The sequence below is a fragment of the Vicugna pacos genome, chromosome 13 (genome assembly GCF_048564905.1).
Source record: "Vicugna pacos chromosome 13, VicPac4, whole genome shotgun sequence".
Lineage (NCBI taxonomy): Eukaryota > Metazoa > Chordata > Mammalia > Artiodactyla > Camelidae > Vicugna > Vicugna pacos.
Window position 1 is genome coordinate 29,833,701 of NC_132999.1, and position 832,722 is coordinate 30,666,422.

Here is an 832,722-nt window from a genome sequence, read left to right on the forward strand (position 1 = left end):
GGAGCCAGATTGGTTTCAGAATTAGGAATTTTTTTGGACTAAAAAATGTAATATGAGACATATGTCTTATAAGTAACACCCCAGCTGAGTCTGAGGCAGTACCCTGTAATCCAACACTTTTATATTTCTTCAGAGTTTATACCAGGTTTATTAAAAATATACTTTTTTCTCATACCATCTTGAATTTAGTTGAGGTTTTTAGATTTGTGGATAAGGGATTATAAACATGATTTATTATTATTTGAAGATAATATGAGTGCTATATGTCTGTAGGTCTTTGTAGCTTAAGAATATATGTATTTTTTATGAGAGATGCTGTTGGCATCAACCCAAATCCTTTTTTCCAGATGATGCACCCATCCTCCAGCTGTTGCCAGTAGTGGCTGGTAACGACTCACAATTGTCCCCTTCCTCGAACTTGCCTTCAAAGAAACAGGAGCCATCTCTCTTGGTGATGAGAGAAGTGGGGAGAAGACCTGTCAATGGCTGACATAATCCCTTGTCTCAAAAGACTAATTTGGGGGGTACAGTTCTTGTTTCAGACTTTCCCTGTGGGATTAGACCAATTCTGGTCTTCGAATTCACACGCTCCTTTAGTTTTTCTCCCCTCCCCTATGCTATGTCTATTGCTTCTCTTTTCCTAAGAGCATATCCCTCAATAAATCACTTGAACCAGAATCCCTATCTCAGGCTCTGCCTCTAGGGAACCTAAGACATTTGGTGCCAAGAATAGTCCTAGAAAACAGAACCTCAGGATGGGATTCTGAAATTGGACCCACAAAGACTGGATGTCAATGTGGTAGATGGAGTACGAGATTCCCTGGCACACTGTAAATATAGTTTCAAAGCCTTTCTCCTACAGTAATTGGGGTAGGAGACAGGTGGAAGGAAGGGGATGCTCAGTCTAACTGGAGCAGTGTCTCAGGCATTTGAAAAATATATGGGAAATAGCAAATATCAGGATTATGGAAGTGGGTGACTATTGCTACGCATTTGGTGAAAGACTGCTGAAAGAAAAGGACAGGCTCAGATCTGTTAACCAACAATTTAAAGCAAAGGACCTCACTGTCAGCGTTTAAAGAGGCCCTCATTGTGAAGCTGGCTGGCACTCTCTGAAGCTGCTCTGAAGTTCATAAAACCCCTACTCCTGGGCTCTCTGTGTGTCTGCATTTCTTCAAGATGAAAACATCTCTTTGTTGTGTGTTTACCCTAGCAGAACTAACCACCCCCAGGAAATGGCTAATCTCACAATACCCTAGGCAGTCAAGCCTCACTACACAACCTGCCCTTATTGGAGTCATAGAGCCCATTACTCAGAGTAGCCCCTGACAATTCTTACCTCACTTACAGCCAGTCAGGTACCTGTGCATGAATTGATCACACAGCCCCCTACCTCTTGTATGCACAACCCCTTCCTAATAAGAGACCCTACATATTCACCCCAGCGCTCACACAGGCACCTCTCATCTGTGTGTCCCACTGTTGCCTATAGCAGCATACCTATTAAACTTTCCCTTGTCTCTTACACTTTGTTTTTTGTAAATTATTTTACCACTCATGACACGAGACCACCATGTCCCCCAACACTTATCTCTTGCAGCCAGTGATTAGAGACAGTTAATTATCAGGCAGAATTGGAATATTAGGAGAATTTTAGAAAAGGCTGAATACTCAGTGTGGGAATGTCTCCTCATAAGAGTTGGGTCCTGATGGGGAAGAAGTAGGACCTTGAGATTTCGGGTGAAGACATCTAGGTAGATGAATTCGAGAAGGTTGAATCTCAAGATTCCTCTGAATCTTCTGGGCCTATAGAAGTGACTGTCTGTCCCAGGTAGGCAGATAAAAGCCTATCTCTCTCCACTTCATAGGTAACTTACAAGACCATGTAAATCCTCCTCAGGATCTGCTCTGGTTTATCCCCCAGCCACCAGATTCATAACTAGGATAAAATAGCCCAAGTAGGCAAGACTATATTCCAAAATAGCTATAGGACCTGACTTACATGTAATGGTGAGTACCAGGAGAGTATGCCTGGGGGCTGGATAAATGGGAGTGGAATGTAAAGCTGGATAAGGGAGAGTTCATCAATATCAGGGCCCTCTGCCGTGACACAGGATTTAACACTCAGCAAACGTCCCTAGAGGTGGTTCTATACACTGCTGGGGTGGTTCTTTGAAACTTGAAAAAAGTAATGGCCTACATCCACATTAAATAAACAGAGATGCCAGAACTGCTGGGGTAAACTGTGGTGAAAGGTATCAAAAGGCTTAGTGAAGTGGGCCTGCGATGAGTCTATTATCTAAGACTGAAAAATCCATGCATCTTGAAAAGGCCTGGAAGACACTCCATGTACCAAGGCAAGAAGGAATGCACTAGATAGGGAAAGGACCAGCACCACTGAGAATCTTGCAGCAGCTGTTTTCTCTAAGTCAGGACTGATGGTAGGAGGTAGCCTCCCTAGTAGCAATGGGGATAAGATCTCAGACTAGCGGAGACCAGTTGGCAGTACTTAACTATCAGGAGAAGGGTAGGGCTTAATGTTAGAATGAGTATCAGGAGGGCCTGGCCAACAGTGATTTTGGAGATGGCTCAAAGAACATTTTTAGGGCCAAGATAGATCGACTGCACATTGTAAGTAACTAAAGGGGATCAAGAATGGGTGAGCAGACAAAAAGACAAATACTGTATTATTACATTTATGTGAGGCATCTAAAGTAGTCAAATTTATAGAAACAAAGTATAATGGTGGTTGCCTGGGGTTGGAGGGAGGGGAAAATAGGGACTTGTTTAATGGGTATAGAATTTCAGTTTTGCAGGATGTAAAAGTTCTGGAGATCTGTTGCAAAACAATGTGAATACACTTAACCGTACACTTAAAAATGGTAAGATGATAAATTTTATGTTGTGTGCATTTTACCACAATTAAAATTTTTTTAATTATTAAAAAAATAAATGAAAAGGCTGAGATCAGCTGCTCTACTGGAAAGTCACGACTCTTTGCCTATTGTCAGACCTATAAGCCATCAACTGAAGGAGACCAGATTCCCGTGAGGAAGGACTCTGTAAAACCACAGCAAGTTACATAGTAGTGATTCCTGCAGTCCTTCCACAAAGGAATCTATGGCCATTTATTCAGATAACTCTATAGTGGAGTAAGGAAGATGGTTGGATACAGGGTCCAAATTAACAGATACTTGGGGTCCTAAAGCATTAGCATGCTCCCCTTATTGGAATAGGAGCATATATGACTCAGGTAATAGATGGAGTCTTGCGCCAGGTCTGTCAGTGTCACAGTGGTTCCAGTAGGTATATGAGCCTTCCCAGTCATTTCCCCTGTTCCTAAATGTATAATTGGAATGGACATAGATAGAAACAGCAGAACTCTCACGTTAGTTTCTCAGCCTTAGAATAAGAGCTACTAAACTGTAGTAAGAAAGGCCAAGTGGAAGCCCTTGAAACTGTTCCTCAACAATGGTGAAAATAATAAATTTTAAAAACCTGTCACATTTTAGGAGAATGGCAGTTTAGTGCCTCCCTCAAAACTTTAAAGGATGAGAGAATGATGGTCCCTGTCATATTCCTATTTAATTCACCAGTCTGGCCTCTGCAAAAACTGATGGATCATGGCAGATGACAAGTATACTGATGCAAACATAATCAAGCAGTGGCTCCAACTACACCTGCCATGCCAGATATGACATCTTCCTAGAGGAGATTAGGCGAGCCTCGGGTACATGGTGTGCAGCCATTGATCTAGAAAATGTATTCTTTTCCACACCCATCTGGAAAGAGGATCACACAGGATGGGCAAAAGTATACATTCATGTCTCGCCCCAATATGTGAATATGGTTAATTCACATATTCTTTGTCATGATATAGTCCAAAGGGATCTGAACTGTTTGAACATTTTGCAGAACATCATATTGTTCCAGTATATCAGTACCATCAGGTGTGATAGGAAGTAAGTGGCAAGTATTCTGGATGCCTTGTACTGTAAAGCACAAGTACTCCAGAATGTGGGGGAGAAACTATACAAATATTTAGAGGCCTACCACACAGGGAAGTTTTTATGGGTTCAATGATCCAGAGCATTCCAATGGCTAAAGAACAAGCCATTGCACAAGGCACCTCTTACCACCAAGAAGGAAGCACATTTGGTATGTCTGTTTGGGTTTTGGAGGTAGCATATTCTGCACTTGGAAATACTATTATGACCCATTATCAGCAGATACAGGTTGAATGGGGAACAGAGTAAGAAAGGACAGAAAGAACAAAGCTGAGATATGGGTAACACTGCTGCTTGGGCCCTACCACTTGACGGAGTCCATGATACTTGAGCTACCTGGGATAGAGAATGATACTGTATGACACCTCTGGCCACCACGTGGCTCAAGTATTTGGACATTCATTCATTTCTAAATTACTTGATTGAAGTTTACCTAATATGTGCTTACCATATGCCAGGCCCTGTCCTGGACACTGAAGACAAAAAGATGTAGTAAGACCTATTCCCTGTTCCGAAGTAGCTCAGTCTAGTTTTACTATTTGTATGTCATTTGACTCATCCATTTCCCCTACCCTGGCATTTGCTGGGATTCAGGTAGTAACAATCTGGGGCCAAATGGTGAAAAATTTAAGAACTATTAACTAAAAATATACTACAAATTGGGCCACAACCATCATGATTTGATTTGAACAAGCCATATTAGTCATGCTTTAAACAAGAAAAACTCACTTATTGAGTGCCTACTATGTATATGCCACACACTTTATATACATTTACTTTTCCCAACAACTCTGCAAGGTATTCTCTCACTCTCTGTGTGGGAAAACTGAGGCTTAGGAAGTTAAGTCATCCAAGATGGTGTGGTAGAAGCTAAAATTTGAATGTAGGGCCACTGCTGGCCCCTCAAATCCTCTATTACCATTACTTCATTTTACCTTCATGCTAATTCCAGAGATTCATAGTAGTCCAAAAATACCTTGATCTATTCTGACTCCTTCGTTAAACATTAAATTCCCATTTGAAGCCCTCCAGTGACAGCAAGCTCTTCAAAGCAGCCCTTTTCATCCATGATCAGGAGATTCTTGTAGAGGAAATTCAATGTCCTCTCTCTAGGATCATTTAGTTGCAAGGAACACGCGAGTTAGCTTAAACAAACAGTAATGGTGGCAGGGGAACTGTTTTAAGAATATAGTCATCTCACTGGCAAGTTAGCAACCCAGGGACATAAAAAGGACAGCTAGGTATCATGGGGACAGATTTTGGAGCCATTTTCTGAGTTGCATAGCCTATCATTTCTGCTTCATTCATTGTTCGTTCTTTATCATTCACACCAGCTTCCACTGCTTGCATATGGCCCAACATTACTGCTCTAGCCCCATCCGACTTGACTTTTCAGTTCAAGGGTCTATTATCATCAGACTTGGACTCTTTTAGTACAGAATCCTTAGAAATAAATGGATTGGCCCAGTTTAACCTATGGGTTGGATCTAGATATTCTACCCTTGATCTGACCACCTACGACTGAGGTGGAGTCACCCTGAAAACATAGCTCTCTGGGCTTAAGCAGAATCTGTGGATGTAGTTTCAGAAGGGGTGTGAACTGGGCTGAATACACAACGTTGTACAGAAAACATAAAGGTGGGATGAATATCCTCTTTTTCTGTGATAGTCTGTAGCACTTATCTGGTCCATGGTATGATCTTTTATTTTTTGTTTGCTATTTTCTTAACTAACTACCTATCCATCTCTGAGCCCTCAGAGCACCTATCCAAGGATTCTCAACACCCATGCCCTGGAACAACATGATGCTGAAGTAAACAGTATTTGTGATTAGGTACACTTACCTACTGTTAGCTGATCTCTTAAACAGAGTTCGGAGAGGTATGCTGACAGTTTGATTTTTTTTTCTTTTTATTGTGGTTAAAATATATACAACATAAAAATTTACCATTTTAACTACTGAGTATACATTTCAGTGGCATTAAGTACATTTATGTTGTGCAGTTATCACCTATCCATTGCCAGAACTTTTTCATCATCTCAAACTGAAACTTTGTACTCACTAAAGTCAGTTCCTGAATATATATAAAAATTACAAATCCTACTTAAAAAAAAACCCTCAAACTTACTTTCTAAACCATCCTTAAAGTTTGATTTTCAGGCTAGTATTGAGTGATATTCGATAAGAATATCTGCCTAGAAGACACATACACATAATTTTCATTTCAAAAAATATTTGTTGAATGGTATGGGGTGATGTTTAGAATTTGAACTCTGGAATTTGATAGATCTAGATTAGAATTCTGGTTCCTACACCAATTAGTTGTATTGGCACTTCCCTAAACTGTTTTTGTTCCACTTTGAAGGTGAGATTATAACATCTGCCCCACTGGACTATTTGAGAGTTAAATGAGATAACTCTGTATTCAGTAGTTAAGTACTCAGTAAGTGTTAGTTTTATGATCATGAGTTGACTACATGTCATCATTATGCTAGATGTTAGGAATAAAGATGTATGACACACCATCTGCCAACAAGGTGCTCACGATCTAGATGGGTAAAGTATAAAGAAAATCAAGTAATCTCAGTATTGTACTATAGTAAAAATACATGCAAAAGAATGAAAGCTTGAAACAGAATGGTATGTTGGACACAAATGTAAGGCTATGACACGCTCAGGTATGAAATGTAGGTAGTTTGGCTCCTACATACTGGATGGATTGGAGCAAATGATTCATATACAAGATCAGTATGGAGGCTATGGTAATCTAGGCAAATTCTGTGTGGCAGAGCAATACAGTTTGAACAGGAGGATGGCAGTGTAGAATAGAGCCTTGCTGTGCCTAGAACCATAAGCTCTTTTTTGCCTTGGCTTGGAAGGTAACACACTTTAATAATTTTTCATCTTTACCTTAATCATTCAGTGGATGGTTCTAAGGAACCCTGTTTGACTCAGGGACGATTTACAGAGGAGGAAACAGAGGAGGCTCAGAGAGCAAGGCCATCATTGCCCTATTATAGGAGCACTAGTCACATTATATTCTATGAAAATGGCAACCCCTGGAACACAAAAAATATGAATGGTGACCCCTGGAGTTGTACACTACAGCAGCCCTACTGGAAAGCTTACAGCACGGTGGGTTATGGAACTGATCTCTGTCTAAAAACCTGTGCACTTCCTACTATTCCATATTATGTCCTATCATGATATTTATGGATATATAGCACTCTTAGGATCAAACAGTGAATTAAAACAAAGAAACAAGCACAACTAATACGGGTTTTCACAAGAACCTGGTAGGCTTATTAATTTAATGGAATCCCATAAACACTAGTTATTTAACAACAAATCAAGATGTTTGATGTATTCTTAAACCACTATTTAATAGGAAAAATAAGGGTAAAACAAATATAAGGGCCCAACTATTTACTCTGGGCTTCCCCCAAACAGATAAATGAGGAGCTTTATAAAAACTGAAAGGACTAACTACAAAAATTAAAACTATTAATTTTCTGCAGACATTTCTTGAATTAGCCTAAAATTTTAAGGTGAATTTTCCCAGAAAATTATTCTATAGTTATCTTGGCAGTAAATACATACCCTTAGTAAAAAATAAATATTTAGTAACTACTTCATATGTTAAAAAAAACTATATAATTCATATTTGCCAAGAACACTACAATTTACAAGTTTCAGCCACTCTTACCTATGCCAACTCACTCTGAATGCAGGAAGATTTCTTTGGGTTGAGTCAGGATCTTAATATGCTTTGTTCAGGAAAAGGGAAGGTATTAAAATACACAACAAAAAAGAATACTGGCTCATTGCACACAAGAGAGGTTAGCCATTAATAGTTGTTGTCAATAGGATAAAAGGAAATACTGACCAAAATTCCTCTTGACGAGTAAGTAAAATGTGGGTCAAAAATAAAAAAGAGGAAGAAATATATACATACAGTCTTTTTCGGGTATTGATAAAAAGACATCTCTGAAAAGATGATAAAATTGTCTCCTTGAGGATTTTCAGAAATGCAATTCACAGAACTGCAGCAGCAAAAGAAATGTTAAGATTTAGAAACATCTTATTTGACTGATGATAAATTTCAGTCACTAGGTGACCTGCCCAAGGTCATATAGTTAATGCTAGAATTTGGACTAGGACCCAAGTCTCCTGACTTCCAGATGAGTGCTTTTTTTCTTTTTCCCCCATTTGCTATACTACGTATTTCTAACATGTCCACAACCACTTGAACATGGTCCCTAACCACCCCCACAATGTGTTCTTTGGGAACAGAAGAATAGAATTCTAGACTATGTATATCATTTAAAGCTACTAATCTAACAATGGATGAAACATTATTTCCAAAAATGACTGGGCTGAAATTCATTTGGGGGCATGGTGTAGAGGGGAAATACAAAAGAAGGAAATTTCTGTAGACAAAAACGAAAGCACAAGAGGAAATATTATCCTCTTTTGTTATTTTATTACTGTTATTTTATTTTGTAGTTAAGTCCATATATTATATAAAACGTAACAGGAAAAATGAACAAATTTATAAAATAAACTGAGGTGTCTGGATGAAAAAAACACAAGAGCTTTGCCTTCGTGTCTATAGATCTCTCGATATGTTGTTGGTCTTGCACTTTAGGTATCAAATAAAGATATCTAGCTTTAAACAGAAGTTGATATGCTGCAAGGTTAAGCAATAGTCTGACGATGGGCCATGACAGATTTTCTAAATCTTATCCTGAAATATTGGCTATAACAAATGCTAATGTAACAAAATGCAAGCTTTTATCATCAGACAGCAAGAGGGAAGCTTCAATGAATGAATGCAACTTACCTCTAAGTCCTTTGAAAGGAGGTGAAAAAATAAATACTGTGTTTTACCAGTGTCCCCCCAAAGCATTACTCTAAGCATGCAGGAGGATGCTGTGACCAGCCACGATAGTAAGACCCAATCCAGAGGTAGGTTCAAGGCCAAGAGTAGGAGAGTGGTTGAAGAAATCCTCCTGGCGCCAGTACCATTTCCTAGAATGCCCATTTGTGCTGAGGAATGAGTCTATCTATGGCCTATTTTTTTCTGAATGAAAAGAACATTCCCAATTTCAACCTTGCTGCAAAAGAGGCATTTTTGTACTTGCTATTAATAACAGCTAGGATACAGGATAAGGCTGACATAAAATTATTTAGCAAGCACATGCTAGCTATTCCAGTTGAAATCTACCGAACTGTAAAATCAAAGGAATAAAAGTTGAAGATGGAACTTGTTGTTCCTCAAGATGCAGGAACAGTCTTACAAAAAGAGGGATTAGGCACTCACTTAACTCTATATGGAGAACATCCTTCTCAGGCTAGATGGAAGATGAGGAAGAGCATTACCAAGGATCTGATCAGGCCATTTGGAGATTAAAAGGAGAGAGAAAACAGCATTTAGGAAGAAAGCTAATAGAAGAAATTCTTCTGGGTCTGGCTAGGTATGTGAATCTAAGGCAACTGCACCAAAGATATGCTACCCATTATGCCAGCATGAAGGTGGTGGCAAAATATCTCAAGACATGTTGAACCCAGGAAAATATATGAAAAATATGTTAAACAAGCAAATTAAAACCAAACCTCCAAGGGTAAAATCTCCTCAGATTTGAAATCCAAGATACTCACTTGCATCATTGATACTCTATGCATCATTAGAAAAAAATAAAAAGTAACAAATGTAAAGATTTGTTTTATTTCTACTGGGGTAAGGAGGAGGATAAATAGAACTGTTTTCCAATTTGCTCTCCACTGAATACACACATACCCACACGCATACATACACATACACACACCAAAAATACCCAAACAAAAAACAAAACAAAAAAAACAAGAATCAAAAACCAAAACACCCTTAAACCACCAATACTTCGCATTTTGACCAAAAGAATAGATCCTGGGAGGAAGTGCAAAATGCAAAATCAAATGACCGAAAAATGCTGAACAAACAGCATTATTAATATACAAAATATTTATATTACTGAACTAGTAACAGTTGGTGTTCTCCATGTCTGTAAAACTTTGGAACCACATAGCTGATTTGTTAAATCTAGTCCATGCCAGCTTCCAAAAACCAGAAAAGATTTTAGTTAGCTTCATTCTTTGATGCCTCATCAAAATTTTCTACAAGATCTGGAAAAAAAAAAAAGTAAATGAATTAAAGATTAAAAGTAAATAAATGAAAGAAAAAAAGAGGTAAATGCAACTCCTAACTTCTAACCCCAATAAAAACAAAATTGTTGCTACTAGAATTAGCCTGAAAATACACAGGACAAGAGGGAAATGAACTCGTGGCATTTCACTAATAATACTTCATTTATCTGGGGGAGGGTATAACTCAAGTGATAGAGCGCATGCTTAGCAATGCATGAGGTCCTGGGTTCAATCCCGACAACCTCCTCTAAAAATAAATAAATAAACCTAATTACCTCCTCCCAACAAAAAAGAAAACAAACAAAAAACTAAAAAGTGAAACAAAACTTCATTTATCTATTTAAAACAGAAACCCTAAGGAAATATTAGTCCTTTTTTGCCTATGTAATCTACTAATGTGAATAGCATTTTCCTATGTCCATCATAATTCTCGCAGAAATGTTGTAACAGTAACTGCAAATTTATGGTCACAGTGATTCCAATTTAATAAATGCAGACAGCAGAGCTTTGTGAGACAATTTCTAAGTTCTAAATGGGAGGGCTTTTATTCTTTCATTAGATCATATCCACATCATTGTGAATCAACTTAAATTTACAAGCTCACCATCAACAAAAAACTGAAAAATCATCATGCAATAAATTAGAGAAAACAGGATGCTAAAAATCTTAAAACTAAAGAAATGTCACTTACCTGGAACATCATCATCCTCCTCATCAATGTCTTCTGGTTTTGGTGCTTTGCTATCCAACACTACAAAAAGTTTATGTTAAAATCAATCATTGAGAATGAAGACCTTTACCAAACACTTCACGTTTATCCTTTTTTCCTGTCTTATACATAGTTGTAGAAACAAATCTTACATAGTTGCTCAAGAAAAAGCTAAATATTGTCTAGTCTAATGCCATATGTTTATTTAATACTAAAATTAATAAAACTTTGACTTCATTAGATATACACTAAACATGTCTAGCAATTTCAATGGGCAGTGAAGGTAAAATTTACATCAAAATGGAATAATTCAGATGAGCTTAAGTTAAAAAAATTATAGTTAATTTATTCTCTAAATTCTAATATTCTCAATATTCAAGATTTTTTCCATCTCTTCTGGTGTAAAGGTATTTAATTATGTAGTATGAGCAGCACTGAAAATAATAGGCTCTGACTTTTAGAGATGACAAGACATATTTAAAACCAGGACTGCCTTGGATACTCAGAACTTAATGTTGCTGCATCTACTGTACAATCAACAGTATTAAACAAAAACAGAGTTCTGTGATAACACTACCTTCTTATTGCCATTAGTGAGAAGTGAATACCAAATTAAGTTTATAAAATGTGGCCTGCAGATCCTGGCACTTTCCTTTTAGGTAATTACCTCCCAATTCTCTATATTACTACCAAAATATATCCAAATATTTCAGTATTCTACACTGCATAATTATTAAAGAAACAAACTCACAATTTTATGAAGCATACAAGTAACATGATAAAAAGTAAAATTTACGTATAGGCAAATACTTCCAGTATAAAATAAAACACCATTTAAATCATTAGGTTCTTTAATTAATGTGGGGAGGGAAAGAGGCAATAAACTGAAATACCTACCTTGCCGAGGGAACTGTTCAGCTAACTTCCTAAGACTTGTTAAGCTGTCAGCACCAAGCTGACTTAATATTCCAGGAAGCATTTCTGTGATTGGTTTGGCTTCTGCATGGCCAGTAATTGCAAAGGTGTTAGCAGAAAGGGAAGCTTGGACTTTGGGATTGTTGAAATGAATAACTGTCCCATCATCTTTAATCATGTTCACCTGTATGATCATGGAAGAAAAATTTATTTCACATTTTTAGTACAACTAAAACAATATCTGTTTAAAAAACATTTTATCCAATTTTTTTTTAAACTTGTAATTATCTAAGCAGTGGATTTGGGTGGAAAAAATCCCAGCGACAAAGTAAAATGGTATAGATGGCACAAATTACTAGAATGGTCAAGAAATAGTCATTTTATTATAGAATCTAGATTTTAAATTCAAAGACTTCTACTATGAGAAAGAAGTTCATGCCCACATTAAAAAAAAAATGGAATTATCAGCCAAGAATTGGCTTCTTAGTGAAATTACCCATTATCTTTTTCAGTTTACACTATCAAACTAAATCGGTAGATATCATTTGGTGGGGTTAGCACCTTACTTGTGGGACAGGTTAAGGGGGTAATAATGTATGGTAAAAATAACCACTGAAAACCCATAAAGAACACTCAGAAATTTAATCAAGCAGCTGTTTCACTCCTTTGAATACTTAGTAAATTTACAAAAATTTTAATTTATTCTCATCATGTTAAGGATTTTGTCACTTACTCTAATTCTTAAATTACAACTTCTCAACAATCTTTAATAACCCTTGTAAACAACAAAGAAGTTCTCCCACCCACTTGTTTGGCCACCTGAACATTTATCAATTACTAGGAAACCTTTAAAAGCATCCTCATATTCTTTCTCTAGCTTTTACCAATATGAATTGACAATTTCAGATTTAATTTCATCCACTGCCTGGGACTCACTGAAAAGGAAGTTTGAACATGCGAGCACTATTTAAGATGTATTTTTCTCTCTCATTCTTTCTGTGTTTTAGTAGAGTTGAATTTGCATGTAAGTTAAATATGTAAATAATGTGATTCCACTATATAGTTGATTCCACTGGGTAAGTTACCTTGGTGGTAACATGCTTATTATATAAAAAGGTTAGGAGGGTTAACTCTTGGCTACTTTAGAAGCATTTCATGATCCATCCAAAAACTGCCCTTGTCACAATCAAGCAGAGATGCTGAGTGTTCTTCATGGTCAGTGGAAGTGGGCTTTTCTTCCTCAGAGGTGATCACCACCACTGATAGACAGCACCAGAAAGGAAGGGGAAGAAAGGGGCTTCTAAATTTCAGGCAAGACCTGGAACACAGAGAAAATAAAGGCAAATCCCCTAGAAAATTGTAACTAAACCCCACAAATAATTTTCCAAATTTTCTCTGACAAATACCACTACTTCAATTCTATACCCTTCCCTCTCTCAGTATTGTACTTAAGGTTCTATTAGGTATACTACACAAAGTAAGCATTCAATAATCCAGCTGTTCTGAACAAAAATCATCATAAGTTAAAATAATTTATATAATTTCAGAAAATGATAAACTATGTATTTCTGAAGATAATTATTGTTTAGGTAGAAATGTTTAATGGTAAAGTAGCTGAAAATCCAGGAGAGGAATGGCTTGAGAGGTGGGGGTGACACAGTGGATATGCAATGGGATGTTGCTCTGGATCTATCATAGAATCACATAATTTTATATGGGAAAAGAATAAAGATATGGTAGGACTATATTTTCTAAATCAAGACCAAATCACCTAATTTAATAAAGGACTTCTACAAAACTTCCAGGTGTGAAGAGAGTCTCAGATATCGGAATTTGATATATTTTTTATTTACAAACATTAAAGTCACAAGAAATTTGAAATCAATACTGTTCCCAAAAAGGCAGGCCATATATTTGTTGAACTTAGAGGTCTTCTAGTTCAAATCTCTTGTTAAAGAAATAAATACTAAAGATAAGAGCTCTTACTTGAGCAACACACCCGAGGAAAAATAGCTGGTTATACATGAATCTAGAACTTGAACCTGGGTTTCCCAACTTCATTTAGATTCCTTCCTACGATGTCATTCTCATTCTTTTTTTCAGTTTTTTTTTCCCCTAATGGAGGGACTGGGGAACCAGGACCTTGTGCACGCTAAGCATGTGCTCCACCACTGAGCTGTACCCACCCCCCTCATTCTCATTCTTACAACACTTATTTGCTTATAAAAATTCAATTCTGTGGCCCCATAAAAGCTGTCAGGGAATTATTTACCTCAAAACATAGGCTAAATGGAGGAAGCAAAAGAAAAACAGCAGATACTATGAACAATATATATCTTACTGGCAACAAAATGAGTAAGAGGCTAACATAGGGCCAAAAAGAATAAACAAGTTTATGAATTTTCCTTCTGTTCAAGCTTCTTTTCCAAAGACTGAATGTTAAGTCATATATCACATCCTGATGTAAGTCTTTGTAGTTTGAAATATGTTATTTGAGTTTAGTATGAAAAGCAATATGATTTGTATCTCAGACCGTGAAATAGAAATAAATTTATTAATGGTTGTTTCAAACAGGGTTGTATAAAAGATGTAGCTTCAAGAATAGAAAGGTCTAGAAATGGGTGGAGGGTTTAGTTAATTTTCGAATAGAGAGAATGAAATACTAGAAGTTAAAAAGTCCAGAATATTTTGTTTCTAACATTCCTTCCCCTCTACTGAGCAAATGACATGGTTATATAAAGCTCCTAGACACAGGCTATTAGAAACTATCAAAGGATTAATTGTTGGGCTGATCAAGATCAGTCAGACACTTCCCAACCCTTTTAGAGACAAAAAAGAAGGGATAAGGAAGTCATTAAATTCACATAGAAAACTGTATGCATTTCATATGAAAGCTTCACTTCTTCCAGTAATTATACTGCTGTTTGGTCTACCTAAGTCATATACAATCTATATACAGTATAGAGACAAGGAACAGACAAATAAAGACTATTAAACTAGCTACTACACCAGCACTCAGGTTCCTTTTTCAAATGATCAAATATCCCCTTCTTATCCAAATGTTTTTTCCACTTAACAGGTAGCTGAAGGTAAAGGATGTTTCTTGAGCTACAGAGGACGAGGCAGTCCTCCTGCAGATGCCCCTGTTCTTATTTTTTACTCTAACAATACTGGCATGTCTTGTAGTTACCAGAAAATACTCTGTCCTCTCTCCCATGCATAGTGCACTTACATATGCTGTTTTCACTGTTTAAAAGAACTTTTTTCTGCTTCTCCACATAGCAAGTTCCCATTTATCAAAGACTTGGGTCAGATGCTTCTCTGTTTTAAAATTTAAGGTGGTTTATGCACCTTCTGCACTTCATGGATACTACAATTATACAGAATTATCTTGCAGTATAATTGTTTCCAATCTTTGACCTTACCATAAGGTGAACACCTTGAGATCAGAGGCCATTGCCTTACTAGACATAGTATTCCAAGTATCAGCACATAATAGTCACTCTAATTTGCTGAATAATAAGACACCTCCTGTATAGTTTATTCTAAAATCATGGATGCTGTCTGACCTCAATTTCCCAAATGCTAGAGGGATCACCTTAAGGTTTAGAAAAAACACTAGCTCTGCCCTAAGGAAGACGTCCAGAACCTTCTGGGCTATCTCTTTGGCCTGACTTTTCCTATCATTCTTACCTTGCAGAATCAGCCCGACTGCCCTGTAGAATTCAGGGCCACTTTACGTCATTCCTGGCAACTGCTGGGTGGCCTGATTATGCTACTATCAACACCTTAACAACCTCTGCCCTTGCTAGCCTTTGAATAGGGTGCATATCATTAACCACAGCAGCTTTCTATCTGGTAAATCTGATGCTTGCTTTGTTCCTATATAATAAGTTTTCATGGCTACATGAAGCTCACAATGTTACACTTGACTCCATAGCTCTTGTTGGTAACTGTCCTCTCAATTCAGAGAGGAGGTTTAAGTTCTTCTGCTATGTGATTTTTTTTGTATCTAAGTCCCCACTAAGCCAGTCAGCTGAAGTTCATAATTGACAGTTGTCTTAAAATCAAGTTTAATTGCCACTCCTTCCTGTATGTAGTGGCACTTAAAATGTTTATCAGGAAATTAATCTTTTATTGCCTTCCTCCTATATTTTAATGGGACTAAATAATAGACATGTTAAGAATAAAGCATATAAGTGTCTGGGTTTTGTGAGGCTAAGGGATGTCACATTTTGAGGCTTGTGGCCTTTGCACAGTCAGTATCTTTCACATTCAATCCTTCTAAGCTCAGCACCTGCTTATTTCCAAAGGCTAGTATGAAGCATAACTTACTATTGTTGATGTGAGTGAAAGCTAACAGCTGTCATTAGACTATATGATATGCGGGAATTATTTTCTCTTGTGCTACGGTGGCAAGAGTCTGATGAGATGGATTCTCTACAGCTATGCTGTAGATACTGTAAAATGGCATACCCTCTCTGAAAAGCAATTTGGCAATATGGATGAAGAGTTCTAAAAATGTTCATGATCTTCCAGCCAGTAACTCCACTTCCAAGAATCTATCTGAAGGAAATCAGAGATGAAGATAAGTATTTATGTATATAAAAGTCCAACATGTGACTCTTTTAGTATCAAAGCATTATAATGTATAATACATAAAGAAATGTTAAATTATAGTATATTCATACTATATTTGGATTGATGATTAAGAAGAGTTTTTTTTAATGATATGAAACAATTTTTATAAAAAAATGCTACTTGGGAAAAGAAGGATTCTAAAAATTGTACATCTAGCTGTACTCTCAGATACATTAAATATATACACATATAAAGATGGGAAAGAAATACAAGACTAATAGTAGTTATTTCTGGATAGTGGAATTGAATGTTAATACCCTTTTCATATTTTCGGTGTGCTCCTAACTTTCTATGATGGCAATGTATTTTTATGTTGGAGGGAAAGCTATTTTTAAAACAAAAGATGTTTATCAATAGACAAATGGATAAAATGCGCAATTACCTTTACAATGAAATATTATTTAGCTATAAAAGGAATGCCGTTCTGATACATGCTAAATAAACATGGATGAACCTTGAAAACACCATGCTAAGTAAAGTAAGCCAGACATGAAAAGACAACTATTACATGATTCCACTTATATGAAATATTTACAACAGGCAAATCCAGAGAGACAGAAAGTAGGTTAGAGAGTATCAAGGGCTGGGGGAGAGGGAGATGGGGAATTATTGCTTAATGGGTATAGAGTTTCTATTTGGGATGATGAAAAATTTTGGAAATAATGGTAGTGGTTGCACAACACTGTGAGTGTAATTAATGCCACTGAACTGTATAATTAAAAATGTGTAAAATGGTAAGTTTTATGTTTATTTTACTACAATTAAAAAATAGCAAAAAAAAAAAGCCAAAAAAGCATGAAATTAAAAGAAAGTAAGACTGCTGTGTAATAATAAGGTGAATGGGACATAGTGCTTCCCTTTTACTCTTTTGTACTCAAGAGTTGTCCACCCATTGGCATCTGAGGCTCTAGCTTAGCTGAAGGAAGAAGGAATCATGGTAAAGGTCAACCAATAACTTTAGGTTCTCCTTCTGCACAAGTGGTTCAGGAAAAATAAGAACCAAGAAGAGGAAAATATAAACAGTAAAACTTATATGTACAATTACAAAATTTAAATTCCCAGCCCCAAGCTTTCTCCTGAGCTACAGCTCTCTATAGCTGACTTCTTTGCAGAAAATTACACCTAGAATAATCAATATCTCCTAAATGTAACAGGTTCCAAACATTCATCATGGGAGTCAGCATGCTGCAGACTATAAATGATGAATTAACATAGTTCTGCTGTCAAGATTCTTATAATCTGCTGCAGACAGACTACTTGGTTAATACGTAATCATATCCCACAATATGAGGTTATAATAATAAATGTATTATAGCGGAACAATTTAAGCTAAGAGCAGTGGAAATACAGAGAAAGCATTGATTAACGACCCCTGAAAAGACAGGGAAGGTTTCACATGGACAGAATTATACCTTAGTCAAGACAGAAGCTGTCCTCTGAATATAATACTAAAACTCAACAAAGCAACTAGACCAACTGAATCAGAGATTCAGATTTCTAGTGCCATTTCTTAGCAAATAAATCTGATACATCAATTGTCTCTGGGAAATAAAACAAATCCTATTACTGATAGATTTATGTTATCAGGAGAAGAAAGGTGACAACATGGTCACCATATTCAATGAGATTACCAAGTAAGAAGCACATCCAAATATCTTTAAATGTCACAAAATGTAAGACATTTTCAGAAATTTAGTTCTGGATTACACTGTCAAAGTTCACTTACGAATTCGTTCCTAAAACTTGGTTATTTACTTGGATTTTTTTTTTTTTTTTGTATGAAACAGTCTCTGACAGTCCCTGGCCCCTTGCTTTTTGATAGCTTTGGACTTCTACATTTTTGGTGACATGTAAAAGAAATCTATGTATGATTAAATTTATTACACCAAATCAACAAACTAATGAATACAGGAAAGACGAGGGAAGCCTGTTTTAATCCAAACAGTCCTTTAGTTTTTAAAGTTTCTGAAGAGGATGTAAATTAAACTTTAGGAGGGGGAAAAAAATCACCAATATTGACAACTTAGAAAGCAAGATTTGAATTTTACTTGACAAAAATGCATTCAATGAGTTTTTGAAACCCACCATTGATCTCCCTGCTCCAGCCCACTAAACCGAACACTTTCTACTGGTTTGGTATTTTGAAGGTCAAAGTACAGAAAACATGGTAATATTATTTTTGTTTTACAACAATGTTGTAATGGTATCTTCTCTTCTCAGAAGTTTCTATCTGCTTTCCTCACACCGCCAAAAAACAAAAAAAAAGTATGTTCCACAGATTAAGCACTTTGAAAAATGTTTAAAACATTCCAAATTAAAAATAACAAAATTGTAATGAATGTGTTTCTTCTATTTTAAGACATGTGTTTTCATATCAATGTTTCTGAAACTGCACATTTTCATGTATACATTTAATGCAGCAGTGTTTTTCCTCCAAGAAGTTGTTCTTAAACCAAGTGTGTCTCATTTTCTTTAAAAAAAAAAAATGAAAAAAATTCTGCTTTAATTACAGTAGCAAAAAACATGTTTGAGGCAAGCCAGATTATACATAGTATAGTAGATATCCCTAAACAAATTTTAGCCCTGCAAAGTGTTATATAAAGTACAAATATCTTGGTTCACAAAAAACCAATTTTAGAAAAAGGGAAAAAAGAAAAAGTAAAATATTCAGAAATTTTACAGCTATTACTTTACATTGTTAATTCTCTTTATGCATATTTCTTCTGTACAACTAGCCTATGGGGGTTGGTAGATAACAAACACAGATACATATATACACACACAGACAAGCGGGTAGGGATGCAACAAGAGTGTGTACATGTCTATTATGGACTAGTAATTTTCTGTGTGATGTTTTGGAGTTAAGACTCCTCAAATAGAATTGCACTGGCAATAACAACAAAAAGGAATTAACAATATAGTTTAATAAAGACAATAATAAAAATTAAATACGCAGCATAATGGAGGCATATAGGAAAGGCATCTAACCCTTCTTTGCACAAATGTGTATGTGTGCTACCAGGAAGGCTTCTGGGAAGCCTTAACCTGCATTAAAACCTGAACCAGCAATGTGCTTGGAAATACTGATGGGATTTTTTTTATCCATAATGGTGTAAGTAATCATTGGTAGGTGCTCAATAATGCAGGATATAAGGCAGGAATTGTTCCTTTCTTTTGTGGGAGTTTGAGGGACTGGAGAGGAAGGAGGGGGCAGAAGGAGAGAAAAAGGTCAAGAGTGGGTATAAGTAAGTATGACTGAAAAAGATGAAAGCAGGATAAATTAATGAATAAAATGAACTCTGGTTTTAACACACCTTAATTCAAATCTGGAATCCAGCTCTTACTATGTGGTGATCTCGGGCAGGTACCTAACTCTCTAAGTCTCAGCTTTCTTACTGATAACCAACAACAACCAACTCAAAGGGATACTGTGAAGCTGAAATGGAATAATACATATTTGTTTATCTGTCTAGCTGTCTAATTAGTTTCCCTACTAGACTGTAAGCTGCAAAGAACAGAGACTATGAATAATATCTTATGCCTAGCAAAATGCTTGACACATAGTAGATGTTCACTACCATTAAATACTTATGACAATTTCAACTATAAAAATATCTCAGCACAGCATTATAACAAGTTTGATTATATTCTGAAGAGATCAAAGACTGCTAACTGACTGGTTCCCTATTTCATTATAAAACATTTGTAAATGTTTTATACCCTACCATTAAAAGCTACCCTACCATTAAAAGCTTCATGAATTATATGAACCATAGAGTTTTCCAAATCTGAACAAAAACAAACATTTAGAAAAATATGCCCTTGTAGATATTACATAGTTAAATCTATACTTCAAGGAGGTGTAAATATCTTTTCCTCTCTCTAAAGAATTGTTTTCAACAAAGGGTGATTTCAACCCAGAGGACATACAACAATGTCTGGAGACATTTTTGGTTGTCATAACTGGGGACCTAGTGGGTAGAATCCAGTGATGCTGTCAAACATCCTACAACGCACAGGACAGTTTCCACCACAAAGAATTATCTGGTTCAAAATGGCAATATTGTCGAGGCGGGGTTGGGAGTGAACCGAGTCAGACATTAGAAAGGTAGGCAAAGATATAAGTCTGCCTGAGCACTTAAACATAGGTTAGGTTTAATATTATCAGAGTTTATGTCCATTATTGCAACTTATTTTTTTTTAACAGGTGTAATTTTTAAAGAGAGGCTTAGATTTGTTTTTTCTTAAATATACCCCAGATGCGAACTTTCTGAAAATTATTTTAGGTCAATGAAAATATATAAAAGCTTTCAATAGTTTAGGGGAAAAAGGCATTTAAAATGTTTAATTTCAAGACTTGCAAATGAAGTTCTAATCTTTATCAGAGTAAAAATACAGCTACATTAAGCTGAAATGAAAAAAGATACATGTAGCTTACATTTCCTACTATTTTATCAGTATACTGATTTTGAAAATGCAAAGCAGATTGTAATGATGTGTTTATTCATTCATATATGCATGGTGGGAGGAACATGTGGCACTTTGCCATTTCACTGTCTTTTCTTTGGTAATCTATTTCTTTATTAGTGATCTCCGCCTCCACACTGCTTCTGATCTATGTTGTACAGCACTTGTGCATTAATAATCTACTAAAAACTGTGAGGTGGTACCACATATAGTAACGATATAATGAAATCTAACTAATGGCAGTGAAAATTTAAACTTTGGTTACTATCAGAATCATCAAGAAGTGGATCTAGATGGTAACAGATCACAAATAGTTGATGTTATTATAATTTTTCTTGAGTATCTTTTGAAATAACATCAATGTTTGGCTTCAGATTTGAGAATAGTAGTATCATCAAAATATAATAAAATAATTTTAAAATTTAATGAATTATTTTTGAAAGAGGTCTAATAAGATATCCAATTCATGTAAAGCCACTGCTAGAGCTTCTTGGCTGAAGAATAATTTGAGACTTTGTAGAGTAGAAAAGTGCTCTTACGGGAAAAAAGTTCACTTTATTTGAAGAAATCTTGGGGTTTATTTCTGTATTAGAAAAAAAACTTATTTTACATTAAAATTCAAGAGCAGTTCTATAACTTTATCATATATGCAAATATTTTGAGTATGAAAAGTATAATGAATTCCTTAATTGTATACTAAAATCATTTTTTGACAATCATCCAATTTCATACAATAAGCAAATTCAATAGCTACCGTCCTACACAAAGACAATACCAGATTCTTCTAAGCTGATATTTTACATTTTAAAGTGTAGATAATTATTTGTGAATGTGCTATTTGCCCACATAACTTAACAATTTACAAAGTGATCATACCTCTTCAATACCAGCTATATTATTCACAGCCAGCTTTTTTAGAGAACTCTGCAGTTTTTTGTCATCAGCTGTAGCTGTTCTATGTACCACCTTCTTCTTTCTGCGAGCTGTACCCTGAAAGGTATCCAAACAGAAGTGTCAGCATGCTATGCATCTAGCAACTGCAATCATGTCTTCCTCTCCACAATATTCTAAGTAAAACCCACATAAGAAACTGCTGACTTAATAGTAATGATTAATAAGACTAGTTGTGATCGTCAGCCTAACTCAGATTTTTAAGGTCAGTTTCTAGCCAATTCTCCTTATTCTTTCCAATATTCAGCCTTGATGTTTTAAAACATTATGTTTCAAAAAATTTTTATAATAAAAAATATTTTACAACTTCAAGACAATTTAGTGTACTTTCAAACATTATAAGGCACGCTTTTTTAACAGTACCTGCTACCTTCTGACAAAGTCTACAGATACCCTGTAACTTTGAACACTAGGACATAATTAAGAATCAAATGCCTATTATGTGAGTGGTCTAGAGTCCTAGAACCCAGGAATGAAAAATATCAAGTTCTTACTTCAAGGAGTATACAGGACAGTGGGAAGGAAAAATCAATAAATTATAAACAAATTAGATCATTTCAAATAGGATAAGGGTATTAAGGAAAAACAAAACAAAACCAAACCAGAGTGGTAAGAATATCAGGTAGGGGCAAAGCAACACTTTATTAGAATGTTCAGGGAAGGCCCCTCTGGAGAGGTGACCCATATGAGCTGAGACCCATGGGAAGATCTAGGGTAAGAGTGACCCAAGCAGAAACAAGAGTGAATCTGTGGTTTCTAGAGAAAGCAGGCAGGATGGCTAGAGCAGAGTAAACAATGGGAAAGGAGGAGGAAAATGAAATCAGAAAGATGAGCAAGGTCCAGATCACATAACCTAAAATGCCATGGGCAGGAGCTGGGCTTCATTCCAATTGCAATAGGAAGCCATTGGACGGTGTTAAGCATAAGAATGACTTGATTTGATTTATGATGTTAAAAGATGACTGAGGCTGCTGTGGAAAATGAACTATAATGCGGTCAATCAGGAAGCTACTGTAGCAGTCCTGATGAGAGATGAGGTTGTGGCAGTGGAGATGGTGAGAGCTCAGACTGTCAGAAGAACCAACAGGACTTGCTGATGGATTGGATGTGAAATATGAGGAAAAAAGGAATCTAGATGTTTACAGTTTTGACCTGAGAAAATAGGTTGAAAACTGGACTATTTACTGAGACATGAAAAGCTCATTTCTAAATGGATACTTTTAAACTCTGAAACACATTTTTCCTTTTAAAAACTATTTAAAATACTGGATTAAATTCCTGGGCCAAGTTACAAAAATCTAAACTAGAGCAGAGCTGAAACACTACCAAAAGCAGCCTATGTCTTGAGGGCTAAATCCTTCTGAGACCTGGAGGAGTAAGTGGAAAGGAAAGGTTTCAATCTCTGGGTAGCTCTGGCAGTATTACTCAGGGAATCAGCCTTATAGAGGGTAGGCAGGAACCTCAGTCTTCAGTAGCTCTGGTGGAAGTGGAAGAGAGTTCTGTAGTAGCAGCAGAGGTTGTGATGAAATTCAGTTGCTGAAGGATGGACTAAGAGTGACTACTTACATATATGGCCACTTATTTGTAAAGTGTTCCTGACTCAGGGATAGCTCAATTGCTTGCTGAATACTTCAACTCAAATGATCCTCAGGCACCTCAAAATAAACTGTTCTTTCTATATTTCCCAAGTTTTGTAGCTGGTGGTACCACCATTTACCCAGACTCTAAGACCAGAAATTTGGGAGTCATCCCAGACTCCTCTCTCTCTCTCCTTCACCCTCTATATTCTAACAGTCAATAAGTTGTGTCAAATCCAATCCCTAAATTTGTGTCTCATATACTACAGTAGCTTATTGTTTTCCTCTATGCCAAACTTCTCTTTCATTTTCCACAATGCCAGCAGCTACCTTTCTAAAATGACTGTTAACTAAAATGACTCTAAACTCTAGCTGTACCAAATTAAAGTAAGTCTTTCCACTAAGCACCATGTTATCTGAGCATCCTATATGTCTCTGCATGTGTGCAAATGATAATTCCCCCTTCACCCAACCCACTTATTCTCACCCTTGTTCTTGTTTGTTCTTCAAATCTCAGCTCAGTGATGACTTCCGTGTCTCTCCTAAGCAGGAGCACCTTGTACTTCATTTCACCGTTTACTATTCTGTAGTGTAATTGTGGGCATTTCTCTCTTCCAAGTTGAACTGTGTCAAGAGTGGGAAACCTTGATGTATTTACCTAATATGTACTTGGCCCATAGTAAAACTAGTTAAATAAATGAATACGCCAACCATCTGGTTTACAATGTGTAACAGTGAAGTGCTGTATCAAGCTCTTCCAGGTATATTTGATGGTGTTGGAATACCCTAGCTTTTGCATTGGTATATTACATTACACTTGATGCTACAATGTGACTAGTACTTTGGTTACATGAATGTGTTAATATGACTCCAGAGTCATACAACTATATCACTAGGACAGAAGGATAAAGTACTAGTTATTTCTTCCCTTTCCTCTCTCCTGCCCCCCATCTCCAGGAGCTGTGGTAAATGAAAGAGTGGGGCTGCTACAGTGACCGCCCTAGCCCCTCCCCAGGTCTGAGGTAAGTACTGTTCTCGCTTCCCTCTTACAAAGATCGTATTGGGCAGAGGTAACGGTAGACTATTCTCCTTGAACCTGGAGCAGAAGCTGAGGGAATCAAAGCTTTCCAATTTTCAGAACTAGCTCTTTCTTAGGCTTCAAAGTACACAAAATAAAAATGCTTACGTTCATATTCACCAACACAGAAAAACAGGTAGGAATGTGGGAGGAAAATCTAGCAATGAACAAATGGACCATCAGCTTGAACACCTCCAGTTGTACACAGGAGTAGGGGTATCCCGTCAAGATAAGGCAACCTCACTATCTGGGATGCCCTGCAGGTGAGCCTAACATGATAGCAACTGTCATTTATTAAGTGTCTAGTCTGTTCCAAACACTATGTTAGGTGTTTTACACAAATTACTCTTACCTTTAGAAGCATTTTATGTAGGACCATTTCCATTTTGCAATGGGAAAATCGAAGCGTAACAAGGCTGGTTAACTTGTTCATGTCATATAACTACTAGATGTTAAGAGGCTTCAAGGTGGCTATTTTAATTGCACCATCAGAGAGAGAAGTCTTCTAGTTACCTATTTTTGATCTAGACAAGTTATTTTCAAATTGGAATGTGGTTTGATCTTGATTATTTAAAAAAGATTTTAGATTTTCAGCAACCACAAATCCAAAATAGTAATGCTATCTGGTAATAACACATTCTCCTATCAATTTTTCTTATGCCACACTCACCTTGCCCCCTATCCGGACCTGAGCCTGAAGTTTGGCTAACTTTTCTTGATTCATGCTGTTGGTAAATCTAGGGGGGAAAAATAAATTTGTTAAAGTCACTGTTTTATTTATCAAAACAAAATAACTGAAAAAAAAAACCAAAATAACTGTTTATACAACAGTACCTTCGTTCATTGAACCTGTATTATACATCACGACCATGATCATATTGCTATATTTTTAAAAACTATTAATAACTTGTTCTAGCTTCATAAACCAGATATTAAAAGAACCAAAATTAAACAATACCAAGAGGAAGCTGAATACACAAACAGAAAATAGAAAGGGATTCAAAGTTACCTATTTGAAGATCTCTCCTTAAAAGCATGATTCAGTACTTTGACATTCAATAAAACCTAACCAATTATAAAACTTCTGTAGGCAAGCTGGTGTTTTTCCCCCAAAGATTTTTACCGCAGAGAGTTATTACCACATTAGCACAACCTTTAAGTATACCTTTTTCACCCAAATCACATTCTGTATTTCTTATCAACGATAAATAGAAGACAAATTTAAAAAAATAAAGAAAGAAAAGAAAAAGGAGAAAAAGCTGGACAAAGAAGAATCACGTCCTCTGTTCAAGGTCAGCTGGTATGTTAATAATAGGAAACGAGAACCAGATTTTCAGACATTCAGAGCTCTTGCAGCACTTTCCATAAAGTTCATTCAGTACCGTGCACTGATACAGTATGTCGTACTTGTCAAGATATTCTTGCATACAAGTTTAACACCTCCCTGCACAATTTGACAAAAACCCATCTCTGCTACATTAATACTAAATTTGGGAAGGAGGGGAGGAGACTCTTAAAAATAAATTTTAAAGACAAATCTTGATTCTGAAAACTCTTAAGACCATTAGAAAGTTATGAATCCTAGTCTGGTCAGTGATATTCCTACCAAGGAAAAAAAATTCTTAAGTTTACAATGGGTCATAAAATTCCACACTATATAAACAAACAAAAGCCAATGTTAAAAGTCTTGTTTTACTTGTTCTGTAGATCAACAGATCGACAAATGATCAACAGATCATTGGAGAGGGAATAAAGGATAGGCTGTTATCAAAACTGGCCAATTCTCTAAACTCTTTATCATCATCATCATTCAGGTGAAAAACAAGTGTTCTTCATTTCCGAGATGAAAGAGAATCAAAGATTATATAAGTACTAACCATTCTGTATTCTGACACTGTACTTACACACTAACCTGTATATCTCTCTGCTTTAAGGCCAAAGTCTAGTTCCCAAATAACATTTAGAATTTATGGTTCCTCAATCTTTACTGAGCACTGTATCACAATGCTCAAGCAGCTAAAACACTTTTATAGGAGGAAGTGTGGTAAGAGTACAAAACCAGGAGGCTTAGGTGTGTGCCAATCTCAGTTCTGCCATAGACTTAAATCTGCTGATGTAAATCCCAATCTCTATACTCAATATCCATGGAAAAGGATCGATATTCACTTTTCTCAATGTAATGGAGCCAACGAAGGTGTTGTGAACAAAGAGCTTAAGGAATTTTTTTTTTTTTACAAAGAAAGGGGGTAAGTGAAAATATTAGAACCAGACACACGGTGAAAATTTTGGGACTCCTCTGCATTTCAAAGTACAATTCTCAACAGAAGAGATGGAAAATAAGATAAAGAGTCCTGACTTATTTGAAACAAAGCAAGAACAAAATTAACTCTATATCAATGTGTAGACAAGAAAGAACAGATTCCATCCTAGGTAATCAGGACAATAGAAAACTTGTTCCCAAGAAGTATCTCAGAAAAAAAGAATTTTAGGGAGGCTGGAAGCTCAAGATTGGTAGGAGAGGAAGAAGGGTAGTCCTTTGTCTACAAGCAGGTTGGGGTGTGTGGAATTCAAGAAGGAAAGTGGACTGACTCAGTCTATGAGAGAAGAGATGTCAAGCTCAGAATCTGGACTAGACCTCAAAGATCACCTGCTTTAACTCCCTGTTCCTCAATCAACCTTTACTGTATTGTACCCATTATTCCTGTCTTGTATGTGAGGCCATCACAAATACTTGCAAGCAGCAGGGTATAAATCATAAATAAATAAAACAACTCACCTCCCTTCCAATTTAATAGATTTGGAAATAAGGGCCCAAAAGGGAGAAGTAACTTCCTAAGGCCATGTGATTAGAGTTCTTCCTTGGAGATCCTAGGATCTTTTAGCCCTTTCCTCAAGGATTCAAGACAGTGTAAATAATGAGGTTATAATCAATATTTATTGAGTGCCTAAGATCCAAGTATTATGGTAGGCGCTTTCAAATATATCATGTTTACACAGAGATAAAATAATTTCCATCTTTAATCCTGACTTTTTATTATGTGGGGTTACTCTAAGAGAGGCACAGACTTTGGAATCAGAAGGATCAAGGTTCTAACTCTTCGGGCTTCAGAAAGGCATTTTACTTCCCTGAACTTGTATTCCTTCCGTATTAGAAAAAGTAACACTACGTACTTGACAGAGTTGATTTAAGAGTTAAGGATTAAGTTACCAAGCACAGGGTATGGCTCACAGCAGATACTCCAAAACTGGTAACTATTGTTACCACTCCCCAAGGGACAGATACGGGCTAGTGAAAGAACGTGGGAACGGAAGTTGAAACCGCCATTCACTAGGTGTGTAACACTGCCTGTCGGTCAGTCAAGTTCCTGACAGCCTACTATGCATCAGGCCGTGGGATGGAGCTATACAGATGGGCAAGACAACGTCTCAGAGAGGGTGGCCAACTTGTAAACACGTACTGTCATTAGAAGGTGCAGAGCGCTGCAAGGGAATTCGGTCTCCAGCGCTTGGGGGCGGGACTAACCTCAGTTTCCCTATCTGTAGAGTGGAAGGATCAAATGAGATGACAGCAGAGAGGGTGTATAAAGCTCAAAGCTCACAGCATTATTGTTGTGAATAATGAAGAGTAACAGGACATAGGTGGGGGACCACCTGCCTCCTGGGACTGAATCTGGGCGGCAACAGCGCGGGCCAGCTCGCCCCCACAGAAAGCGCTGGTGCTGGGGACCTTCCCTCAGGTGCCGACCCCCAGCTGCGCCGCCGGTAACCGACAGGCCAAGCCTCCGCCCCCACTCGGTGCGCCACGGCGGAAGTGGCAGCCCGAGCGGTCGGCGGGTGTCGGAAGAAGAGGGCGGGGGGAGACCGTGCGCAGCGGCCTATGGCCGTGGAGTGGCGGGACCGCCGGGGGTCTCACCTGAAGCAGGGAGGGTCCTCCAACACCAGCACGCGGCAAGAGCAAGATGGCTGCCTCAGTCGAGACAGAGAAAGACGAAGGCGGCCGCGGCGGCGGGAGTGGGACCCACGTGACACATCCGGCCCCGCCTCTCTCACCAGAGCAGCCTATCCGGAGAGCACATAAACGAACTACGAAGCCCAGGCTGCTCTGCGCCTCCCAATAGAAAAGCGGCAGGTGCAGGTGGCCGCGCTGCTTTCTGGAGTTTGCAGTCTTCTGAGCGTTCCATTGTGTCCGTGCTTGCTGTTCGTAGGGACCCTAAGAAAAGGGCGGTGTGTATTTGTTTGGGTGTTACTTTTGTCCGATGTCTTTCACTACGCATTTAAGACGCACTGTCAGACTTAATTAGTGCGGACTCACTAGTGTGGAGATTCAATTAGTCTCCACTCAGGAAAGACGGGAAAATTTGACCTGTTTGTTACGCATCGGAGAGGAAAATTGAGGAGAAACACTTAACCCACAAAGTTTAAAAACAACAAAAACAGACTCAACCAGAAGAAGCTTTACATTTTAAGTGCCTGCAGTGACTTGTCCTGGTGCCCTTCAGGGTCAATTTTGCAGTAAGAGATCCTAAGTTTGGTTTTCTCAGAGCTTGCATCAGTTGGTTGCATCATCCCTGAGTGGAAGAATTGTGGTTACGAGGTAAAATAAGGTCCAGCGCTTCTTCTCCAGCAGGAAGGGGCATTCTTGCAAGCAGGAGACTATGCACCGCAGAACAGGATTGCCGGGTCTCCTAGAGACCTGATCAGGAACCTAAGAATGAGATCTGGTTGTCTAGTCTATTTTTAATTTGCGAAGGGGGAAGGAGGACCCGAAGCCAATGGGCAACTTGCCCAATGTTGGGATCGGCTGACTTCACGGATCAATAATTTGCATAGTGAATATTAAATGTCGTGGTTCTTGGGGGGAGGGGCTATCCTGCAGGCGGACTCAACCAGCAACGGTTCTCCCGAGCCTCCTGCCCCACTCCCCATTATCTCGGCTCATCTTTTCCCTCTTGGTCCTCGGACTGAATGTCCAGAACCAAAGCAACTAGCGCTCGACAGCAACTCCTGAAATCTACGTGACCTGCACCTTTAAACTCACTCGGTCCCAAACCGGACCCCGGAGGCACCACCCACATCCGTCTAACATCACTTCCTTCGGGGTTAGGGAAAAAAAAAAAAAATCTGGAAACGCGAGGGGTTGGGCTGAACTTCCCTTGTAGAACCGCGCGGACCTTCTGCTAGGACTCAGGCCCTGCTTCGGCTCAGCCCAGTGGCTCGGCGCACCTACCAACATGGAGCCGCGGCCTCGTCTTGGGGCCACCTGTTTGCTGGGCTTCAGTTTCCTGCTCCTCGTCACCTCTTCTGATCGACCTAATGGGCTTGGAAAGGGTCAGACCGCGTTCTTACCGCAATCTTTACTCATCCTGGGCCATATCCCAGTATAACCCTCTTCTTATCTAACAAAATCCCCTTCCCATCCTGTCCCTTTGGCCACCCTAGATTTCTTTTTTACCCTCTCCAACTGCTCCTGGAGTTTGAGTAAGATTTCATCGGGTAGAAAGTAGCGAGTATGGGGAATGTTGAGATGGGGAAGTTATACTTGAGGCCTCCCTAAATTCTTGGGTTGGAGTAAGGAATGGCCCTTATATTAGGAAAAGCATGTTTAAGAGCAGCATACTGCTGGCACTTGGTAGATCCTCGGGCATAGTCACTTTCCCTCCTGGGAGAAATAGGGCCTTTGGGGACCTACATATTTAGACCTTTCTCTGGGTCTGAAGATTCCCTTCGTCACTTTTTCCTTGAAGAGCTAGTTTATTGCCTTCTTACCCTAGGGAGAACAGCTCCTGGACCCCAGGGAGGGATCACTGGTGCATAAGATAAGGCCAGATGAAGGGTCAAAGTTCTGATGGGTTTAGAGGGTCACCAACAGTTATCTTTGGTGTGGTTCAGTCAGTGTGTCTGAAGAAACTGATTTTTTTTTGAAGAGTGAAGGGATAGTGGTTATGAATGGAGAATACGAACTGTGACCCCCCCCATCCCATTACCTGTATCTTCATTGGAACTCAGGCTTTATGCTTTTCTAAGTGGGTGAGTGGTAGCATGCATTCCCCTCCCCTTCCATTTTTTGTACTGACTTTACTGTATGGAATGACTCTGCTGCAGTCCTGTTGTTTTTAATTGTATTTTATCCTCTCTGTTTGCACATTTACTGATGGGTGATGAGATTGGGTAGACATTCAGTGTGCCTGAATGCATTCATTTTTTCATTCAGTAAATAATTTTTGATTACCTACCATATTCTACGTACTGTCCTAGGCACTAGGGATGTAGCAGTGGGCAGGATGGACAAGGTTCCTGCTCTCATGGAGATTATATGCAATTCAGAGAGACAGAGAGTGGAGATATGAACAAATTAATAAGCAAGCCAGTTTCAGCTAGGGATGAGTGCTGGGAAGAAAATGAAACTGATGGAGTAGAAAGGCTGAGGGAGTGGCATTACTTGAATTAGGACGATCAGGGGAGGCTTCTCTGAGAAGGTGATATGTGGGTTTCCATCTTAGTGATGAAACTGCACAGTGAATTCTGGACCAGAATGTTTTAAATACTGACAATCCCATTTTAAAACAGATTACTGTATATTTAGTGTAAAATTATAAGTACTGAGGGAGACAGAGAAATAAGAATGTTAGGAGTGTGGGTTTAGATTTGAGTTCTAATTTATTCTGCCACTAACCAGCTGAGAGACCAAGCATAAATTACTAAACTCCTCAAAGCTCAGTTCCTCATCTGCAAAATGGGCATAATAACTACCTCACTCAACAAATAATATACCCTGTTCCAGTTAATGTGTTACATTTAGGCAATATCTTGGAGTCACATATTCAGTGTCTATTCCTTGTGAGACATTAAGCTCTGTGTGGTTGTTCCATTTACCACTGCTGTGAAGTAAACTGCCCTAAACTTTAGCGGTGTAAAGAAATCATTTTATTATGCTCACAGTTCTGTGGGCCAGTACAACAAACAAGGCACAGTGAGAAGGTGTGTCTCTTCATTCAAAGCCTGGGGCCTCAGCTGAGCTGGTTACTTCTCCATGTGGTCCTTGTTCATGGGCTAGCTGTGGGCTTCCTCACCCTGGGAGGGCTGGAGTCTAAGAGTGAGTGCCCCAAGAGAACAGGTGGAAATGCATTGCATTTTAATCATCTAGTGGTACAAGTCACTAGCATCACTTCCACTGTACTCTGTGGCATGTTTAAGGTAAGGGACATTAACCATCCCCCACAACTTCCCCATGGGAGGAATGTTGTCACACTATAAAAAAGAGCATGTAAAATTGGCAAGTTGTTGCAACCACCTTTGGAAAGTATAGTCTGCCTCAGTAAGCTAGGACCATTTCTGTCTTATTATTCATACGCAGGAATATTTGTTGAAAGAAGAAAAGAATGGTACACATGATCATTGAGATCCCTGTCTTTTTTCGGCTTATAGTCTGAAGACTGTCAAGACAAGTAAGCATGCAATTACATGGCACTGTGCTAGGTGCTGTGAGGAGGGAAATAGCAGGTAACTGTAGGAGCACATAGGAAGGCAACAGGACAATTAAATGAAAAGACAAAAGGTATTTAATATTGTGTCCCAAGTTTAGAAAGTATTTATTTAATGTTTATTATTATGTCCTCCCAAGGAAGAATACTTAATTGTTCCTGAAAGGAATTGCTTTTTCAGACTTTTTTTTTGTATTTCCTGGGTTTGGATTCTTGGGAAATAGATTACAACCCACCCACCTCACCTCCCAAAAAAGTGCTGCCAGAAGCAGTGATGAGTAAGATTTCTCCCCAGATGTTTAAGTAGCCCTTCTTTCCAGAAGATGGCCTGGTGGTTTGCAGAGAAGAGGGACTGAATAACTCTACTGTTTTCATTAAGAAGAGGAAGGTGTGGTGTGAGCATGGGATAGAAATCACGAGGCCTGGGTTTTAATCCTGGTCAGAATATACAGCCAGCTCTTGTCTTCCCTTGGTACCATTTATTAAATGAGAGAATTGGACTAGAAATGACTCCTAAGAGTCCTTCCAGCTCTAACATTCTAGAGTTCTAAATTAATTTTGTTGTTCTCTGTGTGCTAAAAATTTGGAATATATCACCTGTGGGGTGAAGTGTAATGATGAACCTTTACTGTACATTTGCTATGTTTCAGGAACTGTTCTGTGCCTTTTTCACATATTGACTGGTTAAATCCTCATAGAACTCTCTAAGATGGATAATGTTTTTTATCATCATCCCTATTTCACAGATGAAGAACCTAAAATGGGGCATGGGATTCACACAGCTCGTGAGTGGACAAGCTGAGATACAAATCCCAGGGCTTCTTCTCTCAACCAACATACACTCCTTTGAAGAAACTCCTTTGAAGACTATAAAGGAGAAGTGAGAAATTATCAGTGGGGGTGGTCATGTGCTTTCCTGCCTGAAACAGAAATTGATGACTCTGTCAAGTCTCCAGAATGAATTTTTGGCACTGACACATAGGGAATATTTACCTTCCATCCTATGTCTTGTTCACATTTACAACAACCCTATGGGGTGGATATTTTTGTTAGTCGTTTTGCATCCGTGAAAACAGCAGGTGGCTGAACTAGGTCTGTTTGATGCAGATAGACTTTATTTAGCCACTGTGTTATTTTACCTCTCAGGTACAGCGTTCCCTGTTTCAGAGACTTGGCTGCCAGTTCTGACACTTAACCTTTTGTTTTGTCAGCTGAGAGGGAGTGGATAATACTGTTCTGAAGTCCTTAGCTTACACTCGTGAAAACAATTGTAGCAGGAAAGGCTTGGGAATTCTGATGTAAATGCTGTGTTTGGAAATGGTCACTTTCCTTTCTTTCCCTGTCTTTTAATTAATGTTTTAGGGAAGAAACTGCTGACGTGGGAGCTTTTTGCTCACTTTGCAGATAGCTGGTGTAAATTAAGTGGCTGTGCATGTGACACTTTAGGAAATTGGACTGTCTTCAGATGTTCCACATTGGCTTGGGTGTGAGTGTGGGTGGTACTGGGGAGTAAGTAGTAACAAGATAAACACTGTACACATTTAAGTTATTTTTGAAGGGAAACAAAAGGATCAAGGTTTTCCAGATCTGAAGTCTGTGTTTTCATTCTGCTTTGGTGAAGCCACATTCATTTATACATTTTTATCTTTGCTAGAGAGGCAGTGAAGTGCAGTGGATACTTAAACTAGAGTCTCTACGACACCTCCTAGGTTCTAATCCTCGCTCTGCTGTTTACTGGCACTGTCTGCTTCCATATCTGTAAAATGAGGACAATTTGAGTTTCTACCTCTTACGTTTATTGTGAGGATTAAATAAGTTAATGCATGTAAAAGAATGAGAAACAGTGCCTGGCCTAGAATAAATGCTGTATGAGTGTTAGTCATTATTAATGTTGTTAACATTGTTGTAATTATCACATGAATTAAGCAATCAAAAAATGAAAATGGTGATTATTACTATTATGAAAAACTCCAATGCACTATTTAATATGAATTTCCAAAGAAATTGTGTACATGTAGTGAATCATTTCAGATTATACTTCTAGACTTACTCTTAGGGAAATGTTGGGGCACTGGAAAAGCATTTTAATTAGGAATGAGAAGACTGAATTCTGGTTGTGGCTTCCTTTGTGGTTTTGAGTAGCCTCTTCCCTTTTCTAGACATTTGTAATATGAGAGAATTGGACTAACCTCAAACTTTGTACTATCCAACAAAGTACCACCAGGCACATATCACTCTTAAATTTTAAGTTAATTAAATTTAAATAAAGTAAAAAATTTGGCTCCTCTTGTTGCATTAGCCACATTACAAGTACTCAAGAGCTAGTGGTAGGCTACCATATTGAACAGTGCAGGTACAGAGCTTTTCCATCATTGGAGAAAGTTGAATTTGACAGCCCTGCCCTAGGGTCTCTCTTAGCAATAACATGGTATGACTGTAAGCTCTGACAACTAGTTTCTGAATAGCCCAGCTTTATGGACAATTTTTATTTTACCTGATATTAATCTAGCTTCCCTGACTTTCTTTTGGCTGACATTTGCCTGGGATATATTTTTCAGTCATTTTACTTTTGACTTTTACAAGTCCTTCTCTTTTGGGTGCTCTTGTAAACATCATAGAGGTGGTTTTTTTTTTTTTTTAACCAAAATACGATCATTTCTATCTTTTAACTTTAACTGGCAAGTTTAGTTCACTTATGATTGTCGTGATTATTGACAAATATTGAGTATTTGCTGGTTATCATTTTGTTTTATCTCTTTTATTAGTTTGGAAGTTGACCCTCTAGTTCTTTTCTTTTAGTGGTTACTTTTGAAATTTTGCTTGCATATTTATCAAAATCTACCACTGAAATCTTAACCCCCACCATGGTTAGTGAGCCTTAGAACATTTTAACTTCAGTCATTTCCTTTTTTCATATAAGCAGTTGTTGGCCAGTGCTTTAGTTTTTCTCTTTTTTTAACTCTACAAATTGAGCACTAAAATTTGTATACAGATAATATTTAGATTTATCTACATGTTTACCAGTTTACTTGCTCACTATTCCTTGTTTCTTTTCTTGTTACTCATTTCCATCAGCTTTCAATAGCCTGTACTTTCCTCCATATTGGATAAACTTCCTTCCTTGATTCACAGCTCCCTCTAGCAACTGCCCCCATACAGCAAAATTCTTGGAAAGAGTTGTTGATGCTTGCTCTCTAATTCTTCCCCCAGGCTGTCCTGATCTTGTTCTAATCATATTTTCCTTCTCACTTCTCTATTGAAACTTGTCTTGTCAAGGTCAGCGTTATTCTCCATTTGCTAAATCCAGTGGTCATTTCTGATTTAATAGGAACTCATCCTTCCTTCTTGGAACACCTTGGAAACAACTTGGATTCTAGGATTCCATGCACTGCTGGTTTTCTGCTGATCTCACTGGCAGTTCCTTCTTACATCCTTGACTGATTCTTCTTTATCTCCCCTAACCTGGGGGTACTCCGGTGCTCTTGGACTCCCCTTCCGTCTATACTCACTCCCTTGCTGATCTCCCTCTGTCTTAGGCTTTAAATAACATCTGCATGTTAATAACTGTCCCCTGAATTCCAGGCTCAGATATTCAGTTGTTTATTCAGCATCTCTACATGGATGTCTAGTGATCATCTCAAAATGAACATATCCAAATCCAAACTCTTAATGTTCCTTTCCAGAACTCTTCACTTACTCTCTTCCCCATCTCTGTTAATGACAACTCCATTCTTCCAGGCCAGAAACTTTAGTGTCATCCTTAACTTCTCTTGCCCTCCATCCAGAGCAAAATCCTTTTGACTTCACTTTCAAAATATGTCCAGAATCTGATAGCGTCTTCTCCCTCTACCACCACAGCTGGTCCAGACCACTATTATCTCATGCCTGGATTATTGCAATAACCATTTTCCTAGTCTCTTTTGCTTTCCCCCCCCTCTATTAGTTTGCTAGGGCTGCAGTAACAAAGCTTACTGAGTGGCTTAGAAATTTAGTGTCTCACAGTTCTGAAGACTAGAAGTCTGAAATCAAGGTATTGGCAGTACGGGTTCCTTCTGAAGACTAAGGGAAGGATCTGTGTCAGACCTCTCTCCTTATAGATGGCTGTGTTCTTTCTCACTGTGCATATATCCACATTTCCTTCTTTTATATGGACACCAGTCATAATGGGTTAGGTCCCACGCTGATGGACTCATTTTAACTTGACTTCTTCTGTAAAGACCTTATTTCCATATAAGGTCACAGATGAGGTACTGGGGTTAGGACTTCAACATATCTTTTTTTGAGGGACACAGTTCAACATAAAACATAGTCTGTTCAGCACAGAAACCAGAGCAATCCTGTTAAAACAAATCACATCATGTTTCTACTTTGTTCAAAACCCTCTAAGAGCCTAGTAAAAGCCAGAGTCTTATGGGGGCCTATCAAGCCCTGCATTGTCTGTGCCCTCCCTTGCTTCTTTGTCTTTTCCTCCTTCTGCATTGAAGGACAGCATTGTTTAGTGCTTAAAAGTAAGGATTCTGCACCCTGAGTGCATAGGTTCAGCTTCCAGCTCTGATAATCACTAGCTGTGCGACCTTGGGGAAGTTACTTAAACTTTGTGCCTCAGTTTTCTCACCTGTAAAATGGAATTAATAAGTACCTACCTCTAGGGTTGTTACAAGGATCAATATTGGTAAAGTATTTAGTATAGTATCTGGCATATTATATTAACAGCAAATACTTGTAGCAATTTTCCAATCCCAGACACTGTTCTAAGCTCTTTCATTGTTGTTGTTATATTCATTCTTTTTATTCTTTAGATTCCACATATAAGTGAAAACATACAGTATTTGCCTTTCTTTGCCTGACTTATCTCACTAAGCACAATACCCTCCAATATTGTTGCAAATGGCAAAATTTACTTTTTATGAGTAATATTTCATTGTATACATACGCCATATCTTTAAATTTTTTTTTAAATTTTAGGTTTATTTATTTATTTTAATGGCAGTACTAGGGATTGAACCTAGGACCTTGTGCATGCTAGGCACATGCTCTACCACTGAGCTATACCTTCCCCCCATACCATATCTTCTTTATGGGGGGATAACCAACAAGGGCTTACTTATTCATTCCTCTGTTGGTGGACACTTAGGTTGCTTGTGTATCTTGGCTATTATAAATAATGCTGCTGTAAACATTAGAGTATGTATATCTTTTCAAACTAGTGTTTTTATTTTCTTCAGATATATACCCAGGAGTGGAATTGCTTTAGTAGTTTTTAACTTTTTGAGGAACCTCCATACAGTTTTCCATAGCAGCTGACCAATTTACATTCTCACCAACAGTGTACAGGGTTCCCTTTTCTCCATGTCCTCACCAATATCTATTATTTGTTGTCTTTTTAGTGATAGCCATTCTGAAAGGTGTGAGGTGATATCTCGTTGTGGTTTTGACTTACATGTCCCTGATGATTAGTGATGCTGAGTATTTTTTCATGTGTCTGTTAGGTATCACTATGTCTTTAGAAAAATGTATGTTCAGATTGTCTGCCCATTTTTTGTTGGGTTATTTAGTTTTTTGATATTGAGCTGTAGGAGCTGATTATATAGTTTGTATGTTAACTCTTTATTGGCCATATCATTTACAAATATTTTTTCCCATTAGTAGGTTGTCTTTTCATTTTGTTGATGGTTTCCTTTGCTGTACAAAACCATTTAAGTTTAATTAGGTCCCAGTTGTTTATGTTTGTTTTTGTTTCTTTTGCCTTAGGAGACAGATCCAAAAAAAAAATTGCTACAATTTATTTCTGCCTATGTTCTTTTTAAGCAGTTTTGTGGTTTCAGGTCTTCTATTTAGGTCTTTAATCCATTTTGAGTTTATTTTTTGTATATGTATGAGAAAGTGTTCTAATTTCATTCTTTTACATGAAGCTGTTCAGTTTTCCCAGCATTGCTTATTGAGGAAACTGCCTTTTCTCCATTCTATATTCTTGCCTCCTGCATCTTAGATTAACTGACCATAAGTGTGTGGGCCCTGTATTCTGTTCAGTTGATCTGTGTGTCTGTTTTTGTGCCAGTACCATACTGTTTTGATGACTGTATGCTTTGTAGTGTAGTCAGAAGCCAGGGGATGTGATACCTCCAGCTTTGTTCTTTTTTTCTCAAGATGGCTTTGGCAATTTGGGGTCTTTTGTGTATTCTAAGGTCTTTAATGTATTAATTTACTTAATCTTCACAGCAGCCCAGCAAGGTGGTGCTATTGTTATCCCCGCTTACAACTGAGGAGACTGAGGTTAAGTAACTTGCCCAAAGTCACACAGCTAGTAAGCTACAGAACTAGAAGTCAAAGCCAGTATGTCTAGGTCCAGAGTCTATGCTCTTTACCACTACATGATACAGATCAATAAATATTTATTTATTGGAATAATGAGTAGTGAATACCTAATGGTGGAAAAATGCCTCAGTTTATCTAAAAATGTCTATTTTGCTCTTGTTCCTGAAAGATAGGTTTGCTAGGCACATAATTCTGGGTTTCGAGATATTTTCTTTCCGCATGTTGAAGATAACATTCTGCTATCTTCTGATTTCTAGTTTGTTCCTATAAGTCTAATTATTGATCTTTTGATGGAAATACGTTATTTCTCTTTGAAATGCTTTTAAGATCTTAATATTTTTGTTGTTCTGCAGTTTCACTACAATTTAAGTGTGTGTTTTTGTCATTTGCTACAATTATTGTACATTGTGTTTCTTAATAGCTGCAGATTCATTTTTTATCTCAGTTCTTGAAAATGCTGTCATTATCTCTTTTTTCCTTAAAAAATGAAAATGTATTTTAAGTAGGTATAATACATTAACATGGTTTAATACTTTAAAACGTATATTTTTCCTCCCACTCTTGTTTTTCAGTCACCCAGTGCCCTACCCCACTGATGTTATCTCTTCAAATATGTCCTTTTCCTTCAACGTTTCATTCTGAGATTCCAATTTTATATATACCAGTATTTCTTATCTACCCGCTATCTCTGGGCCTCTCCTTCACAATTTCTGTCCTCTTGTCTCTCTGTGCTGCCTTTTGGATTACTTCTGATCGGTATTTTCACCTGTCTCTAATTTGCTGTTTTAACCTATCCATTGAATTTTTTTTAATTAGTAGAGTTTATTTTTGAGCAGTTTAAGGTCTGTAGAAAAATTGAGCAGAAAATGCAGAGTCCTCACCTCTTCACCTTCTCCCACCCATTTCCCCTATTATGAACATCTTGCATTAATGTATGACATTTGTTACCATTGATGAGCCAGTACTGATACATTATTATTAACTAAAGTCCATGGTTTATGTTAAGGTTCACTCTATGCTGTACATTCTATGGATTTTATTTTCATTTTATGGATTTTGACAAAATGTATAGTGACATATACATTAGTTTGCTAGGGTTGCCTTAACATATACCGCAGACTCAGCTAAACAACAAAGATACTTTCTCTCACAATTCTGGAGGCTAGAAGTCCAAGAGCAAGTAGTTGGCAGCGTTGGTTTCTTCTTATAGTTGGCTCTCTTCTTTCTGTATCTTCGCGTGTTCTTTCCTCTATATGTGTCTGTGTCCTAATCTCTTTCAATATGACACCAATCATATTGAATTAGGGCCCACCCTATTGACCTCATTTTAATTCAGTTATCTCGTTATAGACCCTGTCTTCAAATATAGTCACATTCTGAGGTACTGGGGCTTGAGACTTCAACCCATGGATTTGGTAAGGGAGACACATTCAGCCCATGACAACATTTATCCGCCAGTACAAAATCATACAGAGTAGTTTCACTGGGATAAAAATTCTGTTCCACCTGTTTATCCCTCCCACCCCGATGTACCCCAGGTAACCATTGATCATTTTACAATCTCCATAGTTTTGCCTTTTCCGGAACATCATATGGTTGGAATCCTGCATTATGTAGCCTTTTCAGATTGGCATCTTTCATTTAGCAATATGCATTTGAGGTTCCTCCGTATTTTTGTGGCGTAATAGCCCTTTGTATCACTGAATATTCATTGATTTTGTATTTCAACAGTTATATTTTAAGAAATTTCTACATGGTGCCTTTACAGATTTGTTCTTTATTTTGTGCATTGTTGCAAGCCCATTTTTGTGATGGATGTCATGTGTTATTTCTTTAAATGTTTTTACATAGTTATTTTTGCATCATGTGGCTGATAATTCTAATATCTGAGGTCCTTAGGGGTCTAAATCTATTTGATGCTTCTGCTGACTCTTACTTGTGGTGTCTTCTTTTCTTATGTGTCTGGTGATCGGTGATTGTGAGCTCATAATGGTTTTTCATATCAGCTGTCCTGGAGACCTAAACGCAGGAATGTTTTCCTCTAGACAGGTTTGGCATTTGATTCATCTGGAAACCAAGGGTTACTAACTACTGACCTGGAATCACTTTACTTTCTTTTGACAGCTGGGTTAAATGATTCTCAGGTTCATCTCCTCCATTTTGCTGCATTGTAATGAACATTTGCTTTCAGGTCAGCCTTGCTTTTGCCTGTTGCTCACTATTCCTCACCTGGTTTTAGCTTGCTTTGTGTTTGTGTCTATTATTTTGAGCCCAATGAGTTCATTTTGAAAGTCCGTTTTATGTAGGATTTCATTGTTTTGTAGGTGGATATCCCTGCAGACTATCTTGTCAGGCATCCCTCCAAAGGAGGATTCAGTTGCCTGAGTTTAGGTTTTGACAGGTAGAATGATGGGGATCACATTAGGCACCTGTCAGTCCTCCTGGGCATCCTCCCAATTTCACTCTCACTTAATCACACACTCTTCTAGTTTGGACTTTGGGCCTTAGGCAGATGACATATTTTCTCTTGGCCGGTACTCCATGCGGTTGGGAGTGAAAAGTGATGATGGTTAATTTGGATACTGCCTCTGTGTGTAATCCGGGTGAGCTGTTTATTTCCCTGTGGTAATGCTGATGGAAATTTGAGCTTATTTCTGGGAAAGGCCTAGAAGATAGTATAGTAACTGAAAGTCATAAAATTGAAGTTTAAATTCCAACTTAGCCACTTACCAGCTATGTGACATGGTATAGGTTATGTAACTTTTCTGAGCTTCAGAAGTCTCAGTTATAAAGAATAATAAAAGCTAGTATTTACTGATCATTTATAATATGCTAAGCAGTGTGCTCAGTTTAATATATATATTATTTAATATTCAGTAACAATTGCATGAGATATAGCTAGTATTATACCTATTTTAATGGAAGTATAGAGAGGTTAAATAAGAGGGTTGTTGTTAAGGCCAAATTTAAATGAGATAATACATGTAGTGTGCCAGACACATATAAAGTGGTCAGTAAATAACAGCATTATTATGATCACTAACATTTTCAAGATATAAAATTAAGTCACGTATGTGATATGGCCTAAATAAGATTCACTTGCTCAATACATACTTTATGGAGCACTTATGGCCACATGCAGTGCTAAATGCGAGGAAAACAGCAGGGAGTAAGACAGATAGGGTCCCAGTGCTTAGAGAAGTCCCTTTAGAGTGAGGGAGACAGAGACACATAAACATTTACAATTCAGCCTGAGAAGTGCTGTGATGAGGTAAGAATAGGGTGCTCTGGGAGTCAGGGAAGATTTACCAGAAGAAATGCCCTCTCAATTCATTCCTGAAAAATGAATTGGAGGCAAGGGTGGAAATAAAAAACAGTGATTATTATGAAAGCTGGAGGGGAGAAAGTGCATACTGCAATTAAGAAATGAAAGTTTCGTGTGCAGGATTTTAGGAAAAGTCTGGAAAGTGAGCCTGGAGAGACAGCTAGGTGCTGTGTTCTGAAAGGCTTGGGAAACCCTGCTCTAAGAGTTTGACCTTTCTTTTAAGGGCGTTGAAAAGCCTCTGAAAGGTTTTTTACCCAGCAGAGATGTGTTTTTAAAAGATCACTCTGGCTAAAGTGTGGGGAACAATAACAAGAATAGCTTTAAATATATTATCTAAAAATGTATTATCTTAAAATCCTTACACTACCACTTGGAGGTATTGGTATTATCTTGATTTTATAGATGAAGAAATTGGGACTTGGAGAATTTACTTCATTCACAGAATTCACAAATTTAATAGGAAGTGGAGTTACAACCCCTGTCTTTCTGACTCTAAAACTATATTGCTGTATTGTCTTCAACTAGTAATGATTTGTTATGACCTGCTTTTTATGATTACTCTGTGGAAAATTCTCATTCATTCTTACAGTATTATTTGCGTACTCCGTGTTAGTTTGCAAAGCAATTCATAGCCATTATTTAGTTTAATTTCCTTAAAAACTGTGAATTAGGTGATGTTATCTCCATTTTACAGGTATGAAAACAGGCTTGAGGTATGGGACTGTCCATGCTCCCATACATCTAGAAAGCAGTAGAGTTGGGACTTGAACACTATGCTCTTGACAAAGGAAAGCCTTTTTTTCTGGGTATCTTGTGAACATGCCACTCTACTTTCTTGGGTCTTTACCCTTTCTTCATATGTGAATGTTTATAAGGCTCTTTCCTTCCAGGTTTTGGAGATCACATTCATTGGAGGACACTAGAAGATGGAAAGAAAGAAGCAGCTGCCAGGTACAAGATATGGTTTTGGGTTACTTATGATGGTAAAATACTTTCCAGCTATCAACTTAGCATTAATTTCAGGTGAAGGGTTATGCCAAGGCAGAGCAAGAATTGAGAGGTTGCCTGATAACAACAACAATAATAATACCAGCTAACATTTATTAAGTGCTTACTATGCACCAGACATTGAATTATGTGAATTAATTCATTTAATTCTCACAACTCTTTTGAGGTGGGTACTGTTGCCCACTTCATTTTACAAGTGAGAAAATTAAGGCACAGAGCAGTTAAATAATTTGCCCAAGATTACACAGCTGGTTTAGTGGTAGAGCCAAGATCTAGACCCAGGCACTCTGGCCTCAGAGCCTACACTCAACCAATACACCATATTGCATAATAGTCTCAATTCGAATAGTCTTAAGTTCCAAGTGGGTTTAGTCTATGCATGGAAAACTGACACAAAGGAGGAGGAAAAGGCAGAGCAGGGGAGGAAAGGCTGAACATTGATCTAAGTGCTTTACATTCATTAATTTATTTAATTGTCACAACCTGTGATATTGGTTCAGCCCATGAAATAAGAACCACTGTTATTTTACAGGAGAGGAAATTGACATACACAAGGGTTAAATAACTTGACAATAGTTTACACAGATAGTAAGTGGCAGAGCCAAGACTTGAACATTCTCTACTGTACTGTACTAGAGAGATACAAAGACCCAATATATGTGCACTTACACATATGTGCACAGAAACACTCACACTCTGCACTTAACCAAACTATAGTGCTTGCTTTTGCTGGAACAGATCCTACAGCTTCATGGCTCTGAGTCTCACACCTTCTGCAAGAGTAGAGTTGCCAGATTTAGCAAATGAAAATAAAGGATGCCCAGTTAAATTTGAATTTCAAGTAAACAATAAGTAATTTAAAATATGCTACAAGCAATATGAGACATATTTCTTTTAAAAACATTTTTGTTGATATCTGAAATTCAAATTTAACTAGGCATCCTGTATTTTATCTAGCAACCTTACCCAGAAGAAAAATTCCTATTAGTTTTTCTAAATCAACTAAATCAACTAACTATTCCTAGATAAAGCCTTCAGCAATTTTCATGGGCACTTTGTGTTTCTCTTCTGTACTTGTACAACTCAACCTACCTCCGTCCTTAGAGTGTGTATTTTGCTTGTATGTGCTTGACCTTTCCCATTCAGACCCTTGATCTATGAGGGAATTGTTCTACGTTCATATCGGAATCTCCAATCATGAAGATGTTGAATGATTGAAATGGTTATTGAATAGCTACTGAGAGTCACTGACTATAAGGAATGAAGAGGAACTAGCATTTGTGAATTGTCTTCTGTATGCTAAATATAGTGATGATTGTTTTGCAGTATTTAATACTCTTTAAAGCCCCATTGTAAATGGATGGACACAGTGTTTGGCCGTCAGGATATCACATTCTTCTGAGAACTGTAACATTTGACATGAATAACTGATGCCATTCTAAGCTCCATCTCCTTTCGGAGAGAGCAGGACCCGGCTCTAGTTGGCTCAGAACTCCTATTTCCATAGCAACGAGAGGCCCTGTAAGAGTCAAGGGAGGCAGGAAGTGCAGCTTGCATTTCCGGTTTGCGTCGGAGACGTCCGTAACCCGGAAGTTGACGCGGCGCGGTTGCACATGGCTGCGCCGTGGGAGGATGCCGCTCGTGGTGTTTTGCGGGCTGCCGTACAGCGGCAAGAGTCGGCGCGCGGAGGAGCTCCGTGGGGCCCTGGCGGCCGACGGCCGAGTGGTGCACGTGGTGGACGACGCGGCGGTGCTGGGCGCGGAGGACGCGGCGGTGTACGGCGATTCGGTCCGTGAGAAGGCCTTGCGTGGGGCCCTGCGAGCCGCCGTGGAGCGGCGCCTGAGTCGCCACGACGTGGTCATCCTCGACTCACTTAACTACATCAAGGGCTTCCGCTACGAACTATACTGCCTGGCGCGGGCGGCGCGCACCCCGCTCTGCCTGGTCTACTGCGTACGGCCAGGGGGTCTGAGCGAGGAACCGCAGGTGGCGGGCTTGGAGGAGAATCGGAACCGGAACGTCAGTGTGAGTTGGAGGCCGCGCGCTGAGGAGGGAGGGAGACCTCTGGAGGCAGGCACCGGTGCCTTCAGGGAACCGCGGCTAGTGGACTCCGCAGGAAATGGGAGAATTCAGGCAGACGTATCTAAAGAACTGGTGCAGGAAGAAACTAGGGCGCCAGATTTTCCAGCTCTCATGACTCCGGAATTCGAGAAATCTGCAAAGCCTATGTCGGGTGACTTTTACACTCCCGAACTTCTGGAGGCCCTAGCGCTGCGCTTCGAAGCTCCCGACTCTCGGAACCGCTGGGACCGACCCTTGTTCACCTTGGTGGGCTTAGAGGAGCCATTGCCCTTGGCAGAGATCAGGGCTGCCCTGTTTGAGAACCGGGCTCCTCCACCCCATCAATCTACACAGTCCCAGCCACTTGCCTCCGGCAGTTTTCTGCACCAGTTGGACCAGATCACCAGCCAGGTGTTGGCAGGACTGATGGAAGCGCAGAAGAGCGCGGTACCCGGAGACTTGCTTAAGCTTCCTGGCACCACAGAGCACTTGCGGTTTACTCGGCCCTTGACCATGGCAGAACTGAGTCGGCTTCGTCGTCAGTTTATTTCCTATACCAAAATGCATCCCAACAATGAGAACCTGCCTCAACTGGCCAACATGTTTTTGCAGTATCTAAGCCAGAGCCTGCACTAACCAGATAGGTGAGGGAAAGCCATGCTCTTTGTCAAACCATCACACTCTGCTTCTCTGGGAAGAATAATCAGAGGGTCTGCAGAATATTTTGATGTGTGGCACTAGAGCTGTTGTGACTGCTTCACACATACTTTTCTGAATGATGCCTCTGAGCCAGGCATTGAGTTTACAGCATAATGAAACTAGAGAGAACAGAGAAGTAGCTTGGAAGATCTTGGTAAATTTCTCCAGAGGATAGAGCTTTTTGAGTACTGTGCCTACTTTTTTTTGCTAGTCTCTATCCTGGGGCCTGGGGTCATAGACAGATCCACTGGTTTCTATCCTTGGGAATCTTTGGTTCTAGTGGAAATGAAAGACAAAAATCACTAGATTATTTCATCTAATAAAATCTTTTAGAAGAAGACAGTCTGCTGGCATCTCTTTCACTTATTGTAACTTTATGTTCTTTATGTAATTTACTTACTGTAACATTCTAGATACACATAAATCCTTGTTATGCATTCATCAATAGTACTTTGATAGTGCTCAGTGAGAGTCTAGATGTTTTAGTTTTAACCTAGAGTGACTATATTATATTATGACAGCTTACATAATTATTGTGTTCATTCTGTTTTTCAAGACAAATAGCACTTTAAGCTTATCGTTTTCTTTTTTTCATTAATTTCATTAAACAAATGGTAAGTACCCACCTTATCAATGCTTGTATTTTTCGAAGATAAATTAGATACAGTCTTTGCCCTTGAGAAATTAGTAGTTTTGATAAGTAAATAGGTGATTAGAGGATGAAAAGTGCTGGTGGTGAGAATGCTTTGAGGAGTAGGACTAACTAGCTGTTGAGAGAAGGTGGTTTGGGGAAGCCTTCACAGAGGAGTTTATATTTGAATTGTCACTCTAGAACAGGGGTCGGTAAAGGCCAAACAGCAAATCTTAGGCTTCATGGACCATGCAGTCTCTCTTGCAGCTGATCAGCTGTGCTGTGGTATCACAGAAGCTGCCATAGACAGTAAGTATACAAACAAGTGAATGTGTTTTAATACACTGACTGAATTATATTTGATTTTAACATATCACAAGGTACTATTCTTTAGATTTGTTTTCAACCATTTAAAAATTAAAAAAAAAAACCCCAAACCCCCACATTTGTGTATCACAGCCCTGTAGAAGCAGGTAGTACGCTGGATTAGGCCTGCACACTAGTTTGCTGACCTCTGCCCCAGAAGGATAAATAGGAGACAGGAGGAAGCAATACATTCTAAATAGTGCTCTAAGTGCATGACCCTGTTAAAAGGATGGATTGCCTTGGTTGGTGATGTATTTCATTCTCATCAGTTTATCTGATTTCTGACATACAAGAACGGATTTCTGCATAAAATGGAGATTTGGAATAGGCAACCTCTGAGGCCTTTTCCATTCTTCATTATCTAATTCCAAGTTAGTTGGTTATCAGATGATGATGATGATGATTATTATTATTAATCATCTGATTTTGGAGTCAGACTTATGTGTTAGCTACTAAGTGGTAGAACCTATATTTTATGTGGCCAAATATTTAATCTCTTGAGAGTCTCAGTTTTCTCATTTTTATTATGAAACCATTAATGGCATCTACCTTCGGATTGTTGTGAGGATTTAAATCAGATTTTGTGTGTAAAGCACGTAGAACAATATAAAAATGTTTAACACATTTTGGCTATTGTTATGGTTATCTAGATCCCACTTCTTAACCTAAGCTTGCCCTGCTCATCTGGTTTAAAAGCTTTTACAAGTATTAGAGGCACAAATCCATCCCAGATTTGTAGTAGGCCTATGATGAGATAGCTGAATAATTTAACGCTTACTAAATTAATTAATTTACGTGTATTTAAAACAGTGCCTGGTACATAGTAAATGCTACATAAGATTTTGCTACTAATATGCTAGGTGTAGGGGATATAGAGACAGCTAAGAGTTCCTTCCTTAGGAACCTCTAAGTTTGGTGAAGAGAGATGGGTAAGTAATAGATACAGTTCAGTGTGATAAACGCTGTGATAGCATTATACAGTGCATGGTGATATGGAGGTTGGGTGATGGAGAAAGCCAATGGCTGCTTACATCAGACCCTTCTATAAGTTGGCATTTGAGCCTTGAGAGCTTAAGAGCTTCAGCTGGCCAAGACTGATTCAGGTGGACTATGTTGCTTATTGTTTTATAAAAGAAAAAGCGTTTTCCTCCCTGATTATAAAAATTACACTTAATTGTACCAAAATTGGAAAATACAAGAAAAGGTATAGTAAAATCCACAGTCCCATTCTCCAGAGATAACTTCAATTATGTTTTCATACATTTCCTTTTAAGCTCTTTTCTCTGTACATATTTGTATAATTAAAATTAAACTATAGATAATAATCTTATATTCTAGCTTTTAACTTAACATTGTAATGAAAAACTATATTAACATTTCAATGATTATATAACCATAACATTTGGAAATGCTGTAATTTGTTTTCTTCTACAATCTTTTCTCCCTAGCTTTAAAGTCCAAATTTGCAGTATTTACTAGAATATCAGGACTTAGCAATAATTTTGTTATAATAGTCTACTATTATTGAATACTTACGTTATCTTAAAAGTTTTCCAATTGAATTATACTACATGTATGCCTTTGTACAGTAGTCTTTGTCTTCTTGAGTTGGTCATTTTATTAGAATGCATTTCAAGAAGTGGAATTACTAGATTATAATGTCTTTGTTTTGTCTTTAAGTGGATTACCCCTGATGGTGATTATCCATAAGTCCTGGTGTGGAGCTTGCAAAGGTAGGTGCAGATGATCTAACCTCAGATGTGTTCTCAAATATTAACATTTAAACATTATTAGCACTGGCTTTGGCTCAGCACTGCTTATTGCTTTAAGGAATACCAAAGAAATATATGATATAAATTCCCTGCCCTCAAATTTGCAATTATATTTGGGGGTTGGAGGGTGAGGCAATTAAAATATAGTTATGTAGAATGTGGAATTAAGTGCTACAATAGTTGTATGGTCAGTTGTATATACAGTGAGAGACATGAGGCGTGGTAGGAAGGTCTTCCTGGAGGAGGTGGGAGCCAAATTATCTTACTTTGTAGCATGTATTCTCTCTGCTATACCACCCTGCCACTTAACAGTCAGATGTTTTTCTTTTATTTGGTATACAGCACTTAATAAAATCTGTTGGAAGAGAAGTATAAAATTAGTGTAAATCATTAGTGAAATAATATGTATACATTAGTGGTAGAGTATTGTTATTCTGTTGTCTTTGTTACATTTATTTTTAAATAGATGTTGAAATATGTAAGAAAGCAAACTAATAATTTTTTCATTCATATGCTATTATCCATATTTTATAAATGAGATACCAACTTCAGAGAAATGAAGTCAGTCACTCAAAGATACATAGCTATGCAGGTAAAGTGGCAGAAGCAGGAACAGAATTCAGGTGTCCTGATTTCTGGGTCTTAATGTTAAAAAAAAAAAAGAGTAGTTATAAGAATCAACTCAGCAAATTAGGGTTTGGATATGACAATGATGTTTTCTTCTGTTCCCAAATCTTTTTCTCCCCTCAGCTTTAAAGCCCAAATTTGCAGAATCTACAGAAATTTCTGAACTGTCCCATAATTTTGTTATGGTAAATCTTGAGGTAAGGCTTCCGGAGTTTCTCCTTTCTGCTATAATTTTAAGTCTGTACTGTTTTAGAATTAGCATCATTGATGGTGTAAAATCTTACTCAGCAGAGCTGGCCACTGGTAGGTATGTGTCTTTCTCTTGAACTCTAATCCTAAGGCTTGTATCAGATACAGTAGAATGTCATCCAGCCCCCATTTGTGGGAGGGAGGAAGTAGAGGAAGAGATTAGATACGATGACTAAACTTTAAGGTTCCTTCATTTTTAGTTTGTGATTATGACGTTTTTACATTTTCACATAGGTGAACTAAAGGTGTAGTTGTATATGCAGGCCACAACTCCATGCAAAATGTGATTCAGTTGAAACTGTACTCTGTATGAGGCTTATATGTACAGCCTCCTTATTTCTTCATTAGATATCCTTTATGTACTTCATACAGAGGTCTTGGAATCCCAAGTCAGAATATCAGGTCTTAGAGTTAGAGGGGAGTTTTAGGCCATTGGTACTATCCCTATTTTACAGATTGAGCATCTTAGGCTTAAAGGAGTTAGGTGATTTAGTCAGGATCATAGAGCCTAATAAGTGATAAGAATAGGTACTGCGACCTAGCTGTGCTGCCTTTTAGGCTGTGCTCTTCTAATGTGGGATGCTTGGATGCTCTGTGATGATACTTCTAGCCCTAAGTTTGTGTAAAATGATGTTTGCTTAAACACAGGGCTGGAAATCTTCTGAATATATTAACAGTTAACATTGAGGTACCAAAGGGATTGCTCATATAGCTTGTGGATAGTCTGAATGCTGACACACCTCACTGAAGGCAAAGACCTCATTTAACTTCTGAAATGGGAATCACACCATAAGTGACAAAATTACTATTGATTCTTATGTTTCTGAACTCCTCACCACTTTCTATGGTAAGTTAGAATCACTACTCAAAGGAAACAGAAATGTGTCCTGTGAGCATTCTCCAACTTGAGAGATTTTTTTTAAAATGAACACTAATTGTGTGGTTATATCTCTTAGGAGGACTGTAACTTCACAATTGTAGCTAAAATGTCAGTCTCATCAATCCATACCTTCAAGAAGAATCGTGCAAATCAGTGATGGAGGCATTGGAAATCAGCAATGAACAAAACAGACAAAACTCTCGGCCCTCATTAAATTACATATGAAGAATTGAATAGGGGGAGACAGACAAATAAGTAAAATAAAACATGTCAGATGGTGGTAAATGCTATGGCTAAAAATGAAGGCTGGAAGGGACAGTTTGCAATTTTAAAGAGATGGTTAGAGAAGAAGGTGACATTTGAACAAAGATTTGAAGCAGAAAAGGGAGTGAACCATGTGGAAAATGGGGAAAGTGTGTCCAGGCAGAGGGTAAGAACAACAAAAGCCCGAGTAGGCAGCATGCCTGGCTGGTTTAATGACAGCAACAGCAAGCAAGTTAGTGGTTGAAAAAGACTGAGCAAGGGGTGGGACATGACGTTAGAGAAGTGCCCAGGGGCAGACCATGTAGGGCCTCTTAGGTCACTGCAAGGACTTGAGTGAGTTTTTACCCTAAGTGAGAGGGGAACCACTGAAAGGTTTTGAGGAGAGAGGGGACGTGATCTGAACTTAAGGTTTATACTTAATAGGATGAAGAGGAGCCCAAAGATGAAGATTTCAGCCCTGATGGGGGTTATATTCCACGAATCCTTTTCCTGGGTAAGGTGAAAGGTCTTAATCCGGGGATCTGTGACATGCAGGGAGAGAGAAATAAATCCAGGCACTGACTGCCCCTAGTGAAATGATACTGGGATGGCTAAAAACAAAAACAAGCAAAAACCAGTTTCAGGAAAGTATGGGGAGTTGTGAAGGTCAGAACTTCTGAACATCTGAACATTCTGAAGGAAAACTTTTCCCATTAACTAACTGTTTTTGTGAGCAACGGGACAATATTTATCCTTTCTCCATTCGGCAGTCATTTATGCATCAGCTTTCTGTCACAGACTGTGCTAGGTACTACAGGGATTGAGATAAGCCACAGTTCCCACCCTTGACTTATGGTGAGGCTGAGGCAATGGAATGCTGTAAGCAGACAAATGTCTTCACAGAAAAAAATTTATAAAAGATATTTAGTGACCACCTCATCTTTGCTCAGCATTCTGCTAGGTTCTATAGGGGATATAAATCAAAAGATAGGATCCCAGTATCATCAAGCAGTAAAGGGACATGCCAGGAAGAGGAAACAGCATATGCCAGGAAGAGGGAACAGCATATACCAAGGCAAGGCGGGGTGTTGGGGGTAAGGGTTAGGTTGTGGTCAGGGAACTGCAAGGAATGACTGCAACATAATACACAAGGGGTAGGGTGGTGAGATAATGGGCTGCAAAGATGGGCAGGTCTCGTTTTCCAGAAGGCCTATTGTACCACAGTGTTTGAAGTACCTCCCTGTTGTAATTATTGCAACCTCTATGCTGTTTTGTCTATTATAGATCCCAGTGGCAAAGTGCGTCCTGAAATCATCAATGAGAATGGAAACCCCAGCTACAAGTATTTCTACATCAGTGCTGAGCAAGGTATGGCTATGCTGAGAGAGGAGGGAGGGTTGCTGCCAGATTTAACTAGGATGAACCACATGCAAGGACTGTGATGAGAAACTTAATTCAGCATGTTAGCTGAACATCTCCTGCATGACTAGGTTTTGCCTAGATCCTGGGTAGAATATAGGAAAAAGGTGAGACTGAGCCTCTTTCCTGGCTACTTACAATCCAGTTGGGAGCTAACTGACCCACAGGAAACTGAAGAACTGAGGCTCACAGAGATAGTCACTTGCCCATTGTCTCACAGTTAATAAGTCACAGAGCCAGGATTTTGGTCCAGAGCTTAGTTTTTTCCCACTGCACTAAAGCTATTCTTACAAGACTTCAAAGGAAGGGGAATGCTAACTGTTAGCTGATCAAGTCTAAAACATTTCATAGATAGTAAACTTTAGCTGGACCTGGAACAAGAATTTGTCTCTATGGACAGGTATGTGGAGGACATTTCAAGCTATGGAAGCAAGGGGTGTGTGTGAGGGGAAAGGGTAGCCCAGCATGGAGAGTCCACAAGGCTGGATTGAGTCCTAAAGAACGAGACCTAGCCAGCAGAACACTCGAAAAATGTGTTCCGCCCAGAGGGAACAGCGCCAGCACGAACATGTGAAGGAAGGTTGAAATCTTAAATCAGTCATGCTTTTTTGTTCTGTAGTCCTTGAGCACAGTCATTCTAGAGGCAGAGGTTGAATTCATGCCACATACTGTCACTGTTTTCCTTCTGATGTTCTCCCTGCCATCTATAAAAGAGGGTTGTTCACTAAGTTGCCATGTGTCTGTCCCCCAACGCCTTGCTACCAGGTTGTTGAGCATTTCATGTTTTGAGTCTTTATTTCTCCAAATAGGGAGAGGAGAGTCCTCTTCTTTCCATGGATAAGGAGAATGTCATCATCTTACCCAAATGCAGATCACTGGAGGCTAGTATTCAAGGGAAATTTTCCACATGGAGAAGTCACCTGAACTTTAGGTCCCCAACTCTTGACCCTTGAAATTCACCTTTGTTTTAGAATTTCATAAAGTTACCACTGCCATTTTGAACTGGCATCATCCTTTAACACTTTAGTCTAAATGTGGACACAGGACCCTTCCTGAATTCCCCATGGCTCAGCCAACATGAAACTGGGACATTCAAACTTGGCTTTACTAAAGGTTTAGGTAAAACAAAATGAATATAACACACTATACTACCTGCCTCTTATAGGCTTGCTTTCTGAGATCCAGGCTCTGGCTCAGTCTGACTCCTGGGTTGCTATTGATGGAGAGCCTGTACCAAAACAGCTGCCCTCCCTGATGTCTAAATCCACAAAAGAGACGCCCCAAGACACACAGGAAGTTTCATCTCCCGTCTACCCAGGGCCTGCCTTCCAGGTTTCTCTTTTGCCTGAGAACTTACTTCTTCCATATATAGTTGATACTGCACATGACCACCTCCTTCAGTGAAGACCATCCTCCCTCCAAGCACGTGCACACACTCACATATCAGTGTGACCTGTAACCTCCACAGGTAATGGAATAAATGCAACATTCATTTGGGGATGATAGGAAGATGTTTTCTATTCCCTTAGTGTCAGGTGAACATCCAGTTCATCCATCGCAGTCTGTGACAGGGGTTCAGCTCTAATCCTGGAGGGTAAGCCAAAGTAACTAACACTTTTGTAGGACTTCATAGTTTATAAAGCATGTGTATTCATTCTCGCATTCAATTTTTATGATCTGTGTGAATAAATCTATACCTTATTTATAGATTAGGAAACAAATTCAAGAGACTTTCCAGGGCTAAAATCCAGAACTAGATCTTAAATCCAGATCCTGTGCTCTTCTCATATTTCTCCTAAAATGTGAAAATCTGTATTGGTTGTCAAATGTCAACTGTTTAAGACCTGCTTCATACTTTTCCCCTCAACCTTAATTTCACAGTTGTTCAGGGGATGAAGGAAGCTCAGGAAAGGCTGACGGGTGATGCCTTCAGAGAGAAACATCTTGAAGACGAGTTGTAGCATGAGTGTATCCCTTCTTTCATCAAAGTGATTATTCTCGAGGGAAAGCAGTACTGAAGGGAATATTGAGGAATCACTCAGAACAAATTAAACGGATCAGGAAACCTTGCTCCTGCCCACATGGGAAGGGGCCCTCTCACTGTGGAAGAGTTCTGCTGCCAGAAGCTGGTCTCCATGCCTGTGGATCCTGTCCCTTCTCACCTAAACGTCTCTTCGTCATCGAAGGTAAAGAATGACACCTTGTGACACAAAACTTGAACCATTTGGAGGTGTACTCCTCACACTGCAGTATTTGAATCTTTCCATTTCCTCCTGCTTCAGTCACCTTGGTGGTGAAAAGAGACCAGGAGCATCTTTTCTATAATGTTAAAATTGCACAAATAGCTTATCATTAAAAGACAATAAATGCTAAATGTAAATTAGTCATTTTGCCCCTCCAAGGAGACCAGCCTATTTCTTCTCTTTTTATCCTGGGAATAATCCTGGGTTTCTTCGTGAATCCCTGCAACTTCCTTCCTCTTCTCTGGCTTGCCTTCCCAGTTGGCACGCATGCGTGTGCAGCAATGGCTGGAAGCATGCTTTCCCCTGTTACTGTTGGAGAAACTCAAACCTTCAAGCCCTAGGCGGAGCCATTTTTGTCAAGTCGTCAACTGTATTTTTGTACTGGAGTTAACAAAAAAGAAAAGAAAAGAAAAAAATATTAATTGTTCCACTAAACTTTAATAAAACTTTAAAAGGAAATGTGTTGTGCTGGTCTTTTTGTTATTGGAGAATCACGGGAGGGATGGAGATCACTTCAGGAAGAAAAGTAACCTTGAGGGCCTAATCTAGGAGCTCTGTCTAGGACTCCTCCTGCCCCTGCACCTCCCACGTTCTGACGAACATCAGAGTTCATCTCTTCTACTTTTTAAATACCCGAATTCCCTCCATCCTCACTAGCACTGTTTTATACGGGCAGGCCTTTTCTATTTCCTAGACTAGTTGTTGCAACGGCCTTGTAGTCTTGCCTACTTGCCTCCATATTCTCTCCTGCAATCCATGCTCCTTCCCCTAGAGTCATCTTCCCAAAATGTAGATGTGACCGCTCCCTTGCTTAAATCCTTTCCTGCCACCTTCAAAAAGTAACACTAACATTAAGAAACATTTGGGCCTCAGTATGTGCCAGGCACTCTTCTAAGTGCTTTATGTGTGTTATGCCATTTCATTTGCCTTTAGTCCTAACAGCCCTGTGAGAAAGGTGCTATTGTCCCCATTTTATAGAAGAAGAATTTGAAATGTATGAGGAAACCAAGGCACAGGATCAAGATAAGATCTTTACCTTTGCCTTTCAGGGAGCTTCTTCAATATCATTTATTCCCATTCATGTCTTTGCATTTTGTGTTGTGGTGACACCAAATTGTTTCAAGTTCCCTTCACAACATGCTTCCTTGTGCTTTTGTGTGTTTGGCTTTCTTCCTCTGCCTAAAACTTTTTACTTATTCTTTACATTTTGAGCCACCTCTTCCAGAGACTTCCCTGACTTTTCTCATGAGGATAAAATGCCCCTCCCCAACACATCTGTCTTGACTCAGCACTATATTATCTTGTGGTTGCCCGTTTGCACATCTGTGGCGGTCATCGGGTGGCCGTGCTCTGCTAGGGCAGCGGCTGTTCCTCTGTCCTATGTACCAGGGTCACAAAACAATGTACTTTCAAGTGAATTGTGAAGCTCTATGGTAGGTTCTTTTCACTCATTCTCTTCAAGTCCCATTAATGATCCTATTGGATAGATATTATTAGCCTCATTTTATGGAAAAGGAAACTTCCTAGAGGGAAGTGGTTTGCCCTCTGTACTAAGTACTGGCCACCCCTATCTTACTCCAAACTCATGCTTTTTTTCACCACACATAACATTACCTCTTCTATGTTCTAAAGTGTGACTCGAAAAAGGAGTTTTCAATCTGGGGTACATGAAGACTTTACAAGAAATATATGAACACAAAAACTTCAGTGAATTAATATCCAGATCTTCATTTTCCCAAAAATGATTTCCCAGGATTCCTCGAAAAATTAAACAATTACTATATGATCCAGCAACTCTACTTCTGGGTGTATATATATATATATATATATATATATATACCCAAAAGAATTGAATGCAGGGACTTGAATATAGATATTTGCACACCTATGTTCATAGGATGAAGTCTGTCTTAGCCCTTTGGTAATATTGAATACTTTTCCCATAAATTGAATGAAAGACAAGTATTTGATTAAAATATACTAAGGGGGAGGATATAACTCTGGTAGAGGTCCTGGGTTCAATCCCCAGTACCTCCATTACAAAATAAACCCAATTGCCTCCCCCTCAACAAAATTTTAAAAAATAAAAATAACTTCTAAAAAAAATTTAAAGGAAGAAAAATACACTTGAAGCACATAATAAATGCATTTTATCAAAGCATATTGTATTGGCAAAGAGTTTCTTAGCCCTTTCTGAGGAATCTGGGTTATGCTATGTACCTCTAAGGCAAGCAAAAATGTCTGAGAGGTAGTTAATAAGTGTTTGATAAGTCTTTGTAGTATACTTTCCAGCAAATGAGAAAATAAATTACTCTGATGAATGGGTAACAAGTTTTTCACAAGATAGGCGTTTTCTATATCTTTGCTTTCAACATGACTGAAGGAGGACCTAATTAAATTATTAACTGACATTTGAAAGTTTTGATGTTAGGTCACCTGTGATATTTTGGCATATAACTGAGTAAGAGTTCAAAGAGTTTAATGCTGTTGCAATAACAAAACTCCTTCTAGTCTCTTGTAATCTTGTAACAATTTTTTAGCACGTATGTTTCCAAAAGCAGTAAGTAGTGTTAAGAAAAATTGTTCAAAACTTTTACTATTACTGTACAGCATTGTTGTAAGAAGCCTGTACTGTTGTAACAAAGCATTACTGACTTTCTAAGAATGCAACTTAGTTTGATTTATTATTTACTATTAATAAATTACAGGCATTCTACAACTCTATGGAGTTAGATGTTAACTTATAGAAAACTAATAAGATGCAAATGATTTCTTCCCCAGGGAGAAGATAATCTCAAAATTTACAGCTTTAATGCCTTTAGGTCATTAGCCAGTTTTGTAGTGGATTTAGTATTCTTATTTCAGGGTCATTTGTCACTGACAATATACATGTATGTTTCTTATAGCCTCCTTTGAATTGGTTTAGTCACCTTGCTGTCTCATTCTAGCCATAAGTAATATTCTTCTCACAAGTACATGAATCACATTTTTAAAAAGTTATGTCACCAAGAGATGGCATTTTCAAGAAAATTTAACTTTTTATGTTTAATAATTATTAGTATTTGTAATGTTTGTTGTTTTGATTGACATACTAATAATTCTTGTAACAATAACTGAATCTGGAAGAAAAAAATTAACACATGTTTTAGTTGAGGTTCTCCTAAAAGCAGGGCCTGAAATAAGGCCTGTAGGGGTAATACATTTTAGGAAGAGCCTCTAGGGAACAGGAATGAGGGACTGGGGAGAGTGGATCACAGAAGGGAGAGCCAAAATAGGGTTTATTATTGAACTGGCTACCCTACTGGTCAAGGGTTGCCCCAGAGGAGCTAATTTCCTGGAAGAACATAGACACAGAGGTGACAAAGAGCCATGGATGCAGAAAGCAAGAGATACGGGAATGCAGTCATCTGGAAGTATCCTCAGCCTCCAAGTGCAGCTGGTTACCACAGTAACAGCCAAAGTAGGGGAAAGATCAAGAGATTTTTAAAGCAGGGTACACAAATTGTCTAATGTAACTTAGATTCTTATAGTCAAAGGAAATTTTGGCATTTTATTTCAGTTAAATACATGTTTACTGTAGGGATGTATGGTATGGAGATCAATAGAGTCTTTTAAGCATATAAATGCATTACATTAGTTTATAAATCTGTGCACAGAGTGAAAGAAATTCAAGCTCAAGGAGTAAGAAGATGGTGTAAAATTTCCAACTATTAAATCCTGTCCATGTATTAGTCTTCAGTGGATACTGTGGGTATAAAATTTCTGTGGTACTTAGGTTCTAGTGGATACACTTTTTACAGTGACATAACACCTTTTTCTTAATGTTATTATTTACAGTACCCCAGAAACTGTGTCCTTTGCAGTTATGTAAGTGATGAAGCTTCCAGAAATCAACTAAAAGAGTCAAAGTGCATAGTTTTCAGGGGGAATATATTCATCTTCATCCCAATCATCACCACCATGGTCTAAACCACTAGCATTTATCACCTAGACTTCTGCAGTGTAAGTTTCATCAGGGCTGGGCTTTTATCTATCTTGTTCACTTCTGTACCCTCAGCCTAATATGGAATCTGGCATGCGGTAGGCATTCAATAAATATTAACGAAGTGGCTAAATAAATGAATAGCTATTTAGGTGATTTTCTTGCATCCATCCTTGCCCCTTCTCTAAATATTCTCCACAGAGACTGCACTCTTCATAATAGAATTCTGGTTATATGATTTCCCTGCTTGAAACCCTTCACAGCCTCTCCTCCATTACTCCCAGGATAAAGTCCAAAATCAATAATATTGTTTAAATAGATGGTATAATTTGGATCCCACGTCTCTCTCCAGCTTCAGTACATGTCATTTTCTCATTCTATCACAAATTCCAGCCACATTTGGTTTTCTCTCCATTTTCCAAAGTTCCTCATGGTATTTACACATGCTGTTCCCTCTGCTTGGAGTGTCCTTCCCCATTTTTTTGCCTAACTCATTTTTCAAAAATCTCACCTAAATGATGCTTTGTAAAATCTTCCCTGATCATGGCACCAAAACTGCTTATTCTTTTATATCTCTCACTGCTTTTTTTTCAAGACAATGATCACAATGGTAATTAATTGATGTGGTTATTCGTGTAATGTCTGCCTTCCTCATCAGAGTGTAAGTTTTGTGAGAATGGCAACTGTATCTGTTTTACTTATCATTGTATTTCTAGTGCTCAGTACCTTCAGCCATGCTTGGTATACCATAAATGAATAATTGTTGAATTAAAGCACTGTTAATTTCCTAGGGCTGAACATTTTACTTTCACTATCTTGTACCAACTGCAAACCTAAAGCCCAGAAGTAGTAAGAGGAGGGAGTGATTATTCTCTCCAAGTAAGGATGAGATGGACAGTAGGACGAATAGGAAGGGACCTTCTCAATAATGAGGAGTATTCAGGAAGGCACTCAATGTAGAAATAAAGGCCTGCCCAAAACACTGAGGTATAAAGCAGTTTCTCAGAACTATGTGTCATTCCATATGGCCAGAGAACAAGGACCAAGGAGATTGGTGGTGGGAAATAAATCTTGAGAGAAAGATATCTGGATGAGTTTGTTAATGAGGTTGGATTTTATCCTACCACACAATAAACATCACTGAGTTTTCCAGTTCTTTCCTTTGTTTAGGTCTGCTTTTTCTCTTACTATCCATGGATATTTGGAAAAGTCATTTAACCTTGCTGACCTTCAGTTTCCTCTTGTTGATAGTTGATGAGAGACAAGAGATAGTGTATGGAAGGCACTTCAGAAAATTTCTGGAATATGGTAGGTGCCTACAGAATCTCAGTTCCTTTCAGCCCCTATACTCAGGCTGATTTCAGCACCATGACGACTGGTCAGTCCTGAGAGGATGCAGTTCCCATTTAGAGCACAAGGGGGAGTATGAGACTGAACCTTTACAGAGAGTCGCAAGGCAGCCTTACAGCAGCCCTTTGCAAGCCCTCTAAAAAAGAGGAAATAGCTGTTTTTCCAAAATTAGAGAGCAACCTGACGTATTTTTTATAGATTCTAAGCAAGTAGCAACTGTCCTTAAGTTCCCTAGACATGTGTTTGAAGGGAGAACTCATTGGCAAACATGATATACTTAGTTATAAGAGTTGTCAGATCCCTTAAAGTAGCTGTTAATGAATATCCTATTATGCACCCTCCAAAGTGATACATTATTGCTTTTAACTGAACTCTCTTAAGGAGCCAATGAAATATTTATCCTCCCCATTAACAGATGAGCAACCTGTGTGATCAACAGTAGTTCAATCACATAAATAGCAAATGGTGAAAGTCGGATTGAACTTAGTTAGACCTCTCTGATTCCAAAGCTTATGTCCTTTTGAATACCTCGCACTGGCTTACCTTGGAAAGCCTTGGAGTTCATTTTAATTGAAATCCCTTATTTAACAGAAATGGTTCAGAAAGAAAACTGGTCAATCGTGAGTGATAACTGATGAGACCAAGAAGGGACTTTGTGTCCAGGGTGGGCTCGTGGACACAAAGACCACTAGCCACAGACCATAGTTGAGCCCATGCCATGGCTGTGTAAACACTCTGCAAGAGGGGGAGGCTTTAGAGTTAGTCGTTTAGCCATAGTCTCACCCTAGGAGAATCTCCTGTCCTCTTTGCTGCTTAAGTGCCTCATCCCTAATAAGGGCTGACTCCTCCTCTTCCATCAGGTGTCAAATCAAACACCATTTGTTTAGAGAGGCTTTCATTCTCAAATAGCTCATCTCTCCTCGAGTCATTTTCTATCCCATCAACTTGTTGGCCTATTTCCTTAAATGTGCTCATCACCAACTGAAATTATCCTATAGATTTTGCTTCCTTATTTATTGTTTGTCTCTCTTCCTAGGATTCATAACCTCCATATGATCAGGGATTCTCCTTGTTTAGTTCACATCTGTGTACTCTCTGCTTGGAACACTGCTAAGTGTTGACACATAGTAGCAAATATTTGTGAAATGAATGAATGAATGATATAATGATGAAGACCTAGGAGCAGAGGGTTAAGGATACAAACAGGCAGATTTCAGTAAATTAGAGGACTTTCCTAACATTAAGAGTTGTCCAAAGACAGAGCAGTCTACCTTCAAGGAGGTAGTCTCTCCTTCCTTGGAAGTGAGCACGGCAAGACTTTAGAAGGGGCTCCCATATTGGATTGGTGAAGAAGGACTGATTTGAGGTTCATTTGGCTCCTCAGTAAAATCTTAACTATGTTTTGAACTAAAACGCTGGCAACAGGATGCTGTCTAGTCATTGTCTGTTTTAAATTACGGACTGAGTATTCTCCATCGATTAACTAGGAAAAGAGAGACCCAGGGGTTGTGGGAGGTAGAGAGGAGGGGATTAATGGTGCTAGATTTGGCTTCTGGGCTCTGTGGGAGAGGCCTGACTGAGATGCTGATGGGCTTGCTTAAAACTGAATAAAATTAATGAAGACAATTATGAATAATCATTTCCATCTCAGTTTTATCACTGGGCTCTTGTTCCCCTTCTCTGGGACACCACACTCCTGTGGCTATTTCTCCTGTTCCCTTTCTCACAGGGAACAGCACCACCCAAGTCGGAAAGCTCTCCTAGTTGCCTCCACTTCCTTTTTCCCCATCTACATCCAATTTGTCACTAAATCTTGTCCTTTTCATCCCTTTAATGTCCCACTGCATCTCCCAGCTCAGGCTAATAATCTCTTTTGAAGTCACTGCACCAGCTTTCTCTCTGGCCTCCCTGTCCTCTGTACCTTGGGACCTCTGATCCGTCTTCCTTTGTACAGGCTGAGATCTTTCTAAAGCATAAATTTGGCCAAGTCTTCCCCCTAGAGAAAGCAGTGTAACAGCTCCACATTGTCCTGATCAATGAATTCATCATCCTCAGCATGGCCCCCAGGCCTGGGCTGACCTCTGGCTCTGACTTACCCTCCCAGCTCACTCATCACCTGCACTGTGCCCATCATGTCTGTGCTTCCAGAGATTTACAGTCCCCGAAGTTCCCTGAAGCTTTCATATAATTTCATACCTTTGGGCCTTTACTCCTACTGGTCCATCTGCCTCGCTTCCTTCTTCATGAGTTGAACTCCTACTTATCCTTGAAGGCTCAGCTTAAGTCTCAACTTTGCATCCCAGGACCTGCATCCCAGCATGGGGCCTGTCTAACTCTGAAGCTTTTCCCCATTGATGTATCCCACAGTGAGAAAACAGCTTTGTCTTGCTGTTCACTAACATGGCTGATTTTTGTCTTGGCTTTCCCTACTTTCAGTAGCTAAGAAATCATAGGCTACTTACTTCTTCCTCATATCCAAGATGAAATGAATCAGTTCCCATTTCATAGGTTATTGTGAAAGTTAAATGAGATAGGGAATGTGAGAAATCCTTTGTGAATATTTGTATGCTTGTTTATTCAGCAAGTGTCCCCTGACCCCTTCTAAGAATGATCCAGGAGGTACCATATTGGGTTGCAGTTCGGTCTATACCTTTGTGAACTCAGACCAGTGGATCTTACAGCCTGCTGTCCTGCAGCAGACACTGAGTGACTTGGGTTGGGTACCATTTGCTATCCACTCTGGTGTATAGCAGGTGCTCAGGAGATATTTACTTTGTGAGTAAGCAAGTGAATGAATGAGTGAGTGAATTGTATTCAAGGTAGAGGAGGAAACTGAGGTAAATGCATTGAGATGTTATGAAGCAAGTCACACTCTGGGAACCAAAAGTAGTTTAACACTGAAGCTTAGGGCAAGATGGGGGAGTGTCCAGTAATGATGCTAGAGGGTAGCTGGGGCCAAACAAGAGGCCTTCTGTGCATACCAAACAGATTTAAGCTAGGTTGGGAAGAGTCTTGTGCTGCAGTGTGGAGTGTGGATTACAAGAAAAGCGTGGAGGCTATCATGGGAGTAGGACCATGAGAAGGCTATGGCCATGCAGTGGAGAGTAAGGGATGGAATGGAGAGCCCTTGGAGGTAGCATGGACAGGCTTTGGTGAAGGGTTGGTAGGTTGAGCGAGGGAGAGGGAGAGGGGTGGGTGGGACCTGGGTTCTGACTATTCACATGAATGCTTCCCCTGTGTGTGTGTGTGTGTGTGTGTGTGTGAGAGAGAGAAAGAGAGAGAGAGAGAGAGAGAGAGAGAGAGGGAGATTCTATCCCTGCTGACGGCATTTGGATCTGGAAGTGAAAACAAATCAATATAATTTGATTTGTTTTGTATTCTCTTGGGTGGTCACCTGCTGGTCAATAGGGAGGTAGCTACTGGGGGCACAAATGATACAGCCCAAATGTCAGATGTAGCCTCTTTGCCCCATTAAGATCTAGATGCAATGAGCTTGAACCTCAATTTTCACATTTTATAACCCTTATAAGTTGGAAGACCTCCCAGAGATTTCTGCAAATTCCATGAGTACTTGTCCTCTCCTAGTCTCTGCCTCTAGTCTCCTTTTTCAACTCAGAAAAACAAAGCCCATTGCTCAATTTCCCTACTCACTCACCCTCACAACTCCCTTCTCTTAGAAAGCATACCTGAGTGTAATGGCCTTTATTGAAGGCTTGAGAGTCACAGAACATGATTACATTGTATGTGCAACAACTTTTCCCATTTAATGCATTCCAGAGCTGAAACACCCTTTGTCCACCTGTCACAGGAGGGTTTCTTCTGACCCTTTACCCATGTAGCACCTACCCTTACCCTGATTTTCTTACTCATCTTTTTCCTTTCCTCCTCCAGCTCTCCTTATTATCTTTCCCATCCACTTTGCCAAGTGAATTCCACATTCTTCTCCTTCTTTTTGCACAGAGCAAGTTAGTGTCTCCCTTCTCCTCTCACACTATGTATCCACACTCCTCAAGGTCCTCAGCGGGACAAAGGGACCTCTGTATATTAAGGTCTATCCTTCTCGGAGGGCAGCTGTGGTTAAAAATAGCATTTTTTCTATTATAATAACCACCGTGCTTCCTAATTATTGAGGGCTTACTATGTGCCTGACACTCTGTCAAGTGCTTTCTAGTAGCTATCTCATTTTTTTATTTGACCTTCACAACGTTATTGCTGTTTCTACAAATGAGGACGAGATGCATGTGTCAGAAAAATGAAATAATTTATGTATGCTCACACAGGAAGTAGGGGTACAGAACAAGGATTGAAAACCAAATCCGTCTGGCTCTGTGCTCTGTCTACTTAACTACATGGCCTTTCAGGAAAGAAGGAGAAAGTGATCAGAAGACCCGACTGAGGCAATGTAAACCCAATGCCATCTGTTCTCATATTGTTTCACAACTTTAAAAGGATGGTATTATTTGTTATCTTATTATTCCTGTGAAGAATGAATAATCATTTTCATCACACCCATTTTGAAATGAGGGAACTAGGGTTTTGTGGGAGAAAGAGGGTGAGGATATTTGATTTTAAGGGCACAGAGGCACTAGTTCTGAGTGATTAAGAAGTTCAAGGTATGACCATGGGAGGTGACATGAGGAGGAGACCAAGAACTGAGGGACCAGGAAACCACATGGCTACTGAAAGCACCAGAAGGACGGCAGGACTGGGCTAATGAGGATGACCATGAGCCAGGAGCTGAAGCCTTCAGTGCATAAGGAACAGTTGGAGGTCAGTAATGTCCTTGATGAGGCAGGGCGGAGGGTGGTATGGCTGGAGACCAAAGGAGAAGGAATTTTTGTACCAGGGTGGAAGTGGCATTGCTGACCCCACCTCCTGGTCTTGTGGATGTGGGGGAGTGGGAGAGTGAGAAGCCTTCCTGCAGAGGGCTATGAGAGGAGTCATGGAGGAGGGTCAAGTTTCAGTAAAGGCAAAGTAACTCGAGTACTTCCTGAAGAAGCAGAGGGTATAGGAGAGTTTGTTGACAAAGGAACAGAAATATAGAGGGCACTGTGGAAAGGGCTACCAGGAGGTGGACAGTGGGAAGGTGAGGGAAAGGGAGGGAGTGGAGAAGCTCAGAATGATGAGCTGAGAGAGAAGTCAGACAGCCAGAAGGGCTGTTGATTGGGTGGTTCTCCTGTCCAAAGAGACACACTGTAGATAAGGTCATAGTGGAACATGGGGTAAAAGTTATTTTGGTATCTGACTCAGACCTCTAAGATGTGAGGTGGGGGAGGGGCGTAGGGAAGGATGATGATTCTAAACCAAAGCTGACAGCTGGCTCCTGGGACTTTAGGAAGACTTGACGTTCAGGTCAGCATGGGAGGGTGGGGTGCTTATTACTTCTTATTTCTGCTTTATCTGGCAGAGCAGGACTTCCGAATGAATGGGCAAGAACATTTTTCTCACTCCAGGCTGCTGCTGGTAATGGGGAGCCATTGAAATATTTTTGTTTTGTTTTGTTTCATCAAGACTGATGGTAACATGGTGACGTTTAGAACAATCACTCAGGTTGCTAGTGTAGAGGACTGAGGAATGAAGCAAGGACTGGGCTAAGTCCAGTCCAGGCAAGAAGTGATGAACCAGGGTGAGAGCATGGGAGACAGAGAGGAAGGGAAGGGATAGGATGTGTTAAGGGGGCTTTCTTACCAGACTGACAGGATGTAGCGCATGAAGAAGTGCATAGGGTAGGCAACAATGCCCAGGTTTCTGGCTTAGTTTCCACATGTAGACAGTCGTCCAGATTCTGCCTTTCTCCCTGGGCTTTTGTGAGAATGAAACGATACAGTGGACAGGAAAGTGCTTTGGAAATGGAAAAGCTAGAAACCCGTCACATCCACGTTGTCATCAAAGCTCTCTGCCACCCTAGTAAGTTCAGTCTATGGAACGAGACGTGAGAATTAAGATGAACCACGATAGTCACCCAGATATTGGGGAGCTTGGGGCCCCTAAGATACTCCGTATTCCCTACGGAAGATCCAAGCTGGGGGCGGGGCAAATACGGAGCCCGCCCCCGGGCGGGGCATGGGTGGGGCCTGGACGCGACAGTGGCCAAGCCCAGCTGCAGCGAGAACCTCAGCCCTAAGTCGCCGCTGTGGTGACCAGACCCGCCCCGACCCACCCCGCACCGCACCGCCTGGCTCCGCGAACCCACTGCGCCTTCCGCCGCCCGCCGCCAGGTCCGGCCGTTCCGCGGCGCTTCCAGGGAGCGACCGCGCGTCTTCACCCGGAGTCCCAGGTAAGGGGCGCGGCCCGGCACCCCGCCCGGGGAGGACCTGGGACCGATTCCCGGCGCGGGGCTCTGGGGCCAGTGAGCGGGGGTTGAAAAGGAGCACTGGGCAGCGGAGAGGACGCCGAGGACAAGAAGCCAGGGGAGGCCACTAAGGAGAGGCTCCGCGGCAGTGAAGGGGCGCGTAGCCCGGGGAGGGGGCGCTGAGGGGGGGTCTGCCCGGACCCTGAGGGCCGCCAGGGGGGCTTCGAGGGCAGAGGGCGGCGGGAGTGAGGGAGCTAAAAAGAGGGCGCCTGGGTTGGGGGAAAGGGTGAGCGGCCGCCGGAGCGTAGTGAGGGCTCGCTGAGAGGGGAACGCGGGGCGCTGGGGGCGGGGGAGATGGAAGGAGGGAGCTGAGAGGGGCAGTGCGGGAAGAGGCTACCCCGCGGCCGAGGGGCGGTGAACGGGGTGCGCAAGCGGGAGGACTGAGGGGAGCGAGAGCTGCGAAGGCGTGGAAGTGAAGAGCTAAGGGGGGTGGACTGGCCGGCGGGGGTCGTTTTTAAGCTGCCCAGGGGTGAGATGATGAGGGGAAGGGGCGCTGGGCAGGATGCTGGTCGGCGAGAAGGTAAAGTGTGTGTGGAGAGCTGGGAGGGAAAAGGATGGGAGTCGGAGCCCATCTGGGTATAGGCAAGGGGAGTAACCTGAGTGGGGAAGAGGGGCGGGGCTTGGAGGTGGAAAGCTGGCGAGAAAGGGAAGGTGGGAGGCAGGGCTGGGTCTATCCGGACTGCAGAGAGGTGGGTGGGGAGCTGGTGGAGGGAGAGAGCCGGGGCCTTGGATACGGGCAGTGGACACCTCAGTTATGTCCAGGGGTGGTGCGTGGAGAGGAATAGAGCAGGGGTTCGGCAGCTGGGAGTGGAGTGACTGTCAGGGCACTTAGAGAGTTTGGGCTGGGTCAGGGTGGGGAGGAAGCCAGATGTGGGTGGTGGTGTGTGAGTGGAAAGATGATGGGGGCCCAGAGTGGAGTCCACCGGCATCCATGCACTAGCTGCGTCTGAGCTCCTCATGAGGCTGAGGAGGGGGCACTGGCGCTGGACCCTATTACACTGCCACCTGGGATCAGAGATAAGAAGAGAATCGTGGACAGACTAGTTTATCCACAGGTCGACTCTGTTCTGGAGTCCAAATGAGGGAATAGACTTTAGGGAGGGCGAGGTGGCAGCCTCTGGAAGCTAATAGAGGTGGGGAGAGGGGTGGGAGAGGGACAGGGCCATTCATCCTAACTTCTTGGAATCTAGATGGAAAAAGGTGGGGGATGGTAAAAGGAGCTGGATGTGTGTGTGCACAGGTGGATGACCACCTGTTCTGTGTCTATAAAGAGAGGAAAACAATGGAAGTCCATGAAATGCCCTGTCTATGGTATTGAAAAGCCCTGGAGCTGTGTTGGCCAGAGCAAAGACATTTTACCAGAGGATGGTGGATCAGGGAAGATTTTCTGGTCATGAAGGATTTAGCTAGAAGCAGAGGAAAGTATGTTCCTATCAGGGGAAACAGTATGGAAGAAAGCAAAAATAGAAAATGATCTCCAGTCCAAGAAATAAATCTCCAGTTTCTTAAGGATTATGATATGAAGAGAGGCACCAGTAACATTTGAGGATGTTTAAAAAAGTTTCCCCTCTAAGCTGGGACTCCTGTGGTTTCTATTCATCTCCCCAGAGTATAGTACAGGGCCTGGCACACAGTAGGCTGCTCAGTAAATGTTGATTGAATGAATAATTGAGCTGTGGTTGTGCTCTTGCCTCAGTGTCCTCATCCAAAGATGAGCAAGAATTGTTGTGAAAATCAAGTATGATAATATGGGTGAAAAGAGCTTCATAAACGGTAAAGCACTGTACAGAAGAGAGAGGCCACTGATGTCATTACGCAAGTGTGCCTACAGTATGTCAGTGGTCACACCCACGGCTGTATCTTTCCAAACTGGAGAAGGAAGTGAACATTTATCAAGCATCTGTTGTATGCAAGATAGAGTGCACTGAAAACACCTGGTAGAGTGCGTGGTATTTAGTTGGTGCCAAATGGTATCTATTACAATATTGTTTCTGTGGCTCTAAGAGACCAGGAGAAACAGTGATGAGGTGGGCCGGGCTAGACTGGGCTGGTGGTGATTGATTGGTAGTGGGGAATGTTCTAAGGAAAGGTTGAATTAAAAGAGTTAGTAGAGTATGGCTTTAGGGAGGAGGTTGTATATTGTAGGGTGAGGTTCACATTGCCCAACTCCCTCCTTGTCCTCACTGATAAATGTTCCCAATAGGAAGATAGAATTACATTTATTGAGCACCTGCTATGTGTCTATCTAGATGCTTTACCAACATTGACTATAATCTTCCCAACAATGCTTGTTTTACAAATGAGGAAACTGTATCTTAGTCATGTAAAATTTCTTGCAAGTTCTCACAGTTAATAAGTGACAGACCTGGAAATGAATCTAGTCTGTTTGATTTGGAACCCCAAGCTATTTCCACTCTCCAGGATGACTTGGTAGAAAAAAATATGAAACACACAGACCAAAAAAATTTGAAAGGGGCTTATAAAGCCCTCTCCCATATACTGGTTTTAACTCTTACAATAGTTTGCCTGGAAGTCATTTTATTAACTTATCTTATAGATAAGGAAACTGAGGCCCAGGCGTGATTATAGATTACACAACTGCCGAGAGAGCTGGGGCTCAGCCCAGGTCTCTCTGACTTAATCTTGTGCTCTTTCCATCCATTTACTTCACTACATATATTGAGTTGATCTCTTGCTGGATTTTAGGGCTCTCTTCTCTCCCTCTTTGCTGGCTGAAGTTGGTGTCTTCTTTAGGTGCTTATCAGACTGAAAGTGTTATTTGTTTTTCACATCAACCCTTGGAGGAGCCATTTCCTTCTTTCCCCTAGCCTGGGACTGGAGATGACTTCCCTAATGGTCCCTGGGCCTTCATCTGCATTGTTAGTCATGAAGACAGTGAGCTACCCAGCTCTATCATTTATGTGACTGTCAAAAAGAAAGGGGAGATTGGATTGATGCTTATCTTACAAATGCAGTTCTGCACACACCACCATGCCTGTCTGCTCAGATCTGCCTCAGGCAGCTGCCTGCTGGGATACTTTTTACCTCTCCTCCTGTCTTTGTGGCCCCTGCTTCTCTTCTGAGAAGATCCCCTTGGGGGCTTCCATCTGACCTGCCTTCCAACTGAACCTCTCCGCTTTCTGACTCCCCCTGTTCTCACACTACTTTCTGGGAAAGCTGTGCTGTGTGCACATGAGCAGATGTTGACTGTATCATATGGTAAGTGCTAGGAAAGAGATCTCAGGGTGCTGGGATGCTTCTTTACTCACCCTAAAATTATTGTAGTTTTATTTTCCCCAAGCCCAGTCCAATCTGGGAGTCATCAGATAACAGAAGTACTACCCATGATGCTCCAACTGACTTGCTGGTGTGACCTCTGACAAATCACTTTTCTTTGTGGTGCCTCAATTTTTGTGCCTGTAAGATGAAGGGGACTGGGTCAGACCAGGAACTAAAACTATTTTCACTCTTGCCTCACTCCCTACTCTCTCACCTGTGGCAGACATAGCTAATAAAGGCAGGCACTTTCCTCACTGAGTCTATACAAGGCCACAGGTGTATTTTTTTCCACACAGTATAGGTCTGAAGCCTACTTATATACATTTTCTTATTTAAAATGGACAGCAGCCTTCTGAGGTAGGTATATGATCATATCATAGATGAGGACACTGAGGTGTAGGTGACTTGTCCAAGTTCAAACATTGAGTTACTGAGAAGCTGGAATCAGGAGCCAGGCTTTTTTTTTTTTTTTCTTTTAATTTATTTTTAATTTATGTTTTTTTGTCTTGAGGAGGTAAGTAAGTTTATTTATTTTTAGAGGGGTTACTGGGGATTGAACCCAGGACCTCATGCATGCTAAGCTTGTGCTCTACTGCTTGTGCTATACCCTCTTCCTATTTATTTGTTTTTAAAATTTTGTTGCAGGGGAGGTAATTAGGTTTCTTTCTTTCTTTATTTAATGGAGGTACTGGGGATTGAACCCAGGATCTTGTGCATGCTAGGCATACCCTCCACCACTGAGCTGTACCCTCCCCTCCCTAGGCTTTTTGTTATGATAAAGCTGCCTCTTCAAAACCCCTTCTAATTCCAGGAATCTAAGAGTGTAAACAGCTGCATCACAAAAATGAAGACCGATAATACAGCATTTACATGAATAGTCTAGCACATGGCATATGCTTAATAAATGCTTATTGAAAGGTTAACATGCCTGTAAGGATTTACTCTAGGTTCACTGTTGACAGGGTTTGAGGATAGATAAAACTCAGCTGAATCCAGAAGGGGAGACAGATAGTTAATTGCAAAACAAGCTCAAATTACGGAGCCCAGATCAGGGAGAGAGGCATTGGAACAAGGTTTGACTGCAGAAGTGAATTAAAGAAACCAGTGAATTAATATTTATTGAGTGCCTCCCATAGGTCAAGAAACCATATCAGACTATTTACATATGGTATCTGCTCACTCTATTGGTACCAAAGCTTGGTGAAGTAGGTGGAGTATTTTCTCTATTTTAAGGTAAAAATGCTATGGCTTAGACAGGTAATATGACTTGCCCAAGAATTCAGCTGAGGAATAGACCAGGGATTTTGACCTTTCCTGTAATACTCATGGTACTAGGTCCAGTCTCAGCTGTTAGCTGTGAGGCCTGGGCAAATCCTTCTAATTTCTGCCCCTTGGTTCCCTTCTTGGTCAAATGGGAATGATAATCTCTGTCCTTCCAGTTTTAATCTCCCAGGTCTCTTTATTTAGAGGACAAAATAGCATAAAGGAAATTGAGGTGAGGATCAATTCTGTTTCAGCAAAGTTATTCTTTGAGCAGGGGTTCCATTTCTAGGGATCTCTCCTAAGGAAATAAATAGGAAAGAGAACAAATTATGTAAAGAAATGGTCACTGCAACTTAATTTTTAATAACTAAGAACAGCAAAATAAATACACAACATTAAAGAATTGGTCATATGGCACAACTGTAGAATGGATATAATGTAGTCAATTGAGATGATATTTATGAAGAATTTTAAAAGTATCAGTAAAATACTTATGATATAATGTTAAGTGAAAAGGAGCAGGATATAAAATGAAAATATGGTCTCAGCTATTAAAATATACATGGAGGATATAGACTAGAATGTGTGGCATGCTATCATTTATATATATATATATATAATATATATATACACACACACATATAAAGTATAAACAGACCTCTGTGCCTATATATGCAAAGACTATCTTTGAAGGATACATAAATTTTTTATGCGAAAAGTTAAGAAAATAATGCAAATTACAGGTGGTGATAAAGTAATACTTGCAAATAATAAAAATTTGAATAATTTTCAGTGTGTGTATTACTTTTTTTAAAAAAACTAGATTACTAGTTTATTATAAAAAGTGTAAAAGGATACAACTCAGGAACAGTCAGATGGAAGAGATGCTTTGGGCAGGGTTTGGGGAAAGGGGGTCTTGAGGCTTCCATGCCCTTTGTAGGTGTGCCACCCTCTGCGTGCTTACCAACCTGGAAGATCTCCCCACCCCTTTGGTTAGGGTTTTTTATGAAGACTTCATTACTGTCAGCATGATTGATGAAATCATTGGCTATTAGTTATCAGGTTAATCTCCAGCCCCTCTTCCAACCTCAGAGGTTAGGGGTGGTGCTGAAAGTTCCAACCCTCTAATCAGGTGGTTGGTTCCTCTGGCAGCCAGCCCCCACACTGACGCTATCCTGGAGCCCCAGCCACCAGTTACCTCAGTAGCATACAAGACACTTATCATCTGTACTTCCAAAGGTTTTAGGAGCTCTGCCTGGAACCAGGTACCCAGACCAAATACATATCTTTTATTATATCACAGTATCACAGTCTTCAATAAATGGCAACTGTTATATGGTTATTGTCACCATCATATCTCTCATAGGAAATAGCAAATGCTCAACAAATATTTGCTGGTAATCTTAAGGCCCAGGGAAATTATGATGTATTGCCTTTTAAATTAACAAACAATAAGATATAATTTCAAAATAAATGGCATTTTGTTGCATGAAAAAATAAAGGAGGAAATATACTTCAAATGTTAATGGCAGTTTCTGAGTGGACGGGATGTCTGGTAATTTAAAATTTTCTTTTTTACACTTGTGTTTTTTCTTAACTTTTTATAATGAATATATACTTGCAAAACAGAAATTTTCTCTTGTCAACAAAGACGACTAGCAGCAGAATGGAGGGTGGCGTGAGGTCGTCGTGATTGCTTCCCTTGTTTTAGACAGAAAAAACCATAATTCCTCTGAGTTGCCAATTCTTGACATAGATTCTGCATCTTGTACCATGAAAAACTGAAAAGTCAGGGCTATGAGACCATTTGAACAGGCCATTGCTCCCCTCCAATCTTACTTTCTTCTTCCATGTAAATGCTGTCTCAGTATCTCAGTGTCCCGGGCCTGTTCCACACCTGCCTAGTGAGTCTTATCATGGGACAGATTGATAGAGGATTGGGGCCATGGGTCTCAGATAAAGGCTTGAGAGCTGAGAGAAAAGAGAAAGAAGAGAGGCCACTGATGGCTAGTGGTGGCATATTTAAGGAAGTATCCTTAAGGGCTGCTAATAATCTCACATATGTCTTGGACTTTCTTTACGAGAGCTTTTAACCTTCTGCATTTGTCAGTTCCTTGTCTTTACAGCTCACCTGAGAGGCCCAGAGAGACAAATCCATTAGTCTCACTCTCTTTTCCTTTCAGGAAAAAAGCCAGTAATTCCTAAAGAGGGTGACACTCTGGACGTTATCGCACGTTAGGACTGTCCTCCCACCCTCCTCTGAATGCTCACTCAGCCCACCGGACTCCCCAGTGCTGAGCAGAAGGAGTGATTGCAGGTGGAGAAGCAGAGCACTTGAGCTAGTAAGAAGTCGAGGAAGCAGCAAAATAAAATAAAATGAAAAGCACATAAGACACTGGGGCCAAGTGCTTAATAATGGCGTTCAGATCCAAAGCATTCTAGGAAAGGAGAGTATGGTGATAGGTCTGAGAGGGCTGGGGTCTCAGGGAAGGTCTGGCACATCATAAACACTTGCTGAATGACTGAAAGAGCAAATGAGCAAATAAATAAAGGATTTAGGCTTTGAAGGATTTGGAATAAAACTGACTTATGTTCATACCTGTGTGGGATTTACCAGCTTCTTAAGGTCTTACTCCTTGTTATCTCATTTAAGTCCTGTAACAGCCCTGTAGTAAAGTAGGCCAGAGATTGTTCTCCCCATTTTCCAGATGATGTGATTGGGCCACAGAGTGGTGATGTGACTTTCATGAATTCAGCACACATTTGCTAAGTGCTGATTATGTACTAGGAGTTGCGCTATAAGCTAGAGATGCAGAAATGAAGTACATTGTCTCAGATGCTTGATCTAAAGGGGGAGCTGGAATAGTCAACAGCTCTGAAATGAGGCACGTGCTGTTAGAGTGTTCTGGGAACACAGGGGCAGGAGTACGTGCTTCTGCCCTGCACAGGGGAGGTGAGACTTCAGTTGCATCTACAAGGTTGAATAGGAGTTTATTAGGAGGAGAAGAGTGTTGTAGGCAGAAAGAAAGAAACATATCTAAAGGGACAAAGGCAAGAAATAACATGGCATCTTTGGAGTAAAGTGTGTAATTTGGTATAAAAGTAGCACAGGTTGGTAGGGAGAAGTCTTAGGGGAAGATAAAGTTTAGAGCATTTTTTCTTTGGTTAGTTGGTTCTTCGTCAAGTTGAGCAGTTTGGGCTTGATCTTTAGAGCTATGGGAGCCATAAAAGTTTTTGAAACAGGGGAATGATAGCCCTGTACTGGGCCTTTCCTGGAATGTTCAAGTTTCTGCTGTTTTGGCCCTTTTTCTCCCCCGAAACTCAGCTTAGGAGCTGCCTTCTACAGAAGACTCTCCCTGACCACCATGCCTCCAGAATGGGTTAGATGCTGCTTGTGGGCTTCCTCAGCCAAGACTTCTCTCTTATTGATGGCTTCGTTACTCTGTATTTACAGGCTTTTTAACTCTAATCTTTGGCTACTCTGAGGTCAGACACCATGTCTAATTCATATTTGTATTCCCCATGCCCAGCACAGGGTTTGACCTAGAACAACATGCTCAGTAAATATTTGCTGAAGAAATGAATGGTAGGAGCTGGGTTCCACCCCAATCCTAAGACAACATTTGGGGCAGGTGCAGTGATGGGGTGATTCTGAGTAGTGTGTGTTTCCTCAGTGATGCTGAGGTGGGGAGTGAGTGTGTGAATGGTGATGTGGCCATTAAAAGATAAGGCACTGGAGGTGTTTTCCCAAGTGACCACAGGTTTTCCCTGCAGATGGCTTCAGTGACTGATGGTAAAGCTGGAGTCAAAGATGCTTCTGATCAGAATTTTGACTACATGTTCAAGCTGCTCATCATTGGCAACAGCAGTGTTGGCAAAACTTCCTTCCTCTTCCGCTATGCTGATGATACCTTCACCCCGGCCTTCGTCAGCACCGTGGGCATTGACTTTAAGGTGAAGACAGTCTACCGCCATGAGAAGCGAGTGAAGCTGCAGATTTGGGTGAGTCCTGGGCATATTGGGCAGCATTGTCCCAAGAGGGAACTCGTTTGCTAGTACAAGGGCTGGGAGGTGGGGCCAGTTTAGAACTTCTGAGTCTTATGACAGTAGGCACTGGTGCTTTGCAGATCTGGCCCCTGGACTGCCCCTTGCTGGTTTTATACGAGTTTGCTCTCCTTTGGGAGCTTAGTTGCTTCTGTTGCTTAACTGTCCAAGAGGCTATATCTTGGCTTATACAGATGAGTGAGCAAGAATCTGGGCTTTGGAGTTACTTACCTGGATTCAAATTCTAGATCTACCACTTACTACTCATGGAATCTTGATTAAATTACTTAACCTCTCTGGTCCACACTTTCGTCTTTGGGGATTATTATAGCATCTACATCTTGGGGCTGTTGGGTGCTTAGCATAGTTCCTGGAACATAATAAATGCACAATAAATTTTAGCTACTATATCTATAATCTGTTGCTGTGTAATCACTTCACAACTTGGTGGCTTAAACAACAATAATAATTCATTAACACACATTTCTATGGATCAAAAATTTGGGAGTGGCTCGGTTTCTGGAGTGTTTCTATGAGGTTGCTGCCAGATGTTGGCTTGGGTTGCAGTCATCTGAAGGCTTGAGTGGGCCTGGAGGATTCCCTCCCAAGATGGTGTACTCATATATATGTCTGGTACTGGCTGTTAGCAGGAGTCTTCCTTCCTTCTGTGTGACTCTCTCAACAGAGATTCTTAAGTGTCTTCATGCCATGAACCCTAGCTTCCCCCAGGGGCAGAGATCCAAGAAACCAAACAGGAAGTGGCAGTATCTCTTATTGCTTAGCCTTACAGTATTCTATTGGTCATTGATTCAATGTAAGAGGAAACTACACAAGAGTACAAATCCTGGGAGGTGAGGATTCTTGGGGACCTTCTTGGAAACTGACCACCCCAGCTACTATTGGTATTTACCAGGGATACTAATAAAATACATACATATTTGAGATAATATAGGAACATGTAGATCATATACTGTTCAGTAATGAATTAGCAGTGGAATTGAACATTTTGAAAATTTGTGATTTAAAGTATTCAAAACATGTATTATTTATTATCAATCCATCAACACTAATACATTGTGCGTATATGTTATTAGTATAGTCTGTATACAGTACTTTTTTTCTTACAAATTATTTTCATGTATTAGTATTATCTCACAGTTACCCTCATGAGACAGATATTCAGGAAGTAATTAACCTGCCTTAGGTTGACCACACAGCTACAAAGTGAAATTTCAGTTTAGATCTTCTGCTTCCAAATATGTGCTCTTTTCTCTACACTGTGCGTGTTAGGTCTTATAGAGCCCATATTTCCACTTGAGATCATGTTAAGCATTAATTTATATAGAGATAAAAGTTCACTTTTTTAATTTAGTCTCTATTAAAAGCATTGAGGAATCAAAAATTGTAAAAATGCAAGAAGCTATGCAGACCATTTAGTTCATTGGTTCTAGAAGTGTTGTCTCCAGATCAGTGGCAACAGTATCACCTGGGAAATTTGAAATGCATGTTCTCAGCTTCCTTCTCAGACCCCCTGAATCAAGAACTCTGGAGTATGGCCCAACAATCTGTGTTATAAGAAACCTGCCAGGTGGTTTTGACGTAGGCTAAAATTGAAGAACCACTGATTTAGTTTAACTACCTCCTGGTGAGAATCAATAAGCATTTATTAAGTGCCTGTTATGTGCTGTGTACTTTCATTTGTATAATCTGACATCTTCCTTGCAGCCAATGCATAGAGGGGGTTGAAAGCAAGGGATATTTGGGGCACAGTGAGCAATACGGTGAAACTGGAGCAAGGCTGTGAAAGAGCAGGGAGGGGTTGCTGAGAGAAATTTGCTGGAGAGGCCGCTTAGGGGTCATGGAGACCTTGTACAACAAATAGAAGATTCTTGACATGGGCCAGAGGGTACATGCCTGATTATTTCTTAGGGAATTGGAGAAACTACTAGGGTTCAATCCTATCCATGAATATAAAATAAATGTTTACTAATATTTGCTATATGATTGACATGGATGCCTTCATTTGATCTCCACATTAGATGGTCACATATCCTACACTTGAAAAATCTTCAGGTAGGAGGAAACATTCTGCCCTTCTAATGGGTTGGCAGTAGTGGCTCCCTCACTCTTTTACTCACTTTCAGCCCACTGTGAGCTTTTGCTGTTTTCCTGTGCTTAGTTAAGTGAATTTATTGATTATATTACATAATTTTCACTAAATGAACCTCATGATGTGTATGTGGCTTTAAAAGAGTCTTGCAAAGAAACCTCTGATTGAAAACTATACTAATTATAGTGAGCCCAAGTAATCTGTCCTCACTTGCTGTTTCTCTGACACCTAGCACAAGTTCATTGTCAGTCATGTTTTGAGGGAAAATCAATGACAATCTAATTAGATCTGATCTAGTCAATCACATTACTTTTGCTAAAAAAAAAAATTAGCAAAGGGTTTTCTTCGTGCATGTGTGCATATATGCTTTTTTGGAGCAAAACTTTTTTTAAAAAAAATTCTGTACTGTTCATAAATGCATTAAAATGTAAAAATTTAAATATTTTCATCATTTTAATGTATTTAATATCTTTTGTGTACAGAAGTATCTATATAATCTAAGTAAATATACAAATATTGTGAGTGCTATGCCTACATTTTTCTTATAGGCGTATAAATTTGGAGGCCACTACCATAGACATTGGGGAGCCGTAGGTGGGTTTTAACAAAGTCAGATTTTCATTTTAGAAAAAAATTCTGGCTTCAGTCTACGGGGTAGGTGGATGTGAGGGAAAACAAGTGTATTCGTCTGCTCAGGCTACCATAATAAAAAAAAAAGCACAGATTAGATGGCTTAAAACAACAGAAACTTATTTTCTCACAATTCTGGAAAGTGAAAGTCAAAGATCAAGGTTCCAGCAGGATTGATGTCTGGTGAGAGCTCTCCCCTTGGGTTGCAGCCTTCTTGCCGTGTGCTCACATGGCCTTTCCTTAGTGCTTAGGCATGGAGAGTGAGCAGGCTCTCTGGAGTCTCCTCTTACAAGGACACTAATCCTGTCAGATCAGGGCCCCACCCTATGACCTCAGTTAACTTTAATGACTTCCTTCCAGTCTCCATCTCCAAATATAACCACCCTGAGGGTTAGGGCTTCAACATTTGGATTTTGGGAAGACACAAACATTTGGTACATAACACTGAGACAATGACAAAATGACGTAAGGGATGAAAATGAGGAGAGAGATTTAGGACTAGAATTTACAGAATTTGATGACCAACTAATTGTATACGGAGAGGAAGGAACACATCTCTTCTAATACATATATCTTTTCACATATATTTACTTCTGTAAAAGTTTTGTGATTTTAAGTTGTGTGAGCTTTGGTAAGTCACTTCACTTCTATGTATAGGTAATATCCTGAACTGTAAAGATCTCACAAGTTTGTGAAGGTGGGGGCTATGTGGGATAACATGTTATTGTGCCTGGCACATATTAGGAATACAATAAATGTTAGGTCTATCCTTCCTCTGCTCCGGATCCACATGCACATTGTTCCTTCCCAAGATTTCCCACTGGTGGTTCCAAAAGTGCTAAAACGGCATCCAAGGATTCACTAGCACCGTATGAAGTGTTCAGTTAAATTTCTCAAGCTCATTTCATCTCTCCCAGGGGATTTCAGAAAGCCATTGTCAGGGTGGAAGGTGGAGAGGGAAGAAGAGGAGGTTATGAGCATCGCTGAGCAGGACCATTCATAAAAGGAGTTTCTATCATCTCCGGGAGATGATGAGGGTATTGGTAGTGCCTTGTTCCCTGGGGTCCCTCAGCACTAGATCCCTGAGAGCTCCCCTCTGTTTCCTGAGAGGTTAATTATTATGAAATAATTTTACTGGGTGGGGGGCTGGGGGAGGGGAGAAGTCTTAATAGAGAGCAAGAGCACGCACTGGTGGGGAGAGAGGAAGACTTAGTTACTCCACAGCAACAGACCTGACTGGAGGCCACTTACTGCTTAGGCGCTGGTTGCCAGGCAACCCCTGGAGACCTGTGGAAAGAGAAGAGCGGGAGAAGGCCTTCCACTCCCTCCACGTGTGGCCCATCGCAGGGGCTGCTGGGTCTGGTGCTGGCCAAGGGAAGAATCTGGGGGTCTGGGGGAGGATTAAACTGACCCAGGACTCCTGGGTCCCAGTCCTGGCTCCGCCCTGTAGTGCAGTCATGATCTGTAGTAACCTTTCCCCTCCATGGGCCTATTTCTCCATCTGTCAAGTGGAGAAAATAATCCTTGCTCTTCTTGCTTCATGGTGATGTTGTGAAGATCAGGTGAGAACATGGAAAGGAAAGCCTAATCAACGGGACTATGGATGTTGCCAGCCATGTGAATTCTTCTTATATGAAGAGTTTACTTCTTTTATGACCCAGGGAGGTAGTTATCTTTTTAAAGAATAGGTGGTTGAGCCCAGAGACGTCAAGTTACCTGTGCAGAGCCAAACAGTAAACTTCATTCTTTCATTCATTCAATAGACATTTGTCTGGTGCTCACGCTATGCCAGGCATTGTGCTAGCTGTGGGGAAACACTCTCCCTGGTCTCCTGGAGTTTGCACTATAGTGGGGGAGATAAATAGACACCAAGTACATGAGTGGAAAATATTTAATTTCATCTGTGGAAAGGGCCCCGAAGGAAAAAAAATAGACTTGTTTCGAACTCAAGCACTGGGATTCAGAGCTCAGGAACCACTGAGCTGTGACTTAGGTCTCATCCCTGGGCTTGCAGCTGGGATTCAGGCTCAATTCTATTCACAATTTAAAAGGTTGATGACCTTCTGCACACCAGCTCACTCCGGGCCTGGTCTTTGTCAGGGGACTTGGTGGCAGGGACCTCCATTGTGGAAGGACAGAGTGTCCTCCTTCTTACTCCCACCAGTGGGGCTTTTTTGGTGACCTGCTTGTCAAGAAGACTTTATAGATAGGAGTGTCTCATGTGTCTGGGATTACCTGTGTAAAGACTGGGGAATGGACTGGCTGCCCTATCATTTATCTATCAAGAGTTCGAGAACTCTGAGTTTTGTGAAGGATTTAGAGGCCACAGTTCTCCCTCCTGGGCTTGTCCTGGTATTGCTGTTCTCCATCCTCTTTCTTTCTCTGCAGCTCTCTGCTCTGAAACTCTCAGTCACTATAATGCTATGTGTATTCACTCTTCTACTAGTTTTGTTGTGTTGGTGATGATTTTAAAAAGATAATGTGCATAAAGCACCAGTATAATCCTTGACATGGAGTACACACTAAACAAAAATAGTTTTTATTAAAGTTCTAGAGAGATCAAGAAACAATACTCATTTTCTTCCCCACTTATCTCTGTAACCATTTGAGAGGTAGATGCAATAGAGAGATGGGGAGTAATGTGACAACCTTCTTACTGATAAAAGCTAGGATGAAGCACATGGCCCATGTCTTCAGGAAGGTGGAGCTTGCTAATACTTCACTCTGGAATCAAGTAGATGAAGAGACCCAAGCACAGGCTGACATGAGTGGCTAGCTACAATTAGCTCCTACAACATGCACCCAGGGTCAAAGTCCATGTGGCCCAGGCTTACTAATGCTTAAAGCCTAGAACATCCCATCCAAGTCTACAGTAGAAGCCTCTCTCTCCATGGACAATCTTCTTCATGGAGGGGGAAAGGAGGGTCCTTTCTCCAACAGTTCTTTTTATAATTGAAGAAGTAGAAGTGAGCATTATCTCCAAAGAGAGGTTAGGCACAATAATGAAATCTGGGGAAAATAGGAGGAGTCTTAAGAGATTTCCTGGAAATCCTAAATTCCACAGTGGTGAGAGTGACTTCTTGCATAACTAGGAGCTGAGAATAATAAGACCAGGGTGAGATGGGCTGTTGGGCAGTTGGCTAGATTCACTCACTTGCCAACTACCTTATTCCCACATAGCTGCCTCAGTGAAATTTAGGTTATCACATGGCTTTGGAATCACTTATAAATATTAAAACTGGTGAATATTAAATCTGAGAATGTCAAAAACCTGTTATCTTAGGACCAATAATATACGATAAAATGTGATGGAGCGTAGGCATGTGGGAAAAGGCCATACCAGAAGCCCAGACTAAGGATTGTGGCTCTTGAGTGGTCATTTAACAAATATTTACTGTTCTAGACAACAGGGATAGAGAAATTAACATGAATATGATATATTCTCTGCTCTCCAGGAACTAGTGAGATTGAATTTACCTCTGAGCTCCAAAAGGAAAATAAAATGAGTAGCATAGTTCTCTTGTTCTGTTAAGGGAAGCAAACCAGGACACCAAGAGAGGTTGACTTTTCCCTCAAATTTAAGAATATGTAATAATGGATTATGATACCAAGACTGGACAGCTGTCTAATGGGCATCTCTATTTGTTTCCTATTGCTGCTCTAACAAATTACTGTAAGTTTAGTGGCTTAAAACAGCACATATTTATTATCCTAGAGATCTGAAGATCAGAAGTTCAAAATCAGTGTCACTGGGTTAAAAATTAAGGTGTTGGCAGATCTGTGTTCCTTCTGGAGAGAATCCATTAAGTTGTCTTTGCCAGCTTCTAGCGGCTACCTGCATGCCTTTTCTCGGCACCCCTTGCTCCATCTTCAAAGCCAGCAGTGTAACATCTTTCCACCTCATTCTGTCTCTGACCTTCCTGCCTTTCTATTATAAGGACCCATATGATTACCTTGGGCTCACCTGAATGATCCAGGATAAGATTCCCATCTCCAACTTTAATTTAATCACACTTGCAAAGTCCCTTTTGCCATGCAAGATAACATATTCACAGGTCTGGGGATTAAGACATGGATATCTTTGGGGGACCATTATTCTGACTGCCACAGCATCTATTAATAACATGGGAAAGATCTAATATGAATTCTCCCTATTTTTCAAAGCTCTAATTCAAGTTCCCTCTTCTCTGATGACAGCCCCCTCTGCTAACTCCTTGAAAACAGGTACTGTCTGTGTTTTAGGTTCAGACTTTCTGCTGAGAATGCCTGTCATCTTGTTAGGTGCCAACAAGACTATGAGCTTGGAGCTTATTACATCTCAGTGTCGTTTTGGACATGGGAGGTTGTAGTCCAGAGAGAGGCAGGACTTTACTAAGGGGTAATTCCAGTGCTCCTCCCACCACCTTCAGGAAGGTGATATCTGGTCACCAGAGCATCATAGGGACCTGCAGAGAGACCAAGTCAGCACAGAAGAGGCTGGAGGCTGAACAGAGGTACTAGGGCTCTGACAGGTCCCTGTGGCTCCAGAAATATGGAGACACTTGCTGAGTACAACATCCTGTACTTAGCTCTTACGATAATCAGAATTGATTTTTCTAGGCAGCAAGTTTCCTGGTGTGGCTGCAGAGACATGCTGATACTTTCATCTTCCCAAAGCTGGTAGGAACCAGCTGCTAGGGAGGTTTAATCTGATTTTTAAAATCACAACAAAGACTATGGGAAGTCAAATCAGAATTGCAGGCATAGTCCGCCTTTGTAATTTGCAAATGAATGAACAGCAATCCTGATTGGTTATTCAAGGGGCTTCTGCGCTTTTGGGCCACCACTGCCTTCCCTCCCCCTAAACTGGTGTGGAAGAAAAAGAAATGACCTATAATGAATTTGCACATTCATTCATTCAATAAACATGTGTCTCGTACGTATTACTTGCCAGATACTGTCATAATAGGGCAAATAAACAGCTCCAATACAATATAAATGATATAAAGGGATGGAGAAAGTGCTGTAGGAACACAGGGAAAGGAGATGCTATCTCTGCCTAGGAGAATTATTTTAGGCTTCACAAAGGAGGGGATATCTGAACTGGGTCGTAGCAAATGAGGAAGAATTTTTCAAGTTAATGTTGTGGAAGATCTTTACAAGCAGAAGAAAAGACATTTGCAAAATCAGAATAGCTTTCAAAGACCCATTAATGTGCCTGGTGGTGGTAGGCTCTACAGAGACCTGTGAGGCAAAATCCCTGCCTCTAGGGGAGCACTCAGGATAGTAAGAGAGATATAACATGTACACAAATAGCGTTGATGCTACAGATATGAATGATGCCTTGAGAGGTACAGAAAGTTTTGAGGGAGTTCAGAGAGGAAGTGCTCCCTCTAAGCTTGAGAGCATCAGAGAAGGCTCCATGGAGGATGTGGCTTTATGTTAGTGAAAGTTGGCTCTGCAGATAATAATGTCCTCAGAGGCACAGCCCTCTATCTCATTCATCCAGCTCTGCAGTCCAGGCTGATCTCAGTATTTGCAGCATGTGGTCAGGAGCACAGCCTTTGGAGCAAGCCAGATCTGTGCTCCAAACCCACTTCTGCCTCTGTCACCTCCTTCAAGTCCCATTACATCCTTGTACTTCACTTTCTCTTTCTAAAATAAGAATAAGTTTAGTAACCACCACATAGTGTTGTTGAGAGAATGAAAAAAGATAATGCTTAGTCTAGTAGCTGGTACATAGTAAATGATCCTTAATTGGTAGACTTTATTATTATTAACTCTGTTGCTCTCAAGGGTTGATTTGTGGCAACCAGGAGTCTGAATGTGTTCTGAGCTAGACTCTGCATCCTTTTTAGGAACTGATGAACATTTACCTGAATTCTTTCTCTGAGTCTTGAGCTGGGTTTATAGTGGTTGGTGGCTGATCCCTTTGGCAGAGTCCTGCCCCAGAAGGCACACGCAATACAACTGGGGAGAGAAAACAATTTAGAAAGCAGTAAAGAGCTAAAACGTGTGGTGCTGAGTGAGTGCAATGGAATGCTGGGAAGAAAGAGTTCAGTATTGGGTAGAGTGGGTAAGAAAGGCCTCTGGGAGGGAGGTGGGGGACATTGCAGGGTAAGGAAAGGGGAGGGTGTAATAGAGATATTCCAAGCAAGGGGGGGTGACATGTGCTGAGATGGGGGCCAGACATTAAGTGGTAGGTGAGCTGTCATGTGCTTTGTGTGATGTTCTTTCTGTAAGGTGACTGGATTCAGTCCATATCTTCCAGCCACAGCCCCTGCCTCTGCTCCATACCCCATATGCTGTAGCCATTCCAACCACAACAAAATTCTATGTTTGTTCATTTATTTACCTATTCATTCAGTAATATTTACATTTTATGGACCAACATATTCTAGGTGCTACAGACACAACAATAAAAGTAACAAACAGCATCCCCTGTCCCACATTCCCCTAGATTTAAGGGGGAAGACTGCGATAAATAAATAAAATACACAGCATGTTCTATGATGATGAGCACTCTGGGGGAAAATATAGCAGGACAAGGGGGATAGAGTAGGAGGGCTGTTTGTAAGTTTGATCAGAGTGGTCAGGGTGAACTTCACTGAACAGGGCACTTTTCAATAAAATCCTGAAAGTGGTGTGGGAGATTTGGAGGAAGAGAATCCCAGGCAGAACGAAATGCAAGTGCAGAAGCCCTAGGGCAGGGGTATGCTTGACATACTCCACGAACAGGAGGAGGCCAGTGGGGCTGGAGCAGGAGAGTGGTCAGAGAGAAGCTGGTGTTAGTGGGAGGACGAGACTGTGTAGGGCCTTGGAGGTCTCTGTAAAGACTTTGGTTTTTTTTTTTTAAACCCAAAAGTATAATTGATACACAAAAACTATACATTTTTTGTGTGTGTGTGTGTGTAAACAGAGACTTTTATTAGTAGAGCAAAAGTTAGTAGACTACACCTTTGAGAACTGAAGGCAGTCCAACCTGAGAGGAAAATCAAAACTATACATATTTAATGTATATAATTTGATGGCTTTGGATATATGCAAATACTCATGAAACCATTACCACAATCAAGATAATAGACATATTCATCAACTCCAGAAGTTTCCTTGTGTCCCCTTACCTCCCTCCCCTTTTTTCCAGTGGTAAGAACAAGTCACATGAAATTTACCCTCTTAACAAAATTTTAAGTACAGAATACAGTGTTAACTATAGTCAGTATGTTGTATAGTGGATCTCTAGAACTTGTTCATCTTGCATAACCAAAACTTTATACCAATTGAACAACTTCTCACTTCCCCCCTGCCCAGCCCCTGGAGACCACTGTTCTGTTCTCTGCTTTTATGAATTTGATTATTTTGGAGAGCTCATAAAAATAGAAGCATGCAGTATTTGCCCTTCTGTGATTAGTTTATTTCACTTAGGATCATGTCTCCCAAGTTCATCCATATTGTTACAAATGGCAACTTTCCCTTCTTTTTTAAGGCTCATCTATCAGTGAGCATTTGGGTTGTTTCCATATCTTGGCAATTGTGAATAATGCTTCAGTGAACATAGGATTGCATATATCTCTTTTGAGGTCCTTATTTCAGTTCTTTTGGGTACCTGTAAGTGGAATTGCTGAATCATATGGTAGTTCTGGACTTGAACAGACATTTCTCCAAAGAAACATCCAAAGGGCCAACAGATATGAAAAAATGCTCAGCGTCACTGATCATCAAGGAAATGCAAATCAAAACCATGAGCTACTTCCTCACACATGTAGGATGGCTATTATATATTAAAAAAAAAAAAAAAAGCTAAGTGTTGGCAAAGACGTAGAGAAATTGGGACCCTTGTATACCACTGGTGGGAATATAAAATGGTGCAGCCAGTATGAAAAACAGTATGGAATTTCCTCAAAAATGTTTTTGAAGGCTTTGGGTTTTATTCAGGATGAGATGAGTTCTGAGCAATGGAATTACTTGATCTGACATATTTTTTAAATTGATCTTTATTTTTGCTAATTTTAGATTTATAGAAAATTTGCAGTGATAGTACAGAGATTTCCAATATATCCTTCACTCAGTTTCCCTAATATTAACATCTTATGTTACCATGGTAGATTTGTCAAAACTGTGAAATTAAAATTGGTACAGTATTATTAACTAAACTATAGATTTTATCTGGATTTCACTAAGTTTTCAACTAATGTCCTTTTACTGTTTCAGGATCTAGTCCATGTGGCACTTAATAATATTTTAAAAATTGAGATATAATTCATATATCATAAAATTCAACCTGTTAAAAGTATACAGTTCAGTGATTTTTAGTATTCACAAAATTGTGCAACCATCACTACCAATTCCAGAATGTTTTAGTGTCTTAACATTTTAATATTTAACAGGATTGCTTTGAGGCAGAATTATGTCTGTTTCAAGAATAAATTCTGACAAAGGTCAGAAGCTGGGAAGATCACTTAGGATTTGTAATAATGCAGGCCAGGAATGGTGGCTTGAAGTAGGGAGGTAGCCATGGTGGCAGTGTAAGCGGTCAGATTCTGTGCATGAATTGAAAATATTATTGACAGGATTTGCTGATGAACTATGTATGGGGAGAGAAGGAAAGGGAGGAGTCAAGGACAATTCTGAATATTTGGGCTGAGCAACAAGAAGGTTGAAGATGCCTCTGACTGAGATACGGAAGACTCCAGGGAGAGCAGGATTTGGGGAGGTAACTGGGGACTGAGTTCTGGTTATGTTAAATTTGAGATGCCTATTAGATAACCAAGTGGAGAAATAGAAGAGGCTGTTGGATAAATGAGTCTGCAGTTCAGGTTAGAGGCCCTGGCTGCAGATATAAATTAGCAAGCCATTAGCATATGGGTGGTATTTAAAGTCATGAAGCCAAACAAGGTCAACAAGGGAAGGAGTGAAGACAGAAAAAAAAGTTCTAAGGACTGAGACCAGACACATTCTAACACTAAGATGTTGGGAAGATGAGGAAGAATCACAAAGGAGACTGAAAAAGAGCAACTGAAAAGGAAAAGTGTGGTGTCTTTTGCAGCCAGAGTTTTCTGGAGGGAGAAGAGATCACCTGTGTCCAGTGCTGCTGCTCTGTTGTGAATATGGGGACTGAGAATTAACCCCTTGATTTAGCAGCAGGAAATTCACTGGAACCTTGATAAGTGCTGCTTTGGTGGAGTAGTGGGGATTAAAACCTAATAAGAGTAGGAGAAGTGAAACTGGAGATACCAGTGTACATAGCATTTTCAAGGATTTTTACTCTTGGGGAAAGGGAACAAATGAGTGGTAGCTGAAGGTGAAGGGGGAACTGAGTCAGAAGAGGTTTTTGGTTTCTGATTTTTAAGGTGGGAGAAGCAGCAGTGTGTTTATGTGCTGGTAGAACAATCCAATAGAGATCAAAAAACCAAGCAACCAACAAAGAAACAAAAACATAAAACTGATGCTATGGGAGAGAGAGGAGACTTGCTGGGCCAGTATTCTTGAGCTGGTAAGAGGGGATGGGATCACCAGCAAGGCGTGAACCCTTGCTAGGATGCTAGGAGCACAGACTGTGTCAATCAACATTAACATGGCAGAGTGCAGAAAGAATGGGCACACGTGCAACAGGGGGCTACATGTGCTGGTGGGAGTTCTTTTGGATACAGTTTTTGGTGAAGGAGGAAGCGAGGTCATCAGCTGAGAGTGAGGTTGAGGGAGGGGGCCCAGGTGATTCAAGATAGAGGAGAATGTCATCTAGAAGTTGGGAGACTGAATAGACTAGGGAAATGTAATTTGATTGCTGATCAGCATTAAGGCGCCGCTTGCAATTAGTGATCATAAATTTAGGTCCATGAATTCATGAATTTGAAGCATTGTTGTGTGTTTTTCTCCAGCCACATTTTGCTCTGTGGAGGCAGGCATAGAATTGGCAGAGAGTTGACTTTAATGAAAGTATTGTTTTGCTGAATAAGTGTGACAAAGCAACAGAGGGCCGAGGGAGTCAGGGGTGTTTGCAGGGAAGCCACTGACATAACTGCCTGTGTATTCAAGTTGGGCTGAGAACGAGGTGATGATATAAGGACAGTGAAAAGATGGTAGAGGCTGAAGACTGAAGATTGGGAATCTGGAAGGAATGAGCTAGAAAGATTGTAGTGTTCTGAAAGTGGGAAGCTTGAAATTACTATTGGTACCAAAAAGGGACAGGGCATGAGTGTGAGAGTGAGTGGCTGGGTCAGGGTAGAGATCAGCATCACTGGAGGAGAAGAATTTGAGGGAATGAGAATCCAAGATGTTTCATAATCCAAGAATAATGGAAAGATTCGCAGGGAAGCAGGAGCTGTAGAGGGATGAGTAGGTGGCATAATCTCACGATGTGAGATCCATGGCTGGAGGGCGTTTTGTTTTGGGGAGGAAGAGAATGATCTGCAGGCAGAAGTGAAAAGCAGCAACACGTATCCCACCTGCTGGCCCAAAGATTTAAAGATGGTGAGAGAGGAAGCAACCATCAATTTGGGGGCCCTGGGAGGAGCCATGTCCTCAAGGACAACCAGGATTCAGTCACAGCAAGGAGGTGAAGAAAACATCCAGACCAGAGCCTGAGGAAAATGAGAATTTTCTGAGGACCAACTGTGGGTTTCAGAAGACCGAGGGAGTGGAGAAGATAAGTTTAGGAAAGATGGTGTACGATGCTGTGTGGGAATCAGAGTCCAGGGATCAGGGATGGCCTGGGAGACTTGGGCTTCTGGCTGTGACTGACATGAACAATGATAATGCAGACAGATGGCACCGAGGCAGACAGTGTTGTGTGGGGGCCGTCTGGGGAGGGACAGGGCCTTGCTTCCTCTTGATCACTGCTTTTAGAGGCCCATTGGCTGGCAAAGCTGCCACTCTAAGAATGCCTCCTTCTCAGTTTCACACATCAGTAATTATTGTGGCAATAAACAGCAACTACCACTTATGTAAAATATCCTCACCTGTAAAATGGGGCTAACCATAACCTCCTGCAGGGTTGGTTGCGCTGACAGCATCGCTGGCTAATGGCCAGCACTGTGCTCAGTGCTTTTAGCAACTCATGTCATCCTCACAACAACCCTGTGAGCTCGGTACTGTTATTATCTTCATTTTATAGATAAGTAAACTGAAGTCCAGAGATGTTAGGTAGCTTCCTCAAGTTCATAGAAATAGTAACCGGTAGAGTCCAGATTTTAATTGAAGCCTCTCTGATTTTGAAACTGATATACGCCCCCTGCTCTGTACCCCTACCTTCCTTGTAATAGCTTCACATAGGTAAGGACCTGGGTGCTTAGAAAGCACTCGAGGGGTGGTGAAAATGATGTTAAGAGTTATAACTTACTGGGCAGCAACTATATATTGTACAAGTACTTTACATGCCTTTAAAAAAGATCATCACAACTATGGTGCACAGAACAGATGGGAAAACTAAGACTCAGAAGTTAAGGAACCACCAAATATTACCAAAATTAGTAAATGGCACAATGGGGATTCAAAGTCAGGGCTGTTTGCCAGAATCTGTGTTCTTTTTACAGCCAACTGCCTTCCCCATTCTTCCCATTGCCTCGTGACACCCCAGGGACCTCACAGTGGTTGAGAGCCAGTGTCACAGCTGAAATTTGGAGCTGTGTCTCCAAGGAAACACTCTAAGAAAGGGATGGGTTGTCTGTTTCAAACTGCCTCCTGTTAGCTTTCTAGCTGCCCTCCCTTTCTATCAGCCCTCCTCTCTCTCCACCCACTACAACTTCACGTGTGATTTAAATGGGCATCCAAGGTTGGACAGCACTGATATACAGGTGTGTAATTAAGTGACTTGGCCTCACAGTGCTCTGTGAGGAGCTGCTGCAGGTTCTGACACAGGGTGAGAGGAGGGTTGGGGACTTCGTTAGTTCAGCTGTGGCAGAAGTGGAATGAAAACACGATATCTGAACCTCTGTTTCCTCAGCTGTAAAATAGAAATAATATTAATGGCTACTTCCTAGTAGTGCAGTAAAGATTAAATGAGGCAATATAAGGAAAGGACCTAGCATGGTGCCTATAACGTAGCGGGTTCTCGATAAACTTGCCCACAGTTGCACAGTGAGTGGTAGAGCAGGGTAAGTTCATGAGTATTCTATTGTCCTATATTGTTGTGACTGATCTTGGTTACTGCCATTTTTAAGGTTGGAGCCATGGGGATCACAGGGTAGGGCTCACTGAGAAATTAGATATAAGCCATGGACCTTTTACCCTCATTTTCAATGGAGGATGGAGAGAACAGCATTGCTCTGCCCCTAAAAATGTCCAGTTAACCTTCGAAGGCAGTGAATAGGCTGAAAACCACTGAGTATATATTTTATATGAATAAGTTATATGGTTTGTGAATTACATCTCAATAAAGCTGTTATTTACAAAAAACAAAACAAACAAACAAAAAACTTTGAAGGCAGGAGATTCTCCTAGCTTGCTTGGGTCCTGCCTGACATGTTGCTAAGGGCAAGGGCAGGAGTAGGGGAGGCCATTCAGCTGAGGATTTATAATTCCTTGCTTCTGCAGACTCTCCCTTCCCCGACACCACTGCTCAATACCGTTGCCCCACACCTTGGGTTGCCAGGTGACAGCTGGAAACTCTTATCCTCTCTGTATTCCTGGCTTCTCACCTTCCGCTGTGAAGTCTGTCGACTCTGTGTTAATGACGCGGAGGCTCTGAGCTTAGGCCCAGGGATGGAGGGGAAGGGAGGGGAGATTATGGGTGGTCAAGTTCAAGGGGATGTCTATGCTCCCTCTCTAGAGGACCTCAACCACTGCTCCCAGCTTAAACTGAGGGTTCTCCTTTATTCCTCTCAGTTCTTGTCCTACTCATCCAACTGTTTATAAGAACTCTCAATTCTAGCTCCCAGATTTCTCTTGAATACATCCCCACCTCAATTCTGTTCTATAAACATTTGTCTGGGACAAACTATGAACCTGGCTCTCCCTCTGCACCTTTCCTACCTCAGATTCTTGCTATCTCCCCCTTAAATTGTAGCAGCAGCCAAATGGATCTTCCTGCCCTCAGTCTTGCTTCCTCCATATGCTCTCTGATCACTGTCACTCCACTACTTGAAACTCAGGGAGGGCTGTCCATCCATACTCGGTATATTTCTTTGCCTGGTATTCCAGGCCTTTTCTTGCCTTCCCAGTTCTATCTTCAGTCACTCCCCCTTCAGACAGTCCACACTCCACCCATGTGTTCTCCAAACCCACAATCCAAACACAGGATGCACTTAAAAAAAAAAACCCTTATTTTTTTTAGAATAGTTTTAGTTTTATAGACAATTTGCAGATATAGTATTGAGAGTTCCCATTTGCCCCAAACTCAGTTTCCCCTATTAACTCCTTGTATTAACTTGATACATTTGTGCTACTTAACCAATACTGATACCTCATTATTAGCTGACATCCATAGCTTATTCAGATTTCCTTAGTTTTTACCTAATATCCTCTTTCTCTTCCAGGATACCATATTGCATTTAACTGTCATGTCCCCTTAGGTTCTCCTGGCGGTAAGAGTTAGGATGCAACTTTTTGCTTCTGACTTCCCCTTCTCCCTAGGGATTACCCTTCTTCCCTATTTTCCACCAGCAAACTTCTCCATTTGATTTTAAAGACTTAGTTCAAGTATAGCCTCCTCTGGGAAACCCTTCCTGACCCACCCCTCTCTGAGCCTGGATTAAGGGCCCCTCCTTTACTTCCCACACTTACCAGCTGTATTGCAAGCGTCTGGAACTTGTCTTTCTTTCTGTCAGATTACAAGCTCCCTGAGGTCAAGGGCCAGGTCCGATACCTGTCTAGAGTTGCATCACATAGCACATGGCCTGGCATTCAACTGAGTAAGCATTCAGTAGAGGCTGGCAAAATGAAAGTGAGTGCTCAGGCTGTACTTTCTGCCTCTCACAGTCAAGCCAGCATTCCCCCTGCACCTGCTATATATGACCCTTCTCTTGGCTCCCAGTCAAGTTTTGCCTCCCCCAGGAACCTGGCCAGTTCTGCCCCTCAAGGACTCTCGGGTTAGCCTGTCTGTGGGATGGACATACTGCTTTCTTACCTGCTTTCCTGTCAGAGCCAGGTGGACACCAGTTCAGTCTTCTGGTACATCTGTGATCTCATTTGATCCCGAGAGGAGGTCTTGTCATTCTCATTATGTACACAAGGACACAGAGGCCCAAATAGGCAAAGCGTTTGTACTTTACCAGAGGTCTCACAGCTGGATTATATGAGACTTGAACCCAAGCTTTCGTGACTCACCTCTAAGCCTGGACCACACAATCTTTGCATATAAAAATTGAGACCTAACCACAAGCAACAATTAAGTGCTTTTGGGGAGCCATCCCAGTACATTCCAGCCTCCTCTGCAGGGGCCGTTTAATACAGGGCTCCAGGCTGAACCCATAGTGCCATAAGCTGGCTAAACTTTTCAGCTTCCTCAAATAGGATTTGAGGGGAAAGAGATAAGGGAAGCAAGCGTGAATAGAGGGAATCACAGGTGATTCTAAGGTTGGACATAGTGTCTAGGCCTCCGTGAGGTGCCATTTTGTGGGGAGAGACAATATTCTCTCTGGATGCCTTCCTCCCCGACCGGAGTGTTGCTATGTCAACTGATTGAACCCAAGGCTGACTGGAAATTTACCACCAGCAGAGGCATAATTAGCCCTTTAATTTCCTTCTAGCGGAAGTTTGCTCAGGCAGTTTGCTCAGGCAGTTACCAGCCCTACTTTCTTGGGCTCCTTCCTTTCCTATACCTCCAGCTCTCCGGGAATCGAGGGTCTGTCCTGGATGTGGCACCAGGAGAACAGCAGATTATCAAGAGCAAACTGTAAATTAAAATGATTATGACTAATGTTTATACAGAACTTTACAGCTGCCCAAGCACTGTCACAACACCTATCTCATTTTATCCTCCCAACAAGACTGAGAAAAAAGTATTCATTTTGCAGCTAATGAATTGGCTCAGAAAACCAGATAACTGGTTTAAGATCACAGGCCAGAAAGTGGCAAAGCTGGAATTCGAACTCATATGTACTTGACCCCCAAATCTGTACTCCTACCACTGCCCCTCACAGTACCCACTTGTTAAATGCTTCCTATGTTTAATTAAATGACATCTAAGTGTGGAAGGGACTCTAAAATTAAGGGGATAATGAGAATGAGGATTTTAAGTGGCTTCTTGGAGGAGGTGGTACGCCCCCAAACCGAGACAGGAAAAGAAATGGTTGCCAAGGTATAGAACTTTAAAATATATACATTTTTTTTGTCTTGTTCCCAAAGGGATTTAAAGTAGCAGAGAAAGATTAGACAGAATTTTTTTAATTTATTTTTTACAGTTTGGTTCTGAGTCTAGACTGATATTTTCTTTTTAAAAAATTTTTTTGAACAGCGATTTATTTATTTAATTATGGTTTGTGTTTTTTTTTTGAAGGAGGGAGGTAATTAGGTTTATTTACATTTTTATTTTTAGAGGAGGTACAAGAGATTGAACCCAGGACCTCACGCATATTAAGCATGCGCTCTACCACTTGAGCTATACCCTCTCCCCTCTAGCTTGATTTTTCTCTCCAGGTATGCTGCTCCAAATTACCTCCCAGTAATTCAGTCAATCCTAAAAAACAAAAACCAAAAAACAAAAAAGGGAGAGTTTATAGTCTGGCGGAGGAAACAAACCCCGTAGCAATTCATACGTTATTTCATTAAAGAGAGGATAGAAAAGTGCTTAGGAAGGCTGTGAGGTCACATTGTCTGGTTCAGATCTTTATCCAACTGTATGACCTAAGGCAAGTATTTGACCTCCAAGTCTCAGTAACTTCATTTGTAAAATGGGTACGATAATGGAACCTATCTCAGAAAGTTGTAAGAATTATCAAAGTGCTCAGCACACTCTAAGTCTCAACAAAGGGCAGTCAGTCATCACTGGTGCCTGTGGGTATTGAGGGAAATGTGAATCATAGAGGAGGAAGCATTTGAGCTGAATTCTGAGTGGTAAGTAGTGACTGTTTCAGCAGGGTGGAGGATCAGGCTGTTCCAGGCAAAGGGACCAGCATGAGAAAAGCACAGAGATTTTGAGGAACGCAATGTTTGGGACCTGGGGAATGGCCCTGGATGGTTAGAACCTAAGGAGAAAGAATGGGAGGCATGGCATAAGCTTAAAACAGTCAAATTGTTTGAAAAAACAGGGATAAATGTAGCATTTCAGCATCCTGGAAGGCAGTATAGCACAAGGGTTAAAATTCTAGCTCCAACATTTGCTAACGTGGGCAAGTGCCTCAGTTTCTTTGTCCTACCTGCATCAAAGAGCTGATTGTGAGGACTGATGCTTTCATGCATAAAAAAATTATTGTCACAGTGCCCGACACTCTATAAATATTCAACTCATGTTGGCAATTATTATTATTACTGTTTACCCTGAATTCTTAGAGCTAGAAGGGGCTCTAAAAATCACCTAGTCTAATATCCTTATTTTAAAGATGGAAAACCCAAGGCCCATAGTGGGGGATAGTCGTAAGCCCATGAAGCAAGTTAAATCATTAGAATTAAATCATACCCAGGCCTCCTGACTCCTGGCCTGCACCATGTGGCTCCCTTTCTATTGTTAGGCTGCCTCTGATAGGTTCCCTGCTCTGTCTTCAAATGATTGTCTCCCCTCCTTTGTAAATAAATTTTGAGGCATTTGCTGTGTGGAGCTGAGTGTTTATCCTATTTTTAGAACACTCTGGCACCTGTATGCAAATGATCCTTAGGGGACTTGTCTGCTATGGTGACTCAAGACAAGTCCCAAAGGAAAGCAGCTATGAAGCCAAAGGGAAAGCACAACCCAAGGCACGATGGAGATCCTGGGCCATGTTTCTAGTTAAGTCCCAGAAGTCCTAGGGAGTTCATGCTAACCTATTACCTGCCTTGTATATGTTAACTCCTTGTGTCTCTTTTTGGAAATGAGTTCATAAGTAGGTCCCTGGTCCAGGCTTCAACTCAGGGTTTTGGACCTAAGAATATCCTGTCAGAAGGTGCCATGCAACCCAGGCCTGTGGATATTCACATCTATTTAGCTATGCTGCTGGCTCAGATTCTGGGGAAATATTTCTTACTATCAAGAAAATGGAAGTAATGTGGGAGATTAGAGAGAGAAAGACTATCAGACAACCTGATGGTTCTGCCTTGCCGAGCTGGAGAGAAGGAGGGGCAAGCAAAGCCTTGAACACATCTCCCGTAAAGGTTGGTGTCCCCTGGCCCTTGGCATAAGCAGCAGTGTCCCATCCTCAAAGGCCTCACCATTTAGCACACACTTACTGAATGTCCTCTAGGCAATAGGCCCTAGGGTGGGTGCCACTAAATCCCTCAGTAGCACCCTATTTTCTTCTGGGTATTGTCCAAATGCCTGGCTTGGAGTTCAAGACCTCCATGAGCTAGCCCCAGTTTCACTTCCTATTCCAAGTACCTTGTTTCAGAAATTTAAAATGCTATCAATTGTAAGATACATCCTTATTTCAGAGATGCCAAAATGTGAAAAAAATGCATTTTAGAATCCATATAATATTGTATTTTACACTCTGGTGAAAATGGAACTGCTTGTACTCTCCCCAGATGCCATGCTGTTTTAGGCCTCACTATTTTTTTTTCCTTTTTAGCTGTTTATAATGGAAAACTTCAAACACACACTCAAGCAGGGAGACTAAACAGTACTTGAACACCACTATCCATTTTCTGCAACAATGATCAACTCATGGTTTGACCTCCATGTTTTTCCCATATTTACTTCTCCTTGAACTATTAATAATAATGACAACTGCCAGTTATCATTATGGTTTAGTTTTTCTTAATTATAAAAGTAATATATGCTCATTAAAAAATACTTTGTTGGGGGGAAGGTATAACTCATTGGAGAGCGTGTGCTTAGCCTGCACGAGGTCCTGGGTTCAATCCCCAGTACCTCCATTAAAAATAAATTTAAAAATAAACCTAATTACCCCCCCCACCAAATTTTTTAAAAAATACTTTGAAATTATATCCAAGCATAAAGAAGAAAATATTATTGACATTTTGGTTGATTCCTTTCCAGTTTCTTTTATATGAACTTTTAACATAGTTGAGGTCATAATGTCTATTCAATTTTATATCCTGTCTTTTTTAATGTAACATTTTGATGTAAGTACAGCTAATATTGTTAGAAAATCTTTATGAATATGTTTCTAATGACTTCATTATATTTTATAGGGAAGATGTACCATATCTATTTATTAATTCATTTATTCAGCAGTATTTATTGTATTTACTGTATTTTGGGCACTCTAGTGGTTAAATAATGAGGCACAATCTCTGGCCTCTCAAACTTAGTTGGTCCTCATTATTTGAACATTTAACTACTTTTCAATTTGGAGTTGTTATGAAATATGTTGCAGTGATCAGTAATCATCCTTGTGTGTAAAACTTTTCCTAGGTTTCAGATCACTTCCTTTAGGTAGATTTTCATTAGTGAAATTCCTATTTTGCTCTACCTTTGCCAGCATCGAGTATTATCTTAGTTTAAGTTTAGTTAATTTAATAGGTTAAAAATGGTATCTCATTGTTTCAAACTGCATTTCTCTTATTGCTTATCACATAATCATTTATATATTTATTAACCATTTGTTTTCTGCACACTGTCTGACAAGGGTCCTATTTTTATCACCAGCAATTTCTTAGTACAAGGCCTGACTCCCATTTCCTTTTATTTGCTATGACCTGGGGATACATTAAGTATAATCTTGTTTCAAGCTTCTCTTTTTCCTCCTGCCCTCTCCCACCTCACTTCTTCCCTCACCTCTTCCTGTCTTGAAGGGGAGTTGGATGAGTCACCTCAAACTCAAGCCGAGGGGTACAGCAGGTGGCAAATTAAGCGAATTCCCAGAGAGGCTTCTCAGCATCCTCTGAATGGTGCTGATGTCAACTAGGAGGCAAAAAGACTGAAGAGGAAATGGGTTGGCAGCTCTGATGCTAAATTTGTCCATGCCAAAGCATGGGGAGTTAGGGATGTTGGTTCATTCAGCAGGCATCTTTAAAATACCTGCTCTGTGCCCAGATCTGTGTTGGGTACTGATTAGCACTTATTATCTGTAGAAGACACAAATGAAATAGGTTATACTTAATAGTCAACTGTGTACATGTCTAAGGCTTTCAGACTAACCAGAGATGTCCAGCAGACAGTTGGCAATTGTGTCTAAAACTCGGAAATAAGCAGCTCAGGTGGGAATAAAGAGCCCCCAGTGTAGGAGACAGAGAAGGAGCAAAAGGACATGCAGGGAAAGCACTGGGAAAGCGAGGTTTCATAGAAGCTGAGGGGGTTTGAGAAGAGGAGTGTGTAGTTTGGGGCATGTCATCTTTGTTATACAAGGCAACAGAGAGATCATATCCTCCACCCTTCTCTCATTCACTCATTCCTTTGTTTCACTATTTTTGGAATACCTGCCAGGTGCCTGCCATTGCTCTTGACATTGCTGAGGGTACAGAAATGAAGGCACAGCCCCTAACCCGTAGTCCGGATGAAGAGCTATAGATGGAGTGGAAACAAACCCCTGATGTAGGTGCTATGATCTGTTCATTCAAAAATACTTATTGAACAACTAAGATATGCCAGATATACTGAGTATCAATGAAAGGAACTCAGTTATCTGTGTGAAGTTATCTGCGTGAAGTAAAATATAGTGCTTGTATCTTAGTGGAAATCATGGAAATCAATCATATCTGTGAGAGATTTGAGGTTTTGTGTAAGACCAATGCCAAAAATAAGAATCTGGGGTGTTCATCTCTCTGGGTCTGGGTTTTCCATCTGAAAAAGGAGGGAGATGACCCCATATATACCTATCATAGGATCTGCCCCATGTGAGGTACCTTCCCTGCTAGACTGGGAACTCTGAGGGCAGGGATCACATGGATCTTATTCACTGGCACAGTATAGGCTCAGTAAATATTTGTGGAATTGATTACTCTCACAAGGGCTTTCTAGCTCTAATATTCTGTGCTATCAATAAAATAAAGTGCCAAGTACAGCCTGTGGAGGCCCAGAAAAAATGATGATGAATTTTGATGCTGGATCCCAGAGAACCTCCCAGAATAAATGCCCTTTGACCTAGACCTCAGAGGTTACATAGGATTACAGTGGGTAGGGAAGTGCTTTAGAATACCCAGTCCTGGATTCCAGTGACATCTTTCCTGCCCTCAAGGATCTTCCGGTTACTACCTGTGTACCTTTGGATTCCAGTCTTCTCACCTGTAAATCAGTAGTGACAATAATACATGGTGTGCTAGAAAGAACACTGGATGTGGAGTCAGAATATTTGGGTCTGAGTCCCAGTCTAGGCAAAAATAAGTAGCTATGTGACCTTGGGAGTGTCACTTTACCTCTCTGGGTCTCAGTTTCCCTACGTGAGAAAATAAAACAGTCAGACTAGATGAGCTCTAATATTGGTTTCTATTGGCTGTAAAAAGTCTGCATCCCAGAGTCATTGTTAGGATCCAATGAGATGATACAACAAAAATGCTTGTAAACTATAGGGTGCTAAGTGTGGTCTATTCTACTGAGGACAGATGGGTGTAAGACAAAACCAGCTCCAAGGGATCACTCTTTCCTTTCCTCAGTTCTCTGCTTCTCCTTGGCTCCACTGAACCTCCCTGAAAAGCTTTCTCAGGGAGTGGGGGTCGCTGGGGGGTGGTATTGCTCAGTGGTAGAGCATATGCTTAGCATGCACAAGATCCTGGGTTCAATCCCCAGTACCTCCATTAAAAATAAATAAATAAACCTAATTACCTCCCCCAACCAAAAAAAAAAAAAAAAAAAAAAAAGCTCTCCCTCTGGTTTCCTCCCATTCCCTTGGGAAACAATGTCTCAGCTCCCAGCTGCTGCAACATACAAAGGGCTTGGAGTTTGGCAGCTCTGGGTCAGAGGGTGGAGTGTGGGGAGAGCCAGCCTGGAAGCTCTATTTACCTATCTTCCTGGTGCTCATCATCCCCACCCCCTAGACCTGGCCTGGAGGGAATGAATTAAAGAGATAGGAGGGAGGAATTTGGCTGGGGGAGCTAGTGTATAACAGGGCAAGATTCAGGGATGCAGGACCCAGAGATAACTTTTTGCTAGTTGTGTGATCTTGTTAGCAGGTAGAGGGTGTCCTTAACGCCAACTGTGAAAGAATTTGCGTAGAAGCAGAGGGACAAAGTGAACAGCTGCTTTATTGCTCTTGAAGAGGAAATGGGAAGTGCTTGAGCAGGGAGAAGGGAAGACAAGCACTCTGGACAGGTGGACTTTTATGAGAGGCTTCTGCCACCATGTCCTCCTTCCAGGTGTGCTGGAGCCAATTGCCTTTCTTTTCTGTCTCTGTACAGGCTTTTCTGGTTGTTGTCATGGTAATCGTCAACTGTCGTGGTGCTGCAGGGTGTGTGGTTTGGCATGCTAATACATTACAATGAGCATATAATGAGCTCAAGGTGCACTGGAAGTCAAATCCTCCTCCAGCTTGGGCTCCATTGGTTTTAACTAGTTCTTGTTTCTTTTCCTGAGACTTAGGTAAGAGTAATTGGTTTCTATTCGAGTGAGGGGCAAGGGTATGATCCTGAGGGCAACAGCCTTGGTAACCCAGCTGCACTATTGTTTCTTGATTTTTCCTCCCTTGTTTCTGCATTCCTTCACTTGCCTGATTAGCAACTGTTTGAATCTTCCCTTTGGAATTCAAGGAAGGTCGAGGAGGCTGAACGAAGCCCATTTCCTACAAACAAGAAACGGGGAACATAGAAAGATTTGTACCAGGGAAGACTGCCACAGGGTCCTGCTCAATATCAACCTCTTAAATCTGTCTCTGCTCTGGGCCTCTCCTTTTGTCTATAACTTGGAAAGAAATCAGAAAAAGGTGACCCTTTTCTCACAGATGCTTTGCCCACCAATTCTGAGGTTCTAAATGAGTTTTCTCTCCTCAGCACATAGTCAGCTCTTGAGTTTCATTCACCAGCATTCTTATTAAATGCCTACTATGTGCCAGGTGCTATAATTGCGGGTCTGGGATTTAGCTAAATATAAGATTGGGTCTCAAGGCACTCATGATCTGAAAGAGGAGACAGATGAATGAACCAGTAACTATAATAAATGTGATGTGTGCAATGATATACTGCCAAACCATAGAAGGGCAGAGAAAGAAGTTACTTTGGGGAGAGAAGGTCAGGGAAAGCTTCAGAAGATGTGACCGTGAATAAGGTGAATTATAAAAGAGAAGGGGATTCCAGACAAAGATCAGCATATCGGCATTAGACCAGCCCAGGGGTATGAAGGAGCAGAGTGTGGTAAGCCACAAATGGTTAGGCAGAGCGGGAGCTCATTGGTTCAGTGGAGGAATGAGAGGGAAGGAATGGGAAGGGAAGCCTGAGCTAGATCCTGGAGGGCATGTGTTCTGAGATGCTTGGACCCCATCGTGTGGGCTCTGGGAAGCCAGTGAAGGGGTTTAGAGAGAGAGAAGATAAGATTTGGATTTTAGAAAGACCTGTCTGACATTCAGCGTGCTCTATTGAAAATGTTGCAGTCACCTCCAAAATTCACCCTTTCAACAAGTATTTGTTGGAAATCTCCCCCACCCTATGTGCCAGTGCTGTGCCAGGCACTGGAGACACAATGGTAAGTAAAACCAGACATTCTGTTCTTGTGGCACTTGCATTTTGGCAAGGGAGATGGACTTCAATCAAATAATTACACAAATAAATAGAAAATTACAGTGGGGATGGGTGCTACAAAGGAGAGGTGCATGGTGCCAGGAGAGCCTGTGATAGGAACATCTGACTTTGCCAGAATGGTCAGGGCAGCTTCTCTGCTGAGCTGAGCTCCAAAGGAAGAGTGTTGCCTCAAGGAAAGGTGCTAGAAGGATGTATGGGAATGGGCGTCTCCTGCTTCAGAATCAAACAGAAACTGTGGACTTCAAGCAGGTGTGGTGTAGTATTCAACCTTTTTTTTCAGGACCTAGCCAACACTTCCCACCAAATCAGTGCCCACTGAAGATCTGAAAGAAAAGAAAGGAGAAGGAAGAAAACTCTTTTGGCATTTTAGATATCTGAAGATAGCAGTACTATTCCCCAGAGCACTAAACATCTTCCTACAGTTGCTCATCCCATGATACAGTTTCAAGTCCCCTCACTGTTCTGGTCTTTTTGCTTAACTGTCAAGGTCCCTGTGACAGGTGATTTAAAACATCAGAGATGCAGTCCTGTGCCAGGAGCACTGGTCTCTTGGAGCCAGAAGACCTGGTCTTATTTAAGTCTCTTTTCATCATTCACCTCTTTGAATCTTAGGTGTCTTTTTCGTGGAGTGGAGATTTTGATTCTTACAGGATCTCTCTGGGAATTAACTGAGATAATAAGAAAAAAACCTTTGTAACCTCTAAGAGCTAAACAAACATAGGACTTAAATATTTGGAGGACTGCCACATGAGTGAAAAATTAGATTTACTCTTTGTGCCTCCAGAGAACAGAATTAAATCAATGGATAGAAGTTGCCACAGATTTCAGCTCAAGGGAAGGAAGAAGTGTTCTAATAATCAGAACTGTCTATCAGTGGAGTAGCTGCCTTTTGAGGCGGTAGGCATCCCACATTGGGGACACTCAATGCAAGTATGCTGTGGAAGGAATTCCTTTTTTAAGCGAGAGGGTGGGTTGAATAACTTCTAAGTTTTACTTTTAATTTTAGAACTCAACAATCTGATAGTCAAGACAAGTTGAGTTGCTGGGAGAGGGCATATGTGGCAGAGAGAGTAGCATGAACAGACATATGGAGCAGAAATGAGCGTGGCATGTGTGGGTGACAATGAGGAAACTCTAGAAAGAAATGATGGGTCTGTGTTGGATCAATGATTCAGTGGAAGACAAAGAAGATAATTAACATTGGTTGAGCGCCTGTGTGCCAGACACATGTGATTCCATTTAAGCTTTGTGGGTGATTTCCAGCCTTACTCTCTGGTGGAGGGGAGACTGTTGGCACTAGGAAGCCTTAGACATGGTTGGAGGACCTCCTACGTGGGAGGCTGCAGAGTGGGCTGGGTCCTGTCCTGGGGGGCAGCGAGGGATTAAGAATACACAGTCTGGTTAGGCTGTAGGCTGTGCTGAAAATACACAGGCTTTGGTCAAAGGACAGAATTTGAATCCTGATTCCGCTTCTTTATAGCTTGTAACTCTAGCAATTTACTTAACCTCTGTGACTCTTCGTTGATGCATATATAAAATGAGGTCTTAAATTTGTCCTGCTTCAGGCTAACTTACAAATAAGAGAAATTATGTAGAGCAAAGGGCATCCCGGGAAGAGCACAGGCTTTGGAATCAGACAGACCCAGGTTTGAATCTCAGTCTGCCATGAAATGGTTGCAAGATCTTAGACAAGTCATTTAACTTTTTCTCATCTGTAAGTAGAAATATCAGCATTTCAAGGCTGTTCTGAAAATTAAATAAAATAGGAAGATTGCTTAGCGTAGTGCCTGGCACATACCAGTTTTATTTTGTTAGTACAGATTGTAAGATCCCATATGTACATAACTTATCTAAGTGCCTGGCACATAGTAGGTGTTCAGTTGATGTTATCTCCCTTCTCTGGCCCCCGTGTCTGTCTGCCACACTGACAGGGCTGCCAGAGGCTGGGGTGGTGGCTTGTGCACCCAGGTGTCCACTCTGGTATGATGCTCTCTGCCAATTCGAAGAGCTCAAGGAATGTCTGCTTCGTGGAAGTGAATTGATTGCTCTTGATGACATGGTCTCCTTCCTCAAGTAGCCAGTGAGTCATGCCTCTTTTTCTCTCCTCCTTCCTGTCTCCTCTTCGGTTCTATTTCTGACTCTCATCAGTGGGAGGGGAATCAATGTTCGTCAAAGTGATTTTTAAAAATAAAAGAGAGAGGGAGGTTCAGGAGCAATTCTCTGAGCTACTTTCCACTGAGCACAGGATAGTGAGAGCTGGATTGTTGCCTCCAACTTTGCTTTTCTTTAGGTGAAATAACAACAACAGCAGTATCAGCAGCAGCTGCTCTGAGCTTTACTGAGTGCTGACCATGCGCCTGGCACTGTGCCAGGCTCCACCAGCGCATTATCTCTGATCCTCATACAACCACTTCAGGGCTGGTATTCTTATCACCACTTTACTGATGAGGAAATTAAGGCTCAGAAAAGTTAAACAGTAATGAAATAATAGGGGTGTGGTGGAGGGATACATTGGGAGCTGGAGATTTGCAGATACTAACTGCTATATATAAAATAGAGAAACAACAAAGTCCTCCTATATAGCACAGGGAATTATATTCAACATCCTGTAATAGCATATAATGAAAAAGAATATCAAAAGAAAAAAATATATATATATGTATAACTGAATCACTATGCTGTATACCAGAAATAAACACAACATTGTAAACTGACTATACTTCATTTTTTAAAAATGAAAATGATAAATACTCCTACATTGAGTGCATATTATGAACTATACATTTAAAAAACATCTTATTTAATTACACCCTACAAAGTAGGCATTATTGTTTCCATTCCAGTCATGAGGAAACTGAGCCTTAGAGAGATTAAAAAAAAAATACAACCAAGCTGTCCAAAATCACACTGTTGCTGAGTGGCAGAGCTGGGAGTCAGACCAAAGACTGCTCAACTTTCAACTCATCCATTCCCTTTCTGTCTGGCCATTCTCTGCTCTCTGAGGGAAGTGTCATATTGAGACCCTGGGTGGAGGCATCCCTGGTCAGGTTTGAATGAGAGGGAAGTGGCACATGGCCTGAGACTCATTCACTCCAGCTGGGCAAGCCCTGGGAGGCTGGCCCTGCTCCTGGGCTGACTGTGGAGGGACAAAAATAATGCCTAAATGGCACTAACTCTGTGTTAGGAACTGTTCCAAGCATTTTAGATATAACTTTCTTAGTATTCATAATGATTTTGTGAATATGAATGGTTATTATTCCCATTTTATAGATGAAGAAATGGAGGCCCCCAAAAGTAAATTGTCCCAGTCTCAGGAGGGGATTACACAAGAGCATAAATACCGGGAGACGGCAATCATTGGGCGTCATTTTAGAGGCTGCCTACCATCTCCACATAGTTAGTAAGTGGTAGAACAAGGGTTTACATCCAGAAGTCTAACTCCAGAGACTGTGCTCTAACCTCAAACTATATGGCCCTTCTGTTTAACAAGGGGCCATTGAATCCCTACTGTGTGCATAGCCCTGTGCTAGGCACTGAGAGTACAGAGGTGAACCTGATTCCATGTCCCAGCTCATTTATTATTCATATAGATTTCCAACTAATTGGGCCTCAATTAGGTGACAGGATTCTTTGTCAAAGAGCTGGGGCACAGGGCCAGGCTCCAGGCAGATATGGGAGACTAGAAACTCTCACAGAGAAATGGTATAATGCAGGCAGAGTGAGAAGAGTTGAGATCTGCTGGCAGTGCAGTTGCTCAGAAATCCTGCTTGTGCCTCTAGGTCACTAGTCTGGACAGGTGGCTTAATTCTAAACCCTCAGGTCAAGATTAAGGGTCTGAGCTTAGAGACTGACAGGAAGAGTCTCATCTGTGGTGTTGGCTCTGAGATGCTCAGGAAGCAGAGTTAAGAGCATGGGAGGTAGACCAAATTCTGCTGCAATGTTTCATAGGTACACCCACCCACCAAGCTTTTGTGCACATATGGCAGACAGTGAATATTACTCTAATATTAGTGCCTAAGATTCCAGTGTTAGATGTTTACTCATTCACTCACTCATCTGTCTCTTCATTCATTCATTCACCCATTCATGAGCTGGATAAAATTCTGTTTGCCAGAACTCTCAGGGAGAAGTACTCTACGTGATCAGAAGGAATATTCTGATAAGCTGCTTGAAATGAAGAGTGAGACACCCAAAAACCATGCTCAACAAATAGGAGATGGTGATTCATATGCTCTCCAAGGATGGTGGTTATGTTAATGCAGATTTTGTTTTGCTGAATAATGTGTGCAAGTCTGGGCCAGAGCTGAATTGCTGAGACATGAAGAAGCTGAGCCCTGCCAGAAACATAACTGTTATCTTTGATTTCTCATCTCTTCATCTCTCAATCTCTCACCATGCCCTGTAATTCATCTTTTAAATACCTCTTGAGTCTGTTTCTACTCCAACCCCATTGATACCACTAGTTCAGATCCTTACTGGCTCTCACCTGAACCACTGCAAAGATCTTCTAACCAGCATTCTTGCTTCCTATCCCTTTTCCCTCCAGTCCATTCTCCACATCATAGTCAGAGTGATCTTTCTAAAGTTCAGATTGAATCGCATTAATCCCCTGCCTCAAAATCTTTGATCCTAAAAAATCAAGTTCATACTCCACACCATGACCTTCAGAGTTCTTTCTAGCTTCCTTGCCTACCCATTTCCCACCATTCCATAAGTTCTTCTGGTGTAATCATTGGTAAAAACTCTTTCTTCTGCCAAAATACCTTTCCTTCACTTCTCTGTTTAGAAGTTCTTCTTTAGGGAAATCTCTGTTGTCTTCCTTCTATTGCCAAGTAAGCACATCTTTAGATAATGATCCTGGACTCAGTACAGATTACACCCATGGAACTTGTTATACCAGGTACCACATTTCTCATTCTTCTCCTGGGCATATTATAAGATTGTGGCTTTCATGGGTGTGGGCATGTGATGTGCTTTGGCCAGTGAAATGGGAAAAGTGGAAGAGCCAACACGTGACTCACACACTTCCTTTCCCTCTGGTATCTGCTCTGTCAGTCTTTATCCTGGAATGAGGAAGACAAAAAGCAGAGCACCCAGCCAACCCTTGATGGATACATAATAATAGTGAAAAATAAAATGTTTTGTTTAAGCTGCTGAGATTTGGAGGTTGCTTTTTGGTGAATAACCCAATCTATCCTAACTGGTACACTATTTCTGCTTTGACATCTCTCATAACTACCCCAAACCACCATGTTTCTACCTTACTTGACTTATGAAATACACTTATGCCACTTGTCTGGTACTGATGATGTACTGCCACATATTGCTAGTTATCAGTTCGATAGTATGTCTTAGCCACCTCTATACTTTTTCTGAGGCTTCCTGAGGGCAGGGATGGTGCTTGTTCCATTTTTGTATCACTCCAAGTGTGGTTCATGGCTAGGGCAGTATACTGCGGTGGGGCCAAGAGTCAGACAGACTTGTTTTGAATCCCAATTCTTACACTTAATGGGCAGTATTTATGACCTTCAGTTTTCTCATGTGTAAAATAGGGGTAATAATATGTACCCTACGGGGTTTGTCTAAAGTTTGTAGATAACAGGTACAATATATGTCCAAATCATGGCAGACTACATTGTCCCATTATTTATTTTTATCATTATAGATGGTGTTCAGTAAATGCTTGTGGATAAATCTTTCATTGATTGAGGTGTAATGGTATGTGCATTGGACTTGGAATCAGAAGTCTTAGATTTAAGGCATAGCTTTTGTAATCAGCTTTGTGACCTTGGAAAAGTCACATACCTTTTCTTCATTTTTTCCATTCCCAAGTACAAAATGTAAATACTGATACCTTTGTCACAGAGATTTTTAAAAATTTAAATGAGATAATACATGAAGAAATGTTTTATATGTGCTCAAGTTATCACACATCTAAAACTGTAATGATATAGGGAAGATTGCTTGGTCCCTCACATGGGGACCATGTGGACACTTGTGAAGCATCCTTGTGTACTCTAGTAACAGTCAGTTGTTGGGCTTGTCTTAGCTTGCTTACATGTTTGTTTTTTCAACTAGACTGTTGGCTGTTTGAGACGAAGAATTGCCTTAGTCATTATTTATTAGCAAAAATATGTATTTGTTTCTCTTCATCTAAGTCACACATGCTTATCAGAGAGAAAATAAAAATTCCAGAAGAAAATTAAAATCTTGGTAATTTCTATCTCTCATACAGAGATAATCACTATTAACCTTTTGATGTGTTTCTTTCCAGTTTTCTTTTCCGCATATATAGTTATGAAACTGTCATTATATGACATATACAAGTGTTGATCCTTTATATTAAATATTCTTATATAAATAAACACATTTAAAAATTTTGTATTTCAACCATTCTCCTATTGTTGAATGTATAAGTCAGTGATACTTTTTCACTGTCTAAGTAAAGTTGTAAGAAACACTTTTGTGCATAAGTATTTGTCTGATTTTCCATTTTTGTAGAAAAAGTTTTAGAAGGAAAAATTTCTGGGTCAAAGGTACAAATATTCTTAATGCTCTTGGGACTTTCAAATTGATTTCCAGAAAGACTGAACCAAGCAAGTTCCGCTCCCACAAGCAAAGTATGAGGTTGCACATCTCGCTACAGCCTCATCTATGATGATAATTATAATTAAAAATAAGCTTAAGATCTTTTTTGTGAGAAAGAATACGAAAATGAATATATGTATATTCATGCATGACTGAAGCATTGTGCTGTACACCAGAAATTGATGCATTATAAATTGATTGTACCTCAAAAAAAAACCCACCTTTTTATATAATAATTATCCATTTACATTTCTTCTGTGAATTGTTCTTTCCTCCTGCCCATTTTTCTATTGGGATTTTAATTATTTTCTTATTAATTTCCATGAGATCTTAAAAACCATTTTATTCTGGTCACCAAGTACAATGCAAGACACATAATAGATGCTCCCTAAATATACTTTGAATTATTAGTTCATTGTCCTGGGGACTTTTGAGGAACAAAAGCAGACTTTCTAGGAGACTGACTCCTTCCTTTTCCCACCCAGGACACTGCTGGGCAGGAGCGGTACAGGACCATCACCACAGCCTATTACCGCGGGGCCATGGGCTTCATTCTGATGTATGACATCACCAATGAGGAGTCTTTCAATGCTGTCCAAGACTGGTATGAGATTCATTCATTCATCCATTCATTAAATTGTTCATGAAAACCTAGCCTGTGCTAGGCCCCGTGCTATGTGCTAGGGAAGCCTGCACGAATCAGACATGCATCCTGTCCTCAGAAAGTTCACAGAGGAGAGGACAGATCAGTGAGCCGGCAATGAAAATATCATGTGACAGGCGCAGGGATGAACAGCGCACCAGGGCTTTGGGAACCCAGCGGAGGCTCCGACCCAGCTTAGGGAGTCAGAGAAAGTGTCCTGGAATTGCTGACCCACATGCTGCATTTTGTAAGATGAAGGGATTAGCCAGAGGGACAAATGGATAAGACTGTTACAGAAAAAGGGTACAGATGTTCAAAGGCGAGAAGGTGGGTGAGAGGCTAAGAGCAGAGGTCATGAAGGATTTCGTGTGCTGGGGTAAGGAATTTGGATTTTATCCCATAAGTAATGACATTTGAACAGGGAACCAACAGGTTCAGATTAATGTTTTAGAAAGGTAATTTTGGACATTGTACTAACTGAAGCCACATTTTGCTTCCCTATAAAGTTTGTCCCTGGGCTGGGCAGGGGGGTCCAAGTTCATAAAGGTCCAATATACAGTAGAAATCAGCACAGTTCCCCAGAGGTACAACGTCTGAGCAACTGAAATCTTTCTTCCTGGAGCATCACTCACAGAGAGAAGGGAGCAGGAGGGGAAGGACAGGTGAGAGGGAGGGGCCAGGACCCAATGCCCCTAATCGGTGGAAAGGATGAGGATGGGGGAAGAGGGAGCATCTGGGTGGAAAGGATGAGGATGGGGGAAGAGGGAGCATCTGTGCCTGGCTGCTTTTCACAAGCAGAGAGGCTGAGCTGGCCGGGCATACAGCAGCAGCGCTGGCCAGTGCCAAGCTGATCTCCTGCTCTTTTTTGCCCATGGCTGCCCTTTGAAGATTTCCCTTTCTCCCAAGGAACAGTTACCATGACTATGTGAAGTGCTGTTTGTGTCTTGGAACCTTGAGCTCAGAGCGACCTTGCAGGCTGCCTGCCCCACCCTCCAGTTCTGAACAGCAGTGGAGGGTGCCGACGAAGCGAGCAATTGTCACTCAGACGTTCCTCAGGCTCTTGGTCATTCTCTTCCTCTGTCCTTCCCCTGCCTTTTTAACAGCCCCTTCTCACCACCTTCCCTTTTTCTCCTTTCCTTCTTCTTTTTCCTCTTTTTCTCTCTTTATACCTCTTTTTCCTCCTGCTTTTCTCCTTTATTTCCTCTCTTCCTTCCAGTCATGGTTTTTCTCTCCTCCTCCCTTCTCCCTCCCTCTCCATCTTTTCCCCTCAGCTCTCACCATGAAGTGATTAGCTCTTTAAGTGTCTGCCTACTGCTCATTCTCTGTTGGCCTTGACCTCCTTCCCTTTCTCCATCAGTCCCTGTTCATCCTGCCTCAGGAACACAGTGATTCTAACACCTGGTGATGATTCATCCAAGAATAACCTAAGTCTCTAATCTGGGAGCTGAGAGTGGATGGTGGTGGGAGGAGGGAGGAAGATGACAGAAGAGAAGTGTGAGAGACGTGGGGCGTTGGCTCCAGGTACCTTCCTTGAAGCTGAAGACCGAGTGTCTATCTTTCCCAAGCCCTGATCTTTGAGTTTTGCCTCTGAGAAACACAATCCTAGTCTAGCCCCCACCTGCCATGTAAGCCCCAGTGCCCAGCTCGGAACCTGGCTCTCTGTTGGCCCACAACAAATAGTGGTTGAGTGAATTCCATCCTTTGGGGGAATGGCTTTTCACCCTTAAGGAGAAGGTTGGTGGTGAAATCAGCTTTAGGAGCAGGGTTGGTAATAAGTCCAGGTTAGGGTTGAGTTAGAGTGAGTGTCAGCACCAGGAGAGGGTCAGGTTTTATTTAGATCTGCTTCAGGATTAACCACTTGCTGGCTTGTTCCTTCCGAAGATGTTCACTGACAATTTCTTTTTTCTGTGCCCTGTGCTGGGGGCTGGAACCTCAAAGATGAATGAGCCTGTTCCTGCCCTCAAGGAGAGACAGATGAATTTAGCCAAATGTGACAGGTGCTATGGCAAACAGGCAGGGGAAAAAGATGAGGGAATCGTTTCTACTTGATGAGGGGACTGGGGATAGAGTTAGGCCCACCCCACAAAAAAGTGTCTCTTTGATATGAAGGTCTGATTTTATTCCCTCTGTTTAAAAGTTTGCTCTTCATTATAGAATGTTCACTTTCAAAACTTTGAAAAGCAGAGAAAAGTATTTTTTAAACATTTCATAATCATCCTGCTTGAAGGAAACCACTGCTGACATCTTGGTTTCTACAAATGATCATAATCTAAGGCCCAGTGAAGATTTATGAATCGCAGAGGAGGAGGGAGAGGCTGGTTGGGCCTGGCGAAGCCGGAGAAGCCTCCCCTGAGCAACTGTGGGATCAGCCCTGGGCCTGGAAGACAAGTCAGGGTGGGGAAGGGATTTCCAGTAGAAGCAAAGGCACGAGCCATGGGAGAGCATTTAAGGGATGGGTGAGAACATTTGTGAAGTGGGAGGAAAGGTAGTGAGACTGGAGAGAAGCATGTGAACGGTCTTGAACGTCTAACTGAGGAATCTAGACTTCATTACATAGTTAGTCCAGGGGCCACAGAAGGCTTTAAGGAAAGGATGTGTTGTGGTCAGATAGGTATTTTAGAAAGAACCCTCTGTCCAGTGGCGAGAGGGATGGGGAGACGCATTAGAGGAAGACTCCAGATAGCTGGGTGACGTACAACCAGGGCGTAGAGGTCAGCGTCCATGACAGCGAACAGGAGCAGAGGTCTGACTGTCCCAGGCTGAATTAGTTGACAGTAACTCAGGAGTTACTAGTCTTGTTGAAGGGGCATCCCCCAGCTTTGCAGGATCCTTTGCATCTAGGAGGGTGTCATGAACACAGGCCTCTCTCTGTCTCTCTTTAGGGCGACTCAGATCAAGACCTACTCCTGGGACAATGCGCAGGTCATCCTGGTGGGGAACAAGTGTGACATGGAGGAAGAGAGGGTTGTTCCCACCGAGAAGGGCCGACTCCTCGCAGAGCAGCTTGGTATGTGCACGACACGTGTGTGTGTGCTTGTTTGTGCACGACACGTTTGTGTGTGCTTGTTTGTGCACACACACATGTGCACGGGAGTGGGACAATCAGAGAGAGCAAGTGTGTGTTTGTATTCGTGATGTTAAGGTTGTGCTGTGATTATGAATTATGTGCATTTGTGCTCTGTGTGCATGGTTTTATATTTGTGGGATGTACATATTGCTTTAAGCTAGTGAGTTCTAGGTAATTCATTATTTATGATATATGCATATTTTGGTACATTGAACATATAAATAAAATTTCAACTTATGAAAAATTTTTACCAGTTCCTTCCACAAAGGATTTGAAGTATCTTATAAAAATCATCATGGTACATCAATAAAAAAATAAATAAATGAGATAATTGGAGCAAAGGGAAAGCAAGGGTAGGAGAAAATAAAAGAGGCCGGGGTGAGATAAGAATATGTTTCATAAGTTTTGGGGTGTGTGCAAGAGTTGGGCCAACATATTGGCTTTGAGTGTCTTAGCAACCGTTGCAAAGAGGGAAACATAATCAAGTTACTTGGTTCTGGGATGGTCCTTAAGATAAAGACCAACCCATAATTCCAAAGAAGCACTGCTGTTCACTAGCAACTATAGAGCAGACTACATGCTGAATCTGACAATGTCGTTAGTATCAAACATGCTCACAGCAACTACCACACTGAACATCGTAGGCTGTGTCTTTCAGTTTCTCTCTGTGTAAACTGATGCTTTGTCACCAAAATATAATTCACAATAAAAGTAATTGTACGGAGAGATGAGACAATGTGGTTTCAGCATCCAGCTCAGTGATGCTCTGATTTTTCCAAGGTTAAAGCACCTTAATCCTTGTGCTCCATTGAGACCTAGGAGCCTCAGGTGTGTCTCAGTGGCCCCATAGCAGGATACCTGCTTACACTTGCTTGTAACATCAGCTTTTCTTTCTTTTTTTTTTTTTACTCTTCTTTTCTATGTTGGGATTCAATGTAGGATCACCTTAGGGAAGTCTTCCTCTAGAAGAATGAGTGTACTCCTTAGCTTTTAGCCAGTCCCCCTAAGTATTTCCCACAACCTAGGTTGTTGTAAGTTTTGAGGAGTAGGGAGTTTAAAGTTACATTCTCTCCCAGTATCTGAAGTACAGATATGTGGGCTGGTAGGTGGGTAAACTGTGTAACATACAAGTGTGAATTGTGTGTTGTACATATTTGTGTTCTGTGTATTGGGAATAGCTGCATAGGAGGGTATCCTATGCATCTTTCTCCCCTCTCCTATTCTCCAATGTGACCTGGAAAAGAAATTAAGTAGGTACTTAATAAATAGAGAGGTTGGGTGATTTGGCTCTTGCCAGAGGTTCTCAGGGACCAGAACGTGCTTCCACCCATTCCCATTGCTCACGGAACAGTAAGCATGTGGTGAAGCCCACATGTGGGTGACCTCAGGCTATCTCTTTATGCCTTCAAGCTGCTGTCCCCAAGACTCCCAACACTCTTCCTGGACCAACTATGGCCCATCTGTTTGGAATGCTTTTTTCTACTCACCTACCCTCATGCAGCTATTGAACCCCTACTCACCTTTCAAAACAGCTCATGCTTAGCTCATCTTCTGTGAAACCTTTTCTGTACTCCTCTCGTTCTTTACTTTGTGCTCCCCCCCAACTTAATGTACCCCATACATGCAACAGTCACAGTACCCATCACACTTGGGTGTAACTTGTTTCCTTGTTTGTCTCCCAAAAGCTCCATGAGGACAGGAAATGAATCTTGTTTCTCTTTACACCCACAGTGCCTGGCAGATGGCCTGGCATTGAGTAAACATTGCAAAAATATGTTTTGATTAAAATTTTATGATGTCAAGTATTTGGCTATTTCATTTTACTTCAATCCAATTATGGCTTCCTGACCTCCTATTCTATGCCAAGTACTGTGCGGTGAACTAGGGTATGTTCCCTGCTCTGAGACGGGCACAATGATATGCTAAGTGATCAGTGTTGTGATAGAGGGAGATGCCAGGCGTGTGGGACCACAGAGGAGACACCTATTCAGTTGGGATCAGAGAACATGATACTCACGCTTGGGTCTTGAAGACAAGTAGGAAGAGCCAAGTGAAGAAGAAAGATAAAAATATTCAAGGCAGGGGGAATAACACTAACAAAGGCAAGGAACAAAACTGTGTGTTTAGGGAACCATAATTCATTGGATTGTGTGAGTCTAGAGTAGTGTTTCCAAAGAGAGAGACTCGTGTTGCTGGAAGTGTGCAAGATGATTTTATGTATATATTTTGATGTGTATTGGAAAAAATATAATCAGCATTTCAAGCCCTTAAAGTTAAATAAGTTTTAAAAAAGTGAGTTAATTTTATATTAGGAAAAAATACAGCCAGCATGCCAAGCCCTTATGACTAAGATTTTTAAAAGGCAAGTTAGTTAAACATTTATTGAGTATTTACCATGTGCCAAGCACTACTCTAAGTGTTTTAAAGTATTGCTTACTTAATTTTTTCTTTTCTTTTCTTTTTTAACATTTTTTATTGATTTATAATCATTTTACAATGTGTCAAATTTCAGTGTAGAACACAATTTTTCAATTATACTTGAACATATATATAATTCATTGTCACATTTTTTTCTCTGTGAGCTACCATAAGATCTTGGATATATTTCCCTGTGCTGTACAGTATAATCTTGTTTATCTATTCTCCCCTAGAACCTGATAAGATATGTACTTTTCTTATACCCAAGTTGTTCTTTAACAGATGAGAAAACTGAGGCACAGAGAAGTTGACTAACTTGCTTAATGTCACACAGCTAATACCAGGTAGAGTCAGAATTTGAACTCAAGCAGTAGTCTGGCTGCAGAGCCTTTGCTCCTAACCACTTAACCTCACTATATAGCAAGTGTGTTAATAATAGCTGATGTATATTGAGTCAGGTACTATATGAAATGCTTTGCATTAATTATCTCATTTAATTCGGATTATAACCCCCCAAGGTGGGTCATGTCCAATACTCTGAAAAATGAGGTCCAGAGAGGTTAAATAACTTACTGAAGTTTACGTAGTTGGAACGTGGCGGAGTCAGTATAATTTTCTAATATAAATTTCTGATTTATGTAGAAAAACAGATGGAAGTGAGGCTAATTCTTAGTACAGGGTTCAGGGAGGCACCTGAAGAAGGCTTTAAAGAGTTGATTAAATTTGGGTAGGTCAGGGTAAGCCATCTCAGTCCTGCACAACTTCCAGAGATTTCCTCTACTGCTTAACAGAACTTGCCTATTTGCGCCTGTCTCTTCTTGCTAGACCTCGGTAGCAGCAGGGGTTATATTTGGTTCTTTTCATTATTCCAACTCCCAGCATAGCGTAGATATTCATTCATTCATACATTTATTCACTTATTCATTGGTAAGTATTTATTGAGCACATACTCTGAGCCAGGTTCTGTCTTGGCACTTGGGACATAAGGGTGAACAAAATAGTTATGATCATTACTATCATGGAGCTAATGGAGAAAGAGACATTAAACAAATAATTATACAAATAAATATGTAATTAAAAATTTTGTGAATGAGTGAATTTGTGGTATCTGAATTGCATCTCGATAAAGCTGTTAAAAAACTGTGATAAGTACTCCATGAATTAGGACTCTTGTTATAGCAAGTGATAAAATCCCAAATCAAACTAGCTTTAATTAAAAAAATAGAATTTATTAGCTCATGCAACTGGGAAGCTCACTAGAACCAGGACTCAACTGAACTCCATTTCTCAGCTTTGCTTGTCCCTTCAGCCTCCTTCTGTAGCCAGACTCTGAATGGGGAGTAAGACAGACGATGGTGGCTCCAAATTCATATCTTCCAATTTCTGCAAAAAGAGCATTCTCGCCCCTAACCACCATATAGTAATCTCAGGGAAGGCTATGACTGGCCACCTGGGAGTCTCCTGCCTATCCCAGTGGCTGGGGGAGGCAAGTATTGTAACCCATAGTCCCAACATGATTGTTTAAAGTAGCACTTCCATAAAGGAAGGAATGGTGGACAGATAAAAGTAACATAAGTCCACCACAAGTGCTATGAAGAAAGTCAAGAAGAGAGACCTAATTTTAGACTGGAGAGTCAAGATCTTCTGAGAAAGTAACACTTAAGCTGAGAACTAAAGGATGAGAAAAATATTAGTTAGGCAAAGACTGGAGGAGGGAGTTGTTGGGAAAGGGAGTGTTCTACATCAAGAATAGCCCTCATGTGGCTTAGAGCTTGAAACACTCATGAGATTGGAAGAAGGCCATGTCACAGAGACTAAATAACCAAGGGGAGAGTAGTATGAGATGAGGGTGGAGAGGTAGGCAGGGGCCAGGTCATACAGGATCTTGCAGGCTGTGTCAAGAATTTTGCAAGAAAAACAAAAACAAAAAGAATTTTGCAAGGATGTGATCAGATCTGGAAGAGGATGCTCAGCATTTCTCACCCTCTGCTATGCCAGCTATTAAGTTTCAGTCATCTGTTTGCCAGTGCCGTAGGGCCCTTCTCTGCTTTATGGGATTGCTCTTCAAGACTCTCTTTCTTTTAGCATTTCTCAGCTTTCTCATCCAAGACTATTGATATGGCCGGCAACTAGCATTTATTAAAGCTTTGAGTAGCAGCAGGCCTTCTACATCCTCAAAGTTCCTGGGACATGGGTGAGGCTGTAGTTTTTCTCAAAAGCTTGCCACTGTTTCTCTTCAACTTTCCATCCTCAGTCACAGTGTTATTGAGATTTCTTAGATTATAACCCAAATCAGGAGCTTAAATAATAAAGGTTTATTTTTCACTCACATTACATGCCAGCTACAAGTCAGCTGCAAGCCTGTTCCATGTGTCTTCTTACTCTGGGATCCAATTTGGGATGCCTAAACCACACAAAGGGCTCTCAAAGCTTCTCTTGGGACTTGGAATGCCCACATCAATTGGCCAAAGCAAGTTGCATGATCAAATCTGTTGCTGATGGAGAGGGAAAATATATTCTTCCCACAAGGAGGCACTGCAAGCCACTTGGCGTTTGGTGGGGTTATAAAAATCCTCTACAGGGAGAGTGCTGAATGATCTGCCACAATCACTAAACACGTGATGGATCCTGGAAATAGAGGTAAATGAATTCCCTGCCCTCAAGATGCTCATTTAACAAGGAAACAAAATAGTAGACAGAAATTTCAGTATTTTTTGGGTAGAGGGCCGTGTCAGTCCTTAGTCTGTTTGCTATCGTTCTTCACCCCTCTCCTGCTCTGTCTCTGTCTTGAACGTATCCCTTGGGGGGAGGAATAGCTCAAGTGGTAGAGCACATGCTTAGCAAGCATGAGGTCCAGGGTTCAATCCCCAGTACCTCCTCTAAGAATAATAAATCTAATTACCTCCCCCCTACCAAAAAAATAAAAAATAAAAAAACAGAACTAATTCCTTGAACGTATCCCTACCCCCAGATGTTGACCTTGGCTGACTGTGTTTCCTGGGCTCCTGTGACAGTGGCTTCTGACTGGGTTTAGCCAAGAAGAGACATTGGCAAGTGATTGAAATGGGGAAAGGGAAAAAACTCGTGTCTGTGTCTCCCCCATCTCTTGACTGGCTGCTCCAGTAGAGGCTACTCCTCTTCTCTGATGCCTACTCCCATAGTTCTAACTTCCTTTGGCCCCAGTAATAGTTTTTTTTTTTTTTTCCTGTAGATAATATCTGGGTTTCCTCACTATTCTATTTGGCCTCTTCTTTCTTCTATCACCTATATTACCAATTCCCTCTGGTTTAAATGTGAAGAATAGTTCCCATTTTCCTGTTGGAATCTGGCTGAAACAATTCTGTAAGGCGCCATGGACATCCGGGAAGAGTTACACTGTTTATTCTGAGTGGTGGAGATGGGGTGGGAAGAGAAAGGGAAGGCTCTCTGGAATCGGTGATTCCACAAGTGAGTAATGAAGATGAGTAGGATTAGGAGGAGAGAGCAACAGCATGAGCAAGGCACCAAATAAAAAGGTGTTGATATTTCTGGAGCATAGTGTGAGCCAGGAAGATGAGGCTGGGGAAGTAGACAGGCTGAGCCATGCAGGATCTTGGATGTTAAGCCAATGAGGCTGGGTGTTGCATTAATCAGACCTCTCTCAGTTCCAATGACACAAATCCAAGTCAAAATAGCTCAAGTTATAAGGACAGGTGCATAGAAGAAGCAAATGGAAGAGACAGTTCCTAGAAATGAGATGAGTAAGAGACTAAGAGCCAGGGGTGTTGGATAGATTGTTCACATGAAACCCAAAGTTTCTGAGAATGAGTGCAAGCCTCGGTGGAAAGGAAGACAGCAAATCCCTTGCCAAAATCATCAGTGACCAGAAGGGCTGGTGTTGAAGATGACACTAGATGCAGATGAGGAGGTTTCAGAGCAGGACAGAGAAAGGATTTGAACGTAAAAGTAGAGGAGAAATGTTTTGTTAGCAGTGTCAGGATGAGGAGAGGTGAACTTAGCTGTGTGTTTCTGAATAGAATTCTGAGATCAAATTCAGAAGCAGGCAGTGTGGACACAGTAGGGGGCTGTGACAGCTGTCTTTGGACAGAATAGGTAAACACGAGCATTGGAAGGTGAGAACCATCTCAGATTCAGTCAAAGTATTGAGCCCTATTACAGAGAGCAGAAATCCCATTGATCTGAAGCCAGTCTGGGGCCAGTCTGATTAATTGGTTGTCATCTTCCAGACCACACTAGAGTCTCAGTTTCTGAGATTCCTTACTAATGAACCTGAGGGAAAGGTTACCATCTGGGGCTACTAATGAAGAGTCTTCGAGGAGTCTGACAGTAATTGGGTGGAGGTGCATGTTGGCTTGTTCTGCTAGTAAGAGAGGCCATTGAGCTGGCTAGGGCCACGAGCTGGTTACCTGAGTCAGAGTTCTCATACCTTGGGTGCCTTTGAGATAACAATGACGACATCTCCCTGGCATGACATACGAGCTGAGTTCTCCATGTTTGGCCACTTCCTGTCTCTCCTCTCACCACTCTGAGCTTTCTGCTCTAATGATAACAAACTGCTATGGTCATTCCGGGATTTACCAAGGCTGTTTTTCACCTCCTTATATGTGTTCATGCTGTTCCCCTGCCTGGTGTGCTACACATGCACATGCTCACACAAACTCTCACAGCCACATGTCTTTCTCTAGCTAATATCTGCTTAGGAATCAGCTTCCCTGGCCCCCAGGCTCAGGCACCTTCTATTTGCTATGATGATCCCCTCACTCCCCACCCTTCCAGCATTTATCACTCTAATATTGTCAATGTGTCTATCTCCCACAGTAGACTAGGAGTTCCTCAAGGGTAAGAACTGTGTGTGCCCCGCATGGGGTTTATTATGCTTGTTGAGCTGAGCTCTCATGACCCCCAATGTCCACAGCCCCTCAACGACACCCTCCATGTTCATTCCCACCTCCTTTATTTATCTATTCATTCAGTTAACACCAGGCACCTACTCCTCTGGCTGATGCTGGAGCTCAGAAGAATGACATGGTCCCTGCCTGGGGAGCTCCTTGTCAGATGGACTTCCACCATTCAGGGTAACACATGCTATGGCAGAGGGAGGCATGGAGGAGGATGAAGAAGCTGTATCTAAGCTGAGTCCTGAAGAATGAGAATTTAGTTAGATGAGGTGTTTTGCTCAGTTCTGGCCTTAAAGTCGCCCATCTCCACTAACTTTTGGAATCCTCTACTCCTGTCTCCTTGCCATTCTCTCCCTCCATTGCATTATTGCACAGCCCCTGGTTTGCTCTACCTGGGTTATAGTGTGTTCTGTCACTGTTCCAACTGAGAGCGAGACAAGGAGGCATAATGGGACAGAGCCCTGGCTTATGCCCCATCCCTAAGCCTCGGTTTCCCTGTCTGTAAATTACAAATGATAACCCTTGCCTCACCCCACTCCATCCCCACCTCATAAAGTTAAAATTGTATTAAAATTGTATTTGTGAACTGTTAAGGACTATGCACATGTGTGAGACTGGCACTCTGATTACTGTGTCTTTTCTCCACAATTAGATTTGATCTTCCCTTGTCCCTGGCACTCAGTGCAAGACCTGGCACAAAGTCAGTGTTCATTAAAGACCTGGCTTACTGATTGACCCTGAATGATGAAGAAAAAGAGGCTTTCCCCAAAGGCCCTGGGGAACATTGGTGGGGCAAGGAAGCTAGGACTCAGGTGGGTTGGGAACATAAGGGAAACGGTTTGCCACATATTCCTTATGTCAATCACTTCACATGCTTTTGTGCATTTAATTCTTATTACCATACTATGAGGTAGGTAATAGTCATCCCATTCTGCAGATGAGGAAACAGAGGCTAGGAGAGATCAGCCAATTTGCCTGATGTCCCACAGCTAGTAGCTGACAGACTGCATTCAAACCTAGGCTGTCTGACTCCTGTGCCTCTTCCCACCGCCCACTTGTGCCACAGTCCATGTCCTCCACTCAGTGCCAATTCCTCAGAAGGGATTTGTGCCCCTGGCCTTAGCCTGTGTCCCCATCTTCATCCAAACTGATGGTTTATGCCTATTTACTTCTTTACCTGTTTGCCCCTTTCCCAGGCAAGCAACATAGTCCGCCCACTTCCCCAAACACTCTCACTTGTAATAAGACAGTCAAAGGCCAGAGAGTCCATTTTTATGATATTCATTAAAGAAAAGCTACATGCTGGAGGGTCTCTAAAGCCAAATGGGCTTCTATGGCCTAAGGATAATGAGCCAGCAGCCGCCTCCTTCACATGTCCTCAATAGCAGACACTTCTGCACTTTGCCTTTCTCAGATGGAGAAATGGGCCACGGGATGGGCTGTCAACCAGAGGTTGGCTGGCAGCAATTGTGAGTGCCTCCAAGCCGGGAGGGCTGGGGAAGAGGAGCCCTGTTTGTACCTGGGGGCTTTAGCCCTCTCTGTGGACAGTGGGGTAATAGGGAGAAGGGGAGTAGAGGAAAGAGACCCCTTCTTTGTGGGAGAAGATGATAAAAGAGGGAGAAGGGGATGAAGAGGAGGTGAGAGGAGCAGATGAAACAAAAAGAGCAGGAAGAAACTATCATTATAACAGGCAACTTTCTTATAGAAATGTACCCATCGCCTCGCTGAATCCTCCCAACCGTTCTCAGCAGAAAGACGCTGTTATTACTCCTATTTGACAAACAAGGAGTCTGCGACTCAGAGAAGTTAAGTGATTCAGAAAGGTGAATGACTTGCCTAGATTCAGACACTGGGGTAGTCAGATAAAAGCAAAGGAGGCCAAAGAGACTTGCAAAGGAAGAAAAAAGATATAATGGCGGCGGCGGGGAGGGGGGTGAGGAAAGTGAAAGGGAGAAAGAGGAAGAAATGGTAGGCAGGGCTGTATCCCATGGACGTGGGAGCCAGCCAAACCCAGATCTAAATGCAGTTTCCACAGCCACGTGACCTGGTATGAGTTGTGTAATCTCTTGGAACCTTCATTTTTCTCATTCATAAATTGGAGAGGATTATATTTACCCCACAAGCTGTTGTGAGGGTTAAGTAAGACAATATTTGTAAAGCTCCTAGCATAGCATCTGGCTTATAGTAGGTGCTCAATAAATAGGGAGCCCAAGAAGTATGAGGAACATACAGGAAAAAGAAGGAGCTAAAGTGAAATAAAGGGAAGAGAGACACTTTAGAGGAGAATTAAAGTTGGACTCAGAAGGAAGGTGGACAGACAAAAGAGGAGGCAGTAGGCTGGGGCAAGGACGTGATGGAGAAGTCGGCTTATGCTTCTAAGGGCTGCCACCAACCCGGCCAGGACTCCTCAGTTGGGAAGCAGCTGCTTTGTCTGAATCAGGAGGGTCTTTCTTGTCTCCTGGGACAGCCAATTTCTGTTCATTGTCACAGAAAGGATCTTTAAGGATCTCAAGGTGCAAAACACGTAAGAATGTCTCACGCTTCAGACACCGTTTTTCCCAGGCCAGTTGTTGGGTTTGTGTGGGGAGGGAGAGATCCAGGGTAATTCTTGGAAATTCAGGGAGGAGGAACCCCACTGAGTGGAGATGAGCCAGTGTGTCTGTGGGTGGAAAGAGCAAATGAAGCTTTGTTTATTCAGCAGGGATCTTGGGGTGCCTTCCAGAGCCCAGACTAGAGCTGGACAGTCTGGGGAGAGTGGGAGGTAGGGGAAAAAGGAGGGAAAGCCCTGGTCAAAAAGGTCAAAGCTTGGTCTTCTCATACCGGTGACAGCAAGTCAGTTTATTTCTCTGAGCCACAGTGTCAGGATTAGTGAAATGGAGCTGGAGCAGGTCTGCCTGGACCCTCCTTCCCCTGGGGGTGACATGAGGATCAGAAGAGATAATGGGTGTGATCCATGCTCTAGAAACTGTGAAGTGCTGTGTACACATAGTGAAGTATTCACTCTTTCAGAACACCTAATTACCGCCCCACTGCCCAGCCCTGGGTCAGGCACAGGGCTGTACACTTTACAGTGCATTATCGTATTTAATCCTTAAAATAATTCTATGAGATAGGTAAAATTATCCCAATTTATAAACCAGGGAATTGATTCATAAAGAAAATAGGTGGCTTGCCGGGGCTTATAACACTAGTCAATGATAGAGCCAGAATCTATCTGACTTAAAAACCAAAACAAAGCAAAAAAACAGTGCTGGTAATCCCTGCCCTGTACTGTCTCCTTGCAGCAGAATCCTTTGGAATTGGGCCTCCTTGCTTCACTCCGGAGCACTGGCTATATTAATCCAGAATATTCTGGCCAGGGGGCGTTGAAGGGAAGGGAAAAATCTTTACTGGAATCTCTCTTCTACCCTCAGGGTTTGACTTCTTTGAAGCCAGCGCCAAGGAGAACATCAGTGTTAGGCAGGCCTTCGAGCGCCTGGTGGATGCCATTTGTGACAAGATGTCGGATACGCTGGACACGGACCCCTCTGTGCTGGGCACCTCCAAGAACACCCGCCTCTCCGACACCCCGCCGCTGCTGCAGCAGAACTGCTCGTGCTAAGCAAGGCCCACCTCCCTGACCTCCCTTCACTGCGGCCCCACACCCACCCTGCTTCCCTGTTACTCTGCCCACCCGCAGCCGAGTTGCTGCTGCTATTTGCCTGCAGCGGAGGTGGAAGCACGGCCCCGGGGTTCTCTGCAGACGGCCCCACTTACAGACACTCAGCACTAGACTAACAGCCAGGTCACAACGTGAGTGGAGATTCGTTTTACAAAAGGAGTCTCCACTCTACCAAAGGGATTCACTACTGGCACATAGAAAGGCGAGTCTCTTTTCTGCCTTTAAAATAAAATTTCCTCCATTGACCAAAATTTGACACCCGCACACACACTTTTCAGGGCCCGGCCAACTGTTTAAAATGAGACCCACCCATATTGCTAATTCACTTAAAGAAGACCTCTCGATACCAACGTGCTTGTTTCCTGTCAGGCTCCCTAGGGGCCTTCATCTCACCACTAGTCAAGCCTTGTCTCTCGAAGCCCTCGCCTGTTACCACGGATGCCCACATTGCCTGGGGCAGTTGCTGTGGTGACAGGCCAGAGCTAATCTCCAGAGAGCTCAGAGTCTAAATGATGCTGAAGGAGCAAAGGCTGAGTCAGAAACACATTTAAAATAAAAAGATTATCCCCTGAAAAATATCAAAGATTCCTGTTGTATAAAAGAGCGAGTGAGCTCAAGGAAGACAAAGAGAAAAAAGGAGAAAAACACAGGCACGATAAAGAAACAGGTCACAAATTTCTGATTTTGCTGCTTTCCAGCTGGTTCTTAACTGTGGGAACTCCATGCCATAGGTCATCGGTTCTTAGACTCCAGGAATCTGAAAAATTTACAATTGGTGGGGTCCCAAATTTTACCACGTCTCACTAGTCAATTCCAATCTTCATATTTCTGACAAGTGGCTGTCAAGCCTCACAGCCAAATCTCTTTCTTCTAAAGCTTACCTTCTAGGCAGGGATGGGAGCTCATTTTCCACATACATCTTTGGGCAGCTCTCAAAATCAGAAAATTTTCCTTTCTTTAAGCTGAAATCTGCCTCCTGGAAATTCTTCTTCCTTTTCCCACCCCACTTGTGCCAGCTTTGCTGTCAGAGACTTCACAGTCTCTGCCCTTCTGCCCTGTGACACCTTAGATGGTTTGAGAACAGAGATCATGACCCCTGGAATCTGCCCTTTCTCTAAGTCAAATAGATTTCTAATCCCACCTGCCATTCTTCATAGGGTCTTCTCTTTCATGAACCCATCTTTCACTCACTCCTAAGTAATCCAACTGGGAAATACAATTCAAAGCAGAATAAATCTAAGGGGGCATGACCCTGAAAAAATTGGGAAATGTGAACTCAGAGGTCCCAAGCCTAACTTAGTAGAAAGTTTCTACCTTAGTTTCTACCAAAGCAAATGTGAAACCACTTCTGGTGGAAGGCACTAAACTAAACACCCAAAGAAGGCAAAAGACAAAAAGACCCTTTGATACAAGAAACAAGCTGAATGCATTAGCTCATGATTCTAGCTTGTTTGGATACAGGCACATGTTTGGTTTTTAACTGAAATAATGACATGGAGCTAGCAGTGATTCCTGGAACTCTTTCCTCCCAGCCCTGGCTCAAATCCCCAGCTTCCCCCTGCACTAACATGCTACTTCAAAAGTCAGTGGGGAAGGAAGGAGAGTCCCAGGTTTTCTCTCCATTTCAATGCAGCTCACTGTCCTAGGAAAGTGCGTCAACAATCAACAGGTCCAACGACTACATAAAGGGACCCTTCAGAGTCAGCTCTATGGAGATGTTGCCTTCTATGGTGCAGTGCGGAGGACGGAGCTTTGGGCTTGGAATCAGGAGACTCAGACTCTGCCCTTAAGTCAGTTGTGTCTATGGACCAGTTACTCCCCATGACTGAGTCTTGATTTTCCTTACAAAATGAGCGGAGCAGGTGAGGTGCAGGAGGGAGGCTATTTGGATAATCTTTTAGGTCCCTTCTGGCACTAATAACTGAGACTTTTTTTCACCCTCATCATTTCAGTTGATCTGCAAAATAAACTCAAGAAGAGGATTATCACCCCAATACCATCGTAGCGAACACAGACATCATGCTTACTCAGTACCAGGCATTGTTACCAGCACTTAACACGTATTAACTCATTTATCTTTCCAACATCTTTGTGAGGGAGGCACTATAATCATCCTCATTTAAAGACATGGAAAGGAAGGAACAAAGAGGTTCTCTAGTTTGCCTAAGATCACCTAATGAGTGGATGGTAGAGCTGGAGTTCAAACCCAGTCAGTAGGCTCCAGGGTCTGTGCTCTTCACTACATTCTGTACCACATCTCTTATGGATAAACTGATCCAAAAAGGTTAAGAGACTTGGCCAAGATCACACAACTAGTGAGTGTTAGAGTCACTATAGCATTCAATCCCAGACCATCAGCTTCCACATCCACTGGAGAAAAGACTTTAAGTCTCCAATCTGTTAATTTATCAACTATTCAGACTAATCTGAGGTGATGGGTGTCTAATGCTTCTGGGAAGGAGTTTCTGAGGCAACCAGGTGCCACGGGCCTGAGCAAAAATTTCCCAGTATTTCTCGGGCCCAAGTGCTGGCTTTCCCTGTACCTGCCTCTGTCAGGCAATTCTTATCAAAGCTCACAAGCGGTGCTTGAAGGAGCAACGTCCCTGCGTCAGCAATGGGGCATCATGGGGGTATAACTTAATTAAGTTTTCTGACCATGGAAGAATGTGGTCCCTTCCCAGGCAGTGGTTCCAGGTGTGCTTTTTACACTGTAATGTTCCATATATGTCAGGGATAATTACTATTTTTCTCAGCAGTAACACCCATCTATCTCAGTACTAGGATTTCAGACCAAGCCCCTTATGACCTCTGGATATTTTAGTACATATATCCAATAATCTTTTCTCCACTACCGAGTATTCAGGCAAAGATTGAAATTTTTACTTAAAAATTCTTTAAAACTTAAGAGCCATTTCAAGGGAATAAGCATCTTCACAACAGATGGAATCAAGAGTTAAATGTAATAGTGGGCAACAAGCAGGCTTGCTTGTTAGATGGCAATTCCCCAGTCCTGCTCTGCGACCTCATTTCTGCTGAGTGGAAGGCAGCAGCTTCCAGCTGATTGCCGTGAATGTTCATCAATCATGGTAATAGTGCAATTAGCCACCAAGGTTCAAGCTGCATAATATGTGTTAGTGGCAACTCGTCCCAGTTTTCATCCTGCTTAACAATCCAAATAAAAGACAATTTAGAAAAAAAACCTCTTGACCTCTAAAAAGGCAAAAGTAGGCCAAAAGTGCAACACAGTATTGTGGCTATTTACAGAATCTGTTTTAAATGCATGTGTGTAAATACAAAGTGATTCCTGACATTACTATCTCCTCCTTCTGTAGCATCATTAACTACTAGGAGCAGCAATGGGGTAGAGTGTACTGAATGGTCACAGATTCATTACATATTAGATCTGGAAGGGAACTTAGAGAAAATTTTTTCCAAAAGGAAGGTTGAATTCCAGGGAGAGGGAAGAAATTTCCTAAGGTCATTCTGAGAGTAGATTAGTGATGGAACCAGGACTAGGTTCTGGATCACCTCTAGGAAGCAATTCACCTATTCTGTATCTAATATGGTTCTGGCACTATTGAACACTGAGTAAATATATGTGAGAGCAAATAATCCCTGCCTACAGGTACCTACAGTCTAATGGAGGTGTGTTTCGGAAATATTATTATCCCAACTTGGCAGTCAAGGAAACATAGCCTTGAAAAAGTTAACATGCCTAAGTCGCTCACTGTATCAGTTGAACTCTCCTGTCTGACTCCTGCTCTTTCAATATTCTTCTTCAGATTGTGTGTTTGGGGTGTTGATAGTGACAGACTTCCAAGGATTGTCAGAATTAATTAAATAGCTTCATTTGGGACATTGGTTTTAAAATTGTTTTGTGACTGCAGCCTTGTAAGGGCCACAGAATGAAATGAACATCCCCCAGACCTGACCTTCCCACTTTACACTGCCTGCTCCTGCCCCAAAGCTCCTTGCTTAGGTATCAAGTTTCCAACAGTGTCTTGAGGAATGTTAATTTTTAAAATAATTTTTCATTTTTTTCCTTCTAGTTTTATTGAGATATAACTGACATACAGTGCAGCACTGTATACTTTCTTTTTGTGTGTGGGGGGTAGGTAATTAGGTTTTATTTTTTTAATGGCGATATTGGGGATTGAACCCAGGACCTCATGCTTGCTAAGCAAATACTCTACCACTGAGCTATACCCTCCTCCTTTGAGAAATGTTTATTTAAGTATGTTTACCAACTGTTTGGTATAATTAGAAGAAATTACAGCAGTGAGTGTCCTGGGATCTCACTAATTTCAGATTCCCCATCCCATACCTACACCTGATTACCTATACAGCTAGAGAATCAAGCAACAGCCTATGACTGGGAGTGCCTACAAGAGATAGGCCTTGTTAGGTAGTTTAGATAGAAATGAGCACTGGGCGGGGGGAGAGGAAGGGGAAAGAACAACCCAGAAAATGGCAGTGTGTCTGCATTCAGGAAAAGGGACTCCAGGAATTTTTACTTTCTTTGAATGAGGGCCAGTAAAAGAAGCCAGTTAAAATCAAAGCGCTGCAGCTGTGCATGGGAGGGGGACCTGGTATAACTTGACCCAATGAACCTGCCCAAAAGGGGATGGGCGTGCCAGAGCGCAGGGAACCTGAGTTGTCAATCAATCACAAAACCAGCGTATAAAAACAGGAAAAACAAAGGAATGGCACCATTTTTTCCTCTCTTGGATTGGTCCGCTCCCAATTCTTGGGAGTATAACGGAGGTAATTGTTATTTCCCTTCTCCCGGTAACAGGCCCACTGGATACAAATGTTGTTAAGTGATGTTTTTGAAGGCCTGGATCCCTTACATGAAGTTGGCAAAATTCAAATTTATTCATTCAACAAATTAGTGTCTAATATGTGCCCAGATACAATCGATGGCAAATTAGATACGATCCTTGCCTTCATGAAGCTTATAGTCTAATAGCTTGCAGTTTAGTCTAGACATTGTAAAATAATCACCCAATACAATTACAAAGTGCTCTGAAGGAACGATACATCATTCTATGAGAACACAAAACTGGGAAACCTGAATCACCTTTGTGGAGCTGTTTCAGGGGCCCGAGGGAGACTCCACTGCCCCCGAATACCTCCAGTACCCATTGACCATTGCTTTACATTTCTCAGTGAAGCTTTCATCTTGTAGTTCAGACTGCTGATGGCTGATTAAACACAAATCCTCCAAAAAGAGTAAAGGTTAGAGAAAGGGTGTCTGTACCTGTGAAACATCTTCAGATTCCTGGTTCAGAGTTACTTGTCCTCTGAGGGACACAACAAGCCATTCTAAAATGTAGTGATTTAAAGCCACAAACACTCATTATTATTCATGATTCTAGACATTGGTTGGGTAGTTTCTCTGGCCAAAGCTAGATGGTCTAGAATGGCTTCATTCACACGTCTGGGGTCCCAGCTGATGTGTCTATGGTGGGTGAAGTCTCTCTCCATACTCTTATTCTCCAGAAGGCTGCCCAGACTTGCTCACCTGGTGGTTGAAGTTTTCCAATGCAGAAGCACTTTCCAAGCTTCTGTTTGTATCACGTTTGCTAATATCTAAATGACTAACCCAAGTCAAATGGCCACACCTACTATAAAGAGTAGAGAAATAGATGCCATCTCCTGATAGGAGGAGCTGTAAAATACTGTGGCCATGTTTCAGTCCACCAAAGGAAGCAACCCTAAGTATCTGAAACCAAGTCTAGTAGATTTCCCTGGGTCCTAAAGCCTGATTCTGAAGATAATCTCAAAGAGAAGTGTCACAATGGCTTACAGCAGGGCAGTCTCATCATTTGTCTAGTTGTCCAAAGGGTCTAATCAAGACATAGCTCATGGAGTTTTGATGCTTGCTTAATAGCTTACCTGATTACTTCTTAGCTACCCTCTGAGGGATGAGTTTGGCTTCTTATTCCATAGGATTCACTGTAATAATGGTTGGGATTCCCCTTTGAAGTTCCTGGCTGGATTCAGTATATGCAGAAGAGATGGCTAAAAGGACATTTGGGTCCTCTGCTCTAGCTATACTTCCTTCCTTCAAGACCTCGTCTAGTCCATATGCTTTAGATGCCATATCTTTGGTAATAACATGTATATACAAGTGCCTACTAGACATCTCCATGTCTCAAACTTAACACAGCCGCATTGGAACTCTTGATTCTTCTACAACTTTAACTCCAGTCTTCACAGAAATCTCAGTATCATTCTTAATTCTCTGCTTTTCTTTCTCTTCGTGTTCACACCTAATCCAACAACAAGTCCTATGACTCTACTTCTAAAATCTATCTCAAGTCTGCCAACTTTTCTCCATTTCTATTGCCATGACCTTGGTCCAGGCCACCATTGTTTCTCCCCTACCTATGAGGTACCACAGGGCTCATAACTAGTTTTCCTGCTCCACACTTGCTCACCTACAGTCTATCTTCCACACAACAGCAATCTTTTAAATGTATAAATGATTGAGCAGCTCAGTAGCACTGAAGTTTACTTCAATACCACACATGAAAAGAATCTAGAGACTTCCATTATTATTCATAATTATTATTTTATCAGTTCTGTTTCTAGCCCTGAATCTGTCCCTCACTTGCTGTGGGACCTCTGGTAAATCATTACTTTTAATGGCCAGCTCCCCTCATATCTTCTGGAAATAGCAACCTCTTCTTTTGTAGTACTACTAATTCTTCATCTAAACCAGGTGATTCTAGTGAGGACTGTCAGTAAAGGGAGCATGTGATCAAGTGGAGCCGATCCAAATCCTTCCTAGGACACTGATTTTTTTTTCTGACAGATTTTTTTTCTTTTTCTTTTTTTTAATTTTAGGGGGGTTGGTTATTAGGTTTATTTATTTTTAATGATTTTTTTAAGTTGGGTGGATGTTTATTTATTTTTAATGGCAGTACTGGGGATTGAACCCAGGACCTCGCACATGCTAAGCATGCACTCTTTCCCTGAGCTATACGCTCCCCCAGGATTTTCTTTTTTTTGTAACTGTAGCGATTTTCTTTCCTTTTGACTGGCAAATACATGAGGATGTGTGCTGTAAAACTGATGGCCTAACCTCAACCCAGGTAGAGAATGCCAGTCTGTTGTAAGACAGAACAAGCTCATCATGCAGAGAGAAGCACAGACATAAGATGACATAATGGGTCCTGTGGCTTTCCTGGCCTTGATTCTGGCTTCTTGAGGTTTGGCTGGTCACCTTTTTCTTTGATTCTGTTAGACAGCTCACTATATGTTTCTAATAAAACCTCCACTTAGTTTTGCTCTTTGAAGTTAGGTTCTTATCACCTGCAACCAAAATATATTCTTTCCTCTTTGGTTCTCAGTTTTCTCACTGCTTCAAATTTTTAAACACTGAGTCTTCAGAAAATCCCGTTTCTATGGACTTTCTGATCAAGACTTTATATAATCTGAAACAAAGCCTACTCTCTTCACTATTTTTACTTCTTATACCTGAATGGATGAGGAAGAGGAATTTTGCAGGGTAAAAAGCAGTTCATGAGCCCTGATGACAGTGCAGGCAAAGGTTCCTATGATTAGGTCACTGGTCCACACAGGATCCGGCTTCCCAGGTACTCAGAAACAACACAAAACACCTAACCCCACTGCCACTAGTCCTCCACATCTGTTCTTATTTCACTGCCAACTCGGTGACACCCACATCTCGAGAGAATATCACTGAATGGACTGAGTTGTGTGACATATGCTTTTGCTTTCTTCTCTTCTGTCATTTTGAAGTAGCCAAACAGCAATACCCAAGTAGGAAGTCTCTTGAAGGGAGATCTGATTAACAGGGTTTCCTTTGCTTGATGTAAATCATGCAATAGAAATGCAAGGTAAGTCAGCAAGTGTCTGAGGGGTGTGATTAGGATTCCCAGCTCCCTTCAGAGCCTAGAGCATCTCTTCCAGGGGTTTACCAATGGACTGAGATAAAGCTAACAAGCTCTGCAGCCTTAGTGAAGTCACTCCCCATCTCTGGGCTTCAGGAACTTACACCAGATGGTTTCTGCTGGCCCTCTTGGCACTAATGCTCTGTGATTTTATGCCCATTTTCTATAAGAGCTGCAAGTGGCAAACAGGATTTTGGCAGGAATCCTTTCACTATGAAAGCCTCTTTTCTCCTTAGGTACAATGCAAACATCCAAGGCTATGTGACACCCCCCTCATCACTCAGCCAGGCTTGTGGTGCTGTTTTCTGAGGCTGTCAGAAAACATTTAGCAATTAGTGCATCTGGATGGTCCATGACTATCCTCTGGTCTGTCCCAGGCCAGAGGGTCCTAAAGGGCAACAAGAGAAAGAAAGAGGAGAAACAGAAATCTCTGAGCTGACTTATTAAGAATGGAGAACAGACCCATGCATTTGAGAAAAGACACTGGGGCAGCCGTGTTTAAGAGGCATAAATGCATTCCAGTTTAAGGAGGACTTAATTTATAGAGCACCAAGTGTGTGCCAGGCTCAGCTGGGCAAGATCTTTCTGAGAACAATCTCTATCATGCAGCTAGAAGCCTGGAAACTAAAGGGCTGAGAGATTTGCATGTGCTGAACTGTCTTCCAAATCCCCTCAACATCAGACCTCGGGGTGAGGACTGAAAAGGCAGTACGGTGAGTGGTTGAAGAGCATAGGGCTTTTAGTCCAACTCACCCAGGTTCAGTTTGGTTCTAGTGACTGGTTGTGTGACTTTGAGTAAATTACTCTTGGAGCCTCAACTACTTCCATGTAAATGGAAAAACAATATTCACCTCAAGAGGCTGCTGAGAGGATTAAATGCAAGAATGGTATAAATAAAGCCTTTAGGATAAGGCCCGACACACAGTAGGTGTTGACTTGTGCTACACAAGGTCATCACAATCAGGGAGAGCAGGGAGAAAATCCAATTCAGGATTCTTGTAAGGCCACAAGGAGGAGAGATGGGAAAGACCCAGTATAAACACCATGAGGGAAAGAGCAACTGGAGGGTGAGGTGGGCCTGTAAGTAGGAGATGGAGCCTGGAATTGGAAAGTGAATCAAAGTAGAATCTCATCAGGAACAAGAGAGGAGAACCCAGGAAAATGGCCTTGAACTGCTCTGCTGCATGATCTTGTTAGATTAGCATCCATCACATACTTGACAGAATGAAGAAACCAGCCTCCAGGAGTGAGGAATAAGCCAAAAATGAAGTTGAGAGTGTTCTGGAGCCTTTGTTAAAGATGCCCTCCAATGCTCAGGAAACCAGGATCCTGGAAACCTGGGTCTGGGTCCTGCCTTTGCAACATACCAACTGTGTGACATTGGACAAACACACTTTCATCTATAGAATGAGATTAATAATCTTGTCTACTTCATAAAATTGTTGTGAGACTCAAAAGAAAGTGCATTTTAGAAAAGGCAGAATGTTGTAGACATAGAAGATGGAGACACCATGAGAAGCTGGGGGTGTTCCTCACAGAGTAGAACTGAGCATCCCTCTCCTGGAGCCACTTTCAAGGGTCTCCTCCTCCCTCCACAGCCTCTCTGCCCTCCTTCCTTCCATGTTTTGGCCCCAGGAACCTAAACTCACGTGGAAATATCAGAGCTAACATGCCCTACACCCAGAAGTTTGGTTGACTTCAGACAAACTTCCAGAGGCTAAGAGTAGCCAAAGAGGATCAGCCAGTGTGAGCCAGGATTAGATGACTAGAGCAGTGAGCTGTAATGGAATTGGGGCCCAAGAGAGGCAGACAGCAGAGTCTGTATGCACTGTGTTTAGAACAACATAACAAAAATCACCGATCACTTTAGAATTCCTGAAGCACTTTCTCATCGAAGCCCCAATGACCTTTGACACAGCCCTGTGAAGTGGGGTTTTTTTATTTCCAGTACTCAAATGAGGAAAGCTGAGGCCTGCATCAGAGAAGCAACCCACCCAAGGCTACACAGAGAAGGCAGCAAATGGCTTGGTTGGTCTCAGGGCAAGGTAGGGTCTGCCCCCAGGTGTGGACAGTCTTGGTCCTGAGCCCTGTCTATTGTCAACAGCGGGAGGGAGGACAGGCTGAAGAGAAACCCTAAGTACCCATTGTGTCTATATCTGACTTCCTCTCTGCTTGTAGAAAGGAAGAGAAGAGCACACACTCTGTCCACTGCCCCCACACCCTCAATAAAACGAAACCTTGGAGCAGGGTTGAGCAGTAGAGGCTTTCTCCCATCACAGGGCCAGGGCTAGGGCCAGGGGCAGATGGTCTCCCCAGTCACATGGAGAAATGTCACCTTACTCAATTTGCATACCATCTTTAATCTCCCCAGTGGCTCTTTCTAATTTATTCAACCAGGCTGGTCTCATGCCAGCCTAGGAGATGTACCACAACAGGCTAAGCAGAATTCCTCAGGAGGAGCAATTAGCAAAAATTGGAGTTGCCACTCCATAGGACTGAGCAGAGAGAGGAATAACTCCCATGTCTACCAAACCCCCCATCAGATTCTAGCTAAGCAGATGTTTCATGCTATTTTATTCTTCTTAAGCTCTGTATACTGACACCTCTTCTTGGTGACATATGAAATATGAGACGTCATGTGGTGTTGTGAGTTTGTATAAACACAAGGAGATAGAGCCGTATACACAGAAAACAAAAGGGAAGATCCCATTTGCAGATATCTGTTGTGTCTCCTTGTTTGTGTTAATAAGTCTTATTGACATAAACTGGCTTTTCTTAATGTAGCTCCTATCCTCATCGTGGTGGCCATGATTGTATGTGCGTTAAAGTTCGAGTGAAAGTGCGTGCATCATTTATGGAGTGACTCTTTCCTGAGTTTGTGTTAAGCATTTTGAGAGGAGACCCCTGCCATCTGAGATCTCAGGAACAGGGAAGACAGGTCCGGCACCAATGCTACAAAAACCACAATTCAAGGCAGTAGTTTAGTAGACTCAGAAAAGGGGGTAATCAGGGTGGAGTATAACAGTCAGGGAAGGTTTAATGTAGGAGGAAGGACTGGGCCCGCAAGAGGGCAGGGACAGCCATTCAGCTTGCACTTCTGAAGACCCTCTGGGTCCCAGCTTTGTGCTGGGTGATACAGAGGATGCAGAGAATCACAAGGAGCAGTGTGTGCCTCCAAGCAGCGTAGCTCAGTGTTAACTCCCAACAGTGGGTTAGGATATACTGCTGGAGCATTGGGAAGCAAGAGAGCTGCTCGATACACTACTGAGCTGGAGGAAAAGTGCTCAGCCCACAAGAAAATGAAACAAAGTGCACACAGAAATGGCAGCTCCTGGAAGGGGCAGAAGCCACTCCCTAACCACCAATCCCCAAAAGTATAACAAGCATAACTGGGTAGCAAATTCAGTCTGTTTTTTCACTCATGGTGTGGTGGGGAACACTTTGCCTTTCTCTAGCCTGGCTAACTCCTGCTCCGCTGTCAAGGCTCAGGTACCAAGACTCTGGAGGGTAACAGAGGGTGCAGAGCTTTGGAAACGCAGAGCAGAAGTGATGGAAGTGTCAGATACTGCTTTCATTTGAGATTCTTTTGATTACAAGTGACATATACTCACTGTTAATTATCATAAGAAGAAAAAAAAGAGATCATGATGAGAGGAGAATCTGTTAGCTCATGTTACTGTGAAGTCCAGGAGCGTATCTAACTTCAGGCTCAGCTGGAACCAGGTGATTAAATTATATTTTCAGGATTCTCTTTATCTCTCAGTTTCACTCTTCTCTGGGTTGGCTTCATTCTCAGGCTGCTTCAAGCTTATCTTACCAATGTAGCCATCAGGATAAAAATAGTGCCTTCACTTTAATAGTTTTTGGCAAAAGTCCTGGGTCACATACCTGTTCTAGGACCCATCATCATATCAGGAGGCGAGCTGTTCTGATTGGATAAACTTGGACCTTGTGCCCATCTCTGAATCTGGAGAGTGAGGTGTAAGTCCCACTGAAACCAGATGTACTGCAAGTGGGAGAGGGGTAGTTGTCCCAAGGAAAATTAGGGTGCTGTTTCCAGAAGAGAAGAGAACTGATGCTGGCCACGCAAAAATACCACCTATTCACAGGAGATACAGAATCAGATTATTCCACGAAAGACATTCAAAGACTGGACCTAGGAGAACAAAAGTTCTACCCCCAGGACATGGGAATGGAAGGAACAATGTGGCAAGGATGACACGGGGTGGGGGTCCACTGGGACCTGAGGCAGCCAGCTGAGTGCAGAGCAGTCAGGGTCACTAGATATGACTGAATAGGCTGTGTCCTGCCAAGAGGAGATGCAGGGGCTGAATGGGGGCTGACATGCAGCTTAGGCTCCAGGTGCTGAGCTTTGTGTCCTAGTGCGGAGCTGCCTCCACCAGGAAGAAGGTTTCCTTCCTGTAATTTACACAAAGGTGCGATCTTCTCACCGAGCTGTGAGTAGAGGGGCTGTATCTACCCAGAGGGGGCACCTGTCTCCAATTTGCACAAATCTGCTGTCATGGGTTGAATTGTGTCCCCCCAAATATAGACTCAGTCCTACTTCCTGGTACCTATGAATGTGACCTTCTTTGGAAATAGGGTCTGTGCAGATGTAATCAAGTTAAGATGAGGCCATATTTGATTCAGGTAGGCACTAAATCCAGTGACTGGTGTCTTATAAGAGAAAGGAGAGGGAGATTTGGACACAGGGACACAGAGGAGACACAGGCAAGAAGAAGACTATGTGAAGACAGAGGCAGGAATTGGAGTGATGCAGCTACAAGCCAAGGGATGCAAAGGATTGTGGGCAACTACCAGAAGTTAGGAGACAGGCATGAAATATTCTTCCTCAGCTTCAGAGGAAACCAACACTGCCAACACCTTGATTTTGGACTTCCAGCCTCCAGAGCTGTAAGAGAATATTTTTGTATACGTGTTAAGATCCCCTGGGTTGTGAAACTTTGTTATAGGATCCTTAGGAAAGTAATACAGTTACTCTAAGGGCTAGCAGCAGCCCCAAGAGTAAAGTTCCCCACCTCCTCATGTCCTGGTAGAAGTTAAAGTAAACCGAGGTGCTCAAGAGATCCCAGCAGAAGGATCTGGGTGTGTCTTATGTGATGTGAAGGGGGCTGGGTCTCAGTACTGGTCCCTGCTCTTTGCCACTAGTGAGAATCTCTGCGCAGGTTTCTGGGGCTCTTCAGGGTGTGAAGGAGGACAACACCCCACACCAGTGCTGCACTCAGCCAAGAATTATTTTGCTCCTTATTAATTTATAAATTAAGCCTTACGGCCATTTCCCCAGGTATAGCTTAAACACAGAAAGACAAAATAGCTGCATAAGAAGTCTGGAGACCTATTTAAACAAAAGAAATGAGACTCCAATAATTTCAGTAACAAGATTCAGAGTTATTAAAATGTGTCAAGGTAAACCAGGGTAGCTATGAACACAGGTCAGTGACAGGAAAGGGCAGTGAGTCCCCAGAACGTCATTCCTCAGAGAAGTGTACCCTGACACTGTCACACCCCCTCAACTCATTTTATTTTCTTCATTGCATTCATCTTCATGAAGTTATTTTATTTGTTTGATGAAAGTTTCACGGTAGCAGGGACCTTGGCTGTTTTGCTCATTGCTGTACCCTCAGTTGGGCAAGTTACTTTACCTCTGTTTTACTTAAAACCTCTACTACAAACCTCTCATTTGCAAAATGTACCACCCTCAAAGGGTTACTGTGAGGATTAAATGCATTAACGTAAGAGCACATGGTTGATAGCTGATACTAGCTAGCATTTATATTGTGCTTACCATGTTCTAGACACTATTCTAAGTGGGTTCTGTATCCATGGATTCAACAACCAACAGCAGACTCAAAATATTCAGGGAAAAAATTCCAGAAAGTTCCAAAAAGCAAAACTTGAATTTGCCAAATGCCTGACAACTGTTTGCATTGCATTTACATTGCATTAGGTATTATAAGTAATCTAGAGATGATTGGAAGTACATGGGAGGATATGCATAGGTTATATGCAAGTATTACATCATTTTATATAAGGGACTTGAGCATCCATGGATTTTGGTATCCATGGGGATCCTGGAACCAATCCCTCATGGATTCTGAGGGATGTACATTGATTCAATCCTCACAACAACCTTATAAGATCTCCATTTTATAGACAAGGAAACAGAGAAGTTATTTAATTCACCTGAGCCCACACAGCTAGTAAATACAGAGCAGGCATTGAAACCCCAGAGTCCCAGCCTGAAGAGCCTCAGAAGCCTGGGCAGGGACTGGTGCTGAGACCCAGCCCCCATCACATCACAGAACACATACCCAAAGCAACTCACTCCAGCAGTTAACAGAAGCCGAGGAGAGGATCTCTCTCAACTGCCTATGTTTCAGCCCCCTTTGGTTTACAGGACACACTCTGGGGGCATTCTTTAAGAAACAGTTATGAGACCCAGCCATTTGCCTTTGCCTCCACTAGAAAGTAAGATAATGGAGGTTGGAGAAGAGGGTTTTATTTCTCTCTCAAACCCCAACAGATTGCAGCACATTAAAGGGTGTCCGATGCCTATTTGTTGAATGAAGAGAATTGAATGCTTTTTATCACCAGATGGGATGATGCCTGAACAAGGCAGTTGTTATCTTAGATTTTTAGCTGAAAGATGGTGATGGTGATGGAATTTTGGAAGGATGTTGACAAGATGAAGAACTCACAAACAAGCTAGTTCTGGAGAAAGCCAGGAGTGGGGCGGGGAGGGGAATGGTTTGTTCAGGTGGTCACAAATTTAAAGCCCTTCATGGCCAAAGGTCTTTTAGAAATCTTTTCCTAAAACCTCCACAGTCTGCTTAAGTTGAACAACCTTTTTTCTCTGTTTTTCTTCAAGGATAAGTTGGTAGCAGTATTCAGAGTCCACCACCAGGCACCTATGGGGAGATGTTTTTCCAAGCTCCCAGCTCTTAGAAGGGCTGCCTGGATCACAGTTGTGCCTGTGGAAAAGGAGGTCTCTATCCTTCCTTACTGGTGTCTTTCTGCTTTTCACAGTGGGTGTATAGAGTGCCTAGGGATCAGCTGATAACTGTCTAAATTAAATACTTGGGTTCTCTATGCATGACTCAATAAACTGACTTTAAAAGAACAGCTAAAAATAAGAGTAGCTATTTTTCATTTATATAATTGTTATATGTATATATTTTACTCATCACATTTGCAGATTTCTTCACATTATATTGAAAATATGATTCTAAAAATACTTCTCCATAAACCTGCTTGTCCTCAGCGGATTAGATCTGCTTAAATACCCCTTGGTTACTAGGATCAGGGTCATTCCTCTCTATCTTTCTTCATCTGTTCCCCTTTGCAAAGGGCATCACCTTCATGTAACCGTTATCTTCATGCTGCCTTAGAGCCTGTTTTTCCTTCCCCCAACATTAAAATAACCACACTATCAGATCCTGCTACATGATATATGCTAATAAACTATTCTTCCATTGAGATGATCTGAAAAATAATGATTTAATTATAGCATTTCTCCACAGGAACTAATATCAAATAAGAGTCTTCAGGAGCTGAAGTCCTTAATGGAAGGCTCTCAGGTGCTGTGGCAGGCTAGCAGAATACACAGAGAATCTAGAAAAAGACTAACACATATATGGAAACTTTTTTTTTTTTTTGGTCACAGAAAGCACTTATAGATCAGCTGGGAGAAGACGGACTGTTCGATAGCTGGTTATCTACATGGGAAAAAATAAACCTGATCCTATCTTATGCCATACATAAATATCAATTCCATGTAGATTTAAGACAAATGTGAAAGACTTAAAGTTTGTACCATAAAGTAAAACAACAGAACTTTTAGAAGACAAAATAGGATATATTTCACTAATACCAACTGTTAGTGAAATTGTAGAGTGACAGGAACCCTCATTTAATGCTAGTTGGAGTGTAAATTAGTGGGACTTTGGAAAACAGTTTGGTATTATATATTTAAGTTTAACTTGCACACATCCTATGACCTAGCAACTACATATGTATATGCATGCTTGCATTTGTACACCAAGAAATATACATAAGATTGTCTAAAGCAGCATTGTTTGTAAAAACTAAACAAAAAGCCGGAAACAGTCCAAAAAATCCATCAATTGTAGAATGGATAAACATATTACGGTAGATTCATATGATGCGTTTTCATACAGAACTGAATATGAATGAACTGTAACTACTTGAACTACTTTATTGAATAAACAGAAAAGGCAAGTCACAAAAGAATACATATTATATGATTCCATTTTTATAAACTTAAACAGGGAAATCTACGCAATGAATTTTGCCCAGATATCTTCAGTTTGCCCTTCCAGATTCACTTTCCACACTTCTGTTGCCAAGAGGCTTTGCTGAGTGGACTGAATCAATGAATTATTTTTGACTTCTGGCTTCTGGTTAGATTTGGCTAATGGGAAGTGCCAGAAGAAGATTGGAGAGCTAGAGGCAAGTGGGGTGGAGTGTTTATTCTCTGGTATTTTTGCTGTGGCTTGCTGTGGGCTGGTTGGATTCCCTCTACTGAAGGTCTCAGCTCCTATCAGGTGGCCCTCTCTACACAGCCCACTCTGTTTGACTTTCGGAACCACTCCCACCCTTCCCCCTTCAATCTTAGGGTGATAAAAAGCACTGTTACTAGCTTCAAGATAATATCCTGTTGTTGTATTCTAGCCATACCCTGCCTACACCTTTGTAAATAGTTCCTTTAATAAACTCTCCTCAAATTATCCTAATTTAAGTGTGCCATCTGTTTCCTGCCAGGATCCTAACTGATACAACATTGTTTAGGGATACACAGACATGGTGGTAAAACTTATAAAGAAAAGCAAGGGAATTATTAACATAAAACTCACGATAGTAATTACTTCTGTTGGAGAGGGAAGTATGCTATAAAAAAGCCACATGGGGAACTCATTATGTCCTGGAAATAGTCTACTTCTTAAACTAGGCTGCTTGTAGATGTGTATTTGCTTTATGGTTATTCTTTAGAATGACAATTCTTTAATATGTTGCAGATTACCTTTTGTATGTATGATATATCTTGCAGTAAAAATTAAAATAAAACATAATAAACTTCCACTTAGAATGAAAGTTCATGAGGGCAGAGATTTTTGTCTTGTTTCTTTGCTAGAATAGAGTTGACACTAGTAAGTACAAAATATGTGTTTGAACATTGACTGAATGAATACCTAACTTTGGCATAGGACCTCCCCAACCATGATATGGAGTCAAGGAATCTTTGTTCAGATTTTTTTTTAACTCTAAATCCCACTGTACAAAACAGGAAGAACTTCCTTTATTCTGTCTTCCTTGTTACAAGTTCCACAGACCCTTCCTCTTTCCGTCTTTTCTTGGTGGCTACCACTATAATTCTGCTTTTGTGGTATTTTACCACACCTCTACCCCGTCTTTCACTCAATCTGACTCCAGAATTAGATACATTCTCTCTTCATCTTTTTTCTTCCTTAGACAGCAAGCTTAAAAAGTCATTTGGTTTAAAGGGTTTTATTACCAACAATTTTGGAGGGGCTTCTCAGGGGCAAGAGCCATATAAACTGCTAAATCTGACACCAGACAGAGTTAAAAGCATGCCATAAAGATGACCAAAGTACTGTGGGCATCCAAAGGAAGTACTGTGGGCTATTTGCAACATCCCCCAAAATCGTCATCAGACCAATGTTAAGGAGCTTATTCCCTCTGTTTTCTTTCAGGAGTTTTAATGTTTTGGGTCTATGTTTAAGTCTTTGATCCATTTTGAGCTGATTTTTGTATAAGGTATAAGATAGGAGTCCAGCTTCATTCTTCTGCATGTGGTTGTCCAGTTTTCCCAACAACATTTATTGAACAGGCTATTCTTTCCCCATTATATATTCCCAGTTCCTTTGTTGTAAGTTAATTGACTATATACGCATGGTTTTAATTCTGAACTCTATTCTGTTCCATTGATCTATGGGTCTCTTTTAATGCCAATGCTATACTGTTTTGATTACTGTAGTTTGTAATACAGTTTGAAATCAAGAAGTGTGATGCCTCCAGCTTTGTTCTTCTTTCTCAAGATTGCTTTGGCTATTCAGGGTTTTTTTTTTTGTTTTTCCATATGAATTTTAGGATTGCTTGTTCTATTTCTGAGAAAAATCCATTGGAATTTTGATAGGGATTGCCTTGAATCTGTACGTGGCTTTGGGTAGTATGGACATTTTAACAATATTAATTCTTCCAATTCATGAGCACAAAATATCTTTCTGTTTATGTCTTCTTCAATTTCTTTCATCAATGTCTTATAGTTTTCAGTGCAAAGGTCTTTCACTTTAGCTAAATTTATTCCCAGATATTTAATTCTTTTTGATGCAATTGTAAATAGGATTGTTTTCTTAATTTCTCTTTCTGATAGTTAATTATTAATGTATAGTAATGAAATTGATTTTTATATATTGATTTTGTATTCCACAGCTTTACTGAATTCATTTTGTAGTTCTAACAGTTTTTTGGTGAAGTCTTTAGGGTTTTCTATATATAAAATCATGTCATTTGCAAATTAAGACAGTTTTACTCCTTCCTTTCTGATTTGGATGCCTTTTATTTCCTTTTCTTGCCGAATGTTCTGGCTAGGACTTCCAATATTTTGTTTAATTCTTACAGCAACTCCATGGGATAGGTGTTATTGGCTCCAATTTACTGATGAGGAAACTGAAACCTGGAAAGGTAAAGTGACTTACTCAAGATCACCCAGGTAGTAAGATCCAAAATTTGAACATGGGTCCATTTTATTCCTAAACCAGTGCATTTTATTGCCTCTTGATCTCAACTGATCCTCAAAATTATACTGAGATTAGCAATAGCACACCATAAAGTTTTTCTTTTCTTTCCATTCCACTGTTATTGCTTCAACTTACAGCATCAACTTTTACCTCACCAAAGGAGCATAATGGTTAAGAACACAGACTTTGGTAACAGACCTAATGGATTTGAATTCTGGTTCACTAGATGTATGACTTGGGGAAAATTACTTAATCTCTCTACACCTCAGATTCCATATCTGTAAACGAAGGATACTTCATAGAGTTTCTGTGAGCATTAAATGAGCTAACGTATGTAAACTGTTTAGGAGCATGCATGGAATATAATAAATGTTACCTGTCATTATTATTACTTTTTTCTTCCTATATCAGAGTCCTGGCAGGAAAGATATACACTCAAACTAGATAATTTGAGGTATGTTTAATGAAGGAACTATTTACAAAATGTGTGCAGGGCTTGGGAGAGAAACATGAGATAAAAAGTTGCTAGCAAAAATTGGAATCATTACTAGCCAAGCTCATGAAAGGATAAAGGGAAGAAGTGCTTGCTAGAATCTAAAGAGGGCAGTTGCGTGGAGGGTGCTGCCTGGCTTTTGCCTTTGGTGGAGGGAAGTATTCTCACAAAGTACCTCTCAGCAGGGAGGGAGCTGGGGGATAAATACTCAGATCTCTTTCCTCCTAACTTCTGATCTCCTGCTATCTCCCAATGCTGGAGCCAACAAGAAGCCAGAGGGCAAGAAATACTGTTGGGGAGGCCACACAGGTCAAACTTCTGGGACACAGAAGTGGAATAGGGTGGTATCTGGAGAGGCAAACCAGAAAATATCCAGCACACCTTCCTTCTAGTCTTGCCTTCCTCTATTCTCTACCTTGCAGCAAGAATGATCTTTCTAAAACATGAATCTAACCCTGTCTTTGCCCCACTCTGATGTCCTTCAGTGGCTCTGCATTGCCCTCAGATGAAGTCCATGCTCAACATAAAATATAGAGCCTAATGATTTACCTCTAGCTTAGCCTGCCAGTTTTAACTACTGTCATTCTCCTCTCAAACTTTACAGTAGAGCCAAATGTAATTGCTTTCACACCTACAAGAACATTGCTTTCTCTTCTTCTTCTTTTTATTTATTTACTTTTTTTTTGCTTTCTCTTCTTTGACCTTTTGCATATGTAGGTAGTCAGCCCAGATAATCTTTTCTCTTTCATTCCTCTTTACTTGGCTAATGCTTATTCATCCTTTATTAATATATAGAAATGAAGGGTTTTCTCCTATCCAGTTAGAATTTGGGAAATCTAAGCTCTGTTTCCATAGCAATGCTTTCTGCAGTCCTGAAAGTAATGATACTTTGAGGCTATTACTTGATAGTACCTTCATCTTTCAAGTGGAGTATTGTGATTTTCTTGAGATTCAAATCATAATAGATATACAGCCTACAAGATCAAGTCTGACAGTAATGAGAGTTGAGGGCTTTTTTTTAGTTGAAGTATAGTTGATTTACAATGTTGTGCTAGTTTTTTCTGTTCTGTGGTAGTGATTTCCACTAATCTGTCTTCTAGCTCACTAATCTGTTCTTCTGCCTCATTTGGTCTATTCTTGGTTCCTTCTAGTGTATTATTCATTTCAGTAATTGTATTCTTCAATTCTGTTTGGGCATACTTTGTATTTTCTAACTCTTTGCTAAAAACTTCTCCCTGTGCATCTACACTCATTCTGAGTTCTCTGAGCATCTTCACCACCATTACTCTAAAATCTTTCTCAGATAGATTGCTTATCTCCTGATCACTTATTTCTTCTTCTGAGATTTTATCTTGTGCCTTGGTCTGGAAGATATTCCTCTGCTGCGTCATATTGTCTAGATTTCCATTTGTATTTTTAGGTAGGTTAGTTATGTTTCTTGACCTTGGAGAGGTGACCCTCTGTGGGGGATATCCTGTGCATCCCAGCAGTACACTCCCTTGTTGCCCAAGGACCAGGGTCCAGCTAGTCCCTGGGTAGAGTCTGGCCTGCGTTTGTGGATTCTTTCCACAGGCCTTGGGATTGTTGTTTTTTCGCTCTAATATCTGCCCCCTGGTGGATGAGGCTGGTCTAGAGGCTTCTGTAGGTTTCCTGGCAGGAGGAGACTGTGCCTGCCCACTTTTGGGTGGAGTTTGGTCCTGGTCCTCTAGTGGGTAAGGCCGTGTCTAGGGGCGTGTCTAGAGGTGGTTGTAGCTCAGGAAATCTGCTGATGGGTGGGGCTACATTCCCACCCAGCATCTTGTTTGGCCTGAGGCTTTCCAGCACTTAAACCTACAGGCTGTTGGGTGGGGCTAGGTCTTGGTGCTAATGATCCAATCAAGATGTCAGCCTCCAGGAAAGCACATGTAAATGAACACTCCCCAAATGTCCAAGTGACCAGCTTTTATGTCCCCAGGGTGAGCCACAGCTACCCCCTGTCTAACCAGGAGACCTTCCAAAACCAGCTGGCAGGTGTGGCCCAAGTTCCTATGAATTCACTGCCTCTGCCTTTGGACCCGATGTGCTGGAGATTCTGCGTATACTTCCCAAGAAAGTAAAGTCTCTGTTTCCCCCAGTCCCATGCGGCTCCTGGAGTTCAGCTCCTCTAGCCTTCAAAACCAGATGTTCTGAGATCTCCTCCTCCCAATGTCAGAACACAGAGCTAGGGGGCTTGATGTGGGGCTCAGAACTCTCCTGTGGGAGGGCCTCTGTGACTTAATTATTTTTCAGCTTGTGGGTCACCCACCTGGTCAGGTATGGGGCCCAATTATATCTCGAGCACACCCCTCCTACCGTCCTGCTGAGACAGGAGGGAAGGGGGCAGGACACAGCCATTCAAGGAATGATAGCAATTAATACCAAAATGGTGGAAGATTCAACTCCCACTAGGCCTTGAGGATTGAGATGGTAGGAAGTTTGACTTCTATTAGACTTTGAGCTTCATTGCATGTTCATTGTAACATATTAGCTTGAAAAATAGCATGCCCACAGGCTCCATGACAGTCCCAAGGCTAACCACAAAAGGTCAAAGAGTTGGTGGTGGCCCAATTCCTGGGAATCCCAGCCCCTTCCCCAGGGTAGTTGATATAGTCTTCCCACTTGTAAGCATGAGGCTACCAAGACCTTAAAAACTGGCAGCACTACTCGTGGTGCCTCTCTTGCTCCCTCCTCTTCAGACATGACTCGCACTCTGTCTATGGAGTGTGTACCTTCTTTTACTTTAACCTGAGCACCCAACCCCACACCACGTAGTCTTTCTCTTGCCTTTTGAAACAGCCTACACTCTATGCAGTATGTATCCCTCTAAATAAATCTACCTTTACTCAACTGTGGCTCGCTCTTTCTTGAGCGGTATCTTTTCTTGAATTCTTTCCTGCACAAAGCCAAGGACCCATACGTGGCAGGGTACATCCCAGGGGCTCCACCGAGACCTGGGACATGGCCCTCCTCACGCTTCACACCCGTTTTTCCTGCATCACTGCTGCGGTTTTCTCTTTATGTTTCCAGTTGAAGAAGATCTTTTTGGCTAGGTTCCAGTCTTTTTTTTTTTTTTTTTTTTTTGATGCTTGTTTAGCAGTTAGTTGTGGTTTTGTTGTAGTCACAGGGAGAGGCGAGCTCATGGTCCTACTACCCTGCCATCTTGACCAGAAAATCATTTGCCTATTTTATACAGAGTAGTATGTATATGTTAATCTCAAATTCCTAATTTATCCCTCCCTCTCATTTCGCCTTTGATAACCATATGTTTGTTTTCTATGTCTGTGAGTCTGTTTCTGTCTTGTAAATAAGTTCATTTGTATCATTCTTTAAAGATTTCACATATAAGTGAAATCATATGACTGTTGTCTTTCTCTGACTTACTTCACTTAGTGTGATAATCTCTAGGTCCATCCACGTTGTTGCAAGTGATATTACTTCATTCTTCTTTATGGCTGAGAAATATTCCACTATATATTTATATATATCACATCTTCTTTATCCATTCACCTGTTGATGGGTATTTAGGTTGCTTCCATGTCTTGGCTGTTGTAAATAGTGCTTCTGTGAAGATTGGGGTGCATGTATCTTTTTTAGTTGGAGTTTTCTCTGGATATATGTCCAGGAGTGGGATTGCTGGATCATATGGTTTTTAGTTTTTTAAGAAATCTCCATAGTGTTCTCCATAGTGGCTGTACCAATTTATATTCCCACCAATGGTGTAAGAGGGTATCTTTTCTTCACACCCTCTCCAGAATTTATTATTTATAGAATTTTTGATAATGGCCATTCTGACTAGTGTGAGGTGATAGCTCATTGTAGTGCTGACTTGCATTTCTCTAATAATTAATGATGTTGAGCATCTTTTCATATGCCTATTGGCCATCTATATGTCTTCTTCAGAGAAATGTCTGTTTAGATCTTCTGCCCATTTTTTGATTGGGTTGTGTGTTTTTTTGATATTAAGCTGTATGAGCTGTTTGTGTATTTTGGAAATTAATCCCCTGTTGGTCTCCTTGTTTGCAAATATCTTCTCCTATTCCAAAGGTTGCCTTCTATTTTGTTTATGGTTCTTTGCTGGGCAAAAGCTTTTAAGTTTAATTAGGTTCTATTTGTTTATTTTTGTTTTTATTTCCATTACTCTAGGAGACAGATCGAAAAAAATATTGCTGTAATTTATATCAAACAGTGTTCTGCCTATGTTTTCCTCTAGGAGTTTTATAGTATCTGGTCTTACATTTAGGTCTTTAATCCATTTTGAGTTTACTTTTGGATATGGTATTAGAGAATGTTCTAATTTCATTCTTTTACATGTCCAGTTTTCCCAGCACCACTTATTAAAGAGATGGTCTTTTCTCCATTGTATATTCTTGCCTCATTGCTTTGTAGCTTAATTAACCATCAATGCATGGGTTTATTTTTAGACTTTCTATCCTGTTCTGTTGATCTATGTGTCTGTTTTTATATCAGTACCATACTCTTTTGATTACTGTAGCTTTGAAGTCAGGGAGTGTGATTCCTCCAGCTCCATTCTTCCTTTTCAAGATTGTTTTGGATATTTGAGGTCTTTTGTGTTTCCATACAAATTAAAAAATTTCTTGTTCCAGTTCTGTGAAAAAAGCCATTAGTAATTTGATAGGGATTGCACTGAATCTGTATATTGCCTGTAAAATGGTAATATGACCATTTTAACAGTATTGATTCTGCTAAGCTAAGAACATAGTATATATTTTCATCTGTGTCATCTTCAGTTTCTTTCATCAGTGTCTTATGGTTTCTGGAATACAGGTCTTTTGTCTCCTTAGGGAGGTTTATTCTCGGGTATTTTATTTTTGATGTGATGGTAAATGAGACTATTTTCTTAATTTCTCTTTCTGATATTTCATTGCTAGTGTGTAGAAACGCAACAGATTTCTGTGTATTAACTTCATATTCTGCAACTTTATCAAATTCATTGGTGAGCTCTAATAGTTTTCTGGTAGCATCTTAAGGATTTTCTATGTATAGTGTCATGTCATCTGCAAACAGTGACAGTTTTACTACCTCTTTTCCAATTTGAATTCCTTTTATTTCTTTTTTTCTCTGATTGCTGTGGTTAGGACTTCTAAAACTATGTTGAATAGAAGTGGCGTTAGTGGGCATCCTTGTCTTGTGCCTGATCTTAGAAGAAATGCTTTCAGTTTTTCACTGTTGAGTATGATGTTAGCTGTGGGTTTGTCACACATGGCTTTTATTATGTTCCCTCTACTCCCACTTTCTGGAGAGTTTTTATCACAAAAGGATGTTGAATTAAAAATATTTTTTTTCTAATGGAGGTACTGGGGATTGAACACAGGACTTCACATATGCTAACCAGGCACTTTACCACTGAGCTATACGCCCACCCCCAAGGATGCTGAATTTTATCAAAAGCTTTTTCTGCATCTATCGAGATTATCATACGGTTTTTATTCTTCAATCTGTTAATGTGGTGTATCACATTGATTGATTTGCGAATATTTTATTGGCAGAGCCACATCTAGGGGGCATGCCTAGAGGAGGGTGTGTTCCTTAGGAAGTCTTTAGGCAGCCTGCCTGCTGATAGGTGGGCCTGTGTTCCCTCCCAGTTAGTTGTTTGGCCTGAGGTGTCCCAGCACTGTAGCCTACAGGCTGTTGGGTGAGACCAGGTCTTCGTGCTAAATATCCAAGCAAGATGTCAGACTCCAATAGCGTTCATGCAGATGAATCCTCCCTGGTTTGTCTGCCATTGTGTCTATGTCCCCAGGATGAGCCACAGCCAGCCCCACGCCTCATCTGGAGTGTGGATTCGTCACAAGTTGTGGGTTCTGGCCAACAGAAGTCCCACTGAGATGGAATGAGTTACTCAAGACTCTGGGGAAAAGTCAAGAGAGCGAGAGGGAGTCGGGCGCTAACTCCACGAGCCTCTCAGAGCTTTCATATTTATTGAGTACAGTTGAAGCAGGAATTTAGGGAAGGACAGGGTGGGATCACAATGAGTACAAAGGCTTTGTTTATTGTTGGTGTTTGGCTCAAGGTCAGAAGACCCTTTTTGGTGAATCATAATCGTGTTGAGCCTTTCAGCTTATCAGGGTGGAACATATGAGAATCAGCTGCTTGACAAGATTTTCTTGGACTCAGGCGACTGTGCCTCTTAGGTTGCCCCCTCAGGGGGTCTTACCCATCATTGACTAACCAGCCTTCTCACCTCTGAGTCTGCAGCTTTCTATAAGTTGTTTACCATTCCACCCCAAGGCTGTGTTGGGGATAGAAGACTAACACCAGGCACGCCCAGCGTTTATAGCCTGGGGCCTGGGTCATTGCTAAAACTCAAGGCAGTTACTAAGCACATCTTCTTTAAGGAGATATGTGGCTGGGATCTGTTACAATTTGTTAACCCAATCATGGGCTCCCACACTGGAGAAAGTCCAAGGTTAGCAGGTACGTCTGGCTCAGGCTTCTATGAAGTTACTGTTTTGTTAAAAATTTTTTTGTTATTGAAGTATATTTGGATTTACAATGTTGTGTTAGTTTTAGGTGTACAGCAAAGTGAATCAGTTATATACATATACATACATACATATACGTATGTATACATATGTTCTTTTTAAGATTCTTCTCCATTACAAGTTATTATAAGATATTGAATATAGTTCCCTGTGCTATATGGTAGGTCTTTGTTGTTTGTCTGTTTTATATACAGTAGTGTAAATATCTTAATCCCAAACTCCTAATTTATCCCTCCCCTTCATTTCCCCTTTGATAACCATAAGTTTGTTTTTTATGCCTGTTTCTGGTTTGTAAATAAGTTAACTTGCATCATTTTTTTTTAAGATTTCACATATAAGTGATATAATATGACTGTTGTCTTTCTCTGACTTACTTCACTTAGTATGATAATCTCTAGGTCCATCCACGTTGTTGCAAATGGCATTGCTTCATTCTTTTTTATGGCTGAGTAATATTCCACTGTATATTATATATTATATGATGTATATATATCTCACATCTTTATCCATTCATCTGTTGATGGGTATTTAGGTTACTCCCATATCTTGGCTATTGTAAATAGGGCTGCTATAAACATTGGGGTGCATGTATCCAGATATATGTCCAGGAGTGGGATTGCTGGATCATATGGTAACTCTATTTTTAGTTTTTTAAGGAACCTGATCCATACTGTTTTCTATAGTGGCTGCACCAATTTAAATTCCCACCAACAGTGTGGGAGGGTTCCCTTTTCTCCACACCTTCTTGAGAGTTAAGTATTTAATGAGCTTACCCAAATATATCTTCAAAGTGATCCTCTGAGAACAATAGAAGCCTAATCTACATCCTTCAAATCCTGGGATGCTAAGTTGACTTCTAGGAGTCCTATTTGTATGTAGACCCAATGAGCTTCTTGGTTTCTGATTTAAAAAAAAAAATTTAGCAGGGAGGGAGAGGTAATTAGGTCTATTTATTTATGTTTAGAGGAGGTACTGGGGATTGAACCAGGACCTCGTGCATGCTAAGCATGTGCTCTACCACTTGAGCTATACCTTCTCCCTCCCAATGAACTTCTTGGAAAAATGATTAGTACACCTTTTACAGCAAAGTTGTAGACAAGAACTGCCTCTGTTCTCTGGACTGAAGAAGGTAAAGAAAATAAAGTGTATTAAAGATTTTCTCTCATAACTGTACAGTCATCTTCTCCAAGTAGAAGCAAAATTTACATTATTAAATAATATTTATTGAAAGCTCCTTTGCCCATCTGACTCTTTGAAAAACAGAAATCAACCAACCAAACAAAAACCCAAAAGCTCTCATCATGGAGAAATACAAGCAGTAGTTTAAGGGGAGATAGGATTTATTCTGTCAAGACTCAGACTGAAAGACTATTCTTTATATCCTAAAGTCCAAAATTCCTCTTCAAGGACAGGGCATACATTCTTATGTGTCTACCTCCACCTTGTGGTTAAACAAAAAATCACCCACTCTCCATCAACTAGAGAGTTAGTCATCAGGCTCTTTACACTTGTGAACCATTCCTGATAACATATTTGGGGCCAGACTCTGTATAAAGCGCTATTCAAGAATTATGGCATTTAATCCTCAAAACAACACTATGGAGGATGTACTTTACAGATGGAAAACCAAGGTTAAGAGAATTTACCAGAATTTAGGACTTGCCAAAGATCATAAAGGTGGCAGTCAGGACTTGAACCAGCCCCTTCTAGGACTTTCCTTTCTGTCATAACTCTCTGCTTACAAACTAATGCACACATATATCATGTTTTTTCCCTTTACAACACAGATGTAAACATATATCTTTTTTTAATCCTCTACTGCAGGGATTTGCATTTTCAAGGCAGTCCATAAGAAATGGATGATCCAAAGGAACAAATTAATGTTTAAATCACAGGTGTTAGATTAGGGTTTTAGGCCCTAGAATTAGCTATTGTTGGTGAAAAAATGGTATATTGTAAAAGCCAAGAGCTTTTCAATAGGACCTAAGTTTGAATACCTGCTGTGCCACTTACTAGCTGTGTGTCTTTGGGCAAGTTACTTAACGTCACTAGTCTCATTTCCCTTACTTATTGAATTAAGAACCAATGGACTCAGATAATAGTAATTTTTATCTATGAAACACTGGCTTATTTTTCATAGAAACTAATTTCTAAAAGTTAATAACCTATCAATATACAAAGTGTCCCATTGGAGTCTGATGATTGTTGTTTTAGTAGATGGAAGAACTATTCACAACATGAGTTAAGATGTTAAAGTGCTCAGTGGATCTTTGGGAAGTGAAACTCTGAAGAAAGCCATGATACACAGTAGGCAGAGTAGTGGCTCCCCAAAGATGTCCACATATTAATCCCTGGAATCTGTGAATATTTTAGGATACAGAAGGAATTAAAATTGCTAATCAACTAACCCTAAAATAGGGAGATTATCTTGGGTTATCTGGGTAGGTCCAATTTAATCACAAGGTTTTTTTTTTTTAATAAATGAAAGAGTCACATGTGATTATAGAAGAATGGCATAGAGAGATGCACTGTTGTTTGCTTTGACAATGGAGAAGGTGTGGGGCATGAGTCAAAGAATGTGAGCAGTATCCAGAAGCTGAAAAGAGCAAAGAAACGCATTCTTTCCTAGAGTCTTTAGAAAGAAATGCAACCCTGCTGACTCCTTAATTTTAGCCCAGTGATACCTGGGTCAGACTTCTATACTACAGAATCGTAAGACAATATATTTGTGTTGTGTGAGCCACTAGATTTGTGGTAATTTGTTACCAGAAAACCAATATAATACCTATGACCATCAGTGTGTCCAGACTTCTTATCGGTTTCCTATGGTGTAGTGGAAAGAGCACTGGACTTGGACTCTGAAGACCAAGGTTGGCATCTCAATTCTGCTATTAAATAGCTGTGTGACTTCCAGTAAACCACAGTTCTTCTCTAAGCATGTTTATCATGTGGTTGCAGCTATGTCACAGAGTTGTTAAATACAACAAATGATGTAATGGATGGGTGGTGTTTATAAAGTATAAAGCATTCTGTATATGAAAGGAATGATTATTTACAATGCCCAATACATAGTTGGTATGCAAGAAATGTTTGTGAAGTGAGATTAATTGTTCTTTGACAGCCCTTGGGATGTGGAAATGTGATTGCAAAAAATATGGTGGGTACTTTGGGGAGAACAAGAGATCATATATGATATCTGGTCTTAAGTTGATTACAATATAATTATGGAGATAACATATTCATGAGAAGATTTAAACAATAATGCAAAATTTATATGACAGTAGCACAAGAGAAGTCACAAGGTTATATGTGACTAAGTGCCAAAGAAGTGATACAAAAAATATGTATCCTGAGTTCAGGTACAGAATGGATGGTATGGGCTATAAAACTCAAAAGAAAGATTCTAGGAGGAGGAAGGTCTTGAACAGAATCATGGAAGGTGTAATTAGATGGGGAGTAATTGCTACTATTACACCCACAAAACACTGTTTTTCAACACACAATTCCAGGAATCATATTTTACATTTAGGACATTGGCAGTCAGTTCCAATGTTTTAAATGGTATTCTTTTTGACCCCCTTGGTAATTTTTTTTCTTTTCCTTTTTTAAAAATTGCAAACTTACAGAAAATGCTGTAAGAACAGTACAAAGGAGGTTTTTTCCCTCCCTGAACCCTTTAGAATAGGTTGCCCATCTGATGCTTCACCACCCCCAAATGATCAAAATCAGGAAATTAACATCTGTGTGCTACTATCATCTAATCCACAGACCCCATTCAAGTTTAGCTAGTTGTCCCAATAATGTCCTTTAATTACAGTGATGTATTTAATTATCACATCTCTTTAGTATTCAATCAAAATAGTTTCAGAGTCTTTGATTTCCATGAACTTGCTCTTTTAAAAATCATTGGTAAGTTATTTTATAGAACATTCCTCAATTTGGGTTAGTCTAATATTTCCTCTTGATTATATTCAGGCTATACATTTTTTAGAGGGGTTGCATGGAAGTGTGCTGGGGTTTTCCTCATTACGTACCATCAGGTAGTAACAACTTCAATTTGTCCTATTGTTGATGGTAACTGTGTTCAAATATTAAATGGTACTTGCTGGTATTTTCCATTGTAAAATTGTCCTTTTCTCCTTAATTAATAAGTATGTTGCAGGGAGTTCCCTGTGCTATACAGTAGGTCCTTGTTGGTTATCCATTTTATATGTAGTATTGTGTGTATGTTAATCCCAAACTCCTAGTTTATACCTACCCCCCATTTCCTCTTTGGTAACCATAAGTTTGTTTTCTATGTCTGTGAGTCTGTTTCATAAATATGTTCATTTGTATCATTTTTTTTAGATTCCATATATAAGTGATATCATATAACCATTGTCTTTCTCTGTCTGACTTTACTTAATATGATAATCTCTTGGTCCACCCATGTTGTTGCAAATGGCATTCTTTCTTTTTTATGGCCAAGTAATAGTCCATTGTATATATATGCCACATCTTCTTTATCCATTCTTCAGTTGATGGACATTTAGGTTGCTTCCATGTCTTGGCTATTGTAAACAGGGCTTCTATGAACACTGGGGCACATGTATCTTTACATTTGATGGTACCGCAATTTGATTATATCGTGATTTGTTTATATCACAAGTGTGCCCTTCCTATTGTCCCGTTGTGGTTCCTTCTTTATGTCTTTATTTGTAGAAGATATTTTTGGTAGGTTCCAGTCTTTTCTTTTTAATCAATGGTTGTTCAGCAGTTACTTGTGAATTTAATGTGCTCGTGAGAGGAGGTGACCTCAAGGTCCTTCTACTCTGCCATCTTGGCTGCCTGCCTCCAGATAGTTTCTTACAAAAGCATCTGAACTGAACAGTTATGAACTGTCCTTTTGGGATATGTAAGTTATGACATTTGTTACTTTGCATATTGCATTTAAAAAGTAGGCCAGGGGTTAACCACAACAGGGAATATCAATGACCAAATTAATAAACTAGAAGTCTGTTTATTCTAGGTATTTGACAGGCAGAACTAAAGAGACAAAAGAGTAAAATCTTTGGAATTAGACTCACGTGGTTTGCAATTTTGGTAATCCTACTTTCATGTGTGATTTTGTGGAAGTTATTTAACCTCTCTGAACCTCAGTTTCTTCATCTGTAAACCGGCGAGTCACACATTTAGCTTGTTGTAAGGGCTAAATGAGTAAATGCAGATAAAATGCCTGTGCTCAAATATTATAGTTAGTCAGGAAATTAAAACTATCAACTGGGCTTGGCTTCAAGATGTGTGAAATTTTAACAAACAAAAAAAGCAAATAATTTATTTACTGATTCCCTTGGAAGCAGAACACATCACCACCTATCCCCTCATTCACAGCATTGATTTTGTATCACATTTCAAAAAGATGGAAGTTGGTGGCTGTCAGACCAGAACTCTTTTTGATTCCTGTCCCTTCCTTCCTCCTAACGACATTTAAACTCTTTGCTGCTCCTGCACCTATCTGTGCCTTTTCCCCTCCAGACCATATGATAGAAGTGTTCCTTTCTACTTTAAGGCTAACCTCTCTCTTCTAGGGACCTTGAAAATTCAGTTGTTCCCTCTGTTTCCTATATCATTCATTTATTAATCCAAGATGTGCTTCCTGAATACCCACTATGTGCCAGATGCTGTTGCTGGGGATACAGTGGGGAGAAGACAGATGAAGTACCAATTCTCAAATGAACTTTTTAAAATACAGAAGAAACATAAGACAATAAGCTAATAGACAACATAATTTCAGATAATGGGTACTATTTTAGATGGAATGGTAAAACAGTCTTTCTTAAGAGGTGATATTTGAGCTGACATATGATGATGAGAAGGAGAGATGGTGCGAAGGAGCCAGTGATGCAAAAACTACAGGAAGAACAGTCCAGACAGAGGAGCAGACACGGTGGCCCTAAGGCAAGAACAACCCACTTGTGTTGAAGGACATTAAGAAAGCCAGTGTGTCTCCAAATGGAAAAAAAGAAAAAAAAAAAAAGGAAAGAAAGCCATTGTGAATGGAGCAGAGGGAAGAATGGTAGATGAGATTGTAAACATAGAGGAAGAACTGAAATCATATGTGAGCCTTATAGGTTATGGCAAGCAGCTAGATTTTATTCAAAGTGATAAACCTACTGCTGGGTTTTTAAAAGGGGAGTAATAAATAAATCTAACCAAGGAGGTGAAAGTCTTTTACACAGAAAATTATAAAACACTGATTAAGGAAATTAGAGAAGATTTTAAAAAATGGAAAGATATCCCATGCTCCTGGATTAGAAGAATCAATATTGTTAAAATGGTCATACTTCCCAAGGCAATCTACAGATTTAATGCAATCCCCATCAAATTAGCCACGACATATTTCACAGAACTAGAACAAATCATAATAAAATTTATATGGAACCACAAAAGACCTAGAATTGCCAAAACATTACTGAAGAAGAAGAAAGAGGCTGGAGGAATAACTCTCCCAGACTTCAGACAATACTACAGAGCTACAGTCATCAAAACAGCATGGTATTGGTACAAAAACAAACATATAGACCAATGGAACAGAATAGAAAGCCCAGAAATGAACCCACAAACTTCTGGTAAGCTAATCTTTGACAAAGGAGGCAAGAATATACAATGGAATAAAGACAGTCTCTTCAGCAAATGGTGTTGGTAAAACTGGACAGCAGCATGTAAATAATGAAGCTAGAAAACTCCCTTACACCATACACAAAAATAAGTTCAAAATGGATCAAACACTTAAACATAAGACAAGATACAATAAACCTCCTAGAAGAAAATATAGGCAAAACATTATCTCACATACATCTCAAAAATGTTCTCCTAGGGCAGTCTACCCAAGCAACAGAAATAAAAGCAAGAATAAACAAATGGGACCTAATGAAACTTACAAGCTTCTGCACAGCAAAGGAAACCATAAGTACAACAAAACAACAACCTACAGAATGGGAGAAAATTTTTGCAAATGAAACCGACAAAGGCTGATCTCCAGAATATATAAGCAGCTCATACGACTTAATAAGAAAAAAACGAACAACCCAATCCAAAAATGGCCCAAAGACCTAAACAAGCAATTCTCCACGGAAGAAATACAAATGATCAATAGGCACATGAAAAAATGCTCAATATCACTAATTATCAGAGAAATGCAAATCAAAACTACAATGAGGTATCACCTCACACCAGTCAGAATGGCCATCATTCAAAAGTCCACAAATGACCAATGCTGGAGAGGCTGTGGACAAAAGGGAACCCTTCTACTCTGCTGGTGGGAATGCAGTTTGGTGCAGCCACTGTGGAAAACAGTATGGAGATTTCTCAAAAGACTAGGAATAGACTTACTGTAAGACCCAGGAATCCTGCTCCTGGACATATATCCAGAAGGAACCCTACTTCAAAAAGATACCTGCACCCCAATGTTCATAGCAGCACTATTTACAATAGCCAAGACATGGAAACAGCCTAAATGTCCAACAGCAGATGAGTGGATAAAGAAAAGGTGGTATATTTATACAATGGAAAACTATTCAGCCATAAACACTGACAACATAGTATGCCATTTGCAGCAACATGGATGTTCCTGGAGAATGTCATTCTAAGTGAAATAAGCCAGAAAGAGAAAGAAAAATACCATATGAGATCGCTCATATGTGGAATCTAAAAATAAATAAATAAATAAATACAAAACAGAAACAGACTCATAGAAAACAAACTTGTGGTTGCTAAGGGAGTATGGAGTGGGAAGGGACAGACAGGGATTTCAAAATGTAGCACTAGATAAACAAGATTACACTGTGTAGCACAGGGAAATATATACAAGATATTGTGGTAGCTTACCGCGAAAAAAAAAAATGTGACAATGAATGTATGTATGTTCACATATAACTGAAAAATTGTGGTCTACACTGGAATTTGACACAACATTGTAAACTGACTATAACTCAATAAAAAATGTTAAAAAGAATAAATAAGAGGGTATTAATATGGTCTGATTTCTGACTTATATATTTTAAATATCATTTTATGTCTTCAAATTCTCCTCTTCAGGCAGAGTCTCAAAATCTGTATCTTTAGCTCAGAAATGAGGAGCACTTTGCTGAATTTGTGATAGGATAACTTTCTTTTGACATAAAGGTTTTACTGGAGTCACTCTGATTTTATTTTGAAGTTTAAACACTAGATTCTTCCTAGAACTATGCTTATAGTACAGGAGAAAACTGTATTTATGGTCACATAAATTCTTTGGTATGTTGTGCACACATTTGTTCTTCCAAGAGAAGACTCTGTAAGAACAGGACTACTTCTTGACCTAGATACAAAGCTACCAAATGTGGAGAGCAATCAGTGGGCAGGACATTAATAATTAGAGCTCCAAAGGTATAATTGCTTAAGAGTGTGGGCCCAGGATGAAATTGTAAATAGTAGTTCTCTTGTTACCTACCTCGTCTTCCTGTGCCTTTCCTCCCACATTTAGCAACCTCCTCACCCAACTCAGGTGATCTCAAGTTGCCCACAGAATGCTTCAAAAAACAAATCCATACACAAAATGGTACTAGTTTTTCATTCCTTTCAAGGGTATTATTGGTATTTAAGAGGAGTCTAAAGAGGACAATGACTCACTAGTGGGGGAATTTCAGACACTAATGTAAGATAGGGTTTGAGATTTTAATGGGCTCACAGCACTCCCAATCTACTTTCCATAGAATCAACATTCCATACTTCCGATTTGTCCTGACTCAAATATAAAGGTGGATAGTGGGGTTAATAAAACAATTTACCTTTGAATTTTTAGGAGTAAGGCTCAAATTTGTCTCTCTGGAAGACAATCATTGCATTAACTAAAATAACTTTCTGAAGCAGGCATCAAACACAGAAATATGTTTAGTTTTCATGATTTCTGACCTCTCATCAGAAAAAAGAGAGACGGAGACAGAGAGAAGGGGGGTCGCCAAACATGGGAGAGTATCCTTGAGGTAAAAATGGGGAGTGTAAGGTGGCGTAAGATGGAAAACAAACGAACACTTAAATACTCTAAGAGAGCCTGGGGAAATGAAGCTAAAAATTATGATCTGGGCTTCTCATCTTACTTGGGAATCTTATGAACTTTTTAACTTTCAAATGTCTCATTTTCCTGTAAAATGGTAATAGCTTAATTTATCTGTTTTCTGGGAGGAATAGTCTTTACAGTATTTAGGAATATTCAAATGGAGGATGGCAAATTTCTAAATTATTTAAAAAGGGGAGACAATACTTCTGGTTTGAAGTTCTGGCTGTGCCACAGATCAGCCTCAGCTCTCTGGGTAGGTGTTTCTCTTTATAGCTAAAGAGGCCAGACTAAAGTACTCATGGGAGCCCTCGCTAGTTCTCATGTTTTATACATCTTTTGACATATGCTATGGGGTCAGAATTGTATTGCCAAGCATCCAAGAGGAATTTTTCTGTGATATTAACATTCCTCTGGTTTTCCTCTTACCATTCTGGTAGTTCCTTCTCAGTTTCTTTTGGGAGTTCTTCCTGTTCTGTGAGCTCCCCAAAGCTTGATTCTTGAGCCTTTTTCTCTTCACAGTCTCAATGCAGGAGATTTTATTCAGTAGGTTTTGGTTACCACGTAGAAGCCAATAAACTTCAAACTGGCATCTCCAGTTTTGGCCTCTTTTCTGAGCTCCAGATCTGATCATCCTTTTGTATGGCTCACAAACGCCTCAAACATAACATACCCAAAACGGAGCCTAAGCTCTTCTCCTCCCAAATCTGCTCCTCTTTCAGAATTTCTTGTTTACTGAGATACTGGTGCCATCATCTATCCACCCAGAAAACCAGACACCAGGAATGACACCTCTCTCTTCTTTATTCTTAGACATCAAATCAATTACTATCCCAAACCATTGGAGTCTACCTCCTGAATATATGATATACCTGTATATGTCTATCTCCACTTATTCCTCAATTCCAAGTTATTGTTTTCTAGTGCCTCTGTTACTTTAATACCCTCCTAATTGCTCTCTTTCTTGTTTCAGTCTTGGTCTTACCACCACCCCTCCAACCATCCAAACTATTTTTCACATATCTGCCAAAGTGATCTACTTGGAAAACACTTGTGATTGTCTTCCTGTTTCATTTGTTCAACTATTATTTACTGAGTACTTATAATGTATCAGACAATACTCTAGAAGCTAGGAAGCCAGGGATACACAAAACAGACAAAGCAATGACTTCTTTTTACTTAATGGACCTCTTTTCTCAGAGCTTTTGAACAAGTCTACTCCAGTACATTTCTACACCAGTTCCTACTTATTTTTCAAATTTATGCTTAAATGTCTCTTGTTCAGAGAAACTGTCTGCCCAAACTAGGTCCCTCTGTATTTCTCTTTCTAGAACTATTCATAAACGTAAAAAAATTTGTGTGCCTGTTTAACGTCTGTCCCACTAGTTCTCTCGTAAGCTCCAAGAGGACAGGGAAATATCTTGTTTAGAACTCTATTCCCAGTGTCTGGCACAAATTAGGAGCTCAGTTTGTTGGTTGAATGAATAAATGAGTGTCACTACAGAGTGTTACCATATTTCTATAGTCTGGTGACCTGTAAAATTCAGAGGTCTTTTATAAAGGGAAAAACTAACAGGTCACATTTTAGGATGTGGCCTCTCTTTGTTTCTAGTCAGAAAATTCTATTATTGGCTAAATTTGAATATTTCTTACCGTAAGGAGATAAAGTAGTGAGTGCTCAGAGGAAAAGAACCAGATAGTTTTTTGACATAAGAGAAGCCATTCTGGCCTAAGTCATTTTGTGATCTAGGCCTGGCCACAATGCTTGAACAGGTCTCAGTAATTAATGATCTTAAAGGAATGAAGGAATGCAGGAACAGAGGAAAAGCAGTCAAGAAACAATAGTTCAGGGATAAAACATAGTTCTAGTTCCTCCTCAGGGGATATACATAACAATCTGATACATATCTTTGAGTTGTTCTACAGGAACTAATCACTACCTGCTACCCCTGCCCCCTACCAAGTAGAGGATGGTACCTACATGCTAAGAATCAAGATGGTCTTACATGCTAAGACCTAAGGAATAATGATGTTGACCTTTTCTGACCCTGGTGACTTTTTTTTTCCTAACTGTCTTTCTTACTTAAAAAAATTTTTTTTTTCATTTCTTCTTTCCTTCCTTCACCCTGGTGACTTTAATCAACTGAAGGTTGGACTCCTGTCAACCTTTGCCCCAATTCTATGTTGAATTCTCCTCTACTCAAGCCCTTTCACGCATATGCATATATCACCCAAACCCTTTCATGAATAAGCATGTACCCTTAGCTTAAAAATTCCCGAATTCTCCTTACTTGCTGCAGGTAATAAATCCTCCTCCTCATCTTTGGCTTGGTGTGCCTTTTGACTCAACATTCACTGAGGCAAACCTAGTTTTTGGGTAACATTACTTGTAGTCTATTATTGCTTTGGAGAATTAAAAAAAAAAACACCCCCAAATAGACATGTCACTTCAGGTAATTATTCAACAAGTATTACTGTTTTACAATGTGCTGGGAAGCTATGCTAGGACCTGGAAATAAATAACAAAGAAAAAAACACTGCTCTGAAGGAGGGAAATCTAGTGGAGCTGCTTAGTTTAAAAATGGTAAGTTCTTTAAACCAAATGGAGATATCTGAACATTTTTCAATTTGTCTCATCTGCTGCTCTAGTTCAGGTTTCATCATCTCCTGCCTGAATCTCTGCACTTCCCCTTCCCAACTCTATTCTCCTATCTTGTGTTATTTGTTGTCACAGAATTAAAACAAAAAAAACTTTTATTGTCTGTTTCTCCCCATTTGAATGCAAACTCCACAAAAGAAAGAATTTTTGTTTTGTTCTTGGCTGAACGCCCCCCCCCCCGTGTCTGGAGCTTATAAGGCCTAGAAAAATGTTAAGACTTACAACTATCATCAATACATTTCCCTGATTCAAGTGCTCCATTCGTTCACATTTGTTTCGTATTTATGTGGTATGAATTCTTGCCCCACGGTTAATAAGCTATGTTGTATCTTATTAATATGTCAGTTGCTTTTTATTTTCAAGTATGTCTGTTTCAATCATATTTTGCCCACCAAAGGCAGTCGAAAGCAGAAAAACCTTTGGGACAAGGGACTTGAGGGTAGCAGCCTGACACGCGGTGGCTGCTCAATTAAAGTTGGCTAACGTCAACTATGGACCCCCAGCCTGTGGGAGAGCTAAAAAGCTTCCCCATAGAAGAGTGAGCACATCTAAACTGGTCTTTTTAAGCACTTTCTTAAGCCTTGAGGGCGAATAGCACGAAGGTCCGATAGACAACAAGGTGGAATCCGAACGGTTATTCCTGGCATTCAGCTCAGCCCCTCTGAGGGGTGGCTTCCATCCGGCGGCAGAAAAATACTTCCGGCGTTCTTTTTTATACGTGCTGAGTCACGGCCGAAGGCTCCCCCAGCTCCCCGGCGTGAGGGGCAGGATGCGCAAAATACGACATGAATAGGGAAAAAAACTAGGGAATTAATTTTCTCCACTGACTTCTCGATTTTCTCATCAGGGGAATACTTTCCTCTAAGCCGCGGAGCACTATTCAGCGTCGAGGTGAAACCACTTTCCCGCTTACGTCATAAACACGGCGCAGTCGTCCTAGCGCCCTTCTCCCGTAGTCCTCCGCGCCACTCTCTCCTCTTCCTCGCCCCGCCCACCCCAGATTTCGAAGAGCTCGCTGAATCCGGCCCGGTCTCTTTGGTTCCTTTTATTCCCTGCTTCCATTGGTTGATTACGTGCGCGTGACTGCCCTCTTGCCTTAAGATTGGCTAAAATCAGTTGCGTCATCGATGGCCGGGAGGGCGGGGGGACAAGGGAAGTTGGCGTGAGGGAGACCGGATTGGGGGAGGGGTTCAGGCCTGTCCTCCCCAGCGGCTGCGGCAGCACCAGCGCCGGCCTCCACCGCCTCAGGAACGCTGAGGAGGAGGAGCGGCTGGAGGAGGAGGAGGAGGTGGGCCCTGGGGAAGCGGGATGCCCATCGCTCCGGCTTAGTGGTGAATGCTGAGGAGAGTCACGGTTGCTGCAGTCTCTGCCACCGGGAGGAAGTTGTGGTGTGAGGCCGGGCGGGAGCTCGCGGCGCTGTGGAGAATAGAAGCGCGGGGTTGGTGCGAAGACTCGGCGGCTGGCAGACCCTTTCCTACTTTGACCATGCCTGGAAGGAACAAGGCGAAGTCTACCTGCAGCTGCCCTGACCTGCAGCCCAATGGACAGGATTTGGGCGAGAGCGGCCGGGTTGCCCGTCTGGGAGCCGATGAATCTGAGGAGGAGGGACGGAGGGGGCCTGTCAGTAATGCCGGAGACCCTGAGATCGTCAAGTCTCCCAGCGACCCCAAGCAGTACCGGTGAGGGAGAAGGCCTGGACCGGGGACGGGAGCAGGGTGCGGGCCTCTCTGTTGCTGCTGTGGTCACTTGTCGCCTAATCTTACGTAGGAGCAACAGGGGCACACTTCCACGCCGAAAGCTTCCTTGGGTGGAGGTGGCAAGGGCAATTAGGGTCTTCCATGTGGTGTTGAGGGGGAAATCTTAGAACCAGGATGTCAGAATGGGAAGAGTTGTTATAGTAGTTTTGACATTCGCTAAAGCAAGAAAGGAGGTTTCTCTGAGGAAGGTAGGCTGGATGGTCAGGCAGTCTTGGTAATATGTACGAGGAAAGATTGAGGGAGGTGGGGGTTTAATTTTGGAGAGCATTAAGGGACATATTATCATAATCCACAAATATTTGAGGTGCCCATTGTTCAAAGAGGGGTAAAACTAATTGGTGGAAGTTACTAGAGGATCGTGTGGCTTAAGTAAAAGAACTTAGGCACCAGAGTTGGATGAAATGACTTATTTCCATGGGTTGTTTCTCAATTGCTAGAATGATTGGGTGACCTTTTCCAAGAATATATTAGAGAGGCCGGGTTGCCCGTCTCAGTTGAGTGAGTCATGGAAGACTTGTCAGGTTTTTTCTAATACTGAAATTCTCAACTTTTGGTTTTGGCAGAATCCTCTAAACATCTCTAGTAACTGGTGGTTCAGTTCCCACCTAAATATTTTCTTCACAGGTAGCTTATTTCATAGAATGTCATGACTCTTAATGTATTTTGAAGAGAGGTGATATTGTCCAACTTCATTTTACAGGTTAAGGAAATTGAGATTCCAGAGAGTTTGCTTCTTGCTGAGAATTGCAGAGCTAAATAGTAAGAGCTGATATGAAAACCCTGTCCATCTGATGCCAAATCCAGTGCACCATTTATTGATTTTTATCAAGTTCTTACTAATCTTGAATTGAAAGCTGAATGATTCTAGGTTTCAATTTGTTGTAAGCCCCTACACTGAGCAGGAAAGAACCTTGGAGATAATCTTTTTCACTCCCCAGCACTCCTAATAGACAGCTAATTGAAACTAAGGTCTAGAAAGAAGTGATTAAGACCGTAATTTCTTCTTTCACTCCAAGTCTAGAGTTAACAGTACACAACTCTTTGTACTACTCTTCCCAGGCTGCAGGGTTGAGAAATCTTTATGGATGGGCTAATTTTTTTCCTTTTCTCATCAAAGATGTGGTAATATTAATAATAATGTAAATGAACAAGTTGAAACCTTAATGAAGGGTATTTAGTTTTTGCCTTCCAGAATAATAGCTTCAGTTTTTTTTTCTGCCTATATAAAGCTACATAATAATAGGTAATATTTATAGAATGTACACTATGTGTCAGATACTGTTCTAGCTGCTTTAGATGTATTGTTTCATTTAATGACCTAATTTTGGGCAAATTCTTCTGAAAAATACTTTTTAAGTCTGTGTGCTAGGCACTGAGCTATCTCACATCTTTTCTGAAACTTGGTTGAATATAACTTAAAAATTTTTTTATTGAGGTATTGTTGATTTTCAATGTTGTGCGAATATAAACTTGAAAAAATGTTACTTTATTCTGGGTACTGAGCATGCAAAGATGATTAACATAGTCCCTGCCTTTAGGGAGCTTCCAGTGTAGTACAGGAAGACAGATGCATAAAAAAGGTATAATTAGAGCACTAAAGTTTTATAGAAACCGTAAGAGAAGTATGTGGTAGGTATATTGAGGAATAAAGTAAGTAGTGCCAAACTATACCTGAGGAGAAAGTTAGAAAAGACTTCAATGAGGAGATAATGCTTAAAAGGTAATTCTTTGAGTAAGTTGTTGCATTTCTTTTTGTGGTCTTTTGCCAAATGATCGTCCTTCTTAATGTCTTAGTTTTCTTACTTTAAAGTGAAGGAGATCGATTAAGAATAGCATTGTTTTCTGGTAACTTACTCTCCTTCCAAAAGAGCAGGTTCACTTTTATCTGTTTTATATGTTAAAGTTCCAATTAGACTTTTAAAGGAAAGATTTTGTTACTTTAAAATAAAGGTGGAAAACCTTTACTGGATGATTTTTTAAAGACTTACCCAATCTAAAGTTAAATTCTCTGAATTTTGTAACCAGAAGCAGACATGAAGCATCTGCAGCCCAGAGAGCTGAATTACCCTTCCAGGACCTGCTCAGATGTTACTCTGTGAAGCCTTTCTAGGCAGAACTAATCTCTCCTTTCACTGTATTTCAGTAATACTTGGTACTTGGTCCATTATAGTACATATGCCTCATAGTATAATTATATGTCTTTTGAATATGTGAATAAGCACCAGAGGTGGACCTGATTAAAGGAATATTTTGATGAAAATAACACCTCAAAATATTTACCAGTCTCCATTCATTAAGTAACAGCATGTGGAATTTTACTTCTGTACATATAATTTGTTTTAAGCTTTTTTTGAAGTGTTTATTATACCTCTAGGACATCTATTCTGCTTTTTTCCTAATCTGTATAAATGTTTGGGAAGTGTTGATTTCCTTCTGTTCTGGAAGGATTAGGGACTTTTTTTTCTGTAAAACATGCATTGAGGTCCACTTAAGTGGTCCTCTAAGAAGTTGTAGGGGAAGTAGTGGGAAACAAGGGAATCCTTTAGTGGTGAAGGTTTGAAATATCTAGTGCAAAGAATGGGTGAAGTAAACTTGGGAAATACTAATAGAGAAGTTGTTAAGTTCTTCTTGAGCATGAAAATGACACAGGTAAAAGCAGTATTTTAAGAAGATTAATCTGAAGGTAGTAGCTTGCCACAGGACGTAGCAAGACTGTTTTAATAAGTAATTATAATTGTGAAAAAAAAAAGAAAAAACCAAAACAACAACAACAAAAAAGAACAAAAGAAGGAAGTAATTATAATTGTGTATTGAATGGTGTGCGCTTATGGTTCTAATCTTTCTCTAATTGATGTCTGCCTGTATGTCTTTATTTCTTTCTTATTTTATTTACTTATTTTTTGCTTTATTCATATTAACTCAGTGTAACAAATGTTTGCTTGGGTAAAGACTTGTGAATCCAGAGATCATATCTGTTTTGTTCACTCCCAGCACATAGTTTTCAAATAGTATTTGTAAAATGTATAAATGTATGAGTGCCCATATGCCAGGCATTTTCATGGAACTTTTGGGGATATTCTGCTAGAAATTTTTTAGATCAAATTTTTACCCTGGCAAGTTTTTAAAAATAATTACTTGATTTTCAGAGAAAACAACTTGAATAGGCAGGTTACAGAGAAAAAAATATAAATTATACAAACAGTAATATATGGTGATACTGTAGTATATTTAATTCATGTAGAAACTTGTGGTAGTTGACACATAGTAAGAATTCAAATGTTAGTTATTCTTTTAATATGTTCACAATTATTAAATGATATTTGCAGCAGTGTAACAAATAGCAAAAAATTGGCAACAACTTTATTGTCCATTGGTTGGCTAAAAATTATACCATTCTACAATGAAAATACTATATAGCTATAAGAATAGATAGATGGTTTTATATATTGATGTGGAAAGGTGTCCTTTTATTTACTATTGAATGAAAAAACCCAGTTGCAAACCAAAATAATATTGTATAATTCCATTTTTAAAAATAGAAAAACCTCACAAAACAACACCTCCTGTTACATGTCTACTTAAAAGATAATTTTCTATGTTTAGGTATATACAGAAATGATTAGAAATGATATTCACCAGGCTTATTTCTCTAGGGAAAAGGAGAAGAGAGTTGACTTGAGTTGTTTACCTTTTTAGTAATTGAAAAGATAAATCACTAAACAAAAGTATTCTGTGGTCCATGGAGGAAATTTAGATAACAGGAAAAATTTTTAATTCCCCATAACCATTCTATCCAGCATTAATCACTGGTAATGTTTTTATAACCATTATTTCTTTTTCCTATGCATTTATACATTTATAATTTTTAAATTGTATAATACCATGTTTAGCAGTGTCGTGAACATTTTCTTAAGTGTTTTTCAGTATATTTTCTCTACTCAGAAGTCCATAATTTAATCATTTACCATTTTATAAGATAATTTGGATTATCAGCTTTTCTTAATCGTAGAAGCTTGCTTATTCTCAATTGAATCCTTTGTGTGTAGACCCAATCTTAATGGGTTTGGTAGATATGGAGGGTAACCTCTGATGATCTAGTCTCTTTCTAGGATATTCATTAATTGGGGGAACTGGCAGACAAGAAGTTGATTTGTTGTAGGACTTCCACTCTGACATAGGTCTCATATTCATTCTGGTTCTAAGAATGAAGTCAGTCATTAAGCCTAACCAACTCACAGGAAACTGAGTAGATTATAGTTCCTTTCTACTGTGTTTGTATGTATGTATGTATGTGTGTTTGGCAGGGATGGTGGGCTCAGTTACATTGGACCCGAATTAAACTGTTTTCCAAAGGTTAGAAGTAGATTGTAGTTTAGAAAGTTCACTTGGTCCTATGGAGAGGTGTTTATAGAGATTTTTATTTTTATTACCACTACCAACAATAGTCTTTGATCTCCTAATAACAGCTGGTATTTGTTGAGTGCTTACTAGGTACTAAGTACTATTCTAAGGAGTCTACGTAGATTATCTCATTTAATCTTTGCAGTAACCTTTCTAGATAGTGCTCTTATTACATGATAGCCTAAATCCTATTCTATGAAAATACATTACTGAGCAGGTAATGAGCACTAATTAGAGTGCAAATGGATTATATTCTCTCATTTGGTTCCTTCTAAGCAAAGTTCTTAACCATTGGCAGATAAGATCTAAGTTGCTCCATTTTTTTGGTTCTTAACTTTCTAGCTTCATCTTTTGTTGTGCTGTTTTGTTTTACTTTTCTTGGCACATGCTGTGCTCTTTGGTCATGTCTGCCTTGCATATTCAAGCATTACCTCCTCTGTGAACCCTTTGACTCTTTCCGTTTAATCTTTCCCTCCTACATGTGAGTTATTTTATTTACGCTCTTGTGTGCCCCTGTAGCAATTTTTTTCCAAGCTGTTTCATATTTTTGTAAGTACTGTTTGTCTTTCCCCTTTATTGTGCTGAGATTTTTGTAGAGAAGGACTTTGTTTCTTTGCATCGTTGCATGCCTTCCCTTCTGTTATTAATAAATCAACTGTCTGTACTCCTAAGATCCATCTCTTCACTTGTGCACAGGCCACCATCCCCTCTTTATTGATCCCATCCACCAATTACTCCAACAGTTGTTCCCCTTCCATCGTGCATCACCAATTTCTCCCTTTTACTGGATCATTCCCATGAGCATACAGATATGCTGTGATTGTTCCTATCTTCAGGGGAAAAACATTTCTTTACTCACATTCCCTTGGAACTGTGCCTTTCCAGCTACACAGATTTCTCTATTCCTTGATAGCAAAGCTTATTAAAACAGTTGCTGTACTAAAATTTTGCTGTTTATCTACTCCCATTATTTCTTGAACTCATAGTGGACTCTTGTCACTATTGCATACCAAAATAGCTATTTTCAGGATCACCATTAACCCTTAAAATTAGTCAGTTCTCAAGTTCTTATCTTACTTGACCTTTCAGTATCTTGTGACACAGGTGATCATTCTTTACTTCTTGAAATGCTTTTTATTCAGTTGGCTTCCAGGTCAGTACTGTTCTTAGTTCTCTTTCTGCCTCATTTGCAGGATTCCTCCTTATCTCCTTGATCTCTAAATTTCGGAGTATATGGGCTCAGTCCTTGGACTTTTTTTTCTCTTCCCTGTCTACCTTTGCTCCAAATATTGTCTCATCCAGTCTTGTGGCTTTAAATAGCACTCTGACAGTTTTACTCAGGTTCCCCACTTCATGCTCTTTCTTACTCTATTTTATTTTTCTTCATAGCACTTATTTACCTTTTGATATTCTATGTATTTACTTCTTCATTAGAGCAAAGACTTTGTTCACTACTGTATGTCCAGTGCCTAAAATAATGTCTTTCTTGTAGTCTTGCTTCCATCTCTGACTCTTCATCCTTTTCTCCTCTGGCCTGATTGTTATATAAGGATATGTTTTTCAGTCTTTTGTTTTTGTATCATTTTATTTCTTTTATTTTAGATCGATTTTTTTTCAAGAAATAAAACCATGTAGATATACTTGAAGCTCTTTGGATACTGCCCACTCCTATTGCATTCCCTGTCCTCTTTTTTCAGTGTTAACCATTATCTGAATTTGGTATATATACCATTCCTATGTATATTTTTATACTTCTTATTAAATATACATTTATCTGTAAGCAGTATACATTATTCCTTTCACATGTTTTAAGACAATGCTTCAGTGGACATTTTTATACATGACACCTTATGTACACATTTGAGAGTTTTTCTATATACGTATAAGTGAAATCACTAAATTTAAAAAAATTAAAGTTTAGTTGATTTATAATGTTGTGTTAGTTTCAGGTATACAGCAAAGTGACTCATATTATATATATGTATTTCAGGTTCTTTTCCATTATAGGTTATTATAAAATATTGAATATGATTCCCTTTGCTGTACAGTAGCCCCTTGCTGGTTATCTATTTTATATATGTTAATCCCAAACTCCTAATTTATTCCCTTCCACTTCCCCTTTGGTAACCATAAATTTGTTTTCTATGTCTGTGAGTCTATTTCTGTTTTGTAAATAAGTTCATTTGTATCATTTTTTTTTAAGATTTCACTTAGAAGGAATGTCATGTGATATTTGTCTTCCTGTTTGACTTCACTTAGTGTTATAATCTGTAAGTCCATCCATGTTGCTGCAAATGGCATTATTTCATTCTTTTTTTTGTGTCAAATTCCAATGTTCAGCACAATTTTTCAGTCATTCATCGACATACACACACTCATTGTCACATTTTTTTCTCTGTGAGTTATCATAACATTTTGTGTATATTTCCCCGTGCTATACAGTGTAATCTTGTTTATCTATTCTACAATTTTGAAATCCCAGTCTATCCCTTCCCACCCTCCACCCCCCTGGCAACCACAAGTCTGTATTCTCTGTCTATGAGTCTATTTCTGTCCTGTATTTATGCTTTGTTTTTGTTTGTTTGTTTGTTTGTTTTTGTTTTTGTTTTTTAGATTCCACATATGAGCTATCTCATATAGTATTTTTCTTTCTCTTTCTGGCTTACTTCACTTAGAGTGACATTCTCCAGGAGCATCCATGTTGCTGCAAATGGCATTATGTTGTTGGTTTTTATGGCTGAGTAGTATTCCATTGTATAAGTATACCACCTCTTCTTTATCCAGTCGCCTGTTGATGGACATTTAGGCTGTTTCCATGTTTTGGCTATTGTAAATAGTGCTGCTATGAACATTGGGGTGCAGGTGTCATCCTGAAGTAGGGTTCCTTCTGGATACAAGCCCAGGAGTGGGATTCCTGGGTCATATGGTAAGTATTATTTCTTTCGTTTTATGGCTAAGTAATATTCCATTGTGTGTGTGTATCTATATCTACCTATATATACATACACCCCCCCCACATTTTCTTTATCAATTCATCTGTTGGTGAGCATTTAGATTCTTCCATGTCTTGGCTATTGTAAGTAGAGCTGCTATGAACATTGGGATGCATGTATCTTTTTGAGTTGAAGTTTTCTCCAGATATATGCCCAGGAGTGGGATTGTTGGATCATATAGTAATTATTTTTAGTTTTTTAAGGAACCTCAATACTGTCCTCCATAGTGGCTGCATCAATTTACATCCTCACCGATAGTGTAGGAGGGTTCCTTTTTCTCCACACCCTCTCCAGTATTTATTATTTGTAGACTTTTTGATGATGGCCATTCTGACCAGTGTGAGGTGATACCTCATTGTAATTTTTTTGTTTGTTTGTTTTGGGGAGTGGTAATTAGGTATTTATTTATTTATTTTTAATGGAGGTACCTTGTACATCCTAGGCATGCACTCTAGCACTGAGCTATATCCTCCCCTTCCACATTGTAATTTTGATTTGCATTTCTCTAATAATTAATGATGTTGAGCATCTTTTCATGTACCTTTTGGCCATCTCTGTGTTCTTCAGAGAAATGGCTATTTAGATCTTCTGCCCATTTTTTTAATTGGGTTGTTTGGTTTTTTTGTTTTTTGTTTGTTTGTTTTTTTTTTTTAGCTGTATAAGCTGTTACATACAACTTTGGAACTTAATCCCTTGTCAGTCTCCTCATTTACAAATATTTTCTCCCATTCTGAAGGTTGTCTTTCTATTTTGTTTATGGTTTCCTTTGCTGTGCAAAAGCTTTTAAGTTTAATTAGGCCCCATTTGTTTATTTTTGCTTTTGTTTCTATTTCTCTAGGAGGCAAATTGAAACAAATATTGCTGTGATTTATGTCAGAGAGTGTTCTGCCTGTGTTTTCCTCTAGGAGTTTTAAAGTATCCTGTCTTCCATTTAGGTCTTTAATAAATTTTGAGTTTATTTTTGTATATGATGTTAGAGAATGTTCTAACTTCATTTTTTTACATGTAGCTGTCCAGTTTTCCCAGCACCACTTATTAAAGAGACTGTCTTTTCTCCATTGTATATTCTTGTCTCCTTTGTCATAGATTAATTGACCAAAAGTGCATGGATTTATTTCTGGACTTTCTATCCTGATCCACTGATCTATGTGTCTGGTTTTTTTGTGTGTCAGTACCATACTGTTTTGATTACTTTAGCTTTGAAGTCAGGGAGCATGATTCCTCCAGCCTGTTCTTCTTTGTTAAGATTGTTTTGGCTAGTTGGGATCTTCTCTGTTTCCATACGAATTTAAATTTTTTTGTTCCAGTTCTGTGAAAAATGCCATTGGTAATTTGATAGGGATTGCACTGAATCTGTATATTGCCTTGGGTAGTATAGCCATTTTAACAATATTGATTCTTCCAATCCAAGGACATGGTGTATCTTTCCATCTGTGTCCTCAGTTTCTTTCCTCAGCATCTTACAGTTTTCAGAGTATAGGTGAAATGACTAATTTTTAAACTTACTATACCAAAAGTACTCTTCTGATTTGTTGTACTATTTTACACTTACACCAGAGTTCCTGCTTCTATACATTCCTCCCAATTCTTGATATTGTTAGATTTTTTAAAAAAAAATTGAGAATTTGATCTCTGGGAAGTATTTCTCTCTTAAAATTTTTCAATTTATATTTTCCCTGTTACTAATAAAATCAAGCATTATTTCATGTTTCCTGGCCATTTTGATTTCTTTTTATGAACCACCCATTTTTCTGTCGGATATTTTTTTTCCTTTTTAAAATTGACTTCTGAGAATTCTTTACATATTTTAAGTAATAATCTTTTGCTGGTTATATGAGTTACATTGTCTAAATCTATATAGTTTATCATTACCTTTTGTTTATAGTCTTAAAATTTAATTAGATTTATATTTATTTATGGTTTTTGCTTATTTCTTCTAAAAGCTTTGTAGTTTTGCTTTTTATGCTTGGGTAAGGATCTAATTTTATTACTATTTTTTTTAACAATATGGACAACCAGTTGTCCATGCATACCTTTTGAAAAGTCTATATCCTAGAGGTGACCAAATGTTTTCTGTAAAGAGCTAGATAATAAATATTTTAGGCTTTGTCAGTTAAGAGACAAAATTAAGGACATTATGTAGGTACCTACGTGGCAGGAAAGAAAACAAATTTCTGCAAATTTTTAATAAAATTTTTAATTAAGTTCAAAATATAACAGTAGTACTTATTTGGTAATACAGTTCTACTAGTGAGAAGAGTGGAATTCTTTCTTGTTTTTGTTTTTGGGAGATAACATTTTGCTTTGGGAGGGGTTCAAAGTTGATGTTCCCTTTAATTAAAGTTGATTGCAAATGTGTCATCTGTTAATACTGATTTGCAATGAGATTTTATGTATTCCATCTTTCAAAATGTGTTTTCACAGTGAAAGGTACTGCCAGATACTGGTTAGTTCATGAGCATTGATTTTATTTGAGCACATTCATTGCTTGGAAGGCATTTATAGAATTCTGTTAGTTTCTTCTCTGATCTTTTTTGCCATTAAGGGTATCATTATATTGTGGATTAATTCTGATTGAAAATTAGTTGGAAGCTCCTCAATTGCAAAGTTAAAAGGACTTTTAAATGAGGAAATTTCCTTTGTGCTTTCACCGATGTCTAAAAAACACCACTGGAACTGTAGTTTGCTTGGAAAACATATCTACTGCAAATCTGTGTGGGAATGGAGATGTGGCTTCTTGTTTTAACTATTGACAGCACAGGAAATGTATAAAGAAGCTTGCTATTGCTTGTGATTCAGGTAATACTAGTTCTTGTTGAGATGACTTTACTATAAGGTAAGTTTTGCATACAAGCACTGTTTTGTAATTTTGGGTTGGTTTCATTAAGAAACATTATGAAAACTACAGCAAAAGCTTATTTCCAAAGCAGTTTGGTGTTTGATAGTGGTTGAAGGCTGTTCTTCAGAAAAGTTTTAGTCTTTACCCTGAGCCATTCCCTCCTCCCCCTAACCCCTCCTAACTACCATTCTATTTTCTATCTATGAATTTGACTGCCTTACATTACCTCATGTATGTAGGACAAATACAATATTTGTCCTTTTGTATCTAGTTTATTTCAGTTAGCATAGTATCTTCAAAATTCATCCATGTTGTGGCATGTGTTAGAATTTTCTTCCTTTTTAAGACTGAATAACGTTCCCCTATATGTATATACCACATTTTGTTTATCCATTCATCTGTTGACAGGTATTTGGGTTGTTTCCACCTTTTAGCTGTTGTGAATAATGTTGCTATGAACATTGATTTACAAAACCTGTTCAAGTCCCTGCTTTAAACTCATTTGGGTCTATATCCAGACGTGAATTTGCGCAATCATTTGAGTCCTCCCAGTATATTAACATTGCTGTGTAATAGTCCACCTCAGAGTTTAAGTGGCTGAAAGCACAGTGATTTCATTATATTCTGTGGGATGGCCAGGCAGTTTTTTTCTTGCTTTTACCTGGGCTCACTTGTGTGGCTGCATTCGTTTCATGGGTTGGTGGAGCTGGGGGGTCTAAGATGGCTTCAGTCACATGTCTCAGGCCTTGATGGGGACAGCTAGAAGGTGGGCCTTCTTTCTGCACATAATATAACCTCATTCATAGTCTGGCTTAAACTTCTGGATGTGGCAGCTGGGTCCCAAAAGAGGGGAGGCAGAAACTGCAAAACATGTTGAGGCCTAGGCTCTAGGACTTCACACATCATTTTCACCACAAATTATAGGGCAAAGTTTTCAAAGCTAGCCCAGATTCAAGGGATGGGACTCCAACTCTTTCTGGGAAGGTTAACGAGGTCACAGCGGGGGCCATTATTAAAATCATCAGTAACACCTAATAACCTAACAGCTGATCATAGATGAGGAAACGTGAGAAATGGGGAAGGGCCATTTGGGGAGCAAAAAAGTCTCCTGGTGGATCCTAAATGGTGTGACTTGGTATTATATTTTAAGAAGTAGAGAGGCACGTGGATTTTTTGAGCTTGTTTATTTGGAAGAACTATACTGCAGTAAGTCTTTTTTTTCACTTTTTGTATTTTGTCTCTTTTTAAATAGTTGTATGATCAGCTTTAAATTAATACAGCTTGGGTGAGAAGGCTTTAGCTGACTTAGGCAGGCCATATCAGCTTTACTGTGTGGGCTCTTTCAACTTCAGAGTTGCAGCTGGCCTAGAATTGTAGGCAAAGCTAGATGGGAATTTGATTTTTAATGCTTTGTTTGGCATAACAATATTAATTCTTTTATGGACTTCTTAACCAGGTCTGCAGCTTTAAACTGCAAAGATGTCTAAAGTTCCAAATGTGCTATAGAGTAATTAATGACTAAAGCTCTAGCCTTAAATTGTTAATTCCAGGTCTAGACAGACAGTACATCTTTCTAGGTCAGAAGAGGGTACTTTGTAATTATGTACATTGTCACTATTCCTTCCCTCCCCCCCCACCATGTGGTCTCAAGTATTTTTGGATTTAAATACATGATCTCTTAATCTGGTAGTTTTAGTGACTGAAAGTGGTTTCACAAAAGGTTGGTTTATTTTATTAAGGAACAAATAAAGATGAGTGGGTGGGTACTTTATTATAAAGAGAATAATACTATATTCTTGATTTTTGGACTTGGTTTGAAAAATCTATTTTGGTCTTCATAGTCAGTACAGGAGCAGTGGGAGAATGAAACCAAATAAAGGAAGACAAGTTGAATAAGCTAGAGGGAGAGAGGTTTTCTTATTCATCTTAGAAGAGCCCTACCCCTCCAAAAATTTTTATAAATACAAACACATATGCATGTAAACAATTGAGACTACATGGTTTGGGGGGGTAGGTAATGATAGGTTATATAATTACAAAATTAGGCCCCCAAGTATCCTTTTTTGACCTATAATGATTTAGCATTATCTATCTAGGTCTAGAAATAGCAATTTAAGGATAGAACCTGATTTGCTAACTATTTTCTCTCTATATGTGAAAATGAGGTCTTAAAGGCTTTATAGTAAAGTATACTGTGGTATGGCTATATTTTTCTGTGAACATTTGCATGATTTCCACTTTTTTCCTATCACAAATGTTGCTTCAGTGAACACTGTTGATACCTCATTGTTTGTGTGAATATTTCCATAAGATACCTAGAAATGAAATTACTGGGTTAGAACGTATGCAGAGTTTACATTTTTAAGAAAAAATAGATATGGCCATATTCTCCTACAAAAATATTGTACTAGTTGAGATTCATAAGCAAGTGTGTGAGAATACTCTGTCCCCTTGTAGTATTCAATAGCAGTAATTTTAATTAATTAATTAATTATGCTAATTTGCTGGATGAAAAATATTTTGTTGTTTTAATTTATCTTTGATTTCTAGTGAGGTTCAGCATCATTTCATTTATTGACCATCTTATTTCTTCTTGAAATACTGTCTATATTTCTAAACCTGTTATTTTTCATTTTTGTTTTTTGCTCTTACTGATTTGAAGGAACTCTTATATATTGTTAACCTTTTCACTCAGTATGCAGTTTGCTCTTTGATTCTGTTTATGATGTTTGTTTCAGAAAAGTTTTAAATTAGACTATAGTGAAATCTTTCTTTTTTTTCCTCTATGGCTTCTAGATTTTGTGTCTTGTTTAGCACAAATCTTCATTCCAATATTATAACAATATTTTCTCAAATAATTTTAAAACATTTTTTTCTTTTAGCTCTGTAATCTGTGTGGAATTTATATATGTTGAGTATAAGAGAGAGGTGGCTATTTTGTCTCCCTAAATAAATTGCCTATTTCAGCATCATTTATTGAATCATAATAAACAGTGTTGCAACAATATTATAATCATTGCTCTGTTTCTAGAACCTGTTTTCTTTAATTGATCTGTAGATGTTCCTATGCCAGCATACTCTTTAATTTTGACTGCTTTAAAGTACTATATTTTTATAATTGGTAAGGGAGTTTTCCCTTTTCAAAATGTTCTTGGCATTTTTGTGTGTTTTTTTGTCCACATGAATTTTAGAATCAGTATGCCAAGTTATACACACACAAACTTGTTGGGTGTTTTAAATTGGTGTTGCCTTGAATTTATACATTAATTTTAGGGAAAAATTGATGTCTTTGCAATATTGGATGTTCCCTGATAACAGCATGGTATGACTAGTCAAGTCTGTTATTTTCTCTTGTATAGTTTTTTAGTTTTCCTTGTGTTGGATGTGTTGAGTAGTAGTGAAAAGAATGGCTTCTGGTGCCATGGTACTTGCTAAGCTTAGGCAAATAAAACTCCTTTTTTTGTGCATTAGTTTCCTTATCCATAAAATGGGAATAATAACTCTGTAGGGTTATTATGAAGATTAAATGCATTAAGATATATGTGAATACCTTTAATATATGTACTGTTGTTATTAGGTATAAATTGAGGTATTTTATGGTTTCTGTTGCTTTTGTGAATAGGACCTTGTATTTAAATCTCATTTTAATTGGTTACCTTTTAATTGGTTATCTTTGGTATATAGGAAATTCATAATTTTATTCTTGGTTCTTGATTTTGGATGCTTTGCTGAACTATTTAAAACTATACTAATAGTTCTTTTTTATTTTTTTACATTTTCTTGCATTCTCTAGGTAATCATATATTTTGCAGTGAATTATTTTAGCTTTCAATATCTTTGCCTTGTAATTCTTTTTATTTATATTGTGGATCTGTTTTCATTGACTAGGATTTCTAATATAGTTTTGAATAGAAGTGATGATAAAGAGCATTTTGTCCATGACTGTCTTTAGATGGATTTGATGTTGATTTATGGAAGTTAACTCTCTGTAAAGCTAAGAGCTTTTTGTGTGTGTGTATGTTCTTAGTTTGTTAAGGAGTGGGTTTTGGATTTTTACTATACAAATAATAAATGATTATGTTTTTATTATAAAAGATTAGAAAAGATATAGAAATTATAGAGCAAAGCAAGAAAGTTCTTGTATCTTGCTCTGCTTTTATTCCTCTCAGTTGTTATGTTTGTGTTACATTTGGTTTGTATTCTTTTAGTTTTTTTGCTGTACCTTTATATACATTTAATGTGTATATGTGTACACATAATTTTACTTATTTTTATAAAATTGCCTGAGAATCTTGTTTCATTTAGCAGATATTAAGTACCTATTGTGTATCAGGCCCCCTATAGGCATTAACATTTTTTTGTTCATTCAACAAATATTTCTTCAGTGTTTGAAAGTGCCAAGCATTGTCTTAGGTGCTGGGGATATAGCTATGCCTTCAGAGCTAACATTCTAAAGGTACAGGCAGAAAAAATCAGAAAACAAAAACAAGTGATGTTAAATGGTGTGAAAAAAGTTAACAGGATAAAAGGAGGGTAGGAACTGACTGGAGTGCTATGTTAAATAGTGTGGTCAGGGAAGGCATCTTTGAACAGGGGACACTTTAGCAAAGACTTAGAAGAGATGGAACAGATTTCAAGAAAGAACAATAAAGTCAGAAACTAAAATCAGCAAAAAGAATGATGGAAGAGTGGTAGGAAAGAAGATTGGAGAAGTAGTGGGGGATAAGATTATGTGGAGCCTTCTAGGCCCTGATAAGGATTTGGGATTTTATTCTAAGCATTATGGGAAGCCATTGATGGTTTTTGAAAAGGGAAATGACCTTGCATTAGTTTGTCAGGGCCGCCATAACAGACTATCACAGACTGAATGGCTTAAGCAACAGAAATTTATTTTCTTATAATTCTGGAGGTTAGAAGTCCAAGATCAAGTTGTTAGTAGGTTTGATTTTTTTTACCTGAGACCTCTCTGACTTGTGGGCGGTCACCTTCTTTGCTTTGTCCGCACCTGGTTTTTAATCTGTGTTCAAATTTCAGGACTTCAGTCAGATTAGATTAGGGCTCACCACAATGACCTCATTTTAACATAACCACCTCTTTAAAGGCCTTACTTCTAAATACAGTCATATTCTGAGGTTAGAATTTTAACATGACTTTTGGAGTTAATGAAATTTAGCCCATAATACACCTGATCTGCTTTCTGCAGGCTGCTAAGGACAGACTTGAGTTGTGTGTGTGGGGTGGGAGTCGGGAGTAAGCTGGGGTATTGAAGTTAGAATGGACAGGGAGACTGGTTATGAGACTAGAAATAGTGACAGCATAGACTAAGGAAATAGCTATGGTGTCGGTAAGAAGTTACATATTTGTGATTTATTTTGCAGGTAGGATGCATATGATCATTTTGAAAGTAGAATGCCTTTATTTTTTTTTCTCCTTGTGTTCTCTATTTTTGAAAATTTTAAGCTATTAAAAAAAAAAAGCACTTTACAAAATCTAAGTGGTCTCCTTCCCACCTTCCCCCTCTTCCTTTTAAAGCTGCCTTAATGTCTACTACTCTGATGTTCTGTGTCTCTAAGATTCGTCCTAGAATTCATTTCTAGACAGATTGTTCACATTCTTAGAAAACAGTTTTTCAATTTTAATATGTCCTACTGCTGTTTGATTATTTGGCACAGGCAAGCATGGCCTGATTGGCCAAGTTATTACTGCTGAAGTTCTTTAATTGTCATTTAAGAAACTTATAAGACCATAATATTTGATATATGTAAAGAAAATGTGTAACTTTTATTTAAGTGGTGGATCATAAATCCCAAAATGAATAACCTATTACTCAACTTAAAAACTAGCATCTATTTCAGTATTCTCCACATTCTCCCTCAGTATCCTCCCATGCTGTCCTCCTACAACAGCGATTTTGAATTTTGTGTTTATCCTTCTTTTGATTTAAAAAAGTTTTTATCACATTTATGTACATACAAACAATATGCTGTTTACTTTTGCTTGTTTTTTGACTTTATATAAGTGGTGTTCATATGGTATGTAGTCCTTTGTGACTTACTACTTTCACCCATTATTATGTTTTTAAGATTATAATTGTTGTAGTTTGTTGTTGGATTATATATTTCCCTGTTTTATAATAATTCTATTATGTGAAAATTCCATTGTGTGAACATACCATGGTTTTTCCATTCTGCTGTCAGTAGATATTTGGGTTGTTTCCAGTTCAATTAATAATTGAGCTTCTTTTCTTGATGCTCTACCTACTGTTTATTTACTGACCTGGAGCATAGGCTTTTTTGACTTACTTGGGAAGAACTAATCCCTTATGTGTATTTAGGCCTATGGCCTTCTTTTCTGTTTTCTCCATTAATCTGATTAATTGAACTTTGATCTGCTGACAGCATCCTTTTCTATTTTCTGTTGTGATTGTATTCTCAAGCAAAACTAAAACAAAAAGCAACCATTACAGTTTTTCTTCTGTTTTCTTTTTAAATGTGATTTTTTATATGGAAAGGAGATAAATCCATGTGTTTATTAGTCTTCCATCTTGACCCAGAGGCTCCTTTTTTCTTGTCTTTCTTTGCACGTTATTTTCCCCAGTTTCTGCTAGTAACTTCTTTTTTTTTTCATTTTCATTTTCAGTGCTCGAGTTAAGTGTACCTTGTCTAAGAGTTCTTCCCTGATTGCTTCCTTCTTTCTAACATTCTGTGTTTACCTCTATCATTGTATATTGTACTAGACAATAAGTGCCTAAGGGTGAGAAGTGTGGTTTTATTCTTTTTACCTTAATGTAAGGTGGTATCTGATACACTAAGGCTGCTTGGTAAATGCTTATTGACTAACATATCAAAGAATGAGTATAAATGTAGTAGGTCCCCAGTCATCAAACTGGCACAACAGTTTTACTGAATAGAATAATCATCTTCCTAAAGGACTATCATTCTGTGGGATTTAGTTTTCTTAGAACAAACTTAGAGTTAACTTAAAACTGTTTTCTTAGTCCATAAAAGCAGCTTTGGAGACTGTTATAAAATATCAAATACATTGTTCCAATGAGAATCAACACGGTTTAAATATAATGAGATTTTGTTTAATATTTAAGCTGATATGATTGCCCTGTATATTGAATGATGTGTTTCTTGTAGGTTAAGTCTTCTTGTGTGGCAAAATGTTTATTAAGTACTTATAAACTGAAAAAATAGTAAAAGAGGCTGATGGTGGGTTTGTTGACTGTGTTTAACTTCTGAAATTTAGTTTTTGCATAGGTGAATATATTTTCATAGTTCAAAATTAAAAATACAAATGTTATATATTTGCCTGTATATAGAAAATACAAATAATGAAGTGTCTCTCTCATCTTTTCCTTCTAAGTACTTAGAAACTGATAAGCTTTTGATGTTCTCCTCCCCAGAAGCAACTGTTTTTTATTAGTTTAAAAATAGTATTGGGTTTTGTGTATGTGTGTACTCGGATTTTTTTTTTTAATTTTGCTAAGCTGATCACGTTGGTGTAGTGTAATGAGTAGCTGACTCAAATGTGTTGTATTTTTTTTTTTTAGATACATCAAATTACAAAATGGCTTGCAAGCACTTTTGATTTCAGACCTAAGTAATATGGAAGGTAAAATGGGTGATGCAACAGATGATGAAGAGAAAGAAGAGGAAGAAGAAGAAGAAGATGATGACGATGATGATGATGACGATGACGACGATGATGAAGACTCTGGAGCAGAAATAGAAGATGATGATGAAGAGGGTTTTGATGATGAAGATGAGTTTGACGATGATGATGATGAACATGATGATGATGATCTTGATACCGAGGATAATGAACTGGAAGAATTAGAAGAAAGAGCAGAAGTTAGAAAGAAAACCACTGAAAAACAGGTGTGAATCATGTCTGTTATCTTTTTCTAGTTGGGGAATTCTTTGGGATAAGTTTTAAACTTATGTTTTATCTCATAATGAAAGTATATATCTGTCTTTTGACCTTCAGTAAAGGTCTTTTTATTCTGTATAAAGATTACATTTTTAAGAACATTTTGCTCTGATTATAAAAATGACAAATACTCATTTCAGAAGCTAATGGAAAATAAAGAAAAACAAAAATATAAAAGCTGCCCATAACCATAACTCTTAGAGATGATCACGGTAGTATTTCAATTTATGTGTATTTGTACACATTGTATGTTTAAAAAACAAATTCCTGGGGGTGAGGATCTGCATAATTCTTAGCTTGGGATAGAGGAATAAGATAGTGTATTGTCTTTGGAGAGACTGGAAAAAGCAAAAGAAAAGGCTAGTGAAGAGTCCTTACCTGGGACTGGGGTTCTAAGAGTCCTCATGGGTAATTTCTATCTAGGTAATTGATTGTGGTGTATCTCTTTTTATGGCAAAGCACCAAAGGTCTGGACAAATAACAAGTAAATTGAAAAAACTGGAGTAGAAATGGGGAATTGAGCTTAGTGTATAATAACAGTGAATAGATAAATAGAGCTTGATAGGATTTTCCTCTCTGGATGTTTTTTTTTTTTTTTGAAGAATTCTTCCATTTTGCAGTAGGAAGTACCTATATTGGAGGATAATATTCTGGAGCCATTAAAGTTCAGATTATCAGATTATTAACACTAAAATCTAAATGTCAAATGTATTATACTATAAAGTCCACCTTCAAAGTATGAAGATGTGAGATAAAAGTAGTAGATACATCTTTTTTTTTTTTTTTCATTGAAGTATAGTCAGTTTACAATGTGTCAATTTCTGGTATTTTATTTAAATTGAAGTGTAGTCAGTTTATAGTATTATATCAATTTATGGTGATATGTCTTAAATAAATCCTCTGATAGGTGCTCTTCCTGGAAAAACTTAATTTTTTTCATTTTCAGTATTTTATTTAATGTTATACTACGTTAACAATTTTTAAAAGAAAAAATAGTTATGTATAACTGAGTAGCAGATCTTTTAAAGCCTTGAAAAAATTATTTTTTTAAAGAATATTGTGCCAGTTCTTTCATTGAGTTGTTTTGAGGGATTGAGTCATGTTTTAAAGGAGCTGTTTGCCCCTTGCTAATCAGATTATGATTGATGCTTGTTTTAGGGGAGCATAATGGGCCAAGTGGTTTTAGCTTGGAAAGCTTTAGGGATGAAAACCAAAACACTGAAAAAAAAATATGTATATACTACTTGATAGTCTATACTAGAGTCTTTATAAATAAATCAGGAATCAATAAATTCACTTTTAATTTGAAATAGACCTCATAATTCCAAATAAAGCAATGATAGATGGGAAGAAATGATAAAAATCAAGAATGGAAAGAATATTAACAGTCAGGAAACCTGAGTTCTAACTCTGGTTCTGTCCCTACCTTTCTGGAAGATTTTAGGTCTTATCGTTTTCTCATTTTTTCTCTCATTTCTAAAACAGAATTGGATTACATAAATTTTGGAGTCCATTTTAGCTCCAAGACTTATTGGGTTATAACTTTAAAACTGAATATTCTTTGTAATTTTCTTTCTATATTTTAGTCTTTCTGTTAGTAGCTTTTCTTGTGTTGTGGGCTTCTTTATATCTTCTATCAACTGATAAGCAAAACTCTAGGATTAAATTAAAAATTATTTTGACAGCCAATTGTCAAGATACGTTAAAATATCTTAGATTTATACAGCAGTTGTGAACCCCTTTGACAAATGGAGATGCACATCCAGTATTTGGGTAGCCCACCTTTTTTAAAATCTATTTTTGTATATAGTGGCTAACATTTGTAAATCTCGGACTCCCAAATTTATCCCCTCCCACCGTCCTTTCTTCCTTTCTTTCCCTGGTAACCAAAAAAAAAAAAAAAAAAAAAAGGACACTATGAACTCATCTACAAAACAGAAACAGACTCACAGACTGGGTACCCCTTTTTATTTTGCTTAAGTGCATCAAACTGTAAATGTTTACTACTCCTAGAAGCAACAGGATCAGATACTAGTAATCATTTTTAAAAATGGCTTCAATGCTGCCTTTCTTTTCTGAGAACTTAATTTATTTCCCCATAAGATATTGATAGCTAATGTTCTGGGTATTAGAAAGGAACAAAGGAACCCCATATAGTTTGAAGAGAAGATCAAATTGTTTTGATTCAGATACAATAGGTACACTAGTGAAAGGAAAAACCTCATGATTATAATGATGGAAAATGATTTAGATTCATTGAGTGAATAAGTGTCTGAAAAGGAAAAAAAGTAGGTTGTCTAGATAAGAGATGACTTAAGAGTAGAATAGGGTTTTGCAGTGGTTTTATGGTTTTTTATTTGAAAAATGTGAATTGTGTTTAACATAAACATGAGAATTTATGAGGGAAATGGGAAGAAAAGTTTGAGGTTTTTGGAGAACATTTACCTAATTAAGAATTGTTCTTCTGAGTCTTCATTTTTATCCTCCTCCATTTTCTTCCTCCCAGAAGGAAGTTGATCGTAATCTGAAAAGTTTGATAGATTAACAAGATTGAAATTTAAGTATGGTATATATTGACTTATGATTTGTTCAGGGCTTAAGTCAATTTCAGGTATGAATTTTTCAAGTATGAATTTCTTGGGTAGATAATTCTCAAGTATGAATTTCTTTTCTAGCAATCGCAGAGCCTGTTTTTGCTGTGGTCAAAGCTGACTGATAAACTGTGGTTTAAGTCAACTTATACAAAAATATCTTCAACCCTGATGGTCGAAACAAGAAATCTTTTTGGGGTAGTTGGAGCTGAAAGCAGGTTAGGCATCTATTAAACATCACAGAACAGGTTAAACTGTGGTTTGAGAAGTGATTATTCCCTCACATTTTAACTGAGTTTATTTGCCTAAGTCTTCAAAATGGGACTTACAGTATCAAGTGAGGCTGTTTGGTTCTTCTAAAAACATGTTCTTTTTTACCCCCATAACACATTTCCAGACTTTATACCAGGGACATGCTCTTTTTTTAAAGCTCTCTGAGAGTGTAACCATTTATCAAAACAGTCTGTCACCAAATGTGTTACCTTTAAAATTGACATTTGTAACATTTGGGAAAGTTAATAATTCAAGTTTCTATCCTCAAGGATTCAAATTGACTATTTTTCTTTCCTTTTTTGTGTCTATTAACTTACAGTGATATAATGGTATGCCCTAATAATTTTAAATGCAGAGTTTGGTGTACCTCTTGACCATCTATTTTGTTGAAAACTGATTCTCCCAAGGTACTGGGAGAATATCAACTAATAAGTAATGTAGTCTATATATCTTCAATATGAAATGAAGAACTAAAAAGCCTCCTTAGAGTCTAGTTCGGTAGTTTTTTAATAGCTAAATATTTTCTTTTTTAACTATTTATTTATTATCTTTGTTAGATGTTTTCCTGACTTGTTATTTTATGCCCTGTTTTAATAAAAACAAAACTTTCTGAGTAACATATTGAGAAGTTTCACATCTAGTAACTGAGTTAACTGAACACAGAGCCTTCAATTGGTTAGCAATCTTTAGAGATAATCTACTTAGATATATTACTTCTGCAGATATCCAAAATCTGATAAGTCAGGAAACAAACTTGGTTCAGAACTCTGAAATGCTGACACAAAATGATATTTGGGTGGGCTGGCCAGTCCCCCTTCGCTTTTTTTCTGTCTGTTTCTGCTTTTTCCCTTAGGTCTGCACCTGTTCAGCATTTGGCAGGATGGCAAGAGGAGGAGCAGCAGGGTGAAACTGACACAGTTCTGGTGAGTTTCACTTTGCTGCTCCTCCTGATTCTCAGGGAAAGAAATTTGTTACTTTCTATTGAAAAACATCCATCTCCAAGTGAATCATTAAGATGAGATGACAATATTATTCCTTTCGGATTGACTCACTATTTGTATGTGTTCTACTTACTCCAGTCTGCTGCGGCTCTTTGTGTTGGAGTTGGGAGTTTTGCTGATCCGGATGACCTACCCGGGCTGGCACACTTTTTGGAACACAGTAAGATCTTTGTAAACTATCATTCCTGGGTGTGTTTTTTCCTCCAAATCTGTATGAATTGATTTCAAAGATAGGTAACTGGTTTGGTAGAATTATGACATGTTTAATAAGAAAAAAGGCTAAGAAAAAAATCATTATGTATATCACCGGGGAAGACTTAATTTTGATCTCTTTGAGTTTACTTGCTTTGAGGATTAGAGTGAAACCACTTAGAATACTAAAATTTTTTTATTCAAGTACAGGAAGACCAACACATAAGGAGAAAAATTGCTAATCTCTAGAAATTCAGGTTGTAGTCTTGGAAGGGTCAGTATCTTACACGGTTGGCAAGGCCCCAAGATGTCAAAGCATCAGAAATACAGAAAAGAAAAAAGCATGATGAATACCAAAGCAAAACAGAAAAAATTCAGTTTAATTACCAATGTACCTAAGTACAGCCTATGTAGATGCTGTACAGTTATGAGTACCTAAATCCATATTTGTTTTCCTGAATTACTTATTTTTTATGTTCTGGTTTTCTAAGCTTTTTGAGGATAAACTTACCACCTTATCAGTTTTTATAGTAGAAATTAATCTGCATATATGTCTGTTTATTTTAACCTTTTTACAAATAAATTATATATGTCTTTCATTAAAAATAAAATGTTTCATTTTTGAGTATAAAAGTAATGTGTGAGCTTTATAGAAAATTAGAAAAACAGAAACACAATAAAGAAAGTATTATCCAGAAATAGCCATTGTTCATGTATTGGTATATTTTCTTCCAGGTTTTTTTTGTTTTGTTTTGTTTTTTTTGCATATGAGAAATTTTATCCTTGTTAGTAAAAACATTGTCTATATCTTTGTGTTCTGTGATTTTTGTGTTCTTTCCACTTAGTGGTGTTCATGGGTAGTTTGAAATATCCAGATGAGAATGGGTTTGATGCTTTCCTGAAGAAACACGGGGGTAGTGATAATGCTTCAACTGATTGTGAACGTACAGTCTTTCAGTTTGATGTCCAGAGAAAGTACTTCAAGGAAGCCCTGGATAGGTAACTAACTAAAAATATATTTTTATTTTGACTATCTAATGCCACTTTACAAATAGAAATATTGGGCATTGTTATGTGGTGTTTGTTTTCAAGTAGTACTCTAATTCTGTAGAGTTGTCACAATACTTTATTTGGAGAAAAGGGCAAACTATAAATATACCTTGATTCTTGTTCTGTAATACTTAGTCTTTGTATTAAAGATTAAACTGAAATACTTTAAATACTTTTTGAGTTTTGTAAACAGTGTAGTCTCTGTTGACTCACTGTTGCAATTATTTTTTCTAATTTAGTAGGAAATACAGAAAAACAGAGACAAAAAAAGAGATAAGATTGCTTCTGGTTTTATAATCTTTAGATCACTATTTTGGAATATAACCATGTATTTTTATAGTATATATGGGATCAGCTTGTTCATATCTTTTTATATTTTTAAATAAGATATATCATTTTTATATATAATTTTATAATTTATAAAACATGGTTTTCTGTTCAGCCAGTCACAAATTATTGGATAGCTGAATTGTTTCCAGTTTTCTAGTATTGTAATGCTATGATAAATACCCTAATCTTTGTGTACGTCCTTAATTATTTCTTTTAATTAAGTTCTAAGGAGTGAAATTGCTGAGTATTTTTGCATGAATATTTTTAAAGCTGTTTTTTGTATACTCACTGCAAAATTGCCTTCTAGAAAGTTTATGTTAGTGCATTAGTAGAGCTTTGATATCCCAAGATTACAGACCAAAATCTACACTAGAAAAAAGTGGTATACCAAGTTCTAGATAAATGTAAGATTGAAATCTAAAAAAAGAAATCTTGAGTTTGGTTACTATAATGTAAGCTCTGAAGGCAGAGATTTTGGTCTATTTTTGTTGATCTCCAGTATCAAGAATTTGGCAGTCACTCAGATATTTCTTGAATGAATTAATACAGTTTCTTTATAGAAAAAAATAAAATCAAAACACGAATAACAAAAACATTTCTCAAAACATGACAAAGTTCCAATTTTATTAAAGAAATTGTCTCATCCCTTAAAATACTAATTTGACGCTGGGTAAATTCCTATATGTTGAAACCATATGCCATTATTTTCAATGGAATAAATATTTGTGTTTTTAAACCCCCAAATTAACAAATTTTTTCCATTAATTTTTTGGCGTTAAAACAAGGCCAAAATCCCATTAAGACTGACACAATTACTTTGATAGCAGCATTTATAATAGGATACAACATAGTGGTTTTTCTTCATTAATCTAAAATATGGCTGTCTACTTGTATTGAATGAACTACTTTATAGCTCTTGTTTTGTTTTGTTTTGTTTTTGTTTTTGTTTTTGTTTTTGTTAGTAGAGGTACTGGGGATTATGCCCTGGACCTCATGTATGCTATGCGTGCACTCTATCTCTGAGCTACACCCACCCCTTAGAATTTACCATCTTAACTTTTTTTTTTAAAATCCAGGTACTGGGTATTGAACCCAGGACCTTGTGCATGCTAGGTGTGCACTATATATAGCTCTTTTAATCACATACTTAAGGACATGCTCACAGCACATACATTTGATACTCAGTGTTTACCTAGTTAAAAATTAATTCCAAAATAACAAAAGATTAGAGACCAAAGAAATTAATGAAGGCAATACAAATGATGCCCTAAATTATCTTTCTTGTAAACATAGAAAACCAGGAATACTCTGAGGATGATTGCATGTTTGTTCTTGCTTCAAAGTTCTTAGATCCTAAGTTTCACAACAGATAGGTCTTTATGTATGAAGAAAGCTTAAGTAATAGACAAGTTGAATTTCTGTGACCTTATATTTGGTTATATCCAAATATAAAGATGGGAAAAACTCACTTCATTGGAAAAAAGAATAGGCAAAGGATTTGTTGAATAAATTCTGACTACCTCAAAGATGATGAAATCCAGTTCCCTCAGAGTTCACATTATTTATCAGTATCTTGAATCATTTAAGTAAAAAGTTGAGGAAATGACTGAATTTTTACTCTAGTAATTAAATGAGAATGGAAGCTGCTTTTGCCTTGGTGACATTTCAGTAAATTTGGACTTTGGTTAATCAGTATTTCAGGGCAAAAGCAAGAATTATTGGAGCCCAGGATGTTCACAAAGTGGGCTATCTAGAAGAAGACACTTCTCTTAATAAACTGGGACTCCAAAAGGCTTCACCCTCAGCTTGAGGAAATGGATTTGCCATCCTGAGGAATTAGAGGCTACTTTCAAAATGTCAGAGTTTTGTAGTGAACCTTAAGTCTTGATTGTGGTTTAACATGTTCCAGAACTGGTACTGTTCTCAGATGCCCAAGAGATGCAAATACAAATCCTCTCAAAAGTAAAGTGTCTTTATCCTGTGCTGTACAGTGCTCCTATGAATAATTTTTCAAGTAGAGTGACCAGTATTCAGTTATACATAAGCAGGCACACAAGAAAACAAAACAACATGAGTGAGAACAGAAAACAGAAAAAGATTTGTAATATTTAGACATTGGAATGGTTAAATACAATTACAGAAATGATTTATTTTTAAAGAAATAAGAGACAAGTTTGAATACAGTTATAAGTAATAGGAAAGTATGAAATGTGACCTGTGAGATTTGAAATATAAAAATGAGAAAGTGTTTTGAACTGAGACATGATAATTGAAATTGAAACCCAGTGGGCAAGTTTAAGAAATGAGTAGATGTAGCTGAAGATAGAATTAGTGAATTGGAAGACAGACCAAAAGTAATGCCAACTAACGTATAAACAGAAAAAAAAAAGATCAGCAGTACAGGAGAAAAGAAGAAGAGGCATAGAGGACAGAGTGAAAATATACAATATGTATTTATTTGGAGTCCTAGAATAAGTGGAGAAAAAAATGGAGTAATAAACTATTTGAATGGTTAATCACTGGAAATTTTCCAGAACATCAAATAAGAGGTTAAAAGAAGTCTAACAAATTCCAAAAGTATATACTTAAAGAAATCCACATGTAGATAGACATAGTGATACTGTAGAAAACCAAATATAGAAAATCTTTGATAAAAGGGCAGAATTCTTTCAAAGGAATATTAGTTAGTCTGATGGATGACTTTTCAACAGCAGTAGTGAAAGTTAAAAGCTAGTGGCATAGCTGCAATAACCTGAAAGAAAATCACTACCAACCACAAATTTATATCAAGCATAAAATGTCTTTTAAGAATGATTGTAAAATAGACTTTAGACACACAATTTGTGTCACCAAGCAAGTTACCAAAGGGAATTCTAAAGAATTTATTTCAGACAGAAGGAAAATACAGGTCAGAGATTCAAAAAACAAAAAACAAAACCAAAAAAACAACCAAAAATATATATAGATAAATATAAAACATAGTGTAAGTGTGTTCTTTGTAAATTTAACTGTATAAAGCACAAATTATAAATCTGTGTTGACAGGCATATAATGTATAAAGACATAATATAATGTATAAAAGATAGGCATATAATGTATAAAGACATAAATGGCAATAATAGCATAAAGGAGGAGAGAAAAAATATACAGGAGCAAAGTTTTTGTATATTGAAGTTTTAAGTTGGCATTAATTCAAAATTGATTGTCAAAAGCCAAGATGTTAGTTAAGAAATAGTTAAGAAAACCTGAGACTTTTAATAAATAGCAAAGGCAGATGTCAGTCCTGTCTTATCAATAATTAAGTTAAATATAAGTAGATTAACCATTCCAGTTAAAAGACAGATAGATATTGGCAGATTGGGTAAAGAAACATGATTCAGCTATATATGCTGTCGGTGAGAGACACACTTTAGATTACAGTAGACCAATAGATTGTCAATAGAAGGATAAAAAAAGATATACCATATAAATAGTAGTTAAAAGGGAGCTGGAGTGGCCGAACTAATAGCAGACAAAATAGACTTTAAGATGTTTGTTACTAGAGACCAGGGAATTTTATGATAAAATAAAAGAATCAATTCATCAAGAAGGTATAACAATTATAAACATACATTCATCTGTCAAAAGAGCCCCAAATATATATAAAGCAAAGGCTGACAGAATTGAGGGGAGAAATACACAACTCAATACTATTAGTTGCAAATGTAAATATCCTACTTTGGAGAACGAATAAAACAAGTTGGTCAATTAGCAGGAATAGAAGACATGAACAAGAGTATAAACCAGCAGATATCTATAGAACACTTCACCCCAAATTGGCAAGATACACGTTTCTCAAGTGCAGCATGGATTTTTCTCCAGCATAGATATATATTAGGTCATAAGATAATTCCTAAGAAGTTTGAAAGGGGATGAAATTACACAGAGTATGTTTTCTAATTATAATGGAATGAAATCAGAAATCAGTAACAGAGGGAAATTTGGGAAATTCCACAAGTCTGTAGAAATTAAACAACACATCCCTAAATAATCAGTAGATCAAAGAGGAAATGACAAGAGAAATTAAAAAATACTTAGATACTAATGAAAATGAAAACAACATACAAAAAAATTATGGGATGCATCAAAAGCAGTGGTCAGAGTGGAATTTATAGCTGTAAACACTTCCATTAAAAAAGATCTCATGTCAGCCTAAACTTCCATCTTAATTAAACAAGGCAAAGATGAACAGTCTAAACCCAAATAAGCAGAAGGAAGGACCAATAAAAATTTGAAGAGAAATAATTCAAACAGAGAATAGAAAAACAATAGAGAAAAACAAAAACAAAAGTTGGTTATTTGAAAAGATGAACAAAATTGACAAACCTTCAGCTATACTGCCAGGAAAAACAAAGACTCAAAGATTATTAAAATCAGGAATGAAAGAGTGAACATTAGTATGATCTTACCAAAATAAAAAGGACTATAGTAGAATACTGTAAATTATTGTATGCCAACAAATAGATAACTGATATGAAATGGACAACTTTCCAGAAAGACACAAACTATTGAGACTAACTCAAAAGGACAGAAACCAAATAGATCTATGATAAGAGATTGGATTGGTAATCACAAACTTACGAAATGAAAAGTATGGACCCAGATGACCTCACTGGTGAATTCTACCAAACATTTAAAGAATTAACACTAATGCTTCATAAACTCTTCCAAAAAATAGGAGAGACACTTCGTAACACATTGTATGAAGCCAGTATTACTCTGATATCAAAACTAGACAGTGCACAAGAAAAAACTAAAAATCAGTATCTGTTAGGAATATAAATGCAAAATTCTCAACAAAATACAACAAAACCGAATCCAGCAACCTGTAAAAAGGATTATACACCCCCAGCTGAGATTTCTCAAGATTGTAAAATTAATTCACTATACCAACCAACAATGTAATATGCCATATTATTAGAAGAAAGGACAAAAAACAAATTCCAAAAATAATCTTGATATAAACAGAGGAAGCATTTAACAAAATCCAGCATCTTTTCGTGGTAAAATACTGTAAACTAGGAGTAAAAGGGAACTTCCTCAACTTGATAAAGGGCATCTATGAATAACCCACAACTAACATCATACTTAATGGTAAAAGATTGGAAGTGTTTCCCTAAAGATCAGGATCAAGATGTCAGCTCTCTCTACCTATAATCAACATTGTAGCTGAGATTTTAGCTAGGACTATTAGACATGAAAATGAAATAAAAGACATGCATATTGGAAAAGAAGTAAAACTATCTCTTTGCAGATGGTATAATCTTGTGCAGATAATTCTCATTATTTGTGGAGAATTTGCCTATTCACTAAAATTTATTTGTAGTTCCAAATTCAATACTCTTGATGTTTTTGCTGTCATTCACGGACATGTAAAAAAATTTGAAAATTGTGAAGAAAAGAAGTTGCCTGACACACACATTCTAATCTGAGGTCGATCAAGGCAACACTCTGCCTTTTTGTTTTCTTTCATGCAGAAGGATGCTGACACTAGGGGACAGTACAATATACTAAAAGAAGCTCGAGCTCTGGAGCCAGTGGAGTTTATGTGGAGTTTGAATCCCAGCTTTGGTATCCATTAGTGAAGTGGCCTTAGGCAGGTTCCTTAACACTTCTGAACCTCGTTCTCTCTTTTGTGAAATAAAGGAAAGAGAATCTACTAGAGTGAGATACCTTTAGGATTAAGATCATAATGTGTGTGTCCCTCTGTGTATTATCCCTAGCACATTGGTTCAGTATTTCCTAATTCAGTAGTCACGACAACTTTAGAGAACATAACTACTACAAATAACAAAAACTCACTGTATGTGGATAATCCTACAGATTTCACAAGTGAACTATTAGAGCTAATATCAAGTTCAACAAGGTTGCGGGAGCTTACGGAGAAGATGGCGGAGTAGAAGGACGCTCGTTAAGTCACCCTCTCCCACAAATACACCAAGACCCACATCTACAGACCCACTCAGCCAACCAGAGCACCTGCGGAACTCCGACAGAACATGGCCCTCTTCAAAAGATAAAGACATCCAAAATCTGGTGCTGGGAGTAGCACAGAAGAGGGCGCCAGTGGAGGGCCTCTGAAAACAGCAAGCTGAGCTTCCAGAACAGGATGAAGACAGAAAGACTTCACATTAAAAGCACACAAACTCCAGGAGAACACCGACAATCACCCACCCACCTTTTTCTTTTTTTTTTTTTAAATCTGTTTTTACCTGTTCTATTTTCTATTACTCTCTTAATTTTTACTTCTTAATTCATTTCTATTTCTCTTGGGTTTTGATGTCCTGTTATTGATTAGACACAGGTCTCAAATACATCTATTCATCTCCCCCCCCTTTTTTTTTTTAAAGGTTTTAAAAGGACATCTCAACCCGATTAATACTCTGCTTCAACTCGCTCTTCTATTATTCATTATACACTGTTTTCAAACCCTCTTTCTCCCTTCTTTTAAAATTCTTTCTCTCTCTCTCTTATTTTTTTTCTTGTTTTTCCTAAGTTCTATTCTTAAATAGGCATTAGATAGATAAAATCCTTAAGATCCAAAATAGACAACTGATACTCCATAAACCACAGTGCCAGAGAGGTATGAGCAAGATGAAGAAGCAGAGAAACCTTTCCCAATTAAAAGAACAAGAGAAATCCCCTGAAAGAAAGATCAATGAAATAGACATCGATAGCCTACTAGATCAAGATTTCAAAAAAGAAGTGATCAAATTGCTGAAGGAATTAAAAGAGATAGTGTTTAGAGATATAAAATATGTCAAAAATGAGATTGAAGCTATAAAGAAGAGCCAAGTAGAATGGGTAAACTCATTGAAAGAGATGAGGAATGATCTAATAGCTGTGCAAAGCCGACTAGATAACGCAGAGGAACGAATTAGTGATCTAGAAGACACGGCAATAGAAAGCACCCATTCAGAAGAACTACAAGATAAGCAAATAAAAAATAATGAAAATAGCATAAGGGACGTATGGGATAATATAAAGCGTCCCAATCTTCGCATAATAGGGGTCCCAGAAGGGGAAGAAGGATCAAAGGGAATTGAAAAGGTTTTTGAAGAAATCATGACTGAAAACTTCCCAAACTTAAAGAAGGAATCAGATATCCAAGTACAGGAAGCTCAGAGGGTCCCAAACAGGAAGAACCCAAATAGACCCACACCAAGACATACCATAATCAAGATGGCCAGAGTCAAGGATAAAGAAATGATTCTAAAGGCAGCAAGAGAAAAGCAAAGAGTAAGTTACAAGGGAACCCCCATAAGGCTCTCAGCTGATTTCTCTACACAAACACTACAGGCCAGAAGGGAGTGGCAAGATATATTCAAAGCCCTGAATGAAAAAAAGATGCAGCCTAGGATACTTTATCCAGCAAGGCTATCCTTTAGGATAGAAGGAGAAATAAAGAGTTTCACAGACAAAAAAAAAGCTGCAGGAGTTTAGCAACACTAAACCCATGCTAAAAGAAATATTGAAAGGGCTATTCTAAATAGAAAAGCAGCAGGATGCTACAGAAATGAGAAACTCACAACTGGAAAGGTGATAACTCATGAATAACAAATAAAGAAAACACGAAATTATAAAAGAAGACATACAAATCACTGAGAGTGGGAGAGGGAGGCAGGGAAATATAGAATATTTTTTTCTTTCTTTTAAAAATTTTTTTAACAGTAGGATGGGTTTGAGGTCATGTTACTATCAGTTTAATAAAAACAGTTATAGTAATGGGTTAATAGATTTACAAAAAAGGGTAACCACAAGTCAAAAATTTACAAGGGAGTCACAAAAATTAAATAAATCCATGATAATACAAAGGAAAATTACCAAACCACAAAAGGAAGAAGAAAGGAACAAAGAGGATATACCAATTCAACTGCAAAGATAAGTTCAAAATGGCAATAAACACACATCTATCATTAATTACTGTAAATGTTAATGGACTAAAGGCTCCAATCAAAAGACATAGAGTGGCAGACTGGATAATAAAGCAAGAACCTTCAATATGCTGCATACAAGAGATCCACTGTAGGGAGAAGGACACATATAGATTGAGAGTGAAAGGATGGAAAAGGGTATTCCATGCAAATGGAAAAGCCAAAAAAGCAGGTGTTGCAGTACTGATTTCAGACAAAATAGACTTTAAAACAAAGGCCATAAAGAAAGATAAAGAAGGACATTTTATAATGATTAAAGGAGTGATACAAGATGAAGATATTACACTCATTAATATATATGCACCCAATATAGGAGCACCTAAGTACATACAAGAATTACTAACAGAGATAAAAGGGGATATTGATGGGAATACAATCATAGTTGGAGATTTTAACACTGCATTAACATCACTAGACAGATCTTCCAGACAGAAAATAAACAAGGCAACAGAGAAATTAAATACTACAATAGAAAAACTAGATTTGGTGGATATTTTCAGAGCATTACACCCCCCCAAAATAGGATATACATTCTTTTCAAGTGCACATGGAACATTTTCCAGGATCGATCATGTATTTGGGCACAAAAGAAACCTCAACAATTTTAAGAAGATAGAAATTATCTCAAGCATCTTTACTGACCACAATGCCATGAAACTGGAAATCAACAACAGTGAAACAAAGGAGAAAAAAAGGAAAGCATGGAGATTAAACAATATGTTATTGAAAAAACAATGGATCAATGAGGAAATCAAAGCTGAAATTAAAAAATACCTTGAGACAAACGATAATGAAAGCACAACCACTCAAAACCTATGGGACACAGCAAAGGCAGTGCTAAGAGGGAGGTTTATAGTGATACAGGCCTTCCTCAAAAAAGAAGAACAATCTCAAATAAACAAGTTAACCCACCACCTGAATCAATTAGAAAAAGAAGAACAAAAAGCCCCAAAAAGCAGCAGAAGGAAGGAAATAATAAAGATCAGAGAGGAATTAAATACAATAGAGATTAACAAGACCATAGAAAAAGATCAACCAAACCAAAAGCTGGTTTTTTGAAAAAGTAAATAAAATCGACAAACCTCTGGCCAAACTCACAAAGAAGAAAAAAGAGAGAGCACAAATTAGCAAAATAAGAAAGGAAAATGGAGAAATTACAACAAACAAAATAGAAATACAGAATATCATACGAGAATATTATGAAAAACTATATGGAACCAAACTGGATAACCTAGAGGAGATGGACAAGTTTCTGGAAACATACTGTCCACCAAAACTGAATCAAGAAGAAACTGAACACTTGAACAATCGATCACTAGAAAGGAAATAGAAATAGCAATTAAAAACCTCCCTACAAATAAAAGTCCAGGACCGGATGGCTTCACCAGGGAATTCTACCAAACATACAAAGAAGAACTCATACCAGTCCTTCTCAAACTCTTCCAGACGATTGAAAAGGAGGGAATACTCCCAAACTCATTCTATGAAGCCACCATCACCCTGATACCAAAACCAGGCAAAGACACTACAAAAAAAGAGAATTATAGGACAATATTACTGATGAACATAGACGCCAAAATCCTCACCAAAATTTTAGCAAATAGAATCCAACAACACATAAAAAAGATTATACATCATGACCAAGTGGGGTTCATCCCAGGGACACAAGGCTGGTTCAACATACGCAAATCAGTCAATGTAATACATCACATCAACAAGAGAAAGGACAAAAACCACATGATCATCTCAATCGATGCAGAAAAAGCATTTGATAAAATTCAACATCCATTTATGATAAAAACTCTCGCCAAAGTGGGTATAGAGGGAACATATCTCAATATAATAAAAGCTATATATGACAAACCTACAGCCAGCATAGTACTCAACGGTGAAAAACTCAAAAGCTTTCCACTAAAATCTGGGACAAGACAAGGATGCCCACTATCACCACTCCTATTCAACATAGTCCTGGAAGTCCTAGCCACAGCAGTCAGGCAAGAGAAAGAAATAAAAGGGATCCAAACTGGAAAAGAAGAGGTTAAAGTGTCATTATATGCTGATGACATGTTACTATATTTAGAAAACCCTAAAAGGTCCACACAAAAGCTACTAGAGCTGATTGACGAATTCAGCAAGGTAGCAGGTTACAAAATCAACTTTCAAAAATCAGTTGCATTTCTTTACACTAACGATAAATCAACAGAAAAAGAAAGTAAAGAAACAATCCCCTTTAAAATAGCACCCAAAGTAATAAAATATCTGGGAATAAATCTAACCAAGGAGGTGAAAGAATTATACACAGAAAACTATAAACCATTGATGAAGGAAATTAAAGAAGACTTTAAAAAATGGAAAGATATCCCATGCTCTTGGATTCGAAGAATCAATATTGTTAAAATGGTCACACTGCCCAAGGCAATCTACAGATTTAATGCAACCCCTATCCAATTACCCAGGACATATTTCACAGAACTAGAACAAATCATAATAAAATTTATATGGAACTATCAAAGACCTAGAATTGCCAAAGCATTACTGAAGAGAAAGAAAGAGGCTGGAGGAATAACTCTCCCAGACTTCAGACAATATTATAGAGCTACAGTCATCAAGACAGCATGGTATTAGTACCAAAACAGACATATAGACCAATGGAACAGAATAGAGAGCCCAGAAATGAACCCACAAACTTTTGGTCAACTCATCTTCGACAAAGGAGGCAAGAGTATACAATGGAATAAAGACAGTCTCTTCAGCAAATGGTGTTGGGAAAACTGGACAGCAGCATGTAAAACAATGAAGCTAGAACACACCCTTACACCATATACAAAAATCAACTCAAAATGGATTAAAGACTTAAACATAAGACAAGATACAATAAACCTCCTAGAGGAAAACATAGGCAAAACATTATCTGACATACATTTCAAAAATTTTCTCCTAGAACAAATAAAAGCAAGAATAAACAAATGGGACCTAATGAAACTTACAAGCTTCTGCACAGCAAAGGAAACCAGAAGTAAAACAAGAAAACCTACGGAATGGGAGAAAATTTTTGCAAGTGAAACCGACAAAGGGCTTGATCTCCAGAATATATAAGCAGCTCATACAACTCAATAAGAAAATAATAAACAACCCAATCCAAAAATGGGCAGAAGACCTAAACAAGCAATTCTCCAAAGAAGACATACAAATGATCAAAAAGCACATGAAAAAATGTTCAGTATCACTAATTATCAGAGAAATGCAAATCAAAACTACAATGAGGTATCACCTCACACCAGTCAGAATGGCCGTCATTCAAAAATCCACAAATGACAAATGCTGGAGAGGCTGTGGAGAAAGGGGAACCCTCCTACACTGCTGGTGGGAATGCAGTTTGGTGCAGCCACTATGGAAAACAGTGTGGAGATTCTCAAAAGACTAGGAATAGACTTACCATATGACCCAGGAATCCCACTCCTGGGATTGTATCCAGAAGGAAATCTACTTCAGGATGACACCTGCACCCCAGTGTTCATAGCAGCACTATTTACAATAGCCAAAACATGGAAACAGCCTAAATGTCCATCAACAGGCGACTGGATAAAGAAGATGTGGTATATTTATACAATGGAATACTACTCAGCCATAAAAGCCGACAACATAATGCCATTTGCAGCAACATGGATGCTCCTGGAGAATGTCATTCTAAGTGAAGTAAGCCAGAAAGAGAAAGAAAAATACTATATGAGATAGCTCATATGTGGAATCTAAAAAACAAAAACAAAAACAAACAAGCAAACAAAAACAAAGCATAAATAAAGGACAGAAATAGACTCACAGACAGAGAATACAGACTTGTGGTTACCAGGGGGGTGGAGGGTGGGAAGGGATAGACTGGGATTTTAAAATTGTAGAATAGATAAACGAGATTACACTGTATAGCACGGGGAAATATACACAAAATGTTATGATAACTCACAGAGAAAAAAATGTGACAATGAGTGTGTGTATGTCCATGAATGACTGAAAAATTGTGCTGAACACTGGAATTTGACACAACATTGTAAAATGATTATAAATCAATAAAAAATATTAAAAAAAAACAAGGTTGCAAGATCAAGATCAATGTATAAAAATCAATGGTATTTTTATACACTAGCAATGAAAAATCCAAAAATGAAATTAAGAAAAAATTCTTTTTGCAATAACATTAAAAAGAATGAAATACTTAGGAAAAAGTTGAACAAAAAAGGTGCATATATTTTGGGGGGAGGAGTAATTAATAGAGGTACTGGCAGTTGAACCTAGAACTTTGTGCATACTAAGCATGCACTGTACCACTGAGCTGTACCCTCCCCCCAACTTAATATTGTTAAGATGCCAGTATGTCCAAAATTGGTCTACAGATTCAACTTAATTGTTATCAAAAATTCAGCTGCCTTTTTTTGATGAAATTGATAAGCTGATTCTAAAATTCATATAGGAAGGAAGAGACCAAGAATAGCTAAAATTGAGAAAGAACAAAGTTGAAGGACTCACTCGGTTCAAAACTTACTCAAATCTTTGGTAATCAAGGCAACATGGTACTGGACTAAGCATAAACATATATAGATCAGTGGAAAAGAATCGAGACTCCAGAAATAAACCATTACATTTATGGTCAGTTGCAAGGATGCCAAGACAATTCAATAGGAGAGAGTAGTTTTTCAGCAAATGATAGTACTGGGACAACTGGATATCCACATGTGAAAGAATGAAGTTGGACCCTGTATTCATACCATATACAAATATTAACAAATTAAGTTATATACTTAAGTGTAAGAGCAAAAACTGTAAAACTCTAAGGAAAACATAGGCATAATTAATTCTTTGACATTGGACTTGGCAGTAGTTTTTCAGATATGGTAACAAAAGCCGACACAACAAAGGAAAAACCAGATACATTGGACTTCATTAAAATTAAAAACTTTTTTGCTTTAAAGTGCCCTATGAAGGAAGTGAAAAGACTACTCATAGAATGGAAGAAAGTACTTAAAAAATCATATATCTGGTGAGGTGCTAGTATCCAGAATATATACAGAACACCTACAGCTCAACAATAAGAAGACAAATAACCCAGTTTTAAGAGGACCTGAATAGGACATTTCTCCAGAGAAGATATGCAGGTCGCCAATAAACACATGAAAAGATGTTTAACATCATTAGTCACTAGTGAAGTGAAAATCAAAATTACAATGAGATACCACTTCAAAAAGAGGAACATTAACAGTTGTTGATGAATGTGTGGATAAATTGGGACTGTCATACATTGCTGGTGGTGCAGCTATGTTAGAAAACAGAAAAGTTCCTCAAGAGTTAACATATGACCGAGCAATTCCACTCTTAGTATACATACCCTAGAGAATTGAAACCGTGTCTACACAAAAACTTTTGTGTGAATTCATGCAGCATTATTCATAATAGGTCAAAAGTAGAAACAACCTATATGTTAATCCACTGATGAATGGATAAATAAAATGTGGCATATCCATACACAGGAATATTTCTTGGCAATAAGAAGGGAATGAAATTCTGGTACATGATGAACATGAATGACTCTTGAAAATATGCTATGTGAAAGGGGCCAGACACAAAAGTCTCCATAATGTGATTCCATTTATATGAAATGTCCAGAATAGGCAAATTCATAGAGACCAAAGGTAGGTTAGTGTTTGCCAGGGGCTAGGAGGATGGTAGAATGGTGAATGACTGTTAATAGGTACAGTATTTATTTTTGGGTTAATGAAAATTTTCTGAAATTAGACAGTTGGTAATGTACAATCCTGTGAATGTAATAAAATCCACTTATGCATTTTAAAAGGAAGATTTTATGGTATGTAAATTATTTCTCAATAGAAACAACAAACAGTTTTAAAAAAGCTATATGTTGGTTCTTTGAAAAAAATGACCGAATAGATAAACCTTTCATGAGACTGGTCAAGAGAATATGAGAAAAAGAGAAAGAATATAACATAATTTGACAGATATTGAAAATACAATGTTTTGATCAACCTATGTCTGTAAATGAAAAAACTAGGTGAAGTATATGAATTCTTAGTAATATAATTTATAAAACCCACGTAAGAAAAATAAGTTAAAAGTTTGCATAATCTCATAATCATTAAAGAAATGAATCAGTAATGAAAAATCTTCTCAAAAATAAACTTCTTTTGTTTAGAATTCTACAAATAACTGAAGGAAGAAATAATTCCTCCCTCACTAATGAAGGTAACATAACCTTGATATGAGAAAGTATAATATAAGGAAAAATACAAACCAGACTCACAAACAGCCATATATATAATAAGGCTGATATGGCAATACTGAGTTGGGTTCATCCTAGAAATATGAGGTAGGGTTAACAGAAAATCAGTGCTGTTCATCACACTGTCAGATTGAAGGAGAAAACCACACCTCATTATATGCAGGAAAAAATTACATGATGAAATTCAGTATCTATTCATAAAGATGCTCTTAGCCAATAGAGTACATGGCAGCTTTCTCAATATGATATTTGATATTTTAAACCAAACCTTATATTTAATGGTGAAACCTTGAAAGACTTCATGTTGTGATCAGGAACAAGACAGATGTAGGTTATGATCGCTTCTTTTCATCATTCTATTAGTAAGGCAAGAAGGAAAAATAAGCAAAATACACAACTGTCATAGCATATATGATTGTGAATGTACAAAATGTAAAATCTACAAATAAAAATGACTGAAATTAGTAACATAGCTTGATATATAAAAATTAAAAATGCTAATAATCAGTAACAGTTTGAAATAAAAGAAGTTTATAAAAGCTACATAAATAAGCAAGCACTCAAGAATCATTCCAGACCTCTTTATGGAGAATATGTTAAAACCTTATTGTGAGATATTTTTAAAAGTCCTAAATAAATTGAGAGAAATACTATCCATGAATTTTTTTTTTAGTGGCATTAGTTCTCCCATTTAATGTATGGTGATACATCAGTGATATATCACAACCATAATCAGAAAATTTATCTAGTCTTAACTAGACAAGCTAATTCTAAGATTTATAAGGAAATGCAGAGGGCTAGGTATAGCCAAGATATTTTTGAGTTGGAAAAATAACAAGGTAGCAGGACCTGACCTCCAAAATACTAAGATTTGTTTTGTCATTGGGACGTTGTGGTGTTAGCAGTAGGGCTAGGAAAACAGACGATGAAACAGAATATTTCCTGGAAATAGACCAAAACTTATGTGGATTTTTAACAGGGACACTATGGAACAGTGGTAGAAGGTCTTCTTAAATGATGCCAAGGCAGTTGAGCTTCTATAAAGAAAAACAAAAGCAAAATTGACTCCCTACCTCACAACATACACAAAAAATCAATTCTAGGTGGATTATAAGCCAAAAAGTGAAAAGTACAACTAAAAAGTATTAGAGATAAATGTGGCTTTAGCCTTGTAAGTATTATCAAACAAGGCACAAGAACAAAACATAAACGGAAAATGATAGTACTTTATGTCATCAAAAGGTACCATAAAAAGTGTGAAAAAAGCATGTATAAAGTGGAAGAATATATTTGCAACACATACAACTAACAAAGGACTTATATTTAGAATAGCCTATATATGTAATTATATGTGACAATTTATATGTGATAATGTATGACATACAAATGGATAATTATATATATTATTAGAATCAATAAGAAAAAATACAACCTAATAGGAAACAAAGCCTTAAACAGGCATTTTACAAAATAATAAACTAAAATTATTAATAAATATATAAAATGATGTTCAGCCTCATTAGGAATCAGGAAAATGCAAATGTAAATTGATATAATCACCTTGGAAAACTTTGATGTAGAACATACAATGCATATGCTGTTACCTAAGAGTTCCTTTCTTAGACATGTATCTAGATAAACTTGTGTGTATGTGCCCCAGTACATATTTATAAGAATGTTTATGGTAGCATTATTTGTAATGGTTCAAACCTGAAATCAGCCCACATGTACCATCATGAGTGAATATTAAAAACATAGTGTTGAGTTAAATGAGACATCAAGAATATATATACTGTATTTCCATTTATATGAAGTTTGAAACAAAACTGTATTCTCTAGAACATGCATTCTCAATGGGATTCATATTGTTCCTTTTGGTACTAAAAAATTGGTTCTTAAAGGTGAAAAAAATGTTTGATACTATAATGGTTTGTGGCTATCCAAAGCTTAACACTACCTGCAACATCTTCACTTAGTATTTAATTTCTTTTTGAATTTTCTCATATATCACATGAACACCATTTATACTGACATTGAGTTCATGGAAGATATACAAAGTATACAAGGTCAGTGCTACAAAATTGTGGTGGATAGATGATTGGATTTTCAAATGATTGTTTGATCTCACTTTCATCACTAGAGGTGGTGTGCATGTGTCAATTGGTTGCCATTTGCTGTCTTGTGGATATTGTTTATGTTTAATCCTCTCTGTGCTTTTGTGTTTGGTTTTTAGAATTACATTTAATTCAACAAAAGTTATTCAGCCCATCATTAGTTATACCAAGTACTGAAAAGAAAAATATATTAATGAGTATCTAGTAGCTAATTAAGTTAAAATTTCTTCTCAGATCAAGCAAAAGTTCAAAGTTTGTTAAATATGGTAAGAAATTAATTTTTTCAATGTTTTGTTTTTGCTGGAAAAATGAATTTTAATTTTTTAAAACTTGATTGCATTGCTACAATCATATAAATGGATAGTTTGTATTTGTAATTTGCATCACAATTTATATAATAAATTACGTTAAATAGCAAATACAGTTATGTGAACTACTAATAGCCTTTAAAATCTTACTTAAAAAGTTAAAAAGAGTATGCTTTATACATGTTTTATTTATAAAAATGCAGCTACACATACAGTATATAAACAGACTGTGTATCTCTAAAAATTTCATATGGGAGTGATTAGAAGAAAATTTCTGAATAGGCTCCCTAGGGTTGATAATAAAAAAAGGTCAAGAAACACTGGTCTAGAAATACATATGTGTGGTAAAACTATAAAGAAAAGCAGAGAAGTGATTACCATAACACTCATGATACTAACTCTGAGGATAGGGTGGGTGCCAGGTGCTCCTAGAGTCCTGACAGTGGTCTATTTCTTGATCTGAGTGATGGCCACTCAGGTGTTTACCTTATAGTCTGCATGTTCATGTTTTATGTACTTCTCTGTATGGATGTTTTATAGACTTTAAAGAAATGAGGAATATTGTTTAGGTTTTACATACACATGATATGAACTAAATCTCCAACTTAGTAGATGTTGACTGATGAAAAGCTTTTACTGAACTTTTTTTTTTTTCAGGTGGGCCCAGTTCTTCATCCATCCACTAATGATCAGAGATGCAATTGACCGAGAAGTTGAAGCTGTTGATAGTGGTAAGTGCTTTATTGTGTCTTACCACTTTTTCCTTCATTGTTCCATTATTTAGCACATTTATTATTTATCACTCTTTATATCATAAAGGGCTAAATTGAAATAGATGTATTATCTATATTCCTGAAGCCATTAGATGTCTAATTCAGTATAAATTTGAAATAAATCATAAGGATGGTAGATTTTCAGTTTTTCGGCCTTTGTTTTTTGAGGGTTTTACCATAGTGACTGATCTTTTGCAGGGCAAGAGCCTTATTCTTAACGTTAATGCTGGGTATTAAAACTTTAAAGTACATATACTCTTTTGCATGAAGAGACATTTTCTCTGAGGCTTTATTTTAATGTGCCATCCTAATACCTAAATAGCTTATCCTTTGTTACCTCTGTGTGTTGGTGCTTTGTGGCTTAAATTTCTGTGGTTCCAAGTACAATTGTGATATATTTATGGATGAATAAACTAAACCCCTGAGAAGGAAATGCATTTAATTTTACTTTTTGACAGTTTTTCTTATCTTTGTGATTTAAAGAATGAAAATCATAAGGAAAGCTATGTGTCTTTATAGAGTGAGGGCTCATTATAGAGCTGTGCTGTAAATATTCTTTAATTACAGAGTACCAAAAATAGCACCACTGCAGATTAACTAAGCTTTCCTTAGTTTAGCATTAGAAACATGTCATACTAGACTTTGGTGGACTTCCAGTTTATATAGGTTAGGCTTGGCTTGCAACAACTGAAGAGGTGAGTTCTCTGTACTAGTTCCTCCTTTTGTAGCATTTTCCCCTTGGCTTGATTGAGTGTCTAGTCCTAATAATCATTTATAGCATTCACTACACTGAATAAACTGCAGGCAGCTGGAAAGAACCTTCTGTCTTAAGTCAGCCAACTTGTGTTTTACTTACAGAAATGTCACTAACTTTGGCCCTCAATAAGAGGGTGGGATGGAGTTAGATTACTCCTGCCTCTAGTAGCTCCTTATAATCAAGGATTTATTTTCTTCATTTTTGTTACTTGCCTAACCACAGTGTCTGTTTTACCACAGGCCCAGATAAATGTTTGTTGTTTTCATGAAAAACCAAAATAACTAGAGAAAACTCTAAAAGCCTTCCTTACTTTTTGGGACTCAAGAACTATATAATCTGTGTCTTAAATTCTTTCAAATAGGTTTTTCTTCATATTACTTTCTAGGGTGGGTTGAAATTGGCATTTAAAATATTAAATATCTAATTTGATTTTACAAGTTTAATTCAGAATGTTTTATTATATTTTGAAATATGCAGAAATATATATACCAAATACATATGTGATATGTGATATGTGTATGACTATACATACACATATGGTAGTTTTGATTTAAGATGAACTTAAATGAAATGAACTTAAGCTAAAGACTCAGGTTTTTATTTATTTTTGGGGGGTATAATTAGGTTTATCTATCTATATCTATCTATCTGTCTAATAGAGGTTCTGTGGGTTGAGCTGAGGACCTCGTGCATGCTAAGCACACACCCTACTACTGAGCTATACCCTCCCACCTGTTTGTTTGTTTTTCATGATAGGAGACCCAGATTTCAATTTGTGATCTGATACAGATAGCTAGCTAGGTATGTATCATTAGTTACTTAACCTTCTTAGTATGGAGGAGATTAGGGTGATGGAAGAGGTCTTGAGTTTTAACTGGTGTAATAAACTAGTATTCATTAACCAGTTTTGAAAGCTCAATAATCACATGTTATTTTCTTTTGTTCAGATGTGATTGTCTTTATTTTATCATTGTCATCTTATTTGCATGTTTTCTGTTGCCTCTATGCTTGGATGGCCCATTCAACGTAAGAGGAGTTGAAAGGAAAGTTCAAGAAACTGTCCTGGTAGATTCATTTTTCCCTTTTCCTTTATTCCTCTCTACCTGCTTATGGAAGAGATTCTTTCCTTTCTGGGCTTTTACTTTATTAACTCATTCTACTTTCATTACTTTATCACTATACCCTGCATTGATAATCTGTTTTTGGTTTTATCTTTCAAAAGAATGGTTATGCACATATGTTTATAGGCATTTATTTGCACAGTACGTACAGATAGGTCTGTTCAGTGTTTCACAGTTTCCTTGAGTATGTTTAGTAACAATAGCTCATGTAAATGTCCACAGAGTAGGTTTTAAAATGAGATTAACTTATTGCTAAGTGAAGATTGTAGAGGAAAAAATTATTCTTAATAATTAGCTCTTTATTTAGTGATTGTTCATACTCTTACATAAATATGTGTAATTGCCTACGTAATGTATCTTAGTGATTGAGACTGAGGATATGGCCAAAGGCTTTTTTAATTGTAAGCAAGTGGTTGAGTGTGTTCTCTAAGTGCTCAGTATTTATATTCTATATTTATCAGTTGTAGGGGGTTCTAAATCACTTTTTTGTAGATACATTTATATGTCTATTAGTTTCCTGCTGCTGCTGTAACAAATTACCAGAAACTCTGTGGTTTAAAATAACAAAAACTTTTCTTAAACTTTTGGAGGTTAGAAATCTAACGTATTTCCTCAGGACTGTAGTTTTTCTTTTGGAGGCTTCAGTGGAGAATCCGTTTCCTTGTCTTTTCCACCTTCTGCGTGCCACCTACATTCCCAGGTTATGGCTGTCTTTTTTTTGCTATCTTAAGAGCCATCAGTGTAGAAACTTCTTTCCTATCTGACCTCTACTTCTGTCTCTACATCTTATGACTTTGATCCTATTGCCTTCCTCTTATAAGGACCCTGGGATTACAGTGGGATCACCCAGATAGTCCAGGATAATCTCCCCTTCACTAGATCCTTAATTTAATCACACCCGCGAAGTTCCTTTTACAGCACAGGCTAACATTTACAGGTTTTGGAAATTAGGATATGGCCATCTTTGGGGGCCATTATTCAGCTTATCCCATTTATTAATGAAATTGTTTCTTCTGTTCATAGCCATATCTTCATATTTTTTACAGAGATTTAAAAAATTTTCTCTGTTGAAGCTACATATATATATTTATTATGTATCTTTTCCCACTGTGGAAATTACAAATGTATGTATTTTTTACTGTCTCATCATTGATTTAGATTTCATGGCTTATGCCGGAAGTATTTGATTGAATATACTTACTTCTGCTTCTTTACATCTCTACTCTCACCACTTTAGTTTCCACTCTCTTTACCAAGTACAATAGTGATGGTCCCTAATCAGTTTTCCTGCCTCTATTTTTGCTTTCACATTTACAGCCAGAATGAACTTGCTGAAGTCCAAATCTGATAATGTCACTCTCCTTATTAAACATTTGCAATGTCTTACTATTACTCCCATGATAAATATAATAGCTAATGTTATCGAGCATTTATTGTATGCATTATTATGATGATTATTACCCCTGTTGTCTTATTTGAGGATTAGAGGTGCTCTTTTAAAAACTATTTTTTTCCTTATCTCTTCAGCCTGATATCTTGCCTCTGCTTTGATTATGAACTTTCTTCCTCCAGCAGCTAGTTCAGTAGTACCTACCACATAAAAGATGTTCTCTCTCTATCTATTTTTTTTATTGAAGTATAGGCAGTTTACAATGTTGTGTCAATCAGTAAATATTTATTGAAATGACTGTGTCTTATTTAACCCTTATAAGAATCCTGTGAGCTAGGTGCTAGTAACTCCATTTTATAGATGCAAAAATAGAGTCAGGGAAGTTAGATAACTTTCTCAAGGTTGTACAGCTTAGTAAATGGCCGAACTTGGATTCTAGCCAAGATATTTCTAACTTCAAAGTGATTGTTCTTAACAATTAGTACATCATTACCAACATAGTTGGCTTTGGAAGAAATTTAAACAATATGTATAACAAAGTTCCCAGGTAATAAGGAATTTGAGTTAACATTTTATTAGCACTTTCATCAGTAAAATCTTAGACATGACATCCTACAGTTGAAACCTTCTGATCATTAACTACTGGTTTCATTTGAAAATAAGAGAAAACCTCTAGAACAGTGAATTGACTACTCAAAGTTATAGAATATGTTAAGTCATAGAACCTGATCTAGGAGATGATGTAGCTCAGTGTTTGAGCATGTGCTTAGCTTGCATGAGGTCCTGGGTTCAATCCCCAGTACCTCCATTAAAATAAATGACCTAATTACCCCCACTCCCCCCAAAACAACAAAAAAAACCCCATAGAACCTGTCGTAGATCATTGAGTTCCCCACTTCAGTCTTACTACGCATGACTTGCAAAATTAATTTTTGTTACTTCTTTACTTTCAGTTCTTTAAGCTTGAATTTCCAGATAATAAAGTAAGATACTGAATTTCATTTTATTAAAAATGTTTCCTTAAAACTGACAGAATTTCAGCTTGCAAGACCCTCTGATGCAAACAGAAAGGAAATGTTGTTTGGAAGCCTTGCTAGACCTGGACATCCTATGGGGAAATTTTTTTGGGGTAAGATATTAAACACTTCATCTTATTTCATATTTTCTAGTTAAAGAAGATTAAGAGTATGAAAAGTTTATAAAGAATGGGAAGTTATAAGGGTAGGATAACTAGATACCTTTTCTCTTTTAGGGTAACTAGGTAGCTTTTCAAATAGACAGTAGTTAAGCATGCCTAACATTGAATATATCAAGAATAGCATCTAACATTTTGTGAATGCTTTCTGGGTGCCAGATCATCTGCTAAACACTACATGAACTATCCCATTCAATCATAACAATGATCATGAGCTGGGTACCATTATAATCTCCATTTAAAGATAAGGAAACAGGATCAGGGAAGTTAATTTGCTTAAATCTGATAGTCGTGGGTGTGGAATTTGAACCTCTGTTAGTATCTGATTATAAAGTGTGTGCTTTACCCCAGCCTGACATTTCCATTTATCAACAGAGATTCAGTGATTTCTCTAATAGTTTTTGAGCTGTGACCTAATTTTGTTTATCTGGTAAGCTGTTTAAATGGTATCTGTTTTTCATAATGGCTTTTTCTTGGTGTTAGAATTCAGTTTTAAACCTTAAATTATTCCTCTTGACCATAGAGTAGAATCTGGAATGAACTGATATAAGTGGTACTTCATTCAAAGGATATTTTGCTTCCCTGTATATTTTGTACAGTTATATACACTTTATATGGCATCCTTGCTTTATGTGGTTTATTTTTAAGAACTATGCAGAATGTTGTTAAGACAATTCAGAGGTAAAACCTGACTTGAATAGTAAACTATTAAGAAAGCAACCTTAAGGCAATTAAATTGTTAAGGTATTGCCAACTAGATATTAATTCCTTATGTGTTAAAATATTCTTTGAAATTGTTTCTTGTGAATTTTTGTCCTGTATTATTATTATTACACACTGTTTCAATATTCTTGAGTCACTTGGGTTATTTCATTAGTTGTATGTAGTAGCAGAGGATGCATTGTTGGTAGAGACTTTTAACCAAGTAAACTTAGTTATTTCTAAATCTTCTTCATCTTTTTATAGGAAATGCTGAGACTCTCAAACATGAGCCAAAAAGGAGTAATATTGATACACATGCTAGATTGAGAGAATTCTGGATGCATTACTATTCTGCTCATTACATGACTTTAGTGGTTCAATCCAAAGGTAATATTGTCTACTGTGGCATAATTACTTGGAAGTAGTGCTTTGTTAGGATTTGTCTGCTTTATTACTGTTGCAGTGCGCTGTTAATTGCTTGATGAAGTGAAGGAAATCAGAATTTGGAGAGGGCACAGAGAAAAGTGGCAAAGCTCAGGGAAGCACAAAATCATCTGATTCTCAGGCAAATGTGTTTTCTCTTATAGATGTAGGTCTTATCTCTAGGCTAGTCTCTGAATATATTAATGTGTACTAATAGATTGTGAATTGGTCTTTTAAGCCACGTTCAGCTGCTGCCTCTGCTATCTCTGGTTTTGCATTTAATCTGTATTAGTCATAAACTCTTACAGGGCGCAGTGTTGGTCTTTTCATCCTTACATAGGATCCAGTAATTGAAATCTAAGAAATATCTTAAATGTAAACTACTAATCAATACCTCTACTTTTTTCCTTCTTTTATCATTGCTGAAGATAATGTTGTGTTAACTTTTTCTCATTAAAGAAATCACAATAGCTTTCTTTCGTTTTCTTTATATTTTAATCTCCTTAGGCTATTTTACAGTCATTTGCTAAACTACTTCTTTTGACATAACCTTATAGTTTGCACATTTGTTTTTGTAAAACTAACCCTCTCACCCTAATATGATTCCCGTTTTCATAAATTTTTGCTCTCTCATTGTCAAAATTAAGATCAGAGCTGACTTGTCACTTAAATACAAAACATTTTTGCATTTAGGATCAAAATTAGTCCTCTAAAGTTGACTTGAATGTAAAGTTACGGATATGCTACGGCATTCAAACTACAAATGTGCTTCTAGATTCCTTTTACAACATCTATTAAAATAGGCAATTCCATATTCATTATGTAATATTAATTTGCAGTTTTAATTATCATTTCTAAATCTGACATGAACATGCATTTTTCTTCAACTAGATATTGATTCTTTTGCATTCTCTTCCTCTGTGATGACAAATATAAGAGCATACAAGTAGTATAGAATAAATTTAGAACTTTATTAGTCTAATTTGCATCTTATATTTTATATACTAGGGCATTTGTTTTGAGAATTAGTGAAACTCATGTATCTGGTGGAACTTATAAATACTATACAGTGATGGTAATGGGTCACTAGAAAAAAGTTAAAAGGTTTCCTTTCTCATTTAGATCTCCTGTTTTACTAGAAATTTCAAAAGAATTTCTTATGGAATGTAAGAAAAGAATCAAAAGAAGATAAAAATTATATAAACCTAAGAAGATGTATTAAAACCTCAGCAAGTATAAATTAATGTAAAATAAATGGAGTATAGTAGTACTGATGAACTGCCAAGAAGAGTCAGTGTAGTGTAGATTAGTTAAGAGAAATCTTCCTAGAGGAAGTAAGTTTTGGAATAGGTTAGAAAGATAATTGGTGTATTATCTCTCAGTCTTTCACACTAGCCTAGTAATAAACAAAAACTTTTTTTTCACTTGCGTGCTTTTTCTAACTTCATCAGGGAGAAAAAATAAAGGAGTCTAAGAAAATTGTTTCTCAGGGTTTTCTTAACTATTGTTACTTTCTTGTTACTAATTACTGGTTAAGGAGTGGCAAGTGATGCCCAAATTAAGATATTCCTTTGTTTTATAGCTAGAGATCTGTGAGAAATCTAACTGCATTTCTACCTTTAATAACAATATTGCCTTTTCCTGTCTTCTCCCTGCCATCTCCACCAAGAAACGCTGGATACTCTGGAAAAGTGGGTGACTGAAATCTTCTCTCAGATACCAAACAAGTAAGACATTTATTTTCATAAATCATACACCTATAGAGTTAGAGGCCATTTCTTCTTACATGAGTCCCAAGGGTTTTGCTTTCAGTTTGTTTTTCAAACAGGTGATTAAGTTAAGACCTAAACTGGTTTAGCAAGATCACACAATTTTTGATTGGGAAAACTAAGATGAGAACCCAGGTTTCCATAGTTTCTATAGTTCAAAACTTATAAACTTGTAAATTTGTAGTAGGCAGTAACTCTGAAGAATTTATACCTCCCTTTGTGTTTATTCAGAGCTTTTTTCTGTTACTATGTAGAGTGTTTGAAACTATGATATAAAAGCAAGTATTGTATTCAGAGGCAGAATATACAGACACACAGACACACACACACACACAGACACGCACACACACACACACACACACACACACAATGCCTTAGAACAAATTGTATCCTGAAAATTTGTTTTTTTAAGTCAGTTGCTTAGAACTTGGAGTGCTTTTCCCCTATGAAAGATATAATCTTGTAGATGATGATTAAATGGTGATTAACTTTCCATATTGCCTGATTCAACTATATGAAAAACCTATTTTGTATAGTTGAGTCAAATTGCCTTTTACTAGAAATTGGATATAGGATTCCAGTTCAGAAAGCTACTATTTTTTTTCCATCTCAGATTCATCAGAGTAATACAGATATTTTAAAGATACTTTATTACATTTTTATTACAAATAAAAAAATTTAATTCTCAAGCAATTAAGTCTTCCCACACCTAGCAGTTTGCATTTTGGTAAACTAAATGAAATCAGATTATTTTTCTTGCATCAGGTGAGTAAGCTAGACTTTTTCCAGTTCTTCATTCCAAGACAGTTTGTTTTAAATTTATGAAAGAAAAATTACCTTTAAAAATGTTAGAATAATTTATAATACCAGCTGATTGGTTTTTATTATCTTGGCTTTATGTAAATTTCCATTGATAATTAACAATATGGAAAGATAATGATAGCCACGCCAAAGTTGTGGGGTTGTTTTACCTGTTTGTTTGCGTTTGTTTTGGTAAGAAATGAGTATGAACTATGAAAATGTCAAATGACAGATTGAAATGTGTTTCACTGTGAAACTTTACTAATAAAATCAGTTATGTTGAATAGAGGGATTCATTAGGCCTTGTCAATTCTTTATAAGAATTTTAAATTTTTAAAAATTCTCTTAAATATTATTCACTAAGAACTTTGGTTCCTTAATCAGACAGGTTAAAAAGTCTTCTAAGTATTTAGTACTCTTTCATATTGACCATGTTTTAGAAGAAATATTAGTTACAATATATTCAACCAGATGGGAAGCATCTAGAAGGAGAATCCAAGTTTTTTAGTACCACAGTGCCTAATATAGTACTTTAGTAATCACTATATATTTGTTGGATTAAGTTTTCTTTCTAAAACGGCTTTGTGTTAAGATGAGAACTGAAGTTGAATGGGGCTGATAGAGGCAGTAAATTTTGGGAGGGGAAGTCTTTTCAATTTATTGTTTTCTGTCTCCTGTGAGTTTTAAAAGTATTTAAGTTATTGGGGCTGAGATTAAGAAGAGTTTGTGTAGTTCAGGATTTTGTGGCTTTGTTGCCATCTATTCACTTATGCCTAGGATGCTTTTCAGCCAGGAGTATGTAGAAAAATAGATTATAAATACCTATCAGTTAGGGCATCCCTAAAGATAATGCTAATAAAGGCTTTTGCCAATTAAATTTTAATGTATTTGTTTTATTTTCAGTGGGTTACCCAAACCAAACTTTGGCCATTTAACGGATCCATTTGACACACCAGCATTTAACAAACTTTATAGAGGTTCGTGAACCAAAGGTTTAAAACTGTTTGAAATAACTTTAGCACATTCTCTAAAACTTAATTGAGGCTGCCAATTTTCTTTGAAAATGAGAATACAACAGAAAGTACAGCTGAGTTGGAAAGAGAGTAGATTAGACAGTGGAAACCCAACTAGCGACAGATAGCAGGCCACTAACTAGTAGCAGATTGATTGGTCTACTACCCTGATGCTGCTTGAGTCTGTTTCCTGCTTTCTGCCTGTTTTTCCTCTTGTTATTGTTTATTCTTGTTTTTTTGTTTCTTTCCTATTTCATTTTATCTGTATTCTGCTCTTTTTCCCTTTAAAAGAATGGGAAGACACTTTGGAAATAATTTCCTTTTATCTTCATTATATAGACAATTTTTGTTGAATAAAGATTAATTTAGTGTAAAAAAATAGAAGGGGAAGTCACCCTTAAATCTTAGTATCCAGAGAAGTGGTTTGGCAAATTTCCTTTTGAGTTTGTATAGGTATAGTTTCTTAATGTAGTTGAGATGATAAAGTACATACACTTCTATCTCTTGATTTTTCATTTAATATTAGATTTGTAATAACTGCTCAATGAACCATCATATTATTGTGCTATAATTTGCTTAACAACTTGCCCATGATGGATATTGCAGAAACATTCCTAATTCACCATTTCTCTTTCTTTGTTCTTTTTTATTATGGCAGATTTTTTCTTTCTCCTAATTGCCTAGGTATTCCCTTCTCCTTCTCCTTCACTCCATTGCCAGTCTCTTTCCTCTTCCATTCCTCTGATCAATGACTTTTGTCACACTCTATCTGATACTTGCTGTATTATGTCTAAGCTGACTCTTCCCAGAAACAGCTTATTTTCTATTGAATTCTTTCTGGCTTTAGATTTTCTCATTGTAGACTCATAGAATAATAGCACTGGGAAGAATCTTAGCGCTACTTCAGCCTACCCCACTGACCATACCATAAGAAAACAGATTCAGAAAGATTTAAATACAAGTGATTTTCTCAAGGTTGTATAAACACATTACAGCAAGAGAGTAGTAGGGCTGGATTTCAACCATAGGTCTTCTGACTCCAACTCTGTACCCTTTCTTACAATAAGGGATCCATCTGTTGGGGCATTCATGTTTTCATAATTCTTTTATCCATGCTTTCTCTACGTGAAACCAAATTGAAAGGAAATTTACAAAAATTGCATTATTCAAATTGGAAAATTGGCAACTTGAAATAATTGCATTATATTTAACTTTCCTCTGCTTATTGGAGGATGAAATATATTGAGTTAAAAAAAATCATGTAACATAATATATGTAAGTTATGGAGAAGCACTTATATCTGCTCTTTTGAAAAATATTTTTGTTCAGTTGTTCCAATCAGAAAAATTCATGCTCTGACCATCACATGGGCACTTCCCCCTCAACAGCAACATTACAGGTAAGAATTCAAGTGCAAATTTACTCAATTAGATTCCGAGTGAGAATCATATTTTTAAAGCATACTAAATGGTTTAAATTTAGGGGTTCTGGATTTATAAACATAAGTAATATGGTAAACTGGGACCTGCTACTCCTGAATTGGTTAAGTCTTTGGTATATATTTTAATGTATTCTTAGGTATAAAAGTTAGAGTTTTCTTACAATTAGTTGCCTTTCCTGAGTCTTTGAAATTAAGTATTTTTAGTGTGAATGCTAACTTTTGTAATTATTTTCTTTAGTACTTTGAGTACAGAAATATATTAGCTTATGATTTATTTGTCAGTAGTAACCATTTAGTTTGATTTTGTTAAAAGTATAGGACTACACTGTAAATCTCAAGGACTTACTCCAATGAGTTGGGAATGAGTTAGGGCAGATTTTTAGAAATTAGGAAAAATTTCAACTTATTTATATAATTATCCTGTAAGAGCAATATGCATGGGTTAAGAAGTTCTTTAAGGATCAGTCAATGGCTACTAATGCTTTTCTAACTAGAAACAAATGCTAATGAATTGATAAAAATTTAGCTTAATTTTTCAAAACCATTACCAACAAAATAAACCCATGAGGACACATACGCACAAGCAGAAGGAAAGAAAAGTATTTTATTGCTTAAGCTCTGTAAAAAATGCTTTTTTCACGTATATGTTAGAATATTCAATCAAGTCCCATAAAGTTAACAAGAATAGTGTGCCTCCAGTGAGAAAACAGAGAATGTATCGTCTACTTGCAAGGGTAATAGAGGAAAAAGTAATGTACATTGATTATATAGTTTCATGTTAGAGTGTCCCCAAAAGTGTTAAAATGATTATATGCATATTTAAAAGTTTATTCTGTTTGTTTTCAATTTTGATTATAAGAATATTATGCTTGTAAAATATTAAAATATTGAGGGCAGAAATTAAGTAAAAAATAAAGCCCTGTTTCTCCTCTGTCTTCAAAGATATGCGATTAGTAGTTTCTTATATATCCCTCAGATGTTAAAACAATGACTGTAAAACACATATCTTTTTATGGAAATGGAATTATATTATATATACTATTCTTCCATCTTTTTTGCATTTTTTATTTTCTTAATTAACAAAGCATTGTTTATCCTCTGACTGATTACTAAGGTAATCTACCACAAAAGTAGAAAAAAGTCATCTGTGATTCTGTTTTCCAAAGACTATTAACATTTCTGTATGTTTTGATCCAGTAATTTTTTATGGGTTATTTTTAACCTGATATTTATCCCAAATGTGTGAATTCCCAGTAAAGTAGCTTTTTGGGGAGCCATTTTTTACAGAGAAGCAAGTATTTCTCCCTCCAGAGTTACCAAATACAGTATGGTTAGCTTTGTTCAGATGCAAATGTTATATAGTGAACTGGCTTCGTTCTTGAAATGATTTGTTCCTCTACATCGGTTTCAGGATAGATGTAATCTAAAATATGTCAAATTCATACTTTAAACCATGACTTTTAAGAGTTTACTAAGTATTATTCTGTAAACTAATTTTAAATTTTAAGAATGTTTAGATTCCCTAACTCAATTTTTTTGTATATTTTTGGTAGGAATATATTCCCAACATTATAGTAGAAGCCAGTGAGTAAATAATATATAAACAGCTGCTTAGACTATTAAAGTGTATTATTATATAATAAAGCATTTTTATACCTGTTATTGCATTTTCATGAAAATCCTATGAGTAAGTAGTTAGGTAAGTTAAGAGAAAAAGAAAATAGAGTGAGGTTAGTATTTTGCTCAAGAACATGCATTTACTTAAAGGAAAAACTAAAACTGCAAGCTAGATTTTCTGACCAGTAGAGCAACACATTTCAGTTTACCATGGAGCCTGATGCAATGCTGAAAGCTTTTGCAGATACAGAATGATTCATATCTGTATTAGATTTTGAAATGATAAAGAATCAATATTATTTCCATTTTGAGTAAAACAAAAAGATTTTACCATGGAAAGAAGTAAGTTTAGTATCCAAAAGAAAAAGTGGTAGTCTTAGGTTTTGGAATGTACTTGTTCAGTGATTTCTGGATGAAGTTAAATTTTACCATGTTTTCTGTTTTTATCTTGATACTATCAAATTGATTATAATTCCATATTTAGTGGAATTTATGTGAGAATAAGTTTATAATCACATTCTCAAATATCAATCTCAGAAGCAAGATTTTCTAGTGCATTCAAACTTTATTTTTCTTTTATTTCTGACCTTAACCTTTTTTTTTTTTTTAAAGGGCAAAGCCACTTCATTATATCTCTTGGCTGGTTGGACATGAAGGCAAAGGCAGCATTCTTTCTTACCTTAGAAAAAAGCAAGTATTTAATTAATAAATATTTTCAATGTAGCAGTCTCTGAAAAATGATAGACAGCAAGTGTTACATGACCCATTCTCTTCACTTTATGCTCTATCTGCCAGGAAGCCTAGAATCAAATGTAATGCTAATTATAGTCTCTTTCCTAACCTAGATTATTTTAATGGTCATATATTTGTGTATTTCCTTGGAAGCTACTTTTAACCCATGTTGGAAGTAATTATACACAAAAATTTTTAAATTATATAGAGTCCAGAATTATATAAAAGGTTATCTCTAGTCAGGAATTTGGATTTGAATAGTAATGAAGTCAATTATGTAAATACTGTGGATCTCCACGCTTTCCCAACCCAGAGGGTGGGCTTTAATGAAAACTTCATTGGGCAGATAACTCATATAAACATGTGTAACTGTGAACAGTATATGCAGCCATGTTAATAGAATGTTTCCTAACACATTTAAGCACTTGTTTAAGTTGCCTAGCCAATAATAGAAATAAGCTTTAGAATCAGGACCAATATTTTAAAGTAATTCTTTGTTTGACTTTTCTATATGCTAACTCAAGAATGGAAAGGTAGATGAGAAATTTAAATAAAACTTTAAAACGTTGATATGTGCTAGATTATTCAATGAAAGCTGAGAGGGCAGGGTTATTATAAAAGAAAAAAATGAATGATATTAGATACATATATGCCTTATACAATAAATGTAATATGCTTTGAGATTTGTGTCACCTTTCTACCTTATTGAACTTTATTAGAATTTCAGCTTCTTCATTCTGGCTTCCTCCCTCCTTATTTTAGATTTTCAGGATTCTATTCAGGAAAAGATACAGTCTTTTGTTTGTTTGTTTGTTTTTTAAGTGGAGGTACTGGGGATTGAACCCAGGACCTTATGCCTGCTAACTAAGCTGCACTCTACCACTGAGCTATACCTATCACCCCAAGATACAGTCTTATTGCTTCTTTCCTAGATAACTTATGTAGGTTAGCTTATAGTCTCAAAGGGCTCACTTGACATCCTAAGTAGGGATGTATCTATTTGTTTTTTTAAGACTTTTCCTGGGAGACAGGTTCAAAAAGGGATATGAGAAATGTCTCCCAGCAAGCATAATTTTAATATTTTGTTCTATTCTCTTCAACAAAAAATGACTGTGGCTTTGTGAAAATGTTAAAGTTTTACTATGTTGTAATATTGTATTGGTGTTCCCATTAAACAAATAAATATGGCTGTTTTTTCCTTTGGGTCATTTCTGCATGCAGTACAATTCCTTGGAAGACTTTGTGCTTTTTTTTTTTTTTAATTTATACTTTTAAACTTGCTGTTAGAAAGACTTCAGACTGGGCTTCCCACATTTTATATAGAAAGGCTACCTATTTTGTTAATTTGAAATATTTGCAGATCGACAATCCCAGGATATTGATTAGGTTAACTTTTCCCCCTCTACAGGTGCTGGGCTCTTGCACTGTTTGGTGGAAATGGTGAGACAGGATTTGAGCAAAATTCTACTTATTCAGTGTTCAGCATTTCTATTACATTGACTGATGAGGGTTATGAACATTTCTATGAGGTAAATAATTAAAACAGAGATTTAAAAAATTTATAATAGTATCACTTTATGCAAAACTATAATGAGATGTTTTGTTTTTAGGTTGCTCATACTGTCTTCCAGTATTTAAAAATGCTACAGAAGCTAGGCCCAGAAAAAAGGTAATATATACTTATTAGAATTAGGCCAATGGTCAATTCTAGTTTGTTTTAGCCTTCAGGCTGCCAGTAGGCTACTTTAATCCTGCTGTAGTGGTTTTTCAGGCATTTCTTGCTTAATTTCCTTTATTGGCTCCATATCCTTATTCCTCTACACTAAGGATTTAGGTTTACATGGGCATTTCTTTTGCTTCTCTTTTCTTACTGATAACTCTAGTGAGAAATTTAAATGTATTCTAATTATAGTTTTCTTTTTGACAGAATTTTTGAAGAGATTCGGAAAATTGAAGATAATGAATTTCATTACCAAGAACAGGTACTGGAAGTCAAATTCTTTTTGACTGTTATCTGTGACCAAGTTGAAACTGGTATGGACATTGTTCCTCTTTTTGGAAGTGTCACTGGAGTTTTAATTCTGCCATTCTCTGTCATGTGAGTCTCGAGATTGCCTTGAGTGTATCTGAAAATTAACTCTTGCGTTTTTGAGTTTATATTGAGTAGTAATGGTGAGAGGATTAGGCAGATTGACACAGATCATATTGTATGATAATCATTGATCTACTTATATAGACATTTCAACTGTCTATCTGATAAACATTCCTGGAGAGCTGGATATTTTGGGAATTCAAATATTGTGAAGGCATTCTACCGGATAATCTGTAGTAATTACCTATATAATGTGCTTTGGGATTTCAGGGCAAGGAGAGCATTTGACTTAATTGGAGTAAGACAGGGAAGGCTTCATGGATGTAGTAAATCTGAATTGAGTTCAGCATTAAAAAAGGGTAAGATTTAGATACATTCTAAGTAATGGGAAGGACATAGTAAGGAACTCTGGGGTATTGTGAAAAAGCTTATGATCCTACAAGTCTAAGCATAGAATATATGAAAGGAAAGTTGAAAGCTAAGGAGTTTAGAGCAGGGTTTTTTTTAAGACCCTTTTTGTGCCTTGGATCCCTTTGGAAATTTGTTGAATCCTGTGGACCCCTCCACAGAGCAATATTTCCTTCATCTTTTTAAACTTTCAGAAAAATTGCCATAGTAGTACAGTGATCACTGGTGTATCCCTCACTTAGACTTACCAGTTCTTAATATTTTGCTATATTTTCTTCTCTCTCTTTCTCTTATTTGTGTATGTACATGTTTGTTAATGTATTTCCCTCCAAATATGAGACTTAATTATAATCATGATACTTCACCCCTCAATGTTTTTTAGCATGTATCTGCTTATAAACAAATTTATTCTCTTGCATAAACGTATTTCATTTAGTATGATAATCTTTAGATCCATCCATGTTGCTCAAATGGCATTTCATTCTTTTTTATGGCCGAGTAATATTCCATTGTGCGTAGATACCACATCTTCTTTATCCATTCAACTATTGATGGACATTTAGGTTGCTTCCATGTCTTGGCTAAATAGTGCTGACATGAATATTGGGGTCCGTGTATCTTTTCAAATTAGAATTTTCTCTGGATATATGCCCAAGAGTGGGATTGCTGAATTATATGGTAACTATTTTTAAGCTTTTTTGTAAGCTCTCCACCCCCCGCCATTTTGTCTCTCCTCACTTTTTTTCACCTTTAGCAGTATTCATGAATGCTTGTCTTGATTTTAAAACATAAGCCCAAAGTATCTTACACTAAAACCTAATCAGTACAAAGTCAGAACAAGTCAGAACCACCCATACTTCTGTTTGAACTGCTAAATTAAGTCACTCAGCTTATTTCAGCTTTTATACATTTCTCTTTTATTAACAAAGTTGACATATCTTCTTTTCAGACTTTTTTTCTGATCTTAATAAAGACAATTAGTAATGCCCTTTCAAACTATTCAAACCAATCTATTCAACCAATTTTTATTTCACATGGGAACTTAGACTCAATATGTCTTATGAATCATCTATTTTAACTAGAGAAAAGCTGTTTAAGTGCTTTTCTGTAGGCAGAGAAACAGGAATAAGGTAACAATAATGGAAAGCAGGGAGAGTTTGTAGTAGACAAAGAAAATCAGGATAGATAATAAGTGTTAGAGAAGATGTAGAGAAATTGGAACTGTCATAAATTGCAGGTGGGAGTGTAAAATGGTACGGCTGTTTTGGAAAACAGTTTGGCAGTTCCTTAAAAAGTTAAACATAGAATTACCATATAAACCAGCATTTCCACCTCTAGATATACACCCAAGAGAATTGAAAACATATGTCCATACAAATACTTGTACACTGGTATTGACAGCAGCATTATTCACTATAGCCAAAAAGTGGAAACAAACCAAATATCCCTCAACAGATGAATGATTAAACAAAATGTAGACTATGCATACTGTGGAATATTATTCAGCCATTAAAAGGAATGAAGTACTGATTCATTCTACAACATGGTTGAACCTTGAAAACATTATGCTAAGCGAAAGAAGCCAGACACAACAGATCACATATTATAGGATTATATTTTTTTTGAAATATCCAGAATAGGCAAATCTGTAGACACAGAAGACAGACTGATGGTTGTCAGTGGCTAGGGTGGTGTGGGTAACAGGGAGCAACTGCTTAATAGGTATGAAAATTTCCTTTTGAACTGATGAAAATATTCCGAAACTAGATAGAGGTGATGGTTGCACATCTTTGTGAATACATTGAAAACCACTGAATTATACACTTTACTGTAAATTTTATTTTTAATTGTATACTTTAAAAGCGTAGATTTTATGGTATGTGAATTATATTTTTTAAAAAATTACAAGATAGAATTTAAGTGGTTATTTTTCTAGTACCTTTTCCATTGCCTTGGCACCAAGGATCTGCTTTTAGCCAGGGTCCTGTTCTCTCATAGGAAATATTTTGAATCTCTCAATTTTGTAGCATACTGACTAGAACAGTTAACTTACAAATAAGGGCCTGGTGAAAATAACTGATGAAAAAATTTAGGGCAGGGTAAGGGGAGTCATTTTAAACAATAATAGCACTTTAGAGGGTGGGGTAAGTGAAATAGGCAAGGGAGATTAAGAGGTAAAGACTTCCAGCTATAAAATAAATAAGTCATGGGAATGTAATGTACAGCATAGGGAACAGAGTCAGTAATGCTGCAGTAGCTTTGTATGGTGACTGATGGTAACAAGACTTACTGTTGTAAAAGTAATGTATGTTTCAGGTACCTTTACATCTTTCCCACCCCACACACAACAGTAGCACTTTATTGACTAATCAGCTTGAATGTCTCCTGAAGTGGGCAAAAAAAGCTAACAATCTTTTCTTACTTTTTCCATATTCTATTTTTATGTGATAATGCAGTAGGTATCATACACGTATGGTTTCTAATTTGATGTATGCATGTCTCATTTCTTCTCCATGAATGCAGTAACCTTCACTTCTGTTCTGTCTTCCATTAGACAAGGGAACAACCTACACTGTCTAGGAAAGGACTAGGCAGTGTGGTATTTAGGAAAGAGTGTTCACTACTATGTTAAAAGGCCTGAGTTCTAGTGTTTGCTCTGCCTGTCACTTATTGTGTGACCTGGGGTAAGACATCTAATCAATCTGAGTAATTTCCTTGTTGTAAAATGTAGGAATGGAGCCACTTGGTATCTAAAAGACCTGTCAGTTTTTAAGATTCTGTTCATTTGGGTGCTTAGTAAATACTTGAATTGGTTACTTTCCTCTGGAAAGGTATTTCTATTTCATAGATTAAAGTGCTTGTGGTCATTCTTTCAGTTTTAAATTGAAGTAATATAATGATTAAGGTAACTTCTTATATCAAGACTTTTATCTAATGACACATTTTGATTTCTACATTGATTTTGACTCATGCTTACAAATAGTTTTTAGGTGATAAAATGATGAAGACTGTCTTTGGGAACTTCTCGGTTGTGTTGGGCACTGGACATGTAAACAAGCACGTATAGTTCAGTGTTGTAATTTCTCTCATGAAGAAGCTGTGCTGTGATTAGAGCCAAGTGTGTTGTAGGGCTCATGGTGGGGGACTGGAAGGGTGTTAGGTTAAGCTCCTTAAGGTAGTAGCTCTGGCTAAATTTTTTTTAGAATTCTGAGCATCAGATCCTTAAGCTACAATTATATCTTGTTGTATCTGTTTGGAAGCTTTTGGTCTCATTGTTTATTAAAAAATCTAAGTATTTATATGTTGTGGCAAATTGAGGATAGTAATAGGAAGTTTCTGGTGTGAAGTAATTTTATTTCTTTACAGACAGATCCAGTTGAATATGTGGAAAATCTGTGTGAAAATATGCAGCTGTACCCACTACAGGACTTTCTCACTGGAGATCAGCTTCTTTTTGAATACAAGCCAGAAGTAAGATTTCCATTTCTAAAACTTACTTGTAGAGAAAGAGGAGGGTGAGATAGTGCAGAGATGTACTTAAGAACTGTGGGAATAGAGAAAATTTGGTTATGTCTGTTTCCAAGGTTTTTGTTTGTTTAAACAGAAGAAATATCACTAGTTTTGTGGGTAATTTTTCATGATTCTTGTGTTTGACTCTTTTAATATGAGAAGAAAATCAAGACCTCTTCTTAGGTAATATTTTCACTACTTTTCAAGTGCTGAAACTTCTATAAAATAGTTATTTAAAGTCATTCCTAAGAATTATGTGCTTTAATTGCTAAAGACACTTAGAGATTTATTTAACTAACCTTTTAATTCTATTAAAGACAATTAAGTTTTAATCATTTGAACATATTTACAAGAAAAATACAAGATTCTCTGAATTCAAAGTATGTGACTTATAGACAGTATTACATACAAATAAATAGTTGGTCAGGGTCTTTCCTCTGCTAGTCCTGGGGAATAAGTCATTTTATTCCATACAGGGTAATAGTTCTCAACTAGGGATGATTTTTCCCCCAGGGGATATTTGTCAGTGTCTGGGTACATTTTATTTGTCACAGCTGGGGAGTGCTCTTGGCATCTAGTAGGTGGAATCCAAAGATGCTGCTAAATGTTCTGCAGTTAGCCAGCCAGTGGGAAGGGTATAGCTCAAGTAGTAAAGCGCATGCTCAGTGCCCAAGAGGTCCTGGGTTCAATCCCCAGTATCTCCTCCAAGTGGAAATCAGGAATAAACCTAATTACCTCCCCCTCATAGAACAAACAATACAAGAATTACCCAGCCTGAGATGATGTTAACGGTGCTGAGGTTGAGAAACTTTGATATATATATTTATTTTTTAGTGTGTGGGCAGTGGTAATTAGATTCATTTTTTGTTTGTTTGTTTGTTTTAATGGAGGTACTGGGGATTGGACCCAGGACCTCGTGCATGCTAAGCATGCGCTCTACCACTTGAGCTATACCCTCCCCCTGATATAGGGTATTCTAAAACTACTAATTTTAAAGAGGATTGGGAAATTTAAAGGAAGAAGCAGCAGCCACACATTTTTGTCATCTCCATAGGGTGGTTGTGCCCAGGGATCCAAGTATTTTTTTTCTGAACCACTATTTGTTGTTTTTTTCTCAAAGAAATGGTGTTTAAATGATAGTTACGGTTTTAAACCTAACCCATGGTCTTATGTTTAGTCCTTATCGTAGCTGAAGGATTATTGAAAGAGGCCCTACATTGGGATCATTTTACTGATTCTTGTATATGAAGTAATATAATGTATAGCAGTTAAGAGCATAGTTTTTAGAATCATGTACAAACTTGGTTAGAACTCCGCTTTTGCCACTTCTAGGTGTGTTGTTCTGTGCAAATTACAGAATCTTTAACCTGAGCTAGTGACAGTCTTTAACCTCTGAGGCTCAGTGTTTTCTATAAAATTTATACCTTACGGCTGTTTTTAGGATTAAATGAAACAACGTATGTTAAACATTGCCTGGCACACAGTACAAGCTTAGAAAATGTTAGTTCTTTTTACTGTTAGTCCTATTACTATGTAGGTTTTGAGATGAGTACTATCTATAGCATTATGAAGAAACATTTGAAACAGCTAATAGACTAATGAAGTTTTGTAAATTAGGGTGTCCATGAACCGTAAATAGTTTCATGAACATCAAGATGGTAGGGTCTTGGGTTGTCTAATATAATGTGGCTTTGGCTTTTTAACAGAGATGTATTAGGTTAAAGTTGAACTTGTTATGTGTATGTTCCATTCCCCTCAACCCCCAATTAGGTCATTGCTGAAGCGCTTAATCAGTTAGTTCCTCAAAAGGCAAATCTTGTTCTACTGTCTGGTGCTAATGAGGGGAAGTGTGACCTCAAGGAGAAGTGGTTTGGGACTCAGTATAGTATGGAAGGTAAGATATTTAAAAATTGTCCTACATTTAGATGTATCTGACTCACCTATGAATTTTCATTCCATAATAATTTGTCTGATGGTTCCTGTGGGAAACAAGTCATATATTTTTTCTGATGTTTCCTTTGAAATGAAAATTATTTATACTACTTTGCAGGAAGTTATTTTCCGCTAGGTTTATATCTAAATTTATAAGCTAGTGAAAAAAATCCTGTTATCTTGGTAGTTTGGGGGCAGAGTTTTGACTATGTTTTAGAAATGTGCTTCTCAGAATTCAGTGTGCATATGCATTACCTGGAGGTCTTATTAAAATAAAGATTATGATTTAGTATCTCTGGGGTAGGGCCTACAATTGTCCATTTCTGACAAGCTCCCAGGTGATAACAGTGCTGTTGAGACCACACATATGAGTAGCAAGAGTCTAGAATTCTTGGCTATGTCAGTCACAGTTTTGTTGCAAAAGGAGAATTGATTTGTGAAGGCCAGTTGTTGACTGGTTTGCTATTAAGAGAATTCTGAACATTGCATTGTTTATTGGATCAGTTTGTCTTTCATTTCTACAGATATTGAAAACTCTTGGGCTGAACTTTGGAAGAGTAATTTTGAATTAAATCCAGATCTTCACCTTCCAGCTGAAAACAAGTACATAGGTCAGTAAAAATAGCAATCATTTTATATAATCCATCCATGTACTAGTAAAACAAATAGGACCAGTATAGAACGTTATGTTTTATAAAATAACATTTGAATTCATATTTGAGTTTCCCAGTAATGCTCTGGGATGAGCATTACAGTTTTCTTACTTTTCAAATGAGACAACTAAGGCTCAGAAAAGCAAAGCGACTTGTCTTAGACTATTCAGTTGGTGAATGGAGGAAAGAGGACTTAAATATGGATACTGGGACTCTGAAGCTTTTGCCTTTTTTGGTATATCATCGCTGATCCTTTCATGTCAGTCTCTGTAGGAATTGCCTTTATCCTGTCTGGTTGTTCTAGTGTTTTTCAAACTATAGGTTGCATCCCATCAGAGGGTTGTGAAATCAGTGTAATGGGTTGTGAAAGCATTTAAAAAAATCAATTAGAATTGAAAATAGCAAAGTATTTCATTGCGTAAAGAAAAGGGCATTATTTAAAGAACTTCTTTTCCCGGTAGGCATGTGAGTGTGTATCTGTCTGTCTACTAGCTTTCAGTGGAAAACAGTCCTATGAGAAAGTCACTGGTCTAGGTCAAAGGTTAAAGCTGCATATAACTGATTTACTCAGAATACCATTTTCCCCAGCAATTCCACTCCTAGGAGTATACCCCAAAATAGGTATATACCTAAAAATACCCAAGTACTCAAATAAATACAGGTACATATATGTTCATAGCAGCATTATCTACAATAGCCAAAAGTAAAAATAGCCAGTGTCCATAGTGAATAAATGGGTAAACAAATTATGGTTTATACATACAATGGAGTATTATTCAGTCATGAAGTACTGATCCATGCTTCAACATGGATGAACCTTGAAACATTATGCTAAGTGAAAGAAGACAGACACAAGGAGTCACATATTGTGTGATTGCATTTACATGAAATAATCCAGAATAGGTAAATCCATAGAGACAGAACACTGATGATTGCCAGTGGCTGCGGGGAGTGGGTAATGGGGAGTTGACTGCTTAATAGGTATGGTGTTTCCTTTTAGGGTAATGAAAATGTTTTGAAACTAGAAGGAAATGGTAGTTGCACGCTGTTGTGAGTGTACTAAATGCTGCTGAGTTGTTCACTTTAAAATGGTTAATTTCATGTTATACGAATCTAACCTAAATTAGGGGAAAAGTGCTTTTATATTTTATACAAAAAGTCTTGCATATTTTAGATGATTCAGTTTTACATCTTAAAACTTGAAGTATCTAAACAGCTTATTTCTTTTTAATGAATATAGCCAGTCCCTTTTTAAAAATTCTTAAATTAGCTATTTTGCACCTATGTGTTGTTGAAACAATTTATGTTTTCATTAATTTAAAGGACACATTTAATGTTGTTTCAACAGAACTGTTCTGTAACCTTTCAAAAGACTGTAAGTTTGGTAAAATACATTCTCATTCAAGAATGAATTCATTTGATGGGGGCGGATATAGCTGAATGGTAGAGTGCGTGCTTAGCAGGCACGAGGTCCTGGGTTCAATCTCCAATACCTCCATTAAAAATAAATAAATAAAAACCTAATTACATTCCCCCCAAAACCAAACCAAACCAAAACAAAACAAAATAAATAAAAATCCAAACACAGAAGAGTACATACTATTAAAAAAAAAAGAATGAATTCATTTGTAAATTGGTTTATACAAATTACAGTTTAGATTGTCTCTGAGAAAGGGAATGAAGCAGATTATGGAGAGATCACAATCAACTGTTGGGAAATTACAGCTCTTCAGAGTTCATTTAGTTTAAGGTCAAGGGAACTTTCTTTTTAGTATTGTTCTACTAATTTATTGTGCTACAGCATTTGAATTTGGTTTATTATGCCACAAAGAAGATTCTTAGACTTTGGAAATCAAGAACAGATTTCGGGGAATTCTGTTGAAATACCTGAATGATTTATTACCTTTTCCTTTTGTTAGCCACGGACTTCACGTTGAAGGCTTTTGATTGTCCGGAGACAGAATACCCCGTTAAAATTGTGGACATTCCACAAGGTTGCCTATGGTATAAGAAAGACAACAAATTTAAAATCCCCAAAGGTAAAATGTTTCCCTCAAAAGCAGTGAAATAAGTATAACAAGTCTTTTTCCACTTTGTAGCAACATTTTCTCCCTGTGTCTAACACCTCCCTTCCTTTCTCTTTCCCCTTCCACTTGAAGACCTTTTCTAGGTTAATTTATCAGATCGATTCTGTGCTCCTGTGGTATCACAGAAATTCTTATAGACACTGCAGATTCCAGGAAATAAAGATTCAAGCCTAAAATGAAATTATTTTCGGATATTTTTCTTTCAGTTATATGAAAGCAGATCCGGGTGTTTGGCCATCCTAGGGAATGGGTGGTGTTTTTGAACACTGTTGTTAAAAAGAGACAGAGTAAGAGTAAGCTGAAGGAAATTATTCTTAGACACAATAGATAACCTAGTCCAGCATTACAAATGTATCTTCTGTCTCTCTTCCTCTACCATTTTGCTTTTCAGCACAAAGGAAGTGTAGTACACAGTTAAGTAGACTAAAGTTCTTGTCTTCAACATGGTAGCCCAAGCTGTGTTGCTTTTTTCTTTTCTGTTTTTGTGCATGGCATGGGAACTTGCTGAAGCAACTTGAAACCAAAGGCTTAGTATTCTTGGTTGCCAGTTAACCCAAATCCCTAACCTTAACACAACTGGACTATAGCTTTGAGGGATTCTTGAGTTTGTTGGGAAGGTTTTTACTCAATTTTTCTTGAATAGATTGTAAGAGTTTCTAAAAATATTCTTAACATTTATTCAGCTTCCTTGGAAAGGCTCTGCTATAACTTTCTGTGAGCATTGGGAGTGCTCCCTGTCCCTTGATATGTGTACCTCTGGAAACATTTTCCCTGACCAAAGCCCTTGAGTCTGTCTGTATATCTGGTCTTCTCATGGATTAAAGTGTGCCTTCTGGATACTATTTAGAATGGGTAAATATTACTTTCTAAAGACCCTTAATGATAAAAATGTAATGAGAATATAAGGGTTAGTAGTTTATTTCAGAATTAAAAAAAAACATTGTTTTAGGGGAAAATAGCAGATGTATTAAATATTTGAGGCCTCTGGCCTATGTTTTCTTATTTAAGGTCTTTTTTCTTTCAGCATATATACGTTTCCATCTGATCTCACCTTTGATACAGAAGTCTGCAGCAAAGTAAGAAATTGTCCTCTTTTCTGGAAAATATTTTTATCATTATTAAAAAACTATTTTGTTGTTTCAGTCATTCTACCATTTTCTCTGTCAGTGCTTGAGCTGTGCTCCTGGTTTATGTGTTTTTTTCTGTGCCCCAAACAAATTATTGATCCTAATCACTGAAATGGAATTGTGGTTGCTCCATCTCCAGCACACATTTGTAAAACATGCTGACAGTGCAGGCCTAGTCATTGAATTACTGGTTTGAGAAGGTTCCTTAGAGATGAGTTTGGGTTAGCTTCCAGTCTATGATGTGGACTAACAAATCTGTTAATCCTGTATTGAGAGACAGGCAAAGGAATCTGATTATACTTTGTTCTTAGCGGATTATTATATATGTATGTAGATAGCTGCGTTGTGGCAGGTCAGAGAGACTAAAATGTGCCTGAATCATAAGAGGTGCTCAGGAAATGTTAGTGTGCTTCTTTCTTTCCTTTGCCACCTAACCTGTAAGATACAGCCTTAAAATGTCATGCAGCACTAATATTTATTAATACTCAGTTTAAAAAATGGCACCACCCTCCTACCTTCCCTCAGATTTTTAATTCGTCAGTCAGAAAACCTAAGCTGCAGGGATTGCCAGAACGTTTGGGCCAGTTGTCTTTCCATGCATTTTACACTTATCTATTGTGCAGTATAAATTTTCTGTGTGTGCTTGACATGAAAAAGGTAGACACTGCTGAAATGGGAGTTCTCTAATGCTCCTGTGAAACTGGGAGCCCTGGGTAAGCTGTACTTACCTTTGAACTCAGTTAATACACAGTTGTACATTCTGTCTGGAGTAGTGAATTAACATCTTTCTAAAAATGAAGTTTCTCACTCTAAATTGAAGCAAATCTGTTTGTCTGTTTCTTGCCAATTAATGATGCTATTTGTATTTTATACTCTTAGTGTGGTCCTCTTTGATATCTTTGTCAATATCCTTACCCATAACCTCGCGGAACCAGCTTATGAAGCAGATGTGGCACAGCTGGAGTACAAGCTGGTAGCTGGAGAGCATGGTTTAATTATTCGAGTGAAAGGATTCAACCACAAACTACCTGTAAGTATAAGCGCTCTGTTTTTTTTGTAGAGAGCTTTAAAAGTGAAATTTGAGAATTTATATTTGTTGCACATACAGCACCAAGCAGAGAGACTTGTGCGTGAGGTGTTGTACGTAGAAAGAAATGTTTACTAATGTGTACTATTGTGCTTTATTATGTGTATTATTGGGCTGACAACAGCTATTCTATAACTTTGGCCACACATAAGAGCAACATATATTCATTAATTACATTAATCTGTGTTGTATGCACTATGAATATGTATCTTGTTTCCCTTCTAAGTTTATGATCCTTTAGAAGCAGACTCTGTATCTTAAAGTCAGTAATTTATCTTTTGGTAAGGAATGTGTTTCAGTGTCACTTTGTCAAAAACTTCATAAGTAAAGAAAGAAATTTGAGATGCTGGGTTAGATCATTAAGTACCAAGTAAAATAATATTATATACTCAGTGACAAATTTTATATCTTGATTTCTTGGGCAGAACATAGATTAAGGTTTGGGGAATTGGGTTCCTGCAAGGAAAAATCTGGAGGAGAGGGTCTGGCAGAAATTAGACTTGTGCTGAGAGGTAATGGCCTCCATATCTTCGCAAAAACCCTAGAGAAGAATATAGTTTCTCTTTTGTACCCTTGCCCCTGTCAGTCTCCCCAGGGAACAAGGATTGCTCTTAGGAGGAGACACCATGGAATACTTTACTTTTATTAACCTTCAAAGGCCTAAATATAATGTCGCTTAAAATCCAGACAGATTGAAGCCTAATAGTTGTCATTTGGGAAGTATATTTTGGAATTACCTGAAGAGCTTTTTAAAAATACAAATCACAGAAAAGTATTTGAGGTTTCTCATTTTATGATACTTACCTAATAGCCTTAGTGTTACAACTTAATGTTACAACTAGGGATCAGTTTAGTTGGAAGGAAAAAATATTTAAGAATACCCATGAAAAATTTTAAAAATATGATTCATTGCTCCAAATCAGACAATTATTGAGGACTTCAGCCCCTAAAGACTCTTTGAGTCATTAGTACTTCTCTCCCACAATGCCTACTACCATACTGAACCCCTGGTAAAAACCAATGGGAAATATTTCCCCCCTAAAACTTGGCAAATTTCCATGTTTCTCCACTTAAAGTGCTTCTTTCTTTTCTTCTTAGCTACTATTTCAGCTTATTATTGACTACTTAGCGGAGTTCAGTTCCACACCAGCTGTCTTCACAATGATAACTGAGCAGTTGAAGAAGACCTACTTTAATATCCTCATCAAGCCTGAGACTCTGGCCAAGTGAGTTTACATGGGATCAGCTTGTATTTTGAAGGCCTGGAAGTATTTGCCTTCCTAGGAATTATGTTTGGGGAATAGGGTATAGTTTCAGTGCTCGTTTTCAGGCGTGATAGAATTGTGCTGTGTTTTAGGAAACCAGCCCACGGAGTTACAGGATTTCTAAACCCAGCTATTTGTGAGTAGGACCGCAAGCAGCCTACTATTATACTTAATTAGAGGCTAAAGGTAAAAAAGGGTGTTTTTCCCAAAGTTTGTAAGTAAATAATAGTTCAAGAAGTGCTGGCTTTGTTGTAACTCAAAATTGCTTACTGCTGATTTTAGTGTGATGATTTTAGTGCATTGGATGTTATGATAAGTAGCTCAGTTAAATTGCTTAACACATCATTTATCTGGCAACTGCAGCTATCCAGAATTCAGCCAAGGTTCCAGAAGAGATCAAGAAGACTTCTGGATAGTCTGTAGACTAATACTTAGGCCCTTTGCCAATAGGCAGCCCTCTTGGACCTTTCATCAGAGCCTGCCTGTTCTTTCATCCAGGGCTAACTGTAGCCTATAGGGTACCTTCATGTGAATCAGAAAAAAAGCCTTTGTGGGAGGGGAAAAAGTCCCCTCTGAGCAGTCACAGCCCTTTGTGTACATGGCTTGCAAGCCCCTTCTTGACCTGTTTGCTGGATCTATAAATGGTAGACAGAACAATTTTATATAGAGGCCCTGCTTTTGACATAGTTATAATAAACCCATAAATGGCCAAAATTCAAAAGCAGGGGAGGGAGTAGTTAAGAATCAGACATGTAATAATTAATAATCTGATGACAAAAAGTTACAAAAACTAAAACCAAATACAAGTTGGAAAGGAGAATTGTCAGGAACTATTGATATCATGAAAAATAGCCCTGTGTATCCAGTAACTGCTGAATACTACTTTATTAAAATGTGGTAGAGTAATAATAATACCTATTCATTGAAGATCTGTTATGTGTTAGACCTAAGAACTTTAAATGAATTTATTTAATTCTCACAGAGAGCCTGTAATGGTAGCCAGTATTATTTCCCTTGTTTTACAAATGAAGAAACTGAGTCACAAATGTTAGATAACTTGCCAAGTTCAAACAGCTTAATGTGTGGGAGGGGGTTGGGGGATGAGGAGTCCGGGGGTTAGTTTGATTCTGGCCCAGAACCACTTATACTGTATTGTCATCATGGTAATAGATACCCATAATGGTCACCTCCATTATGTAATAAATAAATGTTAGTGAGATTTCAAATCAAAATAGTAATATTAAATTGGTATGTGACTCACCTGGCAACTTAGGTGAAATATTTTATTTTGCAACTGAAACAGATAAGTGAGTGAGTTTTACTAATGAGCAAATCTTTGTAACAGTTTGACTATGCAGTTTTAAATGCCTTTTGGTGATTATGACATTGTTTCATTGTCTGGAGTTGTGATAGAAATTGATAGTCTCTTTTTGGAAACACAGCATCTATAGAAACTTAACCAAATCGTTCTTTACCCTTTAGATTCATTTCTTAGAGCAAAACCTTGTTTTTTTTCTGTTTTCTGTACAGAGATGTGCGGCTTTTAATCCTGGAATATGCCCGTTGGTCTATGATTGACAAGTATCGGGCTTTGATGGATGGCCTTTCTCTTGAGTCTCTGCTGAGCTTTGTCAAAGAGTTCAAATCCCAGCTCTTTGTTGAGGGCCTGGTACAAGGAAATATCACAGGCACAGTGAGTATGAGGTGCTCTGTTGCTGTTGGCTAGGTTTGAATGCTGTTGTGAGCTCTGGAATTGCATGAGTTCTTCCCTAAAGGGGAAGCTATGTAGTTTTGGCAGGCCCAGCATTGTTACCATCTGTTTAAGAAGGGAGCCTGGCCTCTCTGATGCTGGGCAAGACTTTCTTATGAAGGAGATTGCAGGTATTGGACAGCACTTTGAGTTAAATGGGTTTGGTAAATATATGGTATTGGTTACATTTGTTGAAATATATATACACATACACATACTTAGGCAGAACTTGTCAAGCTTGTGTGTCAAACTGTGTATCAAAGTGAGGAGCTTGAACTTTATCTTGTAGTAAATGGAGAACCACTGAAGGATTTAAAATAGGATTTGTCGTTAAGAAAGATCCAGAGGGACCAGTTATGAAGCTGTTATTAAAGTTGACATGAAGTATGATTCCATTTATATGAGGTATCTAGAGTAATCACAGTCATAAAAACAGAAAGTAGAGTGATGGTTACCAAGAGTTGTGAGGGGGAGAAAGGACGGGAGTCATTGTTTTATGGGTAAGGAGTTTCAGTTTTGCAAGGCGAAATGTCTGAAGTTCCATTTCACAGCAATGTGAAACAACATTATGGAATTTCACACTTAAAAATGGTTAAGATAGTAAACTTCTGTGTTTTTACTATAATAAAAAAAAGTTGAGGTGAAGAATGATGAAGCCTGAGGTTAGGAAAAACAAAAGAAAAAGAAATGATTAAGAAATAATGAGGTAGAGGATGGTCAAAACTCAGTGACTGCTTGGATATGGGAGTGAGAGAGAAGAGAGGGGTCTAGGATGAAGCTCAGAATTCTTCCTTGAACCAGTGGGTTGATAGAGGAGCAGGACAAGTAGTTGGTTTGGGAACATATGAAGAATTTGTTCTGATACATAATGAGTTGGATGTGTCTACGGGATCTTGTAACTAACTGAGGTCCCTTCCAGCCAAGAGTGCTTGTTTGGGACTCTCCCTAAAACTGTTGGGCTGTTGATCATCTTCCTCCATGGCCTCCCTGTTTCTCAGAACCGGCCCTTTCGTGGAATATATAAATAGCCACTCGAGACTGGCTGCTCTAGCTCTGTCTTTATCCCCCGACCCCCAAACCAGCTTCAGTTTCTGTCCTGCCCTCAGAAAGAAGTTTGAAAGCCTCAACCAGGAAGAAGAGCGGGATTAGCTGCCTACTTCTCTGAGCACAGTGGGAGTTCTAATGCAGGGGTCCTTTTGGTTCAGAGGACTTGGTACCATGAATTGTCCCAAGCAAAAACCGCTTTAGAGATGAGCTCACCTCCCTAGTTATCCCTCATTTTATAGATTAGAAAACAAGTCTTGAAATGGGGGTCAGACGCATCCTTCACTTAATATTAAGTATTTATTCTCTTGCTCACTCTATGTCAGGCTATGTATAATAGATCCAGGTTTCTAAAACATGGTCATGGTTGTCACAGGGGGCACAGCCTATTGGGGTAAACTGAACAACTTAAGTTTGATCCAGTGGGGAAACTGTCACAGTGGACGGGTAAACAGAGCACCAAGGGAGAACTGAAAAGGAGCCACTTCAGTTGAGAGATGCTTAGTATTCAACAGACATAATCAATATTGAACCAGTGAATGATGAGCCCAGTTAAGTGAAAGACCAGCATTTTGCCTGATGGACTCTATCTCCTTTCCTAACGCGTCCCAGGGCTTCCCAGGTAATTAGAATATTGGTATTAGTTGGTTCTCGGTGAAATTAATGTCTGTAGAGCCTGATGTCATTATTTTCTTCTCTTTGCCCCCTAGGAATCTATGGATTTCCTGAAATTTGTTGTTGAGTGAGTACTGGTTGAGTTTTCTCTTTGGGAGTTACGTGTTAATAGCAAGAGGCCTTGAGCCCACAACTTGGTTGTTGCTAAATCCACAACGGAGATGTAGTAGGTTTTTTTGAGGCTAATTATGTAATCAAAGCAGTTCAGAAGGGACTGTGAAAGGCCTGACCTTTTCAGTTTTGGGGCGGGGGTAAGAGGATAAAGGCACTGCCTCAGTGACCCGCACTGATTGTTTTGCAGCAAGTTGAACTTCATGCCTCTGGAGCAGGAGATGCCTGTGCAGTTCCAGGTGGTAGAGCTTCCCAGTGGTCACCACCTCTGCAAAGTGAGAGCTCTGAACAAAGGTGATGCCAACTCTGAAGTCACTGTATACTACCAGGTCAGTGGCCCCTTTGCACACAGCTGTGCTCATGGCTGAGAATCTTTAGGACACCAAAGCCTGGTGGAAGGTCCAAACTATCTGGGAGAAGTGATCCTATGATCTTCAAGTCCCTTTTGTGGTTACCTCTGTGGTTTTATGCTTGGGACCATTTGTCCTCTTGAAATAACTACATTTAAAAATTGCTCCTGTCAGTGAAATGGATCCTTTTTCAATCACATTGCTTCATTAACCACCCAACCACTAGTCTAGAGGGACAGAAACTGAAGTGTGGCTGGAAATTCCTACATGTTCCTCTGACAGAACTCCAAGGAGCAGGGTGACATTTGCTAAAAGGACAGTGTTGAAAATGAGCAAAAGTAAACATAGCCAATCAATCAGTATAAAGTAAACAGAATGACTACTAGAGTCATAATTAAAGGTTTCAAAGCACCTGGGGGGTAGGATTTATCACCTCTATTTTATGGATGATGAGTCTGAGGCTGAGTCCTTTACTTACCTGAGGTCATATCAGCTGGGGTGTGAATCTATACATTCTGTCCTGAATCCTGTGCTTTTTTTTCCCACATCATTCTGGAGAGATGGGATGGTACTTAAAACAAGGAAGAGCTTTGCAGCAATCTCGATTGGCCCATAGACTAGTCTGTAGTTAGTCCCACTCACTGCTAGGACTGTTGGGACCTGCGCCTGTCTAGACTGATCTCAGACTTCCCTCTGAAGCTCCTAGAGCTGCTGCTGGGGTCCTGGATTTTCTGCAATAGGAAGTCAATTCTCTGTCAGGCTCTTTGAAGGTCCTTGGCCTGGACTTCGGGCTGGACTGCATGGCCTCATTCCCACCTTGTCCTTTGATTGTGTTTCTGGCCCTGGGCCTGAATCTTTTCCTAGAGGCCCAGCTTGTCTGCCTGTAGCTATCTGGGTTATCTTCCAGGTTCTTAGCTTACTTATTGAATTGACCACCAGGTCCCAAACTTCATGAACAGTATGGCCTGGCCCTGCTTATTAGTCCCATCCACATTTCGGTGCTTAACCCAGAGAGTATTTTCTCTAGTTGCAGGCAGGATTTCATATTGTAAGACTGAGTCTGTTGAGGTCCTTTCCATCTATCACCTCTTCGTAACTAGCTTCTAATACCAACTACTTCTTTTAGGGAACCGATTCCCTCCTCACAGAGAGCGTTTTGAACAGGAAGTTGATACAAGGTTTTGACTGGTTTTGTTGCAGTCCTTTCAGAGGCAAAGAGGAAATCTTGCTGCTGAATACATAGGGTTTGTAGGGCACATAGGCTTCAACCTCCTTTGGCAAAGGGATAAGGAAAAGAAATGAGTCTGTTATCAGAGGAGCCTGCAAAAAAGCCTGACTGTGGAATGCCTTAGCAGCATCCTTGCTTGTTGGCCGCCTGCCCTCTTCTATTCTAACTGTATTGTCTCCAGGACAGCCAGGATGTGGTCTCCAAGTGTGGTATCTGCCTCTTACGCATTTTTCTCATCAGCTGGTTTTGAGTCCCTGTGTGTGGCTGTGGAAGCCCCTATTCATATTCTCTCCATCTGAGGAACAGGTCTAGATACCCTTCACTGATCCCCAGACATTCCCTGCTCTCCTTAGGACTTGGAGCTGCAAGTAGTTGATTTTAGGTAGTGTCCTCTGGGTCTTTTTGGCAGAAGCTGGCAGGTCAGGGATTATTGGACTCATCTCCATGTCTGCCTGTGGTTCTGTGCTAGAGCTGGGAATACGAATGATCAAGCATGATTCCTGTCCTCACAGACTTTCCACTTTGTGGGAAAGCAGAAAGTATGGCAAAAGAGGGTATGATAAACTTTCTTGGGGGAATAGAAGAGTGGGAATAGTCACTCTTGGGGGAAGAATTGCTGAATTATTAAAAAACTCTGTAAGCCTTTGGATTTTCAGTTGATCTGACCAGGCCTTTCCTTTCAGTCAGGTGCCAGGAGTCTGAAAGAATACACTCTTATGGAGCTGCTTGTGGTAAGTTGTTTAAGAAGAGTTGAGGTGTTCAGGAGCCCCTGAGCCACAAGGATTGGCATTTCTACCTGGGGGCTAGGGAGTTAGGAGTGGTCAGAGATTGGTGATTGGTAGGGGAGATGCTTGTTTAGTATTTCTTATTCAGTGTGAGCATGGACGGGGGGCCTGGGCGACTTAGGAAGAAAGCAGTTAGGGAGGCTAGACTCTGGGGTTATGTGTTACACTTTTGGGGGAAGAAATGGAGGTTTCTCTGCTGAGAGAAGTTGAGCTGATGGGTAGTATGTTGAATTACAGATGCACATGGAAGAGCCTTGTTTTGACTTCCTTCGAACCAAGCAGACCCTTGGGTAAGTCTGCTGGAAAGAGCACTGAGCTCAAGTAAGGTCTGGGGCTTACTTGGTAGGCTTAAGTTTATGAGGTGTCCTGACTGAGCAACCTCTCAGAGCTCTTTGGTCCTTCCATGCCTTAGAGTCATACTTACTGGTCGTAACTTCTGGGATTTGCATCTTGGACTATGATCAGGTTTTGTTTGGTCAAGTTTCAAGATTAGCAAGAAAAAAAGCTAGCCTGTAGGCCTCAGTTCAGAAGAGGGGTGGGTACCCTAATCTGAGAATAAAATAGATGTGCATATTTATGGATCCTCTTCCAGGACCTCCAGGTCCAGGAAGGGTGAGGAGAAACCCTTCCCACTCATCTCTAGTGCCTCCGAGGAGCTCATAGAACTTTTCACTCTGGCTGTAGGTACCACGTCTACCCAACCTGTAGAAACACATCTGGGATTTTAGGATTCTCTGTCACCGTGGGGACTCAGGCAACCAAATACAAGTGAGTAAGCGGGCCCAACTATTATTCTTGGCACAGAGAATAGGGGCTGCATCCTTAAACCTCAGGCAATTCTTACCAAATAGGTTTTGCTTCATTTAGTCATTGGAGGGGTAGGAGATGGAGAGTGGTTCATAGATGGCCTGAACCAGGACTTATCACTGGTTCCAGTGGGCCTACAGGGTCTGCTCAAGTCCTGTGGTGACTGTGCAGGGCTTGCCAGTGTTTCCTCTCTTCAGGCAGATCTGAGACAAGAAAGGCAAAGATGCCTGACCTGGCATTCATGCCTGAGCCAAGATAGAAGGCCTTGTTGGTTCTCAGTTTTGTAATGGTCAAGCATGGTTGCCACTGGCTTCATATGATACCAGGAAATTGGGCTAGAGGTGGGGTAGGGGTAGGGTTGTTCACCGTTCTCCTCCTTCCCTCAGCTTAGGGAAGAGTTAACACTTCAGCCTCTTCCCTGAAAATACGCCTCAGCCCCAATTCTCTCCTTTGCCTTCTGCTTGAGACCTGGTCACTGATGACTTTTAATTGAAGATATTTTGTTTCAGTTCTGAAGTTGTTGATAAGAAGATAGAAGAGTTTCTTTGTAGCTTTGAGGAGAAGATCGAGAACCTCACTGAGGATGCATTTAACACCCAGGTGACTGTGCTAGCCTGGTCTTTTGTTCTTTGGCCCACCAAGCCCTCATGACAACTAGACACCAGTCTTAACAGTGCTGTGTGCTAGCTAGTCCTTTGCAGCCTCACTGTAATCCGGCCATGTCTTCCTGGCTTCATGCCTCCCCATCACGTGGCAGGCCCTTTACAAACCAGACTAGACAGGGCCAAGTGTGTTCTGGGGGAACTGGTGTGATGCCATGCTTGAGGGTGTCTTTTTGGTGATAACAGGTCACAGCTCTGATCAAGCTGAAGGAATGCGAGGACACCCATCTTGGGGAGGAGGTGGACAGGAACTGGAATGAAGTGGTGACCCAGCAGTATCTCTTTGACCGCCTTGCCCATGAGGTATAACACAGTTTTCAGAGTAAGAAAGCCCTGACAGGGACTCCTGATTTAATAGGAGACACAATTCTAGGCAAGTCCTGGGGCAAATCCTGACGAGAAACCTGGGGCACTGGTGCAGGGCTGGTTATTTTCTTGTCCATTTCTTGATCTGATTAATCAAATCTTGTTTCCAGACCGGCCTCTCTAGCACCTTAGGTGGCCAAGTGAGCAGGATGTTAATCCTTACTCCCCAGTCTCAATCAGAGCAGATCCATTTTTGTATATATATTCAGGTTTTCTATTGCAAGGTTTGTGAAGAAAAAAGGGGTCTGCTACTTAAAAGAAAATTGAGAACTTCTCATCTTTATGGAGTTCCTTTTCCAGGTTTAACAACTCCAGATTTGATAACTTCTAGCCCAAAGTAATCTCATGAAGAGAGAGCCCTGGGTCCTACAGTCCAGTGCTCTGATAACAACCCTATGCGGCAAAATTACCAAAGGACATGGAAGGAGGGGTTACTTAACAAGAGGTTTTGTTCAGCCCAGCTCTTTAGGCTCTGCAGTTTTCCTAATAGAAGCAGTTTTCTCAAACCAGAGTATAACACCATCACCATGTATCTGAGAGGTGACACTAAGGCGTGATGGGTTTGGCTCAGTGACTAGTACTTAGCTGTAATTACAGCATCTGCTACCCTTCCTTGCTTATTTGCCAGGTCAGTCATTGCTAATAAACACAAAGGTGTGTCAGAGGCTGGTTTTTATCCTTCTCTGGAAGGTTAGGAGCCAGCTGAATCAAATGATGTGCTCAGGATACTAAGCAGGACCAAGGAGGTCTGCCGAGGGTGTAATGTTTAAGAAGTCTGCCGGAAGATACAATGTTAGCCTTTTATAGCTTTCTTTCTATTTTTCTCTTCCCCTTGTAAGATTGAAGCACTGAAGTCATTCTCAAAATCAGACCTAGTCAACTGGTTCAAGGCCCACAGAGGAAGAGGAAGTAAAATGCTCAGTGTTCATGTAAGTATGGGTACCTAAACTGTAGCTCTGTCCTTTTCAGACATTCAGTCCAGTTACCGTGCACTGAATTTGGGTTAATATCAGAGATCCTGACTGACAGGTCTTTGTTCAAATCTGGTCAACATTCTCACCTCAAGTCCTTGGCCTTTTTCAGGTTGTTGGATTTGGGAAGTACGAGCTGGAAGAGGATGGTACCCCTTCCGGTGAGGATTCAAACTCTTCTTGTGAAGTGATGCAGCTGACCTACCTGCCGACCTCTCCTCTGTTGGCAGAGTCTACCATCCCCATTACTGATATCAGGGCTTTCACATCAAAACTTAACCTTCTCCCCTACCATAAAATAGTCAAATAAACTGCAGTCTTGTGGCCTGAAGCACTGTGTATTTAAAAATGTATTTGTACTTTATGAAGTCACACTACTATTGCCTTAGGGCTTCCACTGAATTTTTGCACTGGCATCATAGACTCTGATTTGCTCCCTGCCCCTACAACCTACCCCTTTCTCTTGTGACTAACAAACCAATGGTTACTATAGCAGCTGCAGAGAGCAGGATGGCCCAAGCTGTAATCTGAAAGCTTGCAGGAGGAGTTTCGAGAAGCCCTGTCCTATCCCTCTCTGATTGAGAATCCAGTTCTGTACGACAGCCTTGCGAGGCCCTAGGTAACCGATGTCTTCTTAGTACCTAAATGCCAGGTGCTAATATTAATACCTGTGTTGCTGTTTTTAATGTATTTAAAAATAAAGATAGTTCTCTATTGCCCTTCTGAATGAGCCATGTGCTACTGTGGCATTCCTTTTATTATATTTTCAGTGTGGGGTGGGGATCTAAAAATAAACATTCTTCCCAAACCCACTAAGGCAATAATAAAGTATTTTTGGATAAAATGTTGGTAGCCATACGTGTGCTATTTGAGAGTTCAATTAAGACTTGAGAATAGCATTTTGGGGGCTAAGGACAGAACACAGAATGTAAGGGAGTTCAGAGAGTCCTTTTAAGTTAGCTCCTGTATTCAAGGTTATGATTATCCAAGTGTAGTCATAAACATAATAAAAGAAACGCATTAAAAAAAGGTTGGAAAAATTACTTTATGAAGCCTTAAGAAGCACTGAATATAATTAAACTGTAGTCTAGAATTAGATACAGTAATAGTTCAATTCCAAAATAAAAGTTATTGTAGGTGAGACCATGAAATTTCCTAACACTTGATTTTTAATACATTGCGCTAAATTTTTTATAACAACTCAGAGGAACCAGTATTTACAGTAGATGGAGTATTTATGAAAAATCTGGCATCAGGTATATTATATATATGTATATATGTATATATATATAATAGAACCCAAGATTATATGAACTAGGAAACAGATATTGTATATATCAACAGCAGTACTACAGTGCAGAGTTTGAGACTGGGATTCATAAATGCTTTTCAAAGCATGGGGTTTGGATAAGGAGCCGACATCTTGTTTTCAACACCTGAAGTTTTTCTCAGGACTGAAGTCAAAATTGTAACTGCCACAGAATAGGAAAAAGGGAAGCTTTTCTTGCTTTAATTGTTCATCTGCATCAGAAAGTCCAGTTATCCCTGAGATAGGAACCACTGCAATAAGGAGGGAGTGAATTGTTCTCCCAAAGGAAAATTGTTGCTTAATTATGCCTCCTGCCCTGGTCACCAGATGCAAACTATGTGTTTCCAAACCTAATGCTTGGCAGCACCAAGACGTTTCAGTAATGGTTCATCATAAACCCAGCATTCTCCATCTTCATGAAATAACTGTAAGAGAAAGGGGGAGAATTATTTTATGTCCCTGTGCCACTCCACCTGCCCCACCTCTCTCTCCACTCGCCCAAAACACTGCAGTGAGTTTCAGGCAGGGACCAGGGCTCATCTCCTTCATCACTAATCTTTTGGTACTTCAGCATTCACAGAAATGAAAGATCGAGTCACAGGGAACAGAAGTTAGGAAGTCGAGGAAGGCTCCCCAAAGCAAGCTTACCCTTGTCTCCCATTGAATTTCCTTTTCTTTCCTTTCTCGGGCTTCTGCTCTTTGTCTTTCTTCCAGTCTATGCTTGGCTTCAGTTGCTGCATCAATGTCTCTGATTTTTAAGTTGAAAGTGACATCCTTCCAAAGGCTAAAGAAAAGTCAGGGTGCTAAGTACTTGATGGACAGAGGATTTAGCAAGCTTGAGAATGAAAGGCTAAAGCCACTCTGAACATAACAATCACAGTACAAAGTCAAATGGCTTTAAGTGCTGTAGTTCACAGATTAAATCTCCTTAAGCTGGCACCAGGGCACTAGAGTAAAAAAATAGAGAAATGGACTCAGAAGATTCCACTGCTAGTTGTCAAAGGAGGAAATAAAGGATGGGGCAGAAAGCTGGATATATGGTTAGGACAATAGAACAGAAAAAAACTGAGATGGGATTCTATTTGTGGGTCAACCTCTAACTAGAGATGTCAGCTCACCTCTCTAGGGCTTCAGCGTCCTTTATTATAAACCAAAAGGGTTAGATCAGAAGTGAGAAGTTCCATTTCAGAAAAACTCCCGTGGAGTTAAAAGAGTAAGAGTCAAGAGATGCACTGCAGAGGCTTAAGGGAGGGCAAGAGATTTGGCTTCCTCTCAAGGCCTAGAAGATGGTAACTGGACAAGTCTGGTCCAAACAGTACTTTACAAGTGAAGGCTCCAAGGAACTAGGAAAGTAGCCATCCTAAGATCCCCTTGTGTGAATAGCAGAGCATAAATGTCTATACATTTCCACTTACAACTATGAGCAGGCAGTTCAGGCAAGCAGACTGTTGACGAGTAAAAACAAGAAGGGTTATAATCTGTAAGGTCCCCTTCACTTAAGATGCTAAAGAAAGAATATGCTAATGTGCTAAAGAATTTTAGTGCATGGATTCCTTATACCACTAAAAGATCCTGATTTTACTGCACAAACTGAAAAGGAAAATATGACATTTGAGACTAATGGAAAATTGAATACCAATGAGATACTTGGAGATACTTGACGATATTACAGAATAACTGATTTTTTAAAAAAGTATGATGGTATTAGTGTTTTTTGTGTTTTTAAAAAATTCATTAAAAAATTCATTTTAGATATACATACTGAAATACTCAGGAATGGAAATTTTTTAAAAGTTTCTTGCAAACAAAAAGACCTGAAGGTCTTTTGGGATCTCACTGCCATCTCTTGTAAACCACAAAGATGGCGGTAAGTCAACATACACTTGGTACTTTTATGGCCAAGCATCATATATATGCTCTAAGTTTATCTTACTCAGTTCTCACAACAATGCTGAGGTAGTTCCCATTTCCAGAAAAGGCAAAGAGGCTGCAAAGAGAGGCTGGCTTACAGTTACGGTTATAAAGCTAGTAAGTGGGGGAGCTGCCCATGAACCCAGGCATTCAAACTCAGTCTGTGCTGTTATACCTTGTGTGGTCCACAACCCAGCCCTGCACCTATGCCGAGCCAACGGCAAGAGCATTGCTACAGCGGCTCTAGTTGTATTGTGTCCTTACCAGCGGGATTCATACTCATTCTGGTCTTCCAACTTCCTTACTTTCTTCTTGATTATAGGCAATTTCTTGGTATCTATAAAAACTGCATTTTCCTAGAAAACAGAAGAGGCAGGTAGATGTTTTACTGTTCACACTCTACTAGGAGTAAAAGTCAGCTCTTCCCAGAAAACTTTAATTAACAGATGTAATAATGAAATCCCACGTTAATATAGAGACAATATATTTCATATGCAATCTTCAGCATAAATTATAACTGTGTGTCTGAAGTCTTGGTAGAGACTCAACTGAACAGACATTTTCAACGTGGCTATGTGCTACATGCTTGGGGCTGATCTTGGAGAGTTAGACTCATAAACAGCTAATCCTAGGTGGTCTGAAGTGCTTTTTACATTTCAAATTCTCCAAGTCTAAAATCAAAGTCACTGGCTCCTCCTGTTTATCCCATACCATCTTCCTCCCACCTTAATTAGGTAGTTTGCAAGTTCCCTGAGGACAAACACTTATTCATTTCTGTATCCCTGGTGTCAGGCAGTTAATACATTTCTTATGCAAAAATCAAACTGTATATACAAACACACAAAGTAATAGTTTAGCATCTATTTATAAACATACTCACCACATAGCCTAATGATAAAGCTAACATTTACTGAGTGACAAGCATTTTTTGCATATATTATTCCTGAGTATTTTAAGAGAGAGGAAAGTAAAAATTATTCTACTACCTGTACTGCTGGGGAACAGATAGGGGATGGAAAAGGCCTGCCCTGAAGAGATGGCATTAGAGCTTCTCTTGGTGGTTAAATGTCCAGATGAAGGAAGCCAGAGTAAGGGACAGGCTGCGATGCAGTGAAGCCCAAAACGGGTAGCAAAACAGATTCTTACCCCTGTTGAATATTTTGCATACATTACACCATTCCATTCCCCTTCAATTGAGCAGAAAGACTTCTTGTCATTTGGAGAACTAAATAGGAAAAAAAAAAAAAACCCGCAAACTTTTGTTATTAGTCTCAAGTTGTAAATTTTTCTACCAAAGAATCTGGTCAATGTGGCCTACCTACACAGAGCACAACATATAAGAGCAACTTTAAAGGCAGTTTAAAAAAACTGGACTTTCCAGAGCCAACTGTAACCACAAGGGCCCTAAACGAGAGCTAATCAACTCAAGATCCCATGAACAGTGGGTATGAGATAAGCAAGGTGCTGGGACCGCAGCAAACTAGGGACAGTCCCTGCCTTCAAGGTGTTCACAGCCTAGTGGGCAGAGACACTGCCATTGAGATTCTGGGTAGCAAGGGCTGTGGTGAGTTGAGGTGAGCACTGGAGATAAGAGCAATGCTGTAAGGATGAGGGTCAAGGAGGTTTCACTTAAGGATACATGGCAGGAGACCAGGCTTACATCCTCAGGCTGAAAGGGACCTCTGGGTCAAATGGTTTTACCTCTCTTCCTGAGCAAGGATCCCTTCCTCAGAAGCCCTGAAAGGCTCCTAGTTGGACATGACAGTGACATATATGGCACGTATGGAACTTGATAAGTATTACAGCAAAAGACAGGTTAGGAAGGGCAAGGTATGAACACAGGAGGCTAGGAGGTCAGAAAGAGAAAAATACTCAGGTAGAGGGATGAAGCTGCTTGTGCTGGACTGAAACCTGTTTCTTCTATGATTTAGGGGCTCTGTGGGAAGCAGGACCAAGGAAAGAAAAATGGTAGGGCTCCAGGTTTACATGGTTATTGTGCAGTGGTTCTCAAAATGTGGTCTGTGGTTCCCAAGACCCTCATAGGTCAAAAATGTTTTCATAATCTTAAGACATTATTTGCCCTTTTTACTCTAATTTTCCCACAAGTTTACAGTGTTTCCCAGAGGCTAAGTGATATGTGGCAATAGAATGCATGCAGGTAGGAGGATCCAGCTGTCTTCTATTAATTATTTACAAAATTTACAAGATATACAATGCCACTCTTCTCAAGTTTTTTAAAGAAATGTTTAAATCTTTTAATTTCTCATGAGGAAAACAGGTGAACATAATCCATATAAACAAAAGCTCTTTGGGGTTCTTGATAATTTTTAAGGGTAAAGGAGTCCAGAGACCAAAAAGTCTGAGAAACATTCAGCCAGTACAATCCCTCACCTTATGTTGAAATCCCTAATTTGAAGAGCCCACCAAACACTCTTTCAGGAGGCAGTGTTTCTATTTTATGCCGCTGTGACTGGCCCAGAACTGTACTAGTGGTTCCTGTTGGTGCTGGTGGCCTCCGAGGAACTCTGAGCAGCAGGCCTACCCAGGACTTGGTTCTGGACATCCTACTTTCCCCACCTGCCTGTTTTGGGGGGACAGTCCCATTACAATGGTGACTTGTGCTGTTCTCTAAGCTCTGCCCGTATCTTCTGACTGCAATAATATTGTGGTTTTACAGTGATCCTTAGTGAACTTCATCTTGTGTTCCTGGTACCATCCTGCTCAAGATTTTTTGGGATGCTGATTCTGTCATCCTAATCATCTCCCTAGAAAACTGGTTAACTAATCCTGTGTCTTCCACTGCAACACTGTTCCCAATAAGGCATCCAAGGGCAGAGAAAGTCCTGCAGATTTTCCTCTTTCAAGCAGGCTCTGAAACCACTCAACTGACGGTTTACCCAGACAGCACAGCTGTCTTCATCGGACCCTAGAGTGTCAAACAGAACCAAGCAAAGATGTGATAGTTACTGTTTTTCCCCAGCAAAGGCACAGAACCAAAAAAAAAGGGCTACGAGGGCTCTGAGACACTTCAGTGGGAGTCCTAGGGTCTACTATATGGACTAGCTCATGGTCCAAGTCAGCAATGATGATTCAGGAACCCATGATCTGGGTTAGCTAGGAGATCCAAGAAGACTCAGTTCCCCATTTGCAAGTCAGGTTCACCAATGACCTCTGACTGTTTTGAGCCCAGGTTTTAGGTCTCCTTCTGATACGGGATTTTAGAAAGAGACATCCCACACAAGATGTGAAACAAGTTTACAAGGACAGAGCCATTACAATGGTCAGTTATAGTTCAAGACAAAAGGAAGAGACGCAGAAGGAGTACTGAAGCAGAAAAACAAAATACCTACAAAATCTCAGCGGTAATTCTGTGTTTCTTGCCCCCATAGAAAGGTTTAGTGTGGAAGACGATATTTGCACTATAGCCAGTTTTGGAACAATTAATACTGCATTCTCCTCCGAGTTCCACCCAGGGCACTGTGAGGATAGACCTGCAAAATCAAAAAGTTTCAGGTAAGGCTGACAGTTAAGAGGAAAGAAAGGAGGGTTACAGCTTAAGCAATAGCACGGTCTGCTGCTTGCGGATCACAGGAATGGACACCACTCTACTTGCCTTCCATAACCATTGGGGAATGTGAGAATGTAATGTTCATCATGGTCTAGACACGAGACACAACCTGTGGAGAGACGGATGTAATTAATCTCTGATGAGTCGTTGATGGATACTCCATTCAATTAAGGGGGGAGGGTATAGCTCAGTGTTAGAGTGCGTGCCTAACATGCACGAATTACTGGGTTCAATCCCCAGTACCTCTATTAAAAAATAATAATTAAATAAATAAATAAACATAATTACCTTCTCCCCCAAAATAATTTTAAAATAAATAAGATTAAAAAATAGATTAAAAAAAAGCTTTAAGCAATTTAGCGAAAATCAATCTTACACCCCACCCCTGCTCTCACCCCCAGCACACATGCCTCCATGCAAACATTAACATTCAGCCTGCCTTTCTGGGGCCACTCACTCTTTCTAGGCTAGACTAGTGTCCAGCACATATTAGAATGACATAAAATTCTCCTACTAACACTGTAGTCCACCCAAAGCCCACAGACTTACCCTGCCCTATGTTGTGCACCCCAATTGACATCCCAAGGAATTTTGATTTGGTCCAGATATGAGCATTGAATTGTATCTTCTTGTTAAAACACTCAGCATAAAAGGCTGAAACTAAATAGATAGTTGTTTTCAATTAGTGCACTAAATAGCTATGGTCACCTCTCCAACCCTCTTAACTTAGAGAAGGTACTGGCTGCATGGGGGAAATCCTTTACCCATCAAAGCACAGCCTCCAATGTGGCCAGGAATTACCCATCTGCCTTTTACACCCTGTTTTCCCCATTGCAAGCAACCATTCAGCACCACGTGGGCAGGAACTTCCCTGAACTGTGAGGCGATGGCCAATCCCAGAGGCTTAAAATCAAAGGGTCTGTCGTTTTTCTGGTCAGCAAAAGCACGATCACCAACCTGGGACCATCCAGTATTACTAGTACTGAGTAAATAACACATGAGGACATGTATTCTTTCCACTATGCCGGGAACGAACTGTGCAGAAACTACATCTCTTTATATCAACTGTCTATATAAGACTTAAGAAGCATTAGAAGTTGATTTCCTAAATCCCTTCTTTTAATACATATTTAATCAGTGAAGCTAACAGTCTTTGGAACTTATACAAGGAACAGACAGCACTGGGAAGATACAGGTAGCCATGAAACTGACAGTGCAGTAACTTCAGCTAAGGAGCTTTCTATGACCTTCTTCAGGAAGAACAGTTTGAAAGTGGATGTTGCCAAGGAGCTCTGTTTACTTACTGGGTGGATGATGGGAAACCTGCTCAGCCACGAATGTTACACTGTTTTTGGAAACCCAGGGAACTGGTCCTTCTGAAACTAGCTCCTGCAAGCAAATATAGTATCATTTTCTTTTGATGTGGAAAGAGAAATGACACTGCAGAGAATCTAATAACTGGAGTCTCTACTTCCTCCCAAGGTAGAAAACTGCTCCCCTTCCTCTACACACCCAAAGCATCTTATATATACTTTTCTTACGGCACTTCACTACACTCTGGGAATTACTGGTTTGTGTCAGTCTTCCTAGGTCTCCCTGAGACATTCTTGAAGGCAAGGATCACATAACTAACTAAGGGCCAGGCCTGGCACAGAACAGGCCCTTATCAACACCTGCAATTTGAGTAAGAACAGCGTGTCATTCAGAAAAGGAAAACAGAGTCATGTTTACTGAGAGATTATCATGTGCCAGCCACTGTGGGCCTAGGGGCTTATTTTTTCACCCCTAGAGGCCTTTTAGCATTTATTTGAGTCTTGTTGGCCATCTTCCTCAAATCAACCCCCACATGTTGAAGCCCTGGGCTCAGGTCTTGGTTACCTGTTCTCTAAGCTATTCTGTCTTTCTCGATGATTTCATCTCATCCCGAGGCTTTAAATGCCATCTAAATATACTATAGCCCCTGAAAGCCTCGTCTCCATCCTAGACCTCCCCCTTGAACTCCAGACTCTTAAATTTTAACTCCTTACTTGACAGTTCCACTTACATGCCTAACAGACCCCTCATACTTTACATTTCAAATTGCAGTTCTGGATTTTTCCCTCCCCAATCTTTCCTTTTTAGGTAGACGGCATCAATCAACTGCTGAAGTCCATCTGCAAGGATTCATCTCTGATTGTCCCCTTTCCTTTACCTCCCCCAACCCATCTATCAGCTCTACCTCCAAAATACAGCTTGAATTAACCATGTCTCTCCTAGAATAATGCCAAAGCTTCCTCAATGGTCTCCTTGCTTCTATTTTTGCCCCTTTCCAATTTATTTTTCACCAAATCATTATGATGATCTTTTCAAAACAAAAATGAGTTCCTAATAAGCCATAAAATTATCATTATGGTCCATAAGGACTTGCACGATCTGATTGCTAAATATCTAGCCTCATCTCATGCCACTCTTTCCCCTTGCTCACTATATTCAAAATATGCTGATCCAACAACACTGTTCTCTGGGTGGTGAACATCTTTTGATAAGTGACTTTATCATTATTACCTGCCCCCAAATAAAATGACATCTTGAATCAGGACACAACCTAAGACAATTAAAAACATCAACGTGGAACTCACTGCATTCTCTTCAGTATCGTTTGGTAACGTCCAGTGACACTGAAAGATCTCGCCCAAAATGGGATTGTATGGCTTTTTGGCAACTGATCCTTTCCTTCCAGCATGAAAGGCTGAGAGGTACCATTTCACAACTTGAACCATTCGGTCTCTGGCATCCTTCTGGTCACTAATACTGCAGAAGAGAAAGACAAAATGTCATGTCCTGCTTTCTGACAGGACACAAGCTAATGCAGCAACCCTCAGCACGGTGCACCCTAATTCAGGCTGAGAGCACCCAAGACCAGGAGTTACCTCAATGTTTCTTTTAAAAATTGAGGTGTAATATACATAATCAAACACAGTGGTCTTAAGTGTTTGGTTTGATGACTGAAAAATGTATATATCCATTAAATTCATCACCATGCAATCAAGACACAGAGCACTTCCATTACCTGCAAGTTTCCCTATCCTCCTTTCTAAACAATCCTCACTCCCTACCCTGCGGTAAACACTGTTCCTGGTTTCTAGTTCCATTAGTTTTCCTTCTTCCAGAACTTCATATTTATAAGTACACTGTTTAATCACTAAATAGCTGAAGATTTTTCTGGATGTATCTGTTATTGATTTCTAATTTAATTCTTTCATCAGTGAATATACTCTGTATGGTTCCAATTATTTTAAATTAAGTCCTCCTAGTATATGTTCCATGTGCACTTAAAAGGCTGTGTATTACACAAATTGTTTGGTAGTGTTTTAGAAAGGTCAACTGAATAGCCTCAGTGATTTTGGGGTGTAGTGGTAGGGGTGTGTGTGCTGTTCAATCAATTCCTGAAGGACGAATTTTCAACCTTGATTGTGTGTTTGTCTCTCTCTTTAGTCATTTTATGCTGCATACAGTCTGAAGCTGTTTTATGTATTTAGGATTATTATTTATTCTTAATAAATTGACTCTTACATGAAATATCCCTATTTGTCTCTGGTAATAATTCTTGTCTTAAAATGCATCTGTTGTCTGACACTAGCACAGCTTTGTTATGCTTAGTGCTCTGCATGGTATGTCTTTGCCCACCCTTTTACTTTTACCCAATCAATGTCTTCATAGTTAATTATTTAATTAGATGAATCTTGCTTTTTTATCCGGTCTGACAATCGTGGTTCTCTTAAATGGAGTGTGTATGCTATTTACATTTAGTGTAATTACTGGCATAGCGGGGTTTAACTCTACCATCTTGGTATTTGTTTTCTATTTGTGCCCTTTGTTCTTTGTTCCATTATACCTCCATTCCTCCTTTTTTGGGAATTAGTTGAGTATTTTTAGAATTCCATTTAATCTTATCTATGGATTTTTTTAGCTGTATTTTTGTATTTTTCTTTTTAGTGGTTCTTCTAGGGACCTCAAAGTTTAAACTCTCATAAATACAAACTATTCTTAAATCTCAAATCTATATCTAATGAATAACTGGCACTTTCCATCTTTATTTACACATGTGACCAATTAATGTGTACATTTTATTTGTTTAATTTTGTATTAATTTAAACAGTGTCTTTATTTATTTATATTTATTTGAATTTCTGTTCTTTGGGAATTGAGTCTCTTAAATCAAGAAGGTAAGTATCAGTATCAGCCAATGTGCCCACCCACGTGAAACCTCAGTGATTTGCATCTGGCTTCAGTAAACCAAAGTCCAAGGCCAAGGTGTGATTAGAGAAGATGGATCAGAACACCCTGTTACAAAGAAAATTTTCCTGCTACCACTGAAAAGCAATGTGAACTCACTCACTTCTTTGTAAATCAATCTCAATTTTACATTACTTCTGCCCTTTGAACATAATATTGCAAGCTTTGTATTTAAAACTGATGTATCAGTCTGTAACCTAGACTCTAGGCTGTATGCTCAGGCACAGACACTATGACTCTTTCCCTTTCCAGCTCATAACATAGTTCCTGACAAACAGCAGGTGCATTGAAAGGTTTGCTGAACTCAGATAACTTCATCAGGATATACTATAAATGATTTAACAGTGAATACCAATCCCTGGACCAAATAAGCTCATAGCCTTGGCTCTGTAAATACTGGCTATCTTATTAATGGACTCTCAAGATTTTGCAGAATGTTTAACATGGTTGCCTAACAACACCACCACCAAGTAATCTAAGCAAACAAGAATCTAATACAAACAAAATATTCAATGCTGCTCTTCCCCAGAAATGTCTGAAAGGCAAAAAGGAATCCATCTATCCTGCAAAGGTAGAAAGCTATTGAGTAACACCTTAAAAAGTTAGAAACTAGTGCATTAAGTCAAATACCTTACAAACAGGTCCGGATGTGCAAAAAAGTCTGCATACATTTCTAAAAGGGATCTTCTTTCAAGAATAAATGTTGGAAGAACTACCTGAAAGACACACATATTTGACCCTTGAGGATCAAATTCCCCTACATATAAACAGATTGCTGAACTGCTTTAAAAAAAAAATGAAAACAAAAAATGCATTCCAATCACAGTAATGCCCACCAAGTACTGCCCAGACATATTTCTGATTATCTACTTCCCAAACTGTTCTGATTCAGAAATGCCCATTCACCTGCCCAGAAGATGAAAACAGAAAAGAGATTTTTTAAATGTTCAAATATCACTTCCTCTGTGCAACTTACCTTTAGCTCCCTGAATCAGTGTAACAATAACAACTACTCAATAGCAACCTTTTGATGCCTATGACCTCTGAGCAGCACATACACATTATCTTATTAAACTGTACAACAATCCTGTTAAGAAGAAATTATCATCCTTATTTCACAGTGGAGAAAAACGAAGCTCAAAGAGGGTGAGAAATTTTCTCACTGCTCTGTTATTAAGTGGAATTCAAAACTGGATCTGTCTGACTCGGGGGTAGGGGGGTCTGCATTCTTTTCTCTCTACAGCTGATTCTCTTTCATGATCAGGTATATGAGGAAATTCATCTGCTTATGGCTCTGTATCCTCAAATAAACAATGAGCTCCTAGAATGCAAGGACCACACTTATTTGCACTTGCATCTCAGCTATTATTACAAAGTAAGGACATTATTTTAAAGGTAACTGAAGGAATAAACAAAAGGAAGAAAATAAAGCTGGGATTCAACAACTCTATCATGGGGCTGAGCCTATGAAGAAAAATGCTGAGGGGCTGGGAATGTGGCAGAGTTTCTCGAGAAAGTAAAGAGGAAACTGGAATATGGGGGAAAGGAGTAAGAAAGATTAGGATTAACCAATAAAAAAGGGAAGAATTTCATTAGGGAATGGAAGAAGAGTTCCTGAAATGTTATCAGACTAGACATTATTCATTATGGAAGTATAGCATCATAATAAACAAACGCCTTGAATGTAGTAATTACCACATATGTGCTATATTCAAGATTCTGCAGTAAATGCTACAGAGGCAGCAAAGGTTAAGTATGAGAGAATAATACCGGCATTTAAATTTCAGGTGGAATGTGATAAATATCATACAAGAGATTCTCAAAGTACCCTGGAAGCTCAGGACAGGGAAAGATCATGTTCTGTTTGGGGAATCAGACTGATGGTAGCTCTGCAAAACAACTTATTGAGGAGGCACTAGAGAAAAGCCTTAGAGAGAGCAAGGCTATAATAGTGGGGAAAACAGAAGAACAAGACTTGGAGATTGGGGATGGGGGAGAGGGAGACACATAGTGACAGGAAGTGAGTATTGAGAGGGACTGATTAGTATTGCTGTATATAAAGAGGAATGATAGAACACAAGCTTGGAAAGAAACATTATGGCTCTAACATTTAGAATGTTTGTTATTAGACTCCTGAGTTTCAATTTTAAGCAAACGTTTTCCTTCCACTGAACATGTATGTTCACAATATAAATATGCTTAGACTGGCAGGTAAGCTTGGTGCAATTTCCTGCCACTCTTGGGAGAACACAGAAATTATAAATCACTAAGTAAGACTGCTGAAGAACAAAGACAGGGATAAATATTTCTAATATATAAACCGCTCTTGCAAATCAACAAGTTTACTAGAGCCATTAGAAGAATGGTGAAAAGAACTGAAAAGGCAATTCAAAAAATAGCCAAAAATCATAAAAATTTGATTTGATGTGTAATCAACAATATTTTTTTTCTCCCTACTTAAAAATTTTGAGAACACTCATTCAACAGATCTTCAAAGATTTCAGCACTATACTGATACATGTCATTACATCAAGCTGCTAGAACAGTTATGAAAGTAAGCTGGGTTACGTTGTCTTCAACCTATGTTCAAGTACTTATTTTGCCACTTCTTAGGTGTGAGAAGGCCCTGGAAAATCAATTCAATCTCTCAAAGTTTCTGTAAAAGGAGGATAATTATATGACATGTTTAAATCTTTGAGTTGTTTCGAAGACCAAGTGAGGTAAATGGGATACGACTTTAGAGTATTTCCAAATGTTATAATGTATTTGGAAAATAACTCTTCTTAGAAAACATTTGAAGTGAGAAAATATTTTTATAAATAGGAAAATAAAATACAAATTTAAGGTATTATTTTAACAATACTTTGGAATGCACAAGGAAATCAAGATTTCAGAATCTGCTGGTAATCACAGCCATTTGTGCCAATAAAGATTTCTAAATTAGCTAATATGGCAAAAATTAACAAACTTTTAGTAACTATGAACCAAAATGTGGACTATCTGGCTGAGGAAATTACGTGATGCAAGACATCACACCCCTGGCTATGGCACACACTTTGGCTGCCTGTGTGCGTCTCTAGTAACAGAACTCTGATTTGGTTCATGTTCAGGCTACAGGTTGCCATGAGAGTCACAGGGCCCTCCCAGATCTCAAGGGGTGAATGTGAGTTAATCTAAAGCAATCATTTAACCTCCTTTGCCAGTGACTGGCTTAGGCATGCACACGGGCCTAGCTCTGGCCAATGAGATTCAACTGGAAGTCTGATGGGCCACTTCTGGAAAACAGTGTTCTCCCCACAACAACAACAAAAATTCATGAGAAGAAATTATTTTTTTGCCTCCTGATATATGTGTATAAGGATGTGATGACAGGAAGTGTGTCATCATTTTGCAGCAATGAGGAGACAAGTCTGAGTGTGAATGTCAGCATGCTAGGGATAGTAGAGAAGAGAGATGGTGGAATCTAGGTCCCTTCTCACATTGTTGACCCAGCAAATTAATCAATCCTGCAACTACTCTACTTGTGGACCTCTCATTATATGAGATAATAAACCTAGTGTTGCTCAAGATAAACATTAAGTGGGTCTTCCATTATTGGAGACCAAAAGCAACCAAGGTGTTAGATGTAGAAAAGTAATACATTATAAATGTTAACGTCTAAAATGAAGCTATACCTCTCAAATATGAAGTGACAATTCTGCTCCAGCAATTATGCAATCAACCTAACGATCACTGAAAAAATTCTGGGACAAGCTCCTGCAAATATCCTCTTGCCTAGAACACTCACAGAAGTATGTTTGTTCCACAAATTAATGCTATCTTTGTGTTTCTGTTCTCACTTAGATTCTGGGTAAAAAGTTTTATTATAGACACTTAGTAGAAAGTATTATGGATTGTTTTATGAATTTCAAAATCACAGACCAGATTAGAATCTCACTTCTGCCACTCAACAGGACTTAGTCAAGTGACTTGGCCTCTATGAGTTTTAGTTTCCTCATCTATAAAATGGAGGTAACAACAGGACCTCCTCCACAGTGCTGTGGTGAGAATTAGGTGAAAGGATGAGGTTTCTAGCACAGCAGCGGGGACAGACACAGGCATCCATACACCAGTCTGCCATATCAGTCAGGCATTTTGTTTACAGCACCAAGTTTAAATTCAAATTCAAATCCAGAACCACAATAATTATATGGCTCAATGTGTGTCAAACAATTTTCCACTCACTACATGTTCCAGTCCTTAAAACAGCCCTGTAAAGTAGGTCACTATATGTTCATTTTGCATGAGAATCCCAAAGATCGTGGAGAAATGCACTTGCCCAAGGTCGCACAGTTTGGTAACAGCAGAAACAGGATGTAAACACAGGTCCTTCAAACCCCAAGATTAGTACGCTGCTCATTTTGATTCTGTGCACACTACACTACTTTAGGTTTTGTCCAAACTTCTAACCAAGCGCAATACTATTCTTTGCTTGCCACCAATAAAATCCAAATCTTAATCCATACAATCCATATATACCATCTCTATGAAATTACTTACTCTATACTCTAGCTTTACTTATTTCATCCGTTTATCAAAATTTTCATTTACTCATCCATATGTATATTAAATTACAACAAAAGTATAAACAGAAGTTATGTCATTATACTACACGTGGAGACACACTCACCACACTATCACTACAGATCTATACACGTATCTATATATACATACACTAAGACTAACAGCAAACACCAAACTTGATTCTCACCTTAGTAAGATCCATTCCAAGCCTAACCTGTGACAACAGATGCATGATAACGCTCTTGTGCTCCTCCACCGACCCCGCCTCCCCGTCATCATCTCTATCGTCGTGTGAATCGAAAAGGTCTGAAATAAAACAGATCTTCTTAGGCTCCTGTTAAATTGAGCCAATCTACACTGCTACCAGTATTATAATTTTTGTTTAAACAAATGTTTTTAAGAAAAAGAAAAGTTAAACTCTCAAATGCTACTTACCAGCATCACTTGTTCCATTGGACATGGAAGAATTAAGTGATTCTGTGGTATCTGGGCGCTTTAGACTATTTCCTGAGCTGCTGTGTGTCAAGACTGAGGCAGATCCAGAGGAACTGAAAAAAAAAAAAATTAATCACCTTCTTAAGCCTTCTAAGAAAGCAATTTAAAATCATAGGTAAGATGTTAACCTATAAAGCTACTTAAAACCAATACATGCAGATAGCTGACAGAAACAGACTCTTATTTAGAGTTAGCTAGTTACATACAGACAGACACTTTCCAACTCTCTCCGTGTCAGTCTCATGCATGTGTGTGCTCAACCAAGTCATACCCAAAGGCCATCAAAAATCAGTAAGATTTTGCCTCTGCATCTAGGTTTAAAACTAGAGTTCATTTTCCAACTTTGTTACTTTGCATAAATGTAGGTATGCCACAATTTTTGGCAACAACTTTCAGAACCTCAAAAAAGGCAACTCTATTACTTAGTCTCAGAAAGATGTCTTGTCTATAGTTTTGAGATCTTTTGATAAAAGCCCACATTTGTATTATTAACACCCTTCCCAGTCATTAAAAAACTGTATCTGAAAATAAAAAATAAAAAAGTATATTACTTTTTACAAGTCAATTAAAGAAAGCTTCTTCTATTATATTATTATACCTGTGATCATAACTTACCCAGGATTAGTATTTATACATTAATAAAAGAATAATTAAAGGCATACAGTCTACTGATTAAGGGTAAAAATAGAAACCGAATTTCTTGCACTGTAGACATTATTTATAAAATGGTACACAAATAAAAGTCTTTTATTACAAATTTATAGGTGCAAAACACACTATGTATTCTAGTTTAAACACAGTTTGTGCTGATTACTTACCTTCTTTTGATTTCTTATTTAATAATAAACTTGGTTTTTTTAAGAGCAGTTTTAGGTTCAGAGCAAAACTGAGCAGAAAGTCTGATATGCACAACCTCCCCACTATCAACATCCTGCACCAGAGTGGCTGGCACATTTGTAACAACTGATGAATCTACACTGACATGTCATTATCACTCAAAGTCCATAGTTTACAGGAGGGTTCACTCTTGGTGTTGTACATTCCATGGATTTTGACAAATGTTTAATGCTAAGTATCCACCACTATAGTATCACTACCCTAAAAATCCTGTGTTCTGCCTATATTAGACCAGTAGACGTTAGAGTATTAGAACATAAGCATTCTAATTTGAACATAGTTTGTCCTGGTTACTTACCTTCTTCTGATCTATTTTTCAAAAATCCTTAGGTAACTAAATATTGCTTCTTGGATAATTCAATAGTATACATCACAAGGTACTGTAACTAATGTCTACCTCATCAGTTTTGAAAGCCAATGGAAAATATGAGTGAAAGACCTAGGTAAGAGAAGTCAAATTAAATAAAAGAGCTGCATAAAAATTATCTTCAAAAAGTTTTGTGGCTCTTTGATATATCATCAAGACAGAATTAATTTTTTAAAAAATCAATTGATCTTAAAACCTCAAATTGTTAAAAACATGTATCTTTTAAGATGTGATTCTGAAGGTCAGACTGATTTATGCTGCGCTCTTCCTCCTTACTCAGGTTAGAAACCATGCCAAGTGAAATGTTCAATAAAGTTCAAAATGGAAGAAAAGGGGATAAATTCTCATTTATCCATTTCATAATTTATTTCATTCAGGACAAAGGATTTAAAGATTATAGTTATAAAACAACAGCAGCACTGACAAAAAGAATATGTATACAGGGAAGGTTTACCTGCAGTGGGTTGACCTGTACAGAATTTAATCATAAGATCATAAATAAACTAAACCAAAAAATGTAAGGCTCTGAATTTAATTATACAAACAGCATCCAAAATCTTACTGAGTACCCAGCATGTCTCTATGACAATCAAACCCTAAAAGGTAGACATGATTATTCTTATCAAACACAGAGGCTCAGAAGTTCAATGACTGGCCAGAAGTCACACAGCTGGTAAAGTAGTGGAGCCATTTCAAATACATGTCTGGCTCCAAAGCACAAGTTCTTTCCAACATGTACTTTCATCTAGCTTACAAATGTGTAAAACTATACTGATCGATAACATAGTTCAGAAGTGACAGAAACCATCATCACTACAGGTCTTTAAAACAGTGAATGGACTTAAGCTTTCAAGCTCTCTTTCTTCAGACAGAGGGAGAGAGAAGCAGTAGACAGAAACTTGACCGGAGTTAGAAAACTAGTGGTAGCAGCCGATGACCAGCAGGTGGCACACAAGCTCAGTGCCCACAGAGGCCTGGCAGAGAACACAAACAGGGCCAGGTTACCAACATGGGCCCGGAGCCAGCACACTCAATTTGAAGAAATTTAAAGATTCATTAAAAAAAAAAAAAAAAGAAGCCAACAAACACTGTGCTGGCCAAATAAAATGTCTAGTCCCTACCAGTTTGGGCATCTAGATTAGGGCATATAAGGAGAGCATAAAATTGAGGGAGAAAAGGAATGCTGAGTGGGTTAGTTGGACTTAACTCTGGATCCTTTCAAATAGAAGGTTCATAAACTGTGTATTTGTTATGGGATGGGTACTGGGAGCGCACATAGAAGGAAGCTTATATGGAGAAAAGAGAAAAACCTGAGCCTGCAGGTAACTTTGCGATAAGCCTATCTATTACTGGTACAACAGGCAAGCATTTAAAATTTATCTATTTCAGAAAAATTTCAGGAGAACCCCTGAACCTGGGGCCAGAGACTGACTATCAGTGATGTTAAAAGGAGGCTAACCACATGTTATCAAACTTTTACTGAGTAAAGTTATATGCTTCTAGAGGATAGATGATCCATTTTGATATTCAATTGTACTTTGTTTTGAATAACAGCTAACAGTCAATGTAGGAGACTGTCCTTTATTCTGTTTAAAGAAAACAATGAACACTTCAAAAAAATCAGTAACTTTTACTTTGGAATTTTCTTCCAAATGCCTATTTTCTTTTAACCCCACTATCATAAAAAACATTTTTCAAAATTAAAGTTTCTGTTGGCAAACTGCTAATAATGTTCTCTTAAGTTTATTTCCCTACATACAAACATTAAGGAACCAACATGCTAAACCAAACCCTTTCTACTAAACTAGCCTTCTTGAATTGTGGGTTAAACCTCTCTTAAGTCTCATGTCTTGACAGTATGTATTCACCAAGATAACATATATTTCACTTTTTCCATATTCAAATGCTGAATTTGATCCTAACAAATCAAAACTTTTGGAACCAATATAGTCCTTATAAATTTTGAGATTCTGAATAGTTATGGTACATATATGATACTGTATTTCTCAGTTCTTGTGCCCTCATGAGAACTGGCGTCCTACAAAAAATTTCTTACTAAAAGAAACCAAGGTTCAAGGTGTTACGTAAGACTGATGGTATTGAGCTTGCAAATTCATATATAATCATTTCCCTAATTTGTACTGTCTTTCCAAGCTATAACAATAGCACCGACTCCTGAGATGGCAGGAGAGCTGCAAAACAAAACTAAACAAAACCCAACAAATACTAAGCCAGCTACATCTACAACAAATACAAGAACATTAAAGCAAATAGTTTGCTTCCTATAACAGCTATCGTTTACTGCACACTTATATGTGCCAGATACCACAGAAAGCACTTGACTGCCTTATTAATCTCATTTAAACATCCATAATGACCCCTTGAAGTTGAAACTATTATTATTATAAACCTCATTTTACAAACATGGAAACTGAGAATACTTAGGTTAAATAATCTGAACAAGATCACATACCTTTAAAGCAAAACAGATTAGAATCTATTCTTTCTAAGATTCCAGAATCCAAAGTCTAACCATAGCAAACTATATACCAGTGAGGCTAAGAAGTATTTTGCTTATTGGCTATCACGTCACTGACTTTACATGTAAAGGTCTTTTCTGTACGATAGCTTACCTAGCTTTGATAAAATAGGCAAAAAATTTCCTATTGAGAGAAAAATCATCATCAATATCTGCCCAAATCTGCCTGCTTAGTACCTCTGGAGCCCATGTGCTTCCCTTCATTCCTATGCTATTACTTTAGCTCAGGCTAGGATTTTGTAACATTTCGCAATTTTCTACCCAGTTTTGGCTGGTCTCCCGACATACAATGCAGCTCCAACTGCATTCAATTTTATATAATTTAGGCATATCTATTTTCCTAAAATGCAGACCTGACCAACAGCTGCCATCACTTGTGAGAAAATGTTCAAAATTCATAAAAGGCTAAAGGATTATTTCATCACCTGGGCCTTGTCAACATCTTTCGAATCTTTTTCTTAACCACTCCCACAACTTCTGCCAGACTCAGCCAAGCTCAATAACTTACAGCTCCCCTGCCTTCAGGCATTTCTAAACAGGGTTCCATCTCTATGACAAAAACATTTCCATTTCCCTCTCCTCTTCTCACCCCCGTGTCATTTCTCTCTACTCATCCACATCTTACTTTAGGATTACATTCCCTCCCTCCTCTCTGAATCCTTCCCCACTTCTCAGGATTTCAAAATGCTCCCATTCTTTTTGTGCTTATTCTTATAAATGTCTTGGATTATAAATGTCTGTCCCCCGCCAACCCCTCGCCACAGCCTGTATGTTATGTTCCCTGAGGGCAAAGAATGGCTCTTTTTTCATCTCTTTATCATTCCTCCACCTAGTATAGTGCCTGGCTTACAGACCCTGAGTACCTCTAATACAAAAACAAGTAACAATAACCCCTTCTTACATGTATAATACTTCCTAGCTTACTCACTCTCCTAATGTTGGTACTATAGAAATAAGGCCCAGAGTTCAATGATCAATATGGTATGTTACTGTAGCTGACACTAACTTGTTCCATTTGAATTAAGTTATGAGTAAAACCAACATTCTCACAGAACTAGCTTTACTCAATAAGCCAATTAAAAATAAGCTATCTTTTTCACTTGTTCCAAATAATAATTTACAATGGACTCTATCTCAAAATCAAATTACATTTTTAAAAATCAGGAGAGTCGTTTCAATACATAGTTCATCTACTTACTCTATTAAGCGCTTTGGGGATGAGCCACTTTGATGGAATTCATCAGCATCATAGAATTCATCTTCACTGCTAGAATAAGAGAACTCTGGGACTGTGTTTGGAGACAAGTTGACATGGCTTGGAGAAGTCAGACTGCTACTAGGTGGTGAGTGCCCACTGCCTACGAAGTTAAAAAGTTTTAAATTAGAGGACACTGTTGGTAATAGAGGGGAAGAAATTAGGGAGATGGGGTCAAAGCAGACCTTTCTAAAATCAAGAAAGAGTTAAGTCGATGGAAGTGCCTAAACTACTTGTAAAGAAAATCAATATTTAAACTAGACAAAGAAAAAAGCAAATCACATTATAGAATGGGGCACAGCCTTATAAATTGATGAAAAAATGCTATGTCCCACCTCTAAGGACAAAGGGAGTTCTTTTGATTATAACCACAGTGTGTGAGTTATGGTATTGGAAGCCCCATAACAGACCCCAGTACCAATGGGAAGCCAGAGCTCTTAGTTTATACTGTAAATCCAGATACCTGAGAAATGCAGCAGTGAGCCAACAAGAATATGCTGACTGAAATAAACGCACAGCCTAAATGTTGAGAGTTAACGTTTATCTGGCGGACATTTCTGAAGACTCAAACCCCCTGGAGCTCAGGTGACAGCCTCTCAGATCGCTCTGTGGGACTGCTCCAAAGAGGCAGGGGAGGAGCCAGGATATATAGGAGTTTTACAACAAAGACCAGGTAGTCAAAACATTAAAAGATTACTGTTAATTAAAGAAAACCAGACATCTCAAGTTAAAGAATTTAGCGCTTTTCTACATGTGGGAAGGAGCAAACGTTTGGGCTCATTGAAATCATTCCTTTGACAAGCACCTAGCTATCTAGGGCCAGTATCCTGTCCTTTCTTATTCTGAGTACCCTTAGAGTGCACCATTGTGGGTTGCTGCAGCAGCTGATGACTTGATGGCTTCAGTATTCTTTGTTTACTGATATGGTTTGTTTTTCTTCATTCACAAATACAACATGTAAAGAATATCAAAAACAACATGAATGTTAAAAAATATTGTTCAGGATATCACATTCATATTAGTCAATATGTTTTGACAGTCACATGCAAACACAAAAGCCCTGAACACTCATCATCCAAACTCCTCATCTCTCTCTCTTTTTTTTTAAATCTCTTTTCTACCTTCATCTAAGTCAGGTAACCAGGGTTCAAGGACAGAGAAAAACAGGACTGCTATGGGAAGTCATGGAAAAGGAAAGGATTGGAGGAACATCTTTCTATTCCTAAGTAGTCTAATTAAGGAAATACAAATTAACAGAGATTCAGAGCAGAAGTCCACCAGATTCTAAATCTCTGTGATAATCACCCGGGTCACTGTCTAATAATAAAAAAGTATAAAAACAATGAAAGTATCAAAACAGAACAATGACTTACTGAGACTAATTTAACAAGTGTTTATTGAGTATCTAAGGGCTCTCAGGCAATTAACGCCAAACAGATGCCTGCTGGAGATTAAGAAAGTCACTACTGGTGATCTAAAAGCCAAAGCCACAGCTGTAGAATAGAAATGGCAATAGCCTCCATAAAAATGAATCCAAAACCACCCATGGATTATTAGCCCATTTCTGTGTCTATGGGTCAGTATAGGTACAGAGAGAGCACATCCACCTGCCACGCTTTGTTCCTATGTTCAACCAAAATATTTTTAAAATGAAACACAAAAATTCTGCTGCCTAAAAAGGCAATGCTTAGTGTGGGAATTCCAAAGATAGTTCATCTTAGCAAATGACTTTAGATTCTCTTCCCCTGCCCCCACAGCAGCAATAAGATGAGAAATAAATTTTCTCTTATTGAAATAAGTGGGGGCTAAAAGAAAGAAAAAGACCAGGAATTACAAATAATTAAGTAACATTCAAATATTCCAAGTGACCATACAAAACTGAAACTATGTCCAAGAACAAAGTGATTTGGAATGGGAACTGCAAACGAAAGAACTGGATTTTCACTATGAGAGCAAAAAATACTATTTATTTTCTCAGTTGTGCCTTTATTTCTTGTATTAGTGAGAGAGTTAAGTAAAGGTGAAGATGAAGAAATTAGGTTAGGAAAAATCAAACAAGACATAAACCACACACTAATTTTTAAAAATTCCTTTAAATCCATCTACTCTAAAATGTTGTATTGTTGAAACACCTTCTTCTGAAATAATTTATCCTAAATTATTATTTATAACTGATCAAAGATCCTAAAGCTCATGTACATAAAGACTAGTACTCACTCTTTCAAAGTTTGTAAATAACTAGTTTTATATATTTCCAAATAGGCAAATTTTGGCTGTGTTTCAAAATTCTGACACAATTCTCCCTTATTAAAAAACAAAAGAAAACAAAGACACTGCTTTTAAAGTGATACAGTGTAACGAAATACAGAAAAAAAAAGACAGCCGAGAAATTGACCCAACATTGTAAATGGATTATAATTCAATTTTAAAAAGTGAAAAATGCAAATAAATAAATAATTTAGAAATTAAAAAAATTAAATAATAAAGACAGCTACATAACAACAACAAAAAACAGCAGTCGAACATTTCAACGTCACTATTCAAACTGCTGATTATCAGCATTTTCCCAAGAGTTTCAAATTAAGAGAGCTGCTATTGCTTTCTTTCAAAATTAAGAAGAAATATGTTTAGGCTGTTAAATATTAAAAACCAAAGTGATGACATCAGTACCTTTACTTATTCAAATTTCAAAATGAGCTAAAAACCATAGGGTAACTTTTCATTATTACACAGGAAAAGTCCCGCCCAGAGAAGAAATCTGTGGAGCAATTGCAGGGGCTTATCTCCCACCTCCTCAAGACTGGTTTGGTTTTGGCCTCCAGGTACAACAGGGACAAAAGCACAAAGTGCTCCCTTGAATTCGGTTCAACTAGTAACTCAACATCAACCTAATTAGTTTTAAAACAAGAAATAAATCTAATATTAATACTTGATAGCATCCCTGTGAATTAGAGAAAAAAAATACTGTAAGTCTAAACAAACTAAAAAATGCAAATTAAAAAGAAGTATCCTTTTTTTGCCTATAAAACTGGCAAAAATGTGACTGAAAAACCTATCCTTAAAAAGTACAAATGTGCCAAAAGTTGCCACACGAGGATATCACTGAAGTACTGCTTATAACAGGAAAATACTGGAATCAACCTATATGTCCATCAGCAGAAAAACAGGTAATAGTTACGCAGGCAGCTGTAAAAAGAATGTCACAGACCTAACTGTATGAACATAGAAAGCCCTCTAAATATTTTTGGTTAAATGGAAAAAGAAAGTCACAGAATCATATGACGTCATTTACGTTAAAACAAAAACAACAAAAATATACAACATAAGCATATATGTAACATGTATGCAAATGACAGAGAACAATAAAGAGGACTTACAGCTTCTATTCTCATACCTCTGAATTGTCTGATCCCTTACAGTAAGTACATAAATCTAACTTGAACAATTTTTTTAAAGTCAATATAGATCTTCAAAATATATCTCAAGGTAAACAAATATACAAAATCCTGTAATATTTTATTTCATTTAAATTATGATTATTACTAAAGCTTCTAGTTCAATCACAAAGTTAACCAGTTCATATATGGAACTGTAATGGTAAAACTATGTTATCGCCAACACAAATATACAACTTTTCTTCAGCCTTTTTTCCACCAGTAATCAAACACAAATCTTAAATGTTAATGAAGAGTTAAGAGATTTAAGTAAAGGAATTATACAAATCTGTACCTGTACTATTTGGTGTTGGAGTCTGATGATGTCCCAAGGTAGCTAATACCGGTCCGACTGGTAGGGAAGACGGACGCTGCTCTGACTTACACAACTGAGCAGGTTCTAGATTTGAACATGTGAAATACGTTAGAAAAAAAGCCAAACACAATTCTTCAACTGCAGTTGTGTAGGATTCACAATCCTAAAGATCGGTAATTTTTGAGACTATTCCATTAAGTCAAGTTCCATGCTACTACTCCTTTCTGAACTCCTAGCCCCTTTAAATTCAGTGATGATATGCTACCTGGTACTAACACACAAGGCAGACATCAAGAGGCCACTCAAAGTAGGCTAATAACTGAGTACAACTGCTCTGTAAAACCAGCAAAAGCTTCTGATGATAAACTGTTTCAAAGCATCAAACTACATGCAAAATCTAAAATGGGGCACAGTACTTCCTCTTTAGTCCCATGAGAGAGATTAAGCTCATTCTCCTAAGGAGTAAAAATTCATAAAAAGATCTCATATATTCATAAGTATTTTTAAAAAGATTTTCTTTTTTCCAGTACAATTTCTGACTTAATTACATTATCATTGAGAACACAGAAATGTTGGATGCAACAAAAAGGTAAAATGAAATCAATGGGTATCAGATCTAAGCCCTCCTTTGCTAGTTTAAAAAAAATACTATTTATTATCCTATTCTTCAAAATATCATTGGTCTACCTTATCAGTAGGCATCACAAATTTAGTTATTTCCTTTCTCATTATCTTAAAGTCCACCATGAACAAACCATTTGTATTAGTTAGAACTATTAAAAAATACACCAATAGAACATTCCTGGATCACTTTCAAGTAGATTAAGGTATGTTATGGTATGTTAAGTTTCCCTTGATAGCCATGAATCCTGAGTCATATGATACTGCCCTACCAGCTAATTCAAGGAACCAAGTTTGTCTTCCATCTCACTTTGAAAACCAAAAGCCATTTAATTATACTTAAAAAGCCTCAATACCCAAAACACTATTTTTACAGTTCATTTCTGACTATATTTTATGTATGTGTGTGATTACTTTTACTTATTAAAAAAAAGAAAGAAAGAAAAAGAGCCCTTCAAGGTTACTACAACAGCCTTAAAAAATTAAGTTTTTTGTCATCAATGAATCTGTGAAACATTTTTCCAATTATTATACCATACCTGGAGGTAAGACAGTCTGGGAAGGCATTGTGTTGATCACAGGTTCCAAGGGACTAGGTTGATATATTGCATCTACAGGATTAATAGTACTCTGAGATAAAGAAACAGTACAGTTATTTTTTAACTAAATGTCCTTCTAGTGCTGACCCTCCCAAATGTATGAAATACCCACATTTCTGACAGCAAAGTCCTGAAGGTAGCTATATAGACATGACGGTGAAAAAGCAAAGAGGGAATAAAACAACTTTACTATATAGAAGTCTAAGAGTTCCTTATTAAAACAAACAAACAAACAGGCATAGTAAGGAGGGAAAATGAATGAATCTCTGTCATATAGAAAGGTAAACTAAATGAAAACACTTGGAAAGAGTTGTAAAATAGTTTCAGGAAGCCAAAACAATAACCTCTCAATTCAACTCAGTGCTTCTCAAATTTTTATTCACCATAAATGCTGCTCTCTGTCAAGGGCAGAGAAATGCTCTCTCTTCTCTGATATTAATAAATATTACACCCATGACTAGTCTTTACATCCCATATTATTGCCACCTGCCACCGCTGAGTACTGCACTATACACGCACCTAGTTTTACAGTCACTAAAGGCAAAGAGATGTATCTTCCAGTTGGGCGTTGTGGGGAAAACAGCTTTTATTTTTTTTGAGGATTTAGAAGGGAAAAAATAATCAAACATGTAGTTACAATTTTAGAGAGGAAAAAAAAGTCTAGTTTTTTCTGGTTCCAAGCCAAGAAACTATTTTGCCAGCATGATGACATTTAAAACACAAGACTCCATAGCTTAACTGATTTTTTTTTTTTTGGCGGAGGGGGAGATTTTAAACCAAGGTCTTTAAAAAGCAGTTTAAATCTGCTATTTAGGAGACTATACTAGACAAAACCCAAGAAATAAAATTTTAATTTTACTTTATTTTAATTTTTAAAATTCTAATTTAGCTTTCCTTGATTTGGAAAACTAAACGTCAAATATGTATTAGATAGAACTTAGAAAATAATGAAACGGAATTAGAAAAAATTTACTGATGAGCCCCAAAAACTATTTGTAAAAATTTAAGAGCACCTAACAATAGAAACTGAGATAATGGGAAAGTTTTTACAGCATTCTTATTACTTAAATTTTTTTCCCTTAAATTCCCTCTCTGCATTAATACATAAAAATCACTAAATCGGATCTCTTAAATCAAGTGATTTGAACTTCTTAAGAACTCTGATTCTTGTCACTACAACAGTCTACCTACCATAAATATTCTAGTCTGGAAAATAAAGGACACAGAATAAATTCTGAAAATAAAATCTAGTAGAGTGAAGTAGGGAAGGTTCTGAAGCATTAGGAAAAGCACAGAAGCAGAGACTTAGAATTTTAATTCCTTAGAATCCTTGCTCTACCAAGGGCTCAGCAAGTCTCTTACTCACTGTAGACCTCACTTCCCCAGTGTATAAAATGAAGAAATGTCTGATTATATGGTCTCTAAGGACTTTCTGGTTATTACTTTATGATTCTATTTTCAGATACCAGCATGGGTCATAATAACTAAACAAGTGTCTCAACAAGTTTGAGCTCCTGGAGCTGCTCTTCAAGTAAATTCTTTATTTTTACATAGTGATTTTCTGAAAAGGCCTCAAGTGTTTTACAAAGGCAAAATCCCACCTTCAATACTGTGAGCCAGAGGAATGAGAACATCCCATCTCCTTATCCCCACCTATTATATACGAAAAATTACTGAAGATACTGAGAAATAAAATAATTCTGGACAAAGGGACTAGAATTCTACCTTTTGAATGTAATCTTCTATTTTGCAGATGAACTCTACTAAGATTAGGTTTGTCAATACCAGAAAACACTTTCAGACTTTTTTGAATATGTATTACAAGTACCAAATATCTTCTGTTGCTTCTGTTAATAGAAAATATAACTGTTCTACACTTATCTAACAGTTTGTGGTCAATCAACTTCAGCCTAAAATATGTCAAATAACATTCTACACTCTGCTTTGAAAAAGAATGCGCAGAGCTGGAGAAGTGCAAACAAGTGACAATCCTTAGCCCTAATCTATTATAACATTACTAAAATTCATGCAATACAATATAAAATGTAATATATTAAATATACATATATGTATATATAGCTAACACTTACTGAGTACTATGTGCTAACTCTGTACCTTAAACAACAATCTTCTGAGGAAGAATGAGTCACTTTTCTTTATAGATGAGGAAACGAAGACTCAAAGGTTATGTAACTTGCCTAAGGTCACAGCTAGTAGGTGGCAAGGCTGGGTGCTAGCAATCTGGGCGCTAGCAATCTGGGCTATGGCCTAAACCATGAGCACTTTCTTTCTTTTTTAAAAATAAAAATTCTTAAGGAAAAATGCTATAGTCTCTGATCAAATGATTCAAATATGTTTGTTTTCTACAAGTTCAGATTTTCTATGAGTATAAACTTTTCAGATGTTTTTAATTGCAAATAATCAAACATTTTTGGATGCTTTATACACTGTTGTTTAATATAATAAAAAAGTAACTTTGAGGGAAAAGAGATAAAAATAACTGCCATAATTAATTTTTCTTAGCATCTTTAAGGATCATGAAATGCTAGACAACATATACAGTCTTTTTCCATGTAAGTCTTCAAGGCTTATAACCTCAATTGCTTCCTCAGGAAGAGATATTATATTACATTATATTGTATTTATACCACTTATATTTACACATACTTATATTTATAAGTATATTAAATCACCAAGGCTCAAACTTTGAACTCACATTGTGAAGAGAAACAAAAATTCCAATGTGTTTAATTCAAATTTTTAACATGTTCCTCTTATATCTGCTTTCTTAAGAAACATGTAAACAATAGTGCTATTTAACTTCTTTTTCATTTTAAATCAAAGATAAAGATAACATACTCATCCTTTCAAGTATAATCATGAGATTGTTTTGAAGACTTACAAACTTAGTTTCCAGATCTCAGACAAGCTAAGCTGGCATTTATAAAGCTTCAAGACAAAAAAAAAAAGAGGCTGCCTCCTGCTTCAGAAATACAGTTTGAACAGATGTCACACAATGACCATAAAATTAGGCTAGCTTAAATCGCAAATTTTGAAACTCTAACTTTTATTTCCAATAAAATTTTCTTTTCACTTTAGTGGAAGTTGAATATAAGGAAAGAGTAAAAGTCAAGGAGAGGAAAGAACAGAAAATGGCTGTTAAGTGAAAGAATTCACGTTACAACTTGTTCTAACAAAAAAGCAGTATATATCACAGTAGCAATGACAGTTAACACAATACACATGATCTAAAAATAAAAGATAAGAAAATAATAGAAACCTATAAACATATAATTAGATTAAGATACATTTCAATATTGTGCCCCTCTCCTCTGATCTCGTCAGAAAAAAAGTTTGACAAGAAATGTAGCACTGTGAGTTATGCCTTATTTAGTCATAAAAGCTGCATTTTTATGCCATGATTAACCCTTCAAGTTAACACATGCAAGGAGGTGATTCAATTTGAACCAACACTTAGAAAAATTTTAAGATCGACACTTTCCCCTCCAAATGATTGCTGCAAGATGGCCAACTTTAAGAGCTTAAGGCAAATTGCAAGAGTCAACAACAAAAAGCAGTGATTAAGTGAAAAGAGGAATTTGTGTTGAAAAATGAGTAGAAATTCAGGCTTCTTCTGACATGACTGGTTAAAATGCTCTGCAGAAGTAAAGGGACACAAAGATTAGATTAAACTTACTATAATTCCATCTGCGTGCTTCTCCGCATTATACTGGTCCTTAAGGAGAAATGTTAAAAATATTAACTTCATTCTTTCATTCAAGTAACGCCTTGTGCACTTTCTTCCTTAGTAAGAAAGCTTATTTTACTGGGTAAGTAACAATGTTAGAAAACTACTACTCTGCTTCCACTAATGTAAAAATTCCACTTGTCCATTCCTAGCCAAATGTAATCCTATCACTGGCAACACAACAATTAACACTGACAGCGTGGCAATTATTTTTCTATAGAGGCATTTAATTATAATTTTGTGTAGAAATATCATATTGAACTGTGTAGTCACATTGGTACCAATGATTAAAAGCAGATATATTAATTTAGGTTAAAGATCCTGAGTACTTCTGGGATTAACTTTATAGTTAATTATGCCAACTCCCTACAGCCCCCAAACTCTTACTGTACTTCACAGGTATGACAATCACATATTCTTAAAAACTCATGATAGATACAATTTCCCATATTCTGGCTGCTAGCCCCAGAATTACACTGATACTTTTCTAAATAAATGGTCTGAATTCTGTTTCAGTAAACATAATCACTGTATCCACAGAATGACGATAAAGGGGCCAACACTTACTACCTGGCAGGTAACTTACGTATAGGCATACCTCGGAGATATTGTGGGTTTGATTCTAGACCACCATAATTAAGCAAATATTGCAGTAAAGCAAGTCACAAATCTTTTTTGCATATAAATGCAATGCATATAAAAGTCATATTTACACTACACTGTAGTCTATTAAGTGTACAACAGCCTTGTCTTTAAAAACAATATACATGCCTTAATTTAAAAATGCTAACCACCAGCTGAGCTTTCAGTGACTTGTAACAGTAATATAAAAAAAATCACTGATCACAGATTGCCATAACAAATACAGTAACAATGAAAAAGTTTGAAATATTGCAAGAATTACCAAAAGGTGACAGATTCAGAGTGAGCAAGCAAATGCTGTTGGAAAAATGGCGTCAAAGACCTGCTTGATACAGGGTTGCCACAAACCTTCAATTTTTAAAAAACATTTATCTGCAAAGCACAACAAAGCTAGGTATGCCTGTATGTTAATTCATGTATTCCACCAACAACTCTATAAAGTAGGTAATATAATTATCCCCATTGGATAGAGAAAATTGAGACACAAAGAGGGTGGGGAGCCAGGACTCCAATATATATAGTCCTGTTCCATAATTCATGCTCTTAATTAATATGCTATTTTGCCTTGTCTCTCCTCTCCAAGGATGTACTCAAGGAAGGTGGTGGTGAAAAGTTACCACACACATTTGTTCCTGTAACTACAATCCATCTATTAGTATTACACATACTATATATTTAACTTAAAATGGTTTGAAGTTTTAACTCCACACAATCAGGAAGTTTTCAAGTTTCAACAGAAACCAATATTTGGTCTTGGTTTTAAAGTTAATGGCCAAGTGATACCTCGTTTATTTATAACTTTTTCTTTACTGCGCTTACTCAGAAATCTATATATTGAAGGGTTAACTAAGAGCACTTGAAGACTGAGGATTTTTTTTTTAAAGAATTAACATAGCAGGCCCGAAATAGCTATCCTTAGAAAAGCTGCTTACAAAGTTGGTCTTTGGCTGGTGTCCAGGAACTTGGATTTTAGGAGGATTCCCACCACCTAACTGGTAAGTGTGGCTCACTGTGCCTAACCTGTTTAAGCAAGCAAAATGATTTATGCTCAACACTTGCTTTCTTTCTGGAGCTCTGGATTCTTGGTAAGTACAAGGTAGAGAGTGCTTCCATGACAAGCCCCAAGTAAAAACCTTGGGTATTGAGTCTCTAATAAGCTTCCCTGATAGATATGACACATGTTGTCACAATTTGTTGCTGGAGTTGAATTAATAAGCCACCCTATATGACTCCATTGGAAGAAGATTCTTGGAAGCCTGGGCCTACTTTCCTCTTGATTTTGCCCCATGTTCCTTTCCCCTTTGCTGATTTTGCTTTGGCTCTCGTGCTGTAATAAATCACAGCTATGAGTACAGCTAAATGCTGTGCCCTGTGGGTCCTCCAACCAAATCACCATACCTAGGGGTGGTCTTGCGAAATGCCAACAGTGCATATCCTTGAGAATAAAAGCATTTTAATATCTACATAATTCACACTGGGATGTCCCCCTCTATTTGCACAAGTGAATTAACTATATATATTTACAATATCCAAAGTTTCAGTAATTCTTAACAAAGAGTTAAAAATAAATTACTGAGAACTATACAGACAGAGGAATTTTTTAAAGTTTCTTGCTCAGAGGATATTTTAATTTACTTTTGGCTTTCCTCTATTAATTCCTAAACATTAAATTGATTTTTCCAAAGGATTTATTTAGAAAGAAATACATATGTAAGTGGTAGTAAATGGAAAGAAATACATATGGTAGATTAAATTTTCCAAAAATGGCCCCAACAAGAGGTAGAGTTCATGGCCCTACCCTTGAACCTTTGTGGTTATCTCTACCAATAAACACAGAAGTAACCATATAATGACTCCTGAAATTAGGTCATGGAAGTGTAACAAATTTCTACCTTGTTTTCTTGGAACCCAACCACCACACTGTGAGAAAGACCAAGCAGCTGTAAAGAGAACTCTATGGAGAAGAACCCGGGCCTCCAGCCCAACTTCCCAGGCATGACAGTGAGCCATCTTGAAAGTGGATCCTTCGCCCTCCTCCCACTAAATCAAGCCACCACAGGTGGCACTGCATGAAACTGAAACAAGGCAGGAGGCCTACCCAAACTGCAGATTTGTGAGCAAAATAAAGGACTGCTGCTATTTTAGGACACTTAGTTTAGGCTGGTTTGTTATACAGCAATAAATTAAGACACAGTACATTACATTACCCAAGAAAACCACCACCTCTAATTCTAATTTAAAATAAATATCCAGTTTTAAGATAAATAAGTATTAGAGATGTAAAGCACAACATGACACATAAAATTTACACTGCTGTGTATTATATATGAAAGTGGTTAAGAGAGCAAAATCTTAAGACTTCTTAAGGAAAAAAATACTTCTTCAAATCTGTATCTATATGAGATGACAGATGTTTACTAAACCTGTGATAATCATTTCATGATGCAGTAAGCCACATTATTATATAGCTTAAGGTGATACAGTGCTATCAATTATATCTCATTAAAAGTGAAAAAAATAAACTTAAATATCTGACAATTTACCCCCCTAAATGTTCTTAACTAAAATACATGCTATCTACAGGGTATTTTAAGCCAAGGTCTATTATTTTTATTACTGTTGTGATTTATCTTTTAAGGCAGAGTCAAATCTAGACAAATCCACAGACTATAAAGTATCTCACTATCAATTCATTCCCATCATGAATTTTAGGGATTTTGTCCTATTACTTAAAAAGGCTTATAGTCATTCCCCACCCGACTCATCATCTTTCTTTTTAAAAATTTTTATTGTTTCTGTTTTGTAAGTAAAGCATAAGTTGCCTTTTATCTGGGTCAGCTAAAGCTAAATCTCAAGTATTACTGAACCAGAGATTGAACTGAATTCAGTATAGATTATGTTAATGAAACAAAGAAAGGGTCTAATGCTGCTTCCTACTTAAATTATAACATATGTTTATTTGGTAATAATTCCTTAACACAATGGCTATTCTCTCCTTTGAACAAAGCAGCATGACTAAGATCTGGAAATATGATAGCAAACAACAACATCAGCACAACATAATTTGGGAAGATTTTTGACCTGAATTACAGGCTCCAGTATTTTAAAACCACGCTTCCCAACAAAATACATGAACTATATCCCCATCTTTCTAATAAGTCAATGTAACGGAATAAGAGCTCTCTTGATTATGGACCTACGCACTTACTTATTACATGAAAAAAATAAATATGTTAGGGTGATGAAAGAAAATTTCTAATTCAAGTTTGTTGAGATTCAACAAGTGAGAATGGAACAACTGGATATACACATGTCAAAAAATGAACTTGGATCCATATTTTAAACCACTAAGATTAACTAAAAGTGGATCACAGATTCAAATGTAACAGTTAAAACTACAAAACTGTTGAAAGAAAACACAGGAACAAATCTGTATAATCTAGGATTAAGTAACAATTTCTCAGAAAAGCCACCAAGGGCACAAGCAATAGAAGACTGATACTTGGATTTCACCAAAATTTAAAATGACCATGCTTCTCAGGACACTATCAAGAAAGGGAAAAGACAACCCACAGATCTGAAGAAAAATCTGCAAGTCATATATCTGATAAGGCTTGTATCCAGAATATACAAAATCATACCTACAACACAGTATAAGATTAAAAACAAACAAAAAAACCCAACTAAAAAATCTGAAAAGGAATTTCTCCAGAAGAAATGCAAATGAAAATCACAATGAGATGTCACTAGAATGGCTATAATCAAAAAGACAATCACAAGTGCTGGTGAAGATTTAGAACCCTTGCACATTACAAGTGGAAATATAAAATGGTGCAGCTGCTTTGAAAAATAGTCTAGCAGTTTCTCAAAAGTTAGAGTTACCATATGACCCAGTAACTCCACTCCTAAGTATATACTTAAGAGAAATGAAATCATGTATCTACACAAAAACATTACATGCAAATGTTCATATCAGCATTATTCACAACAGCCAAAAAATGGAAACAACCCAAATGTTCATCAATTGAATGGATAAATAAAATGTGGTATGTCATTCAATGAAATATAATTTGGCAATAAACAGGAGGTAAGTCCTGACACATGCTACAACATAGATGAATCTTGAAAACATTATGCTAACTGAAAGAAGCCAGTCACAAAGTACCACATACTATATGATCCTAATTATATGAAATGTCCAGAATAGGGAAATTTAGAGACAGAAAGTAGATCAGTAGTTGTCAGGGACTGGAGGATGGGCAGGGGCAAGGGCAAGTGAGGGAAAGAGGTATAGGTAATGACTTCTTCATTGGTATGGTATTTCTTTTGAGGGTGATAAAAATGTACTGAAATTAGATTATGGTGATGGTTGCACAACTCTGTAAATATACTAAAACCACTAAAGTGTAAACTTTGAATGAACTTTATGTTATGTAAATTATATATCAATAAACCTGCTTTTTAAAAAGAAGTCTGATGAAAAATTAATGAATACTGATGAAAACAAAAAGTCTATGCAGAAAAATGTTCTAGGAAGAGAACCTGGGATCCAAGGATAACTTAAATATACAATCTACTTTAAAAGTATCTATGGTCAGAGAACTCAGTTCTAAAAGGATAATCTAGATCTGTGAAGTCTAGTTTTGAAGCCACTAGTCACATGTGGCTGTTGGGCACTTGAATGGGGCTAGTGCAAAGTGTAAAATACACCCAGGATATTGAAGGCTTAGTGCCAAAAATGAGAAAGGGAATATGAAATATCTCATTAACGAATGAATTTTTATATTAATTCCATTTTGAAATGGTACTATTTTGGATATACTGAATTAAATAAATTATTAAAATTAATTTCACCTGCTTATATGAGTCGTGGCATGTGGTCATACCCCTAATCTTGATGAAGAAACTGGTCGAGTCCCCAGGTGTAGAGGTCTCCCAGATTATTTTCACTCTGCTCCCTCCACCCACCCCTTACTTTCTCTGCAGTTCCCCACGAGTGGAAGACTAGCTGTCTCTATCTATGGTACAAAGGAAGCATGAAGTTTTCTGAGCTAATGCAGCTCACCTGAAAATCCCACTAACCAAGTGGTGCCCAAACTTTGCTACACATTAGAATCAACCTTGGAGCTGAAAAATCCCAATGTCCAGGTGACAGTCCACAGCAACTAGCAGAGTGTGTGGGAGTGGGAGCCATGCATCAGAACTGGTAAAGGTCTCCAGGTAATTGTAACTGCAGCAAAATCTGCAAACTGATGCGCTAATCACTTAGGCAGGTGGGAAGCTTTTGGGAGTGAAAATTGAAATGAAAGAATCAAAACTGTAAGGAGCTTAAAATCCTACCTACAGCATGCTGCCTCTGAGAAGCTAATACTAAATTAATCCAAAACAAGAAAAGTATCAAATTAGCTATACTCATATCCCTTTGGAGTCTCAGATGACAATTCCTCTTCTCAAAGGGGCTGATCCCCAAACTGTATTAACCTGCCAGGGAAGAACAATCCTCCAAAGTAACTATAACAATTTATATTCCTATCAGTGTCAGACAGAAGTTCTCCCATTTTCACCAACATGCCATATTGTCACTTTAAAATTTACACCCTCCTAAAAAGTTTTTTTACATTTAACAGTTATTTAGGATGGTTTATATGCTTGGTACTAAGAGGATTACAAACACCAATTCATTTAAGTTTCACACTATCAGCCTCAGTTTCACATTACTATTATTTTTTTGTTTGTTTTTTTGGTGGGGAGAGGAGTAATTAGGTTTATTTATTTATTTATTTTAATGGAGGTACTGGGGATTGAATTCAGGATCTTGCGCATGTTAAACATGCACTCTACCACTGGGCAATACCCTTCCCCTCACACTACTATCATCATCCTCATTTTATACAGAAGGAAATCAAAGCATAGAGAGGGTAAACAAACTTGCTCAAGTGGTGGAGCAAGGATTCAGAACTAGATGGTCTGGCTCCAGAGTCCATGCTCTTAAATATAACGTAATGCTGCCTCTCATTATTATTTAAAACCTGTACATCTTAATCACAGACTGACTGATTAGATATACCCAAAGATTAATTTATAAGGATGATCATCACAGCACAACAGAGAGGTGGCTAAATAAAAAATCATACATATAGTAGAAATACTAAACCATGCCACTTATTAAAAATTATATATTAAAAATTCATTCAAAACTCGCAATTATTTATCAGGCTCCTACTGCGTGGCAGGCAACTGTTCTAGGCACTGGGAATACACAGTGATGGTATGGAGTGTTTGTGTCCCTCCCCAGTTCAGACAATGAGGCCCTAACCCAAGTGACTGTATTTGGAGTAAAGAAAGTAAATTAAGGTTAAATAAGGTTTTAAGGGTAGATCCCCAATCCAGTGAATGTCTTCTAAGAAGAGACCCAAGAGAGCTCTATTCAATCTTTCTCTCAGTGTGCACACACCAAAGAAAGGATCTGTAAGGACACTGTGAGAAGGTAGCCGTCTACAAGCCAGGAGGAGTTCTTACCAGAAACCAAATCGATACGAACCTTGATCTTGGACTGTGAGAAAATAAATTTCTGTTGGTAGAGCCACCCAGTCTGTGGTTTTTTCATTATGGCAGCCTAAGCAGACTAATATATGTGGTAAACAAGACAAAAGTCCTCACGGAGATTACAGTCAGGTGTAGAGAGATAATAAACAGGATGCCAGGAATATTTGGCTACTGATGCAAGGCCATGAAGAAAAACCAACTAATAGGAGGTAGAGACTATTTTATTCAGAGTGGTCAGGAAGGTCTCTCCAAAGAGATTTCATGTGGGCAGAATTTTGAGTTAAGTGGGAGGGTAAGCCCTAACAAAGTCTGGAAGAAATGCCTTCTAGGCAGGGGGGAAAACAAATACAAATCCCTAAAGCAGAAAAAGCTTGGCCTGAGAAAAAGAAAATATGCCAATGTTGTTAGATGGCGTGATCAAATGAGATGAGGTGAGAGAGCAGTGACGGTTCAAATGACGTTAAATTTTAGTGAACAGTCTAGATTCCATACCAAGGGAGATGGGAAACCATTAGGGGGATTTGAGCAGGCAGGTGACATTAAAAATACAAAGAGTTCATACAGAGTATATATAGAATTTAAAGGATGTATTTGTACATAAAAAAACCTTAACAATTAAACTTCCTCTGGAAAAAATTAAAAAGCCATGTTACCCATTCTGAAGAACCTTGAAATGTAAGTCTATTAAGCTGGGACAAAATAGCAGGTAGCAGGTACAGATTAAATTGTAGAAATTTCTAGAAAAGAGTTTTCAGTAATTTGAATTGCAATTCATTTCAAAGACAGAACATCAAAAATGTTCTTGGTGGGTGGCTAAATGGTAAGCTTCTGAAAGAGACAGCTGCCCTGTTTTACAACTATCTAAGTCCTGAATGATTTTCAGAGACCGTGCAAACTGGCCCAAACACCATCTGCTCTTCTACTTCCTCCATCTTACAGAAAAGGCATGGTAAATCCCTAAAATACCCACCTACTCCCATTGGGCTTGGTGTAGTTTACTGGTTTTCTATATATAAGCTTTTGGGTAACTGTAGGTACTCCCAAACTCATCTATATAATTCCACAGTAAAGAAAACCAAAAATAAAAACCGTACTCCTTTTATGCCTCCAACCCTATACTACCTTCTTTAGCTTTTAGAACATCCACAAAAGTAGATGAAAAACTTAGACACATACATAGGAAATCAGGTATAGTGGTCAAAAATACCTAGAAAGTGAACACAAGACATTATGTTCTGACTTTTCAATATTGAATATGGCCTCAAAAGAAAATGACATTGCCCCTGCCCCTTAACTTACAAGCTGCATATCTATACTATCTAAGCACAAATGCTTCATTCTATACTACTGTGTCTAACAATGCTAGGGCAAAAGTGTCCATTACTAGGCAAACAAATATATGCAATTAAATAAGTAAAACAGGCCAAATAATTTAAAACTCAAACACCATTTCCCAAAACTGGCTGCTGAATTTGCCGCCCACCCACTTCCAGCCACTGGCTAGAGGTACAGTTATGTAGAAATGAGAAAAGAAAAATTTTTTATTCTTATTTTTAAATACTAAAATTCTTGTTTCTCAAAATATCAGGCAATCAAATATATATTTAGGTTGAATACACCACAGTTTTTCAGAAAAGGAGACAATATTCATGAAACTGTTAACTAACCACAATCATTCAAAATACATTTTATTTCATAAATAAAGGGACAGTAAAGTAGCAAATAAAGTATTAATGTAGTTCAGTATCAGAAAAAGGAAGTAAAAAATAATTTTTAAAGATACATGTCTATTATAGTCTTCATTATGGATGAAAAAAACAGCTCAAGCCTAAATTTAATTCACTTTTTCTAAGAAAAACTTTTTTGTGAAAGGTTTTGCAAAACATGTCCCTGTTTCAAGGAGTGATAATGGATAAAATGGAAGGAAGGGTGAGTCAATCAAATGTGCTCCCCTCCTTCCCAGCCACTGTCACAAGTGACTTATCAAAACAAGCATAGGCTGGCAAGGTAACATCCAAACACAATAGCTTTTCAACAGTGCCAGGAACCCCAAAATATAATTTAAATTTACTGAAGAAAGGTAATATAGTTTAGAACTGAGTATTTTGGCTATTAGAGAAAAATGCCATTATATTTAAATCCCATTAAATTTGATTTAAAAAGTAAATCAAAAATAAAATTTACTTACTTTAGCAATCTGCAGCAACACAATGCAGTGCTTAATTGATTCTACCATGCCCTAGGAAAACAAAACAACAGTTTTAGGATCTTGCCCCAAATAAAACAGCCATACAATTCTAAAACTTAAAATACAAAAATCAATTCAAATAAACAGGGTTTAAGTCTATACTATGCAAGAAATACCCTCTCTGGATTTCCAGTAGGTTCTATACTGAAAGTGTCAGGTGAAATTCTCATTAGCAGTTCTATGTATTGTTCAAGAATGCCAAAAACTTGTTATTTATACTGAATAACAGCTAAAGGGGCCTTCACACTTCAAACAAAGTGATGTAAATCCGATTAACTTTCAAATTCTTTGACAGCAAGCAATCCCAGTGTAATTTCCTAAAACGTCTATTCAAGACTTTTATGGAATTATGGGGAGTAAAGGATCCTATCACAATGTTGGTGAACCTGGAATACTATTTTGCCTGTTTTTGAAAAGAGTTTTCTCAAAATACAAATCTTATTAGCAGCCCATTATATAATGTCAGAAGGCCAGTACATCAGAAAACTTGAATTACAATATATTTAATTATAAACAGATACATGTTGTGTATGGGTGACACCTTTTAATTCAAGGATCTCAAACAGACAAGACCAGAAACAGATAAAATGGCATACAAAGTCAATTTCAATTAAAGAGACTATTCCATTCATTTAAATTCCTTTAGAAAATAATACAATTCTTAAACACTCCTGTAAAAATTCATGAAAATTAAAATCTCAATTACTCTTATTAATAGCAGCTTAACACAGAAAACTTTAAAGCACTATCTAATGCAAAGGCAGTTTATTAAACACAGAACTTACATTTGTTGTCTCTTTGAGAGTTTCAATTTTCTGTGAAAAATAGTAAGTTTAAACAGAAATCATCAGAAGCACAAAGAAATATCATTGTTGTTTTTTACTGGTTAGTCATTTAAACAATTTTACCAAAATGTACTCATTTTAAGTGGGAAGGGTGCTTTTAATTACACTTTTTAATTTAAATCAAACATTAAAATAAAAAAATTCAAACATTTTTATGGATTAATCCTCCAATAAAATTCACATGATTCAAGATTTGTTAAGAATAATATAAAACATTCTTATTCCTTATCTGAAAACCAATTTTCTCTTTTCTATAGATTCACTATGTGATTTTAAAAAGCTTATTTTATAATCACCTTAAACTTTGCAAAGTTGTTTAAAAATGACATGGGACTAAATTTCAAAACGAAGGTGAGCTAAACATGAGTTATTACCATTACCAAGTGTAAAAGAGCCAAACACAAGGCTACGGTCAACAGAAATGCAAAAAATAAATGACGCTGCATCAGGAAATGTAGTTAAGGAGAAGAAAAATGTCAACTGAAAAAAAAGAAAATATTCAAACTACAGAGTGGTTGTCAGAAACCAAAGGGGAGAACTATAATCAAAGCAGCACTCATTCTGTTTCCTCATCTGTGACTTCTTGTTTATTCTGAAAAATTTGCCAGTTAAGTTTATTAATATCTGAAGTGACCACATGTAAATTTAATAAAATAACTTTCTACCTTCAATGCATGATACCTGAAGAGAAAGAACTTACTCCTAAGAAGGTGATACTTACACAAGGGGTATCATATTAAAATTCTGTATGTTACTCTTTTGCTGAATTATAAACCCATACCAAAAATTCACCAGAAAATTCCACTTGAAGTCTACATGACAGTACTATCATAATAGATCAAAGGTAATATTACAATAGTCAAAACACTGAGAACCTTCTATTATTTCTCTAAAATGCTCCTGGTTTCAAAATTAAAGTTAAAATCATTATTATAGAAGTTACCTTTCTCTGTTCATCATCTTTGCAGTTTTGAAGTTTGTCATCAAAAAGCTACAGGATTGAAAAAAAAAAAGATTATAGTATCAAGCCACTTTATTACATTGTATACATTTAATAAACACCAAAAAAGCAAACACATTTTTTCCAGGGGTGATTTATACATGTATTAAATGTATAATTAATGTACATTAAAATATAAGATAACATGTATTTTTCTCAAGGCACTGTTATCAAGTCAAATTCTGTTGAACTGTTTTAAATAGTCAAGATCAATTACTCTGGTAGATTTACAAGCAAAAGGAAACAGATGACTCCACGATCTTAAAATATCAATTCAAATCTAAGTTTTTCCTGCTTTGTCATCCAAGTTTATCCACATTCCTTTTTCTTCCCAGGACCTTTGCTTGTAATTAATTTTGAAGTGGGAATTGAAGGAGACAATTTTAGTAACGATAAAGGAAGTAGAGAAATAACCTCTCCCAAACCCCTGACTCCCCCAAATGAAAAAAGGCCTTAGAAATCAAGCCACTTAAAATTTACCCATTTCACAGAACTTTTAAACAGAATATGAATCTAATCTTGTCTTATTGTCTTCTAATTATATTTAGGTCAGCTGTAAAAATTGCTCCAGAACCATGTAAGAGTTATAAAGTAACATGAAGTAACGATTTTACTCAAAATCAAGTTCAGTAACATTTACTACTTTATATCAATTTAATACATAATCTAACGCCATACCTTTAACTGTTCTATCAAGATTTGTAGGTAAGCATCAGCCTCTGTAAGTTTCTTATCAAAGTCTTGGACACTAGGAACAAATCCTGAATCCAAACCCTAGAAGGGGAAAAAAAATTGCAATAAATCTAGTAGTATCCAGCAATGTCTAATAGTACAAAATATACTTCATCCTTCATACATGACATTTCACTTTTTAAAAGTAAAAATAGTACTTTTACATAAATAATAGCTCTACTTAAATTACCTAAATTCTCCAAGAATAGTGGTATATCTCCTTCATGAACTTCTAGCATTATTCCCTTCTCATCAATTACATGTGTTGCTGTTCAAAGTAGAATTCACCCTGCTTTTTCAGAATCATTTTCTTCTCTCCCAAAAGCCCTACATTGGGCTCCCAGTCACCTCCAGAGCAACAGTAATTTAGCTAAAGGAACACACACAAAACAACCTCGATTATGCCCTATTCCCCCCCTACTTTTTTTTCAGTTCAATCCTTCAGCCCCTTAATCTTAACTTTATATTCTTACTATTTCGTTCTCCTGTTCCCTAAACCACTTCCCCATCAGCTCTGACATTTTCTTCCTCCTCCCTTATTAAAACAAACAAACAGACAAACAAACCTCAAAATTCTCAGCTCTTCTAAGAGAGCCCTCTCTAGGAGGTAAAGTGACAACACTTCTGTCTTAATCAAGTTACCTACTCATTTTCACCCCTGGCATGAACACTGCACTCTGAACATGGTGTAAATGCTTATTTATTTAGAGGGCCCATTTATTTCTCAGTTTAACATGTCTCAGTATTTGCATGTCCTATTTTTTGTACACTAAACATTTTAAGCTCCAAGAGCATGAGATTCCTCTGTTTTAACTTTACTCAAAAGAAAGTTCTGAGCTCTTAATCATCTCTAACTGAAAAACACATCAATACTGGGTGTAAAAGACAAAACAGTTTGAGAAGGAACAAGGCTTCCAGCTTGCACATTTACATCTGCATGCCCAGAAGTCATGCAGTTAAAAAGGGAAATAAGGGTTGGGAACCACTAATGTCACAATCCCAACCCAACCACAAAACTCTGTACTAAATGGGTAAAATAGAATAGTTCAACATACCATACTTGACTTTCACTTGTCATATCTTCCCTGTATTTGGCCAAAACATGCTGATCATCTCACATTTCCCATTTTAGTAAATTGAGGCCAGAATTCATTTTATATTACGCCAATACCTCATCTTTGCTGAACACTTTATCATAACTAAAGCACTTTCACAGCCATGATCTCAAACACCAGACTCAGACAGTACAGTATTATGGAAACAACAATGGTTTGGCAAACCTGGTTTCTAATTGCAGCTCAGCCACTAACAAGATATTATGTCTCTCTAAGCTGTTGTTTTCTTAGCTGCCAAATACAGGTGGCCTCCTAATATTAATGTGGCAGTTATGACCTCTACTAAAGACTGTAATTACTAACATTAGCAATTCCTACTATTACTTACTGTTGTTCCTCCCAAACTAAAATTCAAATTCTGAATCAAAACATTAAAAAGTCCTATTAAGACCAAGGGAAAATCAACTTATCTTATAATGCATTTTCTTTTTCAAATTCAAAGGCAAGAAAACTGCCTACTGTTTTTGTACCTAAACGTTAAGAAATTGTTTGAAATGAGTATTGAAAAACTTTTCCCAATGAGATGTCACATATAAAAACAAAGTATAAGGAAAAAAATCATAATAAGCAATGTATGTAAAATCCAGACATATTTATAAAATTGCAGTTAAACATCTTCATTTTTAAAGATAGCTCAAAAAACTTTCTTTTAGAAACATTTACTATGGAGAGTATGATAATAAAAGATGTGGAAAAGAAAGGATAAATGCATCACATTTCAGAGATACTACAGTGCTGTACTAAGAAAGTAGGGGGTAATGTCTTTCCATGTTACTGTGCCACAGGAAAATTGGAAGGAGTGCTTGGCTTAATTTTTTGTTTTGTTTTGTTTCACACAGCAATATAATTATCAAACATTTAACTATAAAAGTCAGTTAAATGCAGTTACATACACTGTTCCTCCTGTTAAATATTAAAAAGATCAATGGAATACTCATAAATAAGTAAAAGGAGAAGCATCTAAATGAGGGAAAAAAGTGATCTTTAAGAATTTTCTTAAAGGGGAAGAAGTTATACCTCAGTGGTAGAGTGCATGCTTAGCATGTGTGAGGTCCTGGGTTCAATCCCCAGTACCTCCATTAAAAACAAATAAATGGACCTAACTACCTCCCCCACAAAAAATAAAAGATAAATTAAAAAGAAAAAGAATATTCCCTCTTCTGAAACCTACCTAAATTTTAAGTTTTAAAAAACAACTCTGTGACATTGCTATAACATGTGAACCTCACCTTGGCTCTTTTCTCAGACATGCCTCCCCCTAGACAGTCTTCCACAACATTCCTTTACCCTGAGAATAAATTCTACACATCATAACATCCAAGTCAAAGACCTACTCACCAATTCATTTTTCTTTATACATATGTATAATGAGAGGCTTATAACAAGTTATTAAATTAAAACATCAGAACTGGCCTAAACTCCTTTGCACAGTAATCCATAAATTTTTGGTGTACTTAAAAAGAAAATCTACATATAAAGTTGCTCCATCTTCAATCAATAAAATAACATATACGCATTTATTAGTAACACGGACAAGCAATTGGTAGTAATTAAACTGTTTCATCAAATCTTATGAGAATAATTCACTAAAAGAAAATACAAATGTTCACTACATATTGTGACATAACAGTACACAGAATCAAAGCCACCTAGTCCATCCTCCCACTCACAGAAGTTACTTTAATGTTCTTGAAAGTCATCTAGTCTTTGCTTGAGTATCTCAGGAGACAAGGAACTCATTACTTAACATAAAATATCTCATGAAAATCTCTTTAAAGTAAAAAACTATTTCTTTTTCCATTCAGCATTTAAAATATAAGGCACTACACTCATTCATATTCTTTTTAATGAAATTTTGTTTTCAAACAGATCATAAAAATAGAAGTACAGTCCTTTACCATGTTGAGAGTGGTCTGTCTTCCTTTGAAAAGAACTAAGAACAGGCAGACCTTTTAAGACAGTGTGACTTCATACTTCTTACAGTGACATCTTAGCTTTTAAGAACAAGCAGACTGGGAGTCAAGCAGACATACGCTGCACTAGTCTCTATCTAACACCTATCATATTTTATCATAATTAAATATTTAACTGATTGACTTGTCTTAAGGATTATAAATTCCATGACGGCAGGAACTGTGCCATTCATTCAGCACTATCCCTTACAGCCCAAACCCAGGCTAGCTCATTATTGAGTGAATGTATGCTCACTGATAGCAGTTTCTGGCAACTCCTGATGCCATGATACCAGTCTTCATGACTACTTCTCCCCAGATTTCTTTCTGTTCTCTTTCTCCTTCTCTCCCTTCTTCATGACTTTCTTTCCTTCTCTTTTGCCCTTCAGTACTAACTAAAGTAGTTATGTTGCATTTTTGGCAGTCAGGACCAAAGAGGTTGCTGCTTCCTAATTTACTATACTGATGAGCCACGTTCCAACTTGATGATTTCTGTATGAAGTCATTAAAAGTTCCAATTAAACATGATCATAGAGAAATAATGACAAAATGGTCTGTGATGTAAAAGAAGTTAAATTAGAAGAAACTCAATAGAAATTAAACCTAAATCTAACCATAAAATTAGAAATCTATGTAAAGAAAAATCCCCACTTACATGGCAAATAAACTAAAAAACAAAACCGAGGTGGGGAGGGTATATGGAGCTCAGTGGTAGAGCACATGCTTAGCATGCATGAGGTCCTGGGTTCAATCCCCAGTACCGCTATTGAAATAAATAAATAAATAAATAAGTAAGTAAAACCTAATTACCTCCCCCCACCAAAAATTAGAAGAAAATAAAATAATATTAAAAAAGTCCCTAGTTGTCAAGAGTAACTTGCTAATTCAAGAAAGCTGAAGTATATATAAAAAGTCAAAAGAGTAACAATTCTTTATCAGCCAAGCTCTATGTATCCAGTTTAAATCTGTATATATGACTTAGAAAAGAGAGACATCTGGCATAATTTAAGGGGAGTTTCAAAAATAATATCTAGAATGACAGAAGAATATTAAACTGCCTCAAAACCATGCATAGGTACTTCTTACTATCTTTGTAATACTTATGTTGAATAGCATCACTTTTCTCAGAAGGCCCTTGAAAGCTAACAAATGTCAGCAAAATCAAATGAATTTCTATTAATGACTTTAACTGAGACATTAAACACTATTTGTACTTCATGCACACACATAACTGAATGCTTCATCACCATTAAAAAAGAAGAGCACTACAAGGGATGTCTTTAAACTCTCTGAAGTGCCTATGACTTGTACTTCATTGTACTTCACGTGTATCTGCTTTGGAGAGACACTGAATAAAACAGTACAGGAGGCAGTTTTTGAGGCAAGGAGTAAAAACTTTCAAAGTAATTTCAGCTGACAGAGTAAGAGTAATGAACAGTAGAGGTAAAGGTGGTAAAATGTGCTTTAAGGTCTTCTTGAGGCCAGAATCAGAAAATAAGAAAGTTACGGGTAATTTAAGGAACTGAGAAGAATAATACAGAACAGGAAGGGCTATGGCTAAGCAACAGTACTGTAAAAAGAAATTCACAAATGAGTAATCATTTTCATATCAAATCTTATTTCACAGCAAAAACTGAAAGGATCAAGAATCCTATATTCAATGCTTTCTTTTATAGAGGACTAAATAGTATATACCAAAAATTCATTGCAAAAAGAGAAATAGAAAAATTATTTCATATAAGTCTCATAGAAAAGTTCAGAATAACAAGAAAATAGAATAAGTTATCAGTAGTAGAACTGTAAAAGAGAGTAACAGCTTAAAAACTTAACATAGGGAAAAATACCAAAGAAAACAAGCCTCCTGATGAAAAATAAATGGCATAAATCTGGACAAAAGTAGATGACTTTTAAAAATTAGCAAAACACACACCCTACAATTAAAAAAAACTTTGCAGAAATGTTTTGATTAAAATATGGGAGTATTTGGAAAGTTTATGTTCACAGTTAGCAATTTGAGATGACATGCATCACAGATACGCTTTCATCCAACCAAAGAAGTATAGGGAATACTTACAATTGAATCACTTACAATTATTTTTGAAAATTCAAGAACTGGAGAGATACCAGAAGACTGGAAAAAAGCAAGTGTGGTACTGATCTTCCATAAAGGTAAGGAAAAGAGAGAATAGAAAGTTACTATGCTGTGCGTCTGACATCAATAATTAAGTAAAGGAATAATAAGAGAAAAATCTGTAACTTTACAGAAGAAAAGTAGGTACATGAGCAGCAAATGGCAAGTTAAAAAATAAATAAAAGAATATATTATGCCAAATTTACTGATTTCTGTTGCTGAGAAACCTGTTAACAAATTTTTTTGAGAAATGACATCATTTTGTCCTTATCATACGACTTAAAATTTGCTTTAATAATGAAAAAAGTATATTAAAGAAAACAGAAATATTAGTAAGACCATGATTTTATGTGAGGTATACTAATATATTATTTTCTTGGATTACTGAAAATTTGGAAACATTTATAATCTGTTGTCTATGTGGTTAACCATTTCAGCTAAAGGAAAACAGGATTCAGAAGTAGAGAGAAATTCTGAGAGTAAGAATTTCCCCTGTTCTTAACCCTAAAGAATACCCAGCTACCAATTCATTTGGAGTAAAGGTTATCAATTCAAAAATGTCCATAAAATTGAGCCTATTATTAAACTCTTTCCTCCACTGTATCTTCAGGAAGGTATTTTCCATCTAATTCAATGCCCTGATAATCTAAGGCTCCAAATTAGGTCCTCTTTTATCAACATGGTAGCTATAGCTACCTTATCAGTAATTGCTAGGTACCCCAAGAATGCCCTAAAAGGTAGTATCTTTTTTCATTGTGCTAACTGAACAGTTCTAACACCATGGAGTCACCAGGAATGTACAATACAGTATGTTACTTTTTTCTTCAGAGTATTATCATTAGGTCCTCTGCTAGATACTTTACATTATTTCTTATCTCATTATTATAACATGGTAAGGTAAATAGATATTAAGCCTATTTTATAAGTGTTTATCCAAATCATCCAGCTAGGTTTTTTCTGTTTGTTTTAAATAAAGATTTCAACCCAGTTCTTTGATTTCAAATCCATTATACTTTTCTATTACATCACAATGATATTTGAAAAGAATTCATGGCATAAGAGACTAAAATGTAATTTTAAAAATGCCTGAAGGAACACGGTATACTAAAAATGAGTGCAAGCTTTAAGGTCAGACTGATTCAGTTTTAAACCCTAAATTTGCGACTCCCTAACCACTTACTTGTATGATCTGGCCAAGTTACTTTCTCCACGTCCATTTTCCTATACAGAAATGGGTACAATAACAAACCACTCAAGGTTGTTGGATAGAGAGTATGAAAAAATAAGTATTAAGTAACACAACAGTAGGTGTTCTACTTCCTCTTCACAATGTGGAACTAAAAATAACCAGGATTCACCATTGTACCCCAGGCCCTAAATTTTAGTGCCTAACATATAGGGAAGGCACTCAATGAATGCTTGATGGATTGAAAACAAGATGAATTAATAATCAGTTAATACCATAAAATAGATGCAATTTTAATAGAGAAGTATAATCAAAAACAGGACACAAGCATAAGTTAAACTGTATTTAACATTCCTTTATAAAAGGTAAACAAACAGTAAATTTATGAGCTCTGAAGAAAATAGATAATAGTAATAAAAAAGGTATGAGCAATAGACAGAACAAGTGATAAGATACAGTCTTGAAAAACAGATCAGAAATAAAATTCCATAGGAGATGTTCAGAAAAGTACTGGATATTATGTCTGAACTACAAAAGGTAAATTGTACTGAATTATTACCTTGGTAACAAAGAGTTAAATAATATAAAGAAAGCCCCCCCTTTCCATAAAATAATCTAATTTTTGAAAATACATTAGTTTTTTAAAAAATAGAGTTGCTTTTATCTTTAAAATTTACAAAGAAAATAGCTTCTCTTAAAAACACACACACACACACACACACACAACAAATCTGAATTGCTTATATATATACTTGGGACGGAAAAGAGCTGCTTTGCCAAACAGGAATCAGGTACAGACAATCGTGCCAAAATTCATTGGCTTTAATCATAAATAACTCTAAGCACAACTGTTTACTCTTTATGATCTCTCTTCATCTAATAATGACACTGTAATGTGACCTTTTGACTTACAGAACAAAACACTAAGAATGATTCCACAAGTGATTTGGTTACTCAAACAACTGCAAAATGTTGTGGGATTTGTACCATTTTTCTCTGTTTAATCATTGGACAACTTGCCTTTCCAAATGACTCTCCCAATTTATTCAATAAAATCATGAAAAGTTTACTTGCCAAAAGTAAATAAAACCCTGAAGTTATAAACAGGGTGACCATATATCCCAGTTTGTCTGGGATAGTCCCTGTTTATGCTTGTTGTTTCAACAAAATTATTAGCAATCTCCATAACTCTTAAAAGTGCCCCACTTTGGACAATAAATTATACGCTCTCCCTCTCTGTAAGGGAGCATTTTAGAGATACAACTGTTTGGAAGGAATATAAAATTGCCTTGAGGTTTCAGAATACAGCAAATTGCTTTAAAAAAAAATCTCAAATGAAATATGAGTTTGCAGGCTCTGAATGTAGAAAACAAATTATAGAAATAAAATAGACATCAGAATCCAAGTCGATTAATATTAGCTGAGTGTTTACGTTATGCAAGATAAGTAGAGACATAATATAGAAGTTACATTTTTATAATGTTATTTTATTTACCCACATGCCCATGGGTTTGTGCGCGCGCACACACACACACACACCCCTGAAATAAAACACATGAAATACATATATTATTCCTGGGAAGTGGGACTGAGAAAGGGACTCTTAATTTTTACTTTATGTATTCATGATATCTGATTTTTAAAAATAAATATGTATTTACTTTATTTATTTAAATTCAAAAGCTTTATGTAAAAAGTATTCAGAAACTGTGCAAGTTATAAATGTTTCATAATTGTTATAACTACTCTAGCTTGCAAAATCAACGGCATTACTCTTTTAAAATTATCTATAAAATCTTAAAATGTCTTGAGAGAAAATTTGGCAATACTGAAGCTGTTCAGATACACCCTTCCTAGCAAAATAAAATATAGCATAACAAATTTATAACATCATTTACAGATAAAGTACAAACTAGCAAAAAAAACCCCAAAACACTTAAAAATTAGCAATCACCACTATACTAGAATAAATGCTGAGGAAAAAAATGGCTAGTAAAACAAAGTAGAATATCTAATTTTTTTTCCACATACTTCCCGCCAATAACATGGTTATGAGTCAACATTTAGGAAAGTAAACTCACAAAAAACAAAAACACCTACTACATGACTCCCCCCTAACAAAGCACTGTTTGATCATGTGGTGTTGGCAACCAGCCAAAGCTTTTCTTTTCACACACTAGCTGGTCAGGCTACTGGCAATCTATTTCTTAAAAGTCACAGGTTAAGTCATTCCATAATCTAAATAAGTTCTGAGCTGCTTACTAGAATGGGATGCAAAAAATACATTCATCTTCCCAATCTCAGATTACTGTCTATTATTCAGCTTAACAGAATTTTGGAAAGTAAAACTCTTATTTTCAAGGTCCACAAAAAATGGAGGTTTCAGAAGGTTTCTAGAAGTTTTCTAGAAATCTGCTCTGCATATGACATGGAGAAATTAACACGAAACACGTGAATTCTTAAACTGAGTGTTTTAGTAGTTAAGTTTTGAAGAACTGCAGAATTCTCATACTCATTTATAATACTTGTTGAAAATCTGATTATGAAATGCTTTCACAAACAAAACCTGATACATTCCTTTAACAAAACTGGATCTCTCTGTATAGTAAAATTTAACAAACTGAAAATGAAACAACACTCAAGGGAAGCTAAATCATAAACCAGTCAGACCAAAAGACAATAAAAACTAAAAGGCTTATTTCTCACACAGACCAACCAAACAAAATAGAACAAAAACAACAACCCTGAATTGAAAAGAATAGATTCTATAATTGGTTTGGCATTTATCTTTTAAAATTATATATGCCAAAACAGTTTTTGTATATCTGATTTTAGCTGCCCACGGATATCAAAACAGTCAGAAGGAAACAGGCTTTTTTGCTAAGGCTGTTAAAAGTGTAATACAAAACTGCCCTGATTTAGTTTGTCATCAGAAATCTACCAAAATGGTCTAAAATATGGCTAGAATATATGCCCAACAGGACACAGGACTCCTTTCGTTCTCTACTGTGTCCCCACGCTAGTGCTTGGTTTATAGCAAGGGCTCAATAAAAATTTTGTAAATGAATGAATTAAGGAATTCTGAAATGTGCCTACCTGTTAGGGTTTAAATAATCAAAAAAGCAATCAATGAAGTTCTTGCTTGATTATAAATCAGAGTACTCATGGAAAAAATCATATATAGCATTTAGTTATTCTAAGGGATTTATTAAATTACAAGTATGAAACATTTTTAAGGCCAATTACAAGTTTTTTAGAAAACAGAAGTTGAACAGGAGGAAAGACATTATACAGCCCAGGTAGTACAAGCAAGACCAGGCGATGACAAGTGACTTGTCCTAAAAACTCATTCTCAAACCAAATCTCACGAGCACAGTTTCATATATTTTACTCTGCGTTTGGAATTCAGCATTACAATAATGATTTGTTCATTGGGTGCTTTTATAACTATGGCACTGTGCAGATGCTTTGGGCACGCCAGGATAAAGCAGATACAGATCCTGCCCTAAGAGTTTCAAACCTGTAGCAGGAGATAAACATCTGCCTATAAATAACTGAGTATGGGAAAGTAAGTTGTGAGAAAGGTACTAAGAGATTCAAAGGAGAAAGTTAAAGAGATGAGAAAAGTTTCACAGAGATAGCATTTTAGAATGCAGGATTTGGACAGAGATGGGAAGGGGGAAAGTATTAACAGCAGTGGGCAAGGGTGGGAAACAGCATAATCAGATGGGATGTCTGAATTTCTCCTTAATGAAATGACTTAGAGAAATGAGGACAGGGTTAAGGAAACTAACAGTGGATGCTGATGTAACCAAAAAAAAAAAGCCTTCACTACCCACAAGCCTGAAGGAAGAAGGAGGGAAATGATGTTACCACAGCCAGTCAGTGGAGGAGTTACTCAAAGGACACCCCAGTTGTAGGACACAGTCAATGCTAGAAATGCATCAAAGTAGAGAAAGAGCCAGAGGAATAAGTACCCCAAAGGTTCCCTCTTTCCTTCTTCCATCTTCTGTCCTTCCATTGGCCAAACCCAACCAGAAGCCAGATGATAAAGGACCTCAGGTGGCACAGGCTGTAAACTTCAGCCTCCTGGAGCAGAGAGTAGAGAAGAGCAGAGAACGAATCTACATGAAAATGGAGAATAACCAGGAAAGCCATCTTCCCAGACTTAGGAGCTAATACAAGCACAAAGAGACTGGAAAGCACAAGGAGGCCAAATAAGGAACAATATTCTCTTGGAGAAATATGTAAGATGATATTTTTTTTAAACCCAGATGCTGAATTTGAAAGGAAAACAAAATTTGTGCCTAAACTGAAAAATTACTGGGACCTGGAGAGCAAGGTGAGCAATGGATGAAGAGCAACATCAGAGCAGCACCCCAGTTCTCTCTAGAGCTAATAAAAGAGCAAGAACCATAAGTTATAGTTCTAGTTATTCTAGTCTCTATGTGCCCTGGGCAAGTCACTTGGCTTCTCTGAAATGTTTTCTCCATTATAAAAATAGGTAGAGGTTGAATTAAAACTTTAAAATCCCTTCCAGTTCTAAGATTCTGTGAAGCCAGAATCTCCAGGTAAATAACCATGTTCCCCAGATAAGTAAATACCTCATACTGGGAAAACCTAGGGTCCACTTACTTTTTAAAAAATTAATTTCATTTAAATAAGGACAATAAGAATTTATAGGCTCCAACTGCAGTCAAATCCTGCACCTGCATATCACAAAGAATACTACAACACAAGCAAAAATTTAGTGTAACCCTTAAACTGAATAAGGAAGATTAATACAACCAGATTTTAAACATACTCTGGAATGCAGAGAACGCAAAGAAACAAATTTCAGCAGAATAACTTGGTTGAAGTAGCACATTTCAGAAAAAACAAAATGAGTTGTTCAGTCAATACAGTAAAGAAGCAAAGTTCTTAAAGGTGTCTCCAAAAATAAATGAACTCCCATGTGGAAAGGACAAGGATCTCTCATTCTCTCACACTTACAAACACACACACTCTCTCTCACGCTTTTACATACACACACACACACACACACACAGCAACCATCAACATTCCTTTGTGACACAAAAATTCACTGAATATCTGGTATGTGCCTGGTACTATCAATGTCTTCAAAGGACATCTTTAAGGACAATACAAATAGCAAATACAATTAATCATTACCTAATTTCCTGGAATGAGCTCAAATTACAGTCTTCCCTCAAGCAGTCTCCCTGACTTCTCTAGCCAGCAACATGCTCTTTTTCTTATGACACCACCACAGAACCAATTTGTGCTGGTCAGTACGCTATCAGTAGTCTTTCAATTATATTAGAGTTCATACAGATTGAGGAGAAGGGAAGTTTGCCTGGGAATCCACCATTTATAATATTGTTTCTAAACATTTTCTCCAGGCCTGTCTCTCAGGTGTGGCTGCTGCCAGGGAGCCTGGTGACTTAGGAGACATTTCTAACTCACAGGGATTATCAACCTAACTCCAGTACAACTGAGCCAAATGTTTGCACACTTAGGACATGATTAAGTCACACATTTTGGTCATTTAATGAGCATCCATTAAGCACCTACTATGTGCCAAGCACTGGACTAGGGACAAAGGCCCTAGGGATATAAAAATGAGTATGAACCTGTGCCCTCTAGGAGGTTAAGAATATAATGCAATAATCAGATATGTGCACAAAAATTAACAATACACCCTAAGAAGGCTGTACTATAGAGGTATGAACAAAGTGCTGTAGTAGCGCATGAGGACAACAGTAATTCTGACTTGCTCTGCCTCAAGAAAGGACATCAAAGAAAAAGTAACACACAAACTGTGTGTTAAAGAAGTGGAGATACATCACTGGATTGAATTCTAAGCAATTAAAAGTCTAATCAAGACGGAAGGTCTATGGCTGAACAAAGAGCTATGAGAGGCTATGCCATTTCCAAATGGTTAACAGTTCATAGCACTGAAGTGGATGTCTTGGGCAGGGCTCCTGCAGCTGAGTTCAGACTCAAGAGTAATAAATTAAGTCCAGGTTGTGAAGGGCCTCGAGAAATATTTCAAGCAGCTGAGCTTTGGCAAGGGGGAACCAAAACATTTTTAAGCACAGGAATGACTTAGTGGGATTTGACTGTGGATAAAGAGTATGGGTAGAGGGAGTTTAGTGACAGGGAGACTAGTTAAAAGGTTTTGCAAAAGTCTAGGCGAGAAATGATGAGGGCCTGAATTAAAGTACTGTCATGTGGAAAAAAGAGGCCAAATCCAAGAGATATTACCAAGGAAAATTTAACAGGACCTGGTGACCAGACATGGAAAATAAGGGAGACGGAAAATGGCTTTAAATGACTAATTGCCAGTATGTGTTGGAATTTCAATTACTTAAAATATTTAGGGAGAGGTCCTTGGCTTAAATACATTTTTGGCCTAAGAACTATTCTTTCAAACATAATCTTTGCTTAAACCTTTACTGGAAAATCTTCCTAAATATAATTTTAGGCCAAGTACATTACAGTATCCATAAAAACTTTTTCTATAAAATCCCCAAAAACATCAGTTCTCACTCAACACCATAAAGTTTAGATATTGACAGAAATCGCTATATCCCAGAGGACATCCTAGATTTTGCTTTTTAGAATAAAAGTCTGATACCTTCTTTCTCAAGCAATAGACTGCAAACTATGCAACTGCCTGATATTCTAATCAGCAGAAATATGGTTGTATCATAATTCTCTTTGCTGGCTGAACCAATCTTCCATTCAACTAAATTCCCTGCTGATCTTCACATCAACTGGGGATGGCTGAGTGATCATATTATTACCCAATCTTTTCACATTAAAGGGACAAATATCATCTATAACTTTGGATATATTAAAATGGATGTGACCGATAGCCACTGCAGCCTTGTATTTATTGAGGGGCACTTCAAGTATAATGTCATCTCTGTCAAAATCAAACTCAGGACACTTTGAAAACATCCAGCTTCTCTGTTATCGTTCTAATTTCTCATTTAAGTCCTCAGACTGAAAACCTGATTTTCAGTGGTTTTTATCTTCCTTGGGCTAGGGAAGGTAATACAGCATTTTTATGTAAGTTGTTGGAGTGCACAAAAAGTGAAAATTTAAAAAAAAGTAAAAGTAAATGAGAGATGTTAACACTATTCATTAAAAGGCTTTATCACCTACTCAGTTCAATACAAGCAATCTTTTGAAAGACGATTCACAGTGGATGAGAATTTAAAGGTCACTACAAAAGCTCTTAAAAACTGCAACTACTATTCTAAGATCTCTCCCAGCTTCTCTGTTCAAAACTAGGAGAAATAATTACTTGATTTGTTTTTTATTTCATAAACACAGCTAAAAGTAAACAGTTTAATCAACAAGCAAAGCCAAATGTTATTTTAAATTAGCAAGTTTTCTTGATCTTACTCTTTAATAACAAAAATATTTGTGACGTACAGTAGGAATACTACAATAAATGCATGATTCAAACATGCTTCCTAGTCTAGTCCTTATACTCAACTTCAAATAACTAAGCTGAACTGTGAACCCAAACCTTTCCCTCCAGTTTTTACGTGAACCCGATACAACTATTCCAAGTTTTCAGTAATTTTGCACAAGCTACCCCAAAAGCATAAAAACTGCCTCTTTACCTACACACATACTTACAAAAAAAAAATACCCATAATTATTACACACAAAAATACTGGGCCAGGCAGAATACAGAGACAAAAATAAAACTACATGAGAAAACGTTTGGCCCGCAATGGAGATTCTATTAATGGGAAACTGGTCAAAATTAAGCTTTCATATTAAGAGAAAGCTTAACTCTTGTGTTTAGTATCTTGAGACAGCTTTCGAAAGGAAAACAAGAGTTCTACAAAAATGAATCGAAAAGGGGGATTCTCTCCAGTCTGGTATGGTGGCGAATGACCTCTCGGTGGTACTGAAGGCCCCTGGCCTCAGGCTCCAATAACCTCGGCCGAGGAAGTGAGGAGAGTCTCCGGGAAGAGAGGGCCTGGGCGGCCACGTCGTCCTACTCACCCCAGGGGGCAGCAGGAAGGAGGCAAGGAGAGAGCGACATTCGCGCCCACGGCCCGTCCCCGGGCAGGCAGCAGGGTCCCCGGGGACTCAGGGGTGGGGGCCGACCCCTCTCCCAGACCCTCTACTCACTCCGCAAGTGGCCAGCAAGAAAGCCATTCGCCAAGGCCCCCGCCCTCTGTGCCTCCAGGGGAGGGAGCCGGGGGCCGCTTCCGAGCACCCCTTTTTCTCCCCACCTCCGCCGGATCCCGTGCTGCGGCGCAGTCTGTCTGGCCAGGTCCAGCCGGTCCCCCGGGACACCCCCCTCACACCTACCCCTGCTCCGCCCCCGCCCCGGCGGGCCGCACTGATTGGCTGGTCTTGCTGCCTCCTGGCAAAGAGACCCCTGGCGATTGGCCATAGGTCACCTGCTGTAAAGGAGGTGAGCGGCTGACGATTGGCGGTTAGGCCAATTTTGGGGTGGAGAGGGGGGAGGGACCGGCCCCTGCCGGCGGGCACCGGGAGGACCAGGCTCGGCAGACCGGGCTCCCCGGCCCCTCCCTCTGTACCCCTGCCCAGACACCTCTTCCTGGAGCCCAGGGCTCACCTTGGGGCCGGGGTCCCGCGCCCGCGCCCGGACCCGCGCCTCGGAACACGCGGCAGAAACCGCCAAGCCAATGCCGCCCCCAGGAAAGGGCGCTCGTGACTCCAGGGAGCGCAGCTAGGCTTCGGGGATTCCCACAGGGTGCTGACTGGGGAAGGACCCAGTCACAGACGTAAGCTTGCTCCACCTCCACCCACCCTCTTCCAGCTCGACATCCCCAATATTTTGGTGGCTGTGGAGCCAAGTTTCATCTTAATAACTGCTTTTGCTTACTTCCGGAAGTTGTGTCGCGAAGCGGAGGAGGGCGTGAGGGGAGGAGGAGATAACTATATCAATAAACAAAAGCAGGAGTGCCTGTTTTATTTTATTAATCCAGGGAAACATCGTGGGCCTGCTGTTGTGCCACAGCTCCATAAGGTATGTAGGTGGCTTGTGAAGATGCTTCGGGAATCCAAGTAGCATAACCAAATTTGATCAAAATTTCAGACTTAGAGGACCTTAACAGAACCATCCAAAATGCAGGAAATCACAGACATAAACGGTTATTAATTTACTGATCTGGAGGACAATCTCCTGCTGTTACTGTTTTTTCCTTATGGTTATTTACATACCCATGATTCTACTAAATGCCTAAGCATCTAATTTTTGTACTACTTCTGGTAGCCCTTACAACAACTAGCACAGTGCACACTGCACAAAAGGGTCATCGCTGCACTCATTGTTAAAGATAGCTTCGGTTTGTTTTATGTAAATTTTTTCAAAATGTCCAGTACCAAACGCATTCTCTTCCAGCACCCGATCCTCAAAAGCCTGGTCCTCTTCTAGTGCTCCCGGTATCGGTACATAAAAACATTACCATCCACTCTAATACGCAAACCATAAACCTGGCAAGTCCTTGCTGCCGCCCTCATTCCACATTCAATCCATCACCACTTTCTGCCATTTTTACCTCCTAAATACAACCTCAATTCTATCCACTTCTCTCCATCACCATCACTTAATTACAGGTCCCAGTCTCTTGAAATAACCTCCTTAGTAAAATCTTCCTGCTTCTTAAAGCTCCTCCAATTCATTCTCAACACTATGTACACAGTAATTGGTTTCCAAAACCAACATCATTACTCCTTCCTCAATGCTCACCCCCCGACCATTAAAGAATTTCAAACTGCTTTCCTCCGTGCTTAGAATACAACTCAGCCATCAATATGGTCTGCAAGTTTAGCCATACCTACCCCTAGCTCCATCTTAACCTTTCCGCTCCCTCATTTTCTGCACTCCACACAATGGACTTTTTCAAGTTTCTTCAATATGCCATGAATCTTCTAACCTCGGGCCCTTGGCACATGGCCCATGATTATTTCTATTACACTGTCCCCTGGACACCAACCCCCACCTTTCACTTAATTTACTTCTGCTCATTATTTCCTTCCTGACTATGTGAATTCTCCCTATTATATGTTCTCATAGCTCCTTTGTAAAACTTTACAGCTATAATTTTACGTGTATTGAGTTATTCCTCTTTTTAAACAAATTTATTGAGTTATACTTTATATACAATTAAATGCATCCATTTTAGATATACAGTTCAATATATATTAATAAACATATGCACAAATGTAACCACTACCACAATTAAGACATAAAACATTTCTGTTATCCCAAAACTTCCCTTGTGCTCCTCCAGCAGTCAATTCCACCAACCACTGCTCTATTTCCTATCTATTTGCATTATTCTTTATCTAATATTTATGTTCACCACTAGACTGTAAGCTTAAAGAGGCAAGGATTTATCTGATTTTGTTCATCATATCCTCAGTATTTAGCTAAATGCCTAACACATATTAGGTAGAGTAATGGATTTCCTATGGTAATAGATTCTGAAAATAAACATTAATTCTATGATAAACATCAATTAAACTATCAACAGTGATTCAGAAAATTACAGTAAATTTGCCAGATGGCAAAGTTGCATTATCTAACAAAAAGAGATACTTGGTTCAAAGTTAGGAATGAATACCCTCTATACAACTCTACAAAGGCTATGATAGTGTACCTCCTCATTCATCACTGTCTTTACCATCTCCTCATAAGGGACTGGCATGTATTAGGTGTTTAATAAATAAGTGTCTGCTGAATAAATGGAATACCAGATCCTATGCTACAAAAATAGCACTATAAACATAGCTAAAAGGGTTGAAAATGGCTAGTCTGACAAGCAGAACAGAGAAAGCAGAGAGGCATGAGGCCGATGATTTTCTATATGAACCTTTTAGTACCATTTAGGTTTTTAAATTATATGAGATAGGTGCGATTGCCCTATTTTTTAGAGTTAAATTCTGCATTGGCCACTTAACTTTCTTCTGAAACAACTAGAAGATTTCATTAAAACTACATGAGTTGCCAAAATTGGTTAGAAGTACGCAGCTCCTTGCCACAAGATAGATGAAATGGCTTTGTATTGTGCAATTACTCTTCATTTTAAATTCTCCACTTTTACACACACTAACTTTACATTAGGATTAGCATGTTAACAAGTGGGAACTCTGTTTTTCTCTAAAAAAAGGATATGGAAAACTAATGCTTTTATTTTATAAACTACATAGTTTATAATTTTTTTAAAAGCATAACTTACTTACGACATCACTTTATTGTAGTTTTTTAAAAATTCAATTTTGGAGGGTATAGCTCAGTGGTAGAGGGCATGCTTAGTATGTGTGGGGTCCTGGGTTCAATCCTCAGTACCTCCACTAAAAAAATTTTTTAACTCAATTTTCATGATTTTTATTTTCTTCTTTATATTAGGCTGAGATCCATAAAGACAAGGACAATATGTCGTTCATTCACAATTATATCCTGTACCACTAGTATAGTGCATGGAATACATTAAATGTCTGATAAATATTTACCAAATAAGTAACTTTTCTGTATTCTCTATATGTTCTAAATTGAACATGCACTACTTTTTTAAATTTTTTTAACTTTTTAGTTTTATAAAGAGAAGAGAGGAAAATATATAAGTTCTGAGAGACTTCCATAAAAACACAGTTAAAATAAATTTCTGTCAGTTAAAGGAATAACCTTTAGCACCTATGAAACTGGACCATCTGTTCTTAGTTGTTTCCCAAGAGTTCAAGATAGATGGGCCACCACTAACTAGTACAACAGAATTTATTTAAAAAAATGAATCCTAGAATTCTAAGTTCCAATTTAGGAGCCAGAAATCTGTCTGCCCTCAGTAATAGCAACTGCGTTGGCAACAGCCCTTAGGGGAATTTTCCTTTGTTGTGGGAACCCTAAGTAACCGGCTACTTCGTTATGCCATTTTACCTGTGGAAGAGGTGACACATCTATACTGCAATTTTTCCTTTGGGAAATAAAGGGCTTCAAGTGAGAAAAACAAACACATCTATTTTTCTATATGATACAAAAATAAAATCTAATGAGGCCATAGGAAACAATACAGTGATATTATTATATATTATATTAGTATTACATATTGAGAAATTGAAATATACATTCAAAAACCTAATCTTCAGTGAAGTAGCTTAACACTCAAGAAAAATACTCAAAAGATTTCTATTAGTATTAGTTACCCAGTTAGATACATAAGCCATTACAGAAAGAGTATAGAATTAAGGTAACCTAATACTAATGATTAGTTTCTCAGCTCCTATCCTAAATTGCACCTTAAATACTAAATTTGCATTTGTTGATAATAAAAGTTTAACAGATATATAATTATACCAAAGTATCTGATTTTGAAAAAAGGCTTCAGATTGGTTCTATTGTTTTTCCAGCCTCAATAACAATTTGTAATCTGAATTCTATCACATGTCCTTTACGTATAAAAAATGCATGATGGTTTACTCACAGATTCAATGGCATTTCTAGTGAGGTTTCTACCAGTACCCCCATTTCTCTTGGTTATATTCTTACAGGTATCACGTCCTTTCTCTCTAGGGGCTTGAGATCAAAGCCAATGTGTAATTCCGTGACATAAATCTTAGCAATGTTCTCCTAGGGCAGTCTACCAGGCAAGAAATAAAAACAAAAATAAAGAAATGGGACCTAATTAAATTTATAAGCTTTTGCACAGCAAAGGGAACTATAAACAAAACAAAAAGACAACCTAGAGAATGGGAAAAAATATTTGCAAATGATGCAACTGACAAGGGTTTAACCTCCAGAATATAAACACAGCTCATACAACTTAATAAGAAAAAAACCAAACAACCCAATCCGAAAATGGGCAGAAGACTTAAACAAGTAATTCTCCAATAAAGACATACAAATGGCCAATAGGCACATGAAAAAAATGCTCAGTATCACTAATTATCAGAGAAATGCAAATCAAAACTACAGTAAGGAATCACCTCATACCAGTCAAAACAGCCATCATTAAATAGCCCACAAATGATAAATGCTGGAGAGAGTGAACAGGGAACCCTTCTGCATTGTTGGTGGGAATGTAGTTTGGTGCAATGATTATGGAAAACAGTATGGAGAGTCCTCAAAAAACTAAAAACAGACTTACCCTGTGATCCAGCAATCCCACTCCTGGGCATATATCCAGAGGGAACTCTAATTTGAAAAGACACATGCACCCCAATGTTCACAGCAGCACTATATACAATAGCCAGGACATGGAAACAACCTAAATGACCATCAACAGATGACTGGATAAAGTTGTGATATATTTATACAATGGGATACTACTCAGCCATAAAAAGGAATAAAATAATGCCATTTGCTGCAATGTGGATGGACCTGGAGATCGTCATTCTAAGTGAAGTAAGCCAGAAAGAGAAAGAAAAATACCATATGATATCATCTATATGTGGAATCTAAAAAAAGGCACCAATGAACTTATTTACAAAACAGAAACAGACTCACAGACATAGAAAACAAGTTTCTGGTTACCAGGGAAGGAAGGGAGTAGGAAAGGATAAATTGGGAGTTCGTGATTTGCAGATACTAACTAGTATATATAAAATAGATAAATAAAGTTTTCACTGTATAGGACAGGGGACTATATATCTTATAGTAGTAACCTATAATGAAAAAGAATATGAAAACGAATGTATGTATGTATAAGTATGCAGTAGTAACAAAATTCCAAACTGATAACTACCTAAGATACAGTCTACAGTAGCCTACATAAACTCATGCAAGGACAATTACAAGCCCAATTTCTTGACCCAAAGAATACTCACAGGAACCATTTAGTATAAAAGTTTTTAAAATATCAACTCATTTATAACATAAAAGCCAAAAACTTAAATGTTTATACAACTCAATTAAACACCTAAGTGAGGGTCTTCAAATTGGGATCTAAAAAAGTCTCTATCACAATCTTTTGTGTTTTAGCTTTAGTTTCTGATAACCTATAAAAATTAGTATAACCACACACTGAATCAGCCAGTGACAACCTCAAATGCAAATACCATCAAGTTATTTCATTGCCCATGTTTTTCTTTATAATCAAGTTAGCACCAAGTACTACCACTTGCCATGAAAATGACATATGTGTGAAGTGAAGGTCAAAGACCTCATGACAAGTGCTGTACAAATGAAGGTTTCCCAGTAGCCAGAACAGAGAAAAGTGGTGAGATTATAAAGTATTCAAATTCCACACAGTAGTGTATGCATGCCAAATTTAAAAAGAATCTATCCCCTGACAGTATCATATTCACATTCTAAGTAGTGACCCACTTTAAGCAAGGTAATATCACTCATCACATTAATGTTAATTTAGATTTTATTGCTTTGTGTTTTGTTTGTATTTAATTTGCAACTATCATTCACATGTACAGTTAGTTCTGTAAGATTTTAAGCCTAAGAAGTTTATATGGAGCTTTATGTTTGTCCACATTAAATAACATTATGATATTTTACTTTAAAACACTGGAATTCAAGAATTCTTTTCTTGCAAGAGTTTTTTTTTTCCCCCAAATGGGTCCATTTACTCAAGTTTATAAAACTGATTTTATACCTGTATGCTATCCAGACAAGCTGCTGTAATTCATAATACCTTATATAATATAGGGTAGATACTGCAAAACCTATAGGATATAACATCCTAAGTCTTATTCCAGTGATCAATCCCTTGCTGGCAATCTCTCAACATTCAGTTTGCACTAAAGCTTACTAGGTTAAGTATAGAATCTGAAAGGTTTCCCTCCATTAATCAGTAACATCAAATATCTACTGAACGCCTCTTATAGGCTAAAAAGAGAGAAGAGGCTTAGCAGTTCCTATGGCCTCTCTTCAAGGAGTGAAGTTGGTTGTAAACACATGAAAATATAATACAAGCTAAATACAACAAGTTTAGAATGACTATTGGAAACTTAACTTCCATAGGAGTTAAAAGGAGGTAAAAGGTTTTAGTTGTGTCCTTCCATCCTCAGACTACCCTAATTGCAATTTGCAGATACTCACAGAGAAGCAGGGATACTAGGAAAAAACAATAACAAAAGAAAGAAAGAACGAAAGGGAAAGGTAGAAGAGATGCTTCAGATGAATTTATAGTTAATCAGGATGGAAGGAAGACTGGAACAATTATTTATGAGTACCTTCTATGTCCAAGGCATAATATGTTAGAGATACTATATAATACCTCACCACAGCCACTTTATTGAGGTTTTATACCTACCATTAGAGATCAGGTAAATTTTAAAAGAGGTTTAAAAGACAGATTACACAGCTAGTAAGAGGGTAGAGCCAGGACCCAAATCCTGGTCAGCCCAGCTCTAAAAATTTTCTACTATAGTATACTGCATCTTATGCCTTATTCAGAAGCTTGGACAGTGCCTGTTGGGCTTTGGAAAAGTACTATGGGAAACATACTATCAATAAGACAGATTTTCTCTCTAGCCTCATAATCTCAAGTGGGAGATGAGTTATATAATATTTTATTATTAAAAGAGATAATGCAGGTAAAATCCACATAATTCTTGGCACATAAGAAATGTTCAAATATTAGTTGCTACTATTATTACTACAAAGCAGAATGTTATATAGGTTACATAGACATGGACACTGTAGCAGAGGTTAAGGAATAAGAGGCTAATTTTTTATTATCGTGAAAAGAAAAAGATGGAATGAAAAGGTAATACACACTGGGCCTTAAATGATGGAATGAAACTTACAGAGGCACATTTGAGGGTTGGCGGTGGGGAGGACTTAGAGGAGCATGAACAGAAGCACGGAACCAGGAAAGATTTCTATGTGAAGCATCAGGTACATGTGGGAAATGGAAATGGAAAGGTAGGTTGGGGTCAAACCAAAGAGATCCTGAAATCTCCTAGTAAATTTTACTTCATCCTATAGGCAAATATAAACCATTAAAGGTTTTTCACAGTTATGGATGCCTTAAGATCTTAATTTTAGTTGCTCAGTTTATAGGATGAAAAAGGAAATAAATTCAGGAATATTAGGAGAGTACCAGAAAAATGACAGTCAAAGTGAGCAAAGGAGTGTGAGTAATCTTATTAAAAAGAGGAAAAGAAAAGGGAAAAAAAGAGTCCCCAGATATGGCAGGTTAGAAGTTATCACCTTAAAACGTTCAAACATCAATGGCTCAGAGAATAATGCTGTCATTTAACAGAAGCAGAAAAAATGGATAAAGAGAAGGATTTGAGGAGAAGAGAGTTGATAAACTAGCTCAGTTTTAGCCATGTTTAGGCTGAAATCCAGGGAGACACATAATTGGCAAAAATCCAAAAGGGAAGAATGTAGGACTAAAACTAAGTATCAAAAGAGATATAAAAATAGGGGGAGGGGAGAAAGTCATCTACACAGAAGTTTTAGCTGAATTCATGAAAATGGTGGAGTCTGCTGGAGGGTGAGGGAGTAAAGTCATAGTCTGAAAGGAAAAATGCACTCAAGAGTGTGGAGGTAGTATTAACATTGGGAAAGAGTGAGAATTTTTTTTCTTTGACGTATGCAAAGCAGAGAAAGAAAGTATAGGTGAAGTCCCCAAGAAGTTGAAGAAATGAAACCTTTTTCTACAAAGAAGGAAGTGGGCTGTATTAGATACTGAATGGTAATGAAAAAGATTCTACTGTGAGGACTTAACTAGCAATCAAGAAGTCAATAAGAAGACTGTCAAATATTTATATAAATCTGATTAAAGTCAGACAAAATCTAAATTATGATAGACACAGCCATCCGTATTTTATGACCTCTAACTAGAAGCAGGGAAACTAGATCGTGGGGTCCCTGGGAATGGAAACCAGAATGTAAAATATCCAGTGACGAGAAATTCTAAGGGTGACAGTAAAATATATGTTGAAGAAGCAGACCATCAGGTCTATACTGAGGCGTGAGACAAGCAAAACTAGAAAGTTACCAAATGACAAGAAAAATGGAGAAGTAGAGCTCAGATCAAATGAGAGAAGAAAAGTTCAGAAGAAATAAAGCGATAGAAGAGGATGAAGGTAAGAAAAGTGTGGTTAAAGAGAAAACACTTTTCAATTCAGTATTTTGGAGGTGCTACAGCTCTCTGTAACGACAAGGCCAAAGCAGTACAGTTTAATGGCTAAAGCAGACATGAAATTCAGCGGAAAAGGGAGACATGAAAATATGTTCTCCTACACTCACTTGGAAGTGAGCTCCATGAGTGCCTACTCCACAGGACTAACAGTATGGTATACATTTCAAAAGTACCTGATAAAAAGCTACCTAGACATCAGCTGTTTGTTGGTTAATTCCTTCAATTATTTCTTCATTTAACTAGCATTTATAGAGCACCATTTAGAATGTCAAGTACTGGGGGTGGGAATGAAAAGAACAGTTGTATTAGTAATGGCTTAAAATTGATCAAGTTCTTACTGTAGCAAGGCACTAGTTCAACAAATTTCCATTTAACTCATTTAATCATCAAAACAACCCTGTAAAGTAGGTGCTTTTATTAGCCTCTTTTTATAGAAGAGAACACTGGGACTCAGAGTAAGTTCAATGTCAAGAGTAAGTGGTGGCACTGAAATACCAACTAAGCCATTCTGGCTCCAGAGTCAAGTCCTTTACCACACTTCACCATCTCTGGGAAGAGAATCTTTCCATTTTTGCCAGTCAAATTAACATTTAATTATGTATTTCTAAATGTCTTATGTTCTGCATGTATTAACTTGAGAAAAAATACATATTTTATATTACATGTATTTTAAAATATCAAAGCTATCACATCCCAAAGTTAACTTTATCTTCTTGTTGTTCCCAAAGACATATAACCTCTCTTCGCAGCAAAAGCTCATAAATTCCAAAAATGGATCAAACTAGGTACCTGACCTTAGGGATTCTGCATCCTAACTGATGAGATGGGAGTTTAAAGGGTAACAAGAATATGATAAGGACTTAGTGAACCGAGCAATGAGTACTACATTCAAAGGAAAGAGATCACTGAATTTGGGGGGGTAGGGGAGGAGGGGTCAGCTGGGGAGGCTCCATGTGAAGAGGTCAGTTCTAAAGTGGGCTTCAAGGAAAAGAGGCAGAATGCAAAGGCAGAGTAGAGGCAGATGGCATTACAGAGAGAGAGAACACCATGTGCAAGAAAGTAGGGACCAGAAATGAAAAGACGTGTCCAGAGGAGAGCAAGTAAGCAGCAGCACTCCAGTAGGTTTATGTAGGGGTGCAGTGGTAGAAATGTCTGGAAGGGCAGCTGAGAATAGATCACAGGGAGAATGTCTGTCTAATCAATTGTGGAGGGACTCTCATCTGCCACATTCAATCTGATGTAATTCTTAAAATACATATCTTCTTACTGATCACAAACTTGCTGAAATGATGCTTCAGTCATTTATAAAACAGCCTAAATTTAAAAGAAACTTACAGGAATTATGAAGTTGCTTTTAAAAAGCATAAGCTTATAGAGTAACTTACAGGCGTCCTACTCCATATTCATTTCTTACAAGTCGTATTCAACTCCTAACAACCTCATATATTCAACTCCTAACAACCACATCCTCACATGTTTTTTAAGCCTCTGAACACTTTCAAAGTGATGGGGAGCTCACCATTTTGTAGGACCTGGGATGCACTATACTAACTTGTTTAATCAAGCCAATGCCTGGTATAGGACAAAGATAAGTAGTGAGAAAGGGTTGTAAAATATCAGTTTTCTATGATTCAATACTGTAATTCAAAATAATCAAAACAAAACCCTCTATACATGCCACAATATAAGCTCCTTCAGTGGAGAACAAATAGAAAATTATGTTTAGTGTGGCAGAGTAGACATTTGCTGTTTTTGTCACCCAACATCTTTTTTCCCTAATCTGACTTTGGTTGGGGGTGGGGAGGACTAACTTCTACCCTACCAACTATGTGTTTCTGATGAAGCAGATAACATCCCATGTAGAGCATGACTGTGAAACTGTGATTGGCAGGACTGAGAAAGTGATCTAAGCTAAGGTGATCAGCACTAATCCTTTTCATCCAGAAAGAACAATAACCTACTATGGATCTGAAGTCCCTACAATGGGAGGCTGAAATTGCTGCAACCATCTGACTATTAAAAAGGGAGAACCTATCTAAAAATGAAGCCTACCCAGAAGACTAAGTCCTAGGAATAGAGATGAGGGATCTGAGTCCTCAAGACATTGCTAAATGCCTAATTCAAACCACACCTAAGCCAGATTTGCTTTTTTCTTAAACCAGTTTGGGTTTTCTTTCTTTCTTTCTTTCTTTTTTCACTTTCATCCCTTATAGTACTACCCAAAACATATGATTAACTGACAAATTCTGTAGCAAGAAAAGTAGGTCAACTTCTCAGCACTTATCCATTACCATGCATTATTATATAATTTGGCTATGCCAATAACCAAGTATAGGTACTAAATTTTAAAAATGAACCTGGCACATTTTAATTTTAAGATAGCATTTCACTTTCAACATTGTCTTGTACTGTCTTGTTTCTAGACAAAAATCAGTATTTTAAGCAGAAGAAAATGACTATAACTTTATTATGTAACACTGTAAAGGCAAGAATAAATAACTCAGAAATCAAAAGTTTTAATTTCATCATATCAGTTATCTAAAAAACCAGAAAACAAATAAAAACTAATAAACTATCCAGAAGCCATGTAAAGACTCCTACCTGAAGCTGAAGAGTATGTCGAAGAATCGTTTCTTCTAAGGCATGGATCCACTTCTCTCGCTCATCAGCATCACGAGCTAGAATAAAAGTTTATAAAAATTAAAACTTTAATTTCTACAATATAGCTGCATATTTGAAAGTAAAAATTTAAACCATGATGCTAATAGAAAAGATTTTTGGTTGTGCTATTTCTTTAATAGGTTCACCTTTCTAACCTTTTCAAATATGCAATCTATCACAGCCATTTATAACAAAGGGAATAGTTGTGTTCAATAATAGCAGACTACCTTCCCACTGAGAACAATTAGAAAAACTAGAATAATTATTAGAAAACAACTGTTTTGAAGGCATCAGAAAACAACAAAGTAGTAAAGAATTAACAGGCCAAAATCTAGGAAAAGACAAACATCTAGAAGATAAGCCTGGTATTTAGGGCCACTTTTCTACTGGAGACATTGTGACTTTCAGGAGGAGTTGTAGACTGAGCAACTTCTTAAAAGCTTGTCAGTATGTGTGGGCAGAAGGTATATGGGAACTCTATGTACTTTCTGCTCGACTTTTCTGTGAACCTAAAATTATTGTAAAAAAATTAAGTCTATTAAAAAAAAAGTCTTGTCAGGCCAAAAATTGGAGACTAGGGCCCACCAACAGCGGTGGCTCTGGTAAATAGTTCACGTTTTGATTGGGACCTCAATGGACTGCACCTTGGGATTAAGAATAAAACAGAATTAAAACAATTGCTCAGTTATGTGGGTGGCCCAGAAAAATCTTGATGCCTGAAATGGATTAAAACTACCCCAGGCTGTTAGTGACTCTAAACACCTCGCTAGCAAAAGCAAATGAAAATCTTTTCTTTTCTTTTTTTTTTTTTAACACTTTTTATTGATTTATAATCATTTTACAATGTTGTGTCAAATTCCAGTGTTCAGCACAATTTTTCAGTCATTCATGGACATATACACACTCATTGTCACATTTTTTTCTCTGTGAGTTATCATAACATTTTGTGTATATTTCCCTGTGCTATACAGTGTAATCTCGTTTATCTATTCTACAATTTTAAAATCCCAGTGTATCCCTTCCCACCCTCCACCCCCCTGAAAATCTTTTCTGTAGAAAGATAGTATTATTTTAGCTGCTGACTTGTTTCTATAAACATTTTTCAAATGCAATGTCTAGCACATAAACAAAGATAACCAAAGATATACAAGGAGACAAAATCACACATAAATGAGAATCAAAAGACAACAGAAACAGATCAACAGGAGCTCCAAATATTTGAACAAACAATCCCACACTTTAAAAGTAACTATGCTTAATACATTCAATAAAAGACTGAAAACTTTGACAGAAATTTAGAAACCATTTTAGAAATGATACAGGTTAAAATAATTGAATATAAATCCTAAAATTTAAAAACATAATAAGCAAATTTAGCAGATTAAGTCAACTAAAGAGACCATTAGAGAACTGGAAGAGAGATCAGAAGAAACTCATCAGAAGAGATCAGGAGAAACTCATCAGAACAAAAGACGAGGCAAAGAGATAGAAAATATAGAAGAAAGGGAGAGCAACACAGACAGTGAGACGGTATAACATGCATGTGACTGTAATAATAAAAGGAGACAAAAAAAACAGTGGAATAAGAAGCACTATCTGGTTGAGAAGTTTTCAAAACACATGAAAGACCTTAAGCCACAGATTCAGAAGCCGTAAGAATTCTAACGATAAATCAAAGAAAACCCACAGGTAGGCACCCCAGCAAAAATTACTACACACCAGATACAGGAAATATCTTAAAAACAGGGGTGGGGCCGGGGTGGGGGGGGGTGGAGATGGGGGAGACAGAAAGAGAAGGAGGGAGGACAGATTGCTTTCAAAGAAGCAATAATTAAATCCTGCTAGGTCTCAAAAGAAACAGTGGGAACCAGAAGACAATAGAGAATTATATTTAATGGCTAAAAGAAAATAACTTCCAATGTAAAATTTGGTGAAAATTATCTTTCAGGAATTAAGATAAAATAAAGTCATTTTCAGACAAACAAAAAACAGAGAATTTGTCACCAGTAGATACTTATTTCAAAAAATTTGAAAAGGTATTCTCCATGCATAGAGAATAATGTCTGATGGGAGGTGGCAGAAGCAGGAAAAATGTAGATCAACAAAAATGACAAGTACATGGGTAAAACTAAATGAATATTAGCTATGTAAAATCACCATTAGACAAACACCCCAATAATAATTACTACAGTCAAGATCCACCAATGGCATACTGATAGCTAAAAATAGTGGGCAAAAGTTTGAGGAGAGAAAGGGTATTAGTAGAGTCTCAAAGTATCTCCCCCAATATATTTATCAACTACAAAGGGAAAAATAATTTTATGATGGAGAAATCTGGCAGACATCACCTTAATTCAGTGATCAACATTAACATCACCAGCAATAAATTTCTTGGTATCATATACCACCCTCCCAATATGGTCCATTGAGAAGGAAACAGCATCACTTCTGTAGTATTCTTGTCAAAAAAAGCAAAAACAAAAAACAAAAAACAAACCCGCCCCCCACATAATCTCAATTAATCTCAATCTAATCATGAGAAAATACCAGATAAATCCAAATTAAGAGACATTCTATGAAATTATTAGTACTCATCAAAAATGTCTTAGTCTCATAGAAAACAAACTGTGGTTATCAGGGAAGAAAGGGAGGGATGGACAGATTAGGAGTTTGGGATTAATAGATACACAGTACTATATATAAAATAAACAAACGAGAACCTACTGTATAGCACAGGGACCTATACTCAATTTCTTATAATGAGCTGTAATGGAAAAGAATCTGAAAAAAAAATTTATATATATACATATATGTATAACTGAATCGCTTTGCTGCACACCTGAAATTAACATTGTAAACTGACTATACCTCAGTAAAAAATAAGAATTTTTGAAAATGTCAATAAAAGTCAAAGTCATGAAGGACAAGAAAAGAATAAGGAACTGTCATAACTAAACACAATGTAGAATCTTAGATTGAATCCTGGAACAGAAAGGGGGCATTAAAAGGAAAAAAAAAATCAAATGAGCTCTATATTTTAAAGTATTATACCAAATAAGTAGAAGATTCAGCTCAGGACATCAGAACCTGAGCAAGATAAGGAGGACATACATCTATACATCATGCCAAGGGATAACCTGACATGAGGTATCAAAGCCAGCAGGATGAAGAGGGAATCTACACAATGGGAAAGACCAGCATGAGAGAGCCCAAGAAAGGTGAGGAGGGGGGACGGGGTCAGCCTGGCACAAGGTTTCCAAGGTTGAGTGGAATAAGTGTAATAGCCACACAAGGAAGTGAGTGATGATGGGAAACTAGTTACATACAGAAGGACTGATCAAATAAGTAAATATAATAAGGATAAAGCATTTCTCACTGTTGGAAAATAGTTACAAAAATGGCAAGGGAGAAAACCAGAATGATTTCTGGAATGTTAGATGGGAAATAGAGGTATCAGTATAAACTCATGGTTTTCAACATATATGTAAATAAATACATATGGAAATATGGACATATAAACACACTTATTTTCACAGATACATATGTAACATAATAAAACATTCATATGTTTCTTAGCTCTGAGAGGGCCTGGGTGCCATGACACCCAACAGCAATAAGTACACCTAGCACCAACAACAAAGTGCTGATTTCTAAATATCACTCTCCATTAAGAGGAACTAGGGCTCCTTGGAAAAACGGTTGATTCCAGAACTAAGACAGGGAAGGCGGAAAATGAGCTTGGAACATCTTTTTTGTGCCAGAAAGTAAGGAAAGAAGTACTCAGAGCATGATAGAAACATGTCAAAAGAACACAGAAGTCAGCTTCAAGGGAATCCTACTGGCCAAGTGGAGGACAATTTGAGCATCAGAATAAATAATGATAGTAAAGGATTATAATCCATTGAGTAAAACAGGAAACCATGAATTACCACTGATACACATAAACTGGAAGTTTTTGAGGAATGGGATTCAGCAAAGCTTTAAAATATCTCCCCATAAAATATTAAGAAGGGAAAAAGATAAAATTTAACAACAAAAGCCTGGCAGACACCACCTCAATCACATGATCAAAGTAAATGTCATCAAATACGAGGCAAATTGAAATCCTGTGATAAGAACATAGAATCATTTCTGTGATCTTCAGGTCAAAGATAATGTAATCTGAACCAAATCATAAAGAAATATCAGAAAAGAACAAACTGTGGAACATTCTACAAAATAATTAGCCTATAATCTTTAAAGGTGTCAAGGTTGTAAAAGTCAAGGAAAGACTGAGGAACTATTTCAGACTGAGGAGACTAAAGACAACTAAACACAAAATGTGATTCTGAACCAGACATTCTTGCTGTAAAGAACATTATTGGGACAACTGGTGAAACTCTGAATAGAGTCTAAGGATTAGATAGTATTGATGCATCAATGTTAATTTCCTGATTTTAATAATTGTATAGTGTATATGCAGGAAATATATAATAATAAAGCATTCAGGGGTGATGAGATACTTTCAAACAGCTGGGACAGCGATAGGGAGTTCTTTGTACTGTACTTGCAACTTTCCTGTAAATGTGTAATTGCTTTAAAGTTTTTAAAACTATATTTTAAAAATATTATTATGATAAATCGTGGTGTGAGGTGAACCCTCCTACACTTTTGGTGGGAATGTAGCTTGGTGCAGTAATTATGGAAAACAGTATGGAGATTCCTCAAAAAACTAACAACAGACTTACCCTGTGATCCAGCAATCCCACTCCTGGGCATATATCCAGAGGGAACTCTAATTTGAAAAGACACATGCACCCCAGTGTTCATAGCAGCACTATATACAATAGCCAGGACATGGAAACAACCTAAATGACCATCAACAGATGACTGGATAAAGAAGTTGTGGTATATTTATACAATGGAATACTACTCAGCCATAAAAAGGAATAAAATAATGCCATTTGCTGCAACGTGGATGGACCTAGAGATCGTCATTCTAAGTGAAGTAAGCCAGAAAGAGAAAGAAAAATACCATATGATATCACTCATATGTGGAATCTAAAAATAAGAAAAAGGAAAAAGAGGACACTAATGATCTCATCTACAAAACAGAAACAGACTCAGAGACATAGTAAACAATCTTATGGTTACTGGGGTAAAGGGAGTGGGAAGGGATAAATCTGGGAGTTTGAGATTTGCAAAGGTTAGCCACTATAAATAAAAATAAATATAAAAAAACAAGTTTCTTCTGTATAGCACAGGGAACTATATTTAACATCTTGTAATAACCTTTAATGAAAAAGAAGGTGAAAACAAATATATGTATGTATATGCATGACTGGAACATTGTGCTGAACACTAGAAATTGACACACTGTAACTGACTGTACTTCAAAAAAAAAAAAAAAGAAAAAAGAAAAGAAAAGCCTGTGCATCAAAGGAAACAATCAACAAAGAGAAAAGGAAACCTAAAGAAGGGGAGAAAATAACTGCAAATCATGTATGTGTTAACAGGTTAATATCCAGAATACAAAAGGAACCTCTACAACTCAACAGAAAACAATTTGATTAAAAAATGGGCAAAAGACTTGACTACATATTTCTCCGAAGACGTTCAAGTGGCCAATCAGCACATGAAAGGAAGCTCAACATCACTCATTATGGAAACACAAATCAAAACTACAATGAGATAATCACTTCACACCCATCTGGATGGGTACTATCAAAAGAACAGAAAATAGCTGTGCTTTGGTGAGGACACAGAGAAGTTGGAAACCTTATGCCCTGTTCGTAGGAATGTAAAATGGTACAGCCAATATGGAAAACAGCATGGAAGTTCCTCACAAAATTAAACAAAGAATTACCATATATTCCAGCAATCTTACTTCTGGGTATATACCAAAATAACTCAAAGCAGAATCTCAAAGAGATATTTGCACATCCACATTCATTGCAGCATTACTCACAATAGCCAAGGGGTGGATGCAACCCAAATGTTCATCAACAGATGAATGGATAAAGAATATGTATGGAGAAGATACATACGATGGAATATTATGCAGCCTTTAAGAAGGAGGAAATCATGTCATATGCTATGACACAGATGAACTTGGACAACATTATGCTAAGTGAAATAAGCCAGTAGCAAAAGGACAAATACTGCATGATTCTACTCATATGAAAAATCTAAAGTAGTCAAAATCATAGAAACAGAAAGTAGAAATGTGGTTACCAAGGGCTAGGGAGAAGAGGGAGGGGGAATTAGTGTTTAATGGGTATTGACTTTCAGTGTCACATTCTAGAGATCTGTTCCACTACAATGTGAATATATACTACTGAACTGTACACATAAAAATGACCAAGATGGTCAATTTAATATTATGTGTTTTTTATGACAGTTCTTTAAAAAATGGAGGCTTGGACTAAATTGGGCCTTCCAGCTGAAAATTCAATATTCTATTATTCTGACTAACCTAGCACACCTTTATTCTCCCATGAGGCAGTAAACAAACCTTGACCCTATGGCGTCTAATAAAAAAAGTATCTTTGTGTATATGAAGCACCAATGAGATGTCTGGTTATTATTCAATCATAATAAATTATTTGTTCATTTGAGAAAGAAAAATATAATAATGATATATACAATTCACAAGCCACCTGCAGAAGCAGTTCCCTCGAAGTAAAATTAAAACTATACTAATTCTGAATGAATCCCCACTAAAAGGACCCAATTTAATGACTTTAATTAAGATAACTTATAGATAGTACATTATTTTCCCCAAATATATATAGGTTAACTCTTCCTCCCACTTTTTATAATGTTATTTATACATTCAATTTATCTCTAGAATTTCTTCTTTAGCATCTGCCTCTCCACTTCATTACATTTTTTAAGCTTTCCATTCTCTGAGCCAATGGGTCCCAAATTTTGTTTGGCTGTGACCCATAATATGAAATACATTTTATACCATTACACCAACTTTACAAATAAATACACACATATGTGTGTACATACATGTATACATATAAAATTGGAACATTAGTTTCACAAAACAATGTATCTCTTACTACATGTCATACACATTTGTATTTTCCCTGTTGTATTTTACTTTTTAAGAAATGCTTGTCTTGGCCCGCTAAATAAGATTCACAATCCACTAATAGATTGCTATCCATGGCTTGGAAAACATTCCTCTAAGCCCCACAATGTTCATAGCAGCACTATATACAATAGCCTCTCTTAAGACTCTTTCAGTATTTCTTAAGCTGTATAATGTAAAGGTAAAAAGGTTGGCTCTGATAGCCCGCTTTGCCCTTGTTCACCCAACCCTCAAGCAAGTCACTGAAACTCTCTGAGGTTTACTCTCCTCATCTATAATCTGAGAATGACAATATTACCTATAGGGATGATAATGATACCAAGACCTCATAAGGTTGTTGAGGTTTAAACGAGATAATTAATCTGTAAAATATTTACTACAGTATCTGACATATGCTAAAATATCAGTATGTTATTATCACACAAAACCTTAAGAGAAAACAAGTTCTATTAATAATCTAATAAATGACTAGTCAGAGAAAATGAGTAGGGAAGGGATTACTGATAACTCCTAATTCCCAAAAATACCTGGCTTATATAGAAATAACATAAGGTACCCAAAAAGAAAAACAATATTCATCTAGTAAGTAAAATACTTACATTTTCAGGAGTCTATCATCTTATTACATATCTATTCACATTTCCTACATTATACATATTTTTAAAAGATTTTAAGACAAGTTTCCAAAACTCCTATACCTTACCATTCCTGAGCCATTATTTGGGAATGTCTTCCTTGTCACATTTTCTTCTCCTTTAAGACATATAACCAACTATGAATAAATTACTGGCTGTTTGCAAAAGGAAGTGGTGATTTGCTCATTTTGTAATTGAAGCAAAAAAAAAAAAAAAAAAGAATTAGCCTCTATAATCAGGAAGACCCTCTTTTCTCTGAAAGTTATTGTGACATGAAAACATTACACAAAAACCATATTTACAAGATTAAGTCCCTAGACACTGCTCGGATATCTACTGAGCCCCAATATGCATCAGCTTTTATGTTGGAGATGTGGGCAAGGATAAGACAATCCATGATCTCAAGTAATTTAGTCTTTTGGAAAGTATAATCCCTTGGTCAAGTAGTACTTTGTTTAGTGAGGTGTTATCATCACCCATTCTAATAGCCACTAAAATGTCACCTTCTCTACATATGTTGGTCATGACAAAGGGACCTGCTCTCTCTTTCTTATTTAAATGTATTCAAATGTTCCGATACTCAGGTAGTATATAAATATATGGGAGATACCAGTCACTGTCTTAGTCATTAGGAGCACAACTTTGAGTTTACTGCTCTAGTACAGCAATAATCAGGATCCAAATCTACCTTTTCTATCTTGCTTCTCAACATACCCCTCCACAAACCATTACATTTCACTTACATTGTACTTACTACTCACACGACTCAACAATTCCCAGCTTTTGCTCAAGCGGTTCTTTCCACTGAAATGTCCAAGTCTTGTCTCTGTATAAATAATAAAAGCTAACTCTACTGAGTACTTAATTTGTGTCAGGACCATCTGACACATAACTAACCATACAACATGTATTAACTAATAAAATCCACACAACAACTACCTGAGATAGATATTATTATTATCCTTATTTTCCAGAATAGAGAAACAGGGAAGTTTGGTATATGGCAATGATGTATCACCTAGAAAGCAGCCAATAAAAACTGAGTCTCCAGGCTTCGAGCAACCCTCGCTCTGTTTAAATAAAGCTCGTCCCATGCCCTTCTTACCAAAGTCCTTCTCAAGAGATAATAATATAAACCTTCCCATACTTTGGAGATAGTATATGAAACAGAAAAAAATAAAAGCCAAAAACTCTAATCAGGAAACTTGGGTTCAAGACTCAGTTTCACAATGAATATATGTATGTATATGCATGACTGGGACATTGTGCTGTACACAAGAAATTGACACACTGTAACTCACTGTACTTTAATTAAAAAAAAAAAAACTAGTTTCACTAATTTTGTGTGACTTCAGGAGGCTACGCTTAACAACTCTGAGTTGTATTCACAAATTTCAAAAGGGGTTAACATCACCAACCACCTAAAAGGTCTACTGGGAAAATTGGGTGAAATAAGATATACATAAAAACACAAGGGGTACAATGAGGTCAAGGGGTCCTTAGGACAAAACTGTTTTCATGATAATGCAATGCTATTGGTGTGTTTCACTGTGTGGACATTTGTACTGATGATGCAAGAGCAACAGTGGTGAAACGGCTGGCACCTCAGCACAAATGGAGGCCGCAGCACCCAACTGAACTTGTAGTCATCATATTCTTCATCATCATGTACTTGAAAGAAAAAAAATTCCTGTTAAGAAGAAACAGTCAGTACTATTACATCTTGACCCTTGAGTGTAAGCTTTTTAAATAGTCCATGTGACAAATGGGAAATACAAATAAAGCACTGCTGCTGCAGATTAAAGCAAAATGATTATCTCAAGGAAAAGCACTCGTGCAAATGTCTGAGTCGTGAAAGTGGCTCTTTCTCACGGAACATCATTTTACTTGAAAAAACAATAGACAAACTACATTATTCACACTGGGGTATTTGGCAGACATTTCCCTGAAAACAGGCTGTCATTGGTTGTCATTTGACAGTATTTGTTATCAATTACAAAATTCAGGCTTCCAAGCAAACACTAGCATTTTAGAAAACCTGTATTCACTAGCCACCATGACTCTTGACAGATTCTCAGTACTCAAAGCCTTTTCTGATGATTTTGGGTCAATATCAACAAATATAATTTTTATGTGGTACAATGAAATGTGTCAATATTTGGAAGATCCCTATATGACCAATGCATGATGTTATAAAATCATACATAGGGTAAAAGATCCATTCAAAACGCCAGGCAGACCAATAGATTTAAATGTAATAGAGTCTTTTCATATATAAATTTCATTGTTATAGTTTCAGATTCTACACTGTAACTAACGTTTAAGACACTATCACTTGTTGAGTTTTGGTCAGGTATCAAAGAAGAATATTCACAATTACCTGAAAAGGTCATTAAAATACTCCTCCCTTTTCAAACTAGGTATCTATAAGAAACTACATTTTCTTCATATACTTCAACCAAAACCACAAAACACAAAAGATTCAATGCAGAAACACAAATGAGAATCCAGCTATCTTCAATTAAGCCAGATGTTACAAAGATTCACAAAAATGTTAAACAATGTCATTCTTATCACTGATTTTTTTTTTGGTTTGGGAACATAGTTATTTCCCCAATCTGATACATATTTTCTTAATTCTCAAAGCAATTAACTGATACTCATAATTACAAATGATAATGTCATCTTCTCAAATGATACCTTCTCAATGAGGTCTAACCAGTACACTTTAAAGCCTGCCCCCACCACCCAACATTTCCAATTCCCCATATCCTGCTGTACTTTTTCTTTTCTCCATTGTACTTATCCCATCACACACACACACACACACACACACACACACACACACATTGATATATGTTAATTACTTACTGTCTGTCTCCTGTCACTGAAGTGTAAGTGCCACAAAGGCAGGGATCTTTATTTGTTTCATTTATTGACAAGCCCTAGAATTATGCCGGGCAAACAAGTGCTCAATAAATATTTGTTAAGTGAGGAACAATGATCCACTGATTTCATTATTGGGTGTTTAGTTCCAATTTTTTTATATTTGGTATCTAAAAATAGGTTGGATTTCCTAAGAAATCATTAGTTTTGCTTAGTATCCTTTAAAACTGCCATAACTGGCTGCCTCAAAGTTTTATGAACAGTTTTAGCTGAAGTCTCCAAACTGTTGAATAAAACACAAGCAAATATTTACAGACGTGTTTCTCCCCCACAACTTCTGCTTTGACTATCTGAAGCAATACTGCGGTTTTTCTGGACAGAGTCAGCATTGTATTGGGTAATTGGGTATCTTTGATTCAGTCAAAGTGGAAAAATGAAAACTCTGATGTAGATTAATAGGTTATTTTCAATTCATTCTACAATTACATGCTTCAAGTTATTCCTGGTAAATGAAAATCCTCACCAAATTTATATATAAATATATCCTAATAATTTTAGCTTCTGCAGAAGATGTTTCCTAACTACTTTAATTTCAAGTTTTAGTAAAGGGGTTGCTATTCCTTAATCCTAAATTTAGGAAAAATTAAGATTTGAGTTTTCAATCTTTAAGACTTATAACACTAAGAAGGGTAGGAAAAAAATGTTAGGAACAGGATGGTTTTACAGAGCTCACCAAGACATCAATAAAGAGGGTGATGTAGCAGAACAAAAACCAGAAAAAAGTAAAGATGGAAATTGAAAAGGATCTATATAGAAACTGTGAAAGAAGTGATGAAGACCTGGACTATGAAAGTGACTTAGGGAATAGAAAAAGGGTAGAATCCAATGTCCATGGTGATTTAATTGATGTAGAGAAAATGTAGGGGATGCAGAGGTAGGGAAAGAGAAGCCTTCCAATTTGGTTAATTGGGTAAATACAAGTGCTATTCCACAACATAGAGATTACAGAGGAAAAACAGGTTTGGAATGGTCGGTTGCAAAATATTATTTTGGGTTTGAAGAGATCCAGATTCAATGAATCCTGAAATCTGGTAAACCCAACCACCTGAAAAATCTTGTTATCAAAAGGTTTACTGAATTCATTAATTAATAGTTAGCATATGGGGCTAGAAAATATTCCCTTCTCCAAGAGAAGCCAAAAAGTAGAATATTATCTTTAATGCATTCTGGGGAAGGGAAGGGAGAGAGGGATGTAAGGAAGTAATTCTGAGAGGCTAAATCCAAGTAGTTCATGAGGGGAAATACAGTTGACTCTTGAACAACATGGGTTTGAACTGCATGGGTCCACTTCTACATGGATTTGTTTTTAATAGTAAATACTACAGTACTACATAAATTGCAGTTGTTTGAATCCCCAGATTCCAAATATGGAATGATGTGGAGGAACCACAGATACAAAGGGTCGGCTATAAATTATAGGCAGATTTTCAACTCTTCAGTGGACCGGGACACCTACCCCATGTTGTTCAGGGGTCAACTGGATAGAACTTCACTGATTACCAAGGTTAAGGGTTCTACAGAGAAAAAAAAAAAGAATGCTGTTACAGAATCATTCCACTTTTGAATTAGGCAATGAAAGGAAAGAGAGGGAAAAAATGTTAATATGTGTTCAGGAAATTCAGGAAGAAAATGAAAACAAGGCAAATAAAATACATTTATAAAACATACCAATAAGAGAATTTGCCACTTAATTCTTTTGCCCATTTCCAAGGCAAACAGGCCAAAATAGATATGGCCTCCCAAAGTGACAGAATCTATGATGACTGATTTATGTTACTTTAAATAAGTACTTAGAGAGTTTTCTGAAAACAACTGTTATTCCTTATACACTGAGGACAGGAAAGCTCTTCAGACTTAAAAAAAAAAAAGTAATATATATACAATTATATCTTCAGGATATAAAGTATAGTAGAGGAACTTTTACTTTATAATCTTGAAATATTCCTAGTGAACAACCTTTCTGAAGGCTTCACTCTTTGCCCTCAGTAGCTCTCCAAGAAATTCTACCCAGGCTACAGAGTTAGCAATATGCTACTTCCTTCCTTCTCTATATTTAGCTGTAAGCTGTTAATACAATATCTTCACCTTTCTTTAGGAAAGTATGTATTTCCAGATCAAGACATCAAGACTGCAGTATAAACTCAGACATAACCTCAGTACATTTCACAAGTTTTAACTCTATCCTGTAAAACACAATCTAGATATAGTAACATGTCATTGACTCAGCCCTCCCTACAATTTAAAACTTATAATTTATACCAAATCACTATGCTTAAACCAATTCACTAAGTACCAAGTGTAAATAACATTAAAAGAAATTCCTAATGATAATAAATCATGCTAAAAAAAGTATCAGACAACAATGTTATCTTAATTCTATATATAAAGCTAGAAAAGGACATTTGTTTCTAGATAGCCTATAATTTAGATTCTCTCTGCCCACCAAGAACCAACCTGTCTATATTACTAAAACTCAACTGTACATTGCACTTAGGGGATTACCTTGATTTATCTCACTAACCTAAAAATACAGATTCCTGAAAGGAAAGGACTTCATTTGGTTCATATTCAAAAGTCTTGTAAGGTGGCTAGAAACGTCCACACGGAGAACATGGTCAAGAATCAATTTATATACTTCAAATAGTTATATTCTACTCATAGTCTTTCCATTAAAAAATCAGAGTATACCCTATGCAAGTAAAAGTCAGACGCTGCTCCCCACATATGAATACTTCTTTTCAAGCCTAAGTCGCTGGTCTTGTGACTCTTTTTAAATGAAGGCCATTTTCTTAGGGATCTGAAGCCCTGAAGCTTCCTTCAGTGAGATAACTCCACATATTTTTCTTAAACAATTGCATTTACCCTTGTACATTGAAAGTTAAACTTTCATTCAACAAAATATTTATTGAGGGTGTACGTATCCATAGCAGGTAGGTTTGGCGACACTGCAGTGAAAAAGACACAGTTCTTGAAACATCTCAAACAGAGCCACCATCCTCCCACTACCCTGTCAGAAAGCCAGAGATAATTTTGAATGAATAAATGTTATGTCTAAAAGGTAGGTATCCACAATTGGTTAAATTTGGGTAAGTTATAATTTCAAATATTCAGAGAGGATCTTGAACAGAAAGCAAATTAAGAAGAAAGGTACACCCCTGAGATCAAGTCCCCCTAAAACAAATTCCCAGCGTATTAATTCAGTGGCATTTCCCCACTTAACCCCTACAGAAATTATAACATCTAATTAGAGAATTGCTTATAGCTGATCTACTTCCCTTACACGAAGTCTGTAAATGATTATTTTGTTTTGAGGAGGGGTTATCACATAAAAATAAAAAATATAAAACTGAAGAGGAAAATTTTTTTTAAAGTTAGTAATCAACAGAAGATAATGGAATCTGCTTACTAATGATAATGCTGAGATGGTTATTTTTAAAGCAGAAGACACTTAAGCCTTCAATCACCAGTTAGTCTAATGATGTACTGTCCGTTCTCCTAAATGATTAATGATGCGGATGTGTCATGCTGTGTTGATTGATGTTAATGCAGTAAGGGCAATGTTGCCCTAATATACTTGATCAATATAACGTTTCTGAATTAAACACTTTCCTTCACCACTGGGCTGATTTGTAGTAATTCTGCATTTTAATAAATGAGCGAGCTCTAATGGACTGAGTTGAAAGGTCAGCTATCAGCCCAACCACAGATGACTTCCACTAAGATTTACACAGTTCCTAAAGGTTCTAACTGAAACATTTTTTTAATGTTTAAAAATGTTATGTTTTGTGTTACGCAATTTGTATTGCTTTAAAAGTATATCCAAATAAATTTGTCAACAAATTTCATACTGAAATTATTTTGGAGAACATATTGATGAAAGGATGTCTTCATTAAAGTCCTTTGAAAGTAAAGGATTGTTTTATGAAGAACTAATCATATATACATCTCCCTAATTTTCTTTAACATTTTTTATTGATTTATAATCATTTTACAATGTTGTGTCAAATTACAGTGTAGAGCACAATTTTTCAGTTACACATGAACATATATATATTCATTGTCACATTTTTTTCTCTGTGAGCTACCATAAGATCTTGTGTATATTTTCCTGTGTTTATCTATTCCACTGTTTTGAAATCCCATCTATCCCTTCCCACTCTCCACCCCCTTGGCAACCACAAGTTTGTATTCTATGTCTATGCATCTCCCTAATTTTCATCTTTAAGAAACTGAGATTTTCCACACACCAGGTTTACTTAAGACAAGATACCCTTCTGTGTAGGTTAGGATACAATTTCCTTACCTATAAAATAGAAACAATAATACTACCACCCTCATAAGGTGAGAACTAGATGAGCTGACCCACATAAAACTCTGAACAGTGCCTGGCATAAAATAAACATAGCTATCACTGTTATTACTATTATACCAATACACTATCAGTAATATTATAAATCACTATATATTAAACTATTGAATAGATTTAATTTTATTTGAAGGCAAAATTCAAATAACTGGGTATTTCTCTAATTATTAGTGTGAACTGTAGTCTTTTTATTAGTTTGAAATATATAAACTGCTGACATGCAACTACTTTGACCTATAAAAACAGTACATACTTTCATTTGGTTGAAGCTAGTAGCTTTCACCCCAACCTCCTGATCACTCCTTTGAGCCTGCTATTGGTTCCACCCTAGTGCACTCTAAGGTTTGGTTTTCAAATCCCTTCTCACTCAGATCTCCCAGAAGTTCATACCTACTATTACCATGGTTTTAACCAGAGACTGAAAGTCCAGAGGTTTTATCTAGCCCATAGATGCATTTCGTTGGCTTACATAATTATTCTGTAAACTTGGAGATTTAACACACATTCAAACTCTCACCCACAAAAAAATTTGGATTTCTAGAATTATGAAAAGCCTGCAACAGTTTGGAATTAAGTAGTAGCTACCGTTTCAAACAGGGCATGAGCTCTCCAAATCGCTAGCCTTCAGTCAGCTTTATGCTTCACTCCTTTACTTATCTGCCTAGCTCTGAGACACTCCATTTTCCAAATTCTAATTCTACCTTCCAGCAATAAGCTGATCACCAATCTCCATCAACAGTCCAACTGCCATCACCTGACATATCTATGTGTTCCACAGACACCTCAAACATAAGAAGTCCCTCACCACCTCTGTTCTCCTAGATTGATTCTCCATTTCAGGTGTTGACAACATCCAAACAAAACAGTAAGCCTTTACGACTATTATTCACTCACCTCCCATGTCCAAGCAGTCAACAGTTCTTAAAGATTTACTTCCTAAAAATCTCAAGTCTATTTTCCTCTTTTCCTTCCCCATTACCACTCCTTTAATCCATTCAGGGCCTTATGAACTATCTAAAGTCCAAGTCTTTCTCTGTCTCCTCGCTGGCTAAAATTCTGCTTCATTGGCTCCTCATGTACCTCAGGATAAAAACATAACCTTTTTATATTAGATGTAGGCCTCTGCCTATCTTTACAGCCTCATCTCTTGCCCACTGTTCTAATAGTACCAACCATTCATAGTTCTCTCAACATACCTGGTAGCGTCCTATTTCCCATACCTCTGCATATGCTGAAATATCCCTCAGCCTGGTGAGCTTCTGTTCAAACTTCAGAACTCTATCAGGTAGAGGAGGTAAGAAGTGAGAGGGGAGGCAGAGCCTGGTGACAGGGAACTTTTAATTTTTACATTTTAGAATTTTGAACAACTTGAAATTTTTAGACCTAGTATAATTTTAAATATTGATTTTTAAAAAAAAAAAAAGAATTACTCAGTAACGAAAAACTCTACTCTTCTGTGAAGCACTGAGTGATTGTTTCTTTTGCCTCTCCATTATTTCAGTGCCCTATATATATTTCTACTACTACAGCATAGTTCGTATTACATTATAAATATACTTCTTTACAAGCTCCTTGACATCCTGGCTCATGTCTTATTAACCTGTATACCCTATGAACTCAACAGCCAGTCTAATACCAGGAATGCTTTCCACCCAGAAATCCATAGGTAAACAACTTTGGCTCACTGATAGAAAAAGAGATCATTTTTTGTTCTTGTTCAAAAGAAAAGAGCAGATTTATAAAAATAAATTGGCAACTATTTTCTTTTTAATCTCTGAAAAATGACAGAATGAAGCTACAGTTTTCAATCCTTTTTAAGGCTCTAACATGTTAGTATTGTACTTTCAATAATTACCTAAAGGGGAAATAAATAGTTTTTCTTTTTCAAAACTAAAGGTAACAGACTTTGTTCTGAGAATTTCATGACATCTTTTTAAAATTGGAGATATTCTGAAATATCAACTTACCAGAACTAGGAATCATTATAATGAAAAACTATCTATTGTTTCAGGGAAGTTTATTCTCTTACCAGTGCCAATCCTCTTTATTATAAATAAATGATGTTTCAGGATACAGGACATGTAGGACAGCTAGAGATTTAAGCCATAGTGGAAATGAAGGTAGTGGGTAACACCCTATACCTACCTATATTTCCATACACTTGACTTTCTTTCTTGTTACTATCAATTAATTGTCCATGTTCCTAGCCAAGGCAATACGCCATCTGTTTATGAGATCCCATCTTGTCTTGCCTTCTCAAGGACACTGATCCAAAACTCTCCCCTTTTCCTCCTGCATCATCAAGTTTTTCCTTCTCTACTGAATTACTGCCAACAGCATAAAACATGCTACTGTTGCTCTTATTTAAAAAAAAAAAAACTCCCTTATTCTCATTTCCTCCCTTCCAGCTATTGCTGTATTTCTCACTCTCCCTCTACAGAACAACTAGAAAGCACTGTCTACACTCATCTTTTAATTGATCTTCTCAAGGTTATCAGGTGACTCTTAATTGTTATATCCTGTGATCATTTCTCAGCCCTCAACCCACTTGGATCAGAAGCATTTGACATAGCTGCTGATGCCTCACACCTCCTAGAAACACCTTATCTTGGCTTCCAGGGTACCACATTCACTTGGTTTCCCTCCTCCTTTTCAGTTGCTTCTTTTCAATCTCTTGTTAGTTCTGCCTCAACTCTATGCCCTTCAAATAAATGTTGGAGTGCTCCAGGGCTCATAACTTGGACCCTTTCTCTTTCCTCTCTACACTTACTCCCCAGTTCTTATGGCTTTGAAAACCATCTACCTGAACTTTTCTTTTGAACTCAACACTTCAACTACCTACTTGACATCTCCATTAGGATGTTTGATAGGCATCTAGAACTTGATTATAAGCATGTCCAAGGATAAGCTCCTGATGCCCACCCCCTTCCTCCCCGCCCCACCTCACCAATCTTCCCCACCTCAGTTAATGGTAATTCCATCTTTATTGCTCAAGCCATAAATCTGGTGTCATCCTAGACTCCTGTCTTTCTCTCACATGCTACAGTTCAATCTTTAAAAATATATAATATCATACAACAGACTACAACTTAGAGATATAAAAGGAATTACCAATACATGCAACAAGATATTAAAAATATTATACTGAGCTAAAATAACTCTATTTATGTGAAACCCTTCAGAAGAAAAATCTAATCTCCAGTGATAGAAAGTAGATCAGCAGTTGCCTGAAGTCAGGAACTGGAGTGGGGACGGAATGAAAGAATAAAAGAATCTTCTAGGTGACAGAAATGTTCTAGATCTTCATTAGGGGAGCAGTTATATGAGTAAATATATGTTAATATTCATTAAATTTTATAGTGTGTACATTTTATTGTATGTTAATTATACCTCAATAAAATTGATTAAACATACCGGCACAATTCGACCACTTCTCACTACCTCCCTATCCCCACTGCTGCCATGTGGGAGTCACCATCACCTCTCTTCTGGATTACTGTAGCCTCCTAACTAGTTTTCCTGCTTCTGTTTCTGCCTCCTGCATTTTATTCTCAAAACAGTGGCCAAAGTGACACTGTTTAAAAAATCACATCGGGGGGGGGGTGTGGTGAGGAAGGTATAGCTCAGTGGTAGAGCACATGCCTAGCATGCATAGGGTCCTGAGTTCAATCCCCAGTACCTTCATTAAAAATAAATAAATAAATAAACACAAATCTAATTTCACTCCCCCCCCAAGAAAAAAATCACATCATGTCGCTCAAAAACCCTCTAATGGCTTCTAACTCAATAGAGTTCAATGTCTTTACTGTGCTTATAAGGCTTCACACAACCAGGCTCCCAGTTATGTCTTAGATCTCATCTCCTATTACGCTCCTCATGGTTATCTGCACTCCAACCAGAGCTGGCCTCCTTGCTGTTGCTCAAGTATGGCAGGCACACATTCTTGCACTTAACTGTTTCCTTTGCTGGGATGATATATTCCCACAGCCACCCTCATTTCCCTCACCTCCTTCAGGTCTTTCACCAAAAGACAACATCTTGATGAGTCTTTCCTGGGCCATCTAAAACTTCAAGCCACCGCCTCCCTCCTCCCTTGTCCTGCCCCAAACACACGACCTTACTTCTATTTCATTTTCTCCTTTCCTGCTTTTTTTTTCTCCCCAAGACTTTGGACTGTCTTATTTACTGATATTTTACCAACTTATCTTGTTAATTTGCTTTCTCCTCTACCAGACTGGATACCCCAAGAGGACAGGAATTTTATCTCTTTTGTTCACTACTGTATTCCCAGAATTCAGAATGATGTCTAAAATAGATGTTGAGCAAATGAATGTATCTTAACAAATTCTAGCTTTCCCCTTTAAAAGTTGACAGTAAAGAGAATTTGTTTTATAGATGCATCAATTGATATTTCATTTACTTTCAAAAATTCTGGTATATTAAATTTTTAAAACTCAACATATTTACACATACTAATATGTATCATCTACACTTGCTTTCAATTCTAAGCAAGAATATAAGATCTATCAGACATGGAAAACTTTTTATCAAATTTTCAGAGTTTTTTTTTAGCAAGGACCTATGAATGTGAAGTAACTCTTATTATTGTCAAGAATACAGAGAGAGAATGAATATTATCAAGTTCTTTACATGAGCCAGATAATTTCATGTTGCCTGAGACTCCCATAACTATTATGGTAGAAAATAAACTAATCAGTCTGACAGTCTCAGAACAAGTATCCATTTAAAAAATACATGTAACTCTTATTTTTCCTTGTCATTTAAATGATTCATTAAAGGAATTGTCTGTTTAACAAGAAAGCCAAATAAATATGGAAGTGTTAAAGGGGAAGTCAGTTTAACATAAATAATTCAAATCAGAAGGTAGAGGTGCCTTTGCTCTAGAGGCCTGAGTATCCTCTCCTTTAAACAGGCAAACAATACAGCTTCTGGAAGTCCAAGGAAGGTGTCTCCTTAGTAACTGCAGAGGAGAGAATTCCATACTGCAGCCTTCACCTGCACCCAGCAGCTATTACTTGAAACGCATTAAGTATTCAACTGCATTCAAGTAAAGAGTTCCAGTGTGTGGGCATCATTGTCTGCTTTCATTTATAAGTAGCATTATATATTTAACCTAAAAATAAAGGCTATGGGCTTTCATACTAAGATTTTAAATGTTTTATGAAGTTAAATGTAGTAGTAAATTTCAGGAGAACATCCTTAGTTAAGCAGCTCTGAATAAAGAAAATGACCAAACACAGTAAATACTTTAAGAATGTTTTTTCCTTAAAAGCATTAGAGATCTCATTATCAAGCACATTGTTTTGTCTTTATAAGCCGCGTCTTTCATTTCTATGCACCAATTTCTTAAACAAGACAATGAAGAAAAATAACTGCAACATACCATCCTAGCATAGGAAGGACAATAACTGTCTGAACATCTCATATCACATATCTGTTCACTACTAGATTCCATAACCAAAACATTTTTAAGCTATCAACTGATTTAGTATTTTTAATCTTGGTATATCTAGCATCAATCACAGTGCACTGTCACTCATAGTTCAGAGAAAGTGCTATCATCTCCAAATCTTCTCATTCCTAAGTTTCTTGGACTGCTTTAAACATAAAATAGAGGTTACTCTGGATAGGCAAAATAGCAAAAACATTAGTAACAAAGCTAATAGACACTCCTAATAGATGAGAGGCACATTAGGACAGGATCATTAAAATCAACTTTCATTTGCTGATTTAGAGTTTTCAAAGCAAGATGAAATGAGAATGATTATCCAGGACCTTACCCTTTCTACCGGTGAACCATAGCATGCAATGCCGAAACATAGCAGTGGCAGATGGCATTTGGTGTTATTAACTAGAAAAAGGATAACAGCAGAGAAATGACGGCTGGCAGACAAGAAACAGAAATGCAGATGAAATGAATGCAAACTTGCAGTTCTTGAAGCAAAGCAAAACCTTTAAGCCAAAGGTTGCCACTAGCTTCAATTTAATTTACATTTTGAGTTTTACACGGACAAACACGGCAACCTTCACAATCAGTCTTTAGACTCTTCATGCAGAAGCAGAACCATACTCCTCGATAAAGAAGATCAGCAACCTTCTGTAAACACAAGCCAGCAGCAGCAGCAGCAGCCCATTACTCTCTCCCTTCAATGATTTTTATGGTTTAAATTTTTAATCTCCAATTGCAGCCAGATCCACAGTCGTTTAAAATAGATCTGTATCCACTGCAGATACAAATCCCTGCCTAACCTGCAGTACCACTTCATCCGGAATGTTCCAGTGCACTCGTTCATGCAGGATCAGTTGCAAAACCACTCAAGTCATCCAGCACACAACCCAGAGGAGAAGAAAAAAAGCAGTTGGGACTGTGAAGAGAAAGAATCTCTTTTTTCAGCTCACCCTGGAAATGGAAGGTTTTCTGATCAACAGTTATTGTGAAGGTGCTGTCGTCCTCATCGTCTATACCAATCACAGCTCCCTGTGAAACAAAGAGCAAAATCCCAATAAGGCAAACAATGACATCAGCAATATTCACTCCTGCTACAGCCCTGGAATGCTCAATGCACCGACGACAGTGGAAGCAGGCTAGACACAGAAAAGGGGAATCTGAGATTCTGTAATTTTGCTTCAGGAGGAAGAACGAAAGTAAAGAGGATGGCAGGGCATTGTAGTACTCTGCAGGGGTACTTTCTATCCTTCCTTAAGAGGCAAGGTTATGGTGGGACGGGGAGAGGACAAACACAGAAGCTGAGTCTAGAATCTGTGTTTAAGCACCAGCCACTGATCTTTTCTGAGCTTTAGACTGCTCTTTAAAATGGGAGTCACCAAGTTGTTCTGAGGGTCAAAGAACGCAGCTGCTCTTCATCAGGCTGCTTCTGTGTGATACCTGTTAGTGCAGAAATGCCAAGTGACACTTCAAAACACTGTCCCAGTGGCTTCTTCCAGGTGTGCTCCCAAAACCACTTGTCCATGGCTCTGCTACGGTACTTTCCACATTATGCTGTGATTATCTGTTTATATGTCTGCCTCCTCCCACTGAACCACTGTAAGATCCTGGAAGTCAAGGACTATTTTATTTATTTTGATGAATGGCACTTAAGTACACACTCAGTGTATGTTTTTTAAACAAAAGCATGAACAATTCTTCAAAAGAGGGCATAGGGTGGGCCCATGTAAGTTGTTTGTTTCAAGAAGGTGGATGGGGGTGTTAAACTTATTTTTTTGTATTCAACAACAAGAAATGCATTAAGATAACAGGAATTAGGGAAACAACATGAAGCTACACAGAACAGGGAGTCTACTGGTTAGTGTCCTTAAGAAATAAAGTGTCTTAAGTATTCCAGAGAGAAAAGCTAGAGAACATGGCAAAGGTAAAATGCCTCAGGTTCAAAAGAAGCAGTATGCCACAGACAAAACTAGGACCTTGAAAATGGGGGTTGAAAAGACTTAAGGGTCCATATACCTAATCCCATGACAAAAGGCTACTTCTATCCGAGGAACACTGGGTAGCAGCCAGACATTTACAGGTATCCCCTGCTTTTCAAGTTTGCTTAAGCCATTTTGCTTTTGTAAAAGACCTACGTTAGTACAGATAGTTCCCAACTTATGATGGTTTGACTTATGATTTTTCAACTTTACAATGGTGTGAAAATGATAGACATTCAGCAGAAACCATACTTCGAATTTTGAATTCTGATCTTTTCTCAGACCAGTGATGTGCACTGATCCTCTCTCGTAATGCTGGGTAGCAAGCAGCTCCCCATCAGCCACACGATCACGAGGGTGAAAAAGATACACTGACCACCTTTCTGCACCCAAACCACCATTCTGCTTCTCACTTTCAGTACACTAGTCAATACATTACATGAGCTATTCAACACTTTATCATAAAATAGGCCTTGCATAAGATGATTTTGCCCAACTGTAGGCTCATGTAAGTGTTTTGAGCACATTTAAGGTAGGCAAGGCTAAGCTCTGATGTTCAGCAGTTTAGGTGCATTAAATACATTTTCGACTTACAATATTCTCCATTTACAATAGGTTTATTGGTACGTAACCCCACCATAAGTCTACATGTACCTATATTCACTAAATGAAAGAAATCTAGAAATTTACAGAAAATAGGCGAAAAGCGAAAACGGCATTTGCCGTTTGTTTTGCCTTGAGCTGTTATGGAGGCAGCGAGCACCCCAAGCAGCGAGAGTAGCGCCACCAAGCTTCTTCTCCGGGAGCTGCACTCAGCTTCTCAGCATCAAGCTGTCAGAGCTTTGCACTGTCTGTGGGCATCTAAGCTTTATTTTGATTTATTTTGTGCATCTGTTAGCAAGCTGCATCCTAAGGTAATTGCTTCTTCACTTTACCCATTTCATCTTACAAAAGGTTTTATAAGAACATTCTTCTTGGGGGAGGATATAGCTCAATGGTAGCACGCATGCCTGGCATGCATGAGGTCTTCAGTTCAATCCCCAGCACTTCCATTAAAAATAAGTAAATAAGTAAATAAGTAAATAAACCTAATTACCACCTCCCTCCAAAAAAATTGATTAAGAAATTCTTCTTTTGGATAGGACGGGAAACATGTATTTATTTCTTTTTTAATAATTTATTTTAATTTTTATTTTATTTATTTTTTTAGAGTGGAGGTTATGACGTTTTCTTATTTATTTATTTTAGAGGAAGTACTGCGGATTGAACCCAAGACCTCATGCATGCTAAGCATGCACTCTACCACTGAGCTATACCCTCCCCCTGTATTTATTTCTTCGCAGAGGCTGTCTGGATGAACCCCAACTCTATCCAAATCCCATCAACTTGTTAGTCCTTTGTTTCATAATGGGTAGGGATGTTTATCACCATTTTCAGATAAGGACAGCATCTCCAGAGTGTAATGACTTAGCCAAGGTCATACAGAGTTCATGGCAGAACCAGAACCATCAGCATGGTACCTAATTATTCCACGACAGCAAATGAAGACACTTCAGTGGGTAAGCATGTGTGGGAGCAACTCATTCTGGTTAACTTAATTTCTGATGGTTAATTGAGCTAACCAACTTATGATGTATCAAACATTCGTTGAGTCATAACTAATACAAAATACATGCTAGATATAGCTTTGGAATATATAATAATAGTGCCTCCAGTGGAGGTAATAAAATGTGTTAAGAGGTGAGTATATAATACAAGGCAAAATTGATCTCTACATGGATGCACTCTGAAAATATACTAAATAAAAGCTATTCAAAAGGACCACGTGTATGCTTCCATTTATATGAAATGCCCCAAACAGGCAAATTCATAGAGACCAAGAGTAGATTAGTGGTTGCCTAGGGCTGGAGGGTTGGGGAAGGAGGTGAGGTAAATTGGGGAGTGACTTTCTCCATGAACTCAGATAAAGTCAACATTTCTTCCTAATGCCATTCAAGACTGTTCAAAATCTGGGCCCAATCAACCTTTCCACTATCATCACCCAGCCACTTCCTCCTCACCTCACAGAGATCCTGTATGTACTCAGCCCCAGTATTTTTTCCACATACTGAAAAAAACACCAAGCAATTTCACTTTTTCATGTCCTCCCTCAAGCTTAATTTCCCACCAATTGTTAAATGAAAGCAAAACCCTACCTCTCCCCTCAGCTACCACCTCCTTTCCCATTGCTTCCACAGAGGAGCTTTTCAAAAATTGGCCACACCTTAACCTTCCATCCACTCTGGCAAACTAGCTTCCTTCCCCAGCTCTGCACCAAGCTTCGCTCTTACAAGTTTCCAACGACCACTTTGCACCTCTCTAGTTTTGTCACACAGCTCTGCTCTGAAGCACTCCTGCTGCTTCCAACCGCTTCTTTCTTAAAAGTCTCTCCTACAATAGCTCTTAATTACCTAAGCTGTGCTTCAGAAACATTTCTACCAAAGTACCTTTGACAATGTATATCGGAAAAAGCACTCTTTTCTTATCCATTACACCTTCCCCTTTCTCTATACAAATGCTTCTTTGAAGACTTCAGAACCTACCTAACAATCTCCACTCCAACTCAGTCTTGTAATTACCCTGAGCATTCTTCAATGCATAGATTCACAATTTATCAGACACTCTAGCCTCTCAGTTTCTTGATTTGTTCAACTCAAACTTCATTGCCATTCTCCTTCATTCACTCATTCTCACAATTCCCTGGACCTGCACTATCTAATATGACAGGCATTAGTCACATGTGGATATTTAAATTTTAATTATAATTAATTAAAATTAAGTAAAAATTTAAATAAGTTCCTCAGTCATATTTCAATGCTCAATGCTCAATAGCTCAATAGTGGCTAGTGGCTATAGAACCAGACAGCACAGACACAGGACATTTTAATAATTGCAATAAGTTCTACCAGACAGCACGGCCCTAGAGTTTGTCATCACACAACTAAAACACAGTAAAAAGTTAACACTACTGACAGGCATATGTAGAATAGATAAACAAGATTATACTGTATAGCACAGGGAAATATATACAAGATCTTGTGGTAGCTTACAGCAAAAAAAGTGTGACAATGAATATATGTATGTTCATGTATAACTGAAAAATTGTGCTCTATACTGGAATTTGACACAACATTGTAAAATGGCTATGACTCAATAAAAAAATTTTAAAAATAAAATATAAAATATCCTAACTGGTATGAAATTTTTTAAAAAGTTAACACTACCGAAAATTTTCAATGAACTAGGCACTATGATAAGCATTTTACAGATACTGTATCATTTTAAAACAACTTTATATTGAAAGGTAACATATACACAAATAATAACTGGACGCTCAATGAAGAGATGCTTCTCTTGTATCTTTTCCTAATCATCAGCTTTGCCCTCCTTCCTAAAGTAAACAGTATCCCTACTTCTAACATTAGAATTAATTTTGTGTCTTTGAACTTTACACAAATGGACTTATACCATACATTTTTTTGTGTGTCTAACTTCTTTCACTCAACATGTTTGTCAATTTCGTCAAAGATGCTGCATACAGCAATGGTTTGTTCATTTTTATTTCCAGACATAGTATTCCTTTGAATGAGTATCTATAATTTGTTTATCAATTTCATTGCAGATGGAGATTTATGTTGTTCCCAGTTTTAGGTTATTAGAATCATGCTGCTATGACATTCTTATCTTTTGTTATATATATGGATATATTTCTAATTAGATACAATCTAGAGTGAATTTGCTAGGTTATATAGTATGCACATGCCAATTTTAACAGGCATTGTCAAACAGTTCTCACTCCAACCAGTGGTGTACGAAAATTTCAATTGCTCCACATCTTCAGCAACACTTTTTTACTTTAGTCATTCTGGCAGGTGAGTACTAGTATCTTACAGTGGTCTTAATTACATTTCCCTGATAACTAAAAAGTTAAGTATCTTTTCAAGTTTGTGGCCATTTGACTATCCTCTTGTGAAACAGTTGAAGTTTCTTGCCCATTGAATAGACTGGACTATCATTTTCTAATTATTCGTAGGAGCTTTTTAATTATCCTGGACATGAATCCTTTACCGATTATAAATTAGGCAAATATCTTCACCCACACTGTTGCAGGCCTTTGTACTCTCATAATGGTGTCTTTCCATGAAGAGTTAACTTTAACATAGTAAAATGTACTGGTTTTACACTTTATGGTTGTGTTTTCTGTGTCCTCTTTAAGAAGTCTTTCCTGATCCCAATGCCATGAAAATATTTTCCTATGCTATCTTCTAGAAGCCTTTATGTTTCGATATCAGGTGGAGTAAATCCTCCAGGGTTTTAATCTTGGTCTTTATAAATTATAAATCAACATCACCACCATGGTCATAGCCAGTTCTCCCTAGAATGGCAGATGAGAATAAGCCGCCATTTCTACTAGGGTCTCTTTGTTGACTGAGAAGACAAAAATCAAAAGTTGGTATTTCTTGGCCCTTTATAAATTTTAGAATCAGCTGAACAAGGTAAACATACACACACTTATTACAATACTGACTGTACTGACTAGGAACAAACTGGGCTTGCCACTTATTTAGGTCTCTTTTAACTTCAGTGTTTATAGTTTTCTGAGTAGAGGTCTTGACCATCTATTGGTAATATTTATTTCTAAGTAATTAATGTTTTTGATGTTATGGTAAATGTTCTCTAGTTTTAAAAATTCATTTTCTAACTACTAGTTGCTGATATATTGAAATACAATTTATTTTTGTATAGTGACCTTGTATTCCAATAGTATATCTGTAGATTCTTTTGGATTTTCTGTATGCTCAATTAAAGTTGCTGCGAATAACAGCTTCATTTCTTCCACTCCAATCCTGATACCTTATGGTTATTTTTCTTACTTTATTGATTGGCTTGGGATGGCCTGGTTTAAGACTGCCAATAGAGTGGTAGATAATGTTGAATATAGGGGTAACAGGGAGCATCTTTGTCCTCTTATTGGTCTCTCTTCCATTGTCCTCCGTAGCTATTTAAAACCTTCTCTACTTCCCTTGAACCCCCAACAACAACATAAGCAGTCATCAGCTAGCAACTCTAAATCTGCTACACCCTCCCCCCTGAAAATTCACTGGAATCTATATCCACTCTTGCTTCCTTTCCAGTTGTCATAATGGAAAAGGTGCCTATCACTTTTCCTCAGGTCTCTTACTCTACCAATTCTCAACTTCTCTCCCTCTCTGTTGGCTCCTTCCCAACTTTACAAGTCTTTATACTCTCTAACAACAACAACAATCCTCAACTAGACATCCTTGTCTAGCAATGGGCCCACCTCTCTCATTTCCTTCAAGATTATTATTCAGACTTGTCCAAGCCTCTGATCTAAAATGTATTTTAACCTCCCACTCCCTGTAGGATATGTAACCATATCAATAACTCTTCTTCACCTTCAAATAAGGTGACTGTATGACCTGGTTTACTGGCAACAGCTCCAGATTATTCCTGTTATCTAGCACAATAATGAACAGAACCCCCTTTATTCTCAAGAGTGTCCTGGTTTAGGAGATACGGTCACTCTGCCATGGCCTGTCCCAAGGGCCCTCAGTGATTTGCTCCATGCCTATCATCTTTCATCAAATTCTATGGCTGAGCAGCTTGAGATTTACCAATTGCCCCAAGCTCTCTTCCACCAAACATCCTTCCTCTCCCCTCATGTGGGCTTATACTATTTATCTTTACATCTGGTAGAGCAAAACTCCCTTTGTTAATCCATATAGAATAGTATCTGTTATGCTAACCCATCAATATATCAAAGTTTTTATTTCAGCCCTGCTTTTATGACCCATTGTACCAACATAATAAACATATTTATCTTAAGTGACTTCCATGATTTTTCTTCAGAAAATATGGTGAGTAACCTTTCAGGTTCTGCCAGTACTTAGGCTCCCAAGGTATCTACTGCTCTAGGTTATACCCAGATTCTAGAAAGTAATGGGAGCTGGAGTCTAGTGAAATCAGATGAGATTCCTCATTTTACCTCTTCCTTTCTTCTATACACACAAACGTACTTCAGACATGAAGCATAGTTCTGGTACCAAAGACAGAAAGACAGTTTTGCTCTCGTGCATTAGAGAAAAACAGAACGCTGGTCACTTTAGGGACAGTCATCTCCCTTTGCAAGAAGAGAAAAGTAAACTGGTAAACTGCCTCCAATGATAATAAAGAAAGGAATGATGACTCCTCTGGGATGTAAACTGCTCACTCAGCACCTGAAAGGAACGTGGGCAGTGCAACAGATATACAGCACAGCTACTCCCACTGTAACTCCACATACTTTTCCTCACTGCTGAGACATGAGAAGTATATCTTACATTCATATAATACATTTAAATATGATCTCCAAGATTTAGGCAGAACAGGTATTACACATTCTTTAGAAATTAGAAAACTGAGACTCAGAGAGGTAGTAAAAAATTTGCCCAAGGTCCTACAGCTAAAAGGTAGGAGAATTCAGGTCTTGCAACTCCTGATCCAAAGTTCATTCTTAACAGGGCATAGTTAAATAAGAAATATTCACTAATTACTTCAATATACTGATTATATACCTATTGTGGCCTAGGAACAGTAACAGCTAGGAGATATAAATAGGAATAAGATATACCTCTGCCCTGCAGGAGCACATAGTTTAGAGGTGAGAGAGAAGAGACAACAATGTAGAAGGAAGAGGAAAGCTTAAGGTCCCACCTGCTCACCAAAGACATTGCTGCATGGACCAGCTTTATCATCATTCATTGATTACACAAGTATTTACTGAATTTTCTCGTGATAGTAATAGACTGGTGAACAATCTGCTTTCCTTTTTTTCACTCAGTATTGTCTTGAGGTTTGTTCATGTTGTATATATGTAAATATATGCACACACTTCCCATGTCAAGAATATATATGTGCATACATATACACACACATAAACATAAATACTGTGTTGAGAATATGTATGTACATTTTACCAGCCATATAGTATTCCTTTATATAAGTATACCACAATGTCTCAATTCCCTTGTGCAGAACATTTAGTTTATTTTTAATTTTTCTGATTTCAGTAATGTAGCAACAACCATAACTGTATATGTCTCCTGGTAACACATCTGCAAGAAAATGTCAAGTATACACTCTGAAATGGACCAGAGTTCCATTTTTATGTAGAGTTGGGCATACCTTCAGCTGTACTAAATACTACAAAACAGTTCTCCCAAGGGGTTGTATCAATTTACATCTCCGCCAGCACTGTGTGAGAGTTCCTATATCCCCGATTATTGGGCAACACTAGTTATAATCAGAGCTTAAAAATCCTTACCAATCTGATAAAAATACTCTTACTTAAGTTTTAATTTAGGTTCTCTGATATCACTGAGAATAACAATCTATTCACATTTATTGCCATTCTTATTTCCTCTTAAATGAATTGAGTGTATCCTTTGTACATTCACTTTTGGGGCATTCTTTTGTCTTTTCTACTGATTTGTACATGTTCTTCTGGGTTTCCTTTTTGCCTATTTGATTTGTAGGAATTCTTTATATAGTCTGGATATTAATCCTTTGTCAGTTGTATGCATTGTAACTATCTTCTCTCCTATCCAAGGGTTGTCTTTCTCTTTGATTGTGGTGTCTTCTGTCATTGTTATTGTTTTATTCAAAGGTTTTAAAATTTGAACGTTGTCAAATCTACCATCTTCTCTATCATAGTTTGTGTTTTAAGACATCCTTCTCTACCCTGATATCATAAAGACAGTCTTCTATACAATTTTACAAGTATAAATTGTCATTGTATATCTTTAATACCTCTGGAATTAATTTTTGTGTACAGCATGAGGTAGGGAATAATTTTATTTTTTCCACATGGGCAGCCAATTGATCCAGCTTCATTTATTGAGTGATAGTGTCTGGTTTGTAACCTGTCATATACTAAATTCTCATAGACGTGTGGTTCTATTTCTGAGCTTTCTCTTCTGTGCCACTGATCTACTTAATTCCTCTTTTACTAATACCACATGATTTTAATTACCATAGTTTCATTTTTTAAAGTCTTAACATCTGGAGTGGCAAGTTCCCCAACTCTTTATTCTTCAAGATTTCCTTGCCCCTTTACCATTTAATATGACTTTTAGAATCACATTGCCAACTTCTTTCTTAAGCCTAATTGTGATTTTTGACTAGAATCACATGTGTTTATAAATTAATTTAGAGGAAATGAACATATATATGACACTGAGTCTAATAGACAGGAAGATGAGATAGGTTTATCTATACTCAGATCTTCCTTTAGTCTTTCAATAATATTCATAGTTTTTATGCGTCAAAGGAATGCATTTATCTTGCAAAATATATTCTTAGGTAACACAGAATTCTTGTTACTATTATAAACAGAATTCTTACATTAGTAACTTTTTTCTAATTGTTTATGGGTTGAATAGAGGACTACTATATGTCTTCTACATACTGATTTCATATCCAAAATTTTTGCTGAAGGTTAGTCATTTAAATAGTCTCTCTGTAGATTTTTGTGGATTTTTTTTCTATAGACAATCATATCTTCTGTAAATACCAATAATGTGTATTCTTTGCTTCCAATCATTTTTCTTTGAATTCTTTTGCTTTTTATTCTTCTGTTATATGTTTGCCAGGACCTCTAGTATAGTTACAGAAACATCATTTCTAGATACTAATTTTGATTCTGCCTTCCAAGCCTTATATCTTTTGTATCTTTTCTTGTCTTACAGCATTCACTAGGACCTGTAGAGTACAATATTTAAAGGAGTAGCAATCCATATGAAAATACCCATGACACTTTTCATAGAACTAGAACAAACAGTCCTAAAATTCATGTGGAACCACAAAAGACCTCGAATTGCCAACGTAATCTCGAAAAAAAAAAGAAAAAAGAAAAAAACAAGTATTTACAAGTGATGCAACCAACAAGGAGTTAATATCCAAAATATACAAACAGCTCATACAACTCAACAGCAAAAAAAGAACCCAATCAAAGAGGACCAGAATAGATATTTTCCCGAAGAAGACATACAGATGGCTAACAGGCACATGAAAAATGCTCAACATTGCATTTTTGAGAGAGAAATTGACACAGAGAAATGGAAATATAAACCACAATGAGATATCACCTTGTATCTATTAGAATGGCTATCACCAAAAAAGTCTACAAATAACAAATGTTTGAGAGGATGTGGAGGAAAGGGAACCACTGTACACTGTTGATTGGAATGTAAATTGATACAGTACGGACGTTTCCCAGAAAAGTAAAAATAGAACTATCATATGACCCAGCAATTCCACTCCTGGGTATGTGTCCAGAAAAATCAAAAAGATATATGCATCCCAACTGGACACAACCCAAGTGCCTGTCAACTAACAACTGGATTAAGAAGATGAGGTACATATACAATGGAATATTATTCAGTCATAGAAAGAATGAAATACTGTCATTTGCAGCAATGTGGATGGACCTAAAGAATATTATGCTTAGTGAAATAAGTCAAACAGTGAAAGACAAATACTACATGATATCACTTATATGTGGAACCTAAAAAAATTATACAAATAAATGTATATGCAAAACAGAAACAAACTCACAGATACAGAAAACAAACTTGAGGTTACCAAAGGGGAGAAGGAGGGATAAATTAGGGGCATGAGATTAACAGATACAAACTACTATGTATAAAATAGATAAGCAATAAAGATATACTGTATAACACAGGGAATTATAGTCATCATTTTGAAACGACCTATAAGGGAGTATAACCTGCAAAAATACTGAATCACTATGCTATACACCTGAAACTAATATAATATTGTAAATCAACTATACTTCAATTGAAAAAAAAAAAAGCAGCAAAAGCCAACGCCTCTGTCTTGCTACTGATTCTAAATAGAATGCTTCTATTATGTCACTATTAAGTACACTGTAGCATTTTCGCAAATACTCCTTCCCAGGTTAAGAATATTCTCTTCTATTCCCAGCTTGCTTAATCTTGAATGCATTTTTAATTTTATTCACTCCATCTTCTGCATTTATTAGATGGCCATGCAGTTTTCCTTTTTTAATCTGTTAATATAGTAAATTATTTTAAATTAATTATAAAATTAGTATCCTAGTATTCTCAGAATAAACTCTGTTTGGTCATAATACTTTTTTATTTAGACATTAATAGGTATGGTTTGCCATATTTTGTTCAAGAAGACTCTGGCCTAAAAATTTCCTTTGCTATTTTCTTCTTTCCACTTTCTTTATCATTGCTTTTTTCTTTTTCTAATTTTTTTAATGTAATGCTTAATTAGCTCATTAATTTCCAATCTGTATTATAATATATTCATTTAAGATTATAAATCACAGACTACCTTAGATGCATTTTTAACATATGGCCCCCCATTATCATTCAGCTTTAAATATTTCATAATTTCCATTATGATTTCTACTTTTACCAATGAATTATTTAGAAGCATGTATGTGAGGTGGCAAGTGGCTTTGTTATGGGATTTCTAATTTATTTCACTGTTAAAGAATATCATGTATGCAATACTGGTTTTTGGTATTCTCTTTTCCCATACAACTCTAATTTTTTTCTTAAAGTCTATTATGTTTGATATTAATACTACTTCCTTGCTTTCTTTGGTTAACAATTTCCTGGAATATCTTTTTTTTATCACTTTCTTTTTAAATTTATAATCATAAAATATTATAAATGGTCAGAAAATACAGCATTAATGACATCTATGTACTAATCACAGAGATTAAACAGATGTTTACACTTGCCCAAGAGAGGACATTTTCAGTGTCAAATTCATAGAGAAGAGATGATTGCTTGCAAAATAGCTACTGAATTAACAAAGAAGGCAAAAATCAATACAGTAATTTTTCAAAATGAAATGACAAGATAATTGACAAAAGGATGCAGATAGGATGCAGATTAGTCTAAGGGGATGAGGGAAAAGGACATTCTTAAGGTTATACATTAACCTAAAAACATTCTAAGATATCAGTGATTATAAAATGCATCCCAAAGCCAGAGATGTTAACATGAAAAAATAAGACAGAATCACTGAAATAAGGCATTAGAAGTCAGTGCTAAGACTATTAATAATCTGTCACTGCTGACCTCTCTTGAAATAGGCTAAAAGACAAGAATACAGATGACACATCCCTCAGGGAATCAGTCAATTCTGACCACCAGCACAACTGATAAATGGAGTACACAGTTTCACTGGAGTGGGTAAAAAAGAGTTACTTTAAGTCACATATGGATTAATAGTTTTTGAAAACTCACAGTACATTTAGTGCTAACTTTGGTGATTCCCAAGGCCATGTAGAATTCTTCAGAATCTGAAATTCATCTTATCAATGGTAATTATCAATTACAATAGTAACTACTGTTCATTAAGAACCTAAGTCCCAAACACTGTGTTTGGATACTTTTTAATGAGTCAGCTAATTTGATATTCATAATTATATGAGGAAATGACATGATGCCCATTCCAGAGCTAAAGGAAATAGGACTCAGAACTGAATAGATGAGTTCCCTTAAGTCACAAAGCTAAGTGGCAGAATTTGTACTTCAATTTCATCTCATTCTTGGCCTGTTCTTGTCTCTACCCTACACTGCCTCTTTAACGCTATTACTTTTTCAGATTTTATCCGGAGATGTCAATTTTTTGCTGTTGGTTGAGTTTCGGAGTGGGGATTAGCTCCCAGGACTCAACCAACATTTTACTTTTCCCTCAAGGCAAGGGCACCATCTAGTGGCCACACTTTGCCACTAACACAAAGAAAGTATGATTTTTCAGTCTTTCGTTTTCCTTCACTGGTTTTATACTTCCTTGCATCAAATTGGAGCTTCTGCATTAGACTCTTCCAGTGGAGAAGAACAGAAGCCTAGTAACATTAAGGACTGAACAGAGTTTTGGAATGAAACAGGCCCAAATTCAATCCCAGATTCACCATGTACTTAACTGTATGACTTTGGTTAAGTTACTAAAAGTAGTTTCAGTCTGTCTCATTTGTAAAATGAAATAACACTGCTGACCTGAGAGGATTATCATGGGAATGTCTATGAAAATCACCCAGCACAGTGACTGATCCAAAGAGCTTCCTCAATAACTACTGGTTCCTTTCCCTATTCTCCTTTCATGTAGCCTAAAACCACATGGGTATTTTGCTTTTTTTTTTTTTTAAGAAAACATGGGGAAGTTGTAGAGTGCCCACTTAGCATACACAAGGTCCTGGGTTCAATCCCCAGTACCTCCTCTAAAAATAAAAAGTAAACCTAACTACCACCCCCTCACCAAAAATTAAATAAATAAAAATAAAATTAAAAAAGAAAAACAAAAAAATTGGGAAAAAAATTCATGTATGATTGGCTTATGTTGTGTTTAACATAACTTTCATACTTCTTTTGTATGTAAACTATAGTAAAGGCAAATTCCCCAACATTCATTCATTATTTTTATAAACCCATACAACCAACAATAAGCGTTTTTTGAGTACCTTCTTACAACATACCAAGTACCTGTGACAGTGGATGGGAACTCACTAACGGGTGGGGAAAACAGACAGCTCAATGTGTAACATCATGTAATAAGTACCTTCATGGCTATTAGTGAAAAATGGAGGAGGACCAAATCTGTTAAAAAGATGTGGATCAAGAATGCTTCACAGAAGAAGCAACATTTGAAAGCCTCTTAAAAGATGAGTTCACCATTTAAGGGCCCAGAACATTCCTGACATATGAAAAAAATATATCAGAAGCAATGAGAAATGAAGAAACACAGTGAGGAAATATGAGAAGTACAGTGTGGTTGGAATCCAGGACAGGATGGATGAAGATTGGTGGCCCAGGTCTATGAGAGCTTATCAAGCTCATTTGCAATCTAGATGATGGTGTGTTACCAGCACCACCACTGTCGTCATCACCATCATGCATAGCAGTTAGTTACTGGAGGTGCCCAACTCTGTACAGACATGATTGCTAACCCTTACAACCCTGCAAGTTAGATAACATCATCTTCACAGATTAAGAAATTTGCCCAAAGGCACACAGTCAGTAAGGGGTGAAGCTGAGTGAGAGTCAGCCCCAGGACTCTCTGATTCTACACCAGTGATCCCACACTTGGCTGTACAACACAATCACCTAGAGAATCTGTTTTATAATAAAGCTTCCAGACCAGATTCTAAAACAGTGTTATCTGGAGAGTGGGACTTGGGAGCTTATATTGCAAACCAACTCTGCAGATATTTCTTAGATAGAAAGCCAAATGACAGTCCAGCTTTTTGAAAATACCATGGAGCCTCTTAAAACACACACACACACACATACACACACGCACTACTAATTAATAGCTTCAATCTATGTGTCAAGTGCCTAATCCTCACAAAATTCTGCAAGGGTATTATAATTCCCGCTTTAAAGAAAAGAAAACTCAAGCTCAGGAAGTTTACAGATAACTTCCCTCTTCCAGTGAACAAAGCAAAAGGAAAAAATAGCTTCAAACACAGGTATGTCTGGTTCTTCTCTGTCATGCTACGTGGTAGACTGATTCCTAAACACCCCCTCCCCCTGACCCATGACCGTGTTATCTCCTCCCCTGTGAGTGTAGGTGGAAACTGTGAATATGATGAGATGTTACTGCAGTGATTATGTTACAGGATAAGTTATCACTGAAGTGCGTATATGGCAAAGGGGAAGCTATCTGGTGGGTATAATCTAATTCAATCATGTGAGACTTTTTAAAAGCAGAGTGTTTTCTGCATCTGGTAGGAGAAAGGGCAAGTCAGAGAGATCTGAAGCCCTAGAAGGATTCCATGCACCATGTGGACTTGAAGGTGGAGGGCCACATGACAAGGAGTATGTGCAGCCTCTAGAAGTTGAGAGCAGATCTCAAACTGACAGCCAGCAAGAAAACAAGAACCGCAGTCCTACAACCACAAGGAAATGAATTCTGCCGACAACCTGAATGAGCTTAGAAGTGGATTCTCTCTTGGATTCTTCCTCAGAGCCTCCACGTAAAAGCCAACCCTGGTCAATATCTTGATTTCAACCTTAAGGAGAGAAACTTTCTGAGATGTCTGATCTATAGAACTATAAGATAATAAATGGTGGAGCTTTTAAAATTGTAGCAAAATACACATAACATAAAATTTACCATTTAAACATTTTTACGCATTCAGTTTAGTACCATTAAATACATTCACATTGATCTGCAACCATTATAGCCATACATCTCCAGAATTTTTCATCTTTCCAAATTGAAACTCTGTACTCAAAAACAAGAAATCCCCAATCCCCCTTTCCTCAGCCCCTGGAAACCACCACTCTACTTTCCATTTCCATGAATTTGACTATTCTAGGTAACTCATGTACCTCATATAAGTAGAATCAAACAGTATCTGTCTTTTTGTCACTGGTTTATTTTACTCAGCATAATGTCCTTAAAGTTCATCCATGTCATAGCATGGGTCAAAATTTCCTTCCTTTTTAAAACTAAATAGTATTCCATTGTATGTGTATACCACATTTTGTTTATTCATTCATCCATTAAATGGACACTAGGCTACCTCCACCTCTAGGCTATTGTGAATAATGCTTCTATGAACATGGGTATACAAATATCTGTTCAAGTCTCTGTTTTCAATTCTTTTGGAGATACATACATAAAAGCCCACACTGGTCAATACCTTGATTTCAACCTTAAGGAGAGAAACTTTCTGAGATGTCCGATCTATAGAACTGTATGTATGTGTGCGTGTGTGTGTGTATACGTTGTTTTGAGTCAATTCATTACCTTGAAAATTGGGTAGGTAAAAGGAAATAATCAAGTATTTATTTATCCTGTCTATTTGAACTGTACCACTGGGTAACCAAATAATAAATGAAGGGAAGTATCTCCTTATGTAACTATTTCTGATAAAAATTAAAACAAAATGAGAAAATGTCATAATTTTGCAACCCCAAAATGGATCTAGGTACTGAACATCAACAGCTGCTAATATCAATAAAGAGCAAAAACCAGACATTATGTGCCTCCTGATAAAAGAACACAACACTGCCTACAGTCTTGCCAAAGGGATCAAACCTACGTCTGATCCAGTCTCTGGATCCAATTTGCAGGGAAAGCAGACAGAAGAACATGCTGAATTGTATCCATATGCAATTAGTAAAATCTGTACTATGGATAAACTCCTAGAGGTCAAAGGTCTGGATTCTTTGATAGATAAACTGCAAACAAAAGATGTCAAGTTTTTTAAAATAAGCAAGATGAAATATAGAATTTAGGACTGCAAATCCAAAAAGTGATTCCTATAAAAGAATGGTGGTTACTTTAGGAGACAGGGTTTAGGGTGTAATTTGAACGGGGCACATAGGCGTTCCAGGGTAACTGGCAAAACTCTATTTCTTAACCTGGATGGTAGTCATAAGGGTTAATAATTAATTAAGCTATATTTAAGAGAAAAACATACCACATTAAGTGTAACAATGAAGCAGTGGGTCAAATCCAAATTGAATTCAACTGAAGAGCTATCTCACTAAAGCTCTGTCAAAGTCTCACTACTGAATCTATCTTAAGCCAAGAAAGCAGTTAATACCAGACTGAGTTGGTGACTGAGGTCAGTGACAAGTGCTTAGAAATGTAATTAAACCAAGGAGGCAAAAGAGAAACCAAAGGAGGGAAAAAAACAGTAAACACTATAATCAGCTGAATTTTCAAAAATCTTTATGCTATTACATATACACCATCTGTTCAAAACAAGCCTATCTCACTTCCATCCTGCAAACTCGCCATACTTACTCCTTTCTTGGTGCCAACATTTTTCCATTAGAATTTGATTTCTTTCTCAGAGTTATTCCCCACTTCTAACAATTAATTACTGCTAATAAAGGCAATGATATGTTTATCAAATATATTCACATCTTCAAAAGTAAGGGTACAGAAAAAAGATGGTAGAAAGAAAGCAACAGGAGACTGACGAAGAAAAGGCCACCAGAAGCGACTGATCTAGTTATGACAGAGATAGGCCCTTCTTTAGATACAATGGAGTACTAGAACTATATCCCCAACCTGCATTCTTTCTTGCCTTTAGGTATTTGGACAATGGTGGAAATTGAACAAGCAATTAAAAGCAGTTTAAAGCTATAGCCTGCACTGTCCAGCTCATAACCACATGTGCCTTCTGGGCACCTGAAGCGCAGCTAGTCTGAACCAAGATGTCCCATAAATGCAAAAGATACACTAGATTTCAAAGACTTCATATGAAAAAAAGAATGTAAAAGATCTCATTAGTAATTTTTTATTGATTACATGTTGAAATAATATTCTGGATATACTGGCATAAACAAAATGTATTATTAAAATTAATTTTACCACCTTCTTTGTACTTTTTATATGTACTACAAAATTTTTAAATTATATATGTGGCTCACGTTATATTACTGGACATCACTGCCACACAGATTATTATTAAATGGTGTTGAACAGGAAGAACAAAATGGTCAAAAGTGTGGACTTTTTGGTGTTTTTCTCTACTGTCTGCTCTATCACCGACACTAGAACTCATTTAATTTCCAGTCCCTGTCCCTGGATGTAAAATAGAGGTTAAAAAAATTAGTAGCTGTAGTAAGTCATGGATACAACATCAAATCATGGACCAAAAGAACTGAGTTCTAGTCCTGGTTCTGGAGTTACCATGGAGAAATCTTTTTTTTTCCCCTGAGTCTTAGTTGCCTGTCCCAACAATTAAGTAAGAAAGCTAAACCAAATTTAGATTTCCATGAATCTGTCAAAACATGTATTTCTTCTTTCTATCAAAACTGGTTTTCATAAAAGTGAATGAACAAATACTTACTCTGAGTCTAACACATCCTCTGCGAGAGCCTCTCATCATTTTGTCCTTGGACTAAAAGAAAAACAAAAACATTCAATAAATAAAAGATTGACACACTGTTTTTAAAGTCATCTAGGGATAAAGAGACAAAATTTATAGTAACGTTCCTCCCTTCTCCCAATCTCCTCCCATCTCTTAAGGACAGGAATTAACAGGTTTAAAATGAAAATATTTTGTAGTCTATACAAATAAACCTAATCATAGAATTTTACGCATACCTTAAATGTAGCATATATTATACTATATCTTCCTTCATACTCCTTAACTCCAGCCCAATGTTTCTCATATTTAGTGAGATGGAGAATCACTTGGAAGGCTACAAATTACCTGAGGGTTTAACAATCACTCTCAGATGATTCTGACTCAAGGAGACAGAGGCCTACATTTTGAGAAACATTGCTTTAATTTTGTCTCTTTGCTATTCTCCAAATGGGTCACATCTTTGCCTCTGAAATTTCTCATCCAATGTTCCTCAGCTTGGAATATCCTTGACCTTGATTTTCTGCCTTGCTGTCACTCATCAAGTGCCCTACCTCTATGCGATCTGGATTCCCATCCCAGGACTCCTGGGTGTTCCCCTGTGGTGGCATGCACCACTTTCTGCTATAAAGCTGGTTACTTATCTGACTCACCACAAGACTGCACATTCCATAAGGAGAAGAAATTGTATCTGACTTATTCTTCAGAACAGTGTCTGGCATATATTAGGTGCTCAAAAAATATTTACTGATGAAACACTGCTTACCTTTATGTCTCCCCTATTAGACTGAGCCAAGCAAAGGCTATGTTCTGCACAATAAGCCCCATGTGGACATTCAGTAAATATTCCTAAAATTAAATTAGTCATGTGTAATAAAATGAAATAAAACTTTAAATAACTAAGGTTAAACATAGTCTATGTCATTGTTTTTACTGATTCTAAGTTTATCAATGTCACAATGATAAATCAGAGTAAACTCTCTTCAAAAAAAAAAAGAAACAAAAAAAAGTACTGAGCTATAAAAATTCATGTTGATCATTGAGGTACTTTAGAGTCTTCTTTAAATTCTATTTACAAATATAAGAAGGACTCACGTTTTATAAAAAAAAATTCTCAACATCAAGCAGGGTTGAAAAGTTCTTCACTAACAATATAGTTGGCAAAAACACAGTTAACAAAAACATTCCCTAAGTGTTATAATAGCCCTCTTACCATACCCTATACTTATCTTCCCTTCGAAAGTGTCAAGGCAATACACGATAATAATAATTAGGTTTGAAAATACCCAATGAGAGTTTGAATGCAACTCAAACAAGGTAACAACCAATAAATTCATCCTTGATCCTCTTCCACTTTTAAAAATAAGATTATAGTAAACAGAAAAAGGGCAAGACAGGTCCTAATAATGATGGTACCACTATTGAGGTTATTAATTAGAAAATACTCAGAGATAAGTGAAAGTAATTAAAACAAATCACACAAATCCAAAATGTGGGATATCTTACAAAAATAATTGGCCTAGATTCTTTAAAAATGTCCAAAAATAAGTCTAGCATGTAAACAACTGTAATACAGAGCAAAAATATGTTACATGCATTTAGACACAAAGTGCTGCGAACTACAGAAGGCTCCCTGACATGGAAAAAGATTAGGAAAGGTGATAATGAAGTGACCAGGTTGCAAGCTTCAATCTGAGACTCGGGAAAAAAAAAAAAAAAAGACTGGTAAAAGAGGGAAGGTAGGAAGAGGGCATTCCAAGCCATGGGAACAACATCAGAGTACACGGAGAGCCCCCAGCAGACAGCAGAGGAAGGTGGAGAGGTGAGGCTGAAGAGGAGATATGAGGACCAGGTCCTGAAGGGTCCAGGAAGAACAGTGAGAAGTCACGTGATAGAGCCTTGCAGCAGTGCCTCAGAGGCTGCCCCTGTCTTCTGAACTGTTACTGGCATGTAATAGCCTAAGTTCTGCAAATTACTTAAAGAGCGTTAATACACACTGAACCTTAATGTATGTTTTCTATTTTTGTTTTGTTTCTCAAATACTGCCCAAAAACATTATTTCACAAAAAATAATGGAAGGAAAACATGGAGATGTGTTAAACTCAGGTGGTTTGTGCTGTATATTACTGCTTCTCCCACCAAACTGCAGTGATGACCCATTATTATCACTCAACTTCACTTTTCTACCAAAAATTGCCCAAGGATGTTTTTCTTTATTTGGAAAAGACTAAGTCAGGGCCCAAAATAACAAGATCATGAAAAGATGAATAGCACGAAGAGCACTATAAAAATTTAAAGATGGGAAAATTTGTACAACATACAAAATAATCTAGTCAGCAAGAACAATAGCCAGAACCATAGAGTTTGAACTCTTAGTCCTAATTCTAAGACTCATCCTACAGCTTCTAATTTAGAATGCAGCTATGCTCCAGAAGCTCCTTGTTCAAATTTTTGGAGTTTAGAACCCAGAACAAATTTTTGCAAAGAAACTGTTAAAAATGGTTCCCAGGTTAGCTAGGAAAAGCACTTCAAATAACAGCATGTGAATATGGAAAGACAGGGGAAAGGTTGTTGTAAATTTAAACACTGCCTAAGAAACGATTTTCTTAAAGAACTTCTCTTAGATGTTGGTGCTTGAGGAAAAGCAAAATTATCAGCAAGAATAAGGAAGTAGTTCAAGAATTCAAGATCTATGCCAAAGGGCTTAAGAAACTTTCAAGGACTTGAAAAGTTAATGATGTGCAATAAACATATTTTACTTTTACAATCAGGGGAAAAAATACTTTCTAAAAAGGCAATTTAAAAACCCTCATTCTTCATCAGGTCTAATTTTACTTCAGAATTTATGGGTTTCCAAAAAAAAGAAAAAAGGCAGAAGAGTTAACATGCAAGCACAAAATGGTGGTTGGTCACACAGGATGTCACCTATCAGAAATGTACAACTTCATCCTTTTCTGGGTGACTAAAATTTCAAAGTAGAACTATCTTCAAGAATTTGCCACTACCTCTCCATGCTCACCTCTAATGAATATAAAAAACTCCTCACTCAACACACTCTTAAGACTTAGTATCTACTTCCCCTCCCCTTCTCCCTACCTAGTAAGCTTTCAGTGAATTAGAACAGGAAGAAGAATCTTTTGTTTATCCTTAGCATTTCAATAGAGATGATCTAACTCCCTATCTTACAACTTAGAAATAAAAAGGTTCAGTACTTTTTAATGATTAATCAATGCAGTTTCCATTTAGAACAGCCTATGCAAAAGGTTTACTTCATTGTGATACTGTTGTAAATTAATCACCTGTAAGTAGACTAGTGGTAACTTGGGTTTACTGTCATTTTAAAATTTCACTGCTAATATAATTCAGTCTCCACAGACAGAAAGAATTTTCTATCTGGAGTTAGAAGACTTGATCACGCACATAGAAACTACTGTATGATTTCTTAAGTCTCAATTTCTTCATGTGTAAAGGAAATAATATCAACTACTTCACTACTGTTCATTCCATAAATATTTACTGAATATTCACTAAGTGCCAGGCACTACTCTGGATGCTAAAGATAAAATGATGAAGTCTCTATTCTCATGGAGCTTACATTCCAGAGAAGGAAAACAAACACTAACCAAGAAAAAAAAATTATAGGAGCTAACAATAAAAGCCATGAAATAACAAAACAAGACCACTGTGACAGTGACTAACAGTGAGGTCTACTTGAGATGGGATGTTAAGGAAAGGCTTCTCTGAGCAGTGATGCCTTAATGAAAACCTGTATAACAAGAATGAATCAGCTGTGCTACAGACCTGGGGTAGTATTAGTCCAAGAAGCCAGAAAATACATGCAAAGACCCTGAGGCAGGAACAAGTTTGAGGTGTTCTAAGAAGAGGAAAAAAAGCTAGACTGGTTAGAGTGATGAGCAAAAGGAATACTGTAGAAAGGTAAGCAAAGGCAGATTACAAAGCACCCCTAACTCATAGTAAAGAGTTTGGATTTTTTCCTAAAGTCACTAGAGAATTTTAAGCAGGGGAGAAACATGATTTTTTTTCCCCTTTTTTTCAAAGATCACTTGGGCTGCTGATAGAAAATAAATTTTAGAGAGTAAAAATAGAAGCAAAGAGAACACTTACAAGGTTTCTGTAACACCAAGTTAGACATGATGGTGGTTTATAACCTATAGTGGTAGCAAGGAAAAATGGGAGAGGTTGTAAGGCTTAACAATGCATTATATTTGACAATATTAGAAAATACCTAGAACAATGATTAATATAGTAGTAGCTTGTGGCAGACGGTGTTTTCCAAAAATGGCCTAACAATATTTCCCATCCCACAAGCTCTTCTAGGAATATGCCACTCCTTCACTAAGTGGAATCTTTTCTCTGTGGGTGGGTCGTTGTAAACTGCCTTAACTAAGTACAATGAGTACTACCCCACTAAGCAGAACTGTGGGAGATAATACAGATTACTATACCATCTCTTCCAGCATCACAAACAGCATAAGAATAGTAATCTTGCAAAGCCAGATGACTGAGATCTCACTAAGTTAAATTACATAGAAAACTTTAATTAAAATGCTATTAGGTTGTAGAATATCATGTATAAAATGACTCCACTTGTACAAAATATACATAAATGTGTATTTAAGTATAAAGAGTTGTTAGGAAAGCTTTTCTCCAAAACACAGATATTAGGATTTCAGGTAAGGACTTTCCTTCCTTCTACTTTATATACTTCTCACTGTTGTTTCCATTTTTTAAAATTAAGAGCATGTTGTCTGGGGAGGATCTGGCTCATTGGTAGAGTGTATGCCTAGCATGCATGAGGTCCTGGGTTCAATCCCCAGTGCCTCCAATGAAATAAATAAATAAACCTAATTATCTCCCCCTCCAAAAAAAATTTTTTTTAAAGAGTATGTTGTCATCTCTTCAAGAATTGTTTTAAAACTTTAAAGAGTAATCAAAGTCAAATTCTGCAGAGACTGTGCTATTAAAATTAAAAGTAAAAAGCATCCATTAAGTTTTGAAACAAAGCTATCATCGGAGACCTGTTCTAGGATTTTCAGTGAACTCTGGAGGTAAAAAAAGATTGCTGTAGAGGAAAAACAAGATGGATGAATAGAGACAGACAATGTACAAGACTCTCTCAATAGGTTCACCTATCTTGAAGAGAGGTTAGGATAGTATTTCCTGGGAGACACAGATATTTTTCACCTGGGGGAGATATAACCATGTTAATTTGTTAATGAAAAAGTCAAGAACCCAGAACGGCCAAAAAAATCCTGAAAAAGAACAAAGCTGAGGGCCTTACACTTCCCAATTTCAAAACTTACTATAAAGTACAGTAACTGAAATAGTGTGACACCGGCATAAGGACAGACATAAAGATCAATGGAACAGAATTGAGAGTCCAAGAAATAAACCCTCAGTTTATGGTCAATTGATTTTCAACAAGGGTGCCAAGACACTTCAACGAAGAAGAAATTGTGTGTTCAATATATGGTGCTAGAATAACTGGTTATGCACATGAAAAAGAATAATAAAATAAAGAATATAAAATTTTAAAAAACACTGTGACCTTTAGCTCACATCATGTACACAAATTAATTCCTAATGGATCAAAGACCTAAATGTAAGAGCTAAAACTATATAACCCTTAAAAGGAAACACAGGTATAAAACTCTGTGACCTTAGATTAAGAAATGGTTTTTCAGGTACACCACCAAAACCATAAGCAACAAAACAAAAAGACAAATTAGACATAATCAAATTAACATTTTTGTGTTTCAAAGGACACCGTCAAAGAAAGTAAAAAGACAAACCACAGAAAGGGAAAAACTTTTACAAATCATGTATTACATAAGGGACTTGTATCTAGAATATGTTAAAAATTCCTACAACTCAACAACAAAAAAGACAAATAATTCAATTTAAAAATGGGCAAAGGATCCAAATAGATATTTCTCCAAAGATTTACAAATAGCCATTAAGGACATGAAAAGACGCTCAACATCAACAGTCACCAGGGAAACACAAATCAAAGCCATAATAAGATACTACTTCACATCCACCAGGATGGCTATAATCAAAAGGACAGATAATAATAAATATTGGCAAGGATATAGAGAAATTGGAGCCCCTATACCCGTCGTGGGAATATAAAATGGTGCAGCTGCTTTGGAAAATAGTCTCACAGTTCCTCAAAAAGTTAAATTAAGAGTTACCATATGATCCAGCAATTCTACTCCTAGATATATATCCAAGAAAATCGAAAACATATGTCCACACCAAAACTTATGTACACAAATGTTTATAGGAGCATTAGTCATAATAGCCAAAAAGTGGAAACAACTGAAATGTCCATCAACTGATGAATAAATAAAATGTGGAATATGCATACAACTATGCAGCAATAAAAAGCACCGATATGTGCTACAACATGGATGAACACTTGAAAACATTATGTGAAATGAAAGAATCTATATTAGAATTAAAGAATACTTTTATAATATGATTCTATTTATATGAAGTGTCCAAAAGAGGCAAATCTATAGAGACTGAAAGTAGATTCGTGGTTGCCTAGGGCTAGGGGTGAAATACTAGGGAGTGATTGTTAATGGAAACAGGGTTTCTTTTAGGTGTAATGAAAATTTTCTAAAATTGATTATGGACAAGGTTACACAATTCTGTGAATACACTAAAAAAAAAAAAACCCATTGAGTTGTACACTTCAAATAGATGGTACGCAAATTATATCTCAATAAAACCGTTATACAAAAACAAAAGCAACAGGCAACCCAAAAATTTACTAAAATTTTCCATATGAAATTATTACAACTAAGACGTTTAGTTGTTATATTGCAAAATAAATAGTTTTAAACAACAAAAGTCTGTACATAGAAAGGAAGCAGTTGAAGACACAGGGGAAGAGAGAGAGGAAAGAAAGCAGACAAAGGAGAAAATCTGTAGACTGAGATCCTTGAACAATTTGTGAGCAGATGGAATCCAGAACACTCAAAGATCACCTCTTCCACTATGAGGGGGGAAGGATGCAGGGAAGGACAGGCAGGAAAGTAGGTATACCAACAGGTGGGGGTACAAGGAGTTGAGAGTATTCCCATCAAATGGACACTATTGTTTCGGGAAGCATGGCATCTTCTATGAGTGATGGAGGAAAGAGGAGGGTTGCGTGACTGTAGAGAAAGCTGCCAGAGTGACAAAGCAAATATTCACCCAATATTTTATATACCCATCTGTACCATAACAATAATGCTAAAATAAAATAAAAGAAATTAAATAAGTGGACAATCTCAGCATGAAGGCTTAATGTGAACTAAACTCCCAGAAACAAAATATCAACTTTCACATTAATCTTAATATTATCATGTGAATGGGAAAAAATTAATTATGAATACCTCAGAATACTTTCCTTGAATGTGATTCCACTTTTGTGATTCCACGTATCATGTAAACTTAACTTTGGGGAAAAAAAGTAAAAATTTTTTTAAGGAAGTTTAAACTAGTCTAAGAAGATTATGCTTTACAATAAAGTAAACAAGAAGGTGAACAATTGGGCTGTACATCTGTTTTTCTCTATAAGAAGTAAGAGAAATTAAATCCTCAGTCTAAATCACGCGAGCATTGTTCTACCTGGTTTTTATTGGGAATATGTAACTGGTTGAATAGCTAGTCCTATGACAACTGCCACATATATGGGCATATTTAAGAATAGTTCTACTTTCTGTCCTTCTACAAATTATTACCATCAACAAAACTGCCTGCAACAGAAGCAAGAACTAACTGCTTGTCTGATATAGTACAGTAAAGAAAAAACCCCACACAGTTCTTCAGGCTCTGGATGATTAAACAAAAGCCACTGTTATTAATATAAGCTCAATCAGGTTATACATAAACCATGGAAACATACATATTTGCTTTTAGTATATTCTGCAAAACTTACAAGGCCATGTAAACAATTCCAAAACAGCCTTCTGCATCTCATCTCTAAGCCTAGTTTGAAGGACCTTGGACATTCCATTCACTATGAGACAAAGTGCCACATTGTAGGACTTGAAGATTGTAATGCTCAGTACTGCCATCAAGGAGTTTACAAGCTTGCTGTACAGAAAAATAATGTACTAGAGTTATGATCAGTTAATTATAAGAGATGCAAAATGATTCAATGCCCAGAAGAGTTATATGAGCAAGGCTCAAGAGCACTAGAACAGGGAAAAATCAAGGCTGACTAGAGTATTCAAGGAAAGCAAAAGATAAAAAGTTTCCACATACTTCTTCCCATTGGTGCTACTTAACCCTCTTAGAAGGTTTCTTTGTTTTCTTTTCAGGGCATTTAGATTAGATACAAATTTTCTTCTGTTCCTTTTACAATTCTAAAGCTACTTTATTAGATTTGCACTATATGTATCATGTAAACTTAATAAAAAACACATTTGATAAACTCAAGAACCGTTTATTTAGACTCACAGACAAAGAAAACAAACTTATGGTTACCAGAGGGGAAGGGGGTGGGAAGGGATAAACTGGGAGTTTGAGATTTGCAGATTCTGACTGGTATATATAAAATAGATAAACAAGTTTATACGTATAGCACAGGGAACTATATTCAGCATCTTGTAGTAGCTTACAGTGAAAAGGAATATGAAAACAAATATATGTATGTTCATGTATGATTGAAGCATTGTGCTGTACACCAGAAATTGACACAACATTGTAAACTGACTATACTTCAATTAAAAAAAAAGTTAGAAAAAAAGAACAGTTTATTTAGAAAAGTATAAATTCACTTTTAATTATTTGATGGGCCTGGTGCTGATGTCTTTCTAGGAGTATCTGAGACTACCTCTTTTACATCTTGGCAAAAGAAATACATAAACACTTCAAAAACCTAAAATCTAAGAATTAGGTGGCAGATTTTTAAAAGTCACCTTCTAGACTTTGCTAAGGACTGTCAGATAACAGTTAAACCTGTTTAGGCTACCAGTGGATTTGAAAGGCTATGAGTCTCCTCCAGTCAGCACATAATAGCAAAGAACACGTTATTTCTTTAATGATTCCTTTTACAAAGAATACCTTGAGTGGCCCTGATCATTTACTAGTTCACTGTTTCTTTCTCTCCAAAATATTATATTATAAAAATAATACAAATCAAGAAAGAGTGTTAAATAATTCTGGGTAATGATTAAACAAATCATATTTTATAATCTCAACTAGTTCCTCATACAACCTGATTAATCTTTAACACTCCCTAGTTATTCCTTTCTCCAGTTCCCATGGCTACTGACCCAGATCTTTACTACATCCCTTAAATCCTGACTCTACCCTCATTTTTAACATGGATCCTGCTTCCCACCCCTACAATATTTAAGCATATTCCTACCTTAGAAACCCCTTCCTCTCAATTCCATATTCCTCTCTGCCTCATTCACAATGAAACATCTTGAGTAATCTACACTCATTCTCTTTACTTCTTACCTCCTATTTACTCTTCAAACCATTCTAATCTGACTCCCACACCCACTACTCCATAGAAACTTCTGTTAGGGCACTAATGATGTCTAAATTGATCAATCCAATGGATATTTTTATGATTTCATCTATTCAGTCCTCTCACCAGTATTCAAGTCAATTCACTTATTCCTGCCTTGATTGCCTCATTCTTCTGGTTTTTCTCTGATATCTCTGACTGTCCCTTTTTACTCTCTTGTACAAGCTTTTTTCTCTACCAGTCCCTTAATATGATCATGATGGCTTAAAATCTCTCCACAAATTCCTTGACACGCCTTTCAAAAGGTAGAGCCTAATTTTTCTTCCCAGTCCTAAAATTCCCACCCCCATAAGAATGAGCTGAACTTAATGATTCATTTCTAACGAACAGAATAAGGCAGAAGTTATGCTTTCAGCCTAGATCATAAAAGGCACTTGGGTTGCTCTCACTTGGATCACTCCTCCTGGGTGAAGCCAGATGCCCTGTCATGATGACATTCATTAGCTCAGTGGAGAGACTAGCTGGTGAGGAACTGAGGCCACCTTCCAACAGCCAGCAAGAAGCTATGGCTTCCCGCCAACAGCTGTGAGAGTGAGTCATCTTGGAAGTAAATCCTCCAGCTCCAGTCAAGCCTTTCAGATGACTGCTACCCTAGCCAATGTCTTCATTGCAACTTCATGAGAAACCTTGAGCCCGAACCACCCAGTTAAGTCACTCCCAAAGTTCTGAGTCACAGAAACTATGTGATAATAAATTTTGTTGATAAAAAAATTTGTTGTTTTAAGTGGCTAAATCTGTGGGTAGTTTGTTACAAAGCAATAGATATCTAATCCAATGGTGTTTCTCAGTGTTCTATCCAAAGCTCTTTATTATTTCCAATCACTCTCTCAACTCTCCACATGTGTAAAGCTAATATTTATCTGTAACACAGATTCCTAAGTTCCAGACTATATGATACCTTTACATCAATTTCAACCAGCACCAAAACAACCTCTTTCTTCCTCCAACCTATTCTTACCTCATTTATCATCATTCATCCAGGAAAACTAAAAACCTGGATTTTATCACATTCTTCCTTTTCATTCATTGAACATGATTTCATTCACGTCCAGTCACTAAAATCCTGTCAATATGACCTCATTATTTCTCTCTAACAATAGTTTCTAAGAAACCTTCCCTAAGCTGAAATGGCACAAAGGAAAGAAGCAATTACCTTAGGACACATCTTGCACAAAATGAACTGATAAAGCACAGATGCTCAAAGACACAGTTCAAAGCTTTCTTGATTTGTATTATTTTTATAATATAATATTTTGGAGAGAAAGAAACAGTGAACTAGTAAATGATCAGGGCCACTCAAGGTATTCTTTGCAAAAGGAATCATTAAAGAAATCATTACGGCAACTTGATGCTGAGATGCTGTGCAGTTTCCAGGGAAGGAGCTTATCAGTGCCACCCCTGCTGTTGGGCTGCACCCTGCCTTTATAACAGCTCGCTGCAAAACAAACTCTGAATGCTATTCTCACTTTTTGCCTATTTCCCATAAAAGCAAAAGTCCTCTTTGGATGTCTTTCAGTTAGCAGAAACAGGTACTAACACAGGCCTTTCCTAAAAGTGAAGTGGGGCAAAGTAAACTATCAAAAAGTGGGAGATATCTGTAACATGTTTCACATATAAAGTGTTCTTGCCCAAAGGGGGAAAAAAAAGCTGAATTTGGTTAAGCTTCTAGCTCTAATTATCAGTTTATAAAAAAACACAGAGGAACATACTTAAACATAACACAAGAATATTATCAGCAAAATCCAGAATGTGGAAAATCTACAGAACAAATGATCTGCTTTCCTTAACAAATGAGTGGCAAAGGAAGAAAGAGGGAAGGAGGACCTACAGAATAAAAAAGACACAGTTTATGTATGGATTTTATTTGGAATCCTGACTCAAACAAACCAACTGGTGAGGGAGGGCTGTTTGAGAAAAATCAAGGAAACTGAACACTGACTGGATATTTGACAATATTAATAAATAATAATAATTATTATTATTTAGTTGTAATAACAGTATTGTGATAACATTTTTTAAAAAGAGACACCTTAACTTTTAGTAATACATACTGAAATACTCACAAGTGAAATGATAAAGGGTCTGGCATCTGCTTTAAAGTCATCCAATGGGTTAGAAAGGAGCTCATGGGAGTATTAATAAAACAAGGTTGACTACCTGTTGATAACTATACAAGGTGGATGACAGGAATTCATTTTACTATCCTCTTTTGCATATGTTTGAAAGAAATTTTCTATAATAAACGTTTTTTCTACAACAAAAATTGCTTACAACACTTGAATAACTTTCCGCTGCTCTAGGGGTAAAGTTCAAATTCCTTAGCATGGTCGAAGAAAGCTTTTCATTATCTGGCCCCTGCTTCTCTCTCCAGCCCATCTCGGTATTTGTCCACCTGACAGCCCAAACTCCAGGCCTAACAAGCTCTTATTCCTATGTCCTCCAAAAATATTTATTCCCTCTCTCTCAAGCAGTTTTCTCTCTCTGCTCATGTGGCCAATCTCTCTTCATCATTCAGATATCATCAGCAAGCCTGCTTCTTCTAGGAAACTTTTTCTGACCCTCCACTTCAGAACCCACCTTTGTAACCCACCTCCCCAAATCTTATGCTTCCCCCATCACAGCTCTTACTTGATGTACACCCCTCCCCACCGCCCAGTAGATTCTAAGTATCATGCGAGCATGGACTATTTCCATCTTATTTACCATTTTAACCACCACCTTCCTACCATAGTGTCTGGCACATAGTAGGTACTCAATAAACATTTGATAACTTTACAAAAGGCATGACCTCTACCAACTTTCTAATTTTCCAACTCCTAACATATCTGTATCTCCCTCAATTTTCTTTCCTTTGTGCTCATGATTCAATAAATGGTTGGCTGTTCAGTATTTCCAAATTTATATCATTAGCCTTCCCTGGTCATCTCATCTAATAAAAATTCAGCTAACAAATTCTGTGCCATAATCTAACAGATCTTCATCTCTAGGCCTGATCTATGCCTCCAAATACCTTCTGGACTCAATCTCCTGTTATCTCCCTACAAACCTTTTCACTAAAGCTGCTCAGAAATTCTCAATATCTCTTTAACGCATCTTATGTCCTCAAGTTTCCCAATTTGTGCATATTTGCTATTGCCTGAACTGCCCTCTTCTCTTCTACCTTTAAGTCTCAGCTCAAATGTCTCTGTAGCCTTTTTGAGGCAATGTTCCCTTATTTCTACTGTAGAATTTATCATCCTGTTTTGAAATTATGTTTAAGTGTCTGCTGTGCTAGATGGTGAGTTCCTAGATGGAAGAAATTCTCTCTCTCCTTCATGCTCATATCTCTAGCATATATAGTAAAGTGCCTATTAAAAAGTTGGTCCCAAATAAGCTACATTATATTGTTTCTAATAATTAAGAGGATGAGCTTGAGCTGAAAAGGCTGTCTGAATCTACTTTTCTAAAGAAGGTAAACAGTTTCTCTGTTCTGTATTGGCCAGAATAATATACTAAGCATTTTCAAAAACTGAAAATTTACATATTACGAAAATAAAAGAAATGTAAAATAAAAAGATCATGTATTCCCAGAGGACAGGTTTGGGTCTGGGCCCAGACTCAGAGGAGAAAATCCATGCTGAGGTGGGGTACTATTCAGTTCAGAGCAATTCCAGTGATCCTATCCAACCCTGAGATATTCCAATATCAATTCCTGGCATGGGTTGACTCTAAAAGGCCAAACTAGTTTAGTTCAGAATTTTCATAGCCACCCTAGAATAGACCTCCAACCAAAGAGCCAGACCAGAGCCCAAGTCATCTTGGAAACAAGGAATAAATAGAGTGATTGTTATTTACTGCTCTGCTTAAAATGCTGTGCAACTAATGCAGATATTCTTCCTGGAAGATGTAGTTCCAAGTTATCAGCCACATGCAAACCATTAAGATGTACCTTCAAATCCTTCCAAATCCTAATGTACTCAGACAATATCCAAGTGCACAGAATTCACTGCCAACATTCAATGTGCCTCCTACTTTCTCTTTAAGTGAGTACCTATTCTTTTCCCATCTTTACTGGACCTTCTCTAATTTTGGATTGGGTATCATTTTATTTTACAATATTTCTCTGCTGTTTCTCTGCAAGCAAACACTTTAACACCAAAGAACAAGGGAAAAAAACTTCTACATATCCATTAGTGAGAAATATGATACTTCCTTCTGCTGGCAAGCATCATGTTTTATAGTCTAATCTCAGAAGGGAGGATAAGTAATGGGGAGTAGGGGAGAAGTATATTTTAAAAAACTATATTTAGCCAGTAAGACAAGGAGAGATTTGTCAAGATATTCAGAAACTAAAGGGGCAAGAAGGTAGGAAAAAGGATATGCTAAAGGAAGAAAAATAGCAAAGAAGGATGATTCTGTCTGGGCTAGAAGTTCCCAAGAACCCTAGTTTGGGGCCTCTCCAGAGTGGCCCTAGATTCAGACCCACACAAATTTGGGGTTTGTGGAGTAATTTCATTCCGTGGTGCCACTCACTGCAATTACTCTACTTTGACTATTATGGACCGGGTCCACAGGATTTGGGTTGGGTTTCAGTAGAAGTAATAATCAGAAATCACTTCTACTGAAACACAACATTACTCTTCATTTATCTGAACTATGGGATTTCATACTTCCAGACTTTTCAGGATATAATGTTCAGTTGCCTCTCTTTCATGGCTACCTAAAGATAATTTTGAACAATGTACTTAAATCTCATTCAGGTTTGGTCTTTTTTCCCCCTTTAAAAATTATGTAAAGGAAGTTGATGTTGAAAGTTATACTTTTTACTCCTGCAGGCTTGTCTTTAGTAACGCAAAGATTGCACTCTTCTCCTTCCTCTAGTGAAAGTGAAGGGTAATGGAAAAAGTCAGAAAGCCAGATATTTGGAATCCTGATAAAACTGCTTGCTGCTAGCTCTACGATCTTGAGCAAATTACTTAAAAGCCTGGAGCCTCAGATTCCAAAACTGTAAAATGGGGATAATGAATACCTTACTTTGCAGAGTTACTGTAAGTAAAAGGTGAAAGATTTATATCTGAAGAGAAACCAGAGTATGAGTTATTGTAGTAAAATGAATTAAGGGAGCCACTAGACTAGAATATAAGCTCCAAAGAAAAGGAATGGTCTCTATCGTGATCTCTGTTAATTCTTGCTTGCATGCACATGCACGTGCACACACACCCACACACACCTAGCCTAAAGCAATAATAACTAACATATGGTTGGCGCTCAATAAATTGTTTAAATGAACGAAAAAGTACTAGTGTCCTCATTCCTCTCACTAACCCTTCTTCCATAATCATAATTTTTTTTCCTGCGGTCCTGTATTATTTTCTAAAGCCTTCAGGACATTCTATTTTGTCCTTTTAAGAGGCTTCCTCCCTCTCACTGGCTATTATTAACCATTCAGAGACAGTACCTTTGTAAGTAATTTCTCTAATTCCACCCACCTTCCATTTTTAATGCGATGGGGGTGGAGGGAATAATCTGAACATAAGATTCATAGCAATTCATGGACCTGCCCACGGCCACCAATTCATGTTTAACGACACTGAAGCCCTAAACTCAGCCCTCCCCAGAATATAACTTTCAGGAGACATCGCACTATCCAGTCTTGCTTCGCTAACAAGAGACTCCTGCATAGGAAATCCTCGGCTCTCCAAAGTTAAGGTGTGGGTTACGTTCGCCTCCCGCTGAGTGGAGGAGTGCGTCCCGCGAAAGAGACACTCAACTTGGGCAGACAGGAGGGATTTCAGAATCCTTCGCGTTGCTCGAGGGCCAGTCATTTCAGGACCTGGCCAAGCTCGTTTGACCACACTGCTCGAAAAAAGCCGCGCTCTTCAAGCCCTGGAGAGAAGCTAAGGGGCGCGGCCGTCTACAGGGCCTGGAAGGACAGTATCAAGTCCCTGACAATGTGAGGAAATCGCACGGACCGCGAGACCGGACCCTTTAAGCCACGATTATAACCACCCTCACCCACCTACAACCGCGCCCGAACCCCTCCGCCACCAAATACCGGACCCTAAGAAAGGAACACGGCTCGCCCCCAGCCCATTAAACACAAAGCCGATGCCTGCTTATTGGCTGTGCTAGCATCTTCTTCACCCTTATTGGCTATCCGGTGCGTAAAACCCTCCCCCACAAGGGGACCCTCTCGTACGGCGGCACCCCCAGCCTAGCAACCTCAACCTAGCTACCAAAAAGCCCGGTCCCCACCTGCACCCAGGGATTGCGACCCCCGAGGTGCTCGGAGCTTGGCCCCCGAGGACTTACAGTGTAGTAGGAGAGCAGCCCTGCGTTGTAGTCCAGCACGAACCAACGGTACTGCCAGCCTTTCATTACGTTAGTCCATTTACTCAGCGGCCCTTCCATAATGGACGCCATCTTGGGAGCCGCCAGTGACAACAAACGGCCTGACGTCACTCGCCTATAAGGCTTTCAGCATGGGGGCGTGGCCGCCGCTGTCAGGGGCGGGCCCGGGGCGGGGCCATCCCGACGGACTCGCCTACCCACGCCCCCAGCTCTCAAACTCAAAAACACTTTGGCAGCGGGTGGTGTGTAAGACTCCGTGCCTGGGATGTGAGGAGTTCAAGCACGAATACTGCTATTAATATTATTTATTAACATAAATAATTTTACTACCCATGATAATACCTTACATGTCCAAGAGATTTCACATGATATTCATTTATACATTAGTTTCACAAATTCATTCACTTAGTAACTGTTTGCTGTTTTGAGCTAGATGTATGCTCTTTTAGGCTTTGGATGTTCAGCAGAGACTGCTGAACTGCTATTCAGGAGAATAGGCCATAAAATAAATAGTAAATTATACAGTATATAAAAAATTGCTAAGTGTTACGGAGAAAAAGCAGGGAAAGAGGCAAAGAGTGGGGGCTGCAATTTTTAAGTACCAAATAGGGAAGGTCTGAATGAGAAGATAGCTTTTGGGCAAAGACCTAAAGAAAGTGAAGGAAGGAGTCTGGGGGAAGGAATAGCAAGTGCAAAGACCACGAGTCTGGCATACTGAAGGAACAGCAAGGAGTTCATTGTGAGCATACAGTGAGCCCAGGAGAAAGTAGCAGGAGACAAGGTCAGATAAGTAAGGGCAGATCACTTAGGGCCTGTAAGGACAATGGAAGTATTGTCCCACTATACTGAGGTGCTGTTTGAGGTCCTGGGAATGCAGCAGTGAAGGAGACAGGCTCCTTGCTTTCTAAGAGCTTAAATTCTGTGACGGAAGGCAAATACTAAACAAGTAAACAAGAAAAATACCTAAAAGTGATAAATGCCTTGCAGAGAATTTAAGTAAGTCTGTGTAACAGGACACCAAAGGGTATCTACTTTTATCAGGTGGTCAGAGTTGGGCCCCTCAGGAAATGACTTTTTTAAATTGAGGTGTGAAGGATAAGAAAGAGGTAGACATGCAAATATCAAGAGGAAGAGCTAAAAAAGGAACTAAGAAGTGAGGCATTAGCTACAAGTGGTTGTGAGGCCAAAGGAGAGTTTTTGTCTTTTAATTTTTAACTTTTTGGACTTAAAAGTATTTTGTTTATTCAGGTACTGTGCTGTGAAGCCCTCCTCTTTTGCTGATAACAGAAACTCTAGGGAAAAGAATACCACTGAGGGAGCTAAACAGAACCGACTTCCTAGCAAGTCAAATTGGGTGAAGATCTAGAGTAAGATTAAATTGATTATACTTGATCTGCTCGATGTCTTTTTTTTCTTAGTTCTATTGAGATAATTGACATATAACATTCTATAAGTTTAAGGTATAAAACATAATGATTTGAAATATGTATATATTGTGAAATGATTACCATACTATGTTTAGTTAACATCAATCACCACCACCATTATTTTTTTTTCTTGTAATGAGAGCTTTTAAGACCTACTCTCTCAACAACCTTCAGATATACACGACAGTATGGTTAACTATTGTCACTATGCTTTACATTACATTCTAGAATTTGTTTATCTTCTAACTAGAAGTTTTAACCTTTTGACCAACTTTTAATTTAATGTAGTCCCACATGTTTATTTTTGCTTTTGTTGCTTTGTACTTTGGTTGTCATATACAAAAAATAGTCATTGCCCAGACCAGTGTCAAGAAGGTTTTCCCTTCAAAATTAAGTCTTTAATCCATTTTGAGTTAATTGTTGTGAGTAATGTAAAATAGGTGGCTAGTTTCATTCTTTTACATATGAATATTCAATTTTCCTAGCACTATTTATTAGAAAGACTGCCTTTTTTCCAGTGAGTGAGTAGTTTTGGCTCCCATGTCAAATATCAGTTGACTGTATGTGCATGGGTTTATTTTTGGGCTTTTGATTCTGTTAATTGGTCTATGCATCTGTTTTCATGCTGGTGTCATATTGTTTTGATTACTATATATAGTTTGTAATATAGTTTGAAATCAGGACATGTGATGCCATGCCTCCAGCTATGTTATTCTTTCTCAGGAGTGTTTTGGCTATTCAGAGACTTTTTGGCGCCAAATGAATTTTAGAACTTTTTTTTTCTATTTCTGTAAAAAATGCCATAGGAATCTTGACAGGGATTGCATTGAATCTATATGTAGCTTTGGGTAGTATAGACATTATAACAATGTTAATTCTTCCAGTCTATGAACACAAAATATCTTTCCATTTATTTGTGCCTTATTCAATTTCTTTCATTAATGTCTTATAGTTTGCAGTGTGCAGATCTTTCACTTTGTGAACAAAAACTATTATAAGCCATATCAATAAACAAAGAATGCTGTGGCTATCAATTCATCAGCCACTACTGCCAACTCAGGATGCAGACAAGCAGGCAGCCCAGCCTCTGCAGCCACCCCCAAAGGTGCCCCTGAGGAACATGAAAGAATAGGACACTGGCCCTAGATGCTAGGTGCATATCAAAGGAATGATTTCAGTGAGCCCAGGTGTTTGCACCTTTCCACACACAGAAAAGCACTAAATTCTTTAACTTAAGATGTTTGATTTTCTTTAGTTACTAAATTCTTTAACTTGAGATGTCTGATTAACAGTAATCTTTTAATGTTCTGACTACTTGGTCTTTGTTGTAAAAATTCCTATATATCCTAGCCTCTCCCCTATCTCTTCAGAGCAGTCCCTCAGAGGGATCTGAGAGGCTGTCGCCATGGGCTCTAAGGGGTTCAAGTCCTCAGAAGTGTCTGCTGAATAAAACATAGTTCTCAACTTTTAGGTTGTACATTTTATTTCAGTTGACAACCTCCCAGGTTAGATTTTTTTTGTAAGTATTTTACTGCTTTTGTTGCTATTGAAACCGTGCCACATAGAGTTAACAGACGCTGGCACCTTAACAGAAATCCTTGAGTGGGTCTTACAGAACAGCAGATAAGAAAACAACTTGTTAGAAACTGCTCTGCTTGTACCTGCCCTTACTGATTAAGCCTTCCTTGTTATTTTTTTCCCCCTTTCTCTAATTGCATACTCTTCAAGCTTCACGTAGCCTAGGTAATATATCACGAGACTTCTTAACCACCCTTCTGACATATGAGTCACTATAGAAATGGAGGCTTAAGTTGTTTTTCCAGAAATGCAGAGTCAGCTCCTGCCCAGTTCAGACTGTCTAAGACTTGTGGGGACCACCAACCCTAAAACAGGGACTGCTCAGAACATCAACTACCTCACCTTTTCCCTACCTCCAATCACCTTTCCCCACATCTAAGACTACCTTGCTTCTTTATCCCATAAATATCTCAAGCCTCTCACCTTCAGGGAGGCAGATCTGAAATTTGTTCTGTCTCCTTACATGGCTACCTCGTGAATAAACCCTTTCTTGGCTGCAAACCTCGGTGTCTCAGAGTTTGACATGCTGTGAATTGGGCAAACAAAGCTGGTTCGGTAATGCTATTGTAAACAGAATTATTTTCTTTCTTTATTTTTTTTCCATGTAATTCATTGTTAGTGTACTGAAACACTACTGATTTTTGTATATTGATTGTATCCTGTAACTTTACTGAATTTGTTGATTAGATCTAACAGTTTCTTGGAGTTTTCAGGATTTTCTATATATAAAAATGTCATCTGCAGGTAGAAAATTTTACTTCATTTCCGATTCAGATGACTTCTATTTCTTTTTCTTGCCTGACTTCTCTGGTTAGGACTACCAGTACTATGGTGACTAGGAGTGGTGAGAGTGAGCACCCTTGTATTGTTCCTGATCTCAGAGTAAAAACTTTTAACCTTTCACTGTTGAGTATGACATTAACTGAAGGTTTGTCTTAGTTGACCTTTATTATGTTTAGGTATATTCTTTCTATAGCTGGTTGAGAGCTTTAAATCATGAATGAATGTTAAACCTTGTCAAATGCTTTTTTCTACATTTATTGAGATGATCATATAATTTTTATTTTTCATTCTATTAATGTGATTTGTCACATTTATTAATTTGCATGTTGAACCATCCTTGCATCCTAGGGACGAATCTCACTTGTATGTGATCATTTTAATGTGCTGTTAAATTTTATTTCCTAGAATTTTGTTGAGAATTTTTGCATCTATATTCATGAGCGATATTGGCCTATAGTATTTTTGATTTTGTTTTGTTTTGTTTTCCTTTAGGGTCTATGTCTTGCTTTGGCATCAAGATAATGCTGACCTCATAAAATGACTCTTGAAGTGTTCCCTTCTCTTCAATGTTTTTGAGTTGAGAAGGATTTGCATTAATTTTTCTTTGAATGTTTGGTGAAATTCACCAGTGAAACCAGGAGCAGTGATACTTCATCCATAGTAACAAGGAGAGCAGAGAGTACGCATTCAAATGCCATGGGATGGTAGCTTGGTGACAGAGAGATGAATAAGTTTCTATCTGCATTTAGTTGAGAACAGGCTCAAAGCTTAGTGGTTAAGAATGTGGAATCTGGTGCCGCAGTACCTAAGGGTGACACCTCAAGACCATTAGTCAGTAGCTGTATAATACTAGGCAAGTTTTCTAACTGTTCTGTGCCTCAGTTTCTCCATCTTTAAAATGCAGATAATAAAAGTTGGTTGTCTTCAGGATTAAATGAGCTCACACATGTAAAGAGCTTAGAACAGTATCTGGTAGACACCAAGTTTTCAATAAATACTTGATCTTTGAATTTTCCCAAAGAAATTTGGCATGAAAAAAGAGTGGAAGGTTTGAAAGAGACATTCAGAGAGTGAGAAAGCAATGGAAGTGGAATAGGCTTGTTGGGCAGTTGTTGCATGCCCATTGAAGATTTATGGTCATGAATTTAAAGTGAGACCAGTCAACAGGGATATCAGCTTTCCTTCAGCAATGTCACACTGTTCAGAAGTAAGCTCAGAGTATGCAGAAAGCTGGATTTACCCAAGTGAGCCAAATGAAGGGAGGGGACAATTAAGTTCATTATGCTATCCAGGGATGTGATTGTAATTACGGACTAGGAAACCTAGTTTGGGTTAGGAAGGGAGAACAGGAGGGGAAAGACTGAGGAACTGCAGATCTTACTAAGGTCAAGAAAGTGCCAAAAGTGGGAGTAGGTGACCTGGAAGAGTAAGAAGTGGTGGTCAAAAGATGGGACCCCTGAAGTCCAGATTTTGGAAGTGAAACAGTTGTTGATGAGAACAAAGACTGAGATATGACCACAGGTGTGGATGACTGAGGTCAGATAGAGGAACAGAGCTGAGGATGAAGAGGTCCAGGAACATAGAAGCAAAATGTTGTAAAGTATTGTCCTAGGAGGTACTGAGAATAATGGCAGGAATACCAGTGTTAAAGATGAGAGCTAGGAGCTACAAATCGTCACTGAATGAAAGCTAATGCCCAGAGGGTGGGTAGATGACAAGGGAGGGGAAATGGCTTAGGGGCAGCAAAGGGGAGCGTTTAGTCCTTACAACACCCTGTGGGATAGATAGTAACACACCATTTAGCTGATAAGAAAACTGAACCCGAGAGATTTGCCCAAGTTCACAGAATTACTAAATAACAATGCTATCATTCAGTACAGAATTACTGAGCACTTCCTATGTATCAGGCACTGGGCTAGACACTGATATTAATCAAGAGAGTAAGATCCCTCCCTAAACAAGAGGGAATCTGATACAGAAGAACAATATATAAACAGACAATGATAAGAAAGTGTGATAAGTTTTTCTCCAATCCAAAGCTCTCTCCAATACATAAACATTCAGTTAGCACCCCTCCCTCCAAATATAAGATATTATGGAAGATGCTGGGAAAGATATATATGTATCATTTTCTCTCTCACTTCAAATGTTGTCTCCATGAGAATAGAGATTTTGTCTGTCTTGCTTACAACTGTATCCCCAGCAACCAAAGCAGGACCTGAAATATGGACCATAAGTATTAACTGAAAGAATACTCTCCGTTCACTTGCAGAGAACTTCTGATCTAGTTCAATTCAGCAATTCAATGTATTAAAATTGTGTCAAGTGAAAGACAATGGTTTATGGATATGTGGATGCAGTCCCTGCTCTCAGGCAGTTTCCAGTCTAGTGGCAAGGATGGGCCATATACACACAAGTCAGAGGAGAATAAACATCATCAAAGAGGTACAAAGAAAGTGCAATTGGAAGTCATTGACAGTAGAAACCTGGTCAGGGAATTGAAATTGATGGTCAAGCAACAGGGGTGCTTTTTAAGAAAAGGCCATTCTCATAATTACTGATAGCATATTACATAAGATTTTTCCTACACTCAAGAGTTACCCTGACCTACAGGCAATATGAGTTCTTCATGTTATTCTTTGCACACTAATATTTGTCTTCTTTAAGGAATTCCACAGACCTCAGTATACACGAGGAATATTTTCTTTATCTGTTTGTTGACTTTTCTGTACTTTTGCATAAAAAGTGGCAAAATGGAATAAAAAGAACTTGACCCTAGAATTAAAGACATGAGGATGAGGTATCCTGGCTCTGCTCTTTTGGCCGTGGGGCCTTGGGTATGCCTTTGTAGGACTTAAATTCCTATTCTGTGATCATGAAGTTAATCATCTCTATCTAATTTTAGGACTATATGAGAATATATCTGAAGGGGACAGCAGCCAATAAAAGTTATTTTCCAGTTTCCACATTCCTTCTTTTTCTTTGGGATTGCCTCTTTCTTATAGATTGTAATTTAACAAAGTTTGTTGAGAACAAAGCTCATGTTTAGCACCTTCAAGAAAGCTAAAGGTGAAGAGACACAATTCCTAACCAGCAGCTGACCACGGGCAAGAAACATGCATGCAACTAATGTAATACAAAACCACTCTTTCCTTTTGGAGATATATATATATATATATATATATATATATATATATCATTAATTCCACCATTTATTGACTATATAACCCTGTGCCAGGGATTTTTTTCCATGCACTGTGCTAGGAGTGTTACATACCTTATCACATTTAATCATCACAGTAACACTATGAATTGTTACTCTTCATATTTTACAAATAAGGAAACTGAGGTTCACAGAGAGTAACTATTTTGCCCAGGTACCTAGTAGTATTAATAGGTGAGTATCTGGGTCATGTAAACATGTCTGTCATTTTGTTATGCTACATGGCCTCCCCAAAATACAGTACACACTTCTCATAAAAACTGAATATTCCAGAAATGTTATTCAGCAGAAAACCTCACGTTGCTGATGTCTTTGGTATAAACAAAGTGCTCGGATCTTGAAACATCATGATTCAGACTGCTAAAAGATTTACAGTACACTGTAATTACTACTCCCCTATTCACTTTTTAAGATCAGAAACCAGATCATATTCATCTCTGTAGCTCTAGAAACTAGCCCAGTGTCTGGCACACAGAAGTGTTTACAAATTATTATTTGATTGTATGTATTCTATTAAAACTGATCTCCTAAGTTCCAAAGACTGTGCTAAGAACCATCACCTACATTTTCTTCTTTAATTCCCTCAACAGTTCTTTAAGATTTGTAATATTATGCCCATTTTACAGATGAGGACATTAGGACACATAGTTATTGAGTGGCTTGCCCAAGATCACACTGTTCGTAAACAGCAGAACCAGAATTAGAATGTAGGGTTGTTTTTTTTTTAACCCCAGATCCATTCTACCCCATCTGCAAGCTATATTTGCATAGTCTGTGTATAAATAAAGGTCTTAGACATGACACAAGCAGCATCGTCAGCTTCTAAATCAGTTTTAACTTTAATCAGGGTCACCAGGCATCAGCAGGCTCTACTTAGCTTCAAATGTCAAAACGCAGGTCATCAGGAAGAGCCAGGAGCAAGGACAGTTCTTGACTCTTAAGACCATGTTCAATTGCACAGCACTCTGTCTACATTCTACACCAAGTGTCAAACTACATGCTTTAGATCATCAGCTAAAATTAAACATGGCGGAGACACATCAGCTCTCATTCTCACATTCCTCAGTGACTGGCCCCTCGCAGAATGAGGTAGCAGCTGAGGCAGAGCAAAAAAATGAGGATTAGAGTCAGAATCAGAAGGGAGAGATGATGTTAACCATTAAACATCATAAACACATCAAGGACAGGAACTGGGAGCAATTCATCCTGCCATGTAGAATATCTATGAACATTAAACTAAAGATGTGATTTTAGAGATAAGATTTTAAAACTCAGTAAACCATGGAATTAAATGGGAGGGGATAAAGGGAGACAGATGAGACCAAGGTTTCTAACTTGTACAACTGAGTACTTAAGTAATCAAGTTTTTTTTAAAGGAAGAACAAAACCAGCTTGTGTTTCTCAATATGAAGTTTCCTTCCTTTACACAGATGTTTAGAAATGTGCTTTGAAAAATGTTTTTTCTTATTTTATTTTTTTAGTGGAGGTACTGGGGATTGAACCCAGGACCTCATGTGTGCTAAGCATGCATTCTACCACTGAGCTATTTCCCACCCCTCCAAAATGTGCTTTTTAAAAAAGTTTCTAGCTAAAATGATTTCTAACTTTCCCACAGCTGAGACTGTAGGTGCAAATTGCTTAAAAATGCATTCTGTTGTTGCTGGTTTGCTGCCTTCTCTTCCTAAACTTACCACCAACTGCTTTTTGTTATTGTCATTGTTGTGTTTCTTAATTGGCAGTTGTTGGGCATCAAATAAAATAATATTTACAAAATGCTGCCTTCTTAAGGGAAAACACAGAAACCTACAAAAACTTGATTGTCCTTTGCTGGGTATAGAGGAAACAGAAGATTGAAATTAAATATAGGAAAAGCAAAATAAGACATAGCAAACAAATCTCAATTCTTTCCCATCCTTTCCTCCAGCTAGAGAGCAAGAAAGGGAGATCTCAAGTTTAGGAAAATGCAGCTACGGTTTTGAGGGAGAAGGGAGCTGGGGAAGGGAGAGAAAGTATTTTAGGAGATCCAGTCTCTGTAGGACTCCTGTGGAGAGAAAAGAACAATGTACTCATCTATCGCCCCCACCCTCTAATGTCCCCTTGGAGACCCACATTCCAACTACTCTGGGCTTTCAACATTTCACAAACATCCTCCCTTCCTTGGATGGGGCTGACTCTGCATCCCCTTGTGTCCTACACGTACTCTGAACAAATTTCTAACAGAGAGTCTGGGACACCTTATTGACTCTAAATGGCCCCCCTTAACAGGAGGTTCTTCGAGGACTCGGTAATATGTGCATCCGCAGACTAAGCTCAGCGCCTCATACGGTCAGCAGTGAAACAGTGGAAGGAATTTAGCAGCACCAGGCAATCTGAATAAAAGGTGAGGGGAGCCTAGGGAAGCTGGTGTGCTGGAAACAGATTTCATTTATATTTTGTATTTATTTGGGTTGGTTTAGAGGAGCTAATAGAGATAGGAGCCTTCCTCAATACATGTCAAGGAAAAAGTAGCTTCTCAAGACTCTAATCTCCTTGAGGTCAGTGACTTATTCAACTGCATAGCCCCAGTGTGAGCCCCACTGCCTGGGACACAGCAGCCCACACTGAATGTTTGTGAAACTGATCTGACCCGAGCTCCTTGACTTTCTCTTGTTACAGTCGACCCTTGGACCACATGGGGGTTAGGGGCGTCCACCCTCTGCAGAGCAGAAAATCTGCATATAACTTTATAGTTGGCACTCTGAATTCAAGGTTTCCCACCTACAGATTCAACCAACAACCAGTTTGCAATTGTACTGTAGTATTTACTGTTGAAAAAAATCTGGGTATTAGAGGACCCATGTTGTTCAAGGGTCAAATATATTCCTTTTCCTGAGGTGACCTTTCCTGCTTTCTCTTCCTGGGGAACTTTTTACTGATCATGCAAGTCCCAATTCAAATGTCAACTCCTCTTTGAGGCCTTCTTCTGACATCCACCTTATACCAACAGCTGGATAGGAGATATCTTACCCTTTACCATGTCCCACAGCACATTACACACTCCTCTAATACAGGCAGCAGTTCTCTCACAACATTCTTAATGAGTTCATCCACAATGTATTGTGACAGTGTATGGGACATTGCCAGGACAAGTTTTAGAAGGGCAACTCTGTGTGCTGGGACTAGGATGGATGACATGTTGGAATCAAGAGACCATGGTCTGTAAGAAGAGTCAGAGGAGAGAGGATGGAGACTGGATGAAAGCAAGAACAGAAGGGGCAAAAAGGAAGACGATGCAGAGGAGAAATGTTAAGGGATTAGGGAAAGGGAGAAATCAAGGTGGACTCCAGTTTTCCAGCTGGAGAACGCAGGAACAGGTGTGGATTTGGAGGAGCCCTGATAAATGTAATGTTGGACATGTTGAATTTGAAGTATGTGACACATCCTGGTAGACACAGATATTCAGGAGGCAAATGGATACGCTAATTTGGATCTCAGGAAATAAACCTGCGCTAGAATTATAAGTTTGAGAGTTTCAATTCAGAAGTGGTAGCTGAAGGCATGGGAAGTACTGAAATCACCCAGGGAATGTGGGCAGAGTGTGTGGTTCAGGAGGGAACCCTGAAGGACAACAACATTTAAAGGGGAAAAGACAAAAGACAGAGAGCAAGAAGCCAAGAAAAAAAGACTAAGAATGAACAATTCGACTAGGAAAAGAATGAGAGGTTTGGGGAAAGCCAAGACTGAGGGCGAATATTTCAAGGTCATGTACAAGAAAAGAAGAGGCCTCCTCCCCTGTGGACTCTATTTATAAGGTTATTGGCAGATAGTTTGAGGGGAATTGGCAGGATTAGAAGGTCTTTGGCAGACAGTTTTGGGGGAAATACGGGGTGGGAGACAGGGAGTAGACTAGATAGTGAACTTTAAGAAGATGATGAAATTTGAAAGGAGAGAGGGGGGGCCCCGTGAAATGCAAAAGGGGAGCCTAGCTGAGTTTAAGGATACAAACTATTAGTAGCACTGGTTTATCTGTTTGTGGGATTTTTTTTTCCCCAGCAATTCTTAGCAATTTGACCGTAGGAGCAGAGGAGGCACATAACTGGAGTTATTCAAGGTTAAGGGGATTTAAAGGGTAGCTGTGGCAAAAGGACTGGGAAGAAAGAATTGAGAATATTGATTGAGGTGAGAGATCATGAGATCTAGGCTGATTGTGGCAGGAAGGAGGATAAATTAGGGGAAAGGAGTCAAGAGGATCTCCTCTGAGGTCTGAGAGATTTAATGGAATTAAGAGAGGCTGGAGGATAGAAGGCCATCAGCAGAGAGAGGAATCTCAGATTTCAGAGCTAGAGCAGTTGGAGGTGATGGAATGTTAAGGGTATAGCTGAAGAGTGCTGAGAGGTATAAACTACAGCAGACCTGGAAGTCAAGGAATTGTGAGGCCACTATGCTGGAAAATTCATTCACATGGAAGCTGAAATTACCCGTTTGGTGGCGGGGCTTGACGCTGAGGGGAAAGGTTCGGGACAGGTGCTACAACTTTAATGAAGGAAGTTACTAAATGATGAGAATAATAAAAGGAGATTCCTTTGAGATTCCCAAGTTTTCCCAGGTGCCTAAGCAAAAGACTCAAGAAGCTAAGTTGAATTTTGTAAATTGTTTGAGTTTTCCAAGTTATTTGTGGATATCCACTGTCTATGGTATCCCTTCACGTGACCAGTACATATATCCTCCAGTTGCTGCCCCCAAATAGCATCAAGAACTTCTAGGAATCTATCGATATAGAAATAATCAGAGATTTATGAGTACCGAAACCCTGGAAAACAACCCATATGCCCAACAAAATGGAAATGGTTAAATAAATTACAATAGATCTGTATAATGGGCTGAAGTATAGCCACTAAAAATTGTTTGAGATATAATGATAAATGAATAATTGATACAAAACTACACATATGTATAAAATGATTAAAAATTATACCTAACGATTCTAATTTTATTAAAAATGTACATATCTTTTCAGAAGACTGTAAGGATACAGAAATATCTATAGTCAGTTTGTGGGATTATGATTGATTTTGTTTTTTTCTTTATACCTCTTTTGAATTTTCCAAATTGTCTACAAGTCACAGACATTGTATTTATAATGAGAAGAAAATGCCATTTTGTGAAGGAATAAAGAAGAATATTTTTTAAAAATACCACTAGGTAATTGTGTCAGCTCTGAATTTTCCAGGTTTTTGTCTTCTGTAATCACAACATGCCTGCCTTCTTAAGGGGCTGGAATAAACAAGCATCACAGTTCAAACAGTGATATCCCCTGTCAGATCCTGCCAGGACAGCCTTCTGCCCCAATCAGGAGCCCTGCAGAATTCCTACACCCTCCTCATTCTGTGTCTGGGTCTCCATGTGAGCTGACACTGCAAAATGTCAATTTTGCACACTTAGAGACAAGTCACAGCAGCCATAAATTCGCAGTGTATTCATTAATTTTTTCAGTAAAGTAGCCCCACTAGCAACAGTTCTGTGTCAAGCCCTGAATCAGGTGCTGAGGACAAAGATCAGTCATGCATGGTTCCCGTCCTCAAGGAGCTCAGAGCTGAAAAACAAATGCATTGCCACACAAGACGATTCACTGTAAACCAGTGGTGAGGAAGGGTGTTATGGGAGCACGGGGGAGGTATCTAAGACAGCCTAGTGACAGGGAAGAGTGTATCAGTCTGCACAGGAAACAAATAGCCTTTCCTTTCCATGTCCACTGCTATCACCTTGGCTCAAGCCTGCACCATTTCATGCTTGGATCATCACTGTACCCCTTAGAGTTATCAACTCCACTATTACTCACTTCAGCCTGGCTTCCACACTGACTGTGAGAGCCATTCATATTGCTAACGAAAAGACAAAATTTAATTCCTTGCTTTCTAGTCCTACTTTTTGTGTCACTCTTCTTAAATTCATCTCAGGTTGTTGATCTATGTTACATATTTGCTATTTCTGTCCCCTCTGTGCTGAATGTCTTTTCTCCTCTGTGTTTGTCTAAAAAATACCCACTCATCTTTCAGGGTTCTGCTAAAGTGTCTGTCATGTCTTTTATGAAGATTTTCTTGGTTTCTCCTTCAACTAGTTTAGATTACCATTCCCACATTTGAATGGCTACTATAGCACTGGTAACACTTTCTTGCATTTATTGGTTTACACATCTGTCTTTTTCATTAGATTATAAACTCTTTAAGGGCAGAAGAATAATTTTATTCATCTCAGTATCCGAAGTACCTGGCCCAGGAGATGGCAAACTTTTTTTTTTTTGGCAAATATTTTCTGTAAAGTGCTGAATAATAAATATTTTAGGCTTTCTGGGCCAGACATTTCCTATCACAACTACTTAACTCTGCCATTGTAGGGCAAAAGCATAAATGAATGGGCATGGCTGTGTTCCAATAAAACTTAATTTACAGAAATAAGTAGCAGGATAGATTTGCCTTTGAACCATAGATTGCTATCCCTGACCTAGTGTATGATGGACTTACAATAAATACTTAATGAATTTCTTTAGACTGTAGAATGAAGCAGTAAAGTTAGGATTTGTATCCCATTACATTCTATAGCAGATGCTAATGGTTTCTTGTACATTTATTCTTGGCATTCACTTCTACACACTGAAGGCCACTTATAGGGAATACTTATAGCTCTTGCCTGAAGATTTTATTTATTTATTTATTTTTTCTGTCCAAAGAACACACTTGGTGTGGGGGCAGAGCAAGCTAGGAGTTTCAGAGATATAATGTCACGAGAAGCAGTTCCTAACTCAATGATGGATTGATGGATGGAGAGTTGGTGGATAGTATCCTAGCCTTCCCACCCTTCACTGGGACACCTTGAATGTTCCTGTACTGTCTCCCCCAGTTCCCCAGCATAACTGAGCTCCAGTTGGCTACCATGATAACTAGCTTGATAATGTATACATTTTTGGCTTTCTTCCCTCCCCTGTCCCACTACCTTACTCCAACCCAGGTTTCCTGACATCACATTCTAAATAAGTTACTTGCATTCCATCCCAAACCAAGACACATACTCATTCTACTACACCACAATGTGTAGCCCTAAGACCCCACTAAAATGTTTTTGTTGCCTGTAAAAGTAACAACTTATTAGTATCCCATAAAATATTGGCACAGAATAATTCAACTATCATAAAAAATAAAAAGGAAAGAAAAAAGAAGAGAGCTCTTAGAGACTGGAACACAGAATAGACTCTGCTATAAATCAGCTGTGTGACTTTGGGCAAAACACTTAACCTCTCAGACAAAGAGACTTTGTTCCCTTTCTGGGTTTTTGAGGAGACAAAATAAGAAAAGGTATTAGAAATGTCTAAGTCCCCCAAATGGAGCTCTAAGATGGTTTTCTCTCCAAGGCTAAAATCTTTTTCTTAGTCTTCATTCTCCTTGACCTCAGTTGACTTATTTTATTATACAACATTGTTACTCCTAATACTGTTTTGTTCATTGTCTTTTTCACCTGTATATGGCCTTTCTCGTTTATATTGCTTGCTTCCAAGGGCAGAGGCTTTATCTTATGCTTATTTATAATTAAGTGAAGTCATATATTTGAAAATGTGGACTGCGGAGTGCTTTGTCATTATTTACTTCATTCCATCAACATGTTTTGAGCAGCTACTATATGCCCATCATTGTGCCACACATTCAGGACACAGAAAGAAGTAAGATTTGGGCTCTGATTCAAGAGTTTAGTGAAGGAGACAGAGTATAATGGTATATAAATAAATGATCATACAGTGAGACATGTGTTAGGGTAGGGGAAATGATGGAAGGTTTTAAAAGCTCCAATAATGGAACTATTTGCCTGAGAGAGACGGCAGCAAAACTGGATTCCAGTGCTAACTCCACCCTTTACGAGCATGGAACTTCGGCCAAGATTCTTAATCTTTAGACCTCAGGTTCTTAACTTCGGAACTGAGAATAAGAATACCTCCCAAATTCACCATGAGGATTAGACAAGATGATAAACACAAAGGATCCCGTGTAGAACTTCTACACAACACCAAGCGCATTCCTTTTTCCCACTTCTTTCTAGGAAAGGTAGGAAAGTCTTCCCAAAGGAATGGCATCTGAGCTGAGCTTACCAACATGAAAACTTTGCTTTCTTGCTCAGGGAGGAGAAACTACACTTGTAGAGTAGCTACCAGGAATAGGCTCCCTTTCTGGGGTTTTCCAGAATGAAGAGGGGAAGAATATACTACACAAAGAAAACAGTTTAGGTAAAGACATAATGTTTTGAGACTATGTATGATGCATTTGGGGAATGGCATATCCTTCTGGATGGGGTAGGGTGAGGGAGACTGGTGAACTATGGTAGAAAAGGAGGGTAGAGAGAGAGAACCTGAGCCAGACTGAATACTGTTTGCAAAGTTCTTTTCCTTCTGATACCTACTGTTTAAAGTCTAAATATCCAACTACCTCTGCAGAACTACAGGCACAGTGTCTTTAGACAGAAAAAGTTCTCACAGATCCACAGGGTTCTAACCCTTAAGTGGAAGCATATCAATTACAAAGATCTAACCTCCTATCTAATTCCCAAGACTACACAGTGATTTCCAAAACATGGGCCTTGGTGCATAATTTATGCTTTCACTTTGTAGCTTTGTAATTAAATCCGCAGAGGATTTGGAGATACATGGCAATACTGGTACAACTCCTTGCATATATAAACAAACCATATGGGAGTGGAAAATTAATGGCTTTCAACACTCTCCTTTCCTTTCTATATAGCTAATGATAGATTGTGTTATGAATGCAATTATGTGGACCCAGGGCATGTAGGCACTGACAGAAGATTAAACAGCATGTGAACTGATGGACCCACATAATCCTTGATCTGAATTTCTGTCATAGTCAGGGTTTGTACCATACACTCCAGTTTTCTGATAGTTATTATGTCTGCTCTGAGCTGTTCTCTAGGACATCTGGTGAAAGAAATCTGATGGCTGTCAGGTGTTTGCTGTATTCTGGCCCTGTGAGGATAATTTCATATTACAGAGCACTTGCTCCAGTGCTCTAGGTACACAGTGGAGAACAAATCAGACTTGGTTTCTGCCCTCATGCAGCTTCTAAGTATCTCAAGTAAGCCTCAGAACAACCTTTCAAAGCTAGAATTTTAAAGAGCAGAAAATGAGAATTAGGTGAACTCAGTAACTGGTCCCAAAGCCAACTTGTCCATTAGGCACAGTAAGCGTAGTGCTTAGGGCCCAAGAAAATGTTTTAACATTGATTTCTTTTTAAATCAGAAAAAAAAAGAATATAATAATACTAAGTATATAATAATGAATCCAGCCTGTATTATGTTTGTCTTTATGCCATGTGGCAATAAATGTATATTTAAATACTTTTTTTTCAATAGAGGAAGGGGCCCATGAAGGCAAATGTGCCTAAGGCCTACAAAAGTCAAATATGGCCCTGACTGGCCTAAGATCACACTGTGGTAAGGAACAGAACAAGGTCCGGCAGGCCAGGGTAAACCTGACATCCCTTTTGATTAGCTGCATCTAGAGGATGGAAACTGTACCTTCATTCCTCTCCTGGTACCTGGTTCATAGGGGTAGCTCAGTAAATACTGAATTAAACTTTATTGTCACCCCAAGTTGCTTTATATAGTGAACAATTAACAGTAAATTCATACAGGTTGAAGAAAACTCTGTGGATGCTGCAAAAATCATATGGGCCTACTCATCTGGAAAAGAAACCTGTAAATGAAGTCTATGCATTTTATGAATTTGTAGAATTTTAGGATCAAAAGATTAAAACAGACATCTTTCTTTGCTTGAAAACAAAGATACTTATATTATACTATGTATCAGATCTCTGACAAATCTCTGATGTCAGTAGGACATCCTAAAAATAAATATAATTATGTATATAAGAGATATTTAAATTTGTTCATTCATTTAACATTCATTCTGCTAGGAACGGAGAGTACAAAAACAAAGAAGCCACAGTGTTTTTGTGGAGCACATGGTTAACTTAATCTACTTGTTTCACAAAAAAATGAACAGACTCTGTGGGAATGTTTCCAAAGTAGTATGGGTGATTCCAATTTATCAGAATTGAAACACAGTACAATTCCTCACATTATGAGTATAACAGTGGTAGAGGTCATTACTGTTAAGGGAGCACTCCTGGTCCTTATCATCTCACATTCCTTTCAAAACCCTGACCCCCACCAGTACAGCAGTGATTCTCAGCTGGGGACCAGCTCTGCAGATACACTCCCCCGAGGGAGATTTGGCAATGTCTGGAGATATTTTTAATTGTCACAACCACAGTGGGTGGAGGCGGATTGCCAGTGGCATCTAATGAGTAAAAGCCAAGGATGCTGCTAAATATCCTACAATGCAAAGCAGAGACCCTCCTACCTTCCTGCCAACAAGGAATCATCTGGCCCAAAACGTCAACAATGTTGAGGTTGAAAAACCCTGGCAGGAAGAACCAAATCCAAAATCCTCTGGCATTCAAGGCCTGGAGCTTGAATTTGGCCCTTACCACCTTTTCACTTATCTCCTTGTGCCTTGTTCTCTGGACCCTCCATTTTCCCAGGAACTTTATGCCCCAATCCTATCAGACTGTCACAAAATTTAAAACAGTGATTAAGCATTTAGGCTCTAAGGCGAGGCAGACTTGGCTGTGTGTCAAGGACGTACTACCTGTCAACTGTGTATCCTTGGGCAAGTTACCCACCATCTCTAAGACTCAGTTCCTTCTTCTGTAAAGTGGGGATAAAAATAGTTATTGTTATTGCAAGGACCACAGGAGATGATGCAAGTAAAGACATTGGACACCATCTGGCACATCTTTCTGACCCTGTGCTTTTGCTGTTCTTGCCTTTTTTCAGGCCCCAAACTCAGGCTTCATGGTCCTATGTTAGTTGCCTACAGGTATTTCTCTCCGGTTGGCTCAAGAATTCCTGGAGAGAAAGGAGTAGGTCCTATCTGCCTTTGTCTCACCCACAGTAAGTGATTAGGAAATATTAGTTAAATTGCAATTTTGGCACTCCCTTTGAGAGAAGATCACACTGCCAATGGGTAAAAAAAAAAAAAACCCTAGAATTCAGGAATTCTTTAGGAGCCAGTCATGGTTTCCTTTGCTATCTTCACTTTCTCTGCTTACCTCTTAGGGTTAGGGTTCTCCTGAACTGAGGTACTTGTATGATTCTTGGCCAACCCCCTTCCCTCTTAGAAATGATCTCATCTAGCTATGTGGCCTAAAATACCACTTATATGCCCCCAAATTTATATTTATAGCCAGGACCTCTTCTACAAACTCCAGATTTATATATTTTAACTGTCTACTCAATAACCTGAATTGATTATAAATTGATATCCTCAACTTGGCATACAGCAAGCAAAGTGATATTTTAAAAATATAAATCAGTAATGTCACTCCCTTCAAGGATTTCCCATTGCACCGGTTGTAAATTCTTCCCATGGCTTACAGGCCAGGCCCATTTAAGGTCTTGATTTCTCACCTCCTGACATTGTCCTTCTTGCTCACTCTGCTCAAGCCACATTAGTTATCCTTCTAATGTTCAAATAAGACAAACTCGTTCCTCTTCTCTGAGCCATTGGACTTGATGTGGCCTTTGCCTGAATCACTTGTCCCCAGATCAATATATGGCTTCTCATTGAGATCTCAACCAATATCACCTCTTAAGGAGGACTTCCGTCCCTTCCCTCCAACTCTCTAAGTCAGAGCCTTGTTTTACTTTTATGACATATTATTATCTGGTATTTGCTTCCTCAATGATTCTGTCTCTCCCACTAGAAAGTAAGCCCCAGGAGAGCAGGAGACTTGTCAGCCTTATTCTCCATGATGCCTTCAGCACTGTGCCCAGTGCCTGGCACATAGTAGAACATCAGTGGATAGATACTGAATAGACGAATAGTTGAATGAAGGTGTAGTGAAGGCACTGGAATGAGAAGCATTGAGTTCTAGTCCCTATTCCATCTCTGTGTGACCTTGGCAAGTCATTTCATCTCTCAGAGTCTGAAACATAAGCCTCATAAGATAACACCAACCTCGCAAGATTGGTGTGAGGATCAAACGATTTAATGAATGTTAAGTGGTTGGCACAATTCTTATCACACAATATGATGATCAACTAATGTTGGTGCTTTTTTTCCCTTTTGGGCTTCACTTGCCTCACAATATGGGAAATGACACTGATTGTATAGTACTGGATGGTTGTAGAAGCAATATGAAGTCAGGCCATTGCACATAGTAATCCTTTTGCTCCTCTCTTCCTTCCCTCCATTTCCTCACACCTGGCTAATCTCCGTGGTCACCCCCTTCCAGAAGGCTTCCTTGAGATCTCGTGCTGATTTAAGGCCTCTTCTGGGCCCCCTCAGGCCCTGGGTGTTTCTGTTAAAGAGGCATCACACTGTTACTGTTCTGCACGGGCCCAGTGGATGGGTGGGTAAATGGAGAAGAGCATAGGGGGACAGAGGGAAGGAGGGCAGGAGAAAGGGAGGGGCAGAGAGAACTGATGGAAAAAGCAGGTGAGCGCACTCTGAAACCGGCTACACCAACAATAAGCAGGCTCCCGGGACCTCAGAGGCCAGCCTCAGCCGGCCCTGCCACTCCCCTCCTCCCTACGGACCCTGCCCTGTAGCTCCCTCAACACTTAGCCCCCGCCTCCCATTCCATTTTCCATCCTCCAGAACCCAGCTCGTGGTCCCCAACAATTGGCTGCGGGTCGTTATTACCCCCAAGGCCGCAAATGAGAGGCAGTCAGGTGCGAGGTGCAGATGGTCTCAGCGGTCGCCCTGGGGCCCAGGCGCAGGCGGCGGCCGGCCGAGCACCTGGCTAGGATAGCGGCTCTCGGAGGCTGGGCGTGGGGACACCGAGCTCCGCTAGATGCAGCTGCTGGCGCCGCTGCCACTGCTGCTGGCCACCTGTGTGTTGGGGCGCGGGCGCAGCTCCGGGTCTACCCGCGCGAGGAGTTTGAAGGCAGAGGTCAGAGATTCGGCGGTGGAGCGCGGAGGAGTCAGGGGCGAAGGTAGACCAGACTCTACCTGCCCTGGGGTCTACAGTTCAAATCCCTGCTCGGTTAGTCCTTTCTGGCTATCTGACCCTGGGCTAGTAGTTTACCCTGTCGACATTTTAATTCCCTTGTCTATCAAATGAGGACAGCAATATGCGTCTTGCAAGAATTAATAAGACGTGTAAACATTGCCCCTAGTATATAGTAGATGTGCAATAAATGCCTGTTCCCTTCCCCTCATCCTAAAAACAAGGGAACTCTGGAGGGAAAATGTAATTGCTAATTGTCATAGTAAAATTTCCTGTGTTTCATAAAGCGTCCGAGCTCAGAGCATGTTGGAGATCACCTTGCCCAGTCTGCTCTCTGAAGGCCTCAGGAACATCAGAGAAAATGGCAGAGCCTATTTACCTAAGGACAGATGTCCAGTGGCACTGCTTCAGCCCACAAAATACGATACCTCTGTGTGTGTGTGTGTGTGTGTGTGTGTGTGTGTGTGTGTGTGTGTGTAAAACCGGATTTAATTCTTTTAGAGTGTGGTGGCTAGGGCACTAGCGTAGGTATCAGGATTATTTGGATTTGAGTCTATATTCCACCTTAAAAGCCTTGATAATCCCTTTCCTCTTTCTGAGATTCAATTCCCTAATCCGTGACACAAGAAACATTGTGTTGAGAATAAGTTGCAGAGATGGTGCAGAGGAAGGAATGAATAAGCCCAGGCAAGGGGACTGGATAGGAAAGCATCAGGGAGGAGGTAAACCCAAGCAGCGTTTCAAAGGATGAGTAAGAACTTATCAGATGGGCAGGGGTGGAAAGAAGGTGTTCCAGGCAAGAAGGCATGTACAAACGTTCCAATTATGACACAGCCAGCAGTGACATCTTCAGGAAACTGGGAAGCGTGAAGGGGAAGGTGGTGAAGATGAGGCTGGACAGCAGGGAGGGGCTGGATCAACGGGGCTAAGGAGCCTAGTCTTTTGCTGATAGCAGTGGGAGCTAGTGAAGATGGTAAGTCGGGGAGAAACAAGATCTGGCCTGGGTATTGGAAAGGATAATTCAGCAAAAATGTGGTCATGTACTATGAAGCTGACTACAGTGGAGATTAGAGACAAAAACATCCAAAAACCAAACAAAACATCTGAGAGGTTACGGTAATCTTGGTGAAAAGTAGAGCGGCCTGCATGGGCAGGGGAGTGAGGCAGTCGGCAGGAGGGGTGTGGGAAGATAGGCGAGGGGGCAGGCAGGAGAGATGTTTAGGAGTATCCTGAAGAGTGGGATGCAGGAAGTCCTCAGCTTCATTGATGGGCTGTGGGGGAAACTTTCTACAAGGCAGAAGTCTCTTCTAAGTGTTGATTAGTGGTCCTCCATTTCCAGGTTGACCTCAGCTATCCTTTGCAGCAAACCCTGTGAGGCTAAGCTTCTGACTGCTAACTCTTGCTCACCCCCCCCACCTCCCTGCCTGCTGGGGGTGGCTTTACCCATACTGCAATTCCTCCTGTCAGAAGGCAGAGACAGGCACATCTGCTGTCACTTCCCCAAGGACTGAATTCCTCTTGGCAGAAGTGAAATGCCCAAAGGTGTTCTCAACAAATAATTCTGAAATACTCCTTGGAATCAAAGAAAGAGGGACTCCAAGTCTCCAACCCCAAGACAGTTGATCTTAAACAAAATCTAGCACCTTATGAGGAGAAAAAGCTGCTCTGCATGATGTCACCTCCTCCAGGGAGCCTTGTCTAGGTTCTTCAACCTCTGTACTTCCTTGTGTCAGCCCTACTCACACTATGGTTGTCTATTTACCTGATTCTCCTCAACATTTCCAGCATCAAAGTCAGTGCATGGCTTAGACAAGTGCCCAGTAAAGGATTATTGAATGGTTGAACTGAATTTTCACACCCCCCCCAGAAAATCACATCCCATGAAGAGAATTGATGTTCCAAGAAATCTTCCAGCAGTAGGACTTAGACACATGTAATTATTGATGTCAAGTGCCTGCTTTAAAGGAATCAACCCAGAACGTAATTATGCTGAAAGGAGAGAGGTCAGAGAGACATGCGGAGGGGCTAATGTTGCTCACCAACTGTGGAGGGTTGGCCAGTGAGGTCACCAGGATTCACTTTAGAAGAACCTGTTAGAGTACTCAGACTTGGGAAAATTTAGATGCTGGCTTGTTTTACCTAACTCATATGAGGCTCTTCTATAAACCAGATGTCCATAAATTCATGAGCATCTCAGACTTAACATTTCTAAAACAAACTCTTGTGTTCTTCTCCAGACTTGCTCTTCCCCTTGTCTCCTCCATGTCAGTAAGTGGCCCAAACATTCACCTGGTCATTTATGTCAAATGACTAAGAGTCATCTTTGATTCCTTTGTTTTCTTGTCCCTCACTGAATCCAGTAGCAGGTCCAATTGACTCTGTCCTCCAACCATATTCTGCATATGGTGTTTTTTCACCTCATATTCCTGCCCACACTAGTCCAAGGATTCAGAGTCAGTCATGTGGACTATGGCAGTAATCTTAGTGGATTCTCTGTTTCTGTCCTGCTGCCCCACTGTCTCTTCTCATCTAAATTTCAGAATGCTCTTTTTGAAATATAAATCAAATCGTACCATTCTGGTACTTAAAAACCACCATTGCCATCTTATTAGATTTAAAATAGCATCCAGCCTCCTTGTCATGACCTACAAGAACCTCCATGATCTGATCCCTGCCTACCTCTTCAATCTTATCTCCTGGTTCTTCCTTACCTTCTAGCCACACTGGCTTTCTTGCTGTTTCTCAGACACTCCAAACTCAGTTTCATCTCAAGGCCTTTGCACTGGCTATGATTTCTGTCTGGAATAATCTTCTCTTGGATCTTCACATGGTTTACTCCTTCTCCCCATTCAGGTTTCTGCTTAATTATCTCCTTGTTAGATGGGCTTTTCTTGTTCACCCTGTCAAAAATTATTCTCCCTTTGTATGATTTAATTTTTTAAATCAACCTTTTTGAGACATTATTTATATACATTAAATGCACTCATTTAAAGTGTGTCATTCATTGAATTTTGAAAAATGTATACACTTGTGTGACCACCACCACAATTAATATATAGAACATTTTCATCACCCCTATATGTTCCCTCATGAACCTTTGAATGCTCAATTTTTTTAGAATAGTTTTCACTGTATGATCCGTTTCTTGTTTGTATGTTTATTCATTGTCTCTCTCTCCTCATCATTAGATTAGCTTCCTGAGAAGAAGTGCTTCTCTGTTGTGTCCATTGCTGTGTCTGCAGCCCCTAGAACAAGCTCATAGCAGGTGCTAAATTTTGGGGGGGAATGAATGAATGAATTGCACTGGGAAATGACCCTTCCCAGAGATCAGAATGCTCACATTAGTCAAGGCAAACCCTTTCTTGTTGCCAAGGACCCAGAAAACGAAATGCAATGAGTCAAAACTTAATCTTTGTTGAAAGCCTATTGTGTACCAGTGGATTTTTTTTCTTTACATATTGTTTTATTGACTCTCTCAACAGTTCCATCAGAAAGTGCTATTATCTTTCTTTTACTGATGTGGAAATTGAGGTTCAAAGGGGTTGAATGACTCTCCCAAGGTTATACAGCTAGTGCCAAAAGTGGTTTGGAGGCCAAGTGAGGCAAACTCTGGAAAGCATGCATTGCATTTTGTAGTTAGGAGTGCATTTGATGACTCAGTGGAGTAGTGGGGGTGGAAAGCTGGTATGATAGGTTGAAGGGTGGATGAGGATCTAGGAAATGACTAGAACAGGTATGGGCTATGTCTTGGGGAATTCTGGCTGAGAGAGGAAGTATTGTAGGGCTCACGTGAGTAATGTGGGATGCCAAGTGAAAGGAAAGGTGGAAGGTTTGGATGACAAAAGGTGGGAGGTTTGCAGAAAGGCAAGTGGGAAAGGGAGTTGAGAGGAATGAGCAAGGTGATGGATCTACATCTCTATCAACTTTATAACCTCTACACGTGGTACAGTGCCTGGCACATGGAAAACACTCACAAAATTTTGTGGAAAGAAGGAAGAAGGAACGGAGGAAGGAAAGACTGTGAGAGTTAGATAGGAAAGAGCCAGGTGACTGGAAAAAAAAAATGGAGATCAAAGAACAGGTGTACTTCAAGTAACAGAGTGTGAGAATTGGAGGATAGGAGGCCACAGTCATGGAGCGGGTTTGGGTTTAAGATTTCAGAGATGGAGCAGTTTCTGGTCATGATAAGGTCCAGGGTGCGAATGTAGGGGCAGATGGCTAAACTGGATGGATGTGAAGGTGAGTGGAGATAGGGTGGTTTTTAATAATTGGAAACATTTGGAGACAAACCTAAATATCCAACAATAAGAGCATAATTAAGTGAAGTGTGATACATCCATAGAATATGGGAAGTTTTTAATGTGGTACAGAAATGTTAATGATTTGAGCTCAGTTGTAAAAAGTGCAAAATTACATAAGGTATATATGGTCACTATGCAAAATATATGTGTGCATAGAAGAAAGGAACAGATGAAAATACACCAAAAGTAAATGGTAAATACTGGAATTTAGGATGATTTTTTCTTTTCTTTTTTTTTTTTTTTTTACTTTTACTTTCTATAATAAACGTGTGTTACTCATTTAGTAAAAAAAAACTATTAAAAATTAAGAGAACTGTTATGTCTTTCCATTTATTTCTAGAACTGAATTTCCTCCATGTGAACTCTCATTTTCACAGCTAAACTGTATCTGATGCTTTAAGTAACCTTTGTTAAACACAGTTAACTCAATAGGCATGATGCTTTACATACACCCATTCTCAACTCTGTAGAGTAACTATTATTTTTCCCAGTCTACAGACAGTCTAACTGAAGTTCAGAAAAATCATGTAATTTGTCTGAGGTCACACCTATTAAATGGCAAAGTCAGGATTTGAACTCAGGAGTGTGCGATATCAAAACTGATTTTTCTTGCATTACCCCTGCTCCCCATCCCACTGTTTCCCATGAGACCAGTAAGCCAAAGGCCTTCTAGCTCGGGTTTTAAATAGTACCTGGAAATCCCAAGGAAAGTAAATCTTAAAAACAAATTTCTTCTTTATAGCAGAGGGAACTATATCCAATATCTTATAATAACCTTTAATGAAAAAGAATCTGAAAATGAATATATGTATGATATGCATGACTGGGACATCATGCTGTAAACCAGAAATTGACACATTGTAGCTGACAGTACTTAAAAAAAAAAAAAAGGAAGAGGGTAAATCTTAGATTCTTTGAATGTCAGAGCTGAAAGGGCGCTGAATGCTCATCTAGCCCCGAATGGCCTCCTTCTCCCCGTTTGAGATGAGAGAACTAAGGTCCAGAGAGAGGATGTGACATGGCAGGGCCATTAGTGGGTTTGTGGAAGAGCTGTATTCAGCCTCCTTTCTTTCTGCTGTTTTCCCAGGCTGTTCCAGGCCACAGAGCAGCTTGGCAACCAGATGGTGTTTAGAATTCAATCCTCTCATTGTATAGATGAGAAACTGAGACCCAGAGAGGAGAGGTGGTTTTTCCAAAGTCACGTAGTGAGTCAGTGGCAAAGATCCCTATGCACCTTACCTCCACAAAGGATGCATTGCCACTGCTGCATGCTGCCAAGTGTCAGGTGGCCAGCAGGTAATAATTATATCAGCAGCCTCAGGGACAACATGAGCTTTTGGACTCTCAGACCTTGCATAAAAAAATGCATATTAAAATATGCAGGAATTTTGGTTGGTTGAATTGAAGAATCAATGAGTTAGTGATGCACAAAGATGTGAGGGGAGGGCTAATGGTGGCAGCAATGACCATTGTCAAAGTACAAAATCAGACATAAACTGGAATTCAAATGAGGGGCTGAATGATGCAGAAGTCATAAGGGGTGTGTGTGTGTGTGTGTGTGTGTGTGAATGTTAACTCTGTCAGCTCTCAGACTTGACTGTGGAAACTTGGCTGAAGAGACATTCTGAGACAAAGGACCTCTGTGCCCAGTTGGCTCAGACTTGCTGAGGAACAGCCTGCTGCTCAGGCCTCTGACCGATAAGCGATTGGGACCATCTGTGGATCGTGGCTACTTGGACATGCTGGGTCTGAGGAAGAATCACCCTGGACGGATGCCCAAACCCAAGAGGCCTGATCCAGCTGGACGTTCCAGGTCTCAAGTACAAACTGATGGCAAGGATCTCTTCAGAGGCTGCAGGGATGTGGAGGCGAGAGCAGGGGCCACTGTTAACATACAGGAAAAAAATAAAGTCTGGAGGCAAATACATCAAAATGTTGACAATGGTCATCTCTGGGATGTAGACTGTGGATGTTCTTACTGCTTATTTGCTTCCTTTGGGCTTTCTACATTTTCTATAATAAATTATTTACTTTGAAAATTCAAGAAATTTAAAATAAGGAAAGCAGACACTTTATCTGCCTGTCTCTCTGGTTAGTCTGTGAGCTCTTTGAGGGCCTGAGGGATTACATCTTGTTTGTACCCTGGTATCCAACACTCATAGTGGCACAGTATAGGTTCTCTGTAAAAATTTAAGTGAAGGACTTGTGTTCTCTTATGCTTCAAACATATAGGCTCTTATTTAATGCTCACTTTCTCAGCACACTTGGCTATCTGCTTCCTAGGGTATAGTTGATTAGAAATGGCAACCTACACAATGGAGGACCCACTACAGTGCCCATTCAATAACAGCAAAAATAATACTGTTTTAGTAATTATTATTAATCATAATAATGATGATATTATTTGGTAATAATTATCATTATTATCTTAATTAATTTGGTCCTCATGCTGATCTATCATTCAACATACTTTTATTGAGTACCTACTATGTGCACAGTGTTCCTTTCCCTAAAGAATTTAAATAATCCATATTTACAGATGAGAACACTGATTCAGAAAAGTGATTGACCCAAGATTCTTATCCAGTGCTATTTACCACCCCACAAGGCTTTTTACTAGTTGATAAATAACTGAGTGACTATGATCTATGTGGCAGACATGCAGATAGACTGGCAGATAGAAAGGAAAGGAAGTGAACGGGTAAACTGGCAGGCAGGGAAGCAGGGACATAGGTCCACTGGTTTCATGAGAGCTGGGTTGATTGCCAGAGGCAAACACATTTACCTGAGGGAGAAGTTGAGTGCTCACAGCTGAATGGGAACAGTGGAGACAGAAAACTTTCAAAACAAACCCACACTTGTGCTGCACATTACAGCCTAACACAGAGCTTGAGTTTCCAAGAAACTTTAAATTTTGTTCAGGATTCTCTGAGTAAGAGATCAGGGTCTTTCATTATGTCTACAAAACTTTTCTATTGAAAATCGTAGACAAAATGTTGGCACCTGAAGAGATAAGCTTGGGTTTATCTAGCAAATTCTCTTTTGCAAAATATAATCTGGTGATGTTGAATAAAGGCAGCAAATATGTATTTATTTTAATTATGCAAGCAATTCTTAAAAGGCCTATTCTGTTCCAGGCTCAGGACTAGATGCTGGGGAAGGCACAACTTTTACCTTCAAGGCTAAAAATACCTTCAATATGATATATCTTTGTATACATATACACATATATACAGATTCAGCTTCAAGTAGTATTTATTGAACACTTACAATGTGCCTGACACTGTGTTGCATGCTATTTCACTTAATTCTTCCAGAAACTATGAGTAAGGTAACTTCTTTTTATATACAAATAAACTGAGTTTCAGAGAGGTTAAATACCCTGCTGAAGCTAGCAGCCCAGTCTTTGGATTTGAACTACACTACAAGCTAGGCATCCTGGGAGGTACAATGTGGAAGTAAGTTTATTTGACAGAAGAAGGCTTCCTTGGTTCTGCATCTCTGCAGACTTGGTCGTGATTATGTGCATTTATCATTTGTGTATGCCAGCTCCCAAACACCTGTTATTTTTTGTTGGATGGATCTCAGGGAACATAGAGATATTTGTCCAACTTGAAGGAAAGATTTAGTGAGGAAAAAAATACGGTAGCATCAAACCTTGGTAAATATATTGCTCTCTTCTCTCAGTTAATAAGTTCTCTCCTTGATCTGGCCCTGCTGCCCTGCAAATCTGTATAGTACTGTTTGCATTTCCCTTGAAATATCGTGCTATTTCATGACTCAGGGCATTTGCACATGCAAGTCATTCTGTTTGGACCACTAATTCCTCACTTTTTCTATCTTTTCAATTCTTCTTCAGGCATGACTTCTCTGAAATCTACCCTGGCTCTGAGGGGCAATCAGTGCTTTTCTGAATTTCATTGCTTCCCTTGATCCGTGCCCTTACCGCACTGTATTGTAATTGTTCACTTGTCTGTCTCTTCAGACTCTGAGCTCCCTGAAGCTCAGAGATCCCTAGAGGGACTTTGTCAGACTCATGTCTGTGCATCTGGTACCAGGCACAAAATGAATGCTCAAGAAATAGTTGTTGAATGAAGGAATAATGAGTCCAGGACCAGAGTGCAGAAGGACTGGGCTCTAGTCTCAGCTCTGTAACTGGCAACTGTGTCCATGAGAGAGTCACTTCCTTCTCTGGGCTTCATTTTCTCTATATACAATATGAAGAGATCAGATTAAATGGCCACTGAGGGTCATTCTGGCTTGAACCTTTTATAATGTTAAAAGGATAAGTATAAAACATTAAAATGGGACTTTATTAACCATGTGCCTTTTTTTCCTAACAAGAAAGGCTCCTTATTTCAAGACATCCTGAATTGTGGCAGGTTTCATTTGTGTCAGTACTGTTCACCCAGAAAAATATTTAGTGATGAGAAAGTCTGAGTTTTGTTCTAATCTCTCCCATCATAAAGTTCAGGGTCAAAGTTGTAAACTATTTCCACATGCATGTCAGGCTCAATTAACATTTGTCTAATGGAATAATAAATGAATCAATCTATTTGTAAGGCTGAGAATCTTATGACACAGGCAAAAGTCATGACCATGCATCCATCTAGTCATTCAACAAATGTTTTTGGCGATTTGCTGTGTGCTAGACACAAGGATACAACAGTTAGTAGAATAGTTATGAAACTTACCAATCTGGTGGGAAAGACAGGCATTACTCAAATTATACATAAATAACCTAATTAATTACAAACTGTAAAGTGCTATGGTTGACTCTTAATATTTGTGGCACATTCTTTAGGTTATAAAGGGCTTTTCACACACATGATCTCATGGGAAGCCATATAGTATAGAGGTTAAAACTACAGATTTTGGTGCTGCAAAGGCCTAGGTCCAGGCCTGGCCTACCGACTTAACTTGCAAACTTAGACAAGTTTCTGAGCTTCACTTTTCTAATCTTCTGAATGAGGGGAAAATAGGACATTTGTCCCAGAGGTATTATGAGACGGCAGTGAGACAATGCATATGAGGCAGTCTGCACAATGCCTGACATGTGGTTGCAAAACAGTAGCTACTATCATGATTATATAACTTTTTTTCTCTTTGTAGCACTTTCCCTACATCTCCCTCTCCTTCCAGAGGCGAGGCAGTGTTTGAAATCGCAAAGATTTGGGTCTGCTTACTGGATGCCAAACGGAACTAATAATACTTATCTTATATCGCACTGTCCACAGGAGTAAATGAAGGGAAATTTTTAGGGAGCCACACAAAGGTCTAATACATAATAACAAATCTTTTGACTTTGACTTCAGTTCTTACCCTACATTACATCAACTGTGGTCAGAGAAGCCGGATCCACTTCACTCAAGCCATAGCCACTTGTGGCAGAAAGAACATCCTGGGGCCTCTCCCGCAGGAGTCATGGGTGGGATGGTCACTGAGATGACCTGGCCTTACTAATACTGCGATCTTGGGAACAACAGGGGAAGACAAGAGAAAGCAAGCTCCTGGGCCTCAGGAAGAGAGGTAGTTGGCTGTTAGACTTGAGTAATAGAAGCCAACAGAGCCAGCTCAGGGTCGTGTTATGGGTTGTGTGTGATGTGCAGTTTTCACGGGGAGAGCTAAGGCAATAACCCTAGATATCAGGGAGTAGAATTTAAGAAAGATTGATTCAGCTGCAGTGAGGAGATAAAATAAAATCTACCCTTGAGACCTCTTCCATCTCAAGCTGCCAAATTGCCCCAAGACTCTGGGACCACGGTGGGCCCAGGAAGTGGGAGTCAGCAACTCTGAGCTGACATAAGATCAGAAAGGCACTGAACGTTCGATGGAGTTCCAGGTCCCAAAAAGAAGGACACTTTGTCTAGATACCATCTATGCCAAAGCCAAACAAATTTATCAGCATCTCTTTGAAATTGCAAAGAGGTTGAAAATGTTTAAGAAATAAAAAAGGGTCAATGGAAATTGATTGTTCAATATCATCGTTACTAACTCAAAAAGCAGAAAGTGATATTGCTAACATCTTTACTTGGTAAGCTGATTTTATTATTTTATTTTACTAAACATAAATATGTATAAGGGCTCAGTTCCTTAACTATATTTTCCAGCTACTTTTATCAGAGCATCTCATGCTTTTCAACCAAACATTCCTGTAGTGGTTTTTAGGATTTAACTTTCATAGGGGAGGGTGAGGTAGAGCATTAATGGAACACTAACCATGTGGGTTCAGGTATCAGATAGTGAGGGGGATTTCAGGAATATTGGAGTATTTTCTGATATTCCCTTACTGTTCCCATAAGACTTGATCAGCCTTAGCTGTGTTAGTGGATGGAGGGACCCTTAAATTAGGAAGCCCACCAAAGTGGGTTCTTGCCACAGGCTGTGAAAGAATTCGCACAGCAGAGGCAGAGGAACTAAGTGAACAACTGCTTTATTGCTCGGAAGGGGACATAGAAGCAAGGTAACCGAGCAGGGAGAAAGGAAGAAAAGCACTTGAGTGAGGAAGAGGAGCTCTGAGTGTGGAGCCATCAGCCAAGATGGGCAGTAGGGGCAGCTCCAGCCTGCACCGGGGCCACATGGACTTCTATGAGAGGCTTCTGCCATCATGTCCTTCCTCTGTGTGTGATGGAGCCAATCAGACCTTGTCCAAGCTTTTCAGTCTTTGTATGGGCTTTTCTGGTGGTTGTCATGGCAACTGTCAACTGTCATGGCACTGGGGGTGTGTCACTTAGCTTGCTAATATATTAACAATGAGTGTAAAATGAGGCTCAAGGTCCACTGGAAAGCAAATCCTCCACTGTCTTGGACTGGCTTCTAACCAGTTCTTGTTTCTTCTCTGCAGTTACCTCCTGAGACTTAGATAAGAGTAATTGGTTTCTATTTGAGAGAAGAGCAAGGGTATGATCCTGGGAGTAATAGCCTTAGTAACAAAAATTCTTAATCAGAATGTCTGCAATCTAGTGGACCCAGCATCCCCCTCAAAAAAACCCATCTCCAAAGATACTGTTCAGCCATGGAAGCTTTATAGGGAAATGAAGGAAAAATCTCAGTTAATCGTTGAGTTAAGTGGTGAGAGTCATTGCCATCCCCCAATGCCTGCAGGCTTGTAGCTTGAGGAATGGACTGCCTGAGCCTGCTCTTCTACAACTCAGGGAGGCCTGGGAGACTTCAGCTTTTCTATAAACAAGAGGCAGGGGTGGGGAGGCAGGGATTGGAGGTCAGGTGGTGGGCACAGGATCCTGCTTCCTTTCAGCTGCATTGTATTATCTTAAAAAAACACACAAACCATTTCTACATGTTGCTTTTTTCTTCTTTAACCTTATAGATGGGTGGAATCTAAACATAGGCCGGATTATGGTAAATTTCAGCTCACTGCAGGAAAATTTTACAAAGAAAAGGATAAAGGTAAATACTGGAATTCAGGAATATACTAATTAGCTGGGAAAGTTCTGACTTGTATGCAACTGTTCTTATTCAAGATTACCAATTCACTTCTCTTTCTTAGAATAAAAAGAAGCAGCAAGTGGAGAAGAATGAAGTCTCCACAAAAATAGTAATGTCTATTTATTGAATAACAGGTATTTAAAACTAAGTCCTTGAACACATTATCCCCATGAATCTTCTTAACAACTTCATGAGATGTTGCTATTCTGTTTCCAATTTTGCAGAAGGCCTCAGAGAGGCTGACTAATTTGCCCAAGGCTATATTCACAGCTGGCAAGAGGTGGGGCTGAAACCTGATTCTAGGTCTGACTCCAGGACTGTGTTCATTACCCCTGGGCTATACTGCTTTCCCCAACCCTAGAGTTTTTTTATATAACATTCTGCACTTGAAACAGGTAAAAGCAATAATTTCTGAATACTGCTCACTCCTAGAGCTGCTTGTTACAATGGAGAGTTGAGCAGACAGACCCAGGGCTATGACTTGCTGGCTGCATAATTTGGGCAAGTCTTTACATTTCCCTGAGCCTTGATATTAGATGGAGATAATAGTCTTCATCTGCCGTGTTCATTAGACAGGGCTGCCGTCAGAGCAAAATAGTGTTATGAGGGAAAGGGGAGCTCTGAGGCTAAGGTCTGTAAGCAATGGGTTTTTGTCTGAGAAAGCTTTTGTCCTATAAATAGAATCCATTGATTGTCCTCTGGAGTGATTTCCTATCTTCTCTTTCCTGGCTATTGTTATGAATCTCATTTTCATGTTTATTAAAGGAGAGGATTATGAACTGGCTTGAACATTTAAAATCTCTTTTAAATCCACTCTGAAAAATTGTTTCCAGAAAGGAGAGAACTGGAGACTGAGTGACGCTTCTGAGGGCAGTCTGCACCGCCACTCATCTCCTCTCGGCTTGGTTTCTTGGTTGTTGCTCCCCATGTTTCATCCCACTCGGGTTCATTAGGTCCCCCCAGTTGTCTGAAAGGGTTCTGGGTACAAACGAAGCTCAGAGAGTGAGGGGGAATCACACTGGGCTACATTACAAGCCTTGGTAGAGTGGAGATTCAAGGCTTGGTCTTCTGCCTGTGGGTTCGGTGCCCTTTCCCTTGTGTCCACTCCTTTCCTCCAAGAAGTCTTCTGTGGCTATGCTAGCCTCACTTGAGGGCTTTGGGGAAATAAGCATACTTTTTAAAATATAGGCAGCTCCTCGTGCAATATCAAATTGCTTAGCACAGAGACTGCTGGGCAACAAATGCTCAAGAGACATCTGAATCAGGACCTGTGATCCTTCTGTGCAATTAACACAAATCTATGGAGTGTTTCCTCTATGTTAGACCTTATCCTAGATCTTCATATTAAAGATGCCTCTTCCCTTCAGGAGCTTAAAATTTATTCAAAGAGAATAAAATAAGCTTAATTTCAATATAATGTGACCCAGGAAAGTACAAAGAGCTGTGGATCATGAAGGAAGGACCCTCACCAAGCATGAATAATGATAGTCCTTGCATTTTATACTGACAGTTCACAACGTGCTTCTCACATCTCTCACTCATTTGACTTTGATGGGAGCCCTCCGGGGTATGATTAATTACCCACATTTTGCTGATGAGGAAACTGAGACTCAGAGAGTTAAAGTGACAGAGCCATAACCAGGAAGCTGGGCAGCCACATGGAATAATGGATAGACCACTAGCCTGGAAGTCTGGACACGTAGCTTGTATGTCTGTCATTTGTGATTATATGATCTTAGATAAGTAATTGTCCCTCTCAGGGGCTTGGTTTTCTCATCTGTGAAGTAATGGAGTTAGACCAGAAAGGCTCCAAGACCCCTTACAGCTCTGATGTTCTCTGGAGGAGGAGATAAAGTCTCAGGCTGGGGTCTCTGGAATTCGATAGGCTGGTTGTGTGATTCTGGACAAGTGAAATACCCTCACTGATTTCATGATAACATGGAAGTATGAGTAGGGCCCACCTCACAGAGGTTTTTATGAGGATTAAGTGCAGTAATACATATGAATGAAATACATTGCTGGGTGAGTGGGAAGTGTTCAATAGATGTTAGCAACAATTATTATTTACTCTAAGAGGCCGTGCCTGGCCTCTTCCTACCACAGCAGTTGTGCATGGCAGAGCCTGATTCTGGCCACCCAGGAGGTTTCAGAAGAAACAGAGCCTTGTTTTGTAAAGCTTCAGAACGGTATTTAAGTATCTCTTGAAAATCAGAGGCAGTATGGCATAAGGGAAAAAAAGAAGCAGACAAACATGGCTTAAAAATCCCAGTTTAGCTCCTTACTAGCCTTGTGGCCCTAGGCAGGTGGCTTCACCTCCAGGTGACTCAGACTCCAATTTGTAGAAGTGAAAATAATACCAATTGTGCAGGGATGGTCTTGGGCTTGAATGCAATAATGTGTGTAAAGCACCCGGCACAGCAGCTGGCACACAGTAGGTGTGTAAGAATGTACCAGAGACGAAATCCTGGGTTTCTCTGGCTGCTCTTTGGGTATTTAAGCCTAAAGATTCTGTACTCTCCTCCCAGGTCTCTAAATCAGAGAAGATGCCAAGTTTTATGCCCTCTCAACGAGGTTTAAGCCGTTCAGCAATGAGAACGAGACCTTGGTGGTTCACTTTTCAGTAAAACACGAGCAAGGCATCGATTGTGGTGGTGGGTACGTGAAACTCTTTCCTGGCACGCTGAACCAGGAGGGTATGCATTCGGAATCTGAGTATTACATCATGTTTGGAAAGCTCTGATAACAGGTGCTGTCAGCCTCGTCAGGTTTTAATGAGAGCCACTGCAGTTGTAGAAAAGGCTCAGAAGGACCTAGAACAGGAAACTTCTAATGTGATAGATAGCTCCACCTCCCTCTGCAGTAAGACTCTTCAAAGACCCGAGAAAAGCAACTCTAAACCTGACTGTTAATATAAATAGACCAAAGAGCTGGAGCGTCACAGGGTATTAACAGGCTACAGCAGAGAGAGCTATTCCCCAGTTCTCAGAAAAGGAGAAAGGGACCAGAAACTGTGTAGATACCCTCAGATGTGCCCAGTACAATAAGGCTTTGTGCTGTGAAGGAGGGTCCTGTCCTCAGTGAGAGAAAGGCACGGGAAATCAGGGAAATCACCTTTATCGAACATCTGTAGTGCATCCAGGCTGTTGCATCTGTAACCTCAGTATGTCACTAGCCCTCTTTGGGGCAGTCCAGCTCTTACTTAGGTCCACCCTTGAACCCAATTTCAATGTGGATGATATTTAAAAAAAAAAAAAAGAAACAACAGCAACAAATTCAACTCCTAAATCACTGATAAAGGTGGATTGTACTGAATATTTTTATACAAATTCAGAGGAAAGGGTTACACCAAGCACCATACAGCAACATTTCCTAAAATTCTCCCTCAATATTTTTTCTTCTCCCAGGGAGCCTCAGGCCTCTCTCTGCAAGCTCTCACCACAGTCCTCCTCAGCTGCTTTGCCCTTTCCCTGTCTGCATTCCTCCTCTCTCAACTCTCTTTTCTTTTTAACTTTCAATCCCTTCCTTATGTAGAGCAATATAGCACTCTGGCGGTTTTAAATATGTATCTGTCCATCTCCATTTGTTTCAGAATCCACCCTCTCACGAGGAGCTTATATGTGTATATGTACATGGTGGTTGTAATAGAAAAATTGGAAACAATTTTTCTCATGTGATTTTTTCTTTTCATATGAACATTATTTGATCCTCAAACAACGCAACACATTTAGCCTATTATCATCTCCATTTTACAGATGAGAAAGCGGAGGCAAGAAATTTGCCCAAGGTGAGTAAGTGGGAAGCCAGAATTTGAACCCAGTCTGTCTGGCTGTAAAGCCTGGGCTTTTTCTACTTCACTCTTTTGCCTTCTGTTTGGTGGGGACACAGGTATATGAATCATTTTTTAAAAGGCAGAATGAAAGACATACTTTAAAAAAAGTATTGGTGAGGAGCTATGAGATCACAAAAAATGGCATCACTTAGTCCAACTGGGGGTTTTGGGGAGAAGGTATTAACTATTCTTTGAAGAATGAGTTAGCTTTTAATAGACAGAAAAGGAGATAGAGGAAATGTTATAAGGGCAGAGGAAACTGTGTGTCCAAAAGCTCAGAGACATGAAATTCAAATGCAAGTAGAAAAACCAATGTGACCAGTATGGCTAGAGCACACTGTGCGTGTGTGTGTGTGTGTGTGTGTGTGTGTGTGTGTGTGCGCGCGCGCGCACGCATGTGTGTTTAGGATAGTCAGAGAAATGACATGGGAAATTAGGTTGAAAAACTAGGTTAATACCTATTCTTGGACCTTTTGTCAGGTTAAGCTCTCTGGGCTCAGAACCACTGATCAATTTCCTCTAAACTTTTCACAAAGTAGGAAGAGCCCCAGGCTCTCTTTCTAGATAGGCTTGGGTTTAAATCCCAGTAACACTACTTATTAGCTGTTTGACCTTAGGCAAGTTGCTTAATTTTCTGGGCCACAATTTTTTCTGCTATAAGTGGATAAAGTAATACCTACCTGTTGTGAGAATTAAATGACATGGTATAGAGTGTCTGGCACATGGGGAACTTCCAGTTGGGTTTGGTCAATGCAAGCCCTGGCAGGAGATCAGAGGAAGAGAGAGTTGTGTCCCTTGACTGAAAGTCATAGCTTCTCTCCTGGCTGTCCTTTCTACAAGATTCTTTTTCTTCTGGCCTCTGGTAACCATTCCTTCTTGTCACCCCTTCAAGCCTAGGGATGGGAATAGCCCTACTGTTGCTAGCCTGGAGCATAGCATTATTCCTTGTATTTTCTCAATGTCCTACCTTCACCTTTAAAAATAGTCCTTTTATTAAATTCTCCTCAAATAATCCTAAATTTGAGTCTGCTATCTATTTCCTGCTGGGACCCTTATAATTAGCAGGTTATGGCTGTCTTGGCCACAGAACAGCAAGGCAAAAGGCCTAAAAATTATGTAAAATCATGCACTGGGATTTAATTTCCAGGCCCAGACATCTATGGCTTTGGCAACAACAAAGTATTAGTTATCCTTCGTTATCAAGGAAATACCATGAGAACAAAAAGACCATCAAGTGCAGGGTGAGTGTGTGGGCTGGTCCTCAGCCTAGGGGGATGGATAAGCATTTTGTATATGTTACCTCATTTAATCCCTATAAATTGAGTATTACCTACACATGGCCCATGTCCTTACTGCTAGATATTGGAAAAGATGGGAGAGGTGGGAAGTGCTGGACTTAGAAACATCAGGGTAAAAGAGATCTAGGTTGCCTGAAGGATAATAGCTGGATTTCATCATCAGTCAACAGGTGAACTCTGAATGCCAGCTCTGTGCTGGGCCTCAGGCCAGGGGCATTGAGTGAGCCAGGGATGGCCCCTGAGAACTCAGAGTCCAATGAGGATAAGAGTCAAGCAAAGGAGAATGACTACCCAGTATACTTGGGGTCTGTGAGAGCATAGAAAAGGCCCCGTACCCAGCCTGATGGCTTAAGAAATGCTTCTTAGAAAAGGTTTTCCCTGTGCTGAGTTTTGAATGATGAGCATGAATTGGTCTTATAAAGGAATGTGACCAATTTAGGGAGGACTGAGCTACTGGAAGAGGTAATCACGTGAGAAATGTCGGGGAGACTTGAGAAAGACTGGCACTGTAAGAAGTTTGGCACAACTAGACCACTGGAGAGAGGCAGAGACTGAGTCTAGAAAAGCCCCAAGGTCCTGGGTCACTGGAGAACTTATGTTCAGGGCAAAGCCTTTCCCTAGCAGGACTATATGGGGGCTCCCTGGATCCTCCTCAGGGTAAGCCTTGTGCTGGAGCCTGCAGATACAACGGATGAATCAGACATGATCCCTGCTGTTGAGAAGCTCAAAGTCTAGTGGGACAGACAGAAAACAGGCAAGATCAGAGAATGACAAGAGCTGTGACAGAGGGAAGGTTGGGAGCTAGGGGAGGCCAGAGGAAAGTGTACTTAGGAGAATGAATCCCAAAGTTTCTTTTGGGTTAAGCAGAGAATGGGATGAGGGAGGTGGTAAAATGTGCTTGTGAATATGTGGGAGGTGCCATTCAGGAACTTAGGTCTGTTTTAGATGCATTTAATGCTTGAGGTCCAGTAGGAAACTGAAATATTCCCCATTCCTTTTCCAGATCAATAAAGACACTCACCTGTATACTCTGATTATTCGCCTCAATGCTACTTATGAGGTCAAAATCGACAACCAGCAAGTAGCATCTCGGGGTCTGGAGGATGACCAGGACTTCTTGCCTCCCAGGTGGATAAAAGACCCTTACGCCCGTAAACCAAGGAAATGGGATGAACGCCTGCAAATAGAGGACCCTGAAGATAAGAAACCTGAGGTCAGACGGTGTTTGGCTGGGAAGTGAGTGGGGATATCAGCTGTGCAGATAGGAGGAGGAGGTTGGGAACAACAGAGCAGAAACTGGGGACATCAATCCTTCAAGGAAGTGTCCAGCTAAATATTGGTATCCAAAGAGGCATAGAAGGAAGAGGAAAACGCCCCACATTTGTTGAGCATCTATTTATCCTTCTGGCAGCGTCTATGAAAACAGGGAAACTGACACTTAGAAAATGAAGTGACTTGCCTAAGCACACATACATTAGGACCAACATTTGAACCTGGATCTCTGACTCCAAAGTTATTGATGTGGGAAGTATGTGGAGTATACTCATTGAATCATTACCATTCACTGGAAAGCTGTACTGGATATAGCTATGAACAGAACAATCCAGGGACTGAGAATCCTCCTGGGATTCAGAATCTAGTGAGAGATTCAGACAAGTACACAGATGAAGGTCACACTGTGTATTAGTGGTGAGAGTCAGGGAAGCCAAATCCAGTGGGAGTCCCATCCATACAGGCTTCTAACCCAGCCTGAGTTGGGGTGCAGGTGGTGTTCTGGGAAGGAAGAGACAAAGCTTGAGTGAGTGTATTAACCTAAGGGTTAGAAACATAGACTCTGGGGTCAGGCAGATAGGAGTTTATATCCGAGCTCCACCATTTACTAACTGTGAGACCCCAACTATAAATAGTTAGACCTTGGGCAAGGAACATAACTGCTGTGAAAGTCAATTTCACAGACAGATATTATTAGAATATCTATGTGTGAAGGTTGTTTTGAAGATTAAATGAGCTATATATATATATATATATATATATGTATATAATTTAGTGCCTGGTACATAAATCCTTAATACATGGCATTTACATGTTAATCATGTACTGAATTCAAACAGTGAATTTATTAGAGCAAGGGAAGCTTGAGTCTAGTGGGGTTAGTCTGGGCAAATGGTCAGCACCAAGGTGAACTGCCAGGTAGACAGAGCAAAACTTTGGAGCCTCCACAGCAGAAGAAATATGAAAATTACAATAGGCTGTGACATAAGAGATCTGTCTTGGGAAATAGAAAGGACCTGGGTTACAAGGCAGGAGCCCCCCAGGGTACAAGGTAGGTCACTAGGAGAGGACTTCAGGAAGAGGGCACAGGCTAGAAGACTTGTTCTGACAATAAAGGCACATGACTAGGGAAGGGAGAGAGTCAGAGATAAGGGAAATTCTCATGTTATTTGAGTTTAAAGGACTCAAGATCAGAAGGATAGAGAATTTGAGGAGGGACTGGAATTGCTTAAAGCCTTGTTCTCTGCTGTATGTATCGGATTAATTTGCAGAGTCTTGAGCTGGGCTTTCATAGTGGTGAAGACAGGAGGGTAGCAGGGGTAGGGTACCCGACTGTACTCTGGCTCCCTTTTGTTCCAGCCCACCCATCTGTCCTCATGGAGGAACATTTTGTTTTAGGACTGGGAAGACTGAATATATTCCAGACCTGGATGCCAAGAAGCCAGATGACTGGAATGAGGTGATGGATGGGGAGTGGGAAGGGCCCCTGATACCAAACCTGAAGTATCAGGTGAAGGAGTCTCTCCTTCCAATCGGTGTGAGAAATAAGACAGAAAAGATGTAAATTTTAATCTACAGAACAGACACTGAGAGCCTGTGGTCATCTTCCTCCTTTCCCACCTCCCTCCATAAGGCTGTAGCTCCATCTGAGCCCTGCTCTCAGGGTTGTGCCCACCTGGAAGAAGGTGGGCTGGTCAAAGTTGATGCTGGGAGGCAGAGGTCGAGGGAGTTCTAGGCAAAAACTTTGTCCAGAGTGGTGGAAAGCAGCCAAAGGAACATGTTCAAAACAGAAATGGGTCTGGGGTCAGGAACCGGAAGTCTCAGAAGTGGTCCAAAAAGGGGAAGGGAAGTACAGGAAGGAGCCAAAGATGTTGGGGGAGGGTTGGGGGAACTTCTTTTTAAGGGCTAAGTCTTGACCGCATGACTGAAGTCAGAGGGAACTAAAGGAATCAACTATCTAATGGTCCAGAGATAAAAATGACTGAAGCAAGCATGATTTTATTTGGCCACAGTTTCCTGTGCTGCACAGCAGGAGGAGAAGGGCTCCAAGTTTAGAGTCTTTAGATGGTGTTCCCTGTGAAGCTTCAGTTTCTTCATGAACAAACTTATACAAGGAGCTGTGGCCAGGCTCAGAATAGGTCTCTGTCACCTTGTTAAGAGCCCTCTGAGTAGAAAGGGGAACTTGGAAGAGTCTTGGGTGTTAGCTCAAAGAAAGGGAAAGCAGCTCCAGGAATCCCGCTCTGAATCCTTATGCCTAATACACAACTGTCTTTATGAATTGATTAGTCTTTCTGATTGCATGAGAAGAATGGAAAAATGCTAATGCCATGTTCAATTTTTGCTCCTTTGCTTAGGGACAATGGAAACCTCGGATCATTGACAATCCCAATTACCGGGAGCATAGATTCATCCAGAAGTAGACAACCCTAAATATAAGCCCGACCCCACCATTTGTCACTATTATAACATCAGCATCCTTGGCCTGGACCTTTGGCAGGTAAAGCTCTCAGGGTTCAGAGCCACTGAACAACAGTCCCTCTAAAGTTCCCACAAAGTGGAAAGAGCTCCAGGCTGGAAATTACAAGACTTAAATGAGTCTTGATCTTTCTAAATCTCAAGCTGCTCATTTAAAACAGGGCTAATTATAGTCATCCTAGTAATTATAATAGCTAAAATTTATTGAGTCTCTACCATGTACCAAGGCCTATTTCAGAGACTTTGCAAATGCCATGTAATTGTCACTACAAAATCTCTCATTTCTAAGTGTAAAAATTGACATTCAGAAAAGTTAGCTAATTTGCCTGAAGACACATCTGGTAAGCAGAAAAGCTGGGATTTGAGTACAGGCCTTTCTGAAGCTATATTCAGATTTCCAATAGTTTACACTACGAGGCTGGTCCCATATGAATCTTGGGGTGATTCTGGAAATAAAATAGAATCAGAGATCTGGTAAAACTTTGAAATATTAAAATCCCCAGACAGATATTGGGGCTGACTGTCCCAGGCATGATGACAAATCCTGACCTAGCCTCCCTCTTTTCTGCCAGTTATCTCTCCTGGCTCTGATTAGAAGAGAAAGAGCAGGACTCAGATACTCAGGCCTTCGCACAGTTTTGTTCCAATGAGACCGGTTTTTGAAGATAGGGAGGATTCTTCTCAAACTTGGGAGAAAGAGAGCACCTTAAGTGCCCGCTGCAGAATGAAGGCCTTAGCCCAGGAGGCCTCTTAGAAACTGCAATCTACAAAGTCTTGGAATTCCCTTGGAGAGGAAGGGAAACTAAGCATTACTATCCCTTGTTATTACCCCATGTTACAATTGAGAGAATTGAGAATCAGAAATGTCAAGTGATCTGCCCATGAGCACACAGCTGGTGCACGGTAGAGTCAGGATTCAAAGGTCTGCCATCTTCTAAAGTCCTTGCTTTATTGACTATACCCACTATACAATAGAGTCTCTAGAAAGCACAGCCACTTGTCCTTGGGTGTATCTTGGACTGTTCCATGGCCAGAGAAATCTCTGACCAGTCTCTGACCAGTGATTTCTACAGTTCAGAGCTTTTAAAGGTCTCTGGAGCAGAGGCCCTGTCTGAAGCTTTCTTGGTTTCTATATTTATTTTAACTTTCTTAGTTTCCTGACTCAGTGAGGCCAGCATCAGAGTGCAAGAAGATGATGTATATAAATTACCACACGCAGAGCAGGGGTTCAGGAGGGGAGGAAGGAAGGAAGGAGAGAAGAGAGGGACATGTTTTGTCCTTCTTTCCTTCCTTTCTTCTCTGAAGAATGTGGATACAGTTTGCACAAGTTTCCATTGTTACTTCATTTTTTTCCCAGTTGTCCCCTTTTAATAAATAATAGGAAATTTCTACATCTTGTAAAAATATGTGATCATATTAATATGCCTAATCTATTTCCTTTAAAATGCGTTGGCTTTTTTTCTCCACTGAAAACATTAAAGCACCCATTTTAAACTATATCTTTGTTCATCTACAAAATTTAAAAATTATTTGGCACTAATTGCTCCGAGTACTATCAACCTCCCCAAAGAGGCAAACCTTTCTGTTTGAGAATTTAAACCATGCTGAAGGAGTGCTTGTCAAACTTTAACAAGCACATGAATCACTCAGGATCTTAATAAAATGCAGATTCTGATCCAGCAGGTCTGGGATGAAGCCTGAGAGACTACATTTCTGAAATGCCAGCATTATCTCTTTATCTCTTTTTTCTCTCTTGTGGCACGATTTTGTATGGCGCTGACATCACCCTTGAAGGCATCCTTTCCTTCTAAGTTCTAATTGGGTCTGGCACTCACAAGTCCTACTCCACCCTACTCACTCAGCCAACCTGCACATCCAGTTCAATCACAGGATCCTGCTCCTTGGTGGAAAAGCCTTGGGACTCAGCATGGAGACAGGAAGGAATTCCCTCACCTGCCCCACCTCAGCCTGGGTCTCCAGCCGTCAGATGCTCTGTGAGCCCACTGCCCTAGGGATCAGGTCCTAGCCTAATAAACTGGTTAACCTTCCTGCTTAGTCCCTGACCCCTCCTGCTGTCTGTTCTGACACTTCCATACACCATCCTTTTGTTTTTTTGATTTTTGTTTGTTTGTTTTTCTTCTTAGGCAGAATGACTGCATTCTTTTATCAGAACAGAGGCTGGGAGGAGATGGCAGTGAACAAAGAAAATTCTTTCTCTTACCTTTGGGACTCCCATACAATCTTTGAAGGAATAGTGACACAAAATGCAATGAGTATAGCCTAGCCATAAGGCAAAGCACATTGATATTCCTTAGGTCATATGGTCTGTGTCACAACCCTGTGAGGCTGGAGGGCAGGACTTAACATCTCCACTGTCAAGATCCAATAGCTGATAAGTACCCATCCAGACTTATCTCTTGCCATTTTATGATTCAAGTGGGATATCACAGGAAACCAGGTAACTTTCAGTGAATTAATTCAGTGAATTAGGGCTTTACAGTCTCACAAAGCTCTTTCTCACATTCTTTTCTTCTGAGAACTGTATGAAGAAATGGGGTAAATTACATTTGCTTCCTTTTTCCACATAAAAACTTGAAAGCACAGAGAAGATGTGAGTAAACCAAGGTCACTCCACTGGTGGGTTTTAGGAAGCAGGACTGGCCTCATGTCCAGATACTCAGTGGGAGGCAGAGCCATGAGTTTAGTGTAAGGGGGATGGAGGTGAGGGGACACTGAAGAGAATAGGGGAGATTAGAAACATTTCTTATGGGAGCAGGAAAAACAGAAGAGCCAACAATGAGGGGTTGTCTAACCAAGGCTATTGGCAACTCAAAAGAGAAAAAGAATCCCAAAGGTAAAAAAAAAAATCTTTAAGTTGGATAAGGAATTATTAAAACCGAGTTTTAAAATGGCTCAGAGAAAAATAATGATCTCTATCCAAAGTGGCTATTTTGTCATTTATTTTTCTGCTGAAGGCAGAGTTGGTGGGATGATGTAAGTTTAAAAAAAAAAAAAGTCTTTCTTCTTTAAAAAAGCAAAACAAAACAAAACTTTTTACAGTTTGTGGAGGAGGGACATATAACTCATGCTGCAAACTTTCTCTTAGTCACACAATTGGTCCCACACAATGAACTTCCTGATTTATTTAATATAGTGCTAAAATTTAAAAAAAATCCATAATGACCGTCCTTTTGCTTCTTTTGAAACATATTCAGATACTAAAAAATTGTGATAATAGCTATTACCATTTATTGAATGACTGTTATCTGCTAGGCACTGTGCTTTACCTATATTACTTCTAATTCTCATGACAACATTGTGGGAGAGTAATTTTTAATACTTTACTTATGAGGGCGTAGGCTCAGAGGAGTTGAGTAACTTGCCCAAATTCACACAGCTAGTATGTGGTTGAGCTGCCCTGTCTGACTCCATGATTTCTGCTCTTTCTATTCTGCTCCTACATCATTAAATCAACACTGACATTATTATATACCATTGGCTTAATTCATCTTTTTCTTTAATTGTAAATATTAAACATGTTATTTTAAGAAAATACAGAAATGTGGTAGAGAATCTAAATTGTGTTCATACTTCTTGTCAAATCTTTTCTTTTCCCTATATTCTTTTGGTTTTTCTGATTATATTGAGGAGAGAACCATAAGAGGGCATCTATACATGGCAGCAGAGGTAGACGCTGTCAGTCTGAGCTGGGGCAAGAGCCACCACCTGGCAGCAATTTGGAGCCTAGCAGAGTGATGAAAATTTCCTCACAACCATCTAAAATAGTGGCCAGAGGCTTGCGGAGCACAGAACCTTGGGAAACAGTAAATTAACTTCTTTCTAGAGAAGATCAGCTAAGGCATGCAACATTCTGGACACTCTGTATTATTAATCATCACTGTATTCCCTCACTCCACCTCAATTATTGATTAAAATCTCTGGGAATCTGCGTATTTAGCAAGGCTTCCAGGTGATTTTTTAAAAGCCGTTTGACCTAGTTCTAATAATCCCATTGTTTTCATTTCAACAAGTGAAGTCAGGCAGCATCTTTGACAATTTCCTTCTTACAACTGATGAGGAGTCTGCAGAAGAGGTTGGAAACAAGACCCGGGGAATAAGAAAAGTAAGATATTCTCCCACCCCGAATTCCAGGTGTCTGACTTCTCAGTTGTGCACTGTTCTTTACATTTTAAAAATCAGTCTCACAGTCATTGTCTCATTTGCTGGTTACATGGCCCTGAGAGGCAGGGTAAAGACCTCATATTCATTGGACATCTGCAAGCTTGTCCTTGACTGTGAACACTTTCCAAAAGTCTTTCCACTTAGCCCTTAAAACAACCCAGCAAGACAGATGTTATTATTCCCATTTTTCAGATATAAGAATTGAGATTCAGAGAGTATGTGTAAACTGTGCAAGGTCACACACAACCTTTAACTCGCTGAGTTAGATTTCATGCTCCTTCTGTGTCACGATCCCCTGCTCACAGTGTAGTGATCTAGAAGGGAGCCATTGAACCCACTTCTGATGGATGACTTGGAGAAAGAAGGAAGGTGTGAGTGCTGTTTACCAGCTTCCCTGCTCTCCTAGAACTATTTTATGGGTGGAGTGATACTTGGGATAATGGCTTCTTAATGGTGTCACCCTTCATCCAGGCTTCCTGGTTCTGCAGGAAGGGCCATTCAAGCAGGTTTGTTACCAGTGCTTGATTACCCAAAAGGCAGACTAAGCTCATACTCAGCGAACCAGCAAAACACAGAAATTAAAAAAGAAATTTTTGAGAGAACTTTGATACTTAATCTTTCCAAAGATGCTTTGACATAGACATCATTGAAAACAATACAAATTTATTAAACTTTTTTTTTACACATTTTAGTCTGGATTTGTTTTGTTTTTACTTTGCAGTTATCTAATATAGTTTTGTTGAGGCAATGATACGTATTGGTTAAGAGCATGAGTTTTATTAAAGCTAGATTGCTTAGGTGCAAAAGCAGGCTCCATCACGACTAGATGTATAACCTTGGGTGAGTTATTTAAGCTTTCTGATCTCCAGTCTCCTCACCTGTAAATTGGGAATGATTATTGATAGCAATTATCTTATAAGTTCCTGGCATATAGTAAATGCTCAATACATGGTACCTATTATTACCTGTACATTCATTTGGCAAATATTTGAGTGCCTGTTCTAAGCACTGTTGTGTAGTTGTTTGGGATATGTAAGTGAAATAAAACAGAGAAGTTTCTGCCCTCATGGGGCTGACATTCAGTCAGGGGAGAGCAAAGAAACACACGGAGAAATAAACATATGTTGAGTGAGACGGTGAGGTAAACTGTGGAGAACAATAAAGCCAAAGAGAGGATGTGATCATGGGGGTTGTGCTTCCTGGTCAGGAGCGGCTTTGTTGAGTAAGTAACATTTATGAGACTTGGAGGAAGTAAGGAGCAAACCACACAGATATCCAGGAAGGAAAGCTTTCTCTTGGAGAAAACAGCAAATGCAAAGTCCCTGAAGTGGAAGCATAACTTGCTTGTTCAAGTAAGAGTAAGAAGGACAGTGTGACTAGAGCTGAGGGAGCAAGAAAGAGAGTAGTTGGAGGTATCTCCCTGAGTAAAATGGGGAGCCATTGGAGCCATTGTTAGCAAAGGAGTCCTACGAACTGGCTCACAGTTTAAGATGTTACTCTGGCTGTTGTGTTGCAAAAGACTATAGGACTGGTGGAGGAGGTGTGGATATAACTCAGTGTTAGGGATGCTTAGCATGCACAAGGTCCTGGGTTCAATCCACAGTACCTCCACTAAAACAAACACACAAACAGAAAACCCTCAAAAAAAAACCGACTATAGAAATTTTAAAAAGATTATAGAGGAACAGAGGCAGAAGCAGGTAGTAGTGGTGGAGGTACAGAAATACTCACATTCTAGATCCATTTTGAAGGCAAAACTCACAGGAGTGATGGATTAGATATGAAATATCAGTGAGAGTAAACAGGAATGGCTCCACGGCTTTTTTAACTCAGTGACTAGAAGGTTGGAGTTACTGAGATAGGAAAGAACAAAGGGAGAGCATATTTGGGGTATGAGTGGGAACAGAAATAAATTACATAATTATTAAGTGTTAAGTCCAATGTGATTATTAGAAAAACAAATGTAAAGGAGGTAATTGGATATGAGTTCGAATAAGAGAGAAATTTGAAAGCCACCATCCTACAGGTAATACTTAAAGCTCCATGAAACTAGATGAAATCCCCTAATGAGTAAGTATATATAGAAAGAAGATTGAAGGATGAACTTTTGGGCACCCCAATATTAGAGCTCAGGGAAATAAAGTGGAACCAGCAGAGAAGACAGAAAGAGTAGCTAGCAAGATAGGAAGAGAACCAAGACAGATAGTATCTTGTAGGGCAAGTGGAGAAAGTATGTTAAGAAAAAGGAAAAAGAGTGATCGGTTTTGTTGAATGGTCAAGAAAGATGAGGACTGAGAATGGACCACAAAATTCAGTAACATGGAGCTCATTGGTGACTCTGACATGAGCAGTTTCAGTAGAGAGGTATAGGGAAAATTTGGGTTCAAGAAAGAAAGATCAAATTAGAAGAGAAGAGGTAAAATTGTCATTATATGCAGATGACATAAAACTATATATAGAAAACCCTAAAGGCTCCACACAAAAACTACCAGAGCTGACAAAAGAATTTGGCAAGGTAGCAAGATACATGATTAACATACAGAAATTAGTTGCATGTCTTTACACTAACCAAGAAATACCAGAAAAGGAAAGAAACAATCTCTTTTAAAATCATATAAAAAAAAATACTTAGGAATAAATTTGACCAAGGAGGTGAAAGACTTATACACTGAGAACTACAAAACACTGATTAAGGAAATTAAAGATGATTTAAAGAAATGGAAAGATATCCCATGCTCTTGGATTGGAAGAATTAATATTGTCAAAATGGCCATACTACCCAAAGGAATCTACAGATTTAATTCTATCCCTATCAAATTATTCAGGAACTTTTTCACAGAACTAGAACAAATAATCCTAGGATTTATATGGCATCACAAAAGACCCTGAATTGCCAGAACAATACTGAAGAAAAAGAATGAAGCTGGAGGCATAACCCTCCCAGACTTCAGACAGTACACAGAAGCTACAGTAATCAGAACAGTGTGATATTGGCACAAAGACATATGTATCAATGGAACAGAATAGAGAGCCCAGAAATAAATCCACACACTTACAGTCAATTAATCTTCAACACAGGAGGCAGAAATACACAATGGGGAAAGGACAGTCTCTTGAGCAAGTGGTGTTGGGAGAGCTGGACAGCCACATGTAAATCAATAAAATTAGAATACTCCCTTATACCATACACAAAAATAGACTCAAAATGGCTTAAAGACTTAAACAAGACAAGTCACTATAAACCTCCTAGAAGAGAACATAGGCCAAATATTTTCTGACATAAATCTTGGCAATGTTCTCCTAGGGCAGTCTACCCAGGCAATAGAAATAAAGGCAAAAATAAACAAATGGGACCTAATTAAAAGCTTTTGCACAGCAAAGGAAGCCATAAACAAAACAGAAAGACAACCTATGGAATGGGAGAAAATATTTGCAAATGATGCAACTGATAAGGGCTTAATTTCCAGAATATATAAACAGCTCATATAACTTAATAAGAAAAAAACCAAACAACCCAATCCAAAAATAGACAGAAGAACTAAACAAGCAATTCTCCAATGAACACATACAAATGGCCAATAGGCACATGAAAAAATGCTCAGTATCGCTAATGATCGGAGAAATGCAAATCAAAACTACAATGAGGTATCACCTCACACCAGTCAGAATGGCCATCATTCAAAAGTCCACAAATGATAAATGCTGGAGAGGATGTGGAGAAAAGGGAACCCTCCTACACTGTTGGTGGGAATGTAGTTTTGTGCAGTCATTGTGGAAAACAGCACGGAGATTCCTCAAAAGACTAGGAATAGACTTACCATATGATCCAGCAATCCCACTCCTGGGCATATATCCAGAGGGAACTAATTCGAAGATACATGCATTCTAATGTTTATAGCAGCACTATTTACAATAGCCAAGACATGGAAACAACCTAAATGTTCATTGAAGCATGACTGGATAAAGAAGCTGTGGTGTATTTATACAGTGGAATATTACTCAGCCATAAAAAGGATAAAATAATGCCATTTGCTGCAACATGGATGGCTCCGGAGATTGTCATTCTAAGAAAGCCAGAAGGAGAAAGAAAATATACCACATGATATTACTCATATGTGGAATAAGAAAAAGACACAAATGAACTTATTTACAAAACAGAAACAGACTCACAGACATAGAAAACAAACTTGTTAATGGTGGGGAAGGGAATGGGAAGGGATAAGTTGGGAGTCTGAGATTTGCAGATACTAACTACTACATATAAAATAGATAAACAAGTCTCTGCTGTATAGCACAGGGAACTATATTCAATACCTTGTAGTAACCTATAATGAAAAAGAATATGAAAAGGAATATATGTATGTATACGTATGATGGAAACATTATGCTGTACACCAGAAATTGATGCAACATGGTAAACTGACTGTACTTCAATTAAAAAAAAGAAAAAATGAAAGGAGACAACTAGAGACAGCAAATATAAACTGGTCTTTTGAGGAATTTTGCTGTAAAAAATGTAGAGAGAATAGGATAATAAGTAAAGGGAAAGTTTGCTCAAGACTTTTTTAATATATATATATAGATCTTCCTGCCTGCTTGTATGTTAATGGGAATGACTCAATAAAGAGAGAAACAATATAGGAGAGAAACAATATAGGAGAGAAAGAGGAGAATTTCTGGAGCACTGTTCTTAAGGATGAGATCTAGTGCCCAAGAAAAGGGGTTGGCTTTCCATAGGCATACAAATATTTTATCCATAATCACAGGAATAAAAAATTACTATATAAGAATAAATCCAAGCAGGCAGGTGGGTAAATGTGGTGGAAGTATATGTCAGTTGGATTCTTTGGGAAGCAGACATCAAGGTGGTGTTAGAAATGTAGGTGATTTATTGGGGATAATGCCTAGGAAAGATGAAGAGTAAAGGGTGCAGCAATGGGCAGGAGAGTCTGACACCTGTGAAAGGAAAGAGGGAAAGAAGGAGGATTGGATAGGAATTACTGCCGGATGCCGTGCAGCTCTGAGAAAGTCATGCTAGTCCAGCAGGGCTTCAGAGGTAAAATTAACTATAGAGGAGTACCATGTTGGAAATGGCCAGACCCCCGTACCCCTGCCATGCTCAGCCATTGGCTGGGGTTGCTTTGGAACAGCATGTCCTGGGGTCAAATGTTACAGTGGATCCCCAGGTGCTGCAGCTACAGGCTACCAACTCACTGCACTCCTCGCAACTGACTGACAAGTTCTTCTCCAAGGGCAATCCAAGTGGCATACCTCCAAGGCTGCTGCCACAGAAGAAATGGAAAATTTCTTCTGATTGTGAAATAGGAAGTAAGGTCAACAACTGAACATGAGACTGGGAAAGATCCATTGGAGGTTTGAGGAGAGGAAGCAGATGAGAATAGTTATTCAAGAAGGAGAGTGACTCAACCACAGAAAGCACTAAGGGCCCACATGAGTTTAGTTATAGGGAGTTTAAAATGAGAACAATCAGGTTGCTTTTATTATTTTTTTCTAGCCATTCTCTCTGTTTAGGTGCAGACATGGCATGTTGGATTTAACCAGATTTGAGGATTTTTCCAACCAAGGGAGGGAAGGGTAAGGGAGTTGAGGGTGTTTGCAAGAGAGCAATCACACAAAAATAAAGGAGGAAAGTGAGGACATGTACTGGTTGAGGGCTAATGAAGAGGAGATGGTTCAATGGATTGTCATAGGTCCAGGTAGACTTTAGTTGGTGGAGTTGGTGGTCTTTGGTTACCTTTGGCAAGAACTGTTCTGGTAAAGAATGGAAGTTGGAAATGACAGTAAGTAGAGTAGTGAGAGGGAAGTGAAAAACTAGAGGCATTAATTGTAGCCAGTGCTTTCCAGGCATAGGAAAATGAAGGCCTAACTGAAAGAGAGATTTTGTCCCCTCATAATGTAGGAAACACAGCAAGATGTCAAGCATTTGCCCCCAGGAGGATTGTCGAAGGCCCCAGCCTACTGGGCATGCAGATCTCGATCTAGCTTTGTCCCCCACTACTGGGTAAAAGACCATTTGGCCCAGATTATCTAGGTGCAGATTAAAGTCCTAGAGGAGTTTGGACTGTGTCCTTTCTTTAAGGCCACTCTGAGTAGAAAATGTTATGAAGACAGCTCCAAGGATCAACTTCTAGGACCTAGGTGAACACAAAAGTCCCATTTCTGACTTAATGCAAGTTTGTTCTGGTTATAGTTCGAAAGCAAGTTCAAAGAGTTCCAGAAATGTTTTTCCCTCTGATAGCAGAAAGAGGACAAGACTCAGAGTCAGAAAACCTGGTTTCTAATTGTAGTTCTACCACTCACTAACCATACAGCTTGGGCAAGTCATTTAATCAGTCTGAACCTTGTATCCTTCATCTAGAAAGTGGAACTAGTAACACTTAACTCATACATTTCAATAAGGAATAGAAGTAATATGTGTGGACTGTCTCGCACCATGCTTAGCAATGCTTTAGGCATTCAGTAAATGTTTGTTGAATCTGAACCAATTTTATTTATGAACAAATTACACACACATGCACTTCTCTCCACCCGACACATACTGAAAATTTCTATGTAAATAAATCTTCAAGAGTGTGGGAAGATGCCAGACATTTCTAAAGTGAGTTAACTTTGTTTATAACCGTCTGTAAATTATTTTGAAATCCCACACTCTAAACAGGATGTAGAGAAGCAATGGAGAGAACTGTGTGAAGAGATGGAAAAAAGAAAACTGGAAGAAGAGGCCAAGAAGAAAAAGGAAAAGGAGGAGGAAAGGGAAGATGACATCTGGGGAATTGAAGAAGAGGGAACTGAAGACGATTCTGCTGAGGAACCAGTAAATGACAGGCAGCTGAAGGAAGACGATGCTGAAAGAGCATTTCTGGGTAAAAATGTAAAAGTCCGTGTTGACCAGAAGGATGAACTATAACCTGGTAAAAAGTGGTTACCACTCAGAGGCAAATGATGTTGCTTAGAAGGAGAAATGTACAAATGTTCAAGAGGTTGGCAAAATCCAGGGAGCAAAATTACTTGCTCTCTTAGAATGAACTTTGGATTTGTATTTCTGTCCCACCTCTTTTGCTCTGTACAACCTTGGGTAAGTCCCATCACCTCTTGAGGCTTCTATTTCCTTGAATGGAAAGGGAGTGATAGTTCCTATTTCATGAAGTTGTTGTAGGGATTAAGTGAGCCATGTGTGTAAAGTGCCTGATATAAACACATAGTCAACAAATAGGAGCTATTACTACTTATCATTATCATGGTATTTATAAAATTAATTGACAGGAAAAAAAGCTTCTGTATAAACTTAAGCTTCACTTTTGGTTTATTCTAGTATATTCAGTAATTTAATTTTGCTTATATGTCTGTGCTATTTATATTTACTGAGCAGTTCTGATGGTTGTATTTGTGGGCGATGTGGTTTGATGTTTTCTTCTTGCAGGTGAATCAAGCACTTAAAAACAAATCAGACTTCCTCTTAATATAAACAGATACTTTGTGAAACTCTTTTTGCTTCTCTGCTGTTTTGTGCCCTATCTAATTTTTGATTAATCATTACTTGTTTGCAGGTTTGCTGGTTTTACATTTATCTTTTCTGTACCACCAGCTCACAATATTATCATATGCATTCATGTTGCTCCTTACAGATCACAAAGCACTTTCCCATAAATTTGAGGAGCTCCTGCCATGTGCTCATTTAATCCTCAGAGCAGCCATTATAGAGGATACCATTATTATCTTCCTTTTATGGATGCAGAAACTGCTAAGAGCAGGCAAGTCACTTGCTCAGGGTCAAACAGCTAGTAAGGGGTGGGGCCAGTATCTGAACTCAAGTTTGGTTCCAAAGTTCATCCTTCCATTGCATTAGGCTATGTGTTGAATGAATGAGTGACCTTCTATTACTATTGAATATAGATAGTAGGCAAGTCCCGCATGGAAAAAATACCCTTTTAGGGAAAATAATCACACAGTAATTTTCCTCTTTTAAAAATTTTCTTGAGAAAATAAACATACAAACAAGCAGTTGAGTGAAGCGTGACAATCTTTTCATATTCAGAAGTGATACTCTAATGTGGTTGCCAGGCGTTCAAGGCCACCATGGTTGATTCCTGGCCCTACTCACTTACTAGCTATATTACCTTGGGCAAGTAATCTAACTTTCCTGTGCCTCATTTTTCTCATTTGTGAAAAGGGGTTAATAACAGAACTTACTGCAAACTGGGCTGTGAGGATTAAATGTTGACTCCTTCTTGGCTTTATTTTAGTAGAACTATGCTAAGGACAAGTCCCAGTCTAGCTGGAGAGTCAGGCCCAGACACGATTATCATATGAAAGCACAGGGCCACCAATTTGGGTCTAGAACATAGCAGGTGCTCAATAAATACAAGTTGAAAGAATGAACAAAACTCTGGCTCATGGTTTCAGGGAGTATTTCATGAAGGAAGTAACTTTTGAACCAGCTCCTAAAGAATGCATAAATGTCTATCTGTTGGAGAAGGGTATGTGTAAACTAAATTTCAAAGAGCAGGGCACCTGGATGACAGGAATGGGATGGTGAGGTCAGGGAGGAATAGCAAGAACTCTTTCCTTCTTCTGGTGCCTGCTGTAGTATCTGGGCCTTTCAATCTTTGGAATATCCTGGTTTGGGAAACTTGCCTTTCCAGAGGAGGCAAAACTTTACCTCTACCCTCTTATGGTCTTTGGGTAAGCCTGAAAATTTAATTGACATAACACAGATTGACACACAAAGAAGCATACAAATTTATTTAATGTAAGTTTATGTGACACGGGAGCCCTCATGAGGAAATGAAGACCCAAAGAAGTGGCAAAACCTAAATGCTTTAATACCAGTTTGAACAAAAAGAGGCAATAGTGGAAAAGTAACTAAAATACACAGAGAGGCAGAAGGAAGATAAGAATTATTTTAACAGGGTCAGTTTGTGCAGAATTTCTCTTGGTTTCAGCTTGATAAGACTGCTCCTTTTCTCCTGGTATGCACAGGGCAGCTCCTACATGGGAGTTTTGTCTTCTGTATTCAGGAGGAAAGGGGAGATCAGAGTGTCCCTTTTGTATCTGCTGTTTTTCAAGTGCCCTGAGCTCAAAATAATCCTTACGCCAAAGTGGCATATTTCAGAGTAGTATTTTTTAGGCACCCTTCACCTGTTTCTCTACATATACCTGTTTCTATAACACAAGAGTCTCCCCATGGTGAAAAAGAACAAGGCTTCAGGTACTGAGTCTGAACACTGTCTTGGGGCTGCAGGGCTAGTGTGTTGGGGTATATATTTTATTCCTATATTTTAGGAATGCCAGTCTGATACGAGCATTGATTACTATCAATGTCTGCTCTGGTTGGTCTGGAATATATTCTGAAAATTGTTATGTATTTTCAAATATCTTCAGATAAATATACTGATTTTCATGCAGAATTTGGGGGGAGGAGTAAATAATAAAGATCCATTTGAATATATTTTTTAAAGCTTCTGCTTTTACCTTTGTTAAATTTTTCTTTTGCTTTTATTTTGATTGATTGTACCAACAGGATTTCAGAAGTTAAGATAATTTTATCAAGAAAAAAATTCATGCATAGTTCCATCCATTCTGCACACAGACTGGAATTTTTTGTGTTTCCTTCTAGGACTTGTCTTTTGAACAGCACCATTCTGCCACTGGACCATGCTCCTCCAGACTGAGTTTTTCTTTTTAAATTCTGTTTCTATGTTTAATTTCTGAAATTAAGTGTTCAATGTAAAAAAATACGGCGTTTACAAACATATTAAGAAAAAAGTAAAAATTCTTCATTATCTCCGAATCCAGAGAAACCTGTGCAATATCTGTTGTCTTTCCTGCCAGATTTGTGTTTATTCGTTCATTGGTTTGTTTGATTTTGGATTGAGAGCATTTAGTTAATCAGACTCCTTAGTATGTGGCACTTTATCTTCTTTGGTCAGTATTATCACTTTTTAATTTTATTTATTACTTACTTTTTTCCCTTTTATCCTCTTTTTCTTCTCTACATAAGTAAATAAGTTATTTTTGATGTAAATCTTTTTATTTGCATATGTTCTTACAAAATATGGGGTTTTGTTTGTCTGGATTATTTTTAATTTACGTGAATGGTTTAGTGTTGAAATCTCATTTCTTCATATTTTTCATAAGCACTATGTTTTTTAAATGTATTCATGTTAGATATACACAATCTGAACAGACGAATCACTAGTAGTGAAACTGAATTTGTAATAAAAAAGAAACTTCCATCAAACAAAAATATAGATTAGATGACATCACAGGGGAGTTCTACCAAACATAAAAAGAAGAGCTAATAAGCATCTTTCTCAAATTATTCCAAAAAGTTGAAGAGGATGAAATACTCCCAAATTCATTCTATGAGGCCCACCATTACCCTGATAACAAAACTGGATAAAGAATCTACAAATAAATTGACAGGCCAATATCTCTAATGAATATAGAGGCAAAAATCCTCAACAAAACATTAGCAAACCGAGTTCAACAATACATAAACAAGATCAAACATCATGATCAATTGGGATATATGCCAAGGATGCAAGAATGCTTCAATATCCACATGTCAATCAATGTGATACACCACATTAGCAAAAGGAAGGATAAAAGTCACATGATCATCTCAATAGATGCAGAAAAAGCATCTGACAAAATTCAATATCCATTCATGCTAAAAACTTTCATCAAAGCTGGTATAGAGGGAATATATCTGAACATAATAAAGGCCATATATTACAAACCCATAGCTAAAGTCATACTCAGTGGTGAAAATATGAAAACATTTCTTCTAAGATCAGCAACAAGACAAGTATGCTCACTCTTGCCACTTTTATTTGACACAGTATTGGAAATTGCCACAGCAATCAGATAAGGAAAAGAAATAAAAGGTGTCCAAATTGGAAAGAAGAGGTAAAATTGTCATTACATGCAGATGACATGATACTCTGTATAGGAAACTCTAAAGACTCCACCAAAAAACTATCAGAGGTAAAAAATGAATTAAGTAAAGTGGCAGGATACAAGATTAATGTACAGAAATCTGCTGCTTTTCTATACATGAATAAAGAACTATCAAAAAGAGAAAGCAAGAAAACAATCCCATTTAAGAAAAATAAGATTCCTAGCAATAAGCTTAATCAAGGAGATGAAAAATCTAAACCCTGAAAATAAAAAAAGACTGATGAAGGAATTGAAGATGACGTAAAGAAATAGAAAGTATTCCATGTTCATGGGTTGGAAGAGTTAATATTGTTAAAATGTACATACTGTTCAAAGCAATCTACAGATTTAATGCAATCCCTATCAAAATGCCCATGACATTTTTCACAAGACTAGAACAAATAATTCTAAAATTTCTATGGAACCACAAAAGACCCCAGATTGCCAAAGTCATCTTGAGAAAAAAGAATAAAGCTGAATGTATCATGCTCCCTGGCTTCAGACTCTACTACAAAGCTACAGTAATCAAAACAATGTGGGACTAGCAAAAAAAAAAACCAAAACACACACACAAACACACACACACACACACACACACACACATATCAGTGGAACAGAACAGAGAGCCTAGAAATAAACTCACACACTTATGGTCAATTAATTTATAACAAAGGAGGCAAGAATATACAATGGAAAAAAGACAGTCTCTTTAATAAGTGGTACTGGGAAAACTGGACAGCTACATGTAAAAGAATGAAATTAAAACAACTTTTCACGTCATATACAAAAATAAACTCAAAATGGATTAAAACCTAAATGTAAGACTTGAAACCATAAAACTCCTAGAAGATAACATAGGCAGAACACATTTTGACATAAATCGTAGCAATATTTTTTTGGATCTATCTCCTAGGGCAAAAGAAACAAAAACAAAACTAAACAAATGGGACTTAAATTTAAAAGCTTTTGCACAGCAAAGGTAACCATCAATAAAATGAAAAGATAAGCTACTAAACGGGAGAAAATATATGCAAATGATATGCCCAGTAAGGGGTTAATATCCAAAATATATAAACAGCTCATACAATTCAATATCAAAAAAACAAACAACCTGATTTAAAAATGGGCAGAATACCTGAATAGACATTTTCCCAAATATATACAGATGGCTTACAGGCACATGAAAATATACTCAACATCACTAATCACCAGAGAAAAGCAAATAAAAACCATGAGATATCACCTCACACCTGTCAGAAATGATGATAATCAAAAAATCTACAAATAATAAATGCTAGCAAAGATCTGGAGAAAAGGGAACTCTCACACACTGTTAGTGGAAATGTAAATTTGTGCATCCACTGTGGAAAACAGTATGGAGGTTCCTCAAAAAACTAAATATAGAACTTCATTTGATCCAGCAGTTTCACTCCTGGGGGTATACCTGAAGGAAATGAGAACACTAATTAAAAAAGGTATATGAACCCTAATGTTCATAGCAGCATTATTTACAATAATTAAGACATGGAAACAACCTAAGTGTCCATCAATAGATGAATGGATAAAGAACATGTGGTATACTATACAATGTAATACTACTCAGCCATAAAAAAAAAGAATGAAATTCTGCTATTTGCAATAATGTGATTGGACCTAGAGGGAATTATGCTTAGTGAGACAAGTCAGAGAAAGACAAATACTCTATATTATCACTTACATGTGGAATCTAAAAACATAAAAACACTCAGATATAGAGAACAAACTAGTAGTGGAGAAGGATGGGAGAGGAGAAAGATAGTGGTGGGGGTTTAAGAGATACAAACTTTTATGTATAAAATAAATAAGCAACAAGGATATATTGTATGGCACAGAGAAATATAGCCATTATTTTGTAATAACTTTAAATGGAGTATAATGTATAAAAATATTGAATCACTATGTTGTACATGTAAAACTAATACAGTATTGTAAATCAACTACACATCAATAAAAAATGCATTCATGTTGCTGTGTGTATATCTAATCTACTGCTGATGATTCCAACATAATATTTCATGATATAACATTTACCACATTTTAGTTGTCTACCCTCCCAGTGATAGACAGCCAGGTTGTCTTCAATATAATTATAAAAGAAAAATATAGTAAACTATTACAATTTGTAGCTGAGGAGAATAGAAAAGCAAAACGTAAGAAGCATAGACTATAACAATAATATTGATGAGTAACAAGGATTTCTATTCAGCAAAAGACATTGTAGACAAAGTAACTAGATGAAAGAATGAGAGAAGATACTTCAAATATTTAATATACAAAATTCTAGCAAATAAATGAAAGGGCAGAGACCCCTAGGGGAAAAGATAAACAAAAAATATGAACAGAGAGGAAATCCAAAAATCAAAAGGCATATGAAGAAATGCTCAAAAATATCAGAGAAATGTTAATTAAAACAGCAATATGCTATTCTTTTACATATATTAAACTATAGAAAACAATGCCAGATTGTCAGGTTGTGATGATGCTGAAACCCTAATGCATGGTGGTAGGAGCATGGACTGGTATAGCCATAGTAGAAAGCAATCAGACATAAATTATGCAAATTAAGAACACAGTCTGTGAGCCTGCAGTTGCACTTCTGGGCTATATCCCAAAGAAATTCTAATGCATTGAATGTAATTGCTATATATTAAAATTTAATCCTACCATCCACGTACTATATATTCTTTTTTATTTTTAACCTCCATTTCTGCTTTCCTATTGGCTAGGCTGAATTTTCTACTTTGGGTTTAAAATTTATACATAATATTTTTTCTTGTCATAATAATCATTAACTTCAGACTCATACCCATAGGTTTAAGAAAGTTCCTCCCTCTTGATAGCTTGAGCAAAAGCCAAACAAAAGTTCTAAGGATGATGCTCAAGGATCTGATGTATCATGCCCTCCTGTTAATCCAATCACTATTGCTTAGGTAGAAGGTATTTGATCTCCTAAGGAAACACAGGGTACCATTAACCAAAAGGAGGAGGAATGGAGGCCAGGAGACCACAAAATGACATACGTCCACTTCTTCATACTAAATCAACTTTTTAAAACCTCAGTTTCTTTATCTGTGAAATGGCAATGGTAATACCTACCTCAAAGGGGTGATATGAGGAACAAACTGGGTGATCAATATGAATGTCCCTTGTGAATCATAAAGTGCTGTACAAAGATTAGTTATTCTTGCTCTTGTATTCATCACAAGGTATCATTTGTTTAGATGCTGATACTTATCTATATTGCTACATGGGGATGTACCATCCTAGCTAGCAATCTCCCTGAATTGTGCTGATGCCTATAGAGTTGATTTTCCTTTCCCGAGAATAACAAATGTGCAAGAGATCAGGATCGTATTTGTCAATCAGTTTCCATCAAAGGGTCCTGAAGTTGCAAAGCAGGGTGACTTGCTAGTAGACCTGCCAGACTGCACACAGCTGAAGGCTTGGTGCAATGGTGCCAAACTGAGCTCCAGTTCCTTCTCTACCTCATATTAGATGTGTGACCTTACCCAGGTCACTTTAGCTCTCTGAGCCTGGAAAATGGAAGTCACAAGATCTATCTCTTAAAGTTGTGGTAGGATTAAATAAGATCATATGCAAAATGCTCTGGCCTTGGAGAAAGTCTTACGCTTGTCAGACAGATGCAAATCTCTCATTACTGAGTACTTACTAATTTCCATTCTGCTACCTATGGCTAGGTTGAGTGCAGGTTCTTTCTCATCTCTGAAGTATACTGAATTGCTTTGTTTCCTTACAGAATAACTGTTGTCCCCTTCAAAGCCCTATGTCTTCATATTTGGACCAGGAATACTTGCCAGCAGGATAGAGTCTCACAGGAGATGTTATTCTTTAGGGCAACTGAAATTGATAATTCTGCCTTTCAGGGTGAGAGTATAGCTCAGTGGTAGAGCATGTGCCTAGCACGCCTGCAGTCCTGGGTTCAGTCCCCAATACCTCCATTAAAAAAATGAATAACCTAAATACCTCCCGCCCCAAAAGATTAATAAATAATAAATAAAAAATAAATACAACTTTAAAAAATAAAATAGTTGGATAATTCTGCCTTTCACATATGAAAATTTAGATTCTGACTAAACTGAAAGATAGTAATGTATCTACTATGTTTACTAGAATAGGTTTATGATTGCTCATAAACCTATTATAATCCCATGAATTAGCTGCTTATATCCTCATTTTACTGATAAGGAAATAGAAGGTCACATAAATCAGGTAACTTGACCACGGTGACACATTTGATAAGGAGAAGAGAAACAGTCTAGTGTAACGTAAGGAGGATGGGCTTTGGAGTCAGACAGATCTAAATTAGGATCCCAGCATTGCCATTTACTAGATCTTGGTCTTTGGCCCAGGGATCAAATCCCTTAAATCTCAGTTCCTTCACCTTTAGAGTGGGGGTTATAATAATATCCTCACCCGAATGTTGTACATGTAAAGCAGTGTCTGGCATCCTTAGGTGCTGCTGGGAGCCCGAGCCCACAGAGCTCACCTATAGCGCTGCCTTAGGGAAACTTCAGTCATCATCCAGCTCCTTTAGAACATTACATTGGACATACAAATGGCTGGCCTGACAATCCTCTGGGCTGCAATTCAAGATGACAGTCCCAGAAAGGAAATGAAGTAGCACTATGCAGAACATCCCCACCCATACCCTGCCCAACACAGCTGTTTAGACCAGGACTGGGAATCTGACCCAAAGGCAAGCAACCCACAAGCTTACCGACAACCTACAAATGTGGCCTGGCTGTTAAATCAATATTTCTCTCTCAGGAATTCGAGTTGGGAAACATGAAGTGATTGAGGCAGTTAACAGCAGTAAAAACTGTAACTAAAGAGAGAGGTCATGAGGTTCAGTAGGGGTATGTGTGGGAAGAGACAGAGCTGGGGCTGTGGCCAACCAAAGTGATGAAGAAGCAGAAATTATGCATAAACAGAAGCTATGAAGGAGAAAAAGATAATATATGTTTATTCAACAAATATTTCTAGAGTTCCTTCTATGAACTAGGTGCTGTGTTAGTCTCTGAATATACAAAAGTGACTAAGAAGCAGCCTCTGCCTTCACAGCACTTAATTTTAGTGGGCAAGAGAGGCAAAACATATAAACAAACAAATAAATAATTACAGATTGCTTTAAGGGCTAAGAAGAAAACAAGCATGGGGCTCAGATAGAACATATCAGGAAGGGAACTACAGTTAAGAAACAGCATGGTAAGGGAAGTTCTCTCAGAACAAAGTGAGACCTGAAGAATGATAAGGAGCCAGGGAGAAGAGTCCTTGAGGCAGAGGATGTGTAAAGCTTGACAGCAGCAAAGGGCTTGTCACGATCAAGGAAGCTGGGAAAAAAACAAAACAAAACAAGCCATGCGGCTGGAGGAAAGTGAAGGAAAAGGAAGCAGTGTGAGATGAGTTTGGAGGGGTAAGCAGGAAGCATGCCGCGGGACCCAGCAGACCTTGGAATGGAGTTGGGGATTTAGTCCCTATATAGTGAAAAACCATGAAATTATTTGAAGTTGAGTAGTAACAAGATCAAATATAATGTGGTAGATAAGCTCAAATGCTAAAGAGTCAATCTGGGTCTGAGACTAAGTTCTACCATCTACCAGCTGTGTGACCTTGGGCAATTATTTAACCTCTCTGTGCCCGCCCTAGTTTCCTTTTCTATAAAATTGAAGTAGGTTGATTTTTACCTCATGGAGGGATAGTGAAGATTAAATATATATAAAGTGCTTACAGCAATTCCTGGCACATAATGAATACCTGATAAATGTAAGCTTGTATTAGTATTTTGTTTTTTAAAGGGTCATGATAACTACTATATGGAGAATGAATGTCTAGGGGTTAAAAGGGAGGCCACTAATGAGGCCGATGAGGAGTCTGGGTGAAAGATGATGCGTGAAGCGGCGGTAATGGAGACAGAGAAAAAGGACCTAATATGACACATTTTTGGAGATTAAACTTATTTTGCAGATGGATTGGACATTGTGGTTGAGGAAAATAGAGGAATCAAGAACAACTTCTAGGTTTCTGTCTAGAGCAACCAGGCAGATGGAGGTGATATTTACTGAGAGGGAAGGGCCGGGGGGAACCCGGCCTGGCAGGGAAATGAGGAGTTCTATTTTAGACATGTTAAACTGCACATGTCAGTGAGCTATTGATCCATGTAGATGTCATTGAGACAGTTGGCTGTAAGTCTGGAGACCAGAAGAGAGGTCTCGGATGAAGATATGAATTTAGAAGTCATTAGCATAATCAGCATTTGAAGACACAGAAATGGTTGAGATCCACTAGGAAAAGAGTGTACAGAGGGAAGAGAAGGGAGCCCAGAGGCCTGAGGAGCAGCACATTTTAGGATGGTTGAATAGACAAGGAGAATGAGGAGAGGCCTGGGAAGAGAGAGTAAAACCAGAAGAGTAGGGTATCAAAAACCAGGAGAGGAGAGAGTTTCAAGAACATTGGAGTGGTCAGCTGAGTGTGGAAAGTTCAAAAAAGGATAGAAAAATATTGGTCATTGATGACCTTGACAAAAGAAGTTTCAGTGAAGTGTGTGTGTTGAGGGGTTCCTAAGTAAGCATCAAATAGGCTGAGAAATGAATTGAAGGTGTTCTTGCTTGGATAGTACATACAGTAAAACTGGAACAGTACAGAGAAAACTGGCATGATTCCTACATACAGATGACACACAAATTCGTGAAGTGTTTCATATGTTTTGTGAATGGATTTGACTTTTGGACAATTTTAGCTCTTACATATTCAAAGAAGACAGTTGAATCAACAAGAATGAAAGGAACTCTAAAACTGAATATAAACACATAAACCTAACTATATTTAAATAAGTAATAAAACCACTCTGAAGGAAAATTAAAAGCAAATCCAAATAACCTTTGAAAACAGTATTTTGAATATATATCCTTGGTCTAAAAATAAAACAAAACTGCAAAAAAATATTGAGCCCTACTAAATAGATTGCTTTCTTTAGTGGAATGGATATAGCTATTCTGAAACTATTTTGTGTGTGTCATAACACTGAGCAGATGAATAAAAAAGACATCAACGCTGTTGGGAGCCAGAGTTCTCAACTGTGGGAAAAGGGAGATGCAAATCAGGAATGGGAGAAAGAACCCTGAGGTGCTGAACTGGAATTAGAGGTACCAGTGATGAATTCATGGTTAAAAATAGTTGAACTATATTAAGTTGCCATTTTTCCTCCTTGGATCTGCTTACTTAAAGGGCCTAGAAACAATTACTCTCCAGGAGCCATGGTCATATCTGGTGCCCAGATCTTGGTTTCTAAATACCATTCCCCACTAAAAGGGGTGCTCTTTTGGGGACAGGGATGATTTCCAAGGCTGGACAGGGAAAGTACAAGATGAACCTGGAACACTGTATTATGCCAAAAAGAAGGGAATACTCAAAAAAAAAAAAAAAGGTATGTGTCAAAAGGACACAGAAACTCACCTAAAGGGGTTCTCACTGGCCTAATCTATGACAAGCTGAACAATAAGATGAATAATGACAGTAATGGATTATAATCTATTAAATAAAATAAGAATCTGTTACTTTTTTTCCTTGTGATGAAAACTTTTAAGATCAACTTTCTTAGTAACTTTTCAATATACAATACGGTATCATTAGCTAGAGTCACCATGTGTATATCCCTGTGAGTTATTTCATTTATAGCTGGGATTTTATACTTTTTAATTTTTAAAATGTTAGCTAATATGGATTTGGTTTTGATCAGTACTCTGGATAAGTATGGGGTACTACCCTAGTGCTTTTCCTTTTTTATTTCTCAGCTCTATTTTTTTTTAACATTTTTTATTGATTTATAATCATTTTATAATGTTGTGTCAAATTCCAGTGTAGAGCACAATTTTTCAGTACAATACATATATTCATTGTCACATTTTTTTTCTTTGTGAGCTACCATAAGATCTTGTATATATTTCCCTGTGCTATACAGTATAATCTTGTTTATCTATTCTACAGTTTTGAAATCCCAGTCTATCCCTTCCCACCCTCTGCCCCCTTAGCAACCACAAGTTTGTATTCTATGTCTATGAGTCTATTTCTGTTTTGTATTTATGCTTTGTTTGTTTGTTTGTTTTTAGATTCCACATATGAGTGATCTCATATGGTATTTTTCTTTCTCTTTCTGGCTTACTTCACTTAGAATGACATTCTCCAGGAGCATCCATGTTGCTGCAAATGGCGTTATGTTGTCAGTTTTTATGGCTGAATAGTATTCCATTGTATAAATATACCACAAAACTTCTTTATCCAGTCATCTGTTGATGGACATTTAGGTTGTTCCCATGTCTTGGCTATTGTAAATAGTGCTGCTATGAACATTGGGGTGCAGGTGTCATTTTGAAGTAGGGTCCCTTCTGGATATATATGCCCAGGAGCAGGATTCCTGGGTCATATGATAAGTCTATTCCTAGTCTTTTGAGGAATCTCCATACGGTTTTCCACAATGACTGCACCAAACTGCATTCCCACCAGCAGTGTAGGAAGGTTCCCTTTTCTCCACAGCCTCTCCAGCATTTGTCATTTGTGGATTTTTGAATGATGGCCATTCTGAATGGTGTGAGGTGATACCTCATGGTAGTTTTGATTTGCATTTCTCTGATAATTAGTGATACTGAGCATTTTTTCATGTGCCTATTGATCATCCTATCAGCTCTATTATTGATTTAGAAATAAGGTTTAAAAAAATCTCATTTTTGGTGATTCTTTGGAAGATGTCAAAGTGAGCTTAAACATGTATTGTTTAGTTATTCATTTTTAAGAATTGTTTAACTATGAAGAATCTTCTAGGGTTTTACATTTTTTCTATTCTAGGTGGTGATGAGAGAAAATCTTGGTAATCAAAATTATGGCAACACAATTAGGATGATTGCAATTTACTTAAAGTGCTTCACACACACAAAAATAATCTATGAGTTTTATACTGATGATTATAAATATACAAATAAATAAGAGAGAAGGGAAAGATCTCGCTTGCAGTAACTAAAAAATGTAATGGAATAATGGAGTCATAGAGTCACCGTTTTGCAACTATCATAAGTAATTGCTTCAGGTAAGAATTATCAGTGAATGTCGAAACCTTTGGGCAAAAGTTTTGAAGAGGAACAGGATATTTACATAGTCTCAGAGTACCTCTCCACAGGTTACTCATTATTTACATAAGAAAAAAATGCTAACTTTGCAATGGAGAAACCTAACAGATACCGCTTTAACCAACTGATCAAAATGAATACCATCAATAACAGGTAACACTGTTTCTCCTCACGTGACACACTGAGGACACAACATACCATAGACAATATTGGTTCCTGCTCCATCCAAAAAAAACAAACAAACAAAGAAGAAAAATATAAATCTCATCATAAGGAAATAGGACACAAACCCCAAAAGAGGGAAATTATACAAAACACTGGGTTGTACTTTTTTTTTTTAAAATAAAAGACTCAGTATCATGAATAACAATCTATTTTAGATTAAAAGGGACTAAAGAGGACTTCCGGGCAAGATGGCGGAGTAGAAGGACGCTTGTAAGTCACCCTCTCCCACAAATACACCAAGACCCACATCTACAGACCCACTCAGCCAACCAGAGCACCTGCGGAACTCCAACAGATCATCGCCCTCTTCAAAAGATAAAGACGCCAAAAATCTGGTAGGAGAAAAGGAAAAAAGAAAGAACAAAAGACAAAGCAGCGCGGGACGGGTCCCGCGGGGAGGGAGCGGCAAAGGAGGACTGGCGCTTGCTCGCTGGGTCTCCCCTCTCCAATTGAGAGGCCAGCGGGACGGAGGGGGAGCCTCCAAGGCTCGGATCTGTACAGAGCAGCCCTTGTCTGACAGAACTAAGTTAAACGGGCACAGAGCATCCCCCCGACACCCAGCCTGAGACGCGGGCCGGCAGCGGCGGGCAGGGCCAGGCTGCACAAGCCGGGCGGAGGACGGGGGGCGGCTGCACGGAGGCAGCTCCAGGGGACTGCAAGGGGCTGGGCACCGGGGCTGTGGGTGTACAGGACAGAACAACCTGGGCCCTCCATAAAACAGCAAGGTTGATGTGCTCTTGGGGGAAGGGTGCATACCCCCATCTCTGAAAACCCACGGAAACTTTTCAGGGGAAGAGGGGTGGGGCCCAGGCAGAGCCGCCATATTCTCCGGCGCTGAGCACCCAGGCGGGGGCAGAGGCGAAACCTGCGTCCGCACCAAAGGGCTTAGCAGCCTCAAGGGCCAGACTGAGACGGGCCTACAGCCCTGGGCAGATAGGATCCTTCCATTCTGGTCCCCCAGAGAACTTGCTCCACAAAGACAAACAAGCAGCTGGGTCTTGGCTCGGAGCAGGGACGAGGCTGCCCCTAGGTCTTCCCCGAGCCCACCCACGGAGCGCGACCAGGGCGGAGCGCCGACCGGGGAGGAGCGCGACCAGGGCGGAGCGCCGACCGGGTGGGAGCGCCGGCGCAGAGCGCGCAGCCTCACAGAGCAGCGGAGCTACCAGCGGCGCAGGCAGAGGGAGAGCGGGCCCCCCCGCCTGTCGGGCAGGAACACAACCCCTGACCGAGGTGCTGGGAAGGGGCACGACCCGCCCTCCTGCCTGGCCAGTCTGCAACATCTGACTGCGGCATCCGGAGGGGCAGTGACCCGCCCGCCCGCAGCAGAGGAGAGCTGCATCTGACCCCGTGTTAGGAGGAGGCGCGATCTGCTTGCTGACAGGTGCTGGGAGCAGCACAGAAGAGGGCACCAACGGAGGGCCTATGAAAACAAGCTGAGCTTCCAAAACAGGACGAAGACAGAAGGACATCACATTAAAAGCACACAGACTCCAGGAGAACACCGACAACCCCTTTTTTTTTTTTTTTTTTTTGGTTTTTGTTTTGCTTTGTTTTGTTTTTTTGTTTTCTGTTTTTGTTTTGTTTTGTTTTAATCTGTTTTTACCTGTTCTATTTTCAATTACTCTTTTAATTTTTACTTCTTAATTCATTTCTATTTCTCTTGGGTTTTGATGTCCTGTTATTGATTAGACACAGGCTTCAAACACATATATTCATCTCCCCACCCCCCTTTTTTTTTTTTAAGGGTTTTAAAAGGACGTCTCCACCCGATTAATACTCTGCTTCAACCCGCTCTTCTATTATTCATTACACATTGTTTTCAAACCCTCTTTCTCCCTTCTTTTAAAAATCTTTCTCTCTCTCTCTTATACTTTTCTCTTTTTTTTCTTTTTTCTTTTTTTTCCCTAAGTTCTATTCCTAAATAGGCATTAGATAGATAAAATCCTTAAGATCCAAAATAGACAACTGATACTCCATAAACCACAGTGCCAGAGAGGTATGAGCAAGATGAAGAAGCAGAGAAACCTTTCCCAATTAAAAGAACAAGAGGAATCCCCTGAAAGAAAGCTCAATGAAATAGACATCGATAGCCTACTAGATCAAGATTTCAAAAAAGGAGTGATCAAATTGCTGAAGGAATTAAAAGAGATAATGCTTAGAGAAATAAAATATGTCAAAAATGAAACTGAAGCTATAAAGAAGAGCCAAGCAAAATGGGAAAACTCAATGACAGAGATGAGGAATGATCTAACAGCTGTGCAAAACCGACTAGTTAATGCAGAGGAATGAATTAGTGATCTAGAAGACAGGGCAACAGAAAGCACCCATTCAGAAGAACTACAAGATAAGCAAATAAAAAATAATGAAAATAGCATAAGGGACCTATGGGATAATATAAAGCGTCCCAATCTTCGCATAATAGGGGTCCCAGAAGGGGAAGAAGGATCAAAGGGGATTGAAAAGGTTTTTGAAGAAATCATGACTGAAAACTTCCCAAACTTAAAGAAGGAATCAGATATCCAAGTACAGGAAGCTCAGAGGGTCCCAAACAGGAAGAACCCAAATAGACCCACACCAAGACATATCATAATCAAGATGGCCAGAGTCAAGGATAAAGAAATGATTCTAAAGGCAGCAAGAGAAAAGCAAAGAGTGAACTACAAGGGAACCCCCATAAGGCTCTCAGCTGATTTCTCTACACAAACACTACAGGCCAGAAGGGAGTGGCAAGATATATTCAAAGCCCTGAATGAAAAAAAGATGCAGCCTAGGATACTTTATCCAGCAAGGCTATCCTTTAGGATAGAAGGAGAAATAAAGAGTTTCACAGACAAAAAAAAAGCTGCAGGAGTTTAGCAACACTAAACCCATGCTAAAAGAAATATTGAAAGGGCTATTCTAAATAGAAAAGCAGCAGGATGCTACAGAAATGAGAAACATACAACTGGAAAGGTGATAACTCATGAATTACAAATAAAGAAAACATGAAATTATAAAAGAAGACATACAAATCACTGAGAGTGGGAGAGGGAGGCAGGGAAATATAGAATTTTTTTCTTTCTTTTTTAAATTTTTTTAACAGTAGGATGGGTTTGAGATCATGTTATTATCAGTTTATTAAAAACGGGTATAGGTTAATAGATTTACAAAAAAGGGTAACCACAAGTCAAAAATTTACAAGGGAGTCACAAAAATTAAATAAAATCCATGATAATACAAAGGAAAATTACCAAACCACAAAAGGAAGAAGAAAGGAACAAAGAGGATATACCAATTCAACTGCAAAGATAAGTTCAAAATGGCAATAAACACACATCTATCATTAATTACTGTAAATGTTAATGGACTAAATGCTCCAGTCAAAAGACATAGAGTGGCAGAGTGGATAATAAAGCAAGAACCTTCAATATGCTGCATACAAGAGACCCACTTTAGGGAGAAGGACACATATAGATTGAGAGTGAAAGGATGGAAAAGGATATTCCATGCAAATGGAAAAGCCAAAAAAGCAGGTGTTGCAGTACTGATTTCAGACAAAATAGACTTTAAAACAAAGGCCATAAAGAAAGATAAAGAAGGACATTTTATAATGATTAAAGAAGTGATACAAGATGAAGATATTACACTCGTTAATATATATGCACCCAATATAGGAGCACCTAAGTATATACAAGAATTACTAACAGAGATAAAGGGGGATATTGATGGGAATACAATCATAGTTGGAGATTTTAACACTGCATTAACATCACTAGACAGATCTTCCAGACAGAAAATAAACAAGGCAACAGAGAAATTAAATACTACAATAGAAAAACTAGATTTGGTGGATATTTTCAGAGCTTTACACCCCCCAAAAATAGAATATACATTCTTTTCAAGTGCACATGGAACATTTTCCAGGATCGATCATGTACTTGGACACAAAAGAAACCTCAACAAATTTAAGAAGATAGAAATTATCTCAAGCATCTTTACTGACCACAATGCCATGAAACTGGAAATCAACAACAGAGAAACAAAGGAGAAAAAAAGGAAAGCATGGAGATTAAACAATATGTTATTGAAAAAACAATGGATCAATGAGGAAATCAAAGCTGAAATTAATCCCACTCCTGGGCTTGTACCCAGAAGGAAATCTACTTCAGGATGACACCTGCACCCCAATGTTCATAGCAGCACTATTTACAATAGCCAAAACATGGAAACAACCTAAATGTCCATCAACAGGTGACTGGATAAAGAAGATGTGGTATATTTATACAATGGAATACTACTCAGCCATAAAAACCGACAACATAATGCCATTTGCAGCAACATGGATGCTCCTAGAGAATGTCATTCTAAGTGAAGTAAGCCAGAAAGAGAAAGAAAAATACCATATGAGATCGCTCATATGTGGAATCTAAAAAACAAAAACAAACAAACAAACAAAAACAAAGCATAAATACAGGACAGAAATGGACTCATGGACAGAGAATACAGACTTGTGGTTACGGGGGGGGCGGGGTAGAGGGTGGGAAGGGATAGACTGGGATTTCAAAATTGTAGAACAGATAAACAAGATTACACTGTATAGCACAGGGAAATATACACAAAATGTTATGATAAATCACAGAGAAAAAAATGTGACAATGAGTGTGTATATGTCCATGTATGACTGAAAAATTGTGCTGAACACTGGAATTTGACACAACACTGTAAAATGATTATGAATCAATAAAAATGTAAAAAAAATAAAAATAAAAAAAATAAAAGGGACTAAAGAGTCATGACAATTAAATGCAATGCATGATTAGGGATCAGACACTGGATCAGATTCCACATAGGAGGGAAAACTGCTAAATAGAACATTATCAGGCCAATAAGCGAACTCTGAATATGGACTATATATAAGGATTACATCAATGCTAAATTTCCTGAATTTGATCATCATACTAGGGGTGAGGTGTGGGGAGGGGGGTATGTAGGTATATAAGACAATGTCCTTGTTCTTAGAAAATACACACTGAAGTATTTAGGATATTAGGGGTAAAGACTACAATTCAAATGGTTCAGAACTCACCCTTCCACATACATACACATCTATATCAAGAGATTGTGGCAGAATATTAACTTTTGGTGTACCTGGGTGAAGGGTGTATGGTAATTCTTTGTCATATTTTTACAACTCTTCTGAAAACTTGGAATTATCCTAGAGTAAAATGTTTGAAAATAAATTGGAGATGAGTAAGTAGAAACAGTATGTAGATAATTCTTTTGAGAAATTTGACCGTGAAGGGGAGCAGAGAAACAGAACGAGAGTCAGGGTTGTAAAATGGCTCCCGTCTTTTTAAGAAGAGAAATTCCATCAGATACCTTTTCCTCAGGCCCCCTTTGACTCTCCTACATTTAGATACTGTGAGTTCCTCTGAAAATACATTTTATTCCTTAAACTGCAACCAGGAAAAGACATTTGGGCCACCACTTGAGGGCAGTACAAAATGATCCTGCATGTAACGCTGGTGGTTTTATTGTTTCAGCTGCTAGAACAAAACAAAGCCCTTCACATGATCTTCTCTCAAATGTGCTACATGAAATAAACCTCCATCTAATGCACTATATTTTTTTTCAAATATTTTACACAAGAAAAACCCAGCATAATTCATAACAGGAGTTTGGCAGGGGGAGTGAAGGGGTGAGAGGGTCTCGTGCTTGGAGAAATGCCCAATGCTATAAGTTTAACAAAGAATAAATGGAAATAGAAAAACTAGAGCATGTCAGAGTTGGAACAGACCCTAGAGAAGGATGGTTCCCGCCCCTTTTTTAAAGACAACACCTTGGATCCAGTGGAGGGGAGGTACTTGGCCAAAGCCACAATGATGTGATAGAGAAGGTAATGGTTTCAACACTAACTAGTTTGTCTGAAAATAGAGGTTGTGATATCTTCAAGTGATATCATAAATATAGCTTGCAAAGAGATTGACCCCATCATTGGTATTCCTATGGAGTTCCTGAAAAAATGGTGACGCCTCATTTGTGAGACTATGCCCCTTCTGTCTTCCTTTACCCTGGGAAAATATGACTATCTTCTGCTCATCCTCTGAAACAGGTCCTAATGCTGTAGATAGCACAGTTCCGATCATATCCAGCCTGTTTCCCACATCTTTCTAGCAGGAGCTTCAGATCCATAAAGTATCACATGTTAGGCTTTCCTACCAACATCTGAGGTGGGGGGTGGGTAGTATGGAGTTGAAAGCCATTGGAAAGAAAGTGAATGGGTGTGTGGCAGCACATTGTTTGGAAAGAAACAGGCATGTCAGTGCATGCAGTAGAGGGGAAATGATCTTAAAAGGATAATTAGAAAATCCTTGTGAAATGTAAAAACTCTAAATATGACCTAAGTACATAATGGAGAAGAAAGAGTTTAGACTGATTGAAATACAGAAACCAATATGACTTCATAGCACGCTAATAAATGGGCACAATTACATAGAAGGGCCATTAACCTCACTATTACCCACTAGCCTGGCGTTTCAAAGATCTTCTAACCTAGCCCCAGCCCACTCTCTAGTCTCAAGTCTTGCTGTAGCTTCCATCCCATGCTCCAACCACTGTTTTCTGAGCACTGGTTTCAACGGCATAACTGCTATGATATATCAGGCCATGTTCTGCATTTGCTGTATTTTGAGGCTCCTCTCAAATGCCACCTTCTCTGCATGCTTGTCTTGATCTGATCATCACATTTACCAAGATTCTTTTTGTCTACAGCCATTGTATGCACCTGTCTTTAGCATTTGTTTCATTCTGCCTGTCTTTCCCCCCCTACATAGTGAGCACTTTGAGGTCTTACTACTACTATTATTTTAGGGATTGTTTCCATTTATTAATAATCTACCAATAATTTTTCTACTTCTCCTGTCTTTCCAGCTCACTCACTCCAACAGTTCTTTGATCTCCCCTCGGCTCTACAATCTAGTGATCCTAACACCTCTTCACCATTCCTCACCCGTTTCATGTTCTCCTACTTCTCTTCTGACCCACTTCAATCCCAAGGTCCAATGTCATAATCCTCCCCTTGATATGTCCTCTTCACTCTTGCCTCCTCTTGCTTTGTTATTTTGCTTCACAAAATCTCTACCCTGGACAATCTAACTCTGCACTTAGTCTCCACCTTTGGGAAAGTGGGTGAAGAAAAACCCACAACTGTGTCAATTGGACTCTTACCATTCATCACAACTAACCTTAAGTGAGCCTTTAGTACTACCTGGGAATCAGTTTATTTCAAAAGTCCATCCACTTTCCCTAAATATTTCATACCTTTTCTTTCCTCAAACTTCTGACACCTTCCCCTTTCTTTTCCCACTCACCAGATAGCTCACCCACCTGCATCCATGCCTGCATACTCAGTCCTCTTTTTGGTACTCTAAAAGCCAATCCTATCCCCCATGTTTCAGCAATTCTCTCTCTTACTATATCATCAATATTTCACTTTCCAAAGGATTATCCCATCAGCTTAAAAAAGTGCTATTTTATTTCTCACCTTAAAAATAGAAATCTCTCTTGTCTCCATAACCCCTTTTAGCTGCCACACTATTTCTCTGCTCTGCATCTCAGTTAAACATCTCTAAAGGGTTATCTGTATTCCTTGACACCAAGTCCTCTCTTTTCACTCTCTCTTGAGTCCACTTGAACCAGGCTTTACCCTTCCCTTTAACTGGGATTGTTCTTACCAAGGACACCAAAGACCCCAAGTTGATAAATGTGGAGGTCAGTTCTCAGACCTTATCTAACTATCGCTATGATCAGGTTTGTCACATCTGCTCACTCCTTTCTCCCTCGTTTCTTCCTGAAAACACTTTTCTTGATTTGGCTCCAGGACAGACACCATACACTCCTGGTTTTCCTCTAAATTCACTGCTGCTTCTTCTCAATCTCCTTTGCTAGTTCTTCATTTCCCTCATCTATAACATGGGAGTTAACCAGTGACCCATTGGACTTCTTGGACCCATAGACATTCATTGTACAGATGGTCTCACTCGGTGTCTTTGCTTTAAATGCATCCATATACCAATGATACCCAAATTATATCACCACTCAGACCTCTCCCCTGAATTCCAGACTCTGATTCCAACTTCATCTTTGACATTTCTTCTTGGATGTCTAAAAGATATCTTAAACTTACTCCAAGACCAAATTCCTTATGTTCTCTCCCAAATTGGCTCCATCCATAGTCTTCCCTATCTCAGTATGGACAATTCTATCATTCCACTTGCTCTGGCAAAAAACTAGCATCATCCTTGACTCTTCTATTCCTCTTCTATACCTCACAGTTGATCCTTTATCAAATCCAGTGGGCCCTACCTTCAAAATATATACAAATCCGACCACTTCTTGCCACCTCTGTCCGCGGTGCTAACCCCCTGCCCCAAACCATCATTCATCATCATATCTGGATCATTGCAACAATCTCACTTTTCTTTTCTTTCTTTCTTTTTTTTTTTTTTTTTTACCAATTTCTGTCCTTGTTTACCTATGATCTATTTTTCCTTCAGTAGTCCCAAATAATCTTTTTAAAACTTAAGCTATATCATGTTCTTCCTCTGTTCAAAACTCTCCATCTCATTCAAAGTAAAAGGCAAAGTCTTTAAAATGGTTTGCAAGACCATGTCCCACTTGATATGGGACACCATGACCTCTCTGACTTCCTTTCTTAATCGTTCACCCTTTCCCTCACTCTGCTCCAGCCATATTGGCTTCCTTGATTTTTCTCAAACCCATCAGGCACATCCTGCTTTGCATCTGCTGTTCTTTTTCCCTTGATTGGCTCCTCATCCGAGATATACTCTTGGCCATTCTCTTTAAGGCTTTTCTCAAATGTTTCCTTATTCATGAGGACTTCTGTGATCACTCTTAAAAATCTCAACCTCTCCCCCTTCTCATATAAGCTCCCATCTATCCTTCTTCTTTCCCTAATATATTTTTCTCCTTATCAACTTATGAATTTATATATATACTATATATATATATAAATTCATATATATATATAAAATATATATAAAATATATATATAAAATCATAGATGTGTATATGTATACTTATGAGTTGATAAGGAGGAAAATATATAATTTATAAGTTAGTTATAAAATATAAACATAATTTATAAATAAATATTGTTTACTTATATTTTTATATATTTTTTTATATAATTGCCACTCTTCCCCCATTGAACCATAAGCTACATGAAGGCTGAGTTTTGTCTATTTTGTTTACTGTTGTATTCTCAGTACCTAGAAAAGTGTCTAGCACATAGTAGACTCAATGATTATTTTTAAAATAAATGAACAAGTCCTCATGATAACCCTACAATCTAGATCTGTTTTTATCTCCTTCATTTTTTTAATTTAAAGAAGACTTTATTAGTTTCTATAATCAAACCAATGTAAATAAGACCTTACATATTTAATACAGTGCATTACCCCTGTACAAATGGAAAAAATTATGTTTAACATTTCTAGACCAATATGGCTGTTAATTTCTGTACACTACCAACCCAACATGGTACAACTTTTATCTCTTCTGCTTTATAAATGAGGGAACTAGGGCTCAAATAGGCTAAGGAACTAACCTCAAATCACACAACCAGTAAGCATCAGAGTTGAGGTTGGAATCAAGGTGTGTTTTCCTTTAAAGCCCACAACTTTACCACTGTGATATACTGTATATCTATAATCAGTTCTCTTAAGTATATCACCACTGCCTTTGCCTCTTTCCAATAACGTTTACCAGGATCTCTTCAGAGACTCCTTGATCTCACTGATCTATCCTTCACACAGAGCCAGACCTTTCATTTTGTGTGTGTGTATACAGTTAAGTGGTTATTACAGTATTCACAGAATTGCACAACCATTACCATTAACTAAATCTTCATCACCCCAAAAAGTTATTCTCCTTCTCCCCTTCCCCAAGCTCTGGGCAACTGCTTATCTGCTTTCTGTTTCAGTGGATTTGCCTTTTCCGGGCATTTCATATAGATGGAATCATACAATGTCATTGTAGCATGTATCAGTACTTCATTCTTTTTTTATTGCTGAATAATACTCCATTGTATGAATATGCTACATGTATTTATCCATTCATCAGTGATGAACATTTGGGTTGTTTCCACCATTGGCTGTTATGAATAATGCCACTAGGAATATTCATATACAAGTTTTTATGTGGACATATGTTTTTAATTCTGTTAGCTATATACCTAGGAATCAAATTGTTGAGGCATGGTAACTCTATGTTTTGCTCTTTGAGGAACTGCCCAATTGTTTTCCAAAGTGGTTGTGTCATTTCATACATCCATGAGAAATGTATGAAGGGTCCAATTTCTCCACATCCTTGCCAACACTAAATTACTGTAACAATCTCAACAATTCCACTATTTTGCATGTGGATATGCAATTGTTACTGTCTATTTTTAAAATTATAGCCATTTTAGTGGATTTGAAGCTGTATTTCATTGTTGTTTTGATTTGTATTTCCTAAATGAGTATTTTTGGTGTATTTTTTGGCTATTTGTACATATTCTTTGGAGAAATATTGATTCAAATGTTTTATTCATTTTAATTGGTTGAGTTGTAAGAGTTCTTTATATATTCTGGATAATTCACTTATCAGATATAAGATTGGGAAATATTTTCTCCTATTCTTTTGGTGGTCTTTTTACTTTCTTGATAGTGTTCGTTTACCTAATTTTCTTTTGCTGCTTATGCTTTTGGTGTTCCATTTAAGAAATTATTGCCTAATCCAAGGTCATGAAGATTTACATCTATTTTTCCTTCTTAGAGTTTTACAGTAAGAAACTCTTAGTTTGTATCAATGATCTATTTTGTGTTGGGTTTTGTATTCGATATGAGGAAGGGGCCCAACTTCATTCTTTTGCATGTGGAAATCCAGCTGTTCCAGCATCATTTGTTGAAAAGGCTATTTTTCCCCCATTGAATTGTCTTGGCAATCTTATGGAAAATCAATTAACCATAAATATATGGGCTTATTTTTAAAGTCTCAATTCTGTTCTATTGATTTATATGTCTCTCCTCATGTCAGTATCACACAATCTTGATTATCATACTTCTGTAGTAAGTTTGAAATCAGAAAATGTGAATCTTCTAACTCTGTTCTTTATTTTCAAGATTGAATCCCTTGCAATTCCATAGGGATTTTAGAACTGTTAATTTCTACGAAGAAGTTAGGTGGGATTCTGATAGAAATTGCATTTTAATCTGTAGATCAGTTTGGGAAGTATTACCATATCAAACTTAAGTTTTCTAATCCATGAACTTGAGAAATCTTTCCACTTATTTTGGTCTTCTTTAATTTCTTTCAATGTTTTGTAACTTTCAATTACAAGTCTTATACTTCTGTTAAATTTATTCTTGAGTACTTTTCCTTTCTGATGCTATTGTAAATAAAATTGTTTTCTTAATTTCACTTTCAGATTATTCACTGCTGGTGTATAGAAATATAGCTGATTTTTGTATATTGATTTTCCATCTTGCAACCTTGCTAAACTTATTTATTCCAATTTTTTTTGTTTCTTTAGGATTTTTAAAAATTTTAAATAGTAATTTTTATTTAAGTATAATTGGCATACAATATTATATAAGTTAAAGATATACAGTATAGTGATTCACAATTTTTAAAGGTTATAGTCCACTTATAGTTATTATAAAATATTGGCTATATTTTCCATATTGTACAATACATCCTTGTAGCTTATTTTATACATAATAGTGTGTACCTCTTAATCCCCTACTCCTTTATTTCTCCTCCTTCTTTCTCTCTCCCCACTGGTAACCACTAGTTTGTTCTCCATACCTGTGAATCTGGTTTTTTTTTTGTTGTTGTTGTTGTATTCACTAGTTTGTTGTATTTTTTAGATTCTACATATAAGGGATATCAGTATTTGTCTTTCTCTGTCTGCCTTATTTCACTTGACATAATATCCTCCAAGTCCACCCATGTTGTTGCAAATGGCAAAATTTCATTCTTTTTTATGGCTGAGTAGTATTCCATTAAATATATCTTCTGCATCTTCTTTATTCATTCATCTATTGATGGACACATGGAGGTTGCTTCCAGATCTTGGCAATTATAAATAATGCTGCTATGAGCCTCAGCATGCATGTCTTTTCGAATTAGTGTTTTTGTTTTTTCCAAACATACCAAGGAGTGGAATTGCTGGGTTATATGGTAGTTCTTTTTTTTTGTTTGTTTTTTTTTTGAGAAACCTCCGTACTGTTTTCCATGGTGGTTGTACAAATTTACATTCCCACCAACAGAGTAAAAGTGTTCCGTTTCCTCCACATCTTTTCCAATATTTGTTATTTGTGTTCTCTTTGATGATAGTCATTCTGACAGAGATGAGGTGCTATCTCTTTATGGTTTTGATTTGCATTTCCCTAATGACTAGCAGTGTTGAGCATCTTTTCATGTGCCTGTTGGCTAGGATTTTCTATATATACAAGATTATCTCATCTGTGAATAAAGATATTTTTACTTCTTCCTTTCCAATTTGGATGCATTTTATTTCTTTGTCTTGCTTAATTGCCCTGTCTAGAAACTCCTGTACAATGTCAAAGAAAATTACCTTTCTAAAACACAATTTTGGATTTTTATTTCCCTCGATGGGAGACTTTCAGTGCTCTTAAAATGAAAATTTCACTTATTATCTTACGAGGCCACTTTGCATCCCACCCTAACCTTGCAGCCTTACAAATAAAAATTCAACCCAACTGAATTACAAGATTCTTCCTAGCTCCTTGCTCCCTTTTTCTTCTGGGACTTTGTGTACTTTACTCCCTCTGTCTGGTACACTCCCTTCTCTATCCATCCCTTGCTTCACCAAGGTAATTTCTACCCACACTTCAGGTCTCAGCCTATCCACAGCTTCTACTAGGAAGTTTCTCCTTGTCCCACCATACAATGTCGTAGTCTTCCAGTGTGTTTCCACATCACTGGGATTGTATTCTTTTAATTTTATAACATTGCATTTATAATTGCCATTTTACTTGTCTGTCTTCCTCTCTTGTCTGTTTGTTTCTTGAGGGCGGGGATTATGTCTTTTTCAATTTTGTGATTCCTCTACCTTGTAGAATGCTTGGGGAATAATATTGGCTAAAAACTTACTTGTTGAATGAATGAATAAATAGGAAGACGCCGATTGTCTGCTCTTTAAGTCCCATTCTTTATATAAATCTGTCCTTGGGAGTTCTAATCAGTGGTCTGAAAATAAGCCCACCAGGCTAGAAGTATTAGGATGTTGTCTGGGCCTGGATAATTACTATTGAAGTTCTAATCATTATCTTCTATGTTAAATAATGAAAAAATTATTTTCACAGTAGCCTTTGGGTGAACGTTTAACTGTAGGGGTGTTTTGTTTTATACAGAAATTTCAGATCTACAGTCTTTCAAAAACAATCGGTTTTCTTGAATCCAGTTATTCAATGTTGAGAATTTTCTAGACTCCAGTGTATTTTGATGTAACAAGAACTTAAAAAAGCAGCACGTTGAATGCTGTTTGTATACCTAGCATGATACTAAGAACTTTATATAAATTTTCATCATTTCATCCTTACAATTGCTCAGTGACATAAGACTTATCATGCCCATTTCACACATGAGGGACAGAGTGGTTAAGTAACTTGTCCAAGTTCCCAGGGGCAGAGGCAGGATTTGAACCCAAAACATTTTGACACTAAATCTGTGATTTTACCTTATTTACATCCTTAATTTTACCTACTTATAATGTATAAGTTTGTGAAAAGAACAGTTGTATCTTGTTTGAGGTTAAGCTTGACAGTAAGCAAAGCAAAAATTTTATTTTGTCAAAATGATCCCTGAAAAATCCCTGAAGTTGTTCAGTATAATACAAAGACACATTGTGTCTGCTTAAGCTCGTCTCAGCCAATTTTTTTCTTCAGCCTTGGGTCAAATCCTTGCTTCTTTAGTTGAACATCAGCTGAAGTCCTTGGCTTGAATATAGACACAATATTGAAAATAACCAAGTTTTTTCTTTAAACACCGAGCACTGATGGTGTATAATTATATTTATATACCATTAAATGCAAACATGATGCTGCTCTTCTATTTATATACTTTGATTTTCTGGACTGGAGGACAGAGCGGACAGTGTCTTCAGTGCAAGTATGTACCCTTTTTTGGTATCTCTTAGAACCAAATGTTGCTGTGAATTGGGACAGTCTCCTTAGACTCAAAAATTGACAGATTCACTTCAGATCTCTGTTAGGAATGAGATACAGTGTTTACTTGTAAAGCTAATGGACATGGGACTGTTGTAAAGATAACCAAATCCTTAATCATCATTCCCTTAACCATAATGTGACAGTCTCCATTTATTAGGCACGTATTTCCATTCCCATGTGCCAGACACTGTGCTAAATGCCTTATAAGCATTGTCTATTTAATTTTCTTAAAGATTATAATACAGTTTGCATAAAACTGAGGCTCAAAGACTTTTTTTTTAAGAAGCAAGAAAAGTGAATTTTATTTGAGCTAAACTGAGGATTATAACCTTGAAAACAGACTCTCAGAAGCTCTGAGAACTGTTTCACTAGTCAGGAGTTAGAGATGCAGTTTTATACATTCTTGAGACAAAGAATTTATGTATCATATTGACAGGTTAGTACACAAAGTTCATCAGAGAGGCTTTGGTCAGTTACACAGGTACAGAGTGAGGCTTTGGTCAATGTGACCCCTTGTATGGGACAAAAAAGAAATACTAATTTTTTTTTAACAGCAACATTATTTATAATTGTCAAGATATGGAAGCATCCTAATTACACATCAATAGATGAATGGGTAAAGAAGACGTAATATATATATGTAATGGAATACAACTCACCCACAAAAAAAAGGATATTTTTCCATTTGTGGCCCTTCATTCACTATTTTTTTTACTTCAAAACCCAGAATTTTATAACTGGCATAAACATTTCCATTGCATCAAAACCAGCAAAATACCTAGAAATAAACTGAAAGACTTTTAATAACCTGTTCATGGTGTTATAGCTTACAACTGGAGGGCCTTGATTCATCTCAAATTTGTCTGATTTCAAAGTCTCTCCTCTTAACCACTGTCCTGATGTTAGGGCTCCTGGCAGATAAACCTGACTTCCTTTTGGAAGGGTACAGTAGGTTCCTGACTGTGCTTTTTAAAAATCAAGGCCATTAGATTTGAAAATACTATCAACACAAAACAATAATTGTCCCATTTGCTTCCAGTGGTGATTTTGCCTCTCCGAGAATCTCCAGAAAGACATATTTCTCTAAGCCTCTCCTGGCCCAGCCATGATTCCCTCTGGGTATTTCCAAACACCTCCTCCAACCTCCTCTGCTAGTTCCTCCCTCTGCCACCCCCACCATGCTCCATTCCAGCAAATATCTCAACATGCCCAGAACATACTTGCTCTTCTATGCTTTGCTGATGCATACTTCACCTGGAAAGACCTGGATCCATTGTAGGCCAATGGTCAGTTTGATGAGAATTCTCTGGAAGGTTTTAAACAGGGAGATGATAAGATCTGTTGCATGTTTTTAAAAGATCACTCTGTCCATGATAAGAAGAATAAACCTAGGTGCAAAGATGGAATTAGGGATATTAGTTAAGGAGCTTTAACAGTTGTCCAGGAGAAAGGTAATGGTTGGAGTTAAGATAGTGAGAAAAGGTCAGATCTGGAATATATTTTGAAAATAGGCTTGGAGTTTCAGATATATACTGAGGGTTGAGCCAACAAAACTTGCTGATAGTCTGTTCTTGGGCTATGAAAGAAAGCATAGAAACAAGGAAGAAAAGCGATGATGGCCTGAACAAGGCATCCTCTATTTGTGTTATGAAATGTTCAATATACAGTCATCGTTTTACACTGAGACACAACTGTGATTGTGGCTTAAAAAATCTTTTACTGAAAGAGTTGTCTATTTGTCATTATGTGTACATGAGTGGTGTCAGTTTTCTCCAGTACATGAACCTTCAAAGTCACTTTTGTGCTAGGTTCTTTCACAGAAGTTTTATCATTTAACTTTCCCCAAACCCTTAGAAGTAAGAATTAATATCCCCATATTATAGACAAAGAAACTAAGACTTAATTTATGATTTCACTGAGGTTACATATTTAGGAAGGGGCTGAGCTGAGATTTGAAGTCAAATTTTACTCTAAAGCCCACACTCTTGTCACTGCAATGATTCAAAAGGACAGAATCAGAATTCCCCAAACTTTTCTCCTCATTACTTGAAGCCTCTGTTGCCTCTCGTGTGTCCTACTTTAGAGCCCAAGGCTGGCAAACAGGACAGCTTTGTTCTGTCTGTAGCCCATCTGCAGACTTGCCTTGTGATTTAGGACAAGCTTCTTAATTTGATGGTGTCTCGGCATTCCCACATGTTAAGCAGAACTTGTAATTAGTGATAGAGACAATGCTTTGAAATCTGCAGATGAAAGGACCTGCAACCTTGAATGTAAACATTTTCTTTCCCATGGCGTTCTTTTGGTTTCTTATAGCTTCTAGGACGCTTCATAAAAAAAAAAAAAAGAAAGAAAAAAAAAAGGAAGGAAATAGTACAAGTGTAAAACTGCATTTGCTTGCTTGATAGAAGCCAATGGAACTTTGGAGACATAAATGTATAATAATCTCCCTTACTTTACAGTACTCTATAAATGTTACTAATGAGTGATCTAACTTTATTCAAAAAGCCTTTAAGTTAGGCTTTGGAAAACCACTGAAGATCTTTACAAATGATTTCTATTTTGTTTCTGGTTTCTTTTTGTTTGTTAATGGAAGTCCTGGGGAATGAATTCAGGACCTGGTGCATACTAAGCATGCACTGAGGTATTACCCACCCCCTGTTTCTGGCTTCTTAAACTCTAAACAGTCTCCAGTAGGAAGCAATAGGAGCTAATGTTCATCTAGTGTCTTCTGTGTTCCAGGTATCAGGCTAACTGCTTTCACAACAAACCTCACTTAATCATTATAATAGCACCATCAGGTAGGTGTTATTATTACTTTCAGTTTACAGGAGAGGAAATCATGACTTGGTATAGTTCCCTGACTTGTCCAAAGTCACAAAATTAGGAAGTTGCAGAGCCAAGACTGGACCAGGCTGGGTCTTCTCAGTTCTAAATTCAGTCTCTTCCCAGGACATCCCGTTGCCTAGAAAAATTAGCAGTGACGACAATTTTGAACTGTCCTATCACACCCTGGGTGCGTGTGGCATTTAAAAATCTCTTACTGCTTGTTCTTTTCAGTCCCTGGCACAGGGACAGTTATTTGTGCAGCACAATTGTTATTATTGTGCAGCCACACATATTTTTTCTGCCCTGGGCAAACATGAACAATAATGGGCTATATTTATGAAACCAGCAGCTTGGAAGCATGAGCTCTAGATTACCATTACAATTGTAGTATAATTTTTTTTTTGTAGCTTAGCACCATTTATATAGAAGGGCTTTCTCAAAGTCTCATGCAAATAAACTGGTTCTTTGTGTATTCAGAGAGCTCCTCACAGTTTTTTTTTCCCCCATAATTTCAATCAATCTTCCTGCATTTCTAAAAGCTGACATCACAGACGTGCAGTGTTCATGAAGAGCTGATAGGACAGTTATCTCCAAAAGTTGGAAAATAAAGAAATAAAAGTAGCTGTAGTTTCTCATAAGGGTGGTTTGGTGGGGAGGAGTGAGAGTAGGAAAGATGGAAAGACAGGCTGATGACATAGCTGTTCATGATCTAAGTTCTCCTCTTCAGGATCATCTTGGGTTCAGGGTTGTTATAAATCCAGAGCCTCATCTTCAGCTTTCCATGGCCAAAAGCTCCATTTTATGAAGTTTTCTTGGAAGTGATGAATGTCTGCAGGACACTAGCAACATGCCCTAATAAAAAGCACATTTGAGTCAGAAGACCTGTGTATAATTCCTAGCCTTGTCACTATGACTTTGAACAAATTCCTCTTCTGTAAAATAAAATTAATAATAACCTCTATAGTGAGGATTAAATGAAATAATATACGTCAAAGTAGTGATTGTTGGTTATCAGGATCCAGATTTAAGTCATCACACACAACTTTATTTACCTAGGGAAACATCTGCCTTTCCAGTGACAGGGATATGTGTGTCAGCTGTTCAAGGCACTCCTTTCTAATAGTTAACATATTTAAAAACTGACTTAGTAATTTGAAGGTTATTTGACCGGTAGAGTTCAATGGTGATCTTGAAGAATGGTATCCCTACAGCTGCCACTTATTAAGCATCCATTCCAGGTCAGGCTCTTTGATAAGACATTTATGCATGATTTCTAGTCCTTACACCCCTAAATGTAGGTATTATTATCTCCAATGTACACGTAAGGAATATGAAGCTTAGAGACCCAGAGACATTAAGTTGCCCTAGAAGAAACAGATAAGGCTTTTTTGTCTGCTCCATGAAGCTCATTCTTGCTACAATGAATTAGATCATAATACATCTTCCATTAGCTACATTTTTTTTCCCAAAATAGATTTGGGATATGACCCAGTGTTCTGATGAGATCTAGGACACACATTTGCAAACTGTGATTGGTGTGTAGTCTAAAAAAAATTCAATCCCGGAAGTTCTAAGCCTTTTTGGGAGTTTGGACCATCAGTCCCATCCCCCAATATATGTCAAGTTTTTAATTTCAGCCAGAAACAATGAGCAAAGAAGGAAGCCAATACAAATTATTGGTGGTCTGGAAAGGAGCCTGGGGCAATTCCAATACAAACAGTCTTCTATTACCGAGAGGTCTGATTATCATTACTATTATTTTAACCAAGGCCCAAACCTGCTTTAAGTGGCCCTTACTTAAATAAGTTATTTATAAAATATTTATTCCTTGGTTTTCTTATCTGTGACATGGGCATAAAATGAGGATCCAAATATTAACTACACATGAGACTCTGCATTCAGTTCAGCTCCACACACTTTTATCATGCACCTGTTCAACTCCAGGAGTTGTGCTGGATGCTGTTATGTAAACACACTTATAAACTGTGAAAAGCAATACTGCATAAATAAAATGTGTTGTTTTGACTAATATAAATCACACAGGAATTATAACAATAATAATTCCTTATATTTCCTCAACATTTTCCACATTGATTTGCTCATTTTTAATTTTTATTTATTTATATCTTTAATTGAAGTATAGTTGATTTACAATGTGTTAGTTTCTGGTGTACAGCGCAGTGATTCAATCATACATATATATTCTTTTTCATTATAAGTCATTATAAGGTATTGAATATAGTTCCCTGTGCTATACAGTAGGACCTTGTTATTTATCTGTTTATAGTTATCTATTTCATACATAGTAGCTTGTATCTGCTAATCCCAAACTCCAAATTTATTCCCCTCCCCTTCCCCTTTGGTAATTATAACTTTGTTTTCTACCTCTGTAAGCCTGTTTCTGTTTTGTAAAAAAGTTCACTTGTCTCATTTTTCTTGATTCCACATATAAATGATATCATGTGATTTTTGTCTGTCTCTGACTTACTTCACTTAGTATGACAATCTCCAGGTCCATCCATGTTGCTGCAAATGGCATTACTTTATTCTTTTTTATGGCTGAGTAGGATTCCATTGTGTGTATGCACGCGCGTGTGTGTGTGTTTAGATATATATATCACAACTTCTTTATCTAGTCATCTGTCAATGGACATTCAGGTTGCTTCCATGTCTTGGCTATTGTAAATAGTGCTGCTATGAACATTGGGGTGCATGTATCTTTTTGGATCCAATTATATCCCAAGGAGTGAGATTGCTGGGTCACATGGTAATTCTATTTTTAGTTTTTTAAGGAATCTCCATACTGTTTTCCATAGTGGCTGCACCAAATTACATTCCCATCAACAGTGTAGGAGAGTTCCCTTTTCTTTACACCTTCTCCAGCATTTATCGTCCATAAACTTTTTAATAATGGCCATTCTGACTGGTGTGAGGTGATACTTCATTTTTGTTTTGATTTGCATTTGTCTGATAACTGATTTTCTCATTTTTTAATATATGAGAAAAAGAGGCTCAAACAGGTTAAATGATTTGTCTGAGCTCCCACACTAAGTGCCTCCAATATTCTCCTTACTACCCCACCCTGAGTTCTAGGAAACTCTATACACCAGGGGCTCCCAAGAATCCCTGTTACCTAAGAGTAATATCTTGTATCTCATATAGTTTGGAGGCGTCTCCTTGAATAGCAAGTGAATTTGTACACCCAATAGCAATTTATTCCTCGACTTTCTTAATAAAATTTATATAGCTACATCTTTAGGTTTTTCCATATATGTTATCTCATTCATCCTCACAATAACCCTAAGGTTGTACAGGTGGTAAATAGTAGAGACAGGATTGGAATCTGGATATTTCTGATGTCCAAGCCTTGTTTATTTCACTATGCTATACTGCTTTGGTTTTGGCTGTATAGCTTTGGGAAAATCACTTAACCTCTGTGACCTTCAGTTACATCATCTGTAAAGTGGGTATGATGATTACTACTTTTCAGTTGTGAAGTTCAAAAGTGACAATGTAAATTAGAAAATTAAAGTAGAAATAGCAGTCGTGGTTATAGCTGATAAATGTACCAGGTGGAAGGGGAGAAATTTAAAACATTATCTCCCCTTCTCTAAGTTAAAGAGAATAACAGCAAAAAGACGCCAAAGGAGACTCTTTTGAATAAGTGGTTGCTCACTAGACCTGCATGCCTGGCTCTTCGTGGTTGGACCTTGTAAAAAGGGGTCTGAGTAGAGTCAGGAATTTCTGGGGGTATTTCTGGTATGGTTTGCCTCTGGCGGCAAAGGTCTAAAATCTTATGGGACTAACTTCATCCTGGACTTTGTTCAGTAGGCCCTCCTAGTGTATCAGATGGGGACTGCTATGATAATGCTAACAGGGGTGTGGGCCTGATAGAGTTACGGTTTGTTGTTGTGGGAAGTCACCATGACTAAGACAGGAAGACCCATTCTGGGCAAAAACATTTATTGAGGCCTACCCTGTGCTGGGCTAAACTGTGACAGGGATGTAGTTGTGAGTCAGCCCTTTGTCCTAAGGACTTTACAATCTAGTGGGGGTTTAGGAAAGCCCTCAACTCACTTTTAAAAACAAGGTAGCATTTAAAGATCATACCAGAGCAACTAAGATGTGGGGTGGGACTTCCTAGAAGGCTTTTTGAAGTAAGTGGCATATAAACTGAGCCTTTAAAGATGAGAATTTCAAGTAACTGTTTGGTTATTCCAACTGAAGAAGGCAGCATGAGAAAGTGCAGGCTGTGTTATGTTTAACTTGGCAGGAACTAAGGCCTTATACTGAGTACATAACACATTCTAGGGTCTGAGGATGTAGAAATATATCAGAAACAGTCCTTGCCATTGAGGAGCTAAGTCAAGAGGGTTGACAGATGTCAACAGTCATTAGGGTGATGATGACTTCATAAAGTAGAGAAGAAATGTTAAAAAGAGGATAGTGTGTAACTCTGTCTTGGGGAAGTCAAGAGATGCTTTGCAAAGGATGTGATGCTTCAGCTGTGTCTTGAGACAGTAGGAGGAGTTTGCCAGGTGAATTATGGGAGGAGTTAGGAGAACTGAGCAGGTCCCAGTGCTCTTTTACTGAACAATCTAAGTGTGGCAGGAAGTAAGTGGTCCAGGAAACTATTCTTTCCCCCTCCCATCTAGGTTTCGGCTCCTGGAGGGAATGACTCATTAGAGTCTTGTTTTTGAATATTATACCCTTACAGCAGATGGTTAAATGAAAATTCAGTTTAGGTGTCAACCTGGATTCTAATCCATCAGTTATCTGATCAGCTGTATGACCTTACACATGCCACTTACTTATGTTTCAGTTCCCTCATTTGTACAACTATGTCTCAGTTCCTTCATTTATACAGTTTAAAAATAAAGCGTCTAACACAGATTCTTGCATATACAAAGTACTGTTACTATTTCCTATCATCCTCTCATTTAGCCCTCACAAGCAACCTGAACTTTAGGTATAATTTCCCTCGTTTTTCAGAGTGGGTAGGTGACCTGCCTAAAGTTCTCAGGAAAAGCTGGAGTTGCCTCTGCCTCCACAGCCCCTCTGCCTTAATTTTATATCCGCTCCAGGTTTTCCCAGGAGGCCCACGGGGGCAAGCTCCGGTCCGGAGGCAAAAACTCCGGCGCCAGGATTTGGGTGCTGCCGCGGCCTGTGCCGGGCGGGCGGGGCCCGGCGGGGCGGGGCGGGCGAGAGGAGGGAAGTTGTCGAAGTTAGGGGAGACGCCCGCCCGCCCGCCCGCCCCGGCCTCGCCTCCGGCCGCTCTCTCCGCCTCCTCCCCGCCCCGAGCCCCCGTCCGCCCGTCCTTCCTTCCCCTCCCGTGCATGATGGAAACACCATGGCTGCGGCGGCCCAGCTCTCCCTGACACAGGTAACGCCGCCCGCCCGTCCGCCGGGCTCGGTCGGCCGGTGTCCCCGGCCCCCTCCCCCACCGCCCTGTGGTTCACCGACCCGAGCAGTTTCTCTCTGCCCCGGCCGGCGGCGGATACTGAGAGCGCGCGCGTGTGTGAGTGTGTGAGTGTGTGTGTGTGTGTGTGAGTGAGTGTGGCTGGGGGAGGGCGCCACCCCGAGCCGGCAGCTCCGCCGCGGTAGTCGCGACCCCGCCCCGGCCGGTCGGTGTCTCGGCTCCGCCCCACGCAGCGCCCCCTCCTCCCCGACCCTCCGTGCCCGCGTTGAGTGGCCGGTATCCCCTGCCCCGCTCGGGGGGTGCCCGCCCCTCTCACTCCAGTCCGCGTTCACCCACCCAGGAAGTTTCCTCCTTCCAGGCCGGACGCACTCCAGGTGAGCTCCTGTTGAGCTCGCGCGGATCAGCCTCGCCCCGGGGGCAGCCCTCGACCCTCACGAGGCTCGCCCTCCGGGCAGAGTCACCTTCCCGAGCCAGAGGCTCACGGCCCCCTCCGAGCCAGTCTGTCCTCTCCAAACCGGCCTTTTCCCACGGGAGTTCGACGAAACCCCTCCCTTTCCCAGCAGTTTCTTCCAGTCAGCCTCTCTTCCAAATGAGTCTCATCCTACCCGAGCGCTTACTTACCCTGCTAGCCCCTTCCTGGATTCAGCCTCTTCCCCTCTTGATAAGGTTTCCTGCTGGGTCAAGATTCCATCCCTCCAGTCTTCTCCTCAACTCTGCTACCACTCCTATCCGGTGGACTCTATATCGCTGTCCAAGCGGATAACCAGGAAACATCCTTTAACAGGTGGGATGGTTCCGCCAGTCTTGGTGCTGGAAACGACGTAAGAGATCACTCGTCCTGGGGGAATCATCACCACACCTGCTTCCTTTAGATTCCAGTCCTTGTGCTTCCCAGAAAACCGCTCAACATTACTGATTCTGGGAGCCTCGTTCCTCCGTCTCTGTAAAAAAAAGAAAGACAATTACAATCTTGCCGTGATGTCCAGGATGATGAGGTGATGATGCACCTGTCAGTCCCTTCCCGCTTTTTTGACCAAGACTCACCCCAGCCTCACCTTCTCAACCTGTTCCCTCCAGAGCTGGTGGTCATTTACCTCCCTGTTGGGGCCCACCCCAGCTTTCCTGCCTGCCTGTAGTATGTCTCTGCCACCTTGTAGTCTCCTTGGCCTGGATTTGTCATGGCTTCTAGGGTAAAACACTGGGATAGGTTATACATTTGCGCTGGAGAGTTTTCTGTGTCGGGACCAAGAGACTTTGGGAGGTGTTTTGCCTAGCATTCTAGGATAGAGAGACTAAGTGAAAAATGTTCTCCCCAGGAACTGGGAATCACATATAAACATGTGCCTTAAGTAAAATGACTACCTTCAGCTTGCAGGAATTATCAGCTTCATAAGTGAAGTCTGTTTTATTTCCCAGTTTCTTTGGTTGTTGCTTACTCTATTTTGGCAAGCAGGTAATGGAGAAGAATACTTGAAATATGTCGATTTATTCTTGATGGCAAATCGCTTTGGAAGGGTTCTACTGAAACTCAAATTCAAGGAATGGCAACATTGACTTTTGGGTGTTCACTTTTTATTAGTCTAGTTAGTGATAAGCATTAACCAAAATCTTGTTGGCACACTGTTGCTCTCAGGCTCTGTTGGCCAATTCCAGCAGTTTTCCCTTAAAAAATTTGTTCTCTTGAAGACTTCTGTAGATTTGCTTCTTAGTTGTGTGCATACTTTAGTCTCTCCCTGGGTAAGACTTCTCGGTTTCTATTTACTGTCATTCATCTCTGGATATTTTCTTCAGGCTCTGTCAGTTTTTGTAGACAATTAAATAATTTAAATATGTTCTTGTGACTATATATTTAAATATTAACACGTACGCAGAGTAAATACTGAATGAGGAGTATTATCCTTCAGTGTTTCACATATGAGAGAACACACATTGATGGTTCATTTATATTGATAATTGAAATAAGTCAATTTAGAATATTTTGATTTTTAAGACATTGAGGCAATAAGATATATTGTAAAGGCACAGGAAAAAGAACCTTCCCAAGGTAAATTTACCCTAATGTGCTTCCCTTTTATTTAAAAACTTGGCTGATTTGTGTTTAGTTTAATTTTTTAACTGCTTGAAGCAAATAAACAGGTAACAACACAGTGTGGTTTCACATTCATTATTGATGTGTTTGTGTCACCGTCACCCCCCACAACTCACAGACTTAGACATAGGTGTACTCTAGTGAGAGATCCTCTAGGGCAGGGACATCTTTCAATTCAGCTTTCTCCCTCAGTGCCCATCTGGAAGAAAGTGATTAATAACTGTTTGTCTTATGAATGACTTGAAAATTCTAAAGGGCTCTATGACAGTTACAAAGATTAAACAGATGCTGCAGTTAGTTTCTGCCTCTGGTCCTGAGATAATAATGGTTTTGGAGTAGATTTATTCATTCAACCAGTATTTGTTAAGTACCTATTGTGTGCTAGGCACTGTTCTGGGATTGTCTTGTTTATAATATTTTGTCTTTATCAATTAAGCAAAACTGACAGTTGGGAGAAACAACATGAAAAAGTCTTAATTTACTCTTTCTGTCCTCTTTCCTCTGCCTGCCAACCAACCCTCCAGCTCCCAACCTCCAAAATAAATTATCTAAATTATCATATTCTATCTTCTGGACAGGATAGAATACTAGAATAATGAAACTATGCAGTCCAAGTTCTGCCAACAGCTAACTGTGTGGCGCTGAGTTAAGTCTCCAGGCCTCAGTTTTATCAGTTTGAATATTCATTCTCATTTTGTGCTAGGTATTATTCTAGGTACTAAGAATATACTAATGAACAAAATAGATAATAATTCTTAGAGCTTGGAGGCAAACAAAACATAGTGTTTACATTCTAGTAGAAGTTTGAATTAGCTGACCTAAGGCCTTTCCAACTAACACTCTCTTTTTTTAGATCATATTCTGTGATTTGGAGATGTAGTGGTGACTTTCCTAGAGTACTTTTAGTGCTGTAAAGCCTTAGTGTTTTCTAATTTCAGTTGTCTTCACTAGATGTTCTGTTTCCTTCTTGTCACTAAGAAGTGAACTTGAGTGAGAAAGATTTATGATTTTTGCTTATGGTGGTAGATTACAAAAGAGATATTAATACTTCCTTTTTTTAAACTTTGCTGATTGCCTATTTCTTTCTTAAGCCTGAATCTCTAATAATAATGATACTATTAGCTTCTTTTTGGGTGTTAACTATTTGCCAGACATTTTGCTTCAGTTAACCTAACACTCCATTTTATAAATGAGGGAAGTAATTTACATAAGTTAGTAAGTGGTAGATCTGAGATTTGAACCAAGGTCTGTAGGACCCCAAAAGCTGTCTGCTGTAATTCTCAGTGTACTAGATGCTTGGCATATCCATTGCTCACTTGTATTTTTTATTCTTTCTCAGTATATGCCCTGTTGTCATGAGGAGGGAAGCAATGTCTTTTGCCTCTGAATCTCTAGTACCTTTCCTGGTGTCTTTACAACACTTGTGGGTGCACAAGTGGTGCTCTTGATGATGATAAAGATTTTCTTTTATTGAAAGATGGCATAATATAAATATTTTAAATAGTCCTCCAGTAGTTCAGCTTTATCCTGAAGTTTTCTTGTTTTAATTTAGCAAGGACTTTTTTCCATAATAAAAAAATCTTTAGAATGGGACTTAATTAAAAGAATCTTAGTGTATGGTCAAAAATAATAAATGCTATCAGAATACTTTTCCTTTTAATGCTTTTTTAAATTGCAAGAGTGATGTAACTGCATTACAGGAAGTTTGGAAATTGAGGGGGGGAATCTCCCATAATTTCACAGTTTCTGTTGTTTATTTTTACTTTCATTTTTAAAAAAGTACACAGTATAAATATGTGTATCACTTTAGTGGTCTGGTTTAACAATTATGATGGTAAATACAGGACAGAGTATGAAAGTTACAAATGTTTCTCAGAGGAAGAAAAGGAGTATTTATTCAACGTGACATATTATTTGAGTTCCTACTATGGAAAAGGTACAATTATGATATTTTTCTTTTTTGCCTGCAATTACAGTTCAGTATACTCAGGATATCTTTGCTTCCTTGAGTGATATCTAACATTTTCAAAAATGGCTTGGAATGTTCAGCATTTGGGAGGAGCTGTCATAGTTAAAATTAATTAGGAACAGTTGGGTTCGTCCAATAGGGAGTCTGCCAGGAATAACCTTAGAGTGTATTCATTTGTTTTCACTCTGTTTGCAGACAGAACAATAATAGCAGACTAACATATAGTAGAAAAAGACTAAGCATCTTTATTTGGTAATGAATCGTTCTAATCTCCTCTCTCACTAGTAGTCTGATTAAAGGACTAAATCTAAGTGTTTTACTTGCTCTTCAAGGAATTATAAACACACTTATATTTGTTTTGTGAGTTTTGGACTTAGTAAAATTGGAACTCTGGAAACCAAAAGCAGAAAAATGGCTTGAGAGAGGGAGAGGGAGGAGAACGATCCATCGAGATTTGGTAATTTGGAGGATTGGTAGAAATAAATGAAAAATTAATCCAGGCAGAGTTCATTAGGCAAGCCCATACACTGGAATTTCATTTTAAAGTAGTTGAACTCTCATCAAGATAAAATATTATGCCTTTATTTAAAATGATTTTATTAAGAGTTTTTAATAATCTGAAGAGTGTTGTAATTTGAATGCCTTATTATAGTAAAGAGGAAGCATTTTATTTAGACAAATGATTTAATCCAGTTAAGCATGCAGAGAAAAGAGACTGGAAGGAAAAAACACGAAGATTTTGTGATAGCTTGGTTATAGTTTTTATTTACTTTCTTTTCAACAGTGAGCATGTATTTCTTCTGTAATCTGCTGATTTAGTGTTTCTATATGACAACTTTTTTGAAAAATCACTCAAATTGAAATCAGTAACTATATGTAATATTGTATATCAACTATACTTCAGTTAAAAATAAAAATAAATAACTATTTTAAAAACATGTTCTAAGATGGCATTTGCATTCATATTTCATCTTAAACATTCCCATCTTTGAGTTAGAGAAAAAGGTCAAAAGAATGATAATAATATTATAATTGGATTGGAGAATTTAGTGAGTACTAATTTATAATTTTGTGTGCTGCTTTATAATTTACAAAGCATTTTATGCTCTCTCATTTGATCTTCACAATAACCAGTGAACTAAACTATTATTATCATCATTTCAAATTGGAGAATACTGAGGCTCAGAATTTGTGGCTTAAGTTTTACAGTCAGTAAATAAAAGAGCGAGCGTAAACCCATGTTAAAAAAAAATTCACACATACCAGTGAGTCTCCATCTTGCTTTTGGCCCTCAGTCCCCTTCCGAGAGGCAGCCGTGTGTGTATCTTGTGTGTATTTTCAGCAATAATCTGTGATGTATATGCAAATATATATATATATATATATATACATATATATATATACTATATAAACACATAGGGTGTATATCTATCTATCTATCTATCTATTTTGAGTAAGCTGCATATTTTGTGGCTTGTTACTGTTATTATTTTGCTTAATTGATCTAGAAGATTGTCTATACTAGCACATATAGATCTCCCTCATTTCCAAAACTTGAGAATATTCCTTTATATGAATATATTGTAGTTTATTAAACTAGCCACCTAATGATAGACTTTTATGTTGTTTCCAGTCTTTTGTTATTACCAGCAGTGCTGCAGTGAATATTCTTTTACACATCTTTGTGCACATGTGTATGCGCATTAATTTTTAGTGGGTATAATTTTGGTGCCAAAAGACATTTTTAATTTGGAGAGATACTGCTAATTTGTAATCAGAAAGGTTATACCAGCAACAGCATTTGTGCCTTTTTCTCATCAACATAGTATATTATCAAACTTTTGATCATTGTTAATCTGATATAATAATGATGTCTGTTGAAAGCTGGCCTCATGCACTATGCTTTCCTGTCACGTAAATATGAGCTTTTTAATATTTTGTAAAAAAGTAAGATAGAAGTAAGGTATAAGAAACTTTGTGATATAAATAATGCTTTCATGAATCTCAGGTGCAATTAAAAAATAAAGATTGGTACTAGAAGGCTATATAATCAAAACAGTATGGTATTGGCACAAAAACACATAGTCAGTGAAACAGAATAGAGAGCCCAAAAATAAACCCATGCACTTCTGCTTTATTAATCTGTGACAAAGGAGGCAAGAATATACAATGGAAAAAAGATAGTCTGTTCAATAAGTGGTGTGAGAAAACTGGATAGCTACATGTAAAAGAATGAAATTAGAACTTCCTCTAACACCGTATTTAAAAATAAATTCAAAATGGATTAAAGATCTAAATGTGAGACTGGAAACCATAAGACTCCTATAAGAAAACATGGGCAGAACACTCTGAGATAAATTATAGTAATTTTTTTGGACCTGTCTCCTAAAGCAAAGGAAATAAAAGCAAAGATAAACAAATGGGACCTAATTAAACTTAAAAGCTTTTGCACAGCAAAGGAAACCATTGACAAAAAGAAAAGACAGCCTACTAAATGGGAGAAAATATTTGCAAATGATATGACTGATGAGGGGCTAATATCCAATGTATATAAACTGCTCATACAACTCAACATTAAAAAAATAAACAACTCAGTTAAAAAATGAACAGAAGAACTGAATAGACAGTTTCCCAGAGGGGACATGCAGCTGGCCCACAGGCCATCATCACATGCTAATCATCAGGAAAATGCAAGTCAAAATCACAATGAGATATCACCTCACACCTGTCAGAATGGCTATCATCAAAAAGAACACAAATAATAAATGTTGGTGAAGATGTGGAGGAAAGGGAACCTTTGTACTCTATTGGTGGGAATGTAAATTTGTGCAACCACTGTGGAAAACAGTACAGAGGTTTCTCAAAAAACTGAAAAAAGAACTACCATATAATTCAGCAGTCCCACTACTGGGTGTATATCTGAAAAAGCAAAAACACGAATTCGACAAGATACATGCACCCTAGTGTTCATAGCAGCATTATTTACAATTGCCAAGGTCTGGAAGCAACCTAAGTAACCGTCAATAGATGAATAGATAAAGATGATGTGATAGATATATACAATGGAATACTACTCAGCCATAAAAAGAATGAAATTTTGCCATTTTAGCAACATGGATAGATTCAGTGTTATGCTAAGTGAAATAAGTCAGAGAAAGACAAATACTGTATGATATCTCATATGTGGAATCTAAAAAATACAACAAACTAGTGAATATAACAAAAAAGCAAACTCATAGATACAAAAAACAAGCTAGTGGTTACCAGTAGGGAGAGGGACTAGGGGAGGGACAGTATAAAAATAGGGTATTAAGAAGTGCACCCTATTATGTATAAGATAGTCTGCCAGGTTATATTGTACAACACGGAATATAGCCAATATTTAACGTGGAGTATTATCTTTAAAAAGTGTGAATCACTGTGTTGTACACCTGTAACTTATGTAATATTGTATATCAGCTATACTTCAATTGAAAAAAAAGAAAGATCAGAGCTCTTTTAAAAACTTGTTTTTATGTGGTACAAATATACAAAGAAAAGTAAACTTCACTTCCCTCGTTAGGTTGGGGAGTTTGTAATGTGAATTTAACAGTGTCAGGAGTTTCCCGTCTGAAAGAATCAAACTGCTTATTTCTTATGTCTTCGGTAAAAATTCGGCCAAGAACATACTTTTGTGGGGAGACTTTCTATATTCCAATACTTAGGTCTTTTTTTAGATCATGGCTTCTCAGTCTTGCCACTGTTGACATTTTGGGTCAGGTAATTCTTGGGTGTGGAGGGCTGTCGTGTGCGCTGTGGGATGTTGTGCAGCATAATATCCACGAGATGCTGGAAGCACTTTCCCCAGGTGGGACGATAAAAAATATTTCCAGACATTGCCAAATGTTTCCTGGGGGACAAAATTACCCCTACTTTGAGAATCACAGATTTAAATATATACTTTTCTAAGTTAATGATCCGTTAAGGCATATGGGAGTTACAGAGGTTTGTGCTTTCTTGGGATAGAGACAGGGGGAATAGTTTATCTTCATATTTTAATTCCTAAACCTACCATGGGCCATGAGTGACTAATTGTGCATGGATATTGAGCTTAAAAAACTTAAATGGGAAGACAGCTAGAAATTGTGGACTTAATTTTATGTGTGGTTTCTCTGCCTTTTTTAGTATGATCTTATTTTAGTTGTGGAACAATTCTATCTAGTGGGCTAAATATTAACGCAGATCTTGCAGAGTAATGAAGATCCTGGGAGGAAAACATTTTTATGCCACTACTGAGAAGGAAGAGGGCTGATGTTTTTTAAATTCCTAACAAATAATAGGTACTTTAAGGTGATTTGCATGTATTATTTTACTTAATATTCACAGACTTCCTAAAAGTAGGAATTACTCTTCTGTATTGCTTACTCAGGGTTGTGTATTAAGTGATAGTTTAGAGATTTGAACCCAGACACATCTGTTTTCAAGCACATTTGCTATGCTACTTCTTGTAAACAGTCACTGACAATATTTTAGACAAATTTAGGGGTAAAAATGTACGTTCACATATTACTTTCCTCTTGTTATGTAAAAGGAATAAATTATTCAGAGAGCGGTGTGTATGTGTGTGTGAGAGAGACAGAGAGAGAGAGAGGAGGTCAATATTGGGATAATAATGATAATTAATGCTTATTGAGCACTTATGTATCTGGCACTGTTTTCAGTAATTCTTACAACTTGATAACCAGATCATTTTTATTATTCTTATTTTGTGAAAAGAGAAAACTTAGGCATAAAGGTGAAGTAACTTGTTCAAGGTCTTCAAGGTCAACCTACTGCTAAGTGATAGAGCCAGTGTTATAACCTAGATAGTGTAAACGACTCATGTAAATTGAGTGAGTCTGTATTCCTAAGGGCAAAATAGCTCTGACAGAACTAATTATGGTGCCATTCCTTGGTTGTAACTGAACATATGTTCTGGGCTGCAATAACTTCTTACGTGAAAATCAAATTTTTATTGCTTAGACAACATCTCTAGAAAGTGATTGTTGTATCAAGTTATAGTGGGGGGGTTTTGTAGACATGATAGAAGATAGTTTTACATTTTGCAGCCTCCAGAAATTGATTACTCATGAAAACCTAACCTTATCTAGGTTACTGTATGTCATGCCAATATTTACATCTAAGCTAGTATTCTCTTGGACATGGTAGCTTGAACTTGGAGTTCCTTCAGTATCTTATTACTAAAGATGATACCATGTATCAGAGAAAAATTTCCCTAAAAAACAAACTATTTTATTAAATAAAACCTAGAACTGCTAGGTCTAAGAATTTCTGATGCTTCAGATATGAACATTTTTAATAACTAGGGTGAAATAATGGGATATTTTGGGCTTTGCAGTCAGAATGTTTTAGGTTTAAATCTTTTATTTGATTGTGTAACAAATTTCTTAACGTCTTTTTTTTTAACCTATAAAATGGTGAATAAACTGCAGGATTTGTTGTGAAGAATATGTGAAATAATGGTTATAAATGTCTGGGTTCGGTTTAAATGGTAGCAGCTGTTAATAATAATAACAACAACTACCATCACTAGCCAAATATTTATAATTGGTAGATTTTAGTTTTTTATAGGGCTGTTAATTTTTATGAAATGTTACACTTAATTAGAATTTTCATAAATCACTGATACCAAGGATTATTGGTAACTTTATTCCATCTTGTATTCAGTAGGTACAACACAGTTATATCATTATGCATATACTAAAAATACAAAACTCAGATGCATTAAAGGTGCCTCCATTATTGCTGGTTGATCCTCTTTTATTTCAAAAACATTTACTGAACGCCTTCTGTGTCCCCACTGTATTAAGCCTTGGCTGTACAAAGAGAATAAGACCTACACTCATACACTGAAGTACCTTTTAGTCTTTTAGGAAGATAAATACTGACTCTGTGGGGCGGTAAGTACTGTGACACACGATGACAGAAGTAAGTCACTTGGGTGCCGTGGAGTATCCTGTGATTATGATGGAACTTTCTGTGGTAATTTAGTTTTTAATTTTTTCATTGTTTTACAATATCCAAGATTGGCACTGTAGATAACATTTGAAATTGTACTTAAAAGGGCAACACAGAACTCTAGGAACATTTGATTCAAGTCAAATTGTTTTTTGGTGCATAGGGTTCACAATGGGAGTTATAATATCTATTTTCTTATGATTTATTCTCTGCTTTTTCTTCTGTTTATAATAAAGCAAGAAGTTTTAACATGGAGCAAAAGATGTTAAGAAGGGTTTCAAGCATAGGCTCAAAAGATCTTTGACCTACTGTAAAATAGTCTGTAAAATAATCAGAGTATCAACATTTTTTTATAGTGGAAAGACAGTTGACTTAGAACAAGACAAACCTGGATTGGAATTCCCCCTCTGCCTCTTGTACTCTCTCTGGGTGACCATGGCAAGTTACTTAAAGCCTGATTTCATTTTCCTTATGTTTGATTTATTTACGTTGTTGGAATATAGAAAACATCCAGTAAATAGAAGTTCTGTTATTATTAGTGATACTTTTATACAGAATTCATATATATATATATATTTTTTTCACTTCCAAAATTCTTCACTCATTAAGAAAGCTTGAAACATGCAGAAATATAGCAAGAAAAAGCATGGCTCACCATTCACCCCTTCTTGAAATTTTAGTTTTCTTCTTTTTTTTTCTGCATTTTTTTTAAAACATCATTGTAACCTGTCTCTTGCAATCTGTCTCTCTCTCTCTCTCACACACACACGTAACTTTGTATTCCATTTTCTTTGACTTAACATTATAAATATTTTCTTCCTATGTGGTCTTCATAGCATCTTTTTAAATGTTTTTAGAATATATTCATTGATTGGATATTTTATAGTTAATCAAGCCCTTATGACTACAGGTAATTTATATATCAGTTAAAATTGATGCTGTTGCAAGTAACCTTTGATATGCCATTTACTGAATTCTTTTTTGTAGAGTTATAAATGATATTTAGTTATTTTTCTCTGTATACCTTTGAGTTTTGAAATTAAACTTGAGTGATTTTCATTTAGTTTACATTTATAAGATCTTGAATGGCAAGGGAGATGGCAGCAATAATTTAGTCAGGAGAAATAATCTCAAACTATTGTGAAGGAATTAAGTTGATTATATTTAATTTGGCGGCAAAGACCATTTATAGATTATAAAGTCCACTTAGCATAGGAAATTGGCATTAAAAGTTGTGGGCTTGAAGAAGATTGGATGATTTCAGTTTGCATACATCTTTTCTTGCAGGCTAGATTGCTTTCATTCTTAGTCTCTTCTCTAGATTCTGTTCTTTGTTTTTTGTTTTTCTTCCTGTTTTGTTTTTGTTTTTGTTTTGTTTCCCTGGCACACTTTTATGCAAGGCCTTGTAAGATCTGGGTGTAGATTCTGGACTATCTGGCACTCTAAAACAGTTCAGAAACTTACTCTATTGACTGTACTTTGAGCTAGACTTGCTTGAAATGTCCTGATTTGTCTCTGCTTGGCAGGTTTTTCTTTTATACCCTTACAGCTTTTTACAACTAATTTCTTACTTATTTTAGTACAGGAATTTTACCAGTACCAGTATTTATAAATTATGGTAGACAAGACTTACTTTCCTATAACTTCACCAAAAAATTAATAATTTTTTTGAACTAAACCTGCATTTAGAAATATAAGCCATCAAGCACTTTTTTAAAAAGTACTAGGGGTACTGAATTTATAAAATATTTTTTAAAAGTGTTTAGTTGTTAAGAGACTTCCTTTGAGCTTCTTGTCCTATTTCATTAAAATTTTAAAAATTGCTTTTTAAAGAGCCATATTGATGTATAATCCACAACTTTTTAAAGAGCCATATTGATGTATAATCCACACATTATCCAATTTATGCATTTAAAATATACAGTTCAGTGTGTTTTAATCTATTCATAGTTGTGTGAAACCATCACCACAGTCAGTTTTAGAGCATTTGTATCACCTAAAAAAGAAACCTCATACCCTTTAGGTATCATCTCTTCTCCTCCATGCTTCTCCCACCCCTAAACAACCATTAATCTACTTTCTGTCTCAGTAGATTTTCCTATTCTGGACTTTGTATGAATAGAATCATGTAATATATGGACTCTTGGGACTGGCTTCTTTCACTTAACACAATATTTTTGAGGTTTATCCAAGTTGTAATAAGTATCAATAATTCATTCCTTTTTATGTCTGAATAATATTCCATTTTATCGTTATGTCACATTTTGTTTATCCTTTCATCCATTGGTGGGCATTTGGGTTTTTTCTACCTTTTGGCTGTTGTAAATAATCCTGCTATAAACATTCATGTAAAAGTTTTTATAAGGATATATGTTTTTATTTTGGCTGGATATATATAAGGTCATATAGTAACTCTATGTTTAATTGTTTGGGAAACTGCCAGACTGTTTTCCAAAGCAGCGACACCATTTTATATTCCCACCAGCAGGGTATGAGAATGAAGATTTCTTCGCATCCTCTCTTATAATTGTTACTGTCTGATTTTTCAATTCTCGTCATCCTAATGGGTATGAAGTAGTATCTCACTGTGGTTTTGAATTGCATTTCCCTGGTGACGAATGATGTCCATACCTTGAAGGTGGCTAGTTTAGCCATTGATTGTTCAGGAAAGCCAGCATTAACTTGAAAGGCATTTCATTCACATTTTGGTTATATAGCTCAGGGTTTCTTGAGAGTGATCCTGCACTCTCACCATCACCTGAGAACTTCTTAGAAATATAAATTTTTAGCCCTTACCCCAGTTCTATTATGAATCAGAATCAGAAACATAGGGGCGGAATTTGCTTAGCCTTTTGCACAGTAAATGTAGTTCATATTTAAAAAAACTAATAATGCTACTAATGAATAATACATATAAGGTTTTAATGTATGAAACATGTAATATTCACAAAAAATGCTTATAGTAGATATTTCCTTCCTTCCTTCCCTTCCCATATGTGCAAACAACCCGGAAAGGTTGTCAGTTTCCTGTGTTTTGGGCAGTGGTTAAAAAAGTGAACTCTGGCATTGTGCTGCATGGCTTGGAATTCTAGTTCTGCCATTTATTAGCTATGTGACCTTGGGCAAGTAATTTAATATCTTTGTGGTTCAGATTCTTCATATGTGAAATGTGAGTAAGGGTGTCTATAGAGTTTTGAAAGTTAAATGAAATAATACAAGTAAAGTGCTGAGAATAGTGCCTGGCCCATAAGTAAGTCCTTAATAAATAGAAATACTTGCTGTTACAATTATTATTATTATTGAGGAGCACCCAGCCATGGCCCATTTCTCGTACTTTTCTTCTTTATGTTTCTTGCTGTGCCTAAAATTCATTCCTCTCCTTTGTTTCATTCATTTGACAGACACTGGTGTCTGTATAGTGACATACATAGTGAGCAAGACAAGTCACTGGCCCCAGGGGTTAATATTTCTTGTCAGGGAGACCAATAGAAATAAATAGATAATAAATATGTCAGACAGTGATAAGAGCTAGAAAAAACAATGAAACAGGATGAAGGAAGACAGTGCCATAAGGTGGCACTTCAGATAGAGTGATTGAAAGGCCCCTCTGAAGATGTTAGATTTGATCAGAGATCTGAATGAAATAAGAAATGAGCCTAGAATATCTGTGGAGTATTCTACGTAGAGGGAACAGCAAGTACAGGAGGCTTGAGATAGGAGTGCTCTTTGCAGCTGCTTGACTGGTTCCTTTTTGGCTTAGCTTAGGTGTCACTTGTAAGTGACTTCCTCAGCTTTTTCTATCTTAGTTTGTTATGAAACAATTTAGACATGACTTTTATTGACTTTTTCTCTTCTGTCTGCCAGAGGTATCTCTGATCCCATAGCAGCTGTGTTTGCTCCCTCTTGATGTACTTATTACTATTACAATGGATCATTACTGTCTTTTTTGCTTTTCTCCTTAGACTGAGTTCTCAATGTCAGAAACTATAGTTTCTTACTTATTTTCTTATTCCCAGTACCTAGGCATGTAGATGTACAATAGATGTCTAGATGAATGTGTAATGAATGAACAGTCAAGTTTTTCCACTTCGTATTTCCTCAGTGTATTTCTCTCTGTACTTGTTTCTGCTTAGTGATATTGGTAGTAAGTACAGTTTTGTGTGTTTTTTTTTTTTTTTTGGCTTGGCAGTCAGCGTAGTGCATCAAATACATTTTTGTGTTTAGCCGGTGTGTTATAATTTCTCTCTCTCCCTCTTTTTTTTGCCCTATCTTAGGACTAAGTTCTAGGAGGGCAAATAATTTGTCCTATTTGTTCATCTCTGTATCAGGAGCGCCTAGTACAATAACATTAATAGATCAGCAATTGTTTGAGTGAATGATATGTTAGTATGTTAATACATTGAGCCTTCTGTTGAATCACATACACTACATAGTATAAACCATACTTGCACAGTATTCCAATAGACCCTGAAATAGGAGCTTTAAGCATAATAGGTCATATTAGATATTCTTAATGCTCCTAGCTCCTTTTCCTCAGCAGCATGTTGAGTCTAATGCACATGTCTAAGTGCTGCAGCCAGAGTTACTATATTTTCTCAACTGCAAATCAAAACATGTGGTCCAATAATTATACAAAATACTTGAAATTCGGACTGAGTGAGTTTTATTTCTGTACCCATGCGCCAAAATTATTACCTCTTCCAATTCCATAGTAGAAATTCTTGTTCCCACTGCCTTCCAGATAAAGGTTAAGCTATTACAGTTTCTAGTCTAGATAATCCTCTACAAAAATCTGCATAAATGATCAGTATACAACCCCTAGAGCAGTATTTACATTTTAAAAGAGGAGTTTGCTAAGTAAGCCAAATAACAAATTGGTGGAATGTGTGTAGCTGAGGGTAACACATGGCTAGTTTGTTTGTTTGTTTGTTTACTAAAGTACAGATTGAAAAGCAACAGATCTTTTCATGTTAAGGTATAGGTAAGCTGACAGTGTTTTTCCAGTCAGAGTTTCAATTTGGCTGAAAAAGAATAGTTTCTTTTTCCTAGCTTTTCAGTTTATTTTTATTTTCAGGTAAAGGCAGTTAAACATTTGCAAGGATCATTCATCATATGAAAATCAGTTTAATAGAATGAAGGAAAAAGATCGTGTGATTATCTCAATTGATACAGAAAATGCATTTGACAAAATTCAGCACCCTTTCATGATGAAAATATTCTATAAACTAGAAATAGAAGGGAGCTTCCTCAACATGATAAAGGTCATATATGAAAAAGCCACAGCTAGCATCATACTAAATGATGAAAAGACTAAAAGCTTTCCCCTTATGATCAGGAGCAAGGTGAGGAAGCCTGCTTTCACCATTCTTTTCATCATAGTACTGGAAGTTCTAGCCAGAGCAATTAGGCAAGAAGAAGAAATAAGGGAGGGTGTAAAGCTCAGTGGTAGAGTGCATGCCTAGCACGCGCAAGGTCCTGGGTTCAATCCCCAGTACTGCCATTAAAAATAAACAAATAAAATAAACCTAAGTACCTCCCCCACCTTCCCCTAAAAATAAAAGGCATCCAGATTGGAAAGGAAGAAGTAAAATTATTTGTTTGTAGATGACATGATTTTTTAAAAATTTATTGTGGTAAATAACATAACGAGATCTACCCCCTTCACAAATGTTTAAGTACAGTATTGTTAACTATAAGCACAATGTTGTATAGCAAATCTCTGGAACATGGGAGTGCAAATATCTCTTTGACAACCTGGTATCAATTCTTTTGGATAAACACAAAGTGGGATTGATGGATCATATGTTAGTTTTATTTTTAAGTTTTTGAGGAGCCTCCATACTGTTACGATTTTTTATGTAGAAAATTCTAAAGATTCCATGAGCACTGTTAGAGCTGATAAACAAATTTAGCAATGTTGTAGGATACAAAATCAACACACAGCACATTTTTATACACTAGCAACGAACAATTTAAAAAGGAAATTAAGGAAACAATTCCATTTATAGTATCATCAAAAAGAAGAAAATACTTAGGAATAAATTTAACCAAGGGGACAAAAGACTTGTACAATGAAAACTGCAAAGCATTGCTCTGACTTAATGTTTGATTGTGATACTAGAGGAAAAATGGTGGATAAATGTATGCAATTGTGGGTTAATAATAAAAAGTTGTTCTTTTAAATTATATTTATTTTGATACTAAGCTGTGTTAAATAGAAGATGGCCCTTATAACTAAAAGTGTCTTAGAATTGGAAAATATGGTAATACCTCTATGTTATGGAGGTTCAAATGATACAATTCACATGAAAGATGTTAGTAAGCTGATGGTGAAGATAATAACACTGATAGAGGCAACAAACCTAAGGATTAAGAGCAAAAGTCCTGCAGTCAGACTTCTTGGAGTTGAACACTGGTGCCAACACTTACATAGGTATGTGAATTTGAGTCGGTTACATAGGTATGTGAGTTGAGTCGGTTATTAATGTCTTGTTTTCCTCATCTGTAAAATGGACATAATAGTATGTGCCTCATAAGGTTAAATGGACTCAAGGTGTAAAGTGGTTAAGACTAGTACCTGGTGTATAGGACATGCTCAAAAAGTATTCATATGTTAATTACTATAAAATGATGCTTGCCCATGTATGATTTTAAAATTTAATGTATTTAAGTTCATACTTTATAATTACTTTTTTAATAACTTGCTTTTTTAAAAGCAGCATTTCATTGCTGATTCTTTTGGGTCTCTTGAAATTCTATTAACTGTGAAAATTTTTTGTCTCATTTGTGCAAAGCTTATATTTTTGTTCCCTATGTAATCTACTCTTTATTTGTCTGTACTACTTTTAAACATGTTTGTTTACCTTACTAGTACAAATCAGCTTTGTTAATCAAATCAATTCGTTCTCGTCTGTTAATCATCCCACCCAACTGGATATCATCAGTAATCTCTGAGGGTTTGCCCTCTCCCATTTTGCAAGTCATTACACTGATGAAAATTATTATTATTATTTTTACCAAATTCTTTGCTGTTTTGGAAATGAGAAATGACACAACATGCAAAAATGTATGTTTTCTCAGTTCATTTGAAGAAATTGATTTATTTAGGAAATGGCATTTATTTCAAATTATACTTGAGATAAAAAAGATTGTGTGGATATATTTTTGAAAATATTAGGTCAATAATATGAAAAGAATTGAAATAGCAAAGATTTCAGTTGGTTTATAGCCTTTGGTTAGGTCTGTGCAATCCCAAATACCAGTCAAGAAATATAAAACTCACTTTTATCAGCCAGTTTTATTTATTGTTATATCAGAACTCTTCCTTGCAAGTAATAGGAAATGGCAGTTTTAACTGTCTTAAATGGAAAGGAAGTATGTTAGTTTATGTAATTGATAGGTCCAGGAGTGGAGCTGGCTTGAGATGTGTTAGGGTCTCAATGATACCACTACTGAGTTTTTCCTTCATCTCTTGCCTTCGGTCTCAGGTAGGCTTTGCAATTGTAGCACTAAAATGGTTGTAAAGCTTCAGGTTTGTATATTTTGTAACTCCAACTCTAGTGGAAAAGAGAGCCTCTTTTCTGGTAGCTTCCACAAAAGAACTGTGATTTTCTCTGATTGAGCTAATTAAGGTCACATTTATCCCTGAAATAGTTGTGGAGAGTGGGTTGAAGAGTAGGTTTGGCAGAAAATTTTGAGGTTACTGATTGTTATGGGTTGAATTGTGTCTCCCTCAACTTATATGTTGAAGTTCTAACACCCCGCCCAGTATCTCAGAATGAGACTTTACTTGGAAATAGTTGTTAGAGATGTAATTCAGTTATGATGAGGTCCTGCTGGAGTAGAATGGGCTGCTAATACAAAATATCTGGTGTCCTCATCAAAGAAGAAATTTGGACACAAACACACATACACACAGGGAAAATGTTATGGGGCGATTGGACCTAAGTTGCCATAAGCCGAGGAACTACCGGAAGTAGGAGAGAAGCCTGGAGCAGATCCTTCTCTAGTGCCTTCAGAGGGAGCTTAGCCCTGCTAACACCTTGTTTTTGGACTCCTGGTCTCCAGACTGTGAGACAAGTTTCTGTTCTTCTAAGCCACCCAGTTTATGGTACTTATTTTATAGCAGCCCTAGCAAACTAATAACAGTAATCACTAATACAGAGATCATGAATTTTTGTAATACCAGACTGCCTTATTGAAGGACCTTTTTAGCTGTAGCCCCACAGAAAGAGGATATTTGGTTCATCCAGGTTTGGAGTTTTCCTATACTGGTGTGATCAAAAGACAAGAGGAACAAGGGAATTTAGGTTATTGGCAAGAGGATTATTGAAATGACACACCATAGAATATACATTGAATGAGGAGGAAAATACAGCAAAGAGAGGGTCTGATCTGATGGATCACAGTCAAAATGAAAGGGTCCATGGATTAGAGGTCTTACAGAGGTCAGAGGAGAACAAGATGCTTGAAATAGTAATTTGGGAGGTAGAGCAGTTTTGGATAAAGATAGAAGGACCACAAAGAATGTTACCATGGGATTAATAGGGTGACTAGGTCATAACGTATCCACATTGATGGTACATTGTATGACCACATGTTTTGGAGAGACCATTGGAGTTAAGGAGGTCAAGGAAGTAAGAAGCCTGATTGTTAGATGGGTTGTTCAAGCCTATGATGAAGTCATCCAATTTGATGGAGATTTAGAATGGAGAAGAAGACAATGAGCTATGTGCCAAACCTTTAGATGAATGAGGTAGAGAGACCAGAAGGTTAAAAGATAACAGTGATAAGAGGAGAGAGTAATTTCTCTGAAAATTCAGAGAAGAGCCTCAAAAGAGTAGAGCTTTATTTTGTCTTTGGTTTTAAAACAATGTGGACAAGCTGCACGGAGGAGCAAAAAGGGTTTTAATCCCATTCTTGGAACCTGAGATAGACAGGTGGTTAAAACTGGACAGCAACCATTTGTTTCTTATATGAATTTTTTAAATCCACATGTTCGTTACTCATGCTGAGAGATAATGCTTCTTCCAGTGATTTCTGTTTGTTTTGGGCTGGCGAGGATGGTATATGTAGGACTCACTGTCTTTTGATGAGAGACCAAAACTAGTGTTTGTATTCATTCTTTGTCACTCTGCCACCTAGATTTTTGATCAGGTTGAATAAGATTTAGCAAAAGCTAGTCCACTATTGGTTTGAGTTGCTGGTATGGTCTGTTTATACCTATTGTTTTTCGGTAGTATACAGTTGTACTGTCTTTTGAAATTCTTTATCTACTCAAAGTTCCTTTAATCTTTTATTTCTGATAATCTCCAAAGCAAATGTATTCTTATATCCAGATTTTGAAAGCTTTCTTTACAATACTGTTCTTAGAGTATTCTTAGGTCTTTGCCTGCTAACTTTGTTATCAATTTATATGGTTTGTCATAGAACAAGCGTTGAGATGTTAGCATGTTTGCAGAATGAAGCTACTTTTTTTTTGCAACTTTTACTAGAATATAAGCTGTTTTGAGGGCAGGAGCCCTATATGATTTTTGTAACCCCAGATACCTAAACCTATTGTTCTGCCCCTAGAAGACATCCAGTATATGTTTATTAAATTATTAAATGAGTTGTGAATAACAGAGCTGAGAGTTTATAATGTGCATTCTCTAAAGGAGCTGAGGGAGCTGCTCAGATGGCTGCTTCTGTTTCCTTGAGCTCTTCCTCACCAGCTTGGACAGTGAGGACTGCTCAGATGACTTGCTCTTCTCCATCCTATATACCCAGCTCCTTTCTAAAGTTTCTTTATTACTTTCTCTTGACTCTTTAGTTTGGATTGCTATTTATCACTATTGCTCCTTTTAATTTTTTTATTCTTCTCTTCCTTGTACTGTTAGTTTCCACCCTGTTTTCCTTTGTGCTGTGAAATACACAAGTCTTTTTTAGACATCACAAGCCTGTCAGAAGGTTTGAGTCTCCTTCCCTGGAAACCATTCACATTGTGTAAATATATGTATATAAAAGCATAGACCCTTCTGGTTGTATTCATTTGGTACTTTGGTCTTAAGAGTTGTTGTTCCACCATTAGAGGGGTGGTAGTGGTTATGGTGGAGTGAAAAAATGTAGGGGCTTCCCCTCTGGTTCCTCAGCTCTCTTGAAAAAGGAGTATTAGGAGGCTGAATTCTAAATAGCTGAATTTTTGTGTGTTAATATGTCAAAAGTACTTGTATGGCAAATTACCCAGAAAACTGTGTGCATTATAACACTTTTTTAAAAAATGTTCACTAGTACTGAATTTTTAATTATTTTCATACAGTTTTAGAGAGAGCAAAACTAAAAAGATACTGAGTGGTTTATTTGAAAGAGTAAAATCTGTTGCCTTATCTCCTTTTTACTGCCTTGAGTTCTGTATCTGTTTGCCTTTATACACAGTCATATTTTTGTCTGGATTGTCACCTTCTCTCTGCTTCACCACGGTCTTCCACACCACCTTTTCATGGAAAGTTGCAACAAAATAGTACAGAGAGGTCCCATATACCCTTGGCCCAGTTGTCCATAATTTTTGTAACACATATTCCTATAGTATAATAGCAAAATCAGGAAGTTGACGTTGGCACAGTTCACACACCTTATTCAAATATCATCAGTTTTATAGATACTTACTTGTGTGTATGTACATAGTTCTGTGCATATGCAGTTTTATCATGCATGGATTCATGTAGCTATAACCATAATTAAGATAAAGAACTGTTCCATCACAAAGATCCTTAATGCTACTCCTTAGTATTCATACCCACTCTCCTCTTCATTTTATTAACTTATTCACTGGCTATTCTTTGTATCATGTGACATTGTGATTAAAAAAGATTGGCATTATGTTTTGGAGGATGTCTGTCTATTTTTACCTTTTTCCACATTGCACTATAACCATTTGCAATAAGCCTGATAGTATTTAAAACTTCAGTTCATTTTGTGCACTATAGAGTCATAGACTCTCAAAGTTATATAATCCAGCATTTCCTCCCACTACTTAACCCCCCAAAAAATGAAACTAAAAATTTCATGTGAAGCAACTCTGGACATTTATGTATTAATCTATGAATTTCCCTAATAACCAGGACCTCTTTTCAACCTGCCCTCCACTACCTGGTATACTTTGGTGTTAGATTACCTATATGTTAACCTTTGCTAGATTAGGTTGCACTAAGAAACAGCCCAAAATATGAGTAGTTTACAATAACAAAGGTTTATTTATTGCTCACATTATAGGTTCCCTAGTAGCCAGCTATGGTTCTACTCCACGATTCTTTTTCATTTCAGGATCCAGGCTGAAGGAGCACCCCCTATTTGTGACATACTGTTCTCTTGGCAGAGAGAAAAGAGCAAGAGCTGGTGGAAACACACAATAGCTCTTAAAGCTTCTACTTGGAACTGGAACGTTCTCATATTTCATTGGCCAAAGTAAGTCACATGGCCAAGTCAACATTAGGGTACCCACAGAGAGGCGCTGCAAGTCACATGGCAACAGGCAGGGATGTTAATACTCTTGTAAGAGGAGAATAAATGATTGAGAGTTACAGTACAACCTACCAGACCTTAGGATAGTATAACTTTTTCAAATAACTTTTTTCTTAATAAAATTTATTATACTTTACTTGATTTTTCTTACTAAACATAGCAGGGTTTTTTTTTTGTTTGTTTGGTTGGTTTTCACTGGATTAGTTAGGATATTGGTTCAAGCCAAAAACAGTAACTTAAACAAGAGAGAATTTATCTCCCTCAAGTAACTGTCTAAGTAAGTAAAGTAAGTGGTATAGGGCTGATATGACAGCTTCATGATAGTGTCAGAGACCTAGGCCCTTTTCCCCTATTGCTCTTTTATTCTCAGCCATGTTTTCCATCTCTCAGTTTGGGTAGCTGCTCCATGTTTCACCACCATATCTGCATTCTGTCCAGCTCGAAGAAGGGCTGGAAGGTAGAGGGCATTCTCCTTCCCGTAAGTGCAGGACCTGGAAGTTGGACACATTATTTCCTTTCACATTCCATTGAGGAAAACTGGGATTGCAAGAGAGACTGAGAATGTAGCTTAAGCTAGGTCTCCACATGTCCAAATAAAGCTTAGGGGTATTATTACTAAAGAAAGAGGAGAAGGGAACAATTAGCCATCTCTGTTTAATTCTGTTTAATTTAATTCATACAAAACCTATGAAGAATAGATATTAGCACTTTACAAATGAGAAGGCAAGTCTTTCAGAGAGGTGAGATAAGTTGCTCAAGATCGTACACTTAAGAAGTAGTGGAATGGACTATGAATCCAGGCCTATCCATTACCAAAATGTGAGTGATTTTTTTGGTTTGGTTGTTTTGTTTTTTCCAAACTGTATTGGCTTTCTAACATCTTTTACAGGCACATAACATTTTTTTCAGACTAGTAATAAATAGCTATCGACTCTTTAGAAGAAATTTTTCTTACATTTATGAATATTTTACTTTGTGACAACTGATAAAAGTTTATAATAGCCAATGAATCAATAAATGCCTTTAAATTATAATAATTTTAGAATTTTTAAAAGTCAGATTTTGATTTTGATAACTTTAGTTTAGAAGTTTTCCTTTAGAAATTAATCTAGTTGCTAAAAATTCATATGTGATTTTTGATTTCTGATTTTTGGATTTTTACATTTTTTTCCAAATTGAAAATAGCTTTATTGTTTTGTTCTAATTTGTTCTAAGAGTAGGAAGTGCTTATTATAAAAAATTTTTTCCGAAAGCATAGAGCAGTATAAAGAAGACTGTAAAAATCATTTATAATTCCACTATCCAGAAAAATCAGTTACTATTTTAGCTATGCCTTTCAAATTTTTTTTCTCTATGCACTCATTATATGTGTTGTGTATGTGTGATTTTCTTTTATCTAAAATTTTATTGTTTTAGTAAAAAAAAAAAGTCAGTTTTACCAAGATACACCAAACACACTCTTTGGTCATCTTGCTTGATGAACGAATTGGCAAGTTTGATGGCTTTTTCCATTCTCATTTAGCTGTGTCGTATTAGTGCAGTTAATAAGCACAGGATGTACTTTAGAATACTTAGTGAGCTAATGCCATCTCAGATGTTTTTATATAGTAGTCAACGAGTCTGTAATGTGATGATTAATAAGGTACAGTTTGGAGTTAAGAATTTTTTTACTATTTATGAATTTTTTTCTGGGTAATAAAATTCAACTGAATTATTTTTAAAAATTAACTCTTTGTTATTGATGGAATGTATTTCATTTGCTTTCTGTAGCAAAGTATTTATACCCTTGTCTGTGAATAGGGTGAATATATAATTTTTTATTCAAATGGGGACATATTTGAGGATGAAAGGGACATTATAGAGTTTTATATGTTTTTTGAAATATTTATTTTTTATCATCAAAATGGTTTTGTTATATTACTAGATAAGTAAGAAATGGTTCTGTTTTCAAAATTAAAATTTTCTGAAGTATTTGTTCTGTATTACAACAAAATAAAGTCTACATGGATTATAAGAATATTTAAAAACACAAGCAGAATAATAATTCTTGGTAATAATGATAGTTTTGTCAGCTTCTCAGCCATATCTGTCTCTAATATTATGTCACAAATACTTTACTGAGTATCTTTATTTTCCAATGTAATTTAACTAGTTTTAATTTTTTCATAAATTTTATAAATTTCTCAAAGTTACATTTTACAACTTGTGATTGGTAATCACTACTTCTTAACTCTTCTCTGTAACCAGCAATATTTTTAATTGCTAATATACTCTTTAGATGTTGTGATGTACCTGGCTAACTCAGGAAAAATTGTGCTAAATGGAGAATATTATTAGTTCTAATTTTTTCTTATTGAAAACTATAAATAAGCCTCAATATTTTCACAGGCATTGTCTTTTTGCCTCTTAAAGGTACTCTTAGACAAATTTTTAATAAGACAAATCTTGTCATATATAAGTTGCCCTTTTTTTATTATTTTACATGTCCCACTAAATTTACCTGCTGCAAAATTATAAGCTTTCTGTGCCTTTATTTCATTCCAGTACAGAATATAAATTTATCCTGTTAAAAATAGGAAGACTCTTTTGATAGAACTTCTAGAATTCATTACAAAGTGTAATGACGGAATTTCAAAGTTAAATATTGTATACTATTTGAGCTCCCATGATTTAATCTGTTCAGTCCTTCCCTTGCTTTTTAGGAATATGTTTCAATGTCTTGGGAGACTTTCTTTCTAATAATTGGTATTTGCTAAAATCTTTAATAGCTGAATTTCTTTTAAATCTTTATTCATTGAACTTTAAGATTTCCCACTGATTTTTAACAATATGCAGCCAATCTTTAGAGGACTTGTTTTCAAAAAGATTCAATACTGAAAAACTTAGGTTGGATTTATAAAGTCAGTCTTTCAAAGATTCCAGCCCTTAAAAACTGATGACATGTTGCAAGTAGAGCACACATATTGCCATGTTGAAGTGCTGTTTTGTTTTCCGTACTATTTTTATCCTTGAAATTTTAACTGTGGATATATGAAATTTTGATATTTGCAGCTGACTCATTAACAGTGATAACACTAGAGCTTCATGATAAATAGAAATAGCCTCAAAAGTTTTATGCAGTAATTGTCTATCCATTTTCTAGAGAAATGAAAATTTAATACTTAATTTTATATTAAACATACAGTTTCTTCTCTTTAGCTCATTGCTCCCGAAAGGCTTTATTGGATAATAAGAAAAAGATTGTCAAACAACAAAATAAACAGTTGTAGGATTATACCCTGCAATAAACGACAACCACAAAACCACCTCATGAGTTTTTAGACTGTTGACTCCTCACAGATACTTCATTAACGCCTAACCTGTAATTTCTCACTTACTTAGCCAGCTGGTGGCCTGGTGCATTTTGCAAGTCATTGCACAAGTCACTGACTGGCACACCACATAGCCCCAGGAGCACCAGTGTCAAAGTACTTCTTCCATTGTCTTGAAAGGTTATAAGGAGTTAGTTGTCCATGGTTGCTTGTGTCTGAGGATACCTTTTGGTGAGTCATTCATACGATATCCTTGAAAAGATGTTAGTTATGTTTTACCTGTGAAGAATCAGGTAAAAGGTGGAATTATCACTTGTCCTCTGTACGATTTTGTCGCTTGTTCAAGTAGTTAGAGCACTTACACACTACTAGCTGATACCTTGGCCAGAAGTAAGATGTATACAGGAGAAGTGTGCTAAATTCATCTTGGTCTATGTTAATGCAGTGATTAATAATAGTAGTTCATTTAAGAAAATAAGATATCTGTGTTAAGTGGTACACTGGATGGGATGTTGAGACAATGGATTGCACTCTGCTGAGCAAACCAAGGCATTGGGAAATAGCATGGTGTTGTGAAAGAGCATGGAGCTTAGAGTGGGACAGACGTGCATTTACATCCAGGCTCTGCTATTAAAAGCTTGGACAAGTAACCTCGTTGAGACTAGGTGTTAGGGTTCTTCAGAGAAACAGAACGTAACAGGATAGATATACACAGTGACTGATTAATTTTAAGGGATTGGCTCATGTGATTGTAAAGGCTGACAACTCCTAAATCCTCACGGCAGGCTGGAGACCCAGGGAAGAGTTGATGTTGCATTTGAGTATGAAAGCACTCTGGAGGCAGAATTCCTTCTTCCTCAGGGGACCTCAGTCTTTTCTCTCATTGGGCTTTCAGCGCGTTGGATGAGGCCTACCCACATTATGGAGAGTAATCTGCTTTACTCAAAGTTTATTGATTTAAATGTTAATCAGATCTGAAAAAAATACCTTTACAGTAATATCTAGACTGGTGTTTGACCACTCAGTACCATAGCCTAGCCAAATTGACACATAAAATTAACCTTCACAATAGATTTCCTTATTTGAATACTGGGATGATAATATATGGCTCACAAGGTTTAGTATAGTAGTATTTATAAAGCACTTAGTATAATGTGTTCTCAAAGGAGTCATTCAGTCATTAAGACTGTAGGCCCAACCTTGATGTTTGAAGATTTTTTTTCCCAGTTTAACTTTGTATTTCTAACTAAGCCTCCCCTGCCCCTCATCTACTGAATAAGACCTGTCAAATATGTCTTAAATTTTTTTCTTCAAACCATACCCTTCCTTTTTTTTTTTGCCATTGCTAGTTTTCAGGTCCTCTGTAGGGCCATTAAAATTGCTTCCTAAGTGGTCCTCTACATTCCATCCTACTTTTCCTTTTCACATATGAATAACCACTTAGAGCTAATGCTAAGTTAATAGCTCTTGAATCTGTCCCCTTTTCCATCCTTGTTTTCTTTGACCATGGCAGATGAAGCCCTTTACAGATTGTCTTCTGCAACACTTCACAGTCTTATCTCTAATCCTTGTCACCATTCAGAACTCATTACTATTCTTTCCAAACATAACTGAGCTTTCTGTTAATTGTATGCGTTAATGCATGCTGTTAACTCTGTATAGAATCGTCATCTCCCTTTCTCCATACCTCAAATTTCTGCACTTGTGTCACCCTCATGAAGCCTTCCTGGACTCTCTTCCTAGTTCCAGAACATTCTTACTCTTTCATGAGGTTAACCTGAGCCTTCAAACATTGATACTGCTAAGCTGCCTTTCAGATGAAATAATATATCTGTTTATTAGCTGACGAAGGAATCCTTTGAACTGTCGTATGAATTGAATGGCACTCCCTATCTACAACCATTTCAGATCTGATAATATCATCTTTTTGAACATTAAGTTTATATATTCATTTGATTGTTTTATCGAAGTGAGTTTTGAATTGTATTCATTGGTACCTTGGACACTTGGGTAGAGGATGTGTGCTTAAGGCTTTGTGCTTTTCAGCTGATCTTTAACCAAATTATTTCCTATCTAATTTATTATATACTGTGTTTCTGAGTAAAATTTTACATGAAGAAGAGTTCTGATGTCAAAAATAATTTTAAAATTCTTGTTTTATTTCTTACCTGATTCTTAGTAATCAGTATGGCTGCCTATTCACTTTCCCCTTCCTTGCTCCTAAAAAGAAAGAAAACCAAACCTTTTGAAATCAAGGATATTTTAATCATATTCATTTTTGTTTCTCATGTCTGTTGAATGAATGCAAAAGTATTAATGGAATGGTTGTTAAATAGGATTTAATTTCTAATTATTTATTTATTTTAGTTATCAAGTGGGAATCCTCTATATGAAAAATACTATAGACAGGTAAGATTTTTTTTTTTTGTCTTCCTAGCTTGAGCATAAAATATATGATCAACTCTTCATTGTATACATTCAGATTACTAGTCAGTTGAATAAATTTGACATTTCTTGTTTTCATTTTCTTGTGCTTTAACCTCCTGCTTTGATTAATGCTTTTGACAAGCTCTCAGAAAAATGAAGGAAACATAATTAAGCCCACTTAATTGTCTTAAATATCTATCTTAAAAATCCATGTAGCGTTAGATCTATTCTTCCAGATATAAACATCCATATTAATTTATAAGCTAAACATAAATGACTTTTATGTTGTTTTTAAGATTTATTAAAATTTAATTTTTATGAAATTAAAACCATAACTCTTATACAAATATAAAATGAACATGTATCAATGATTTTATTCAAGTCATTAATTATTGGGAGGACCAGTAGGATGTAAAAATGGGAATATGAGTTATAGAGATTTATATGCTCCATCAGAGGAAATTCATTTCATTGGTATGGACAGGATTCATTTGCATTGCTATCAGTTTTCTATGATTTAAACTCTATCCCTACAGAGTGTAAAATAGCCTAATTGATAGAAAGCCAAAGATGCATACCATAGATCAGATAGTCTGAGAGCATAGACAGTTTTATATGCCCGTTTCCAAATACCAGATTATTTTTCTTAACAATCTCTTCACCTTGTGATCATGATTACAGAAGAGACTGGTCTTACTACATTTGAACTGGCTATCTACATAGTTGCAGCAAGTGTTAATGAACCATTATAGGTCTCCTTGGGTGTGACTTGCAAATGTAGAGCCATAACCTTATTATTTAATAACTTCTAAGACCAGATAATTAATTTCTGTTGGAAATTTCTAAAGAATCTCAGGTTGTACTTTTTTAAGCCTCTGTTATTTATTCCTCTGTTTTAAGGCTGGGATCCAAACTTCAGAAATTCTCCCCTTCATATTTTACCTGCAGTACATATAAATTTGAGTGAATTTATCTCAACTTGAGGATTCCCATATCTGCTAAGTTTCCTAGCCTACTAAGTGACCTTGCTTTACTACTTGAGAGACTGGGACTTACAAACAAGGTTGCAATCCTGTCTTCTTCGGGGTGCTCTGTAGACCTTGGCTCTACATGAAGTCAATCCTTGATCCTTAATAGCAGCTTGTTCTATCTGAGTAAAATACGATTCTTCTCAAATATGGCCTTGTTTTTGTACAATTAGTTTACTCGACTGTATCCTGATTAAAAGGAGAAGAAATTGTTATTTAACTTACTTATTAGCTATAGTGCCGTAGAAAGTAAAAACCTTCAGTTAAAGAATTTGTTTTTGATCTCTGAAGGGTCAGTGAGAATCATACCATTGAAAACTCTTTCATTGAGCTTACAAAAGCAGAACCTACTAAACTGAAGGTTAAAATAAGAAGAAAAGAAAGGGCTTTTCCACATATCCATTAGAAAATAGAATATTAAAAATAATATCAACATTATCCTCTGTAAATAATCATAATTGAATTTTCCTTAACACTTTATTCAGTTCTATGTAATTTTTTTTAAATTTTTAGTTTTGGGGGGTGGTAATTAGGTTTATTTATTTATTTTGTAGAGGAGGTACTGGAGATTGAACCCAGGACCTCATGCATGCTAAGTATGCACTCTGCCACTTGAGCTATACCCTCCCCCCCCGTAATTAATTCTTGTTCCCCTGCATCTTGGATCAGGAGTCTGCTTTCATGAGATATATCTACTTCCGGAATGCAGAGTCTGGAATTCTGACTTAGACAACTTATAGATTGTACTGATAGACTTAAGTGTTGTCAGCCTAGAATTCTTTACCCAAAAGTCTGTATTTTGAAGTGTTAATAGTTCAGAGTAGGGGCGAGGGTATATAGCTCAGTGGTCGAGTGTGTGCTCGTGCATGAGGTCCTGGGTTCAATCCCCAGTACCTCCATTAAAAAATAATAATAAAATAAACAAATAAACCCAATCCCCTCCCCCCCAAAAGAAAATACTGGGCTTTAAAAAGAAAAAAAAACTACAGAAAAAAAAAGAACAAGAAAAATTAAAAAGTTTTTTAAAAAACGTTCCAAGAGGCTCTGAAGCTCTTTCTTTGTTGAAAGCACAGGTTCTGGCTTGTAGCTTAGTCAAGCCAGTCAAGCCTTTAGTCAAGCATCAGAGTACAACAGAAACTGCCTGTAGATGACAAAGACTGTTTCTTTTACTATAGTAACCAAAAGAATGGAAAACAGTAAAATTCTCCATTAGAATATAGTACATAAATATTTTGTAAGAATTTAATCAGTATTTCCCCTGAATGCCTCTGTTCTTTGGCTGTGTGGGCACAGGTGTTCCTTTTTACTCCCACCCTGGTCAGGGAGTGAGCAAAGAAAAGGAGTTCTGGAGAATTCTAGAGGCAGATTTCCCACCCCTTCTTGTACTTCCTGATTACCCCAAATTTGGATTGGGCGATTCTTTTTTGCTGAATAGCCTGATTTATCCAGTGTTCTAGCACTTGAAAGAAAGGATTTCTCTTTTGCTTCTTTACTGGGATTGATCTGTCTGAAATGCTTTGTATATGTTTATAGCAAACTTAATCTTTTAACCAAAGTGGAAAAACAGCTACCTCACAAATATCCTAGTGTTATGTTACTGTTCCCATGACATTTTAAAATTTACTTTTCATTTTTACAAATAGAACTTTACTTTAGGAAATCTCTACAGAAGTGAGAGTCATTATTTTTTTGAACTGTTTTTCTGTTCTTGGTAACCTCATTCTGTCTTGAAGGAAAGTCCCCATCACTTAAAATGATGTGTTTTCCTTGATGTGCTTTAGGAACTTAACAGTTTTTTAAATGTTTCTTTATAATGGGACCGCTGCTGGTTTTAGAGCTGATATTGCTTTGATTTTTTTCAAAAAGTGTTGCAGTTTCTTAAGAGTAAGTATAAAAGCAGAAGTTAATTACTTAAAGATATTTGGGGGTAAAAAATAACTGTGCAACTATTCACATTTGTCAGAAGACCTCTCCAGGAATTGCTGCCTTTTTCCTCCTATTGCCATTTGTTTATTGGAATGTAAATGGCAACTATAGAGGACTTGGAGTCAGAAGACAGGTGTTAATGTTATGACTCCACTAATTTGTTCTGCTTCCCCTGAGCTTCAGTTTTATCATTTGTGTAATGGGCATGATAAAAAAAAAAAAACTTTGTAAATTGCCAGACCTGTCTAGATGGTGCTCTTCTCATATGGCTCTCCACATATATTCCGTGGCCTTTGTTAGTCAAAGAATTCCTTTTCCTTTTTTGAAAAAGTCAGTTCCCAAATCACTAGGAGGAAGGCAGTTAAATAATAATTTTTTCTTTATGTTTGTTGTCAGCTTATGGTTTGTATCTTTTCAGGTTGATACAGGCAATACCGGAAGGGTATTGGCTTCTGATGCTGCTGCGTTCCTAAAAAAATCAGGACTTCCAGACTTGATACTTGGAAAGGTAATATTTATTCATTATAACTAGGTTATAATGAATATTTAATAGTGTACATAAATTGGATGCAAATTCAGAAAAATACCATCAAGAAACTTGGCCGTTAGAATTCAGTTGTAGAAGCAGTTACAGTAATGCAATGGAGGGAATTTGTTGAGTAGTGATTTACCCTCTTGAGAAATAAGGTGTTTCTCAGATTTTTAAAAAATAAATTACTTTTTAACAGGATGAAATTAGGAAGTAATAGTACATTTGGGTATTTTGGGGAGAAATATGCACCTTGCCACCCACTCAGAATTGGCTCTATCCCTACTTCCTCTAACTGTCTAATATGTGGTAAACAGAGTAGCGGATGAGAGGCTTAGGAAAGAGCATAGAGAGGTGGAAAGTCCCTCTCTTGGCATGATCTCCTTGCAAATCCTTGTACATGATATATATATTCAAACCTTAAAAAAAATCATTATTAATAATTCAATTATTCATAAATAAACATCATTTCAACTTAACTCATAAGGAAGAATATCATCTTAATAAGGATCTAAAATCAAAGTAGTAGCCTCTAGTAGAAAAAGTACTGGACTTGGAGTTAGAACCAGGGTTAATGAAAAAAAAAGCATTGGACTAGAAGTTGGAGCCTGGGTTTCAGTTCTTTCCCTGATGCCTTGAATGTTCTTGAGTAAATCGCTTAACCTCTCTGGATCTTAGTATCTTTGTGTACGGTTATACTACATGACCTTTAAGATTTCTTTCCATTTTTAATTCTGTGATTCTTAAATCTGACTACCAAAGAGCATGAGGCTATAAATTGCAGGAATTTAATTTATCTTTAAGATGATTTTTGTTTAAAATATTGATTGATACTTTTTTTTTCCCCTGAATTTCAGATCTGGGATTTAGCTGACACAGATGGCAAAGGTATCCTGAACAAACAAGTAAGATTCAGAGATTGATATGAAACATTTTTGAGTGATTCAGAGTAAAGAATAGCCAGCAATTTTTTGTATTTTTAAACTAAGAATTGGTTTTTACAAAAATTAGGCTTTTGCAATGGCAGGTATTATAACAATGAAAATATTTCCAATCAGTACACATTAAACTTCCTAATTCCCAAAGGTTAGTGTTAGTTTGGTGACATTAGTTCTCCTGGAATGTTTTAGTCTGTTTGGGCTGCTAACAGAATACCACAGACTGGTTGGCTTATAAACAGCAGAAATTTATTACTTATAGTTCTGGAAGCTGGAAGTCTGAAATCAGGGTGCCAACACGGTTCTAGTGAGGGCTTTCTTCTTGGTTGCAGACTTTTGTTTATCCTCACATGACAGAACATACTAGCTGTTTCTCTGAACCCTCTTTTGTAAAGCACTAATCCCATTCACAAGGGCCCCATCCTAATGGCTTAAATTCTTCCCAAAGGCCCTACCTCCTAATACCATTATTTTGGGGAGTTAAGATTTCAGTATATGAATTTTGGGGGGACACATTCAAACAGCATTGTGGGATTTACTTTTCTTAGTTATGCAGGGAGACTTTGCCCTTTGTATCTTATTAATTAAATTTCTTACTGTACAAGCTTATAAATAAAAGTGGATTTTATTCGTTATATGTGTTAAGATGGTATTGCCTCATACGTTTGAAGAGAAGCTCTTCGTTAATCAAACCTGAGTCCAGTGTATTCTGATCTAGGTCTTAACTCTGACATATAAATCAAAACGTGGTTTATAGGTCTAAAGTAAACTTTATGTGAAAGTGATTATGGCAGTTGGACACAATCAGAGTAATTTAAAGTTCTGTTTGTTGGGGATGGATTTCCGAATTCTACAGGATTTAATTCAAAGCATGCTACATGCTAATACATTAGCTGAGCACTGCTACTTAAAGCTAATTTCCCCCTATGAGGATAGCTGAAGCAGACTCAGAAAAGGGATGAGAAAAATTAGATGAGGGGTCAGAATACAGAGTTTCTTAATTGAGATTTCAGGGCTAGATTGCAGTCCCCATTGAAGCCTCTGGGCAGAAAGGTGAGTTTGGTACACTGGAGACATGGGAAAACTAAATTCATATGGGCATCCAGCGTGTTCTGTACTCAGGCAGCAAATAATTGTTGGGTACCTGTTTTGAGCGAGAGTTTAGAAATACAGAGGTGAATGTGATGGGATATGGTCCCTGTCTTCTTGAGCTTATGGTAAAATAAATTCTTCACTGCTATTCCTGGACTTTGGATGTTGAGTTTGAATTGTCTTTGTTATAGCCAGGCAGCTGGATTTATGGGTCTGCGTTAAACTTTGATGTTTGCATTGGAGAAATAGATTTTTGAATTAAAATATGAAATTAAAAAAATAAATACTTACTGAGTTTCTGTGTGCCAAAAAATGACAGGAGGTGTTTTCTTCCTATAGTGGTTTTTATTTTTGTTCCTTATAATACATTGCAAGGTAGATATTAGCCCCCCTTTTAAAGAGTTTTTCTTTTTAAAACTTTCCCAAGGCCTCACAACCAGTAGCAGAAATAGAATTTAATGCAGGTCTATTTCCCTTCAGAGCCCATCCATGAGAGTGGATCTGTTTACCCAAGAGCAGTTGAATCTCATGTAGAATGAGAAGAGAAAAGGGGTTAATGTTGGAATAGTTAGAATATCAGCATTTAAAGGTTGGAGGAGGCATTGACTCCAACAAAAGATACTTAAAAGGTCAGAGAACTAGGAGAACTTTATGAAGCTATGCTGGTAGAGGAGCACTTCAGAGAGGATCATATTGTCCAGGTTGCCAAAAGAGCAAGTAGGATGAGGCTTTTTTTTTTCTAAGAATACTGTATTTGATAGCTAGGAAGTTATTTGTGATATAGGAAGTAGTTTCTCCAGCTAATGGTGGGAATTGAAGTCAGATTGCACAAGTTTCTGTGCATTAACTGTGAATTAACTGAGAAAGGGAGATCTTGAAATAGCATTTTTTCAGGATATTTTAGAGTGAAGGCAAGGTATTGTATAAACAGACAGCCTGTAAGTTTCTAGGAATAGGTTAAGAATTGGGTAAGAAGGTTTTAAGTGAGAACAGGAGATTTGAGAAAAGGAGTAAAGGGTTGATTGCATCAGCAACTGTATTAGAGTATGAACAAGTTGCAAGTAATCATAACTGGAGTGAAGGCTTTTGTTACGCCTGTTGTCAGACTTGATTATAACTCAACACAACTGAAAACTAGTTGCTTCAGCGTCTTTACATTCATTAATTTTTGACTGAGGCTTCAAATGCCAACAACCCAAGGAACTTTGGGAGAGATTACAAGTATTTTGATGTCAAGCAGTTAAATAATTGTTTTAGATGTTGTATAGTTATTCTTTGAGATCTTCTGGAATAGCAATAATTGAGTCACCTGACTGATTGATCTAGTTCAAAATTTATAATCTTAAATCCAGGCATGACTTTTGGTGACATTTTATTTATTTTCTTCTCGGTGTTATTTTCTTCTGGGCTTTTTCCCCCCAAGATTCCCTTTCTCACTTAAATAAAACTATAAGGAAGAAATTATATTTATCATTTAGGTGTAACTGACATACAGCACTGTATGCTTTTGTAGAGGGGAATTAGGTTTTATTCATTTATTTTTTAATGGAGGTACTGGGGATTGAACCCAGGACCTTGTGCTTGCTAGGCACACGCTCTACCCCTGAGCTAAACCCTCCCCCGCCAAAATCATTTCTTGACATCATTAAATATTCTTTGAAGCATGATTATTAATTTTGTATAATCTCCAGTAATTGTGTGTGTCAGTTTATTTTCCTATTTATATTATTTTTTTGCTATTTATAATATTAGGAACATCTTTCTACATAGATCTGTTTTCAATTTTAGAGCATTTGCTGTTATAGTCAGTGCTACATAAAAGTAATTGTGAATTGTTTTATATTTTCAGATTCAACATATGTGTGTAGATGGATGGATGGATGAATGGATAGATAGATAATGCTCTTAACATTCATACTTTTCTTTCTCAGGAATTCTTTGTTGCTTTGCGTCTTGTGGCATGTGCCCAGAATGGATTGGAGGTTTCACTGAGTAGTTTGAACCTGGCTGTTCCTCCACCAAGATTTGTAAGAAATGCTCTTGAATTTAAATTGTAATTAGTTTAAAAAAATTTTACCACGTGATTTGAAAATTAAAATTTACTATATTAAAAAAATTTTCCCCAACTTATGTCACTCTTCCTGATTTTCTTTCTTAATGGTTACTGCTCTTATTAGTTTCTTGTGTATCTTCCAGAGTTGTTATATATATAAAGAAATATAAATACCTGTTTCCTCAGTTTACATTAATTGTAGCGTACTATACACACAGTTCTATACCTTTTTGAATAACTTAGTATGTTTTAGAGATCTTTACATAAAATCTTCCTCATTATTTTTTATAGCTGCATAGTAATTCCTTGCTTCTATTTACCATTATTTCTTTAACTTCCTATTGATACATTTTAGCTTGTTTCTAGTCTTTTATTATTTAAAAAAATGCTGCCATGAATAGTAATCTTGAATCTATGTCATTTTGCATGTGCAGAAATATATTTATACGTGTAAATTCTCAGAAGTAGAATTGATGTTTCCAAAGTTTGTGCTTTGTAATTTTCACATGTAATTTCAACTTCTCTTCCATAGTGGTTATATTAGTTCACACTCCCACCAGCAATTGATTGAATGTACTTTTTTGCTAACATACTGTTGTCAAACTTTTGGTCCTTGTCAATTTGTAAGTGACAAATGGAATGTAAGTGTGGTTTTAATTTTTCCTCTTGGTTTTATGGAGTGAAGCTGAGTAGTTTTTTTCATGCTTATGAGCCATTTACATTGTCTTTATGTGAAATGTCTGTATAGCCAGTGCCCGTTTTCTTTGATTTTGGTCTTTTTTTTTAATTGAATTCTAGAGGCTCTTTATATATTAGGGAAACAGTTTGTTGTCTATATGAGTTGCAGATTTTTTTCCCAGTTTATCATTTGTCTCTTGGCTTTGTGGTGATTTTTTTTCCGATAAAGAAGTCATTGTTTTTATGTAAATGAATTATTAAGATTTAAATTTTTTTATGGTTTCTCTGTTAATTTACATTAGTCCTGATGTAAGGAATAAGTATGGATTCAACTTTATGTTTTTTTCAAGATGGCTACCTTTCAGACTTAGTATATTTTATTGAATAATCAATCTTTTCCTTACTGATTTGAAATGCCACCATAATCGTGTGCTAAATTCTCATATGTATTTTTTTTCTGAATTTTTCTTTTCATACTATTGATCCCTTTATTCACATGCTGATCTGACATTGTTTCAATTATTGTATTTGCTGATTTATATCTGATAGGGCAAGTCCTCCTCCGCCTACTGCTTTTTTTTTTTTAGAAGTTTCACGACTCTTCTTGCTTTTTTTTTGCAGGGGGAGATAATTTGGTTGATTGATTGATTGATTGATTGATTTTTGGTGGAGGTACTGGGGATTGAATTCAGGACCTCGTGCATGCTAGGCATGCACTCTACCACTGAGCTATACCCTACCCACGTCTTGCTTTTCTTAAAATTCAATATTTTTAAAGTATTTAATCTGAGTATTATGAATTTAACTTCAGTTATGAGAATTTTTGTACTTCTTAGTTGTGGAGTTAGAGGGTTAATTTAGGGATTTGTTGCCTAACTATATAACTATAAAAAATTTTCAAGTGTATTCTCTGTCTCTACAAGTAAATAAACATAATATCTTGGGCATGCTGTTGATAGGTTCATGTACTTGTAACTTAGAAATCTTTTTTTTTCTTTTCATATTCTTTTTCATTATAGGTTACTATAAGATATTGAATATAGTTCCCTGTGCTATACAGTAGAAACCTGTTTATCTGTTTTATATATAAAGTTAGTATCTGCAAATCTCGAACTCCCAGTTTATCCCCTCCCACCCCCTTTCCCCGCTGATAACTGTAAGTTTGTTTTCTATGTCTGTGAGGTCTGTTGTAACTTAGACATCTTCAGTTGAGTTCTTGTCCCAGTCTGTTTTTCTTAAAGTGTTGTAAAAAAGTCATCAGTTAACATGGCCACAAATATTTTTGCTACACTCGGATAACTTTATCTTGATCTCAGTTGTAATGGGATTTCTTGTAAAACTTACATGTTTCAGTTAGTGCTCTATAGTCATTTATGCAGCTAACTCACCTAACTCAGTTTTTGTTTCATTTGTACTTAGATGAAGATCTAATAGAGTTAATGTAGAATAGTGTCCTATGTGCATTGAGATCCAGCATTTTTGTCTGAATGTATTTAAATCTGAAGATTACTTTCTCTTCATTGTTTATTGATGTGAGGATTTCAACCCTTCATGTGCTATATTCTCCTTTTTAGCATGATACTGGTAGTCCTTTGCTAATCAGTGGAACCTCTGTAGCGGAGCTCCCATGGGCTGTAAAAGTAAGTAAACTTTGTAATTATTTTCTCTTTTACCCTGCTTTGCTTCCTACCTACATAATCCTCTCCCTCGCTTCCACAATATATTGCAGTCTGCATTAGACTTTCATTTTAAGTTGTAGAAGAAATTCTGGTATTAGAAATTGCTTGAGAGATCTTACAGCTGTCAGTCATTTTGTGACAATTAGTATTGGCTTAATCTCATTTCTGTTGTAATGTAAACTAAAAATGGTGACGTCATAATCCTGTATTAACTAAAACATTTGATGAACAGTAGTTTACCCTACTGGTGTTATTTCTTATTTGAAAATTCTGCTTAACTATATGTATCTAGCTTAACTTTATGACTCTAAAACAAAGATTATTTATGAAATCTTTTTCTGAAATGAATATTTTGCATTATAGTTATTTGGAGGCACCAAACTGGTTATAGTTATCTTATCAGATTTTTAAAATTGTAATTTTAAAACAATATAGCAGATCACAGGACCTGTAATAAATGTGTACAGCTTTGTCAGAAAGCTGTTTTGGTTTCTATGCCTGTCTATGCTTATGTACTGTTAACTTTATGAAGTGTTGGGATCTGGCCTTGACTTAGCAAGTCATGAATGATAGTTTTTTATGTTATTCAGATAACTTTCTGGGATTTTAGGAAATATCTTGTTATTGTTAAGAAAAAGAAATCTTGCTTTGGGAAAAATGGAAGAAACTTAATATTTTTATTTCTATGGCAGTGTTTTTGTTTTTGTTTTTGTTTTCAAAATTTGAGTTTGAAATGTGACTAATACCATATTTAGAAAGTCAAAGAAGTTACTTCATTGCTTTGGGTCTATTTGAATGAGAGAGTTGGACTAGATGTTCTTCTCAAAGCCCTTCTATCACTGAAATCTTTTGATTTTTAACCTAACGGCAAAGGTAGTGTTCCAGCTACAAAATGAATGGAAGGGATACTAGACTCTTTAGTGTTATTATGGGAAATTATTATCTACTGTAATATATTTTGATAAGAGTAAAAAATGTTTTTAAACATTAGTTCTAAAAAATAACATTAGATAGTTCTAAAAATATTGTTTATTCTTTGAGGACTTGATTTTTATAACTGCAGCTAAATTCCTTTCACCATTATTTAACTTGTGATCTTTTTTATTTTATAGTCTGAAGATAAGGCCAAATATGATGCAATTTTTGATAGTTTGAGCCCAGTGAATGGATTTCTGTCTGGTGATAAAGTGAAACCAGTGTTGCTCAACTCTAAGTTACCTGTGGATATTCTTGGAAGAGTAAGATATTAAATTCTAAATGTAATTTTTATGTATTTTAATTTTGTATCTACCAGGAACACATAACTCATTGTTAAAAAATACACAGATTTTATTTTGAAGTTGTGGCATTATACAATTTTTTGTATTCTGACTTAACATATAAAATTATTGCCAGTTTCTTTCTTTTCTTTGATTATTCCCTCTAAAATATGTATTTGAAGTTAACTGTGTATGTAATCCTCTTAGGTAAGTCATTTTTCTTTGTGCTGTATGCTCTGAGCCTGCAATTCCTTGACTTAATTTCCAGAGACCGTTAGTATTTTACATCTGCCATCTACTCCGTGGCTATATCATGGGGCCTGATTATAAAGAATAGTTCAATCTCTGGAGTCAAAAATTCTTCTCTGTAAAGAGAACTTCCTGTCTTTCTAGATTTCTTTTCTTAGATACTTGCAAGACTAATTCTTTGATCTCATCAAGGCTTTAAATCTCAGACTTTTCTTTTCCCTGTCCTTTGAATTTGCTTTTCTCTTCATCCAATTTGGATTTTTTTGGTCCATAATTTCTTGTTGGTATCCTTAGCTTCCTTTGCTATGTTTTCTAACATCTGTCCTGTCTGGCAAAACCCCAGCTTTGCATGAACTAATTATCTGCCTTCTCTCTGGTTGCATGTGAACTACTGAGAAGGATTAAGATTAGTAAGATTAGTATCATTTTAATTTCATGATCACCAATTTCAGCTGGGCTTTTGCCTAACTGCAGCCACTCTTTTGCTCTTTCCATAGTGATTTATCTCTATCCTTATTTCAAACCTTACCTACTCTCATTAAACCTCTAACCTTTTTTTTTTAATTCCTTGCTTAGTCAGACCACATACGGTCAAATTCTGGCTACACCATTTCTTAACTATGTGACCTTGGGCAAATCATTAGAAAACCATGTCTCAGTTTTCTAATTTTAAGATGAGCCTAATTACCAATTTGTAGGGTTATACAAATGAAATGTGATAATGTATATAAAGTACCTAGCACAGTGCTTGACACATACTCTTTGAATGCTAGCTGCTGTGATCATGGTGATGATAATGACTTACCACCGCATCACTAGCAGTAGTGCTCCTGGGTCAGTGCTGTATAGTTTGGGTGCTCAATAAATATTAATTTAAAAGCTATTTTCTAGTATTGTTTCCCACTAATCACTTCTTTACTGTGTGGTCAGTGTGAGATTTCTAAACTATATAATCTTGTTACTTTTTGACTTAAAAATTACTTAGGTAGGTTCCCATTGCATTTAGGATAAAGTCCAAATTCCATTCAGAGCATTCAGTTAACCAGGCACTTGCTTAGTTTCATTCCTGTCTCTTACCAGTACACTTTCTCTTTCTTCCTACCCTAAGTAAAATTTTCTTGAGTAACTTAAATACCTTTGTTAAAAGGATTTAGCATAGTTTATAGCTGGTCTAAAGCTATGGAATCTACTCTAGATTTAGACCAAATATACCAGGGCCTTTTATATTTTATTTTTGCTTGTATGCCTTGAACATTAGTTGGTTAATGATTAATAGTACAGTATTCATTGGATGTTTCTTTCAGTTGTTTAGAGATTCTGTATTATAGGGAAAACAATAATGGACTTGGTTGGAAGTCTTCACATTTAATAATAGTTGCATGATCCTAGATGACGCAAAATGGGTTTTACAGTCCCACATGGAGTTGTTACATGAATTAACTGAGATGATGTTTGTGAAAAAGCATTGTAGTTGTTTAAAGTACTGTGTTGCATAATTGTTTTCTTACTTGAGAAGAACAAAATATTTTTTTCTAATTTGTAAGGGAATTTTCTGTTTAAAAAATACTTGGTATTAAGAATTATTGCTGCTTTTTACAGTAAAGTTAATAAAGGATGTGATAATGATATAATAAGATGATCAACATAATTGAAATTTCTCAGAAAATAGATGCTATAATGTTTAGGCAAAACTTTTCCCACCGTTTATGTATTTGATGTTTACAAGTAGCCCATGAAATTAAAAAATGTTAATCTTTCCCAATTCTCTTCTTTTTAAGGTTTGGGAGTTGAGTGATATTGACCATGATGGAATGCTTGACAGAGATGAGTTTGCAGTTGTAAGTAACCTAATGCTTTTAAAATTTTAAACATTTTAATGGCTTTCTCAAATGAAGAGTTCCCCTTTTTGTTTAAACTTAGAGGAAAACTATATTTCTCTTAAGATTATTGGTTTGATTATTTTTACCTAGGATTTATAGGTAGTCAGTGAATATTTTTAAACAAGTGGGTAATAGAAAATGAATGTTTTTGCCATCTTCATATTATTTCACTTTAAGGTACATAAGAATATATCCTTTGGATAATACACTGGAAAGATGCTAATCTTTTGTATCCCAGCTTGACCAGGCATCTCATTACCTGCTTCTGCTATGAAATACTTTGTTTCAAATATATTCCCCAATTTTCAGATTTATTTCATTAAAGGAAAACATGAATAACACAGTAGTTTCACCTCATTTATGAAGGCAGAAAAAATTCTGACATCTTATCTGAAGACATACTACCTTTAGTAATTTGTTAGTTAATTCCACATAGAGTTGTTTTCATCTCTTCCTTAAAGGTTTGATAAAACTCTGCTGTGAGCTCATGAAGGTAAATCTCTAATCCCCCCTTTAACCTCTTATTTGGAGATTAGTCTGTTCAAATTTTTGCTAAGGAATTGTCCATTTATTTGACTTTCAAACTTGCCACAGATTTGCACTATTCTTTTAATCTTTTCTGGGTTTGTGGCTGTGTTCCTTTCTCATGCCAAGTCTTACATACTTTTACTTCTCATTTTTTGTTTAATTGGATTTTATCTAGCTTATTGATCTTATAAAAGAGCAATCTTTTGGATTTTTTTTTCTATTATGTTTTGACTTTCTATTTCATTCTTTTCAGCTTTTATCTTAAATCCTTTCTAGTTTCTTTTGATTTACTTTTTTTTTAATTTCTGAAAATAAGTGCTAAGTCCCTTTATTTTTTATCATCTTTAACATTGAAAATATTTAAAGGATGTATTTTGCCCTGAATACACGTTTAGGATTCCATAGATAACAGTACAAAGTATACTCTTTTTCACTACTTTTTAGATAATTTTGAATTTTCTTTTGTCATATGTTTAGGAATATGCTTTTTAATTTTAAAGTAGTTTGTTTGCTTTTTGTTACTTTTGTATGTATATTCAGTTTAATTAGGTTATGACTAGAGAATATGCTTTTTAAAAATTTGGGCTGAAATTTGGGTAAATTTAAGGTTTTCTTTGTTTCCAAGGTCACAACCTGTTTTTACGTATGTTCCCTAGATACGTCAGAGTTTCTATTCAGAATATATGAGACTTCTATGAATTCATTACATATATTTTATTGACTGCATTTCAGTTTCTCTTTCTCCTTTTCCTTTTTTGCCCTTTCATAAATTTTATTCTATTTATATCATAAGAGCCAAATGAAGTAGGCAGAATCCATTACATCGCATTTGAAAAAACATATACAGAAATAGAAACTTAAAGTGACTTGAGTTGATGGTCATACGTCTCTAGTCTTTTTGATTTTAATTTGGGTGACAGTTGTAGAATAGCAGGGAATACCCCCTCACAATGGTGACAGAAGTTATCCCAGCTGTATATCAAGGATTGAATCCATGTTTTTGGACTATTTGGGGGAAAGATGTTTTAGATTGAAGAGATTTGGCTGTTGACGTGCTTTGAAAGACTATTAAATCAATATTGTAAAGTATTAGCTTTTTATAAATGGTTTTTGTGTTAAGAATATTGGTACAAAATCTTTGCATTAGTAAGATGTGCAGAGGGATTTTTTTTCTTAAAAAGACAAAAATTAAACATTACAAAGGAGCATTTGTATAAGCATAGTTAAGATAGAAAATAGTGTTATCTTCATTTGATAAAACAATAGTATTTGCTAAGATAAGTGAGTAAACACAGTTGATCTTATGCCCTGAAACCTTCCCTTAGGCAACTTGTTTTTTAATGATAGTAAACGTTTATAGAAAGAATAATTTCAGAGTAACAACACATTTGTAGGAAATTACTACTTTATTTTGTTGATTTCTGTTTTAGGGGAAGTAATTAGGTATTTATTTATTTTGATGGAGGTACTGGGGATTGAATCCAGGACCTTATGCATGCTAGGTGTGCCCTCTGCTACTCAGCTTTACTCCCCCTCCTCGCCCCCGGAAATTACTACTTTAAAAATGAATGAACATCTGTATACCGTCTCCTAGATGTATTAATTTTAACCATTTTGCTGCATTTGATATTGTTGCATCTGTGTTCCTCAGAAATTTTTTCTAATTTTATCCTACTTAGGGCCTTTAATTTTGAATTCCAGCTAGTGTGATATTAATACTGCTTCTGCTCTCTTTACTTGATATTTCTTATGTTTAAAATGTATCTTTAGAAGATGTCACATTACCGTACTTTAATTTTTTACCTAATTTGACAGTTTTTGTCATTTAAGGTAATGTCCAAATATTGATTTTATTCCCCCTACCATATATGTATTTTACATTATTATTTTCTCTTTTTTCTGTTCCTTATTCTTGCTGGTTATCGAGTTGTGATTTTTTTTCATTTTCCCCCTCTTATTGATACGGAAATTCTGTTATAATGTCTATTTCATTAATGGAGTAATACACTTTTTCCTGTACTTAATGTACTTATTTCTCCAGTATTTGAAAGCAAAATTGCTAGCCCTCATTCCAGTAAAACAAGACCTTTGGATTATTTTCACTTCTTTCCCCTTCACTTCCCAACCCCTGAAGATTTTAGAACTTTTTTGTAACTAAATTTTAGATTTTACTCAGTTAATTTGATTCTTTTGGGTTTAGGCTTTTCCTTTGTCAATTTTAATTTAATTTCCTTTTGTCAGTATTAGCATTCTTTTGGTAGAATTTGTCTGATAAATCTTTTTCCATTTTTTTTTTTTTTTTTTGCTTTCCTAAATGGGGCAACATAGTTCATACTGGTTTAAAAAATCACAATCACTATTATATAGTCAATGGAACTGAAATTGCAAGTCGTTTATCTTTATTTACAAGCATCAATATTTTTAAAAACTGAATTTTAAGAGTTGATCTCAGTCCTTGAAAATTGAAGTAATTTTTAAAATACCCTTGCAGTAGTAGAATAGCTAAACTCTAAACACTTTAAATTATCTTCCTAAATAATGAAATGTAAGATAATACACTTATTCATATGATCATTTGTTTTGGACTATAACAGTTTATACTCTGCCAATTTTTTTGTTTGTTGAAGTGTAACAGTTTTTTTTTTTTATATATAGTATCTTATTTTACTAATTAATCAAAACTGTATTGAACATGAGAATATTTATGTTTAAGATTGTTTTAAAGACCCTTTATCTACTCTATTTTTGAATGGGAACAAGTGAAAACAAAGTTAATGAGAGATTCTAATTTTGTTTGTTGAATTATAATATTTTTAAAAAGAATAACTTCTTATTTTACTGATGAATCAAAACTTGATTGAACCTGAATCTTTGTAAGACTTTTCTTTAAAATTCTTAACTGGCCATTTTTCCTCTCTTGGATTAGCCCACCCCCAATTCTCAGGGGTGTACTATATTTTACTGCCTTTTTGTTTCACTGATAAAATCTTGTTTATATCAAAAAATTCTTAACTAAACATGGGATTTTTGGACAGTTTATTTTTTTAATTGGAATAAAGTTGAAGTTTAGTGAGAAATTCTAAGTGGTATAACTTCTGTTGCCATGTGAACCTTTAATGAACGGTCCTCAATTCTTTTCAAATGTAAATGCTTTTTCATATTTTCTGAAACTTAGTGGTTTAATTAAAAATCCAGAATCTAGAATATCTTTGAGTTTTTTTGTTTTTTTTTTTTAACTGAATTTGTAAAGGTCAGGCCTTGGCATGCCTTAGGTGTTCTGGCAACAACTAAAATGACTTTTGAGAGGGTGTGTGTGTACGTATACACTCAGAAGTAAAGTGGATTTTAAAAATAGTTTCTACATCCTTGAATATGGATTTTTAAAACATTTGTGACTCTTATTGGTATTTGATTTGCTCATTGATGAACTGTATGACTAGAAATAAGGATATTGGAAATTCATCTTCCTGAGTTTTACTTAGCTTAGTAGAAAGTCTCTGATAGGGCATAAAGGGGACATTTTGCAAAAGGGCCAAATTTTCCTCCTAGTATCAGTTTGAAAACTCAAAATGTATATAAAATTATGGTATTGATATTGAAACAAGGGAAATGACTAATAACCATGTCAATGTTTATTGTTCACCTTTTGGAAAGAGTTCCACCAGTGCACAGTCCTTTTCTATGAAATAGCTCTTCATTCTATTAAGGCTGGAACCATGGCTTTTAAACTTAAAGGGAAGACCCCTAAATTTAGTAATTTAGTATTTGATAAATGAGCTTATGCTTATCCTTTTTCATAGATTTTTTTTTTAGTGTTGGACAACATCCTATAAATTAGCTCCTCGAAGAAGATCAGTTAGCAGCAGAGCCAGGGCTAAACCTGGGCCTTCTAGATCATGATGTCTCTGATTTTGATTTTTATCTATTTGTGTGTGTGTGGGTTTTTTTTAATAAACTTCAAATTTTGGAATGGTTTTAAATTACAGAAAAGTTGCAGAGATAGTACAGAGAATTCAGTACCCCTTACCCATTTCCCTTGTTATTAACGTATTACATTGCCATGGTACATATGTCAAAACTAAAGCCAACATTGGTACATTATTGTTAATTAACTGTAGGTTTTATTTGGATTTCATCAGTGTTTCTGTCCCAAGATCCAGTCTAGGCTACCACACTACAGCTAATTGCCACGTGTTCTCAGTCTCTCTGGTCTGCGATAATTTCTCAGTCTCGCCTTTTGTCCTATAAGTTTGTAATTGTCAAGGAGTACCAGCTAGGTATCCTGTAGAATGTCTTCCAACCTAGATTTGTCTGAGTTTTTTTCATGATTAGGCTGGGGGTTGGGTTTTTGGAAAGAATATCACAGATGTGCAGTACCTTTCTCATCTCATTTATCAGAGGGTACATGATGTCCACGTGCCATCACTGGTTAAGGTGGTGTTTGCCAGGTTTCTCCACTATAATCTCCTCCTTATCCTTCTCTGTTCTTTGGAGAGATAGACTCAGGCTCTTTTTACATTGTATTCTGTCCTCCTGTCTATTTGTTGTTAATGTTCTTACTGAGCCTTAAATTTTTCTGTCAGGTAAGTTCTTAGACTGAAAGTAGTCTACATATCAGTAGCATTGGTTGGATCCTCATTATTTGAAGAGGTTTGGGCTTGGAGACTTATTAAGGACCCATCTTCCTCTTCTCTCTCTCTCAACATGTTCACATTGCATTGAAACTTACTCTTTACACGTTTGCTGCTGCTTCTGTTGGGTTGTGAAAATGAGAGATGGTTTCACTTTTGTTTTTCTCATGCCTAGCACAGTGCCTGGTGGCTAGAAGTTTTTCAGTAAATGTTTTGTTAAACTAAATTGATGAAGGAAACTTGTATACTTTGGAAAACACACCCGACACCTGATATTTTCATCCCAAATTGCTATTATAAAAAGTATAACTGGCAGTTCAGCTGGTTGAGGAGACCAACAAAGAAACAGAACTCCTAAGGAAACTCTTATAGTACTGGTTCTCAAAGTGTGGTTTCCCATTAACAATATCAACAGTTAACTTACTAGAAATGCAAATTCTCAGGCCTTACCTCAGATAAACTGAATAAGAATCTCTTATTGGGGCGAAAATCCTGTGTTTTAACAAGTCCTCCAGGTGATTCTGATGGCCACTAAAATTTGAAAAATACTCATACTCCCTAAAAGCATAGAGGATGAAAAAGAAATCAAAGAAAGTAAGCAGCTAGTGGCAATTGATGACGACTGTGAAACTAAATCCCCTCTTTCCCTGCTGTCTCTATCCCTGAGTAACCTTAGGTTTATTTTTGATGCTTTTATTTTGAAATCATCAAAAAGATATTCAAAATGCTTTTAGTTAAGTTTCTATCTGTAGCTTTGCAAATGCATTTGCTAGTACATAGTACATTTCAGTATAAAAACTAGTTGACAGCCAGATTTTTGTTGTTGTTGTTGTTTTTGGCGAATGTGGTACATCATTTGATTTAGTTGCTGTATTTGTTTCAGTGGCAGACTTTGATTAGTATAAAGTACAGTATAATAAGAAAACCAACAAAATCATAACCAAACAGTATCCTGTTCATTTTTTCTGTTTTATTTGATGGAAACATTTTTGGCTTGAGTCTTGTCAGGGAAAGTATTTTCCAGGCAACATGAACTTACTAATACACTTCTTTAACTTTTAAAAAATGTGTTGTCTATTGGCTGACATAGCTTTTTTTCCCTCAAATGTCCACTTTTCCAGGAAATGACTCCCATCTGCAGCAAGAGGAGTGCTGACCTTTAATGTGTATGTTAGTCACTTCTTTTAGCTCAGTCCAATCTACTAATACTACGTATATTTAGTTGAAAGTATGTGCTAGCCAGATTGTTTTCTTTCTGGAGTTTCAAGCTTTTGGAGATAGAAAATTTGTGTGTTTTATGTATTTAATAATTAAAAATAGTTTTTAATAGGTAATAACATACTCATGGTTCAGGAGTCAGTACAATGTAAGAAGATAGTCAGTGAAAAAAAGTCAGTCCTATCCTTACCCTCAACTGTTCCATTTACACTTAGTCTGCAACCAACCACTTTTCTTATTTATCCTTTCTTATTTATCTTCCTAGAATTTCTTAATGTGAACATAAACATATATGAATAATTATTATCCCTTTACCACAAAAGATTACACACTATTATGCATACACACTTGTTCAACACTATCCTTTTTTCGTGTTAATGTTGTATCTTGGATATGTTTTCACATAGAGAGCTTCATGACTTTTCTTCTGATCAGCTTTATTGAAGACTACAATGAACTACATTCAGTTTAAGTATGTAATTTGATGAGTTCTGACAGTTGTATATACCTGTGAAGGCCCCACGGCAGTTAATATACACAGTATTTCCCATGGCATTTAACAGTTGATGGCTTGATGAAGGTAGAAGGAGCAATCAAAGGGAGCAAAGATTTAGAGCTTTTTTTTTTTTTTTAGTTTGTTTGATAGTGTTTCATTGTATGGATATACTGTAGTTTTTTAAACTAGTCTTCTGTTGAGCAGTTGGGTGCTGATACAAACAATTCTGTAATTAATACCCTTTTTATACAGCATTTCCAATGTAGACAGGTTAGTCTAAAGATAAAGATAGATTCCCAGATGTCAGATTGTTGGGCAAAAGGGGAAGTAAATAATTTGGTAGATGTTGCCAAAATGCCCTTCAACAGGCTTGGTACCAATCTGAGGTCCTGCTAGCAATGTATGAGAGTGCCTGTTTGCCCAGTCTAGCTAACAAATTATATTATGAAACTTTGGACTTTTGCCACTAGATGGAAAAATAGTATTTTAATATAATTTTAACTTGCCGTTTTCTTGTGAGTGAAAGTGAGCATATTTTTGTATGTTAAAGGATAGGCTATTTGTAGTATTTACTTTCCTGTAAAATACCTGTACTACTCTTAGCCTATTTTCCTAGTGGATTTTTTTTCTGTTAATTTCTAGGAATTCTTTATATATAAGAGAAATTAGTTATTTCTTTGCAGATTTTTTTTTCAGGTTGTTTGCGTTTGACATGACGAGAACTTTAGTTGAAGGGTGTGTGTCTAAGTTTTTACTGCTCAGCATATCTTCCTAAAAGTTGCTTAGCTTTTATTTATTTCCTTTTCTCTTTCCTTCTTTTCATCTCTCCCTCTCTCCCTCCTTCTTTCTGTCCCAGTCTTAATTTCTTAATAAAAGGATTTGAGACAGCTTGGAGATGCTTATTTGTTGGAAAATAATCAATTCATGGGTAGATGTTGTTAAATGATTTTCATATATGTGACCCTGGTTTATCTATTTTGAAGGCCATGTTTTTGGTATACTGTGCACTGGAGAAGGAACCTGTGCCAATGTCCTTGCCTCCAGCCTTGGTGCCACCTTCTAAGAGAAAAACGGTCAGTATATCAGGCTCTATGCGGTTGATCCCCTCTTCAGCATCAGCCAAGGAACCTTACCGCTCCTTACCACCTGTAGGCATTTTACCTACCAAAGCACCGTTAAGACAGGTATAGATATATCAGTGTTAAAGGACTTTTTAAAAAAAAACAAAGTGCATGGCATTTAACAGTTTATGGCTTGATGAAGGTAGAAGGAGCAATCAAAGGGAGCAAAGATTTAGAGCTCCCTCTGGTTGAACCTATATAATGTGATGTTCTGGAGAAGACAGATAATCTTCTCCTGCATTTGGCCTTACTTAGGTCATGTGGATATTTCTTTGGCTTTGCCTTGAGCTACCTGGAATTAAAGTTGGAGATAGAAGATACTCCATGCTAATCTGGCATGCTTGCCCTGGCATAGTTAATAGATATTTTGTTTGTTTAATCCTTGGTTAACTCTTGATTCTTTGGGATCAAATTATCCAATTTTGGGTTGTCTGAGGCCTTTTTCCCCCTATAACCTGCTTCTTGTAAGATTGAGTAAAAGAAAATAATGACAGAATATGCACATCAGCCAGTTTATTACAATTAAGAATGCAGAATGAACCTATAAAAAATGGGGATTTAGAATTATCTGAATATTTTGTTTATACAGACTCTCCCAGTTACACATCTTAATGTGATCATTCATAAGTCAAGAGTTAACTGTGCTTGAATTTACTCATTACTTAAGAAAAAAGTAAAATGGGCATCTGTAAATATTAGTCCCTGTAGCTGACCTGTATTTTTCTTCTGTAATTTGCTCCCACAGCATTTCAGTTGGGGTGTGATGGAAATGACACACTGTTGCTGTAGTTAGTGGGGTAGAATTGTTCAGAATTGGTGACAGATGCTGTCATGGGTTGCTTCAGTTTGTTTCATTTTGGCAGAAATACTGTATATATGTATATACATATATTTTTTCCTGTAGTGGGTTGTATCCCCTGCAGAAAAAGCTAAATATGATGAAATCTTCTTGAAAACTGATAAAGATATGGATGGATTTGTATCTGGATTGGAAGTCCGTGAGATCTTCCTGAAGACAGGTTTACCGTCTGCCTTACTAGCCCATATTTGGTAAGACTTTATTTAAATTGATTTAAAAAATGGTTTTGTATCAACTCGAGTTTTGTACATTCTTATTTTTAGGCATTTGTAAGTAGGACAGTTTTTATTTCAGAATTCTTTGTAGAGAAAAATTTAAGTCTGACGATTTCTTCTGCATCATGGACAAAAGCTTGAGAATGGGTTAACTTGTAATTTTTTTAGATTGACAGTGTCAGTTAATGGTTATTAGAATGTTAAAATCTGGCATTGGTTTATATCAGTTAATTAAACTTCAGTTTTTAAGGGAGAATCCAAAATTCTGAAATTTAAACAATATAAAAAGCCAGAATCTTCAAGGCATAGTTGTATAATTCTGTAGGGTATGTGTATGTGTATAATTACACACTTGCTCCTTAAAATAAGACAAACTTTAGTGTCTCCAGTGAATTTCACATTAAAGACGACAATGTATGATGAGAATGCTTTATAGTGTGCCTGCTGCCAATCCACCTGACTATACCAGAAGTTATCTTGAGGTTTTTGGGGGAAGCAAGCAGAAGTGGAACCACACAGTTGCAAAGAGGAACTTAGAAAAGAACAAAGGACAACGGATTTGCCTTAAAGGGAACAAGAACCCAAGACTGTGAAAGGTTAAATATGTACAACTAGTGATAGCTGCCACTCTCAAACACGTAGGTTAGAAACTGTACTAAATAAATGGCAGCTGTCATGGGCTTGGCATTATGCCCAGACTTTTTATGTACTTTGTCTTTAATTCTCACAGTAACTTTGCAAGATAGCTGTTATCTCCACTTTATAGATGAAGAAACTAAGGCTTCAAGAGGTTAAAAAATGTGCCCAATGTCACAAGAAGACATAAGTAGAAAAGCTGAAAGTTAAGGTTTCTTTGCCACTATAGCCCATAGTCTTTTGGTCAGGCCACATTGGCTTTCAGTGAATCAAACAGATCAGGACTTTAGAAATCTGAGCCTTTAAAAAAAAGAAAGAAAGAAAAGAAAAGAAAAGAAAAAGCAAATAGAATAAAACATTTGCTGTTTCTCTTCAAGTGATTCTGTAAAGGTTTCCAGATTGCTGCCTTCTCTTCACGTGTGATCTCCATTTGCAGCTGTTGTTTTTGCTTTGACTTGGTGATCCTTACATCCTCCTACTTCAAGAGCTGCAGGAAACAAGCTGACATGGAATGTTTTCCTTGTTTCAGAATCATTCTAATGCCACTAATGAATCAAATTTGTTAAAATTTATCTTTAATGTTGAAAATGCTGAGAGTAGAGAATATTGGAATTCTTCGACCCACCCCAATTTTTACAGTGGTTCTGGAAATTGGTAAGAAAGCACAGAGCAAACCCAGATTAGAGGCCCCTGCTCAGCAGCAAGGTGAATGGTCTCTTTTTCTTACCATTTTAGCTGATACCTCTCTTCTAACATTTTAGCAACTTTTGGGCTAGCCTCAAGTTGGTGTGACTTTCTTTTTTAATTCAGCCAATCATTTTTTTTAAAGCTACATAGTCTTACTACTTTTGTCTGGATTTTTAGAATGGTAGTTGTGGCATTTACATACTGTTCATTTTATTTATTTGTACAGGGCATTATGTGACACAAAGGACTGTGGGAAGCTTTCAAAAGATCAGTTTGCCTTGGCTTTTCACTTAATCAATCAAAAATTAATAAAGGGCATTGATCCTCCTCACATTCTTACTCCTGAGATGATTCCACCATCGGAAAGGGCCACTTTACAAAAGGTAAGACAACTTAAAAGAAAACTTGAATGTACTAACAGAAAGGAATAAATGCTATGTCAAATGACAGACTCAATTTGTATGGAATAGTGGAGAAAATGTATCTGGTTAGGAACAGAGACAGAGCCCTATACTGATTACGGTTTAGTTTGTGCCTATAAATATGTTCAAATGCCTTGTGTGATGTCCTTGGGCTGCAGGTCATTTATCCTACCATCATTACACATATGGCAACCGTATTTTCCAGTCTTAAAATTGGGAAAATATGATCTTATTTTTCCCCTCTGGATTTGTGAATTAATTTTTATGCATAGGGTATAAATTTTAAATGAAATCTATAAGAATTAAATGATTGTGTTTCATTTGATGATTCACTCTTGGAGAAAACAATACAAATTTGAAAACAACCTAGGACATTATGATTACTTATTTTCAGTCTTACATAAGAAAAGAAAACATGTTGAGGAAAAATCTGTGTGGTTTTTGCCATATAGATGACCCTCTATTCCTGAGCACACTACTGAATTTCAATCTGAACAGCTAGAAGCAGATTTTAGCTACTTTGGTTTCTGGCCAGCAGTGGGAATTTTCAAAACTACATGTTTTAGTAATATTGTTTCCTGATTTTTCTCTCCTCATTTAGAAACCCTTCCTAATGTAGTGCATTTCTAATATCTTGGCATTAATAATAGAGCTTTAAAAGGACTTACATACTCTAGTGGCTTTTTGCCTTTAAAAATGCATACTTTGTATTTTTAAGTCTCTTGTGACCTGTAAGGTAACCATTGCTGTGGCGATTCTTCAGTTACATATTTAGGAGTTGTCACATCTTTGGTATGAAGATCGTTGTCTTTAAAATGTCAATAGAATATTTTGGTCTGCCATTAATTTTGTCAGCTAGGTTTAAAAAAAAAATCCCATTTTAACAAATCTAATAAAAATTAAAATTGAATTTTTTCCAAGTCAACTAAATGGAAATTTACAGCCATCAGGTACAGAAGTTATTTATAAGAGATTTTAATCTTTTTAAATAAAATAGGTTTTTGATTATCTACTTTATGAGTGTTTTGGGGGGAGCATTTTGTGAATTTTTGAGATTTCTTGTGATACAGAATGTGGGTTCCCTAAGTTATAGAGAAGGCTAAAAGTGATGCCACCCAAAAAGATAAAGATTACAAATTTGTATTTATGCTCCATGCTATAACTGTATCTCAGTTATGGAATGCTGTGTTGTTTCATCTTTTCTTTCACTATGTAGACTGTTTTTTTCCCTTGCTGCCTTTGTTTTATGCCGCTGAGTCTCCCACCAACAACACAAAATACAGATACAGCAGAACTTTCTGAACAAATTATCTTTGTTCATTGAAGCCTCTATAACATTAGTAGATGCTTCGAGTTACATCTGCTATACAGAATTTTTAATTTATTAGATTTGTCTGAAGTCCACTCACTAGAGCATAGAAACCTTTGTCTATGTCAGATATCAGTATTATTCATTAAAATGGGATTTTATTACTGTTACCTACTAACCAAAAATTTTAACCTTAAAAATTAAAATTTGTTTTGTCTTTCAAATAATCTCTTTTCTCTTTATAATCTAGTTTTTTTAGAGCTGCATTTTTTGCAGATTTGACTAATCCTTTTTTGAATGTTGCTTTCCTTTCTGTGTTTTTTCTAGTTTGGACTATTTTTTCCATTCTGCAGCACTCTGCTTTTCGCCTTTCTTGTACTGTCAGTTTCTTAACTCTACTCTCTCAAGGTTAGAGCTTTACTTTATGCCTTTTTTAGCATTACAGTTTTTGGTTTACAAGATACATCTTGAAATTAGAGTTTTTTTTATGCAGCAAAGTTGGTGCAGAGAATATACCTAAACAGCATGCATTTGTCACGTGTCTGTCACTTGGTCCTTGTGTACGTTTTAACTTGCCTTCTCAAGGCTCTCTGATCCACTTAAAATCACCAAAGTGGAATTTTTGCATAATACACAAAACAGGGTGAGAGAAAATATTGTGTGCAAAAAAGGGAACATGCTACATTTTTCTTCATATGCCCTTTTTATACTTTACATACTGTTAGGTGAACTTCTTCTGTGCTTCCTGGTTGCATGTCATTTTATTACTTTAGAATTGGAGTTTAATTTTTGTGTCAGCAATTGAGGAGTGACACAGGCTGTACCAACTAAGTGCACTCATCTTCCTTCTTGAGTCATCTGTGGTCTCATAGCGTGTTTGAAGTTAAACTTATTTGTCTCTTCTCATTTGATGATATTTTTAATAGTGAAAGAATGTCAAATGTGAGTCACTTTTTTTGAATTACAGTTACAGAAGAGATGTGGAAGTCATGAGTTTCTTGGTTTGCTTGCATCTCTGTTAGCAAATTTCTCAGTAATTAGGTGATATAAGTTACTCTTGGTGATAGAAGTGAGACTAAGCACTAATTTTTCATTTGTTGACCTTTCAAATTGTCTGGCCAGGCTTAGCTAGCTCATAAGTCAGGTTTGTACAGCTAAAATTCTAGTGAATATTTGTCACATCTAGAAATCTATTTTAAAATGTGTAATCTAACTTAGAATGATAAGGATCTGCGTATCAGTGAAACATAGTAAAACAGTAAGGAGTATATTTGATACAAATCTATGATTAATAGAAAAGAGAATAACATTAAATCCTAGTAGATGAATTTTGGTATTGATAGTCAAAACAAAACAAGACACCTGAGGACTGTTAACGCAGTGTAACATAAAGAGATACAGAAAGAATTATTTGCCAAATTTTATTGGGTATCTGTTTATCAAGTTGGCTTTTAGGGTAATGGTTTCATTTATCTAAATGATCTTGATGTTCAGGTACGAAGGGGCATAGTATGAAATAGCACTTGGGTTTAATTGGAAGTCTCCTGATCAATAGCTTCTATTAGCTGGATTCATATTTAAGCAAGTCATTTATTATGTTTCCTTAGCTATAAAATGGGGTTAATAACAGTATCTGTCCTACTACATCAGCTTTCAGATTAGTTTTGAGAACTGACTAAGGGATTTAAAAGTTAGTAAATTATAAATCATTATATAAATGTAAGCAGATGGGATACTATGAACTTTTAGGTTTCTTCTTCTGGTGTACAAGTTGGTGACATACATTAAGTTCATAGCAACATAAGTATTAGTATTAAGCTTTATGTTCTGCTAATAAGGTCCTCAGTTTATCTTAGTTTACATATTCAGGTCTCAGTTTTAACATTTCCTGATGGTGATTATTCTGTTATTTGTCGGTCTGGTTGTGGCATTGGGTGTAGATCAAATGTTTGAAGGAGCAATTATTTTTTTGCCCTGACTTCAGCCAGTTATATAAGACATCAAAAATGGAGATTGAGCCAGGGTGAAAGAAACTCATTGGGAGGCTCTCCATCTTTGAAGAGCATATTCTGTTGAGGAAGTAAATTATAAAAACAGCTTACACATATAAAACATCATAAAGTTTGTAGAGTGACTTCACATGCAGTGTTTATTTCATTTCATGTTCAAAGTGGGCAGAGCAGAGATGACTTCTCTATTTTGTAATGAAGATCTTGCAGCTAATAAAATAGCAGAGCCCAGAATAAACCCAGCTACGTTTTCTAAATACAAATACCATTCAGAGACCAGTTTTGACATCCTTATTGGTGAAAAAAAAACTATATATAAAGGATGTCATACGAAGACAGTTTCATATATAATTTTTACTATGGAACATGCTGAGCAATTGATTTTACTTTAAATAGACGCTAAAAATGTTACTAAATGTAAATATTTGTTGAATTAAACAAAATCAACCACTATCATAATTCTGTGATTCAACAAAAATTTGTATACTTACTCTGTGCCAGATGATACAAATAAATCGCCATCCGTCTTCCCCCAAAATTTATGCTTCACTGGAGGCATTAGTTTATATCAATATCTGCTTTACTACAACGTTCTGGACAGACTCAGATCAAGTGATGAAGACATTGGGATCTGAAGTGGTGATATATATTATAGAACAACAGCTGTTAGAGAGTTTAAGGGAAAATGTCTTAGTATATAACTAGGTGTGTGTGTGTGTGTGTGTGAGAGTGTGTGTATATAAAGTTGCATTAGATATGATTTTCTTAAATGAATTAAGTGTTAGTAATACCATAAAGTATATAACCATATAGTGCTTTTAAACAGTTTTAATGCTTTGTCTTATGCAATTTTATAGCAAATAATGTTATAATTGTGTACTTTTTGTTTTTAGAACATCATAGGATCAAGTCTTGTTGCAGATTTCTCTGCTATAAAGGAACTAGATACCCTTAACAATGAAATAGTTGACCTACAGAGGTATGTAAAGTAAAATTACACCTGACTATTTAATACACATACATACTCTTTTCTGTTTCTAATGTATATCTTGGTAGATACTGCTTAATGTGGTTAAGTGCTATGGTACTTAAAATGGGAATCGGTGTACCTTATTTCATTAAATCTATAGCAACCTTTAATTGTAGGATGCAGTACTTTCTTATGTAGCACTAAAAAAAGAAATCTCACTGCCAAATAAACGATGACATTCCATCAAATATAAGATACTATTTGATTTTGAACAATGAAATATGTATATGTTAGAATGAATGAAATACATTCTAAATTTTCCTCCAACTTTAGATATTTGAATAGCGTATTAGGAAAACATTATTATTTAAAACATTTTATGGAAGGAATGTTAAATGCAGATACCATGCCAAGAATTTTCACAACTGTTATTTCATTTGATCTTCACCAAAACTTTGTGACTTAAGGTAGATTTATTGTTTCTGTTTTACTGTATGGAGTTAAGATGCTTAGGTTATTTTACCCAAAATCATACAAACTTGTCAGTAGTAGAACTAATACCTTATTTCAGAACTGCTTGATCTGGAATTGAATCTTCTTTCTTATACATATGTAGTGTGTAGACTAGACTTGAATACAGTTAGGTTTGAATCTAAATACAGCAGATACTATCAGTATTTCCTAGTTTCCTTATTCCCTGGAAACTATAGTAATACTCATTTTAAAAATATCCTTCTAAAATTACCTTTTAAAAAGTGAGACCATTTTTCCACCTATAGGGCATTGGATTTAAATATCATTTTAGTTATACAAAACCTTTTTTGTTTTTAACCTTCACAACACTAAAGCAGGTAATGGCTGATACTTCATTTTATTGATAATATTGTGACATAAGGAGATGAAATAATTAATAATATTGTGATGTAAGGAGATTAAATGATTTATCTGGGCTATATGGCAAGACCTTGGGAATGCTCTTTCCTCATCTATGAGCCTACACTGAGATTGCTGTAGAGAAACTTAGTTATGATTTTTTTCAGTTCCAAGAAAGAACTCAACCCAGGCTAACTTAAGTGAGAGTGAATTTATTCACTTGTGAAACTAAGCTCTCTTAGAAATAGAAATGGCTTAAGGCATAGCTTCATCCTGGTGTTCAAATAATAAAATCAGTTCCCTTACTCTCTCCATTTCTTGTTTCCACTTTCATTGGGTTGTTCCATTCTCAGACAGACTTTCCTATTATGTTGTCAAGCAGGTTATAGCACACTTAGTTTCATGTACTTACTATTTCAAATTTAGTAGAGTGCCTTTCTTCTGGCATTTCCTGCAAAAAGCCCTAAGATGCATTCTGATTGTACTGGTTTAGAGCCTTACCTACCCTTGAAACAGTCAATGACCAGGGATGAATAGTTTGCTTATTTGCCATGAACTCTGTCCTGGGAGGGGTGGGGAGTGAAGGTTAGTTTTCTATCAAGACCACATGGAGGAGGGGGTGTCCCCACATAAAAATTCTGTCAGAAGATGGAATGAATTCTGGGGAGGTAAATATCCACAGAAGGCAGGATAGCTTCAAATCCATAGTAATTTTAGTGATCGCTCTTAGTATCATCTACCTCCTTGAAAAATATGACTTGACATTCTGTAAACTTAGTCTGGGCACTTTTTTAAATGTCATTTTTTAGTTTTGACATTTCTGCCTTCTACTAAATTCTACCAAATTGTCATTTCCAGCTCAAAAATTCGCCTTTGCCCATTACATAAAGCTTCTAATATTGGAATCCTAGAAAGTAAAAAACTAACAAATAAAAACAAACCCTTGGAGATTATATAACCCAGTTTCTTACTTTCTCATGAAAAAAAAAAATCAAATCCAAAGTCCTACATCAAGTCAGCAAAAGTGCTGGCTGACACCCAAACCTGGTTGTATAATTTCTAGTTCTACATTCTTTCTATTACATAAGTCAGCTTCTCATTAAGATTTAGTGCATTTTTACTTCGATTCAGATTAGAAGTAAATGTTTAATTACTGAGTCTGTAATGATGTGTAGACTTCATTTTCCTATGGTCCATAAATGGTCCATTAACATTTTTGCTTATCTTATGAGTAATGTGCATGGAATAGTAGCTAGATTTGAAAATACTTGTCATCTGTGCCTCTCAAGCTATGAAAATAAGATACATACCCCAATATTCTAGGGCTTGCTTGATTTCCACAGTAGTTATTTTACATGAAATGTTTTTGTAGTGAGTTTTAATAGGAAGTAGAGCATCACGCATAAGATGTTCTTATGGGTACAGACATTTGTAATATTAATTACATTTTGTTCAGCTGAGCTTTCACCCACTTCTAGTAACCATAATTTAAGTTGTACTAGTGGCAGTTTTACATAGTGAATTACAGCTAACTACATAAAAAGAACTTATCTAACATTTTGTGGCTGTCTTATTTAGAAAATCATAGAGCTTCAAAACGTTATTAAGTTCTAAATTGTAGTCACATTTTATAAATGTGTGATACATTTATACTTGATTTGACACTTGTGAAAATATTTTCCCTAGGCTTTTATTTTAGGTGAGATCTACAATGTAGGCAAACTTCTATCATCTGTCAACTCCAGTAATGTCATAGTAAGACTCATCTACTCATGCAGAAATTATGGTTGTTAAAATTCACTTTTGTAAATGGTTGTATTAGGTCACTACCACCAAGTCTTTAAAAAGAATATTAATTATAAACCTTGGCTTTTGTTATTATGAATAACAGCTCTTTCTTTGTAATAGGACTACTCTTTAGCCTTTAAATCTTTTATTAATATATCAGGGTATGATGTGTATAACTACAAAACAGGAAAAAATAATGTAAACAGATTTTGTTTGTGGCTTTTACTAAATTGTTATCTGACAAAAGATTAGTCCCTTCTTATTTGTATGGTTTTCGGATGAAAATATTTAATTTTAGTCCAGGGACCAAACCTGTAAATAAACAGCATATATAATATGGAATTGTAATGAGTGTGTAATGAATATGGTGTTTTACAAGATTTGTTTTTTCCCCCTCAGTGATGGTTATGATACACACTCATAAAACTTTAGAAAATACAGAAAAGCATAATGAAGAAAGGAATGTGTTTCTTAGAATAATAATTTGTTTTGAGCATTGAAAATCAATGGAGATATAAAAAGCAATATATAACCTCAAGAGTTAGTTGGGTAAAGAACATTCTTTGTTATCAGTCAGAAAATGAGGTGTTGTTTTTACCTCTAGTTCACTAAATTGTTTCTAGTTGAAAATATAAGCCATTGAGAGCTTGAGGCAGGATGACTTTTTTGCCATTTGTTTCTTTAAATTTTTTATATGGTTCCTTCAACATTTGCTATATAGTGATTTAATTATGTCAATCAGATTAAATTAGTGTGATATTTTCAACTTAAGGAAAAGCAATGGTTGTGATATAATAATCTTATCAAATATCTGAGCTGCAGACCTGTATTTTTCATTGTCTAAACTAGTGTTTTCATCTAAATGTCCAGTAGGACATGATTTCTTAATCTTCCCTTGACCACTGTCCTGTCTTGTTTCTCTCTCTCAGTGACATCACCATTTATCTAGTCACTCAAACTAGAAAGCTGAGATTTTTCTTCTTCTATTTTGAAATGTCTTTTGAAATCACTCCTACCTTCTCCTCTCCTTTGCTTGATGAGCTCCTCCTTATCCTTCAGATCTCACCTCAGACATCATTACCTCTGGAAGGGGAAGCCATCTCTTGACTACTTTTACCTCCCAACCTGCATACCTATCAAACCTTATTTAAAAGCCTGTCTTACATAGTTTTTATATTTATGCTTGTTACAGCATTTATCATATGTTATTATAATTGTCTGTTTTATTTGGTTATGTCACTACACTGTGTACTTCTTGATTATAAGGACTGTTTGCTTGTTGACTGTTATGTCCCTACTGCTTAGCTTATATAATAGATAATAGATAGATAGATAGATAGATAGATAGATAGATAGATAGATAGATAGATTATGTAATAGATATATGGAGAAAATAACTTGTTCAGTATTGTTGTAATCTGCCCTGTCCTTTCTGCTTTTTCTGTCTTAGTTTTAGCCTTTATCTCATATCTGGATCATAGCTACAAGCTCCTAATTGACTGTTTGCTTTGAGTCTTTCATTCCTTGAGTTCATCCTTCCTTCAACTGATACATAAAATACAACTCAGACCGCTTAGTGACTCCCCATTACCAACTGGATGCAGTTCACTTTTCTGAGTATGGCATACAGTCCCTTCTGTCTCTTTCTTCATGATGTTCCCTTAACACTCTGACCATTCTTTTGTTTTAGCCACCTCTCACAGTGAAGCAGACTGTCTCCACTGTGATGCTGTAAAGCACTGGAACCGACGCTGCGTGTTTGCTCTGCACTCTCTCAGTGTTAGCATAGTCCTCTAATCTGCCATTTCAGCTTCTTTCTTCTCCAGCTATGTGGTGGGTGGGCTTATTACCTCTCACCTCAGCATGCCATCAATTTTTGATTATTCTGTGCCTCAGATCCTACTAGTCCCCTTTTCCTGAGCACGCTTTTACCTTATAAACTTTTCTTCATGCTTTAAGGCCCAGCTTAAAAGTCATCTCCTTTGTCAGAGCTTCCCTGAAACCATGATTGCTAGTTGCTCTTTCCTTTCTATTTACAGAGATTTTATTCCTTTATAACAGTACTCACCACATTTTAGTGTGGTCTTGTTTTTTTTTTTTAATTTGAACTCCAGGGCGGGAACTATGTCTTATTCATTTGGATATGACTAGAAATTAATGCACGCAGTGCCTGACACCACAGAATTTTATTATAGGTTAGTTGGTTGAGTGAATGAATCAAAGTATGTTACACATTTTAGAATGTTTTCCAGACTAGAAACCATCACTAAATGATGAAACAAAACAAAGGATCTTCTAAATAATAGCTTATTTTGAAGACTATAGAAGATTTTATAGACAAAAGGATTTTTAATCCTTACAGAAACATTAAAGTTATTGGACTGATTTTTTGTATTTTGCCAGACTGTTCTTGTGTCAAGAATTTCCTTTGAGAATCTGATGAAGGCTATTAGACTCTGCCTCCAGAAAAAAAGAACATGTGTATCCATGTACACCATTTTGCATTTATTTCAGGAATTCCCAGACCCTGAAAAACTATCCATGGACCCATTTTTAAGAACCCTTACTCTAAAAGTAAACTTTCTCAAACAGAGAAATTCTTGGCAATGAGGAAGGCAAAATATACCAAGAAATTGGCTCCATCACTTAGTGTGGTGGTGATGGATTATGCTGAGGCAGGAGTTAATATTTATTTGTCTCCTACCAGCTTCTACTTTCTTCTTATCTCTGTCCTTTTAGCAAGAACATTCAGAAGTAAAAGCTACATCCTGTCAGGCCAGTTTGTTATCCTGATCTTGGACTAGTAAATAGGATAGATGATTACAATAATAGTTATTAGGCATTGTGCTATGTCTGCTTTATACAAATTCTCTTATTCAATTCTTGCAACATGGCTGATAAGTAGTTTTATCTCAATTTTTCAGATGAGGAATGGACAAATCTCCTTTTCTAAGAAGCTTTCCTTGATAGCCACCTTAGCTCAGAGAGAGAGCACTCAGTTTCCTTTTCTCAGAATGCTTACAATACTTAATTATATTTCTTTCCCCAGTAGTCTCTGAGCTCTGTGTGATAGCACAGACTCTCTTATTTCCAATTAGGCAGCATAGTGTAGTAGTATTTCAGAGCATGGACCTTCTGGCCAAATTGCCTGGTTTGACTCTTGACCTGACTTAGACAAGTTACTTAACTATCTGTGCTGCAGTTTCTTCATCTGTAAAGTGGAAATATGAATAATATCATGCAAAATGCCTAGTTCCTGGGACATGGTAAATTCTCAATGCATGTTAGTAATCATCATCCTCCTCCAAACCTAGCTTAGCACTTAGAGCACAGCATTCATTGAAAGGTGTTCAGCAGACATTGGTTGGAGTAGCAGACCAAGTACTCTCTTCTGTAGCTGGAGACTGGAACTGTGTAGCCTGGAAGCCAGAATCTATGTTCCTAAATGTATAGATCTCTACCTCAGTCATATTTAACAACTGATTTAAAAAAAATACTTAAGGCAATGGTAGCATATGGTTTGAAATTTTTTTATTATGTTTTTCATTTAGTTCAGTTCAAATACTGTGAGAAAGCATTAGCTCTGCAGAGGGCATTGCTTACAGTATCTAATCTGAAATTCTTTTGCTTATAAAATCCAACCTGATCTGTTTCTGGCCCTGTGGTACTGATACAAGAATGTCTCAATTGTGACTACTTCAGCAGTGGCGTTGCTGAGTGAATAAACGAAACTCTAGGTTGTAGCATGCATTTGTTTTGGTAATAAGGAAGCACCTTAATTCATTTTCACATAAAGTGTATAGCTTATCATTTAAAAACTTTGCTTAGGGAGACTTCCCTTATTTGAAACCTTCCTTGCTCAAGTCTGAGTCTGTGCTAGTGCAGCAACCACTAGGTACATGTGGCTGTTGAGCTCTTGAAATATGGCTGATCCAAATTAAGATGTGCTATTTGTATAAAATATACTGGATTTCAAAAGAAGAATATAAATATTTTGGGTATCTTAGATTAAATCAAATATAATAAAGTAAATTTCACTTGTTTCTTTTTAATATATAGCCATTAGATCATTTAAAATTACACGTGTGGCTTGCTTTATATTTCTATTGAACTGCTCTGTTCTGAATCAATTGTATTATATAAAAATTATATTTTATTTGCTTGCATTATTTTGTGGCACTGGTAGCTTACTAAGGAACACTTACCTCTATTAAGAGAGCAATCATTTTTAAGATGTGTTTCAGTCTGTCTTTGGGAAGCAAAAATGTCTACCAAGAAATTTCAGCTGCTGAAGGATTTAGGAGTCAGTCTCCAGCAACACATTTAAGTACTAACTGCCATCATTCTGGATGTTTGATTACAGCTTTCCAAAAAGCCAGTAAATGTTGTACATTTATACTAGTAAATAGAATAATGAGAATAATAATAATAACAGCTCACATTTATTAAGCACTTACTGCTTGTTAGGCGTTGTGCCAGAGTATTTCTAGATGTAACATAAATTAGTTCTCCCCATCAATTTTATTATCCCTTTTTTTTAATTAGGAAAACTAAGTCCTAGTCTTAGTTTTTTTTTCTTCTTTTTTTTTTTAGTTTTTTTATCTCATTTTGTCTTGCTAGATAAGTAGAATAAATTAATTATTTGGAGTTTGCAAAATAAACTTTTATTTCTGCTTTAAAAAAATGAACCATCTAATTTTGGATCCTACCACTGACAGGGTAGTGGTCATATGAGCCACACCCTAGAGTTTGTGTTTTTCCTAATTCCAGTTAGGCTGACTTATTTTTCAAAAATAAAATTCACTAAAACAGCCAGCCTCTTAGGAACTAAGAAGTTTAGTTATTCCCATAGGACCAAATACACTTAAACTTTTACAGCAATTATCTTACAGTTTTGTAATTACTGGCTGTGTTTGTTTTCCTAGCAAACTCTAAATAGGGGCCTAAATTTAATCTTATTTGGCATATAGTAGATATTCAATAACTGCTTGTTGAAAGAATGAAATAATACATAGTCATATAGAGATTGTATATTTTGGGCAATTTGTTAGCAGAATTAAAAGCTTAATGTACAAAATAACATCTTCACTCTCAAAACTTTAAGTTTTTATCAACTAATTATGAATTCTTAGAGTAAAAGACCATCTAACTTTCAGACTGGTTTGAGTTACAAGCCAAGACTTATCAACTGTCTGTAGTTGTTACTCTAATCTAGCTTGAGGCTTCTGACAGTTCCAAGATAAGCAGAGCCAGAGTGTTCTATTGCCTTTCTAGTAGTTGTCATCAGCTTTCTGAGTAGTAAGAGCCTCAGCTTCCTCCCTTTCCCCACAGAACAGAAGCCAGCAGAGAAAGAAGAGCTATGTTGTTAAAATAATGCCATTCAGAATTCAAAAAAGCATAGCTCAGAAATCTTTAGGGACTCCCATTGCCTGTGTACTAAAAGTCTGTAAGTCTTTACCTAGTACTGAAGTTCTTTTATGATCTTACGCTGACCTATCGTTCCAGTTTTATTGACCACACATAAACCCTCCATTTTAGACAAATTAGTCTACTATCTAGAATTTTCTCACCTCTGTGCTTTCTTTTTTATTATTTTTTTATTGTGGTAAAATATACATAACATAAAATTTACCATTTTAGTCATTTTTAAGCATACAGTTCAGTGGCGTTAGGTGCATTTACATTGTTACACAGTTTACCACAGTTTATCTCCAGAATTTTATTATCCTAAACCAAATGCTTTAATAGGACTTGATATCAACTTAACTACAATTGTATACAAAATTCTATTCCTATCAGCTCTTTCCCTTCCACTTTATGTTGCTGTTGTCATAAACTACATCTTTATACATCGTGTATCCACTAACATAGATTTATAATTTTTTTTATTCATTTGTCTTTTAAATCTTATAGAAAATGTAAAGGGAAGTTGTAAACCAAAATTACAGTAATACTGGGTTTTGGTTTTGTCCATATATCTACCTTCACTGGAGAACTTTATATCTTCATATGGCTTCAAGTTACTGTCCAATAGTAGCCTGTCATTTCAACCTGAAGGATTCCCTTTAGCATCTCTTATAGCACAGGTCTAATGGTAATGGAGTTCTCAGCTTTTGTTTATCTGGGAATAGCTTAATTTCTCCCTCATTTCTGAAGGACAGTTTTGCCAGATAGAGTATTTTCATTTGGCAGGTTTTTTCTTTCAGCATTTTAAATGTCATCCCACTGCCTTCTGGCCGCCAAGATTTCTGCTGAGAAATCCACCAGTGATCTTATTGTGGATCCCTTGTACATGAAAAGTCTTTTCTGTCTAACTGCTTTCAAGATTCTTTGTCTTTCAACAATTTGATTGTAATTGTCTCAGCATGGGTTTCTTTGGATTTCCTGCTTGGAGTTCGTTGAACTTCTTGGCTTATAGATTCAAGTATTTTTTCAAATATGGGAAGTTTTCTTCTTGGTTTATCTCTTAGTCTGCCATTTTGCTGACATCCTCTGTGCTTTCTTGTATAAGCTCTCCTTTGCATTTGAAATGCCTTTTTTCTGCTCAACATTCATTCTTTCCTTCAAGGCTTAGCTGAAGTCTAACCTCCTTCACAAAGCATTCCTAGACTGAAATAATTTCTGTTGAAATACCGTATAATAAACAAAGCACTTAACTGTCTGCACAGCTTATTTTTGCAATTCATGATCCTTCTTTCACTGATACCGGAGAAGCCTTTTCTGACCCTCTCTGAGGAGAGTCAGGTAACACAGGTCTTCGGTGTTGCCACGGCACATTGTACCTGTGTGGTACCCAGTACACTGCATTGCTGGTTATCTTTCTATGTTCTTCTGCCTAACCTCTCACAAACATTTAATGGCAAGTAGCTGTCTCATTGTTTTTTTGTATCCCTGAAGTGTAGCACAGTGACAAGTATGTAGTAGAATTCAGTATTTGTTAAATAAGTAGGTAGGTCTTAGAATTGCATAAGGATATATTGGATATCATTATATATTTTTCACTCACAATGTCTCCACATATAATGTGTAAAGTAAGTATTATCTTCAATTTGCTTTAAGGAATTGGCTCACATGATTGTGGAACTGACGAGTTTAAAATCTGTAGAATAGGTTAGTAACTTGGAGACTTAGGGAAGAGTTGATGTTGTAGCTCACATCTGCATACAGTCTGGAAATAGAATTGCCTCTTCCCTGGAGGAACCTCAGTTTTTTTCTCTTAAGGCCTTCAACTATTGGATGAGGCCCACCACACCATGGAGGATATCTGCTTTACTCAGAGTCTGCTAATTTCACTGTTAATTTTATCTGAAATTTATCTGAAATTTATCTGAAATACCTCTACAGCAACATCCCAACTGGTGATTGACCAGCTATCTAGGTACCAGGACGTAGGGAAGTTTAATACATAAAATTAACCATAACAGAAGCTGATAGGATCCAGGGCCTGAGCCCTACAAAAATTCTGTCTCCCTGCCTTTCACCTCAACTTCTTTGTGAAAATGTAATTATTTTTGGGCAGAAACAATGAATTCCAACAGCACTTGGACTCACATTTGCCCATCTTCATCATTTCACAGGAATGATTTTTCTTGAAAGAGTGAGCTAATCCATGTAAAGTGCTTACCACATAACACCTATGACGCAGTGAATGCTTAATAAGTGCTAGTTTCTGTAAGTAGTAGTAGTAGTAGTAGTAGTAGTAGTAGTAGTAGTAGTAGTAGTAGTAGTAATAGTAATAGTAGAAGATATGGTAGGGATAATAGTGATTTTCCATTAATTCTAAATAAAGGCATCCTAGATAAAGATTTTGACTGCCTTGACTTTTATCATGGGCCCAGTCTTGAGGCAGTCTGTGTGATTATGAGGTGGGAAACTATGATTGGTTAAGCTTTGCTCAAGAGCTAATCTCTGGCCAATTGTTACTCAGAGAGGTTGAATCTGTAAAAAGATGGCATCTTTTACTTGAGCTATATGGGTAGAAAGATAGTAGGAAGAGAGCAGCAGTCTCCTAAAAGCAGAATTGCTGGGTCCTAGGAGAAGGGAAGGTCAACCAGAACAAATAGCTGTTGTTATAGTGATTTAACAAAGATGATCTGTGATAGAGCAGTATTTGAATTCTGGACTATTTTACTCTTAAGTCTAATGCTTTGAAAACCATACAATGAGTTTCTAAAAGTAGAGAGTAGTTATTTTGAATATTTAGACAAGATCAGTGTTTTCTAAACTTTATGTACCCCCATATTCCCTTTAAAAAGTTTAAAAGTTACTCCATCAATATTTAAAATTCGGAGTATTGCTAATATAATGAGCAAAATGAAGCCATAGCATAGACTCAAAGCCTGCCTTTTTCTTAATTACATGGTACCTTGTACATATCACCTTGCATATCTTAAGATGGTAGAGATATTAGCATCTGCATAGTGAAAAATAGTACTCAAGCTCTGAATAGTTATGTGACCTAATCAGAGTCAGAAAAGCTGTTTCATGGCAGAGCCAGATTAGAATCCAGGTCTCCAGTTTTTAGTCCTATTTTCTTGTTCTCTGTAAGACCCAAATACCTTACTGAAGACTACGTAGTAAGAAGAGCATGCTTTTCTGTGTTTGCTTGTTCGATTTATTGGCAGTTAAGCTACCTAATAATGAGGACATCTTTAGAGTTAAAGGCGCCCAAAGGGAAGGATAGTTATAGAGGTTAAGATTCTGTGGAATAAGACAGAATAGTAATTTGGCATCTTTGAAATTATAATCTAAATTAATGAGAAAATTATTTTACTTTCAGTCTGGTTTATGGGATAGATTTTCTTTCATAATTTTTTCAATAGAAAGTAATATAACTGGTCATTTTATTATTTTTAAAGTTTTCTGTTAAGTAATATATGTTATACTACTTGGTTTTGATAATAAAAGGAGTTATTATGAGACCAGAATTTTACTAGATAATAGTGGGTTGAATATTAAATTTAATTGATCTCAGACTAAGAAAATTAATACCTGAAGATTCCCATGTTTTATTTCGTTTGATGGTCTTCAGGATGTTTGGAGACATCACCGCTGCTCCCCATCCCTCCCATCCCCAAAATTATGAAGAGAAATTTGTACTTTCTAAGCTTTCTCCATTTTACCCAAACATAGACTTGTATTTGCTGGTTAGAGCCGAGAGTCCTCTGTAATGTTTGCTTTTTACACTAAGTGAGCTTTCCTTCTTCTTTTGTTCTCCCATTCTTGTGTCTTGGCTGTGTTGTCAGCTCACTGCCTCATTGCATCCCTCTATTCTGGTTTGCACACTTCATCTTCTGAGCAGACACTGTCAGCAACAACAATTAACAGCAGAGCAGAAAGGATTGAATACACACGTGCACATCAGTGTGTGCAATTTTGATCTATAATACTGTGTAGTGTATTCTGTTTTTGTTATTATCTACTGACCTTGTGTAGAATGCCTCTGAGGATTTGGGATGGGAGGAGGGGGCTAGTTTTACAAGTGACTGATCTTTGACATCTTGCAGCGGGATTGAAAACACTCTTCTGCTCACTTAGGGAGGGAGAAAAAAATTTCCAAGATTGAAAAATTTCCAAGATTGAATGTGCAGAATTTGTGGAGTATATTTAGATTTGTCTTCCCATGTTTTTCTATTTTTAATTTTACCTATTTTTATAAGGGTTGGAAGTGCAGGATGACCTTTGCATAATAAGTAGATAGAGGTTTGGGAGGAAAAGGCTGCAACAACGATTTGCGTTGTAAGGGAATGTTTAAAATCTCCACAACATCTTGACCCACATTGCAACCCCTCTGACAAATGGTAATTGAGCTCCTTGTACATGTCAACTGTTTGAAAATAACAGTTATGCAAATAGCTTTATTATCGTGCTTTTTTTTCTCCCCTACAAATCTTAAGAATATTGTGCCTGCATATCCAAAACAGTTGATTTTTGTCTGCATTTAAAATCTCACCTCAAAAAGGTGAGAATCATAAATGTAGCATACAGCTGTCTGTTAAGTGTCTCCTTTGGTATAATTTTCTCACCTTACTTTATGCTGTAGCTTAATGGAGCCAGGCTTCTGTTGGGGTTATGTCTGGGAGGAAACTGAAGTATAGTCGTAAAGCTCTAAGAAGAAACTCTGCAATACTAGTCTAGAGGACTTCTAGAGTGCCATCCTCCCTTCTTCATATTACCTTCTTTTACTTTTCCCCCACCCCAGAATTCTATGGCTTTTTCTCTCATTCTGTGGGAAAGAAAAGAAAGTGAAGGGAGCGGTGATGGGGGATGGAGAGGAGAGAGATATTTCAGTACAAAGGGGCATTTACATTTATTATCAAAAAGTAGCTTTATTTTGTATTCTGAATCTAAGGTTGCTTAGAATTCATTTATTAGGAATCTAGCTCTGGTAGGAGCGTTTAAGAATTTAGATGATATTTCAAAGTAAAAGTGGATGCTAGCATGTTTGATCTGAAGAGTAGAAGGAGATAAATGCTAATGTGATTCTTTTTTACTTAATTATACATTGTTTTATATATTTGATCAGTTGGTATTGATAGATGGTCCTAAAATAGCTTTTGAGCAGATGTGGTATATGATAGAGCAAATGGCCTGTGTATTGACAATCTTTTCTATTTTCTCCGTTGTTTCATTCTAAAATAGGTGTACACAAGGGATTTAAGGGGAAATTAACACTTGAGTAAATGTCCTTTTCCTTAATATTGTTGACTGTGTCTATTAGCAATTTTCATTTGATTTGACAGTGGTACTTAAGGGTTAAGCTTACAGAGCTGATGCAACCCCTCCTTTTTTTCACCAGCAATTTTCATTGGACAGTATTTCCATAGCAACAGTGAGATCAGTGAAGCCTGAGTGTTTCATTGATTATTTTTCTCCTCTTCCTTTTTTAATCTATTCTCTTTTCACCACATTTTAGTGAGAAAGCGATTTTTTTTACAAACAGAGCTTATATTGATTTCTGTTCTGTAAATAATTAAAAGAGGGTAGAAAAATCTGCCCTTCATTTAAAAATTGAATGTTTCACTATGTATTTAAAAAGCGATTCAGGATTAGGAGGATGGATAACCATACCGGCTGTAGCTGATGTTCTCAAATATTCTTGCATTGTTTGCTGGTCTTCTAGGGAAAAGAATAATGTGGAACAGGACCTTAAGGAGAAAGAAGATACTATTAAACAGAGAACAAGTGAGGTTCAGGTAAGTGAACTGTAAAACTCATTATTCCATTTCTGATTTAGAACGATTCATTTTAAATGTGTAGGGTCATTTACTGTGTGATGGTTGTATTGATGAGTAGGTCAAGAGAATACCTATTATTTACGTGATATAAATATTTATCTTTTGCAAAATGATTATTTTTCTCCTAATTCTGGCCTGCGAAGATTATACAGCAATGAGAAAGCAATATTTTTCAACATAAATGCCTAGTTTTAAAAGTATTTTAAAGATAATATTTATCTGCATATTATATCCTTAAAGATAAATTTGAATGACTTATGATATAAATACTATTATACCAATAAAATTAAATGAATGAGATCATTATCATCACCATCATCATCATCATCATCATCATGAAAATGCAATTTGCTTTTTCATGTATGTGAGATTTTGTTAGCCAGGAGACCTAGTATTTTAAAGGATTGTCTCCCATAATACTTGATAGGGTGGGAAATGATATGAAACAATTTAAAATAGCATTTTATAAATTTCTTAGTAGCCAGAATATCTTAAACTTTGGCATAAAGAGATTTAATTCATTTTCATAAAATACTGTGTTAAGTAGCTTCATTTTACAAATAGAAAAGACAATAAAACCTCAGTTTCTGATTGGGAAATAATACAAAAGAGATACTTCAAACATTAAAAATATAGAACATTGGGCAGTGTTGCATTTAGAACAGTAAGCAATGCATGTGACCATGTTCCTGGGGCACTGTTTCTTGAGTGCGGCACCAGCACGTATAGGAGGTTGGATGTCAAAGCACTGGTAGCAGTTGCCAGTAAGAGCTTATGGATGGGCATTTCTTAACATGTTACTTGTATGTTGAATTCTCTTGTCCTGATAGTTTTAAATGAGTGAAAGCTCTGAAATTGTTAGATCCGTTATTTTGTTTTGATGTAGCACATTCACCAGAGATTGTCTATCAGGTGGACTATGCTAGGGTGGGGAGAAAGATTTACTGAGGAATTGAGGAAGAAGCCAGAGAGACATTTCTTGTTAGAAGTTGTTTTTTTATTATACTTTTAAATATCCTGGGATTTTCCTAAAGGTGATCTGAAGCCAAGAGATCATCTCTAATATATTTCTCTTTGTGGTAGTGAGATATGGGATGGTTACTTCAATTTTATTTTTGTGCAGTTTTTGAGCCTCTTAAGAAATGCAAAAGAGTCATAGATTTTAAGCCATTATTGCTGAAAATAGCTTAGGAGTGGAAGATGAAATAATCTGCAAAGTTTTCTCAGGCTGAAGAGATAGATAATGTTACTGATATAATATTGGACAGTTTCTAAATTTAGCCAGGTAGTGTTTCAAAGTACAGAGGTTTTTGCAATGGAGAATATTTTGTTATTTGTGTACATCTATGTATGGTTTTTCACTATTGCATCTTTTGAGGATATGAGTTTTAAATAGACTGTTTAGAAGAACACTAAAATTTACACTGTTCTCGTCAGGCTAAATGGGCTATCCTTGAATATTTGCATTTTTATTTTTACGGAAGTTTTATTTTCAGTCAAAATGTCATTGCTATATGCCTGTCTTTCTTTACTTAGTGGTGATGGCGAAGTATCTGTTAAACCTTAAGCTTTACTGAATCTAAAATGTGTACTTGTCAGAGGCAGTCTAAATTGTTGAATTTTTTGCATAAGGTGCTATAAATAAAAGGTATCTTGGAGCATGGTTAATACAGGCCAAGCTGTAATGGTTGAACATAAAAGCTCATTGAAAGAAAAAAAACGTTGGATTAAAGCTTTGCATTAGTAGATTGATTAGTCATTCCACCCCAATATAGGTGTCTTTGTATTAACCATGGCAGTGAGACACTGGACTGAGAATGGCATGGAGAATTGACAACTACAAGTAATTAAAACTTTTCATTTTAGTTTTCTGAAGCACAAGACAACTTAGCAGAAGGTGGTAGGAAGTATAGTTCATTACCTATGTAGTTAACTCTGATTTACCCACTAGTGATGAGGCACATACTAGGAATGATATGGATAATTAAAATCTGTAACTAACTCAAACTCCTAGTGCTTATTTTCTGATTTTCTAGCAAAAGGCAGTTTACTAGAGCTATTAATAAATACCAGAATCAAAGAACTTCACTGCTTCCTTCTGACCTCACTTTTTAATGTAGGTGCTAGTAGGAAATGCCAAAATGAAGAAAGACATCAGCAGAGAAGTAATGGAATTTTGAACTATCAATAAGTGTCTGATGGAGGTAGAGAGTATAGTTCAGTGGTAGAGTGCCTGCTTGGTGTGTACATGATCCAGAATTCAATCCCCAGTGCCTCCGCTAAGCAGGGAAAATAGAAAGCGGCTGCCTAATCCAAACTTGGCTTTTCTGAGTGTTCTTGCTTTTCTCCACGTTTATAATCACCAGTAGTGATTATATGAGTTTATATCTCAAGCACAGAAACCAGACTTTCAAGAAACTTTTTCAGATGTGACCAAAGCAGCAAAACACTCGTTCTTTTCTATTAACTTACAGTTCAAGATTTTTTTTTCCTTAAGAACAAATGAACAATTAACTTCAAATTTTACTTCATGAGATGATCACTGTTAATTCATATGAGGTACACTGCTAGTTTGTTGACTTCTATGGAAAAATTAGGCCCAATGTGATCTAAGAGGAGCAAACTATGAAAGGACATTCTATCTCAAATGTTTATGGCTTGGGCTTTTTGTTATGGGGAAAGGGTAGACCCACATTCTTTCCCACCTTAAGCTGCATATGTATAATTTTATTAAATTTTTTTGGAGTAACCAGCAAGTGTTTAGGAATTCATCCTGATATGTATGCTTTCTTCAGTTTTGCATATTTTATAGGAATGACTTGGTATCAGACAAACGTAAATTCAGTTCCTATTCTGTCTTTTCAAAGATTTATGGTCCTAAGTAAGAAATGTAAGCATTCTACACATTAGATTTTCCTTCTGGGACATGGGATAATAAAAATGCCAGAGTTTACTGTTAGAATAAAATGAGATAATGCAGATAAGGTGCCTCAGAGTCATTGGCACAGGGTTAGAGTTCAGTATAAGTTCTGAATAGTAGTATTATTCTATGTCTTGTCATCTTATCACTCTCCCTTCATCATCAAGCTTTCTTCTCTGACTGCTGTCTTCACATCAGGCTGTCTGCTTATTGGACTCACCAATTTGAAAATACCTGTTTTTTTTTCTTAATGCTATCACTTTAGCTACCAACCTGTTTTTCTCTATTTTTTGTTGCCTTGTGTGGCCCCTTTCGCCCTTCCTATCCTTTCAGTAACTATTTAGTTTCCTGTTCACCCATCCACTGTGCTTAATTTTTCTTCCCAGGACCAGGAATAATCTTAAGGCCAAATCCTTTGGTCTTTCCTGCATTGGTTACTGATTTCTTGGGTTGCACTCTCCTAGATATTCATATCCCCACCTCTCTGACCCTTTGCTTGTGCTGCCTTTGCCAGGGACTGATGGATGCACTCTCTGCACCCGCCCCTCTTCAGTTTTTTTTTTTATTCCCCCTGCCATCCATATACTGATGACTCACAAATATTTATCAAGCCCTCAATTCTCCTGAGTGCCAGGGTCACATCTCCAGTTAGGTATTTTGATGTTTATCATTTCAAAGTCAGCTTGTCAAAAAATGAGTCTCATCTTGTTGAAAAAAAATTGGCTTCAGGTTTTGAACTTTTCTGTGTCAGTGTTTTTCGTTCTCTGTGCTGCCTCCGTTATCACCTAACATCTGAAATTTTGAAGTGGCATATAAGTGCTTACTCCATCCTCTTCTTGCCTTTCTTCCTAAACCAGTTTCAGCATTACCATTCTCAGATGTCATACCTCCTAAGTATATGAGAGGTAGGAAAAAAGATGAGATACAGACTTTCCTCTTGTACTACTTATTATTTGATTGTCTGCTTCTGAATTAGGTGCCATGCACATCCTCTTTCTTACTCCCACCCTTACACCTTTTGTTGCAATCTACTGCTGCTTATGTGAATTCTACCCATGCCTTAAAGTCCAGCTCAAATGTCACCACTTTCTTTTTTTTTTTAATGTTTTTTTTTATTATTGCATTATTTTAATTACTATATTTGGGGGGGAGGTAATTAGATTTATTATTTTTAGAAGAGGTACTGGGAACTGAACCCAGGACCTCATGCATGCTAAGCATGTGCTCTACCACTTGAGCTATACCCTCCCCCCATCACCGCTTTCTTAAACTTTCCCTTCTCTGTCCCTTCAGTCTACACATCTGTCTTTCCTGTGTTGGAACTCCAAGAGGAGTGTGTATCCACTTATATTGCACATCCAGTATGTTCCCTTGCTATGCTAGTTTGGTGTGTATGTATACAGATTCCAATATCTTCCAGCCTATATTGTGAGCTCCTTAAGCTTAGAAATTGTACCTTGGATCATATCTTTCATGATATATGATAATATATTGCTAGAAGCAGGTAAATTTAAGGACTGTGTTGACAATAGAAATGAATAAACTTCAATTTTATGCATGAAATTAAAAATAGGACAAGACACAGCCAGAAACCGTGGCAGAAATGATGGGAAGCACAGCTGATATCATGAAGAGTCATACTTTTCCATATTGTTCCTACTACCTTCATGCAGGAGAAGCTCCTGATTATTTATACTTTATCAATAAAGATTTAGTAACTTATAGTAATCGCCTATTTAAAAAAATTTAATTCACTTAGTTGGTATTTTCCCTAGATGAAGAAGGATGACTTATTTTGGGTGGAAATAAAATTAGATATATGAGCTCAACATTCTTTTCCTAGCGATAAAGCTCTTAGAACATGCTGAGAAGCATATGATTGGGAAATAAAGGCAGGCTGTTAGTGAGGTTTTCCAACACCCACCCTAGCTTAAAAGACTCCTTTTCTGGTCTTTGATTTAAACATCTTGCTCTATAGTTGATACTCCTTTATATTAAGAATATTCGGGGGGAGGTATAGCTCAAGTGGTAGAGTGAATGCTTAGCACGCACAAGGTCCTGGGTTTAATCCAATACCCCCTCTAAAAAAATTGAACAAGTAACCTAATTACCGCCCCCCCAAAAAAGAATATTCCCATAACTTCCATTTTGGAAATTAGGCCAACATAATGAATGTACCGATTGTTTCCAGTTTTGGATTAGTCTGTGGAGTATTTTTTTACTCAGTTAAATAATTAGCATTTTCTGTAAGATTAGCAAAATGCTTAGAGTTCCCCTTGTCTTCTTTAATAATTCTTTAAGTATGGGTATACTAGTATACACGTATGTACTGTATATATGCTTAGAGTTTTTTTAAGTGTTTTATTCATAAATTAGTGTCCTTTTTTATTTATCTTTTACTCTATATTTTATATGAAATAGTCCAAAAGTATTCATGTTTCATAGATTTACTTTAGTTGTACAACTAACTTGGGTTGCTAAAATGAATTATTGTATTCTTAAGAATAGCTAAGAGTTTTTATATACTTGTTTAAATTTTATTTCCACTACCTGCCATAGCACTTTGTGGGATGTGGAGGGACGGGGACAGGTTTATCATTTTTAGTAATTTGTGTAATTTCTAGAAAATAGTACATTTTCCTTGAAATTTATTTTTAAATAAAACCAACATCCCAGTTCAAGGATCCCTGCTTCCTGGATGAGGAGCCTTGGATGCAACTTGCTTTGGCATTTTTCTAAAACAAACTTTGGCAGTGTATTTCAGTGGTCTTATGCACTTCATTCTTGCCATTTTCCTTCCTTTTTTCTCATTTAAGAGCATGTCTTTATTGTAGTGTAACAATCTGGGAGATACAAATTGCACACTTGAAATAAAACACAATTTCCCAATCTTAATCAGCATAGGGTTTATGCAAGAAGTGTTCTTGGTGGTTTCAGTCATCCCTCTGAAAAATGTACACTACAGCCCAGCTCCTGACTCTTGACACATTTGTCCAAACATACTACTTCTCTCTCCAGGGCCTAATGGAGTCCCTTTTAGCCCCCAGGATCCCAGGAAAAGCAGTCCCTTCTCCATAAGGTACTCTGACCATGGGGCTGACCAATTCACCTCAACTGCTCAACCCAGTAACCTGGCAGGCTCCTGATTTGATCCATAAAGATACAATCTAATGCCCTGCAACTCAAAGGGTGGTTTGTGGACTGGTATTCACCTGTGAACTGTTTCTTACAAGTCATGCTTGCCATTTTCTGATTGCTGCTATCCTCCTTTTTTCTGTTGATGGCACAGGTGGGCAAGTGGAGTATGATCATGGAAAACTGAGTGTAACTAGGAAGGTATCGCAAATGTCTTTAGCCACTCACTTGGTGGGATAGCATTTGGTGTTGCCGATGTTGTGCACTCATTCAGGAAAGGATTTTCCCAGAGGGTTAAAAGAAAATTATCCTTGTTTAATCAGAGACACTGTTTGTTAAGAGAACCTGTCACTGCCCTAGTCAAAGGTGGGAGGCAGGGAGGGAGAAGTGCATCTGTTAACCTTTATGTAGTCTCAGGATAAGCAAATCCGTACCAAAAAAATAAAAGAGCCAACTATATCTGGATATTGAAGTTGCTGTGAAAATTGCATTGCAGGGGTGGTAGCCTTACCAAATAATTTTATAGTGAAATTTTTATCCTTGTTGGCATGTATGTTTGCATCTGTTCATTTTGATTTTGTTCAGTTTTAATAGTTTTATGTTTGCTTACTGAAAAAGAAGACTTGTGTCTATGGATTAGCTTCAGAATTTTTTGTAGAGATCTTTTTAATATTTAGACATGGAGAAGCATTAATTATAATTGATTTTAATATGACCATCTGTCTAGCTTAAAATGTATCACTAATGTGAGGTATTTGCTCAATAACCTTTCTCTTAACACCTGTACTTTTGTGTTACTGTGTGGGTTTTTACAGCAGCTAAGACGTGAGGTTGGGAAATTTGAGTGAATGTGTTTGCTTTTTGGAAGAGAAAGGGCAAGAATGAGTAAATATTGTATTAGCTTGTTTATTCCATTTCCTCTTGCATAAACCTATCTCCTAAGAGTGTGTTTAAAGTGACTCACTAAAAATACTAGTTTTGAAAACTGATTCATTTTACTAAAGGAAACCAGCATTGATCCTACTATTAGTAGTTGATACATAAAAATTCAGTCAAAATATTTTTATGTTAGTATTAAGCCATGAGAGGTATGTGATTTTTAAAAAACTGCAAACTTGATACTTTTTTTTAATTGAAGTATAGTCGATTCACATATTATGTTAATTTTTGGTGTACAGCATAGTGATTCATTTATACATATATATATTCCCTTTCATATTCTTTTTCTTTATATTTTCTGATCATAAAAGTAATGAGTCCATAGTAATCTTATAAAATAAAGAAAAATGCAAAAAGGAAGAAACCCCACAACTTCACATTCCAGGGAGAACCACTGTTAACATTTTGTAATATTTTCTATGAATATATGTACATGGCTTTATATTTATTTGTGATCATACCATGTATGCCTTTGTATTCAGCTTTTGAAAATTAACATTATGTCCTGGATGTTTTCTTATATTACATGACCCTTTTAAGGTAAATTTTATTTTCCTTAATTGGATTTATAATAAAAGTAGAGATATCAAAATTACATCTGTTTATAAAGACCAGATATTATTAGAGATGTGAAGTCCAATATTTTCCTTTGGGGCTTGGGAAAGGGTAGAAAATTAGACTAGAATATTTGAAGACGGGAATAAGTAACCCATATTCCCAAATAAGTAGGGAATAGATATTTTTCCTATTCCCTTCTCTCTGAACATTTTTAATTAAAGGAAAAAAGAAAAAAAAATTCCCAAGATTCCTAAAAAATGTTTCTGGACCAGCATATCATTATATATAAACCGTATAATAATTTTATGAACAAAGTATTGACAGTGGATTGTTTTCCCAAATATAAAATAACTTTAGACTGCAAGTGGCATTCTTTTAAGATACTTTGTAATTGAATTATGAGAATGTTTCAAATCACTGTGGTTTTTCAAGCTACTGGGTTAAAGTGAAGCTGTTATTCTGCCATCCTGAAGAGTAAGAATAGTATATAGTATAATGTTAAAAAAAAAAACGTAAATTTGAAAACACAAGAAGGGTATATGCCACAGTGACATGCTAAAACAGTAAAAATTATTTCCATATGATGGAAAATTTAAATGTCAAATGTCAAATGGTTTGTAGACTACAAATATTGAATCAGTATAGGAATTTAGATATTGTTTTAATTTAACAAAAAGCATTTATTATAGGTCAGTTTATGTCTAGTTTTAATATCTAGCTATAGTTTAAATGCAGAGTGAAGCTTTTCACAGTATGTTGAAAGAACATACAATCCTTTCTGTTAACCTCAGGCACATTTCCCAATAGTTCTTCCCAGAAACTGGAACCCTTGTGGTAGTTACAAATCATTGCCTAATTAATCCTCTGAAATACGCAAGGCTTTGTAATAGATTGTGGCACCTCAGAGAAGGTGAGGCATAAGTTTCCTCCTTTAGCAGTTTATTATTGTAGTACAGTGTAGTAAGTGTGATCATAGAGGTTAGGTGCAAACTGCTATAAGAGTACAAGTGAAGGCAGTGAAAAAGAATGCGACAATGGATATATGTATGTTCATGTATAACTGAAAAATTGTGCTCCACACTGGAAATTGACACAACATTGTAAAATGACTATAACTGAATAAAAAAAAAAGAGTACAGGTGAAGGAAGCTCAAGATGAGTCAGAGAAGATTAAATTTGCCTTAAAGAATGAAAAGTGAGCTTCCAGATAGTAATGGTGTAGAAGGGCATTCAGAACAGAGCAAGTGGCTTAGGAAAGGCAGGGACATTGAAGTATATTGTATACTGGGGAAAGAAGAGGATCTATTGAGGGTGGGGCCCAGGTGAAGATGAGGAAAAGAGGGTAGGAGAAGAGGAAGGATAACATGGGGCCCAGCATTGAAGGTTCTAATGTATCTTGTAGCCTGTTTTACTTTATCCTATAGGTAAGAGAGAATGATCATATATTTTTGGAATAGCAGAGTGACTTCAAAAACCTTTTCAGAGAGAAAACTCTAAGAAAGTTGGACGTTTGGAATAGGAGGAAACAAAGGCAGAAAAATTATGAATCAAGGGAAAAACAATGAAAACTAGCATATATTTATTGAGAGCCAGTGCCAGGTGCATATCTAAAACTGTATCTCCATTTTGAGTATGGGTTTGTTAACTGTGTGGGTGTGGTTAAAAATTTAGGCATGAGAAGAATTTTAAGCATACTGGTAAATTGATGATAAAGTACTAGCAGAGCTCACCATTATAAATCTATAATCACCTAGACTCGTGGAATGTTAGTTCAAGAAGAATTTTTTATGACCATCCATTGTGTTGAACCTTTTATGGGAATTTTTAAAGAAAGAAGCATGATAGAAGTTGCATTTTTAATCAATTGGTTGATAAAATATAAGATAAAAAGTACTTATTTAAAGCATTGTTCAGTTTTATTTAATCACAGAAGCATCTGCATATATTTGAAAAACTGTGGCACACATGTATGAGACATTTAGTCTACAGACAATATATAGCATAGTGATTAAGAGCTCAAACTGGAATCAGAACCTAGTTTGAATCCATCACTTGCTAACTAACTTTTAACAATTACTTGCCCATCTGTGCGTCAGTTTTTTTATGTGTAAAATGTGAATGATAATAGTACCTATCTCATAGATTTGTCATATGTGTTATAAATGAGTTAATATATGTAAAGATCCTATAACAGTACTTAGCACATTGTAAGGACTATTGAAAGTGTTTGCTATCATGATGATGATTCTATCTTGAATAAATCATGTAATAATTCAGAATCTTCTTCTGATAAGTTTTTCTTCCTGTTGTTTTTAGGTTCTTGTTTTGATGAATAATCATTGGGATCTTTGAGTAGTATGTTATTTAAAAGACTTTGTTACTTTTAGAAATTTGTATTCACAATTTTACTTCACCGTCTTTGAGATCTCTGCCCACCTCCTGGGGACACATGCCTTAGAGTTGTCAATCCATTCTTCTTTCTCACCTGTGGTTCCTGGAGAGAATCAAGTCCCAATTTCCTATGGACTCCTTTATATGTAGTGAATTAACCTCTCTCCCATACATATGCAGTGGTATTAGTAATTTAACATTATTCAGAGAATTGGGGAAATAGTCACTCAAATGATTTTCCCATGCTTGGGTTGAGGATCCCCAGTTGTCACAGGATATGTAAATCAGGCCATCTTGGCTGCTGAGTTTCATGACAATGACAATGGCAGTGGTTGCTTTCATCTATCATTCAAGTCTCCCTTGTATTTTTTTAAAGCAATTTTCAGTTCACAGAAAAATTAAGCAGAAGGTACAGAGATTTCTCTTTGTATTTTTAAAATCTCTGTATCCTTTATCATTAAGCATAAGGTCTGGTACATAGATGAATAAATAAATATAGCGTTTTCAAAATGGTTAATTTTTTTGTTTGTTTAAAGAAATTCTTTCCTACACTGAGATCTATGTTTTCTTCTCTACTTTTCACATTTAGGTCTGTTATATACCTGGAATTAATTTTTCTGTTTGGTGGAGTTTAGAGACTTACTATAATTTTTGTTCTTCTTGCCATATAGGTATGCCCAGCGTTATTTACTAAATATTAAGTTCTTTTTTCCTCCAGTCTATTTTAATGTTATGTCTTCTCATCATTTTTTCTGTCTTGTTTGGATTGTGTCTAAATTCTCTTTTCTGTTCCTTTGATCCATTTGTCTGTCCTTGCATTAAACAAAACTGTCTTAATTATTTTAACTTTCCAGTAATTCATAGTATCTTGTAGGGTAAGTCCTTTTACATTTTATAACAGTTTTTTTTTTCTTTGTTCTTCTAAATAAAGTTTTAGAATCAGCTTGTCAGGCTCCTTGAAAAATCTTGTTAGGATTTTCATTGGAGTATATAGATTAATTAGGAGAGAACTGATACATTTATGGTGTCATTTGCCATTCACTAAATAGTTATGAAGTACCTCTTATATACTGGGAACTGGAAATACAGCAGTGAACAAAATTCACAAATAGCCCTAGACTCTCTGGCTTACATTCTAGTGATAGGAAATAGACTACAAAGTAAGATAAATTATATGCTCTGTTACTTATAGTAGCCAAAATATGGGAGCAATCTAAATGTCCATCAAATGTATATCCATACAATGGATAAAAAAGATTAAAAAGTAACAAACTACTTATAAATGTAATAATATGGATGAATCTCAAAAATATTAAGCTAGATGTAAGAAGCCAGACACAATAGACTATATATTATATGATTCCATTTATGTGAAATGACTATGAAAGATAAAATTATAGCAACAGAAGACAGATAATTGGTTGCTTGGGGCTTGAAGTGGGAATGAAGATTGACTCCACAAGAGTCCTTCATGGAACTTTTTAGATGATGGAATGTTAATAAAACCGGATTGTGGTGGTTGTTACACAACTGTATATATTTACGAAAACTTACTGAATTATATACTTACAATGGGCAAATTTTATAGTATGTATAAATTATACCTCATAAATCTGTTTATTTTATGCCAGTTCATTTGAAATTTGAAAACATACAAAGTCACAAAGAAGCCAGTCATAAAAAACTGCATTTTGTATGATTCCATTCATATGAGATATCCAGAGTAGACAAAGCTATAGAAATAGAAAGTAGATTGGTGGTTGCCTGGGGCTGGGGTGATTGGGAGGGAAATAGAGTGTGACTTGCTAATGGGTATGGGGTTTCTTTTGGGGGTGATTAAAATGTTCTAAAATTGTTGGCATAGTTGTACAACTCTATAAATATACTAGAGACCATTGAATTATACACTTTAAATGGATGAATTATATGGTACATGAATTATCTCAATAAAGCCATTCTATAGAATAAATAAAATTATATGTATGTGCAGGAGAATTAGGGGAGGGAGGTGGCAGTGGGTGGCAGTGAGGAATGCCTCACTGAGAAGTGAGCAATTGAACAAAGCCTTGAAAGAGATGAGGGATTGAGGTATGTGGATACCTGAAGGAAGAACTTTCTAGGAGGAAAGGATAATCAGTGAAAGATCCTGAGAAGGGAGCATATCTGGTATGTTTGAGGAACAGCAGTGAGGCCAGTGTGGCTGAAATAGAGCGAGCAAGGGGAAGAGCAGTAGGAAATGAAGCTGGAGATGGGACCATGTAGGGCCATAATAAAGACTTCAGTTTTTACAGTTAAGTAAGATGGGGAGTCAGTGCAGAGCTTTGAGTAGTGACAATCATCTGACACAGATTTTTAACAGTGGCTGCTATGCTGAAACTAAGGTGAAATGTAGCATGGGTGGAAGCAGGGAAACCAGGTAAAAGGCAGCAATACAAGAGAGAGAGAAAAGGGACTTGGACCAAGGTTGAAAAACTGCAGCCAGTTTTTAAATGTATTTTGAAGGAAGAAGCAACAAGATTTGCTGACAGATTGGAGATGAGATGTGAGAGAAAGAGAAGAGTCGAAGAAGATGCTGTATTTTTTGGCCAGAGAAACTGAGATGGGGAAGATTGATGATAAAACAGGTTTAGGGGAGGTGGGGTAGAATGTCAGGAGTTCTGTTTTTGATGTTAGAGAAGCCCATTAGACATTTAAGGGTGGAACTGAGTTAGCAAATTGGATTTCTAAATCTGGAGTCTAGGGAAGAAGTCCCCAACTAAAGATTGTATCTAAAGCTATGAGTCCTCCAATCCACCAACAGAGTATACTTAATAAGACAAACTTCATCTTCACCTAAAATAAGCTTTTAAAAATGGTTAACCTTCCCCTGCCTCCAAAGAGAATAAATATGTTAATTTTCTTGTATTTCAGGATCTTCAAGATGAAGTTCAAAGAGAGAATACTAATCTGCAAAAACTACAGGCCCAGAAACAGCAAGTACAGGAACTCCTTGATGGGCTAGATGAGCAGAAAGCCCAGCTGGAGGAGCAGCTGAAGGAAGTCAGAAAGAAATGTGCTGAGGAGGCCCAGCTGGTAAAGTCTGGCTGTTTACTGCTGCCTGTGTCTATACCTTAGTTGCTTTTGCTGCTTAACATGGAAACGCTCTCTGCTTCTTCTTGTTGTTGTTACTTTTGTTAAGTGGAAATGTAGTCAACAGTTTGGGCACATGAGAAGATGGGGCATGGTGCATCCAGAAATTACAAGGGAAATAGGACACTTCATATATTATTTTTCCAGTTTTAGTTGAAAGTATGGCACCTCGGCCTTCAACTCTCCTCTGGCAGTCCCCTGGTTGCCCGTTTCTACCAGAAATATCCATCAGAAAACACCAAAATAGTAAACTAAACAAATAAACATATTGCATTATGGAGCACTTTAATGACATCTCTTTTTAATCCCCCTTTCTTCTTACTCACCTCCATATTATAGATCTCATCGCTGAAAGCTGAATTAACTAGTCAAGAGTCGCAGATCTCCACTTACGAAGAAGAGCTGGCCAAAGCTAGGGAAGAACTGAGTCGCTTACAGCAAGAAACAGCAGAGTTGGAGGAGAGTGTGGAGTCAGGGAAGGCCCAGCTGGGACCTCTTCAGCAGCACCTGCAAGATTCACAGCAGGAAATCAGTTCAGTAAGTCTTTGTGGCAGCAAGAAATACACTCAAATGGGCCCTCATATTTCCTTTTAGTAAATCATGCTTTCTCAACTTCTGCTGCTTCCCCCTCTGCCTACTTTATTACTCATTTTCAGTCACTTTATACAAATAGGTTTCTTTTCACTTGTCATAAAACTGTCATACATCTTGTACATCTGATGGTTATCACTGGAGTCATGGTTAAGAGTGCGGGATTTGTAGTGAGATGGTTTAGGTTAAAGTGCTGGCTCTATCACTTAACTGCCTGGATCATCTTAGTATCTAATTCCTCATCTTTAAAACTGGAGAATTGAGAGTACCCCTACTTCCTAGGGCTGCTGTAAGGATTAAAATGAGGCAAAACCAGTGAAATATTTTAGCATAGTGTTTGGTAAATAAGTGCTCAGTAGGTGTTACTTATTTTTACAAGTAATAACCCAGTGTCTTCCATTTGGGTATTCTAATCTTAAAATCAATTTTGCTCATTTGTAAACCTTTATTTTTTATAATTAGGAAGTTGTTCTTTATCTAGATAATTATGCAGTATTGTAGTGGGTCCAGAATATAGATCCTTTGCTTTGCTATTTCTTGACTTCCCTAAATGGAGAATATTTTATAGAATGATGGTAGGATGGTTAGATGTACCTAGAGATCATGTAGCCCATTCCTTTTATTTTGAATTTGAACAAACTGAAGTCAAGGAAGTCTATGGGTTATATAGACTTCAAAAGAGCCACAGTGTAGAATCCAGATCTTCTAAAACCTAGTCAGTTATGACTTCCCCTTGATATGCTTCCTTCTCCACTCTTGTCTGGCAGGTGAATACCTGCTCACTCATCTAGCGAGACATAGGTTAACCTTTTATTTCTCTGTGGCATTTTCTGAACCCTGCCTTTATTGGACATTGTACTTCTGTTATAGCAATAGTGACATTTCCCCCTTGCACATTTGTTGATCTGTCTGTCTTCCTCAGTAGACAGAGCTTTTTGGTCTAAAAACATACATTTTTTTCACATACCATTTAGCACAGTTCTTGTCCCAGTGTCAGTACCCAATAAACAGGTAGGAAACCCAAAAGAAAATTATCCTAGTGGGAATGATACCAGATGAATGGGCAGTTTTTGAGTTTTTAAAAAAACTGTTTTTTGAAAGTATACTTTATAGACTGTAAAATTCACCAGTTTTAAGGATGCAATTGAGTGATTTGCAGTAAATTTAGAGTTGTTCAAACAACACAGTCCAGTTTCAGAACATTTCCATCACTCCCAAAAGATCCTTGTGCCCATTTGTAGTCTGTACCCACTTCTACCCCTAGGTAACTGCTAATCTCCTTTCTGTGTCTATAGATTTGCCTTTTCTGCGCATTTCATACAGAAGAAGTCACACACCGTAGTCTTTCTCGTGTGATTTCTTTCACTTAGCATAGTATTTTTGAGGTCCATCCATGTTATAGCATGTATCAACATATTCCATTTTATGTTTATAAAGTATTTTGTTGATTCATTCACCAGTTAATGGGCATTTGGATTCTTTTAAATTGTTGACTGTTGTGAATAATACTGCTATGAATTTGTATTTACATCTAATTGTGTGTGGACATATGTTTTTATTTCTCTTGAGTATGAACTCGTTGGTTATATTGTAAAGTTATGTTTAACTTTTTTTTAAACTTTAAATTGCCAAACTGTTTTCCAAAGTGGCTGTACCATTTTACACTCCCCCTAGCAATATATGAGGGCTCCAGTTTCTCCACATTCTCACCAACACTTTTATTGTCTGTGTTTTTTTTTTAAAAAACAGGAAAGAAAGAAAAAAAATTTTATTGTCTGTTTTTTGATTATAGTCATTCCAGTAGGTGTCAAGTGGTATTTCGTAGTTTTTAGTTTGCACTTCTCTAATGATTAGTGATGTTGATCATCTTTTTATGTGCTTATTCATTTGTATATCCTCTTAGATGAAATGTCTAAGTCTTTTGCCCATTTTTTAAAATTGGGTTGTTTGTATTATTATTTTAAATTACAAGGGATTTTAAACATATATGTATTCTGGAGATAAGTCCTTTATCAGATTTTTTTTAATTGTAGTCACGTTACCAGATATTTGTTTTGCAAATAATTTCTCGCAGTCTCTGGCTTGTCTTTCATTTTCTTTTCTTTGACTTTTTGGAAAGGAGATTGCCTTCAAAGGAAGGAGCATAGATGAGAAAAGTAGAAAGGACTCTGAATATTGTAAGTTATCAGAGAGAAAATAAAAGTGTTTTTGAGAAAGGAAACTAGTCTCAGTAAGCTGTACTAACAAGTGTCCAGAATAAATTTGGTATCTGTGGAAGGAATTAGATACTTGTATCTGATCTCCAAACCTAAGGATTAAGCATACTAGTTTCTTACACTTAACTCAGTGGTATATCTTTCCCCCAGAGGGCAGTATATTCCCATGGGTCTATAAAAATGAAAATTCAGTTGTAAATTAGTGTGAGACTTTCATTGCTCTCTAAAAGTTAACTAGAGCTTTTCTAGAAAAAAGAATAACTAAAGAAAATTTTTCTGACTTGTTGAATTTTTATTTTTACTTCTTATCATGTATTTGCAAGAAAAAAGCAAAGACCCTTTGACCTTAACCCTATTAACTTACTTATACAATATATACTTTTTATCTAATTATTTCTGGCATTCTGAATGTTCATTGAACTTTTCTTGTGCAGTTTGCAAAGAACTTGTGTTAGTTGTATGATTTCCCCCCTCCCATATCCTCTAAGTTTACACAGAGAGTGAGGAAGAACGGCTTAGCGACAGATGCATGGAAGGGCCAGATACACAGAAAAGCCTAGTTTTGTTCAAGATTCTTTCTATTGGTTGTCTCAGAAATAACTGTAAGGAACAAACTGTACTAAATAGGACTCTTTGTTAGGCAAATATTTCATTCTACTGCTTCATCTGTATGATGGATATTATTTTGGTATTAAGTTTTTAAATTTTAGACTACAAGATAGTGGGCATTAAAATTGATTTTAATGGTCATGATAAATGTTTTAATTGAAGTAAAAGAGGATAGGAAATATCAGCATGCATTATATGTAATAAGGATAATTATTACTTCATGAAACTTGTTTCTCCACTGTGTATGTATGTGTGTATAATTATATATATGATGTATGCATCTATATGTGTGTTTATGTGTATGTATATATACACAGAGACATGTCCAAATATATACATACAGATTTACTGGGTCAGGGTGTAAAATCTATTTCTTTCTATGGATTAAAATTAAAAAAAAGTTTATAAGCTACTGCTCTAAGCACTAGGAGTATACAAGACATATGCTGTGTGTTACAAATGTGTAGGATTTTCGGATCCTTAGGTTAAATTCAAAATACAATGCAATTTGGTGGATACATATGCTTACTGATGCCCACTGTTTAGATTTATAAGCACAATACTTGTGTTTTTCAGTGCACATGTAGTAAGCACTTAGAGTGTGCATCATTGTGCTAGATGTTGGAGATACAAAGTTGATAACAAAAGTTGTGGTCTGTATGCTCAAAGGGCTCAAGTCTAACTTTTTAAAGATAGAGTAAATTAGGGGAAAGGGAACTGGAAAACTTCATTGCTGTAATAGTGAGAAATGCAGTGTGCTAAGCACTTTTACACACATTGTCCATTATTTACGTAGACTTTACTTTTTACAGAGTTCTTTCAAATATATCTTTTGCTTCAGTTAATAGTCATCTTTGAAGATAGTTCATACTACTTTTGTGGATTAAGAAATGGAGGCTTGGAGAGGTTACTTTGACTAAGATCACCTAACTAGAAGGTGATCGAGCCAGATTTACATCTGTTTCCCAATCCAATATAGTGTTCTTTCCCTAGGTTATGACCCTGAAAAGACCTTTGTTAAATGACAGATTCCAAATTGAGCAACTTAAGAACCTTATGGGGAATATTAGGTGAATAAGATTAGGGAACAGAGCCTTGATTTATGAAATGTCAGAAGATAGTTTTTATATTTGCTAAAAATAAAAAATACAATGTGCTAGTAAATAAAGAGGATTGTACTGTGATTAAAATACATTTTTTATGAAAAATGGGAAATATTCAGTGAAACTCCATTTATTATTCCTTTTCAATGGATACATTTTTTGGTTCTGCCTTCTCAATTTGAGATATTTGTAAATTTGTTTTTCTTTATTATAGATGTTGGTATAAATAAGCACTTTTTTCCTGCTTCTAATCCTCAACATTTTATATATATATATAGTACAGTTCATTGCAAACCACTTTTTGTGTCCCACTGTTATCCCAGGTGTATAAAGTCACTTTGATATTGGGATCAAAAAAACCTTGAGTGTCCTTTATGTTTCATATAGCTTAATACAGACTACTTCTTAGGGCTCTAGGCCATTAATAAGTAATGCCAGAGCCTAGGACACTAGTTCATTTCACCTTTGCTTCCCTCCTCTCTGTCCCAATAGGAGTATGGATGGTTCCAGTCTTGTGTGCTCTCCCTCAGCCTTCTTTAGCTCTTCTAAAGCTTCATCACAAAATCTTCTCTTGCTCTGTCACTTGGTATCTTTTTCCAAATATGCTGACCCCTTTTCAAACTATATCCTAAAGGACTGCCAATTTGCGGATATTTGAATTAAAATTCTTGGAGCTTTCAGAGATGTACAAAAGCAAATTGATATGTACTGGAATTTTAAGAGGAGAACTTCCTGGGATGGATTGCTGAAATCTTTTCTCTAAGGCATGCTGCATTCCCTGAGGATTCTTCTTAATGGAAGCAAATTTACCCTTGACCAAGTCTAAGCATATAGCTATTTTTACATAACATATCTTTCTAGTAATAAATTCTGTTGTATATTTCTACTTTGTGTTGACAGATGCAAATGAAGCTGATGGAAATGAAAGAGCTGGAAAGTCAAAATAGTCAGTTAAATTGGTGCAGTAGCCCACATAGCATTCTTGTAAATGGCGCTACAGATTATTGCAGCCTCAGCACCAGCAGCAGTGAAACAGCCAATCTTAATGAGCATGCTGAAGGCCAGGGCAACCTGGAGTCTGAGCCCATACACGAGGAATCTCCAGTGAGTTGAATAGTTCCTTAACAATTTCATCATCAACTTCAGAGAAATAAATTGATTCAGAGCAAAGTTTTGTTGACATCACACCTAATATAAATATGTGGCCTTGCCTCATCTGAGACAGTAGAGGTTTTTTTAAGAGGCAGAGAGTGGGTTCTAACAGTTTTAAGTAGTGTAAAAATATAATTTTAACTGATTTATTTGTTAGAGAGCATGTTTTCAAAACAGTAGTTCTATAAATAGTAGCTTTTTAAAATAGTTTTTAAGTACTTTCACCCAAAGCTGTAAGTAATTCTTTTTTTCATAATGTTGAGAACATTTATTCACCAGTTACTTTAGAGAGCACATGCAAGAATGCTGCTATGTTATGTGAGAGCTACAGAAACAAAAAACCTTTATTAACCCTGTCTTCAAGCAGCACACAGTCTAGTCATGTAACACTGTGTTAGAAGGCTGTGGTAAAGTAAGCATACGATATTCAGATAGGACAGCTTGGAGGAGGCTCAGAGAAGATGTTGTAGGGAAACTTTACAAGTGAGAAGGGGTTAAGCAAAGGAGAAGGTGGTACATCCTGGCAGAGAAAACAGCATTAGCATAGGTATGAAATGGGAGAAAACATGCTGCACAGGGTCATAAGTTTCCTGAGGATATTTTGTGATGGTGGGGAATGTATTGGTAGGAAATGAGGCTCTCTCTTAGGGGGTTACCTGCATTATCTCTGGTGCTTTATGAAAATACAGATTTTGATACAGTCTGTGCCCCACTCCAAACTTGTTGAACTAAAGTTTCTGGGTTGGAGCCAAGTACATATATTTTAAAAATAAATTGCATGGGTAATTATGATGGGTACCTGGGTAAAAATGACCACTTTTAGGTCAGAAAAGGGTAGAGAGTAAGAAATTTGGATTCATCTTGAAGCATTGGGAAATGATCTTACTCCAGTGAGTAGCCATTGAAGAATTTTTAAGCAAGAAACCAGAGGATTGAGTTTACCTTTTAGAAAATGTAGATAATGGATTGAAGAGTGGGATGGACACATAGAGGTATTTTAAGAGACTGTTGGAGTGGTCTGTGTGAGAGTTGTTGTAACCTCGATTTAACTGGTAACAGGAAGGATGATGAGGAAAATACAAATTTTAGCGATATTAAGGAAGTAAAAATAACGGATTTGATTTTATTTAGATAGCGCAGTCTTGGATATATTATACAATATTATTTTAAGCACAAAATGCAAATTACTAGATTATCTTTCAAAGATACAGGGTGGTATGAAATGGAGATTGCCCCTGCCACTTCTTCAGCCTTATTATCTACTGATCTAAATCCAGAAAGCTGTGGGAAGCAATGGACTTTTAACCAGAAGGGTCATGATCAGATTCACATTTTAGATCTATTGCTTCAGCTACTATAAGGATAGATTGGGAAGACACATATTGGAGTAATCTGGACCAGAGGGAAGGATTTGAGAAAGAGGTAGGAAGTAGACTCAGCAAGATTTGGAATCTAGCTGGGGGATGACCAAAGGAAAGTAGTTAAGGAAGACCTGAAGTTTTCTGGCCTCAAGTAACTTTGATGCTTGGTGATACCATTTTCCTAAGGAATATTATAGGAGAAGTCATTTAGTGAATATGTTCTGCTTGTCTTCTAAATTTTTTAGGAATTTTTGGCTATTTTTGTCAGCTTCCTCTGCCAATTAAAAAAATACATTGTTAGTCCATGTGCAATTAATGTTTTATAGGCAAGAAGTAGTCCTGAAATACCACCTTCTGGTGTGACTGATGAAAATGAAGTGGTGACTGCAGCTGTTAATGAAAAAGTTTGTCCTGAATTTAATAGTGCCAGACATTCAAAAGAGGTAAAAATAACTTTATATGTAAATGTTCTTACCACTGGCTTCCCAGGATGGGTATACACTCGTTTAGGCTAAGGAAAGAGAAAAATGTGTTAAGTGGACTTTATGACCACAGAAATATTTATTATGCTACCATCAGTTGATTTTTTCAAATGTGTTATTTTATTTTAAAATATTTCCTTTTAAAACTTTGGCTCCTAAAACATTTTTTTTTAATTTGAAATTATTTTTAGGAAGATCCATTTAATGTAGAATCAAGTTCACTGACAAATCCAGTTGCAGATTCAAACTTGGATTTTTTCCAGTCTGATCCTTTTGTTGGCAGTAAGTACTCTTATTTTTATATTATACATACAATTTTAATTTTTTATTTTAATATGTGAACTATGTAAGAATTAGGGCTTCAGCTTTGAGAGCCTACTCTTTATAACCAAAATAGAAGTGAGAATGAGGTCTTATATGCTCAGATTTTAGTATTGTCCTCTGCAGGCAACTACATTCTAGAGCTAAAGCCTTTAGTTATGTCTTAGATGAACCCCTGATTAAGAGTATGTTTCTTCTTCAGAATAGGGACCAAAAGGAAGAGAGGAGATTGGGCACTCTTAAGTCAACCAGCGGTTATTTACCAAAAGTGCCAACACCATGCTTTTAAAACAGTGCGAGTTGTAGTAGTTAGTAGTCCAGTCCCTGCCCTTAAGGTGCCTTCAGTTTTACTGAAGAAACATTTAAGTTTAATAAATTGTCTGATGTCAGTGTAAGCTACATTAAATGCCACTTGTGTCAAAGCTCTTTTTGCTTTTTATTTATTTCCACACTCACCTTGTGGAACTGTTAGGTCAGTTTATACCAGTTTTAAAGTTGGGAAGCTGAGACACATAAATAGAGTAACTTGCGTAGAGTCATGGCAGAGATGAGCCTGGACGCTGAAACTCTTCTTTTAAAAAATCTTTATTGATAAATATAAAGTGTTAAAAGATATATAAATTGAGCATTTAAAGTGTACAATTAAATGGTCTGAGTACATTCACAGAGTTGTATAATTCTCACTAAAATCTAATTTTGGGACATTTTTTATCACCTCCTTAAAGCAACTCCATACTCATTGAATGTCAGTTCTCATTCTCCCAACCCTCAACTCTAGGCAACCACTAGTCTACTTTCTGTCTCTGTAGATTTGCATATTTATGGAATTATACAATGTGTAGTTTGTGTGTGTGTGTTTGGCTTCTTTCATTTAGCGTAATATTTTTCAAGGGGCACTCATGTTATGGTATATTTCAATATTTCATTCCTTTTTTTGATGAACATTATTACATTGGGTGGATATACCACATTTTACTTATTCATTAGTTGATGGACATTGGGTTGTTTTCACTTTTTTGGCTGTTATGAATAATGCTGCTGTGAACATTTATGTACAAGCTTTTGTGTAGATACATTTTCATTTCTCTGGATTTCAGATATCAGATCATACAGTAATTTTTAATCATTTGAGGAACTGCCAGACTGTTTTCCAAAGTGTTGTACCATTATATTCCCACCAGCAGTGTATGTGGGTTGCAATTTCTCCGTATCTTTGCCAACACTTGTTACTGCCTATCCTTTTGATTATAGCCATCCTAGTGAGTGTCGGATGGCTTCTTATTTGGGTTTTATTTTGTATTTCCTTAATGATTAATTTGTTGAACATCTTTGTATGTGCTTATTGGCCATTCGCATATCTTCTTTGGAGATATGTGTATTCAAATCATTTGCCCATTTTTTAACTGGGTTGATTGTCTTTTTTTGTTGACTTGTGAGAGTTCTTTATATATTCTGAATATAAATTCCTTATCAAACATATGATTGCAAGTGTTTTCTTGTATTCAGTATTGTCTTAATATTGATGAAGTCTAATTTACTTTTTTTCACTCAAGCTTTTGATGTTGTATCTAAGGTCCAAAGTCATGAAGAGTTATTCTTATGTGTTCGTCTAAGAGTTTTATTAGCTTTAGATGTTACATTTAGGTATTTGATCTGTTTTGAATTAATTCTGTATATAGTGTGAGATGGGGGGTCCTGTTTTATTCTTTTGCATGTGGATATCCAGTTGTCCCAACACCATTTTTTGAAAAGTCTATTCTTTCTCCATTGAGTTGTCTTGGCTGCTTGTCAAAAATCAAATGAGCACAAATGTGTAAGGATTTATTTCTAGACTCTTCAATTCTATAAGCAATTTTTTTAACTTCAGTGAAGCTCAGTGTTTTTGTTTCTAAAGCGGTGACAGTAATACCCATCCAGTACGCCTGTGAAAAGTGGAGATTTTGTTAGTAAAATTCTTGCTGTCATGCTTTTCTTTTCCCCTCCGTCTCTAACCTCAGCTTGTGGTTAGGAGGTTAGTATAGTTGGCCCTAGTTCAAGTTTGCTTTTATGAGATGTGTTGATGTTCTGCCCTTACTCTACTTATTTTAAACATTTCCTAAAGGTAAATGGCATTCATTGTTTTATCTCCTATGAGGTGGAGTTAATGAAACAAACTTTGCTCTAAGAAACTTTGCTTTTATTTTAACGTTACCCTTTAAGTAATGGTGCCAAAACAGTAAATATTATTATTGATTTCTGCTTATTTATTTTACCACAGGTGATCCTTTCAAGGATGATCCTTTTGGGAAAATTGGTTAGTATATTATTGAGGTCCACCTTAGCTTTAATTTCATTCTACTTGATTATGAGCTTATGTTATATTTAGGAATGAGAGATCACAGTTGAGCATTTATAGGAAATGGACTTTTTATTCAGTTTTGAATTTGACCTAAGGCCTAAGATGTTGTATGTGCCTGACATTTTCAGAGAAGAAGTTGTAGATTCTTGTGAATTTGCTTAATAAGCTGTTAGCTATACTTTATTTAAAAAAAAATGACAGTGTTTATACTTTGATGCCTTTAATAACATTTATACTGATTTCTCTTTGTTAGCAAAGGATTAGATGAATATAATGGTCTGCACCACTGCCGGGTTGAGAACTTTTGTTTTCCTAAGATTCTAGCCTATTTGAATAAATGTGGGAAAAGTAAACTTCTTAAAGAATTCCTAAATGTCAGACTTTTTAAAGATACTCTTTCTCTGGAATTTTTGCATTAGAATAAAGCAAATCTCATGTACCATTTAGTTCCAAACCTGTTCCAGACTATTGGCTGTTACCCTTAAGCTCAGAGAGAGAAATATATTTAGAAGTTTTTGTTGTTTCTTTAGTTATGATAGCATAGAATAAGGGCCTTAAAATGGGATTGCTTGAAATTATATGCTAATTTAAAAAATAAGTTTATTAGGTGTAAGACTGTGTCTTTTATCAAAACCACAAAGGAATCTGTGATCTCCCCACCCCCAAAATTAGAATCACCAGCTTGGAGGAATTATTTAAACCTAGCATACAGGTAGCATTTGTGTATTAAGTGTTAGAACTACTGATTTGAGTAGGGAAGAATGTTAATTAAAGCTATTTAACTGGATGCAACTGTCTATACTTCTTTATGACCAAATAAATAGTCATAATATGAAGTACCTAACTTAGATTCTGCAGGAATTCAAAATGTCTTTTAATTAAGGCAATTGTCATGCCTTTACATGACAGGAAATTTAGAGTAATAGTGTTTTAGTCTCTCATATTTGTGTTATATTTTCTTAGATCCATTTGGAGGTGATCCTTTCAAAGGTTCAGATCCATTTGCATCTGACTGTTTCTTCAAGCAGTCTTCAGCTGATCCTTTTGCCACTTCAAGTACTGACCCTTTCAGTACAGCCAGCAATAGCAGTAATACATCGGTAAGTGGGAGGGTTAAACACTGTTAAATGGGTAACAAATATTCTAAGTGAGTGTCTTGAAATACACAGTGATGAGAAAATCCTCTTTTAGGTTTTACTTCTAAAGGACCATATAAAAATTTGTCTTATCAAACCTATCTAGTTTTTGCTTCAGACTGGTATTTCACAGCTTGATAACCCAATGGAATTGACTAGAATAATTCATGTCATCCAGATATCAAGTCCTCCCTTCAAAGGACCAAGTATTATCCTGTTGGGAATATTAAAAATAAATGATTAGAAATCTATAAGCCTGTTTCCTGTAAAACTTTTTTGAGATGTTTGGTATGCATTACCAATTGAAATAATTAAATCAATTTTAAAGGAACAGCGTTTAAAAAAAATCATTTATGTTATGTTATAGACACATCTGGAATGTTTTTCTTGTAAAGAAGCATAAGTTCCCTAAATGTCATGACTAAATCAGGCTCTCTGGATAATATCCATAGCGCAACTATCACTATTTAATAACCACATACTATGATCCGGGTACTTTTATGTGCTTTACATTCGAGTTTCTAATCTTCACATCAGCTTTGCAAAGTAGGTACTGATGTCCCTATTTTAACAATAAGGACACTGAGACTCAGAAAAATTAACTTAACATAACTAGGGTCATACACCTAAGCACTTCATCATCTGGGGGCTCTGAAAACAAAATCTTTATATTATGGATATTTAAACACACTCAAAGTAGAGTAATACAATGAAATATTTTAACCTCCATGTATCTGTCACCCAATTTCAATAATTATGAATGGTTTTAGAAGGCATTTTTGGTTTTTTCTTGGGTTTTTTTTCTTTTTTTGAAGGCTTATTTTTCAAGGCAGGATATTTCATGTCTCTAAGTAAACCAGACATAGAAAGAAACAGTTAATTGACAGGCAATGTGAAGCCAAAATTTTATCTTTTGTTACTCTTAGGTTAAGTATACTTCCTTGAAAGAGTAATTGATTCTTTTAAAGATGTTAGACTTTGGTGTTCTTGAATTGCTTTCTTACTCTATTTCAGTAAAGAGCTACTTGGCCAACAACTGGTATTTTCCACCAATATAAAACTAACAAATGCTTCTGTAACTGAATATTTGTGGTTTCCACAGGCTACTGGATACTCTATTTTCCCATAACACTTAGTTTGCAGTGTAGACCCATTTGCCAAATTCTGCTCAAATTGGCTGCAACCTGAATTCTTTTCCTCTCACCTTATTTTAGCTCCTCATTAGCCAGTTTTATCATTTAAAGACCAAGAAAGCCAAAGCAGCTCTTCCTAATTTAAAAATAAACAAGTTTCTTTTGTTTCTACCTTTTGGTCTACTTACTTTTCCCCTTTTCTCCCCAGTTTTTGAAAGCGATATTGCCCTTGCTGACAGTTCTTAATTTCTCCATTCAAATCGAAACAAAACTAAACTAAACACCAAATTGGCAGTATAGTAATAGCTACATTTATCTAATCTCTTCTGTGTGCCAGGTATGGTGCTAAACTCTTCATGTGTTACCTTATTTAATCATCACAATAATCCTATGAATATCAGCTTTTATCCTCTTTTTAAAGATAAAGTTAATAAGGATTAGAGAGGTTTAGTGATAGTGAGTTAATGACAGAACTAAATTCAAACTCTGGTCTATGTGACCACAGTCTAAGGTCTTCACCACTATAGTATAAGATTTAAGCTTACTTTTCCTAGCTACAAACCCCCTGTTTTTTGTGATTTTCCTTCTTTTCAAACAGGCCTCTGTTTATGCCTCCAGACATGACTCTCTCCCTACAAGTCTTTCCAAATCTCTCAAGGCTGGTCTCTGCTCTCAGAAGGGACATAATTTTAAAAACAAAACCAAAACAAATAACTGCTATTTCCTGCTATCCTAGCTCATGTATGGTGGCATTGTGTAGGTGCTGAGTCATGCTGTGAAAGGAGGGAGTAGATGGCTGACGCAGAAGAGAGAGAATTTCAGTGATAAATTAGGTGAACTTGTAGGAGGATTTTAGAACATTAATTCCGTAAAATCGTATCATCTGAATTTTAGTTGTGAAAATTACTTTTGTGTACTAGATTGCCTAATTAACAAACAGCATAACAGAGATTTGTGGGCAGTTTTCCTTCCTGGGCTACACAGTCCGCCCTGTTCCCCTTGCTATCCTGATGGCCTTTCAGGGTGGTTGCACAGTATATGATAATTAAACTTGACACACATGTAGGCATACTTTTTCTGTTTCTTTCTGTGGTGGTAAATAAAATCTGCAAGCTGTTGTTAAAAAACAAGCCTGTTAGTTTTTCCTTCCCTCAAAGTTGAGAGAAGAAACAATAGTTGGTGACTTAAGTTGCCATGACTGTCTCTTACACTGGTATTTTGACTATTATATTAGGAACCACGGAACATCACTTTACTCAGACCAACTTGACTTTTCCCCTTGATTGCTATGTATTCATTCAGTAGATAATCAGAGTATAAGCAAGTGTGTTCATTTTATTATAATAATACTAAAGTTAAAATAAACATCAGTTAAAATAAGTACTGTCATTTTCACTTCTAAAAACATCATTAGTATAATTACTTTTTTCTGCTAGTTGTTTTAATGCATTCTCTTGTATGAAAGGAGAATATACTATAAGTCCCAGTTTGCATTGCTTTTCTCTTTTCAAATGCATCAGTTTTACTTGAGCTCTGCAATATCCTTTGACATCAGTTGTTAATATCCAATTTCTTGATGGTTAGAAATAGAGCCTGTAATACAGATGACATTGATAGCCATGAGTCAGACTAAGAGATAAATATTCCAAAACTCTTTTCATGCCCCTTTTGATTTTTGGCTGACCTCTTAAAAAGAGCCTGATGCCAGAAAGAGAAAGTTCAGTTAGTTTCTTAAATATGCAGTTTGTTTGACTATGATTAATAACCAGAGTAGAGTAGGAAGACAATTCAATAGGCAGAATGTCTGGCTTCTGCTAAAGTCCTTACTCTTTGTAGCCACTCACCCTTGCCACTTGATCCAGGTTTTTACATGGCTTATTATTTAATGTTGCAGAATTCTTTTAGCAGAAAGCTCTCTCTCACTGTCTCTCTCTCTTTCGTGTGCACGTTAACATTAGAGGAAGCTAGGTGAAGGGCATATGAGAAGTCTCTGTATTATCTTTATAACTGTTCTAGAAATCTATAATTATTTGAAAATGAAAGTTAAAATAGTACGCATCTATACAAGTAGCAAAATTATGAAGAAAAGAAATGGATACCACCAGTACCAGGACAATGATTACCTCCACAGAGGGGAGGGATGGGATTGTGATTGGAGAGGGGAATGTGAAGACTTCTGAGGTGTTGGCAGTTTCCTGGGAGGTGATGACATAAGTGTTTACTTGATACTTATTTTTTAACTGTACATATGGTCCATATACTTTTCTGAATGTATGTTATGTTTCATAATAAAAGATTAGAAAACAGTATGTATCATTTCAATTTAATAAGATTGCAAATCAGTAGGGGGAAACATTTGTTCCTTATGCCTTGTATTCCTTAATTAGTTTGTTAAGAATGTTTCTTTGGTGTGGCAGTGAGGTTTCAGCTATGAAATGTTGCCTCTCTAAGTCACAGTTTTGTTTAATTTGTTTAGGTAGAAACATTAAAGCACAATGATCCTTTTGCTCCTGGTGGAACAGTTGTTGTTGCAGCAAGCGATTCAGGTAAGGAAATAATTTATCAGTTTCTTTAAATTGTAAACATTACACTTTTTTTAAAGCTCCTTTTTTTTTGTCTCCAAATATATTCATTCTATTTAGTTATTTATGGCTTTAAAATTACTGCATAGTTATATCCAGTTGCATTCTACCAATAATAATAATAATGTGTTTGTGTATCACTTTCTACTTCTCCTATTACTATCTCATTTACTGTTCCTGTTAAAGATCTTACTGAGATATGAATTCTGGTCTATGTCAGTAAAACCAACAAACTGTTTTTTTGTTTTATAAAAGGCAGTGTTGCTTGGCAATTTCAAAGTCAGTATTGACTCTTATGGATCTTGACCTAAATTTAAAAATTGGTGACTTCCCATAGGGAATGATAATAGCTTCACAAATAGTAAATAGGTTCTGTTAATAATGCAGAAAAGATTTAAATGTTATTCTAGCATCCAGTCTTCATGCTTTATTTATGGTGTCTGTTTCCATTTATCCTTTTAATAACCTTCTAAGTAAAATATTCCCATTTTAAAGATCAGAAAACTGAGGACCAGAACATGAAGTAACTTGATCAGAAGTATACAGCTGTCTAGATTGGAACCAGATGAAGCCAATGTTGAAACCTAAGTCTAATAGAATCCAAAAGCTTTTTTAACTAAGTAATAACTCTGCTTCTTTCTCACTATTCATTAAAAAATAAAACAGACCAGCTATTGTGTAGGAGAGCAGGGAATTAGAAGAAAGTGGACTCAAACATGTTACTATTTCAATATCATGCTAAAAATAGGTTGCCTTATTTTTCCAGATGAAAACAGAGTAAGTTACTCAGTACAGAGATTTGCTGGTTATGACAAACTGAAGATTACAAGTATAGAGAAAGATTAGTGGAAGTGCCTTCACAATTTAGACTTCTTGTACAAATTGTAACAAGATGAGATTTTGCAGTGTGCATTATTTGTTTTCAGCTTGAAAATTAATTTTTCAGGCAAGGAGGAGAAATGTAAAAAGCAGGTATGTAGAAAATAGGATTTAATGTAGGATTTTAATTTAACCTGGAATTTAGAATGACAGCAAATAAGATTTCTAAAAGGCTTATTGTAGTAACAGTGATTAAATTATATCTTTTAAAATACATGTGCTTTTTAGATTCCCATTATTCAATTGATGAATTAATACATTGCTAGGGATCTTATATGATTAGAAAGGATAATCTAAGAGACTAAAATGAAAGGTTAATACATTTATAATTAACTCTTTTATTTATTTTTTTACTTTATTGCATTTTTGTTGTTTCTGTTTGGGGGTAGGTAATTAGGTTTATTTATTTCATTAATTTATTTTTTTTTTAGTGGATGTACTGGGGATTGAACCCAGGACCTCATAGAAAATAAGATAAACATTTTTTTTAAATTGAAGCATAGTTGGTTTACACTGTTTGTGTTAGTTTCTGGTGTACAGCATGTTGACTCAGTTATACATATGTATATTCTTTTTCATGTTTTTTCATTATGTTATTATAAGATATTGAATGTAATTCCCTGTGCTGTACAGTAGGACCTTATTGCTTATCTGTGTTATGTATATTGTAGTTTGTATCTGCTAATCCCAAACTCCTAATTTATCCTTCCTCCCCTTTCCCCTTTAGTAACCATAAGTTTGTTTTCTATGTCTGTGAGTCTGTTTTTGTTTTCTAAGTAACTTCATTTGTATCATTTTTGTTTAGATTTACATCTCTATTGAGTAGTCTTGATATCCTTGAGGAAATCATTTGACTATACATGCAGGGGTTTATTTCTGGGCTCTCTCTTCTGTTCCACTGATCTAAATGTCTGTCTTAAGGCCAGTATTCTTTTAATTACTATAGCTTTGCAATAAGTTACAAAATCAGGAAGTTTGAGACCTGTAACCTTGTTATTTTTTAAGATTGTTTCAGCTATTTAGGGTCCCTGAGACTCCATATGAATTTTAGGGTGAATTTTCTATTTCTGCAAAAAAATGTCATTGAGATTTTGATAGTGATTGCATTGAATCGTGGATTGCTTTGAATGGTATTAACGTCTTAATATTAAGTCTTCTGACTCATGAATGTGGGCTGTTTTCCCACTTATCTGTATCTACTTTCTTTCAGAATATTTTATAGTTGTCAGTATACAGGTCTAACTTGGCCAAGTTAATTCCTAAGTATTTTATTCTTTTTGATGCTGTTATAAATGATATTGTTTTCTTGATTTCCTTTTTAGGTTTTTTCAGATTGTCAGTATGTGGAAATCCAACCAATTTTTGTGCATTGATTTTTGTATCCTACTAAGTTTGCTGAATTCATTTACTCTAAACTTTTTTTTTTTTTTTTTGGTGTGTGTGTGTGGCCTCTTTAGGGGTTTTAATATGTAAGATCATGTCATCTGCAAATAGAGATCATTTTACGTCTTCCTTTCCAATATGGATGCCTTTTTTCTTTTCTCTTACCTAATTGCTCTGGCTAGGATTTCTGTGTTGAATAGAAATGGTAGTGAAAGAAGGTATCCTTGTCTTATTACTGATTTTAGAGAAAAATCTTTCAGTCTCTCACCATTGAGTATGATGTTCGCTGTTGGCTTTTCATATGTGATCTTTATTATATTGAAGTAGTTTCCTTCTTTTCCTATTTGATCAGAAAGTTTTGATGAAGGGTACTGGGAGCACAGGGAAAACAATCAAATGAAAAATGGTAGGTAAAGAAATGAAAGAATTTTAGTAAGGAACCTGTAAAAACTCTGTGAAAGGACTCTTTGGTGTTGGAGGAGAAAACTTCAGACTTCAAACTTACTGGGCTTTTATTCCAACAAGAACAATGAAAAGTAATTAGGATAGAGGTGGGTTATTTGAAGCAACTACAGGCCGTGACTTTGGAGATTATCACGGTTTTTGGTCTCAGGACCCCTTTTAAAAATTAATGAAGCCCCTCAAAGAGCTTTTGTTTATATAGGTCATATTTATCAGTACTTACAATGTTAGAAATTAAAACTGAGAAATTAAAAATTTTAAATTCATTTTAAAAACAAAAATAATAAACCCATTACATATTAATATAACTAACATATTTTTAAGGAAAATAATTCCAAACCAAGAAAAACATTGTGAGAAGAGCAGCATTGTTTATACATTTTTACAAAGCTCTTTAAATGTCTGGCTTAACAGAAGACAGCTAGGTCCTTATATCTACTTCTGCATTGTCTGCTGCACAATGTTTTGCTTGAAGTATGTGAATGAAAAAGATCTGGCCTCACACAGATATATAGATGGAAAAGGGAGGAGTATTTTAATAACCTTTTCAGGTAATATGGATACTCTTCTTTGATACTATAGCAAAATTCAACAAATTTTAGTTTCCTCAAAGTTAGTTACAATATGAAATACGAAACTATATCAGTGAACTTTTCATATTCTATCGCACTAAAATCCATTAGTCTTTCTTGCACATTGAATGAACTTTTAACCCATATGTGATTTTTGTAACATGCGTTGATCATTTGGAAAATATTGGTGCACTGAGTTATGCACATCTTCCAAATTTTGACACATTTAATTACAAACATTTTTAAAATCACATTTATTGATATCACTGTCCATCTCATGTGAGTCTTTTAAGTATTGGTATAATGTTAAGTTTCTGAGACAGGTAATACTTTCCCAGATTCTAATTTTTACTTGAAAACTTGAATTTTTATCATCTGTAACAAATACTGTCAGTTGTTTTCCTAAGGTGACAGACTCACTTTATTTAGGAGGAAATGTCACCAAATACCCAAAACTGAATAACCATTGTCTAATCTGTCAACTTCTTTCAAGTCAAAATGTTGTTTTGAAAAACATGAAACATGAAAAAAGCAGCTAGTTCACCTTGTTTCTCAGACTATCATGTAAGTGCTTTTCCTCTAGATAACCGTTACACTTTGGTACTCAGCTGAAGTGCTTTATGTGTATTTCTCATTTTGTCTTTTAGAATTTTAAAAAGATGTATATCTAATGGTCACAGTTTATTTAAAATTAATATTAATAATTTTTATTGATTCATCAAGGACAGACATTCTTACATGTAACTGGTCTTTTTTTCCCCCTGGAAGTTTGTGACCATGAAGTATACTTCAGTTGCTACCAGCCAGTACAGTTTGGTGCAACTTTCTTGATTCCCACCCACTAAGGCACGCACCCCTTTTTTTTTTTAACCCACCATTGGTTTTGCAACATTGTTGCAAATAATAAATACAATGAGAAAGATAAATAGTAACATCTTCATATTCTAAAGATAGTTTTGACCTTACAGACCCCCCCAAAGGGGTCTTGGGGAACTTCCGCGGTTCATGGAGCACACTTTGAAGATGGCTGATCTAATATATTCTAAATAATTTCCCTGTTGCCCTATATTGTGCTAGTCTCTTTTCCCTCAGGACAGTTTGCTCCCAGGAGATATCTGGGACAGATGCCTCCTTTTATTCAAAATAAGATCAAGAGAATCATCTCAGTGTCCTGAAGGGAAAGCTGAAGAGTGGAGGCTGTCTTTTTAGTTCTTTATTTAGCCTGGTGCTTCTGCTCTTCTCTCAGTACCCACTCCCTATGGTGGTGGTGTCCAGTTCTATGCCTTCAGCTATAGCCTGTTTCCTGATGACTCCTAGCTTTAGTCCTCTATGCCTGAACTCTCCCCTGAGCCCCAGTGCCTCCAAGTTACTTGCTGGTTATTTCTCCTTAAGTGTCAGTCTCAACAATGCTTAAAACTGATAGTTATGTTTTCCAGTTAGTCTCTCCTTCAAAGTGTAACACAAACAAAATCAAGAAGCAAAGCTTCACCTCCCCTTCCATTCTACTTTCTCTACTAATGATACTATTATTGGCTCATAGCCAGTCATCCAAGACTTCTTCTCTGTCATTCCTCACCTCCAATAAATTGCCAGGCCTTGTTGTTTTACCCTCAAATGGACCCTGATTTTCTGGGATCCTCCTTATACTCAGCTTTGTTTGGACCCTCATCATGGACTATGATATTAAATTGCCTATTTACCTCCTGATCTGTCATCTGCATGACTGCCAGAATTCTCTTTGTTAACGTTTGATCATATTACTAACCACAAGTCTAAGTTACTAGCCCCGTGTTCCATATGTGTGTGTGTGTGTGTGTGTGTAATTTTCAAAATTTTTATATATTATGTATTATTTATATTATTATTTAGTATTATATATTGTTTATTATATATATTATATGTATATATATTTGATGGTCTTTTACTTAATATGTCACAGATACATGTCTGAAAGTAAGGTTGTCCAGTCTATGAAATGTAAAACAGTACTGAACACCTTCTGAATATCCCACTTCTGGTATTATTACCATCTACTCAGTTGTCCAAGCAGAGACATGGGAGTGGTCCTAGGCTGCATTCCTACTCTCTCACCTCAGAGTTTCCAGGACATAGCAAAGGCTTACCAGTTGACTGCTGAAGAAATGAATGAATGATTTGTCTCAAATCTGCTACCTTGTCATAAGATTTTGAATTGAATACAAACAGTCTAGAGAAGGTTTGTCATTAATAGAACATGGATGCTTGAATCTAGCTGCCTGAACTCACTCAGAACTTTGTTCCTAAGGTTTTCTAAGTCTCAGTTTCCTGAACTATAAAATGAGGTTAATAATTATACTGTTTGACTTTGTTGGGTAGACTAAATGAGATTAAAGCATGTTGAAGTATGTGTTGTGGTTCCTGTCACAGGAGAGGCAGCTGCTGCTGCTGTGGTTATTGTCATTATTGCTACTACTGTTTTTTAGTTTAATGGTTTCCAAGGGCAGACTAATGTTGCTTGTAATGTACTCTGTCAGTTCCAAATGAAATAGGGATGGGGAGGGGGGAGTCTGTGTATTGCCAACTCTTCCTGGAAAGGATTCTTGTACTCTATGATTGTTTCCTCTTCTTTCTAGTTGTTAAAGAACTAGAGAAATGTTTGAGAAATGAAAGATGACTTTTTTTTTTTTCAGTTTTTAGGGTTAAGTTGACAAACCTTTTGTCTTCTCCTAATTTATAAATGTATGTAGGTTCTTAATGTATATAGTTTACTTGTTCATGAAATCTCAACATCTGGAAACCTCTGAGACTCAGAGGTGGCATTATATACCCAAGGTCGCAAACACAGGACATTTGCCCTCCTTACTCACACCCCTATACCCCTATCCTTTTTCACCAGGAAATTTAGTGTTTAATCTGCAGAAAGAAGAATCCTACAGGACAGGAGAATTTTAAACTTTCAAAATAAATTTAAAACATAAGGGTAAATTTTTGTTCTTAAAAATTAAATGATAAACCACTCTACTCCTACCTCAAAAATATAGTAGTTACAGATAACAAGAGAAGGAAGTTAAATATTTTTAATATTTTTGTCTCACATTGAAGTTTTTTGTTTGTTTGTTTGTTTGTTTTAGCATTTTCTCCTAATGGAGAGAGACATTGCAGACTAAGAAAGAAAGCTAAAAATATCAGATTCAGGTTACTCAATTTCTACATATACTTTATTTTGACTTGTAAATGTTCTTTTTCCACTTCATTATGAATGAGATTAGTTCTGGTGCCAGAATATTTTTTGCATGGAATATTTTACTAATTCCTGACTGAGAAAATGCAGAATGTTTCCAATTCTTAAAGCTTTATAATGTTCTGAGAATATGGAAGGGAGCTCATAGTGTCACCAGAGCATCTTTGACACCAACATTAGTAAAATGCCGAGTAGGTCTTCATTTTTGCAGGCAAAGACTTAGGCTGAGCATGCAGATGTTCATATATTTTACTATTCTTAGCCTCTTCTCTCTTTCATGTTTCTTCTCTGTTTTCCTCTATTTTCACAAACCACAGGCCATGACTGTCTCTTCATGGCCGCTTAATTTTTTAATAGAAAAATGTGCATGCATGAGCAGGTGTATATTTATATATTTGTGTATAGTGAGTATATATCTCTCTCTTCTCCCACCTCCTCCTGTCCATAAGTAAAAGAAAGTGAAACCTTTTTTCCCCCTTCCACATAAACCTAGCTGTTATTTCTCCTTTGCTCTCTTTGAACTGTAACACTTATTTTGCAGCAGTTGTGTACATGTATATCACTCAGTTAAATCGTTAGTTCTTTGAAGGTAGGTGTTGTGTCTTATTTCCCTCTGAATCCCTAGTACCTCAGTTTGAACATAATAGGTGCTTAAGTAAATTTTGAGTGGATAGGAGGGTCAGGGAGTGAGTGAACTAATTGGAAACCAGACTGAGAAAGTGGTTCCTTTATTAGTGACTAACATTTGCATCTTAGATTATTCATGAGTATTTCTTGAAGGCTTTCTGTGAGCTTGAGCTTGATTATCTTATGGGCTGTGAATGAGTCATGGGTGAAAAAAGGTCTCTTCCTTCTCCCAGGAGTCTCTGGTAGATGGCGTTCTATGGGGATTATTTGTGAACCTTACAACTGGTTTCCCTTATCCCTTGTTGGTCAGCTGGTTGTGCTAATAAATGTTATGGTATGTGTTTGGAAAATCCTTAATAAATAGATGGAGTCTGTCATTTTTTTTCTTTCAATATTTTCAACAAATGTGTCTCCTATTTGCCAGACCTTGTTCTAGGCCTTGAAGATATAAAACTGAACTGTCTTTATAGCGTTTATATAAACAAATATATAGTATGTCAGGTACTGATGAATGCTATGAATTAAATCAGGGTAGGGGGTAAAAAGTGATATGCCTAAAATGTAGCTTTATCATTCACCCCTCACAAAAAAGCCTGTCAGCATAGTATGACCTCAAATAGGTAATATGTAAGGAAAAAAGTATGTAAGGAAAAAAGTACCAGGAAAAAAGCTGTTAAAGAATTATGCTAAAAATATTGGTAAGGGTTCTTTCTTTCTTTTTAAAATTGAAGTATAATTGACATACAGCATTACATTAGTTTCAGGTGTTGCAACATGATCCAGCATTTGTATGCATTGCAAAATGATCACCCCAGTAAGTCTACCATCTGTCACCATACAAAGTTACACATTTTTTTCTTGTGACGAGAACTTTTAAGGTGTACTTTCTTAGCAACTTTCAAATTTGCAGTACACTATTAACTTTAGTCCCCCTGCTGTACGTTACATCCTCATAACTTACTTATTTTATGATTTAGCAGGTTGTACCCCTTGATCCCCTTCACCCATGTTGCCGTTTCTCAACCCCTCTCCTCAGGAGTTCATGAGATTATAGATGATTTTTTAAAGTTATGCTTTTATGTATTTTTCCAAAGTGATAATTACCTTTATTCTTAGGGAAAAAAGGATGCTAATGAGATTGTATTTGCATTCAAAACCTGATTCTGCTGACCCATAGCTCCTGGGTGCCTCAGTTAGAAGAAAGCCATCTGCTGAGTTCCTCTCCCAGTATTTCTGGGACTCTTCAGCTGGTGTCTCGCACATAATCTGAACAAGTTCATGCTCAGTGAGTCCTTCCAGCTTCTAGACAGGCCTCTGCTTCATATCAGCTGTGAGGAATGTCTGAGAAAGTTCTTTCCAAAGTCTTATTTTCCCAATGTGGGCAAAAGTGCTTTGTCATTCATCATGGATACATCCCCCAGTGTTTGAACCAGGTCATTTACTGAATAGGTCATTTACTCTGATTAAGAAAGTGTAGGAAAACTCTAGTAAACTACATGTGGCACATACTTCAAATAGAAATATCATGTTTCTTATTAATGTCTTTCACAATGAACACTTCATAATATTTCAGTCAAACCTGACCTAACTCTGCACTGTTGCCACATATATTATGACTGCTTGTAAAAAGCTGTGGGGCAATGGCGGAACAAAAGCAGGAAGCAGATTTTTTAGTTCCTCCAGTGAAATGAGCCCACCTCCTTTTCCATCATTCCCCTTCTACCAGTCAGGAGAGCGTCTGCGTCCTGCTCAGGCTGTACGTCAGCTGCCACTACATCAAGAATTACAGGAAGAGGAGAAGAAAGAATGGAAAGCCTGAAACCCATGACTAGGCTGGGCCTAAGGCTGTGGGACTCAGCAGATATGTAGTAATACAAAAGCATCTTTTACACCTGAAGCTCCGGGATTTCCTGCATATCTGGACTTTTAGCATCCTCTTCAGATTCATAGTTGTTGGTCGATCCCTAAAGAACTGATATTTCTCCCTAAGGTTCTACCCACCTCATGACTGTCTTGATGACAAGACAAAAATAATATATATCTTCTTTGGTATACACGTTTTTAGAGGTAAGGGCACACTTTACACATTTAAATGAGTGGGTGAGCACACTATTGTTCTAAGACTGATTTGATGTAAAGGTGAAGAGTTGAGGAAGAACAAGGAGGATTTTTCTGTGCCTCTTTGTTTGCTCTGTCTTACCCTCTCCTTGGCTATTCTCTTACCCCTTCTTCCTTTGTTTCTTTCTACTTTCCTATATCAAGCAGCAATTCCTGTAAACATTCTTTGGCTTTATTGGTAGCCCTTATAAAGCCTATCTCAAAGTAAATCAGTTTGTTCCAGCTGGAAGTGTTAGTCTGTTTGGCAAGTGCACTATGATGGAACAGATAACTTCCCATGCCTATGGAGCAGTGGTTAAATATTGCTTTTGCAATTACTGTTCCTTCTGCCTGGTACAGCTTTTTTTTCCCCCACCTCCATCTATTCAGCAAACTCCATTCCTTATTGAACAGACCTAGCTCAAATGTAATGGCTTCTTTGATGCTTTTCCCCATTCTCCCACAGTTAGTGACTTCTGTTGTAGGTTTTTTATATCTCTCTAATGGTTCATTTAAGATTGTTTTATTAGTGTTTGTTTATATGTCTCTCACTAGACTGTGAGCTTTTCAGAAGTAGGAACTCTTCTTATTTTCTTGAATTTTATGTATGACCAATGAATGTTTCTTGACCATTTGTTCTTCATTGGATAAGCATTATTACCTGTTTTTAAGGACTTTACATTCTAGAAAGGATAATATATCAACCACAGATAACCATAATATAAACTAGAATTCAGTCAGTGCCACAAAGAAGGAAGAAATTACTTCTTGCTGCAGAAATTAGACACACCTAGGTTATTCCAGGCTTTGTGGACAAGGTAGCATTTAAAATGGGCCTTGAAGGATGTGTGTGAAATGTGGAATTAATGGTGTCTACTCTTTTAACTTCTTGACGTCTTTATTAGAAATAGTTTAAGCACATGGGAGCTATTATTTGACGTGTATTTCAAAGCCTTACACCTTACCTAGAGTTAGTTCACCTGTTTTTGATTCTTGAATCATCTGTCAGTTGATTCATAAAGGAATACATCTTGTGGGGATATCAGTGTGCTCAGCTGTCTTTGTGGATTAAGTCATAAGTTCAGGGACTAATATTTGGGCTAAGATATTTTTCATTTGTCTGAATGTTATCAAGCAAAAGAGGACATGAAATTTGATGTCTTTCTGTCCTATTTATTGATCTTCTTTATTCATTTTAGCCACAGACCCCTTTACTTCTGTTTTTGGAAGTGAATCATTTGAAGATGGATTTGCTGACTTCAGCACATTGTCAAAGGTAATTAGTCAGAAGGTAAAATACACTGTGTTTCCATCAAAGGAGCAAACCTTCCTTTCAATTTTATAACCTCACAGGCACTGCGACTAGATTTTAGTAACAGCAAATGTTGATTTCAGACAGAAATGAAAGATAAGATGTAATCAAAGTAGACATTTCTACATACAAAAACAGTTAAAGGTCATTATAATTTTCTACTGATAGGTTTGCTCAATGACCTTATTTTAAGAGTCTTCTGTTTTTTTAAACATGTTTCTTCCAGTTGAACTACATTTTCCCTCTGTTGACTCTCTGGGTCAGTAGCTGTAAAATCTGGGCATTTGTTCCATCCTCTCTGCATTGGTTACTTGATTTTGTATTCTGAGGCTGTTAGGGTTAGTATTAAGATAATAAATAGCTCAACATTATATGTCCATCGCCTACTATCCAGTGTGATCCTAGAATTGATTCATGCCAAAAGATTAAATGAGAGCATATGGCACATTATCTATACCATTGATTTTCAACTGGGTGTTATTTAACCTACCCCTACTCCCTGGAAACATTTGGCACTATCTGGAGACATTTTTGGTTTGTCACATCTGAGGAGGAGGGATATTCATATCTAGTGCATAGAGACCAGAATAGAATGTTAAACATCCTACAATGCCCTGTCCAGCCCCCACAACATAGAATTATGTCCAGCCCAAAATGTTTGTAGTGCTACTTTAGAGAAACACTGTCTAAATTGTAATGGCTGATTCATTATAGGAAAGTGAATCTTTCACTACTTTCTATGTATTTAGAAAGGCCAAGTCTTGGTTTGGGGAGGGTATAGCTCAATGATAGAGTGCATGCTTAGATTGCACAAGGTCCTGGGTTCAGTCCCCAGTACCTCCATTTAAAAAAATAATAATGATAAAATAAATAAATAAACCTAATTACCTTCCTCCTCCAAAAAAGAAAGAAAAAATTAAGGAAAAAAAAAAAAAAAGGAAGTCCAAGTCATTAGACCCACAACAGACTTACCATTCCTTGGGATCAGTTTGCTTTAAAAGATTGACTTTCAAGGGATTGCCAAGATGGCGAGTAGAAGAACGCATAGCTCATCCTCTCCAATAAATGCGCCAAAAATTACACCCACAGACAGAACAGTTCGCACAGAATACTTACTGAACTTGGGCAGAATATCTCTTACTTCAGAAATACAAGAAGACTCCTCACAAAAACGAGTAGGAGAAAAGAGAAAAGAAAAAGGAAATCAGTGTGGAGCCTGTTTCATGGGGAGGGAACAGCAAAGGAATGCTCAGAGATGCCCCTCTCCGGCTGGGAGGTCAGCAGGGACAGAAAGGGAGCTTCTGAGGCTCAGAGGAGAAAGCAGCAGCCACTTGGCAAACAGAACAGAGAGAAACCAGCACAGAGGGTCCCTGCGATCCCTAGCCCTGTGAGACGGCAGGGGCAGGCCAGGACTGGCTGCTGGAGCTTGGGCTTCCATGGAGGAGCCCAGGGAGAGGACTGAGGCTGACTGCACAGAGGCAGCCTCAGGGGCTGGTGTGTGGTGCGAGCTGTGGCTGGAGTGTGTGCAGAGGGGAACAGCCTGGGGTCCTCATAAAAAGCACCACTGCTGGTGCACATGGTGGGAAGGGGCGCAGTGCAGCCTGGCCATAGCCACTGTCTCTGCTAGCCCAAAGGGTATGGCTCAGCAGCACTGTTGGCGCACATTCTCATGAGAAGAGAGGCGGGATTCAGACACAGCCATCTTCTCAGCTTCCTCTGGAGGGACACAATACCTGGTGTGGGGCTCCTGGGTGGAAGCAGGATTAAAACGTGATTGCATACCCAGGGATCCTACAACTCCACAGACAGGACTGAGATTTGATTCTAGCCCCAGGCAGCAATGGCGGATTTTCTCCACTGGTGCCTTTGTGGACCTGTGCCTCTAAGACAAATGAATGGAGTCTGGCACATGGCAAGAGTGGGTTTGGTGTTAACAGTGAGCCTGTGTACAGTACACAGACACAGCTGGGGTCTGCACTCACCTGTGATGCACTGAAGATCCAGATTTGTGACTCCATGCTCACTATGGCAGGTCCTAGTGCCTGATATCAGCAGATCTGTACTGGTGGCTCTGTGGGCGCAGAATCTGGGGGTCATTAGAGCAGCTTACTGACATTCCCATGGCTGAGGTGGGATGAAGGCAGCATCAATAAAGTACTTTTTAGGCCCACATAACAAGTGACAGACAACCCCATAGAGGGCACTTCCCAGTGGACATACCCCGTGGAGGAAAACTCAGGGGCTCCTCTTCAGTGAAAGTACCCCGGTCCCTCCTGCCACACACTGCAGCTCAGAAATGGGTCTGGAAGCCTCTATTCCAACAACTGGGGAGCAAATCCAAGCCCTGCCAAGGCTGGGACAACCAACGAACAAAAAGGAGGCCCCCCTCAACAATCAGGGCAGTCTCTGATCACCACACCACCAACCACACCCCCAATGAAAGGGATAACAGCCAACACACATGGAAGGAAGACAACCATCCATACTAAAAACAGCCCTCACAACAAAATTATTAGATGTACACGGTCTACACAGGGACGCTCTCACTTAAAAAAAAAAAAAAAAAGCCCTTCAAGACCACGGTAGATAACTGATACTCCTAAACCGATAGATTCAGAAAACTATAAGTAAAAGGAAGAAGCAGCAGAACCACTCCCAATTAAAAGAACAAGAGAAGTCTCCTGAAAAAACAAACAATGAAACAGACCTTGACAGTCTACTAGATCATGACTTCAAAAGGGGGATGATAAAAAGCACTGAAGGAAATGAGTGACTATCAATAGAAATGCAGAACACTATAAAAACGAGATAGAAACTATAGAGAGGAGCTAATTAAAATCAGAAAACTCAATTGCTGAGATAAAAGCTGGGCTAAAAGCAGTCAAAAGCAGACTAGATAATGCAGAAGAATGAATAAGTGATTTAGAAGACAGGATAACAAAAGTCATCCAATCAGAACAGCAGACAGAAAAGCAAACGAAAACCAATGACAGCAATATAAGGGATCTATGAAATAATATAAAACATGCCAATCTGCACATAACAAGGAACCCAGAAGGAGAAGAAAGAGAAAGGGGGATTGAAAAAGTACTTGAAGAAATCGTGACTGAAAAATTCCCAAACCTGAAAAAGGAAACATACCCAAGCACAAGAAGCACATCCAAACAGGAAGAACCCAAACATACCTACACCAAGACATATTATAATTAAGATGGCAAAATTTAAAGAAAATATTTTAAAGGCAGCAAGAGAAAAATAAAGGATTAATTGCAAGAGAACACCCCCACAAAGCTTTCAGCTGATTTCTCCACAAACACTGCTGGCTCGAGGGGAGTGGCAAGATACATTCAAAGTCCTGAATGAGAAAAATCTGCAACCTAGGATACTCTATCCAGCAAGACTGTCCTTTAGAAGGAGAGAATTTCACACACAAGCAAAACTAAAGGAACACAGCAATACTAAACCTATACTAAAAGAAGTATTGAAAGGTCTACTCTAAATATGAAAGAAGCAGGAAGCTATAGAAAAGAGAAAACAATAATCGGAAATGGCGATAACTACAATGAGCTGTAAGAGAATAAACATGAAGATGTAAAAGAGGCCATCAAAATCATAAAATGTGGGAGAGAGGAGAAAGAAAATGTAGGTTTTTCTTTTCATTCTTCTTAGGATGTGTTTGAGCCTATAAGACTACCAGTCTACAGCAAACAGTTATAGTAATGGGTTAACATACTTGAAAAACAGCATAACCACAGTAAGTGTACAGTAAAGTCACAAAAACCAAAAAGAAACTAACCTGATACAAAAGAAAATTATCAAACCACAAAAAGAAAAAGGAACAAAGAAATAGGAAATCAACTGGAAGACAAAGTTTAAATAGCAATAAACGCACATCTATCAATAATTACTGTAAATGGCAGTGGACTAAATGCTCCAATCAAAAGACATAGAGTGGCAGATTGGATAATAAAATAAGAGCCTACAATATGCTGCCTACAAGAGACCCACTTTAGGGTGAAGGACACACATAGATTGAAAGTGAGAGGATGGAAAAAGCTTTTTCATGCAAATGGAAATGACAAGAAAGTGAGAGTAGCAATATTCATATCAGGCAAAATAGATTTTAAAAAGCCATAAAGATAAAGAAGGACACTATATAATGATAAAAGTTGTAATACAAGAAGAGAATATTATACTTGTTAACATATTAACATAATATGCACCCAATATAAGAGCACCTAAATACATAATACAAATACTAACAAACATAAGGGGAGAAATTGATGAAAACAAACTTACGGTTACCAGTGGGGGAAGAGGATGGGAAGGGATAAATTAGGAGTTCGAGATTTACAGATACTAACTACTGTATATAAAAAGATAACAAGTTTATTCTGCATAGCACAGGGAACTATATTCAATATCTTGTAGTAACTTATGGTTAAAAAGAACATGAAAACCAAATATATGTATGTTCCTGTATGAAATATTGTGCTGTACACCAGGAATTGACACAACACTGTAAACTGACTATACTTAAATAAAAATAATTAAAAAAAAGAAGTTGTGGTATATTTAAACAATGGAATACTACTCAGCCATAAAAGGCATAAAATAATGCCATTTGCAGCACCATGGATGGACCTAGAGATCATCATTCTAAGTGAAGTAAGCCAGAACACATAAATGAACTTTTCTACAAAACAGAAACAGACTCACAGACATAGTAAACACACTTACAGTTACCAGCTGGTGGGGAGGGGGGAGAAGGGGTAAATTGGGAGTTCAAGATTTGCAGATACTAACTAATATATATAAAATAGATAAACAGTTTTATACTGTATAGCACAGGGAACTATATTTAGTATCTTGTATTAACCTATAATGAAAAAAATATGAAAATGAATATATATGTGTATATGTATGCCTGAAACATTATACTGTACATTATGCAGCTGACACATTGTAAACTGACTATATTTCAATAAATAAATAATAAATCATTTAAAAATAATATATAAATAAAATCAGGAGATTAGAAAAACGAGATTGACTTTCAAGTTGTCTTTAATGTCTTTCAAGATGCCATTTTCTTTGACAGTAATAAATCTTTCCTATATTTAAGTGCATTGGGAGGTGTGGAATCAGTATTTTTTTCTTTGATTATCATTTGGATGAGATATTCATTTGAGGAAAGATATTAGTCTCTTTAAAATGGGCCTCAGTTGTTTTATATCACCTGAAGCCTGACAAACCTTTAACCCAGAGTTGGCTTGTTTTGGTATGATCTGTTGCTCATAATAATTGGTGATGTTATAATCACTACTCATATAGAACAATTTAAAAAAATTTTCCCTTTTGGTCCTGAATGCAAAGGTTAAATGTTGGTCCTCTCAGAATTGAAATAAATCTGCATACTGAAGATCATCCTTCCAAATGCTACATAACCATATACAGTTTGGTTGGTATAATATGTATAACTGTGTATAAATACTTCTTTTCAAACAAAGGTCAACAATGAAGATCCTTTCAGTTCAGCCACATCCAGCTCAATAGGCAACGTGGTCATTACAAAAAATATGCTTGAGGAAACACCTGTCAAAAGTGAAGATATACCCCCAGCACTGCCACCAAAGATTGGAACTCCAACAAGACCTTGCCCACCTCCACCTGGTATGAGAGTTGGTACCTTTGCTAAATCAGCTACATTTTTTTTTTCCTGAAAAGTATTGTGTGGGCCTTATAATAAATTTACATGAAGGGCCTTAAAGGAAATGAGTCAAAAAATACAGCAGAGGTTTGCTGCTATCATCTGTTCTGATCTCAAGGCAGAATTACAAACACGTGCCTAAGAGGCCAGCGTGTGTAACTGTCAGGAACTACTTTGCTTGCAAGAGCTAATTTCTTAAGTCACTTTAGAGAAGCAGTAAACATAAAAAAAGGAAAGTATCTGTGAAATCTCTTGCTTTTTGGAAGCTCAGTGGTTACCATTTGAACAATAGTTACCTACACTTTTGGTGTTTTAGTAAATTTCTGTAAGAGAAGATTAAGTCAAAGTCCCCTTCTTTTCTTGCTAAATGTGAAGTCTTCTTTAAGTCCTTTAATGAACTATATGGCCTTTTTGGTATGCAGAATTCAGCAATTTTTTTAAAAAGTGTTGTTATCTTGAAGGAAAATATTACTTTAATCTCACTTAATAAAAGGCTGCTTTATTTTATAATAGTGATATTCTTGGTCCAGAAACAAATTCTTACTATTCTTATTTTCTTTGTTTTCTTTTTAAATTTAGCACTATATAAAAGAAAGCAGTATGGTTTGTGTTTTTAATGAAGATAATGAAATTCATGAGAGTGATAAAAAGGCAACCCCTTGAGTAGCTGTAGTGCTGCTAGTTTGTTATATGAGAAGACACATCTGGTACATCATTGTTTTAATCATGTATCATTCCTTGGTAAATTTTCAGCCACAGTAGTTAAAGATCATTATTCTTGCCTTTTCATAATAACCTACGTATGGTATTTTGAGGGCATACTATTTTTTTTCTTTACTAATTTAAAGAATTGCATATAAAATTGTTAATACTCAATTATCTGTTGAAAAATTGGATGAACAAGTTAAGTGATTTCTGTCTCTTAAGGAAAAGTAGTCTGTATCATATATTGCCAGAGGGTAAGGTTGTCAGAATATATATATTATTTTTAATGGAGCCAATCATTTAAGTTTTACAGCTGTAAGATGTCAATATTATTTTTAAGTCCTCACTAACATACTAGTACTGTAACTAAATCTAAGACTTCAGCAAAGTGAGGATATATCACTATAGAAAAATCAAGGAAAGAAAAATGGTTTGGTATCACTGTATAAAAATTAAGGAAAGAAAGATGATTTGATATCACTGTAGAAAAATCAAGGAAAGAAGGATGGCTTGTTTAACTGGGAGGTTAAAGATGTGGGTTCTAATTCTGGGTGTCCTCTGACCAGCTCTATGCTATTGAGTGTTTGATTTCATGTGTGTGAGCCTTAGCTATCTGAAGTGTTAGATGGTGGCAGCAGTTCTGATGTTGCCTCCCTTCATAGGGTTGTTGGAAGGATCCACTGAGATAGGAGACACGAACATCTTTTGTAAGCTGCTACAGTGAGAGGAAGAATCTGTTGTTTTGATTGCTATTACCAGCGTAATGCATCTTTAGGAAAAATATATGTTTGAAGATATTTTAACACCTATTCTTATTATCTTTATTCAAAAAGTTTAAGTCTTTAAAATTAGAGAACTTGTTTGAAAATGGTGATGAATTAATGAGCAACAGTATGCTCTTGTTTGGTCAAAGATTAGTTTACCGCAACCACAAAGATTTAAGCCCTGGACTTCAAAACATTCTCTTCTTCAGTTTGAAACATTGCGGATGGCAAGAAGTAGGTGGGCTATGCCAAAGTAGTTTTAATTTCATGCTCCCAAGTGTTACATACAGACCCAAAGAAAAAGCAGAAGAACATTGGCATTTTTCAAAGATCATTTGCCCTTACTGCCACTAGTAGAGAACTGTATCGGGCAGAGGTTATAACAACAAAAGCCATTTCTGTCATTATTCTTTGTCATTCTCCCATTTTATCCCTTCCCCTCTCTCTTCTTGAGAACGTGCTGCTTTGGGGAAGAGAAGGTTAACTCTGGACAAATACGATTCCTGGCCCATCACCTCCCCCATTGCTGTTTTTCCATTTAGCTACATAGAGGTAGAATGTATTTGAGAGGTTGTGTGTGAAAATTTTAAGGACAGACTGTTGGCTGTGGCTGTTTAAGACCATGTTAGGAACGTGTCTTAGGTGCTGACCCCCAATCCCCACCCCTGGTTCTTAATGTTCCATGTGTTCATGTTCTTGTGTGTTTGTGTTTGCCGTATTTGCTGATTGAGTTAACTGTAATGATTTTGATCCAGGGAAAAGACCCATCAACAAATTGGATTCTTCTGATCCCTTTAAACTGAAGGATCCATTTCAGGCTTTCCCAGGCAATGATAGCCCCAAAGAAAAAGATTCTGATACGTTTTGCGATCCATTCACTTCTACTACCACTACCACTACCACTACCGATAAAGAGGCTGACCCAAGCAATTTTGCTAACTTCAGTGCTGTAAGTACTGTGAATGGGCTGTTTTGAGGGAAAATCTTTCCATTTATAGTTTGAAGAGTTTTCAGAAATTATTTTGGAGTTTGCCAAATTTGTATTATTTCAACTAAATTTACCAAGATATTAAAAATGATCTTTATTCTTCCTCCCCCATACCAAAAATCCTCTGTTTGATTCTCTTTTGCTGATTCTAAAATTATTTCATTACACAAATGATTTTAGTACTCTTAGTTTTGGGGTCATATACCAGTTCTTTTGCAAAACTCTTCTCTTAGTCTCAGTAAACAATATAAATAAAATTCTAACAGTTATTGTTTTGCAAATTGTTGTGGATGATGGACCATTAGAGAGTCATTTGCTGTCTGCCCTCTGGTTGAATAATGCCAATAATGAGTTTGTGTATTTGTAACTGTGTATGTTATGTTTGTGTATAAAGCCTTGATGATTTCTGGAGACCAGTCAGCAACTATTATATGAGAAGATAGAGCCCGGAATTCTTTGAATAGAAAATAAAACTGTGGTTTCATATAATACTGTTCTTAAAATGTGAGTGTCAATTTTATTAAATAAATCTGATTGTCAAGACCTACTAAACAGTCTTAAATTATTTGGAAGGCTCTAATTCTCTAGCCTTCCATATTTACTCTTCATTCTCCGAGGGCTGACTAAAATAGGCAGACCAGTAAAAGCAACAGAAGGATGCTGTGATAAGAGTATGGGCAGGACCTATAAGGTCACAGGAATGGGGCAACCACTTATGGAAGTGTCACTGAACAGACATTAAGCAATGACATGTATTCCAACATTATTTAGGTAAAAACAAGGCTTTTTTTAAGTAAAATTCTTAGAATAACTAATAATGTTTCATTTTCCTGAATTTTTTTTTTCAGGCAAAATGGCTTCATTATCACTGTCTATTTTATAACAAAGCAGTTGTCTCTACTTAATACCTTAAGCCCTTGAGATAATCTTGGAAATAGAAGATCTAGTGGCCAGGTGACTCTGACCACTGTCTGCCTCATGTCTTCCTCAATGTAGCACTGGGTCTTTGAACCAGTAAATTTATTCCTGCAGCCATTTCTAGTTAGAAAGGAGATAGGCAGGAATCTGCATGCAACTAAGGCAGACAGAATTAGACTGAGCTACCCAGCTTTTGAATCTATACCCTTAAGTTTCAGTGGCTTCTTCTGAATGTAAAGGAGCAGAATAGGAATCAATATTTTGAATTGGAAAACAGAGTGTCAGAATTATACTGACTTAACTTTTGTTAGGTGGAACTTGAATTCTTTCAAGCAGAAAATCCAGAATTGCTCTTCCTGGTATAATCCTCTTAATATAAAATAACCTTCTGGCAGTTTGTGGCATTTACTATCTTAAACATGATTTCAGTGAGTCAAAACCTGATTGGAATAAGGCTTGAATAATAGCTGAGGCATTTTGCTTTTTTCATACTCAGAAACCTCAATATAGTATATATTAAGCAGCTCATAATAAAAATGTCTTTTTATTCATTATGAAAGATTTTTTTAACTATTATAAGTTTCAAAGGCCCTCTGATTCCCGAAGAAAAAAGCTACCATTTTCAAAAAGTTTGACAGTTTCTTTCATTTCATCCTGTTATGGTGCTCCTCTATATGATAGTACTTGAAACTAGGTAGAATTTTTTTTTTAAGTATCTGCCAAGGTTGCTGTTTTGGATGGATAAAAATATTTCCTTGACCTAATAATTACCAGCATTAAGGTTTTATTTAGACTGGGTCAAAAAGTTCTCAGTGCTTGTCAAAATCTTTATAATGCGTTTAAAAAAAAAGATTAGATCCACAGCTTGTTTAGTATACCCAGTATTCTTATTTCATGTATAACAAAATTTATGTGTAGCATATTCTTTGCCTCATAGTTTTTCTGTAGCTGATGGGCTAAGATAAAGTAGGAAATCACCAGTGGGATTAAATTGTAAATAATTTATCATGTGAGGATGTTCACTAAAGTTGAAGTAGTAAATGTTTTACGTTAAATAAAAAGGCTAGCCCTCTCCTGTTTTTAAATCTCCTACTTTACCATAAGCATTTCTATTTTATTTATTTATTTATTTTTATTTTTGGGGGGGAGGTAATTAGGTTTACTTATTTATTTTATTTTTGGAAGAGGTACTGAGGATTGGACCCAGGACCCTGTTATGCTAATAAGCATGTGTTCTACCACTAGAGCTATACCCTCCCCCCAGCATTTCTACTTCTTAAAAAATTATGTTTTAGTGTTTAGTTTTATAGATTCTCTGTCTGTAGACTGCATTAATTTTTTAAATTAAATCATATTTTAACAGCAGATTAAACATGTTTTTAGAGAAAAAAATTTTAACAAGTAACAAATAAGACTATTTCCAGAGTCCATTAGGTGAGACAAGTAGTTAAAATATCCTTTTGTAAAAGCTTTTTTTCTTCTTTTCTTTGTGTTTGTCTTATTCATGAATTTGCTCGTTTGTTCCTTCATTTTGTCTTTTAAATGGCAGTATCCCTCTGAAGAAGATATGATCGAATGGGCCAAGAGGGAAAGTGAGAGAGAGGAAGAGCAGAGGCTTGCCCGACTGAACCAGCAAGAGCAGGAAGACTTAGAACTGGCTATTGCACTCAGCAAATCTGAGATATCAGAAGCATGAAGAATTCTGCTGTCCTTTGTCAGCCACACAGTGCTCTCCTTCCTGAGTTCTGAAGCTATTTACAGTGTGTATCAAAACTACCTATGAGCATGGGAATACAAAAGGTTTGAGATTCCTGTAAATGTGACAAAAGTTTTTTCTTTTTAACTCCATTTTAGATTTGTCTTTCTTTTTTCCCCTGTAAAAGCAGTAACCCAGACAGCTTCATCTGGGCCCTTTTCTGGTGTGCACTTAGTGTAAGCTTTTGCCTGCCTGTGCTACTTTCACTTGTAAAGCTAGAGCACCCAAGCTTCTGCCTTCTGGAATAGAGAGAAATTGTTTCACCCCTGTGCTACCCTTATTCTGTAGCTACTCTGATGATAGCCAGTGGGTTTCTTAAAGTTGGCAGTATTCTCCCTGATTCGAATGGTTGAGGGCGGGGAAGGGAAAGAACATCTTTTTTTTTTTTTATGATAGAGCAAATTGGCTAGTTTAAAGTATATGTTTGCATTTCCTTATAATCAAAACACTGTTCAATTTGTTTTTTATAGACAAGAAAAAATATATTGCATAAACTGACTTCACTATTGAAAAAGGGATGCTTTAGATTGAACCATTATAGCTTCAGACCCAGTCTTTTCCTAAATAAAAACATTAAAGCCTCATGTGTGAAATATATTTTTAAAATTTTTTCTCTGGATTTAAAGAGTTTTAGATAAAAAGATACCTCTCCATAATTTTAACTGCGAGAGAGTGGAGAAAAATTATCACTTAAAACATACCCATCAATATAAGGTAAGCAAAGGTGTTAACATAGTGGCCATTCTGCCATTGCTATGGCACTGTCCTGTTTTGTTCATGGTAGGTTTATTTTTGTACTTTTGCAGAAGAAACTTTAGCAAGCTAGAACTGGAAGGTACTTTAACTTTTTGTGTATATATATTTTTGTTTTCTTTAATGAAGGCTCAATTACTTGAAATGTAAAAACATTCACTGAATACAAATGAAAAAGTGACATGTGTTAAATCATATTATTGCTTTTTGTCCATCTTTGTGGAGTCAAATAGTTTATTCTCTTCATGTTTTCACCTATAAATACTTGGCAGGCTAGCAAAAAAAAAAAATTTTTTTTTAATTGGAAGAGAAAAGACCTGCCAAATTATCAAAGCTCTTTATGTGTTAGAAGCCTATCTCCTGTAAAACTAACCTAGCAGACAAGCTGAATTTAAAATGGACTATAAAGTAGGCCGTAAATTGTAATCTTAACTTTTTTAACATCAGTTACTGACTTAGAAAATGTATTGAAAACCAAGATAAAGGAAAATGCACCTAAAAACTAATTAAATGTTTCTGTGGTCATGAAGTCAAGGTGGTATTTGATCTGTGTTAATCAGAGTAACTTACTGCCTAGCCTATGAATAAATTCCAAAATAACCAATTCACTTCATCTTGAAATGGTGCTTTTTTCCTCTCCACACACAATTGGACTGCTGTAGTTTGAAACAGACTTAAACCACTTTCTTGCACTGCTAACTTTTTTCTACTTTTATAAATTGAAACATTTCAGCATAAAAGTCATACATATGAAGCAAGGGCTGAATCATAGTCACAAGGCTTTAATTTTGATAAACTAATCTAGTGATAAGGATATACTGCAGAAGCTGATTGAGAAGAGAGTGTTGGGAGTTGTGATAGGTAGTGGGTTTTGGTTTTTTTTCTTCCCCTTAAACTTTAGGAAAAAGGTAAGTTGACTTGAGCAACCTTCTTTTGCACTGGGAAAATGAACAAATGTTTGAAATGGTTTTAAAGTTTTTTTTTTTTTAACTGAAAAAACACTCTGGAAAATACTAAATATCTGTAACTTATAGACACCAACTTTTGATGTAATAAGTGTACCCTGATCGTATGTGTGTTTAACTGGATTACATAGATTCTTATCTTTTATTAAAATATGTATACTCAGTGGACCAATATAATATTAAAGTATGTATATATTATATAAATGTATATATATCTAAACCTCCATGCTCACTTGTGTAGGATGATGTCTTAGAGTAATTTGTGATCGTATTTTACATCGTTGACTCTGGCTCTAGAGCCTGTGCCTGAAAAGGATAGATAAGTGTCCCTGAGAGCTCAGTAGTACTACTTACAAAGTTTTAACCATCTTCTACACGCTTGTTCAGGTTTATTTGAGTTCTCTTTATGGAATTTTCTCTTATGTTTCAAACTTCTAAATTGTAGCCTGTAATTATGAGAACAATAAACTTTAAAGAATAATAAACCCTACTATCCATACATCCTGTCTGAGATGGAGTTCTGCACGGTTCTGTGATGTCCATCCTGTGTCCGAGGAGGGGTAGGCATACCATCAGCACAGATTGATATGTGTAGAGTGCTTGGGAGAGGACCTGCTATAGAATAAATACTCAGTATGTGTTAATTATTATTTTTAGTTATCATGTCCTGTTTTTGTGAAAGAAAGATAGGAAATGCGTATGCATAGAGACAGTGCCTGAAACATCGGTGGCTTTGCGTGTAGTTGTTGAATGAGGATTTGTGTCATGGACTCTAGGAGGGCATCGTGGTGTAAAAAGATGACACAGTCCTGGGATTGAATCCCTGGTCTGCCATTTTAGGAAAGACGACTTTAACAAAGTTATTTAGCCTCCCTAAGCCTCATTTTCCTCATCTAATGAACATCATAATACCTAACTCACAGGATTGTTCTGAAGGATTTGCGTTTGACAGCTTTTTAATATTGTTTATTTTAAACAAACAAATTCAGCCATGTTATTAATAGTGAAAATAGCTGTTGGTTATTGAATGCAATATCCTGAGCACTTTATGTATGTTTTCTTGTTTAATCTTCATAACAGCCCTAAGTAGTACTATTATTACCATCTTTTTTTAGAAATGGGGAAACTGAGGCTCAAAAAAGTTAAAATAATGTGCTTCAGATCACAGCTAATAAGTAGATGAGCCAGGAATTGAACTCTGGTCTCTTTGATTCTAAAACATGATAATGCTTTCCAACTCACTGTGCTTTGTCTCATTTTGTGTGAAAATTTTTGCTTATAGGAAATACTAGGATTGGTACGTGATAAGTAATAACAACAAGTAACGTGTATTAAGCTCCAAGCAGAATCCTTAGTGCTTTATGTATTTTATTTCATTTAATCCTCAAAAAAGTAACCCTGTAATATATAGGTACTATTTTTGTCTCAATTTTACAGAGGAGGTGCCCTAACTAGGCCACAGTTATGTAACCAGTAAGTGACAGAGCTGGACTTTGAACCCAGGAGACTGGCTCTAGTGTTTTGACCACTCCTCTCTATTCCTGCTAAAGGTGAGAAGCCGGAGGAGAAATATCACAAATAGGATAATCAGTGTAATCTCTGCCCTTGAGGATTAATGAAATAAACCTACTGCATAGCACATAGTAGCTTATAAAACATTTCCCAATTCATTTCCCTATTTAATCCTTACCAGGGTTTAGAACAGTTTCTGATACATGGAAGTACTCAACCATTATTAGTTGCTACTATTACCATAAGGGATAAATAAGAATATGGGGGAGATGGTCAACCTTTTTTTTATTAAAGAAATACAAGATTTTAAACCAAGAAATTAGCAAAAATGAAAAAGAATTTATTAGTGCTGGTAGAGCTCTGGAAAGAATACATTAAAAGGCAGACAAAGAGTAGATTTTGGAGAGTTTGCCACACGGGTGAAGAAACAGGGCATTCCAGGCAGAGGCCGTGGCTCTGTGAAGACGGCCGGCTAGGGCACGATACAGTGTGCTAGCAAGCAGCAAGTACTGAGTCCTTCAGCATGACTAGAGTGTCAGTTTGCGGGCAAAAGCGTGAAGTGTTTGTGTTTGTATGAAAGAAAGATCTCATTGGTGGTGATTTGGAGGATTGCTTTAGGAGGAAATGAGGTAAAGCAGGCAGAACAGGCTGTTGAAGTCATTCAGATGAGATGGTAAGGACCTAAAATATGACCGTGGCTGAGGCCTGAGAGAAGGGGACTAATTTAAGAGAATTAATAGGCTTTAGAGTCTGATGAGTTGTGGGTGGTGACGGGAAAGGAGGGATTGCAAACTTCAGCAAGCATCAGGATGGCCTGGAGGGCTTATTAAAGTACAGATTGTGGACCCCATCCACAAAGTTTCTGATTTCATTAGATCTAGAGTGGGACCCAAGAATCTGAATTTCTAATAAGTTCCCAGATAATGTTAACATTGCTGGCCCAGACCTCACTTTGAGAACCACTAGAATAGAGGCTAACCTCCAGGTTTCTCTGTTCTCCTGTGAGTCTTATTAGATGTGCTCACTTAATTTGCAGTGCTATTGCACCTAGTCATTCTGTATTTGATCTGTAGCTTCTGCTTCGTAGTGTAAAACACCTCAGATCTTTCTTGTGGATAGAATTTGTAAAAATAATAATTGCAAGCAAACAGCACTTACCATGTGCCAGTACTATTTGAAGCACTTTAAATATACACATGGTCCCCAGCTTATGATGGTTTGACTTAGGGTTTTTTGACTCTGATGGTGAAAAAGTAATGCCCATTCAGTAGAAACCCTACCTTGAAATTTGAATTTTGATCTTTTCCCACGCTAGCAACGTGCTGTATGATCCTCTCGTGGTGCTGGGCAGGAGCAGTTGCCACAGCTGCCAGTCAGCTGCACGATCACAAGGGTAAACAACCGATATGCTTAGAACCATTGGCGCCCATACCACCATTCTGCTTTTCACCCTCACTGCAGCATTCAGTAAATTACATGAGATATTCAACACTCTACTATGAAATAGACTTTGTGTTAGATGATTTTCCTCAACTGTAGGCTAATATAAGTGTTCTGAGCATGTTTAAGATAGGCTAAGCTAAGCTCTGATGTTCAGTAGTTTAGGTGAATTAAATGCCTTTTTGACTTGTGGTATTTTGACTTATGATTTAGTTATGGAGATTTAACTCCATTGTAAGTTGAGTAAGTTCTGTATACTGATTCATCTTAATCTCCATAACAATCCTTTAAGTTAGGTACTGTTAACTCACCTTTACACATGAGAAAGCTGAGGTGAGAAAAGGTTTAACAACTTGCCCAAGATCACAGAGCTAAAAATGTCACAGCTAGGATTCAAGCCCAGGCAGTCTAGCTCCAGAATCCATGCTCAGTGGATTGCTTTGCTGAAGAAAACTTACATTAAAATACTTTTGGTGCATGGATCAATAGTGTACCTCTTACTGCCAGAAAGCCCTTTATTGTCTGAGTTTTGGAAATGCAGCAAGACGATCATTGTTATTCCATTCACCTTTGCTAAAGTGTATTGTGTTCTGGGTGCTGTGCGGGGTCAGGGACAGAGAAGACTCATGAGGACTTTGGCATCAGTGGTGTAGTGGGGAGATAGACATTACCTACAGTTAATTTCACAGCACTGCATACTGAAGATTATGATAGGAGTGCTATATTCTCCCATCACTAGTAAAGGCATAGGTGGCAACTGTTGAAATTTAAAAACAAACAAAACAAAAACACAGCTTTCACAAGGCCACATCATTTGATGTCAGGGCTCTGTTGACTGGGAAAGGCTGGCAGAGTCTCCCAGGAAGCCCCATTTAAGTGACATTCGTTAACTTTAGTGAATTCAACCTTGTCCAAGGTCTGACCTTCATGTTTAGAAACCTGATTTTCATAAGTAAAAGAGAGATGGAGCTCCCATTAAGCAAGTTCACAGGGACTGAGGTAGAATCCAAAATGCCAGTTTCCAGTGAAAGTTGCCATAGGGCTTCGAGTGCCCACATTTGGTCGAACAAGACTCCTTGCCGGTGCCTGGATGCCTCCTACTTCACTCTCTGCAGCCAGGGCTGCCTGGCCTCTCTGATGAACACATTTTTTTAGACTAATATGTTTAATCAGCTTACAGTCTGGTTTGGCTGGTTGGGTAGCTGTGAAGTCTCTTTGGGGTGACTTTGCATATCTTTGTTTTCATCATGTGTATGGACTCTGTATTTAACTCCTCCTAAGGCTGACTTTCCCCAGTTCCTGAGTTCTTAGTGAAACATCTCAGTCCCTGGGCTCTGACTCATTCTTTCACTGATCGTTTCATTTATTGAGCATATATGTGCCAGACTTCTCCCTGACTCATCCTCCTCCAAACTATCAGCATGACCTAACAATTCTGCCTTTTAAGTATCTCCCAAATCTGTCCTCTCCATTCCCAGTGCCACTGCCCCAGTTCAGGTCTTCATCATCTCTCATTAGTCTTTTGCCAAAGCCTCCTAATCTCCTTGCCGCCAATCTGTTTTTCTCTCTGCTTCCAAACCATCCTCCATGCTGCAGTCAGATTCTTCTAGAATTGAAATCTGCCCCTATCACTCCTGTAACAAAATATGCCTCTGTTCCCATCATATTCAGGTTAAAATCTTAACCTTTTAGGAGGCTTTTCTTTCATAACCTTAATTTCTGATTGGTATTAAATCAGTGATGGCCTGAACATGCAAGCTTGGTTTTTTCTCCCTTTAAACAAAATCCTGAGAAAATGCTTCTTGAAGGAAATAACGGTACTTTAATGTGAGTGTAACATATGGAATCCTTTTGGAATCCTCTCTAACTTGATGTTTTTCAAACAACAGGTTGTAATACATTAGTTGGGTTGTGAAATTGATTTAGTAAATCAAGCAGCTTGGGAAAAATGTAAACAGAGTTGCAGAGGCATACCATGGGGTAGTGCAGTTTTGGTTCCAGACCACCGCGATAAAGCGAGTATCACAATAAAGCAAGTCACAGGATTTTTTTGGCTTCCCAGTACATGTAAGAGTTACGTTTACACTGCTCTGTGGTCTATTAAGTGTGCAGTAACCTTATGTCTAAGAAAACAGTGTACATGCCTTAATTTTAAAATGTTGCTAAAAATGCCAAAACAATTATAATAGTATCAATGATCCTCGATCACAGATCACCATAATAAATGTAATAATGAAAAAGTTTTAAATATGTCAAGAATTACCAAACTGTGACACAAAAACTCAAAGTGAGCAAATGCTGTTTCAAAAAATAGTGCTGAGAGACTTGCTCATCACAGAGTTGCCACAAAGCTTTAATTTATAAAACATGCAGTATCTGCAAAGCACAATGAAATGAGGTGTCTCTAAAGTAGATGAACCCACACATACCAATAATCAGCTTCAATAGATACCAATTCATATCTAATCTTATTTTATCCATATTCCTAGCCATGTCCCTCTTGTTATGTTGAAGCAAATTTTATATTTCCTTTGTAAATTTTTCAGTATGTTAAGGATCAGCACTTTAAAAATCATGAAATAGAATTTGTCACTGAATATGGACTGGGTCACAAGATAAAATGTCAAAAATCCACTAATTTTTTAAAACATCTCTTTTCAAGTAAGCAGTGTGGGCCCAAATGTTGTGTGTATCCAGGTTAATAATGTAAAAGATGATCTAATGGAGGGGAAGGTGTGTCTTTGCAGAAAGACCCCACCTATTTTTCTTCCCCGTTCCAATAAGTGTATAGAATGTGTTCAGCTGCCCAAGACCTAAAGGCTTAGCTTCAGCCTCTCCTTTCTGTTTCCTCTGGAGTCAGAACTTGAAAGGACTAAGTTATTTTATGAAAAGGAAAAGAGACAAGTTACTTATTGACACTTATTGAAGACCTCTGAGCCTGGCACCAAGACTCTGAATATAAATAACCCCACTTAATCTTCACAACACTGTAACAGAAACATGAGGTATAGAGAGATGGCAGTGACTTGGCCAAGACCCCCCAACCTATGAGAGAACAAGCCAGCTTCCAGCCCAGGTGTCTCGGCTCTGAGACCTGCTCTTCCAGCACACCAGGCTGCCTTTTGCACCCTTCGCATTAAAGGCAGCCCTTTGAGCTTAAGTGTCAACAGAGGTCAAACACAGGCCCTAAGCAAGAACTGAGGTTCTCAAAGAAAACCCTGATGTATCATAGCTTCCTGAGAAGATTCCTGGCAAATGGTAATTTGCTAGCTGTGTGACTTTGGATAAATCTCTTAACCTCTCTGGTCCTCAGTGGGGATGATAGTTACTTCACAGGGTTGTTGTGAGGATAAAAGATGATGGATATAAAGTCTTCATTGCTGTTACGTGGCAGATATTCACTAAGTAAAAGCTGTCATGTCTGTGTTTGAGAAGACAAAGTAGTAATGCATTTTAGGAAAAATGTCTATATATGGTTAAATTAATGGGAAAACTTCATCTATCTCGAAAGTATATTGATACCAAACATTCCCCGCTGATCCTGGATAAAACTATCACATAGTAGGAGGTACACACAACACACACTATGTGTCCAGCACTGTTCTCTTTTGTTTGCATTAACTCAGTTAGTCCTCACAACAACCCTTGTGATAGGTGGTGGTATCCTCATTTTACAAATGAGAAAACCAAAGCATAGAGAGATTAAGTAACTCACCTAAAGTCACATGCACAAGTCACACCTATAAGGTGGTGAGGCCAAGATTCTAACCCAGGCAGTCTGGCTCCAGAACAAGGGAAAGAAGAAAACCTGCTCTACCTTTGGGGTTGTGAGATTCAAAATATGATAAGCTTAAATGATAAGCTTTGGGAAAGTGGTTTGTAAATGTTGTGTGCATTCTAACTGCTTTGTGTGGCAGGCAGTCCAGGGCTGAGGTTAAGGTACAGCTCAAGTCAGGCTGCTGGGTTGAGTCCTAACTCTGCCACTTGTAACCTTGAGCAGGTTGCTTATCTGCTGCCTCACTTTCTCAACTATAAAAATTGGGTTTGTAAAAGGACATACCTGATAGGATTGTTTTGAGAATGAAATGAGTTGATACATGTGAAGGGTTTAGAATAATGCCTAACAAAGTTCTGAACAAATGATGGTGATGAAGATAAAGACGATGATGATGATGAAGGTGTCAAAGAAAAAGGAGAACAGGAAACAAGCCTTGAAGTTTAAGAATCCTTGGGTTGAATCCCAGTTCCTGATTTGATCTAATTTCTAAACTTCTGACTCAAATATTCTCAAAACAGAGTTGTCTGGATTAGAAGTAGAGTATGTTAAGGCCCTCAGCATAGTGCCTACCACTGAGCAGAAATGATAAATATTAGTTCCTTTTCTCAACATTGAGTAACTCCTATGTGTAACAATGGTGCTGGGCTCCGTGGAAGACACAAATGTGAGACAGTCTCTGTACCTTCAGATAGAGATCTGAAACTAATATGGTCATTGATAGCTAATACAAGGATTAGAAAGTGTGTAGTGCTAAGTGCTGTGAGAGAGACATAAAAATGTAACCTCTGAACAGGGAGATGCCCTCCGTTAGGGAGATGGAGGGCTGCCAGTAGCAAGTGGTGTTGGCTGTGGCCTTGGAGAGTAGGTGGGACTTTAATCTCGCCTGGGATTAGGCTGGGCTCTGGCCCTCTGGGAGACCAGGATTCTGAGGCCCTGTTGTATTCATGCCTGTGAGCCCAAGAGGAAGTTGTCTATCTGCAGTGCCCATTGCTGACAAGCTCTGCAAATCTCTGTGGGCCGAGGGGTTTGGGCCCCTAGGTGCACTGTAACCGGAATTTCCAGATCTGGAAGCTTTAGCTTTGTGGTCAGATAGGCAGCATTCTCAGGCCCTTGTTGCTCTGCCAAGACCATGACATGCATGCTCAGAGAAAAGGGGAAAGGTCACATTTTTTCTGCTGCTTACCAAGGAAAAGTGAGAAACTGCCCAGATGATCCTTGAGGCTTCTGCTCTCTGCTTTGCCCAGGCCTCCCACTCCATGCCCCACCCACCTACAGACCCCAGAAAGGGGGAAAAAGGGAAGCCCCAGATAGGTCTAAGTTCTGGGTAGGAGTATAAGGCTTGGTCTCAGGGAAGTCAGTCAACCCCTCTGAATCTCAGTTTCATCAATAATGGGGGTAAGTAATTAGATGAAGTTAAATGAGAATTTATGCAAAACACCTGGCTTAGGGCTTGGCACATTAGAGTTAGTCACTGTTTATTAGACAGCAGTTTGTGTTGCACAAGTGCCTGGGATACAGACCCTGCCCCAAAGTTGACAGAAACAGTCCCTAAGCCCCCTGCCTCTGCCTTGTATTCAACCCCTATCCTCCCTCACAGAGAGAAGTCTCCAGGGACCTCTGAATCCATCCTTCACACTGGCCTGGGGTGATCCTTCTCAAGTACCTCTGCAAGGGGCTTGCTGGCTCCTTGCCCTTGGTTGAGCCTCCCATGGAAGCCTGCAGGACTGAACTGTCAGAGGCTCATATTGCTCCAGAGCTGATTCTTCTACTTGTTAGCAATTGTTTGAAATAACAATGCACGTGATCAAAAGCAAAACATGGGGTTCCAAAGAAAGTCTGTACTGTAGACAGTTTCATTCTCTGTCCCCCATCTCTCCGCCAGGTGCTGAGAATCACAAGTCTGTGAACAGGGTCATATCCCAGTGCCTTGCCTGGCGAGCAGCCTCCACTCCCAGGCCTACGCAGCGCCTTCCTAGCTTTCCGCTCCCTTGCCTGCCCCTCCTGCTTTGTGCCCTGCACTTGGGGGCAGTCCCGAGCCCCTGACCCCATTCAGGTACTGCCCTGGCAAGGCACGTTCTGCACTTAGACAGGAGGGACGGGCCTAAGTGACACCATTGTCCATCGATATGGACAGGCTCTATAGTGGGAGTGGAGGGCCTTGAGGTGGGTGGTGTCACTGGCCCTGTGTTGCCTTAGACAAAATCCCTGGTCGTCCTGGGTGGGCTTCAATTTCTCCTTGTGACTAATGCGTGGTCTCGACGGCTCTGGTCGATAGCAGTCTTGTCCTGGGACCCCAGGTCAGCTCCTGGGACACCGACGCCCTTCCAGGCAGGGAGGCACCCCGCCGCGAAGGGGCGGAGCCACGGGTTCCGCCCCGCCCACCCCGTCCAGGTGCTGCCGAGGGAGCTGCCGCTACTGCCACCGCCGCCACGAGGGGCCGCCCGCGGCCCCATCCGAGTCCCGCCCGCGTCCATGGCCTTTCTGACCGCCTGGAAGGGGGCGGCCTCCGGGAAAAGCGACCGCAGGTACCAGGCTGGGGCTGGGACGGAGGGGAAGCTGAGGAACAGCCGACGGGAGGGACAGCTGAGGTGGCACAGCTGGAGACAGCAGTCTGCGGGCTGCTGGGTGCGGGATAACGGCCAGAGGGCCCGGGGAGTGGCAGCGCAGCGCTTCTCACCCCTTCCACGTGCCCCCTGCTCGCGTGTCATGGCCCCCAGCAGGGCTGGGCCTGGGGTTAAAGAGATACGCCCCCCTTACCTGGGTCCCAACGGAGCCCCGCTTCCGGTGCCAAAACCAGTGGGCCACCTGCGAAGGCGACTCAGATGAGCTGGACCTCAGGCAGGATGGGAGTCAGGCTTGGGCAGCCACGTCTTTCCTCAGCAGTGCCGCTCACGCTCCTGGTCCCCCCAGGGCTGCATGAGTGGAGACGTGGGCAGCCTGTGTGCCTGCACAGGTGAGAGCTGAGAGCTGACAGTGAGCTCCCCCTCCCCCGAGAGGCGGTCCATGACTGGCGGCAACAGTGTGGAAGGAAATCCTGGGTCCCAGTGCCTGTACATGGTGAAATTAAGTGCACCACAGCTCCTCCAGTGTCAACCCTCTAGAGGTGTCATTGCCTCCTGTATGTCACCTCTAATTCATTTTCTTTACATATTTAAAGCTCACCCTGCTATTCCCTGGAGAAGGGCAATCTAACTGCCCTCCCAGAGCCTCCAACTATGAGCACATCAAACTCGGCAAGCTCCCAACTTCACATCTTCACCCCGGAACCTGTTCCTCCCCCTGTGTCCCCAACTCAATGAATGGCATAGTCATCCACTCAGTTGCCCAAACCCAGAACCTGGGAGTCATCCTTCTCACCTCCCTCCCTCACCTCCACAGTGGTCTCCAAGTTCTGCTGATTAAAGCTGTTCATTCCTCTTGGACTACTGCAACAGCCCCCAACTTCCCCATTTTGTCCAGTCTCCCCCTTCCCATGCATCTGGTTGTTTATCAAGCACAAACCAGACCATGTCATTTTTCTGCTTTAAAACTCTTCTATGGCTCTCTATCACCTAGAGGTTAAAGCTGAAGGCTCTTGAGGGGACAGGCTATGACCTGCCTAGGCCTGTTTCCCATCACTCCCTGACCCTCACTCTGGTCCAACAACAACGGCTGGTTTTATAGGGCTCTCACAATTGTGCCAGGCTGCTCAGGGCTGCCTCTGCCTGAAATGCCATCCTCCACTCCTGATCTTCACCCCGTAAGACTCAACTTTGGGTGACCTCTTTGAGAGAGCTTTTCTGACCCCATCCTTGAGTCAGGTTCAGGGGTTTTCAGGGCTCCAGTATGTTTGCTTCCCTCTCATGGCTCTCATTCAGTCTTTCAACAAACATCGTTGAGCACATACCATGTTCCAGGCATCATACTACATGCTATGGATGTGGCATTACTTCAGACATACAAGTCCTTGCTCTCAGGAGACTATGTTCTAGTGGGAAAGACAGACTAAACAAGTAGGCAAATAAACAAGTAAACACCAGAAACAGTTGCTGTGCAATGCTTAAAACAGAACGATGTGATGGACAGTAAAAGCCATCATGCCCAGAGCATTCCCAGCAGTGAAGGTAGTTCCTATCAAAGCCTGAGGTGTGTCTGAGGCACAGAAAGGTGTGTGAGTGGATGAGGATCACTGCCTGTGGGGATCCAGAGGGCAGGCTGCCCAGAACAGTGCAGAGTTTGGAGTTCATTATGTTGGGAAGCCACTAGAGGGCATTAGGGAGGGGATTTGCCTATTTAAAGATGACCCTGCTACCAAACAAAGAAAGGATTTTGCTGACAACAGACCATTTTTAACACTGGGTCATGGTCACCCCTTTCTGTCTCCCTGCTACATATGGCGGGGACAGGGTTCATCTGCCCCCATGTCCCCAGAGCCCAGGACAGAATGCTTCAGTTTTGATGAAGACATGACGGACTGATTTCTGAGGAGGGTGGGATCCCTTGGTTGGGTGGTGAGGAGTGGCTGTGTCCACATGGATTTCTGGCCGGGCTGCCCTGCCTGTAAGAACCTGGTTGTGCTCCATCCTGTAGGCACCCAGGAGCCTTCTGAGTTTCAAATGCGTGCATTTCACTGATGTCACTTGTGGAGGGAGGCGAGGAGACTGGAAGGGAGCTGGTATGATGATGATCCAGGAGACATGCCGGGGTGTGAATCAGAGAATGGAGGGAATGGGGGATGGAAGCTAAGAAGTAAGAACAGAGGAGTGGGGAATGACAGGCTGGGGGGCGAGACCCAGAGTCATTCATGTTGGGAAGGAGGTGAGAGACAGTGAAGAGGGCAGAGGAAGGGGACTCTGGCCCCCACGTCCTGCACTGGCCTGTGCAAGGGAATGTCTGTGAGGGCCTGAACGAGTCTTAATACTTCAGCTAGAACTTGCTAGACACAAATACCCAGAGAATTCTGACTCCCAGCTGCCATCACAGAGTCTCACACCTGAGGCAACAAACCCAGCCTCCATTCTCTCAGCTCTGGGCCTGTGACTTCTCCACCCTCACCCACCACACTGCCTTGTCTCCCACAGCCTGGCCCAAGGGTGAAGGGCTTCGGAGGGTGCTCAGCGCCTGCTCTGCCACTTACATACCGGCTCACCTGAGCCGTGGGAGCCTCAGTTTACTCAGCTGTGAAATAATAGCTGCTCACTGAGCCGTGGGAAGACCTAGTGAGGCAACACTGGTAAAGGACCTAACAGACAGCCACTAGGGCATATCTGGTGATCAATAAGCATGAATGTGCAGTATGAGGTAATCTTCCTTCTAAGTAAGGTATTTGCATTGAATAGAGGGGATTCAGAAAGGTTGGGGAGCCAGCGGTGGGATTCCAGGCACAGGAGTGGTGAGCCAGGAACTGTCATGAGAAGGAAATCACACCCAAGCATCTTAAGGTGGGGAAGGCCACCTACTCAGCCTACAAACAGGGTCCCTTCCCAGACATACCAGTAACCCCCACTCATGGCTACTTCCTGTAGGAGACAGCACCAGGAACAGAGGAGGAAGTGCAGGCAGGCAGCATGCTTCTGAGGGAGTAATTCAGTGGCAGAGCTGCTGCGGGATGGAGGGGCTGCCCCAAGAACAGAGGGGTCCGGCTGAAGAGGCTGGGGACCTGCTGGGGTTGCTGTCAACAGGGTTCCTGCTCTTGGTTTGAGCCTGAGCTCAAAGAGCTCTCAGATGCCTCCGGGTAGGGAGTTTTGAATTTGGCAATTGGAATCCTTGGGCTGCTATGGGGTCCCTTCCTTGGACCTGGATCTAGACTCAAAGCTAGTGCTGTTTTCACCTCTGTGATTCTCAGATCCTGTGGGTTGAGGCATCTGTGATCACCAGACTCGCGATTTAAAATTCCAAGTTTCTACAGTGCTGAAGCTATGACCCCAGGATTCCAATTTACACCTTGTTGCTGAGGGCAGCTGCACAGGGTGGAAAGGGCTCTGGTGTGGGAGGCACATCCCCAATCCCTGGTGAGGACACCACAGAAAATCTCCAAGTAACCTTTGTCCCCATTGATTAGTTTTGGAGGGATTCTGATTTGGGACATTTTTGGTCCCTTTCTTGAGGTCAATGGGAAATAGAGTATTTAGGCTGCAATTTCAGATTGCTGCCTGCCACATTTCCTGAAATATCTTAAAATCTCTGGCTCTAGTTACTTGAGTTGCTTGTATCCTTCCTCTGAAAATTTCTGCTTCTCAGCTCACCTTCTGTCTGCAGTCAGCTCCATTCTCTCCTAATGAGCACCATTCTCAGCTTACCTACTTCTCCCCTCAGTGTAAGGCACGGCTGCCAGCAGCTTCCAAGCTCACGTCCTGGGACAGTAAGAGAAAGCAGTGAAAAAGTTCTCTGGAGCCACATAGGTTGCTTTTGAATCCTGACTCTGGGACTTTCCAGCATTGTGACCTTGGACAGGTTATTTAACCTCTCTGTGCCTCAGTTTCCTTATCTGTAAAGTGAGGGTAATGGTAGGACTTGCCTCACAAGATTGTTGTAAGGATGGCATGAATTAGTTTATGTAAAGCATAGAAAACTGTCCTTGACGCATAGTCAGTGCTATACCCAGCAGTGTTACTGATTATCATGATCAGTCTCCCCAGGCCAGAAGAGGAAGGGGCTTCTCCATCAGCTCCAGTATGATAAAGCTCTGGGAAATATTCTGATTGGCCCTTCCTTAACCAATTACTGTGTCCTAAGAGGTGGGACCAGGAAGAGGATGCACCTCCCATTCAGTCCATGGGGCTGGGGAGGACAGAAGAAAGTTCTTTAAAAATAAGCGTGTATTTGTTGGGGGGTGGGGGGTGTGGCATATATGTGGTTACGTAGCAGACCTTAAAATAAAGCCATAGCTTCATGAATTATGATTTCCTTGGAGCACCCCTGTATCTGTCTCAGTCTTCCAGCTGTTGTCTACACCTAGGGAGTTGGGAACTAGTCCCTTGTCAACCCTTCTAGAGGCCTGTGCCACCCACCACCCTCCTGCGATGGTGGCTTCCCCATTCTCTCATGGAGGCTGTGCAAGACACACCTATCGTTATCTGTCATCCTGTATATTTCACAGAGATGGGTTCTTCACTTTATCACCACCCCATCCCCAGGTGGGATAGACCCTTCCCATAACTCGCCACCACTTGACTAGGACCAGGCTATAAATTTTAAGAGCACCTTAGGAAGCAAGGAATGAGCAACAGCATTATGATCCCTGGGGCTCCTCTCCGAGTCCCTTAGCCATCCTGGAAGGAGCCTTCCTGCAAAACCTCCATTCTGTATGTCTTCCAGCATCTTCTTTCCCAGGAGAGAGGAGGAAATGTCTGGCTTATCCCAGGACAACCAAGCCCTTCTTTCCTTTTCCAAGATCAGCCCTTTCCCAGTTGAACAGCAGTGCAGAAACCTACTGCTCTAGGTAAAATCCTTCCCCCAGCCTACTAACTGGCTGGTTATAGTGTTACTCCAAAAGGTAAAGACCCTGGTTCTTGTCATACCCGAAAGAAAAGTTTGCAGCTGGGAGATGGTGCATTGTGTGGCGAAAGATTTTAAAAGATTTATTTAAAAGGAAAGAAAAAGTTTAGCCCCAAGGAATTCAGGCAGGCTGATCCAAAGGGAGGAAAGCTGGGGCTTTTGTCTCCCCTTCTCTTATACCCTCACTTAGAGGTGGTCTTTTGATTGATTGATGGCTTTTGTCCCTGGAATACTTAGTCATGTTTGGGCCCTTTGGGCATGTCCTTACCCAAGGTGTATACAGAAAAACCCACAGGGGTGGGGGGGGCAAGAACCTAAACGCAATGTTAATTATAATACAATGAACATTGTTCGTGCCTGTCAAGTCCTTTCAGGGTTTTAACCAGTTTCTTGCTGGCTCTCATTTAGAAGAAATACAGTCTCTTTATGCTGGAGGCGGGCATAATGCCATCTTCCGGACCATCCTCCCTCTCTTGCACCTATCTGCCCAGTGCCCCCGCTTGTCTAATTACCTAACAATAGTATAACCAGGACAATTACATTAGGACTTATGACATCAGGCACCTGTCCAGGTAGACCTGGGCCAGGTCTATTCCTTTCAACTCCCTTTTCCCCCATGGTATGAAGTCTGTCCCTGCTTGTTCCCTCCCACAGTCTCAGGTGTCCCCCTTACTCCCTGGCAGAGTTGGCCCTGGCAAGTACCCACACCCTGCAAAAATTCGTCTTCAGCTGAGAAACACTCTCCCTCAAATAGAGCATCTAAGTGTCAGATTAAAGTGACTATGTTGTCTTTCCAAGAAAATGGATGTGTGGGGACTTCCCTTACACCTAGGCGACTGAAGGGCACACCCAAGCACTGTCCTATGCACAGGCAAAGAGGGATGGCGGCTGCCTAGGTTCAGTGCACAGCACTGCACTCAAATCGGCACCCTCCTCCTCCTTCACTCACCACTGCTCCCTCCAGCCCCCGCTTCTCTTCCCAGACACCCTCTGAACTCGGCCCCTGACTATAGAACACCCCATCCCCTGCCACTCTGCTGCCTCAGTGATCGTCACCTTCAGTGCACCACAACTCTGACCAGGGAGGGTCTTGCTGTCTCCAATTCTAATAGATGTAGAAACTGAGGCCTCCTCATACTTTCTCAAATGCATAGACATTGGGGTTTTCTTTTTAGTACTAGACTATAATTCTATATTCTACTTTCTTCACATTTTCCTACCTTTTCAAAAACTCATTCATGCAACAAACATTTATTGAGCACCTACTGTGTGCTAGGCACTGTTCTGGGCACCAGAAATACATTAGAGAACAAAGCCAAACAAACAAACAAACCTCTTCCCTTGTGAAGCATAGAATTTAATAGGGAGAGACAGACTAAATGAATAAACAAAATATACAGGATGTCAGATAACAAGTGCTATGGAAAAATAATGCAGGGCGAAGGAACTGGGAGTATTATGGCAAGGGTTTCATTTTAAGTAAAATGGTCAGGGAAGGCCTCAGGGAGAAGGTGACATCTGAGCTGAGACCTGAAGGAGGTGAGGGAGGGAAGAGCATTCCAGGCACTGGGAACAGCAAGTGCAAAGGGCCCAAGGTGGAAGCGTGCCTGGCACATTCAGAGGAGAGCAAGGAAGCGAGTGTAGCTGAATAAGAGAGTAAGGGGAGATGATATCAGACAGACAGATGGGCGCACAGGCCATTCAGGGCCTCATGGCTACGTGAAGACTTCAATTTGTGCGCTGAGCAACATGGGGAGCCTTGCAGGGTTTTGAACAGAAGAGTGACATGATCTAATCAAGTGGGTCTGGTGCTGAGAGAAGAGGAGACAATAGGGGGACAAGGGTAGGAGCAGAGAAACCAGTCAGAAGACAATGTAGTAATCCAGGCAAATAAATTCTCTATAAACACAATTTAAACATCTTCATAACAGTTCACTCTACAAATTCACTACAATTCATTGAACTAATTCCTTATCAATGGGCATTTAGGTTATTTCCAGCTGTATATTTTAGAAAAGACTATGATGAACATCCTTATGTCATAACTGATTGTGTCTGTGTCTGTGATTATTTCTTCAGACGCATTTGTTGCCCAGGTGTTACTGGATCATCTTTCTAAAGCTTTCAGCCCATAATTCCAGTTACCCTTCAGAAAAGATGGTGCCACTTTCTACTCCCACTGGCAGTGAGTGAAGTAGCACGTTTGCCTGAGGACATGTAGTAGGTGTCCAGTGGGTGCTGCTCTGTCCTTGTGGTCCTGGCCAGATCTGGGTGCCCATCGTAGGGGAAATCCTTCTCCGGACAACCCTGCATGGTTCCAAAGCTCTTTGGGGTCTATTAGCTTATTTAATGCTCATGACAATCCTGTTATCCCTGCTTTATGAGTGAGGAAACTAAAGCTCAAAGAATAATGGTAAGGCCCCATTCCAAGTGCTTTATGTATATGTGTGTGTGTGTGTGTGTGTGTGTGTAAAATCTCATTTAATCCTTGCAACAACCTAGTGAGGTTGGTGTCATCAGCATCCCTATTTCAGAGATGAAGTCACTGGTCCAGAGTGTCAGAACAAGGTATAAGCCCTGGCTTGCAAACCTGCTCTCTGAACCACTCCCTGCCCTGCCTCAAGGTAGTAGGGTGACTTGCTTGGGCTGTGGGGCCAGGAGTCCTGCCAGATCTTCCTGGCTCTGCAGCTCAATTTCTAACCTCTGACAGGATAGCTAGCATTCAATGCCAGAAACCCCTCATCTGCATTCTGCATCTTCAAAATTATTCTTGGTCCCCTGTGCCTGACTGGGGCTCCTTCTTTAGACCCACCCACCCTTGGCAGCTTCTGGAGACCAGACTTTAGTAAAAGAGCTTAGATCCCACAACTGAGAACATCAGAGCAGGGAGGGCCCTTGACCTCCTGATCCAATCTTCTCTCCCCCTTATATTTGGTGGGAAGAGAGAAACTAAGGGCCAGAGTGGGGCAGTAACTTGCCCAAGGTTACACAGCTAGTGGAGGCCAGAGTCCATGGCGAGGAAGGGGGCCGGCCCAAGAATCAGGCCTCTTCAGGGAAAACTGAAGAACTGTGGCTGCCGCAGCCCTCTTCCAGGGCCCTTTGTGGATCCTGTTTACTTGTGAATTATTAACGAACCCAAGCCTGTAACCTGCTAGGTGGGGCTCACTCCCTTTAAGAAAACCTGCATTCTAGTCCCTAGCTCAGCTGGGCTGAGAGGGCTCTAGAGTCCAAGGGGGGCAGTTCTGGGCTGTGGAGACAGTGGAGGTGGGGGTGCTTCATGCCAGGGAAAGGCCTGGGTGAAGACATTGAGAAAGGGGCTGAGAATAGGGAAGGGAACACAGGGTCACCCATGTAATGCTCAGTAAGCCTACCAGCCTCCCTGAGAGGTTGGCACTATTGTCCCAGGACTACAGAGATTCAGAGAGGCAGGGGCAGAGCTGACTTCACAGCTTAAGCTCTTTCTACAGTGGCATCACTTTTCACATGCTCACTCCCCTATTTCTGTGACCCCCCCCCCCATTTCCATACATTTTTTGTACAGGATAGAGAGTTGAAACCTGGTTTAAGATATGGCTAGACCTGAGTCCAAGTCACACTTGGTCCAAGCCTTGGTTTTCTTGTTGAAGATGGGAGATAAAGCTACAATGGAGCTTTCTGGAGCATTCCGAGGTGGTTTCACTAAACAAATACTTATTGAAGTCCTTCTTAAGCTGAGAGATGGTATTGGCAAAACCAGTCTATGGAGGTCCCCAGGGCCTCTGAGAAGTGCAGTGAGCCCAGTGGCTTGTTCTGAAAGGTTGAGGAGAAAGTGAGAGAGGAAAGCAGGCCTGGAATCTCCCAGGTACAAAGCACCAGGAAACAGGTCCCTGGCAAGGGAGGGAAGAACTCAGGATGCTCTCCTGGTCCCCAGGGCTTGGCTGTCAGCTTGAGGTGGGAATGCGCAGGAGACCTGAGCAGGGTCAACTGGATTGGGAGGCAGAAATAATGGTGATTCACAGGCTCCCCAGGGTTGGGGCTGGGCTGGAGCTCCTGGAGGCTGGGAACTGCCCAGGTGGAACCCTCCTGCGGGGCGGGCCACTCTGATGCTCTGATTCACCAGATGAGTGGTTCCATCATCACTGCCACTGTTGTGGTGTGGGCAGAGATCCAGCTCTGAAGGCAGAGCTGAGCCTCAGTTTTCATCTGTAAAATGGGGAGAATAATAGCATCTACCTTAGCACCACCAGCACCATCATCAGAGCACTTACAAAGTACTGTGCTACACGCCAGGCACTATCCTGGGCGTTTTACACACACGAACTCTTAATCCTCACAATGACCCTTTGAAGCAGGCAGTATTTCCCTTTTACTGATGAGGAAACTGAGGTTCAGAGAGGTGGCTCAAAGTGTGCATTAAGTGAGCTAATCCATATTATACACTTACATGTATAATGGGTGTATAATGGCACATAATAAGCCTTTGATGAACATCAGTCATTATTATAATCACTACCTCGGAGGAAAATGGTAAAGGGCTAGGCCCAGTGTTAATGTTTGGTGATTAGTCAGGCACTGACACAGAGGTGTCTGATCAGGCCCTGCCCTGTAGAGGCTCCCAGTCTGATGCAGAGACAGTCACATACAAACCTCACTCCATCCCCACCAAACACTGCGAGTGTTAGCCCAGGGTGATTAGGGGAGGTTAGAGCAGGATGTGCACAGGAAGCCCCTGACCCAGCCAGGGAGAAAGGACTTCCTGGAAAAGGCAGCATCTGACCTGAAACTTTCAGGGCAAGCAGGAGCTTTGGCACATGTCAGGTTTTTAGTAAATGTTGGTCGAATACAGTAAAGATCTACCTTGAAGCTAATGTAGAATAAAGCTTCTGAACCCCTCACTCACCTGGCCCCTCCCAAGGCTCTGGGAGGACCCTGGCAATTTTGTATCAGTAAATGTGTATTCTTTACTAAGAAGCCTTTCAATCGTAAGGTTTTGGATCACCATCTTGTTAAATGAATGAATAATATGTGACAAGGGAAGAAGGTGTGTTCCAGGCAGAGGGAACAGCATATGCAAATACCTAGAGACCTGCAAGTGTATGGCATGTGATAACAACCCCCCTCCCCCCCAGCCTCATCACCCAGGCTCCTCTTTATACACATTGCTGCTCTTCTTTGCAGCTTCACAAACTCCAGCTGTCATCAGTGTGCCTTTGTCCACCTCCATGCGTTTTCATCCATGTACCCATGGGAGAGGTGTATCTGTTACACCTCTCCCATGACTTCATTGTGTATAAATAATATAAACTTCAAGGCTCAACTCAGTGCCCACCTTCTCCAGGAAGCCCCCAGACTCCTCCAGCCTATGTGGCACTCTCCCTTACCTGAACTCCTGTAGATGATGGTGGATGTTATCACAGCCTGATCCTTGTAGTTAATTATGTTCTCTGTGTCTATGTCAGAATCCCAGAGGTGGGATGACCCTTGCAAGTGAGCATCTGGCCTCTGCTCACATATGGACAGAGTAAGAACTCATCACTTTTCCAGGCATCTGTTTAGATTTAGACAGTAATTCCCTAAACCTCTCCCTTTTGCCACCAGGCACAATCTGCCTGGTTCTCCCAGGACCTAGTTCAAGCCCTCTTTACATCATGGCTGCTTCCACAGGCTCCTCCTGTTTCCTCGTCTGACATGCTGGAGCTCAGCGCTGATCCAGGGGCGCTGGAGTCCCTCCTCCTTCTATCCCCTGCCTTTGTTAAGGGACAGCTCTAATGGCAGCCACGTGCTCTGATGAGTCATGGTTAAGAGCATCTGGGGCCTGGAGGTGGTAGCTGGTTAACTCCTCATGGGCCACTGGCTCTTTCTGCCAGCAGACCAGGTCGGCTTCAACCCTGTTTCTAGACACATGCCTTAGGGGCTGGGCACACAGTAGGCCTCTGAGGAGTGTTATGGGTAACCCCACATAGGCCCTAGGGATTCAGAGCAGAGGGGATCAAGAGGGGTAAGAGTGTGCACTTTGGAGTCAGGAGGGTTGAGTTCCAATCACAACTTGCCTGCCATTTACTAGGTGAGTGGCCTTGAGCAAGTCACATGAACTCTGTGCCTCGGTTTTCCCATCTGTAAAATGGCAGTTATAGAGATTATTTGAGGAGGCAAGTGTGAACTGCTGGCTGGCAGTGAGTGCTGAACTCAGAACTATTTTCTGCCTTCTGGTCTCCTGCAAACACAGTCAAGCTGTGGGCAAGTGGGTGGGATTAAAATCCAAGCCTGACTCTGGAGGCCATGTCTGTCTCTGCTTGAATGCCCCCCACCAATGCAGTAGGACGATGAAGGCTTCGGGTGGGGGACGCTGCGGGGGGCGGGGGGACGCTGCCGTGGGGCGGGGGGGGGGGCGGGAGGTGGACCTCCTATCTAGGAGAACTTTCTGGGCTCAGATTGGTGGGGCTGCGTGAGGAAGGAGCGAGCTTCCGCTCCCCTCCCGCGGGCTGCGCGCAGCGGGGTCTCCGGCATGGGCCGCACAGACCTTGGGCGCCGGGGGCTCTTACCTGTCGGGGCGGGGGCGCCTTCCGCCAGCCGGCCGACCCCAGGCAGACCCCACCGCTCGCTGCTGGGCCAGCGTCTGCGGTCGGCCTGGCCCCACTGCGCGGGTGGGCAGACCGAGGCCCGGCGCGGCCCGGCCCCGCCGCCTTCCCCGCCCCTGGCGCGCCCCTCCCCGGCCGCCGCGTCCGCGGCTCGGCCGCACAGCACCCGCTCGGGATTCCGGCGGCAGCACCTGGGCCGCGGCTGGCGTCCGGCGGGGGCACACCGCCCGCCCGCCCGCCTCGGCGATGACCACGGCCGGCGCCCCGGGCTCCCCACCCGCGGGGTAAGTGCGCGCTGGGGCGGCCCCCGGGGGTGCGGGTCGGGCTGGGCCGGGGGCGAGGGGCGGGGGGCGGGGCCGGGCCGGGCCAGGCCTCCCTCGCGGCCCGCACTGCGGCTTGCCGCCCCTGCCGGCCGGCACCGCGCCCCCCGCCCCGCCTCCGGGTGCCGCCGCTGCCGCGGAGAGGGGAAGGGGCTGTGCGGGCGCAGTGGAGGTGCTGGGGACCCTGGGTCAGCCTCTCTTCTCTGGGTCTCAACTTTCTCTTGAAGCTGTGGCCACAGCCACGTCAGAGCCGCCTTTCTCCTTCGTGGCATTTACACCTGTAGGTGGCTCTTACAATCACCGTTACAGGTGAGGAAACTGAGGCATAGCTCTTAAGTGACTTGCCTTAGGTCTTCCAGGAGGTGAGAGGTGGGCCTATGATTTGAACCCAGCTTTGTCTGATGCCAGACACTACATCATCTTCAGGGTTATTTGGAGGAGTTTAAAGGCTAAGGTAGGAACCGCCCAGGCCCACTGGGCACAGCAGGAGCCAGGGTAGTAAAGGTGGGTGTTGCCACTTTCAGCATGGCACTCCTGCCCAACCCCACCCCACTGAGGAACCCTGCAGGACTCCTCCACTGCCCCTGTAGCAGTGACAGCTGATAACTTCTGGGAGATCTGGAGCAACACTTGCCATTCCTGGGCCTCAGAGGGTAGGGGCTGGGAGCCCCGCTGTTGGGAGAAGGGACTGCCGGGAGGTTGCTGGGTGGAAATCCTGCCCAGGTGAGCTGGGAGGGGTACCCGTTCTGCCCGGAGCCTCACCACCAGGGACAATATTTGCCAAGGGCCACAGAGCTAACACAAGAACAGGGAAGTGACAAGGCTGGTGCCGGCTGTCAGCTGGAGGCCTCCACAGGGCCTGTGTGTGTCCCAGGCTAAGGGCTTAGAAGTTGGATGGCTGGGGGACACCCTGGCTTGGGGGAGGGTTGCTTGGTGAGTCTTATCTTGACCATTTTTGTTGTATGACTTTGGCCAAGTCTTGTATTTTCCCTAGACTTCTGGTCCCTCTTTGCAAAATACAGAGAGGCTGGGCTGGCTGTTCCCTTCCTTCTCTGGATTGGCCTTTGTAAATCTGGAAGCTGGTTAAGTCCCTTCTGTCCAGCCTTGAGCACTACTCCACTGGGCCGAGAAAAATGGTTTTCAGGAGAGAAGACAGGCACGGAGCAGGGCACCTATGAAAGAATCCTGAACTTGTAGGCTAGAAGCTGCATTCATCCCTCTTCTTTATATACTCACATCCCTGTCTGAGTCCCTTCTACAACCCCGGGGCTTCTCTGGCCTCTCTTTCGGACTCTGGGGCAGTGAGCTTGCCCATTTAGCACTGGTGAGTCTTCCTTGTACTAAACCATACCTGTCACTTGTGTGCCCTCCAGGTCAATCTGCCCCTGACCCTGGTCAGTGCTTTTGTAGCGAGCAGAGCAGGGGCATGGCAGCTCCATGCTCATTCCGTCACTCAGCAAGCACTCCCAAGGCCTGCTCTGGGCCCAGCTTCCTGTATGAGGGTCAGTGGAAAACAAACCAAGATTTAAAGTTCCATCACTTAGAAAATTCTGAAATATTTTCAGTCTTCAGAAAATATAGCAAATAATAAGATGAACTCCATCCCTTTGTCACCAAGGTTTTTCAGATATTAACATTATGCCCCCTTTATTTCATATTCTGTTAAAGAAATAAACCATGGCAGATACCATTGAAGCCCCTGTGGACTTCTGTCTCTCCCAACTCCATTCCCTCTACAGAGGTAATCGCCATCTGGAATTTTGTTTTTATCAATTCTCTGTATTCTTTTGCTGACTGTGTATAAGCCTAAAAAAAATGTTGTTCTTTAAAATTTTTCTGTAAATGGGGTCATACAGTATGAATCAGTCTGCAGCTTGCTTTTTCTCACTCAGCTTCAGGGTTCTGAGATTTAGCCCTCTTGATCCTTGAAGCCCTGGTCCCCACTCTCCCTGATGTATGATATGCCACCCGAGGTAGAGACCATCCTTTGTGTATTTATCCAGCCTTCTTGATGGACATTGTGGTGGTTCCCAGTGTCTTGCTATTCAAACAGTGAGTGTTCTTGAATGATTTTCCTTTGCACATGTGTGAATGCTCTTCCAGATTGCCAGGTTCCTAGGAGTGGAATCACTGGGTCACAGGGTTTGCACACTCAATCTTGTAGAGTTACTTGATTTCGTTAGAAAAGTTGTGCTGCTTGGTAAAAGAAATGATGGAAATACATAATCTTAGGGGAAAAAATTGCTAACATTACCTGAATACTTCTTATTGTGCTTTACACTCTCTCAATCATTCTTCCCAGCAACTCTGGGAGATACGTACTGCCATTACCATTGGTGTGGAAACTGAGGCTCATAGAGGTTAAAGAACCTTCCAGAGTTTCTCCAGCAAGTGATTGCTGAGTTGCAACTTGAGTCCAGGGTTGTCTGTTTTCAAAACTCCCAAAGGCCATGCTGCCTAGGCCACACCATATCACTCCCTCAGCTAAGGAGGACTCTAGAAGCAGAGTCACAATCATATCTGCAATTTAGAAAGTTCACTGTGAAATTAACAGGTCCCCATGGACAAGTTGCCTGACCCCTGAGCCAGTGTTCTCCTGAGTGCTGGAGCAGGGAGTAAAAGCCATCTCAGACGCTGGCCTACTCTCTGAGTGACTGTCTTCCCCTGCCTCCACTGCCCCACCCCTTGTCACCCTGCCTGGGATCAAAGTAGGAGGGTTTTCTATCTCCAGCAGGGACTGAGGGTCCCCCAGATCCACCCAGCTCTGCCCCCTAGGCACTAAGGTAGCAGCTTCCAGGCAGTGGGAAGGTGGGAGGAAAGGGGAGAGTGGGGAGCCTCCAGGCCTGACACTCCCTCCCACCCTTCAGTTCTCTTCTCACCTTGGCTTCAAGCTCCCTCCTCCACTGTGCAAAAGCTCCTGGTATTAGTCACCAGCCATGCTCCTGGCTCCACACACCTCAACATCCCCCACTTGCCAGCGGTCACCATCACCACTCAGGAGCCCAGGAATTTATTGGCCTGGACCCTGTCAGGTGGGTTGGAGCAGAAAGGCCTTAAAGACTTGGGGACAGCCTGTGGAGAAGTGGGAACCTCAGTCACAGCGAGGGGAGGGGAAAGGTTGCTTTTGCAGGAAGTATTTCTGTCTTCTCCCAGGTTCCTGGGAGGAGGAAACCAGGTTCCTGTCTTCACTGTCTTTACTTCCTTATCTGTCAAATGCAGATAAGAGCATGTCCCTCTGGGGCTGGTGGGAGGATTGAGGGAAATAATGCAGTTATCATTTAGATAACCTGAAGTGATATTCTTACTGTGGTGATGGGTATTTGTTAGTGCTATTATTAAGTTAGATGGGGTGAATGTCCTCAGCCTGCCTGAGCTTGCCAGCTAGCTGGGACGCCCCCACCTCACCCCTCCATTTACAGGCCTTCCAGAGCCCCTGTCTTCCCCGCCTGCTGCATGACAGCTTGGGCACCCTCCCCACTGTAGTGCTGTGCCTCCAGCTCTTTGCTCACACTCTTCCCCTTCTGGGACTTCTTTCTCCACCTTGTCCTCAATTCAGGGCCATCTTTTCCAGAAAGCTTCCTTGATTGCCCCACCCTCACTTCTGGGCCTCTTCAGCCCCCAGTGATTCCCATGATCTCAACCCCGATGTCTCTGACTTTCTCTGCCTCCGCCTACATCTGTCACTTCTGTAACCCATGAGCTCCTCAAGGGCAGGCCTAGGTTTGGAGCCAGATTAGTGGGTATTTAGGGGAGGGAAGGAGAAAGGAATTCAGCCCTAGGGCTGCCCTGAAACAGCTCCTAGTCTGGAGAGAGGTCACTGCAGACCCCCCTCATTACAGTTAAGGGGAAGAGGGGCTGGGGCTGCCAGGGGAGGGAATGTGGACCTAGGAGGTAGAACCTCTTTCTTGATGAGGGGTGGACATGGGTGTGGGGTGTGTGCAGAAATAGGAGGTAGGGTCTTGATTCTGGAATTGTTTAGAGATGGACAGAAGCCAGGACAATGGACTTGAAGCCCTGGGATGGAGTTGGTGGGCAGAAACTTGGATTAGAACCCGTACTTGGGCATGTGGCCTTGGCCAACTCACCTCTCTTCTGTGCCTGTCTCCTCATCTGCAGTGGAGATAATAACCTCACTTCACAAGGCTTTGTGGGGGCTCAGGGGGAGAATACCCGTTAAGTGCCCAGGGCTGTAGGTGCTCACTGCCTCTTCATTGATTCATCCAACAGAGACAATGAGTTGAACACCACTCACTAGGCTAAGCCCTGGGCCTAAAGTAAGACCCTGTTCCCGTCTCATGAAGAAGGGAGCAAGGACTGCTTCCAGTGGGGCCTTTTTGGCCCTGGGAAGGAACATGGTGTTTATCCTAAGAGTAATGGGAAAGCAGTGAAAGATTTCAAGTCCAGAGTGGCATGGTCAGACATGGGTTTTGAAAAGATAGCTTAGGCTATTATGAGAGGGATGGAGTAAAGGGAATAATGCTTCCAACATTCTCCCTCAAAAAAAACTACCTAGAGGCTGATGGTTTACAACGTACATCCTTTGAATTACATTCCTGAGCTCCCACAGAAGTAACAAATCCTCTCAAGCCAAGAACTAAGAGGGAGCTTCAATCAGGCTGGTAAATGAGATGAAGCCACAGCAACTTGAGCGTATTTACAGATTGCAGAAACCTAAGCCTTGAGTTTTAATGGCATGTAAGGGATTGGAAATAAGGTCCGGGAACTACCCAGCAACAGTATGAGGAGCTGGAATTTGCCTCCTTGCCACCCCCACATGCATCTTGCATCTTCAAAGGGCATCCTCAGAAAATAGGGGCATTGACCAGAAAACAGTACCCATCTACCTGCAAAGGGAGATGACAGTTCTGGTGGGAACAGAAGCTCCCTAGAAAATTATGCATGTTGATCTGCCTTCACACAAATTTTGGGTTTGAATATACACTACCTTTGTGGTCCTGGGAATACTGAACTAAAAGAGCATTGTAAGTGGTCTTAGGGTGGTAGTACCCCAGGTAACCTGGCTGAAGTAAGTGAAAATCTCTGGAGGAATGGGTTCTTCAAGATCCCTTTGGGATCAGTCAAATAGGAGCTTATGGTAAAATTATAAAACACACAAGGAAACAAGACACTGGGAGCAATAGACACCAAAAGCAAGAAATAGCAGAATCAGAGCCTAAGAACCTAGAATGATGAGATATAGATTATAACTGATTATGTTTAAAATGTGTAAAGAAATCAAACATGGACTTGCGACAATACATAGGGAACAAAATACTGTCCAAAATGACCAAGCAGATTTGAAAAATAAGGAAGTGGAATTTCTGGAGATGAAAAATAAAATCATTGAAATTTAAAAACTCAGTAGACAGGATACATAGCAGATGAGACACACCTAAAGAGAAGTACTGAAATGAAAGATCTAAATAAATCACTCAGAATCTAACAGAGAGTGTGAAAGAGATGGCAAAGAAGAGAGTTAACAGACATGACATATGGAATAAAATGGGATAAGAGAGAAGAGTTAGGAGTGGGCAGGAGTGGAAGGAGTCTTCCATCAAACCTGGGTAAAGATGAGAGTGGCCAGGACTGAAAGGCACTGGGTGTAGAAGAGAGTGGATTAAGAGATCTTCAGGAGGTGGAGTTGATGGGGCTTACTGATGGAGTAGATGACCAGGGGGAGGATGTGTCAAAGATGACTATTTCTGGCTTGAGAAACTTGGTAGAGGGTGTTATTTATTGAGATGGCAAAGACTGGAAAGAACAGATTTGGGAGAACAAACAAGAATTCAGTTTTGAATACTTTTGAATACATGTTTCATTTTGCTTGGGAAGTTCTGCTGATGCATGACAGGGGAGGAGACATTAGAGCTAGGCCTTAAGATATCTGTAGAGTTTACCTGGTGGAGAAGAAACTTTAAATTAACTTTTGAGGAAAAGGATCTCCTTTCAGCAAGATTATCGAGAAGCTTTTTGGAACCTTCTCTACTCAAGAAACCCCTTATGAAGAGATATTTACAAGACCATCAGATAGGACTTTTGGGATCATCTCTCATCTTTCAGAAGGGAAGCCAAGGCTCAGAAAGGTCAGAGATTTGCTCTCCTGGTCTTAGACTCTTCATCCATTCATTCACCAACTTAACCAATAATTATCAGAAGCCCATTTTGTACCAGATACTTGATGCTGGTGAAACAACAGTGAACAAAACAAATATTCCTGCCCTCAGGAAGCTTATACTTTAGTGGAAGGAGACAGATAATAAACACAAAAATAAGTTTAAAAAAAGTCAGAGGATGATAAGAGCTGCAGAAGTGTAAGGACTGGAAGTAGGTTGGGTCTGCTGGAGGTGCCACTGGGAAGGTGACCCTTGAGCATAAAAGCCCTGGGCAGCTCTTACAGGCTGGCTGCCTGCTGTGGCCCATTGTGACAGTGCCGGTGGGGTTCTAGAGTGCAGGCCTGGGGAGGCCAGGAGAAGGCCTGGAGCAGCAGGAGGAAGAAAAGACTGAAGTGGGATTTAGTGGGTGGGCTGTGCCCTGCACTGGGGGCAGAAAAGCCCAATGGGTCAGAAGGGCCACAAAGACTCCTTTTACCCTTATGGGAGGTAAGATAATAAATTTACTCGAGGCTTCCTTGCGCCACCACCCCACCTACTCCATCCTCAGCCCCTCACAGATCCTTTCCACCAGCTCTGATGTCAACCCCCTTCTGCTCCCCCTCCCACCTTTAGGAACACTTAGAGGTAGGTCCAAATTTTCCTTGTGTCTTAGTACACAGTGAACAGCCTGGAGGAGCTCATGACAGGCATTCAAGGACCACCAGGGAGGTCAAGTGGGCCTTGGGAGGCTCTGTTCCAGCCAGGACCGGGTTGAGGGCTGCTGGGTCACGCCATGTCTCTTCCATCAGGACTCCTGTGAGCAGCCTCCATGAGGCCCTGGACCAGTGCATGACCGCCCTGGACCTCTTCCTCACCAACCAGTTCTCAGAAGCACTCAACTACCTCAAGCCCAGGTGAGGTTTCAGCCCAGGTTGGGGGTGGAGGGTGCGTGTGTTCACACACACATGTGAGTGTAGGGATGGGGTGTCAGGTGGAGAATCAGAGGTCTTATGTGAGAGGAACCCCTTGTAACTGAATGCCTTTGGCCTTCTGGGTCACCATGACCCCTGAGATTCCCGTAAAAATGGCTCAGGCTCCCCATTCTGCAGCCGTGAACAGCTGGGCCTTCCCCAGGGTCACTATGACTTCCTTCTCCTTAGGTTCTTGTGGTCTTCTCCACTTTGATTTATTATCCCCACTGAATCAAGCTCTAAAATAGCCCCTTTTTGTTATTTTCCTCTGAAGTGCAAAAACTTGCCTTGCCTTTACTCAAGCCTTTTAGGGCAATGATGACAGTAGTTTAGTCATTTCTTCTAGTGTTGACTGCCCTATTTCTAAATAATACACTTAGACTGCTCTTTTTCACTTACAACTTTTTCTAATTTTTAAAAAAATGAAATTAAGTTGAGATATAATTCACATACCATAAAATACACTCTTGTTTACTTTTTGCTTTTAAATATCACCTAATGGTTGACAAGAATTTAGCTTTCTTAGATCCCTGCCCCTCCTCCCTCCCTTCATCCTCCTCCTGCCATTGTATCACAGTATTTGGCTAAATCAGTCATCAGTGTTTTCATGATTGTAATTACATAATTATGCTCATCCTAGAGACAAGTCTTACATTGTAAGATTACATTTCCTTTCTGGAATTAATAATTGACTTGTTTTTTTATTTGCTTAATTTGCTATACGTTTATCCTGAACTCTTTGTAACCACTCCATCAGGTCATGAGGTTTTCCTTAAATGCTCAGACATAGCAGATAAGCCCTCAGTCCCTCCTTTTCCTGGAAACCTGTGCCCTGGAGGACAGACCTGTCTACTGGCCACCTTCCAGCTGCCTCCTGGAACCCCCTTTGCTTCTCTCCTATCTGATTGGCCTGGCTTTTTCTCTCTTGTATCCTCCCTCATTTTCCCAGAGCGTATCCTCTAGAAACTCTTTCCTGAGGAAGAGTTGCACAGATAGAATCTTTCCCCCTCAGAAAGGTGAAGGCATTGCTTTCTGCCCTGTTTACTGGCTTCACCTGTAGCCTGAGAGTCCTCATTCTTTTTACTGGGCACGTGATCTTTTTTCCTTCTCCAGAAATGTTTAGGATCTTCTCTTTCATTCCTGCAAATCGAAATTTCACAATGATGTGCCAGAATGTAGGTCTTTTCACTTGTGTTTTTGTTTTTTGGAAACAGTTCTAGGAAATTCTCTTGTATGATCCCTCCATGTTCTGTTTCCTGGGCTTTCTTTAAGTCAGATATTGGACTTCCTGGATCAGCTCTCTTCTAAGCTACTTATCTACCCCCGCCTCAATTTCATATTTATTTATTTTTTTTTCTCTGATTTTTAGGAGACTTTCTCAACTTTAACATTAAATCCTTCCATCAATTTTTCTTTTTTGTGTGTAATCATATGATTAATTCCCCTAATACTCCTCAGTGTTCTCTGAATGTTCTTTTTTTGCCCCTAAAACATCTAAGTTCTTGGTTTATGAGTGCACTCTGTTCTTCATATCTATATTTAAAACATGAGTGTCCTTAGGATAGGGCCTGGCACGTAGCAAGCGTTCCACTGAATATTTATTGTTTTTATTAATATTATCACAGATTATTCTGTTTTTAACATATTTTATTCTTTTCCTAAATAGTCTCAGATTTCTTTAGGTTTCTTTTTTCTGTGTAATGGGGGGAGTCCTCTCCTCATGAGGGACTTTCCTGAAGTGCCTACTGGTCCCTGGCTGCCTGTCTGGTCATACTTAAGAGCAAATTCACTCAATGACTGACTGGAAAGTCCTAGCCAAGCAGCTTTGTAATTGGTGGGATCAGCTTTGGGATGATCTGGCAGAGAGCAGACCCCAGGTGTCAGCTTCTCCACTCCTCAACCTGGATGGAGAATCCCTGGCTGCCTGAATTCTGGGATTGGGATAGGGGTGAGGGACAGAGATCCAATCATGTCTGTGGTCCACTTGCCTAATCCCCTCTTTTCAGCTCTAGGTTGTCCTCTGCCACAACTGGTGCCCCCAGGCCCCCAGGGAAAGCAAGTGCTGATGCAGGGGACAGCTTTTCCCAAGTCTGCAAGTTTGGCCTGTTCAATTTCTCTAGACCCGACTGACCCACGGTTCTCCTGTCTGGGGTCAATGGCTTAGCTACTGTGGGTGTGGGGCTTCTGGGGCATCATAGCCATGAGTCTTACTACAGTTGCTTGGGCAGCATCCCCACACCTCAACTCCATCCACCCACTGAGGGGATCTGGGCTTGAGGTGGGGCAGGGCAGAGTCAACAGCTAGAGTGTGGCCACCATCTGTGACAGGCCAAACCCCACCCTCTTTCCATCCTGCTCCATCACTGAACAACCAGGTCCCCTCCCAGTGCTCTTAGAAGGCTCCCTGGCCCCATTTCCCTCCTGGTCATTACCTGTCTGTCCCTAAGTGGCTTCTGTGTACAACTACCCACCCCTACCTCCTTGTGCTCCCCTCCCTCCCCCAGCCCCCACCTCACTGAGGGGCTGGCTCACCTTCCCTCACCTTAGGAAGATACTCTACTAGGGGTCCTACAGCCTAGGCCACCCCCCACCACCAGAGGCAATACCTGTCCTGAAGGAGGCACCACAGAGTGAACAGTCTTCCCGTGAGGCTAACTTACCTCACACGTGAGGCAGTGTAGTGTAGCTTTTCTTTATCTGAACCCCTGCCCCATTCCAGAAAAGGATCTTTCTTTTTGAGGTTAAGAGCTTTCCCTTCAAACGGTGGGTGTCATTAGCACACTCCCCACACCTTCTTGTGACAACCAAACAGTGTTTCTAGAAATTGCCAAATGTCAGAAGGACAGGGCTGGGGGTGGTGGTGCAGTAAAAATACCTCCCCATCTCTATTTAGAGCCATTGGTCTAGAGAAAATAATTCTTGCTAAAAAATGACCTCCCCTCCCCATTCGTCGCCCCTGAAGCTTCAAAAGATGCTGGGGCTCAGCTTCATTCAGTTTTCCTCATTGTACACACAGTCTCATTTCATTGTTGTCAGTACTTTGCCCTTGGGGAGGAACTGGGCTCACCAAGCTTCTCCCGCCCCCACCACCCAGCTTCTGCTCTCCCTTTGTCACTTGTTAGTTAATTTTACTTCATGCTGTCTGTCCCGGAGCACTGTCTCTGGAACATGATAGCTACTCCATTCATTTGATGAAAAATTGGTCATGGTTGATAGGTAGCAGATCTAGAATTCAAATCCAGGCCCCATCAGCTCCACAGCTCTGCCTTCTGGGCCATCTTGGATCTCAAGCAGGTGGAGGAGTTTACCTTGGACAGAAGGCCTCATGCCTGCCTCCTCTACCATGAGATCAGTTGTGTGTGTGGGGTTGGGAGGTGGGTACAGCAAGTTCAAGGTGTGTCCCTGCACTGTCCTGGGATTCCTCTCAGGAAGGAGGCAAAGCCTCCTGCTGCTGAGAATAAGGGGCCAGGTTGCTGTGGTTGAGGAGGGTGGTGACAGGGATTGGGGAGAAGTTTCTGAGTGGCATGACAGGCCTGGCTGAGATTGGTGGCCCCGCTTGGAGTGTGTCTGTCCGTCCCTGTGGCTGGAGGCTTCCTGCATTGCTCAGTGGCCGCACTGTGGAGAAAGTGGGCAGTTGCGTGGCTCCTGGGCCGGGGTTCCTAACCAGGGCAGCAGTGGGTTGGAAGGCTCAGCAGTGAGGGTTTTGATAACAGTGGCTGGTAGAGGAAGCTCAGGTGAGGGTGAGGAAGGGAGGACAAGCTGGAGGTGAGGAGATGAGGCAGTGGGAGTGGAGAGGGAGAGAGAGAGAAGGTGGGGAGTTTATGGTAGGGCAGTGGGTGGTATCACTTAGGACTCTGGAAGCAGAGCTCTTCTTGGGTTGATGATGAGGTCAAGGTGTGACCCCTAGGATGGGGTGGTTGGGCACCCATGGATGGTTCTGTGCCCTCGTGTGTCTGGCAGCAGTGTGCAGGGTGCTGGGGCCGCAGTACTGCGTGAGGCGTGGGCTGCTGTCAGAATCACTCAGGGAATCAGTGAAACAAGCCATAAGGGTGGTGCTTATACAGGGACCCCAACTCATGTGGGTAGGGGCTGGCTAGGAAGGCTTTGGGACCAGCCACATAATTTCCATTGTGCATTGCAACATGAAAATGTGGAATCCTTTGTTCAAAGATTTTTAAGGATTATAGGATTTCAAGATGGTGACAACAGAGCACTAAACCAAGCATGGGGCCTCTGGGGCATGGCCCTGTGTGACTGTACACAGATCACACACCTGTGAAGTCTTCCTGGAGGAAGTGACATTTATGCTGAGATAGGCTGGATAAGGAGGAGTCAGCCAGATGGAGAGCGCATTTCCAGGCAGAGGAACAGCCTGTGCAAAGGCCTGGCAGTGAATGAGGATCTAGTGTATTTGGGGAACAGAGACACTCAGCCTGGCTGGAGTGGGGAGAGCTGAGGCAGGTCCCAGGAAAGAAAGGATAGTGTGACATAAGGTGGACTGGGGATGTAAGTCCCCCAGAAGGTGCTTGGGCTGGAGAGGAGGGCAGCAAGGTGGGGCCTGGGGTTGGGGGACTTTCGTGAAAATGAAGGAAAGTGGCTTGGGGACAGGGGGGCTGCCTCTGCCTTCCAGCCTAGAGCAGCCTTACCCAGAGAGGTTTTTGGGAAGTAAGTCCTTAGGCTGGGCCTGGAGGGGATTCCCAGGAAAGAGCAGTGGGGATTGGGCAGAGTCTATAGGCCTGATTGTGGGGACAGGAATGCCTGACAGTAGCTGACAAGGGCTACTGGCAGAGGAGGGAAGGGCTGGAGGCCACTGGGCTCAGCTAACCTCCAGGTGGCTAAGGAGTGTCACCCAGCTCTTCTGATGGCTCTTCCAGTGCCCTTCCCATCTTGACAGCTGGTCTGGTGGGTGAGACCCCAGTGGGCAGCGTGTCCAGAGCTGGGTCTAGCTCAGAGGTGAGGGGATTGTTGCTCCCAGGAGTCTGGATGCCACATGTACAAACAAAAATTTTGTGGAGTGCAGACTAAGCTTGGGGTGCCTTAGGTCTTGGGGTTGTTATACCTCTGTACCCTGAATTCCAGTCCAGACCATATTTGGGGGGCTTCCAGGTAGTGGGCTGGGGAGGGGCTAGGATTTCCAGCTGCAGGTACATGTTGGGGACCTTGGGCCTCAGACTAGAAATTCCACTTTGCCTGCCAGCTGCCCAGGTGGGGCGTCCCTCCTACTGGGCTGGGAGGGTGGGGCTGAGTCCTGGGCCTGGGACCTTGTGGAGGGGGAGGGGAGGTGAGAGTTGGAGAGGCCTGAGGGGAGGGGATTCCCTGGCGGGGGGTCTGGGTCTGTGTGCTGCCAGGGAAACCCCTTCTCAGTGTTTCAACAACCTTTGACCCTGGCAGGACACAGAGGGATTCAGACTCACTTTTACTGAGTATTGGCATTGTGGTCCTGGCCTGGGACCTATTTAAGCCACCGAAAGTCCTGGGAGAGAAGGATCATTGTATCCATTTTATAGAGGAGAAACTTGAGGCTCAGAGAGGTTCGCAGCTGTAACTAGCCAGTCCAGGAACCCAGCCTGTGTCTGAGGGACCCTGAAGCCTGAGTTCTGTCCCCACTGTGGGCTGTGGGCTGCTTTTCCACAAGCCACTGCCCTCAGGTAAGTGGTTCTTAGCAAAGACCTGGGAGGTGTCCTGGCAGCTACAAGGTCCAGTTTCCTTCATAAACTTTTGACTCCCAAGGATAGTATCTCCTGAGAATCACCCAGAAGTAGAAAAGCAACTTCACTTAACGGAAGTATTTTATGAATAAGAAAAGCAGGAAACTGGGTAAAGTCATGTGATTTTACGAGAGAACAAGTCTATAAACCTTAGTCATCTCTCTCTCCCCTGAAGTTCCCAGCATAAGCCTGGCGCTGAGGAGTTTGGAAAATAATTAATGAGGAAGTGTAGGGAAGGGAGTGAAAGCCGCTGCAGCATCTGCTGTGTGCCAGGCGGGGTAATTCCCAGAGTGGGCCAGCAGTATGTCCCCATTTTGCCGAAGCATAAATCAAGGCCCAGACACATGACTCCCCCAGGTACAGAGAGGGACTGGCATTGTTCCCAACCCTCCTTGCCTGTTGCTCTCTGCACACGTTAGACTAAATGCCACTCCCACCCACCACACCCTTTATTTGAAAGTCTGGGTCTATGGAGGAGCAGGGAGGCAGGAGGGGGAGGCTTCCTGAGGCTGGCTCACTGGGCCATGTCACGGTGGTGCTGAGACAGAGATAAATCCCATATAAGCTCTGTCCTTGAGGTGCCCACAGTCTGGGAGAGAGCTGAGCCTCTGCTGATAGAAGTTCAGTGTGACCTGTGCCTCAGTTATAGACATGTGCTCCCTGAGGAGGGAGCCCTGGGTTCCCAGTGGCCTTTGAGGCACTTGGGGGCCTTGACAGATGAGTCAGGGGATGGGGAGGGCATTTCAAGCTGAGGGAACAGCATGGACAAAGACCTGGAGGCAGAAAAGTGTGGAATCTTTCTGAGGAGGGTGTGTGTGGTTGAGTGTGGGTATAGTATTGAGTGTGATCAGATGGTGGGGCAGGAGCAGTAGTGATAAGAGAATCGGGCTGGAGAGGAGGGCAGCGCCTGGGCACCGGCGTTATCTCATGGGATGTAGAAACCATGGGAGGGCTTAACAGAGAAGGACAGGATCACACGAGGGGGTGGGGAGAGGCAGGAGGTGGCAAGGCCAGTGAGGTCCAGGAAACAAGGGAGGGGAGGCCTGGGGTAGGGCTTGAGGATAGATCAGACCCCACAGACAGGACCTGGGCTCGGCCTGTGGGAGGCGGGGCAGAAGGCGAGAGGCAGGCCCTGGGCGCAGGGATTACGGCCTCAGGCCAGCACGCTCCTAAGCCCTTTCGGAGTCCTCACAGCAGCCTTGCTGCTGCCATTCCTCTGGAAAGGGTGAGAAACTGAGGCTCAAATTCGGAAAGTCACTTACAGCCACTTAGCAAGAAGAAGAGGAGCTGGGATCCGAGGCTGCCTGAGCAGCCATGGAAGGGTCAGTCCTGGGGCGAGTCCCGTCCCCTCTCTGGACCTGTGTTTACCCCATGCAGGATGGGGAGGGGGTGGTAGGTGATGATGACACAGGGTTGGCTACTTTGGAGTTCTAGGCGTTGACCTTCTCTTGTCCCTTCTTTCTGGTAGAACCAAGGAGAGCATGTACCACTCGCTGACGTATGCCACCATCCTGGAAATGCAGGCCATGATGACGTTTGACCCCCAGGACATCTTACTTGCTGGCAACATGATGAAGGAGGCGCAGTCACTGTGTCAGAGGTCGGGGCCATGGGGCGGGCAGGGAGCAGGGGATGTGAGGCTCATATTTCTGTTGCCTTGGCCTATCCCAGTGCCTAAAATGCCACTATTAGTGCTGCTCCTTTTGGTTAAAAAGATGTGACCCCAAGTGCTAAGAGCTGTCCCTGTTAGCACTGTCTCAGGAGTCATGTTGTCTGAGCTAGTCACTGAGGGCTTCCAGGGGCCAGGCTAGATCAGGAGGAGATGATTCCTGGCTCTGTCACATAATAACTCTCTGACTTATGGCAAGTTCCTCTCCAGACTCAACTTTACTCATCTGTAAAATGGGTGTGATGACAGGGCTGTTGTGGGGACTGAATAAAGACATTAGTTACAGGACCTGGTGCATTGTTGGTGTTCAGTACACATTAACTGCTTGAATGCATGAACGAATAGACCCTTAGTGTTCATGCACAGGTGGAGTCATCATTCACTGGAACACACTCCTGCCCGCCCTAGGCCAGGCCTTGTGCTGGGCACTGGCTACCCGGGGAATCATCATACCCTGGCCCCTCTGATGCCTGAATGGCCTGATATGGGAGACAGGCACAGACAGTAACATCCCAGCATGATGCAGGGAAGCTCATGGGGTCGTGGGGTCCAGTCAGAAGAGTAGGAAAGGCTTCCTGGAGGAGGTGATGCTAGTCACCCTGGAGGGTGACTAGGGCTGGCCAGGCTAGAGGGAGCAGGGGAGGGGGGCTCCAAGCAGAGGTAAAAGCAAGGGCAAGGGTGTGAGAAAACCTGGATTCAGGGGAGTGGTCAGGGGTTCAGTGTGTGGAGTCCTATGGAAGGGCAGGAGATGCGGTCAGAGACACTTGAGCCCCTCGCTCGTCCCCCTGAATGACTTGAGGCCCCCTTTTCCTCTTCAGGCATCGGAGGAAGTCCTCTGTAACAGATTCCTTCAGCAGCCTGGTGCACCGCCCCACAATGGACCAGTTCACGGAAGGTGTGGCTTCTGGGATATCTTCTCAACCCCACTAACACCAGGCAGCCTGGTTCCAGGCCCAGGGAGGGTGGGAAGGGGCATTTATCCTCCTAGGCATCCCCTGAGGGACCCGGGCCCTGGCCTACATGCTGGGACACAGGTAGGTCAGCCCTGGGGCCTTTTGAGGAGTGGTCTCAGGTGAGATGGGGAGCAGGTGAGACTCACTTATCTGATGACATTACCTGCTGAGAGCCTCGGGGATTGTGGTTTTAGAGGCTGACACTCTGAGATGAGACAGCTGAGGGCAGTGGAAGAGATGGTCTGGGCTGCCAGAGTCATGTGGCATTTTGTGCCTTGACCACATGTGGCAGTCTTGGGGGTGGCAGGAGCCAGCTGTGAGCAATGTGGGGCCCTCAGTGCCAGGGCAAATGGCCCTCCTCACCCCAAGAGCAACTTGAAGTTTCCAGCACGAAACAGTGTCTGTGATGGTACCACTCTCTCCTTCATACCTTCCATGGCTCCCTGCTGCCCACAGGACCAAATCTGCAATCCCCAACCAGTGTTCAAGGCCCGTTACAGCAGATCTTTCCCTCATCTTTCCCCATCCTCTAAATCTCTCCCACCTCACCCCACTTTAACTTTCTGTGGCTCAGCTGTCCCCAGACATCTGAGTTGTTTGGTTCTCCTGGGCCTCTTCCTAGAAAGCACTTCCTGCCTCATCGTCTCTTCCCTTTTTCAGCTCAGATATCCTCCTTCTGGAAATCATTCCTGACTCCTCAGGTTGTGTTAGTCCTCCTCTAGTCCCACAGCCGGTGGGCTTCCCTGGGTTTGTCCATTCAGCTCAGCACCTTCTTGCCCAGCACTGTAGGGTGTGTGTGCTCCATACCTGCAGTGATGCCCGAAGGACTGGAGAACAAGGCCCAGGGCCCTGAGCTGACATTCTGGGTGGGGGTGGGGGGAATGTGAGCTAATTCGGGGCAATGCTGAGTGCCATGAAGGAGCCTGGGGCTGAGGGTCGGGGGGCAGGGTTAGCTGATGACTGAGGCTCCCTTTGCCTGTGGGAAGTGGGATGGGGAGGATTTGGCCGAAGCCTCCTGCCAAGAGTCCCAGGAGGCCGCAGGGCTTTGGTTTTCTCCCCACAGAGGAAATCCACGCTGAGGTTTGCTACGCAGAGTGCCTGCTGCAGAGAGCAGCCCTGACCTTCCTGCAGGTAGGAGCCCTCTCCTTGTACCAGCAGCCTGGGGGTTTCAGAAGTCGGATCTGTAGCAGCCATGACCAGCCCCCTTGCGGTTGAGGTGAGGTCTGAGGCTCAGTCACCCCAACACTCCTAGCCCTGGGCAGGCTCCCTGGCAGAGGTGATGGGTTTTACCCCCTCCGCACCAAGCACACGTGTTCCCATCCACTACTGGGATGCGCTCCACCTCATGGCTGCCATTTCCCTGCTGTTTTCGTGTCACATTTAGTGGCAGCCATTGTCACAGACCCTGCTTTACATTTGATTCATTCAACAAACAGGTTTGAATGAATCGAAGTTGACTCATTCAAAATGTTGACTTGCAGCACCTACAACACACCAGACTTTGTATATACATTACAGGCATGTCGTTTTTACAGACCTTACATATACTACATGTTACATGTTGGTTTTTATCTACATTTACATATATTATTTAATTGTCAGGCCTGTGAAGGAGAGGATTAGAGGGGAGAAACCACTTTGCCAGGGTCACATGGTTAGCAAATGGCAGAGCTGGGATTTGAACCCAGGTCTGGCCAACTTGGAGCCTGTGCTCCTCACCACAGGGGTGGCTACGAGAAACGTCACCTCATGATTTCACCAAAAAGCCGGGGTTATAATTATAACATAAAATCATCACGTAAAGAGGCATATTGGGGTGGAGAGGCACTGTTTATTTTTGTTAGCTATTTTTCTATCTTTTTCTACCTCAGATGATTAGATTTGGATTAATCTTAATTCTTTATTGGGATCACTGTAATAATTGCACCATGAATGGCCTTTTATTTCCTTTGCTTACTCTATTATTACACATAATTAAAAAAAATGCCCATGAGCCCCCCATGGAACAGATCCCTGCTGGCAAGTCTCCTCTGCCTCCCTTCACCAGAGGAACCACTACCTAGAGTTTTGTATCATCCTTCACCCTATTTTTAAAAATGGTTTTCTCAGCTTCCTATTCATGTCTGAACAGCATATTGTTATGTTTTAGTTGCCTTTGAGCTTCTTAAGGCCTCAAGCTGCGTGGGACTTGCTTTCTTCACTCAGCCATAGCTGTGTAACAGCTCTCCCCTCTCTGAGTATACCAGTTTGTTTATCCGTTCTCCTGCTGAAGGACATTCGGGTTGTTTCCGGCTCTTGGCTAAGATCAGTGGTGCTATTCTTGAAGATGTTCATCCATTTCTCTTGGATGTACACACAGGCGTGGAGTTTCCAAGTAGGCTGTAGGTATTGGTGCTTTAAATTGCACATGTGATTAACACCAGCTTGTAAAAAATACAAACAATCCAAAAATGAGTGAGCCTCCTCCTTCGCCACAGCTCCTCCACCTGGAGGAGGCACTATTAACTAGTGGGAGCATTTCCTCCAGGCCTTTCTCCAAACACATAGCCTATGTACATGTGAGCCTGGTAAAGGGGGTTGATCAATCCCTGGGCATTTTGGAGGTCTTGTTTGGCAAGCAGGACCCTCATGTCAAGTCCCAGTGGGGGTCGGGGTGGGAAGGCTTGGTGTGGCTGACCTCTGACCCTACCCGCATAGGACCCCTCAAAAAGCTGTGCCCAGGAAGGGGCAGGCAGGACTCAGAGCCTTGTATGATCCCGTTCACGGCTGTGGCTACCCATCCAGGCTCAGCCTTAACATCTCTCCCTCCTGCAGGATGAGAACATGGTGAGCTTCATCAAGGGCGGCATCAGAGTTCGAAACAGCTACCAGACTTACAAGTGAGTGGGGCTGGCCTGGGGGGGCCTGGGCCACAGCTTCTACCACCCTGTGCCCCTCAGGTAGAGGACACTGGCTGGAGACAGGAAACCTAAAATGCTGTGTGACCTCAGACAGATTTCTGTATCTTCAGGACTCCAGTTTTCTAGAATATTATTCCCCTGGTTTTCTGGGTGTATCTGTTCATTTGGTTGCCCCGAGTACTGACTCTGCCTGACCCTGAGCTAGGGGGAAATAAGACACATACGCTGCACAAACAGCTCAGCCTGGTGGGAGTAGGGGGAAGACACAGGAACAGAAATTTTGAGAACAGTGGCAGAACTCCTATACATCTGCTAAGGCCAGTCCAAATGCCTCTTTCTCCATGAAGCCTTCCTTGAACCCTCCAGGACACAGGGATGGTGTACACACACACACACACACACACACACACACACGCACACACACGTGCACGCTCACACACACACACACACCCTCCCCAAACTGGGAGCTCCCTGAGGGCCAGATCATTTCCGTGCTGTCTTAGCCCTGGGCCACATGTAGGCCCTATTTATGAAGCAAAGAATGAAGGCTCAATCCAGAGCACTTTTATCCAATGTGCTGCCGCAGTCCTCATCTACAATTCCAAAATCAGAGAGGCTCTAAAAGCCTAATTCGCGCCAGCCTGTCCCAAGTTCGGCAATGAAACTCCTTTTCCGTAAAAAGTTGACTTGAATTGACTTGAGACTGTCATCTTTATTTCCCCCACTTAACATGGCTATTTCCCTGCAGAGATTTTGTGAGTTTGATTTCAGGATACTACTGGGAAATAACACACCAGGAAGTACATAGACCCCCCTTACTTTGTGGGTATCTGCTAGAATTGTTCAAGGGAAACCAGACAAGTGTTCTGGCCCCTCCAGTCTCCCCACCAGCTACCAGAGTGGTGTTTCCAAAGCACAAACCTTGTCAGATCCCTCCCTGCCAACTCCTGAGACCCCTCTTGCTCTTAGAATGAAGTCCTGGATTATTGCTGAGTCATTCCTGGAAGCTCCCCTTGTCCTCCTAGCCATATCTCGTACCCAACTCTGCCTCAGACATTTGGGCCTTCCCTCAGTTTTACACATATGCCAAGCTCATTCCTACCTCAGGGCCTTTGGACATGCTATTTTCTCTGCCAGGAACACTGTCAGGCTAACTCTTCATCCCTCAAGTTTTAGCTCAAATGTCAGCTCCTTGAGGAAGCCTTCCCAGAACCCCAAACTAGGTCAGGCCCCAGGGTTCTTCTCCTTTGAGATCCTTCTCATCCTCACAGTGACTCGGTAGGGATCTGTCCCCTAGAATGAGAGAGTCGTAAAGACAACAGCTTGGTGACTTTACTCCCTGCTGTCCTCTGGTGCTTGGCATAGAGAGGCCTTCACCAGTGTTTGCTGAGTGAACGCCCTCAAGATACTCATGGCCTGGGAAGGAGGTAGGCACATCTTTAAAGCCCCTGTCCTGCCCCCGGCAGGCTGGGATATGGGCTCAGTGCCATTGGTGACCAGAAGAAAGAGGGTTGGATTCCAACCAAGAGACTCTAGGAAGATTTCCTTAAGGAGAAGGTGTTGGAGTTAACCCAGTGGTTCTCAACTGGGGGCAGTTTTGCACCCCAGGAGACAGTGGCATTGTCTGGGGACGTTCTGGTTGTCATACTGGGGGGAGGCTGCTCCTGCCGTCTCGCGGGTAGAGGCCAAGGAATGCCGCTGAACATCCTAGGATGCACAGAGCAGCCCTCTACCTCCACCTGAACAAAGAATTATCCAGCCTAAAATGTCAGTAGTGCTAAGGCTGAGAAATAGTTCTAGACAGAATGCAGAGCACAGGCAGACACCTAAATGTTGGACAAGGCAGGTGTGCAAGGGCAGGAAGTATGTCATTATGGTGGGAGATGGGGCTAGAAATTCCTCTAATATCGGCTCTCTGGATTACCAGACTGTTACAAATCTACTATCAGGGAGTTCTGAGATCAGCTGGGAGTAGGGGCAACCTAGAGCCAGCTGGAAGGGGGACCCAGCCGCCCCTGTGGCTGAAACAGGCTTTGCATCCCTCTGCAGGGAGCTGGACAGCCTCATGCAGTCCTCACAGTACTGCAAGGGAGAGAACCACAGGCACTTTGAAGGAGGGGTGAAGCTTGGTGTGGGAGCCTTCAACCTGGTAAGTGGGTGTACCCTCGCCATGTCCACAGCATCTGGGATCAAGAGTAACCTCCCTTGCAGATCCCTGCCCTGCACATGGTCTCTATGGGGCTACTGTGCCAGATCCCAGTGGTGAAGCAGACGTTGCGGGCTTCGGGCTGTAATTGCCCAAGGTGGCTTGGCTGGGAGTGATGAGACTATGATTTTGACGCAGTCTGCCCCAAACTGTCACACTGTAGTGCCTCTCTCTCTGGGGAAGTTGGCTTTCAGAAACCTGGGGCCTCGTGGGCATTCTGGAGACAGGGCCTGTGCCTCTGGGATTACCCCCAGGACTCTGGAGGTGTGGAGAGTGGGAGGGCCATCCCTGCCCCTCACCTGCCCACCTGCCTCTGTTCCTGCAGACCCTGTCCATGCTTCCTACTAGGATCCTGCGGCTGCTGGAATTTGTGGGGTTTTCAGGAAACAAGGTAACCACCTCTCTTCTGGGGCTCCCGACCCGCTCAGCCCCAGGGCTGGAGCTCAGTTGTGCAGGGTAGGGCTGTGGGGCCTGAGTGTCAGTCCTGGCTCAGCCTCCCTCAGTGTGTGGCCCTGGACAAGGGCTAAAGCTCTCTGGGCCTCAGTCTTCTCTACTGCAAGTGTGGCCAGTGATCCCTGCCTCACCCGCCCAGGGCAGAGAGGCTGTAGGGTAGGAGTGAAGAGCAGCTTCATGCAGTGGCCTGGTGTCATATTCTGTGAGCCTGGCCAATGCCAGGAACCTGGTCCTTCTCCCTTCAGAAGACCTTGAGCAAGTCCCTTCCCTTGAGACCATTTTCTGGTCTGAGAGATGCAAAAGGGAAGCCTTACTGTGCATTGACCTTGAGGGTGAGAACCAGAGGACTCAAGCACCCAAAGGTTTTACTGAGGGCAGGAATCTGAGTAACAGATAGCAGATCAGGGGGGACTCCCTGGTGGAGGAGGCCAAGCATGGTAGAAGGAACATTAACCTGGAAGTCATGAGCCCTGGGTCAGTCCAGCCTCCTCCACAGCTCCCTGTGACTCTGAGCAAGTCCCGCCCTCCTCTGGGCTTCGTTTTTGGTAAAACAAGGGGCTTTTTTTTGAGATAAGCTCAGTGTTTCTCAAACTTGGACTTTCTCTGGCCCTTCCTGATTTTTGCTATGTTCACGAACCTCTATATTATTATCTGTACATTATTTTTCTCAAATGAGGCTCATATTTTTACTTAAATTTATTTAAAGGAAACATTGCTACACAGAAAACCCATATTATGTGGCATGATAAGAACACAATCATAACAATAAATACCACAAGGACACTGTGTGGCCAGCCAAGGCTGTTTCTCTCTGTGTGAAAGGGAGCTTAAGGCAAAGCGATGTTGAATGCAAGCCAGCACAGGACTAAGGCTTTCTCCTGGACGCCATGAGGAGGACAGACAGCACTGGGATGGGAAGATCCTCACCTGGGACCCTGTGCTTCCTCATACCCTGCCTTGGACCTCTAAAATCTTAGTTGCCATCTGTGGTCCATGGCCCAGGGAAACACTGGTTAGAGGCTCGGAAGGTCCCTTTCAGTTTTGTTTTCATAAGAAGGCCCTTGGGTCATGAGTAGGATTTCAGGCTGATGATGAGAAGGAAGAACATGAGAAGGTCTGAAAAATAAAGTGTGGGCTGCCTGGCCAGGAAGAGAGGGTTGGTGAGGCCAGAGCAAGAGAGACCTCCAGCACCAGCTCTGGCTTTGTCTTTCCTTGGGGCAAGGGAGCTATGGAGGGTTTGAGGCAGGGGTGCGGCAGGTCAGATCTGTACACCTGAAAGAGCAAGAATGTGCTGGAGGGCAGAGATTGTAGGCAGGAATGCAAGTGGGCTCTGACCTCTCACTCCTCCCTAGCCAGGCACGGAGCCTTCTCCTCCGGGGAGCCTTCCCAGACTGCAATCCTCATGGCCCTACCTGTGCCCTGAGCCTGTGGTTAGGATTATCTGCCTCCTTATCATTCCTACTTCCCCACCAGACTTGGGGCTGCTCTGGGCCTCGGTGCGCACCCTGGGGATGGAGCAGATAAATAAAGGGAGGAATGGGGAAGGGGCTGTTGAGAACGTGGGGACACCTGCACCCAAGCATTTGTCCTGGCCATGGCAGCAGTGTACCCTGCCCCCAGGAAGGTGGCTGAGGCACCGAAGGGGCAGCCCCTTGTTCTGGGTGGTGCAGTCTGGGAGCAGCTGACCCAGCCTCCAGGGTTCCAGAGTCGAAGTCCAGGCTCTCTGGTCCCAGCTGTGGCAGCACTGCCCTCACTACCGTTCAGTGTCCGCCTGCGCCCCTCGCCTTCCCTGGGCCCCAGGTCCTGCTGGCCTCAGCCTGCCTGTCTTTCCCCCAGGACTACGGGCTGCTGCAGCTGGAGGAGGGGGCGTCGGGGCACAGCTTCCGCGCCGTGCTCTGTGTCATGCTGCTGCTGTGCTACCACACCTTCCTCACCTTCGTGCTCGGTAGGAGAGCCCTCAGGGCCAGGGCCAGGGCCTCTGGGGTTTGACTGGCTCTAAGGGCAGGGGGTGAGAGGGCGAGGCTCTGCTCGGGTCCCCGGGACTGGGGGTGTGGCACTGAAACCAGAAACAACAGAGCTGCATCAAGTGTCCTGGGGCCTGGCCTGCTGACCACTCATTTCCTCACGGTGTGACCAGGTTCCAGCCTCAGTTTTCTCACCTGTGAGATGGGGGTGGTCTTGCCCATCTTTTACAGGGTGTGAAGATGCTGTAGGCTGTTCTTATTTAGTCCTCACATCACCCTGGAGATAGGAGAATTATCATCCCCAATTCACAGAGGGGAAACAGCCCCTGAGGAGCCCTTGGGAGGTTGCTGGGAGTCTCGCCAGGGAGGGTGGTGACATGTGCTGCTGTCCCCCCGCCTCCTTCAGGCACCGGGAATGTCAACACTGAGGAGGCAGAGAAGCTTTTGAAGCCCTACCTGAAGCGGTACCCCAAGGTGAGCCCTACCTCCTGGCAGACACCCCCAGCACATGCATGCCCCGCAGACCCACATAGACCACATGCATGTCATTGCAGGGTGCCATATTCCTGTTCTTTGCGGGCCGGATTGAAGCCATTAAAGGCAATATTGACACGGTGAGTATGGGGGTCTGTGCCAGTGCTGGAGGCCCCTCGAGTCTCCCAGGCCAGGAGGGTCTTCCTGTCTTAGACACACGCAGACAGACTGGTCCTCTCGGAGAGGACCAGCGAGAGAGCAGGGCCATGACAGTGTGGGAAGACGAGGGAGGAGGTGGCATTTGTGGTCAGTAGGATCTGATGGGGAGACGGAGGACTACAGCATCCCGGAGAGGGAGGTCCCAGAGTTAAGGCAGCGATGCGGGAAGCCCGCTGTCCGGGATGTGGTGATGGGCTGGCACCTGCTGAATGGAGAAGTGGTGCCAAAAGGTGAGGTGGGCACCTTGACCAAGGCGTCTGGACTCTGTGGGTGGGAAGGAGCCACTGAAAGGGTGAGAGAGAGGAAGGCTACCGCTCCAGCAGAGTCCCAGCAGTAAGCCGTGGCCTTCTGGGGTCTGTCCGTGGCCCCGGCTGTGATTGCTCAGGCAGCAGGACAGACACCCCAGGTCCAGGTCGCTTCGTGGGAGTTGCTGAAACCTTTGGAGTTTTCTCTGGGACATAGACATTATTCTGTCACTTGAACGTTAACACTTTCCACTTCCTGTTGTCCCTCCGTTACAGCTCTGTCCCACCCTTCTATTTTGTGCTGAGGCTGGAGTCCCAGGGCCAGGCAGTAGGTGGGCCCAGGTCATGTACGACTTAGGGGGCAGAACCAGGGCTGGAGGCCACAACTCCTATCTCCCCCACGCTGCCCCTGGCCCTCTCCCAAGCCCGGCACAGCGCTGGGCCTGCCATGGGCCTGAGTGGGGGCAGAGGGCACAGAGAATGGGGCGGGATGGGCTGGGGGGCCCCGCCGAGGCTAACTGGCAGGTGCCCACAGGCCATCCGGCTGTTCGAGGAGTGCTGTGAGGCCCAGCAGCACTGGAAGCAGTTCCACCACATGTGCTACTGGGAGCTGATGTGGTGCTTCACCTACAAGGGCCAGTGGAAGATGGCCTACTTCTACGCAGACCTGCTCAGCAAGGAGAACTCCTGGTCCAAGGTGGGCTGACAGCATGTGCTGGGGGTGTTGGGGACCCAGCCAACCCAGACTGGCCATGAGCCCCCAGACCAAGGGCCACACCCCTAACTGAACACAGATGTCTCAACTGGAGTTTGAACAGAACCATACATTCAGCTAGGTGTCAGGATTGGAAGGAACTAAAGACCATGAGGGGCAGAACTACAATGTGTCTGTTGAGATTTTTAGTCACAAAGGACAGAGGCGTAGCTCATACTGTCTAGGTGAGTGTTGTCCAACAGAACTTTGTGTTGTGGTGGAAACATTCTATTTCTGCACTGTCCAGTGTGGTTGCTCCCAGCCACATGTGCACACTGAGCACTTGAAATGTGTCTACTGCAACTGGGAAACTGGATGTTTTCAATTTTATTTTGTTTTAATTAATTTAAATTTAAAAAGTTACATGGAACTAGTGGATATACTACTGGACCATGCGGGTCTAAAACACAGATGGCTCATTGGTTCATAATAACTGAAAATTCTGGGCACATCTGACCAGGTAGGGCTAAATTCAGGAATTCAGTTTACGTCATCTGAGCTTATTTTTTCCATCTGGAGCTGTGCTTTCCTCTGTGACATCTTTGCTGTACAGGCAGGTCCTCTCCATGTGGTAGCAGGGTGGCTCTGAGCTGCCTGCCCCCAACTCACATCTTCTGTTTGGTTTCAACCGAAGTCCCAAAATAGAGCCTCATTGGTCTGCCTTGGATCACAAGGCAGTGCCTGGAGACCGGTGGGAAGACTCCTCATGGACCGGGAGTAGGAGAGGGTTGGTTCTCCAGAAGAAAAATGAGGTGCTGTCCCCAGAATAAGTGTAGCTGGGGGTGGGCATTAAAGAGATGCCATGTGGGCGGAACAAAGCAAAACATGCTCAGCATAGACCAAAGCTTACAACACCATGGTAAGTGGTGAAATAAGTATTAGCCCTTATCATCATAGTAACAATAGCACAGAATTCTGCACCTAGAGTCTTGGAATCATCTAGACCATCAGAGAGCAAGTGGTGCTGTCAGATCCACAGCACATGTATCTCAATAACCTTAAACCCCTGTCTCATCCCTCCCTGACTTCTGCAAGGAAGTCGCTTTCCAGCCCGCCTGCCTGGGGCCCAGGCTGAAAGGGAATTCTCTGGGCCAGGGCAGGCGGGGCTGGGAAGAGGAGAGGGCTTCACTGTGTGCCCTGTGTGCCCAGCGCTCAGCATTTCCGCCACACCACACGCAGCGAGGTAGAAGCTCTCCCCATCAGGCACACAAGGAACACTGAGGCTAAGAGAGGGTATGTGACTTTCCTGGGCCACAATGCTGCTGGTGATAGACACTGGATTTGAAGACAGTTCTGTGTGACTAAAAGGCCTCTGCTTTTCCCTTGCCCCTCAAGTCCTCCCAGGAGGCCCAGCTTGCCCTGAGACCACCCTGCTGTTGCAGGCACTTCCCTGTGGGCCAGCATTCATTCCTCATCACCTCCCACTCCCAACAGGAACACAGCCTTGGGGGACCTTTTTGAGCTAAAGTGACCTAGAAGCCTTCCTGTGGGGTGAGGCGGGCAGCTGGGTCCGGCGGCCTGGGGAGGAAGAGGCCTGGGGGGGCCACACAGCTGCGGTGACGAGCAGAGGGAAGGCCAGGCCTCCCAGGTGCTAGGAGTCTGGCCATGAGTCCGCTCGGTCCCTGGCTCTCTGTGCGACTTCGGGGTGGTCAGCTCCTCTCTCTAACGATTTCCTCAGAAGGGTTTCCTGTGAAAGTGGGGGTTGTGGCACCCCAGGTTCTGGGGCCTCATTCATTCCTAGTTTCCAGCATTTGGCCACCAGACTCCACCAACTTCCAGCTCTAGAGAGTTGTCCTGTGGCCACTGCCATATGTGCTGGCCCTCTGCTCAGCATCCATCTCTGCCTGTTCTGTGCTGAGCCGTCCCTGTGAGCCCATCACATTTCCCCCGGTGCCTGCACCTTGGGACGGCCAGAAACCAGGTGGTGACAACTGTCTGCTCAGTGCTGTGATGGGGGAGGCCGAGGGGAGATCAGAGGCAGCCCTGGGCATCCCAGCCAAGAGGACAAGGAAGGTTTCTAGAAGAGATGTCTGAACTGAATCTTGGAGGAGGAAGAATTAGGGCGGCAGAGTGGAGGAAGTGGAAGGACACCCCAGTCGAAGAGAACAGCAAGGGCAAAGGCTTGGAAGCTAGGGTGCTGTCTACAGGTTCTGTGTCAACAGGTGAAGGGTTTGTGGGTGGGAGTTGAGGGACCTCCCCCTCTAAGCCACTCGCTGTAAGCTTCCTGAGGGCATGGACTGTCTGACTGCACAGAGTCTGGTGGAATAATCCAGCAAAATGAATGTGGAACCAGCAAGCAGACAGATAACTCTGGGAGACAGGACTCTCATCAGGGGAGGTGGCTGCTGTTTTCTATCCCTTGATAACTTGAAATGTCCATAGGTCTCACAACTCTAGGTCACTGCATCCGTCCTGACTCTTGTTGACTCAGTGAGGGTAGGAAACAGGTTGAGAAACTGTTCTAGACAGAATGTAGAGCACAAGCAAACACCTAGGTGTTGGACAAGGCAGGTGTGCTAGGGCTGACACGGCGGGGCAGGAGAAGGCTCTGAGAGGAAGCCAGTGGAAAGCCATGTGCCTGGCAGAGATGGGACGGTGGCATCCCAGGCAGAGGGACAGCACAGGCAAAAGCCTGAGGTGAGTTTAAGGAGCGATGGGGAAGAAGTGGCCAGAAGAGGAGCCAGAAAAGCGGGTCACGAGGGCCCTGAGTGGCTGTTTGGGCATTAGTCTAACAGTGGGGAAAGCCCTTGATGTTTGTGGCTTAGATCTGTGCTTTAAGAAATCCCTCCTGCTGTCGCTGGGGAACCCTGCGTGCAGGTCTTGTTCTAGGGCAGAACATACAACAGTGAATAAAGCAGACTCCCTGAAGGCTCACGTTCTAGTGGGGAGAGAGACAAGAAAACACACAAATAGATTTGCAGAGTAAGATAACGTCAGGTTCTGGTAAGTGCAATAGAAGTCGGGCAAGGTGAGGATGCCGGGCGTGATGAGCACTGTGGTCAGGGAGGCCTGTCTGAGGAGGCACCAGAATGGAGTGCAGCAGCCAGCCATGCAGACATCCCAGTGAAGAACGTTCTAGGCAGAGGGCACGGTAGATGCAAGGGCAAGTGGAGTAAAGCTGTGCATCTGATACACTCTGGAAACAGCTTGGGGGCTGCTGTGGCTAGAGTGAGGGGCAAACAGAAGCAGATGAAGTTGGAGAGGAAACTGGGGGAGACTGGATAGGGTCTCACAGGCCATGATGGGGAATTTGGATGTTATCCTAAGTGTGATTGGATATTATGAGATTTCAAGGAGGACTGACGTGATCTGATTTAAAAAGATGAGAGTGGCGATGGTGTGCGAAGTGGCTTCTGGGGGCAGGAGTGGGAGCAGGAGATCAGTTAGGAGACCTTATGGACTAGGACAGAAGAAAGGCATCCCTGGTGGCCTGGATCACAGAGACAGTGTGGAGGCTGGTGTGATACTTGAGGTGAACGGTGGGAAATGGCCAGTGGGATTCAGGAGCTCCATAGGAGGTAAAATCTTGAGGACTTGGTGGCTCACTGCCAGGGCTGGGGAGAGGGAGAAGGCATGGATGACCCAAGGTGGTTAAAGATGGTATGGGGAACAGATGTTACTGAGGGAAGCTTCTCAGCATGCCCCATAAAGACCAACTTTTCCTCACCTTGTGAAGGACAGACTGAGGTGCTGAGGGCAGAGTGGAACTGGGAGTAGCCCTAGGCTTCAGCATGGGTGGGGCTGCCAGGTGGAGGCTGCTTTCTGCCTTCTCCTGGAACAGACTCCAGGATGTCCTGTTCCCTTTGCTCCTCCACTCCCTACACTTTCTGGGCTTTGGGCAGCCAGTTCCTCTGTAGCCGCCCCAGGTGGCAGGAGCTGTGGTTCAAGGCTTGGCCACTGGAGGGCAGCACAGAGCCAGGCACTCCTGGCACTGGACTTCAGCAAAGGGGCAAGGCTTTCAGGAATGGATCCCTAGGGTGGGGGCCAGGGGAGGGAGTGCTCTGCAGAGCCTCCCCTTCCCTGTCAGTGGATCCAGTGGCAAGACCCTTGAAGCCACACAAACCTGGGGTCACTCCCAGTTCTGCCTCTGGCAGCTCAGCTTCCCTGGATGCAAAGGTGGGTTAAGGATTCCTTTCCGATATTGTCTTTGGGATCAAGTGAGATGATGTGTATCAGTTACCTGGGCACACAGTAAGGCAGTTTCACCAAGGGACCCTGAGCTGAGCCCGGACCCAGGGCCTTTCTCTTTCTTCTGGCCTCATATCTCTTCTTTTACGCATCCCATGCTTTATGCTATTGACTTGTATCCTACTTAGGCATCTCTGTCCTCCTTTGCTCGGCTCAGGCTGTTCTCTTTGCCTGGAAGGTCCTTTTTCAAGTCTCTGTGAATCTTCGCATTGGCCTTCAGGGGCCCAGTCTGAAGTAGCTGCTTCCCAAAAGCCCTTGCTCCCCTGTCATTGTGTCACCATTCTATCCTCAGCACTACCCCACGCATCCACTAGTTGCTTGAGTCCTCTCTGCTGCTTCAGAGTGGAGACAGCAGCTGCTTAGACTTGGCCCATCGTGGATTTAATTCCTAGTTCAAGTCCCCAAGTTGCTTCAGCTTCCTTACCCAGTTTCTTCCCTGGGCTTGGGGATAATAGAATGTTAGCTACTATGCTGGGCCATAGCAATGTCCCAGTGAGGTATTTGTGCCAGTTTGGGACTGTGATCAGAGGGCGGGTTGCTCACACCTGACTGTTGCTCTGCCTCGCACAGGCCACCTACATCTACATGAAGGCTGCCTACCTTAGCATGTTTGGGAAGGAGGACTACAAGCCGTTCGGGGATGACGAAGTGGAGTTGTTTAGGTGGGTCTGACCATTGCTCCCGGTCATAGGTCTCAGCCAGGCTCTGCTCACAGCCACCCTGAGCAGAGGGAGGTGGGGGCTGTCATCTCCCCTGCCCTGAGCCCCTGACCCTCCCCCAGGATCACCCCATTGACACCCTATACCTGTCATTCCCTCTGTCACCATCTCCTCCTGCTGCTGTCATTAGAGCCTTTGAATCTGTTCAGAGGTTTTCTTTCACAAAAGTGGTTTTGTCAGCATCCTTTGCACTGAACCTCTGTCATCTGGAGTGTAGGACAGATGTAGACACTGAGGTCCAGAGAGGTTCCTCCTGCTGAGTTAACCTGGTACACTCAGAGAAGCACAGAGTTGAAATCAAATAAACAGGACTAAATCTAGCCTCTGCCATTTGTTAGCTGTGTCACCTTGGACAGTTTCAGCATCTACAAAATGGGAATAACAACCTCTGCTTTGCAGGGTTTTGCAAATCAGATAGAGAACAGAGTTAAAGAGCCTGGCATAGGGCCTGGAGCCACTAAATGGTGGCTGCTTTTGTTCTTATCTGCACTGCTGTTTGCCTTCTGTGAAGGACCTAGAGTAGGACTCAGCTATGGCAGGCCAAGGATAGAGCCTAGGGCTTCCTCCAGTCATGGTGAAGGTTGCCCCTAACTTGCAGACATGAAAGTAGGGGTAACCCGAGCTTCCTGGGCCACCACTGTCACAATCAGAGGGCGTTTATCATTTACCAAGCGACTCTGTCTCCATCTTATGTAACTCTTCCAGAAGACCTATGAGGGTAAGAATCTGCTGGGGAGGAAGAGTAATTTCTCCTCCAGCCTTCTACGTTCTTGGCTGAGACCCTCATAAGAAGACAAATGAACAGTAAAAAAAACAAACAGAAGTTTAATAACTGTATACATACATGGGAGAGACCCAGGAAAGCTGAGTAATTCTGAAATGGCCAAACCATTACCTTAATTACCATTTCCAGCTAAAGGACAGAGGATCTGGGGGGATAGGGAGCCAGTTATGGGAGGTTTTCAGGTAAAAGAGGATATAGTTGTTATGCAGGTTTAAGTCTCTGCCTTCTCCATTGACAAAGAGTTTCTGGAGATTCATTTATCCTCCTCTTCCTGGTACAGAGACACCCTGTCAAATTGAGATTTCCTCTATAAATGAAAATGTCTCTTACCAAAAGGTAATTTCTACTAGGTTTTCAGAGTTTTTTGTGTGTCTGCTGTGTCTTAAAAATAATCAGCCTGAAATAATCCTTATGCTGAAGAGGCATATTTGGGGGTGATAACTGCTCCCCTTCAAATCATCATCTCCATTTTTGGGATGAGAAATCTGGCCCAGAGAGGTTCCACAGTGAATAAGCAGGGGAGGTGTTTGGTGGGGGACCTCACAACTAGGTCCAGCTGTTTCCTGGGCCTGGACAGCTCAGGTCTGAAGGTCACAGCCACACCCTGTGACTGGGGCAGAGATGGAGGAGGGGTGGAGCTGGGAGGGTGAGGCCCCAGATGTGGAGGCTTGCCCTGCTGCATACCACATTTTACTCTGCCCTTGGAAACAGCTGGGGAGGCCACAACTCTCATGGCCAGAGTTAATTAAAGGTTTGTGCTGTGCGGTCTTGGGCAGGTCCTTCTCTTTCTGTCTGTGAAACTGGGGTCAGACTTCCGCTGGGCCTTCTTGAAATGGGGCCTGGGAGTAGAGGAGAGACAACTAGAAGGCAAAGCAGGACTGGGGCGTTTGTGCACGTTCTCACCTCTGGCTGCTGGTGTGGGGGAGTCCCTTGCCTAGTCACAGGAAGTGGTCAGGTCTTGGCTCAGGGCCTGTGAAATACAGCCATAGCCACAGGCTATGAGTCCAGCACTCTCATCATATAGATGGGGAAACCGAGGCTCAGAGAAGGGCCAAGCAGAGGCTAGGCAGGCTGGGGACTCTCAGTCCTTTCTAGCTTTTTCTCACCCTCTCCCCACCCTCTTATCTCTTCCACAGAGCTGTACCAGGCCTGAAGCTCAAGATTGCTGGGAAATCTCTACCCACAGAGAAGTTTGCCATCCGGAAGTCCAGACGCTACCTCTCCCCCAAACCTGTCTCATTGCCAATCCCTGCTCTGGTGGGTAGGAGGGTCTTGACTGGCCCTGAACTCTAGTTTGGGATTGTCGGGGTTAGTTAAGAGCCAGGGATACAGCCACTGACCCCAGGGCAAGTGGATGAGGGAGAAAGACCTTCTTCCCTCAGGGACCGGGAGAGGATTTCCCAATTCACCTGGCACTGGGTGGGGGACACAGACAAGTCTGAGCCTGCCCCAGCCTCTGGAAAGCACTGGTCTGATAAGGGTGGGGAGACAGGCGAGCAGGTTGCAGACACCTCAAGGCAGAAAGAGCAGCCCTCCTAGACAGCCTGTTCCCGGGCAGAGGCATCACTTGGCTGTTTGTGTTCCCACGCTGTCTGTTTCTGTCTTGTCATGTGATGGTAATTGTTGTTTACACTGTCCCCCCTCACTGAACCGAGCTTTTCTGAGGCTGGGACCATGATACAGTCAACTCCAAGATAACAATAATAGCTGGCATCGTTGTTGGGCGCTTGCTGTGTTTAAGGCTCCCTACACCCATTGCCTCGTTTGATCCTCACAACCCTCTGAGTTAGGAGTTGGTGGTATCTCCATTCTACAGAAGGGGATTATAAGGCCTACTAGATAAGTAGAAAAATAAAATAGCTAATAAGTAGATAAGATATAAGTAGAAAGATAAAGTAACCACCTGTCCACGTCACATAGCTAGTGAGTTAGAGTCAGAATTTGAACCCAGGCAGTCTAGTTCCAGAGCCCGTATTCTGAACCACAGTTATGATGCTAATTCCATGCATGATTTGAGCAAGCATCAGAGAAAGCTCTAGTTTAAGAGTCTTTGTTATTCAAATAGTAAGGCAACCAGAAAGATAGAAAGGGCACTGCTTCAGAGACCTTCATCTGGTCCTGACTCTACTGCTTAACTAATTGTGTGACTCTTCCCTTAATGTAAATAATATATATGTTGCCATTTCATGGACCAGTCATGGGAATCAGCTGATAGAACATGTTAAGCATCTTAGAAATGAAAAGATTCAATATTTATACAAAATTTATTTAGAATCTGTATCCTGAATATCTTCAAATAAATCCTAAAATATTTTACAGTTTAAAATATACAATAAAGATATTATTGTCAAATGGGGAGGGGGGAGTGTTGTAAGGAAGGGCAGATGAAGCAATTATACCAAAAATTTAGGGGAGACTTTCCATAACTATAATCTGTAAAATGCAATTTGTGTATAAAATTATTTCTGTGATTACATACATTTGGGAAAGACTGGCATAAACAAAGTTTATATACTGTAGACCTTTTTGGAACCTTTATTGCTCATCTGCATGGTAAGTCTCCAAGAGGCAGCTTGAAGATGCCGTTTTTCCCAAACTCATTTGGCCACAGAATGCTTTTTTAATGGAATATTTGCTAACTTGGGACCATATAATGATTTGATAAATATTTGTCTAAACTTAAAATCCCTCCCTAGATCATAATGACAAGAACTATAATAAGAAAGTCTTTCTAGAACTTTATGTATACAAATCACTTCACATCCACTGTCTGGCGTGATAGTTTAGGAAATGCTTTTCTAAGCTAACAAAATTACTAGAATGAAAATTTAATTTAGTATTCAGAGCTTCCTGGCAGTCAAGGCAAAAAAAGGAATCAGGTATGTCTGATAGTTTTCAAGAAGGTAGCTCAAGCCGAGTGCCTTGGGGGAACAGGAGAGGTGACATAGTCTTAAGCTCCTGAAGTGCTTAAATAAATCATGACTCCTCCATTATAGGAGGCCCTGCTAGCTGGAGCAAGGAGGGAGACTCCCTGGTCCTCAAAGGATGGAAAGAGTTTGGAAACAGAGAGGTTGGGAGAGAGCGTAATAGTGCCCCAGGAAGCCATGAACAGAAAAGTAACTGAAAACTATTCACAGCTATGAGCTGAAGAGTAAGAATATGGGCCCATCTTAAATTCTCTCTGGGGTAAGGAGAGGCTGCAATAATAAATAAGTCTCCCCCAAAACTCTCTCAAGCCCACAGTTTCAAAGGCTGGGCTAAGACTTGTCATGGAAGAGTAAAGCTAGAAGGGCCTTTAGTGATCCTCTGATCTGAGCCACCCATTTTACAGATGGGGAAACTGAGGCTCTATTGGACAGGAAACCTAGGACTGACTTGCTCCCCTGCCCCCAGGAAATGATGTACATTTGGAATGGCTACGCGGTGATTGGGAAGCAGCCGGAACTCACAGATGGAATACTTGAGATTATCATCAAGGCTGAAGAGATGCTGGAAAAGGGCCCAGGTGACTATCCCTAGGCCCTTGAGCTTGCCGGGCTGGGTCAGATCACAGGTTTTTACAGATGAAGTTTCCCTCTACCAAAAACATCCTTCCTCGCTTCTCTACACTGGTAACTGTCCTTTGCCTTTCTAGACCGAACTTCAGTGGCAGCTCCTCCAAGAAGCTGTCCCTTGACCCCAGGTAGAGTCAAGGCCTCTCTGGGGCTCCCACAACCCCTGGGCTTCCTTCAGTCAGTCCCAATTTCACTGTATTGTCATCGTCTCAGTATCTGTCACTCCTTCCCAGATGTGAGCTCCCTGAAGACAGGGACCTTGTGTGAGTCAACTCTGTGTCCCAGGGCCCAGCACAGAGTAGGGGCTCCATGAGTAACTACTGAAGAAGTGAACAAGCATGTCTTCTTCCCTTACTCCCCTATTCTCAGAGAATGAGTACTCAGTGGATGATGAGTGCTTGGTGAAGTTGCTGAAAGGCCTCTGTTTGAAATACCTGGGCCGTGTCCAGGAGGCTGAGGAGAATTTCAGGAGCATCTCTGCCAAGTAAGTGCCTCTGTGGCTGCTCCCACTCCAGATAGCCTACTGCTGGGCCCAGGGCTCCAGGGTAGAATTTTCAGGGTTTCTCTCTCCTCACGCACACTCTAGTGCCTGACCCTAGCCTACCCCTAGCCTACCCCTAACTTTCTCCACATGTACTAGTGTCTACTCTGTGCCAGGACCCTTACTGGGCACAGATCTTATTCAGACTTTGTCCTCCAGGGCCACCACATTGCCCAGCTACAGGAGCCCATCCACACTGAGTTTTGTGTGAATGGTGCCCTGGAATTTGTAATTCAGCAACTCTGCCCTTAGGGGAGTGCAGATATTACAAAGAGACAGCTACAAGCAACTCTATCTGGTAAGATCAGGGCTCTGCTAGAGCAAAGCCTAGAGGGCAGCAGGTGCCCCAAGGAGGGACCTAAATCTAAAGCGAGCTACTAGGAAAGGCTTTCCAGGGATGTCAGTTAGATTGGAAAGTTTAACAGGCAGAAAAAACAAGGGAGAAGGAATTTTAAGTGGAGGAGATACATGTACAAATGCGTAGACACAGGAAAGACACCTGAGGTTGGGTGACGGTGATTAGGTAACCTTCCCTACCTGGGTGAAGTTGTAGAGGGAAAGGGTTGCAGATTAAATAAGGGGTGGGGGGGCTAGACTTGAGAAGAGCCTGGATGTTCTGCTTACAAATCTGAACTTTATCCTGTAGACAGGAGAGCCGGGAAGGATACCACCAGGGCAGATTTGGGTTTTAAAAGGTTATCTCCTAGGTAGCACGGAGGGTGGATCAGAGGGGCGAGATCAGAGACAGGAGACTACTCAATTTAATAAACCTGGAAAAGGGGGCTTGGGGACTGAGGTGGGAGAAGGATAAAGACATGACATGAGCTATAGGTTCTCTGGGAGTTGGGGCCCCAGGGGCAGAAAATTGGAAGGCTCTGCTGTGGATCTTAAGCCTTTTTAGGGCTAGGTAGTGGGAACCTTCCCAAATTGGAATTCAGATGAGGAAACCTCATATGAGGCCACGGGTGTGATCCTCTCATTCAGGGGAGGCTCTGGAGGATTCTGAAGGACATGTCTGAAGGCTGTCTCAAGAGCAGAGCCTGTAAGCCATGTTCTCTGTCCTGCAGCGAAAAGAAGATTAAATATGACCACTACTTGATCCCAAATGCCCTGCTAGAGCTGGCCCTGCTGTTTATGGAGCAAGGCAGAAATGAAGAGGCTGTCAAACTCTTGGAAACTGCCAAGTAAGTCTTGATTAGCCTTGGTCTGTCTTTTGTTCCTCATGAGCTGAGAAGCTTCACCCTGGCTGGGGGCAGAGGAGGCCAGACAGCAGTGAGGGGAGGGTGCTGGCAAGGGCAGTGTGGCAGTCCAGCGGCTAGGCTCATGTTCCTGAATCTCAGCTCTCACATGGCATAGAGAGGCTTCTTCCTCAATTTATCAATGAAGAATTGAAATCCTAGAAGCGGGGAGTGAGTTACCCAGGGTCACACCACAAGCCAGCTGCAGGAATGCTGTGAGGACCCAGGGCTCCTGCCTTCTAGCCCATGGGTCTACCTCTTGAAACCACTCCCTCAAGCTTGGGGACCCAACAGGACCAAAAGAGGTTCCACAGGCCATGAAACCAAGTGATCCCTATTAGGCTGGGTCCGACTCTTTCTACAGAGAAGGGATTTAAGCCTCTAAAAACCCTCCTAGCTAGCAGGCTCCCACAGTTCAGACTAAAGGAAAAAGCACTTCCTGGAGCAGCCTTGTGTGTCTGATTCTTTGGTCTCTTCTAGGCAAAACTATAAGAATTATTCCATGGAGTCAAGGACACACTTTCGAATCCAGGCAGCCACACTCCAAGCCAAGTCTTCCCTAGAGAATGGCAACAGATCCATGGTCCCATCAGTGTCCTTGTAGTTTTGTGCAGCACTCCCAGGCTGGAAGACAGAGTCATCTGGACAGAGCTCCTGGAAACATTTCAAAAAGGTCCCCTCACCCTGCCCTGCCTTTGGGGTCCACCGGTGCTCCAGTGGGATGGCATGACATAGGTCTCTGTGCAGAAGTGAAGCTGGCATTTTCACCAGTGTGGCCAAGGGCCTCTGCCAAGGACAGAGCAGGTAGAACCCTCTGCCTGCCCTATCACATATACGGGTACTTGTTTTTCACTGTGATGTTTAAGAGAATGTATGAACAGTTTACATTTTTCCTAAGAAATACATTGATGGGATCAAAGTTGGCTTAAAAAAAAAAAAAGAAAGAAAGAAAACCACCAACCAACCACCTGTAAATCATTGTTTTAACCCATACTGATGAGGTAAATCTGTATGATGCCACAGGCCAAAGTGCTTTTCAGACTTCAGCGAGGTCTCAGCTTCTAGGGCTGGAAGGACCCTCAGGAGGGTGTGCATCTCAGGCTTCAAGGCTTCTGGGGGTTGGACATAGAGGTTTTCACACAGACTCCTACCACTCTACTTCTGAACACTTCATTTTTACTGCCTTTGTAAGTTTCCAATTTAAAAAAAACCAAGCATGTCTTTTTAGTTGAGATAATTTTGAGTTCATCTGTAGGAAGAAAAAAATCAATTATTTCCACCAGTAAGAAATGGCGATGCCGAGGCCTGACTGAAGGGGATCTGTGTGGCACTTTCTGTGCCAAAGCCAAAAAATTTGGCAGGCAGTTTCTCAGACGCTAGTCTGACTCCTTGCTATATGCCAAACTGAAACCACTGGGAATAATTTATGAAACATAAAAATCTTCTGTACTTCACTTCAAGGTACATTTATTTACTGACAGCATTTTTCTTAGAAACAGAATGGTTACTCTTGGCCTGTTGTGTATGTTTTAGATTTTTCAGTTAAGAAAAAAGAGGTATTTAAGTAATAAAACATACACTTAAGAGATCATGCAACATCTATTTCAGTAAAATATGTGTTGCTTGAATTCTTAGGCAGGGCAGAAAGTTTGGATCAGAAGACATATGGCCCAGGCATGTTTTATTTAGACAAGATAATGTTTAAAGAATTTTAGAGTAAGTTACTAACACTTAAAAATGGAGAGATTTCACAAATAAATCTGGCTTCTGGTCTTTTTTTTTTTTAATTTTCTGTCAACATTGGACCTCACTCCCACAGGGCAACAATTAGTTGGAGCTGAATAGATGCTATTTTCAAAAGTTATATTACCTTTCTGGCCCCTAGAAGCATCTGAATTTGCAACCTCTTGGACTGTTAAATTGAGGACTCAAGGTTCAGTCAGTGACTAACACCAGGTTTACCATTCACAATCTAACAACTGCATACTTCAACTTAACCATTTCCCTGGAGGAAAAAATCATGTATACAGTAAATATTCATCTGTGAAAATGGGACTCCTCAAACACATGAATGTAGTTTCTGTAAGGGAAGAACCACAGACAACTTTTCCAGTCTTCCAGCCTGCTGTATTTAGCAAACACTTTTGAACATCTGCCAGGGCCTGGGTGGGTTAATCTATTAATATACAACCAGCCTCCTGTGGCTGATACTGAATGAAGTCATAGGTTTTAGGTAAAGCATATTCTCATTAGGAAAACAAAACAGAAAACACTCATCCAGGATCTTCTTTTGCACTTAGTACTGTCAGAGCAGAAATGCTATGAAAAGAAGGAGTTCTCATTTTGTTAGAACTAGATAAAAGAATGCGTTCCACGGAGGGCAAGTCCTTTATAAGCCCTCTCTCCAAAGCCTGGATGCTGGAAGCCCAGCCTATTTCCAGGTTGTTGGGCAGGGTGAAAGGGGTGATTAGAGCCAGGCTGCTGAATGAGGGTGGTCTGCTGTGGCTCCCTCACATATCAGAATGCTACCTACTGGTGTATAAAAGCATGGGTCACAGCATACCAAACATATAATTTGCAAAATTGCCATTTACAAAAAACTTTCATCTCAGTGTTCATTTTCGGTGCTTTTATTTTTAAATTTTCATGCCAGGATAGTTTCATTGTTGTTACTACTTCCTGCTGAGCTTCACTAATTAGACTGTCACCTTTACCTCAGTCTGCTGCCCTGGCTGCAGTCTGGCTGATAAGAGAAATCTGTAGGTTCTATCTCCTTTACCCTACCTGCAGCTTGAGATAGCCTATCAAAAACATGTATGTAGAGGAAGGTGAAAACGTTGGGTGTCTGACACCACCATATCCTTGTGCAGAGGCCTCTGAAGGTGAAAATTCTGTTATGGGCTTCTTCTTGTGCCTTGAGCCATTTCTGGTCATTGCTGCTTTAACAGTGCAGACTTTTCCAGCACATCTGCCCTGCAGAGGCAGCCAATCGGGTGGAGAGTTTTGGCCTAGAAATAAGGAGGCCTGAATTCTAGTCCCTGCTTTGCTACTGATTTTCAGAGTGACCGCGAAAGTCATGGATCCTCTGAAGATTAGTACTTTGGACTAGATTAAAGCTCTTTCCTGCTGTCAGCAGTTCTGATTCTAACCCTGGTCAAATCTGTTTCTGGGCTTTCATCTCCAAAAGGATGCAACAGATATATACCTCCCTACCTTTTGCCAAAGCCTCGTGTCCCCAAGCAGCATAACCAGAAGTGATAGGCTTCCTCAATCAGGGGCCCAGGAAACCCAGAGAGCAAATAATCCTCATTTAGGGCAAGTGTGAATCCTATGCGCCCAAAGGAACTCAGTTGATAGGAAGCAGCAACTATTTAACATGATCTGAACAGGCCCTTGGCAACAGAAAGTCTACCTACACTTTTCACTGGTCCCAGGCCTTGGACTCAGTAGGGTGGCTTCCAGCAGTATGCCAGTCCCTATCAGCTCTCCCATGTATTGGCAGGATTCCCTATTCCTTATCTCTCAAGTCAGAATGGGAGTGTTTCCAAGACAGCTATCGTCATTCACAGCAAAAAGCCACGACCTGACAGCAAAGCCAGGACCCTAAAAGGCCAACACCAACCAAACATTTGGCTGAGGTCCAGGTGAAAGATTCTCAGCTACTGAAGAACAGCACTAGGAGGATTTCAGAAAGCCCCAGCCTGCAGACTGCTTGAATCATTCAATAGGGAAAAAAACCCAAAGATACTCTCTGGAGTTGCTCCCAAGTTTATTTCCTCTAAGATGATGGGGAGTGGACAACAATCTTGTTCACTTCAAATTTAATGCCCAGCAGTGTGCCTTTTCAACAGTTTTCTTTGGTCTTTAGCACCATCACACATATTCAGTAATAAATGAAAGGTGCCTGAATTCCAAAAACCAAGCAGCAAATGGGAACTTCTCATCCCCGCCCTTAGATGCTGCTTTCCAAGGCTGGAGAGTGCCTTTCTGCTTGGGTTAGCACAGCACTGTGGAAATCTGGTGCAAAGTTCATTACTGCCCAACAGGGTAAGTCTATAAACAAGGAGCCTCATTTAGGGGCTTGAAAAATCCATTTCTAAGTGAGCACTCTGAGTTACTTCTACTGTATAATAAAGCCCTTACTTGGGGAAGACATACAATTACAGAAGATTACTATGGACTTCTAAAAGTTGACATTCAAGTTTAATCAGATACATAGTATCTCACAAATAACTGGATTGGATGGTTTTGTTTTTCTTCACATCATTAAGACTTTACAACACCAGACACCAAATGCTCTGGGTAGAATACTAGCTAATAAGTGCTGACTACTTAACAGTGCCTTGCATGTATCTAATCCTCATAACCACCCTATTAAGTAGGGCTATTACTGCCATTTTACAGATGAGAAAATTGAGACACAGGTTAAATAAATAACTTGCTTAAGATCACACAGTGATTATGCAGCAGGAAGATATGAAACCAGGCAGCAGAACTCTAAAGCCCATGCTTCGCTCAACTGACAGTCAAGCTTTAAAATGATCGATTTAAAGTCAGCTCCGACTTGTATTGACTCTTGGACCACTGTTAAGGATGGAAAAGGTACTGGCTAATAACTCCAACACTAGAAATCCTTCGCTTGAAGCACATGTCTATGTAGCATGGTTCCCCTGTTGCACTTGGTATCATGAGGATAGGGTCCAACTTGGACAAAGCCAAAAGAAAAAAGGTAATCCTTAAGCAACAGTATTTGCTCATAAAATCATTGGGATGTTGGAGGAAAAGATATTATCTAGTATCCAGTTAGAGAAGTAGGGCTCCATCAGCTACTCCAGAGATGGGAAGTGAAGCCTGAACAGATGTAGGAGCGCAGGCCTGCACTGAGAGGCTTGAGGCATTTTTGAAAGCACAAAAAGCAAGTCTCCGAGGCTAACAAGTTGAGTACTAATAAAAGGAAAGAGGCAGAAAGCCTATCTCCAGTAAAGAGTTTGGATTTTATTCCCTGCACAAGGGGAAGCAATTAAAGTTCTAAGGAGGGGGAGATACCATCCAATTTACTCAAAATTATTTTATAGGTTGTGTGAAGACTGTTTTATATAGGGTTAAACATGGAAGCTGGGAGGCCAGTGCCATGCATGCCAAAAGCGAAAAGCAGTAATTGCTTCTGCTTTGTGAGCTGATAAAAATACCTCATCTTCCCTTGACCAGATTTAGGGAGGAAAGTATTTCAAAAAGCTAAGTGATAATAATAATCAGCCTCAAAGAGTCAATATGAGTTGGAATTTCACATTTTTTACCCTCACGAGAAATCAGAAATCCAGTTTATCAAAATCCATACCCGTAAACAATACTTGTAGTAAAGACCAACATGAAAATGCCCCATTAGCACCTGTCTCACTACTAAAAAGAATGGTTATTCTTCTTCCTCATATTAAAACAACAGTGATTATTAAGGGCCATGAGGATAAGTGGTTTGTGAAAAACAACTTCCCGTCCTATACCCTGTAGCTATTAACTGTCTGTGGGCTAAGTTCAGCTACCCTCATGGAGAGAGGATCATTATTTTGCACTACTTCAAAGCTGAAGAACTAGCTCTGATTCTGGAATTGGTAGAAGTTATTCCCAAACCTTGGGTATGGACAATGCTGGAAGTCAACCTCATTGTCTTTCTGATAGCATAGTCCAGGCTTCCCCATTCACACAATGCTTAAGACTTGCTTTTGGATCCTAAATGACTAGATTAACTACAATGTGGCCCCCCCGAGAAAAGCTGGGCCCCTCACTCGCTAAGACAACCAAACTGTCCCATAAGCATTCAGAGTTCACCATTATAACCAGACACTTGAGGTAAAAACCCTCAGTTACTTTTTTCAATTTCCTTTTCTCAGCACCAAAAAAATCTGGTCCATAAGCACTGATATTATAGGTGTTCAAAGCAAATAGGTGCTGGTCATCTTTTGATCACAATCAGTTTTAGATGCCTAAAATCTGTACCTTATTGATACTGCTGCTTCATTCATATGCAGAGAAAAACAAACTTCTGGTGGAAAGCATCCAAAGATGAATAAATCTTCCGGTGGACAGGGCCTTTTCTCAAGAAACTAAAATGTAAAAGAAAGTATCTCTTAAAGTGTCCTTTAAAAAAAGATAATGATACTCAACGCAACCATGGAAATTTTGTAGTTGAACATTTTTACTCTATACTTTTTAATTTAATGATGGCAAAATACTTAAGAAACAGGAACCAGGGGGAAGAAACAGAAGGAATTCAGCTGTGCCCCCTAAAGGAATAATATAATTCAGTCAGGAGAAGGCTGCATAGGACTCTGATGGCCCTCATACCCATGCCTCACATGATGGGGACATCCTGAACCAGGCCTGTGTCCTAGGGAAGTCTCACTGAGTTTAAGACTAGAGCAGGGAGGCTACATAAGGTACAGAAGGAGGGGTTGAGGGGTTACAAATCTTCTACCCAGGAAGAGTAGTTGATCTTTAAATTCAGGTGAGTAAATTTAATATTCAGGAGATATTAACCAAAACTCCAACTTTTCTCATGTCCACCAATTTCAAAGGCTTAAAAAATTAGTTGGGGTTATTACATTAGCTATGATGCACTTACATGCAAGTGTCATCAGTTGACTCTCAGAAACTGACTGCTAGCCAATGTCTTTGTAATAAACAAACACGACCACCAACTGCCTGCATTTCTGAATTATGCCAAAGAAACTTACCTTCTTTCCTATTTGCCGTTTTCAGTCTCAGGACCATAGGCAGCTGGACTTTTGACTCGTTTATTGTTATTCCTTTTTAACAACGCATGCTTCCTTAAGAAGGAGCTTTGTACACAGAGAATTTGTTACCTTGATGCTCACAGTACTTTGTTTTATATCACACAGACATTGAAAGTAGTGGGAGAGTCTTCTAATACCTGGTTTAAGAGATGCCCTATAAAGAAAACTCATTTTTAAATTTTTAAAGTTTGTGTTGACCAAACTACAACTATCTGAAAGTATTTCAACTTGTTGGGTTTACATTTAAGTGAGTAAAATTCTATTATTTTTTCCTTAGTCAGGCTTTTCAGATATTTCAAACCAGATATTACTGCCAAGACCAAACACATCGAAATATGTTGTGCCTATTACTTGGCTTTGGAAAATCTGAAGCTATCAAACTTCTAAATTTATGATTAGATGGTATTAAATGCCAAGCCACAAAAAATACTTCCCCAAAAGTATAAATAGCTAGAAATTTTAAAGGAATTAATTAAATTTATACACATGTGTTTTAAAGAAAGAATTAGATAAGTTGGGGAATATTCTTATGTAATCAACTCTAACTTTAGTCCTTTACAACTGTATTATAACTTTATTTAATTCAGTAAAAGTCAAAAATTGATGGTTCTTAATATAGTATGTGGAGATCAAAATGAAAGACTACAAAGTACCTTAAAAAAAGAAAAGGCATTCAGCTCAATCCTGGTTCCTTCAATATTACTGCCAAACTTCTATAAAAGAAGGCTTGTAATAAAGAAAGACTAACAGAAACATAGAAGATGATTTAGGAAAAAAATTTCATTTACCAATTTTAACAATCTAGAAAAAAAGAAAGTCTGACTATAATACTGGCTGATAGACATCATGTTTAAGTAGAAAACACAAAGATAAAAAAAGTAGTATCGCTGAAAATATTGCACAACTTCAGGTGTTTCCTCCAAATTTGCTTTATGTAATTGGGTGGATATAAATTAATGAACAAAAACTTGAGCAAGATACATGTAACAATTTAACAGAACCTGATAATCTAATTTTTTCAATTTCTCAAACTCATCATGGGGCTCATAAGAAAATTAACCAACCTGGATACTACTACAGTTGAACATCAAATCTTTAAGAAGTGCTTATGACATACTAAATTCCTCTATAATGCAATTATGAAGAACCCTTCAAGAGTTTTTGTGTTTTGTATGTAGAAAAGTGTTAGAGTCAAATTTTCAACACAATATAAAATAATAAGAAACTTTTCTGATTTGTTAGGTTGAGATTGCATCTCCTTTAGCTAATAAATGATTTCTTAAGCTGTAATATCACTGAGCTAAACAAATGTCACCTTGGAGTACATAAAGAAAAATAAACACATGCTAAATGGATAAAACATTACAACTACATCTTTACTAGACCATCTCTACCTCTAACACTTCAGAAGCTTAGAGATTCAGAGTGTTCTTACATGAACTGCAAGAAAAAGACAAAGGAGAAATTCTTTTTTGAGATCACAACTATGAAGTCATGTGGTTATACAAATTTTGCATTTGTGTGCAAAACATGAAACACATTTATCTTAATTCTCCCTGCTTAAAACTGCCAGTCAGCTAGCAGGACTTTCCTTCCAAGAAACAGAGACTGAGATGTGTTTTATATAACTTCAATAACCTCAGCACTACAGTAAGAGATGCAGTATCCTTTTGCTATGGTTCAAGACAACAGAGAAGGAGGTCACAGGAAAGAATAAATCAAAACTATTACAACTGAGAAACTTTTCTCAGTTTCACCATGGTGCCACTTTCATTTTACATAAAGCATGGTGGCATAATTCAAGCTCAAAAAATCAGAAATCTTAATATTTAAAATTTACCTTGACTTTTAATTATCACCATATTAACAACCAAAATAATTAGATAAAATACATAGGAAAGGGTAATATTAAACCCCACTTTACTAGAGTTGGTTTCTTGAGACTAACTCATTTTTATAGAAAAGGGATAGTGCATCTCAGTTTGCTTACAAGCTAGGAGATCACTTTGAATTCTGCATTTCCTAACTGCAAACAGATATAGCACTTATAACAGGTTATAAATAAACTGGTTTTCAAGCATAGAGCCAGCCCCAACGATAATAATACACTATTTAAAAAGACCTAAGGCAATGAATTCCATTTCCAATGGAAAAAAAGAACTGTGCAAACAAGCTTAAAACTACTTTTTTGTGCCAGTGTTATAAAATGTAGCTTTTAATAAAACCTTGACCCAAATGCCAGCAACTTCAGAAAAGAATTTGGGTTGGGGGAAGAAGAAAGTTATTTCATTTAGGAGAAACAACCACTACCTTTTTCCTAATCTTCAATACGCACAATTTAAACATATACAGCTGCTGTAACACTTTACACAATTCCTATGCACTGGAGCAATAACATGATCTAAATACAATTATATTTTAAACACTGGGTCAAGGCTTTACATAAAAATACCATTCTACTTTCCCCCTAAGTTTCTAAAATATCACGTACTTTCCCCCAACATCTGCAGCCATTCAGGAATTTTTAGGAAACTTTTGTGCATGATCTTAATTCCTAATCCCTGGCTCTTTGGGCTCAGTGACAAAAGATCAAAACCACCAAAAATGATGGTTCACTTGAAGTCAGATAAGAGACCCTGGCTCAATTAGTCTCATAGGACGAAAGCAGTGCTGCATCAACTGGCTCCATGCAGGAGGGGCACGTGAAGGATCTCATCAACCAGTCATCTATACAGTCCAGGTGATAGATGTGCATGCACGGCAGAAATCGAATTGGGTCCCCATAAACAAAGTCCATCATACAGATCACACACCTGTTGAGAGTGAGGGAGAGAAATCAGAAAGCATTTTTAGAGAAGTCAGCTACCTCGAATACTTAAAATCCCTATTACAAAGACAGTGTCAATATGAACGGATGGAAATGGCTTGCCTGTCATCCTACCACCTAAGGATGCAGACTGAATTCTTTCCCAGTAAGTGTTAATCCATCCAAAATCTCTCATTTCAAACACCTGGGAATTTGAAAACTTTCCGAGCATTCAAAAGGGCAAAGAAAAAGGGACCACGTGGTGATAAAGTCCATTGCTAGAACTGTGCCTGTAGAATAGCTACATGTTATAGTGGGCAATTGAAGGAAATCATCAGATTAATTTTGTTTACTTGAACTGAATTTTTAGTGTGAGCCCAGAAATAAGACGGTTTTCACTTTAATAACTACATGTTAAAACAGAGCTATTAATTTCAGCCTACTTCATAGGCTGCTGTAGGCTAAAGGTCTCTTCATTAACTCCAGTTTCAAATTCACTGCTCTCTCCTACAGGCTCAAGAAGCAACCCAATTCTGCAGTGTTCCAGAAGTCAATATTCTACATAGGTTATGATCTTAAGTACTAACATTAAATGGTGCTATGGCTCAAACAACTAAACAATGATATAGTAAATCAGATTATGCCTGTGTTGGTAAAGGCCATTCTCAACCTAAAAGGAGAATGGTTCTCTCCTCATTAGGGATTCTCATGCAATAAATGAACGCTGAAGACAAAAACTAAGAAACGGATATATATTTTCCTCGTATCACTAAAACCTTTAGCAACAATTTTAATAGCTGCATAACCTACCAAAGTATTCTTGTATTTTAATTTACTTAACTCTTCCTCTATTATTGTTTTTCACTATATAAAACTATGGTGAATATCTTTGTGCATAAAGCTCGAAGGGTTGGAGTGGGGTACATATTTTGCAATTGATCCTAAGAATTAACTGTTTCAAAGGGTTTAGATCTAAAGATCCTTGACACTAGGTACTAGTTCATACTTAAACAGGTGAATCATTTTTAATTGACATTAACTATCATCCAAGTGGACATAGGCAAGATATAAAATGATCAGAATTCACACCATCATTTATTTGTTAGCTATTTTTATATGAAAAATTTCCTCAATTGCTCCATCTGAACATTTTCTTGCATGAATAATTAAATATCTAACTTCCAAAATGCAGAAAAATATTTTTCAAAAACAAATCTCTGAAGATAGACTTTTGAAATGTGTGTAAATTAACTGAAACTTACTCCCGGATCTTTTTTTCTGATCCATCTCTTCCAGGGTCATAAACTCCTTTAGGCAGATGCTGTATAAGGCCTATTCTTTGAGCTATCCTAATTTGTTCCTCTTCAGTCAGCTGAGTTGCTAGGCGAGTCTGGCTAGGTGTTGGATGATAGACCGGAACTGGAACTTGTTCCTAAATTTTAAAAAATGGAGAAAAGAATTATTTTTAAAAAATCTGTTTTCTGGGGTTATGTTTTCCTCTGTTTCTTCCTTTATTGGCTAGGGGAGGGGGCCTTAGGGAGAGGCAGATTGGGCAAGTGTGCAACAGCATGAGATTGTTTTACCTTACCTAAATTTTAGCATATCTGACTTATCTTTAAAGGATATAAACTTTACTGAAAACTGGCATGGAATATTACCTGAAGTATTTCTACAGGAAAACCATATAACCCAGATATATTCACTGCTGACACACAAATAGATAAACGAATGTAACTAATTAATTAACCAGACTTCATTCACTGTTCTGTAGGTCTCAATGGAGTTCTGTGGCCTCAGTATATCATTATTTACATTAGAACTGGCCATTACAGATTCTTCTCATTTGCAAACTTTTCTTTTATGTAGATGACAACTTTAAACTTAATTTATTATTTATTTGGAAAGATTGGACATTGCTGCAATAAACTTCCGTACAATTTCTTTTAGGCTTTTGGATACATATTTGGACATGATAACGGACTGAGCCAAACAGAGGCCACCTTCCTTCTAAATGGAATACATAAGCTTTTAGGAATATAAATTAAATAGCCAGATATCTACTCATAACATTTACTTACTTGTATATATTACTATATAAAATAAAGCAATTTAGACTCTTGACCTCTGAATAATGTAGAAGTTATGGGTGCTGACCCCCACAATGGAAAACCCACCTATTACTACAATTAGCCCTCTGTATTCCCAGTTCCACATTTGAAGATTTAACCAACCATGGTTCATATAGCACTGTAGTACATATTTGTTGAAAAAGTCTGTATGAGTGGACCCAGGCAGTTCAAACCCATGTTATTCAAGGGTCAATTGTATTGCTTTTTTTTTCCTACTCACATCTATGAAATAATTTTATTCACACTCTTTATACATTCTTTCACCAGATACTTGAATATCTATTATGTGCCAGCTGATGGGGAGTGAAGAGTAAACAAAACAAAGTTCCTACAGTGATGAAGGATGTTGCTTAGATAAGATACTAAGAGAAAAACCTCTTTGATGAGACATCTGAGAAGAGATCTCAGTGAAGTATGATAGCGCATCTCTGACCTAATGGTTTCTTGTGGCTAGATCCATTTTTGAGCCACCTAATACAGTGTTTCAGAGCTCTACTGAATAAACTGAGCCATTAACACCTTCAATCCATGTATGAAGTTTTCATGGGAAATCTTATTTAAAGCCACAACTACCTATTAACATTACATTAGAAAATGCTATTTCCATTCATCCTGTAGGATCACTCATGATCTCTACAATTAAAGCACTTGCTTACGACGACAGCCAACATTTGCAATTATGAGATCATGTCTCCAGGAATAATTGCCAAAGTTGTGTTAAGCTTTAAAAATTATTTTGTGAAATAACCTCCATTAACATTGAGAACTAGCATCAACTGAGGCTGTTCTGAGCCAATAGCTTCTGTGGCTCAAAATAAAATAGCACCCAGAGTGACAGACTTTATATGGGCTCAAGTACAAATATCCTTTTCAAAGAGAAATTTTAGGAGAAAGTCTCAAATACATATAAATAAGGCTCAAATACTGAAATATTTAATTCAAGGAGAAAGACACTTCACTACAATGTCTGTTTAAAAGATATCATTATGTTTTTTTAAATTAGTCTTATTCTTATAAACCCCTTTTCTGACAGTAGTTACTGAGTTTCTTGTCAAAGGCAATTCAACAACTTTAAATATTCCTTTTCTCTGAGATTCAGAACAAATCTATAATTAAAAATCTCAAAACCCAGTAAATCCTTTATCAAATAATTAAGATTTATATTCTCTGGTACAAGTAAAATGCCAGTTGTTCAAAGTTTCATGTTTTATGAATTTCCACATTAAATCATTAATGGTTACTTTCATATGTCTAGTTCATCATTTAGGAAATAATAACCAAGTATGTGAATGCTTATCAGAACTGTATTCTTCATCCAAATTTATTTATTTAGTTCATATTACATGCAAAGGAGACATCATTTTATTAGTAAGTATGATTAGTACATCCAGCTAACCTTAGTATTAAGTTACTTTTCTGTCACTTAACAGAGTGACCGTATTGAAGTGATGTGATTTATCTGGATTACCCTGTATTATAAAACTGCTATAAGACTTAAATGAGGAAGATGGTGAACCTTGGAATGGTAGAAACTCAATAAATGGTAGCTATTATAACTATTAATGTTACATTTAAAGAGCTATTATCTATTATTGCAGCCCAATTAGCTGTTTCCTCTAAGTTTCATGTTTGCCCATCTTACTGCCTTTATTCTTGATATTTCCTCTACTTCTCCCGGCAGGTCCACTGTTCCAAATTATACCTTGTCTAGCGAGTTACTAGTGTAAATGAAGCTTTCCCCAATCCTCCCTCCTGCCACCCAATATTGAGAGACTCTGCCCTCTTCATCTTAATTACATAGGTGTATACCTATTAGAAAATTAGGAAGATTATACAGAATACAGTGAAACTTCAGTTAACAAGTGCAGTCATCAAGACTCAATTCTTCTGGCTTTCACAGAGCAAAGGAAGCACAAAACTGACTTCATTTCTCTAGCACAGCTTGAAAGCTTTCTTTCAGCCCTGTATATCTGCAGCACTGTGCCCATAGGCATTTTTTTTTTTTTGCTTTATAAAGTTTTTTTGTAACGAGTATTTCCTTTTAAACAAGTTTGTATAGGTACAAAAATTTTCAGTTTGTAGGTCAAACTCAGAGAATCTTCTATAAGTAACATGTATATTATCAAAGCCCTATTTTATGCACTAAAAAAAAATAACTTTGTTAACCAGGCTTTATAGTGCACATAAAAGTTACATGACCCTTCAGTTACTAACGATCATAAACATGGCTACTGCATCTCTGGTTTAGATACTCACCTCTTCCAGGTTTTATACCTAGTGGGCAAACTTTCAATGCAGAAAAATTTCATAGTTGAGAGTCAAAAAGACTGTCCTTGCTCTGCCACTTAGTAATCATAAGACTTTGACCAAGTTATTTAACTTCTATGCACTTCAGACCTTTTATTCATACTAGGGATGTATTTTTTTTTTTTGGTAGTTGTTAAATCAAGGGAACAGTCTAAGTATCATTTAGATATTTAAAATGATTCATCATTCTAATTTCAGTTTACATGCAACTTTTCAGAAAACCTCTATAGGGAAGGAAATGACTAAGAACTCCTGATATTTTAAAGATGGATGTGGCCTCACCCTTCTTACCACACACACACTCAATTTTAATTCCCATCATACTTGTTAACAGTGACCTAAAGTGGGGAGGGTGTAGCTCAGTGGTGGAGTGCTTGCCTAGCATGCATGAGGTACTGGGTTCAATCCCCAGTACTCCATTAAAAAATAAATAAACCTAATTACCACCACCCCCCAAAAAATTTTTTAAATGACCTAAGTTGGAGTTATTGTTTAGTAACTAGAAATCCAACGTAATTCTAGGTGGCAAAAAATGGCATCTTGTTTCTAATGTCAGGTAGGAAACAGTGAATGGAAGATTAGACAAGGATATAAAAAATAGCAATTTTTAAAAGATTCGGATTCCAGGACAGTTCAACATTCCCTAACTGATGGCTCCCTGTGCCTAAACTCTTCGTGTGAACAATATGATTCATGCTTTCCCTCTGGGAGTCTGTAATGTATATGCTAAGCAGGGGTGCCTACTCAGTACCTTGGGCTTCCCTAGCAGACAACACTTCACACATGTTGGCATAATTCAATGCTGGAGAATTAAGCACATTCTGTGTGACTCTACTAGGAGAGAACTAACTGTTGGAAGCCTGTGCCTTTTTTCTATGGATCTATGTTTCTTTTTCCTTTACCAATTTTGATCAGTATTATTTTCCAATAATAAATGATAGCTGTGATTACAATTATATGCTAAGACCTGTAAGTCCTCCAATGGACTCAAAGAACATTACAGTCTAGAAAATGTTAAGATGGACAGTGCCTGCACTGACTCCTTTGTTTTCGAATAGTTTATTTGGTGATGTTCATTAGAAATGCTCCCCTGGAAGGTGTGGAGAAAAGGGAATCCTCCTACATTGTTGGTGGGAATGTACATTGGTGTAGCCACTATGGAAAACAGTATGGAGTTTCCTTAAAAAACTAAAAATAGAGTTGTCATATGACCCAGTCACCATATAAGCCTATTCCTGAGTATATATCCGGAGAAAACTAATCTGAAAAGATACCTGCACTCAATGTTCACAGCAGCACTACTTAAAATAGCCAAGACACGGAAGCAACCTAAACATCTGCCCATCAGCAGATGAATGGAGAGATGTGGTATATATACAACGGAATATTACTCAGCCATAAAAAGGATGAAATGATTCCATTTGCAGCAACATGGATGAACCTAGAGATTATCATACTAAATGAAGTAAATGAGACAGAGAAAGACAAATATCACATGATACCACTTATATGTGGAATCTAAAAAAAAATGATACAAATGAATGTATTTACAAAAAAGAAAGAGACTCACAGACAGAAAACAATTTTATGGCTACCAAAGGAGGAAGGGGAAGGAGGGATAAATTAGTTTAGGATTAGATACAAACTACTATACACAAGATAGATAAACAAGGTCCTACTATATAGCTCAGGGGACTATATTCAGTATCTTGTAATAACCTATAATGAAAAAGAATATGAAAAAGAATATATATATATATATATATATATATCTGAATCACTTAGCTGTACATGAGAAACTAACACAACATTGTAAGTCAACTATACTTTAGTTTTAAAAAAATGTTTCTTTGTAAAAAAAAAAAAAGGTGTGTTCTGACAATGGCAGTTACACAGTACTTGGGTCTTACTCCTTTTTCAAAATATAAAGGAATATTTTGACCATTTATTATTTAGCATAGAGAAAAACACTTGAGAAAGAGATGTTACTGCTGAACTAATTGCTGTTAGTGCTGAACTATGCCCCCCCAAATTTTATGTTGAAGTCCTAATCCCCCAGAATCTCAGAACATGGCTGTTTTTAGAGTCACAAATGTGACTGTTTCTGTCTTGGTCTTTTCTCCTGCCCTCTACTCTCTGCCAATAGCTATGTCCATGTTGACAGCTAAAACTATTACCTAATATAAATGATTCATAAATCAATGATCCAGTCTAGATCTTGCTTTTAAACTCCAGGCTCTACTTGGACAGTCCTAAATCAAAGTTCCCCCAAAGTACCTCAAATTCAACTTGTCTAAAAATGAACTCACCTCCAAAATCTGATCTTCAACTTCCCTATCTCAGTAAATAACAAGATCACTTTTCTAGTTGTGTGAGACAGAGACCTCTTGGCACCTCTCCCCCTACCTTCCCATATTTAACAACATAACCAAATTCTAATGAACTTATTTTCTACCGAAATGTTGACAGAATCTATTTGTTTCTCTACATGTCTATTGCCAATACTCCAGTCTAAGTTTCAATTTCTTTTTGGTGTATAATATTAGCTAGCAAAATCTCAGTTTGTTCTCTACACAGAAGTGACAGCAATCCTTCCAAAACAAATACAATCTTATGTCCTCCTCAACACACCTTAAAACCAGTTCAGTAGCTTCCCACTGCTTTTACAATGGAGGTCAAAGTCTGTAATAAGACCTCCAAAGCCCTGCATAGTCTGATTACCTCTCTACCTCCCTCTCTACGCACCTTCTTGTTCCTCATGTAACAACTCACTGCTTTCTAGACCCACTGGCCTTTACAGAAGTATGGTCTCTCCCACATGAAGTCGTTAACACTTGCTGTATTCTTTGCTTGAAACACTCTCCTCCATCACTACTCTGCTTAAATACCTCCTTTTTCTTCTTTCAGAGCTCAGTTCAACTTCAACTTTCTCAGAAATCTTCTCTATTATCCTCTATTATAGGCTCTTATACACCAAGTAACTTTCCTTCACAGCATTTGTTATAGTTGTAATTTTATATTTAGTTATAATTTGAATGTTTGTCTTTCCCAGCAGACTGTAAGATCCATGATAAGAACTGTGTCTGTTTTTGCTTCTCACTGAATGGATAAACAGCCTACTAAAAAGGTTACCTACTATTAGCTAAAAATAGTCACTCATTAACTTACTCCACTGTTTCTTTTCATTTCAGTGTTTCTTTACATTTCCTGGAATCCTTAACCAATCACCACTTATTAGAGTTAGTGTACACTATAATACTGGGATTACAGAGTTGTTTTTGCTTTGCTAAGTATATTCATTAAGAATGACTGATAATAATGGTACCTGCCTACACTATTCCCCCTCATAAAAGTGAACCCAAATGATTTCTGAATACTTATGGAAAATACTGTTTATAAAATAATTATTTCTAATGTACAACGGTACTTAGTACAAAAAGGGATACTATGAATCAGTTTATGAAAATCTAAATTACCAAGTACTAAATTGCTAAATGCTGGCACCTTTAAGGGTGGTTCAATTGGCTGCTCTCATCTATGTGTATATGAATATAATTCATGAAGTATTTTGTGCTTGGGCTAAAGAGGTGTGATTATCTGTACGATTATTTGATTAATGTATTCCTTCATCACTAGACTGAAAGCTTGATAAGGGTAGGGATTACGTCGGTTTTGCTCACCAATACATACTATTTCTCTAGCGCAGTATCTTTCACATAGTAGGGACTCAATAAACTTGACTAGATAACTGAATGATTTAAATCAAAGCACTCATGTTTTCGTAATCCATGTCAAATGTTCATATCAGGATTTTGTAAATATGCTACGAGAAATTGCTAATGATTTGGATTAAGCCACAATAAAACCAAAAAAAAAGACCTGATATAAAGTACAACCAACATTCCTTCTCCAAGTAATAATCCAGCTTGTTGCCTCTTTGAAATTTCTACCTACCATTCTACCCCACAGTGACTATATTATGTCCAAAAGCAAACTAATTATCTCTTTATACGTCCACAATCCTTCTCAAACTCAGATCACTAGTCATCCAAGGTAGGTATCTCTTCTTTCCTGATTCCTCTGACCTCTTCCCTTCCCTTTATCCCCATCATCTACTTAAAATATCTTATAATCTTCTCTAACAACCATTTCCTCAATGTTAATAGGAGACATACACGTACTTGCCTTGCAAGTTTAAATTTTGAGAAAGAGACAATTCACAGTAAGAGAAGCAAATATATTTCAAATAAATTTAAATATTTTTTCCTCCTTAATGCTTTCTTTAATTCTCTACAGAAGTCTTCTTGCAAAAACAAAACAAAACCCACACAACAAAAAAACCCCAAGAGAATCCAAGGAAAAGCATCTGCCTTAAAGAAAAGGAATAATTTAAAATTAAAAAATGTGTTAGGAAAAGAAATGCAGCATCACAGAAGGGGGTAGAATAGAAAAGGAACAAAGGATTACAAAATATGCTGAAGCAGAGCAAAGGGAAAAGACAGGGGCAGTCACACAGAAAAGCAAGATCTGACCTTCTGATGAAAAAAATCTCTGAAGCATTCCAGTTGTTTGTTAATAATGAAGCACATATAAAATGATGAATGTTGTGAAAAATATAATAGGGTTCTAATCTCAGGGAGTTTACAGGTCAAGAAACACAAAAACAGTCAAAGTGTAAACATGCCTATGTGAAAGGTAGTGCATTAAAAGTTGGACCCAGTTTAGGGAATATGATACAATTTCAGAAACTAAACAAAACAATGCAGTGGGGAAGTGCCTAAATAATGTGCTGAGGCTGGAAATAGTACAAGTCTGGTTTGTGGTGAGGGAAAAATAAAGTCACTGCTAAAGAATGCAGCTTGTCACCAAAAGCTGTATCCTTTTCTCCAGTAGGAAATAAGAGTCAGCTCTTCTGATTTTTTTCCTTATAGTCTTACAAGCTGCTGCTGGCACCACCCCCTCCCCAGCTGCAGTCTCCTACTGGGAATGTTTTTTTCTGAATTTTGTCAGACTGAAACTTAAGGCGATAAAATGGAGGATTTGGAATAAACGGTCTCAATGTATTTTTTTAAAAATTGAGTTACAGTCAATTTACAATGTTGTGTCAATTTTTGGTGTACAGCCCCATGCATGTTCTAACTCTGATATTCAATGAATCTTGACCAAAACCAACCAACCAAAACCCCAAAGATTAGCATTAATGCAGTTGCTGAACCATAAAGGGTAACAACTATACACATATAGAGAAGGGGGAAAAGCCAGCATCCCACCAATGATAGTGACAAATGATATATTTAGTGAGAAAGTGTACAAACCAAAGTGATCTGCATGGAAAAAGAGGACTGCTTCCAAGGAGGTGGTATGGTGTCTGCATATTTTTTAAAGAAATGGAAAAGCTGTTTTCTTTCATTCATTACAAAAATATTCACTGAGCACTTATGATACAGGGTTATATACAGTATCCTAACTTGTGGAAAGCTGGTAGGCATTATCACCACAGGCACTCAGCATTAGCAAATCCATCTAAAGGTCAGGACAACTGAAATCATGGTCACATGATTATTTCTTGAATACCCAACCACATTTTAGATGTTGTTTTAGGCAAAGGAGATAGAGCTGTGATCAAGACAGATGATGTCTCCAAAGTCTAAATCCCCTATAGTAGAGGGATATAGTGAAAGTAAACAAAGAGAAGATGATTACCTCATCTACAGCTCCTACAATCCCTAAACTGCCCATGACCTGGCAACTTTTGGAACAGGCATACATTCCAGTGGACCCGTAGCCTAGTCAACATCTGATGATTTGCACCTCCTGACCAATGAAGAGAGGTTGAACAGACTGTATTCTTTTAGAATGAGAACTGGAAAACTGAATCAACTGAAATGAAAGGTCATTGAGCAGTAAATAAGAGGCATATGTGAACTGAAGTTTTGAGGAAACAGATGGTATTAAAGACAGATTAGAAATACTGAGTGAAGCAGACACTAGGAAAAGCCCACGAATGATCCCTGAAGTCCCTGGCTAAGAGAAATGGGAGAAAGTGGCTGTCATGGTTCCTTGACAGCTTTCTGATTCTAATCTGTGTGTATCATTAAAATAAAGCACTCTTCCTCTGAGTTAATTCTGTCTAACACAAGACATCACCACTATTTTCTTTACTAAATGAGACCTAAATTAGACCACCGTTTCCTTCTCACCAAGCAAACTGATTTCCAGAGGGGAAATAGCACCCACTAACCGACAAAAAAATGCTTTCCAGTGGGGCAGATCTCTATAGTAGTTGCAGGCCAAGAGGTTTTCCTCTGACTTAGTGCATGAGTTATTGTTGGGACCACTTCTTTGCTACAATCAGAAGAGAGTGGAATTTTTTTCATCTAAGCATCCTACCTTTGAATTTTACCAGCTCAAAGAATAAGAATATAGACTTCCTCAATTGTCTTTCATCCTTAAAAGGAGTATGCAAATATAACACTATTTGAAAGCTAATAGTAATAAGCCCAAAAATTCTTTGCAAAAGCAGAGTCAGAATATACACTGCCCTTTAAGGAGTTAATAGATGAGAGCTTAAAAAGATACTAATCCCCAACAGAATATTTCTATAGCAGCCAAGGGTTGGCTTTGGAGCTCAGGAAGTCTGTTATTGCACTTACTACACTAAGTTCTCTACCAGATACCCTCCCCCATTTTTTTAAGTTATTTTTTGAAGGATCAGGGCTAACATCACCAATAAAAATTTTGTCTAAAAATTGATGAACTTCAGTTGCAACAATGTTGCCAAACTCTTTAGGAGGTATATTTCTCGGATTCTACGTTTTTTTTCTTGTTTAAGTATAGTTGATTTACAGTATTATATTAGTTTTAGGTGTACAACATAGTGATCCAATATTTTTATAGATTATACTCCATTTAACATTATTACAAAACAATACTATATTTCCCTGTGCTCTTAAAACCCTCCTCTTTTTTCCTCCTCCACCCCCACCCCCACTGGCAACCACTAGTTTGTTCTCTGTATCTGTGAGTCTGTTTTTGTTTTGTTATATTCCTTGCTTTACTTTTTTAGGTTCTACACATAAGCAATAACAGAGCACTTGTCTTTCCCTAAGCATAATATTCTCTAGGCCCACCCACGTTGTTGCAAATGGCAGATTCTAACTGTTTTGGGAGTTAAATGGAAAACCAGTCCATTAAACATATATATATCAGTTAAAATACTATATCTGGTCAAGATGGCAGAGTAGTAGGACAACAAACTCGCCTCTCCTCGCGACTACAACAAAACCGTAACTGAGTGCTAAACAACCATTGAAAACAAAACAAAAAAAGACTGGAACCTGGCAAAAAAGATCAACTGGAAACATAAAGAAGGAACCACAGCGGGACGGTAGGAGGGGTATGCTCAAGATATAATTGGGCCCCATACCCTCCAGGTAGGCGACCCACACGCTGAAGAATAATTAAGTCGCAGAGGCCTTCCCACAGGAGTGAAAGTTCTAAGCCCCACATCAGGCTCCCCAGCCTGGGGTTCCGGCATTGAGAGGAGAAAGAGACTTCAGGGCATCTGGTTTTGAAGGCCAGCGGGACTTAACTCCAGGAGCCCTACAGGACTGGAGGAAACAGAGACTTCATTCTCTTGGAAAGTGTATACAGATCTTGTGTGTACCAGGTCCAAGAAACCTGGGCCAGACCTGCCTGCTGGTTTTGGTGAGTCTCCTGGGAAGGTACGGGATGGCTACAGCTCACTCAGGGGACATAAAAGCTGGTGGCGGACATTCCGGGAGTGTTCATCCACATGAGCTTTCCTGGAGGCTGACATCTTGACTGGATCATTAGCACCAAGACCTAGCCCCACCCAACAGCCTATAGCGAAGCCTCACACCAAACAACCTACTAGGTGGGAACACAGCCCCACCCATCATCAGACTTCCTGGGCCACAAAGGCCTCTAGACACAGCCCTACCCACCAGAGGTCCAGAACCAAGCTTAACCCAGCAGTGGGCAGGCAATGACTCCTTCTGCCAGGAAACTTACAGAAGCCTCTAGTCCAGCCTCATCCACTAGGGGGCAGATACCAGAAATAAGAAAACATCAATCCCAAAGCCTGTGGAAGGAATCCACAAACACAGGCCAGACTCTACACTGGAACCAGCTGGACCCTTGCCCTTGGGTGACAAGAGAGGAGTGTACTGCTGGAACACACAGGATGTCTCCCACAAGGGCCACCTTTCCAAGGTCAAGAAACCTAACTAATCTACCTAAAAATACAAGTAGAAATCTAGACAACATGAGGCAGCAGAAGAACACCTACCAGGTCAGGGCACAAGATAAAAATCCCAGAAGAAATAAGTGATGAGGAGATAGGCAATTTATCAGAGAAAGATTTTAAAGTAATGATGGCGAAGATGTTCAGAGAACTCAAGAGAAGTATGGACGCATAGAGTGAAATTTTTAGCAAAGAGTTGGAAAATATAAAGAACATCCAGAGTTGACAAATAAAATCACTGAAATGAATAACACACTAGAAGGAACCAAGAGTAGACCAAATGAGGCAGAAGAACGATTCAGTGAGCTAGAAGACAGATTAGTGGAAATCATTACTGCAGAACAGAAAAAAGAATGAAAAGAAATGAGGATAGTTTAAAAGAACTCTGGGACAACATGAAGCACACTAATATTCACATTATAGGGGTCCCAGAAAGAGAAGAGAGAGAGGACCTGAGGGGGAAGGGTATAGCTCAAGTGATGAAGTGTATGCTCAGCATGCAAGAGATCCTGGGTTCAATCCCCAGTACCTTCTCCAAGCAGAAATAAATGAATAAACCTAATTAGCTTCCCTTCATTAAAAAAAAAAAAACAAGCAAAAAAAGAGAGAGAGGACCTGAGAAATTTTTGAAGCGATAATAACCAAAAACTTCCCCAATTCAGGAAAGGAAACAGTCACCCAAGTCCAGGAAGCAGAGAGTTCCATACAGGATCAACCTAGAAGAACACACCAAGGCACACAGTCATCAAATTGACAAAAATTAAGGATAAGGAGAAAATATTAAAATTAGAAAGAGAAAAGCAATAAATAACATACAAGGGAACTTCCGTAAGGTTATCAGTTGATTTTTCAGCAGAAACTCTACAGGCCAGAAAGGAATGGCACAATATATTTAAAGTGATGAAAGGGAAAAACTTACATCCGTGAATACTCTATCCAAAAAGGCTCTCATTCAGATTTGATGGAGAAATCAAAAGCTTCACAGATAAACAAAAGCTAAAACAATTCAGCACCACTAAAACAGCTGTACAACAAATGTTGAAGGAACTTCTCATAAGAAAAGAGAAAAGACAAAAGTGAAAAAAAAGACCTAAAAAAGATTGCTTTGGCAATTTGGGGCCTTTTATGGTTCCACATAAATTTTGGAATTGTTTTTTCTAGTTCTATGAAAAATGTCATGAGTATTTTGACAGGGGTTGCACTGGATACGTGGGTTGCTTCGGGTAGTACAGCCATTTTGATAATGTTAGATTCTTCCAATCCAGGAACACAATATGTCTTTTCATTTCTTTGTATCATCTTCAATTTCCTTCATCAATGTTTTAGTTTTCAGAGTATAGGCAACCTCCTTAGTTAAGTTTATTTCTAGGTATTTTGTTGTTTTTGATGCAATGGAAATGTTTATGCCAGTTATAAAATTCTGGTTTTTGAAGTGGGAAAAAAAAAAGTGAATGAAAGGCCGCAAATGGCAAAATATCCTTTTTTATGGGTGAGTTTTATTCCATTGCATACATACGCTACATCTACTTTATCCATTCATCTATTGATGTGCACTTATGATGCTTCCATATCTTGGCGATTATAAATAATGTTGCTATTAATAGCAGGGTGTATGTATCTTTCTGAATTAATGTTTTTGTTTTTCTCAGATATATGTACAGGAGTGGAACTGCTGGGCCATATGGTGGTTCTATTTTTAGGGTTTTGAGAAACCTCCATATTGTTTTCCATTGTGGCTGCACCAATTTACATTCCCAACAGTGTACAAGGGGTCCCTTTTCTCCACATCCTTGCCAACATTTGTTACTTTTGTTTTTCTTGATGATGGCCATTCTGACAGGTGCCAAGATGATATCTCATTGTGATTTTGATTTGCACTTCCCTGATATTAGTGATGTTGAGCAACTTTTCATGTTCCTGTTGGCCATCTGCATTTCCTCTTTTGGAAATGTCTGTTCAGTTCTTCTGCTCATATTTTAAATCAGTTGGTTGGTTGGTTGTTTGCTGTTTAATTGAAGTACAGTTGATTTAAAATGTTGTATTAGTTTCTGGTGTACAGCATGGATGGACTTGGAGGGCATTATGCTAACTGAAATAAGTCAGACAGAAAGACAAATACGATATCACTTACATGTGGAATCTAAAATACTGCAAACTAGTGAATATAACAGAAAAGAAACAGACTCACAGATGTAGAGAAGAAACTAGTGGTTACCAGTGGGGAGAGAGAAGGCGGAGGGACAAGATAGAGGTGGAGGATTAAGAGGTACAAACTATCAGGTATAAAGGAAGCTACAAGGATGTATTGTACAACATGGGGAATGTAGCCAATATTTTATAATAACTATAAATGGAGGGTAACCTTTAAAAATTTGTGAATCATACTGCATATCTGTAACATATAATACTGTACATCAATTATACTTTGATTTAAAAATACATTGTAAAATAAATAAATGGTTAAAAATATATATACTGTAATTTCAAAAAGCACTGAAAAATTTTTTAAAGTACATTCCTCAGCATTGAGGAAATACGTTATAATATCTTATTTGTATTATTATATCTTATTTACTATAAGCTTAAAGGCCTACATTTAATATAACACCTCTACTGAGATATAATGCACAGTATAATTAACCCATTTAAAGTATACAATTTAATGGTTTTTTAGTATGTTCAGAGTTATGCACCCATCACCATAATTTTAAGAACATTTCGTCATCTCCCAAAGAAATCCCACACCAATTAGCAGTCATTCCCTATTTTTCTCCAAATTCCCCAGTCCTAGGTAACCATTTGCCTGCTTTCTGTCTCCATGAATTTGCCCTTTCTGGACATTTCATGTAAATGGAATCATAAAATACGTGGTCTTAGGAGATCTAAAACATAGCATGTCTTCAAAGTTCACTCATGTTGTACCATGTAACAGAACATCATTCCTTTTCATTGCTGAATAATATAGCATTGTATGTATATATCACATTTTGTTTAGCTATTCATCTGTTAATAGACATTTGGGTTGTTTCCACTTTTTGGTTATTATGAAAACACTGCTATGACCATTTGTATATAAGTTTCTGTTTGGACATGTTTTCATTTCTCTTCGGTATACACCTAGAAGCAGAACTGCTGGGTCATAATTTAATTCTATGTTCAGTCTTTTGAGGAACGCCAAACTGTTTTTCAAAGGACTTGCACCATTTTATATTCCTACAAGAAAGGTATGAGGGTCACTTCCAATGTCTCCACATCACTGCCAAATCTTACTTTCTGTGTTTTGTTTTGTTTTGTTTTAATTATAGCAACCCTAGTGGTTTTGATTTGCATTTCCCTGATAGTAAATCGTGTTAAACATCTTTTCATGTGCTGAATGGCCATTTGTATATCTTCTCTGGAGAAATGTCTATTCAGATCTTTTATCTTCTTTTAAAACTGGTTTTAAAATGATTCTCTTTATTGAGTTCTAAGAGTTCTGTATATATCCTGGACATCAGTCCCTTATCAGATAAATGATTTGCAAATACTTCGTTGCATTCTATGGATTGTCTTTTCACTTCCCTGGTGTCCTCTAAAACATAAATTTTTAATCTGATGATATTCACCTTAATTATTGGTCACTTGTGCTTTTTGTATCATATCTAAGAAGGCTTTGCCTAATCCAAGGCCAAGAAGACTTATACTTGTATACTTAAAGAGTTTTATTTTTAGTTCTTACATTTAGGTAAATGAACCACTGAATTAATTTTTGAATATGGTGAGAGAAAGGGGTCCAACTTCATTCATTGCATGTGAATATGTAGGGGCCCCAGCTAGATGTGTTGAAATTTCTTTTGAAAAAGTCTAATTTTAATGTGAGATTTTTTTCCTAGAAGCCTAGTACAATGTTTCGGGGTGGAAGTTAAAGGTGTAGGGATTTTTATAAGACATCTTATCTGAAGCAACCTGGGTCTCTGCAGGAGGCCTAAAAAAAATTAGTCTGACCAAGCAGGTTTTCTACATCATCCAGTCAAGTCATCTGCTCCAGTTTCTACACAGCTGGTTTCTGTTTTCCAATGGACTATTCATTCAATACCAATCCCTAATACTTGCCTTCTAATTGTTCATGTTGTTTCATGTAACATACCCAAACACGGAAAACAAGAAAAATTATACTTGTCTTATGATGATCCTCTTTAAGACACAGATACCAAGAAAGCCCTGGATCTCAACATTGAGACGGTATTAAATAGTGAGATGCTGATGTTTGTCTACTAGACTGCTCAGGTTATGCCAAGTATCAGCACCTACAAGCCTTAAACTGGAAAATCAGGTTTAGTTTTTAGATTCTTCCTCAAACTCAATCACAGGGGTCAGATCATCAGGACATCTCTAACTAGTAAGAGAAATGAAGAGTAAAAGAACATGGAATACAGCATGCTTAAGTCCTTTTGGTAATGAAGCTCAAAAATGAAATGAAATGAAAAGAAAAGAAAAGAAGAGAAGAGAAGAGAAGAGAAGAGAAGAGAAGAGAAGAAAAGAAAAGAAAAGAAAAGAAAAGAAAAGAAAAGAAAAGAGAAGAAAATTAGAGAGCTATCTTAATCCAAATGTAAAGTTGCCCTATGCAAGGCTATCTCCTCATCAGCCAGCTATTTATTTACAAGTCATTTTCAAACAGAAACTGTCAGCAAACTACTTTTTCATAAAATGCCCCAGTACAATCTCTTATGAGAAATACATCTACCATCTCCTCTACCCCTACCACCATCAAATATCAAGAAACTTATCCTGGAATATTAAGAAGTAACCTAAATGTACAGGAGAATAATATAGACTTAGTGAAATACTTAATGGCTTTTAAAAACTGGAGCTCTAAAGACTACAGCAACACAAAAAAATGCTTACAAAATGACATTAAAATTAAAAGAATACAAAAGTTTAGTAATATTACACATATTTAAAAATATTTGCATTTGGAAAAAAGTATAAAGAAATATACACCAAAATGTTAACTATGGTTACATTAGAGTACTGGAAATATGAGCTATAATCTTTATTTCTATGTAATTATATTTAATTTGCAATTTATTATAAAAAAAGGAAAAAAACCTATATTTATAGAGTTGTCATTAAGTAAATAGCTAATTTTAAAAGCTAAACAGAAAATGAAAACAAAATAGAGACAAGTCACAGTGTGTGTTTAATTCTGGTGAGACTTTTATGAATTTTACAGCTAAGTCTAACTCCACTTTTTAAAAACTGAGGTGAAATTCACATAAAATTAGCCAATTTAGAAGAGAACAATTCAGTGGCCTTTAGTACATTCATAAATATTGTACAACCACTATCTCTACCTACTTCCAAAACACTTTCATCACTGTAAAATGAAACTCTGTGCTTAAGGTAGTTAACCACCCATTCCTTCTTTTTCCCAGCCTCTGGCTGCCACCTGTTTCTATGAATTTACCTATTTTAGGTATTTTATATAAATGGAATCACGTAATACATGACTTTCTTTGTGTCTGGCTTTCTTTCACTTATCATTATATATTTGAGCTTCATCTGTGTTGTGGCATGTATTAATTCAATTTTTAAGATACAGTGATCAGTCCTATGTAATTCTTTTGAGAGTTCCTTCCAAGTAGGGTACTACTTAGGTAAAACAGATTTGGTTTCAACAATGCAAGGTGGAATGCAAAGGTATACAAAATCAGTAAAAATTAACTTTTTTATATTTAAAAATGTAAAACTATGAAAGAAAAGGGGTATTGTTAACAAATTTCAAAATATCATTTTAAAGTACACAAACCACTCTTAGTTTAGAACGGTGTAATGAAATCCAATGATAGAACATGCTGTTTGCCCTAAGTCAGGAAAATGTGGCTCAGTCTGGTGTTATAAAATAGCTCTGAGAACTTGTCACATCTATTCAGTCAAATTTCTAAGAGAAGAGGACATCAAATGTTCTTAAATGTTTGTTCTTTATATTAAATAGCAGCCACTGAGAAATCACTGAAGGGGTATAACTTAAAGGCTTTATTTTAACAGGTGACCTGGCAGTGGCAGACAAGATATACTGAAGAAAGAAATGAAAGAAAGTAGTAACAAAGTTTGAGATGATAGACCAGAGGTTGTTATTCAAGGCCTCGGCGTACGGGGGTACATAAATTCATTGAAATTGCATGCAAACTGTGCATCTTCTCAGGAAGATTTACAGTTTTCAGCTTCTCAAGAGTTATTAAACAAAGAAAGGGTTAAGAAACACTTACATGAACTTGGATCGTTGCCATACAAACAGAAAAACCAGTTGAAGGAATATAAGGAAAAATTCAAACAAGGAGATAAAGGAAACCTTGATTTTTTTTTTTTTTTTGATATTTGAACACCAAGTCCCTCAAGAAGCCCTCTCACACAACTATAACCAAAAGTTAGCTGTCCCACCTCGGGCGTCCTCTAGAGCCTGTCACCACTATGACTTTGTACCGCTTCATGTCTGTATCTTACACTTGGCCTAACACTGAGTGACCTCCCAGATCCAGTAAAGTTATTGAAAAAATTACAACCACTTGCAGGTGCCTTAAGTCATTCTGCAAACACATTTATAATTTAGGCTCAATCAATTTTCAGTTGAATAACTGAAAAACAACAGTAGAAAACAAATTCTTGGAAATTAGGCAGTAATGTCTTCTTACAGAGCTTCTGAACTCAAAATGCAGTCTTTGTCCTAAAAAGAGAGCTTCTTGCCCTCAAGATGGGCTAGATTTAACCTTGAATGGAGGGTCCCAATTTGAGGCTACCAAAAGTAGTCTAAATTTTTCTCTATTGAAAGGAGACTTCTGAAAATGACTTCTGACTAACAAAACATGTAAGTTTAAGGAATTTTCCTGGCTGTTGTCTCCAACTCTGGTCCAGTGACTCCCCTACCTCCACTTAGTTTACTGACCTGGCCAGATTTTCCTAGATGAAGTATTTTAATTCCAGCTCATCTGATCATACATCAGCTCTTTAAACTAAGTATTAAATTTCAATCTGCTGGCCCCAAAATGGACTAGCTCTCTGCACCCAGATCATCTGGATCCTGATACTTCTAGAGTCAAACATACAGTCCTGCCCACATGTGTACCTATCTCCAGCTAGTTTTCTCATCTTGTTAAAATAGAGGCACTACCATAAAGAATGCTCACAACCTAGATGTCCATCAAATAGAGAAATGGTTAAATAATTAATGGTCCACACAATAACTACCATGCAGCCCTAGAGAGGAATGAAGCCTTCTATATACTGATAGGGAAACGGATTCCAGATGTAAGTGGAGGGGGAAAAAAAAGGTGCAGGACTGTGTGTACAGTGGGCTACTTTTTGTGTAAAGGGATCAGGAAGGACTATTTGTATTTGTTTGCATATGTATAAAATCTCTTGGAGAATATATAAAACACATTAACATTAGTTAACTATTGGATGTGGAACTAAGAGGCTAGAGAACAAGAATAAAATATCTAATCTGTATTCTTGCAGAATGTATTACTTGACCACATGAATGTATTACTTAATACTTATTTGTTAAAAATAAATTTAAAGATTTTGTTTTCTTTCATGTAGGCCAACCCTACTACCTCTGTTTGGATTCCATCTGTTTCCACCTTCTCAGAAACCTTATACTATAGATTTTTGCTGCTCTCTCTATTCAACCTCTTCTTGTCACTGGATCCTTCCCATCAGCTTATAAACACAATCAAATCTTTCTCATTAAGACTTAAAACAGACTAATCCACCTTCAATCCCACAATCACAATTCCCCATCTCATTAGTGCCCTATTCCTATATCCCCCTTCATAGCCAATCTTCTCCCCTGTTCTTGATGTACCTTAATCTCCTGGAAAAAAAATCTCATCATACAATTCATTACTAAATTCTGATATTCTGGTCTCTTGAATATACACAGAATTCATCTGTAACTCTTAATCTCTATTGCCAACACCCTAGCTAACAATAGCTGCTAATGCAGTGGCTTCCTAAATAGCATCTTCTTCCAATTTGTTCCCAGAGATCTCCTTTAAAAACGCAAATCTAATTTAATTTACATAATATCTCCTCTGCCAATCCACTTAAAATCCTTCACTGGCTAGCTTTCCACTGTTCTAGGATAAAGTCCAAAATCCTTAATAAAGATAATAAATGTAAAGGACCTGGCACAAGCATCTTAATGACTATTCCCAGGGTACAAACATGTACCCACTTTTCTAAAATGCTCTTTTACAGAGAAGCAAGTTTGGATTCCTAAGAGATTTTATTTGAGATGCTGTACATATAAAATATTTTAAATATATTTCACAATCTTATCTTTTTGGCTCTGTATCTTGGAGTCTATTCTAAACCGACTGTGGGTTGTGAAATCAGTTTTAGAGGGTCAAAGCTAAGACTTTTTAGAAAATGAAATACACAGAACATGCAGTAAGGATTAAAACTGTTTTTTTAAAAAAACATTCTTATTTTTTATTGACGTGTGGTTGATTTACTTTCAGGTGTACAATAAAGCAATTCAGTTACACATACACATACATACATGTATACTTTTTTCAGTTTCTTTTCCATTACAGCTCATTACAAGAAATTGAATATAGTTCCCTGTGTAATACAGTAGGTAATACTGTTTTATAAAAATTGTTTCCATTTTTATAAACTGAACCACAGTATAAAACATTTTTTTATTGTGAGTTGCCAAAAAATGTCTGCAGTCCACTGTTAAGCAATTTGAGATTATGATGCTACTCTTTTCCTTGTGACACAAAATTTTTTATCTATGACTAAGAAATTATATTTCAAGTTAATTTTCAATAGATTCCAGAATTTCAGCTATTTAAAAATGGCCTATTTCATGCTATCTAATCTTAAATGAGGCCTGACAATTTACCTAACAGTGTTGCAACAGCAACATTTAACTGAATTCCTATACCACACCTATCAGAAGAACTCTGTGGCTCAAACCCCAAAGGCTTTGCGGTTTCTGGCAGCAAAGATACGAACTCATGACCTGCAACTCAGAGACTGCCTCTCAGGGATTCTTAACCTTCTTTGTGGCATGAAAACCTTTGGCTATCTGACTGAAAAGTTATGGACCCCTTCTCAGATAGTGTTTTTGAATGAATACATAATACCAAAGAAATTAGTTATACTGAAATGCAGTTCTATTCTTGACTCTGTAGAGATCTGTGGACCTAAGGGTCCCAATCTAAAGATTATATTGAGTCTTAAGAATTCATACACCATAAGGAGTCCTAGGTAACTAAAGCATGTTTTAAGAAATAAAAAGGATTCTGAGAAACAAAATTTAAGGACAAGAGAAAATTAGAGACAATGAAACACACTGGGGAAGGGGAGGTGTATGTACAACATGAAACACTGATAAGCTTATCTCAATATTAAAGAAGGTTCCTTCCCTTTCTCTTTCTCTACTCACATGTTTATGTGGACTTCCTGCTAAAATCAACTTTAATTACTTAAGCAAGCAACTTATTTACTTTACCAAGAAAACTTTAAAAATAAATTTTTTTAATCTAAAAAAACAGTATAAGGTGCCTATGTATCCAAATCCCAAAATAGTTTATTCACAAATAGAAATGTTGCTCTACTCGTTGGTAGTACCTTTCAGCTCTCCTCTAGGAGGAGCTGCTAAAAGTATTATGACAAGTTTGATTATTTGGTTTTCCAATATGCAGAATATTAGAAGAGGTACTACAAAGAAAGATGCATTAAAAGAGGACGAAGAATCATCTGACAGTTGTAAGACAGTGAGAAAAAAATGATAAAATGCAGATACAAGATTTAACAGCAGAACTGATTTCAGCCAGAACATAAATACTGCAACATAATTCAAGACTCTGGTGTCATCATTCTATTACTTACAAAGTATAATATATAAGTCTTTCTAATAATTTTGAATAAAATGAGATGAAAGTCTACTCAAGAGTCAATACTTCAGTGATGTATGTGGGAAGAAATAAGAATGAAAAGGGAGGATTGTTAAGTCTGAAAAAGGACCCAGCTAAGAATCAATCTTAGTAAAGCACTGTTACCAAAGGTAGTGAGTGTATTGGAATAAAAATGTTAAAAATATAGCATATTTTAGAATGTTTTCTATCTAAAACCTATCTATCCAGAATAAATTCTGTTTAAACTGGAAAATATCACTTAAATCTAACTACAGTTGTACTTTCTACAATTGAGTTCATACAATTTTCCTGTATGACTCTAATATCCCATCTTTTTATGAGTCTTGTTTTTTTTTGGACCTCCTAGTTCCACCATTATCCCAAATGGACTACTTATCAGTACCTATGGCTTCAGGCCCTCTTAGCTTCAAATCTACTTCCATGTTTTAAAAAATATTACAGGCAAGAAACGAGGATACAAATGTCTAGTGGAGATAATGCTAAATAAAACACATTCACACTATATTATAATTAGCCTTAATCAGGAATTGGTGCCTTAATATCAATTAATGATAAATGTACCACATCTTATTTCAGTATGGGAGAGAAAAGTTAGACAGGGAGCCCTGAAAACCTAAGGGACAAAGAAAGGTGAAAGGAGAATCACCAATTGAGGATAGAAAAGAGGTCACTGCACATGAACAAATACCACTAATTATCAAAGAAATGCAAATCAAAACTACAATGAAGTATCACCTCACACCAGTCAGAATGGCCATCATTAAAAAGTCCACAAATGATAAATGCTGAAGACGGTATGGAGAAAAGGTAGCCCTCCTACACTGTTGGTAAGAATGTAGCCTGGTGCAGCAATTATGGAAAACAGAATGGAGATTCCTCAAAAAACTAAAAATAGACTTACCCTACGATCCAGCAATTTCACTCCTGGGCATGTATCAGGAGGGAACTCTTAATACAAAAAGATATATGCACCCCAATGTTCATAGCAGCACTATTTACAATAGCCAAGACACAGAAACAACCTAAATGTCCACTGATAGATGACTGGATAAAGAAGTTGTGGTAAATATATATATATATATATTTATACACACACACACACACACAATGGAATGCCACTCAGCCATTAAAAAGATTAAAATAATGCCATTTGCAGCAACACAGATGGACATACTAAGTGGAATAAGCCAGAAAGAGAAAGAAGAATACTGTATGATACTACTTGTATGTGGAATCTAAAAAAATGACACAAATGAACTTACTTTACAAAACAGAAACAGACTCACAGACATAGAGAACAAATTTATGGTACCGGGGAGAAAGAAGGTGGAAAGGGATATATTGGGAGTTCAAGATTTGCAGATACTAACCACTATATACAAAACAGGTAAACAACAAGGTCCTACTGTATAGCACAGGGAACTATATTCAATACCTTATACTAGCCTATAATGAAAAAGAATATGAAAAAGAATACACACACACACACACACACACACATACATAACTGAATGGCTATGCTGTACACCAGAAATGAACATAACACTGTAAACTAACTATACTTCAATTAAAAAAAAAATCTTGTCCCTTTAACTAAAATAGTAGCTCCTTAGGGGTAAAAGGACTCATTTCTCCTTTCCCCTCGGTGCCCAACACACACTGACTGATAGAAGAAATGAACTATCAAGTGTCCTGGTTTTTAGCCTTAATTGTTATACTAAGTGACAGGTAATTTTAACTAATTAGGCCAGTCTCACTGTTCTTAAAGTCATTCAGTCTCATAATTCAAAAAAGTTTTTAATAAATTTAGGAACAAATATATCTGGAGTATTGCTTTCCTCATTCTCACACTTTCAGATCCCTTAGTTACTTTACTATATGCTCTCTGGATTAAGTAACAAGATAATTACTCAACTGGCCCCAGGGAGCAACACTCCAGGTTGGCTATTTAATTAAAAGGCAGGTATATGTGCATTCATATTAAAATGAATTCAAAGTATTTTTAATCAGCTACAATAAGGAACTCTTCTAAGACTTGAAAAGGAACATATCATAAAGCCAAGTTGAATATCAAAACCAAAAGGTAAGGCAGATTCTCCAAGAGCAGAAAATATATTTAGTTCTCCCTTGTCACTTTACTTTTCAACTACATATAGCCATCTCTTTTGCCATTAAAAACACACACCTTTGGCTATCTACAAGCCAGCTTTTCCTCACACCTTTCACTCACATGTCCACTCAGTCTTTAGTACTTTTACCACCACATTCTTAATTTCATTTATATCACAATTGCAAAAATCCTGAATTCTAAGTATATTAATAATATCATAAATATTTGTTAAATTCAGTATTAAAAATTACTGACAAAGAATCAACTTCTGAAAATATGTTACAGCCTATTTTTAATAAGCTATTTACACAGCACATAAATACATTCCTAACTCTTTGCTTGAAAGAAGATAATACACTGAAGTTATCCTCTTTTCACTCCTCTCTTCATTTCCAGAATTTAACTTAGCTGAGACACAATAAAGCCAGAAAACAGAAAGAAGTGGTACAAATTAAACAAAATAGACAGGGAGAACCTATAGTAGGAATTCTGTAATAACTTCTCTGTTTAGAAGCCGCCAAATAAAACTGACTTAAAAAAAAAAAAAAGAAATCCCATTCTACCAAAAGTGTATTAAGATTTTTACAGGTCTAAATTTTATAAAATAAAAATACATACTAGAAAGTACTAACTAAAAATATTTTAAGAAAGTCTCATAAGTTCTTAGATCTTATGCATCAAGTACTCATTACTCCATCTTCTCAAGTTACCCTATAATTAGCTCTAGAATAAACTCTGACACGCAGACTGTCCTACTCTTAAAGGTGCTCATATATTCTTAATGGCAAAGAATCAGCCTTAATTAAAGGACATCCAGAGTGGGAGATCATGCATAAACAAACAAAACCCCTCCTCTGTAGATTACTTTGGGTAGTGTGGCCATTTTGATAATGTTGATTCTTCCAATCTAAGAGCACAAGACATCTTTCCATTTCTTTGTATCATCTTCAACTTCCTGCAATGTTTTACAGTTTTCAGAGTATAGGTAACCTCCTTGGTTAAGTTTATTTCTAGGTATTTTATTCTTTTTGATGCAATGGAAATGTTTATGCCAGTTATAAAATTCTGGGTTTTGAAGGGGGGGGGAGTGAATGAAGGGCTGCGATAGCAAAATATCCTTCTTTCTTATGGGTGAGTTGTATTCCATTACATATATATGCTGCATCTTCTTTATCCATTCATCTATTAATGTGCACTTATTATGCTTCCATATCTTGGCAATTATATATAATGTTGCTGTTAATAGTGGGGTGTATGTATCTTTTTGAATTAACTCTTATTTTGTGGCAGGCTTTATTTCTTTGATAACTATGTAAGTTTAAAAAGCTAAAGCTCTAAACGTTCTTAGAAACAATGAACAGTACATATATGTAAATTTTAAAAAATATGTGCAGTATATTGTGTATATGTATTTACATGCAATACATTGTATGTATATGTGCAGTCAAACTGTAACAGTTCTACCTAATAAAACTGAAAAATGAAAAAAAGGAAAAACCCCAAAACAAAACCCCCCAACAATGGTTACAAATAAGCAAATATCTTTGCTTATTTATTAAGAAAGATGAGGCTGAGGTAAGCTAAGTACACAGAACATGGACCAAACTCAAATGAAAAAGATGTAAAGAGATTAACTTTCCCAAAACTTATGTACCTTATAAATTCGAAGTGATAAGACAAAACTGAATATGGTTAGATAAAAGAGTTAATGTGGGAGAGAAAAGCAGCCAAACCTTTTAAAGTACAAAGGCCAAACACCAAAGCACAGGATTCTGGTAACAAACTACAGAAGCTAACAACCATAAAACTTCACACTCAAAGAAAAACGCAGTAACTCATTTTCACATTTATTCAAGTATTTGAGTGCCTGCTATGTGAAAAGCATAGTTCTAGCAATGCAAAGATGAATCACCAGACTTGGATTCTAGTAGTGGAGCTATGACATTGTGATAAATAATTAAAATCAAATAGGAAGGATAAAGTGTCCTAACAATGGTAAACAAAGTGCTAAATGAGTTCAGAGTAAGAAGGGGGAGATTAGAAAAGGACTCATGGCATTTGAGCTGGACCTTGCAAGCTAGAATTTACATTGGGAACATTAAAGGAAGAACATTCTGGACAATGAGAACAGAATAAACAAAGGCAGAGGCAGGAAAGCAGAAGACATATATAGAATATAGCAAACTGTTCAGTATGACTCTAGTATAGGTTTTATACAAGACTACAAAAAGTTAGAAAAGTATGTAAGAAAGATCATTAACTGTAAGTGCTAAGATGGATCTTCAGTGATGAGTCATGAAGAACCATTAAGGATTAAGAGGTAAAGGAATCTAATTTGGATAGAATTTATCAAGCACAAGGAATGAAAAGAATGGGGAGAAGAGGAGACATCAATTAGGTTATCATGAGGGGTAATGAAGACTTCAATTACAGTGGTGAGGGTACAAGAGAGAGAAGACAGAGTTCTAAGTTAGACACTAGTGTCTACAACATATAAGGATGCCATTACACTCCACTGAGAAACTTAAAATCTTAACACACCATTCTCATTTTTAAAGAAACTGTAATCTGGAAATATAGTAAGTGTTAAGGCACGAAGAACTAATTAATAAGATAATATACGATTTCCAGACAAATACAGCAAACAAAAATTATTGCACTTAAACCAGAGGGGGGGGAAATGGTCAGTGACGACTTTATTAAAGAGTTGATCTGCAATTTAGTGAAAAGACAGAACTTCAAGAGGGGAGGGATAAAATTTCACAAAAAGCAATTTTTTTAAAGTAAAATAATTTGTTTAGTTAAGAGCAAGATATGTGAAATTCATTCTGAGGTGACTTCCACCAAAATGGTAAACAAAATACTAACACATAAAAAAAAAATCTTCAATTATCTGAATTTAACTTCATAAAGATATCAGAAAAACAAGGTATTATTGTTTTTGCTTTGAATGCTTAAAAATAAGTATTTGCTTATATTTTAGATTTTTTTTAAGGAGAGGGGTTACTTTTAAAGCATTCTATAGGAGAGATCAGGCCTTTAAAACAAAAGTAACTTTCAGTCAGTTTGAAATATCCAAAATGTTATGTTTTGTTATTTGTGAAAGAAGTTCCTTAAAATGTAACATAATTTGATAATCTCTCTTCATATTTTACACATAAGTGACAACTGGAATATGAACTCAGTTCCATCTGACTCCAAAACCAGAGCTTGCACTCACTGCTATATTACCAATAACCTGTTTTCATCTGATTTTAAAATCTCAGAATGTATTAATCACAAAGTGTAGGGTGAGCATGACATTAATAAATCTCAAATTATATAACTACTGCAAAACTGAGAGATACCACTTTATTTTCATATATAGATATATTTAGATAAAAACACTGTAAAGTGGCTTTTGCTGTTGTTTAGTGAATATTAACTTCTTTTTAACAAGTGCCACTCTTGAATTAGCCTATGAGAAATGAGGATCTTAGAGTGACAGTGGTATCTATCTGTTCACTTAAACTTTTCAGGGCTGGGCTACCTACCTGGCCCTTTCCTCTTATCAATCTTCATTCCCCAGCCTTTTATAACTTATTCTCCCTCTCACAACCCTTCAAAGACTGCCTTTGATGGGCAGATATCCTTTGTATTCTTTTTAAACATTTAGGAAGGAAAGGGTAGAGGGCATACCAAATTTTTGGTTTTTACCCTTCTAATTCAAGAAAAGCTCTAACCTCGTCCCTCCAATTTCTATAAGGATGAGGATTCAAATACATTCTCATAAAATAAACATTCTGTTACAGAATATAAACAGGGTGAAAAAAACCTAAACTATTTTATCAATAATAATTTTAAATCGACTCCTATATTTAATGTTATTGAGATTTGATTTCTAGGATTGATTCCTTAAAAATAATCCATAAAGGAAAAAGGCACTAGAAATATGTACAGTTCTTGTAAGATACTCAACTGAACTTGCCTCAAAATAAATGTATTAATTCATTTAAAGGAAATCAAGTCATTCAACCAATAACTGAGTGCCTAACATATGCCAGGCACTATTCTAGGCACTTGGGAAACAACATTTTAAAAAATTCCCTTTTCCTAGGAGTTTACCATCTAGTAGGAGGAGACAGATAACAGTTGATCACTTACTAATTACTATGAATGAAATGGGAAATCCACAGAAATCCACAGAAGGTTGGGTAGACTGTCATGATCTGTTTTACCAGAAATCACTCTTGATGCTGAGTTAAGAACAGACTTAAGGGAGGGCAAGGGTGAAAGTAGGGAGTTAGGAGGCTAAAAAAGAAAACCAAAGGGAGATAATACGTACTTCCTATAAACTTTGATTGTAAGAGTGCAGTGCTTACTTTTCTTTTTTGGGAGGGGGGGATTAGGTTTATTTATTATACTTTTTTAAGAGGAGGCACTAGGGAATGAACTGCAGTGCTTACTTTTAAGCATAAATAGGTAAAACAAATCAGTTAGATTCTAACAGGAAATAACGGGAACTTATGGAAGCTTACTATATAGAGTGCTTGGCATTGTGCAACACAAAGGACATCTTTTAACTACTCAATACTGAAAAATACCAAACGTGTTCCTATATAATCAGCTACTCCTTTTACGAATGTTTTTAAAAAAAAAAAACCTACAGAACACTGACTATTCTTCAAAGAAATGAGCCAGTATTTCTGTAGCTCTGTTAATTATACTATTTTTGAAGGAAAAAATATTACTTCTGTCCACCGAAAATACAGATCATATTTATCTTGGATTGATGTTTCTCAGACCATCTGAATTTACCATTCCTAAAAAACTTAATTCCTTGAGGTGGAACAAAATTTTTTCTACAAAGGTTTCTCTTTTTATGTCTCCATCTTTTAAAGAAGTTACTTTCTTCCAATTGATACCAAGTTTGCATATTAGCATCTAGGTCATTCACTTCTGGAAAGGGCAACCACAAAAAAACTCCCATTATCACAACATGTTTCCAAAAATGTTCCTTCATGATATTTAAAAAAATCTCTCATTATCATCTTATTCTCCTGCTGAATACAATTCCCATAAATCATAAGGAAGTTATCCTTAACAGAGTATTACCACAATGATAAGAAGAAGAGGGCGGTAAGTCAAAGATATTCAATTGCCTAGAAGGGGGCTAGAGAACATGAAAAGATTTTGAAATAAAAATTGATAGTTCTAAAAAAAAAATCTGTTCTTGAAACCAAAATAAGCACACTGTCCTATAGCATTTATGAGGGAAACCAAGAGTGAAATGCAAACAATTTACTTCAAAGATTCAGAAAAATAGATTTAGCTTGGATTTTTAAAGACACTTCCCTTGTGACAATTCTTTGGAAGAAATGGGTGTGTAAATTTACAAAATGTAATACTGAATTCAAATTCATTAACCCATTCAACATTTAAGTGCTTATGTCCCAGGAACTGCACTAAGCATTGGCGATACAGTTCCTGTTCTCAACCGCTTATAGTTTTCACTTATTCCACAGTTACTAAGCATCTACCATGAGCCAGATGCTGGGGCTACAACAAAACAGGAAACACAGGGTCCCTACCTGGATGCAGCTTACACTGCAGGAGGGAAATGCCTCAAGAATGAGACATCTAACTTAACAAAGATAACACTCAAGTGTTCTATGTGCTGCTTATGGAAGTGTGAAGGGGTCAGGGGGACACAAAGAAGGGAGTGATGGATTCAGGGTGCGAGGGACGAGAATGTAGAGACTTCAGATACAGCTGAGTCCTGAAAGAGGATTAGATGTTCACCTGGTCGACCTTGGAGGGAAGTACTCCAAACAGAGGGAGCAACTGGAGCTAAGGCAGAGAGGTGTGAACAGGCTGCTGTATTTGATAGGCTTGGAATATGAGTGTGAGAGAAAAATCATGGAGGCTTCTGTATGCCACAGTTAAGACTGGACTCCACTGGTATATACGAAAGGCCTCTGAAGGGTTTTATTCAGAAAACCAGATGTGTGATCAGGTTTTTCTGGTGGGATGAGACACTAGTTTACATAGGAATGAGAAAAGAATAACACTAGATAATGATGTCACCATACGAAACAACAAAGGAGACTGCCCAGTTAGAAAACTAAACCTCATTCAGGAAAAAAAATTAAGCCACTTCAACTATCCAGGTTGTTCTGGGAAAACTTTTTTATCAACATCATTTAAAACTGAAAAAGTAGAGGTAAGGTTTCATGTATATATATATATATACATATACATACATATATACAAACACACACACATATATACACACACATACATATATATATAAAATGGACTATTACATCTACATCTCTATTTTGAGTTTTCTTAAGACTTAACTCTTTGTTAATTGTGAAAACACATCTGGAGCTGCAGACTGCTGTCCAAAAAGCAATGAACCTATTTAGGAGACAATTCTTTGATATAAAGGGAGAAACACAAGTAATAGAAGGTATTTCTCAAGTTTAAAGGTTTCCAAAGTTTATGATAATCAAGTTTTATTAAGTCAGCATGTTTAAAAGGTGTGTCATAGGGGTGGAGCAAAAGGAGGAGGGATTAAAAAATAATATAAACACATATACAAACAAGTAACTCTTGATGTCGCTGGCACCAAAACCACTTCTTGAAAATCGTCTCCCTAACAGAGGGAAAAGTGAACACCTACCAGATCCAATTAATACAGACTGGGAGGGAGGAGAGGATGATCACACACGAAAGTATAAATGGGGGAGGGGGGTGTAACCACCTATCTAGAACCCATAATCCAGCTGGCGGTGGGATGAGGAAATCATCTCCAAACCTCACAGTTCAGACTCCACGATTCAGACATAAATGCAGGAAAATGTCACTCCCAAACTCCATAAGCGAACTACTGGCCACCGGCCAAGGGTATATAATCACATACTCGGATCCCTGAACTCAAGGACAGAAGTACCATCTCCACGCAGCGCTTGAAGGGAGGTGAAGGCTCTCCCCTATACTGAGATCCAGCCCTAAGGGGATCAGTGCCCCTCAGATCCAGCCCTAAGGGGATCAGTGCCCCTCAGGCCAGGTCCCGCCGAGGCCAGCGGCAGTGACAGCAGCTGAAGCCCCCATAATCTCGACCAGAACTGCCTCTACTCCTCGCACCCCTCTTCCCCAACACACCCTCCCCTACCTGATATGGCGGCGGCGGCTCCTGATCCGGCTCCGTCCCCTCGCCAAAGCTAGCCCGGTCGGACTGAGACTCGTGAAGCAGGGAGATGTCATCCGAAGTGGGGGATTTGAGGCAGTTCCCCATCTTCTGGGGCTGGCGTGTGTGATCTGAGGGAGGAAGAAAGCAGTGGCGGGGTCGTTCGCACGCTCCGCGGTCAGCCTCGGTCAGCGAGGTGGGGTCGGGCAGCAGGCCGGGGTTCAGGCGGCGGCGGCTCCCCCGCCCCCCGGCGCCGCTGAAGTGCCGCTCATGCCAGCCCCCGGGTTTGGGGGCTTAAGGCTGGGCCGCGGGCTCCGCTGGGGTCGCGGCGGTTGCCTCCTGCTAGGCGGCGGCTGTGGGGGGGGCGGGGAGACGAAGCACTTCCCCACCCCGCCCCCCCGCGGGGCGGCAGCGGCCACGGAGCTGCTGGGCCTAATCCAGGTCAGGAGGAGGGGGCGCGGCCGTCGCGACTCCCCCAGCTGCTGCCTCAGCTGCTGCTGCCCCCGCCGACGCCGGAGCCGCAGCCGCGGGCCTCATCCTACTCCGCCTCACAGCGGCAGCGGCGGCCTGAACGAGGCCAGCTGCGGCCCTGCGTCACGCCGCCGTGCGTGCTCTAGTCCCGCCCCCGGCGCTAGGAGGAGTGGGCGGCTCCGGCTGCGCGGTCCGCCCTTTCTCCCCACCGCCCCGCCCCGCCCCGGGTCCGGGTCGCCCGCCACTGTTCCTGGGACTGCGTCAGTTTCTGCTTCTCTGACAGTTAGCTTGGGACCCTACCCCGAAACCCCTCTTGGGTCTCCCGTGCCTCCCTACATCCACCGCTTCCTCCCCGTTTATCTCAGTTCTTACCTTTACGCTGTTCTGTCGTCTCACCACCTTCTGCCAAGTGATCTATTTATAATCCTGTATCTGAATGGATCATTCCCATGATTAAAATGTTAAATGGTTTACCGTTTATCCCCTTCAGAATAAAGTCCAAACTAATGAACCTTTCCTACCTCCGCATCACTTACTAATTCTTGTACATCACAGCCAGAAGGATTCTTCTTCCAGTTGTATATCTCAGATTGTTCTATTTCTTTCCATTCCCACTACCATAGTACAAGCCACCTTCATCTCTCTATTGCAATATTTTGAACTCTTCTCCCTGCATACACTATTGCCCCCATTCAATCCACTATTTGTATGGCTGAGATTTTTTGTTTAAATGTAAATCTGGTCATGTCATTCCCCTAGGGGGAATTTAAACTTTTCGAAATCTTCAGTGGCGTCCCAATGCTGTTATGACTAAGTATCAATTCTTAAATGGCTTGCAAATCTGACTACCTCCCCAATCTCATTAGCAGTATTGTTCCCTCACATATTCTAAACTTGAGATGTCTAAATAAAGTAGCTTCAGTTATTTAGAAGACTAGCCCCTCCAGCTGAGTTCTTTACTCATACTGTTTCTTTGACAGAAACTCACTTCTCCCCACTCCTAATCTTATGCCTCCCATCAAGATAAACTTTATTCCCACTTATTCTTTGTGGACTCAGCTTTGTTTCCACTGGGAAGCCTCTCCTCATCCTCCAGTCTGGGTTGGTTGCCTTCTCTGTGCTGTAAGTTCCTGAGCTGTTCTCTGTCATAGCTTGATCAAGCTGAATCATCTGTTTCTCCTCAGTTCGAGGCCTGGCACATTGCTTAAGGCAGAGTAGGCTCTCTTCTAGGTTGAGCTCAAGAAGCAAGGTATGCAAAGGTAGGAGATAAGGAAGATGAGAATGTTCCTAATAGTCATTCATTTAAGAAGAAGACAACAAGTAGGTATTGGCTCCCTTTTTTTAATTCATCATTTACTGATTTTTTAGGGGGAGCAGGGGACTAGATCTTATGCTAGGCACTAGGGAAACTGATACAGCAGATCTGGCTTGTTCTTGATGGAGCCCAGCGTCCAGCTGGGAAGACAGGTAAACAAATGAGTTACTTTGCTCCCCCTCCCACCAAAAGTTTTTAGAGAGCACAGAGGAGAGTGATTAGACCATTTGGGTGACAATCAGAAAGAATTATTGGAAGCAGAACTGTGTTAAATTGGCATGGGCCTGAGTGCTCTAATTTTGGAGTCCCTATTTTATAAAATCACTATTTTATTTAAATACACTCATATCTCATATTCAATATAACCATTTTGCTGTATGCCCTCTTCTCCAAGATTGCCTTCTTTCCTATTAATAATTTCTACTTAAATAGGTGTATCTCTAATGCCACATTTGTCATCTGAATCTTTCACACATCCCTAAGAGTCAGTGCTTAATTCTCTAGCTTGGAAAAGTAAAATTACTGGATCATTTGGGAGGAAATTTTGAGGCATTCGCCTCTTTTCCCCTATTGCCATTTTCCTTGTCTCTGAAATACTGCAACAGCTTCTTAATGAAGTCCTTATCTCTGCACCATCAATCCATTCTCCACACTACTGCCATGAAAAATGTGATCAGAGAGCATTCATAGACTTGTGGTTCAAGAATTTAGGATGGCATTTGGGCCTTGAATCATTTGGTCCCATCCTGATCTCCCATGACTACACCTCCAACCAGGCATCCTATACTGCAGCCTCATCACACTTCTTACCACGCCCTCAGATTTCACTATGCTTTACCATCCCTGACCTTTTGCCATGCTGTTCCCTTCTGTTGAAATCTGACCATCTTTTAGGACCCTCCTTAAATACCACTTTCTTCATGATTTCACTTAGTTGGAGTATATGTAACAATATAAATGGGGTCTTTATTGTATTGTGTTGTATTATATCTATATAACATATGTGAATATTTTAACATAATTATATCTATATAAAATCACAAATTTATATAAATTCATAAAAACATAATATATAAAATTATGTCATATATAACATTATATACATATATAAAATCATATGTGTATAATTTTATGATTAACTTCCATTTATAAGCCTGAGCCAGATTATAAGAGCACTGAAAGGTACATACTAACATTCCTGTTTCACAGGAATAGAAACATGGCTTTGCATGCCTATTCAGGGGGAAAGCCAGTATTTGAATCATGTACCAGTTGCCTTTATTAGTTTGTGGGACTACATCTTTCTCATGTTGATATTCTTCTCTCAGTGTACAAAAACAGGGGAATGGGGAAAGACTTACCTTGAATGCCTTTGGCATCCACATGTACCTTTGTAAGGAAGTAGCTATTCAGTGATCTTTCTTTCTAATCCATATTTATAAAGGAGCCCTTGGGAAGTGGCCTGTAGATCAGAGAGTGCGACCCAATCACATAACGATTTTAAATTGAAAAAGTAACCAAGACTCCTGACGTGACAGAGACTCTATTAGACCTAACTCTAGTCTGGCTCCTCTGAGCCCTCAAGGCACCTAACCTTGGGCTCTGTCCTTGGCCCACTTATTCCAGTTTTAGCAAGAATCCAGCTGAGTCGGTTTAGTCAGAATCCGTTTCTGTCAATATCTGACCACCTTGGCCTGCCTTCAGCAGAAATCCTATCAGTGGGTTTAGGCAAGATTCCCTTTATCCTCGATATTTCCTCTTAGTAATTTTCCTATCCACTGACTCCCATCCTATTCCTTGCCCATAAATCCCCACTTGTCCTTTTTGTGTTCAGAATGGAGTCCAGGTCTACAATGAGGTCTCTCTTCCCCTACTGTGACAGTTCCTGAATAAAATCTGACTTAACTGCTTTAACTTGTCTGGTTCTGGTTTTATCTGACCCTAGGAGATCTAATGCAGAAGCAGATATGAGAATCTAGCATCTAGCATTTTTATTGAGCCAGATATTTTTTAATGGACTTAACTTTTTTAGGCAAGTTTTAGTTTCACATCAAAATTGAGCAGAAATTACAGAGATTTACCATATACTCCTGTACCCCTTACATGCATAGCTTCCCCCCATTATCAACATCCTGCACCAGAGTGATACAATTAATGAGCTATCACACAAAATCCTTGTTTATGTTAGTTTCACTCTTGGTGTTGTACATTCTATGGGTTTGGACAGCTTTATAATGATATGTGTAATCATACAGAATAGTTTCGCTGCCATAAAAGTCTTCTGTGCTCAGCCTATTCATTCCTCCCTCACCTCTAACCCCTGGAAACCACTGATTTCTTAACAGTCTGCATAGTTTCACCTTTTCCAAAATATATAGTTAGAATCATACAACAGGTAGCCCTTTCACACTGCACTTAGTAATATACAGTTAAGTTTCTTCATGTCTATCCATGGCTTGATAGCTCATTTCTTTTTAGCACTGAAAAATACTGCACTGTCTGGATGTCCCACAGTTTATTTATTCATTTACCTACTGAAGGATATCTTAGTTGCTTCCAAGTTTTGGAAATTATGAATGAGGTTGCTATAAACACCTCTGTACAGGGTTTTTTTCCCCAATTTTTTATTGCAGTAAAATACACTTAACATAAAATTTACCACCTTAACCATTTTTAAGTGTACAGTTCAGTGCTATTGAATACATTCACAATATGCAAACATTACCATCTCCAGAATGCTTTTTGTCTTGTAAAACCAAAACTACCCATTAAACAATAACCCTCCATACTCCCCTCCCCTCAGCTGCTGGCAACTACCATTCTACTTTCTGTCTCTATGATTTTGACCACTCTATAATCATATAAGTATAATCATACAGCATTTGTTCTTTTGTGACTGGCTTATTTCTCAAGGTTTATTCATGTTGTAGCATATTGCAGAACTTCCCTTACTTTTTAAGGTGGAATAATATTTCATTGTATGTATATGCCACATTTTTCTTACCCATTCATTCATTGATGGACACTTGAGTTGCTTCCACATTTTAGCTAGTGTGATGCTGCTTTGAATATGGAGATACAAATAATCTTTACAAGACCTTGGTTTCAATTTTTTGATTATATATCCAGAAGTGGAATTGCTGGATCATTGGTAATACTGTGTTTAATTTTTTGAGGAACTGTCATACTGTTTTTCACAGTAGCTATACATTTTACATTCCTATGAACAGACTGTTTGCAGGTTTCTATGTGGCTGTAAGTTTTCAACTAATTTGGGTAATACCAAGGAGCTCAATTGCTAGATTGTATGGTAAAAGTATGTTTAGTTACATAAAAAAACTACTAAACTGTCTTGCAAAGTGGCTGTACCATTTTGCTTCCCCACCAGCAATGAATGAGCATTCCTGTTGCTCCATATTCTCACTAGCTTTTGGTGTTGTCAGTGTTCTGGGTTTTGGCCATTGTGATAGGTATATAGTTGTTTAATTTTAATTTCCTTGCAATTTTCCTTTCATATGCTTATCTGTATATCTTAATTGATGAGGTGTCTGTTGAGGTGTTAGATCCATTTTTCCTAAGGGTTGTTTATTTTCTTGTTGTTGAGTTATATTTTAGAGAGTAGTCCATTATCAGATATATCTTTTCAGGTATTTCTTCCCAGTTTGCAGCTTGTCTTTTCATTCTTTGACAGTGTCTTTTGCACAGCAGAAATTTTTAATTTTAGTGATATCTGGCTTATTAATCCTTTATTTCATGTGTTGTGCCATGGGTTATAGATAAAAAAATCATTACCAAACCCAAAGTCATCTAGATTTTCTCCTATGTTATCTTCTATAGATCAAATTGGAAAGAACTAACATCTTGACAATATTGAGTCTTCTTACCTGTGAACGTGGACTATCTCTCCATTTACTTAGTTCTCCTTTGATTTCATTAATCAGAATTTTATAGTTTTTCTCAAATAGACCTTGTACATATTTTATTAGACAGGTATCTAAGTATTTCATTTTTGGAGTGCTAATGTAAATGATATTTTAAATTTTAATTTCAAATCCCACTTGGTCCTTGCTGGTTATATAGGAAGGTGATTGAGTGTTTTTTTTTAATTGAAGTATAGTAATTTATAATATTGTGTCAGTTTCAGGTATATAGCAAAGTGATTCAGTTATATATATATACATTCAGTAATATATATTATTTTTCAGATTCCTTTCCATTATAGGTTATTACAAGACATTGATTATAGTTCCCTGTGCTATACAGTAAATTCTTGTTATTTATCTATTTTTAGTATGGTAGTGTCTGTCTGTTAATCCCATACTTCTAATTTATCACTCCCCCTTCCTCTTTGGTAATCATAAATTTGTTTTCTATGTCTGAGTCTATTTGTTTTGTAAATAAGTTCATTTATGTCACTTTTTTAGATTCCACATATAAGTGATAGCATATATTTTTCTTTGTCTGACTTACTTCACTTAGTATGGTGATCTCTAGGTCCAGCCATGTTGCTGAAAATGGCAATATTTCATTTTATGGGTGAGTAGTATTCCATTGTATATATTTACCACATCTTTTTTATCCATTCATCTGTTGATGGACATTTAGATTGCTTCCATGTCTTGGCCATCATAAGTAGCGCTGCTTTGAACATTGGTGTGCATGTATCTTTCCAAATTGGAGTTTTTGTCTTTTCTGGATGTATGACCAGGAGTGGGATTGCTGAATCATATGGTAACTCTATTTTTAGTTTTTAAAGGAACCTCCATACTGTTTTCCATAGTGGCTGCACCAATTTACATTCCCACCAACAGTGTAGAAGGGCTCCCTTTTCTTCACATCCTTTCCAGCATTTATTATCTGTAGGTTTCTGATGGATGGCCATTTTTACTAGTATGAGAGGATATCTCATTGTAGTTTTGATTTGCATTTGTCTAATAATCAGCAATGTTGAGCAACTTTTCATGTGTCTGTGGAAAGCAACTGACTTTTGTATGTTAACTTTGTATCCTCTAAAAGAAAGAACAAAAGAAAAGAATACAAAAATATTGTATCTTCCAATCTTACTATAGCCACTTATCAGTTCCAGGAGTTTGTTGCTTTTGTTGTTGATTCTTTTGGATTTTCTATAGAGAGGATCATGTCTTCTATTAACAAAATCATTTTGATTTCTTCCTTTTCAATTTGTGTATCTTTGATTTCCTTTTCTTGTCTTAATTGCATTACTAGGACTTGTGGTACAATGCTGAAAAGCAGTGGTGAGAGGGGACATCCTTGCCTTGTTCCTTATCTTAGTGGAAAAGTCTCTCACCAATATTAGATTCTCACCATACAGTATAATGCTATCTGTAGTTTTTTGGTAGCTATTCTTTATCCAGTTGAAGAAGTTCCTCTCTATTCCTAGTTTACTGAAAGTATGTATCATGTATGGGTGTTGGATTTTGTCAAATTCTTTTTCTGAACCTATTGGTATGATTATATAATTTTTCTTCTTTAGCTTGTAATGTGATGGATTACATTAATTGATTTTCAAATGTTGAACCAACCTTGCATACCTGGGGTAAATGTTACTTGGTATGTAATTCTTTTTATACATTTTTAGAGTCTATTTGCTAATATTTTATTCAGGACTTTTTGCATCTATGTTTATGAGAGATATTGGTCAGTTTTCTTTTCTTGCAATTTCTTTGTCTGGTTTTGGTAACAGGGTAATGCTGGCCTCATAAGATGAGCTAGCCAAGTATTCCCACTGCTCTATCTCCTGAAAGAGATTGAGAGAATTGACATAATTTTTTGCTTAAATATTTGGTAAAATTCACAAATGCACCCATCTTAGTCTGCTGCTTTCTGTTTTAGAAGGTTATTAATTATTGATTCAACTTCTTTAATAGATATAGACCTATTCATATTGCCTATTTCTTTTTGTGTGAGTTTTGACAGATTGTATTTTTCAAGAAAGTGGTCCATTTCATCCAGGTTGTCAAATATACGTGCATAGAATTATTCATAGTATTCATTTATTATCCTATTAATGTGTATGGGATCTGAAGGGACATACCTTCTTTCATTTTGGATGTTAATAATTTGTGTCCTCTTTTTTTCATAGTTAGCTTAGCTTTAAGTTTTATTGATTTTATTGATATTTTCAAAGAATCAGCTATTAGTTTCATTAATTTTCTCTACTGATTTCATGTTTTTAATTTCACTGATTTCTGCTCTTATTTTTATTATTTCTTTTCTTCTGTTTCCTTTGGGTTCAATTTGCTCTTTTTTTTCTAGTTTCCTAAGGTAGAAATTTAGATGATTGATTTTAGATCTTTCTCCTTTTCTAATACATGCATTCAATGCTCTAAATTTCCCTCTAAGCAGTGCTTTGCTACATTCCACAAATTTTGATAACTTTTGTTTTTATTTTCATTTAGTTCAAAATACTGTTTAATTTCTCTTAAGAGTTCTTCTTTGACTCATATGTTATTTAGAAGTTTGTTGTTTAATTTCTAAGTATTTAGAGATTTTCCAGCTATCTTTCTCTTATTGGTTTCTAGTTTAATTTATTTGTGGTCTGACAGCAGACACTGTATGATTTCTTTTCTTTTAAATTTGTTAACATATGTTTTATAGCCCAGAATATAGTCTATCTTGGTGAATGTTTTATGTGACCTTGCAAAGAATGTGTATTCTGCTGTTGTTGGAATATAGTGGTCTACAAATATCCATTATACTCATTCTATTGAGGGTGTTGTGAAGTTCAACTATGTACTTACAGATTTTCTACCTGTTAGATCCATTCATTTCTTACAGAGTGGTGCCAGATAATAAAGAGATGTGAAAAAGTAGAACATTTTTCTTGGAAACATAGTTCTTTTTCATAAAAATATGTTATTTACATTAACAGGTAATGGGCTTAATGTTATTTTTTAAGTGAATTAAATATATAGTTTAATTTCTCAGTTTTATTTTCTAAAATGATATATAGATAAATATAAATTATATAAACAAAAGTTCATTGGGGTCTTCAATAATTTTAAAAAGCATATAATGATCCTAAGATAAAAAAAGTTTGAGAATTGCTCAAAAGCCTAAAGCCTTCCTATTCAAAGTGTGTTCCACGGATCAGCACTACCTGAATTACCTGGGAACTTGTTAGAAATGCACTCTTAGGCTCCACATGAGACTGAGTAAATAAGAATGTACATTTTACCATGATCCCTTGATGATTTACATGCACATTAAAGTTTGAGAAACACTGGTCTAGTGGTGTTAGAAAATCTTCTTCACCCTTGAGTTTTATAGGGTCACCAGGAGCAGTTGGGGAAGATGGAAGATGAAGGACTCAGATATAAAGGAGAGCTTCAATGAAGGCATAGTGGAGAGAGCCATCATCACCGTGCATTCCCATTACTCTTGTAAAACTTGTAAAACTGAGATATAGTGATTTTCTCCAGCACCATTAGTTAAAAAGACTATTCTTTTATCATTGAATGGTCTAGGCACTCTTGTCAAAAAGCATTTGACTATATATGTGATGGTTTATTTCTGGGCTCTGTATTTTATCCCATTGGTCTATATGTCTGTATCCATGCCAGTACTACACTGTTTTGATTACTGTAGTCCTATGTTTTCTCCTAAGGGTTTTGTTGTTTTAGGTTTTATATTCAGGCCCTTGATTCATTTGCAATTTTATTTTATATGGTGTTAGGTAAAGGTCCAGCTTCATTATTTTGTATATATATATATGTATATATATATACCTCCAGGGTAATGCTGGCCTCACAGAATGAGTTAGGAAGTGTTTAATTTTTGCAAAAGTTTGGGAAGGATTGGTATTAGTGCTTCTTTAAATGTTTGGTAGAATTCACCAGTAAAGCAATCAGGCCTAGGGCTTTTCTTTGTAAGGAGATTTTTTAAAATTGTGAATTCAATCTCTTTACTAGTTATACGTCTATTCAGATTTTCTGTTTCTTCATAATTTTGTCCTGGTAGGTTTTATTTTTCTCTTAATTTGTCCATTTAATCTCGGTAATCCAATTTGTTGCTATGTATTTGTTAAGAGTACTCTCTTATAATCCCTGTTATTTCTGAAGAATCTGTAGTTATGTCCCCACTTTCAGTTCTGATTTTAGTAATCTGAGTCTTCTCTCTCTTTTTTTTCAGTCCATCTAGCTAGAATTTTGTCAATTTTGTTGATTTTTTGAAGGAGAAATTTATAGTTTCATTGATTTTCCCCCATTGTTTGTATATTCTCTGTTTAATTATTTCTGCTCTATCTTTATTATTTCTTTTTCTGCTAGCTTTGGGTTTAGTTTGCTTTTCTTTTTTTAGTTCCTTAAGTTGAAAAATTAGATTGTTGATTTGAGATCTTCGTTGTTTTTTAAATGTGTTTATAGCTACAGATTTCTTCCTTAACACTGATTTTGTTGAGTCCTTTAAGTCTTGGTATGTTGTGTTTTTGTCATTCATTTCTAAATGTTTCCTAATTTCCCTTATGACTTCTTCTTTAAACTATTGATTGTTTAAAAGTATGTTGTTCGATATACATAGTTTTGTGAATTTTTCAATTTTCCTTGTTATTGGTTTCTAACTTCATCCTGTTTTGATCAGAGAAGATACCTGGCATGATAGTTATCTTTTAAAATTTACTGAGACTTCATTTGTGGCCTAATATATGGTCTATCCTAGAAAAAACGTCCAATGTGCACTTAAGAATGTATATGCTGTGTTTATTGGGTAGAGTGTTGTGTATATGTCTTAGATCTAGTTGGTTTATTTTGTTATGTTCTTTATTTTCTTACTTACCTTCTGTCTGGTTGTTCTATCCATTATTGTGAGTGAGTTATTGAAGTCTCCAACTATTGTTGTAGAAAATTCTGCTTCTTCCTTCAATTCTGTCAGGTGGAAAAGAGAAAAATGAGGGGGGCAGATAGAGAGGCCAGCCCTTTAAGTTCCCTGGAAATCACTTTAGCTGGATGGGTAGGTGCTTGCAACAAGGTGGGAGGTGCAACAACAATAACTGCCTGCTTCTTTGTCTGTACCTCTGTGATTAGAATCAGCAGTTGGTGATCAGAGCACAGATCCCAATATCTAGAGGACAGAATCCATTTTGCTCACCCTGGCTCCCTCAAGCTGTGTTCAAGCTGCTCCAGGAATGTGCACAGCTGCTACCACTAAGGGTGGTGGATGGATAGCTGCTACTGTGCTAAAAGCTGAAATTAACTGAAATTAACCACAATTTACCTTCTAACATCACCCTGGTGGTTGCAAGCAAGACTTCAATAGACTCCAGAGTTCCAAATAGTTACAGGAGGCAGATTCTGCTAGTGCAATTGCTGTTTAGGTGGGGAGACAGAATCCTGATGCTTTATACTTTGCCATCTTCCCAGAATCCTCTCTTGGTAACATTTTGGCCTCTGAAAAATGAGTTGTGGTGCTTACAATCTTAACAGTAAAAACCAGGAACTAAAACTGCCTGTAGTCCTCTTCTAGGGTTTTATTATAAAGGAAAATTTTAAATAAAAAATAAAATAAGGAAAAATTATATATATGTATATTTCACTAAAAGATGATCTCAGAAACAACAATCTAAATGTTTGCTTATAGGGAAATGATTAAGTAATTGTGTATTTACTATAAGAGGTATTTTCTAAAATGGTCACTCGCTACAATATTACTCCCTGTTCCCTTGCCATGCTTTGCTTTGCTTTATACCAGCTGACATTTTATTATATATGTTTTGCTCGCTGTATGGCTCTCTTACTGGAATTAAGTCCGCTGGGTAGGGGTTTTGTCATATTCACTATAGAATCCTCAGCATCTAAAATAGAGTGTGGCAAATTATAAAAATTATGTAAATATCTGTTGGATATATGCATGAATGGAACATGAAATTTTCTTGGGAAATATTATTTAGTAAAAATACCAAAAATTAAATGTGTTCTCTCATTAAAACAATGAAAAAATGACATACATGTTGACAGAATTTGGAACGTAGGAACTTGGGGACAATGATCACCAAGGTAATGTGGAGAAGTAAGAACAGTTTACAGGATAGAAGACAGCATTGTTGGCAATGATCTCTCTCCCTCTTTCTCTTTATTCTTGGTATTAATGTTTAAAAATGATTTGTACACTGAAAAAAAAAACTTTAAAAATCATAATTTTCCTGAGGCAAATAGAAAGTATGGATAGGATATGCTTGCCATATTTATTCTTGACAAATGGGGCTCTATATTCCAGAATGGGAAGGAACAGTCCTTGGAGCTCTCAGAGAGAGAAAAATAAGGACAGAGAAGGAGGATGATTTGCTTAGTGACTGAACAGTAAGTCACAGAATATGTTATCATATAGGTATGTGGGGAGAAGAGGATGGAAACTAGCTTCTCTAGTCTGTGTCCACAGGCTCTATTCTGAATTTAATAATGGAACATCAATAACCAGGCAAGGCCAGAACAGAGAATCACACATTTTATATATGTTGCAAAGGTGCTCAAGGCAGGAAACAAATGGCAGCTGAAATTCAGATTTTACTCTACTCTCCAAGCCACTGAAACCTGGTGTGGGGTGGTATCTGCCCAGAGGACATACTTTTTTCCTAATTTCCACAAAGGTATCATAGGGGACAGGTGTTGGAATGGGACACTGATTTAGCATATTGGAGTCTGACGCCAAGTAAAATAACCTCTTAGTTGCACCATGTCAGCCTCTACTCCAGTAAGGACTAAGGTCAGGCTCAATGTGTAGTTTTCAAATAACCATATGAGAAGGCATGATTAATATTCATGACACACAGTCTATTACCCAGGCTCGCATACATGTTGGAAGACAGAAGTTTATATGCTGGATGGAAGTATAGAGCATTAATTGGCCTTATCTTCCTCTAATTCTACTGCCATGATTTAATGAAAACACGGGGTGGAAGAGTTGCAAATAGAAACATACAAAAGCCCTGGAGTCACAACTCTTAGAATCATCAATAGGAAAAACATTAAGTTGAAATGAAGTCTCCAATCACCTTCTCTCTATACCTCTCTGACTGCCTCAGGAAAAAAAAGTTCAAATAATTTCAGGTTTATACTCCTCACATCTTCCACATCAATCATATGAACTCCTCAATGTTTCCCAAACGTACCATGTTCTCTCAACCTACCCCTTCTTGGCCCGTGCCTAGAAAGCCTTTCACTGTCTTCTCTTCTGAGCAAATTCGCTTCAGCTTTAAAACTTAGCTCTAAGCTAAGTTCTCTAGGAAGCCTTCCTAATATTCCCTCTTCCCCACTGTATACCTTTCCTCCTCCTTCTGTGTTCCCCCAGCACTTGGCATAACTCTCTATTAGCATCTAGCTTTATCTGTGAACATATCTACTGCTCTCATTAGACTGGGCTATCATGGAATAGAGTTTATATCTTTTTTAATTTTTATATCTTGTCTCAGAATCTAACACAGTACCCAACAGGGGAATTTCAGAAATGTTTGTTGAATCATGAATGAATGAATGAATGAGTGTTATAATGATACATGCATGGATCTGGAGGCAGAAGATCTGGGTTCAATTCTTTGCTTTACTGTTAACTTTCTTTATATGGTAAATTAAATACGGCCACAAAGCCTTTGATGTTCCTCCTATTAAGAGATAGTGTCTATGTCCTTTCCCCTTGAATCTGAGCAGACTCTGACTGCTTTAGCTAGTAAATAAAAGATGGCCTAAATAATACTGCCAGTTTTCAAACCCAGGACTTAAAAAAAACTGGAAGCTTCCATTTCCTATCTCTTGGAACACAGACTCTTGGATCCTTTGGGTGTCACATAAGATATTTGACATCCCTTCTGGACACACTTCATGAAGAGGCTTTGAGACTACATGCAGAAAGGGGACTGACTGAGCCTAGCCTTCAAGAGAAGGACAAGGGCTTAGTCAAATCTAGCCCTCCAGTTGTCCTTGCCAATGGCTCAGTCATGTGAGTGAAGCTATCTTGGATCCTCCAGACCAGCCTAACTGCCAGATGAATACCATCAGCTGACCCCAGTTCATTTCATGTAAGGCTGAAGAATTGGTCATTCAAACCTTACTCCACAAAATCAAGAGATATAATGATAAAAAAAAAAACTACAGCGTTTTGGGATAGTTTGTTAGGCAATAACTTATTACCAGAACAGAAGTTGATAACTGGAAATGGGACATTTCTAATACCCCAAACACATGACATTGGCTTTGAGACTGGGCAATGGGTGGGGACTTAAAGGATCTTGAGGAGTCTGTTAGTGAAAGCTAAAAAGGCCTTGAGGGGGTTATTGGTGATTACTTTCAGAACAGTCAAGGAATTGTTGTTGAAAACTAGAAGAAGTTTTGGCAACATGGTTACTTGTGATGACATGGAAAATAGAAAGTTACCTAATAAACCTGAGGATCTGGCTGGAGAGTTTTCAGGCAGAAAGTCCAAAGTGTCAACTGGTTTTTTCTAGCTATGTATAATACAATACGAGAATAGAGAGGTAAACTAAAGAAGGGCCCAGGATACTATTTCCAGCCAGCATAAGGATCTCAAAGAAAAAAATGGCCTCACGGTAAAGATCAAATCTAAGGTGTTGCCAACAAAAGGAGATCACAAGGTGAAAACAAGTCAAAGATTCAACTGTAAAACCTTTCATTAAAACCTCAGAAAGATTTTTTTTAAATTGAGATAATACTGGTTTATGGCAGTCATATGTACATTATGTTTAGACTTCTGTATACATTACAGCATGCTACCACCAAAAGTTTAACTTCCATCCATCAGTTGATCCCCTTTGCCCATTTCACCCTCCCTCCACACCCCTTCCCTTCTGGTAATCACTACTTTGTTCTCTTTATTTGTGTGTTTTTTTGGTCTGGTCTGCTTTGGTTTCATTTTATTTTATAATATTCCACATATGAGTGAAATCATAAGGCATTTGTCTTTCTCTGACTTATTTCACTTAGTGTTATACCCTCAAGATCCATCCATGTTGTGGCAAATGGCAAGATTTCATATTTTTTATGGCTGAATAATAGTCCAATAGACAGACAGATATACATATGATGCCACATTTTTAATCCACTCATCTGTTGATGGGCACTTAGGCTGTTTCTATATCTTGGCTATTGTAAATAATGCTGTGATGAACATAGGGGTGCATGTATTTTTTTCTAATTAGTGTTTTCATGTTCTTTGGATAAATACTCAGAAGTGGTCGGAGAGTTGGAGAACTCAGGTTTATTCTGCCAGTGTGCCCAGAAGAGTTAACACTTCAAGCTCTGGACCCCTTCTGTAGGTTTACACAGGCCTTTTATAGGCTGCCAGTTTTACACTTTGCAACATCATATGCAAATAAAGTACAATAGAAGTTGACCAACCAGGAACAAGCTTTGTAGAAATAGCCCAATCAGGAGTGAGCTCCATGCAAATAAACTACTGCAAATGGACCAATCAGAAGTTAGGGAAGTGGGCCAATCAGAAGTGAGAGTAATAACCAATCAGAACTGAGAGTAATAACCAATCAGGAGTGAAGGAAATAACCAATCAGAAGTGAGCTCAGGGAAATCAATAGCATTCTAGGTGTAAGTTAGATGCTTTAGAGGCAAAAAGTGAGATAGAGCCTCTGGGCCAGGGAACCAGATGGTGCTGGGAGGACAGCGGAGGGCCTGCCTAGGGGTCCTACTGGTCTCTTTATGGGGCTTCCAGCCTCAGAATAGCTAGATCATAGAATGGTTCTAATCTTAATTTTTTGAGGAAACTCAATACTGTTTTCCATGTGGCTGAACCAATTTTCATTCCCACTAATAGTGTAGGTCAGAAAGATTTAAGGCACTGTCTCATAGAACCTTTCAAAGTTATTCCTAGTGGAAAAAATTTCTTTCTGAGGATCTTAATGCTATGCTTCTTGAAGCCTCTGTGTTAAACAGTAGGGTTTCTAAGAATCTTAAGGGTGTCATTCCATAGCAGGTTCACAGAGGGCCCAAGGTTAAGAAAGGCTATCTGAAAGAGATTCGTGGGTGTGTTTTTTAGATAATGAAGTACAGTATAATCTGATACACAGGACCCCCCCCCAATTTTAAAAGGATTACATTAGCTTGGTCTGAAACTGACAGAGACAATATGAAATGAAAAGAGGTCCTTGGACTCCCAGTCAACTATGGGCAGAGGGCAGGCTGAGAAAACTACTCAATTAATAATGGGCTATTTCTTGTGGAAAAAGAAGGACGATTCAAAGGCAGAACCAAAACTCCGAGGGAGCAGATAAAGACCTTAAAGAACTGGCATCATGTGCTTTGCTAGATTTCAAAATTTCTGTGTGCCAGTGACTACTTTGTGCTTCCATTCCTTCTACCCACCACCACCACCACCACCCTCTTCTGAACAGCAGTGTCTACTGCAGCTATCATATGTCTGTCTCACCATTGTAGTTGGATGTGTATGGGGAAGATAACTTTTCTCTTTAGTTCAGAGAGCTTCAGGTTGAAAGGAACAATGCTCAAGAAGCTATAGTCTAGGAACTACATCTGAGGAAATTCACCCAACCCTGGAACTTAGTCAGATGGTGAGATCATGGACCTTGATCTTGAGTCTGATGCTATTATAGGTTAAGTTTTGAGGGTCCCTCAAGAAGGTGAGTGTATTTTGCATGTGGGAAGAATGTAAATAATTTGTGGCCAAAGGGCAGATGGTGACAGATTAGAGACGGCTGTAAATTCTTTGATCCTCCTCCCACTGACAAATGAGGTCTATGCCTCCTCCTCTGGAGTCTGGAATGGGCTCTATGATTGTTTTGACCAGTAGAATACTGCAAAGGTGACACTGCTAATTTCCAAGCCCAAGTCTTAAGAGACTGGCAACTTCTACTTCCTGTCTCCTGGGAACATTTTCTCTTTGAACCCTGAGCCACCATGTACCCTGATGGAGAGATCACATTCAGACTATCTGGATGGGGAGAGGGAGCCAAATGAAGCCAGCTTTCCAGCCGTTCCTATCAAGGCTCAAGGCACTGAGTGAAGCTAAATGAATACCACTGAATGAGCTCACTTGACTCCATGTGGAAAAGAAGTAACTAGTCCAGCCCTGACTGGATTCTTGATGCGCAAAATTGTGAGAAATAATAAGATGGTTGTTGACCTAAGCCACTGAACTTTGGGATAGTTTGTTACACAACAATAGATAACTGAGATCTTCATGACCTTGGGGTCAGTCTCTTTTCTCTAGAACTAATTCTTCAGCTTGGGCAGTGTTGGGCTAGGTTAGGGGAATTCTAAGGGCCTCGACTGCTCTGATTTTCAGTTCTGATATATCTGAAGGTGGCTGGACTACACCAGATGGCATTTAGACATGTGTTAAATGACCAGAGTAACACAGAACATATATAATTAGGTACTCAATAAATATTTTAATGTGTTTTGAAGGATGAAGAACTGGGTAAGTACAGGTGAAGGAAAGGACACTCAGGCAGAATGAACAGCATGTACAAAAATGCAAAAATCCAGACAACTTAGGAACTGCAGGCATTCAGAACTGCTGAAATAGCAAGCACAAGGGAGCATGAGAGAGATGAAGCTGGAAATGTAGACAAGACGAAGAGACTTGTGTGCCTGGCCAAGTGTTTTAGGCTTTATCTATATACTCTGGGAGACCTCTGAAGGAAAATGATCACTGACCCATCAGTCAGATAAATGACATTATTCCTCTTTTTATGCATATAGAAATTGAGGTTTTGTCACTTGTCCAAGATCACATAATTAGTAGGTGGCAGATCCAGGATTTGAATCCATGTCTAACAGCTTTGAAACTAGATTTTAAAAGACTTCAGAAGTTAATATAGTTTTATTTTAAAAATCATTTTGAACTTAGTCTATATGACAATGTATCAAATATAGTAGAAGAGATGTGAAAGTTAATGTCATAAGCAACATGAATTGCTTATGATTAAATTTCCCTGGAGGGGAATAGAAGAAGTGATTAATTTTCCTTGGAGAAGTGAATAAAGCTGCTGAGAAAAGAGGACAGTTAACTTGCTAATTCATTTTTCACTTTTTATGATTTTAAACCAGAGTTAAAATTCATCAAGCTCTAACTACATGCCTGCCATTGTTCTGTTTTATACGTTTATTTATCTCTCACAACAACCCTGTGTAAGCAGGTACTATTATTTCCTTCTTTTATTTCTAAAGCAAAGAGTAACTTGTTCAAATCACACATTTAGTAATCCTGGGTTGGATCCTGGTGAACCGGACATCATGCTTTTAACCATAAGTAGGGACCTTTAAACTGAGCCTTTAAAATAGGGAGAAGATTCTTAGGCCAAAGGACATTTAAGAGAGAAATACACATGCAAATGTTTGATGTCATGAAAGTTCACTGTGTTCTAAGAATAACATTTCAGGAAAGTTTAGGGAAATTTAGAGAAAGAACATTTTGTGTGTGTGTGTGTTACGAAATGGAGAAAGAAGATGAAAGAAGAAAGATAGAAGAGGGTGCTAGAAATGTAGTTTGTGGCCAGGTAATGGAAGGCTTGGATGCTAGACAAAAGTTTGGACTTGATCTTATAGGCTTTGGGAAGGCACTGAAGTTGATTTTCTTCTTTTCTTTTTTTGATCAAAGGAATGCCACGATTAGGTCTGTATTTCTGTATTTTAGACAGAGCAATCCGGTGGCAAGGAGAAATAGATTGAATGGAAGAGACTGCAGGCACAGAGAAGGGAGTCAAGACTTAGCTTCAGTGTCTGATATCAAGGCCTGAACTAGGATGATGGTAGCGGGACAGAGGAAAGAGAACCTAGGAACATGTGGACTAGTGCTTATTTTCATAGCTAATGTCTATTTCCCACTGAGCATAATATTTTGAAAGATGATTAAATGCTGCTGGTTTTTTGCTTGGAGAGGCTTGGATGAAAAGCATATTTCCATAATTTGGAAAGTCAGGAACTCTGCCTTCAACTCAGTAATCCTTCACACAGGGCAAATCAGACACACTGAAGCCATAAGAGAATACACATACCAAAGAAGTTTGAACACTTTAGTGTGTTCCTGGCCTTCCCATTTGTGATGCTGTGCCATTGATTGCTGCTTTCCCTTTTCCCTCAAAGACAGGACATCAGCTGCATTTTAAGAACAGGTACATTTCTGAAAATGTCCACAGAAGGCCACAAAACTTGACCCAACCCAAATAAAACTGAACGAATCCTAAGGGAAATTCCACATTCTGTACATCCTGCCTCCTAACCTTAACAAACGTGACAAAGGAAACTTGCTGGCACTTCCAACCCTTTTCACATCAATTCCATTTGCCTGGAAAACATTCCCTTCCATTATTCTCTGGAAGCAGCTCAGATCCACCTCTCCCAATGCAAAGCTAGATCTGCACTCCTTTATGCTCCCACAGTGCCCTCCATATTTCTTTATTAAAGCACTTGTCATCTGTCTAATAGCTATTTGATTACCTATCTGTCTCCCTCACCTATGCTGTGAATTATTTCTTGAAGAGCAAAGCTTTAATTTTGCTAATTTATTTATCTCCAGTGCCAGGCAAGACATCAAACACATACATAAATGTTAAGTAACTTGCAGTCTGCACATAAATACATAATAAAAACCTTTAGTTAAGGAAATCCAAAGGAAAATGATATGATGTTTAAAAAACAATTAAAAATTTTTAAAGGAATAAAAATAATACCTTCACATTGTTTATAAAGTCAAATAATGCTATAAGGCTTATGATGAAAAATCCTAACCTCCAGCCCCATCCATCCTTAATCTCAACCCCCCTGTCCAAATTCTTTTAGCTATTTCTTCTCGTATTTACTTCCACTACAAGATAATATGCTTATACTGATTCTTTTTGATTTATCAGTTTTAGACATTATCTTCCAAATTTCTCTTCTGGAAGATGAGGATTGGTCCTCTTCCATCACCTTAGGCCCCTAATTCCTTCCCATAATATAATTACAATATAACTTCGGACTAAATCAAAGTTCACTTTTTGAATGATTGTAAATGTTGGTTACTGCTAAGCTAAGCACTGTACTATAATTCTATTTCCTTTCTTATACATACTATTCTTATGGGTAATATTAATAATTTTATTTTTCATTTGCTTAGTTCTCTATGTCAATATTTTCTATATTATCAAACATATCAGGTAATTTATCTGTTCCATTTATTTTCCTGAAGATACAAGTCCTGAAGCCCTCCATTCTCCTGTTCCAATCTTTACACATGCTAAACAGTGGTCGTCCTAGGAGTTTCTTTTATAATCATTATAGGGATTCTTTTTGCCTCTCTCCTGTGTTATATCTCCTGTTTCACTAATCCCACCTCTCACTCACTCTCTCTCTTTTTACTCTCTCATTTTAGTGGCACATATCCTGTAGCATATTCCTGGAAAAGAGGTATGAGAAGTAATTTTTTAAAAAAAGATTTTGCAAGTCTCAATATGCAATAATTTTTACCTTCACACTTGACTGGTAGTTCTCTGGATATAGAATTCTATGCTGAAAATATTTTTTGCACATTACTTTAAGGCATTGCTACTTTGTATTCTAGTTTCTAGTATTCGTTATTGAGAAATTTAATGTCATTTCAATTCTCTGGGTCCCTTACATGATACCATTGTTTTCCCCTGGAAGCTTGAGCATATTGTTATTAACCTCCTAATGTTCTGAAAATTCTTAATGATGCACCTTGACATAATTTTTTTTTTGTTTTTTAAATCCATTGTGCTCAGCCTTTGATAAGACTTTACAAACTGGAAATATGTACTCTTTAGTTCTGGAAATTTTCTCTCATATTCTTTCTTTAATAATTTTTCTTTTGTTTCTTTGCTTTCTCTTTTTGAATCTCACATTGTTTGGATGTTTGATTTTCTGAATTTGATTTTTCAGTTTTCTTATCACTTCTGTTGTCAAGCACTGTCTTTTTGTTCTGTTTTTTAAATTTTTGAGACTTCTTTCATTTTAATTTCCATTGATTTTTTAAAAAATAGTTTCTGCTATCACATTTTAAATTTTTATGAGTTTAGTCTCTTATTATTCCTTTTTTTTTTAAAAAAAGAAAGCATCCTAGTCTTGCCTCCAGAATGTAATACCTATTCTTACCTTAGTATATTATTGATCATTTATAATTTTTCTTCTGTTGCCTAATTTGTTTCCTTTGAGTTGCTTTATCTGTTTGTTTCTTTTGTGACTCTCGTTCTCAAGTCTCTTTTCAAATATTTGATGAAATTTTGCATTCCTTCAGATTTAGCAGTAAGGCAATAAAAAGTCAACTGGAAGCTCTGTGTGAATAGACATAATATGTTGATTGGTGGCTTCACTGTAAAGCAATAGGGAGGCTACCTGACCATTTTGCTGGAGACTCCAAAATATCAGTATTGCAGTTCTTTTTTTTTGAAATTAGTCAGTTTCTCCAGTTTCTTCTCTTGGGTAATGTAGGCAGGTATGACTGTCTGGCTATCCAACTACTCTAAGCTGAGTAGGACAAGGGGCCAAAGGTCTCACCATGCAGTAAGCAGACATTCACTTAATCCCGTTTTTACTTTGCACTCCTCTCTCCCTACTATAGTCCCTAATTTATCTGGGCTTTGGCTTCTCAGGTTCAATTTTTCCTTAGATCAAATCTCTGGTCTCCTGCCACAGTAGGGAGATATACTAGCTGGGGGACTGAGTTGGAGGAAGGGACCTGTAAGTCTAACTTTTCTAAACAGACTTTCAACCAATTTCCATACCTTATCCCTGCCTTCCTCAATTCGCTGTGACTCAAATTACAGAGCCTTTCTCAGGAGGCAGTACAATGTAGTTGTTAAGGGAGCTCAGATAGCCTGGGCTTGAAATTTGGCTATGTGACCTTAGACAAGTTATTTGACCTCATGCTTCAGTCTCCTCATTTGTAAAATGGTGAAAATAATAGTATCTACCTCAAAGGATGAAGATTAAATGAGTTTATATATGTAAAATGCTTATAACAATGCCTGATATCTACTAAGATACATGATAATACATTATTCTTATCCATTTATATTGCTTCCCACTGGAATATCCCCCCAGTATACACTTCAGCTTTCTCAACCCTGCTAACTTTTCCCACTTCTAAAAGTGTGTCCACTGACACCTCCTCTTGAATGCTCTTTCATTGTGAGTTGATACCTTTAAAACAATCATTTGTCTCATTTTATTGATGCTTTGGGAGAGAGGAGATAAGTGTATATACAGATTATAATACATAAGTATTATATAGAAAACACATGTTATATATATTATATATATAACACATTATAACATTATTTATATGTTATTATGTTAGAATTGGTTCAATTAGCCAAAATTTCAAGCATTGAAATTATAACATCTATGTTAATAAGATTGGGTAAAATGGAATTCATTTATTGCTGTTATCAATATAAATCAATATAATTCTTCTGGAATATAGAAATCTATATTGAGTCATAAAAAACTTTGACCTTTAACTGGTTATCTTATGAAATTTTTAGAAGAAAAAAATCAATAAGCAAAAAGTTATTCATTTTAATTAAAAATTAGAAGCAATGAAAATTTCGAACAATCTCAATATGTTAAAATTCAGCAGATGTCTGGTGTATCCAGTTGATAATACTATATAGTAATTATTTTCAAATACAAATTATGTTAACATTTGGATATTACAGTATAACACTAAGTGCAAAGAAAAGGATACAGATATATGTTCACTATGGGTAAGCAATGTAAACTTTATATGCTATAAAGAGAATATGCAAAAATAAAACCAGTTGTTTGAGAGGTAGAATTAGGAAGGTTTTGCTTTTCTTTTAAAAAGTCCCTTTTATGTTGTCATAAAAATGTTTTTATAATTAAAAAAAAACAACCCTCAAGCCTAAAGCTGACAAAAATCATAGTGATTGTGTCTACCAGGCCCCTTAGATGAAGATGAAAACTAAACTGTTCAGCCAAACATCTGAAAGTTTCAGAACAGCCAGGTCTTTGATGTTGGGTAGACTAAACAACCACATGTTTGACTGAAGTTTTCTGTTTTCATCTGAAAGGCTGACATCGTGTAACTATAGCCTGAGTGCATTACTGATGTCAGTTACCATAAACTTCAATGAGTTGTTAACATGGATCCATGCAGCCCTCCTGGCCTTCTTCATTTGGTACTCAGAAATATCACCTTTAACTAGCTCTTTGCTTTAAGGTGTTACATAACTCTTTTTTTTAACATTTTTTTATTGATTTATAATCATTACACTGACAAACAAGATTACACTGTATAGCACAGGGAAATATACACAAAATGTTACGATAAATCACAGAGAAAAAAAATGTGACAATGAGTGTGTATATGTCCATGAATGACTGAAAAATTGTGCTGAACACTGGAATTTGACACAACATTGTAAAATGATTACAAATGGTTACATAACTCTTTGATTATTCTTCATTACTTAAAAGAATAAAGTCTAAACTGCTTAACTCTTCATAATGTGTGCCCAACTGGCATCACCAGCCCTATCTCTCATTATTTCCTTCCCTCACAAGGCCTACTCTTTAGATGCTAGAAATACAGTCTTTGACCCTTAAGATACTCATAGTTGTATTATTATTATTATTATCACTGGCTAAAGAATATTAGTGTTATCATTCATTGAGTTACTATATGCCACAGTGCTATGGCTTAGTATACGCTACTGAAATGAATCTTCACCATAACTTTCTATGGCACTATTTCCATTTTATCAGTAGAGAAAGAGAAGCTCCAGAGGTTAGGTATCTTGCCCAAGTTATATAACCAGTGAGTTACAGAGCCAGGGTAGTCTACTGGATTCTGAAGCCTATGTTCTTAATCACAACACTACAGAGGCATGTCTACACATAAATTTACGAAGGTATCACAGTGGCTATCTGGTAGTATGGAGAGAATGAGGTCTATAAGATGGCAAGAAATAAAGTAGAAATAGGCAAAGGTTTAGTCAAAGCATCACATATAGAGTGCCTAGTATGTTCTGAGTCCCATCCCAAGTACTAGGGACACAAAGAAGTCAAATATCATCTTTGCCCTGAAGGAGAAGTCAGTCTAGTAAGAGTGTCAAGTATCCAAAAATAAAAGGAAATTGCACGTGTTCCAGAAATGGAGCCTAAAGGAGTCATGTTGTCATATATGCTCAGGGCCCAGCTGGGGCTCAGAGTCATACAGTAAAAGCAGCAGAATGGGGGAAGGGTATAGCTCAGTGGCAGATTGTGCACTCAGGAATTCAATCTCCAGTACCTCCATTAAAAATAAATAAATAAACTTAATTACTCACCCCCCAAAAAAAAAGTGGTTTGAGGAGGAGAAAGAGAATAGAGAGATTCCCAGATACCAAGAAACTTAGGAAGAGTACCCAGAGAAATCTCTCTCTTCTTAGGAATACTTGAGGTATGCAGAAAGATGAGAAGCTGTTATCCATTGGAACCAAGAAAGTACTAAAACACATGACAGGCACAACTATTCAAAACAACAATGAAGATCCATTTATTTTACTAGTTCTTATTCTGTGTTTCTAGTGGGCACTAGGGATTTGGTTAAGAGTCAGATACAGTCCCTCCCAGTAGTAGTCACTGGGGTTAGCTTATTCTTTCCACAAATAAGTATGGAGAAGCTACTATGTTTGAGGCATTGTTCTAGGCACTGGGGATACAACAGTAAATAAAACAGACAAGACTTCATGGAGCTTACGTTCTATCAGGGAAAGACAGACAAATAAATATGTAAAATATATAGTATTTTAGATTATGATAAGAGCGAAGAAGAAACATAAAGCAGGGAAGGGGGAAAGGAAGTATCAATGAGATAGAGAGATCCGGCCCCTCTAGGAAGGTGATATTTGAGCAAAGACCTTGCATTTTCACAAAAAGGAGAGGATTCTAGGTAGAGGAAAGAGCAAGTGCAAAGGCCTTGAGGATGGAATGTGCTTGGCATGATCAAGGAACAACAAAGAGGCCAGTGTAACTGGGGCAGAGTAGGTATTGTAAGAATTTTGACTTTTATTCTGAGAGAGATGGACAGCCATTGGATGGTTTTTGAACCAAGCGATATGATCTACTTTATAATGTCACATTTTCATTCTGGTTGTTGTGTTGATAATAGACTGAAGGAGGATAGAGGTGGAAGTAGGGAGAACAGTTTGGGTGGTACTACAAGGGAGAGATAATGGTGGCTAGGATCAGGATGACAGCAGTAGAGGTAGTGAGTGGTCCAATTCTGGATATACTATATTTTAAAGGTAGTGGTTGGTAAGTTTGCTGATGGACCAAATTGAGGTGTGAAAGACTGAAGTCAAGGATGACATCAAGATTTTACCTTAAGGAAATGGGAAAGATGGAACTGTAATTTACATTGGTGAATAAGACTGAGGAAAAAGCAGGCTTTAAGGAAAAGATCTGGAGCTCGGTTTGGACATGACAAGTTTTATATGCATATTAAATATTCAGATGGAGATGATGAGTAAGCAACTGGATACATGGGTCTGGAGTTTAGGGAGTGGTCCAGGGTAGAGATAAAAATTTGGGATTCATCAGCATGTAGATGATTATCTGAAGCCATATGAGGTCACCAAGGAAGTAAGAAAGAAGAAAAAGGTCCAAGGACTGAGCTCTGGGAACTCCAAGATTTAGAGCTCAGGACATAAGAAAACAGAAAGGAAGGCTGCAGAAGAATTATTAAAACTAGAAAGAAAACCAGGACAGGGTAGACTTTAGGAATCAAGTGAAGGAAATGTTTGTAGGAAAAGGGGGTGATCAACTCAATTACATGCTGCTCAGAATTGATTGTTGGACTTAACAATATGGAGATCATTGGTGACCCTGAGAAGAGAAATTCTGATGGAATGTTGGGGGCATAGCCAGACTGGAAGAATTTCAGTGAGATTTAGAGGAAAGGAGGTGGCACCATGTGATTAGATAAGACTTTTGAGGGCTTTTGCAGTAAAGCAGCAAATAGGGTTGAAGTTGGAAGGGGATGTGAAGTCAGGAGAGGGATGGGAGTTTAATATGGGAGAAATACCATCATTTGTGTGTGTGTGTGTGCTTATAGCAATGATCTAGTTTGGCACTGCTGAAATTTTAGGCAGAATAATTTTTTTTTATTGTGGAGGGCTGTCCTTTGCATTATGATAGATGTAAAAATCCTTACCAAAATATTAGCAAATAGAATCCAACAGCATATAAAAAAGATTATACATCATGATCAAGTGTGGTTCATCCCAGGGACACAAGGGTGGTTCAATATATGCAAATCAATCAGTGTATTACATCACATCAACAAGAGAAAGGACAAAAGCCACATGATCATCTCAATAGATGCAGAAAAAGCACTTGAAAATTCAACACGCATTCACGATAAAAACTCTCACCAAAGTGGATATAGAGAGAACACACCTCAACATAATAAAAGCTATATGTGACAAACCTACAGCCAGCATAGTACTCAACGGTAAAAAACTCAAAAGCTTCTCACTAAAATCTGGGATAAGACAAGGCGGCCCACTATCACCACTCCTATTTAACATAGTCTTGGAAGTCCTAGCCACAGCAATTAGGCAAGAGAGAGAAATAAAGGGATCCAAATTGGAAAAGAAAAGGTAAAAGTGTCACTATATGCTGATGACATGATACTATATATAGAAAACCCTAAAAGGTCCACACAAAAGCTACTAGAACTAATTGAAGAATTCAGCAAGGTAGCAGGTTACAAGGTTAATGTTCAAAAATCAGTTGCATTTCTTTACACTAATGATGCATTATAAGATTCTAAACGAAACATCCCTGGCATTCCACCCACTTGATGACAGTAGCATCCCCTCACCTCTCCAGTTATAACAATAAGGGTCTCTAGATATTGCCAAATGTTCCCAGAGAGATGGGGAGAGGGGGATGGGCAAACTCACCAGTGGCTGAGACCCACTGATTTAGCAGAAAAGAAAAATATTGGTGATGTCGGATAGAGAATGGGAGAATTGCTGGGGCAACACCCTTGAGTTAGTGAGAAGGGATAGGATCTACTGCACAAGAGGTGGGATAGGTCTGCTGGTTCACAGACTGTGAATCCACATTAACAGAGAAAGCAGATGGTATAGACACACATGCAGCTAAGTGGCTAGATGTGGTGGTAGGAACCTAAGGAAGTTCTCTTCCAGTCACTTTTGTTTTCTCAGTTAAAAAAGAAGCAGAGTAAGCAGCTATAATCGAGCACATAAGAGGAGTGTTGGAGGCTTTAAGAGATGGGACATCATCTAGGAGAGTGAAAGACAAAATAGACTAGCAAAATGTGTTGTGATTGCTGAGCAACTTTACTGCTCAGCAGTGAAGACCTATTAAGGGTAGAGTAAGACTAATTGATATTGTTGCGTGTTACTCCTCCAGTCACACTTAGGTGTCTTGGTGCACAGAATAAGCTGAGTTGAATATGGGCAGGATTGTAATCTCAACAAAAAAGTATGTGAAATGAAGTGGGGCAAAGGGGTTGATAGTATATGCAAGGGAGTGATTATAATCATGGACCATGAAATTTTAGTTGGGTAGGGAGGGAAATGAGGACATGAAGGGGATGAGGGACAGTGAAAAGGTGGTAGGATCATCAGTGGAGGTCCTGTGGGACTGAAAGATTGGTGGAGTTGGAGTATTAAAGTGAGCTGGAAATATAGGCAGTCAGAGAGTGAGATCCTTGGTAAAGACAAAGTCTAGGGTTATGGCCATGTTGGTGAGTTTCAGGGTGGAATGGGAAACAGAGTCACAAGGCAGATACACAGAGCCATAGAGTTATCAGACTCTGCGGGATAAGGAGTGACAGCAAGACCTTACTGTAGTACTTAACATAAACAGTTAGCAATTTCCACCCTACCTTGGATGATTAGTCTAAACTCTTTGTGGTAATATTATTCTCTTTGCCACTGACTGATTTAGGAGTAGCCAAGAATATGAAGGAAATTCTGCTGGGGAGTTTCCGGGGTATGCTTCCTTATTCCAAAGAAAGAGAAAGCTCCTTTTCTTCCTCTGGATTATGTGATGGCAGAAACGTTGTAGCTATCCTGTTGGCAGCCTGAGGATGAAGTTAACACTGAAGATGACAGGGAAAGAACATGGGTTCTTGATGATACCACTGAACCACTGTATCAGCCAATCCTGGAGCCCACCTTAGCCAAAGACTTCCTATTTAGAGAAATAATAAATTCTCTTATTAAGTCAGTTTGCATTAGGTTTCTATTATTTGCAGCCAAAGCATCTGATGACACTATCCTTGTGGAGCCCCTGGACTGTGAGAGAGCCAGACATGGAAACAAACAAACACACCTCAGTATGTCAAGTGCTGCCCTGGAGGAAAACCAGGGGACTGAGAGTTAGAGAAACTTTCCCAGGGAAGAGTGGTTCTTAAAGGCCAATAAGAGTTTTCTAGGTAAAAGGGGGTTCCTGGGGAGAAGGAGCTGAATATGTGATGGGGCAATGGTAAAAGAAAGCTCAGACTTGTTTGTAGTTTTACAGCCAGCAGGAATTCCAGGTGACTGCAATAAAAATACTAGTAATAGTTGATATATATGCTCCCAAAATAAGTAACATGTTAGAGGTCCATTAGTTGACTATCCAGCATCTATCTTCCCTTTCCCCTTCCTAATCATCCTTGTATTTTCCTTTGGGAGCTACTCCTCCTTGTGTAGTTGATTCCACCCCCAGCTCCAGAGGTGACTCTGACTGACAGAAGCCAAGTAATCTTAAGCCCCTTGACACAATGATTTGTTCTGGTAAATCAGGATAAATCAGTCAAATCTGGCAGTTTCTGGCTACAGAAAGTTGTTCAGGGGTAGTTTAGTCAAGTTTGGGATTTTTATTCACTGGTTTGAGAATCAGTGGTCTCTCCCTCTGCATGTGAAGAAAGTATATAATCTCCTTTCTGCTAGCTGTTAATTTGTGTCCACAGGGGAAGCCAGTCCAAGGATTACAGGCTACATACATAGGGGGTGAGAGATAAAACAACTGAAGGGTAATTGAAGAAAAGCCCTAACTCAACTGCCCCGAAGTCTGCCCTATTGCTTGACTTTCAGTTACATTTGCAGTAAATCCTTTCATCGGTCTCTCAATTTGAATTGGATTTTCTATTACTTGAAACTGAACAGATTCCAATTTGAAACAGGATCAGTATGTCCATTAATAACTTACATTATACTTTAAACTAACTGGTACATGAGCAATTCATACCATACCATAACATAATATTTTGTATTTTTTATTTCTTGGACAGATAGGTGAAATACAGAAATGTCCAGTTCCACCCCAGGCATCAGTAGACCCTAATGGTTTGGGATGGGATACATGGATATAACTCTGGAGAAGACAACAGGGGACAGTATTTTATCCTAAAGATAATGGAGAGCCAAGGGTAGGTTTTAGGCACTTTAAACAGACAAAAAGTTATAATCATGGTTTTGAGGATAAGCCTTTTCAAAAGGGAAATTCTATTTCCTTGCCTTTTTCTGTCATTAAAATTCTTATTGATTTCAAGATTTACCAATTCATTTAATAGTTACTTATTAAGCATTTACCATGTGCCAGTCACAGTTGTAGGAACTTAGGACATAACAGTGAAGAAAATGGGAAAATAATCTTGCCAAGGTAGAGCTTATGCCCTTTTCAGGCTAAATGATACCCTCTCCAAGATATCTGCCTGAATTCTTCTAATCATAATGAATATTTCCTTCTGCTTTTATGGTGTATATAATGCCGTATCATTATAATTACACTTATGGTCTACCTCAAGGTAGAGGTACTGCTTCAGATGTAAAATATCTCCCTCATTAGACCATGGGAATCTTGGGGTCAGGGTCTATGTTATAATCTGTCTCCCAAGTACAGAGCTGGTTCGGAGCAAGTGCCACTAGGTATTTGTTAAATGAGCGAATGACTCTGTCTACAGTCCTTCAGGGGCAGGACCACATGATGCAGCTCTCATTGCAGGCTCTGCCCAGCATTCATTTGGAGAAGTTGGGAGACAACCTGTCATGGACTTAGGCGATCTGGGGGTTGTATAGAAATGACATTCCTAATGAGTAATTATTATTGATAACTGATAACAATAAAGTTCATTGTATGATCATGGGCATAATAGGAAAGTCTAGATAATTCTATTGTGAAATTCAAATAGCTACCCAGCTTAATGAATGTAAATAGCTCTTTGATGAAGAAATGGAACAATGCAAGTGAAAATGGTGACTGCACGTATGAAAATATTTTTCGGTTAAAACTTAAATGACCTAATAACTGGATCATATATGCATTTGAGTACTTTATACATTATTATAAGTTAGGGGCAAAGACCTCTGATTTTCCTAAAAACAAAAACAAAAAAGAATTACTGTACAGATCCAAAGCAATTGTTTCTGCTGGATATCAAATGGTTGCTGTTTTATTGCTACACAGTCAACAGAGGGAGCCCACGTTACAAAACCTAATATCATAATTTCCTTATACAATTTTGTACATAGGCAGAAAGCCAATAGAAGAAATAGAAAGAAAAAGAAGAAACAGAAGAGTTAAGGTATTGGACAAATTTGGCTTTAAACTGTAATGGGAATCTGGAATCTCTCTTATGAAATTGGGTTTGGGGAATGATGTTAATTATAGGTATTTCAAAATAGCATATATGTAGTGGATTTTTTTTTAAAAGCGCTTTATATACTGCAAGAATGATCCTTTACCTTTAAAGTGCACAATTATTTTACTCTGTTGCTTGAAACTCTTCAATGGCATCTTTAACACTTCTATGACAAATCCAGCCTTATGGGGTTGTGAAGATTAAAGGAGATGATAAATAGCAAAGTGTCTGGCACAGTACATTTTCAGTAAATTCTTAGTATTTTTTTTAGATAAACATGAGAGTCTTCATTTTTACATTATTTCCTGTGAGATGCTTTAGCAATTCACAAAGTCTCCAAAATTGAATCTATAGCTACCGAATGTATTATTATTTTTTAGTCCTATTCTAGTTCTCTCTCCCCAACAAATTAGGTCCATTTTGCAGTTGCTTCAAAATTGTCCATTTTAGCAAAAGAAAGGTTTTGGAAACAGAAGGGCCAAGATGAAGTCCTAGATACAACAATGTACAGATTCGTGACCTTGGAGAATATAGTCAAATTTCCTAATAATTTTGCTTTCTTAATTGCAAATTATTCTGTCTTATAGTCTAGATTTTTTGTTTGTTTATTTTTTTGGAGAGGTTGTAAATTCTTAGTATTATTTTTCACTACTGTGTCTTTTATTGTAGTGATCCTTCAGACTAGAATGCTTCCCTATTACTACTCTGGGTTTTATCTTGTTAACTCCCTTCTTGTCCTATAGGTTTCAGGATCCCAGAAGCCTTGCCTCATTCACAGTCTGAGTGGTCTTCTGGTACTTGTCACATCATAGTATAGTGATCTGTTCACAAGCATGTCCCTCTGACTTGAAAGCAGAGGCCAAATCTCATCAATTGTTCTGTTTCAAATGCCTAGCAAAGAGGTGTCTAGGCACCTCTAGTTTTCCCTGGGACTGTTTCAGTTTTAGCACTGAAAGTTTCATGTCTCCAGAATCCCACAGTTCCAGGCAAACTGGACAGTCACCTTGCCACTGGTCTAAAACATAATACTAGTTCAATCAATAAATTTACCTAATTTATTCAACCAATAAAATTACCTAAGCAGATTATCTTTGGTGAGTCACTTTTCCTTCCTGGGCTTAATTTCTCCAACTATAACTAAAAAGTTTAAACAAAGTAATATTTAAGGCCCTTTTATTTTTTAAAAAATATTTAGTTATTTATTTTACATTGTCTTTTTTTGGGGGGGTGGATTAGGTTTATTTTTATTTACTTTTTTTTTTTAACTGGAGGGACTAGGGATTGAACCCAGGATCTCTCGCATGCTAAGCACACATTCTACCACTGAGCTATACCAATCCCTTAAGGCCCTTTTAAACTCTGACATTTTAGAATTTGATGTCACATTTATGGCCTGCCTACATGAATCATTTTACCTCACTTACAGTACAAGGAAATCTTAATTAGGTACTCTCTATATAATTTTTTAAAGCATTGCTGAAAATACTCATAAATTAAGTAAAAAGAGTAACATATAAAGCTTTTATATATGGTAAGATTCCAATTCTATAAAATATGTCTATTTTTCTGTTTTAGAAAAGAAAAGGGAACATAATTATGAATTTATTTTTATTGTGGATTTTCCCTACTTTTTGAATTCTCAAACATCTCTTCAATGATCATATATTTTATAGTCAGCAGATAATACCTACAAAACACCCGTGTTTTTTATGAGGCAGTGGGTGTACTTTAAATAATTATTTTTCAGAAAATCGCTACCTTTCTGTGAAGTTGTTGGCAAAAGTTAGGTGACTGATTACATGTTTCTTGTAGTACAGTGCTTCTCAAACCTTAATGTAGGTCTGGGATGGGCCTGTGATTCTGCATTTCTAACAAACTTCCAGATAATGCCAGTGCTCCTGGTCCATGGACCACATTTTGAGTAAGAGACTTTCATGTATATGAATTTCAATACACATTTGACTATCTATTACAAAATTTTTACCATTCTATGCCTTTGGTAGTGCTTCCCAAAATGACACACTGGGGTAAATATAGGAGGCTTCTCACAGTCAACTTTCTGAGAATTGAGGAGATCAATACCTTGGGAATCTCTGTGAACTCTTTGAGGTATAGTGGCTGAGAGTTCCTGCTTCAGAGTCAATTGTTTTTTGTAGACAAGGAGTCAAATGCAACAAAACACAAAATACCAGAGCATTATGTTGACAGATGGTACGTTACTCAAAATAGGTAACTGCCCCTTTCTCTATGCCCCTCACAGAGCTCCTAGTACAGTTGTGTTTGAATGAAGAAATGAGCTTAATTATATAATAACAGCTAACATTTGAATACTTCCTGTAGGTTTAAAGTACTGGTATTCAAATTTCAGTGTGTGTGATAATTATCTGGAGAAGTAGCTGAAATATAGATTCCTGAACTGTACCCTCAGAAATTCTGATTCTGGGCAGTGGAGTTCAAGAATCTGTATTTTTAACAGGTATCCAGATGACTCTAATGTAGATGTCTCTGGACCATCACTGCTTTTAAACATAAGCACTGGTTTTAAACATAAGGAAAAAAAATACCACAATCTATAGTAAGAAATACATTTTATAACAAGATCTAGTTCACACACACATTTATATACATATACATCTGAAACAAAATTTAACAAAGCAATACTAAGACTTACTATGTGTTATTACAGCCTGATATTTTCTATTTTATTCAATTTTGTTACAAAAACATTGCCCACAACCAACCAAATGGATTTCACATCATTTATCTCATTTGATCCTCTTATCAGTGTTGTAAGGTAAGCACTCTTAACTGTACCTTTTTTATTTGGAAACTTAACTTCAGGAAGATTAATGTGCCCTATGTTACATGTTGAGGAAGTGGCAGAGCTGGAATTCAAACTAAGAATGCCTGGCCTTAAATGGCCCTGACCTGCCCTAACACGCACATAGACATCCTGAAAAAACCCAGCAATCCTCTAATTTTGGAGTACATTCAGAAAATTTCTGGTTTTCCCAGTTGAGTCCCATCACATTTGAATACCAATTTGAAATTTCTAAGAGAAAAAGAATTTGACTCAACTTGGACCAGGTGTGAACTCTGATCTCTTCTGCTGTTGTCAAAAGGATGCTGAGGTTGGGTCACCTAGCACAGACATGGCCATCTAAGCCCTACAGCAAGGCCTGAATTGGGGGAGATTTCAAAGAAAGAGCAAAGGGCTCAGCAGTCACATAGAAGCATATTTACTATACCTGCATTTCTCCTCATTTGGGAAGGGGGATTTTCTGTCTCCCTCTCCAGAAAAGTCCTCACTGCAGCATCCTATCAGGAAAAACTAGAACAGTATAATCCACATCTCCTCCATTTCACAACCCCCTGCCAAATTTCTGTCCCCTTCATCTCTCCAAGTACACAGCAGGGATAGTCCTGGAAGATCTCATCTGAGGCAAAGGAGAATGTCGAAACATAAAGGACATCTCCTTCAGTCTCTGTGACTGAGGACAGCGACTGACTTTCTGGGTCATTAAAGACCTTAGGAGATTCAATAGTAATTGATTTCTCTCCATGTTTGGGATCGTCACTGTTGTCTCCTTCATTCCTGGGTCCCAGCAGCAGGTGTTGGCCTACAGTTCTGAAAATTTGATAGTGTTTACTACATAATTCAAACTTAGCATCCAAGATACCATTTTAACCTTTTGAAAAATGAAAAATTGCAAGATTCTCTCAAAATTGTTCAATAAAGAAAAAAGGCATTATTAGCCTTCTTAAAAAGTATTCAAAATAGAAAATTAATATGGCAATTCTTTAACACATGTTCCTTTCTTCTATTATTGCAGACACACACCTCTTATGAAGACCAGCTATGGAAGTTTAAACTATGCCAAGAAACACAAGACTAATTAAATCAAAAGGTTATAAAAGCATATGAAATTTTTAAATGCCTAAATCTTTTTCAGACAAATCAAAGAGTGCTTTCATCTCAATCATTTGTTTTCTTCCCATTCCTGAGGAAGATCGACAGTTTCTTTGATTAAAAGAACAGTTTGATGAAGTGTTTTTTAAAAGAATATTCTTAGGATTTTACTTTCTGTTATTTTCAATATTCTTAAAAGTTTTAGAATATTTTCTCTCTTTAACATGGCAAAATGGCAAAATAAAGACTGATTTTTAACTTGCCTTATAAATAGAATTTTAATAATGTTTATTTCTAATTAAACTCTAAAATTTTATTAAAATAAAAACAATCTCTAAACCCTAACTCAGCAAGTATTTTCCTTTTCTTCCCATTCTTTCACTTTTGTGTTTTTGCATAATGCTAATTCTAGGATTGTACTTTTTCTCTTTGTTGACAACAACAATAAAGGTGCTTTCTTTTGCAGAAGTTTGTGCACAGTCATTATAAATATCACTTCTAAGTCTTTTGGGCATTGCTATTATGTCTCACATGCTTTCATCTGGAAGAATTTGATGTGTATTTTAACCACCATTGTTTTATTCATTACTCATATTTACCTGAGTGAAGATAACATCTACATCTCGCCAAAGTAATGCCATTGGTCAACCCAATGAAATGTGAAAAGTAATATACATTCCCAGTTCCAATAAGTGAACACTTTAACAGTATTACTATTACTTTAATAAACACTGCATTTCTCTTTAGAAAATAAATACATCAGGAAATAAATGTTTCACAGGAAAAAAATTAACAAATTAAGTGAAACTCTTTTAGGAAGGAAGAGGTAAATATACAATTGAATCCTATCTTAATGGTAGATGGGGAGAGGGAATAAATGTATTTAAAGTTGGGTCTAAGCCAAAAATCGAATGCATTCAAATTATCCTTTAAAATGCTAAGTACTGCATACACCACTTTTTAAAAATACAATCCTGCAGAGTATCAATATATAAGTTATCCATCAAATATGAAGAATATTATTCCAAGAGGACTTGGAGATTAAATAATTTAAGTATCTCACTGGAACACTAAAAATTAATGAAGATTCCAACCTGTTCTTCCTATAACCGATTTTATCAGTTCCTTTCTTCATCATCTAGGAAGAAATAAAACTTATTTTCAATGCAACTGCATATATTTATGCAACTAGTATTTTATTGGATTTATATGAAAAATTTTGCTTTATGATGTTTCAAAATGTCCTATTTGTTTTATTTAGTAAGTTAAAATGCCACTTTCATTTTATTTTTGTTGGTCTAGCTTTTGTATGTGTATGTAAGAATAACAGCAGCAGAAAGAAACATGTTGGCAAAATCCTAATGAAAAATAGTGCTGCCAAGACTGGAACAAAGACTTGTGTGTTTTTGAATAGAAGAGCTAAAAAATAAGAACCTAAAACAATTATTATCCCTCTGAACTTAGACATCCTGCAAATAGAATATCATGCTAAAAATTCAGGAGCTACAAAAATAATCATAACATAACACTTAAAAATACATCTTTAGCAGATTCAAGGAAGGTACAAAATATTTTAATATTTGCTATACCTATCTGAGGAGACATAAACCAGCTGGTAAGTTCATATCTCCTCAAGAATATTAATTTCCTGGAATCTTCTTTGTAACTTTGTTATGTTAAAGCACACAGTGTCATTTGTGACTTAACCTAAATTTAGGAAAAGTGACAGGAACATAGTGTTTATCCTTCAAAATGAAAACTTCCTATATCTTGAATTTTAAAAATTTCAATTTTGACCTTAGGACTAGAAAAAAATTTGAATACCCTTCTATTATTTTCTTTCCAAAACATTTTTTTCCTCTTAAAAATACTCTATGGTATTTTTCTTTCTCTTTCTGGCTTACTTCACTTAGAAAGACATTCTCCAGTAACATCCATGTTTCTGCAAATGGCGTTATGCTGTCGGCTTTTACGGCTGAATAGTATTCCATTGTATAAATACCATATGAGATCACTCCTATGCGGAATCTAAACAAACAAACAAACAAACAAAAAACAAAAATACAAAACAGAAACAGACTCACAGACATAGAATACAAACTTGTGGTTGCCAGGGGGATGGAGGGGGTAAAGGGACTGGGATTTCAAAATGTAGAATAGATAAACAAGATTGTACTGTGTAGCACAGGGAAATATATACAGGATCTGGTGGTGGCTCACAGCAAAAGAGAATGCGGCAATGAATGTATGTATGTTCATGTATAACTGAAAAATTGTGCTCTACACTGGAATTTGACAACATTGTAAAATGACTATAACTCAATAAAAAATGTTTATATATATATATAAAAAAATACTCTGTGGCACATATTGGCTACAGAATCAAGCCCATATCTTAGCCTGGCATTCAAAGCTCTCCAAAATCTGGCTGCAATCTATTTTTCTAGTTTTACCTCCCATCATTCTGCCCCTTACCAGACTTTGGCTCCTGCTACATTAGACTACAACTTAATCCCCAAACAAGCTCCCTGCTCCCCTTGCCTGTGTAACGCTGACTCCTCTGCCTATGTTGCTCTTCTCCTACTTCTCTGCCAAGTAAAACACTGGTCATAGATTGAGATTCAGCTCCGATTGCTTCTATTATACTATAGCAAGCTCTTAAATGAGCTCCCTGCATTCCATCTTGCATATCACTTCTAAGCCAATCTTATTAAAAGTATTGTTTTATCCTTTTATTTCAGCTAATGACTGAGGCTTCTAGTTCAAGATGGCAAACTAAATAACTATGTTATAGATGTGGGAAATACTGCATTCCTAAATACATCAGCATGTGACTCTTAAGAATGAGGATATTCTCCTATTTTATAACAATAAAATTATCACACATGAAATTTAACATTTATACAATTTATTATCTAATATGTAATTCATATTCAAATTTTCTCAATTGTCCTGGTAATATTCCTTACAGCTCTCTCTCTGTGTATGTGTGTGTGTATGTGTGTGCAAGAGAGAGAGAAAGAGCAAGAGCAAGAGCAAGAGAGTAAGCGCACAAGAGAGATATCCAGGGTCCAATCAAGTATTACATGTTGCATCACATGTTAGATGACATGTTTCTTTCATCTCATTTAATAAATAACAATCCCATAGCCTTTCATTAGTCTTTCATAACATTGGTATTCTTGAAGAATCCTAGCCAGTTGTATTGTAGAATATCCCTTAATTTGGATTTATTGTTTTCTCATGATTAAATTCAGATTAATTGTGTGTGTGTGTGTGGGGGGGTGGATTCAGGAATACTACATAGGAATTGTTATGTCCTCAGTATGTCATATAAGGAAACAAATAATATCAGTTGGTCCCATTTTGGGTGATACAGTTTTGATCACTTGGTTTGACCACTTTTATTTATCATTTTTAATTTTTTTATTTTTAACATTTTTTATTGAGTTATAGTCATTTTATGTTGTGTCAAATTCCAGTGTAGAGCACAATTTTTCAGTTATACATGAACATACATATATTGTCACTTTTTTTTTTGCTGTGAGCTACCATAAGATCTTGTATGTATTTCCCTGTGCTATACAGTATAATCTTGTTTATCTAGTCTACGTTTTGAAATCCCAGTCTGTCCCTTCCCATCCCCTACTCCCTTGGCAAACACAAGTTTGTATTCTATGTCTACAAGTCTGTTTCTATTTTGCATTTATTTATTTATTTATTTATTTATTTATTTATTTATTTAATTTTTTATATTCTGCATATGAGCGATCTCATATGGTATTTTTCTTTCTCCTTCTGGCTTACTTCACTTAGAATGACATTCTCCAGGGACATCCATGTTGCTGCAAATGGCACTGTTTTCAGTTTTTATGGCTGAATAGTATTCCATTGTTTAACTATATCACATCTTCTTTATTCAGTCATCTGTTGATGGACATTTAGGCTGTTTCCATGTCTTGGCTATTGTAAATAGTGCTGCTATGAATATTGGGTGCAGGTGTCATTTTGAAGTAGGGTTCCTTCTGGATATATGCCCAGGAGCGGGATTCCTCGGTCGTACGGTAAGTCTATTCCTAGGGTTTGACCACTTTTAGATTTTTATACTTTCCTCCCTTATATACATAATATGTGGGTGATTCTTTGAGACTGTGAATATCATGTTCTCAACAATCCTAAGTCTAATGTTTTAGTGTACAACTGACTTGTTGCATAAATCAATTCTTGCTAAAGAGGTTGCAAAATGGTGATTTCCTAATTTTATCATTCTTTCTACATTTATTATTTGGCTTCCTGTCCTCATCGCCTTTAAATTTTTAAAAAAGTTATCAGTATGGACTCATGGATTCATTTTTATTCAATACATTATAACCTATTATTATTTACTTTGATCTCAAATTTTCCCAAATTTGACCAGGGAAGCCCCTTCAAGTTGGCTCAAGTGTCCTTTTGGTATGGTCCCATCACTTTATGAGCACTTCCTTATTTAGGCCCAAGAAAATGTTTCAGGTTCAGTTTGCCCCAGTCCTAGAATTAGCCATTTCTTCAAGGAATGTTGTTTCCTTTAAGTAGCGTATAGTTTTTAGAAACCAAGATCTGGGCATTAACTGTGCTCATTGCCACTGGGAAGAGGTATCAGTATTGACACGTATAGTATGAATATGCTGATACTAATAATAGAATTAGAGGCATCAGTATAAATACATAAATAAATACATACATACACACATAAACACACAATACATATATATACATATATATACATACATATATACACATGAAGACCTCTAGTTCCAATTCATTATCACACCACAGGATTTTTTTCTACTGTGGTCCTACTCTCCAGGAAGATCAGCTAAGGTCCCACTAAGGAGATGATATTTGAGATGATATCAGAATAATATTTAGGAGCCAGCCATGCAAAACTCTGAACAGCAGATCATTAAAAGCAGAGAGAACAACAAGTACAAAGGCCTAAGGCAGAAATGAGGGTGGAATATTTGAGAAACAGAATGATCAGGGTGGCTGAAATGTACTGAGCTACAGGAAGGCAGTTTGAAGTGAAATGGCAAAATCTCCACATGGGTTCCCTAACCCATGGAACAAAAGCTATTATGGTAGCAAAAGCCTAGGGGAAGGCACTAGAAATGCTTCTTCATACCAAAATAGAAAACCAGAAAACAATACCGTATAGAGAGATTGGAGAGATTAATGTTCCTTGAAGGATAGAGGAACGGTGATTCTTGCCACAGCTTTTTTCAAATTGCCTATTTGGGTTGTGCATAAGACAGATAGATCCTAGAAAATGAAAATAGATTGTTCCCAATGACTTACTCTGGTAGCACCTCCAATTACAGCTACTGTTCCAGGTGTTATTTCATTGCTGGAACAAATCAACACTTTCCCATAAGTATTCAAATTTGTTTAAGAAAATAAGATTATTATCAAACTTTCATGAAAAGGAAACCCAATGTCCCTTAAACACAGGAGCAATTGCTTCCTATCCTTCCTAAAGAAGAAATTCACATTTTCAATGTACAATGGGTTTGACAAGGATGAACGCTTATTAAGCATATTAAAGTATATCCCTAAAAAGTAATTACAAAAGGAAGAGGAATACCTTTATAGTGGAGAAACTGGATACCACCTTAACCAAGTGATCAATGTTAACACAAATAAAGGAAAAACTTGACATTGTGTGCCTCCTGATGCAATGCACTGGGAAGACACAGCATCACTTCTCAGGTACCCAGCAAAAAGGGCACACCCAGAGTCTGATCATGAGGAATAGCACACAAACCCACATTAAGGAATGACATTATAAAACAATATATATATTGTTTAAAAATATCAAAGTCATAAAAGACAGAGAAAGGTCAGAAACTGTTCCAGATTAAAAGAGACTAAAGAGACACAACAACAATACAATATGAGATCTTGGACTGCATCCTGCACTGGCCAAAAACAATTCTATAAAGGACATTATTGGGACAGCTGATGAAATTAGAATACAGACTACAGATCATATGAAAAGGGTTGGGTAACTGGCCAGTGGGGAACAGGTATTCTGCTGCACTGGTTGGCTTGTCAGGCCATTGGCCTACATTTACCAGGTTACAAACACATATCCCTTTTGCCACTCTGATTCTATTTCTAGGAATTTATTCTGCACATGCCCATATTTGTAAAATGACGTCTGCATAAGGACAGGCATTGCAGACTTGTGGTAATACCAGGTGGAAACAAACTAAACATCCATCAACAGGGCACCAATTAAATAAGTGATGGTGGTCAATTAATCTTTGGCAAAGGAGGCAAGAACATACAGTTGAGTAAAGACAGTCTCTTCAGCAAATGGTGTTGGGAAAACTGGACAACTGCAAGTCAATCAACGAAGTTAGAATACTTCCTCATACCATACAAGAAATAAACTCAAAATGGCTTAAAGACTTAAACATAAGACAAGACACTATGAACCTCTTAGAAGAAAACATAGGCAAAACATTATCCAACATAAATCTCAGCAGTGTTCTCCTAGGGAAGTCTACCCAGGTAATAGAAATAGAAGCAAAAATAAACAAATGGAACCTAATTAAACTTAGAAGCTTTTGCACAGCAAAGGAAACCATAAGCAAAACAAAAAGACAACCTATGGAATGGGAGAAAATATCTGCAAAAGATGAGACAGACAAGGACTTAATTTCCAGAATAAACAAACAGCTCATAAAACTTAAAAACAAAAAACAAACAACTTAATCCAAAAATGGGCAGAAGACCTAAACAAGCAATTCTCCAATGAAGATACACAAATGGCCAAAAGGTACATGAAAAAATGCTCAATATCACTAATTATCAGAGAAATGCATATCAAAATTATAATGAGGTATCATCTCACACCAGTTAGAATGGCCATCAAATGATAAATGCTGGAGAGAGTATGTAGAAAAGGGAACCCTCCTACACTGTTGGTGGTGTGAATGTAGTTTGGTGCAGCCATTATGGAAAACAGTATGGAGATTCCTCAAAAAACTAAAAACAGACTTATCATACAATCCTGCAATCTCATTCCTGGGCATATATCCAGAGGGAATCTTAATTCAAAAAGATGCATGCACTCCAATGTTCATAGCAGCACTATTTACAATAGCCAAGACATGGAAACAACCTAAATGTCCATTGACAGATGACTGGATAAAGAAGTTGTGGTATATTTATACAATGGAATATTACTTGGCCATAAAAAGAATCAAATAATACCATTTGCAGCAACATGGATGGACTTTGAGATTGTCATTCTAAGTGAAGTAAGCCATAAAAAGAAGAAAAATACCATATGACATCATTTATATGTGGAATCTGAAAAAAAAAAGACAAATTCATTTACAAAACAGAAACAGACTCCCAGACATAGAAAACAAACTTACGGTTACCAGAGGAGGGAGGGGGTGGGAAGGGATAAATTGGGAGTCTGAGATTTACAGATACTAACATACTTACATACACACACACACATATATATATAAAATATATGTGTATATATTATATATATAATATATATGTATATGCATATATATTATATATGTATATAAAATAGATAAACAACAAGTTTATACTGTACAGCACAGAAAACTATATTCAATATCTTGTAGTAACTTATGGTGAAAAAGAATATGAAAATGAATATATGTATGTTCATGTATGATGGAAGAATTATGCTGCACACCAGATTGACACAACATTGTAAACTGACTATATTTCAATAAAAATATTTTAAAAAGTGATGGTACATCTAAACCATGGAATCCATGCAGCTGTGAAAGAAGCAGCTCTCCAAATTCTGTTAAAGAATGGTGCTCAAGGCATGTTACAGCAAGTCAAGTGCAGAACACCACAAACCACGGGACGATTTGGTAAAGAAATAAGGGGAGGAGAGAATGTACATGCATATGCTCATAAATGCATAAATCTCTTCTGAGTGGAAACACAGGAAAGAAACTGAAAACAGTTGCTGCTTCCTGGAAGGGGAACTGAATGGCTGGGGGACAGGTGAACACTTCTTCAAGTATACACTATTGTACTGTCTGTGTTTGTCCAGCATATGTCTCATATGTCAATTTGCCTATTCGGAATAGAATAAAAAAGGGGAAGAGAAAGAGGAGAAGGGGAAGAAAGAGGAGGAGGAAGAAGTAGACGGGGAGGAGAGGACGAGAAGGGAGGAGAGAAAGGGGAAAGGAGAAGAAGGAAGAGAAATGGTAGGAAGGAAGGGAGGGAGGTAAGGAAGGGAATGGTTAATAAAAATTCTTAAAATTTTTTTTCAAATAAAAATCAACACTTTCCTTTGTATCTGCTACCTGGTATTCCTCTGGCAAATATTTTTTTAAAATATTCTCATTAGTATGGACCACAAGATACAGTTTTATTTTATCTGGATGGGTCAGTTTCACTATCACTGTTGCACGCCAGGACTATATTGTTTTTCTAACCCTCTGTCATAATCTAGTTCAAATGGGTCTTGATCTTCTTCACTGCACATGAATAGAAACCACAGGGTATTTGCGGTATCATGCTGACTGGATATGGCTGAGTAAGAATTAGTAACTATCCTAGATACTGTGATAAGATATATGCATGTCAGAGTGTGGAAATAAATTCCACAAAATTCAAGAGTCTGTTGCCTCAGTAAAATTCTAAGCATGCAGTGGTCTTGAGCATGTCCAGACTCTCCAAGATGAAAGACTAGTTACTCATTCGATTCCTCCAACCACTAAAAAGAGGCACAATGGATATCGGAGGCAACACATACCTCATTTGGGTGTGTTATTCTGATTCACTGAGTAACCTGAAAGAGTTCCAGTTTTGAGTGTTGTCTGGAAGAATAGAAGGCTCAACAGCAGGTCCAGGTTACTAAGACAGTTGTTCTGCCCCTTGGGCCATATGGCCTGGAACATCCATGCTATTCAAAGTGTCTAGCAGATAGAGGTGCTGTATGGAGACTTTAACAGGCAAATATAAGTTAATTAGAGTCTAGAGGATTCCAAACAAATCTATGTCATCATCTGCCAATAATTATTCTCCTTTTGGAAACACCACCTGGCTTGCCATTAAACTAGTAAAGACTTAACATGTGACCATGACCACCAAGTTATCTTTGAGTTGAGCTGCTCATCATGAACTGGATGTTGTCTGATTCACTAAGACATAAAGTTAGAAATACAGATCTGCACTATATAAAAAATGGCATTAAGAAATATAAAATTGGGCAAATTGTGAAGGCACAAAGAAATTATACAAGGAAACAGTTAATATACTCTTCTCTCTCAGCACATACCTATGACATCAAGTGGAGTTACTCATCACCAAATGACTGAGGAAGAAAATACTTCAACATGGTTCACAGAGAGTTCTGCATGACACACCAGCATCAGCTGAAAAGTCACAGCTGGAGTTCCACAGCCCTGCTCATCTACAGTTCTGAAGGGTAGTAGTGAAAGAAAGTCTCAGTAGGCATAACTTTGAGCAGTGACTTATTTGAATAATCTGGAAGAATAAATGTTCAGATGTACAGATTTTCACTGATTCATTGGCAGTGGCTAATGGTTTGGCTGGATGGTTGGGGATTTGTAAGAAGTACAATTGGAAAACTGGTGACAAGGTGTTTAAGGAAGATGTATGTAGGTATATTTCTCTGACTGGGCACAGAGTATGAAGATAAATTTGAGTCCCTTACAAATGCTCCCCAAAAGGCAATGTCAGAAGAAGATATTAATAATCAAGTGACAAGATGATCTATTGCATGGATGTCAGTCAACCTCTTTCAATAGCTACCCCTGTCATTGCTCAATGGACTCATGAATAACATGGCCATGTTAGAAGAGATGAAAGCTACTCATGGATTTAGCAACAAGAACTTCCACTTACTAAGGCTGATACAACTATAGCCACTTCTGAGAGCCCAACTGGCCAAGAGCAGAGACCAATAGTAGTTTCCATTACCTTGGGGGGAAGGAGGGTATAAATCAGCCACCAGGTTGATTACATTGGACCACTTCTACCATGAGAAAGATATCACCTGTTCTTATTGGAATATACATTCACTCTGGATATTGATTTGCCTTTCCAGACCTCAATGTTTCTCCCATTACCACTATCCATGGTCTTAGGGTACCCTATTCTGAAGGATTGCTTCTGATCAGAAAATAATTTTACTTAATATCAAATAAGGTGTGTCAGTAGGCTCATGCTCATGAAATTAACTTTTCTTACCATTTTCCCCATTACCCAAAGCAAGAAACTGACAGAATGGTGGTTGGGGGAGGCAGTCTGAAGACCCAGTTTTAGTGCCAACTGGCTGACAATTTTTATAGCCCAGACAGATAATATCCCCTAGCATGTATGTTCAGCTACAAAGCTATGGGGCTGGTTGTCACTTGGCCAGGATTCCCTGGTCCAGGAAAGGAGTGAAAATGAAAGTTACTCTTCTATTACTCCTGGTAATCAAGTATTGAATATTTTACTTTGTCTCAGCTATGATCATGTGACAAGTTACAAAAATGATGGTAGTAATTACGGGCATTCACTCCTAATCTTAAATGAATATATATATCAATTCTTCTTCTTTTCATATCCTATCTCATTCCCCTACTATCTAGCACATGTTAATATTGGCTAACCTTTATTTACAGCAACATGGATGGACTTAAAGATTATAATATTAAGTAAAGTAAGTAGGACAAAGACAAATATATGAAATCACTTATATGTGGAATCTAAAAAAATTATACAAATGAACTTATTTACAAACTGGATATAGATTCACAGACACAGAAAACAAACTATGGTTACCAAAGGGAAAAAGGACAGTGGGGAGGGATAAATTAGGAGTTTGGGATTAACATATTCACAATACTACATATAAAATAGATAAACAATAAGAACCTACTGTATAGCACAGGGAACTACATTCAGTATCTTGTAATAACCTATAATGAAAAAGAATCTGAAAAAGAAATATATATATATGTGCATATGTATAACTAAATCACTTTGCTGTACACCTGAAATTAACACAACATTGTAAATCAACCATACTTGAATAAAAATAAATTTTAAAAAACAGTGGCTAACCTTCTATTTCATTATTTAGGTTACAGAGTATCAGTGGAGATAACAGCCATTATCCCGTGAGGGTCATCACACTTAGATGTGGTAACAGTAGAGAGGGCAGTGGGTTCCAAGTTGTCTTCACTTCTCTCTGCTATGTGTCCAGTTCTACCCAATGTCCAGCTCTTCTTCCTACTGCTAACCTTGTTGACAAATAATGGCCCTAGAGTCACCACTAGATGCTTGACAGAATGCTGTAAAGGCAATTGCTACTCAGACGCAGAGCTTTCTGTAAACATTCCCACAAATCTTTCCTACCCAGTCTCATTGTGGCAGTTGGCCAAGGTGACTTCTCTAATTTCCCAACTTCTCTTCTACACCTGAAGGTGAACTTCCCCAGCTTCTCCTACAACTATGTAAGATATAATTCTTATGATAACCCCCTTTTCACATGCCTGGTAGTGGTTCATTTTCCCTCACTGAAACTTGACTGGTTTGAATAGAGAAAGTCTTGATGAAGTATGAGCCTGTGCTATCTGTTCCTGAGGTCCAGTTATGACCTTGTGCTTCCTATATTTAGTTGCTCAACCATTATTTGAATTCTATTTACAAAATTGAATAATTTCTCCTAAGCTAATTTGAATTGGTTCCCAGGTATTTGTGATTAAAAAAACAGTAACCAATACCTTATGGCAATGTTAATTATGGATCTCTTATATTTCTTCATGATTGTGAGCAGAGACATAGACCGCCCAACTCTTTTCAACGATGTTTATGTAGCAAACAGCCTTGAAATATACTGTGGCTTCCTATCATGCAAAGAGCAGGCATACTTACTACCCATTATAAATTATTTTGTTCCCTAAACTCAGCACTCCTGTTGTGCAACCCACGGTGCAGGCATTACTCGGGCCTATCCTCACTGCCATGTGGGAACTGGGGCTCAGGAAATGATGTAGAAATGATAATACTTTGGCTACTGCTATTGCTATGAATAACAAATTGTCCTTTTTCACTGACCCAAGAGACATGAAACTATTGCAAGTTAACTTGCCAGCTGGTGTGGATGGTGAAATCTCAGATCCTTCACAGATCTTGAAGATTATTTTAGACTGGTATAATTTCATATGTACATATGCTCATTAGGCTTTTCAAAGAGAACAATGTATGTAACTATAATACAAAGGAACATTTTAATAAGGAAATGTATGAGGTTTGAAGAAATACATTCAATTAATCATATCATTATAGTGTAATAATTACTTTAAATGCAAAGATATGTTTATTTTGTCATTTGTAATGACAAGAATTTGGTTAGGGTGCTTTGGTTGTAGTAACAGAAATGAAACTTGAGTTTATGAAAAAAGGCTAATTTATTTAAAGATTACAAGGGCACTTTACCAAAGCTAAGAACTACAGTTAAAAACAGGCCTCAAGGATGATGGTCAACAACAGAGATCAAATCTTGTTAGATTAAGCAAAAAGGGAAATTTATAATTAGGATACAAGAGTGCCTTACCAAACCAAAGGCGGGATTCATGAAGGGCTGGAATGGGAATAAAGCACTGTTAGAAAACCAGGAATCACATTCTCCTGATCTCTCATCTCTGCTCTTCACTTTGTAAATATTTCGCTACTCTCTCACTACACATTTGCTGTTTTTTCCCTTTGTAAACCACAAGGTGGGACATGGCAGCCCATGACTCCCCAGTTTATGTTTCCTCTATTTCAGAGACTAGTCAGACTGAGGCTAGAATCTCTTATCTGCAACCTCAAATTCCTAGGGAGGTTTTAGGATCTTACAAAATTAGAGAGGACTTTCTTCTCTGGGACAGGCAGTAAGATCAAAGTTGGTAGAACACCAAGAGACAGAAACCAATTCAAAACACTTTTATAGCTCCTTAACAGATCTTGAGCTGAAACAACTTATTTAGATTTAGGAGTGGATATAAAGAGATATTCTCACAATCCATGAGATGTTCTCACAGCGTATAATAGGTAGAAATGACCAGGCTTCAAAAGCAAGCTGTTCTAATCCTTTTTAATAGTCCCCCAGGACAGAAATGTTAGGCCTGAATAATGTTACTACCTTACCTGAGACAAGTTACATTTCATGTATTATAATAGGTATGACTTATCTCTTGGGAAGATATGCACAGGTCTTGGTATGAGTAATTTAACCACAAACAGTAATATTATACTTAGTTAATTGTTTTTCTCAAAAGAAAGAAAGAAAAAGAGACTAATTACATAGAGAGTATTTATGAGAAATAAAAAAAAAAAGATAAATTACAGAGTGGGTGTCAGAAATCCCTCAGTCATAAATAGAAATCTGACCAAGGGTCTCTCAGATTACAGAGGAATTCTGATTCATCTAGCTTGAGTCAGGGGCCTATAAACATATCTGCTCACATTTTCATCATAGTGGGTTAAGGGCTGGGGAGCCATTCTGAGAAACAGACAGAAGAGGACAAAGAAAACCATTTTCTGTTTTCTGGATTCTTCACAGTGTTCCAGGTTCCCTGCTAGAGCAGTAAAATATTGCTTACAAAAATCATGACAGAAAAATATTTGAATGGTAGATGATTTACGTATTGAAAATTCAGAAAATGTGATGGAAGTATTCTGCCCAACTCTACCCACATTGAAATAAAATCGAAAATGTCAAAAGTATAAAGAAATGCTGTGAGTACTTTATTAAAAGTATATTTGTGCTGAATATTTCTTAAAAGTATTTCTCTTGTGTGTTGAAATACATTTGTATTATTTATTATGTCCTTTGAGAGATACAAGGAGTTAAACTTAATGCTTATGATATTGCTCTAGTTCTTCCTGTGATTTTGTTTCTAGAAATAATTGGCAAGGGAAGTAGGACCACTCTATCGTAAAGAACAAGAAAAGCAATATTGGCATGGACATGTTAAGAGACTCAGAAGCTGGTATTTCAGTTTTAACTGTACATGATTTCAGTGTATACAAAGTTTCAAAAGAAAAAAGTCATTCAATATTATGTTGAAGGTTTTGTATTTCAACCTCTGTATTTCTTGGTGTAAATATTTCCTTAATGTTGTCATCTTTCTGATCATCATACAGGGTCATATTTAGTACATTTTCAGTACATTCTTCTAATGGAATGGTTGACAGGTACAAAAATACTTTTTCCATTAGAGGCTCCCCGAGAAAAGGCATTGGAGAGTTCTTTTTCGCTAGAGAATCATCAGAAAACCAGTCATCAGCTACTTCTACACTTTGGCTGTAATAAGAATCAGATGGTAACGTTGATAAGCTTAAGGTAACACTGCTGGGATTTGTTGCCAAGCTAGTCTCTGAGGGGTCACAAATGACCTTTTTTGTTGCAAGGCAGAATTCATCTTTAGAGTGATCTTTAATTGCTGTAAAAAAAAATTCAATTTACTATGAGTATTATATATTCATGAGCCAAATCTTAATTATAAGGACAGTGTTTCTTCTTAAAATTCAAACTCTTTTTAAGGTTTTAATGAACAGGATGATGCTACAGTGAAAATTCTGAGTTGCTATCATTATCCTTACAATATTAAATATGCAATTGGGAGTCAGCAATATTTTCACGATAATGAAGAGTAGTAAAGTCTATCCTAAATAAAAGCAATCTGTTTTCACCGAAGACACTAAACAGGCTAAAACATCTCAATTCTGGAATATCCCTTAAAATCAGAAATGGCATATAATTTCTTAACTACTTATAGCTAAATAGGATCTTATTAAAAGTAAAATTTTAAAAACGCCTCCTTCAGCAGGTAGATTACCAAACGTTTGATCTACAGTGGGAAGGGTCTATGAGTCAGCTTTACAGCAATTAAAGTAACAACTAACATTCTTATAGTGCTCTACAATTTACAAAGCAGTTCATATACTTCCACATTTCTTTTACACTCAGTTATTCTTCAAGGTAGTTATTAGTTCCACTTCACAAAAGATAAGATTGAGATTTAGAGAAATGACTCAACAAAATCAGATACAAGATGGACTTCAATCTAGATTTGTGTTACCCTAAGTCTCATGTTTTCTCCCATTATATTATTTATGCTGCACAGTTGGTAAATTTAAAGTGTTGAGTTTTAGAAAATATCACATTTATACAATATACTAAAATATCTTTTATAACATTTTACATATTAATTTTTGATATTAACATACAATATTAATTGTAAAAGCTGTTTTAAATATTTCATTACATGTTACATCCAGCATTTCTAAAATTATGTAAGAGGGTCACGTTTTGAGGTACTAAGTCAATATCTAAAGGATAACAAAACATTCATGTCTTTTGACTCTCTGTCATTATTGTGTGATACAATGATAACTTTGGGCATAAATAAGGGACAAAAATTAAAATTTCACGTTTTGATTTAAGATATGACATTGCAAGTTTTGTTTTCTAAAAATATACACCCATTCACATACTAATTAATAAATGTTCCCCTTAAATTTTCATGGTTTTTAAAAATATTTAGGTAATATTTAGGATAACCTCTTGACTCTTTCAGATTGGAATTGCTAGAAGTTGATCACAATTTTCTCTAAAAAATAGTTGAGAAAAAGTACCTTTCACATGTGCTGTTTCCTTTTTCCTTTGCTCCTCCTACATAAAAAATGTAACTTAATTTTAAATGAATATTTTAAAATAATTTCTTTAATATATTTGACATATATTTATATAAGAATAATACATGTTAACATCATAATCAATTTGTGATAGCATTATGTTCTTTTCCATGATATGAATTTATTTTACCAGGATATATTGACAGGAAAGCAAAGCATTGAGGTATCAATGTGAATTGGTTCAAGAAGGCAGTCTCCAGGATAGGGAATGAAAAGGTGAAATAGAGTTCAACAGGAGTACTTCTCTCCATCCTCACTAACTTAGAGTCACTTATTATAACTAGAGATGGCTAAAAAAGTAAGTAGAATTCATAGACTTATTCATTCTATTAACTAACAACAACAAAAAAGTGAATTCTAATTAAAGGCTTTAATAAAAATGTGACTATTCTTTTGAAGCAAACAAAACATTTGATCAAACAAATATTCCAGATGTGTTCTGGGAAGTGTGGCGGAGTAGGAGTTCTCAAACATAGGGTAGCAAAATCACCTGTTGTGCTTATTAAAACGCTGATCTCGGACCCTACTAAAATAGATTTTCTGGCAGTGGGGTTTGGGAATATGCATAGTAACACACTCCACAAGTGGTTCTGATTCAGTTTCTCCTTAGACCACTAGGTAAACAATGGGCTAGTGCATAGGGTATTTGGTATGCAGTGGGTGAAGATGAGGCTGGAGAGATAATAACACTGTCTCCTGTGTTCTGGGGGAATAACCTTAATACTCTATGTTGATCTGCATTGTCCTGTTCCCCAAAAAAGCTTGCTTGGGATATACATGTATATGGGTGTGTGTGTGTGTGTGTGTGTACATAGGATAACACATAAACACTTTTTTCATAACCTACTTTGCTTTTTTTGTTATTTTCACCTTTTATTAATATAAATGCCATTATAGGCTCCTGAATTACCTTGCATGGATTTAGGACCAATTCAGTCTGTATAAATTATATTAGAACATTGCTTCTCAGACTTTCATGTGACTATGTACTACCTGGGGGAACTTGTTAAAATGCAGATTCTCACTCAGTAGGTCCAGGGTGACAGTCTGAGACTGCATTTCTAATAGGCTTCCAGGCAATGTTGATATTGTTGGTCTGGGAACCACAGAATAATGCACTAGACTGATTAAAATTCTACTCAAACAAAGGCGATGACAAAAATGGGCATTCTTATATATTGCTACATATAAACAGGTAGAATTTTTTCTGAAATCTATTATGCCAAATAAGTAATTTTGGATTTGTATAAATACTCAGTTACCAGACTGTTCATCACAACATTGTTTGGCATTTTTAAAACCTACAATTTAAAATTATAAGAGAAAGGAAATAGTTAAATATGTTATGATACATAGATATTAATTCAATGAATATTCTTTCAAAAATGTTGCTTTAGTTTCAGAAGTAAGTAAGGACTCAAAAAATGATGGAAACATGCTTAAAAAGACAGAGAGACAATCTTGAAGGGGTAGCTTACTGGTTAAATTAAGGAAAATTTGAGCTTCAAAATAACAATAGTAACTGATTATAATCTTCTGAATAAAATAGAAGTCCATGAGTCTATACTGATACTAAATTAATTAAACAAGGAAGAAGGAGAGCTTTCTCACAGTAGAAAGCCAAATGACAAATATGGATGGGAGTGGCAGAACTGGAAAATCATCATATTGTTACAGTTTTGTAAAGATTAGCTAAAGCAATAATAATTTATATAGCTAGGATGTAGAGTTTGATGAAGAGAAGGATATTTACATGTTTTCAAAGTGTCACCACACAGATTGTTGATTAATTGCAAGTGTAAAAACAGGTATGATACGGTGGGTGAAGAACGGACATCATCTTGACTGTGTGATCAAGTAAAACCACTAGCAAGAGCAGATGTGCCCTGTATGCCTTCAGATGCGATAAACTGAACCCGATCACAAGGAAAAGTCAAACTGTGGAACAGTCTATGATTTATAAAATAACTTGCTTATATTCTTCAAAAATGTCAGTATCATTGAAAGACAAAGAAAGGAAATATTAAAAATTTTTGAACTAAGTAATTATGAAAACAAACTATATTAAAAACTGTAGGACGCTGCAAAAGAAGTGCTTAGAGGGAAATTTCAATATTAAGCGCTTATATTATAAAAGAATAAACATTTTAGAATAATAAAATGGAAAACTTCAGGTAAGACTGATTCAAGAAAGAGAAATAGATTCAGGAATAAAAAGAATGCCATCACTAAAGATTCTATAGATTTCAGAAGGATAAGAAGAAGAAATCTTTAAAAACCTTATGCTAGTGGGGAGGGTATAATAGCTTCACAGTAAAGTGCATGCCTAGCATGCATGAGGTCCTAGGTTCAATCCTCAGCACCTTCATTAGAAACCAACCAACCAATCAACCAATTACCTCCCCCTCAAAAAAACGTTATGCCAATAAACTTAACAACTTAGATAAAATGGAGAAATACACTGATAAAATTCTAAAACATACAAAATAGAATATTTAAATAGTCCTGTATCTATTAAAGGGGTTAAACTCATAGTAAAACGTTTTCTCTTGAAGATAACTCCAGATCCAGATGACTTCATTGGTGAATTCTAGAAAAAAAGTTTGAGGGAAGCAATATTGACAATTCTACATTAAAAACTTTCAGAAAGTAGAGGAGCAGGAAACACTTCCCAACTGCTTTGTGACCAGAATAACTGTGATATTAAAATCTAACAAAATATTACAAGGTAAGAAAATTACAAAATAATACCCCTCATGAACACAGCTGCAATTATTTAAAATGTGTTAGTAAATCAAATCTAGTGAGATTTATTCCAGGAATATAAGGTTGGCTTAACAATTAAAATTAAATGTAATTCACATCAACAAAATAAAACAGAAAACCCATGTGACCAACTTCAAAAGATGCATAAAAAGCCTTTGGCAAAATTCAGCAACCCTTCATGACAAAACAAACTTCTCAGGAAATCAGGAATAGAAGGTAATTTCCTTGACCTGACAATATGTTTCTACAAAACTCCTATCGCTAGTCTACTTGATGGTGAAGAGCTGAATGTATGATCTCTAAGATCAGAATATATAGAAGATATCTGCTCTCAACACTTCTATTCATCATTATAGTGGAGATCCTACCCAGTGCAAAAGATGAGAAAATAAAATAAAAGCGTAAAGATTTGGAAAAGAAGTAAAACTGATTTTTTTAAATTTTGTTTTTTGTTGAAGTACGGTTGATTTACAATGTTAGTTTCAGGTGTACAGCAAAGCAATTCAGTTATACATACACATACATATACATACATACATACTTTTTTTTCAGTTTCTTTTCCACTATATATTACAAGAAATTGAATGTAGTTCCCTGTGCTACACAGTAGGTCTTTGTTGTTTATCTATTTTATATAAAGTAATGTGTATCTGTTAATTCCAGACTCCTAATTTATTCCTCACTCACCCTTTCCTCTTTGGTAACCATAGTTTGTTCTCTATGTCTGTGAGTCTATTTTTGGTTTATAAATAAAATTTGTATCTTTTTTTAGATTCCACATATAAGTGATATTATATGTTATTTGTTGTTCTCTGTCTGACTTACTTCACTGAATATGATAATCTCTAGGTCCATCTATGTTGCTGCAAATGGCACTATTTCATTTTTTTCCTACAATATATATATATGTACCACATCTTCTTTATCCAGTCATCTAAAACTGATGTATGTTTACAGATGGCATGATTGCATATGAAGAAAACACTTTGGGGTCTCAAAAAAAACCCTACTAGAAGTAATAAACAAATTTATTTATACAGGTCACAGAATACAGGTCAATTGTAGAAAAAATGTTAATTCACTCCAAATTAATCTATAAACTAAGTGTAATTCCCATCATTATCTCAACAAGATTTTCTCTAGTTAGAGATAAGTTTACCTTAAAATTTATATGAATGGGCAAAAAAAAAAAAAAACCAAGAACACCTAAAACAATGTTGACAAGGAAGAATGAAATGAGAGAAATCATACTGCTCAACTTTATAATTTACTATACAGCTAGAGTGTGGTATTGATAGAGATGGACACATAGGTCAATGATAGAGATAGAGAATCCAGAAACAGACTCATACATATATGCCCAACAGATTTTTGACAAAAGTTGCAAAAGTAACTCAATGGAAGAGGATAGTCTTTTCAATAAATAGTGCTAGAACAATTAAATATCAAAAACCTCCCAAAATAAACTTTGATTTAAACCTTACACCTTATATAAAAATTAACTAAAATGGATCAAAGATAGAAATATAAAATTTAAAACTATAATAATCAAAACAATCTTGAAAAAGAAGAACAAATTTGGAGAACTTACTGCTATCAAAACTTACTACAGAGCTACAGTAATTAAGACAGTGTGGTACTGGTATAAGGATAGATACACAGATTATTGGAACAGAACTAAGATTTCAGAAATAAATGCTCATATTCATAGTCAGTCAATTTTTGACAAGACTGCTAAGACAATTTGATGGGAAAAGAATAGTCTTTTCAACAAATGGAACTGGTACAATTAGACATATACATGCAAATAAGTGAGGCTGGACCCATACCTCACACTATATATATAAAAAACTCAAAATGGATAAACACTTGGATATAAGAGTTAAACTATTAAACTCTTTGAAGAAAACATAGGTATAAATCTTTACAATCTTAGATTAGGGAATGATTTTAGATATGACAACACTGGTACAAGAAACAAAAGAAAAAAATGGATAAACTGGACTTATGAAAATAAAAAATTTTTGTCCTTCAAACAACACCATAAGAAAGTGAAAATACAACCTATATAATGAGAGAAACTTTTTACAGATCATATATCTGATATAGGACTTGGATCTACAATATATGAAGAACACTTACAACTCAACAATTAAAAGACAAATAACCCAAATAAAAAAAAAAGTACAGTCTCTGAATAGATATTTCTCTAAAGAAGACAGACATATTCAATAAGCACACAAAATGATTTTCAGTAACTTTAGCCTTTAAGGAAATACAAATCAAAACCATGATGAGATACCACTTGATGCCCATTAGGATAATCATAATAAAAAAAGACAGATAGTAACAAGTGTTAACAAGGGTATGACAAATTACAAACTTCATACACTGTCTGTGGGGATATAAAACCATGCAGGCACTTTGGAAAACAGTGTAGCAGTTCTTCAAATATTAAACATAGAGTTACCATGTGACATAGCATTTCCACTCTTAGGTATATATCCAAGAGAAATGAAAACATACATCCTGACAAAAACTTACGAATGTTCACATCAGCATTATTCATAATAGCCAAGAAGTGGAAACAACTCAAATGTCCTTCAACTGATAAATGGAAAAGCAAAATGTGACATATTCATACAATGGAATATTCTTCAGCCATGAAAAAGAATAAAATATTGATATATGTAATAACACGGATGGGGCTTGAAAACACTATGCTACATGAAAGAAGGCAGATACAAGAGATGATGTGTTGTATACTTCTTTTTATAAGAAATATCTAGAAGAGGCAAATCTATAGATATAGAAGGTAGATTGGTAGTTGTCTAGGCCTAGGAGGGTTGGGACAAAATGGAGGGGCAGTGATTGCTAAGGATGTGGGATTTCCTTTTGAGGTGATAAAAGTACTCTAACTTGATTGCAAAGATGCTTCTACAACTCTGTGAATATCTAAAAACCACTGAATTACAGACTTTAAAAGGGCAAATTGTATGAGGTGTGAATAAAGCTGTTATATATAAAACAAAGCAACCTAAAACTATGAAACTTTTAGAAGAGAACATGGAAGCAAATCCTTGTGACCTAGGGTTAGACTAAGAGTTCTTGAACATGACACTAAAAGCATGATCCAAAAAGGAAAAATGGATACATTGGACTTAACTGAAATTAAAAACTTATGCTTTGCAAAATTTGCTGTTAAGAGGATGAAAATACAAGTCACAAATGGGAGAAAATATTCGTAAATCACATATCTGACAAAAAACTTGTATCCAGAATATACAAAGAACTCTCTAAATTCAACAGAAAGATAATCCAATTAGAATATGTACAAAAGGCTGGAACAGACACTTCACCAGAGAATATATAAGGATGACAAATGAAAATATGAAAAGCTGTTCAACATCTGTTGGACTGTTGAGCTGTTGCATTAAAGAAATGCAAATTAAAATCACTACACATGTTTTAAATGGCTAAAATTTAAAATACTGGTTAAGTATCAATCATGATTCTCTTATACAGTACTGGTGGGTACAGTCTGGAAATATGGCATAATCTGGAAATCAACTTGGTAGTTTCTTTGAATATTAAACATACTTACCACATGATCCAGCAACTGCATTCTTGAGCAAGTGTTCTAGAGAAATTAAAACTAATGTTTATAGGAAATTTGTACACAAATGTTCATAGCATCCTTATTTTGTATTAGCTCCTAATTGGAAACAACCTAAATACTCCTCAATGGGTAAATGGTTAAACAAACTGTGGTACAATGTTATAGTGTTCAGCAATAAAAAAGGAAAAATAATTATTGATACATGCAATGATTTAGATGGATCTTAAGGGTATTATTTTAAGTGAAGAAAAGCCAATCTCAAAGGGCTACATGCTATATGATTCCATTTATATAAGATTCTGGAAATGATGAAATTATAGAGATGGAGAAGAGATCAGTGGTTGCCAAAGGTTAGGGAAAGGGAGAGTGACTATTAAGGTGGCATGAGGGAGTTCCTTTACGGGCATGGAACAATTCTATATGTTGATTGTGGTGGTGGTTATACAAATCTATACATACGATAAAATGTCATAGAATTATATACAAAGACAACAAAAAGTAAGTACATGCAAAAACTGATAAATTTTGAGTAAGGTCTGTAGTCTAAATTTCCTGGTTTTGATAATGCATACTTAAAATATAAAGCATACTTTTCATAGAGTATACTTATGTAAGATGTCATTATTGGGGGAAGTAGGTGATGGGTATACAGGACATCTTTATGATATTTTGGTAACTTGTTGATCTACAATTCAGAATAAGATAAATCAATTATATTTGTATTTATTAAGAGCAAACAATTGGGAAATAAAAAATTTTCATTAATACTATTCACCATAGCATAAACTACCTATAAATAAATCTAAAAAAATATGAAGGACTTCTATACTGAAAACTGTGAACTAATGTAAAACAAGACCTGAATAAATAAAATTAATAAATTTAAAGAGACTCAATGAAAGTAGAGTAATATTATTCTCATAGATTGGAAGAATCAATGTTAAGATACCCATTCTCCCTAAATTGTTTTATAGATTCAATGCCAGTACAATAAAAATTCAAGCAAACCTTTTTGAAGAACTGAACAAGCTGCTTTTTAAATTACACGGAAAAACAAAGCAACTAGAAGCCAAAATACTCTTTAACAAAGAAGAAAAAGTTGGAGAAAAACTTACAAAACTTGATTCCATGACTACTAGAGCTATTGTAACCAAGACAGTACAGTATTATTTAAGGATAAATAGCTCACTAAAAAGAATATAGAGTTCAACAAATAAACCAACACATATACAGTAGATTGATTTTCATTCAAAGCAACTAGTTCAACGGGGAAAGAAAATCTTTTTAACAAAATTGTCTGGAACAACTGGATATCATCATGGAAAAAGATAAACTTGATCTTTTCCTCATAAACCTAAACATAAAACCCAAAACTACAAAGCAAATACAAAAGAAAATATAGAATATCTTTGTAAACTTAGAAAGATAAATATTTGCTAGAATACAAATTTCTCTTAAAAGAAAAAAATCACAGATTGGTCTTTATCAACGTTAAAACTTTCTACTATCAACTGATACCATTATAACAATGAACAAACAAGCCAAAATCTGAAAAAGTATTCACAACATATTCATCTTACAATAAACTGGTATCCAAATTGTATTAAGAACTCCTACAAGTCATTAATTTAAAAAACAAACAAAACAAAACCAATAACTCAACTTAAAAAAAGAGCAAAACTTTAACAGGCAGGTCACACAAAAAAATATGCAACTAACCAATGAACATATGAAAAGGTGATCAACATCTTTAGTAATCAGAAAAATGTAAATTAAAACATATTGAAATGTAATTTCACACCCATTAAAATGGCTAAAATAAAAAACACTAATCACACCAAATGTTGGCAAGGATGTAGAGAAACAGGAACACTCAACCGCTGATGGGAGTGAAATAAGTTACAATCATTTCAGAAACTTGTTTGGTAGTTTCTTATAAAGATACACATCTGTCTATCCAAGCCCCACCAATTCCATGGTAGGGTATTTTTTCGAGAAAAATGAAAATATATGTTTTCTAAAAGTACATAAATATTTAGAGCAGCCTTCGTCATACTAGTCAAAAACTGAAAAGAATTCAAACGTCCATCAACAAGAGAATACAGAAATATATTATATATTCATATAGTAGAGTACTAGTTAGAAAGAACAAAGTTGCAATACATGCGGTGACATGGGTGAACTCCCAAAACTTGTATTAAATGAAAGAAGCCATATATAAAAGATACGTATTACATGATTCCATTTGTATGAAATCTGGAACAGATAAAAACTAGCCTTTGTTGACAGAAATCAGAAAGTACTTACCTGGGATGGTGAGAGGAATTGACTGAAAGGGGCCCTGAGGGAAGTTTTTCAGTAGATAAAAATATTCTATATCTTGTTTTGGGTGTTTTTTAAATGTATATACATTTGTCAGTATTTATTGAGTGGAACATCTAAGATTCTGTATTCTATTGCAGTTAATTATACATCAATAATATATTTTATGGTAGCACACAGAGAAAAAGATGTGACAATGAATATATATATGTTCATGTATAACTGAAAAATTGTGCTCTACACTGGAATTTGACACAACATTGTAAAATGATTACAAATCAATAAAAAATGTTATATTGCTGTTCAAAAAAATAGTATATTTTAAAAATCATATCAGTTTCACTTCAGTGGTATTCCCCCAAATCCATAACTTCAGTATAATAATGAGAAAAACATCAGATAAATCCAAATTGAGGAATATTTTACAAAAGTATTCCTCAAAACCGTAAAGCTCAGGTCAAACAAGGAAAGACAGAGATACAGTCACAGAGCAGAAGAAATTAGAGATGAATGCAATGTCGTATCCTGCATTAGGTCTTGAAGGAGCAAAAGTAAATTCATGTAAAAACTGGTGAAACCCAAATAAAGTCTGGAGTTTGGTTAATAGTGATGGACTGATGTTGGTTTCTTAGTTTTGACAGATGTATCATGGTAACAAGATTTTTAATACTGAGGGAAAATGGGTAAAAAGTACAAGAGAACTCTATACTATATCACCTTTGCAACTTTCCTATAAATTGAAAATCATTCCAAAATTATTTACTTAAAAATCATACCATAAAAGCATAAGTAGAAAAAATTTCCTATAATAAACGCTAATATAAATGCCTTAAGGAAATGTATATTAATAGAGCAACTTTGGAAAATAATTTGAAATTATCTAATAATATTGAACACCGGTTTTGTGACTCATGCACAAAACCCATGAGTCAGCAATTCTACTGTCAGGTACATTCCCTATGGAAATCTTGTTAAAAAACAACGGAAATCAACCTGTCCATAACATAAAATCTGATATATTCATACAATGAAGTACCATAAAACAATAAAAAATAATGAATGATGGGTATATGCACCAACCAAGATGAATCTCAGAAACATAACAGCACAAAAAGGGCAGAATATAGTATACATGGAGTCCAAACACATGTAAAATTACTAATACATTGCTTTGCCATATCATAGTTTTAAATTTCTATGGTCACTCCCTTGTTTTATTTTGTCCATATAACACCATATAACACAAAGTTAATTACGTATCTACCTCTTACACTTGTACTACACTAGGACTTACCATCCTCAATCGGGAGGGCCCAGAACTTAGAATGTAATGAACTCTTAATTAATCCTTGTAAAATTGTATTTAATTTCAATTAATTGGTTTGGTTAGATTATTTGGTTATCTGAGGATCTTCTTATCTCTAAATCCCTTTCTTCTGATAGACCTAGCAATTTTGCTTTTTTTTTTTTGAATGCCATTTATTTTCATCCCTATAACAATTCCAATATGGGGAATATAGATTCTTAAGCTAGAGACAGAATCAACTGTAGAAGGAGATATTTTCATTTAATTTTTGTTTCCTGCTATAGAAACTCTAACTAGTTTGAGTAATTTAAATTTAGCTCCATGTTGTTATCCCTCAAATTTAAAAATAACAGTGGATACTCTTACCAGTTTAAAGACAACAACGCAAATGACATGATGTCAAAAGAAATTATTTGAAAAGACTACTATAAAATATTATACTCTACCTGTAACTGGAATCTTCCAGTATGAAAATTTCGAGAAATAAAAACACACGGAGAATGAGATTTAATCTTTGCCTTTGATGGTCCTGGCCTGCATCTCCCATTAGTTACTTTATAATTGGAATTCTGAAATATTTCTCTGAAAAATATTTCATAAAGAATATTAAACATGAATCACATTATAAAAACAATTATAAAACAATTAAAATTATTTTGTTTCCAATAGTTCTACATAAAAGTTTTAAAATCAGAACAAATATATTATTACACATTTATTTTCAAAAGTGCAAATCAACTTTTCATGTTACTGATTTCATTATACCTTTTATTCACAGAATGTAAGTTAAGCTACTTTGTGGAGTTAATATTTCCATTTTGAAGATTAATCACAAGTTTTTCATAACCTTCTCTCTGGTTGTGAGATAATCGCCTTTAATGTCAATTAGTCTTTTCATAGATTTGTCTTTAATTAATTAATGTAAAGAAAATTAAATGAAGTGAAACTTATTGGCCAATTTTATATTTAATAATATCTTTGGCAAAAGAAAGTGGGAGGCAACTGAACTGAAATTAATGACTCACAAAGGAAGAGTACCTGTGATCTTTTTGCATGCAACCACAAACAATTTTGAGAAGTTAGAAACAACAAAGCAGCTAGTAAAACCCAGCTGATCAAAGACAGATAGTTAGGTATAAAAGGATGTCACTTCTAATAATAATTCTAAACTTAGCAATTTAAAAATTAATGCTGAATGACATTTCGTCTTTCAGAGATACTGAAATTTTTCAAATTAATTCAAGAAATCATATTATGTTACTTAATGTGGTATTAACACAAGGAAAGCTACCTGCTACTGTGTGAGTACATAAGAAAGAGAATTAACCTGGTTAGAGAGGTCAGTGAAGGCTTTTCTGCAGAAGTGATGACTGAACTGGGCATCTGAAGAAATGGGAGCAGCTATTAGATAGAGTGTGGTGGAGGAGGGGAGTTGCAGGATGTAGGAGTAATACTATTCTAGTCAGAGGGAACATTAAGTACAAAGACCTACTGACCAGATTACTGTAGCGTAGCAGAAGTACAGAAAGCAAGAGGGAAAGTGGAAGATGAAACTGGGGAGTATGCATGGGCAGACCACATAGGGCCTTAAAAGTCATGTTGGTTTGTCTTTATCCTAAAAGCAATGGGAAGTCCTTTATAATATAGTGGGAACGGGGTGGAAGGGTGGGGTAACTTAATCAGACCTGTATTTGGAAAATATCTGGCTGAAATGTGGAGAAGAGATTAAATGAGGACAATGGTGAAGGCAGAAGGTCACTTATAACTCCTACTGTAGGAGTCTATGCGGGGGATAATGATAAGTTGGATAAGGTGGTGCCAGTGGTAATAGAGAGAAATGGATAAATTTAAGAAATTTGAGGTAAAATAAATAGAACTTGGTGATGGTTCATATTTAGTAGAGGTGGGAAAGAAGGGAGATTCCTTCCATCTTTCGAGGAAAACAAAACAAAATAATCCTTCCCTGACCTCTCATTTTCCTCGAGTTTCTGTCTTTTATGAACTCTCATTCACCAAAAATCCACTCATCCAGTTCTATGACTTTAGATGCCTTATGGACATCAATAACCTAATAATAACCTAAATCTTCAGTTCTGAATTCTCCCCTGAAGTTCACACATGTATACCTGTCTATTTGACATTTCTACTTGGATGCCTCATACGCTTTCAAACTTTTATCCAAAATACAACTCCTAGTTTATCATCACTCCCTCAACTTGCTCCCTACTCTTATCACCTCCTCATCTCAGTAAATAGCATGATCAAGTACTCAGTTGCTCATGGTAAAAATGTTAGCATTAACTCTGCTAACAGTGTTAGCATTAACTCTGCCATTTCAATTATCTTTCCTTACCTCATCCAATCCATCAACAAGAACTGCTAATTCTACCTGCAAAATATACTCTAAATCCAACCCCTTTTTTTCATCTCGAATATTCTACTTCTACATTAGTTCAAGACACTATCATCTCTAACTTGGACTGTGCAATAGTCTCCTAACTTGTCTCTCTGCTTTCACTCTTGCTCCATTAAAATGCAGAATTCACTGAGAAATAAAAATCTTTGTAAGTTACGGATCAGAACTCTCATACATTGCCAATGGGTATGTATATTCATCTTGGAAAACTGTTTAGCCAGTTCTTATAAAGTTAGTCACACAATCTAGCAATTCTACTCTTAGGTATTTATCTAAGAAAAGTGAAAGCAAATGTACAAAAAGATTTATACAAGAATGTTCATAGCATCTTTATTCCTAAGGGCTAAAAAAATTGGAAATGACCCAAATGTCCATTAACAGAAGAATGGATAAATTAACTGAGGCATATTCATACAATGGGATACTACTCACTAATAAAAAGTATGAACATGCAACAGCATAAATGAATTTCAAAAATATTACGTTAAGTGAAAAAAGCAGACATAAAAAAGTCCAAATGACTTCACTTATATGAAGTTCAAGAGTAGGCAAAATTAATCTATGGTGATAAAAATCACAATAATGATTGCCTCTAGCTGGGAGGTGGGGAGTGATGCCTGAAAAGGAGGATGAGGGAACATCACAGAGTGATGGAAAAGTTCTATATCTTGAGTAGGGTTGTGGTTACATGGGAATATATTTGTTGAAATTCATCATCATACATTTAAAATATGTATCTCAAATTTTTAAAAGTGTTATTAAAATATAAATCATCTATAGTGGCATTGTAGCCTTTAAAATGGGGATACTATTGCTACTTCATGGGGCTGTTATGAAGTCTAACTGAGATAATGACATATATAAAGCACTTAGTGCCTAGTATGTAATAAACCCTTGATGTTAGCTGTTACGATGATGCCATTCCCTTGTTTAAAACCAATGGCAGAAATAATAAAATCAAAACTCCATGTTCTAGCCTACAAATTCCTATGTGATCCGACCCCTATCTACCTCTTCAGCCTAATCATTTCCTTCTGTCACTTCAATTTATTCACACTGGCCTTCTTCTGTTTACCAAACAATATCAAGATCATTCCCACTTGGAGTCTCTGGACTTCCTAAACCCTTCAGCATAGAAAAAATTTCTACAAGGTTGTCACGTGTCTGGCTCCTTTTAACTCCTGTCTCGGATTAAATACTACCCACTTGCAGAGACATTCCCTGACGTTCACTTTGTTTATTATCTGTCTCCTTCCAGTGGCACTGCAAGTCTATGAAACAAGAATCTTGTCTGACTTGTTCACAGTTGTATCTTCTGTACCTAGAACAACGGCAGGTACCCAATAAATATTTGTTGAAAGAATGAATAAGTGAAAAATTGCTATTTTTCTGACTTGTACAAGTGGATAGATAGTATGTACTTTTTTGCTGAAATAGAGACTCCTCAAAGAGTGTATGGGAAGATTATGTTACAGTTCACATTTTTAAATATCAGACAAAGCAAATACTGAACCAATTAAATAATTGAAAACACCACATTTTAGGGCTGAAAGAAACTAAGGTGTCAAGTATCTTTTTTTCCATCTCTGGCAAAAGACTACATTTAGACCATATCAGAGCATTCTGTCAGCTCATTATTTATTTATTTATTTATTTATTTATTTATTTATTTATTTATTTATTTATTTACTTTTATTTAAGTTCACAGTGAAAAAGAATGCAACAACAAATATATGTATGTTAATGTATAATTGAAAAATTGTGCTGTACACTGGAAATTGATACAACATTGTAAACTGACTATAACTCAATAAAATAAAATTAAAAAATAAGTATGGTTGATTTACAATATTCTGTTAGTTTCAGGTGTATAGCAAAGTGATTCAGTTATACATATATATACTTTTCAAATTCTTTTCCATTGTAGGTTATTAAAAGATACTGAAAATAGTTCCCTGTACTATATAGTAGGTGCTTGTTGAGTCAGCTCTTTTCTTAAATATTTCCTAAAGAGTCTTTCTCTCTCAGTAATGTTTTTAATCTCTAAAGTAGTAGTAAAAAACTTAAAAATTTACTAGCTTTTTATTATAATTCAAACTCCTATCTTCTACAGAATAAAAGTGATCTGATTATTCCTTAAAATTTTAATGCATGAGGATTACTATTATACTACTTGGACTATTATACCACAATAACTTCTCTTTTCAGACTATTTTAAACATGTAAAGTTTTCTCTCCTCAATAAAATTACTGTAATTATTTAAGTTTAATATCATTTGAGAAAACCTTACAGTTATTTAAGTTGAACGCCACTTGAGAAAATCTTTCACTGAATTTTTTAAAGGAAAAGAAGTTAAATACTCTAATAAATCTTACCTTCGTCTGCAAATCAGGAACCACAGAGCTGATGCCAAAGCAAAGAAACCAATTCCCAAAGTAACAGCACCAGCAGCCAGAAAATAGGTTAAGTGGTTAAAAAAACCTATACAAATAAATTATAAAAGATTATTTCATGCATGTATCTTCATTTTCTATGTAAAATTAAATGACATAATATTATATAGTGTAGTATTAGGACATTAAGTAGGAGGTTGGGAGACCTGAATTCTGGCCTGTGCAATTCTAGTAATTTTCAAGACCATGAGTTTGAGAATTACACAGGGCCTCATGCTGATTAGAGCCCAGGGCACATTTGGCCCCTGCCAAAATTTGAGACTTAGGTTTTGTTTTTACACAGCTGTCACCTCCTTTTTTCTCATCTAGTTTTCCCCCTTTCCAGCCCAGTTGTGAATTTTTATGCTATTTTCCCAGTATCATTCTTTGCAGTCCTCAAACATAAGACACTTTGTATTTCAAGATTTGTATCATCAGTCCCCATAAGGACATGGATAAAGGTAATAAAGAACAAATATGAGGAATTTTTAGAGATTTTAGAAAACATTTTATTTCTAATCTCAGGAACAGTAAAAGATGATAGCCAAAAACTAAATAAAAGCAATGTAAGTAAACTACATCATAGGTTTATAACTGGAAAAGCCTATAGTAATTACATAACTCCTCACTTTGCAGATGATAAAATTGAGGCCTAGGTAAAAGAAGTAACTAAAGTAACGTTAGGCAGCAAATCAAAGGCAGTCCTCTGTTTTTCCTATTATTTTATCCCTGCTACCAAATATCTTAATTCTGGTATGTATTAAAAAGAATTAAGAATAAAAAAGACATGAGGTATTTATGGTCAGAGTGGTGAAGAATATCCTTAAAGATTCTAAAATCTGCTACCTAATGATAAAGCAAGCTGTAGAAAGCTTTCACAGAAGGCTGTATAGAATCTGAATGGCCTTAAGACAATTTAGGGATATATTATTTGGGGGAAAAAAAGGGTTTAAAAGTATAAAACTAACAGAAGATCTCTATGGGTGCATATAAGTTCCACTAAGGGTATAACATGATAAAGACTTTGTTGTTCCCATACTTTTGTTATTTTCTAAATAATTTCCAGGTTTCTACATGATGCCTCTCAAATCTTAATTTTCTTTGGGTTCAGAAAATCTACATTTTGGGATTAATTAACGATATAAAAAAGTTACATAAGGCTATTTATCAAAGTGATAGTTGTAATACAAAAAACCCTCTAAATGCCCCACATAAAGGAGTCTATTAAATAATTATGATGGTGTTATATTTGAAAAAATATAGTATTCTTTGATTATTTAGTGCAGGATTTCTTAACTTCAGTACTACTGCTATTTTGAACCAGGTAATTTGTTGTGAGGGACTGTCTTGTGCATTGTGCCAGAGATATCTCCAGGCATTACCAAATGTATTCTGGGGAGCAAAATTGCCCTTGGCTGAAAATCACAGACATTGTGGTATACGGAAATACCAGACAGCATTAAATGATAAAAGCAAGATAGATAAAACTCATACCTAAAAAATTATAAGACACAGTTGTATTCAAATATAAGATAAATATCTCTATGGACAAAAGAAGAAAAGCAACAGAGAACTAAGCAGTAGTTAAAAATCACAGCCTTGCTAGGCACTGAGATCTGGAGGCAGGAATTAACTACAAAAAGCAGAGAAAATCAATGAGACAATATCCAAACCAAGCCATCCTCTGGCATAGTGAAATGGCCAATTGAAAAAAGGACCAAGAAAGAATCTTGGAATTATAAATTAAAAAAATTTAAGATGGAGTAAACTTTTTTAAACACAAAGAATTAATGAAATGAAAGACAATACTGAGATTCACCCACTTAACATAAAGAAATGAAAAATCTGATAAAGAAATTGAGACTTGGAAAAGATTGAGTATATAGCATAAAAAACTAGCAGGGGTTCCAAAAGAGAGAACAGAGAAGTAACAAAGCAGTTAAATTCAGAGATGCAGGCTAAGGCTTTTTCTTAAACAACATTTTAAATTTACACGTAGTAAAATCCATGTGTGTTTGTTTGTGTGTGTGCATGTGTAGTTCTATAAGTTCTGAAAAATATACAGCATGTTTAATCACCACCACAATCAAGTTACAGAACACTTTCATCACCCCAAAACATTTTCTTGTAGAGCCTCTTAGTGGTCAAGCACTAACCGCTGGTAACCACTGAGTATTTTCCATCCCTGTTTTCTATCCTTATAGTTTTGCCTTTTCCAGAATTTCATATAAATGGAATAATACAGCATGTTGTCTTTTGAGTCTGGCTTTTTTAACTTAGCATGATGCATTTGAGATTCATCCATGTTTTCGCATGTACCAGTAGTTTGTTCCTTTTTATTGCTAATATTCCATTTTATAGATCTATCACCATCTATTCCCTGGCTGAGAAACATTCAGTTGTTTCCAGTTTGGGGTTGTTAGGTATAACTATACCATACACTTGCATACAGATGTTTAAAGTTTTTATTTCAGTAGGGTCATGTAGCAAGAATATATTGAAATTTGTAAGAAACTATCAAACTGCTTTCCAAAGTGGCTGTTTTGTGTAGTTTTCCCACGAGCAAAAACAGTTTTAGTTGCTCTATATCATCACCACTAATTGGTATTGTCAGTTTTGTTTCAGCCATTCTAACAGATGTGCTGTGGTATCTTACTATGGTTTTAATTGGCATTTCCTTAGTAAATAATTACGTTGAGCATCTTTCTATGTGCTTATTTGCCATCCATATATCTTCTTTAGTGAAGTATTTGTTTACATCTTGGCTGCTTTTTTAGAATTCTTTATATATTCTGGATACAAGACCTTGGTCAGATATGTGATTTGGAAATATTTTCCCCTAGCTCTGACTAGTCTTTTCAATCCTCCTTACAGTGTCATTCACAGAGTAAAACATTTTAATTTTTAGTAGTGTCCAGTTTATCAACTTTTTTCTCTTATGTACTGTGCTATGGGTCCTATCTAAGAACTCTTTGTCTAACCCAGGTCACAAAAGATTTTCTTCTACATTTTCCTATAAAACGTTTATATTTATGTTTTACATTTAATTTGCGATTCATTTTGAATTGTTTTTTGCATAAGGTATGAGGCATGGGTCTAGTTCTTTCTTTTTGCATATGTATGTGTAGCCAGTGGTTCCAACACTATTGAAAAGACTACCTTTTCTTCATAGAGTTGCTGTTGTACCCTTGTCAAAAATCAATTAGCTATATTTGTGTCAGTTGATTTCTGGACTCTCTATTCTGTCCCCTTGATATACATTGTCTATCCTTTCACCATTACAACAATAACAATAATCTAATATTTATACAGCAAATACCATATGCCAGGCACTGTTCAAAGTGCTTTATATATGTTAACTCATTTAATTCTCATAACAACTTTATAAGTACTATTATTTCCCCACTTTACAGATGAGGAAACAGATGAGGCAAAAATGAGATTAAGTAACTTGCTAAGAGGCATACAATCAATAAGTGAGGAAACAACAGTAATTAAAAAATCGCTAAGGTCTATCATTATCTAGTAGAGACACTGAATATCTTTAGATTTTATCAGAAAAACAGGATGACTGCTAAATATTTAAGGATGTCATAAAAGAGAATATCTAATTGTCCAATAAATATACAAATCCTAATAATCATATAAGTGTAAATTAAACCACAATGAATTAATATGACAATCTATATGATGCCTAAAATGAAAAAGACAGAAAATGTCAAGCGTTATCAAGGAGGCAAAGTAACCTAAACTCTCACTCACTGTGGGAATGTAATTTTGTACAATACTTTGGAAAACTGTTTGGCACTATTATTAAAGCTGAAAATATATATACCATATGACCGAGTAATTCTTAGACATACACCAAACCGAAGTACACACATGTGTTCACAAAAAATACATACTAGAGTGTTGATATTATATCACCCTGCTTCTTTGCCTTTAATAAATACTACCATAAATAAACTTCTTTACTTACTGGTTTATTATCTATTATCTGTTTTCCTCTACCAGAAGATAAGCTTTTTTTTACCCCACTATGGTATTCTCAGAGTTTAGAATAATGGCTGGTTACTGAAGAAATGATTGTCTACTTGATGAATAAATGATAGGCACTGTGCTAGATGCTGGTATCACAAAAAATGTATAATACAGGAAGGTCACACATGTAGGAAGGTCACACATGTAAAAAAGAGTAAATGCATTTAAAAAGTGTTATAGGCATTATAATGGAAAAAATGAATACAAAATACAGACACAAGAAGATTTATGAAATGATAATTTTTTTTAAGCTCCATAGTTTAGCTAAACATTGTTTGAGAATTTTCTATTGCCAAACCCTTGCCAAGAATTGGTGATTCAATGATAAGTAACATATGGTCACAGAGTTTACAATCTGGAGGAGACAAAACATTCAAATGGAATATTCATTAAAATATTTTAACTGCTATGATAATGACCTGTTGACAGCACTAAACATCAGAGGCAGTTTGAACAGATTTTTAGAGAACATTTCAGAAACAGTTTTTTAGAGAACATTTGAGATGAATCTTACAAAATGAGTAAGAGATAGCTAGCCAAAGATATTAAGTCTTAAACCAGGTTATGAGACTTCCATCTTAAGATAAACAAAACTCTCTCTACCCAGAGCACCCTCCAGCTTACAACTGATCCTTTTCTTACCATTCGCAGCCAAAACTCTTAAAATGAGAATTTCTACTTCTTCACAACTTCTATTCCCAAGGTCATTAATAAATTTATTAACACAGAATTGAAAGGTCACTACTGACCACTCTTTCTCTCTTACCTTGGCATCAGTAACTTAAATCATTAGATTTTCTTCCCATTTCTCTCTTTAACTTTGTTGCCTTTGTAGGACTCTTTTCCTCAGTACATCTATCTTTTAATCTATCTATCTATATCTAGGATATATAAAGAGATATAGATAGATATAGATATAGATATAGATATAGATATAGATATAGATATAGATATATAAAGGATATGGATAGATACAGACATAGAGATAAAATATAGAGATAGATATTAACTAGGTATATCTATGTCTATATCTTTTAACTAGAAAACACTATGTTACACTATGTATTTGTGTCAGGAGTATTTTCAGATTATTTTTTGCAGTGATTCCAGAACTAAAAATTGTTTTATTTTTTTGAGTATTCACAAATTACCTGTTTAATACTCTTTTAGGGTTTTGCCAGATTTCAGTCTCAGGTTTACTCCAATTCAACAAACACCTATTGAACACTAAATATGTGTGAGATACTATTTAAGGCACCAAATGAGGGATAAAAACCTATTTAAATATGAATTAGTCTTGCCTTGAGGTTTAAAAACCTATAATGAAATATAAGCACAGTTTATATGCAACTGTATAAAAAGTTGACCATACTGATTTGTCTATTTGGTGGCTGCTCTGAATACAAAACTAACTAGATCTGTGAACTTGGAAAAGTTACTTACTATGTTAGTTATATTTTAATGTTCTTATTTGGAAAATGGGAGTCATACTACCTATCTCACAGATTTAGAATAAGGAATAAAGAAGATAATGTTACAAGGAATTACTAACATAATAAAGAGGAAGACATCTCAAACTGCATGCATATACCAGGTCATAAAACAAGACTGAAGTTTTATAGAATCATTATTACACATACCACATTCTCTGATAATAATGCAATCAATCGTAAATTAATAACCCAAAATATACCCTAAGAAAAGCTTCCATACTTGTGAAAATTTTAAATCACACTGTAAATAACTCATGCATTAAAGATGAAATCAGTGGAGATTTGGAAATACACAGAACTAACCAATACTGAGAGCACTATTGCATCAACAAAGCTGAAGACAAATTCAAGGGAAACATATGGCCCTAGATGCATATATTAGGGGGATAAAAGCTGAAAAATAATGAGCTTAGCATTCAAATTAAAGTTGAAAAAGATGAGCAACGTAAGTCCAAATAAAGTATAGGGAGGAAATTAAAGAACAGAAATTAGTGAAAAAACTAAGATTTTAGGTAAAGACTAAAGAGATTGACAAATCTTTAGTAAGATTAACCAAATTAAAAAAGGAACGACAAGTAGACAATCATAAAAGTGACAAAAGAACATAATTACAGTTACTGCAGAGATTAAAATAAGAAAATTCTTCAAATAAATTTATGCTAATATATTCTAAAAATTATACTAAGTTTTATATACCTAAAAAGTGACTTACAAAAAATGACTAAAGAAGTAATAGAACACCTAAATGAACATGTATCCATTAAACTAAATCAGTAGTTATAAAATTTCCCCCAAAGAAAACAGCAGCCCCAATAACTTTATAATTTCTACTGTATACCCATGATTCAAGTATTCCTTATCTTATACAAGCTCTTTCAGAGAATAGAAAGAGATTGCTGGCTTTGGTCCAAATATATTTTTCCTCTTCTTCCTAGGGAAAAAGTTAGAAAGACTATATGTCCCAGCTTCCCATACCATTAGGTGAAGCCATGCGACTGAGTTCTAACCAATGGAATTTAAATGGAAATGATGTCATAAAAACTTCCCAAGCATCTTCCTCTAAGTTCTTTCTCCCTTTAGGCTTGACTGGGATGGAAATGATCCCCAGGGAACTTTGGAAGCCATGTGTCATTACGGATCTAACTGACATTTACAGAACACTCAACCCAAATAAAATGAAACAAAACATGTCAGGATTTGTGGGATGCCACTAAAGCAGTACTTAGCAGAAAATCAATACCAAAAAACCTGCAACAACAGGGGAAAATGTGTAAATAATCTTAAAAACTAAAATAAATAGAGCTTATTAATCCCAAAGTAAAGAGAGGAAAAAAATTTAAAAACCAAAATGAAAACCAATGAAATAGATTATCAATATCAGAAATAAGAGGGGTGACATTACCACATATTTTATAGATATTAGAAGTATAGTAAGGCAATATTATGAATAATTTTATGCTAATAAATTTAACAACTTGGATGAAAGGGAAAAATTTCTTAAAACATAAATTTTCAAAGTTCACTCAGGAAGAAAGAGACAACAAAAACAGACACATACCTATTGCATATCTATTAAAGAAACTGAAATTGTAATTAAAATTCTTACAAAGAAAACTCCACATCCAAGTGCTTCTCTGATAAATTCTACCTAACACTTAAAGAGAAAAAAAGTACTAATTCTACATAAATACTTCAACTATTTGAAGACAAGGACATAAATTTCAATTTATCCTATGAAGTTTGCATTATCCCGATACCAAAATCAGAAGAACAAAAAAAAGAGAGAAGACAAGGGTGGAGGGTACATTACAATCAACAAACATGCATCATGAACATAGATGCAAAATTCTAAACATATTTTAGCAAATTAAATCCAACATTATATTAAAAGGATACTACATCATGACCAAATGGGATTCATCTTAAGAAAACAGGGTGGTTTAGCATTAAAAAACCAATCAATGCAATTCACCATATTAACAAATTAAAAAAGAAAATCCATGTGATCAATATGGATATATGTCAATAGACATGGAAAAATTGGACAAGATCCAATATCTATTCCTGTAGTGTGTGAATATGTATATATGTATATGTGTGTATATAGATATGTATATGTATACCCAATGGAATATTATTCAGCCTTAAAAAGGAAGGAAATCTTGCCATATATGACAACATAAATGAACCTGGAGAACATTATTGTAAAAGAAATAAGCCAGTCAAATTGGGACAAATATTGAGTGCTTCTACTTATATGACGTATCTAAAATAGTCAAATTCATAGAATCAAAGAGTAGAATGGTGATTGCCAGAGGCCAGAGGAAGGAAGGAAATGAAGAGTTGCTAATCAATAGGCATAAAATCTTAACTAGGCACGATAAATAAGTTTTAGAGATCTTCTATACAATATTGTGCCTATAGTTAACAGCACTGTGTTACACACTTAAAATTTTATGAGGATAGATAGATCTCATATTAAGTGTCCACAATAAAATAAAAAGTTTTAAAAAGAAAGCAAAAAGAGCCTTTCTATATACTATAAAAAACAATTGAAAATTGAAATGTTCAAAAACTACCACTTGCAACAGTATAAAATAAATAAATCTGATAAAAGATGTGAAAAGCATGTACACATGCAATTAGATAATATTGCTAAGAGAAACTAAGGAAGACCTAGATAAATAGAGATATACCTTGCTCATGTGTTGAAAGACATACTACGATTTTGATATCAATTCTCCTTAAACTGACCTATAGTTTCAAGGAAATCCAAATCAAAATTCCCGTAGGCTCTCTTGTAAAAATTGGCAAAATGACTTTAAAATTCATATGGAAATGCAAAGGACCAAGAATAGCCAAAACATCTTTGAAAAAAGAAGAAAAAGTTGGAAGGATAACTACCTGATTTCAAGAATTATTATAATTGAAATAGTAATCAAAAGAGTATCATATTGGCATAAATATAGACAAATATATAGCTGAACAGAATATAGAGTTCAGAAATAAACCCACACATAAGAAGACAACTGAGTTTTGACAAAGTGGCAAAGGCAATGTAGTAGTGCTGGAACAACTGGATAAGTATATATACAAAAAATAACCTGGATCTATAATTCACAAAATGCCTCATATAAATTTTAACTCAAATTGCTGAAAACCTAAATGTACTTAAAACTGTAAATTTCAACAAGAAAACATAGGAAAAATCTTTGTGACATTGAGCTAGGCTTCATAGCTAACACCAAAAGCGTAATCAAAAAAAGAACAGACGGACAAATCAAATATTAAAACTTCAGCTCTTCAAAAGACACTACTAAGAGAATGAAAACACAAGCCACAGAATGGGAGAAAATCTTAGCAAAACATATATCTGATTAAGAACTTGCATCCAGAATATATAAAGAACTCTCAAAACTGAACAGTAAGAAAATGAACAAAAAACTAAAAATGAGCAAATTGTATCAACAGACTCTTCACCAAACAAGAACAAGATAGATAGATAGACAGACAGACAGACAGACAGATAGATGTTATAAATTAGCATATAAGAAGATTCTCCACATCATTAGGACAGCTAAAATTAAAAAGACTGACTATACCAAAGATTGGCAAGGATGGGGAGGAATTGAAATTTCTCATACTTTGCTGGTGTTAATGTACAATGGTACAATCACTTTGGAAAACAGTTTGACAGTTTCCTGTAAGTTAAACATATACCTACTATGTGATTCAGCTATTCTATTTCTTCATATTTATACAAGAGAAAAAGAAATATATGCCCATACAATTTTCATAGCAGCTTTATTTGTAATAGCAAAAAACAGTGTGGTAGGCAGAATTCTAAGATGGCTCCAAGATTCCTGGCCCCTGGTATACATGCACCCACCTTTCCCAAGTTATTAAAAATTATTACTTTTATCACATTTTTTATTGAGGTACAATCCATTTACAATGTTGTATCAATTTCTGTTGTACGGCACAATGCTTCAGTCATACGTGAATATACATATATTCATTGTCATATTCTTTTTCACCAAAAGCTACTATAAGATATTGACTATGGTTCCCTGTGCCATACAGCATAAACTTGTTTATCTATTTTATATATACCAGTCTGTATCTGCAAATCTCGAACTTCCAGTTTATCCCATCCCACCTCCCTCCCCACTGACAACCACAATTCTGTATTCTATGTCTGTGAGTCTGTTTCTGTTTTATATATAAGTTCATTTTTTTTTAGATTCCGCAAATGAGTGATACCATATGGTATTTTTCTTTCTCTTTCTGGCTTACTTCACTCAGAATGTCATTCTCCAGGGCCATCCATGTTGCTGCAAATGGCATTATTTTATCATTTTTATGGCTGAGTAGTATTCCATTGTATAAATATACCAGAGCTTATTTATCCGGTCATGTGTTGATGGACATTTAGGTTGTTTCCATGTCTTGGCTATTGTAAACAGTGCTGCTGTGAACATTGAGGTGCAGGTGACTTTTTGAATTAAGGTTCCCTCTGGATATATGTCCAGGAGTGGGATTGCTGGATCATATGGTAAGTCTATTTTTAGCCTAAAAATTATTTATCCAGGTACTACTATGAAAATATTTTGCAGATATTATTAAGATCCCAAATCAGATGAGTTTAAGATAGGGAGATGATCTCAGTGGGCCTGACCTAATCACCTGAGCCCTTTAAATTTGGATCTAGAGGTCAGACTGATAGTCAGGGATTTGAAGCAGAGGGGGATCCATGTATAAGAAGTTCTCTGCTACTGGCTTAAAGACGGAGGGAGCCATGTAGCAAAGAATGAGGGCAGCCTCTAGTAGCTGAAAGCAGCCCCTAACTGACAGCCAGCAAGAAAATGGGGACCTCAGTTCTACAACTAGAAGGAACTAAATTCAGTCAACAACCTGAATAAACTGAGAAGTGGATTTTTCCCCAGAGCCACCAAAAAGGAATGCAGCCTGGCTGACACCTTGATTTCAGCCTTATAATCCCGTAAGCAGAGAAATCTGGCCCACTGTGCCTGGATTACTCCCCTACATAACTAAAAACTAACAAATGGGTGTTGTTTTAAGCAGTTAAGATTGTAGTTATTTGTTATGCAGCAATAGAAAACTAATGCAAACTGGAAACAACTCAAGTGACCACCAACAAATAAATGGATAAACAAACTGTAGTATATTTATACAATGGAATACTCTCAGCAATAAAGAGAAATAAAACTACTGATACATGCAACAACATGAATAAATTAAAAATAATTCTGCTGAGTGAAAGAAGCCAAGAAAAAAGGAAGACTTTATACTATATGATCCCACTTTCATAGAACTCTAGAAAATGCAAACTAATCTAAAGTGATAGAAAGCAGATGAGTGGTTGCTTGGAGATGGGGACAGGGAAGGGTGGGAAGGTAGGATTACAATAGGGTACAAAAAATCTTAAAGGGGTGATAAGTAGGCTCATTACCTTAACTGTGATGATGTATATAAATGTATCTCAAAACTGTCAAAATGATAAAAATGATTCAGTTGTTCCTCAAGAAGCAGTTTTAAGAAGTAAAAATTAAATTATAATATTTTAAAAGGAGATGAAACAAAATTTGAACAAAATAAAAGTGATATTAAATGCTACATGTTAAAAACTAAGTAAACAGAAGAGTCTCAGGAACTTTTTTGATTTTAGACCCATTTAAATTCTACAATGAAAGATGAATCTGAAACTTTGCTAAAGTAATTATAGTTGATATGCATTATTTGCAGATTCTGTGTTTGTGAATTCATCTACACACTGAAATTTATTTGTTATCCCAAAATCAATACTCACAGTGCTGTTATAATTATTTACAGAAATGCACGTGGACAAAGTGGTGAAAATTTTGTTGAAGTACATGTTTTTAACTGAGGTCAAACAAGGCAATATTCTGTTTTGCTGTAGCTTTCATACTCTAGTCTTTTTGGTGATCTAGTTAGGGCCACAGTTTTTGCACTTTCATACTTCTTGTTGGTAATTTCACTGTTTAAAGTGGTCCCCAAACATAACGCAGAACACCATCTAGTGTTCCTAAGTGCAAGAAGGCTGTGATGTGCCTTACAGAGAAAATGTGTGCTAGATAAATTTCACTCTGCCGTGAGTTACAGTGCTGCTGTTGGCTGTGAGTTCTATGTTAATGAATCAGCACTATACCTTATGAAGTGTCTTTAAACAAAAGTACATGCAAAACAGTATAATAATTTCATCATTTGATGACAATGTTGTACTCAGAGGCTTGCAGGAATCTAACCCAGTATCTTCCCCTAGGAGAAATGTTTAAGCATTTGTTAATTCAGTGTTCACAGCAACTTTACAGAATATAACTACCAAGAATACTGAGAATTTTATTCTCAATGAACTATAGATCTAGGTCCTATAATCTAATAGCTTACATGGGTAGTCAAAGGCTTTAGAAATAATTATTTCTCTGATGACTTCTCCTTTGCCTATTTTTCATGTAAGTAAATCAAATCCAGTGAATTATGTAGATTTTTTGTCACTTATTCTCCACTGTAGATACTCTAATTTTTTTCCTTTAATGCTCAAGTTTCAATCTCATCTACTATTCTTAATTTCAGATGACCTCTCCATTTCATGCTTTAAAGCATGGATTTTCTTCTACTTATAAACATTTTAAAAAGTTATAAACCTTATAATTACAGGAACTGAAAAAATCCTGACCTTATGTAAAACAAGGTAATATTCTAACTTTCCTTCTTAAATTACTTTTAAATAACTTGGTTCAGTTGTTGCATGAATTGACAAGAAACATTATTGTAGTTGCTACAAGATTTTCAGAGGGGATGTATTTTTCCATATAACCAAATAGTGCCTAAATAAAATTCTATGTAAAAAATTAAAATTTTTTTCAAAGGCAACAAAAGCAAAAATAAACAAGTGGGACTACATCAAACCAAAAAGCTTCTGTACAGCAAAGGAAACCATGAACAAAATGAAAAGGTATTCTACTGATGGGAGAAAATATCTGCAAATAATATACATAATAAGGAGTTAATATCTAAAATATATAAGAACTCGTACAAATCAACAGCAAAAAAATCAAACAATTCAATTAAAAAATGGGCAAAGGATCTGAATGATGGCCAACAGGTACAGAAGAGGTGCTCGACATCACTAATCATGAAGGAAATGCAAATCAAAACCACAATGGGGATATCACCTCACACCTGTCACAATGGCTATTATCAAAAAGATACAAAATAACATGTATTGGTGAGGATGTGGAGAAGAGGGTACCCTTATGCACTGTTGGTGGCTGTAAACTGGTGCAGCCACTATGAAAAACATTATGAAAAACAGATTGGTGGTTGCCAGAGGCGGGGGGAGGAGGGTGGGTGAAATGAGTGAAGGTGGTCATAAGGTACAAACTTCTAGTTATAAAATAAGTAAGTCCTGGGGATATAATATATAGCATGGTGTGATGCCTACAGTTAATTATACTGTCTTATATACTTAAAAGCTACTAAGAGAGTAAATCTTGAATGTTCTCATCGCAAAAAAGAAAAAATCTGTACCTAAAAAGATTTTTTTTCTTTTTGTCAAGGAGAATAATGTAGTTGACCACGCTTCCTTTTACATTTTGGCTTCTAGGAAGCTCAGAGTTAAATTTTAGGGTTAAATAAAGTTAATATGAAGACTTTCTAATTTAAAAAATATTTTGCCAATTCTGAATATTTACTCCTTATTTCTAGTATGTTATAGAATGTGTTCTTGACACAAGACCTTGTTGTAAGTTGTGCTGCATTCTTGACAAAAGACCAGTACATGAGTTTGGTGCAGCCATTATGGAAAACAGTATGGAGATTCCTCAAAAGACTAAAAATAGACTTACCATATGATCCAACAATCCCACTGCTAGGCATATATCCAGAAGGAGCCTTAATTCAAAAAGATACATGTACCCCAATGTTCATAGCAGCACTGTTTACAATAGCCAAGACATGGAAATAACCTACATGTCCATCAACAGATGACTGGATAAAGAAGTTGTGGTATATTTATACAATGGAATACTACTCAGCCATAAAAAAGAATCAAATAATGCCATTTGCAGCAACATGGATGGACCTAGAGATTGTCATTCTAAGTGAAGTAAGCCAGAAAGAGAAAGAAAAACACCATATGATATCACTTACATGTGAAACCTAAAACAAACAAACAAAAGACAAATGAACTTATTTACAAAAAACAGACTCACAGACATAGAAAACAAACTTATGGTTACGGGGGAAAAGGGGTGAGGAGGGATAAATTGGGAGTTCAGAATTTGAGGATACTATTATATATAAAATAGATAAACAAAAGGTCCTACTATATAGCACAGGGAACTATATTCAGTACCTTGTAATGGCCTATAATGAAAAAGAAATTGAGGTATATATATATGACATATGATATATATAGAGACATATATATATATATCATATATATATGAATCACTCTGCTGTACACCAGAAATTAACACAACATAATATCAACTATACAATAAAAAAAAGAATAAGAATGTTAGAGGACTCAAAAAAAAGAACTAATTGAACCTTGAGCATCCTTATTTGTTCAATCAGAAGAGAAGGGAGCATTTTCACTCCCCTTTTCAAACAATGTAAGGCATCTCTGGAGTAGGTGATGGGAAAAAAACAATCTATCCTACAGTTCATTGGGCCTGCTAAACAGACCTACTTATCTGCAGCTATTCTTCTATTTTATCAAGTTTACATGGGTAAAGAGTAGACTGTCTGCCCACTTGTTATTATAATATAGTAAAATAAATAATCATAAGCATTTCAAAATTATTTTAAATATTTTTCACATCAGAAGTAATCTGTTGCCAGAAAGACCTGTTACAACTTCACTATGAGATTCCCTTACACTCTGCTTAAACTCTTATTTAAAGGAGTCCTGTTACGTGCAGTACTGTCACACATATAACTGTTAAAAGTTTGGGGGAGAGGGAAAAAGCCCTTCAATCCTTCATTTCTCACTCAAGGTATGTATGGAAGTCTCAGGTGTCCATATTCCTTATGACAGTTCTTTTATATTACATGTAGAGAAGTAAGGTCTCCTGAAACTGTTGTCTACCAACCTGGGATATATTTCAACATAAGCCTAAATAATGAAAATTGAGAACTGCTTAACTGCAAAAGTATAGTCTATGAAATTATGGGACAAATATATAGCCTGTAGACTACTTGTTCAAATCTTTGAGTATTAACAAATAACATTTAAAAATACTAACAATGTGTACTTACACAGAGGAAGAAACATTGTGATATAAAGCTTACCAGTAGTTACCGTGACAATTTCTTCATCTGTGGAGCACTTCTTTCTTTTACTTGAGGTTCTGGAAGGAGCAGGCCTATGAAAATTCAGTTCTGACAATGAGTATTCCATCTCATTAAAGAGTATGTAAAATTAACCATTAGTTTTCTCATCTTGTTTTTCTGGCATAAAACTTCTTAGCCTTCAAGTGTTAGATCTATGAGAAGAAAATTATACTCTACATTTGTGAAAAATGTTTCTGTGTTTCTCTCAGAAGCTGCAATTCCATAATTTAAAATATATATACATTTATGAGAAGACTACAATTTTCTGGCCTTAAGTAATGTATTCAACTTTTAGAAGACTGTCATGAATTTCCCAATAAATGTAGTGGTTACTCTTCTTGATATATTTACATTATTTGAATGTGATTTAGTAATAAATGTGATGCTGACTACAGATCATATTTCTAGATTGACATGTTTCTTTTTAAGAATATTTTTTACTTTAGATACTCTTTCATGATTCATTCCTGCCACTTATCAATTTAAACATATAAAATTTTTTATTCTTTTGTGACATTTTCCATTTGGCCTTAGAAACTTATTTCATAGATCTGGGTGAATTTCTTCAAAATGTTCTGAATAGTCCATCACATGACTGATCATATTTAAAGCTTATAATCATTTCCCATTTAAATGAACACAGGAATTTTAACTTTTCTTGAAAAATTCTGAAGCCATTGCTCTACTTTTGCTTTTTTTTAACTTTTAAAAATACTACTTTATTTATACTCACATATGACAAAATGGCTGTACTACCATGTTTACATACATACATACTTTTGCTTTTTAAAATAAACTGAACAACTGTTTGAAAACTTGTTATTCACTTTATCACAAAGGTTTCTTGAGTTACCTTGTACACGCTTATTCTATTGCAATCAAACCTACATTTTTGGTAACTTGGTGATTCTTTTGAACTTAGGTTGATGTTTGTTTAACAAAAAGGAAAGATGAAGGACTCCTACTTTCCCTTTGGGGTAAATTTTGGTAAATGATTTTCTGAGAATACTTGCCAAGTGTTTCAATCATTTGCTAAACAATCACTTATTTAAATCATTTATCATACTTTAAAACGATAATCCTCCATGATATGCTTTAAATAAAACACTGTGGGTTTTTTTCCCTTATTTCCCTGTTTAACACATAAAATATTTTAAATGCAGTGATTTAAACGGATCATATGGTTTCTATGTTCTCAAACTCCGATCAATTATCTTTGAGTTATGTATACATGTTTAGCAGTGCACTAAGAACATAATAACTTTTCATTTTTAGTTTGAAATGATTGTTTTCATTGTCCTTAAGAGAACTGGTTAAATTTAATATTGAGATGCTTAGTCTTTTTTATTCCCACAAGATTTCCTTAATGCATTTACTAACCATGTGTCAGATCACTTTGTTAATATTTATTATAGTAAGTTGAATTGGTATTTTTTTCAAGTGCCTTCTTTCTTAGGTAAAGTATTTAAACTTCCTTAATAACATGTAATCTCATACATACTATATGTATTTCTTCAAACTTCTACTTCCCAACAATATCATTTTTGCTGTTAAAGTAGAATTGAATTTCTTTTTTCCTGTTTCTTTTTCAAATAGATATTTTTCTGATTTCACTGATATTTTTGTTTACTGTATTAAATGATTCTTAAAATATTTTCAAATAAAAGATTTTGTTGTCAAGCCTTTCCTGTTTTATATTTTCTTTTGAAACTGCTTTTCTAACATCCATCAAATACTTTTTCTTCCTAACTCTTTAATAAGTTAAAAATTCTGAAGTGTGGCCTGCTCTGAATCTGAAGATGCCTGATATAATTTAGTTCAGCACTGATTTCTCTTTTATTTGACCTGAAAGTATAAAATATCACCATAATTAAGCAGATGTTTTAAATCACTTTGTTATTCAATATTAAACCACTAATGTTATCATTAAAATTATTTTGAAAAATTCTAATAATTAGTAAAAAGATACGATTAGAAAAAATGTGCTAAAGAAAGTAGTAAGAAAACTAATCATAAATGAAGCTGCCTTATAAAATCTGATTCCATTAGCTTAATTTAGAAAAGTAACAATCAAAATCACTTCATCTATCAAATGGAAATAATGATAGTATTTACCTCACTAAGGATTACAAGAATTAAATAAGACAATGCATATAAAGTGCTTAGTACAGTATCTAGCACTCTAAAAGCTTAATAAATGCTAGCTGTGATCACTCTCCACGCCCTCCCCTATCTCCATCCCAGCTCAGTCCCAAATTGCTTCACTTCTGAAATTTTAACTCCTATATTCTATTCTTTGACCATAATATGCTTTTCTCTGATCATTATTTCAATTTTTACTAACTTAATAACACTATAATTTTAATTTTATTTCATTGATATTTCCAAACCCTTGACCTCCCAATTTCCCCCCAATTTATTACCACTCCTAGGCTTTACTCCCAGCCCTACTCCTTTCCCTGTCCAGCATAAGACCCTATAGTCCACAAGGTTAATTGCACTCTCTTAGGTTTTGTATCAGTTCTAGGATCTTAAGATAGAAAAATTTTGGGTTCCAATTCTGACTCTGTTACCTACTAGTTGTGAGAAATGAGCCTCTTTTGATATGATATGTATAATGATTCCTGTTAGAATTAAATTCAGTAACTTTTATAAAGCATTTACCATAGGGGCTGGCATATTAGACCTTCAATAAATCTTAGCTCCTTTTCTTATTCTTTTCAGGAATTATTCCAAAATTCCAGCTCTTTATTCAAACTCTCATTTAATTCCTTCCTCCCACTAGCCCAGCAGATGATATAATTTCCTATTTCACAGAGCAAATTGGAACCATTAGGCCAAAACTCCTATAATTTCCTCCATATCACTTATAAATTAATCTGTATTAGTATTCATCTTTATCTCATTCTTTCCATGCTCAGTGCAAGAATCCCTCTTCTATCTGTAGTTTAAGGTTCCAACTGGGCTCAGAAACCATTAATCATCACTTTTCCTTCTGTACGACTCCTTCTCCACTCCCCTATTGATCTCTTCCCTTAACATGTAACCATACTATTCAAAAGGTTCTTCCATCTTCAAGACAAAAAAACCCTTTATTATTCTTCATAGCCAATAATCTTGGAAGAGTCATTCACTCTCACCATCTCTGCTTACTCACTTCCCAACTCACTTTAATATTACTTCTGACCATATGATACTTTCAAAGCTGGTCTCACTAAGGTCAACACTGATCTCTATATTACCATGGCCAATGGATGCATTCCTGCAGTAATGAATGACACTGTTGACCCTTCCATCACTCTAGTAATCCTTCTCTTCTTTGGCTTCTATGCCATAATTTTCCTCAGGTCTCCAGTTTTTGCTTTAGCCTTCTTATTAGTCTCATCTTCTAATGCTCTTTCCCAAATGTCATAGTTCCCTAAGACTCTATTTTAAATCTCTGTGTTTTTTCTCAGATTAGTTGGGTGATCCATCTGAAGCTATGGCTTAAACTATACTTTTATGTTGAAGACTTATTAAACTTTCTTTCCAGTCTAGATATCTAGTACAAGCTCCAGAACATTTTACTCAACTATTACAACGTTCCTCCTAAGTATTCCATAAACACCTCAAATTCAATATACCAAAAACTAAACTCAAATTTTACAAGACACATCTTGTGCAGTAATAAGCAACCATCTCCCACATGATTACCAAGGCTTTTGACAATCCAGGTTCTTTATCTGAGCACAGAAAACTATTTAAGTGACTTTTTTCTCAAATTTTCCAAAGACCAATACAAAATTAGTACTATTTCAGATGCACAGGAAATTAATTCATTGCATATAATAGATACCTTAAGGCACAAGGGCTTAATTCTCTCATAGAACTCCACTGAAATAGGTGATCATTTACCTTGTATATCTATGTACCAAATTATGTAGGTTTTACCTGTTATCTCTGGTATCCTCCACTCCTCCTCACACTTTTCTTAGTTTATGCTCTCATGGTTTTCCATTGGACTACTACAATAGCCTAGAAATCTACTTTGGCCTAAATCTAATTCTCTAATTTGATTTCCTGACACTTTCCCTTAGGCTCATTATGTGACAGCCATATATTATGCTATGTGTACCTACCTGAATATGATGCATTCTCCTGAGCTGAATTCTCTACCTTTGTTGTTTCCTCTCTGACCCTCTTCATCAAGTTAGTGTTTTTCTCTATATTACACAAGCAAATGATGAGTACACATTCTTTATAAAGGATTCACACAACACAAAAGTATACGAAGTAAAAGGTTAAGTATTCCTTTATCTTGCCCTTTCTTCCAAATTACACACACATGCAGACACACATGAACACGCACACACACCTTCCCTCTTCACAGATAACTATTATTAACAGTCTGGTTTGTATCCTTCCAGACTAAATTCTACTTATTCATCAACTGTTAAGGTTAAGTACATTTCCTTATGAAGCTCTCTCTCTCATAGGGTGAATTAACTCCTCCTATTTGCTTCTATAAAACTTTGCATTTTCCTTGATCTGAGTATCATAATATATTTTATTTATTTAAATTTCTGTTTATACCCAGACTGAATTGTAAAATCCTGAGAGTAGGGCTTTCTTTTTAATCTTTAAGTTCCCCAGTTTGTCATAGTGCTTCATACATTTTTGCTGAAGGTTAAATTACACTGTCTTTGTTCTCATTATGGACTAGTGGGGAGACATAAATAATTCTACGGGAAAGAGTAGGTTGTTAAGTAATCAGGTTAGCAATATCTTCTAGGTAATGTATGATTCCTATAAGTGTGAACAGAAGTAGACTAGAAGATGTGGGAATGTGTTTCACAAGTAGAGTGACACCGCAATCAAAAATTAATGTACACTTAAAACTTTAAAAAGAGCTGCTTAAGTCTTACTACACATTATTACATTAACAAATAAATCTTTTAGTATTTTTATAAGCTAGAGGCTTAACATTACTCTAGCTATAATCTCTAATTATTATTTCTAGATTACAGAGAAAGAAATGAAGGCTTAATGAAGGTATCAGATATCATCAGTGCCCTCCTCATATACCTCCGGCCCACCACGGAGGCTACCTGCAGCTTCAGTGCCAATTCCCATTAAGGCCATGCTAGTGGCTTCCTATCTCAAGCATTTGTCTGTCTGCCTGAAGGCTTCCTCTAGAAGCAGGCACATGCTACTCAAGAGAAGGCTGTCAAGGGAAGTACCAGAAAGTTAATGATCCCAAAAGTAACCCTCAACAACCCAGGCAAGGGAATTAGTAGATAAATGTCCCAATTTCCTGTCCCTCATTGGGACCATTCTGAGTTCTACTCTCTATAGTCTCTCAGAAGACTGCCAGTAGAATTCAGCTCCAGTTGCCCTTAGTTATCATTAAAATACTTTTCTTTTTTTTCCCCGGCTTTCCTCCATTCCCTCACCACGCTTTCTAAATGAAGTTTTCTACCCCAATCCTTGTTTCAGGGTCTTAGCTGTGGGGGAACCCAACTTAAGATAAAGAAGTTGCTTAAAGTCATATACAACAAATAAACAGTAAGCTTAGGTCCATCCAATTCTATATAACCTATACTATTGTATTTATATCATCTAACTTGTTTTGAACTTTCTTTTTCCTATTCATCAGGCACATTACATACGCTCACAATTAAATTTATATGTGGCATAAACTCAGAAAAGAGTGGGGACACAGAGGTTCAAGAGTATAATACTAGTTTTGAATACATATTCTTGACTGAATAAAATGAACTACATTTTGGAAAACGTATTTGATGGATTACTATAACGAAATATATAGTCGAGGAGAATCAGTTCCTTTTTTCATTTTCTGTGCTATATAGGCATATCCTGTTTTATTGTGCTTCACAGATACCGAATTTTTTTTTAACAAATTGAAGGTTTGTGGCAACCCTGTATTGTAAGATGATGGATAGCATTTTTAGCAAAAAACGACTTTTTAACTAAGGCATGCACTGTTTTCTTACGCATAATGCACTTTACAGACTACAGCAGTATAGTATAAACATAACTTAAAGAGCACTGGGAAACCAAAAAATTTGTGTGACCCACTTTATTGCCATATTTGCTTTTACTGGGCTGGTCTAGAACTGAACCTCATGTGTCTCCTAGGTATATACCTATGGTGCTCTGTAAGGTTCAGCAAATCTTAATTTCGGAATAGAGCAACCTTTTTGGTTCCGAGTTAGCATTTCCTTCATTCTTTTAAGAAGATTCATTTCTTTCCCTTACAAACAGGGCATGGGCGGGAATCCTCACTGCAAACCAGAGGAGTCAGTTAAAGCACAGGCTCTTTCAGGAAGTCTAGGTCAGAGAAGGAAGTCGACTCCAAAATTCTAAAGCCCAACAGGTGCCAAAGAAAAGGAGCAAAGGAAAATGAAGGCAAAAATGGGTGCCAGGTCGCCAACTCACACCTGCAGTAGGAGACTCCACTGAAGCCGCCAACTTCCACAGGAGCGAGATGCGGAGGCATTTTTTTCAGAGGGTTTGACGCTTGCTGGAGTGGCAGAAAAAGAGAAAGAGAGATCTGCTTGGGCAAGCGAGGAGCAGGAATATCTACGACACCCACGGCCAACGCAGTAGGCTCCGCGCAGCCGCCACCCGGAGGCGCCTCCGCCCCTGACCGGAAGCCGAAGCCGGAAGTTAGAGCCTCGTGGGCGGAAAGCGGGGTCCAGCGGGCGGCGCCAAGCCGGGCCCTGAGGGCGGGAAACCTCGGACTGGGAGGTAGGAAGCTGGAACCTCCTTCAGAATGGTTGGCTTAAGGTGGCACCAGCCCCTGGTCTGATGTTCTGTGAGGGAAGTGTGCTTCCAGGCGGCTCCTTCGAGTTCATTTCCCTTCCGCAGTCCCCGTTCTGGCTTTTGATTCTTTTGAGGTAGCTCACTGCTGCAACCTTCCGAACCCCAATGGTGCGTCAAGCCCTTCGGAGTCCCTGTCCTGGGAGCTTCGTCCCCCCACCTCCTCCACTCCATCCCACTACACTCCACTCGTATCTATTATCTCTCCTCATTCATCTCCCAACCCTCTATCCCCGACACCCCCAACCCCCTCGTGGCGGCGAGAATGAAGAGCCCTAAACTGGGTCTCCCCAGAGCACGCAGTATATTTTAGTAACTTTACTGTTAGTATTTAATTCAACAGCATGTAGTAGATTTATTTGGCATTATGTTTCTGAAAGAAATTGAAGGTCATAAGTTTGATTTGGGTTTTTACCAACTTCGGCTTATTAATTTCAGTAATTTTTTTCAACCAACATGTGGCGCTGAGCATCTGTGTATCAAATCCTGTGGAAATGAAGCATATTTTTTGTTGCCCAGGAGCATCCAAGATAGGTAAAAATATTGGATTCAGAATATCGATACTTAAGATATCTTAAGTTCAATGAGAATTTATTAAACATCTATTATGTAGTAAGCTCTGTGCTAGGTATTGGTCCTAGGAGATTGAATCAATCTTTGTCTTAAGAGATCTAAGCTTACAGTTTCGGTGGAGGATAGGGACAGAGCACAAAACAATTATCTTTAGAAATATAAGATGAATACTGCTAAGTGCTGTTAACACAGATCCAGAACAAATGGGAGTACAGGAGACTGAGAACTGAGTTACATGTCTAGAGGGAACTGGTAAAGCTTTGTAGATGGAGGTAACTTGTGAAGTATGCCCTGGAAGAGGAGGGGTTATGTTTACAAGTGGAGATCTGGCTTAAGGTTTGTACTTTCTAATAGATCTCACTCAATGGCTTTGCTCCAATTTCTCTTGCTTTCCAGTCCATTTTGCCTTCTACTCACCCACCCAGCTCTTGTTCTGTTTTCTTGGAAGTAGCCGGGCCAGGTTATGTAATTTACAAATGCTAAATTACCTCATTAAAATAATTATTTCTGCATAGATAGCACTTGAAAGATTTTTCTTCTTTTAAGAATTTGTTTTAGCCAAGTCAACAAAGCACAGTTCCTGTGGCCCATCTCCTAGAACACAAAAATAGCCTTACTATGTAGAAACAGATGTTTAAAATGGTATTCATTAAAATGAGATTCCACCTGTAATAGAAAACAGAAAGTGGATGCAGAAGAAATGTAAGCTGGCAGTGCTTGCTATTGCCTTCCATTTCCTTAGGAACTTATATTTGTGGGTAAAATCTTGCCAATTGGAATATGTTTCTGGCTTTAGTCTGTAGCGATATGGGTTACTAGTAATATTGAAAAACAATCACACTAGCTCATTATGAGGGTAGCAGTTATGAGAAAAAAAAACTAAAAACTACCTCTAAGATTAGTGCCTTCTTTCCAATGAACAAAGTTATCTTGGGCAGAAAATTAATGATTGTCCTATACTAGTAACAGAAATGAACATCTATTAGTTACCTTCAGTGTCATGTGCTTTACTCTACATTTTTACAAGACCCTCTGAAGGAGATATTTTCCTTACTTTGATAGATGAGGAAATTGAGAGTGAGCAATATATTACATAACTTGCCCAAAGTCACAGCTGCTTTGGAATCCAAGACTCCCAGATTCCTAAGCCAACTTACTTTCCTCACTATTTCACATTGTCTTTAGAGCAATAGAGGCACGTAGAAGTTAAAAACCCTACCCTATCAAGTGGAGTAACTGCAATGTAAATCCAGGTCTGTCTGGTTTTAAAGTCTATGCCTGTGTACTTCTATACATTTTGGGCTTTTGTTTCCAAGTTTATTTAGCCCCATTTATGGCATGGAGGAAAAATAGATACATAGTGAAATAGGCAGTGTTCTAAGTTATAATTAGAAAGCCCAGGCTGGGACTTAGTAACTGTAAACAGTTAGAAAAACATTACATAGACTGGTGAAAATACATGAATTATTTTGAATATATGTAAAATGCAGATAAACTTCTTTGTTACTTCTTTTGTTTTTAATGGGGGGAGGTAATTTTGGTTTGTTTGTTTATTTATTTATTTATTTATTTATTTATTTATTTATTTAACAAAGGTACTAGGAATTGAACCCAAGACTTTGTGCATGCTCGGCATGCATCCTAACACTGTTTGATACTACTTTTATTCATATTCTTTCATTCATTAATCCAATAAATTTTATTGATCTCTTACTTTGTATGAGACATAGAATCAGTCAGACCAAAGTCCCTGTGTATTCATGGAGTTACATTCTGGTTGGAGATGCAGACAATAAGCAAGATAAATATAAATCAGTAAAATATGTTGCATGTTAGATGTTAAGTGTTAAATGGAATAGTGAAGGAGTGAATGCGGATAGGATGTATGTAGTAGGGACTGCTATATTTTTAGGTAGGGTGACCAAGGAGAACCTCACTGAAGGATATAGGAGAAAGAGCCAAGCCAGTATCTGTGGGAAGTGCATTCCAAGAGGTGGAGTATGAAGTGCAGAGAGCCTAAGGCCAGTGTTGCAGGAATAGAATATGAGAGAGGTAGGTAGTAAGATGAGGTTGGAGTAATAGAGGGATTCAGATCATGAACGGCCCTGTGGGTCATAATAAGGACTTTGACTTTTATTCTGAATGAGATGGAAACTGTTGAAGGATATGGAACTGATGAGTAGCCTGATTTGCCTCATGTTTTGCTGTAGTTGTAAAATACACATACTGTAAAATTTACCATCTTACCCATTTTCAAACGTACAGTTCAGTACTATTAAATACATTCACATTGTTCTGTAGCTATCACCATCATGCATCCCCATGGCTCTTTTTATCTTGTGAAATGGAAACTCTATACCTATTAAACAATAACTTCCCATTCTCCTCTCCCCTTATGTCCTGCCAACAGCTATTACACTTTATTTCTTTATGATTTTGATAAGTACCTCATATAAATAGAATCATATAGTAGTTCCCTTTTTGTGACAGGCTTATTTCATCTGGCATAATGTCTCCAAGGTTTATCCATGTTGCAGCATGTTACAGAATTTCCTTCCTTTTTAATGCTGTCTAATATTCCATTCATTCCATTGTATGTATATACCACATTCTCTTTATCTATTCATATCTTCATAAACATGTAGGTTGTTCCTGTATCTTGGCTATTGAGAAAAATGACGCATGAACATTGATATACAAATATCTGTTTGAGACCCTTCTTTCAGTTCTTTTGGGTTTACACAGAAGTGGAATTGCTAAATCATATGGTAATTCTATTTTTAATTTTTTGGTGACCATACTGTTTCCCACAGTGGCTGTGCCATTTTCTGTTCCCACCAACAATGCACAAGGGTACCAATTTCTCCACATCCATACCAACACCTGTTTTCTGGTTGTGTTTTTTTTTTTTTAATTAGCCATCCTATTGGTCTGAGAAAGTGTCTCTTATAATTTTGATTTGCATTTCCCTAATGATCAGTGATGTTGAGATCTTATATGTTTATTTGTCATTTGTTTATCTTCTTTGGAGAAATGTCTTTTAATGATTTTTGCCCATTTTTGAACTGGATCTCTTGGTTTTTTGTTGTTGAATTTAAGGAGTTCTCTATTCTGAGTATAAACCCTTTATCAGATATATGATTTGCAAATATTTTCTCCCATTTTGTGGGTTGCTTTTTTACTCTGTGGATAGTGTCCTTTGATGTACGAAAAAGGGTTTGATGTCCAAAAGGACTGGTATTAATTCTTCTTTAAATGTTTGCTGGAATTCATCAGTAGAGCCAGCAGGTCCTGGGCTTTTCTTCATTGGGAGATTTTTTTTTTTATTACAGATACAATATCCTTCCTAGTTACAAGTCTATTCAGATTTTCTATTACTATATGATTTAGTCTTCGTAGGTTGTGTTTCTAGGAACTTGTCCATTTCATCTAGGTTATCCAAGTTTGGGGCATACAATTTTTTATAGTACTCTTTTATAATCTTTTTATTTCTATAGAATCAGTAATAATGCCCCCACTTTCATTTTGGATTTTTAGTAATTTGAGTCTTCTCTTTTTTTTCTTAGTCCATCTACCTAAAGATTTGTCAGTTTTGTTGATCTTTTTGAAGAATCAGTCTTGGTGTTATTGATTTCTTTATTGTTTTTATAGTCTCTATTTTGTTTATCTCTACTCTCATCTTTATTATTTCCTTCATTCAGCTAGTTTTGGGTTTGGTTTGTTCTTTTTCTAATTTCTTAAGTTTTAAAGTTAGGTTGTTGATTTCAGATCTATCTTGCTTTACAATGTAAGTATTTACAGCTATAAATTTCCTGCTGAGTACTGCTTTCTCTGCATCTGATAAGTTTCAATATGTTGTGATTTTGTTTTCATTTGTCTCTAAGTATTTTCTAATTACTTTGTGATCTCTTTGATCCACTGATTATAGAAAAGTGTGTTGTTTGATTTACACAATTTTGTGAATTTTTCAGTTTTTTTATGTTACTGATTTTAACTTCATGCTATTGAGCAGAGAAAATACTTTGTATGATGGCTGTCTTTTAAAATCTGTTGAGATTTTGTGGACTTAACATATAGTCAATGCTGGAAGATGTTTTATGTGTACTTGAGAAGAATTGGTATGCTAATTAATGTGTAGAATGTTCTGTATATGTTAGATCTAGTTGATTTATTGTGTTGGTTATGTCCTCTATTTCCTTACTTAACTTCTGTCTAGTTGTTATACCCATTATTGTGAGAGAAGTATTAAAGTCTCCAACTATCATTATACACATGTGTATTTCTCCCTTGAATTCTGTCAGTTTTTGCCTTGTATATTTTGATGGTCTGTCATTAGTTGTATAAATGTTTATACTTGTTATATTTTCTTGCTGTATTAACTTTTTATTCATATATAATGTCCTTCTTTGTCTCATAAACCTTTTTTTGATTTAAAGTCTATTTTGTCTGTTATTAGTATAGCCATTCCTGCTCTCTTTTAGTTAATATTTGCATGGAATATCTTTTTCCATACTTTCACTTTCAACCTGATTGTGTCTTTGAATCTCAAGTGAGTCTCTTGTAAACAGTGTATAGTTGGATCTTGTATTTTTTAAATTTTTCTTTAAGATTATCTTTATTATTCTTGGTCCTTTGTATTTCTTTTACTTGGGTCTTGTATTTTTAGTCCATTCTACCAATCCCTATCTTTTGACTGGAGAATTTAATCCATTTACATTTAAAGTAATTGCTAGTAAGGAGGGGTTTACTTCTGTCATTGTGTTATTTGTTTTCTGTATGCCCTATGGTTTTTATGTCCATTGTTTTCTGCATTCCTACCTTCTTTAGTGTTTAGTTGTTTTTTGTAATGAAAAATTAAAATTCCTTCTTAATTTCCTTTTGTGTATATTCTGTAACTATTTTATTTGTTGATACTATGGAGATCACATTCAACATCTTAATATTATAACATTCTAATTTGAATTTGTAGCAGCTTAACTTCAGTAACATACAAAAACTCTGCTCCTTTACATCTCATCTCCATTTCTTTTGGTTGTTAATGTCACAAAATTCCATCTTTATATATTGTGTGCCCCAAAACATAAACTAATAATTATTTTAAATGCATTAGTCTCCTAAATTATGTAGAAAGCAAGATATAGAGATACAAACCAAAGTTATAGTAATACTAGCTTTTACACTAATAATTGGAATTTTTATCTTTAAATGTATTCATCTCTTAAATTATGTAGAAAACAAAAAGTACAGTTACAAACCATTGTTACAGTAATACTAGCTTTTATAATTGCCTGTGTGTTTATCTTTATTGAGATCTTTATTTCTCCTTACAGCTTCAAATTATTGTCTGGTGTCCTTTCATTTCACCTTGCAAGATTCCCTGAGAATTTCTTGCTGAGCAAAACTAGTAGTCATGAACTCTCTCAGCTTTTGTTTATCTGGGAATGTCTTGATTTCTGCCTCACTTTTAAAGGACAGTTTTGTCAGATATAGGATTCTTGGTTGACTTTTTTTTTCTTTTAGTACTTTGAATGTATTGGCTTACTGCCTTCTGGCCTTCAAAGTTTCTGATGAGAAATCTGCTTATTATCTTATTGAGGATCTGTTGTATGTGATGATTTGCTTATCATTTGCTGCTTTCAAGATTCACTCTGTCTTTTGAAAGTTTGATTGTAACATGTCTTGGTGTAAGTCTCTTTGAGTTCATTTTACTTGGGATTCTCTGAGCTTCTTGTTTGTATTCATGTTTCTGTCCTCAGATTTGGGAATTCTCAGCCATTATTTCTTCAGATAGTCTCTCTGACCTTTTCTGTCTGTCTTCTCCTTCTGAGACTTCCATGATGGATATGTTGGTTTGCTTGTTGGTGTCCCACAGGTCCCTTAGGCTCTGTTCACTGTTCTTCAGTCTTTTTATTTTTGTTTCTCAACCTCAATCATTTCTATTGTCCTATCTTCAAGTTTACTGATTTTTTCCTTTTGCTTGCTCAATCACATCTGCCTCTGAATCTGTCTAGTGAATTTTAAATTTCAGTAATTGTGCTTTTCAGCTCAAGAATTTCTTTTTAGCTTCTTTTTAGGTTTTCTATCTCTTTGTTGATATTTCCATTTTTATCATACATCACTTTTTGACTCTACATCATTTAGTTCTTTGAGTACCCTTAAGATAGGTGTTTAAAAATATTTGTCTAATATATCTGCCATTAAGTCTTTTTCAGGAACAGATTATGTTGGCTTATTTTTTTGTTTTTAATGGTCCATAGGTTCCTGTTTCTTTGTATGTCTTGTGACTTTTTTTTCTGCTGAACATTGAACATTTGAATCTAATAATATGGCAACTCTGGAAATTAAATTCTCTCCTTTCACAAGGATTGCTGTTTTTTTGTTATTGTTTTATGTTTATTTGTTTTGCTTATTGTTGTAGGCTGTTTCAGTGCCAAGGATCAGCCTGACATGTAAACTTAATGTGTTCTTAGGTCTTTTCTGAGCCTTTCCCTGGGCATCGGCAGTTATTTTGTAATTTTCCCCATACATGCAGTTGTTTTTGAATGTTTTAGTCTTTAATGTCTGGCTCCTGAAAAGAGAAAAGCAAAAAATGAAGGACAGCAATTGGCAATCAGAACACAGATCCCTAATATTTGGAGGACAGGGTTCTTTTTACCCAGTCTAGTTTCCACAAGCTGTATGCAAGCTGCACCAGGAACACATGCACAGCTGCCTGCCACGTGTCTTGGGGTGAGGGAAAGGTAGCTGCTACTGTACTAAGAGCTGTTAGTCACTGAAATTAATCACAATTTACTGTCCAAGCCTTACCCTGGAAGTTGCAAGCCTGTAAGACTCCCAGAGTTTCAAAATAGTTACATCAGACTGATTCTAACAGGGCAGCTGTTGTTTAGATGGGGATACAGATTCCTTGTGCTTCCTACTCTTCCATCTTCCCAGAATCCTCTTTACATTATGTTTTGTGTGTGTGTGTCTGTTTATAGTTTCCATTATGTTTTAACAGGATCATTTTGGCAGCTGTGCTGAGAATACACTGAAGGAGATCAAAGAGGAAGCAAAGAGGAAGTATGGACAACAATTACGAAGTTATTTCAGTAAGTAATCCAGGTGAGAGATCACCAACACGGGATTGAAGAGAGGGATAAGACTAAGGTCAGGATAATTATTCCCCTACAAGGGGATTACTTCCTGCAAGGTCATCTGGCTGTGTCTTTTAACTAATGGCCATTGTCCTTTTCAAGATAGGTAATTCTACACAATTTTTTCCTTTCCCTTTTCTCTTTGGGATGATCATAGCTTACCTAATATTAAGCTTGGAGTTAATGAACTATGTCTTGTGGTTTTCCTATACATGCATCTTGTAAGTATTCCTTTGTAAATAAACCCTCACTAAATTATCTTTTTCAAGTGTGCCATGTGTTTCCCATTGAGACCCTAATAGATAACATGAATTCTTCAGTTTGAGATGCAATGTTTTAACTATTCCCATTAAATCAAGCTTGTTAATTATATTCAAATATTTTACATTACTACATTTAAAAATCTGTAATAGGGGAGAGGGTACAGCTCAGTGGCAGAGCACATGCTTTGCATGCACAAGGTCCTGGTTTCAATCCCCAGGACCTCCATTAATGAATAAACAAACAAACAAACAAACCTAGTTACCTCATCCCCCCAAAAATAAAGTAAAAAAAACCCTATTAAAAATCTGTATGATCTATCAGTTATTGACTGAAGTATGTTAAAATCTCCCATTACTATCATACCCTGTGTCTTTAAGAACCAGGATTCTTAGTATGGAAGAGAGGAAGTAGAGAGTAAAATAGAAAATAGAATAGCTTATATAAAAACACTGTAGTGTTAAATTTGAATTGGAAGTATTAGTATGAACTTGTGAAGTATCATATAGGTGTGTGCATATATGTATACATATATACATATACATATGTATATCTTTGCTCTATCATTAAAAAGGAGTAGAAAATGACCAACCCAGTAATAATGAGCAACCCTAGCACCTACATTCTCAGATTATAGTCTAGGATTAATATTTGAAACTCAAAGAAACTGGAGCATTTTTAGAGAGATGGTTTAGTCCAGAAGTGTGCGAGATGAAACAATTTGTCATACTAGATAGCAAGGACTAGGACTACTAAGAGTAAATGAAAAAGACACAGGCCTAAACTTGAAGCAGCTCCCACTAGCCAGATATGAGAAAAATTCATCTTCAGTAAGATCATGATCATAATAGATTGAAACTTGTAGAATCCATGGATTCATAGTGATAAAAAATATTGGTCATATTCAGAAAATGATAGGAAAATCTTTGTTACTTGTAAAGTGGCAAAGGGAAAGTTGAGAATTTAGCCTGTCTTTCCTATGTGAACTATATCATTTGGTAACCAAATAATAGATGAAAAGAAGCATCCCTGTAATGAAATATTTCAGCTAATAAAAAAGGAATCTTAGAATATCAGCATTTTCAAAATCTAAGTGAATTAATGGGCTGAAAGCATTCAGCAGCAATAGTTGTTAAATCACAGTCAGACATGATGTGCTTCTTAATGAAAGACCACAACACTACCTGTGATCTTGCCAACATGAATAAACCTGAGTCAGTTCAAGCCTCAGGATCCAGCTGCCAACTTGCAGGAAATACAGGAATCAGAGGAACACACTGAATTGCGTGTTCTTCTGACCCAGTTTCAAGTGTGTTCACCTTATAATAATTCAGTAAGCTATATATTCATGTATTATTCTTGATCTGTGTTTTATTTTACAATAAAAAAGAATAAACAAAATCTCCCTCTATGATTCATAGAATTGCTTGTTTTTCCTTGTAGTTCTCTCAATTTTTATCATATATATAAAAGTACATACATATAGTTATATATAAATATACATATGTGTATATATGTATACACACACACACATATACACATAGAGAGGGAAGAATTGAGAAGGAGGAGAGGGCAATTTATTAGGAACATACAAGTTTGAAATTATTAAATCTGGTAAATTGTGTTATGATTCTCTATATTGTTAATATTTTTTCTACTTGAAGGCTAATTTTATATTAATATAATGACACCAGCTTTCTTGTGGTTAATATTTTCCTGGCATGTCTTTGTCTATCCATTTAGTTTTTAACCTTACTATATTATTTGGTTCTGAATGTGCCTCTAGTAAACCAAACATTGCTACATTTTGTTTTCCATCTAGTCTGTCAATCTGTATCTTTCAGTTGAAATTTTATACACCTTTATATATTGCAATTATTGATATACTTGGATTTATCTTATTTTGTGTTGTCTATTACCTTATTCCTTTTTTAAAAATTGAAGTATAATCAATTTACAATGTTGTATTAGTTTTGGTGAGATATATATGTATATATCCCTTTTCATATTCTTTTTAATACAGGCTATAACAAAATATTGAATATAGTTCCCTGTGCTATACAGTAGGTCCTTGTTGTTTATTCATTATATATATAGTAGTTAGTATATGCAAATCCCAAACTCCCAGTTTATCCCTCCCTACTCCCTTTCCCCCCTGGTAACCATAAGTTTGTTTTCTATGTCTGTAAGTCTGTCTCTGTTTTGTAAGTAAGTTCATTTGTGTCCTTTTTTTTAGATTCCACATATAAAATTTTAATTTTTTAATTATTTATTTATGGGGATAATTAGGTTTATTTATTCTTAGAGATACTGGGAATTGAACCCAGGACCTTGTGAATGCTAAGCATGCACTCTACCACTTGAACTATGTCCTCCCCCTGGATTCCACATATAAGTGATGTCATGTGGTATTTTTCTTTTTCTTTCTGGCTTACTTTGCTTAGAATGACATTCTTGAGGTCCATCCATGTTGCTGCAAATGGTATTATTTTATTATTTTTATGGCTAAGTAGTACCCCATTGTATAAATATACCACAACTTCTTTATCCAGCCATCTGTTGATGGGCATACAGACTCCTACCATGCCTGTCACTTAGAATGTTATTCTAAGTGAAGTAAACCAAAAAGAGAAAGAAAAATACCACATGATATCACTTACATGTGGAATCTAAAAAAAAAAAATAAAGAAGAAGAACTTATTTACAAAACAGAAACTGACTCAAAGACACAGAAAACAAACTTCTGGTTACTGGGGGTGGAGATGGGGATGGGAAGGGATAAACTGGGAGTTAAAGATTTGCAGATACTAGCTAATATATGTATAATAGATAAACAACAAGTTTATCCTGTATAGCACAAGGAACCATATTCAATATCTTGTAGTAACCTATGGTGAAGAAGAATATAAGAAAGAATATATGTATATTCCTCTGTGACAGAAGTATTGTGCTGTACATCAGAAATTGACACAACATTGTAAACTGACTGTACATCAATAAAAATATATGAAAAATAATACAGCTTACAAACACATTAACCTTCATAGAGTTAAAAGAAACTATGAGATAATTTAATTTTAAAAATTTTCATTCTTGTGTCATAAGCATTACTTTTCCAAATATATTTTAATGGAGACTTAACCCTACATCCAGTTTCTGAATTAAGTTTGGCCAAACTTCTCTCTTTCCCCCTTAACTGGGGAACTGGAGATTATTTTGTTGGAAAATTGCTGAGCCACTCAAGCAGTTGAGATCTTGATTGGCTCCTGGCCTGGTGTAGCTAAGGAGTGCAGGAAAGAGTAGGAAAAAGATGGCAGATCTTAAAAGGAACATCAGGGATAGCCTGTAACCATACTATTTGGCATGACATGCAATTTTTCATGTGTGTTGAATGACCATATCTGTAGATAGCTGGATCTTCAACCACCTTGCTGGAACTAACTTCCTACAAACTGCCCATTGAACAGGAGTACTCTTGCTGGTAATGGGACCTTGGGGTGTAAAAAGAAATAGACATTATATATGTGAACTGAGGACACTGTGCTACTTCTGAGGAAGATGCTAAGAGATGAGATGGTGGCCATAGCTACTACTCAGAAGAGAAGAAAGTTGTGCATCTTTAGAGGCTGTGACACCAATAAGAGGAAGCACTGGGGTGTTGATTTGATTTTGACAAAGAAATTCTAAACTAAAATACCTATATAAATGTAATCACATTTTGGCTCTTCTTTTTCTTTTTCATACACTATCTTTCTATTGTTGCTGCTGTTGTTTTTGTTGTTAGAGGTTTTGGTAATTATACTAAGGCAATGGCTGTCAACAGAGTTTTAGTATTTGTCACTCATAGAAATGAGGTTATCATATTTGCCACATGATATGTCATGGGAAGTATCTGACAAGGTGAGGAGCCTATAAAGTTAGTCTTTTTTTAAACTTAAATTTTAATTAATTAATTAATTAATTATTTTTTAAAACATTTTTTATTGAGTTACAGTAATTTTACAATGTGTCAAATTCCAGTGTAGAGCACAATTTTTCAGTTATACATGAACATACATATATTCATTATCACATTTTTTCTGCTGTGAGCTACCACAAGATCTTGTATATATTTCCCTGTGCTATATATACTGTATAATCTTATTTATCTATTCTACATATGCCTGTCAGTATCTGCAAATTTTGAACTCCCAGTCTATCCCTTGGCAACCACAAGTTTGTATTCTATGTCTATGAGTCTGTTTCTGTTTTGTATTTATGTTCTTTTTTTTTAATTCCACATATGAGCAATCTCATATAGTATTTTTCTTTCTCTTTCTGGTTTACTTCACTTACAATGACATTCTCCAGGAACATCCATGTTGCTGCAAATGGCGTTATGTTGTCGGTTTTTATGGCTGAGTAGTATTCCATTGTATAAATATACCACAAAACTTCTTTATCCAGTCATCTGTTGATGGACATTTAGGCTGTTTTCATGTCTTGGCTATTGTAAATAGTGCTGCAATGAACATTGGGGTGCAGGTGCCTTTTTCAAGTAGGGTTCCTTCTGGATATATGCCCAGGAGCAGGATTACTGGGTCATATGTTAAGTCTGTTCCTAGTCTTTTTAGGAATCTCCATACTGTTTTCCACAGTGGCTGCACCAAACTGCATTCCCACCAGCAGTGTAGGAGGGTTCCCTTTTCTCCACAGCCTCTCCAAGATTTGTCATTTGTGGACTTTTGAATGATGGCCATTCTGACTGGTGTGAGGTGATACCTCATTGTAGTTTTGATTTGCATTTCTCTGATAACTAGTGATATTGAGCATTTTTCATGTGCCTATTGATCATTTGTATTTCTTCCCTAGAGAATTGCTTGTTTACGTCTTTCTGCCCATTTTTGGATTGGCTTTTTTTTTCTTATTAAGTCATATGAACTGCTTATATTCTGGAGAGCAAGCCTTTGTCAGTTTCATTGTTTGCAAAAATTTTCTCCCATTCTGTAGGTTGTCGTTTTGTTTTACTTATGGTTTCCTTTGCTATGCAGAAGCTTGTAAGTTTAATTAGATCCCATTTGTTTATTCGTGCTTTTATTTGTATTGCTTGGGTAGGCTGTTCTAGGAGAACATTTTTGAGATGTATGTCAGACAACGTTTTGCCTATATTTTCTTCTAGGAGGTTTATTGTATCTTGTCTTATGTTTAAGTCTTATTTTTGTGTATGGTGTAAGGGAATGTTCTAGCTTCATTGCTTTACGTGCTGCTGTCCAGTTTTTCCAGCACCATTTGCTGAAGAGGCTGTCTTTATTCCATTGTATATTCTTGCCTCCTTTGTCAAAGATTAGTTGACCAAAAGTTTGTGGATTCATTTCTGGGCTCTCTATTCTGTTCTGTTGGTCCATATGTCTGTTTTTGTACCAATACCATGCTGTCTTGATGACTGTTGCTCTATAGTATTGTCTGAAATCTGGGAAAGTTATTCCTCCAGCCTCTTTCTTTTTCTTCAGTAATGCTCTGTCAATTCTAGGTCTTTTGTGGTTCCATATAAATTTTGTTATGATTTGTTCTAGTTCTGTGAAATATATCCTGAGTAATTTGACAGGGATTGCATTAAATCTGTAGATTGCCTTGGACAGTATGACCATTTTAACAATATTGATTCTTCCAATCCAGAAGCATGGGATATCTTTCCATTTTTTAAAGAAAGTTAGTCTTTATTTACCTTGTTATTTGAAATTAGGAGACAGTGGTGCCACTTGTCAATGGAGCTCTTTTTGGTTTTCTCCTGCTACCTGGATAAGTGTGTCAGAAGGAAAAAAATTAACTACACATGTGCAATCAAGGGACAAATAATAAACTTTCTGGACAGTCCTATAATAGAACTATTTTGAGTAAGGCAAAACCCTATCTTGATGTGACTAAGAGTCTAAAATTTTAATTGCATAAAATACAAGGTCATTATATTATGAGACTTATGAGATGAAATAGAGGTAAGCTTGTGCAGCTAATAGCCCATAGATACAGGTCTGCTTACACCATTTAAATCCATCCAGATACTGACTGTGGCACTGACAGTTGTTTATTCTGGCTGAAGTATTGACATAAATGATTCTCTGTTTATTTGGAACTTCTGGATGGCTGCAGTAATTCCTGGAATCTCTCATAGTTGGCACCCAATTTGTTCACTGATCTGGGGGACAGAACCAGGAGAATATGGGGCTGTGGGGACCCATACTCTACCCTGCTGATCTCTTGGGTGATATTGACTGCTATTTCCTTGTATGGCTTCTGCCTTCTGTTCATATTTCCTCCTTATTCCCTCCACCACTACCCCTCCCATACACATACAAAGAGAAAAATTTTAGCTTATTCATGTTTGAGAACAAGGACTGGGAGAAGACTGAAACTAATTCCTAATTGTGTTATATTCAAATTTATCTTATTGTGGGGCTCGTCATCATTGAATTTTACTGTATTTGAAACCCAATTTCTAAGAAGAGAACTGAAATTATGTAAAAACTAATTATTGTTGAATTGTTAGTTCTAAAATGGGTTTTCTTCCTGAAAATATAACACTTTCTTTGCAGATTTGGGAACTGGTTGGTGGGGGGTGTTATAGTAGAAAGAGTGCCAAACGACAAGTCAGAAGATCTTATGTTACTCACAGTTCAAGACGTATTTACTGAGTATTTATGATAGGCTATACTAAATGTCCTGCTATTAGCAACTAAGGTATCTGACCTTTGATATGAAACTTCATCTCACTTAATCTCATTTTACTCATTGGCAGGATGAGCATAACTCTCTCAAATATCAAAATAAAATTCTTTAGATGATTACTAATAGGAAAATAATGAACATAATAGAATTCTATATTTTTGTTTGAGTCTACACTTTTAATATTAGTTATTGTGTTTCCACTTAGTGTTAGTTAATGTGTTTCCAATTAGTAGTTTGAAAGAGTCATAACTCTGAATATTAATTATTGAGTTAAATTATTGGTTTCAGTGATTGAAGGGAAAAAAATTAGCAATCCATTTTCCTTCAATAAATGACCTTTCTGAGATAACTCTTTGTCCTGTGTGAGTCTTCTGGCTAATAATGAATGTTACACATCAGGTTATGCAGTATAAACTTGAACTAAATTAGAGTAATTTTTTATTCATTCATTTAATACCTTTATTGATGAACATCTATCATCAGGAACATTTCTAGAAACTATACATACCAATTCTAATATTTATAAAATGGGTAGATATTTTACACAAGAACAAACTCCATCTACAGTCTGTCCTAGGTACTGAGGCTTTTATCTATCTCTATATCTGTATCTATTATAAAGTTCATATATATATATAAGCTTTATATATAGACCTATATTCTCTCTATGTAAACAAATGTATATTATTTTAAGTTTAATATAATGTATTATATTAATATATAATAATATGTATTATATATAATAAAATATAAGTTGCATTATATGTAATTAATATTTATTATAAAATAAATATAAAGCATATATTTATATATTAACTATAATATGTAAAGATATATATTTTATATTAGATAATATAAATAATTACTGCATAATATATTGTTATAATTATATATATATATACACATATAAATATATATTGGACCCTGCTTTTCAGACAGCAAGATTGCTTTAATAGTAAAAAAAAAATTCTGACCTTGGGCTAATTCCAGTCTTCATTCTTCTTGCCACATTGCTTCTTAGTAAGAACATGATAAAATGGTGAAAACAAAACGAAGCTTTACTGTCAAGTTTAATGCATTGCTTGATAAATTCTAAAATGGTAAACCACTTTAAAAAACTATTTGTCACTGTCTTAAATAATTAGTATGTTACCTTATGACCCAGCAATTCTACTCCTAAGTATTTACTAAGAGAAATGAAAATTTCCATAAAATCAAATGTCCACAAAAAGATTTGTACAAGAATGTTAATATCAGCTTCATTCGTGATAGCCAAACAGTAGCCATCAATCCAAATATCTATCAACAAATTAATTAATTGTGGTACATTTATACTATGGAATACTAGTTGATAGTAAAAAGAAATGAATTACTGATAAACACATCAACATGAATAAATCTCCTAGACATTTCAATATTGCAAGTAGGAAATACAAAGCAGTCTGATTCCATTTGTATGATGTTCAAAACTATACAAAACTAATCTTTGGTGATATTTACTTTAGATACACACATACATTTAAGATAATGGTAAGTTAAGAATTAAAGCAGGGAACAGGGGTATGAAGGCATTGGGAAGGGGTTTAAATTTTTGATAGGTTGGCCTGAAAAAGACCACACTGAGAAGGTAGTTTTGGAGTCAAGGCCTAGAGAAAGTGGGAGAAGTAACTATGTAAATTTCTTAGGGAACTGTATTTTAGAAAGAAGGAAAAGCAGATGCAAATGGCCCTGAAAATTGGAGCATCCTTGACATGTCAAGGAACAACAAGGAGGGCAGTGTGACTGGAGCAGAGTTAGAAAAAGGTAGAGGAGTAAAGAGGGGAGGTTTAGATCGTGAACACCATCTAGGTCATAGTAGAGACTTGGATTCTACTCTAAGTGAGGTGGAAATTCATTGTAGTGTTTTGAAAGAGAAAGGTGATATTTTTGCTATATGCAAATTAACAGAATTACTCTGCTGGTAATTACTCTGAAAGTAGATTCTGGGAGGGGGAAAAGGAGTTGGGGGACAAGAGCAAAAGCAAAGAAATCACTTAAGGGAGGATATTAAAATAGTTGAGATGAAAGATAATGGCACTTTGGACCAGGGTGGCAACAGTACGGGTTGTAGGAACAATAAAAGGCTGGGTATATTTTTAAAATGGAACCAATAGAATTTGCTATCTGAATGAATATGAGATATAAGAGGAATCAGAAGATAACAGCAATTTTTTTGTCCATATAACTGAAAGTGTGGAGTTGCCAGGAGGAGTTGGTTTGAGAGTTGTTGACAAAAAATTAATCAGTCAATCTAAAAAAGAAATGGAAAATCTTATATGAACCAAAGTGAGGATTATAACCCAGGAACAGCCTCTCAGAAAGCTCCAAGAACCATTCTGCCAGTTAGAGGTCAAAGCAGTTATGTGTTTTGAGACAGAGGGCTGGTTGTACATTAAATGACATACTATTGGCAGTTTACAAAATCTAGTGAGTAGTGAGTTATGGGTGGCCCCTTACAAGATTAAGAAGAAATATTATCTTTTAAGGAGTTGTCTTATTGAAGCTAGGAGAATGTTGCTTTTTATATTTGATCAGGTATTTCTGCTAATGGGTGAGGTTTGTTCGATGCATAATGCAGATACACAATGCACAACAGAGAAGAGAGAGGAGGCCAAAGGGGAGAGAAAATTTTTTATGTTTAAATTTTTCTTGTCTTGCTATAAAATATGAATTTTATTTCACAGGGTGAGTATCAAGCCTAGTTTTTAATACATTAACTTTGAGATGCTAATAAGTATCCAGATGAAGGTGCCAAAGAGGCAATCAGATAAACAGATCTGGAGTTCAAGGGAGAGGTCTAGGCTGGAGTTATGAAAAAAATATGGTCTAAGAACTGGGTCTTGGAGTACTCCAATGTTTAGAGATTTATTCATTCATTTATTCCCAAAGGGCAGAGTTATTTAATGAAGGGCAGAAGAAAAGACCACAGTCTGGGGAACAGGTGATATAGTTCTGGGACTGTACTGGTTGTGTGACTTTGGACAAGTCACTGCTCCACCCTGGGTCCATGTTAGACTTAAATTAGCATTTTCAAATTGCAGGCTGCAATCTGACCCCATATAGTACAGCAAAGGACACAGAGCTTGGAAAGACTGATTTTACCCAGTTGGGGCATAGGGAAGCCAGGGGACCAGGGTGTCACTATGCCACGGAGATCATCTACACCATGTAGTTGGATCTCTGGGATGAGTATATGTCACCCTAGACAGGCCCATCTTGGGTCTAAGGTCCTTGGGGAACCAGAGTGGGCAGGTGAAGAGGGCTTGGGGAGCAGGGGATTAACTCAGTTATTTATTTTTTAAGAGCATATAAATTCAGGTGGTTCAATATTCAAAAGATACAAGTGAGTGAATAATGAAGAATCTACCTTCTGTTGTAGTTCCCTTCCCCTGAAGCAATTGGTGTTAGAAGTTTCATATGTATGGCTCCTTAGTTTTCCATCCTGTGAATATAGGAACATAAACAGCTCTCAATTGAGAGCTAGTTACTGCCAATCTTTTACTAATATAAACCACTGCAATGAAAAACATTTTACATATGTCATTTCATATATATGTGAATAAATGTATAGAATAAATTCAAAAGTAAAATTGTTGGGTTAAAGGATATGTCCATTTGTAATTTTGATAGATTTTGCCAAACTGTTCCATGAAAATACCATTATATACTTCCCATCAACAATATATGAAGAATTCTGCTTTCCAGTTCCACATGCAGGGAGCTTGGAAGTCACCACTCCACCCTAACAATTAAGTAAAAAGCTGAACAAACTGAAAACAAAAAAGCTCATTTTGGATCTGTAAAAGAAGGGAGGACACAGGGCAAACCACTGCCCCCAAGATTGGAGAGACAGACAGTTAAGTACAAGGGAATCACGTCTTATCAGAGCTCCTGGACGATAACTCCTGAGCAGAAAGTGAATCAGAAACCATCACTGGGTAGGCAAACCTGTGCTGTAATTGATGAATTGCTGAAGGCTCAATTTGGGCAAGTCTGAGAGTTAAGAACTCCAGGAGACACAGTCATAGGAGAGTGCCCACAATGTTATGAGATTTCTCTCCTAGAGTTTGACCAAGTTCCCACAGCAAATATGAACAGTTTTAATTGGCATATCTTTGGACTTTCAGTAAACAAATTTTTAAATTCTATTTTAATCTCTGGATTAAAATCTCTGATATTTATCTGAATTTCTAAAAAGCAGATTTGTGTTATGATAAGAATTTGGGCTTTGAAGACTTGGGTTATAATTATGGCTTCTTACTTGCTGTTTGACCTTGATGAGTTATATAATTACTCAGACTCTCAATTTTCCTCATCTGCAAAGTAGAAACAATAGTACCAACTGAAAAGATTGTTAGAATGATCGTATTAGCTAATAGTACCTAAATGCCTAGCCTATAGTAGAATCTATAATAAATACTACAATTAAATGTAATTGTGAACTCCAAATCCTGAACATTTAAAATGAAAGTATTACAGAAAAACACTTTCGGTAATCTTTCTGAAAAATCACATTAGTTACACCAATGATTTTTATGTATATTCTCTGAAGAGGTGATTAAAACATTGTATGATTAATATTTTTCTGACTAAAATACCACCATATTTAGTATAATTTTCTATCATAGTCAATAAATATTTAAACCCCTCATATGAAAATAATATATACTTTTTGATTTGGTATTGTCAGACCTTGATGTGTTTTGTTATGTCTCCTCTAATAGTTGACAGTTAGCAGTATTTTTCATTCTTTCTCAGAAAAATTAAACTTAAAATAAGTGGTTCATAGCCACTGAGTGACTGATTAAACTTAGATTTACTAAACATTTTTCCTTTTAAAAAACTCACTCTGTATCAATTCCCATATTTTAACAGATTCTGACCTGAAATCAATATAAATTTATAGTAACATACACACATTTATATTTATATATGTAAACATACGTATACATACTATACACACTAAAATACAATCTATTTGGTGTATTTAGAACCAGTTGGCCAGTTTGAAATTTTATATAAACAGTGCAGAAAATGCTTTAAAAAGGAAAAGTAACAATGCTGGAGCTGGTGCAAGAGTTTACTTTTATAGCTGAAGCCCTTTGAAAGAGATTGAGGAAGATTACTTGCCAGCATTATTTGCCAAAGTTTATTTCATTAACCTAAACTTCATTTTAAAAGTTTAATTTTTTTGTCATGAATAACCTTCATTTCTGGTACCTTCATATAAATGTTTGCACAGCTCAGCTATTTGATAAATATCCACAAGATGGTGCCATGGTTAACATGTTAACATGGGGGTTTGAAAATTAGAAGGAAGAAGTGTTCAGCACACCATTGTATGTGACAAAATTACCACTAAATTTTCATTTGTTTTCTATAATAATACTCACTTATGCATTTCACATGTTCAAATTATTACATTTAAGTATTAAAATGTTTTATTCTTTGTAAACCTATTCTTCAAAGGGAATGTTAAACAATGAAATGATATTCAAAGTTGCTAAAAGAGACATAACTTGGACCGTTTATACTTTACAAGTTAATGGGTATGCTTTTAATGATCTCTTGCTCCATCTTTACTGCCAAAATTAAGAATAATATCTAAATGGCACCCTATTAATTAGCATAAGTTAAACTTATATATAGGCCAAGCCTTTGCTGTGGACTGAATTGTGTCTCCTCAGGATTCATATGTTGAAGGCTTAAGCCCCAGTGAAATGATATTTGGAGATGGGGCTTTAGGGGAATAATTATGCTTAGATGAGATCAAATGGGGGCCCTAATGAAGGGATAAATGCCCTTATAAGAAGAGGCATGAGAGAGATTGCTCTCTGTCCACCAGGTGAAGACACAGCCAGAAGGTGTCCTTCTGCAAGCTAGGAAGAGTTCTGACCAGAAACTGATTATACTAGCATCCTTATTTTGGACTTCCAGCCTCTAGAACTGTGATAAAATAAATGTCTGCTTTTTAAGAGACTCAGTCTATGGTACTTTGTTATGGCAGATTGAGCAGACTAAGACAGTCTTTAACAATGAAAATTAGCAAAATTGCAGAAAACAATTATTAAAAAATAAAATGTGTTTGCACAGTAGAAGGAAATCGGTATATTAATAACAATTAACTATTATTTATAGTTAACTATGTATATTTGTTTATAATATTTAAGACTGTTGGAATTTGAGTTCACCATAGCTGTAGTAATAATGGTTATGTTGATGAAATAAATATCTTGTATAATCATTTTAAGGAAGAATTTTGAAGGAAAAATCTAAAGGAGAATTTGATGAGTGGGTAGGGAGAATTTCCAAAAAGAGCCAAAGGTATACAGCAGGAATACATTGAAATTTAAGAAGGCAGCTAAAGAGGGGAGCTAGGAAATGGGTAAAAGTGAAATGAAAAACTTAAATGTGGAAAAGATGAAGTGTGAAAATACTCTGATTGGATTTCCAATATTCCTAAAAATCATTATTTTAAAAATTTATCACTGAACTCGTATCTCTTTGCATTTTTCTATTATACTGTGCAATTAATATTAGTTAGGATTGCTTGAAATCTTGAAGTGTTCTTTGATTTCCCCAGTTCTTTATTTGACATGACTTACCCATCACAAGATTTGTCATATCTACCTCTGTGTTATAGTTCTGTTTTCTATATCATTTCTCAATTACTTATCAAAAAACCTCAGTAAAGAACCTTAATTACTTATTTTGAAAACTTATGTACTCTCCCAGATTTTAGTCTACTAACCTGCTTCTAACATAATCTATTGCTTAAGAATTACCTTTCATAAATTCTGTTTTGGTGATGTAACTATTCAGAAATCTTATTTTCTTATGTACTTACTCTGAATTTTGCAACCCTTCAGTCATTGCCTCTTTCCTCCTGTCTTCCAATAGTCATTTCTTATTATTCATCATTAAATTGTAAGTTCATCTAATGTAGAGACACTGGTAAAAAATTTTTTTGATAATTATGGGTAAATGATACCTCTTTAAAAAACTTATTTTGAAATAATTTCAGACTTAAAAAGGAGTGTCAAGAATAGTACAAGGTTTTGTATATCCTTCACTCAAATTCACTAATTTTTAATGTTTTGCTACTTTTTCATTATAACTCTTTTCTTTCATTCTCTCTACATACATACATACATATACATATGCATTTTTCAATTTCTTATTGTGGTAAATACACTTGGCATAAAATTTACTTATCTTAACCATTTTAAGTATATAGTTCAGTGATATTAAGTAACTCATAATGTTGTGCCACCATCACGTGATATGGAGATGAGGGGCTGTCCATCTCCATAGCTCTTTTCATCTTGGAAGACTGAAACACTATATCTGTTAAACAATAACTTGTCATTCTACCCTCATCCCAGCACCTGAAAACCACTATTCTTTCTGTCTCTATAATTTTGACTACTCTAAATATCTCATATAAGTATAATCATACAATATTTATCTCTTTGTGACTAACTTATTTCAATTAGCATGATGTTCATCCATGTTGAACTTCAAAGTTCTTCCATGTTGTAGCATATTTCAGAATTTTTTTCCTTTTTTAGGCTGAATAATATTCCACTGTATGTATGTACCACATTTTGTTTATCCATTGATCCATCAATGGACACTTGAGTTGCTTCCACATTTTAGCTTTTGTGAATAACACTTCTATGAACGTGGGTGTACAAATAATTCTTCAAGACCCTGCTTTCAGTTCTTTTGGTTATATACCCAAAGAGGAATTGCTAGATGATAAGTACATATATATTCAAGATATGTATTATATATTTATACATTAAGTATATATCTTAAATATAATATATATGTATATTATATATGAATCTCCTTTAATAAGAGAACTGAATTCTTTTTCATCTATGCTTGAAAATTGTCTACTTCTTGTCTGAAGAGATTTCTTGTAATCTTGCTGCAAGCATCAAGGAATAGCCAATGCACACTATGTGCTATTATTTTCTAACTTATTCATCTAGCACTATCAATACATAATTTTACTTCCAAGAAATCAGAGACAATTTTTTACCAAATATCTTTCCACAGTATATGAAGATAATTAACTTTCCAGCATACAATTGCTTACTACCCATCTAGTAAGCAAATGCAAATGCTATACATTTTAGTACTTTTGTTTATAGGATCACCCATTTCTGTTACCATAACTCTATCAATCTGGGTTTTGTCCAGATAACAGAAAGAGCACTAGATATTCTAAGCAGGAAGAAATTTAATACAGTGAGTTAGGTGCTTACAAAATCTTTGGATAGTTAAAGGAGTGGCTTCTTAAATAAGCATCCTGAAATTATTACCAGAATGAGTCTTAAGTAATATACTAGGGGACAACTACCACTGAGGCCACTGCATCTATAGCTTTAAGAAGCTCTTACCACAATGGTCACTTATACACAAGAAGGCACCCAAGAGTGTCTAACACAGTGAACTAAGGATTACAACGTATAAATTCAGATGTAGAATCATTGCGTTAGCTATTGCTTCTTTATTCACAGGATAATGGACAGTGGAATGCATTTTCAGAAAGCTGCACATTTACAAAACTTGCTTTCTAGCAGCAGCAGACCAGAGCTACAGCTAAATGGTGCCTATCTCACTTTCATCTTCTAAATTTCATTTGGATGTATTCTATTGGTAGAACCTGATTCATATCCAGAAATTTAGCTGCAAAGGAGTCTGAGAAATGTATTTTTCAAAGCTTTCCAACTTCTTCAAGTATATAAAGAGAATGGAGGTTGTTAGAACTATCCAAAATTTCTATCATAGTTCATTAATGTGGCTAATTTCAATAATTTTTTATGTTACTAAACTAAGTTCCATTAGATCATGTTGCATTTTTTAAATACACTGTTGGATTCGGTTAGCTAGTATTTAAGATTTTTTCGTGTATTTTCATAAGTGAAACTTGCTTGTAAGTTTCTTGTACTGTCAGTATTTATATGCTCTGTCAAGATTATTCTTGCCTCAGAAAATAGTTAGTGCTTCCTATTTTTCTATGTTCTATTCTCTAAAAATTTAATAAAACTACTGTTTGACATTGGCATTTGGAGAGGGTAAGTAGAGAAGGGAATGGGAAATTGATTCTAATTTCATCTTTCTTTATGTGTTTCTTCTTTATATGTTATTTCTGAACATTTTCTACTGCATGCTGTGCTATTTTTCCCATTCAGGAATTTATCTAAGATTTAAAATATTTTGGCATATAGTTTCTATTTCTTACATGAATTTAAAATCTTGATTATACCTGTTACTGTTTTCTGATTTTATTTCTGTATTTTCTCTCTCCTTTTCTCTCTTCATCGTTTTATTGGTCTTTTTCTTTACTCTTGATTAGTTCTGCCTGACTGTGCTATTTCATTTGTGTTCTCAATATACTAAAGCAATAGGGAGTCACCAGCCAGCAAAAGCTCAATATTCTCAACTTAGATTGCACTTTTGTTGTTGTTATCATCATCATTGTTGTTGTTGTCAGACTTGTAAAAAGCAACATAGAAAAGAGAAAAGAGTGAAATTAGAAATATTTGTCTGTGATTTCCAGCACTCTTGAACTCCAGGACAGTCTTTCTCCTACACTTTGTCCCTGAAACCTTCAATCTTCATAAAGTTTTCTTGCAGTTCTTGAGTTAGCTGATGAGAATGAATCTGAAATCTATAAATCCCTCTTCCCTGTAGCCTCTCCAGTAAAGCATTCATTGGTGGAGGTCCATGGATGAATCAGAGTCTGTCAAGAGACAACAAACATATTAGTTGTTTAAAATAACTATAAAATATATAGATAGTTTTATGTAAATATTTTAAATTAGGTATCTGAAAAGGTAAACAAAAAAGTAAGGTATTTCAGAAGTATCCATTGCAGAAAGCAGCTAACATCCCTAGGGCTGACACAACACAGGAAAGAGATTTGAATTACTAAAATTTGGAAAGTCAAAGAAAGGGTGTCAGAGATGAAACTCAGGCATCTTAGGAGGCAGTCCTACCTGACTACTGCTGATGGCAATAAGTTTGAATAGGGGCTTCATGGGCCTGGGACAAAAGCTTTTTAGGAGGGTTCACCACAGGCTGAAGCTGGTGCCTATGAGGGGAGTAGGGAAACAATAAAGCTGACTCTACAAGTGTTGGAATAACTATAGCCTGGATTTAGTTGATGTGGTAAGAAGGAGCTCTTGCCACAGGTGAAGAATTGTTAGGATTCCACTTATAGGAACTGCAAGTAGACAGGAAGCTTGCAGAAGTCCACATGGTACAAATATAAAAGAGCAAGTTTCTTTCTCCTCAAGCCTTGCAGTCTCTCTCAATAACCACCTATTGGCAGAGCCACTTCCAATCTCCTGGAAATTTTCTCAGTTTCAGTGTTAGTTGCTGTGAATTGTCTGAAATTTACCAGCTATCCAGCTAGAGTTTGCAGAGTTCTAGCAATACCCTCACAAAGCAGAGTATAGAAGGGTGGGTTTGGAGCTCAGGGACAGCAACATAATAACTAAGATAGCCAGCCAACTACTGCTATTTCACCATCCTGTGTGAAATCACAAATTCAGATTTTGAATGTAATGGTTATTTCCACTGTTAAGATTTCATACAAAGAAGGATAATTCTAAAATAATGAAAATATTTCAGTTTGTTGTATCAATCTGTCTTGTATGTATGGCTGTGCAGATATAATTGGAATAAACAAAGAATGTGGCTACCTACACTTTCTCTTGGATATTGTTTAATGAGCATTGCTAATTTATGGTTTTACTACTCTTTTTCAATGCTCTTGGATGAAAGACTGCTTTTCAAATTTTATTCTTTTAGATTCATTAATAAATTTAATAAGTAATGTCTAAATGGTCTAACAGCTTTTGCTTTTATAGCACTAGTTCCGCCTCCTGAAAAGAAACTTTAGAGTCTGCACAAATAGTTCCAGAATCTTTGTATTGGAAAGGATGAAAACTAGTCTAGAGCAGAGTACTTCTCAGATTTCTTATGGAGAAAGATCAAAGTTTTAATCAGTCACCATGTATCACATACCAATACTTTTTTAAAAAAATGAAATAGTTTATTTAAAGGATATACAAAAATCAAGTCAAATTTCTTATTATTAGATCAACAGATATAAAATTATATCTCAATAAGTATAGTCAGTACAAACACTAAATACAAAGTAAATTTTGAATCAGTATGCCTTTTATTTCTTTTTCTTGCTTTATTACACTGGCTAGAACTTTATGTAAAATGATAAATAGAACGTAGTGAAAGATGACTTCTTTGACATGATATTAGGAGGAAGAATTTGGTCTTGCACCATTAAAATATGATGTTAAATGTGTAAGGTTTTGTCAGCTGACCTTTATCACTTTGAGGAAGTTCTCTTTTATTCTTAGTTTGTTGAAAGATTATAGCATGAGAAAGTGTTGAATTTTGTCAAATGTTTTTGTCATTATTCTATTAGTATGATATGTCACACTAATGAATTTTCAGATGTTACATAAATTCCTGGGATAAATCTCACTTACTTGTGGTGTATATTCCTTCCTATATGCTGCTGGTTTCTATTTGATACTATTTTGTTAAAGATTTTGTGTATGTTAAAGAATTTCTCAGACAAGCAAAAACCAAAAGAACTCAGCAATACTAAACTCACCCTAAAAGGAATATTGAGAAGTCTTCTCTAAATAGAAAAGAAGCAAGAATCTATAGAAAAGGGAAAGTCACAGTGGGAAAGGCAAATATGTAAAACGATTGAAGATCACTCAATAAGCCAGTATATAGATTAAAATTTTTTTTTAAAAATTTGTGAAAGCAAATATAACTACAATTTACAGCAAAAGGATAAACATGAAGATGTAAAATAGGACATCAAAATCACAAAATGTAGGGGAGGGGAGTATAAAAATTTAGATCTTCTAGAATGTGTTTGCACTTGTATGACATCAGCTTGATCCAACTAGATACAGTTATGGGTCAACATACTTGAAAACCAGGGTAACCATTAATTAAAAACATACGATAGATTCACAAAAACCAGAAAGAAAGGAACTCAAGCATAATACAAAAGAAAATTATCAATGCAGAAAAGGAAAAGCAAAAAGAAGAAGAATGAACAGAGAAGAACTACAAAATCAACTGGAAAAGAAGGTTTGAGATGGCAATAGTACATACCTATCAATGATTACTTTAAATGTCAATGGACTAAATGCTCTGATCAAAAGATATGTAATGGAATATTAGATTTAAAAAAACCAGGAACCTATGATATGCTGCCTAAAATAAACTCAATTCAGAGTGAAAGATACACATAAGATTAAAAGGGAGGGGATAGGAAAAGATGTTCCATGCAAATGGAAATGACAGGAGAGCTGGGATAGCAATACTCATATCAGACAAAATAGACTTTAAAACAAAGGCCATAGAGAAAGATAAAGGACATTATATAATGGTAAAGGGATCAGTAAAAAAAAATAGGATAATACACTCTTTAACATACATACACCCAATATAGGAGGACCTAAATATATAAAGCAAACACTAACAGATATAAAGGGAGAAATTGACAGGAATACAATAATAAGAGGAAACTTTAACGTGCCAGTGACATCAATGGTGATATCTTCCAGACAGAAAATCAATATGGCAACAGAGGTCCTAAAAGATACAATAAACCAGTTGGACTTAACTGATATCTACAGGACACTACATCTTCCCCGCAAAAAAATATACATTCTTTTCAAGCACACGTGGGACATTCTCTAGGATAGACCACATACTAGGTCACAAAACAAACCTCAACAAATTTAAAGGATAGAAATTACTTCAAACATGTTTTCTGACCACAGTGGTATGAAACCACATATCTAGAGATCAACCACAGAAAGAAAAATGGGGAAAGAGTGAGCACATGGAAATTAAACAATGTACTATTAAAAACCAATGAGTCAACAGTGAATTTGAAGGAGAAATCACAAAATACCTTGAGAAAAAAATGAAAACACAATCTTACAAGATATATGGGATGTAGCAAAAGCAGTTCTAAGATGGAAGTTCAGAGCAATATTGGCCTTCCTCATGAAATAAGAAAAATATCAACCCAACCTACCACCTAAAAGAGTTAGAAAAAGAATGAACAAAATCAAAGTCAGTAGAAGGAAGGAAATAATAAAGATCAAATAGAAAATAAATAGAGATAAAAACAATAGAAAGTATCAATAAAACCAAGAGCTGACTTTTTGAAAAAATTAAAAAGATCAACAAACCTCTAGTCAGCCTCACCAAGAAAAAAAGAGAACCCAAATAAACAAAATAAGAAATGAAAGAGGAGAAATAACAACTGATATCACAGAAATACAAAAAAAAATCATGAGAATACTATGAACAGCTCTATGCCAACAAATTGGACAACCTAGAAAAAATGGACCTCTAGAAACCTATAGCCTGCTAAAATTTAAGTCAACAAGAAAAAGATAATTTGAACACACCATTCACTAGAAGTTAAATATTAAGATGATATTTTCTTTAAAAATCCCTGCAAACAAAAGTCTAGGACCAGACGGCTTCACTCGGGAATACTACCAAACATACAAAGAATAACTTATACATACCGTTCTCAAACTATTCCAAAAGACTGAAGAGGAGAGAACACTCTCAGATTCATTCTGTGAAGCCACCATCACCCTGATACTAGAAGAAGACAAAGACATTACAGAAAAAGAAAGAGGAGGGGAAGGTATAGCTCAAGTGATAGAGCACATGCCTAGGATGCATGAGGTTCTGGGTTCAATTCCCCAGTACCTCCTCTAAGAATAAATAAATAAATAAACCTACTTACCTCCTCCCACCAACCCCCCCCAAAATAAAATGAAAGAAAGAAAATTACAGGCGTATATCATTGATGAATATAGATGCAAAAATCTTCAACCAAATATTAGCAAACCAAATCCAACAATATGTAAAAAGGAACATCAGGTTGGATTCATTCCAGAATTGCAAGGATAATTCACCATATGCAAATCAATCAATGAATGTGATATATCATATTAACAAAAGGAAAGAAAAAAACCACATGATCATCTCAATAGATGAAGGAAAAGCATCTGACAAAATTCAACATCTACATATCATAAAAAAAATCTCACCAAAGTGAGTATAGCGGGAACATATCTCAGCATAATAAAAGTCATTTACAGCAAACCCACAGCCAGCATAATACTCAATGGTAAAAAGCTGAAAACTTTCCTGCTAAATTCAGGAATTTTTAAAAACAGATTTTGTATCTGAGTTCATGAGAGATATTAGCCTGTAGTTATGTTTCATCATGATGTCCTTATCTGGCTTTGGTATCAGGGTAATACTGGCCTTATAAATTGAGTTGGAAAGTATTCCTCTACTTTCTGAAATAGTTTATTTAGAATTGGCATTATTGCTTCTTTAAATATTTGATAGAATTTATTTGTGAAGCTACCTGAGCCTGGAAGCATTCATATGTATGCGTGTGTTTGTGTGTGTAACTATCTTGTTACTAATTCAATTTATTTTTATATGTATATTCTGATTTTCTATTATTTCAATTCAATTTTGGTAATTTTTGTTTTTCTAGGACTTTTTCCTTGTCATCTAAAGTGTCTAATTTGGCATGAAGTTGTTCAAAATAATCCCTTTAATCCTCTGTTTTTCTGTAGGATTGGTATATCCCTTCAGTCCTGATTTTGATAATTTCTATTTTCTCTGTTTTTTCTTTGTCATTCTATCTAAAGATTTAGCAACTTTGTTGATTTTCTTAAAGAACTAACTTTTGGTGTCAAATCAACTAACTTTGATTTTTAAAATTGGTTTCTGTTTTCTTTTCTTTAACATTTTTTATTGATTTATAATCATTTTACAATGTTGTGTCAAATTCCAGTGTTCAGCACAATTTTTCAGTCATTTATGGACATATACACACTCATTGTCACATTTTTTTCTCTGTGAGTTATCATAACATTTTGTGTATATTTCCCTGTGATATACAGTGTAATCTTGTTTTTCTATTCTACAATTTTGAAATCCCAGTCTATCCCTTCCCACCCTCTACCCCCCTGGTAACCACAAGTCTGTATTCTCTGTCTATGAGTCTATTTCTGTCCTGTATTTACACTTTGTTTTTGTTTGTTTGTTTTTGTTTTTGTTTTTGTTTTTTAGATTCCACATATGAGCTATCTCATATGGTATTTTTCTTTCTCTTTCTGGCTTAGTTCACTTAGAATGACATTCTCCAGGAGCATCCATGTTGCTGCAAAGGGCATTATGTTGTCGGTTTTTATGGCTGAGTAGTATTCCATTGTATAAATATACCACAAAACTTCTTTATCCAGTCATCTGTTGATGGACATTTAGGCTGTTTCCATGTTTTGGCTATTGTAAATAGTGCTGCTATGAACATTGGGGTGCAGGTGTCATCCTGAAGTAGGGTTCCTTCTGGATATAAGCCCAGGAGCGGGATTCCTGGGTCATATGGTAAGTCTATTCCTAGTCTTTTGAGGAATCTCCACACTGTTTTCCATAGTGGCTGCACCAAACTGCATTCCCACCAGCAGTGGAGGAGGGTTCCCCTTTCTGCACAGCCTCTCCAGCATTTGTCATTTGTGGATTTTTAAATGATGGCCATTCTGACTGGTGTGAGGTGATACCTCATTGTAGTTTTGATTTGCATTTCTCTGATAATTAGTGATATTGAGCATTTTTTTCATGTGCTTTTTGATCATTTGTATGTCTTCCTTGGAGAATTGCTTGTTAGGTCTTCTGCCCATTTTTGGATTGGGTTGTTAATTTTTTTCTTACTGAGTCATATGAGCTGCTTATATATTCTGGAGATCAAGCCTTTGTCGGTTTCACTTGCAAAAATTTTCTCCCATTCCGTAGGTTTTCTTCTTGTTTTACTTCTGGTTTCCTTTGCTGTGCAGAAGCTTGTAAGTTTCATTAGGTCCCATATGTTTATTCTTGCTTTTATTTGTTCTAGGAGAAAATTTTTGAAATGTATGTCAGATAATGTTTTGCCTATGTTTTCCTCTAGGAGATTTATTGTATCTTGTCTTATGTTTAAGTCTTTAATCCATTTTGAGTTGATTTTTGTATATGGTGTAAGGGAGTGTTCTAGCTTCATTGTTTTACATGCTGCTGTCCAGTTTTCCCAACACCATTTGCTGAAGAGACTGTCTTTATTCCATTGTATATTCTTGCCTCCTTTGTCGAAGATGAGTTGACTAAAAGTTTGTGGGTTCATTTCTGGGCTCTCTATTCTGTTCCATTGGTCTATATGTCTGTTTTGGTACCAATATCATGCTGTCTTGATGACTGTAGCTCTATAGTATTATCTGAAGTCTGGGAGAGTTATTCCTCCAGCCTCTTTCTTTCTCTTCAGTAATGCTTTGGCAATTCTAGGTCTTTGATGGTTCCATATAAATTTTATTATGATTTGTTCTAGTTCTGTGAAATATGTCCTGGGTAATTGGATAGGGATTGCATTAAATCTGTAGATTGCCTTGGGCAGTGTGACCATTTTAACAATATTGATTCTTCCAATCCAAGAGCATGGGATATCTTTCCATTTTTTAAAGTCTTCTTTAATTTCCTTCATCAATGGTTTATAGTTTTCTGTGTATAATTCTTTCACCTCCTTGATTAGATTTATTCCCAGATATTTTATTACTTTGGGTGCTATTTTAAAGGGGATTGTTTCTTTACTTTCTTTTTCTGTTGATTTATCGTTAGTGTAAAGAAATGCAACTGATTTTTGAACATTAATTTTGTAACCTGCTACCTTGCTGAATTCTTCAATCAGCTCTAGTAGCTTTTGTGTGGACCTTTTAGGGTTTTCTATATATAGTAACATGTCATCAGCATATAATGACACTTTTACCTCTTCTTTTCCAATTTGGATCCCTTTTATTTCTTTCTCTTGCCTGACTGCTGTGGCTAGGACTTCCCGGACTATGTTGAATAGGAGTGGTGATAGTGGGCATCCTTGTCTTGTCCCAGATTTTAGTGGAAAGCTTTTGAGTTTTTCACCGTTGAGTACTATGCTGGCTGTAGGTTTGTCATATATAGCTTTTATTATGTTGAGATATGTTCCCTCTATACCCACTTTGGCGAGAGTTTTTATCATAAATGGGTGTTGAATTTTATCAAATGCTTTTTCTGCATCGATTGAGATGATCTTGTGGTTTTTGTCCTTTCTCTTGTTGATGTGATGTATTACATTGACTGATTTGCGTATGTTGAACCAGCCTTGTGTCCCTGGGATGAACCCCACTTGGTCATGATGTATAATCTTTTTTATGTGTTGTTGGATTCTATTGGCTAAAATTTTGGTGAGGATTTTGGCGTCTATGTTCATCAGTGATATTGGCCTATAATTCTCTTTTTTTGTAGTGTCTTTGCCTGGTTTTGGTATCAGGGTGATGGTGGCTTCATAGAATGAGTTTGGGAGTATTCCCTCCTTTTCAGTCGTCTGGAAGAGTTTGAGAAGGACTGGTATGAGTTCTTCTTTGTATGTTTGGTAGAATTCCCCGGTGAAGCCGTCCGGTCCGGGACTTTTATTTGTAGGGAGGTTTTTAATTGCTATTTCTATTTCCTTTCCAGTGATCGGATTGTTCAAGTGTTCAGATTCTTCTTGATTCAGTTTTGGTGGACAGTATGTTTCCAGAAACTTGTCCATCTCCTCTAGGTTATCCAGTTTGGTTCCATATAGTTTTTCATAATATTCTCGTATGATATTCTGTATTTCTATTTTGTTTGTTGTAATTTCTCCATTTTCCTTTCTTATTTTGCTAATTTGTGCTCTCTCTTTTTTCTTCTTTGTGAGTTTGGCCAGAGGTTTGTCGATTTTATTTACTTTTTCAAAAAACCAGCTTTTGGTTTGGTTGATTTTTTCTATGGTCTTGTTAATCTCTATTGTATTTAATTCCTCTCTGATCTTTATTATTTCCTTCCTTCTGCTGGTTTCTGTTTTCTATTTTATTCATTTCCTCTCTGATTTTCATTACTTTCTTCCTTTTGCTTGCGTCATGTTTAAAGTCTTTTTTGTTTCCTTGTTAAGGTTATAGCTCAGATATGAGCTAGAAATCTTTATTTTGTTCTAATATATTCATTTAAAGCTATATATTTTCATCTAGGTCCCAATTTTTTCTCATAAATTTTGCTATATTATGTTTTTATTTTCACTCCTTTCAAAATGTTTTCTAATTTCTCTTATGATTTGTTAGTGAAGAAACCCATAGGTTTAATAGCCCATGGATTATTTAAAACTATGTTGTTTAATTTGTGAATATTTGAGGATTTCCCAAATTTCTTTCTGTTGTTGAGCTATAATTTAAATCCCTAGATTGACAAGCATACTTTTGATGATGTCAGTCCTTTTGAATTTACTGAGACTTGTTTCATATGACTGTACGACCTTGTAGATGGCCAGTTCTGGGAAATGCTGGTATACAATCTTGAAAAAAGATATATTCTACTGTTGTTTGGTGGACTGTTCTAAAAATGCCTTAGGACAAGTTCATAGATGGTGTTGTTCAAGTTTTCCCTTCCCTTGTTGATTTTCTGCCAGCTTATTGAGAATGACATATTGAAATCTCAACCCCAAACTGCTAAATTGTCAATTTCTCTCTTTAATTCTGTCAGTTTTTGCTTCATAAATTTTATGCTTCTGTTGTTAGCTGTATATACATTTTAAATTATTATATTATCTTAATGTGATGAACTTTAACATTATGAAATGTGCCTCTGTTGTAAAATATATTTTATCTGATTATTAACATAGTCACTCTAACTCTCTTACGGTTATTCTTTTGATGATACATCTTTTCCCATCATTGTGCTTTAAACTATTTGTGTATTTAAATCTAAAATGTAAAAAAAAAAATCTAAAACGTGTCCCTTGTGTATAGCACAATAGTGTATAGCATATAGTTTAATCTTGCCTTTTGTACAGTCTTAAATTCTTTGCCTTTTAATTAAGGCATTTGTCCATTCACATTTAATTAGCCATGATCTGGTTAGATTTACAGGCTTGCCTTGGTTTATTGCACTTTGCAAATATTACATTTTTTACAAATTGAACATTTGTGACGACCCTGAATTGAGCAAGTCTATTGGCAACATTTTCCCAAAAGCATTCGCATACTTTGTGTCTCTGTATCACATTTTGGTAATTCTTGTAATATTTCAAGCCTTTCCACTATTATTGTATTTTTTATGGTGATCTATAATTAGTGATCTTTGATGTTACTGTTGTGGTTGTTTTGGGGGTACCATGCTCATATAAGATGGCAAAATTAATTGATATATGTTGTGTATATTCTGAATACGCCAACAACCGACTGTTGACCCTTCTGTCTCCCTCTTCTCAGGCCTCTCTATTCCCTGAGACACAACAATATTGAAATTAGTTCAGTTAATGACTATAAAGTGGCTGTTAAGTGTTCAAGTGAAGGGGAGCCTCACACTTCTCTCACTTTAAATCAAAATCGAGATATGATTAAGCTGAGTGAGGAAAGTACATTGAAAACTAAGATAGGCCAAAAGCTAGGCCCTTGCACCAAACATTCAAATTGTGAATGTGAAGGAAAAGTTCTTGAAGAAAACTAAAGGTGCTACTCCAATGAGCACACTACTGGTAAGAAAGCAAAACAGACATTGCTGATATGGAGAAAGTTTAGGGGTGTACATAGATGAAGCTGACTACAACATTTCCTTAAACCAATCCAAAGCAAGTCCCTAACTCTCTTCAAGAGAGGGGTGAAGAAGCTGTGGAAGAAAAGTTTGAAGCTAGCAGAGGTTGGCTCTTGAGGTGAAGGAAAGAAGCCATCTCCATAACATAAAAGTGTAAGGTGAAGCAGCAAGTCCTGTTGTAGAAGCTGCATGTCAGCCAGAAGATCTAGCTAGGAAAAATTAATGAAGGTGGCTACCCTAAACAAGTGATTTTCAGTGTAGATGAAACAGCCCTATATTGGGATGAAATTCCATCTAGGATTTCATAGCTAGAGAGAAGTCAATGCCTGATGTCAAAGTTTCAAAGGTCAGGCTGACTCACTTCTTAGGGGCTAATGCTGTTGGTGACTTTAAGTTGAAGCCAGTGCTCATTTACCATCCTGAAAATCCTCAAGTCCTTAAGAATTATGCTTAAATCTACTCTGCCTGTGCTCTAAAAATGGAACAACAAAGCCTGGATGATAGCACATCTGTTAACAACATAGTTTACTGAATATATTAAGCCAGCTCTTGAGACCTATTGCTCAGGAAAAAAAAGATTCCTTCCAAAATATTACTGCTCGATGATGATACACCTGATCACTCGAGAGCTCTGATAGAGATGTACAGTGAGATTCACATTGTTTTTATGCCAGCTAACCCAACATCTATTGTGCAGCCCATGGATCAAGGAGTCATTTCAACTTCCAAGTCTTGTTATTTAAGAAATACATTTCATATGTCTGTAGCTGCCATAGATGGTGAATATTCTGATGGATCTGGGAGAAGTAAATTGAAAAGGTTCTGGAAAGGATTCACCATTCTAGATGCCATTAAGAACAGCCATGATTTATGGGATGAGGTCAAAATATCAGCATTAATAGGAATTTGGAAGAAATCGATTCCAACCCTCATAGATGACTTTGAGGGTTTCAAAACCTTAGTGGCAGAAGTAACTGCAGATGTTGTATAAATAGCAAGAGAACTAGAAGCAGAAGTAGAGCCTGAAGATTTGACCAAATTTCTGCAATCTCATGATAAAACTTGAATGCATATCTCATATCTCATATCTATTCCTGGTTAAGGCTGCTTAAATGACCAGAAAAGGTTTAGAATATTACATAAATTTAGTTGATAAGGCATCAGTGGGGTTTGAGAGGATTGACTGCAAATTTGAAAGAAGTTCTACTGTGAGTAAAATGCTATGTGAGAGAAACTGTTTATGAAATGAGTCAATCTATGCAGCAAACTTCATTGTTGTCTTATTTTAAGAAATTATCACAGGCGCTCCAACCTTCAGGAACCACTACCTTGATCAGTCAGCAGCCATCAACATCAAGCAAGACAAGATCACAACTCTCTGAAGACTCAGATGATGGTTGGCATTTTTTAGCGATATTGTTAAATCAAGGTAGGAACATTGGGGGGGTTACACATAGTGCTGTTGCACACTTAATAAACTACAGTATAGTGTAAACATAACTTGTGCGCACTGGGAAACAAAACAAAAATCTGTGTGACTGGCTTTATTGTGATATTTGCTTTATTGTGGTGGTCTGGAACCAAACCCACAGCATCACTTAAGTATGCCTGTCCTTGATGAATCTTTTTTTCTCTTGCTACTTTCAAGATTTTCTCTTACACCTGTAGTTTTTCAAGCTTCTTGAAAATCTAAATCAGTGTTTTCTCTTTTTAATCAAATTTGGAAGGGTTTCAGCCATTATTTTTTAAATAATTGTTCTATCCCTTTCTCCCTCTCCTCTCCTTCCAAGACTTTGACTCCATGTATATTACTACACTTGATGTTTTTCCACAGGTCACTGGGGCCCTGTTTATCTTTACTCAATATTTTACTCTGTGTTCTTCATTTTGTATTTTTTAAAATGGATCTAGCTCAAGTTTACTGATTTTTGGAGACACTTAAATATGCAGTTCAGCAAAATGAATTTTTCATTTTGGTTATTTCTAAAATTACCATTTTTCATTCGCTTCTTATAAATAATTTGTCCTTATATTGATATTCCCTATTTGTTCACTCATCATCATCACATTTTACTTTTATCTTTAAACGTGGGTCCCTTTAATTCTTTGAAGTTATAAAATACCTGCTTTGAAATCATTTTATGCTAAATGCAACTAACACACCTAAAATCAGTTTTTGTAGGCTGCATTTTTCCTGAGTATGGGTCAGACTTTCCTGTTTGTATGAGAATGCAAGCAGCCACAGGCAAGAATTCCATATACTCCCTACTATTTAGCAGGTTTCCACAAATACTTCTCACTTTGTTGATTCCCTCTGGTCTGTTTCCAAAGCTGTGAATATTATTCTTTGCAGTTTTTTACAGTTTTATCGTCGTTTTGTGGTGAAAGGATTTGTCAAAATTTTCGTTTTGCTACAGCTAGAAATCCTTCCTTCTTAATTCTATATTTTCAACACTAAGTATATGTTGTTATTACTGCTGTCAGGCAATTTTTGTTTAGATTTCTCCACATGTTTATATATATTCACTATTTCTTTATGTTTTGTAGATTACCCTCCTGGGACATTTTCTCTATTCCTAAAATTACTCCTCGAGGAGATTTTTAGTTTAAGTTTCTTGGTAATAAACTCTCATAAATTTTGCTAATCTAAAAACATGATTTTTAAAAAAAAGACCACTATTGTTGAAATGTAATTTTGCTATACAATTTTAGAAGATTATTTTTTCTAAGCACTTTGAAGATGTTATTCCATTTCTTCTCTTCCATGATTGCTACTGAGAGGTCTTCTCTCTGGATCTATGTATTACTCCTTTATAAGTGACTTATCTTTTTTTTCTGGTTAATTTTAAGATTTGCCTTTTTTATTTATGTTGTTTTTCAAGTGTCTCAGCAACATACTTAGGAGTGGATTTTTTATTTTTGTTTAGATTTTGTTATCCTGTGTGGTACATGTTATGGTTCTTATATCTAGCTATTCATGTAGTTTATTAATTCTGGAATATTCCAAGCTATAGTCTCTTTGAATATTACACATCCTTCATTCTTTCCTGAAATCTTCTTAGACATATACCAGCTCTTAAACTCTTCTTCCTATTTTCTTTCTTACTCTCTTTGTGCCTCGTCGTTAGAAATTGCCCTATATCCATCTTTCTATTTCATGACTATTGTCTACATTTTTCTGTAGCAAATCTGTTGTTTAATTCATCAACTAATATTTTAAAACTTCTTTTTTTCATTTCTAGAAGTTTTATTTACTTTTGAATTTGCCTGATCATTTTGACTGTCTTTTGTTTATTGATAATTTTTAAATATCATGTCACTAATTTACTTATTTTTTATTCTTTATCTGATCTTCTAATATATGAAGTTCCTGAAGGTCTAAATTTGTTGTCATTTTGCTGACTCTTACTCATAGTGCCTTTTTTCTTTGTGTGTTTGGTATTGTGAGTTCATATAATTTATTGAATGCAATATATAGAATCACAAAGGTCTAAATTAGTTTTGCTTTCCTCCGAAAAGGATTTCTACTTACTTCTAATAATAGCCAGGAATGGTATAAGTATAAGACCATTTTTTAGCCCCATTCATCAACTCTGTTTAATTATCACAGTCTCAAACTCAGCTCTTTTACTTTGGGATGGGATCCACATTTTGCCTTCCAATAGTAGTGTTGGTATTGGCATTTAACTCCAGTGGAACCTCCACTTCAGAATTTACTAACCCCTCACAATTCAGGTTTCACATTACTGTGTCTGTATTTTGGCTCTTGGAAATTTCTTTCACTTTACTGAATGTCCAGCAAAGCTTTAAAAAGAATGCTGGTTGTGTTTTACCTAGGTTGCCATTATAATGTAGTAGGAAAGCCCTTTAGAGTGTATAATCCAAAATTTTGCTGGAAGCAGATCTTTCATGTATTCATTTTTTCAGAAGAATTGAATGATGTATTTCATTCCAAAAATTTTTATTTTGATTGTGAATGTATTAAATGTACAAGTTAATAAAAGGAGAAATAGCATTTTTCTATGCTTATATAAGATATTTTTTCCTTTGAATCAGTTTCTTTTATATCCATCTGGTTTATGCTTTTCAACATAATTCTTACATTTCTTATCAAGTTCATAACTAGACATTTTTTGGATTTTTTTTTCCTCATGAAGTTTTTTTTTTAATTGAAGTATAGTTGGTTTACAATGTGTTAATTCCTGGTTTACAGCATACTGATTCAGTTATACATATATACATATATGTTCCTTTTCATATCCTTTTTCATTATAGGCTATTACAAGATCCTGAATATAGTTCCTTGTGCTGTACAGTAGGACCTGGTTGTTTATGTTTTTTATATAGTAGTTGGTATCTGCAAATCCTGAACTCCCAATTTATCCCTCCACTACTTCCCACCCCCAGTAACCATAAGTTCATTTTCTATGTCTGTGGTCTGTCTCTGTTTTGTAAATAAGTTCATTTGTGTCACTTTTTAGATTCCACATATAAGTGATATCATATGATATTTTCTTTCTCTTTCTGGCTTACTTCATTTAGTATGACAATCTCCAGGTCCATCCATGTTGCTGCAAATGGCATTGTTTAATTCTTTTTTATGGCTGAGTGGTATTCCATTGTGTATATATACCACAACTTCTTTATCAGATTGATTTTCTTTAATCCATTTTTTATGGTGATTGTCATCATAATGGTTTTATTATTACATACAGTAAAACTTTGTAATTGTGCATATTTATTTTGAAACCAACTACCTTAGTAAAGTTGCTTGTTTCTAAAAATCTTCAGGTGCTTCTCTTAGATAGTCAATCATATTATCTGCAAATAATAATACTTTTGCCTCTTCCTTTCCACATTAGTACCTTTTATGTTGTACTTTTCTTTTGTCAGAATTCACTCATTAGCTATGACTATCACAAACCTTCATGTTCTTGCACCAAAACTTTCCAAGATATATCTATGTAGCATATATTAATACTGGGAATAAAACAACTGACTGAAATTATCTGTGAGTATGTGTTTTAGTACTTTAGATGCTATTAGAAGGGCATGATATGCCTACAAGTTGTTTTTAGATTTGTTTTATTTTTGGACCCGTCTTCCAAGTGAGTAAATTAGTTGCATCCTGAATTTGATATCTAGAGAGTCTCATGAGTTGGAATCTCAAAAAAGTATCCTATTCTTTACTCAAAAATGCACAATATCAAAAAAAATACACCATGTCAAATGATTTTAATGTTTTCAGTAATGTCTAAGTCTCTTTTATGCACTAAAAGGGGTGTCTTAATTTTCAAGAGCCCTATTAAGTAACTCTGTATATTTCTTTTCTCTAGAGTAATGTGGTGTTCTTTAACCTTTATAATTAATTCCTATTTCCCAACCCTTTCATAATTTTCATTACTATCCTGTAAGCTTTCTCTAAAAGCCCTGTTTTTCTGAGGTTATGGAGGTAATTGTTAGCTCACAATTGGTCTAATAAGTATCTGCCCACTGTAAAGAGGGATAATTACAAATTGTTTGCCACATATTGCCTTATACTTTTGGATGCTAGTATTTTATTTGCATTTTAGCAGCCTTAATTCATTTGATTTATTTTCAGGTTGTGATACTTTGTTCTTTAAACCTTTTCAGTCATACTTGCATATAAGTTGTGTTCAATAAGAAGGACCTCTTCTTTTCTTTGTATAAAATATTACTAGACCTTTATAGAAGAAGGAAACCATTATATATTGTGTATGGATTTTAGCTAACACTCACTGCACATAATCTCTTTTGACAATATATAGTGGATAACATGGGCATGTTGACTTGGTAATTAAGTCAGGACTTAAAAAACAGCAAATTCTGAGAAACCGTCACAACCAAGAGGAGGCCAAGGAGACATGACAACTAAATATAATGTGGTATCCTGCATAAGATCCTGGAACAGAAAGAAGACATTAGGGGAAAATAGAGAAAATCTGAGTAAACTATGGACTTTACTTAATAATAATGTATCAATATTGTCTCATTAATTATGACAAATGTACCATACTAACAATTTAAGATGTTAATAGTAGGGGAAACTGGGAGTGGGATATAGATCTCTCTCTACTATCTTTGTAATAATTCTGTGTATCTAAAACTGTTATATAATGAATAGTTATTTAATAAATTTCTAAAAAGCTAATAGTAGGACTTTGTTTCTTTTATATTTAGTATATAAATGACTATCTTGGATAATCATTGATAGTGTTCCAGTCAAGTTTGAGAAAAATGAGAAGACATAGCTAACTTGTTTAAAAAGATAATCAGGATTGTAAAAGATCCAATAGACTGGAATGGTAGACTCATCTTCAATAAAATGCATTTCACTAGGTTAAATTATTTTGAATTTATGTCCAAAAATCAATTGCATAAGTAAATTATGTTTGTTACCTGCAGCGTATGTGAAAAAAAAAATCTTAGAGACTTTATTTTATGGTAAACCTGATGTGAATCTGTAAATTTTTGCTGTAGAAAAAGTCAATATTCATCTACATTAACAGTATCTACAATGAAAAGTAATGTTTCTACTCTATTATAGCCAAAATAGTCATTGAATATGGAGTTTGGTTTGGGAGTGATGCTCTTTAAAATTTACAAGACAGATTGGAGCATGTCTAGAGGAGAAAAAGTAGAAACGTGAGGAAACTCCACTGTGTACATGAAGAAATTTTGAAGGAAATGGAATGTTTAACTTGAGTGAGGGGAAATTAGAATATAATTGGTTTCTTCACATATTTGAAGAGTAGCAATGTAAAAGAAAAATGAGATTAATTTTGTGTGACTTCAAAAGATAGGCTAGAAATAGAACAGAAGCTTGAAGGAGACAGATATCAGAAAAAAACTTAATTTCTGAAAATAAAATTATCTCAGTGTGAGTTCCCTGTCACTGGAGGTATTCAAGTATAATCTCTGATAATTTGTTAAAGATTTCATCAGGAATTCAAGTATTTATAGGGATTTTTAGAAAAATGTAGTTAATGCTCTTTGCCTTTATATTTTTTTGACATTTCATTCCATTAAAAAGTTTCAAAATAATTATTATTTTCTGATACCAGTTAATCTTCTAAAGACTTCACATTAGGCATTAGGGAAGCAGCATAGCATACAGTGGATAAGATCATACATTGCTTTTAGAGTAATTATCTGGGTTCAGGTCTGGTTCTCCCACTTACTAGCTTTATGACCTGGGGCAAGCTGCTTAACTTCAGTGTGCTGGAGGTTTTACCCAGTCTAAAGCGACATGTTTTTTCTTATCTGTAAAATAAGGATAATAGTACCTATCTCATGAGATTATTATAAGGATTTAATAATTTCATATTTGTAAAGTGCTTATAATAGTAACTGCTACTTTGTAAGCATTATAAAAGTGTTGTTAAAAAATAAGGAGGATTTTTAGTGCAAGTTTTAAGAGGCTCTAGGGTTAAGACTGAACTCTGTATTTTACGTGGTACATTTGCATGTTAAAATACAGTTTTTCTTTTAATTTAGAACTTTTGGTGTCATTTTGTTATATTTTAAATAAGAAGGAATCTTTTTAAGCCACAGTTTTAAAATAATAAATCTAATAAGATCAGTAAACTAATGATCCTCTGCTATGTAGTGTTTATAAATTAAAATCTTAATTACTTTATATTATTTTCCCCCCACATTTACTCTACATTAAGTTTAAATTCCACAGTGTTTCTTTTCTAACTTATTTTAAAGCCTGCCTTTCATCACTTTCTTTTTGCTCACCCCAAATACGACGATACCCTTGCTTAATCAACTTAACTTATGCATCTGGAATTGCAACATAAAGGTCCCAAAACAGCACATGGGAAACTATGATTTATATTTAATATGTTACAGGTGGCTTCTTAGGAAAAATGCTTATTTCTTGTGTCATTAAAATGATAAATTTCTAAATCCTCAAATTGCATTTCTGTTAAAAGTTTACTGTAGTGCATTTTCTTCCAAATTTAGTTTTGCATACACATTCCCAAATAATACTTTTGACCTTGTGTTTACAAGAGCAAATTACCATTAAAATCCTAGTAGAAGTAGATGAATATTAGCAAATTCAGCAACAGGATTTCCGGCTATTAAAACATCATAAATTATTTAGACTAAACTATACTAGATTTTATAACCTGTTCTGTAAATTGTCTGCTAAGAATTTTATATCAGATCACTATCAAAACCAATAAGAATGTAATGAATGAGGCAATCTCAAATATAAATTACACCAAAATAATCAACTGTTACAGATTTTATTTTATTTTTTATAGTGAAAAAATTTATATTTAGAAATAGCCAGCTGGACTCAGTTTAGATGATTCCAATTTTATTAACAACATCCAAAGCATCATAGTCAGGAGCCAGTTTTACCTGTGCCTTCTTCTCTCCATCAGGCCTGATCAGGGTGTTGACCTTAGCCATGTCAGTGTCATAGAGATTCTTCACAGCTTGTTTGATCTGGTGCTTGTTGGCCTCAACATCCACAATGAACACAAGTTATGTTGTTGTCTTCTATCTTCTTCATGGCTGACTCAGTGGTCAGGGGGAACTTGATGATGGCATAGGGGTCAAGCTTGTTTCTCCTAGGGGACTCTTCCAAGGATATTTGGGCTGCCTTCTGAGCCGCAGTGTTTTGGGCCTCGGAAGGTGGGTGACATCCGGATTTTCTTTTTTTTTTTTGTAACTGTGGACGCTGTTCGGCACTGCTTTCTTGGCCTTCAAAGCCTTTGCTTTGGCTTGGGCTTTGGGAGAGGCAGGAGCTTCCTTCTTCACTTTTGGAGCCATCTTCATGAAAAGGAACTGTTACAGATTTTAATATGTGATCCGGTACATTGATTTTTGACAGGTTGGTGGCCAAATTGTATCTTTTGTGTATTTTAGCTTCAGTTTCTAATTTAAAAAGAAAAAGGTTTGCAATGAAATACATGCAATACCATGTCCTGAAAATGCATTTGATTATACCTTTGTAAATTAATTTTTTACAATTTAAAAGTTATTTTAAAAATGAATATAAGGACCAAAAACATGGTTTTCAGTGAGCTTTGGTGTGAAACTGAAAATATCTTTTGTGGATTTAAAGACACAGTATGTTTTGTACTGCAATAATACTGAGGCTGAATTTTTAGGTACACCTGCACAGATTGTCAATTAAATGCCCATCATTTTGACACAAGATCATTAATCCTGTATGACTCTGATATTTTAGGAAAACACTCTTTTGTTAATGAATAAATAAAGATGGTTGTTTTCAAAATTTTCATTATGAGAAATGAACTTTAAAAGTGCTATAAAGACAGTCAGTTCTATACTTTCTGATGTTTAATGCCATTGTATTCCTGATGAATGACCATATAAATGAGCTATGCTAGCCTGATTTGCCCATTTTTATTTCTCTCTTGGTTATTCTTAAGGAAGGATTGTAGATCTACTGATTGTTGGGTCTGCCTTGGGCAAAATCATCTGTCCCCTATTTAAATCACTTAGCTACTAAAATTGTTTCTGGAAATATTAACAACTTCCTATGTTTGAATATCTCCCTGAAGGAAGTAAATTTAGTGCCATCCTTGTAGTGTTCAAGTCATAAATTATGGAGTTGTGTAATTTAAGCCTGGACCATAAAAAAGCCCCAGAGTCTACCTCTAAACACATAGAAGAAACTCAATACTGTAGCCTACTAGTGTTTTCCCTAATTGTTCTCTTATTCAATTACTTACAAAAATTTTTATTGTGCCTATTTATGTCAGACTCTATGCTATGTATTAATAATTAAAAAAACAAAAATGGTTGCTCTCAAGGATTTTACAATTTAGTGAGATTTGAAATACAGTTTGTTAAAAATACTGTGGTAGGGTACTAAAAGAAAATAGCCGAGAGGTACCTATTTGTGCTTGAAATGGCCTGGGAAGGTTTTTTAGATGAGATACTGATTGAATTCAGACTTAAAATTTTGTGTAAATTAGTAGGAGAAATTGGGGTAGGATAAGAGGATAAAAGGTTTATTTCAGTCAGAGAATAGCATTTGCAAGGGCAGAGTTTCAAGACTGTGTGATAGATTATAAAAAACACTAAATATTTAGACATGACAAGTAAACAGGAGTCTATTGGTAGAATGAAGAAACATTTCTGGAAAGGCAAGATCCAGGTTAAGAAGTGTCTTCAATAAGATCTTATCATTTAAGGTTTTATTCTGAATGTGGCACATGGTCAAGCTGTTAAATGGTAGCTATACTACCGTTTTTCATTGAGCTATAACATACATATAGCAATATACATTATGTACAACTCTACAACTTTTATTTTTTAATCATCCAGATTAGGATGTAGAACATTTATAGCACCTCAGCTTCTCTCGTGCCTCTTCTCTTTCTATAACCACCTCTCACCAGGGTAACCAATATTCTAATATATATTATCATGGATTAGTTTTGCCTATTCTTGTACTCTATTTAGACCCTCTTCTTTCATTCAATGTAATATTTCTGAGATTCATCCGTGTTAATTAATGTAGTACTAGATGTTTCTTTCACTCAAGATTCATGCATGTTAATGCATGTACTACTAATTGCTGTGTAGTCTCTTGTATGATTGTGAGTTTTATGTATTACAAGTATATTCCCTTCCTCTGTGGATTTTTTCTCTTTTTTTACTCTTCTGTGAATTTGTGATATATCATAATAAAAAAGGTTTGAAATATTTTAGAAATGCTGAGATTAAGATAACTGTGGAGCAAATGACAAATGCTGGAGAGGCTGTGCAGAAAGGGGAACCCTCCTACACTGCTGGTGGGAATGCAGTTTGGTGCAGCCACTATGGAAAACAGTGTGGAGATTCCTCAAAAGACAGGAGTAGACTTACCATATGACCCAGGAATCCTGCTCCTGGGCTTATATCCAGAAGGAACCCTACTTCAGGATGACACCTGCACCCCAATGTTCATAGCAGCACTATTTACAACAGCCAAAACATGGAAACAGCCTAAATGTCCATCAACAGATGGCTGGATAAAGAAGTTTTGTGGTATATTTATACAATGGAATACTACTCATAAAAACTGACAACATAACGCCATTTGCAGCAACATGGATGCTCCTGGAGAATGTCATTCTAAGTGAAGTAAGCCAGAAAGAGAAAGAAAAATACCATATGAGATCACTCATATGTGGAATCTAAAAAACAAAAACAAAAACAACAAAAACACAAACAAACAAAAAACAAAGCGTAAATACAAAACAGAAATAGACTCATAGACATAGAATACAAACTTGTGATTACCAAGGGGGCAGAGTGTAGGAAGGGATAGATGGGATTTCAAAATTGTAGAATAGTTAAACAAGATTATACTGTATAGTACAGAGAAATATACACAAAATCTTATGGTAACTCACAGAGAAAAAAATATGACAATGAATATATATATGTTCATGTATAACTGAAAAATTGTGCTGAACACTGGAATTTGACACAACATTATAAAATGATTATAAATCAATAAAAAATGTTAAAAAAAAAAGATGACTGTGGACCATCCAAGTGGGACTGTCTAGGCCACAGGTATAGATTTCGGAGTATATTTGACACTTGGCATGCATTTTCTCTGATTTTCCACTAGTCTTCCTGGCCCTTGGCTACTTTCTCAGCCCCAGCTACTGCCTCCATGAGCAATTGTACAGACTCCAATTATCCAAGTGGTTTCACAACTGAATCTTGAAGTCTCTGGCTCCTCCCACAAATTCCAGACTCAGATGAAGGAGCATGCCACAGGGTATGATATCTTGCTTATCCAGAATGTATAGGAGAGGCCAAATTCTGGAAAGTACGGTAATTAACTCTGTGAGGGGCAAACCTTGACAATGGGAGACAGGACATAGGAGTGGCCAGCCAGTAAATTCTCCCTTTATTCTTCTCCAATAGACTTTTCTGAGGCACAGTGTTCCACCCTGTTTGGGTAAGTTTCTGGCTATATAACTTTGAGAAGTAATGGTCAGTTTAGTAATGTCCCATATTATATTTGCTACTAACTTTTCCCTACCTCCCTGCCCTTTCTCCTCACTCTTTCATTAGCACTTCAGCTTTGCCTCAGGATTTGTTTTCCAGAGAACTCAGGCACAGCCTATTAGTAGCCTTTTCTTCTCACCTTTATGCATTCTAAAGTATCCAATGTCATTTTCAGGTCATGTTAAAATGCTGCCTCATCTATTTTACTTCCTGGATTCTTTCTCTCACTCAACTCTCAAAGAACTTTTCCCCTTCCTTTTTTATGATACTTACCATTTTCTACCTTACAATCTAATGGTAGCCTTTTAACTAAACAAACTGAACCTGGTACAGTGCTGAAAGAAAGTAACTTTATCCTTTCCCATTGATTCCTTCAAGATTGCTCTCTCAACTTTTTCTTCCCCATCCCTGGATGATACCTCAGGAGGTTTTGTAGCTTTGCAGGTCACTTTTAGCAATTAAAAAACAAATCCCCAAGTCAAATAAATAAAGCCTCTTTTTTGAAACTAAAAAAAGTCCAGGTCAAATTCTCCTACTTCAAACTCTCATACAATTTAAACTTCTCTTTTACCCAGCTTGACCTCTGTCAGATGTAAAACTTTGTGATGAGGGGAGTAACTAACATAACTGAATTTTTTCTACTTTACCACTTGCACTTTCACTCCCCCTTCCCCATTCACTAGACTATATCTAGACTGGAAAAAAGGAGAGGGAGGAGAGATAAGAAGCAGAAAAAGCTCACTTAACTGATATAGTTATATTCTGCCTTCAGGGTCTTCCTTAGGGCTGTTACACAACCATCGGCTCTATCTTTCATAGAGCATTTTGGTGGGCTTTTTTCAAAGACCCTTCTTTCCAATTCTCTTTATAATATTGTCTCTTGCAGCTTACTGATTACAACTTCCCTTAACCTTAGTTTTTGGCATTCCGTCTACCCGTTGAGGTCATTAAATGTTAAATTTCATTATTCAGGGACCCTCTGAATTCCTCAATACCTATACCAGAATTCAGGGTGTGGCACAAAGCTCTCAGCTTTTGGGATTATTTCCTCTCTCTTGCAAAACTCACTATTTTACCACAAAAATCTTCCTTGGGACCATCAGGAGTAATCTTGTGATGCCATTGTTCCAGTTTATATCAATCACTACAAAAATCCCAGATCTCTTAGGTCATCCCTCTTACCACTGAGTATAATCTCCATTAGACTATGTGCATTTCATTTCCTGACTTTTTTCCAACCTACCTCTGCCACTCACTACCATAATAACACCCTTGACTTTGTCTTACCTATAGCTATAACCTTCCTATTATCCTGATTTCAAGCATTCTGCTCTCCAACCATCATCTGCCTTTCCACTCACTCCTTCTGAAATCTTAACTCCAACAATTCTCAAAGCCTCCTGAGAATTTTAATCTATTGCTTCTATGACCTTTATCCCACTTATGACCTCAAAACATTCTTACCTAATTTAAACTCCATGGCCAATGATTGTAATTATTTCCTTCCACATATCTTCAACCCATTTGCTTGCCTCATTTGTCATATTTCTGTGGCAAAACTGGTTAAATTCAACTCTCTTTTTACCCTTTGACTACACTCACACTGCTAAATGTGATTGGAGAAAAAACAAGTAACTGTACTGACTGTTGTTACTTTCAGTTCATAATCACTAATCTTAAGTGGGCCCTTGAAGCTATTCAAAAATCATACATTACCCTAGCGTTTTTACTCTTTTACTCTCCTAGAAAACTGTTCATACCTTCTGTTCTTGAGATCTCCAACTCCTCCTCCCCCTTTCACACTTTCAGCTAGTAACTTTACTTCCTATTTTACTGCATAAGTTGAAGTAATCAGAAGAGAACTTCCACAACTCCCATCACACTCTCCCGGTTTCTCTCTGACTACTCCTTCTCATTCTCCTTTGCTTGTTCCTGTTCATTTCCCTGTCCTCAAATATTGAAATATCCCAGGAATTAAACCTTTTACTTCCTCTATTTTCAATCTAACCTGATACTCTCAGGCATCTTAGCCAATCTAATAGCTTTAAATATCATGTATATACTGACAAACTCCAAATTTATATCTCTGGCCAAGCCTTCTCCTCTGAACTCCAGTCTTATGTATATCCAGCTGCCTACCCATCATCTCCATCTGGATATATAATAGACATCTCATATTTTATATCTTACCCCCCACACCTGCTTCTTCTACAGTGTTTCTAATCTCAGTTCTGTTTGTTCAAATCTAAAACCTTGGAGGCAAATCCTACTGGATCTTTCTTTAAAATATATTTAGAATTTGATTATTAATTACTACTTCCACTGCTACCATCCTAGTTCAAGTTATTTTAATCTCCTATCCAATTTATTGTAATGACATCCTAATTGATCTCTCTGTTTCTGCCCTTGTCTTTGTTTTCCTGCGTAGCATGGCAGCCACAGTCATAGTGTTAAAATAGAAGTCAGATCATACAACTTTCCTGCTGAAAACTCAATAGCTTCTTTTCATCTCATTCAGGGTAAAAAGAGTCCTGGCAATACTCTCCAAGGTCATACATTCTCTGTCTCACTATCCCACCTGCGATTTCATCTCTTCCTATTTTCTCTCACTCACTCTGTTAATCCTACTATACTAGCTTCAGTGCTCTTTGAATATGCCCATGAAAGGCATTCTTTTGCCTAAAGGCCTTTGCCTTTACTTAACCTGTGTATCAATATTGGTTCATATATTTTAGAGTTTCCTTAAACTTTACCTCATTGAGGTCTTCCATGATCACCCTATTTAAAATTAAAACTCTGTTAACACTCTTTTTCCCTTTGCTGTTTTATTTTCCTCAAAGCACTTACTATCTTCTAGCATACCATATATTTTATTCATACACTTTGAGTGTTATCTTGATTCTCTCTACTAGAATATAAGATCTATGAGGGTAGAATTTTTGTCTGATTTGTTCTTTACTATATCTCTAGAGTCTAGAAAAGTGCTGAGCAAATGATAGGCACTAAGAACGTATTTGTTGACTACCCGTGGAATGCTAGACTTTTTACTAGATGTTGAGGTTATTACTGTGACAGACATCATTCCTGTCCTCATGGAGCATACGGCCTAGTTCAGGAAACTAACTTTAAACACAAAATTATCCAAATACATATTCAACTACAGTTATAGTAAGCACTATTAAATAAAAGTACTGGTTGGTATAAGGGCATTAAACAAGGGGCCATCTAACCTGTTCTAGGGAGTCAGGAAAGGTTTCCCTTATGAAATGATACTTAAGTTGATACCTGGCTGATGAGATAACAAAGTATAACAAGTAGAAGGAATAGCATATACAAAAGCCCTGAGGGAAGAAAAAGCTTGCCCTTTTCACAGAACTACAAAATCCCTAATGCTGTTGGAATATAGTCGAGAGTATTTTCAATTTGTGTTTCTCTGAAAGCAGTTGTAGACACAGTCTTGGATGCAGGTAGTTTATTTAGGAGGCAAGTAGTTTATTTAGGAGGTAATCCCAGGAACTAGAGGGAAAAGAGGAGTAGAGTAAAATAGAAAGAGGAAATCAAATATAAGGATGTGTTATTGAGTTTTTTTGTAATCCACTTTAAAGAGACTTCAGCATTTATCCACAAACCCCACATTCTATCAATTGAGAGTTGCCCCAGATAGAGGTTAAATCCCCCACTCACTGGGACTGTGCTTGCCGAACGGGCTGAGCAAGCTCCCATGGTGTCTAGAGAAGGCCTAAGAATAGAACACAGACTTACATGAATAGGACACAGGCAGTGTGAAGTGAATTGGAATGAACTAACACAGATATAGGTAAAATCAAAGATGAACTGTGAATATGTGATATGGGTGATACCAGAGGTATCTGCTACAAGAGGGGAGAGTGCCATTGCTATAATAATTACTATTTTAAATTAAGAATGGAATTGCCTTGGAACATGAACAGCTAAATTTGAATCATTATATTTCAGTACTTAACCTTTTTCCTTCTGAAAATTAAATTCAGTTTTTGGTCTAGTTAGAATTCAATGAGAATTTTTATTACATTCATATTTGTTGATTGCCTATTACATGAACTGCCCTCGTGGAATTTACAGTTTATTTGGGAAGATAAGACAATTTTGTAAGATGTACCAATTGGTGAGTGATTCAACAATAAAATATACAAAATAAAGTGTCTCAAATTTAGAGACATGGAGTGTTCAGAACGGGAGAACATTCTTAACCTCATTCTTAAAATATTAAATTTTTATTACTATAGTAAGTGGGGTATTTTGTGTATTTGATACCAGAATTGGATCATTTTGCTAATATGTTCCTCCTCTGGATGACAAAATTATTTTTAGTGAAAATCAGAAAATGAAATTAATAATCATATTGGCCAGCAAATAACTGCAGACAGTGAAAATCTTCTTTTTTTATTAAGATATAATTGACATCTAACATCATATTAGTTTCAGGTATACAACATAATGATTCAATATTTGTATATTTTGTGGAGTGATTACCACCATAAGTCTAGTTAACATCCATCACCACACAGAGTTAAAATTTTTTTTATAATGAGAACTTTTAAGATCTACTCTCTTAGCAACTTTCAAATATAAAAATACAGCATTAACTATAGTTACCATGCTGTATATTGCGTCCCCATGACTTACTTATTTTATAACTGGAAGTTTAAAGTTACTTTTGAGTACCTTCACTTATTTTACATATCCCCTGCCCCCTGCTTCTGGTAGCCACCAATCTGTTCTCTGTATCTAAGAGTTCATTTTTTTGTATGTTTGTTCATTTGTTTAGATTCCACATATAAGTGAGATCAGATCGTATTTGTCTTTCTCTGTCTGACCTATTTCAATCAGCATAATGCTGTCAGGGTCTATCCATGTTGTTGAAAATGGCAAGATTTTCTTTTTATGACTGAATAATATTCCATTGCGTATATATATTATATTTTATTTATCCATTCATCTATCAGTGGAAACTAGGATTGTTTCCACATTGTGGCTATTGTAAATAATGCTGCAGTAAATGTAGGGGGGATATATGTCTTTGAGTTAGTATTTTTATTCCCTTCAGATAAATACCCAGAAGTGGAATTGCTGGATCACATTGTAGTTCTATTTTTAATTTTCTGAGGAATCTTCAGACTGTTTTCTGTAGTGGCTGCACCAATTTACATTCCCACGGACAATGCACAGGGTTCCCTTTTCTGTACATCCTCGCCAACACTTGCTACTTCTTGTCTTTTTGATAACAGCCATTCTAACAGGAGTGAGATAGTATCTCATTGTGGTTTTATTTGCATTTTCCTGATGATTAGTAACATTGAACACATTTTTGTATACCTGTTGGCCATCTGTATGTCTTATTTGGAAGAATGTCTACTCAAACCCTCTGTCCGTGTTTTAATCAGGTTGTTGGTTTTTTGCTCTTGAGTTGTATGAGTTCTTTATGTGTTTTGAGTATTAACCCCTTGTTAGATATATGATTTGCAAATATTTTCTCCTATTCCATAGGTTGCCTTTTCATTTTATTTATGATTTCCTTTGCTGTGCAGAAACTTTCTGGTTTGATGTAGTCTAATTTGTTTATTTTTGCTTTTGTTGACTTGCTTTTGGTGTCAGATCCAAAAAATCTTTGTCAGGACTGATGTCAAGGAGTTTACCACATGTTTTCTTTTAGGAGTTTTACGGTTTCAAGTCTTATGTTCAAGTCTTTAATTGATTTAAATACTTGAAAAAAATCAACTTTTAGTTGATATTTGTGGATGGTATAAGATAGTGGTCCAGTTTCATTTTTTTGCATGTAGCTGTCCAGCTTTCTCAACACCAGTTATTGAAGAGACAGTCCTTTTCCCATTGTATATTTTTGGATCCTTTATTGTAAATTAATTGATCATATATGCATTGGTTGAAAATCTTTTATTGAAAACAAAAAATAAAAATAATAAATAAATATTATAGTACAGGAAAAGAAAAATAAAGGATTAATTTTTTAATTAATTTATTTTTTAAAGGGGAAAGAAACTTATACTTACATAATGGTCTTTTGCAATGATGAATAACATTTTGTTTTTGAGCCTTAATGTCTGCATATTTGTCCATTACTTCATCAAAATTGGTTATCTTCACATACTCATGTTCAATAGAGAATATATCAAGATTTGTCAATCTATCTTTACTCATTGATTAAAGAATTTTTTATTGACTTTAATTTTGGAAATTTTTTCTTCAAGTGAAGCAATATATCTACAAATAGTTAAGAAAAGTCTTGAACAAAAGGAAAAGCTTGGCAGAGATTTACAAAAATAAATTTCATGATTGATTTTTAGCAGCTTTCAAATATTTCTGCATTTGAATTTGAAATTTTAAACACAAATAAGAACTGCATATGATCGTGTAAAATGACAGAATTGAAGAAATTCACATTCCTTTCTTCATCTTTACAATCTCTGTGTTACCATTATTTATATCAAAGTTACTGTTTAAGTGCAGATATATGTAGTAGCACAGAGGTTGGAGACAAGAATAGCATCTGTTGTGAACTCAAATTCTAAACCATTATTAACTTACTCTAAAAACAAATGTGTAGCTGAGTCTGAGTGTGTTGGAAGCTGATTCCAAATTAACTTCCATGTAGAATACAATGTTTAAATGACTTTTAAACATGCTAATTGGAAGCTTATGTATATATTATTAAAACTCACAATTGTTTAGAACTTAGACTAACAAAAGATTTGGGGAAGGGAGTATTTTATCACTGATATGGTTTAGAAGTGCTGTTGCATGGTGATAATAAAAAGCATATCTACCTTTAGTCAGTTTTATTATTGGTTTTAATTCTTTACACTTAGTTTGCTTCCTTATTGTCTTCATTCAGAGCAGACTACTCCTACTGCCCTATCCTTGGTACACCACTAACTTTAGATAGGTTTGAAATTTTAACCTAAAATCTATCCCTACTTCTGGGATTTAGACTTTAAAAACTAGTGTATTAGGCCAACTAGGAATTTGCATGAATTTCATTTCAGGAAGTTTGGAGAGAGAAAGAAGTTATAAAAGCAGTAGGTTAAAAAGAAAAATTAGAAATACAACATGGAGTCTGTCTAGAGAATTGGTCCAATTAATGGACTTAAGTTTGAAGCCCTTAGGTATTCTAACCAGATACGGAACAGGCTATTTTTAGAAAATACTCCAGGAGATCTTGGGTCATAATCATCATTGCTTGGTTCCCAGGTATATAAAGTGAGGAAGAGGGGCATTCTCTTCTCTTCTGCCCTAAATATTGCCCATTATTACCCAGTATTTTGGCACCTAAGGGATTTTAGTGTACTGGCACTAGCAGCTTTGGGAGCATCAGAAAGTAGTGCCTGTAAAATGGACATCAGAATATTCAAGATGAGGCTCAGGACTAGAGGCAGTGCAGAGGCATCATTAAATAATTTCATAGGCAGTTGGAAGTTAAGAGATTTCACTGAAGGGAGTTGGGCAGGAGAGTATGACATGACAGATGGTAGCAGAAGGACTATTCATGATCTTATATGAGATACTCTCAGACTTCTAGGCATAACTCAGATTTTTAGAGGTGAAAGATTGGAGATCCAATAATAATAATAATAATAATAATAATAATAATAATAATAATAATAATAATAAAATTTAAAAAAATTTTTAGGACCTATGTATATGTAAAATTTCTTTTTCCCCCCATAGAATCATTCCAATTCTACAAACATACTCTAGTATTCCATCTTTAAAAAACCTCCCTTGACACTAAATTCACCTTCAGTCACCATCTCATTTCTTTGATCCTTTCATAGCAAAATTTTCTAACTTGTCACACCTATTGTCCATTCTCTCTCATCTCCCATTTACTATCCTTCATCCCACTTCATTCCAGCTTCTGCCTTTATCACTTCACTGAAACTACTCTTATCAGTGTTAACAACTTTAGCATTACCAACTGCAATGAGTAGTTGCATCCTTTCTTCATTTTTCTTGACCTCTCTGCAGTATTCAACACTTTTCTTCTTAAACCGTATTTTTCCTATCTGTGACATCACAGTATCTTGATTTTTTTCCCCTACCTCTGTGGTTCCTCCTGCTTAAGCTTCCCCCCCTCCCAGATTATTCTTGTACCTGAGTGCTAACTATCTCAGGTACAGATCAGTTTATTCAGTCTTCAAACTGTAAGGCTACATTTCACCTCCAGTCTTCACCTCTTCCCTTTATTCAAGACACCCATGTATAACCATTTATTTGACTTTTCCATTTGTATATCTCAAATAAGCGTCTCAAATTGAACATATCCAAAACTGAACTTCTATTTCCTGCTCCTCCTCCCTCCAAAAACCTGTTTTTTCCTTGGTTTCCCTCAAACTAGGCACTCAATAAAAATTAGTAGAACTAATGAATGAATGAATATTTACATTGCCTCATTTCATTCTGACAATAACTGTAGGTGCTATTTTTAGCCCCATCATAAAAATGATGAAATTAGAGAGGCACAGTAAATAACAAAGAATGTAAAATTTCAGAGCTGGGCTTTTAATCTGTCTCCTTTTCTCTAAAGCTCAAATGTTTCCCCTCTATGCTATAAAGAGCTTCTGTAAAAAGAAGGATGATTATCATAAATAAGATTATATTTGTGACCATAAACTAGTGCAAACTGGATGTACTAGTTACATTGTTATTAATAACAATGATGACAACAATGATTATACAGACCACTTATTGAACAGCTTTCACATATCAGGCATCATGTGAGGCCTTTTCTTTCTTATTAGTAGACTTTATCATTTAGAACAATTTCAGATTTACAGAAAAGTTGAACAGATAGTACAGAGAGTTCTCGTTTACCCCCTTACCCACAAAGTTTCCCTTCTTATTAATATCTTCTGTAATTAGTATGATACATTGTTGTAGTTAATGAACCAATAGTTGCATTATTACTAACTCAAGTCCATAGTTTATTCATATTTCCTTAGTTTTTACCTAATGTCCTTATTCTGTTCCAGGATCCCATCCAGGATCCCATGTTACTTGTCTTATCTCCTTAGGCTCCTCTTGGCTATGACATTTTCTCAGACTTTGCTTTTGAAAGCCTTGACAATGTTGAGGAGTACTGGTCAGGTATACTGTAAGGTTATCCCTTTATTAGAATTTGTCTCATGTTTTTTCTCATGCTTAGACTAGTTATGGTTTATTTTGTTAATTTTTAAAAACACTTTACTTCTTTTTTTTAACATTTTTATTGAGTTATAGCCATTTTACAATGTTGTGTCAAATTCCAGTGTAGAACACAGTTTTTCTTTATTTCTTTAGAGCAGTTTTAGATTCACAGCAAAATTTAGAGGAAGGAACAGAGATTTCTCATATACACCTTGCCCCATATACATGCATAGTCTCTCCATTATCAACATCCCTCCCTTGAGTGATACATTTGTTAACAATTGATGAATCTACATTGACACATCTTAACCACCCTAAGCCCATAGTTTACTTTGTGGTTAACTCTTGGTGTTGTACAGTCTATGGGTTTGGACAAATATATAATGACACGTATCCATCATTTTAGTGTCATATGGAGTATTTTCACTGCCCTAAAAATCCTCTGTGCTCTGTCTGTTTATCTCTCTAAGCACCCAACCCCCAGAAACCACTGATATTTTTACTGTTTCCATAATTTTGCCTTTCCCAGAATGTTACACAGTTGGAATCAAACAATATATAGCCTTTTCAGATCAGCTTCTTGACCTTAGTAACATGCATTTAAGGCTCCTCCTTGTCTTTTCATGGCTTAATAGCTCATTTCTTTTTATCTGTGAATAATATTCCCTTGGTGGGTGTGTCACGCTTTATTTACCCATTCACCTACTGAAGGATATCGTGGTTGCTTCCAAGTTTTGGCAATCATGAGTAAAGTTACTATAAACATTCGTGGGCAGGTTTTTGCGTGAATGTCATCTTTCAGCTTTTAGGGGTAAATACCAAGGAATACAGTTGCTGGATCAAACAGTAAGAATATATTTAGTTTTGTAAGAAACTGCCAAACTTCCAACGTGATTATACCATTTTGCATTCCCACCAGCAATGAATTAGAGACTTTGCCTGAATTTGGTGTTGTCAGAGTTCTGGATTTTGGCCATTCTAATAGATGTGTAATGGTATGAGTTATGGGTTTTTTGGAGGAAGTAAAGTGCCATTTTTATTATATCATATCAAGGTTACATACCACCAACATAACCTATGACTGTCTTTTTAAATTACAAATATCATGTATGAATATTGACATAAAAATCCTGAACAACATACTAGCAAAACAAAGCAGTGCATTTAAAGGGTTATACACTATGACTAAGTGGGATTTACTTCTGGAATTTGAGAATGGGTCAACAGACAAAAATAAATCAATGTAATATGTCATATTAATAGAATGAAGGGAAAAAAACAAAATCATCTCAATTGATGCAATAAATGAATTTGACAAAATTCAACATCTTTCATGATAAAAACTCTTAATAAGCTAGAAATAGAAGGAAACTTCTTCACCATGATAAAAGCCATATATGAAAAACCCACAGTTAACAACATGCTCAATGGTGAAAGGCTGAAAACTTTTCCCTTACAGTCAAGAACAATGTCCACTTTTGCCACTCCTAGTCATTATTATATCAGAAGTTCTGACCAGAGCAGTAGGGGAAAAAAAGATATAAAAGGCATCCAAGTTAGAAAGGAAGAAATAAAATTATCTCTATTCACAGGTGACATGATCTTATATCTAGAAAACACTAAAGATTACACACACACAAATTTAGAGCTATGACCTATGACTGTTGATATTGACTTTGATCACTTGACTGAAGGAGTGTTTGTCAGGCTTTTCTACTGTAAAGCAACTCTTCCTCCCTCCTTTCCATATTGTACTCTTTGGAAGAAAGTCAATATGTGCAGCCCACACTCAACTGGGAACTTATGCTTCCCTTCCTTTAAGTTGTAATATCTGCATAATTTTTTCAGAATTCTTCTGCAGGTGAGGTTTATCTGTTCTCCCCATTTATTAATTTATTCATTTATATCAGTATGGACTCATTGATATTTATTTTATACTTTAGGTTATGATCCAGTGCTACTTTTATTTGAACAATGCTCAGATTGTTCTGGCTCTGGCCATTGGGAGTTCTTTCATTTGGCTTCTGTGCCCCATTGACGTATCTTGTGTGTGTGTGTGTGTGTGTGTGTGTGTGTGTGTAACAATCCTTACTTTCTGACACCACAAGATGATCCAGGCTATATTTATCCATCTGTATTTATACTAACCAAACATGCATTCTTATTAATGTCTCCAACTTGAATCTATTACCACATTCATCATTCTAGTCGTTCCTGTGACTTTTCTTTTCTGTTACCCACAAGTCATGAAAGGAATATATATATATATTTAATCTTATTTAAGCCAATGAGATAGCCATTATTATCTCATTTTGCAACTGAGGAAACTGAGGCTCAGAGACACTTTTTTTTTCAGACAGTGATTAAGAGGTGCAACCCAGGACTTCTTCTGAAAGAAAAAGAACATTTAAGGCATGGAAATTAGAAGATATATGGTTTTTTCAGTAGGATATCCTGTCAACTGGTAAAATGGATTAAGGTTTTGTTGGTATGGTCCTGAATTAAACATGGATGAATTTGAAATTATGCCAATTGTTTCAGTGTTGTGTACATCTCTTTGAGGGGCAAATAGTTATATTATTTACACACCATTCCACAAGTCACCAGCAAAACTGCTTAAATTTTATGTCTTCTAAAAGAGACATGCTTTGCTCTTAAATCATAATGCTCATTTTGTGTTACACATTTTAAAATCGATTGATTAAAGGATAAGAAACGGGAGTGGATTAGATAGGGAAATTGCACCTCTAGTCAAATTTTTCCTGATCCACTTAAAAATCTAAAACAACAACCATGCCTTCCCCACCTCCATTATGGCCTACTTTAAACTCTTTATCTTTGACTGTTTATTGAAAAGGGAACTCTGTGATAAAAGAGCTTAAAAAACAATGCATTCATATCAATACCCTCCTGCAAATTCATATTTGCTTATTAAAGTAACTGAAAAAACCTGCAACAGAAAATCAATTCAACCATTGAGTAACTGTTTCCCAAATTTATTTTTCCATAGAATGCCTTTTTCATGTAAGGGTTATTAATATCCCATAGATCTATATTTGGAATGCAATTATTTATTTAATTTCGTATGAAAAGGAACTTTGTTTATTTTTTCTTTTTTCAGAATTTGAAACAGGGCCTGGCACATAGTAGGCATTCAACTAATGTTTGTTAAATAAATGGATGAGCAAATTTTTATGAGCATCTACTATATGTCAATCACAAGCAACACAATGTAGGAAAGTAAACATGGTTCCTGCCCTATGTAACTTAGTCTGGAGAAGATTGTAAATAAGCAAGCAAAAATAATATACTTTAGATATAAGTTATTATGGACACAATAGCAATGTTGAAATGGAGAATAAAATAGCATACAGGAATGAAACTTTAGAAGATAAGCAGCTAGCCTTTCAAAGCATTTGCTCAAACAAGTCAACAGTTAACCAGAATCTGAATATTTCTAACATCAACCTTCATTCATTATGCATGTTGAAATAATTTATATTAATCAAAGTCCTTGCATTAAATGGATGGCATGTTCAAAATGACTTAAATTAAGAGAGCTTCATATTTACAGATATGTGGACAAGGTTAAGGGAAGAAACAAGGGAAGAAGAGGATATTAAGAAGCAAAAACAGTCAGAAGTCATTATCACTCTTAGACCTGAAGGACATGGGAGTCAGTGGAAGTAAGGCTTTGGGGATTTAACTGAAAAGAATATTTAAGCAGCAAGGTCGTATGCAGGCAGTACAAATATCTATAAAAATCGTCCAAAACTGTGCTTCCATATAGCCAAAAAACCAAGTTTGCCTTGATTGTCTCAGCACCTATCACAGTACTCACATGTAGTGAGTATAAATTGCATCCAACAGACATAAGTTTCTTGAATAGCATTAGTCACAAGTGTTTAAATGGAGATAACTTATCTCCTTTAAAGAGTTATAATTCTTCTTAAATTTTGCATAAAAAGTAGTTATTGCAATTAAAAAGAGTAACTTTTATAAAACGTTGAACATTTCAAGTTTAGAATTATGTCCTATTTGGCAATTATATATTTCAAATGAAGAAAACTACTCTCTCATGAGCCTAGTGAAGAAATCAGAGAAAGAAGCAATACACTGAACAGCAGTTTAAAAGGATACTGGCATAAAGGTGTAAAACAGATCTCTTTTATATTTACTCTTAAGTGTGTTAGCAGTGAAAAAAAGCATTTTGCTATATAGCAGAATTTATTTTTTTTATTTATTTATTTTATAAATCTGCATATGCCATTACATTGTTATAGCCTATGTGAAAAAAATTAGTTAAGCGCTAATGGGCTCTTTAAAAGAACAAATCGAGTAGATAATTAAAGTATCTAGTTTTTAAAAAATAGGATTTGTTTAGGCCACAGAAATCAATTCACATTTGAAAACTTGCTACACATTAAAATATTTTGTAGAGCATTATAAACACTAAATACTGAGCTTTTTTCTTTCCTTTTTTCCTACTTAGTCTACTATAAATGCATAGAATTATTTAATGTTTATAATGGAAAACATAAGCAATTCAATGATTATGCTGCAACATTATAGACAAAATCATCTTTTTGCCAGAATCAGTTCATACAGGTGCTTTGGGTGGAGTCAATTCAATGCCCCCAGAGATGGGTATAACTCAGTTTTGGCCAGACAAAGCCACAGTGATTACTTCAGAGATTGATACACCAACTGATTAGAACCAATGAGACAATGATGAGGAAGGTAAGAAATCATCAGGTTCAGATACATAATATATTTTGGTGATGCAATCAACAAGGTTTCCTAATAGTTTAGATGGTGTAAAAGAAAGAGAAGGGTCAAGACTGATTAACCTGAGCATTTGGGTAATGATAGACCACTTACTTAGGAAACACAGGAGAAGAAAGAGGTTTTGTAGAATAAAAATTAAGAGTTTAGTTTTGAGAAAAATAAACTTGAGATGTCTATTAGACACACAACAAGAGATACCAAATAAACAGTTATACAGATGAATTTAAAAGAGATTTAGAATTCCTTAGGGTAGATTGCTAGTAGTAGAGTTGCTGGATCAAAGGTTATGTGCATTTTTACAGAGTTGTGCTTGTGCCAGCTCCTGCTGGTTTATGAGAGCTGATTATTCAACTTTTAAAAAGGGAAGAGACAGAAATAAAAGGGATCCAAATTGGAAAAGAAGAGCTAAAAGTGTCACTATACACAGATGACATGATACTATATATAGAAAACCCTAAAAGGCCCACACAAAAAAATACTAGAACTAATTGAAGAATTCAGCAAGATAGCAGGTTACAAGATTAACGTACAAAAATCAGTTGCATTTCCTTACACTAACGATGAACCAACAGAAAAAGAAAGTAAAGAAACAATCCACTTTAAAATAGCACCCAAAGTAATAAAATACCCAGGAGTAAATCTAACCAAGGAGGAGAAAGACTTATACACAGAAAACTATAAACCATTGATGAAGGAAATTAAAGAAGACTTAAAAAAATGAAAATATATCCCATGCTCCTGGATTGGAAGAATCAACATTGTTAAAATGGTCATACTGCCCAAGGCAATCTACAGATTTAATGCAATCTCTATCAAATTACCCAGGACATGTTTCATAGAACAAGAACAAATCATAAATAAAATTTATATGGAACCACTAAAGACCTAGAATTGACAAAGCATTACTGAAGAAAAAGAGGCTGGAGGAATAACTCTCCCAGACTTCAGACAATACTATAGAGCTACAGTCATCAAGACAGCATGGTATTTAATATAAAAACAGAAATATGGACCAATGGAACAGAATAGAGAGCCCAGAAATGAACCCACATACTTTCGGTCAACTAATCTTCGACAAAGGAGGCAAGAATATACAATGGGATAAAGACAGTCTCTTCAGCAAATGGTGTTGGGAAGACTGGACAGAAGCATGTAAAGCAATGAAGCTAGAACATTCCCTTACACCATACACAAAAATAAGACTTAAACATAAGACAAGATACAATAAACCTCCTAGAAGAAAATATAGGCAAAACATTATCTGACATACATCTCAAAAAGTGTTCTCCTAGAACAGTCTACCCAAGCAATACAAATAAAAGCAAGAATAAACAAATGGGACCTAATTAAACTTACAATGGGACCTAATTAAACCATAAGTAAAACAAAACGACAACCTACAGAATGGGAGAAAATTTTTGCAAACGATGAAACTGACAAAGGCTTGATCTCCAGAATATATAAGCAGCTCATATGACTTAATAAGAAAAAAACAAACAACTGAATCCAAAAATGAGCAGAAGACCTAAACAAGCAATTCTCTGAGGAAGACATACAAATGATCAATAGGCACATGAAAAAAAGCTCAATATCACTAGTAATCAGAGAAATGCAAATCAAAACTACAATGAGGTAAGGTATCACCTCACACCAGTCAGAATGGCCATCATTCAAAAATCCACAAATGACAAATGCTGGAGAGGCTGTGGAGAAAAGGGAACCCTCCTACACTTCTGGTGGGAATGCAGTTTGGTGCAGGCACTGTAGAAAACAGTGTGGAGATTCCTCAAAAGACTAGAAATAGACTTACCACATGACCCAGTAATACCGCTCCTGGGCTCCTATCCAGAAGGAACCCTACTTGAAAAAGACATCTGCACCCCAGCGTTCATAGCATCACTACTTACAATAGCCAAGACATGGAAACAGCTTAAATGTCCATCAACAGATGACTGGATAAAGAAGACGTGGTGTATTTATACAATGGAATACTATTCAGCCATAAAAACTGACAACATAACTCCATTTGCAGCACAGGGATGTCCCTGGAGAATGTCATTCTAAGCGAAGTAAGCCAGAAAGAGAAAGAAAAATACCATATGAGATTGCTCATATGTGGAATCTGAAAAAAAATAAAATAAATACAAAACAGAAACAGACTCATAGACATAGAATACAAACTTGTGGTTGCCAAGGAGGAGGGGGGAGGGAAGGGACAGACTGGGAGTTCAAAATTTGTAGATACGGACAGGCGTATGCAGAATAGATAAACAAGATTATACTGTATAGCACAGGGAAATATATATGAGATCTTGTGATAGCTCCCAGTGAAAAAAATGTGACAATGAGTATATGTATGTTCATGTATAACTGAAAAATTGTGCTCTACACTGGAATATGACACAACATTGTAAAATGACTATAAATCAATAAAAATGTTTTTAAAAACCATATGATCATCTCAATAGATGCAGAAAAGCTTTTGATAAAATTCAACATTTATGTATGATAAAAATTGTTCAGAAAGTTGGCATAGAGGGACTACATCTCAAAATAATAAAGACATATATGACATATATGACATAGCCACAGCTAACATCATACTCAACAGTGAAAAGTTGAAAGCATTTCCTCTAATATCAGGAACAAGTCAAGGATGCCAACTCTCACCACTTTTATTCAACATAGTTTTGGAAGTCCTAGCCACAGCAATCAGATGAGAAAAATGAAAGGAATACAAATTGGAGAGGAAGAAGTAAAACTGTCACTGTTTGCAAATGACATGATACTGTACATGGAAAATCCTAAAGACACTGCCAGGAATCTATTTGAGCTCAGGAAAGTTGCAGGATACAAAGTGAATATACAGAAATCTATTGCATTTCTATACGCTAACAACAAACTAATCAAAATGAAGGAAACAATCCCATTTACCATCACATGAAAAGAACAAAATAGCTAGAAATAAACTTACCTAAGGAGGCATAAGATCTATACTGTGAAAACTATAAGGCATTAATGAAAGAAATTGAGGAGAACACAAAGAGATGGAAAGATATTCTGTGTTCTTGGATTGAGAGAATTGTTACTGTTAAAATGACCGTACTATCCAAGGCAGTCTACAGATTCAATGCAATGTCGACCAAATGGCATTTTTCACAATACTGGAACAAAAATTTTAAAATTTGTATGGAAACACAAAAGACCCCAAATAGACAAAATAATCTTGAGAAAGAAGAATGAGCTGAAAGAATCAGGCTCCCTGACTTCAGACTATACTATAAAGCTACAGAAATCAAAACACTACTGTACTGGCATCAAACTACTGTACTGACATATAGATCAATGGAACAGGACAGAATGCCCAGAAATAAACCCACACACTTATGGTCAATTAATCTATGACAAAGCAGGGAAATAATATACAATGGAGAAAAGACAGTCTCTTCAATAAGTGGTGCTTGAAAACTGGACAGCTACATGTAAAAGGATAAAATTAAAACTTTCTCTAACACAATATGAAAAAATAAACTCAAAATGCATTAAAGACCTAAATGTAAGACCAGATACTCTAAAATTTCTGGAGGAAAACATAGGCGGAACAATTCCTTAACATAAATTGCAACAATATTTTTTGATCTATCTCCTAGAGTAATGGAAATATAAGCAAAAACAGACAAATAGGACCTAATTAAACTTAAAAGCTTTTGTACACCAAAGGAAGCCATAAACAAAATTAAAAGACAACCTACTGAATGGGAGAAAAATATTTGCAAATCATATGACTAACAAGGGATTAATTTCCAGAAGATACAAACAGCTCATACAGCTTAATATCAAAAAACCAAAAAACCCAATCCAAAAATGAGCATAAAACTTAAATAGACATTTTGCCAAAGAAGACAGATAGCCAACAGGTACATGAGAGAAATGCTCAATAACACTAATCATTAAAGAAATGCATATCAAAACTACAATAAAGTAGTTTTACAGTTGCCAAAGTATGGAAGTAATCTAAGTGTCCATAAAAGGTATATGGATAAAGAAGACATAGTATATTTGTACAATGAGATACAATTCAGCCATAAAGAAGAATGAAATTTTGCCATTTTCAACAACTTGGATAGTCTTGGAGGGCATTATGCTAAGTGAAGTTAAGTCAGACAGAGAAAGACAAATACTGTATGATATCACTTATATGTGGAATCTAAAAAAATAGAAAAAACTAGTGAATAAAATTAAAAAAGTAAACTTTCAGATACAGAAAAGAAACTAGTGGTTACTGGGGGAAGTGGGAATTTCCGAGGGGCGATATAGGAATGGGGAGGAAAGAGTTATCATGAGAGTGTATGAAATCATGTGTGTGAAACTTTTGAAAATTGTAGAGCACTATAGAATTTAAAGAATATTTTGTTCAATAAAAAATGACTTTCAATATTAAAAAAAAACTTTGTGAGCCAGTTGTCAGAAATAAGCATTTAAAAATTAAAGTATGTAAACTTAAATTAAATATGTAACATTTTAAAAATGACAATGGGAGCAGTGTCAGACAAAGCCTAGTAGAGAGTCAGGACATTTACCACTACCTAGCAGTGATGGGGCTACTTTTTTCCTCCTCTCCAATAGAGTCAGTGGAGCTCACATGGGGAACAGTAATGAGGCACTCTTACCTTTCCCAGGCAGGGAGGTATCAGTTTGAATATTAGTAGGGAGCCAAAACTCCCATCCTTGCCCAGCAGTAATGAATAGCCCTTACTCTATCAACAGAGTCCAAATCAGAAACCTGAATTTCTACTCCAGCCTGGCAGTGGTGAGATAATATGCCCCTCTCCTCTCCTGCCATAGCAGTGTCAGAGAAATCTGGCTAAAACACAAGATTTAAATAAGATCCATAACACAAATTTCAAAATGTCCAAGTTTCGATTAAAAAATCACACATCCTACCCAGAACCAAGAATGTCTCAAACTGAATTACAGGGGAAAAAAAAAAAAGGAAGGAAGGAAGAAAAGAAAGAAAGGAAGGAAAGAAGGAAGACAATCAGTAGCTGCCAACTTAATGACAGAGATGTTCGACTTATCTGACAAAGATTTATAAAGTCATTGTAAAAATTCTTTACTGGACACTGACAAACATACTTGAAACAAATAAAAAAAATAGAATGTCTTGGAAAATAAATAGAGAATGTAATGATGAACCAAATGGAAATTTTGGAATTGAAATATGTGATAACCAAAATGAAAACTCAATGGATGGGTTCAAAAGCAGAATAGAGGGATCAGAGGAAAGAATCAGTGAACTGCAAGATAGAATAATAGAAATTACTCAATCTGAACAACAAAGAGAAAACAGACTTTAAAAGTGAACAGAGCCTCAGGAATCCATGAGACTATAACAGAAGATCTAATATTTATGTCATTAGAGTCCCAGAAAGAAAAGAGAGTAAAAGTATGGCTGAAAAAGTACTTGAAGAAATAATGGCTGAAAACTTACCAAATGCGGCAAAAGACATAAACGTACATATTAAAAAATCTGAGTAAACTTTAAGAAATCCAAACCAAAACACATCATAGTAAAACTTTTGACAAATTAAAAATCTTGAAAGCAAGAAGAGAGAGGAGAAACACCTTGCCTTCACAGAAAAATAATTTAAATGACAGTGGTTTTCTCATGGAAAGCCATGGAGGCCAAAAAGAAGTGGTACAACACTTTTCAAATTCAGAAAAGAACTCTGAATCCAGAATCCTCTATCCAGCAAAATAACCTACAGGAACAAAGGGAAAATCAAGATATTCTTAGATGGAGGGAAACTAAAAAGTTGTTACTAGCAGACCTATACTAAAAAAAATGGTTAAAGGAAGTTCTCTAAACAGAAAAGAAGGAACTAAAAGAAGCAAACTTGGAGCATCAGTAAGCATGAAACAGTATAGTAAGCAAAATATGGTTAAATATGATAGATTTTCCTTCTTTTTCAAGGTTTCTAAAATATGTTTGACAGCTAAAGCAAAAATTGTTACAGTGATGCCGTTGTAAATATCTGCAGAGGAAATATTTAAAGCAATTATGAAGGGTGGAGTGTAGAGGAACACAAAGGAAGGTACTCCTCTCAACTGATAACATCAGTAGACTGTGATAAGTTACATATATGATGTCTACCTAGAGCAATCTCTAAAAAGACTATACAAAGAGATGCACTTAAAAATATTATAAATAAATCAAGACAGAATTCTAAAAATATTCAAGTAACCCAAAGGAAGGCAGGAAAGGAAAATAGAAAAATGAAAAACAGAACAAACAGAAAATAAAAAATAAAATGGCAACTTAACAGATCAACAACTGCCTAAAATGAAAATGATCTAAATACCAATTAGTAGACAGAAATTGCAGAGTGAATTTAAAAATACAATCCAACTATATGCTGCCTAAAAGGAACTTCAAATATAATGATTTAGGCAGATTGACAGTAAAAGAATGGCAAAAGAGACATTCACTAAAAGATAGTAGTAATGGCTATATTAATATCAGATAAAGAATAGTTCAGAGCAAAGGAAATTACCAGAGACAGAGGGGAGGGTATAACTCAGTGGTAGAATGTATGCTTAACATGCAGGAGGTCCTGGGTTCAATCTCCAAGTACCTCTATTAAAAATAATAATATTAAATAAAGAAACCTAATTACCTCCCTGTTCAAAAAATTACCAGAGACAGATAAATACATTATATACTGATCAACCCACCAAGAAGCAGCAGTAATCCTAAATAAATATGCACCAAACAACAGATCTGCAAAACATGTGAAGTAAAAACTGATAGAACTAAAAAGGCAAATAGACAAATCCACAATTGTAGCAAGACTTTGATATCCATCTAACAACAATTGATAGATTGGATAAGAGATAACAGATTTAAATACAAAAGCTAAAGCTAGTAGAAGAAAAAAAAGACAATGTGTTCGTGATCGTGAATTAGGCAAAGTTTTTGCAGAGAGGACCCTGAAAACCATGGGAGAAAAGATTGATAATAAGGCTTCATCACAATTTAAAACTTCTACTTATTGAATGGGTATATCACATTTTTGTTTATTCATTCATCAGGTAATGGACATTGGAGTTTTATATAATTTTGTTCTTATTTTTCAAAGTTATTTAGGCTATTTGGAGTCCCCTGAGATTCCATGTGGGTTTTAGAATAAGTTTTTCTTTTTCTGAAAAACACACAAACAACACAAAAGCAAAAATATAGTTGGGATTTTGCTAGGGATTGCATCAAATTGGCAGATTACTCTGGGTAGTATTTTCATCTTAACTATATTAAGTCTTCCAACCCATGAACATGGGATGTCTTTCCATTTATTTATGTCTTCTTTAATTCCTTTCCTTTTTAAATTCCTTTCATTAGTGTTTGTGATTTTCAGTGGACAAGACTGGATAACTTTATTCCTAAGTATTTTATTCTTTTTGGTGCTATTGTTAAACTATTTCAATTTTTTTGAATTGCTCATTGATAACGTATAAAAATGCAACTGCTTTTTGTGTGTTGATTTTGTATCCTGCAACTTTGGTACTTTTTCAAATTGATTTATTAGCTCTAAAGTTTATGAGCATGTGTAATGTAGAATTTTTAGGGTTTTCTCCATATAGGATCACATCACCTGCAGACAGAGATAGTTTTATTTCTCCCTTTCCAATTTGTGTATCTTTTATTTGTGAAGTTTTATAGTACATCTTGAAATCAGGTAGAGTTAGTTCTCCAATTTTATTGTTCTCTTCAAAATTATTTTGATTCTTCTAGGAACTTTGCATTTTCACACAAATTATAGAACCATCTTGTCAATTTCTAACAAAAAATATCCTCTAGGCATTTGAATGTAATTCTGTTGAATCCATTTATCAATTTAAGAAGGTTAACAACTTAGTGGTATTGAGTTTGCCAATCCTTGAGCCTAATACATCGCTCCATTTATTTTTAAATTTTATTGGCAGTATTTGTGGTTTTAAATGTATATGTTGTGGGGTGGGAACGGTATAGCTCAGTGGTAGAGCACATGGTTAGCATGCACGAGGTCCTAGGTTCACTCCCCAGTACTTCTATTAAAAAAATAGTAATAAATGTATAAGCTGTGCACATACATATTTTGTTAAGTTTATCATTAAGTTATTTATGGTATTAATAAGTAACTTCCTTTCTAATGTCAATGCCTTTTATTTCTTTTTCTTGCCTATTTCACTGGCTAGCATAACCAATACAATATTAACTTGAAGTATTAGAGTGTGACTCCTTGCCTTGTTCCTGATATGAGAGGGAAAACATTCAATCTGATAAGTAGGCATGCGGTTAGCCATAACTTTTGCAAAGATGCCCTGTTGAGGTTAGAGACATTCCATTTTATTACAATTTTTTACTTTTCATCATGCATGTATATTGAGTTCTGCAAATGCTTTTTCTGCATCTTTTAAAATGATTATATGAGTTTTCTCCTGAATTCTGTTAATGTAGTGAATTAAATTGATTGACCTGTGAATATTAAACCAACCTTGCAAGTTTGGGCTAAATGTTACTGCCTTAAGCTATATTACATATTACTGAATTCTACTTGCTAATATTTTGTTAAGAAGTGTTTCATCCATGTTTATAAGAGATATTCTATAGTTTTATTTTCTTGTGATACCAGTTGTGGTATCAGGGTAATGCTGATGTCATAAAATGGATTGGAAAGTATTTCTACTTCCTTTATCTTCTGAAAGAGTTTCTGTAGGATTAACATTGGTACTTCCTTAAAAGTTTGATGAAGTCAAACCAATGAAGTCATTTATGTCAGGAGTTTCCTTTGCATAAATGTTTTAAACTAAGAATTCAATTTCTTTAATAGTTATAGGGCTATGCAGCTGATCAGATTTTTATTTCTTCTTGATTCAATTGTAATAATTTACTTATTTTCTTCAAGAAGAAAATGTGTCCTTTTCATTTAAGTTGTTGAATTTATTAACATAAATTTGTTCATAATATTTTCTTTTACCCTTTAAAAATCTGTAGTGATTAATTTTTGATCAATCAAGCTAAAGGGTTTATAAATACTTTTAATCTTTACAAAGAATTAGCTTTTTTATATTCTAACAAGGATATTCTCCTAAATAATTACAATGCCATTATCTCACACAGGAAATTTAGCATTGATATGTTAATCTTACCCAATATACAGTCCACATTAATATTTCCCTAGTTGTCTAAAAATGTCCTTTAAAGCTGTCTTTTATTCAATAAAGGATCCAAGCTAAGACCATGCATTCTTGCTGCATGTATCATATCTGTAGTCACTTTTAATCTGTAACAGTCCCATCTGCTTTTTCCCTTTAATAATACTGATATTTTTAAGGGAACTTGCCAATTGTCTCATCTACTATCTCATAATATATTTTTGTATGATTTTGTTTTCAAAAGTAGACTCAGGTTAAACATTCCTGGCAAGAAATTTCATAATTAATACTGCATATTTCACACCGTATCATATCAGGAGGTACGTAATGTCAGTTTATTCCATTTTAGTCACACTAAGTTTGATCAGTTAATTAAAGTGATATCCAAAAATCTCTCTCCACTGTAACAATACCTTTTCCCTTTTGTGATTAATAAGTAACCTTAGGGGTGATACTTTGAGATCATATAAATATCTTGTTACCTAGCTAACTTTCATATAATAGTTTTTAACTAAATACTGTTACATTGGTGGCTACAAAATAGGATTTCTTAATTCTGTTATTCACTGTTTTTTTTTCCTTTTTCATTCAACACTGGGTGTCAACCATATGCTAGGCACCATGGTAAGAATTGGGGATAGTAAAGTGACTAAAAGAAACACATTTTCTCATTCCCACGGAAGGAAATAAATACTTAAACAGCCTCTTCTCAGCACTCAAAGAAGGAGCTACCTAGAGAACATGTCCTACTTGGAATCATCATCATCTTTGTATCAAATAAAGACAATAGACACACATCTGGGTTGTGGTGGTTTTTGTTATTTGTTTTTTGTTTTGACTCTCATTCTCTTATAAAAAAATTTACATATAATTCATATACCGTAAAATTCAACCTTTTAGTAAAGTGTACAATTCAGTGATTTTGGTATATTTACAAAGCTGTGCAGCAATCACCACTATCTAGTTAAAGAATATTTTTTATCACCCCTAAAAGAAACTTTGTACTCATTAACGGTCATTCCCTATTTTTTTCCTCCAATAGCCTCTGAGAACAATTAGTCTACTTTCTGTGTATATAGCCTTTTCTGGATGTGTTATACTAATGGAATCATACAATATGAAATCTTTTGTCTGGTTTCTTTCACTTAGCATAATGTTTTCAGAGTTCATCTATATTGTACTATCTAGCAGTACTTCATTCTTTTTATGTATGAAAATACTCCATTTTATGAATATATCATATTTTGTTTATCCATTATCACTTCATATAAGTTTATATAGCTCTTCCTATCTTTTTAAATGTCTGCATAGTTCTCCATTGTATAAATGTGCCACAGTTTTTTCTAACCAATCTCCTGTTGTTGGACCCTTAGGATAGTTACAATATTTTGCTCTTACAGATAATGTTTATTTGAAATGCTATTACAAATACTTACACATAATGAACTCCTTTGTATATATTCTTCCTGTTTTGAAGGTGTAGTTTCAGATTAAATTCCTAGAATGAAGATTGTAGGGTTAAAACATGAATGCATATGTAGTTTGGTTATGTGTTGCCAGATTCACTTCACAGAGGTGGTACCATTATTTTATTCCCACCAGTAATGAATAAAGTGCCTGTTTCCCCATGGCCTTACTAACAGAGTGCTCTGTACATTAATTACCAAATTAAAATTTTTCTACCAAGGTTATCAGTGAGAATTATATTTTTACTTTGCATTTATCTAATTTTGAATGAAGCTGAACATTTTTGCAAATGTTTAAAGACCATCCTAGACAATCCAGCCTCATGTGACCTGGCCTAGGTGAGAAGAACCCTCTAGCCGACACACAGATCTATAACAAATAAGAAGTCTTGTTACTTTAAATCCCTAAGTTCTTGGGTGGTTGATTACATAGCAAAAGCTAACTCATAATCCCATTACCCAACATTAATCATATGACTAAGCCTAAATACAAGGGGCTGGAAAGTATGATCTGCCTCTTGTGAGAAGAATAGTAAATTCACCTGGCAAAGGATATAGATACAGGGAGCAGTAACTAATTGGTCCTAAAACTCAATTTACCACAGTATTTTTCTTTTTTCCTATCTTTATTAAATTTAACATTTTAAAGTTTTCCTTCTTTTATGATATCCTGGAATAATTTAAGTAACCTTGGGATAATTTGTGTTTGAGAGGTTGGTAGAATTTGCCTCTACAATATATGAACTGATGCTTTTAGTGATATGCTTCTTTGATAATTTTCTCTATTTTTTTCTATGGAAATTGGCCTGTTTAGACTTTCTATATACACTGGAGTCAATGTGAGTAAATTTATTTTACTAGCAATTATGTATTTTAAACTATACTCAAATGTGTTTTCATAGAGTTGTGCAAAGTAGTTTTTCATTATTTGTTTTGATATTCTCTTTGATATCAATGTTTATTTCCCATTTGTCATTTCTTACTTTGTATATGTGTGCTTTCTCCCACTTGGGCTAGTGGTTTTTCTATTTTATTGACTTTCTCTAAAGAAACAAATTTTAATTTATTTATTATATAGTTATCTCTGAGTTCTACCTCAATAATATTTGCTTTTGTTTATTATATCTTCCCTCTGATTTCCTTTGATTTTTCTTTTTCTAGCTACTTGAGTTGAAAAATTAATTCATATACTTTCATTCTTACATTTTATTGATATGTGTTTAAGAATAAATTTTCCTCTGATTAATTATGTCACTGAGATTCTGACATTTAGAAATTATTGTTATTTTTTGAGAAATTCTGGGATTTTCACTTGTATTTTTCTTTTCAGCCAAGAGTTGTTTGGTAGAAAGTTTCAAAATATGTAGATTGAAGTTTTTATTTTAGTTTTTAAAATTTTACTATTGATTTCTAGTTTTCTTAAATTTGAATAAGAGAATCTTGTTTTTAATACATCTACTTTATGGTATCTGTCAAGTTTTTTATTAGCTCAGTATATGACATTTTCATAAAATTTTCATGTGCGCTTGAGAAACAGGTATATTTTCTGTTATCAGAGTGTAAGATTTAATATATACATTAGAGCTACCATATTGATTATGTTGTTTAGGACTTTTTAATATTTACATGTTTTATTAAAATTGACATGTGTTAGGTTAAGAATCATGTTATAGATTCAAACACTTGATGTGTTTCTGTCTATTTCTCCTTGCACCTTGTATAGGTACTAACTTATGAAGGTAAATTATTTATAAGGTTCCTGTGTTACTGGTTCATGTATGTAGTTCATAACTTATATATCTTCACTGTGCATTATAATTTTTAGTAATATAAAATTTCCTTCTCTGTCTCATTTAGACGTTTTTTGGCATGAATTCTACCTTGTCTGATATTGGAATCTTAAAACTTGCTTTCTTATTGTTTATATTTACTTGGTATATCATTGCTCCATCCTTTTATGTATTGGCTTTATGGTTCACTTAATTTTAGGTATGTATCTTTTTTATTATTTTTTTAAATTTATTTTTTATATTTATTTTTTCTTCACATTTTCTAGGCATTTAATTGATTAATTATTTTTTAGGGCTTTTTTGAGGGGTGGTGAGGGGAGGTAATGAGGTTTATTTATTTTTAGAGGTGGTACTGGGTATTGAACCCAGGACATTGTGCATGCTAAGCATGTGTTCTACTACTTGGGCTATACCCTCCCCCAACTTTAGGTATGTATCCTAAATAAAGTATAGATTGACTTTTGTCCTGAAATCTGAAAATCTTTTTCTTTTAATAGGTGAATCAAGCCCATTTACATTTGTTGGTATGACCTATGTATTTGATCTCAACTGAAATAACACAAAATATATTTTCTGACCACAGTGGATATAGCCCATGCATCAAAGAGAAAGTCACAAGAGAAATTAGAAATATTTTTAATTGTCTGAAAATGAAAACACAATGTGTCAGAATTTGTGGGATGCAGGAAAATTTGAAAAACAAATAGAAACTTTGAGAAAACAAAAAATAAGTCAAATCAATAATCTAATATTCCACTTTAAGGAAATAAAGGCAAATTATGCAAGTGATGTGACCAACAGGAGTTAATATCCAAAATATATGAGGAACTCATACAACTCAATATCAAAAAACCCCCCAAAAAACCCAAGCAAAAAATGGGCAGAAGACCTGAACAGACATTTTTTCCAAAGAAGACATACAAATTGCCAATAGGCACATGGAAAGAAGCTCAACATCGCTAATTATTAGAGAAATGCAAATCAAAACTACAATGAGGTATCACCTCACACTGGTCAAAATGGCTATCATCAAAAAGTCTACAAAGAACAAACGTTAGAACAATGTGGAGAAAAGGGAGCTCTTGTATATTGTTAGTGGGAATGTAAATTGGTGCAACCACTATGGAAAACAGTATGGATGTTCCTTAAAAAACTAAAAATAGAATACCATGTGATCCATCAGTTCGACTCCTGGGTATGTATTCAGAAAAAAAAACAACAAAAGCACTAATTTGAAAAGATACATAGACCCCAATGTTCATAGCAGCACTAATTAAATAGCTAAGACATGGAAGCATCCTAGGTGTCCACCAAGAGATAACAAGATATAAGAAGATGGGGTATGTATATATGTAATGGAATATTACTCAGCCATACAAAGGAATGAAATGCTGTCATTTGCAGCAATGTGGATGGACCTAGAGAATATTAAGTTTATTGAAATAAGGCAGGGTATGACAAATACTGTATTATATCACTTATATATGGAATCTAAAAAATAATACAAATGAATAAATGAATGTATACATAAAACATAAGCAGACTCACAGAAATAGAAAACAAACTTGCAGTTACCAAAGGGAGAGGGAAGGAAGGAGGGACAAATTAGTAGTATGGAACTAACAGATACAAACTACTATATATAAAACAGATAAGTAACAAGGATATACTGTATAGCACAGGGAATTATATACATTTTTCTATAATAACCTATAGTGGAGTATAATCTGCAAAAACACTGAATCACTATGTTGTATACCAAAAAGTAACATATTATTGTAAATCAACTATATTTCAATTTAAAAAGAAATAAGAGCAAATTCAACTGAAAGCAAGCAGAAAGAAGGAAATACTAAAGGTAAGAACAGAAATCAGTGAAACTGAAAGCAGAAAAACAATAAAGAAAATCAATGAAGCTAAAAGCTGTTACTTTAAAAAGTTTAATACAATGATATCTTCAACTGATCAAAATGAATGAATGAAAGAGAAGATATTAATTGCCAATATTAGGAATGTAAGAGGGGATGTAACTAACTATACTACAGATATTTAAAAAGGCAATTTTATGACCAACTTATTTCAACAAATTTAACAACAAAAATAAAATGGGCAAATTCCTTGACAAACACAAACTACCAAAGCTTACTAAATAATAAATTACCTGAGTATTCCTATATTTATTCTAAAATTTGAATTTGTAGTTAAAAACTTTGCCATGAAGAAGATTCCAGGCCCAAAAGGCTTCACTGTTGAATTCTACCTAACATTTTAGAAAGTTATAATAACAATTCTATATAAATTCTTTCACAAAAATAAGAGGGAGCATTTCCCAACTCAATTTATGAGGTCAACATTACTCTAGTACCCAATGCAGAGAAAGATGTGTCTTAGTCTATTAAGGCTGCTGTAACAAAATACCATAGACTGGGTGATTTATAAGTCATAGAAATTTATTTCTCAGAGTTCTGGAGGCTGGGAAGTCCAAGATCAAGGCTCTGGCAGATTCAGTGTCTGCTGAAGGCTTGCCTTATGGTTCATAGGTGGAAGGGACTAGGGAGCTTTGGGAGAGGGGAGTGTCTCTTTTATAAGAGCATTAATCCCATTCATGAGGGGTCCACTCTCATGATCTAAGCACCTCCCACAGGCCCAATCTCATAAAACCATCACGTTGAGCATTAGGTTTCAACATATGAATTTTGGGGGAAGACAAATATTCCATCTATAGCACTATATTAAGAGGAAACAAAACTATAAACCAATGATACTCATGAACATACACATAAAAATATTTAACAAAATATTAGCATATTAAACCTAGCAATATGTAAGAAGTATGATACATCATAACCAAGTGAGATTTCTCCTAGGGATGCAAGGTTCATTCAGTATTTGAAAATCAATGTAATTCACCTTTTTAACAGGCTAAAGATAATAATAATCACCTCAATAAAAATAGGAAAATGTTTGACATATTCCAGATTCATTTATGATTAAAAAAAACTGTAAGCAACTAGGAATAAAAGGAAACTTCCTTAACGTGATAAAAAGGCATCTCTGAAAAATCTAGATCTAGCATCATGGTGAAAAATTGAGTGCTTTCCCCCTAAGATCAGGAATGAGGCAAGAATGTGCACTCTCACCACGCCTAGTCAACATTGTTTTGGAGATTATAGCAAGTGCAGTATAGGTAAGAAAAAGAAAGAAAAGGCGTACAGATTGAAAAGGAAGAAAAAAAAACCTGTCTTTATTTATAGATAACATAGTTATCTATGTTGAAAATCAAAAAGTTTCTACAAAACAAAGAAACTAGAATAATTAGTGAGTTTAGCAAGATTGCAGGATATAAGGTCACTATACAAAAGTCATTGTATTTCTGTATACTAGCAATGAACAATTGCAAATTCAAATGTAAACAGCATAAAAATGTGAAATACTTAGGAGCAAGTCTAGTAAAATGTATGTAAGATCTGTATACTAAAACAGAGAAATATTTATAGTCAAAGGACTCAAAACTGTTGAGATGTCAATTTCCCCCAAATTGATTTATAAATTCAACATAATACCAGTCACTTATTGAGAACTTGACATGCTAAATCTAAAATTTAAAAATCTATATACAAAAAAAGGACTTGGAATATCAAAATTAAATTTGAAAAAGAATAGTTGCAGGACCCACACTACTTGGTTTCAAGACTTACTATAAAGCTATAGTAATTAAGACTATAACATTTGTATAATGATAGACATATAGATCAATGGCACAGAATAGAAACTCAGAATTAGACCTACATATAAGTGGTCAGCTGATTTTTGCCATCAAGATGTTGAGATAATTCAATGATTATGGACAGTATTTTCAACAACTGATCCTGGAATAGCTGGATATACATATGCAAGAAAAAAACCATTAACCCTTACCTCACACCATATATAAAAATTTACTTGAAATATATCACAGATCTAAATGTAAATTCTAAAACTATGAAATTTCTAGAAGAAAATCTTTATTTTCCTGGTTTAGGCAAAGATTTCTTGGATCACATAAAGCATGAACCAGAAAAGAAAAAAATGGATAAATTGTACTTCATTAAATTAAAAACTTCTCTTCAAAAGACACAGTTAAGTGAAAAGACAGGGTAGGAGACAATATTTACAAAACACATATCTGATAAAAGACTTGTACCCAGATATACAAAGGACTCTCAAAACTCAGCAATAAGAAAATAAATGATAAAAATGGGCAAAATATTTTGATATTTAGTTTAACTTTTCCTTTAGTGTATTACACTTTGAGGGTTCTAGCTTTATAAAGGGGTCTTCTGTCAGTCTTCCTACCTCACAACTGCCCTAAGCATTGTCTTCTGTCCTCTCTCTTTGAATCTTTAAAACTAAAAATTTAGATTACCAGGTATTATTGGTTGAATTGCATTTCCCTAAATTATGTTGAAATTCTAACCCCCAGTACCTATGAACGTGATCTTGTTTGCAAATAGAATCTTAGCAGATGATCAAGATAAAATGAGATTATTAGGGTGGGCCCTAATTCACTATGACTGTTATTCTTATAAAAGGGGGAAATTTGGGCACAGAGGAAGACATAAAGAGAAGACAATGTGAAAACAAGGAGAACACCATCTATAAGCCAAGTTATGCCTGAGGTTACCAGAAACTAGGAGAAAGGAATGAAATAGATTCTCCCTCAGCCCTCAGAAGGAACTAACCTGATTTCAGACTTGTAGCCTTTAAAGTGTAAGACAATAAATTTCTTTTGTTTAAGCCACTCAGCTTGTGACACTTTGTTATAGCAGCCCCAGGAAATTAACACACTAGGGAATCAGTGGATGCCCCCCAGAGCAGCTGGCATCAGGATGCACTTTCCCTCAGTTTTGGTATCTGTATATTTCCCTTACTTTCTAACAATACAACTCTGAATTCCAAAATATATTTTGAAAAGTACTTTATCCATAATTAATTTATTTTGATTTGGGAAGATTGTTTAAGGAAATCTAGTCTTCATTTTGCTGGAAATAAAAGTCTACTTGACTCTTCTAGAGTAACTTTCTGAAAATGGAGTTTGGTTTCTCAAAGGTACTTATTACTTTCCAAGTCCAATTTACTATTTATTTTGTGCCTTCGTTATGCCTAATATCCATCTAAACTCTGTGTAAGGTATTTTGTTTCTCTCAGTAAATTGCTGGTTCCTTAAATGTTGATATGATGTCTTACCTTCATATACTCAGCACATAGAAAAATACTTCACATACAATAGTTTTTTAATAAGTGTAGTTATTAAATTGAATGTACTTGTATATTGGTCACATGCATAGGTGTATAAAGTTTCTTGGAGTGATGACTTTAAGTCTTAATTCAAAGTTTTAATTCTTAATCCACAATTGTCTGTGTTACTCAAGGTTATGTTCACTTAAGGGATTTTCTTTTCTTTCTGATTAATATAACTAAATCTAAATCTCAGGAAACCCTTGGTTTATAGCCTTCCAAGTTTCCTATATTAAAGTATGAAATAGGGGGGAGGGGGAGTGGGGAAAAAAGTATGAAATGACTTATTAATAAATATTATTCCCAATTATTACAACCCTGTAAAGTAAATATTATTATACCCATTTTACACATGAGGAAATGAGGATCAGAAAGGTTAAGTGTCTATTCCAAGATGAGATACATGGTAAGTACCAGAGTTAGAAGTAAAGTTTATTTGGCCCTAAAATCATTCACTCATTATTCTATACTGACTACTTAGTATGGATCCCTTATGTATTGATTATGAAACTCCAAGTATTTTTCTATTCCCATTTAAATCAGAATATCATTGCCATTTATTCCAAAATAATGAAAGGTATCTTTCAGAATACCTGCTTATGTATGTTTTTTATAATTTATTTTATGTCCATTCTGTCACTCTCCATTGTTCACATGTTGTATTTGTTAGATACAGACACCTTCAGAGAGTACATGATAGAAAAAGTCAATTATTTTGAGGTGGCGTTCCCTTTTTCTCCTCTAAAAGTAAGTTTCCTTTTCCACTATAGGATATTTAAATCAATATCATAAGCCTTCTAATAATATTTTCTGTATTAAGTTTGCTTTTTTTGTAACCCATAACACATACTACCCTGTACTTGCTTATACCTT

At 37.6% G+C, this 832,722-nt stretch overlaps 10 protein-coding genes, 2 long non-coding RNA genes, 1 other non-coding gene and 2 pseudogenes across 36 annotated transcripts; 8 read left to right on the forward strand and 7 right to left on the reverse strand.

Annotated features, from left to right (window-relative positions):
• Positions 1-9,717: 9,717 nt before the first annotated feature.
• Positions 9,718-28,563, reverse strand: BTF3L4 (basic transcription factor 3 like 4). The gene is made up of 6 exons (XM_006200483.4): positions 28,446-28,563; positions 25,203-25,269; positions 21,803-21,916; positions 11,801-12,002; positions 10,886-10,945; positions 9,718-10,173 (listed from the first exon to the last, which is right to left on the reverse strand). The coding sequence occupies exons 2-6, from the start codon at positions 25,254-25,256 to the stop codon at positions 10,127-10,129; spliced, it is 477 nt and encodes a 158-aa protein (XP_006200545.1). The 5' UTR covers positions 25,257-25,269; positions 28,446-28,563; the 3' UTR covers positions 9,718-10,126.
• A 1,066-nt stretch (positions 28,564-29,629) lies between these two features.
• On the forward strand, positions 29,630-54,310 carry TXNDC12 (thioredoxin domain containing 12). The gene is made up of 7 exons (XM_006200482.4): positions 29,630-29,860; positions 42,544-42,604; positions 48,099-48,151; positions 48,941-49,014; positions 50,634-50,703; positions 51,474-51,557; positions 53,490-54,310. The coding sequence occupies exons 1-7, from the start codon at positions 29,764-29,766 to the stop codon at positions 53,567-53,569; spliced, it is 519 nt and encodes a 172-aa protein (XP_006200544.1). The 5' UTR covers positions 29,630-29,763; the 3' UTR covers positions 53,570-54,310.
• Positions 29,785-46,046, forward strand: KTI12 (KTI12 chromatin associated homolog). The gene is made up of 3 exons (XM_072974444.1): positions 29,785-29,860; positions 42,544-42,604; positions 43,988-46,046. Exon 3 carries the CDS (start codon positions 44,294-44,296, stop codon positions 45,356-45,358), a length of 1,065 nt encoding a protein of 354 aa, XP_072830545.1. The 5' UTR covers positions 29,785-29,860; positions 42,544-42,604; positions 43,988-44,293; the 3' UTR covers positions 45,359-46,046.
• Positions 54,311-65,309: 10,999 nt separating the features above from the next.
• On the forward strand, positions 65,310-124,663 carry RAB3B (RAB3B, member RAS oncogene family). Its single transcript, XM_006200480.4, has 5 exons — positions 65,310-65,460; positions 73,852-74,079; positions 106,606-106,724; positions 109,646-109,770; positions 120,560-124,663. The coding sequence occupies exons 2-5, from the start codon at positions 73,852-73,854 to the stop codon at positions 120,745-120,747; spliced, it is 660 nt and encodes a 219-aa protein (XP_006200542.1). The 5' UTR covers positions 65,310-65,460; the 3' UTR covers positions 120,748-124,663.
• On the reverse strand, positions 70,253-91,025 carry LOC140700641 (uncharacterized). The gene is made up of 3 exons (XR_012079113.1): positions 90,903-91,025; positions 82,717-82,810; positions 70,253-70,375 (listed from the first exon to the last, which is right to left on the reverse strand). It is a non-coding gene; the product is annotated as an uncharacterized lncRNA (long non-coding RNA).
• Positions 124,664-159,395: 34,732 nt separating the features above from the next.
• NRDC (nardilysin convertase) lies at positions 159,396-237,292 on the forward strand. 2 transcript variants are annotated; one of them, XM_006200478.4, is made up of 33 exons: positions 159,396-159,953; positions 177,820-178,147; positions 180,875-181,008; positions 181,917-181,986; positions 182,143-182,224; positions 183,102-183,255; positions 200,975-201,048; positions 205,392-205,487; positions 206,520-206,642; positions 208,348-208,405; positions 210,152-210,225; positions 211,591-211,660; positions 213,932-214,009; positions 215,460-215,580; positions 215,662-215,720; positions 215,979-216,033; positions 219,918-220,022; positions 221,832-221,955; positions 222,518-222,604; positions 224,566-224,685; positions 225,758-225,809; positions 226,740-226,890; positions 228,046-228,173; positions 229,743-229,905; positions 231,717-231,748; positions 231,983-232,121; positions 234,054-234,101; positions 234,393-234,445; positions 234,840-234,923; positions 235,472-235,562; positions 235,811-235,927; positions 236,830-236,919; positions 237,074-237,292. In XM_006200478.4, the coding sequence occupies exons 1-33, from the start codon at positions 159,610-159,612 to the stop codon at positions 237,269-237,271; spliced, it is 3,702 nt and encodes a 1,233-aa protein (XP_006200540.1). In that variant the 5' UTR covers positions 159,396-159,609; the 3' UTR covers positions 237,272-237,292. The 2 variants fall into 2 exon arrangements, with proteins under 2 accessions (XP_006200540.1, XP_006200541.1); XM_006200479.4 differs by lacking the exons at positions 180,875-181,008; positions 181,917-181,986.
• Positions 237,293-237,986: 694 nt separating this feature from the next.
• On the reverse strand, positions 237,987-441,042 carry OSBPL9 (oxysterol binding protein like 9). 10 transcript variants are annotated; one of them, XM_031684261.2, is made up of 25 exons: positions 360,279-360,398; positions 344,414-344,464; positions 326,470-326,548; positions 304,962-305,038; positions 284,028-284,096; positions 278,818-278,913; positions 278,083-278,130; positions 277,080-277,109; positions 276,235-276,285; positions 266,808-266,846; positions 263,051-263,141; positions 261,870-261,974; positions 258,084-258,243; positions 253,023-253,135; positions 252,775-252,893; positions 248,655-248,740; positions 246,368-246,539; positions 245,054-245,138; positions 244,299-244,409; positions 243,795-243,858; positions 243,532-243,672; positions 241,328-241,406; positions 240,446-240,537; positions 238,919-239,054; positions 237,987-238,695 (listed from the first exon to the last, which is right to left on the reverse strand). In XM_031684261.2, the coding sequence occupies exons 1-25, from the start codon at positions 360,387-360,389 to the stop codon at positions 238,621-238,623; spliced, it is 2,280 nt and encodes a 759-aa protein (XP_031540121.1). In that variant the 5' UTR covers positions 360,390-360,398; the 3' UTR covers positions 237,987-238,620. The 10 variants fall into 10 exon arrangements, with proteins under 10 accessions (XP_031540121.1, XP_072830564.1, XP_006200534.1 ...); XM_072974463.1 differs by lacking the exons at positions 284,028-284,096; positions 360,279-360,398 and adding an exon at positions 441,001-441,042; XM_006200472.3 differs by lacking the exon at positions 284,028-284,096 and having other exon boundaries at positions 360,279-360,418.
• LOC102530593 (calreticulin-like) lies at positions 380,116-412,111 on the forward strand (annotated as a pseudogene).
• Positions 422,803-422,909, forward strand: LOC116283133 (U6 spliceosomal RNA). The gene has a single exon (XR_004192685.1). It is a non-coding gene; the product is annotated as a U6 spliceosomal RNA (small nuclear RNA).
• Positions 441,043-442,964: 1,922 nt separating the features above from the next.
• On the reverse strand, positions 442,965-449,154 carry LOC140700646 (uncharacterized). The gene is made up of 3 exons (XR_012079120.1): positions 449,081-449,154; positions 448,647-448,966; positions 442,965-443,458 (listed from the first exon to the last, which is right to left on the reverse strand). It is a non-coding gene; the product is annotated as an uncharacterized lncRNA (long non-coding RNA).
• Positions 447,860-569,333, forward strand: EPS15 (epidermal growth factor receptor pathway substrate 15). Of its 3 annotated transcripts, none has more exons than XM_072974460.1 (25): positions 447,860-447,989; positions 475,258-475,299; positions 478,690-478,779; positions 479,658-479,705; positions 482,762-482,857; positions 485,136-485,201; positions 486,353-486,478; positions 488,527-488,586; positions 496,485-496,685; positions 497,527-497,672; positions 499,246-499,402; positions 503,653-503,738; positions 517,513-517,585; positions 530,481-530,642; positions 531,039-531,236; positions 536,119-536,322; positions 538,058-538,174; positions 538,405-538,495; positions 540,792-540,827; positions 541,836-541,972; positions 545,618-545,687; positions 556,163-556,239; positions 561,786-561,948; positions 564,210-564,403; positions 566,910-569,333. In XM_072974460.1, exons 1-25 carry the CDS (start codon positions 447,957-447,959, stop codon positions 567,054-567,056), a joined length of 2,820 nt encoding a protein of 939 aa, XP_072830561.1. In that variant the 5' UTR covers positions 447,860-447,956; the 3' UTR covers positions 567,057-569,333. The 3 variants fall into 3 exon arrangements, with proteins under 3 accessions (XP_072830561.1, XP_072830562.1, XP_072830563.1); XM_072974461.1 differs by having other exon boundaries at positions 496,485-496,574; XM_072974462.1 differs by lacking the exons at positions 447,860-447,989; positions 475,258-475,299 and having other exon boundaries at positions 478,687-478,779; positions 479,658-479,688.
• Positions 569,334-577,967: 8,634 nt separating this feature from the next.
• On the forward strand, positions 577,968-637,804 carry TTC39A (tetratricopeptide repeat domain 39A). 9 transcript variants are annotated; one of them, XR_012079119.1, is made up of 21 exons: positions 577,968-578,089; positions 596,819-596,923; positions 604,157-604,288; positions 605,176-605,252; positions 606,374-606,441; positions 608,125-608,189; positions 610,260-610,359; positions 610,742-610,807; positions 612,706-612,814; positions 613,240-613,307; positions 613,388-613,447; positions 614,307-614,468; positions 619,284-619,375; positions 621,353-621,473; positions 623,610-623,721; positions 623,851-623,898; positions 624,140-624,254; positions 625,379-625,495; positions 626,030-626,353; positions 629,506-629,596; positions 637,543-637,804. XR_012079119.1 is itself a non-coding variant. In XM_072974466.1 (19 exons), exons 1-19 carry the CDS (start codon positions 578,037-578,039, stop codon positions 626,151-626,153), a joined length of 1,794 nt encoding a protein of 597 aa, XP_072830567.1. In that variant the 5' UTR covers positions 577,968-578,036; the 3' UTR covers positions 626,154-627,062. The 9 variants fall into 9 exon arrangements, 7 of the variants coding, with proteins under 7 accessions (XP_072830567.1, XP_015091629.3, XP_072830572.1 ...); XR_012079118.1 differs by lacking the exon at positions 629,506-629,596; XM_072974466.1 differs by lacking the exons at positions 629,506-629,596; positions 637,543-637,804 and having other exon boundaries at positions 626,030-627,062.
• Positions 632,327-667,913, reverse strand: RNF11 (ring finger protein 11). The gene is made up of 3 exons (XM_072974475.1): positions 667,047-667,913; positions 636,409-636,578; positions 632,327-635,153 (listed from the first exon to the last, which is right to left on the reverse strand). The coding sequence occupies exons 1-3, from the start codon at positions 667,167-667,169 to the stop codon at positions 634,982-634,984; spliced, it is 465 nt and encodes a 154-aa protein (XP_072830576.1). The 5' UTR covers positions 667,170-667,913; the 3' UTR covers positions 632,327-634,981.
• A 47,217-nt stretch (positions 667,914-715,130) lies between these two features.
• C13H1orf185 (chromosome 13 C1orf185 homolog) lies at positions 715,131-753,512 on the reverse strand. 4 transcript variants are annotated; one of them, XM_031684246.2, is made up of 6 exons: positions 753,324-753,512; positions 746,842-746,915; positions 731,912-732,017; positions 727,566-727,701; positions 717,047-717,083; positions 715,131-715,851 (listed from the first exon to the last, which is right to left on the reverse strand). In XM_031684246.2, the coding sequence occupies exons 1-6, from the start codon at positions 753,380-753,382 to the stop codon at positions 715,457-715,459; spliced, it is 807 nt and encodes a 268-aa protein (XP_031540106.1). In that variant the 5' UTR covers positions 753,383-753,512; the 3' UTR covers positions 715,131-715,456. The 4 variants fall into 4 exon arrangements, with proteins under 4 accessions (XP_031540106.1, XP_072830573.1, XP_072830574.1 ...); XM_072974472.1 differs by lacking the exons at positions 746,842-746,915; positions 753,324-753,512 and adding exons at positions 723,477-723,512; positions 738,478-738,503; XM_072974473.1 differs by lacking the exons at positions 746,842-746,915; positions 753,324-753,512 and adding an exon at positions 738,478-738,503.
• Positions 753,513-796,472: 42,960 nt separating this feature from the next.
• On the reverse strand, positions 796,473-796,952 carry LOC102545523 (large ribosomal subunit protein uL23 pseudogene; annotated as a pseudogene).
• Positions 796,953-832,722: the final 35,770 nt, after the last annotated feature.

What these genes read in the sequence shown, in the direction of transcription:
- BTF3L4 (XM_006200483.4), bottom strand. Translation starts at nt 25,256, where the DNA reads ATGAATCAAGAAAAGTTAGCCAAACTTCAGGCTCAGGTCCGGATAGGG. An exon ending in AGGTCCGGATAGGGGGCAAG is followed by an intron (nt 21,917 to 25,202) that starts GTGAGTGTGGCA and finishes GATACCTTTCAG; the next exon opens with GGTACAGCTCGCAGAAAGAA. An exon ending in ATATAGCTGGTATTGAAGAG is followed by an intron (nt 12,003 to 21,802) that starts GTATGATCACTT and finishes ATGATCATACAG; the next exon opens with GTGAACATGATTAAAGATGA.
- TTC39A (XM_072974466.1), top strand. Translation starts at nt 578,037, where the DNA reads ATGGCCTTTCTGACCGCCTGGAAGGGGGCGGCCTCCGGGAAAAGCGAC. An exon ending in ACCTGAAGCGGTACCCCAAG is followed by an intron (nt 613,308 to 613,387) that starts GTGAGCCCTACC and finishes ATGTCATTGCAG; the next exon opens with GGTGCCATATTCCTGTTCTT. An exon ending in AAACTCTTGGAAACTGCCAA is followed by an intron (nt 625,496 to 626,029) that starts GTAAGTCTTGAT and finishes GGTCTCTTCTAG; the next exon opens with GCAAAACTATAAGAATTATT.
- EPS15 (XM_072974460.1), top strand. Translation starts at nt 447,957, where the DNA reads ATGGCTGCGGCGGCCCAGCTCTCCCTGACACAG. An exon ending in AGAGAACAAGTGAGGTTCAG is followed by an intron (nt 517,586 to 530,480) that starts GTAAGTGAACTG and finishes CTTGTATTTCAG; the next exon opens with GATCTTCAAGATGAAGTTCA. An exon ending in GTGCTGAGGAGGCCCAGCTG is followed by an intron (nt 530,643 to 531,038) that starts GTAAAGTCTGGC and finishes TCCATATTATAG; the next exon opens with ATCTCATCGCTGAAAGCTGA.
- OSBPL9 (XM_031684261.2), bottom strand. Translation starts at nt 360,389, where the DNA reads ATGGCGTCCATTATGGAAGGGCCGCTGAGTAAATGGACTAACGTAATG. An exon ending in AGCACGCAGATGGAATTATA is followed by an intron (nt 263,142 to 266,807) that starts GTAAGTTTAATC and finishes TCTTTATCTCAG; the next exon opens with AGTACTATTAATCCTGTAGA. An exon ending in AGAATTACCGCTGAGATTTT is followed by an intron (nt 241,407 to 243,531) that starts GTAGGTATTTTG and finishes TTTCCTATTTAG; the next exon opens with TTCTCCAAATGACAAGAAGT.
- RAB3B (XM_006200480.4), top strand. Translation starts at nt 73,852, where the DNA reads ATGGCTTCAGTGACTGATGGTAAAGCTGGAGTCAAAGATGCTTCTGAT. An exon ending in TTCAATGCTGTCCAAGACTG is followed by an intron (nt 106,725 to 109,645) that starts GTATGAGATTCA and finishes GTCTCTCTTTAG; the next exon opens with GGCGACTCAGATCAAGACCT. An exon ending in ACTCCTCGCAGAGCAGCTTG is followed by an intron (nt 109,771 to 120,559) that starts GTATGTGCACGA and finishes TTCTACCCTCAG; the next exon opens with GGTTTGACTTCTTTGAAGCC.
- C13H1orf185 (XM_031684246.2), bottom strand. Translation starts at nt 753,382, where the DNA reads ATGCCTCCGCATCTCGCTCCTGTGGAAGTTGGCGGCTTCAGTGGAGTC. An exon ending in AGTGGAGTCTCCTACTGCAG is followed by an intron (nt 746,916 to 753,323) that starts GTGTGAGTTGGC and finishes GAATTTTCATAG; the next exon opens with GCCTGCTCCTTCCAGAACCT. An exon ending in CTGGAAGATTCCAGTTACAG is followed by an intron (nt 717,084 to 727,565) that starts GTAGAGTATAAT and finishes TTTTTTATGTAG; the next exon opens with GAGGAGCAAAGGAAAAAGGA.
- RNF11 (XM_072974475.1), bottom strand. Translation starts at nt 667,169, where the DNA reads ATGGGGAACTGCCTCAAATCCCCCACTTCGGATGACATCTCCCTGCTT. An exon ending in AGCCGCCGCCGCCATATCAG is followed by an intron (nt 636,579 to 667,046) that starts GTAGGGGAGGGT and finishes TTTAAAATTTAG; the next exon opens with GAACAAGTTCCAGTTCCGGT. An exon ending in TCAGAAAAAAAGATCCGGGA is followed by an intron (nt 635,154 to 636,408) that starts GTAAGTTTCAGT and finishes CACTCTCAACAG; the next exon opens with GTGTGTGATCTGTATGATGG.
- TXNDC12 (XM_006200482.4), top strand. Translation starts at nt 29,764, where the DNA reads ATGGAGCCGCGGCCTCGTCTTGGGGCCACCTGTTTGCTGGGCTTCAGT. An exon ending in ACCTAATGGGCTTGGAAAGG is followed by an intron (nt 29,861 to 42,543) that starts GTCAGACCGCGT and finishes CTTTCCTTCCAG; the next exon opens with GTTTTGGAGATCACATTCAT. An exon ending in CTGGTGTGGAGCTTGCAAAG is followed by an intron (nt 48,152 to 48,940) that starts GTAGGTGCAGAT and finishes TTCTCCCCTCAG; the next exon opens with CTTTAAAGCCCAAATTTGCA.
- NRDC (XM_006200478.4), top strand. Translation starts at nt 159,610, where the DNA reads ATGCTGAGGAGAGTCACGGTTGCTGCAGTCTCTGCCACCGGGAGGAAG. An exon ending in CCTCAACAGCAACATTACAG is followed by an intron (nt 211,661 to 213,931) that starts GTAAGAATTCAA and finishes TTTTTTTTAAAG; the next exon opens with GGCAAAGCCACTTCATTATA. An exon ending in AATTTCATTACCAAGAACAG is followed by an intron (nt 216,034 to 219,917) that starts GTACTGGAAGTC and finishes ATTTCTTTACAG; the next exon opens with ACAGATCCAGTTGAATATGT.
- KTI12 (XM_072974444.1), top strand. Translation starts at nt 44,294, where the DNA reads ATGCCGCTCGTGGTGTTTTGCGGGCTGCCGTACAGCGGCAAGAGTCGG.